Source organism: Dryobates pubescens, chromosome 10 (genome assembly GCF_014839835.1).
Source record: "Dryobates pubescens isolate bDryPub1 chromosome 10, bDryPub1.pri, whole genome shotgun sequence".
In the NCBI taxonomy this organism is placed as follows: domain Eukaryota; kingdom Metazoa; phylum Chordata; class Aves; order Piciformes; family Picidae; genus Dryobates; species Dryobates pubescens.
The window spans coordinates 11425792-12468397 of NC_071621.1; the positions used below are offsets into that span (position 1 = coordinate 11425792).

General features: G+C 42.0%; 1 protein-coding gene across 1 annotated transcript; it reads left to right on the forward strand.

Annotated features, from left to right (window-relative positions):
- Positions 1-39521: 39521 nt before the first annotated feature.
- Positions 39522-941376, forward strand: TENM4 (teneurin transmembrane protein 4). Its single transcript, XM_054164697.1, has 35 exons — positions 39522-39556; positions 218413-218572; positions 329107-329249; positions 458699-458796; positions 517358-517646; positions 525139-525408; positions 624323-624532; positions 683349-683601; positions 688678-688776; positions 690921-691156; positions 713276-713446; positions 718384-718598; positions 728171-728381; positions 749225-749326; positions 754014-754208; positions 758827-759027; positions 779886-780071; positions 786403-786429; positions 794193-794339; positions 810654-810870; positions 830205-830324; positions 839227-839488; positions 848143-848410; positions 850505-850648; positions 851804-852053; positions 855240-855260; positions 863367-863599; positions 874871-875025; positions 881258-882135; positions 895614-895786; positions 900171-900406; positions 916670-916966; positions 918432-920046; positions 926350-926492; positions 939962-941376. The coding sequence occupies exons 5-35, from the start codon at positions 517424-517426 to the stop codon at positions 940718-940720; spliced, it is 8517 nt and encodes a 2838-aa protein (XP_054020672.1). The 5' UTR covers positions 39522-39556; positions 218413-218572; positions 329107-329249; positions 458699-458796; positions 517358-517423; the 3' UTR covers positions 940721-941376.
- Positions 941377-1042606: the final 101230 nt, after the last annotated feature.

The window sequence follows — 1042606 nt, forward strand, 5'->3', positions numbered from 1 at the left end:
GAAATAGCATAATATGTATTTTTTGGTGTGTGTATATATATACAAAACTACAAAGATATCGACAGTGTGTTAAGGATCTCAGACTGATTGCGCAAATGGCACATAAAATTTGGGTAATGCCAACTGAGGATGTTAGATTGGAAAAACTGTCTGTTTCTGAGTCTCACTCCTCTGTACCTCCTTAGTCTGTCCATATCTCGGTTTGGTTTCCTGTTTCATCCTGAGATGATAAGCACTATTGTTCAGAAGCTGGTTTTCTTTCCTCTGTATATTTAGACACTGCCTAATACAATTTAACCTGCTGCTTGAGCAGGTGTCCTGTCATTATCATCATAATGATGATAATAATAATAATAAACCTAAATAAGACTAATTTTAGCAGACACCTGAGCTCAGCTTTCTGAAAATCAGTCTTTCAAAATTCTAAATATCTCACAGTCTGTCTGTTTTCTCTTTGCCACATGTAAAACAGCGATAAAGTACTTATTTGCTTCCCTGGAGAGTAAATATATTAAATAGTGCTTTTATATATGACAAAGACAAGGTCTTATAATTAAGAATGCAAATGAGACAGACTCTTTCACACCAAGATATGTAGGCTAGTCCTTTCTTCTTTAGCATGAAGTGAGAAATCTTATCTGCTTCCAGCACTTCCTGGAGCTGAAGAGAAGATGGAAAAATTTACACTTTGCTTAGGGAAGTTAAGAGAACAAAATACAACACAGAATATTGCAGGCAGAAAACTGCAGATTTTTGTTTTAGATTATCTGCAAACACACAAAAACGCATCACATTATGTTAAGCATTCCTACTTTATTAACTTGGATTCCTCTCAGAACTATCCTTTGGCAGGAGTGTGTTTCAATAGCCTTTTTCTCTAGAAAATTCCAATTCCCCACCAAGAAATGTGTAAGCTTTTGGAGCAAGCACGCAGCCTAAAGCATATAGATAGGTACTACAAATATGTCCCATGAGCAGTCAAGAAAGCTAGAAGAGAGAGACACAGAATCATAGAAAATTTTGAGTTGGAAGAGACCTTTAAAGATTATCTAGACAGCCCCTGTGCTCTCAGCAGGAACATCTTCAAGTAAAGCAGGCTACCCAGAGCCCAAACCAACCTGACCTTGAACATTTTCAGGGAGGGGACAACCACAACTTCTCTGGGCAATCTGTTCTGATGTTTCACCTCCCACATTGTAAAAAAATCCTTCCTAATATCTAATCTAAATCTACCCTCTTTCTGTTTAAAACCATCACCTCCATGTCCTGTCACAACAGGCACTGTTAAAACTGTTAAGATATCTGTCTTCACCTTTTTCCAGGGCCCTTAAAATACTTAAAGGCCCTGATACAGTCTCCCCAGAGCTTTCTCTTCTCAGAGAGTACAGCCCTGTAAACATTTTTTTGTAGCCTGCTCTGCACCCACTCCAGCATGTCCATGCCTTTCTTGTGCTGTGGACTCCAGAGCTGGATGCAGCACAGTAGGTAGAGTCTCAGCAGAGCAGAGGGTCAGATTCATGTTTCTTGACTGGCTGGAGACATACCCTATTGAATATAGTGACATGGTGTCATAAATATTATAATTATGAATGAGCAGCAGAGATATTAATAAAAATATTAATTTATTGATGTACAAACGATACCAACAATTATTTAGAGTTAATATTTACAGGTACAGGTTTTCAGTAGCTCCTGCTTTTCCCGGAGTAAAAAAATTCCTGGAGCATTCCAGGGGAAACTTTTGGAGGCTTTTGCATCTTAGTCCATGGGGCACCTTGCCTGAGAAAGGGCTTCCCGCTTGGGGGAAGGCCTTGCCACCGAGGGTTTGCAAGGCACGGCAAAACGGCTCCTCAGCGAGGATGGGAGTCGGGCCGGCTCCCTCCACGGCTCGTCCGGCCAGAATGGCTGCCGGCTGAACGAAGGGATGTCCCCGCTCGCGGGGCTGTAGCAGTCCGGGATGAGCGGTGCACACAGGCTACCACAGTTCGCTTACTCGGGCAGTAGCTGGCTCCGTCAGGGGTCCGCGGAGCCTGTACCCAGTACCGCGTTGCCAGTAGCCTGGCAACAGCTATCAGCCGCTGAACTCGCGGACGCCGACAGCACGGCAGTGCGCGCAAGCGGCTTTGCGGTCCTAAGCGAAGCTCCTGAGAGACTGGTTCGAATCTCGGGATGAATAGTTCGCAGGTCGCGGGCAAAACAGACTTTCTGGCAGTGTGGAGCGTGGACCCAACATGGCACAAGCACAGGCACTTGTGTACCGAAACAACCCCAATTTAGCATTTGCCACAAGAAATACTAGACCAATAGCAAACTTTTACACAGAATAATTAACCAGTAATGTGGCGTTTTACCAAACACAGTATATTCATACGCAGTGCACAAGGCAAGTGCAAGTACATTGTGTGAACCTCGTTTCCCACAAAGGTAGAAAATATGCCCAGGCAGGTTGTTTACCTGGAGTCAGTGACACCTCATTCTTTTGTTAATTCGGTGCCACGTCCCCCCCCTCACACGCACCCCCCACCTCACCCCACCCCCCACCCCCGAAGAGAGGGTTTGAGAAAAATATGTAGGGGCATGTCCTGGCAATATTTGGGGCATAATTTTGGGCATAAGCATCCTTCACCACACATGGTCTAGTCGGTGTGGTGGTCTTAGGTCATGGGCTGGGCTTGGTGATCTCAGAGGTTTATTCCAGCCTCAGTAATTCCGTGAATGTGAGTAACTGGTATTTAGTGGAGGTTGTAATAAAACATAGGCTTAATCCTCTTGAAATTCTTTTTACCCAAAGATATTTTTAGACCTAAACTGAGCCTCCAAAGATCTCTGTGAAGCAAATAAGCACTAGAGACGGAAACAAAAATTTTTAAAATTGTCTTCTTGAAATTTGAGCTGAAAAAAAATTTGTCAAGGAACTGAAAGTTCCAAAAAACATCACAATTTGTGAATGTGTGATTTCCTGCCACATTTCCTTGCCTTCTTTTGGAAGTCTTGTGCTGTGAGAAAAATCAGTTTGTACCTCTGGCTACCTTTCCTTCTTCCTTAAAGCAGTTTAAAATCTTTTTACTAATACAGGCAAACCTTAAATTCCTATAGATTCAATTCAGTTTTACAGAAATAATTTAAACACATGTCCCAGTGAGAATATGAACTGCGGCATGAACTCAGCAGTCCTCTGTTGCTTTGGCATCCCCTTGTTCACAAGATACTGGTCCTCACTGGCCATGTAGCATGTGCCTGTTTTAAAAGCAATCACATTTTACAACATAGACACTAAATTAATAATCACAGGCAGAATATGAGACTGTGTATATCTGAGGAAATTATGGACGGATGAAGGTGCTAATGATTATTTTTAGGCAGTAGATTTAAGAAACAAATCTCTAGAAAATTGTGCTTTCTTTGTTCTGTGTCCCGTCTGCAGTTTGTTTTCTACTGTCTTTTACAATCTGCAGAACTGAATTCATATTGGAAGGCAATAGCTTGGCATTACTGAATTAAAACATTAAATTTCTGTTTAACTGATCCAAAATGTTTTGCTTCAGCTGTATTTGCATTTTAATTTGGGTTGCCTGTTGATTCCGTCTTCCACAGAAGATTGATATATGTGGTGGGTTAATGCCCATTCTGAAAACAGGGTGGAGGGCTTGCAAGTGCTTTGCCCTCCCTGCAGGGTGTTTTCCCCCAGGGAAACTGAGTCTGTTCCACTCCCCTCCCCTGCCCAGCTAGGGTATAAAAAAGCAGGACATTGCAGTCATTAGGTCTCCTTTTTGGCTCCTGCCTCTCCTGGACAAGAGCTACTGCAGCTGCCTTCCTGCTCTTCTGCCACGTGGCTGGGCCTGATCCTTCTCCCTGCTGCCTCCGTGCCTCTTCAGAGAGACAGACTGGTTTTGTATTCTCTTTTTTTTTTTTGTTCCACCTCCCATCCATCCTTGTTCCTTGCCCTTGTGAACCTTACCTGTTATTGTGTTATATATATATTGTTTAAAGAAAACTCTTTACCTCTCTAATTCCAGGCCGACTCCAAATTATTGCTTGGTGGATTTGCTCCTTTCCTTTTTTTATCTCCTCTCTGTTGGGAGGGAGGAGGGGGGAGCAGGGGAGACATTCTCAGCCTTGCCCCCATCTGAGCTCTTAACTCCCAGTTCAGGCTCAAACCACTACAATATAGCAGCTACTTATCCTATTGCAGTGCTCCTCTGTAAGCAGTGTTATGGAGAACAGTGCTACATGTCTTGACAACATTTAACTGTGCATTTAAGGTGTAACCCAAAAAAAACCTACCAGCTCCACAACACTTCAGGTGAACCCAAATTTAGTTGCCTATAGGCAACAACACGGTAGGTAGTTTGAAGTCTCTTGGACTGCACTTCATCAGTCCAAGGGATGAACATATTCCTCTGTAAGTTAAATTGTGGCACATACAACAATGTCATGTCTCCTACTATTTTTTTTAAATTACAAGAAACCATATTTTTATAAAAAGGAAATAAAAATTCCAGATGTGAACTCTCCTGTAGCCCTAATCAATAGACTGAGTCTATTTGGTAGGTGAGTTAACTGAGACCATAATCATATCCCAATTTCACTTTCATTGACGTAAAGTGAAAGTGACTCCATTAGAATCAATTGAGTTACATCAGCGTAAAGCATCTTTAAAAGATATTGGAATTGGGCCCAAAAAGAGCTTACTTGCTGCTAACCTGGAAGCTGCTGATAGATCAGGATTGCAATCGAGGAACCCAGTCTCACAAGCTATTACTTTAACCATTGATCCACAGCAGAACTCTCCAGGTCTATTTCCCTTATTATAATTATGAAGTGTATATATATCTAAACATTCACCTTCTGTTCAAAGAAGATAATTCCTTCTCAATCACACTCTTTAAAGTCCTCTGCTACTTTCTAGTTATAGAAACCTGTTTCACAGATATTTTTTTTTCCTTAAATCACTAACTGAAGGATACAAATGTTCTTTCATATTATTTGGCAACTAACATTTGGGAAGGCAGAAGCACAGTGACAATGTTTTATACGTGCCCAGGAAGTAAGAGGTGATATTATAAAGTCTAAAAAAGCTAAAAATGAACACTGTAAATCATGAGAAAGGAGATATTTAATATCAGGGACCATATTGTGGGATTTACAGTCATAATAGATTAGTTCAGTTGAGATATTTGAAGGTTTCAAATTTGGAAATAATTGCTGTTAACTGTTTATATTCCCAAACTACCCACTGCCACTATAGGCATCCACAAAAGGAGATGGGGTCAAGAAGGCTGGTGGCTTCTGGGATGCCAGAAGACACACAGATCCACTCAGGGACAAAAAAACCAGGGTCTCAACTGCCAGGGTTCATCCCATTACCCCCAGCCTGAATCAAACACATTCCAGTAATGCTCAGAAAAGTCTCCTAAGCACTGAAAATAATCTCATGACATCCAAACTGCCTAAGCAAAATGACCCTTGAACTGTGCTTGATTGTGATCAAGGCCTAGTAGTTGCCTGGGAAGATTGCATGGGAACCATGCTGAAAGCAGAAGAGGATATTGTATGCCAGTATTCAAGTCTGGATATGGCAGAATGGCTGTACACATACAACCATGTGGTTTGCTGCTAGTCAGGGATGATTTTAGGATGTAGCTTGACCAGGGATCTTCACCACCTGCATGATGATGATAGCTCATTGCCAAGCTTAGCTCACCGTCTTCAGGATATGTCCTCTTGAGTTGGTGCTCATCATGGGCAGATGGTATTGAGGCAATATCAGTGGTGTAAATATGGCTTTGACCTTACTTGTGCACTCATCGTGTGTGTTGCTGTATCCCAGCAGTTAGGGCACCCCTAAGAAGGGGGAGATATCCACTCTGATTTCTTCTCCAAAGAAGTTGCGCTGCCATCAATGACTAGTGTGAAATGTATAGTATGAAAGCAGCTAATGCCCAGGAAGTATCTAGTCATGTGCTTGCTCTTTTGAAAAATGTCAGTGATGCCAATTACAACTGCAAAGCAATATTGATATGCTTAAAGCTGATTTACTGAAATATTATTTATCAATTTTATATGGCTATGTTTGTTTGTTGTTGTTGGTTTGGTTTGGTTTTTGTTTTGTTTCTTCAAGTACTGATGATGTAACCTTGAACCGGTCCAGAAACAAACATTCAAAGCTCATTTTTATAAGAAACTGACAAACTTAAAGTCTACTAGGAATAAATTAGCAGTTTCTGGCAGTCAATGTCAGCCCTGGATAAAGCTGAACCTGTGTTAAACATGTTTCAGACAGATGAGGAATTACATAAAGTATCCAGAACTGCAAAACAGAATTCTGCTTCATTAAAAACTGAGTAGTATGCTACTCTATGCAGTGTATACTGTGGTTAAGCAGATTGTTCAGTGTCTGTTGATGTGTTCCTCCTACCCTGATGTAGAAAACTACATTAACTTCTTTAGGACTGCATGAGAAAGCATTAAGAGCAGGTCCCTAAGTGCAGCATTTTCCTGTCTGAAGTAGGGTCCAAAGTCTGCTCATTGAAGCAACTACTCCATACTTCACAGGAGGCCCTTAAGCTGGCTCCGAATAATCACAGGAAGATATTCTGTCATGCCTTCAGCCTTCTTAGGAAGGTAACAGTCATTGACAAAAAATCTTTTGGAGTTTTTGGGAGCTTTAAAATATTATATTCCACACTAAGTCTCTTATTATTTCTTCTCATCTGGCTTCAAGGTTTATATGCAGTTAAAACAACCTTTGTCCTTTGCAAGCAACCTACTTTTGCCAGTAATTCACTCTGCTTCTCTGACCTTATTTGCTGATGGCATAATTTGTCTTGCAACCCTACATAAATATGCTACATCGATAACATTTTCTCAAGGCTAATTTCCCCTGAACCACACAAGAGTAAATTGGTTATTTTTCTTTTCAGCAGAGCAACAGACTACATTATAACTTTCCTGGTAAGGTTCTAATGTAAAGCAGACATGCAGACAAGGTTTATTTTGTTTTTATTGCTATCTTTAAAATTAAGACAAGAAGGTAAACTGCAGCTATATTTTGAGGTCTTTTTAAAAAAAAAAATTGTGCATGACCTTTTTCCATTTCCATTTAGTTTGCACAGAGGAATAATTCCCAAAACAGTGTGGGAAGGAACAATTAAAGTTAAATGTTAATTTTCAAAAAGAAGACTCAGCCTGCCTTCTAATTTCTGAATTGCCCCTGGAATACAATTGAAGCTCAGCCTCTTGGGGAAAAGCATTGGAATTGAACCACCAGCATGGCAAGGAAGAAGTGGAATACTGTCTTCTGAAATCAGACTGCTCTTTCTAAATGGCTGTGACATATAGTAGCAGAATTCCCCTTCAAAGGAGATATTGTGGACTATGGACTCCCATGAAAGGGCCAAATTCTGCATCCCAGTTGGCAAGAGCAGAAGACATTAGAGTCTATTCTCTTTAAAACTACTGGTACTTACTATGTACCCTTAGTAAGGGGAACCAGATAATAGTTTTCTGAGGAAAGTCACCAGCCTGTAATGCTGTAGAGGTCTGTGCCAAAACCTGCCTATTGGCTATACCACACAGTACTTTCTGCATTAATATTGTTGTTTAAAAAGTCCTAGGTTTAGATAGAGCTTTCCCCCAGTGGGGGACTGCAAGGCATCAGGACCAGAACCACTCAAATTTTGCATGCTCCAAAGTGAGAGCCTGCGTCATCTACCACACTCTCAGTTTTGTGTGCTTCCATGTGTGCAGCACCTGTCAGATCAAGTCATGCCTGGGATCTGCTGCCTGCAGCTGAAAGACCTCAGCCTCCAGCTTATCATATTTTACATTGAGCTTGTATAACTGTAAAGTGGTGTCTTTAATAAAAGTTCAACAAAATTTTTGTTCACGATGAGAGGCAATCTTCCAAATTAAATCTGCAAAAGCTGATTTTTTATCAATAAACACCATTCATAGATTTTGGTGGGTTTAAGGGAACACTGATTTTATGATAAGTTCAAGCCATAGGAGTGGCATGCACTAATTCCTGCCTAAAATGTGATAACCAGAGCTGAAATGAGTCATGTGGTGTCTTATGAAACAAGCGCAGATTGCTGGCTTTACAGTTTCTAATGATGGAGACCTTCCAGAATCACAGTATGATAGGAGTTGGAAGAGACCTCCGAAGATCATCTAGTCCAAACCCACTGCCAACACAGGTTAAACCTAGATCGTGTTGCACAGGAACACATCCAGGCAGGTTCTGAAAGTCTCCAGAGAAGACAATTCTATAACCTCTCTGTGCAGTTCCAATGCTTCATCACTCTCAAATAAAGAACTTTCACCTTAAGTTCAAGTGAAACCTCCTGTGTTCTAGTTTTTACCCATTGCCCCTTGTCCTATCACCAGCCACCACTGAAAATAGTCCGAGCCCCATCCTCATGACCTCCACCCTTTAAATATTTATATGCATTTTTAAGATCCTTTCTCTCAGTCTTGTGTTTTCCGGGCTAAAGAGACCCAGGCCTCTCAGTCACTCCTCATAAGAGATATGCTCCAGTCCCTTCATCATCTTCATGGCCCTCTGTTGGACTCTCTCCAATAGTTCCCTATACCTCTCAAACTTGGGACACAGGTCTGGACACAATACTCACCAGCACAGGGTAAAGGGGGAGGAGAATCTCACTCAGCCTGTCCACATTCTTCTTAATGCACCTCAGAATAACATTGGACTTCTTGGCCATGAAGACATACTGCTTGCTCATGGTGAACTTGTTCATCATCATTCCCATGTCCTTCTCCACAGAGCTGCTTTCCAGCAGGTCAGCCCTTTCCTTGTAATAATGTATGGGGTTATTTCTTCCTTCACCATGAAAGCTAAAACGTGATTCCACTGATGAATTCTCTTCATTGTTTATTTTGCTTTTTTACTGCTGAATTGTCTTTCCAATATTGGTTTTGTTTTCCCTTAGTGTTCTGAATTTAAAGGACTTTTACCAAATTTCTTCTATACTAAAGAAATCCCATCAAGTCACCCTGCAGTTTTCTTCTTGAAAATGTGGAGTACCTCCTGTTCCTCAGGACACCATGCTGCTGTGCAAGTTTTAGTCACTTCCTCTGCTCCCCTCTCAATTCTTTCCAGGGTTTTAGCATCTCTCTTAGCACACTGATACCAGAAATGGACAGATTATTCCATTAATGGCTTCATTATTGTCAGGCACAGATGTATTATAATCTCATGACTCCTACTCAATATTCTATGCTTCTATCCATTGCTCCTTTTGACTGCAGTGTCACCTGGGAACTCATTATTGGCTGATTATCCACCGTGGCTCTAAGTACTTTTCAGAGTCACCATTTCCCAACTAGCAAATCCATACCATTATTGTAGCTTATGGTCTCTATTCCTATATACATGTTGTTGTACTTTATAAATTTATTGGCTGGAAATATGATAAAATATTAATATTATTTATTAAATATCAAAAATTCTTTTCCTGAGCCAATTTTATTCAGGCTATTACTACAGATATTTTCATCTGAGATTATTGCCCTAGCTTCCATTTGTAGTCAATAGAGGTGCTTTTAGGGCACAATTCATCTGACTGAGTTCAGAAGTCTATTGTAGGAGAGATGAATTGCATTTTAGCATGGTCTGGTTTTCTCACTGATGGGAAAGGTAGTCTGAGGTTACTGGCTCGAATGTAACTCTATCCACTACATATTATCTCATATTAGAGGAGGTGTTTTGTAGAATGACTAATATTGAGACTACACGCAGTATTGTTTTTCTTGATCTTCTTAGTCTGAGAATGATTCTGGCATGCAGAAAGGGAGAGCTCTCTTAATGAAATCCACTAAGAGTTTAATTAACATGAGAAGACAGTCTTTCTTGTTAAATTTCTCTAAGTGCACATATATAAAAAACACTTTTTTGAGTGATAGAAACTTAGACTAATACTACCCAAAACAAGGTTGTAGTGAGTTGAGGGTCAGTCTGTTATCCCAAGAAACACCTGATAGAAGAAAATAAAATAGACTCAAGTCACACCGAGGGAAGTTTAGGTTGGATATTAGGAAAAAAATATTGACAGAAAGGGTTGTGAAGCACTGGAGCAGGCTGCTCAGGGAAGAGGTGGGGTCACCATCCCTGGAGGTGTTTAAAATAATGTGTAGATGTGATGCTTACTACATGATTTATTGGTGAGCTGACACTGTTTGGTTAACTTTGGACTTGATGATCTTAAAGGTCTCTTCCAACCCAAACAGTGATGTGATTCTATGATTCATTATCCTTACAGTCCCTTTGGGTTACCCAGCTGAAGAAAGGGAAATATAATGAAATTAAGAATCAGCCTTAAAGTGGAAAAGAAGCTGATTTACACCAAGCCATCTCCCTTTAGCAAATATATGCTAGATAATATTAAAAGACAGTAATTGTGATTTCTCGCAGCAGAAAAGTGTTACAGATGGAACATGTGTCTGGAAGTTGAATGCACGCAAATTCAAAATAGAAACAAATAAAATATATTTAACATGAAATTGAATTTATTATTCTAACAATGTTATGCCCAAATTGGATTTAAAGGTTATATTCTGGTATAATGACAAGTGACTCACTGAAGCTATTACTGGATTGATTTCCATTGTGTGTTTATGCAGATTATAGTGGGTGACTATACAATGGTGTTTTTCTTATGCAAAGACCTAATCTTAGAGTAGTCTTTGACAGAATGCCCATAATGTTCATTAGGAGCAGAATTGTAGTGTCAGCCTCTATTATGCTATACCTGAATGTCTTACAATATCTGGCTTCTCAGTGAGTTTTTCAAGGGTGTGTGTAGTTTAGAGATGCCTTTATTTTATACTTTTGAGCTAATTATGAATGCTGATACCTGGAGAGGGTGCTAGAATGTGAATACATAAAAATTGCTAATATCGTGGAAACTCAGCTGAAGGGAAAAATAAGAACTACTGAGCAGCGTGAACTGCCTATTGCATTCAGTAAACTTACAGCATTATATAAAATGAAACAGACTGCATAGAATTTAAGCAACTTAAAATTCATCAGCTAATTTTCTATCCATTTACAGAATGCACAAGTCACTGAAGTGTGCATTTCTCAATAACCTAAGACCCTATGTGCGTAATTAAAAAACAGTATAGATTTCTGTGATTTTTCTGAATATCCATCATTTTAGATGAAGAGGGAATTAGGACACATTAGCATACAGCATAGCATGTGTTTGTTTCTGCCTGTCATGTTGATTGGTATTTGTCTTCAAGCCCACATGGAGATGGTTTCTTTTTTTTGAGCAGAACACAAATGTTTTATATTAAATATCATCAGGTGTCCAGGGTTGCACAGAATAGTCAGTTTTCTAACTATGAGGAACAGGCTTTGGAAAGGAGTTTCCACTTTCTTTATGAGCATTAAAAAAAACCCAAAAAAAGTATTTTAAAAAAGTTGTTGTGGTTTTTTTTTTTCCCTAGTATATATATTTGAAATTCTACCATAAGGGAAATGTCAGGATTTTCTGAATCAAGATAGAATAACAATAAGCCCCATCCATTTCTAGTGAAGGCAGCTGGTTTGTTTCCATGTATGCATAGAAAGTGGATTGTATATTAGCACAATATTCATAATATCATTTGAGCAGACATTTTCTAAGTTCTTAATTATACCATATACTCCAAGCCTTCCTTACGGAAAAGGAATGAACACCAAAAACACCACAGCTCTCCTCAGTTTGGTGTAGTGTTCATAATGTCACTTGAACAGCCTTTCCCGAACTTGTTCATTACTTACATATGTTGCAAGCTTTCTTACCAATGAAAAGAAAAAGAGAGTTAGCTTTGTTTTTTTGTTACCTTGGTTTTCTATCTAGTGGGGGGTGTCCTTGAAATGGAGGCTTAACTCTTTCTTTGTTGCACATGGGAGAAATTTAAACAAGTCTGATTGGACTGTAATCCAGAGAGAAGTAAACGATGACTCCTACCCTGACTTGTGTGGCAGTAGGGGGAAAAAAACCCCAAACCAATACTGAACTCAGAATAGCTGACCTGCTCTTAACCAGAGAATTAACCAGGTTGGAAAAGACCTTCAAGATCAGCAAGTCCAACCTGTTGTCCAACACTATCTAATCAACTAAACCATGCCACTAAGTTCTTCATCCAGTCTCTTTTAAAACATTTCCAGTGATGGTGACTCCACCACCTCCCTGGGCAGCCCATTCCAATGGCAAATCACTCTGTAAAGAATTTCTTCCTAACATCCAGCCTAAACCTCCCCTGGTGTAGCTTGAGACTGTGTCCTCTCATTCTGTCACAGGTTGCCTGGGAGAAGACATCAACCCCCACCTGGCTACAACCTCCTTTCAGGTAGCTGTAGAAAGCAATAAGGTCTCCTGAGCCTCCTCTTCTCCAGGCTAAGCAACCCCAGCTCCTTCAGCTTCTCTTCATAGGGCTTGTGCTTGAGACCTCTCACCATTCACCACCACTCTCTGGGCTTGGCACTCCAGCCAGTTACTAACCCAGAATTAGGGTTAGGAAGAGTGCTGCTGTCCAAGCCATGAGCTGCCAGCTTGGCCAGGAGTTTGTTATATGGGATGGTATCAAAGGCCTTGCTGAAGTCCAGGTAGACTACATCCACAGCCATCCCCACATCCACCAGGCAGTCACCTAATCATAGAAGGAGATCAGGTTGGTCAGACAGAACCTGCCCTTCCTAAATCCATGCTGTCTGGGCCTGATCCCTTGGCCATCCTGTAAGTGCTGTGTGATTGCACTCAAGATGAGCTGTTCCATAACCTCGCCTGGCACTGAGGTCAGGCTGACAGGCCTGGAATTCCCTGGCTTCTCCTTCTGGCTCTTCTTGTGGATGGGCATCACATTGGCCAGCTTCCAGTCATCTGGGACCTCTTCAGTGAGCCAGGACTGTTGAAAAATGATGGAGAGCAGCTTGGCCAGCTCATCTGCCAGCTCTCTCAGCATGCTATGATGGATCCCATCTGGTCCCATGGGCTTGTGGGGATACAAGTAGCTGAGCAGGTCTCTAGTTGCTTCCTCCTGGATTACAGGGGGACTATACTGCTCCCTGACTCCATTTGCCAGCTCAGGAGGCCAGTTGTCTGGAAAACAACTTATCCTGGTGTTGAAATTTGAGAAAAAGAAGGTATTAAGTACCTCTGCCTTTTCCTCATCTTTTGTTACAATATTCCCCTCCACGTCCACTAAGGTGTGGAGGTTGTCCTTTTCCCTCCTTTTGCCATTAATATATTTATAAAACCATTTTTTGTTGTCCTTCACATCAGTGGCCAGTCTAAGCTCTAAATGGGCTTTTGCCTTTCTAATTTTTTTCCTACATGACCTACCAATATCCTTAAGCATTTCATGGGTTACCTCTCCTTTTTTCCAAAGGTGATACACCCTCTTTTTTCCCCTTAATTCATTCAGAAGCTCATCCAGGCCAGCCATCTACCCCACTGGTCCATCTTCCAGCACATTGGGACAGCCTGTTCCTGAGCCTGAAGTAGGTCCAGCCTTCTTTGACCCCTTTGCTTTTATGTGCTGTTTCCTAAGGTACCTTTTGAGTTAGTTCCTTAAGTAATCTGAAGTCCGCCTTCCAGAAGTCCAGAGTGGAGGTTTTGTTGCTGCCCCTCTTAGCTTGATTGCATATTGAAAACTCAAGTATTTCATGGTTACTGGACCCCAGGCAGCCTCCAACCACCACATCTCCCACCAGCCCTTCTCTGTTTGTAAAAAGAAGGTCAAGCAAAGCCTTGCCCCTGGTAGGCTCACACATCTTCAGTTGATCAGATTTTTAACAGATTATTTGCTTTTTGTTCTGACATGGGATAAATCATGCAGAAAGGCTATTGTGTTTGAACACTGGGAGGACTGATGCAGGATTCTTTGGCAGGTGATAACTGATCATTAATATCAGCAAAGAATCACAAGAAGAAGAATTATAGAATAAATAAAAAATATAAATCAGTGCAAAACTAATTGCATAAAAGTCCAAGATCCTGGGCTGCATGAAGAGAAGTGTGGCCAGCAGGACGAGGGAGGTGATTCTCCCCCTCTACTCCACTCTTGTGAGACCCCATCTAGAGTACTGCATCCAGTTCTGGAGCCCCTATTACAAGAAAGATATGGACATGCTGGAATGTGTCCAGAGAAGGGCCACAGAGATGAACAGAAGGCTGGAGCACCTCTCCTATGGAGACTGAGAGAATTTGGGCTATTCAGTCTGGAGAGGAGAAGGCTCCAAGGAGACCTTATTCTGGCCTTCCAGTATCTGAAGGGCAGCTACAAGAAAGCTGATGAGGGAGTTTTGAGGATGCTGGGTAGTGATAGGACTAGGGGGAATGGAGCAAAACTAGAGGTGGGTAGATTCAGATTGGGTGTTAGGAAGAAGTTCTTCACCATGAGGGTGGCAAGACATTGGAACAGGTTCCCCAGGGAGGTGGTGGAAGCCTCATCCTTAGAGGTTTTTAAGGCTAGGCTGGATGTGGCTCTGAGCAACCTGATATAGTGTGAGGTGTCCCTGCCCATAGCAGGGGGTTTGGAACTAGTTGATCCTTGTGGTCTCTTCCAATCCTGACAATTCTGTGATTCTAAGAACTGTGGGTCATTCCCACTCCTGTCACAGCATCACAGGATTGCAGGAAGGACAGTTGGAAGGGGCCTGTGGAAGCAATCTCCAGGCTTGAAGAGGACAATGGCCAGCACTTGAGTGGGTAGCTAGGACTTCAGTCTTACTGCAGTTTGATTCAGACATGAACAAATATTCTGGGCTCCAGTATGGCCATGATGACTTCATTAACCTGGCCAATCAAACATCAGTTAAAAAAATCAAAAAGCAAAACACTTTAGTGGCATTTTCCAGGTTGTACTAAGTACTAATACCTTTTTTTAAAGCAAAGGGAGAAAAAGGGGGGAAAAAAACAAAAGAAGCAGCAGCAGCAGCTGAATTTCTAGGTAATGAAAGGGATTGTAGTGGCTCCTTCAGCTGATATCTGATTCATCTGGTTTATTAATCTCTGCATTATACTGGTGACTGAGAAAAATTTAGCTCTTATTCAGCACTCCATTAGTAATGATTATATTTTTTTTTCTGTGTAATGGTTTATAAACCTTGTAGGTATTTTCAGTCAGTGTCATCTAACCAGCTATGAAATTATGAGGTGTATTGCATAGAATCCATTCCAATTTTCTGTTACTTACTGTGTAACAAGAAACTGAAAAATGACCTTTTTAAGTATTTAGAGTGTTCTCTACAATAACTAACAGTATTTCCATTCAGGTTCCACTTTTTCTAAAATCTAAGATATAAAGTTAAGCTCTTCTGAAATAGATCCTCAATTAAATATAACTAATTATGGGAGATCTTGAAAGTGGTTGAAAGTGTAATGGAGTCCTGCAGAGCATAATGCAAAACAGAGTATTTCAGAGTTCATTTAGAGAAGAACTCCTCATAAAACCTTACTTATAGGGAGAACTGCCTGTATCCCTTTGCCTTTTTGCCCCACTCATAAATCTGAGGCTGTGCAAATTTAAATCCAGTTTTACAATTTAAAAAATATTTTAACAAGGAATAACAAAGCCAAATGAATTTGCAATAAAAACAGGTTTTGCATGAATGCAAAAATGTCATGTTAGAACTGATGAAAATGCCATTTTATTCAAGATTGGTGGTCTGTGGGAATAATTTATTGCTTTTCTTTTGAAACTGCATATATCCTTGGTGTCGAGCAGGCCTTGTGGATGCTTCACCAGCAGTTCCAATTTTCTTGGTGCATGACTCAAGGAGAAATACTAGCTGTGTGGTACAAGTCAACTGTGGAAAAATACACTCTAAGAACATTTTAAGGACTCCAGCTGGGGCAAAAGTGGCTATCGTGGGGCTTGTGAAAGGCATTATGGTTAAGTTTATTGATACAATTAACACCTTGGTTCTAACACAATTCAGTGAGCCACAGATATGACTTGTGCAAAAAACCCTGCTCCTTCAGTAATTTGCAAATCCCACAAGACTATCACTCTGTCAGCTATGGCTTCTTTGTTAAACAGCCTTCCAAATAATCAGCTGCAGGAAACCTGAAAGATATATTATGACTATACGTATTAATTTACCAGGCTCCTTAATAAGCTTTAAATAAACAAAGTTATCAAGCTAATTAGCATTCAGGGGAAAACAAGGTCCTTTGAATCTGAAGTTCTGAGACTGGTTAAAATTCTCTCAAAGAAAATAAGAACATTCAAACTATAGTGAACATTGCAGTAGGAGTACTACTGTCCAGTAGTCTACAGAGAAGGAGCCCTATGTTAACTGACCTAAGGTCAGTTCTTCCAAGCAACAAATGATAGGACAAGAGGAAACAGCTTCAAATTTTGCCACGGGAGGTTTGGGTTGGACATTAGGAAAAATTTCTTCAATTAAAGGGTTGTCAAGCCCCGGAACAGGCTGCCCTGGGAAGTGGTGGGGTTACAATCCCTGGAGGGGTTTAAAAAAACATATAGATGTGGTGTTGAAGGACATGCTTTAGTGGTGACCTGGCAGGATCAGGTTAACGGTTGAACTTGGTAATCTTAAGAGTCTCTTCCAACAAAACCAAATCTATTATTCTATTCTGTGATTCTAAGATTTTTGCAACATCCTTTATAAAAGTCAATAAAGGGTCAATTTTTTTCTAAAATTAAGAAATCAGAGCTATGAAATATGTTTAAGTAACTTTCTGAAATCAATGGTCATCACTGATTTAAACTATTGCAATAGTCTCCAAAAATTCCTTCAGCTCAGAGATGCATAATATGCTCTTCAGATACCCTGAAATCATCAGCCTCCACTTGCTTTTCTACGTCTTTACAGGTGTAGTTGCACAGAATTGCAACTGAGATGCAGATATCTATGTCAGAATATCTTAGGCTTCTGATCTTCCTTTGATGGTTATGCACTATTGTCTTCTTCTCCAGCCTAACCAAGATAAGTATTTCAAAAGGTTTTGAGTCCCCAAAGTATTACAGAAGTTGTGTAAATACCTAAAATAGATCAAAAATATAATAGTGTAAACTATAAACTTGTTTATAAAGTACACTGCAATGTCTAAATACTCAACCAATTTTTGAGAAACAGAAAATTTCTTATACCTATGTCACTTTGTGTAGCTGCACTGAAATTAAGGAGTTTGACTTTTCCACCAAACTAAAAATAAATAAACAAACAAATACAGAAATAAAATATAACTGTAATAATTTTGTGAATGGATATGCTAACATTAAAAATGCCAAATGTAGTTGTTTCTTGTTTTGTGCAGTTAGCAGCTGTTTCTATTGAGAAATTATGTACTGCAGCAAGTGGGTAGTGGGCACAGGGGGAAATCAGTACTCTGTCCAGTTCTGGGCCCCTCAGTTTAAGGACAGGGAACTGCTTGAAAGAGTCCAGTGCAGAGCAAGGAGAGAGTGAGGAAGCTGGGGCTCTTTAGCTTGGAGGAGACTGAGGGGTGACCTCATTAATGTTTATACATATGTAAAGGGTGATTGCCAAGAGGATGGATCCAGACTCTTCTCAGTGATGCCCAATGACAGAACAAGGGGCAATAGGTGGAAACTGAGGCATAGGAAGTTCCATGAGAAAAAATTTCTTCCCTGTGAGGGTGACAGAACACTGGAACAGGCTGCCCAGGGGGTTGTGGAGTCTCCTTCTCTGGAGGTATTTAAAACCCTCCTGGATGCATTTCTGTGTGATCTGGTATAGGTGATCCTGCACTGGCAGAGGGGTTGGACTAAATGATCTTTCAGGGTCCCTTCCAACCCCTAACATTCTGTGATTCTGTGAGGAGGAAGGAAAGCTCATAGGAGCTTCTTGGAAGAAGTAGCTGGCAGTTGTGAAATTATTCTCTTGCACTGAGTAGCAGTGTAATGGCATTAAGACACTATGAGTGTGGTGTAATCTTTCTGAGATTTCTTACATAGGATGTCTGCTCTCTTTTTGTCATCTGTGGGCATATAGCACTATGTCAGTGCTCTTCCTCCTCTGCTCTTGGTAGGTCCTCCTGGGATGTTTGCACTCCTATTAAAGCCCCTATGAAAGGCAATGAAAAAGTAAGCTTACAGGCACTAGCTTTAACTTTACTGTAAGGTGACCCATATCCCTGCTGGAAAAATGAGCAAAGTGCTGAAAACTGAAGGATGTTGAAGATCATATCTCTGGAGAGAAGAGAGTCATCAGTAATCTCATTTATTTTCTGACTTAAACACTCTCCTGTGCCTAGACACCTGTTAGGTTCATTACAACATGGATCATATTCCCACTAGACTTTTATTTATTTGCATTAATGATGGCTTAGGATTCTCTGTCTTACAAAGACAACAAGTTTTATCCTAACCCTGCACTGACAATCAACTCCTCTACTAATCAACATTTGTGTGTATTACCTCCCCTGTGAGCAGTCTGTAATGGGCAGTCTTTCTTATAACTAAGGTGATCCCTGCTTTGCTCCAGAGGTGTCCTATCTGGTCCCTGGTTGTAACTTGTTTGATGATTGCTTCACTGATTCATCCCTTTTGTTCTTGTATGCAAATAGCATATTAATAAAGAATGCTTATGTACTAAAATGCCTAGAAAACATATTTCAGAGGAAAAAATGGCTGCATTAACAGAGCTAGGACATAAATTAAACATAATTGACATTATAAAACAGAAAAAAAAAAAGCAATTATTTAATATTTCACAAATCACTGAGCAGATTCTTGTGCATATGCCTTTCCAAAAGTGACTCCTCATGTTTTCTTGCTCCCTAAATCAAGCAATTCTTAGTAAACAGGACAAGGACTGCATTTCTTTCTGCCTTCCTGACATCTTCTCTTTGAAGATTTTTGCACTGCTGCCTGAAGTCAGATAAATTCTGTTTCTTCATGATTCCTAAAGTAAATTAAATCTGCTTGAACAGTTTCTCAGATTATTGCTATCTGCAACTACCTGAAGGGTGGTTGTAGCCAGGAGGTGGTTGGTCTCTTCTCCCAGGCAACCAGCACCAGAACAAGAGGACACAGTCTCAAGCTGCGCCAGGGGATGTTTAGGCTCGAGGTGAGGAGAAAGTTCTTCACCGAGAGAGTCATATGTCATTGGAATGTGCTGCCCCGGGAGGTGGTGGAGTCACCGTCCCTGGAGGTGTTCAAGAGGGGATTGGACGTGGCACCAAGTGCCCGTAGTCATGAGGTCTTGGGTTGGACTTGATGATCTTTGAGGTCTTGTCCAACCTTGTTGATTCTATGATTCTATTCTACAATTCTATGATTATAGCATCATTTCTGTGAAATAACCCAGGTGAGAGATTCCTTGAGTTGTCTGAATGACATTGCCCGGGGCCCTCAACATGCTCCACACTGCCAATGTGCACTCAGATCTCACACCTTATCAAACACCAGTGATGCTGAAAGAGATGAGAATAAACCCATTATAATTTAGTTGTGATATTGACCAGACTCCCTGACTCTATCAGCCTGCAAGCAGATGTAAAGGAACAGATGAAAGCATGTAAATTACTTACATGTTTTCAAAGAGTATGAGAATTGCTTTTCCAGGAAAAAATATTTCCCCAAAATGTTATGTAAAGGGCTAGATTATTCTTTCCTTGAAATTCATTATCCTTCAGAGCAATATGTAAAAACATTGGTACTTGCAAAACAAGTCACCTTCTTTCTTATGATTGGACTCAATGATCTTGGAGGCCCTTTTCAGCCAAGAGAGTCCTGTAATTCTATGATTGCATTAATGACATCTCCATTTAGCAGTGGAGATTCCTGGCCATGAAATGGACATCAGTCATGTAGCAGTATAAAAGTTAGATTAAAAAAAAAAAAAAGGTAAAAACATGTTAAAAAAATAAAACACACTTTCAATGAGCCTGAACCACAAAGAGAAGACCACAGCTATGTCCAGGGATATGCATGGTAGAAACTAGTTTCTGAGTAGGGTTCCATAAGGATCAAGTACCATTACTTCTCTTGAGCTGGGTCCACAGTTTATGCTGCTTCTTTTGGGACTGCATCCCCTCCAGAAAAGTTATATCACAGAATTTAAAAGCAGAGGCTTATAGACTGTTTGTAAAGCAGTAATAACAGATTGATGTAAGACTTCATTTCAGGATTTCAAAAACATACACACTGGCAGTGTCTAAAAAGCACAGCACAATGCAGAGCTGGTAATAGACCAGATGCTGCTACTTCTTACCCTTCAGCTATGCTTCTTTAAATTTTATTAGAACATAATAAGCTCAGTTAAAAATATGCTTTAATAAGTCTGCATTAGTTAACAGCCTGGTAGGAATTCTAATTATTATTGAGTTTATCATGAAGTACTACAATATGCCCTTTCTTTACATTTCTAGAGACCACTTAAGCTGCAGATTGCTAGCTGTATAAATATTTGTTGATATTTAAGATGCATAATTCATTTGTTTCCCCAAAAAATGCTGTGTAGCCTTTTCTGAAATTCTGTTGAATGTTGTTGTTTTAGTGAGAGCTATGCCATGTAGCCAGTGAAGCCTGTTGCAGTTCCAGCAGGTAGATGAAAAGCTGGAAATCTGGATCTTGAAAGACAGCTCTGATAATGCTTTTTAAAATTATTCTGGGATATTCACCCAACTCGTTGTAAAATATAACACATGGGATTAATAATTGACTAAAACATGTAAAAATATCATTTGCAATGATTTCTCATCCAGGGTTTTTCCTCATAACACTCAGTTGTACTTATGATATTTTCACTTTTTCCTACTGTACTGTAGGAATCCTGTAAGATAGTAGTGATCAGGATTAGACCAGGATCTGAGAAATCGTGTGACTATGCATCTGCCTGACAAGCCAGACACTCTTCTCATCTTATGCAGCTCACTGTGGTCCACAGTTCAAATGTGGATGTAATTAGCTACTATTGCCTTATAAATAACACATCAGTTAAAAATCATAAACAGATTAACATAACTGCCAGTCACTCTTAGTGTCACCACTGGTGTCCCCCAGGGATCAGTGCTGGGCCCCATCCTCTTTAATATCTTCATTGATGATCTGGATGAGGGGATTGAGTCAGTCATCAGCAAATTTGCAGATGACACCAAGCTGGGAGCAGATGTTGGTCAGTTGGAGGGTGGAAGGGCTCTGCAGAGGGACCTTGACTCACTGGACAGATGGGCGGAGTCCAACAGGATGGCATTCAACAAGTCCAAGTGCCAGGTGCTGCACTTTGGCCACAGCAACCCCATGCAGAGCTACAGGCTGGGGTCAGAGTGGCTGGAGAGCAGCCAAACAGAGAGGGACCTGGGGGTGCTGATTGACAGCTGCCTAAACATGAGCCAGCAGTGTGCCCAGGTGGCCAAAAAGGCCAATGGCTTCCTGGCCTGCATTAAGAATAGTGTGGCCAGCGGGAACAGGGAAGTCATTGTGCCCCTGTACTCTGCACTGGTTAGGCCACACCTTGAGTACTGTGTCCAGTTCTGGGCCCCTCAGTTTAAGAAGGACATGGAGATACTTGAACATGTCCAGAGAAGGGCAACGAGGCTGGGGAGAGGCCTTGAGCACAAGCCCTATGAGGAGAGGCTGAGGGAGCTGGGATTGTTTAGCCTGGAGAAGAGGAGGCTCAGGGGTGACCTCATTGCTCTCTACAACTACCTGAAAAGTGGTTGTAGCCAGGTGGAGGTTGGTCTCTTCTCCCACGCAACCAGCACTAGAACAAGGGGACACAGTCTCAAGCTGTGCCAGGGGATGTCTAGGCTCGAGGTGAGGAGAAAGTTCTTCACCGAGAGAGTCATTAGTCATTGGAATGGGCTGCCCAGGGAGGTGGTGGAGTCACTGTCCCTGGAGGTGTTCAAGAGGGGATTGGATGTGGCACTTGGTGCCATGGTCTAGTCATGAGGACTGTGGTGACAGGTTGGACTTGATGATCTTTGAGGTCTCTTCCAACCTTGGTGACACTGTGATACTGTGTCTTTTTTCCACTGATGCATGTAGTTTCCCTTATTCTTTCATCCTGGACTTCAAATTTTCTTCTCAGCTTATAAAGATTAATTCAAAATATATGCAAATTGATTTTAATTTTTCTTCGAGTCTGACCACCCTTTGACTAGTGCTACCACCTTATTCTCCTAACCTTTACCTTAGCTACTGAGTTCCAATCTTCAGTCACTGTGTTGATGTCATCATCAGCTTGTGGTCTCATGAGGTTGTCAGGGGGTTGACTTTCTCTCTTGTACCTGGAAATGTGTGAGATAAAGCTTCTTAAAAGAAAAAAACCAAACCACACAAACAACAAACAAACAAGACGCACACATACCCTCAAAACTAAATCAAACCAAACCATACTAAAAATCAACCAAAAAATCCAACCAAATTGAAAAAATTCAAAACACAAAACCTAACCAACCAAACAAAAGATCAACAAACAAAACCAAAAAGAACCCAAACCAACAACAAAAGAGCCCAAATAGTTAAACAACCAACCAAAGAAAGAAAGAAAGCCCCACCAGGAAAAACAACACCACAAATTTCCCAGAATTTCATTGTGTACAGCATCTGGTATTTCATTCCAATATACTGTTCTGATGTAGAAGTTGCTTGCCAGCTATCTGAGTATTTAATGTAGAAAAAACAGTGGTCTAGCTCGGACTCCTTAGCTTATTTTCTATATTATTATTAATTCACTGTCTGATGACTGACCACACTGGCTCATCCCGTCTCAAAAATTGTATTTTCATTTCTTTTACACTTTGTAAAAGTACCCAATGATCTTTTTTATTATATAACTTAGCATTTATGTCTTCTGCAAACAGAAACTTTTGCAGGAAACCAAACCAAAACAACAAAGGCCACACCAAAACTAAATGGAATGTTTGCTCATTAGACCTCAAACATGTCAGGTTTCTAATCCTGGCTTTTCCCCACTCCTGGGTTTTCTTCTCTGTTGAGTGAAGTTTCATTAACTATTTATTGCTCTTTCTGTCCATATTAGCAAATTTCTCTTTCTCCACTTCAATCCTATCAACTTTCTTCTGTTAGCAAGACCTGATGTCTTGCTCTTTTTATGATAAATTGGAAAATTCACCAAAGACAAAAATGGAATGTGACATGAGTGGAGATGAATTACCAAAGGGAGGGAGAAAAGAAAAAAATTCACTAAATATTCCTTTAATGAAAGTTGTCATTTCCTAATGAAAGAAGCTGAAGGAATTTCTCATTAAAAACTGTTACCTTTACTTCTGAATGCACATATGAACTATTATTTAGGGACAAAAGCTTCTCCTCTATATCCTACTTTTTATACTCAATGTTTAATTGCAGTTTACTCTACTTCCTTACTATCTGTCATCACCATTTATTTATTTCTTTTCTTTCTTTTGATGTCCAGTTTTAATTCCTCCCCCACTGAAGTACTCATTCACTTGTCTTTAGCTGGTTTCATCACATTACTGAGGTCTTTCTGTTTTCTTACCATCTTTTTCTGCTTTGGTTTGTTTGTTGGATTTTTTATTTGGTTGGTTGGTTTAGGTTTTGTATTCTTTTGTGTTTTGTTTCATTTTGTTTTTCTCTCCTCCTGGTCATCTGCAAGGCTCTGGTTTTCATCTCTTAGTTTCTTCTACATTTTCTTCTGGGAAATATCATAAATTTGTCCCCCACCTCATGCTGAGAAATGATGGATTAAGACTTTTATCTGTTTGTCCAGATAAAACCTAACTTCAAGATTAACATGACTAGAGGAGGACACTCCATGTTTCCTTGAAAGCTATGTTCATATCTCTTTTTGAGACTCCACAGCCTCCGTGGGCAGCCTTTTCCAGTGCTCCATCACTTTCACTATAAAGAACTTTCTCCTCTTGTTGAGGTGAAATCTTCAATGTTCAAGCTTGTACCTATTGTTCCTTGTCTTATTATTGCACACTACTGAAAGGACATTGCCCCCCTCCACTTGACACTCACCCCTTAGATGTTTGTAGACATTCATCAGATCCCCTCTCAGTCTTCTCAAGACTAAATAGCTCCAGGATTCTTAGTCTTTCTTCACAGGGGAGGTGCTCAAATCCCCTAATCATCCTTGTGGCTCTTTGTTGGATTCTTTCCAGCAAGTCCCTGTCTCTCTTGAGCTGGGGAATCCCAACTGGACAAAGTATTGCAGGTATGGTCTCACCAGGGCAGAGTAGATGTAGAGAAGAACCTCCCTAGACCTGCTGGACACACTTCTTGATTCACCCCAGGATCCCATTGGCTCTCTTGGCCACAAGGGCACATTGTAGCTCCATGGAGAACTTTCTGGCCACTAGGACTCCAAGGTCTTTCAACCCCTGTCTTGTACTGGTGCCTGTTATTATTCCTTCTCAGATGCAGGACCCTACACTTGTCCTTTAACACAAGTGCAAAATACTGACTGACATTCAATTGACTGTCCACCAGGACTCAGGTCCTTTGAGGTAAAGTTACTCTCTACACAACCAGGTCCTAGTCTGTGTTATTGCACAGGATGATTCCATCTTGGTTCCATGACTGCGTATTTCCTTTGTGGTGAACATCATGAAGTTCTGTCAAATCCAGAAATCCAGCCTTTCAAGTTCCCCCCGAACAGAAGCTCTGACTGTGAACTTATTAGAGTGCAACACCCATCAATTTCATTTCATCAAAAATCCTGTTGAGTTGCACTTTCCCCCACTGCCTAGATCATTAAGATTGACTTTAAGCAGAATTGTTTTCAGAACAGATCCCTGCGGAACACCACTAGCAATCAGCAGTTTGTTGGACTTCATGCTGTTAATCACAATTCTTTGACCATGCATTATTACGATGTTTGAAAATTCTATTGCATCTATTGCTGGTCAGTTCTGCAGAAGTCTGAACAGAAAAGCATTAACCAGTGATTCAGTTTGATCTTCTAAGAAATTGTTCTGTCGTATGATTTAGTGAACTGTTGAATAGACTTTAGTCTCTGGAACTACAGATTTTCTAACCAATAGGACATGAAGAACTATTAAAATAATGAGTAAAATGCTAGAGGAGGAAAAAATCAACAAACAAACAAATAATCAAACAAAACAAAACAATCCACCAAAACCAACATTCAGGTCTTATTTGCTTTCTCAAACTACAATTAATGTTTAGGTTTGGTTAGGTTCTGTGAAGCTCTTTCTTACCCTGAAATCTCAATGAGCGAGAGTCTTGGCAAAATACTACAGCCAGTCTCTGTCACAACTGAATTAGTGTGATTTGCTGCTCTGCCCCTGCTTGCTATAGTATTGCTGTGCAGTATGCTTTTGACAAATCAAAGAGATCAGGTTATGAGTTTTTTGACAAACCAGAATTGGAAAGTGTTTAATTCAGAGAAATTCATACCCTTAATATAATATATTACATTTTAAATAACAATTGCTTCATTGCTCTTGAAATAATGGTTGAAAGATTAAGCTAAGTGTGTTATTTAGGTATTATACAATAAAAATTATAAACACTCTGAAAAATATAATTCATGAGCATTATTGTTTCATGTGAGAAATGGAACAATTTGGTCATTTTGCCATTCTCTCTAGGTGTATAAGAGCAGGAAGTAGTATGTTAGTTCAAGTGTTCTACTGTCATAAAGAAGGCATTTCTTTACATCTTATCTGCTGCAGAATCATGTGAGGAAGAATTTTTGGTGTCTGGGGCTTGGGTTTTTTTTGTTTTTGTTTTCTTTATTCCAAGTAAGCAGATTGTTCAACATCATTGCCATGAATAACCTTCCTGCTATGGAAGTTTCACTTCAGTTTCATTTAGTAATATTTCTTGTTGCTTTTTATTACTATGCCTAGGATAGTGGGATTTGAGAATATAAGAAGCCTTAGCTGGAGTGTCAAGTGAGGGAGATTCTACACTGAGAACAGCTTTTCCAAGACACAGGCCAGATGGTAGCATTGGGACTTAGAAGCTGAGAGAAGTAGCTGGAGCTGTGTCAAAAGAAATAGTTTAAAAAAAAAAAAAAAAAAGGAAAAAAAAAGGAGTAGAAAAAAAGGAAGCAAAGGAAGCAAAAGAAATTGTAAAGTCAAATCAGCATGAGTAATGATTCAGGCTACCATTCTCATGTCTGCATGAAGAGATGTATTGCTCACCTAATAACCTAGCAAACAAATCTAAAGCAAGGACCAGGAACATGGTTAGCATACTCAATACATGGCAAAGTCCTATACAAATAGAATGCACCGCATTTAGTGAGACACTGTCAGTCCACGACCTCATAACACAACTTTGGAAATTTCCATCAAGTTTAAAGAAAGAATTGAAACTGTTAACTGTCCAAACGTGTGGGGTAGAAACTGCATGCATATGACAGCACCAAGACAGCACACCACCTTGAATGGCAAGTTATCTGTGTATATATAGAATGCTCATACTCTGATATAACAGCACAAGTCTGAAACCTGTGCTGTGCAACATGCACTTTTTTATTTATGTTTTCAGTTCTGACATTCTCAACTCCACCCATAGAAATTAGCCAGGATTGCCCAAAATTAAGTTTCTTGCCTAGATGTGTAACATTAACCACAGAGTTACAGGTTTATAATCTTCAGCAACAGCTAACTGCAGTCAAACCATGACAATTCTAAGTTAGCTGTCATTGCACTGTACCATCACAAAGAAGAAAGATCTATTGATCTCCTTATTTCTCACAAAAAGTGACACAAAATACTGCTATAGATATATATAAAAGAATTTTATGGTTCAAGCCAGATCAATACAAATCAGGTGTATAGCAAACACTTTCAGTAGCAGGTACTGGAAGCGAGGAGCAGCTGTAGTTGAACACTGTTCAAAGCTGGAATATGTTGTTTCTGCCATGAATTGATCTCAAAACTAGTGACAGCTATTTTTCATTCTTAAAACGTGTTCTTCCTGGAGAAGACATTCCAGAATAACAAGTTTTGCAACAATTTATGGATTGAGAGGAGCTGAAGGGGTCTGTAGGGCTTATTGAAGCTAACTGTAGCTCTTAGCTAATTGTTTAACATTCAAATTCTACCTGAGTTCCTGAGAGAAAAGAATAGTAAAGGTTTGTATATCTGCCTTGCTTTGGATAACAGAAGAGGACCACAATTTCCAGAGTGAGGGAGTTGGATGATAGATATGTCAAAACTTTAGTATTTAGACAATATGTTTCCTATCCATAAAACTGGAAGGGGAAATTCCCTTGTTAATGGGTGATTGAACTTTACTATCTGGAAGGGAGCCACAGAATGGATTTTCTGAACAAGATCTTCAAAACTCTTTGAGAAAGCCTAACTGCTTCTGTCCTCAAAAAAATAACCGGTGCATTTGGGAGCTTTTGGAAAACACCCTGTTAGGCTCAGGAGGTAGGAAAGGAGGAAAAACTTTACAGCTGAAAAAAAGTAAAATCATGTTTCTCTTTTCTGAAATGTACTGCGGGCTGAGAAGGTCCCTGTGTTCATTGACAAGGTGTATGAGAAGCTATTTCAGTCTGCATTTCTGTTTCCACTCTGTGTTATCCTATGTTTCAAGAAAGCACTACCATTTGTGAGTATTTGGTTTACGATGCACTAGAGAAGTTATGAAAGTCTTTAGTGAATATACTGGTATATTTGCTACCTAATAACTCCAACAGGCAGTTAATGTATATTAAGTAGATATAGTAAAGATTCTCAATCAATTTATTTTATAATGAAATTTAAGAGGTGATTTTTATCATGGTCTACAAGCACTTAAGTGAGGAAAGCCATTTGATGGTAATGGCTTTTTAATTTACTAGAAATTCATAATGATTTTCCATGGGTATAAGCTGATGCTAGATAAACCCAGCCTAGAAAAAATGGTCCACATACTAAGTAAAAATAATTATGTATTGGAATAGCTTTCATAGATGTATGATGGATCCCTTACCACCTGAAGTCTAAAAGTTGAGTCTGGATATCCTTCAATTAAGTTTGTCATAGTTCAAACAGAAGCTGTAAATTTGGTACAGGAATTAGTGACTGAAGTTTTTTGTCAGATATGAGAAAGATATTTGAATGGTCTGTTCTGACTTTAAATCCACGAAGACTAGGAAAATGTTGAATACTTCCTTTACATTATTAAGAAACTCCCCAGATTCATGCACATAATGAGATTGCAGAATCAGTTTTGTGCAAGATCACCAGTGTTAGACAAATTGTACCAGACAGAAGTGATGACACATTTCTACTCTCCTGAGCTTGCTTTCCAACACGTTTCAAGACTGTTATCTGGAACACTAGGATTAAGTCTGTTCTTGTAATGACTCTCCAGAGTGTAACAGAGATATAAGAATCTTCACAATACAGAGGGTGAATGGAGGAATCCATCAATATTCATTTCCCACTGCTACTTGATTCATTGCTGAACTTAGCTCGGGACATTGTTGCTATATTTTAGACTAAAATACCTGCCATGTTGTCCTTTTTTTTTTCCAATTAAAGAAAAAAATGTTGTGAATGGAAAATGTAGATTTGACACAGAGAGTAATGATCAAGGTTTTTATTACAAGTTCAGGACCTGTAAGTTTGTACTTTTCCTTCTTGTTTTATTTTGTTATTTGTTTTTCTTGTTTTGTTTTCTAATCTATCCCATCTAGAAAAAAAAAGTCAGCCAAAAAACCCCAAACAAACAAACAAACAGTCCCAAACAACTAAGGGACTTCTGAGGTTAGTGTTGGAAATTCTGGATGTGTACAGAGTCTCTAAGTGAATACTAAATCGATAGAATTGGAAATCAGAAGCTTTCCTTGCTTTTCACTGTGGTGTCTGTGAAAAAGTAAAAGAGATGGTAGATCTTTTCTTCCCACAAGAATTTTCATCAGAATCCATCCTAACCTTTTCTTTTAATAATACAATACAACATTTTTGAGTTTAGCTCAGCTAGTACACAAATATTCTGACTACTTAATTTACCCTTTATTTCTCTCAGAAAGGATAGAGAGCTTAAATACTCACCTGCATGTAGAAACAAGCAATATTATTTAGGTCCATTTTGAAGATTCAGAAATTCATCCATCTAACTTAGATTTTAAGGATGCTTTGTAAAACCTCCAAAAACTTAGCCTTTCTTAAAAATCTAATGAGAATTAAGGTCATTGTTTCCTCTTAATGAGTCACAAACATCTTTTAAAAAGGTCAGATCTGAACTGGCTGTGTGGAAATGTATAGAACTTCCAATACAGTGTCAGTATATTCATAAGAACCATTAGTAAATATGACATGAAAAGTCAATTTCATTTATTTAGCTGCATATTATCATTAAACACTCGTCTGCGTTTAACACAATCTCCTTGGTTTTCTTAACTATTGTGAGAAAGCTTGACTCCAGAGATGCATTACTGCATGCACAAGTCTTATAGGGAGAAGATGAGGGAACTGGGTTGTTAAACCTGAAAAAGAGGAGGCTCAAGGGAGACCTTATCACTCTACAACTACCTGACAGGAGATAATAGTGAGGTGGGGGTCAGTCTCTTGTCCCATGTAACAAGCAGTAGGACAAGAGGAAGTGGCCTTTGGTTGAGCCAGGTGATATTTAGGCTGGATATTAGCAAAAATGTCTTGTCCATCCCTCAAACAGGCTGATCAGGGAAGTGGTGGAGTCACCATACCATGGGGTATTTAAGAGACATGTAGATATCATGTTGAGGGACATGGTTTAGTGGAGTTGTCTTGGCACTGTTGGGCTAGCAGTTGAACTTGATTATCTTAAAGGTTTCTTCAAATAAAAACCAAATTATTTCTATGATTCTATCTATGCTTAATTTGGCAGCTGATACTGAGTAATATATGTATACCATGACCACTTTGGACACACAGAAGTAGGGGTTTTTATATCAATTTTTAAACACCTAGTATCTGAGCTAGTAACCACTTTCCAGTTATGCTCAAAGAAGAGAAACAGTGGATTTTAGGGTGAAAAGCATGTCACCTTAAAGAAAAGGTTTAAAGGAGACAGATGTCTTGTACTGTAACAATGCTATTCACTCTTGTTGACTGGAAAGGGAGCCTGGGGTGACAAGCTCAGATGCGAATGTCTAACTTAGGTGTGATGAATCTCTCTTTAGGGTCTCTACTGTCCCTCCTTGTTAACTGTATAACCAAGCCTTCTTCAGGTTGAAAACCTTTGGAAATAACCCTTTTAGGAAGCCAAATATCTTCATGGCTTTAAAATATCACAATGTTTCTGCCATCTCAAACATTTGAAAGAAGTTGTTCAAGAACTTTTGAGCTGGAAACCACACTGCTGTAAACTGTTGTACTGTTGCCCTACTCAGGAATTCCAAGATTTTTTCATTACTTTGGATACTATGGTGTTTTGTGATAATTCTCTTTTGATTTTATTTGCATTTTCAGTGCTTGGGATGCCAAAAAAAAAAAAAAAAAGATGCCCAGAGACAGATGTAAATTTGTAAATTGCCAAGATTTCCTCAAGTCACTAAAAGCTTCAGTTCAGTTTCCACTATGTTCATGGCCATCCTTCTCTTTCTACTAAGATTTTCAAATATTGCAAATTAAAATTTTTATCTTGCCATTTCTTCCAAGTTAAAACCTGGTATCCTGGACTAATTTTGATTCAAGTATAAACCACAAAGTTTGGCTCATTGAGAGGAAAATTAATGCAAAAATTATTTTAAACAATTGCAAAATTGTTTTTTGAACCTAAGAAATGTAGACTTTGGATTTAATTTTGTAAATATGTATCATAGGAGAAAAGAAGCTTTATTTCCTTCTCTTTCCAGAATGTGTCAGGTTTCTAGATATTGTATCCCAAAACCTATTTTCTGTAAATGCCTTTTGTGAATGGATTGGTGTTAAGTGACTCTAGCAGTGTAATAAATGAAAATCTGAATTATAGTGACCAGATCCATCATTACATGCATATCTATACTGCATTTGGGAGAAGATCTTAGCTGCTGAAAAGGAACTCCAGACTCTCTCTTTAAAGCACAGATGAATCCTGGAAATGAATATATGATCCATCACATTACTAGATTTTTTTCAAATAAAATAGAAAAACAGCAGCACAAAGAAGGCATTTCACAGAGTACATGGGTATTGTTCTTCACCTGCCCAAGTGTCATGTTTAGAATCATGTAATAGGTTTGGTTGGAAGACACCTGTAAAATCAGGAAGTCCAACTGTTAACCCAACACTGCCATATTCACCACTAAACCATGTCTCTCAGAACCGTATCTCCCAGTTCTATTCAACATCTTTATTGATGACTTGGATGAGGGGATTGAGTCTACCATTAGTAAATTCACAGATGACACCTGTAGATAAGCAGGGAGTCACGGGTGGCTTTAACCTTGATGAAATGGAGCTCTGCCCTTGAATCAGGAATGTAAACAACTCCAGGGAAGAAGATCTGTGAAAAAATAAAGGAAGAAGCAAGAGAGCTCCCCAGCCTACCAAAAGGAGGAGAGAGGCAAGCCTAAAACAATCACTTAAGTGCAAAGGGTATGTGAATACAGAAAGAAGAATATATAAGCCATGATGTATGTTAATAAAGTTGCTTATGCTTGAGCACATCTTAATGTCAGTCATTTTTCTCTGCTGCCAACAGACACCATGGGGGGAGTGGGGGAGGGTCAAGCTGCAGGGTGATAGGAAGACACTTCAGAAATACCTGGACAGGCTGGGTCTATGGGCTGAGGCCAACAGTAAGAGGTTTAACAAGCCCAGTGCAATGTCCTACACTTTGGCCGGCCGCAATAACCCCATGCAGTGCTACAGACAGGGAGATGAGTGGCTGGAGAGAGGGACATGGGAGTGCTTGTTGACAGCTGGCTGAACATGAGCCAGCAGTGTGCCCAGGTGGCCAAGAAGGCCAGTGGCATCCTGGCCTGTATCAGGAATAATGTGAGCAGCAGAACTAGGGATGGAATTCTGCCCCCATACTTGGCATTGGTGAGGCCTCACCTTGAGTATTGTGTGAAGTTCTGGGCCACTCACTTCAAGAAAGATAATGAGGTGCTGAAGCAGGTCCAGAGGAGAGCAAGACTGGTGAAGGGACTGGAGGGGAAAGTCTTATGAGGAGAGTCTGAAGGAGCTGGGGTTGTGTAGCTTGGATAAGAGGAGACTCAGGGTGGACTTTATGACACTGTACAACTACCTGAAGGAAAGTTGTAGTAAGGTGGGGGTCGGGCTCTTTTTCCAGGAAACTTGTGACAAGAGGGAATGGCCTGAAGCTGTGCCAAGGGAGGTTTAGGTTGGATGTAAGGAAGCACTTCCTCACAGAAAGGGCTGCCTAGAGAAGTGGAGTTGCCATCCCTGCAGGTGTTTAAGGAAAGATTTGATGTGGCACTTAGTGACATGGTCTAGTCAGCGTAGTGGTGTTAGGTCATAGGATGGACTTGATGATCTCAGAGGGCTATTCCAGCCTCAGTAATTCTGTGATTCTGTGAAACACATTGTGACCATTTTAGGCTGTGCCTTTAAGAAAGGGACAGTTGCTGGAACACTCTGGCTGAATGTTTTGAAAAGCATTCAGATATTCTAAACTAATTTTATTGGTAGATAGGTAAAATACAACTTTAAGTTTTAGTTCAGTTTGAGTCTCAGCCAGTCTGGTTCTGTCTCTCTTTTCAGCCTGTGTGCTTCTGAGAAACAGCTGCAGGACCTGTTAACCTTGAATAACAGATAAGAAAGAAAAATTATTGCATACGCTTTGAGCTAACAGAATTTCCTCCTTAATAATTACCTTTTCTCTCTCTCTAACCCTTTTTGGCAAAAAAAAAGGGAGGTAGGGGGAGAAAGGGGGTATGGGGTGGGGGGACCCTCCTCTTGCTGGAGGAGGGAGTTTTCTGTATTACTTTCTTAGCTGTGTATTTCTGTATACATTGTAAATGTTGTATATTGTGTATATATTCACTGCATTTCATCTTGCTTGTAAATATAGCTTTAATTCATATCTGCTTCTCTGACTGAGTTAGCTGTGGTTTCTTTCTGGGGGAGGGAGAACTGAACTTTCTCTCACCACCACACACATCTACACATCTTTTAAGTGCTTCCAGGGATGGTGACCAAAACTTCCCTGGGCAACTTGTTACAGTGCTTGGCAACCTTTTTTGTGAAGTAAGTTTTCCAAATGTGCAACCTAAACCTCCCCTGGTGCAGCTTGAGTGCATTTAATCTTGTCCTAATACTCACTACATGGGAGAAGAGACTGACCCCCATCTCACTTCCACTGCCTTTCAGGTAGTTCTTTGGATCTCCAGGTGGATGTGTGAAAGCAAGTGCCTATCTTTCAGAGTTGTCCAGTCCCACTTTTTTCTATAGCTTTTGTAAGATCTTGTCTTCCGTGTAAGTGTTAGCTCAAGAAGCAGCATCCTTAACTTGGCCTTTGATAAAACATAGACATGTCTAAATGTGGGCCACCTAGACAAGCAGTTGAAGCACAGTTTGACGTTTCAGTGTAGTGGATACTGAAAAAAAAGTAATGCAGTGATGATTCAAGTGCTGAGTGCTGCTTAATATAGCCACCCTGCTGTTAAAGTGGTACTTTGCAATACAATTGTAATAACCTGAAAAGAATGGATGCTACTGTGCAGAAGTACTGAGAATGCCAGCAAGAGACCAATTTTACGTGGTCTGTATGTTTGAGGTAGGTGTTTCTTCACAAGAGAATTGACTTAGGATGTCAATTAGTCCTAAAATGATACTCTTTGGGGGACAGTTAGAAAAGCTAACAAAAGTTAGTATCCTAATCTGAATCACTCTCTGGAGGATCCTTTCCCTGAACTGACGGTAATGGAAGCCTGGGGAAATTAGTTGTCCCCGTCTTAAGTTAGCCTTTGTGAATATCCCTCTGTGAGCTATATCACAGTAATATGTGTAAATACCTACTGTTAAGGTCTTTAAACAATGGCTGCTCCTTCATATCACGCTGAATGTACTACATAGGTAAAATGGATGCAAACATACATTTGTTTTAAAGTTTGTAGAGTTCCAGTATTTCCTTCATCTGCCAAAGAACCTGAAGAGGAATTGAAGTGTGAGTGACCTGGGTCTCTAGAGAAACTTGAATGACAGCAGATAGTTGTATGGAAGAAGGGAATTCAAGGCCAAATTTTTATTTCACTACATCTACTTTAAAGTTTTAATGTTTCTAATGTTTTTTTGTGCTGCATTCATAGTCTGTCTTCATTTCCCCCTTCTTCCATGAGTGTGATTTAATAAGAAAATGGATAGGACAAATCAGGTGCCTAAATTAGGAGGTGCAGGAGAATGATCTATATATATGAGCCTGGTTGATTTGCCAGGTAATTATTTCAACAGCCTTTCAGTTTCATTAGAGATTCTGGTAAAAGTCATAATGTCACTTATTTTTATGTAAAGATTACAAGAAGGAAAACAAGAACTGACATCTTCTGTAGCAGGCCTGATTTATCAAGAATTTGTCTGCATCTCCAATGTTGCTCCAAGCCACACTAGCTCAGTTTTTGTCACGTAAGAGATCTTTACAGTATACTGAGAGGCAGTGACCACATGATTTGCCTTGCTCTGTGCTGCTTGTAATATTTTCCTGATTTCCAGTTATGCTTCTTTAATTATGCACTGGGAATATAGAAAAGTTTTATACATTGCAACACCACCTGTAAATCTTGAGTCATCTTGATGCCTGTGATTGTTAACTCCATCTTAGAGATAAAGTACAGTCTGGTATGTCACTAAAAATGATAATACACTACAGTGCAAGTGCCAGAGACAGGACAGGCAGCCAAACTATCATGCTCCCCCTGATTAAGGTACTATAGGAAAGCCTTTCACCAAGTTGTTGCTGTCTTTTTGAGAAAAATCTTCATATTATTTGCATCATTTAACACTAAACTGAGTTTGAGTTGTTTCAACTCACATTTCCAAGCAGCCACTTATCATGTAAAATGTTTTGTTTAGCAATGATATCACAATTCAGACTTTATCTATTCATCCTCCCAAATCTGCTCTATTCTTCTCCACATGGCAAAATGAGAAATCTTTAGTAGTATTAAATGTAAAATAATAAATATGTTCCACACAACAAGTCCTAAGGATTCTTCTAGTTATGTTGCTATAGCTATTGAAATTCATGGCAAAAGTTATGATTTGGTTGCTTAGTTATGACTCAAAACTCACTTTTACCCCTTTTTGGATTCCACTGGGCTACAATAGTTGTTATTTAAAGCCATTGGTGTAAATCTTCAACTTCTGTGAAGGTCAGAGGTACTATTTTAGGAGGATGGCTTTCTATTTCGTGAGTATTGTCATAGACAATGGAAAATGGCAGCTGTTTTTGTTCTCAGTGGGATGTATCTGTAAGTAATTATTAAGGGAGACTAGAACTTAGTATGGTTGATTATCTCTTCTTTTAAACCTATAAATAAAAACTGAGAGCAATTAGGGCTAAAGGGCAATCTGTATGTAATTTGTGTGCAATGTCTAACACAGCAGGACTTTAATTCAAATAGTGTTACAGGCAATGGTATGATATTCCCACAGTTCCGTAATTCCTGAATTTGAGCAAGCCTGAAAATGTTCAAATACTATAAAAAGTGATTTCTAACCAAAGTGGATATCTGGGAATGCTTGAACTGCATGAATCTATTTTTTTGTCATATGTGTCTCAGGTTCCCTCATACAAGGCTTTCCCAAAGCTCTGCCAAACATGGTTTTGTCATTTCTTTATCCCAAGTGAAAAATCCATCTGCTTTAACACCGGTCCAAACAGAAAATACAGTCACCAATGCAAGGCAAAGGGGACAAAAATAATGTATTGAAAAATTAATTCTCTTGAACAAAGCTGTAAGACTGGCAAGAAAAGTAGAATATAAAGAGGTTAGGAAACCCTCCAGCAACAGTGGAAACACTAACAAGGATTATTTATCATAAATAAAAGACATTCAAGATGACATGTCAAAGCACAATAACCATTAGTTGTGCAGGGACTGGGTTACCCAATTATGCAATTCAAATTGAAAACAAATGATATCTTTTAATGCTCATGACATGTTAGATACTTAATCCTGAACTGCTAAATGCCTGACTTCTTACATTTGAAATGCAGCTGTGTCAATTAGTGCTTACACTTTTAGTAGTACAAGTGGGGAAAAAAACCCTAACAACTGCAATAAAAAAAGATTGTAAGTATGCAAATGTAAACCTGTTGATAGAAAATTTGTGTACATTTGTGGCCTGCAATTTGTCTTCAATTTAAAATGCAGAATGAAAAAAACCCTAACAACCAAACAAATCAAAACCTTACAGGCATATTTGCATGTCTAACAGCTCTGCAATGGCAGAGATCACTCTTGTTTCACTCATCGTTCAGCTGACATACTACTCTTTGTAGCTTGTTTAGCTCATTTTTAAATGTATAAAGCAAATCATAATGTTTGGAGATTGGTAGATGTGGATCTGTTATTTTGATCCAGTAATGAAACAGCATTTAGATCAACTCCTCACTTTCTCACCAGAAAAGCAAAAGGTTTTCAATAAGTAATTTCAGGTTGCTGAAATCTGTGGTGGTTGTGATTAATTTCTGAAAACACAGGAGCAGGTCAGTTATCTCAGCTGCCTCAGCAAAGCTTCAGTTCTAATGTACAGGATGAGGTATATCTTCTAATGTCCCATTTTATTCCATAATGCCTGTCACAAACTGCCTGATAAAAGCACATCCTAAAAAGGCCTTAGTGTGTCTTATTCCTTTGGGTTTGGGCTTGATGCATTCCTTAACCTACCGTCTCAGGAAGGAGAGAGAAATGAGCTATCCTCCTTAATTTGAAATCTGTCTCATATTTTCTCTTCATCTTTCTTTCCTCTCCTCCATCTAAAGCTGACTGCCATTACTCCTTGCCTTTTGTCTTCAGAGTAGATAACAATTCAGCCTGCACCACTGCAGTGAGTCTGCTTCACCAGTCACACTTTCAAGTCTTTTCCCCCAATTCTTTTTTTTATCTTGCTCATTCCCATCTCTGTATATAGTTCATCAAGCTTTTATGGCCAAAGTCAGGCACACTTCTTTTGTGCAAGCATTGTAAGGCTTTATGCACTTTCCAGTAAGCATAAGAGGAAACTTTTTTTTTTTTTTTAATCTGAAATAAATTCCTCCATTTTTTAAATACTTACAATTACTTCTGTGTAATTTCATGCATATTCTTAACTAAGAGAACATGAGTTGTGTCTAAGGTGCAATTAAGCAGCATCTCAAGAAAGGTAGAGTTGAAGTCTAGTCAGCTCAGAAAGCTGGATCAATATATATTTTAAAGAATTACATCCATCTAGTCCTTCATTTGAATTCAGTTTTGGGCAAGGCCTGAATAATATTCAACTCCTTGGTTCAGAGTTCTTGAACTAGTATTCTTAGGTGTGACTTCAAACACTAATTTGCAGTGTTTGTTCCAATTTGCAATCATCACCCTAAAGAAAGCAAAACAAACAAACAAATAAAAACAAACAAACACCAAGAAACCAAACTGACCAACCAACCAAAATCTCAAAAAAGCCCCCAAATGTAAAAATTCAATCAAGCTCACCAAACCAACCCCCAAATTACTATCATTAGGACTCATTTTGATGAATGGCATAGATACCATGTTAGACATCAATGGAAATGCTGAAAGCTAGGCTGCCAATCTACAGGGGACTAGGTGTTCAGAGATGGACAACTACAAGGCAAAAAAACTGTACAAGATGTTCTTCCTACCTTTATCATACCTAAGAAACCTGACTGTTTTAGGTCTTCTAGTGCCTGACAATGTCTGGGTCTTTTCAGCAATGTATACAGGCAAACCATATTTAAGGCCTCCATACCACACAATCATAATTAGTGCAGGTAATAAAAGCCCATGCCTTCACCAAAAGTTTGAAATCTTCAGAGTGTTCTCAATACCAAAAAATCAAAATACTCTGTGAAAGGTTTTTGGACTTTATATATCCCTGGCCGGATTTCTGCTTTCTTCAACTCTGCAAACTGAGTGTTCTGACAGCTGCAATGCCCTTCCAATTTTGTTCTGGAAACGGATGAAGGTAAAAAATACATATACTTCTTTTCCTAACTACTGACTGGTTGGTGCTGCTGCTGCTTAGATCTGCCAATGGTGGTGATCTGAGACACGACTGGTATGCTTTCTCTAATTTATTTTGGCCATCTGTTTTTCCTGCTTCTAATTGGTGCGCGTTAAGAGGGAGAATATTCTTAAAAGAGCTGAGGATGCTCCTGGACTCACTAAAAGCAGACTGAAATGTAATATTCGTTCTTTGCTGGGCAGATCAGGCTGTATCTCAGCAACCATCTCATATTTGGCAAGATTATTCATTTTACATAAAGTGGTTAGATGTGCTAAGGTTGTTATGGTATGAGGGATGCGTTAGTAAAAGTGAGAGAGGATCTTTTTTAGCAGGTTCTGCACACTTGTAAAATATTTATGTTGTATGTTGTGTATACTGCAGTTGCTTCGTAAATATTGAGCTCTATGTGTCTTACTAATGCTTAAGATGTGAAAAGTTTATTCAGATAGGGGTCTTGAATAGAGGTTTGTGTACTGATTCCTTGATCTGGAATGGCAGCCTTAAGGATGGTCCATTTACTTCTCTAGTCATCTCAGTGGAGACCTTGAGAAAGGTGTCTGAATTCTAATGTGCAATAGTTTTCTGATCCTAAAGCCATGATTTTGTTCAAAGAGAATTAATTTTATAAAACCTGAACACTCATCCGAGAACATAACTTCATAACCACGCCTCTTGAACCACTAACACATCACAGATTGTAGGAATGGGAGACAGGTAAACATAGTTGAAATAAAAATGGACAAATTAATTTATATTTGTTTGCTTTTCTTGTCTCCCTTGTACTTCCCCAGTGGGATTCATGTTCAAGTTAGCTAGCTGGCAGTGCAGTTTGAACTCACCACCTAAACAACCTGTGTGCTGAGAGAAGCATTCCCATGAGTGACCTGATTTGCTCTCAGAGGTGCTTCTCTTTCTCTACCAACTTCAGAGGAGAGTCTAATAACTAGCTGAGGCTTAGCTTTAAGGAGGTAAAGCAGAACAACAGAAATTACACTGGATTTTTTTTTAAATTGCTTTGAGTTTTCTAATAAAATTGCAATTGGATTTTCAATCAGCAACTGAAAAATCTTTTCATTCAAGTATATGGACACAATGTAGCTTTTGTCCATGTCATGATAATGTTGGGGGTTTTTTGGTGTTTTGTTTTGGGTTGGTTGGGTTTTTTTAATATATATAATATAGATTTATCAACCTTTTTTGATGAAGCAAAACATATCCACCTGGCAGTAATTTGCTCTGTTATTTTGGCGTGCCACTTCCCCCATGAGTTAAAATGCCTTGTAATAATAGCTACACTCTGCTAGTTGACATGCTGTAAGATTTTGGTAATATACAGTATTTTTTACTAATGATGTCCTTGTATTTCATTTACAATATTCCTCAAAGACTTTTGATGTTTTTTGTCTTTATCGTTTTATAGGATCCTGATAATCACCCATGAATTCTGTTGGACATAGAGTATAGTACAAGTATTGGATGAAATATTTACCTAGAAAACAGCCTTGCTGGTAAGACATTTATGTATTCTTTCTCCTATTCTGCAACATTTCATGTTGGACTATGCAAGTGAAGGCTTATGTCATATTCAATTAGGTGTTTTATCAAAAACAAAGGATATTTCAAATATTTACAGTGTCCTTTTTCTCTAGCAAATAACTTCAGTATTTCTACATTATATTTCCTCCCTACCTTGAGAGAAATGTTTTTAGTTTCTATTTGATGTCATTGTATATCATGAAACTTTGTAGACCGTTTTATCTGCGGATGCTCCTTCATAAGAACTGTGTAAAGTTTAGTTTCATAGGCAAGAGTGAGAAAGCTTATTGCTGGTTTTTTTCACCCTTTTTTTCTGGTGGGTTTTTTGTTGTTGTTGTTGGTTTTTGGTTGTGTTTTTTTTATTACTGGAGTCTTCTGGTTGTATACACTGTAAGTGCTGTGGTTTTGGTTTATTGTTGATGCTAAAGAATGTGGTGTTGTAAACATCAGTGCAGATTTTATTCATAGCGGATTAATGTATGTCAGATATTTAAAACATTTAAATAGAGACAATCAAGAAAATCATACACTATTTAAAGGATTAGTTATAAGGTCAGTGACCAGGAACACCTGAGCTCTAGTCCTATTGCTACACTTGGTTTATTGTATGACCTTGAGTGAATAATTTTTGAAGAGGGGAAGATGTGTTTCTGTGACGAGATATAATAATGCATGAATTAAATTACTCTTCTTTACCTAATTGGAGAGCTCATTAGGTAGCTGTTAAGAATGACTAAAACCCATTAAACCTAATAAGACTTATTTCTTCAAAAAAATTAACAAAAATGAAAAAATAAAAACTATAACTTTAGTTTCTCATGGAGTTGTTTTAACTCTTGTATCTCCAATACTGTCTTCAGTGCTGTTTGCTACTTCAATCAAATAGGTGTAAAATATGCACTTGAAATGTAGCATCTCAATGGGGCTTCTCTGTTAAGTCTTTATGAGGAAGAGACAAAATACTGGGAAATGTATCTGTTGTGTATTTTCACATGTTGCATGGCTATGAACAACTCCCACAGCAAGCTCACGCATTCAGACTTGCTTTTGAGCAAAAGGTCCCTTCCAATATGATTTATTCTAAGGGTCTGTGAGTCTGTGTATTTAGGTCGTATGTATGATGAATAGACAACTCTGAAATGATGTAGACACACGAAGGTACTTAATCTCTCAGAGAAATTACATGGTTTAACATCCAATGGATGAGATTGATTGAACTCTAAAGATGCTGAGGGAAGATAGAGAGCCAGAAAAAAAAAGGAGGTATTTCTTTATCAAGGTTAGGATCCAACTGTGGGAGATAATTAGCTACCTAATACCATAGGTGTGCATATAATTTGTCCTGTGGTTTTCAGATTTTCTTTTAAATGCTTTTGTTTTAGAGTATGACTTGCTCTCAGAAGTCTCTGTGATCACTGACTGCTTTGATCACTGGAGGGTACAGATTTTACATGCTGGGCTAATCTTATGATCACTTGGGGAATCATGATTGATTTTACAGAGGGAACTCTCTGTCCAGTCTCCTTAGCAGGGGCTTATAAAACACCACAGGTGAATGAGTGAAGAACACTGTGCTTCTGTAAAAAGACCATAAACAGCACAGCCTGCAAAATGCAAAATAATCCTTCTGCTCTGCTTTGCTTAGTATTGATACAACCTCAAAGAATGTCCATCATGGGACATTTCCGGAGAGCCGTGGGCCAGCTGAACATAGACCTCAGAGGAGAAATAAGGATGAGCTATGAGAGGTTCGTGAGTGAAACCTGAAAGAAAGGTGGAAGTGCTTGAGGTATTTTACAGTGAAATGGGCTTGAGATTCAAGTGCGTGACAGGCTGTTAGAAAAAGAAGGTATTTTCTTCTCTCTGTTGTATACATACTGGAGAGAACAAAAAGTAAGGAATTAAAACTGAAGAGAATTCAAGGAAGTTAGCAGCAGAATACTTGGACAGGTTGGTAAAACAAAGTGCTGGAATAAACTGCTTGGATGTGCTGTGGAGACAGTCATTGGATGGCTTTCAGAATAGGCTGAAGAAACTTCTGTCAGGTATAACTCAACTTTATTGAGAAGAAGGTGTTGATTTAGTGATCTCCTGGGGTGTCTCCCGTCTCTGCTTGTATCTAATTGACTGCCACAGGACCTGAAACATGAATTACCAGATAAAAAAAATATTCTTAAAGGAAACAGTTGTGTTGAAAGGGTGTTGAAGACCATGGATAGGCTCATCTCTGGAATATAGATTATAGTGGACATTCGATGCAGTTTGCACCAGGTAAAATCTACATGGTGTAAATTAGGAGCAAACAATATCAACTTATGTTTGGGTGGAAGCTGAACTGCTGAATCTCATTTACAATCACAAAGGTTTCTCAGACTGCACTCACAATGTGTTGAAAATATAAAGACAATATCTGGTTACTCTGTTTACTTTAAAATGGTGTAGCTTAGATACTCCAACTGAAATCAGCCATAGATATATTCCACACATCATATACATCACTTGACATATCTCTGATTTAGGTTGTAGATTGATGCTTTTAGCAGCAAAATACTTTCGCACTGGGGATCTGAAGGCTTCTGAACATAACACAAAGTAGCTGTCATGAACATACACAACAGCTGTACTACATGTGTGGGCACAATATTGTTTGGGCTACACAAAAATTTAGCACTGTTGCTGCAAACAAAATTATGAGTGACTCAATAGATCAATTAAAAGGAGTAGCAGCTCTGTTTCCAAACACTACAAATTATATTCTCTGTAGCAAATAATCATGTTGTTTATATGCCTTCCTGTTAGGTATATGAATTGACAAGTGACACACTTCTCTGTATATCTCAATAGTATAGAACTACAAGTTCTTACAATAATCCTTTTCTGTGTAACTAGTATAATCTGAAAGTTCTTTGAAAAGGGCACTTTAGAACTGAGCTCCAGCTTTTCATTTTTGTACTCTTTATCTGTACTTCACTGGCTTGAACACAATTAGAGCTGCTGATGTACAGCCACCTTTTAATTTTCTGCTGCTCGTGCCTTAACATTCTCACAAATTTGGGTGTTGACTGTTCTTCTGGATTGCTTGAATAAAAAAATCAATTTAAGATAAAAATAAGTGTTCTTTTTGTCTGCAAAATTTCTGGCCTCAATACCCTTGATGCTCATCCAACACAGGTGCTCTACTATGTAATTACTGGAAACAGCTTGAAGTAAAACACTGAAATAGGACTGGTAACCTTGGAAATATTGCCATCATATTAGGCAATGGCAGTTGCAAGATTGCCTATGCATCATGTTCTGGTCTTCCACTGTTTGAGGACTGAAACTGTAGAAGTAGTTCTCACAAAGAAAATAAAAATTCAAATATCCTTTCAGAAAAAAATTTCTTGAGTTGCAAGTGATTGGAGAGTGGAGCTAAAACTGGAGATCCACTCTGCAGAAATCACAGTCAGCCACACTTGAAAGCCTTTCAGGCCTGAATCCATTGACCAAAAATGCTTTTAGCATTCACATTTACTTATGAGTTAATAATAAATATGGAGCCAAGCCTTCAAACACAGCTGGAATGTTTTCAATAGGACTTAAATTAATAGACTTAATATAATAGAATCATTAAGGTTGAGAAAGACCTTTAAGATCATCAAATCCAACCATCAACTAAACCATGTCTCAAAGTGTCACATCCATATGCTTTCTGAATAATTCCAGGGATGGTGACTCTACCCCTTCCCTAGGCAGCCTGTTCCAATGCCTCACTGCTCTTTCAGTAAAGATTTTTTTCCGAATACTCAATTTAAACCTCCTCTGGCACAACTTGAGGTTGTTTCTTCTTGTCCTATTGCTCATTACTTGCAAGAAGAGACCAACCCCCACCTCACTATAATCTCCTCTAAGGTAGGAGAAGAGGAGGCTCAGGAGATGCCTTATTGCTCTCTACAACTACCTGAAGGGAGGCTGTAGCCAGGTGGGGATCAGTCTCTTCTCCCAGGCAACCATCAACAGAACAAGAGGACACAGTCTCAAGCTGCACCAGGGGAGGTTTAGGCTGGATGCTAGGAAAAAATTCTTCACAGAAAGATTGATTGGCCATTGGAACAGGCTGCCCAGGTGGTGATGTCACCATCACTAGAAGTGCTTAAAAAGAGACTGGATGAGGCACTTAGTGCCATGGTTTAGTTGAGTAGATGTTGTTGGGTGATAGGTTGGACTTGGTGATCTCAAAGGTCTTTTCCAACCTGGTTAATTCTATATTCTGTAATTGTCAAGAGCAATGAGATCTACCCTCAGACTCCTCTTCTTCAGACTAAAGAATCCCAGCTCCCTCATGGGCTTCTCAGAAGACACATACTCCAGCCCCCTCACTGGCTTCATTGCCCTTCAACCCAGGTCACAGGCAGAGCTCTCACCAATACTTGAACTTTACAAACTAGTTCCTGTGTAACAGCAGACCTCGGGTGAAGGGGAAGTGATTAGTCCTGCTTTTACTGTAACGTAATGTGGTGGTTTGAAAGGAAAGGCTCTGCTTTCCCTCCCCCACTGAGAAAGAGACCACGGCTAAACCCAGTCGGAGAAATGAGAGTATATTGTACAAGGAAACAGATTCTATGTAACACAACAAATACAGGTATTTTACAATATATACAGGAATATACAGCAAATAAACTCAACCAGAAACCAGACCCCCCACAGAGGGGCTTCCCCCTGTGCCCCCTTCACCCCCCTACCTCCCTTCTCCCCCAAAGAGGTAGAAGAAGAGACGAGGACAGTTAACAGGGCAGGAAAGGAATAAAGGCCTTGCACAGGGAGTTAGTATCTTATCTTAGTTGGCCAGAATCCCAGAAGCAGATCCAGCCGAGAGGGACAGCGAAGGAAGGAAGACTGAGAGAAAGTTCCCAGCTCCCCCGGGTCCAATCTGACCTCCCACAATCCTTGGCCAATGAAATTCGTTTAGAATACCAAAATATTTTACAAACATTTAGCCAGTGTGCCCCTTCCTTAAAGGCACAGCGTCAAACGGCCACAATCCACCCCTTCTAAACAATTTCATTGGTCGTTCGCACTGTCTATCCAATCGGAAACAATATTTACAGTTCGTGAGTGTGAGTAAAGTTCATAGTCCGTTCCGGCTATACTCAGATGTATATGATTCAGAAGTCCAAAAAAGTCAGGAAATAGGAAAATGGAAACCAGCTTGTCTCTCCGCAGACGAAGTGAAGAAAAGGCAAACAGGAACACAGGGACTCTCAGTTGATTCAGGGCTCTCAGGGTTCGTGCACGGTAGATTCCTCAGGGATTCTTCCTTTGGGCGCGTTGTAGCTGTACAACAGTCTGAAATTAAGCTCTTTCAGCTAAAGTTAAATTTCTTTGTGGAATACACTGAATTTGACCATTCTCCTGCATTACCCAATAAGTGTGACCCGGACCTTCTGCTGAAACCACCCCTCGGACAGGTTTAGCCTCTCCTGAGGGCGAAAATACCCAAACAGTTTTACCTAACAGATTCTTTTCTCTAACAACAGGAACTCTATCACCTTCTACTCTCCGTAGCAAATCTGAATGTGCCGGTCCAGCTCGGTTCACTGAACCTCTACTATTCACCAGCCAGGTTGCTTGTGCTAAATGTTTCTCCCAGTTTTTCAAAGATCCACCTCCCATGGCTTTGAGAGTGGTCTTCAACAAACCGTTGTAGCGTTCAATCTTCCCTGCAGCTGGTGCATAGTAAGGAATATGGAAAATCCACTCAATACCGTGCTCTTTTGCCCAGCTCTTTACAAGGTTGTTCTTGAAGTGAGTTCCGTTGTCTGACTCAATCCTCTCTGGAGTTCCGTGTCTCCACAGGATCTGTCTCTCCAGACCGAGAATGGTGTTGCGTGCAGTTGCATGTGGAACTGCATAAGTTTCCAGCCATCCAGTGTTTGCCTCTACCATAGTAAGCACGTATTGCTTACCAGAACGAGAACGTGGTAGAGTGATGTAGTCAATCTGCCAGGCTTCACCATACCTGTACTTGGACCATCTGTCACCATACCACAAGGGCTTAATTCGCTTTGCCTGCTTAATAGCAGCACAAATGTCACAGTCATGGATGACTTGTGTGATAGCATCCATGGAAATGTCTATGGATCTGTCACAAGCCCACTGGTATGTTGCATCTCTGCCTTGATGTCCTGATGAATCGTGAGCCCACCGAGCTAAGAATATCTCACCTCGGTGTTTCCAGTCGAGATCAAGTTCAGAGTCCTTATCTACTTGAGAAACTCTTGCAGCTAAATCTGCCTGATGGTTGTGCTGCTGTTCCTCAGTAGCTTTGCTCTTAGGAATGTGAGCATCAATGTGTCTCACTTTCACTGGAATTCTCTCGATTCGATCAGCAATGTCTTGCCACAGGTCGGCTGCCCAGATGGGTTTTCCTTTCCTCTGCCAACCATTCTTTTTCCAGTTCTTTAGCCAACCCCATAGAGCATTGGCTACCATCCATGAGTCGGTGTAGAGATAAAGCTTTGGCCATCTCTCACGTTCAGCTACGTCGAGAGCTAGCTGGACAGCTTTTACCTCTGCAAACTGACTGGATTCTCCTTCTCCATCCTTCGCCTCTGCAACTCGGCGTGTTGGACTCCACACGGCAGACTTCCACCTTCGCTTGTTCCCGCTGAGACGACAGGAACCATCTGTGAACAAAGCATACTTCTTCTCATCATCTGAAAGGTCATTGTAAGGAGGAGCTTCCTCAGCACGAGTTACTCTCTCCTCTGGAGGTTTAGCACAGTTGGTACCTTCAGGCCAACTTGAGATCACCTCCACCAGACCAGGTCTTTCAAGATTTCCCATTCGAGCTCTCTGTGTTATCAGAGCCATCCACTTAGACCAGGTGGAATCTGTAGCATGATGTGGTGTGGAACCCTTGCCTTTGAACATCCAATTCAAAACTGGCAATCTGGGAGCTAAAAGAAGTTGTGATTCAGTTCCAATCACTTCAGAAGCTGCTTTCACTCCTTCATAGGCAGCTAGAATCTCTTTCTCTGTTGGAGTGTAATTAGCTTCTGAACCTCTGTAACCTCGACTCCAGAAGCCAAGAGGTCGTCCACGTGTCTCACCTGGAGCTTTTTGCCACAAGCACCAGGTTGGACCATTGTCACCTGCAGCCGTGTACAAAATGTTCTTAATGTCTGGACCATCTCGCACAGGTCCCAGACCCACTGCTTGTACCACTTCTTGCTTTATCTGGTCAAAGGCTGCTTGTTGTTCAGGTCCCCAGTGGAAACTGTTCCTCTTCCGAGTCACATCATACAGAGGTTTCACAATCTGACTGTATCCAGGAATGTGTAGTCTCCAAAATCCCACTATCCCCAAGAAACGTAGAGTTTCTTGCTTGTTGGTGGGATTTGCCATGGTAGAGACTCTATTTACCACATCCACTGGAATGTGTCGGCGTCCATCCTGCCACTGCACTCCCAGAAACTGGATCTCTGTGGTAGGACCTTTCACTTTGTCTCTCTTGATGGCAAAACCTGCATTCAGAAGAATGTCCATGATTTTGTTGCCTTTCTCAAAGACTTCCTCAGCAGTTTTACCCCAGACGATGATATCATCGATGAACTGGATGTGTTGTGGAGCACCACCTTCCTCCAGAGCATCATGGATTACTGCATGACAGATGCTGGAGCTGTGGATCCAGCCCATCGGCAATCTGTTGAAAGTGTACTGGATTCCTCTCCAGGTGAAAGCAAACTGAGGCCTGCATTCCTCTGCTATGGGAATAGAGAAGAATGCATTAGCAATGTCTATGGTAGCATACCATTTGGCCTCTTTGGATTCCAGCTCGTACTGGAGTTCCATCATGTCTGGTACTGCTGCACTCATAGGCGGTGTTACTTCATTTAGGGCTCGGTAGTCCACTGTCAGACGCCAGTCTCCATTCGGCTTTCGCACAGGCCACACTGGACTGTTGAAAGGTGAATGAGTTTTGCTGATGACTTTCTGACTCTCCAACTGACGAATCAGATTCTGAATGGGCAACAAAGAGTCACGGTTGGTTCTGTATTGTCTGTGATGCACAGTCTGAGAAGCAACCGGCAACTTAATGTCCTGAATCTTGTGTTGTCCCACAACTGCAGATTCATCAGAGAGTTCAGGTCTAGCAGACAGCTTCAGCTTTTGTCCATCAATTTCTACAGAAGCTACTCCAAAAGCCCATTTGTAACCCTTAGGGTCCTTGAAACGCCCTTCTCTCAGAAAATCAATTCCCAAAATACAAGGTGCATCAGGTCCGGTCACAACTGTATGCTTCTTCCACTGCTTACCAGTTAGACTTATATTAACCTCCACCTTACTTAACTCTTGAGATCCACCAGTGACTCCCAGAATAGTTATGGACTCCGATCCCTGATAATTTGATGGCAATATGGTGCACTGAGCTCCTGTGTCAACCAAAGCCCTGTACTTCTGAAAGTGTGAAGTGCCAGGCCACTGGATGTACACATCCCAATAGATTCTGTTATCTCCATTATCCCTTTCCTCCCCCTGGCGGGAGGCAGGGCACCCCTAATTGTGGGGAACATTTCCACAGGTGCAACGAGCACACTGTGCAGTGTTAGAACTGGAGTCACTGTTGGAGCTGTCATTGTTGTCCTGGGGAACTGTGGAAGTAACAGCTACCCTTCTGGTATTGCTACCCTGGGTTCTGCCACTCTGCAGTTCCCTCAGTCTCCTGAAAAGATTAGAAGTTGGTTGGCCATCCCACCTGTTCATGTTCTCACCAAACTGATCACGCAGAGTTATCCAAATGGTCCTACGTGATTGCCTTGGTGGTCTGTTTTGGTTTGGCCTGTTTTGGAATGACCTCCTTGGAGGATGTCTATTCCTCACAGCTGAAACCTGCACCCACCTGGAGGAAGAATTGGAATCATCTCTTTGTGCCAATTGGCATATGGAATCTTTGATTTCATCCTTCAGCTCTCTCATGCAATCCTTTATCTCACTAGACAGAGCTTTAATGGCTGAAACCAAAGAAACACGTGTCATGCTATCATCCAATTGTCTTAGTTGATCAGTGAATTGGCCAACCGTAGGAGGATCTCCACCATAATTTCTTGCCACAATTCTACTTGCCAGAATGTTTGCATAATTGGAAGGAGCAAGTTTGATGAGCTTTTTAGCAAGACCAGCTGCCACAGGAATGTCGTCAGGATTCAGAGTATCATGGTCACCATAGAGTATCTCTCTAATGGCAAACTCCCTCAGACGCTTAATTCCCTCATCTATGGTAGTCCAGGGCTTAGGATTCCATGGAAGGTCATCTCGGGAAGGGTATCTCAGGGAAACTGCCATTAAAAGGCGTATCCACAGATTAACCTTACCGAGAATCCTGGCTAGATGTCTATCTATTCCATTATCCTTTGAGAGAGTTCCTAGCTGAGCTGCTGACTTGTCTCCAACTATTAGAGCTGGAGCACCTGTATCATAACACCTAGCAAGCCAAGATAGGATGGGTTCCTTATCTGCTCTGAGGTAATCTTTGCGGACATTGCGAATCTCCTCCCTTGGTGATGAGCAGCTCTGCAGGTCATCCTCCTCTTCATCTATCACATCTTCCTGAACGTTTTGTCCCCATAATCCTGCTGTCACTCTCCTAAGGACCTCTTTAAGCTGAAAAGCACCACTGCCAGCTGCTGTCTTAGCTGCATCTCCATCCTGTGATGATCTCAATAACTCAGCTATATCTCTAAGACAAAGCTTCTCCTCACCTTCAGCAGGCACTTTCCTAGCAGAGGTTCCCTCACCAGGATCAGTCTCCTGCTCTTCTCCTCCATTAGCTCCACTAGCTCCTGGATCAGCTTTGGCCTTTCCACCTCTGGTCTTTAAGACTGCTACTTGTTTAACTGGAGCTGTGTTTGAATTTACAGCCATCCTGATAGAAGCTGACAGGTCCTGATCTAAATCAGCCGCCGTGGGGGCCCCTTCCGGTCCTGTCATGGCGGACGGAAATGACCTTGCCTCACTACCGGTCGCCATCTTGGGAATGGGAGCCGCCCCTGGCTGCTTGCCAAAGTCATAGAGTGGAGCATTTAAGGCTGCTTTGCCAATAGGTTTTGCTATTTTTCTAACTGACGCAGCCCCTTCCTCGTCACTCGAGGACTCTGGGGCAGATTTAGAGGAACGCCTACGCTTCCTAGATTTTTGTTTAATCACAAAACATGGTCGAGAAACCTTTTTCTCTATATATAGAGACCACAGCAGATAGACATTAATTATCAGTGAGAGCAGGATTACACCTGTCAAATAAATCACCTTAAGATCCCAGCCAGCACTTAAAGTTACTCTTTGACCTCCTGAAGTGTTAAACTCCCTTATCTCGATCGGCAAAGTGGAAGACGTTCTGTTGCCGTAATTAGTGAGCCGAAAAAAACCCAAACAGTGTTTATACAACAGCTGGATCCTATGCATAAACCACAAATAGATTTTACGCATTAAATATTTACCTATCTGGTCTAACATCAACCCGATGCAGTACCGGTAGACCAACATGCCACAGACCGAGAAGAATAAACGTTCTAAAACCCAGAGCACCTTCATTTCGTTTCTCCGGCTGAGACAAGCAATAAACCAACTTAATTACTTAATTACCCAGCCCCACGTTGGTGAGCCAATAAAAAAAAGAGTGTGGTGGTTTGAAAGGAAAGGCTCTGCTTTCCCTCCCCCACTGAGAAAGAGACCACCGCTAAACCCAGTCGGAGAAATGAGAGTATATTGTACAAGGAAACAGATTCTATGTAACACAACAAATACAGGTATTTTACAATATATACAGGAATATACAGCAAATAAACTCAACCAGAAACCAGACCCCCCACAGAGGGGCTTCCCCCTGTGCCCCCTTCACCCCCCTACCTCCCTTCTCCCCCAAAGAGGTAGAAGAAGAGACGAGGACAGTTAACAGGGCAGGAAAGGAATAAAGGCCTTGCACAGGGAGTTAGTATCTTATCTTAGTTGGCCAGAATCCCAGAAGCAGATCCAGCCGAGAGGGACAGCGAAGGAAGGAAGACTGAGAGAAAGTTCCCAGCTCCCCCGGGTCCAATCTGACCTCCCACAATCCTTGGCCAATGAAATTCGTTTAGAATACCAAAATATTTTACAAACATTTAGCCAGTGTGCCCCTTCCTTAAAGGCACAGCGTCAAACGGCCACACGTAAGCTACAGTTTATCCCTGGAAGTTTTTAAAATAGCAGTTTTACTTTAGGAAAGTTAAATTCATTATCACTGCTGTTTTTCTGATATGGATGCATGGTCACTTGCTGCCCTCTGAAGAACATTGACATTCTCCAGTCAAGAATCACATGCAGAAGTCCATTTTACATGAAAATTTGCTTGGATTTGGACTTTTGTTACAGTACTATTGGAAGCTGTTTAGGATCAAGCCGGGAAGCTCTTTCTGGTTTTGCATTGTGCATTGTATATTGTCTGCTGCTAAAGTATTCTGTTTGCTGTACATCTATACTAAATGCAAATTGTGACTTTCAGTTGGGGTTAGTGAGAAATACAAGAGATAACCAGTTAAAGCAACATTGCATGCTCCTATTGAATATTTCAGCATGAATGTGAATATAAATTGTGTTGTGTTAGGCAAAGGGGGCTGACAGTATCAATGCTGAGTTCAAGCTTAAGCAACAATAATTTTTTGGCTATTTTTCAAAGACACGTATTTTATACTTTCCGCCTTTTACCAGCTACATGTTTAGTCACACAAATCCTGCTTATCAAAGAGCTTTCATTCAGGTTTAATAAAATTGGACTTTTGTATATTTTTTTTCCAAGTGCTAGTGAAGACAATTGTGTTATGTGTTATAAACAAAACAAGAACAAAAACCAAACAACCCTCAAGTATCGTCAGTCTAAGATGACGGATGCAGAATACTCATCTTTATAAGGCTGTGTCTGGATTTGTGTTTGGGTCTTCTTGAAAAGCAATAGTTTGTTCAGCTGTAATCAATGCAGTGATTAACAAAATAAATTCCAAGAGTCTAGTAAGTTACAGGTGAGGAGGTAATGCATAGATTTCCTGACTCTCTTAAAAATAAAGTAGGTCAGACTTAGACAGACTTGCAAGAAATTGGAGCATTCCTTTAAGGAGATCTGAAATAACACAGTTATGAGGTCATTGTCTAGTGATGTGCTCATTGCTACCCTGGGAAGAAATCTAGACAAAGAAAAGGTGATTGTATCACACAGTAGTTCACATCCATGCACATGGTTAGAAGAAACTATCTCAAGATTCATTCAGGACTGTGCTCATTCAAACACCATTTTGTGGAGCATATTCCACAACTTGGTAATTGGAGAAGTAGAAGCTTTTATAAAATACATAATTCTTCTCCATCTCCTCCTGAAGAACCTCTAACAACAATGAGGAGAGAAAAGCAAAATAAAGAAAAAAGAAAAAAAGAAAAAGAAAAAGAAAAAAAAAATGTAGTCCACCCAGAGAAAAGCATATGTTCTAAAGTTATGTACTTAATGCAGAAAAATCAGAGTTGTGCATTAAATCATGAATAAAAGTGGACCAGTGGTATGTTGGTTTTCTGCAGTATTTTAGGCATCAGAAAATTTTTGCTGAGTTTTTGGGTTTTGGTTTAGTTCATAAAGCAAGGATGGCTCAGTCTCATCTGTTTCTGGAATTAAAAAGCCAACAAATGCATGATTCCACACTGCTAGCAATCTTTACTTGATAGATATTCATGATTCAATGAGCTATGCATCTTAAAATCTATGAGGGAACATGAAACAATTAATAGTTAGAACTTTTTGTAGAAACTTTTATACAAGGATCTCAAACTATTTTACTGGCTTTAATTAGGCCTCACTCTATCCACCTGGAACAGAGAAATGATATTTTTGTCCCTTCTGTATACAGAGGAACTTGAGAAACAGAGGCTAAGTAACTTGACAATGACCATGTAAAAGCAAATACTAACAATAGGAATAAATTCCAAAAGTCCTGATTTCCAGTCCCATGTTTTATTAGCCAAGTTTCATTCCTCTACATTGAACTCAAAGTTTTTTCTTATCTACCCCATAACATGTGTGATTTTGATTACAGAAGCAAATCCCATCTAATTAAAGAGACTTTCACCTTTATAGAAAGAAAATTTAAAAATAAATAAATAATAAAAAACCTCACCCAAACCCAAACAACTGAAACAAATCAATACAATACTACTTTCCTCTCTCAGGTAGAGGAAAAACTGTTCCCATTTACTGCATTGACATCCATGAGAGATACAGAAAAGCAGACTGCAGAGATAAACATGCTGACTTTGAAGACAATCATAGAATCACAGATTCAAAGAATGATTTGGGCTGGAAGAAACCCTATAAATCAACTATTTCTATCTCTCTGGCTATGGGCAGTGACATCTTCCACTTGCCCAGGTTTCTCAAAGCCTCATCCAACATGGCTTTGAACACTTCCAGACATAAGACATCTATAACTCCTCTGGGCAATCTGTTAGTGCTTCACTACTCTTACTGTGAACAACTTCTTCCTTACATCTAATCTAAATCTAACCTCTTTTTTAGTTTAAAAAATCACCCCTTGTCCTGTCAAAACAGATCCTGATAAAAACTCTGTCCCCATCTTTCTTAAAGTCTGCCTGTAAGTACTCAAAGGCCACAATAAGGTCATCTTTTCTGCACTGAACAGCCGCAATACTCTCAGCATTTCCTCATAGGTGAGGTTCTTCGGCCTTCTGATCATTGTCATAGTCCCCTCTGGACTTGCTCCAACAGGTCCATGTGTTTGTCATGTTGAAGGCGTCAGATCTGGACACCATACTCTCACCAGAGCAGAACAGAGGGGCAGAATCTGCTTCCTTGACCTGCTGCCCATGTGGCTTTGGATGCAGCCTAGTTGGCTTTCTAGACTGCAACACACATTACTAGGACGTGTTGGGCTTCCCATCAACCAATAGTCAATCATGAAAAAGGTTTTGTATTTCTGCCCACCAGGAAGAATACTTCTGGGTTTTGGATTTTTTATAAGTATAAAAATAGTATAGTATAAAATGCAAGGATCATGTCTGCAGTATGCTTAGGAAGTCAGCTTCACACACACACAAAAAAAGTAATCTTAAATCTGTGAAGGGTATATTCTCCTGGGAATAGGTCAGAGAAGCTGGGAAATGTTTCCTAAGAGACACAGGCATCTATCTACTCATGCAAACCCTTAAATGCCAGAGTCCTCAGCAAGAAGCAGAAAGGAGGTCAATATGATTAAATTAGGAGATAATGGAGATAATTCTGTTGTTGTGTCCCTAACAGAAGGTTGAGTGAAGTTATTAGATCAGATAATATGATTTGTATCTTGTAATTTAAGGTGCATTCTGAAAATGGTAGGAGAGAGAAAATAAGCAAAAGAACTAGGTTAACACTACTAGCCTAGATAGAAGCTGTGTTCTTTCCATCTCTCAGTAACCTAATTTCAAAGAGCCTGAAGTTTTTATTTCTATAATTTGTTGCTCATCAGATGCTGATAATAATAATTGACTAGAGAAAAACCCACTTCAGACCTTACACAGACAAAACACAGTGGTTCATGAAAATCTGATTCATTTGTCTTACTAGAAACATCTCTATGCTTAGCTTTATGTTGAAGTCTGGAATCATGAATCTGTTGCTTTCCTTCCTGGAATTGATTCTCGCTAATTTCACCATGATAACCGCACACTGAATACTTGAGCTGATCAACCAGTGCAAATATTTTTACAAATTTTTCAGCACCAGAAGAACTTCTGTGCTGACATAACGTGGAAAGAAGTTATACTGGACTTGATTATCTTAGAGGTCTTTTCCAATCTCAGTGAATGATTATATGAAATGTTCAATCAAATAGTGAGTTTAGAATAAATACTGAAACACTTGCATTGATTGAAGTATTTACCATTCAACTAATCTTGAGCGCTGTTACACAGTCAGGGTGTAACAACCTTACCCAGGCAAAACAAGTCAGCATGTTCTCATTTAAGAGGTGATGCTGTGAATTAATTCACAAGGGTTTGTTACCGAAAGTTACTTGCCAAATGTTCTTTGGAAATAAGCTAAAAGGTATAGGTTGGGAAATTAGAAACTACTTGCATTCCACTTAGAGACAGAAAAATGATGGCACAGAAGCGATTTCACTGTTCACACTTCACAAAATCTGCTGAACATAGACTTGACTTTTAAATAAATAACCAGTCTTTGCAGTTACCATCATGGATTCTAAAAAGGCAGATGCAGCCATTGCAAATGATTTTGTTCAGTGTTATATTTGTCAAAAGCTGTCATAATGTAGTAAAAAGGTGTTTATACAGAGTAATATGCTGCTTGAACTCCTGTATGTCTCCTAGACTGGAGATTTTAGAGTGCTAATTTGTAAGAGCAAAAGAGTTCCAAATAGGCCTGCTATTTTCTGGCTTGAGTAATTTATATATGCTGCACTTTACACATTTACATGTCAGCAAATTACAGCCAGTACTCAAGGCCTGAAAATGGAATGTAATCAGATAGAAAAAGGCCAATCTGCTTCACAATGAATAGTTGTATAGTTAGATGGTAGGAATTGTGTACAAAATAATATTTTACCCATAATTTTGCATACCTTTAAACATAACTAAAAGAACTTTGTTCAAAAATGAGGTTGCTGTCAAGACAATCAACATGCTTGCATATGCTAAAGCATTCTATATTGTGTCTCCCATTCACTCATCAACCTTACCTGATCTTCAGAAAAAGACAAAAGCAAATCAAAGCTGCCAAGTTCCATAAAATAAACCAATTAAAAATGAAATTAAAAAACAAACAAAAAACCCCAAACAACCAAAAACAAAGAGCCAAAACTGAAAAAAAAACAAATCAAACCGAACCAAAATGAAACAGCAAAAAAGCCACCCAGACTATTACTGCATTTTTATAGGTAGCAGGAAATATATACCTGGAAAACAAGTACAAAACACAAATCCTGGTGAACAGGTGCATGCTGTTTGGTCTGGTTGGCGACTAAATGAATACTACAACCAACACATAGTAATACAAGTTTTATTTACTCCAGTTTTTGGGGAATATTAGTAGATTCAAATTATTTAAGAGTTCTGTAAGCTACTGGCAAGCAAATGTGGAAAAAGAAAAACATTGTCAGGAAGCAAGAGAGTACTCGCTATTATATTTGGCCATCTGGTGTAGTTACATTCATAAACATGCTAAATAAGGAATGAACTGGCGAAAGAAAATGATACCTTCAAGATCTTATATGGCCAAGTCTTGTTTAGTGTGAAGAGCATTAAAGATGTACCAATGCTTGGAAATTAGTCTTTCTTATGTGGGATGAATTATACAAATGAAGATTTTAAAAAGTTTATAGAAGAAGGACCTGTTAACACATTTTTTTCTCTTTCAAAATGTGGAGCAAAGGGAAAAAATACATGTTTCTTTTTATAAACGCCAAACACATCACTTGATTGCCCTAATTTTTCTGAGAAATCCTTGGTCATGTTGCAGGGGCAGAGAGGTCTCAGAAGTCCCTGAACTGCAAATTGCTAGATATTAGGAGCTTAATGTGAGAGGAGTTCCAAATATCATGATGGATCTGCTCTGCTGTTATACCTCTGCTTTAACTATGGTATGATGGATACTCATTCTCCACTGCAGAAATTAAGACTGCTTTTCTTTTGAAACACTCACCATTTTCCTCATTGCATTAGAATAGAATAGAATAGACCAGGTTGGAAGAGACCGTCAAGATCATCGTGTCCAACCTATCAACTAATCCAACACCACCTAATCAACTAAACCATGGCACCAAGCAGGCTATCAAGTCTCCTCCTAAACACCTCCAATGATGGTGACTCCACCACCTCCCCGGGCAGCCCATTCCAATGGGCAATCACTCTCTCTCCGTAGAACTTCTTCCTAACATCCAGCCTATACCTCCTCCAGCACAGCCTGAGACTGTGTCCTCTTGTTCTGGTACTGGTTGCCTGAGAGAAGAGACCAACATCCACCTGTCTACAACCTCCCTTAAGGTAGTAGTAGAGAGTAATAAGGTCACCCCTGAGCCTCCTCTTCTCCAGGCTAAGCAACCCCAGCTCCCTCAGTCTCTCCTCATAAGGCTTGTGTTCCAAACTCCTCACCAACTTCATTGCCCTTCTCTGGACATGTTCCAGCAAGCCAACCTCCTTCCTAAACTGAGGGGCCCAGAACTGGACACAGGACTCGAGGTGCGGCCTAACCAGTGCAGTGTACAGGGGCAGAATGACCTCCCTGCTCCTGCTGGCCACACTGTTCCTGTTGCAGGCCAGGATGCCATTGGCCCTCTTGGCTGCCTGGGCACACTGCAGGCTCATGTTCAGCCTACCATCGACCAGCACCCCCAGGTCCCTCTCCGCCTGGCCGCTCTCCAGCCACTCAGAGCCCAGCCTGTAGCACTGCATGGGGTTGTTGTGGCCAATGTGCAGAACCTGACACTTGGATGTATTAAATCTCATGCCCTTGGACTCCACCCATCTGTCTAGGAATAAGTTGGCAAAGATTACATACTCCAAAGTTTTCTATTTATGAATAAATTTCCAAGGGAAGATTACTTTCCATCATAAGCCCTGGTCAGAATTCCATAACTATGCTTGGTTTGAATTTTACACTTTGAAATTCCAGAACTGGATTAGAAGGGGAGGGAAGTATCTTCCCAAAATTACAAATCTTATTTCATTGCACTGCATTTGGCTAGGTAGAGTTCATTTTCTTCAGAGTAGATACTACAGGGCTGTTTTGGATTTGTGCTGAGAACAGTGTTGATAACACAGGCATGTTTTGGTTATTGCTGAGCAGTGCTTACCCAGACTCGAGGTCATTTGTGCTGCACACACCACCCTGCAAATGAGTAGGCTGCGGGTGCACAAGAAGTTGAGAGAGGACACAGCTGGGACAGCCAACTCTAACTTATCAAAGGGATATTCCATACCATATGGCATCATGCTCAGCAATAACCTAGGGTGAGGTTGATGGGGGCGGCCACTGCTCAGGGATTGCTGAGACTTGATGTTGAGAAATTATTTTCAGTTACTTCAGTTGTCTTTGATGGGGTTTATTTCTCCACCTTACTTGTTTCCCTTCTCACTACAATTTAAAATAGATATTAATAGTAATAGTTGTTATTATTATATTTCAATTATTCAACTGTTCTTATCTTAGCCCACAAGCTTTTTTCAGCTTTACCCTTCCAGTTCTTTTCCTCCCTGCTGTGGGAGGCAGTAAGCAAGCAGCTGTGTGGTACTTAGTTCCAGCTGATGTTAAACCACTGCAGTCATACACACAATAAACCTTCTGAGATTCTGAAGATTCATCTTTATAAAGAACAGCCATATTTCATACTTTGTCTTCTATCATTGTAATAATGTGGGCCTTTACAATTTCCCAGGTAATTTCTTTGTGCAGTGATTGCATTTAAATAAATTATTTTAAGCTTGATAGTTTTTTTGGTTTTATTTGGTGTGTTGTTTTCTTTTTTTGCCATGGCACTAGGTTCTATGACGGAGGATGATAAATAACATTCTTAAAGAGAAATTAATGATAAACAACCTCTTCAAAACTTCTGTTATTTTTTTCTTATCTTTAATGCCTGCACTACTGTTCATAGCCTAACTCCCTGTAGGGATGGGACCTAGCTACACAAACTTCTTTCTGCATTTCTACCTTCCTTGGAAAGAAACTATGAGTGTACAATTAGAGAATATTTATTCTCTAATTGTACTGTAATTGATCTGTAGTCTGGAGGGCATGGGTACCAAGACTCCAAGTTACATTGTGGATTAAGGCAGCATATTTTAACGCAACATCTCACATTCAAGATTAACGCTGCCCAACCATACTGATTTTTTAAAATGTGAAAGTACTAGAATTCAATATTATATTCCATCTTGGACTCTTCTTCCACTATCAAAATAATTTTGACAAGTTCTAATCTCTTACAATGTCCTTGTGATAGTGTTCAGTTAAATCTATCATTGGGGAATCATTAACACCTTACATATTTATGATTAAGCTATGGGTTTCAAAAGGAATCACTTCTAGTATCAGTTTAAGTAGTCACACACGCGCACACACAACCACTAAAGCAGGAGTAAGCAGTACAGATGATTTATATGTATATTTCCATGTTTTTAAATAATAATCTTTAACTTCTCTTTAATTTTGGGTGCTGAAATGCAGAACTTTTTAAGCTGAAGCGGCAAAGATATTTAAGTTCCCAGTTTCTATTGAAAAACTTGAAATCTTAGTTCCAGAGAGGGCTTTTAATCCCTTCAATGCAAGAAAAGAAATAGTGGATGGTAGATCACACACATGTGACAGAATTGGTGGGCTGAAAATAATTCCATTTCAGGAAATAAGAGTTAATAAGGCTCAAGGATCCTCAATATTGATGCAGAAGTTGAACTGGACAGATAGGGAGCAACTACTCTATGTGTGCCTATGTAACTGCTTCGTCTTTCTACAACCAACGGCAAACAAATAGAAACATGATGGAATGCAAATCTGAGCACTGGAGCTGTAGGACCCTAATGTTTAGAGAACATTCACAGTTTGCCACCAGACCTATGATATCCACATACTTCTCTCCTCCCCAGTAATAATCACAGATTCTCATCAGTGATTTGCCATTGGAATGGGCTGCCCAGGGAGGTGGTGGAGTCACCATCACTGGAGGTGTTTAGGCAGAGACTGGATGGGGGGGCTTGGTGCCATGGTTTAGTTGATTAGATAGTGTTGGATGATAGGTTGGACTCGATGATCTCAAAGGTATTTTCAAACCTGGTTCATTCAATTCAATTCAATTCAATTCAATTCAATTCAATTCAATTCAATTCAATTCAATTCTATTCTATTCTATTCTATTCTATTCTTTCCTTTCTATTCTATTCTACTCTATTCTATTCTATTGATAATTTATTCATTTCTTATTTCCTTGAACATGATAGAAAGATCTCCTGAGGTCTGAGACTGCTGTTGTCCGAAGGAAAATATATTGCACCAGTTATGGCAAGAACACTGTCAAATCCATCAGCTGGGTAAATAATTACAATAGATATTCAGAACAGCAACCCCTTAGTAATAAATTCAATCTGAAATGTTACTTATAATGTACATTGTTTCTGGGAACACTAGCTACAGAAGATAAAGCAGTTCTTTTTAACTGAAGAGACTGTATGATGCAGTATGGTCCTTTTTTTTTCATGTGCTCACTAAACATGTCAGCCTATTCAGCTCTACACAGTCTCTCTTTGTTCATTCCTTTGAAGCCTCAGTAGCACGTTCAGCTCTAACGTGTGTTTGAAACAAGATGAAAGTATAAGACATTCTTGATAGAAATAAAAGCATGATTAAAGAGGTAGTGCAGTAACTGTCAGTCACATTTTGTAAAGTCATTATCCTGTTGCAGACCTCTGTTTAAGAGGCCTATTTCCTCACCAAAATACACATAGTTATCATTATTGGAGGAAAAAAAAAATGGGGGAGGCTGTTTTCTCTTCTAACTCTAATTTGTGTGTGTGTGTATGTGTACATGAACATCTGTCTTCTTCTTTATTTACTTTTCTTTCCTTCATGATGTAGCTGGGAATGCAGTCCTCTAAACAAACCTAGCCAGTTTGAGAATGAAAAAAGTTCTACCAAAAACTAACCAGAGAATCAGAATTTATGGTGATTGGTTATATATTTTGTCTATTTCAGATGATGTATTCAATTAAAAAAAAAAAAAGGTGTCTGAGTAAAGGCTGTTTAGAAGGGCTTGTAGCAATAGGATGAGGGGCAGTGGTTTTAAATTGGAAAGATGTAGATTTAGGTTGGACATTCAAGATTTAGGAGACATTCAACATCAGAGTCAATGTGGCTCTGGGCAGCCTGATTTAGTTAGAGGTGTCCCTGCTCACTGTCAGGGGGGCTGGACAAGGTGACCTTTGAGGGTCCCTTCCAACCCAATGTAATCTGTAATCTGTAAAAAGATTTTTAAACTAATAGAAATACTTTCTAAAATATTGTGCAAATGTTATTCAGTCTGGGTATTTTCCTGGACTAATGACAAAGGTATGGGCTTAAACCCATTAAAATTAAATCAGTTGTGTTCAGTTCAGTGTAGTATCTGCCTTGAACTGCAGGAGCAGTACTTATTCCATATGTCAGCACCCTCTGTTACCTTCGCTCAAGTCCTGCCATCCTTGCTAAGAAATAATATGCATATGGATTCTGTCTTAGGAAGGGGTACAATTCAAACCTTACCTACACTGTCTGAAAAAGCTGAACACTAAATTACATTTTTAAAAGGCTCTTAACCAGAAATCTATATTTTACTAACTTTTGTTGTTTTTCAAACTATCTTAGTTTCTACCAACAGTATCATTCAAAAGTAGGGCAGAAAGGCTGTTTTACTCTTTCCATAGTAGAAAACATGTCTAGAATATTGAATTTATCCATCTGCATTTCTTTGAGAGAAAGGACTGCAGAGGGAAAAGAAATAATGTTTTACATATCAATCTCACACAAATTTCAAACTTCCACAAACAGTTGCTCAAAATGACAACACTGTAAATGTCTTATAGTTAGTAGGTTAGAACCACTTGCAGCGCAAAGTGAAAGTGAGAACTTCACAGTTCCCCTGGTAAATAACAGTCTGCAAGAAAGCTCCCTTTCTCTACTACTCCAATGTGAATTCTTTAAACCACAAAATCACAAATCACAGAACTGTAGAAACTGGGAGGAAACTCCAGAGATTATTTAGTCTAAGCCCCCTGCTCAGTGTTTCCATAGATAGAACATCTACCATCTCTGGGTCACCTGGACCTGTGTTTCATCACCCCTACTGAAAAAAAAATTATTCATTGTATCTAGTCTAAATTTCACCTCTCTTTTAGTTTAAAACCATCAGTCCTTCTCCTGTAGCAACAGGCCCTGCTAAAAAGATTATTCCTATCTTTCTTATAAGCTCCTTCTACATACTGAAATGCTCGTAGTACTGGAAGTACTAGAAGTCAGTCATCTTAATTATACCCCCCTACTAACCCATACAAAATTGCTTTCTTATGTATTGTGTCTTATGCATCACAGAAAGTCTAAAATTTATGACCTAGGCTCTCACAATGAGACTTGTTCAAAACCCAGAAAGCTGTTGCAGATGCTTAAACACCAGTGTCTTGCTTTGAGGGTAGAGTACTGAACATTCAATAGAATGCAGGATCTATAAAAAGAATTGAAAAATTGGCAAATAACATGATCAAAGACAATGGGAGATAATGAAACAAGTTGTGTTTCCCAATTTGGAGCTGAGTTGACTTCAGTTGGGGAACATTAGATGAATGATTCATAATGTAAATCAAAGGATTCTTATTTTCCCTTGTTTAAAAAAACAAAAACAAAACCCAACCAAACAACAAAAAAACCCCACAACTAAACAACAGAACAAAAAAACCCCAACAAACAAAAAACCCCAAACCTCCAACAAAACAAAACCAAAACCAACCAACCAGACAAAACTGTTAATATTTACTTAAATTAGATTGAGTTTTAAAAGTATCTTTGATCATGGAAGAATTTAATTTATTGTGATTTTTATGAAAGACTGCAAGTAATTCCAAATGGTAAATCATCACTTAAAGTAGTGAACATGATGTTAGTGCCTGTACTAAGGTAGCTATGGTTGCTGTGATACTTATAAAAGTTGTGTTGGAAAACAGCTTGAAGGAAGATATTAATGGAGTAGGTAGTTGGAGGGTCGTTTTCACCTAATGAATAAATTAATCATAAGGTCAGTCACATGATGGATAAAGAATTGTGCAGAGCAAATTGGATCATTTAGAGGGTGATAAACAGAAATGGGAGGAGATTTAGCAGTGAAATACATGATTCTTTAGAAACTTGGAACATGAAGTCTCATTTTGACCTGGGCTCTTTTATCTGGAAGTCATAAGGGAAGTTTTGTTTCTGTCACTCAATCACAGAATATGCCTCATGATCACATGAAGGAAAATATTTACAGTATCATCATTTGAAAATACAAATCCCTCTCCTAGAGTATTGTGAATAGTTCCCAGTTAGGATATCCATTTTTAGTGGTTTCCAATGCAAAGCAGAATTGGTGAAGAAATGACTGTGCAAATACTATGAGGAACAGAGAAAACATTGGTTTGATTCATTATTTTTCCTTCCAAAATAAAAGCTGACATGGCACCTGGGTTAGTGCAATCCTCAGTAACAATACAGGCTGGGGGATGATGCAATTGAGAGCAGTCCTGCAGAGAAGGACTTGGGGATAGTGGTGGATGAAAAGCTTGACATGAGCCAACAATACATGCTTGCAGCCCAAAAGGATAACTGTATCCTAGGCTTCATCAAGAGAGGCATGACTAGCAGGTCAAAGGAAAGGATTCTGCACTTCTCTGCTCTTGTTAGATGCCACCTGGAGTACTACACCAGCTTTGGAATCCTCACCACAGGAAAGTCATGGATCTGTTTGAGTGGGTCCAGAGGTGAGCTCTAAAGGTTATGAGAGGGATGAAACACCTCCACTGTGAGAACACGCAGAGAAAAATTGGGTTGTTCAGTCTGGAGAAGAGAAGGCTCCAAAGAGGTCTTCTTGCAGCCTTAAAGGGGGCCTGTATGAATGATGAGGGCAGACATTTTAGCAAGGCTTGTAACAAGACAAGGGGTGATGGTTTTAATCTAAAAGACTGGAGATTTAAACTAGATAGAAGGAAGTAGTTTTTCACAATGAAACATTGGCACAGGTTGCTCAGAGAGGTGGAAGATGTCCCCTCCTTGGAAACATTCAAGGTCGGTTTGGATGGAACTCTGAATGACCTGGTTTTGTTGAAGATGTTCCTGCTCACTATAGGCAGGTTTAACTAGTTGGCCTTTAAAAGTCCCTTCCAACCCAAATTATTCTCTAACTGTGATTCTACAACCTGATTAGTCTGAGTGGTTTGTGAAATAAATTGTAGAACAGCCTGACAGTAAAAAAAACCAAAACACAAAACAAAACAAAAAATGCCCCCAAAACCTTGATAACTGAGTCCATTCCTTATGCTTTTGAGGCAAATAGATCAAATAATTCTCTGAAGGTCATGTTGCACTTAGTGCACTTAGTTCATTCTTCTTGTTAGAAGTCCTGTCAACTGATCTGAAGAGTATAACATGAATGGACCACTCATTAAACTCATGTAATGCTTGTGAGCTGAATACATTTACAAAGATTTTGGTAACAGTCATCAATGCTGCTTTACCATCTGCAGGGTCTCTTACAAACCTGAATTCTGAATGTGATTTTGAGATCCACCAGAGCTATGGTTGATGCTGTTGACTCCCTAGGGTTATGGGATGCTTTTTCTACCCCTGATACACTGCAATGCAGCTCATCACACAGTAGACACTGATACCATACAGAAAAGACAAAAGCTGGAGGAGGGGACTGGAGGAAAGAGAGAATATTTTTCATGGAAATGACAGGCCTATACCTCTGAGAAGAGCTAAGGGAAGTCCTAACTGACCTATATTTGCACTGAAAGAGATCTTTTTATAATAGTTTATTGGCATATATCAGTGGACAATGACTCAGGCAGCAAAGCTCTATTATATCACTTCACTAATCTCTTTGCTAATGCTGTATTGTTCCCCGATGCACATTTATTCACCTTTTGTTCAGTCTCCTTTTAAATGTCAAGAAATGGGGGCTATATTATTCCCCTTTGGAGATTACTCCACAGATTAACAGGTCTCAATCTTTTTCTTCATCTTCTTTTCCCACTTCTGCTCTCAACACTCAGCCATTATTTTCCATTTCTCAATTTTATCCCATAACTCATAGGCCTACCCATTATTACACTAAATTAATTCTTACTTTTTTTTTTTTTTTTAAATTAAAGCCTTTCAAATAGCTGTAGGCAGTTACCATTTTGTCTCTCCTCATCTCTGGGCATGTTGCTATTCTTAAAAACAGGTGAACAGAACAGAGATGGAAAGCAGTCATTGAGTCAATACAGGTCTTGGGTATAGGATCACTTTTTTTAGGTTACCACATGTAAACTAGTGTTGCAAACAAGAGATGATTTACATAAAATGTGAGAATAGGGATAATAATTGTTTAGAAAGGTGATTTATATAGTAACAATACAAAATACTGCATTTTGCACATCTTCTGCATAAAATCACCCATCCCATAGAAACCAGGTAATGCCTCTCAGCAATTGTGTCCTGACTTCATTGGTACACATGGCCTCAAATGAAGACTTCCTGAACTTTTGCCCCTCCTCTTACTACCTGGCAATTATAGCATTTAAATTACTTTGCTACAAAATCTGCTGCTGCCATAAACTTCTTATTCTCCTGCAAAGAAATTTAAATAATTCAGTCTTAGTAAGCAAAATTCAGAAATGAGGAAGCAGAGAAAACAAACCACCACAATTTTGCCTAAAATGTAAGCAGTTTCTAAATATTCTGCAGACCCATTGCATTAGAGCCTAAAACTCTTTTCTTTCAAATAAAGTATGGGATGTATCAATCAGTGAAATCAATTAAAAAGGTATTTATCTTGGTTGTTTGGTGGGAGTGAATCTATGGTGTATTTCTATATTGAATAAGCAGATAATACCTACAGCAAAAGGCAGAAGAGGTTCTTTTTTCTACAGAAATCTCTGTTGACATTCAGGGCCTCAGGTGCTAAAATCCATTAATAGGGATATCATATTCTAGTCTATTTTTTAGGGAATTAAGAGTTTTTTGATTTCTTGTCTTAACTACCTTCTATAGAAAGATGATCAGAAGAGCCGAAGGAGCGGAACCAGACTGTCTATATATATTTATATACAAATATAGCTGTGTATGTGCTTGTGCATGCATATATATACACATACATCTAATGTAATAAAGTATGCATTTTTAGCATCTGATTCTGTTGATTGTATAGGCCAAATCAGCCTCCTCATTAAATCAACTTCAAAGGGAAATGAATATATTTAAAGAGTGAGACATGTCTAGCATTTCTCTTGATGAGCTAAATCCATTCTGTATATACCAAAGTCATCAATGTTACTGCGAGGATGCAGTCATCTCAGTGTTTGCACGGGACTGTGAATGTGCAGGACATTTGCTATGTATTTTTTCCTATTAATTACATTTACTCCTTTCCACTTGCAAATTCTAGAATACTCAGCTGTGGTCCACCTCTCAGAGGTAATCCTACCTCTGTCTTGGTTTCTGTGGATTTGTGTGAAGAAATACAGAAGCTACATAAGCAAAATGCCTATTTAGGAACTGAATGAAACAAGCTTTGAACACTAGAAATTGAGATATGTGTATACTACGAGTGAGATTATCTTTGTCCCCAAATCCTTACTCAAGTTAGTTAGAAAGCAAGAGTCTTTGTCCTTCACGTCTTATTCTGCAAGTTGTTAGAAGCTAGACAGCTTATCAAAACGGGTGTGACATCTACCAACATTTGCACTTCAATAGATGTTCCTGGAAAATTCTGGTTTAGTCTCATATATTCAGTCTTTGTATCTCTCCTGTAAAATCACATTCACCCTGAGAAAACTGTGCAGTCTCATTTAAAAAGGATAACACAATAGCCATGACTGAGTCATCCTTTTCAGGAGTTCTGATACCATTTAGGAGCAATGTGCCCAAACATTTGAAGAGAAGAATCAGTGTTCAGAATAAGTGATGCTTTGTCCAGTACTGCAGAAAATCAAAAATAGTGTCTGTCTGACTCCCAAGATGATCTTGCAGTTTCAAAGTCAAAGAAACAACAGAGAGAGTGAGCAAAGCATGATGCAAACATATTTTTGTTGTCCAGATTAATAGCTATGACTCCTGTGTTTTAGATGCTTAGAAGTTTGTATCAGGAGAGAAAAAATACAAATGAACAAACCATACAAAATAAAGACAATTTAATTTTTCTTTTAAATTTTACTTTTCTAGGTGAGATGCAGCTTAAAAGCTGCTGTCATTAGTTAGAGGAATAAATGTTATTGTATCCCATCACCTCCAGCTTCCCCACGTTAGTTCTAAACACAGTGACCAATCTAAACAGTATCCACAGAGAGGGAGAAATAGATATTAAGTCCTATGCTTCAGTGAAAACTGGTGGCTGTGTGTAGCAAAGAAACATTAAAAAAGGTCCTCAACAAAGAAAAGTTCTGGGATGACTTCAGTGAATGTCCATTACATGCTCAATGTGGAGACTCATCCACAAACATATCTTAGCTAGCCACAACACCTGTTTCCTGACCCATCAGCACTCAAGGGGAAGAGAGTTTTGATCATGGTGAGAAGATACCAAGGACTTTTGGGGGAACTGACACTTTATGTTCTGTAGTATTTCTCTGAAAGTACAGAGAATGCAACAAAGACCTATACAATATTCTAGTGTACTTTCAGCAGATTTGTAGAAGACTATAAACTTGGAGAATGACAACAAATAGCAGAGCTTCTGTTCAGACTGGCCTAGACAATTTTGAGGAAGGATATAACAAAAATATTATTAGATTTGGCAAGGAAAAGTGGAAAGATCTACACTTACATCAGAATGATCCTAAGTATCAGCACAAGATGGGAAGAGTATAGTAGACTAATAGCCCTGCTGAAAAGGGTTTGGTGATTACAATGATCTCCAAGGTGAAATATGAGCCACTGAACATATTCACATGCACTGCATATTGGGCCACTGAAAAGCACAACCAGCATATCCTTATATATATATCCATATATAACTTACTTAGTTTTCTTGCTCTGCCTAACACTGGTGAGATTGCACATTGATTAGCACTCCATTCAACTCAAAAGTAATGTGGAGAGTAACTATGAACTTCAGCAGGGTCCAAGGGCACATGGTTGGTCCACAGGTAGCAATACCTAGATATCTTTAGTCTAAAAAGTGGAAGCAAACAGGTAAGTCTAATACCAGCCAGGAACTACATGGAAAGGAGTTTCAAAGATCAAGCTAAAAAAATTTCAGAAATGATAAATGGCAAAACAAGGAGCAAAGGTCAAATACTGTGGCTTAAGTGGCTGAGATCAGGCACACAACAAAACAGAACAAAATTGAACAATTAAAATTTAAAAGTAAAATAAAATAAAACAGAATAAAAATAAAGTAAAATAATCACTGGGAAGGTAGTACAGCAGTGGAATAGGCTACCCACAGCAGCTGCAGAATCTTCACCTTTAGAGAGGTTCAAGACTCTCCTAGAAAAGTTAGGTGGAGGGCCACACCTGGTTATGAGGACACTGGTACTGCTTCAAGTATGAATGTGAACCAGACAACTCTAGGGGTTTTTTCCAGATGCCCTTTCTATGGATCCACTGAAGTCATGTTTCTTGTGAATGTAGTGAATCTTAGTAGAAAAAATAGTCAAGTTAGCAATTTCCTTTAAGATAGAATCTTCCTGCTGTGATATTGGACCCTTCCCATTGTTAATGCATATACATTGTGTTATATCTTTGGGTAAGGACATGAAAGCAAACCACAAAGCTTGTTTTAAAGATGTGGAAGTCCCACCTGTGAATATATTAATACATAAACTACCTCAGATAAGGTACAAATTGGAAATAAAAAAGACAAGGAAATGGTAGGGGCTTCATTAAGGAGAGAATAGTGCAGTACTTGGAGAATAGGGTCTTAAGTTTTTCAAAGAAAAATAGCACACCTCTGACCTGTTCAGATTCCTTGAAAAAGTTAATAAAATAATATATAAAGGTGACTGAACAGACATAATTTACTCTGATACCTCTTCATAAGGAATTCTCAGAGAGAATAAATCTCCACAGAGTAAGAAACATAGTATTGAGATGGATTAAAAATCACTTAAGTGAAATAAAACATAATGAATGATTGTGAAGAAAAGGATTCTTGTGTTTCAATCACTGTGTATCACTCTCATAGGTCCTGCTGATGTGAGGGATGGAACAAGATCAAAAGCAAATTATTACCCTATTACACTAGACTATCTTGATTACTAAAATGTACTTGTGGATAATAAGAATCATATGGTGCCCTTAAGAAATATATTTGCATTCTCATCGTCTATATAGCCGAAACCTCTAGTAGCCTTCTCTATTGTTACTTTCCTGTGTTAGAGCTTATGCAATGCAATATAAGTACAGTGCTTTCTCCAACTAGGAGGTGGTTGAGTAGCCAACCCTGGATATGTGTAAAGATATTTGGATGTGGTCCTTGGGGTTATGGTTTAGGGGTGAACCTTGTAGAGTAGGGTTATCAGTTGGACTTGGTGATCCTGAGAGTCTTTTCTGACCTGAATGTTTCTGTGATTCTATCTCCCCCCAAAAAAGGAATAGCTTCAGGACAGCAGGTAAAACTCAATTTAGAAATGGTAAATATGGACAACTTTCATTCAGGTTAATTCTGGGCTTTAGACTGAGGATTTTCACAAAGAAAAGGAAGTGATTCTTCATTGCTTGAACTGTACATTTTTTAGTGCATGGGAAGAATAGGAAATGGATTCAGCTCACTACAGCCATGATCTGACTGTATTCTAGTGCTGCTTCAAATTGCCTGTGTAAGACCAAAGCAGGAAGAGTCCAATCTCAGGAACATTGGTATTGGATGTGCAAGATCTTTTTCCTGAGTAGTTACAGGAAAGAATCTTTGTTCCAAATACTCAGCTCTTAAGAATACTGCTTTTTCTGAGTAAGCATGGTGATTGGGGAATATTCAGGCTGGAATTTTCTGTTTGTCCATGGGTCTATAAACAAAGACAATTTAACTCAGCATCCTCATGGTCATAGGACACTGTCCTGTTGATGCTAACAATATTCCAATTCAGTATACATCAAAATACATTAGCCACCACAGCCAAAGACACAAATTTTGACTTCCATAAGACCCAGATGTGAAAAAGAGTCTGTTGCTCATTACTGAAAGACAGATAACGTATTTTACAATATATGTGTATCCTAAACTTCAACACTTCAGAGCAATTTTATTTATCCAAATAGTGCTCATAAATAAATTGAGAAGAATTTCAAATCTATTTCTACTTCCTCCATTTCCGAATCATATTTGAAAATGCTCCCAGTTTCAGACATTTGTGTGACCGGTTGTGGACAGTCAGAGGGTATCCATAATGGATGTACATTGACAGAGGACTTTCTTGAGGAGCATCAGGCTAGAGGGAGAATAGCTCTAAGACTTTGTCAAAATTATATCAAGTTGTAATTTGGAGCCTCAGACTAAGCTGACAGTTATCTATGTGTTTATGGCACAGAAATGTGTGTAGACACTGTAGAGGGGAGAAAAGAGAGAGTAAATTACAACATTTACTTTTGTGCTAATATATTTATTGTATAACTTCAGATTTAACCAAGGGTAGGGTATCTTTAAAGGCCTGGTTAATTTTATTGATTAACAAATCGTAAAAAAACACTTTTCTTGAGCCTAATGCATAAAAAGTGGTCGAGATGAAAATGGAATGCCAAGGCAATTCAAACAATATCAACTTGTATCGTGTTCAATTTTGTGTTCTGCTATGTTTGCATTTTGTCTATTCTTCATCCTTTCTATTTTCTCCTTCTTTAAGAGGTTGTCATCTGCAGATTTTCCCCAGTGCAGCTGTTAATTGACACAATTCTCCAAGGGGCATGTAGTCTCATTGACTTAAATGCATAAGTCCATGTGTCTGGGTGTGGGGTTTATTGTTGTTGTTGGGGTTTTTTTATGTTATTCATCATTCCTGAATATGAAGCACTTGTTCCTTCTGGAGTCTTTTGCTTCCCAATTTCTGTCTTCCCATATATAAAGATCCAAGTCACACTGAGCTTTGCTTTGACTTCAGCTGAGCAATCTTAGATAGAGCTTAATAACCAGCCTTATTCTAGAGTTATTGGCTTTCTGGATAAGTAGAAGAGATACTTGCCAAAAAAATTTTTTGTTTTTCCTGATCTTCCCTTTCCAACATGGTTGCAAAACTCATTCTCTGTACTCCTATTTCTTATACCTCTCCTATTCTCCTCTTTTCTTTTATCATATAAAGAATCAGAGGTTCAAAGGAACTTTAGATAGTTCTTATGCAAATTAAGTAGCAGTTTCCCTGCAGAGGTCAGTGGGAACTGATACATACCTCTGAAAGTTTCCATTTGCATGAGGCATCTCCCTCATTTCATTTTCTGTAGCGTTTTCCATTTGTGTACTGAAAATACACTACTGTGAAAACATTGCTATAAATTTATATCTGCACAAGCATGATAAAGATGAAGGAAAATCTGTGTGTGCTTACCTGAGGTTTTGCTTTGTCAAGTGATGGCACACACAGACCTTCTGTCTACCCAGAAAGAACAAGGATGAAAACTTGCACTCCTAAGTCCTCAGTTTGCATTCCTGAGAGAGAAATACTCATGTTGCACCGTCAGGTGCTTTACTCAAGATCTAATTAACATGCAAAGATTATACTAAACTATCCCAGCTTTTAAAGAGTTTCATTTCGAGAGAAGGCAAAGAAGCACAGCACTTTCCTGCTGTCAGTGACTGTAAGTTCCAGTTGAACACAATTTAGATTATCTACTAAAATTTAGATTATTTAACTGCATTTTAGATTATCTATTATTGATCAGTCATAGATCTTCCCATTCACAAAACAATTTCTGTTCTACTTCCATGAAATGTCTCAGTTTATTAAAACAAACAAACAAGCTAAAAAATGTGGCTTGTAACTGATAAATTTGAACTACCTTTTAATCAAGGGGAGTCATTTCAGCCATCTGCTGAGTCAGGCTAAGGAAAAAAAGCAAGCCAACAAGGGGCAGATTAACCAATAAAAATGTCTTCATTAAACTTTTATCAGGATAAATTTATTTGAGTGTTTCTGCTTTCCTTTTAATATTTTTTTCTGATAAGAATCTTAAACATAAATAAAAATGATAATTTAAATTGTAGGAACAGTAGAGACTAAGTGAAACCATCCAACACTGGGAAGCAGATTTTGCTTTTCATGGTTAGGCTGATTACTTATACAGATATGTATCCTGTGTGATGATTAAAAAATCAACTCTATTTAGCTCATAGATATTTATTTATGATGGTAACTAGGAGAAGACAGTTCTAGGTAACACAGCATATTAGCTGCAGATTTTTAAAATTCTTTTTCAAATACTGTTTCTTTCCTCCTTTTCTTCCTTTTTTCTTCCCTCAAAAGTAAAATACAAAGGAAATATAAACGGCATATATCTCAGCTAAGGAATAGTCTAGGCTGGAGAGCTTCACTTTGTAGCATGAATAATATCACAAATATTTCAATATTCGCTGGCTGAAAAGGACAATCTTTATTTTAGTTGTAGTACGGCTGCAACAAATCAGAAAGTTAAAAAAGGACTTTTGTTTGTTCACAGTCAAGGAAACATGCTGAAAGAAATGAACAACCCTTTGCAGCAAGGCGCTGCTGTATGACTTCTCTTTTCAGTGTAGGATGAGAGAACTGTTTCACAAGAGGCTTCCTGATTGACGTTTGAGTGGGAGAAACATAAAAAAAGCCTTTCATTTAACTCACAGGTTGCAGTGTTGTGACAGACTTTGGATGTCTTCACCTCAGAAAGTATCTGGGCAGAGAAGTATCTTGTTATATCTCTGGCCTAAAACTTGGTTCAAGATCCAATTTTGCTCTTCAGCACAGTATTGCCATCACTTTCAAATCAGACCTTACAAGGGATTTAGGTCTATAATTTTCAGCTGGATTCACAGAATAGAATAGAACAGAATAAACCAGGTTGGAAGAGACCTTCGAGATCATCATGTCCAACCTATCATCCAACACTACCCGATCAACTAAACCATGCAACCAAGCATCCTGTCAAGCCTCGCCCTGAACACCCCCAGCGACAGCGACCTCACCACCTCCTCAGGCAGCCCATTCCCGTGGGCAATCACTCTCTCTCTGTAAAACTTCCTCCTAACCTCCAGCCTAAACCTCCCCTGACGCAGCCTGAGACTGTGCCACAAGTCTTGGTGGAAACAATTTTTTTCATATTCCGATACCTGTCAACTATTTTAATGTCTGCAAACTCAGCCACTGGCTCTGACAAGTTGATTCAGATTGCCCATGATGTCATCCCAAGTGAAATTCTGGAATTCAATGACATTTAGTAGTAACCTTGATCTGCTCTGTAAGGTCCACCAGTCTGTCTAAATATCTGAAGTGCAACAGCTGTCTTCAGTCACTGCAAACTGAAAGCACCACATTTTCTAGTTTAATTTATTTAAACACATGAACCAGAAACATTTAGTAGTAGTAGTTGCTAGTGTTACTGCCATTGGTGTCAGTAGTGGTTACAGTCTGAGGTCAAGTAAAGGAGGCATTTCTTACTTTTTTTTTTTTTTTTTTTCTCACCATGGCTTAGTTAGTTTCTTTCTAAAATAAATACCAGGTGCTTAGAGTCCAAATGGGAACATTAATTTTAGGCTACAGGTAAAAGTGAAGCAGGAAAAGAGGAATACCTTCAATTTCTGCTCTTTAATCCATACCACAGTGTAATCAGGAATACAATAGGTCAAATAAGAGAAGAAAACATGAAGCATAGATTTGCATCCCAAAGACAGGAAATAGTTGCCTGGGAAATATCAGTCTAGAGTTTTAGTATCTGCTCACGGAAAGGCTTCTATGTTTTACCTTCAGGAGTCACTGGATGAAATGCAGAATTTGTATATTTAGTGCGTTGTTAAAAATGTCCTTACCACAATCCAGAAACTAAAAATGCCCTTGCCTCAAGCTGTCTCTCTCTCATATCTGTATGGCACACAATCATCTATAAAACCTTTTTTTAGACATAATATAGTAACTAGAGCCTGAAATCTCTAAGCCCCTCATCTGCCTAAAGGCCTGAAGTCAACTTTTCAAGATGGAGCGTGACCTTCATTCTCAATAGACATTCATCTTTACATAGCATCTTTACATAGCAGTGGCAATTGTTCACCATGGCATTCATTGTGGAGCAAGCATGGAAGAGAATATACAGTGTACACTGAAAAGGACCTTCACTCATTCAGCCATCCTGGCTAAAATCACAACACAACACCCACTGTCATCACAATTCAAACAGCTAAAGGAGAATCTTTCTGAAATTGCTGCACGACAGATCACAGACTGGTTTGGATTAGAAGGGACCTTAAAGATCATCCTTTCTTTTTTTTAAACTCACATTTTCAACTTGAGGAAGAGTTTTGTGGTGGTTTTAAACTGCAATATACACATTGTAACTGAAAATGTCTTTTTGAAGGCGGTAGGGGCCCGAAGTGATCTCCAAGACAGTTGGCTCATGTGTGAGGTAGAAACTTATGGTTATGGAACAGTCACAGTGCCTGAAGTCTGAAAGTCCACTAATATAATATTTGACCCAAAAGTTCCTATAATTTTCCTCTGTTTAACACTTGTGCCTGGTTCCTGAATTCCATTTAGGGGACAGTCTGGTTATTTTGTGACAGCAAGAGAGTGGCTATAAGATCATAGGGGTAGCTCATGGATTGGAAATGGAAGCTTTTTGACAGTAGCTTGGCATTACCCTGTAAAATACATGTACAAGAAATTAAGAGATATTATAAATGATTGAATTGCAATTGGCACATGAGTAAGGGTTTGGCAACAGCAGGAGGGTGATGGGATAAAGATAACTTCTGGCAGCACTCCAGAGAAAACTATGCATGGAAACAGGCTGAAAAGCTGAGAGAGGAAAAAATAACCTCAGAGTCAAGGGCAAATCTTGGAATTTCCATCCCTGAAAGCAAAGTGAAGAATGACAATCACAGAGCTAGAGACATCAGACAGAAATAACTCTTTATCCATATTATGCCTTCAGGCTTTGAAGGAGTCAGTAGGAAATAGTTATGGTATAGTCAGGAGATGAGAGAGCTGAGACAGGCAGATAAATGGGAAACTGAAGGCTAGAAGAGTAAGTCAAGGAAGATATAGAAATGGGTGTCATCTGAGGAAAAGTGATGACCTATATAAGCCATCTGTGGCCAGAATCCTGTGAGACAATTTCATGAAATTTCCAGGATATATTATCTGGAGCCTTTTCAATAGTTCAATAAAATGCCAAACCTGGATCTTGATATTTCACATTTTTATGAAAGCTTAATTCTGATGGAAGGCTACACATAACAGTCACCAAAATTCAGTTTGGCACATTTTTAGGGCATATTTTCTGTTAGGTAAAAACATGACATTGAGCCAAAGCATTACATATTATAACCAGGTTCACTTAGCTGACACGTAGAGGATGTCATCAACTCTACTTACAATAAAAGGTGATTGTACACAACACTTACAAAGGATTCTTATCTTCAAAGAGTTTTGCTGTAATGACTTAATCTTTACAAATGCCCGTAAAAGAAGAAACTGAATCAGAGGCTTCTCAGAGGTTAGGAAAGTATTGGAGTCACACAGAGGACAGGAGTCTGTAACTCTCAGTGTCTGAGGTTAGTAAATAATCCCTTGCTCAGATGTGACATAAAAAATCCTATAACAATGTGGAAATCCATGTTGATGTCTTGTTTGAAGCTGATGAAGAACATGCTTTCAAGAGTTAACACACCACAGTTGCCTTGCACCAGGGCTGACCATGACAAACATATATACGAGTATATGGTAAAGGGGAAACATTATCACAGTATCACAGTATCGCCAAGGTTGGAAGAGACCTCGAGGATCATCGAGTCCAACCTGACACCACAAACCCCATGACTAGACCATGGCACCAAGTGCCATGTCCAATCTTCTCTTGAAGACCTCGAGGGATGGTGACTCCACCACCTCCCCAGGCAGCCCATTCCAATGACCAATGACTCTCTCAGTGAAGAACTTTCTCCTCACCTTGAGTCTAAACTTCCCCTGGCACAGCTTGAGACTGTGTCCCCTTGTTCTGGTGCTGGTTGCCTGGGAGAAGAGACCAACCCCTTCCTGGCTACAACCACCTTTCAGGTAGTTGTAGAGGGCAATGAGGTCACCCCTGAGCCTCCTCTTCTACAGACTAAACTGGAGGCGGCTGTCAATCAGCATTATCAGTTACTGGACATTATCTGTCCTATTATACATCAGTTAGATTGGAATCTAACCACACTGTTGGTCCCTAAACTGTTTCTGGGCATGGTTCAGGTCTTATCAAGCATCTGAGACCACAGCAGTTTGCATATACAAAACCCCCTAATAATACAAATATAGGCTCCTATGTTTCAGTTGGCCTCTGAATCAAGGATCATTCTTAGACAGATCTTGATGAGTCTTGATATTTAGCTGTGGCAATGCATGTATCTCCACAGGAATTTTTTTGTTGTTTTGGCAATGACCATTAGACTTCAGCTGGCACAAGGAGGTTAATAATGGAACAGCTGTTATCTCCTTTTTAAAGTGCATAATTTCATCAGGAGATAATGTTGTGCATTTATGTATACTATTCTTTCCTTGAACAAATCTTCAAGCTTACTGTAGGTCTCACTCTAGAACAGCCACCCATTTTATTCACCTTGCTCTCCAGAGATCCTTTATCCACCTTCTTTTGACCACAGTAAGAGCCAGCTCTCTAGACAACAGGGTGCCTCTGATTCTAACAAGACCATGAACATACCTTGTATCTCTGTATAACAAGAAACATGCTCATGCCACTAAAGTGTATTCAAAATACTTTTTTGGTTGCTGCTATGAAATGATGCTGCTTCACTTCACAGTGCAATCAACAGCAAGACATTGTTGACTTTTAGATTACTTTAAGATATTCCTAAAAAGTAAGATACAATATGCAAAATTCTGATGCCCTTCCCACCTCCTCAAAAAAGCAAAAAAAAAACCCAAACCAAAACAAAAAAAAAACCCAAACAACAAAACAAACACCCCAAACCAAACAAAATAAACCTCAGCAAAAGTCATTTAAACCAAAACAGCTGCTAGAGGCTCCTGCACAAGCTTGTTCTCAAACACCCAGCTTCTCCAGTCCTTCATCATCCCCAATGGATGTGGTTTCTCCTCTGTCACCTGGGGCAGCCACTCTGCATTCTGTTGCTTTGTAGATTCAGCATGAGGCTTCAAATATCTACTTATGCCTCAGTTCTCTCTTTCCTCTTCTTCTTCTTGCTTATTTATGATTGAAGTGTGTGATTCTACTACTTACAGTAAGTCTGTAAAACACTTGTGGAAACATTTTCATGGACAGAATATCTGAACCAAACAATTGCATAGGATCATAGAACCAATAAGGTTGGAAAAGAGATCACCAAGTCCAACCTACTACCTAACATCTCATGACTAACTAAACCATGGCTTCAAGTGCCATATCAAATCCTTTTCTTGAAGACCTCCAGGGATGGTGACTCCACCACCTCCCTGCGCAGAACATTCCAATGGTCAATTACTCTTTCTGTGAAGAACTTTCTTCTCACCTCAAGCCTAAACTTCCCCTGGTGCAGCTTGAGACTGTGTCCTCTTGTTCTGGTGTTGGTTGTGTAAAAGAAGAGACTAACACCCTCCAGGCTACAACCTCCTTTCAGGTAGTTGTAGAGAGCAAGAAGGTCTCCCCTGAGCCTCCTCTTCTCCAGGCTAAACAAACCCATCTCCCTCAGCCTCTCCTCATAGAGCTTGTGCTCAAGGCCCCTCCTCAGCCTGGTTGCCCTTCTCTGGACATGTTCAAGAATCTCAATGTCCTTCTCAAATTGAGGGGCCCAGAACTGGACACAGTACTCACAGTGTGGCCTAAGCAGTGCTGAGTACAGGGGCACAATGACTTCCCTGCTCCTGCTGGCCACACTATTCCTGATGCAGGCCAGGATGCCATTGGCCTTTTTTGCCACCTGGGCACACGGCTGGCTCATGTTCAGTTGGCTGTCAACCACTACCCCCAGGTCCCGTTCTGCCTGGCTGCTCTCCAGCCACTCCGACCCCAGCCTGTAGCACTGCATGGGGTTGTTGTGACCAAAGTGCAGCACCCAGCACTTGGACTTGTTAAATGCCATCCTGTTGGCCTCTGCCCATCTGTCCAGCCTGTCAAGGTCCCTCCGGAGAGCCCTTCTACCCTCTAACAGATTGTGGTGGGTTGAGAGGGAAGGCCCAGCTTTCCCTACCCCACTAAGAAGAAGTAGGGAAATGGCACAACTAACTCAGCCGGTGAAGCAAAAGGGAAATGTTGTATTTACAAAAGCAATTTGGGATGCAGGGAACTTATGTACACAAATATACAACATTTACAATATATACAGCAATATACAGCAAAGAAACAAAAACAGGAACAAGACCCCCCAGCAGAGGGGGTTTCCCCCTGTACCCCCCTCACCCCCCTACCTCCCTTCTTCCCCAAAGAGGGTTAGAAAGAGAAAAGGGGAGTTAACAAGGCAGAGGGCCTAGTACAGCAGGGTTAGTGCTTAATTGTTATTTTGGCCAGAAGCCCAGAAGCAGTCAGCTGGAAAGGGTGAGCAAAAAGAAGCGAACTGCCCAAAGTTCCAGCTTCACTGGAACTTAAGATCTTACTCCCACCTATCTACCAATGAAATTCGTTTAGAATGCCAATATTTACAAAAATATTTGGCTAGAGTGTCCCTTCCTTAAAGGCACAGCCTCAAACGGTCACACAGATCAACACCTGCTCCCAGCTTGGTGTCATCTGCAAACTTACTAATGGTGAACTCAATCCCCTCATCTAGATCATCAATAAAGATATTGAACAAGATCAGGCCCAGCACTGATCCCTGGGGCACACCACTAGTGACTGGCTGGCAGCTGGATGTGGCACCATTCACCATCACTCTCTGCGCATGGCCCTCCAGCCAGTTTCCAACCCAGCACAGAGTGCTGCTGTCCAAGCCATGGGCTGACAGCTTGGTTAGGAGGTTGCTGTGGGGAGCGGTGTCAAAGGCCTTGCTGAAGTCCAGGTAGACTACATCCACAGCCTTCCCCACATCCACCAGGTGGTCACCTGGTCATATAAGGAGATCAGGTTGCTCAGGCAGGACCTGCCCTTCCTAAATCCCTGCTGTCTAGGCCTGATCCCTTGGCCATCCTCCAAGTGCACCGTGATTGCCCCCAAGATGACCTGTTCCATAACCTTGCCTGACACTGACGTCAAGCTGACAGGCCTGTAGTGTGCAGGTTCCTCCATTAGACCCTTCTTGTGGATGGGCATCACATTGGCCAGTTTCCAGTCATCTGGGATCTCTCCAGTGAGCCAGGACTGGTGGAAAATGATGGAGAGCAGCTTGGCCAACTCATCTGCCAGGTTCTCATTACCTTAGCATGGATCCCATCCAGTCCCGTGTACCTGTGAGTATTCAAGTGGCTCAGCAAGTCCCTAACTAATTCCTTGTGGATTTCAGAGGGACCCCATCAACCAGTTCAGGAGGCCAGTTATCCTGAAGTCCTCCTGCCTTACTGTTGCAAATGGAGGCAAAGAAGAGATTTAGTACCTCAGTCTTTTCCTCATCTTTAGTTACAATATTCCCCTCCAAGTCCAATAAAGAGTGGAGGTTCTTCTTGCCCATCTTTTTAGTATTACTACATTAATAGTAATATAGTAATACTATATTGTCTTTCACAGAAGTGATCAGCTTAAGTTCTAACTGGGCTTTTGCCTCTGTAATTTTTCTCCTACATGATCTAACAACATTCTTAAACATATCACGAGTTTCCTCCTCCCCTTTCCAAAGGCGATACACCCTCTTTTCCCCCTCAATTTCTTCCAGAGATGCTTGCATTTTAAGTATATCTCATATTCCTTGGGGGAGATAAAAATCAGTATAAATATGCAGTTTACCTCATATTCTTGTTTCCTTACCTCTGTAATCTTAGACAGGAAAAAAAAGAAGTTGAGGTTTTTTCCTGTCTGTGGCATTCAGCCCAAAATCAGAGTCCATTCAGTGATGTTATGATGCTTTTCTGCCTGAGTCAAACTGAGATGAGTGGCAATATCTCCAAGTTGATCGTTATTAGTAAGGGAAACTGAGCACCTAATAAGGATTAGCCTCCTGGAAATTATAGCAAATAATGAGAACAATAACAAGCAGAGAAATGATATATTGTACTTGTCAAAAATCAGGTAGTCTATGAATGCACAGTTGAAGACAGCAGTGAGCCCCCTGATATACACCGTCTTAGACTCAAAATATAAAACAGCAATGTTTTCAAGGGGACATTAGCTCCAGAGGAAACTATCTGTAGGGAAACAAAGTAGGATGGAAAATTTCAGAAGGAGAATGTCAGGATAATTATCAATATGGGTCAGTTAGATGAGGAGGATTGACAGGAATGTTGCTTCAAGACATGTGTAGTCTGTGAAAGTATCTCTGTGGGTATGACAATTTCTTCTGAAATGCAGGGCAACAAATCATCATACTCTGTGTCTTACTGGCTGATGCAATACCCAGTTAAGGAGAGAATCCAGCACAAGTTGTCTATCAAATTTACTGCATCTGCGTGAGATAAAATTCTGCAGGCAAATGAAGGGGGATGCTAGGAGTGGGTGTTGAAAATATATGGCTGAGCATGTAAAAGGCAGGCTCAATATCTGTGAACATTATTTTGTTAATCTGGTAAAGTGACACTGGCATGTCAGCACTTTAAAGCAAGGGCAAAGAAAGCACATTTTTTTTCTTCTTCTTCTTCTTCTTCTTAAAAATTCAGTGGTCCTGGCACTGTCATTGCTTCCTGCAAATAAAACCCCTCCCCACCTCATTTACTGTTGCTTGTGCAGTGCATGTGGCAGAGGGAGTAGATGGCCCTGGCAAACTATAAAGCCAAGCTTGCCAAAAATCCCTGTTGAGCTGGTGGACAAAGTCTGATTCTGTTGTTTTCAAAAAACTGTCAAGTGCATCTGAGCCATTTCCTCCATAAAAATGAGTTATCTTGGAAAAGACCTCCCTTTTGTCATAATTCTCATATATAAAGTTAGATTTGTTTATAAATGAGTTTCTGGTGATGTATATTCTACCACAACTGTCTGGATTATTTCTGGGTGCAATTATTAACACTGAGCATAAAAATCAAGGGTTTATTTTTATATCAGAGAGACGCAGTACGGGATAAACACATAATCCTGTTCTTCAAATTTAGTAACTTCTTATAAAGCAGTCATATTTCAACTATATTTGTTATCATTACTGAAACAAAAAAGATTTAACTATTATTTATAATTTCCAGAGTCTGGTTTTACATTTGAAATATGAATACTCGGTATCTTAAACTTGGTTAATGGTAAAAATGGCATAATTATAGCTAAATTCACTGTTCATTGTGACCAGGAAACAACAAAACAAAACAAACAACAACAACAAAACCCCAAACAACACCACACCAACACAACCAAAAAACCCCCCACTTTATATCCCTAAAAGTGATTGCTGATTTGAATTGCTGATTTGAATGCAACTTGTTATTGATGCTCAAGAAAAATCTTTTAAAGTCCTGAAAGACCTTCTTTTATCTGAACAACAACAAAAAAATCAGATAAAGTTAGTCTCTGTAAAGCAACTGTCCTCACTGGAGTAACCAAATTGAACCAATAATTTAAAAAAGGGGGAAAAAACCCCATCAAATTTCCAACTATAACTGTGTTTAAATGAGTGGCTTTGTAGTTTGCCATGGAAAAACAAGTACAGTCCTCTCCTGGTCTCAAAAAATAATGAAAAAGAAAAAGAAATAATAGATACATACAACTACCTACTGCATACAGAAGCTTAGAATCATAGAATCATAGCATGGTCTGGGTTGGAAGGGACCTCTAAAAGTCATCTAGTCCAACCTCCTCTGCAGTCAGCAGGGGCATCCTCATGTGTATGAGGCTCACCTTGAATATCTCCAGGGATGGGGCCCCAACCACCTCCCTGGGCAACCAGTTCCAGTGTTCCACCACTCTCATAATGAAGAACTTGTTCCTAACATCAGTCCAAATCTACTCTTTTTTAGTTGGAAGCCATTGCTTCAAACCTATCACTACAGGCCTTTGTAAAAAAATCCCTTGCCAGCATTCTTGTAGGCCCCCTTCAAGAAAGGCCTCCCTTAGGTCTCCCTGGAGCCTCCAAACCTCTGAACATTTCTGTGGTCCTCCTCTGGACCTGCTTCTTCAGGTCCATGTCCTTCCTATGTTGAGGGCTTTAGACCTGGATGCAGTACTCCAGCTGAGGTCTCACTAGAGCAGAGCAAAGTGATGGAATCACCTCTCTGGATCTGCTGGCCACACTTCTTTTGATGCAGCCCAGGATGTGATTTGCCTTCTTGGCTGCAAGCTCACACTGTCTGCTCATGTACAGCTTCTCATCCATCAGCACCCCCAAGTCCTATTCCACAAGGCTGCTTTCTATCACCTCAAGTGCAGTCTGTATTGATAGTGAGGGTTGCTCCAGCCTGGGTGCACTTGCTCTTGTTAAACCTCATGAGGTTCACCTTGGGCCCACCTCTCCAGCTTGTCCATAACCCATGTGTAACTACTGTGATCCCTTCATGTGCACCAACCACATACTAGAGATTGAGCTGGCTGCAGGTGGCTTTAATCGCATTTCTTCTTGAAGTAACAGACATTGTTATCAAAAGACTTTTCTAGGGCTGAGAAGAACTACAATGAGGGTTCATAATTCACATTTTATTACATGTCATTAGTCAAAAAGCTAGGAAAAAAAGAATTTAAGTGCTTTCATGAATTCTATAAACTGAATATTACGCTAGTAACTTTTTTTCATTAACATGATCTAAGATGGGCAGTCAAATTTTTGAGCATACTTTCCTTAATTCTTTTTTCAGTCATAGTGTAGGGTCCTTTTATACAGATTCTTTTACACTACATCAATGCCCACTTATTATCACCCTACACCAAGTTCTCTTGTCCAGCAAAGATCTAAGGTCACTCTGTATGTTTTTTGTCTGAGTGACTTGCCTCTCTATTTGTCATTGCAGAACTGAGCCCTAAAATAACAAACACAAATGAAGGAATGGAGTACAAGCTGAAAGGACCAATAAAAATAGTATGTGATTACTGTTATGTGAAAATACTCTTCCACACCTGCTAGTCTTTTTCTACAAGTATCATCATGGAAAAATCTTGAATTTCTACAAACACCTGAAGTAATAAAGCTTCATACATCAAATGTTTGGATATATTGATCTTATCATCAGTGTTGATGAAGAGATCCAGTGTCTGGAAACCCTGACAAATAAGGAGTTCAAGTAATAGTCCTAAGTCATCAACCCAAAATCTTACCTCAATTACCCTAATAAAATGTTGTACCTTATGATAACTTTTCACAGCTATCAACATTTCCCAACTTTGCAGAACAGGGTTTTAGCTTCAGGTCAGTCTTGAGAGTGTTTGCCATGAAGGCATCTGTCATATTGAACTCTCACTAATGCCTCAGTGGTGACAAGATACTAGATTGGTGTAAATCACAAGGCAAAGGCAAGCAACCAAGGGAGAAGGGGAGACAACATTAATCATCTGCATAGATAGCCTGCTGAATACAAATGGATGTAAAACCACTGTAAAATTCTCTTCCATACACTGTCTGCAGTAAAAAACTTCCCCACCCTTCTACCTATAACCATCAGTCCAAAACTTCTATCTTGAACAGTGCACTCAATGCCTTCTGTGAGTCTTTCCACATAGCAGGATTACAATGGAATCATGTCATGCCTCAGTAGTGTATTATTCTGTGCAAATATTTCAATAAAATAAAAGCTGACTGTAACAGAAATTCTAGTAGTCACTGACAAGCACCTGCAACACATCAAAATGAGATAAAACATGAAATCAGCATGCACCTCAAATGCTTAGGAAGATATGCAAATGGCAGAGAAGCTATAATCAGAGCCATTGCAAAATCACAAGCAGCAGGATGAAAGGACTAGGTTCATAATCTAGTCATCACGCAATGATTTTCTTCTTGATGCATAGATTATTAATTGCAAATCTATCAATTATGATGCTTGAAAAGCCCTACCTCCCTAGTACTCAATGAACATTTTCAGAGGCCAAATGTCACTCTTGTCTCCCAGTAGAATAAAGAAAATCATTGCTGTGACTTGGAACTTTAATACCCCTCACCATCACTATTTTGATAGGAAAGGGGTCTTCACAATATGGGACTTTGACCTCTGCCTACTACTTATACCACCATGAGATCTCTATGTATATTGAACCTAGTTTTAAAATCTGTCTGGAAAAAATCTTGCGTCTGTGGACAATAATGGCAACCTCACAGCATTAGTTCCCCTCCCGAGCTACGGCGATGGCACATGCTGGTATTTTAAAAAGAAATTTGGGCTACACATGTACCTTAATTAACAGATGCAAAGCTCCACTGCAGAGATTGCAGCACTTAGTCATAAGTGAAACTGCTCCTGTGGATGTTATACAGGTCATAAAGTGCATTGGGGTTTGGAAAGTAAAAGTTTGCATAAATCAACGCATTTTTATTGTTCAATACAGCCAATACTACATACTTGCACTCCAAGTGTGGAATCAGGGAAAATTTGTGTAGGGTCATTTCTTAATTCTCCTATTAAGGCAGGCTCATTTGCTTGTAGCATTACATTTATGGGATGCTTTGACAAAGTAGATAACTGTTTTATTTCCCTATGTCAAGAGCCCCATCATGCTTAAGCATCCTCATATTCATCAAGCAGATGTGCACCTCTGAGTACAGATGAGCTGAGTGCTGAAGTTTGACAAACTATAGTAAACATCCACTCAGTATGTTCCTGAGAATCTTTTTTTGATAGATGGATGAAGAAAAGGGACAGGAAGGAGCGATTTCGCAAAGCACTGTAGAGAATGACTCTACCTCCAGCAAGCATGCAGTTCATAGCAGGATTTTACCAACAATTCTCTGTCTAGTTGCTGTCTGCCGCAATATAATTTGTTTTATTCCTAACAGATCAAGGAGAATTCTCTACATTTGCAGAGCTTCTGACTGAAGTTTGTATGAAAGAGAAAATGAAATACTATACAAGTTCTATGTAAGCAATTTATAATCAGCCAATTTTCATTCAGGAGTTTGCTCCCTAACATTTTACCCTATGACTTAATTGTATTTATGTTCCAGAGTAGATCTACCAAAGAGTTTATTGACTGTGTTGTGGATATTTTTCTTCTTTCAACATTTTAAATTGCCATGAATTGACCAAATGGAATTAGGCAGATTTTGCTGAGATATTGATACAAAACTTAATTCTTCCTCCTCCTCTGTGATAGCAGCCCAGGTTTGTGCTTGTTCATGTGTGGTTTTGTGTGCTTAAGTAATGTAAATGAAAAAAAGCCAAAACTGTAGTTCCTCCTTCACATACACAACACCCTTCTCCTCAGCTGTCCTCTGCACTTGACATAATGCTGGCAAAATTCCAGGAAGGCTTGTTTTCTTGTTTTACATTAAAGCAGGGTTTTCAGTGAAAGATTTCAAGACACTTACACATAAGGTGTGTATGAGTATGGTGCCTCATATCTTACATAACAAATAAACCAAGGTGAAACACACTAATGTACTTTTGCAAGAAAATGTAATAAATCAGAAACAGAAGCTGGGAATAGGAGAGCATGTTTCCCCTCTCAGCTGTAATTAGGGACAGAAAAAAAAATGTAATTTCTAAAATGGGGTATATTGATTCAAACCCTTTGGGTTTTTGTCAGTTCAAACATGGGACTGAGAAGGCTAATCATCTTCCTAAAGCTAACAAAAGACCAGTGTCTGAAATATACTCTTTGCCATGTGCTGCCACTATCTGTTGGTTTAACTTTCAGAGTCAGTAGCAGCTCTTTTGTAGCCTTCACTCAATGCTAAATCAGACACTGGCTATCAAAGAGAGGATTTACAGATTTACAGTTAACGTCTAGTGTGAAGTGGAGCAGTCATAACCATAACTTGTCCTTCTCATTGCAAGTACTTTTTTTTTCTTTTTTTTTGTCATCAACATGATTGATTCATAGGTGCTGAAGAAAGAAGTTTGATTCCTAAAAGCCACTTCTAACTTGGGAAATTAATTATCCATTTCTTTGATGGGAAAGAATTGCCTGAAAATGCATGAAATAATTTCAAAGGATAAAGAACATGACCCTTTCTCTCACTCTTTATTTGCCTACAAAATTCAGGGAGTCACAGAATGTTAGGGGCTGGAAGGGACATCAAAAGATCATCTAGTCCAACCGCCCTGCCAGAGCAGGATCACCTATACCAGATCACACACATCCAGGCAGGTTTTGAATATCTCCAGAGAGGGAAATTCAGGGTTGTATCACACACCTGTTGATGAAGAAATGCCTCTTTAGTGGTAACACTGAACCACATGATAGGATATTCACACAACTCTTTGTCACAGTTCTTAGCCATCATAAACTTAATGGCTAAGCCAGAATTTAAATCAACACCGAACAAGGTTCCTGAGAATCAACAGCTTTGCTTTGTCACTTTAAATCTTGTTAATGGGTCCTTACTCTTTTAAGTCCACTCAATACAGAATTTACAACCTACTCATCAGGTAAAAGCAAAAAAGGAAAAAAATAATCATTGTTCCTTGACTAAAGTAAAATCTCATTTAGTTTCTCCTAATCATAATAATTTGGACCACAGCCATACTAAAAAAAAATTTCTTTTCCCTCTGGGGTAATTTGGTCTCCAGTTAGCAAATGTAGAATTGAACTGCTTTGTTCTTTTTATATGTAAATTTGTACTTGGAAAATCATCAACTAATTTTAATCTGTTTCGGTCGACATGGTCCCTGTGCCAAAAGTTACATTTACATTGTAGTTTGACTTTCTTTTGTCTCTCAGAAAACGGATGCATATATATATGTGTGTGTGTACATGTACTGTAAATATATATGCGTGTAATTAACTCTATGCTAAGTAGCTTTCTCTGAGGTATTCCTAGAGATTCCAACTACTCAGAATTTATGCACAAAGTACTCTAAAATGGGGATTTCACTAATAGCTCTCTAATCTCACCACATCAGCATTAAAACAGTTCATTGTTTATGGCTGCACTTTGCTTTGGGAAAAATTCTTAGTGTCAATGTAATCAACAGTCCCATTAAGATCTTTTTCCTTTTAAATATAACTAATGAACTTCTCAAAATGTGGAAATTCCGAGATATATCAATTATAACTGGATCAAGATTAGATGCAAAGACACTTGTATAAACCTTGGAAAAATTGTTGCAGCCAAGGAATCAGCCCTTTGCTATTTGGTAGCATACAATAAACAAACCTTCTCTTTAATGCCTTAAAACTTTGAGGCTTACCTTCAGAACCTCAGAAATACTTTAGCCACTGAACACTCTTTGTATCTCTCTACTATCTTAAATATTTTTGTTTCTTTGTTTTGGTTTGGGTTTGTTGGTTTGTTGTTTGCTTTGCTTTTTTTAATACCAAGATCATCATGGAATTCTCTCTCTAGCTTCTCTGGAGAGCCTTGTGAAACCAACCAACCAACCAACCAAAACCACCCCCAAACTAGAGGAAAACCAAAATTAAACAAAACAAAAATATAAAAAAGAAAACAAAACATTCAAAGGATTTTGGAACTGAACTTAATTCATTATCAGTAGGGTAGATATCCTTTGGAGAAAAATAAATCTCCTTTCTGAGACTTCGGAGCAAGTGATCACAGTGTTTCCTGGTTGTCTACCAAATCTATAATTATTCTTTATCCCAATATAATCAAGCACCAGAAAGGCATGCCTGGTTGGATTTTTTTCCCCCCGAACTGTTATTCTCTATTGCATCTGTTTTCTCCCAATAGTTAGACTTTTCCAGTGATTTCATAGAATCATAGAATGGTCTGGTTTGGAACGAACCTCCAAAGACCATCTAGTCAAATCCCCTCTGCAGTAAGCAGGAGCATCCTAAAACAGATGAGGCTGCCCAGAGACCTGTCAAGCCTCACCTTGAACATCTCCAGGGGTGGGGCCCCAATCACTTCCCTGGGCAACAGGTTCCAGTGTTCCACTACCCTCATGGTGTAGAACTTGTTCCTAACATCCAATCTACCCTTTTTTAGTTGGAAGCCATTGCTTCACCCCCTATTAATTACAGGCCTTTGCAAAAAGTCCCTCACCAGCATTCTTGTAGGCCTCCTTCAGGTACTCGAAGGTCCTTATTAGGTGTCTGTAGTGGTTTGAGCCTTAACTAGCATTTAAGAGCTCAGGTGGTAGCAGAAAAAAAAAAGGAGAATTCCTCCCCTTGCCCCTGAGGAGACTGGAGGTAAATCTACCAAAAAATAATCTGGAGTTGGTTTGGAAGTAGGAGAAATATTTTTTTTTAACAATATATATATGTAGCCATAACAGGGAGGGTTTACAAGGGTAAGGAATAAGGATGAATAGGAAAATGTACTAAACCAAATTTGGATGGCCTTGTACTTCCCTCGATGTATGTGGATTTCAGTCATTTAGAGAAGTATGTATGTGGCACGGATAAGATCAGGCATGACCACATGGAAGAACCAGGATGCTAGCAGCAGTTGATCCTTTTCAACAGGCAAAGCAGGAGCAAAGAGAAAGATGGCTGCAGAGTCTTCCTTTTTAATAGGCTTGCTGGACAGGAAGGGGGAGTGGAATAGACCACCTTTGACCTGGGGGACCCCTCCTCCTGGGAAGGGGAAATCAAGTCCCTCTCTGTTCACCTGGAACAGGTTTCTTTTGTCCCCTGGGGAAACAGGGCTCTTGCAACCCTATCTCCCCAGGATGGGTGCAGCCCAACACAGTGTTCCCAGAGCCTCCTCTTCTCCAGGCTGCACACCCCCAGCTCCCTCAGCCTGTCCTAGTAGCAGAGGTGCTCCAACCCTCTGATCATTTTCATGTCCCTCCTCTGGACCTGCTTCTTCAGGTCCATGTCCTTCCTGTATTGAGGGCTTTAGACCTGGATGCAGTACTCCAGGTGAGGTCTCACCAGAGCAGCAAAAAGTGCACCTTACTTTATCTGCTGGGTGCACTTCTTTTGATGCAGCCCAGGATGTGATTTGCTTTCTGGGCTGCAAGCACACACTGTCTGCTCATGTCCAGCTTTTTGTCCATCATGGAAAGACAACAGTGAAGAACTGAATGCTGAAGAGGTGACTGGTGTCATTGAGAGCTGCTGAATGTTTTGAGAGTCATCACAAAAACAGCACTGAAAGAGAAGTTTGATTAACCTGGGTAGTTGTGTTGGATTTCCTTTTTAATTTGTTTTGGTTTGCATTTAATCTTAAAACAGACCATGTTTGTCACTCTAGTAAAACATATTGTTTCAAAGACACAATGCTGGGAACAATGATTTCAATGAAATATGAGCTCAAGTGACTACCATGTCTCAGATATAATTACAAACTGATATCTCGGCTGCACATCTTCTGAAAGCTGACAAATCTTTTTAATTTCATGAAACCCATGTCATCTTAGGAAAATATATGCTGAATATACAATTCTACATGGGTTTGGCATGAACCCAGGCAAAACAAAAGCTTTGACAAACTTTCTTTTGGTTCCAAAACTCAAACAAAAGTCAGGAAGGGATCATGGACCCATGCAGATTGTAACACTGCAAAACATTCACATGTACTCCAGAAAACAGAAATTTCTGAGCTGTCTAAAATCAGCCCCCTGGAGATGATTGATTCAATGTGATGAAACCAAATAGTGAGATAAAACTATCAATCCTAAGAACATCTCTTCTTTGCCTAAAGGCAGCATGTTTCTAACTTTAATGTGTTTTATCAGGTACCACACAGATCCTTCTTTACCACAAGCAGAGAACAGCACAATTCCTTCTAAAGAAACTTATTGGTAGGGGTAGAGGCACCTGCAGGATTCAGATTTCTTCATTTTGGTGTCCTAATTATATAAAAATTTATTGTAGATTCACAGATCCAGAGCCTATTACTGGGCACTCCAGGAAGATGCTACAGTACAGATCACAGGATGGATGAGGCTGAAAAGGACCACTAGAAGTTATTTTTTCCAGCCCCCAAGATGAATCATAATTTGGGTTTTCTAATTATCCTTCAGGATTATAGAGGAATATTTCTGTGGAATTCCATACACATACTGGAAAATCTTTAAATATTCCCATCTTGGAGTATTAGCTTTTGTAACTTACTACTTTCAGCTTGTAACCCATAATGTCTGTTACAGAGAATTACAATATTTATACTCAGTACTGACAATTTAAAATAGAGTTACTTGGTCCTTTTAAAAAAAAAAAAAAAAAAAAAAAAGAAAAAAAAAAAAAGAAGAAGAAGGGAACAGACACTGAAATATGGTCTGGATCCAGGTTTTTGCTGTCGATAATTGACTCCCCTTTCTTCCCTTCTGGGGACAGTCATAGAAGGATATTGTCAGAGAGGAGGTAGGAAGAAGAAAGATAATAATATGTTTAAAAGAATGCTTTAATATTTTAGTGCTCTTTGTACATTGTTTTAATGATGGTATATACATATATATATATATATATATATATATATATATATATACACACACATATATATATATAGAGAGAGAGTAATCAGTGGTGTCTGGCCCATGGATAGCAGCAGTGTGGTGCATTTTGTGTATTCCGGATACATGAGACAAGGAGAGATTCATTGATTGAGTCTCTGTATTTTAAGTGTTACTATATTTACTAGATAACAAATTAGAGATTTGTTAGACAGCAGTCTAAGTAGCTGTCTGTGAATCATGTATTTATTATGCATGACTCTTTCAGAGTCATTAGAAGTTGAAAAGAAAGACTCACTGGGATGTGAAGGAGAATTCATCTTCTTAGGGACCACAGTGATGTGCCTGAACAATAGACACTTAGTAATAGTCCCCAGGTTACAATCCTGGGGCTTGCCTATGAAGTTTCCAGAGATATTTGCAAACACTAGCATTATTACAAATGAACAGAGCAGAGCACAGAGTCTTAACAAAGTTCCCATCAATATCTTCAGCATCAGTGGTACTGGAAACTGCACAGAACACAGTAAATCTGATTTCCATTCCTTTTGCCCACCTGCTAGGAAGTACATTATATTCACTGTCTTGAACTTCTTGAATGGAATGTAATGGTGTCTAGACACAAAACTGTAAGCCATTTCATTTCCTTCTCTTTCCATTTTGATCTAACAGGGAGTTTCATTTCCTGTCTTGAATAATTTTGGGCTCCCATTCATGTTGGTGGTGCTTGGCTCCAAAGATGGCAGCAAGGTATAGGAAAGAAATGATGCTGCCATAAAAGTTAGGGAGAAGTAGGAACTAATATTGTGGCTCAGAGTATATAGTTTTAGCTAAAAGGTGATTACTGGCACTGGAACAGTGCCAGGATTTTGAAGAAAAAAAAATCAAGGAATAGCACAGGTTAATAGAATTCTTAAAGAAGAAAGAATTAAAATGCTAGCTTGCAGTGAATAAGAGAGTACAGTAGTCATGCCTCACATGTAGCTTATTTTTCCTAATCAAAAGCCATCAAGTATCTGATTAGTGGGTCATTTGGAGGAAAAATCTTGTGGCATGATCACTGACTGAAAGCTTTATATGGACAGATCTTAATGATGTCCTTACCATTCTTATCACTGAAGCAACTGTATTTAGGAAGAGATAGATCAAATATTAGAAATTTACAGTGTCAGTATCTTACAGCGAATAAAAACTTATAAACAAAATGAGAAGAATGTGATGGTTCCCCTCATTGTTCTCTGACCCACACTAATCTTGAAACAAAGATCCATTTTAGCAAATCACAGTAATTCACTCTGACTGTGGATATATTTCAGGCTAGAATTTTTTTCTGTTCCAATTCTATGATAGTAGACCTTGAGACACAAGATTCAGCAGCTGATTTTAAGAGAACTTTTGACTTTGACAATAAATTTCCAACATGTCTGATGACCAAGAAGGTAGAGTGCTCTGTGTACAAACAGGAGGTATACATACCTATGACTATCAAAAGCTGAGCTCAAGTGCCCAATAAATTGCTTTCCTGATTTCATCTGCCATCATTACTACAAAGGGATGTACAAAACACAGCAGGGTTTAAAATGTAGCCTAGTTTGAATATCAATCAAATATTGTTTAATGTTAAGAAGGTGAATGGATAGAGTGAGCTGATCTTCAGTGAACAGAAAACAATGTTCTTGTAAGGAGAGGTTTTGGGTCAAAGTATCTATAGGCACAGAACAAATTAGTGATTATAACTTTAAAATATATTATTTATAATAAATAAATATATTATATTTATTTAAATGATATTATGGTAGGTAAGAAGTCACTGACCACCACAAAAAGTACACAGACTGGTGAATTTGAATTGGTTAACTTGCTCACATTTCTGTAAAAGTCCAAGTGACTCTATGTTGAACAGTACAACACATGAAAGCGAATTTAAATCTGGTGAATTAAAGAATGTGAAATTTTTTGTTTGATATGGTGGTAGCCTTTGGTGGAGTATTTTGGACAGATAAGGATTCTTCAGTCAGTAGTTATTGGTTTAGTGATAAATTGGTCTCTGATAAAAATTTAAATAGTAAAAGTCATGCTAACTGCATTATCAAGAGGCATAAGGTGGGAGACAAGCAGCATTCTCAAAGTATTCTCAATTGTTTAAGATGTTGGGCTCCTAGAAACAATGCATTATTGTAGTCTTTGTCTTGGTGTTTGCAAAGCCAAAGGAGCTCATTAGACCATGAGCTGTCAACGTTCTGTCTCAAATGACCTGTTATGTTCTGTAGTGTACTGAATTTGAGGTGTAGTTGTAGGAGAATGAGGGTCACAGTGGGTAGTTTGATTCTTTTGAAAGGAGTTCTGTTAAAGAAATAGTGAGGAGGTGTGGTCTTGCAAAATGTACCTTCAGATAAGGTTTTGAACATGATAAAGTAGACACCATTGTAAAAAAACAAAATGCACTGGGAGTGGAGCAGGGTCTGGGGATAACATCCAATGCCAGAAAGTGTGAACTCAGACTAGGTGGTTTTAACCGATCTTGTTCAAAGAAGATACACACCTAAGAGACCATCAAACAGCAAGAACAGAGAAGTATTTCTTTCAGTTTTCCTTTTCATCTCTGTTCTCAGCCAAAATTGCTTCAAGAAGAGTTTAAAATGAGATGTGTGTGGTTAGCTTTTGGGTTCTTTTCAGCCTAATTCCTTCTTTATGTACAATTGCTGTAATTAAGACTTCTGTCCTGTATATTACTTTCCTTGGATGTCCCCTGTTTATAAGGTCTGAGAGGGCAAACTGAAGAGTGCGCTGTTATAGCCAAACTCTTTAATTTGATGATGAATACTCTGTCAATGTGGAGTGAGGGTGGTCAGAATAGAAAAAGGCAGGTAATGGAAAGGGCAATTGTAAAACAACAGTAGACGAAGTCTGGCAGTGGTAGAAAGATACATGTTTTTCTGGTGAATGGAAGTTCCTATAGACTGTGGTAGCTCGCAGTCTAGAAAACAAGAAATTGAGAGTGACAAATCCAAGTTCACAAAAGAAAAGAGAGTTCTGCATTTTATTCACAGAAGTTCAAATTAATATACTCATTTTAAAAATCTCCATTCTATTTTGAAATAAGAATGGTTTTGTGAGGTTAGGATGAATGTCCCTCTGTCTGAGCACCCTGGCTCTGAAAGTGGCCTGGAGCAGATGTAGGAAGAGTGTGAGCTGATAGTCTTTCTTGGACACTGTATTAGGCTTCATCTCTTCATGGCAGGTCTTACTTCCCTCTTGATGACTTTGTTCAGATCTGGAAGCTAAAATTCCAAATTCAAGCTTTTAAAGTTAAAGGCAAATCTATTTATCTATGGTTTCTACATAGAAGCCTCTGCAATTGTGTTGCTCCAGTAAAAGCAACAAAATATGCACTCACAATTTCTATTGGAATCAATTTGATTTATGTATGAATGGCTGAAGGCAAAAATAAGCCCCTGTGAAATTTCTCATCAATATATAAAAGCAGGTGCTTTCCCAGAAAAACATCTTTACATCTCTGGGATCTTAGTGTAGTAATTTTTGGTTTAATCTTTTCCAGAACATTGTTATATTAAAAATCTTTTCAGCTACATCTGTGGGATTAACAATATCTGCCATCTACAAAGACCTTAATTTCATCACAGATGATAAAATATATATTATTTTCTTGTATGCATATATTGCATTTAATTCAAGGTAGATAAAATATATTTTAAAATAAAATTTATATGAAAGAATTGCATCAGCCATCAATGGAGTGAACTTTTAAGCATGAAACACAACAGCTGTTTAACATCACAAAGCAATAGCATTGAATAATTTAGTTCACAAATTGGAGAAGAAAGGAATATTTATTCAGGGAAAACTCCAGATGGAATTTAGGAAGGCAGACTGTCATTCCAAGCCAGTGTTACAATGTTAACCCCCCAAAACAGTAACACTTGCAATATTTTTTCATAATGTCATGTATAATGCTAAATAGCAACAAGATTTTGTCCATTACAAAATATCTCAGTAGTGTGCCATTATAAGACTAGATAACCCTGTCCCTTTTCAGCATGGCTCAGAAGAGTGCCACAAATTATGTCAGAAGGTGTAGGAATGTAAAATTAAATAAATTGAATCAGATCATTAATCAATTTAATTCAATGTTTGATTGTTTTTCTTCAGCAGTGGCTAGTATCAGCTGTTTTCATAGCTAATATTAGACATTAAAAATATCAACAATGCATGATCTGAAGTCACAAAGTAAATTACTATGAAAATTTAATCCTAATTCCCATCAGTTAGCTGTTGAGTTACATTTAGTGCATAACCTTTTTCTAGGTTAAATCTCCTTAATGCAACTGTGAATAATTTCCTAACTAGGATAATATCTTTGGAATATGAATGTTTGTGGCCACTGAGCATATTCCAGATAATCCTTATTTATATTACTGATGACCCTGCAGATATGTGCAACATGGGCTGATGAGAACTTCAGTAAGCAATTTCCTTGCATGCAGAATTTGATCCTAGTAGGACATGCTTCAGCTTGATAAGACTAATATGAAATTTGACTGTGTCTGAAATTGGAATGGAAACATGCTCTGGAAAATCTGATGGTATATTAGGTCATCAATTAGTGAGACCAGTTTTACAGCACTAAGAGCTTCAGCTAGTCATACCCAACCTTGCTGCTCTGACAGGAAAGTGCATCTTTTTAATTCCACAGATTCCAGTCACCAAGTTCAGCACCAGAAAGTTATTTAAATAGAAGTCTTAGAAGCCTTGAGGCATGGAAAGTTATTGTGCATTATGCATTCTAACAAGAGATGAGAGTAGCAATAGAGATTAGAAAAAATGACATGCAAAGTTTCTGAAATGGGGGTCTAAAACTGTAATGAATTTTAAGTATGTGTGGGGAAGGGAAAGGAAGTGGAGAGGGAAAGAAGTTTATAGTCCTGAAAGGATAAAAGGAAAATGGCAATGTAAGATGAGTACTTGAGGAAGTTCACTCAAAGATTTATCGTAGAAATTCTTGTGGTGTTTTGAAATCCTGACTGTTGAAACTGGTCTATATATGAATGCACTTGAGATTTTTGTATGTTACACAGTGTTGCACCTCATTAGGAAAAAATAGTTTGGAATTCTCTGAATTCCTTTGTCTCCTCCCTTCTACAAACTTGGGAACTGTGTTAGTCTCATGGGTCATTCAACTTCAACCTATCATACTTGAGGTCAGGAACTTTTGAGGAACCATGTCAGAATGGAGTCTTAACTCCTTGCAACACATGCTTGCAGGAGAAAGATTGTTCAGCAATAATTAAAAATAAATTTATATTTTGAGGACAACTAACATGCAGTGTTGAGATGATCACTTATCTTCTGCTACATCAACAGAGATGGCAACTCATAACACAAATTCCACATTATACAGCAGTACCTGAAATGTATTTCAGCCCCAAAGAGTTTATAGTCCAAGGTAAGGAGCTACCAGTGAACACAACAGCTGTGGAAGCAGAAGGTAGTAGCAAAATTATAATGTGTGATAAGATGATTAGTCATAGCTCATCAGCTCATAATCCACCACATAAGATGCTATCTAACACTGTCAGTATCATGCAATTCATCATGCATGCTGTACATTGTGCTCAAAGCCTTGCAAATATGGACAAGTGTGGGCTGTGGGAATTTCCATCTACACTTATTGTTGGACAAAATTTTTGCTGTCAAATGAAAAGCAAAACAGAAATCTTATATGCTCCCACAAGACATAGTGAGGATAAGGAGAACCTATGCTGGTTGGAGCTTAGAGTATTTTACGTGTAACTTATCACATGGTTTTATCACCAGAACAGAGTGTGACACGCTAATAACAAGTCCTTACAAGAGATGATCCAACATATTGTGCACTCTTTTGAAGCTTCTGAGAGCCCCAGACAGATCACATCACTTGTTGCTGAACTACTGCTAACAACTTAGAAAAATTATAAGATATCCACATACCTGTAGAGGTGGTGTGGCTTCCAGGATATCACTAAAAAGAAAAAATCAAACCAAACCAAACTCCTTTCTATAAGAGATTTGAAGAGATGTTGAGGAGGTGTCTCCTGTAACACACATTCTTCAGCTGCCAAATGCATATAGATTTTGGTATGGAAATGACCTAGTAGTATATGTAAACAAAACCATGATAGAGAGCCCAGAGGTACTGCTCAGGAGTGTGCTGAACTGTCAGAGGTTATGGCATATGTCTGCCACAGGGAATGGTTGAACTGCCCCTGCACTTTGCAGGATCTCAAACTTGAAGGTTAGAGGTGAGCTCTGATTAAGGCACTCAGCTACCAGGTAAAAAGGGTGTTAGAGGAGGTGAGCAGAGCGAACTGGACAGTATCAAGTATGATAAAAAAAGAATAACAAGGTGATTGCAAAGACCTTGAAGACAGTCAAGGAGGAACAGTCAGAGGCTCTGTCTAAACAAGAGAAGAATTGAGACTGCCAGGTTGAAGAATGGAAGTTTGTGGCTTTTAATAATGGAAAGAAGACTCTTCCTCTGCCTGCAGATGTCAGATGTGCACTTGCAGATATACCTGTAAAAAGCAAAGAAGAGCAAATTCCCTCAGGGGAGCCAAGTGGGCCAGCAGGCACTGATCCACATGGCATTCAGAGGAAAGGGTAGATGGTCATGGCTAGAGACTTCTAAAGAAGACAGAAACATTCCTCTGCCAAGCATACTTCTTGTTTCAGGATGTTCATTACTTCTTGTGGTTGAATCTGGGATGTTGCACAGACTGCTGAAATCCATTCAGACTTCAGATGATTATCTGTTGCTGTTCATGCACTTATGCTGACACTGATTAAGTAGTAAGAGACCTTTAACAGATTCTCTTTACAAAGGCTTGTAACTACAAGCCTCTGCAAGGGAACAAAGAGGCTCAGAGCTATTCTCTTTAGCCATGTTAGTCAAGAGGAAAGAGGTGGGTGTGGATGTTACCCTTCAAAATAACACCTGGTTGCACACCTGGTGTTTCAGCTGGACCTTAGCTCTAATTACCATGGTATCTTTCCAAAGGAAAAATGACTTCATGGAGAGAGAGGATACATCTGACAAAGATAGGCACAAGTAATTTTGACAGGATTCATCTGACAAAGATTGGCAAAAGTGGTTTTGAGAGGATTCATCTGACAAAGTTAGGCAAATATAGTTTTGCCAGCTGGCTTGCTGACCTAGTGAGGAAGGTTTCAGGTGAAAAAGTATCTGAGGATGATGATTGCAGACTGATGAGAAGAGAAGAGAAGAGAAGAGAAGAGAAGAGAAGAGAAGAGAAGAGAAGAGAAGAGAAGAGAAGAGAAGAGAAGAGAAGAGAAGAGAAGAGAAGAGAAGAGAAGAGAAGAGAAGAGAAGAGAAGAGAAGAGACCTTTGAGATCATCAAGTCCAACCTATCATCCAACACCATCTAATCAACTAAACCATGGCACCAAGCGCCCCATCCAGTCTCTCCCTAAACACCCCCAGGGATGGGGACTCCACCAGCTCCCCGGGCTGAACATTCCAATGGCTAACAGCTCTCTCTATGAAGAACTTCCTCCTCACCTCAAGCCTAAACCTCCCCTGGGGCAGCTTGAGACTGTGCCCTCTTGTTCTGGTGCTGATTCCCTGGGAGAAGAGACTAACTCCCTCCTGGTTACAACCTCCCTGCAGGTAGTTGTGGACAGCAATAAGGTCTCCCCTGAGCCTCCTCTTCTCCAGGCTAAACAATCCCAGCTACCTCAACCTCTCCTCATAGGCCTTGTGCTCAAGGCCTCTCACCAGCCTTGTTGCCCTTCTCTGGACACATTCAAGAGTCTCAATGTCCTTCTCAAATTGAGGGGCCCAGAACTGGACACAGGACTCAAGGTGTGGCCTAAGCAGTGCTGAGTACAGGGGCACAATGACTTCCCTGCTCCTGCTAGCCACACTATTCCTGATGCAGGCCAGGATGCCATTGGCCTTCTTGGCCACCTAGCAACACTGCTGGCTCATGTTTAGGCAGCTGTCAATCAGTACTCCCAGGTCCCTTTCTGCCTGGCTGCTCTCCAGCCACTCCGGCCCCAGCCTGTAGCACTGCATGGGGTGGTTGTGGCCATAGTGCAGCACCTGGCACTTGGACTTGTTGAATGTCATATTGTTGGACTCTGCCCATCTGTCCAACTGGTCAAGGTCCCTCTGGAGAGCCCTTCTACGTTCTAACCTATCAACATCTCCTCCCAACTTGGTGTCATCTGCAAATTTCCTGATGACTCACTCAGTCCCCTCATCCAGATCATCAATGAAGATACTGAACAGGATGGGGCCCAGCACTGATCCCTGGGGGACACCACTAGTGACTGGCTGCCAGCGGGATGTGGCACCATAAATAGAGGTGTAAAGAAGCTCAAAGGGAAAGCAGGGGTCAGTTGTCACATTTCATGTGAAAGAGATCACAGATCTATCTCAAACGTTGATACATGAACACATGCAGAATGGGAAATAACAGGAGTTACTAGTCAGCAGGCTGCAGGGATATGACACTAGGATTTGGGGAACATAGGTCTTATGGCTGGAGAATTACAATGCATGGCAAACATCTTCCTAAAAGGACAGACAACAAAAAAGGTGATGCACATCCCACAATGTGAAAAGCTGCATGCATTCATGGGTATTGACTTAGGATTTATGTCAAAATGATTAGGAGCTTATGGGTAAGGATCAGAGGAGAGGCTGCTAAGGGTGATATCCTGGAAGACATTATTTTAGTGGATGCCACATAGATATTTAGAGAACTGGAGGACACAAGATGTAAGAAAACCTTGAGAGAAATTAATTTCTTCAGCTTTAAAAGAGAAGGTAAAAGAGACATCTTATAGCTGTCTAGAGGTACCTTGTAGGAAGGGCTAGACTAGACAGTGATTAACTCTTCTAAACTAAAAGCAAGTTGCAACATGGGAAATTCTGATTATATATAAGGCAAAGGTTTTGCACAACAAAATATTTTCAAAGGATTTCAAAAGAAGGGTGGACTTACTTAAATATACCTGTTAAAGGTGAAGCTGAAGAGCCTGTATTTAAGGTTTATGTTTTGTCTCTAGTAAGAGATTGGATTGCAGATGGAACAAAACTTAGAAACTGCTACAAGTGATTGAGTTAATTTTTCAAGAAAAAGCAGTTCCTCAATTCAGTCAGAAACATATGGAGGTTATTGATGATAGCAACAAAAATGTGGATGAGAATATATATTGATGAGAGCTGGAAAATCTTGGGAAATGCAGAAAAACAAAACAGCACATGAAGCAAAAGCTAATGACCAGCACAAGACAAAGCAATGTCAGATGTATTGGCAAAATGGAATAAACTGCAATAGATTTTGCTACTTTTCAAAAGTCTCAGGCACCATCACTGTATTTGAACCTGGATAGCACAATGTTAAGTGTCCTGAAAGGAGGTGGATAGAACTGTGACATGAGTGGAATCAACTATCAAGAGATTAAATGGGACATATAAAACTTTTAGGATGGCTGCTAATGTAGAAGACATTCCGTTGATGCAACCATTCTGCAGACTATAGTAGAAGAGCTGCAGGTATTGGAAGGGTAAATAAACTAAATGTGAGTGAAAGCTTGTATTCCTTAAAGGCATATCTGTCTTGCCTGTAAGTGTAAATAAAAATAGAAAAGATTAAATCTATAGTAGTACTAGTGTAGAGGAAAATCATTCGGGGTTAAAAATGCATCTTACTGATGTTCTCAATAAAACTACTTTTGGTGAAGATGAGAACTGAGAACAGTTTTAAAAGGTGTGTTCTTGGGAACAGGCAGGCTGTTAGCATGAAAAATGTGGCTGAAAGAGCTGAATGTTCATGCTGTGTGGAGAGTTGTCCTATTAAAAGTGAGAGCATGTAATTAAGGCATAAAATAGGTTAAAATAACAAAACAATCTTCTAATACATCCAATCAAATTCTGCCAAGTTTCTCCCTTCGGTTACAAGATGTTTACATTCTTTTCTAAGTCAGAGACCAACCACAGCCGTTACAAAGCTATCTGAAAACAACCCTTCTCTTACATCTCTCCCTTTTTCTTTTTCTAATAAAACCACACTTTTGATTGACCTTTCTAACATTCTTTGCATACATAAAAGTAAGCATGGTAAAATTAAATATATAGCAAAAGCAATCAATAAAATCAACAATCCAATTTTGATAAGAGACTGTATCCACCCTGGTAACAACACATGCCATCAAAGTCTTCATATCCATGTCTATGGACAAGTAACAAGAAATCTACAATGGTCCTATTCTGTAACAGCATGTCTAACAGACCAATGTTCAGCAGCTAAATGATTTAATACTTCTGATGTGAGACTGCTTTGTTTTAGCAACTCCATTTGTTGGACTCCAAGAGCTGTACCAATTAGCTCGTTCTAACACAACTGGCATAATATATGGGTAAAAATAACAAGACTTCCAGCTGCACTGCAGTAACAAACATACACTTCTCTTACAAGGTCAAGACACAAACAGGACAGTTGTTTCTTTCAGACAGAAAGGTTTCTCTTAAAGGAGAACTTACATCTTGCTAGTTCCAATTCTTATATTTCCATTTTCTTATTAATAAAGAAGACTTGATTAACCATAGCATCTCTAGCCTGAACACATTTTACACAGAGATTAAAATACAAAGAGCTACAAATTCAGCAAATCCAATCTTCAGCACTGTCTTTTACAATCTGCTTCAAAGGCATGAATGTTACACCTTTGCCATTTTCTAAGATGGTAAAATTTCACAGAAGTGTTTAATGTCAGCAAGGTCCTCCCTTGACCCATGAGGGTAGGGCTGGCCAGGCTCTATCCCCACATATAAGGAAAATACCTGCAGGCAGACAGCCAGAGTGAAAAGGCTCCATTGCTGGGTCAGAGATGAATATCCGTGGTTCTGCCCAATGCAAAATTGAACATAACACAATAATCCATTTTTACTCATTCTAACATACTGATCTCTTGATGCTCTGGTTTGCTAAGGAAAGGTACTGAGTCCTATTGTTCCCACCTTTGGCCTAATATTGTTTGTTTTTTCTTTCCACATTCTCCCAACTAAAGCCTCCAAAATTTTTTATATCTCCCATAATTTTTGTTAAATCACACTTAAAACCACATATAACATGAAAATTGCAGAACCTAACATGCTTTAACCATTCTTTCTTGTGACATAAAACCTGAATTCCCCATTTTTTGTTTTCTATAACCTAAAATAAAAATGTCTTTTCTTCTATAATCCATTTGACCTTCCTTTTAACTATTTGAAATTATTACTTAACTATGACAGACTGGTGAGTTACCATATAAATCCATATGAACATCTTCTCTAATCACACAATTAAGCAACCATGATATTCCGTCATTATTCAGATGTTTTCTGGTGACATTCTCATGAAATCAGCCTCTGATTGATGCTTTTGATCTCAGTTTCTGTGATGAACATGAGCCAGCAGTATTGCTAGGTGGCTAAGAAGGCCAATGGCATCCTGGCCTGCATCAAGAATAGTGTGGCCAGCAGGAGAAGGGAAGTCATTGTGCCCCTGTACTCAGCACTGCTTAGGCCACACCTTGAGTAGTGTGTCCAGTTCTGGGCCCCTCAGTTTAAGAAAGACTTTGAAACTTGAATGTGTCTAGAGAAGGGCAACGAGGCTGGTGAGAGGCCTCAAGCACAAGCCCTACAAGGAGAAGCTGAGGGAGCTCAGTTTGTTTAGCCTGGAGAAGACGAGGTTCAGGGGAGACCTTATTGCTGTCTACAACTACCTGCAGGGAGCTTGTAACCAGGAGGGGGTTGGTCTCTTCTCCCAGGGAATCAGCACCAGAACAAGAGGACACAGTCTCAAGCTGCACCAGGGGAAGTTTAGGCTTGAGGTGAGGAGAAAGTTCTTCACTGAGAGAGTTGTTAACCATTGGAATGTGCTGCCCAGGGAGGTGGTGGAGTCACTGTCCCCAGAGGTGATCAAGAGGGGATTGGACGTGGCACTTGTTGACATGGTTTAGTAGACATGAGGTCTTGGGTGACAGGTTGGACTTGAGGATACTTGAGGTCTTTTCCAATCTTATTGATCCTATAATTCTATGAAGAGTTATTGGTTAATGAATATGAACTATGAATTATAGAAATATTATTTTAATTAATTATTGAACTTATTAGTAAGTAGCTAATCACTGTTTTATATACATATTCTAGTCCATGATTGTGGATACTAAACCATAAGTGGTTTAGTATTCATAATTTGGACCAAATTAGAATATTTACAGAATTCATTTCTATTACTGTAATGAAGGGTTCAATTCCACGCTTGTCCACGAGCTGGAGACTCGACTGGATGCTGGTGGAATTGGTTAAATATACAGAAATATTACAAGGCTTGAACTAGAAATGTTACGCTGCTAGACACAGGTGCTTCTAACTGAGTGTTAGTGAGTGCAAAGTGTGTGAAAGATACGCTGTGTCCTTTGTTTGGAGTAAGGTTAGGTTCCAGCAGACTGCTGTCACCAGGCCTGCTCCTAGCTGGTCCGTATGGAGACAGTGGGTGGTAATCTTCTCCTTTCCACGGCAGCAGAGAGGGAATGGACATTCACAGGACTCAGGCAGCTCCCTCCGGACGGCAGGGAGCAGTCCTGCAGGGTTGGCCTGGCAGGGCCGGCAGTGCTGGTCCCACTGCAGGGTCAGCCCACATGGCAGGGTGAGGCGACAGTTCCCAGTAGGTGGGCTCAGAGGTTTCCGAGCTGGCACTGCAGCTGATGGGGCTGGAGCTGGCAGGGTCCACCCTGAGGCAATGGGCTTCGGTGCCACGTGGAAGGCCCCAGGGAAGAAGCGCAGATGTGCGTAGTGGTGGCTTCCCCTTTGCTTGGCTTGAAGGAGCAGGCGGGACCCTTATTGGAGCGGTCCTGGCTTCGGAGCACAGGGCATGAATGGTGCTCTGGATTTCCCTGAGGTTTGCAGGGCACAGAGTGGCGGAAGTAGCAACTCCTCTCCCGCGATGGCGGGGTTATGCAGGTATGAGGCTGACACTGGTACTACTCTCCAAGCTGACACACACCGAGGGTTGTACAGCTCATCAGTCTGCTGCTTAAGGCTGATGCAGACGTTTGGACTGCCAGACCTGGCTAAGTCCCTTCCCTGGAAACTGGGCAGCTCTTACCCTTGGGGGTCCAGTATTCCTGCAGACACAGCAGGCTCTTCTGACCAGTGAGAACAGCAATAGATGCTGAGGCTTCTCAGGCTCTTGGCATTGGTCCCTCCTCTGGAAATACTCTCAGGGCTAAGGCTCAAAGGGCCTGTCCAGATGCAAGCTTGATAATAAAACTATGGCACGAGCTTAGGCTCAAGCAAGGAGAGAGAACAAAGTGAAAGAGGGCAACATATTTACAAGTTAGGGTAATACTTATAGGTTTCTTGAGGCTAGATTTGGCCAATGGGCACTCTCGTAAACAACCTATAGGAAGTGTGATGTTAGAATTATGCTCATACTTGGTATTAGCACAAGCATCCCATGTGATGGGTGCTTGCAGAGGTCCATGCTGACTGGCTAATGCCTTGGCCTTTGTTCTCCTCATGAAAGGAGGGGAAACTTGTCCATGTGCTGGGATAAGTTTTAATATCTGGGCATAATTCTGGGCATAATGTGCCTTCACCACAGTTTCTCATGACAGTGTGAGAAATTGTTTTGAATATTTGGCTTTCGCAAGGGGAATTACTGGGCTGATTGGTTGGTTATGGTCTGTATTGTGTGGGGTATTGGGAGAGAAAGGTGAGGCGCCAACAGGTCTAAAGACTGGCCAGGTCAAAAGTACAGGTTTTGTCTCAGTCCTGATGGAGAGGGGTGGGAGCGTGCTGGGGAATATATTAATATGTACATTTTAATATATTAATATGTATGTTTGCCGTCTATATAAGTTCAACTCATGTTGTTAGGGTGCGCTTCTAGCCCAGCGCTGTGTTGCCTTTATTTTATAATAAACTGGTTATAAATTTCAGCAGTGAGTTTGTTTCTCACAACAGTCATTGCGAGCAGTGTTAGGCAGGTCTGCTGACTTTTTTCTTTTTAATGCATAATCCTTATCTTAAAGCTATTGTGAATACAAAGAAAAGACAACCCCCCCTCCCCATTCTATAATACCCATATATCAAACTCCTAACATGCTTATACCAAAATCCCTAAAAAAGCTTAAAGAACTGTTACAATTAGACTATTGAATCAATGTCTAAAAAAGAAACATAAAGAATGTTACATTAACTAAAGCATGATTTTTTAAATGAAAACCTAGTTACCACAACCTTCACCTATGTTGCATAGAGCTCTTTTGAAATGCTATAGCACACACACACAAAAAAAGGAAGGTTGGAACCAGAAGAAAAACTTCATTTCTGAACTTGCAGAATAACTTATTCCACTTAAATTTATCCATGATTACTTATATATTTTATTATTATTAATTACCATGTATATTAGAATTCATTACTAATTACAATAATTACCCTATGCTTAACATATTTATTATTATTATTATTATTTGATATACCTTATTATAGTTACTAAATACTTATGAGTACTTGCTATTCATTATGCTTACTATAAAAACTTAATAACTAAAACCATCAAAATAACAAATTTCCAAAATCCCTTATAATCAGAAATAATGCTAAAATTATTATCCATATCAGATTTGCACTTACAAAATGTTGAATATTTTTCTTAACAAAACTTAGCACTGTTACTTTAAAGCAGAACTCGGCTTTTGCAGACAAGTGAGAGATAGCAGAGGGAGAAGGCGGGTGTGGAGGGGAAAGGGGGGAACTGACAGGCTCAGCAAAACTGCTGTAGCCACAGAAGGGGAAGAAGAGCATTGCCGAATCCACAGCACCTCCCTTTCCAGCTAGCTCTCGGGGTTGAACTGTAGGATCCCTCAGTGGCATGGAGGGTCCCATAGGACCTTGAGGTTGGGCTGCAACATCCATCAGAGGCATGTAAAGTCTCATAAGCTCTCTAGAAGTTGTAAAATTCTCACCCAAAGATAACAAGCAAGTCCCAGGGGGAGATGCTAGCAGTGATTCCGAGCTTAATTAATGTTTTTGAGCCTCTTGCTTGTCCTTCTGCTGTGGCTGGCACCACCACTCTGAAGCTTGAGATGGCCAGAGCAGAAGCCATTGCTTCCTCCTTGCTCCATACCACTGCCCATCCTGTTTGAAACATCAAAGGCTGGGGGAGAAGCTGTGACAGCCTCTGCTGCCAAAGTTTCTGGATGTTGCTGTATGCAAGTTGTTAGCACAGCACTTAAAGCAGGATTTCTTAAGGCACACAAAAGTTTCTGGCAATCAGTGTTTTTCATTTGCTTCTCCAAGGTAGATTCAGTGTCAGGCATTGCTCTAATTTCTCTGATCTTACTCTCCTTCTTACCATAGTCACAAAACTCAGTTCTGATCTTATGCCAGATCCCTGGATCATACTCTGTTTCTTTCAGTGAAAGAGGAGTGGTGCTCAGCAGCTGAAAAGAGCATCTGCTGAAAAGCAGAGGTACTGATAGACTTCTCATGTTGCTTAAAGAGTTTCTTAAAGCCTTCTAGGACAGGTGTCTCCTCCCAAGTCATGCTTTTCACTTAAAATGTTCCTTTTGTCCACAATTAAAACATTTTGAAGAGAGTTATAGCTCTTTGTTTCAAGATCTAAGTAAAGACTCCAAATATCATTCTCTTCTTTTGACATATGATTCCCCATTATGTGCTCACCAAAAAAGAGGCTCTAACCCCCCTATAATTACCCCAACTGCTCACCTCTGCCCTGCAGCCCATGGGTGTTCTTTTTCTTCAGTTTCTTTTTTTTTTTTTCCCAGAAGTGCCTTTAATTTTTTTTCTTTCTTTTTTATTTTTTATGTCCAGTCATCTATGCTTTCCACGTCTGTAATTAAGCTAAGTTGGGGACCAGCCACTGGGCTCTCCTTCCAGTGGACAACAGCCTCTAGCGAGTCTCATAGAGACCAATGACTTCAAGGTGACCATTTAATGAAGGCAGGGAGCACTATCTCTGCAAGCCTAATGAAGTGAAGTTTTTTGTTGTTTATACTTTGTAGTGACTCAGGGTGCACGTCGGAGTCACCGCTTGTCGTAATATGGCCGCAGGTGTTCGATCACCCTAGAGCACAGCTTCCAGGCCAAGATGTTAGCAGGTGAAGACATTTATTACATTACACAGCAAAGTTATAAACTCCATCAGAAGGTATATGTGTCACATCTTAATTAGTTATTTTCTACTGGTGTGCATGCAATTAAGGCATACAATAGGATAAAGTAACAAAACAGTATTCGAATACATCCAATCAAATTCTGCCAAGTTTCTCCCTTCAGTTACAAGAAGTTCACATTCTTTTCTAAGTCAGAGACCAAACATAGCCGTTACAAAGCTATCCAAAAACACCCTTCTCCTACAGAAAGGTGCACCTGTTTTTATAGAGTGAGTAAAATCTTTGCCTCACTAAAAAATTAAATTAATATTAAAAATATTATCCCTGTGTTTGACATGTTATGTTTAGGAGGGCTCTTGGCAGGTGCTCTTAGTTAAAAGGACTGTATAAATTCAACACTCTCTATGAGACTTATGCTTTCCCCAAAATGTTATTTGGATTTTCTGAGGTACTAAAATTTTGTTATGAAATTTGATGTTCTGAAAGATTGTACTTTACCACCAAGGGCTCCAAGGTGCTTTGACATGAGTCAGATACATAAACAGAAACATATCTATGTACATTTATGGCCCTTACTTCTATGTTAGACCCCTAGAGGAAGAGAGAACACATCTATTCCTTGAAGTAATGAACATCAGACATCCATAGCTACTCTGCCTTTGATCGACAGAGTAGTGTGTATATCTGTCTTAGTATGGGGAGAGTAAGAGACTCAATTATTTTGAATATTCCTATGTTATGATATTAGAGGCACAAATGAGGCCAAAATATCAACAGCATGGCTATTTATTAACAGAATAAAGTGGATGAAAGAGAAGAAGGGAGAGAGAGAGTGCAGGGAAATGGAGAGAGAGAGAGAAGAGGGAGAGAGAAGAGGAAATTAATTACCAGGGGTCAGGCTCTGCATGACCTGCTGTTCTGAAATAGAGAAGGGCTGGTGGGAGATGTGATGGTAGGAGGCTGTCTAGGGTTCAGGGACCGTGAGATAGTGGAGTTTTCAATATGCAGGGAAATAGGGAGGAGCAGTAACAGAACCCTAACTTTGGACTTCCAGAGGGCAGAATTCAGCTTGTTGAAGCAACTTATTCAGAAAGTTCCCTGGGCAGCAGCCCTTAAGAACCAAGGAGTCCAGGACGGTTGGACCTACTTCAAACATGAGCTCTTGTAGGCACAGGAACTGGCAGTTCCCATGTGCTGAAAGACGAGCTGGTGTGGAATGTGACCACCCTGGATGGGCAAGCAGCTCTTGAATGAATTAAGGGAAAAAAAGAGGCTATATCACCTTTGGAAAGGGGGGGGAGGCAACTTGTGATACATTTAAGGATGTTGTTAGATCGTGTGAGAGAAAAATTAGTGAGGCAAAAGCCCAGTTAGAACTTAATCTGGCCACTTCTGTGAAAGATAATGAAAAGCATTTTCATAAATACATTATTACTATAAAGAGGGCAAGAAGAACCTTCACTCTTTATTGGACCTGGAGGGAAACATTGTAACTAAAGATGAGGAAAAGGCTGAGGTTCTAAATACCTTCTTTGACTCAAATTTCAACAGTAAGCCAGGAGGACTCCAGGATAACTGGCCTCCTGAACTGGTTGATGGGGTCAGGGAGCAGTGTAGTACCCCTGAAATCCATAAGGAATTAGTTTGGGACTTGCTGAGCCACTTGGATACTCATAAGTCCATGGGACCAGATGGGATCCATCCTAGGGTTCTGAGAGAGCTGACAGATGAGCTGGCCAAGCCTCTCTCCAATATTTTCCACCAGTCCTGGTTCACCGGAGCAGTCTCAGATGACTGGAAACTGGCCAACGTGGTGCCGATCCACAAGAAGGGCCGGATGAAGGAACTTGCAAACTCCAGGCCTGTCAGCCTGACCTCAGTGCCAGGAAAAATTATGGAGCCAACATGGATTTAAGAAGGGCAGGTCCTGCCTGACCAACCTGATCTCCTTCTATGATCAGGTGACCTGCCTGGTGGATGTGGGGCAGGCTGTGTATGTAGTCTACCTGGACTTCAGCAAGGCCTTTTAACACCAATCCCCACAGCAAACTCCTGGCCAAACTGTCAGCCTGTGGCTTGGACAGCAGCGCTCTGCACTGGGTTAGGAACTGGCTGGAGGGCTGTGCCCAGAGAGTGGTGGTGAATGGTGCCACATTCAGCTGGCAGCCAGTCACTAGTGGTGTGCTCCAGGGATCAGTGCTGGGTCCCATCCTGTTCAATATCTTCATTGATGATTTGGATGAGGGGATTGATTCAGTCATTAGTAAATTTGCAGATGACACCAAGTTGGGAGGAGATGTTGATCTGTTAGAGGGTGGAAGGGCTGTCCAGAGGGATCTTGACAGGCTGAACAAATGGGCAGAGTTCAACATGCTGGCATTCAACAACGCCAAGTGCCAGGTGCTGCACTTTGGCCACAACAACCCCATGCAGTGCTACAGGCTGGGGTCGGAGTGGCTGGAGAGCAGCCAGGCAGAAAGGGACCTGGGAGTACTGATTGACAGCTGGCTGAACATGAGCCAGCAGTGTTGCTAGGTGGCCAAGAAGGCCAATGGCATCCTGGCCTGCATCAGGAATAGCGTGGCCAGCAGTAGCAGGGAAGTCATTGTGTCCCTGTACTCAGCACTGCTTAGGCCACACTGTGAGTCCTGTGTCTAGTTCTGGGCCCCTCAATTTGAGAAGGACATTGAGACTCTTGAATGTGTCCAGAGAAGGGCAACAAGGCTGGTGAGAGGCCTTGAGCACAAGCCCTATGAGGAGAGGTTGAGGGAGCTGGGATTGTTTAATCTGGAGAAGAGGAGGCTCAGGGGAGACCTTATTGTTGTCTACAACTACCTGCAGGGAGGTTGTAACCAGGAGGGGGTTGGTCTCTTCTCCCAGGGAATCAGCACCGAAACAAGAGGGCACAGTCTCAAGCTGCCCCAGGGGAGGTTTAGGCTTGAGGTGAGGAGGAAGTTCTTCACAGAGAGAGCTGTTAGCCATTGGAATGTTCTGCCCAGGGAGGCGGTGGAGTCACCATCCCTGGAAGTGTTCAAGAGGAGATTGGATGTGGCACTTGGTGCCATGGTTTAGTAGTCATGAGGTCTTGGGTGACAGGTTGGACTTGATGATTCTTCAGGTATTTTCCAACGTTATTGGTTCTATTATTCTATATTACAACACCCCCCCACCCCCCAAGGCAGTTTGTGTCTGTGAAGGAAGGGTGCTGCTCCTTTGGCAAGGAGATGTCATCCTTGTTGGCTGTGCTGTCCTCTGCTGGAGGAGGGGAGGGAGAGATCCTAAAGTCAAAGTACAAGTACTTCTCTGAGCAGCCTCTTCAGCTCCATGAGTTGCAGCAGGTGGAACTTAGGACACTGAGAGAGGGTTCCTTCTGGTCTGCTGCCTCCAGGCTACATGGTGATTTCTTTTCTCCTGTGTATGTCCTTTTCTCTCATTGTATCTTCTCTGTTTTTCTTCTCCTGAGGAGGCATTGCTCAGGTATTTTATACTGTTTTTTACTCACATGTTGTTTTAGGTATGTGTCCATGTGGTGAATCCATTTTTCTTTTCACCATTCTCCCTTTCTGGGGTAGCTGATGGGTAGAGATGATCTTGTCTATGCACATTCCAGAGATTCCTTACCCAGTGGTTTCTGCTCACCATCCCCTCTCTTGGCAGCTATTGTCTGGGCAAGGAGCAAAGGTGATTTTATCTTTGTTGATTCACATCAAGAGAGACAAGATTTAGTCTCTTACAATATCTACTTATTGAACTGTGTAGCATCTTAGATTTTGACAAAAGCTCAAAAATAAAGTCTGAGATACTGACATGATACCAAACTATGCTGCCTATGAATATTCTACTCAATATGCAGTCATCAGCATTCTTTCCTGGTTACAGAAAGTCACAAAACCTGTATGTCTATACTAATAAGAAAAAAAAAGGGGATCCTTTGTCATTGTTTTATGGGATTTGTGATGCTCTCAAGGCTTGCTGAATAACGTGGAACACAGATTGTTATGGAAAAGACCCTGACAGAGCACATGAAAGTAGTAATGGGGATAAAATGTGTCTTAAGTTTGCTTATGTGTAGTGGAAGAAAAACACTTTTCTGTACTGTCAGGACAGAGTTGAACCCAGATGATCCCCCAGCAAAGTACAAGAGTGTAGTATATGTGATGTACTTCACAAAATAACACCTACCAGTTACACAGGATATTGAACGATGCCTAGTTCAGCATGAGCTGTTGATCACGTTATGTTGGAGCAGTTGTGTCACTGCATGGCTGCTTCTTCTCAGCATCCCTGTACTGCAGCCATTTAGAAGCTCCTGGAGACCTGCATGAGTGCATTGTGGCAGTAATAGTTAAGATATTGAAACTCTGATAGAACTGAATTATTTGCTGAGAAGTTGAAGGAGAGAGACTGGATGTAACTACTAAAACACCAAAAGAATTAAGCCAGCTAAGGCTCTCAGATCTTGACTTAGAGTGGCTCCTGAATACAGCTTCCAGTTCCTGTGTCACAAAGTTTGCTTTTTGCTGGAGGGGAGCAGCTCAATTATCAGTGAGAAAGCATTGTGGCCTCTCACATTCTCTTTACAAAAGGTCTTTGAACTCTTAGACTGACAGCACAGGGAAACTTATGAGCTGACACCTCCTTTTTCTCGTGTGATGTGTAAAGATAGATGTTAGTGCAGTAATCATCCAAAACAGATGATGCTGATCTCCTAACACAAACAGGGAAGAAAAATGGATGAGGGAATGGGGTAGCAAAATCTTTTCATAATGCTTACCTCTTGTACTCCTTGTTCATTGTCTTTTTAACCACATTTTAAGGCAAGAGCTGAGGCTTTGTGCAGAGCATCTCATTCTTTAAGGCAGTGCTATTAACAAGAGTGATTTCTGCTCAGTGAATTTTCCAACAGTGCATCAAAGCAGGAACAGACAGATATGGAACAACTCATGGCCCCACATAGTTTGCACTGCAGAAAACAAGGTTGTTTTTATTTCCTGGGTCACAGAGATTATATTTCTGTAATTGTTTGATTAATTTTCTAGCCGAATATCCTGGGTTTTAGTCAGCTTGGTCATGCGTGGTCCATTGCTGTTTTTATAAACTCCATTCACTGCCATAACCAGATGAGATTTACATTTTGGACTCAATGGAAAACTAAGCTTATTTGCCCACCACATTTACCTTAGGAATAAACTAGCCATCTAGCTTTTGAAGGATTGTGCAACTGGGAAAAATTATTGTTTGAATCACTAAGGTATAAAAAGTGTATCTAGACTACAGTACTAAGACAGTAAATCAAACCCACAAACCACAAGGAAACTGATATATCCCCTCGATCCAAAACAGTAATTTGAGGATTGATGTTTCCATATTGCCCCCAAAGCAACTTTTTTCCCTGGGATTTTGTTGAAAGGTTACAAAGATAGTAGGGAAACTGTAAACTATATTTCTCAGTTTGACGATATGTAATCCTTTAGGTGCTCATGTTAGGAGTTTGTTCATCCAGTACAAGTTTTTCCCGCCCATGTAGGAGGAGGATGAATCATATACAACGTTGATAAATAGAACAGGAAAAAGAAAACCAAAACTTTGTGTATCAGAAATCTAGATGTCTCTTATGGTAATTGAATCAGTTCCTGTCCCCATTTTCACATGTGCAACAAGAGGCCTGTGGTTAGGGACAGTATTTGGGTCAGTTATCTTGACACACAATTCAGAGAAAAGAATCATATGGTTAACTCTTCCACAATCAGGAAGAAGATTATTATTGCTGGATCCTTTGTATATGATCCATCCCCTTTCTTCTCCCATCACTGTTCAACCCTAACTTCTTTTATATGAGCCCTTCATTTTGTTCAGTGTCTGACATTAGACTCGGCTTTAGCAAGGTTGTGTCTAAATGAAGCCTCTGATATGCTTTTGCAAAATGCTCTATCAGTTGAAATGCACTTGAATGTATGAGATGTTCAGTTATTATCTAGAGTTCACATGACATTATAACTGCCATGAAATACAAAAGAGGTCTGACAATTCAAGTCTGTGGCAGTTTAGGCTGGGTACCTCCTGTTGCTGCCACATAAGTTACATCCCCACTGTCCCAGGCATCCAGCCCCGTAGGTGGACAGAAAATAACGTATTTCATACCCATAATGTCCTGTGCCCTATAAATCTATCTGCAAAGTCTTTCACTTCCTCTTTCTTCCCTCTCTGCTCCTGTTGGTAGATGCTCCCTATCAGGTAAAGGTGGGGGAGTATCTCAAGACCTCTTAGGCCTGGCTAGGCCTAACGCCAGGAGGAGAAGAGGGATGGGCAGTCTCATACCTGGCCAGCCTGAGACTAGCCTAGCAGTGTGTGTGGGGTGGGAGGGAAGAATGAGCCCAGGGAGGGTTTGGTTATACCCCCAGGTTGGGAGATGGGAAGTGTTGGGAAGCTTTTGGGTATGCTGTAGGGGACTCCGTATGCTTTGGTTTTCTTTTGTTACTATGCTTTGTGGCTTCTGTACAACACTTACTGCTTTTCCATTTAAAATTTCCATCACTTCTGCAATCCATGTGTTAATGTCATTCTTTTGCCCCTTTCAGGGGCAAGAGAGGATCTGCCTGGCCTCAAACCAGGACAAAATCTGACATTCAGCATTGGATATCTTAAAGAGTGTCCATCATTCCAAAACAACAGAGCTTTCACTCATCCTCTCAATTTTGGATCCTTCTAAGTGTGTCAAGTTGGACACTCAAAACATCCATTTTTTCAGTGTCTTGGCCAGTGCTTTACATTCTGTATCCAGTTTTCTGCAGCTGCAGTAAAAGAGGTCTAATATGTTGGCTTGTCTGAATAGGGCTTCATTATATAAAACCATGGATATTGTGCTAGCAGAGGATTTCTTGATTGCATGGAGAACAGACTGGCCAAAGAGCATAATGTTTAAATAATAGGTACCAAGAAATTACTCAAGTGCAATGATGAATATACTGGACCTTTTATGTGTGAGGAGAGAGTATATTGAGCCTGTTCTGTTTTAAGACCTCTGATATCATGACTAAAACATTCAAACCAGAATGAGAAATGTTTTGAAAAAGCTTCATAATAGATTTGTGTTTCTGGACCAGAAAGAAATGAGAGGAAATATCTTTAGATTGTGCTAATTCCGCTTTTAAAAGCTGCAGAAATTTGGTCATTGATCTTTGTGGAATGGAATATGACTGTGTGAAAGAGAATGGCTGTAACCTGCCTTTAAGGGAATATTGTTTTATGAGAGCAGTTAACAAACAAGCCATCAATTATAAGGAATTGAGTCAGCTTTTTTTTCTAAGAACAGTCAAGAATCTTAGTGTTTGAGGAGCTTGACCTTGGAGAAGTCTACTAGCATATTATTCCTAGGGCCTAGGAAGTTAGGGCCTAGACAACTCTCTGTATGCTTGTATTTCCTACATAGATATTTCCCCTGTAGACACCCAGGGCATGACTCAGCTCCAGCTCAAAACAAGTATGCTTGTGTTGTTGCTTGAAGACATCTATGGGTATATTAGAAGCCTTATTTATCACCCAAGTAAAGATCTCACATTGTTTGTGATATCCATGAGAGCTGTGTTGGACTTCCAACTACTCCTCCAGCAGACACAGCTCTTCCACAATGTCTGTTTTGTCCACCATTCCTCAATGTACACTTTGGATGCTCTAAGACATATCAAACGGCATTAGAGAGCCTGAGCAATCTAATTCAGCTTTACAATTTCTCTGAGCACAGTGAGCTTAAACGCCCTGTACAACAGTAAAAACTTACAGTCTAGTGCCCTAATCAGAAGTATATGGTTATCTTTTACCTAATTAAAACATAAATTCTTAGGCTTCTTCCATGAATTGGAAACCTTCTGACACATTACAAAGTATCTGGTGAATGTGATTTTGCTTACAGAAGTAAATGGGGTTATTCAAGGGTAGATGTACGTGGCAATAGCCATGGTTTCACCTTGCAAATGTTTTTTGACTCAGTATGAGCTTAAAATATTCTGTATGTACTCATTGAGACACATCTTCCCCTCAGCTGTGCCAATACCACAGTGGGGCTGCTTTAAGTAGGAGCCCAATCATGCTTCCCATTTATTGGGGAGAAAAGGAAAAAAAAGAGGCAGCAAAAAATGCTTTTCATTAGATTGTATTCTAAAAGCTGGATCATTTATCCATCCCAATTACCATTGCAGCTGGTGAGATACAGGAGAAGTGTTTTATCATGGTACAGAAACACAAAGGTGTAGCAGAGCTGGGATGGAGCAAGGCTATAATTTTCTGGACATGAAGCATTTTATATGATAAAGATGTGATTTAATGCTGAAGCTATATATTGCCATCAAAACCACAAATAGGTGAAGACATTTCTAGACCTTCACTCCTCTATAGCTTTCTTCTCTTCCCTTTTTTCACTGTTTATCCATCTCTTACCATGTTACTTCTGCTGATACAGCTGCATCATGGGAGCACAATAAACCACATCCTTTGCATCACCCAGGTTAGAACTATGCCTCCTTTACCCAGGATGGGTTACTGAAAATGTTCCTGCCAAGTTATGTTATTATAAGAATGACTATATGGTATCAAACCACCTGTCCCTTTAGTGTTGTATCCTGTCTCTGGCAAGAGACAGTAAGCAACAGCTCAAGAACCTCCTGCTCAACAAAAATGGTGTTCATTCCCCCTAGCAGTCCTCTATGCATAGCTTTGTGAATGGTTAAGCATAGTTTATAGGTGGAAACAAGTCTGTGCTGAAGGAAGGGGGACATCTCTATATCACTGCTTCAGCTCTTTGGTGGTTTTGCATAAAGAAAACAGTTGTGTAAACTCATGGATTATGAAAATTAAAGGCACCCACATGACTTTCTTTTCAGCTACACCAGAGCCTAGACACTAAATCCTGAAGAAACTCGAGGCAAAATTACTTTAATTTTTATGCAAATGTATTTCACTTGAGGGAAAAAAAAAAAAAAAAAAAAGAAGAAAAAGAAAAAGAAATCAAAAAAAGAAAAAGAAAAAGAAAAAGAAAAAGAAAAAGAAAAAGAAAAAGAAAAAGAGAAAGAGAAAAAGAAAAAGAAAAAGAAAAAGAAAAAGAAAAAGAAAAAGAAAAAGAAAAAGAAAAAGAAAAAGAAAAAGAAAAAGAAAAAGAAAAAGAAAAAGAAAAAGAAAAAGAAAAAGAAAAAGAAAAAGAAAAAGAAAAAGAAGTGTTCAGGCCCTTATGTCTGTGAATTGCATCATTCTTTGAAACACTTTGATTTAAAATCTCCAACTTATTTCATTGCTATTGACTTTAAATACCTTGTACCTCTGCACATTAGAGCAGAAGTTGTGGAAGAACAGAGACAGGAAGGGTTAAGGATACAATTCCAAAGGTGACTTCTTCTCAAAGTTATGGGTCAAGGAAGCCAGAGCAGTGTGGATGTTATTAAATCTTTTGTACTGCAAGTAGTCACTAAATATGTATATCTACATGCACAGGCTGGCTGCAACCTGAGTGTATTATCATTCATAACCGGACCATTGGGGACCATTGGGATAGTCTCAGAGAAAAGAAGAAGGATTGCAATAAGACTTCATGACTATGATGCCAGGAGAACAGTGCAAGCCTTGCTGAAAGTGCAAATAACAATTAGCTCTTCAATCTCCTGGGAGCCAGGGGATAAAAATGGTGGAACATTTGAGAAATGCCTCCTGGAGAGATAAAATTGTTCAAAAACCTTAAGGAAATTTGGAACAATGAGGCGTTTATGTTGTTGGATCCATTTTTGGAAACTTGCACAAAAGGTTATATTCAGATCCTGGAATGAACATCTTATTAATTTAAGCTGGGAGCATTGTTTTTCAAAGGAGACACTATTCAAGGTCAAAGTTTTGACTTCATTTGTGTCTGTGAATCCTTACATATACTCCCTTTATAGGAGAACAACAAAGGAAAGGAGAAAAAAAAAAAAAAAAAGAAATAAGGAAATACTTTTTCAGCTTTGAAAAGCAAAGCTGAGGTGGGTTGAAACTGCCACAGAAGCCTATTTTGTATTTCCTGCCATTGAAAAGTGAGTCTTTGAAAATAAATATTTCAAACACAATTTGTCAAAAAAAAAAAGAAAGAAAGAAAGAAAAAAGGTAATGCTTTCATCCAGCCCCAGAAATTACCATCCATTGAGAAAGGTAACTTGTAAATGCTGTTCTGAGAATTAACACCTGGGGTGTGTTTCCATTTCTGACATTGCTTGAAGCTGTATGCAAAAATTAGCACTGTTTTTTCTCTGTCACAATAGGAATGTGTTCCAAATACTGCAAAGAGTAGTCCAGATGGAAAGGGGTCTTGCTTTCTCTCCCAAGCAAGAGTTCAAAGCAGAGTATCTTAAATTAATTCCTGGTGAAGTGAATAAATTCATGGCACTGGAAATTATTGCCATGGGAATTTAGAAAGAAATGCACTTAAACTCATGAAAAATCATGGAAGCAAAATAATAAAAACTACTGAAAAATACATTGTTAGGAATAAGTATGAATATAAATAGGCAGACATCACTGACTGTCACTTCAAAATCATGTTAAAAATGTTATCCTTTTTTTTTTTCTTTCTTTCTTTCTGGTGATTAATACTGATCACCAGAGTAACAAGGCTCTCTTGCTGTGCCTGCCATGAATAATGCAACCAACATATTTCCTCGGCATACAGAAATGTGAATTTGGTCAATAAATACCATAAGCACCAGTGAAAGACAAGAGTTAAGCTTCTGAAATGCAAAGCAGAGCAGGGACAGCACCTGTTACTAAACTAGCTAACATTTTCTTTCAGAGCTCTTCATTATCACGTGTTTGAAACATTGCTGTTTTCACTTGCTTTTTCCTATGCTTGACATTTGCCTTAAGTGCTTATAGATGTAGATTTGAACAGATTGGTAGCAACAAGAGGATGATACGGTCTGCACTTGGTGTTTTCTTCCAGGCTAAGGCTTTTTTATCAGCAGGCATGAATTTTGAAATTTAACTTTACCAGCCTAATTTTAGTTTCATTTTGCCAGCACACCAGCCAGAACTTTCCATAGAATGTTGTGTTCCTAGGTTTGAAAAATTAAAGCCATGATAGGGGAGGAGATGGGGAGAAGCAGAAGAGCAGGAGAATGAAGAATGATCTGGATTAATTCATTTACTTGCATTTAGGATTTATATATATATATATATATTTGCTTATACAAATGAAAAATGGCTTATAAAAACTATTTTGATTACTTGATGCTTTCCTCCATTAAAAAATCGCAATAGGAACACTGAGTTAATGCAGTTATCTCCTGCTGTAAATAGGAAGAAATGCTCCATTATTCTAATTGCGCAGTGTTGGCCAGTGTTGACTCTTTAAATGCTGAATTATGTTTGTCTATTGTTTGATAGAAACCAATACCTCTTAAGCACTTAGCCATGTGTGTCAACATTCACCCTAGAATTGATTTCCTTACAGATATGTTACAAAAGCCTACAAATAAGTTTTCTTTCAGGAAGAAATGTTGACAGGTCCTTAACTAGGTAGTGCTATTGAATACCTATATAATTAGCTGGGCAAATCACACAAAGTATGCAGGCTGTCATTCATTTCTGATGCTACTCATATTATCAGGCCTTGGTAATTTTGGACCTGTCTTTTCTGTCATCTCAGTTGGAGATTAATATTGTAGATATTTTGACTTACCCAGCTGATAAGTCCACTTTCCATGACTTAGTATGAAGTCCATTCAGACAAAAGACACATTGCTATGGTAATTGCTACTTCTGCCAATATTTCTTTTTACTACCAATGCTTTCAAACCCCTACTGGTTTTGGTAGAACTTAGAACTACAAAGTTTGTAGAATATATGTATACACTTGAGTTTTTTTGCTAATTTTTCACCTTATCAGTGACTCCAACATAGCAAGGTCATACTTCTGCAGCAAAATAATTCTCTTCCCATTTCAACAAAATTCAGGCAGAAGACATTTTGTTACGTCAGTGTTAATTGTAGGTTCAACTTGCAGAAAATAAATCAACCAGAAAACAGCAAGTGTGACATCATCTAAAGTAGATATATTAACTCACATTACAACCAGGAGAATAAAGATACTGGCTACTATGTAAGGAAATGTCTCCTGAATTATATTTATTTCCTAATCTAATAATTCTATATCTATGACTGGAAATAATCAGAAATTAAGAGCAGTCTCCCTAAGAATATCTTTTCTTATCATACAAGCAGTGGGGCCTTTTCCTTCCTGTAGCTGGGCAAAAAGTTTAGGAAGTCAACACACATCATGCTAAAAAAAAAAAAAAAAAAAGGAAAGTTTACCAAATAGCCATCGAATAAATAGCCATCCAATGGGCTCCAGAAGAGATGTAGAATAGGTGAAATAGGTGACTGCAGCCACATTAGTTCCATTTAAGCTCACAACCCTCCCTAATTTCCTCACCAGCCAAATCTTGACTTTGTCCTGTTTACTGTAGTTATCTGTGTTTGCCTGGTAGGATGCTAAAGGTGTAGAGTGCATTTTTGTTTGTCTCTGTGTATTCTGTGAATGTTGTATATGCAAGCCTTTGCTTACATGATGTGACTACATTGTATATGTGAGCTACAGCTAATCATTCTGCAAAGCCAAACAATTACATTTTCAGTTATTTAAAAATCATGTTCTGCTAACTCCTCTGGAAATGCAGTGTGGGCTACAAGAAGAGAATGTTAACTTTCTTACAGAAAGTTAAGCTCCCTTAAATAAATCTTTTTTTCAAGTATGTAATCTTTATTAAATTCCTTTAAACAACTTGAAGTTGCACAAAAAGTATCTTAGTCATTAGGTATTTTGTGTAAAGGGGATTATACCATCTTTTTGTCTTAAATTCTTCTGTCTTAATTTTGTCTTAAACTCTTCTAGAGATTTCTATTCATTCTGGCCCCATTAAATTATAAAGGACTCGTTTTTTTTTTTCCATGGCAGAGTGAGCTGTATAGACTTTTAGCTGCTTGTTGTGCAGATTTTCTTCTGTCAAAACGTTGCTCAGTAGGATACCACTTTCCAGATTCTATCTCTTCCTTTAATTTCACATTGTTCCCAAAAAAGCTCCACATTAGTAAGGTTCACCACACACTTCCCATTCTTCTCCTCTCTGCATGGCTGATCACATCCAAATTTGTATCATCAGTCAGATGCATTGCCTTTCTCTTATCCATCACAGGAGTGAGGCAAAGAACTGCAGGGTTAATGAATCCTGATTAACTTTGTCTTCATTGATTTGGAAATGTCTTGTAACGGGGTTTCTTCCTTCCTTCTTTCCTTCCTCCCTTCCTTCCTTCCTTCCTTCTTTCCTTCCTTCCTTCCTTCCTTCCTTTATTTCTCTTTCTTTCTTTCTTTTCTTTCCTTCTTTCTTTCCTTCTTTCTTTCTTTCTTTCTTTCTTCCTTCTTTCCTTTCTTTCTTCCTTCCTTTCTTCCTTCCTTCCTTCCTTCCTTTCTTCCTTTCTTCCTTTCTTCCTTTCTTTCTTCCTTTCTTTCTCTTTCTTTCTTTTCTTTCTTTCTTTCTTTCTTTCTTTCTTTCTTTCTTTATTTATTTCTTTCTTTATTTCTTTCTTTCTTTCTTTCTTTCTTTCTTTTTTTTTTCTTTCTTTCTTCTTTTTTTCTTTTTCCTTATATAATATAACTGGATAGAAGACAGATACTTTATCTTCTTGTAGATGCTAAGTTCTGAATAAAACACATAGGATCAAAGAATCACAGAAGCATTCATGTTGGAAAAGACCCAAGACTAACCCAGAACCCTACTCTACAAAGTTTATCCCTAAACCATAGCCCAAGTACCACATCCAAATGACCTTTAAGCACATCTAGGGTTGGTCACTCACCACCTCCCTGCCCAGCCCATTCCAATGCCTGACCACTCTTTCTATGAAAATTTTTTTTCCTAATGTCCAGTCATAGCTTGAGGCCACTCCCTCTTATTCTATCACTGTGAAAAAAGACCAGCACCAGCATCTCTACATCCTTTCTATATCCTTTCAGGTAGTTTTTGAGAGCAATGAGGTCTCCCCTCATCCTCCTCTCTTTCAAGCTAAACAGCCCCAGCTCCCTCAGTTTCTCCTCATAGATTTGTTTTCTGGCCCCTTCCCCAGCTTTCTTGCCCTCCTCTGCACTTGCTCCAGCACCTCCATATCTCTCCTGTATCGAGATGCCCAAAACTGCACACAGTACGTGAGGTGTGGCCTCACCAGAGCTGAGTACAAGGGGACAATCACCTACCTACTCCTACTGGACACAACATTTCTGATACAAGCCAGGATGTCACTGGCTTTCTTGGCCACCTGGGCACACTTCTTGCTCATATTCAGCTGCCCATCAATTAGAACCCCCAGGTCCTTTTCTGCCAGAAATGATGATCATGTTATGTTCATTATATTATACAGTGAAGTATCTTTGCAGCGAATTCTTCAACACATTTGATTGATTTATTTATTTCTAATAAAAAATTCGGAGCCTTAAAACTTTTGACTGTATCTGGTCTATGTGGATCAGGCATGATTCTTTGTGGCCAGTAAAACATCATTTGAATCAGCAACTCTGATTGTGAAATAAACTACTCATTTCATGAAAACTGTGTGGGAAAATTAATAATTCTTCTGAGCAAATCTAAAATATTCCTACGTTAAAGCTGAATCTCTTGACAGTCCACCTAGATGATACCTATCCTCTCATGAAGATATTATTTGTGTCTGTACCCTTCTGACTCCACTATAGATGTTCTGAGTGCTTAACAAGAAATGAGTGGAGAAGAGACTTGATTAGGGTATATAAGCTTTGAGAGGGTATTTGTTTCCTGCATGTCCCAAGATGACTTTCATTTAGAAAAATAGGGAAAAAAATAGACAAAATCTTAAATATCATCTCACACTATATAAAGCATTTTGGCTATAAAAAGGAAGGCTTGAATCCAGGAAAAAAAAAAAGGTTTAGGAAGAAACAAGACTATATGGTCTCAGTAAAAAATAGTTAAGAACTTTTAAAAATCAGAGAACTTCCTTTCATTTAACTAAATCAGTTTGAAGCTTCTCAAGTAGGTGCATTTTAACCCTTCCTTGAATTGTTTTGTCAAAGGTAAGAAAAAGCTTCAACTAAGCAAAAGAGACACCAACAGTATCTAAATCAGTTCAAGAGTGTGTGCATTAGAGATCACATAGAATCATAGACTCAATAAGGTTGGAAAAGACCTCAAGGAACATCAAGTCCAAACTGCCACCTAAGACCTCATGACTACTAAACCATGGCACCAAGTGCCACATCCAATCCCCTCTTGAACAATTCCAGGGATGGTGACTCCACCACCTCCCTGGGCAGAACATTCCAATGGCTAACAGCTCTCTACTAAGAACTTTCTCCTCACCTCAAGCCTAAATCTCCCCTAGGGCAGCTTGAGACTGTGTCCTCTTGTTCTGGTGCTGATTGCCTGGGAGAAGAGACCAATTCCCATGTGGCTGCAACCTTCCTTCAGGTAGTTGTAGACAACAATAAGGTCTCCCCTGAGCCTCCTCTTCTCCAGGCTAAACAATCCCAGCTCCCTCAGCCTGTCCTCATAGGGCTTGTGGTCCAGGCCTCTCACCAGCCTTGTTGCCCTTCTCTGGACACATTCAAGAGTCTCAACATCCTTCTCAAATTGAGGGGCCCAGAACTGGACAGAGTACTCAAGGTGTGGCCTGACCAGTGCTGAGTACAGGGGCACAATGACTTGCTGTAGGGATCAGTGTCAAAGGCCTTGCTGAAGTCCAGGTAGACTACATCCACAGCCTGCTCCACATCCACCAGGCAGGTCACCTGATCATAGAAGGAGATCTGGTTGGTGAGGCAGGACCTGACCTTCCTAAATCCATATTGGCTCGGCCTGATCCCTTGGCCATCCTTCAGGTGCGCAGTGATTGCCCCCAAGATGATCTGCTCCATAGTTTTCCCTGGCACTGAGGTCAAGCTGACTGGCCTGCAGTTTGCAGGTTCCTCCATCCGTCCCTTCTTGTGGATGGGATCACATTGGCCAGTTTCCAGTCATCTGGGACCTCTCCAGTGAGCCAGGACAGGTGGAAAATGATGGAGAGCGGCTTGGCCAGATCATCTGCCAGCTCACTCAACACCCTAGGATGGATCCCATCTGGTCCCATGGATTTGTGAGTATCCAAGTGGCTTATTGTCTTTCACAGAAGTGGCCAGCTTAAATTCTAACTGGGCTTTTGCCTCTCCAATTTTTCTCCGGCACAATCTAACAACATCCTTAAACATATCACAAGTTGCCTCCTGCCTTTTCCAAAGGTGATACAGCCTCTTTTTTCCCTTAATTCCTTCAAGATCTGCTTGTCCATCCAGGGCAGTCACCTTCCCCATTGGCTCATCTGTCAGCACTTGGGAACTGCCAGTTCCTGTGCCTACAAGAGCTCCTGTTTGAAGTAGGTCCAACCATCCTGGACCTCTTGATTCTTAAGGGCTGCTACCCAAGGTACTTTCTGAATAAGTTGCTTCAACTTGCTGAAGTTTACCTTCCGGAAGTCCAAAGTGAGGCTTCTGTTACTGCTATTCCCTGTTTCCCTGTATATTGAAAACTCCACTATCTCATGGTCACTGCACCCTAGACAACCTCCTATCATCATGTCTCCTACCAGCCCTTCTCTATTTGAGAACAGCAGGTCATGAAGAGCCTGACCCCTGGTTGGCTCACATTAACAGCTGCATCAGGAAGCTGTCCTCCATACACTCTAGGAACCTTCTGGACTGCCTCCTCTCTGCTGAATTAAGTTCCCAGAAGATGTCTGGCAGGTTAAAGTCACCCACAAGGACAAGATCTTGACAGATTTAATCTGTCTCCTCCTTCTGGTTGGGTGGTCTATAACAGACTCCAACCAGGATGTCAGTTTTGTTAGGCCTCCCTCTGATTTTAACCCACAGGCACTCAATCCTTTCATCTGCAACCTCAAGTTCTGATGCACCAAGAGATTCCCTAATGTACAGGGGCACCCCTCCTCCTCTTCTCCCTCGCCTGTCTCTCCTAAAGAGCCTGTAAACCCCAGTGCAGTACTCCAATGATGTGACTCATCCCACCATGCTTCTGTAATGGCAATTATATCATAGTCTTCCTGGTGGACCAAGACTTTCAGTTCCTCTTGTTTGTTACCCATACTGCATGCATTGGTGTACGTGCACTTCAGCTGGGCTGTTGATTTCTCAATTAACCCTAATTTATGTCCCTCTCTCTCCTCTCTGGAGAGACTGGTTTCCTCACCCACCCCCTTCAGACCTAGTTTAAAGCCCTCCCAATAAGCTCTGCCAAGTCCAATGCTAGTACCCTCTTGCCCTTTCTAGATAAATTCACCCCATCAAGGTCGAGGAGGTCAGGTGCAGTAAAAGTTGCCCCATCTCATGTTGCCTATCAAGACCATTTTAAAAACTGACTCCTGGTGCAAGAAATACCTCAATCATCCTTTAAATAAATAAATAAATAAGTAAAATGGTAGAGCTGTAACACTGACAAACCCCTGCTGTTCACCCCGTTGTTCTGTTATCCCGTAACATTTTCTGTTCAGAGAAATGAATCATGGGCTTTGCTGCTAGAGGAACTCTTAGATCACAGGCTGTGGACTCACAGCTCCATGGCTTAACAAATTATCCCTGACTGTGAGCCACAGGAACAGTTGTGGGGCATTGTACTGGCAAATGCTACAAGCAGTGCAATACAGTGAAGATTAAACTAAGTTTAAAGTACGTCACATTACTTTGCAACTGGGATAGATTAGGACCATGCACATGGGCAGTTACCATCCAATAATAAATCTCATCTAAGAGATAGAAGCTTCCCATAACTCCTTCATGTGCTGAAGCCATAACTCTTGCCTCTTTTATAACATAGGCTGTAAAATTTCAACTAGTTGTTCTTGTGCTGGGCCCCTGATAGTCTCTCTGGGGCAGGAAGCAACATTTTAGCTGCAGTGCTGAGCTCAATGTCACTGCATCCCACACACTAATGAGCTAATTCAGAGTATCATGATGTAAAACAGACAGTGTGCAAATTAGGAGGGAGTTTTAGCCTGTTGGTTGTTTGGTTTTTTTGCTGGTTTTACTTTGTTGTTGATTGTTTTTTGTTTTGTTGTTGGGGGTTTTGTTTGTGGGGGTTTGTGTTTGTTTGTTTGTTTTTCCCAGGAAAGGGCCTGTTGTATTCACACTGCATATCAGATCCTCCTTCCTTCAGTTTGCTTTCTAGTAGTCTTTGAACAGAAAAGCTTAACTGAGATAAGCTTGAAACAAAGATAAACTTTATTTGTTTTATAAAATCCAAGCAACTAAACAGCCCTCTAATGGACTGAAGCCCTAAAAATTCCTCTGCAGAGAGGAAGGCTGTGCTTTTTGGTCAACCCCATATTAGAAACTACAAAATCCACTTGGGAGAGTATGCCACAAAAGAGCTGATAGGGAATGACTTAGAAGAATTTGCATCTTATTACTTGTCAGTGAATGTATGGAAAATTATAATATGCTTGAGATAGCATAAAAATATGAGTGGAAAATTTGCAGTAGTCAGACCCTTACAATCATAGTATCGTAGAATGGTTTGGGTTGGAAGGGATCTTTGAAGGTCACCTCTTCAAACCCCCCATGCAGTGAGCAGGGGCATCCACTAGATGGGGATGCTCAGAGCCCCATCCAGCCTCACCTTGACTGTTCCCAGGGATGGGGTATCCACCATCTCTCTGGGTAACCTGAGCCAGTCTTTCACTATGTTCATCACTAAATAAATAAATAAATAAATAAATAAATAAAAATTCTTCTTTATATGTAAACTATCTCCACTCTTGTAGTTTAAAGCCATAACTCCTTGTCCTGTCTCAACAGAAACTACTGAAAAATTTGTTCCTGTCTTTCTTGTATGTCCCTTTAACTATTGAGAGGCTGCAATAAGGCCTCCTATTTGGAATATTTAATAACTAATATGATGGGAGGTATCTTGTTGCAGCTTGTAGTTCGCTGGCTCTCCCTGACCAGCCTTAGATGTCACAGTATCAACAGCAGGCAGGGAACAAGCAATGCTTTGACAATACTGTGCATGACAATGTAAAAAGTTTGAAATGCCAGCATTGCTAGGAGCATAGTCTTGATACACAAAGTAACATGGAATTTCTGGCAAAATATTTGCTACCAGCCAAGCTACCCAACCTGAGCCACAAGCCTTGCTGTGTCACAGTCATGCCTGTGCCTGACTGCTAATGTTGGATGAGTTGTTCCCCAGTCAGTGCCCTGCTTTCCTCTGACTTTGCAAGATTCCTTTCCAGCATGCTGCTCCCTGATGAATTTGTCATTCACTGCAGATGCTGAAATCATCCCCTAATAAAATAAAATGCCTCCACAATTAACAGAGTACATCATGAAACATGAATAGGCATTATAGGTTTTGATTGGATTGTATCCTAAAAAAATCTGTATATGTAATGTTCTTGAAGAAACTTTTTCCCTCAATGAAATACATATGTTCTCTGATTTATGCATTAATTTCAGAAGATTGGTTTTTATTTTGAATAATTAGAACATTCTTGTTTGTATTGTTTAATATTTTAATACAATCCTTCCCTCAGCATGAACTAGAATTAGAAATGTCCCTGTACATGACCTCTGAGATAGGTGTGATGACCCTACTAAAGAAGAGCTGCTTCTTCCTTACCTTTCTGTTTGCATTACTTTCAGATGGAGGGTTAAAGTACGGCTGTTTGGGAAGGAAATACATAGCTCTGAGAAGAACCAATGGTACAGACAGGAGCATAAGGTCAGATGGAGACTGATGCTAGGAGCCTTCAAAATTCAAGTTACTTTAAGCAGGTGGTTCTGACTGTATGTGTTAACCTCAAGGGGCAATTGTTGTGGAATGCAGCTGAAAACGGTTGCATATAATAAGAAAAAATGTATTTATTAAACAGTTGGCATCAGACTAATCAAACAGTCCACATATAACCTTCAGGCATTCTCTGTGTGAGTGGGTAGAAGATAAACCATGTAAGTGCACATGTAGCTATACTAGGATAGTTTTAATGTAAGTCTGTGGAGCAAGGGAAAAAACAACCTGAGCAAGGGAAAAAACAACCTTCATGTATTACTTGCTACTTTCTCCAAAATGCACAGTGTCCTATCTATTTGTTACAGTGTGCTCTAAACCCCCTTACCACATCTCCATGAGTGGAGGTTTGAATGGGGAAAGACAAAGGTGAGAAATTGCCTTCCCCTTCACCTGGGGACAGGTAATTTGCACCCATTCTTCCCACCAGGGCAGAGGTTCCTTCCCTGTGGGAAAAGTCTGCTGGGTTTGGGAGCTATGATTAAGCAGGGTGCTTCACACCCATTATACATTGACTTTGGACACTTTGTCTAGAAAGCAATCAGGGCTTTCACCATCATCTTGCTCCTTCTCCTGCTCTTGCGCTGGCCTTCATCTTGCTCACTCCACTCAGGCCTGGCTTCTCCCTGGACCCTGCCTGCCGTGGAGAAACCCTGCCTGCCATGGAGCGACCCTACCTGCTGTGAAACCTGCAGCTTTCTTGCAGTGCTGCTGTTCACAAGTTTCCCCTCATAGCAGCCGTGTCTACAGACACTGATTCTGGTGGGTCCTTTCCCTTTGGATTCTGCTGCCTTATCCACAAATTGGATTATAAAACCTGCAGTTCATGGAGCCTGCCATTGACAAGATACCTGGGAACTGTCTCCAAATTCCTGTTCCATCCTCATGAGTACAACCTGGTGTTCTCATTGGCTTTCCCTAAGGCTCCTGGCTTGCCTCTGATTATAAGCAGGGTGAAAGTATTTTGTGGCTTAGCCTTTTCCATTTTCTGAATTCTCTAAATTGTACTAAAGTTGCCCATAAGCACTCTGGTAGAATTCACAACCAGATAGAACCTGTAAATAATCAAATAAGTTTTTATACCTAATTTGGGGGTGGGGTTTGGGGAAAAATAAAGATAACTGTATTTTTATAACTCCTGCCTCGTTAATTCAGCCCCTATCAAATCACTATTAAAGTAGGGGAAGGAAACCATGCTGAGCAATTGGTGATTCTGAAATGTTGCCATTTAAAGCATGTTCAAACACCTTTTCAAATGCTGAGGAAGAATCCACCAGGCATCACTAGAACAAATGAACAAATCCTTCTACACTTGGTGGTATCAAGTTTTGCATGTCACATGTTTCCAGGCCTCTGGTAGTGATTTTTAGATGATGTAGAGAGGTCCCTTTTGAAACAAATTGTTCCATTCCTTATTCACATCAGAGGGGCAGCTGCTGCTAGTTTTCATAGCACAAAGGACAGAACTATGTATTTAGATGGTGATGTTAGCAGATGTGAGGTTTCTAGCTTCCTTGTGATGTTCCTGGGTCTTATCTTTCAGACGGTTTTATTACTGCTCCTATTCCTTCCCCCTACCCCAACAGTCACACACTGACACAGTACATGAAGGATCATGAAACAGACTGAGCAAATGGGTTTACACTGAATTTTCCGTGAAATGGATTCAGTTTTGAAGATGGTCTGAGTCTGCAGATCCCCATTTTCAGTGGCCATTTACCTCTCTTTCTTTCCCTGACATTTATTGTAAACTTTCTTGCCTTGGTATTTGTGGTAAATTTTATAGCCTCTTCAGCAACACAAGTAGCAAGAAATCTGTTCAGAAACAACAAAGTGGAAAATAAAGATAACTTGAGGCACATTTCTCCAAGGGATCAGGGATATCTGAATTGCAGAGAGCACAGAACGTTTCATCCCAAACATTTTAACAGCAAGAAAACTTGTCTTGGTGAGAAGATCATTTCACCAGGAGACAGCAAAACCTCAAAAAAAACCCGTAAGTTGTCTTACATCAGAGAACAAATATTGGAGATGTCTGGTGACCTAAAGGAATGTAGCCTATACCTCAAGAAACTGCACTTCTTGGGGCTTTGAGGGGGTCCGCTGCTTTCTGCTCAGCAGCATGATCTGCACTCTACATAGGGATTTCCCATTACATCTTCTGATGTATTTTGCACTAAAAGTGAATTCCATTCTCTTTCCATGGGAGACCAGGTTTGGTGCATAAGCTGTCATATCTCCATACAAGCCAAAATACAGCATGCTTAGATGATAAAAGTTATCCTTTACAGAATTGCAAGTAGCAGCTGTGGTGGGATAAGCATCAGAAATGTGGGGACCTTTGCATCTTGTGGAATTAAACCTTCATCAAGAAACAGTGAGATGCTGACTGCTACGTGCTGCAAGCGACTAGATCAATAAGGAATGTAGCTGAGGCAGTGAAAATGAGAAGTCTGTGGGCAGGTGATGGAGAACTTGACACTATGGGACAGAGTTTAATGGCTGTAGTGTCAACAGTTGGAGTCAATGATCTTAGAGGTCTTTTCCAACCAAAACAATTCTAGAACTAAGGCAGGCTGAGGCACTGCAGTCTGCAGTATACCCATGTGTCACACTGATCACACCCATAATAACGAGGGTTTAGAGACCTTCGCCAGTGTGCCTCTGGCAAGCTGACTTTTCAGAATAAACTTTTTCTGAACCTTTTAAGGAAGAGGCTGTAGGCATGCAGCAATAGGGAGCAACAAAGATCTGGACTGAATCACTGTCATGTCCTCAGGAAACTCTCCTGTAAGACCTGCTCCATCGCCTGACAGTTTAATGAAGATCTTAGGTAGGAAGTGAGGAGCTTTTAATGTATTTTATAGCTGCACATGCTCATTTCCAACAAAAATAAACTTCGTAAGACTTTTTCTCAAAGATCACAGCACACCAAGATGACTTGTGGTTCAGCTGTGTATTTACCTATTCCCTTGCCCTTCTAATTGCAGAACAAGCTTGTGCAGGCACTGAGGGGAAAGAATGATCTTCATATTCTTCATTACTCACTTGCAGTTTCACCTCCTATGAGTTATGACTCATTTTCTCACTCCTGGGACATCTCTCATATAAACCGATCATACAATAATTCACCAGAGGGGTGAAAAATTAACTTGTCTTCTTAATACAGAAGTTAAGAAAATAGGCTAATATTTCATTTCCCTAGAAGAAACCAATGTAATAGGAGTGGGCAGGTCACACTCTGGAGTGCAATCCAAGTGAAAACATACCTCAACTAGACTGAAGCAGTGGTGATAGAAAACCAGGCTCTTTGCTGCATACTCATGAGTTATCTCCACGTTTCTTTTTTACACTGGGTTATTTCTTCCTCCCTTCTTTCCCTCTACTTTTAGAAGTTTTTTGGCCGTGGCAACACTGTAAACTGAAGCCTCTTTCCAAGTGTGTATGTATGTGTGTATAAAATGTAGTCAATTTGGCTCTGAAAACGTCCCACAAGAGACATTGTTTCTGCAGTGGAGACAGGTGCTCCACATTCCTTTTATTTTTTTTTTCTCTAATATCTTGCATCATTCACCATGGGAGGGAGATATTCGATTGACCTGCTGTTAGTTTAGGATGACAAATTAATTTCATGTCATCCTCCAAACAGCCCATTAACCATAATCACCTGGGACCATCTCAGCCATCACAGAAGAGATATTTAACTCTTGATGGAGAGGTGAAATTTGCTCTATCATTTGGCTGAGCCATTCAAGCCCCTGTTGCTCTGTGCTCCACATTGCTGGGGAATATACCTGGCATCTGAACTCAACTCTACCCAAAGTTTAGATTAGCTTCTGAGCTGATATTTGTCACAAAGGGGAAATTAAATAATGTGACTTTATTGTGAAGGCATACAGCCTTGTCTCTTCCTATTTATTATATGCTCTTCCTGGTGTGATTACATACAACGAGAAATGTCTTGCTGCTTCACACTGAGGATTTCTGTGACAGAGAAACACCACTCACCAGCACAAGCCCATTAATTTTTCATTAGACCCTCTTGCCCTCTTTTCCATCTTTCTTGTCTCTTGCCTTCCCCATTCTCTTTTATATTCTTACTTATTCCTACCTGATAACGCTTCATTGCTCTCAAGCCACTGCAAGTATCTAGCTTCACCTTTGCCTTGGCAATCAATTTGTTGCCCATTTCAAATCACTTTCACAGACAATGACCAGTGGAGGTTATGAGCTGTCATGTCAAACCCCAACTACTAGGATAGCCTGAAAGGTAGCACAGTGTAATGGTGAGCTGTTATTGGAAGATGTTTGTGCCTTGTTTTACCTGTGTAGAAAATACAGGTGAAAGTACTATTTTTACACAGAAAATTGTTACCCTTCTTTTTAATTAAGAGATGTGCAGGGTTTCTCATACAAAATGAACTATAGCAAACAATACAGACTCTTCCTTCTATCATTCTAAATGCATCGATAACAGAATTACCCCATAACACAATGTCCTGGCAGATCACACTCGGTCCCTTTTACAGGTTTTGGCCACATTGTGCTGTCCAGACATAACAGAAGATGTTATGGATGAGAAAGGTTCAGAGTCACATATTCAGCCCCCATTGTTCTGGGATCTCTTGTACAGTTATCACATCTATTGTATGGTTCATGTGGTGCCCACTCATCTCCTGGGTAGAACATAACATCTGTTTGTCAACACACAGTAATCATGAACTGTCACAGAGACACAAATGGAAGAAAAGCCTCATTCAGTTCACACTGCTAGGGAAATGTAGGTCAGTGGAATATCATTACTGAAATTGGAATTTATCTGGGACACCAGGGCTAATAAAACTATTTTCGTACAAGTACTATGGCATCATTAATGATCACAAGTTGCCATGACAGTCTCTCCTGCCTCTGTACTTAGAAATTGCCTTTCACCACTGAAAGGGCCTAGTTGAATACTGGGTTACATCATTTAGTTCATTTCCAGTTTATTTACCAAATTGCAGCTTCCTTCAACCCTCTGGCTCTCTTCCATGTATATGCTGCCCAGACCTGAACCTTCTTACTGTATGTTATCTAACAGGATCACAACTCTGCTAAGCGTGACCTATATTTGGCTTATTCTTCAGCATTTAATTTTGAGCAGTAAAAGCTAATTTTCTTATGTGATGCAAGAACATCTGGGTTCATTGTGAGGGAAAAGAATTGTTTGAGCACTGTACTGAAGTTGGATATTTTTAGGTGCATGTAAGATCAAAGCTATGATATCTCTTGGTGCAGTTATGTGTGTACCAATATGTAACAGCAAAAGACTCTTTTTCCAAGACACTATTCAGAGCATTTTCATTACATTTTGAAGCTTCCTTTGACATTTTTGTACCATATACAGCTTTTTAATGCAGTATTAGCTGACGTGAAGTGTGCCAAGTCCATTTAAACACAGAATGTGTAGATATGAAATGAAACAAGTTTTATCAAGAGACAGCAAACTTTAAAGTTTCCAGAAGCTGAGCTTAGATAAACCTTATTAAAACATGATAACTGTTGAAACAGAGTTCAGACTTTCACAAGCAGTTTTAGGTAAAACTTGTTTCTCAGAATTCTGAGATGCTGGTTAAGGGTATTTCACACATTAATTTGTTCTGTCTGCTTCAAGTCCTGGCTTCAAGTCAATAGAAATGCATCCAAGCTGTCAAGTTTACATCTAGGCTTTGCCAGAGTGTGAAGTTGTTTATATCTAGAGTTCTGGAGCCAGCTGACATCTACATACTTAGGAAAATTAATTCAAATTAATTGGAGGTGTGAACTTAGAGCATCACAGTTCAAGTATCTTAAAACCCATGTGGAAACTCTTATTCAGATGTAAAGTGTCCTCAGTTATGAATATAATCTTCCTCTGAGATGAGCTATATCTAAATTCACAACTAAGATCTAATATCATCTTTTAAAGCACAAACTGTTGACAAGGAAATTTCACAGGTGCACCAAATAAGTGATAAACAAACTACTTCAGATTTAGGACTGGCTTAGTTGTCATAAAGTCATAAAAAACATCTTACATCTTAGTCTTTATCCAACCAAGGAGTTTTCAGCTACTTCAAGGGAGATAAAATAAAGGTCATATTTTATGACTCATTAATGGTCATACTTTTAATCTGTAATGGTTTGAAATAGCAGAGCTATATTTTGTGTCTACTAAATCCAAAATTCATTGATTTTAAGCAGCAAGTTTGGAGCTTTTCCACCTAAATGACTAAAAGATACAAAACTATAATTGGCAAATAATAACCCCACCATTCTTTTAGTGCAACTGTTATTTCTTTCACATCATAGTCTAGCAGGCTGATTACTTTATCACCAATTCTGTTTTTTCTTCATCTGGGGTAGATCTTTATGTGTGATTTGTTTTGAACACTTTCTGCATTGTACTTTTAGCCTGGAGTCTCAGTATTTCTCCTGGGTTGGATTCCCAGGGATATTTTTTGCAGTGCAGTTTTTCTGCCTAATGCAGCAACTCTCAATGATTATCTGGGAATAAGAAGGGAAAAAAGCTTTTCAGCTTTATTCTACTGTATATTTTTCCCCTTTCCCTATATCGCTGTCCCAGTGAGAGTATTCCTCTGTCACTCACATAAAGGAACAAAACATATACATTGAATCAACAAGGAAAAGGGAGGCATCTTAGACCAGTGGCTCTTCTTGTAGCAAATCTCTTGAATGCACTGCTGGTACTGTCTGGCATGAGGAAGACGGCAGTTTAACAATACTGTTTGTGTGACATCAAGCATTATATTCAGCCAGGCATTGGAACAGGCTGTCCGGGGAAGTGGTGGAGTCACTGTCCCTGCATGTGTTCAAAAAACATGTAGACATGGCACTATGGAATAGTGGGCACGGTGGTGCTGGGTTGATAGTTGGAACTGATGATATTAGAGATCTCTTCCAACCTTAATGATTCCATGATTCTGAGTTCTGTGCATCTTAAACTATTAAACAATATACATATTCATACCCTCTCCATGACACTCCATATTTTACAGAGTTCTAGACCATTCTTTCTCTCAATGGCCCCTCTTCCAACATCTATCCTTTTGATGACTAAAGTATACCACCTCTTTTTACAACTACTGTGAGTGCTGACTGCTGAGTTGCAAACATAGCACCTATGTATACAAAGAGCTAGAGAGGAGATCCTGGAAACTACAGGTAGATAGGTTTGACCTTGTAATAAATCATAAAATCAGTGAGCATACAGATAAGCATCATCTGTTAGGAAACAGCATGGCTTTTGTAAAGAGAAATTCTACTTACTACTTGCTGGAGTTTTGCCAAGAATCTATAAGCACTTCAATAAAATGTCAGAATGATCATAAAATATTCATTTTTGGGGAAAAAAAAAAAAAGACAAAACAAAACAAATGACCTTTGGTAACTCTTTGTGCCAAATATTATTAAAGAAGTTGCTCTGAGGATGGAGGAAATAATTTCTGAAAGCAAAGGATTACTAGTTACTTTTCCAGATGGTGAAGAGTCAGCACTGGGATATGCCCCAGGACCAGCATACACATCAGTTTTATTTGATGTTGTCATCAATGCTCTTCAGAAAGCAAAGGACAGTGAAAACTTCAAAGAATCACAGAATGTAGGGGATGGAAAGGACCTCAAGAGATCATCTAGTCCAACTCCCCTGCCACAGCAGGATCACCAATACCAGATCACACAGAAACTCATCTGGGTGGGTCTTGAACATCTCCGGAGAGGGAGACTCCACAAACCCCTGGGCAACCGGTTTCAGTGTTCTGTCACCCTCACAGTGAAATAATTCTTCCTCCTGTTTCCATGGAACTTCTTGTGCCTCAACTTCCACCCATCACTCCTTGTCCTGTCCTTGGGCATGCTTACATGTTATATTTAGCACTCTCAAGTAGTGAAATACTGCAGAATTAGAACCTAAGAAAACTGAGAAGAGGCTGAAAGTTGCAGATGAGCTCCCCTGTAAAACAAAACAAAACGAAAAAACCACCAAGCCCAAAAACCAACCAAACAAAAAAAACCACAAACAAAACCTAAAACCAACCAACGAAACAAACAAACCAACAAACCCCAAAACCATAATGAATTAACCTAGAGAAAATAAAGATGCTGAACTCAGAAAATATAGTTGTAGGAAGGAGATCTGGGAGTCACTATTGATGCTTTCCTGAAATAACAATTTCAACACGTACGATTTTCTGTGTCATCATGAGGGGGGCAGAAGAGGAGATAGAATGTTACTTCACTCTTTCACTGAGCTGATGTACGCCCATGTTGTGAACATTATGTGCAGCTCTCATTTTCCCAGGTCAGGAAGGGTATAGTGGATGTGGACTAGAAACAGAAAAGGTCAGCTAAAATGATTACAGGGATCAAGTGATTGCTTGAAGTCATGAAGACAGTGGGTGAATTTGGAAGTGTTGCAATATAGCAATACAGGATCCAGGGGATGCTTAACCAGGGCATACAGAAGATGGATTTAGAACAGATAAATGCCCTTCTTGACACCCCAGGCAGCAAAATATTGCAGCTTTCTTCATGGGTGGTCTTGATGTAGTAGCAAAAGGGACTAAACAAATTGACATGAAGTCCATGAACAGATATCATGGGAAATAAGCATAGGTCACAGAATCACACAGAATGTTAGGGGTTGGAAGGGACCTCCAGACATCATCGAGTCCAAACCCCCCTGCCAAAAGCAGGATCATCTAGGGCAAGCCACACAGGAACACATCCAGATCTACCAGATATATCTTCTGACTTTCCTAGTACTGCAATTGCCTGTTCAACACAAGGTAAATGGACTGCCCGGAGTGCCTAAGTTTGTGTGCTCTCTGTATTCAGCATCACCTACAGGTGATGTTCATCAAGTTCATAGAATCATAGAAACATAGCATTGTCAGGGCTGGGGGGGACCTCAACGATCATCTAGCTCCAACCCCCCTGCCATGGGCAGGGACACCTCACACTGGATCAGGTTGCCCAGAGCCACATCCTGCTTGGCCTTAAAAACATCCAGGGATGAGGCTTCCACCACCTCCCTGGGCAACCTGTTTCAGTGTCTCACCACCCTTGTGGTGAAGAACTTCAGTTAGAACCAGTAAATATGATTATATGCCTATAAAGTAAATACTTGTACAAAAACAGATTGCTGGATCCTCACCTGTACCAGCAGATAACCTGTGTAGATATGTCGTGAAGTCCACTACCTTTGCATGTCTCAGGCAAGTTCTTGGAGATACCTATGAGTACAGACAATAACAAGACCTCAATCTGTCAATGCCTGGTTTTTCCTACTTTGGAAAGCCTCCAATGTCCCGTTTACTGTCAATGAATATACTCAGCAGATGACTCTTCTCTCACTATTCTCTACCCTTATTATGATAATTAGAAGATGGCAAAATATAATAAAAGATGTGTTGAAAAATCTCTTAGAAAACAACAAGAGTTCTAATGGATCAGGGAAGCACATCTTCATGTTTTCCATTGTGTCCCCTTTTCCCTGTGTCTCCTGTTTTCTTTTTTTATTGTAATGTCTATCAAATTGAACAGTGTGATTTTATTGATTGGTGATTTCAAATACCTTCTTTGAAGAAACTGCCTTTTTTGGGGGGGTGGGGGGACAGGGGGTAGGGACATGGTGAGGGGTTGTTTGTTTTGTTGTGGTTTTGATTGTTTGGTTTGGGTTTTTTCTATGTTGGCGTCTCATTCTTGTAGTGGGTATTCTGGTTTAGGCAAGAAATTACCCAGCACAATTAATAGCACAGCATTTTCTTACTTGTGTTCTTCTAGAACTCCTGAGTGAATACTATCTGGACTTGGTGAAGTAATACTGTACTTCTATTATTATTATTATTATTCACTCTTAAAACATTTCTAATTATAGTCCAATTTGAAATAGATCTTCAAGTTCACTTATTTTTAAGGAAAAATTTTGGTGTGAGAATCCCCCTGAACATATCAACACTGATCATGGAGAACATGTCTATATTTTCCATAGGTATATATTCTCTGTGTGATCTTTCCTTTTCTTGATCATCTCTCAGTCCTACAAACTCTTTGGCAGATTCCTTTATTCTGGTACTGGGGGAAAAAATGCCTCCATTTTTACCATTTTAGTAATGTTTTCTTCAAAATGATTTTTGGATTTCCTTTTTTTCCTGCTGTATTATGCTTTTATAGTTAAGCAGTTCTCTTCTGTTTCTGTTTTTTTGGAAGGGTTCTTCAGCTTTCTGAGGGATATTTTGCAGTTCAAATAACTTTCTTCACCTTGCTTGTTTAACCATATCATCTTTGGGGATTTGGCCTCTTTTTTTTTTTCCTCCTTTAAATCTTTCTAGTCTTTTTGATGGGTTAGCCCTTTCACAACAGTCTCTACAACTGACCCCCAACCAGGATGTGAAAGGACAGAAAAATCCCACATCCAAAATAGTGTCTGCAATTTGATACAGATACATATAAAACGGCCCCAATTTCAAACGGAACTTATAGGCTGTACAGAAATTCCCTGCTGAGCTTTTAAAATGATTCTCACACTAGCTTTACTATGGAAATCTTCTTCCAAGGACCAAAATTAAACAGTAATAGGTTCCTTTTTTAGTTGTTTAGATATGTGGTGGAGGTGCTGTTTCTATAAATATGTGCTGCAATTGCTTAAAATTGATTCCATTGCTTATTTAACAACTTTAATTTTCATTGAGTGCAGGACTTAAAATGCTAGCACATGTGTTTGCCTGGGTCAATTTTGAGAATAACTTGATCTACTCTATTTTTGCTTCCTTTCTAATTTTTTTTCCCTTCTGTAGGTTGAAACCTGTCCTTGAAAGTGTGTATGGCTCCCATTAATATCAATGGGAGCCATGTGTGTGCACTGAAGGACTAAATACTAAATTTACCCCCTAAGCACTTCACCCATAATGACTTGAGTGTTCTATTACAAAGTCATTCTTTAACTACCATTTTTAGCACAAACTTTTTGTTTAATATATTCTAAGCAATGATACAATTAATTCTCTGAAGTAAGTGTCATTGCATAGTAATTGGAAATGCCATTAGTATTTTCATGTACTTTTCACAGTCAAACTGCTTTACAAATATTTACTTACTTTATCTTCTAGCATTTGGACTGCAACGGTACAGCTAGGTGAACACTTCCCAATTTTGTCTTTGAATACTTGCCTACAGCTAGTGCTCCAGAAGTACGGCAGAATGCATAATTTTACATTGCCTGTAACTTTTTCTTGATTGAAGTCGGTTTTTGCCTCTTTGTGTTTTACAGAGCTACGCCACAGCCACATCTGTGTTTTCATTCTGAATTGGATTCCTTCACAATCACAGACACTGCTTGCAATTAAATGCATAGAACCTGCTGCTTTAATTGAGTTCAGTCCAATTTGTCACTTCAGACTTCAGAAAATTATGTGTAAGGAAAGATTTAGTTGCCAGTTTGATTCAGCTCAAGTTGATGGAAAACCTTTTGATCACTCATCCATTAAACACATTTCAGAGTTGTGCTAAGCTAATTGCTTGAGCTTGCTTGAGTTTATTTGTATTTAAAACAATCTAAGTTGATATTTTCCAGGGCTGTGCAAACCATTATCTTTGTAGGCACTTGTATGTCCTTACTTAAGAGTTTTGGGGGTTCGATTCTGTTCTTACATACCCACTGGTATAGAATCAAGCAAAACTCTGTTCTCTTTGGGAAAACAAGGGGGAAAATGGTGCAGTAGCAGGTGCCAACCCAAATTTGTATGTCCATCTGTTAACTGGTGAAATCAGAAAGTGACAGAACCACAGTGATGTTTATTCATGGCGGAGCACCTGCTTCTGGTTATGGCAATACATCTAATGGTGCCTCAGTAGCTGAAGCAGAGACATGCCCTTTGGGATCTTGGACCAGGGTGGAAGCTTCCACTGTGGGAGCACAGCTGTAGATTACTAATAACAAGGCCTCCAGCTTTACGGGGTCACAATCAGCATTGTTGCTACTTTGCTTCTAAAAAAATACTGTGGGTTTTTTTTTCATCCCTTGATTTCTGGATGAAACCAGTAATAGGAAGTGCAAATTAGTTTTCCTTTGGCCTCATTAAGTAAAGGAAAAGCCTATGTTAAATTCAAAGTGTAGGGGGCAGAGTCTTCATCTTTAAGACATCATTACAGATCATGCAATGTCAACTTAGGAATATTTTGTTAAACAGTATAAAAAAGATTCATATTATCAGGCCAGTTCCTTGAAGAAAGGTAGTCATAAAATAAATCTTTAGTATTTAATGGCATAGATCTCACGAGTCTGGAGCTTCTGGACATTATAGGAATGCATATAATAATCTTCCAGCTTGACACATGGAGGGGTGAAATGGGTATGAGAGTGAAGGAAATGGAAGGGACAGTCAAAACTATTCCATATATTTCCAGTAGATACATTTTTGAAAATAAGGACTAGAAACCACCATCACTTATCTAAATTTCAAGGCTGGGGATTGGGTCTGTTTCTTGTCTGGTGGTGGGGTATAAATCTTAAAGGAATTATAATGAGGGTCCCTTCCAACTCAGTGCAGTCTATGAACTAAAGGCTTCTCTTGGGATAACTGATTTGCACATACAGAGAATGAGAAAGTAGTTGGTCTAGCGGTGTAGGAAAAGCAGGTCCACTTCTCTTCCTTGTTGTGTTTACGTAGTTTTATTAGGGGATCAGTGGATTTAGAATCATGGAATCAATAAGGTTGGAAAAAACCTCAAGGAACATCAAGTCCAAACTGTCACCTAAGACCTCATGACTACTAAACCATGGCACCAAGTGCCACATCCAATCCCCTCTTGAACACCTCCAGGGACAGTGACTCCACCACTTCCCTGGGCAGAACATTCCAATGGCCAATCACTCTTTCTGTGAAGAACTTCTTCCTAACATCCAGCCCAAACCTCCCCTGGTGCAGCTTGAGAATGTGTCCTCATGTTCTGATGCTGATTGCCTGGGAGAAGAGACCAGCTCCCTCCTGGTTACAATCTCCCTGCAGGTAGTTGTAGACAGCAATTAGGTCTCCCCTGACCATCTTCAGGCTAAAAAATCCCAGATTGCTCAGCCTCTCCTCGTAGGGCTTATGCTCAAGGCCTCTCCCCAGCCTCATTGCCCTTCTCTGGACACACTGAAGAGTCTCAATGTCCTTCATAAACTGAGGGGCCCAGAAATGGACATAGTACTCAAGGTGTGGCCTGACCAGTGCTGAGTACAGGGGCACAATGACTTCCCTGCTCCTGCTGGCCACACTATTCCTGATGCAGGCCAGGATGCCATTGGCCCTCTTGGCCACCTGGGCACACTGCTGGCTCATGTTCAGCCAGCTATCAATCAGTACCCCCAGGTCCCTTTCTGTTTGGCTGCACTCCAGCCACTCCAATCCCAGCCTGTAGTGCTGCATGGGGTTGTTGTTGTCTGCAAATGTACTAATGACTGACTCAATCACCTCATCCAGACCATCAATAAAGATATTGAACAGGATGGGGCCCAATACTGATCCCTGGTGGATGCCATTAGTGACTGGCTTCCAGATGGATGTGGCACTATTCACCACCACTCTCTGGGCTCAGCCCTCCAGCCAGTTCCTAACCCAACACAGAGTGCTCCTGTCCAAGCCATGGGCTGACAGCTTGGCCAGGAGTTTGCTGTGGGGGACAGTATCAAAGGCCTTGCTGAAGTCCAGGTAGACTATATCCACAGCCTGCCCCACATCCACCAGGTGGGTCACCTGATCATAGAGGGAGATCATGTTGGTCAGGCAGGACCTTCCTAAATTCATGTTGGCTAGGCCTCATCCCTTATCCATCCTTCAGGTGTGCTGTGATTGCCCCCAAGATGATCTGCTCCATAATTTTTCCTGGCACTGAGGTCAGGTTGACAGGCCTGTAGTTTACTGGTTCATCCACCCAGCCGTTCTTGGGGATGGGCTTCACACTGGTTAGTGTCCCTCTGGGACCACTCTGGTGAGCCAGGACTGGGTCATATATTTGCAGAAGGGAAATATCTGCACTTCCTTACCTTGGAGCTTAGTTCATAGGGTATTAAAAGATCACAGAAAATTTCTCATGTATCTTGATAATGCATAAGGTCATTCAAATTGGTCATGTTGGCACTTTTCACCTTCAAATTCACTTCTCCTGTAAAACTGACAAAAAAACCCAGAGATGTGGGTTCTGTAGTTCAAGAGGAGATGTTGTCTCGATTTGCTCCTCTTGAGAAGTTGTTTGCTCTCCAGTAAAATATAGGTCATCCCATTGTCTTGTTGGTCTGCTGCTGATATGAAACCATGCTGATAGATATATCAGATCTCAGTAATTCAGCAGCTGAACTGACAGTCTTCTCTCTGACCCTTAAAAATTCAGCATAAAGTTATCATGTTAAGCAAAAGATAATTCTTGACAGTGACATTTCGGTGGTTCTCTTCTCCTCTCTTGATGAAGTATGAAGACGTTTCATTAGAATTGCAAGTAGTCACCCTTTGGCATGAATATTCTCCAGAGCAATGCTTTCTATTCAGGGATCAGTGTAGTGGAACAGGCTGATAAAAGCAGCACAAAAACACCCATTTTAGTCAGAGTTCCTTAAATGTCTTCAAAAATTTGTCATAGTGCTCAGATTGGACCTGCATGTTCAAAAGTCTGTGCAAGTGCTTCCTTTCATTTGATTTTTTTTTGGATGTAAAACCACAAATAACACAAGATTGAATTTTGTATTTTGTTTTAGGCTGGCATTTATGCTGTGTTCTCCTTAAGGTTCTCTTACACTATTTTAGAGTACAGTATTTATATTTATAGCTTTGTTTTCCTGGGCATGATCTTTTAGGATACACTTCACTTAAAGTACATCACTTAGACATGAAGTTTTGAGCATGTACCTACCATCACATAGGTTGTTTAAACTATCATAAGCAGAATAAAAATGCCCAAATGTAAGCTCCAAAGGTGATTGTGTTTTGAACCCAGAGAAGCATCTGGTAGAATGTTCTTAACAATATTTGCATTCTGACTAAATAAGTGTGTGTTTACTAGGCACAAGAGAAATAATAAAATTCTGGCTACATCTTAGTTTAGCAGTCAGCTCAAACTGCTGAAGATAAAAATATCTTGGTCTGAAAGACTTGCAAAAAATAGGCTTTCATAGTATTTTTGCATTCCTCTGAATATTTCACAATCTCAAAAGAGTTGTCAGAATTTCTCAATGTCCTCCTAGATTGCCCTTTTCTTTTTTTTCTCTTTGTCTTCTGTTATCCCTCATATAAAATCAACACCAACTCAGAAACTTCTTTTGCTGTATTACAAGAACACTTACATGAACCTACATACCAGGACTAGCATCACTTTCCTTTAGACTTTCCTTGGTGTGCCTCTGTTCCTAACCACTGTGGTAAGGTTGTTTTGGTGGGAGGGTTGGTATCTCATCTACTCAAAGCAGATCTAAACTGAGGGGCCCAGAACTGGACACAGGACTCACAGTGTGGCCTAACCAGTGCAGAGTACAGGGGCACAATGACTTCCCTGCTCCTACTGGCCACACTATTCTTGATACAGGCCAGGATGCCATTGGCCTTCTTGGCCACTTGGGCACACTGCTGGCTCATGTTTAGGCAGCTGTCAATCAGTACCCCCAGGTCCCTTTCTGCCTGGCTGCTCTCCAGCAACTCCGACTCCAGCCTGTAGTGCTGCATGGGGTTGTTGTGACTTAAGTGCAGCACCCGGCACTTGGATTTGTTGAATGCCATCATGTTGGCCTCTGCCCATCTGTCCAGCCTGCCAAGATCTCTTTGGAGAGCCCTTCTACATCTAACTGATCAACATCTGTTCCCAACTTGGTATCATCTGCAAATTTACTAATGACTTACTCAACCCCCTCATCTAGATCATCAGTGAGGATATTAAACAGCATCCCTGGAGGTGTATAAAAGACGCATAGATGTGGTGCTAAAGGACGTGTTTTGTCACCAGACTTGGTAGTTAGATAGCAGTTGGACTTGATGGTCTTAAAGGTTTTTTCCAACTGAAACAATTCTGTATTTCTGTGATTAAGAATGATAGGAATAAGGTTAAAGACATGAAGTTACATCTGTGACTTCCTGGTAGTCACTTTGAACTGCATGTTAACCTAGTCTGTTAATTCATGTTTTAAGATATCTGTATGGAACTTCTTCCAAACCAGCATCATTTATATTTTTCCATTTAGTTTTCTCAGAGGGGAAGTTGATGACATATGTATGCTTCCCAAACTATTCTTTTTCAAAAGGTGACCTTGGGCAGCCAGAGTTGTGTAATGGGAGTTATAAATCACAGAATCACAAAATGTTAGAGGTTGGAAGGGACCTCCAGAGATCATCAAGTCCAACCCCCTGTGCCAAAGCAGGATCACCTACAGTAGTCTGCACGGGGTGGATTTTGTAAGTCTCCAGAGAAGGAGACTCCAGGAAGGTTACAAAGCACCTCTAAGCAAATTAGATCCTTAAAAAACAAGCTAACAAAGAAATGAACAAACAAAACACATAGAAGAAAAAACAACCAAACAAAAATGAAACAAAAAACTTTAGTCTCATTAATTTCATACCATTCCTGAAATAACTGTAGGAAACAAAGGGACCAGAACTGATAAACTATTGCTCTGATAAGGAGCCTAAAAGGCATTCTGCAGAGACCTGAAAACTGATTTTATCCCTTTCTTCTTTGCAATAGGAAGTGTGAAGCTGTTCTGTTTGCACTCATGGCTAATTACTATAGGCTCAAATTGAAATTATAAGGAAAAATATACCCAAGACAAGAGGCTGGACTGCAGAAAAGAGAAGATGGATGGATGGATGGATGGATGGATGGATAGATAGATGTCTCTTGGTGACCCAATTAGTGGGCAAAAGAAAGGTTGTGTATGATGTCTACTTAGACTTCAGTTAAGTATTTTACACTGTTTCCCACAGCATCCTCCTGGAGAAGCTGTCTGCTCATAGTTTGCACATGCGTTCATTTTGCTGAGTAAAAAATTGTCCGGATGACTGAGCCCAAATTGTGATTGTGATGAATGGACATAAATCCAGTTGGCAAATTGTCACAAGTGCTGTTTCTCAGAGCTCAGTATTGTGATCCTTAATATCCTTATCAGTGATCTATATGAAAGACTGCAAGGCAGGAGTTCATGACGAGTGGCCTCCTGAGCTGGGCAATGGGGTCGGGGAGCAGTGTGATGCCCTGGAAATCCATGAGGAATTAGTTCGAGACCTGCTGAGCCACTTGGACACTCACAAGTCCATGGGACCGGAAGGGATCCATCCTAGGGTGCTAAGAGAGCTGGCAGATGAGCTGGCCAAGCCACTCTCCATCATTTTCCTCCAGTCCTGGCTCACTGGAGAGGTCCCAGATGACTGGAAACTGGCCACTGTGGTCCCCATCCACAAGAAGGGTCAGATGGAGGAATCTGGAAACTACAGGCAGCAATAACTTCACACCTGAAGGACGGCCAAGGGCTCAGGTCCAGCCAACATGGATTTAGGAAGGGCAGGTCCTGCCTCTCCAACCTGATCTCCTCCTATGATCAGGTGACCTCTCTGGTTGACGTGGGGAGGCCTGTGGATGCGGTCTACCTGGACTTCAGCAAGGCCTTTGACACCATCCCCCACAGTAAACTGCTGTCTAAGCTGTCAGCTCGTGGCTTGGACCACAACACTCTGTGCTGGGTTAGGAACTGACTGGAGGGCCGAGCCCAGAGAGTGGTGGTGAATGGTGTCACATCCAGCTGGCAGCCAGGCACCAGTGGTGTCCCCCAGGGATCAGTACTGGGCCCCATCCGCTTTAACATCTTCATTGATGATCTGGATGAGGGGGTTGAGACAGTCATCAGCAAGTTTGCAGATGACACCAAGTTAGGAGCAGATGTTGGTGAGTTAGAGGGTAGAAAGGCTCTGCAGAGGGACCTCGACCGACTGGACAGATGGGCAGAGTCCAATGGAATGGCATTTAACAAGTCCAAGTGCCAGGTGCTGCTCTTTGGCCACAACAACCCCATGCGGAGCTACAGGCTGGGGTCAGAGTGGCTGGAGAGCTGCCAAACAGAGAGGGACCTGGGGGTACTGATTGACAGCTGCCTAAACATGAGCCAGCAGTGTGCCCAGGTGGCAAAGGCGGCCAATGGCATCCAGGCCTGCATCAGGAATAGTGTGGTCAGCAGGAGCAGGGAGGTCATTGTGCCCCTGTACTCTGCATTGGTTAGGCCACACTTCGAGTACTGTGTCCAGTTCTGGGCCCCTCAGTTTAAGAAGGACATTAAGACACTTGAACGTGTCCAGAGAAGGGCAACAAGGCTGGGGAGAGGCCTTGAGCACAGCCCTGTGAGGAGAGGCTGAGGGAGCTGGGGTTGTTTAGGCTGGAGAAGAGGAGGCTCAGGGGTGACCTCATTGCCCTCTACAACTACCTGAAAGGTGGTTGTAGACAGGAAGGGGTTGGTCTCTTCTCCCAGGCAACCAGCACCAGAACAAGGGGACACAGTCTCCAGCTGCGCCAGGGGAGATTTAAACTCGAGGTGAGGAGAAAGTTCTTCACTGAGCGAGTCATTCACCATTGGAATGGGCTGCCCAGGGAGGTGGTGGAGTCACCGTCCCTGGAGGTGTTCAAGAGGAGATTGGACGTGGCACTTGGTGCCATGGTCTAGTCATGAGGTCTGTGGTGACAGGCTGGACTTGATGATGCCCGAGGTCTCTTCCAACCTTCGTTATACTGTGATACTGTGATACTGTGACTGACTGCAACTCCCACCTCCCTGCACGGCTCAGTGGGTAGAAGGAAGAGAAGCTGTGAGGGAAATTGAATCTGGGAAGATGGGAGGAATGGGTGCAAAGTGGTTTTAGACTTGTTTTTATTTCTCACTAGCCTGCTCTGCTAATAATTATCAATAAATTAAGTTAGTTTCCCCAAGTCAAGTCTGGTTTCCCTGTAAAGGTTCATGGTGAGTGTCCTCCCTGTCTTTATCTTGCCCCAGCATATTTCATACCCATAAATCCTGCACCCTATAAATCCATCTGCAAAGTCATTCTCTTCCTCTTTCTTCCCTCTCTGCTCCCATGGGAGATGCTTCTTATTGAGTAACAGTGGGGGAGTATCTCAAGGCCTCTTAGGCCTGGCTAGGCCTCATGCCAGGAGGAAAAGGCAGGGGGCAGTCTCAGACCTGGCCAGCCTGAGACTAGCCTAGCAGTAGGGGGGAGGGGAGGGGGAGAGGAAGAGCCCTGGGGGTTTGTTAATACCCTCAGGTGGCAAGAAGAGAAGTGTTGGGAGGCTTTTGGGTGTGCTATAAGGGCTCTGTATGCTTTGGGATATCTTTGCCACTATGCTTTGCAACTTCCATAAAACACCAATTGCTTTTTTCATTCAAACTTTCCATCACTTTCCAATCCATTTGTGTGTCATTCTTTTGCCCCTCTCAGGGCAATAGAGGATCTGTCCAGCCTCAAACCAGGACATCTTACCATTTAATTCTCAGAGGCCTGTTCTTGGTGGCCAGAGTAGACGCAATCTGAAGTAGAAGCTATTTGAGTTAGCCCTTTGGAAAAGCCAGGCAGGTAGGAAGCCCCAGCATTCCTGCCCCTCTGAAGATAGCCTTCATGAAAACAAGACTGTATACTCATTTGGACATTGCTTGCCACCTACCTACACAAAGTGATCACAGAGGATGTCTGCACTCCTATATATCAAGACTACATCCTAAGAGCAGACATGTAACCCTCCCTTCTGCCCTGAAAGAGTTACTGTTTCCTGCCTTACTTGGACTTCTGCAGCTCCCCAAAGTGGAAGACTCTGGGCATATTTGAAGACTTTTTTGTTGTTCCTGCCATTCAGTCGGTGTCGTGGATAGAGGCAAGGCTGTGAGTACACAGAAGGATTGTATAGTCTGGTGAAATGTGTATTTCACTGGAAGATCATTTGGCCCATAATGAGCAGTAGGTGATGGGTCCTGAGGGAAAAGCAAAAGGACAGGGCAAATGTGGAGCCCTCTTTCTTACAGCTACCAATGATCTGCAGCTCAAGAAATACCTGAGCCAGAGGCAGTTTCTGTATATCCAGCAATCTTCAAGGTACTTTTTATGGTCAATAGAAATAATTAGGCTTTTCTAAGGCCTAATTATCTCACCATAAGGTAACTATTTGTAATCACTCAAATGAACCGTTTCCTAGCAGGACTTATTTCTTGCCTGTGATTGTAAAGAGAAGAAGGTGAAAACTAACTTTCATGCACATATCTCCCCTGCAGATGAGTGAAGTGAGGCGAGATGACTCCTACAGCTGAAGGTGTGCATTCAACAGGGTGCAGGCAAAAACTCTTGAAGCCTAAAATATTTAAATGTTGTGGTGGTGAATGGAATTAAGTTCAGTTGGCAGCCAGTCACAAATGGTGTTCCACAGGGCTCAGTACTCCTGTTTAATATCTTTACTAATGATCTGGACAAGGAATTCAAGTGCACCCTTAGTAAGTCTGTAGATGACAGAACTGGTGGAACTGTTGGTGGAACTGTTGCTCTTCCTTAGGGTAAGGAGACTCTGCAGAGGGATCTAGACAGGCTGGATTGATAGGCTACAAGCAATTGTATGAGTTCCAATAAGGCCAAATGTCAGATTCTGCACTTTGGCCACCAAAACCCCTGTCAGCACTACCAGCTTGGGGAAGAGTGGTAGGAAAGCTGCTCAGCAGAGGAAGACCTGAAAGTCTTGAGCCAGCAGTGTGTCCGGGTGGCCAAGAGCATTGTAGCTTCTATCAGGAATGGTGTGGCCAGCAGGACTAAGAATGTGATCTTACCCCTGTACTCAGTACTGGTTATGCTGCATCTCAAATACTTGGTTCAGTTTTGGGCCCCTCATTACAAGAAGGACATTGGGATGCTGAAGCATGTCTAGAGAAGGGCAACAAAGCTGGTGAAAGGTCTTGAGAACAAGTCTTATGAAGAGTGTCTAAGAAATCTGAGGTTGTTTAGTCTGGAGAAAAGGAGACTGAGAGGAGACCTTATCGCTCTCTACAACTCCCTGACAGAAAGTTTGGTCTGCTCAACCAAGTAAGAAGTAATAGGACAAGAGGAAATGGCCTCACATTGGGCCATGGGAGGTTTGGGGTGGATATTAGGAAGAAGTTCTTCACTGAAAGGGCTGTCATGCTTTGGAACAGCTTGCTCATGGAGGTGGTGGAGTCCTCATTCCTGGGAGTTTTAAGAGCAGTGTACACACAGTGCTTAAGGATATGATTTAGTCAAGGACATGTCAGTGTCAGGCTAATGATTGGACTCGATGATCTTAAAGGTCTTTTCCAATATAAGCAATTCTGTACTTCTGTGAAATCAGAGCAGTGCTTTCAGTATAGGGATTGCTGATGGCCTCCCTACACAAGTACAAAAAGTCAAGGAATATTTTAAAGCCATCATTTCCTTGAGCACATTGGAAGAAAACTGGTAAAAACAGATATGTATTCTCTATGGAAAATACATAAAATATATCTTTCTGTAAAGTAAGTAGAGAATAAGTAGCAAATTGGCAGAGTACCCAGTGAAGAGTACACAACTGTGTTACTCCTTGAACTTTCAAGGGGGTATGACAGGGCTGTGTGTTTCATAATTCATCTGAGAGTTTTTTTGCAGTCAAGGCAGAGAAGAGATCAGACATCCTCAAAATCTTCTATTCCATTAGTAGTTCCTCTGATCAGCACTAGTTTCCCCACACTCCCTCCCTCCTTCTCTCTATATACTCCATGTGATTTAAAAAGTAAAATTCCTGCTTCCTTAGCTCTGAGCTGCAGGAGGGCTCAGTTCCCCAGATAGAGGGTGCACACTATGGGGTTATGCTGTGTCAATCTCTTCCTTTTAAATAGATTTTGAAAACTGATGGTGTGATTTGAGCAGGTTTTCACAATAGGACCTTTTAGAGTCTGCTATCCAGTGTGTTTTACATTTGGATGACAGGTGGCTTGTTGGGGAAAAGAAAAAAAAAGAAAAAGAAAAAATATATAAAGGAAGAAAAAGAGCAATTATTTTAAAGTTTGCTTTTCTCCTGTGGATAATTCACTCAATTAGAAGCTGAATACTGTTTAGTTGTTTCAGGAAATGGATCAGTGAAAGGTTTCCTATAGGCACAAAGGAAAACTTAAAACTTACTTTGGATAAATAAAAACAAGAAACAAGCAAACAAAAAAAAGTAGTTACAGACTTTCACCATCAACCTCTCGAAAGAGAGAAGTCCAGAGAGATCAGCATTGCTGTCCTCCACAGATCTTGGCTGTAAAATAAGCTTTTGAGGTTTGAAACTATCTTTTTATTTTGTGTTTGGGAAATGGCTAAGATTCTGGAACACCAACTCACATATGAGTCTTTAGGTGGTTAAAACATAATAGCAAATCAAAAACCTTCATTCTTGTTGGACAGCAAAAGTGGGGTTTGCCTTCAGCTTCAATTGATGAAGCAGGACTATCTCACTAAATTAATCCAGAGGCGAAATGCCACACTGGGGTGTGTGAATAGAATGAGCGACTTTGAGTTGAATATTTTTTAGTATTTTCTTGGCTTCATTCAAGCCTACAAATTCAAAGCCATAAGAAAATGTTTAAAAAAAAAAAAAAATTCTCTGGCATGATTTAAAAAGCTTGGCCTGTTTTCAAGTAAATGCTAGAAAACAATCATTTAAGCCAATGCAGCGCTGAGCAGAGAAGGGACCAAATGTGAAGAGCTGAGAAACAATGTGCTCCCTTACCATGGTTTCAGCCGCTACCTTTGCTCTTCCCTGCACCACCTTTCACTCTGGAGACTCACAGGTCACTCTGAAGTTTGTCTCAAGTCTCTTCACCTCTATACAAGTCATGTGTACAGAATTAAACTCATAGTTTATTAAAGCACACCAAGGTGAAGGTGACTATGATTGTACATAATTAACATCTTTTCCCTGCTTTTAATAGCTGAGGTTATGTATATTGTTTCCACAGTTTACAGTAATGAGATCTGAACTCTCACTTTCTTAAATAAAAAAAGAAGGTATAATAAGGCAGCTGCTAGATGGATTGTAAAAAAACAGAAAACCTTCTTCTAGGAATCTATGCCTCTGCAGGAAATTCCATCTTTCAGTGGAAATGTGAGGATTTCTTCTTCATGGCTGTGTTCTGCACATTAGCCCTAAGTTAATTGTGATGAAGCATTATCAAAATAGGTAGTTCAAAATAGGTGAATTTACTGTAAAATTACTTAAAATCCACTAAATGTGTCAGGAATTCCAGAGCTGCTACAAAAAGCAAGGAAAGGGAAAAAAAAAAGGGAGACCACAGAAAGTGTTAACCAAAAAAAGAGACCACAGAAAGTGTTAGCCAGTTGATGCATCATTATTTCAGGGTCCACCCAGACAAGGCCTATTGGGATAGCCCAAAGCACAGATATTATTATTGCCTGTAAGAGTGCAGGCACACCCTACATCAACATGCCTGTCTCTTTTAATTCATTGCTATCACAGGCTACTTGCTCCAGAACAACAGAAGTGATGGAAGATGTTCTTCTGAACTCAGTAACTGGTCAATTTAGAGAGCTTGGTGGCCTCCTGATCCTTCTCAAGGTCTTTTAAGTGTAAACAAGACCGTTAAACATTTAATTTGACATTTATTACCTTTAAATATTTATAAGCAATTGAATATTAAGGACACACCTACTTCAGAATTCAAGCCTGACTGAACCTCTCATTGTGTGCATGTGAAAGCCAAGGCATGATGAGCACCAGAAAGAGTTGTGGTACGGATTGTGCAAATCCTTTTTGTGATAAAAAGACATGGACTGTATCTTGGGCTGAATCAAAAGAAGCATGGCTGGCAGGTCCAAGGTAGTGGTTCTGTCCCTCTCCTCTTCTTCCATGAGAACACACCTGGAGCACTATGTCCAGTTCTGGAGACCCAGCATAAGAAGGACAGGGGTCTGTTTTAGCAAGTCCAGAGAAGGACCATGAACATGATCCCTGGGCTGGAGTACCTCTCCTAAGAAGAAAATTTGGCTTGTTGGGATTGTTCAGCCCAGGGCAAGCAGGAAAGGAAGAGGAGAGGGAAGGAGGAGAGGAAGAGGAGAGGGAAGGAGGAGAGGAAGAGGAGAGGGAAGGAGGAGAGGAAGAGGAGAGGAAGAGAAGAGAAGGAGGAGAAGGAAAGAGGAGAGGGAAGGAGGAGAGGAAGAGGAGAGGAAGAGAAGAGAAGGAGGGGAAGGAAAGAGGAGAGGGAGAGGAGAGGAGATGTTCTGGGAGGTTAGGAGAGGAGATGTTCGGGGAGGTTTGGAGAGGAGAGGTTTGGAGAGGAGAGGTTCAGAGAGGTTCGGAGAGGTTCAGAGAGGAGAGGTTTGGAGAGGAGAGGAGAGGTTTGGAGAGGTTCGGGGAGGAGAGATTCAGAGAGAAGAGGTTTGGAGAGGTTCAGAGAGGAGAGGAGAGGAGAGGTTCAGAGAGGAGAGGAGAGGTTCGGAGAGGAGAGGAGAGGTTCGGGGAGGGGAGGTTCGGGGAGGGGAGGTTCGGGGAGGGGAGGTTCGGGGAGGGGAGGCGAGGCGAGGCGAGGGGAGGCGAGGCGAGGAGAGGCGAGGCGAGGAGAGGCGAGGCGAGGAGAGGAGAGGAGAGGCGAGGAGAGGAGAGGCGAGGAGAGGAGAGGCGAGGAGAGGAGAGGCGAGGAGAGGAGAGGAGAGGAGAGGAGAGGAGAGGAGAGGAGAGGAGAGGAGAGGAGAGGAGAGGAGAGGAGAGGAGAGGAGAGGAGAGGAGAGGAGAGGAGAGGAGAGGAGAGGAGAGGAGGCTCTAGTGAGACATTTATTGTGGCCTTCAAGTACTTAAGGGGATCCTGCAAGACATCTGGAGAGGGACTTATAGAGGACATGCAGTGATAGGATAAGGAGTAAAGGATTTAACCTCTAAGATTGTGGATTTTGATTAGATATATAGGAAGAAATTATTCACTGTGAGGGTGGTGAGTCACTGGAACAGTTTGTCCAGCGAAGTCTTGGATGTCCCATGCCTGGAAGTATTCAAGGATAGGTTGGATGGGGCTTTGAGCAACTTGTTGTGGTGGAAAGTGTCCCTGCCCATGGCATAGTGGTCAGAGAAAGGTGTTTTGTAAGGTCTCTTCCAATCCAAACCATTCTATTATTCTATGACTTGTCTTCTGGAGGAGCTGAAGGAGCAGCTGGAGTTTTGTCCTTCCCTAATGAGACTGCCTTGTGGTATCCAGCTAAAAGACCTCTCTGACCTAAGCAGCTCATTAAAATACTACTAAAACCATAACACAATTTATGTTATTGTTGTTGTATTTCCAATGCACAGGGATCTTTTGGCCAGAACAGAACCTAAACTACAACATAGTCTGGAATCCAGGCATAGGAAGCTAAATATAAACTGGGACAGCCCTAAGGCCACTCTGACTTATGCTGGCAACCAAATGAATTGCTGGAGTACAAAAGTGGCATAAAGCCTAATTTGCCTTCAACCCATCCCCAAGCAAATTATGCCAAAGCCAGGGTGGAATCAAGGTCTCACTGCTCAAAGTGTCTCTCTGACATTACTGCAACATTTTACATGTGATAATATTTCTCTACTATGTTTTCTTATTATTCTCCTCTACTGTACTCATATTATCTATCTCCTTAAGAACTATTTTCCTTCCATTGCTAAAGGAGCATACACGTACCCAATGGAATTTTTATTTAAAAAAAGCTAATTGAAAAGCTTGGATATTTGGAAAAAAATACATGAAATAATATTTTGTATGTGTCTTTTTTTATGTGTGTCTTTTGTTTTCCCCTGAAGAGCTCAAGACTGTTTAAATGAGTGGGACGCTGTTTTACAGATTAGGAAATGTACATTCTTAGCAGCGGAGAAGAGGTTGGATGCATGCTAGAGTGGGCATGTAAACTGAAAATGATTAATCCTGAAAGCTGAATCCAGCAACAACAAAAATCCAAAAATATTTCACTTTAAGTGTTGTTTGCTGTAATCAGATTACAGGATTCTCTGTAAGATTTCAAAACCTTTTCAAAGAAGCACTTCTGCAAATGAAGCTCTTTAGAATCCTGGTAGGGAGGATCTTACAGACAGCTATTTTGTTTTAGCACATAATTATATGCAATTTGTCTAAATATTTTGTTAATTGTTTAAATTCTTAACATATTGCAGAGTGAGCATTCCTTCAGCATTCTCCCATTCACTTTTTAAATGAGACAGAACATGTCATGTCTGGGTTCCTCTTTTAAACGCACTCCTTTTGTACATGATAACTTTATTCCCTGGGCTTAAAACACCTCAAATTACAAAGCATGAGCATTCTTCAGGAGACACCCCCCCACACACACAGGCAGAGTATATCAAATGAAATTGCTTTAAAATCATCTTGTATTTTTACTGAGCAAGGACATACTTATTAATTTATTTATTTATTAAAAAGAAAAAAAAAAAAGAACCACAACTGTTCCCAGGAGACATTTTGATAAGAGCTTTAAGTTGATTACTTTTTATATCCTGTGTCCTGTTTGGCTGATAAGCTCCCAATCTCCATCCTTTCACATTGTTTTTATCTTCCTGTGCTGAACCCATCTACTCAATGTCATCTTTCAGTTGCTGCCATGAAGGTGGTGGTGGAGGCAGGGGAGAGAGGAAACATAAGAGTGGCACGGTCCAGCACCAAGTCACAGATTAGGGGTCACTCTGCCCACACAGATAACTGCTACACTCTCAGGAATTAAATTTGTTAACTTTGGAATGCTGTTCATCTTTCATTAATCATATAAGCTATAACAGGGTCTTTGATCTAAATGCAGCGCAGCCAGAAACCTCCTGCTTCTTTTGGCTCTGATCTAAGAAATCTGAGTTGTTGGGAGGAATGTCCTCCCCTTCTTCTTTTAAACTTGTCTCCCAACAATTTCCTGTTTGATTTACAGAGAAATGGGATGATTTCATTTATAAGTCTTTGTGCTGGAGTTTCAGCAGTCTGGATTTGGTGTGTGGCCCTTGGTAAATTCTGTTTTGCTGCTGTCAGCAGAAAGGTGATTGTACTGCTTGATGGGTGTCTTTTCACTCCTGTTCTCTTCTGGACAGTATCTGAACTGCTGTGTTTGGTAGGGTGACCACTTGGCTCTGCCAGAAGCATGGCATTCCTGAAAGAGGATGGAAGTTGTTTTCTGGGTTACACCAATCCCAATATGCTCTGATGCAGACAACTGACTCATTGGTGTTAGGGAGATTTTTTAAATGACTGTGCTGTATGAGTATCTTTCTCAAGATGTTTCTTCTTTTAACCAGAAAGACAAAAGAAAGAAAAAAAAAAAAAAAAGATATGATGATTGACTGTGAGCTTTTAGTATTTAATCTTTTGAAGGTTAGAATACCGTCTAGCATGGTTTCCTTGGAGCACAATTAAAATTGTTTTCTGGTCTGTGTTTTGTAAATGTGTGATATGAAAGCACTGTGAAATTAAATCACACAATCTCAAACACTGCTGGCACTCTGGAATGCAGTCATTATGCTGTTATGAATTGGGTGTAGATTATTGGCACAATGAAAATACAGTTAAATTGGGTAGCTACTAAAAAAAAATATAGGACAAGCCTCATTATCGGCACCTATGCCACAAAATCCTTTCAGGTAGAGCTTCACTGACTTCTGAGGAATTCAGAGCTTGTTTCAAGGAATTATGCAACTTATTCCAGCCCTGTGGCTGATTCTTCTTTTTTGAAACGTGCAATTCACAATACATATGGCAGAATGATAAGGTCAAGGAGATGGAGTGATAGGGAGTCATGCAGAAACATGAGGGAGAGGAAAAGAAGTGCAGAAAACTCTGCAACAGCACCAGACTGAACTGGTACCTTTCAGCATAGATGCTGAGATGGAAAATGGTCTGAGACTGATTCAACTCACCAGCTTCTGCCAATCATAAGACACTCCACTCCTTCTTGCATGTAATCTGCCATCTTCCCGAAGCTTCCACTTTGTCCCCTGCTCCACCAGAGGCAATCCTCCCAGTGTGAGAATAAGTATGCTACATGTCAGTACTTTTAGCACAAATTTATTGAGTAAATAGTCACTGCCTCCCTCCAAAGTAAAGATGTGCTGTGAGGCATTACTTACATTTGGATAACTGAGAAGCAAAGAGGCTCCATAATGTGCTCAGACTCACACAATCAGCAAAGAATTTAATCCTCCAAACTGTCCCCTTAACTGTAAGATGCTCTTACTGAAGATATTCTCTTCATTCTTTGCTGTACATAGAAGCGTCATTCCCCTGGGAAGAATGATTCTTGATATTTAATTTCATACTTTGAACTATTCACTTTAAAGATTCCCTTCTTTGATCATATTCAGCAGCTATAATAAACAGAGGTCCTTGCTAGAAAACTGATTCATGGAGAATATATATATGTGGAGTCTCTCATATTTCCAAGTAATGTAATTGATATTAATTGTTGTACTGTAAAGTAGTGAGATTCATTCTTCACTGAATGGAATAGAATATGAGTTTCATTAAATCTTCTCTATTTCAGTGCAATACAACAAAAGCCAAGTTAAACTGCAGTTTTGAGAATTTCCACAGATGGTAAAAATGGAATATATATTAATTTAGGAAACAAAAGTAAGGTTTCTAAAGTGTCAAAACATTATACAAAATGTTTAGAGTGTCCTTGTAGAGAGAACAAATAGAATCAATTGATTTGTAATAGACACATAGTTGAGACCATCAAGTTTATACATGGCTCTGCCACTGTTTTCTCTGAGTGACTCCTGGCCAAACCATTTAGTTTCACCATGACTGAGTTTCCCAGTTGTAAAACAAGGATTTGTTGTGTGCCTATGGCACCCAGCTGTTGTGAAGATCATTTCTGCAAAATGCTTGGATAAACATAGATGCAAAAGAGTCCTGTAAGGTTGGCAGTGAGCTTTTTGCAGTTTGCCTGTATCAAGGAGGGGCAAGATGATATGAAGAACAGAGGTGTTAAACATCCTTCCTGAAAGCTTGTTCCACTCTGCCTTGTATGTTTGAGGCACGTTCAGATTTGGCAGAATCTGAAGGATGAGTTTCTTAAATATATTCTTTAGCTTCTTTCTCTGAAGATATTCAAAACTCACCTGAATGCAGAATACATAATACAGAATTAACCAGGTAGGAAAAGAGTCCAACCTATCACCCAACACCATCTAATCAACTAAACCATGGTACACCTGCATGTGGTTCTGGACAACCTGCTCCAGGTGAACATGTTTTACCAGGAAGGTTGGACTGAACCACCCCAGAGGTCCCTTCCAACCCCTATCACTCTGTGATTCTTTAGTTGGGGAGAAAATTTTCCCAAATGTGTTTCCCAGTATTTATTTTACTGAAACAACACTCTAAATCCATGCTATGTCTTTGGGATATACATAATTCTAACCTGTTTTCTTTGAGCTGCTAAGTAGTCATTCATTTTCTGGCCCAGTCATTCACTATGATGTTATTGATCTTTTATGAGATAAAGCCCAAGATTAGAAACTAGGAGATGCAATAATGAAGAAATGTGAAAAGACAGAAAGAAAGGAGATGAGCAAAGAGAAAGACAAGAAAGACACAAAAAGAAAGATGAAGAATGCAAAAGCTCTGATTGTGAAGGTGAAAATACCTTCAAAAATTAGGGTAATTGATAAGATACATTTGGATTTTTATGAATAATGCTTTATTCTCAGTCTCTGCACAAGTCTTTCACTATTAACTGAAGATGACTCAGTGTCAGCATGGTTAATGTTAATGTTAATGCCATGTTAACCTGATTTGCAGAATGCCAGTACAGAAATATTGTTCAGAAATGTTAACCAGTTTAAAAACTTTGGCAAAGTATAATGAATTCCACAAGGAAATGAAAAGTAATTCCATTGCTGTATCCACTTTTAAAGGATGGAGTCAAGAATTCCTGAGTAATATAATATTCTGAATGCTGATTAGGAAAAGAAAAGAATCACAGCCATGAACATTTTGGAGTGATAAAAAAGCTATCAGTTTAGGTCAAGATACAGAGTATCCACAAGTTCAGGCAATGCATATGAATACATTAATCTATTTGTTATATGTACAATACCATGTTAATCTTTTCTCCATAATAGACATAGACATTATAATTTTGCTTTTTTTTGAAACAGTTTACTTTTTTCTTTCTGAAATTTCCATTTGCCCTTTATGTGTACCACCTAGGTGGCTATCACCTCATTTTCAACTTCAAGAAGAGGTAGGGCTTAGTAGTCTATTCATGGGAATGACAGCAACACCTAAATCTCTTCCTCCAGCAGCCTCCTTGTTAGACAGTGGGAAATTCACTCAATCTCTCTGTATATATATCTATTATGTTGGATGATCAGAAGTGAAGCCTTGAGGATTACATCCAGAAAAGATTCAGGCACCTGTACCTACCTTACACTGAATGTTAATGCTGACAGCCCTTTGAACCATCCAGAAATCAAATCAGATGACAAGCTGACTAGACTATACAAAGAAAAGTGACTCAGGGAAACCTGACTTGGGAAACTGCACCAAATCTGAGATTTCTTTAGCTATTTCAGGACTGAGCCATGCCCATAATAATGTCTATTTTACACATATAGTACAGCCAGAAATGCATCAATATGACTTATAAAACAAAAACAGAATCTGGAACTGAGGGCTCCTCCCTACCAGGAGGTGTTCATGTCACTAGGTGATGTACTTCACCTCTGTCAACCCAAAAATTACTCTCTTCCTACCTATTGGTCTACCTTCATCAGGGCTATGTAGCACACCTTCAAGAAGCTTATCTGTAGCCAGAGCACTCTTCAGATCAATGAATTGTGCTTTTTACAAGCTAAGAAGGTTCATTTAACCCTAATTTCCCAAATACAGAACCAGGCTGAAGTTGGAAATCAACCTGTACTCTTCAACTTGTATAGACCCAAAGAAATATACTTTCTCTGCCTCAATTTTCAATAGCAAGATAGGTTGTCTTCCAGACAACTGGCCTCCTGAGCTAGCAGATAAGTCAGGGAGCGGTATAGTACACATGTAATCCAGGAGGAAGCAGTTAGAGACCTGGTCAGCCACTTGGATCCCCACAAGTCTATGGGACTAGATGGGATCCATCCTAGGGTAATGAGGGAACTGGCAGATGAGCTGGCCAAGCTGCTCTCCATCATTTTTTAACAGTCCTGCCTCACTGGAGAGCTTCCTGATGACTGGAAGCTGGCCAACATGATGCCCATCCACAAGAAGGGCCAGAAGGAGGAAGCAGGGAATTACAGACCTGTCAGCTTGACCTCAGTGCCAGGCAAGATTATGAAACAGGTCATCTTGAGTGCACTCACACAGCACTTACAGGATGGCCAAGGGATCAGGCCTAGTCAGCATGGATTTATCACAGTATCACAGTATCACAGTATCACTAAGGTTGGAAGAGACCTCAAAGATCATCGAGTCCAACCTGTCACCACAGACCTCATGACTAGACCTTAGCACCAAGTGCCACGTCCAATCCCCTCTTCAACACCTAGGAAGGGCAGGTCCTGCCTGACCAACCTAATCTCCTTCTATGATCAGGTGACCCACCAGGTGGATGTGGGGAAGGCTGTGGATGTAGTCCATGTGGACTTCAGCAAGGCCTTAGATACCGTCCCCCACAGCAAACTCCTGGCCAAGCTGTCAGCTCGTGGCTTGGACAGCAGCACTCTGTGCTGGGTTAAGAACTGGCTGGAAGGCCAAGCCCAGAGAGTGATGGTGAATGATGCCACATCCAGCTGGAGGCAAGTCAGTAGTGGTGTCCCCCAGATATCAGTGCTGGGCCTGATCCTCTTAAATATCTTTATTGATGATCTGGATGAGTGGATTGCATCCATCATCAGTAAATTTGCAGATGACACCAAGCTGGGGGCAGGTGTTGATCTGTTAGAGAATGGGATGATTCTCCAGAGGGATCTTCACAGGCTGGACAGATGGGCAGAGTCCAACATGATGTCATTTAACACATCTAAGTGCTGGGTTCTACACATTGGTCACAACAAACCCATGCAGTGCTACGTGCTGGGGACAGAGTGGGTGGAGAGCAGCCAAACAGAAAAGGATCTGGGGGTACTGATTGACAGATGGCTGAACATGGGCCAGCAGTGTGCCCAGGTGGCCAAGAAGGCCAATGGCATCCTGGCCAGTATCAGAAATAATGTGGCCAGCAGTAGCAGGGAAGTCATTGTGCCCCTGTACTCAGCACTGGTTAGGCCGCACCTTGAGTCCTATGTCCAGTTCTGGGCCTCTCAGTTTAGGAAAGATGTTGACTTGCTGGAATGTGTCCAGAGAAGGGCAACGAGGATGGCGAGAGGTCTGGAGCACAGCCCTATGAGGAGAGGCTGAGGGAGCTGGGGTTGCTTAGCCTGGGGAAGAGGAGGCTCAGGGGAGACCTTATTGCCATCTACAGCTACCTGAAGGGTGGTTGCAGCCACATGGGAATTGGTCTCTTCTCCCAGGCAAGCAGAACAAGAGGACACAGTCTCAAGCTGCACCAGGGGTGGTTTAGGCTTGACCCTGGAGGTGTTTAAGAAAAGCCTGGATGAGGTACTTAGTGTCATGGTCTAGTTGATTAGTTAGGGTTAGGTGCTCTGTTGGACTTGATGATCTTGTAGGTCTCTTCCAATCTTGTTGATTCTCTGATTCTGTGAAATAACTGAGGTGTTAAGGACACAAATATCAGTCTCATAATAGCTCAAGACAACACTGATGTGTCCAAGAAGCAGGATTGGAAATCTTCCATCAGAATTACTTTTTGTTTATGCAAGACTCTTCTAGCTCAACATTGAGAATTGTGTTATTATGGGCTGAACTCCAATTGGCATTGTTTGAAAGGGGTGTGGGGTTGTTTGTTTGTTTGTTTGTTTGTTCTCTAAGACTTTTTAGGATATACAGAAATTTTTAAAAGCTAATAACCAGAACCAAAGCACAGTTAGTTGTCAATTCTTCTTAGAAATCCTAGGTTATTAGTGGTACTTGTGTTCTAATGCTTCTTCTTATCCTGATTATTATTTTACTTCAGTTCCAGTAGGCACTGAGCTCAGGTACTGAATGAAAGACAAAACCAGAGGATTCATGATGGGGAAAAGATTTTAAAAAAATATAATAAATCAAAAGTTGGTCTTTCTGTATGTTGGATGTACTTCAGAATTATCACTGGAAGGAGAGTGGGTCACTCCCATTAAGCTTACTTTCAATGGAGCTAGAGAAATGCCTGACTAAATACATTACACATCAAGCTGTGTTCTATGGAGATTGAACAAACACAAAAACAAAGCAAAGCTCCAGGAGGTGATCTTAGAAAAATCCAGAGATTAAGTAAACGATTATCAGGAATGAAACACTGACATTACATCACACTTGAAAGCTGGATCAGAAAGGTAGATAGAAGATGTGTTCCTCATACATCAGAAGTATTAAAAGGGATTACCATCATGACCTGTAGCTGAATACAGTCCTGTCCTCTAACATAAATGTACAGACTCCTGGAAGTTAAACTGAAATGGCAGCAGGCTTGTTACTACTTGAATGAGTCAAGAGTCTTCATGATACTGCCCTTAAAAGAGCAGAGTATGTAAAGGAACACATGGTAAAGATTTGCTCTGATCTGGACTGAAGCATGCAGCATGAATCTGTTGTGTTACAACAGCTGAGTTAGGGACATTAACTGATCAGCTCTGGTGGAATGACTGTGGAGTCTGGTCTCAGCTGGTTAATAGATGCATTAGAGTAGGGACCAACCTCTGATGCTTCATTATAAAATGCTTTACATGTCCTACCTGTAGCGAGACAAATTCAGCATCCTTTTCTTGATTTGCAAGGGATTTATGATAGCAAGAGAAGTATCTGAGGCTGACAAAACTAAGACACTGAAGATCTAAATTCTTTCTTGCATCAAGATCCAGCTGGCAGAAAGTAAAAGCAGACTGAGAAAGAAGTGCAAGGGCAATAGGGAATCTTTCAAAGCACTGTCCAAATAATCAATATAAAGATTAAGGTTTCTTATGACAACTAGTGATAGCATCTCAGGAGTATTTTTTGGAGCATGGTCCTGTTTTTTCCCTGCATTTACACTCACATGTTTACATGGATTTATTGCCATGTGGGTGGGATACAGGACTTCTTATGCTGATTTTATGATAATTGAAAATATTTTCCTTTCCTGCATGTTGTAAGAATATTTATAAAAAATTAAACATGCTTAGAAAGTGTGTCTTTGATTGTTAGGACACAGTCATATGTCTGAAAACTGAATGATTTTCAAATATTGACATGCAAAAGATATAACTGAACTGTTATTACACTTACATGGCGTTTGGGGCTTTAATATTGTACACTAAGTGTAAGCACTAAGGATACTAGAGACTGCATTTCCAAAACAACTAACTATTCATTAATACCACTATTTTTCATCAGGAGCAGAGAGGAGTTCTGAAAATCACCCTCAGGTATCCAGTTTTGACCCCTGAAAACTCAGACATCCAGGTCTGACTCCTGAAAACTCAGCCATCCAGGTTCATCAGTGTTTTGAAAATGTAACCTCCAGTAATGCAAGTCTTGGTTTTAAAGCCTCACTTTTTATCACCTATTGAAATTCATCTCTTGTAGGAGAAGCAGGGTGCAGCAGGGATAAAGCTAAACTGCTGCACACTCCTCAAAACTTTGTGAGACAGAATTAAACTGAAACCAGTTGTTGGCTCACTGAATCATAGGAAGACATTTAACCTTGGAGGACTTTTTTTCCCCCCCTTGTGTCTGTAGCCACATGAAATTTAATTATCTTATCTAGTTAAAAGAGATAGAGAGAGAAATGTGACTCCAAAGGATGGTTTTTCAGGTTGTGTTGAGTGGTTGTCTGGATGTAGTTATCTTTCTCCATTGACCAGTTTGGAATAGATTATTTCTCTGATAAGTATTTCCAAAGACTGGAACTGTTGCCTGGAGGTGCTGCTGGGGAACTATCATAAGCTACCAGGCATAAGATTCATCTTCCCCAGCTTTAGATATCTACAGTGTAGGTAGCTATGTAAGCTGGTTGACTGGATTCCTTCCAGAGTGAGTCAAGAAAAACAAGATAAGATTCATCTAACTTACTTCAGAAGTTTCTTCTAGGATTAAGTGATTTTGCTTCTGGAGGTGCATTTCCTCTAGATGAAGTCAGAGAAGTACAAAGGAGGCTCAGGTTGGCTAACACAGGTGAAGATATCTGCACCTTGCAGAACATTTGTGTTTGGCAAATATTCCTCCTCCATAACCATATCTATATTCCCTGAATAACAGACTGTAATAGCTTCCCTACCTTTAAATATAAAAGTTAAATAACTTGTAAACTGTGCTTGTTTTGATAGATCAATAAAGCTGTTCTCTCCTGTGTAAATGCTTTATCATGTAATTTTTACATTCATGCCATTTGTTCAATGGATTGTAACAGATCCTGGAACTGTCATCACAACCTATGAATACACTGAAGTAAGTACACCACACACAACACAGAGAGACAGCTCTGGTTTCACATCCCAACAATGTGAATTCTGCATGCCACCATTCTGTAAAATGACATTTAATCAGGGCATTTTTAAACAATGAGATATATTCCAAACTAACACCTGTAGCAAGTGCCTCAGAGATATTTCTTCACTGCTGTCATGCCAATTTGAGTGAAGAAACAGAGTTGTGATATTTCCTGTGCACAGCACCAAATATAAAGCAAGAAAACTGTTGACGGCATCTTTATTCAAAACTGTTTGTCATGATTCATCCTACTGCTGTCTCAAGCTCCAGAGGTAAATCAAATATCATGAGTATTTATATTAAACCATATAAACTGGGGCACTCACTACTATCAGCATAACAACCCTGGAAAACCATAGGGATGTTTTTTAAATGGGCTGTTTTCAGTGTAGTCTACAGGAAACCATTTTGAGGTGAAGTTCTGGCTCCACAAAAATGATCCGAACATTACTGAGGTCAACACTGTCTCTGCAAGTGGAGGGCAATTAACAAATGTGTTAATTAGTGTTTGTTTAGGGCTTTGAAGAGGTGGTGTGCCACCAAGCTGCTCATAAACAGTGGCAAACATCAGAGCTTATGTCCCCACTCCTCACCACAGGAAGTACGGTCACTCTCACAGTCACCTATCATCCATCATCTGTAATCCTTGCTCCATCCTCTGGATCATTTAAGTTGTCCAGCAGCACTTCCATCTAATAAAATTAATTAAAATCTTCCTGGCACCCTCATTTCAAACTTCAAACATATTTTAATCTATTTTTGCTTCTTGTGCTGCAGTGGGAGGGAGGGGTAAGATGAAAGAAAAAAACCTGAAAATGTGCATTAAGGGGGCACAAGTGAATAAAATGCGAGTCTTGGTCTCTTGTCACAAGTCTTAATCAATAGGACAAGAGGAATAGCCTCAAGCTGTGCCAGGGGAAATTTACTTTTGATATTAGGAAAAAATGTCTTCACTGAAAGGATTGTGAAACCCTGGAACAGGCTACCCAGGGAAGTGATGAAGTCATCCCAGGAGATAATGGCCTTCAGCACAAGAAAGACATGGACCTCTAGGAGCAGGTCAAGAAGAGGCAACAAAAAATGATCCAAAGTCTGGAACACTGCTGTGAGTCAAAGCTGAGAGAGTTTGGGTTGTTCAGCCTGGAGAAGAGAAGGCCTTTCAGGACTTAAAAAGGCTGATCAGAAAGTCAGGGACAGACTTTTGATCAGGGAAAGGGGTGACAGGTTTAAACTAAAAGAGAGATATTTAGGCTAAATACAAGGAAGAATATTTTACACTGAGTGTGGTGAAACCCTGGCCCAGGTTGCTCAGAGAAGTGGTGGAAGTATCATGCCTGGAATCTTTCCAGGTGAGGTCAGATAGGACTCTGAGCAACCTGCTTTGGTTAAAGACATCCCTGCTCACAATAGGAAGGCTGGACTAGATGAGCTTTAAAGGTCCCCTCCAATCTTAAGCATTCTATGATTCTATGTGGTGTTGAGGGACACTGTTTAATGGTAACCTGTCAGTGTTGGGTTAACAGCTGAACTCGATGGTCTGAAAGATGTCTTTCAACAAAAACATTTCTATGATTTCATGATTTTAAATTCTGTGGCAGCAAGTAATAATTACAGTAGTAAAACAAATTTCTAGATGAACAGCAAGTTTAAATATTAGGCTTTGGCATGAGTATACACATCTGCAGCCATGGTCCTGAATTTCTGAGAACAAAGATGTCTGAAGGAGGCTAGCAGGAGCTCTGCAGAATGCCAGCATTTCCCCAGCACCTCCATCTCTTTTGATACCACATAGTCTCATGAGGTATTTGAGTGAAAAGTGCTGGGATGATGATGACATAGTAAAAGAGAAAAGGGAGAGACAGAGTGTGCCAAGCTCTAGGGAGTATATAAATATATTATAAAGCTCTGGAACACTCAATAATTAATCCTGAGAAAAAAGTCTCTCTTTTCTCTCTCTTTTTATTTTTTTATTTTCACTGTGGAAACAGCAACAAAACAAAGCCTTAGGAATTCCCTTTTCCCACTGAACTCAGCCACTAAGATAAAAAAGAGTTTAGTTTAACTCTTGATATACATAAAATAATCTCCTCTGCAATTTGCTCACACATCTTTTCCCACTGTTCCCAAACCACTTCTTTCCTTTGCGGCTTTATTTAAGCCATGATAGAAGACTGATTTTCCTCTCAATTTTTAATTTTCCTCCCCTGTACAGGTTTTAATTGACTTTCTGGAGTGATCTTGAATGTTACTTGTCCTTGGTTTTGTGTGGAATTTCACCTTCTGCAGTGGCCTTTGCTTTCAGCAACATGTGCTAGAGGTGATGTCTGCATCAGTTGTTGTTTTGTGTTGTTTTTGGTGTTGTTTTTGTTGTTGTTTAACTTCTGAATAATACAGGTAGTCTCATTTTCTTTTCTCCATTTGGGCTTTGTCCTCTTCATTTCACTACAAGGTGATATGAATGCAGGATATGTCTTAATGTAGCTGCTCCCAAGGCAGATCCAGAAAACTTGATGCAGTTATGTGACACTGGGAGATATGTCTACCATGATGCAGTGTTTGGCAGCCCCAGGCTGGCTCTCGCTTCTCTTCTGCTGGTCTTTGCTGGCTAACAGTAATTACAGAAATCACAGGATTGTTTAGGATGGAAAAGACCCTTAAGGTTATTGTGTCCTATTAACCCAGCACTGCCAGGCCACCACTAAACCACATCCCTAAGTGCCACATCTACAGGTCTCTTAAACAAATTCAAGGATGGTGATTCCACTGCTTCGCTGGGCAGCCTGTTTCCTTTCTGTGATTTTTTTTCCTAATGTTCAACCTCACCCTGACCATTTCTTCTTATCCTATCACTTAAGATTAGTGAATTCGGTTGGATTTTTAGAGGATTGCCCCTTGGACTGAAATATAGTAACCCCATCAGCAACTGCTGCTTGGACCTCCTAATTTCCCTCCTATATTGTGTCTCAAGTAGCATGTTTCCCCACAGTGTATCTTCAGAAAGAGTTGCTGATAGTTTAATCAAAAATACAGATAATGAAGACATTCTGTTAAGTGTCAGCAGTTTCTCCTGAAAATAAGCTCCTCTTAATAGTGGGACTGTTTATCATTTCCTTTACAGTGGAAAAATGCCCTGAATTAGGTACCTCTTCCATTAGGTAATGAGATTCAAATACAACCCTTTACTTGGAAAAAAAATATATAAATCTTTGCAAGCTGAATGAATAAAAGGCAAAAGAGGCTGGAGAAACTCCTGCAGAAATGAGCAGAAAGAGAAATATTTTCAAATGTCATGTTAGATTTACAATGTTGGTACCTCACATTGTTGCTCTGTCTTTGTTGAATTTGCCCCTTTTTTGTTTGCGAGTATATTCTATTGTGTGTTCTCATCTGGTTCAGGGTTTGGAGGGAAGGCTGAAATACAGTTATTTTAAGACATAAACTCATGGTGGTTTAATGGAAAAGGAGAACTAGGCTTCAGTGAACAACCAGTTTTGTCTTCAAGATGGCCCCGTGGCATGGCTGTGTCAGTGTTACATTTGTTAAATAAAAATCTGTGCATCTGAAGAAGTTTAAATACAGCAATGAAAAAAAAAAAAAAAGAAAAGTAACAAAATAAAACAAAAAGAAACAAGATGAAGATAAGGTAAAAGGAAAAAAAAAAAGTAAAATGAAACAAAATAAATTCAGAACAGTCTGCTAGTGCTACAAAACACTCAGAGCAGGAGTTACTATCCTCCTCTCCCACCTCAGATTAGCTTGTCCCATTAGTGATACTTAAATGAATGCCTTTTTATTTTCACCTCACAACATGAATTTATACATAAAGCCTGGTAATAACTAAACATTTCCTTCCTTTTAGTGATGCTAACTCTGAGTCTAATCATTACTTTTATTGTCAGGCAATGGGTAAGTAAGCCGATGCATTATTTTATTCAAAAGTAATCATAGTATAATGATATTTATTATTACCAGAGATATTTCCATAGCTAATTTTTCTGAAGGAGCATGCAGTGTAATGATCATAGGTTTTACTTGGTTCACACCCTATGCCTCAGCTTCCTCATCCATAAAACATCTCTAACAACTCTCACATTTTATTTGTGAAGTACTTAGAGATTTAGTGAAGAAAAGCACTAATAAAAACAAACAACAACAAAAAAAGGTAACAGAAACAGAGCATAAGACTTAGATTTAAAGACATTTAGAGAAGAACAAACAATACTGCTATTGATTGCCTTACAACAAATCCTTCAGGAAGCAAATGCAGTGTGAAAGAAATGTAAATCATTAAGCTGAAATTTCTACCTTATCAAAAATGACTTTGCTGACAGAGTACTGTGATTTTCCTCCCAGTGATAGCATGGTCATCCTTGTAAAATGCACAGCACTGGTCAAAATGTCCTTGTTAATGCATGTAATGATGCAATTAACATTACAAGTGGCACATTGACTCTACTAATTATTCAGGACATGGCAAGAGAGAGAAAAACAGGGAACTGCCATAAGTCAGAAGGAGAGCTGGAGCAATATGTAATCCTTTCTTTTACCAACATAAGCTCTCTAGGGATTAGGGATTGTTATTATATTTGTATCTTGTTAAACTGAGTACCTTGACTGTACTAGATATATAATGAAATAATTAAGAACAGCAAGTATCTAAAACATGAAGTAGAGCAGAAGGAGTACAAAAACGTGAGGGTGAGATTATTCTATTATTCAGCCACATTTATAGTCTTCTGGGAATCATGAGCTTCTAGGGTTTTTGTATATGCAAACTAAAGTGTAAATGTTGAATTTGGGGCTCCAAGGCTGATTTCCTTAGTTCTGTGTGTTCAGCTGAGCAAATGAATTAAATCAGTAAGTGTGAATGTTTGTCATATTACATTGGGACCTAATGAGAGAGAAAGTTGATCACCACAGTTGAGAGAGAGAAAAAAAGATGTAGACTCCAAAACATAATGGATAAAGAAAGAATTACATTCTGCTCTGCTTCATACTCAGGCTTTATCACTGCACGATCTCAGCACTTTCCAGTAGTGCATTAAGCAGTATGACTAACATCTGTCATGTCGAGTTCTGTTCTCCCTGTCACTTTTTCCATCACCACCACTCCCCCTGTAGATTGACAGCATTTGATGTGCAGGAGACAGTTCCATTTTGGTAGGTTTTGAGAGGAGGGTTTGTGTGTCTTTTTTTTTTTTTTTTTTTTTTTTAATGCACAGACAGCTCTTTGTTTAGGTTGGAGAGTGTGATGGAGTCTCACTTGAAATGTATGATAATGTCTGCAGGAGTTCTGCAGAGCTTTATTAATGTTGTGGAGAGACTGGTCCTGGTCTCTTCTCACAGATGATAGAACAAGACTCAAAATTTTTCATGGAAAGAGTGGTCAGGCACTGGAATGGGCTGCCCAGGGAGGTGGTTGAGTCACCAACCCTGGATATGCTTAAAGGTTGTTTGGATGTGGTGCTTGAGGATATGGTTTAGGGATGAACCTTGTAGAGTAGGGCTCTTGGTTGGACTTGGTGATTCTGAAGGTCCTTTCCAAACTGAATATTTCTGTGATTCTGGGAACCTCCCACATTCATAAGTTCCTAAGATAAAAGGTTTCTTTGTGGACTGTAAGAGAAAGGGACAGATTTTGAGCCTGATCCAGGAATATATGGGATGGTGCTAATCACAGAAGTGCTACAGAACTGAAAATTCCACTGGTAGGGTTGTGCAAGGACATTGGGCAAACTCTTGAGGGTGGGTCAAACCTTGAGGTTCAAACTCATCCCTTAAGTCCTATACAAGTCATGAAGAGTTTAGCTGCTGCAGGGAAACAGAATGAAGATTTCACAACTTGGCTTTGCTAATGATAACACTAATAAAACTCTGGTTTGTAGATACAGAATTATACTCTGTTATGCTCTGTTCTCCACAGATGATAGCGCTGAGGTTGATTTGCATTGGCATTCATGAATTTATTTCTCATTTTAACACTCAAGATAACTGGGACGAAGACCAGAACATCTGGGTTTCAGATTTTCTCTGAACTGTGGTTGCTGGGATTTGTGTTGTTGATTTTTAAATGGAGAAAATATATCCAGCCAGACTGTAAAAGAGAAAATATTAAATTCCAGTGATTTTTAACCTTTTATTGTTATTATTATTTAAGAATTATTCATGTCTTCATTTGGAGATATTCCTCTCTAAAAGATGTCACCTAGATATTTTCTTGCTTTCTTTCAGTTTTCTTTTGCAGACCTGTTAGAACTTATCTTCAAATCCCATTAAGACTTGCACAGCAATTCCACAGGCAAGAGATTCACTGTAACTGTCCTGATTCTATTGAATATTCTGCTTTATTTGACAAATGTTCTCTTGTCATTTGCACCATCAGAAATGATGACTTCATGAAAAGACCATGGGCCAAGATCTGAGCTTTCAGTTATTTACAAAAGAAAAAAACAGAAAATATGACACCAGGAAAAACTGAAAATGTTACCTCAGCACAGCTTTTTTAATGATTTATTGATATTTTCAGGAGAGTAACTATTTTAGAATATTTAGGGTTAACCACACCTCTGGTATTCAGAGCAGTCAAAAGGGGAATAATGCAACATCCAACCTCCTTCTCAGGACTACCAGAAAGGTTTGGAATGAGTAAGGCAGAAGGAGCAGGTGATGATACTGGCACAGAAACACAGGTGTGACTAGGAAGCATCCAGAAGCCAAACACATATCCTGTGATTCTGGTTCTCCGACTTCTTCCAGGGTATGTGACTTAACTCCTCCTTATTACTGATAGCAGTCTTGAAACCCAGAACATGTTAAGGTGAAGAATGGAAAACGAATTGACCGCATGAATGATGAAGACTCATGATGAAATTTTGGAGGGAAAAGAGATATATAGTAAGTTGCTGCAACATCAGTGGGCTGGCAGATAGTAGGTTGGAGAAGCACATAATTATTTCTCATTGGGCATTTTGGTTGGAGAGGGAAAGGTGGCTACACCATCTGGCAGCTTTCTGTGATTTAGTCCCAGCTGGTTCTTCTAGTAAGGGCTCCCAAAGAGGCTTCAAAGCTGGCCTTGTTCACTAGGAATAGTTGTGAGCTGGCTCATATGCTCCAAGTCAGAAGAGACTGTTCAAAAAGCAAAATTTTGGAGTCTCACACAGAAAATGTTAATAACTTTCAGGCCAAATCTCATGACTTTGACAGTTCAGCATATGAGTTCTGGAATTCCTGGGACTGCTAGCCTTCCTGACCTGGAAATAAGCAGAGGCTTACTGAATAAAGCCCTGTAAACATGCCATTTATAGCCTCAAACATGTGAGTCCATAGAATTGATGTCTTATACTACAAAGTCTTTAACAGAGCTGCCAAAAGTTCAAATGAGGTCATTTATTTATAAGTTCATGTGGACGGTATATTGAAAAAAAATGCATTGTAAAGCATGCATTTCCATTATAATTTCTTATGCAGAATTTTTCTAGCCCTGGTTGTGTCTGATTCTTTTCATGTCAATGTGGTGGAATTTAAGGATTTGTCCTTCTTTTTAAAATTAGCAGCCAAGTTTCATTGTCTGTGTGATTAACACTAAACTACTACCTTTCTAGTTCAGCTCCTGTAACTTCCATTTCACTTTTAGCCCCTCTTATTTCTGTCCAAGCTACTACAAATAAAGCAGTCATCATTGCTTCCTGGTTTAGACTATCCCCTTTCTCCTCCCTCCTCTTTGAATCCTTTCAATCATCTGTAGAATCCAGTTGCTTTGCACCAATTTGAAGCACATTGTTCAAAGCCATTCCTGGCAGCACCTCATTTCAGCTCATGTTATTTCATGTGTGCTGTCTCTTGCACCTAGTTTCACTCAGAGCAAGCTTCAAGCATTACTTCTTCCTCCCTTCTCTCATTTGCCTGCTTTCAGGCTCGTTGCTCCTGAGAAACGATCATCCTGCCTCTTAGCAATCCTCCTTCAGTCACTGTTGATGTGGTAATAATTTACTAGTGCAAGAGCTGAATATATAAATTGAGGACTAAAGAAAATCAAGAACAGCAACTCTGGTGGGTTGAAGACAGCAGCATAATGAAATCAAGTCTGTGATCTCTAATTTTCTCTTACTGTTTTCTCTCCCACCTCTCCAAGAACCTTTTAGACACCTTCTCTTGCACTACAAGGCACAGTTCAATATAAAAGGAGTAGGAGTGTGTATGTGTGTATATTGCACAGGGACAATCAGACACACAACCTCAATCCATAAGATCTAGAACCTGTAAACTGATGTATAAGGACACTTCTTTTTACATCCTAAGAAAATTATGACAGTGCCTTCTCACTTAGAGTGCCCAAATTCCTGTTGAATAAGAGTTATTGCTTCTCCATCTGTTTGCTTTTTTTTAATTAGTTAGACTGACAAGAAGCTGCCTGCCACGTTTTGTGTTGAATTCATTCTATTTAGCATGGGTTGGCTGTAAAGTAACTCCCTGTTTCAGTCAGATGGAGAGACCTGGCAGATGGGATATCTTTCAAGGTCATTTTTGCATGTGTCTGTGGGTATATGTGGCCAGAATAACCTTCACTGTGTCACTTCAATTTAAACACTTTCCCCCCCCCACCTTTGGCTGCAATATATTGAAAATGCTACAACTTAAAACATTCTGCAAATAAAAACTCATTTTCATAGCCTTGACATCTTTTAAATATGCCATCAAAGTTTATTTTGCTAGCAATAAAATGATAAAATGTGATAATTTATGGAAGCAGCAGTGTCAGTGTATGAAATTAAGGAATAAGTGGTGAATAGAATCAACAAGATAACCAAATAGAAGCAAAGATCTCATTTTTTACTATTCACAGTCCCCTCAGGCTCTACCTTTAAGCTCTGACACATCAGCCATAGCTACTTAGGAATGCCAAGACATCAAGTGGCCTGAGAATGACCAGTCTACCCAGGGTTTTTCATCTGTTGATACAATTCTTCCTTTATGCAAGATGTTTGATAGAGTCAAGTTTTCTGCTTGACTCCACCATGTTTTATGTCCTTAGTGAGGAGCTCTGAGTAGCTTAGAACCTGGAAAACCTCACCATATTCCTTCAACAACTGTCCAGACTTCCTTGAACTGCACAGGCTCCTTTCAGGAAGTTGGCAGAAGAATCCTTTGAATACCTACAAAATACATGAATGTCGTAGTGTACCTATGTACAAATCTACTCACAGTCCCATAGCACATCTGTACATACTTGCGCTACAAAAAGGGGAAAAGCTAGTAAGTGCTTGTGAAATGTATAGCAGGTATGGATGGAGAACAACTTTTGCATTTGGAGCCAACTGTGAAAGAGTTCAATCCCCATTCAGTTTATATGATTGAGTAGAAAGCTGATAGATCATAATTGTTTTGAAGTGCAGATGTAGGTAAAAGTTATAAAGGTGAAGATTATATTGTGTGTCTGAGAAGGAGTCCAGTTGCAGCTGACCTGGAAATCCCAGTGTGATTCTGTGTGTCCCCTGGAAGGTCACAATCTGTTTTGTTTTGCTTTGTTTTGTTTTGTTTTGTTTCTAATTCCTTATTGTAAAATTAGACAGCATTATTTTAATGTGGTGGCATATTTCTGAAACAAAACAAACACCAAAAGAAAAGAAAACATTAACACATTTCTTCATTCTTAAGTGTTTCCAATGGATCTACTTAAAGCCTATTTGCACTACTTGAAACAGCTACAGCAGGTTCTATATATACAATGTCAGTCCTTTATTGCTATTCTGTTTTTAAAACATACTCATCATAGTTGAATCTGTTCTTAAAAAATCAAAACAAGGAAAGCCAAATCTAATCAAATGAATTACTGAGAATTAAATAAAGTGGATAAGGACTTTTTACAGCTCCATAATAACTTCTTTTTGAATAACATACCTGTTATGTCATACTAAAAGAATTTATTCATATTTAGAGAGTTGTATAAGCTCTTGTTTGAGCATTTTCTTTCTATCCAATAAGAAAAAGGATCACACAATATGATTCAGTAAAAATTATTTTTGTCAAATGGATGAATGAACAGAGTAATGGATCACTTTAACATTACTAATAGCTCAGGTTTGAAAAAAAAAAATATCTGTGTAGGAGAGACATAATTTTAGGGCCTATAAGTAAAAAATTAAATCACATATCACAGAATCACAGAATGTCAGAGGTTGGAAGGGACCTTCAGAGATCAAGTCCAAACCCCCTGCCAAAGCAGGATCACCTAGGGTAGTCTGCACAGGAATGCATCCAGGTGGGTTTTGAAAGTCTACAGAGAAGGAGACTCCGCAAACCCCCTGGGCAGCCTGTTCCAGTGCTTGTTCAAGTTTGCATCCATTGTTCCTTGTCTGATTACTGTGCACCACTGAAAAGAGATTGCCCCCCTCCAGCTGACACCCAGCCCTCAGACATTTATAAGACATTGATGAGATCTTCTCTAAACAGCCCCAGGTCTCTCACTGTCTCGTCATTGGGGAGATGCTAAGTCCCCTAATCATCCTCATGGCTCTTTGTTGGATTCTCTCCATCAGGTCCCTGCCTCTCTTGACTTGGGGAGCCCAGGATTTGACAAAATACTCCAGGTGTGGTCTCACTAGGGCAGAGTAGAGGTGGAGAAGAACCTCCCTAGAGCTGCTGGCCACACTTTTCTTGATATACCCTGGGATACGATTGACCCTCTTGGCTGCAAGTGTACATTGCTGTCCCATGGAGAACTTGCGGTCCACTAGGACTCCAAGGTCTTTCTCCATGAATGTGTCCACATACATTCATACTTATGAACACACACATATGTACATAAGATTATTATTTCCCTTTTTGTGTTCTAAAAATATGGAAAAGAAAAAACAAAAAAAAAATGAATACTTGCACTTAAAATATTTCTGGCAATATGGAAAACTCCATAACCACAAACATCCAAAATTGTTGTGAGCAGATATGTTCTTCAAAATAAATTTTAGCTACAACTGGACTTGTTTTGGATACCTCCATTTTTAAGAATAATGCTGATGTGAAATCTGACATAATCTCTGTGCTTCTCTAAAGTTCGTTCTGTAGCTTGAGATGGGCTTTCTTCTAGACTACAAAAACAAGCTGAATGTAGCAGATAATTAACATATTTCTAATAACCACTTTTTACAAACTAAAGATGAAGATTGTATTATTTGAAAATGTGTTATCTGGTATAGTTAAACAATGCTTTTTCAAGATGCATTAGTCCCTGACAATGCTAAATGGATGATGATGAAAAAGAAGGGAGCATCAACACATCAAGCAGTTTTCTGAATAGACGTGTTTTTCTAGCCTGAGCTGAATCATTTATGAACCACTTTGTATCTGAGTAAAAGAAAAAAATTGCAATTTTAAAAGATGCAAATTAGTTGTGAATGATAATCAGTGTGATTTGAAATTATGAGAATCAGCTCTGACTTTCCAACAAGGAAATGTGAAGTCAAGGGATAGTCATGCACCATGTGGGTGGTGGGAAAGCTGAATATCTCCTTCGTAAACCTTGGGTAACATGGCAGAACTTGAGGTAAGGCATCAGAACAGGCAGCTGCCTCTGCAAAGAGACAGCAAATTTGGGGGTAGAAAGAGGCACAAGTTCCTTGGCTTTTGCACAGGGCAGAAGGCTCTCACCTGCTGCAGGAACCTGCAGCTTGGGACCAGATATTTTCTTGGATGATTAACTGTGTCTGGAGTTCCTGGTGAAGGACTTAAAGGGAATCTACATTCTTGTGCTGGGAGAACATATAGGATGCCAGGGCTTCAGCAGCAGTAAGGCCACCCTTAGTTTCTCCATATTTCATCCTTCAGTGATATACTTGTCCACAGGGGGACCTGATGCTCTGGTAGTACTCCTCCAGTTTTATGCTATCCCATAATCCCATGGACCTGATGGAGCGAGTCCAGAGGAGGGCCACAAAAATAATCAGGGGGTTGGAGCACCTCTGCTAGAAGGACAGGCTGAGAGAGCTGGGGTTGTTCAGCCTGGAGAATTGGATGTTCTGGGAAGACCTAATATGTCATATTAAGGGCATGGACCCCTGAGATATCTACAATGACTTGATGACACCCATAGATAACTCAGAAATGATCTGTTTATTGAGAGAACACACAGAGCTTATATACTCTTAGAAGCAGTTGAGAGCAAGCCTGTTTCTAGCAGTACTATTCAACTTTGGCCACACAAAACTTATCCAAATGGTCATTGGTCAAACATTTCAGACATTTGCACCTCACAGGTCAAAAACAGATGTCCTTTACCTTGCCTGCTCTCTACCCTACCACCTCTCTAGGTTTTGTTTTAATGAGCATATCTGTTTCTTTATCAGAAAGCTGTGTGTCATGCTCAAAAGTGGTTTATTTGTCTCCTTCAACACCCACAACATAATAGCAGCCTTTCAGTACCTTAAAGGGGCCTACATTGTGGAGAGAGACTATTTCCAAAGGCCTGCAGTGACAGGACAAGGAGCAATGGCTTCAAACTAGAGAAGAGCAGATTTAGATTGGATCTTAGCATCAAGTTCTTACTATAAGGGTGGTGGAACTCTAGAAGACGTTGCCCCTTCCCTAGAGATATTCAAAGTGAGGCTCAATAAGGCCCTGCTCTAGTGGAGGATGTCCCTGCTGACTGCAGGGAGGTCAGACTAGATGACCTGTGGAGGTCCCTTCCAGCCCAGACTATTCTACGAGTCTGTGATTCAATGATTCTATAACACAACACCTATTTGGCAATTTCTGCACTAATTCCACAGTGTCTGCCCGTGTGCCTTTTGCTTTCCAAATCAATGTGCTGTAGCTCAGTCTTCAGTTTAGGTGATGAAGAACTAGCATGAAGTTTAGTTACACTCTCTGAAGAGCTAATTATGCTAATGGCTTTTCTTGAATTTCTCTAGTTTCATCTTCCAAACACTGGCTGGTACACTTTGTTTGCTTTCACTTCTAAAGTAGAGATCACTTTACAGTCAGAAAGCTCTTCCTTCTCGGAAGAGCCTCTAACCCCATGACCAGGTCAACTCTTGGTCGTTTACAAGTATACTAAATAGACTGGGTAATTATTATTTCCCTTAAAGGGCATGTTTCCCCATCCTAGATTACCCTTTTCAGATAATTTCCAAAATCTTCCTTAATATCTTCTTTAGAAGTGTAATTGCTGCAAAAAGTCCAGTAAAAACCTCACAAGTCCTATCATTAGTGGCATTTCTATATATTATCTTGATGCAAATGCAGCTAATGATTTTATTTGCTTCATTTATTACAGCATGACATGGTTTTTTTACTTTTCTTTTTTCAGTTGTTAATGCATGAAAAAGACTTAGCTCTTGTTTCAGCATAGAGTATTCTCACCTTTTAAGTTCTTAGATGGAAGGTCTTGCATTTATCTGAACTGAAATACACTCTTTATTAAATCAGTCATTCTTAACAAAATACTCACAAGGGTCAGGGTTTCTAAGACCCTTCCTCTCTCCTAGTCTGCTGATTATTATCCTTAATGAAACTGAATGAGTAGGAGATGAGTTTTAATTTTTTTTTTTAATATAACTTCTTGAATTCACTTCACTATGTTTAAACAAATGCTAAACTTCATTTCCTTTCCCTAAAATGATGCAATCAGACTGTTGAGTCAGTGACTTCTTTTGATGGTAGATAGTCCTTGATTATTATTAATGCAAATGGTTTAATATCCCCCCAAACCACAGCCAACCTACATGAAAAAGAAGTGTTCCCTGGCTATAATTTCAGGAAAGCAAACTGAGCTGGCCTTCTCACTGTTAATTTGGGAAACAAAGCAAAAAGACTTTTAGCTGGCCACAAATTTCTCATTTGTACCCCAAGCAATGTTTGAATGCTGCATTTATTTTCTTTTTATAAATGTTTATTAAAACTCCACTTACACTTCTTTGGAAACCTATTTATCTTCTGAGGAAGGCTTGGCTTTGTTTTTGTTTTTGTTTTTGTTTTTCATAATAAAAATATTATCCAGAGGAAGCAGAGTTAACATGCACTCAACAGATTTACAAGGTGATATTGTTAACATAGACTTTACTACCAGAGGTCTTGGCAAGGGCTATACCTTTTCTCCTTGATTATATGATTTCCTCTTTGTTTACTCAGCACACTCCAGTCCCTTCTTCCCTCTAGTCTCTCTGCAGCCCCTTTCTCATGCTGTTGGTCTGCTGGATGAGCTCTCGTTTCAGGCAATATTAAGCCTGTTACAGGCCATGTGCTCAGTGCTTTCCTGCTTTGTGAAGTGGCTGCCCATGCTGGTACCTGAATCTCGAGGGATGTAAGACTTTCTGTTTCTTCCTCAAAGCATCCAGTTTCTGCATATCTGGTATTTTCATAATAAAATTCCAACTTGCTCATTCTGCAGTCTGTCCTTGCCCTAAGACATAGAGGAAAGTGCATAAAGTGTTGCATCAGTGGTTTTAGAAGTACAGGATAAACACCTTGGCTGGTTATCATGTACAGTCTTCCTTTATCTATTGTGTGGCAAAAGGATTTTTTTCTGAGAGATGCTTGGAGACAGTCTAAATGCTGTGATGGAAGCAGTAGGGCATTTGGGAAGTATGCAGTGGGGGTAAGGGTTTGATGGTTTTAGAGTATCACAGGGAAGACCACCACAGGTTTAGGGTACAGAGGCAACCTAAACAGATAAGACTGCTTGATATCAAAGTGGAGATGACTACCTATTTTTAGAACAGAATACAGAATTAACCAGGTTGGAAAAGACTTTTGAGTCCAACCTATCACCCAACATTATCTAATCAACTCAACCATGGCACTAAGTGCCTCATCCAGTCTCTTTTCAAGCACTTCCAGTGATGGTGACTCCACCACATCCCTGGGCAGCTCATTCCAATGGTCAATCTCTCTGTGAAGAATTTCTTCCTAACATCCAGCCTAAGCCTTGCCTGGTGCAGCTTGGGACTGTGTCCTCTTGTTCTGTCACAGGTTGTCTGGGAGAAGAGACTGACCCCCACCTGGCTACAACCTCCCTTCATGTAGTTGTAGAGAGCAATAAGGTCTCCCCTGAGCCTCCTCTTCCCCAGGCTAGGCAACCCCAGCTCCCTCAGCTTCTCCTCACAGGACTTGTGCTCCAGACCTCTCACCAGCCTTTCTGCCCTTCTGTGGACACATTCCAGCAAGTCAATATCTTTCCTAAAATGAGGGGCCCAGAACTGGACACAGGACTCAAAGTGTGGCCTAACCAGTGCAGAGTACAGGGGCACAACGACTTCTTTGCTCCGGCTGGCCACATTATTTCTGATGCTAGCCAGGATGCCATTGGCCTTCTTGGCCAGCTAGGCACACTGCTGGCTCATGTTCAGCCATCTGTCAGTCAGTAGCCCCAGATCCTTTTCTGTTTGGCTGCTGTCCACCCACTCTGTCCCCAGCACGTAGCACTGCATGGGTTTGTTGTGACCAATGTGTAGAACCCAGCACTTAGATGTGTTAAATCTCATGCCCTTAGACTCTGCCCATCTGCCCAGCCTGCCAAGGTCCCTCTGCAGAGCTCTCCTACCCTCTAACAGATCAAATCCTGTCCCCAGCTTATTGTCATTTGTAAATTTACGGATGATGGATTCAATCCACTCATCCAGATCATCAATAAAGATATTTGAGAGGATCAGGCCCAACACTGATCTCTGGGGGACACCACTAGTGACTGGCCTCCAGCTGGATGTGGCACCATTCACCACCACTCTTTGAGCTCGGCCTTCCAGCCAGTTCCTAACCCAGCACAGAGTGCTGCTGTCCAAGCCAGGGGCTGACAGCTTGGCCAGGAGTTTGCTGTGGGGGACGGTGTCAAAGGCCTTGCTGAATTTCAGACAGACTACATCCACAGCCTTCCCCACATCCACCAGGTGATAGAAGGAGATCAGGTTGGTGAGGCAGGATGTGTCCTTCCTAAATCCATGCTGACTGGGTCTGATCCCTTGGCCATCCCCTAAGTACTGTGTAATTGCACTCAAGATAACCTGTTCCACAATCTTGCCTGGCACTGATCTTCTCTGCTTCCTCCTTCTGGCCCTTATTGTGGATGGGCATCATGTTGGCCAGCTTCCAGTCATCAGGGACCTCTCCAGTGAGGCAGGACTGTTAAAAAATGATGGAGAGTGGCTTTAAGACTCTTGTAATATATTTTCCAGTTCTCACTCACTCCTTTTCTATTTCTGAACATTATTCTCTTACTTTCCTCATGCATTCTGCTTCATGTCTTTCTTTGGAAAGAACAACTGTAGTACATTGTGTGGATTATCCAGCACCTCCACGAAGAACAAAAGAAAGCCTAAATGCTAAAAGAGGGAGGATGCATACAGAGGGAGCTCAGCAACTGAAATATTCCCACACTGACATTTTATATCATTTGCAGAAGCTATAGTGCTGGAAGAAAACTTGAAGCTTTGCTCACAGGCAACCACAGTTTCTCAAGACCAAAAAGGCCTTGTTGCCATCAACATGGTTTCTCCTCTTCTTAGGGGGTTTGTGAATTGCATAAATAAGGATCAATGCTGAGAAATGCTGTGTATCTTCAGAAGTCTTTGACTCTTTTTGAACCAAGAGCCCTTGGGTCCTTGTAAAATCCAGTTACTCACTGATCATTAAACTGATAACAACTGCCTCTTCCTAGAGTTGATAATTTTTCTTGTAGTGTTGTCCCTCCCGACAAAAAGGAGCAAACAAATAAAAATAAATAAGCAAAACAAACAAAAATACATTTAAAAAACCCCAAACCCACAAAAACAAAACAACAAACCAAAACCAAAACACACCCAAAAAAACCCCAAAGCAGCAACAAACCACCAACCAACCAACCAACCAACCACCACAGAAAAATAAGGATAAGTAATCTCAGTGGAATGACATAGTGGATTTCCTACCTGTGACTCCTCATTCTTCATAATTTAAATATTTGGACTGGATAGGAATACATAAACAATGGATTACAAGGAAGTGAAAAATGAGATCTGGCATGGTACTTTTTCACTGAACAGGTCAGAAGTTCAAATACTGTGCAGCTCACTGTTCATCAGATGCTGAATTCATCTCCATATATAGGAATACAGAATTTCCCATAGTGGTCAGTAAGACACAAGCCTCTAAAACCTGATCTGCAACTACATCTATGTATTTTTTCTCTTCAAGGGTCTTATTAAAATGTCATGTTCCTTATCTGCTGACTCCAGTGGTAGTGTGTACTTCATCATAGGACCTAGTTATGTGGTTTTAAGGTGAAGGAATTTTTGCCTGTCAGTATTTGCCCTGAAGCTTTGCTATGAAAAGAACTGGAAAAGAGAACTTCATAGTTTTGAAGGCCTCTAGTTTTGAATATTCTCAGGTTAGAGAGAGCTTTGACTGGCAATTGAAATAACAAACTGGAATCTGGACTTGGACCTCCACAATCAACTGAAAATTTTTCAGAGCCTTATTCAGGCTCATGTCCCAGGATTTCGAAATCTCAACTTCCTGCCTATACATGTCAGCTCCTAACACTTTTTTTCCATGAGTGACATTAGCTTAAAATAATCAAAAGAATATTCTGTTCCATGGGATTGTTCCACCCCTTTTCTTTTCATCATTTATCTGTTATAAATTTTAATGTTTTAAGAAAGTTTGCTTCTATTTTTTCCCTTTATAATTCCACCTCATCTCTCTTCTGTGCAGTGGCTAAATACTCCTTTTCCTCCTCTTTTTCACATATTTTACCATTGATTAACATATCTTTATCCTTCATCAAGATCTCATTGAAATATCTGCAAAACCTCCCATAAAAGTCACAAAGAGCCAACACAGTGCCTTAGTCATCACTTTCCCAAGTTATTCAGAGGCTGCTTCCTCCCTGAACAGTCCTCCTACCTCTTTAATTGCTTGAGTGGATGCCTCTGAAGTGCCTCCAGCTCTTTCTGATAATGAGGTGTTTTAACTGAACACCTTTCCAGATGTTGTGTCACTGGCTGTAGGCACAAAGGAGAGGTTATCACCAGCTTATGTAGAAACACGGTGGTAATTCTGTTTATGCACTCTGGAATAAAGTTTTAGTAGGGCTTTGTGGGGTTAGGTTTTATTTGATGTATTTTTAAATTATTTTCTTATTCTCTATCAATTGCAAATTTATTTCTAATTTACCAGCTAGAAATAAGCAAATGATTTGAGCACATTTTCAGCAGCTGTAACCTGTCACCTTAAAGGCCTTTTCCAACCAAAAAGTTTCTATGATTCTATGATGGTGATATTTCATTCCAGTGTTGGTGGCTCCCTTCAAATTGTCACTTGAGCTGCTGTTGTAGAACTGCAGGTTGCCCTCAGCTTTCTGGTCATCATTTAGAGAATCTGACTGAACAAGTTGCAGATTGCCATTTTCTGCCCCATGGTGATGCTTGTATCTGCTTGTCTGGTTTTTCAGAAATGCTTGACCTGTTATTTGACCTAGGTGACTACTACAGATGAACTCTGAAATAAATACTTCATAAATTTTCAGGCCAGAAGGAAATACTGGGCTCATCTAATCTGACATTCTACAAGGAAGAGACCACGGAGTTTGACAGGTAGCTCCCATCTTTTAGTTTAGATGAAATATGTATTTTAGAGAGTCTTTTCTCAGAGATTTGCAGAGATAGGCCTTATCTCCCAAACTGTCTAGCTGTCCACAAAAAAAAAAAAACAAAGAAAGAAATACAGACTATAAATATAAAAAATAATTATGCAGCATATCCAGAGTCAATTAATCCAGTTTAGAGTCCAGCCATTAGGTCTTGTTGTTTCTTGATCTTTTAGATTGCTATAATAAATCTTTTGCCCATGTAAGCAACTGCACTTACAAAGAAAATTACAAACTCAGGGACTTAGATATATTGTCTACAGATGTGTGTTAAGCAATAAAAAGAAGATTTAAGATGAGGGGAAAATAAATATTAAATTGTTGATCTGTTTGTGAAAAATGCATTTTCCCCATAAGAGTATTAAAAAGAGTGGATAAATTACTCAACATAAATAATTGGAGAAGGCTGATTAATGACCAAAATTTCCTTTGGCATTTGTGTTTTCCCCTTTCTCTTTGAAGATATTACTTGGAAAGTTGGGTGTGGGTGTTGCTTGGTATGTTTTTGATTTTGTTTGTTTGGTTGGTTGGTTTGTTTTCATTTTTTAAAAAATTATTTTATTTTTATTTTTCTGTGGATATAATTTGATTCTAGTGATGACTTTCTAATGAAAGTGGTTTAACTCTGACAATTGTGAAAAAGAGAACCAATGTTAATTTCTGTTCACATAAACTAATGAAATAAATAAGAAGTAAATTTGAACAGAAACTAAATCCTAAGTACAGCAGGGGTCTGGTTTTCTGACACTGTGGAATGTAATTAAAATGGAGCTTCGACAGATATAAATTTGGAGTGATCAGAATTTTCCATCTGTTACTGCACCCATTTCTGAGTGGTTCCTAAGCTGAGGGACATAGCTTCTTCCAAGACAGCAGTTTCTTGACTACAGTGAGCAGTGGCCATTTCAATTTGTTGCAAGCTCCACAAGTATTATCATTTACCTTGAGATGGAGTGTCAAGGTAGGTCTTTTCTTCAATAAATGAGGTGAATGTGTGCTGACTGTGTTTATTCACAATATAGTTTCATAGTTTGCTCTGGCTCTATAGATGCCCTTGTATTTTGGCCAGTAGCAGAGCTGTCATGCTCCAAACACCATGCCAGCAATCCTGTGCACAGCCTGCCAAAAGGCAAACAGTGCCTTGAAGACCAGCAAAGTGATGCAGAGCTAATCCAGCTTCACTATTCCTTTGGGCAGAAGGGAAGATTGCTTTGAGTTTTCATTTGGAATAACTCAAACACCTGGCCTGAAGCCCTCAGTGGAAACAATGTATGTCATCCACTAAAAAGAGTGGCTAATTAGTTACAAGCTTCCTTCCATTTCTGCACTGGGCAAAGAGGATGACGGTGAGTCCCTGTTCTTAAAAACCCACAACAGACATTAAAATAGGAACAATGAGCAGAAGACAAACCCATGAGAAAGTCAGAGAGAGAAAGAGGATTGCTGGAGATGACAGCAATACGAAAGGTATCAAAATAATTCACAGGCCATAAAAGACACAGCTCTTGTGCTATAATTAGATTAGGTGTCTGTGGTTTGGATATACCTGCAAAGAGTCATTAACAATCCTCAGATAAAGAAACATTAATTTGATCTCATCATGGCTTCCACCTTTCACCAGACCCCGAGATTAGCCTAGGACAAAACACCTGAAAAGAGACTTTGATGAAAGCCTGTTATGAAAATTCTTAATGGATGGGATTTAAACCAAAAGGATTATAAGCTTTTATTAACAGCTCACCTGTAAATCCTCATAATTTTCCTTTCTGTGAGTTTCTAGTGTAATATTTGTACACCCTGATTATAAATTTTGGACAAATAGCTTATAACTGTAGTTAAAATGCAGCATTAAAGCAGTTAAACAGCCTTCTTATTAGCATTAGAACTATAGTCAAAACACATTATACTTGGCTAATAAATTTATTTTTTTATGTAATGGAAATGTCATCAAAGCATAGTTAATCTGAATTGAATTAGATTATAATTGGAGCTCTTGTGCACAAGGAATGAAAATTATTCTTTATTGTTACAGACTGACAATGCAGCATTTGTTACTCCCTCCTCACTACCCTTCGAAGTGGCAGCTGTAATATTAGTGTGCGCATCTTGTAAGCTGTGCATCTCTGAACATAGGGCTCAGCACTAAGAGGGAAACACATTGCTCTGGAAGTCATTCATCACACTTCCACTCCATCCATTTAGAGGTGCATGGACTTGAGAGACAGTCTTGTGCATAAACATCATCACTCTTTGCCAGCACTTCCAACTACATGTGTGGTGTGGTGGTGTGTGAAGGTGAGTTCCCAGAACTCAGAGGAAAGTCTCAAATCCTTTTTTACAGAGATAAAGAAAATGTCATGGTAGTCAGGTAAAGTCACTGGTGAGTGGAAAAATCCAAACATTGAACCCAGTTTTAAAAGTGGTAGAAAGGAGGATTGTGGGAATTGCCAGCTCATCAGCCTCACTTCTGTACCAAGGGAAGATCATGGAACAGCTCCTCCTAGAAGTGATGCACAGGACAGGGAGGTGATTTGAGACAGTCAGAATGGTGTCACCAAGGGTGAAGGCTGCCTGACCAACCTAGTGGCCTTCTATGATGGAGTAACTACATCAGTAGACGAGGGAGGAGCTATGGATGTTGTCTATCTTGACTTCCATAAAGCCTTTGACATGGTTCCCCACAACATAGACCATAGAATCATAGAATGGTCTCTGTTGGAAGTGACCTCTGAAGGTCATCTAGTCCAATCCCCTCTGCAGTAAGCAGGAGTATCCTGAAGTAGATAGGCTTCCCAGAACCCTATCGAACCCCATTTTGTGTATCTCCAGGGATGGGGCCTCAACAACTTCCCCTGGCAACCTGTTCCAGTGTTCCACCACTCTCATGGTAAAGAACCTGTTCCTAACATCCAATCTAAATCTGCTCTTCTCTAGTTTGAAGCCACTGCCCCTCATCCTATCACTACAGGCCTTTATAAACAGCTTCTCTAAATCCTTCCTGTAGGCCCTCTTCAGGTAATGGAAGGCTGCTTTTAAACTAAAAGAGAGGAGACTTAGACTAGATATAAGGAGGAATTATTTATTTATTTATTTCTTAATATGATGAGGGTGGTGAAATACTAGCCCAGGTTGCCCAGAGAGATGGTATAAGTCCCTTCCCTGGAAACATTCAAAATCAGGTTGGGTGGGGCTTTGAGCCACCTGATCTAGTTGAAGATGTCCCTGCTGATTGCAGGGGTATTGTACTAGTTGACCTTTAATGGTTCATTCCAACTCAAACTATTCTATGATTCTAAAGGCTGAATGGCAAATAGCCTCCCCAAGGCAGAGCCATACTCATCAGACCTACTGATTGCTCAAAGGGATGTTCATATCATGGAGTTTTTTGTGTCTTTTCACCATCTGCAGAGCACTAGAAAAGAATCCACACACTATTGTAGCATGCACTGCCTATGCTGTAGACTCATAGCAGAGATGAGCTAGAGCAAGGGTGGGATATGCACTCTGTTAATGATTTTTTTTAATTTTATTTTTGCCTAAGAGGACATGTATATGATGAAAACAGGGGGGTGGGTGTCATCAGCAGACACACAGGCTGCAGTCCAGTGTGCATTGTTGTCCATGATAGAGGAGAACTGGTAACAGCAGCAATAGGAAATCCACAGCAAAAGAGAAAGGGTAGATGTCCCCATTCAGGACACTACCGCACTCATCACTGTGGTACCTAGAGATGTAGTCAAGGTAACAATATTAGGATCTTCCTAGCAATAACTATGTTTAGTGACACTTATACTGTCGCTTAAATAACTGTACAAGTACAAGGTCTGGGGAGGAAGAGGAGGAAAGCAGCAAGAACAGATTCTCTTTTTTTTTTTTTTTCTTGTTTCTCCATGCTGAACCAAAACAAATGCACTTTACCCACTCATAAAACCAATCTGTAAACAGAGAAAGCAGGATATTAATAAAGCATAACTCAGCTGAAAGCAAAGGGAACATCCCCAGTAAGTCTCTCTGATTTCTGTCATCTATCTCAGATTTACAACATGGCAATTTCTAGTTGCTTATAAAGCATTAACATTTGCAGCACAGTAAGCAGCTAATGTAATTTTGCCTGCAAGTGGTATCATATCTTGCATCTGTAGGGAGATGAGCGTGCTCATGTCTTATCATTGCCGTCTGTGGTAGGTAAAAGTGTCCAGTGCTACTGGGCTTAAGCCCAGTGTGAGCGAGTTGAAGTTCATTACTGACAACCTGGGGCTTAGTTCCACTTATCTGCAAGTTCTCATTTAGCTTGAATCATCACAGTATCAGAGCATCTTCCAAAAACACGTTAAGCAATCAGATTAGTACCCAGCACATCTGGGTTTATCTCTTTTTCTCCCCAAGAGAAGCACGAGGCAAAGTGGCACTTTACTGAGAAAGATGACATTGCCACCGAAACACAGTATACATCCCAAGCCAGCCTGGCAGAAGCATCAGTGCTTCAAAGTCAAAAATGAAAAACATAGAAAATTCAAAATGAAGATTGCTTGTGCAGCATTTATTGTCTGTCATTTAGTATTCATTAAATACACAGGTTTTGTTGTTAGGGGATTTTTTTGGTCTCCTTATTTCATGCAGTACCATAGTGGAGGGTGCTTAGATATTTTTGTCTTTATTATTTCATTTATATATATATGTATATAGATTTATAAATAATTCTAATAAACATATTATAGACATATAAATAATTTTAACCTTTTTGTGGCTTATTGACTAGAAGAAAGGAAATTAATTTGCCTATGTTATTTTCTGAGGTGTTCGGCAGTTTTGTCCCCTTGTCCTTGAGGAAATTTAGGTAACTGATATTTATATCTTTCTGTAAGGTAAGGGAGACGTGTTAGCTCCCATTTTCTCTTCTCACAGAGTCACACAATAGTAGGGGTTGGAAAGAATCTCAGGTTCCATATAATACAGCTCAGATTTGCCCTATCTACCTTTTCCAGTCCCTATTTGCTCTGTTGACCATCAATACCAGCTCTATCAGATCCATAGTATGGTTTTCCACTTCTTTTGTGTTTGTCTTTTTTCCCCCCACTCTGCATTTGAGCCTTGAGAGTGGACAAGGAAAAGATCCACATATTTCCTAATTCCTAAGCCCAGCCTGGGGCAGCTGAGAATAATGATTCCAAGGGAAACCTTGTGCACCTGGTTTGAAAATAGTCAATGTGTACTGATGTCATGTTGGAAATGTAGTCAGTGCTAAGAGCTGTGAAAGGAAGGAACCTGTATGTTACAGGTGGATGGCTTTGAGCATGACATTCTCTGTTATAAAGTAGAGCCATATGTAGTGACCAGTAGCAACTGGAGCTGATAGAAGATACTGAGTAATTTGGGTTACTGCTCTTGACCTCAGTTAATGCAGAATTAAACCCTGATTGTCTTCAGCTCCCACAGACATGCATGAGAAGTTAATTTGCTCAGCATCTTTTAGGCTCTCACCATAGAGAATCCATTTCCAATTGCTGTATGTTGTTTTCTAGAAATGATTTTATAGTGTGTTTAAACATGTCTATTAAATTATTGTCTTCCCAAGAAAGTACTTACTGCTTATTCAGTGGCTGGAATTGATTGTCAAACTAGTTTTATTTTGTTTAATTTTATTTTCTTACTAGCTTAACCTACAAAGGAATGAAAACTGGGCAGTGACATAAAAAGCAAGATTAAAACAAGCACCAAAAAATTAAAAATACTAGATTTTAACCAAAGCAGAATGTATCTATGGAAAACTATACCATGCACTTCCAACCTATGGCTTTTTCATATATCCACTAGCTACACAGCTGCCCAAAGGACAAAGATGGTTTGAAGGGCCATGAAAACAGCTGCTCCACACTCTACCATCCTATTCCCAGCAGCTGTCCTGGGTCTGCCCCTCCTGTTGTGGGGCTGCAAACTATTCATCCAGAAAGTCAGTGCTGACAGAGATAACTTAAATATACTACAAAAATCTTTAAAGTTCAATTAGATCACTAAAATATATTTCAAGATCCTTCTTCCTGTTGCAAAGATTTAGAGTGAAAGGATCTTAAGAAAACTCTGGAGAGTGTGGGAATGAAAATGCACCAGCTCTAATACTCTCAGGGAAATGTGCAGAACTCCATATTGTCCATTTGCTCTGCAACTCGGATAAATGTACCTTTGCCTGGTTTGTGGTACTGTTGAACACTGATAGCAAAGAAACACAGCCACTGGAGAGCTAGACATTGTTACTGGGGATTGCTAATTATTTGGTCTTGGCCACAGCCTTTGGTAGGAACCTTGATCTTGGCCATGCTTCTGCCCCTAGAACCTCCTGCAGGACAGAGACCATCCAGCACATCCACCTACTGAAACACGTTCAACCTCCTGTTTGATATGAGTCAGCCAGAGCTGGTCAAGTGATAGCAGCCCTGCACCTGCATCCTTGCAAGGTTGCTTACATGGAGTCATACAGTAGGTATCAATAAAAAAAAATCCTCATATATTACTTGATAAGCTAGTAGGGGTGGGAAAATCTGGGAAACCTCAAATCTCTTTGTGGCCTTCACTTTCAGTGTATCCATTTAATCGCCCCCACATGCTACTACTGTCTGTCTCATCTAATTTAGAGTGTAAATTCTTCAGGGCAGGGACTGTCTCTCACTGTGTATTTGTGTGGTGAGGCCCTGATCCTGATTGGCAGCTCTGAGTACACTACAAATCTATTTTAATATAACCCCAAATTGAAAATTCTGTATCTCTGAGCCTTAGGGGATGTGGGACTGTATTCAGGAAAGCAGAAGCTCTGAAAAAAAATAATAATGAAAGGTCATTGTACACAATGTACTGAATATGAACTGTGAATGTGGAGCTAATGGCTACTTTTGCTCTTGGTCAAATGTAGGCAAGTTGAACAGGACAATGGAGGAATTGCTAACCGTGTAGTAGGATACTGAGGGAAGCTGGGGCTGACATATGCCTCCATTTTTTGGGTCTATCATTCCAAATAATTGTTGAGAAAACAGGAAGGATTTCAGGAAGGGGGGGGGGGGGGGGGGGAAAGACAATTATTTAAAGGCTGGAAATCTCACAAAACTTTAGTCATTTAAATGAGACATACAAGTGAAGGTCATAGTTGCCCTAGAATAGCGCAATAGTTACCACAGAGAGATAGACACCTTCAGGGAATATTCACATTTAAGGTTAGTTAAACTGCCTGCTGAAGGAGCCTCCACTGATTACAGAGGGATGCTCAGACAAGTAGGCACAGGTAGTTGCCTGAATTTGGTACCATCAATCTTCCTACTCCAAGAAAGAATAATTTTGACACTGAGTGCAATTTAGTTCGTTGGAAAGAAGGTTAAGAGGGTAAACTTGCTGACACTGTGTAAGTACCTACACAGGAAGACAATTTTCAATAGGATAGGGCTCTTTCATCTCTCAGACAAAGGTATAACAAGATCCAGTGACTGGAAGTTGAAGCCAGAAAGATTCAAAATAAGATAAGGTGCAAATTTTAACAGCAAGACTAATGAAACTTGGGAACAATTTACAATGGAAGTGTTAGATTTTCCATGAAGGCTCTAAATCAAGATATGACATCTCTCTAAAAAAATATGCTGTAGCATTAGTTATGAAGCCACAGAAATTGCTAGGTGATATGCAGAATGTTACACTATAGGGTCATATAAGCACAGTCTAGTGATAAAATGCACTAATCTAAATAATGATACTAAATATTCCATCATAACAATTTGCTTTTGTATATACTGATCCAACTCAGCTTCACTCAGCTAAAATTGCCTGTACTTTTAGGGCCTGATGCAAATGAACAAAACAAACAATGGGCATATATTCATCCCTTCCTATGGACTGTTTACAACCTAATCCTTCACTGTCTGAACTTGCCACTTTGCAGGATAAAAGCTGTAACATTGGTCATTCATATATAGATACACACACATACATACATCAAGGGTGCCTTATGGTGCTTGTGAAGAACCACATTTAGGCTCCTGAGAATGGATTTTGGTACTGAGGTCTGGAGGAACTGCCTATTTCCCGGAGAAGCTGTAATTCTCCTGGACTGAACTCTCTCCTGTTAATGCACTGAATGAGGGCAAACAGCTGAGACAGCTTCAACAAGTGAAAAGCTGAAGGTTAAAAAACATGGTTTCCTGATTTTAAATATTTTTTGGGTGTGTGGGGGGGGGCTGATTAAGTTAAAGGAGAAGCACAATCACAGGAATTACTTGCAATATTTCACAGTCTTCTGCTGCTGAAAAAACAAGAACTACAGATGGTTTTTCACTGTCCAGGCAGCTACAGATCTACTTGAAATGCCCACTGGAGTTGAGACAAGTTGGTGTTTGATCTAGGAAGTATAAATTCTGGGTGGATGGCACAGCGTGCTGCTTGGCACTGAAGCTGTCAAAGTACTTTCTGTCTGTAACGTGGGGGGATTAAACTTTGTTTTGCTATGCATGCAGGGCAGCTGTCAATTATATGAGCCTGAAAGTGCACAAGGTATTCAGATAGAAGGAAGCCACAGCCAGCTACAAAATAAGCAGGATTTCAAATGCCAGGATACTCTGAATATTCATTACTGTGTTTTTGGGTTAGGTTTTGTTTTATACGAAAATGGTGAATTTGAGGAAAATTGAGCAAATAATTGCTGTCTGTAACAGCTGCAATTAATGTGCTAATAAGGCATGGTTTCTGAAGCCCTTCTTTTCCAGCAGCAAAGAAATTTCAGATAGTTAGCCCAATACTGCACGTTGTCAGTGATCTTTCTGTAGAAGAACCAGTTATTTGAGCAGCATGGATACTCTGAAAGTGAAAACTAAATCACAAAGAGAAGTTTCCTTGCAATGTCTACTATTACTCCAGAATGACATTATGGAATACAGAAAGGATGTTTTTGTGGTTAATTCACCAACCTGGAGACCAGGTGATGTGGGCTTCTTGATCTTGATTGAGGTAGCCAAATCTCTTACTGTCCTCAGTTCCTGTGGATAGCACTTGTTTTTCACTATTCTGATCTGACATCCTCTGTGCTGTCCATCATTGCCATGATGCTGTATAGTATCCAGGCCCTGGAAGTCTCAACTTCAGATGTTGTGTATCATATTTAAGAAAAACTTCTATGAAAGGTTGCTACTTTCAGTGTAAATGAAAACTTGAACACCAAAACCATCAAAGGAAAATGTGCTTAAGTTTACACTTCTTGAATGAAAGGAGCTTCTCTCCATGGAGAGAGTGAAAACAATTAGCAGTCACTACAATTTTCATCGCAGAAGTACTTTAGGAAGGCTGATAAGTACCATTAACCTCATTTTAACAAATGGATGGGAAGCAGCACCATGGAGCAGCAAAGCGAGTTGCTCAAGGCCATGTAGTAACTCAGCAGAAGTTATGCAAATAGAAACCAGGTCTCCTTATGCCAAGCCTTATTCCTTGGCCCACACAGCTTCTACAGAGGAGACCTGACCTAATTCCAACATCCCTCAAAGCGGCATCCTCTTTTGAAACAAGCTTAAGCAGGTATATGGAATGAATGAATGAATGAACCTGTTTCTCAAGTGCTCACCATTCTTGTGCAATAATTGCTCTGCAGACATTTTTGTGAGCTTGATAAATGTTTTATTTACATGGAAATGTCTCAGTTAACACCCACAGTAAACACAAGGCGGTAGTCAAAATGTTACTACATCTATTATCACAGAGAGTGGGCTGAAAGATATGCTTGCGTCTGCTGCAAGCAGGCCTTATTTTATTAGCACTGTGGTGCTTCACTATTCATATGGGACATGAGCCATCCACCTTTCCACAATGCTGACCACGACTTAAGGGGTCCCCACTCCCTAAGGCTGCTTACTTCTCTACTCTATGTTTGAAACCATTCTTAAATGACATTTGCAATTAAAAGACTCTAAGAAGGATGCTTCTCAATAGGAAGAGTGCACAATAAATTGGGTGTCCAATGGGGTTGTCAGTGGTTTGGGAGCTGTTACAATACCTGGCCCACCAGCTCCTCTGCTCCGCATGAAACAGTATGATCACTAAAACGGTTAGCAAGGACTGGAGAGGCTGTTTCTAGTCTTGCTTTGTTACCATGAGTCATGTGAGGCTGGTTCCACCCTGCTTAAATTCAGGTGTTTCATCAAGTAGCCTCGTTTTGGAGTCTCAGGGCTCTTCTGCAGTTGGTGGAACTATAGCTCCTGTTGGAGCTGCCTGTCTAGATTTGACTGACCCACCCCCCCCACCCTCCCAAAAAAAAAGCCTTTACTTTCATAGTTAGTCTCTTCCTTACAAGTAACTGATTTTGTACAATTCCAATCTTCAATGTTTTATAAATCATCAGTGTGCTCAGGTGCCCAAGAAGGCCAACAGCACACTGGCCTGAACAGTAGGAGGCAAGTAGGAGCACTGATGAGGCTGCACTTTTGAGTACCATGTTTAGTTTTGGGGCCTTCACTACAAGAAAGATATTGGTGTCCTAGAGCAGGTCCAGAGAAGGGCAACAAAGATGATGTAGGGTCTGGAGAATAGGGCTTCTGAGGAGTGGCTGAGGCAACTGGAGAAAAGGAGTCTAGGAGATGTTCTTGCTCGTTACAATTACCTGAAAGGAGGCTGTAGCAAGGTGGGTGTTGGTCTCTTCTCGCAAGTAACAAGTGGTAACATGAGAGGAAACAGCCTCAAGTTGCACCAAGGGAGGTTTAGATGGGATATTAGAAGAAGTATCTTCACTGAAAGAATTCTCAAATACTGGAACAGGCTCCCCAGGGAGGTGGTTGAATTACCATCCCTGGAGGTGTTTAAAAGACACAGAGATGCCTTGGTCTCGAATCAGACATTATAGAGTTAGGCAATGGTTGGACTCACTGATCTTAAAGGTCTTTTCCAAACCAAAATGATTCTATAATTCTATTCCATGATTCTGTTCTTTGCATAGTGTAAGATTATTAGGTGTCTTTCATAAAATGTAAGGATTAGAAGCTTCAAAGTTTCACAAACTGAATACTCACAAACTGAGATCACTGGGACTTTATTTCTTCGGGATTTCCACTGTGTTTTACATAGGTAAAATGGATGCAATAACATTCTATGTAATTCAGTGGAGACCTGCAGCATACAGGAAGTGAAGTCTGCATTACTGATATATTTGTTTTAATAACAACCAATGTAATACATTTCAGGAGACCAAAGAACACTTAAGATGTTTAGGACTAAAGTCATAATTGTTTCCTGCACTGGAGAATACCAGTAAGAAAAAAACAAAACATTGATGCCCAGAAAGTTGACACAAAAAATACAAATCCATGATGGATGAAAAGTCTTGTGAAAGTGCTAAATAAAATATTATCATTTGTTATACAGCTGCAGTGTGATGTAGCCATTTTTTACAGCTGAACATATCATCCTTTGTGTCTCATGGCAACTTTCGGAGAGCTTTATGTGATCTTCTGGCTGTGTCTGGGCGCAAGTGTATGTACATGCATAAGAACTGATTTGCATGAAAGCAAGCAATGGAAGTCTTTTATATTTAATGTAAGAAATAGAGGGAGAGGCTGCTTTGTCAGCAGTCTGAAGTTCTTTGGAATTTGGCTATTCATGACAATTTATAAATATACTCTCCAAGACACACAAGGAAAACTCCTGTTACTGAATAAAGTAATACCTAGTGTTGTGATAGCCTGAGGTGGGGAAGGTCTGACATGATTTGAAAAAATTCTCTATTAATGAAAAATTTTCTGTGTGACTCATCCCTAGTCTGTCTGATTTTTATTTGTGGATTTATTTCTTTTTCCACTGACTAATACCTCTCTATCTCACTCATTTTCATTTCATAATTATTAACACACCCAGTGGATGTGCTGCTCTTTCACAGGAAATATCTTTGCAAAATTCAAGTGCTTAAGAATGCTTTAATATTTTAATAGTTTAATATTTGAGTACTATTTTGTACCTCAGTACTGATATGTATGACCCCAGCACTTTGTTTACCAGTTATAAATGAGGGTAATACAGATGAACATGAAATTTGCCAGAAACAGGAGTGTATAAACACAAAGACACAAAGGGGAGATGAAAAGAAAAGCACTGAGTCAATCCCCTGAACATTTTAAATGGTTGTACACTAATGTAAGATGTATGGGGAATAAGCCAGAGGAACTGGGAATCTTAATACATAATTAGAATTATGTTTTAATTGGCTTAGCAGAGGTTTGCTGGATTAATTCACATGACTGGAATATTGATTGAAGAGCTACAACTTGTTCAGAGAGGACAGAAGAAAAAAGATGATGTGGCTTATAAACCAAAGACATATAATTGGCTCTGAAAACCAGAATTCAGTATGAGGTGGACTTGCTGAAACTGTCTTGCTGAAATAGAAAAGAAGCCAGAAGAATGGTGGGGTGTGCTGGTGGTGACCATAAAAACAGACAAGAGACAAGTCCATTAAAAACCTACTGGAATATTTCAAACCCTAGGGTCTGTTGCCAGTGGGGTATGTTGATACCAAACATTAACCAAATAGAAAGAGAAAGAATAGCACATTCCTGTTTTGCCAGGGAGATGACTTGTATCTCCCAAAGGTGGGTAGACTGATGTTAGAAAAAGCTCCTGTAGGTTCTTTTCTGACCAATAGATATGAATGTGTTGAGAAAATAAAATAAGAAGACACTGAGAAGAGAGTGACTACCCTGATTCATTACTCATCAGCAATACACATTAGTAACCTGGTAAAGTTTAAGATGTTCCTGTTCACTGTAGGGGGGACTTTCAAAGGTCCCTTCCAACCCCAAAATTGCTATGATTCTAGGATTCCTTGGGAGGTAAGAGAGAACCAGAAAGTAAAAGTGCAAAGAATATTTAAGAAAGGACATATCAATAAATTAATCTAATAGGGAGATATCTTACATGAAGAAATCTAAGGAGAAACAATTCCATAAAGCTAACTGAGACAACTCCATGGGTCAAAATGTCATGTGGAAGGAGCAGAAGGGTTAATAGGAACTTGTCTGATGACGGTCTCCATTCTATGGAATTTAGGAAGAAATGACAAAAAATTTGAAGGTAGTTCAAAATCAGTGGGAAATATAAGCACAAGCACATAGCAACAAAGTCAGAAAGGGCAAACTGTTACACAAAGGATTTACAGCAATATAAAAGCATATTGGGTAGGTGCATTAGTAATAATATGAGGAAGGAAAGAGCATGAAGGAATAACCCAGCAAAACATGTTTATTTTTAACTTGCATCAGTTAATTTGTTCACCATGTGGTCCTGCAAACTGTTGTACTGGCACAAATGAGCGGTAATGCAAGGGAAAGAGGGATGGCAAAGGGAAAGGAGGAGGAGGTGCTGGGAGCTGCCTACAGCAGTTCTGTCACTAAAAGGAATGTAAGTGCAGGACTGTTACTCAGTGGACAAAGAAAGAAAATAACTGATGATGGGACTGAAACATTTAATGCCTTTTTGCTTTAGTCTTCCCTAGGAAGATTAACTCTAATTGGATGACTAACAAAATTAATACCAGGGTCGAAAGAGTAGAGCCCACAGTGAAGTAAGGAAAGTATAGTAAGAAATTGTTTGGACCAATTTGACATTTTCAAATCAGCAGTCTGATGTAGGTCCTTATAGAATATTAATGAAATCAGCAGAAGTAACCTGTTAATGGTTTAATAATTTAATAGCTTAATAGTTATTTTTATTGTTATTGGTGTCAAGCATTGTCCCTCAAGGGTCCATACTAGGAGTAGTATTGTGTAATATTAATGACACAGACAGTGGGTTTCAGTGCAGCTTCAGCAAGCTGAGTGGTGAGGTTGACATGCCTGAGGGGAGGGATGCCATACAGAGGGACCAAGATAAGCTTGAGAACTGGGCCTCTGTGAACCTCAGGAGGTTTAACAAGGTCAAGTGGGAAGTCTTGCACATGGATCACAGCAACTGCCTGCATCATCACAGGCTGGAGGATGATGTGATTGAGAGTAGCCATGCAGAGGATTTGGAGGTACTGTTAGATGAAAAGATGGACAACAGCTGGCAGCGTGTGCTCATTATCAAGAAAAACAACTGAAGCCTGGGCTGCATCAAAGAAATGTGGTCAGGGGCTTGAGGGAGGGGATTACCTTCCCCCTACTCCAGTTTGGTGAGACCCCACCTGGAGTACTGCATCCAGCTCTGAAGTCCTCAGCACATGAAGAATAAACCTGTCAAAACAGGTTCAGAGAAGGCCACAAAAATGATCTGGGAGCCAAAACACCTCTCCTGTGAGGAAAGGCTAAGAGAATGTGGGTTCTTTAGTGTAAAGAAGAGAAGGCTCTTGGGAGACCTTATTGAAGCCTATCAATACTTAAACAGGACCTATATGAAAGATGAGAACAGATGTTTTAACAGGGTCTGTTATGACAGAAGAAGGGGTGAGGGCTTTAAACTAAAAGTGGGGAGATTCAGAATAGATATATGGAAGACCTTTTTTACAATGAGGGTTGTGAAATACTGGCTCAGATTGCCCAGAGAAGTGTTAGATGCCCCATCCCTGGAAACAGACATTCTATATTACAACACATTTTTCACTTGTTTGTCTCCAAGTCCTTTACAAAAAAGACAAGTATTCAAATACTACTGGGTGTGGACAGAACAAGAAAGCAGTATCCTCACAAACAAGTAAAACCTGGTTACAGTCTGGACCAAAATGCAAGTCCTTAAATCCTCAGATACTTGAAGCCACCACTGCTTCTGCCAGGATAAAATATATCTCAGAATAATTGCTTTTTGGATTTATCCCAGAGAGGAAAGGCTCATCTAATACATCCTGAGTCTGCAAAACAGACTAGGATGTGGAATGTGTTTTTTGGTAGATGCTGTTTTCAGGAGGATCCCTGATTAATGTCCAAACCATCCTTCATGTGAATCCTGAGAAGAAGCCAAAAACTCTTGTACATGAAGAATTTTTTTTTTTTTTCACTCTGCTGATTTGTGTCAAATCACTTATCCATTGTTTTGGGTTTGGTTTTTTTGATGATAAAGTTTGCCTGTCTCTCTAAGTAGAAGGAGAGGATCACACACAGAGAAGATGTTAGGGTTTGGAAGGGACCTCTGGAGATCAAGTCCAACCCCTCTGCCAGAGCAGGACAGGGAGGGAGGGATTGCAAAGGTGAATATCTCTGTAGTGCACAGCAGCAAAGCTGGGTTGACATCCAGAATCATTTGAGCTAGTCAATAAGGGACTCTCCTAGCAAATACATTATGGCATGAAGTCCTTTTTATCAGAAAACACATGCAATCATTCACAGCACATTAACAGACAGGCATCCATGGTGCTACCTATCATGAGACCAATAGTGTGAATTCTACCTTCCTCCAACCAACCTGGCTTGTCACTACCTATGCAAATGGAACTACTGAAAGGGTATTGCCTCTTTGGATTTCTTCACAACCCATCTGTTCAGTTTGAAAAAGCCAAGCTTTTTGAAAGGAGAGAGTGGATACTTGCAAGAGTAACCACTGAAGCGCTCTCTATGGTCAGAGGAAAAGGAAAAACTGGTGAATATCAAGGGAGACTCATTTAAAGGCAGTTGCAGCTGGGAAGGTCTGAATACCTCCTCACATGCATAGCTGCCATATCTTTGTATGTTTGTGTGTGCATGTGTGATAGCTTTCATCATGAAGAGCAGACAAAGAAACAAGCAGGAGACATTTATGAAGATAGCTCTCTTGAATAGAAAACTGGAGACAGAAAGACCTGAAAACTGCCATCCTCAGAGAATGTTTAGCCCTGCTACCAAAAGGCTTCTACAAAGCAAAAATGCCTTGAGTCTGACTTAATTTGCAGTTATCTGAGACAAGTATGACCCTCTAAATCATAACCTTATTGGCCTCCTTTGAAGCTCTTGAGTAATGGTTGTCTTGTGAGACTGAGGCTACTGCAGATCCCAGAAGCTGGCAGCTTTCACAGCCCACTGTAAAACTTCTGTTTTGTTTTGTTTTTCTGAAGTTTTGGCCTATGATTAATTGGTTTAATTTTGCTTAGCAAAGTTCAATTTATGCTTTACAAGCACCATTAGTATTTGAGTGTCTGCTTCTGTGGTGATGGATGCCATATAGAGTTGGGTGGGTTTGGAAAAGATTTTCCTGTCCCTACAACACTCTTAAGGATTTTTTTTTTTTTTTAAATTGTACTGAAGTCAAACCAAACTCTTTTAAGAAAAGTACATGTTGTGCCATTAGTAATGATCTGATTTCCAGAGAAGCCACTTTGGATATCACGATCTTCCTGTGTCTCCCTGAGGCAAGCCTCCCTCACTTAACCTCTGCTGCTCAAGCTCTTTGTGTCAATGAATACATGTTTGTTAGAGCAAGGACTTCAGCGTGTGAATTTCTCACATCCTAGATTAGTTTTTTAACCATGGGACTAAAGAGTTTATCTCTTTTCTGGCCAGATGAATAGTTTATTATTTTACACAGCTGCAGGAGGACCCTGTTGGTCATCAAGAAGCCAAGTTTTTTGGGGTGAGTGATTTTCTGCTTCACAACCACATAGTTGCAGCTAAAAAGCTTTCTTCTAACAAAAGTTTAGGCTGAAGTTTGTGTGTGTTTTGTGATTGGTACCAGTTTCAATAAATGTGTGTTTTCATATTCACTTTTTGAATTTTCATTTAATTTATTATTTTTTTTTTTTTCATTTTTTGAGGATGATTAGGGGACTTGATCATTTGCCCTGTGAAGACAGACTGAGATCCCTGGGACTCTTTAGTCTTCAGAAGACTGAGAGGGGATCTCATCAACGTGTATAAATATTAAATGGAGGGGGCCAAGCTCTTTTCAGTGGTGCACAGTAATAAGGCAAGGAAAAACGGGTTCAAACTTGAACATAGAGAGTTTTACCTCAACATGAGGAGAACTTCTTTACAGTGAAGGTGGCAGAGCACTGGAACAGGCTGCCCAGCGAGTCTCCTTCTCTGGAGATTTTCAAAACCGACCTGGATGCATTCCTGTGCAGACTACCCTAAGTGATCCTGCTTTGGCAGGGGAGTTGTACTGGATGATATCTGGAGGCCCCTTCCAACCTCTAATATACTGTGATACTGTGATATGAAGCACATGTGATATGTTTATCAAAAATTGCAGGCCAGCAGGTCCTACACAAATACATGATGATGATGGTTTTCAATGTCAAAGCGTTTCAATGTGGATTATCTGGAAGTTCAATGATCATCCATAAGCTCCCGATAGCCAAATCTAGCTGCCCTGAGGCACTTGACAACTTCTGGTCTAGAAAAGCCTCAAATAGATTGGATCTGGCAGGTTCCAGATTCAACCTCAGTCAGCTCTGTGAGCTAAATCCTGTTTAGAGAGGATAGAGTGCTTGCTCCTTAATTGAGAAAAGTAGTTAAGAGATTATCACATCTCATAACTGGCTAGAATCCTCAAGTAGCAACATGGCCATGTGAAAATATATTTTATTCTTAGCATATTGTTGCTGTGCTCCAGTAATAAAATGCAAGGTGCAGGAAGACATCAATGTCAAAGGGAGCTTTGAGAAAAGAGAACTGTTCTTGTTCCTGTCCAAAACAACATGATCTGAAATGGTGTGGAGCTGCTTATTGTTTATCTGTTTATTTACTTATCAGGGGATTCTCAAAGATTTATTTTGCACCATTGATTGACTTAGCACAGTTGACTGCAAAGTTTTGATTGCAGAGTTTTTGCATTGCATTAGCACCTAGAGACATCAGTTGAGATCAGGACCGTATGTGCATACATGGCTATAGTGACAGGCAAAGCTTGTCTGATAAGTTAATGATTTATTTCAGCCAAAATGTAAAAAAAAATAAATATGTTTTGATGCTACTTAAGATGAAGAAACAGCTAGCCCAAGGTCATACAGAAAGTCATTATGATAGAAATAGAAACCATATTTCTGTAACTAAATAATGAGATTACTATTTTATCATCTCTGAAAAGCAGAGATGAAATAACTTCTTCCCTTCCCTTCCTTTCCCTTCCCTTCCCTTCCCTTCCCTTCCCTTCCCTTCCCTTCCCTTCCCTTCCCTTCCCTTCCCTTCCCTTCCCTTCCCTTCCCTTCCCTTCCCTTCCCTTCCCTTCCCTTCCCTTCCCTTCCCTTCCCTTCCCTTCCCTTCCCTTCCCTTCCCTTCCCTTCCCTTCCCTTCCCTTCCCTTCCCTTCCCTTCCCTTCCCTTCCCTTCCCTTCCCTTCCCTTCCCTTCCCTTCCCTTCCCTTCCCTTCCCTTCCCTTCCCTTCCCTTCCCTTCCCTTCCCTCTTCATATATTTCACTTCTTCTTTCAGTATATTTGTGCCTTATTACAAATATCTGAGGTGGTCCTAAGGCTATCTTTCCTCTGGACATGTTAATAAGGAAAACCTAGCAGCCACTTAATTTGATTAAAATAATTAGACTCAGAAGTGTAAACATGTTTCGTATCCTGAGGTGTAAGAAGATCTAAGCACTATGGTCTAAAATACCAATAGCTGCACAAATCACAGAGTCTTTCATGGAGTTCATTGAGTCCTTAATCATACAAGCTCCCAGGGGTTTAAGAGCCATTCAGTCTGGGAAAACAAAGCTGAGTGTGAAGGACAGAGATTTCCCTGGCAAACTTCTCTAACCTCTCTTTATGAGTTGTGTGAGGAGGTCACCAAACCAAATCAGGAAATAGAGACTTGGGGGATAGGGTCATACCCAAGGATTTTAAGGAATTTTAAGATGGCTGTTGTGAAGAAAATATGCAATAAATCCAGAGAAACTCAGTTGAGACCTAGGCCTTTCAGAACAAGTGGTGCAACTCCAAGCAGAGAGAATCATGAGACTGTGGAAAATGTCAAGCAATAAATTTTTTTGCTTATGATTTTACTGAAAGGCACAATTTCATTTTTGAGCTCTTGAGGTTTGTTCCCTTTTTCATCGAAGTCTTCTGTCCCTTGGCAGTGTCCTGCAGCAGGGGGCTGTAGTCTGCTTCAAGGAGAGGAAAGGGCTATATCAAGGAGAAGGCTATATAAGAGGATCTGAAATTGAGAGAAAGTTACGCAAAGGTGGTCTCGGGAGTAAGTCTAGTCATAGAAAAGAGTTGGGCATAGACAGTTATCAATGCACAATTAACAGCAGAATAGGAGAAAAGAAAATGGAAATTAGTACTCTCCAAATATAGGAGCAACCCTCATCTTAGAAAGGCTGTGATATGAATTCTTTTCTCTGCTTAGTCTGACACTGCACAATCAGCCTGTATGTAGTGACCAGACAGTTATCACATGTATACTTTGGAACCAGCCACAGCATATGGTGCCTTTTGCCAGCTGGTAGACTTTGCTGGATTTAGGAGATAGCCTGGAGGCATGGGGGGTATGGAGGGGAAATGATTATCTACAGGATCTCTGCAGGCTTTGGAAGTGTGCACTGAGATCATAAGGAAATCAGGAAGGAAGGAAAAAACATTGGGGCTGTTGCGATGAAGGGAGCCTGTAGATAGAACAGAACAGAAACCAGTAGGTTTGCAGGCAGTGTTTGGTCCCCTACTTGCAGAAATACTTGTTAATTATTATTAGAACATCTGTTTACTATTTTAAATGGCTGTTTTCAAAAGAGTTTACAAAATGACAGGAAATTAATCAGAAATGTGAAACTTTTCCTCTTTTTTGGTGACACCCCACATTTCTTTCTGAAAATACTCATTAGTAAAGGAAGCTTCAGAAAGATATTTCAACAATGTATATTTAACTCAAAAGTTCAAAATATAGGAATAAAATCATCTTTATCTTTGATACTGTCAACTTTGAAACCCTGCTATAAAACTAATCTGAAAAACATAATAGCTGCAAGCAGTTTTTCAAGGAATGAAGCCATTGTATCTGTGGGATTGGGTACTGCTCCTGCTTTGACAAGGAAAGATTTGGGATGTTAAACATTCTGCATGCTGCAATACCTATCATATGTTTAAGTGATGTTCAGTCAGTAAGGAAAGGTAATTGCCAGCAGCTTTATAACTCTATGCTTTCCTCTGTAAGGTGCAAAAAAACCCGCCAAAACCATCATTGATATTGGCTTCAAATAATTCTACATGATCACTACTTTATGATAAAGGGATAAGTAGTGTTTGGCATGAAAGCTGAAGAGTAGAAGAGATGAAGATAAATGGTGGTGGTAGTTAGGGTTGGAAGGGAAGGATTAGTTTTCATTAACAGAAATGATGTCTTATGTCCAAGATCACAACACTAACTGGACTTTTTGTATGTGGTCTCATCGTTATTTAAAAAATAACATTAGTGATTTCTTATTGCATATAATAGTCATATACCAGATCTGGCAGAGAGCTTAGGACAAATCTGAACTGCTAAACCAACTGAGCTGATAGGAAGGTTGCTTTGAGTGTCAGATGGGCAGAGTTCAAGGGCATGAGATTTAACACATCCAAGTGCTGGGTTCTTCACATTGGTCACAACAACCCCATGCAGTGCTACAGGCTGGGGTCAGAGTGGCTGGAGAGCAGCCAGGCAGAGAGGGACCTGGGGGTACTGGTCCATGGTAGGCTGAACATGAGCCTGCAGTGTGCCCAGGTGGCCAGGAGGGTCAATGGCATCCTGGCCTGCATCAGGAACAGTGTGGCCAGCAGGAGCAGGGAGGTCATTCTGCCCCTGTACACTGCACTGGTTAGGCCACACCTTGAGTCCTGTGTCCAGTTCTGGGCTCCTCAGTTTAGGAAGGATGTTGACTTGCTGGAGCGTGTCCAGAGAAGGGCAGCAAAGTTGGTGAGGGGCTTGGAACACAAGCCTTATGAGGAGAGACTGAGGGAGCTGGGGCTGCTTAGCCTGGACAAAAGGAGACTCAGGGGTGACCTTATTGCTCTCTACAACTACCTTAAGGAAGGTTGTAGACAGGCAGAGGTTGGTCTCTTCTCCCAGGCAACCAGCACCAGAACAAGAGGACACAGTCTCAAGGTGCACCAGGGGGGGTTTAGGCTGGAGGTTAGGAGGAAGTTTCTACACAGAGAGAGTGATTGCCCATTGGAATGGGCTGCCCGAGGAGGTGGTGGAGTCACCATCACTGGAGGTGTTCAGGAGGAGACTTGATAGGGTGCTTGGTTGCATGGTTTAGTTGCTTAGGCGATGTTGGATGATAGGTTGGACACGATGATCTTGAAGGTCTCTTCCAACCTGGTCTATTCTATTCTAAAAATCACAGATTAGATTGAATTTGCACAATCTCAGTGTCTACAGTAAACTAGGTCTTGTATGCTTGGTTCAGGCACATCTCTATTCTGACTTTGGATTCAATTGTAAGTCCAAGATAACTTTATCTGTAGTACATCTCTAATTAAAGAAGAAGGGGAGGGAGAAACACAGTAGTAAAAACAGTATCTGCCCATCTTTGGTTTCATTTTGATTAGGTAAGGAAACAGTCCTCCACAATATGCACTTTGTTCTTGTTTAGCCTAATGTCATGTCATTGGCTGCTGTTTAGGCAGTGCATAAATGTTTATTTCTGGGACAAAGACCAATTCTAGTATTAGGAAATGGAGTTTTCTGAAGACACTTCCTTTTTTTTTCTTTTTTTTTTTTTTTTTTTTGGTGTGTTTTGGTTTGTTTTGTTTTCTGGATGAAATAAATCAGCCTTCTTGCTGCCTAAGTGAAGAGATGGGTGTAGGTGTCGCATATTTCACACTGTCAAACAGGCAGACTAGCAGATTCCTAAATGCCAGCAGCCTACTTGTTTTCTGTGAAGCAAGGTATCTAGTCCACATCATTTCAAATGATAAGAGTTAAGTAATAGGAGAGAAGTGGCAGAGAAACAATGACTGTACTAGCTACACATGGGGGAAAATTCAAGTTTTATGATTTAAATTCAACAGGAATAGGTGGAGGGCTTTTGTGTCTTGAATCATAGAATTGTTAGGGTTGGATGTGACCTCAAGGATCATCTATTTCCAACCCCCCTGCCATGGCTGGGGACACCTCACACTACATCAGGTTGCTCAGAGCCACATCCAACCCAGCCTTAAAAACCTCCAGGGATGAGGCTTCTACCACCTCCCTGGGCAACCTGTTCCAGTGACTCACCACCCTCATGGTGAAGAATTTCTTCATAGCATCCAATCTGAATCCACCCATTTCTGTTTTTCCCCATTCCCCCTAGTCCTATCATTACCTGACACCCTAAAAAGTTCTACCCCAGATTTCTCATAGGTCCCTTTAAGATACTGGAAGGCCACAATAAGATCTCCTCAGAACCTTCTCTCCTCCAGACAGAACAACCCCAGCTCCCTCAGTCTGTCCTCATAGGAGAGGTGCTCCAGCTCTCTAATCATACTAGTGGCCCTTCTCTGGACACACTCCAGCATGTCCAGATCCTTCCTTTACTATGGGCTCCAGAACTGAACACAGTACTCCAGGCAATATTTTGGAGACCTGGACAATTTGCAAAGTTTTGGTATAATGGAAACAAGGGAAAATTAAATGCCTGGAATAAAAATAACTGTGTTGTGTTCCAAAAGGAGAATTACTCGTGCCCAGTTCGTGTCCTAAATTTTTTACTGAATCATGTAATGGTTGTGGATGAGAGGGATCTTCAAAGATCACCTAGTTTCTACTCCTCTGCCACAGGCAGGGACACCTTCCACTACACCTGGTTGCTCAAAGTTCCATCCAGCTTGACTTTGAACATTTCCAGGAATGGGGCATCCACAACTTCTATGGGCAGCCTTTTCCACTGCCTCACCACTCTCATTATAAATACATTTTAAAATAAAAACAAATCTTCATAATGTCCAACCTAAATCTACTCTCTTTTAACTTAAAATCACTTTGCCATATCCTATCTCTACAGACTCTGATACAGTCTCTCGCCATTGTTCTTATAAGCCCTCTTCAAGTGTTGAAAGACCACAGTGAGGTATCCCCAGAGACTTCCTTTTCCTTGGTTGAACCCAACTCTCTCAGCCTATCCTCATGACAGAAGTGTTCCAGATCTCACACCATTTTTGTGGCCTCTTTTGGATGAGCTCCATTATGTTCATGTCTTTCCAGTTCTGAAGACTCCAGAGCTGGGAAGAGTACTCCAGGTGGAGTCACATGAAAGTGTAGGCACTGTCATTTTTAGCCTTACTCTAAATCTGGAGGTTTTTTTGATTCACGAGGCACCTTGCACGGGTGCTCTGAATACATTTTCCTATGGAGTTCATAGACATTCTTTTCAATGTTCTTTATCCTTATCTTTTCCTGATTCTTAGAATTTTTCTTACATTTCTCAGCTTTTCACTGAAATTTTTCCAGGTTCTTCTTACAAAGGAAATTTAGCTGAGAATGCTACCAAAAGCACAGAGACCTTCAGAGAGGTTCTCTTTCAAGAATCTCTCTTCTTCGAACCTTTCTACGTTGTCCATACATTCAGGAAAATATTATCTTCTCTAATACCCTTTGTCTTGGTCAAGAACAGTCTCTGCTTTTCAGATTTTCACATAGTGATCTACATAAGCCTCCTATTTGCATGAGTAAGTGCAAGGGCAGCTTTTTGCACAGATTTTTCCACTCATCCCTGCCAAGTAACTCAGCATTGTCATGGCCCAGAGGGATCTACATAGGAACATTTGTTTCCCCAGGTTCTTCACATCTATAGGCATTTCCATGCAGAAAAAGACTGAGGTTCACTGTTGGAGCAGTCTGGAGAAATTTCCTCTCCCAGCATTCATATAGTATTTCTTTTGATGAGACAGCTTCCAGGACTATCATTCTAAGAAGTTTTCAACAGCTAATTTTGTGTTAAGTCTTAATTACAAAGAAAATAAGGAAAAACAGATAAATCAGCAAGAAATATAATCCAAGGAGGCAAACTGGAAAATTACACTTTATATTCCAGGACAGTTTAAAACTAGCCAATGAGTTTATCATGAAATCTTATGTGCATAGTATGTGTGTGTTTGTAGACATGTGTGCATATATATGTATGCACAAATACATAGAAGTCCTCAGAAAATTATACAACATTTTTACATTCTTTATCAAGTTGTTTTTTTTTTCCTTGCCTATATTTAGGCTGAGTTTCTTTAGTTCATAAATTGTAGGAGTCCTCAGAAGTATCTGCATACGAACTTGAGTCAAGTCCTAAGGGAGACTTGCATGGCATTTGCACACCCTGTTGACATTTAGAACAAAAGTCAAGCCCTGAAAACATAACAAAATTATGTGTTTGCTCTCTTTTCAGTGCCTGCATAAAATAACAATACTGTCATCCTTGTCATTTAACACTATGGCTGCATCATCATGGATATCCATATTAACAGCACTGACCCACTGGTCATTAATAGGGAACAGATTTCACAATGGACTGCAGAGACTTTGGTTTAGAAATCTTAGCAGAGCTACAACAGCTACCATGCATTATAGACTTTCAACCAGAAATCAGTGGTGATGGAGAGAAAGAAAAATTACTGAATGGTTTTTCTGTGTTGGAACAGATATTTACTCCTAATTTTATGAATGGCCCAAAATTCTTATTGAAATTCTAGATCTCTCTAGATGAAGAATGAGATATTTTAACAATCATAACCTTGATATAATACTTAATTTGGATCCTGTTGATTTAAGTGGCCAAAGAGAGCTTGGCCAAGGCCATCTGCCTTCTTGACAGTACTCCCTTCTTAAATTGTCTCACTGAATTCAACAAGGAAGATCTGGCAAGTTTTGAAAGCATTCTAGCTTACACAGGGAGCCTGAGATTTCCAGCATCCTTTGTTTAAAAAAGTGTTTCTGAAAGAATTTGGCATCAGTCCCTTTAGCTGCCCAAATTATATTTATAGTCACACTTGGCATCTACCTGACACAGATTTCAAGGCAGTTTTACAAATCACTGCTCTCTGCAGTTTAAAAGAAGTTAAGACTTGGATGCACAGTCGCTCAGTAGCAGTTGTCCAGATTCCTAGTCTGAAGAGTTATGTTCTGAACCACAATGTCCCTGCAATGTTAGGAGCTATACAGTCTGGTACAAAACTAAACAAAGGTATCTTGATTCAGTCTGAACCAGACTGTGGTAGGTTTAAAGAAAAGAAAAGAAAAGAAAAAAGGGGGAAAAAAGCATAAATATAAATGCAAGTTACTGAACCTATGGTTAGAATGTCAGTAAGGACACTTTAATACTACATACAGAGAAAGTGAATATATAGTATCAAGGAGATGACTGTATTTTATCTTCTGTCAATGCATAAAGCTGCCTGAGAGCAATAATTATTCTCATCTGGGCCTACCTCTGCAGAGACTGCTTACAAATCACTGCAAACATTTGTACAGAGCAAAGCACAAGATGCAGATGAATAGCAAAAAGCTGCAGAAGCTCAGTCCTGCATTGGGACACCTCTGGAGAGGCCTTTATGCATCTTATTATGTAAAGCCAAAATCCACAAGAATAGTGAAGTCATATGTAGCTCCATATTATTTATTGCAGTTTGCAGGCCTGAGAGCTTTACAAAGCTGACGGTCAAATGCCTCAGCTCTTCTTGAAACACTCTTCTGTGGATGGGAAAACATTTGGTATTCAATTTTTAAGCAGCATTATCCTTCTTCCTTTCACCTTCAGTGAAAGGTTCAGAAAATATATGTATTACTTAACTTCTAGGGATGAGGGAAACCAAGGCTCAGCAGTGTCTTGCCCTAAGGACTGAAACTTCACTGTGGCATTCTCTGTTGAGACCCCTGTGAGCATTGTGATTTGTCATGAGAGAGAAAGAGGCCATGGAGGCTACAGCACCACTCTGACTGCATTTTAACATATACAGACCAGAACAGTTTCCATATGGCAGCAAATATATGCTATATTAGCTTGCATTTCTACAAAATACTTTGCATCTTTTTGAGCTTTTATTTTGAAATCAATTTAAAGAAGGAGTAGAATCTTTGGAAACAAAATTAAGGTCAATGTTTTTTCCCTAAGCAACCTCACAGCCCTGTTCTTTCTCCAGTAGGATGATGGACTGGCTGTAGCTCTGCCAAAGCTCTGTCCTCAACCAAATGTGACAATCCCTGGGAAGCTCCTGGTCCAGTTCTTGTTTTGCCTCAGGTCTCTTCTTTCATTACCGTCCAAACTCAAGCTCACAGTCAGGCAGTCAGTCAAATGAGAGAGAAGAGTATTCATTTCCTTTGCAGAGGAAGTCACCACTGTGTTCCCTTTCAGATTTTATTTATATGCCGTTATTTTTCCTGGTCAAGGGAGAGTAGTAATGACAGGGAATGTTCAGAACATAGGATGGGGCCCATGGAAAAAGTTAGAGAGATATAAGTATTACTATGATTTCCAGTACTATACTTTAATTGCCCAACTTCATTGTTAGACTAATATATAAAGCTATGGTCTGTCATTTAGTTATCTTTCCTTGCTTGATATATGAAAAGCAGAATTTCCTTATCAGGAAGAAGAAAGAAAGAAGAAAATCTGTTGTCTCCTATTCATTCAGAGAACAGACCTTTTAATATGCAGCTTAAAGCATTCTGGCTACCTTTTTCTCTTTTTTTTTTTTTTTTTTTTTTCCTCTTTTTCCTCTATTTTTCCTCTTCCTTTTCTCTCCTTTTCTTTTTTTTTCTTTTTCTTTTTTTTATTCTTCTTGTTTTCCTCTCCTTCTTCCACATTTCTTTTCTATTTTCATATAACGAAGTGCTAATTGAAGTTGTCACTTATTTGACAGAATAAATAGAAACCTGATTTTCTACACCTCCAATAAGATTTAAATCTATCCCAAAGGCATGAATGGCCCCTGCAGACTAAATCCATTTTTGTCATGTGTTTGGCTTCATGCAGTTGTACATGGGAAAAATTTAATCATTATTTTCAAATGTGAGCTAATAACCCATATTTTCTGGTTTGCACAACTACCATTGTGTGATTTGTTGAAATTCAGGTTCAAAGCAATTAAAAGGAGGGACAGTGTTTACATCATCATCTCCTTTCCTTAATTTTTCCACTTCTATTAAATAAGTTTTCTATGATAATTCCTGTCTGTATCATAGCTCATAAGAAGGTATAATGCTTTAATATTTTGGAATACCTTGATATATCATGGTTTTATTCTGTTTCAACTATCTTCTTCCAGCATCATAACAAGTTCTCTCCTATTAGATCTCATTAGAGTTTATCCCTCTAATAACTGTAGAAATGCTAGCGTGGACATAGCCTAGGATATCTTGAGCTGACCTTCTCTGGATCACCTTTCATATATCCCTCAGGCTGTCCATTTGATTTGTATGTCTTTCTTAGTACATGTAGTTGGGTAAAGCAGAGCACTTTGATTCCCAGTCTTCTAAGTATAACAACACAGTATAACATTGCAGGGGCAGATTCATAGGCTGAAGGAGTTTATTCTGACAACTTGACATCTCCATTAGAGTGTTTTCAGTGCACTCCTTTGAGCTAGCACTACTCTAGTCCTGGAGAGTAAATGCTCATTGGTGGCTGTGATATGTTAAGTGGAATGGGCTGCCCAGGGAGGTGCTTGAGTCACCAACCAAGGTCATTTGGATATGGTGTTTGGGGATATAGTTTAGGGGTGAACCTTGTAGTGTAGGGTTATTAGTTGGGCTTGGTGATCCTGAGAGGCTTTTCCAACCTGAATGTTTCTGTGATTCTGTGACTTCTGAAGCCCATTGTCCCCTTTACTTCTACCTGAAAGTGATATAATTTGTTTTAGGGAAACTCTGAGATGCAAACCAAATAATTGAGCAGGAACCATCAACAGATTTGCCTCTCAATAACACCCTGCTGATGAGATGTAAAATGCCAGTGTAGGTGCCTACACATGAGGCGCATGAAACTTTTTCACTTTCTATTTCCAGCTTTATTAGGCTGATTATTTAACAAAGAATCCGGACAGGTTTGTTCCTCCTGTTTGCAAAAAGTATCTCTGCTAGTTTAAATCAATTTCACAATTCAATTTGGGAGGCAAATGCCACCTCTCTCCTTAAAGATAAATAAATAAGTAGTAACATGATGGAATCTCTCTACCTATTTCCTCACTAGTCATTCCTCATAAGAAAAGGGGTAATTGATGATGTTTCACTGAAGCTGGTTTTACAAGTGAAGCACAGAGCAGGCCTTGTTTCGCAGCAGTGTGGGTAAATGTCAGAGAGGAGATAGAACAGTCAGCTACTCTACAGCCACAGTTGATTGCAAGACATCTAAGGAGAGCACATACCCTGTAAACAAATCAGAGTTTTTTTGAGGAAACTGATGGAATGACTACATCTCTGGGCAAGGGAAAAGCTATGGATATCATGTCTCTGGACTTCTGTCAAGACTTTTGTCAAGACAGCAGGTTTGCTGATGACACCAAGCTGTGTGTTGCAGCAGACACGCTGGAGGGAAGGGATGCCATCCAGAGGGACCTTGACAGGCTGGAGAGGTGGGCACAAGCCATCCTCATGAGGTTCAACAAGACCAAGTGCAGGGTCCTGCATCTGGGTCGAGGCAACCCCAGGCACAAATCCAGGCTGGGCAGTGACTGGCTGGAACGCAGCCCTGAGGAGAGAGACTTGGGGGTGCTGGTGGATGAGAAGCTCAATAGGAGCTCTCAGTGTGCACTTGCAGCCTGGAAAGCCAATCAGATCCTGGGCTGCATCAAGAGAAGTGTGGCCAGAAGGTCAAGGGAGGTGATTCTCCCCCTCTATTCAGCTCTGGTGAGACCCCACCTGGAGTACTGCCTCCAGTTCTGGAGCCCCTATTACAAGAGGGATATGGACGTGCTGGAAGGTGTCCAGAGAAGGGCCACGAGGATGATCAGAGGGCTGCAGCACCTCTCCTATGAGGACAGACTGAGAGTTGGGGCTGTTCAGTTTGGAGAAGAGAAGGCTCCAAGGTGACCTAATTGTGGCCTTCCAGTATCTGAAGGGGGCCTACATGAAGGCTGGGGAGGGACTTCTCAGGATCTCAGGTAGTGATAGGACTAGGGGGAATGGAATGAAGCTGGAGGTGGGGAGATTCAAGCTGGAGGTGAGGAGAGAGTTCTTGACCATGAGAGTGGTGAAGCCCTGGAATGGGTTGTCCAGGGAGGTGGTTGAGGCCCCATCCCTGGAGGTGTTTAAGCCCAGGCTGGATGAGGCTCTGGCCAGCCTGAAGTAGTGTGGGGTGTCCCTGCCCATGGCAGGGGTGTTGGAACTAGGTGATCCTTGTGGTCCCTTCCAACCCTGACTGATACTATGATACTTTGACATGGTCCCACACAAAATCCTTCTCTCTAAACTGGAGAGACATGGATTTGATGGGTAGACACTTTGGTGGATAAAGAATTGATTGGATGGTTACACCCAGAAGGTAGTTGTCAATGGATCAATATCCAGATGGAAATTGGTGACAAGTGGTGTCTGTATTGGGTCCATACTGGAACCAGTCCTGTTTAATATTTTCATCAGTGACAAAGATAATGGGATTAAGTGAACCCTCAGCAAGACTGCAGATGACACCAAGTTAAGTGGTGCAGCTGGGATGCCAGAGAGATGAGATGTCATCTAGATGGACCTGAACAAGCTTGAGAAGTGTGCTTTGTGAACCTCAAGTAGTTCAACAAGGCTGTGCACAAGGTACTGCACCTGTATCAGGGCAACCCCTGGTATTAATATAGGCTGGAGGATCAACAGATTGAGAGCAGCTCTACGGAGAAGGACTTGGGGGTACTGATGGATGAAAAGCTGGACGTGAGCTTGTGATGTGTGCTTTAAGCTGAGAAGGGCAATTGCATCCTGGACTGCATCAAAAGAAGCATGGCCAGCAGACTGAGAAAGGTGATTCTGTCCCTCTACTCTGCTCTGGTGAGACCTCACCTGGAGTACTCTGCCTATCTGTAGAATCATTGGTACAAGAAGGACATCAAAATGTTGGAACAGATCCAGAGAAACACTGCAAAAATGGTCTGAGGGCTGGAACACCTCTGCTATGAAGACAGGCTGAGACAGTTGGAGTTGTTTAGTCTGGATAAGAGAAGGCTCTTTGCGGGACCTTATTGGCACCTTTAACACCAAAGGGAGGCCTGTAAGAAAGAGAGGGACAGCCTTTTTAATTGGGCCTGTTGTGACAGGACAAAGGGTGATGGTTTTAAACTAAAATAGGGAAGATTTAGACTAGATACAAGAAAGAAATTTTTACAGTAATGGTGGTGAAACATTGGCACATGTTGCCCAGAGAGTTGATAGATGCTTCATCCCTGGCTGGCTAAGGTTCTGACCAACCTGATCTAGTTATCCCTACTAACTGCAGGGAGGTTGGACTAGATAACCTTTAAAGGTCCTTTCCTGCCTAAAGCATTCCGTGATTTTAAACAAGAAAGTTTTGTGCACAAAACATAGACTCGAACTTTTTCTTTTTACACTTTCCAATGGATAATATCTTTTAAAAAAAATGCAGCACTTTTCTCTCCAACTGTGTATTCTGTTGTGAAACATATTTCTGTCTCCCTTCAATATCTCTCTGATTCTTAAAAAAAAAGTTATAAGGTTTAGTGTATGGATGGTAAAGTGCTACTAGATTACAACTCCTCTTTACAGGAACACTCCTGAACAGGCAATGACAAAGATGATATCAGCAAAATGTCAGAATATCAGGAGGCCACAGGAGATACAGAGGTTTCTGGCCAGCCCTGAGTCTCCAGGACTTTCTCACAATGTGTACTCTTAAAACCTGGTAGTCACTGGGCTTGCAAGTAGTTCAGTTAGGTTTGGTTCCACAAGGCTAATGAAGAATGTAATGAGTAGTTATTTGGGGTGAAATGTAACATCTTAAACTTTAGAAAATGTTCTGCATATTTAAGAGAGAGGGGAAAAGAATCAGTTTCCATCTGGGCTATACATTTCTACAGCCCCTAGTCATAAAACCACTGACTTTCACAGTCTATAAGGAAGGGATAGATGGGGAAAGCTATCAGTTATACAGTAGCAGAGTAGGTATGCTAGTGCCTGAATATGATGCAAGGGGGGAGTAGGTATGATAGAACGCAGACAGATTTCTCTCCACTCCACCAATTTATTCTGTCCTGACATTCCCTTGACCTGTGATCCTGCACAAACTCCAAAACAATACTGATCAGTGCGTGATAATACAGACACCAGTACCTTAAAAAAGCCCCAAGGCACTCCCTGACCAGTGCTGCAAAGAGAATTGGTGGCAGGGGGAATGTGCATGGCTGTGCAAAGCTATGAGCAATCAGACAGTTCTTTCTTCTTTTGAGAAGTGTTACATGTCCAGGTTGTGGTGTTCTGGCTCCTTTTGAAACATGCCAGCTTAAACAATCTCTGAAGCACACACCACTTCCCTCTAGTCCTATTTTTTCCTGTGTGCTGTAAAAGCTGCTCTGTCTAACCCCACAGTCAGCACCGAGATTTTTATATAAATGAAAGTTACTGAAATGAATTGTGGCCACTTTATTGTCGCTGTTGTGTTGGATGATAGGGATTGCAGCATTTTTGGTACCTGTAGAAATAGGCTCGCAGCAAGGTAACAGTCTGGGCTGCCTCCAGCAGAGGGAAGTACTACACACGCACTTCCCAGCGTGCTGCGTCCTACCGCTGTGCAGAGCAGCCGGAAAAATGTCAGGTCTTGTGTTTGCAGAGCTGAAATTTTCCCTCGCCAACACAAACACCTAATTTAATCTCCTTCAGTTCTTTGCTGCAATGTCCTTACCCTCCATTTCCCCCAGACCAAGGGCTGTGGTGTCTCCAAGCTGACTTTTACAAATGCAAACACCCCCCACCCCCCAGCCCCCCTCTTCAATAAGACTTACACAGACAGTGAATTTTGAGTCCCAAAGTAAGTGCTGGGAAACACGGGTGCAGCCAAGGCTCCAAACACAGTTTTGGGTTTAAACATAAGTTTTAATATTTTATTCTAGAGGTTGCTTTAAACCAGAGTTGCCTTTTCTCTGAAGCTCATCAACAAGGATGACAGAAGAGCAACCCTGAAAGATCTGGGGCTCTTACAGGTGGTCCCAGCACTGCCTACAAATGAATCCATGTGTGGATTGTGGACCCACACTCATATTCCTGCACGAAACCACATGACTGAAAGCTGTGCAAATACGTAGTTGTGTTTTATTTTTCCCTCTCCTTTTGCTTGTCACAGTCACATCTTTTCGTCACAGCGTCATTTTGGGGTGTACACAAACACACACAAGCCTACATTAGCTGAACAAAAATTCATGCTCATCTTAGATGGAATAAATCCTCTGACCACTTCTCCTTGACAGTTACATGCCTTTCAAAGATATTTGACTGTTCCCTTAGCTTCTCTGCCTTTAGAAAGAGTAGAAACCTGTTGGAGCTTAATTTATGGGAAAGATAATGTCCTTAACCTACACTTCCCTGAACTGCCTTAATACTGTTTGCAAAGCAACCAGATGACTTTGTCTCTCTGTCACCCCACCTAGAGCCTCAGGGAGGCAAGTTTTGCCTCAAGCTTTCAACCTTTTGATGCACAGATTTTCCACGCTGAGCTGCAGTAGGTGGGTAACAAGAAGATCCTATTAAAGTGAAATCAAGTAGCAAAAGGATTGTCAGCTCAACAAATCAGAAACGTATAAGACCTATCCTTTCTTCACTGCATTCCTTCCTACTCACTGCAAGAAAGGGGGGGGGGGGGGGTGGATTGTGGTGAAGAGGGGAAAAAAAAGGAACAACAGAGAGCAATATTGTCACTGGCAATGTCTTTATTTTATATGTAAGAGACTAATTATGGCTGCTAAAGACACAGTCTCTTTAACAAAGAGGCTGCTGCAATATCATCGCAACAACTAGCAACCCACATGTTTGATTACAACAGGTTGAGCCAGTGCACACTCCCCTGTGCCACGCTCAGAAAAAATAAATCAAATGTCTATACCCGAGGCTCCTTCATTTCCTATGCAGAGATCTACTTTAATGCAGGCTTTTCACGGTACCTTTCTTTGACAAGAAGGGGCTGGCAATGGCTTATTTACCTACTTACCTGTCCTTGAGCTATGTGGCTTTTATTTGAATAAATTAAACTGGCTGTTTCAAGTGATGCTTTTAGCCTCTCGAGTCTGGATCTAATTCTCAAAAGAGTTTTTTGCTTAAAACCTGTTTTTCAAGTTTTCCACCAAGTATCGACAGCCTGCAGGATGCAGTTCTCTTGAAGGACCTTAGTGCCTATGGGTAAGGAGAAATACAATGCTATCTGGCTACTGTGCCTGCTTTTAGGTTTCCTAAATATTAATGATAGACTCAAAGCGAAATGAGGACTTGCTAAAACAAGGAAACTTGTCTTTTTCTGTTAAGTTGCTTTGCTTGTTTGCTGTGTGTGACTATAGGAACATTTTTTCAACTGCTGAGAATTGTTTTAAACCCACCGCTAGCAGATATGGGTTTTTTAAATGCTCTAATATCACTTGTAATATTCCTAAGTGGATACAGACCTTTGCTTTGCTTTGTGTGACTGATTCTTTCTTACAAGATATTGGTGGCAAATGCTTGAAAAACTCTTACAGGTAGTAAGTTTGATTTTAGTATCTAAAGCAGAGGAAAAATCTCAGCTTCAGTTTTTGGGGTGTGTGTAGGTATTTGTAATTTATTTTCCAGGATCTCAGCAGCGGAGAAATTTCAGGGACCACATGCATCTTTGTATAAGCTGACTTATCTCTGAGGAATTCTGTGGTTCATCAGAAGAACTGGCCGTTGTTATGGATGGACATGGAGCGATATTTTTTGCCTTGGGGGCTTAAGAGAAAAAATAAAACAACCTCCCAAACCCATTGTGAAATAGAAAAAAAAAAAAAAATTCTAAAAATATATACAAGAAGATGCTTTTTCATTTAAGCACACTGTAGAAAGTTTTAAAGACATTGATCCAGGCACATGAAACAGAATATGTATTAAATCTGGAATGCTGCTGTAGTGAGCTGTGTTTTTCTCCATAGTTCAATGTTGTTTGCTTTTTTTCCTCCATGCTAGGCATCGTCACTGTATTCTAGCATACTGTGTTTTTACATATGCACATGCATTTGGAAGAGGGAAAGAGGAAAGCATAAGGATCACAGAAAGAAAAAAAAAAACAACAACAAACCAAGAGGTCCCTTTTATTGCTGGAGCTGTCATGCATTCATCAGGACCAGGGTGCTATAGATGCCATCAGAGCTCTCAGTGATGCTCAGGACAGAATTACAGAGAAATATCCACGCTCAGGACAGAAGTACAGGGAAATATTCAAGCTCAGGCCCTGCTTTGGAAATGTTTGCTCACTATTTACTGCTGTGAGTATCTAGAGCTCATTGTACATCATGCTGGGCTCTTCAGCAGCTGTGAAATGTACCCTGACTAGAGATCTGCATGCTTCCTCCTGAAATTTTTTTTTGATAGTTCTGTTGCAGGCAAGAGGTTTATTCCCAATCTGGTCTGATGCACCTGAAGGCAGAATTTGGACCTGAATAGAACAGTTGCTTTTAATACTATTATTATCATCATTGTTATTATCTCTGTGTAAACAAAACACCACATACCATGACCAAACTCCTGCTTTTATCTCTCTTTGTAATACCTCAGATCCTGTAATCTAATTGTTACACATCCTTGCTCAATAGAAAGGCTCAAATATTAGCTTAAGGTTGTAATAGCAATTAGCATTGCAGAAGCTTAAGCTATCTGTGCAGATCACAAGGTTTTCATACCACATATTTTATCAGTAGGTTAGCTTGGGTGCCTTATTATCAACAGTGGGAATGCTAAGTTTGTCTAATTTGTTAGATGTTTGGCTGTCCTGAATGTTTCTGCTTTATGACAAGAGATGGGGAGAATTGAATTTTAAGAGGGCCTGTTGTGATAGTACAAGGAGTAATGGTTGTAAACTAAAAGAGGGGAGATAGACTATATATAAGGAAGAAATTTTGTACGATGAGGGTTGGGAAAACACTGGCCCAGGTTGCCCAGAGAGATGGTAGACACCCCATTCCCTGGAACCATTCCAGGTCATGTTGGAAGGGGTTCTGATCAGCCTGATCTAGTTGAAGATGTCCCTGCTCACTATAGAGATTAGATGATGTTTTAAATGTCCCTCCCATCCCAAACCATTCTATGATTCTGTTTTATGCCACAGGTGAATGCGTGTTAAACACAGAAAGGAATGTCAGGGGTAAGGTGGGCTGGAGGAGTGGGGAAAAGCAAGTGTTTTGGGAATGGAGTGGTACTAAATAATGTCAAAATGTATCTGAGAGACAAGTGAGAGTGGAATCTGCTTAATCAGTGGTACAACTGAGCCACACACAGGTTTTCATTCTCCACTCCTGGACCACAAATAGTGATTCACTCCTGAACACCACACACACCAGATGAACACAGAGATGAGCAGAGCAGTTCTGCTGCCACTTACACCAGGGAATTTCTTGCACCAGAGATCTGGAGACTGGATGCTCTGACTTTTGACATTGTAGCAAAATTATTGCATGTCTTTACTAAGAGCATTTTAAATTGAACTTTTGAAATGCAATGCAGTGTGTTTTCTGGTGCCTCTCCTTTTTGGCTGTGGAGAAAAAATAATAAGGTTCCTTCCATAGGTTGCTTTCTGCTCATGCCTTGTTTTCATGCTCTTTTCTTAACCTCTCCCTTTTGGTAATTATCTTAAACAAGGTATAGGATTATGCAGACCTTTATTTTTAAACAGAGTAATTGTTCTTAGGCTCTGAAGAAAAAAAGGAGGGAAGTCTTCACTGGAGAAGCTAAATCCAACCCTGTCCTCTGACACAAGAGAAACAACCAAGTCATTCAATTAGCAATTTAAATAACAAATCCCTCCTCCACAAATCATAACTTCCAGCCATTGTTTGCTCCTCCACTTCAATAACACCATTTTCTCTTTGACCTTAGCCCTCAGCACATCTTCATTTCCATGTATTGTCTACCCTTGTACACATATATTCTTTCTGCAAAAGCCTCCTTTCCATCTCTGCCGGCTGGCCAAATGCATTGTGTGAATATCCAAGAAGTCTTTAACAGGTATCTGAGCTGGCCAGTTTGCCCATGCTGACTGGCCAGCTGGCAGCCTGAGCCAAGCAATTAGCTAACGAGCTTATACCACCACCTTTCACTCAAAGGAGCTGTGCTTTGTCCTGGTCTCCCATATCACTCATTGCCATAAACCACGTGGGATATTTATATCTTTTGCCCCCCTAGAGAGGTGGGGTGAAATTAGCCACCAGGTTCAGAATATATTGCTGGGTGCAGGATTGACAGATGGGGAGCCATATGGACAGACAACACTCCTATAAAAGCCTATTTCCTCAGGAAAAGAGGCTGTTGGGTCTGAGCACTACCAGTATGGGGTTATAGGAAGGGGAGAATATGACCTTTGTTGACAGATGTTTTGTGTAAGGCACTTCTGCAAAAGGATGCAGAGGAAAAGTAAGTGGAGTACCTTATTTTGTTTTGAAGGTGTGAGTTTAAGTCCTGTTCTGTCTTCAGTAGATTTTCAGACTGGGGTAACTTCTCACTCAAAAGAGAAAGGGAAAGAAAGGCAGATTTGTCACTAGCTGCATTACTCCTTTGTCATTTAAAGACACTTGTGTGGCTTTTCTTAATCCAACCCAATAGGCTCATGAAACCTTTTATGATGGTTTTCTTTACCAGCCCAACAGGATAAATTAAATAGCATATTAAGACTGTAGCTTCTCATCCTGCAGATGACTGAACTCATCCTTTGACCCAGTTGCACTCTGAAAATGGTTGGATCAGGCATGATCAGGCCTAACAGGCTACATAGCCTATAACTGGGGGTTGCTGACAAAGAAGAAAGACCATTTTTAAAGCTACTGTCTACTGAATATTAAATCCACCACTTAAGTATCACTTTCTAAAGCTGTAGTCTCTAAATGTAAAAAGGGAACAGCAAAAGTTCAACTCTGGCGATTAGCAGTAGTGGAGTATGGTAGCAGTTCAGGTTTTCCACTGCTTCATCTCTGTTAGACTCATGATTGAGTAGAAGTCTATAGGATCAAGCAGCTGTTTTATTTAGCTTCCTAGATACAGACAGTAATGTTTGTAGCATCCCTGCTTTGAGCATACTCTGTCTCCCAGTGAGCTGGCACATGAGGTGGAGAGTGTAAAGAAACCAAAAGGTGCAATACCATATTTGAGAGAAGGAACGTGTGCAGAGATGATATGAGGGCAAAATCTATCTCCAGTGGTTATCAGATACACACACACACACAGAGGAAAGGGAGGAGGAACCCTTGGTTGAGCCAGATTTCCTGCTTGAAGAACAGTTGATCATCAAAGGTGCTTTGAGTTGTCCTCGCTGCTGTGTTTGGAGTCTTGATGCTTCCCTGTAGATGCAGTGTTGGGAAGTCTTGAAATAGAGACAGCATAAAGTTTCAGAAAGTAATGTCACTTGCTGCATTCTTGAAGGGAATTGTGTTACAGTTTTATTTAAATTTTTAGGATAGCTATTAAAGCTTCTCATGATCTTGATGCTGTGCATAAAGACATCACTGCTAAGGGTATCCAGTACAATAAAATAAGCACAGATGTTACTGGAGCACTTCAGAACAACTTTCACTACACATTTCCTGGTAATCTGATGCTTCTTGAGTATCAAAAGCTTTGTAATCATGTTTCTTTCTTTTCTTTCACTGCAAAAGTTCTTTGTAAAAGAAAACAAAACCACCACCAAATTCAGGTCCAATCTCAAAAAATATTCACTGCCTACTGAGGAATGTTGTCATGTCTCTGAGTTCCAAGTTACTGTAGAAAATTTACTTATATAGGATGGCAAGCCAAATAATCTTGTTTTTTCTAAAAAGTATATAAAGGTCATATCAAAATTTCATTGGAGCTCCATCCTAGGGGAAGGAAAAAAAAAATGTTGCTTGCCTATGAAATTCTATTACAAATGAATTTTGCATCTGGTCCTGCAAATATGCATGCTTGTTTCTTTGTGACCCTGTGCAATGAATAAAGGCAAGTGACATGAGTAGAGATGTGCAGGATTAGATCTATTGCTTTTTGTATTTTTTTCTCTATGACATTTTAATGATAAAAGACCAATTTCTGCCCTTGCTTAACCTCCAGCAACCCCACTGATTTCCTTGTTCATTCCAAATTGTAATGAATGACTTTACACACTGGAGTCCTTTTATTCTTTCTCTTCCAGATTGAGTGTCTCAGCCCAGACAATGGGCTCCTGCCTACATGAATGTATGACTGGGATAAAGCCACTGACTTAAGTAGACGTGCTCCATCGTGACTGTGAGACAAAGCTGGTCTGTGACATACAAACTTTAATGGAACGTGAGCCAGGGAAGAGCATGCAAGTAAGCACCATTTTTAACTCCTTAGCACAATCTGTGTTTGTATCAGCCCTGACTCATGGTTTACACACATAGGGTATGTATTAAATATCACTGCACTTGCACCATGTGTATCTATTTGAGATAATTATGGCTATTGTAGTACTGGTGGGACTTCCAGTCTTTAACACATTTATCCTCACGACATCTGATAAAGGGAGGAAGTATTTTTTTCTGTATATTATATAGAGGAAACCAAAGCCTAGATTATTTTTTGCTACACCAGGGAACTGAACCTGGATGTTCTGAGTTGAAAGCCAGCACATAGACTGTTCGTCTGTCTTGACATAAGCACTGGAAATAGGCACAGAGAATAGTGCTTCTGGTAAATTGGGGAATCTGAACTGCTTGGTCGGGATATGGCAGAGATGATAAATTGCTTACTGTTAAATAGAGTGTTTGGGAATTGTCACATAGTTACAGAGATGCTACGCTATTATTAATGATGCACAAGGCATATATTTCAGCTTATTCTTCCATATCCATATTGACTCTGAAGTGCAAACAATAATACAAACTAGATTTTGCCAGTAAACTAACACAATTTATCTGGAGGACAGAGCAGAAAGAGGGAGCAGAGCCCAATTGCTCCCTGTTTGTATGTGGTGGTGTGTCTGCTGATGGAGGTGGTACAGGAAGGGGACAGAGGAAATACTAATGCTATTTACTTGTCTGGTGAGAATTCATTGAGATGGCCTCTTGGCTGAGCCCAGAGAGAGTAACAAGTGATGAAAATATGTATTTGAGCCGGTAATCGTACTCAAATCTGCTGCGCTGTTACCGCAAGCTCACCTTTTCTCTCTGTAATCACACAATAATGTGCTTACTTGGCTATCTCAAAGGTCAATGATCGGTTCAATGCATGGAAAGGAGATGCCTGGAGTGGAGGTGCTGGGGAAATGGTGGCTTGATTCTGCTGTCTCAGAGTTCATTCTTTAAAGGGCAAAGGAGGTGTCCCAAGAGCAGACCCATCCTTTTAGCAAGACCAGGGCTGTCTATGAGTGAAATAACTGACTCTTCGTTTCCCAAGAGCATCTAGCATGTGAATGGGACTATTCATATGAATTTTGCATTGCACAAGCATAAATCTAGGGTGAGTCATTTAAAGTCAGTCAAGATAGGCGGTCTTATTACAGAATGAGGAAATATTACACAGTTGTCTAAACCAGCAAATTTCATCAGAAAAAGTCTCCTTCCACAAGAAGACAATGGCGTGAATCTGAGTAAAGGCTGGTCTTCCAAGTTTTCTTTGATTTTGGATACTGTTTGATATGCTGTAGTATTTCATTTTATTTAACAGCAATTCCCATTCACATAGCCATTCTAAACAGGTTCTTCTGTGTCCCTATTATATTGGTAGCCAGGTTTCCATAACAAAAGCTGAACATTTCATTATGATTAAAAAGAAACAAGTCATATATTCCATCCATTTTGTATGGTGAGATGAGCAAAACTTGATGTGAAGTTGTGGTGTGGTAATAGGGCAATTATAGTTTGGAGGTTCTTTTAGTATATTTATGGTCACTTTTTTTAAAAGCTACATTATATTACAGTTGTTCATGGCCACTGTATTATGTATGGTGGATTAACAAATATTTTCTCCTATCCCATGGATTAAAAAAAATACAAAAAAACCCAAACTTGTATTTTTTGAAAAGATTTTCCATGAAAAGGCAGAATTTGACCCTCTGAGTAGTTTAAAGTCTTCTTGACAAGACAAGCACCTTCCTGATGCACATCTTCATAAGACAGCCATGGAATTTCTGGAGACAAAGGAGTCCTGACTGTATTTCATTAGAGCAAATGAACTAATACCTCATTTGAGGTTGGCCACATATGGTGTAGGCAGCATGTCTGCACAATACCAGAGCAATTACTTGAAGAAGTGTCTTCCACTAAAGCGGCCTCCTGAAAGGCTTTCCATAGTTTAAAAAAAAAAAAAAGGAAAGAAAAAAAAAAAGAAGACACATTTAGAGAGTTAAAATATAAATAATTCATAAGAAAAAATAAAATAATAGGCTTAGAGGATGGAGAATAAAGACCTGTACACTTACAGGGCTTTCCATCTAATTGCCTATAAATAATCATCTTGTACATATTACCAACGACAGAGCATGGTCTCTGACAGCGTTATAAGCCTGAATGTCAGCTGCAGAGCTCAGCTGCTGTTTGCAAATGGTCTTAACTGTGCTCTTGATTTTTCTGTGCTTACTGTATATAGGTTTGTTTTATTGGCACTCTACTGTAAGCATATTCTGCACTATGCAAATATAAGAGCTGAGGAGCATATGGGCCGAATCCTGCAACACTCACTCAGGCAAATGTCCAATTCACTTGATGGGAACTTTTCCTGAGTAAGCAGTAGGAGCAGAATCAACTCCATCGTGTGCCTCTCAGGTATGACAACAGACACTGATGTTTTGCAGACAAGGAAAGCAAGGGTATAAGATCCAGTACTGTGGGTAAATGCTCAGTTCTGTCTTCCTTAAGTCCTGAGATCCACTGAGATGCTACAAAAGGAACAGTCAAGTTAGAGTAACACTCTCCATCCTTTAGCATCCTGATAAAAATCAGCTAGAAAATGAAAGATCCTTGTGAGTGATAAGACTCCTGTGTTCCCGCTCTAGAGTCCACCTCATGGTACCAGCAGTGAAGATTTCTCTCTGAGTCAATGAAGGCTGATTTAAACTGCATGCACACATGGAGTGGGGAGGAAGAGGAGGGAAATTCTGCTCTTTATAAAGGACTCCTGTAATTTCTGCTTCAATACCCTACTCAAAAGCTTTGAAAGAGGGACATGACATGATTAAGAGTGGGAACCTCAGGATTCAGCTCTGCATCTGGCTCTGGTTCAACTCTGCCATCCGTTGTGCAGTAATGAGTGGCTAAAAGCTCTGCCTTATACCTGATCTTTGTATATTACATGCTCCCTTCTGTAGTGACAAGGAACATGTTGTGGACTTCAGGTCCAGGTCCTACAAAAGCTCAGACATCTGCTTAATTCCTCATTTAACTCCAGTTTTGCCTACACTGTCCATGACAACCTGATAGATATCAGAGAACCCAGAGTTTGGTCTAGCTACCATGGGAACCAGTGCAGCAATGATGTCTTAGTACAGACTTCAGCATCATCCCAACAGGGACCCTGGTTGCACACTTGGGGCTGCTAAAGTGAGCTGAAAACTGGCTGTGTGTTTTCAGTGCTAATGTCATCCCTAATAGCTAGACTAACATTAGCAGTGGTACCTATATCTTCCTTTGTCCTGCAGCCATATCTTTTCAGCAGTGCCTAATTAGGAACTTAAGGTTCACCTTACTCACATGGCGCATCCTCATCCTCATGTGCCTTTAAACCGAGATGACTAATTCAAATATAGGCTTAAAGGTCAAACCCTCCAGAGCTGGTTTAGCAAACTCTTTTTTATATGGCTTTTCCCCTTGTCTGAGGGAAAAAAAGAAAAAAAAAAAGGCAAAAAAAAAAAAAAAGCGCTATTCTCATCAGGAAATGTTGGCAAAAAGGGTTTAATTACAGAAATCGTTTTGCTCCCTATGGAGAAAGCATGAAGAATGGCATATTTCCACATCTGAATTGCACATTCATCAAGAAAAGAGTGACTTCCCCTTAAGAATATTCTGGAGGAGTAGAAAAGAGCATTGAACCCTGGGGTGTGTATTATTTTATAGTCTCTGAAAGGCAAATGGTTTCACTTCCATTGATTAAAATATATGAGTTTTTCCCTCTGGATTACTCTCCTGGAAGCAGGGAAAAAAAAAATACAACTTTTGCAATGGCTGTCAATTAGTGCAGCACCTCTTGGCAAAGGCTTTACCAAAGACACCTCTGCTACTGAACTTCTTCAGAAAAAAACCAACAACAACCAACCAACCAAAAAAAACCCCACCAAAAACAAACCACAAAAAGAAACAAACAACTTTGAACACAGCAGATGTTGCTACCTTTTTTTAGCTTGATGAATGAGGACTTAAGGATAGGTGTTTTCCTTGTTTTGTTGGAGCAAATGTCAACGTAGAAACACAACCCGACATCAGGGCTATTAAGTGATAACCTGAGCAGCAGCTCCAGGACTTGCTCTCTCTGCTCTCCTTAGAATACAAGGTCTAATAGGCTCATGCATTAGTCTTTTCAATCACTTTCTTGTTCCACAGATGTAGCTTCTTTACAAATTCTACAAAACCCACTATTTGGAAAAGAGTTTGGCTTAGCATCTGTTTGCAAGGAGTATTTCAGATGTGTGAAGATACTGTGGGTACAGGACACAGGCACAATATGGCAGGCTGGTGAACATTGACATTTTGAAATGTACATCTTCATAAAATATGCTCCAAATCAGTATGCAGCACACTTCTGTGACCACAGTAATTCACTGTGAATTGAAGCAAGGGGATTTTCCTGAGTGTAGTAATTTTTTTTTTCCTATTAAATTACTATTGTTCTTTGGTTTTATTCTCATTCCAAGAGCATCATTGTCTAGTTCAGTCAACAAAGAAAGGCCTATTGCACAAATAGTGTTGAACTGTTAGATTTGGATTTAGCAACCAGAATTCAAGCAAACAGCATTCTACTCCGTGCTTGGGTTTACTAGTTTTCTTTTAATAAGAAAACTGGAGTTTAGAAAAATAAGTAAGTAAATGGCTGGAGTGAAAAGGCAGATTAAATGGAAGGATTTTAAAACTGCAGGAGAGCACCACAAATGAGTAAGAGCCCTGAGAACAAGAAAAAGCAAAAGTTACATGCAATTGGAAGTGAAGATGTTCCATTTCCTTCCTAAAATCAAATGCAAGCTGCTCATGTGACTGACTTAGTATTGAACAAGAGAGGGAAATTTGCTTCTTGGCATTTAAATGGAAATGTTTCTTGGTCAGAAATTTTGGAAGCTTGCATACTGTATGATTTTTGAAAGGCTTATACAATTACCATTGAATTTGGATGAGGGCTATTCCTAACAATGTAGATATTTCTCAATTAAACTTTGCCCTTCCAGAGACCCAGATTACCTTTGTCTAGAATCTAGATTCCTGATGTGGAATAGATCCTAGAGGCAATAAGACCAATCCAAATGTATTTCATTTTTAATATATATGACTGAAAGAAAAAAACAACCACTCAGTGAACAGCTATTTTGCAAAGCAGGCCTTTATGTGGAGAACTGCTGTTCAAGATTATGTTCTGATTTGCTGTGTGCCTTTTTACCCTGATTTCTGGGTTTGGAATAAAATACAATCTTACCTTTTGCTTTCCCACAAAGGCTGGAAATTTCAGGACAAGAAATAAAAAAGGCAGAACAGACTTGCACCTGGCTGATTTAAAAGTATGCCGTGAAGAGGACAGTTCCCATGTAGCTCAAAGCACTGCGTGAAGTGCTGCAGTCCATTATGTTCAGCACTCTTCTTACGCTGCAGTTTTAGGGCATGATCTGCTATCACTCCAAGATTTGTCATGCCAACATAAGTCACATGAAGATTGTTGCTGAAAAGTTTTCTAAGAGCAAATATTGAGGATGAACCTGAAGCAGAGAAGTGTGATTATTTGGTGAATGAGAAAATGATAGGCTGAGTGTCAATGGCAACAGGGAATGAGTCCTGGCATGGATAAATTATCAGGGATTTGCCCAAGGTCAGGGAGAAGAAGTAGCAGGGCCCAACACCTAGCAATACCACAACCCTTTCTCACCTCAGACCATGCTGAATAGCAACATTAAATAGGCATCATTTCCTGACAATAGAGTTTAAAAACAAAACTAAATCCCCACAAATATTTAAAAGGCAGAAACTAGCAGCATTGATCTTTGTCCTAAAGAAGAAGTAACCTTAAATTATGCAACTGAAATCTTGCAGACATTCTTCCTGATAATTTTATTTCAATTATCAAGCAACACAATTATGGAAAATATTAAAATTAATAATAGCAGCAATAATAATTATTATTATAATAATGATGAAATCTCCTGACACCACTGTGTGTAATGCTTTTTGACCCCAAAAGCCTGCCATTATGCAAGTTGCCTAACTACGGGCAAGGGACAAAGAGTTTTCCCCCTCATCATCACATGTGCTGAAGCCAAAGCCCACCCGACCCCAAGAAGATAGAGAGGCTCACCAGGGCCAGGACGTGAAGACACCAGCTGAGACAGATCCCCACCCCATCGTTGTCTCTGTTCTAATGCCCATCCCATTCACATGCTGAAACCAATGCCAACGTCATTCTGTCCCTATGCCTATCACACGCTCAAGCACATCTTCTCACCTTCCTATTATCTTCCAATGCTTATGTCCACATACAGCCAATCTCACCATGCCCATTCCTGTGTCCATGCCCTTAACATGCCTTGCCCATCCATCCTGCATCCTAATCCATCTCCTTCCCATGCCATGACTGTGTTCATGTCTATGTCCATCCCTTCCTGATAGCCATGCTATAGCTATGCCATCCTCCCCATGCTGTGTTCACATCTATATCCACCCATCTCATGCCTGTGCCATGTCCATGCCCATCTCATGCCAACATCCATGTCCTCCTCATGCACATGCTCTGCCCATGTCCAGCTCCTCCCTGTGTCCATGCTATGCCCATGTCTATGTCTACTTCTGTCCCATGCATATGCCATGACTATTTCATGCTCATGCCCATGCCTGTCTCTTCTCTATGTCCATGCCATGACACAGCTGCATCTATATGACCCATGACTATGCTATGCCCATGTCCCTGCCTATTCCCATCTCATACCAATGCCCATGTCCTCCTCATGCCATGCTACCATATGCATGCCCATGCCCATGCTCATCTCTTCCCTATGTCCATGCTACTCCCCTGTGTATGTCTACCCTTTCCCCATGCCTATGACAGGACTCTGTGATACCCATGCTCATGCCCATGCCCAGGTTCTGTCTGTGTACATGTCCATGTCCATGCCTGTGTCCCCATTTACCTCATGCCCATGCCATGACTCTTTCATGCCCATGTCCAGCTCCTCTCTATGTCCATGCCATGCCGTACCAATGTCTACTCATGCCTATGCCATACCATGCTCATGCCCATCCCCATCTCACCCCTATCCCCGTCTTTTCCCCATGCCTCTTCCCCCCTAATGCCCATTTCCATACCATACCCATCCCCTCCGCACACCCGCCCGTGCCACCCCCATGCCGAGCCGTGCCCACGCCGAGCCGAGCCGTGCCGAGCGCCGGGCGGTGCGCAGCAGCCGGCCCATGTGTGCTTGTCATTCCCAGCCCGGGAGCGCCGGCTCCTGCCTCCCATTCATGTAACCTGTGTGTGTCTCTCTTTCTCTCTGTGTGTAACAGAGAGAGGGAGAGAGAGAGCGAGGCAAGGAGAGGAGGAGGAGGGGGGGGAAGCTTTAAATAAAGCCTTTGGATTGCAGCTGCTTATTTTGGGCAGTCCTACCAGGGACGATTCCTGCCAGGAAAGAAGCTGGACCGATCTTTTTTTTTTTTTTTTTTCCTTTTTGCCCCCCCCCCCCCCCCCCTTTTTCCTTATTTTTTCTATTATTATTATTATTTTTGATTTTGATTTTTGGGGGTGGGGGTGGTGTCTTGCCGATCTGCCTGCTGCGATGAGCTCCGGTGCCTGGCTGTAGTTGCCCACTTTGGGATCGCTGGACACATAAGTGGCATTTCAGTGGGGAGAAGCCTGCAGACATGGTAAGCTTTGTTTTTCGCTCTGAAAAGTGCATTTGTACGATCTCCTCCTTCCAGTTTTCCCTTCCCCCTTCCCTCTTCCGACCAGCGGCACAGGCACAGGGTTGGGGCTTGGGAGAAGCTCCCTGAATCCCTGCTTTTTCTTCCCCACCATCCCTCCCTCTGCCCAGCTTGCTTTCCTTCCTTCACATCCCAGCCTTGCTGCTTCCTCCGCGCGCAGTTTGCAGCAATTCAGCAGGAGGCAAAGATGCTGCTGGAGGCTCCTGGCTGGGGCGGTGGGGACCAGACACAAGCCTGGCAAGACCTTGCTCCAGGGTGTGTTTGGGGTAGCTTCTCCCATCCTGCCCCCCCCGCCTCCCGGCCCAACCCTTTCCTCTGCACCCCGAGCGGTGCGGCTGTGCCGGGAGAGGGGAGAAAAGGGGGAGGGGGGGGTGGGGGGCGGGAGGGGAGAAGGCAGCAGTTCAGATTTGGAGGCACTGGAGCAAAGATGCATCTTCAAGATCAATCGGTGTTATTTATGTAATAGTAAAAGCCGGGGGGGTGGGGGGTGGAATGAAGAGCCTCGGTATTTCTCAGCTTGCACAAAGCTCCTTTTGCTCTGTCTGAGCCCTCCACCCCGTCCCCATGTCCTGCTGCAGGGTGGTGCGTGGTGGGAGTGTGTGTGTGTGTGTGTATGTTTACATTTGGCTCTGTGGTAGAGTCAGGGATGGGGAAGGAGGCTCCCGTTTTCCACGGGAGGGTGGGTTTGCCTCCAACAAAAATAAGACAAATACACTTCACTGCAACTTGAGTGACAATTCTGTTTCTTAGGCATTAAATGGTAAAGCCCTGCTTCCAGCCATGCCCTGACAGTATTCAAAGCTCCCCTCCAAACAGTGTGGCGTTGGAGAAAGGATGCTGGAGTGCCTGGCAGAAATGCAGTAGTTACGGCTCGTCCTCACATTCTCTGCAATTTGCATTTTGAAATACAAATTTTGGCTGGTGAACACCAAACCAGGCTGCTACCAACAGACATTATATTTCTTCGCAGTTGTTTTGTAAAAATATCACACACCTTCCTTCCCCCCCCCCCCCCCCCCCCTTTAACAATATCTGGGATATTTTACTTTGAAATAAGTGGTAGTTAAGGTATGCCAAATCTTTAAAAAATAATTTAAAAAATAATCCCTTAAAGTATTCATGAGGCAGTATGTATTTACTTTTTCTTACCACTCTTAGAAATTCACAGTGGTTACAACCATCTAAGCACATGATTTGGGGGGGGGGGGGGGGGTGTGCAGAAACAAACAACAAAAAACAACCCACAAATCACAGCCCAACCACAACCAAACAACAAACAGCACTGCAAAAATATATTTATGCCACAGTCTTCCTTGTCTTATGGGATACACAGTCTGAATTCTGGTTTTGATACAACTAAAACAGAGCTAGCTAAATACTTATTGACTAAATAGATGAAACCTCTCTGTATCTTGGATGCATTTGCTTATGGCTCTTCCAGGAAAGTTCAATTCTCTATGATTATAAAAACCCAAACAAATGCTGAAACCCTGAAGCAAAGTATAAAAGAATATCTTCCCCACAAAGTATAAAATAATCTCTTCCCCTCCACCCCAGCTTCCTCCTTAGCTTTTGGGGTTTTTTCAGTGAAGTCTCATCTTGAATTTATAGCTGCTTTTTTTTTTCCCCACTTTTTTTTTTTCTTTTCCCTAAGGAAAGTTCTGTGTGAAGGGAGGGACATTAAGTGAGAAAAAGAGAGCAAAGCTTTGAAGTTGGAAGTTGTCTGTTCTGTCTATAGATAAACTTATGCTGTAGCCTGGCAAGTTGGTAGTGTGCTACTCTCTGCTCTGGGGCACAGGAGTTGAGCGGGGAACTTGTTAAATCCCAGCCTAACCCAACCCAATTTCTTTCTGCTTCGCTGACCATAATAAAATTGCTTACTAGTATGTTCGCCCCTCCCCTCCTACGGAAAGTGCTCTGCTCCCAGCATGTGTGCTATATGTGCCTGCAATGTCCAGGGCTTTCTGTGTACACCTATACCGTCCTAGCAGCCCACATGTGCCAGCCTCACATTGGGTCCAGCAAGGGCAAAGCATTTGCCATCAGAAACCCCAACATCTTCCGGAGTTGCTGGAGGAGGTTGGGGCTGAGCCAGTGCTTTGTATGTAATTTATTTCATTGGCCTCTTCAGAGCCAGGCGCCTCCCACTCAGTGTTTCAGCCTGTAGAACTTTTATAGGTTTGGCTGGAAAAAACAGTGAGTGTGTACATGCATATATGTGCGTATATATATTTAGTACCCTCTGTGTGTGTGTGGCGGGGCATAAAGGTAGGAAGACGTGTCTCTGTTGCACTGGTTTGCAGCAAGACAACCCTTCAAAGCAGCTTGCTTGGCTCTCTCTGGGTTACAAGCCTATAGGAATTTATTAGTTTGTGGCCATCGTGAGCTGCCCTTCCCTGCTAAATTCCCAGCTCACAGCCCATGACACTGCTGGCTCAGTCCTTGCTGGTGCAAGCTGTTTTGTGGCCATGAGTATTCCCTGCTGCATTGATCCCTTAAAAATATGACTTCCAAGACAGTGCATAGGCAAGGAAAAGTGGGGTCTGTACTGGTTTCCAGCAGGTTTGGGGATGGGGAGGGGTGCCTCAGGTCATGGTGCGTGGCCAGACTTTTCCCAGGCATGTAAAAAATGTTACCTAGCTTGTGCTTCCTCCAGACCACTGCTCTGTGCCTGACCACCCTGGGAAGAGGGCTGGCACCCAAAGCTGGGTCAGGGAGAAAAGAGTCATAAGTTTGTGGACAACATGTTTCAGTTTTCCCCCCTTCTCCCCCCAAAATCAGAAGCACTGGGTATTATTGGCACTACATTGATGCACCGTATCTCTGCAGGGACTCCTGCAACTGTGTCTCACCCTCCCTTTCCATCCGTACGTGCGTGCATGCGTGCACAGCTTTACCAGGCACATTTTCAATTTATCTGTCATTTATCAGAGTGATCTGAAGGAAAAGAAAGTCATGTTTTGGTGGAGAAAGAGGGTCTTTGATGTGGAAAGAGGTTCTCAAGCTGGTCTTTGACAAGAGAGGGGGGAAAAGGCAAAAAGAGGTGCACAAGTTAACTTCATAGTTTCGTTTTTTGTTAGCAAGGGGGCCTGGTTTAGGAAGGCTTTTCTGGGGACAATTTGCCTTCTGTGATTTTAAAGGATAGGGAAAAAGCATCAAGAGAAGACAGTAAAACTGCTTGCTTAGTTTTGGTTGGTGGTGGGAGATACATCTCCCTTCCCGCCCTTTCTCTCCCCACCTCCCGACTTATTTTACTAAGATAGCTGGAAAAAGGGAGGCAACATAGGGTTCAGTGGTTCTGGGGAAGAAGTGAGATTTGCACTAAGAAGACTAGTGGGTTTTGAACTCCTGGTAGCTTAATTATTTTGCTTAACTCATTTAAATGAGATGCCTTCCTTTTGTTTTGGTGAGCAGATAGTACACTGGCAAGGGGAACTGTTCTCTTGTTTTACAAAGTGAGGAGGTTGTGGGGGTTTTTGCCTTTATTTTAGTTGATTGCTTTCCTGGAGTGCATAATAACTAAAATGTTATTTCATTCTCTCTACAACATGTACACTATTCCAATTAAGAGCCTGCTCAGATTATTTTTAACCTGGTAGTTTACCATTTCTCTGCTCAGGAGGATAAAATGTTGAGTTTTTGCGCTCGAAAATAGCTGAGATGCTTAAGTAAAACTACCTTTTCCTTGGGAGAGTCATTTCCAGTTCTGTTTGAGTTCCATCTTCACTGGTTCATTTTCTAACACAATCACATCCTTGCAAGAAGCACAACCATGATCTTATGTAACTTGATGTTTCCAGATCAAAAGTTACAAATATTGCAGTAATGCCACAATGAGCGAGATTTGGCAGGAGGGATGCTGCGTGACATATGTGATTTCTTAGTAGGATTTCAAATCAAGGCAGTTTCAAAAATTTATGGGGAGAAAAAAAAAAAAGAATTAAAAAAAAAATATGAATAAACAAAACCTTGCTTGTTTGATACCTTCTTTAACATCACTTTCTCTTTTTATCTTATCTCTGTAGGCACTTGAGACTTATTTTTTTCCTTTTTTAGAGCAAACTCTCCCCTGGTTAATAAATGTGTAATTGTAGTATCTAAAAGTGAAGCGGCTTGAAACTCTCTTTCCCTCTCTTAGAACTGATTCAAAGAAATGAAGCTCCGCAAGCCAATGTCAATTCAGATTTAAAGAGTCGCTTTTACCTGCCCTGATACCAGGTCTGTCAGCATAGCTTATCGTAACTAAAAGCTAAAATATTCTGCTTCTGCTTTGAACTAACAGGTTGGCATTGCTGGGCACTTTGATAGAGTAATGTGCACCACTTCCAGTGAATTGGGTATTCATAGATCCTTGATCAATGTTTCAGAGGAAAACCCTTGTAATTAAATATTTTCTTTAAATGCAGATATATTTCCTCTCTGCTGTAGCTTAAAAGGAAAAAGAATAATGGAGAAATTTCATCTCTTAACTATAACCAGCACAGCTTGAGGAGTGCTACTGTAGTGTGGCTATAGGTCTTATATTTAACTCAGGAATACATGTGGAATTTGCATTCCTCTGTGCCATTTCGCTGGCACTGCACTGATAGTCAAATAATTTTCTTAGAAATATGTGGACTTTCTTGCCAGCTGTCCTGAATCACTCTTCCTGGAGCATCTTTAGAAGCAGAGGTAAAATCTGAATAGGAGAGCACACTTTCTTGGCTGTGTGAAGTGACAAGCACTTCTTACAGAAACTTCCAATTTCATGGAACGTTTGAGCCTTGCCCACCAAAACCCTTCTGCCTTTATACCAAATTGCAAGGAACAAAGCTGTGCTGTAGGGAGATTCAAACTTCGTCACATATTGTCCTGCTGGGTGTCAGCAGAGGTGATCTTTTGAATGTAAAGGTGTCTGTGAAAGCAGCAAACGTGGAGATCCGCATTCTTCCAGTATGTTGGCAGCCAGAAGGAAGAAAACACACTATGGAACAAAAGAGGGATAGCAGTTAATGTTGCTAATCCAAATAAGATTTGCTTTCTAAGATGTGGCACATCCTTGCTTGTCTAATAGAAAGAAGGGAAGAAGAGTTGTTGTTAGTGGTCAGTTTAGGTGAAGAAGCTTACTGAACCACATTTATCAGTGCATTTAAATGGGGATGATTCAGTTCGATTTCACTGACGTCCTCAAGCTTTAGTGAGATAGTATTTGCTACAGTCTGGGCAAACCACTGCAATCCAGATTCCTGCTCTGCCACCATAACTGCCGCTAAGGGACTGGTGGCAGATGTGCTACCCAGGCAGCAATAGCAAATGTGAAACCAGAAGATGTCTTGCTGCCCTTTGATTTAGGATTTAGGTAATTATTCAATGCAGTTTTCTCTTGAAACACTGAACAGAAGCTGTATCACTTACCTGCTCATGCATTTGCACCCACTGAGTCTTCAAAGTATTCCGGAAGTTACTCAGTTAAACAATCAAAAGTTAGAAAACAGAAGGTTTAAATCTTATTTTACTGTTTCACTTCAGTCAGTGTAACGTATGCAGTAAGGGCTCACAAGCTTTGTCTTCAGCCATACAAATGCTAATAAATTCACTGAAAAACTGAAGGTTTATTAAAGTTTTCAGTCTAGGGCTGTGTCCTTTGGAGAATATTTGGTCTATGTATAAAATCAGTCTTCCTTTCTATACTATGCTATGTGAAGGGAAAGAGAAGCCAGGATCATTTCCTCAGCAGCAGTGTCTTTAAGTGCAATCTGTGCATGTGAGAGCCAGGTCCTGGATGCCAGCAAGTCATAAACCATCTCTTCCACTGGATCCCCTAGACTTAAATCACCCAGTCTGATAATGAGCTAAACTCCTAAATCCAGTAAGGGAAAATTTTCCATATTCTGCCAATGCCTTTTGAACTGCCTTTATGTCCTTGGGTAGAAACAATTTTGTCCTCACCTATGTAACCTACTTAAGAATAAGAAGGGAGAATTGGGATTGTCAAAAAGCCTTCAGAAATAACTGCCAGAAGTGGTTGGAAAAAACAAAATAGGTTGAGCATGAGATGCTAGCATTTGCTTCCTGCTTGTTGATACATAAAATATTGGCTGGTCAGGCTTGGTGCAGCACGGATCCTGTCAGCCAGGATCAAGCAAATGTTGCTGTTTGTAGAATATTGCCCTTTGTGCAGCTGCGTTTGAGGTGTGATCAGGTTTTTGGCATTGGTACAAATTTTTGTGCTAGAAAGCAGAGGGCAATCTCAAGAGCAGATCTCATGATATGTTCCTGCAGAAAGAGCCATGATCGGGGTTTACTTCGTGATGATAAAGTAAAGCAAAATTCACATGGCCTTTAATTGGTATTGTGGGTGTTTGACATGTAGGCAGATCCGACTCTGAGCTATCAAGATGATCATTCAGAGGTTGAAACATGCTTAGTTTTGACAGAGTTGAAGTAACTTGCTCAACATTGCCCACAGTGGGCATCGTTTGGCTGCCTTATTCTGAAACACATTCCTCCTCATTCCATTGTGCTCTGCTTAGTCACTACAAACCTTCCAGCTCTGCTATGTGTGAGGGATCGTAAACTTCATCTTCTGCTTCTCATTCTCATTGCTTCATCTCCAGGATGGCTTGGATAAAACACAATCTTGTGAATAATGACTGCATCATAGTGAAGGCGGACAGTGTGCTTGATTAAGGCAACTTTCATTTTGGTTTTAAAAAAACTCTGGGGCTACAATATGCATTTTTAAACTCTTATTATATATTTTTAAATCTTATAATCTAGTTTTTGTTGGCATTTCTTTTTTGAAGTCTGGCAAAAGTTAGTAGCTTTGTCATGTTGTATCATTTTGGTATTTGTATACGTTAATGGCTTAAATTAACAGATAATTAAATTAACAGATAATCACTGCTTGCTTTAGCAGAGTACTCTGCTGCTCTTAAACACATCTCTCTTGGTCCATCCTGCTCAGTCTGGTTCTCTCATCTCCTGCCTCTTCTACTTCTATTCTACAGTCTCATTTTCATCCCTCTAATCCTTGCTCAACAAGTTTCTCACCCCAACCTCCTTCAGTTCCTTCCAGCTGGGGGTCATGCTGAGCACCAGAGAGCATCTTTGTTTTCAGTACTGATTCTTGGATGCAGACCTGGCACATCCCACAGCACAAAGCATCTTGTTTAGTCCAACACAGGTGGAAATTCTAGTGATGGAAGCTGGCAAATGCGTACAAATGCACTCAGGGGCATGTAGCAACAGTGTTTTTATCAAGGATGTCTAAACTTGGCCAATTTCACACAGATTCACACAAAATTCATTAAAAGAAAAACAATTCTCTTCTAGACAAATTTTAAATCCCCCCCTCTAAAGTCCTAAAGATCCCAGAGGAGATTTTAGAGAGAAGGCTAAAGGCATTTTTTTTTTTTAACATGGGTAAAACAACATATTTTTCCCTAGCCTTGTTCTCAGAATCTGTTGAACTGTTTTGACTGAAATTTTCCAAAAACTTTCAGCCTGAGGCAGACAGCTGGCATGGTAATTTTCAGCCCAAACAATTTGCTTAGTATAGTTATGAGAAACTGCAAATGCTGTTTCATTATTAAAGCTGCCTTGCTCTTCCTATAATTGACAGCACCACCAACTTTTCCTTTCCCTAATAAACAGATAACTTGCGATTGTGTTGCAAACTAATTTTGTGCTTGTGTCTTTTATAGATATTTTTATATATTGGAAATTTATTATAAAACTGACACATGCATTTCAGCATATGTTAGCAGACGATGAAATCTCAAGCTTCCTGGAAACAAAAGCGAATACAATTAATGAGAAACCCACAAAGCCGCATCAAAGCGATATGACATTGCAGGATTTGTAGAATGGGATTAAAACCAAAGAAATCTCAGGCGATGCTGCACTGATAGAGGAATCACACAAATTCCCCTGTATCCCGTCTTTGGGTTCGAGGTCCTTCTCACAGAAGAATTTTGGCTTAATATAACAGCAATGGTTGTTACAAATCACAGCCAAACAACAAGGAGGGGGGAAAAAAAAAAAGAAAAAGGAAAAAAGGCACCTCTCTGAAACTGAAAGGGCAGATAATTGTATTTTTTGTGTGATCAGTTTTCTTTCTTTTTTTGTCATCATCACAGGTGACTTCTGAGGATGTAGTTTCACATCAGAGCCAACCTCAGGACCCACTGCCATGGAAGGAGAGGGTTTCTGCTCTCTCCCTCTTCTCCCCTCCCAATGTCCTCTCTCCCCGGGTCTCGTCCTTCACTCCTTCAGAATATGTCTCATGGTTTAATTCATCTGCCCAGGAGGAAACTACCTGAAAGGTGGTTGTAGCCAGGAAGGGGTTGGTGTCTTCTCCCAGGCAACCAGCACTAGAACAAGGGGACACAGTCTCAAGCTGCACCAGGGGAAGTTTAGGCTCGAGGTGAGGAGAAAGTTCTTCATGGAGAGAGTCATTTGTCATTGGAATGGGCTGCCCAGGGAGGTGGTGGAGTCACCATCCCTGGAGGTGTTCAAGAGGTGATTAGACGTGGCACTTGGTGCCATGGTCTAGTCATGAGGTCTGTGGTGACAGGTTGGACCTCTTTGAGGTCTCTTCCAACCTCAGTGATACTGTGATACTGTGATAACTAGTGCCATCATTTTCCAGGGATTTTTTATTTTTTTTTTCTTTTTCCTACTGAGTAAATTCTTTCTTTTGAGTCAATATGATGAGAACATGCACCAAGGAGAAGGGAGAAAGACAGAGTTTTTTTAACTTTCTGGATGCATTGGGCTTTTAGGCTGATCTCATGATCCATGAGATTTTTCTTGGTTTGCCAAATGTCTACAGCAGTTGTATTGAGCTCATATGAATTGTACTCATATTAAAACACAGAACAGAGTCTTTCATTACACTCCTCTGTCTTCAGGACAATCTTTTCGACCATGCTGCTAACCAGGCAGAATTGTTAGAGGAGCAGTCGTCCTCTAAAAATCTGCTGGATTCTTTTCAAACCGAGTGTAGAGTTGTGATACCATGGCAAAACATTTCAAAGTACAAACCATGCAATGCATGAGAAGCCGCTTTCTTTCTTTTTTTCTTCCCCACTTTGAGCTCAAAATTTGGTAATTCCATTAGGTGATTCCTACTTTGTGGGTTATAGGCATCATGATTTAACATGGTCTGGTCCTCCCACTTTCTGTTGTTGTTGTTTTCCAAACTGAAAATCCCCACTCTGCTTAATCTCACCTGCAAATGTCTTTCCATATTCTTGATAATCTTTGAAGCTCATTTCTCTCTGTTACTTCTACTATATGTTTTTGATGTGGGTTAACTAAAAATGCATGGGACACTAAGATAGGAACGCATCCATAGCTTGTACAACATCACTTTTGTTATCTAATTTTTTCCTGACATATCCCAAGATTCATGTTTGACTGCCAGGAGCAGAGAGCCAGTAGAGGGCATCCCATAGTGATTCACCACCCACCTTCCTGTGTGGGCACAGTTAATTTGGTGTCCACATTGTGTATGTATTGTTAGAATTAATTTTTCCTTTATACATTACTCTACTTTTACTGACACTGAATTTCATCTGGTGTTGTTATCACCCAGATAGTTACTCAGCATTGTGAGAGTAGGTTGTGGTATAAAGATTGGAGGCTTTGGGAGAGAATCAAAAAGCCCAGCAATTAAATAAGGCTCTCATTTTGACTTTCATTCTTATCCTGGGGGTAATCCAAACTAAAATATAACCAACAAAATACACTTAATATCAGCAAGAACAGTCAGCCTACCTGTCTTGTTACATCTGACTGTGAACATGTCTGCAGCTCAAATGTATTTGCTTCTCATTGACAGCATCTAACTGCGCCTTTTTTCTTAGGCTTCTAACGAGCATCTGCTCTTCCCTCAAACAGCAAATCATGCCACTCACTTCATCCACACTGGAGCACCTGAGTGAGTCCTGAACCAAGGGACAACTTAATGACCATCTTCTCACAGCCTGACATGTTTCTCCTGCATCTCCATCTCCTAGATTTCACTCTTCCCTATCCTACAATCCATGATGCCCTGCAAAGACACCTAGGATTTGGAAACATTCTATGTTCTCCTGTTTTATGCTTTTATCTCCAAAGAAAATGTGAGCAGACAAAGCCAACTGACAGTCACTTAAAGCCCTGTTTGGTGATGGGCATCTGGGTCTACCTGAACGGTGCTTTCTTTAGGGCTTGTTTTTTATAGTTTATGATTGCTGGAACTGTTCACAATATTACTTGAGATGGAGGGATGCACAAATTACTCATATAGAAGCTACAAACCATTGCTTACATCCCTGCAAGCTCCCCATATGCTTTAAAATATCATCTGTTTGTAGCTGTCTGTGCCAGACACTGCTGATCATGGGCTCCAGGGAGCAACATTATTGTACACCTGCACCACTTAGTTTTGTATTATTTTATACCTTCTGCATAATTAACGTTTGGTTGAATTTTAAGTATTTCCTTATTTTGGCTTTTTATGTCTTCTCCTAAGATTATCAGACAGCTAGTGTCTAGTTAAGAAGATGGTAACAGGAAAGAAGGGGATATCAGATGCTGATGCTAGGAAAGAAGAGTGTCTCTTTTTGGCAGGCAGTGTGGAGGATGAGGAAATGGGGGAATATCAGGAATGAAGGAACCTGTGCCAGCTCTTTCAGTGCTAAAGCTGGATTACTGCAGTCAGTGCTCTGCTGTGATATATGCAGTGAAGGTGGTTTGATTTCTTTTTTTCCCTTTTGTTTTCTTGTGTTATTTTGTTTGTTTGGCTTGTTTTTATTTTGTTTTGTTTTTTGTGTATGTGTGGTGATTTTTGTTGGGGGTTTGATTTTGGTTTTTTTGGGGGGTGTGTGTTATGTTTTGTTTTTTCCCCTTTCAGGGCATGGAAAGCTACAAATTCTGTAACATCTCTGCTGTGCATGAAACAAATAAATAAATTAAAAATCAGGATACTTTTTACTTGTCAGTTACTATTTAATTTCCCCACACTCATTCCTAGCAAAGCTGCTGATCAAGTGTATGTGCATGTGGGCACATATTCTTCCTCTGTCAATGTTCCTGTTTCTTTCTCTCTCATTCCCTCTATTCAAGTGAAACTACTTTGAGCTAACTTTACACAGACTATATGGTAGCTCACCTTGCATCATGTTTCCTTGAATATTTCATGAAGGCCTTTGTTTAAAATGTGCACTGATCTCACAGGCTGAGTGCTTGGAAGTGGACGTTCCCACTGACAGAGATTTTTGGAGATAACAAAAGACAATCGCATCCAATCTTCCTTGAATTCCCAAAGTACCGCAATGCTTTAACCTAAACCAGAGCCAGATCCAAGGATCATTACTGTTAATTCAAAGGCTCCCGTGGATTTTAATAGGCTCAGGATCAGACTTTTTCACTCCTGCTGTGGAACTGTGCTGGCTTCCCCAGTGCAGGAAGACGAAATGGCCATGGAAATTGAAGGCTGGTTTGGAAATGGATGGCATTTTGACTGCTGGACTAATTAAGAGTATGAGGCTGGGAGGGTGTTAGTTTTGGGGCTTTATTGATGTTTCCAAGTCAGGCAAAGTTCTGATAATGAAAACATGTAGAGTGATGTTTTGTGACTATTTTTATACCTACATCAGACTTGATGTTAGTGGCTTTGAATTATTTAACATTTTTCTTCCTCGGCTGTCCTCTCCAGTGAGTTTCCATTGCAGGGCTGTAGGAGATGTTGTGTAAGGAGCAACACAGGCAGACTTGGTATTGTCTGCTGGGGGTGGGGGTACATTGCCTGATTTTGTTTTATTTAATTTCTATAATCCTATTTTATTCTTCATCTTGCTGGTGAAAGGGGCATCAGGCCAACGTATTAATGACCAGCATGGGTTGAAAATGAAGTACATGCCAGCTAAAGACACAAATGGGGAGTTTTATGCTTCAACCACTGAGCACTAATGTCTGTGACATAGGAGAAGCCAACTATTTAACATTCAGTCCATTCAAAAAACATTATTATGTCCCAAAGGTAATTTAAAACCGCATCTGTTAGAACCGTATGTGGGGGAAGTATATATTTTTGGTTTGCTTTTTTCCCCTCTCTCTCTGTTTTTGTTGTTGTTGGCGTTTGTTTTGGCTTGGGGTTTTTTGTTTGTTGGGTTTTTTTTTAAGTCCAGAGTTACCCTGTTTATAGGGTTATCATCAATGTGAGCTTCTTGCAAAATTTCAGACTGACAGCCATGAAATGCCTGGAACAAAAAGAACTAAATGATTTGAACTCTGATCTTTTCCCCTTTGTGATTAATGTGTGGGCTTTTATTGGATATCTGCAAGTAGACATTCAGCTATGAAGGAAAATCTTCTATAGATTGGGATCATGCCTCATGACTCTGTTGTTTATAACCTGATATTTGTTTTTTTTTTCCCATCTGAAGTGTTGAATATTTCACAGTTTTCTCTTTGCTGCTATTCCAGCTTTCCATTAACAATGCATGTGACTGTTGACCATAGCTCTTTTGGGCAGTCAGAGCACCTAATCTTTTCTTTGTGGAATTGCCATTTGCTTATTCTGCCCTTAAAAAAAATAATAAAATAAAGGTTTATTTTCAAGGCATCCTATCATTATTATCTGACCAGTACTAACTGGCATAGTCTTGAGATTCTTAAACCTAAACAAGTGCTAATAGCATATCTGGCATGACTAGTGGAAGATGGTTCCACAGAACCCTCAGGTCAAATTATCCACCATAGGTCACTCTTTATATGGTGAGGAAAGTATCCTGTGTCACCTCTACATAGAGTGCAACATACTTTGTCCTGTCTTTGTATACTCAAGTCCTGATTCATCCCAGCTTAATGTAATCACCTGAGTGAATTGTTTTGAAAGAGGGTAATTGTTGGCAAACAGTTGTACCTCCAGATTTCAAGCACAGAAGTTAAAGGGGCTCCTTATTCCTTCACTCATGTCACCTGCTCCCTCTGAGAAGGGTCTTCAATAAAACCGGGACAAAGTTGAATTCCCAAGTGTCTAGGGAGCACTGACTCTCTCTATGTGCTTTTTGCGACTGTACACTGTGTAGGAAACATTTCTATTAGATTTCCCCTCTTTGCAGAAGTCCGGTTTTGGATGGTGATAGCTGGGAGAGTTGTGCTTCAGTTACGATGGTCAGGCAATAACACCAAATACTAGTGTTCAAGCTGTGATCTCCTGTTGTTAACTAAAATTGTGCATGTTAGGTGATGAATTCAGAGCACTCTCAGACCTCAAGCTAGCACTCCAAATATCCCCCCATAACAAACAGCAAATAACAGCTCTGCTGAGCCTTTTATAGGAGTGCCAAATGCTTAGTCTTGTGTAGAGTCCCATAGAAACCTTGGGCCTGCCTTGTGAAATAATGGATTTCCTCATTATGTGCATCCACATCTCTTTGCAACATCAGGCTTTCTACTATTTGTCCTTCACAAACAGGCTGAGTATCTCAAAGAGAAATAATCAGAAAGCAAACAGAGAAGCGTGCGAGTTGTATTCATGAAACCACTGTTCATGAGCTACACATCTTTCCAGTGGCATTTACAGCACAGCATATTGTGCCTCTCCCTCCAGCTGTGTTTTAAGCACTGAACAATGAATTACTTAGCTAAATAGGATGTTAGGGATCCTGATGTACAGAGCACCTGACGACTGAAGAGTTAAATGTGCAGCTATATATAGCGTGTCTACTTTGGTGGGCTGCATTGTATTGTAATTTTAGCTCTAATTAAAGTTTTGTTGTGGGTGTGAAATCTTTCAGTCTTTCAGGAACACGTGTAAATCTCTGAAATTAAGCTGGCTTTTGTCGTCTGAATGTTTTGGCACAGTTCACATATGAAGTTTTATGAGCAGCAATATAATAAAGATGGTTTTGCATGTCAATGAGCAGCCTTTTTTTTCTTTTTTTTTTTTCTTCTCTCTTTTTGATTCGTTTTGGGTTAATCAAGTGCTGAAGTTAAATCGGAATGCGTTCAGTCGTTCTTGGTTTAAAATGAAACTCCACTGTGTCCTTTAAAAAATTGCGCCTTCCTGTAGCGAGTCTGATGTTGAAAAGATTTTGCGGGGTTGATTGCTTCCAGATAAGTGGGAAAGTAGCTGTGCTGGGGAAAAAAAACAAACCACCACCTTTAATTTGAATGATATGCATGGAGAATGTGGTACAAAAAAAAAAAAAAATAAAAGAGAGAGTTGCAACAGAAACAACACATTTTATGCTTTTGGCACGCTGTGTTTTGTATTCCTACTCCCTGTCCTTTTGTGATCCCTGAGCACTTGACGGATAAGGAAGATAATTGTTGATCATTTTATGAAGCTCTGCTAGTAATACATACCAAATACAACTAAACCTCCAATTTTATACCTTTTAAAACAGGTGTTTAAGACCAGGCTGGATGAGGCTCTGGCCAGCCTGATCTAGTCTGAGCTGTTCCTGCCCATGGCAGGGGGGTTGGCACTAGATGATCCTTGTGGTCCCTTCCAACCCTGACTCATTCTATGATTCTATGATTTTTCACCAAATATGGTAATTAACCACTTCCCTGGCAGAGCAGGAGGAGGCAAGGTGTTCTGGCTCCTATCTTCTAGCCCCACTTAGTGTGACATGGGATTTTTCCTTTTCAGAACAGTTCCCTGTTTCTGTTAGATCACTTCACCTTTGAGGTTTCATGGGAGTCATCCTGGAACTTCAGGCAAATTGCCACAAATGATGGTTTTGCTTGTTAGACTTCTTTGCATGGTCGAGTTGGAGCAGCTCCAGTAATTCTTGTCTCACTAGGTAACTCCCTGCAACATTCTTACAGTTGGGGTGATAAATAAGGGAAATTCAATTAATTTCTGATTTTAACTCCATGTCTCTGTTGTAGATTTCAAGATAATTTCTTGGAGGAACTTTAAAAAAATATATCTTTTGACAAGCTTCTTCATTCCATCCAAGGTTACCATTCTTCCATCTGTAAAAAGGCAAAAAAAAATTCAATCCTGATCAGCATTGATGCAGCTGTGGTCTTACTCTGATAAATGAGAGTACTCAAGAAAGCATAATTTTGGAATTATAACACTCAACCAGAGGGACCACTTGGAAGAGAAAACAAGGGGGAAATGACAGATTGATGTTGAAAGTTAACAACTGATGGACACTCAGAACAGACTGTCCCACAGCTGTCGGTCTCTGACTGTCCAGAACCCAATTCCAATGGGACAGTCAGCAATATGCACTTTGCTGTCTCCTTGAGCATGAGGGCATGCTCCATTAGCTGACACTTGTTTTTACAGCATATGTGCTAGACAGCTTGGGCAGGAGCTGAACAACCCCCAGCCTGCAGATCATGTCCCATGGGGCAAGTTAGCTGATCCCTTTTCTGTCACTGTTTCTTGGTCGCTGTAGAGATATCTCTTCCCTGCTTCTTCATTAAGGATGTACTCCCAAGCCCTTCTTTTCTATTTCTTTGTGCTTTAGGACTGGAGTGGGCTTTAAATTTGAAAGATAAATGTATATTAAGCCTGTAGTTACACTAAGCAGTAATTAAGGAGACAGTTTGACTTTAATAGGTAGGTTAAAGGAGGGGACATAGAGACTTCTGATCTGTTTGTAGCTCTGTTTTGTGACCCCAGGATGAGTCACTGACATTTTTGTCCCTTGATTTATATGCCCATCTTAAAATATTCTAATAACCTATTTCCTCTTTGCCAAATCATTTTGGTGTCCTAACAACTCTGTCTCTCATTCTCTCTTCCTTCAACATATCACCAAAATGTCCTGGCAGTATTTGTTTTAGGATACAGGAATTGAGTCCATCATTCTTCATACAAAGTTATTGAATGGAAATCACATTTGTAGTCAAGCTGGGAAGTAGAAAGTTAGCTGACCTGACTTTTGGGGCATTTAGTTTATTAGGTTCCTACATGTGCTTAGTTTGATCCCTTGAATGCTATCCTAGAAGATGATTCGTGGCTGGATTGTAAAAATGTCAGTTTCTTCAAACATGTGCACAAAACCCTTTCTGAATTTGTTAGTTTTTCTCAATTACAAATCCATTGTTCTGTATGAGACAGGAATGTTACTTCCACTTGGAAAAGATTAGCCATTTAGCTGTCAGGAGCTTACAGGATCTAGCACTGTCTGTAACATGATGTGTTCAGTCTAGCTGTTTGTATCCTTTCTGCAGATCCCATTTTTGTCAGAGACTGATAATTTCAGAGTGTGTACTTGACCTATGCTCCAATATAGTGTGAGTAGGTCTTTTCTTTGCTGAAGAGTGCTTTGTCCTTACCCCACCTGCAGTTCAGCTCTAGAGTCATCAGCACAGGGGAGACACAGACCTGTTAGAGCAGGTCCAGAGGAGGCTGCAAAAATGATCAGAGAGCTGGAACCCCTCTGCTGTGATAGGCTGAGAGAGCTGGTGCTGTTCAGCCTGGAGAAAAATAGACTCTGGAGAGACCTTCTGGTGGCCTTTCAGGACTTAAAGGGGTCTATAAGATGAGGACACTCTTCTTAGCAGGGCTTGTTGTGAGAAGGATAAGTGTAATAGTTTAAAAGAGAAAGATTTAGAGTAGATATAAGGAATATTTTGTTTGTGCTGAGGGTGGTGAAACACTGGCACAGGTTGCCCAAAGAGGTGGTAGAAGCCTTATCCCTAGAAACATCCAAGGTAAGGTTGAACAGGCTCTGAACAAACTGATCTAGTTGAAGATGTCTCTGAGTATTCCAGAGGTTTGACTAGATGAACTTTAAAGGCCCTTCCAATCCAGACTATTCTATATTTCTATGATTGTATTACTTTCTTCTAGGAAAAGGAAAAAAGCACATTAAGAAGGAAAAAATAAAAAACAAATGACAAAATAGACCCAGGTACAAAACCATCCCCTGTTACTGCCCTTGGATATTGATTTTTCCACTTTCTTATACCACATAAAGTCTTAAAGGAGTAATAATGTTTCATAACTATCTCAGATCCAATATTAAATGAGTGTTAGGTATCTATGCAGTTAAATCTGTGTAGCTATAGTGTGCCCATACAGAATGGTGACAGGTGGTAACAATATAGTTAACTTTCCAGCTGGTTTTATCAGCAATAATTCAGTGTTTTCTACACATGAGAACTGGGGTAGAGACAAAAAAATAAAGCAAAGTAGTTGGAGTAAAAATGGAGAAAAAAATAGCCTGCATTTCTAAATAAAAGCAAGTATCTTATTTTTGCCTTGATTTATCTTCATTGGCTTTACAAATGGCCATGTGAAGGACAAAATCATAAAGTTAATTATTTGTTCAAGTAGCATTCTTGTCCAGCATACTTTCTGCCTTTCTGAAGGAAGGTAGAGAAAGATTCCCCAAGGTGTAAAAATTTTCTTTAACTTCAGATTGATTGGGGCAACTGATACTTTAAAGACACACAAATTGGGTAACTTATAGAAGTGCCATGGAGGATAACTCACATTCATCCATATAAAAAGATCAGCTCTTCAAACTGAAAAAGGGAAGCATGGGGGAGGGAGGATCACAAAATAAGCTGACAAAGCCCAAATGTTTTCAAATTTTCCTCATATGAATGACTTTTAATTTAGACTATTTTGGGGACCCATCCAGAGAAGAAGAAAAGAGTATGAAAATATCTTTAAAAAAAACAAAACAAAAATCAACACAGGAAATCTCCATTTTTTCTTACAGGCTGCACTGGGAGATATGATGAGGACAGATTATGAAAACTCCCAGGGGCAAACATGCCTCTTTTTTTTTTCAGTATCTGTCCAGTTAAAACATCTATTTAGTGAGCCTATGCAAAACAGGTGCCACTTTTCTCTTTGATAAAGGACAGTGCAGCAGCTCTTGATGGGGACTGTTACCTTGTAGTCACAAGGGAGCTGCTTACTAATAGAAATTAAAGTAACTGCCACAGCCTAACAGGTATCAAATCCCTTTTCTTGTCCTTCGTTTTTAACTTAGGGTGAATACGATGAGGGAAGGTTCTGTGTCAAAATTCATCATGCTAAGAGACAGAAAATCCTGTGGGTTAGGTTCCTTTCTTCTTCATATCTCCTTGGCAGTAAGCTTGCATTGGCCAAGGCCCAAGGATTCCTAGCTAATAAATTATTGTGTTGGAGGAACTGCTCACCCTGTAGCCATGATAATCAGGTTCTTACCAGCAATATAGGTTACTTTATATTCTTGTCATTCATGTAGGACATGCAGATGTGACCACATGTTGTAGGTTTTTCTTACTTGCAAAGCAAGTAAGCAGTGTCATAGTTTGTCAGGAAACCCCTAGGTTTCCAAAGTCTTTTGGGGACATAACTGGAATACCAGTAATTTCCTGCCATTTCTTCTTACGGCTTCTGTATCTTGATGGTCCTAATTAGAATTATTTTATGACTGGTAAGATAGCTAACATCTAAGTAGGTATTAGAATGATATAGATGTCCTTGCTATATTGTTCAAACCCCAACTACTCTTTGAAAAACTTCTATATGATTATTAATAACTCGAAGGCATATGATTTCCCACTCCAGAAACAGTGAAAGTCAGAGATAAAGACAGAGGCTCTACCAAGTACTGACATTGAGCGTATGTCATCTAAAGAAAAAAACAAAGTCCACAAAAATATTTTACAGTAAAAGATGTGGTTTTTAGACTTGACACACTATCCAGTATTGCCAAGGATTTACGACAGGAAAACTGCTTTAGTAATCAAACTATTTAAGAAGAAAATTAGGAGGTTAGACCTCTCTGTGAGATGAGTAAATGTATAATGGTTCCAGTGTTCCTGTTGCTTGCCTTTAGTTATCTTCAGGTGTCAGCTGACTCTTAATAACCCAAACACAGTAATTCCAAATCGTTTTTATCCTTCATAAAGTACATTTGGTACAGCAACATAGATTAAGTAATCCCTATCTGTATAAAAAGGGCCATTTCTGACTAAAGTTTTATTCATAAAGGGAATTGTTCCAGCACAATGTGCAACTCTCATTCCATAATTTATTACTGATATTTTTACATTTTTATCTTTCTTTCCAACTAACTTTTTACAGGATTGTGTGACACCGTTTCCTAGGTTTACATTGCTGCTGATGTTTATCAGTGACCTGGGATAACAAAAGTATGTCAGTTGTCAATAGTTGTACGTGCTCTAAAAGCTGAAGGGGTTAGTAATGAAAGAGTAGGAGATACTTACAGGGATCTAAGTACCTTGGCAAGCTATACATAGACAAACAATCTCTTTTTTAATGCAGTGAAACATAAAAATGGAATAACAAGGCACAGTTGTCATTGGGGATACTCTATTCAGGCACGCCAAGACTGTAAAACACTTCTCTAGCATGATGGATAATTAGGTAAAAAAAGGAGCTTTCACTTTAGTGTGACACTTTACTCATGTACCTCAACAAGGAAGTCTTATGTAGGCACAGTGAATCACCTCAATATTTCTGTTGGGTTAAGTACTGTTGAAATACTTTTTTTTTAATTCAATACCAGTGATAGAGAAAGGATGTTGATAAATAAGAGAAAATGCAGAAAACAGATATGAGAATGATTAAATGCTCGGTGAACACATAGTGAACAACAGGAAAGTCTACAATTGTTTAGCTCCTCAAAGTGCAATCTAAGGACTGATGCAATCATTTTGACTACTTACAGAGGCAACAGCAATTCACTGGCAGAGGGCTCTTCTGAATATATGCATCAATAAGAAACATCAGGAAGCTGTACCTAGGCAAAGAGATTTGAAGCAAGCTACATATTAGTTCCTACAAAGGGAAAAACTTGAGGATGAATGTAATGATTCTATAGACCTTGAATATATTTTGCTTTGTTGAGGCTTTAATATATACTTTTGTTCAAGTTGAAATTAACTCAGCTATATCCTTCACTCTGTGTCACACAGAGGGTCTGGCTAATGATCCTTTTTATCTCCTTTTAACTTTGGCATACACAATATACCTATATTTTGATATTCCACACCTTGTTCTTGCAGTCTCCCATGTGGATAGCCACGGTCTTCCTTGCCTTGTGCATCCTTTAGAAATAGTGACAACTACATTTCCCAAGCAAAGCTTTTTAATTCCCAAGACTATTCAGGGGATTTTGCTGCTGGTTGTTTTTTTTGGGTTTTTGTTTGTTTGTTTCTTTCTTGTGAAGAACTTCATCAGAGGTACTCACACATCCTAAATCTGAATTTAATGAAACTGAACATGTGAGAATTCCATTCTCCATGTCTTGCACTAATCTGTGTCTGTACAAAATGAAATCAAACCACTTGATAGCACATACATGGCAAGAAACTTAGAATGGGAAACAGCAGAAATTCAAATGTCTGCTACTTGATCTAGATTGAACTGCAGTTTATGAATAGATATAGAAATTAAATAAATCCTTTAAAAATGGTCAGCTTTGGAGATAAAAAATGCCTCTTTTCTGGCTTTGGGAGTTTTGGAGCAGAGAAAGCATGGACACATAGCATTTATTTAACTTGAAAATTGTTATCTGTTGATAATCCAGATAAATCTCAGTACAAGCAGTTGTGTATCATTATGCACCAGAGCTGGTATTTGCAGCAATATTTTGTCTCCTGTCAGAAGTGAGGAGAGAGGGGGGCTGTTGCTTTGGCTTTGTAGGAATGGATGGGCTTATTTGGGAAATGAGGTGGCAGGGTAAAACTCAGTCTTATAAGGCTATGTTATTTAACCTCCAGAGAATTGTTGAGCTGTGCAAAATTTAGCAGACCATTGACTCGTGAGCATGTCGACAGGTAATGTTAACTTATAAGTGCAGCAGTGTTCAAGGCCTTATTCCTTTTTCTTTTTTTTTCTTTTTTTTTGCCTTTTTTTCAGTGTTTGGTTTGGCAAACGATAGCTTTCGTTGCAGCTTGAAACCCCTGACAATTGATTATTGAACCAATAATTCTGGTATCATAAAATACCTACTCCTTGCACAAAGCTTTCCTTATCACACTCCAGGCTTTGCTGACATGGGGCCAACTTTATGTACTTACACACATTCCTTTAGTTTTTCTTCACTACATTCCTACTTTAACAGATCATTCCCAAAGCACTTAAGGAAGTGGAAAATTAATGAAGAATGATACAAAAGTTTTCTCCCTTTCTAAGGGACTCTCACAAATTTGGACCCAAAATCCTTGATAGACTGATTTTGGAAACATCCTACTCTTTATAAAACACTGCCACTGGCAATTTAAAAAGGGGGTGGTTAATCTGAAAAGCAATCGTTTCTCTCTGATACCTTCAGCCATATTTGTCATTGCTTTTATCTTTGTCATTTTCCTTTGTCCTGAGAATTGATTCCTCCACATGAAATTTAGCCTCTCCTCCCTGTGTAAAATTTCCCATGAGTAAAACTAATAGTAAAGGCTATTACCAAACATATTACCCAAGGCTGAGGCAGTTATTCTGACTGTCTATTTTTATTTAACACTATATATCTTTTTGTCTTTACCCATGGGATTTGTTTTCCTTCCCATTAGTCCAGTTACAGGCTAGTGTGACTCCACCAACATCACTGGAATTATGTGCTCACTGTCAGGTATTACCAAGTGGCAAATTCCTATACCTTGGAAATTTAGTTTTGATCCATACAGACCTTTCCATGCTAAATAATGCAACATGGTCTCTCATGAACTTATTTATGAGTCTGCTATAGCAAATGAGAAAGAGGCTTCAAATTCATAGATGTTCTTTTCACTTCTTGAAGATGATAAAAAAGGTAATTTATCTGACTACATAATTTCAAGTCCCTGCCCATCGATATTCTCTGCAGTCTTTGTCCTCTGTGGACAAGTTTGTCAGAAACAGAAATGTGCCCCAATTCCTTTGTGGAGTGGTTCTGCCTTGTGAAGACATAAGACCAGTTAGTGGTCCTGCTATTTGGTTAAAAGAGGGCTTTATTTGGTATTTGGACCAATGTGAGGTAGGGCTGCAGGAATTTCTTAGGCAGGAAAAATAGCTTTATCTATCATGTTGTTGTGGATTAACACCAGTAGGCATCTAGCCCTCACACATTTGTTTCCTCATTCCCACCCCACTGGGACAGCAGAGAATGAAAAGGTTAAAAGTACAAAAACTTGTAGGTTGAGACAAAAACACTTTAATAGTTAAAAAAAAGCTATGCACACAAGCAAAATAAAACAAAGGATTCACTCACTATTTTCCATGGGCAGGCAGGTTTTCATCCATTTCCAGGAAAGCAGGGCTCCATCATACACAAAAACATACTTGAGAAGACAAACATGATCACTTCAAATGTACCCCCTTCCACCTTCTTCCCCCAGATTTACATGTTGAGCATGACATCCTATGGTATAGGACAACCCTTTGGTCAGTTGAGGTCAACTATCTCAGCTGTGTGCCCTTTCAGTTTCTTGCACAACTCCAGCCTAGTCACTGCTTGTAGCAGATGAGAAGCCATAAAGGCCTTGACTCTGTGTAAGCACTGCTCAGCAGTAACTAAAACATCCATGTGCTATCAACACTGTTTTGATCACAAATAGAAAACATAGCCCCACATAAGCTACTGAGACTAAAATTAACTTTATCCCAGCCAAACCCAGTGCACAAACCCAGAGATGAAATGAAAGGAGAAGGGAATGGAGGCAAGGATGGGATCTGTACTAACACCTGAACCTTATGTCGTCTGGATGATGATCTCTTATGAGTTTCTACAAACATTCATTGACTTCAGAAGAATTTTCTGGTTTATGTCCAGCTAAAATTTGTTCAGGAATTATTACTGTTGCTATCTTGAATAGCGTGGATATTGTAAACTTAACAAACCACTTGATCACTTTTGAAAGTGGGAACTAAATTCTGCTATCATGACATCTTAAGACCAGAGGTGACACTGAAGTTGGTACTGTTTCACCCAGTTTGTGCTGAGCAGGATATATACCAAAACATTCATCATATTCAGCTTACTTTCAAAATGTCTTAAACACAGTGTTGGAACAGCAAAGTGCTGGGGCTTGTATCCTTCCAAAGCAGCATTGAACATCAGAGAGCTGCAAGCATCACTCATTGATCCGGAAGCTTGTGCAATATGTGTGTGTTTGTGTCACAGCCTCAGTGAAAGGTCACATTTAGTTTTCTGCCAGAAGAGCACCCTCAGAGCTGACACAAGGAGATAAAGATACTACTCATTATAGTGGCTGTGATTTTTCTACCCAAATAGGTTGTGTGGGAAGGAGATCAGGCTGCAGTCCCTCGAGTGCAGAACTATCTATACAGTAGCCCCTCAGCTTGCTGAGACAGCAGAGCAGTGCCTGTTTGCTTCCTAATTTCAGATAAGAGTTAAACATAAATAATAATAATGCCAAAAAGTCTGATTATATTGTAAGATGGTTTAAGTGCTGCATATAGTCTTTTGGGAATAAAAAAAGAGAACTCCAAAATGAGTGTTCAATTGTACTGAATTTAGTGCACTTTACATCTAATTTAAACATGGAAAATGCAAACCAGGGCATTATGAAAATACGTGGGATGATGTTGACTTTTTCAGTTATATTTAGCATTTCTGTCTCAGGGTGACAGATCCTGGAGTGCCAGATCTTTGACTAAGACTATTTTCTGAAAGAAATGATACATCTCTGTACCAGCTGAGGACCTTGATGTTAGAAAACATCTGCTATGGTTTTCCTAAATGAGTCATTCAGTTGTCTCATGGTTTGCCACGAGAACTTCCATTGTCTTCAGGCCACTTCCATTTTGTCTGCAGGCTTGGCAATAAATAATTACTGATCAGATTCACGGCATAAGTTCTAGAAGAGTTTGAAAGGGGGATATAGGCAAAAAAAAGAGGGAGTAGTTGATGAATATTTGTGGAAAGAAAGGAGCAGATATAGAAAAAATAGGCAACAAGACCAAAGAAAAGATGGCAGAAGACATGCTTCCGTAAACAGGGAACAAACAAGAAAATCTCCAGGATGGGAAGATTATTTCTTTAAGTAGAAGCAGAAGCTGGAGGAGAAGAGGGAAGAAGTTGGAGAGTGAAAGAGGAGGAGAAAAAGGGGCAGGTTCCATGAGACAGTGAGGAAAATGCTCAGCATACAGGGAAGGTGTCAGAAAGCTGGTAAGAATGATGAAAATCCAAAACCACTGGGGAGGGACTGAAGATTGTGCTTCTAAGAAAGATGGTGGGCCCACCATGCTAGTGGTAGAATATGGCACTAATTACAGCTTTTATTGAGTGCCACAAGGTGACACGCAAATTTGTGAATTGTTTTTTTTAGTCATGAGGTCTGTGGTGACAGGTTGGACTCAATGATCTTTCAGGTCTCTTCCAACCTTGGTGATACTGTGAAGGTGTGCCACAAGGCACAATGTTAGACCTTGAAGGCCAAATTAACTGCTTGAAAATATGCAGTAATTCCCTGAAATTAGCAATGAGCTGATGGGACAATCTCATTGCCTTTGTAAAAAAGAATGTATACATAAAGGACAAGGAAGAATCATCAGACCCTACATGGGCATGCCAGAGCTTCTGAAGCTCATAGGCAATGAGAAACAGACTGGTAGGTATAAGCCACCCCCTGTACCTGCAATGCCAGGAAAATAAGACCTTTACTGTTTTTTTGTGCTTCTTGCCTGTATAGAGGAAAAAGAAAGAAAAAAAAAAACAAACAAACATACTGTTTTGGGTGACATTGAACATTCACTTCCTCTTGGTCTGCTCCTTGGTCCCTTTTCAGCACACTTTTGTGTGTTCTTCAGATCTGGAAGTCTAAATAAGTATGAATAAGATACAGGACTCATCACAGAAGCACAGAGTCATGGAATGGTAGGGGTAGAAAGGGGCCTCTGGAGATCATTTATGCCAAATGCCCTGCTAAAGCGTGTTTGCCTACAGCAGAATGCAGAGGAATGTGTTCAGGCAAGTTTTGAAAGCCTCCAGAGAAGGAAACTCCACAACCTCTCTAGGCTGCCTATTCCATCTAGAAGATGATCCACTAGCAAAGAGCAAAAATCTTTGGCCTTTCTATCCTTAGAAGGTAAAGAAGTTTTTTGATGGGAGCAATGCCAGGTTGGGTGTTGTAGGTGTGGTAGCACTGTGGCTGTGGCCCTGTGAAAGCCACCTCCCCCATCCCCATCTCTTGAAAGCCTACATGGCCAGGTGCTGTGCCCACCCATCGCTGTGGTTTTGTTAAGTGCTTCAATACAGAATTGTTTATGTACCCAGCACCTCACTTTCACGTGGCGTGCTGGTGGAAAGCAGAATTGTTGCATTTTTACCTGTGGCCTCTCATTTTCACATCTCTGGAGAAGAGGCTTAGGAAGGAGAATGAGCAACTGAAGACTTTCTTTTCCCTTTCATTTCTGCATGTGGGGGTGATTCCATAAAGTAATGTAAAGTATTATGGATTCAGAGCAACCTGAGAGCAGGTTTCAGTGCAATATCTTTGTTTTCTTATGTGTATTCTTTCCCCTGTTGCCTTTCAAATTTAAATGCCTTTTTGTTTTGTTTTGTTTTGTTTTTGTTTTATTTTAAAATGCTTTTTTTCAAGACAATTTTATTTGAGTTATATATATGCTATGCTTCTGGTAGCAATCATTTAGTTTGCATTTGCACATTTACTGTGGATACTTTTGTGTGTACTTCGCTTTTCTATTTACACTTATGAAGAATAGTGTTCAAAATGGTAAACTCAATAGATTTTCACTTAGAAGACTTCAGGAAATGAAAACACTATCATGTAGAAAAATTTGGCTTTAAGCTGTTCTCTGTAGTCTTGACATCCTGTAGTCTGGTATTGAAAATTGTGTTCACTCTTTCTGTTGCTAAAGTATAAGCAGTGAAGCCTGGAAACCAAAGGAAAAAATAAAAGAAGAACTATTATTTTTTTTCCCTAATCCATGAATGTCCACAGCCATAGGGAAAAGAGGATTGTGGTTTTTTCAAATCAGAATGTTTCTCAAAGTTTTTTCATGAGATGGAAGCTCTTTAAAACACAATGATGAGGGAAGAAAACATTAGTTCAAGCAGTGAGAAGCCTGGAAACTGAGAAGAATCAAAATAAAATCACCTTCAGTTTATGTCTAGGGATCATGGAGACAAGAGATGCTTATCTAAAGGACATGAAGGGTATTGCTAAATAGGGAAAAAAGACAGCAAAAAATAACTATAATCCTTTACAGATCTTTGTTTTCCAAGATGGAGCAAATGTATGTTGCCTTCCCACTTCAAGAGAGAAATTGAAAGGTATTGCTTCTATTTTAGTGGTTTCTGATAGCAACGCCTCAATAGAAAACATTTAGGAAAAAGAACAGGTACAGCAAGTCTAAGCAGGGGGAGAATGTGCTTTTTCATTGTGATTAATACCCTGCTGTTGCTTATATATGTTCCATATTGAGTGAATAGGCAGAAGTAGTCGACCTTGAAATCAGTATGAAAACGTAGCCTTAATTAGATGTTTCAGAGGTGCCTGTCCTGGCACCTGATTATTGGTGGGCTTTGTTTTGTTTTGTTTTGGTTTGGTTTGGTTTGGGTTTTTTGGTTGTTTTTTTCTGATTAAACTTTCCTAGAAAGTCAAGAGATAATACTAGCAGTGTTGTGTATTCATGCTCTGCAGTGGTATCCTAGAAGTGTTTGGTGCTTTTTAACCAGAAAGCAAATAGGAGAACCCAAAGCAAATAATAAAGAAGGGTCTATCAATTGGGTTACTCATTAATAGTTGCAATGTCCTATTTCTGTTGAACAAAGGAAGGAAGGTAATCCTTACTGCTGCATGCTGCCCACAGACTATCTGAAGTCCCTGTCTGTTGCTTCTGATTAGCTCTCTTCAGAGATTTCCCATGGGGAATGTGGCTAAAAGCCAAGGGGGAGGGGCAGGGGCAGGGCGGCAATACTGGGCAGTGGCACCAGCCTCCTTGAGAAAGCAGGATGAGTGTCTGTAGGGGATAGATGGGATTTAACTGTGATTGTTTTGTGTGTACTTCATGTTTATCATAAATTCTAATGTTTCACCACTGAGCTCTGCTAACCCCACACAAACTTTTATTCAAATGCTTACCAATATTTAAGGGTATCACTAGAGTTTATTATCTTCCTTTCCAAGATCCACACTTGTGCAGGGAGGACATTGTAAACTTATGTTAAAAAATGCTGAGGAAAGGACTGAGGAGAGAACTTGAAAAGAAGAGGAAACTAAATATATTCCTTCAACTGAAGTCATAGTGGAAATCAGATCACACATACTATGCTTAAATTCATTCATACATATCTGTATCTGTGTAGTATCCTCTGATTTCTTATTTATGGGAAGAAGCACTGTTCCTTATAGTCCAAAATACTTTTAAAGCAGCACAATAAGAGCAGCCTTCCCTCTATTTGCTAACTTGTGCTCTATAAATCTTGTCTGACTAATTTTAGTAAAATAACAACCACAACAAACAAAAAACCCAAAACCCAATCACAAAACCAACCCAGAATGCCCTCTTAAAAGGGATGAGGATAGTAATAAAATGCCCTCCACTCTTAAAAGAAAAAAAAGAAAAAATAAAAATAAAAAATAGAAAGAAAAAGAAAAAAAAATAAAAAAGAGAATGAAAAATAAAAAAAAAGAAAAAAGAAAAAGAAAAAGCAAAAAAAAAAAGAAAAACAAAAAAAAGAAAAAGAAAAAGAAAAAGAAAAAGAAATTAAAAAACACACACACAGAAAAAGGTTATTGGCTCAAATATTGACTACAGACTTTGAGCAACCCACTACCCTGAATACATGCCTTCTGTATAGCACCTTCTGTGCAGCAGGGTGATGAAAAATAAACTATTTGCATAAAGAATTTGAGGTCAACAGAGAAAAAGCACCATGTGAATGAGTCATATTGTGAGGCAGGGGAATATTCATGAATGGCTAAAATTAGTTGGGAAAAAGAATACCTTAGCAGCTAGACCAGTAAGAAACTAGCAGGTCTTTGGCACCACTGACTCGGGTGCCTCTCTCATATTGAGTGATGGGAGCTAATAAAGGTACAATGAAACATAAAACACTCACCCCACAGCTTCTTTTGTTTGGGGAACAATGACTTTCAGATGCAATTAAAGGCAGAGGCTGGCAATTGTGTGCTTGTACTGTGTTTTCATGGGTATGGAGTTTGGTGTCTCTAGTATACCTCCCTGCACCTAATGAGGTATTCCTTAAAAATAGTGCAAAGGTGGCTTTTTCATTATATTTTTAATGCAGTCACTAAAAATAGCCTCTTTGACACTTTATTGCTATTATTAATTCACTTCTAATCATATGTATTACAAGGAAAAGCCTGAGAGGAGATTGAAACATGATATAAAAGGTGCTAATTTGATAATGATGCCAATCCACTATATGTCTTCTGTGCATTTTTCTCATATAATTCCTCTTGATCCCTTGGAATATTGTGTGCCAAATGAAGCAGCTGAGTTAATTTTAATTTCCCATGCCCTTTTCTTGTGAGCTTTCTCTTTTGGTCTGCGCAGAAATTCTGAACTGTGGCTAGTTTTGATTCTGTAGCAGCAAATGCTTCCCGATGTTAAGATGTGGATCAGAATGGCAGTTGTGACTGCATGCACTGTCCAGCCCATCACAAGAAATTCTGGGCCCTGGAGCTTTTGGTGGTGTTTGAGCAAATCATGTAGACGATGTACCCCAGGAGGCAACATTTCCACTTTGTTCAGCTTCACAAGTTAAAGATGAAGGTGGCTGTCAGATGGGGTACTGAAATTCACTGTCTTCAGCAAATCACCCCTCTATGTTTTAGAAGCACAGAGTATTCTGTCCTGCTTTTTCTGTCACTGTCTGGCTTACGGCAAAGTGTCAGCACCATCCACATTTGAGCAGAATTTGGAGCCTATAGAACAACTAAAACTCTATAAGAACCAGCTAGTGTAAAGTGTTAGTGGAGACAATCTCAGGAAAAAGATTTTTCTCCACTGTGTTCCTCTCCAGGTTACTTGCACCCCTAGAAATGACTGATATTGGAGATATCCAAAACATTCAGATGGCCTCCAGATCATACCCTATGAACAGATCATGAATTAAAAGGTACAAAAACCACAGTTGGTCCATGTCTTAATGTAGCAAATTATTCTTAGAGAATTTCCTGTCTAAGTAGTGGGAGAAGGCGAAACATACCCTGGACAGAATCCAAACCAGCATGGACAGCATGTCAAGGGAGGTGATTCTTCCCCTCTGTTGAACTCTGGTGAGATCCCACCTGTAGTGCTGTGTATAGCTTTGAAGTCCTCAGCAGAGCAGATCCAAAGGAGGACCACAAAAAATGGAACACTTCTGCTGTGAGGACAGGCTGGGAGAGTTGGGGTTGTTCAGTTTGGAGAAAAGAAGGCTGCAGGGGAGATCTTTCAATACTTAAAGGCATCCTACAGGAAAGATGGGGCCAGGTATTTTATCAGGGCCTGTCACAACAGGCCGAAGGGTGATGGTCTTGAACTGAAAAAGTGTAAATTTTCACTAGAGGTAAGGAAGAGTGAGTTATTGTTTTATTTATTTATTCATTCATTCATTCATTTATTTTCACAATGAGGGTAAAGAAATATTGGAATGTGTTGTCCAGAAAGGTTGGACAGGGCTCTGATCAACCTGATCTAGTTTGGGATGTCCTTGCTCATTGCAGCAGGCTTGAATTAGATGACCTTTAAGAGTTCTTTCCAACACAAACGATTCTGTGATTCCATGATTCTATGAAATATTGCCTGATATCTTCAGTCTCTGATTACTTTTACCTACCTACACACTGACAGCTACTTCTACCATTGTGGCAGGAATGTGGATGCCCCTCCATAAGTTTCCTCTGGTCCCATTTGCTCATTATTAATACATTATTAGGAGCTTGTCAGTGAATGTGTGGGAATTTTTATTAGCATGTGTAGGAGGCACCCTAATTCTCCTAGGTAGAATTTTTGATCTTGTGTATGACTACACAAAATATAGAAATATTGGGGAAGGTGCTAAGTTCTTTCTCATCAGAATTACTATTTTTCATTGTGTATTAGTTTGACAAGTAGGACACTGATTTTTCATCCAAGAATATACCTCAAAGTCATTATCAAGGCATTGTGGATCTGGGAAGAATCAAATCAGCTGCATAGAACTGAAGCATCCAAAGTTACAAGTATTTAATTCAAGCCAGTCACTGGGTCCTCTTAAAGGTTCACAAGCTCTCTGTGTGAGCACAATCTTTCTAATACATTCATTGTAACAAGTCAGTTACAAATCAAAGAAGGGCTAAGATAAAGGAAGATGCATGGTGTGGCATGAGTAGGTGGCAGCAAAGAGTGAGGAATAGCATCTTTTGTTCCTGATTCCCCTTCTTAGTTGTCTGGCAAAGCAATTGTAAGAAGTCTTTCAAAACAGCCTTGACATCAAATTTAATGATTGAATTTCCATTCCAAGGACTGAAACTCCAGGACATCATTAACCTGCTGAACATACACAGCAAACAATGCAAAAGAAAGTATCAGAGCAATTTTATGTTGTAGAGCTGCTACCATTTTGTGATATGTGTGAGCCATACTTCATCCCTAAACGTGGAACATAGTACAATTTGTCAAAATCTTGGCTTCAGCATAGAGTTAGACCAAGGCTCCCTTTGTCCTCAGAAATGCCAAGATTTTCCTTACTCAGAACCTTGATCTTCGAATGTTTGCTGTGAAACAGCAAGACTGAATGTGTAGTCAAGTGCCGACATTGATGAAGAACTCAGAAGGTTGCCCCAGTGCAGAATGGACAAAAACTGTTGCCTGTTATCAAACAAATATTTATTTTGACAACATTTCTAGCAACTGTGTCCTGTGCTAAGCAATTATCACAGAATTACAGAATCATAGAATAGTTTGGGTTGGAAGGTACCTTGAAGATCATCTAGTTTCAACCCCCTTGCCATGGACAGGAACACCTTGCGCTATACCATGTTGCTCAAGGCCACATTCAGCCTAGATGTGAACACTCCCAGGAAGGGGGCATCCATGACCTCCCTGAACAACCCACTCCAGGGTCACACCACCCTTACTATAAAGAATTTCTTTCTAATATTTGATCTAAATCAACCCTCCTCAAGCTTAAATCCATTCCTTCTCATCCTATCACTACAAGCCCTTGTAAAGAGGCCCGCTTCAGGTACTGGAAGGCTTCTATATTGTCTCCCCAGACCAAACATTTCAGCTTTATATTCTTACTCATCTTGCAGCTTCTATTATTACCCATTTCACATAGAATGAAGACCAGCAGCATAGCTGAAGATATGAGAGCCTGCTGTGAACTATGTAGTATGTGTGCTTTTTACTTCGAGAAGGATGACAACAAAATAGTTTCCTCTGCATAAGCGGTTGTCATTAGTCTCTGGGTGCAAAGTGTGCTGCTTGTTCAATAAACAAATGAAACCCTGAATTATTTGTATAGGGTAGAAAAGGAGAGAACAGGAAAGCACTGAATTACATTCTGGAACATCTACTCCTCCATGCTTCAAGAGGTAGAACAAAGGGAGGACAGGGGTATGACTTTGCCCATTTTTCACCTAACACCTTATTCTTTACTCCATAAAGAATAGATTCATAGATGATAATTCTAATTAGTCTGGCATTCTTTTCCATTCTTCACAATATTCAAAATATTGTTTCTTTTTAAAATTCCATCTTAACTGCTGAAATGGTTTGGCCTGTGCTCAGAATGTCATATATTTCAGTAACTACAGCTTTTCCTCTCTGCCTTTTAGCCCTCCCTTCTCCCAGATTACTCTATCTAAACTGTCTCTGCTGGAGCTGACATAGAATCAGAGGGTTATGAAAGTTGGAAAGGACATCAAAAGGTCTGTAGCCCCACCTCCCACTCACAACTGGGTCAGCACTGAATCCAGACCAGATTGCTTTTGTCCAGTTGGGCTATCAAAATCTTAGAAGATGGAGGTTCCAAAATTTACTGGAACTTGAAAATCTCATGCTGGATATATTTTTTTTTTTCTTTTATATGGATGGATCCTTTCCTGTCATGCACCTCAGCTTGGTTCCATCTTCTTAATAATTTTCTCAGAGGTGCTTTAAGTCTGCTGTGAAGTCCCTGCTGAGTATCCAAGCTGAACAAATCCAGCTCTCTCAGCCTTTCCTTGTAAATCTTGTGCTCCAAACTCCAGACCACCTTGGTGGCCTGTGCTGGACTCCCTGAAGTTTGTCAACAACCTTCTTTGGTTGGGGGCCCAGCTGGTTGCAGTATTCCAGATGTGGCTGGAAGAGCACTGAGTAATGGGGAAAAAAGTGATTCTGAAGTATTAACAGTCCCTGAATCCAATTTATTTCATTTTTTTAAGAAAACTACCCAAATAATCCAGTAGACATTTCTGAATGTTTGCTGTTATTTACCTTACTCTCATTTGAAATTAATTTTCTCTGATTTCTGTTGCCACTATTTTCCTTCCCTTTTGGATTTCTCTTTTTGTCCTCTGTTTGTCAGACATTGTCTTCTTTTTGTGAAATTAAGTTTCTAGGGCCTCTCTGTACCAACTTTTGTACCTCTGAAACAACAAACTTCAGAGTAGTTAAAGGAACTGGGAAAGCATGAGCTGTCCTCTGCCTTCCAACAGTTTTGTTTAATTCTGAGTATTTACCCTCTAAGTTTAAATACTCTCAGAACCCTTCAACAACCAGCATCCAATTATCAAAATTCTCAATATGTCAAGAATATAAACACTCATTTGTATTTTGCTCTTCAAATCCCTGGGTCTCAATGGTATCCTGTGAAAGGAGTTCCGTGTGGAGCTGGCTATGGAAAATGTCAAGTTTCTTGATGAAAGCAGGAGGCTGTCCAGTTGAGAAGAGAGAATTCCAGCTTTCTACTCAGCAGAAGCCTTGAGGATTACAGTTTCTGAACACACACGGGGGTTTGAAGTACTATGATTTCTCTCCCCCAAAACACTGCCGAAGCAAGCAGGAAAGTAATTAGGCCTAGCATGCTTTAATTACTTTTCCCATGTTTTAATTTTTCTGAACTTCAGGGGTACTGCCAACCAGTGTAATAAAAGAAAGTAACTTGTTCAGGAACAGATCTTCTTCCATACATCCCCTTATGTTATACAGATGAAGAAGTAACCAAATACTTGCTGGGATAGCGTTCATGATTTTGTACTTAGCTAAATTAAATACATAATACATTTCTAAAATTTAGGCTAACATGATTGAGATAATCAGAAGAATAACTCAGTAAACAAGGAGATCCTTATTTTTGTTACCTTTATAGATACATTTTTAGATTTTCAGCATCTTACTGAAAGATGCATCTGCAGATAAGAAATGCATTTTGATGGTAAAACTGAGGTTTGACCTATCTTTTTCCATGGTTTGCCTGTTCTCCAGAGGCTTAACTCAGCAGAAGTCAGTAGGAACACACCAGGCAGCAAAATGGCAGAACTCAATGCTGATCTTCGATTTATGTTTTTTTAAAGTGAGCTTTACTGATGTACTTCAGCTCAGTTTTGACAGAAGGAGGCTGAAGACACTTTCAGTGGCTATATTCTGACTGTCTGAAATCATGTCCTACATTTATGATTATCATATTGAATCTATTATTGTTTATTACTTTTTGAGTTCAATGAAGGACACAGCCTGGATGGAGCCTGTTTACCAATTTATTATCCTATCACCATATGTTCTCAAATTCCCTCTCCCTTTGCTTTCCCATTTGGAAAACAATGATAAAGAAGCTTGCCAAAACTTGAGATCTACAGTTGAAAATCTCTGAATATTGGTTTGATTTTGCCCATCCTGCTCTGCTGCCAAGGGAATGACCTAAGTAGAGGGGCAGCACCTCTGCATATGTTTTTCTTTAAAAGATTCTCAAATACTGGTAGTTTATCCCTCTGCCATTTTGTCTTGTCTTACACCATTTTGTCTCACAAAAGAAGAGGAAAGAGTGTAGTAAAGGGAAATGTAGTGAGGGAAAGAAAAAAAAAAAAAAGGTTAATTAGGGAGTTGGAAAAATGAGTGGATATTTTTATTCCTTTTTCTCTTTCAAAGTAGGACACTTGTTGAGCTGTGAAGCTTAACAAGGAGCAAGTGGGGGTGGGGGAAAGGAAGCCTCTGTGATTTCGTACTGATTCTTTAAGTATTCTGCTTAAAGTTTGATTGGTTGCTGGAGAGAAGCACTTCTGCTCTTCCCAGTTTCTTTGTGCCCCTATTTGTCATCACCAGGAAAAGGGAGGAGAAGGACTGAAAGAAAGGGTGAAAAGCAATTGGCAATCACATGGATGAAACTTCCAGACTGTACCTGCGAGGCCAGATTGTAAACATTGTTTCATCTTCCTCTCCAATTTGAGATAACAAAACATGTACACGAAGATGGAGTAAGCTTATGTGCCTGTGGACCCTTTGATTAAGTTTCCAGTGTTTCCTAGCTTGAAAACCAGTTCTTCTCTTTCCCTCCTGCTGTTTCAACACCTTTGGTTCTCAGTGACCAAAACTGCTGCCAACATGTCTGTATTTTACTTCTTTAAAATATATATATTAGAAAAAAAACAAATAAATAAACAAACAAACCCAAAACAACCACTTACTGTGAGTAACTTCCATTTTGTATCCTTAGGAGAGGAGCTTGGCAGAGATTACAGAAAGTGAGAAAGAAGTGATAAAAATTTGGTGAAGATATGTTCTGGAAAAAAGTTTTGAAAAGCCTTTTTGTGATTGTAAGGGCAATAAACACCTTGAGGCTTAGGCACATGTGGGGACAGCGGCTGTGCATTCATTTCTTCCAGCCTCTCTTCTTCTCCACCTGTTCAGCCTCCTGCATACGCATATTCAGTTTTCCCATATTGCTGGAGGAGGATAAGAGAGAGAGAGATGAATTTCCAGGATCTGAACGTCATGCTTGTTTCTTGCAGTAGCAATAGACTTTCTTTTCCAACTCCATTATACCTTATTAGGGGAAAAGATTCAATCATTACAGATATTAATGCCACACAAAAGCATCTAGGAACCTGTGAAGCTAAGAAATGCAATTTCTCCCACAAAGGCAGCTCAATGTCATCACAAATTGTTGCTTTTGCAAAGGCTTCAGGGAGGAAGAGGGATCCTCATGACAAGCAATCTGTATTAATTTCATCCCTCTTCTGTAATCTCACTCTCTTTTCATAGCCTGTCCCATGACTTTTGACCAAAGCGATTAGGTAACGGTTCAGTTTGTTAAAAAAATTGTGTTTTCTTTGCAAATTGTTTCACCCATCTGTTTTTGCATAGCTTTAGCACTAGTGAGATACTGCCAGCAAATCCATCCCAACTCAAGTTCTTCAGTAATCTCAGATGGTATGTGTAGCAGTTTTGGACACACTTCTCTGGTCCCTGTTTAATTGATGTGGATGTATGTGTCATGCGGTGCATTTATTAGTGTTTATATCTACTCCATGGAAAAGCTCCAGTTTAGCCCAATTCTTTATAAAAGCTCCATGTCAGACTCCTGTTGGAATACAGTCTTCAATACAGAAGGGCTTTGTGCTGAGGGCCCCCACGTTGAGCATGTTAAAGACAGAGCTATGAAATACAAGGACCCTCTTGTCTTTCCCTATGAGTTTTGCATCACTGAAATTTCACTGATTTCAGTGAAATCATTTGTGATTTATGCTAATTGAGAGAAGAATGAGACTGGTAGTTTCTAGTTCTGCACAAAGGCAGAGATTCCAATAAAGTGTCCTGATTAGTAAAATAACTTATAAATGGGTACTTGTGGGTAGATTACTTACAGGTAGATACCATTATGCCATTTCAAAGTCTAATATTACTGGTAAAATATGCAAATATCAGTTTCCCTCTGAGAAAATCTTAGTTAAGAGAAATGATCCCTCTTAGCTCATTGGCCAGATCATCTGGTGGCCCCTGAAGCTCTTGTAGTAAGGACATTATTCAGCCAGACACACCAGCATGTGCTTTTCAGCAGTAATCTCAGCTGAATTGCTAAGTAGCTCAGCTGCTTTGCGGGCTCGAGCAAGATAAATCAAACCATCAGGTGAAGGATTCTGCTAAATCTAAATGTTCAGGATTGCATAAGACTTTGAGGAGATAAAAAAAAAAATATATTTTTTGCAGCAACAGCCTCTGTCTCTACAGCTCAGTTTGAAACTAGCTATAACCTTGATTTGGGTGGAGTTTTCTTTAGTGACAACAAGAGGACAGAAAGTCCCACTGACTGTGTCCCATGTAGCCCAGTCTTAGCCCACAGCCATAAGTGGCAGCCAAGACACCAACAAAAGATGCTTAGTGGGATGGTGTGAGCAAAGGAACTATAGTAATCTCAAGCTTGTTGATATCCGTACATGGCCTAGAGAGTATGTTGTATTGAATCCCAAAATATCAAAGCCTTGACAAAGCCTTAAAACTTCCATGTGATTAAGGTATTATTTCTGCTTTAGAGGTGTAGCATATAGACTAATCAATGTGTCCAGCAGGCAGAACACAGCCTAGGTGACCATCTCCATATTCCCATCCTGTAATTATAAGGATGCTACATATGTTGCAATTAGATTAGATGATATGCAAACCAGGTTCTTTTGCAATGTTCTTCGGCTATATTGGTTTTCTAATGCTTCACTGCCAATACTGTAGGAATTGCTTATTCCAGAGACACCAAAACATCCCCCCACTACCAAAAAAAAAAAAAAAAAAAAAGAGCTGCACTGACAGATTTTAAGTATTCAAAATAAATCATGAGTTTCTGTCATGTGGAAACAAAAAACTAATGATACAGTGAAAGGCTACATTTCCATAACTCTGACTCGCATCTACATATTTTCCATTTGAAAGTCAATGGGAGCTGTGTGGCTGAGTGCTATGTGACTCTGAAAAACACAAAGGCAAGCTGCCTCCTCCTTGGCAGCCACAGCTCTGTCCTCCCGCAGAGGAATCACCTATGTGATTTGCATTTGATTTCCTTGCTAACCTGCAAGAGAACTGGAGCCAAACCGTAGGAGATACACCAACAGTATCTGAATATTTAGCAGCATGGGAACGAGAGGTAATTGATTCCCAGCTTGGGCATGCTGATGTAGCTCCTCTTTGCATAGTCAGGAGGGAAATGGAGTCGAGTTGAGCTAATATATTCATCAGCTATTAGCTTCTCCGGAGAATGAGACTTTTAACCCCACAAGCATCTTTTTAAACCCATAAATGATGAAACAGTGGCTCAGGGTTCCCTGAGAGGTGGTGGATACCCCATCCCTGGAAATGTTCAAGATCATGCTGAATGGGGCTCTAAGATGGTTGGTCAAATTGAAGTTGCCTCTGCTCATTGCAGAAGGGTTGGACTAGGTAACCTTTAAATGTTCCTTGCAACCCAAACTATTCTATAATTCTAAATATCTTCTCCTGAGGTGCTTCAGTTCAGGCTTTCTTAGATTGAAATTAATTTTTCCATTGGTCACAGGTTGGCTGAATGCACACACAGAGTAGGAAAAAGTACTTTATAAAAGAAAAGCTAAATAATAACATGACTGCTTGATTTCTGGTGAATATAGCTGATTTTGACCCACAGGAGTTCCTTCACCTCTGCAAGATGTGAAGAAAATAATCAAATGGTCAATGTGTAGTTAAGTAAACTAAAGCCGAAATTCAGTTCTGCCCTCTACAGTATCATTATAGGCAACATCAAGCTGGTTCCTTGAACATGCACTTCTAACTTGATTATTATTTTACTCATTAAAGGAAAATCAACTTTGGACTGTACACCCCCCCCCTGATTTCTTTAGTACCACTTCAGATTAAAAAAAAAAAAAAAGTGTTTAAAGTTTTTTTTTTCAGTTCTTTTGAAACCTGAACAGCAGCAAGGGGAAAATACATTAAATCCCTGTTGCTACTGTGAAGTCTAAGCAGCTGTAGACTTCCCTAATCACAAGAGTCCATTGCTAATGACCACACCATTGCAGTCTGTCTGGATGCACTAGGAGAAAATAGAAAAGTAAAAATGTCAAGATTTGTGATACACACAAATTGAAAGCAAAAAATTTGTTTTATAAGTTTATGAGGTTTATGTGATCCCACTGCTCTTCTTATAAGGGTTTTGGTTCTCTTTCTGCCTGTGACCCTGCTACCGTTTCTCAGTCAAACACTAGCCCCAAAGGTTGTTCAGGTCCTGCAGTGAAGGTAGCTCTGAACAAAGTCAGGGGAAGAGCTTGCTGCAAGACAGCAGAGTGTAATCTCAAGAGAGAGCTGAAACTGTAACTCCAGCTGGAGACTGCACGTTTTGAGACACACTGGTAGTTCATTACAAGACAGCTCCACAGCAAAACAGGGTTGTCAGTTTGTGTTGAAATCAGATTTTCTGGACTCAGTCCTGCCTCATGCAGGATACAAGCCCTCGCGTTTGTCTTAATGCTGTGGTTTGACTTCTGCAAGACACAAATGTCTAATTACTTCCCAGGGTGTTCCAAGTGATAGCGAATTAATTTTTGTTTAAATGTTTTCAGATACCAGGAGCTACACAGATGGGAAACCTTTTTATTCACAATATAGGGCCCCTAACTCAGAAAACCATTCTGCACCATCCATTTACTAATTCAGCATCATTAGAGTTTCAAAATCAGCCTGATTTTATAAATTAATCTGAGTGACAATTGGCAATCAGGACTCATGGACTTGCAGGTCAGCAGTTACAGAATTACTAGCAATGTGGATTTAGTAATTTAAGTTGTTTGTGGCTAGTGCTGTGGAGTGGGTTTTGGTTTGCCCTTTTTTCTTTTTTGTTTTTTACAGTTAACTCAGGAGATGTAAAAACAACAAGTGTTTAGCTGTCAAAAAGGGAATTTGAAGTTCCTGCTTAAAAATAGTGGCTTGGGCTCTTACTGACTGATGAAATGTAGCTGCTGGAGGACAGCTGGATTAGCATGTCACAGGGCCTTCTTTTCTAAGGCCCCTTGTAGGACCACAAAAGATTGAAGGAAAGCTGAGGACAGGGCAATTTCATTGCATTTAAACCAGGCTACTTTATTCAGTATTCAAGTGGCTGTGTTGGCCCTGAAATTTTCAAGTAGTGATTTCCTGGAAAAAAAAAAAAAATCAATTTAGCCTTACTACTTTTTTTTTTTTCCTTTCATTTTAGCATTCTGTCTTTATTTCCCTTGATTTTAAAGCATAAATGCATGCTTTCCTGCTTATTTGGGAGTGAAGTACACCTAAACCACTCAAACCACTCCTTTAGTGCATTTACCGATGATCAAAGTTGTCATTAAAGCTTCCATTATTAATTTTAGTTTAGCACTGAAGCCCTTTTCTGGTGAACAAAGGATGTTAAGCAAGCAAGGAACCTTGCTTTGAGGAGCACGGGATCTGTCATCTAAGCCAACGAAAGAGTCTCCAGAACAGCAAGGACAATGTTAATTTCAGCCTTGCGATCTGGGTGGGCATAGATTGTTGGCCTTTGTGGCAAGTACTTCATTGTTAATTAAACCTGTAACTGGTGGTATTGTCCATGAAGTTGCTGTACTGCACCCACCATGGGACAGCAGATTACCCAGCTGTGGGGGAGAAAGATCTGAGGCTGGTGGGGGCATGTTGGGGGTGGTAATTCCCTGGTCCACAGCTGAGGTTTTGTGAGGTTTGTCGTAGGACCAATGCTAGTCACATACATTTTCATCTGTGAAGGGAAGGCTTTGCCTTTTGGTGGTGTCTTCAGAGCACCAGTGAGTTCATCTTTCTGATTAGTGCCACACCATCAAAATGCCCTCCTGAAGCTGGAGGGAGAATGTGCACTGGGAACTATAGGCATGGAGCTGCATGTTTCCTGCTTGCACTCCCTTTGAGCTCTGACAGCTTATTTCACCTCTTGCTGTGCTGGCAGCAAGCAATGGAAAGAGGCTGGCTTCCTCCATCACCCCTTCCTTTGATGAATATCTTTCAATCTTTGAAAACATCATCTTGAGGTGAAATGGCCAGTAAAAACATGGAAAGATATGTCCATGTTCAGAACTTTATTAAAGCCCAGCAAGCTCATTTGGGCATTTAATTATATTGAATTTCAACTTAAAATTTATGAGCAAAAGAAAAAAAGTTGATGAAAAAAAATAGATGAAAAGCTACAGGAACTCCATTGATTTGGAAATCCTTATCATTGTATAGATTGTTTTATAAAGAGAAGGCAAAGGTTGTTGGCTGCTGCATGGATTTAAGATCCATGCAAGAGGAGATGCCCATGGAGGGCTTCAGAGTGGTGGCTTCCTGTGAGTCCTGATGCCTCCATGACCTCTGTATAGAGGGAAAACTGGGAGAGCAGAAAGTCCCAACTCCCAAAACCAGCTGGGCACCACAAACTCATAGGGTTTCCAAAGTGGAGGATCTTTCATCCTGCTCTAATTTAGCAGAAACGCACATAATTGCCTAAAGCTCAAGGAATGCTGGTGAGGAAGAATAAAATGGGAAAGCACATTCTGAGGTCTGTAAGGTTTGAAGACTTTTTGAAAGACTCAGCTGGGCTGTTGAGTCCACTTTAGAAAGGATGTGAAAGCACATGATTAACTTTAAATGTGTGCTGAAATCCCACTGATATCCCTAAGGCCTTAAAGATGCCCTAACTTTGACAGGTTTCCTCTGAAATCGGTATGACTTCTTATATCTTCCTGAATCAGTGCTCAGATGCTTTCTTCTATGCAAGTCTAAAGCTGCAAGGTCAAATGTGGCCATTAAAGGGAAAATATTTACTAAGGTAAACCAACATATTGAGTAGACTCAGAATTGTGCAGTGGGCTTATCAGTGGTTTGGGTTCTGCATGCATCCTTCAGTTTTGAACCTCAAGGATCAGGTGGTAGTGCTCACACCACTCCTGTACTTAGGTTGCAGGTCTAATGAGGGTCATTTTACTTTTCTCCTACTTTATGCAATCTGCCATAGTACAAAGTATAACTTTAGGAATGGCAATTGCCTTATTTAACATTTGAACATGGGAAGTGTTTTGTTCCACTTAGACTATTTCCACCTTTTTGCTTCCAACCACAGGGTGTTATCATCGATCTCCTCATATAGTTCAGGAACCACATATATAAAGAGCGCAGCATTTACCTCAAAAATAAATGTCTACCTTAAACCCACGATCTCCACAGAGGTTCTCACAAGTTTATGGGGTGCCTTCCAGCCTATGAAATGAAAGGAAAAAAGAAAAAAAAAAACAATTCCAGGTCAACAGAGGGTTGTTTTTGGACATGAATGCAAGTAGGTCATTATTCCAGATGATTTTGAACTTAAAAAAAAAAAAGAAGTAGTTTAAGTGTTTGCTTTCTTTGATTTCAGCTGAACTTGGAAAAGATGTAATAAATAAAAACAAATACTGTTTTCTTTCTGCAACACACTCAATTTATTTACTTCCCCCCCCAGCCCTGATTCTTAGAACTTACAACTCTGGTTTTCTTATCACAGAATCATAGAATGGTCTGAGTCATCTAGTTCAACCCCCTCTGCAATAAGCAGAGGTATTGTCAACTAGCTCAGGTTGCCCAGAGCCCTGTCAAGCCTCACTTTGAATATCTCCAGGGATGGGGCCCCAACCACCTCCCTGGACAACCTGTTCCAGTGTTCCACTACCTTCATAGTAAAGAACTTGTTCCTAACATACAGTCTAAATCCAGTTTAAAGCTGTTGCCCCTCGTCCTATCAATACAGGCCTTTGTAAACAGTCTCTATCCTTCCTGTAAGCCCCCTTCAGGTACTGGAAGGTTTCCTGAACCTCCTCTTTTCCAGGATGTACAACGCCAGCACCCTCAGCCTGTCTTTGCAGCAGAGGTGCTCCAACTCCCTGATCATTTTTGTGGACCTCCTCTGGACCTGCTCCATCAAGTCTGTGTCCTTCCTATATTGAGGTGTGATGGTTTAACCCACCTACATCAACAAAAGCTCGGCTGAACTCAGTCAGGGAAGCAAATGAAAAAGCTGTATTTTACAAGCAATAATGGAATGCAACGAATATGTACAAAATATACAGTATTTACAATATTATATAAGTTTTTACAAAAAGCAAACAGCACAGAAATCCTCCTTGGGCAGGAGGACGCTGCCTCGCTTCTCCCCCAACCTCTTCCCTCCCTTTTTCCTCTGGTTAGTTAGAAGAAAAGAGAAAAGGAGAGATGTTAGAGAGGTTTTTAGTTAGCTCAAAGCATCATTAAGAAGTTAGTAATCCTTATCTGAAGTTCAGCTGATAAGAGGTCTCTGTCCAGCAAGAAAGCAGCGTGCCAGCAGAAAGATGGAATGAGAAAAAAACTATAAGATTGTAAAACTACATCCCACACATCTACCAACAAAATTCGCTTAGAACAATCTTTTGTTTTCCTTTTCTTAAAGGCACAGCCTGAAATTATCACATGAGGGCTCCAGAGCTAGACACAGTACTGCAGCAGAACTCTCACCAGAACAGCAGAATCACCTCTCTGGATCTGCTGGCAATGCATTTTTTGATGCAGCCCAGGATGTGATACTGGAGACAAAGAATGTTTTAATAGTTTTTGTGGGTATTTCAGTAGGAATGTCTTTTTATGTTTGAAATAACATATTAAAAATATTAAAAATGTCAGTAATGGTTCATTGAAACAGAAAGTTTTCATTTAGCAGGCCTTCACAGCAGTGAACAACTATACATCACCGACTGTGTCTAAAAGTGTCTCCTCTTCTCTTTCCCCTTGTAAAGGGCACCCTGTTACAGGAAATTGAAATGGAATTTTGTTATGCATTTTTTTTTCAGTGTAGGCACATTATAAGATGCAAGCAGAGATATGTTCCTTGTAATCTCATTCTTCCAGATCTTGTTTACAACATGGAAATAGAATAATTAGGTGATGAGTCTATTTGGAATTTTCTAAGGGGGGGAATAGGAAAGGTATAAAACATTTCAGCAAATTTGTGGCTTGGAAAAAAATAAATAAATGCCACAGAGACAAGGCTAAAGCTAAATTCCTTTTAAATCTTTAAAGACATCCTGAGCAGCAGTTCAGAGTACAGCCCGAAATGCTGCAGACCAAAGCTTCATTGGGCTCGTCTTCATAAAACTCAAGATTGAATAGAATTCCCTGGGAAGCTCAGGAGACAAGGGCAAAGCAATTCAACAGCAGCACATACATTTTTAGAAGCTTTTTACAGCTCTGGCTATTCTGACCTCTGCAGTGGTCTTGCTATTGTTTAGGAAAGAGGAGGTTTCTATTTTCTTGCAATTTTAGAAAGATGTTTATGCGACATGCTGTTTTCTTCTGTTCTGGATCATCTTGTTCAAAAGCTTTTCCTCTGCCCTGCAGAAACCACGGGGCTATGAAGGAAACATGCTCGCCAAAATCAAGGCCAACCACTTTCACAGGTCAATTAAGTAGGTACCATCAGCTCACAGAGCACAGATGAGTCCTCATGTTTCTCCTGACAGAGTAGAAATACTTTGCTGCCTTTATTTCTAGATGAGGGGATTGAGTCCACCCTTAGTATGTTTGCAGATGACACCAAGTTGGGAATAGGTGTTGATCTGTTAGTGGGTAGAAGGGCTCTCCAGAGGGACCTTGACAGGCTGGACAGATGGGCAGAGCCCAACAGGATGTCATTTAACAAGTCCAAGTGCCAGGCACTGCACTTTGGTCACCACAATCCCATGCAGTGCTACAGGCTGGGGTCAGAGTGACTGGAGAGCACCCAAACAGAAAGGGACCTTGGGGTGCTGATTGACAGCCACCTGAACATGAGCCAGCAGGGTGCCCAGGTGGCCAAGAAGGCAATGGCATCCTGGCCTGCATCAAGAATAGTGTGGCCAGCAGGAGCAGGGAAGTCATTGTGCCCCTGTACTCTGCACTGGTTAGGCCACACCTTGAGTACTGTGTCCAGTTCTGGGCCCCTCAATTTAAGAAGGACTTTGAGATACTTGAACATGTCCAGAGAAGGGCAACAAGGTTGGTGAGAGGCCTTGAGCACAAGCCCTATGAGGAGAGGCTGAGGGAGCTGGGATTGTTTAGCCTGGAGAAGAGGAGGCTAAGGGGAGACCTTATTGCTGTCTACAACTACCTGAAGGGAGGTTGTAGCCAGGTGGGGGTTGGTCTCTTCTCCCAGGCAACCAGCACCAGAACAAGAGGACACAGTCTCAAGCTGTAGCAGGGGAAGTTTAGGCTTGAGGTGAGGAGAAAGTTCGTTACAGAAAGAGCAATTGGCCATTGGAATGTGCTGCCCAGGGAGGTGGTGGAGTCACTATCCCTGGAGGTGTTCAAAAAAGGATTGGACGTGGAACTTGAAGTCATGGTTTAGTTAGTCATGAGGTGTTGGGTGATAGGTTGGACTTGATATCTGAGGTCTTTTCCAACCTTGTTGATTCTATGATTCTAGTTCAGATTCCAGTTAATGACAGAGCCTTTGACACAAATTCCTTTGCATGTGATAATGGGAGATGTTTTCTGTCCCAAACACATTGTGTGCTAAGAGGAACAAAATGACACAGAGATTAAATGATGTGACAGAGTCTCTACTGGCCATTGGTGGCAGACCATGAAATTAAATCCTGCATCTCAAAGCACAGGCTGCTCAGCACCTCTCCTGCTTCATCTGGTGATGGTCATTGCAAGCTCATGGGACTAGCCCAGCTCTTCTAAAGCATCACAGCCACATGTGTCCTGAGACTTGGCATAACCACTCTGCATTACTTGACATCTTTGCCACACTAAAGGACAAGACTCTAACAGTGGATGCAAGTGCCTGGAGGCAGGGAACCTGTTGTTTTGTGTGGTTAGACTGCAAAGTAGCCTGCATACTTAGGAGTACTGTAGTTGAGGCTTTGAAAGATGCCTATAGCAATTAATTGTCCAGATGCCATTGAAAGTCAATGAGAGCTGGGTGAAATCCTGAGAATGAGTGAGCAGACAAATGCTACCATATGCTCATAAGCTTTTCTTGCGTCTAGCACAGTGATCACCACAAAATGGCAGCCCAAGTAGGGCTTAAGACTGTGAATAGCAATTTAGATAAGCATAATAACAAGAGCAAGTGCCCTGCTCTAATTCATGTCTAACAGGCTAGTGACATGATCTTTGGTTCAGGAAGTTATATGCTAACTGAAGCACAGAAATTGCCATCATTACTTTTTTTCAATTCCCTACATTGGTGGCAGTAAAGGGAGAAAGAAAATATCAAGTTAGCTATACAAGAACTTGGTTTTCAGTTCACCCTCTCCCTCCTTGGGATCAGGAACCAAATAAAGGAAGAAATGGTCAATTAATTTCTTTGACTGTCTCCTATTTCCTCCTTAGCTGCAAAACTTAGCTTCTTTTTAAATGATCCTAGTATTTATTCCATGAAGCATGGAAATGCATGGAAAATAAACCACAAATCAACAACAAAAAGGTTAATTGCACATTTTCCTTTAAAATAGAGCCTAGTCTGTCCTATCCTGTTTATTCAGGGAGCACTTTGGAAAAAACCCCAAATGAGTTTAAGATGAAGACAGACTCCAGGAGATCCTTTTTCTCCTTTCTCCCAGCACATCTGTCCCACAGCAGGAGATAGATGCTTCACTGCTCCTTAAACACCTTGCTTTTGTCTTGCACTGTTCCTGTGAGGGGTTGCATCATACCTTGTAATAGTGACACTGCTGGAATTGTGCTGTGCAAGTACAAGGGAAAACGAAAACACAACCTTGAGCTTTAACTGCATAGGTCTGACAGCGGCTTATTAAACGCAGAGCAGTCATCAGAAAAGTGAGAGCAAGCATGTGGATGAAAAAAAAAAGAAAAAGAAAAGAAAAAAGGTTGTTTCTCACAGCGTGAAGGAAAAGTGTTTTCTACTAAGTGAAAGAAAAGGTGGGGGAAACAATTCCTGGGCTGAAGGAAGTGTTGTTTTTTTCACAGAACTCAAGTTGGGGATGTCACTTGCTAATATGTTCTCTACAATTTAAATTTCCATCAAGCTCATCAGCCCAAATATTTGCACATGCTAATTTGTTCAGCTGAGGCCCCTTGATCTGTCATATTCCTGTGAATCATGTTTTCTGTTGGCTCATTCTTTGGGACAGCTTGCCTCCTTTCGGATTTGTTATTAAAAGATAATATTGACTTAGTTTCCTTTACACTGAGCAACAGCCTTGTCTCCTGAAGCCTGGCTTGGCTGGTGTAGGAGTGCAGGCGTGCATGTGTGTGAGAGGTAAGCTGCTCTCAGACTTATTTCCTACTGCTCTTAATGACAAGATTAATTAATGTCATCTTCCCAGGACTACTTGATGTCCTGTGTCCCACTGACGTATCACATCTACCGGGATTTTGGATAAAATTTGATCATCTGCATCAACTTTGGGACCTCAAGGAGAAGTTTGATTGAACTTAATTGCCCAGATACGTGCTTCTGCTAGATGCCATGAGGGTAACAGGACCCCCAGTGCTATATCTCTTTGCACCACTGACCCCACGAACCGCTCTCCTGAAACCATCTGCATGCATGAGTCTGCTTCTATATCTCTCTTCCTCCTAGAAACTACAGCTCTGGGAAGTGTGTCAGCTGCTTCTTTGTGGTTGCACTGTGCTCTCTTATCCTGAAAACCCCTCACTGACCACAAAAATTCATGCTGGCTGCTCACTCCCCTACCCAGCCCCAGGGCTGAGTGCTGCTGCTTAAACTTTCTTGCATGTGAATGTGTGCAAGGGTAGCATCCCGAGAAGTAGCAAGAGCTTTCCATGCCCTTGCCCCCATTATGTGCCTGCCCAGGGCCAGACATGCTATACCTTAGCTGAGAAGCAGCAGCATCTTCTACTGTCAACACTCAGCTCCTTCTCTAACTGCAGACCTTGAAGGCTGCAAATCATAAGGACTGAAAAATAATGATTTTTTGAAATACATTTCTATGCTTGTGCCAGTGCACTTAGCACTTGTTTTCTTTCTCTCTCTAAGATTTCTTTACACTTCTGTGGAAAGCATTGAAGAGGAAAGATTTAGGATTGCCTGTCCCTCTGGGGATGTGACGATGTACAGCAAGCCTTCCCTTTGTATAAAGCACATGCATGCACAGCATACATGTCTCTAGGATTCCCTGTTGCAGCTGCCAGCAATGGAACCAGCAGAATTCAAACGGGGTGCAGATAGGGATATTGGGAGTTTTGAAGGATGTTGAAAAGATTACTACTTTCCTTTACGTTTCTCCACTTGCTTTACCAATGACCTCTAATAATGTAAGATAAGTATTGAATTTCTACAATGTGTTGTCATGTTTAATTATACTTATTTAATCTCATTTCATGCAGTCTTGACTATAGCTTTGAGCCCAGTTTATTTCACTTGTCTTTATTATTGCCTCCTGCTTATATGTGGGAAAATGAAGTGAAATTCTCATCCAGACAATATAACTATAACTGATATTCAACAATAACATAGGTCTGAAGACACTGGAGGGGTTATGTTTTTGGTGGTGTTGTTTTTTTTTCCTGTTTTTTTTTTTTTCTAGTACACTGAGGAAAGCACATAATTCATTTTGAGAGTGATCTCAGCATTCATGTAAGAGGACTTCAGCTGTCTCATGGGCTCTCCACCCCTTCACACCCTCCCTTCTTCTTCTGGGGAAATGAGTAGCATCCACCAGCTTAAAAGACAATTCAAAAGATTGCACAACTTTATTCACTTATCAAAGAAATGTGATGAAGTTCACACTCCCTTCTTCTCTAATGCAGGAATTCTGAAATTGAGTTGCTTGGGCTGTGTAGAAGTGAATTTTGTTAAGCAAGACAGCACAGAAATTCTTCAATAACAGTAAGACCTATCCATTTCCTTCTGATAAAAACCACAAATTCAGACAGAGAGCTCAGACAGGTCATATTTACATCTTGTCTAGCAGCTTGCTTTCCCTGGGATACTGCAATATGCTTCTCTATAGAAATCATCCTCATTCTTCAGCTTCTTTTCCCTTACTCCCAGACTCAGATAGAAAACCAGCCCACAGAACAAGCGCACAATTGCTGTGCTTCACTGGATGCAGAAAATAAATAACTTGTCCCCAGCACCCATTACTTATCCTTGCTGTGTGTTTTTAGACTACCTCCTATAAAAAGAAGCAGCTAATTTATAATCATGTTGTTTGTCGGGAGTGTTTGTTCACATCTGTCTGTCGGCGAGTTTTATAAATCAATTAGGCCCAGACAGACACACTCTGTAGCTTTCTGTGTTCCCACAGATGTCACTTACTCATCAGCAGAAAAAAACACTAGTCTTCGCTGTCTCCTCATTTGGGTGCACGTGAAAAACAATTAAGTATGTCTTCTGCACATGTGTATCAGAAGTCTTCCAGTTACCTGGCAACACAATGAAAAACTATGCTGGAAAGCCAAACACCTGAATACAATGCTGTACACTTTTGCATACCTGTCCATATATATATTGACCTTATCACTCTACAGGTACCTGAAAGGAGGAGGTTGTAGTGATCACAGGATGTTAGGGGTCAGAAGGGACCTCTGGAAGTCATCGAGTCCGTCCCCCGTGCCATAGCAGAACCATAGACTCTATAGTAAGTTACACAGGAATGTATCCAGAAGGGTCTTCAAAGTCTCCAGAGAAGGAGACTCCACAGCCTTTCTGGGGAGCCTGTTTCAGTGCTCTGTGACCCTCACAGGGAAGAAGTTCCTCCTCATGTTGAGATGGAACCTCCTTTACTGTAGTTTATAACATTACCCCTTGTCCTATCACAGGGTGCAACTGAGAAGAGCCTGTCCCCTCCCTCTTGACACCAAGCCCTCAGATATTTATAAACATTTATGTTGTAGTTTGAGCTGGGTTCCCCCCTGGTGCATTCACTTCCTGTGTCCAGAAGTCCAGCCCAGGGGGATGGACACAGGAAATTGTGTATTTCCTACCATAATTCTTTGCACCACTATAAGATCCAGTGCGGAGTCTGGCACTTCCTCTTTCCTTCCCTCTCCGAGACTTGGTAACTGGGGGAGAGATCTCCCGGCCATGGGCCTGATTAGGCCCAAGGCCACAGGGGGATGGGCAGTCTCAGGCCTGGCCAGCTGAGACTAGCCCAGCAGAGGGAGGGGGAAGAAGGAGCCCCGGGGGTTTTGGATGCACCCTCAGGTGGGGATGGGATCTTTCTTTGTCACTGCGCTTTGGGTTTTCTGTAACATTCACTGCTTTCTATTTAAACTTTCATCACTTTTGCAATCCGTTTGCCTGAGTCGTTATTTCTGCCTGTGGTGGGGAGGGGACCTGCCCCAACCCATTTACAATTTATTAAATCCCCTCTCGGTCTTCTCCAGATTAGAAAGCCCCTGGTCACTCAGCCTCTCCTCATAGGGCACATGGTCCAGTCCCTTAATCACCCTTGTAGCCCTCCGTTGGACTCTGTCAAGCAGATCCCTGTCCCTCTTGAACCAGGGAGCCCAAAACTGGATGCAATATTCCAGGTGAGGTCTCACCAGGACAGAGTAGAGGGGGAGGAGAACCTCCCTGGATCTGCTGGACACACTCCTCTTAATGCACTCCAGGATACCATTGGCCCCTGGGCCACAAAGCCACATTGTTGACCTTGTGGCCAAGAGGGGTGATGTGATGTGATGTGAGAGGTCAGTCTTTTCCCCCAAGTAACAAGTGATAGGACAAGAGGAACCAGTTTCAAATTGCACGAGGGAATATTTAGACTGGACATTAGGAAAAATTTTCTTCACCAAAAGGATTATCAAGGTTGCCCAGGGAAATGGTCTAATCACCACACCAGGAGAGACTTAAGAGACCTGTAGAGGTGGTGTTGAAGGACATAGTTTAGTGATGACCTAGCCATGTTAGCTTAACAGTTGGACCTGATGATCTTAAAGATATCTTCTAACCAAAACAATTCTGATTCTATGATTCTGCTTGTCTGAGGAAATATATATGAAGCTGTTTTAGTCTTGAGGAATAAGGACTTGGGGAATTTCTTAAAATAACTGAGTTACTTTATTGGTATTACTATTTCTACAAATGTGAATTTAGTAGTAATGTGGGTGAAAATAAAGCTGTGTTTGAGATGGGAAGGGTGGTTGGGAATCCAGACAGTGTACAATGCAACTGCAGTGGTGTGCTGTAGATGTGACAGGTAAAGTTTACAAGCATTATGAGGAGATAATTGCACTCAGCTGGTGTTTTGCAGTCCTGATAATTTTTCTAGTTTGCTTGAAGACTCGTAGCAATATATTCTGTTACTGTGTGATACATATGGTCTCAGATGGAATCACAGAATAGAATCGTAAAATGGTTGGGGTTGAAAGGGACTTTTAAAGGTCATCTAGTCCCTCCAGTGAGCAGGTACATCTTCAACTAAATCAGGTTGCGCAGAGCCTCATCCAACCTCACCTGGTATGTTCCTGGGGATGGGGCATCTACCACTTCTCTGGGCAACCTGGGCCAGTGTAAAAAATATCTCCCTTCTATCTAGTCCGAATTTCCCTCTTTTAGTTTAAATCCATTAGCTCTTGTCCAGTCATGACAAGCTCTGCTAAAAATACTGTCCTCATCTTTCTTATAAATCCCACTTAAGTACTGAAAGGCCTCTTATTACATTGCTGTCTCTTTGGCTGTAAAGCATCCACTATGAAAAGTTTGATCTACTCAGTCCTTCAGCTCCATCTTCTACAAAGAAGAGATAACTGGAGAGGGCCAAGTATGGATGACGTTCTCCATTCACTGTAAGCACAGAAGGAAGGAAAGCAGACTAAAACACTGGTTTTCTTGAATGTAGTTAAATGTGTGGCTTGAAGAAATAGCAAAGTGTACGATGTGTGATGAACAAGAGGACAGAGAGCAGGTATAGAGAGGTGTGAGTGGAGGGTTAGGAAGAGAGACGCAGTAGGATATGAAGTTGCCCACCAGTAGCTCTGTCTCTTCAGATTTTGCAGCTTTTGACTGCGGAAAGGATTTAAAAGAGAAGATGGATACAATATGGGATGAGCAGAGATAGACATCTCCAGACTGAGAAATAAAACCAGACTGTTGTTCTTGGGCAATTACCACAAGTCATGTGATGGAAAGGAACAGATGCAATGGTCATTCCTCTGTGCTCTTTTCTCTGGTTTTGTAAGCCTTGCATTTCCTCACCTTGACTTTACTACTTTGTTTCCTATAGACCAGTGGAGGGGTTAATTTTTAATACCTTGCAGTAATAAAACTGTTTTAATTAGCATTAGCTTAGAATGACAAGACTAGGAGTAATTAAGTTACACTGGGATCTAGTTGGAATGAAATTGATACCAGGGGATAGCATAAACATAAATCAGCATTTAAATAAACTGAAATCAGATTGCTGTAATTAAAAGGAAAATCCATTGGCATTAAGACATAAAAATAACAGATACACATTTAATAAACATAGTGAAGGAGGGGGGAAGAGCCTGGAATAATGTAAGTTTTTCCTTCCCGCATACTTGACATCAAAAACAAGAAAGGAAGATAAGAGATCATTGTTTGGTTAGTATTGTGGAAACACAGTTATACTGAGATGGGAGTGAAGTTAGAAAACAAAGAGAAGATTATGAGTGCCTGTACAGAATGCCATTAACATTAACCTGATGCATTGCAAGTAAGTTTTAGTTATAAAAGTAATTACTGGCTACTGAACACATCTGGAATCTGCAATCAAAGGACAAAGAGCGAAGCAGGAGTAGAGAAGAATGTGATTACTTCTCCAAAGTTAAGGAAGATGTGTGCAGTCAGGAGGCAGAAGCAGGCTGATGCTTTTTTTTTTTTTTCTTCATGCTATGGAAAAAGTAAGCCAACATATGTCTACCAACTCCCACTGTTGTCTTTATGCTGCTTACCACTATAGGACATGGCATTTTGTGTGATTAAAAGTGATTCATTAGCCTTTTGGATTAAAGGAATCATGTGTCTTCTTTAAATGTTATGGCAATTAAGATATGCTAGACAAAGTGTCCTATTTTTTTTTTTTTTTTCAAGACAATAATATCCTTTCAGAGAAGATAAAGGGTTTAGAGGAACTGATATAGGAAGGAAAATGAAGAGAACTCTGCATGAAGGGATTCCAGTTCTGTTGTGACCGCTCAGGTAAGAAAACCCCACCTGAGCTGCAAATAATTCACAGAAGATGCCCAGGCAGGTCACAGTGACAGCCACACTGTAGTAAACCTTGCTTTATGCTCTGGGTCCTTAGATCTTCTGCAGACAGCTCTTATCTTCAGCTGCAAGGTCATCCCAGATGAAGTTGTAAAGGCCAGTGAGGATCAATGTGAAAAGGGAATAGAAGCACAACATTATTTATACACTATGCAATAGAAAGTGTCAGGCAAGCTTTGCAGACAGCAAAGATGTGGCTGTGTTTAGAGCTGTGCTGTTTAATGTGAAAGTTTGCTCAAGGCTAAACTTTCTCTCTGGGGTATTTTTAGTCTGTACAGATGGCCTGTACACAATGTGGAAACTCAACTCATCCCACTCATTTCATACTTACTGGTCATACCTGGTGGATAAGGGAAGTCCATATGTCACAGAGCTGATGTATTTGGGAGCATTAAATCTATCACACCTGCACTGTACTACTGATGTGTGTATGTTTAGTAAGGACTCTTCAGTGGTATGCGTTAGATGTACTGTTGACATATGAATGGGTTATCTAAGGCACATAGAGAATGATAGGAGAATCCCAGCTAAGTTACATTCCTTGTGCATCCACCAAAGATTTGACCTGAAGATTTGGGGTTTTTAAAAAATTTCCAGGTATATTGTAATCATAGAATGGTTAGAGAAGAAAAGGACCTGTGGAGGTGATTTTATCTAACCATATTTTTCTAGTTAGGCCTTATTTTCCCTAGTCATAATGTTGAATGTTTTGAATCCCCAATAAAAAAGTCTTTGAATTGTAGAGACATATTGAAAAAAAAAAAATATCAAAAAAGGCTAAAAAACAAAAGGCTAAAAAAAGATGGAATGTGCCTCTAAATTTTTGAGGTCAAAATTTAAATTGATACAAAAGGATATGTTCATGCTCCCATTCTGGGTCGGTGTCAGATTAATTTATTTATGATATTTAAGAACAATATAAAGTCAAAGAATCAGGGGATTTAATAAATGTTTATTAATATCTGAGGGCTTGGTGTCAAGAGGGAGGGGAACAGAATCTTCTCAGTGATAGGACAAAGATATAATAATGGATATAAACTACAGAACAAGAGGTTCCACCTAAACATGAGGAGGAACTTCTTCACTGTGAGGGTCACAGAGCACTGGAAGAGGCTCCCCAGGGAGGCTGTGGAGTCTCCTTCTCTGGACATATCAAGACCCATCTGTATCACAGTATCACAGTAACTAAGGTTGGAAGAGACCCCAAGGATCATCAAGTCCAACCTGTTCCAACAGACCTCACAACTAGACCATGGCACCAAGTGCCACGGTCTGGATCTGGATGCATTCCTGTGCAATCTGTGCTAGAGTCTATGGTCCTGCTCTGGCACAGGGGTTGAATTTGATGATCTTTGGAGGTCACTTCCAAACCCTAACATCCTGTTATTTCTGGCTCAATAAGAACATAAAGCATAATTTATGTTGCCAAAGTAGCACGGTACATGCATGTGGTGGACAGCGCTGTGGCTCGTTGATATTAAGAGGAGGGAAAAAAGACGGAGACTTGATTTTTAAAATTGAAGCCTGAGGAGACAGGAAATATAGATAAGGAAATAAAATCTTTGGCAGTGGCACAGCCTCATTTCCTTTTGCTTATTCAAATGTAAAAAATGGTGAAATTAGTGGATTTTTATAAAAGTGAACAATAATCATCCCATTCTAGTTACTGGGAGTTTTGCCATTTAACTTAATGGGACTGAGGTTGCAGTTCCTGTATTTAATCATCATAAATATAATTTTATTGAGTAGTAACAGAGCAATTTTGCACCACATAAGAGATGTCACTTGCATACATCAAAGCTGTTCCTTGCATGAGGATCATGTTACTTAGCTTAGAATAATTAGCATTAATAATAGTGTTGTCATTTGGAGGGAAAGAGTAAGGATCAAATAGAGAAATTAACAAAATAACTTTTTGACATAAATCAAGCAGGCATTAGTCAACCTTGCTTGACCACACATTTGCCTTCTCAAACTAAATTACTGTTTTTAATACAGACCCTCTTGCTTAATATCAGAGCATCGTGCCCAGATTTCTCTTGGCAGGTCAGAGGATTTTTCTACCTGTGTTTGTGCCCCTGGATAGAAGGGATCAGAGGAGCAGCTTGAGGAGGGTCTTCCACTTGTTTTTAAACTGTCAACCCATGGAGCCACCAGCTTGCAAATGTTAAGTGGGAAGGGGACCTCGATGATTGTACTCTGGTTATGATGACTGTGATCCTGCATCTGCACAACCATGTCTGGAACACTTTGTGTTTTACAGGGATTGCCAGCTATGAATGTATAACGTGCCACACTCTCTAGTGCAGTCACCTTATGAGTAGAACTCATCAACTGACTTGACAGCATCCTGCCTCATTACATGAGAAATTTGGAGTTAGAATGAGGAATTCTTCTGCCAAGTGACAACACAGGGAGAACTTACATAGGTCAGGTCTTATCATCAAATATAATATGGGACCAGGACAGCTAAATGAATGTCATTACACACAGTGAGAGAATGAAGGAGCCAACTCTTTTTTTTCCCACTCACTTTTCTTTTAAATTGAGGTTGCATACAGTATGAAATTGTCTCCATCAAAAGGAACCAGAAATGACAGAGGACATATCTTCAATGTCCTCACCTTCTGTTCTTGCTCATGCAGTGTGAACCAACGGACTGCCTCTTGTGTATACCCCACAATATCCCTGTTCTTCCTATACAAATTCTTTTTAAAATCAACCATTGTTTTCTTGGGGAATTTCACATGATCAGAGCTTGCAATAATAAAGTTGCAAAATGGATGGATCTATCATTTGCTGTGTTTTTATACCAGATGAAATCAGATGAATCAGATGAAAGCTTTCTTGCTGGCTACTGCTGCACAAGAGCATCAGACACTCACTTACTGTAGCACTGCCATTTCATCTCAACAGAATTGCTGTCCATATCCTTGTGTCAGAACATAGTAGCACAAGCTTATCACCGTCTAGATGAAAAAGTTCAAGGGAAGAGGCACGAAACCAGATTTCACAACAGAAGACACAGTCTCTAGAATGCCGGGCACCCAGTTCTTTCCTGATGCTGCTCTTTCTATGGTACCAACTCCCTGTTCACCAAGTGTCCCTTGCTGTTGATTTAAGAAAAAAAAGTATCCAAAAACATAGAACAAAACCACCTACTAAAATCAGTTACATTGACAAAGTGTCAACGATCCTGAAATAGTGTTTTCATTCCCTACAGTGCCAAACAACAGAGTATGTCTAAATATACTGGCAGATCCTGAAGTACACCCTGATGGATAATAAGGACTTGTTGCATAGGAAAGAGAATTTTTTTTGCTGAAGTCTAGACTTGCTGATCTGAGAGTGCTCTGTCTTATAATACATACATCTCAAAGTTATCAGCAGAATATAACTTCTGAGCTACAATAAAATAAGACAAATGATCTTGTATGTCACCAGAGCAAAAAACATAATTCTCAGGAGGAAGAAAAAAATGCATAAAAATCTGTCTATAGAGCAGTGGTTTATCTTGATAGATACATAAAATGTTACTAAGTGACCATTATAGTTCCAGAAGTTTCTGAGAAAACTTTGAGTTTACATCTAAATAGAATGCAATGCAGGAATCTAGTCTGAAGGATAGATAGCATAAAAATATTTTTCACAAAAGGAATAACACCATTAACACACATATAGAGGAGTCATTTGACAGTTAGATGAGACCAGAGAACAATTGGTAGGCTTTTCCATGTATAGGCAGAAACAATATACCAGTGTTTTTACAGATCCTCCTGTTTCCTTTCTTCTTACTTCAGTTGAGCTTCTTCAGCCAGGTGGACATCTCCTTTCCTCTCCCCATTCTCCATTCTCAAACTGATTAGTGATTGTCTTATCCAAGTCCAGTGAAATAATCATAGAATGGTCTAGGTTGGAAGGGACCACAAAGATCGTCTCATTTTAACCTCCCTTCCATGTCCAGGGACACCTTCCAGTAAAACGGGTTGCTCAAAGCCCCATTCAACCCAGTCTTGAATACCTCCAGAGACAAGGTATCTACAGCTTCTCTGGGTAACCTGTTCCAGTATCTCACCATCCTCACTGTAAAGAAGTTCTTCCCAGTACCTTATCTAATTCTACCCTCATTCAATTTGAAACTGCCATTCCTCACTCTCTCATTACACTCTCTAATGAAGGCTTCCTCCTATATTTCCTGTAGGCCTCTTTAAGTATTAGAAAGCTATTACAAGATCTCCACAGAGCTTTCTCTGCTCCAGGATAAACAATCCCAACTCTTTCAGTATAGCTTCATAGGGAAGGTTCTTCAGCCCCCGATCAATAATCAATGGTCTCTTTTTGTATCACCTCCCATATCTTTAAATAACTCTCTATACATGTTGTAAAGGGTAAGAAGACCTTAAAGCATTGTTTGCTTCACAGAACAACAACACTGCAAAAATATTTGCTTGTTGATGCCAACAAGGCAATGTGATGGCTGCTGAGTGGGTGTTTTTTCCTCAAAATGTTGACTATTTCCATCTTTCCCATTTCTGCATGACCCTGGTAAACTCATAGAATCACAGAAGCTTCACTTCAGCAGGCACCAGCTGGTCCATGTGAAATATGGGGACAATCATAATTCCAAACCTTTTTAAAGTTCTTGGTATTCATAGCAGAGAAGTGCAACAGACAAGCCAAATATGAACTCAGCTATGGTTTTATGGTTGCTTATCTTGGGACACTGTATGGATGAAGCATGCTACAGCTTCTGTTTTTCTCTACTCACTGTTGTGAACAAGGCTGGCACTGTAGTCTAGCCTCTGGCATCTTCCTGGAGATGACAGAGTTGTCTCTGTTGTCACAGGGTTTTGCTGGAGGATTACTGGAGCTTTTTGAAAAATCTGTGACAAGGATACATCTTTCTCCTTCCTCCTCTTTTGCCCATTGCTTGACTTCAACCACAGGGCACAGTGCCTTCTTCCATGCATCTCACATATGTGTGAGAAGTCAGCGTTTCATTCAGAAATGAGAACAAGTTCAGAGCCATTGCTGCTGCAGAGCTTGCACATGCCAGAGGGAGAGGGAAAGAGAGACTCCCCACCTTTTGGGAAATCAAATTAAGATTGGATTGGAATATGTAAACTATTCATTGAAATAGTCTAATTTGGGAGTTGGGAGGAGATTGTGAGAGGGATGGAGGGCAAGAAAAAGCAGAAATTAAGAAATGACATGTCAAAAAAGTCATTTGAGTTAAATCACAGAATTCCTTTGCCAGGATGGAAAAATATAAACCCTGGCCTTGTAAATCTCTTGTTCTTGTAAATCTATGCTTGTGGAAGCTGTGATGGAGGATGAAGTGCTGTGTGGTGCCGGCTCAAAGTTGAATCGATTTCTCCATGTGGATGGAGGAAGAAGTGTTGTGTGGTGCCAGCTCAGAGTTGAATCAATTTCTCCATGTGGACTTTTATGTCCCACTGTGTGAAATTGAAAGATGAATTCTTTCAGATTTCAGTTTTCTGGCCTCTTGGAGTTATTTACAAAAAACAATCACTGCCTGCACCTCCCTTGGCAAGTCCTGCCATCAGGTGTATCTGGCTCTGCTCCCAGCTCTTGAGAAGTAAATCTCCCCAGCCATACCTGCTGACTACCTCATGGTTTCTTTTCTGCATGTTGTTGTTTTCTTGTTGATCCCTGCCATGAGACAGAGCACAATTAAATGAAGAAAAATGAAAATGTGGTGTTATGCTGGACAGTTTGGCTGATGTCTTGCTGATTATGAAAGATGAGTGTGATTCTGAGCAAACAGACAAGGGCGGATAATGCTGTGTCCTTGATGTATTCCACTTCAGACAACTTTCTTTTTTGAGCTCTGGTCCCTCCTCAGGACTCACAAGAAGCAGCACTAATGTAGGCAGGAGCCACCCCTTGTCCCTCTTCTTGTTTCTTGTAGAGTTTGTCACAACCTGAAGCACATGATGGTTTGATATTCTTGGATAGACATTCTTTTGAGATTTATCTTTGTATGGGATGTAAATCTAACCTGTGCTGAAGCAGTCTGCTGTTATTTTACATGAGGATTTGTGTAAAGGATTTGATAAACCTGCCCATCTTCTTCTACTGAGCCAGAAGTTTCTCACTCCCTCAGCAAAAACACAAATTCTCATGTAAGCTCTCAGTACTATTATTATCCATCACTATTTGCATGTTGGCTTAAAATTTATTCCCATGTCTTTCCTTCTTCAACGTATTTGTTTTCTTCCTCTCACCTCCTCACTCCTATTTCTACCCCTACATCTGTCTCCTGTTTCCCATTATGACAGTTCAGAGGAGGGATCTACTATTACTTTTATCCCCCAAACATTGCTATTAGTCCATTTTCTACAATCATTTCCTTCAGCATCTGTCTTCCTATGGAAGTTTCCATTTCTCTCAACCCACCACAAAATCTCCACAATCACATTGCATCTTTAATTCTCCAGTCTGAGCCCATGCCCCCATGAAGTCCTAAACCTGTATCTCAACCTCTTGTTTGCCTAAGCTTCTGATCCCTGCTGCCCTGCAACCAATATCCCTTACCTCTCACCCTGTCTCTAACACACATCTTCAACTGTATGGCTCTTTAGAGAAGATGACCATAACATAATAAAAGTTTAGTAAGGTTATCCCTAACTGATTCATCATGGCATCTTCCTAACATCACTAAAAGTAGAGGACTGTCACATCATGAAGCCAGATTCTGGAAGCTCTACCCTCCCAGGAATATTTTATGCAATGCTGAACACCTTAATTTTAAAGGGGAGCCTTTGTATACACCAGACTGGAAGACTGTTTCACCACTTAATGATCTCATCAAGGTTAGATGTGGACTCTGGGCTACCTATTTAGCCTTGAGCCATACCGCACTCATGTGGACTGGGTGCAACACACAAAGATCTCGAGTGTAAAATACTATCACATTTGGAACTTGACCTGATGGATATCATGGCATGATCTTAAGTTTATTATCTGGGAGATTAAGTCACTTCCTGCCTTGAAATCTGTGACTTCCTTTGTTACAGTGGTTCAAACCATTAGGTATCTGAATAGGATTATTGCTTCTGCTATTCCTTCAATACATACACTGGTTTATTAATTCACCTTTCCAAGATGAAGAACTGCAGATGTTCAAATGACAGCAAAGAGGACAAGTATTAAACTCCCAAGTAATAAATTGGGAATATGATCTTGGATAATTGTCTGAGAATAATGTCTCAATCCAAAACCCAACCTTCCTCACCTTGAAACACAGCAAAGTCTAGCTCCTGTAGCAACTACATTATGCATGTATGTGTCAGCCCAAATAGTTATTTCAGCCTAATTTCTCATTAAAGTTGGAAAAGACCTCTAAGATCATGAGGTCCAACATCTTCATGCCCACTAAACCATGTCTGAAGTGCCATGTCTACATATTTTTGTGACATGTCCAGGGGTGGTGACTCTACCACCTCTGTGGGCAGCCTGTTCCAATGCCTGCCCACTCTTTTAGCAAATAGTTTTTCCTAATACGCAATCTAAACCTTCCTTGGCACAACTTGAAGCTATGTCCCCTTGTCCTATCACTAGTTACCTGGGAGAAGAGATCATCCCTCCATCTCACTGCAATCTTCATTCAGGTAGTTGTAGAGAACAATAAGGTCTCCCCTCAGCCTCCTCTTCTCCATACTAAACATTCTTTTATGCTGTTGCTATTGACCTCTGTGCTGATTTGAGTTCTGACCAGGATAAAACCACAACTTTTTCCTTTTCCTTGAGCCTTCATGTGAAATTGGCATGTAAACATGGCCTTATGCCATGAAAGGCTTCTTGTATTAGAACGATCTATAGAAATGAGTGTGTCCTAAAATATGGTAGCTAGGAACTTATAAAATCAATTTATAGCCAGGGATTAGTCTGAAATGAAGGAAATACTGGTGAAGGGTATGAATCTGCTTTCTTGTGCAGGGTGATGGCAAGGCTTGCAAGATACACCTGGCCATCAGTGGGATTCTGCACACATCCAGCACCTTCCAGGACTAAATCTTCTGGAAATACATCCATAGCAGTCAATTTTCCTTTTTTTTGGCACAAGATAGGAGAGTGAGGAATTTCCCTAGCTCTTGGGGGCTTAAATTCCCAGTTGGGTTAACTCCACAATGGAAAGTGAACAGGGTCAAAAAAAACCAACTTCCACCTTTCAGGTGATAGGTTTGTCTGCATTGTCATGAACAAATTCTTCATTGTATTCACCACAAGCAGGCTTTCTTCCCGTATCAGCCTGCAAGGGATTTTTGTTCCAAGGGTTGGTTGTGGGCTTCTTTTCCACTATAGAACAAACATATTTATTGTCAACACTGCAAAAAAACCCTGCTTTCCTTATGTCTGAGTTCCCATGTGTCTCCCTTACACTATCCTAGGGCATTGATAGACTGTAGGATCTTGTTCCAGTGCCTTATCTGGTTTTCATTTCAGCAGTCCTTTTTGAGTCTACTCTTATACAGCAACTTACCCGTGTATCTGACTGACCTTCTGCACCAAAAGCTACTCTGTCCTTAAAGCGCTGAAATAGATTTCCCTTCTTTCATCAGCCTGACATGCGAAGCCCCAGAATTTGCCCCTAGCCCCAGCCCTGTGGAGTTTGTATCAACACTGCCAGCAAAGGATGTCAAGGCAGTGGTTTTCCAGGTCTCAGCAGTGATATTATCAGTCCATTAATCTGAGTAAGCTGTATCGCTGTACCTGCGTATTTTGACACCTCCAAGTTCCTTTGCACTCTCTCTTGCAGCAGACAGCTTCCCCTTTGTAGCCACTCCACGGACTGATCTCACATTTGCCTTTTTGGATGTGTAAAGCTTATCTGCTTCTCCTGTATGTTTTTGTATTTCCTTTCTTTTTCTTTTTTTTTTTTTTTTTTTTTTTCTGAGAGAGATATTTTTCAGTCAGTGTAGATGCAGCCAGTGGAACTGCAGTGATTTGCAGGAACTAGCTTCACAACCCTTGTTTGGAAAGATGTTAACCATTTGCAGCTCTATGGAAACAATTTAGTATTCCAAGTAAAATTCAATAGCTTAACACTTAGAGCAAACCATGCATTTAACAGAATGTGTTCCTAGTAAGGCCTGAATTTTAATAGGATTAAGAAAAAAAAACCACATTTCTTCACATGGCTCAGCATCTTAATTGCTGTTTGTAGGTAGGTGGGAATAGAATAGAATAGAATAGAATAGAATAGAATAGAATAGAATAGAATAGAATAGAATAGAATAGAATTAACCAGGTTGGAAGAGACCTTTGAGGTCATCAAGTCCAACCTATCATCCTACACTATCTAATCAACTAAACCATGGCAACAAGCACCCCATCCAGTCTCTTCCTAAACACCTCCAGTGATGGTGACTCCACCACCTCCCTGGGCAGCCCATTCCAATGGGCAATCACTCTTTCTGGGAAGAACTTCTTCCTAATATCCAGCCTAAACCTCCTCTGGTGCAGCTTGAGACTGTGTCCTCTAGTGCTGGTGCTGGTTGCCTGGGAGAAGAGACCAATCCCCACCTGGCTACAACCTCCCTTCAGGTAGTTGTAGAGAGTAATAAGGTCACCCCTGACCCTCCTCTTCTCCAGGCTAAGCAACCCCAGCTCCCTCAGCCCCAGATTGTCCCGGTGTCTAAGATACTGCTTTGAAACTTATTTCCTGAATGTCATAGAATCCTAGAATGGTTTAGGTTGGAAGGGACCTCTGAAGGTCACCTAGTCAAATCTTCTCTGCAGTAAGCAGGGGCATCCTGAACTAGATCAGGTTGCTCAGAGCCCTGCTAAGTTTCACTTTGAATATCTCCAGGGATGGGGCCCCAACCATATTCCTGGACAACCTGTTCCAGTATTCCACCACCCTAATAGTAAAGATCCTGTTCCTAATGTCCCATTGGATGTGGCACTAGCTGGCATGGTCTAGTAGTCATGAGGTGTTGCATGAAAGATTGGACTTGATAATCTTTGAGGTCTTTTCCAACCTTGTTGATTGTATGATTCTATGATCTAAATCTACTGTTTTCTAGTTTGAAGCCATTGCCCCTCATTTTGTCACTGCAGGCTTTTGTAAACAGCCTCTCTCCATCCTTCTTTTAGGCCTCCTTCAGGTACTGGAAGGCTGCTAGTATATATTATATATATTATATATTTGAGCCTAATATATATCATGACTTACTATGTATTTCCAAATAGGCTGAATATTTATAATTAAAGGTGGCCCATACGAAACAAGTTTTAGCAGAGCTATATCTTTAGATGTTCAGTTTTCCTTATGTCTTAAACAAGAATATGGTAATTCTTGCTCACAATCAGAAATTAGTTTGAAGTCTTGTTAACCTTGATAATTGTAAGGAGATAAGACATCTCATTTTCTGTCTTTAATTTGGGTGTCATGGATCTTTTCTTCTTTCAATGAGTTGGGTGGGTTAGGATCTGTGTGCGTTGGGTATTGATCATCTGAATTGCTGAGGCATCATGGTAGTTGCTGGATGATGTAGGCTCATCAATGTGCAGCTTCCATCTCAGTGGGTGTTTGTGAAGTGTGGAATAGGACTGGGTTCCTCATAGGCTGTGTCCCAGAAATTTTTGTGTAAAGGTGTCTCCTTTCACCTCATCCTAGAGGAATTAAATTCCTTATCACAGGAGGCAGGAGTAATTTTTGTCCTACCAGGAGTGAACTTGGATTCACGATGTTAGATCTGAAAGGTGACTCTGCCGTTTGATCTCAGCACATGCATGGTTGATCTGTAAGGCATGGGCTCCCTGATTAGGCAGGCAGGAAGCACTCATCATTTGATGATCAAAAGCAGGAGAGCAGCACAGTCACCAAGTGAAGATGCAGAGAGCTATAGAATTATTACAGAGATGTCTCACTGCAATCAAGCATCTTTCTTCATTGATGCAATGAAAATATTGCAGCACATATTGGGATACCAGTTCTAATCATTTTGTGATTCCAGCACCTATTATGTTGTAGGGCCATCTCTTCCTCCAGCTGCAAGGATGCAGCAAAGGATCACATCTGTCATTACTAGCTGATGAACACAAATGAGACAGCTGCTGATCAGTTCACTTTAATTATTATTCTTCCCTGCCTATGCTTAAACTTCATGGGGTTGCAATACTTCATATACTATAAAGCCAGTTGTTTTCTTTTTAATGTCACTAAGTATTTTAAAATATGTAGATTAAATTTACTAAGGTTGTGTTTCATATCCTTGGAGGAACTGTATTCTTTTAAATCAGGCAGAATATGCTTATAATAAATCAATTACAACTGCTGTAATCCTCAGATACTCCTTAATGACACACAAATAGTTCTTTAAAAGCAGAAAGTTGGTGGGTTTTTGGTTGGTTGGTTGGGTTTTTTCCCCCCTGGAACTGGTTGCAGGTACAGATAAGAACAGTCTGTGATGTTAACATATCTCCATTCATTGTGACATTCAGTTCTGCCAGCAGAAGACAAAATTTTCCAACCACCTCCCACTCTGAATTTATGCTCTAGCTTGACTGGACTGCTGAAGAATACCTTAGAAGAGGGAGTTCACATCTCTCTGTAGTATTCTAATGTTCCCCAAGTGGAGCAGAGAATATCTTAAACTGAATCCAAACCCTTGGATACTGAGAAAGTGTGAGGGTCTCTCATACTCTCTGGAAGTTCTCTCTGTCAGAACTCCCTAAAACGGTATCTCTTAGAGCCACTTTGGAGTACCCTTAACATTTCTGGTAGTTACACTGGCCTGATAAAAAAAACATCTCCATGTAAAAAGCACATTTTTGTTGGTCCACAAGGAAAATAATTTAGACAAATTTTGGTTCTTACTGAATGCTGCAACAGTCCAGATGTTTTTGTTTTTTTTTCTCAGACAGGTGTTGCTCTGCCCAACAACAGGCATCGCTGCTCCTGAGCTGCTATTTTGTGTGTGTGCAGCATCTGTTCCTGAAGCTGCAAAAGCTGCAACTGAGGGTTTTTTTTTTCCCCTCCCACTTTTTGTCATTTATGCTTCCTGCATGGTTCAAATAGCCAAATCTTTTTCTATTTAGGAAGCACTATAGTTAAATGATGAGATTTGTTTAAAAACTTCTGGAGGGCTGAAGTCTCAGATAATGAATGTTCCTTATTTCATTTTAATAGACTTCTGAGTTCCACAGCATAGCTACATGCTGTGCAGCACACCTACCTGCTCACAAATCTCCTGCTTTTGGTTTCGACCTGCCACCTGCCTTTGCTGTTTGCTAACTCTAACAGTGAAAAGGACCATGAAAATATCTCAAGTGTCTCAGTCATAGTGTCTCTCAATTATCTCTGGAAACATGAAGAACTTCAGTATATTTAGTCATTTCTAATGTATAGGCTTACCTGTATCCTTTATCTCTGTTTCCTTTCTAATTTCTAGTTTTCATATCTTTTTGCCGTAGTAAGTTCTGCTGTTTCATAGAATCACACAATCACAGAAACATTCAGGTTGAAAAAGACCTTCAGGATCACTAAGTCCAATCAATAACCCTACTCTAAAAGGTTCACCCCTAAACCATATCCCCAAGTGCTACATCCAAATGACCTTTTGTCATTTGGATGTTTTGTCATTTGTCAGTCTTCTTTTCTGTGTAACGATTGGGCACATTGTGTCTTTATTCCATGACACAACAATACCTTTCTGTTGTTCCCTATTAATGTCTTAATTTCTTTGATCTTCTTTTGCTTTTGTCATGCATTTGTTTTAATACCACAGGGTCATTAAAACTCCAGGGCATTTCTTATAAGTCCAAGGCCATGTTTGTGTAGACAAAAAGGAGTCCTAAACAGAGCAGCTCATATCCTGTCCTGATTTGTCCTCTTGATGGGGTTATTTCTTTCCATAGACTCTGGCCCATGAAGGATCAAAAATGGGCATTTCATAGACTGCTTTGTGTTGTATGGGATGAATTTGGATCTACACAGTTTAGCCAAACAAAATTTTTGAAATTAATATGGTGTAATGCTTAAAAATAATGCCTTGTGTCATACATGTAGTCAGACAAAATGAGCTAACAATCCTTTCTGTTTTAAATTATGTGTATATGTGATTACAACAGTAATTCTTAGTCTGTGTTTTCAGCCCCTGCTTCTGAAAGGGTAGGCAGATAGCTAAACCAGCTAGATCAGTGAAAAGAAGATCAGTGCTTGAATTAGTGCCAGCCAACACATATACCAAACAGCCACTCTTGGATAACAAAGACTGTTTCTCAGAGGATAAAACTAAAGGGTCTGAAAATACTATCAAGATGCTGACAGTCTCCCTTGTCAGGTCAATACATGACTTGTGGGTGTCCTTGAAGGAATATAAAACTTTCATCCAGGAAAGTTGCAGGAAAGGTTTACAAATCTATGGTACCTGCTGTTAGGAGGAAATAAATTAAAAACAGAGAGAGCTTATCAACATGAAAGTCCATGCCAAAAAAAATGTCTCTACACCTGTCTCATACTTCTCAGATTAAAGATGCAGAGCTGTGTCAAGTTGTTGTCACGAAGGGGATCAAATCTCAAGAGCAGGAATCTTTCTCTCTAAGAAATATTTAAAGGCACATTATGTCCCTGCTCAGTTAAAGTTGTTTCACAATAGAAAGAGCAGTACTGATTGGAAAATAAAAGAAATGTGAATACTTTCTTTTTGTTTATTAGACATTAGCATATGTGCAGCTTTAATGATTACATCTAGCTGCAAAAGAACATTTTTCTGTAGATTATTGGTAAAAAAAAAAAGTATATATATATATATACGTGCTTGAGGAACATTTGTAAATCAATGTCATGTATCTCTACAGTTTCTACTTCAGTCATTCCCCAATTTTCCCATCTTTAGAGAAAGAAAATCTTTATTCTTAGGATGCCTTTCATCCTCTTCTTAAAAGTGAATTAGAAACATTTCCTGCAATATTATATATAAGTAATAATTATGGAAATTATATTCTGTAGAAAAGTTATCTGTTGATACATAGAAGGCATAAGAACAAATTTGTAAGAGTCTTTACCATTCCATTCCAAAATGTTTGAATTCCCTTTCATAATATGCGTGTTTTATCTGTGACTCAAAAACTTTAAATACTTGTGTTCATGAATGGCTGCTTTCTTTAGATCATGACATGTAGATATGCTTCCAATAACCAGGAATAAGTGAAGGGTCAACTGCCAAACAAAAAAAGGAAAAAAAAATTATAAAGGATTAGCTCTTTCACAGAATATATCCAGCCCTGTTTTGAAATTCAGATTATCATCTTGATAAGAAATTTAACTTTATCAGAACAATGTAAATGGTTGTTATGCAGTGATTCTTTGGACAAGCACTTGGATAGACTGGTTCAGTACGTAACTGATGGAACCAGAAAATGACAACTAAAGTTCAAACATATAATGCAGTCAGAAGTGAAAGATTAAAAAACAAAACAAAAAAAAACCCACAAAAAACCCAAACCCAACATTAAGAAATCAATTGCCTTTTTTTTTTATTTTTAAAGAACATTAAACTTCCTGAAATTACAGAAGAATGGAAGTGCATTATGGGCAATATCATCCATTTAACCGCCAAGAAACCTTCTCATAACAAATTTCCAAGGTTGGGTGTGGTGGCTTCAAATTACCCCCCAAAAAATTTGGAGAACTATCCCCACAATGAATCATCAGACTGTCTCAGTTTGGGATGGAAGTAAAATGAAGCTATATTTACAAGCAAACTAAAATCTAGAAATATGAAATACAATGAATATGTACAAAATATACAATATATGTACTACATATATATATAAAAATACTACATAAATATATATATATATATATATATATATATATATATACACAATTTATAAACAACAAACAACACAGAAACTCTTCAGATAATCCAGGGGGACCGTTCACCTCCTCTCCCACTCCTTTCCTCCTCCCCATTACCTCACACAGGAGATACCCTGGCAGGGCCATGGAAGAGAGAGAGAGAAGTTGCAAGCAGAAGTGAGAGAAGAACAAGAGAGAAAGAACTGCTTGTGCCACTACTCTGTATCCCCATTAGCAAGCCAATGAATTTTATAGACCTTATTATTTTTTCTTTTGTATGCAGTGGTAATATTATTTTATTTTTACTTTCAGTCTTTGCAGTCAGGAGCTAGGCTAAAGTTCTCCCTTCAAACAGTAACACTGGGCAGCTTGAACACTGACTTGTATAAATCTTCATAGTAGCCTGTGGTGCCTCAAGTATTTAAACTCTTCTAACACTCTATTGAGCAGGGAAGACTGCCGGATTCCCTCTTGGAAGCCAACAGATTATTATTCTCTTAATCATGATCATTAATTAATCCAGGCAATAAAACACTGCAAAGAACTTAGTGGACCATCTATCTCTTGGCATGCCTCTACTAATTTACACTGAACCACAATGGCTTTTTTCCAAGTTTGAGCCACAAATTCTTGTATTTTGTAAACATTTAGGTATCATTCATCATATTGAGTGAAGCAGCCTTCTCCTATTGTTTATTTCTGTCTATACTTATAACTAAACCTATATGTATATATGGACATAAACACACATATATAGTATAAACACACAAATCCAAAGTGAGTTTTGCGATTATGTTTTGAAGATACAAAGTTGGGGCTCGGATCCTCAACAGAGTATTTAACAGGTTTTGAGATGTATTTCTTTGAGCAGCTCCTGATCAAATATTTTCTTCTTAAGGATTGACAGTTTTTGGTACTTTTTCTTCCCAGTCTGGTTACAGATCCACTGCATCTTGTACCTTTTCTGCAACTGGAGCTTGTGAGATCACAGTTCACAGTCAAAAATATAATATTGCATCAGCTGCAGACAGAATGCAGAAATGGAATTCATTTAAGAAAGACACGGACCTGCTGGAGCGGGTCCAGAGAAGGCCACAGAAATGATCAGACAGAGCACATCTGCTATGACAAAAGACTGAGAGAGTTGGAGTTGTTCAGCCTGGAGAAGAGAAGGCTCTGGGGAGACCTTATTGTGGCCTTTCAGTCTATAAAGGCAGCTTATAAGAAAGATAGAAACAGTCTTTTTAGTAGGGTCCGTAGCAATAGGACAAAGGATAATGGTTTGAAACTAAAAGAGAGGAGATTCAGACTACATAGAAGGAAGAAACACCTTACAATGAGGGTGGTGAAACACTGGCCCAGGTTGCCCAGAGAGGTGGCAGAATGCCCCATTCCTGGAAAGATTCAAGGTTAGATTAGATGGGGTTTTGCACAACCTGCTCACTACAGGAGGGTTGGAGGTAAATGACCTTTAAAGGCCCCTACCAACCTAAGCCATTCCATGATTTTATGCGCCTACAATTATGATAGATTTGTCACAGCTCTGTGCAGTTTTTACTATAGCCCTTTCTATGGTACAGGACTGAACTGCTTTTATGTGAGGGCAGAAGCAAAGAGCCTTTTCCTTCTTGCTTCCTGGTTTCTAAGAAGCAATGTCATGCTGCTGACATGCACGTGTTGTCCTGCCAGTGTGGACTGCATTTTCTTAGACCACCTTTTTGCAGTTCTGCCAGAAAAATTTCTCATTCTGAAGTCTTGCAGAACTCCACCTCTGGGACTTTTCATGTTTATTTGTCCATATGAATTGCTTGCTGAATGTTAAGAGACACAAAAGGCTGATGTCAAGCACTGCCTTCTTTATTCATACAAGTGATGGCTTATGTGGGTTTCATTTCCTCTAATGCTGGACATTCAAAAGTTTAGCTTTACAAATTACTGTTGATTATGACATATTTTACTCTTTTTCTGTTCTTGTCCTACAATTTATGAAGTTGGCCAGTTGTGGTAGGTTGAAAATTCTACCCCAACATTAAATTTGCCAGATCAGCTCAGTTGGAACCAAACGAAAGCTGTGTTTACAAGCAAAATTTCAATCTACAATGGAATTCAATGAATATGTACCAAATGCACAGTATTTACAATATTTACAGGTATTTACAATTAATAAACAGCACAAAAAACCCACTTGTCAGAGACCAGGGGAAGCTACTAGCTTCTCCCTCTCTGTCTTTCCCTTATCCCCCTGTACAAAAGGGACAAGAGAAAGGAGCCAAAAAATTGAGCCAAGGTCAAGCAGAAGCAAATTAGTATCTCCCAGCCTGAGGAAGCGAGGAGAGAAATTGTTTGGGGAACTAAATCTTATGGTAGATATCTCTCCAATGGGGTTGTTTAGAATTATCATTATTTTCCTTTTTATGCCCAATAGTGATTATTTACATTTTACCACTTTCTGTTCAAGATCTGTGAAAAAAATGCATAGCCTTAAACTATCACCAGTGAACGTTCTTTCCTTTGTCTCTCAGCCATTAATAATGACCAAGATATTGCCCCTTGGACTCTGATTTGCCTTTTTATGTTTATTATTATTTTTCCCTTGTGTTGGTTAAATCAAAGGATATACTCAAAAGCTTTACTTCAGATAATTTGTAGTGTTGCGGAATTGATTTTGAAACTCCCTTCTCCTTCACAGAAGGAGTCGAACATTAAAGACATCCTCTTATATATGTTCCTTTGCCCATACAACTCTGAAATATTCCCTCAAATTAGTTGTGAGTGCTGGATCAAAACTGCCAGGGGACATATCAGCAATTTTACAGTAGGGACAATCATGGGTTAATGCTCTTGGTTTTAGCACTCATTAATTTATACAGAGTAGTTATAGTTTCTGATGATGATGTGAAGATGCTAACTGAATAGAGCTTTGCTAACTTAGATATCTTCTGAATTCAGTGAATACCCTTTGAGTCAGAACTGTGTTCTGTACATTAGGGAATTGCTAGATGCCGCAGAACTTGAGGTTGCAGATGAAAGGGTTGAGTGTCTGTGGGTTAAAATCAAAGGGAGACCTAACAAAACAGACATCCTGATTGGAGCCTTGTGGGTGACTTTAACCTGCCAGACATCTGGGAACTTCATTCAGCAGAGCTGAACATGAGCCAGCAGTGTGCCCAGGTGGCCAAGAAGGCCAACAGCACCCTGGCCTGCATCACGAATAGTGTGGCCAGCAGGAGCAGGGAAGTCATTGTGCCCCTGTACTCAGCACTGATCAGGCCACACCTTGAGTAATGTGTCCAGTTATGGGCCCCTCAATATAAGGACATTGAGATACTCGAATGTGTCCAGAGACAAAGGCAACAAGGCTGGTGAGAGGCCTTGAGCTCCTTACGAGGAGAGGCTGAGGGATCTGGGATTGTTTAGCCTGGAGAAGATGAGGCTCGAGGGACACCTTATTGCTGTCTACAACTACCTGAAGGAAGGTTGTAGCCAGGAGGGGGTTGGTCTCTTCTCCCAGGCAACCAGCACCAGAATGAGAGGACAGTCTCAAGTTGCAACAGGGGAAGCTTAGGCTCGAGGTAAGGAGAAAGTTCTTCACTGAGAGAGTTGTTAGCCAGTGGAATGTGTTGCCCAGGGAGGTGATGGAGTGGCCATCCCTGGAGGTGTTCAAGAGGGGATTGGATATGGCACTTGGTGCCATGGTCTAGTAGGCATGAGGTGTTCAGTGACAGTTTGGACTTGGTGATCTTTGAGGTCTTTTCCAACCTTGTTGATTCTATGATTCTATCTGTATGCCAACAGGTATGACACTTCATTTTGCAAGGGCTCCAAGCAATAAAATGATGGGTCTTTCTAGCTCAGTTATACCACCCAAAAGTCAGGATTTCAGCCTTGTTTGCAAATCATTTGCCAACAAATATTTCTGATTCTTATAGGAATATTGCATCCCTTTCTAAATGGTCTCTTGTAAAAATGATTATCATAAAAGATCAGATCCTAGACCTTATTCTGTTGCTTTTATGCTCATTTATTTACTTCTTCATTGGCTGATATTCCCAGGACTATACACAGGAAATACAGAATTGGACAGGGGAGAATATACCACCATACCTTTTAATAGTGACTTTCTTGAATTAGTAAAAGGATATATGTGGGTAGCATGTGCACTGCCAGAATAGAAAATTTCCTCAAATACAATTGTAACTTGTCTTAGGGTTTATTCTACTTCCTTACAGTTTGTGGGGTTTTTTTAAGAAAAAGTATGATTATCTCTTTTTTTGCAGAGAATAAGACCTTAAAACCTGCATTCAATGATACCAAAGACTAAAAGTAAGAAAAAATAAGTAGTTAACTAAGCTTTCATCACCACATGAGCTACATTTCACTCTCGAGCTGTCTGAACCTCTGCACTTCTCATTCAAATGCTTCATGTTAGTGCTTCCAAATCAAGGTGAACCCATAACTACCTGTCTTGTCCAGGCATGTGGGAAATAAGCAGATCAGAGGATTATGACTGGGCAGCTGGAGTGCTTAAAAGAGCAGCAAACTGTACCCTGGACCATCTTCACAGCATGACTTCATTCTTAGCAGTTCATTAGCAGCACAGAGCTCCTCAGTCACAGTCACAGTTCATGCTGATCTGCAGTGTCTGAAGCTCTTGCTCCGAGCGTGGCATTATCTGTTGGTCATGCAGAGAGAAAGCACTACAGATGCAGTTTGTGTTTTTGTAACCTCTGGTGGCTTTTTGTGACAACAGAATTACAGAATAGTAGGGGTTGGAAGGGAACTCTGGAGATCATCTGGTCTTAGCCTCTCTTAAAGCAAGGTTATCCAAAGTATGTTGCACATTATCATATCCAGGTGGATTTTGAAAGATTCCACAGAAGGAGACTCCACAACATGGACAGTCTGTTTCAGTGCTCTGTCACCCTCAAAGCTTTTCTGTACATTTATGCAGAACTTCCAGAGTTCTAGTTTGTGCCCGGTGTCCCTTGTCCTGTCATTTGGCACCACTGAAAAGAGACTGGAAATATTATTTTGACCTCCATTTTTAGGCATTGATAATCACTGAGAAGATCTCCTCTCAGTCTTTTTCCCAGGTTAAAGATTCCAAGGTCTCTTAGACTTTCCTTCTTGGAGAGATGCTCCAGTCTCCTCATGATCTTTGTAGCCATTTTCTGTACCCTCTCCAGCAAGTCCCTGTCCCTCTTGGAGCACGGAGCCCAGAACTGGACACAATATTCCAGATGAGGTCTCAGCAGGGCAGAGTAGAGGGGGAGGAGAACTTCCCTTTGGCCCAACTGGCCATACTCCTCTTCATGCACCCCAGAACAGATTCATAGAATTGTTAGGGTTGGAAGGGACCTCAAAGATCATCTAGTTCCATCCCCCCTGCCACGAGCAGGGACACCTCACCCTAGATCAGGTTGCTCAGAGCCACATCCAGGCCTTAAAAACCTCCAGGGATAAGTCTTCTACTACCTCCCTGGGAAACCTGTACCAGTGTCTCACCGCCCTCATGGTGAATACTCTTGACCTTCTTGGCCATAAGGACACATTGCTGGCTGTGTGGTTCTGATCACATTAAAACAAAAAAAAAAAGGAAGTTGCGTGATACACTTCTGCTAAGCTTTATTTTTTTATTTGCCATTCTGTTTCTGGCATTTTCCTATGTCAGCATTTCAAAGCCCAATGTGCAGCCTGGGTTTTTTGGCTTGTTTGTTTGGTTGGTTTGGTTTTGGTTTGTTTTGTTGTGGTTTTTTAATTCCAGTTCGAGCAGTAAAGCCCAGGGAGGGAAAGCTGCTTTTTAGTCACCCCATTCTGCAAGTTATTAAATGACTTCAATGTGCACTGCACCTTTCCCACTCCTCTTTCTACTTGTCACAAGCCATGAATTTATCACTATAACCTGCGACTAAGGAGGATCATCAAAGGCAAACAAATTACAAGCTCTTTTCCACACCACATGGGTTTCAAGTTTCCTGAGGGTTTTGAGTGCTGGTTTATTTCACAGAAAGAATTAGATAGTTAATTCTCCAGCATTTCTTGCTGGTCTTTTACATCAACTTCTTTGATAAATCATTTGGGACATCGCATAATCAAGTGTTGCCATAAAACCTTTATACAGATCTATAAACTAGATTACATTGTGTGGGGAAATCATTAACCTCCTCTACTTGAATTGTGCTGTTTGTACTAAAAAAGCACAGATAAGCATAGGTACAGGACAGCAGCTTTCACATCTATCCTCTGGCTCAAGAGTTAAATCCACTCAATTGCATCATCAGTGACAACATCTGGAAAGAAACACCTGGTGATTTTAAAGTCCCTGTTGGTTTTGATGATGGTGGTGGTAGGTTTCCATCTCAATATTCTCTGCCAAGCCCTTGTCTTTTATCTGTGACAATGGCAGAGTTGTGCTGAATAATTAAAAAATAGTGCATTATTAGTTGGCAACCACTTTAATTTAATATTCCCAAGCCTTCCTGTGCTGGCATAATCAGGGCATGCATTGAATAATATTTTGCTCTACAGTAGATGTTAAAGCTCATCTCACCAATGGGAACATTAAGAATATCTCCAACAAGTAAATTAAATAGTGTCTGGGAACAGTCCCAGGCACTAGAATACAATCATCTCTTCTGCTGCACTGTTAGAAGCATCTGTGACATGGTGTTTGTCTGTGTCAGCTGGTGCTCTCCCAAATAATTCCCCAGTATGGGGCTCTTTTTATGCATCTATGTTGTTTTGGAGGCTAAAAGAGGTTACTGGCTTAGATACTTGGCACTCCATGCTAGTTGGCTTCAGTGCTTGTGAATGCCTTTTGCGCATTTAAATTACTTCTGTAGGTGTAGCCTGTTTTAGCACAGCCCCTGTGAGAATAGCATCCCAGCGGCCAGTCCTCACAATGTAATAAGCAGAGTTCAAACATCATCCTTCTTCATCAGCACAGACAGGGCAAAACTTTGAGCATCGTTTTCCTGCCTCATAGCACAGATTAGTATCGAGCAAGTGAGGAAATAGGGGTTAGATTCAGCACTATTTTAGACCGGGTTCACAGCATTGTTTCTGTGGAATTCTTTGTAACCTCTGTCATCTCGTTTATTTGACAAATAATATCTCCATCTTTGGGCTTTGCACTGCTATTGATAACTCTAGCAACTTCCCATCATACCAAGGCAAAGTCTTGATTGATGGAGAACTACAGTCACATGGGTGATATAAATGCTTAGCGCTCATGCAGGGAAAGAAAAAATCCTTTCAGCATAACATGATGTTTGTTCAAAACATGGACATGCCCTCTACCCCTCTCAACTGTGACTTCAGTAAATCAAATGATGGCAAAATAAAGTCAGTTACAAAGTAAAATCAATCAGCTATCAAAACCACAAATCAAAGTAAGAGCAAAAATGAAAAGTTCTCCTGTCTAAAACCTAAGAATTATTGCCTAAAAGAGAAGTCATAGCAGCACCATGAAGTCCCAGAACTTTTCTGTGACTCTTGGTTGTCCATAAAGTATGATGTGGTGGGGTTTTTGGTTGGGGTGTTTGTTTTTGTTTTTGTTTTCAGATGTTCTGATGATGGAGAACAGTATAACGTCCTAAAGAAAGACAGATTATTGCGATGTTGAATCAAGCTGTTAATATTTATGTTCTTCATGAATAATTTCATGTATTCTTTCAGAAACTTTACAAACATTCACCACTCTGTGTAAGAAACATCTGTTTTCTTCATTTAATAGCAGGGAAATGGGGAGAAAGAATATAGTCTTTGCTCTTTATCTCCAGATTAGAGTGGAACTGCTGTCTCTCAGTTCTGCATGCAGAAAGACACTGGTTGAGCTTCTTGATAGACGACATAATAATGGTTTAGCACAGCACCCCTTTTGATGTCAGATCTACATAGAAATACTGGCCCATATAAAGTGAAACATAGTTTTGTTTAGATAATAAAATATTTCACAAGTGTGACATATTGGTAAGTGCAGAGCAGAGGCTGGCAATTTATATCCACATGTGGAATATAAAGATAGGATTGTACATCCATAACTGCAAACAACTGCTGCTGGAATTGTGTTTCCAAGCAGATTGGTTGTTTATCCCCATTCCTGTGAATCTTGCATTGGGAAAGAAACATCATTCTTTTTTCTGGAGGTTTTCCTGTAGTCCATCCATCTGCAACACTTAACACACACACACACACACAACCCTATTAAACTGCTAAATCTCATTTTTTCATATTTTTTTAAAATAGTGATATGACATTTAAATAAAAAAGTGTCAACTCTTCACATGATTTATCATTTGTTAATAAAAAAAGGAAGAGAGGAAAGTCAGTTCTCCCCTTCCCAAATAATTCTTGGGCCTCTGTTGAGAAAATTTCATTGGCAGTGTTATCACAGAATCACCAAATCACCAAAGTTGGAAGAGACCTCAAAGATCATCAAGTCCAACCCGTCACCACAGACCTCATGACTAACTGGTCATCTGGTTATCTGGTGCTCCAGGTCATGAGGCTTTTGCTGAAATGGGAAATGATTACTTTGAACATTCAGTTAACTTTCATTCCTGAATATTTAACATTTTAATAGTACAATATTTTGTGTCTGATTTTCTAATTTCATGACTATGGCATGAGCTAGACTAGGTGAAGGTTAAACATTTATAAGAGATGGTTTCAGAAGTAGAGAGATTGATATCGTACAGGAGGTCTTGTCTCTCAAGGGGAAGAATCAGGATTCGTTCTGTCTAATCGTTGGCTTCTAACTGTGACAGATATGTTAAAAGCTCAGTTGCTGTAAACTACCTTTTTGGCCAGTGAACAGAAGCACCTCTACTTGGCAATGGGTTATTTCCGTTCTCTGAAAAGCTTATGCTTTTAATTTAGCAGTTCAGTTAAGTGTTTAAGGTCAGGGTAAAAGGAATCTGTCCCCCCAAATCCTCAAATAGACCCCTGTGGTGTGGCTCAGTTGGTAGCACATAAGACCCTTAATGGGAAGCTTGTGAGTTCAAGCCTGCAGTGGGCACTATTGTCCTCCCTACTCTAGTCATGGGGTCTGTGGTGACAGGTTGGACTCGATGATCTTTGAGGTCTCTTCCAACCTTGGTGATACTAATTCTAAAAAAATACCATGCTTTAGCTGAATGTTGACCTGTTCATTTTGGTAAATCATGTGGAACCACCTGGAAAGGTCTTCAAATGCACAGAAGACCTCCAGAGAATGTTAACCTCATCCCCAGGCTGGAAGAGCTCCACAGCGTTTGAGTTTATTGTGATTTTTCTCCTCAGCTAAGGCAGACTGTGCAGATTGGAATATTTTCAGGGGATGGAAGGGGGTGGTTGCATATCAACATAAATGTGAATAATTTTTCTCTGGTGGGTCATAAAGCACTATGATTCTATTCCCCCAAGGAAATTCACAGAATCACAGATTGTTAGGCTGGAAGGAACTTCAAAAGATCATCCAGTCCAACCCCCCTGCCAGAGCCAGATCACCTAGAGCAGTTCACACAGGAGCACATCCAGGCAGGTTTTGAGTATCTCCAGAGAAGGAGACTCCACAACCCCCCAGGCAGCATGTTCCAGTGTTCTGTCACCCTCACAGTGGAAAATGTCCTCGCATTTCCATGGAACTTCCTATGCCTCAACTTCCACCCATTGTCCCTTGTCCTGTCATTGGGCATCATTGAGCAGAGCCTGGCTCCATCCTCTTGGGACTCACCCTTTACATATTTATAAACATCAATGAGGTCAACCCTCAGTCTCCTCTTTTCCAAGCTAAAGAGCCCCAGCTCCCTCAGTCTCTCCTCATAAAGAAGATGTTCCACTCCCTTAATAATTTTTGTGGCTCTGTGCTGGACTCTTTCAAGCAGTTCTTTGTTGTTTCCACTGGAATGCCAGCACTACTTTGCTCCTGGGATTTCTCAGTGCCAAGATGTTCCCTAATACTTGAGGAGAACCAGCTATTCCTTATTCTGCCCAAAGTACCAGTGTTCCCAGTAATGGTGTTTTCACTCTTACATCCCTTTTACACACAGGCATTTGCTCTTTGGGACTACCGTATGGTGTGGATGAAAACTCATAATGGCACCATCCATCCAGTCTTTCCAAGTTGATTATATTTTCCACAAGACATAGTGCTCTTCCCTTTTTCATTTTTTTTTCCTCTAGTGTGCTGAATTGCCAACAGGGCAAGCATTCACCTAGATCTGTTCACAGACAGGGAAGCTTTGAAGAGCACTGGTGCAAACCAGCTGAACAAATGTGAGGAGCTCGTGCAATTTCTTCTGGTTAGGATTCACTTTACAGTTGTTTATCCACCCTTACACATAAACAGGGAAGGTCCATTATTTGACCAGACCTGACTTCAGAGATCTCATTATAGTGGGTTTCAACTGCACAGTTGTGTTTTCAAATTTTGAGAGATGCAGTAACTCTTCATTATTATCAAAATGAGGGGGGGGAAGGGGGTGGAAAAAAAGGCTGCTCATTTATTTAATGGCTGTTGAGAGAAAAATCTCCCTTTTGTTGTCATACTTGGTCAAAGACTGATCCAGAAATATGCCTCATATCCTGCTATGCTCTGGAAGATTAGTGAGTGGTTTCATTTGAACCCCATTTTTTGTGAAATTAAGTAGCAATTCTCTCATCAGAACTAGTGAAGAGAGCGGGCACCTGGCATTTTAGCTACAACACAAGATCACAGAATGTTAAGGGTTGGAAGGGACCTCCAAAGATCATCAAGTACAACAACCCTGACAGACCAGCACCATAGGCTCTAGCGCAGGTTGCACAGGAATACATCCAGATGGGTCTGGAAAGCCTCCAGAGAAGGAGACTCCACAACCCCTCCTGGGAGCCTGTTCCAGTGCTCTGTGACCCTCACAGGGAAGAAGTTCCTCCTCATGTTGAGCTGGAACCACCTGTGCTGTAGTTTATATCCGTTACCCCTTGTCTTATCACAGGGTGCAACTGAAGTGAGCCTGTCCCCTTGCTCTTGACACCCAACCCTCAGATATTTATAAACGTTTATTAAATCCCCTCTTGGTCTTCTCTTCTCTGGATTAGAAAGCCGCTGGTCTCCCAGTCTCCCCTCTTAGGGCACATGCTCCAGTCCCTTAATCATCCTGGTAGCCCTCTGTTAGACTCTCTCCAGCAGATCCTTGTTCCTCTTGAACTGGAGAGCCCAAACTGGACAGAGAAAATTGGGCATGTAAAACTGACTAGAGAAGTCTACAGTCACAAATGCCACCAATGCCACCAATGCGTCTCTGATATTACCTGAATTTTGTATATCTCGTATAAATCCACTCCCACAAGCCAAAATCTTTCTTTTCCAGCATTTCCTTTTCCTCCATTCCTGTTTCACTTTTGCAGATGAGACTGGGGTCTTTGGGAATAAAATCTCATTTGAGTTCAAACCCCAACATTTAAGAGTAACTCAGTCCATCTAGTGAGACAAAATCTGATCTGCCCAATCTCTAATCGATTTAATCGGGGCAAGGGCATAGGCAGCCAGCAGTTAGGATATTTCTGCTGATTTCCATGAAGCCCTTCTGGGTATTGAACAAAGCTGCTAAAGTTCACATTGTAGGACAAGGTAAAATGTCTTCGAGGCATCGAGTAGCACACATTTAATGAAGATGGAAAGCCAATCACTTAACATCAGATGAGGAACAGCAATTTCCTTCAGTCTGGCACTTTGTGTATTGAACAAAATTGCATGAGAGCTTTGAGCACTAGGAGAGCTGTCAAGCGGCCGTTTGTCTGGGAGCTGGAGCAGTCCCTTTGGAAACAGCTTAAACCTTTTAAATGAAAGCATTACAAAATGTACATCTGTGTGTAATACATTGTCCGTGGCCTCAACTGCCAAGGGCCAAGCAACATAGTATTTATATATAGGTTTTATTTCCTGATATTCATTGTCATGCTTTTGCATGTAAACAGAACCTCCCTTAAGACTGCAGAGAACTTGGCTACTCAATAAGAAAGCATCATATAAAATGTTTGCCCTTACAAGGTTCATCTGGGTTATCTGGCCTTAAAACATTTCACTCAAAATTTGTGACGCTTCTCGGTCCTCTCTATTGTAAGTACATAGAGATTTCTCTTTAGATCAGGTAAAATGGGAAACTTCACAGTCACCCTCTGTACATCATGGTGAGAACTGGCATATTTCGGAGGTACCTTTTCATAGATGTACTTGCTGCCCTATGTCATCACCTATACAGACTACTGGTCCAACTTCAGAGGCATGTATTATACCATCATCTCTGAATGCAAACTCAGGGAGGGAACATGTTCTTTGTTTTACTTTAAAATATTTTTTTCTTTTTTCTTTTCTTTCTTTTTTAATTTTTTTAATAAAGTAACATATTTAGTAATTTCTGGTAATTGTGAAAATGGCTAACAATAAAGCCGGAAAAAAGAATATGAGGAGGGTGCATGTTCTAAAATACATTCCATTAGAATGCACTCAGTCTCATGGTCTTATACTTCTGTAAATAGGGGGCAGCTCTTCTGAAATCAGCAGAGTTTTAACAAGTAAAACTGCTTTAAGTGAGAGGAAAATCAAGCCTGTTTTTTTTTCAGTCTCATCTCTCTGTCTCTCTCTGAGATTTCCTTGATCCTCTCCATGCTCATCGCCTTTTCCAAAGCCTGCTTGCAACTTGTACTCACAGCAGCCACTTTCTTTAATGAAAAGTAATGCTGAGCACTGAGCAGATTCCACTTCAGCTTTGACATGAGGAAGTGGATTTAAAGTATCTGACAGAGCTGCAAACTACAGCTGATTGAGCATTTTGGCAGTTTAGAACTATTGCTTTTCTTCCTTTCTCTTGCTTTTGGCGTCTCACATTTTTCCTCTCACAAATCCCATCTGTTACTTTTAGACCCCAAAATATGCCTTATCCTTGATCCTGTTACCAGCTTCCCCCAGAAGAACAGCAGGTTGAGGGAAGGGATTCTGTCCCTCTGCTCTGGTGAGATCCCACCTGCAGTGATAGGTCCAGCTCTGGCATCCTCACCACAGTAAAGATGTAGGCCTGTTGGAGCAGGTCCAGAGACAGTCACAAAAATTATCAGAGGGCTGGAACCCCTGTGCTGTGAGGACATGCTGAGAGAGTTGGGATTGTTCATTTTGGAGAGGTGAAGGCTTTGGGGAGACCTTATTGCAGTCTTTCAGTACTTAGAGGAACATAGATGGTGACAATCTTTTTAGCAGGGCCTGTTGCAACAGAAGAAGAGGTGATGGTTTTAAACTAAAGTAGGAGATATTTAGATATAAAGAAGAAATTTTTTAACAGTGAGGGTGGAGAAACAGCAGCACATGTTGCCCAGAGAGGTGTTAGATATACCATCCTTGGAAACATTCCAGGTCAGGTTGGACAGCTCTGTGGTTAATTATTCTATTCTATTCTATTCTATTCTATTCTATTCTATTCTATTCTATTCTATTCTATTCTATTCTATTCTATTCTATTCTATTCTATTTCCCTGCCCACTGCAGAGGGACTGGACTACTTGGCTTTAAAAGGTCCCTTTGAACCCAAACCATTGTTGATCCTGTGATTCTACAATTCTATGATTGTTGATCTTCACCATGCTGTACTCTGAATTCATCCATCAAGCAGGTATTTTGCCAAAAGGATCATATGTTGGTACAACATGATAACAAGATCAACATCATCTCGTGGTTTATCACAACATCCTTCTAGATGACTTTTGTGAAAGGACTGCATGGGTTGGTCCATCCAAGAGCACAACATTAAATATACCCTTGTATATATTTACAAATGGCAACACTGATGGCTGATCAAGCATCTTGGTGAAGAGTACACAGTGGAGATCATCTGTTATAGCCACAAGGATATATTTTCTACTGATTTATATTGAACTAGTGAAGGAAAAAGAAAAGGTTTCTTAAAGAAAATGCCATTCCATCTCTCCCACCTTATGAAGTGCATGGGGAAGTTATACAGTTGTGATCTTCATCATGAAACTTTGATTGTTTATTGCCAAGAAAAATCCAACCCTTTATTCTTCATCAGGACTTTCCCATTGTTTTTTCTGTAACCACAGGGGAAGTGATGGTGAATTTGGGAAAAAATGCAATGAGAATTGGTCCAGTAGTTCACAGAAGAACAGGAGAGCTATACTGATGTTTTCCAAGAGTTTTTTTGTGATGATAGATGGGATTGTGGTTGCTGTTTTGAAGATATTATTCATGCCATGACAGTGATCCATTGGGATAAAAATAAATCCACAGCTGCAAAATAAACAAGCATAAAATAGGCCCATTGTAAGCAAGTGTGGGAGAAAATAGTAGTTATATGACAACTGGGTAGATTTTAGAAGTTGAGAATTGGGAAAGTCTCCAATCCATGATTTAAAAGACAGTTACCACATGGAGTTTATGGATCAGCAGAACAAGCTATCAATTTTCGGTAAAATATTAGGAGCACTTTAATGAGATTAAGCTCTTGGGAAGTGTGGTGGACCAAGTTCAGAGGTTCACTTGGAACAGAGTCCTGGCTCCAAGCCACACCTGGAAAGTATGGCTGTTTGCTGAGCAGAAGGGAACCCCTTCTTCTTCTTTTTTTTTTTTTTTTTTTTGTTTCATTCCCCTTATCCCTCAATTCCTCCTCCAGTCTTTGATCTGCAGTTACTGTTTCCCCTGTAAGAAATCTGGCAAGTTGATCCAGTTTCTTCCAGGGAGATATCCCACTATCTTACCTTCCAGAGGACATCGTATTACATTCAGGCTGACAGTTTTTGTGACATTGTGGCTTTCTTCTCCTGCACAAAATAGAAGGGACTATCCAGTGCCTTACTGTAGAAAAGTATTAAAATACAGGGTTTACAGAATGAGATGATGCTTGCTAATTTTAGCAGTCTGAAATTTAAATATCTAGCTGTTTGTGGATTTAAAAAAAAAAAAGTTCATGAAGAAACTTCATTTGAAATCTATTAATCACAGCATCTCTTCCTCAGACTGAAAAGAGTCACATTTTATTGGGGTCTAGGAGACTATTCAGCAGATATAGCTCTCAGTATGCTTGCTTGTTCTTGTAGTGCTTTTCTTGAAGTCCATGTTGGTCACTTGATGAGTCACTGGTCAAATCCAGTTCCTAGGGGAACCACTTAGGCCTCCTGTATCATTAATAGAGAGAAAGAAAATAATTTTCTGGAGATCATTCTCAGTGTTCAATTAGAGAAGAAGCCTAGTGATTAATAAAACAGGAAGACCTACCTCTAAGAAAGTTATGGCTATTACTTGCCGTGGGTCATGAAAAAGAGCTGTTAAGTGGCGGAGCTCTTTAGATATTGGATGATGGTAGCTGATGGACGACTAGTGAAAAAGCGATGAGGGATATGTTTCCAAACTTTGTGATCCTTTCTCTTGTAGATTGCAAACTCCTTTTAACATCACAAGTTTTGTAAAATTCAGGTAGGTGTTTGGGTTCTTCTAGATCTTGTCACCATTGAATATAAAAGAACCCCACAATTTAAAGAAGTGAATAGGTGGTACAAGATGAAGAGTGTGATCGCTGAAGGTTTATCAGGCATTGGAAGGGGTTATTCAGGGAGCTGGTCGAGTCATCATCCCTCAAGGTATTTAAAAGCTGTGTGGAAGTGGTGTTGAGTGACATGGTTTAATCTTACTAAATAAGCAGTAGTGTTGAGATTGTGAGCTCTAGGCAAGTGGTTGGACTTGATGATCTCAAAGGTCTCTTCCAACCTCAACAGTTCTATGATTCTATGATTCTGTCATGGCTAGAAAATACACCGTTTATTTATTTGCATTGCAGCAGCAATGACAAGATCCAGCTAGAATTAAATCTTCTTTTAAAAGACTTAAGACTTTGCAAGAGACTCAGGAGAAAACAAAACCACTGAGGTGATCCAACCAAGGTTACAAAGAAGTAGCAGAGCTGTGAAAATGTCTTCTGACTCCCAGGCTATCGGTCATGGCAAGAGACCATCATACTATTGAGTCAGCAAAGATTCTGATTTATTCTTTCTGTGCAGGAATATTTGTTACTGAACAAATGTTGTCAGTCCACCCAGTCTATTTGAAAAAAAATAGAAAAGAAATAAAATCAGGAAAGATCTAGTCGTTCCCCAGGAAATTGCTTGCAGTTTTCTGGATATGATTGGATTAACTGTCTATACTTCTTCTTTTTCTAATTTCACCCCATCACATTTAATTCTCCACCCTCGAGCAACCCTAAATAATTCCTACATGAACTGCTGTTGAGTAATCTAATGAGACAGTAAAGTGTGCAATGACATCCTAGCCAAGATAGTAAATATTTAATATAATGCACTCTATGAGGAGCGAAGTAAAATTAAATGAAAAGTCAGATAACATGAGCTTAAATGCAATAAATAAAAGTTACTATTCAGTGCTGAGAAGTTGTATGTGTATTTGTTTCCTCTACACAGTACTGTCAACCTAGGTGTTTTGTGGTTTTGAAATGGCAGCATTAACTCACTTGTAAGCCTGCTTCATCGTATCTGTTAAAATTGTTGACTTTTGTTGTTTTGCATCCCAATTAATTTAATTTTTTTCCCACTAAACTGTAAGAGGTCCAAAAATCTGTATTAGTTATTTCTTTTTTTTTTTTTTCCTTTGCTTTTTGGTTTGCCTGAAAAAAAAGCAATAGGAAAAAAATGCAAAAAATATTGGAAAATACTCAGTTTTACAGAATACATTTGGAGAACAGAAAGAAGATTTAATCCAGTTCTATTTTTAACCTATGAGGTGGAAACATACAAGCTCAAGCAAAAACTGTCGTTCATGCCTTTTTTCAACTGGGTGTAGTAATTTTTATTTTCCCATATTCTTATGTATTCCTCGCCAGCTGCTGTGGATGATCCAGGACCACCTTGGATTTGACACTTTGCCTTTTTCTTTTGGAAAAACAAATAATTTTTTGTCATCTCATAACCTGAAAGTGAGGAATCCATTTCTTGGAAGTTTCATGTTAGCACATTATGAAACAATGATGGTTAAGGTCCAGAGTAAGGACTCAGTACTTGTGGCTTGAGAGTATCCTGGAACAACTCATGTAGATGACCACAGGTTTCTAGTCTCGAGTGCTCAGGAATTTTCTCTAATCTTGAATATTCAGGATCAACTGTATTTAGATTTTGTACCTGAAAGAAAAAAAAATATTGCCTACAGATATATGCTTTTTAAAATCAGAATCTACAATGAGCACATCCTGCTGCCCCATAAAAAATGTAAGCATGTTAATTAGGTTAAATATTCTAATTTTAAAAGCACTGAAACATCCCTGTCTTTCATGATTTCTGTTGAAACACTTGCTTGAAAAGTGCTGACTTCTTGCATCAGAAACTTAATCCAAATTGCCTTTTTCTGTGGGATAATGGCTGACATATGAGACTAATGCTGGGTGTTTCAGTCCCACAAGGACAGAGTATAAACATGCAACTCCAAATGTCTCCATTCTGTGAATCCAGCCCATGTCTTAGTACTAGGGAATATCACAGCCTTTCTTCTGGTCGCCAGTGATGTTCACTCCTCAAGAAAAAGCCAAAATCTGGAAAAACTTGTCACTTTAATAAAATTCTCATAAGGCTGAGTGGTTGCTCACACCACCCAAAGTGCATGGTTCTGGCATTCACTTGCACATGGAAAAATGTTGAACTGTTGAAGTCGTTTCCTACAGAGCAGTGACTTCCCGTAACAAAATCATTGTTTCTAAAATACTATCAGTAACTCTACTGCTAATTAATTCAAGGAGATGTTCTGACCTGCCATCGGATGCCTACCTCTGTCCTTAATGCTGATTTGCAGTTATAATTAAATACACCACATGAGCATCACAGCTTTCTCTTGGCTCTATACCTTTCATTTTGAAGGTCAGTGGTAGTCAGTAGTGAGTAGTACAGATTCGTATACTGGTCTACCACAAGGATTTTTTTCAAACGTGACAGTGTCTCTCACACTCAAACAGGATTCTTCCAACTTTTCTGAATGAGAGATGCTTTTAAAGGATAATTTCCCCCCTGATTATCCAGGAGTAAATACTTCCTTTTGAAATTATGTACTCATTGATAGATATTCAAGCCCTTGGATGGCAGACTGTCTCACACCAGTATGATTATTTGGAGCATAATCAACAGTTGCTTTGAAGAGATATTCACAGGAATGGAGACTTATTGGCATCCCTGTCAGAACTGCAAAGACTTCAGATTATCAATGAAGTCAATAGGAATATGGTGGAAGAGGTGGGAATAAACCTGCTGAACAAGGCAGTGTTTCTGTGTAGCCATCATTCATTTTAGCACCACCTATTAATAAGTTATCTGTGGCTACCACTGCAGCCTCTCCAAATTGTTTCAGATGCGAAAAAGAAATATGAAGCCTACCTTTGAGCCTAGTGAGCAGACAGGATCTCACTGGCTAGTAAAGCTACTTAATATATTGGATTTGGTTCTAAAATTTCAAAAGCATATGGGTGGAAAATGGCAACAGATAACAAAAGAGCCATGTCCAGATTCAGAGAAAAAGGACTTTGAAATTCCATTCCAATGAGTTCCCTGGAGGATTAGTAGAGAAATATAATTAAAGTTTCTGATCTTTATAGAATGTTCCATGTTGTTAAACAAACAATAAAATTCATAGTTATTCCTATAATAAAACTTAAAGAGATTTCTCTTGTTGAAATAAACTTAATGTACAGTATCATATGGTGGGCAAGTATCTTCCTATTTGACAGGTTTAATGGGATTCAGGGATTATGCCATGGCAGTGTTCAAGAAGCCAGGTGGTAATCAAAATTTCACTTTCAACTCTTAAGTTAGTAACAGAATAATGACACTGAAAATTTGTGGCACTGTTGGCTGCTGCAGTTGTGATAACCTATTTGAACTTTTCTTAATGAAGTAACGCAGGAAACACTTGGAAACCATTGTGTATACCACAGAGAGAATGATAGCCTTCATAACAGAGTTTTAAAGGCAGTAAATATATGAGAGGGCTGGTTTATTTATTTGTGTTACTTCAATTTTTTTGTTCTTTTCATTACTGCTATTCACCAAAGTAATGAATAGTTTTATGTTTGCAGTGCCACTGAGATACCATTTGATAACGAACAGCAGAATAGTGAAATACTTTGGATTAAATTACAAAGGATGAAAGACATCAGTAGGCATCTGTTGCAGGCCTTGAAATGAAAGAAAACATAAATTCCTTAGACCTTATTCAAGAGCTGGATACAGGATATGCAGCACTTTAACTGCTTAGACATCTGCTGGGTAAAACCCTCTGTTAAACACAGATCATCAAAAACCCTCCTAAGTTACATGGAGGAAAAAAAAATATAACATGGAAAAAGGAGAACTGAATCTCAAAATGCTGTTATGCTTTTACATTTTAGTAGTTAGAAAAAGATGAACATATAAGCCATGAAGCCAGTAAGGAAGATGTCTACAATAGTCCTACAGTTCTCTGTAGGTGTTATCCTGTCTACAGCTAGGTCTACTGGGCAATCTCCATCGCCATTGAAAAGAAACAACATTTCCAGTGTGCAATTTGTTAAACCTAGTTTTATGTTTATTTCAAGATGTGACTAGTTGTAACCTGAATATGTCCCTTTTTTTAAATTCTATTGTCTATAGAAGAATTCAGACTTGCTCAGGTGAGGATTGTCTACTCTGTAGTTATCAAAAGGTATCATTAGATATCATGGTTGCATTTTTCCTTCCTGGCCAGCATGCAACGGATAAATAAGAACGCCAGAACTGCCTTTTTCTACCTGTACGTTCATTCACCCTGATGAACAAGGATGCAGTACTCAATAGTATCAGGAGAAGACATTAAAAGATTAAAGGACAGAACAACTCTGATCAATCCCTATCCAAATCTTAGTAAGGGTCTTTCAACTTCTACCTCAAAATATTAACTTATGTTTAATTACCAGAAAATAGTATGAGGAGAGTGGGAGTTGTCAGAAATATGTGCTTCAAGTATCAAAATGAGATTTGACCTAGAAAAATGTAGGCTAATAACTCTGAGATGGAAATAAGCTACACCAGTTATTAAGTTAGACAAAGATACCTGGAAAGCAGAATTGTCAAAGGAGACCTTGGGGTTTTAGCAGACAGCAGATAATATATATGCATGCTGGAATGCTAGAGGTTGGCAAAAGGGGATGGTGTGATATGAGTCTCTATGTGCAGACTCTTCAGTCCTTTGTCCACAGGGAAGTGATTTTCTTGCTGTATGGCAGTGATGAGATTGCACCTTGAATCCAGTGACGGATGTTGACAAATTGAAGGGAGTTCCAAGAACAGCAGCAAAAATCATTAAGGGGCTGAACAACCTGACTTGGTAGGAAAAGGAAAGTCATGTATTCAGAGGGTAAAAGGGAAAAGTTGTTTCTGTTATCCCAGGGTGACAAAGCCAGACATGATAGGATTATGTCAAATAAAGAAAATCTGAGCTGCAAAGCAGGAAGGAATTCCTGCTGCTGTGTGACAAAGAATTTTCTGATGTATATATAGTGGAAGATGTTTACATAACTAAAGGGAATGTCAACATGAAAAAGTTAATCAGAACTTAATTTGTTCTGGCATTAGTTACAAGTAACTCTTTTGAAAGTATTATTAAAATTAACGGAGAATCTCTAACCTGTGTTTTCAGCTTGTGCCTTTTGTGCATCTGATGACATGCAGCATCATCCCTCACGTGTCATTGGTTTATTGCTGATTTTATTACACGTATCATAATGACCTAGCATGAAATTATTTTCCTGAACTACTCTAGGGTATGATTTTCTCCCATCTTTTGGTGGTTCAACACAGAGGTTTTAGATGCTGCTTTTAGGTGATGCAGTACATGGATACAGCAGAATATTCAGCGGCATAGGTTAATAATTACCCTTCAAGGGTATAGGTTTTTTACAGGCACATACACTGTTGCAAGCTCAGCATCCTTGTTATGTTGTTGTTGGTGTAGTAGTGACATAGTCCTCAAAAATAAAGCTTTGCATGCGCAAAGCACTTTGTGAATACCAGAACTCATTTCTTCTGACATCAAGATCAGGGTTGAAATTACTACTTTAGACTGGTTTCTTGTATGGATCTATCAGACCTGAAAGTCATGGAATCATGGAATGGTTTGGTTGGAAAGGACCTTAAAAATCCAGTTTCAACCCTACTGCCCTGGGCAGGGATACCCTGCACTACAGCAGGTTGCTCAAGGCCCTGTCTGATCTGGCTTTGAATGCTTCCAGGGAGGGGGCATTCACAACCTCCATGGGCAACCTGTTTCAGTGTCTCACCATCCTCACTGTAAAGCATTTTTTGCTAACATTCAGTCTAAATCTAACCTCTTCTAGCTTAAAGCCATTCCCCCTCATCCCATGACTAAAAGCCCTTGTAAAAAGTCTGCTCTCCATCATTACAAAATAAAAAACTTGAAACTACTGGCAAAGTCCAAATGTAACTTTCAAACACTTTTGGTTTGGTTTTTTTAATCTAGAGATTTTCAGTTTTAAAGTCCATAAATTGGCAATGACAAAAGCACGTAAGATGCCTAAGTCAGATATCCAAAGAAGGTATTTTGAACAAACTCCTCAGTATTTACTGAGCAAAGTAGTGTCAATGTCAAATATCAAAAGGAAGTGACAAACTACATTGGAAAGAAAGGATAAGCTCTGTCTCTTGCACTGAGCTCAAATGCCTTTCTAACACCTATCTGCAATTGTGCATGGATATGTATCACACAGAACTGAAATGCTTCTGAATAAAATGCTTCACTAAAAAATAATTTAGTCTAATAATATCAAGAAATTCTAAATCACTGGAGTCATTGTTTGAGTGGGATACTTCATCCATACCTGAGAAGAATCTGCAGTGTCAAGCCTTTTCCAGACATAATTTTAATTATTTTGTGATGAGTCTCTTTCAACACATTCCATTCACACTGGACTCCTTCACAGCTCTAGTGGCCAATAATACAGGAATCTCATTTCCTCTGCTATTTAGCTATGAAAAATTAATAACAATTACCTTATAACGAGTTGACAGGAAATAGAACCTTAATGCTATTAGAACCTTAAACTATGGGAGCTCCATTTACATTTTTGTCTCATAATCTGTTAATCTGCTTTAATATTTATTGGAAATGATCGTTAGGTGAATTTCTCATTATTTTCACTGCCTCCATCCTTTCCTTTGTTAACTGAATCTTAAAGAATAAACGAAGTAATTTCTGTAGACATTTCCCAAGTGTGTGTTTGACAGAATTGTCAGATTCTGTCAAATTCAAATTGGCCAGGGAGGTGATTGAGGTCCCATCCCTGGAGACATTCAAGGTCAGGCTTGATGGGGCTCTGAGCAACCTGATCTAGTTGGGGATTTCCCTGCTTACTGTGGGGGTTGAACTAAATGACCTCTAAAGGTCCCTTCCAACCCAATCATTCTGTGATTCTGTGATTCTATGAATGCCTGTCATGCCATAAATTTTAGGTGTGAGCATCTCAGGAATTTCTTTACCCCAGAAATTTCTTTATTATGAAGATTTGATCAGTAGAGGAAGGAGGCAAAGAATGAGGATCTGCTCCATGACTGCTCTGCATTCATACAAGTAACAGCTAGTGCTGCACTGGGAAATGCTCTAAAACGTTTGCCGACCTCCTACACTTCATAGTAAATTGGCTTCTTTATAAAGACATCTCACAGTGAAGGGACTTTGTCTCAAGTTCATCAAGTTGTATCAGTTTTCATGTAAATCTGGTGTACAGTTTCCAGCCTCTTGTCCTCATTACCAGGAAGATTTACAGATTTACTGTACAAGGGTGCCTCTCATGTTCATTAGTTAATATTTTAACTATTTGGGTTTTTTTTTTCACTTATCCTAAGAGATGGAACAAGTGACTCTGAATAGAATGTGCAAAGTGTCTCTAAAGCCAAGCTGACTGGGACAAATTTAGTGCTCCTCTTTCATTACTTGCGAAGGTCATATTCCATTGACTTTTGTGGCACTGCACCAACATAATTCAAAGCACAATTTGTTCCAGTAAAGCTGGACTTGATCTTCTGTAGCAGTCGTCCTGCCTTTTAAACCATTCAGTTGTGTGAGTGGGAAAGGTTTGCTGAGGTGATTGGTTGTGATTTAAGATTCTTTGTACATTTACTTTCTGGTTTGTAAATGGCTATTCAAGGAAGGGAACAGAAAAGAAGGCTCTTTAATTTTATTAATTTGATCATCACTTGATTCAATGCTGTGCTATTTTCTAAAGGAACATTCTCACATGTTACATATGTCTGAAAATATTTAACTTGAAAACATTTCCTCCATTTTGCAATGTGAAAGGTGTTCGAATCTAGATCTTGGATTGTTAGTCTCCCTCTGGATACTAGTTATGTTTAGTTCAAGTCACATTTCAGATGTAAGACAAACACCTTCAGGTGGAAGCCAGGACCAACAGAGATTTTCATAGGTTTGGTCCAGTTCACCTAATTTAAGATAACTTACTTTAAACTAATTTCCCATGGTTTGTTCTTCAGTAAAGTGGGAGGGTGAATAGTTCTTTAACCCACAAAAGGATAGTTTATGCTGATGGGATGAACTTATCAAAAAGAAAGGTAGTTTGCTCTTCTGGGCTCCTGTCTCCCACGACATGTCTTTGCCCCATATCTCTTTACTGTAGAATTGCAAGAATGTCAACACCTTGTATACTTATATTAAAACAGTGTATGGGATTTCCTAACATTAACTGAAAATCTAATTAAATATTATTATTATTTTTTTAAATAATATAATAGCTCATTTCACACTATCATCAGTATCACAGTACATTAGAGTTTAGAAAGGACCTCAAGAGATTGAGTCCACCTTCCCTGCCAAGGCAGGATCATCTAGGGTAGTCTGCACAGGAATGCATGCAGATGGGTTTTGAAAGTCTCCAGAGAAAGAGACTCCACAACTTCTCTGGACAGCCTGTTCCAGTGCTCCATCACCCTTACTGTACAGAAGTTTCTCCTTGTGTTGAGGTGAAATCTTCTATATTCAAGTTTGTATCCATTGTTCCTTGTCTTATTACTGTGCACCACTGAAAAGTGCTTGGCCCCCTCCACTTGACACCCACCCCTCAGATATTTATACACATTGATGAGATCCCCTCTCATTCTTCCCAAGATTAAACAGCCCCAGCGATCTCATTGTCTCTTCACAGGGGAGATGCTCAAGTCTTCTAAATATCCTTGTGGCTCTCCATTGGATTCTCTCCAGCAGTCCTCTGTCTTTCTTGAACTGGGGAGCCCAAAACTGGATACAGTACAGTACAGGACAGAGTAGAGAGGAAGAATCTCCCTAGACCTGCTGGACACACTTTTCTTGAGGCACACTTTTCTTGAAATATCTAAATTAGTCTTAAAAACCCCTAGTAACAGTGCATTCAAAAGACTTTGTTGATATCCAGTGCCAGAAAAGGAGTGCTGCCTGTTATATTCAGATACAGACAGACTGGATTCCTCAAGCTGAAATAATACCATGTGGTTCAGTTCTCTTGTTTAAGAGGTAGACCAGCTCCCTTTTTTTATTGTCATTGCTACATTAACCTCCAGGAGGTTTTGTTTTGTTGCTGGCCTATTCCCTAGATGACTGTTTTCAAGTGGAAAGGGGAGGTAAATCTGACAAGAAAGCAATAATTCATAGAGAAAATGACAGCTATAATGAAGCGCTGCAGTGGTGAAGCAATTTCCCCAGCAGAATTGTGCAGCCTAGCTCACCTGCTGGAAGTTCATTGACATCCACAAGTCTCCTCCAGACTTGACTTTGGCCCAGTGCATTTTCTTAAGCATAAGGCCGGCTTGCTATTTCAGAGCTCTCTCATTCATTGGTGAAGTTGACCTACATCTTGACAACTGTTATGTGGATCAAATCATAATAACTTATTACTCAAGTGCTGTTGTATGAATGTGCTGCCTGATGAATTGCATTGTGTATTTCAAGAGGTAGTGGCCTTCAAATAAAAAATGCGGGTGTGAATTGCCTGTTTGCAAGAGCTGATCTTTTGGCAACATTACAGAGACATAAGAAGAGTGCTTCCTTAAAAAGGACCAAGTACTTAGAAAAACTTGCCATGCTCTGTCAGGCAATCCATCCTCAGGAAAGTAAAGGGCCATAATTCTTCCATGAAATCAAGTAACAACCTTTTAATAAGCATCATTAAGTCTTTAGATTGAAATAAGAGGCTATCTACCCTTTTATCCCATATTATATTGCCCAAATTCCTCTTTGCCATCCTTACTGTGGTCAGATGAAAGCCCCCTGTTTTCATATTGATCACTAAAAGCACTTTCCCCTTGTACCAGTTCACTGCATCACTTCTAAATGTAGTTCATCTGATCTCTCTTACTTTGGCTGCTGCTCATTCAGGGCTACAAAACCCGTCATTTTAGGCAGGTCCTGGAACCAAATGATCATGTTTCTTACCTCATTCCAGGGGATAACATTAAGATCTTTGTTTAAGTGGGATTCAGATTAAAAATAAAGTTCTCTTTGCTTTCCCATGCATGCCCACACACGTGCACACCCATACATATGTACACCCCTCTTTCTCCACAAGGGTTATTTGAAGCCAGAACAGTAGACATCTGTGTGTACTTGTGGCTATTTCTTTTCAGTAACACACTTCCCAAATACTGGACACCGGGGAAGTGCAACTGCACTGAAATGTTACTCTAGCTACAACCTAAGCTCTTCAGAGCTGTGGATTGAGTGGTTCTCAGAGATATCCTTTTACACTGGCAAACAGAAAGTTGCTCTTTAACAAGGAAATTAATTGACAAGGGCAACAAAGTTGCTGTTTTAGTGGTTATCAAGAATTTATTTGTAAACAGGTTTCAGCTTGACTTGCATAGTTTCCCTACAGTCACTTGCGTGTGACTGTGGATCTTGTTTCCACTTGCGGTCTTTGTGTACAAGGAATTTTACCAGTGTGAGATTCAATGGAGCTCTTCCACATCTGTTTTTCCTTCTTCTCTTTTATCCTTGCCAGACCAGCACGAAAAAAAATCCATGTCCTAGCTTGAAGGAAAACCATCCACAATGATAACTACCAACTCACATGCCAAATAGATTGAAAACTTAGGCTGGTATTTTAGGGGATTGTTCCTGGACTTAAAGTGACATAGCAAGCATAAGTCCACACAGCAGGCTGGATTTTATGAATGCATGTCAGCAAGGTATCTGCCCTTTTCAAAGCAGTCTGCAAGCTGTAAACAGAACAAACAAACAAATAAACAAATAAACAACCAAAAAACACCCCAAAAAAAATCCATACAGAAAACCTGTTTTTTTAAAAATAATTTAAAATAATTCAACCTTTTGAACCTACCAGTCTTAGTCAGTGCATGTCCCCATCCTCTTTATATTAACATTCCCCTCTTTAATGTTCTCCAGCTCATTTTACAACAACAGAGGCAGCACTTTCTCTCCTGTGCTCCTTTTGAGTGAGCAAATATCTGTATGTGTCTTGACACCTTGGATTAGGTTGTCAGTAAATGAGAACACTAACTCCTGGCCAGACTTCGCCCTCCCTTCTCTCCCCACAAGACTTAATTGATTGGTTTCATCATATGCAGCTTAACCTTATGCAAGAACGTGAAATGGCATATGGTTTCCATCCCAGAAAGATAATTGACCCCCAGGTGATTTCAGTCAAATGAGAAGGAAAAAAAAAAATTAAAAAGAATAGTGAGGTTGTTTTTGGAAGGGACAAGAAAAGAAGGATGGAGAGGAATGATTTCACCTCTGGTAGCTTTTTGAACTTTGAGCCCTGAAATCTCAGGTTTGATGAATGCGCTCAATCCACCCATTATGGGAAAGCTGAAGCAGGTCTCAGGGTCTCCTGATCATGAAATTGATGCCCTAGGGCGTCAATGTGCACAATGTTTCCTACAGCAGCAAGTCCATTTGCTTTCTCAGCAAAGAGCTCTCTTTTTCTTGCTGGTCCAACCACAGAAGCACCATCTCTCTCCAACAGTGTTTGCATTTAGAGAGACAATATTATCCCTGGCTTCTCTTGCCTTCTCTATCAAAACTAAGTCCACAGTACTCCACTAGACCTTCAGTATACATTGTTTTACTTGGGTTCCTCTTTCCCACTGGCAAATTATAAGGCAGTTTTAATGTTTATTCTCTCTACTTCTTGCTTTTCTTTCTGTGACATTGCATCTGTGCTATGCTGGCTGATGTATGACAGGAGATGAACTGTTAGGTTTGTATATCAAATCCTGTGTCTGCAGTCTGCCCTACACAGTCAGAACATATTTGTGGGCTTTACATCTGATAAAGGTCATCTTCTGAAATGCAGAGGTGCAGAATAATCTTCCTGAGTCTGAAGATGGATCAACTGCAATGATCTTTGCTGCAGTTCATTTCTTCTGTAGAAGGAGGAAGCTCCACATATTCTGGATGGATTCATTGTTGCTTAGCAGGAACAGTGAATCATCTTAATACATTGCAGCTGCAGCACAGGAAATTTTGAGCAGGCAAAGGGGCAGGCAGTGGAAAATGTCACAGAGAAGAGCATTTAAGAAAATCAAGTAACAATATGATGACATGTATTCTTTCTCCTCTCTCTTCCACCAACCTGAAAAGGGAAGATGCACAAAACAAGGTTTTTCATTTCAGAAGTTCAAATCAGAGACAGTACTCTAACTATGTCACTTGCCTGCTAGAGGTAGGATGACATGAAATATGAACCTGTCAAACAGAGAGAAGGAACTGATCCAGATATCACAAGTCTAACATACTGAGCTCAACACTCTTGACTCTTTCCTCCCCAAGCACATCAGCAAGGATTACATCTCATGTGTTTCTGCAGCACTGAACCACAAACAGTCGCCTATCAGATGGTCCCTGACACCAAATGCAGTGGGGTGGCAGACGCTGTGGTCCTGGAGAGCCATGCTCAAAGGAGACCTGATAGGAATCATATTTAATTTTCTTTGAGCTGCTACCTCATTTGACATGCATTCCCATTTCTCCTCCTTGTTCTCACAGGCTGTCCTGCTTTGAGTCCTGGAAGCAATCATTTTGGAGAGGTCTGTCCTCTTGCTATCAAAAAGTCACAGAGCCAATGTTGTAGATGCTGTCCAACAGCAGGCAGTTGCCCTTAGATCTCTTTGTAAAAGCATCCCACACTCATTTGCCAGATTTATTTCAGGCTTGAAGACTAAGCCATTTTGAGTCAGTGAATCCTGGCAAATGTTTCAAGCACCTGCCTTGCTTCTGGCTGAATGCTGAACAGTGATATGGTTGAGCTGTTGCACAGTGTCTTTCAGGCTCTCATATTGGGATCTGTGGCAGCGGTTCTCCTGAAGCTCCATGGGATGCTCCTTTTGTCACCAACCATCTGGAGTTCTTTTGGCTGGGCAGGTATAAAGCATGAGTGCCAGCCTGACAGTGTCAACACTGAAAATTCTCTAGTATTGTGTGTTGTGTGCAAACAAAATGCTCCATTCAAAGTATAGAGGAAATTTTCTAACATTCTGAAGAAAGGGGTCCCCAGGGTCCCTGGGGAAAGAGAGAAAAAAAACCCAACCAAAAAATTCTCTTTCCTGCCAGTATCAAAAGATCAGGTGACAAGGGGAGGAGAAAAATGTCATTTATGAGAGGGTCAGCATATTAGTCCACAAGGTATACATAGAAGAGATTTGATAACATTGAAATCTCTGTTCATGAATGGTAGCCGTGGTAGCAACACATGGCCACCAGACAGAAATTGTGCGAAGTGCAAAGCTTCATTGACATTGTCTCTGACCCAGCTGGTCCTTTTTTGGTTCCAGGATTAGAGTATTACTTTCAAGCTCTTCCTTCAATGAAATAGGTCACAATGATTTATTGCAAACTGTCTGTAAAATTAGCTGAAAGCCACACTTGAAAGAAACATTTTGTTTTGCCTTCTTGCAGAGTGGTCAGTACTTCAATAAAATGTTTCATGTTTTGCTTTCTCCATTCTGATGCAGAACTATTGGATTTAATCACTGCATCTGGACTAACCAAGGTGACAAAGATGACACACAGAATCATTACCCCAGTGTGCTTGAATAAGACATGATATTTGCATAGCAGCTGTTCCCTACAGCTTCAAGAAGTTCCCATTTTGCAGACAAGCTCCTTTAACTGCAGGGAATGCTACAGGTACAATATGAAGTAATGGCCACTGGTTCCTCTTTCACGTGCCCAGTTACTGAGTACACATGAAAATTTGCATCAAAGTCTCTCAAAATGAGATTACTCTTGCCATGGGGAGTCAGCAGGCAGCAGTGGCCAGTTACAAGTACTTTGCATCAACGCTTTTGTAGGAGCACATGGAAAAGCCAGGGACAGAAATCTGGGAATATGCTTGTGTGTCTTCTGGATTCAGAACAAGAGAATATCACAGAGGGTGAAAGGGACATTGGAACTCATCTAGTCCAACCAACACTGCTCAAAGCAGGGACAGCCTACAATAGCTCAGAGTTTTTTCCAGTCAGGTTTTAAATATTCCCAAGGATGGAATCATAGAATCATAGAACATTAGAGGTTGGGAGGGACCTCCAGAGATCATCAAGTCCAACCCCCCCTGACAAAAACAGGATCATCTAGGGTAGTCCACAAAGGAATGCATGCAGATGCGTTTTGAAAGTCTCCAGAGAAGGAGACTCCACAACCTCTCTGGACAGCCCGTTCCAGTGCTCCATCACCCTCACTGTAAAGAAGTTTCTCCATGTGTTGAGGTGAAATCTTCTATATTCAAGTTTGTATCCATTGTTCCTTGTCTTATTACTGTGCACCACTGAAAAGTGCTTGGCCCCGTCAGATATTTATACACATTGATGAGATCCCCTCTCAGTCTTCTCAAGACTAAACAGCCCCAGGGATCTCAGCCTCTCTCCATTGGACTCTCTCCAGCAGGTCCCTGTCTCTCTTGAACTGAGGAGCCCAAAATCAGGTACAGTATTCCAGGTGTGGTCTCATTAGAGAAGAGAGAGGGGGAGAAGAACATCCCTAGACTTGCTGAACACACTTCTCTTGATGCACCCCAGGATACCATTGTCTCTCTTTGCCACAAGGGCACATTGCTGTCCCATGGAGAACTTGCTGTCCACCAGGACTCTAAGGGCTTTCTCCATGGAGCTGCTTTCCACCAGGGTAGCCCCTAACCTGTACTGATGCCTGTTGTTATTCTTCCCAGGATGCAAGACCCTGCAGTTGTCCTTATTGAACTTCATGAGGTTTGCCGGCACCCAGCTCTCAGCCCGTCCAGATCTCGTTCAATGGCTGCACAGCCACCCCCCTAGTTTTGTAATTCCACAGTCTCTCTGGGCAGACTGTTCCAGTATTCAGCCACCCTCCTCCAGTCCAGAAGATTTACAGAACTCAAGTGTTTTCATTTCTCTGTTGCTGATTCTCTGATGCAGAAGCTCTGTATGTGTAGAATAATAAGCTTTACTCTGTAGACCAAAACCTCTCTTTACAAGGCTTGGTAACCTATTGGTGCCTTAGTGAGGGAAGTATCCATAAATAATTGAGCTTTCTCAGCTGAAGCAGGGTGACCCTTGGCCTCAGTGTTATTCATCTTATTTAATAAAGGATGCTCTAGTGGTACATTCAGGATCAAGAAGAGTTTTGTTAATGCTAGAGGATGATACTGGTATTGTAGACAGTTAATGTGCCTGTTCCTACTAATGATAAATGGATCTGTCATCTGTTTAGCTGGCACTGAGCCTCCAGCCTTACATAATCATTTGTGGATATACCCAAGGGGTTTGATAGCTAACATTTCATCTCTTACAGGTTATCAGAATTCTTCAAGAAAGATGGACTTGATAAATGGTAATTGTAGCAGAAAACTGGAGGTGAAAAGAAAACACTAATCAACTGATTATTAGCTCTGTAAAACGAACCAAAACTTGTCTTAAGAATAATCTTTTTAGTTCTGTTTCGACCAGAATTCAGGGAGGGGAGAAAAGGAAAAAGCATCTCAGGAACACTGATGGATCCAGGCTTGTTTGGCCTTCCTGGGTTAATAGCTGATTTGAAACTCATGTTTTCAGTTCTGAAATCTCAGGAAGTTGTCTGAGGCCAGGAGGGAATAATGACTCAAGGAGACATAATTTCTAGGGAGGAACTGAGGTCCTGCAGCTCAGTTTTGGAGGAAATACAAGCCACAGAATAAAATTCCTCACAATTTCAAAATCAGAAGAGAAGCTAGTGGCTTGAGAAGAGAAATCTGAGAAGGAAAGCAGAAAATATATTTGTGTGGGGGTGCGATGTTGTGCCACACAGCCAATGCCTTTTGTACTTTAACCTGGAATCTGAGCTGAAAACCCCTTTTGCAAGAGCCTTGCAAAATGTGTGCTATCTCACCATTCAAGGAAGTTCTTATGAGGAGCAGCTGAGGAAACTGGGCTTGTTTAGCCTGGAGAAAAGAAGGCTGAGGAGAGATGTTTTCTCCCTCTCTACAAGAGGAGGCTGTAGTGAAATGGGAGCTGGTTTCTTCTCCCAGGTAACAAGTGATAGAACAAAAGGAAATGACATTCAGTTGAGTCAAAGGAGGTTTAGGCTGGATATTAGGAAAAAATTCTCTCTGAAAGAATTGTTAAACCCTGGAACAGGCTACCCAGGGAAATGATGAAGTCACCATTTCTGGAGATATTTAAAAGTCATGTAGATGTGGTGCTGGTTTAGTAGTGAATTGGAAGCGTTAACAGTTGGACTTGATGATCTTAAATGTTTCTTCCAATCAAAATGATTCTATGATTTTATGATTCCCTGTTAAATAACAATTTCATTTCAATTTAATGTGGGAACTCTGGGATCTGGGCTTTGATTTATTTTTACAGAATCACAGATTGCCTTGTGTTGGAAGGGACCCTCAAAGGTCATCTTGTTCAACTCCTCTGCAATGAGCAGCAACAGTAGATCAGGCTGCCCAGGGTCACATCAAGTCTGGTCTTGAATGTCTCCAGGGACAGAGCCTCAACCACATACCTGGGCAACCTGCTCTAGAATTTCACCACTCTCATTGAAAAGAATTTCTTCCTTATGTCTAACTAAATCTGTTCTGCTCCAGTTTAAAACCATTGCCTCTTGTCCTATCACTACATGCATTTTTAAACAGTCCTTCCCCAGCCTTCTGGCAGATATTAAAATATAGCTATGAGGCCTCCATGGAGCCATTTTAATGGCTATGCCCTCAGTTAGATAACAGATGGAAGAGGGAGGCAAGGGCTCTGCTCATCTTGACATTCCACAAGATGAGAAGGCAATGATGGCCATGTACATCTTGCACCATTCTCATTGCTACTTCTGATGATGCTCTATCAATATACACACATCTGAGAATTAGGTACCAGTGTTTCACAAAGACCAAAGTGCACCATTACAAATCAATCCCACTGAATCAGCAGAGGCACAAAAGTTAGCTCTAGCCTAAATTTAATCAGCAAATCTCCCTGGGGTCAGTGGAGAGGGGTACTTCTGGAAGGCAATTCAGAGCAGGCATCTGACTTCAAGGGCAGCATTAATCTGATGGCTATTTTCCCTTTGCCAAGAGTCAATGGGATCAATTCACAGCTGAGCAGAGAAGACTTACACTGGCTATGAAGCAGTACTAGTACAAATAAAACTACCACAATATACTCCCTGTATCACAGAACTGCCATATGTCTCTGCTTATGGGGACTGGGCATGGGGGATGTGGAGGGAATTGCTTTCCTGGGTGGGTTAATGTAACAAAAAGTGAGCAACTCTGCAGCCCTTAATCTCCCTAAAGCCCCCCAGACTCAGCCCTCATATGCTTTGCTCTGTGTTATGTTTCATGATGGAGTTTTTAATCACCTCATCTAAAGACAAAGTAATTTAAAAACAAAACTCAACTTTGGCTCCTTTAGTTGGGTTTTTTGAGAAGTAAAGGTTCCTCTTGTGTTAAAATTATTAGATTTTTGTAATCTTGTTTATAGTATTATAAAGTCCAAGCATCGTGGAGTAGGCACCCCAAATTAATATCCAGCTTTAAAATATTTAATATCTCAAGATAAATTAAAATACTTAGAGCTGTGAATTTGAAACATTACAGCATTTTTGTGCTTTTTATTTTTCTTCCAAATATGGAACACCTATTTCCAATTTAGTAAGAAACCTGACAGTTCTCCTCTTATTTTTAATGATAATCTTACTTACAGTAATCCAGGAACTGCTGCTTGAAGAAGAAAACAAATGAATTATAGGAATATGTAAAACTCTCTTATTTTAATACCTTGGTTATGGGAGGGTTTTTGTTACTCACAGAAGTTTGTCAGGGCCCACCAGTTACCTTTGAATAATCTCAGTTTTTCTTTGTCTTGTGATTTTTCTTTTCTTTATTGAATTAATATTATAAATATATTAATAGAACTGTTGGTGGAGAGAAGATATACTGTTTCTGACAATTCCTTGGCTATTATAAATCAGCATAGTGCCACTTACATCAGCAAAGCTACTATTTACCCCAGTTGAATGTCTCCTCCTTCAGTTCTAATATTAACTCTGTTAAAAATAGGAGATTTGTATTTAAACCCCTGCTTCCTGACATGACAGTAGGTGGGCCAGCTTGTAATATGATCAACATTTACAGCATTATCTCCACTGAAACCCATTTATGTCAGCTCCTAGCAATCAAAACATAATGGCTTTTTGGAATTGCCATTGCTTTATATTTTACCAAGAAGTAAGAATATTAATTAAGGAACAAAAAAACCAGTGAGCTCTAATATAGCATGCATGCATGTGCATAAATGGGGAACAACATGGAAGTGCTGACTTCTGTGAATACAACCCTTTCCTTGAAGCAGTATTTTTGGGTGGTGAGCTGGCACCGTATAAGGGGAGCAGCTATGGTGAGGCGTGGATTTCAGAGCCCTGTTGTCAATGTATAAATTGAGATTTAGTTTTATAATAAACTTTGATATGTTTGAGGTGCCTGGAGACATTTGAGATGCCCAGACTTATTTAAGAGATTGGCAGAGAAGATGCAGGGTCTGCAGGAAACCCATTTCTCTCTGGATGACTTCTGAGGGACAGTCAGGACATTTCTAGGACATTTCTAGTGACATTCTAGGGCATTTCTAGTGACACTGGGCAGTTTTGTGTGGACATCTGAGCTGGGCTGTTTCTTACATCAGCAGTCACAATCTTTCAAGTTATTTTTTACAACACTGAGGGGAATGATGATTGTGACCTATCAGAAGCTATTGGCCTTTAGTAAGATTGTATGCTGGCTCATTTTCACTGCTGTGCCACATATTACACCGATGAATGTCATCACCAACTGAGTGACACTACCCAAACATGTTTCACAGTAAACTTAAACTTATATATATTTAAGTATCTACAAAACTAAGAGTTGTGTTCAAGTCCCCATTAAATGCTGAGCTGCTAAAAAGTTGTTCAGGACATTGCCAAACTACCTTGAAGAATGGTGTCAGACCTTGGGGGGGGTGGGGTGGGGATAGGGGAATGAGGTGGGGAGGGTTCTCTCCTTAGATTTCTTTTAAAAGATTGTAAAGATGACAACATTTGAGTGCTGTCTTAAATTAAGCAAGTATGCTTACCACCAGCATTAAGCATGAAATCTAGAAAAAAAGAAAAAACAATTGATGTTAGAAGGTTTGTCCCAATTGTTGTTAGAAGGTTTCTCCAGGTTTAAATGTGTGTTGACAGGTCTGATTTCATTCTTAGCTTGAAGCACCTCACATGTGTTGTAAAATTGCTCATTATCCAGGCTTTGAGACCACATCCCAACTGTGAAGCTACCCATGGATGGTAGCATGCCATATATATATGTATATATATCTTGGGTAGGAACAAGCCTGGAACATGCCATAACTCTGTTCTGGTTGCCAAAGTTCCTGAGGAAATCAAAGCATGAGAAAGACACCTTGGGCATGGATGTCCTATAGACATGAAGACATCCATTTCTCTGCATCAATACAGACATAAAGGCCTATGCCTGGGGAGAACATGCTTCTGATGTACATACATACAACATCAGGTTGAAAGGGGCTCTGAGCAACCTGGTTGTCCTGGTTTGAAGCCAGTCAGATCCTCTGTTGCCCCAAGAGGGACAACAGAATGACACACAAATGGATTGCAAAGTGATGGAAAGTTTAAATAGAAAAGCAATTAGTGTTTTACAGAAACTACAAAGCTTAGTAGCAAAGAATCCCAAAGAATACAGAGTCCCTTACAGCACACCCAAAAGCCACCCAACACTTCCTTTTTCCCCACCTGAGGGTATACCCAAAACCCGCAGGGCACTTTCTTCCCCCCACTGCTAGGCTAGTCCCAGGCTGTCCAGGTCAATATGCCCCCCTGCCTTCTCCTCTTGGCATTAGGCCTAGACAGGCCTAAGATGCCTTGAGATACTCCCCCATTGCTACCTGACAGAGCATCTCCCATGGGAGCAGAGAGGAAAGAAAGGAAGAGAATGACTTTGCAGATGGATTTATAGGATGCAGGATTTATGGGTATGAAATACGCTGTTTCCTATGTCCACCTTATTGGGTTGGACACTCAGGACACCGGATGTGTAACTCATGTGACAGTAACAGGAGGCACCCAGCCTAAACTGCCACAATGATTTAGTTTAAGATGTCCCTGCCCATAGGAGGATGTTTGGAACTAGGTGATTTTTAAGGTCCATTCCAACTCAGACTATATGATTCTATAATTATGGGATTTTACTTCAGTCACAGATAGGGGGAGTCTGGGTCTTTGAACTTACAAAGAATCCTACATGGACAATCTTGAAAGATGCCATGCAAACAACCTTCACAAATGCAATCTAGTCTATTCTGACACCCAACACCTGGCTCCTTTTCTGTAGTGAGAATGGCTGGACCATTGCAGTGGCGCACTGATTTTTCTGGATGGTGAACACAAAAAGGGAGTTGAGAAGAGACCACCCGAGTTGTTCTGACCCATGACTTGAGTGCTTTCTATTCTTAGACAGATGAGGATCTGAAATATGTAAGTACACTAGTATTGTTTTTTTTAGATGTATTTACAAAAATGAGAGGAAAAACCCTAAACCTCTTAATCTATAATCTATCATGGGTGTGGGCTTTATATATTCATCATTTTCTTGATGTGTGTTTATACTTAAGTAGAGTTGATGAATCAAGCTATTCACTGTGATATTTTAACAGATTGTTATTTGTTTCTTATGTTTCTTTATAGAAATGAAAACAGCAAAAAGCATGAAATTATATTTGCAGTGTCATTTTGCACTTATAATCTAATAAGTAGTGATCCCTTGGAAAATCCTTTTTTAAAAATAGAAATATATGTTGTTAACAAGAGATTTGACTAAAGTGATTGAATCAAGATGAGAAATGATCCTAGGTTCCTGAAGCTTGGACAAATGACATTATCAGTGTCAACATGCTGTTCTGGAAGTTCATTTGAAGTATAAGAAATCACCTAAATATGATTTCATGGCAGCTCATACACTAATTAGCATAATTTGCTCTCTACTACAGAGCCTCCAGTCTCTGTATTTCACCAGCATATTCAATTTATCAAATACCCACCAAAACTCATCCAACAAATATGAACTCTACAATTTTATCTTGACTTCCACCAAGGCTTTTGCTGAATGAGCATAACCATGACTGATTTTACAGTATCATATGGATCTACTCCTTCTGACTCTTCTAATGATTTTGTTTAAGGTGTCTTTTAGAGCTGTGTTATCTCCTATGAAATATTATTTGTGTTTAACAAATTATAAATGTCAAGCACATGTCCTGGTTTTGCTGAGACAGAATCCCAGGCCACCCATGGGCTGAAGGCCATTAGCAGTTCTGAGTCAACCAGGACAGCTCTCGTGAGTTGGCTACAGGTGTATCCCAGATCACTAGTACCACATTCAGTGTAAAGAGAGAAGTTTGTTGACTGGAGAGGATCTTATTGCTTGAGCTTCTTGCTTGGGCTCCTCCTCCACATTTCCCTCTTCTGCTCTTGAGGATTGCATTCTTGTATATATTATGACTGCTGAACCTTTGCTAGGCTGAGTATAACGTCATATGCTTTGTATCAGCATTGGTATTAGTGTGGCTATTTTGTTTTTCATTTCAACTTATGGGCCTTTTCTCATTTTCCTAATCCCCCTTCTCTACTGGGGAGGAGTCATCAGGTGATAGAGAAACTGCTGAAGTTTAGCTCCAGATATGGGTTAAACATAGGCACCACAGAATACTGTATCTTAGTTTCACAAAGGAGTGCACATCCCAAAGTATTTTAAAAATGAGAAAAGAAAACAAATAGAAATTTGAAATGTTCTTTAAGTTCTATATATATCATGGCTTTAATTAGCCATAAGTAAACATTTAGAAACATAAGTAAGTTTATTTCTACAGCTTCAAGTCAAGGATCTCTGCTCTTCAAAGTACAGAAACAAATCAACAAAAGCTATCATGACCTGACATGAAAGGACAAGGTGAAGAGTCCTATGACATTTCTAGTTTTGAAATGGGTGTGTTGATTCTCCTTTGATTTCAAACAACAAGCATATGCTTGTGTTCCTCCCTCAGTCCAGGCTATAATTACTTATTTCAGATTACTATGTTTATATAGTAATGAGACCAGACTGAATTCTCTGCTGCTTTGGGCAAATTCTTGAAAAATATACCTCATAACATTGACAGGCAGATTGTTCTTGATGTGTCTTTATTAAAACAAATGTATTTTAAGCACTGTTTAGATTTCTGACTGCAGCTGACTGATTCAATAGAGATTGGTATAGCAATAATGCCGTTGTATCAAGCCTCTTTTCTCTTTCTTTTGGGGATTCCCAGAGATATTTTAATAAAAGAAACTATGGCCTAGGCCTCTCCACTGTGTTAAAGGGAGAAAACAAGATGTTTTTTCAGAACAAACAAAATATGTGATGAGGCAATAGTAGAGCACTCAGATTACCGCTTGGAGGCTTTTCTTTTCTGGAAGAAAAGTGAACAGGTGGATATTGTATCAGAATCACACATATGCAAAAGATGTTGATGGCATCATTAAATATCTGCATAGCTCCAGAAAGGACCTTTTTTACCAGAATTTGATTAGGCACTATTAAAAGGTCTCATTTCTGGAAGAAAAAGGTCTTCCTAAGTCTCAGGACTTCCTTAAAAACAGGAATAAAGACTCAAATGTCATAATTTGTTTGGGTTTGACTTTTTTCCACCCCCCCCAGAGGCTTAATCTAGAATTTTTGATAGCTACAGGAACAAGCAAAGATTGTATTCAAAATTGATATTGTGCTGAGGGTGACCATTACCTGTCAGATATATTGCATGTACCCTGCTGTGTGTGAGGTGTGATATCTTTATACAATAGATCCAGTCAAGGTTAAAAAAAAATCTGTGAAAGTATTCTAATATCTGATTGTCCATGGTTAAAACATACAGTGTTAATATACTGTTCTAGCAAATGAAGGCAAAGGACATAAATTGAAGGGTTATTCCCAAAGTAATTCAGCAGTTCAAAGACATTAATCAGTACTACATATCTCCTGGAAAAGAGTGAAGGGGGATCTATTCATCTTGGTTCCCCATGGTTACTATCTGATAGTAAATTGCATCCATCACTACCCGTATGGGGGACACTGACAACTGGGGGGAATTTGAGCTATCTGAACCATGCATCTCCTTATGTGGCACTAGGATGGAGATTTAAATTTGATATAGGAATTGGTTTATAACCTTACAGAAATGCACAAGAGTAATAAATGGACCTTATCAGTACATCTGGTCAGTTTTGAGTTCCTGCACAAATACTGCCACATAAGGATCTTCTCTGAGGTACTTGGATATTGGTGTGATCAGCCTGGTAGACAGATCCCTGCACTGGGGAAGCAAGGTCGGTGCTCCTGGGATAATAGCACACAGAGATTCAATAGTAATATTTCATCAAGTGATGTCTGCAGAGCACTTTAAAATCCTTATGTGAACAACAAAGGATGCTATATGTATAGAGTGGGAAAGGCTGACATTTCTACAGTGCATTTAATTAACAGAATTCCATGCAAGCCTGGACTTCATAAGAAAAATAATCTTGATTGCACACTGGGCTAGTTGAGCTTCCATGATAAATACACAGGGAACCCCTGTAAGTCATCTACTGAATCAAGGTTATTATTTTCCTGGTGCCCTGTCCTCAAAAACCCTACAAAAGTGAAATCTGTTTTGCTGACTACAAGTAGGGGGCTGATGGACACAAGAAACAACAGCAGTAATTGATCATTTTCATGAACTGTGCTTCTCAAGCTGTTGGAGCTCTTCAAATAGCTGAATTTCAGTGAGGAGACAGAATATGTCTGTGTAAAGATATTTTCCCCAACCCAGTACAAACACTGTTCATGGAAAATGTTGTGGTTCCTTTTCTTAAGGGTTGGCCAAATGAGCACTAGTAGCACATTACTTCAAGGTATCCAGACTGCAAAATTAGCACACCACAAAACAAAGCCACTTCTTACTCCTTGTCAGGATTCACTCCTATTGTTTTTATGAGAAAGGAACACAAGAGATGATCAGAAATGATCACCCAACCATGACCTTAGTTCACATGAGGTATCCACATAATTTATTGCCACCATGATCACATTTTGCTTTTGGATCTCACTCTGCAGAAGAAAATTAAGGGAAGTGATGTGTCCTACTGTGGACACCATAGGGCTGAGAGATGGTAATCTTACATCTACTCTGGATTTACAGTGGTTTGATAGCTATATCAACCTATCTTGCCCACATATGCAATGAAATCTAGCAAATATTCATAAAGGGCATTTGGATAAATAGAACAAATGTATTCCTTTGTAGTTGCATATTTCCATTATAACTTTTCCATCCTTAATGGTACACTTCTTTTCCGTAAAGTGTGTCCAGGATGGGAATAGGTGACATATTCAGACCCTTGAGGCCTCCACTGTATAAATCAATTTCTAATGCTCCATCCTTTAGTTGCAAATATTGAAGTACACTGTCTGTTTCACCAGACATAGATCAGTTCTGGAGTGCATGGCTAGGACTGCTGCTTGATAGTTTATAGAAAGATTTGGGAAAGACATAGACTATCACAAAACTAGGAAATAAAACTGATTCTGTTTTAGAGGTGGGACAAGAAAAAATGTATTTGTTGATGTACACAGTAATTTTGTTCCTCAGATATAAGCTTGTTGGGATAACTATGTTAAGTGAAGTAAGGCATAAAGCTCTTCTAGAACACAAAACTATCTTTGAAAATTGAGTATAACGGAATTAGCAAGGCTGCCACAGTGGTAGCTTCCAGTTTGAAGTCACTAACGTTGCCATTCTGTGAGAGAATAAATTGTATGATAGGTGTAAAGTGGTTAAAAATACCCTGCCAAACATTTTCCACTTGAGCAGATGTTATAAGAGGTACAAAAAAGATGGTTAATCTTCATCCTTCGTGACTTTCAAATAGTGGGACAAGTTCTTGAATCACCTCATCTAAATAGATGTGTTTTTGAAATGAAGGTTTCACTGCAGATCTCCAAAGGGCCTGGTCAAACATGAATTATTGTTGTGATTTTAGAAATGATAAATCTGGGAAGTAAGTCATTGTCATTATCCAAAGGCATCTCCATAGCTACATGTCTTAGTGGCACAAGGAGTTTTTCTGTTTAGTTACTTCCCAGGGGGAAGGACAAGTCCACTTTCTCTGTCAGCTCTTGGAAACAGTGGGAGGATAGGTCAGCTGAATTTGCTAACACCCATATTTATCTTCAGCTGAAATTTTCTTTCTTTACCTCATCACTTTTACAGTGGAGATTTAGCACCGTGTGTTCTGAGCTAGATATCCCTATGCAAAGAACTGGGGTGAGATTCCTGTCTGGAGACTTTTACACCCCTGTAAGTTTCCTTCATATGCAATGCCATTGAAGTCACTTGGCATGAATGGCAAAGTGAACTGTTATCAGCCACTTCAGAATATCCCTGCTAAGGAGGAGGTTAATCCTTCTGCGTCCTCAATTCAGGTTGTTCATAACGGCAATAAGATGAACACCACAGACAAATCCAAACTGCCTGTGGGGTCAAGATACAGGCCAAGTGGCTTCTTCCAGTCTTGATTTTTTTCTTTTTCACACTGCACTGTGATTTCTTTCAATCCAAGTCAGACTGTCAGCCAAGAGATAGACTGTACAGACAACACTGACGTACTCATTTGGATTCTCCTACAATCTACTCCCACCTTTCTTGTCTCCACTCAGTCCCATTCATTTTTGCCTTCTTACTACATTCCTTTATTCCTTCATACTTTTCCTACCCATGGCATAAACAGAGGAAGAACATTTTTCTGCCTGTCTCATCATTTATGTACTACAAGAAGGCAGGATTATAGGTGGAAATCAACAGTGTTGTGTTTCATAGGTGAGGTTTGAGAAGAAAGCTCCGTAATATCTATTATCTCTGCTGCATTGAGCCAGAATAGCAATTTCAGGCTCTTTACCCTTCACAACAGTAGGATTCTGATAGTCAGATTTTACTGAATTTGGATCTAGATAGACAGACTGGTCTTCCCTCAGCCTCCTTCTCAAGAGAACTGCACTTGTGTTGTTCTCTCTCTATCTAGATTTGTGCCAGTTTTGGTGGCTTCAACTACTGTGGCTGCATGAGATGCTCCTTGAAAAGTTTTCTGCTGCCTCTTCAAATCCATGCCTGCTACATGAGTCCCAGGTCACCATATTTAGTGAAAAATCCACAAACTTGGCGTGAAGGGTGTTTGTGCTAAAGAATTGCCTGACTGGCAATTTCTGAAGCAATTTCCATTGCACTTTGGCCTTCAGATGATAAGAATGATTTGAAGCTTCATGCCATTAGAAATAGTTAAGGAAGTTTCCACAGTGAGAAGCCTCAGTGTGAAGTTTGCAAAATAGATTTTAAAGCAGTCTTCTGAGGACTTCTTTCCCACACCTGTGTGGCCTAGATAGCACATTCCTCAGTGTATCAGCAGATAAAGCAATTATGTATTTTAAGCTGGTCCTTAAAAATACACCCAGCCCTGTACAAATACCTTTACTCTTTGCATATAATAAGGATTCAAGACCTTTCCACCTGCCTCTTATCTTCCTGCTGCAGATAGGGCAAGTAGGAAAAAGGCCTCCTGCCATGAGAAGGTGAACTCTGAATTTGGTACGTGATCTGCCGGACAGGAACAGTTAACTCCTCTGAATGCATTCTCTTCAATAGAGATGGCTTTTAAAAAGAGAATTTAATGAAATGCAGTGTCCTTTTCATAAAATAGTTGAAGGAAGCCTTGTTCAATAGCACTTGTCAATCAATCTTTTGTTATTGTTATTTTTTTTCTTCCCCCACCCCGTCCCCTTTTTTTAATTGGCATCTGCCTGGAAGGATGCAACAAATTCCAAGCAGGTTTCTTAACTAGGATGTTGTGGAACTATTTGTCTTCGTCCAGAGAGGGAAAGAGACTCAATTCTTTTGAATATTCCCATGTTATGAAATTAGAGGCACAAATGAGGCCAAAATATCAACAGCAAGGCTATTTATTAACGAAATAAAGTGGATGGACGAGAAGGAGAGAGAGAAGAGGGAGAGAGAAGAGGAAAGGAATCATATTACCACACCCCTCACCCCCCAAGACAATTTGGGTCTGTGGTGGAAGGCTGCTGCAGCTTTGGCGTGGAGGAGAGGCCATCCTTGTTGGCTGTGCTGTCCTCCACTGGCAGAGGTGAGGGAGAGACCCCAAAGTCAAAGTCCAAGTCCAAGCCCTTCTCTGAGCAGCCTCTTCAGCTCCATGAGTTGCAGCAGGCAGAACTTGGCACACAGAGAGAGGGTTCCTCCTGGTCTGCTGCCTCCAGGCTACATGGTGATGTCTTTTTCTCCTGTGTCTGTCCTTTTCACTCCTGGTATTCTCTTCATTTTCCTTCAGAGCAGCATTGCCCCAGTCTTTTCCTGCTCACAAGCCAGTAGTTGCTCAGATCTTTTATACAGTTTTTTAGGGATGTGTCTGGGTGGTGAATATGTGTATTCCAGAGAATATCAATAGCAGTGGCCTCTGTCCATTATTTCCAGGGCAGCTGCAGTCTGGTGAGCAATCTTTATCCTTTGCATCATCCTCCCTTTCCAGGGTGGCTGATGATCTTGTCTATGCACATTCCAGAGAGTCGTTATCCAGTGGCATGTACCCAATGCACATCAGCTATTGTCTGAGCAAGGAGCAAAGGTGATTTTATCTTTGTTGAATCACATCAAGAGAGACAAGATTTAGTCTCTCACACTATTCTTTTTCAATCCTTGAATTTCTCTGCTGATAATATAGACTTTGTAATTTATGTATGTGTAATAGGTGCAAGGGGCAAAAGCAGGAGAAAAGCTTTAAAAAGCATATGCAAAAAAACCCTTGGGAATATATTTTGAAATAATATTTACCTTATTAATATTAAATTGTCAAAATATGCAAGATTCTGCAAGCTCTAAAATCTTCAGGCAATTAGTTTAGCATTTCTCTAGAATAAGTCCAAACTCAAAATAAGTGGATATTTAACCTCTGAACATTTGCTGTTCTCTTTCTGTTAAATAGTTAAGGTATTACTAACAGTTTTCAAGGATTCAGTAAGGATAAGGAATTCACTCAGTGGTCGCATCCAGTGCGTGGTCTTCAATGGCTTGAAGTCCAGATGGAGAGCAGTGACATCACATTCTGGGCTTCATCTCACATCCTGGGCTGCAACAAGAGATGCACAGCCAGCAGGTTGAGGGAGGTGATTCTCCCCCTCTACTCCACTCTGGTGAGACCCCACCTGGAGTACTGTGTCCAGTTCTGGAGCCTCTGTTACAGGAAGGATCTGGACATGCTCCAGCATGTCCAGAGGAGAGCCACTAGTATGATCAGAGGGCTGGAGCTCCTCTCCTATAAGGACAGACTGAAGGAGTTGGGGCTGTTCTGTCTGGAGAAGAGAAGGCTCCAAGGAGACCTAATTGTGGCCTTCCAGTATATTAAAGGTACCTACAAGAAAGCTGGAAAGGGACTTTTTAGGGTGTCAGGGAACGACAGGACTAGGGGGAATGGAAAAATTTAGGAATGGGTGGATTCAGATTGGAAGTTAGGAAGAAGTTCTTCCCCATGGGGATGGTGAGACACTGGAACAGGTTGCCCAAGGAGGTGGTAGAAGCCTCATCCTTGGAGGTTTTTAAGGCCAGGCTGGATGTGGCTCTGGGCAATCTGGTGTAGTGTGAGGTGTTCCTTCCCATGACAGGGGAGTTGGAAGTAGATGATCCTTGAGGTCCCTTCCAACCCTAACAATTCTATGATTCTATGACAAGTGGTGTCCCTCAGGGGTCTGCACTGGGACCTGTACTGTTTAATATTTTTATCAATGGGAAAATTGAGTTTACTAGGAAGATTTAATCATGCAATTCATTAATAGGAAATATTTTTTGAAACTGCTGCTATTCAGGTTGCCTCTCTTGACTTCACATTCTTCTGGAATAGGTTGAACTCTGCTATTAGCTCTACAACACACAACTGAGAGCAAATACATCTGTCCCAGAGACAAGACTTGATGGTTTGCTCTGGAAGCATAATGAACTCATACTGAATTTTCATTTATTCAGTATCTGCTATCTGTATCACTTTACTTGTGTTTAATCTTTAACAAAGCTGCTTATTACTGCTCTTAATCCAAATTCAGTGGGATTGAGGACCTGGACAAACTGGAGAGGTGAGCCTAGGTGAACCTCATGAGGTTCAACAAGAGCAAGTGCAGGGTTCTGCATCTGAGCCAGAACAGTTCTCACTATCATTACAGACTGGGGGATGAGGAGTTAGAAAGCAGCCCCGTGGAAAAGGGTTTGGGGGTGCTGATGGATGAGAAACTGGACATGAGCAGACAGTGTGAGCTTGCAGCACAGAAGGCAAATCACATCCTGCGCTGTATCAAAAGATGCATTGCCAGCAGATCCCAGCGCTGATTCTACCACTTTACTCTGCTTTGGTGAGACCTCACCTGGAGTACTGTGTCCAGCTCTAGAGTCTTCAGTCTAGGAAGGACATGGACCTGATGGAGCAGGTCCAGAGGAGAGCCATGAAAATGGTGAGAGGGCCAGAGTACCTCTGCTACAAGGACAGGCAGAGGGAACTGGGGTTGTTCAGCCTGGAGAAGAGGAGGCTCCAGGGAGCCTTCCAGTACCTCAAGAGGGCCTACAAGGATGGAGACAGGCTGTTTACAAAGGCCTGTAGTGATAGGATAACAGGCAACAGCTTCAAACTAGAGAAGAGCAGATTTAGATTGGATGTTAGGAACAAGGGTGGTGAAACACTGGAACAGGTTGCCAGGGGAGGCAGTTGGAGCCCGATCCCTGGAGATATTCAAAGTGGGGCTTAACAGGGCTCTGGGCAGCCTGATCTAGTTACTGTTCAGGAAGTTGACTAGATGACCTTCAGAGGTCTCTTCCAACCCAGACCATTCTATGATTCTATGATTTCCATTTCACTGTATTATGAAATACCAAGCTACTTTACATTTTCTGGTGTTCCTGTAAAGAAGTCTACTGCATTTATTATTTTTATTTTCTCATATTGGTTATACTTCATCATACTCAGTTAACCTCATACTACTACATAGCTGGTTTTAGCTGCTACTTAGAATCATTGCTACACAACTTAAATAGGAATTTATATAGATTCAGCATAAGTACATCAAGCAGGCTGTTAGAATCAGAATTGTTTTGGTTGGAAAAGACCTTTAGGACCATTGAGCCCAACCATTACCTGATTCTAACAAGTCTGGTGCTAAATCATGTCCCTTAGCATCACATCTCTGTGTCTTTGAAACACCTTCAGGGATGGTGATTCAACTACCTCCCTGGGGGAGCCTCTTCCAGTGAAGAATTTGCTGCTAATATCAAACCTAAACTTCCCTTGTGCAATTTGAGGCCATTTTCTCTAGTTTTATCTCTTCTTACTAGGGAGGACAAACCAACACCCACTTTGCTAGAATCTCCTTTCAGGTAGTTGTTAAGAGTGAGAGGTTCTCCCCTTAGCCTCTATTTCTCCACACTAAACAACCCCAGTGACCTCAACTGCTCCTCATGACCTGTTCTCCAGACCCTCCACTAGCTTTGTTACTGTAACAGCAGGTGAGAGCACATGTATGTCCAAAGGATTGCTGAGCATCTTCTCTGCCAGAGTAATTATTATGCAAACAAAAATAATCTCCTTAACAGCTTGTGCAACAGTATATCTTGTGATGGCATTTTCTATCGATAGTCATGCTGAGATAGACAGAATCATTTTAAATTCAAACATTACAGCCTGCTAGATTAATAACCCATACTTATGAAACAATAATAGCTGTGTTTTTTTAACTCAGGAGATTGAACACTGGTATTGAGCAGGTGTCTTTCTTCAGGATCTGCACAGTGATATACAGCATGTTGTTTGCTGTGATACTGATGTACAGGGAGCCAGACTGAAGGATGGGATCAGCCCACACAAAGCTGCATGTTTCTACTGCAATGTAGAGTTGCATATCAGAGCATGGACAGGTATTTTGCTTGGAGGTTTTTAGGTTCTGAGATCACAGGATGTTAGGGGTTGGAAAGAACCTCGGGAGATCATCAAGTCCAACCTTCCTGCCAGAGCAGGACTATGTAACAATATAACCTAGTCCAGGTCACACAGGAACATGTCCAGATGGGTCTTGAAAGTCTCCAGAGAAGGAGACTCCACAACCTCTATGGGAAGCCTGTTTCAGTGCTCTGTGACCCTTACATTAAAGAAGTTCCTCCTCGTGTTGAGGTTGAACTTCCTGTTCTGTAGTTTATATCCATTGCCCCTTGTCCTATCACAGGGCACAAATGAGAAGAGGCTGTCCCCTCCTTCTTGACACCCAGCCCTCAGATATTTATAGAACATTGATAAGATTGATGAGATCCCCTCTCAGTCTTCTCTTCTCCAGATTAATAGCCCCAGATGTCTCAGCCTTTCCTCATCAGGCAGTGCTCCAGTCCCTTAATCATCATAGCCCTCCATTGGACTCTCAAGTAGATCCCTGTCCCTCCTGACCTGGGGAGCCCAAAACTGGATTAAATATTCCAGGTGAGGTCTCACTAGGACAGAGTAGAGGGGGAGTGGAACCTCTCTCTATCTGCTGGACACAGTCTTCCTGATGAACCCTAGGATATTATTTGCCTTCCTGGCCATGGGGGCACATGCTGTCCATATTGTCTCTTATCCTTGTTTGTGAGGAGAGATGGGAATGAATGTAAAGTCTTCAGGTCTTTAAAAGATGCACACAAATACACACAAGCACATAGAAAAGCTTAATTTAATTGGTTTAAGCATGAGCATGTGGTCCTGGGCACACTGATCTAGTTGGAGGTGTCCCTGTACATTGCAAGGGGGTTGGACAAGATGATCTCTGAGAGTCTGTCCCAACCCAATGCAATCTGTGAATCTGTGAGCAGAGGTGGTTAATTAAGCATTATCAGATTCTATTTAGCTCAGGAGGGTCATGAAAGTAGAAATTTCTCAGTGAAAAAAATCTGTCTTCAATTCAAAGTTTGTGAAAAATGTTTTTAAAAACCAAAATAATTTGGTTTCTCACTTTTTTTCTGAACACTTTTTTCTAGCAATTGCTTCACATATTTAACTCTTCAATACTAAGCTGGAGTTGAGACTGGTGTGGCCACAGTGCCCATAATAATTTCTGCTAATTTTTAGAATTTATAAAAAAATCATATTCATTGAACAATTTTGATTAGAGAAGATGTTTAAGATTATTGAAGCCAACTTCATAGATTAAATAGGACAATGTCTAATTAAAACCAGTGTTAGTTCATCATGACTGAGAGATTCTCTTTACTTCAAAGGTGTGATTCTCCCATTGTACCACTGCAGGTAAAAGCATCCATCTCTTCCTACTAGAAATAGTTCACATCTAGCATACAAACTCCTTATATCACTGTTCTTCCCTTGTTGTAAAGGGAACAAAGTGCAGAGAGTTGTCTTTTCCAACCTGGTTAATTCTGTATTCTGTACTTTCAAATGAGTTCAATTGAGAACTGGATTCTCTATAAGCATAGCCATATGTAAAACTAATTGTGCTCAGAATTGCTCTAGGGATGTAAGTAAAGAAATGTGGTCTCGGTCTTGTAAAAGTCTGAAACAAAGGTTCTGCATGGTGCAGGAAAGCAGTGATGGGTATACAGTGATGGCATCTCACCAGGGAGCCTCAGCTCCACATCCCTTTTATAATAATCTAAACCCACAACTTTCTGATTGTTAAAGAAAAAAAAAAGGCTGGGATTCAGGATGAATATGTGGGCTGCAGTGGAACACCACTGTCTCTGGAGGTCTTCCAGAAGACCCCCAGAGAGACTGAGATGCTTTTAGCAAGACAACATCTTTCATCACAGAAATACATATAGCCACATGCCTTTTCTGCTGTTAAAGACATCTCTACATAGCTATGTCTAAAAGACAGAGCGGCCTTGGGATGTCATTGGTTGTAAACCATCACAAATCTGAATCTGAATTAGTATTTAATTGCATCAAACCACTGCCTGGCCAGGTCTGTCAGCAGGTTTAGTTTTATTTCATCAACCTTCATACGTTAGTATAATTGACATGCAGGGAAAAAAGGGAAAGGCACCATATCCCCAGCACTGCTGGCCACCATAGAATGAAGAACTGCAAGATCTGATTTTACAAAATAAAAGATGAAAAAATATTTTACACTAGAAATGCAGCTCTTGCAGCTCTCCCTTCTTCATTTGAGCAGGAGGAACAGAACAGAAAAGAAGGGTAAGAGGTGGCAGTGAGGAAACAAGAGAGACAGTAAGGAGATGATAGGTGCTCTGAAAGCCTGGTGGTGCAGGCCAAAGGAAAAAAGCAGATGAGTTTCTTCCCACATTCTGCAGCTGCATTTAATTAATAAATACCTGGATTATACCAAAATAAAGCAAAGGAGCACCTCCTTTCACCTTCTGTGGAACATGATCTTGTCAGTTAAACCCATGTACAGCCTGGCAGGTTCATGTTGCTGACCTCTTTTTCTCCCAGCCACTATCTAATCCCCACTCCTTGGAGCCAACATCATGCTCCTAAAGCTGCCCACGGCCCTTCACTTAAGAAGATATGGAACCAGTGCAACAGCACTGGTGATAGAATCTGGTCCCTGAGGAAATATTATTAACAAGGAGGATAGGTGTCCAGGCTGATGGCAGACTTGAAGAGGCACATGCATGCAGCCTGGGCACTCTTGATTTGCATTGCTGCCTCTTCATTCTCAAGTAAAAGCAATCTTGTTTGTCTTCTCTAACTTTGCCTTACACATGTACTAATGAGCAACAGGCCAACACAAGAGGAGAATATTGACAAATCAGATGCTGCAACATTATAGAGCAGAACCAAGTGGACTCTTTACTTGATCTTGTTATTCCAATCATGTCTTCATTTTGCACTGACAAATCAATTCTCAAAGGTGAACTGGTCTGGACAGGCATGAAAATGATGGTAATTTGGATTGTTGTTTGGCTTAAAAAGCTGCCTAATGGGACAGACTAAAACCCTGCAACTGAGAAAACTTCAACTCAAGATCTAAGTCTTCATTTAGTAAATTAGTTTTAATTTTATTTCAGTAGTAAAGCTTACGCACAACCAGGTTTACCCTAAGGGTTTAGTAGATCATCTATGAATATAAACTCATGTCAAGTCTGACTAAGATTTCTTTTAAAGTTGTTTTAGTTTAGGTTTTCTTTTGTTGTTACGAGACAACTGTCCTAGAACCTGAACATTAAAAGATTTTGCATCATTTCATTCACTTGGTAAGGCCAGAAACCACATCTCTGCAAGAAGACAGCAGTTTTCATGCATCTGCAAAACCCTGGGTGACAAAACAAGCACTATGAATTTTGCTGGATGGACTGCAGAGAAGAAATTGAGCTTTAAAAAGGCAAGGAAAACTAAACTTAGAGCTCTGGGAAGAATGCCAATCTTTAGAATTAATAATTCCATTGTTTAATTCACTTATAATTGCACAATTTGTTTTTTCTTTATTGCTGTTAATTACAAACATTTAATTGATTTAACAATTCACTAATGTTCTTGATGACAAAATATTTAAAAGCAGATGCAGTGCACAGAATGGCTTTAAGGGATTTCAAAAGTGTGGTTTTTTTTTCACATTGTGGTTGCTGAATGCCAACCAACACTTATGATTTAAAAAATACCCCTTTGTTTTTAGAGAAATCCTGTCTTGAAAAATAACTAAAGGTTAATTATTGTATCTATCTCAACTATAAGTCATAAGCAATCTAATAAATTAAAAAGCCTACATAAAAAAAACCTAGAACTCCAAGTGACCCTGACAATTAGATCAGCAACCTAATATAATGGTTTCATAATTTCAAAGATTTTTGAGATCAGAGAAACCATTAGCTCTTCCACCTTGACCTCACTTTTAATGGGGGTGATGGAATTTCATTCATTCCCAATTGGAGCCTAGCAACTTCTGTCTGGGCAACTCTTATCTTCCAGAGACATACTGAGGACACTCAGAGATAGAGATCCCACCATACCTATCACAGTTGTGCTTAAGTGGTTAAGTGCATTCACTGTTAAGCATCTATACCTTTTCTGGTGTGAATTTCTTTAGCTTTACCTTTAGATCCTTGATTTATGCCTTTCAGTACTAAATGCAGCATGCTGCACCATCTCTCTCCTCCTCTTGGGTATATTTGGTCACCCAAATTTTTTCTCTTCACTGTCTTTCCTAGTGATTTCATTTTTCTTTGCTTTTCATTTACCTGGGACAGGGAAAGTTAATTGATCAGTTCCTATTGATTTCAGTCTGCTTTGTATTTTCTAGCACAGTGGCTGGAAAATTTTGAGGACTTAATTTATTTTAGCATTTTTCTTTTTTTTCTAACATGAGAAAATAATTTCAGTTTCTGGCAGCACTGTTCTGTTGGGTTTTGTTTGTTTGTTTGTTTGTTTTTACTAACAGGTGATATTTAATTTTGAACTACTGGGCAATATCTCTAAAAAGTTAAAGTGAGACCCTTCATTGTGACAATCACAAACAAAAGCCTGTCATTTAAAAAAAAAAGAAGTATATTTTATAGGTCACCTGCTTTGCTCCTGCAGCCACTGATAACAAGCAGATGGGAAAAAGCTTACTTTAGCCAACTTTTACCTTCAACCCAAGTGTTTCCCATTATTGTTTAGCTACTGATGCTATGCAAAAAGAATTTTTTTCTGCGCTAGAACCACAAGAGTCATGATTTAATAGACGTGCTTATGGCACATTATATGTTACAGGCATCTTTTCAAAGATTTCAAAGCCATATCTTGACAGGGTGGGTTTTTGGGTTTTGGGTTTTTTGGTTGTTTTTTGTGTTCTTTTTTTTCAGATGCCTTTAATAACCATTCCTTGCTGACTTAAGAAATGAGGAAGGAAAGTGTAACTTCAAAGCCCTGGCAAAATAATATGAATTTTCAAGTGTAACTTCAAAGTGTTGGCAAAATAATATGAATTATCCAAATGTACTTGTAAAGTTGTTTCCACTTACAGTAGTAGTAACTCGAGAGTGGTAGCTCATTTCCCCTTTTCCTAACTGTTTCCAATTTAAACTGGTATCTTTTGGAGTTGTTCCACACTACGTTGCTACTCTAGAACAAATCAGTTCATTCAGCTGCCTTTTCTAAATAAATTGGAGGCCAAACAAGAAAGGATACACAAGACTTCCTAATAACTGTAGTAGGTATAATAAGTCCAGTTCTTTTAGCTTAAGAGGTGAAAGACATGATTAACACAAATAGAATTAAAGAAATCTATACGTATTTGAATCAGGACATGAAGAACTATGTGTCTTCCAATGCAGGGTAGAAAATTTGCTAGTGGCTTTTACATATGAGCTATTACAGGCAAAGATGATGCTTTTTTCCTTCTATGCAATATGGTAAAATAAGAGAAAGTAATAAAAGATATTAATATTTAAATAGTTAATCATACATTATTAATAGCATTATAAGTGGCATTAATTAAGACCCTTACATAACTTTTCCCATCCCCTCTCTATGTTGCTATCCAGTCTAATCATGTAACCTTATTATACCATTGACCTTTGACCAGATGCATAATTACTATTAATTATTATTCTTACTGCTGGCACTGGGACTGCTAAACTTTACCCTTCAACATTGCCTTCAGTTGCAAAATTTTGAATTATCACGGATCAACATATGGATCCTTGTAGAGGGGTTTTTTTCCTCCCCTCCTCTCCCTTCCTTTTTCTCCCTTGAGTATTACATTTTCCACCCTTTGTACATTTTCTTGCTGTTGATCTTCACTACTTCTTGTCTTACAACAGCAAGGATGAATTTAGAGCACTGGGAAGGAAAGATTTCTAGCAATGAGGACACTAAAGACCAGGCACAGATTATCTGGCTGTGGAGTTTCCATCATTATGAGAGCAAGTTAAACAAACATCTGTCAGGCATGACCTCTCTGTAGTTAAGCCTTCCTCAGGGCAAGGGGATGGACTGGATGACCTCTGTGTTTTTTTATGGCCCTAAGTTTCTATGAGGGGAGTAAAGCAGGCTGAACATACCCCCATGCATGGTTACAACCTTGTATGTCTTGTGCATGTGCATGAGGCTTGCACTGCTGTAGAAGCTCTGGGAGCATCCTGGTCTTGCCTTAGCTATAGGACATGTCTGACTGGATCATGGAAGTATATTTGTCCTGACTAAATGGAAAAAATGGTTTGAAGTGATCCTCTGAGATGTTTTGGCAGGTTTATTTTTCCTCTTGGTCAAGAGGGACTTGGATAGATTGGATCGATGGGTCAGCTTCAACAAGGTGAGCTTCAACAGGGTGAGCTTCAACAAGGCCAAATGCCAGGTCCTGCACTTGGGTCACAACAACCCCAAGCAATGCTACAGGCTTGGGGAAGTGTGGCTGGAAGGCTGTCTGGCAGAAAGGGACCTAGGGGTTCTAATCCACAAGCAACTGAATGTTAGCAAGCAGTATGTTGTATTGTGTCCCATTTTGGGCACCTTAATACAAGAGATATGTGGAGGTGCTGGAGCCAGTGCAGAGGAGGGCAATGTAGCTGAGGAAGGCCTGGAGAATAAATCTGAAGCAGCTGAAGAAGCTGGAGCTGTTCAGTTTGAAAAAGAGGAAGCTGAGGGGAGACCTCATTGCTATCTACAACTACCTGAGAGGATGCCGTGAAGAGGATGGTCCTGGTCTCTTCTCACAGGCAATTAGTGAAGAGAGAAGAGCCTCAAGCTGTGACTGGGCAGGTTTAGACTGGATATTAGGAATAAAATTTTCACAGAAAGAGTGGTCAGGCATTGGAAAGGGCTGGGCAGGAAGGTGATTGAGTCACCAACCCTGGATGTGTTTAAAGGTTATTTGGATGTCATGCTTGGGCATATGGTTTAGGGGTGAACCTTCTAGATTAGTGTTGTTGGTTGGACTTGGTGATCCTGAGGGTCTTTTGCAACCTAAATCTTTCTGTGATTTTGTGATCTGCAGTAGAATTTTGGAAGAGAAATGGTTTGCTGGCATTCAAAGTGGTGGGCTACAAATAGAAACACAAAATTCTCCTCACAGTGTTGTAAATATGTTTCTTTACATGGAGAAGATGCTATAACAAGGCCCATTTGTTAATGCTTTTAGGCTACCAAACATTTTGTGTATTCAAACTATTCTGCTTCCTTTCTCCAGGAGTAATAGCTGATCCTATTGCATGACATGAGAATCTCTGTGCTTCCCATCAGAAGTCATAGCCCTGATAAATAAGAAAAATTAAATCACCCCAGGTTCTCTATAGCAAGGTGACTTTTGCCTTATCTTGCCTTTTGCTGCTTCCATCCTCTACCCTGCAAGATAGCTTAAGGAAGAAACCAAAGCTCAACTCTGTATCCATGGGCTGTCACGACAGAAGCAGGTGCTGCATTATGGAAAAGGGAGCATGCTCCCCAGTAATATTATCCTGAGAATTATCTTAGAGAGTTTGACCTGTGAATAACAGCCAAGCCTCAGGGTTCACCTAGCAGTAATTATCTGCTAGACATTTTCACTAGCCGTTTCCTTTCAGGTCAAGAGGCAAACATGAGGACTCATATCCATGCTTCACGGCAAATTATCATTCAACTACAGTGACTTTTGAACCCCACCAAATGTAAATTAAATTGTCCTTTCTTTATTATATTTATTTGTCTGAAAAATGCCAAGGAATTTAAATTGCAAGATACATAAACAGCACAGACTGTACATAGAGACTGGGACTGTAATGAAATACTTCAAGTTTTCCATTCAAGCAGTTTCAGAGGGATCAGTAATTCAGAGGTAGAGGCTGTGTCTTCATGGCAGTTCAGACTATGCTGTGCTAGCTGTTCTTCAGTGAGTCAGTTCAAGAGAAAGGAGTCACCCCACTACAAGCATCTTATTGTGCAGAAAGGATATAGCAGGAGCACAAGACAGTTGTATCTCAGCAATTCATGAGCTGTGTTAACTTGGCTTTATTTTAAGCTGCACTCCTAGGTTCATCTCAGATGGAGGAAAGCAGTGGTAGTAATTTCTTTCCATCAACAATAAAGGAGTTGTGGATGGCTAGCTTACATGAAGATGTCCTCAACACAGAATCTTAGAATCACAGAATCATAGAATCAACCAGGTTGGAAAAGACCTCAGAGATCATCAAGTCCAACCTGTTACCTAATACCTAACACTTCATAACAACTAAACCATGACTTGAAGTGCCATGTCAAATCCTTTTTTGAACACCTCCACCACCTCCCTGGGCAGCACATTCCACTGGCCAATTACTCTTTCTGTGAAGAACTTTCCCCTCAAACCTAAACTTCCCCCTGTGCCGCTTGAGACTGTGTCCTCTTGTTCTGTTGCTGGTTGCCTGGGAGAAGAGACCAACCCACACCTGTCTACAACATCCAAAGTTTAATGAGAGATGAATCCTACCCTTGGTGTGGAGTAGTTCATAGTGTTTACTTGTATATCCCTGGCCTTAAAGTCAGAGGCTTGATGTGGTGGGATACCATAACTCTGCAGTCTGGATATCTGTGTACAAAGCTCAGGGTAAAAGGGTTAGGTGTTGAAGTAAGAAAAAAGAGACTCATAGTAGCTTTTTTTGTGCTAGAGAAAACATTTTACCATTATGATATACAGGCAACAGAGAACTGTACCTGGTTAACAGCTTTCAAATAATATTAATTATTTTATTCTATCAAGATCATCAGTGTGAAAATACATTGAAAGGAATCTTTAAATAGACATAGTCCACTTCAAATCATAACTTGAAGGTATCTTTCTTTATCTGACTTATTGTAGGAATGCCTTAGACCATGGAGAGGGAATTAATTTGAAAATGCACTTGACTTATTGTTAGTTATTGATATTCCGTGTTTGATTTTGATTTTGCATGCAGCTTAGCCTGCATGGGGAAAAATCAATAAGATCTGTTTCAGTTTTGTTTATAGCCTGTTTCTCCCTCTGGCTGTCCAAACAGCAGTGGTTAGATTTCAGAGTCTATTCTGGGACATGAATGTCTAAAACCAGGAGGTTTTAATTTGCGTTTGTTTGTGGTTTGTTTTTTATTTTTTTCCATTCTGAATGTTCTTGAAGTTTTGGTTTTGGATAGTATGAAAGGATTTTCTGAACACAATGCAAGTTTTGTTTGGAAAAGAAGACTACAAAGTACACAGAAACCCAGCCTGGATTTAGGTGCATCTGATCAAATGTAAATACTCACAGCTAAGTTGGTCAACACAGCCTGGATTTTGTTCGGTTGGTTGGTTTGGTTTGTTGGTTTGAGATTTTTTTTGGTTTAGGGTTCTTTTTGTTTGTTTTTTTGTTTGTTTGGGTTTTGTTTGTTTGTTTTTTTTAGTCAGTGGAGAGAAATCGAGAAATAAGCACATTCAGGATGCAATGGTTTCGTTTTTAAAAGGCATCTAAAATAAAATCACATCATATGTACCCTAAAATTCTGCTTCGGTTTAGGGATAAAAGCAGGAACCAAAGGTGAAAGTTTTGGAGGGACACTGGAGGTGACTGAAATTCAGAGAATCACTGGATTTTTTTGAGTTGGAAAGACCTCTAAGATTATGAAGTCCAGTCATCAGCATAACACTACCATGGACATTAAATCATGTCTCAAAGTGCCATGCTTACACGTTTTTTGAACACTTTCAGGGATGGTGACTTCACCATCTCCCTGGGTAGCCTGTTCCAAAGCCTGACCACTCTCTCAGTAATATTTCTTTCCTGATATCCAATTTAAACTTCCCTTGATGAAATTTTAGGCCTTTTTCTCTTGTTCTATCACTTGATACCAGGGAAAAGTTACATGATTTTCCTTCCTATCTCCATCATGCATGCTGACATTACTCCACTGTGCAGGAAAGATACTGTTCCTGGGGTTAGAAATCAGTGCTTTAGATAAGTCTAGCAACTCAGGTACACAGTCATGATCCTGTTGTTGCAAGTAGCTTGGCTGCCTCGTAGTCTTGTCTGGAAAGGCGAAAAACTTGACCTAGAAGGGGAAAAGAGCATTCCCTTCTACACAGCACTTAAACTGATTCTGAGATCACTTGATAGTGAAGAGGTTAGGTCCTGTCACAGCAGAAACCTTTTCTCCTGCCTGGTTGCAAGTTTTGAACACAGAAATTCTGTCTCTTTTGTGAAAGTTCAAGTCAACATGCTGCTGTGTAAGAGAGTAAGGAAGAGGACAATACACCATTGTCCACATCCTAGAAGAACAAAGAGTTGCCGAAAAGTTATAGATACTCAGGCTGAGAAGGGTTGGCCAACCTGTGAAGCTCAAGATGATGATAAAGGAATTATTTCAGTCATCAAGCCATGAATGTGGGCAGAGCCTGAGTGACATACTCTCTTTAGTAACATCCTCCACTCTTTCTGAAGACAGCTGGGACTTTGTAAATTCTGTACATGAAATTAAAAGGTTAAAAAAAAAATCTCCCAACAAACATTTTTAGTGGAATATTAGATACGACACAGAGGTCCTTAGTGCAGTGGAAAATCCATAGGAGATTACAGAAGAGTAAACAAAAATGACTTGCAGATGAAGTATAAGGAGATGACTCTCTAAGTTTATACTTTGTCTAAAGGTAGACAGGATGAGTTTGCACTGAGTCTGCATGAGTCTTAATTCCTTGCTGCTACTGAAGGCATATCCTAAAATCTTATGGTTAAATGGTCATATAAACTGAATTGGGTATAAAATTTTGAAGTGATTTGTTTGCTCTATAGTGTGGTATGACATCCACATATTTCAACAGCTCGCTTCTCCAGAGAAGGAAGAATGAAAATTAGAAAAAGACTGACATGAAAAATTTCAGTGGCTTGGTAGAAACTGTTGGTTTAAGCCTGTTGGCCTAAAGAAATAAAAATGTAAAAGAAAGAAGGAAAACACAAACCTCCACAAAAGGAAACACGATGCCTCAGTCCAAGTAAAATTTCTATTGATCCCACTCATTTATTTTTTTTTTATTTCTTCTTTTATGTTTAGTTTTGCAGCTGCTTTGGTTGTGAAAAGAAACACTGTAAAGAAAGCTTATTCAGATCATCTCAAGATAGAGTTGTTCAAAAAGGGGAACAAAGCCAGAGTCTTGCAAAACTCCTATAGCAGCATAAACTAATAACTACAACATGCATTACTCAGATAACATCAAGCACTAATGTGTTGTGTTTGGTATTTCTTTTAATTTTGCAGTGAAATATGTTACTAATTTATTTTAAACTTCAGCCAAAGCATATCCTCATGCATTTACAGTTGTTGGAGTGACTACATGAATGAGGTCCTCTGTATTGGAATCATAGAATCACAGAATGGTTTGGATTGGAAAAGACCTAATCCAACCCCTCTGCAGTCAGCAAGGGTATCTTCACGTAGATCAGGTTCTATGTTTCTATGGAAGGTTGTTCAGAGCCCTGTCCAGCCTGACCTGAAATGTTTTGAGGGATATGGATCACCTACCATGTCTCCGGGCAACCTAGGCCAGTGTTTCACCACCCTCATTAAAAAAAAGTCTTCCTCATAACTAGTCTCAATCTCCCCTCTTTTAGTTTATAACCAACAACCCTTGACCTGTCACATCAGGCCCTGCTAAAAAATGCAAATATGCAGCAAAAGCTGAGAAATCAAAAAACAGTGAAGACAGCAATGACAAAAACCCATCAGAGCATGTCAGTAAGGTGTTCACTGTGGAATAAAATTTGATTATTAAATTCAACTAAATGGTTTAAGACTGTATCTTATTACACGTGGATACAGAGAATGCATGCTGCAAGGAGAGTTGACTTAGCAATAACAGCAAGTAGTAATAATAGTTATTCCCATCAGGAATTTTGTATTCTACTATGGCATAAATATTTTCTCTTAATAATAATTTCAAATGCAGTCATCAGTGACATATCCTAGCTAGATTTTTGTAGAATGAGGCAATTTAATCAAATTCCAATTGGAGTGTTTCACAATTGTGCTTTTGAATCAATATTTACCGTTATTATTTAAAAGACAATAAAAAAATAATGTTTTGGCTTTTCCAGAAAGAGGAGAGTAGAACTATTTATAATATTTAGCCTTCAGGTAACTTGATTGTTTCTTAGAGCTTCTATGTCTTCATTAATTAAGAAAAAAATCAAAAAAATCAAAATCAATTCTGACTACTTCAGTGATGAAAAAAGTAAGTTAAAGGTTAAACCTTGCAAAGTAGTATATGGAAACTAAGAAGGGAGAAAGAAGACATGGTAGCTCAGAAGTGAAAAAGAAAGCCTCATTGTAAGCTTCACTGCTTAAAACAAAAAAAATATTAAAAAAAGATTTTTTTTTAATTCCTTCTCTGTGTTATCAGACAAGGCTTAGAGTAATCCTCCCAGAAGGTAGATGATCTATAGGTATTTAATGTATTCGTGAACAGAATAAGTGCTGGGTTCTGCACATTGGCCACAGCAACCTCATGTAGTGCTACAGGCTGGGGTCAGAGTGGCTGGAGAGCAGCCAGGCAGAGAGGGACCTGGGGGTGCTGGTCAATGGTAGGCTGAACATGAGCCTGCAGTGTGCCCAGGCAGCCAAGAAGGCCAATGGCATCCTGGCCTGTATCAGGAACAGTGTGGCCAGCAGGAGCAGGGAGGTCATTGTGCCCCTGTACGCTGCACTGGTTAGGCCACACCTTGAGTACTGTGTCCAGAGAAAGGCAACAAAGTTGGTGAGGGGTTTGGAACACAGCCCTATGAGGAGAGGCTGAGGGAGCTGGGGTTGCTTAGCCTGGAGAAGAGGAGACTCAGGGGTGACCTTATTACTCTCTACAACTACCTGAAGGGAGGTTGTGGACAGGTGGAGGTAGGTCTCTTCTCCCAGGCAACCAGCACCAGAACAAGAGGACACAGTCTCAAGCTGTGCCAGGGGAGGTTTAGGCTGGAGGTTAGGAAGAAATTCTATAGAGAGAGTGATTGCTCATTGGAATGGGCTGCCTGGGGAGGTGGTGGAGTCGCCATCATTGGAGGTGTTTAAGAGGAGACTTGATAGGATGCTTGGTTGCATGGTTTAGTTGATTAGGTGGTGTTGGATGATAGGTTGGATGTGATGATCTTGAAGGTCTCTTCCAACCTGGTTTATTCTATTCTATTCTATTCTATTCTATTCTATTCTATTCTATTCTATTCTATTCTATTCTATTCTATAGTAACATTGTGCAGAGTATTGGCAGAATTCAGAGCCTGGAGTTGGGAGTTCCCAAGTGAGGGTTGTTGACCTAGAGCCCCCTTTAACTCACAAACTGAGTGCAGATGTGTAAAGCAACCTCTACGATAGGCAACTGTGCTGCACATATTGACACATATTGGCAACTGTTTCACCCATTACAGTCAGCTTTGAAGCAATGCAGGAAAAGGCTACCTGTCAACTGATAGGAAGGCATTTGTTTCTGTTTTTCTGCTATCAAACTTTTTACCTTTTAGCCTTTGCTAAGGATAGGAGAGATGGGAGTTTGTATTCTTAGAGCAGGACTGAGCATCAGGAGATGGGGGAACCTGGATGTTAGGAACAAGTTCTTTACCGTGAGGGTAGTGGAACACTGGAACATGTTGCCCAGTCGAGGCCCCATCCCTGGAGATATTCAAGGCGAGGCTTGACAGGGCTCTGGGCAACCTGATCTAATTGAGGATGCCCTTGCTTCTTGCAGAGGGGGTTGGACTAGCTGACCTTTGGAGGTGCCTTCCAGCCTGGAACATTTTATGATTTGATGAACTTCTTTGATGAAACAGATCTTTCAATCCTGTGGTCTGTTTGACACCCAGCAGTCCTTGATTACTCAAAGGCTCTAAGAACTTAAATATTTGATCCTACTCAGATTTCTAAATTACTGTTTAATTGCCATATTTGTAAGCCAAGAAGATGAACACCTCCTCCATATCCTCAATGAGTAAATAATTGAAGAAGCCATTGAGGTTTTCCAGCCAGAAGTTTATTAAGATAACGACACCAAGATCTGTAACTCCAATACAAGTAAATGGTCCTCCTTCCATTGATACTGAGTGGTGAAGCTGATTTAAACCAGCTGGACCTGGTCTTACAGTTTATTTAACAGTAAACTATCTAAAAATATTGATTTGCACTGTCTGTGCTTCTGCTCTCTGCCTCTGACCCATGGCCTCCTCTTGTGTAAACACACATTCTTTGGTTGGTGAGAGACATAATGATGGTCTGGTTCCATAAGCTGAAATCAGGTTTGTTTAAAAAGCCTCTCCAAGGACACTTCACCCATTGATGGTCCTTATAAATCTGATGCTAATAACAACATTGTGATCTGCCTGGCAATGTGGTAGTGCTGACCAAAAAAAGCACACACTCAGACAATACAGAGAACATTTTAATACATTACCATTTATACAGAAAGATATTTTAAAGGTGAGACTGCAATATAGACTAATTTTTTTTCATTCATGGACCTGCAGTGGAAGGGGCTGTATTAGGACCAGTACTTAGCTTGGCTATGTTATGTCTTCTGCAGTGTAATTGGTGGGACAAAGATAAAAGGATGTTGGTTGAATTTTGAGAAGTGTTTCCCTCATCATTAAAAAAGCTCCTGTGTGAGCCAAGTCTTTCTTTGAGAGAGGATAGGAAAAGAGTCTGGTATTTCTTAATCATCACTAAGAATGGAAGACACTGGTTTTCAAGCAAGGCTGGAGGGAATGACTAGAGATTGCAGATTATCACCAGCAGCTCTTTCAAGAATTGCAGAGAAAGGAAAAGAGCACCACCCCTTTTACAAGTGAATTATGGGTTTTCCAGTGAGAAACACTGTGGGGCAAATTCCATGAAACACTTAACTGTCTTTGAAATACCAGGAGCTTTAGTGGCCAGGTAGATAAACTGGCCTTTTCATGCCTCAGATCCAGGATGTAGTCCTGCCAAGAGATCCAGACCAGACTAAGATAACTGAATGTCATATAGAGAAGAGCACTAACATGACCTGGAGTGCAGATATTTATTAATATTTATGACTTATTTATCTCTTTGCTGGAAAGATAATGCTGGGTCTTGGTGAAAGAGTATGCAGTGGATTGAGATTGGAGCTGGGGGAAGAAGGGGAGGAGGGAGACCTTTCAGTCTCTTTTCAGTGGTGCTTTGTGATAGGATGAAGAGCAACAGGTACAGGTACAACATCAGGTGGAACTTTATTGTGAGAGTGATGAAGCACTGGAACAAGCTGCCCAGAGATGTTGTGGAATCTCCTCTGGAGAGTTTCAAAACCTGCCTGGATGTGCTCCTGTGTGACCTGCTCTAGGTGATTCTGCTTGGCAAGGGAGTTACAGGAGATGATCTCCAGAGGTCCTTTCCAACCACTACCATTCTATCATTCCTCACAGAAGGGAGATTTATGTGCTCAGATGGAACCTTTCTCAGCTGCCTCAAAATCTGAAGATTTTCCTTTTCCTTCTATAAAAAGGTGTCACTTGCTTTTATCAGACAAGGTCAGAAGGGCATTGAAGGATGGGTGAGGACTAGACCATGGCCTGATTCTTTGTTGCCCTTCAGCTTGGTATCCCTGTAGAAGAGATGTAAATTGTTTCAGACCACCTCATTTGCATTTCAGGCCAAGCTGTGCACACATTTTGGTGCTTGCAGGAATAATCAGTCCCTCTAGATTTTCTTAAGAAAGGACTCTATATCAACCCTTGGCTGGACCTGGTTAACACAGGTTGCATATCCGTTTCTATCTGTGAGCAGAAATCTACAGCAGGTTGTCAGAGTCACTCAATAGTTTTGTGATCAAAAGCAACACGTCACTTGTTTGGGCATGTAGACCCTAACACTTCAGTAGGAGTCACTGAACAAACCCAAGCACTTAAAAGAGGTGCATCTTAAGACAGATCAGATTACTTGCCTTCTGGAGGTATCTGTTTCTACTGCATGCAAAGAAAAGCCAGAGGAGACCAGTTTATACTCAGATGTCTAATGTGGGATGATCAGCAGCCTATTCAAAATCCCAGTAGGAATATATGTTGTATGCATAGCTTTTTCTTTATTTATTTTTTTCTTTTACAGTCATGTGGTCAATGTTTAATGCCTGAAACAATTCCATCTTTCTAAAATGATCAGCTGGATTAAAGATAATTGAAAGTAACAAATGAAAGTACTATGTAAAATTCTTGGAAGTGTATCAAGCTTAAGGGAAATGTTCACTGAGCCAAACACTTGAGTATTAGACAAAGTGGGAAATTCTGATTAGGAAAAAAGTGAAATTTTGCAACTCTGGATGGAGGTACAGGTAGCCTCACATGAAAATTTTAAGCCAATCAGTGAAAAGCAGAACTAACATCCTTGCAGCCCTCTACAGAGACACCAAGATCCTTGTCACTTATTAAAGTTTTAGTTTGTTCCCCCACGAACAAGGCAATTAATTATTTAGAATACCAATCAATCAGGGGTTAGATGTACTAATCAAACACGTTCCAGCTGCTAAGTATTGCTCACTTAAGACATTGATCAGCTGTAGGATGCTCTGTAGACCATTTAGATGAGTATTTTCTGATAATGTGCTTTAAAACCCCTTGAGGTCAAATCTTTGACACTGTCTGCTGGACCATGTGGAAGGTTGAATGCCAGACTGTCTGACAGACTGTAATTATTTTCTGTCCTGATGCCCTTTCTGCAGTCATTAGGGGATCAAATTTCTGAGAAAGCCAGAAAAGTTCCTTGTACTGCAAACAGCTAATGGCTTCAAAATGAGTCTCTTTTGTTATGTTGATGATTTACCACTGGATGTTGTTTGAAGCCCAGGATTGATTATTTAGGGCTAGCTTCACTGGTATCATCTATTGTGGTCTCCTGCAGCTCTATGCTCCCTTGTCATTTCCCCCATGCTGAAAGATGTATGGTTGGTATTGAAATGCATATGGTCTGCTGGTGATGCCTTCAGTTTCTCTGGTAAGGATAGAAGTCAATGAACAGCCCCACAGGAGTGTTGATCCAGGACTATCCAGCTAGATGCTGAATGAGCGTGAAGTAATCTAGATTTTCTGTCTTTCAGGACAATGTCGACACTGTTCACAGAAGTAGCTAGGAGAAATTAAGATGACTTTTCCCAATACATAATTGAAGAATGAGACACATTGTTTGCAGTCCTAACATGACTGCAAATTTAGGCTATTGCCTAGCAAGTTACTATACGAGTTCCCCTTATGTTGACCCCTGTGGTAATTGGAATTTCAATTATTCATTTTCAATTACAAGCATGGCATGATGATCACAAATGTCATTAAGTATTAAATTACATCTAATGATGGATGGATGGAAGGATAGATAGATGCCTCTCCAGATCTTTTCTTTATTTAATGGCAGTAAATCCAGCCCAAGTATTTCATGGAACAACTTTTTTAAAAGATGGTAAAGTGCCACTTATTTTCAGCAGATAAAACCCCTTTAATGCATATTACCCAAGTGTAATGTGAGTTTTCATCATGTGTCGCTAAGGTGAGTGGTGGTCAGTGTGTGTGTACATAGACAGGGACTTTGCAGTGAGTGGCAAAGGCAAAGGGAGGACATTTGCTTCTCACCCTGTTAGAGGTGCTCATCTTTGTTTAAAAGCCTGATCGGTGTCTTCTCATCATGTCTTTGCAGGCAGAGTGAGCTCAATCACGCACCATAATTAGTAATCTGGAAGCCTGGTTGGGGAAATTATCAGGGAGAGGTGATATAATAAATAAACTTGACCTGTGTCAAATGACCTGCATTCCCCTGTGTTAGTCCTTGTGGGCAATTTTTACACCCATTAGAGAGAAAGAGGTTGAGGACAGAGGATTTTACAGAATCACAGAATGGTAAGGGTTGGAAGGGTCCTCTGAAGATCACCTAGTCCAACTCCCCTGCTAAAGCAAGGTCACCTAGAGTAAATCAGCTAGGAACATATTCAGGCAGGTTTTGAATGCTTCCAGAGACAAAGGCTCTGAAACCTCTCTGGGCAGGTTTGGTCCAGAAACTTCTATAGAACCACTGAGAGTGGTGGGAGACAGAAATCCACAGGAGTGCTCTTGCTTTGAAGCACAGGCAAAGGACCACTTACCTCCTGCTTTAGCTAAGTTTTGCTATTCTGCCTGTGGTATTCAGTCCACCCCAGCAGGAAATACCTGCAAAAAGACTCTAAGAAGATGAGAGAGCCCAGAATTGCCATAGGAGGGACAGGATGCTGGTTGCAGCAGGGTTGAATTCATGCTGGCTGTCTAAGAAATGTGGACATGGAGTGCTGTTTTTTGGGGGGGTCACTGAGGCCAGCAAGCTTTAGAAGTACTGGAGAGAGGTTTGCAGCTGAAATCCAAGCTGGTTTAACTTCTGCAGGAGGCAATGGAAATTGATGGTGCTAAGATGGATGCAGTGTGAGACTCTGATTCCTATTTTACATTCTTGGTATTTTTTTTTAAGTAGAGCAGGAATCCTGCATGATATTGCAATGAACTGCTGAAAATCAGCCACATAATCTAAATTAGGAGCCTTCAACTATTGATTTTAACATATGCATGGATTTCTGATCTTAACATTTCTTGTGTCTTACTTTTCCCATTTTAAAAACTATGACAATATTTAAATACAGTGCTGTTGTGTTGCTGAATTATTCCCTAATTGTAAGGAAGGATGCTGTGTGGACATAAGTAATGTCTATAAACTTGCTCGGTGTGTCCAACATGGTTGTCTTTTATGCAAAACAGAAGTGAGACTCGTAATATTAAAATAGCTTACCCATGACTGTCTATCAGCAGAGGCATTATCAGAGTAAGGAGACAACCTCAGTCTTTCTCTTAAGCATTCCTTTTCTATCAGCCCTTGGTTTCTCATTGTCTGTAACGAACAATTCTATTTTTTATCAAATCTAGAGAACTAGAATTTACATTTACCAGTTTTTGCTGCTTATCCATGACCTTAGTGCAGCGCTATCTTTTTCCTCAAACACCACTTCTGCTGTCCAAGTATTTCTTTTTCAGTTTGATTTTGTTCCTCACTGCCCTCTTAATGCACATAGATGTCTATTCATTCCATAACTTGGAAGCATTCTTTTCCCACTTAAAACCTGTAACCCCACTTGGTTATCAGTCCTTCAGCCTGTCTTCCTCAGGTTTTATTTATATATTTACCCACACTCTCCTTTTTCATCCTTTCTGTTCCTACAACCTGTTTCCTGCCTTCTTGCGGTGCCTGTAGCAGCAGTTGGAGAGCCATTCATCACTGTGATCATGGCTTTGCTCCCGCAAGGCACTGCTTGTGTGGTGTTGCCCACAGCATTGCGAAGCTGATTACACATGCAGGGCCCCAGTCAGATCTGTGTTGCTGCCAGCACTTCCCAGGAACCGATACTGCACAGCTTTTGCAGATAAGTATTTCTCCAGGATGTTTTTCTCTTTTTTTTTTCCCTTTCTCGGGTGAGTGGCAAAAGCATTGGAATGGGGACCTCCTTATGAAAAACCTGCTGCCTTCTCACCTTATAGAATCATACAATGCTTTGGATTGGAAAGGATTACTAAAGGTCAGGTAGCCCAAATCCCTTGCAATGGTTAGCAACATCTTCAACTAGAACAGGATGCTCAGAGCCCTGACCAACCTGACCTGGAATGTTTCCAGGCATGGAGCTTCTAGGCAATGTGTGCCAGTGTCTCACCACACTTACTATAAAATATTTCTTCCTTATATCTAGTCTAAATCTACCTTTTTTAAATTTAAAACCATGGCCCCTTGTCACATCACAAGAGGCCTCTCTTAAAAGCCCCTTTTAAGTACTGAAAGGAAGCACTGAAAAATTAGTGATCGTAGAATACATTAGGTTGGAAGGGACCCTCCAAGGTCTTCTTGTCCAATCCCTCTGCAGTGAGTAGGGACATCTCCAACAAGATCAGTTTGCTCAGGAGATCTATATGGAGAAGTATAATCTACCCTAAAACAGGAAGAATTGTGTGATTCTTCTGAAGAAGCACAGACCTTGATGAAGCTTGCTTGAAGACAGAGGAGAGTTGTTAAAACAAATGAGACCAAACAACCAAGTTTACTTCTTATTCTCTATTTTGAGGGTCAAACACTACCAGACTTACATGTATCCCAAGCCTAGGGTACCCTGCATTCCTGTTGGAAAGCAGAGGAGAAGAGCTTCTGAGAACTGAGAAACAGCTCAAAAATAAGATCCAGGGAGATATCCTATGTGGCACGGAGGTTAAGGAGTTCACTGTCTGCTGTTTATCAAAGTGCAGACTGATGGGGCCGTGGCTTCAGTGCGCAATCACCAATGCCTAGATAAACTGTTAGATAGGGAGGTCTTTCTGTTCTTGCAAACTAAGAACAAGATTCATTGGCTGGAAGACAAAGTTAAACAAATTCAAGCTTGAAGGAATGTGCAGTTTTCTAGCAGTGAAGGTAATTAAGCATTGCAATACCTTACTGGGAGAGGTGGCAGACTCATCACCATTCTGGTTCTTTAAAAGAAGATTAGCTATCTTTCTGAAATGTTTAATCCACCTCCTGGGAATAGCTGTTTTGTCTGTGGATTGAGAAAGACAGGTGAGAAGTCTCTCTGGCCTTAGAGCCTGGGCATGTCTGAATTTTTTTGTGGCACTAAGGGTGAGATTCACCATGCTTCAGAGTGACATGTCTACATTCTTGTACTGCTTAAATCCCTTTTTGTCCTCAAACTAGAAGTGATGTTGCAGTCATGGAATATAGGTCCCCTGCTTGCTGTTTCAATTCCATGTCTGCCCTGTCCCTGGAGACTGCCTGAAAAGCAGGTCCCAAGTGGTTATAGGTTACTCCTTAGTATGCAAAATTGATAGAAGATTGTCTAGTAAGATAAGTAACAAAAAGAAGCAATTCCAACAGTGGTTTATGTGGGGTTTGATTATCCCTGCACATGAAGTTGTGACCACTGGGATAGTTTGGCTGTCAAACTTATCCACCTGGTGCACAGGTAGTGCATCCTTCCACTCAACCTTTCTCAGCTGGATACATATTATGTGGCCTTCATTCTTAAAGACTGGGATTCATCTTGCTTAAGCTTAGACATCCCCACCTAAGCTGGACTCTATTTATTCTTGGTGATAGGGAAAAGGCATTCTTACAGGAATGGTTTGCTACAGCTATTGCAGATGTTGCCTCTAATCATGCAGTGTCTCTGTTTCTCCAAGAGGTAATCTAAGGTAGAAGCTTGGTGGTCTTAATTTGGTCATGTGAGCTTACTGATAATATCTCAGCATCTCTGGAAATTTAACCTTTACTTTATGTTTGGTTAGCTAGTTACTATAGATTAACAATAGTAATCAACTGTGACAAACACTATTTATTCATTCTCTTGCTATGCTGCCTGTAACTAATTCCGCCTGAAAAATGAAACACTTGTATGTTTAAGATTCTATGCAAATACTTTGCTTTGGCTTTTAGGGTTTTAGTGAGGTGCAGCTGTTCCAAAAGCAGGTCTTCATCTTGGCTCTCTCTGTATTTTGCATCATTTTGTGGCACATCCAGTTATTTCCTGAACTTTAAAGGGAATCTGTCATTCATTGTTACCAATTAGATGCCCTTACAACATGACCTGGAAACTATTTTCCCGACAACTTGATGTTATTAATAACATGCACTACAGCTGGGGCGTGCCAGTAGTTCAGGAGTCACAGAGCAGCATGACAGTTTAATTTGGTACCTTGATGAGATTTCTGCCTGCAAAGTTGTACAGAATATAAAAGACTCAAAGTATGACATTGGTGGGAGCACTTTGAGGGGGTTCCCGACTGTCTTTACTTATTTGAAAGCATTCACATGCAGTGGTTTTAAAAAGGCATGTATTGTAGATTAGAAAATTGGAAGCGACAATTCTGATCACCCTAATAATAATATTATTTTAGGTATTTTATTATTACTACACAGACAGTCATTGACTAGTCAAAACAGGCTTCCATCAAGGCAAGCAAAAACCATTATTTCTTGTGGTTAAATGCCATGCATCCCAGCACTGCTGGAGTCCTCTTCATGGAGCGGTAGGCTTATAGACATGTCTTCAGCTTACAAAGCAGAGCTGAAGAGCTGTAGGTATACCAAAGCACTGGCTAAAGTGCTCCACTGGAGCAAAAGATGTTTCAAATACTACTATGAGTCACTGTGTACAATATATCCCAAATTCAGCTGATAAATCACAGATTTGTTCTTGCCACTTCAGACTGCTGCTCTGGTGCCAGTCCACATTAATCTCTAAGTAATCAGTGGCTTTGCTTGTGGGGAGCCCTGTGGCTGGGATCTTTATTATGGTTGCACTGTGGGACTGCAGATCCACTGTGATGAACAGTGCACAAAGCAGAAAGCAAATCTCTGGCTCCATCAAGTCATTTGGCAATATTCTAAAAACTACAGAAGAAACCCCTCAGCTTGTACAAAACTCCCAACATTGCTGTTTGCGTAATGAAATATAATTTCCATCCAGTTAAAGACAAAGTGAAAGAAAGTCTGGCCTAAACCATTTTTTAACAAGCTCAGAAAATCTGAACCACTGCCAGATTTTGAGGTTCAACAAGACCAGGGTTCTGCATCCAGGCTGGAACAATCTTCGCTATCAATAGAGACAGGGGGATAAGGTGATAGAAATCAGCCCTGTGGAAAAGGACTTGGCTGTGTTGATGGACGAGAAGCTGGACGTGAGCAGGCAGTATGCGCTTGCAGCCCAGAAGGCAAATCACATCCTAGGCTGCATCAAAAGATGTGTGACCAGCAGATCCAGTTTCCTCTGGTGAGACCTCAGCTGGAGTACTGCAGCCAGCTCTGGAGCCCTCAATACAGGAAAGACAGGGACCTGAGCAGGGCCACAAAAATGCTCAGGGGGTTGGAGTACCTCTGCTATGAGGACAGGTTGAGAGAGCTGGGGTTGTCTAGCCTGGAGAAGAGAAGGCTAACAGCAGCCTTCCAGTACCTGAAGGGGGCCTACAAAGAAGGATGGAGAGAGACTGTTTACAGGGTCCAGTAGTTATAGAATGAGAGGCAATGGCTTCAAGCCAGAGAAAACCAGATTTAGATGGCATGCTAGGAACAGGTTCTTTACTATGAGACTAGTGGAACACTGGAAGAGGTTGTCCAGATAGATGGTTTGGACTCCATCCCTGGAGATATTCAAAGTGAGGTTCAACAGGGCTCAACAGGGCTCTGAGCAGCCTGATCTACTTACTGCAGCAGTGGTTGGATTAGATGACCTTTGAAGGTCCCTTTCAACTCAGACCGTCCCATGAATCTATGATTCTATGGCTTTTGTTTAACCATTTACTACAGAGTATGCTTTAACAGTGAGTGCATCAGTGTCTGCTCGAGTCTACAAGAAACTCTGAAAGACAATGAGGTGCTTGCAGGTCACTGGCATGTATGCCAAGTTTGAAAACTAATTCAGCACAGGACCTTTTCAGAAGCTTAGGGTCCATACATTGATGTTACTCACTGTGTCACTACTAGGTAGAGTAGCAGAAATAGTTGTGCAGTGACTATCATCTCTGAACATTATCTAGACATTTCCCATAGCATCACAAGATAGGCAAGTACCTTAAGACCTTACAAAAGTGTCAAGGAAAGTATTGAAAGTAGCTGAAAGTGTCAACATGTGTGGGCTTAGAAAGTCTTCTCAAAATTTTGCAGCTTGCAGTATGTCAAAATAAACACTGGAGATGAGTGAACAAAATAATCAATGGGTGGATGAGTTCTCCTTTTTCCTCTTTTCTGAATGGAAACAACTACTGTACTTATTTTCCAGCTGAGAAGTGAAATTAAATTGTCTGGGTACTTGATGGCACACTGTTTTTAGAAAGCTATTAAGAAGCTGCTATCAAGTAGAGGACAGCTTTCTTGACCCTCTTTAGCTGGCTTATCTAGTGGCCCCCCTGGTGACTTCATCACTGTGCAGAAGGCAGATCACCAGAGGTGACCATGTTTAACAGTGTCATGTCTAAGTGGCAATTTAGTGAGTGAGGGAACATACTGAACTGGCTTCCCGATCCAGTGGGGGGGACCTGAGGGAGGAAGGGAACATTTTGTGCAGGTTATCTCGTCTCCAAGGATACAACAGCTCATACTTTGGCTGGGACTGGAAATTAAAAACACTAATGCTAAGAAGTCTATCTGGGATCAGAATATCAAGTAAAAAATGTCCAACTCTTTCTTATAGAGGGTCTGTAATGAAAGCATGGGTTTACACAGTATTGGCTCTTCATGAAATATATAGTTGCTAGATCATTCTTAGCTGACCCCTGCAACGTTGATAATGGGCAAAACTTGGTTCTGCTAGGGAGGTGAATCAATTGGACACATTGAAGCCAAGTCCTGCTTACTTTGTTTATCTTTTTATTAGCTTTCAGTCAAGGGAAACCTAACTGATGATTTAATCTATTCTATTTTATTTTTAGCAAGAAAAGATTTTCTCTTGCATATGAATAGCAAAGCAGATTTAATGCTCAAAGTGGACAATTTTTTCAGTCACATCTTGGCAACAGCATTGTGACCTGACCTCACTTCCAGATCCCTGTGTGAGCCCCTGCACATCCACCACACATTCCTGTCAGTGGCAATATTTTCCATCAAGGGCAAGGGAGAGTAGCCAGGTAGGCACAGAGTCACAGACAACATCTTACTTTTAGGTCAGTAACTAAGACAAGATATGGTGTGAGGTCTCTGCTCACACAAAGACTTAATATCTGCAAATACCTGCATCTCATATGATGCATGCATCCCTGCCAACACAGTGACTACTCCAGGACCCATCTCTGCAGAATCACAGAAACATTCAGGTTAGAAAAGACCCTGAGGATCATCATGTCCAACCGATAACCCTACTCTACAAAGTTCACCCCTAAACCATATCCAAACAACCTTTAAACACATCCAGGGTTGGTGACTCAACCACCTTCCTGTGCAGCCCATTCCAATGCCCGACCACTCTGTCTTGGTCCAGAGAGGGTAAGAGACTCAGTTCTTTTGAATATTCCTGTGAAATAATATAATATAGAGAGGGAGAGGGAGAAGAGGGAGAGAGAAGTGGAAAGGAAGAGAGACAAGATTTAGTTTCTTACACCACCCTGTCAATCAAAGATAAAAACAAGAAAGAAAGAAAGGAAAGAAGTTTTAAACAATTTTTACAATAGACATAAGTTTTGACACACTGTCATTAGACACAAATTGCATATTGGACACTACACATTTAATCAATTGTATCAAATAGGGAATTACACAAGGCGAAAGAGCAACAATACTAAAGCACATAACAAATAGAACAAAATTTGTTTCATCCCTGTTCCTCCTGAAAGCCAGGAGAACAAATCCATAACCCCCCCACACCCTGTCAGTCCTTCAGTTGGAACTGAAGTGAGAGCTTCCTTCCAGATCTGAATGGATCTGCGAGGAAGGAACAGTCCTTGAAAAGATGTCTTCTGTGATGATGCTGCAAGGAAACTTTTTTCCCCAATGGTTGCAGCCTGCAAAACTTGAGAGATCTTTTATATTGTAACAAGACAAGTCATTCTGACGATACATCAAGGAATCTTCAGCATTAGAATTTAAATAAGAAACACAACCTCAAAACATCCAAAACTGGTATTTCCAGGTTTCACACACACACACATACATACATAGTGGTTCTCTGAGCCACCCTCTCAGGAGATGTGCCTGAAAGAGTTGGCTTAATTACTTTGAATGTGCCTGTAACTACACTTAATTGTTCCAACTTCTCTCAAAGCCAAGCTGAACACAAGTAAACCCTTTTTCCCAAACCATGTACAACTTTTTGGTGATCTGCTGGATCATGTTTCACACATTGTTCGATTCTCTTGCTCATGCCATGCCTCTTTTTCTTTCACTGAAGCTGCTAAACAGGCACCTAAAACTGCACGAATAAAAGCTTTGCCTTTTCTGGCTTTTGCTCTTGCATCTTTCTGCAGGGCCAAAATTCGATCAGCCACACTCTGGAAATTACTCCAGTTTTCATGGGCCCAGTCAAGTACCTGTAGAGATGGGCGGGCACCATGAGTTTCTAAAATGGAAAAAAGCCTCTCACTCAGGGCCATTTGTTTCACAGAATCCCAGAATCACCAAGGTTGGAAGAGACCTCAAAGATCATCAAGTCCAACCTGTCACCACAGACCTCATGACTAAACCTTGGCACCAAGTGCCACGTCCAATCCCCTCTTTCAAAAAGCATTTTTCAACAGGGCATTAAGTTTCACGGGTAAGTCAAATCAAAAATACTGTTTGTACCCAAAAAAATCTCCCCTGGAAAAACACACTTTTAAAAGGATTACTCCAAAATACTCTTCTCCAGGAAAAATACACAACAGATTTCTCAGGAGAGGTCACACACAAGAAAAAACCAACCTGGGCTTCTCAAGGGAGAGTCACGCTATTTCCCTGAGAGAACCCACACTTGCAAAAGCTTCTCAACTTTTGTTTCTCAAATTTTCTGTTACAACAGGATAAAAAAACCTGGGTTTCTTAAGGAAGAGTCACTCTGTTTCCCTGAGAGAACATACCCTTGCAAAAGCTGCTCAACTTTTGCTTCAATACTGGGCTTCTCAGGGAAGCCACTCTACTTCCACAAGAGAACACACACTTCACAAAATATCACCAAAAAAAAATGGGTTTCCCAAAACAGGGTACTGAGAATTCTTGGGGAGGTCACACTACAAAACCAATATTTGTACCCCAGTTAATCTTCCCCAAGAAAGCAGACACATTTAAAGTTTTTGAGGAGTCCCACACAGTCTCTCTGCTAACTTTCGCCTTGTCCTTCTTCGGTAACTTCCCTCTCGGGAGAGTGGAAACGTGAACCCGGACTCCTCGCTCACTTTGTACTCAGAGTACATCTTAGACACACATGCATTTTTGGGGTTCTAAGAAATGTAATAGTCTTGCTGAGGTACTTTCACTAATGGGAATCATGCTGACTACGACAATATTAATGTCTTGGTCCAGAGAGGGTAAGAGACTCAATTCTTTTGAATATTTCCGTGTTATGAAATTAGAGGCACAAACAAGGCCAAAATATCAACAGTGAGGCTATTTATTGACAGAGCAGAAGAAGGGGGAGAGAGAGGGAAAAAATAGAGAGGGAGAGGGAGAAGAGGGAGAGAGAAGTGGAAAGGAATTATATTACCACACCCCTCACCCCCTCCAAGACAGTTTGGGTCTGTGAAGGAAGGGTGCTGCCACTCTGGCATGAAGGAGATGTCATCCTTCTTGGCTGTGCTGTCCTCTGGTAGAGGAGGGGAGGGAGAGATCCCAAAGTCCAAGTCCTTCTCTGAGCAGCCTCTTCAGCTCCATGAGTTGCAGCAGGAGGAACTTAGGACATGGAGAGAGGGCTCCTCCTGGTTTGCTGCCTCCAGGCTACATGGTGATGTCTTTTCTCCTGTGTTTGTCTTTTTCTCTCCTAGTATTTTCTTCGTGGCATCGCCCAGGTCTTTTCCTACTTCTGAGTCAGTAATTGCTCAGGCCTTTTATACAATTTTTTAGGTATGTGTCCAAGTGGTGAAACCATTGTCCTTTTCACCATCCTCCCTTTCCAGGGTAGCTGATGGGTAGAGATATCTTGTCTATGCACATTCCAGAGACTCGTTATTCAGTGGTTTGGATAACATGATTTTATCTTTGTTGAGTCACATCAAGGGAGACAATATTTAGTCTCTTACACACTCCTCCCATGAAAAATGTCTATCTGTTAGCCAGGCAAAGGTTAAACCATAGAATTATTTAGGTGGGAAAAGACTTTTAATATCATCAAGTTCAACCATCAACTGTGATGCTTCAGGGGTGTTTAAGAGTATGGTCTTCTGTTTTTAATAACTGATCAATGAAAGAGACCCAGGTTTACTCTCCTGAACATCCAACACTTCTTCTAGAGGTGTTTTTTATTCTTCTCTCTTTTATTTTGCTTTCTGTTCTTTAAGCATTGTTGTTTAAAGGGCACAGAGGTTCACCTTAAGGGGATTTGTGGTAGGTAGCAATCACTCATCAAAAAGAATCCCTTGCAGAGAGAGAGGGAAGCAGAAATGACAAATGGCAGAAAGACTCTCTATGCAAATTTCTGAGTAAATACTTCTGGGGGCTCAAGTTCAGACACTTGTTCTGGGAGCCAGCATCCCTCCTCACATCCTGGCTTTCAGTGTAGCTGTTTGCTCACAAGCTACACAGGAGCCTGAATTTTGTGATTGCAGAACGGATGAATGATCGTCTTCTCCATCCGGCTCTGAACCTTTCACTCAGGATTTCTGAACCGTTATTTGCAAAGAGCAAAGCTGCCCATCAGACAATGTCAGCAAGTGAACCAAAAGGAGAAATGGTTTCACTCTGAAGCGAACCTATTGTGTGGGCACTTCAGAGCGTGGTGACAGCGGCTTAAGATGTTCCTTTCTTTTTTTCCTTCTGTAGATTGTTCTTTTTAGAAAGCTCACCCTGCATATGATTTTTTTTTTTTTTTAATTATTATTATCTGAGAAAAGGCTATGGGAACTGTTTATCTTTTTGTGTTTATATAAGTTCTCTAATCTAAATCTAACCACTCATCCATTCAAAAGCAAAAGAGACTTTTATGGTACTGTGAGAAAAAAAAAAGATCCTCCACTTGTAAATCAGCATTTCACCATTGAATTTCAATTAATTTCACCCTTGGCTAAGTACACTGCAAGGGATCTAGGTAGCTGAGTGATCTGGCCTTTTGCTTTAGTGGATTATAACATACAAACTTGTAGGAAGTAAAGGAATGGACATAATTATAGGGCATCACTCTGAGATAACATAGCTGTATATTTTATTTGAGCTTTGCAAGTATATTGCTGCACAGTACAAATTCTTTTTATCAGGGAAAAAAAATAAAAATCATTACAGATCCAATTTAAAGAAGGTCATAAAAATGAAAAAGAAGAAAAATCTTTCCCTACCATTTTACAAGAATGCAGCCTTTGGAACAGCAGTATTCTTCAAATGCAGATGACTAGCTTACATTGACATGGATTGTTTTCAGAGTGGAAATAGTCTTCAAATGATGGCTGCTAAAATAATAATGATTAATTTGTTGAAAACGTGCCTCTTTTATTGCTGCACAAAATCTAACCACAAGTATCTTTAATTACCCAAAAGTAAAGGGAGGATTTTTCTTCATATGGGCACTAGAACATAGTCTCTGGTTCTGGGTTTTCATCCATGAAATGACTGTAGGATCAGGCTTAAATCAATGAAGGATCAGTCTGTGAGTTGTGCAGCTGAGTACAAACACAAATAATAACAATAAAAGAAGACTAAGATGATAAAAGAGAGTCTTAGTCCTATTTGATGCTGTCAGACATGGTTCTCAGAGATGTGTGCAAGGGAACAGTGTTTGCAGGACATACTGACTTTAGATGATTGACATTAAATTTGGAAAGACTTTCTGGAGGCTAGTGGCCTTCAGCTTCAGTCACAGTCCTGATACCTGCTGCCCTAGTTACCCAATCAAAGCATCTGTGTGAGAGACCATGGTTAGCCATTGAGTTTTCCATTAAGAGGAAGGGCCCTGCAGACTCTCTGATGTGATGTGGCACTTAACCCTGCCCAAACCACACCTCAGAATCCTCATCTCACTGGAAATGAGAACTGAGCTCTCCCTTCCTCTTTTGCAGAAATTAAATTGTAGGGGAAAAGGTCACATTACAATGGAAGTCAAGGGGAAAATTGGACTTTCCATTCTGTATAACATCCACACACATAGGTGCATTAGTCAGAGTCTACTTCTAAAAATTAATAGTAATAATAACAATGGTAATAGTGTGCAGGTGAGTTGATCACATTCAGCTGAAACCTGGGTAGTTTCCATGGCAGTTAATGGTGTTTAGTGAGGCTTATCATGAAAATGATCTCAAGTTTAACACAGGAAAAGGAAGAACCAGAAAAATAAGACAGGCTTTAAAACAACGCATGCTGAGAAGATCTCAGTAGATTTTCTGAGTACTAAAGCAGAAGTCTGGATGAAGTTGCCAATACCTGCATCATTGTCCAATAAATTCAGAATATGTGTCAGTAGTTTGAAGTATCTCCTGCCACAAAGACCCCGGGGACGATATACAGCCCCAATATGAATTAAGAGAAACTAAGATTTTTCTCTGGTCTTCTGACTCCAACCCTGAAACTGTCAAGGAGGTTGAGCTCTACTAACCACCATTGTGTCACATTCAAGAATAACTTGCTGAGGTCAGAATAGTTATGAGCAGTTTGCAGGTATGTTTTCCCCACCAAAATATGATTTTCCAGTCTGCTCTTACTATATTAGAGAAGCTCTGCTATCTTCTTAAAAAGAGATAGAGAACAGGAAACCATTTAATCAGTTTTAAAACCAGAGAACAGGAAACAATTTCATCAGCTCTGAAACCTTTTTTCAGTTCTGTATGCACTCTCCTTTTCTCAGTAAGCCTCCTAAAGTTTTCCTTGCTAACTCTTCTCCATTAGAATCATAGAATCATTAAGGTTAGAAAAGACCTCTAAGATCATCCTAAGTTTATTTACAATCAGGCCCACAGTTTCTAACTTTCCCTTTTTTACTCCTGCCATTTGATCAGAGGTCCAAGGACCTTTTCACTGGTTTTGCTGCCTGGCAAGTGCTGCCAGAGAAAGAAAGGCACGGGCAGCAAGATTAGGACAAGAACTGGAGATGTGGGAACTTCAGTTCAGTTCCTCTCACCATATTTTTCCACCCCAGCTTTAAGCACATCTCTTCCTTAACACTTTACTGATTCAAAGCAAGGAGTACAAATGATTGGAGAGGGAGCTAGCTTGTGTAGGCACAGGGAAGGGAGAAAATGAGAGATGTTTACATGCTATCACATTTGATCATATTTTTCTGTTGCTACTGGAAGATGAAAAGCAATACATTCCTGTTGTGTAATGAATAATCAAAGCCAGGTCGGTTGGAATTTCTTTCCAGCTAACTCCTGAAGCAACAGCACGGTGGGCTTTTAATGAGCCAGAGAGGAGGACAATGACCACAAATGTGGGTTGGGAGCACAGTCCTGTTGTCTTTTTTTTTTTATTTCAGCCTCCTTAAACTCTCTCTTTTTGTCTATTTTTTTTCTTGTTAAAAAAAAAAAAAGCCTTTGTTCTCCGTCTTTCAACAGATAGTTCTGTGGTATGGTTAGAAATAACTTTACAGGCTGTTTTTGACTACATACACACACACACACACAGAGACTACATTCTGCAAAGTGAATGGCAACACTGGAATCAAGAACCACGCTTCTCCAACTCTAAACAAAGGCACTGCTACTTTTCAGCAGCACTAGGATTTGACCTGGGGGTCCTCTGGAGCAGAGACTACAAAAGATTAACATTTCAGTCTGCTGAGCCCACCAGTGCAGTCTTGCCTTATCTCATAAGCTCTGCCGGAGGAATGAATTACCCTAGTTCATTAAGACTCGTTTTGAATTGTGGTGAGAGGTCACCACGTAAGTCACCTTCAGTCTATTTTGCGAATAATATGGATTATGATAAAAGCTGGCTGGGAGGTTGAAGCCCAAGGATTTTGTTTTCTTTATTCTCCAAGGTGGGTAGAATGCAGGGTGGGGAAACCCTGATCTGGACATTTCCTAACACTGCATAGTAGACTATAGAAAAGTCCTTTTTGTTCTGTTTTTTGTTTTGGTTTGGTTTGGCTTGGTTTTTCTAACCCATGAATAGGTGACCTCTTGATCTCTCTGACCCCTTTAGTTTTGCCGTGAAAGAACTAAACCGATCTGTGCCCATACAAAATCTTCTTTCGCCTCAGTTTTCTCATGATTAAATTCCCTGCTGTGTTTTTGTTTAAGTGCTCTGATGCTACCCTTTGGAATTGGGCAGATGTTTGACTCTTTGAAATGGCTGCTTTTTTTTTCTTTTTTCTTTTTTTTAATTTGGCAGCAGTCTACTGTTAAGCCATGTACATCCACATCAGGACTAAAGGAGAAATGTTTCTGCAGTGGTGCTCAGGCCTTGCGTCCTAAAAGTACTTTGCAAGTGATACACTGGGATACAGTAATTGATAATCTGCTTCAAACCATACTTTGATGCACAGAATGCTGTGCATAATAAAACAAAGGCTGTCTCTGTGTTGGGTGGAAGGCTGGGAATATATGAATTACAGCTGCAGGCCTCTTCAAACCTAACCATGTCAAACACAGGTAATGGAAGGTAAGGTTGGAGGCAGATGGCATATGATCTACTTTAATAACTTACATAAAAATGAGTGGAAACCAGTCATTGGGGGAAACGTGAATATAATATTGAAGAAAATAGATGTGCTTCAGATATTATCAGTTAGTTCTGTACATGACTAATCCCACTGGCTCTGAGGGAGCTATGTTAATTCATTACTGGTGAAATCATGCTATTTAGGAGAGGAAAGGTAAACTTGGGTAATGTTTAGACATGGTATTGGAAGCACAGTTTTATCAGGATTGAACTAAATCCAGATTAATTTTCACTCATCCCTTTGTTAGGCCTCTGTAAACTATGGTTATTAAAGATGAGCATTCATATAACATTAGTAACTGGTTGAGATCAAGGCATCATTTTGCCACTTACTATACAAATAAACTGAATTTCTCCCCCAAGGAAAGATAGGCTTAACATTTACTAAAAATGTTAGTAATATACTGGCTGAGCTAAGCGATTCAATGCTCAAGTTTTGCAGTGCTGGACTTCTTAGATTTGCTCAGAAAAAGGTGTGGCAAAACTTCCAACATTCCTCACAGAAGTGAACCAAGTCCTATGACATCTCTCTTTTGGCTGCATTTCAGAGGTGCTCTGCCTCACACTATGGAACCCAGCATCTCAGTTCAGCTCCTGGGAGGATTTAGGAGTCCAGGATTGAACGCCTCTCTGCCCCATCACTCTCACTCATGTGAGCAATCCAAGTCCATATAACTTTAGGTAATGCCTATTACCCAATTTACTTTCAGTTCTATGCACTTAAATACAAGGCAAATAAACCTGAAAGAAATAACATACAATCTATTAAATAGACTTGTACTGGCAACCAGCTCATGCTAAAGGCCACCCCCCTTGGGGACATTCTGGTTTAATTATCCACTTGAAAACATGTCTAAGGTTTCCAGCACAATTTTTTCAACCTTTACTTGAAAAACAAATTCCACCAAAGGACAGATCTTGCTCTGATCCCTCAGGAGGGTGCTTAGGATATGTTTCAAAATGTAAATATAATCCAAATATTTTAACCAAGAAAAAAGAAATTTCATATATAGAGATAAAAAAAATCCTTTGCAGTATTAGAACGACTTGTATTCAGTCTTGTCTTTCCATGGAATACTATTACTGGCAATATTGAGTGCAGACAGAGTGAAGTACAAGGAGGGTTCAGATCTCAACAGACAAGGCTCCTGTTCACCATCTACTTAGAAAATAATGTCAGTGAAATATGGCTGGGGGTGAATTATACAGATCTGTAATCTTCTTCTTCCTCCTCATACTTTTCAAGAAGCGAGATCACTGTCTTTTCCCCAGCCTTGGTTTACTGAAGGATGGATATAAGGGAGAGAGAGGGAGGGAGACTTAAAATGTGTCAGCTTTATCCTGGGAATGGCTGCACTGAAGTAAATTATTGCCTAGCAGTGAATTACCATTTTTGTGAGATCTTAAAAACCAACAGCTGTGAAATTGACTTCTAACCGATTTTAATTGAGATGGTCCAAAACTTAAAATATCAGAAATAAAAAGTCTGGATGCTGTATAGGGTCTGGCTGAGATGGAGTTCATTTTCCTCATAGCAGCCCTCATATTGCTGTGTAGTAGTAGCTGGAAGGCTGTTGATAACACATCAGTTCTTTGGCTGAGCACTGCTACCGCAGCATGAACACTGTCTCCACAATATTGCCTCTTCACCAGCAGACTAGGGGGACACAGCCAGGACAGCTGACCCGAAATGACCAAAGGGATATCCCATCCCATATGATGTCTGCCCAGTAATAATAGGTAAGAGAAAAGAGAGGGAAGTGGGGATTTGATATTGCATTTGTCTTCTGGAGTGCCCCCTATGGATACCAAAGCCTGGCGTCCTAGAAAGTAGCTGGACATTGCCTGCTGGTGGGAGGTGGAGAATAAATCTTTTGTTTTCCTTTCCTTCAATGTGCAATCTTTGATTTTGCTTTATTAAACTGACTTTGTCTTGACCCATGAGATGCTGGGGTTTTTTTCCCTCCATCTTATTTTCTCCTTCTCCATCCTGTTGAACTGATAGAGTGTCCTGGTGGGCACCTGGCATCTAGCCCAGGTCAACCCACCACAGATGCTTATTCCTCTAGCTGCTGTGTGAATTACTTTATAGCATTCACTGAATGCCTGTTTCTTCCAGATAGGCAGAGGACATGTAGTTTATCATGAGGCAGTACTTCAGCCATCCTTGGACACAAAGTTCAGACACAAATTCTGGCCACATTATATAAAATGTCCTATCAAGATTTTTCTTCTCATCTGAATTCTGCATTGTTTATGTGATTTTTTTTCCTCCCTAATTGTCTTGTTTGGAAGTGTCATATCCTAAAAAGGAGTTGTTGAAATACCTGGGTATGCAAAAGTTTTTTAAAAGGTCACATAACATAGAGAGTTTACATTGTCACCTCTCAGATATTCAAGGTAGACATTAAATCAATCCCTCAATTAGAGGGATTGAAAGGTTTGGGTTGGAAAGGACCTCTAAAGCTCATCTAGTCCAACACTCCTGCCATAGTCAGATAAATCTTTCACTAGATCAGGTTACTTGAAACCTTGTCCAAGTGTTTTTATTTGGATTAAATTAACAAGGTGGGAATTATAAAAGTATAGTTATCTTTATTTTAAAAAGAAAAAACCAAAACACCCCAAAATTATGTCTAAAACTGATTAAATTTTATTTACGGGTTCTACTTGGTCATAAATTCTACAAGGATGCTTATGGGCAACTTGAGTACAATTTAGAGAATTCAGAAAATGGAAAAGGCTAAGCCCCAAAATAGCTTTACCCCATTTATAAAATCACCGACAAGCCAGGACCCTGGGGAAAGCAAGTGAGTCGGATTTTACTCACAAGGGTGAAGCAGGAATTTGGAGATGGTCCCTGGGTCACTTCTTGTGGCATCCTCCAGAACTGCAGCCTTTATAATCCAATTTGTGAATCAGGTGGCATAAATCCTGCCAAAGTTAAAGTGTCCTTAGACACGGCTCCCAAGAGGCAAATCTTGTGGAGCAGTGCTGTCTTAGCAGCTCAAGAGAGGCCACACTACCAGCGTGTTTCCAGCCAACAGCCGGAGTTTCTGGCAGGCAGGGTCGCTCCAGCACGGGGCAGGGAGCAGGCCCCCAGGGTAGGCAGATCTGGGTGCTGCAAGCTGATGTTGCTGCGAATCTAGTGAGTCCCAGCACGAATCCCAGGAAACTGAGTCCAGAGCGAGTCCGAGACCACTTTCTGATACTGTCTGTTGCAGTTTGAGCTGGGTGCCCCCTGATGTGTTCACTTCCTGTGTCCAGAAGTCCAGCCCAGAGGGATGGACACAGGAAATTGTGTGTATTTCCTACCATAATTCTTTGCACCACTATAAGATCCAGTGCGGAGTCTAGCACTTTCTCTTTTCTTCCTCCTCCGCCAGCCGGTAACTGGGGGAGATGTCTGCTGGCTTTGGGCCTGGCTAGGCCCAAGGCCACAGGGGGATGGGCAGTCTCAGGCCTGGCCAGCTGAGACTAGCCCAGCAGAGGGAGGGGGAAGAAGGAGCCCTGAGGGTTTTGGGGGTACCCTCAGGTGGGAATGGGATGCCTCTGGGTTTGCTTTGGGATCTTTCTTTGTCACTGCGCTTTGGGTTTTCTGTAAACATCCACCGCTTTCCATTTAAACTTTCATCACTTTTGCAATCCCTTTTGTCTGAGTGTTTTATTCCTGCCCGTGGTGGGGAGAGAGGGGGCTGCCTCAACCCAGCACACTGTCTTTTAAGATTTCACTAGACAATGCCGATATATACTGGGAGCGAGGAACCCAGCCAATCCCACTTCCAGATCCCAGATCGGGTGAATACGCCTGTGAAAACATGAGGGACTTCAGCTCCTGGTGGGAAGAAAAGTGCCTCTTTTACCTTTCCCCACTCAAGCCCCCAGAGGAAGGAGAAGGCAATTTCACGCCTTTGTCTTCCCCCATTCAAACCTCTGCAGATGGAGGTGGGGGAAGAGGGGTTTGGAGCACCCTGCAAAATGAAGCTATCTTTGAACACTTCCAGGGATGAGCTATCCACAGTTTTGTTGGTAAGAAACATTTTCCCAATATTTCACAACTCTCATCATCAAAAATTTCTTCTAGTCTAAACATTCCACATTAAAACCATTGCTCCCAATTCTGTCTCTACAGTCTCTGGTAAAATGTGTCTCTGGCTTTCTTATAGGCCCCTTTTAAGTGTTGAAAGGCTGCAGTAATGTCTGTCCAAACCCCTCTCCTCTCCAGGCTTAACACTCCAGCTCTCTCAGCCTTCCTTCATAAGAGAGTTCTTCCATCCATCTGATTATTTCTGTGGCCCTCCTCTGCACTCCTAACATATTCATATGTTTCTTGCACTGGAGACTCTAGAGCTTTAAGGATGAAAAATCAGAAAGTAGCCAACCTCCCCAAAAAAACCCCAAGAACCTTGTCTTGTCAGAAAAGAATTACCAAGAGTCTATGAAGAATGTGAGTGATCGTGAACTATGACAGATTACTATGACCTTGCAAAGCCTTGGAGGTGGCCACTGGCCATGCTGGACACTTGGGCTCCAATAGCTGATGTGATCCCTAAAGGAGTACAGCCTAACAGTAACTGTTATCCAACCTGAGTATATCACTTGTGAGCTGTAGCTAAAGCTATAGTCAAAGGCTGGGTGTTAAATGTTCTCTTTCAGGCAATTTATGACTCCTTGTACTTTCTATGTAGGTATGTATTTATTGTACAAAGTGCTGATGTGCAAAGAGCAGGACCCATTTCATTTTGGTAAGCTTTCAGGATTTTGCTGTTTACCTCTTCTGTACTCATAGTTGTTCAGTTGCCTTTCAAGTGACAAAAACCCATTTATTTACTGCGATGGTGACAGAACACTGGAACAGGCTGCCCAGGGAGATTGTGAAGTCTCCTTCCCTTCAGACTTTCAAAGCCCACCTGGATACATCCCTGTGCAACCTGCCCTAGGGGAACCTGCTTTAGCAGGGTGGTTGGACTAGATTATCTCCAGAGGTGCCTTACAACCCCTGCCATTCTGTGATTCTGTAACAGGAATTGCTAGTTCAGGTTCACCCCACCTTACCCCACATCTTGGTATACAGACCATTACCAAATGCTTCTTTAGAAACCCAGCACTATTATTGTAGATTATTAGAGATTAACTTCCACATAGGGAGAATTGTTTTCAAACCTGAGGCTGTTAAAGGACGTATTATCTTCACTAACATCCCATGTTAAGGTGGGGTTTTCTGGTTACAAATATCGTGAATATAGAAGCAGATTTTTTTTTTTTCCTGAAACCTGTAAAATTTGAAAGCAGATACAGATACTTATTTTTAGCATAGTTGTTAGGACATCTGCATAGTAGTTATAGTAGTTACCAAGTTCAAAGATGAAACAAGAATAATCAAATCAGGGCAGCAAGTTTCCCCGGTTAATGCCACAATATGTTGTCTTTAATAAATAATTGTGATTAATTTTTTAGAATTCATTGTGATTCATTTGCTCAGTATTTTCTCTTCAGAAATGTTAACTTTGAAAATAAAATTTTCCTAAAATCCTAAGCTGTTTGGATTTTTCTTTTTTTCTTTCCAGACTTTTTTGTTTATTTTTGTTTTGTTTCTTTGGTTGGTTGGGGATTTTGGGTTGGTTGGGTTGGTTTTTTTTGTTTCTTTGTTTCTTTGCTTGGGTGTTTGGGTTTTTTTGGTGGGTGTTTTTTTGTGGTTTGGGGTTTTTGTTTTTTTTGTTTGTTAACACCAGAGAAAAAACAAACTTCACTAACTCAGAAGCACACAAAGTTGATAGTGCAGAAAGACACCTGGATTGCATTGTTCAGGAGTTAGTAAATTGAACTGAAATTTGGATGTTGTCCTCCATGGAGTTGTAGGCTTCCATGCAAGCACTTAGGTTTGTCATTGCATTCAGACTGAGATGGCCATTCTTTCTAGGAAAACAGCTCCTCTGGGGACCCAGAAAGCTACTGCTGCTCTCCGTGAGACACTTGCTGTTTTGGTTTCATAACCAGAACAAATGACGAGAGAGTAATAGAACACAGATGGCAATTCAGAAACTGCAAGTAATCTATTAATCTTCGGGGGCTAATATCAAAAAGCAAGGAGTGTAACACTACTCTAAATTTAATTGAAAATTCTCTGCATAAAGGACAATTAATGAGAAATGAACAATTTGGTGTTTCAGGAGAGATGAAATGGTAGAACCTCGGGGTATATCAAAGATGTAAATGTTGAATTTGACTCTCTCCTGTGACAGGTGGGAAATTACTTAGTCATACAGATGTGTGCAGTATCTTATACTCTGTGGTGCTGTTCTGCAAAACAGGCCTAACTGTGCCCATTTGCACTCTTTCCCCGCCTCCCCCAGTATACACTGATGTCAGTGAGAAAACAACAAGGTTGTTAAAAACATTGGAACTGATGTTGTGAAGTAAGTTGATGTTTGCAACTTGATTACCAGAGCTAAAATTGTCAGTGCTGCTGTTTTATAACTCGCCAGGTTTAATTGGCTCCATCTCATACCAAAAAAAAAGGTGTATTTGCCCTCCTTTATAAAGGTATCATGGAACAAATAGGACACAACAATGATCACCTGGGAAAGGATTTTCCTTTGTGGTTTTGTTTGTTTGTTTTAAGGGGGTTTTGGGGAGCTTTTTTTTTGTTTTGGTTTGGTGGTGGTTTTTTTGTTTTTTGGGGGGTTGGTTGGTTGGTTTCTTTTAAAGGTGATTAGAATGTAGGCTTGGGTGTAGGAGCTCCTGAGATTTCATCTCTCTCCCACTCAACTACTGTATTTATTCCCAATACATGTAACAACAGGATGGGTCTTGTAGGAGCTAATTCTATCAGAACAGGGTGGTGGCAGAGATTCGTTATTTAGTTTTGATATCTGTAATGAGTTTGGTATGCGTCATGGTTTTAAATGTCAATACAATGACCAGTTTTGGACCAAACTTTGGCCCTTTTTATCTTTGGTAAAAATAATGTCCTTGATTCCTCGTAATCAGCACAAAATGCATTGGTCTGAAGACCTTACAGAAATAAACAACTTCATTGAGCATAACTCTTCCTTGCTAGCAATTTTTTTTCAAGGACAGCATAAGCTTTTACAAAAACTGAAGACAATTTCCATTCATTTCTTTCTGGTTTACTGTTCCAAAGGAGGTCAAGCAATCTGTTTGGCCATCAGATGTTCTCACTTGAGATTTTTGTGATTCAAAATGAGGAAAGATGAAACGCTGAGTGCAGGTCATTTTGAATAACGTTTGTTTGGCAGCAGTTGCTGCTCTTTGTTCTTTACATAGAGATGTTTTCTTGGAAAAAAAAAATAAAAAGGCAAATTAATAAAATAACCCTTAAGGAACAACAAAAAGTGTTTAGATTGTTGTGAGGTGGGTTTTATTGATTGTGTTGCATGGTTTTTATGAGGTTTGGAGAGGCACTTGTATTTCAGCACTCGTGTTTCGCTGGCCTTGGTTTACTATCACAGACCTATGTATTTGTAAGTATGCATGAGAGGAATTTCATTAAATTCTGATAAGCTGGAAGATGAGTTTGAAGGAGAGCAAGCATTATCAGAAGAGGGGAATGCAGAAATGGGGGAAATGTTTTTCAGTTTGGGAAAAATGTGTTGCTTATTATCTCCCTGCAAACCAGCAGTTGCACAGCAATCAAGGCAGTGTGCAGTTTTTGACTGCCTTGTAATATCTTCAGAAGCACCTGTAATAGCACAGGGAGAATGCTGCTTTAGGTAAATGTCTCAGGCATGCTGTGCCTGAGCTATTTCATTGCTTCATCTTAACACACACATGCACGTAGATGAACTGGAAATTGTGACATCACAATAAATAAAGACATAAAGGAAATAAAAAAGCATTGGACAGGATTCATCTGCATATTCAATGACATGAATTTTAGTGTCTTGTGAATTGAATTGTGAGATAGATGTCAAAGCTCCCTTAAAACTTGATCTACTCAGTGTAGGCAATGCTGTTAGTATAGCTGTTTATCTGACCCTGAGGTAGACACCTGCATCTGACCAGCTGAATGGCTTTCTAAACTCCACTGACTGTGCTGATTAGGTCTCCTCTGACTGTAATTGAAGTGTAGACAGACACCTGCCTCTTGTGTAGAGGTCTAATTTCAGATGTCTGAATCTGGACCTTAGATCACCTTTGCTCTAACAGCTGAATCAACAAAACCTACACATTTCAGAAGAAAATAAAATTATTCATTCTTTATGATGGCCCCACTCGTTTTTCCTCACTCCACCTGGTAATGTGTACCACTTAAATCATGAAAATCAATGGATTTGACTACTATTCTAATTACTAGTGTATCTGAAAATTGCCTTTTGGTGCTGTTAACCTTTCCTTCCTGTCTTTGCTCACATTCAGATTACCTGAGATATACCAGGCTTCTCCACAGCATTAGCTGATTTAGCATTAGGATTAGAGTGTTGGCTGGGAACTAGTCCACCAATTAGCAGCTAAAATATGCGTTCAGACTCTGATCATTGTTGGTGATTACCCTTGTTAGCTCTTTCAGTGATGGTTTTACAACAAAACCAACTTTCAATTTTCATTTGTGTGTGTGTGCCCCCAACCTAGAAGGGCATTGAACTGTTGAAGCAGGTCCAGAGGACGGCAGCAAAGATATGAGAGGGCTGGAAGACTGCGTCCTGTGGGGACGCTCAGAGAGTTGGAGCTCTTCAGTCTGGAGAAGGGAATGCAAATAGTGATAGGTCAAGGGATAATGACTTTAAACTGAAAAAGAAGAGATTTAGACTGGATATTAGAAAGAATTTTTTTACAGTGAGGATGGTGACACAGTGGGAGAGGTTGCCCTGGGAGGTTGTGAATGTCCAGGTTGGAGAGGGCCTTGAGCAACGTATTCTAGTGGATGGTGTCCCTGCCCAAGTTGGGGGGAGGTGTGAGTTGGAACAAGATAATCTTTAAGGTCCCTTTCAATTCAAAACATTATATGACTATGACTTTTTTTTTAATTACTTTTATATTATATATAGATATATATATTATATGGCTTTTTTTACTTCATTTGTTCATGATTTTTAGTGTGTATTTGTGCGTGCATATATGTGTCTTCTTCATTGTCCAGGTCTTTACATAGAGGAGATAATAGATTATGAAACATGCTTAGAACCATTAGGCTCTTTAATGGCATCAAGTTCTGCAAGTGGAGGTTTAAGTTAGACATTAGAAAAAGCTTCAATCAATACCTCAAGGATTATCAAATACTTTAGAGAGGCTACCTAGGGAAGTGATTGAAACACCATCCCTGGAGATGTTTAAAAGCCATCCAGATATGGTGCTTAAGAATATATAGTACTAGTGGCCCCAATAGAGTCAGATAATGGTTGGACTTGGACTTGGTGATTTTAAAGGTCTTTTCCAACCACAGCAATCATGATTCTCTTTCTCCTATGCTTTTTACTTGTGGTCTCAAACCCTACCCACAACTGATTACATTAAGCAAGAAATGTTGCTGTCTTTGGCTTCTGCAGTGCATCTGTTCCCTACACCATTAATCCCAGATTTGCACAGGAAGACAATTGACATTTTGCTTATGGTAGGATAGAGTTACTAAAAGTCACGAAACACAAAAGCTATATGGGTAACAGGATAAAAAAAAACTGTTACTTTTAAGCCAACATAGGGTTTTTATTTGCCTTTCTTGTTTGACAGCTGCAGTCAAGAACTCTCTAAAACATGGCTGCTAATACAGACTGTATATTGTTTTACAAAGAAAAAAAAATCCTGGTTGTTCCACACCCTACTGCAAGCCTGTGCACAGATCAGAGGATTTCTTGTTATAGTGGGAAGAATATGCCAGCCAACAACAACAAAAAATGTCTACTGGGTTGACCCAGGATCATTCCAATAACGTCTTCTCCAGATTGTCTTAGTTATCCTGAACCACCTTAAAATGTGATGACACTTTTCAGACAGGTATGTGACTAGTTGATAAAAAGTTTGGTGTTGTCATGTTGGACTAATTAACTAAAACTTGAATAGTTTTGACTAGTGCATCTCTGCCACCCCAATGCAGTGCAACAAATTTAGGCGAATGGCACAGTAGGCTCCTTCAGCTCCGGCAAGCAAGCAGATATATGTTTATGCAGCCAATCTCTGAACAATTTCAAGTGCAAAATGGGACCTAGCTTCCCAGAAGCCTGAAAAAAAAATGCTTTATCTTCTTAATGTGATTGCTTGTTTTCAACTAACTGAGCAGTGAGGTGGAGAGAGGAAATTTGTAAGAGCCAGTATGGAAAAAGAAGTGAGCAGTGTATTTTAAGAGCTAGTCCACAGAGTATGTCCCTTCCTCAAGTGTACAGAGATTTTTCAGATAGTGATCTATTGGATATTAATATCAACAAATGTGACTTATGTCCTTATAAAAGGGATGGAAATGCTCAGATGAGCTGCATAATGCTGTGGGTTGGGGTTTGCTGTAGTCTGTGGATGTCTGCATTGGGTGTTACTGGGCTGCCAGCATAGCTCGCAGCAGGATCCAGGTTATTTGCATGCAGTGCTTAAAGAAGTTGAGCCTGTTAGCTCCAAGTGAGCTCTCATTACCTCAAATGGATTCTTAGTCATCAAGAACCTTCCCCTTTTAGGAATCATAACATATAAAAGTTAACCAAATGCTCACAACTGATGCACTCTTGGCCATGAATACTGGTGTATAAAGCTTTTAGCTGTAACCTGATTCACATCTGCTCTCAGCACTTAAGCTGATGAAAAGTGACAAGCCTGAACCACTGCCACTGACCCAGCCTCCTTTTGTTAAGTAAATGGCAAAAAAAAAAAAATCATACTAATTATTGATAACAATCTGCAATTTCCAAACTCTTTACAGCACTGTGCAGAGCATTTTCTGTGCATTTCTAAGCACAAAGTAGTGGCTCCAGGGGTTACAGTCCAGTTAGTCAAGAAAAAACACCAGGAGTCATTATGTGGATATATGCCACTTCAGAGAAAGTCATACTTGTTCTCTCCTGGCAGGCCAAAGAAGCCAAAAATTACCCCTAACCTTCTTCTTAGGCTTGAAATGATTGTCTATATGATTTCCTATAAGAAGTTTCAAACAGGCACAGCCTGTTCCTGCACCTTCAAGAATTCTTTCTTGAAGTAGGTCCAGTCCTCTTGGACCCCTTTGTTTTTAAGGGCTGTTTCCCAAGGTACCTTCTGAGTTAGTTCCTTGAGTAACCTGAAGTCCGCCTTCTGAAGTTCAGAATAGAGGTTTGTGGCTGCCCCTCTTAGCTTGACTGCATATTGAAAACTCAATTATTTCATGGTCAATGGACCCCAGACAGCCTCCAACCACCACATGTCCCACCAGCCCTTCCCTGTTTGTAAAAAGAAGGTCAAGCAAAGCCTTACCCCTGGTAGGCTCACACAGCAGCTGGGATAAGAAGCTGTCCTCCATGCACTCTAAGAACCTTCTAGACTGCCTCCTCTCTGCTGTGTTAAGTTCCCAGCAGATATCAGGCAGGTTAAAGTTGCCCATAAGAACAAGATCTGGTGATCTTGAGACAGCCTCTAGCTGCCTATACAATAATTCATCAACTTCTTCATCCTGGTTGGGTGGTCTATAACAGAGTCCAACCAGGATGTCTGCCTTATTGGACTTCCCTGTAATTTTCACCCACAGGTGCTCAACTTGATCATCCTTACTCTCTAGTTGCATGGTGTCTAGAGCCTCCCTGATGTACAGGGCCACTCCTCCACCCCTTCTCCCTTGTATGTCTCTCCTGAAGAGCCTGTAGCCATCAATTACAGTGCTCCAGTCATGTGAGTCATCCCACCACGTTTCTGTGATGGCAGCTACATCATAACTTTCCTTCTGCAACAAGGCTTCCAGCTCCTCTTGTTTGTTACCCATGCTGTGTGCATTAGTGTACATGCTCTTTAGCTTGGCTGCTGATTTCACCCCTGACTCCAGCTTACCACCCTCAGACTCCTATCTGGGGCGACTAGTTTCAGCCTCTTCCCCTTTCAAATCTAGTTTAAAGCCCTGTCAATGAGACCTTCCAACTCCCTTCCCAGAAGCCTTTTCTCTCTGGGGGATAGGCCATTCTTATGTGCTAGGATCTTTCTCCCCTTCTGGGACAGATGTACTCCATCTGTTGCCAGCTGACCTGGTGCCTTAGAAAGTTCCCCAAGACGAAAAATCTAAAATTCTCTTGGTGGCACCAGCCTCTGAGCCACTTGTTAACTACAGCTGCTGACCTGTTCCTTTCAGTATTGCTTCCTGCAACTAAGGTATTGATGTAAAAATTACCTGTGCCCCTGACCCCTCAACCAGTTTTCCCAGAGCCTTGAAGTCCTTTTTGATTGCGTTTGGACCTCTGGTTTCAACATCATCACTCCCTACCTGCATAACTATCAAGGGATAGTAATCAGAGGACTGTACCAGACTAGATAGCCTTCTGGTAACATCTCTGAGCTGGGCTCCAGGGAGGCAGCAGACTTCCTTGTGGGAAGAATCTGGCTGACATGTGGGGCCCTCTGTTCCCCTCAGGAGGGAATCACCAATAACAATTACCCTTTTCTTTTTTTTTGAGGGAACAAGTCCTGATGCAGGGGGCGGGCTGTTTGGCTTTAGGCAACACCTCAGATAGTGTCTCTTCTGTCATCAGAATCAGCTCACCCTCAAGTTCCAGGGCCCCATATTTGTTTTGCAAGGGCAGCTGGGAAGATGAGGGCAGCCATAAGGGTTTTACTTTAAGTCTCCTAAGAGGGACTTGTATCCCTTTCCCGCTGCTCTGAGCTAGTGCCTGTTGGATGTGCTGTATTGTAGCAGGTCATTTAACACCCCCAGCAAGAGGATAAACATGAAAGTATGCAAGTTTTGTTTTGCTTTTCTCTTCTTGGCTTTTCTTTGGTGTCCTTGGATTTTGGAAATAACTCTTACCTTTTGTTTCCAAAGGGATGAGTACCCATTATTGCAAGTTATCTTATATTTCCTGGTGCTCTCTATGTGTAGAAGAGATAGATGACTCCTCCTTTACTGCCATTTGGGAAGAATAAAGCTGCTCTGGTTCCACTCACAGTTGGGGAAGGCTGTAATTCTCTTGCATTATGGTATGTTTTGGGCTGACATGTGCCTCTGGAGTCTGAATTTCCAAACCAAGCAGAATCTGTGTCACTGTGTAGCACAGGGCCAAACCCATACTAATAGGCTCAGTATCAGTGGGGTTTATTAGCCCAGAGTTGTAAGCATGCCAACACAGTCACACATTTTGACCTGGAGCTGATCGGAGTGTTGTAGACATGGTAGTATCATATCTCCTCACAAGACATCACCCAGACCCATAAACACTGCAGAAGTTAGTGACTGAAAGGTGAAAAGGGAAAAAAGGATCCCCTTTCACCTTCATCCTCTGTTTTCCCAATACATACATAGTTACCAAAACCAAAATAGTTACCAAAATAAAACAAAAAACAACCCCACAAAAACAAAACATGTTCCCGAAGAATATCAAAGAGCAACTTGCAAAGTTGATCTCCTTAAACTATTTGACTCTGAAAGTGAAAAGCATAAGACGCATCAAGCGAAACCCAAACCAATCAGCTGGTATGTCTTACACAGCCACATTTGTTGTCACTGTCAGTTCTAATACAGACAGATTATGCTACTGGGCCATGAAAACATAGACTCTGAGTTCAGCCGAACTGATTAAAAATACAGATTGACAAAAAAGATTTTTAAGCCATTGCAGATATCTGAAGATCTAGTTCATGTTTTTCCATGCCTGCACTTAGGAAGATGGTGGTATTTCTGTCAGCAACCCATTTCATGCAGATGCAACCAAAGTTGCTGACAATTTCACAGAATAGTCAGGGTTGGAAGGAACCTCTGGTGATCATCTCCCCCTGCTAAAGCAGAGCAGGTTGCACAGGATCACATAGATGTGGATTTTGAAAGTGTCCACAGAAGGAAACTCCACAACCTCTCTGAGCAGCCTGGTCCAGTGCTTCACGCCCTCAAAGGAAATAAATTTATGCTTATGCTTAATTGAAACAGTCTGTGTTCTAGTCTGTGCCTCTTGTCACTTGTCGTTGGGCACCAGTACAAAGAGCCTTACACTTGCTCTTGTTGGACTTCATGAGGTTCAGCTGCTGCATGCACAGACAGCAAACAAATGAAAATGAAGGGGGAAAAGCAAAGGAAATCTTTGTAAACCTGTTTGGATGGCATAGCTGTGACATTCTCTGTGATTTAAAGACAGAAAGGCAGGCTTCTCTAAGAAAGACACTAACTTTCTATTCTCTTTCGATGTATCCTGAGCAGTTGAATCTACTGACAAGGCACATATTTTGGATAAACCATTTCATCATCAGTATTTTGATGGCTTCCTCCCCTAATAGCCCTTATATTTCCATTTCTTAAATACATCCCCTTTCACCAGGTGCTTTGTATCATTTTAAATAGCTCCCTTGTCACAGAGATGCTGACATCTCCCAAAGAATGTATGTTTTTTAGACACCTTCTTTGTCATCATGTAACCATATTCTGTATATTTACTTTTGGAAGTCATTCCTCATTAGTGAATCCTTACACATTCCTGTGAATAAAGTGCTATGACAGTGACCACATTTAATGAACCCCTGCTGTTTTGACATATCTTAGGCTTCATGAGACTTGCAGTTATAAATGCAACAATAGTCCCAGAAGCTGTGCTCCTCATGATCTTCTGTGGCTCATAAGAGCAGGACTGAAAAATGGACAATGAAACAAATACAGTCTTGGGAGAAGAGGCTTCCAAAAAGCAGGAAATCTTTGGAGTTTTTAATCTCTTTCTCATTCATATGTCAAGGATGAATTAATTCCTGCCATAGCTTGAACCAATTATTCACTGATCCAGAAGATAAAGAAGCACAATTAGTAAACTATCATATTCGTAGTATGCAAAATGATTACACTTTGATCTTGGATGAGGAGCATTTTCAAGGTAATCCCAACAAGTTTATTATTCCAATTTAAAAAAAAATAAATATTACAAGTTTCATCATGATTAGGGTTTTCTGAATAATCTGGTTTATTTTGTTATTATTTCTAAAGCTTTTTTGCTGGTGTCTAATAGGCAAAGTTTTCCATTGTGGTCTGCCCTGCATCCTGTGTGTGGCTTTCAGATCTCTGAGCAGCAGTGGAAAAGATGTGAGTGAAACAGAATTTTTGAAGCAGAAAGGCATGCTACAGAAAACCAGGGGGAGAGGTGTGCAATGAAAACACATTTCATAAAAAATAATATTACATCAAACCTAAAAATAATATAAAGAGCTTTACTTACCTACTGCTGTGACTCAGTTGTTAATGCTGCTGCACACATCTCTTACACATAGACCATATCTAAGGGTCTCAAAGTACTTAATGTGTAAGTAAGGAATAGTAGCCCATTTCATGTGGGAGAGAAGAGGTGGGGGAAAAAAAAAAGGAGTGAAAAGGAAGGCACAGCTCAGCTCTGCATACAGTCATGTCTTCCAATAATTTAAATATATTTTTGGACTACGTAAATGTGGTTTGGGAGGAGAAATAAAGCTTCATTGCTTTTCACAAAAAATGTAGAGGCTTTTTTTATTTGGTTGGTTTAGGGGTTTTTTTTGTTGTTTTTAAGTATCACTTCATTTATGTTAGGCCAAAGCCTGACTTAGCAATGGTGAATATTCTCATGGGTTTGCACTGTATTGAGAATGAATGCATTTCATCCAGTGGCTCCATTGACCAGGGAAGAGAAGTCTTCAATTTCCTCATAAACAGACAACATGATCTATCTGACTCTTTACTCTCTTTAAAATAAAAGCCCTAAAAAAATATGAGTTTCATTATACCTTTCCACAGGACTTTTAAGTGAGAGATAAAGAAAGCATTGCCAAATGCGTAAGGCAATAAAGGATGTCTTCTGGTTGTTCTTACCTGCTTTTGGATAAGGCTTTGGACTCAGTCTTTGGGTCAGTTCTATCCAGGTCTGGATTATTACACATTTCTTTTACTGAACATCTATGCTGATTGCTTCCAAGCACTGTGGCCAGCCTTGTAATTGCTTCCTTTTGCTTCTTTCTCTGTAAATTCTTGACACTCTCTGCCCGAATGAGGCCCATCACTATATGGCAGATGTTATTCTCTTGTAAGTGCAGAATAAGTTAAGAATTATTTGGCTTTATTGCATTAGTGACAGACTTTCACCACTGTAGCAAAGTACTGAGTGCATGGTAAGCCCCATGGCAATATATTGGTAAAAGCAGCAAAATCCAGCAGCAATCCAGCTTTTAGATCTAAGTCAGTAACAGCTGTCTTTGTCTTCAAACAGAATAACATGGGGCTGCATCTTCATATGCATTGATTTAAGCACCCATGCATAGACCTTGATATTACCATTCATTCTCACGGTAAAAGGAAATAAAACACCATGAAGGAGAAAAATAAGGTGCTTGGGGTATATTGCACACTGCCGGAGACCTCAGAGGAGACCTCTCCATGTGTAATTCAAGGATGTGCAGGTAGCACTAGAAAACAGAGCTCCAAATAATCCATCTTTGGATGAAAACTGGGACAAGATATCTGTTGTGGGTTTTTTGGTTTTGTTTTTCCATAGGCATTTACACAGTAAGTGCAATGCAAGAAAGACTAATTTTGAAGTCGGATCATTTGAGAGTGGAAATTTGATATCATGTTCTCGGAGGAATGCTTTCAATGTTGAAAATGCTAGCAATTTTATTGCAAGTCAAATTGTATTTGGGATTCTTCAAGTCTTGCAGTTGGATAATTAGTCAAAGACCTCACTCTTTGTTTAGAAAGGAAAACGTCCTCAGATATTCTAGTCACAAAGAACTACCTTGAAAAAATACTCTAATTCTGGAGCAAATTTGCACTTTTTGGGGGTATGTGTGTGTCCTTTTTAAACTGCTCATGACACATGAAGCCTTATGGAAGACTGTCGTTTAGGAAAAGATGGCATTTGTTTGGCCCATAACTGCAACTACAGAATGTTTTAATGCAATTGGATAGCAACACCACCATAAACGGCATCTTCATCTTCATCTCAGGTTTCCTTAACCTGTGTCCTAGTTTTGAGCCATGAGCTGTCGAGGGCAGAAGGACAGAAAAGGATATTTCACCCCTTCCCAATAAAATGCTCCACACTGGATTGGCAGTTTAAATGGAAATTCTGTTTACAAATATACACAAAAGGTATCCAGGTAAAAGAAAAGGAATATGTTCAGAAATTAAGCTCAATCCTTCACCTGGGCCTGCCAGCCCAAAACCTTCCAAAGCTTTCCAGAAACCTCCACCCCACTCAAACTCAGAAGGCCCAAGATCAGGCCCAAATTGCACCCCCCCACACTAAATTTGCTGCCCTCCAATGCCAAGAGAAAGCCTCTCCCCTGCAAACCATGAATATAATAACACATATGTCCCAACCGGAGAGAAGATAGAGATTTGGCTGTACACTCCCTTAAACAGAGATATACAGCAAAAGCAAATAGAATACCAGATTACAATATCCTGGGATGATCTGCCTGTCCCCCTGGGACTCCTTAGCCCCTGGAGGACTTCTCTTTCTGGTTATACCAATTAACTCTTGATTTCGCTTAACTTACAACACCCTGACTTTTCTGTTGTCATGTCTCTGTCTGAGAAGAAAACTACAGTATGGCATCATTAGTGGATAACAATAAAGAAATTCCACTTGCAGGACTTCAAACAGGCATGGCAGCCCTGTTTCTTTCATGGTTATGGAGCAAGTTACTTTACTCCTTCTGATTTGGTTTCTTAATCTGTAATACGGGCTCCTTCCTAAAACACTTTTGAATTCTACCGATTGCTGGAAAGGCTGAGTATAAAGAATGAAGCTAACATGTTAGAGAGGGAGGGCAGCCACTTTGATGAGGAAAAAAAAAAGATGGAAGCAAGTTCTTAAATGTAGCATTAGAAAAATGGAGTGAGCAACAAGCTAGGGAAGGAAGTTGAAAACAAAGAAAATGGGTGAATGTGAAAGATCAGTTTAATGTGGGGACATTTACAGGGTGGTAGCTTACAGGGTGGTAGCAAAGTAACAGAAGAATCTGTATTGATCAGCTCTGAGGCTACAGAGATACAACCATGCTGGCAGTTAATAATAAAGGAATCATTGGATCATAAGTCATCTGGAAGGGACTCAAAAGACCCCAAGTCAGGATCAGCTGTATCTGTTATTTCTGAAGCGTGTTTCCATCATTTGTTTTGAATGTTTCTTTTGATGGAGACTTCACAGCCTCCCTAAGCTGCATATTCTCCTGGCTGTATGAAGGAGAAAATTTTCTTTTCCTCTTTGTGACAGCCTTGAATGCATTTCACCACAATTACAATGTAATCACTTCTTCTGGCAATTTTCTTAGTCCTTCCTCAAAATGCTATCATCTGGAGCCTTTTCAGGTGATCCACACCTCCTTTTAACAAGAGAGCTCAAAAGTGAGCAAGGTTACTTTTTTTTCTAAATCCTGCTCTCATGTTGAGACTAGTCTAACATCCATTTTACTTCTATATTAGAAGATGGTACTTTGGGGTCAGTTTTTTTTTAAGAAGACATCTTGAATTTATCAACATCTTCCTTAACCAGATCCAGATTCTCATACATTCTGCTGTTTGGATAGAAACAAGAACCATAGAGCTCAATCCACCAGCAAGGTCCCAGGATGATCTTCTCCAATGCAAGCATTACTTAATCACAGTGCAATGTATAATATATACCAGGGCTACTGAAAGTAGTCACGTAGGCATAAAATGAATGTCACATAGGAGCAAAGGAATTTAAACCCCCTGATGCCCTGCATAATGACATATAGTAGGTCAGGGAGCTGAGTCAACATGTATAATCCTTAAGGATGAACTTCTAGGAAAAAAAAAATCTGCCCTTTTTTTAAATTTCAGTCTGTTAATATATTTTTTTATTATTCTCTTTGGGCTTTGTGAGCACTTGACAAAGAAAGAAGTGCAGAAAAATGTTATGGGGTTTTCTACTATTTTGATGCTTATGTAGGACTGCACAGAACGTTCAAGAAAAGATGTGTGTGGAAGAAACCAATTAATTCATCCTGCTCATACATCCCTTTATTTTTCCAGCCACTGAATTGCAATGTTTAAAGTCCTCAATGCAAAACAAGCACCAACCACACCAGCACCTACTACAAAACAATCTCACCTGCACTCACTGTAAGTAAAGAACTCAGGCTCTAAGCACACAGGACCAGTGAAAATGCTTTCTGTCCGACATGAATGAGAATGCTCAGTTAAAAATTCATAGGAAGATTACATAAAACCATATGCTGCCTTTATTTTTCCCCTTTTGCATTAAAAATGTACAGCTGCTCTGCATTAGACATTCCATTAGCCTGTGAGTCTCACAATCTGGACTTCATAGTTAACGATGCGAGGATGACTAACAGAGAGGGGAGAAGAAGGAGAATCAAAGTGTTTCAGACACAATATTCAAGGCTTCCTTAAAAAAGGTGACATATAAGGTGGATAGAGAGTTTTAAGTGTGGGAGTGGAAGATACGCTGAGACAAACTACAAAGAGACCTGGTTTTGGAATTATTGGCTTGCCCTCAGAAGCTCTGAGCAGCATCAGCAATAATTAAAATTATATAACCCGTTTCCTGTGGTCATTTGGGAAGAAAATAAAAAATCTATACTCCAAATGGACTCAGGAAATGTTTAGACTCCTCTAACAGTGTTAAGTCGCAGAGAGTTTTATGGCCACTCTGTTTCTTCTGCAGGAGACCCTTTAATTTTGTTGGAAGTCTTCAAGGGTCCAGTTTTACTGTTAGATAATTGACTCTGTTGGATAGTTAATTGCCTGGGATGAATATGTGACCATTTAATGTACTGACAAAATGAATGATTTCAGAATAGTCTTTCTATACATTATAATGAGATGCATTCCAAAGAGTCTTCTTGATGATACTGTCAATAAATGTCCTAGAAGACTGTATAGGAAAGCTTGTGAATATGCTGGTGGGTCTAGATGTACATAGTGTGATAATAAGCACAACACACAGTAAACTGGCTATGGAATAACTAATAGTCACTGAATCATAGAAGGCTTTGGGTTGGAAGGGACTTTTAAAAAGTCATGTAGTCCAACTACCTGGCAGTGAGCAGGGACATCTTTAAGAAGATCAGGTTGTTCAGAGACCAGTCTGGTCTGACATGCTCCCTCACTTATTCACACATACCAGGCCTGAGCCTGTCTTTGTTCATGAGGTGGAAGCAAAGAGGAAAATTGGGAGCTTCTGGATCTGTCAGAAGTGATAGGCCTTACAGTGTGATCTCAACTACATGTATTCAATCATTTTGGGTGTGTCATGTGCCATCCCCCCATGAAGAAAACCTCACTAAACACAGGACATAACAGAAATAGTATTTAAAATATCCTCATCAGACAAAAAAAGAAGAAGTGTTTTGCTCTTCATTTGTGAATTATGAAGGGGTTGTTTCATTTCTAACCTAGGCATGTTTCAATATTTCCTGTTTTATTCTTTTACATTAAATACAAAAATGAGATATAGCACCAGCACTACTCTCTCTCTACACAGCTGATCCCCAAAGAGCCGTCTTGTATTTTCTGCATACACTTATTTCTTCTTGGTCATATCCAGTATTAAATATCATAAACATTGCACCTTTCTGGATTGATTATAGTTCTTCACACTTACACGAGATGAGATAACTGAAGAATATTTTTTTTTGCTGTTTTTTGTTTGTTTGTTTGAGTCACAAATAAAATTTTAATACCAGGCATTGTGAAATGTGTGACACAGTCACCATTGCTACGCTACATGTTTAATTAACCACTGCCTGAGTGCAGGTACTAGGCAACAAGAACGCAAGAGCACATTAGAGTGCCTTAATTAGATTAGTTGTGGTATGGCCATATTTAATTGTATACAGGATATGTTTTCTCCCTGCTTTTATTCCTACATGTCTTTGTTTTCTAAGCCATTGAGTAGATGGAGTATTTTTGAGGTGCTATATATTCTATGATTCCAAGAAAATACAGTTTTCCCCTACATTTTTGGGGGTTGGATAAAATTTAAGGAGATGCTTTGTTTCTCTAAGCATGCTGCAGGATAAGCATACCAATATTGATCATGCCACTGTACTTGGCACTGATGAAGCCTCACCTCAAACACTGTGTTCAGTTTTGGGCCCTTTACTACAAGAAATACATTGAGTTGCTAGAGTGTGTTCAGAGAAGAACAATGAAGCTGGTGAAGCATCTGGAGAACAAGCCTTATGAGAAGTGGCTGAGGGAACTGGGACTGTTTAGTCTGCAGAGGAGGCAGCTGAGGGGAGACCTCATTGCTCTCTACAATTACCTGAAAGAAGAAGGTTGCAGTGAGGTGAGGAACAGACTTTTCTCTCTAGTATCAGGTGACAGAACAAGAGGAAATGGCCTGAAATTGTATCAGGGGAGGTTTAGATTGGATATTAGGGAAAAATTCATTACTGAAAGGAGTGTGGTCAAGAATTGGAATAGACTGCCCAGGGAGATGGTATAGTCACCATCCCTGTAGCATTCAAAAAGATGTGTAGACATGGCATTTCAGGACATGGTTTAATAGCCACAGCAGTCTTAGGTCAATGGTTGGTCTTGATAATCTTGGAGGTCTTTTCTAACCAAAACAATTCTGTGATTCTATATAAGGAGTGACACAGTGAGTGGCATAAAAGAATCCTTGCTTTAGACCATACTCTCTTGAAATCCAAATTGCATATCATGCACCAAATACAGCTCTCTATATTGTCATGCTGGTCTAGGAAACAATTTTATGCATTGATGTATGTAATAGCCATGAATTTGTGGCTGATGACCAGTTCTTTTGTAGCTTTATACAGTCTGATATGTTTCTAAGAGTTTAAGCAAGTATTAGTGCTGGAACCAACCTCTGAAATAAATATTATGGATAAAACATACATTAATAAAGCAGAATTTTTTTTTTTTTGCCCTAATAGCAGTGCAGAATGAAAAGAACCCATTTGGAAGGCTGAGACCTTGGTTACAGCCCAGAGCAGATGTCATACCCAGACATAAAGTCTACTCTCCTAAGGAGCACAGTGAAGTGCTGCAAAACCTCTAGCTACCGAAGCTGTGGAAAAGGATCTGTTTCTGCAAATTTTAAAGAAGCATCTTGACCTTTGCACCTTGAGAAGACAGCTTTATGTGATTATGAGTCAGTCTGAAAGAGCTGCTGTGTGCCAGAAAGATACAAGGTAGTTGCCATTGTTCAGCCAATGCATTGAAAAGGAGAAAGGATGATGTGAGCTTGGGGTCAACTAAGATGTTGCAGTAGTACCTGGTTTTGTCAAGCTTAAACTTGACCACAGTCTTAAAACCGAGCCTGATACAACAGGATTTGGCAACATTAGTTTTGGTCAGATTTTTCTCTCCCTGCCACAGGGAAAGCTTTCCTTCGCTGCCAAGGCTGATTAATCCCAGTGGGGATATAGTACTCTGCTTTGTAGCAGCATCTTAGTCTTTCTGGAGAGACAGAAATATAAACCAAAAACTTCCATTCTTCACTGCAAATATGATTCTCAGTGCTGGTTGAAGTGGCCTGGGAAGTACAATTAAATGTCCCTTCTCTGTCCTATCACAGTTCTGTCTTCACCCCAGCTCTCTCTCCTATGCTGGACCTTGACTTGACCAGTTATGGTCTTCTTCAGAGGCAAGACATTCTGGTCAGTGTAGGGCTGGAGGCTTCTCTTCACTGATGACTTGACATACAACTAGTTCATGGCTTATGGCTCAGTCAGAAATGTGTGTGGCCAGGGAACGTGAAAGAGAACCTCACAGTGAGCCATGGGGGCCTGCAGGAGAAGTGCTGGGACATACAATGATGGAAGTATGTGAGGAAGTATCAGATCAACACCATTTTCAGTGCATGAGATTCCATATGCTTCTGCACTTCTCCTCATACAGACTATCTTAGGCTAGGGTTCTGGAGAGCTATGCTGACCTTTTAATTATTGCAAATACAGAAGATCCAAAGTAATAATTGTTGTAATGGGAACCTTGCCCGTAGAAGCATCAGTCTCTGTCATGGCCTCAAGATGTCAAAATGGACATGAATGTCACAAAATCTCCCCTGAAGCCCTCCATCCTTAACAAAGCTTAAAGAAAACTAACATTGCACCAATGTTTTAAAAGGGTAAATGGAACAACCCAGGTAATTATCATCTTGTCAGGTTGACATTGATCCCAGGCAAAATAATGGAATGGCTGATGCAGCTCTCAAATAGTAAAGACATAGAAGAGGGTAATGTAATTAATGCCAATCAATGTAGTTTTCAGGGGGAAAAAGAAAAAAAAAAACAAAAAAAGTACTTCTTGTCAAATCATCCTGATGTCTTTTTTATGAGATTACAAGTTTGGTAGAGAAAGGTAATAGTTTCATGTAATAGATTTAGACTTCTCTAGGTTTGACTTTGTGCTATATGACATGTTATTAAGAAACCAGAATGGTACAAGCTCAAACCAGAACTGATTAAAAGGCTAAAACCTGGCTGAAGACCTTAGGTCTTAAAATCTGTTTGTGAATGGGAAGATCAATCAGGGCTGTTTCTAGTGGGCCGAACACATATAAGTTGCTGAGCCTCTGCCATTTGATAGTTCTAGGAACAACATGGAAGAAGATGTACTCATTACCTTGAAAGTGTTCAGAATTCACAGTCTGAGGGAGTGATACATCAGGAATAGAACTGATCATTGATACAGGACAATCTGGACTGCTTGGCATTAGGGTATGAGACAAAAGTAAAGTCAAATGTGTAGGAACGAAGGCTACAGATTGATTCAGAGATATGTCTGAGGGGTCCTGTTTTATCACTCACTAAACATTAGTGCCAAAAATAAGTACAGAGCACAGAGAGGCCAAAAATTTGTGCCAAAAATAAGTAATGTATCTTTGGGGGGATCTTGAGTAAAACTGTCACCTTTGGAGTTTTGTGCTAACAAAACCGCTACCAGAATATTGTGTGTGGGGATGGTGGAGGCAAAACTCCTAAGAATGATTAAGCAATTAAGAAATGTGCACATAATGGAAGATTTCAGAATACTATAAATGCAGTTTGAGTTAAAGAAGTAGCAAGAGACTTGGTTATGTCCTTACAGATACTTTTGCAGAAAATAAACATTGTAAATGGCTCTTCAATCTGTTGAAAAGAGTTGAGATGATGTTGATGTAACCTGAACCAAGGATCACAAACTTATCCTTGAAATTAAGAACCAGTTCTTCAAAGGTTGAACTTCATCCTGCAAGTAGCTGGGGATTTTAAAATCAAGATAGGATCTTAAGAGATAGGATCTAGTTCAAATTTGTTATGCAGGAATCACAGAATCACATAGAATGACAGAATGGTAGAAGGTAGAAGGGACCTGTGGAGATCATCTAATCCAATCTGCTGCTAACACAGGTGGACCTAGATCAGGTTGCACAGGAACATGTCCAGGTGAGTTTTGAAAGTGTCCAGAGTACAGAGTGGTAATTGTGAAGGTCCTTTGAAATCCATGTATCAGTGCTCAGCTGTTCTGTGTATTCTTGTCAAACTCGGTAGCAAAATTCAGGTTGGCTTCACTGATAATGAGATCCATGCCTTCTTATATATATTACTGTGTTAGCTCATGCCTGTCCTGACACTGAAATCTCTGCCGTGGCCACCTATGCAGTAACACATTACTGCCTTTTTTTCTACTGGGGGAAAAATTGACCTGTTTAAGAAGGTAGACCTTTGAAATAGCTCATTTTCCAGAAAGACTGGGAAATTTAAAGCACTAAGTAAAAGCACTGTTGGATGGTTTTTGCTCTGGGCAAGAGCCTTGCCTTTGATTGCTGGAACTTCATTTTAGCCTCTGGTAGCTCTTGCTTCAAACCCTTTCTTATTCCCTCCTTTATGGTCCAATTTCTGTAGCATCTGAGTTGAACTCCTAGTCCTCTAACTTATACCATATAGAAAAGGAAGGGAATGAGAGGTGCTGAGAGCTGGTGTCTATCGCCCATGTTTACCAGTGTCTCTCTACTAAAGGATGCTCTTCAGAGGACACAGAAAAAAAACTAGCTCCACAATAGTGATGCCTAGACTTAATGAATCAATTAACTACACATATGCAACTACTAATAATGAGAGCTGTTTAGGAGAAGACTGAGGATCATATCATAACCCTAAACCCTGATATAACCCTGGGCTTTAGCAGAAAGGCTTTTAACCTTCCACCTAGAGAAAATCACATGGCTGTTGGGAAAGTGCTTCAGAACCAGAGACATTATTTTTCTATAAGAATGTTCTTTGCTTCCCGGTCTTGTTGCTTCTCTTTCTGGGAACCTCTGCCCTTATGCAGGAATCTGAGTTCAGTAATAATATTTAGCCTTCATGACATGCTTAATCTCCAAAGCACTTTCTGAGAATTAATTAATTAATTAGGTCTCTCTTTCCTGACATGTGGTAAGGATTTGCAGTAGTCATCTTCTCACTTAACAGACACAGAAAAGTTGTGATTTGCCATGGGTCTCCTCAGTAACTAGTGTCAGAGCCATAATTAACTTTGTGGGTTCCAGTTCACCATCCTTTGCTCTGATCCTTTAATGTCTCAATAGTGTCATTTAGAGAAAGAATTTTGGAAAGAATAAGTATCAAAGTAGTTAGCTGATTATGAGAAAGTGAAGTCAAGGTCTTCTATGCATTTTGTCATCTCCTCACGTTATCACTGTCTTTATTTGTCTGGTTCATATATCCCACAAAATATATCTGGCCTTTGTCTAGGAGCTTGGTTGTTATTATGGATCAAACCCAAATCAGAGAGGGTGCTGACATTAAACAACGTGGTCAGTCACACTCCAGTTCTCAAGCCCTAACCCCATCCCTGTTTAATTTAGTGGCATGGTTGTAGCTTTTGTGTCTGACTTCACCATTTATTAACTTGAGAAATATTTTGAGCCTCATGTGACTCAATACTGCAAGAAAATAAGGAGCATGATACTAAATATGCTGGATGGTGGATGTGCTTTTCTTTCTATTTTTTGTCTGCTTGAGCTCTCAATAACCATGTTGTCCCTTCCTGGTGCCACACTGCTTGCCCCTGTTATGACTTTGAGGCAGGATGGCAACAGTGTGCATGATATTATCAAAAAACAGGGACAAAACTGGACATTTGAGACTCATTTTCCATTGTCTGTGAACAGGAGCAGTCTATTATCAACTTGATCCATGGCTGTCTGTGTGCATTGTTCTCCCCATCTGTGACAGAGGGGGATTCCACGTGGATATTTCTCTTAACTTCTGGTTTGACCACCACAAGCACTCATTTTGGGTGCTAGTCACCCTGAAAAGAGCAATGCTGCCTCAAGCAGCTGATTCTAAGGCTCTTTCAATAAGCAAGAAGGTCATGACTCGAATTTCCTTCTCGCCTATCTTCCTGTAGGCAGGGAAGTCTGGAAAAGAGGGAGGAATATTTCTACCTCTGGTCTATGTGTCTCTTTCCTGTTGCTAGAAATGATAGAGCAGATTGGATGACCTTTTTCATGAAAGAGAAGCTGGGGATGGTAGCAAGTGATGTGGGCTGATGAGCCTGCTTATTCGTTTCTTTCAATGGTGAATATGAAGAGCCGTCTCACTGCCTCTGCCACACCTCTATCTTTACCAACACTGCACAAAGAAAGGTGGTTCAGTATCTCAGTGCTGAGCTCTCACTACTGTCCTCACTGCTTTTAACTGCTAGGGTTCAAGGTGCCATCCCCACCATGTTGCTGTTAGATTTCCTTGGAAACAGATGCTGGTGTGTAGGGTCAAGGGAGAAGAGGCAACACTACACAGCTAGTGAAAAGCTCATTGTGTGTCCCTACAGTTTCACAAGCTCTTTTTGGCCTTTGAGTTGAGTTGTTCTTAAATCTGCTTGTATCCAGGAGCTGGGCGATGGGGTAAGAACAACAGAAGGAATCGATAAAGGTCTCTTCCATTGTCTGGGAGGCCAAATGACCATTATCTAAACTGAAGGCTTGACTTTTGTGCTCAAAGATACAAAATGTTGTTATTTTTCTGGACAAGCAAGTGATCTTCAGGCTTTGTTTACTTACTTTCTATGTAAGGGACATATGATAGATGTATCTAATCACTTGAACTTGGACTGAGATCATCAGTCTGTATTGTAGAAAGCAGAGAGTGGGAAGTAAGTAATGAAAACTTCTGCTTACAGTGATCATGGGATGGATTTGACCTCTGCATCACCTTAAAAACCTCAGACTACCATAGTTCCCTCCTGCAATTATTCTAATGAGCTGAAAATATGGTTTTGGACATGCTTTCAGAGTGTTGTTGACATATAAATAGACTTTAAGTGAGGACTACATAATGTTTTCCTGTTTATGCACAAAAAATAATGGAGCAGTAAGCCAGTGACCCAGAGGTGAAAGCCTGTGCATTCCATATTGCCGATTTATTACATATGCAAAATTTAAGTATATAACTTCATTCCAGTGCAGTTATAGAGCTTCAGTGTAATTTATCTCATCTATTTTTCAGTAATTTAGATTCTAAGCACTCCCCTTCCAGCTTGATGAACTGCCATAGAAAAATCATACATGTTTCTTACTATTTCTGGGAGTTCTTGCCCTATAATCACCAATGAATGGTCATATCCACCTGTGTGTGCTATCAGGGATGGTGTAGCTGGTCTGCCTTGGTGGTTGGACACTCTAGAGATGTTTCGGCAGATCTGGATCACATGTACCCTGACTCAGGCCCTCCCAGTTTTCAGTGTTTGAGCTATAGCTGCAGACACCAGTTGTACTGGGTTGGGGCAAACTCCCTCCCCACCATGGGCAGAAATAACAACTCAGAAAAACAGATTGCAGAAGTGATGGAAAGTTTAAATGGAAAACAGTGAGTATGTACAGAAAACCAGAAGCATAGTGACAACAGAAACCCCAAAACAGACCCAGAAACATCCCATCCCCACCTGAGGGTGCACCCAAGACCCCCAAAGCTCCTCCTTCCCCCCCCCCCACTGCTAGTCTAGTCTCAGCTGGCCAGATCTGAGACTGCCCATCCCCCCCGTCCTGTGGCCTTCGGCCTAGCCAGGCCCATGGCCGGGAGACATCTCCCCCAGTTACTGGGTGGTGGAGAGGAAGGAAAGAGGAAGTGCCAGACCCCGACGTGGATTTTATAGTGGTGCAGGAATTATGGTAGGAAATACCTAATTTCCTGCGTCCACTCACTGGGCTGGACTTCTGGACACAGGAAACACCCCCGTAGCAGAGGACACCCAGCCCAAACTTCGACACTAGCGATCAATTTTCAGCACTCAGTGGAAATCAGTCAAAGGCTTAGTTTTATTTGGATCAGGGGGTAAAGCAAAGCAGAATTTCTTCCTGCCATTGTCCAGACATAAAGCCCTGTGCATAGATGTGAAACACATGTGCAATATGCCTGATGTTTACTGAACACATTAGAGTTCCAATGCACATGCTGGACACCTTCCCAGGTGAGTCCTGTGTGTGCGTGGTCTTTGCTGCAGTACTTTGCTTTGCTTTTGCAGTACTATGGAGCATGTGCAAGTCTGGCATTTAGATGGGGAAATGTTTGTTTTCCCCGCCAGCAGCACAGAGCTGATCTGCTCAAGCAACATGGAAAGGGTTATAATTTCCATACCTGAAGCAGGTGACTGGATTCCACATCTGACTGGGGCTGACACATCAGAAATGTAAGAGACGTGAAGATCTGTAAGGTGGTGGTGGTTTTTTTTTCTTAGAATTAAAAAAAAATAAATACTGCATACAGACTGTAGCCCTAGCAAAGGTAATAGCTAGGAGATTCTGGCCATTGTTTCACTCCCCATCAGCAACATGTTTTTGATGTGACCATGGGAACAGGAGGGCATACAGCCTCCTCTAAACCACTGGTCCTTGCTTTTCTCCTTTTTCCCTGAGAAACTTGTCACAATGCAGACTGGGAAACATGTAATTGGTTGTACAGGAAGTAAAATTGTACCTCAGGCTTTAGGCTAAGGCAACTTTGCCTTCAAGGTTTAGGAAAGAGCATCACAGATGGATCTGGGAGTGGGTTCACTGGACTGACTGAGAACTGGGTCACCTTGCAGCAAGGGAAAGATCTCAGATTTAACAGACCAGTGGTCTGTTTCTGCATGACGAATAGCCTCTGTTCTTGAACTGCAGCAGTAGAACCAAGTTAATAACTCTGTGAAAGAGAACCACCTCAAAAGAAAATAAGAAATACCCCAAACAAGCTAGAGTTTGGTAGACGAAACCATGCCATATCTCAAGGATATGTGTTATGTTTATTTACCCAAATTCCATTTCAGTTCCAACCTTTAGGGATCCTTTCTTCCTAAAACAATGGAAGAACAACGGATGAGAAAAGAATCCAGATCTCTCATGAATTAACTGGCTACTAGGGTTTTTTATGGGGGTTTGCAAGTGGTAGTCTCTGTAATCATTGACTCTTGTTGTGGTTGCTAGAGCATTGGCATGTGTACCTCAGTGAAAATGAAGGCTCCTAGATATTCAGATTTTTAGGTTTCTATGGTCCAAACGCCATTGCTGTAAGCAGTACTCCTTTAGTTGTTGTTAATAAAACACTTTAATGAAATCATTATTTACCTGTCCCGTGTCCTCCCAGCAGCAGCTCTGGGTAGACATGTCTATGCAATTAGAATTAACGCAAACCACTTAAAACTTGAATGCCTAGCTTATTTTCAAATGGGAAGGTCAGCATCATTATCCTTGGTGGATTCAATTACCAAATCCAGCATAATCACAGAGCAAGCTTCCTGTCTGCTAATCATGACTTACTCTGCATACATTATGTGCAAATATAACCAAAACAAGAGATGGCATTTCCATATGTTTTGTGCCTGTAATTACTTCTTACAGGTTGTCTTTAACTTTCTTAGTATAATGTAAATTCCTTTTATTTCCTTTGTTTTCTTAAAACCCACAAAAGAATAATAAAAAACAGTGGCATACAAAAATAAGAAAGCATCTGCATGCAATTAATCCTTCTGCTTCATTTAGGCCCCACAGAATCTGTGAATGTAAGTCTCAACAGCAGTACAAAATTGTTAACGGCACTGCATTTGGAAACACCTCTCATGAAGAACCGCATGAGTAATTAATGGCTTTGGAATCACAGAATCACAAAAACATTCAGGTTGGAAAAGACCCTCAGGATCATCAAGTCCAAATGATAACCCTACTCTACTCTAAACCATATCCCCAAGCACCACATCCAAACAACCTTTAAACACATCCAGGGCTGGTGTTTCAAGCACCATCCTGGGCAGCACATTCCAATGCCTGAATTACTTTATTGGGTTTGGTTTAGTGTTACTTTAGGTAGAGAACAGTTCCTTTTTATTATCATCAAAGCAGTCACCATTATTGTAAACAAAAATCCTCATGACAAAACCAAGAAGAATTAGCACACAGCAACAAACACAGTCACCAAATAAGATGTAAACATCCTCTAATGAGAGAAAATACATTCTTGTGTGGAGAGCTTGGTCTACAACCAGTGTGAAGTCAACAGGTGTCTTTCTCCAGCATTCAGTTTTGAGTCAGAATTGTTAAATATGCAACCTCTCTGTGCTCTGTTTAGTGCTCTGGAAGGTTAGAAGCTGGCAATTTTTAATATTCTTGAAAATATCATCCACCCTCTGTTTTTTTTTGTATGTATGTACACACAAACACATGCACAGGCATACTTTGTTGAGCTTGGGACTCTGAAGTATAGAAGTTTGATTCATCTTCTGTGTTAAATTGTTGTTCTTCTGACATCCTCAGGGCATGTGAATATGCTCCCTTTTGTAACACTAGTAATATACCATCTGGATAGAAAATGTCATATATTAATATTAAGGCATGGCAGATATCTAGTTTCTGCCTTGCCATGACAGTTATTGTGAAGCTGCTATCACAACTGGGTTTATGCCCTATTGATGTGTTAAAGACTTACCATCTCACAAATAGCAGGTAAATCAACTCCTGTGTTTGGCCATCATGGAAGGGTGCTACCTCACCACAATCTGATAGTCCTCTCTACCCAAAAAGTCCCTGTTCTCTGGGGAATGTTCTGAAACCACCCAAGTTTGTGAGATGCATCACTGCAGGCATGGCCTTCATCCTGCCACTAGGTTCCTGCTGACATGGTTGAGATGCCATGTTCCCACATGTCACTCAACATGTGAGAGCAGCTGGGTTTTGATCTTCCTGCAAGAAGTCTACTCACTGTCATGATGCAGCCACACAATGGTAAGGTGGGTGGGCTGAAATAAAGGCTGTGCTGGTTTTCTGATTGCCTGTCAAAGAAACCCTGATGTAAAGCTTGAAATGCAGAAGCAGAGAGCTTGAAAATGCTCTTGCTGACTTGCATCATGGAACAGCAAGTAAACGGTGATGACAATGTTGTAGATTACAAATTGCAGGCAATGCAGCTGTTACATGTGAAAAATCTCTAGCAATATTCTTTGGATAAATGACTTTTAAGAATTCATATAAAGAGATCTAGATTTTTTTACTTTTTGAAATGCTTAATAAACCTACTTTCTTAAGCCAAAAAGTTCAAACCCAGCAAAAGGACAAAAATTCCTCAAACAAGCAAGTCAAAGAATTTTTATTAGAGGTATTTTAAAGATTTAAACACCTCCTTTTACTATAGATTTTATTAAATTCTCTCCATGCATTATCTAAACAATTCTGTTTATCTTTTCCTGAGAAAAGATTGTGAGCCCAAGCCAGAAATGGTTGAATCTTTGAAGTGAATCTCCATTGGCAAGAGAATTTCACTAAAGGGGAACTGAATAAGTTTTTAATCTACAAACAAGAGCAGAGGGTACCAAGTCACAATTAGCAGAAGTACAAGAACATCAAAGATGAGGTTGTGCAAGACTTTGTGCATGCATGCCATCAATATTTGAACCATTCTGCAAGCTAAACATAAGGAGAACATAGAAATCAATGTGGAATGGAGTAGGTCTGTTTCTGGGTTTGTGTTCCCTCAGGTTTAGGCCAATATAATTGTAAAGATCTTGGTGGTACCATTCCTTGAAATGAGAAACAGACTCACCAGCTATGGGATTTTGCATAGTGGAGAGTGGGACCGTGTTTAGCAACAAGCAACAGATCGTGTTCCTTTTTCTCTTAACCAGGAATCATGTGAAACTCCCACCAGGTAGCATTGCTGCAGTGTGCAAAGTCTTTCATTTAAACTGAGTTTCCAATATGTCAATAACTTTTCAAGCTCTCAGTAAGAGACCCCCTAAAGCTTTACAGTCTAAATAATTCCCAGCTTCAAAGAGTTTCAATGAAGAGCTTTGGCACCTCTTGAGAGAGAGTAATTCTAGGGTGGGTTTTGCCTCCTCCAGCTTCAGACATTTCAGTGAAGTATTCTGAGTGTGAGCTCCTCAACTAAGCTCCTGAGTCAACAGAGGGCAAAATAGACATTTTCAGGTGTGATTTCTCTGACCTGTTTTAGATGTGTACCTTGGGATGGGATGAATCATGCCCCAGAAGCACTTTCCTTTTCTCTAAAGTGAGTATCAAAGGATCAGCTCAGACCTGGAGATGTACTTTGTAGATGTCTTAAGATAGGAGAGATGATTCTTGTAAAAATTCACAAAACTTGTAGTCTTCTGAACATTACAACTGAATTGAGGCAGGTAATGCCCTTTAAAACATGTTTTAAAATGGTCAGAAACAATCTTGAAGTAGGGTGATGTGAGTTACATAGCAAGTGAAAGCAAAACAGAGCTCTGCTGATGGATGACACTCACCTGGGCTGTGATTTTAGAAGCTAATGTGACATGCTGGCAGGCTGCAAGTTTGCCATTGTGCTTTTTTGCCCCCAACTTCTGAACTCTCCATGAGAGCTCTTCTCAGGGTCTGCTGTCCCATTTTTGTGACTGCTGTCTGAAGACAGCTCCCACTTTGTTCAAGATCATTTATCTTGTCTATGGTTAGGGACATTTCTTACCCTCCCTGTCTCCCTCCTCATCACCTTGCAGTGCCAGCTACTGCTTCTGGCTTCTTTCACACTGGGTTCTGAGAGGGCCGTCTAATTCAGTCATGACTATGAAGCTGCTCTATTAATATCAGTGACAAACAGATGTTGGTGCAGTGCCTCAAGAAGGTGAAAAATCCCCTCCAGTTACTTCACAGTGAGATCAGCAAAGCCTTCTTTCTTCTGCTGTCGTCCAGCTCCCTCCGGCCCTTGGTGCTCAACATGGTGTTGGGTATCCATCTGGCCTCGCTCATCTCTTTTATACAGTTGGGTCAGAACATTTCCTCTCAGCAGGGGGTTACTCTTGATCCTACACTGTTGTGAAAGGAAGGCAGGATGGGGCTTGCATACAGCATAATATGTTTTTCTACCAGTAAGAAAGCATCTAAAGAAAATGAGATCGTTGTGGGAACACCAGATCACACAACTTCCCTTGCTGGGGCAAAAAAGAGTATTTCAGCTGCTCATACAGAGTAGCTTATTAATTAATTACAATTCCTACTTTGAATTGTAAGTATTGCTGCATACAAAGTTGTATATACATTTGAGAATTAGGCCCCTCTGCAGATTCCAGGTACCTGTCTGTTACCCTTATCTGGTCAAGGGCATTTCTAGTTACTCAGTTTCACCTGCAGGGTTCTGTAGCTGTGAATAGATTAATGACCCATTCTTCACCACAGAAATCTCTTGAGGTGCTAACCATCAGTTTCCATATATCTCTTTCCAAGCTGCTTTTTATCTATGCCCACTCTCTTTTAATACAATATTTGACCATGATTTTCTTTTCAGACCCACAATTTGGTGAAACACTGAATATCATAGGTAAGAACAAAAATATCTGTTGACCAGATCATGCTGCAATTTCATTTCTCATTATCTCCCTACTTTGCACCCCAACAATGTCATGTATATAAGTATATTTAACCAGTCTAGTTGATGGTAGCCTTTGCTATATAACTTAGAGAACTTGTTTCTCCATGTATGTATTGACCTGTAGGGTTCACTTGTTTCTCTGATTTTATTTCTGTAGCATTTACAGTATGTTTTAAGTTACAAAGATCACAGAGAAATTATTCTACCAAAATGCACGGAGGGAATAGAATCTACTCTGTTCACTCATAACCTCTTTGATCACAGGCAGTGCTGGTCCCATATGTGATCACAAATACTTAAGAGATTGATTTTTAAAGTCTTCTAAGAGATGTGTCTTCACCAGCAAAAGTGATCACAAACTGTGCTTGGACTTTTCCTTCTGCTTCATTAGAGGGGAAAGATGCTGTTATCTTGATCAACCTCCTGGCAAAAACTCGAGAAACTTTTTAGCATGGCTTGTTATGACTGGACAAAGCATTTTGGTTTTAATCTCAAAGAAGGTAGATTTAGAGCAGGTATAAGGAAAAATTTTTACATGAGTGTGCTGAAACACCTTGCCCAGGGTGTTGCCCAGGGAGGTGGTAGATACCCCACCCCTGGAAACAATCCAGGTCAGGTTGGATGGGGCTCTGAGCAGCCTGATCTACTTGAAGATGTCCCAGCTCACTGCAGGGGGGTTGGATTAGATGACCTTTAAAGGTCCCTTCCAACCCAAGGCTTTCTGTGCTACTGTGAAAATGCAGCAGGTTTCCTCTCAAGGCTTTTCTTTTGCCATTTATTGGGCTACTTTGAGTAGTTTTCTGCCTCTTCTTTTTCTGGCAATACATTCCAGATTTTGAGTTGTTTTCTTGATACTCATTCCTGGGGTGGGTGGATGAGTAGAACAGAAGCATGAGTTAGTTTTGCTTCATTTCATTTTCAGCTTGTATACAACTTTCTTATTTTTGTAATTGAGCCATCTTCACCAGTTCTGCTGCTCCCACAACACTACAGGGAAGCTGTTGAATTCCCTTAACATTAATTTGCTTGTGCAAGGTGAAAAAACCAACAACAACAAAAAAAGAGATTTCCTGTTTTCTTATGCAAACTATGTTGTCTTTCTGGTCTGCACCAATTGGAAAGCATTTGAAAATGCTTCTGTCTCAGTCACTGAAAAACTGCCTCCCCATATGTTTTCCTGATTAAGAAATTCAGTCCACCAAATGGCAGAGTTTGCTCAGCTGGAGTTGACTGGTTGGGATTAATAAGCAGTATTCTTCTTCCCATACATCTTCCTGTTTAGCATAAAAGAAAACAAATTACTTTGGGGCTTTCCTGCTTATTTGTTCTTACACCAAAAAAAAGTATATTCTGTGAGCTTTTACAGTGTATCTGCCTCCAAAATGCAACATGAAAGCATCTTGCAGGCTCTCTGCCTTGTCCGTCGTTGCCTAACAAGATCCGTGTTTGGGCAGGGCGAGAGCCAGCTGGTTGAGCTGAGAATGCTGAGGGAGAGAGAAATAACTGACTGATCTGGGTTACACAAAATCTTATGGGGATTTAGTGGTAGATTTTCTTTACAAAGACAAGAAGTGGCAAATTTAGTGCTTGGATTGATTGCTCAGGAAGCTGAAAATCCTTTGAGGAGAAGGCAAGCACTGCCCAGGCCAAGTAATGCCATCATTTCTCATGCTGTCTTATATATGTGCCTATTTCTTTTATTTTTTTATTTAACTTTTCCCATATGGCATCCACTTTATAGACTTCTAGGATGGACTTATGAACTTTTAGGGCTCCTGCCAGTACATCCACCAGCAAAGAAAGGTTAAAGAAATCATATACTCTCTGAGGAGTGAGACTAGAGAGCTGGTGTCAACAGATGAAGGGAAGGCTGAGGTAATAACATTTTTGCCTCAGTCTTCGGTGGCAACCTTGCTCTGCCTCCCTCCCCATTTCACTAGGTGCAGAGCAGTGGGGTAAAGCAATTCCCACTGTAAACGAAGATCAAGTTCAGGGCAACCTAAGGAATATCAACATATATAAATCTATGGGATTTCTGAAGAAATTGGCTGATGTAGTTGCAAAGACACTCTCCATGATATTTTGATATTGATGATATTGTGGGTGACTTTAACCTGCAGGCATCTGCTGGGAACTTAATTCAGCAGAGAGAAGGCAGTCCAGAAGGTTCCTAGAGCATATGGAGGACAGCTTCTGATGCAGCTGTTAAGTGAGCCTACCAGGGGTCAGGCTCTGCTTGACCTGCTGTTCCCAAATAGAGAAGGGCTGGTGGGAGATGTGATGGTGGGAGGCTGTCTAGGGTGCAGAGATCATGAGATAGTGGAGTTTTCAATATGCAGGGAAACAGGGAGGAGCAGTACCAGAAGCCTCACTTTGGACTTCCGGAGGGCAAACTTCAACTTGTTCAAGAAACTTATTTGGAAAGTACCCTGAGCAGCAGCCCTTAAGAGCAAAGGGGTCCAGGAGCTCTTGAAGGCACAAGAAATGGCAGTTCCCAGCTGCCATCTTTCAGTGGGGAAAGCCGGTGGGGAAGGCGACCGCCCTGGATGGGCAAGCAGCTCTTGAAGGAATTAAGGGGAAAAAAGAGGCTGTATCACCTTTGGAAAGGTGGGGAAGCAACTCGAGATACGTTTAAGGATGTTGTTAGATCATGTAGGAGAAAAATTAGAGAGGCAAAAGCCCAGTTAGAATGTAAGCTGGCCACTTCTGTGAAAGATAATACAAAGCATTTTTATAACTATATTAATGGTAAAAAGAGGGGCAAGAAGAACCTCCACTCCTTATTGGACCTGGAGGGTAGCAGTATTGCTAAAGATGAGGAAAAGGTTGAGGTACTAAATACCTTCTTTAGCTCCATTTTCAACAATACGGCAGGAGGACTCTAGGATAACTGGCCTCCTGAACTGGTTGAAGGGGTCAGGGAGCAGTGTAGTACCCCTGAAATCCACGAGGAATTAGTCTGGGACTCTCTGAGCCACTTGGATACTCACAAGTCCATGGGACCAGGTGGGATCCATCCTAGGGTGCTGAGAAAGTTGGCAGATGAGCTGGCCAAGCCTCGCTCCATCATTTACCACCAGTCCTGGCTCTCCGGAGAGGTCCCAGATGACTGGAAACTGGCCAATGTGATCCCCATCCACAAGAGGGCCAGATGGAGGAACCTGGAAACTCCAGGCCTGTCAGCCTAACCTCAGTGCTAGGCAAGATTATGGACCAGATCATCTTGAGGGCAATCACTGCACACCTGCAGGATGGCCAAGGGATCAGGCCCAGCCAGCATGGATTTAGGAAGGGCAGGTCCTGCCTGACCAACCTGATCTCCTTCTATGGTCAGGTGACCGCCTGGTTGTAGCCAAGAAGGGGTTGATCTCTTCTCTCTAGCAACCAGCACCAGAACAAGAGGACACAGTCTCAAGCTGCACCAGGGGAAGTTTAGGCTCGAGGTGAGAAGAAAGTTCTTCACTGAGAGAGTCATTCGTCATTGGAATGTGCTGCCCAGGGAGGTGGTGGAGTCACCGTCCCTGGAGGTGTTCAAGAGGGGATTGGATGTGGCATTTGGTGCTATGGTCTAGTTGGTCTAGTCATGAGGTCTGTGGTGACAGGTTGGACTCGATGATCTTTGAGGTCTCTTCCAGCCTTGGTGATACTGTGATACTGTAACTGGGGTGTCTAAGACTAATCGGCCTCCTATCAGGTTAGGAACTTCCCAAAACCTAATGTTTTGGGACCACTGACCTAACCAGGTTCACCATCCGTGAATGGTACATGATGTGAGTTTTAAAAGACGATAGCTAGATGATGGTTTCATAAATATTTCCAATTTATTTTCCTCAATGCTTTATTCTAAAGCTCCTTCTTTTCATCTTTATGTGTCAATCTTTTTATTCTCTGAATGACTTTGGAACATTATGGCATACACGTGTGTTCTTGCATGTGCAAATGTATCAGCCACAGATAATTCCTCTTCATAATTCTTTACTTTTTCATTTTCTTCTGATGAAATTTCTGTAAAGATCATTGCAACAAATGAAACTTTCTGTGGTTGGCTTCTGACCAAAAGTGGAGTTTTTCACTCCCAGGTTGGAAAGCCAATTCTTTCCAGGCTTTTTCTCACATGTGGAAGAACAAGGAAAGAAAATAGTGTGTTGTTGTCTAAATAAACTAGTTCTGCTTTGTTTTCTTTTCTGAACAGACTACAGGGACTTGGCTAAATTCAAGCTTAAGTGTAGAGTTTGAGATGAGAACTGAGGCCTGAATGCTCACAGAAAAGGGTGTAGATGTGGTACTTTGGGATGTGTTTTTTTGAGCATAGTGGTACTGAGTTAGCAGTTGGACTTCATGGTCTTAGATGTCTTTTCCAACCTCAATGATTCTAGGGGGGCGGAGAAAAGGTAGGTAACTTGTTGCTACAGGATGACCTAAAAGTGTTTTTGCTTCCTGTTACCTAAACACCTTTCCACCTTCAAAAAAATAATATTTTAGAATCTGTATTTTCCAGTAGAATCCAGGCTCAGGCTGTATAGCTATGTTTGATGGGGATTTAGTGGGATACAAGAGACAAAAGCCTGTCAGCCCTTAGAAAGGGTAGATTCCACTGACTGCGGAGGTGTCTTTTTCTGAGAGCCACTTTAACTGTCCCAAATAATTCACGAAAGCATCTTTGTGAAACATCTGTTTCAAATTGCACCCAGTGAATGCAATATTGCACAGTGCTCATTTAACACCAGAGCATACAAAGAGCTGTACTGGGTAAGGGCAGAAGTTGCCAGCACGATTTCAAATCTCTTTCGTATGGAGATATGGGTGCAGGATGGACGTGCGGTGCAATTCCCCTGGACCGCCTCCCAGCTCCCAGCAATCTGCTATTCTGGGACTACTTCAGCCAGAGGTGGTATCTTTGTGTTTAATAGCCCTTGATGGATTTTTCTGCAGCTGTCTGCTCCTATTTCTGGCATGTATTTATGCAAAAGAGCAGCAACAGGGAGCAACCGTAAGTGTCTCATTATACACCGACCAGGAGAAACAGAAAATAGCTCTCAACCTCTAAAGTTAGAAGTTTCCAGACTTTTCCATTTCCATTTCCCATTATAATTCTAGCATTTAACCAGCCACTTTAGAGCACTCATATTCCTTGCCAAGCAGCCATGCAAAGCTGCCAGGTTTCATTCTTCTAACTTGAGAAACACTTAGGTTTTGGTGTGTCTCTTTATTGAAGGTAGTGTTACATGGGTGTTTCCTAATATCAGCTGTGTTCAGGAATCTCTGTTGCACAATCAAAGGATAATTTCCCCTTAAGAGTTACACTGGTCTTTTGAAAGGCTATAATATTTCCTGTTTCATCTGTTTGTAGCCCGTGGCATTCTACAGGGCGGGGCGGGGCAGGGGAAAGCAGCAGCAGTGGAGCCAGGTAAATTCTGATCTATGGGCCCTTGGCAGACAGTTCAGGGTTCATCCTCCTACCCATATGTAGAAGTGAGCAGCAAAGCCTTGCTGATGCACTAGTGAATGGCCTGGAACTATCTTCTGCAGGATAGTCCAATACAGGACACAGATGTACAGTATTAATTTTTTCAGTGAAGTGCAATAAAATCCTCAGACTAATGCTGTGGATGACTAAATGAATCCCTGTTTCTCTTCTGCTGAGGCAAATCATTTCCCTTTTGGCCAGTAGCTCCCTCTGCTCAAAATCTTTTTTCTCTCAAATTTTCTAATTGAGTAACACAGATTAATTAAACTTAAGTGTGTAATAACCCAGTACATTGCCTTTGGCACTAAAACCACTTAAGGATTTCTTATCCCCATCTTGTTTCTTCTGCAGAATTTGCTGCCCCGTTTTGTTATACTGTTTATTGGCCATGTTGTGTATACAGTCACTCAAACAATTGAGATAAAAAGAAATGGAAACAACAGTTAAATCAACATCATTGAACACACTGCTTTAAATCACAGTCATGCAGATGGTGGCATTGGCTCAGCTCATCTCAGTGAATGCAGAGGAGTGGGGAACCAGCAGGACCAAGTGCTTGGGAATACAGAGTCTTACGCCAACTTTTATGCCAATGACAAAGTATTGCAGAATGATAATTTTGGAGCAATTGTTCGCAGTTTTGTTTTAGCTTGTATTCTCCTCCTTCTGCTTCAAGCCTGAGCATGTGCGTAAATGCTCAATTATTCTTTCCAAGTTTATCTATTGGAGTAATAAAAGATAAAATCTCTTCCCATAAATGTTGCCTCTTTCAAAGCATATTTTCACATTACTTCAGTGTTCATTGTTTTTCTCATCATAACTAGACAAACCTGAAAGCAACACAACTGTAAACTATTAATGTGTGGGATTTTGAGAGCCAGTACTGAACACCATTAACACTGGATGAAGATTAATTTGCTGAAGCCTAAACTGAGGCTACTTTAGAAGCGCAAGAAACATCTTCAGTTCCTGGTATTATAAGTGACTAACCTGAGGCAGGCTCAAATCCTGTTTTATGGCAACGAATGCTTTACATTATCAACCCCCTTTGGAAACATCTCAGCTAGAGCTGCTAAACCCTGAGGCCCTCTAAACAACCAAACACTTTTGCAAATCTTGGCTTTCCCTTGGATCCTTCCTCATGACAGCCTTTTCTTTTCTTCTGTATTCCACCACAGACACATCTTCTCCCTATTTCTATTTGCCTTCAGGGAAAAGGCTGTCTTTTATCTAGGTTTGTGTAGTAGGCACCAATAATACTGTTTAGAGTCTCTAGACACTACTGGAATGTGCATAAATAAAACCAGGATAAATCAGAACCACAGCTTAACAAAACAACACAAAAACAATTGCAGCAATAAAACAAATTGTGGAAAGAGGAATTTGTCAGTGGCAAGGTTCTCTGCTAGAAGGGAACTCTTATTTTTGCACTTGGGATTCAGGCGCATAAATATGAGCATTCCCCAGCCTTTGTCAAAGTCCAGCAGTATCTGAGCTTTCTGCTTTAGAATGGTAGGTGTGATGTAGGGCCTGTAAAACATCCATCACCCTCTAGGATGGCTGTTAGAAAGCAATCAGGACAATACCTGGTTGATTAAAATCCCCCTGAATGGTCTTACCTGAGGACTCCAAAAACATTAGTAATAGAAATAATAGTTAATAACCATATAATGGGAATATTGATAAGAACCGATCAGCATTTGTTGTATTTCTACACAAGTGTTTGGCAGTTCCCCCAGATGTCTCATAGCCCTTGTTCCCTTACCCACACAAAGCTGTTCTCTCTAGAGCAGTGTTTTTTGTTTATGGTAGTGATTACACTTTGATAGGTAATTTCAGACATTTAGACTTGCCCAGGGGGCATAAACTCTCAAAGGAAGTGTCCTTATCTTCTTTGTTTGAATAAAGGACTATGATTTTTTACCAAATAGCTTGTTCGGTGTGGAGTCTGACAAGAGAATGGAGCCATGTTTGATGCTTTGTTAGGAGAGATGACTGAGTGAAAATCCCAGAGGCAAATATCTCTAAGGATTGGGAGAAATTCCAGGTGGGATCTGAGTTTTGCATGGGGGCATAGTAGTCTCCCCTGCAAACTGCACTTGGACAAAAGGACCACCCTCAGGCTCATAAGGGGAGGGTTTGTGGTGGAAAAAAATACATAAATCTTCCAGTTCTTTTGTTTTGTTTTGTTTTGTTTTGTTTTGTGTGTGTGTGTTTTCTAAATGAGATTTGAGAATGGACAGGGAAGGTGAAGGCATTGCAGATGGATGTGGATTCTACCATCAGAGCAGCTGCATAGCAGAAGATAGTTTTCAGCCCCGCTCCTAGCTCAGCAGCCGCTGGGTGCATTGATTCAATTTGTAGTGGAAAATGATGCAATTGTTTTAGTAGTTCCACAAGATAAATGTCTGTATTTCATCAGAACAAACACATAAATGAGCAGCAGCTCTAAAATCTATCCTTCTTGATGGCAGTGGAACTGAACACATTTGGCTCTGAAGTTATCAGCTTAGCTAAACTGGCAAGTCTCATTTGAACAGAAACAACTTTAGAAAGGAGAGTTTAATAAGACAGTGGAAAGTTTCTCATTCTTCTTCTTCTTCCCCCTCTTTCACACAAAATAAAATACATATTTTAACTTCATTTTCCTTTCTGGAGCATGGTGCATTTCTTTAGGATAAGAATGAGCATTGTAAGCTTCCTTGGAGCCAAACACATCTGTATGAGTTAGCTTTAAGATGGTCCTTTGTTGTAACACAATTCCAGATGTAGACGTTCCCCCTCTCCATACTCTCCACATAAGATGTGGCTTTGGTGGTTCCTTTATCTTAATACATCTTGTTAACCACAGGCCAGTGGGCTGACAGCCATATGCCCAGGGAGTTTTAAGAAGCTAAGGATAGTTTATAAATGCATGTGACATAAAGGGAGGTGGACATTGCTTTAATATTTTTCATACATCAATACTTGGCAAGCTTGTTCTCAATTAAGAATAACCTTCGTATGATAGAATCATTAAGGTTGGAAAAGACCTCTAAGAACATCTAGTCCAACTGTCAATCCAACACCACCATGACCACTAAACCATGTCCTGAAGTGCCATGTCTACAAGCTTTTTGAACCACCTCCAAGGAGGGTGACACCTCCCTGGGCAGTCCATTCTAATGCCTGACCACTCTTTCAGTAAAGAATTTTTTCCTAATTTCCAAACTAACCCTTCCCTGATGCAGCTTGAGGTAATTTCCTCTCTTTTTATTGTTAGTTACTTGGGAGAAGAGACTGATCCACACCTAACTACAATCTCCTTTCAGGTATTTGTAGAGAGCAAGAAGATGGCCCGTAAGCCTCCTCTTCTCCAGACTAAGCAACCTTAGTTGCCTCAACTGTTCCTCATAAGGCTTGTGCTCTAGGCCCTTAGCCAGCTTTGTTGTCCTTCTCTGGACCCACTACAGCATTTTTCTTGTGGTGAGGGGCCACAATAAGAAAACTTCCAGACATATGAATGCAAAACCTCTTTGCATAGCCCAACAATCCTCACTAAGGTGAGGTCATGCCAGACAAACATGTGCAAGGAAATCAGAGCTTGAAAGGAAAATTTTAAGCACTTCCCTCCAGAAATGGATATCTTGAAGAGGACAGTTTATCAAATCAGACTTACATAGTTGCAGAGAAGCACAGGAAAGAGAGGGGAAGGACATGTCTGCCCTTCTGTAAAGGAAACCAGGAAGTGCTATCAGAGGTCTACAACCCCTCTTGCTCCCCAGATAAGTCTGCCCACTCTAAGTGCTCTGTGTGTCTTCTTCATAATTTCTCCGCTTACTGGAAGACAGCAGATTTTATCAAGCACGGTTTGCATGAGAGATGGAGGTGATGTTTTACTTCTCTCTATTGCTTTCACTTTTATTAAAGTCTTCAAACAATTGCAGTGTCTCTAGATGCATAAGCAGCTGTCTACTCTGACAGGTCACATCTTCTGCAGAAGAGGACCAGCACTGAAATAAGAGAAAACCTCCCTCCATTACATACACGCACATAGCAATTAGGGGACCATAAATGGGTTCACTGTGCTTTGAGGCAGAGGTCATCAAACTGTGCTGCAGGACTCTGTGATATTATAAGAAACTGTTGGTAAGCTGCATGTTTACAACTCCTGTAGTATATTTAAATCATAGAAGCATAGAACCATATGGAATGGTTTGTGTTGGTCAGGATCTTACAGATCATCTAATTCCAGCCCCCCTGCCATGGGCAAGGACAACTTCCACTACATCAGGTTACTCAAAGCTCTATTCAATCTGGCTTTGAACACTTCCATGGATGGGGCATCCACAACTACTCTGGGCAGCCTATTTCAGTGCCTCATCAACCTCACAGTAAAGAATTTCTTCTTTATTTCTAGTCTAAATCTACTCCCTTTAAAGTCATTCCCCTTCATCCTATTACTACTTGTCCTTGTAAAATGTCTATCTCCAGCTTTCATGAAGGCCCCCTTTAAGTACTGGAAGACCATTATAAAGCCTCCCCAGAGCCTTCTCTTCTACAGGCTGAACAACTACAACTCTCTCCATAGGGGAAGTGTTCCAGGCCTCTGATCACATTCATCACTCTCCTCTGGACCTGCTTGAGCATGTTCATATCTGTATGCTGGGGTCCTTAGAGCTAGATACAGCCCTGCAGGTGGGATCTCACAAGATTCAACAAATTCAAGTGCCGGGTGCTGCACTTTGGCCACGGCAACCCCATGCAGAGCTACAGGCTGGGGTCAGAGTGGCTGGAGAGCTGCCAAACAGAAAGGGACCTGGGGGTGCTGATTGACAGCCACCTAAACATGAGCCAGCAGTGTGCCCAGGTGGCCAAGAAGGCCAATGGCATCCTGGCCTGCATCAAGAATAGTGTGGCCAGCAGAAGCAGGGAAGTCATTGTGCCCCTGTACTCTGCAATGGTTAGGCCGCACCTTGAGTACTGTGTCCAGTTCTGAGCCCCTCAGTTTAAGAAGGACATTGAAACACTTGAACGTGTCCAGAGAAGGGCAACAAGGCTGGTGAGAGGCCTTGAGCACAGCCCTGTGAGGAGAGGCTGAGGGAGCTGGGATTGTTTAGCCTGGAGAAGAAGAGGCTCAGGGGTGACCTCACTGCTCTCTACAACTACCTGAAAGGTGGTTGTAGTCAGGAAGGAGTTGGTCTTTTCTCTCCAGCAACCAGCACCAGAACAAGAAGACACAGTCTCAAGCTGCACCAGGGGAAGTTTGGGCTCGAGGTGAGGAGAAAGTTCTTCACTGAGAGAGCCATTCATCATTGGAATGGGCTGCCCAGGGAGGTGGTGGAGTCACCGTCCCTGGAGGTGTTCAAAAGGGGATTGGACATGGCACTTGGTGCCATGGTCTAGTCATGAGGTCTGTGGTGACAGGTTGGACTCGGTGATCTTTGAGGTCTCTTCCAGCCTTGGTGATACTGTGATACTGTGAAGAACAGGGTAAAGGCTGAGAATCACCTCCCTTGACCTTCTAGCCATGCTTCTTTTGATGCAGCCCAGGACACACATATTGAAGACAGGTATTCATACATTGCACTAGTATCTCTCCATTAAACAACACAATTTCCCCAGGAATAAATTTGGTGGTGATAGGTGATGCAGGAAGAACAAGGAGAGATTAGTCATGAAGCAAGCTTCTCAATGAAAGATGAATGCACATACTGCAGAAAGTGCCCGTGCCAGATGTCTGCTTTGCCATGAGTCTTAGCAGAAAAGCCAAGGACTTTGTGAAATGTTACTCTTCCCTGGAGCTATATTTTGAAGGGTTCAGCTCCCCTTGGTTTCTGAATCAATCCCACATCAAAGCCTAAATAGAAACATACTGACCATAATGTTCACAGTCACTAATTTCCAGTCTGAAGCTCTTAGTAAGAGTTTCAAAGGAACTAAAGAGTGGTGGGAATTTTCAGCCTGTATTTGTTGGTATACAGTAGCATGTATTTTCAATCTTAAGGGAAATCAAGTTTGTTTTAAAGTCTGGTCCCAAGTGGTTGCACTGCTTTAGGATGACATTTTCAATAATTGAAAGAAAAAAAAAATGCCAAGAACTGATCAGCCAGATTGTGTAAGCAGCTTCAGAAATGTCTGTGGTCCTGGAGATTTAAATGCAGAAGATGCTGTGAAAGCCCCAGAATCCTCATCCATCCTGTATATAAGGAGAGGTCACCTTTCCCCAAACCTTTCACACTCCAGTCTTTCACTCGATTTCTTATTCATCTGGGATGACGGCTGGGCTGTCATTTCCCATCCTGTTAGATGCCACCTGACACAGCATGGCCTGTGGATAGCAGTGTGGGTGCCAAGTGCTAAAAACACTCCATGAGAAAAGAGCAAGTGAAACAGGGAGGGTGGAGAGGGCTCATGAAGGGTAAATCTCTGCACAGCAGTTAGGGTTAATTACTGGGGTCATCAGGGGAGAACTCTGAGGCCCATGAGTTACCTATTAATGGAATACAGACTTCTTTTATAAGATGGGACAGAGGCCTTTTTTGACTCCAGAGATCTGGAAGAAGCATGTCTTGACCTTAACTGACAGCATCTGCTTCTGTTTTGACTGTATTGATGAATAAGGCAACAGCAACGTGGTGGTGTGTAGAGCCCCAGGGAATATTTATAAGGCACATTAGCAAGGCAATGCAAACTAAAACAGCTATTGACAAGCATGGAGTTCAGAAGCTGTGATTTTGCCTGTAGCCATGACTGCTCCCCCTTGCCTCGAAAACCCTTGTCAAGACCGATCATTACAACATAAGAAGGCAAGAACAAGGTGCCATTTCCATGAAGCAAATCCAGCACTACAGGAAGGATAGAAAAGGGCTTTGGTAACCTTTATGCTAATTCATTGGGAATGTATGCAACAGGAAGGAGATGTTTCATGTCTGGATCCCTTCTCATGGGAGAGTTTAGGAGAGAGGTCTCCTGGAATTTTTACAATCTATCACATGTAGGAAGTTTCAACTGAGTTTAATAAGATGTTACTTGCTTTCTGTGCTTTTACATTTGTAGTCTTTAATAAATGCTTTTCTGGACTATCTAGTGAGCCGTAACTCTTGTGTGGAATCTTACAGGAAGCTTTAAAAAGCCTTGTAGTAAGGATTTCTTCATTAAAGTGGTAGTTAGGGCAGTTAGCATTATTTCGATAGAAACTGAATTAGACTTCAGTCAACATTCAATAAGGGAATGTTAGACTTTTAATCAAGACAAAAGTTCCATCACTGGTCTTTTTATTTAGGAATCCTTTGTCAGATATACACACATCCTACTTTAAAATACTCTAGGGCACAAAACTCAAGGAAAAGAATGAAGTAGACTTTATTTCTAGATTTCAATTGCTCCTTTTAGTTTTCTTGAGTAGGGGTTAATACTTCATTTTTCTGCTCTTCAATTTCCCCCTCTGCAAAATAAAGATAACACTTAACCACAACACAAGAATGAATCCTCAGTCATGTTTAATTACTTCTCCAGGGATTCATATGAAATTTTATTTTGTTGAGGCAAAAACCTATGAGTGAGAAATACTGCAGGAGGTTACAGTGAATCTTTAGTTGAGTCTTACAGATTCTGCAAGTTAGCAAGTGAGCACATATGCCTAAAAGAGTCCCTCTGCTCTGCAAAATGTAGTGTCAATTGTTTTGGCAAGCACGACTCACTTTTAGTTGTTTAGGGTAATTCCCCACTGGCTCTTTGTGTATTTTGTCTGGTATTTTTAAAAGAAAGAGTATCTCATAATACAGAGAACAAGCTTGAGGGTAAAGCACTTGGATTCTGCTTTCACCACTAGTTTCCCTGTGTGATTCTCACATCACTAAATCTTTACATTTTAGTCCTATACCACAAATGGTATATAAAATAATTTCAGTCTTAAGGCACACTGATACACTTTGCATGTTTCAAAAACATTAACTCAAAAGCAAAGGAGACCAAGGCTGTCCCCTAGCTTAGATTTGCAGTTTCGCTCAGCCTTTTGGTTTTTCAGATTTAAGGTACCAACTTCACTCTTGAATACAGCAATGTGACAGTTATCAAAGCACAAAGACTTATAAGAATTTTAATAACATCTTTTCACATTAACACAGAGAAAAGTAAATTGAAACTCATTGTGCCAGATAATTTTCTCATTTTGTGATCTCCCTGCTTCATTTTCACTACTCTTCTTCCTGTATTTATTTAATCTCTTCTCTGATCCAGATGGTACATACTGTTTGCAGAACAGGGTTTTTTTAAAATATTTGTCTGTCCAGCATACAGAGTAAGAAAACCTTGATTCCAGATTGCTTTTCCTGGAACATGAAATGTAAAATATGACAACAACTAAATCTTGGACTTTGAGGGGAAAAAAAAAAAAATGTGAGAAGATAGCTTTTAAATTTTTCTATCAGAAAATATTTGCTAACAGCCCAGGGAGAAAAACAGGCTAGAAAAGGAAATTAAACTTATCAAATTATGAGTTGTCAAAGAATTCCTATTATTCTCTAACAAAAGATATGGTGCATTTGAGGGTTGGCTTTATGATTCTTATAGCAAAGTGTATGAATCTTTTACTTACCTTCACCTTTCACATACCAGCTCTACCAACTTGATGGCATAGGACAATACACAGAACATACATAGAACAGCTTGAGATGGAAGGGACCTTCAAGATCATCTAGCTCTAACCCTCTTGTCATGCTCAGGGACAGCTCCCCCTAGACCAGGCTGCTCAAAGCCCTGCCTAGCCTGGTGGTAAACACTTCCAGGGATGAGGGGTCCACAGCTTCTCTGGGCAACTGGTTCAAGTGTCTCACTACCCTTGTAGTAAAGAACTTTTTCCTAATGTCCAAAGTACATTTATAAATATATATTTAAATATGTAGATATACTTTATATATACTTATATATAAAGTATATATATATATACTTATATATAAAGTGTGTGTGTATAAATATATATATATAATAGATACTTTATATGTATATAAATATAAGAATATGTAAAGACTGATTTCAAGAAAGCACTGATGCATTAAACAGGATATTTATGAAACACACATCCACCATGCTCAATTGTTTCATTAACCCTCTAGAAGATAACAAGAAACCTGGTCTGTCTATTTCTCTGAAATTCCATTTGGCAGGAATGGGATCTACATTTACTCTGTGTCCAAACACTGTGTATCACAGAAATAAATTGTGGCCTTTTTGAGTCAAAGTCCCATTGCCTTCAGTAGGAACTGAGCAAGCCACAAGTGAGGAAGGATTAACAAAGGATTTGTCAGAGATTAGTAATAAATTAGTCTATGTTGGCTAGTGGTTTTGAAAGGTTTAAGTTAGTAAGAATGAAGGTGGATGGTGGAGAGTGGCATTGACAACATGGGCAGCATGCTGTCTGAGCATATCAGCAGTAGCAGATAGCATAATCTCATTTGCTGCATTAACTAACATAGGGAAAGTTGCTGAGAGATACCACTGAGAAGAGAAACGGGGGGTGGGGGGGAAGTGTTATAAATGGATTGCACTGAAATTACAGCAGTGCTTAGATATACTACCCCACACAGGAATACATCTCTGAGGCACAGATACAGTGTCCCCAGAAAAGCCCTCACACAAACCAAGAGATAGAAGGGAGGATACACAAACAGTTTGTCTTAAGGTCTAACACGTTGTGAGTGTGGACAGGAGCTCTCTGCTTCGTAGGCTTGCTCAAGCTGGAAGTCTCATAGTCAAGAGTCAGAAGAGCACACCATCGACATTTATGTTGTCAGAAAGACTGCAGAATTTCCCTAAGTAGCTTCCTTTCTGAAGTATAACATATTAGGTATTTGTGTGGTGGAGAATTTCCCTTGCAAAGCCAAAACCTGATATTACTAGTTATTTCATTGAAAATTTTGGCAAGTTCTTAACTATTCCCACTGTCCTATGAGTTTAAATAATTTTACCATGAACTTATCTATCTTCTGCTTTCAGACAGTAAATATTGTAGTATATTCTTTTGGTAGCACTCCTGTTGGCAGTTATTATTTCACTCCATAACATGGATATTTCTCCATGATACAAGTTAACCCTGTAATGAAGGAACAGACCTTTTGGTGTTGGCATGGAAACAGGAACTGTCTATCAAGAACTCTTCCGGTGTTCATCTCTTTTCTTTGACTCTGGAAATAATTTGTTGATTTAACTGTATATAAAAAGTATGACAAAGAACAAGGTCTTCTTTAGCCTGGTATGTGCAGTTTCTTCAAGAATTCAGATTGCCATACCTACAGCTTCCTGAGAGAATCAACAGTTTTGTAGGTCCAGCTTCTTCTAAATTGATTTGTAATTAAGTTTCCATGTCTGGCATTCATTTTGACTAAGTCTTCCAGTGCATGTAACTAATGAGTGTATATTATATTGGATGCCAGCTTGGGTCCAAGTCTTCACATGTTAAGTCAAAGACATGATTCTCAAAATGTGATTATGGATGACACAAGAGATGAAGATTCTTCAGCAGTGATCAAAACCTTAATCCTATTTTTTTCCTTCCTTTTCTCAAGCTCTTTCAGCTGAATTGATTATTATTAAAGTACCTTCACTTTACTAAAGTGCCTTGGGAACTTTTGATACAAACATGCCAAACACAGTCAATACTCTCCCTCATCTCTTGGTTCTGTAGATGGTGAAAGCTTGTGGACTCTGCCCAAATGAAAACAGATTGATTTAGTCACATAGGAGAAGCTGCCTTTCCTAGAGGTGATTTACATTTGCATTTGTTTTTCTTCTCAGAGCTATGGCACATGTTTGACAGACATTATATGAACCCCCTAAGAAATTGTTTGGTTTGGCTATTATGATGCTTAATCCTTCCCACATTGGGAGTCTATGAATTCTTTACTAGAGGGTATGTGTTCAAGTTTTTTGTGTTCTGTCAAGATAATGCAAGCTGACAAGTATGCAGGGAGATGATAAATCTACACTTGAGGTCTTTTTCATGGTAGGTGAAGAACAAGCTAGAATTGTTTTTATGGAGAGGAGCAAACCTCGGCGGTAATTTTTCCAAGCATCAAGCAGTGCTGCAGTCATGTGGTTGCCATGAAAAATAATCTGAAAGAGTCACATGTCTAACAACTCCTTCACAGTCGTTCTTCAAAAACGTACCTGTGGTTCAGTGGCTTAGAGATATGTGTTGATATTAACTGAAAAGGGCTGGGGTCTGAATTTCCTATCCCTTTGCCTAATTCCAGGGTTTAAGGGGTATTCAGAGTGTCCAGAAAAATGCAAGTGATGTTTTAGGGTAAACTTCTACCAAAACAATAGTTTCAAAGCTTCATTCAACCATCTGCTCAGAAATCTTTTCTTGTGGGCTTGGTATTCTTATGAGAGTTGCCATGAAGCTTCAGTATCTCCTTCCTTGACTACAGTCACCTCTTCTCTGCTGTATCATATACCTGCATTTTCTGCCTATTCTAGAAATTTCTCTTTACTGTTGTTTGATTGTAAAGCCTCTCTCCCCCATTCTCCTTCATCCACCTTTTATCTCTTTTGACAATTCCCTTTCACACCACCTGATCTTCAAACCTCTTGTGGTGTTCAAAGCCTCTGTCTGCTTCCCCCAAATACCTCAAATATCTGTCCTTCTCCAACCTCTCCCTGAAGATCCACTTCTATCACTGTGCCCATAAGAAATGGATTGTGATCAGCCACAGAGATGGCAAATAGGACCTGCTGATATTTCTGAAGCTGAAGTGACTGACACGCAGAGATTTAGCTTAGATAAACTCCTGCTTTTATGACTGTGACTTTCTCCACAAAGCTCCTTTGTAATATCTGCTTGAAAAAGTTATGCTTCTGTTTTCCCTATGCAAAAAGTCTCTGAAACTGAGCCACAGGTTTCTTTGTATCTTTCTACCCTGGGAAAAAAAGCCTTTTTTCACCCCCATCAAAATGCGTCCCTGTGAATATCCAAAGCTGCAGCATTTCAGCTTTGAGTCTTGGGTTCTCCTTCTGGCTGTGACACCAAGTGAACAACTTTGCTTTATGTGCAGCATCTATATTGCATCAGCCTCAAAAGACATTGATTTTTTTCCTTTTACATTTCCTTTCTGTGTATCCTGTCCTTAAGACCACATTGTGTTTGCAGAGCAGTACTCGGGAGACTCCACCAGCTATTGTGCTTTCACGTCCCACGTGGAGCTCCCATTGATCTCCATGGGAGTTCAGTGTGGGATTCCAGCATAGGATGCACAAGAGGAGAGATAAGAAGGCACCTGAGAAGAGTTCACATGGCTGATAAGGGTTCTGTAGCATAGAGAGGAAAGCAACATTTTCACCTTAATTATCAGTCACCTTCTTTTGTGGCTCACTGAAGGATGCTCCATTTTAATAGAACATCAGCCCAGGTACCTAGGAACTGCCTGAAGTCCCACAGAAAATGGCACTGATACCATCTTTAAAGTGTACATGTCTCTTCTGCTGTGAATTTTAAATAAAGCCCTGTGCATCCTGAGCAGCACTCAGTGAGCAAGGGTGTACTGGAAAAAAAAAACAATGATCAAACACAGTCCTTGGTGATAATCTCCAGCAAACTAGTTCAGTGCTGAGCAACAAACCAAGGAGTCTTTGGAATGGATTTGCTTTTTTAGTACATGCCTTAAAAAATCAATTCCAATATTTCAGTTTGTATGACAGAAACGTGGAGGTTTTTTTGAAAGGCAGTGGTGATAACAATAGGCTTATTAATACTAAAACCCAAGCTATATAATTATAATAAAACTGTTGAGTCTCATTTCTTTTATATAGATGGCAGTATGTAAATGGGGAGCCATCCGCCTTGGTTTCTGCAGAAGCTATGAAATCCTTATTTGAAGAATTTCAATCTGGCTTTCCTGTAGCGTTCAGTACTCAAAAGTCAGAAAAGAAGCTTCCCTCCCTCCTCCCCTTTTCTTTCTCAATACAACAATGCATTTTAAACTGCTCCAAAATTGCAAAGCTATTTCACAGTTTCATAGAGACGAAATGGCTTGAGGGAACCATTTGTTTTTTTATGCCTGGAACATCAAAATAAAATACCAAATGGGAAAATGAATTCTGTTGTATAAAGAATGGGAGCAAGACAGAAAGGGCTTTGTGACAGAGGGTGAGATGGTTAGGGAGCCTGAGTGGGATTGTAGAGTCTAGCAAGGGACCTTAGAGGTTGTTTTAGATATTCTGATGCTGCCTGAGCACAGCAGGATTCCTTATGGGAACCTATAGCTCTTTGTTACCTGTTTCTCTAAGGACAAGTCCTGCATGGTCCTCATCATCAGGCAGGATATGTGGGTTATTAGAGATAGCAGTGATGTAAAAATCAGTAGATTTAGGGGGTATCTCTGTCTCAGCTGTGGTAAAATAGGGGTTCCTAGAGAAATCTATCCACTTAGTGTTTGTGACCAATGAGCTCTGCTTAAAGCAAACAGCTATCAGGAAATGCTAAACCACACTAAGAACTTTAAGAGCTTCATTACTCCAAATGAAAAAGTAGCTAATAACCTTTTGCGTTACTGGCTTCATTGGAAGTAAGCATACGTTTAGATGTCTCAAGAATAGGGACATTCTCAGGAATCAGAAAATTAAACCAAAGCTGGAATTAATTTCAAGATTAATGAAAAGTTTGGTGAAGCATTTCCTAGTGCCTTGTTAATCGTGCATTAATCAGCAGGGAAGGCTCAGACCTTGGCTGCAACTTTGAACTCAACTGCTACACACTGGTGTGCCTGAGATTTTAACTGGAAACTAGGCTATTGTGTTCTCTTGCTTACCCAGAGGCTTCAGTGAAACTTGAATGCTCTGTTCTTCTCCAGGGTAGATAGAGCACATGGCATTTAACACTCTAATCCTGCAAAGTGACCTTGGGCAAAGTACTTTGTCTCTCTACTTTTACTTGCTCTTCTGCACAGATTGCAGGAGAATCTTCCAGCCTCTGAGCACCAAGAATTGTAGTCAAGGGCAATACATGACATTGAGCACCATGAACGACAAGTAAGTGCCCACTCCTGGGCCAGCTATAGAGAGAGTTGCTCAAAAGATTACATGATTCTCCTTGTGATCTTCACCTCTTAATAGACAAAGCCATCCCGGTCAAAAGAAAGTGTTCACCTCAAGGTGTAGTACCTCTTACCTGCAGATTGTTTTGTTACATTTCTAAAGATCTTGAAATGCCTCTCCTTGGGTTTATTATTTATCCTAAGGGACATGACTGATTTATTTTAGCATAAACCCATGATGCTTTGGGAATGCAGCACAGAATTCCAGATCTGCAATCTGAGTGGCCATGGAAGTGAAAGGGAATTGAGTATGTACAATCTCTTATGTAAGTCTGAGAAGCTGTGACTGAGTTTTTTTTTCCATGGGGGTCCTTCACTGATGCCCAGTGATAGGACAAGGGGCAATGGGTGGAAGCTGAGGCATAAGAAACTCCATGGAAACAGGAGGAAAAATTTTTCACTGTGAGGCAGATGAGGCACTGGAACAGACTGCCCAGGGGGGTCGTGGAGTCTCCCTCTCTGGAGATATTCAATACCCACCTGGATGAGTTCCTGTGTGATCTGGTAAAGGTGATCCTGCTGTGGTAGGGGGTTGGACTGGATGATCTCTAGAGGTCCCTTCCAGGCCCTAACACTCTGTGATTCTGATTCTTTAATAGGGAAAGAAAATACACTTCTACATAACATAAATTTAGAGATACCCATGGGGCTTGCTATTCCTTTGAAGGCATAAACATGGTTTACATAGAGTGTGGTGGTTTTGAGGCTCAGGTATCTTTAGAAGACCACAAAGACTAAGTCCTCCAAAAGACAGAGTCCTAATGAATGAACCTGGTCACCCCAGGATATTGTAACATGTTATTGTATTCTGATTTCTGGTATCGCACTATTTAAGGCAGTTTCTAGCTGCTATTGTGCTTTTCCTCTCCTCCTCAAGAAGAACGTGCACCTCTTATCCCTTGGTTTGTGTGGGAGAGAATCTTTGGCTGGCAGGGGAATTTCAAGATGCATCACAAGGCCTGGTGACGCCTGGTAGGGCAAAATCTGGTGGAGGGGCAGTTTTTGCCTGCTCTCATGCCTGCTGAGGCTGGTAGTGGGGAGGACTCTGGAAGGTTTTGGCCTGGTAGACTCAGCCTAATTTGCAAATGCGTTCATTCTACCTGATGCCTTTTTGCATATATATGTATGCTTGTAAATAGAATTTCCACTTAAATTTCCGGTAGTGCAGTATTTTTGTTCTTACTCCCCAAAAAGGAGTAGAAAATCTTTTCTGTCCCTTGGTTTGGAGTAGCTCATAGCCCCAAACCAGGAAAATAGGGACAGATTTGCTAATGCAGTTGTACCTACAAACCTGTTTTATGAAGACATATGTTTATACTGCTTAGCAGTAGCTTTTGGGTGTTTTTTTAATGCTAGTGACAAAAGTGATTGGAGGTGTTGCAACTACATCATGACAAGAAGTCTTGGTAGTACAGATTAATGGCATCAAGTCACGCCCTGTTTATATATGCAAAAATACGTATTTCTGTTTGTGTATATTTCAGTACACAGATAACTGCTGTACCTCCAGCATGATATATAAACTTAATTTTGTATATCTATCATTCTGGATGAGTGAGTGCATGTTTATATAAATCTATGGCAACATACATTAAGAATGACATAATCAGTGCTCTGTGTCTTCCCTTGCCATTGGAACTCCCTGCTCAATATCCATGTTTTATAAAGAAGTCCAGTTAGAGACAAAGTGGGGGATGTCTTTTTTGGGTTTTGTGTTTTGGGTTTTTTTTTAGAACAGAATAAAAATAGAATGGAATGGAATGGAATGGAATGGAATGGAATGGAATGGAATGGAATGGAATGGAATAGAATAGAATAGAATAGAATAGAATAGAATAGAATAGAATAGAATAGAATAGAATAGAACAGAACAGAACAGTTTGGAAGAGACCTTAGAGATCATCAAGACCAACCTATCATCCAACATCACCTAATCAACTAAACTATGCAACCAAGAACCCTATCAAGTCTCCTCCTAAACACCTCCAATGATGGTGACCCCACCACCTCCCCAGGCAGCCCATTCCAATGGGCAATCTCTCTGTGTAGAATTTCTTCCTAACCTCCAACCTAAACCTCCCCTGGTGCAGCTTGAGACTGTGTCCTCTTGTTCTGGTGCTGGTTCCCTGGGAGAAGAGACCAACCCCTGCCTGTCTACAACCTCCCTTCAGGTAGTTGTAGAGAGCAATAAGGTCTCCCCTGAGCCTCCTCTCCTCCAGGCTAAGCAATCCCAGCTCCCTCAGCCTCTCCTCACAGGGCTTGTGCTCCAAACCCCTCACCAACTTTGTTGCCCTTCCCTGGACTCGTTCCAGCAAGCATCCAGAAATGTCCTTCAGATGTGCTTGAATTTAGGCCAACAGATATTCAAAAGCACCAGGCAGTAGCAGTATGTCCCAGAACAAAGTGATAGTCACAGTTTGGTTCCCTCAAGCAGACCACACCTCACACCACATAGCTCTAGAAGGCAGAGAACACACAAAACCAGGAAAATTGTAACTGTTTTTCTACAACAAGTGATATCCTGTCCAAAGAATATTTTTTCCCCTATGTTAATGAAAAAGGCATTACCAAAAAAGGTAGTATGTTTACATTAAACAAACATTGTTGTGAACAATTGCACAGATGTTATTCAAGCTTCCTCTGATTTTTTAAAAATTTACTTATTTTGAGTACAAGTGAGCAGGACAAAAAATGAATCTATGAAGTCTATGAAAATTCTTGGGTTTTCCTAGTGAGCTTTAGATCTCATAAGGTAACCCAGGATAGGTTTTGTGACTCCTCTTCTTAATGAATTATTGAGGAATCTCTCTTGAGAAACTCTTAGTTTGTCACTTGTCATTACAAAAACACATCAATAGCTGTGAAAATTAAGACAAGTATATACATTTGGTAATACAAATATGGCTGTGCTCTGGATTCTGTGGGTAAAAGCATGTTTTCCAAATTTTGGACTGCAACAGTAAGAAATAACGTTTCTCACTGGTGCTTTGAACTTGAATTCCAAAAACTTGAATAATTGTAGCAGAAGGGGCCCTGTTTTGAGTGAGGGAATTTCTGAGCTGAAAAGAAGCTGGAAAGAAAACAGATAAAAGAAGGGAGGAATATTTCAAGGAGGATCAAGGGGGAAAGTGGTTGGGTTTCAGGACTCTGGTATCTGAAATGATTGGGAAAAAGGGAACTGCCAAGATATAGCTCATACATATTTTACTCTACATAAATGAGAAAAAATGGAAATAAAAGACTTGCACTGCAGCATGGATCCTGGCTCCACGTTGCTAGTGGGAGACTGACCTTGAAATCTGCTACCACATGGTAAAGGGGATCAGTATTGATTCTTGCATTCAAGGTGAAAGGTTGTTTTTTCAGTTTGGTATGATTTCAAACAGCTGCAGTTCTTCACAAGCATTTAGGGGTTCCTTGCTCCAAGAAGACAGATGTGTTGGAGTTAAATGAAGGATCATAACCCACTTCTAGGTACTTTTGAGTATTTTTTTCTCCTTCACATGCAGACATTCGGCCCTTCTAAACTACATTCAGATGCTCAAGTTCATCTGTGTCCCAAAAGTGAACTATTTTACAGATATATTTTTACTGGCTTATAGATGACATGACTATTATTTATAATTTCATGGTCTAGTTCAGAACTGAAACTGGCTGGAGACATTTTTTGACATCCACCAGCTTGCTTTGGTGGATGTCAGTTTAGTAATCACAAATTAGAATAACAAAACTTATTTCTTTGGGATTCCTCTCATATTCAATATCCCAAATGAGTTACCAGATAACAAACAGTGTTAGTTCATTACTCAAAGAAACCAAAAAAGAATGAGAAAAAGTGGGTCCATATGTCTGGTGGGTTTTAGCATTTTTTTTACGTAGATTTCACTAAATCTTCCCTGCTCCTTTCTCTGCTCCTTCCCTCTACACATCTAGTTGCCTTGCCAAGAGATAATGTATCAAATTTACAGAATAAACCAGAGCCAAATTACCTGCTAGGTATGGCTGGAGGACCTCAATTGAATACCAGATAGCATCACAACTTTCAAGTCTGTATCCAAAATATACACACTGAGGCAGATGAGGATTACAGCACAAACTAGGACTCACATGTGGGAGATACCTTTACCAAGGCAGCAAAGGAGCGTGAAGCCAAAGCTTTATCTATTCTGGCATTTCTGAAACTGAGTACTGCCCCTGGCTTGTGTTCCTACACTGATTTTACCTTCCTCCAGGCTAGCAGGGTGCAGTACAGAAAGACCCAGCTGTATTTTGTCTTCTCAGCTTACTCGGGTGGTTCTTCTTCCCTGGTTAAAGCTCTGCATCTGTACTGGTGCAGTCCACACTGTATGCTGGTTTCAGCAGCTTTAAATCCTGTCTCAGCACACAGAGTGAATATCAAGCTCCACAAGTGGGATGTAATGGGAATATGCATGTGAACATATCACTGGTTGCTCTGAGCAGGTACATGGAGACGGGTTCATTATCCCTGTTAACCAGGCTGTCTTTTGCAGCTAGTCCTGCCCTCTGCAATGTCAAATGTGTAGAAGCAGCAATGCAAGCAGCCCAGGCAATGTCTGTGTCAGTGCTCCTGCCACAGTCTGCAAATCTCTTTATAAAGCAAGCAGATACAAGTCTTAGACTATCTGCAGAGCCCAGGGAGGAGGAGAAGCCAAATCTGGATGCAATGCAGCAGTTCCCAGGCTGGGCTCCCAAGTTGCAACCCTGGGGCTCTCTGTCTTGTTAGGCTCTTGACCTGACTCTGGCCAAATCACTCGAGTCTTTAGGGCATGGATTTTCTCTTGCTGCTCTTAACACTCAGACCAGTCAAACAAAAGGTCCATCTAGCCTCATATCTGTCTCTGATAGTAGCCACTCCTAAGCCCTTATGGAGGTGTTTGAAAACAGGGCACAAATGGTGTGCTATTTCCCAAATACTCTTCTACCCCTTTGCCTGGGTAGATTATAAATTCTTCAGGGCAGAGACAAAATCTCACACTGTGCACCTGCAGCAGGATCACAGTCAGTTTTGAGGCCAGGTAGTGCTTCTATCATATGAAAAAATATAATTAGTGGCCTGTGACTGACAACTGAAACTGGGCTCACAGCTGCATGTGTGTTGTTGCTGCATCCAGACAAGACAAGGAGAGTCATTTCCATGCTATGGACAACTTCTTGCTCTATCCCTATCACTGGGATTAACACACACACTGCTAGCAAGGACCTACTGAGGGTCTAAAAGTGTTACAGATGATGAGTGTATAACAGGAAAGTCAATTATCAGCTAGTAGATACTGGTGTTACCTTCCAAGGCACAGAATTATAGCCTGCCACTTGCCTTTTGCAGGTCATCTTTCATGGTGTTACAGACCCACATTAAAATGACTTGTGACTAACGACAGAGCAGGGCTTAGTGCCTCTTTATCACTCTACAGTGAAAGGAAGTTCTTCTCTTTAATACTACAGGAAAAGCTTTGCAGTTCAGACTTCAGACTGCCTACAGAAGATTTGCATGGCTAAAAAGAATTGCTTCATTTATGTTTTGACACCTCTCAGCTCACTGTTTACGTGAATCAAAGGGCCTGACAGAAACTATGTATTATTTTTTTATTTTTACATTTTACACACACCATGGTAAATGTTTGCCTTGGTCCCTTACCTGCTTGGACTGACCTTTGCAGTATAAATTTTATACTAAACATTGGAAGAGACAGGGGTTTCCGTGATGCATTTTTAAAAGTAGGTCGTTGATGCAGCGTCTGAAGAAGATGCATTTAAAATAAGAAAAACATAAATATGAACAACAAAGAAAGGAAGATACTGGGAAATCCATGCTCCTATGGGAGACAATGGCTTATCTGTGATCTTTACAGCAGTCTTTAGACTGTTCAAAGAAACAGAATAAGGCTAAGGAACTTGCCTATAGACTAAATGACAGGTGTTAAAAAGATCACATACTTATTGCCACCCTCTCCAGAGCTGATTTGTTTTGGTGAGATCCATCAGGAATGATCCAAAACACAGCTGTGGAGCACTAGTAGCCAAGTCGTGCCAACAACTTGGACAAGACTTGTATTCATCTGGAAGATCAGGATTAGAGCCTGGGCCATGCTCTGTCTTGGCAGTGTTGGGTTAACAGTTGGAGTCCATGATCTTAAAGGTATTTTCCAAGCTAAACGATTCTATGATAGAGCCAGTGGATTCATACTGACAACCACCACCCGTGAAAGCATCATCCAATTTAGTGCTCAGCCCTCAGAAAGGGCTGCACATGAGTTGGTTGCAGCTGCCCTGAAGAAGCCAAGCAGTCCTACATACTGTTCCCATCTAAGTCACAACTTCCTCCATGCCTGGCTCTTTCTACAGCTAAAGCAACAAATAATCAACATTTGGTGTGCCACCTGTATGTACCAAGAAGTGTTGAAGGAGAGCTCAGGCTCTGTCCAAACATGCTCTCCCCAGCCTGAAGCAAGAAGGAATGAAGCAGCGCAGATGTGTAATAAGTTTGAGATTCACTGAATGCTCCAAAAATAGAGGCTAGAAATACTGTGTCAAGCAGACCCGAAGCAGACATGAAAGATTGCTTAGGGAAAAAAACAAAACCACAAAAAAACCCACAAAGGCATGTATCTGAGGTTGATTAAAATGTCTCCATTCTTTCGGAGTTTTTAAACATGCTTTAAAAGAGTATTATGAATAATCTAGAGCAAATTTATAACCTAAGACTGTATGAGGAAAAGCAAGGCCAAGTAGCAGGCCTTATGCTTGGGTCACAACAACCCCATGCAACACTACAGTTTTGGGGCAGGGTGGCTGGAAAGTGGCCCAGCAGAAAAGGACCTGGACATGTTAGTCAACAGCCACCTGAAGATGAGCCAGCAGAGCGCCCAGGTAACCAAGAAGGCAAACGGCATCCTGGCATGTATCAGCAATAGTGTAGTCAGCAGGACTAGAGCAGTGATTGTCCTCTGTACTCAGCACTGGTGAGGCTGCACCTCAAATACTGTGTTCAGTTTTGGTCCCCTCACTACAAGAAGGACATTAAGATGCTGGAGATGAAGGGTCTAGAGCACAAGTCTTCTGAGGAGCAGCTGAGGGACCTGGGACTGTTTAGCCTGGAGGAGGCTGAGGGGAGACCTTATTGCTGTCTGTAACTACCTGAAAGGAGGTTGTAGTAGCAAGGTGGGGGTCAGTGTCTTCTCCCAGGTAACAGTGATAAGATCAGAAGAAATGGCCTTAAGTTACACCAGGGGAGGTTTAGGCTGGATATTAGGAAAAAGCTCTTTCCCAAAGAGTTGTCAAGCCCTGGAACAGGCTGCCCACAGAAGCATCCTGGAGCTATTTGAAAGACATGTAGATGTGATGCTGAGGGACATGGTTTAGTGGTGACCTCCCAATGTTTGGTTAATGTTCGGACTTGACCTTAAAAATCATTTTCAACAAAAACAATTCTATGTTCTTCTTTGAAAGGAAAGTTTTAAATCTTTTTGTTCAGAAACAGGACCAAATAGACCTGGTGATCAAATATCACCAGCTTTGGTTGCTGTTTTTTATTTGATGGTCAGTGAAAAGGTTATGGATCACAATTGAAAGGAACTTTTGAAGAAAATGCACCAAATCTTCAAGGCTGGATAGCTGTAAAAATGTATAAAGAATAATGATTTTTTATTTGCTGTAGAACTAAAAACTGATTCATTGGACAAAATGAGTATCACATCCATCATATGTGCATTAAAAAATAAAATTGAGATAATGGGGATATAGTGGGATTGAAAATGTGATGCTGAGTGACTTGGCTTAGTGGTGACCTAGTAGTGTTGGGTTAGCAGTTGGACTTGATGTTCTTAAAATTATCTCTTCCAACCAATATGATTCTGTGATTCTGTATTTCACCGCCTTTACAGTGCACACTCAGAAGGCTTCTTTTTCTATATTGTTCCTAAGTGTCCTTACAGGGTTGCAAAAGTTAGTAAGATCTCTGTATGACACTTCTCCACAAAATCAATTTGTAAAGATCTTCATGATCTTCTGAAATGAAAAGCACACCAGCTACATAAACTGTTGCTATCACTGTTTTCACAAAACTAAAACTGTGTTCTTAAACTACTTAATGCTGTGGGTTTGGTTTTTTTTAATCCCTCAGAAATATTGTTCTTCTTCCTTGATTGAGTACCAAAATAAGATTTATTTCCTTGTGGTTTTTATTCTGAAATGCAGTTATTTTTTTTAAGTATCATCTGGGAAGAATAGAAAGGGGGGAAAAAAGGCAAGAAAACAGTGCAAAGCCAAAGAATTTGTATGGTACAGCATCTACAGTCTGGTCTTAATTCAGATCAGTATTGGCAGTGTGCTATTTAGGAAGTACTTTCTGGACTCTCTTGCCTGGGGGATTACATTTTAAAACCCTACCAATGGGCCATGTAACAGGAATCATGAAGAAAGTGTAGCCATAACATAACTGAATGTGTACATGTAATCTGTCTACAATCTGGAGGTGTTTTATTTATATGCCTGCTCTTAAATGTCCAATTAGTGAGTCCCTAGTGAACAAGATTACTGTAATACATGCCCAGCATGTAGTTTATAGTGCAATCCCATCCTGCTTGTTAGAGTTTCCAACCCACGAAGGTATCTTCCCCTTCGCCCAGCTTGGTATTCAAAATATGCACACATCTACTCTGATCTGTGAAATGTTGCTCTCATTGTAACCCTCTGCTGGCATTAACTGCCTTCTGATGTGAAAAAAATAAAAATAAAAAATGAAGGCATCACTATCAATTAAGTATATTAACAATGGATTGATAATGAATTTAACCAAGCTGATGGCATTCCCTTCTCCTCCTTCCTGTTTGCCTAAGTAAATGCCAGCATGAAGTGGACCCTCTGGTCACAAGTAAGGATGGAGAACATCCCTTCCCTAGCCCTAGAAGACATTCTCATCCAGCTTTGAACCAGTCCTGGAGTGAATAATCAGAATATTTTATGACTGAATGAGGAAGCCTCTTTAAAATGAGCCCAAAGCCAGCTGCTTTTCATCCCAATTTTTCTCCTCATCTCATATCAGATGAGTATCTCTCTTGACTTCAAGGAGGAACAGATGGGTCTATCTAACTGCATCTTCATTCCCTCAAAGCAGCACATTTGCAACCATTTACTTCCAAGCCCAATAAGATTTGATGAGAAGACTAGCTCAGGCTGATGCTTCCCTCTTAACAGGACAGGAGAAGGATACAATGTCAGAGAGAAGTGGAGGAGGAGTCAAGGTTGCACCTAGCCATGAGCAACCACTGAGGTCTACAATGTGCTCACAAGGGATCAAAAGTAAACAGTTCTGTTTCTGCACCCCTCATACACGAGAGAGGGAGGAGATGACCCTTTGTAACAACCTCATGAAGGAAGATGAATGAGGCTTTAACTTAGGAATGATAGAAAATTGAAGAGGGTTTTCAGTCACTTCAGGAACAGGAATGAATCCAGCTCTCTGGTGCAGTGACTTAAACATCGAAGGAAGTAAAGAGGGCAGAGAACTATATTCTGGTATGAGCATACTCCACCATGGGCTACACCCAGTTTTGATAATGAAGATGGTATCAGAAAATAGAAACAGAAGATATGGTGGTCTTGTGAAAGCAGCTGGGCCACCTCTAGGAAAATCCCATGGAAAGACCAAGATGTGGCTTGTCCATTTTCCTGGATGCTTTCTGAGGCTGTCATTACAAACTTCTGCAGCACAGCCCAGATTTCACATGCATCACACCTGTCTTTCTGCACTGAGAGGGGGCCAAGCCCAGGAAAATAGTGTGAAGTGGCTCTCCATTGTTAATCCAGATCTATTATAGTCATTCTCTCATGTAATGTGCAAAATAAACATGACTAAATTATCATCTTTCACTTGGTCATATGTCAGTTTCCTTCTCCCTAGAAAGCACTCCCTGGTAAGTGCTAAGCTGTCATAATGATAAAAACAAGGAAAAGGAAATAATTCATTTCATATGCATTGAGAATTGCATTGTAAAAAGACAGGAGAGTCAATTTGCCTTCAGTCTTTTAACAGCAGAACTCAGTGCAGCACTGAAGTGGGTCAGCTAATGTTATCGCTGAGCATTGTGATGGGGAGGAAAGTTAGTGCTGTCTTTATGTCCTACGGGCTTTTAGGAGATAAAAGTGAATCAGAAATAAAATAATATGCTGATGAAAATTTTTGTTTGTTTTCTTGTTGTTTGTTGTTGTTTGGGTTTGTTGGTTTTTTTTGTTTTAGCTGAGGGTCACTACATCTGGCAGATATTGTGAAGGCTTTTTATTTTTTGCTTGAGCAATACAGTGAATTTTGCTTGGAGGAAGCCAACTGAATCCAGGTCAATCTGATTAGAACAAATAAAATGGGCTTTGGGTATGCTGGAAAAGAAATTTGCCCCTGACCTTAGTTGCAAAGGGCACAAAAATCTCTCTGGCTTGTGCAAGTTAAAGCCTGAAGAGCAAGGCTGCAGTCACTTCCAGTTATTTAAATACCCCAAAGTATTTCAAGATATTTTGATCTCTGTTTTTATGGTAGAATACTGAAGCCTTCATTGGAGTCACTCAATATTCACAGCGGCATTACAAGAATCCATAACATGTCATGTCTGCAGCATGACGGGATGTAAAACATCATTGCCTGTCCGGCTAAACCAAGGTCAGATTATTAAATACAAATCAATCTGTGATTGTTTAATGCGCCGCTCACTGTGCCTTGCGTAGATGACTGACAAAGAAGCACGGCATATAAAAGCAGGTGTTGTGTGGAAGTCATTTTAGATAAAGACAGCCCACTGGGGACAAAATGGTTAAGGGGTTTGCGCCTTTAGTGGAGGATAGCAGAAAAATACGATTTGATTGACCTTCCTGGGAAGAACTTCACTAAAATATATGACAAGCTAACTAATTATTTATTAAAAATACTCCTCTGAGCTTTCATAGCTCTGTTTATGTGACAACTATTAGCCAACTAATCCTCCTATGCACTTTGCAAAGTGATTATGTAAGTATTGTCCCCATTTTGTCTGTGGGGAAACAAAGGCAGAAAAAACCACATATATTCTCATGGCAACAGAGGGAATCTGCAAGAACTGGAGTCTGAAGGAATTTCACTTCCCCCTCTGCATTACTCTTACATGTACAGGATGTTCCCTTAGTGGTGATTTCTCAGCTCTGTGTTTGTTTCACTCTTTCTTCTCCCTGTCTTAAGTGACCTGATTTTATCTTTCTTTAAGTGGAGAGGCCAGCAGCTCTCTTGTTTATGTGCATAGAGAAGCTGAGAGAAGCTCTGCAAATGTGGGGCATCTGTGGTTGTAACTCTTCCCTGCCCATGATGTCTCCTTACAAAAAATACCCATCTCCATCTGCCTGGTAAATCCATCTAAGGGGTCTGTCAGAAGGGAGAAATCCTAGGAAGGGCAAACTGCTTGTATATAAGATCATCCCACACCAGGGATTTTCTTAGTTTAGCAGTTTTGTAAACTCTCATAAATTAATTCTGTAAGTTTAAGAAAAATCATAGTATCTTTTTCTATCATATCTAGAGTCAGCCTGTTTTTTCTCTCCCCCTTCATGTGATTATTTCACCCTGAAGAAGAGTTTTCATGATCAAAACCCTCCAGACTAGTTGCTCTTTGTAGCAAGGTGTAAACACCCTTCTGGCAGCTTGAAAGGTTTGGGGAATCTTCATTCTACAAGTGTGAGGAGTGAGGAAGAGCAAAGCAGACTGTTATACACTCTTTTCCCTGTGCAAATGAGGAATTTTCACCCAGCCTACATGCATTTATTTCTCCAGAACACCTTTCAGAGAGTGGTTGTACCTTGTGCAGGGATTGTGTGCTTCATCATCTTTTTAGACTAATCTTCACATAGGGAATCATCTAGCTTGATGAAGTGCAAGCTCAAAGGAGTTTTCTGGGCATAATGTGCATTACCAACGAGGCCATTTTTGCTAGATACCTTCCTGAATCCCGCTTTTGTTTTAACAAGTGTCCTACCAAAGACTGGGCTCTAGCTTAATAGTCTACTTGGAGGGACATCATGGAAGGAAAAGGTGTCAGATACCCATTGTTTGCCAAAGTACTTATGAACTTATCTGTCCCGCAGAGCTAATGGGACAGAGTTCTGGGTTGCTTCAGTTTTAAAGATAACACTGGATCTCTTTTCTTAGAACAAGCATGTGAGTGCTTGGGAAGCTGCCATGAGTCTGACCAAGTCTGGAAGTCAAGTGACTCCCAGGTGGTTGTGCTTGGAGCTCGATTTAAAGAAAGCCTTGAGCAGAATCTGCCAGCCCAGTCCTCATGCGAACCACAGAAGCCTCGTTTTTTCCCCCATGTTAGTTTGCTGTTGAAAGAGAAAGATTAAACAGGTAGCTTGGGGTTTCCTTGTCTTAATCAAGGATTTGGATGGGTCTTCAAAAGTCTCAAGTCTTGAAACTGCCTCTCTGAAGCTAGATCTAAAGCTTGCCTTGAAATTAATGTAGAGTTGGTGCCCCAGTGGTGCAAATGGGGAAGCTAACACTGTCATGCAGCTGTAGAACTGGTAGTAAAGCAGAACTCAGCATGTTTTATATGAGATATTAGGCAAAACCCTATTTAAGAGGTTACAGGTTTGAATCTTCAGCCTACAAATAAGAAAAATCTTACAGACCTGACATCCAGACCTAAGTTTTTTTCTTCTAAGGCTTTCTGTGGGTTGGAATGCATGATTTCTCCTGCTGTAAGCCAGAGAGAGTAAAAGAGCTCTATACTGCTCACACATTTTCATCCTATTCTTCAGCATTTTGTTCTCCAAGGAGTAGCTGCTATTGTGATTCAAGCAAGAAAAGGAAGCTTTCTGCAAACTCTGCTATCTCTTCACAAACTAGCCTTAGGGTGAAACTGTAGACCTGTAGAGACTGAAGGATAATTCAGGTACCTAGACATTCACTGCTATATGAGATGCCACAGCATACTCCAGAAGATGAGCATGAAATGGGTGAAAAGCTGTGGGATACCCCAAGAAACCTCAAAACAGGACTACATGTCCCTACTTAGGCAAGTGAGGGACTCTCTTGGAGCTTTATTGTTGAACTCATCAAAGTTAATAGTTTTTTTTTCTCAGCATGTCACTTGTGTACTAAATATGTATCATGAAGTTTGACTTTCAGAGAGAGGCATAATTATTATTTTTTTTAATATAGTTTTGGAATAATTTCTTCATTATCCTCAGCCACTGTGGGAAAGACAGGGTGGAGTTTGTGTGCGTGCAGTGATGGTTTTGTGAAGCTGATGGAGAGTGTTAACACTCCCAGCTTTCCCAGACTGCTGTCTGGCACCTCATTCATCTGAAGACCTCTAAGTATAAAAGGTCTATGATAAACAAAGGGGGTCTGTATTGTGCCTCTGGGTTTCCAGTGGCTTATTAAAGATTGGATTGTTTAATATTTTCCTTGAAGGGAGAAAGATTTCTGTGGCTAGAGAGACTCCTGTGTCACTGGATAAGAAAGAGCAAGGCTTTCATGTTACTTGTTTAAACCATTAAGCATTGATGTTTAGCTGTTTGACATGCCATTGTTTCTTGCTCTTTCTAACCAGTCCTGTTTCTCTGTTCCTTGTGGTTAATTATTGCTCTCATTCTCTTTCCGGCATGTCTTCTCCTGCTCTGTTACTGGATCCATAGCGGGAAAGTGACTGAGGGAACGAAGTGCAGGACCAAGGAGCAGAGGATTAACTGTCCCCATGGGAAGCTTGAGTTACTAGCTGCCGCATATGCACATTTTTATTGCTAACAGCCAAGGAAAAGTTAACAAAGAGCTTGTCACTTAGAACAGAATACAGAGGAGTAGGAAAAAATTCTGCAAGTAATTTGCATTGCCTACCCATGACAGCACAACGCATGCAGTTCATCTCTTAATTATTACTTTTTATCATTCATTATTTTCATTATGGTAACAACCACAGGTACCAGTCAGGGTTGCAGCAGAATCATGAGGGCTTCTGCTCCAGCACAAACAGGGTCAGCACTGGAAATTTTTAACAGTATAATTATGTCAGCTGAGAATATAAATGTTCTACTAAAACAACTCTGTTGTTATGAGGCATCGTATTGCATCGTAGCAGATCTCTCTTCTACTTTTGCAGCTTATTCCTCTTCCCACACAGGAAAGAAATGATGCAGGAGTAAACAACTTTCTGTAATTTCAAGTATTTCTATCTGAATGTAGCTGCAGCAGTTTAATGCTGCTGTAGTTTCAGGCAATATGGGTCCACAGGTAGGCTCATGTAAAACAGACTCTGCCCCAGAAGACAGCAAGTCTCAGTAGGCAACAAGTGGGAAAGGAACCAAAAACATAAATGAGACATTAATCTGTTGAATGGTGGCACTGGACAAGGTGCACATCTCATCCCTAGATCTGGGCTGGCATTTGCCTGCTACAGGAGGAGAAAAACTAGTCTGAACTCTAATTCCACCTCTGTGTCAATGCAGCTTTACTGAAGTTAATGAAAAGCTAGGGCAATTCTAATTAGCCTCCATCTGTCTAAAGGTCTGGTTTGTTATCTTCTGCTCTTATAAGTTAATGTGCCAGGGGCTTCTCAAAAAGTAGCTGGTTGGCACATTTGTTTTGCAGCCTGAAAGAACACTTATAGCCTGATATGCCTTGAAGATTGTCTTGGGCATCTTCTTCCCAATCACTAAGTACAACAGAAATAAAAAGGAATTCAGCTCCTGTTAGAGTTTGATATAGTTTCTGCCTCTGTCTGCTAACAGGTAGGTTGGTTTCATCTTGTGACAAGAGGTGCTTGTGAAGGTGTGACAATAAACACTCCTGTAGAATTTTCTTCAAGGCTCCATGTGACAAATAATATAAAGCAGTCAACTTCTGTTGAGCTTTTCTCTGGGATTTTAATGCAGTGGCTCTGAGGTTGATTGATGCACGGTTCTGGACCTTGCTGCTCCTGCAGCTGGGCTAGCAAGGTTTTTGTTCAACAGATTCCTGACACAAGACTGGTAGCCTGATCTGGGCTTTGTTAGTGCTTCATATATCACAGTGCTTTGTGCTTGAGACCTGATCTGTTATTATCAACCATGTTCTCAGGATACTGTTTGTAGTAGGTGTAAAATCATAGAATGGTCTAGGCCAGAAGGGACCTCCAGAGGTCATGTAGTCTGACCTCCTGCAAGTCAGCAGGGACATCCCCAAGGAGATCAGGTTGCCCAGGGGCTCATTGAATCTTACCTTGAATATCTTCAATGAAGGGGCCTCAACCATCTCCCTGGGTAACCTGTTCCAGTGTTCCACCACCCTCATAGTGAAGGTGGATATCCAATCTTAAATCTGCCCTTCTCTAGTTTGAAGCCATTGCCCCTCATCCTGTCACCACAGGCCCTTGTAAACATTCTCTTTCCATCCTTCTTGTAGGCCCTCCTCAGGTACTGCTATTAGGTCTCCCCAGAGCCTCCTCTTCTCCAGGCTGAACAATCCCAGCTCCCTCAGCCTGTCTTCATAGCAGAAGTGTTCTATGCCCCTGATCATTTTTGAAGCAAAGGTAAAGACTGAACAAAGCAAATAATCCTATCAGGTCCTGGAAAAAGTCACAGTTTGGAACAGTGACCTCTTAAGTTTAGCTGAATTTCTGGGATGTTTTCTTGAAATACATTATAAGAACAGAAAACACTAATTCGCAAAATTTTAGTGTCTATGTGAAATACTTTGTATGGATCTGTATGTTTTAAACAACCTGCCCGTACATACAGATGTATCAAAGCATATGGATTAGCTTGTTTTATCACTTCCTGATTGATTATGGTCGCTATAGTCCTAATCAATAAAGTCTGCAGATTTGGGAAGCTCTCTAATCCAGATTGTAGGCTAAAGCAGAGATAAAGATATCAGAGGAAAAGTGATTTGGTGACTTGGTAGATGGCAGTGAGTGAGAAATATGAGTAACAATATTTCTTCTCTGTGTCTTCCCTGAAAGGGTTGTCAAGCCCTGGAACTTGATTATCTTAAAAGTCAAATGATTGCCTTAAAACCAGAACGATCTTATGAGGCTGTGATAACCAGCAATGTGGACACTGGATGCTTTCTGGTCTGTGACTGCAGAAACCAGCACAGCTGACAGGAAAGGAAATACTGTGTGAACACCAATGTTAGGGTATGAAAACATATCCAAACAGCTGGAGATTTGCAGAGACCCACATGCTGTTGTGAAAATTACTTTTAAAAACAAGTAATTAAAAAACGTTGTCTTTTTCCTGGCTTGTCATTTACTGCCCTAATTGTAGATGTAGTGGAACCACAGGAAGTTGTTGATCTCTTTTCCAGAATACATGATGTTACAGAGTCAGCAGAGCAGCACAAAACTTGTTACCCAGATTCGGATGCTTTCAGTGGTGACCATCTCCCATAAAAGGGGAAAGTGAAGAAAAGGACTGAAGATGGATGATTGCTATATTCAGCAGACTAACTGATCACCCTACGAAAGTTCACCTGTGTTTAATGCTATCTGTTGAGTCTACACTGAGTTTTGGAATTATGTCAACTGGTCTATTGAGAATCACTGGAGTGTGTAACAGCCCAAGTCAAGCACCAGGGTGATAGATCAAAGAACTTCTTACTTCAAATGTCTTATTAATATTAGCAGTAATTATGCTATCTTTCTCTTCCTTGGATAGTCCGTGATGATTTTCATATATGATTTTTATCTCACACTGATTAGAGGTTTTTCTGTTGGATTGGGTGAGGTACAATGCATGGTGTGGGGAAAGGTCCAGTACCTCTTGAGTGCTACTTTTTAGAAACAGTTCCAAATTTCAGATTCATTTGGGGCTGCATCATTTCCAAGATAAGCTTCTCAGATTCTCCATACATAATCTGCCTACTCTAGGCAGGCAGGAATCAGCTATTCATGACAGAGCTTGAAATGCCCGAGGCTCTTGTCTTTGCTTATATCCATTAGAGGTAAACCATGGCTGATTACAGGGAACACTGTACTTCTGATCATGTCAATGAACAGTGCTAGCAAGTGTTCAGGGGGCGAATTCTCATCTCATTTGCATTGGTGCAAATCATGAGTAATTAAGTTATTGAAGGCTGAGAGTAGACAAACTGCCCTAATAGGATTTTCTGTCTCAATAAAGAAATTATCCAATTCAGGTAGTGACTCTGTTTTGTCAGTTTTCCTTTGATTTTATGATGGTGTACAGTGTTTAGTTCTGGTTCAGAGCAAAGCCCATAAGTGTACAAGGTGAAGGTCACTGGGGAGGGAAATGCAGTTGAGTCTCAGTGCTAGGACCACTTGGTTGTGAATAGGATTTTGCAGCAGTTGGTCCTGAAACAGTTTGTTTCTAACAATTCGTGTACCTGACTGCTAGCCCTAATCAAACCCAAATTCAGGGGAAACCGGTAGCCCCCATGTGCCATGATCACTCATCACAGAGATAGGTGGAGAGAAAAGCAGCCCATACAGCAGAATGACATAAAGCTGAGAGATAAAAGACATTCTTAAGAAAAGAAAAGGAAAAAAAAAAAAAAAAAGAGAGAGTCTATCTTGAAAGATGATTTAAAAACAGAAAATTCTTCACATGACTCTTTAAGACGACATAAGCCCCTTTTTGCTTCCTGCCTATTTCAGCCTGTTCCTGGTCAAGAACGCCACAGCTAATAATTGTGTCAGAAAACCTTCCTGTCTGAAAATAATCTCTTCCTAATGGATAGATGATTCCATATGGTTTCATATGTCATAGATGGAGAGGGAACATATTGGACGACTGGCCACAGCTGGCAGTTCGTGTTTGTGCCATATGGATAAATGTTCAAGTTCTACTGTGTTGTGTATTTCAAGTAAACCATTTATCTAAACAGGTGCTGACCCACTGGGAATGCATTTTTATGGTCAAACTTGCAATGATATGAACTGCTTTTTTCCTCCTTGCCTTTTTCTGCAGTGCAAGCACAAAACATTTAGGTATCATTTGATGCCATTCTACGTTGCACTGCATAACTTTGTTGATGTCCATAAAAAAACATCTGGGCAGACCCTTTGTAAAAGAGACCAGACTATAGCTCTCTGAATTGTATGGATATAGGAAGACCAGTATCCAAAATCCCCTTTGGGAACTATCTGTGATGCTCACTTCCACTAGATGTTCTTATATCATATTGAGAAGATTAAAGTCACCCCATTTATAAGGCTACATAAATAGAGAATTAGACTTCCCAACTCTTGAGCTACTGTGCTCTATCCCTGGTTCCAGCAGAAATGTTTGTGCTCTCTTTCTCTCCATGCCATAACTGCCTCTTTGTCTAAACATGCTTCATTTTGGAATTCCTCTTGCTTGCATTCCTAATAATATGTGTGGTTCAAGGTACTTGCTGACTGATTTATGCAGAGCTTGTGTGGCTCCCTTGGAAATGGAGCAGAGCACATTCCATCCACCTGTGTAATAAAAACAGCCAGTGTAGGGTGGGAGCACTCAAACCACAGCAGAAATAATCTTCACTTAAGTTTTGACTCACTCATCTGGCTCTCCATCAGCTCTTCTGATTGTCTGTGGTATTAAAATCATGCCTAAGGAGCAAATCTTCATGGGGAAAAAAAAATATCTCTAATTATACTGTTATTCTAGAGCTCTGTGTCACTGCCAGCATCAAATACTGGGGTGAGAGAAAATACCTTGTCTGTATTTGTCAGCAAGTAGTTGGTCATAACATCCAGACATTTGTAATACCAACTAAACTCTTTGGACTCCTTATAGAATCATCAAATATCTTGGGTAAGAAGGGACCTTTAAAGGTCATCTAGTCTCTGCAATGAGGAGGGACATCTTCAGCTAGATCAAGCTGCTTGGGTTACATGCAACCCACCTCTTTCAGCAACCTGGGCCAGTGTTTCACCACCCTCACTGCAACATTTTTTTACTTACACTTTTACTTACATTAGTACGAATCTCATTTTTCTAGCTTAAAACTGTCACCCCTTGTGTCATCACTACAGAACCTGCTAAAACAACCTGTCTCCTTCTGTTTTATAAAACACTCTTTAAGATCACAATTAGCGCTCTCCTTAATTTCCTTCCCTTTTTTTTACATGAAGTGCAACTCTCTTACCTTTATCAGCTGTTTCACATTACTAATATTTCACTTGTAGTATCGAGAAGTGAGAAAACCGAGTGAGCTTCAACCACAGAATCATAGAACCACGGAATGAAAAGAGTTGGAAAAGACCTCTGGAGGCATTGAGTGACTCCAGTGATGGAGACCCCAACACCTCTCTGGGCAGCCTGTTTCAGTGCTCTACTATGCAGTCCAAAGAAGTTCCTCCTTGTGTTTAGATAGAATTTCCTATGGTCAGGTTTGTACCTGTTAACTCTTGCCCTGTCACTGGGCACCACTGAAAAAGACTAGCCCCATCTCCTGACACCCATCCTTTAAGTATTATAAGCATTGACTTCCCTTCAGTGTTCTTTTCTCTAGGCTTAAAAGCCCCAAGTCCTCAGCCTTTTTTCATAAAAGAGATGTTCCAGTCCCCTAACCATCTCTGTAGCCCTTTGCTGTACCCTGTCAATCTGTTCCATGTCTTCTTGAACTGGGGAGTCCAGAGCTGGACACAATACTCCAGATGAGGCCTCACTGTGGCAGAGCACAGGATGAGAAACACTTCCCTCTACCTGCCACCACACTCTTTTTGATGCACATCAGGAAGCCACTGGCCTTCCTGGCTATGAGGGCACATTGCTGGCTCATGGTCATCCTGTCATCTGCCAGGACATCAGGAAGAGGATGGTGATTTGAATTCTTATCTCCCATCATCTACCTAATGGTACCAATACCCAAGGTGCACATTCCCTCATTTCAGTTTATTTGTGCTCGTGTACTTTAGTTAAGCTTTCACAGCGTAACAGTAATAAGGCAGTTTAAACAGCAAGTTCTCAGCTGTGTTTGGTGCACACTGTGCTGTAGGAGATTAAAAAGAAAATCAGAAAGTGCATGACGGAGATTAAGATGATTCTGAATTGCTGTGTAGAAGACTGAGTCCCCTTTGTGCCTCTTATCTGCTGTTTGAAGTATGGTTACTTAAGCTCTGTGTTGGGGGGGAGGGGGAGGAGAAGTCTTTCTGAGAGGATGTGAGAAGCCATTTCAAAAGATGATGCCTCTCCAGTAAATAAAGCACAAAAGTTTCAGGTCAGCACTGAAACGGTGGATGAGATGGAGTTGAACCCGAAAGAAAAATTGTGCATCCAGGAGGCTTTCAAATCTCGTCTCTGAGATAAAGAAGATCAAAGTGTTTAAACACGTTGATCCACTACTGAGGAAAATTTAGTGCTGGCAACAGAGAGCAGCTGCAGCAGAGCTGGTGTGTCTGAACTCACAGCAGGGGACTAATTGCTCCTATGGATAGAGGTTTGCTTTACAAAAACAGGTCTGAAGGAACGTCATTCTCATTCACAGAATGATGAAGTCCTATCGATAAGCAGTAAAATGCTGATGTATAATACACAGCCTGGGCAGGAGGGATAGGGCCTCTGGGAGCCGAGCTGCAGTGTGAGCAAGGGGGATGCAAAAACGTCCTCTGCTTTTATTCAACTTGTATTGTGCAGGGAGAGATCACATCGATTCACTCCAGATGATAGCATTAGCTTTACACAATCACAGAATCACAGAATGTTAGGGGTTGGAAGTGACCTCAAATGATCATCTAGCCCAGCCCCACTGCCAGAGCAGGATCACCTATACCAGATCACACAGGAATTCATCCAGATGGGTCTTGAATATCTCCAGAGAGAGAGACTCCACAACTGCCCTGGGCAACCTGTTCCTCCTTGAGATGTATTAAATAATTAAATGAGGATGAAGAGCCCAATGTTGAATGTTAATGGTATTCCTACAATGTATTGTCCCAGAGGTAGCCTGGAGAGGGGGGATGTTGCCATCTGGCCATTCCAAATCTTCTCTATGATCTGATTTTCATAATATATTACATTTTTGTAATTATTAACTGGGCAGGGGGTGGAGAATAATGAGGCTTGTTCTAAAAATTAATAATGCAGTGAACTATTCCTAATAAAATTGCAACTGTAAAGATATTTATGACAAGTTCTAGTGAAGAGGCTGCTATGGCATCTCTTTAAACAGGTTCCTTCTTGCAGTCCCAGCACTCAGCAAAGGGTGTGTTCTTATTTTATTAAGGGACTGTGTAGAAAGAAGGTCTGAAGCAAGGGTTAGTGATGGGGCTTTTCTCATGACACAGAAGTTGTTTCTGGCAGAGGTAGAAACTGAATGGGATTTTTGCATTTGGGTGTGCCTATTGAGAAGTTTGAGTTCTTCTGTGTAGCTAAGATCTGAATACTCTTTTATTTTATTAGTTTTATTTCTTAATTTTTTACTCAAAGAAAAATAAATAAATGCTGCAATTCTGATCCACAGCATCGCTCTCATAAAAGTAGAGCCCTTAGTATCACTGTATGTACTCAGTACAAAGCAAAGGCGTCTTGGCCACCCGTCTTTCCAGTTAAGGAGAGACATTTTGCCTCTGGGTGGAAATTAAATACTTCTGTGCTGAGTCATTTCAGTACAGTACAATATGTCAGTCTAGCTCCTGCTGTTCAGCACTCATTTGGTATTTGCATTTCTTTTGATAACAGCAAATTTCACTTACGTGTATATATCTGTGTGTATTTGTCTGTCTGTGTTCAGGCACTTAAGTGTATACTTTGACGTTTTTGAATACCATTTCATTATTGGAACTTTCCAGAAATATCTAAATTATTTATCCTGGCCTTCCAGGATAGGCAGGAAAGGAAGAGAAGGGCATGCAGTGGCCATAGACCTCTCCTGTCACCACAAATGAAAACCTTTCCATAGTTCTACCCCTGATTGCTCCTCTGCAATGGGGGACTTTTGTTGAAGCTTTTCAAATGCAATATGTCATCTAAATGTAGAAGGTATATTCTCCCATGGTTTCCAGCAAGGGCATCGCATCATGCCTGCATTTGCCTCAGCATGATGGCCAGCATAGCAGGCTACTAAGTATGCAGCAGTGGGGTAACCACAGCATGTCATGAGCTGCAGAGCAAGAATACAGTTATGTGTCAGACCTGCCAGCCCAGAAGATACCTTAGGTAGTGGCATTCCTCAGGGTCAGAAGCACTCTTGGTTAGTCCCAGGAGAATGACTGCCCATTCCTTTTTGGACCTGTCATGTGTTGGGGTGTGATACATGGAGCTGGAAGAGAAAGGTTGGGGCAGATGCACAGGAGATGGTATGTGAAGTCCCTATGTGGTCCACCGTGAGAACAACCCTTTCTCAAAACCTTCCCCCGCAGGGTTACACCCTCAGAAAGCAAGGAGTAAACACTGAATGCCCATCCTCCCAAACCAGAAGCACTGATCTTCAGGAACAGTGCCCTTGGTCTCTGCTCACATGGTACTGGTCTCACTAATGCAACAACCAATTGATTTACGTCAGCAAATCAATGACACATTAAGGAAAGGGTTCAGCAGCACATTTCAGGCACAATGTGCCCCAAGCAGTGCAGAGCTATCAAACTCCAGCAGTTATGTAATGTTTTAATTTCTGATAAAGCAACTTTAAAAAATATGTGAAGAGATGAATTAATATTAATCTCCTGTGCCGTAAATATGTCACAATGGTTGCATTGGGAGCTTTTGCTTTGTACAACTTGTTAACCACTGGTGGCTGGTATTTTTTATGCTTATTCTACTCTTAAGAAATTCACAAACAAAATGTTTCAGTGAAGTTTTTGTAGAGATTCTGTGGCATGTGGGATTAAAAGCATTGCTGGGAAGCTGCAATTTTCCTCAGTGTTTTCAAGACAGAGTGTGTCGAGGTTCAGATGTACAAATCACCTACAAAATGATCAGCTAAGATGTATAAGATGATATGCAGGAGTGTTTCTTGTCTACAAGAAATGTGGGCTCCACATAGCTTAGTCCACAATTGCCAGTTTTTATTAGGGTCAAGTTTTCTATCCCCAAGGTGTGCTCCTGTAAACTTCTCTATGCCAGCTTAACTACCCATTGGAAAAAAAAAATGAAAAAAGAAATATTGCAAAGCATTTGAAGGGGCTTGGATTAGAGAGCAGCACTGGATAAAGGGAAAGATTATTGCTTCCATTGAACAGCTTTAATGAATGGTAAGATTACATTTTTGTTGCAGTTTGAGCTGGGTGCCCCCTGATGTATTCACTTCCTGTGTCCAGAAGTCCAGCCCAGAGGGATGGACACAGGAAATTGTGTGTATTTCCTACCATAATTCTTTGCACCACTATAAGATCCAGTGCGGGGTCTAGCACTTTCTCTTTTCTTCCTCCTCCGTCAGCCGGTAGCTGGGGGAGATGTCTGGCTAGGCCCAAGGCCACAGGGGGATGGGCAGTCTCAGACCTGGCCAGCTGAGACTAGCCCAGCAGAGGGAGGGGGAAGAAGGAGCCCTGAGGGTCTCGGGTGTACCCTCAGGTGGGGATGGGATGCCTCTGGGTTTGCTTTGGGATCTTTCTTTGTCACTGCGCTTTGGGTTTTCTGTAACATTCACTGCTTTCCATTTAAACTTTCATCACTTTTGCAATCCGTTTGTCTGAGTGTTTTATTCCTGCCCGTGGTGGGGAGAGAGGGGGCTGCCTCAACCCAGCACAATTTTATTGTTGGTCAAGTCTTTGATGAAAGACCTGAAGTGACTACAGGACAACAATTGAACAATGGTAGAAACATCTGGAGTAAGCTGGGAAACATTCTGAGATACTTTCCTAGGCAATACAGAAATTCTTTCTTCTACAAGGACACTCTTACTATACAGTGCAAATAGGCCAGTGGAAATGTTTTTACTTATGATATGAACCCAACAGGAAAAATTATTTTTTTTTTTCCACACAAAAAGGAGTAGCTGAAAAAATGATCCAGCAGCCAAAGAAGACATTTTGGTTTTCACAGTAGACCAGGAAAATATTTGTTTTGGAGATGCTGTTGCACAAAAGCCATTTTAGTACTTTGAATTTAGCAATATGGGCGATGAGGGTTTCAAAGAAAGTTTTGCGGTAAGATCCAAAGAGAGGTTTCACATGTACAGGAAATCTGGCTTTCTAAACTGCTTTGCAAGCCTTGATCAGATGGGTTTGTTAATTTTAAACTCTGCAAGTTTAACACCAACCACACTGTGAGAGAGAAGCTTTTGCACTCTGATACAATCAATTAGACCACTTGAAATCAAGTTTCAATGAACCAGATTCCCACATCAGAAGCAACTCAGCTAAAGTCTCTACACTCTACCCTTTGTCCCAGCTGGCCATAACTGGATATTCTGTCCTCGAGTTCTTCTGACTTGAAAAAATATGTTGTTTACCAGGCTTATTTTTGTGGTCAGCTGTAATGTTTTGAACAGCATAATTCCTGAAATGCTGTTAAGCCTTTGTCAAGGCAACACTGAATTTTTTGATTGAAAGGTAAGAGAGGGTGAGACTCATTAACTGTTAACTTATACAGCTGAAACGTAAACACTTAAGTGAGTCTAGGATGATAGCACTTTAGCTTCTAATATGTAGGCATCAAAAGTTAGCTGAGATAAATCTGTGATGACCAAAGGAAATATGTGCAAATGAGACATAGACATGGCATGATTAAAAATAGAACATACAAGCCAAGTTTTTGCACAAAGGCCTCGCAAAGTGGGGAGGAAGAGCTTGGTACACAAAGGGCAAAGAACAGCAATTCTTTGATGAACAACAACAGGATGCATTCCACATCCTTTATGTGTGCTGCCAACTCCCAGAAATCCCATTTTCCACCTGAAATTATTACACACTGAGAAAATTATCTGAATTCTTAGAGGCCTCCATTCTGTACTCTTTTATGATCTCTTTTATAAACTGTTTAAAAACGAGTCTTACCCTTCTTAGAAAAAACAACAAACCAACATAACAGCAGAGATAAAGGGCAATGAAATGGCCCTTACAATAAAATTGGAACAGATTGGGATGTGCAAAACACTCACTCCACTGGGAGCCATCCTGACTGATGACGTTCAAAACTGATTTGATGGGTGGGCCAAAAAAGAAGAGGTGCTTAGAGAAAAAGCAGCTCTTCAGGATTAACTGCTTCTGTAGTTCCTCCCCCAGGGTGGCTCTACCTGCACTCTCCAACCTCCCTCTAATGGTCTTCCCCTGTTTCCTTTTTGTCCAAAAGAGAAACGGATAACAAGTTTTAAGTCTTTCCCAACTGAATCAGTAGCAAGGGATGGTGGTCTCTCCAGGCAAATCTTACCTGTTATAGGTTGGTTATAAAGGACCTACTCCTAGATTTCTAAGGTCTACCTTCCACATGTGTTTTCTGCCAAGGGCTGATTGTGTGGATAATGTTCATGATGATAATTATAATATTATTTTTTTTCTACTGACAAGCTGTCAGTAGATATGGCAATGAAGCATTATGCCAAAGCCAATAAATATTTCCACATGGCATGTCAATTTGGTGTGAAAAGAGAAGATGTGTAGGTCTTGTACGTTGTAAAAGACCTCTAAGATCATCAAGTCCAACTGTTAATCCAGCATTGGTGAGTCCACCACTAAACCATGTCCCTAAGTCCCACATTTACACATCTTTTATACACCTTCAGGGATGGTGACTCCACCACTTCCACTTCCCTGGGCAGCCTGTTCCAGGGCTTGGCAACTGTTTCAGTGAATAATTTTGTCCTAATATCCAATCAAAACCTCCCCTGGTGCACTAAAGGCCATTTCCTCTCATCCTGTCACTTGTCACTTGGTAAAAGAGACCAACCCTCACTTTGCTATAACCTCCTTTCAGGTAGCTGTAGGGAGCGTTATGGGGATGGGTGGGCTTCAGGCATTGCAAAGAAATATGCTGCCTTTGAGAAAAGTGTCCTTTGGCTCTGCTGAACCCAGTGAGACTCTCTTCTGCTTTCATTTGCTGTCTTCTGGAACATGCTTATGATCTCTGAATACATCAGCCATGCCTTTATGCTCTCTGTGGGGGAACAAAATAATGAGAGATTGTTCTGTGAACAGGACTTCATTTGGGAGGATCATTTTCAGCTCATGTCTGTACGTGCTGTCTCTGCTTCCCACCTCACTCTGCTTAGCTGCTGTGTTAGACAGCAAACCCCAAGCCATCACTTGCAGCAGAGGGTGATAATGGAAAAAGAGATAGAGGAAAAAGTGCAACATGGAGATAATCAGAAGCAAAAGTGACCAGTTTCTCTATGTATGTTCTTATTTAATCCTGGTCATGACTAAGTGTTCTCAGCTCATCAGACTGTCATCATTCAGCCATGGCACTCTGAGGGAACACTTGACTTCAGGCAGATATTGAAGCTCTGCTGATTCTAATGAGACTTATCATTAATGGTAACTGTCTACCAGAAGCGTTATTTGGGGATGGTGTGGACTACAGAACATGTCTAACTGCTTTGCAGGATCCACAAATCAGGCCTAGAGTTGGGACTAAAGTATTCCTGGCCAGAAATGCCTAGCCTGAACTGCTTTGGTGAGGGCAAGTCCATACTCTATCTCTTCTCAGCCTCCTAGCAACAAGCAGGTCATCTATGACCATCTCTTACGCTGTTGAAAGTGGCATTTTTGCCATCTCGCAGTGGTTGTTTTCCTGCAAAGTGGACACTGCCACTAGAAATTCAGTTGGTACCAAAGTAATTCAGGGGCATCTCACCAAATGTGACTTAATGAAGGATGGACCAAAGCAGCACACTAAATAGAAAAAGTGCTGCTATTTCCAGGGCTTAACACTGCTTAGATTCCCCCAGGTGTTTGTTTTTTTTTTAATATATGATACCATTTGAAATATTGTATTAAAAAAACCCAAGCCAAACAAGCAAACCCTAAAACAATTCAACCATCCAAAGTCTAAATTAAAGAGCACAGGTGGCAAGACATTGTTATTTCCTTGTGTGTGGTCCCTGATGCAGATACCTTATTTTCAGAACACTGACAATGAAAACATTTTCAATTTTGGATGCTCTTTATGGTACAATGTAATACATCAAACTTAATCATTGCATCAGATATCTGTTACAAACAAAAACTGATGCACCAAAGGTAAAGGTTGCTCTCTTTGATTAATCAGTGAGTATTGCCAATTTTGCTAACTGTTGAGAAACTGGTGCCCAGTAGTAGGACAAGGGGAAAGGGCACAAACTAGAACATAGGATGTTCTAAACATAAGGAAAAACATCTTTCCTGTGAGGGTGACAGAGACCTGGTCCAGGGTACCCAGAGAGGTTGTGGTGTCTGTTCTGGAGACTTTAAAAATCTACCTGGAGTTGGACTAGATAATCCTCAGAGGTCCTTTCCAACCCTCAACATTCTCTGATTCTTTGACAGAAATGGTACTGAAGTGCAAAATGTTGACTTGATATAAATAGGTCTATAAATGGTATATAGATTATTTAAAATCTGTATTCATTAATCAAAACTTATAGCAGCCTTCTAGTACCTGAAGGGGGCCTACAAGAAAGCTGAGGAGGGGCTGTTTACCAAGATATGTAGCAACAGGACAAGGAGCAATGGTTTTAAACAAGACAAAGGTAGATTTAGACTGGACATTAGGAAGAAGTTCTTTACTATGAAGCTGGTGAAACACTGGAACAGGTCACCCGGAGAGGTGGTGGAGGGCCCATGCCTGGAGAGATTTAAGGCCAGGCTTGATAGGGCTCTGAGTAACCAGATTTAATTGGGAATGTTTCTGCTTACTTTTAGTTGGGAATGTTCTTGCTTACTTTAAGGGGTTTGAACTAGAGGACCTCTAAAGGTCCATTTCAAGTCAGTGCATTATATGATTCTATGAATCGATGACAATTAAGTCTATAGATTATAAATAAATATCTAAAAATCCATTACGCTTGTACCAATTTAGAGGTGATACTGTTTCAAGCAACAAGAAACCTCCCTTGGATCCATCCTTTAGCAGACACATTGGATACCATTCACTCCCACCCCCATTTTCACTTATTAAATTAATTCAATAATCATCATGTTATAAGAGGCATTAATTTCATCTGCTGTGGTGAGAGCTTCTGATCAAGAGCATTAGCTTCAAGGCCACCCTTCTTCCTCTGAGACAGGAAGTATCTGTGTGATGAATTAACTATGGGTGAATGCTAAGTCTTTAATGAGAAAAACCATGCTCTGTTGAATTTAGTCTTTCATATGAAAGCTGTTTGGGACCTTACTGAAAAGAATGTGTTAATCAAGAGAAAAGCATAATTACTGTCTTGTCAACAGACACAAATAGGAAAGCCTGGTAAAAATGAGGTTGAAATTAAATTCAAAACACACACACACACAAAAAGTTTTTCTTTAAGGTTTTAGGAGAGCTCGCTTTACACTGCACAGTGATTTATGACAATTGGGATCTCACGATTTCTGCAATTAATATTACAGGATGCTTCCTATTCAGAGGAAAGTTAATCACAATAATGCAAATGGAAGTATTATTGCAGCTATGCCTCAGAGTTCATATTTCATATTGAGCCAAAGGTTCAATATTCAGCATCTTTCTCAATGGAGCATTCGCATTGTATGGATAGATGAATGTGCACCAAAGGTAAAATAACTGAATTAATATAAACCAGAATAATATGTCTGGCACAGAGCTTCCCATTTTCCCATTTTGCTGTAAGGTCCTGATTGTTCAGGCTTTTTAAATCAGTAATAAATTATTGCAATGCACTGCTAATTACACCTCACTGAAGTTGTGTATAGTATAAATTGCACCAGAAATGAACTTAGAGTAAGTTTCTTGTGCTTATTATTAGCAAGTTAAAGGCAATTCATTTCCAACTAGGCTGTGTTTAAAAGTTTAGATTAAAAAAAAACCCAAACCAAACCAAAACCAGTGTAATTATTTCCCTAATATGAGGAGAACATTTGTAACAAACACTTTGTCCTAGATGTCTTTTTGCACTAAATGCATTAATGAGAAAAGCAGAAGCAAGAACACGTACTAATTTTGACACATTTAAAAAACCCATAATGATTATTAATAAATTTTGCTCCAGCAAATATTTTCCAAATTGACTTCTTCATGTTTTTACCTCCCTCTGTGCTCCCTTAGATAATTTCTAAGCTCATGATTATTTTTTTTTTATAACTGGTGATCGTCCTGGAAATATTCTATTCTTTTCCTTTTTCCTTCTGTTTTTCTTGTTAGGCTTTGTTGAGCTTTTTTGAGGGTTGGGTGGGTTTTGGTGTTTTGGTGGTGGTGGTTGTTTATTTATTGTGGGGTTTGGGTTTTTCTTTGGTTTGGGTTTTTGTTTGTTTTGTTTTGCCATGGGTTAGTTGTTTAGGTGGTGTTGGATTGGTTGATGGGTTGGACGCGATGATCTTGAAGGTCTCTTCCAACCTGCTTTATTCTATGTATTCTGTGTATTCTATGTTTTGTTTTTGCTTGGGTTTGGTTTGGTTTGGTTTTTTAGGGGGGGTTGTTGTTGCTGGTTTGGTTTGCTGTGTTGGTTTTTTTGTCCCATGAGTTTCCATTGGTGAGAGAGGTAGAAAGGCAAAGGGGAAAATTGGACTTCAGCCTGGAGAAGAGGAGGTTCTGGGGAGACCTAATAGTAGTCTTCCAGTACCTGAAGGGGGTCTGCAAGAAGCATGGAGAGAGACTGTTTACAAAGGCCTGCAGTGATAGGACAAGGGGAAGTGGCTTCAAACTAGGGAAGAACAGATTTAGATTGGCTGTTAGGAACAGGTTCTTCACTACGAGGGTAGTGGAACACTGTAACACATTTCCCAGGGTGGTGGCTGGTGCCTCATCCCTGGAGATATTCAAAGTGAGGCTTGACAGGGCTCTGGGCAGCCTGATCTAGTTGAGGATGTCCCTGCCTAATGCAAAGGGGGTTGGACTAGATGATCCTAGGAAGTCCCTTCCCACCCAGACCATTCTATGATTCTATGATTTTTTTCTTTTTAATCCTGTTGGATTTTATTAAAAACACATGAAGTTTCTGGGATTATTTCAGAGCTGATTCAGAAGCATCAATTAATATTGCATAAAAGAAATAACCCGTGTAAAGAAATCCACGCAACAAATGCCTTTTCTAATCTTTTCCTCTGCAGCAGAAAGGTGCTCTTTATTTTCATCCAAAAGGATTGTAACTACCACATTAAAACTGGTTATCAAGAGGGGACAGTAAAAGAAATTCTGCACATGGACAGGGTGAGACCTTAATTTTTGGGGAACAAAAGAGTACAGTCATAGAGAAGTCACTGGAGTTTAAACATCCATCGCATTAAATTATAATCCTCTTGATAGGAAAGAAGTTCTTAGGTAGGGAATACATTTTAAACTTTGCAGATCTGGGTTCAAATCCAGTGCAAACTTCCTGTATAACATCAAGGAAAGCACTTTGGTCAAAATCTTCAGAAATATCTCGACACCCATGCTGAGTGAGAGGAGGTGCCCAAATAACTTCCAGGAGCAGATCCAACATCTATCACTCTGTTTTGCCTAGACTATGCAGGTTATGTGCTTTGAGTGCCTGATGCTCACTTTTTTCTGGCATTGCTTTACATCTAGTTGGACTTGGTCTTTCAAAATGGCATTCAGATCATGATACATTCTGACACAGATTCAGACTAGACAGAAGGAAGAAATGGTGTTTTTTTTTTTACACTGAGGGTGGTGAAACACTGGCTCAGGTTGACCAGAGAAGTGGTAGATGCTCCATCTCTGGAAACCATGGATTAGTTGTTTAGGTGGTGTTGGATTGGTTGATGGGTTGGACATGATGATCTTGAAGGTCTCTTCCAACCTGGTTTATTCTATGTATTCTATGTAAACCAATTCAGGTCAAACATGGTTCTGTGAAATCTGCTCTAGTTGAAGATGTCCTTGCTTAATGCAGGGGGGTTGGACTAGATGATTTTTAAAGGTCCCTTCCAAGCCAAACCTATGACTCTATGCAAATATATAGGTTTATTTTTTTTTTTCAATTAAAGATCAAATTCTGTCACTTTGATGGTGCATTTGATTGGTCATGCCTGAGAAACATAGGCAGGCATAGCACAATAACTTCCAGAAGAGAGGCATAAATGAAAAAGCAACAATAACCTCTGAGTTTGTAACCATGACTGATGACGGAGCAGAACTGACCACCTCTTCTTTCCTTGCTGGAACTTATTCACAAAAGTGGGAATAGTATCACTTTCACACCTTGGCAAGTAGTTTAAAAACTAATATTAAAATTCCTAATATTAAAAATTAGGAGAAGTATAGCTGTTATGGCAGTGAGGGACCATAAGTATGCCAGAGTCCTAGGAGAAGAGAATGAACACTTCTCACCTCATCCTCATTTCCAGATGTCCCAGAAATGCATTCCACTGAGCAATGGCCTCTTCTGGTTTTGTTTTCCCTCTTGTTGAAGTGAACACCAGTGAGACAGAAGACTCACAAAATTAATTCAGATTGGCTTAGATAAGAACCCTGTGATATTGATTAAAAACCATCCACAGGGCCATTAGCAAAGAGAGATAATAAATGAAAATGTGTTGAATTGCATGAGTTTTCTAGTGGGGGAACATCAGGGAGCAGTCTTGAGTCCATTCTTCTTTAAACATCTTCATTCATTAGCCAAAAGACAGGAAAAGAGTACATGTTAATTAAAATCACAGATGATCCAAATTGGGAGGCGCTGCATAAATCAGTGAAGATAGAGACATTAGAAACCTTAGGCAGGAAATGACAAAATGAGATGCAGCTTCAGAAAATGCATGTGGAGGAGAAATAATCTGTATGAGGACGCAATCAGCAGAAAGGAGGGTTGCTCAAAAAGCAGAATTAATGGGAGAAAGCTGAAGGATGTGGACCATAGAGTAAAGGGCAGTGTAGCAGAGCAGCTATTTAAAGGTGACCTTTGCACCTTTTCAGTGGATAGCTTGGATTCAAAATTAATTTGCAATTGGCAAGATTGAAAGGTCAATGCAGTTTTGGACTATATATGCAGAAAGAGGTTGCCAAGGATAGATTTGGAAACCCACCTCCATCACAGTATGCTACCATGTCGTTCAGACTTCTGAATTTTATTTTTTTCCAGTTCTGCAAGACCTTGTGCAGCAGAGTGCATGCAAAATAGATGCACATCAAGCAAATCCAGGTAGCCTGGGAAAGTGAATGGCCTGGGAAATACGGCTTTAATGAAACCACACATTCCCAATTGCTGTGGTCTCTTCCCCACCTCCCCAGGCCCTGTGGGACTTTGTCTCCTTGAGACAAGGAAAGGAGTTAAGAGAGGGGGCTTAGGGCTAATCAGCTAAGGAGAGGTGTAAAAGAAGAGGAGCCTCAGTGCTATTCTACACTGTCTTTGAACCGCTTGCTTGCAGTGTGACAGGTTTTGTCACACAGGCATCATTACTTTTAAACTGGGGCTCTTCAATACCACAAGTAACACAGATAAGACAAAATTTACTCATGTGAGTGGAAACAAGAAGCATCTGTGTAAGATCTTAATTGTTTTGCTCTAACAAGGGTAAAAGATTTAAGGAAGGAAATGTTCAGGATAACCACATAAATTAAAAAAAAAAATAAATAAAAAATCACCTTTTGAGAAGTGTAAAATCACACAACAGGGAAGCAACCTCTACCATGTTAATTGGAAATGCTTGAAACTGCAATAGAGCAATGGGTAAAAATTATGCTTTTGGCAAAAGGATGGATGTTTGCAGTTAGCCAAGGACAGACATTTAATTTCTAAATGCTGTACAGAAAGCCTCAGTTTGTATTTAGCAATACATGGCCTCAAGTTGTGCCATGGGAGGTTTAGACTGGATATTGGGGGGAAAAAAATTCTTTACTGAAAGTGTCGTGACGCAATGAAACAGACTGCCCAGGGGACTGATGGCGTCACCATCCCTGGCGGTATTCAAAAAACATCTAGACATGACACTTTTGCACATGCTTTAGTAGGCATGGTGGTGTTGACAGTTGGACTTGACTACCTTAGAGGTCTTTCTCAACCTTAATGATTCTATGATTCCGTGATTATTTCCATGGGATGACTAAGCAAACCCTAACACAGTACTGATGTGATCTTACACTAGGAACCACATCTATATGACTGCTTTATGTACCCTAATTGTCAGCAGTTGTTTTCAATTCATTTAGGACAGCAGATAAAAAAAAAATAAACAAAACACTGATTTACATGTATGTATGCATGTCTTCTTACAGGTAGACTGAGAATAGTACTGGTCCAGGTTAAAACTGCATCCTACAAGAAGTAATTGATGGATTATTCCTAGATATTTCTAAGAAGATAAATACAAAAAGTGAGTACTTATTCCAGTACCTGGAATGTTTTAATTATCTTTTGTCATTTAAAATCAAATTACAATAGTTGTCATATTTCTTCTGCAGATTTATTTAATTACAGTCATGAGGAATTTCAGTAATTTCTTTAGAAGATGTCTATTATTGATCTGTGTTTATCTTTATTAACTGACAACAATAATCTACATTACAGTCCTGTTCAAGGGCTCATTTTTACTGTGCCAGGCACTCTGGGTGCATAGACATTCTCTGCATAAATTACTTATATCTCTGAAGCCATGGGTAGGAACAGGCAGTTGGAGACCCATGGATGTAATCAGAAAGTGCTGGTTAGCTTGACAGGCAATGCTAACATAGCATCTGCAGTCTAACCCTTGTCAGTGCTTTCTAGATATCGCTGCAGAGAAGGGAAGACAATAAAAAGGTTATTTTGTAGATATTTCTGGGAATTGGCATGGACAAAAACACAAAAGTTCTCATTTGATTGATTGTGCAATAATTAAGATGATCAATGATGAAGTCTGAGGTGAGAGATTTACCTTGATGGGTAGAGAGAGAGGAGAGGCATCACCATAATTGTGTGACACAGGCCACATCTGCATGTTTTCAATGCAACTGGGAAGTGGCATCTGGGAGAGGAGTATGAATTGAAGAGGTTGTCAAGGCTGTAGGCATGTGACAGGATGGTAGCACTGTCTACGGTGAGAGAAAGAAGGTTGGTTGGAGATCATGGCTGGGACTCCTCAAATGGAAAGAAAGTGAAGTTGACACTGCTGAATATGCCGGGGTGGGGGGTGGGGGGGTGGGGGGGGGCAAAGGTGAAAAAAAAAAGACCAGAAGTCAGAAGAGAGTAGAATAATGAATCCAAGAACCACAGAATATTTGGGGTTAGTAGGGACCATTGGAAATTATCTAATCTAACCAGCTGCTCAAAGGTTTTCCTAGAGAGAGTTGGAGAAGTTTGGAGAGGAGAGGTTCGGAGAGGAGAGTTTCGGAGAGGTTCGGAGAGGTTCGGAGAGGTTCAGAAAGGAGAGGTTTGGAGAGGAGAGGTTCGGAGAGGTTCGGAGAGGAGACGAGAGGAGAGCAGTAAACAGAGGTGGAGACAGTAGGAGTAGGGAGTTCCAAGCCTAGAGTCAAATGGAACAAAGTTTTCAGAAACTGCTTTTAGGGTAGAAAACTAGGGTGGGTTTTAAGAGGGAAATAGAGAGAACTGAAGAAGAGAATGAATTAGCAGTAGGGAATGCTGACCTGATCAGATTATCCCCCAAGGTGCTTCAACAGGTGAGAAAAATAAGTGGGTTTGTGGGCATTTTGATAATGGATACAGAGAGCTAAATGAAGAGCTGATCAATCCAGTCTTCCTGTACAGGCAGTGGGTGAATGTTGGATCTCTAAAATATGTAGGCCACAAAGCACATAAATTACTCATAGAGAAGTCTATCCCTCTTTCTCTCTTTTCCCCTGTAGACTGCTGTCTAGGACAACTAGATGCCTGAATTATGCATGACTGTTGTCCACAGCTTGATGGGATGATTGCAGGAATTAATGTCCCTAAGCCCTTATTTCTCATCTGTGATGTGGGATCAAAGTTCCTCTTTGATATTCATCTTCTCTATTCCGATTGTAAGAGCTTTTCACCTGGAAGGTGTGCATACAGCACCTAGCACTACAAATGTGGACAGGGGCACCTACAGGTTCCTGTATTTTCATATTCACCTCAAACCAGTGAAGTGTTGAGGTGAATGATGAATGAAGAGAATGAAATGCCTTTTAATGATAAAACTACAAATATGGGAGGGAGAGTCCTAAAGCTCATAGCCCTGAATATAAAGTGATATGTAATTGAAATTAATATTGAATTGTGAGACACAATGGAAGTGGTTTAATCCCCAGTGTTGTACTGATATTGACATAAACAATAATAGGCAGTTCCCAAAGCATGGCAACTCTGCCTGCAGATTATGTCCAGGAATTTGTTCTTTACTCTTGGAGGAGAAACCACTTGCTGCTATAAGGAATTAAATTCTTTCTTTCCACAATAACAGCGATCACTATGAATTTGTTGGAAACTCAGTCTGTCTCATGTATATTTATATATATTTATATATACTTTATCTCTCTCTCTCTATGTGTGTATATATATATCTATATCTATATTTACCAGACAATTAATTGAGCTAAATTTTGCATGCAGAATCTGTAACATTCAGAATCTTCTCCTGACTATAAACTGTAGGAACATCATGCAGGCAATGCAACTCAATCAGATCTTTCAACTTCAGCCCTGTGAATATTTCCAAAATCTTCCAATACATCCATGTAGTTATTCAATATCCCTTGTCTTTAGATTACCAGGATGAGAGGAAATGGCCTCAAGTTGCAACCAAAAAGGTTTACATTGGTTATTGGGAAAATATGTTTTACTGAAAGGGTCATAAAGCATTGGACCAGGATGCCCAAAGTGGTGGCTCTGTCACCATATCTAGAGGTATTTAAAATATGACTACATGTGGCACTTAGGGACATTGTTTAGTGGTGGACTTGGTAGTGCTGGGTTAAGAGTTGGGCTTGTTGGTCTTAAAGGTTTTTTACAACCTAAACCATTCTAAGATTCTTCAGGGGACAAATGTATGCATATCTACCCTACTCAAATGAAATACACATCGTGTTGGAGTTTGGTTACTCAGAATTATTAGGGCTGGTGTGAACTGAAATGTTGTGTCTGTAAGCATGATTTTAAAAAGCAGAGCCCTGAGAGAGATCTCACTGCAAGATAAAGAGTGTGCATCAAAGAAAAAGAGGGGGGCAGGGGAGGAAAAAAAAAGAAAAGAGAGAGGTGAAAAATAGTCAGAGAAAAAAAATGTTTTCAAAGTCAGGGTTTCATGGTAAGTGGTAACAATATAATGAGGTGACAGCCTACAGCAAGCTGAGTGGAGTGAGGAAAAGAAGAGGAAATCTCTAAAATAAAACTCCCCAAATTGCTGTGAGTCACTGAACATGACAAGCTCTCTTTACGGGAAGATATCTTCACAGGAAATATTGATGCCTTCTACTGAAGGTGAATTCTTATTTGTCAACATAATATGAAGAAGGCTGATTCTTAAAAAAAGCAAAACAAAACACAGCAACAAAAACAACAAAAGGCAAAAGGTCAGAGAGTCAAGAATATACCCCAAATCAATTATTTTCTATGCAATCATAGAATTTTTTCCTTAGTTATGTCCAACTGAATATGGGAGTCAGCCCATGCCAACTGTGGGGCAATCACATCTCCACTTCAAGGGGCTGGTCAATAGCTGCCTCCTGAGTATGCCATGCTGGCTGGTCCAGCATTATCAGCTGAATCCAGCTGGCAAAAGGCAAGGCACACAGAAAATGAGTAGGAACACTACAAATAACGGGGGCTGTTCTTTGACTGTCTCATTGAAAGGAATAAAATGCCTTCAGGGTAGGTACAGCAGTTCTCAGGGTGCTTTTCAGCCAATATCTTTGTTTTGGAGCAGCCAGCATTGATCTGGAAACAGGCTGATTTTCAGAGTTGCTGCTCATTTGCAGCTCTCGATGGAAACCGTGGTTTGTTGCTGATTAGTCAGTTTTTATTCAGGTGAGGAATGACAGTATTAGCTACCTGGCATTAGGTTCCCCAGCTTGCAAACACTGGCTGTTGTTGGTTTTCATGCCATTTTGCTGCAACCAGTGCACTTTTTTTCCTATCTATTTTCCTGCTATATCTGATAAGCAACTCTTAGGTATTTTGAGGCATTTACAAATGCTTTATATGAATAGCTTTGTAAAAAGTCCCCACTGTCCAGCTAATTTGAACCTGCTAGAAAATGTGTACATCTATTCATGTTTCTTTAAGCCCCTTGTTTTCTTAGCCTTGATCTACCTGTCACAGAAACTACATGGCATATCTTCTTGTTTACATTACAAATCCAAGTCAAGCGTCTTTAGCAACTATATATTTATACAGCATCCAACACCTTGGGCTGGTGATGCATTTAAAGCCCCCAGGTGCTACAGCTACAGAGAGGGCATGTAATAGGGAACTGCCTATTCTCCAAGACATCTTGTTTCAACCCACAAAGTTGAGGTGCTGGAGCAAGTCCAGAGAAGGGCAATAAATTTGGTGAAGGGTCTAGAGCACAAGTTTTGTGAGGGACTGATTAGGGAACTGGAGTTGTTTAGCCTGGCGAAGAGGAGGCTGAGGGGAGACCTTCTTGCTCCCTGAAAGGAGGTTTGTAGCAAGGTGGGGGCCAGTCTCTTGTCCCAAGTAACAAGTGATATGGTAAGAGGAAGTGGCCTCAAGATGCACCAAGGGAGGTTTAAATTGGGTAATTAGGGAAATTTCTTTACTGAAAGCATAGTCAGGCATTGCAACAGGCTGACCAGGGAAATGGTGGAATCACCACCCCTGGAGGTGTTTAAAAAGCATGCAGACAGGGCACTTCGGGATGTGGTTTAGTGTGCATGGTGGTGGTAGGTGGAGGTCTTTTCCAACCTTAATGATTCTGTGATTCAATGTTATGATTCTAGACAGAAAGGGATTAATTTAAAAGGTTCTATTTATCCAAATCAATTTGTCTTGCAGTTTTAATTAAGCATCAATCCATGCTTGTTTTTCTGGGGCACTAGACTGTCATTTTTCATGGTTAACACCTGAAGTTTGATGGTGCTCTGAGCAACTTGATCTAGTTGAAGATGTCTTGTAGAGTTGGACAGACTGAGAGCTGGGCAAAGAGGAACCTAATGAGGTTCAACAAGGATAAGTGCAGAGTCCTGCATCTGGGAAGGAAAAACACATTGCACCAGTACAGGCTGGGAGGTGATCTGGTAGAGAGCATCCCCATGGAGAATGACCTGGGAGTCCTGGTGGACAACAAGCTGTCCATGGGACAGCAATATGCCTTTGTGGCCAGGAAGGCCAATGGTATCCTGGGGTGCATTAAGAGAAGTGTGCCCAGCAGATCCAGGGAGGTTCTCCTTCCCCCTCTACTCTGCCCTAGTGAGTCCACACCTGGAATATTACATCCAGTTCTGGGCTCCCCAGTTCAAGAGGGACAGAGATCTACTTGAGAGAGTCCAGTGGAGGCCTACAAGGATGTTTAAGGGACTGGAGCACTGCCTGGTGAGGAAAGGCTGAGAGACCTAGTCTGGAGAGGAAAAGACTGAGAGGCAATTTAATAAATGCTCATAAATATCTGAGGGCTGAGTGTCAGGAAGGAAGGGACAGCCTCTGCTCACTTGTGCCCTGTGATAGGACAAGGATGTAAACTACAGCACAGGAAGTTCCACCTCAACATGAGGAAAAACTTTTTTACTATAAGGGTCATGGAGCTCCTCAGAGAGGTTGTGGAGTCTTCTTCTTCGGAGACTTTCAACACCCATTTGGATGTGTTCCTGTGCAACCTGCACTAGATTCTGTGGTCCTGTTCTGGCAGGGGGATTGGACTCGATGATCTTCAGAGGTCCCTTCCACACCTAACAAGCTGTGATCCTGTGACTGTGTGATCCTGTCATGTCCCTGCTTACTGCCAAGAGGGCTGGACTAGATGACCTTTAAAGGTCCATTCTGTGATTTGAAGTTTGCCTCAAGATAAAATAGGCTCATCTCTGTGACTACTAAATACATTATTTATTTATTTATCTATTCATTTGCCTTTTTTTTTTTTTTTTGCTTTCAAGTGCATAATCTTCTCCCCTCTCATTATTTGCCAGAGAGGGAACTGGCAAAAAAATAAGAAGGATGTCATCAGGAATTTGGCTGTAGGGTGTACGAAGGAGTGGGCATAGAAACCAGTATGAATCAGAAGTTTAGTAAGAGAAGTGCTTGTACACTGTTGGTCAATCATTTTATCCCCGTTTAGATGTGCAAATGAATTTCAGATGTATTTGTTGGAGAGATGAGATTTTAGTTTTCATTTGCTTTGCTGTAGGAAGCAATTTTCAGCATAGGTTTTGCTCCTCCTAGCCGTGACACGCAGGAGATATGATCTCATACCCTCCAAAGAACTGATATAGCACAGCAACATCATAGCAAAGATCTCATCATTACCACGCTTGGAAAAAGAGATCATTTCATACCATCAGAACCACCTTTAGCTGCAGAAATAGAGTACCTTAGAGAAATCTTTCCCTGGGGATACTTACTGCTCATTTCCTTGTAGTTTTGTAATAGATGAAAATATCATAACATCTTCCTTCTCTTTGAAGAGCATTAATGTATAGGCTTACCCACAGCCCTTACACATACCACCCATCTTCACAAACAGGCTGAATCTCCCAACTGATCTGGCATGGTTTGGCTGCATTCAGGACCTTATCAAGCATCTTTCAGGGTTTCCTTGTACATCTCTGCATAATCTCACAGTGTTCATTCCAGACAGATCTAACAGTGCTGTGCATGAGGCCAATAGTCAGTACATGAAAACTGCTACAATCACAGCCTGTGACACTGGATAGCACAGATGTCACAGTAGCATGTGTTGTACCCTTGGTTCCCTCTCCACTGCTGCATGACTTTTGAGCAGGGTTTGTTGTGACAGGACATGGGTGATGGTTTAAAACTGAAGGAAGGGATATTTAGATTAGATTTAAAGAACTTTTTTAAGATGAGAGTGGTGAAACGCTGGCATGGGTTGCATAGAGAGTTGGTAGAAGCCTCATCTCAAGAAACATTCAAGATAACTTGAATGAGGCTCTGAGCAATGTGATCTAGTTGAAGATGTCCCTGCTCACTGCAAGGGGGTTGGACTGGATGACCTTTAAAAGTCCCTTCCAATGCATACCATTCTATGATTCTATGATTCTGTATCTTTTCTCCTTGAAGAAGATGTGTAGTTCCTATTAGAATTGTAGCACTCTTTCAAGCAAGCCTGAAGCCCACTATAATGTGGCCAAAGCTCCTTGGCCCTCTTTACTTTGTAGTTCTCATTGAGCAGCAAAGTTCATGGTGCCACTAGCCACTGTTGTGGACTCTCTGCAAGCTCTAGTATGTCAGCCACAGACATGGTACAGAGAACTGACTTAATTTTGGGTCCTAGTACGAACTATGTATCTAAGAATTCTTATCCCATTTTGCTTTCACTCATTCATGTTGGCTGAGCTGAACTCATTTTGTTCATGGTAAGGCTTTCAAATGCTCTGGCTGACCCAGGATAGACTTGTTTTAATTTACAGATTCTAATTAGGCATTGACTGATAGGGTAGAGAGAATGGTGGGAAGAGTGAGAGAAATTTGCTTTGGGGCACATAAGAATCAGTTTCCATTTTGCAGCCAAGCCTTTTCATTTAATTTTAATGCTAACTTTTCAGCTGTGTATGACTTCACCCTCAACTCTGTAGGTAGGGAAGTTTGGTTTACCATGCTTTCTCACTGGGGTTAAGAAGCTGCTGAATATCATAAGACAAAACAGACAGGTATGTGAGTAAGAGCATTCCTCTCTTGTGCAATAGGATAAAAATAAATGAAAGTGAGTTGTAGGATTTGTCTTCACCTGGTACAAGAAAGCACCCTTGAGTACTGCTGCTGCAAAACTCTTCAAGCATGTATTTAGCCCCTGTGAGGAGTCCTATTAAGTCCTAACGTGAAGGACAGGCTTAAATAAGGAAGGCAATTTAAAATATGCTTCAACAGGTGAGATCCTTCCCCTGACTCTATTTTGCAATAACAGCACAGTATTACCACTGATAATAATGGACAAACATAAATCTGGTAACAGTTTATGTGCCTTTGAAGTGAGCAGTCACCTTTTTCACTCTATTTGCTAAATTAAGTCTGGGGTTTTTTTGTTTTGTTTTGGGGGTTTTGCTTGGTTGGTTGTGGGTTTTTTTCCCCTCTGGATGCCAAAGAGACATGGCTCTTATCTGGTCCAGACAAAGGACCGAGTTCTTTATTTTATCACATTTAACCTGATAGCAGGAACAGGCAGCCTGACTCAGCTGAAAGTGTTACCCTGAACACTTACTATTAACAGTATATTAACCTAATGTGGCCTTGCTGGGAAAGATAAGTACATTAGATTTTAATACAGAGATCAGCACCTCTGAATTGCAGCTCAGAAAAGACAAGTAGCAGGATATGGTAGCCTTCACAAGGACCTTCCAAATCTACCCGAGAAAAGAAATAAAAGTGCCTGTGAGAATAACAGACTAAGTAGCAAGATTCCAAAGGCTGGGAAAATGTTTTTCTGAGGTGGACATCTGGCTCAAGGAGGTTTGTTCATCTCTGCATGATGAAAACTGTTTTCTCCCAGGATTGCTAAAGATGGTTGTGAGGAGGGGATGGTGGGTCTATGCCTAAGGCATGCACTCAAATCTACAGAGCATTCAGTCCTTTTGAGAAAATAAAAATGAGCTTGGCCAGCCTCATGCAGAGTTGCTGCCCTGTTCAAGGCAAACACACAATTCACCTGAAAGCCTCAATTTTCGCTGTCTGTGCCAAAAAATTGGCATTTTTAAGTGTAATTACCAACCACTAAGGAGTAATTCTGGTAGTTCCATAAAGGACAGAACAGGAGAGGCACCGTAAGAAGCTTCATCAAGAGGCAAATGCAGAATATTCTGTTTATTTCTACAGGATCTTAATTCTCCCATATTAGACCATGTATAAGAATGAAGCTGTGCTGGGCAGTGCTCAGCTGCAGCATTTTTTCTACGTGATATTCCCAGTTGCTTACAAGGAGGCCATCCATGACTTGAACATAGAAGATTTCACCTCAATGTGAGGAGAAACTTCTTTACAGTGAGTGTGGTGGAGCACTGGAACAGGCTGCCCAGAGAGTTTGTGGAGTCTTCTTCCCTGGAGAGTTTCAAAACCCACCTGGATGCATTCCTGTGCAGACTACCCTAAGAGATCCTACTTTGGCAGGGGGTTGGACTCAATGATCTCTTGAGTTCCCTTCCAACCTCTAATGTACTGTGATACTGTGACCCTGAGAATTTGAGGGATGAGCTGCCATTTATCTGGAAGGTGTTTCTGAGTTTTGCTTTATTTTCTTAATTCTGTTGGGGGTGACATTTGCCAGGAAAAACATTTGCAGCAATAAATCTCATCAAAATCTCAACCAAAATCTCATCTATTGCTTGGCATTAATTTCAATCCTTTCCACCACAGCTGTCTCCCTGCAGGTTTCATCTCTGTGCTGGGAGACAAGCATTTGCTCATCCTGTTCCATTGCTCTCAGAGCAGCCTTTGGGTGTTATGTGATGGGAGGGCACAGAGGAAATTTTGTGGTTTCATAATCAAATGCAGTGCATAATTTCCACATTGTTCTCCCTTGTTTGAACATTTTCTAATCTCTTTAACCAATTCCTTACCACTTCTTTGGGGATTTCTTGCCACACTTACCCCACTCTCAGAAGCTCAAAAAAAAATCTGTGAATAAATCCATAGAGAGGTGTACCAGTGGGACTGTTACTGTTTTCCCTGTTTGCAGCTGTGCTGCTTATATAGAGAATCTGCAGCAGCCACCCTGTGTTTCAGGTGGTTTTTGGAGATAGGACACTCTCTTTCTCCCTCCATTGCACTGGCCAACCATGGCAAAAGCCAAAAATAAATAAATAAATAAATAAAGGCAGGCATGTATAAAATGACAAAAGTCAAAAGCACATACTCAGTGACATTGTTATCTGTTCAGGTAGGAGAATCATGTAGCTGCAACACTGAGCTCTCCAGGGAAGAAATCAGACAGGAGATTTGCTGCTGGAGGTCAAAGAGGTGATGGCTTCCTGAAAAACATCCTAACAGGCAATATTCTGTTAAATTGTTTTGGAAATGAACTCAATTAAGCAAGCTCATGAAATGATTGTAAAACTGCATATAGAATCATAGAATTGTCAGGGTTGGAAGGGACCTCGAGGATCATCTAGTTCTAACCCCCCTGCCATGGCCAGGGACACCTCACACTAGATCAGGTTGCTCACATTCAGCCTGGCCTTAAAAACATACAGGGATGGGGTTTCTACCACCTCTGTGGGCAACCCGTTCCAGTATCTCACCACTCTCATGGTGAAGAATTTCTTCCTAACATCCAATCTACCCATTTCTAGTTTTGCTCCATTCCCCCTAGTCCTATCACTATCTGACAGCCTAAAAAGTCCCCCACCATTTTCTTGTAGGCCCCTTCAGATACTGGAAAGCCACAATAAGGTTTCCTCAGAGCCTTCTCTTCTCCAGACTGAACAGTTCCAACTCTCTCAGTCTGTCTCCATACATCTTAAAACTGTTAACATTGAGATTTGGTGATCATATCTTGGTACAGCAGAAGTGCCCCTCTGTAGCACCTCTACAATGAGTATTCTGCTTTCCACGTTGGCAGATTGAGTTCTTCTTCACCATGACACACAGCACCTTTCACAGGTTGAAAACAGAGCAGTGGAATATCCTAAAGAAAAAAAAAAACAGAAAAAGAAAAAAAGAAGTGGCAGCTTGTTTGTTTCCTTGCTCAGGTTTATTTAAGCCCAGTTACACCCAGGGGTAAAACAGGGATGCAACTGGGACATGTACTGCTTCGTGATGGCCTGACTTGCTGAAGCGATAAAATGCATGACGTTTCCTGACACATGCATATTCTTAGTAGCTGCTGATGAGACAGAATGAGTGGTAGTGCAAACGTTTGCTAACTTGGGGATGGCTACTGATACAGAAGTTATGCAGAGCTATCTTTGAAGCCTGTAACAGCCAGGCACATATGTAACTAGAATCAGCCATGGGTGTCTGTTCTGTGAGGACACCTCACTGATACAGGCTGGGCAGCGACGGGCCAGGACTTGGGCGTGCTGGTGGATGAGAAGCTCAACATGAGCCACCAGTGTGCACTTGCAGCCCAGAAAGCAAATCACATCCTAGGCTGCATCAAGAGAAGCATAGCCAGCATGTTGAGAGAGATGATTCTCCCCCTCTACTCTGCTCTAGTGAGACTCCACTTGGAGTACCGCATCCAGTTCTGGAGGCCCTATTACAAGAAGGATCTGGAGGTGCTGGAATGTGTCCAGAAAAGGGCCACGAGGATGATCACAGAGCTGGAGCACCTGTCCTATGAAGACAGACTGACAGAGGTGGGGCTGTTCAGTCTGGAGAAGAGAAGGCTCTGAGAAGACCTTATTATGGCCTTCCAGTATCTGAAGGGGGCTACAAGAAAGCTGGGGAGGGACATTCTAGGGTGTCAGGTAATGATAGGACTAGGGGGAATGGAGCAAAACTAGAAATGGGTAGATTCAGATTGGATGTTAGGAAGAAGTTCTTCCCCATAAGGGTGGTGAGACACTGGCACAGGTTGCCCACAGAGGTGGTAGAAGCCTCATCCCTGGAAGTTTTGAAGGCCAGTCTGGATGTGGCTCTGAGCAAGCTGATGTAGTGTGAGGTGTCCCTGCCCATGACAAGGGGTTTGGAACTAGATGATCCTTGAGGTCCCTTCCAGCCCTAATAATTCTATGATTCTATGATTGTGTCACCACCACCCACCCACCCACCCCAGAATAAAACCCTAAAGGGGATGTTATTAGGGACATCTAAAAGTCCAAGCCACCCTGGAGTGTTAAAAAAAGCAGATTTAGAGGCTGCAGGAACTCATGTGTTGGCTATAGCTTTTTTGTATTCAGCAGCAGGATATAGACCTGGGAGTGGACTCTGGGCTGCAGTTTGAAAGTGGTCTCATTATTTCCCCTGAAATGTTTATCCATAGCATTATGGTTTAATCCCAGCTAGCAAATAACTCCACACAGCCCCTTGCTCACTCCCTACCAGTGGAATGGAGAAGAGAATGAGACAGGTGAAAGTGATAAAATTCAGGACCTAAGATGATGACAGTTTAACAGGTGAAGTAAAGGCTTTCTAAGCAAGCAACCCAAAAGAAGGAATTAATTCACCACTTCACATGGGTAGGCATCTATTCAGACATCTCTAGGAATGCAGGGCTCCATCTTATGTAGTGGTTGCTTAGGAAGACAAATGCCATCACTCCAAACATCCCCCACCTTCCTCCTTCTTCCCTCAGCTTTACACATTGACTGTGACAACACATGGTGTGGAATATCCTTTTGGTCAGTTGAGGCCAGCTGTGTCCCCTCCCAGCTTCTTGTGCACCCTCAGCCTGCTCACTGGGTTGGGTGGTGTGAGGAGCAGAGGCGGCCTTGAATCTGTGCAAACGTTACCAGAAATAACAAAAACATGCCTGTGTTATCAGCACTGCTTTCTTCATGACAAATCCAAAACATAGCCTCATGGTGGCTACTGTGAAGAAAATGAATTCTGTTCTAGCTAAAACCAGAGGAAACTGTAGAGGAATTGTCAAGTTCATGGCTTTCTGAGGCAGCTTGGGCTCTCTGAGAAGACACCTGCGTCTTTTTCCCTCTTCTTGTTTGGCTACCTCCTTTATTTTTCCAGGCTTGAATCCAAGCTACATGAGTGCATTTTGAATCTTAGGTCAGTTACTCCCCTGTGAAAATAAATGTATTTAGAAAGTCTTCTAGAAAGCTAGATCACATGTTTTAAGGCAACACTGCATTTCAGCTCACCAAAGCCTGTACCACTTCTGTCTCCTTTACATTCTGTATGATCCTTACAAGAATTTTCATAAGAAAAGGTAGCTGCTCTCAGACGAATAAAGCTTCTCCTCCCTGTGTTGATCCATTAGATGAGGATGCTAATAGCAAAAGGGAGATAATTGTACTTTAATTGGGTTCTGCTGGTTCAAAGAAAGAGGGGGCAACAGATGCCTTTTGGTTCCCATGGCCTTCTAGATAAGTTTCCACATAATGCCAATTAAGAGCAAAATAAAGACTATGCAAAACAGATGACAACTGCTGCTCTCCAGGATTCATTCTTTTGTGACTAAAACAATGGAGCCTTCAACCAAGGGTGTGCTTTTTGCTGCTTGTACTTTCCCTTGATTATTTTTTGTTTTAAATTGCATTTTGCTTAAGATTTGCTGCCCAGTGGATTGAGACTAGAAAAGTTTAAGATAAACATGACAGTGGGAGTCTTCCAACTGTATGTGTCTGTGTGTGCTTGTGTGTGTACAATTGCCAAAAGCAGAATCACTTTTTTTAATCTACAAGTTAATTTTATTTTGGTTTTATTTCCAAGGGAGCTGTTGTATACAGGGAGGGGGAAGGGTTGGTGTTTTTTTCCCCTTCTGCTTTTCTGCGCTTTTTTTGCTGTTATTGTTTCCCCTTGTTTGTTAGTTTTAAGGGTAATTATTCATCAGGGCCTTTTCGACTGTCAAAATGCAACAAAAGGTAATCTGACCCCTTTCTATTCCCTACCCCCACACACGCCTTTGCCCACAACAAAAGCAGCCTTTGTTGGGGAGGGTCATCATTTCACAAGGATCCTTCTTTATCGGGCAAGTTTGAAATGCTCTTCTAATTTATACCAAGACCTCTCATAAATGCCTGGAGACTCAGAATGTTGCAGCTGATGCTCTGCCCTGGGTGATGTTTACCTGTGAGCAATTGGCAACTTGACAAATTGACAGATACTTCAAATGTTTTCTTTTCCTTCAAGCAGGATTTTTAACTTGCTACATGAAATGGTTATCAATTCATCTACAATACATATCCTGGCAGCAATCAATCTCCATCTAAAGGGTGGTCCTTAACCACTGACTTGGGTTCACAGCTCCCTTTGATTGGGATGAACCCTCTAACTTCTCAAATTATGTTTTCTTTCACAGCTCCTTGCTGTTGAGGAAGCACATAGTGAAAAGAGCACTGTTCAGTGCCAGTGCATTTTGCAGACAGAATTATGCTCCTTGTAAACGGATCAATATATGCCAATCTCCAGCTTCATATAAATATTTGCTTAGATACTAAATTGATCTTGTCCTAGATTTGCCATAATTTAAGTCTACGAAGCTATAATCAAGACTCCTTGATAATAAAAAGAACCCATCAGCAATTACACTAATTCACTTCCCCATATTCAAGGCTATTTCAGCATTTTACTGATAAACTCCTGTTTTCAATCAAATTTGCAGCGTGAAAATCAACATTGCACACCAGTTAATGATGCTGGAGTGCTCCGTGTGTGGCATTTTGAAGTTATCAGTGTGGAGACACAAGTGATTTCTGAGGGGCTTTTACATGATATGGAAACTAGGATTTAATAAAATATACATAAAACCTTCTCTCAAGGCTCAAGCTGCATTTTCTCCTTGTGGATTTGGATGTACTTTTAAATTTCTGAAAGTTTACAGTAGCCAAATTTCTTGGAAACAGAAGCATCTAAATATGCTTCCATCAGAAATTCTGTCATGTATTTCTCATCACCATGATCACTTAGAAGTTTCAGGATGGAATTATCTGGTAGTGTGAGTTATGCCAGAGACCCTTCTCAACAAATTCTGGGCTTCCCATCCCTGCCTTTTGTTCTATGTAGAGGAAAGGGACAGAAAATTGTGCCTGTAATGGAATGTTACTTCTATTTGGCAAGTGAGGAATGTGGTCTAAGAGAGATTTGTATTCTCATAGAGGAAGCCCTTTGAGGAAACAAATTGAAGTCTCCCAAGGTTCATTCTGATCTGTGTCCCAACAGGAAAATTTTATTTAGAGAACAGGAAAATAATTTTTACAATGTGTTTAATCATACACTGGCATAGTAGGAAACCCCATCCTTGGTGATATTAAAAATTGGTTTGGATGAGACCCTGAACCACTTGATCTAGTTCCTCAGTTAGATCCAGCCTCAAACATGGCCCTGCCGTGAGCAGGATGGTGGACTCAGTGGCCACCAAAGTTCCTCTCCAACCTAAATAACTGTAATGCTCTGAGGTTTGGAAGTTCCCCTTCCAGGCAGCAGATATGTATACATATATGCATACGCATCTAATAAGAACCCAGAGGAAGGCATATCTTGGTAAACAATAATGGGGACAGGTTCATAGGTAGATACTGGTAACGACATCACATGAAAATTGTTATAGGTTATGCTAACTGGAAGAAAGGGCTAAAATCCCTTTACTTTCACAGAAACACAGAATCACAGAATGTTAGGAGCTGGAAGGGACCTCAAGAGATCATGTCGTCCAATCCCTCTGCCAGAGCAGGATCACCTATACGAGGTTACACAGGAACTCATCCAGGCAGGTCTTGAATATCTCCAGAGGGAGACTCCACAACCTCCCTGGGCAGCCTGTTCCAGTGTTCTGTCACCCTCACAGTGAAATAATCCTTCTGCTTTCCCGATGCCCAACCATAACATACAGTTCCTTATGGTTTTTCAAGATTGAAATGATTGTTATTTTGAAGCATGGCATTTTTTAGTTTAACCCATTGTCATGTTGTAGCACTGGCCAGCAGCTAACTTACACAACCTCATGGGTGGGAGGAGAGGACTGGAAGGGCAAAACTGCAAAAGCTCATGGGCTGAGATAAAGAGAGTTTAACAGGCAAAGCAAAAGCCACATGCACAAGCAAAGCAAGATGAGAAATTTATTCACTACTTCCCATCAGCATGCAGATGTTTAGGCATCCCCGTGAAAGCAGGAGTCCATCACACATAAGGCCTTCTTGGGAAGCACCATATCAGTGACCATCTCAGCAAAAGCCAGTAAACCCATCACTGACTAGTTTAAGTTGTTTTTTGTCTGAGCAAGACTTTGCTTTCTGGAACATACCCTAGGTCTGAAACATCTATCTTTATCCATAACCATTTAACCAGTCTGACAGTACTCTGCAAATAGATGCTTTAGATGATCCTCTGAGTCCATCACACTATCTCAACATGTGCGGTTGCACCCATTATTAAAATGGATGTGAGTTAGGAGTGCTGTACAACACGTGATGAAAAATATCACCATTATAAGTGAAGAGCCACATGTGCAAATGAAGGCTTTAGGTATGTCAGAATACTACATAAATAATGAACAAACTTATAATTAAGTCAAGGGATAGCCTCAAGAATTTCATTCCCATTAAAGATTATTTGGGATTTTTATAGCCAAACAAAAAAAAAAAAGTTTGGTTTGATGCTTCATTTGAAGTATTTCAAACTCCACTACAACCTTATAGTCTTTCCTAATGCAGAAAAATATTTCTTAAGGACATGCTTTTGCTCTCTAAACAAGCATTAGCATCCTATACAACATCAGATGCACACTGTATATTCCAAGGTGCACCTGTGCTGACAACCCATCCACCACTTCTTGAGCATTTCATATTTCTTAAGCAGCCTGAAGCACCCAAAACAATTAGTAAACCAAATGCATCATGCTTTCCTGAGAAAGGCAAATAGAATTAGACCTATTTTACAGATAAGAAAACTGAGGTAATTCACCAGCCGATGTCTGAAGTTAAGCACCTATCTTGTTGGTTGCAATTATAAAATGATCTAACCACTGACAGCCCCACAGTGCTGCCTCTTTACCTGCACTTTTGATACTCAAACCTTCAGCTCCCCCTGTCCCTTCCTCAGTGGTGGCTGTCACAATATTTCAGGCTTAATTGTCAGGAGAGCAGAGGCCCCTGGTAATCATCAAAAGGCAGTGGATGTGCAGCACCTTCTGAGTCCATTTAATGCCTGGCATTGCGTACAAGCCGAAGGTGACTTTTCTCAGGCTTGTCACCTGAATGTGCTGCAGACAAATGAGCTCTGGACAGGAAAATAAGAACTGCAGAGGGCTCTGGAAGCATTTGCTTGCTTGGTCTCCAAAAGGTCTTGCAAACTGTTTTGCTGATAATGTGAACAAATTGATATTTAGGGCCTGGACTCTAAATCAAAGAAAACATGCGGGAAAGCACCTAGTAAGCAGCACTCATTATCAGATTATCACTGCTTCCAGAGCCTGCAGGGCAGGATCATTTTCTGTTTCCTTTATCAGTCCCGCCAATAGCTGGAGCCAACACTGACATGTGGAGTTATCCCTCAGGATTACTTGCCACCTTCTTCCTAATGGCTGATCATTAAAAAAAAAAAACAAAAAAGCAAACCACTGTACCATCTATTTCCTTAGAAAAATAAAGTGAAATAATTTTGAATCCATTTTCTCTATCAGCATCCTCAACGCCATCCAGAGATGTTGCCCATGGGTGATGTAATGAATTTTGCAGAGCAATTAACAACTGGGGTATCTCTGCTGGTGCTGTAGAGACGTGTGTGTGTCACATCACATCAGCACAGCCGTCCTGTCCCTGTGCGTGCCTGACCTTGCTTTCTCTTGCTTAAGGCTTGGCTCCCAGCAGCTGCGCTGGCACCAGAGATTAGAAATTCAGCTGCACAATAGCAGGTGGAAGGCTTTATTCTGTACTGATGTTGAAAAAAAAAAAAGTTTAACAGAACAACAGAAACAAAGCCAATTCATTTCTGAGTGTTCCTCCCTTCATGGTCAGCAGTTGTCAGGGTGGAAAGGTGGAAGTGATAAGAGATTGCTATGCCTTGCATGCAGGATGGTGTCTTCTTTCTCAGAGCAGCTGCATAGCCCTTGGGAACTGAGTAATAGGAGAGGGATGTGCTCAGGAGCAGGGGTGTAATGCATGGAAGAGCAATGCCAGAGCAGTCCCTTCCAATAAAACAGTTTCTTTTTCTTTTTTTTTTCCTTTTTTAAATATAATATTTATTTTTTCATTGGATTTTAATAACCCTTTTCTGATTAGAAGAAACAATAAATTTCCATTTTCACATTACAGTAAAATAATGAATAGAGGAGTTGCAACCTGCAATCACCCTGCTTAATCCTACTTGAGGCAGCATTCATCTCACCTAAAAACCCTTAAGTGTCTTACAAATTTCAGATTGAAAAAGACGTTTTAGCTGGCTAATTCCTTTCACCTTCACTGAATATATAAAACAGGGCAGCTAAATTGAGCACAAAAATGTAGCTTTCCTTCTATTTTCTATACATCAGGGGAGTCTAGAAAACTAGCAAGGGGCAGCTGTCTCATGAGATGAATCCCATTTCCTAAGTCCCCTGGGCTTCTTCCAGATATAGACACCTCCAGAGGAGATCCATGGGTCTTAATGAGGAAACCACCCTCAGGAGCTTCCATTCTGTCTGCACCAATTAATGGAGGAGAATCCAGGACAAACTATCTTTTTACCTAGACACATCAGCCAGGTTAACTGAGATGTGAGATGAAACTGAACCCTCTGTTGCCCAAGGGCCATGCAGGTGTGAACATCACCTGGACATCTTCATAGAATAATAGAATCATTTAGGTTGGAAGAGACCCTTAAGATCATCAAGTCCAACCATTCTTCGCCTTCCTCAAAACAAAATCCACAACCTTACACTGTGCAGCTTCACAGACAGCACTGTGGGAATGCTGTCTCTCAGTTACCATATGGAAAAATCATTTAAAATTAACCTCAAGGCTTCTTGATGAGTGTTGCACATTGATTGATTGAAAAAAACCTGTAAGTGATGTCTAATGGATGTATTAATCATAGCAGACACACAACTTGAGAACATTAAGATAAAGTCCTTACTTAAAATATAGAGATGGTGAGATCAAAGTTGACTTCTTGTCCTTTCATGCCTGATGACTTTAAGGGGATGTCATCCAAAAAGTGGAGAATTGGCTTAGATTATCTTAAAAAGGAGACTAAGAGCAAACAAGAAGCAGTAAAAATACCAGAATGTGATGATATGAAAACCTGTGCTTTCCTCAGCATGCTCTTTAAGAAACTTAGAGGAATTAAACTTTGGTTCTGAGGTTTTGTATTTCATACATTTGTATGTTCATTCTAGGGAAATATATGATCTAGACTTCTTAATAAAATATTTTTTTAGTGTAATCAAATAACAAAACACAGTCGCATTAATCTTTCCAAACATTGAATAACTCCCATTGGCTTGTTGAGTGTTTAAGAGACACAGCTCAGTTTTGAGACCTGAGGCATGCAGCAGATCTCAAAAAGCACTTGGCATAGAGGTAGCATTTGCTGTGCCTTATTTTTATCTCTCTGCAGTGGGCTAGTCACCCTGGACTTCATCTATAGACAATGAAGGGAAAGAGAGTTATGTGGAGCTCTTTATCTGGCATATTTTATGTGTGTACATTAGGATAAGATGAATTGCACCTGTAAAACGTATGTAGAGAGCTACACTGCAGACATTTTAATGTGGATGGAAAATTTGCACCCTTTTCATTATTTGAACAGAGGTCTGATGTTATCGTTGTGTCACAGAGATTTGCAGGCTCTGTAGTCTACCTTTCTTACGTTGATTATATATCCTCTAATGAAAATAAATACAAGTGTCCATCTTTGCTGTCCCATTTTCTGTCTTAGCCTTGCTCTTTAACCTCGCAGGAGACTCAATATTAATAATTAGCCTTGTTCCCCATAAATTTAATCACAATGACTCCTATTTAAGTTTGTGGATCATTCTTTACTTTGTGGGTCATTCTTTGCTTCCCATGGATGAGTTATAACAGAATCAGAGAATGGCAGGATTTGGAAGGGACCTCTGCGGATTATCTAGTCTGAACCAGATTTTCTTAAAACAGTTTGCACAGGAATGTGTTCAAAGTGGGTTTTGAAAGTCTCCAGAGAGGAAGACTCCACAACCTCTCTGGGCAGCCTCTTACAGAGTTCTGGCACCATCAAAGGAAAGATTTGTTTTCTTAATGTTCAGATGGAGCTTCCTGTGTTCTAGTTTGTGTCCGTTGCCTCTTCTCCTATCACTGGGCACCACTGAAAAGAAGGTGAAGGAGAAAGCTTTGAGGAGTTGGAGACTTTGAGTGGACTAATATTTTGATGGTCTGACTAAGAGGAGCTGAGAATATTATGGTAAACAACCTATTTCCTGAGGAGGTGGGAGAAAATTTTCCTGAAGAGGTGCCACTTCAAAACTATTTTCCTCTCCACAAGATTTAAAAAGAGGCATTTTTAAATAACATACCACACCACCTCTTCATCTGGGAAGCTGAGACACGGTGTGGATAAGTGGTTTTGAGAAAGCATTTTCCTGAATTGGTGTTGAAGGTGCAGATAGTACTGAAAAAAATCTAACTCTCAGTAACAAAATTGCTCTTTTTCTGTGGAGCCCTGTGACCAGTCACAAAACATGAAGATTTCCAAACGTGTGTGTGTGTGTGTGTGTGTGTGTGTGTGTGTGTGTGAAAATAATAAACTAGCTGAGCTTCTGCAATTCCTGGTAGGTAGTGAAGACTGAATATAATTTTAAATACTCTTTTTTTGGAAGTTAGACAGAGGGATGTATGCCAGAGAAGATGTGATGATCTGAACTGCCTAGTTTTGTGGGTTCACGTTTAAAGAGTGAGTTAAGCATTGCATGCTAGGGTCTGAATGTTGACTTGAGGGCCCATCTTTCCCACAAGGTCAGTATGGATATGGTGGCTAGTCCTCCATACCTTGATAAGAAGACATTTTGGAAGATTCCTCCATGGGCTTTACTAGTGGACACCATATATCTCTTCTAAAGTGGTAGCAGAAAATGTGGCAGACAAGACATGATCACATGGGTCACACCCAAACTCTGGGCTATTATGATCCATCAATGTCTTCAGCTTTGCTAAATCTTTACATCTACATACCTCTACATGGAGCAGAGTCTTAAACCTACACCCCCCAAAAAAACCCCACAAACCTTTTTAGCATTTGTACAGATAAGGCCATTTTTATTGGCAAATATTTTGCTTGGCACTGATTCAGCGTGTACTAATAGCTTAATAATTTTGGCAGACACACCAATGAAAAATGTTACTGAACCAGACCCAATTATGCGTATAAAATGTAAACAGTTGTGTCTGCTGGGGATAACTGCAGTATGTTGTCAAGCCACGGCTGTAAATTACATATGGTAGATTGCTCTAAATTTGTTTTTGACAAACGACCGTCTGATGAGGTTGTTCCAGGGCCACACAACTGATGGAAGGACATTATCAGCAGAGCGTAATACCAGCATGGCTTTTGTTTCTGCTCCCAGTCCAGCTTGCCAAACTTTGGCAGCATTGACATAAGTTTTGGGCTTGTTTTCTGCTGTTCACTTCCAGTAGACCCTCCACAATATTCTCATGCTGAAGTTATAATGAGTTAATTCCTGGTAACTATTTCTTGTTCTTCGTATTAGCCATGAGTGGGACATCTATTTAAGCTAGTTCTTACTCTGGAAGAATTCCCATGGCACTGGCAGAAGCTGAAGTTTTATAGTGAAGTTTTGAAAGCAACTCAAAGCCCTTTATTGCCTCCTTTATGCACTCATTTTTGCTAAGCTGGATATACATATGCTATTGAAGCCACCATTCAACCCTCCAAACAGAAAAGCAGCTCTGGAACTGGTTAAAAATGCTTTCAGGAAAAACTTGAATTAAGCCTGGGCTGCAATTAAAGAATCACCACACCAATGGCAGGGGGTTGGACTCTGAAAAAAAGGGGAAAAAATAATGAAGCTTTTCAGAAAGTGGCAATGAGTAGACCCCACCAACCCAGCACCTGGTGAAACCATCGAGGCTGCCCTCCCACCAGCTTAAATTAGAGTAACACTGCCACGCAGCAGGCTCCTGCTAAAAGCAGTCATGGAGGGAAAGGTCTTAAAAAGAGGCTTTTCTGATGCATTCAGGTAGAAGAGTGTAAAGTAAATAATGAAGACGAAGAGCAGTGCACAAGAGTGTGACTTTGCATTCCTTTCGTGCCCGCTGCCACAGCACTGAAGGAGAGAACACAGAAAATGAACTACTGCAAGCTAGCATCAGTGGGGAAAGGAAGTTTGAGCTCTGGCTGTTTGGAGTGTAGCCCACCACCAATCACTGCCCTTATCAGACTTTTCCAGAGAGCCTATAAACATGCACACTTCAGTAAGTGGCACGTTATAAATATGGGTGAGTAACGGCATTGCAGTGGAAAATAAAACCAGGCTATTATTTATCACCATCTTTCTGTGATCATCATATTCCCATTCAAGTAGGTAGTTATTATGCGAGGTTATTGACAGGGTTTTGTCAAGCTTCCTATGAGTAAGCTCAATTTCTAAATAACAATGGCTTGTTTGTTCAGTAGTTCCCAATATCACATTTTCACCTAAAATTCCCCAGCTTTAGAATTTCTTTAGTCCCACAGCAATATTGCATCCTTTTTTTCCCCCCCCAAGGTATTCAGTGACATAGATAAAGACAGCCAAGGAGAATTATTGGTATGGTTAACTGGAAAATGTGTTTGTTGGTATTAATCCAGGTGGATTTTTATTTGTGTATAAGTTACACACGTTGTGAAATACATCTGTAACAAGGAATGAAATTTGAATATGAAATAATGATTATATGGCATGGAAAATGTGGAATTGGCTCATTTTGTGTTGAGTTCAATGTTTTTTGAGCCAGATGAGATAAGAGAATATAAATAAAGTTATAGGCTTGAACAAACACGGTCCAACTCTTTGAGTGTTCCTGATAACAGAATGAGTAATTGTGATAGGACATGACTAGGTTTCAAGCAAAGATTCATTAGAGAAGATAAAACTGAAGGCAAAATTCTTCAAACACAGGAAGCTGTTTGATTAGCGAGGTTGACTTCATTGCAATCTTACTCCTCCAAGAAATGACATATAATGACTTCCAGTGTGCTTTAAATGCACATCTTTGTTGCCTTGATGCACTTTTGCTTCTGAACTAAGCTAATGAAAAATATAAAGCAGTCATACACAGGACTTCTCTGACATCACACCATATTTGCTCTTCTGTTCTAAATCTTTATGACACTCCCAAGAAATTGATCCCAAATGATAACAACATAGGTCAGGACACCTGAATCTGATTTCCTCTGTTTGTCAGCCTGGGAAACAACAGGAACTCTTCCTTCATCCTTTGTGTTCAGCCAGTGAGTGGACTAGGAAGCTAGGCAATTATTGTTGATGATGAATAGGTCTTACAGGGCTTCATCCAAAATGGAATGCAGAACTGGCTTTAATATTGCACAGTCTGCATGCAGAGTGGCATCCAAGGTAGATATCTTGAGGAATCACTCTCACTTGGATTTCAAAGAGAAAGAACTCCAAAGAGCAGTGAAGCTGCTGAAAGGTCTAGGGCACAAGTCTTATGAGGAGCAGCTGAGAGAACTCTTCTAAATACCTTAAGGGATGGTGACTTCCCTAGACAGCGTGTTCTAGTGCTTGACAACTCTTTCTGTGAAGATGTTTTTCCTATTTTCAAACCTAAACCTCACCTCACACAAATTGAGGCCATTCACTCTTGCCCTGTCACTTGTTACATGGGAGAACAAACTGACCCCCACCTTGCTACAACCTCCCTTCAGGTAATTGTAGTGAGTGAGAAGGTCTCCCTTGAGTGTCCTTTTCTCCAGAAAAGTTGTAGATGTAGTGCTAAGGGGCACGGTTTAATGGTGAACTGGTAGTGATGGGTTAATGGTAGGACCTGATGACCTTAAATGTTTCTTCTGACAAAAATGATTATAGGATTCTATGGTTCTGTTTAAATAGGGAACAGTGACAAAGTCCACCAGGGATTTTCAAATAGGCAAGGAGTGTCTTATTGCACAGTGATCTGATAGCATAATGCAAGCATCAATAGAAGTACTATCAGCAAGAACGATTTACAATAAGGCTGAATTTTACCTCTTTGAAGAACCTGATATTTTTTCCTAGACCTACAGCCATAAGGACTGTTATCCTACATACACCCTGCTGACTTTTATTTAAAAAGATCCTTAGAGATTTTGCATATGAGCTGCTCACTTGTTGACCTGCCAGCATTTGGGGGTTAGCAGTCTACAAGTAAAAAGAAATGGTTTGATAATGCAAGTTTTACCAAACATAGGAAAAAAGTATTTTTAACAGAACAATGCTTCTTTAAAGGGGTCCTTTTGAAATACACAAAAATCAGACTAATTTAGTGAGACTTCAATTCTCACCTGGAAAAGAACAAAACCACAAATCCAAGGAGCTGCATGCAACAGAGTTTGCATCAGAAAGATGGAGACCTGACTCAGGAAACAGAGATCTGCCAGTATCTTCATCCATTATACCCAAAATTTCAACTCCTCTATTTATAAGTAGTTAAATTATATCCAGGTCTGACTTCAGCTTCCTATTGATGAAGAAATTATTAATCTGCTGGAAGTTCTTGTTCCACTCTAAACTGAGTCTCCAGTTTGAGCATACCTCAAATATAAACACACTACTTCTTATTGTGTAAATTAGGGCATTTGGATCCCACTCAACTACCCTGATCAGGCACACTTCCTAACTTATCCGTGATGACAATTACAGTTTAGAAATACTCTTGCCTCAGTATTTGGTGACTTGCTGTTGGATCTGATGTATTCACCAATATCCTTTCTTGCTACTTAAGGAGAAATTTTGCTGCACAGTTCCCTGATGAAGTCAGTGGGGTTTTTTTGCCTTAAAAAATGGCAGATACACATCACAGCTGCACCAAAGCCTAGACATGCTCAGCACTGTGCAAATTTACAGTGAGATGCGTATCTGGCCTTGAAGAATATGCAAGATACAAGAAAAAGGTTGTGGTTCAGACATGAAGACAGTGCCAGGCTGGAGAAAGAAGCACCCCAGGGAGAGAAGCAAATCCTCTGGGCTCTCTGGTAACACAGAATCATAGAACTATAGAATGGTTTGTGTCAGAAAGGACCTTAAAGGTCAAAGGTCATCTAGTCTCAAATCCTCTGCCATGTGTAAGGATATCTTCCACTAGATCAGGTTGCTAAAAACCCATCCAACCTGGCCTTGAACACTTCCTGGAAGGGGTCATCCTATCCTTAACTTTGCAGTGCATTGTTCATGAACTGGATAAACTGACTGGCTGGAGATTACATCTTTAGTAGAGCCAACTGATGTGCCAGGGACACTGGAAGTCTCTTGCCTTCAAGACTGGGAAATAATTTTCCCTTGGTAATATTATCAGGGGGAAAGATGGTGGGTTATTTAAAGGTCCTACCTTTACAGGGAATTTACAACACTGACCATGCTCTTAGTCTGCTCTGGTTTTTATCTGTGGCCCATGTAGATTTTACCTCTTGTGGTTATAGGTACTGAAGGTCTTAGCATTGTTACACTGTCTAGAGGAGTGATTTATGACCTGTGCTTTGTGTGTGTGAGTGGATGTTGTGTGGGCAAGGGCTCAGCTTTGTTGCTGAATAACTTTGTGTTTGTATTAGGAGCCTTGCTGCCAAATCAGGCATCTTCGGGGTGGGGCTGCTGTGTCTGATGTGGGCTAAGTTGATCCCTGGGGGAAAGCTAGATACAACAACAGAGTGCCTTAATTTAGGTGGGTCTTAACATTTGATATAATTGTCTGTGATTGTAGGAGCCTAGACATGAAGGCAGTCCCTTCTGGTGCTCAGTGTGATAATGATGACTTATGAATGGTGTTGTAGCTCTTTTTTACCCAATTCTTTCTGCATTTGGTAAAGAGCAAAACAATAGAGTGTGGAGTTTCAGCTCTCTCGTGAGTTTAACCAATTACTGTTTTCCTTCAAGCTATATAAATTGTGTGCATTTAATATTTAGTTATCTCCAGACTGTTTACACTAATTTTCATTTATACAATGCGTCTAGTAACCGAGGTAGAGTGAATTTCTTTTTCTACTTCTCTTTTGAATGAAAGCCTTGAGGGAAGCCCACAGTTTTTGATCGTGCTTTGCTTTGATGTAAGCAAATGTTTAAGTTATGCTCTGGCAGAATGTCTGAGACTCGTGTTCATGAATGATGCAGGATTTGTCCTCCTTCCTCGGCGGCTCTATTTATAGCCACGACTGTTTTTATTTTCCATGCAGCCATGAAAGAGAAGGTGAGAAGGAAGCAACCACAAGTCCTTTGTCTAGGCATAGCTAAGTTTGTTCTTGTGCTTTTGCTGTATTGCTGTATTCTTCCATGCTGCATTTCATCCATCTAGCTATAGACCAGACAAAGGTTTTTCTGTGCCCTGGGGTCCAGAGACCCAAATCTGTACTGCTCTGCACTCCACAGGATCATGTAGTCTACAGTGATGTGGTTGCAGTGGAAAACAATGACCTTATTTCTGTGTTCCCACACAGCACAATCACTGTCCTGACCTATGTGTTATGGTTATGCCAGTGTATAAATCCAAACCAGCCTACATCTGTGTGCAGAAGAAACCAAATCATGAATTCTGGGGTGTTTTTTTGATGTTTGTTTTCCATTTCAGAGCTGCTCTTTGTCTTGTTAGACAGCAGTCCAAGGCTGTGTCTGGATCAGAATGCTCTGCAGTGTCAAGGACTGGGATGTTGTGATAAGATTGGGCAGAGTGCTAGCAATGGACAGTCATTCTCCAGGGCAGGATGTGCAGCTCTGAGCTGCTGCAGCATAGTAGAAAAGGAGGCAGGACTGCTTCCAAAGTGTGCTTCTTTGGTGGGCCCAGGGCACTGTTTTTCCAGCATTTGATGGTAAAGCTTCCACTCAGCTCCTAAGGGGAATGAAAATTGCCTGTCCCTGGCACAAACCATGAAATACAGTAGTGTGCTGGTAGGGAATTAGCTCCCGCACACCTGGCTCTTCTGTCAAATAAACCTCTGCTTTTCCATATCCTTCTGTGATTCAAGATTGCTGTAAATGTCTGCACTGACAGTATATTAGACCCAAGGAGTCTGGGATCTGGCCAAGAGATACCTTTAGAAAGAGTGATGTATAATGCAAAAAAGAGACAAAATGTGCTTTGCTCAGTTCACACTCAAGCGGGCTCCCCTAATCAAGGCAGAAAGAGGTGGAATTGGATACATCCTCAACACAGCTTTTTCTTTAGGATAAGAACAGTAGGAAATAAACTCTGAACATAGATGGAGATTTCAGGGACACAATAGCAAGATCCAAGAAAATGTGGCAATTAGAGGCTTAATTAAAAACAAGTGACTCAGAAATGCAAGTTAGGGAAGAACTCGGCAATTAAGTTGTATGTAACAGAACAAAAGCTTTGCAAACCCTGCAGAGTTTGTTCTGCCAGGTTGCTGTCCTTTTTCTCCAAAGGAGCTCTGCCTGATTCTGTGAGTGATCAGATCTGTGCCTGGAGTTTGTGAATTAATTTGTTTTCCAACTCCTTTTTATTTCACCATTTCCTCTTCTTTGTGCTTTGGGAATCTGGTTCCACTGAGGCCAGCGCTCAGATCACATTCTGTAGCCAAGGAAACAGTATCTCAGATGGATGGGAACTGGAGAGGGTCTCAGCATCTCACAGAGCTTGATGTCTTGTGGCCAATTTTAGAGAACTCTCAGTGGAAATCCAGCTGCTAAGAAGATATTTTGCAGTCTCACATCTTGGGATTTTACTACACTAAAAAAAAAACCCAAAGAGCAGCACACATTTCCTGAGCACAGTGCATTCTAGCTCTTCACTTTGTTGGCCGTGTTTTAGTACTCTGTGTGGTACTTTGACATTTGAAGTCTCTCAGTTATCCTATTTTTAAAAATATATATATATAAAAAATTATGGCCTGACTTACTGTTTCCCAAAATTTTGGAGGTTGCCCTTCATTAAAATGCAACTTTTTGAGACTAATTCCTCATCCCAATCTCTCTGGATTGTTTCCCTACTTCTTTCTTTCTTTGTTTCATTTTGCTCTTTCTTTTTTAACCTCTTTTTTTTTTTTTTAATTTTTCCTTTTCTTTTTCTGCTGTTCTTTAAACTTGGGAAAGATCTCCTCTATTTCATTATTGCTACTTGGATATAGTATAAACAGACTACTCCCAGGCCAGTCAGCAGCAGTTACAGTGATGTCTATATAACACGTACTGCTAAATATTGGCAAAACCAGCTTTTTACTAGTACCCATTTATTATTGACTTGTCCAACGTCAAACATCAGGGCCGTGGTAGAGTGCAAGAGGTCACCTACCTGGATGCCTCTGTCTTTGAAACTCTTTCTCAAAGCTCTGGCTGACAAGCTAAGGTAACCAAAAAAAAATATATAAATATATATGTATATATATATAAAAGCACAGAGTGAGCATAGGATCAAGGAAAGTATTTTAAAAGGACCTTCCTTAGGAAGAACTGATAACAGACACCTGCTGTAGGGAAAGAATAGAGAGGCTTTAAGAAGGACCAAGAAGCAGATTCTGGATTTCAGAAGGGGGTTGGTTGCTTTGCAAAAGACATGTTGGCAGTGAATTGTTTCTTCAGCTGAAGAAGTACAACCAAGAAATTATTACATCCTCACTAATGTGAGATGTGCTGTTAAAAATGCTAAACAGTGAGCCAGCCCAAAGCACAGCATGGAGATCAGTCTCTCCTTTCCCCTACCTTCTTTTTTCCTTTTCCCAAAAGCAACACCGATTAGTGCTCATCAAGAAATAATACAGAAGTAGCCAAGACACAGACTTCCCACCAAGCTGTTGAGCCTTGTTCACCTCTGAGATCTTTCTTGCCATTTTGCAAATCTAAGAGTCAACTGCTACTTTTCCCCTTCCCTCCCCCTTGTGATGAAATAAAATATAATAAGAAAATGGAGTGAAGAGAAGAAACCACATAGGGAGAGAAAGAGGGAGAAGGCTACATGGACACTAGAGACACTAAGGCTGTGTACATCTGTGAAACACACTTCTCTAAGCCTAGCGATTGTAGCTATAGCACCATGAGTGTACTCAACAGGGCTCTACTTGAGTTTCAGTTAATATAATTTTAGAAGCACTTTAAAGTGCTGAAACCCATTGGAAATAAATCTGAAGTAACCCAGTGGACTGATTTTTCTTCCACCAGCTTCCACTTAAAAAATAATATACACAAGCATCCTGTAACAGGGGCCTAGATCCTGTTTCCATTTATGCTGGTGGAATGAAAGCCACATGATTCTATCAGTAAGTAGCATTAAAATATTCACGAGTGTCACTCAAGAGAACTAGATAGAAAAAAAATTTATTGATTTCATTTTTTCCCCCATAGATGTTTGTTTTTTTAACTTAGTGGTTCACTGCAGTCAAGTTCAATGCTAAAAGCAACATGAATACTAAGTGAAATTATTTACATTCACAACCTTCCTAAAGCAGCAAAATCTCACTGCATAAACACAAGACTGTTACCAAGATGAATCAGGGTGTTTGATGTACCTTGTTTTTCAAATATCTTCCCAGGGAGCTCACCAGTCCTCTAATTCTTCTATTCATTTCCATGGGTTGGCAATAATACCTGATGGTAGGTCGATATAAAAGTGTGGTGATACTTTGCTCATGTTTTGAAGAAGGCAGACGGAGGTAGGGATTATTATATCAAATTTTGCAGGACTCATGTAACATGTCTCCTTATCTTTCATTTACTCCATATTAGCTGAACAAATTACCCCTCTCCACAGTTTAACCAACTCCTATGGATCACGCTATCAAGCTGAAAATAAATGAAGGTGGATTAATGAAATAGTCAAGAAATATGTCCAAACACTCAGCTGGTGATATCTTTTCGTCAGTGTTTTTCTTTCTGAAGAACAGCTCTGCACTATTGAACTTCAACTGTAAAATGCTGTGGAGCCTTTTTTACCACTTTCCTTCTCCTACGCTCATTTAGTTTTGTAAAACTGTGTAAAAATCTGTAAGATGGGAATGGTAGGCAACAGCTTTTCATTCACTTTTGCCATTTCCAGCTGCATGGCTTGGCTCTCCTCCCTGCTCCTTGCTCCTGGACAGCTCCTTCCCAGCCCTTTCCAATGACTGGAGACATCTCAAAACATAATGAAACTAGTTTTATTATGAGACTAACCTCTCTATTTAGCAGTTTAGAGGGCACTCTCTATTACACCTTTCTTTTTTTATTGAAATGCTCTTCAGGACTTCTGAGTAGCATGCTAGTGAGTTTACCAAGACATGCTGCTTGAAAAAGTCCAGCACAGGGCAACAAGGGTGGTTAAGGGAGTGGAACATCTTCCTAGGAGAGACTGAGGGAGCTGGAGCTCTTTAGCTTAGAGAAGAGGTGGCTGAGAGGTGACCTCATCAATGTTTATAAATATGTAAAGGGTGAGTCCCAAGAGGATGGAGCCAGGCTCTTCCCAGTGGTGCCCAGAGACAGGACAAGGGGCAATGGGTGGAAGTTGAGGCATAGGAAGTTTCATGTAAATGTGAGGAAAACCTTTTTCACTGTGAGGGTGACAGAGCACTGGAACAGGCTGCCCAGGGAGGTTGTGGAGTCTCCTTCTCTGGAGATATTCAAAACTAACTTGGGTGTGTTCCTGTGTAATCTGGTGTAGGTGATCCTGCTCTGGCAAAGGGGTTGGACAAGATGACCTTTTGAGGTCCCTTCCAGCCCCTGAAATTCTATGATTCTGTGATGTCTTTAGCTGCTCCCATAAATCTGCCCAGGCAAAATTTCCATGCTACATTAAGGTTTTGTGCACTCAGCATGCTTCCCACACTCAAACTCTATCCATAGCCAAGTGTGGAGGATCTGGCTGCTATCACTACTGAAATGAGCAGGAATCTTTTCAGTGGCTAGCCTGCCAATTCTGAAGAATTGTGTCTTCAACTCATGTGGCTGATACATCTCAGACTGTGCCAGGGGAGGTTTAGGCTGGATGTTAGGAAGAAGTTCTATACAGAGAGAATGATTGCCCATTGGAATGGGCTGCCCAGGGATGTGGTGGAGTCACCATCATTGGAGGTGTTCAGGAGACTTGATGGGGTGCTTGGTGCCATGGTTTAGTTGATTAGGTGGTGTTGGATTGGTTGATAGGTTGGACGCAATGATCTTGAAGGTCTCTTCCAACCTGGTTAATTCTATTCTATTCTATTCTATTCTATTCTATTCTATTCTATTCTATTCTATTCTATTCTATTCTATTCTAATCTGATGCTGAATTGGCTTATCTATGATTGTCTCCAGTCCACTATGAGAACTTTCATGCAGCTGCAGAACCACTTTGAATACTGGATTCTGCATTCTTCTCTAGGAGGCAGAATATCTAGTCATGATTATTTTAAGTAGTGTCTTACAAAATCAGAGAGGTTGGAAAGGATCTCTGGAGATCATCTAGTCCAAGCCTCTGGCTAAAGCAGGGTTACCCAGAGCAGGCTGCATAGGATCACAGTGTCCAGGGAAGTTTGGAATCTCTCCATAGAAAGACTCCACAGACTCTCTGGGCAGCCCGGTCCAGTGTTATGTCACCTCATAGAAAAGAAGTTTCTCCTTATGTTTAAGTGAAACATCCTGTAAAAGATGCTCCAGTCCCCTCAAGCATCTTCATAGCCTCCACTGAACTCTCTCAGGTAGTTCCTTGTCTCTCTTGAAGTAAGGTGGCCAGAACTGGAAACAGATGCAGCCTTGATAAAGCAGAGTAGAGGGGGAAGAGAACCTTCTTCAACCTGTTGATCACCCTCTTCTTAATACACTCTAGGACACCATTGGGCTTCTGTGCCACAGGAGCACATTGCTGGCTCAGGATGAACTTCTTGTCCATCAGGATTCTCAGGTCCTCCTCTGCAGAGCTGCTTTCCCAAAGGTCACCCCCTAACCTTTACTGGTGCATGGGGTTATTCCTCTCCAGGTGTAGAACTCTACACTTGCCCTTGCTGAACTCTGTTAGGTTCTTCTCTGTCCAACTCTCCAGCCTGTCCAGGTCTCACTGAACACCAGCACAGCCATACAACAAACAGTTACTTGTCACGAACATTTGATTGCATCTGATTTTGGCATGACATATGCAATAACAGAACAAGTCAGAATATAAGGACATGTGATTTTCAACTCCGTGTCCATCTCATTCCCACCAATCAGTGGAAAGATATTTTTATGCAGACACAGTGCAGAGATGCCTAGAGAAGGTGCACTTCGAATGAGAGAAGGCAAACAGGATAAACGCTCATTTTGTTGTACAAAATTCTGCAAATTATATGCCATGGTATTCTGGATAACTTGTCTCAGAGGTGGTTTATTTAAAAGAAAGTATCTGTAGCCATGCAACACTAAAATCCACAGGAAGGAGTAGTCCACTGAGCACCAGCTGAAGGATAATACTGCCTTGTCTTTTCCTGGCCAAAGATTATAAAATAAAATTAACAACCAAGATTAAATGTCTTCTCTTGCTAGACTGGGAATAGAGTTGCAACACATTTACACTCCCATAAATGAGATCAAATTTGGCCCTTCTTAATTAATCCGGGGTCATAGTGAGACTTCATAGTTCTTTACTCTGGAAAGCTGGAAATAACTTCAAAGAATGCATTTTAATTGACAAGTGCATTCATTGCCAGAGAGAGGTATAACATGAAAAGGGGATTAACACCCAGCTGTGCTCTGGAGGAAATTTAAGGCACAGACATACTGTAGATCAGATAAAACCTGCATTAATGCTCACAAATGTGAAATTTCATTGTCTTCACTAATGCTAAGCAGTGCACATCTGCCAATTAAATGTCTCTCCGTTCTGGTGTCTTCTATCCAGTGGTAGGGCTGCTCACCCTGACTCACCGTTACTATTGAATTACTGTGCAGTTATAGCTGCACATCTTCGTAGTCAGCAGAGTATTTGCTTCCTCCCTGTGGGTAATGCAAAGCTGGAACAAGCTGACAGTTTCCAGATCTCCAATGAATATACCTCACTAAAGCAAGAACACTGGGATATTTTGAAGCTTAAGTGATGTTATTTGGTGGCTCTGATTCTCCTCTCTGTCAAAGCTGCTATGAGAAACATCTCCTGCTTTCAGTCAAGCTATCTTCTCAACCATCCTCCTGGGCCACCTTCCAACAGCTGTTGTGATAAGTTAAGGATTATTTAGGGCCCATTACAAACTGCTGGGGATTGCCATTGAGTAAGGAATCTAGCCCATGCTCCGTACAAATAATAAGCAGATGTTTGAGAGGGGACGAGGCTTGTACAGCAGTTTTGCAGCTCTGGAGATTTTCCTTAGAAGAACCCATCTTGTCTTGCCAAGGCTATGAATTCAGGCTTTCTTTGGATGAATGAATTGCCTTCTGGTTGTGTAGAGGATCCCACAGCATTGTGATATAGGTATGGATCTCCATTCAATTGAAACGGTTTGCATTCCTATCGCTTACAGCATTGGGCAGTGGCAAACTGGTTAGACTCTTGGTCCACATCTGCCTCATTTGGGCTACTGGATTTTTGCAAACATTTCTGTGGATTTACCCACCTTCATTCTGAATTATCCAGTATAGTAGTCCTGAGAAGTGGAAGAAAATCTACCAGGCTATTCCATTCCCAAGCCAACACAATCTGAACATGAGCCAGCAGTGTGCCCAGGTGGACAGGAAGGCCAATGGCATCCTGGCCTGTATCAGGAATAGTGTGGCCAGCAGCACAAGGGAAGTTATTCTTCCCCTGTACTCAGCACTGGTCAGGCCACACCTTGAGTACTGTGGCTAGTTCTGGGCCCCTCAATTCAAGAAAGATGTTGAAGTACTGGAACTTGTCCAGAGAAGGGTGATGAAACTGGTGAGTGGCCTGGAACACAAGCCCTATGAGGAGAGGCTGAGAGAGCTGGGGTTGTTTAGCCTGGAGGAGAGGAGGCCCAGGGGAGACCTCATTGCTGTCTAAAATTACCTGAAGAGAAGTTGTAGCCAGGTGAGGGTCGGTCTGTTCTCCCAGGCAACCGGCAATAGAATGAGGGGACACAGTTTCAAGTTGTGCCAGGGGAGGTTCAGACTGGATATTAGGAAGAAGTTTGGCACAGAGAGAGTGATTTGCCATCGGAACATGCTGCCCAGGGAGGTGGTGGAGTTGCCATCCCTGGAGATCTTCAAGAAAGGACTGGATGAGGCACTTAGTGCCATGGTCTAGTTGATTGGATAGGGCTGTGTGGTAAGTTGGCCTGGATGATCTTGGATGTCTCTTCCAACCTGGTTGATTCTATGATAAGGCAGCTCATTTATATAGAATACTGTGTTTCTGTAGTGCTTTGGGAAGTCTAGTTTGAGTTGCTCATCAGGGTTTTGTAATCATTATTTATTTTATTCTACTTCTCAAAGGGATCTGATCATTAGGAAAATGTTTCATTCCATTAATCAGAATTTTTCTTTTTCTTAATCAAATCTTGTTTTGAATTAGTTAGCACTGATATCCATCCTGGGTTTGTCTTGATGCTTGAATCCTCCAGATTTCCATGGATTTTTATGACCCCTTTGTCTCTCCTGCCTGTTAATCTACATATGTTTGTTGCATATGTTTAGTAGATCTGTCCTTCTTACCTTTTCCCTTTAAGGTTTCCTACACATACACACTCCCCAGCATATTGATATGCTTTTGGTAGTGACCTAGAGATACATGACACATTCTAAGTCTGCTCATATTAGAGTCCTGTAGAGCAAGATAGACAAGTTTCCCTGCTGCAGGAGGTACTAATGCAACTGTGGAGTCTGCGATGCTACCTAGTCTATGAACTGAATAGACTTCTAGCTGCCTTCCCCATCTGCCCTCCTAAGAACACTACATCAAATGTAGGAAGCAACACCACCACTGTTATGATTACTTGAGTCCTGTAGCACGACTGTGATGATAAACCCACCACAGCTGATTTTTAACCTGCTGGGGAGTTCTAAACCAGCTGAGAGATCTGCTGAAAACAAGGAGACCTCAGTGTACTCCCCCATTCAGCCTGAAGGGACTAAACCTCACAGTTCTTATAAATCATGCCAATCAACAAACAATAGTGCAGGAAGTGTGGAGGTGTGATTATCTTTGGAAGCAAGAAAGACTAAGAACAATTAATGGAGAAAAATAATAAATATGGCCTGTGCTCTTTACTATGAAATATAAGGTCGATAAGGTCTTCCCTTGTCTTCTATTCTCCAGGATGAAGAAACCCAACTATCCCAGCCTATCTTCATTTTAATTGCATTAGTAATAGAGTCTGGATTTACATATCCTTCGCTGGGATCACTAGGACTCAATTAGAATAGGAATAGGAATAGGAATAGGAATAGGAATAGGAATAGGAATAGGAATAGGAATAGGAATAGGAATAGGAATAGAATTAGAATAGAATTAACCAGGTTGGAAGAGACCTTTGTGATCATCAAGTCCAACCTATCATCCAACCTATCTAATCAACTAAACCATGGCACCAAGCACCCTATCCAGTCTCTTCCTAAACACCTCCAGGGATGGTGACTCCACCACCTCCCTGGGCAGCACATTCCAATGGCCAGTCACTCTTTCTGTGAAGAACTTCTTCCTAACATCCAGCCTAAACCTCCCCTGGTGCAGCTTGAGACTGTGTCCTCTTGTGCTGGTGCTGGTTGCCTGGGAGAAGAGACCAACCCCCACCTGGCCACAACCTCTCTTCAGGTAGTTGTAGACAGCAACGAGGTCTGCACTGAGCCTCCTCTCCTCCAGGCTAAGCAACCCCAGCTCCCTCAGCCTCTCCTCACAGGGCTGTGCTCCAAACCCCTCACCAGGTTTGTTGCCCTTCTCTGGACATGTTCCAGCAAGTCAACATCTTTCCTAAATTGAGGGGCCCAGAACTGGACACAGGACTCAAGGTGTGGCCTAGCCAGTGCTGAGTACAGGGGCAGAATGACTTCCCTGCTCCTGCTGGCCACACTGTTCCTGATGCAGGCCAGGATGTCATTGGCTTTCTTGGCCACCTGGGCGCACTGCTGGCTCATGTGCAGCCTACTTTCAACCAGTACCCCTAGGTCCCTCTCTGCCTGGCCACTCTCCAGCCACTCTGACCCCAGCCTGTAGCACTGCATGGGGTTGTTGTGGCCAGTGTGTAGCACTCAGCACTTGTATGTGTTAAATCTCATGCCCTTGGACTCTGCCCATCTGTCCAACCTACCAAAGTCCCTCTGCAGAGCTCTCCTACCCTCTAACAGATCAACTCCTACCCCCAGCTTGGTGTCATCTGCAAACTTACTGATGATGGACTCAATCCCCTTGTCCAGATCTTTGATAAATATATTAAAGAGGATGGGGCCCAGCACTGATCCCTGGGGGACACCACTAGTGACTGGCCTCCAGCTGGATGTGGCACCATTCACCACCACTCTCTGGGATCAACCCTCCAGCCAGCTCCTAACCCAATGCAGAGTGCTGCTGTCCAAGCCATGGACAGGAGTTTCCTGTGGGGGACAGTGTCAAAGGCCTTAATGAAGTCCAGGTAGACTACATCCACAGCCTGCCCCACATCCACCAGTCAGGCACCTGATCATAGAAGGAGATCAGATTGGTCAGGCAGAACCTGCCCTTCCTAAATCCATGCTGGCTGGGCCTGATCCCTTGGCCATCCTGTAAGTGTTGTGTGATTGCACTCAAGATGACCTCTTCCATAATCTTGCCTGGCACTGAGGTCAGGCTGTGCCTTCAAGAACCCAGGGCTGTTTCCCAAGGTACCTTCTGAGCTAGTTCCTGCATCAGGTCAACACTTACTGATCCAACACTTACTAAGCCAACAATCCTTTTTGGATGGATTAACCCAACTTCTCCTTACCTCAGAGCTTCTAATATCCCATGACAAGCTCAGATGGTCCCTTTCACCTGTTTCTTCTATTCCAAATAGAAATTTCAGATGATGTACACCCTCCTCCTCACCTTAAGCTAACAAATGAAAAGTAAGTTTTATTGCTGCTGTTGATGTTTTAAGGTATCTGTAATTAAGAAGATATAATCATTGCATTAGTACCCTGCTACAACTCTTTGACATTCATTTCAGTGGCTCAGGTCATAATTGTAAGGGAAGTATGAAGAACATCCCATTGCAGCAGGCATAGATGGATTATCTCCACTGCACAGCCTTTTCCAACTTCTTCTTCAAGGTCCTATTTCTTATCTCCAGCAATGATTCACAGGGCAGTGACACAAACAGCATGGGCTACATGGACCTTCTACGCCACACAAATCCCCCTCTCTGTTTCATGGCCAGCATTTGCAGCCAAGCGTGACGGAATGCATCTGACCCATTTATCAGGCAGCTCACACGTGGTTATCAGGGCTTGCCAGCCTCAAGCTTCTTGAGCTTTAAAGAAACAAATGCTCCTGATGCACAGTTCCCAGGTCTGCAGCACGTTTCTCCCATCGTGCTATTCTTCTTTCATTTCAGCAACCATTACTCTTACAGCAATATATTTTTCTCCTGTTTACATTTCAGATTCTAGACTGTACCCTACTTTTAAGCTCTTACACACCTTCAAGTCCTGTTTGCTCCTTTTATTGTTCTGTAGGCTGATTCTTCTGATTTGGGAAGGTAAACTCCATGAGAGTTTCACTATATACAATCCATACCCACTGGAGGTTTCTCCTCAGCTTTCTTTGCATAGAATGTTTCTCATCTTACCATCTCTTGTCTTCCAAGTGAGCAGGGTCATTCACTCTCTGCATAAATTTCTTCCCTTAGATGATATGAAAATATTCCCTGCTGAAGTCTGAGCCTTGCAGGTATAACCTCTGGACATTGTTATGAGACCTCAATATTCTCCTCAGGAGAACTGTAGAACATGACCTCATGATTAAGTCACCACATGCAGGTGCCTCCCATAGATGAGATTCGCTTTCAAATGGTATTTTGAGCTAATGAGATCTTCAAGAACAGCAGGTATTTCACTCTGTGCATCAGACTGCTTCTGACTTAGGAAGTTGCCTGGTCCTCTGCTGCCAAACTCACATCTTTCTGCAGAGGTAAAGCATATGTCTGACAGTTGCTGTCTGGAGTCTATATAGTAAATGTGGCCTTAAAAGCAATAAAGATAAAAGAAATGTCCAACAATCCAGCTCTGTTTTATTTAAAAGAGAGTTAGAGAAAGAAAATGGCACAATAGTCAAATTTAGTAGGAGCATGTGAAGTCACCACTGAAATATCCACTTCAGCTCATTGAAGCATCTGCATATTTGAATACACCTAAATAGGAAGGAAAAAAGCCAAGACATGTGGCAAGGGGAGGGAGGAAGGGATTTTAACTGTTAAGCCTACAAGCTTAGGATGAAAATATGCTTTCCAGGGGATAATGCTTTGCCCACAGTGACAAAAAAAAAAGCATAAACGCCTCAAAGATGAGACTAGTCTAACTACAAGACTTAGACTAGATTGGTACCAGGAAAGAGATCTCCATTCAGATCCTGCCTCTGATGCCAGCAGAGGCATCGAGTGATTCACCACATGGGTTTGTCCCTGAGTTCTCTTCATTGCCTCTGCTTCCCCAGCCGTAACTGGAGCTCTGTTTTCCAACACACCATCTGTGGTCATTTCATAGACTTCTTTACCAAGAAGACATTTCTATTCTTAACACAGCTTGACAAGGAAACTTCTGTTACTAATGAGTGCACAGTCCTTTAATTATTCTACCTGTCTACCTCAGTGTGATATCCTCATTTGGGAACACAAAACTGATACAAACAAACAGAACCTTGTAAGTAGAAAGGGCTTGGACACAAAATAAGGTAGATCTTTTTACGGTGATGCATAGGCAGGAGCATGGATCATTGCTAGAAACAGCATTGCTTAGGTGCCTGCTCTTTGGCCAGGGCCAGAACATTTGACCTGTCTTGCCCACACTTTCTGTCACCTTGTGATTCATGATTAATTCACTTGATGGATGGCACTTTACGGATGTCAAGCAAAGTCACAGCCCTGGCCTTCAGGGAGAGCACACCTCTGTGTCAAGCATCCTGAAGATAAAGAGCAGCATAAATACTGCTGAGGTAGATAGCCTTGATCCTGGTAGGTCTCTGCAGGTGTTTTTTTCATAGAAAAATGCACAAAGAACCCAGGCTTTCCTGCATTCATTGGTATGCCCCTCCAATATTTGCTTATTCAGCTTTCATTCAAAAAGGAGAGTCATGGGTAATGGACAGGTAATTTAATATAATGCTGAGAATTCAGCTTGGAGACAGGCTTTTAGATGAGGCCAATGAGCTGCTCTCATGTTCAGCCATGGCTCTGCATTTCTGCCTATGGCTCTGAGGGAAAGTTTTTGTCTGGATTTTTTTTTTTTAATTTTATTTTGTTTTTCCTCTGAGAGGTTTCTTATACTCATGAGTTGCCAGCACTGGTGAAAGGGCCAGTTCTGCAGACATGGCAGGATTAAAGTGTTCTTTCTGCTGGTGGATCCCATGTGCTCATGGGCTTTGAAACCAATTGTTCCTAATGCACCTTATTAAGGTGAAAACTCAAAGGTAGAGAGGAGAGAAGGGAGAGAGAAAGACATCTGCTTCAGAGCGTAATGAAATCATAGCCACATGCAGGCATGGGGGAGATCAAGGGATGCTTTTAAAATATTAACAAATCTGAAAACCAATCCCCAGGGGTGCTTTAGGAATATTTGATTTGACAATAACGCAATTACAATTCGCTCTTTGCCAAGAACCATGAAAGATAGCAATCACATCCAATAATCCCCCCAAATGGCATCTTTCTTTCTTAAACACCCCTTCATTATTGTTCCCATTGTTTGTCAATTTGCAGAGCTTCATGTAATAACTTGAAATCAGAGATTAGAGACTGGATGGAAGCCTGGCAACATCTTCTTTCTGGCTAGTGTTGCCTTCACTTCCCAAACAACATGCTCTAAATGATATCTGCTCCATCAAGGTACTGGTAATGAAAGACCAATTCCATTTCATTTGCTCTTCTTACTCTTAAAAAGAAGGAAAAAAAGGGAGAAAGAAAATTGGAAAATAGAATGCTGTGAAAAATTACACTGTTTAACCACCTTGGGAAGAAGGGGAAGGAGCAGGGATTTCCTTAAAAAACAAATCCAAATCCAAGGTCCCATTTATTGCTCCATTCATGCCTTCCAGCTGTGAGATTACCAATGCCTAGCTCTTCCAATGTCTCTGCAATGCACATAAGGTGTGGGTTAAAGAGCAGGATATCACACTGATTTCATGACTTGTGTAATTAACTTACAATCAAAATAAAAACCACATTTTCATTCACAGAAGTATCTGAAAACTACTGGAAATATGGAAGTATTATTCCCCTGCAGTTTGGCCAGCTGCAGTTTTGGCTCTGCCTATACTAATAAACTCAACACTGCTAGGGAGTTGTTGTTTATGTTGTTGAATAAAAACTAAACAACAATTAATGGAAGTTCCTGGCAAAGTTTTGACCTGGGCCAAACAATTTTTGGGCACAGCTCAGGCAACAGCATGGGCCAGGGACCAGTCCCAAAATGCAGAGGACTGCAATAACCCTGTTTTGGAGACTAGGAGGGTTTATTATATAGATGGAAGCTTCTCCATGCCAATTGGCCTCAGTACCGGGGAACAGTCCCAGACTGTTATTTACTGTAATAAAATATTTAATTTACTAGTGTAGATATCTCCTTTGTGTCTCAAATTTCAGCTGCACTGTTCCCAGATTACACTGGTGAAAAGTCTGGTTGAGGAACAATACAGTATTAGTATTCCTGTTCAGCAATAAATGTTAACCATCAAAGCTATTTACTGCTTTTGTTTCTGCTTGCTTGTTTGAAAAATAAAAATGGTCTAAATACATTTGTTTCCAAACTTACAAATTACTGAAGCTTTTTTCTTATATCTTAGTGAAATACATTCATTTCAGCCTTAGCCTGAGGCCAACTGGAAAGCTGATACAGTTCTCACACCAGAAAAGGGGTGGGAGGTGTCACAAAAGAAGGGACACAGAGAGGCCAGGTAGTAATATTGATGTGACTAATATGCTGCTTAAGCACTCAGGTTATGGTTTGACTTGATGATCTCAAGGTCTTTTCTAAACAGATGATTCTATGATTCTCCTGGAGTGTTTCTGCCTCTGCAGTCTATAGGAAAAAGTGTTGGCCAGACCCTAAACCAAACCTTTGGCCCTGCTTCTGCAATTACCTTGTTTTCTAAATCCTGGAATCAGATATGTGGTCTACATTTCTCCTTCCCTTATGAAACAGCTGCCTGTTCTGATATGGATCAGCTATCTTGAGCTGAAAAGCATGAAGCAAGAGCCACAGGTGTGTTCACCTTAGGCCAGGATCTGCCTGTGATCCTATCTCCCCTTTCCCGTACATTTACGCAGAGCCTTCCCATCAAGAGCAGTTTTGCACAGCACTGTAATATCAAGGACTTAAAATATTACCAAGTCCACCTCTCCTGTTGTTGCTGCAGCAAAGATGGTGGAAGGGAAGGCGAAAGGAGGCTCATGTCTGCCATCCTTGTGCCAATACAGTTTATGCAGTGTTAATAAATTCAATTAGAATGCTGGGCTTTTCACTAATGAGGCTCCAGGGTAGGCACATTTATTTATTGCTGCTGCCCTCATAGAACCATTGAACTCTAGAAGAAAGGGTGGTGTGGAAAATCGGGCTTGGGAAGAAACATTCCATATTACCACAAGTCTGGCCAGATCACCACTGTCACATCCCTTCTCCCTGCTTTTGGCAGCAATGCCATTGTGTGCTTCCAGAGCTGCAGATGGCAGTCACTCAGCAGGGCAAGACCACTTGGTGCAACTTCTTGTTCTTAATTTTCCAGCTAAGGATATGCCAAAGCAGCCACTGACTGCTGTTCAAGGTGGGCTGGGGAGCAGACCAGAGCGTCTAGACCATGTACTCCCATCATGACTGGTGCTTTTTCAATGCCACTTCATGCCCTTGGTTTTTGCATGAACCTCCCTCATCTTCCTCGGAAGCAACTACTTAAGAAACAATCCTCCCCAAATCTAAGCCATGGAGACCTCTGCTTGTTTCAATTAAGCATATAATTACACAGAGAATGTTGTTTGACTCATTGGCTTCAGTCCAAGCCAACACACAGACACCAAACAATGCCAGGGTAGGAGGTAAAACACATGTGAGTAAGATTTCCATTTACAGCTCCTTGCTTTGATGCTGTGCTCATCCCCCTTACACACATCCTTTCCTGAATCACAACTTGTAGGTTAATGCAAGCTTAGCTCAGCTGCAAAAGTTCAGCTACAGGCTTTTCCTACACATTCCTGGATAAGCTGAGCTGTGAGAGAGGCAAAAAGATGCTGAAGATCCTTCAGTTTGTCTGAAATCTTCACACCTTCCCCATCCAGATGTTGCAACATCTGGGGTGCAGAGCAGACAGCAGTTATAGTGAAATCCCGATCAGGACAGCAGGGAGAAGGGATGTGGGAGCTGCTTTTACCCTAAACAGCATTATTGTCTCTCATAAATCCTCCTTCAGCCCATGCTTTGGCTAGCAACAGATCCTGGCTGCTCTACACACAGTCTTACTGTGCAACAGTGAACCAGACTGGATCCTTGGTCTGAAAAAAATGCATTTGATTAAATTTAATTTTTGCAATCATTTTCTACCAGATAAGGACCACACAGATACTTTTATTGCCTCAAGTAATGAGACATTCATAGGTAAAACCAACCAGACACAATGAGATGGGATAGGATCTTTCTTTTTTTTTTAGCTATGCACACTTTTCTCTGCCTCAGAAAATTGTGAGGTGCACACATCCTGTGGTATGCTAGACACTGCAAAAGTAGTAACAGGAATAGGAAATGAAATTCAGTTTCCTATCACAGCAAAATAAGGAAAAATATATTTGAGAAAGGAAGACCATAGAGACTCGGGTGGTGGTGGGGAAATCCCTTAATTAATTGGATTAATCCCCAGTTTACAGCTCAGACAACTGACCTACAGATTTGGCTTTTTATAGGATTTCCATCATCAGGATATATGTGTCTCAATATTATCCCTTGACAGAGCAAACAACTGAATGCTCTTCAGTTTATGTCGCAGCACTACATTTTCCAGTACATCTGGGACTGGACAGATGAAGATACTGAACCCACCCTCAGAAGCCAAGGAGCATGGATCAACCTCTGTGTTGGCTTAAAAGCAAACCAGATTTTTAGAAGGATCATATATTCCACCTCCTTTTGCATTTAACCATTTGTGGGGTGCATCTGCCAGCAGCAGGACTTTGTGTGCATGCCCACACAGAGGGGCAAGGGTCAGATTTACACATCCACACACTTCAAGAAAGCTTCAAAGACATCCCAGCTATTGTCATTGGCAGGAGTGAGGTTTTTTTCTACCCGCTTTGGGATGCACTAATCACCATTGCACGAGCCACAGAGCAGCTGGTGTATGTTCCCCACCTTTAGCATCATCATGGGTGTTTGCCTCCAGCCTTCTGTGCCTATGAGGATGTTGGGAGGTGTTTTCTGTCTTATATCCATTCCCATGAATTCAGTTGTATTTTGTGAGGTGTTTGTTTACACGAGTCCTCACTGCTCTCAGGGGAGCCATTAATTTATCTGCTTTGCTTTCTGTCAACAGGAGCTGACAGAGGGAGTTATGGGTTAACTGCTCTGTTTAGAGCAAGTGGCAGGTGCTGGTATCACTCAAGCTAAATGAAAATATAAATATCTCTTTACCTGCCCAAAAAATCAGCTTAAATGCACAGACCCCAGTGCTTAGGCTCAACTTGTTTATAAGCCAAATGACCCAATGAAGCAGTGAATGTATTTAGTGACAGCATGAAGGTTGAGGCTGCACCAGACCTCAGCTACATATAATTACGGAATGAAAAAATCAAAACTGCCTTAATTATAGTAGGCACTACACTTATAATGCCAGAAAGGAGTCTAATTTTAGACAAATACCTGCTCAATCAAACCCAGTCCCTCCTGAAGGTCCTCAGGCGGATTCTTGCAAATTGGAGGTTCCCAAGGTCACAGGAAACATCTGAAAAAAATTGCCACTTTGCTTCCTTATATGTTTCTTCATTTTGGCTCACTCTGGGAAGGAGATTTCCAAAAGACTCCTATCTCTTAATTTTATTCCTTTTCCTCCTCAGCACTGATGCTTTTGAAGGCTGAAAGATGGTGCAGTGCAGCCCATGTCAAAAATGCGAGCATTAAAAGGTTGTGTACAGGGACCTGCACTTATAAATCCCCATTTTACTTCCCAAGAGAAATAAATGGCAAATACTCCAATGTAATTTAATGAATCAGATGCACAGTCCATAGCAGCCATTGCTGGTTTAAAACCTAAGGCCAGTCAGGAGATGAGACAACAAATTCACTCCTCTCTGGTCAGAAATGGAGTTAGAAAAAAGTGTTTATTAGAACATCTTAAAATAGAGTTTACAGAATGAATGAATTGCAAAACACAAAGCTCCAAGGCAGCAGAGGAGACTTAATATTTTCTTTTATTTTTTAATGCAATAAAAATTATTTTTCCTGTATGAAAAATTAGGGCAATTAGGTCCAGAGAACATGTCCAGAGAAGGGCAACAAGGCTGGGGAGAGGCCTTGAGCACAAGCCCTGCGAGGAGAGGCTGAGGGAGCTGGGGTTGTTTAGCCTGGAGAAGAGGAGGCTCAGGGGTGACCTCATTGCTCTCTACAGCTACCTGAAGGGTGTTTGTAGCCAGGAAGGGGTTGGTCTCTTCTCCCAGGCAACCAGCACCAGAACAAGGGGACACAGTCTCAAGCTGCACCAGGGGAGGTTTAGGCTCGAGGTGAGGAGAAAGTTCTTCACCAAGCGAGTCCTTCATCATTGGAATGTGCTGCCCAGGGAGGTGGTGGAGTCACCATCCCTGGAAGTGTTCAAGAGGAGATTGGACGTGGCACTTGGTGCCATGGTCTAGTCATGAGGTCTGTGGTGACAGGTTGGACTCGATGATCCTCGAGGTCTCTTCCAACCTTAGTGATAGTGATACTGTGATACTGTAAAGACACAATGGAGAAATCAAAGTATTAATAGAAATTCCAGTTAAAGATAGAGAAAATTCAGTCTGTAAGGAAAGAGAAATGAATGTGGACATGAAGCAGAGGAGTTTCAGCAAGGCAACTTCCAGGAAGCATCAGCAGCTCTTTTGACAGAAATGGAGCAATATCATCTCTAGGAGTTACAAAATGATCATTTTGTCATGGCTGGCAGGGGCTAGAGCTGGAAAAGATGTATTAGAAGGGCTGTTAGAAACCTCTTGGTTTACAGCCTGAGAACTAGTTAGAAATGGGCAGCAGGCTGAAGGGGGTGATTCTGCCCCTCTGCTCTGGTGAGACCCTATCTGGAGTACACTGCTTTGAAAATCATAAGAACTAAATACAGGTTTTGATTAGCTCACATCCTGGCAAAATATTTCTTTCATATAAAGTGCTTTTTTAATTGAATTATCCTTTGTGATTTTTAAAACATACAAAGTGATTGGACCTCTGCTATTTATCATTTTTCTCTGCAAGAGCTTGCCAAGGTAGGAAGGGAATTGGGTCAAGAATTTATCACAAAAAAGCAGATAAGCATTTTACTTTAGTGTTCTTTTATGTCCTTGATTCTGATGAGCCTAATAATCTTTGCAAATCATTAACATGTCATGGCCCAGAATCCATCCTGGAACTGTATGATCTCACCTAATAAGTTTCTTGTTCGACTCCTGGACTCTCTCAGTCATCTTCTTAATAGTGATATATGTCTCATGGATTATTTATTGAAATGACATGCTTAAAAGCATCAAACAAGGACCCTCTCCTTGGCTGTGAAACAGCTGAGAATAGTTATATCTGTTTTTCATAAAATAGGCCCAGAAGGTTAAATGCCTTGTCCAAGATCACACAATAAATTAATGGTATTTAGGCAGAAGAGGAACTAGTGCTCTTTCCCAGACTCTTGCTTCTCAGCAGTAGACATCACTATCTCTCCATCTCAGGAACAATTGCATGGTCCAAATGGTTTATTCACTGCTCAAACTTATGGCCTCAATCTCTCACACTCTTTTGTCTGTCATTTGACCCTATGCGAGGTCAGAAATGCACACGGCATATGGCAGAGATGGTGGCCGTATGCTAAGCTTCTAAATTTGGTGTGGTTTGTTCTTGGGTTTTTTTTTTTTTTTTTTTTTTCCTTTTTTTTTTTTCTCTTTTTTTTTTTCCCCCCATAGATTCATAGAATGGTTTAGGTTGGAAAGGACCTTAAAGATCATCTAGTTCCAACTGCCTTGCCAAGGGAAGGGACAAATTCCACTACACCAAGGCCTCATCCAACCCAGCCTTTAACATCTCCAGGGACGGGTCATACATGACCTCACTGGGTAACCTGTTCCAGTGTCTCACCACCCTCACTGTAAATGATTGCCAGAAGACAGACTTCCCAGAGAAAGAAAATCAAATTATGACTCCTAATGAAATGTTCACAATTCAGCGATAGTCACTGAATAAGTTTCTGTGTTTACCTGAATGTGCCCTACTGCATCTCAGTTAAATGGTGGAGCCTGCTACTGAGTTTTGCTTTTTTTTCAGTCTTATCTCCTAAGACATATAAAAGATTGAGTTTGTTGCATCCATTTGCAACAAATAGCAATAGTTAATGTTTATATAACATTTTCTGCTTTCTAAGCATTGCACAAACACTAACTAATTAGCCTTGGGTTAGTATAAATTAATGTAATCCTATTCTGGTTTGCAATCTATTTTTATCTTTTGTTGACCAAGAGCTATCTCAATGGCTTCTAATCTTTGGTCTAACTATTCATTAAGGGTATGACTAGAAGAGCCATTTACATCTTCAATTGCCTTCTGCCTTCCCCAGCTCCTTCATTTGCTTTTCCCTTTTCTTCCCATACTGTCTTTTTGCAGAGCATTCCTCAAGCTGGATTCCTGAGCATAGTAGCACAGCTCTCCAGATAACTGAGCCCTTTCACTCAGTTTGTTATATGGCACAAAAGCTTTATCTTCAAAAGAATAATTTAATCTGGATTGCCACAGAAAGTCAAAATAAACAATTTATCACTTAGTCAATAAATTAGTGCTCTTCCTCCCAACAATACATTGTTTAGTTTCTATTTGTACTCAGATAAACCACTTAATCTCTTACCTAGCATTTTATCTACCAAAAAAATGTGAGAAATATTTGGCTTTCATGAATACTGGCACAGAGTCCAAGAACTCCAGTAAACAGGTTCTGCCACCAACTTCCTGCATAACCTTATTCAGGACATCTCTCTTCCTAACTGTTCTGCCTATAGAGTGGGAGAGATGCAAAGGTACCTTCTGGAATGGTAAAATCATCAAGAAACCACAATCATGCAACAACATGAATGAAGAACTCTATGGTGTGGTTAACCCAACACAATTTAGACACCTACGGTTGAATGAATCAATAGGGGGTTGGACTCAATGACGTCTTTGGGTCCCTTCCAACCTCTGACATCCTGTGATCCTGTGAACCTAGGGTCCCTAGTCAATAAGGAGAAAGAATCATTGCTATGTAAAAATTTATCTGTAATAAATGTCCAAAAAATATATATATATATATTTAAATTAATATTCACCTAAAAGTGTTTGGGGTTTTGTTGTTGTTGTTGTTGTTGTTGTTGTTTTGCTGAATGTAGGAGTAATCAATTGTGACTAGTCTGGCTGCAGATACTTTGAGAATTGATGTCCAAAATTAGCTGAGACAAATTCTAGGGCATCGTGTTCACACTGCAATGTAGATTTACAACAAAAGTCTTACATCAGAACCTAATTTTTGCCTTCTGAGGTTTTACCGTGGTGATTAAAAAAAAAAACCAAAGTAAATGAAAATAAACTTTGCTTTTACTCTACAATAATTGGGCAAGTAGGAAAGCAGAAATTTGCAAGGATAATATAAATGCAAGGTTTTATCTTTTTACCTAAGCTACAGTGTCACTTATCATTACCTTACCAAGCCCCCTCTGTGACACATCTTGCAGTCCTGCAGCATTTGTACATCTGGAAGAACGCACCGAGGTCAGTTTTTGAGGTTCTTACCCTGTACATGCTAGCACTGAGCTGCAACCCAGCAATCAGGTGTAAGTCCTCTTGCCAGCATGCAGTTCATGCCAAGAAGACAGTGATTTGTGGAGATGTGGGATGGAATTCTCTTTGTAAGAATTGCATCTGCATCTGCTTAAAATCTCTTCTTAGAGGTGATACTTCTCCTTGTTACTCCAAGGAGGGAGCCCTTTGTTTAAGAAGAGCCTTTGTTTAAGAAAAACACAAATGGCCATTAGTTTTTATTTCCAATTTACTATTTTTATCTCTCAGGTTTTCCCCCATAGGCATTTCACCTAAGAAAAATATACTGCCTAAGCTTGTGTAATTGAAAGTTAAGCTTTAGACACAGTAGGGGTTATACTGATTAATCAATCCCTGGCATCTCTCACTGCACGCTGATTATCTCACAGAGAAGTTTGAAATAAGTCCATAGAAAATCAGAAATCAATTCATGGGCCTTTGCAGTCTTTTTACTGATAATTCATATTTTAACAAACTTAGCTTGAAGTCAGACTCTTCGGGGGATTTTATCAACCAAAAAAAAAGAGACTATTTCATGTCCCTGTTGAAGGAAAGCAAGGACAGATTAGCCAGTACCACAGCATCTGAAACAAGAACAGGGACAGTTTTATACATGACATTGTAGTAAAAGAAAGGACAGGATGGCCCTGTCACTAATTGTGCAGTGGTTTGGGGAGTTACCTGAATCTGGATAAGGTACATGTTTTTACCTAAAAATAAATAAATAATAAAAAAGGGAGAGTAGCACACATTTCCCCCGTGTTGTTTCATCATGCCTGATAAGGTGAGAGGTTCCCTTGCTGCAGGAAGTTCTCTGTCATACCACTCCACAGAATGTCTGTATAAATACTGTTAATAAATAAGCAGGTACAAAAGGAATCTGTCCCTAGCAATGCTTTCTGAGCAGACCTTAGAGTATATTCCTCCAAATTCAGTTGAGCCCATGGTGTCCCCTGCCATTCAGTTGCAGTAGAGAATGCCAATGGAAGCGTAAACTATTACTCTATTATTTTCACAGCCAAGCCAAAAAAGATTGAGATATTGCAAGTTTTACATTGCACCTCTCCTTCAACTCAAGTTGTCACTCTGTGAGCAGCTCAGACCCCCAGGTTGCATATGAAGAATGTAGAACAGGAGATGGGCTCTGAGCACTTTTTCACATCTGAGGTACGCACCAACGTGACACTTTTACTGAGGGTTACAGATACCTGACAAGGTTTATGCTTTAAACATTGTCTTCCAATAGTTCTCTCTTTCTTAGTTTGCCTGCAGCAAACACAGACACTCCTGATAGTGTCAATGTTTTTAGAGGTAGGATTAGAGCCTGCAGTGGTGACTGCAGGGAGAACAGGCAGACATGCCTTCTTTCATAAAAGAGCCCCAGCCTTAATTCAGTTCTCTTCTGTGAGAGGACAAATAATGTATAATATTGACGAATAGGGTATGTCTGAGAGTGGATATGAGTTCAAAGCCTTGTTCTTATGGAAAGGGTTGTGAGCTCATCAATATCCCCACAGAGGAGACAAGAGTTGTACACACCAGGTAGCGAGTTTAAAGGTGACAAGTCCTTTTTCACACAACAGGTAATCCCGTTGTGGGACTGCCCAGAAGATGTCAAAAGGCCAAAAGTCTTAAATGAGATTGAACAAACTCTCAGAGGACAGGTCCATGAAGGACTGCCAAACTCAGTTGTCCAGTTAAAAAAATTTACTGGACTCCAGCCTTCTGGAATTGTATTGAGAGCAAGGACCAACTTTACTCCCTAAATCACTATCCCAAACCCTTTTCCCCTTCTCCTCTTCCAAGTCACCACTGGGAGACATGGTACAGGGCTTGATAGTCCTTTGGTCTAACCCAGTACAGTCATTCTCCTGTGCATGATTTCAGGACCTCTTCACAGGGTGGTCAGCTCTTAGACACAGCTGTATAACACACAACAGACATGAACTTACAGAGTATAACCAACTATTTGATCAATTAATGAACAATCCTGTAAAAAGTTTTCCTGTGTAAAAGAGTTCATCTGGCCTTTGGTACCTCACTAAGATTGCTGGTTCTGCTTTGTGTATCTATGAGCAGATAAGAGCCTTTCTTTCTTTCTGTTTTCCCTTAGAAGCTCATAGAAATGCAAACAATTCCTATGACTTTATCAAGTCCCTACAGGAGTAATAAAAGATGTATAGTTTCCTGTTCAGTTTACTTGGCAGAGAAGCTGGGATACAGAGAGAGCATATCTAAGTGTGAGTATTCCCTTACCAAATGGTGGGATAAAGAGGTTGAATGACACATGGGAGTTGTCATGGGATTCTTGCTCCATTTTCCTATGGGCTACCATCTTCTAATACAAGGTCCCTGTAGACTACAGCAGACCACTAAGAATTACATACAAATCTTACCCAAGAGTGGGTACAAAGGGTTACTATCCCAAATGCAAGTTTTTGGTCTGGCTGAGATGGAGTTCATTTTCCCCATAGGACCCCTCACAGTGTTCTATAGTGGTAGCTGGAAAGGTGCTGAGAACATACTAGTGCTCCAGCTACTGCTGAGCAGTGCTACTACAGCACAGAGGCTGTCTCTTCAACATTAGCCAGTAGGCTGAGGGAACATAGCCAGGACAGCTGACCAAAGGGGTATTCCATATCATGTCTGCTCAGCAATAAAAAAAAAGGGGGAGGTAAGGGGCATTTATTATTAGGTTTATCTCCCAGAACAACCACTATGTGTACTGGGTCCTACTTCCCAGGAGGTTTGTTTTCTTTGCTTCTTTGCTTGCTTGCCCTTTGCTTCTGCTATATGAAACTGCCTTTATCTTCACCCATGAGATTTTTTTCCATCTTCTTTTCTCCCTCCTTGTCCTGCTGAAGAGGGTAGTGGCAGAGCAGCTTGGTGGGCACCTGGCATCCAAGCATCATCAGCCTGCTGCAGTGAGCCTTGTACCAGTCTTTTCTTATTGTCTAGAAGATGACTAGAGACTCATCAAACACATTTTGCCTTTTGGAAAGCAAAACAGACTGTTTTTCTCTTCTAGAAGAAGATTCTCCCAAGGTGATTGAGGAAGTCTGTGACTAGGGCTTTCACTTGGGATGATTGAGACACATCCAAGATTTTGTCCTGTGTGTTTCACATAAGGAACTAAAATCTTGGTCTTCTGTATCCCAGATAAAATCCCATACCAGGAGATAGAGGGTGATGGAGGAAGAATAGAAATGCTTAAATGGAATTAATTGAGTGACTACATACAATAGACGTGCTACTTCTGCATTTGATGCCACCTGTGCTTTCTCACTCTGGGACTCCCTGACACACACTGGTTTCAGTGGCACATCTCAGACCCAAGCCTTGAGTGTGACATAGTTAGCCAGGGAAGATTTGCAGGCTGAACCTAAATCAGTCTACATTGTCAGGCTGGCTCTCCGGGCATGTATTATTTAAACACCTTTATGCATTATCTATTAAATTGAGGTTCTGAAGAAAACCAGACTCTCCCAAGAATAGCTAAGTAGACTAATAAAGAGTGTTTCAAGATAAAAAATAAGATTGTTTCCAAAGTCATTTCCATATTGGAAGAAGCCAGAGTAGTATTCTGATGACTGCAGCTGCACACTGCTTACATTAGTCAAAAACTATTTGAAAGCTTTTTTAACTTCTGGCCTCAAAATCTTCCCCTAGCACAGGTTAAGGGCTGGAGCCCATGAGGGGAGACTGAGATATTTGCAAACCAGAAATAATTGAGCTAATTGCATTCCAGCCCCCTTCATGCTTTCCCACCATACTTCAAATTTTAACTACTGTTTCAAGCTTTTCTGGACCTCCAGCTCATTACAGGTTTAGATTTATTCACGAAAAGGTCACAAAGCACATCCCTTGGACAGGACATTACCAATTGCCTAACAAGTCTCTTATGAGTAGAAGAAAAGCTTAGTGGTTGAGACCACAAAAGGGAGTTTTTGTTACTTTCTTCAAGTACTGGGTTGGAGCCAAGCAGTGTTAACTAAACTCTTCATTCTTCTCTCTCATACTTGCTTCTTTCCAAAGCCTTTGCCAAAAATGTGAGGGGATGTTATACCTACAGCTTAATTTATTTCCTACAAAGGCCTCCCGGGATTTGAATCTCTGTTATAAATCTGAAGCTTAAAGTTTAATAAAAATCACAGGAGTCTTTTATGTTATAAAGAAGAATTTCTCAAAAACCTGGTAAATAGCATCACACTGTTTAAGCCATGGTTGTGTGTTTGCTGAGATCAGACCATTGGAGCCTCTGATCACCTAGCAGTACAAATTTGATTTGTATCACCCCTAAGCACATACCTAAATATCTGCTGAATACATCATGACATTCAACACTACATTTATGCCAGCTCTGTTCTTTAGAGGTGTGGAATGGCAGGCAATATCAAGGACCTTTATGGACAAATGGAAATGACCAAATAAGGTCTTTCAGGTTGGATATTGGGAAAAATTTCTTTGCAGAAAGGGTTATCAGGCATTGCAACAGGCTGCCCAGGAAGGTGGTGGAGTCACCATCCCTGGAGGTATTTAAAAGAAACACAGATGTGGTGCTTAGAGATGTGATTTAGTGCTAGCGGCTTAGCAATAGTTGTGGGTTTGTGAGCTCTAGAGAAGCGTTTGGACTTGATGATCTCCAAGGTCTCTTCCAACATCAACAGTTCTATGGTTCTAAGGTTTCCTAGGTTCAATATTGTGTCATGAGACCAGAATATGGAGCCCCGAACTGGGCATTAGCATCCTTACAGAAGTGTGGTGGGACTCTCACAGTGGACTGCGTTGTTCCACATAAGATGTTAAATTTGAAGTGATGACTTAACTTGGTGTAGAACATTAATAACCACAGCCACAAAGTAATTTAATCATCTGAACTCACAACATCTTTGCTTGCAGTTTAAGATCCTAAATAACAGCACTGGTCTGGCTCCAATATCTGTTTGTGGTTTGGAGAAGATTATTGTACAACATAGTGAAAAACTGTCTCTTTGGACTCTGAGTAGGACTTTTATCATTCACCATGGGATTTTACAGGTCAGACACGATTGCAATTGTACATGGTCCACCATCCCTGACTGAAGAGCCTTCTGTAAACATGAAAGAGCATCTTGTTAATAATACCTGAAGTTCACACTACTCCTCTCACATAAAGATTTCAGACATGCATTGGCCAAGATTTTTTAAATTAAGTATTCTGCTGTAGTTATGTGACTTTACTCTCAAAACATCCAGGGGTCAGTGTCTGTTCTCAATTCTGTTACATTCTTCTTAAACCACCTTAAGCAAGTGGCTTTGACTTCCCGTGCCTCATCTCTTCCTCTATAAAGTGAAGAAAAGGATACTTTCTCACTACTTACCAGCATCAGGTTTTAGTTAATGACTTGATTTGTGGAGCCCAAAGGTTTGTTGCTCGGTATTCTGTGGCTGTGCACATTCTACAAAGGGCAGCAGCAATAAAAAAAATAAGGGGAAAAAAAATTGCCCTAAGCAGTGGAATGAGAAGACTGACTTTAAGAAGACAAAAAGCAGTCGCTGTCAAGTAAGACAATGCCATTTTTGCATAGGCAGTTTTGTGGAGGAAAATAAACAACAATGGAAAGTCACTTTGCTTCCTCCAGCACAAAGGTGGATTGAAATCGACCCACCAGGATTCATGCTCACATTTTCATGGAGACAAGATATTTCACTCCTTCAGCTTTCTCATCACCTTGTTGCCATAACTCTATAAGAAACGCATAAAGCTATCTCTACCATTTAATGCTTCACATTTTGACAGAAAATTGGATGATATGACATGCTGCCTTCCAGAACAGGCGCTGTCTATCACCTTGCTGCTAATCTCTGTGATTAGTGACCTGCAATGTAAGTCAGCTATCAAAGACCACCTGTCCCTTTTGCTGTAAGCGCCTCCTAGCATATCACTTTGTGGTGTCACACTCTCTTGTCTAGGTTTTGATTGATGGAAGTTTGTCTTTTGAGCAGTGACTCAGAAAATAAATCATTCCCCTTGCCATTCATTGAGTGTGCTTCTGCAGCACAAAGCCGGTGTGGTTAATCAAAGCTCCAAAGAGCAACAAAAAAAGCAATAGTACTGAGAATGAGGAGGATAGATATAAAGGATAAAACATAATAAAAAGGATTATTTGAGAGCCCACCAAAGCAAAAGCAAAATAAAAAGAGCTGCAAATAAGCATCGTGTTTACTGCACTACTGCACTAGAACTAGAAAGCTGATTTTATTTTCTCTGCTTCTTGACATATAAGCAATGATGTGAGAAGAGTCCCACACCTCTGAAATATACAGCTGTGTCAAAGAGTTGGAGTTTATAGGCTTGAGCATGTGAGTAACCCCTTCTGGGGTCAGTGGGATTTTTCTGAGCGGAGTAAGTAAAGTCTGAAGGATGCCTCTATTGTGAATTGTGTTCCAAACCAGCTTGTGGTCCAGCTGGGATTGCACAGTCACTCAGAGAGCTGACAAAACCAAGAATGGCTATTGCCATTAATTAGCCTGGAGGAAAAAAAGGGAAAAAAAAAGAAGCAGAAATTTGATATGTTATGCAGACAGCAGTATGATGAAAGAATCAAACTGAGCCAGAAATGTCGCATTATAAAACAAGAAAGCCCTTTCCAACTAGAAATGGTTCAGAACACATTTTTATGGAGGGAGAAAAAATAAAGGAATAGAAAGGACAATATTAGAAGCACTAAGTTTTTTTATATGAGGTACAGCAAGTTTATGGAAGCTTTTAAAATTATGAGGAGCAATCATGAGCTAGAGGAGGAAAGAAACTGGTTGAGTATGTAACTGAGATGAGTGTGATTCTTTGTATTTGCTGTGTGCCAGAGAAGTAAGGAAAAACTGTGAGGTGTTGATGGTGAAATTGTACCAGAAGTGAAATCAAGACTCAAGGAGTAGCAGATAAAAAATAATAATCTATCACAGAAACACTACAAGGCAAATTCCCTGATGATGCAACTCCATTGAAGGCAAGATATCTAAACCATCTGGGAACTGGGTCATAAAAATGAGATGACAAGTACTGCATGTCCATGGAGAGGTGTTGGAAACTTACTTAAGTCAGCTATAGGCAGCAGTTCCTTTAAAAAAAAAAAATAAAAAAAATAAATAAAACCACAACACAGAACACAAAACCTTCACTATGTGTTTTGGGGGTGACCTTTCTAGCAGAGAAGTGTCTCCTTACAAGCAACAAGAGAGAGAGAAAGAAAGGGCTGAGGAGCGTTAAATTTATAAAGACATGAATGAACTGGGAATTGAAGCACTGCTATAGAGGAATGTGTATGTGAGTGGTGCAAATTTACAGGGCTATTTTTGATGTACTGTAGAAGTATTTTCAGTTTTTCAGCACCTTCCTTGACAAAAGGAAAAGCCTTAATCTGGAGGGAATTCATTAAATTTCCTGATGTTTTTTTCACAATTTCTTAAATTTCAAGGTTACTAATGATAATTACAGACCCTGTTTGTACCTTGTGACTCCAACTCTACAGAAAGGTTTCCTTGGCACATATGCCTCTCCAGCTAGAGGGTTTTTTAATCATAGAATTATCATAGGTCTGGGTTGGAAGGGACCTCCAAAGGTTATCTAGTCCAGCCCCCTCTGCAGTCAGCAGGGGCATCCTCAACTAGATCAGGCTGCCCAGAGCCCTGCTGAACCTCACCTTGAATATCTCCACTCCCTGGACAACTTGTTCTGGTGTTCCACCACCCTCACAATAAAGAACCCATTCTTAACATCCAATCTAAATCTGTTTTTCTCTAGTTTGAAGCCATTGCCCCTCATCCTATAACTACAGGCCTTTGTAAACAGTCCCTTCTCTATCCTTCTTGTAGGGCCCCTTTGGGTACTGGAAGGCCGCTATTAGGTCTCCCAGAGCCTCCTCTTCTCCAGGCTGGACAACCTCAGCTCCCTCAGCCTGTCATTGTAGCAGAGGTGCTCCAAACACCTGGCCCTTGGTAGGAATTGCTGCAATATTCATAGGCAGAGAGAAGCCACCTTTCTTTCTTAGAGAGTACAGTAACTGCTTCATGCTCACATTTTGTTACTTCCTTCCCCTGTGACAATAAGTGTTCATTACAACAGCTCTTACTCCAGTGCTGGTACAAAGGAGTCTGTTTTAAGGTGTTTTATTAAAAGGTATAACAAACCTGCTCCTTTTGAGAATTTCACACAAGCAGAGCTGGAATAAAGGAAACAAAACAACTCAATAGCAGTCGCTAAAAACAACAAAAGTCACAATTTTCAAGCCAAAAAAATATTTGCTTTTTTTTTACGGGTGGAAGACTGAAAAGAAATCAAACATTCTATTCCTTTTGCCCTTCTCCCATGTGAATGTGCCAATATATTTGATTCAATACAGAAAATATCTACCAATATTTGGTAGATGTCTTACACGTTATAACTATGTTAATCTGATCCTTAGCATAACAGCATTGCCTTTGCTATTGCTTCTACATCCAAGCATTCATTTTTTTCACCTCTTAACCCCTATTTGCATTCATGATATTGAACTCACATAGCTCATGAATGAATTTCAGTCAGTGAGTTCCGTGGGTTTAAACATGTTTAAAATCAAAGTAGTGCTCAGATCTCTGGGGAAGATTTAAGTGAAGCTTAAACATAAGACGCTAACCTCTTCCCTGTCCTCCTTCCCCGCTGCACACTCCCCCATTCATCCAAGTTGTGTTCAATAGTTTCTATGCATCTTGCTGACAAATAAGGAAGTATGAAGTTGGTCTGCTGCCATCACTGGAACACATTGCGAGATAATTAAGTGTACTGCTGTACAAGCTGTTGGAATTGGGTTCCATCATTGCACAGTCCATTTCTGAGGTTAAGGGGACAAAACCCAGCCAGTAGTCTTAGCAACGTCAGAATTGCAGAAATAGGAGTGAGACCCTCTGTTTTCTTTGTCCAGGTGCAGGTGTATCTCACAGCTGTCCCTCTTCAGTCTCTCTTCAGCTCAAGTATTTGCTTAGTTATACTTAGACCAGACACCGTGACAAGTGCAGAATCCATAACAAGTTGTTGTCTTCAAACTTCTGCATTAGGGTTATGATTTTTAGGTTATCAGAACCTGTGGTAAGAGTCTTCACAGGTTCAGAGGTTTGACAATCACAAATGCTAAGTTATATCACGTCCCTTTAAACCAACATGCAAAGTTCACAGCACATCCCTCCTCAACTGTTGCACCACAGCTGTGTTGTGATGCAGCACAAATCCAGGCACACAACCTGAAGCAAGGTTGAGGTCTAAGAGTCATGGAGGAGTAAGATTTTAATAGTGTGTTTGGGATTTAGGCTTTTGAGAGGGAGGTGATTCTACTCCTTGACTCCACTCCTGAAGTGCTGTACCCAGCTCTGGGGCCTTCAGCATAAGAAGGACATGGAGATGATCAGAGGGATAGAGAGCCTCTACAATGAAATCAGGCTGAGAGAGCTGGAATTGTTCAGCCTGGGGAACAGAAGGCTCCAGGGAGGCCTTACAGTAGCCGTACAGTACTTAAAGAGAACTTATAAGGAAGGTGAAAAGGGAACTTTACAAGGGCATGTTGTAATAGGACAAAGGGTAGTGGTTATAAGCTGAAAAAGGGTAGATTCATATTAGATTTTAGGAAAAAAATTTTGCTGTCAGGGTGGTGAGGCACTGGAACAGATTGCACAGAGAACTTGTGGATGCCCCATCCCTGAAAGTTTTCAAGGCCAGGCTGGGTGTGGCTTTGAGCAGCCTGGTCTAGTTGAAGATGGCCCTGCCAAGGGGAAGGGAGTTGGAATTAAACGGTCTTTAAGGTCCCTTGCAACCCAAACCTTTCTATGATAATGAGATTCAGTCCTTGCCAATGCATTTCCGTATATATTTACTATTAAAAACACCAAAAAACTGATAGGTATTATCTCATCCTCTCCCTTTCTCTTTCTAAGTACTGCTAGTAAAAAAACAGTATGGCATTTAGAGACTCAGCATCTGTTCTTTAGCAGTCAGGAGGATTGAATTCCTGAGGAACTCAGCCTGTAATTACAGATTTCAATGTTTGGTTTGTGGGTTTTATCAGTATTTTTCCTCATAAACCCGTTTAGGTATTCAAAACTATATTTTATCATCTTGCTGCAAGCCATTGACTTTTTTTTTTCTCTGTGGCTTCTGTTGCATCCAATAAACTTAAAATAAAAAGACAATTTATTAATTATTTTGACAAAACCACTTTTAGTACATGTTTTATTTCTGTTATCAATTTTCTCTGTGTGCAAATATGTATGCTTGCATACCAGTGCATATATACTTTGTTTCCTCACAGGCATAAATCCCAGGTCATGCTGTTACATGAAGCAGAGCACTATCATTTATTTACACTTTCTCAGCTCTGCTTAAGTTCTAATATATTTCCAGCTGAGCAGAGATGAGCTCTCTGAACAGAAAGATATTTTCATCCTATTTCTATCCATATCTCACCCCGATGTTCCTTTTCTCCCTCTCCCTACCCACTTGCCGTCTTACATTGTCTTGTTCTTTTGTTCATCCCTTCTAACCTCACGCTCTATCAAAACACTTTCAAAACCATAGGATGGTGTTTTCCCAAAGTCCTCTGGCTGTGCACATGGAGACATTTCAGCGTGGCCTGATTTCCCAGAGATTAGGTGACTGATGTGCTGAAAATGTGCCTCCTTGATGTGTTTGAAGCACTTTCTAGGAAAAGAAGACACAGAAAATCACAATCAGTATCGAATTCCCAAGTGTGTGCCTAGTTCACACAGATGCAGGTTGCTGCACGAATGTGTCCCACAAACTGTGGCAATTATTAAATGTCACACATAATTGACACTTTCTTTCCATTGGTAATTGCTCTAAAAGGGTTTTCCTGCAGTCCGTTAAGTAACCTCTCTTTTGTTCATTGCAAGAATGCATAAAGAAGGAAAAATTGCCTTCAGGTGCCCAAAGGCGTGACCCTAGATCCTATTTTATTCTCTCTTTCAGGTTATTCCAATCTGACCACCACGCAGACTTTGTTATTTTAATGTTGAGTACTCAGACAAGGGTGCCATGGATGTAAAAGAAAGGAAACCCTATCGATCTCTGACTCGGCGCCGCGACACTGAGCGCCGCTACACCAGCTCTTCAGCTGAGAGTGAGGACAGCAAGGTACCCCAGAAGTCTTACAGCTCCAGTGAGACCCTGAAGGCTTACGATCAGGACTCCAGGCTGACCTACAGCAACAGGGTGAAAGACATGGTGCACCAGGAGGCTGATGAATTCTGCCGATCAGGTAAGCACATTTCATCACATGTTGCTTCAAGTAGCATGAGTGAGAATCATATCAAAGAATCTTAGATTGCACTGGGTTGGAAGGCACCTTTATAGATCATCTAGTTCAACTACCCTGCAGTAAACAGGGATATCCTCAGCTAGATCAGGTGACTCAAAGCTTGAGCTTGACCTTGAATGTGTCCAGGGATGGGGCCTCCACCACCTCCCTGGGCAACCTGTTCCAGGGTTCCATCACCTTCCTAGTACAGGACTTATTCCTAATGTTCAGTCTAAATCTGCCCTTCTATAGTTTAAAATCATTATCCTGTGTCCTGTCACTACATGATCTTGTAAACAGCATCTTCCCAGCTTTCTTGTAGGCTCCTTTCAGGTACTGGAAGACTTCTAGAAGGTCTCCCTTGAGCCTTCTGCCTTGGAGTTAATCAGCTTAGTGCTGGGGCTGGGTGAGAGGCTACATTTGAAGCACTCTGGGGCTGAAAAGCAAGGTATACATAGGAATACAGCAAGGAACTTCTTCAGTGTATTGCACAGACATTGGATACATGCAAATTGGTGTCCTCAAATGAGATACCATTAGTCTAGGATACCACCTTTTCTATGCCTTAGTCTTTCTGCCTCCAACAGCCCTTTGCCACTTTCCACACAAGACCATACTTCTTGTGCATCTGCCTCACCATACTGACATAGAAAGCCCCTGCCTCCTCAGGAGACATCTTCACTACTTAATGTTCCTGCTTCATTATGAAGGAAGTCAATCAGGATGCTGAGGCAGAGACAATGAGGGAAGAGTGCCACTGTCCATTTGGGCCATCGTAAAACTCAAGAAGCCTAAAGGAAGGGAGGCAACAGAGTTGCACATGGGAGGAACCACTCTTAGCATTGCATGAGGCCTGCAGGCTGTATGTTTAAGATGGGGACATGCTCCAATATTAGAGAAGTGGTAAAGAACCACTTTTAGGACTTACAGGTATTCATTTAGTGCGTCTGTTTTTCAGTACTTGTGAAGATGTGGAGGTTCAAGGATTAGTATGAGCTCCCCAGTCCTAACAGAGATTCTAGATACTCTCCTTCTTACTGCTAGCCTTGAGTCAGTGCAGTTGCATTTTCACTGCTGCTGTTGCCTACATGAGGTTGTGGCAGTTTGGGCTGGGTGCCTCCTGCTGCTGCCATTCAGGGTGCACCACTGGTGACCCAGGTGTCCAGCCCAGTGGGTGGACACAGGAAATAGTGTACTTCATACCTATAATGTCCTGCTCCCTACAAATCCATCTGACAGGTCTCACACTTCCTTTTTCTTCCCTCACTGCCCCTGTGGGAGATGCTCCCTGGCTGATAATGGAGGGGGAGTTATCTCAAGGCCTCTTAGGCCTGGCTAGGCCCAATGCCAAGAGGAGAAGGGGGAAGGGCAATCTCAGAACTGGCCAGCTGAGATTGGCCTAACGGCAGGGGCGGGGAGAGAAAGAGCCCTGGGTTTTTTGGGTGTACCTGTGTACCCTCAGGTAGGGACAAAGGGAATGCTGGGATGCTTCTGGGTATGCTGTGAGGGACTCTGTATGCTTTGGGATCTCTTTTGTCACTGTGCTTGTAGTTCTCTGTAGTTCACTTCACTGCTTTTCCATTTAAACTTTCCATCACTTCTGCAATCCATTTGTTTGAGTCTCATTTTTCTGCCCTGGCGGGAGGCAAGGGAAGATCTGCCTTCAAACTGGGACAGAGGTAGAATTCTGGCCCCTGTTATATTCTCGTCTTGATTTTTTTTCCACAGAGACACAACTGTCTTAGTTTTGAAACCAAGAAGGGCTTCACATAAATAATTTTTAGAAGTCCATCAAGAAAAGCATAAAATGGCAAAGTGAGTCAAATAGTCGTCAGCATTCCAGAAAATGAACATAAGACAGCTGGCCCAGGCTGCTCTGGGTGTATCCTCGGCAGTTTGGAAAAGCCGACTGACCAAAGGGAATGTTCATAAGTCCACTTGTTTAACTTCACTGTTCAAACACCCATGCACTTGTGGTTTTGGTGCAAGGCTCTTCTCTAAGTCACGCACAAGCAAAATGGCTTGCAGAAGTCTCTTTATGCACATGGCTTTGGTGTTTGTATTTCAGGGTAACTGCAACAGGCAACAATTAACAAAAGGGCCAATGGGTGCTGTAAGTAATACTTTGCAATCATAAAAGGAGTTTCCCTCTTAGCAACTCTGAAGTACTTCATCCTCTCTAAAGAATCTGCAAAGTTATAAAGAAAAGGAAACCTTTGAGGTCATTGAGTTTCTCACTTCATACAATATATTCACCATGCAGGATAGATGTGAATTAACACAGGTCAGTGGTTTTCAACCTGAGGGTCTTTGAGGCCATGCAGGTCCATGGACTTCTCCTAAGAAGCCCACAAAAGATAAATAAGAAAAGCCAGTCTATTGACAGGGAGCATAAATTTGCTATACACAAGTTCATACTTCCCCAGGAAAATTTTGTAGGGTGTTGAGAAAACAGTAAAACTCACCGCTGGGTTTTACTGTTTTTTCCAGCAAGTGACTGAAATGAACTGAGAAGTTAAGATTAACCATATCAGGGCACCAGTTCTGCTTCTGATATATCACCCACAGATTATTCAATTTATAATTTTTTCCCATCTTATCCTGAAAGTCCCCAAAGTGGCCTGAGGATTGTTAACAACCCCAGACTTTCTCTGCCACATTTTCTGCTGGCAGAAAGCCACGAATGGACGTCACGTTTTGGTGCGCTTGGTCTCCTGCCAACTGAAACCAAGCCTTATTAGCCTGCTTGACATCAACAAGGCAAAGTGAATTTCTCTCCTGCATTGGTTTTGAAGGCAGAGGAGGGAAACATTTCAAATTGACCAAATAAATTCAGTAAATAAACAAGTCAGCATTTAAATGGTTTTAGCTAGAGTGAGAGTGCCAGCAAACATGCAAGTCAGCACAGGAAAAAATAGACCAGATCTGAATTTAAAAGTCTCAGATATTTATTATCCTCCCTTTATTGACTTGAGTTCTTGCAGCTTAAAAGGCAACAGTGAGCACAGAATATGAAAATCGATGCATCTCCTGCTGTTTATTGCAAATAAATCTGATTTTCAGTTAATTGTAGCAGTCATTTTTCATAATTTATGAGTTGCTGTTACTGGAGAGCACCAGTCATGCTGCACATTGATATGTCTGATAATGTTGAGCGTGGCGTGTTTCAGAGGAGGCTGGAACTCACAATCAGCGTCTCAAATATGCAAACAAAACCAAAAGAAGATATTTTCCATTACTCCACAGAAGATGGCTTAAAAACTATCCTGCCCTTGCACAAACGTCAGAACTGGAAGAGAAGACCAAGGTCTCTGGGGAGACCTTGTGTTTATAACTTAGGTCAAGTTCATTTTCTACCTCATGCCATGCAGTAATGGAGGATGCTCGGTCAGACTGCTTTGCAATCAACTTAAATGGATTAATTTGCCACAAGCTTGCATTGTGCTTCCCATGCAAGGCTCTAGGGTTTGGTGGAGGTGTAAACTCCAAGCAACCTTATCTGTCCACTCTGTCTGAAAGTTGACTGTATTGTTCAGTCAATTAAAAAGGTGTGAAGTTCATGAATGCTTTATACAGTTGGAGTGCTCTCAGCTGTACATACATCTGTAAGAAGCTGAGCCATGGTTATTTCTTCCTGACGTCAAACAGCTCTTTCTCTGAGCTTTAGAAGGAAATGTTGCTCAGTCCTGTTATTCACCTTGCATTCAATCGTCTTCGCTGTTCACTATAAGTTGCAAAGTCAGCTGGATGAAGACATTTAGTGAAATAGCATTTACTTAAGCCAGCTGATCTTCCAGTGGAACACTGAAACAGGTTGCCCAGGGAAGTGGTTGGGGCCCCATCCCTGTAGATATTCAAGGTGATGCTCAAAAGGGCTCTGGGCAACCTGATCTAGTTGAGGATGCCCCTGCTTACTGCAGGGGGGGTTGGACTAGATGACCTTTGGAGGTTCCTTCCAGCCCAGAGCATTCTATGATTCTATGATTTAATGCATGCATGCTACAATGTGAAAGACTTTCACCATGCAGCAGGGCTCAGGGAAAAGTTAGAGTGCTACACAAGCATGAAACCAGACTATGGAAAAGTAGAAATCTGACTGTTTCTATTAGATTGACATTATCCACCACGTGATATTTCACAGAAACAAATAAAAATGTAAGAAGAGCCATCTGATTGTGTGGTTTTGAGCAGGGAGAGAATCAAAACTCAGTTTTGGATACAGCTTTGAGATCCAGACTTGATAAACAGATTTCAATAATGAGTAGTTATGAACTCCACTGTTCAAAGGTAAGTTTGGGCCTGAACTTTGCTGGAGATGATGTACTCAAATTTGTCTTCTTGGAAAACATCTGAGTTGCAGCACTGCTCTAAATCTAAGTCAAAGCAGCATAGAATTGTTTTGGTTTGAAAAGACCTTTAAGATTACCAAGTCTAATCATTAACCTAGCACTGCTAGATCACCACTAAAACATGTCCCTAAGCACTACATCTATAGGACTTTCAAACCTGTGGTCTGTGCATAGGAGGCCAATCTGGAGAAAAGGAGTTTGAGGTGAGACCTTATTGCTTTCTACAACTACCCGAAAAGAGGTTGTAGTGAGGTAAGTGCTGGTGCCTCCTCCCTAGTATCAAGTGATAGAACAAGAGCAAATGGCCTCAAATTGTGCCAGAGAAAGTTCAGATTGGCTATTAGGAAAAAATTATTTACTGAGAGTGTAGTCAGGCATTGGAACAGTTTGCCCAGGGAGGTGGTGGAGTCACCGTCCCTAGAGGTGTTCAAAAGCTGTGTAGACATGGCACTTTGGGACATGGGGAATGGTGGTGTTGTGTTGACAGTGGGACTTAATGATCTTATAGGTCTTTTACAACCAAGATAACAATTCTATAATGCTATGGTTCTATCACTTTGGCAGATTTTACCTCATTTTTATTGCAACCTCTCCGGGCAGACTGTTCCAATGCTCCATAACCCTCACTGTAAAGAAGTTTCTCCTCAGGTTGAGGTGAAATCTTCTATGTCCAAATCTGTACCCATTGTTCCTTGTCTTATTCCTGTGCACTGCCAAAGAGATTGGCCCCCTCCACTTGACACCCACCCCTCAGATATTTATATACATTGATCAGATACCCTCTCAGCCTTCTCTTCTGCAGAATAAACAGCCCCAGATCTCTCACTCTCTCTTCACAGGGGAGATGCTTAAGTCCCCTAATCATTCTCATGGCTCTCCTCTGGACTCTCTCCAGCAGGTCCCTGTCTCTCTTGAACTGGGAGCCCCAAACTAGAGAGACTACTCCAAGTGTGGTCTCACTAGGGCAGAGTAGAGGGGGAGAAGAACCTCCCTAGACATGATGAATACCCTTTTTTTGATACACCCCAGGATAACATTGGCTCTCTTGGCCACAAGGGCACATTGCTGTCGCATGGAGCCCCTGACCTGTGCTGGCGCCTGTTGTTATTCCTCCCCAGTTGCAGGACCCTGCACTTGTCTTTATTGAATTTCATGAGGTTTACCTTTACCCAGCTCTCCAACCTGTCCAGATCTCAAAGGACATCTTGACTGAATCTGATCACTGGTCTTGGTATTTGGCCATGTTCCAGGGTCTGATGCCTCCTACCAGTTACAGATAAATTTCTCTAATCCATCCAATCAAGACATAGCATAACAGAAGCAGGAGCACATGGTGCCACATAAATGCACAGTGAAGCTAAAGACATCCACGGGTGCCCAAAATCTTTTGAAGACATTCAGGGCTGAAAAATGAAAGCATACATTAATAAATAAATATGGATTAAAATGGAGCCACTAATTGCTTTTGTCCACCTCTTCATGCAACTCTCCAAAGTGCGGAGCCTCATTCACATTGATTTGGTCTGATTTTGAAGTTCTGCAGGTAACTAGACATGAACTCAAGAGTCATTTTTCAGGTTGTGTTTTTAGTCAGCTACACAATGGCATCTGTTTGCAGCCAAATAACCTCCACTGTGACTGTATCAGAATGAATAGCTAAACTGAGTCAAGGTGTGAGTGGTCAACAAGGGGAAAGGGAGCTTGCCAGAGGAAATTTAAATCCCCAGTATGTAATTACAGGGATTTCAATAAGCAGAACTCACTCAAATTTCCCATTGTATTAGAGTTGCCAAGTGTATGGCAGGACTTTTGATCATTGCATGCCTCATTTTGCTTTTCTCCTGAGAAGATTACTTTTTACCTTTTTTAAAGAATTCCAGTATTTATCCTTTTTTATTTGCTTTCAAATTTGACCATTTTATTGAACACATCCTGAGTAAAGGTCAAGTTCCAGAAGTAGGAATCCAGCTGTGTTTTGGTCTTGGCAGAATCACTTGATCTCATGCTAAGCAAGCCCACAAAACAGGTAAATTGGTACTATGATCATAGAACCACAGAATGCCTTTGGTTGGAAAGGACTTGTAAAGGCCATCTAGTCCAAATTCCCTGCAGTGAGCAAGGGCATCTGCAACCAGGGCTGGAACAATCCTCACTATCAATACAAACTGGAGGATGAGGTGACTGAAAGGAGCCCTGCCAAAAAGGACTTGGGGATGCTGATGGACGACAAGCTGGACATGAGTAGACAGTGTGAGCTTGCAGTCCAGAAGGTCAGTCACACCCTGGGCTGCATCAAAAGCAGCACTGTCACCAGATCCAGAGAGGTGATTCTGCCACTTTGCTCTGGTGAGACCTCTCCTGGAGTACTGCATACAGGTCTGGAGCCCTCAATGCCAGAAGGGCATGGACCTGATAGAGCAGTTCCAAAGGAGGGCCATGAAAATGATCAGGGGCTGGAGCACCTCTGCTACAAAGACAGGCTGAGGAAGCTGATGTTGTTCAGTCTGGAGAAGAGAAGTCTCTAGGGGAACCTAATAGCAGCCTTCCAGTACCTGAAGGGGGCCTAAAAGAAGGATGGAGAGACTGTTTACAAAGGCCTGTAGTGACAGAATGAAGGGCAATGGCTTCAAACTAGAGAAGAGTAGATTTAGATCAGATGTTATGAGCAAGTTGTTTACCATGAGAGTAGTAGAACACTGGAACAGGTTGCCCAGGGAGGTGGTTTGGGCCTCATCCTTGGAGGTATTCAAGGTGAGGCTCGCCAGGGCTCTGGACAGCCTGATCTAGTTGAGGATGTCCCAGACGACTGCAGAGGGGGTTGGATTACATAACATTTGGGGGTCCCTTCCAACCCAGACCATTCTATGATTCCATGATTCCATGATTCCATGATTCTAGCCAGATCATGTCACTCAGAGCCCCATGCCACCTGACCTTGAATGCTTCCAGGGGTGGGACATCTACCACCATTCTGGGCAGTTGTTAGGACTCAGGTCCTGCTGCAGCCCACTTGAATACAGAGTATGAATGATTCTGCCATTGACTTGTGCTGGAAGAAGCCATCCCCTATTAAAGAGTAATCAGGCTGCTGTGTTTTCTCCCAGGAGCCAACTTCTCTTTGCGAGAGCTGGGTCTTGAAGACGTGACACCCACACATGGGACTTTGTACCAGACTGATATTGGGCTGCCTCACTGCGGCTACTCCATCAGCACTGGCTCGGATGCTGACACAGAGGCAGATGTGGTCATGTCGCCTGAGCACCCTGTGAGGCTCTGGGGACGCAACACCAAGTCCGGACGCAGCTCCTGCTTGTCAAGCAGGGCCAACTCCAACCTCACCCTCACTGACACGGAGCACGAGAATACTGAAACCGGTAAGTGGTGACAGCCCCTGTGCTGTCAGCCTTGAGTTCTACCAGCAATGCTTCTCACTACTCCAGCTTAATCTTCCTTAGGTTTTGTGTTGGGTGTTTTTTATCAGACACAGTGAAAACACTCTTCTAATAGCCCCATGTCGTGGCCTTTTGTGCTGTCCTACAGAGTGTTTGTTAATAAACTGCTGGAGAAGCTCCTACTTATTTATCACGGCGACAGAGATCATTAAGTGGCTGTAATACTCTTTTTGCTTTTTGTAGCGACCTTTCAGACAAAAAGCATTTAAATCTCCCCTCCCCTGGCCAGTGCTGCTCTTATCTTTGCTACAGATTTTGGGGGCAGATAATTTCCTTCTTTTCCTTGCCGGTTCATTGACAGGAGCCGTTTCATTTATGTAAATCAGCTGACTGCTCTCTGAAGGAAACTGATGGTGAAGTATTTTTAGAAGCCTTTTTCTTCATGTGAAATAAAAGCTGAAGGTCACAGATTTATTTTTTTTTATTTTTTATTTTTTTTTTTTATCTCTGTAACTTTGTGTCCCCAGCTGTGGGGACTCCTGCCTGTGTTTTGTAGGTCTCCAAACCTTTTTGGTCAGCAGTTCTGTCAAGCAGTGTAGGAAGGAGAGAGGATTTTGATTCAACTGCAGCTTGACCCAGGAGTTCACCGAGCCCTGTATGCCTTTGCACCTTTAATTCAATTATGGCACAGCCTGCTTCTTAATATAGCTGCTGCGTACAAGTGATTTGGAGCTTGAGCTAGCACAGAAAGCTGATGTGAAATGACTGTATTGCTTGTTCCCTTTATGCTTTTTGCCACAGTATTAGAGTGACAAATGATGATAACTTTTCCTTGGGAAGCCATGACATGGTGAGACATACACCACCCACATGATTTTATGTTTAACTCCAACAAAATTACAGTAGAAGCTTATTAAGTTTCTGCTCAGAGATAATGATATATTAGGCAAAGTTCAGAGAGAAATGGCCTTTTCTTTAAAGGATGTACAGAAGAATATTTTTAAATTTATTTACAATATTTTTTTCAAGTTTCTTAGCATAGTATCTTACAGGGTTGCACCTGTTAGGACAGACAGATGTGCAGTGCCAGATTATACCATTTTCCTTCCAAGCCTTATGTTTTGATGAAATATAGAGGGACCATCAGGGTCAATTAGTATTTTACACACTCCAAGAAATTGCTGGAAAACAACTAAAAGCAAACATCCTGCACTTCCATCCCATTCTCTTGTGCTTTCTATGGTAGCATATGGGCAGCTGTGATCCTACCCTATATATTTTTCTTTCCATGCCTACAAAGAAAAGCAAAGTACAGAATTTTATTCTTTTTTAGTCTTCTTCTCTTATTCTTATTTTTTTTTTCCTTAAGAGAGAAGAATATTTTAGCTTTTGGAGTCTTTTTCAGGGGTTTCTGTAATGTTACCTCTACATGTACAAACACAACCTTGTACCTAGAAATGTAATTATACTATCAACAACACATTAGCAACAGCACATGCTTTGAAAGACTTTACTGAAAGTAGTAGCAGAGGTAGTAGTGGTAATGTCAGGACTGAGGTAACCTCCAATTCCTCTTCCCTTAAATGTAATGACACACTAATCATTTGTTGAACTATCACTTCATAGCAATTAGAAAAGGTAGAGAAGATATCTAAGGGCGTTTTAAGTGCTGTGCATACGTAGAAGGAATTTCTTTGAGCCATAGGCAATTGCAGCCTTAGATGTTGAGTACTTTGAATGAGAAAGATTAGATCAAACTCAAAATTATGATGTCTGTGTAGCATAAATAAAAGCTAGAGAGCAGTGGTGTCCAGTATGTAATTATATTGTTCATATCGACAAACAGGAGGTGGTGGAACTTGAGCAAAAATATTAGAATCCAAACTGTGCCATTGAAGAGCTTCAGATGATGCTTAGACTTCCCAGGGAAGATGACACAGGTGTCAGCCAGGCTCAGGTCAGAAAATCTGTTCCAGATTTGAGAGAAAGACATATCATTTCAATATAGGGAATGCAGTTGAATTAGTGTCATAAATGTATCCAGGCAAAGGCTGCAAGGGAGGAAGGGAAGAAGGACTTAAGAAAAGTCTTAAATGTACACAAATGAAGCCCAAGATGCTCTTAGAAACTTTCCTTCCTCTGCCCATACTCAGTGCTACTCTGGGCCCTCTGCTGCCAGCTATCACAGGGGCCATTTTGAGAAATCCCAGCTTTATAGGAGTGGTGTTTGCAAGAATACATGAAATGTTGCTAATGGCAGCATAAAGTAACGTAATGCTATGACTCAGTTTACAGGATACCTTTATTAGTCAATATTAATTGTTGACTGTATTGATAGGAGTTATAGCCTTTAGCTGAAGTCAATATGGAGCTTTATGAACCTGTCATCAATAGAAGATTTTATGGGCCCATTAAAACAACTTTTCCAATGAAGGTTAACATCAGCAATTTTTATGCTATTCATTATTTATCCAAAATAAATAATCAGAATTTGCTTCTGATATTTGTAAATCCAAAGCTGTCTAAGGGAGACTCCACCAAGGCATTTATTGTGTCCTTAGAAAAAGAGAGGTTTGGCTCCCTCAGAAAGCAGATCTGCTTTTATTTCAGGAGTGGTGATGCTTCGAAGGAACAGATATGCTGCTCAGTAAGTGCAGCCACAATCCACTCCTCTGTCTTCAAGGAAACTGGTGAAGTGCTCTGGTTCCATGACATATTACAGACCATCAATCACTTACCTAGGCAGCTTGCATGAAAAGCCATGTGTTCCTTTATCTAAACTCTTCACAGGCTTTCCAGGAGGTTGAATACTTTTGCTACATTGAGAATTTGGTTTTACTGAAGTGTTGGCTTGAGTTCGAACTCTGGCATTGCAGTGAGTTCAGATCCTGCCCACTCAATGGCTTTCCCTCTATTGGGCAACACTTTTTGCTCCACCTGGACCCTCAATGTGCAGAGTATGAAGACAGAGGGGACAGCTCAGGTTATTGCACTGTATCTGGGGATAATGCAATCACTCTTTGCTGCTAATAAGGCAGGTACTTCATGTAGCTCAAGCATCATTCTGCAGCATGACCACCTAGGCTAAGCTGAAATTGTAAAATCCTATTAAAAGTTCAGACCCATTTACAGGGAGCAGTTTGGTTTCTTCATTGCTAGACTTCCAGGAACTTCTTTCCTACACCAGTTCTCATTGTTTCTCAGCAAGACTGATTCCAGCAAAAGAAATTCCTGAAGTGGTCATTTGGATCTGAGCCTGGAGTTAACTGGCATTACCTTAGGTAACCCTGAACAGGCTTTGTACTGAGCCAGCAATTGTTTAATATAGAGAAGAGCACAGTGAAGGAGAACAAGGTAATAGTCTCCCAGAAATTGACTTACTTGCACCAATTTAGTCACATTCTAAAAGCAAAATACTTGTAATCATAGAGACATCATCATAAAAATACAGTACCACAGAATAATTTGTTGGAAGGCATTGATGAGAGTCTCCAGTCTGGTCCCCTGCTTAAAACTAACTTTGATGTCAGATTGGGTTGCTCAGGGCCTTGTTCATTTACACATTGAGTATCTCCGAGATGGAGAGGCCACAACCTCTCTGTCCTGGTCATGATGTAGACCACACTTGTTGCAAAAAATTCTTCTAAGAGCTAGGCAGAAGTTGCACTGCCTCAGCTTGTGTCAATTGCCTCTTGTCTACTCAGTCAGCATCTCCAAGAGCAGCCTGACTTCATCTTCTGTATATCTCCCCACACCTAAAACAGTTAAGAGCTGGGTCTCCTTTTAGCCATCTTTTCTTCTGAGCTGAACAAAGCCCCCAAGATCCTTCTCTCCTCATAAATAGTTTGTAGGCAGTTAAGCACTGGAAGAGATGGTCAGAGGAATGCACTGTCAGCGGAAGCCCATTGATAAAAGTTTTAAAGTGTAAACTGGATAAATATCTGCTCACAATGGTCTAGAATGGATGATGCTTTAGTCAGCATGGCTGTACATGCTGGTCTTTCCAACTTCCCTCCTTTTCCAGTTTCAATAGTTTGTAGTATTGCTGAGCTTTCTTTGACTTCAGGGGCATACAGGACTGTTCAGACAGTATTTTGAACTTCTCAGGTTTTTGTGTTTCCCAGGGCACTCCTAATAAATGTAGAGATGGATGATGTTCATGTGTAAGTACCCATCAAATGGACCTTACCCTAGATCCACCTGAACCATTATGAATCAATCTGGTAGACCTTACCCCAGATCCACCCAAACCATTATGAATCAATCTGGTAGTACCTGGATAGATTCAATGTGGTAGTGCTTACTGGTTTATTCAGCACTAGTTTATCCAGCTGTAGGATTACTTTCAACCTGGGGCCAACTGTAGTTTAACTTTTCACTATTCCAGAGAAGACTGGGAAAACTAAAGATTTGCTTTCTTTTAATCTGGACTTAGTTTTAATTTCCACCAAGGCATGCAATTGGTTAAACATGTGAAGGGGCAGGAGAGAGAGAGGGGTTTTCTTCATTAGCAAGACAAGTCAGCAGTGATTAATGCTGTGTACATGTGCAAAGTAGAGCTGATGTTTCTCTCTGTCATCATCTCCTCTTGGGAAGAATGTGGGCAGTATCAAGAGGCCAAAAGGATCTCACAGGCAGGGTGAGTAACATCAGATGGCTCGAGACATTTCAACTGAGCCAAAGATGTTCAATTGTGATACATTATGTAAAGAAATTCTTGCAGCAGAAATGTTGCTGATGTGTCCCGTTTTCTTATCTAGCTGATTGAAAGATCAGTAAACATGAATTAAAATTCCACATCTAACCACCCTGGAAGCCAAAATGCAGGCTGTGGGACCACTGCTATCAAACTGCTGTCCTGTGCTGCTTCTGTCCACCTTAATCACCACTCAAAAATATCTTGGAAGCATGTCATCCTGCAAACAATCCTGCATGCATTTCACGTGTGTAAAATGGCACTGCTGTACTCAGCTTTCCCATTTAACAATGAACTGGAGGCAGGCATGGTGAGCCTTAACACTTCTACCCAATATCTGTTGGTCATGACTGCTTAGGCAGAGCAGTTTAATATCCTGGTCTGTTTATTTTTGGCTTCACCTCTGAGGTGACCAATCAGTAGTACCAAAGTGGTATGGTGACTATAGCAATACAGACATTTACTCACTGGTGACATGATTAAGAGCACCAATTCATTTTGCTGTGCTGGACCCATATCCTACTGAGAGGACTAATTTTTCTTTTAGTCACTACTCTTCTGGGATGCATTTAAATGAGCTTTAACACTGTCAAGCAAACAACCAGCCCAATATCCAAATCCATTCTCCAAGCCTTACCAACTTGCTCAGAAAGATAATGGATATTTTACAGTTAACTTTTGCTTTCCCATCAAATAAATTGCCTTTCTGGATAAATCTCATAGGCTTTTGTTAAAGCTGAAAGCATGCTGGCAATCAGGAGCTGGAAAACACACATGGTAGCTCTGCCTGCTCTACCATCACAGACCCAACCCTTACCCATTTTAATGGACATAATACATGGTTTAAAGACCATTTCTTGCAGTAACTGCCACACTTTCTGCTTCCACACTGCTTAAGCCATTACTGCTGCTAGAAAGAGTTCTTAAAGGAACTGACAGGAAATTAGGACTCAATAGAATTGAATGCTCAGAGAAGACATTTAGAAGCACAGGGGTACATTACAGCAGGAAATAATTAAAGAGAAATCTTTCAAAGAAGGAACACCAGAGAAATGATATAATTTTATTTCTCCTGGGTAGTTAAGAAACCTAACTCTTTCTCTTATTCAGTGGTATCTAATGCAGATCTCACTGAAGCCTTTGAAAACTCTCATTTCCATCAGCAGTGTTAGATCAGCTCCTAGATGTATGGTGGTAACTGCTGCAAAACAGCTAGCACACCAGTGTGACATAAATCCCAGTTCTCTAAGTTAAATACACTACAAAATACTGTTTACCCCTAGGTTTCTTGTATACATTTTGGCTTCTTTTAAACCAGAAAGCTGTCTTAATGATCAAGCCACATGCTCCAGAATTTGATCAGCTTTTTCCAAATATTTTCTCTTCACAGCTGTTCTACAATAGCTAGGGGAGTTCTAGTAAAGTGGTCATTATTTCTGTGTAGTTTTCTTCTTCCCTTTGGCTGTTCAGAGCTCATCTCTTAATGTTGTTAATACTTGTTGCCAAAGGCCTTGCAAGGTTCTCCTAAATAGCTCTGACCGTCTGCAGAGGAAGGATTTTTACTGAGTCCCCTTTACATTCACCTTCCTGTTTCCCAAATCATGTTGACCCAAATCACTGGCCCAAGGTACAATTCAACACATCAGTGCAATTAGCAGTGCCAGAATTATTGTGTAATCTTAGCAGGACAAATTACTTGTTAATACCCCCATTGATAATCCATGGTGACTCTTCTTTTTATTAGCATGTTTTGCTTTCAGGCTCCATGCACTCTGTTGTTCATACAGTTACCGTGGTTGCAGCAGCAGCATCTATTTTTTTCTCTCTCTCATTTAAATTAAATAGTCTATTATAAAGCACTTCCAATAAGGGAGTGTTTGCCTCAGACTTGTTTCTCCTGCAAACCATGTAGGCAAAAAAATGGCTTTTCAAAGCTGGAGAATTCAGAAAGAAGAATTTAAAAATAATTTTAAAAAATCAAAATAAAAATATCTTCTCAATAAATAAGAAAAAGCTACACTTTATTAAGCTTCCTTATACCTTTGGGGTAAGGGAAGACAAGAATAAATTAGAATTACCAACTAAAGACCAGGCATCTGCTGGCTGTCACCTTTCACTTGCCTTCTATCTGTTGTAACCTTATTAACAAGGTGTTTCAGCTTGAAATAAAAATTAGCCAGAACCCTTACCACAAAAGATCCATCATCAGTTGCAGAAGTTAGGGAAGAACTACAAAAATGAGTGGCAAATCCAGAAGGGAATTTTCACTAATCCCCTTCCCTGTTTCACATCTTCTAAGCTCTTACACTGCCCCTTTCCAGGAAGGATTTGCAAGAAATTCCCCATTCAAGGAGTACATGGGAATTGTTTGGATATTCAGCTTACTGAAGCTGCCTTATAGAGATATTCAGAGGCTTGGTAAGCACTTGAAATGTGAAGGTTAGAGGATGGAATTTACCTTCAGGCTCTCCAACTGTAAAGATATTCAGATTCTTATAAAGAATATTAATCCTAAAAAGGAGACTTTAGCTACATGACCCTCCCTAATGCTTCACACTCCACTGAAAAATGGCTCCCTTGAAGGCTGTTACATCTTCCTTACTTGTGATCCAACTTTCTAACCACTGACATTCTTGATGATGGATTTCTTGTATTTTTTATGTCCTCTTATCTTTTTTCACCTTTTTAAATATTAACCCTGAGATGCTTCTTGAAAGTGAAAAGCTGGGGAACCACCTCAATTCTTCACAAGGGTTGCAAATTTCTACCTTGATGGAACAGTAAAGTGATGGGGTTTAGGGAAAGAGATAATCTCTTTCCACATTCATCAAACCCTCATGTCCACTGGGTGTAAAGCAGCCTTTCAAATGAGGATGCCACTGTCTCTCAGATAGGATTCAACCCACTCAAAGAACTGATTGTCCCTTCGGTAGCACGTGGGTCACCCCAAGGACCACAGAGGGAGCCTGCAGCATCCATGTTCACAACTGAGGAGGTGAAGGTACACAGGATGTATCTGAGTTTAATGCTTTGTTTGCTGCATTTGTGATCAATATCTTCACTTTGTTCCACGGTGAAGGAATTCCCTCTGATTTCTGGGACTAATGTCTCGCCACTGGCCTCCGTGCCTCTAGAGGAAGTCTCACCATTTTCATATTTTTACTCTCATATGGTATGTCCCACAGAGAATGTATTTTCTGTATTCCTGTAATCTGTGCCTGAAAAGACACTGACATTAAATCCCTTCACAATATTATTTGGTTGGAATGAACTCAGTTCAATACAGGTTGGTGTGTAGGTTTTACATGATAATTATTCTGGTGATGATGATGAAGTCATTAAGCAGGGAAAAAAGGCCCAGATCCTAGAAACTCATTAATAGCCTGGATACTGGGAGAGAAGGCATGTAGAAACAACATTAACTGGTAAAAATTTACAGTTCTTTTCAACTATGCTGTTAATTTTTGTCCTTTCGTCTGCCACCTTAAATTCCATGTCACAGATATTTTTTTTTTCCATTAAGGAAAATAATTGCATTTATTAATAATGCTGGAAAGCTGCCAAGTATTCTGGAAGCAAATCTATACATTTTTTACACTATATCCAACTGCCATAAATAACTCCTTTCAGAGTGAGACACCTTAGGGGGAATACAGATTAGTTCAACAACATAAGACCTATTGCTCTTTTGATAGCAATACTTTGCTTCCAGCCTGGTTTTGAGGAAGAATTTCTGTGCAATGCCAATGGGGAATGGCTAATGTCCTGGAGCGAGGGTTATGGACAGGACACTCAGGGCCATCAGAACATAGACAGCAGAGCTTGGTTCAGGATGGACCTGCAGGTCAATCGGCGTTTGGAGCGGCATTTTGTTTTTAGGGCCAGGCACAAGTTCCATCCTCCTGGGACAGATGAAAGAGAAGCAGCATGGGGCAAAGCAGAAGGCTCAAAGGGGACAATAAATCCAAACTTGGACAAGGCAATGGCTGAGGGCTCAGAATGATCTGATATCTATCTCTGCAACCAAAGGACCCCTGCCCTGCAGAGTTAAGCCTACTAGTTAATCATGGACCAGAAAGCCAAAGCTTTTTCCCCTTTTTCTGCTTCATCCTGGATGGGCAAGGTCACACCAAGCTCCCAGCACTCCATCTCTGCCTTTCAAAGACATACCACACTATTGCCTGCACAGGGGAAAGGGGCACAAGGCTTCTCCCCAACTTAGCATATCCAGCTGCGCATGTCTGTATTTCTGAGCTCCCATTTGGACCACTGTATCTGCTTCTAGATCCAGTCTGGTCCAGACTCCTTCCGTGCCCCTTGAGGTCTGGCTTTGCTTTTTCCAGTGAAGATACATCTCCACCCATCAGCAGAACAAAATGAGAGGAAAGAGAATGTCATTTGTGTTTTACTCATGCTGAGAGGTGCACACTGAGCTCCAAATAAAGGAAAGCACAGCTTCTGCCAGGAGAATTTGTTCATTAAAATCTCATTGCTTTATTTCTCAGAGGCTTTTGATTAACTTCTAGGCAAAAATGCCATTTTATTCAATTGAGGGCAGTGATTGAAGAGGAGACACTGCCCTAATTCTGCAAAGTTTTCAGTATTTCTTTGAACTGCCCCTAAAAACTCTAATTATGTGCTCTAAGGCAGGTTGTTGATACGTTCTGTCCATCTCAGCACAGATAATTTTTCAACCGTGTATATAAACTTAAAATACTAATTTCTATCTGGTATTCATATAGATTAAATATTTTCTAAAAGTAACTTCATTATGTATCAGACAAAAATAAGTCTTTCCCACATGTCAGAATGGTACAAAGACATTTGAAGAGCAGAGGTGTTACACAAATCAGAGACTTCACTCAGGACTTCAGTTTAAGAGATTTAATCCATAGCTCTGCTGCAGACAGTGTTTAATCTGGGCTTCATTTCTCTGTCTCAGTTCCCTGCTACAAAATTAGGATGTTATTTCTATTTTTTCCTCCCCCTTGTAGTGATCTCAAATATTTTCTAATCAAGCATATGGATAGCCATAAACACAGTAACTACACTCCAGTTTTATAAAGGAGTCCATTAAGTATCCTCAGCACTGAAGTTTTTTAATATTAGGCAGTCCCTCAAACATGAACCGAGCCAAATCTTGTGGTTCATATGCCAGAAGGACAGGATGTTATCCAGAGGGACCTGGGTAAGCTGGAGAAGTGGGCCTAGATGAACCTCCAGAAGTTCAACAAGACCAGGTGCAAGGTCCTGCACCTAGGTCGTGACAATCCTCATTATCAGTAGAGGCATGGAGAGCAGCCCTGCAGAAAAGGACTTGGGGGAACCGATGGATGAAAAGCTGGACATGAGCCAACAATGTGCACTTGCAGCCCAGAAGGCAAATTGCATTGTGCATGCCCAATTGATTAGCCAGGAGATCAAGAGAGGTGATTCTGCCACTTCACTCTGCTCTGGTGAGATCTCACTAGGATACTGTGTCCAGCTCTGAGGCCCTCAACAGAAGGACACTGACCTGCTAGAGCAGGTCCAAAGGAGGGCCACAAAAATGATCAGTGGGGTGGAACACCTCTGCTACAAAGACAGGCTGGGAGAGTTGGGGTTGTTTAGTCTGGAGAAAGCTCCAAGGATACCTTATAGCCTTCCAGTACTAGAAGGGGTCCCATAAGAAAGCTGGGGAGGAACTGTTTACAAGGGCTTGTAGAACTAGGCCAAGGGGTAATGGCTTTAAACTACAGCAGGGTAGATTTAGATTGGACTTTGGGAATAGAATAGAATATAATAGAATAGAATAGAATAGAATAGAATAGACCAGATTGGAAGGGACCTTCAGGATCATTGCATCCAACCCATTAACCAATCCAACACACCTAAACAACTAACCCATGGTACCAAGCACCCCATCAAGTCTCCTCCTGAATACCTCCAATGACGGTGACTCCACCACGTCCCCAGGCAGCCCATTCCAGTGGGCAATCACTCTCTCTGTATAGAATTTTTGTATAGAATTTTTGTATATTCTGTATAGAGTTTTTGGTGGAACACTGGAGCAGGTTGCCCAGGGAGGTGGTGGAGGTCCCATCCCTGGCAACATTCAAGGTCAAGCTTGATGGGGCTCTGAGCAACCTTATCTAATTGGGGATGTCCCTCCTTACTGCAGGGTGTTAGACTAGGTGACCTTGAAAGGTCAGTCATTCAATGATTCTGTGAATTTGGGGGGTGACAAACCCCTGCTTTTTATTGTTGCTGCATCTATTTATAAGCCATGAAACTCAACTGAGCAACTGTGAGACAAAAATTATCAAAGAACCCATGCAGCATAAGCTGGAGATCACAAAAACTTCCTGGGTCCTCTAATGGTCACAAGTACCCAGGCCACTCTCTGATAACAGCATGAAAGGCTTCATAATGTTGCCATCTCACCCCCAATGGGGCACTCAGGCAGTAGCTTTTTGCTCCCCTTGCAACTCTTCAAAGGCAAGACCTTTTCATAGCAAGCAGCGTGAACCGGCCGCCAGCTCAGCCCTCTTCTCACTGATGTATTTAATGACCTCCCAAACTGTCCCAGGGCTTCCACAACCAACTTCTTCAGTCAAAAACTCAGAAACTAAATACTTCATCAAAATGACAACTTTCTGCTGCATTCAGAAACACCCTGTGACTTCTGCCCTGGTTTGGTCACGTTGTCCTAAAGTAGATAGAAACACTAATTTAAAAATAAAAAATAATTGAAATTAAATACACATTTCTGCTTTTAACAGATAAACTGTTCAAACAAAATGGGAAATTATGACAGGCTCAACTAAGGCTTAAATTCAGAATTCTGTGTTACAGCCTTGTAAATCATTTTTTAAATCATTTCCAAGCAAACTGCCAAAGTCTTAAAGGAAGTCAAAGTAGTGAATTGGCTGCACCTAGAGCCAGTCTGTGGAGGTGCCAGATCAGCTCCTGACAGCTGCTGCTGCTTCTGCAGGTGGAAAGGGAGGGTTTTTTCACATCAAGTCATTCAAGTAGATCAGCTCAATGAGCATCTAGAAAAGTCAGAAATCCACCAGCAGCTGAAAAGGAGGAGAGGGAGAAATCTGCATGAATAAAACCAGAGACAAGCTGCATTACAGCAACTTCCAGCACATTTTATATCTGCAAAGACGACTGATTCAAGAGGTTTTGAGCCCAGGTACCCATCCACATGCCCTCACAAGGGTTGTCCATCCCCATGGCCATGATGGTGCAATGGCTTATGGATCCCAAATCTGATTTACCCCACGTCCCCCCCAGAAGTCTGTGATTTTAAAGTCTTTACTCAAGGACAGGGTGTCAATGAACAGAGATCTGGTTTCACAGCTCCCATGGGACCTCTGCCATCCCCCACAGAGAGAGATCAGAGGTGTAGAAAAGACATAGAGATGTGGTGCCGAGGGGCATGGCTTAGTGGTGACCTGGAAGCATTAGGTTATTGGTTGGACTTGATAATCAAAAGGTCTCTTCCAACCAAAATGATTCTATGATTCTACAATCAGTTCAAACCAGGGTAGAGATGGTGAAATGTCACCCACCAGAAAATCTTGCTGATTTGGATCAAATATGGACCAGTGACTTAGGACTGGGTAACAAAAACACCTGGGAGCTATTTAAGCCAGCAAGAAAGAAGCATTGCCGAGCTTTCTTGGAAATGCACCTCTGTTTCAGTTCCCCAGCGACAGCTAGTGCTGTCTTTGTTAATGCCAACTCATTTTCTGTGCAAGACTTATTTTCTTCCTGTATCTCCAGCAGGTTCAAGTACTTTTATTACACTCAGTTTGGAAGGAGGGGAGTGAAATGATGACTAAATTCCAGTTTCCATGTAAATGCAGCTTGACGTGAATTCAAAATAAATGAAAACCAAGAAAAAGAAAAAACCAACAACAACAAAACACATCCAGCAATCATCCACTGAATAAGAAATCTGTTGTTCCCCATTTTCTCTTCATAGAAAATGTAAAAAGTAGGAATCTGAATAAATGCATACTGAACGATGTAATTGCTGAAATAAATATGTATAGATATAGGATATTCTTTGATTTGGCGTAAAGAAGCAGCAAATTATACCAATCAGTGAGAATCAACCAGCACACATGCAAAACAAGATTAAGACTGATTATTTAAATCAAGATTCTCTGTTTCCTGGTTTACACCACGATTACAATTTAAATCAAGCCACCCTGCCATGAATACTTTAGGGACAATGGTTTCTCCCTCATATAATGTGTGTGTTTTATAGCCCAGAGAACCTCGTGCTGCATTTAAGGAACGTGGCTCAACTGAGCTCCATCTCTAGCCACATTCTTTCTTTAGTTCTAGCTCATTTAGGGGTGGAAATAGCAATGTCAACCCTCAGCTCAAAGAGCAGGAATCTGGAAGCCCACAAAAAGAAAAAAAAAAATCTCAACGATGCTTTTTCTTTTGGGAGCCTTGAATGGAAATTAAATTGAGAATCAACTGCAACTCCAGCACCAGGCTGCAATGGTGATTCCCCAGTAACACAGGGGCTGGAAAACCAGCTGTAGCCCCATATTAGAGTATTAAGGGAAATGTCTCCCTCCCTCCTAGGCAACATCACTTTGGCTAATTGCATTCCACTTAACAAAATTCCCTTTACACCTGCAGCTGGACGGGGTGTTTCTCCTCCATTAAATTGCTCTGTTTTGCTGCTGTGCTCTACCAAGCAGCTGTTAATGTTCCACCCCAGAGGTGTCTGCAGTTCAGTGATGGGCGAAATGATTAAGACTAGCAAGGCACTTGATCATTTGGAATGAAAGGTGCTATGTAAACATACCCCATTAGTTTTATTAATGCTCAACAAAGCTAACTTTTCCTGTAGCTGGTTCTACTCCTCCTCGGCATTTAATGCAACAATGTTCCCTCTGGGAGACATGGCAGGTAAATGCAGCACACGTGTGGTTTTCTGGATGTGCTCACAGAATATTAAAGGTTGGAAGGTACCTCCAGAAATCATCAAGTCCAACCCCACTGCCCAAACAGGATCACCTAGGGTAGTCCACATAAGAATGCAACCAGACAGCTTTTGCAAATCTCCAGAGAAGGAGGCTCCACCACCTCTCTGGGCAGCCCGTTCCAGTGTTCCATCATCCTCACTGTAAAGAAGTTTCTCCTCATGTTGAGGTAAAATCTTCTGTGTTCAAGTTTTCATCTATTGTTCCTTGTCTTGTTACTATGCACCACCATAAAAGAGATTGGGCCCCTACACTTGACACCCACCCCTCAGATATTTATAGACATTGATAAGATCCCTTCTTAGCCTTCTCTTCTGCAGACTAAACAGCCCCAGAGCTCTCAGTCTCTCTTCATAGGGGAGAGACTCAGTCCGCTAATCATCCTCGTGGCTCTCTGTTGGACTCTCTCTGCACCGTTCTTTAAAGAAGCCTGTATCCTAAACTCAAAATTTCACCCATCATACATTTGGGATCTACCATGAGATGAGTGCTGTGTTTGTAGAAGACTGAAGGAGTGTCAGTCTTGGGCCACTTCTAAGGAAAAGGAAGGCGATGGGCTAGGGCATTGCAGACACTCACCAGGAGAGTAGAAAACTTGGCATGGGATGATGAGTCTACAAACAATTTCTGTAAACACAATTTAGATGTATTTGTAAGTTATACACCTAAACCAGACTTGTTGCACTGGGCCAAATGTGGTCTTCTTGTACCTTCCCAAGTTGTAGTGTTCCTCAACCCTGCTTGAATGTTTTCGGTTGTTGACTGTGCCTCAAGTGTGGTTCCCCCCTGAGGACAGTCATTGCCATTTCATCTTCATGAGACCCCTTCCACTGGCATGCTCTCTGCTCTCAAATCATTACAAATTTGTTTTCTTTGGTCACTTGATTTCTGTTGGAGCTGTGAATGATGAAGGCAGAAAGCAGAGATAGACTCACAAAAGTTCCATGGCTCCTATTAAGGCTGAATAGGAAATGTCAATACCTCCTTCTGATGGGGGTCATGCATCTTCATGGAGGGTTATCTTCTTTCATGTGGGCTAGACTGATTCCCATATAAATTTTGGGTTATTAAATTTTCTTCTGCTCCTGTTAGACTCTGGAATTTGTATGAATTGAATTAGAACCCTGGTGAAACATCAAGGGATAGTACTACACCTTTGCTATATTCATTGGTGAGAGAGTTTCTGGGGCTGAAAAGGTAGGCATTTGGGCACTGGAAGTCGGCACAATGCTTTTCAATATTTTAGTGGTTGGTGGAAAAGTTAAACCTATGGCTGGTAATGTGCTTGGACATTAAAACTAGATAGTGTAGAAAAACAGCACAAATAAAAAGCTGTAAGGACAGAACCTAAACAGGCACATTACAGTGCCAGCAAGTGCAATGATCTACAGCTGTACAGGAATGGAAAGCTATTGAATGTAACGGGGTGACAGCACAGAGGTCTTGGCTCCTTCAAAAGTCATGGGGTCAGGGTAAGCAGCCTCCCAGAAGCCTCTCTGTGTGATGCTCTTGGTATCTTTCAACTCAGGTCTGAATATCTTGCTAGAAGGCAAACAAAAATGAACAGGACAACCAGGTGAAAGCATCTGTGATACAGAAAACTTCAGACTGGCTTCTATTTGTAAGCTGCATGACTGTGGAACAGGCCAGTTTTGAAAGTTATGTTTGAGAAGGGATTAGTGCTTTTTCCTAGGGAGAGGGAGCTGTGGCTGTTTAGCCCGGAGAAGAGGAGGCTCAGGGGAGACCTTATTGTTTATTGCTGTAGCCAGGTGGGGGTTGGTCTCTTCTTCCAGGCAACCAGCAACAGAACAAGAGGACACAGTCTCAAGCTGTGCCCAGGGAAGGTTAGGCTTAATCTTACAAAAAGAGTTCTTCACAGAAAGAGACATTGGCCATTGGAATGTGCTGCCCAGGGAGGTGGTGGGGTCAACACCCCTGGGGGTGTTTAAGACAAGACTGGATGAGGCACTTAGTGCCATGGTGTAGTTGATTAGATACGGTTGGGTGAGCGGTTGGACTTGACCTTGGAGGTCTCTTCCAACCTGGTTGATTCTGTGTGATTCTATGAATTCTATGTTTCACCACCTCAGAACAGAAGCTTTTTTTTTTTCTTTTAAACTTTTAGGCAAAGCCATGTTCTGGCCTCTGATGCAAATGCAGATTCCAATCATTTTTATCTCAGTCAGTGGTTGAAGTTTTCATTCTCAGTATCAGACTATGGTTGGCTCCACTTGAGCACAAAAGGAAAGTGAGGATATTCAGGAAGCATTCCCAAAGACGCCCCAGACCCTAGCATTGATTATTGTCCCTGAGCAGTACCCCAACAGATCCATGTCCTGATAGGCAGTGATGAACTGAATCCTTAACCTTCTTTTAGTTCTTTTTTTCTGGCATGTCTCACTGTAAGTAATCTTTTCCAAAGCTTTAATGTTCTCATGAGCCATGTCCTGTTTATCACTGTCCTCCCTGGATTGGATTTGGTGAGTTCATTCTTGGCTTTGTCTAAAGTTCTTGCAAATACATTTGCATCCTTCAAGAGAAGAATGTCCAGTCCCTGGTATAGATGGGAAGAGGTCAATTTCCCTTTTCCCCAGTAGACACAGAGAATAGATAGATTCTGCAGAGGAATCACTCAGATGTTTTCCTGGAGAAACTACTAAAAAAATCTCTCCCAGAGCTGCGTCACAGATTGATGTCTTATAGATGGTGGCATGTGGGGGTTGAGAGGATAGGAGGGACAGATGGTCTATAAGGTTCCTTTGAGCTACAGCCAGACTCAAAGAAGAAAAAGGAAGATTGGTGCATTTCTGGAAGAGCTTATTTCCTCCTTGGACTTGAACAGGTTGTTGAAATTCATCCAACAGTCTCTAAAGCCTTTTGGATTCTAAGAAGACGACATAGATCTACAGCCTCATTATTGCTTATTCGGCTGTAAAACAAGTGCTGTAAGGAAGGAGGGAGACAATAGGGTTTGCTTCCTTCCTGTATGTACGAGCTCATCTCCAATTCCAAATTTACTGATATGGCTGTTAGGAAATAATTATTTCAGCATCATTTCTTTTGGCACAAGTATCTGTCTGATCATTCTGATTCCGTGTAGAGAGTTACTTTGAAATTAATATTTCCAAATACTTTTTGTCCAGGAATAATTATATTGGTACATTTCCAAGTCTGGATAAATCTATGAATAGGATTCCAGAATAAGATGGAAAAAAAAATTAATTAGAAATTAACAGATTATTTGCCTGCATTTTTTTCTGAAGTATGCAGACACACTAGCAAAAACACTGTCTGAAAACTGGTTATTGACTCTGGTTTAGAATATTTTTATGTAAGAATCTAAGGAATTACAGGGAATTCAGAAGGTCACTAGTGGGGAGTATGATGGTAGGAGGCTGTCTAGGGTTCAGCGATCATGAGGCAGTGGAGTTTTCAATATGCAGGGAAATAGGGAGGAGCACTAACAGAACCCTCGTTTTGGACTTCCAGAGGGCAAACTTCAACTTGTTCAAGCAGCTTATTTGGAAAGTACCCTGGGCAGCAGCCCTTAAGAGCAAAGGGCTCCAGGATGGTTGGACCTACTTCAAGCAGGAACTCTTGAAGGCACAGGAACTGGCAGTTCCCATGATCCAAAAGATGAGCTGGTGGGGAAGGTGACAACCCTGAATGGGCAAGCAGCTCTTAAAGGAATTAAGGGAAAAAGAGGATGTCTCACCTTTGGAAAGGCGGGAAGGCAACTTGAGATAAGTTTAAGGATGTTGTTAGATCATGGAGGAGAAAAAATAGAGAGGCAAAAGCCCAGTTAGAACTTAAGCTGGGCACTTCTGTGAAAAATAATAAAAAGCATTTTTATAAATACATTAATGCTAAAAAGAGGGGCAAGAAGAACTTCCACTCCTTATTGGACCTGGAGGGTAACATTGTACAATAAGCAACAGGCTGAGGTTCTAAATATCTTCTTTGCCTCCATTTTCAACAGTAAGGCGGGAGGACTTCAGTGTAACTGGCCTCCTGAACTGGTTGATGGGGTCAGGGAGCAGTGTAGTACCCCTGAAATCCATGTGGAATTAGCTTGGGACTTGGTGAGCCACTGGGATACTCACAAGTCCATGGGACTGGATGGGATCCATCCGAAGGTGCTGAGAGAGCTGGCAGATGAGCTGGCCAAGCCGCTACCCATCATTTCCCACCAGTCCTGGCTCACCAGAGAGGTCCCAGATGACTGGAAGCTGGCCAGCTTGGTGCCCATCCACAAGAAGGGACGGATGGAGGAACCTGCAAACTCCAGGCCTGTCAGCCTGACCTCGGTGCCAGGGAAAATTATGGAGCAGATCATCTTGGTGGCAATCAGTGTGCACCTGAAGGATGGCCAAGGGCTCAGGTCCAGCCAACATGGATTTAGGAAGGGCAGATCCTGCCTCACCAATCTGATCTCCTTCTATGATCAGGTGATCCTGCCTGGTGGATGTGGGGAATGCTGTGGATGTGGTCTACCTGGACTTCAGCAAGGCCTATGTCACCATTCCCCACAGCAAACTCCTAGCCACGTTGTCAGCCCATGGCTTGGACAGCAGCACTCTGCGCTGGATCAGGAACTGGCTGGAGGGCTGAGACCAGAGAGTGGTGATGAATGGTGCCACATCCAGCTGGAGGCCAGTCACTAGTGGTGTCCCCCAGGGATCAGTGCTGGGCCCCATCCTGTTCTTTAATGGTGATCTGGATGAGGGGATTGAGTCAGTTATCAGTAAGTTTGCAGATGGCACCAAGTTAGGAGCAGATGTTGATGAGTTAGAGGGTTGAAGGGCTCTGCAGAGGGACCTTGACATGCTGGACAGATAGGCAGAGCCCAACAGGATGACATTTAACAAGTCCAAGTGCCGGGTGCTGCACTTTGGCCACAACAACCCCATGCAGTGCTACAGGTTGGGGTCGGAGTGGCTGGAGAGCAGCCAGGCAGAAAGGGACCTGGGGGTACTGATTGACAGCTGCTCAAACATAAGCCAGCAGTGTGCCCAGGTGGCCAAGAAGGCCTATGGCATCCTGGCCTGCATCAGAAATAGTGTGGCCAGCAGAAGCAGGGAAGTCATTGTGCCCTTGTACTCTGCACTGGTTAGGCCACACCTTGAGTACTGTGTCCAGTTCTGAACCCCTCAGTTTAAGAAGGACATTGAGACCCTTGAACGTGTCCAGAGAAGGGCAACGAGGCTGGGGAGAGGTCTTGAGCACAAGCCCTATGAGGAGAGGCTAAGGGAGCTGGAATTGTTTAGCCTGGAGAAGAGGAGGCTCAGGGGAGACCTTATTGCTGTCCACAACTACCTGGAGGGAGGTTGTAGCCAGGAAGGGGTTGGTCTCTTCTTCCAGGCAATCAGCACCAAAACGAGAGGACACAGTTTCAAACTGTGCCAGGGGAAGTTTAGGCTTAATGTGAAGAGAAAGTTCGTCACAGAGAGAGTTCTTAGCCATTGGAATATGTTGCTCTGGGAGGTGGTGGAGTCACCATCCCTGGAGGTGTTCAAGAGGGGACTGGATGTGGCACTTGGTCATGCTTTAATAGTCATGCGGTCTGTGGTGACAGGTTGGACTTGACGATCTTTGAGGTCTTTTCCAACCTTATTGATTCTATGATTCTATGAAAATATCACTGTATTAGGAAAGCTGGTATGGTAAGACCAGGAGTTATGATTTCTTGAGGTCTTATGAAGTCCTGCAGGTGGTTAGAAAGCAGTCAGTAATCCTCTTCATTGTGACATGCCACCACACCTCTCCTATGAAGGCTGAAGGAGTTGAGGTCATTTAGCCTGGACAAGAGGAGGCTCTGGGGAGACCTTATTTTGACCTTCCTGTACTTAAAGAGGGACTACAGGAAGTATGGGGATGGTCTTTTTATCAGGGCCTGTTGTGACAGGACAAGGGGTGATGGCTTTAAACTAAAGGACAGTACACTTAGAGTAGATATAATGAAGACATTTTGCAAGTGGCACAGGTTGCCCAGAGAGGTGGTAGATGCCCCACCCCTGGAACCATTCAAGGTCAGGCTGGACATAACTGAGCAACCTGGTCTAGTTGAAGATGCTCCTGTTTACTGCAGGAAGGTTGGATTAGATGACCTTTAAGAAGAGCAGTTGCTAGCAGCTGGGTACTTGCCCATGAAAATGGCATCACATATTCTTCCACACTAGCTCTCAAGCCAGACCCTGCAAAAAAAGGCACGACCTTGCTCCAGGGTCATGTTTTTTCTGTAGTGACTGCATCAAAGTTTTCCAGGGTGGGTTGTCACAGTGTTTGCTTTACACAGCCTCAAGGAGTCAAAAGAAAAAAAAAAAAAAAAAAAAAAAAAAAAAAAAAATCTGTTGCATGACTCAGACTCCTCCAGCTTCTTCTTACCATTTACTGTTTCTTCCACTCAGATTTTGCATTCAGCATCCTTACTCACATGATTCCATTTCCTCCCTCCCTTTCTTCACCTTTATTTCTTCCTGATGAGCAATTCAGACAGCAAACTGTTCCTCTCCTTCACTCCTATCAGTGACTCTAGTCAAAGTCCTGCCCATGTTCTTATTTTCCTGGCAGAGCTATATTCAGTGAATGCATTTGTTTCTCTAGCTAGTGAACAAAAATATCTTCAAGCAAACTCATTTCCCTTCCAAACTACTTAGGAGAGTAGTGCTGGGAAGTGGGAGGAAAGTGCTTTGTCAAGTATTAGAGGAACAAGAGACATCTTCTCCCCCCTGATATCCCCCCTTTATTATTATTGGGAAGACTCTGTTAGTCTCTCTCTTCCCTGGGGACCTGAAACATCTTGAAAAGATCTTTCATGTAGGCAGATAACAAACTCACTGCAGAGCTGCATCAGAAAGGGAAAAATTACTTGCTAGTAACGATGTTTATCACAATCCTTCCTCCTCTCCCAATCCTACAAAGGAAGCTATCTCTCATAGAAAGGTGAAGCCTTGTGCCTTTTTTTTTTCCCTTTTTTACTTTTTTTTTTTTTCCTGGCAAACAACCCATTGCACAAATTCAGTGTACATGAGCTTGGCTGATGGAATTTTTAACCAAAAAGTGGCTTGAAGCAGATGACAGCATGGGCCAGTATGATTTATTTGAGAAAGAGCCAATCTGAAAATACACACCACAAAAAAGGCCAGGTTGCTTCTGCTCAATGAATTGGCACAAGGGCTATTTCCCCAGCAGAGCAGAATCAGTGAAGCCTGGGCCAGATGTCTAGGGGACTCATACTTGCACAGGACTGAACTCATCAGCAGAGTCCACTCAGCTTTTCATCCCACCAGGACAGGAAAACACAGTTACATGGCACTGTGAGTCCCTGCTTTGAAGGAGACTTTGATTTCATCTGCTCTGCATGGTTGTTAAAAATCTCACAGTACTTTAATGGGAAGGGTGCCCCAGGTGTTTTCTGCTAAGGTGTCTTTCTCATCAGCAGCATATAACTAGCACTGAACTACCTGGCCACCATCCTCAATATTTCAGGCATCCACGTCCTAAACGAGTAATCATCTGTGCTAAAAGTTAAGAGAAATAAACCTCATGAAACTGCTGCAAAGTGGTAGTGTGCAAGTCTGCAAAGTGATGATGTGGAAGCCTGTAAAGTATGGGTGTGCATGGGCAGCTGCAAGCAGGGGTGGCTTGCTGGGATGCATTTCCAGTCCTGTTAATTTTATTTGGTTGGTGTTGCATGCTCTGCCTTCAGCAAGATTTGGACTAGAGCCCAGGGCTCTGACACCCAGTCCCCTGAATCTACCCAAAAATGGTGCTGAGATGGTCAGTGAATAGGAGTTTATCTGGCATTACTGGCTTCAGGACATGATTTAAGGTCTGTGGTGGTGTTAGGTTAGACTCCGTGATCTTAGAGATCTTTTCCACCCAAAAGGATTCTACAATTGTGTGAATCCAGCCCTCTGGAGCACTCATAACACAATCAGCTCACTGAATTTATGAGGCTGAAAACAAAGTTCCTGGTTCTAGTAGATGGTGAACTGATTATATTCAAGAGGAAAAATACCCAGATATCAACTCTCTTTTTCACAGATGCCAAAAGATAAATTCCTCCAAAGTATCCATTAATGAAAATAAAAGTACCATGTTAGTTGTCTAAGGTTCAGGTAAGTGTCAGCCCTAAAAAGTTGTCTACCTGGTAATGTTTCACCTTATGTCTTGTTTTATGATAAGTGAAAATAGTTTAAGATGCTAAACATCTTGTTAACATGGTGAGAATGAAATGGCAAAAATAAAATTATCTATAGACAAACAAATGACCAAGAAAAAGAAAAAAAGAAATGAAAAAGAGCAAATTTCTGGAGGATCACAATTCAGTCTTCAGCATCTCCCTGTCTGAATTTCTTAGTAAGCATCAGAGTGCAATAGCTGGAAAGAAGAAATAGGTACCCAACAGACATATCCAATGCAAACTGGCTTCCCTGACCTTGGAAGGAATCCTCAGTTTGCTTGGATTTATCATGGAGAACCATCAGCAATTACAATGAAATTATAGACATCCTTGTGGGGCCTTCAGTGCTCTGGAGCTAGCGTCCCACAAAGTAGCACAGGAGAAATATTTCAGATTATTACAGTGATCTGAGGAAGAAGAGGGGAAAAAATGAGATGGAAGACAGAAAATCCAGCTTTGTTGCCTGGTTGGAAAAAACATACACGTATTCATGCTCAATTAACTGTGTTTATACTCTTGGCTTTGGATAAATACTGGTTTTATTTAATAGAATACAATTTGAGCAGCATCTGAGATAAAATACTAATAGTTTTGCTTCTATATCTAAATATATAGAGCCATTTTGCTTACAGGGAAAGGCATTCCTTCAAATTTAGGTTGGACTCGATGATCTTTGAGGTCTCTTCCAACCTTGGTGATACTGTGTGTGTGTGTGAAAAGAGGGCAACTTCTCTGGTTTTAACAGAGAGCTTCCATTATCAGGAGAAAGATGTTTCTGATAGAAATGTACATAAATATATGACTTTTTAATAAGGGCATGTAGCTCATTACCCTCTGCAAATTAACCATAGCTAATCATATATTTCCTAAAAAATAAAACAGCACATTGCATCTGTTAGTCTTCATTCAAATACAAACCAAATATGCATGAGTACTGTAGTATAAACTGTTCCATCTGTTTCCATGAATGTATAGTCACGCTGGTCACCCCCCCACACACAACAGAAGGGTCTTTTGCTCTTAGCATCTGTCTTCTCTGAAGAACTGGGAGTAGTCAAGCAGCATGGAGTAAGAGCAGTACTACTGCAAAGCAACTCTTCAGTCCTGGCGCTCGTGCTGCCATGGTTTTCCACGGCTTTAGTATTGCCGGGGGCAAATAGTTTAGGTTTTAGCGTGAGCATAAAATTCAGCTTCAGTCTAGATTCTTAAAGAATGATAGAATCATGGAATGATTTGGTTTAAAAGGGCTCTTTAAAGGTCCAACCTCACATCAATGAGCAGGGACATCTTCAACTACACTGGGTTGCTCAGATCCCTGTCCATCTTGACCTGGAATGTTTTGAGGGAAGAGGCATCCATCACCTCTATGGGTAACCTGTGCCAGCATTTATAGATATATTCAGTCTCTAGACAGATCTCTGAGATAACTCTCTACCCTCCAAAAGCACAGCTTTCTCATGGATAAACATGATCATAGAATCATAGAATGGCTTGAGTTGCAAAGGACCTTAAAGGTCATCTAGTTCCAAGCTCCTTGTTATGGGAAGGTACACCTCCTACTAGACTAGGTTGCTCAAAGCCTCATCCAGCCTGGCCTTAAACATTTCCAGGGATGAGAGTCTACAGCTTCCCTGGGCAACCCATTCCAGTTACAATATTTTTTTGCATTTCCAATAGCATGGAAATTGCAGTCATCACACTACAACTTATTTCTGAGAAAACAGGATCCTTCTTCTCATGTCTTTGTGCTGCTTCACTTACATTACAGCAAAGCAGACAGTGAAATGGCAGCTTCATAAAACAGCCAAATTCCCAAGTTGTGCCTAGAAAGATGCTCTCAGTCATCACAACACTATAAAAATCACATCCTGAAACAGCAGCACTGGTGGGTGCACCTCAGGGAGTGCTGACCAAGTGGGGTGGGGTCTGATGAAGAAAGGTGCTGTGGAGATCTGTCCCAGCTGGCCACTAGTGCCAGCACTGACATTTTAATTAGCCCTGTGTATATGCACACCTATAGAAAACACACTGCACCTCTTTAGCACCAGGATGGGTTCACTAAATATGCATCAACAGAAATTACTTTAGGAAGAGCCTCAGCACTCAGCTTCCCACCTGCTTCTTTACGACAGCTGCCCAGACTCTGTAAAACACGCTAGATGAAAGGCTCTGTAGAGCTACATCTAACAGATTACATCTAACAGATGAGCAATCAGATCTGAACTGACCGGGGACAGAGCATCTGAGGCAAGAGGAGAATCCTTTGGGGAGTCTGTTACCATGAAAGTAATACAATTCAGTATTTGTACCAGCAACTCTGAAATTCAACAGCAGTCAACCTAGTACTAGCATCCTTTTAAATATCATCTTTCATTCCTTAGCAAACAGCAATATCCTATAACAACATTAGGACAGGAAAGGGAGGGGAGCTGCACAGCAACCAAGCACATGTGCAAGAGGCAGTATGTGTAGGTAGGAGCATAAAAATCAAAGTCTTGATGAATTTGCAGGTGTTCTAAAAAACAAAGACACAAGTCTTATGAGGAACAGCTGAGGGAACTGGGGTTGTTTAGTCTTTGGAAGAGGAAGCTGAGGGGAGACCTGATCACCCTCTACAACAAAGAGAGCTGGCAGATGAGCTGGCCAAGCTGCTCTCCATCATTTTCCTCCAGTCCTGGCTCACTGGAGAGGTCCCAGATGACTGGAAACTGGCCGATGTGGTCCCCATCCACAAGAAGGGTGGGATGGAGGAACCCGGAAACTACAGGCCAGTCAGCCTGACCTCAGTGCCAGGGAAAGTGATGGAACAGATTATCCTGGCGGCAATAACTGTGCACCTGAAGGATGGCCAAGGGCTCAGGTCCAGCCAACATGGATTTACAAAGGGCAAGTCCTGCCTCTCCAACCTGATCTTCTTCTATGATCAGGTGACCCGTCTGGTGGACATGAGGAGGCCTGTGGATGTAGTCTATCTGGACTTCAGCAAGGCCTTTGACACCGTCCCCCACAGTAAACTGCTGGCTAAGCTGTCAGCTCGTGGCTTGGACCTCAACACTCTGTGCTGGGTTAGGAACTGGCTGGAGGGCCGAGCCCAGAGAGTGGTGGTGAATGGTGCCACATCTGGCTGGTGGCCAGTCACCAGTGGCGTCCCCCAGGGATCAGTGCTGGGCCCCATCCTCTTTAACATCTTCATTGATGATATGGATGAGGGGGTTGAGTCAGTCATCAGCAAGTTTGCAGATGACACCAAGTTGGGAACGGATGTTAGTCAGTTAGAGGGTAGAAAAGCTCTGCAGAGGGACCTCGACCGACTGGGCAGATGGGCAGAGTCCAATGGGATGGCATTTAACAAGTCCAAGTGCCAGGTGCTGCACTTTGGCCACGGCAACCCCATGCAGAGCTACAGGCTGGGGTCAGAGTGGCTGGAAAGCTGCCAAACAGAGAGGGACCTGGGGGTGCTGATTGACAGCTGCCTAAACATGAGCCAGCAGTGTGCCCAGGTGGCCAAGAAGGCCTATGGCATCCTGGCCTGCATCAGGAATAGTGTGGCCAGCAGGAGCAGGGAGGTCATTGTGACCCTGTACTCTGCATTGGTTAGGACACACCTTGAGTCCTGTGTCCAGTTCTGGGCCCCTCAGTTTAAGAAGGACATTGAGACACTTGAACGTGTCCAGAGAAGGGCAACAAGGCTGGGGAGAGGCCTTGAGCATAAGCCCTATGAGGAGAGGCTGAGGGAGCTGGGATTGTTTAGCCTGGAGAAGAGAAGGATCAGGGGTGACCTCATTGCCCTCTACAACTACCTGAAAGGTGGTTGTAGACAGGAGGGGTTGGTCTCTTCTCCCAGGCAACCAGCACCAGAACGAGGGGACACAGTCTCAAGCTGCACCAGGGGAGGTTTAGACTCGAGGTGAGGAGAAAGTTCTTCACTGAGCGAGTCATTCGTCATTGGAATGTGCTGCCCAGCGAGGTGGTGGAGTCGCCGTCCCTGGAGGTGTTCAAGGGGAGATTGGACGTGGCACTTGGTGCCATGGTCTAGTTGTGAGGTCTGTTGGAACAGGTTGGACTTGATGATCCTTGGGGTCTCTTCCAACCTTAGTTATACTGTGATACTGTGATACTGTGATAACTACCTCAAAGGAGACTGGAACAAGGTGGGGATCAGTCTCTTCTCACATGCAACAAGGACAGGACAAGGACAGGACAGTCTCAAGCTGCTCCAGGGGAAGTTAGGCTCAAAGTGAGGAGAAAGTTCTTCACAGAGAGAGTTGTTAGCCATTGAAATGGGCTGCCAAGGAAGGTGGTGGAGTCACCATCCCTGGAGGTGTTCAAAAAGGGATTGGATGTGACACTTGAAACCATGGTTTAGTAGTCATAAAGTCTTGGGTGACAGGTTGGACTTGATGAACTTTGAGCTCTTTTCCAACCTTATTGATTCTATGATGATTCTATGAAACAGCCTCAAGTTATGCCAGGGCTGGTTGAATTTGGGTATTAAGAAAAATATCCAAAGGGATGTGGGGGTGCTGGTAGATAGTAGGCTGAACATGAGCCAGCAGGGTGCCCAGGTGGACAGGAAGGCCACTGGCATCCTGGCCTGTATCAGGAATAGTGTGGCTGGCAGGGCAAGGGAAGTCATTGTGTCCCTGTACTCAGCACTGGTCAGGCCACACCTTGAGTACTGTGTCCAGTTCTGGGCCCCTCAGTTCAAGAAAGATGTTGATGTACTGGAACATGTCCTGAGAAGGGTGACAAAACTGGTGAGTGGCCTGGAACACAAGCCCTATGAGGCGAGGCTGAGGGAGCTGGGGTTGTTTAGCCTGGAGAAGAGGAGGCTCAGGGGAGACCTTATTGCTGTCTACAACTACCTGAAGGGTGGTTGTAGCCAGGAGGGAGTTGGTCTCTTCTCCCAGGCAACCAGCACCAGAACAAGAGGACACAGTCTCAGGCTGCACCAGGGGAAGTTTAGGCTTGAAGTGAGGAGAAAGTTCTTCACTGAGAGAGTCGTTCGTCATTGGAATGTGCTGCCCAGGGAGGTGGTGGAGTCACCATCCCTGGAGGTGTTCAAGAGGGGATTGGATGTGGCACTTGGTGCCATGGTCTAGTCATGAGGTCTGTGGTGATGGGTTGGATTTGATGATCTTGGAGGTCTCTTCCAACCTTTGTGATACTGTGATACTGTGTTGCTGTGATATTAGGAAGAGGTTCTTCTCAGAGAGAGTAATTTTCAATAGGAATGTGCTGCCCAGGGAGGTGGTGGAGTTGCCGTCCCTGGATATCTTCAAGAAAAGACTGGATGAGGCACTTCGTGCCATGGTCTAGTTGATTGGATAGGGCTGGGTGATAGGTTGGCCTGGATGAACTTGGATGTCTTTTCCAACCTGGTTGATTCTATGATTCTATGAAAATTTCTTCACAGAAAGGGCTATCAAGCATTGGAACATTCTGCCCATGGAAGTGCTGGAGTCACCATCCTCGGGGGTATTTAAAAGATGTATGGATGTGGTGCTTAGGAACATGGTTTAATGACAGTCATTTAGCAGTAACAGTGGGATTGCAAGCTTAATACGAATGGTTGGACCTTGTGATCTCAGAGTTCTCTTGCAACCTCGACAGCTCTATGATTCTGTGAATCTCTGATTCTATATACCAACCTGAGCTGAAGCTTAAGCACAGGGCAAGTAACAGAGCCCACCAGCAAGATGGTTGAGGGACGCAGCATTCAGCCAGGGGACACAGTCCTGCTGATACCATGAGCCCATGATGCTATATCTGTACCTGGAACAAATCCAAGTGGGAGAGCTGTCTGAATATCTGTATGGTGGGCAGTTGGATTTAATTCAGAAGAAAATAAATAAATAAAATAAAATAAAATAAATAAACAAAAAACCCCAACAAACCACAAAACCAACAACCAAAAAACCAACAAAGAAAACAAAAAAAGAAATAAATTTTAAAAAGAAATAGAGAGAGGAAACACCGAAATGTGCTTTGACCATTAAAGACAGCTTGAGGGGAAAGACAGTGTAGAAATAAATGAAAACAGCTGCCCAAGAGTTTGTAAAGCTTTGTCTTTTTTTTTTTTACTCTATAAGGTTATCTTTTTAATATGCAAAAAGAGCAGCAGCCTATTGATTAGTTAGGTTGCACTGCACCAATTTCCTGGGCAAACTCAATATCAATAACTCAAAATCAGGGAATAAACCAATAAACATGGACTGCAGTTGACCTTAACAGTAACCTTCACACTGCTTCAGTGGAAAAAGGGAAAAGCAAGCACTGAAGATGATAATGAAAGCTCTTGTTTTAGCACATATTAATATGCACAGCCATCAAACGCTTCCTGCTAGATTTTCATTTCATGAGCAAATTGGATGAGACTTAGAAGATCACAGGGTGAAATGCTGGGTTTGAGATCCAAGTGACTCACACCTTAATAACCCTTTGCTGTGATGGAGGTATGCCATGAATAAAAATGTTTAAAGGGGTAGTGCAAGGGGCTTGGTGTCAGGGGACTCAAATTCTCCTCTTGCCAACCTTTTTCTCTCTAGACTTTCATTTCCTTCATGGTAATGCTGACTCTAACCCTTATTTCTTTCCCTCACTCATATCTTGATGAATGAGTTCAAAAAGAGGAATTGAAACTAAAACCATTGCAAAAAAAAATGGCAATTTGGATGGCTATGGCACAGGGGAGCCTGGGGTGACTGCAAAGCCTATCTGGGTTTCATCTGTCACAGTGAGGACTGGAGGAGGAAGGCAGGGAAAGGATATGATTGCAGACTCTAAATATATCAGCCAGGTAAACACCAGGGAGGGAGCAGAGGTCTTTAAACTAAAAGATGCTGTTGGCACAAGAACAGATGACTACAAAGAGGCCAAAAATAAATTTACACAGGAAACTAAAAATTTTCTTACTGTTTAGAGAATGAGTACTGGAATTCCTTCTCAGTCAGATTAGATGAGAAAATAACTACTATTAAGAGGAGGAGGCGTGTATGGACAATACCTTTTATACTTGAGGGATAGAGTTGGTGACCTTGAACATCCCTCTTAATCCCACATTCCTTTTTCATTTGTGTGTTATCCAACACCTGCAGTGTCCTGTATAAGGTGCCAGAGAGAGTTGTGTCATACAGGTCACTTCTTCATACCCACAGCCCCTGTTTTAATACACTTCCAGTTCACAGGGCGGAGTGCCACAGCAGTGAGAACAGATCAAAGACAAGCCATATTTGAAGGCTTTCTTGCCATGCAGGAAAGCAGAGAGATTTTTTAATTGCAAGCCATCCCAGACAGAAAGGATGCCTCTGCATTCATCATGGGAATGCAGGAACAAGGGACATTCAAAAGTAGCCTGAAATTCAGCTACACAAGTGCTGTTATCCTTTTGGTTTATGTATTTTTGCCTGGCTGTAAATTTGAGCCATTCAATGTAAAGTCAGAGCCCTGCTGGGCAAAGTGCTGCTCATTTCATGTTAAGGAACACTGCTTGTCCTAACGGAATTACAAATCTTGCTGGAGAAAGAGCTTATTGTCCCCACCTCACACATGGGGAATTGCAACAGGGGCTTCGTTAGGGCTTTCTCTTTCTAAAAATGGCCTCAGCTTGGGCTCTTACAGGCTCAATCTCATTTACAGCTTCTCTGATAATAAGAGCAATTGAGTATGAAGCCTGACACCAAAAATGGTAACATTTTTTTTCTGTTAAACACATTCCTGTTCTGCTTCTTACACTGTTTGACTCTTGGACCCGAGCTACCACCCCTGCTGCCATGTGTTCCTCCTTGTGTTTTGTGCCTGCCAAAGCCACTTTCAACCTACACTAGGACTGAGCGAAGTGAAGGGGTGTTTTGTGCCTCCACTAGGCAGAGCTGCCTAGCCATGCACTATGTAATTTAAGCAGAGAAGCAAACCCATGGCTCTCGGTTTTCATTTCTAATAAGACTTTAATCCGAACACTTACTATTTCACATTTTTCAACTACTGTTCCAAAGTATCCAGCCTCTGTATTATCTTCCTCTCCTCACCACTAATGCTCCCTGCCTAACTGAATTATCATCACCCTTGACAACCACTTTGTTCAGCAGTGATGTCTTAGTATTGATACCTAGCATTTGCCCTCAAAACTTTTGACATGGGATAAGAGAGCAAAACAATTAAAACATAATATTCTGCTGCATGATGATAATTTTCCCTCATTGGTGAACATTAGGAAATGGCATTATTGTAAAGACCCAATTACTTCTTTTATGAGCATTGTATATTTGGAAAGTAATAAAAGAGTTATAAAACTCAAATGATTAGGAATCTCAGAGATGCTCTGCATTTTAAGAGGGGGGTGGGGAGGGGGGTGGGGTGGAATATACTCTTAATTGCATCTGAGAGCAACAATTAGTTACTTTCAAAGCAATAAACATTACCTGGGAAGCAATAAACGGAAATGCAGGAAAGTTCTTTGATGGATGATTCCCAGAAGATATAAGACAAAAGAAGGGAATGTGGTTTAGTGGTTAGAGTAACAGCCTAGTAGTCAGGACTCCTGCTGTCTTATGCAAGCTGGGAAGCTGACTTACTAGATGCTCTAGAGTGCAACATTTTGTTTTATTCAGTGTTAAACTGGGGTTAATAATACCCAAAGAACTGATGTGAAGATAAATATGCAAGTGTTTTTCAAGGCTTTGAAATTTAGGGTGAAAGAAGTCACTATAAATACAAAGTACAAGTGACTGAAAAATATGGAAGGTATTTTGTTGAAGTCTGTATAAAATCCTAGCACAAGTGATAATGGACTAGGCAAGTTCCTGTCATCTACAGGTCACAGATCAGTTGCTTAATTTGAGCAGGGAAAGCACAAGCATGTTTAATTTCAGATCCCAAAGCATTTAATGAAGCCTCATCTCACTTCCAGTGATTTCCATAATGCCAGCTTTAGCCCTACAACCTGAATAAGTTTAATGCAATCCCATGCCCTCCACCCCTTACAAATACTGGTCTTGTCCTTAGGTAACGTGATCTTTCAGGGTGCAGGCAGAACAAGTGAGCAGAAAGAGACAGACAATCAAAGAGAAAACCTCAAGAAAGAAAACAAATTCTGATGTTTTTGTGTGCCTTTGAAAATAATTCTATTACCTTATCCTTGATGGCTACAAGCAGATGCCACACAGCGGTCGTAACTTTGTCAGTCATCTCCATTCCTAGAATTGTTTTGGAAGCACTGATGAGCACAAATGCAGAAATGGGGATTTAGACACATTAATTGAGTGATAAAGTGAAATCTATTGAGAAATATGAAAGAGAGCAAGATGTAGAAGCAGCCAGAGACAAGACCACCCCTTATGTTGGGTTCTCACGTTCTTGTCAAACTTCTCGTCTGCGTTTTCCAACACAAGTAGAAAAATGTGGCCTCTGGCTGCCCTTTTTGAGCACATGGAGGCCATTTAAAAATGCATAACCAAGTTGCTGGATCCTCCAAGAACACACATCCAAATAGAGGTATGTCTTATAATTTGATGGATACCAAAAAAAAGAGCTTTAGGGGACTAGTTACTTTTTGATCCATACAAGCCCCTATGCAAACCTGGAAATAAAACTATTTTTAGAGCCTTTGGAACTGCTTGTCCTCATTTCCTCCGCTGCAGCCAGGTTTTGGGTGGATATTGGACTTTGTAAGTATTATTTTTACTTTGCATAACTCATTTCACAGATACCAGAAATCATTTAGCATATGAAAAACATGAGCTGTGTCAGATACACTTTCCCCCCACCCCTCAAGTCCAGACTGATCTTCAGGGACAAACACTGTCCATAAATTAATTAGATCATTTCCTTCCAGTGATACAAATAGCCTGAAAGAAAATGAGATTGCGTGCATGCTTGGTTTTCTAGTATTTGTTTCTGGGCCAAAACAATTTTTTTCATCAATTATAAAGACTTTTGACCATGTCTAAGCCAGAATTATACCATCCCTTTGAATGTAGCTACCTGATATTGCAGTGTTTTATTGTGTAATGTTGATGTGGTTGAGTACTTGACATAAAGGTGTCTGTGTACACTTTGGGATTTAATGCTTGTACAGGATCTTTGAGGTCTCTTCCAACCTTGGTGATTTGGTGATTCTGTGTGATTCTGTGATACAGTGGTACAAGTCTCCTTCTCTGGAAACTTTCCAAACTCACCTGGGCACATTCCTAATGTAGGCAAACCTGCTGTAGCAGACAAGATGTTCTCCAGAGATCCCCTCCAATGCCCAGCATTCTGTGATTCTGTGGTAGAGGGAGGAAAATCCTGTTTGAGATTCAGAGATGTTTCAGATCATCTGGGTTTGTCCTTTTAGTTTCATCACTTTTCATAGGTATTTACATTCAACTTTTATGGAGCAAAACTAGAAACGGGTAGATTCAGACTGGATGTCAGGAAGAAGTTCTTCACCATGAGGGTGGTGAGACACTGAAACAGGTTGCCCAAGGAGGTGGTAAAAGCCCCACTCCTGGAAGTTTTTAAGGCCAGGCTGGATGTGGCTCTGAGCAACCTGATCCAGGCTGAGGTGTCCCTGCCCATGGCAGGTGGATTGGAACTAGATGATCCTTCAGGTCCCTTCCAACCTTGACACTTTTAATAAAAAACAAAGAAAACATCCTGGATCTATCTGTCCTTCATTGAAGCCGAAGACCAGTGCTCCCCTCTACTTCAGTTAAGTGCCTGTAGTTAGATGCAATGAATCTGGTGCAAACCCCTCTTCATCTCCTTGGGATATAACCAAGAGCTTAAAATTAGGCATAGCTAAAGTTCCTCTGCAAGATCAGGACCTCAGAGCATAATGCCACAAGATGCCAAAAACCTTTATGGTTCATTTAATCATCAAGAGTGTAGGATATTCAGCACCTTGCCAAGCTGGCCTCTCCAGCTGTGTTATATCGGTTTTGATTGCTCTTAGTTTACTCATGTTCATGCCCCGTTTCAATTTGATTTGAATGAAAACCAAGCCTCCAAAGGCTCTCTGCTGAGAGCTCCACAATCTACCCAGTTCTGCCGGGAAATGTGGAAGAATATTTTAGCTGCAGTTCTAAAGCACAGAATCACAACAGCTCCTGTTCAGCTCCTGGGTTTGTTTTTGGGGCATTCATGACAGAAAACATGAAGGGAAATGCAGGGAAAAGTCATTTGAAGAATGATTATGGGAAGCTTAGAATAAGAACGGAAGGAAGAGAAGAAAGCATACAGTTTGATGGCTTGCTCATTATGGTGAATGATAAAAATCCTATTGACTTTAATAGCACATGATCGGGCTTCCCATGTGTAAAGTTAATATTGAATAGGAAGCAGCCTAGCTTCTGAAGGATTCTTCTGGTGCTACCAGCTGGAACCTAAAAAACCCATATAGGAGCAGAGTTTTCATTGCCTTGCATTTTAACTAGGTGTATGCTAGTAAAAATCTATTTCAGAGTGGGTATTAAAAGTTCAGGTTGATAAAGGAGCATTTGAGTACTATTTTAACCCACTTTATACCAATATAAATGATTTTTTGTGCTGCAAAGAACCAGGGGATCAAGTCTGACCCTTTTCCGTTTTTAAACCACCAGCTCTACCACCAGGGATATGTTGTGCTCTGCCAAATTAGCTGAGGATCTGGGAGAAAAGGAAGCATTCATCAAGTCAGATTTGTTTTGCTGACCTGGAGTGGTGAGGAAGGAAAAAACACGTAGCAGATTTGCAGTCATGCAGCTTCTGTGAGGTTAAACTACCTTTTGGTGAAATAAGATGAAAACATCACGTTTGAATTATTTGCCTCCATAGTCGTAGATACTGTGACTTAGTCCAGATTCAATCTGCATTCTTCAGCCTATGAGCAATTGTTGGCAAACTCCATACAAGTGCTGGGGTTGCAACATTTTCACAAACATCTGCTAGAGCTCCTTGATAACCACTTTCCTTTTTCTTGGTGTGTGTGAGGGTTTTAGAGTCAGAACTGTATTTTAAAAGCTTTGGAACAATAGCATTCGAGCCATGGCATCACCTACAGGAGCTGGTAACTCTCATTGCTTCATTGCAAAGAGCGTTTGAGTCTTGGACATCATCGGGTCAGAGTGGCTGGAGAGCGGCCAGGTAGAGAGGGACCTGGGGGTACTGGTCGATGGTAGGCTGAACATGAGCCTGCAGTGTGCCCAGGCAGCCAGGAGGGCCAATGGCATCCTGGCCTGCATCAGGAACAGTGTGGCCAGCAGGAGCAAGGAGGTCATTCTGCCCCTGTACACTGCACTGGTTAGGCTGCACCTTGAGTCCTGTGTCCAGTTCTGGGCCCCTCAGTTTAGGAAGGATGTTGGCTTGCTGGAACAAGTCCAGAGAAGGGCAACAAAGTTGGTGAGGGGTTTGGAACACAAGCCCTATGAGGAGAGACTGAGGGAGCTGGGGTTGCTTAGCCTGGAGAGGATGAGACTCAGGGGTGACCTTCTTGCTCTCTACAACTACCTGAAGGGAGGTTGTAGACAGGCAGAGGTTGGTCTCTTCTCCCAGGCAACCAGTACCAGAACAAGAGGACACAGTCTCAGGCTGCACCAGGAGAGGTTTAGGTTGGATGTTAGGAAAAAGTTCTATACAGAGAGAGTGATTGCCCATTGGAATGGGCTGCCTGGGGAGGTGGTGGAGTCATCATCATTGGAGGTGTTCAGGAGAAGACTTGATGGGGTGCTTGGTGCCATGGGTTAGTTGTTTAGGTGGTGTTGGATTGGTTGATGGGTTGGACGCGATGATCTTGAAGGTCTCTTCCAACCTGGTTTTTATTATTATTATTATTATTATTATTATTATTATTATTATTATTATTATTATTATTATTATTATTATTATTATTATTATTATTATTATATTAAGTTGAGAGGGGAGCTGCAAACTAGGCTTATTATACCCACATTCTGTGATCCTCTGTGTCTGACATTCCTAGATACAACTTGGGAGCAAAAATGCTGGATCTTTTCCTTGTTCTTCAGTAAAGTCCAGATGACAAGGGATGAAATAAGTGAGAACATGGATGACATTCCCATAAATTGTTCAGGGTTGATTTTTTTTTTTCATTTCTTCTCCACTGAGCATATATTTTTCTTGACTTCTTATCCTAATCTCAAGCACTATTTGCTCTAGACACTGTGCCCATCTCCAGAAGTAGCTGTACATAATGATTTGACTCTTAGACACTCGTATACCTCTTTTAAAAGGTTATTTCAGAGCATTCAGTCATATGCAAAGGGATTTAATTACCCCGTCTTCAACCTGCTCAGGCTCCAACATGAGTCAGTATATGGCAAGGAATGAAAAAAAAAAAACCATAAACTGACTCCTGCAAAAGATGTAAAAGATTCATTCAGTCAAAAGAAATAATTTTCCTGTGTCTGCATGAATGTAATTCCACTGTGCAACCATAAACAGAAGAGAGGTTATTGCCAATATGTGGCACAGAGTCTGTATGCTCTCAAGATTATCGAGTAATAATGGTTATTATGAACAAGGTTATGAATTTTTATACACACACATACTCACGGGCAAATACTCAAAACCCTTCAAAAAGCTTGAATATTTCTAACTCATCAGAGGCTCTTCCCTCATCATTTAGAGTTTTCTGGACTGTTAATTTTAATTCTCTCATTCATTTTGTTTAAATTGTTCATTATCTCATCACTGCCAGAGTAAGTTGAGGCTTGTTGAAAGCACTCACTGTGAAGTTGTCTAACATCTGAGGCTTTGAAAAGTTGGAGGCACTTCCAAAATTATGAAGAATTACACTTTGTGAGTTACTTGACATGGCCAACAAAACCCCCAAGTTCAAGTGCTATTGTGAGGATGATGAGGAAATAAAGAGAAAAAAAAATAATAGCTCCAGGTCTATAATGCTTTGCATTGCTAGTAAATGCTGCTCTTCAAATGTCCCGGCATTTGCATAACTCTATTCAACACGACAGATAAGAATAGTGAAGCAGAATTTATTTGTGGCCTTTTTTTCATTATTACAGGGAAAGTGATTTTACTACGTTGTCGAAAATGGATTTCTCTCTTTTTTATTTTTCCCCTTGTATTATGAAACTCGCCCCATGTAGAGCATGCTGAGAATTCATCTTATTAGCATATGTAAACTGATAAGTTTGCAAGGCATTTTTCACTTGTGCTGGAGCTAGGTCCAGGCAAGAAATGAATTTGGTTTCACGCCCCAACACAAAAGGAAATAAAGCTTTATTTAAGTCAAAAAAATGTCACAGTTACAGCAGGATCAATGTTTTCTGCTGAGCAGATTTAGGCTGTGTCTGAAGGAGAGCAGAGAAACACCATTTCCAGCCCTGTGCTGATGCTGCAGAGCTGAGTCACCTCTGAAAATTCATCCTCACACACGCACAAACCTTGTTCACCACTACAAAGCTCATTTTGCTCCACCACCAGCCTACATTAAACCTTGCTGTCCTATACTGCTGTCCCAACATCCCTCCCCCACCTTAGTACAGAGGACTGCAGTGGTGGTGTTCATAGGTTTAGCCCTTTATTCCTCACTAGCTCATCATTCAACAACCCTGCCTTGTTGTGCAGTATCTTCCCTTCTCCTGAGGTATAAACAGGAATTTAGCTCCCTATTTGACATTTCCCAGGAAGTGAGAGCATTAATTTCTAGCCAGATCATGAAAGATATATCAGGAATTCTGGATTACTTCCTTGCTTTTCCCCTGCATCTCAGCATGACCCCTGAAAAATCATTTGCATCCATATTCAAGCACACTAAAGCTGAACACAATCTGGGATGGAGGGCTGCAGAGCTTTTCCTACTTGCTGTTACCCATGTAACAATAGGAAAAGGAGAAGAGCAGAGAAAAGGGTAGACATGGTGCTTTGGGACATGATTTAATGCTAGGCTGATAGCTGGGCTTGATGATCTTGGAGGCCTTTTCCAACCACAACAATTCTATGATTCTATGATTCTAAAATCAACTCTTAAATGTCTCCATTTGCAACAAGTCTCTCCTTGCACATCTCTCCAAGGTTGGAACAAGGTGCCACGTATGAACAACAGCAAAGTGCTTTGAAATACCCTCAGTCATGCAAATTTATGTGGTTCTTAGAGGTCCCTTCATAGGAGTATTTCCCTCCTCTGGCTCCTTTGATCAACAACTTTCAGAGGAAAACAAAAAGGAACAAAAGGCCAAAATACAATTCCATGGAGAGAAAAATAAGTAAACCGCTTTGGTGTGACAGGCAGATGGGTGATGGGTGCATGAGTCAGGTCCTCTTAGCAAACTGTTGTAGAGGTATCAGGGATGGATGATGCAGTGACTGAACAAGGGCTTAGGCTTTTTGTCTGTCTTACAACACATCGCAAGACACAGAGTTTGTGGCCATTGCAATGTTTTAGCAGCAAACTCATGGCTGTTAGAGCAACCACACAAGGGCTCCCTTTCCTATCATTTTTCTTTCCAATTTCATCCTACCAAGAGTTCATTTCTACATACGGGAGGCAATCAGATTTTCTGCCCCATTCCACTGAGAGCAGCCTGGATTCACATTTCAGTTGCCACTTGCCTCTTCTGAACTTGCAGGGTTCCTCCTTTCTCCCACCATCCCAGCTAGTTGTTGTATTAAAGACCATTAGTTGAGGTTTTTAAGCAGAGCTAGTTTGGTTAGGGCAGGAGAATACAGAATCATAGAATCATGAGATCACAGAATCAAAGAATCATAGAATAGTTTTGTTTGGAAGAGACCTTTAAGATCATCAAGTCCAACCACTAACCCAGGTCACCACTAAACCATTTCTGTAAGTACCACATCCACATGTTTTTTACTACTTCTAGAAATGGGGCTTCACCACTTCCCTGGGCAGCCTGTTCCAATTTACCAGCTTAACAACCCTTTTGGTGAAGAAACGTTCAACCTGAGCCCCCCCCGACCGGTGCAACCTGAGTCCATTTCCTCCTGTCCTATCTCTTGTGACTTACAAGAGACCAACACCCACCTCACTCCAACCTCCTTTTACATAGCTCTCCCCTCAGCCTCTTTATTTCCAGATAAACAATCTCCTCTCAGCTGCTCCTCATACCACTTGTTTCCCAGACACTTCACCAGCTTTGTTGCCCTTTTTTGGATATTCTCTAGCACCTCAATAACTTTCTGGTGGTGGGGGGCCCAAAACTGAACCCAGTATGTGAGGTGCAGCCTCACTAGACCCCAGTATGGGGGGACAATCACTTCCCTAATTTTTGGAAGGTGAAGGGTCTCCAGGTGATTGCAAACTCAGCATCAGATGAGATCATTGCAGGAGACCTCACTTGCATACCAGCCTCAAAACAGCTTCACTTGGGATGAACACTCCAAAAGCCTTTGAGGTAATTTGGCACCATCCAGGTCCCAGTTGGCAGCTGGGGAATGCCAATAGCTTTTGACTCTGGAGTTGACTAAAAGGCAGGGAAATATTAGAAGAAGCAATGCATTGATTGTGTTATTCTCATAAACTAATTTTTAACATGTGGCAAAGAATAGCGTGTCTGGACCTGCTTTCATGCACACTGTTCTCATAAAAGCACTGTGGGCAAACCATGGTCCTTGGTGGGCTTGCTTTTATATTTCCTCCCATTTATTCATTACAGGCTTTCCCAGTCTGAAATCTGTGCCTACACAATATCCATGCTGTCTATTCAGTTTTCCTAAATGGGATTTATGGTGGGGAGGAGGAGTGGGTGAAGAGAGTAAGTCAGTATCAATAGGGATAACTTAAGCAGATGCAGGAGTAAGCAGACATCATGCAAACGTTTGGGCTTTTTATGCTTGGAGTGAAGCCTGCTGGTCCATGGTACATGAAACACAGCAATCCTGGCTTTCTGCGAATGCACAGGGATGCTCTGCTCTCCCTTACAGTACTGTCCAGAGAGCAGCATCCCCTCTTCCTTCAAATGAGGCTGCATTTGCTGGACCTCCAAACATAGAGGCATCAGAGACAACCCTAGAAAGATGCCTTCCTTCCACAGCTCCCAATGGACCTCAGCAAATGTTTGTGTCGTAGCAGCACATCATTTCCTCCAGGAGTAAGATTAGTGGGTCCAATGTATTGTGTCAGAGCAAGGACCTCTGGAAGAAGGGGAGTCATGAAACTGGAGGTCCTATCTTGGTAATGCAAAGACCTCCTCTCTTTCTCTTTTCAGCTTGGTGGGTCTGGCACACTGCAGACACCATTAGAAACAAATAAACACATACAAGTCAGGTCAGAAACACCTATGACTGCATTTTTGACAGCAATAACACAGCCAGATGGCAAGCTAGTAGGAGATACTTAGTGGAACAGCTTTCTCATGCCAACAATGTTTTCATGGAAGTCTGGCAAAGCAACAATTTGATTCATGAACCCCTTCCCAGCTCCACATAAATGCAAGGTACTTTATTCTTGTTTCACAAAAAGTTTCTGATGATACCCATTTCAGAGGATTCTTCAGGAGCAGCTGACACTCCTCACCTAGGACTAACTTTCTGTGCCTTGAAGCCTTTCTCAGATGCTCCAGACAGGGATTATAATTGCTGTGTATTCAAAAGTTGGAATTTTCTATTAAGCATCCAATCCTGCCAATCCTGACAATTCCAATTATCCCATAAAGGCATGTAAGTGCTGAATCAGATGCCTTAATACAGAGAACCATTCTTCACAAGATATTCTGGTTTGAAACTGGGATCATCCCTGCAGGTCTCTGTAGGGAGGTGGGTGTCAGTCTCTTCTCCCAAATAATGTGCATAGACCAATGGCTTCAGGCTGCACCAGGAGAGGCTTAAAGTGGATGTTAGGAAAATATTCTTCCCTGAATGTGTTGTCAAGCCCTAGATGAGGCTGCCCAAGGAAGTGGTGGAATCACCATCCCTGGAGGAATTTAGGTGTGTAGATGTGGTGCTGAGAGACATGGTTTAGTGGTGGACTTGGCAGTGCTGGGTTAATAGTTGGGCTCAATGAGATAAATCCCAACCAAAACAATTCTATGATTACTTAAACCCCCCCTTGTTTATATTTCCAGCTATTGCTGTGGTGATCCAGACCTTGAACCTGAGACTCTGCAGCACCTTTCCTGCTACCCTTCTCTCTCCTCCTCTTTAGTCAGTGGCAACATAAACACCAATGCTGTTTCACCTATCCTGCCCTGTGGCTGGATAGGAATGGTGATGAACAAAATTTGGGCGGGGAAAGCAACAGAGGTCACTTCTCACATTGTTCAGGCAGATCAGTTCAGGATGGCTTCAATGTGGAAGTAAACAGGAACATCAAGAGATTTCTATAATCTTAAGGGAAAACAAACAACCAAAAAAACAACCAAACAACCAAACAAACCCGCAACCCAAAACCACCCTGTGGTGGGTTGAAATTTCCCCCCAACATTTAATTGCCAGACCAGCTCAGTGGGAAGCAAATGGAGGTATATTTACAAGCAAAACTAGAATCTAAAATGAAATGCAATGAATATACAAAATACACAATATTTACACCATTTATAGGTATTTACAAAGAGCACAAGAACCCCCCTAGACAAACCAGGGGGACTCCTCATAGCTTCTTCTTCCCTGCTCCCTACCTCCCTGGACATGTTAGAGGAGAGAAAGAGCAGAAAGCTGTTTGTCAAGATACTCAGACACAAAAAAGAACACAGCCAAGGTCAGCAAAGCCAAGCAGAAGCACAAGTTAGTGTCTCCCAGAGCAAGGAATAAGAAAAGAGTGAAAGACTATACAGACCAAATTTGTTAGTAGACAATCCAATGGGATTGTTTCGAATTTACCATTATTTTCCTTTTTACATCCAATAGTAATTTATTTACATCCTACCACTTTCTGTTCAAGATCTGTGGAAAATTTTCCAGGCACAGCTTGAAACTACCACACACCCAAAAGCAAAACCTCTAGATTTGGGTATTTTTTGTTTGGTTTGGCTTGGTTGTTTTTTTTACAAAGACATCAACTAGTTAGTGGTTATTAATTAAGAAATGATCCCAGTGAAAGCTGCTGCTGCCAGTCTAATAAATCATTCATTAACAGGCCATTTCAGTGGGGTTGTTGTTTCCAAAAACCATACTTAGCTGCTTGAAACAACCTTCAAATACTTAAGGGGTGGGCTTGGTCATTACCTGATGGTTAATGATGCAGGGCTCTATGAGCTGAGCTGGGAAGCAACAGTTGTGCTCTTTGGTTGTTTTGTTGTTTGTGTTTGGGTTTGTTTTTTTTCAGATCTGGATGGCTTCAAGGGAGAGTTAGGGGATTTGTGGGGTTACTATGGTGATTGGTACCCAGTAAAATCACAGATGGATGATGGACATGTGTTAAAAACACAGACATGCAAACCTTGCTTCTGTCTCTACTTTTAATACTCGAAAGATTGCAATATCGCTAGACTATCAATTAGGGTGAAAATGCCTCTTGTGCTTTTCCTCCACCAGATTAACAGTCCCTGAAATGTAAAGAGGTGAATGCTTCACACTGCACAATTACCCTGAACCATGACTGCTTTTTTTTGTTTGTTTTGTTTTGTTTTTTTGCTGCACTACATTTTGTTTATTAGGGTTTTAAAAACAGCAATACACTGCTGTGGTTACAAACCTGTCAGACCTTCCTTTGGTTCCAGCCTTTGCTCACAGTATCACAGTATCACAGTATAACTAAGGTTGGAAGAGACCCCAAGGATCATCGAGTCCCACCTGTCTCGGTAGACCTCACGACTAGACCATGGCACCAAGTGCCACGTCCAATCTCCTCTTGAACACCTCCAGGGACGGTGACTCCACCACCTCCCTGGGCAGCACATTCCAATGACAAACGACTCTCTCGGTGAAGAACTTTCTCCTCACTTCGAGTCTAAACCTCCCCTGGCACAGCTTGAGACTGTGTCCTTTTGTTCTGGTGCTGGTTGCCTGGGAGAAGTGACCAACCCCTTCCTGGCTACAACCACCTTTCAGGTAGTTGTAGACAGCAATGAGGTCACCCCTGCTCTTTTGCTTCCAACTTTGTCTTCTTGCTCAGAAAGCAGAGGCTGGATCCAGAGATGCCAGATCAAGGCTTTCAGCCTGTAGGATAGAGGGATCCTCTCCACTCTCATTGCATGGAGAGACTGTACCATTTCCTGCCTTAAGAGTGGTGATGTGACCCTAAATGCCAGTCACTAAGTTCCTTGAGTGTTAATTCCATTTCAAAGTTAAATCACCATTTTGGCTCACATGGGAACCTATTCTACGGATACAGCATTTCAAGTTCCAGAAAGCTATATTAAAGCATGTCAGAAGATTATAAGTGTACGGACAGATGCATATGGATAGCCCACCTGTAGTCTGTAAATAATTCAAATGTTAATTGTTGTGCTTGGCACTTCAGTGATGGCTTTTACTTCAGTAACACCTCAAGCCCTCAAGCAATTAACAGGATCCTGCTGTGCAGGTGTGATAGACTTGGTTAGAAAGGGCAATCCATAGCCTAGAGAGTTTGCTTTCCTGTTGCAAAATCCAGCCTTCAGAGAAAGTATCATTAAACAAATTATAAAAAAAAATAAAAAATAGCAAGTCTCTTTTATTCAAGTCAATTAGCTATGAGCTACTTCTTCTGATTAAGGGAGTTGCCTTCAGTACTTTGCTGGGCTGACACAGAATTGCTCAAAGTCTTGTGCCATAGAGGCAAATTTTCAAGGATGCCCATACCATTAAAAATGTTGTGGCTAATAAAGATGCTGCCCTTTTCTGATGCTCCAGCTCACAACATTTCTAGGAGGAGGGAAGATTTGGGCCATACAGTGTTTAAGATCCATGATGCTCAGCTTAGCCTTGCTGTTGTTTTTTTGAGGTGCTAAATTGTAATATATACCCTTGTCCGTGCAAGAAGAAAGAAAATAGGCTCTTGTGTTGAAAACCCAGCCCAGAAGCCAACCATATCCTGGGCTAGATCCAAAGTAGAGTGACCAACAAGTCAAGGGAGGAGATTCTGTCCCTCTAATCTGCTCTGTTGAGATGCCACCTTCAGTGCTGTGTCCAGCTCTGGAGTACCCAGCACAAGAAGGACATGGACCTAGTGGAGCAGGTACAGAGTTATCCATAAAAATGATCAGAAGGCTGGAATATCCCTCCTGTAAAGAAAGGCTAGGATTTGGGACTGTTTATCCTGGAGAAGCAAAGGCTGTCAGGAGACCTCGTTGCAACCTTTCAATACTTAAAGTGGGCCTCTAAGAAAGATGGGTCAGACATTTTAGCAAGGGTTGTTGAAAAGGGACAAGGAGTGATGATTTTAAATAAAAGGGAGGAGATCTAGACTAGATAGAAGGAAGAAAAGTTTTACGATGAGGGTGGTAAAACAGTGGCCCAGGTTGTCCAGAGATGGTAGATGCCCCTGGAAATACTGAAGGTCAAATTGGATGGGGTTCTGAGCAACCTGAACTACTTGAAGATATCCCTGCTCACTGCAAGGGGTTTATGACCTTTAAAAGTCCCTTCCAACCCAAACTATAGACTGATTCTAAGTGAAATTTTTCCCTGGCTGTGCCTTTAACTTCATGATTGCCTCTTGTTGAAGCCTGGGCACTCACCTGTTTTCCAATCTGGGTCGCAAAGTCAGTGTGCTGGTGCTTGTCCACTGCAGGGGATGCTGCACAAGCACAATCATCCAGAAAAAAACTACTCAGATGTTGTGGTGATGAGTTCTTCAAGATCCTTCTGCGCTAGAGCTCTTTTCTTCTCTTTTGGCCAAGTCTAACACAAATGTGAAAGAACCACCACTGCCATTCACCATATTTCCTTTGTTGCTCATCAGCCTTTCAAGGTCCTCACTATACCCTGAAAAAATGTCTCTGGAACGTGTTCCCTTTTGTCTGGTGTGTGGCTCAGGAGCTCTTCTCATCCAACACGTCTTGATTACAAAAGGCCAGATTTCCTGGACTGTATTCTGGGATTTCTAAATAAAACATGCGGGTCTCTGCAGAGCCTTTTACAGTCTTTTCTAGCCTTGTGAAACACACAGAGAGGCACTTTCTCTTGTTAGCACCACTGTTACTATCAAATAAAACCTCCATACCCACATTTATAAAGGCTATCATGGAATTTTCTAATCAACTTCACCCCATACGCTTCAGCCTTTCTCTGCAGCGGTGAATTATTTATATCTTGTTGTGGAGGGTGTGGGGTTTTTTTCCCCCATGCTGGACTTCACTGTGGTGTTTTCTTAACTTATGAGTTGTTTGCCACTAAAAAAAAAAAAGAAAAAGAAAAAAAAAAACTTAAAAGCAGAGCACTGTTAAAAAGAGAGGATCAAAGTCTTATCCCAGCATCCTGGTTGATTTGCCCCTTTCGAAACACTTGAAAACAGAGACAATATGCTGTCTGTGATTTGATCCTACCTACTCTGGGGCTTTGTGTATTTTTCTTGTTCACGTATTGTATTTCAGTGATGCCAGCCCAATGTTTCATTTTGAAAGCTATTCAACCACCTTTTCTTTAAAGTCTGTATTTTAATAGGTGCCAGCATCACGTGAGCTGAGCCCAGGCATCCTGGTGATGCCAACAAGTGCAGAAACCCACATAATGGTTTAATAGATATGGGTTTTGTCTCAATTGGGTTTAAATATAACTTAAACTTTATTTCATTTGAGTGCTCTATGAACAGTAAGACAAGTTTTGTCATTGACCTCACAGGCACAGTTTAGGGTCTTTGGGTCACTGTATCTTCTTCCCCACCTCTACACACAAGATACGTGGGAGGTTTGGCACAGAGAAGTTACTTTTCTTAATGGTGTCCGGGCTTTTTCAAACCATATGTTACTAACTTCTCTGAGTCAGAAGAATTTATTTATATGCCACTGAGGAGTATTTACTGCATTTCTCAGATTACCTCAGAATCTGTAGATCAGTGTTCATATATAAATATATACACATATCTGTGGATACAGTTGAGAAAATCTTGTTGCTAAAAGGTCTTGGAAAGTTGGAGCAGAGGGAAACACACAAAGACACATCTAAGATGTATAAGGCGTTGGACTAGATGATCTTTCGAGGTCCCTTCCAGCCCCTGAAATTCTGTGATAACACAGCCAACTCCTTTTTAGAACAGGAAAAATCCCTCCAATTTCCATCCTTTCCTGGGATTTTGAGCCACCTTCTTGTGGAGGGTTTCTCATTAGTTTTCCTTCCTCCTCCCTCTTGTCCTAGTGGCCTTTACCTCTTTTGCAGCCAAAATTCAGAGTTCCTCCTTGCCTGCTTCCACTTGCACCCTTAACAAGGAATGAAGCACTCAGGAGCAGATGTGGACCAGTGCTGTTATCCCATTGCTATTCCTTTGTTTCTATAGATTCTGGATAAAGAGAATGATTCCTTTCTGAGTTGGCTTTGAATAGAAATCTGCTCTGTCAGCATCAAAATCAGGCTTTAAATAGCTGTTCAGTCTTTATTGTGGCAACACCACAAGGGGAAAAGTGGGTGAAAAGCCTGAAATTATCTGTCACTGGGTATTTAATAGCCCTGCCCTGATCCACCAACCTGTCCCACAAGTGAACACCATTAGAGGTGGCACTTCCCAAATCTCATGAACAGTTAGTCTGAGTAGTCATTATGTGGCAGAGAATTTTAACTCAAGATAAAGAAACTTAGATGAAATCTCCATTTAATCATGGAATTGTGGAATGATTTGGTTTAGAATGGACCTTTAAAGGTAATCTAGCCCAACATCTCTGCAAAGAACATGGACATCTTCAAGTAGATCAGGTTGCTCAGAGCCCTGTCCATGGAGCATCCACAACCAAAACCTGTTCCAGTGTCTCACTACCCTGATGGTAAAACATTTCTTCCTTCTATCTACTCTAAATCTCCCCTCTTTTACTTAAAAGCGACACTCCTTTCTTGTCCTATCAAAAGAGGCCCTGCTAAATAGTCTGTCCCCATCTTTCTTATAGGCCCCCTTTTAAGTATTGAAAGTCCACAATAACATCTTCCTAGAGGCTTCTCTTCTCCAGGCTGAACGACAACTTTCTCAGACTGTCCTCATTTGAGGATGGAAAGCAGAGGAAGGTGAGACCTAAGCAATCTCAAGACTAGCAGGACATTCTTCTACATGGGGGTTGGACAAGATGACTTTTGGAGGTCTCTTCCAACCCAGATCATTCTATGATTCTGTGATCCTCAGCTGATGCTTGTCTCTGTGGCTGCACTTCTGCCTAGAGGAGAACAGTTTGTACCATGAGAAAATTGGGTCTTATGTCTTTGAAAACAACTTGGCCACTCTAAGGAAAAGGCATATTGCATCATTTCTGAGCTGTTCTTTTTTTCTAAGAGTCATTGCCAGCTGACCAGAGGTAGGTGAGGACATCTACCAGGGCCATTTTTCTCCCTCCCTCTGCCCCCAACAGCACATATGGCAACTTGGGGAGAGCACACATTGGTTCCTAGGGAAGACAAACTGCAGAATCATTCCTCACAAGAAATCTTCTTGAACCATCACAGAAAAATAAATAAAAACAGTGTCATGAACTCTGCAGGGAGAAAAAAATACACTTCTCTCAGCTTTCACTATGTGATATAACTGCTATCCTCCCGTGAACATTCCTGGCATGCCAGATTACATCGTATAGGAGATGGAGCTTTATGTTAAATTATGCACTGCAAAGGAAGAGGGCCAGAACACTGAAGACAGCAGTAAGTGTTATTGGATTTACTTTATTACCTATTGTATAGATTGGAAGCAACTTAGAAGCTCATAATTCCTCAAAACAGAGAAAACTTTGCCACCCACAGGTTGAGAATTTTGGTGAGAAAGTTGTTTTCATTTCATGAACAAGTGGTTTAAATGAGTTTTGTCTTCACTGCCAAAGACCTGCACTCAAAGACTTTGAATCTCCTTTAAAAAGTCATGAAATTTGCTTTATAATCATAAGACTTCAGCATAATGAGAATTCAGATTGCCTTTTTTTGTGCTTGCCAAGCATGTACTTTCTGGCTTTCTCCTGTAAACCAACAAAAACCACCTACAAAGTCAAGCGATGGAAGGAAGTGCCAAAGTTTTACAAAATCATTGCCCAGACCAAGATTTTCAGCACTACTGTGAAGTTTTCAACATTGTCTTATCTCATGGATGAGGAACTGGCCTGGAGCAGGAGGAGAATGACAGGGGCACATAGGAGAGATGCATTAGCTGCCACAAGTGACTCTTCTGTGTTATAGCTGACAAGTATCAACATGGTCCTAGTTATAAGGTACCCCGCAAAAAAAAAATGGAGAAATGAGTCCTTTTAAGACTGGATCATTAGGAAATTGATGGAAGGGAGAAAGTTTGCTTGCCTACCCAAAAAATTGTATGAGCTAAAGCTGCTGATGGATATAAAATAAGGCTAAAAGGCTCAAATTCCCTTAGTAGGAATAAACATGTTTGTGTGCACACATGCAAACACACAGGGGTGGGTTTTTTAAGTTTCTGTTTGGAAAAGGTATAAATTGATTTACATCAAGTGGAGGTTTGGCTCAGAGACTAACATTACACACACGATCACAGAATCATTAAGGTTGGAAAAAAAATTATCCAACCATCAACCCAGCACCACTATGCTCACTAAAGCATGTCTACACATTTTTGAGCACCTCCAGGGATGGTGACTTCACTACTTCTCTAGAGCGCCTGTTCCAGGGCTTGAGCACACTTTCAGTAAAGAAATTTGTCCAAATGTCCAATCTAAACCTGCCCTAGCACAACTTGAGACAATTTCCTCTCATTCCACTGCTGTTTACTAGGGAGAAAAGACTAACCCCTGCCCCACCACAACCTCCTTTCAGGTAGTTGTAAAGAGCAATAAGGTCTCCCCTCAGTTTCCTTTTCTCTGGGCTAAACAACCCCAGTTCACTCAGGACTTCCTCGTAAGACTTGTTCTTTAGACCCTTCACCAGCTTTGTTTCCCTTCTCTGGACACGCAGGATCTGGACAGCTCTCCTACATGTCATACCTCCTGAAACTCAACTGCTCTTTTGAATGGTGTTTCATATTTGGAATTACCAGTTCTCAGCATTAGTGAGGCCAACCCACCAGTATAATTTTCATGTACATACTGGGGCTCATTCCTGCTTGATGAAACCTGCTGATGTCAGCAGGCTCAGAGCTGGACTCTGCATGGGGCTGATGTGCTTCTACTGCACAGCTTAAACTGCCAGGACATCACACTGTACTTCTATTTACAGCTAAAGATAGATATGAAATTGTGCCTTGACATTTACATGAAAAACTCTGTTTCTGTTAGTTTTGGAGCTTGCTGTTTTATCATGTTCTATCATTACAAAGAGCTAAGCCTTGCAGACGAGGTGTTTCTTCGATCCTTGACAGTTTGCATTAACAGCTCATGCAGCACAGGTAGCTCGTGGGCTGAAGGGAAGACAACCCAACTGCCAAGCACAGAGCCAAACTGCTGACGTTTTATTCCTCCTGATCAGGTAACTCACTTATAGACTTGGTTCTGACTTTGTGCAGATTTTGTGAATAATGAAGAGAAGCAAATAGCAAGCAAAGGTGCTCGATGGTTCAGTGAGCTCCCAGCTTCGTGTGGCACTTTAAACCTTGGCCAATCTCACATCAAGAATACTGAGAGAGGATAATTCAGCTTAATTCTTTTAGTTTTAAGGAGCTTTTCTCTCCATTAATTATTTTGCCTCGGAAAAAGACACTGCTTTTCCCCATGTTTTCAAGGTGGAAATACATTGATCACATCCCTGTGATTCCTGACCCAGGTTGCAATGCACAGGCTAAACTCAAACATTTGCTAATGATGAGCTGTGCATTAAGCCAGAATGTAGAAACAAAACAACAAAAAACCCCACCAGAAACTCCTCTCTACAACAAAGAGCCTTAGAGGCTCATGCTGCTTTTGCCATTTAATTTGCTGCAGGATAATTAGAGCCTCCTACGATCATTTTCACTTTACAGAGAGAGAGATGGAGACCCTTCAGTATGGTCTCCCTTAGTGCACAAGGGGGTTCTCTCCTGTAGCTGTTTTCTTGCCAGCATGGGGTACAGGGGCTGGCAATTGACCACAGCACTTTTACCTACAGGTATAGCTAAGTTTATGCCTTTAATTTTTCCATGCAAGATAAGCTTATTAGTTTTGCTAGTACGTTAGAAAAATACATTAAATGGATTTGAAGTGTTTGGAGACAGGAGAGTTTGTATTCTTTGTGGCCCTAGAAGATTCCATCCCCACTGCAGTGAAGGCTCATTTTGTTGCATGGTTTTCTATAGGTCTTGAGTTCGGTCCTTTTTATTTTTTTTTATTATTTTTTTTTGACTCATAACATGTCTCTGGAAAGAAAACAAGTCCATATTCCTACATTGTGACATGTTACAAAGGTTGTTCTTTTTTCCCTTGGGATTTTGACTCTCTACTCTGGTGAGTCTCAGGTTTAGTTGCCAAAAATTTCCCATTTCTGAGTTGCAATGAAGGACATTTTGACTTCTGCAAGGAAAGGCTGAAAAACCTGGGGCTGTTTAGCCTGGAGAAGAGAAAACTGAGAGGGGACTTTATCAATGTTCATCAATAGCTAAAGGGTGGGTGGTAAGAGTACTAGGCCAGACTCTTTTCAGAAGTGCCCAGCAACAGGACAAGGGGCAAATGGTACAAACCAGAACACAGGGAGTTCCACCTAAGCATAAGGAAAAACCTTTTTCCTGTGAGGGTAACAGAGCCCTGAACGCACTGCCCAGAGTGACAGAGTGGCATTAGAGTCTCCTTCTCTGGAGACACTCAAAATGCACCTGGCTGTGACCCTGTTTGACCAGGAAGATTGGACTAGATGATCCCCAGAGGCCCCTCTCCAACTCCCACCATTCTGTGTGTTGGTTTATTCTGACAAACATACACCTAGACACAAATCCAGACATGGGTTATAGCAATGCCACCGACTTCCACACCTCTGCATATAGACCTGATTCATGGTAGTAAGAGTTTTTGTTGTTGGTTTGCGTTTGGGTTTTTTTTAACTTACGTTGTGTTGGACACAAGCAAGAGGTCACTAGAGAGATATCTGGGTATGCAGTATACTAAACTATCCTTAGCTTGTGAGTATTTTAATCTACTTGATGAAATATCTTTCTAATCCTCTTTAACATATTACACAAAATATTTGATTTGCTTCTGTTTATTTATTGAATTGTTGAACATTATTCTTGTTAAAGAAAGCCCTTACATTGCATGAGTCCTGCAACTCATCTTCTCTGGTACTATTATACTAGGATGAGAGGAAATGGCCTCAAGTTGCACCAGGGCAGGTTTAAGTTGGATATTAGAAGAAACTTCTTTGCTGAAAGGGTTCTTAAAAACCGCAATAGGCTTCCCAGGGAGATGGCTGAATCTCCATCCCTGGAGGTGTTTAAGGTGCAGAGATGTGGTGCTGAGGGACATGGTTTAGCACCCGACTTGGCAGAGTTGGACTTGATCTTAAATGTCTTTCCAATCAAAGTGATACTATGAATCTATATAGTTTGTACTGGACTTGGGTTGCCCCTATGTATCCCCTGTCTTATGCTAGCACTTACACTATGAGATATAAATTACATAATCCAATCTCACAGCCACCATGTATCTCACTTTGTGTGGTTACAATAAGATAAACCTTCTGGTGACTCTAAATTTCTCTACGGATGCAAATGAAAACTGGTTCCTAAGTAGCAACACTAATTTTTAAGAATAAATTATTTTAAATCCCCAAAGATATGTGGAAGTGCTGATCACATTTTTGTACTAGATAAGCTTCCAAATTGTTTTGTAGCTTCCAATAAGTTTCAAATAAATCATACTTACAAAGTGGAGTAATCTGTGTGCATGTGTTGGAGGTACAGCAAACTAGGAGGTGTTACACTATTTTTAAGTCTTTGCCAGTAATGGATTAAACCCAGGTTTTATACTTAAATCTGAGAATTAATCTTCTCCATAAAACTTGACAGAGCAATCCTATGATCTCTCAAAGCCATGTTTTAGTCTAGTCAATGGCATTTCCAAATTCTGGCTCTGGTAGGATGTGGATAAAAGACTCTGGGACCCCAGGCCCCTTGCAGACAAGCTCAATGAAGAAATCTGCACTATATTAGATACTGAGAAGGGAGATTTTCTTTCAAATATTTCTCTGAAAGCAATTTTCTACATGCTGGATAAAGAAGCTCTTCCAGGTTACTTCATGTAAAAAGGGGCGGCCTGTGGATTTGATGTGAATCTGGAAGCCACAAGAGCAGAACAATCTTGTGTCTGAAAATGGTTCACAGGGTGGGTCTATGGTGACACTGTAAGAACTGCTTCACTGCAGGTTCTGCACAGACTCCACACAGGAGACCATTTGGAGTAAAGCATCCAAAGACTTTCGGTGGCTAGACTATTTCAAGGACAGTTCTAGTGGGAATATGGATAAGATAGTCCATATCTTTGTCATTACTGATATGCTGGCTATGGGGCAGTCCTCTTGGGAATGCTATGAAGAGATATTAATTCTACAATAAGTTGAAAAAACCCTGTTTAACTATCCAATGCCCAAAGAAAGACTACAAGGAGCTAGGAAGAAATATGGACCTTTTTAGTGCACCTTGAGCTATCCCAGATGTACAGAGAAGGAAGGAATTCATAGCCCTAGGCACCTATGTGAGGGATTCAAACACGATCCCCAGGAGTGCTGCCCATCCATTTTAAGGCATTAACAATGTGAAAAAATGATGACAAAACTCAGTTGGCAATGTGGCAGGTGTGGCAAGAAGGAGTGAAGGTGTGGGAAGGCTCTTGGTGAGCCATGCATGACTGCAGGTCTTTTCTGAAGTAACCAAGCTAACTGTCACAGATGACTGAGAGAGTTGTTAGGCACTGGAATGGGCTGCCCAGGGAGGTGGTGGAGTCACCATCCCTGGAGGTGTTCAAGAGGGGATTGGACGTGGCACTTGGTGCCATGGTTTAGACATGAGGTCTGTGGTGACGGGTTGGACTTGGTGATCCTTGAGGTCTCTTCCAACCTTGATGATTCTGTGATTCTGTGCCTATAAGGAACTGAGTTATGAACCAGTTCACATCAGTAGGCATTGAGATACAGGTGTCTCTCCGTGCAGAGAAACTGCTCTGCTCTGGTGAGACCCCACCTGCAGTGTTGTGTCAAGTTCAGCACAGGAAAGACATAAACCTTTTGGACTGGGCCCACATGAGGTCCCAGCAATGATGAAAGGGCTGGAACCACTCTGCTTTGATGTCAGGCTCAGAGATTGGGATTGTTTAGCCTGGACATGAGAAGGCTCCAGGATAAATAATTGCAACCTGTCACTACTTAAAGGGGGCATATAAGAAAGATGGGGACAAACTTTGTAGCACGGTCTGTTGTGACAGGACAAGCGCTGATGGTGTTAAATCAAAAGAGGGGAGATTCAGACTCAATAAAGGAAGGAATTTTTTACAGTAAGGGTGGTGAAACACTGGCCCAGGTTGCCCAGAGAGATGGTTAAAGCTCCATCTTTGGAAACATTCAGGGTCAAGTTGGATAGAACTCCAAGAAACCTGAGCTAGTTGAAGATGTCCCTGCTCCCTGCAGGGATTTGGCCTAGGTGACTTTTAAAGGTAACCCTAATCATTTTATGATTCTATGCAAAAGACAGGCCAGTCACATTGGGGTGTCAGCTGAAGTAGTTTTGCTCAGGAATCCAATCAGAAATTCTGCATGCTGCCCCTCTACCCCCAAAAGTAGGAGCTACAAGCTGCTTATGTCTCTGAGAAGTTTGTCTAATGTGGGCACTCACCCAACCATCCAAATACCAGCATTTAACATCTCTCTCTGTCTCACCTGCTTTGACTGTGCATCACATTTTATTTTTATAACTAGAATTTACAGTTTCACTCTGCAGCACCCACAAAAGTACACAAACACCTAAGAAGGGATCACGTTTACTGAGGCAGTGCTAACGGGTAAATGCCTTTCCTCCCCCTGGCTGTCCATCTCCCACAACTCAAGGAAAGGCAGACCCGTGAAAAGAGAAAGCCACGTGAACCAACACAAACAGCAGCATCTCACACAAAGAACAGACTCAAGCAGCTGGGCAAGGGACCTGGGGGGAGTGACATGCCCACCGTGCTGCCAAGTCCAACATAAACTAACTGCACTGTGATGGAAAATACGCTGCTCCCCCACCCCCCCTATCCACTCCCCCTGCCTTTTCCTTAGAGCTGCTTTGGTAATAGGCAATTTCTCTTGATAATGGTGTGAAAGAAAATACTCCAGTAGAAGTGGTGTATAGCAATTGACTGCACCCCCATCACTGTGTCTCAGCTGTTGATAAGGTTAGCAAGGGGATTTGATTGCTGTAAGTATCATTTAAAACTGCAGTGTCGCAGATATTTGAGGAGAAAGGAGGCCAATGAAGCCCCAACAAGAGAAGCAGGCAGAAAGCAATGCCAAAAATAAATCAGATCAAGAGGAGATTCTGCCACTCTACTCTGCTCTGATGAGACCTCATCTGGAGTACAATGTCTAGCTCTGGGCCCTCCAAAACAAGAGGGATATAGACCTGCTGAAGCATGACCTGGAAGAGGGTCATGATCAGAGGGCTGGAGCACCTCTGCTATGAAGACAGGCTGAAAGAGTGGGGGCTTTTCAGCCTGGAGAAGAGAAGGGTCCAGGGAGACCTTATAACTACATTTCAATAGCTGAAAAGGACCTGCAGGAAAGCTGGGGAAGGACTGTTTAGAAGAGCTTGGAGTAATAGGACAACGAGCAATGGTTTTAAACTGCAGCTGGGTAGATTTAGGTTGGATGTCAGGAGGAAGTTCTTCACAATGAGAACAGTGAGATACTCGAACAGGTTGCCCAGGGATGTGGTTGAAATCCCATCGCTGGAGACATTCAAGATCAGTCTTGATGTGGTCCTGGGCAGCCTGATCTAGTGTCCCTCCTCAATGCAGGGGGTTTGCACAAGATGACCTTTGAGGGTCCCTTCCAACCCAATGCATTCTTTGAATCTGTAAATGTTTGCTGGGGCCATTACAATTAATTTAAAAAAAACAGAGAGGATTGCCTTTTAATCTTCTTTTATGTTTGCCCTCCCCACACTTTAATGCTACTGTCTTGGTACCTGATGCAAAAACTCAGATAGCTCAGTCTCACCCACAATTTCTGCATCTCCATTTATGGAACCACAGAAGCATCTCCAAACCCAGTAGCACCCAGCAGGCCACTGTTGTCTGCCTTGATCTGTTACTCTTCTGGTGATTTCTATGTATTGTTTTGCTCTGAGATAGGATCTTCAGGAATATCCTGGCCTTAGAGAGTATTTTCACTATTTGACCTGCCTAATCAGAACCAGTTTTCAAGCTCCATTTTTATTAACTTTAAAAAAAAAAAAAAAAGGAAAAAAAAAGGGAGGTTTCAGACAAAGCTGATGGTAAACAGATGCTTTTCAGCTAATAGTGAGTAACACAGGGATGGGTCTGAAAAGAAGAAAACCTTCCCAGCACTTGCTTTAATGAGTAGGCTTTCTTGCGTTTGATCATCTGTTTTCTCAGAGGAAAATGTTAAGAAGGCTTGTGATTAGCCACAGGCAATTCAATGCAGACGGGGGAGTAAACTGCTGATGCTCCATGTCAAGCAGTCCCATTCCCCTTCCCTCCCCATTCTCAACTACCGCTGCAGCTGCAGAAAGCCACTGGATGTATAACCTGGAATCCTAAGTTCAAAATAATTGCGAAACAATAACTTCTGTAGCTAAGCAAACCAAGGCGGCTTGCAGAGACTGTCAATCTCCACACTTACAAGCCCCAATCTATTTTCACCACCGTAGGCTGCCAGGTTAATTAAATGGGACTCCTCGTGGTGTCAGGAAGCAAGTCAAGCAGCAAGTGTTTGTAGAAACAGGCTTTCAAGTGAACAGCATATGAGGAAAGGGAGAAATTTCCTGTTACAAAGAGGGTTTTGCACATTTCTCAGGAGATGCGTTGTGCCTCGGCTGCTGCTTCACAGACGTGCTCCCTTCCTAAATGGTGTCCTAGTTAACCTGGTGCAGTAATGCTTCTGTTTCTCACAGCTAGGGATGCTGGGATGAATCCTCAGCTCAAAGTATTTTGTTCACACTACAACTCTGAATAAAAGTCTGGTCCAGAGAGCTGCTGAACACCTTCAGCTTGTTATTTAGGATAAGCCCTAGAAGTCCTCACATCTTTGTTTATTACAGCCGGTGAGCTAACATTACCGTGTTTCCTCCTCTTTTATGACTCATAAAGCTCACTACCCTTTAATGTAAAAGCAGTAGCATCCTTCTTCTTTGTACCTGGAAAAAATCCATGATTACCACAATTAAGACAGCAGTATCACACCTGACTTCTTTATTTTTCATACTATGGTGAGAACACTGCAGGGTTTTCCCAGACTTGACATCAGGAAAAGAAAAATGGCAATTTTCAGCAGCTCCCATTTCTCCTCACCTTGACTCCTCTAGGAACTCAGAGCACTAAAAATCCAAAGCCAAGGAAAGCAGTTGTCTGTTATTATTATTAATCACATCAATTTTGTTAACTGCTTGGTTCAGCACAGCAGTTAACACTTATTGATGATATTCACCCCAAATTAAAGCATATCTATCTTTCCTTGAGTATTTTTTTTTTCCACACCAGGCTCTTGTGGTTAGAAAAAGAGAAAGAATACAAGGTTATTTAGGACATCTTCAAGTCACATCACCCATTTTGTATATTTAACCTGCCAAGCTATGGAAAATGGCAGTGGGTTTCCTGTTGCATCGCAAAAATAGCCCAGCAAGTTCATAATGGTGATAGGGATAAGGCACAGCTAGATTTTCAGACTCAAAGTTAAGCTGCAAGAATGTCTGTTGAGGTGGGAGGTCAATCTGCTGGCTGAATTGAGCAGATCAGGTGTGAATGAGTCTAATCCACTTTTGTTCATGTTTAATACAGAGTAATTCTAGTAGAATTGCTGTTGCCTGGACAGACACCTTTGCACTGCAGAGCCCAACCTAACTTAATCAATCATGATCCCTACAATATCCTTTAATGGTCACTTGTCCATAAAGTAAACAAGTTTCACAAGGCCTCGAGCACAAGCCCTATGAGCAGAGGATGAGGGAGCTGGGATTGTTTAGCCTGGAGAAGAGGAGGCTCAGGGAAGACCTTATTGCTGTCTACAAATACCTGAAAGGTGGTTGTAGCCAGGTGGGGGTTGGTGTCTTCTCCCAGGCAATCAGCACCAGAACAAGAGGACACAGTATCAAGCTGCACCAGGGGAAGTTTAGGCTCGAGGTGAGGTGAAAGTTCTTCACTGAGAGAGTTGTTTGCCATTGGAATGTGCTGCCCAGGGAGGTGGTGGAGTCACTGTCCCTGGAGGTGTTCAAGAGGGGATTGGACGTGGCACTTGGTGCCATGGTCTAGTCATGAGGTCTGTGGTGACAGGTTGGACTCGATCTTTGAGGTCTTTTCCAACCTTGTTGATTCTAAATTCTGAGGGCATGTCTTAAAAGGTCATCTTGATTCTTGACATGTTTAAGGTGGATTCACTGTACCCTCCCATAACCTCCATCTCTGAATTTCCTAGGAAAACCTCTTTTCCATAATCTTAATATTTCAACCTTTTGTTTGGAATAGTCACTCATTCCCTGTACAGAACCACTTTATACTACTAAGCAGACATTAAACAAAAATCCATCCTTTCTTTTCATACTAAAATTAAAGAATTTAATGGAAAATGAAGGTGTCTATATAGATTTCTGAGAAGTCTTTCTCAATTTAGAACAAAAAGAGATCTAATTCTCTGTCATGTTTTATGTGAGTTTGGAGTTATTCCTGTGAAGCCCTTTGGCATAATTCCTGTTCACCCATTTTACACTTTCCATAACAGCTGTAATACTGTATATGTGCAAGAAAGAAAACCCTGGCTGGTTTTAATGCTTCATTCCTTTCAAATAAGTATAAAGGCTCAGCAAAAATGGCTATCAGACCCCAAGTATCAATGACCATTCTTTATGCTAATCTTTCCATTTCCTGCTATTACCAGTTCCAGGGTCAGCAGTTAAAAAAAAAACCCTGAACTATTGTAAAATCATCTGTCACTTTATTTTCTCCCCCAAGTCTCTTAAAGAGTGTCTGCAATGAATTACCTCCATGTCTGAAATAAATTACTACTCCATCCCACACAAACACACCATCATTACCTGCCCCAAGCAAGGTCTGGAACTGTATGGCTCTTGTATGTTAAACAATAGTCAGGCAATGGTGAGATGCAATTGATTATGTGAAACGTTAGAAAGCTTTAGTAAATCAGTTTCTCTGAAGTCATCTGGGCTTTAGGTGTAGCTGGTTTTGGTTTAAAAGGTTATTACACTTTTTCTTTCTTTTCTTTTTCTTTCTTTTCTTTCTTTCTTTTCTTTCTTTCTTTCCTTTTCTTTCTCATTTTATCTTTTTCTTTCCCTTTTTATATTTTTTATTTCAATTTCTTCTTTTCTCCTTTCCCCTTCCCCCTTTCCCCTTCCCTTCCCTTCCCTTCCCTTCCCTTCCCTTCCCTTCCCTTCCCTTCCCTTCCCTTCCCTTCCCTTCCCTTCCCTTCCCTTCCCCTTCCCTTCCCCTTCCCTTCCCCTTCCCTTCCCCTTCCCTTCCCCTTCCCTTCCCCTTCCCTTCCGTTTCCTTTTCTTTCCTTCTTTCCTTCTTCCTTTTTTCCCCCCTTCCTTAACTACTTCCTTTCCTTCCCTCTTTTTGAAGATGACTCCAAAGAAAGGAAAGTGGCCAAATATTTGTTTGTTTGTTTCTTTAGGAGTGCCTGACTGTCACTGAATTTTATTTGTTTAGGAGAAAAATTACCTAAATCACACTAAGTCACACATCATGGTTGGTCATTCAAGTAGCACCAAAACAATGGACCTGTATTCCTTAGGTAGCATTCTACATTACCATGCAATTAAAATACCCTTCCCCTGTAGCAACAGACAGCCTATTAAGTGTTAAAACAAAGAGCCTGGGAAGAAGACAAACCAGCACATCTCTTCAACTTTTAGCAAGCAGCTGACCAAGGAAGGATAGGTTCAGGTTTATATCCCACTTCAAACCACACTTCAATCCAACCAGTTTCCCAGCACCATTATACAAGCCATAAACAACTGCCATACATTTCCATTTCTTAATCAAAACCCACATATCCTGCTGGTGGTGCAATGAGATCCCACACACATAGTGTCTGCACCCTTCACAGAGACCACAGTGGAAATGGGCTTAGTGTGGGATTTTCTTTTAATGTAGTAGTGCCCAGGCACTTTCTTTCCCACTGTTTCGCCTCCTGTTTAATTTCTCTTCTCAGACGCTGCTTCTATTTGGGGGTATCGAGTTAGTTTGAGGAGAAAATATACTGGAGCACAGTATAAATAAGAATAATCTCTCCTGGAGCTGCTGTATGAGGCACATAAATCATGCCAAGAAGCAATGAAAGATGAACTGTGCTGGTGTTGCTTCCACTCCAGTATCAAGCAGGGAATGCATGGAAATGAAAGAGGAATGCATAGCGGGGCCACGTTTTGTACTGCAGCACCTTTCGGGATGACACTGATGAGAAAGTCAGCGGAGCTGCTGCATTGTACCAGTATAATGGAGGTCAGGATCCAGAGCAGCAGCCCTGTATCTATTAATGGGAAATAACAGATACTCACAGAGGAATAATCAAGCAGTTCTTTGCCCTGAAGATCTCTTACTGGTTTCACTGCCTATTTGGATCAAAGGGCATAACCGGCTTTTCAAGTGGTGTGCAGGTAAATGTGTTTGGTTAGAGGTTTGGGGCTGACATACAGTGAGATGTCTCAGGCAGATTTGATGATGAACAATGCAGGCATGGGTTTAAAAAAAAAAAAAGGCAGTGTGGTCTCCTCTGTTCCACATTCTAACTGCATATTTAGTGAAGCTTAAAAAAAGAGCTTGCAGAGTTGTTGTTCCTGTCATGCATTGTTGTGCCAAGGGAAGTTCAGGTTGGAGCCTAAGAAGAAATTCTTTACTTAATGGGTTATCAGGCATTGGAAAGGCTTGCCCTGGGAGGAGGTGGAGTCACCATCCATGGTGGTATTTAAGAGTCATGCACATGTAGTGATCTGGAATATAGTTTAGTTAAGGACTTGTCAGTGTTAGGCTAATGATTGGACCCAGTGTTCTTAAAGGTCTTTTCTACTTTAGGCAATTATGTGGTTCTGTGAACTGTTATTTAACCAGCTGAAAAGCAAATAGGTGGAGATCCTGGTTCAAATGCAGATCTAGAATTCTTTTGAATGCTTCAAAATTTGTCACAGGCTTCATCCATGACTCACACCTGCAAGGAAAGGAAGTTGTCACCACTTCTGTATCTGAAGCACACTGTACAGTGAGATCATAGAATTATAGAAAGCATTGCGTTGGAAGGGACCTCCAAAGGTCATCCAGTCTAACCCCCCTCCAGTACAGCAAGGTCATCCCCAACTAGATCAGGTTCTTTGGAGCCCCAACAAGCCTGATTTTGAATGTCTTCAGGGATGTGACCTCCTGGGGCAACCCACTCCAGTGTTTTATCACCCTCATATTGAAGAACTTCTTCCTAGTTTTCCAATCTAAATCTGTCCAGATGAAGGAACTTGTCAAGGTTTGGAAGAGAAAAGGGTGAAAATCCACTGCATTTAGGGCATTGCTTGAACAAGTAGAAAGGACCCCTGGAACATACTAAGACAGTCACCTACCCACCACCCAGGCTCGGATCCATTTTATGCTAAGGAGAAGGTGGCACCAGCAGTGATGAAAACACAAAATGCTCCCATTAGAACAGAGAAGCCCTTTGCTGAGTTTAGCTGCTTTGCTGTCTGCATAAAGGAGCTAAGAGCTGGTGAGGCAGGGTGAGGCTGGTCACACACAGTGTGAATGTACAGATTTTTCAATCATTAGCCAGAAACAATAATTATGCCTTAAGAACAAAAGCCTGAAACAAAGACTTCATGAAGCAGGGGTTGTGCAGGGTTATCATATCAAGTATCTTCACTGGTGTGTTTCTAAGCCAGGGGAAAGCCTTTCATACGGCTGTGGCTGAGCCCTCGCTTTATAACTGAACTTGAGATTTCATCAGTGATTTATCAGTGATAAATCGAGTGTCTCCTGAAGAATTCTGTTAAACCACTAAGCACTCGGAATTGCATCAGATCAGCAAACACGAACAAGAAGCAGAGACTGTCCACAGAGCAATGAATTACTTGGCAAGGGCTCAATGGCTTGGGGTGGTTCCAGTGTTTTTAACAGCAGAAGAGCGGCAATGTTCTCTGCTTCCAGTCTGCAGACCCCATGTGATGCTGAGCACCTTACCCTGTGATCAGCCCCCGACACTGCTTCACTGCCCTTCACCTTACTACAAAACCTGCCTTCATTATTTACTGTTTGCAAGAGCAAAAACAGCTCTCCGTAAAATAGCCATCGGGGAGTGGCAATTTTTATGGCTGGCTACAGATTATTTTTTTATACTCTTTATCATCCCTATTTATTGTCACCTCTTCACACCGCTCCAGAGCCTGTCTGTTTTTCTCTCTGTTTACTTTAGGTGTATTAATCTTGCACCAAATAAATGTGCATTCACCAAGGGGCTAGTCACAAACCGGTTTCCTTGGCTGCAGTTTAGGGTGATCTGGCCCCTATCCAAACCGTCTGTCCTGGCCCCTTTACAGCATTGTGTGGCCGGCGTTCAGACACACTGCCGGGCCTTTAATGCCATTGGCCATGGCTCTCAGCAGCTCTCATCTCAATAATGCAGCAGAGCAGCGAGTCAAGCAGCCACCGACACGGTCTGTGCCCATCCAGAGGGTTTTTGGAGGACGTGGGCACACAGTCAAACCTCAGCGAATCCTCCCAGTGTGACAGGTGCACCTGGCCCCACCTGCCCCAGCGTGCAGCTGGGGCACCGTTAGCTCAGCTCACTCTCTGCAGAACAGAGCAATTCAGATTAAGGAATGAATTGAAAAGCAACAGTTTCCATCTCACAATTAGAAGCCTGCCTCTAGACAGGGAGGCAGACATCCTGAGTGCATTGCTGTCCCACTCAGCATCAGCCAATGTGCAATGCACTTCTGCATCATATGACATTGTCCCCTCCAGACACACAGGCTCTGCACCCAACCTTTTGAGTTACAGTGGCTCAACTGATGGCAGGCTATTAGGCCTCCATAACTCAGCTGCATTTGACTGTGTGTCCTTTCCTAGAGACAGTCCTACAGTCGCTGTGAATTCGTTCCCCACAGCAGTCATTTTTTCTTTATGACTGGCATAAGTCATTGGGGCTGCTGTCCCTCAAGGGGACTCTTGTGTTCATTCCCCCGTGCAAACTTCTGATGGATGTTAAGGAAGGGAACAGGATGGTAAGGAAGTCTTTGAGAAGGACAAAGGAGGGTTTAGCACTCAAGAAAAAAAAGCAAATTTGGGGAGGAAGGAAAAAAAAAGGAGCATCTTAGATAAGGTGACTGGGAAGCTTCTTTCAAGCTCAGCAAATCATTTTCTCACTGCAGCAAAGGGCTGTGGTAGTTCCATGACATTGAGTTTGGGGCATCTTCACTAAACCTACTTAGAGTACAGCAAGGCAATGATACTTCCAATTGTTTTGTACAACAGCAGTATCCTCAGAAGTTTCTGCTGCTTCTGCCTTAATCAATAAAGGCCATTAGGAGCTCACTTTTCTGCTAATACTACTCTGAATACATCTTGTTGGGAGGTATTTTTTATGACATTAAGAGACACACTGAATTGATTTCTCCTGAGACATACAGCTTAGGGTTTCTTCTCATCCCATCACATAACACAATTTACTTGCTGTGTTTCTAACTCCTGGGACTTAATATTAGCAGTCAATGAAACACCTTCCTTAAGTTGCTTTATTTTTGTACAGAGAAATGACAGCAAATGCTTTTAAAACATTCATATAGGCCCATATACAGCTGACATGATGAGGTATAGCCATCACACACACACAACGACATACCTATATTAAATATCCCCATTACTCAATTATTGTTCTTCAAAGAAAATGGATCCTAAATGTTCTCCTGAAAAGCATCTAACAGATTCCTGGAGTGAGGTTCTCTGACTGACTATGTATTATATACAGTAGAACATGGTACATTTTAAACCTTTTCCTTCCATAGCCAGTTGGACAGCATCGCTGGGAGGATGAGCACAGACCTCAGGACTCAACAGCCTTTGCCAACAAGGCTCTGAGATTTGGAATTAAGCTGGCAGGTTCTTAACTCCTTTTCTTTTTACTGGATGATTGACAAACTAGTCCAGAAAATGATTAAAAGTGCTCAGGCCATCCCAGAGTTTAATTCATAATCATAGAATCACAGACTGGTTAAGCTTGGAACTGACTTCTGTAGACCCACCTAGAGACAGTTTCCCAGGACTGTGTCCAGAAGGCTTTTGATTATCTCCAAAGATGAAGACTCTACAAACTCCCTGGGGAACCTGTTCCACCACCTGGCTAACCTCTCACTAAAAAGGTGTTCCCTTTCTTAAGAGCTTCCATAGCCTATTGTCAGTCTTCCAAATCCTGCAGTTCCTCGCATATTTAAAAATATCAGAGTTGAATTTGAATGCCAGAGAAGACCACAAAAAAGGCATTAACATTAAAGATTCTCAAGTTACTTAGAATAGGATCCATCTCAGGCAACTCTCGTCAGGCAGAATGAGTCATTAGATCCAAGCTGGTCCTCTAGGCAGTCCTGGTATTCAGCAGAAAGAGATCAGTGTCTCTAGAGGTTGATTTATGCTACCAAAATAAGCGCCTCGGGGAACAACTCACACTCCAAAGGTGCTACAGTATTTCTGTTCTTATTATTACAGACAGTGCCTTGCTGCTGAGACTAGACAGCTCAAATCAACTGCATTGGATGTCTCTCCTGACAGAGAGGTGCTCATTCTTTGCTCTTGGGAATGGAGCTGATGCTTGTCATAGGAAGGGAAGTTACTTACTTCAGCACAGGGGACTGGAGGGATGAAGATCTGCTTGCTTCTTTAAAATGGAAACAGAGATCTCTGAATGATGGACCAATGAACCTTATTCAGTTTGCTAAAATGGGAAATAGTGTTATAACAGTGTTATGAAAAGTTACAAATAAACCATATGTACATGATGGAACAGATGTAAACATGTTTTCCCAGTCTGTTAGTCTTTCCCAGTTTACTTTGAACTTAAAGAGAAAAGTCTATGAAGGCTGTGTTTAATGTGGGCATTAAAAAATAAAAAAGTAGAATGCATCAAGGCAAAGGACTTTGAATGGACTCTGTTTAATATGCCCTTTACTGTCTTGGAAAAACAGTAAAGAGGGAGGGGGCAACACTGGCAGATGGCCCAAAAGGCAGTGACAGGGCTACAGGAGGATAAGGAGGAAATCCAGAGCCATTTCACAATGCAAGGGAACAACTGAACTATCACCTGAGGAAATACAGATGGAAAAAACAGAGGTAAAAATACACAGATTGGAGGTTAGAGCACATTGCTAGGTTCTGGAGGAATCAGATTTCAGTGCCAAGGTAAAATCATAGACTTCTTGAATGGTTTGGGTTGGAAGGAACCGTTAAAGGCCATCTAGTCCATCCCCCCTGCAGTCAGCAGGACCATCCCCAACTAGATCAGGTTGCTCAGAGTCCTATCAAGACTGACCTTGAGTGTCTCCAGGGATGGGGCCTCCACCATCTCCCTGGGCAACCTGTTCCAGTGTTTTACCACCCTCGCAGTAAAGAACTTCTTTCTAATGTCCAATCTAAATCTACCCTTCTCTAGTGTAAAAACATTGCCCCTTGTCCCATTGCTACAAGCCTTTAAAATAAAATAAAGCAGGATAAAATCTAAATAAATAAGTAATTTCAGTTAAACAAATAGAAGGATTTCAGGGTGAAAGAAGTCTCCTGCAGCACAGAAAATATTAGGAAGAATGCAAAGGCAAGAGAGAGACAGAAAAGAGCAGTTAGTTTAAAGAAAAGGTGAATAAAAAGGTGTTTCATGGAAGTATATTACATCCTGAGTACTACAGGAAGGTAAATCGGCAGCCTTTACTCCCACTCATAAAATCAAACCAAGAAGCATCCAGTAGAACTGAAGGGCAGTAAGTTTAGCAGTGATATAAGGCATACTTCCGAAGACAATATAACCTGTAAAATTCACTGCAGCACAATAGTGTTAAGACAAAACTTGATCAGATTTGAGAAAGGAACAGAAATTTATATGACTAGTAAATATAAGCAGAATCAAGTTAGACAAGAGCTAATAGAAATCCTTCAGGCTCTAAGCAAAAAAAAACCCAAACAAACAAACAAAACCCCAACAAAACAAAACAACAACCAAAAAAAAAACCCCTACACAAAACCCTGTCTTTTCTGCCAAAGGTCTGCATGAGTCTTCATCTATTGGAAAGTTGTTCCATAATTGGTCATGAAAGGTTTCTTGCATATTCCTGTGATGTACCAAAACATCTAATAGTAGTCACTGTCAGAGAAAGAATACTGGATTATATGGACCATTGATCTGACTCAGCATGGCAATTTTTATGGTTCTGTGAGCAAAATCCAATGGACTTGCAGGAGACCTTACAGAGTAACAGCTTCAGTTTGAATTTTTCTCACCTCTACAGAGGCCATAGAAAGAGCAGCTACATTTCTGGCAGTGACATATCTCTGCAGGCAGGAGTGGCAGCAGTGCAGGTATCTACTGCTTTTCTGCCATTTGCTGAGGATTATACAGCCATAATCTTTCCCATTAGCACTTTGTCTTGTTCTGTGTTGGAGATCCCATAATCTTTCCCCTCCCTCCACTCTCTCAAAATGCACCAAGCCAAAAAATAAATAGTGGGTGCCTGGACCAAAATTCAATAACTGAGATTAATTATCAAACTACAGACCTACTTTCTATTAACCTTACATAACTTTTCAAATCAGCCTATCCTCCCAGCAACTGAATTGCATCAACTGTGGTTTTCTTCCTTTTTCTTTCTTTTCCTTTTTATCTTTCTTTACTGCCTTATTTTCTACCTGTTATTGATTCTCTGCTCCAAGCAAATGCATGTCTCTGTCAGTTCCAAGTGCCCCACTTGCAGCACTGGTCAGTGACCATCTGCAGTGTTAGTGGGGTGTGAGATGAGATACTTATCAATCCATTTGGCTTTCATCTCAGGGAGATACTTGCTTGACAGAAGAGCAGTTCTGAATGCACCCTCACAAAAGGCAACAGCCGTTAGGGTTTAATTTTTGCTCTGATTCTAAACTAAGCAAACTGAGCACTGTGTTCCCTGCCTCGGCACCAGGGCAGTCAAGCAGGTTGGTGAAAATTGCTGTAGGGATGGTGCACATTTGCCTTCTATTATCAAGGAAGTGGCTATCAACTTCCAGAAAAATGTTCCTTATCAGCAGGTATTTTTCAAAGAGAAAGATGGGTCAAAACCAGCAAATATTTTTGCCTCACAGAATGGTTGGGGTCAGAAAGAACCTCTGGAGATCATCTATGCCAATCCCACTGCTAAAGCAGGGTCACTCAGAGTAGACTCTGGGCAGCCTGGTCCAGTGCTCCAGTGCCCTCACAGGACAGAATTTTTTCCGTATGATTAGATGGAACTTCCTGTGTTCCAGTTTGTGCCCATTGCTCTTTGTCCTTTCACTGGGCGCCATTGAAAAGAGTCCAGCCCCATCTCTTGATATTGATAAGCATCGTTAACATCCCCTCTCAGTCTTCTCTTCTCCAGGCTAAAGAACCCCAGGTCTCTCAGTCTTTCTTTGTGATCTTTGTTGCCCTCTGCTTAACTCTTTCCAGTAGTTCCTTGTGTCTCTTGAACTGGAAAGCCTAGAACTGGACACTGTACTCCAGGTGTGCCCTCACTAGGTCCAAGCAAAGGGGGAGGAGGACCTCCCTTGCCCTACTGCCCTTAGTCTTCTTAATGCTCTATTGACCTTCTTGGCCACAGGCACACATTGCTGGCTCATGGTTAACTTGTCCACCAGCACTCCCGGTCCTTCTCCACAGAGCTGCTTTCCAGCATTTCAACCCCTAACCTGTACTGGAGCATGGGGCTATTCCTCCTGAAGTGCAAGATCCTACTTGTTCAACCTCATTAGGTTCCTCTCCACCCAACTCTCCAGCCTGTCCAGGTCTACTTTATTATACACAAGTGGGCACACTCCAGTCATCAAGAAATAAGTAAGGAAGCTTGTTCTGGCAATCTGCATGGATGAAGGAAGATGGATTTGGGCCCAGATACAGCCTTGGGAGCTGGGCTGACACACTGGGGTCAAACCATGACCACTGTGAGCCCAAGCATCAGTGACATTAAGCAATGAAATTAATGTGAACTGGGGCTTGGATCCTCTTTTGCTTTTCATGTGAGCACAGCTGCAAAGTTTTTCTACCGAAAGTTGGTAGAGGCTCCTTGAAATCGTAAGCATTGGAGGTGAACTTAATCCAGCCAATATATTGCTTGCAGCATTTCATTTTTTCTAAGCACCAGCCTTCCTTTTACAGGATCTCATAAAAACAAAACAATATGTTGCTCTCTTACAGATAACCTAAGAGTAGCAGTTGGTGAAGTAGCCCCACTGTCCAGAGCTACATTATATCTTTGATGTCTGGTTCTGCAGGAAAAATATTTCAGCAGAGCAAGACATAATGAAAGTTTAAGAGCTTGTTAAGGAACTGACTATTACAAAGAGCTGTGCTCATTTTGACTCTATTAGAAACACAAGAAAAATAATTTGTCACTTTCCCGTGACTAGAGGAATCTCAGGGGGAATCTCAGATAAGACATCAACATCGTTGGTGATTACTCAGCCTTTTTTCATTACAGTGTATAAAGCCCTGAATAAGAAACCGGTTTATACTGGCATTCCAATCCTGCAAATGTGTCTTTACAAGACCCAGCTGTGGGAAAGACATTTATTTCCACTTTATAGATGAGGCAAGTGGATCATAGGTGACTGGTGACTTGCACAAGTTCATGCTAAAAGAGTTTTGGTGCACTGTGGATGATTCTCCAACAATACCAATAACAAGTTCTAGTAAATAGAAATCCTGAGTTCTCCTTCTGGGTCATAGCATGGACACTTTTCCTATTCTTTCTGAGCAGTTTCTATTTGGTTTCTATTTTATTTTTCTAAACCAAACAAAAAGCAGATGAAAAAAAAAAGAAGTCATTTTCCTTGGCATCTAAAAACTTTTCAGAAATACACAGCTAATGGCTGATGTTCCTATCTGGCTGATACTTAATACTTTTGTTCTGCTGTAATTGAGAAAAATATTCACGCTGGAGGATAAATGCCAGGGATAGCATTGCAACAGTTTGAGTGTTTTCCCCACCACGTGTCTTTCCAACAGAGATAACCTTTTGCTTATTGAAATATAATTGTGCAGGGAGATAGTTGGTTTAAAACAGAATTAACAACACCAGCTGCACATTTTGTAGGAACTTTCCATAATAGCCTGATTTTATGTCAGCTTCTCTAGAGCAAAGCATCACTTGTACTATAAAATTAATTGAAAATCGATAACTGAACGACAGAAGAGCTTTACTTTTCTTATACCACATTCCTGGAACTGTCTGCAGCATTGGAACTCCATTTAAATGTCAGTGATTCCTTTGTCAGCAATTACCCCACAGCAATACCAGAAAGGGATACTCTCACACTTCCCTCCCCCTGTATATCGATACAGGAAGGTATAGATACCGCTGTGGTAGCTGTGTCAATAGATGTGATGTTGTGTATTGACAGATTTTCAGAATGATCACAACACAGGCAGGATGTGCCACTGCAATTATTTATTCTTAAATCTTCACCCAATCCTCTCTCCAGCATGTTATCAAATTAATTGAAGCATTCATGTATTCTTATTACACTTAAATGCTGGCATAAACATCTTTAATACATTGAAAAGCAGAAGGTGGCCCTACATATTCCTCTTCCCCAAGTAAGTTCATACTCTGGTACTGCTAAGTTTATGCCAAAATACATTCAGATACTCGTGGAACAGCTCTAATCTCTGAGATTGCCCTCAAGAGTAAACCTGCATGAAGTATTGGGAGCAAACCTGTAACACAGTCACAGTCTCCTTTTCAGGTCAGCAGGATGCTGGCTCTCTGCCATCCATTCACCAGTGGTTAAGTGTAGTACAGGTGTGTTTGAGTTTGGGACACATGAGGAACCTCCCTGTAGAGTGTAATCAGGGGATCAGAGCATCATGGTCCCAGGGAATGGTATGGATATGTGTGAGAGAGGACTGTCTGTATCCATTTGCCTTCTGGATTTCAGCTGTGATTGACTGATAGACAGGCCAATGATGTTGATTGTACTATGGCATGACTGAGTTGTAACAGTACCTACAGGGTCTGCTTCTGAGTTCTCAAAAAATTGCCAGGTCCTGGTGTCTGATCTCTCAAAGACCCTTTGTTTCATGGGAAGACCCCTCCTTTTCTAGAATGAACTGTGTGTCATCATTTCTTCAGTCCCTTAAGTTAAGGTTCCAGCCACCATCCTCTTCATGAACTGCTCTCCCTGCATTTTGTCCTGTCCTCTCTGCTCATGGTGGTGTTGCCAATCCCTGCCTACCAGACCAGCAGTAATTCCTGCCTCTTCCTCTGGCGAGTAGCTTTCACGGACATGTCTCTGCTGAGGGCAGCAATGCTGCTGCTGAGTTCCTTAGGGTAGAAAAGATCCTAAGGGACAGGATAACAATGAAATATTTTTTTTTTTGCTTGATTTTGAGCTGACCTATTTCAGTAATGCAGTGAGCAGCAACACAGAGCATGCCCACTGCAGCCAACAGAGACAGTAAACCATGATGCAGAAACAGCACCCAGGGAGAGCTCAGCCACAGCTTGGCATAGCCTCTCCTGCTACCCAAACTGTATCATGGAATCACAAAGAAACATTCAGGTTGGACAAGGCCCTCAGGATCACCAAGTCCAACCAATAACCCTACTCTGAAAGGTTCACCCCTAAACCATAGCCCCAAGCACCACATCCAAATAACCTTTAAACACATCCAGGGTCGGTAACTCAACCACCTCCCTGCCCAGCCCATTCCAGTGCCTGACCACTCTTCCCATGAAAAAAATTTTCCTAATGTCCAGTCTAAACCTACCCAGTGGCAGCTTGAGGCCATTCCCTCTTGTTCTATCACTAATTACCCATGAGAAGAGACCAGCAGCAGCCTCTCCACAATGTACTTTGAGGTAGTTGTAGACAGCAATAAGGTATCCCCTCAGCCTTCTCTTTCAAACTGAACAGCCCCATCTCCTTCATTTTTGCTTCATAAGATCTATTCTCCAGGCCCATCACAGCTTCCTTGCTCTCCTGTGCACTGGCTCCAGCACCTCCACATCTCTCTTGTATTGAGGTGCCTCAAACTGGACACAATACTCAAGGTGTGGCCTCACCAATGCTAAGTACAAGAGGACAATCACCTCCTTACTCCAACAGCTTCAGCTTCAGGCTCCTTGTGTCTTCATCAGTAACCATATAAAAGAGGTTTTTTATGTGGCCACCATTCATTCTGGTCACTTCAGGTAATGGACAGGGGTAGGTCCCAGTCAGTTGCTGTGGTGGTTTCCTCTCCCATCCCAGTATTATTCAGGATTGGGAGTTAGCTGTCAGTAGGCTGCTGGGTGAGTTTATTTCCCATTGAATCAGGCATCACTAATCAGACCTAGCACTTCCTCCCAGGTGCTATTAAACAGCAGTCTCTAATCTAGAAAACATTTCCAATATTAAGACTAATTGAGTGTCATAACGTCAGCCAAGGTAAATAAAGCACAAAAGGAAAGAAATAAGCTCTGGGAATGGAATGTGCTTTATTGAACACACATCAGCTACCCAGACCCACGCTGTCACTCAGGAAGGCATCATCCTGTAAACCTGATCAAACAAATCCCCACTGAACTGATAAAGCTGAGCAACTCTTCAGGTGGCTTAGCTGACACTTGAAAACCAGCTTGCAAGCCCGTGGGCTGACACTGGTGCTGGAAGGCAGTCAGGGTTTGAAGCTCACAGATACAGTCTCCTCTGGATTTCAGAAAGAGCAAGGTCAGACCCTGACAGCTCTCTCCTGCTTCCTTGTTTTCCCTTGGAAAAAAAAAAAAAGCAAAAAAAAAAAAAGAAGTCTCTTTTGGTTTATTCCTTCTTCTTCTCAGACAAACTGAGTGATCTCCATCCCAGGTATGGCTGTGTCACTTCAGCCAGTGCAGAGTTGTAATGTTAAAACCCTATTAATGCCAGTGTTTACTTGCAGTGTGTAAAAATATCTTGTTTATTACATTTCCTTTTGGCTCCTTGTTTAGTATTAGAAAACAAAAAAAATCCCCAGCACTTTCAAGAAGTAAATTGCTTGAGAAACATTATTTAGTCATTCCCAGTTAAAGAAACTACTGCTATAGGTAACTTCAATCTGCTTTTTTCTGCCTTCCCTTATCTTAAAAATATCTTATGCGGCACAATAAATAAGGAGCATAAGGGAAAGTGATGCTTCAAGCAGGAGGGGAAAAACAGCAGTGGTTGTCCTTAATCATGTTCAAACACAAATCTCAAGAATGAATGAATGTCCCTCCATGCATTTCCAGGCTGAATAGGATAGACTGAGTCCATGGGGATTTGTGTTTCAGACCTTGGTGTCAGTGTGCATTACTGTGGGCTTTGAATGATGCTCTTAAAATGTTTCTAAATAACCAAATGGAGCAACTCTCTCCAGCGTGATAATCTGGGCTGTTACTCCCGCAAGCTCTGGGGGCAGGGAAGATGGTAAGGGAGTAGAGCTCTCTTCCAGCTGTGCCCCAGAAATCTTCTGCCACAATAAGCAATTAACATCAGGTTTGATCTTTCGCAGCATCGAGTAGAAGGTAGATCACAGTGTAACATCTGCACCTGGTTTGGATGTGCAGTGCTTGCACATTTTGCATCCAAATGAGAGGGACAACAGCTTTTGAAGTCAGTGGCCAAAACAAATGGCATTAAGGTATTATGCAGGATTCCTCTCTGTGGATGATGCTACAGTAGAAAGTCTCTCTGACACAGCTCAGTAGATATAGAATGAGGTCAGGCTTTGTTTAAGCAACATCAGAAGACTGGTGGTTGTTTTTATTCTTTTGCTGTCATGAACATGAAGCATTAGGCATGTGGCACTAGACTCTGCTGCTGTTGTGCAAAAGACACAGCTCTTGGGGGAAAAAAAAACCAAACAAACAACAAAAAACCCACAAACATGCAGCAGTAGATATGATGTAAACTTTAATAAACTCAACAAAAAAATCTCTATTTTGCCTGCCTGCCTTTCAGTGATTGCATTTCAACTAATGTTCCAGGGCACTTTCATGAAAAAAAGCCTTAACTCCTAGGATGGCTCTTGCAAAATTCATGGCTGGTACTATTCCATGCCCTTATGACATGACAGTAACATCCATTTGTAGTAGTTTGGCACTGTGCAAGTAGGTCACACGATTATGATGAAGTTAAAATGAATTTTGCCTTCCTTGAAATGGTAGCAGAACAGTTACCAACTGATTAAGGAAAACATTAGCAAGTACCATTTTAATTGATTTGAATGCATGTGTGTTTTCTATTGGTTTAGTTTGAGGGCATTTTTAAACAAATAGCACTGTCATTGTGAGCCTTAATTAGATAATAAATTAATAGATAAATGGATTAGAAAGTTCAGTATGGCTTTCACAGTCACTGCTAGCGGCATAAAAATGAGGTGCTTGGTATTAGCAATGCTAATAAATGGCATAAGGAATGTGCTTGAGGAGAATGATGATGTGGCAGCTGAGTGACTGGTGAGGACCATGGTCTTTCCTTTGCCCACACCTATTTTGGAAAACAAAGGTGCTCCTGTGCTTCTTTAGGAAAGATAACGGTGGTGCTGATCTGGAAGGGTAAATATGTCAGCTCCCCAGTGCACCTCAAAGCCTGCAGATTTAATGTGGGATTCATGAAAAATTCAGTAAACACATAGGATGTGTTCTAGGGGTTAAGCTGCATGGGGATCCGCTGAGAGATCTGCCAAGGAAAAAAAGGCTCAGTGCATGAAGAACATATTCTGTGACAGGAAAATTGCCTAACGGGGAGGGAAGTCTGGATCAGCTGGACTGGATACGGTTTGCATGAGAATCATTAGGATCATCCTGAAGAAGAGGGATTTTGTGGATGTTCTGCTGCTTGCTTAATTCTGTCAAGCAGCAAATCCAGCCATATGGATCTCGGTGCTGTTCACAGACGTAGTGACAGTAACTCAGATAACAGACAGAGAGTGCTGCAGGTTGGAAAGTGATGCAAATAATCACTGGCAGGAGTTCAGGCTGAGTGTCAAATACCTGAAAAGAGAAAGTTGGAAGAGCACTTACAATGGTATGGATTGAATAGAGCACAGCTTGCCTGAAGACTCACAGTAACTTGGATTTGGGTCTTTTGGGTTGATTCCCCCTCAGATGTAACTGGCTACTTCATGGATAGCATTAGCCTGCAGCACTTGGTCACATTTAAAGTAAATTCTCTGAAACGATGTGTGGTGGTTTGAGCCTTAACTGGAATTTAAGAGCTCTGATGGTGGCAAGACTGAGAACTCCTACCCCACTCCCCCTTCCTTTTTTTCCCAATAAGGGGGAAAAAAAGGAAAGGGAAAGAATAGGGGTGGGCAAAAAAGGGGGAAGAGAAGGGGGAAAAAAAGGGGGTAAGGAAAAAGGGTAGGGGGTAAATCTACCAAGAAATAATTTGGAGTCTGTTTGGAAGTAGAGAAGTAATATTTTTTTTCAAACAGTATATATATATATATATATATATATATATACATAACAACAACAGAAGGGTAAGGAACAAAGATAAATAGGAAGATATACAAAACCAACAGTGCTTTGGAGAAACGTGGATGCCGCAGGGAGAAGACCAGGCCTGACCACGTGGCATAACCAGGAAGCCAGCAGTGGCTCTTCATCCTTTCACACAGGTGAAAAGGAAACAGCAAAAGAGGAGAAAATGGTCACTGTGCCCTCCCCTTTATAGTCTTGCTGGACAGGAAGGGGGAGTGGAACAGACTAACTTAGATCCAGGGGGGAAGGAACCAAGTCCACCTGGATCAGATTTCCTTAATCCACGGAGAGAGCAGGGCTCTCACAATCCTCCCCCTCCCAGGATGGGTGCAACTCAGAACTAAATGTTTGAAGCCTGAATTGTATTAGAGTAATTTTTAAGATTCTCATCAGAGTATGAAAGGACAGCAACTTTCTGCACAAAATCTCTACAGGATGGTCAGTATGGCTGAAATGTGAATACCACTGAAATATCTTTAGCACATAGAAGAAAACACTTGGATAGACTTTATTTCTACTTTTTAATACTTAAAACACAATCTCCTCTGCTGCTGCTTCCCTCTGGCTTGACTTTTTATGCTGGTGATTTTCAAGGCAAGGTGAAATTCTTTAGCCATTAGTCCAGCCTTTGTTAGAAATGAACCATGCTGACAGAAACACCTCTTGATATATATCTCAGGAGCATTTGGATAAATGCTTTCTTTTATGGCACTATTTAACTACCTTGTGTACAGCATTCTGTTGCTTCTGTTAATGAGAATTACAGTTCCATCTGACTAAAGGCCAGCCTGATAAAAAGTGAGTAGTGTTCTACCCCCTCAGCTACATCACTAATAGTCTTATTATCAGCCTATCTAGAATATAAATGTTCATTCAAAAAATACTGCAATTACTGTATGGCATATTGCATGCTGTATAGACCTTATCACTTGAGTAATTTAAAGCCTATCAGTGTAAAGTACATGAAAATATATGAGGACAGAGTCACAGCTATTCTTAGGTAGGAAGAGGTAAACAAGAAAATGGTCTTTTTCACCTCTGCTTTTCAAAGCTGGAGACATTTGTCATCTGTGAGGTTGTTTAGCAAGTTTCTAATTAGTATCTTTTCCAAGTCTTGCTCCTACTCAGAGGGCTCCCATCCAAAAAAAATCTAAATGGGTTCAGAGATAGTAAATACATTACGCTGGGTTGTTGCATAAGCTTATACAACCCCAGTTCTTTGCCAGCTCCATGCATGTTTGTTGTAAATCTCAAAGCCATGCAGACATGTAGTGCAGTGCTGAGGATAACCAGTTAAACCACAGGAAAAGAGAGGCCCATGTCTAAACTGCTTCTGATGAGATTGGGGCATAGACTGTGTCAATATATTGACTGACATATTTAGCCTGAGACTCTGAGAATGCTGAGACTACTCAGCCTTAATATTTGTTTAGGAAGCAATGAAGGTTTAAGCTGGGCTAAGAAGGAGAGAGAGCACATCTGGCATGAAGAATGCAGCTACAACACAACTGGGATCTCAACAAATGTGGAAATCACAGAATCATAGAATGGTTTGGGTCAGAAGGGACCTTTAAACTTCACCTAGTCCAACCTCCTTGCACTGAGCAGAAACACCTTCAACTTAAGATCAGGTTGCTCAGAGCCCTATTCAACCTGATTCAGAAGGTTTCCAGAGATGGGGTAAGTACCACCTCTCTGGGCAAACTTGGCCAGTGTTTCACCACCATCATAACAACTTTCTGTATTCTGTTTTTGTATTTTATTTCATTCTTTTTTCTGCTTTGAGTGTGCAGCTAGGACAGCTACTCATTTAGGTTGACCCTCCAGCATTGTACTTATACCCCTATCTTCCTTCATTTCTAACAGTTTTGCTGCCAGCCAAGAAGTCAGTGGCTTGCCTTCTCCCTGCAGTCTGCAAACTTTTACGTAAAGTAATAGAGTTGGAATAAAGGTTGAAGCCCAGCACGCCAAGACTGGGCACTTGACAAAAGGGAGAAATGCTGAGGGAAACTTTGATCAGAGGTCAGTCTCCAGAATCAAAATGACAGCTTCATGGGATTTCTGAAAGGCAACAGAAACAGTGCTGGACCTCTTGTGGATAAAGTGCTAGCACTGGCTCTTATGACTTCTCCTGAAATTTCTCTCTAATTGTGCAAGTTAGTTGTCTTGAAAAGCCATAAAGAAAATGTTGGGATAGGCATTGTTCCCCTGCTCTGTTTCAGGTGTAAGTTCTTTTGCAGGTTCTGTAAATCAGCACAAATAATATAGCCACATACTGAGCTTATGAGTGCCACATGTGGCAACAAGCTGACATTTCTCAGAAATTTTCTTCACATCTTCTGCACTTCCTTCCTTCTTTCCATCCCTGATTCCATACGGATGACTTGGTGTAATTTCCTGTTCTTGTAGGATCTCACCTTTTTTCTACATAACCTATTTCTGCCACTAAAAATCATGTCCTGGGGGAAAGGATTTGGACTCTGCATTCAGCTGGTGAAACAGCTAGTTTTGTTTAGCAACTTTTTGTTTGCTGTGAATCTTTGTATTGTACCTGTTTCAAACATCATGGAAAGAAATTGTGTCCCTTCTGGAAGAGAATACTTATTTGGCCTTGCATATAGTTTAATGCATGCTGGTGTTCAAAGCCTATTAAAAAGCAAAAGAAAGGAAGGAAGGAAAACCAAGCAAAAAGCAAAGATAGATCTCCTTCTCATTATTTAAATTCCTGTTCATGCTTTGCAGGTTAATATTCTCTCTACAAGAGATTGACTAAGACCCTAAATCAAAAGCATATACTAAAATCTACATTTGGGTCAGAGAAGTCTGTGTCCAGCTTGAAGCACAGGACAGAGCACTGAGGCAGAATAATCACCCTGTAGGTCTTTTCCATTCCTAATGCCTCTGATTCCGTGAACCATCAACTAAGAATTCATGTTTGGGCCATTCATGTAGCTGTTGCTCTTTCAAACCTTTCCTCTTTGCTCCAGGGATCAACAACATTGTCCAACTCACTGATCTTAAAGCACTTTTTGTGCTTCAGGTCTTGGCTTATGCTGAAGTTCACAAATTCCCCACCATGCCAATAGAGCAGTTTCCCCAGTGCATGCTTTTTAACTGTTTCTTTACATGACTCCTGTCCTGCAATGGGCCACCTCTATGTATTTTGATATTTTGTGGTTTGTAGTTTTGATCTTTGGCTGAAGACTAAAATATCACCTTCTGTTACACAATTGAATTTGAAAACTCTGAGTGTTAGGAATAAATTGGTTTGAGAATTTGAATTGGTCCTTTCATAACTGGAGACTTGATCGAAGCTTTGAATGTATTATACGTATACATTCACATGCCAGCAAGCTGTTTGATTTTGTTGCTTCATCATGACCAAAAATGTCCCCAAATTCTTTATGATAAAATTCAGAAATGACCATTTTCTTCAACCTAGTGGAAAATTTGCTTCACTGCATATTTATGTTCAGAAACAATTGCTTAAGAGAGCAATTCTTAAAAGGGAGTTAAATTTGTCCCTAAACCTGGCCAAGCAGTTAACTTGCCAGCACCCTTTATCCACCTCTGTTACAGTGCTTACCAGGAATCTGCACTCACTGACCCAGAACTATTTAAATATTTTCCTGCAAACATCTCATTTTCTCCTTCTACCCTAATAGCAGACCTCACCTGCTCTGCAAATAAACACGTGTCTCAGTTCTCCAAGGGAACCTTTACACCTAATATAATCATTTACCATGTGGACATTTGACTTAGGTTTGAATATGCTGAGTGTTGGGAGAGAAGCAGGATGGGCTTTCTCCATGGAGTAAACGCAGACCTGGGGACTGGTATTGAGCTGACAACCCTGAAAGCTGATAATTTCTGTTAATTCACAAAACAGGATAGGGTATGGAAAGATGATAGTCTAGGGAAGAACATCTTAGTCTTCTGAGTCTCCAGGGAGAAGTGACCATTTCTGGTTATCCTCCCTAGGCACAGGCTTTCAGATGGGGAATGTGTGTGGGGTTCAGGTCCTACAGGCCATTATCTCTTTCACCATTCTGTGTTAGCATTTGGTTGTCCCAGTCAACCAACCAAATCTCCTAGGCACCACAGGAACATAGTAGGGGTACCCACCCCCCAATTCCCAAAAAGAGCCCTGGGAATGTGTGTGTCCTGCCATGCATATCTCACATTATTTTCTTCCAGAAGAATTAGCTGCCATATTATTTTGATAAATGAGGGAAAGCAGGGTGATGGCATGGGCTTGAGATGTGGCTACAAAGGAGAAAGATAAACTTGTAGCTCTTATGGATTAACTTCTGGTTTCTAAGAATAACATAGATAAGGCAGTCTCAATTAGGCAGAGCTTAAAATCACTTATAAGGAATCTGAGACGGAAGAGATTGCTGTATCTGAAAGAGAAGTCACCACTCTTCTTTAGATAAGATCCCAGATTTGTAGATGAGAAAAAATAAATATTGCAGTAAAGGGTTTTCCCTACTTAACCTTCTCAGCCAGACTCACCAGGACCCTGTTCTTTGCCTTGTTCACTTACCCAAGATGCCTGCCACTAAAACAGCAAACTAGCTCAAACACGGGTATGGTTTCACCACAAATCATTCTGCATATTGACCTATGTCCTTTTTAAACAACTAAGTTAACAGGTTGCACTTCTCCACACATTTGGGAGTTTCAGAATGATCTCTCCTCTCTTTCCTAACAAAAGGAAAGGTCCAAGCCAAAACTGTGCAAGCAAGACAGCCACATAAACAGGCAGAGATGTCTCACCCGAAACAGTCTGCACAGAATCTGCGCTAGACCGATGTCTGTTTCTTATCTGTCATGTTAGCCATTTATTTTTATGAATGCTAGCATTCACTCACAAAAATAAAGCAGGGCAGCATTTCATCATGACTCTGTTTCCTCAGAGGTATTTCCTACAAGGTGTTGGATTCACTTTCTAGATGATCAACAGCTATTGCTGTGTAATTACCAGTGAGCAGGTACCAGTTCTGAAGGTCACACTGACAGCCTACATGTCCCTAGCACAGCTGCTTCTGTTTAACGTTCCAAATAAAGGGAGGGAGACATTTGATTTTGATCAAGGCTTTAAGAAACACCATATCTACAGAGGCCAGACATTTTCTTTCTCACTTCATCAGGCAACTTTTCAAGATGGAAATGCAGGGACTGAGCAGTTTATCACAGAGATGACCCAGCTTTTGCAAGCCTTGGATAGGTCACAGGCTTCCCACTGCCACTACAGGGAAGCTTTTTATCCTCAAATACAGGAGAAGCTGGTTAGTATACCTTTTCTGGGTTATATTTTGAGTCAGCTGTAGTTTTTCTGCAATCTTTTCATAGTTCTTGCTGCAACTTTAAGACAAAAGTGTATTTGTTTGCAAAGGGATGGCTCATTTCTTGCCTTTTTTTTTTTTTCTTGCCCTTTTTTTTTTTTTTTAATTTAAACTGCTTCTTTATAAAGGTCACTCAAGTCCAGAGCAAAAGAGGATTAATTACTAACAGCCATAATTTAAAGACAAATTACCCTCCTGATATTTTGGCCATCTAGGATACACCATGTAAAAGCCATTTATCTGAGAGAATGACACGGGTGACTGTAACCTACAGTCGTGTTGAGCACTGGTGTGCTTCATCTCCCCTGAAGAATGATGAGAAGTTTAATATATTAATAAGAAAGGGTATAAAAATACTGCCATACTTTGGCGCAACTTTTCTCATCCAAAGAAGTCAGATTTTTTTTCCTCTTAATCAGAGTGGGCAAAAAGTTATTCTACAGGGATGTACATTGATTTTCACAGCACCACAGAATCACAGAAAACATCCGGTTGGAAGAGAACTTAAAGATCATCCAGTTCAACCTTTGGCCTCCTTTAGGATCAGTCCTAAACCATGTCCCTAAGCACCAGGTCCACATGCTGCTTAAACACCTGCAGAGATGGCGACTCCACCACTGCCCCGGGCAGACCATTCCAATGTTTGATAACCCTCTCTGTGAAGAAATATTTCCTAGCATCCAGACTGGTGCAGTTTGAAGCCATTTCCTCTAGTCCTGTCACCGACCCCAAGGAGAAGAGGCTGCTCCCTCCTTGCTCCCTTCAGGTAGTTGTAGAGAGTGATGAGGTCTCCCCCGAGTCTCCTCTTCTTCAACCTGAACACCTGCAGCTCCCTCAGATGCTCCTTGTAGGCCCTTCACTAGCCTCACTGCCTTTCTCTGGACATCCTCCAGAACCTCAATGTCCTTCTTGTAGTGAGGGACCCAGAACTGAACACAGTACTCAAGGTGCTGCCTCACCAGCACCAAGTATAGGGGGATGATCACTGCTGAATCTCTTCAGTGCTTGGCCATGCAAAAGAGCCAAAGATTGCTTTATAGCTCTGGGCCACACCATGGAGGGTGATTATAAGGCAGCATCCCACTTGTATGTACACAGCTTTTTCATTTCCAAACCTGACCTGTCTGAAGTCAGCTGTGTGTTGTCTCCTTCTGAGTGTCATCTCCTTCTGAGTGTCATCTCCTTCTGAGTGTCATCTCCTTCTGAGTGTCTCACAGACCATTTCTGAACCTAATCCATCAATCTCACATTATAGTTACACGTTTCTGTCATGCTGCTTATAAATACTTGTAACTTTCCTATAGTGAACTTTTCTACCTACAAATCTTTCCATAAAGACCATAATTTTTTGTACCACTGTTACCAGATAACATTTTTTTTCAAAGGTCAGTCATAAATGCATTTATTCCACCTTATTATTCATACTGGCTTCTGCTCAATTTCTGCTAAGTTCAGACCCTGGGACAACCTTAGAGCTTCACTCTGCTACTGCAAAGTTGGGGTCTTCTAAGAAAGGACAAGAACTTATGCTGAGAGAGTTCACATGAACCTTAACTAAAAAGGCAAAAACAATGGGGAAAAGTTGTCAGACCAAAAGAGTTTGGGTTTACAAAACACTGGCCCAGCCATTAATCAGTGTAGTCACTTTTTTAACACTTTCCACACTCTTTTATTTGGGAATAATGTACAACTCTGCTTGGCATTATTACAAGACAGTTAATTAGCATCCATAGGTTTATAAAGAGGATTTTACAGACTAGCTGATAAGCTGGTGCTATTAGTGTTCACTCCAGCTCTGCTCCCTCTTGGAATGAAGGCAGGGTTTAGTAGAACAGATCTTTCATAAAACACATCTATTCACTGCAGATTCCCATTAAATGCCCAGGTGTGAGAGGTAGATTGGTTTAATCTGCTTTCTTTTCTGTCTCCATGCTGCACTTCTTAATAATATGAAAGTTTCTTGAGCAAGTGGGATAGAGAGCCCAGTGGTAGGAATCGAGGGATGCGCTGCGCTTTTATGGGATCCACTGGAAGATGCTGGCCTGGTAGCTTTGCTGCTCATCTGTTTTTCCTCTAAGAAGCAAGCTCGCTTCTGTCAAACAGTTTGTCAGATCAAACGTGATGTGTGAACACTAAGCATTGTTCTGCTGGGACAGCTTTGAAAATTGAGTTTGGAATGCGATTTTTTATTGTTTTTTTTCCCAGTGACTCCTAAAGCCTTGGGGCACAGGTGACAGAAGATGTTGTTACTCAGGAAATATTCTAAGCAATTCTAGGAATTTGCAAAATGCAAAAAAAAAACCTCATGCTCAAAGGCTTGTGCTTACCACCTCCAGGGGTCTGAGGGGACTAATTCCTGCCTGTAGAGCAAAGTCCAGTTTGCTAGATGGACCACTTCTTATGGATTTTGGCACTGGCCGTGATAAAAGAAACCACTGAATAAATGAACTAATGAGATTGGGAAAAGGTAATGGTTTGTGAAGTACTGTTCCAAGAATTGTAATTCCAGTTCCATCAGTGGTGGGTACAGAAATAATTCCTCCTATCCAGTTTTCCATTATATGGTTTAACAGCCACCTTGTACCATTGAAAAGGGTAAAATGGGACATGTAAAGAACATATTCATTGATCCATCTCTTGCCTGACTCCACAGCATCACAGCAACAGCAAGCAATACAACCTTTCCTGTTCCTCCAACTGGCCTCTGCCCACAAAAAAAGCTGATAAATTATTTTAATTTTACAAAAATCAGCAATAAGTTTTACAATGGCTGGCCATGTAAGCTTGACATTATTTTAAATATACCTATTTCTTGAGGAACTGCAGAAGTTAATGGCTTAAAGAGTTGTTTTCACAGTTAGGGAAAATCCATGCCTGCTTGAGCTTTAAACTAGTATTGCTGTATAATCAGACACAAGCTTTCTATAAATAGAATGTTGCCCCTTCCATTTTCTGATGAGCAATAACAAAAGCAGCAGATATGCCTATTGCTATGGAGAGTCTGAGCCAGAGACCAATCTCTGTTCCTCTATCCCACCTAGCTCACAACTTACAGCAGCTGAAGGATATTTTTCCCTGTGACGCATTTTCTGAACAGCTTTCACGAAGTAAACCAAAGGGGAAATCATACAGTCAAAAGAGTGGCTTAGGTTGGAAGGGACCTTAAAGATCATCTGCTCCAACCTCCCTGCCTTGGGCAGGAACACCTCTCAACTAGACTTGGTTGCTCAAGGCCTCATCCAACTGGGCCTTGAATACTTCCAGGCAGGAGGCACCCAAAACCTCCCTAAGCAACCCATTCCAGAGTCTCACCACTCTCATACTGAAGAACTTCTTCCTAAAGTGTAATCTGAATGTACTTTCCCTCAGCTTAAAACCATTCCCCATTGTCCTGTCACTAGACATCCTTATGAAAAGTCCTTCTCCAGCCTTTCTGCTGGCTCCCTTCAGGTATTGGAAGGCAGTTATAAGGTTCCCCCAGAATCTACTCCTCCCCAGGCTGAACAACCACAGCAATCACTTGCTCTACCTTCCCATCCTATGAGTGCAATGGCCAACTTCATTACCGTTATTTCATTAATTCCCTTCGTGTACATCATATTTTGCAGTGCCATGCAAAACTCTCCCATCTGTTTGTCTTGTACTCATATCCTACACGCTTTCTCCAGCAATTCCTGGTGGTCCCCCTCACAACAGATTTAACTTCTAGTGCCATCAGAAGTTTTCAACCTTCATTTGTTCAAACTAGTCCAAACTAGGCCTTTGTTTCTGCTGTGTTTATGTGGTCTCGTGGATGAGCTCAGTGATAGAGTACAACACAGGTTGAGAATTAAGCCTGTGTACAAAGTCTAGACCATTCCAGAAATGGACACATTAAGATTGCTGATCTTCCATTTTTCCTCTGAGCTGTCTGAGACCTGTGCTAGATTTTGCCTATATTTTAAATAACAGATGTACTTCATGTCATTTGCATCAGGTTTTTGCATCCTTTTATGACTTGAGGTGAGTGTTACCCCCATCAAAACTGGGAAGATACAGAGAACTCAGGTGCTTTACTACGTGACAAGCTTTAAATTATTATAAGTGTTACCAATACAGTTATAAAACCAATATTGGAGTAGAAAACTGTTTCTCAAAATGAGCCAGCAAGCATCTGTATGCTATTTGAGACCCTGAAATATCACCCTGGAGGCATATTTTTGTAGGTGTGATAATCTGAGGAGTTAGTCAAGAAAACACCTATAAGCATAGGTAACATCTTCATTAGAAGTGTTATACTTGGAAAAAGCAGATGCATTTCTTCATATCTGAAACAGAAGCAGCAGACTTCACAGCTATGTGCAAGTTTAGAGGAACTGCTCAGAGTTTATATCAGCACTTGTAGGAGTGAATACATATTTTTGCAGGGTAAATGGCATGGAATAATAGCTACCAGAACCCTTTTGTGTGTGTGGAGTTTTAATGTTCACACTGGAATGGCCACTTTGATTATGAAGTAGCTCTATTGCTCCCAGATTCCCGAGCCTCTGCTTTCATTGACTGGAAGGCCAGAATACTCAAACAGTGCCAGGTGCTGGCTTAGCTACCTCAGGGATATGCATAATAAAAATCACAAACCCATAACAAAAAGGAAATGTCATGCCTTTTCACATTTATCTTTGCATCATCTTCAGCACAAAAGAAAATGAAAAGAAAAAAGGAATAAGAATAAAAGAAAAAAAAGGAAAGGCCAGAAGACAGTGTAGTTACTGTGCAACAGCAGACAGATCCAAGCAGAACTGCCTTTGAATTAGCCTTAGATAAAGAAAGCCTTCAGGAACCTTCAGATGCAAAACAGTTTGTCAATAGTGCCTTTACCTGTCCATTGCTAGAATCCCAAGTGCAAATGAGTTTTACTGTAGCTTCTGTACACCCTCAGTCTAATACAGGGAGTGGTGAGCTTTTGTTTTCCTTAAAGCATCTCCAAATGTGTGTTGTTTTCCCAGGAGTGTGTGGTGGCTTAGTTTACACCCAAAGGCACAGGGACAGACAGCAGCTTTTTTCAGCAGGTAATACTGAAAGCACAACTTGTTCTTTCTGTACTAAGTCTGTGTGCAGGTCACTCTTGACTGTTTCAGATACATTTGGAAATAACCCATGTTTACAGTGATGTGTGTGAGCAATTTCAGGCACTGGCTCCTAAACATAATCTTGCTTGTTTGTTTGATTATATAAACAGATACACACCAAAATCCACTTGCTCTCTTTAGTATGAGATTTGGGTTCTGCAGGAAAGATGGGAAGGGATTTTATCAGGAAGTGTAGTGATAAGATGAGAGGTAACAGTTCTAAACTGGAAGAGGGTAGATTTAGATTCGACAGCAGGAAGAAATTCTTTATTATGAGGGTGCTAATGCACTAGAACAGATTGCCCAGAGATGCTGTGGATGCCTCATCCCTAAAAGAGTTTAAGGCCAGGGTGGATGGGGCTTTGAGTATCCTGTTTAAGATCACAGAATCATAGAATCATGATCACAGAATCATAGAATCTATGATTCTGTGATCTTAAACAGGATATTTCTGCCCATGGCAGGGGGTTTGCAAGTACATGATTTTTAAGGTTCCTTCCAACCCAAACCATTCTATGATTGCCTGTGAAAAAAAATCAAATAGTAATATCACACACACACACACAAAATAAAAATCTCGATGTCCTTGCTCTCAGAGGCTGATTTTAAGTGAAGAAAGGGAAAATTTGGTTCTTTGCCCTAAGGACTGAGGTCTACAGATTATGACATCTATGCATACTCCATCATATATAACATAACCATTCTAAGAAACCTGCTGAAATCTGGGATATTTGATCCCAAACAGACTGGGACCAATCCAGTCTTGTGGTGGGTTGCCAGCCCAGTTGGAAGCAAATGGAGCTGTATTTACAAGTAACTAGAACCTACAATGAAATGCAATGAATATGTACAAAATATAGAGTATTTACAATATTTACAGGTATGTAAAATTTATAAATAGCACAAGACCCGCCCCCCCCCCCGACCCAAAAAACAGGGGAGCTAATAGCTTTCCCTTCCCTGCTCCCCTCCTTACCCCCTGGACACAAAGGCACATGAGAAAGAGCAGAAAATTGGGTTTTAGTACTTAGCCAAAACAAAGAACAAAGCCAAGGTCAGCAAAGCCAGCCAGAAGCAAGTTAGTGTCTCCCAGAGTGAGGAAGCCAAAAGAGAAAGATAGTATATACAACCCCACTTTATTGAGTGTCTCCAATGGGATTGTTTAGAACTTATGATTATTTTCCTTTTTACACCCAATGGTGCTTTATTTACATTCTACCATTTTCCATTTGAGATCTGCGGGAAATTTTAAAGGTACAGCCTAAAATTACCACAAATCTTTACCAAAAACCATCTGAATTTTGCTTTTCATATCTCCAGGAAAGTGGAAGTGGCAGGAGGCAGATGGCCCTGAAGATAATCTGTGGAAGCTGTAGCCAACTTTCCCACCTTGATGGTACAGGGAGTTTGAGTGTCTCTTATGTGTTTTCCCACATTAATATCTTAACTTTTCCCATGAAACTAATAAGAAGCCTTTGAGGGCCAGTCCTTTTAGCCATCTTCTGAAGGATGTGTGTGTGATGACAACACCTACCCCTTATGAAATAATGCAGGAATTGAAACCTTTGAGTGGGAAATTTTGATTCTAGGCTCCATTCACTTTGGCTGGGATTAGCTAACTTAGACCTTTACAAGATTTAAGAGAACTCTTCATCTCAGTGCACATTCCAACAAGGTGGAGCAAGAGAAATGTTTTTCTCTCTTTTTAGTGTTAAAAAGTCAAGGAACAAGCGGGTTAAGTGGGAAGATGCTTAATGGGCATAATAACTTACAAACTGCATAGCACCTAGAAGTGATCAGGTTTGCTGACCATCTGGGACTTCAGGAATCTCCCTGGCGTAATTTACATTCACATTGTTGTCTCCCATGATTTTTAATACTTTATGAAACAAAAGACAAAACTTAACATGTCTAGAACCAAACAGTGATACATTTTTAAAGCCTTCTGCCTTCCAATACTCTTCATTTTACTTATTACTCTGTGTCTTTTCCTGGTATCATTTTACTTTACACATCAAGGTCAGTTCTTAGAGAATACCAAGCAAGCAATTAAATAGCTTAATTACAGTGCCTAAATAAATATACTAAATAAGGAAATTGATAGTCTGGGTAATTATCCTAACAGAAAAAGCCCTGCTTATTTTATCTATCTTCTTGCTGATAAGAAGTAGCTGTTATTCTTGGTTAAGTTTTTTCCGAATTTTTTTTTAGCACTTCTTTCCAGTCAGCCTTTTAATTTTTCCAGGTAATTCAGTAAAATGCTTCAGAACTGGGTGGGAAATTAATTTTCCAAGCATTTTTGTAAGTCTCTGATAAACGGACACTTGAGGAGTTCAAGTGAGAGCTAAGTTTATACTATTATCATCTTCACTGATAGGATCACTATACAGGATGTGACATCATTTAACAAGTCCAAGTGCCGGGTGCTGCACTTTGGCCACGGCAACTCCATGCAGAGCTACAGGCTGGGGTCAGAGTGGCTGGAGAGCTGCCAAACAGAGAGGGACCTGGGGGTGATGATTGACACCCGCCTAAACATGGGCCAGCAGTGTGCCCAGGTGGCCAAGAGGGCCAATGGCATCCTGGCCTGTATTAGGAATAGTGTGGCCAGCAGGAGCAGGGAAGTCATTGTGCCCCTGTACTCTGCATTGGTTAGGCCACACCTTGAGTACTGTGTCCAGTTCTGGGCCCCTCAGTTTAAGAAGGACATCGAGACACTTGAACGTGTCCAGAGAAGGGCAACAAGGCTGGGGAGAGGCCTTGAGCACAAGCCCTATGAGGAGAGGCTGAGGGAGCTGGGATTGTTCAGCCTGGAGAAGGATGAGGGGTGACCTCATTGCCTTCTACAACTACCTGAAAGGGGGTTGTAGACAGGAAGGGGTTGGTCTCTTCTCCCAGGCAACCAGCACCAGAACAAGGGGACACAGTCTCAAGCTGTGCCACGGGAGGTGTAGACTCGAGGTGAGGAAAAAGTTCTTCACTGAGCGAGTCATTCGTCATTGGAATGTGCTGCCCAGGGAGGTGGTGGAGTCGCTGTCCCTGGAGGTGTTCAAGGGGAGACTGGACGTGGCACTTGGTGCCATGGTCTAGTTGTGAGGTCTGTTGGGACAGGTTGGACTTGATGATCCTTGGGGTCTCTTCCAACCTTGGTTATACTATGATACTGTGATCAGGAAGCACACTGTAAGTTAAGGAAACAGCCCAGACAAATAAAATGGCTACTATATTTTTCTGTATGTAGGAAAGAAAACAACATAATACTGCTGGGAAGTTTCATGTGAAGAAGATAGTTTGCATGCATTATCCCACTGAGAATTATAAAACAGCCTCATGGAAAATGGAGTTTTGGATTAACCTGGATTTTTGTTGGGGTTTTTTTGTGTTTGCTTGGTTGGTTGGTTTGTTGTTTTTGTTGATTTTTGTTTGTTTGATTTTTCTTCTCCTTCTCTCTTTTGGGTTTCAAAATGAGAAGTATCACTTAAAAAACTGTCCAGGAATGAAAAAGACCTTCTCATGTGGTGCTGGGCAATCCAAGTTTTGAAGAGTACGGGTGAAATGTAGCTCATACAAATATGTGCAGAGATAGCCACAAGGTAAAAATTAGAGCAAAACTGAAGCCCAGAGCTGCTCATTAAAGCGTGGTGGAACTGCTGTAATGTCTGCAGAAGTGCCTCAAGGGCTATTTTGCAAAAGCTTCTCCACTCCAGTCATTTGGCCAATGCACACGTGGAGTGCGTAGCAAGCTGATGAAAGGCAGCTGAATTTGCATGGTGCTTGCAGATCAGGGCCTTCAGTTGGAAAAGAGAGTTAGAAATAAAATAGCTGTATACAATAGTGAGCAGTGTACAGAAGGTCAAGCTTGTCAAATAGGTCAGGCAGGCAATCATCAGAATTAGAGATAAAGGAGACCACTCTATTAGTATGTTCACCAGCCTACTGAAGAGTGTTCAGTGCAGTAAAACACATAAGCACATCTGAGAGTAGGTGCTGTTAGACCTCTAAGACTCTGGAACAGGCTGCTCAGTCTAATTCATTGTGAATTTCAAATTAGACTGTTTATAAAGGGATTTCTATGCTATAGTGAATAACTACCTCAGAGATGAACAAAGAAATCAAAAAGGGCTGCTTATTACTTAAACCATGAGGATTCTTCACCCAGAAAAGTTTTGGAGGCTTCAACCCTGGAAGTGCACAAAGCCAGCTTGGATGGGGCCTGTAGCAACCTGGTCTAGTAGGAGGGGTCCCTGCCCAGGCAGGGGTTTTGGAACTGTATGCCCTGGCAGCAAAGGGTTAACAGTTGGACTCAATGACCTTCAATGTCTCTTCCAACCAAAATAATTCTGTGATATTTAAAATTCCTTTGAATCAAAACCATTCTGTGATTCTATGATTTGGAAGCTTTCTTTGTGTAGTGCCTTGCAGAATTTCAAGTTTTCCCTCCAAGTAGAGAAGTGAACAAAAGTGAAGGTAAAATGTTGTTTTCTTACAGGACCAAAGTCAGTAAAGCAATTATTAAAGTATACAGATTGCCGATTTAAAGATCTTAATCAAGGCTTTGGAGAAAAAAGAAACAGTACCAGTCATGTTTCTGAACTTCTCTGAAATGCTTGCTATTGCATTTGCAAGTTGGAGTTGGTTTGCTGTCTGCTGAAAGATGTACAGCCATTTTGGAGGAAATATCACAGAATCCCAGAATGGTGATGATTAGAAGGGACATCTGGAGATCATTTAGTCCAACCCTCCTAAAGCAGGGTCATCCAGAGCAGGTTGCACAGCATCCTGTCCAGGCAGGTTTGGAATCTCCTCAGAGGAGACCCCACAATCTCTCTGGGCAGCCTGTCCCAGTGTTCTGGCACCCTGACAGGAAAGAAGTTTTTCCTTATGTTCAGATGGAACTTCCTGTGTTCTAGCTGGTGCTCATTGTCCCTTGTCCTGTCTCTGGGCACCACTGAAAAGAGTCTGGCCCCATCCACTGATTCCATTTTATGACTGAAAATTCCACTCAGTAATCTGAAACTTTGTCTCTACCTATTTCCTTTTTTCCTGCAGGTGCCTGTTGCTCTTTACTTACTAATTTTCTAGTTGCGAAACAGATGTAAAGCAGAACAGAATTTCTGGTCCAACACCATTATTTTTTTTTCTGGCATAATATATTCATATTCCTGCATTACCTTCTTGGGTAATACTATTGAGTGACAATCTTTCCAAGGAGAGGAGAGCATCACCCAAAGAAGGCTAACTGTATTTTGGCAAAAAGCCTTAGCAAGGGTTCAGAAAGTTTTCTCGGAAAATGAAGCTGACGTGCAAATTGATAATGAGAAATTTTGGATTAGAGCAATGTGGGCTGCACATCTTCTTCATTGTTTTTTCAGTATGTGGCCTTCCCTTTAGCCTCCCTGGAAATGCAGCACTTGTCTTGACTTCAGATTGTAGCAAAGGTTTACTCTCAGCCTCTCACCACTTACAGAACATTGTGAACTGCTCTCTTCCATAATAACTACAGTTACTCAAGCACAAACAGCTTTGCTACTCTTACAGCTTGCATTGCAAGAACACCAAACACAAGATCAAGGTCCTGCTGTTTTGCTGTCTTCACATGCACACAAGGAGAAGCAGTCCATGTCTCAAAAAGCGTGACATTGCTGGAAGATGCAGGATTGGTCTGATTTTTCAGTGAGCTGTGCCAGGCGTGGGGATATGTGTAAGATTCAAATGCATTCCTAGGGGAACATGAGGTGGATGCCAAACACGAGTCCAATGCATAATGGTCAGACCAGAAAGGTCTAAAGAGTTCTTTCCTAGTCTGTAGAGAATGTCTTTCTTAGAGCCAAAGGGAAAGGAATTATGCCCACTAAAAGCCTGGGTGTCTTAGGGGTCCAGCAGGCTGGCACTTCTGCAGCACAATGGTGAGCAGAGATGCAGCCCCTTGAGCATGGTATCATATCCAGCTTGTGTCCAGAGCACATTAACTCTGGCTCAGCATCACTCCGTTGCAGTCATTCTGCTTTCTACTCCAGAGGAGCCTCACGCTTTCTACTCCTTCCAAGTCCAGAGCCCCAGGGCTAGCTCACAGAAAGGAGTTGCTATGGAACATAACCTTTCTTCTTAATCAGGTCCCTTTAGAACTGCAGCTAAGAAGAGTCTTTTGGCACCAGAGTGCCTTGTTCTCTTTTCTCTGCTGAAGAAAGAGAATGATCTTCTGAGCCATGACTCTTAGATGTTGAAGGGAGGCTGTTCATTTTGTTGAAATTGTGTACTGGAGAAAAAAGTCTTCCCAAAATTAAGGGAGGCTGGGTAGAATATAAGAAATAACAGTCATTGGCTGGAATATAAGATGTAGCAGTCACTGGAAAATTACTTCCATACAATTTTAGGGATGCAAGCATCCAACCTTAATGGGGATAAAGAGTGAAATCAAGAGGAAATTGTCCCGTAAGTGTAGGAGGCTAAACAACTAAGTTCATTATTTTATACAGTGCAGAAGTCCAAAGCCAAAAGTAATTTTAACTGAAATAGGAAGAGATATAATCTCTTTATTCAGGCAACATTCTTCTCACCCTAAATCTCCTCCCCAGGGAGCTTACAGATAGATGGGTTGGATTCTCACTGCGGTATAACTTTGATACCCCTTTGTCACGCTCTAGAGATCTGCAGCCATATGTTTTCCTTGGACTGAACTTACTCAGACAGACTACGTTTCTTCCCCAGAGAAGCATAAAGTATCATTGCTTCAAAGTTCTCCTTCACTGCAGTTTTTATCTCCAGCTGCCTATGTATTTAGTCTCCACTTCCATTGCTACTATACAGCACCTTTGTCTAGGAGCATGGAAGGGAAGCGTTAAGCCTGCACATATGATGGGGCCTTAGGTATTATGGAGAAAACTAAAATATCACTGCCAAAAATGCGTCAGTGAGATTTGCCTTACCCACAGACAGGTTCTAGACATTAAGTTCATGCTACTTTCATTTATGCACCTGAGCTAGGATCACCCAAGGCTCCCTGTATAATCGATGAAGAGAAATAAGACACTCCAGCTCAAATTGCAGACAGGCTAAGTGGCTTCTGGAAGATAAGGCTATACTTCCCTTGACTGCAGGGAGATCCTGTAGTGACTATGCTGTGTGATATCATATTATCCTTTCATTTTCTCAAACAAGACCTGGAGTTCTTAATGGAGGCCTAGAAGAAAGATGAGGATAATCTTTATAGCAGGGCCTGTTGCAACAGGACAAGGGTGATGGTTTGAAACTAGAAGAGGGAAGATTCAGAGTAAATAGGAGAAATAATTTTTGTGCAATGAGAGTGGCAGAACTGTGGCACATTGCCCAGAGAGGTAGTGGAAGCCCTGTCCCTGAAAACATTCAATGTTGAGTTAGACAGGACTCTGAACAACCTGATCTAGTTAAAGATGTCCTTGCTTACTGCAGGGGAGTTAAACTAGATGGCCTTTAAATCTCCTTTTCTGCTCAAAACATTCTAGGATTCTATGACTTCTCTTAACAACTGCCATCTTCATTCCTTTCAAGAAATGTTCATTTGTGATTGTCTAGTTAACAGAGGAAAATACACATCTCATCCCTTGACAGCACAGTTTGCCTGAACATGCATTTTTTTTTCACATACAGTGTATGCAAAACTCATCCACATTGGTCAGAAAGGTTCCAGAGTATATCACTGATCACATGTGGATTTTTTGGTCTTTTGGCTATAGGATGATTTCGTCTTGCTCCCTAGTAGGCTCTAATAATATGAAATTTTGGTTGGACTCAAGTGTTCCACAGTTTTGACTCTTCCAGAATGAATTCAGAAGTTAATTTTAGAAAATTATTGCAAACAACTGTGCAAGATATTTATGTAAATATTATTTCCTGGAGCAGATGAAAAAGTCTTGACATGGCATGTAATAGCTCTTCTCTCATAGGGTAACTAGAATATGAAAGTATGCTTTGCCTTGACCGACTTACCGGGGAAAGTTTTGGGAGGCAAGTGTAAACCTCTTTGTTAGCATTAAGCTTAAGGAAAGCAATTTCTACAAAGCCTACAGTTTGGTGTTCAAATAAAAGAAAATGGACCTTTTAGGAGATTTGCATGTAATCATTTCCAGAGAACGTCATACTTTATATTAGGTGTTCTGGATCAGATAGAGCATTAGTGTCATATTGAGAAAGGCCATTTCCTAGGCAGCTCATCAGCCTTCCTACTGATTACATTACTCTTTTACAAGTTGGGTTTGAGTAAAGCTGCTCAAGCTTTTGTAACGCTGATCTGTAATTAGGGGCTTGCATTTCCCTTAAAACTTTAGATGATGTGAATTACTTGCGTAAATATTTCCCAAGGAGCACTATAAATATTCTGTGGTGATTAGGATTGTTTATCCTGTTGTCTATCAGAGAATGGTCTTTCTTGCTTGGTTCTTATTTCTTTGATTTTGAAGGAGATACAAGCAATCTCCCATCTATCTGGAAATTACACTACCTGCTTGTGCTTTTGACTAACAGCACGATCTCTGTTTTGGAGACTGATGTTTCAGAAAATCGCGTAGCTAACATCCACAATCTGTTTCTACTGTTGTGTCTACAAATGAGCAAGCCGAGTTTCCGGCTCAGCCAATTGCCCATGTAATTTTCTGAAAATCTGCCATACTATTTTCTTGTGTTGGCAAAAAAGAAAAAAAAAAGAAAAAAATGGAAGTGTGGCTGCGCTACTGCAGAGCACCCCAAGCCCCGGAGGAACTGCATTTCAGAAGGGAACAATTTCCTCCCTGCTCCTCTCCATCTTGCTCAGTAGATAATTGTTTTCTGCTGTTTTGGGTCAGGTTAGTAAACTCAGGAGCTCAGGGAAAGGAGAACTGAGGTCCGTGTTATTTCTTGTCTCTTTCTACCTTCTGTTTCATTTGGGGAATGACTGTGTAAGGCCCAAGCACTCAGTCCATGATCTGTGCTGGAACAGAGGCAGAAAAGCAGATAACACAGGCATAGAGCTGAGGCACTTCTGTATATCCCATTATCACACTCTTCCTCATAGGGCCACCACCACATTAGGCATTTCTCAACCAAAGGAAGTTTGGCTATAGTCTGCCCTGCATGAACAAGAATGTTCATCAGATCCTGCTGATCAAGACTTGGTAATTTCCTTGACAGAAAACATGCCATCCTGGCAAATGGAGAGAAAAAAATATTGTGTAACTTCACAGCATAGGAGAGGGAAAAAACAGGGTTTGGAAGAGTAACACAAACCACCCACAAGGCAGGTGAAGTCCACGTACCATGTGTTCTTCATAGTCCCCTTCAGACAACTGAATTTATTCATTCCTTCCTAACCTCGCATGGCCCTTTTTTCTCAACATGCCAGCCTTCCCATAGGACATGTGATTATTTCTCATATTTGAGGCCCAACCACTCATTTCTTAATTTTGGTGACCTGGCAGCTGCCCAGGTTTTTCTTGTTACGATGATATTCATTTATCCCCTTTATTTCATTTATTTTGCCCTCTGGCTCTATAGCTATAAATCAAATGCACGAAATTAAATTAAATAAAACAAACATACATGCAGGTGGAAATTCAGGAAATATAAATAACTACGAGTACTTTTCCAAGAATGATTTTTTAATCAATTCTAAATGCAAGATATATATTCCCTGTTGAACTAAGAACATTGTGACCACCTATTGTTAAAGAACAGCAATAAATCTGCTCACAATTCCAAACTCCTATGATTCCCTGACATGTTTTGCCAGGCAGCCAGTTCAACTCGCTCTTTTTCCAGAGGGGTTTTATGGAAAGGCATGATGTGGCATCATGAGAAAGGCAGAGATGCCTTTTGTTCCTTAGCAAAATTCCTTTTTTCTCCCATCTTTGAGGGAGTGAGGCTCCTGGGTGCTAAAACAGGTTTTTTGCCATGTGATAATGAGGGCTCATCTTCAAATAATATGTTGCCCTTCACCTTGAAAAGCAAAATGCCAGATATTCTCCCACTCATCATTGCAACCCAGCAGGGTCTCTGATGCAAAGCAGTGCCTTGAATATTCTGTGGAGAAGTAAACTCCACCATGCAGGTAGCGCATTGCCCTTCCCATCTTGGTCCATGTGGGGCCAGCAATCCAGCTCAGAGGAGCTGCTTGGAATGTCCTAGTGCCCAGTTTGCTGAATATAGAACAGCAGAATCTCAGAAGGGTTTGGGCTGGAAGGGACCTTTAAAGATCATCTAGTCAAACCCCTGCAGTGAAAACAGACATCTTCAACTAGAACAAGTTACTCAAAGCCCTGTCCAACCTGACCTGCAATGCAAAAGAATGGGGTTCCTACCTCTACCTCTATGGGCCAGTGTATCACCAACCACAGTATGAAAAATTTATTCTGCATACCTATCTAGCATCTACCCTCTTTCATCACCCCCTGTCCTATCACTACACTCCCTGGTAAAGAGTGCATCCTCATCTTTTCTGTAGGGCCCATTTACGTACTGAAAGGCTGCAAGAAGGTTTCCATGGAGCCTTCTCTTCCTCAGGCTGATCAACCCCAAGTGTCTCAGCTTATCCTCACAGCAGAGTGGTTCCAGCCCTCTGATGATTTCTGTGGCTTTCTCTGGACCCACTCCAACAGGTCCATGGCTTTTTTTGTGCTTAATCCTTGTGGGGTTTTAATCAATCAGATAGTGTAGGATGAAATGCCCTAAGCTTTAGATTTATTTTTTTTACTTCTGTATTTCCATTGTGAAAGCAAGTCAAGGTTTTCACCAGCACAAGCCTAGCTACAGTTTTAATAGAGATCAATAAATTTAGTTTTGATTAAAACCCACCCAAAACTACTGTGCAAAGTGAAGGGAAGACAAGAAAAAGAAGTAAGTGCATCTCTTTGTTTTCCTAGAATACATGCAGTCAGCACACAGCAGGATACTCCTGTAAATCCATGGGGCACACCAGTGCCCTGCATTTTAAAGGCTGGAGCTGTATAGTGATGTCTGCTTGTAGCAATTCTTACCATTGCTGGTGCACCAATACTATTGTTGGAAACTTCCATATTTTAGGGCTGTAGATAGGCTACAGCCCTACAGGCTACAGTAGTAAAACTCAATGCAAAAGCTCTGAAGTAACAACTACTGTAGTTGCTGTAGTGATCATCACTAATTATGATGACAGTACTTCTCTCACCCACCCCACCCTCCACCTCCTGCAATCTTTCCTTCATGATAGGAATTCTGTTAATTTAAAATATTTTGAGAGTGACAAACAGTTGTTTAGACTATTTCAGTGTCTAGGGGTGCAGTATGCAAACAGAGGAAATGACAGAATTTTGAATCAAATTATTTCACTCCTCTGTGACTCAGTTTCTGTATCTGTCAGAAGTGCTAAGTGTGCTCCTCAGACAATCTACTTCCACGAGCCAATCTGATAACAGATCCCAATGGATATGGTAACAGTATTCCAGAGCTTACATACTCAATGATTTTAAACTCTTAAAGATTCTTGGTTCAAGCTTGACAGAAGGCGGCACTATGGGAGCAAAGCTGATATTAGTGATTTATTGACTGCAGATAATACTGTTCTCAGTATATTGATCAGTATTCTCTTGCTTTCTGGTATCAGTGCTGTGAGAAGTCACCATGTCTTTATCCACACTTTTTCACCTCTTTTGGGATAAACTGTAAACATATGAGTATAATCCCCTAAATACAGTCTATGAAATAATTTACTGCCCTTCATTTAAAAGTATCTCCTTAAGTGTTATGAGTTCCTGGCAGCCCTTCTATTCCCACTAGCAGGAATACACCCATTTTAAATCAGCTCATAATCTCTGAAGGCCAAACCCTTCAAGAGACAGAGTAATTCTAGAAACACACTGTATTCTCAAATATTACAGCCAAATGTGTAGCATAAACTGAAGGCATGTTTATTGTTTGCCTTACTTTCCCCTAACTATTTAGAGTCTACCCTGGTCTGTTTCTTCCCTAAATTTAAAGCAGTTGCCTGAATTTTGCAGCGCTCCTTAGTGAAGCTGGGAAACAGATTCTTTGTGTTAACCTACTTCCAAAGTTTGTGTTTCCAAAGTGCTTTCATAAATCTACCACAGACTGTAACATATCTTCCCCTATTTTTTTTTTTTAATTTCTTTTTTTAATCTTAATCTGAAATACTGGCACATAGATAAAATAAAAGTTTATGTTCTATTTTCCTCTGAATATGTGCAAGCAACATATCACTCATCCAGAGACATTCGACTTATATTATTCCTGCCTCAAGTCCAAAGAACATAATTTTGACTGTTCGCTGTGAGCGGATATGTAAGATTGTTACAAATTGATGCCAAGGGGCCCATACATGTTTTTCTTTGAGTTAGCTTCCAAATTGCAAGAGTGTGCATAATGAATGTGTTATCTAGTCCTCCTGCTTTGGATTTTTGAAGGAGAAACAGCACATACCGCAAAGCAACTTGGCCTACTTGCTCAGGTTCCATAGCAACCCAGTATTGCTACAAATTCATTTTCTACTAATCAATTAGAAATTTTGCTCTGGCAGCTGGAATGGAAGTTTACGGGCCAAATCCTTCTTGTTTTACTTGGACCTGCAGTCGCAGTAAATTCAACGAGATGCTTGCCTGGGAAGAATACAAGCTTGTCTCCTCGTCTCTCTCTTGGTTTATTTTTTGTGAAAAGGTCAGGTTTAATTTTTGGTTTTCCATCCAAGAAGAGAAAAGGAGGTAGTTCCCTTAAAGGATCCACAACTTAAGAAACCCTTGTGTTACAGACAGAGCTGCTGACAGGTTTAAAAGGAAGATATTGCTTGGCTCCCTATGCATTTTAACTGGCTGCTGTCAGCATAGCTTCTATCCAGCAGCTTGTAAAAGTTGTGTCCACCCTAATATTGCATGCCCAAAAGGGAGTCTTCCAGAGAACAGGGTGGTATCTGCCAGTGCCCTTCCCAGCAGCACAGCCCTCAGTGACATGGTCTATATGCACAACTCTGATGGAACCTTCCCTTGTAAAGGTCAGCGTATGCACTGCCAGATGTGCATGTAACCATGAAAGCACACACGAACTTCTCATGTGCACTATGCAGGTGGTGCAGGTGATTAAAATCCAAAGCTTCCATTAAAGAGATTTCATTGGGTTTGGGTTTTTTTGTTTGGGTTTGTTTGTTTGGATTTGTTTGTTTGTTTTGTGTTTATTTTGTTTGGTTGAGGGTTTTTTGTTTGGTGTTTTTTTTGTTTGATTGTTTGTTTTGTTTGGGTTTGGGGGGTTGTTTGGATTTGTGTTTGTTTGTTTGCTTCCCCCCGAATTTTTTCTTTTATCCTACCAAAACTGCAATACTGAGAGATGGGGAAAGTCCATAGCAAAATACTCAACCTGCAACCATATGGAAATGGTTCTAACATGGGCTGATAAAAGCACTGACATTTTGGGGTTTGGGCTACGCTTTCAAATTCAGCTTATTCTGCCTGGGGCTTTGTGTCCAGACTGCAGACATCGTGCATAGATATGCCAAGCATGCTGTCTGACCAAAACACAGGGAGAGCATTGGAAGTTTACTGCAATTTACTCCACAGTCTTTTTTCGTGAGTGGTGGTCACACCATTAGCCTCCCCTTTATGCATTTTCACTGGGGTTTGGGTCAATGAGTCAGAGGATTCAAATATTTTTTTCAATCCAGTTTGCCTCTCAGCTGCTGGAAAAATGTGTTCTCCAGTTACAAAGTGCACTGAAAAACTGCATGGGTCTATAGGAAGACAAGAAAGCTTTAACACTTCCTTTCCAGTTCACTCATCATCATGCTAGAATTCAGCTCTGACTATACAGCATTAGAAATGCATACCATCCTGTTTTGTAACAAATGCATAGCAAATCAAAGTAATGATTTAAACTTTATTACGTCAGGGCTCATCAAATCTCCACTGCAACAAAGGACAACACAGAGCAGACTTTGCCCCTTCAAGAGGACATGAGTTAGAGCTGAATAAGGGTCTGTTGCACGGAAAGCAGTGCCCTACCACTTGCACACGCTCCCTTTTTTGCTGTCTCTCTCCAGCTCCTACCAGTGGTTAATACAATGGGAAGGTTATAGCCTTGGCACCGTAAAAAGGGTCAGGGAGCGTGAAGTGGGCTGTGAATTCCTTATAAGCTGCATTCCTAAAGGAGGAACTTCTCTGTCTGGAGGGTTGTCAGAAAGAACAAGACCCAGACAACTCCACTGCTGATCCAAACAAAACACACAGGGCTCACAACAACTGCTCACTGTGCATACTGCAGTTCATGCAAGAAAGTGTAGGCTCTACCAAGGCTGGCCTCTCCTTTGGGTGACCCACAGTCACTTCAGTGTCTCTGAGCACAGGTACAGGCCCGTCCTTTCCCCAGTTCCCAGGCTTTACCTCTGATGCCACAATTTCTACTCTGATTATAATCAGTAGTTTATAAAATCTGCATATGCCAAAGAGAGGACATCCAAGAGAAAAAACGATGACCAAACTTAGTAGAACCAGCTCTGGGGGATTTAAATGTTAAACCCACTTTATTGTTTCAGGTTTGTGTCTTTTTTTAAAACTGTTTGTGTTGTGTTTAGTAAGAAGTATTGTACAGCTATGTTGTGTGCTATGTTACGTTCAAAATGTTATCTTTTTCAGAAACAGAATTTTTTTTAAGTTTCCCTGTGCTGACTGTTCATTTATTTTGATGGATTTTGCATGATAACATTTCAGTATTTGGGAAAATATGGGAGATTAATCATTATGAATTTCAGATCAACTATATCAAGGAGAAAAACTCATGTTTAAAGGCATTGTCCTGCATTTTTAGCTATTATATGTCTGTGTTCATATTCCCCTTGTTTTATTGATGTACTGCACATATCTGACCTCCATGTTTGTCTGAAAAGTATTTTCGTCAGTCTGAGGGTTCTGATTTCCCAGTTTTGTTTAAAAAATCTAATTGGCGTAAGACCTTGGTAACCATTAATTATTTACAGTACACCTCTCAAACTGGATCTACTTAACCTCCATGTACCTGATCCAATTTCTTTGCAGTCAGTGGAAGCTCTTCCTTGATCAGGGACATTTTTATGTAAAATATTATCTAAGAACCTAATCTGCCGCATTTCTCATTATTTAATCGATGAAGTGACACTGCAGAAGCTTTGCTTCTGCCCTGTATCAGTGTCTGGGTTCACTGACACACTTCAACACCACACAGCAATACATGGCTCTCTCCTCCACCTTCTGCCAACATGAGGCAGCTTTCGGGCTGTTTAACCAATAAATTTGATAAGGGAACGGTTAAACCCAATTTCCGAAAGGATTTTACCCTTTTCACATGAAATCTGAAATAATTTAGCTCAGAATACCAGGCAAAACTTCTCCTTTAGTACCACGCAGCCCGGCACCAAGGCTTGGCGTGAAGGTGGCCGCTCTGTGGGAGATCTCGCACCGAGGGGCTCCCTCCAGTGCCTACATCTCAAAAAACTCTGTGGAGATGGGTTTTATCGGGCGGTTACCGGCCGATAGGAGAAAGACAGACCCCTCAGAGCCGAAGGACAGCGGCGGTCCCCTCAGAGCCGTGGGCTGGCAGATACGTGCAGTTACCCGCCCCTCAGGCAGTGCTGCCCCGCTGGGGCAAGCGTCGGTGGGGGGTGGGCGGCTTTCCCTCGTACCCCAGCTACACTTTTTTTTTTCTCTCTTGTCTGTGTTTTGTGGCTTTTTTGGTTGATTTTATTTCTTGTTGTCTTTTTTTTCTCCCCCTTTTCTCTGTGTGTGTATATGTTTGTGGCACGCAGGTCCTCCCCTGCGTTGTTCGTCCGCCTCCTCCACCCCCCCGGAGCAGTCCCCCTCCCCTCCCCCCTCGCCGCCGGCCAATGAGGGCCCGGGGCGGTTGCTGGGCAACGGCGCGGCCCAGCCGGCCGCGGACTCTGACTCTGAGGAAGAGTTTGTCCCTAATTCATTCTTAGTTAAAAGTGGCTCTGCGAACCTGTGTGTCGCCGCCAACGGTGAGTGACTTTCTCTCTGCACCTACTTCTCTTGCTCGTCTGACAGCCATGCACGGGGGTAGGGGGGTGGGGGTGGTGCAGATGTGCCCTTTGGGTTGGTTTGGGGGATTTTGTTTAAAAAATACTAATTGGGGAGGGGATTAAAAGAGAGAAGTTGTTAATCTCATAAAAGTTGAAAAATGCATCACTGGAAGGTTCGCGCTGGCTGCTGTGCACGTTGCTGGGTGGCTGTGGTGAGGGACGAGCTGTGGTGCCTCGGCTGAGCTCAAAAACTTCATGATGAGTTGAAGGTTGGGATCCTCTCCCTTCTTAGGGGGGATTTTGGGTTTCTTTGGAGCTTTTCGCTTTTTAAAATCCGGTCTGAAAAACTCACAAAGAAACTCCCTTCTCTGTGAGGACAGCCAGGTGCAGCCTGGGGGTTGGCAGGGCTGAAGGGAGGGTGGCCAGGTGGGCTCCACCGACGGCCCTCAGAAGCTGAAAGCAGCCCGAAGTCTCCTGCTGCTGTCAGGTATCTGTCACGGAAAGGGTGCATGAATGGAAAAGGAGATTCCGAAAACTCACAAATTTACTTCGTGAGTTGTAACAGCAGCATCAGTACTGTGTGCTCAGCCTCAGAGACTACACAACGTTGTCTGTGTCCGTGTCTCTCTCAGAGGCGCTGGGAGATGCTCTCGGTAAGTATTTGAGGCAGCAGCGCAACCCGTGCTTCTGCGATGCTCTGAGACTCCCCGATGGGGAGCTGAGGGTGCTCATCACTGCCACATAGACCGTGGTACTCAAACAAATTTCCAGAATAAGAATGAGAGTCACAATTCTCTGCTGCAAAGACAATGAGGCATAAACACAGAGGTAACGCTCGTTGGCAAAGAAATGTGAAGTTTCATCAAGGGTGGTGTAACCTGACGAAGTGCAGATTACAGCAGTGGAATCGCAGTGGCCACTCAGGCTGCTGCCATCCGGCTTGAGTGATAATTGCTCCCAGGTCTGATTTATGATGAAGGAGAAGGCATTCAAAGATATCTTGAAAGAGAGAAAGAAAGGTGAGAGAGAGGTTTACTGCAGCTGGCAACAGCTTAACTGCATTTATGTTAAGCTTCTAAGAAGGTTTCCTAGTATGCTGTTATCTCCAAGAAAGGAGAGAAAGTTTGACATTTAATTTGTCTGTTCCCTCCCCACCCCCAGCTTCCCTCTTTTCTTTTGTTGCATTTGTTATGATAAAAACAAACTTGCAGAGTTTTTCAAAGGAGAAGGTTATCTCCTCTGAATTGTCATCCTAAGGAGAGTAGGGGGAAATACAGTGTGGTATTCATTCAAGAAGCTGCTTAAAATTCATATCCTCTGTTCAGCTTTCCCCCTCCCCTTCCACCATGTAACACACACACACACACATCTAACTCCTTGCAGTCCAATGCATTGAGCTCTGAAATCAAGCAGATGACCTTTTGGTTGTAAATAAAGCCAAACTCACACTCCACCTCAGGTTTTCAACATCATGATGCATATACTTTACCTTTGTTCATTTAGAGAATATATGTGCACACAAGCACAAATATCCTCAGGTAAAAAAGAAGGAAGGTAGAGATGGCAAGTGAGATTAAAGACCTTAATCTCTTCTCTTACTAATTAGCTGAACAACAGAAAAAACATTGTTCAGAGTCCACAGTGGGTTGACGACATTATTGTATTATTGATGTGCTGGTGAGTTAGTTATAATTTTTAGCTAGGCTTTTCAACTGCATGCTTATTTATCCTCTTTTTTCTCAGTGCTTTTTTGCATCATCTTGTAGACATACTACATTCCCTGAGGCCTCTTTGTGTGTAGGATTCATCAGGTTGCTAATAAATATGTCCAACACAAAGACAGGGCATCTGGGGTCTCCTTTGCATTCAGTAATCAGAAGTGCAGGTAATGCTGACACTCAGTGACCTGTTAGGATCAGCTCAGCCTCACTCTGCTATCAGAAGGAAAACAAAGATGACTTACTATGCCACCTATCAGCTCATAATCTGAAAGTTCACGTGAATAAGAAGCACAGACCATACGAACCCATCATGTCTAAAACCCAGTGACTCTTCTGACCTCTGTAAATGGATTTAATTGCTTTGGTTCCTTAATGTTCTGTTTCTATGAGGCTTAGTCAGCTTAAACTTTAAATGACAAAGGCAGGTCTTTATGTTCCTTAAATGGCGAAAATTAGTAAAAGCTTATTTTGGTTAGGACTAAGTTTAATACAGTTAGAGCACTCATTCTCAGAGAATAGTAGCTGTCTTAACAGCAGGACAGCCTGAGAATGCTGTCCAAAGGATTTGTGTTGCACTTTTTAATTGATTGTGGCTAGGTTTTCCTTCCACAGCTGTGTAAACTCAGCCTTAGAGAAGTCCATCCAAAGTAAGTAACACCCAGGGAGCAGCACTGCTGTTACGAATCCCCATGTAAATTGCAAATATAATGCACATGGAACTTAAGAAAAATGCTACTTTTTGAAGATACAGTAGGCTATTCTTTATCTAAGTTCCTCTCAGTCCAGAAAGGTAATAATGTTCATAATATTATTTCTGCACTTCCCAGGAAAATGTCCAACTAAACTTTCAAATGATGGCTGGGATAAACTACTAAGTGTATAAACATGCAGGCATATTTTACAGCTTTTACATTCACATTGGATATATTACAAGCCATTGTTTGTAATTTTTTACTTTTAAAAAAAAAGTCATTTAGAAGGTTAAAAATCCTCAGTTATTATTGTATATATACTATTAACAAGTACCTAATTTTAAGTTAAAAAAAAAAAGAAAGACTCTTCAGACTTGGAAATACTAGAATTTGGTTTTATATATATCAACTCCAGAAGACCTTTTGTGTTACCTAAAATTACCCATAGTAATTTGGGTATGTGAACGTCTCCATTTCATAGAATCAGGGAATGGTTGGGCTGGCAAGGGCCTTTAAAGATCTTCTAGTTCCAACCCTCCTGCTGTGGATCTCATCTTCATGAGATCGGGTTGCTCAATGCCCCAACCAACCTGACTTTTAACACTTCCAGGGATGGAGCATCTATAACTTCTCTGAGCAACCTGTTCCTGCACCTCACCACACTCACAGTGAATAATATCTCCCTAATATCAAATCTAAATCTCTCATTTTTTATTTTAAAACCATCACTCCCTGTCCTATCCCTGATTAAAAGTCTCTCTCCATCTTTCTTTCTAGCCCCCTCTCAGTATTGAAAGACTACACTAAGCTTTCCCTTCTCCAAGCTAAACAACCCCAACTCTCTTAAACATTTCAGGATGTTTCCTTTGAGAAGCCTTAAAATGTTTTGTGTAGGGGTTATCAGCATTATTTGAGAAGTAGGCTGCTTTGGAGTGAACATTCAGAAACACCAATTATTTCTTCAGGTTTCTCATCAGTAGGTATATACTGGGGTATAGGTATTTGTGTATATGATTGATGAGAAGCCAGAACTGTCTGAGGGCATCCAATCTTTAATCTAATTGTGTTAAGAAACTAACAGAGGCTGTATTGGATCAGAACATTGGTCCATGTAGTCTCTGACAGTGATATGGGAGGAGAAGCACAAGCCAAAGGTGCTGTAGAGCGATGCTGTCTGGATGGGAAAGTTTGAGTGCCAGCCAAGGAAGAAAAGATAGAGGTTGGCTTGACAGCATCAGTTCTCATTCATTTGAACCAGTAAATAACATTAAAAATAAATAAATAAATAAATAAATAAATGCCTTTAGAGAGTGGTGTTTATGAAGCGATGACCATTGCTGTCCAATTCCCTCAGCATCTGCAGCATGGCACTGGGGATGTTAGCAGGCACATCTCTGTGAAGTAGGGAAATGGCTGTATCCCCATGGGGAGCTGATGTGCAGAGTGACAAAGAACAGATTTTTGGAAAATATGTAAAATCTGTAGAGAGCTGAGATCTCCTTGAAGACCACTTGACCATGTTGCCTTGTAGTCAAAGCCACAGTGCATGACTTCTTCCAGCTCCTTCATCAGTGAGCAGGCATCAATGGAAGTGTGCTTCTGTCATTTTATGAGGTCTGGTGTGTTTCTCCAAGCTGCTTATGTTAGGCAGAGAAAAAGGGTGGATGTTGACATTTGAAACAACTTCTGCAGATGGAAGCCACAAAATCCAAAATCACCTCTCATTTGGGGTATATGAATATTCTCAAACACAATTTCAGAGACCAGGGTGTGGATTTGATTTAATTCTAGCAGAAGTAAAGAGATATCAGAAAGATGTAAGAATATATAAAACTGACTCTACAGTCCTAGAAATTACTTAAGTGACACAGGAGGTAAAATAAAACCTCTGTTGGAATCAACTAACAGTTTCTTTGGCTTATCCTTCAAATACATCCCTATCCCAAAACATTTTGCTCCCCAGTAATTAACCAACCCTGTTCCTTTTCTGCCACTGAGGGCATATATTCACAAAAAAAGCAGCAATGGAGAGTCATGCTGCCAGTCACAGTGGCATTGCTGCTGGAGGGAGAGAGAGGCATGATTCACAGTGTTATTAGACTTTGAATTCCAAGGGGAGCATTCAGCCTTGTGTGAAGCATGGACAATGCAGCCCTCACCTCAGGCACAGACGGTGTTGTCAGTGGATGGGAGGAGGGAAAACCATGTTGAGTACATATGGGAAAAGGTTAGATCCTTCAAGATGATCCATTAAATCCCTGATTTCAGTGGAAAATAGAACGAAAATAGGATCAGTTTAACCACAGAAGCTGATAAAAAGACAAAGCATGCTGCTTGATATAAACTGTGCATTTCTGGCACTTGACAGCCAGTAACTGACCAGATCATCTGCCACGACCTGCTATGGAGGGATTTCTTCAGGCTCTAAAAAAAGTACAGGGCATTTTCTGTTGGAAGGTTTTAATCTATCTACTGTATGTGCTCAGTGTTCCATTCTTCAGTATCCTTGATGTGTTTGGTGCTGCACAATCTGCCACACAGAGTTTTCAGACTCATTCTGCAGCCCAGTGTGACCAGCTGAAAGGCTGAGCTGAACGTCAGCCTGCTTTGCATCAGGCATCACTCCTCTGATCTTCAGGTCTGACTTCAGACATGGGAACTATCCTGTAGAAGTCCCACTCAAGCACAGGGTTAGGTGTTTACAACATGAGGATGGAAGAGACAGTCACAGAGAAATCAAACTGCAGCAGGGAGCCCAAAGGACACAGAATATGAAAGCATTTCAAAGAAAAAAAAGGGTATGTAAGGCTTCTTAGAAGTGGAGAATTTTCAGGGATCTGACTGAGGAGAGCAAAAGAATCTTTGATATTGCAGTCTTAACTGATATTTTGCTCATCTAATAATTAATAATAAATCCCAATTAAATTCAGTTTTCTTGTATGTAAGGCTTTTATGGTGTTCTTTCCAAAAAAGGGCTGGTGGATGGAGGGCCTGTTCTCTTGCTGGGTTTTGTCTTTCTGCTTCTTTTTTCTTTACTACTTCAGTAAATGTCTGAAGTAAGAATAACAATTAATGTCTGCATTCTTTGTCAGAGATTTGCAGAGTCCATTCTGAGTCAGTGGTAATTCGTAATTACAAAAGGGAAACTGAGGAATAGGGAGATACAGCCAATCATTTTCATATGTTCAACATGCTCATCAACAACGTGGATGAAGGAACAAAACGTATGCTCAAACATTTTGCTGATGATACAACACTGGGAGGAATTGCTGATACATGAGAAGGCTGTGCTGCCCCTCAGACCTGAAAAGTCTGGATAGCTGGGCAGAAGTGAAGCTCATAAAGTTCAGCAGGGGTAAGTGTAGAGTCCGGCACCTGGGGAGGAAAGACCCCTACACCAGTACAGATTAGTGGTTGACCTGCTGAAAGACCTGGGAGTGCTGGTGAACAAAAATTTCACCATGAGCCAGCAAGGTGCCCTTGTAGTCAAGGACAGTGGTATTCTGGGATGCATGAAAAAGAGTGTGACCAGCAGGTTGAGGGAGGTTCTTATCCTCCTCTACTCTGCCCTGGTGAGACCACATCTCGGGTATTGTGTCCAGTTCCAGGCTCCCCAGTTCAAGAGAAACAGGAAACTACTGAAGAGAATCCAATGGAGAGCCATGAGGATGATTAGGGGACTAGAGAATGTCTTACAAAGAGAGGCTGAGAGACCTGGAGCTCTTTAGCCTGGAAAAGAGAAGAGAGGGGATCTGTTCAATACTTAGCAATATCTAAAGGGTGGAGGTATGAGAACTGGGCTGGGCTCTTCAGTGGTACCTAGTGATAGGATGAGGGACAACAGGTACAAACTACAACACAGGAGGTTTCATTTGAACTTGAGAAGTTTCTTTAAGGGTGACAAAGCTCTGGAATGGGAACTTGTGGAGTCTTTGGAGACTTTCAAAACCTGTTTGGACACATTCCTGTGCAACTTGATCTAGGCAAATCTGCTTTATCAGGGGGATTGGATTAGGTGATCTCCAGAGGTCCCTTCCAACCCCATTTCTATGATTCTCTGATTTCATTATTCCTTGATTCTGTGAGCATGTTCAGAGTTCAGCCTGAGAAACCATGATCTAAAATTCTCCCTTTTAATTTTAGTCAGAAAGCTAAACAAGAGACATATTAATCATAGCTTTCAATTTAGTTTGAGGCATTTCAGGTCATCAGGCTCTGTATCACCCTGAGGAGATTCCTCTTTTTCCACTCATTATGGAAAGATCTGTGGCTGACTGAGAGTCCATAGGAGCCTGAGAAATTAGTTAGGGGTCTCAATCTGGTCATTTTGGCTTGATTTTCACAGTTGTTGTCTATTAGACTCACTGAAACCATTCAAAAAATCACTGGCATACTTGAAAATCTGTCTTCAAATCATTCCTCTGAAATTATCTTTGTCATAAAGATGACAACAAGCTTAAGGTTTTGAATTCCCAAGCATCAGACATTGCTTCTTAGATCCTGGAAGATCAAGTTAAAAGTTGTAAACTGGAATATATGAGGCGGATCACATCATGAATTATTCCTGCACCTCTTCTCTGAGTGGTGGGGCCATCCTGTTGAGTTTTTGTTTCTCCTATTTCACTCTTCCTACCAGGGGAAAAGATCAAAAAGACTTCATTATGCAAGCAGCAGATCTTTTGGAAGACATGATGCTCTAGAAGTGCCCACTTACCTTGTCACTTACCCTCTTGCCCCATGAATTCACCTTGCATCCTGAGAGTATTTGTTTAACCTGGCAATTGTTTGGCTTCAGGATGAGCCAAAGGTGAGAAGCAAATCATTTGCCATAGGACCAGATTCTTATCTCTGATATTGGTGGGAGGCATTTGGATTGGATTGCTAGCGTAACAAGGATCAAATCGTGACCCAGCTAAAATCCTGTTGGCTGAAAGAAGGAGGTCTGGTCAGCAGTGGATAATATGAGTACACAGAAATCCAGTTTGGTTTTTATTTTCGCAAAGAATAAATATCCCAAAGAGAACAAAGCAAAGTTATGACTGTCACATTCAGCAAAGGGCAGCAATGAAATGAGTCACCTTTCCAGGCTGGTTGGGAACACACTGAATCAGTTAAAGCAGATTTATAGCTTTTTAGCTGTGATAAACCCCATATCACTGTGTATATGAATTTACATAGGAACATGGTGGGGATTTTGGTGTGTTTCTTTCTTCTTCTTTATTTCTTTTAATGCAAGCCACATTGAAAAGCGTGCACAAAGGAGCCTCACTCTCAGGAAAGACAACTGGAACAAATTATATGCATTCAGACTTGTTAAACTGAATTGGCAGCAGAAATATTCCTGGTAACCTGAGCATTACAGCAGCATTGGTATAGTTAAGGTTATGTCAGCATTTCCATTAGAAACCCCTGCTTTCAGAGGTTTATATTTGCAGTAAAACTTCACTGCGGGTTGAAACTTGACAAGCTGTGCAAGGTCTCATCTGAGATGGATTTTTTTTTGTTACCTTTTTTTCTTTACAAAATCGGGGAGAAGAATCTGTTTGAATAGTCAAGCTACCAAGAGCACAAACAAAAATAGCAGCATTCTGGCTTTGATTCTTTTCAGTGTTACAAAACCCTGTTTCTTTCTTTGTAGTGTAACTGTCAAATGTGCAACAAAGTCTTGCTCTGAAGAAGGAATTAATCATTACACTATTAAAGGAAATGAAACATTAATTTATGGCCCATTAGATGCTTTTTCACGGCAGGACTGCTTGTGTTTGGTCTACCTCAGGTTATACTGAGAGATTTGTGACTAACATGAAACAAAGCCCCCAAAGGAACAGATTCTGTGTGGGAAAAAAATGCTTCTGGGCAGCTTTAGAAGAACAAAACATTGAAGGCAAAGTTGTCCAGAGACTGAAGTGAGTAGTAGGAGTGCAGCCTTCTGGTTTCTGCCACAGGCTTCTCAGGTAAATGGCTTAACTTTCAGTTTCTCCATTGTAAATGGAGGCTATAGCAAGCTGTTGGCTTCGGTATCCTTCCAAACTGTTTCCTGTGTGACACAGCTGGAGGTAGCCATGGTTACACTATATGATGAGTAAGTATACAAAAAGGGAGCCATGGCTCCATACTTGCAGACATCAGATTCAGAGAGTAAACTAATCTCTTTTTTTTTTGTAAATCTGTTCGGATTTTGGGGTGCACAGAGTTGAAATTGTTTCTGGGTATGTTTCCTCTCTGAGCTGATGTCTGCATGACTGAGATAGGGGAGGTTGTGTATACTCTCAGCTTCTGTGTGGCTGGTTGTCTTCTACACTTTGAGAAGCCATACCTGATGTTCATCAGAACATTTTCTATTTACCAGATAAAAGCTGGTGTGGAAGTGCAAAGTATTATAAAATATAGGAAGGAAGTCTGATTGTGTACTCATGGCTGTGTTGTGTCATTACTGTGAAATGGATCTCTCAGTTGGGAATGAGCTCAAACTTTGGGAAGGTTTGTTCCATTAGCTGTTTTAAAGCCATATGTCTCAATTTTTAAATGAGGACCTAGGGGCTTTGAGCTTTATTTATAACCTGAAATTTGCTGGCCACTGTGAACCAGTGATTAATTTTTAAGGGAGAAGATGCCAGAAGTCTTGTTCTGACCTGTGTGTTCATTCAAACCAAACACCCAATAGCTGCATAGCCTCAGAAGATGCCTCCCCCCACTTCCTCCTCCATGGTTTCTGTGCTTTGCATTATTCCTTGTGTTTATTGTAACACACTATTAATCTCCAACAAAGCTTTCAAGCCATCATTTGAGTCCAACAAATTCTCCAACTCAAGCAGTCATAGCTTTAGGAATTCTGAGGGTAATCTTTGGGGCTTGGAGTAGAAGAGGAAGGATCGGGTTAAAATGTCTGAGGCAGTAACTGCAAGGGAAAAGTGCCTTCTGTGGATACAGCACAAGTCTGAAAAATGGTATTTGGAACATGAGGGGATAGTGTAGCTTCTTGCTGTGTTCTTATGAACCACGGTGTATCCTTTGAAATTACTTCCCATGCGTACCTGGGTGCAAAACAGTAGGGTTCTTTTGTTCAAGAGGGGGCAATCCTTAACCATGTGTCTAACAGCAGGACCAAGCCCTTAGTGCCCATGCTTGGTAGTAAAGCTGATGTGATAGACAGTTATGGCACAGAAGAAGCCTTTGATCTTGAAGGGATTTATATGAAAGACTGTCACAGTTCCTTAAGAGTCAATTGGGTTAAGCCTTTGAGGACTAGAAGCTCCAGTGTATGCATCCCATATCAGAATTAATTTTGATGGCAGTTTGAATTCTGGCACCAGAATTTGAAGGGTTAAAAGGTTTGGGTTTTTTAGTTTCTGCCATGGGAACTGAGACAAAAACCCCAAATACAACTGGAATAGCTGGTACAGTGTGTTCAATGCATGTAGTCTATGGCTACAAGGACAGTATTTTGTAGTAATTAATGCCTAGAAAAAGGAGTCAGAAAACTGGTGACTGGTATCAGCTTGTGACCTTGGCCAAGTGGCCTAAATGTTGGTGCTTGGCTTTTCTATGAATCAAATGGGAAATAATCATAGAATCATAAAATCATAGAATGGTCCAGGCCAGGAGAGACCTCCAAAGGTCATCTAGTCTGACTCCTTGCAGTCAGCAGGGACATCCTCAACTAGAATAGGTTGCCCTGGGCCTTGTTGAACCTTACCTTGAATATCTCCAGGGAAGGAGCCTCAACCACCTCCCTGGGCAACCTGTTCCAGTGTTCCACCACCCTCCTAGTGAAGAACTTCTTCCTGATATCCAATCTAAATCTGCCCTTCTCTAGTTTGAAGCCACTGCTCCTCATCCTGTCACTGCAAGCCTTTATAAACAGTTTCTCTCCATCAGGTACTGGAAGGCTGCTTGTCCAGGTCCCTCTGGATGACGTCCTATCCCTCTGGTATATTGACACCACCACTCAGCTTGGTGTCATGTACAAACTTGCTGATGGTGCCTCTATCCCACTGAATATAGCATTGATAAAGATATGAAACAGTACATGTCCCAGTATGGACCCCTGAGGGACACCACTTGTCACTGCTCTCCATCTGGACTTCAAGTCACTGAACACCACCTTCTGGATGTGACCATCAAGCCAATTCCTTATCCACTGAACAGTCTACTCATCAAATCATATCTCTCCAACTTGGTGATCAGGATGTTGTGGGGACAGTGTCAAAGGCCTTGCAGAAGTCCAGATAGATCACATCCATAGGTCATCCTTTATCTATTGACATAGCCACTTTGTCATAGAAAGCCACTAGGGTAGTCAAGCAGGACCTTCCCCTAGTAAAGCCATGATCACAGACCTATAGCACTACAGAATCACAGAATGGTGGAGGTTGGAAAGGACCTCTGGGAATCATCTAGTCCAACCCCTCTCCTCAAGCAGGGTCACCTAGAGCAGGCTGCACAGGCTCACATCCATATAGGCTTGGAATTTCTGCAGAGAAGACTCCACAGTCTTTCTGGGCAGCCCATTCAAGTGCTCTGGCACCCTCACAGGAAAGAATTGTTTGATTCTTGCAAGCTTTTGGAGATTTTGAGATTCTTGAGTGACAATGTAAAATACTGCTGTGCTCCTACTCTATTCTGCTGATCTGTCCACAGCATCTCTGTGGGTAAAGGAATGGTGATACCATGAAGTTTAAGATCTCTTTTTGTGGCATGTCTTCAAAGTCTGGCCTGACTTTTCATAGAGGAAATTTGATGGATATTTTATCTTTCTGTGTAAATAATTGGGCTTATTAATGGAAGCCTACTTAATTAAAGCCTTTTCCATATAAAACAGATAAACTGTAGCAAAAAGACAAAATGGTTCAAATCACAAGACTGTATGACAGAAGTTGATAAAATTCAGACATACAGTATGTCACATTTCTTTTTACAAGAGGTCAGCTGATGTTAACATGTCAAAGCAACACGCAAATATTCAACCATTCACTAAAAGCAACAACAGCCAGGCAAAAGGCTGGTGATGGCATCTTACTTGAACTACCAAAGCCCAAGTCTGCCTCTTCAGTCATCAACTGACTCCAACATCAAGTAATCTTATTGGTAAGAATGATCAAAATAAGAAGGCCAGATAGGCCCTTGTTAATTGCCTCCAATTAGGAGGCAATTCCTAATCTCTCACTTTTTAGGACATCAACATTACTTGGACATTAACACCACAAAGTATTGCCTGAGTGTTTGGGATGCCTCTTGGAGTAGCTTAAAAATTATTGTTGTCACTTCTTGTCTTTCTTACCTGTTCTAACTGAAGGTGCCCTGGCAGGACAGTTAATTCCTAGAAATAATAGAATATCTTTGAATATAGCATAGAATAGAATAGTATAGTATTAGACTACAATTAGAATAAAATAATCTGTTGTGACATGACAAGGGGCAATGGTTTTAAACTAAAAGACTAGATAGAAGGAAGAAATTTTTTATGCTAAGGGTGGGGTAACACTGGCACAGCTTGCCCAGAGAGGTGATAGATGCCCTGTCCCTGGAAATATTGCAGGTCAGGTTGGTTGAGGCTCTAAGAAAGCTGCTCTAGTTGAAGATGTCCCTGCTGACTGCAGGGGGTTGGACTAAATGAGCTTTAAAGGCCTGTTCCAACCAAACCATTCTATGATTCTTGAGTTGGGAGGGACCCTTAATTGCAGGCAATTTTTACCTGTTGTCTTAAAATATATTGTTCCTTTCTGGAGGATCTGAGCCTTTCTCTATTATGTTAAATCCCTGTGGGATTTCAGGCATTTCCAAGTGCCCCATCAATTTAGTCTCAATCTCATTGTGTTTCAATTTCTTTCTGTCTAAAGAAGACATGTATTTCTGAGACAAACATTCTACCTCTCAGAGTTATTGAGGTTAAGCAGGTTATAATTTCAGCATTTTGAAGACCTCAGGATATTAGATGTTCGATAAGTACAACATGCTGCAAATAGGGAAAAGCATTCTGAAACCATAAGTGGCCATATTTCTTTTCAGCATCTGGGGGGAAAGGGTGTTGTGGTGGCCAGGCTGGTAAAATGAGAGTCTGTGTCATCATATGCACTATTCAGAATCAGCCAGCCATGACAGCCCAGGAATTGGACTTCAGGTTCTCCCACATGAGGGGAGAATTGAGCTTTGTGACCTGCTTCAGAAAAATTAGAGTAGCGACACATGCCTCATTAGCATGACAGCTATGGGAGTGGGCTTGGCATATAATAAAGTGCTGCAAGACCTTGGAGTGCTTCAGCAGGAAAGCTCACAAGTGTAAAATCGATGCTTTTGATACATTAGGTGGTAATGGAAGACACACAGCACAGAAGTGGTATGATCAGATGATTTAGTTATAGCCATAAATCTAGTGGCAGCATTGTGGCAATGTGATAGGACACAGCATTTCATAAGGAGCATAGCAGAAAGGTTCATGCATCAGTCAAGTCTGGTGTTGAAGCACGTGTAGGTAGGGATTGCATTGCTGGTATAAATGACAGAGTGGTTCATCCTGGCAAACACACCGAGTGAAACAAGGCTCCTTCATTGGAAATGAGCACTTCAGACAGAGGTGCCAGTGTTTGTATGCTGTATTGGTATTTCCAGGATAAACTTGTTCTGGTGAAATGAAAATCAGCATGGATTACTCCAGGTTAAAGCTAACACTTCCACACTGAAGCCTTTCCTGCCTTAGTCATCCTGGCCAAATGTGGAGATTCTGTAATAATTCTCCAGAATTGCATTTCTCCAGTAAATCTGCAGCCACTTGATGGTGGCTTGTGCTGTATTTTACTGCAAATCAACTCTTTGCCTTGCTACTCAGTTTACATGGATCCTGCCCAAATCACCTTTAACATCTTCTCTCCCTAAAACCAAATGGCTACATGAGGTTATCACAAGCATCTACATTCTACCTCAAGCCATATACCTCCTCGTTCAAGCATCTTGTTTTCATATTCATTCTTCCTCTTAAATTACAACAGTTTTGCTGACTTTCTTCATATTGAAGTCAATTTTCCTATACCTCTTTAATCATGTGGGACCACTGAGCTTGGTGTAGCTTCACATATGCAGCAAGTATCCAGGGAGAAAGAGGTCAGGTAAAACCAGAAGGGAGTGACGCTGCTTCCTGCCATTAACGTGTGCTTGATTAGGAAAAATATCATTAGGAGTAGGATAGTGGAGCAGCAAGTCGGAGAAGACAGATCAGATTTTAGTGGTTTTGTAGAATGAGTTACAGAGATCCTTACTGTTGCTGCCTGTCACTTTTCTGATACACCAATGAAACTTGAAACAAGAGGTCGTCTCAAAGGGTAATAGCTTCCAGCTAAAATGTGCTTCAGTCTACCAGACCACCCATCCTTTCTTTATCAATGAGATCAAAATAATAGCAGAGCTTGACACTTTTACACAGATGGGTAAAATCTATTGTGTCACCAGTAGATATTACAGAAACCTAACCCATGTAACTGTTTTTAATAGCAAAAGTAGTTATATTGTGCCTTTCCTGTGTATGTCTCTAAGCAATTAGGAAACAGTAGGTCTCCTGGTACCTCCTTCATTCAGATAAGTGTGATTATCTCTGTTTTACAGAGGTCACAAGTGACTAGCCCGAGGTCACCCAGGCATTCTGCAATACCATCACAGCGAGATTCACCTCCCCTTATTCTCCCATTTCGGTAACAAGCACTACGCTATGTTCTCTCCCAAAAGCTGCACAGAGACACTTAACACAATCAAGTGCTTTGGTGCAATTGATTTCTAAAAGTCTGGTAGCCACTTCCTAGACCTGATTTCACCTGCTGACCATGGCTTAGGGTGATCAGGAGTTTTCCCCAGCTTATAGACAGCCACAATGTTCATGTGTGGAATCCATATAAAACCCCCACATATGGACAGATATCCAAGAGCTTCCATCTCTCTAGATCTGCATAAAAGATCCTGCGTGCTAATGGACTGAGAAATAAATTCTTTTCAAATGTAGCTGTGAAATTTGCAAAGGCACCATAACTATTTATTTCAAAATTGTGTCCTAGTTTTTAGCCACATGAATTGCCAAACAAGGAATTTAGGTGTTTGGCTCAATTTAGGCTGAGTACTGTGGTAGCTTCTATTTAAACCAGTTTTCTTTCTCTCCCATTTCTTCTCTGCAAAAAAAATTGAGGATTTTATGTCAGTGTCAGTCCACTCCAGAAGTTCCTCCAATCCATCCTGAGCTAAAACACAAACAGTTCTCCACTGATTGAACTGTGAGTTGCTTGCTGTCACATGGAAAGCTGCCTAAAGCCCTTTAATTTATGAAATGCTGCATAGTCCTCAAAAGATTGCCTAAATATTTTACTGCATGTCACTTTTTGTTGGAAACCAGAACCCATATTTGCTATGCTACCCATTAAGTAGAACCTCTTCAAATTACTTCTGCTTCTAAATGGCAATTTGTATGCCCTAACTTTTATCTGACAACTTCAAACAGGTCTCAGGGTTCTTGCATCCTTTTTACTATTTGTCTCCATCATGGCTGAGTGTAATATTTATGTGCAGGATTTAGAGGTGATCTTAAAACTTTCATATTTTTTTTTTTCCCCAAATAGTTCTTTTCAGGGCACTTGGAGGGGTAATATTTAAGGTCCCTTCAAACAACGGCGATATCTTTTATCTGCTCAGATGCTGAGAGTAGGATGTTTGCATGCTACAATGACTGATAAATTATTGGGTACAAGAGGTAATGATAATGTTTGAAGCTTTACAGAGTTAATTTCCCTGGAAGTTTTTCAGCACAGTAGCTCTGGAAAGCTTATTTCACATAGACTGAAGAACTGAAGGAAAGTGAAAGGATCTGTAGAGATTGGCACAAGTGACTTGCATGGCAGAAAGATAATTCCTGAACACACCTGTGCAGCCAAAACACAACAGGTGGATTAGTTTTGTGCTTAATCTGTCACTCTGGCTTTGTCTCTGTTACCTGCCTGTGTGGTTGTTGCTGGCCCAGCTCAAGTGTCACTGCAGCTTCAGGAGCAGCCACCTGAGCACTGGTAGATTTTGGTACTGAACAATGCTAGTTTGTTTGTTCGTTATGAGTCTGGTGTCTGAGGTGGAGTTTTGATGGTATGACAAACGAGGGTAGAAAAGAGATAATAATAACAACCTGATCACTGAAATGAAGTGCTCAATGCAATTTCTCAGACTTTGCAGTCAAATCTGCTGTCATTTTCACAAGCATCTGCTCACCCTGCCCTTATCCCAGTAAAGTGGAATTTTGCTGTTAGTGTTATTCTGCCAGAAAGCAGGAGGCTTAAGTGCCTTGTCCTGCAGTTTTAATCCTTCCAGCTTGCCTTAGCACTTACTGAACAGTAGTTTCTCTTGTATTACAAGTTTGCTGGTGTTTTCCATTTTGCACTGTGAGATTCCAAAGTCTTGTGCTGGGTGGCTGCCCATGTGTTTTGTAATTTCAGGAAAATTCTGATGAACTCTCAGAGTGCTCCTTACTAAGGTGGAAAGTGAGGAAAAGAGAAAATACTATAAGGACCTGTTTGCAATTTTGGCCACTGTTTGCATTTTGGAGGAAATGGTTTATTTGGATGCAGAACTTGCTGCAAAAGCTAATCTTCTGGCAGGAAAAAAAGAAAAAAAAAATAGAGTATTAAATTCCAACCTGCAAACATTGAAGAGAGGAGGAAGAAGAGGGCAGAAAAAGACTTAAGAGCGTGGAAGAAAGCTTTGTTTCAAGTAAATTTGAGTTTCAGATTGTCCTGGTGTACTTCCTGTGGCATTGCAGTGCTGTAAACTGGAAGTGTTCAGGTTGGAAACAGGTCTGAAGTGCTGATTTCTGAGCCCAAACAGAGTTGCACTTAGTGCCAGAATGGTTTATTCAGCCTGCTGGATGGGAGCCAAAGGAGCTGACCGCCCTGTGAGCTCAAACCAGTGCCAGCCAGCTGAAGAATAACATTGCTTTGACTGAAATGGCAACTGTTTGTTTGTTCTTACAGCAAAAGGGGGGGAAGAAAAAGCAGCTTTTAGTGCTGCTGGTGACAGAGAAGGTTAAAAATCGAAGAGAGAAAAAAAGATTATTGTGAAAGAGGATGAAAGGTTAGGAGCAAAATTTTCTCCTTGGTTACACTTCTCTGGTCACTTGGTCTGAGCTGGTTTGTAATTAAAAGAGAAGCTTGCTCTTCATTAGTTACCATACAGTGTTTTTTTCCTTCTTCTGCTAGAATATAGTAAAAGCTTCTATGTGATAAATTACCCTTACTAGTAGTGGTTATAATGTACCAGGCCCACGAGGCAGTGGACACTGTCACTGCAACCTGATAGTTTCTACTCATCGTTTTTCATGTGTTAACAGGAGAGTATTTGAGTACATCAGCAATTCAGTGTGACCTAGGGCTCAATCTCAGTGACTTGAGTTTAAGGTGAGCAGAATATGCAACCTCAGGTATTTCCAGGCCTGGTTTTTAGGTGACTCATGGGAAAGCTTGCTTTCCACCTGATGATTTTGTGGGCTGTCACACTGTGAGTTTAGGATGGATCACTTCTTGCTCTCAGTCTGCAGCAAACAGCAGCTCCTTATGTGCTGTACCACAGAGTCCTTGTCTGGAGAACTTCTTGCTTGTTGCTGCAGTTTCACCCAAACTGTTTGTCTTGGTCTGCTTTCTTATTTTCATTCTGTGAGCTTTCATACCTTTTGGTATGAAGCTGCCCTGATTGCCTGCAGGATGTGCTGGCAGAGAGCTGGCACTGTTTAGCTGCAGGATTTACTACCCTCTGGATTGTAGATGGTCTAAGGGCAGGCTGGCGACATCAAACAACCTCAGCTGGAGCCAAGTTACTGTCTGCCCCCTCTTCATGCCACACTCATCCTCAGGGAATGTCCACCTTGCCTTTTTCTGGTTGCTATGCAACTGTCAAAACTACTCTTTTTTCCCTCAGCTTGTTAGTGTTTCTGGTAAGACAAACAGTTCTAGTTAGGCAATGTTACTGGTAATATTATAATGCTTTTTTTTCTGCATCTCTGATGGCAAACCCTGCATTTATATCTAGATATATTTGATGCTTACTTTTGTATGTCAACCCCTGGAATTTTCCAATTACCCAATAATTTTAATCCAGATAAAAGAATAATATAATACAGTTTCTAGTGCTCTTAATTTTATTTGAACAGGTTTAAACATGAGATAGCCTCAAACATTATAATTGAAGAGGAATAAAATCTAAGACATGCTGTTAAATACATTTTCATAATTTCAGCAATGAAAAGTAGTGAATTGTTTTAAAATTTAATTGCTTCTTTTTAAAAAACTTCAGAAGTTTTAAAGAAGTCGTGGCCGCCATAGAATCATGAGTTTTAGCAGAAACTGTTTATTCTGTGGGGCAGATTAACTTTGAGCAACATGGTTAGTGTAGAATCATAGAATCATTTTGGTTGGAAGAAACCCTTAAGAGCATTAAGTCCAATCTTTAACCCAGCACTTCCAGGTGCTAAACCACAGCACTACATCTATATGTTTTCAAATACCTTTTGGGATAGTGATTCCATCAATTCCCTGGGGAGCCTGTTCCTGTGCTTTACAATTACATGATTTTGGGGCCTACCTTTTCTTGGAGAAGGTTTATCCCATTCTTTTGGGTTGTGTAGACTATGTAAGGGACAACATCTGGTGAGGGAAAGTCAATTTGTCTCATTATTTTAATGAAGCATTCAAAGATGGTATTTTTCATGTCCATTTTCCAGATGCTGTTGGAGAGAAGCATCTGCTTATGCAGATATCATAAATTTAGTTGAGATTTCAGAAATGTGATGGAATAGGGAAGCAAGAAAGGAAAAGAAGTTGTCATCTGGTTCCTTTTTGTCTTTTAATGCCTTACATGATCTTTATCTCCCATCTGTATTCCATGATTTTCACTTGGGTATTCTCTATCTTGTTTGGTCCTTCCAGCCTCCCCACACTGTCAGGTTTCCTTCTGTCTCCCAGTGGGACTTTGGGCCAGCTACCACTATATGTGACACTGCAAGGTTAAATCCAAGTTATAGGTTGCCTGTCAGGTGCTGATGTGGTTTGTTAGCTGCATGTTCTTTCTCCTTGGAACGCATGAATTTGCTCCTACAATGCTATGAGCACCACTTCCCACCATAGTAAGGGTTAAATCACATTTCTGCGCAGTGATGAACTCCAGCATATCTCCACTTTACTCCAGGTGAGTGGAAGGACAAAGATTTGGCCCACTGAATTTATACTGCTGCTCTTTAGCAATGTGCCAGGAGGAGAGATTCCTTCTCGTGCCAGATGTGCTCTGCTTCAGAATTGCCATTCTGGGCATTCAGAGGGGAGGCAGAATGACAGGCTAAGCACTTGCATTGCTAATACCTCAAACAAATGTTTTTCCGATTAATTAAAATAAATTGGCATAACAAGAAACACAGTGTGCGTCCTCAAAAGTGCAAAGTTGTTTTCTAATGCAGCTTCCTGTTAGAGCAAGTACTTTAATTATCTCTATTTGTGCTCGAAAGCAAATTTGGATTTTTTTTTTTCTTAGAAATTGTCATTGCTTGACTCCCATAGCGCTTAAAAGGCAGCAATGTGAAAGGCTGTTGTCCTTAAGCATGAAGTGTGTTCTCCTCTATGCATGCAGGCTGTTCCCTTCAGCCTCCCTTAGGAGTGACCTGAGCAGGGCTCTAGGTGAAGCATTTTAATCTATGTTTGTACAGAATCGCTCCTTTGGCTTGCATTGTTTTATTATTTAAACATAATGAGCTTCAGTACTTCGTGCACAGCGCATGGAGAGGCAGGGCCTTGTGCTAGTCAGAAAAGCAGTGAGTTTTCCTCACTCAATATAGAGCCTCAAAAAAGAAGGGAAAAGCTCGCTGCACTTGTCAGTCAGAATCCCATCACTATCAGCAGGAAAGGGAAAAGTCATTTTGTTATAGAAGGAGTTACTGGCCGATTCCTTACACAAATCGAAACAAGACATTAATACAAAAGAGCATTTTTATTTATGCTAGATTCCAAATTGGGCTGAAAATTCATTTCACTCATTGCCTTTTTATTTTTTTAAACTAGAGTTTATAGAGTCTTGCACATTACCCCTTCACTATCAGCAGCACTGGTCATACGTTTTTTGACTTACAACAGGTTGTCCTAAGAAACTAGTGGTGTTTCATCTTCTTTGATGCTATCAATTGTTGGGCAGGATCCATCCTTGAGTGGGAGACCTCCAAGGAATGCTTGCTGATTGTACTTGAATGGTTGCAAGTACTTCCCAACCTATCAGTTTTCGTTACCAGTCAGTGCTGAGCCAAAACTCTGCGGCAGTATCTGGTGTTCTCTTTAACAGGTACATGAAACCAAACTCTTGACTACTTCTTTGTGGTTCCTTAAAGGTCTCTTGCAATCTTTGCAGTACACAGGTATTGACTCCTCTGTCCTAGTCATATTCTAATTTCAGTGATTCTATTACACTTCTCCACATTTTCCTTCTCTTTGCTATTGGTTGAAGTTAGGCTATTTTTTGGTTTGTTTCCAATTTGTATTAAAAACTTTTGGTTTACTGTTCAGTGGAGTGAAACATAGGAGACTGGGTTACCCAGGAGATGAGGCTAGAAAATCAGATGTTCTTTTATTTTTTTCTTATCTTAAAACCTACAAATCTATGCAGTGCTGTTACATGGTCTTAGGCAGCTGCAATACAGAATAACAGGGTCGTTTAGATTAGAAGAATCCTTTAGCATCATTGAGTCCAGCTGTTAACCTCAACACTGCCAGGTCATGACTAAACCATGTCTCTCAGTACCACATCTACAAGGCTGTTAAATATCTCCAGGGATGACACCACCACTTCCCTGGGCATCCTGTTCCAGGGCTCACAAACCTCTTTGGGGAAGAAATTGTTCCTTGTGTCCAACCTACCCCTCCCATGGTGCAACTTGAAGCCTTTTTCTCTTGTCCTATCACTTGCTCCTTGTGAGAAGAGACCAACACCCACCTCACTACAACCTCTTTTCACACATTTCATTGCAGAGGAGCTCAGATGCTAGTGATACGACTCTAGTGTCTCCTTACCTGTTGCAGAACAAGGTGGGAAGAAGCAGATAATTAAATTGTTGCAAACCAGTCTAAGACATGAAGTCTATGACATCATAAAATGCTATCAGATTAGTCAAGCATGATTTCCTCTTGCTAAATCCATGCTCATCGCAGATCATCAACTCTTACCAAACACAGAGCAATCTTATGTTAATGGTTGAAAAGCTCCTGGCCACTGAATGCCACTGCCTTTAATATAGCCTCAAAGTCCTTTCCTACTTACTGCAGCTGAGCTGCCTTTAGGATATTTGGAGATTTTCAGCAGAAGTTAGAAGTTGTGTGGTATATTGAGAGAGCAAATGCCAGACTAGGAAAGTTTCTGTTGTATAAAATAAGATCTTTCTAATGCTCTTGATTATGCATCCCAGCTGTCCTTGTTTTGCAAGTCCAATCATTTGAGGTTTTGTAAAAATGTTTGTTTATTGTGTTGTTTTTTTCCTCTCCCTGCCTTGTACACACACCAGGAAATTTTTTTGTTTTGTTTTTTTCATTGTAGCTCAGCTTTTATTTCAGGCAAAATAAAAGAAAACAAACCTCAGCTAATTGGCGCTTTGTTCTCAATTTTTTGACAAGTGACAAACACTGAGATCAGATCATAAGGCACATCCTGCAGTGGTCATATGGAGCCTGATACAGTGAATCGCAAATTCTCCATAGATAGGCTCCCACTTATCATCAAGCTGCCTGCCTTTGGAGTGTTTGTGTTTAGGCATGGTGTGCCCCAAATGCTTCCTCTCGCAGTTAAAGAGATAACCTCTAGCCTGCCAACCTTCTGTGGAAAATAGCACACAACATTTAGACTTATCTCCTGTTCTGTCGTATTTCAGTTTATTTCTTAGCTTTTGAGTCATGAAGGCTTGAACCTTGTTGCTAGGAAATGGTGAGAGTTTGGATAGCATTCCTAAGGCACCCGTGAGACCTGCAGTCATTTTAAATTTATATACAACTGTGCTAAAATCTGCCCAGCCCTTGCTGTTCTGGAGGGTCTGGTCCTACTCATGTTTAGGTGCAAAACAGAATTCCTTCTGTCTTCATTAAGAATGGCCAAGGCCCAATGTTTGGGCAATCAGAGAAGGAAGATGCTTCCCTCAGGGAGTCAGGGCAGAGTTACCCCTACGACTTTGTGTCTGTCCAGCCATTGCATGTAAAAGTCAGCGGGCACTGTGCTGCTGGGGAGAGCATTGCGTCTGACAGACCATGTAATTAAGCAGTTACTCATTACCTTCTGTTTCCAGTCTCTTTTGTGCAGGACAGTATATGCCAGCTGTCTTATTATAGCATTTGAAATTCTGATGAAATTCTGCAAGAGCTAATCTGAACTCCTGCCCCACCATTGGGTCTTCTTTATTACTTTTTACCTTCACCATAAATAGTTTTCATCAGCAAAGCATATTTGTTCTAAGATGTCTTGATTTTCTTCTTTTAATTTACAAATGCCCTGCTTTCTGTCAGTGGGCAGCTTACATAACCATGTGAATGAACAAGAGTGGATCATGTGAATTTAATTTAGAGATCCTTCCCTCTCCACCCCCAGAAGTGGAGTTAGCACCAGCTATTCCATAAAAAAACACAATGATTATTTTAAATAGTCCTTTTTTTGGCTTGTAATTCTCTCCTACTATGTCTCTGCAAGCAAGTAACCTCAGTTTAAGTGGCTACCAGGGCAACAGAGAGGAGCCTGGGAGTTTGCTTGTCAGATTTGAGCAAACATCATGATGCAGTTTTAGACTGCAACTCAGAGGACTTTTCTTGGCCTCCACATTTTCTGCTTGAAGCCACAGCCAAGTGTCAGATAACCCAGGACAAGACCCAGGGGCTGACTAGGCCTTATCTGGCTACTGTTTTATTTTAAGGGAGAACTAAGGGAGCATATGTAAGGTTTCCCTCCCTCCTCACTTTATCTACTCCATCCTCTCTAGACTATGTAGAGACTATAAATTGTTGTTTGCTGAAGAAACAAGAAGCATGGCCTCCTGGTAGGTAGTTGACAAGTTGTAAGTAAAGAATTTTCCTGGATTGTTGAGTCTTAAAATTTGGTTCTTGGTGCTCAGAAATTTATTCCTTTCTTTTCAGTAAGATTTAGTGTAGAGCTAACAGTCCTGTGTGCAAACAACTGCCACTAGTCACAACCTGAGTTTAGGAAGGAGGAGGTTTCTGTCCAGTTCCTTGTGGCTGTAGTGAATGGAAATCTCAGGAAGACTTGAGTGGCATGGGGTGTGGGGGATTTTTTATGTAGTGGAGGTTCCAGTACCTTAGAAATGCTGTCCTCATGGTGCCTTTTCTTCTCCATCTCAGAAATCAGAAAAGTACATTTTAAGATTCCATGGGTGCTAGGATTGACTGCTTATGGCCTTATTCACTGTGCATTCATTGATCAAGAGGAATACGGTCATTGAAATGGTGAGAGCCATCAGGCTGGCCAGATGTGTCTCCATTAGCAGAGCTCTTCTCATCTTTGCAGATCATCTTCTAGATGTCTGTGTCCTGTACTTTAACACGTGTAGGTCGTATTGGGCTGTTGAAGCTGGTAGGCTGCATTTTAGCTGGCGTTGCTCCAGCCTTAGCAGCAACTCCGTATCAGTAGTCACTGGGAGATTTGATTATCGGGGATTTATCGATACTCACTCACATAGTTGCTTCGTGTGAGTTGTCCTGTTGCTTTTAAATTACACTAGAGGATGAGGCAAGATTTATTTGCACACATAAAAATGAAGAAAGATTCCTAGAGGATTTATAAAGAGTGCCTAGCAGGCAAGCAGCCTCCTCTCCTGACATTTAAAGAGAGGTACCTTGCTGGTACAGACACTTTCATACTTTATATGTTACTAAAGATAAGCTTTTCAGAAGTGCCCAGGAGATTTAAGAGCCTAAGTCACAGTAACTTTTGGGAGCACTTAGACTCTGAAATGCATGGACCACTTTTGAAATGAAACCTAACTTTGGCCTAAGGCTTTCTAGAAATAGATCTCCAATGCTTTCAGAAGTGTTCACCTCATCATTCATCTCTTGCACTTTCACACACCCAAGTATCTTTGTAAACTTGGCCCTGCATCCCATTAAAACATATAATTTACCACTGTGGCTGTAAGTAGCTTCAGCTCTTCATACACACAAAGTGCTGCTTAAAGGCAAATAAAGAAGCGTGAGAAGCTGTGTCCCTACAAGTGTACCTTGTGTCACAGATCACAGCCATAGGGCAGCTGGTAACACACAGGGAGCTGTTTCTGTCAGTTCTGTAACTCTGTCTGTATGCCACTGAGAGGGAAGGTTGGCACTCAGGAGAGACTTGCTTGAAGGTATCACAATGATGAAGTGAAATTTAAAATTACATTAGATGTTTGCTTAAGAAACAGCAGATGAGGCCCTGCGGATTCTCAAATCCTCCTTGCTACTCTGTAAAATGAAACCATAACCATTTGTTATTCTTCCACCAGTGTCTGGGAAGCCAAGGCAGAAAGGGATGACCTTTTAATGATGCTTTCCGGCTTTTGAATGGTTTGAATGTGTTGCTATTTTTGGTTCCATCCAATTTGCTGGTCATACAACCATATGAAACTGTCTTTTCCTCATGTGAAAGTTTGAAGCATTTTTAGTATTGAATCAATGAGATTGTAAAAGCATTTCAGCCCTCCTGCACAGATTTTGCATGAATATGTCATTTGAGGTAATATAGCGAGAGTTTAATTTAAAGTCACTCATAGTAGCAAGGGAATTAGTAAATGGATTTTGAAACAGGACCTCTGATTGCTGTTAGCTGATGTGCTGAGCAAGTGGGCCTTTTTTTCTTTGAGGGAATGTCATTGTTGACATAGGTTACATTGGAAAATATAAATTAGGGTTGTAAAGGATTTAAATGGCTTAAATACAGGTTTGCAATCCCCCCAATGATTGCCGCATAGTTTTTCTTATCACCAGGCAAACTTTAATTAGACTTGGAAATGGAGACTTCTCAGTACAACAGCATCCCATGAAGGGCCTTTATTTTCTCAGTGTTGTGACTAAAAATGGCACATTTTGCTCAAAGGTGATGTATAGCCAGCCAGTGTTTTCTAGGTTGTGAACTTTTGACACCAGTGAGAATTTCTGCCAAACAAAAATCCATTGCTTTTCGGATCCCTTGCATGACTGTATTCATGCAAGTGTTCCTCATAGTCAAACATGAAGTAGTGTATTATAAACCATTTTAACAAAGTCATCCTTTCTCAGAGTTTCAGATCATTAGCATAGGTCCAACAGCATAGAGGACCAATTTCCATGATAAAGAAAGTCCTCTTGCATTTAATCACTTACCACCAAATGAACCATTTAATGCCACATTCAGATGTATTGTTTGAGGATTTCCCAAGGCTCCCCTTGATCCACTTACACTCCCTTATCTGCCTTTTGTCTCCTGTTAACCTGCTTGCTTTTTATAAGGGGAGGGAGGGAAGGAAAAATCAAACCAATTGCAAGAGGCCTGCATCTGTCTAATTAAACTTTTTTCCCTCTTCAAAAGTTGCTTGAGATTTCTTGGGCCTTCTTCTTAGCATCATCTAATCACTGTAATTTAGCAGAGTCTGTAATTACCTGCCTCACATGGAAGTGGCTTGATGGCTTGATTGCTGCTTCTTTGTCCAATCCAGTTCAACTTTCAATGGCAGCTGAATTTATTCTAGATGAATGGCCTGTGCAGTGAGAGCCCTGTCAGGGTGGTCCAGATTTATTTGCGGCTTTAAAAGCTTCTAAAACAAGAGCAAAACGTTGTTCTACATTCATAGAAGAGTGGAGGTGCAAGGCTTCTCTATTTGTATACTGAGGATCAGCTCCTCTAACCTTTGCTTTGAGTAGAGCATATGTGGTACTCATTTAGGAGAATATGAGTAAGTAAATTCTATTCAACCAGAATGAAAAACTGTGGAATGTGCCCCAGAATCTGTATGGAAACCACTGACACTTTGAATGATGATTCCACACTCTATGACAAATTCAGAGATATGGTATCAGTGCTCTTTAAGCCAGGAAATGAAGCATTTGACTCCAACTGTATTAAACTTAGTTCTGTCTGTGCATAAATAGTATTCAAAGAGCCACAGCTGCCATCAGTATGTTCATGCATCACTCTTCAGTGGTTCCAGTCAGGTTACGTCTGCTCTTGAACTCAATCTTTTCTGTGCCGTGAGGCTAGATGTCAAAGAACAACCCATATCCATGCAAGTAAATCTACTAGCCTAGGAAAGAGGATGGCTGTCTGTGAACCTGCCACTGGGCATTGCTCCTGAGCTGTGATGTCTCTTGAATCACGTGCTTGAATCATGTGTAGCCAAAACTGTGTCAGAAAGTGCTGGTGATATCATCCACCCCGTGAACAGGTTGTGCAGAATCAGCCACCATAGCTGTATAAGCTGGACTGGGTGATGGCTTTCTAACATGTGCCTCTTTCAGCAATGTCCAAAGAATAGGAAATGCTTTTGTGAATGCACAAGTGAGGAAGAACGTTGTTTTCCCTCCTGTGTCTTAATTGAATATAAGGTACAGCAAAGAACAGAGAGAAAAGATGAAATAGAATAATCAGTCCCTTCAGCTCCCACCTTGGGATTGCTTCCTGCAGTCCATTTTTATATACTTCTGACTCTGCTGTTTTTAATGTTCAAAGCAATGAAGTTGCCTTTAAACATAATGTGGAATTACATAACATTAAAAACACATCTGAAGATGCAGAAAAGCAACAGTCTGTGCTTATAAGCTAATGCATAAAATAATATTTATTTAAACACTGTGCTCCCTAGGACAGCCTCATTTCCTGAGGGTCTCAAGAGGAGAACAGTCATACAGTATAATCTTGTTAATTTAATATAAGTCAGCACAATGCAAACGATAAATACAGAGCATTCCAACTAGAAATTGCAGTAACTATATTAAGGAATCGCAATTTCAGTTCATTATGCACTGACAAGCTCCTTAAGATAAAGATATACTACTTTCTTTAACTCAAACAATATGTCACATTTTTAGTTGTAATAATATTCAGCAATCACATAGCATGATTATTCTTCTAAGGACTTTTAAAATAATAATGTTTGAATCCCAAAGACATGTGTAGGTAAATATTATCAACCTACTGCACAGATGGAAGGATTTATATGGGTTAAATAGATTGCCTTGGACTAGCAGGATGGTCAGTCAGTGGCGAGAGCGGGATTCATACTGCTTCTTTCACCTTTTTTTTTTGTACCTTTCTTGACTGGTAAATGGCTGAAGGAATTTCTGGAGCCATTCAGCCCCTTCCATGATTTGTCCACAAACTCTCTGTGTCTCTGAAGCTATCCCAAACTCTTCACTGTTGTTGTTTTTTCAGCTGAGTAGGCCTGTATGTCTTCCTTCTTATTCATACATAAGTCTTCCTGAAAGGCCAATTATTTCTTGACTTTGCATTAAACTAGCTGTTTAGATAAGAGATAATTCCCCTGATTAGTATCTTTGGATTTATTATTCTTATAACCTTGTAAGAAAATCTAGGTAGATCTCTCTCTTTCACCCCTGCATGTCTTTAGATACAAATTCAGGATTAACTTTTCATCTTTCCTTTATCAAATGTTTATTCAAGCAAGGGAAACAAAGAGACATGGTTGTAAGCTCCAGGACACCTAACGAACCCTAGACCTATTCCTGCAGACTTGCAGGAACAATAATGTGGGAGATTATTCTTTATTTAAAGCTCCCTCTGAGAGATTTTTTACTTACTTAATAGCCACACATCCAGTTTGCAGACACTGCTTAGGATAAGAGCATAGTAAAAGTAGCTGCCCCTTGGAATTCTCAGGAATCCTTTTGACAAAGGGATTGGTCCAAACACTATAGTGGATTTACATGGTAAGAAAGTGAATTGCTCAAGGACCAAATTTTCTGAAATTCAAGCAGAGCTGCTGCCAGCCTTTTCAGCTTTGAAATCAGTATGGAAAAAGAAAAGCTGCTTGTAAAACCAGGTAGGATACATTTCAGGATTGCTTATCTGTATTGACTGTGTAGATATGGACTAGGTAATGAATGAGGGGTATGAAAATGACTTTTCAGATCTGTCAGACATTTCAAGATATGCTATTAAAATGCCATAATAAGCACAATTTATATATTGTTTTGTTTTGTTTTATACTTAAACCCAATTCCTGTTTAATCAAGATTTTTTTGACACAGAAGAGCCTGGTTTTCAGAACTGAAAACACTCCTGTTTCTCAAAACTTTCAACAAAAGCTGACTTGTCCTGTGTGTCAATATGAGAGACCCAGCCTGGGAGAGGCTCAGTCATGCAATTAAACATGGGTTGGACTTGAGTTTGTGATCTTGTGCTGCTAAACTTTAGTAAATCCAATAAATACTTCCTTCACTCAAAGCCAAGCTGGACGGGCATTCACAAAAATGTTGTGGTGGAACTTTTCTTGTTCTAGTTGTTCTTAAAGCATGTAGTTACCTACATCAAAAATATAAGAATGGTGATTTAGTATGATAGCTGCACAGCACAGAAACCCTGCTTGAGACGCACTATACAGCGAGGTAATTTCACTCTATTCATCCTTGTGTTGGCATTGAGAGCTGCTGGGGACAATTACAGAAATATTACCACTAGCCTATAGAACTGGACATTTATAGGTGGGTTAAAAGACAGAAGAATTAGAGGACCATGAAATACTGAATTTAGGAGTGATTGTTAGCAGGTAATAGGATAGAATAGGATAGAAGAACATTGTGTCTGGCATATGATAGAAAGATGGTACATAAGGTAAAGTCGATGAAATACAGCTGAGGAATAAGACTCTGATTTACAGCACTATCTATACTATTATTTGAAGTGTTGCCTTCAAAATAAGTTATTTATCTTCCCAAAGAGTGGGAATCTGTCAATGCAGATGTCAGAGCCGATGTTTGCCTGCGGTTACACGTGCACAGCTTTCATGAACTCTTCAGTGCCTGTGACCAAATGCACCATCTGTGTTTTCCAGTCCATCTATGCTGCTTTGCTTTATTCATGTTCCATTTTCCCTTGTCTGTTTTCTTCTAGCCTTCTTTTGTTTGAGCTCCACAACCCACATAGAATTCCCTTTTGCTTGCTCAGAGCTCTGTGGCTGACACTGTTTGTTGCTAGCTCTTCTTCAACTCCTTCCATTAACTTTCTTTAGCATGCTTTTCAAGCCCCAAAATATTGCTCATACCCTTGCTTTTTACCTTCTTTCCTGAAAGCCTCCCAGTCTGCCAGTAATACCAGCTGCAGTTCACCTACCCTACAGGCAGTCCTGTTCTTGTGATGGCTTCAGGGTACCTGGCCAGGTTTGCCATGTTTGCTCACCCACATCTTCACCATGGATAAGTAAGGAGCTCTTAGAAAACCCCAAAAAGAAAAAGGAGGTTTACAGTATTTGGAAAAAAGGTCTAGTTAATTATAGAAACAGAGCCAGAGAATGTACAGATGCAACAAGGAGGGCCAAGGCCCTCTTGGAACTGAGTAATGCCAGGAGGTTGAAAGAGAGCAAGAAGAGTGTTTTCAAATACATCAATGATAAAATTAAGAGCATGCAAAAGCTGGGCCCCCTACTGAGTGATAGGGGAAATATGGTAACTGATGATGCAGAGATGGCAGAGTTGCTGAATGCCTTCTTTGCCTCAGTCTTTACTCCTAAGGTCAGCCCTCAGGAACCTCAGTCTCTGAAATCAGGGGAGCAGAACTGGAGGGAAGAGGACACTCCACTGGTCAGTCAGGACCTGGTTAGAGATCTTATACCAACTGAAGATCTGGACCCCGATGGGGTGCATCCATGAGTGCTGAGAGAGCTGGCTGATATTGTTACTGAACCTCTCTCCATCTTCTTTGAAAAGTCATGGAGAACGGGAGAGGTGCCTGATGACTGGAAGAAAGCAAATGTCACTCCAGTCTTCAAAAAAGGCAAGAAGGAGAATGCAGGCAACTACAGACCAGTCAGCCTCACCTCCATCCCTGGAAAGACAATTGAGCAGCTCATCCTAGATGTTATCTCTAACCACACAGAAGACAAGATTATGAGGAGTAGCCTACATGGATTTACCAAGGGGAGATCCAGCCTTACTAATCTGATAGCCTTCTATGAAACCATGTCCAAATGAGTAGATGAGGGAAGAGCAGTGGATGTCATACTCCTTGACTGCAGGAAGGCTTTTGATACTATTTCCCATAACATCCTCATAGAAAAGCTCAGGAGACGTGGCATAGACAGCTGGTCTGTGAGGTGGATTTAAAACTGGCTCAACAACAGAGTTCAGAAGGTCATCATCAGTGGCAGAGAGTCAACTTGGAGGCCTGTGGCCAGTGGTGTTCCCCAGGGATCAGTACTGGGTCCAGTTTTGTTCACTATCTTTATCAGTGACCTGGATGACAGGATTGAGAATACCCTCAGCAGGTCTGCTGGTGATACAAAACTGGGGGTTGGGGGGCTGACACCCCATCAGGCTGTGCAGCCATCAAATGAGATCTGGACAGGGTGAGAGATGGATGCAGGCAAACCTCATGAAGTTCAATAAGGACAAATGCAGGGTCTTGCATTTGGGGAGGAATAACAACAGGCACCAGTACAGGTTAGGAGCTGCCCTGTTGGAAAGCATCTCCACAGAGAAAGACTTTAGAGTCCTAGTGGAGAGCAAGTTCTGCATGGGACAGCGATGTGCCCTTGTGGCCAAGAGAGCCAATGGGATCCTGGGTTACATCAAGCAAAGTGTGTCCAGCAGGTCTAGGGAGGTTATTCTCCCCCTCTACTCTGCCCTGGAGAGACTGCACCTGGAATACTGCATCCAGTTTTGGGACCTCTGGTTCAAGAGAGACAGGGACCTAGTGGAGAGAATCCAACAGAGAGCCACAAGGATGATTAGGGGACTTGAGCACCTCCCCTGTGAAGAGAGACTGAGATCCCTGGGGCTGTTTTGTCTTGAGAAGACTGAGAGGGTATCTCAATATATATAAATATAGGAGGGATGGGTGTCAAGTGGAGGGGGCCAATGTCTTTATGGTGGTGTGCAATAATAAGACAAGAAACAATGGGTACAAGCTTGAACACAGAAGATTTCACCTCAACTTGAGGAGAAACTTCTTTAACAGTGAGGGTGAAGGAGCACTGGAACAGGTTCCCCAGTGGGGTTGTGGAGTCTCCTTCTCTGGACACATTCAAAACCTGTGTGGATTCATTCCTGTGCGGACTACCCTAGGTGATCCTTCTTTGGCAGGGGGGTTGGACTGAATTGTCTCTGTAGGTCCCTTCCAAGCTCTAATGTACTATGATGCTGTGATCTGTAAAAAAAAACACAAATGCCAGGTTTATGGGTTGGGACTTGATGGTGGCTCATGTAATTATAACGGTTGGACTTGATCATCGTAAAGGTGTCCTCCAACCAAAATTATTCTGATTCTGTAAAAGCATCTAATAATATTTGAGCCTCTCCACCATCTGTAGAAGCAGCCTAGAGAAATGTCTGAGACTGGAGGGCTAGTCTGTAAGTGGCTAACACCAATGCAATCTTTTGAGTGTATTTTGACTTCACTGTGGCTGTTCCTTGGCTTTTCAACCAGTAATCCTATTTTTTATGTAAATTTAACTAGAAATTCTGTAGGACACCACCTTTCATTTTTTTGTCACTTGCAGTAGCCCTTGAGGAAGTTCATCCTGAGAACCTTCCCAGTCCTTTGCAATCAAGAGGAAAACAGAGCTCACTTCAGAGCATTACATTGACATAGTTTGTAGAACTTGAGACAATTCAATTAACTCTAACCTCTTTGTCCTTGTTATACTGAGTAATGATAGCCTAGTGTCACCAGTATTGCTTAGACCCTTGCTTGCTGCATGGACCATGCTCTGGTCCCTACCAGCAAAGTAGTACCTGAGCACCTCACATGAATATATTTATCTTCCCACTAACTGGCTGAGACAGGGCAGTGAAGCAATAGAAACATAGAATCATAAAATGATTTATTTTGGAAGGGAGCTTGAAGATCATCCAGTTCCAAATCCCTGCCATGGGCAGGGACACCTTCCGCTAGGCCAGGATGCTCAAGGCTTTGTCCAAATGGGCCTTGAACACTGCTAGGGCGGGGGCATCTACAGCCACATTAGGAGTGCTAGTGGTGGAGGCTCTGCAGCATGTAAGGAGCAGTTCTGATTCTCTCCAGCAGTGAGTGGGTTCATGAATACAAAATGTGGATCTAACTCACATCTGAATTATACCAGCACAGGTCTGCTGAAGTTAACAGATTTATTCTAGATGAATGTTAAGCGTACCACGGCTCAGATTCTCTCTCATACAGAATTCATTATACCATCAAGTTCTCCTCTGGTCAGACCCAGTAATAACTATGCAAGTTACTATAAAATATGGTGCAGTATGTGAAATAGCTCTACAGTGAAAATTGCTGCAGTAACATACAATTAGTCTGGGCATTGACACTGAATAGTAAGAGGATGTTGAAGCAAAATCCAAACACTGCAGGAATGGAGACATTTAACACCTCTGAGAAATACCTTGCAGCAGCACTTGTCAAATTCCTTTTCAGCTGTAGTTTCCCCTGTTCATGCATGCTGTACTAGTTGTTGGGATTTTTTTTAAGAAACACTGTTGCTCAAGGGCCTACTTTTTAAAATGTCTTCCAGTGGATGCTAAAAATAATTCTGCCATTGTTGTTAGAAACTCAGAGTGCTGGATCAGAAGTTGGTTAAAATATTTAGCACCACGGAGGTAATTTTCTATGTTCTAAAATTGGTGATATATGTAGCAGTCCTCATTACTGAAACTTTTCAAACCATAATATGTTCTCAAGCACTTTCTCTTAGTTTAGATGGAAATCTAAATTTTCTTCTCATTTATTCCTTTGCAAGCAGGTACCTCCCACAGAAACAGGGGTAGGATTTTTAGATTCTGAGAGCAGCTTCATTGCTATGATGTAGGTGCCTCAGGGCATCCGCCAGCTGGTAGAAGAAGATCAAGAGAGAAGGGATAGCATCTCAAGGCTTCTGCCGACTGTCTTGGCCTGCCTTGGTAGAAAGATTAACCAGATTCCAATCACATATGCTTATATCCTGTAAAATCAATGAATTGTCTTTCCATCAATTTGGCTTCCACTGTTTTATTGGTGATACTATCTGAGGTTTAAAACAAGCCAGCTTAGCTCTCACTGACCAGTTTATGTCAGCTGGTTTATAAAGCTGAACTTGTACTCTGGCTGTGCTTGAGGTGAAACTATAAACACAATCATACTTTCTACATGATCAGTGTTGCCAGTATTCATTCCAAAATAGCTGTTTAAAGCAAATCTATGAAAGCATTTCCAATTCCAAGAGAACACAAGCACATGGAATGGTGTATGCAGAGCTCAATGCATTTTTATTTTCTTAACTATGCATTTTATACTCCTGTTTTCTACACCAAATGCATCTGACTTTGAAACTGCTCAAAACCACAATACTTCCACCTATGCTAGTGATACCACATCATGGCACATCCATGCACTCATTTTGTGAGCCTTTTTGCATTTTCTCAGATTAGGAGGTTTCACAGAAAAGGACTGATAATTGCACTTGTCACCCTCTCACTTGGCTACAGCTGCAGAGATACACTGCCGTAGCAGGCTTGTGTTTAAAATGGCTTTGACTCATCTGTAACTCCCAAAGGTCACCATCATTAAAATCTAGGGCATGAGTTTTACATGTGTCATTAAGATCATGCAGATGAAGAAAATAATCTACAGAGAAAGATTTCAGGAGCTTGTAATTCTCATGGATTTCAAAGCAATGATTATGTAAAGCCTAAGCTCATGGAGGCTGCAGAAAATAGAAATATATGAGCAAGAAAGCAGAAAATATGTATGAGGTCAGGCAAGGCAAACAGAACTGGTGTTGTAAGGTCAAGGCTACCCCTGGTCTTCATACCTGGACTTTCTCATGTTTTTCTTCATCCTATAGTATAACGTGGAGCACTAATATTTGGTGATAATGTCTTATACATGACAGGGAACTGGCAGATGTAGTTGGTCTCCATCATGTTAGAAGTCATGTCACTCAAAGTCCCTGGTGTCTAGGAAAAGGGAAATATCACATCCATTTTAAAAAGGGTAAGAAGGAAGACCTTGGGAGTTCTTGACCAGTCAGATAGTTCCGTGCTTGCATGGAACGGATCCTCCTAGATGTTATGTCAAGACATATAGACGGCAAGAAGGTAGGTAGAGACAGTCAACGTGGCTTCACAAAGGGCAAATTATGCCTGACTGATCTTGTGGCCTATGATGGAGTGACTGTGGGAGTAAGGGAAAGGCAACTGATGTCATCCATCTTCTGTGAGTCCTCTGACATGGTCTCACACAACATCCTTGTCACTAAATTGGAGAGTCATGGGTTTGATGGTGTAAGGAGCTAACCTTGGCTGGCTGTCAGGTGCCCATCAAGCTGCTCTATCACTCAATAGGACAGGGGGAGAAAATACAATGAAGAGTCCTTGGGACAGGGAGATCACTCAGCAATTGCCATCACAGAAAAAACAGACTCAGCTTGGAGAAATTAATATTATTTACTGCCAATTTAACAAAGAAGGATAAAGATAAATAAGAAGAAATCTGAAAACATATTCTGTGGTAACACTGGGAAAAAAAAGTGCCAGCTTCACGCCAGCCTGAGGCTGATGTATGCACTTGCTTAGCCGTACGTAGGATTCAGCACTCTTTGGCATCTTGGAGCTACAGTGGTTTGTTTCCTTGGCATGTATTGATTCCTGTGCTATGTATTGGCTATCAGATCTCTTTCTTGTCATTTTATGTATATTCTATTCAATATCCAGATAAGCTTTTGTAGTGTCCTCCCCCACACCCTCCAATCCTTTGATATCCTCTCTCATCCTTTAATTCTCTCTACAGCTGCCTGAAAGGAGGCTGTAGTGAGGTGGGTATCAGTCTCTTTTCCCAGGTAACAAGTGATAGGACAAAGGGAAGTGACCTCAAGTTGCACCAGAGGAGGTTTAGGTTGGATATTAGGAAAAATGTCTTCACTGAAAGAATGGTTAAACATTAGACCAGGCTGCCCAGGGAAGGGGTGTATTCACCATCCCTGGAAGTGTTCAATAAATGTGTAGATGTGGAGTTTAGAGACATAGATTAGTGGTGAAGTGGAAGTGTTGAGTTAGCAGTTGTACTCAATGATCTTGTAAGTATTTTCCAACCTTAATGATTTTATTATTCTGTATGGTGCAACGCCTGTGACAATGCCCCTTTTGTGCCAGGGTACACTGTGAGGCTGCACTGGATCATTGGACTGCTTGTTGTAGTCTCTTTATTCTTCATGAGACTTTTGGTCGTGTGTGCACCTGCATTGTAACTGAGTGAGAAGCTGTAAAGGTTTCAAGTTTAATGGATTAATAGTAGCTGGTACATGGGAAAATATGTACTGTAAATATCCTTGCAAAGAACATAGAGCCAGGAGTTAAGAAGCTTTTTGTCAGTGATTACAAAGTGGCAAGGGTGACATGGGGTGATTTCTGAATACTAGAGAGAGGGTATGAAGAGGAGGGGAATGGAAAACAAAAGAGAGCGCTCTAATTACTAAAATAGCCTTTGAAAGATAAAGCAGATAATCAGAGTCAGGAAATTTTCTCTAAGATCCATCTCTCAGCTTGACCTCAGACAGGTCAAACAAAGTCCCAGACTGGTGGCTAAGATACAATCTTCTATGAACAGGGGGAGTAGGTGACTGTTAAGAAAAGCCTTGTAGAAATTTTGCCACAGATTTTATTATAACCAGATTTGGGTGTAATGTGTTGCCATGGCAATTGTCTCTTAATTACAGAATTCTCACAGGGATAGTACAAATTAAAAACAAACAAAAAATCAGCAGAAATGTTTGATCTTTTCTGCCACAACTGCAAATGACTGGGTTTGATGTAGAAATGATTGGGAGCTATTCTGTGACCCATAGCATATGAGTTTCATTTAGATGATCCTCATGGTCCTGGTGGCAATATTGGAGAGTCTGTAAGAGGGGAAGAGGAGGAGACAGATAAGAAGAGTATGCCTAAGAATGTAATAATTTACAATTTAGTGAACTAGATTCTGATCTAGCAAATACCTTGGCTTCAGAGGAATTTAGTTTGGATTTACATTGGTGTAAACAGGATCGTATCTGATCCAGATCTGGATCACTGAACCTTATCTAGCCACGAGAAATATATCTGGCATTTCCTGTAATGTGTGGTATTTTATGTCACTGCAGTATTGCCTAAATCACATCACTTGAAATTTAACCTGTTTTGGAAGGGCAGATAATACAGAAAGAGGAATTTATTTATTTTTTAATGTCATGTTTGATGTCTTTCTTTCAAGGGCAGCTTCCAACCTCTATCACATTGTGGCTTCATTGTAATTTAAATCATTAGATTCAGGGAAAGACAAGGTAATCCATCCTGAAGGAAAAAAGTAATCAATGCAAGTAGGTGTAATTAGTGGTACTTTCCTCTGGTAAGTCAATGGTGTAGAAAGAACTGAAAAACCACTGCAGACTACATTTGTTCCTCCTAAAGTAGTGTGACTCCCCCACAGCTCTCACAATGAATTTGTTTAGATTTCCTCTAGGAATGATATGTCTTTTTATTTTTTTTTCCCCTGGTTAAACATGCTGACAGGCTCTAATATGCCATGAATAATTTTATCTATCGAGAAAGATCCAGACACATAGACTCATGTGGGCAGCAGGAGTTTTAATTCTCGTATTTGTTGAAAACCAGAATAAGCCTCTGATGAAGTGCTTACTTCACACTTCATGTTTTTTTACTGAGTTTATTACATATATTTATAAGTGTAAATCTATGGAGATTTTCTATCTAAATCTGAACTTGCTTCCAGTCCCTGGGAGATGAGGGACAAGGATTTGTGTGCTATGTATGTTGTTGATTGCTCCTTTGCATCCATTCTCATTTGCCAAGAGACTACTTTTTTCCTGACAACTTAAGTAGCATAAATTAGAAAAAGGAAATAGTAGTAGCCAAAAGATGAGCACATGAATGACTACTCCATGTGTTTCAGTTTCTCCACCAGTCAGGTTATTTGTTTCATAAACTTGAGCTAGTGGGAGTAAGTGCAGCATAAATCAACACCTGAAATGGAAAAAATACAACCCACAAACCCCGCAGGTTTTTTTGGAGTGGTTCTAAGCTGCATCTTGTATGGACATTGATGCAGAAGCAGATGTGTGACCACTAATATCTTAACACAATTTGCTCAGATTTTATCTGCTGATTTTATGTAGTCGTATTAGTTCAGAATACTTTTCTCTGTTTTGGCGTTATTCACCCACTTCTATTTCCTCATGTTTTACATCTTGCTGGAGTCTTCAGTTTTCAGTTTTATCTTAACTTTTCCAGCCTGGAGTGCAGCTTCTGTAAATTGTACCTGAGCATCATCTGGGCAGGTGTTCAGAAAAGCCCAGGATCCAATGCTTAAGGAAAAGCATAAGAACATGGGATGTGCATGTGCAGAGTAGCCTTGGCAGCTACAAGGGAAAAACAAGGAAAGTGTCCCTCCCGGGATTTCTCCATATAAAGAGTCATGATTTTCCTTCATGCTACTGATCAAAGGTCCTTGTGTCTCAAGCCATGTTTTGCTAGATCTGTGAGGAATCACATCAGTGTAGCTCTGACCCTGGCTCAAAACTGAAACCCAGTTGCTTCTGGTTCTGAGATCTGAGCAGTAGACACTAGCTGGTGTCATACCCCACCATCAAAGACTGCTAAGCCAGCTGCCTCAGCACTGACCCCTTCAGATCAGTCTCTTCTGCCTGAGTGTTTTTGGAATGGGATGAGGAAGGCCATGCACTTGCACACCATAGCTTAGAGCACCAGCACCCCTTGTTTCTACATCAGAAATTTACAGCATGGGAAAGCTTGTGAAAGGCTGCTCAGATCACTAATGAGCTGGAGTCTTTGCTAATTTTCTCTCAGAAAACCACCCTGTTCTCTTCATTGTGCCAGAGTGAGTTTCCAGCCAGCCTTCCACAGCTCATACAGCTCTGACTACTCAGCTGCCTTCACCTCCAGAGAAGCTGTTTGAGCCACCATTCTGTTCCTTGTCAGCCAAGGCTTTCCTTCTGTTTCCTACCTGTTCATTTGGCATGATTGGTAGGCAGAAACCCATTTAGAGAAAGCAGAATATTTATCTGTAACTCTGTGTCTGCTAAGAGAGAGAAATGCTGTTGATAGTTTGTGCATGGATCCTTGCTTGATTTGCTGGAGATGGTGATCTCTAATGATGGATGCCTGTAGAGACAGCCAGAGACAGCTTCGGGAGAGGATGAATCAAATTTTCTTGATGTATTTGGATACAAGTGTTATTAATCTGCCAGCCTTCAGTCCTGAATGGCTAATTATCAGACAGCAGTAGTGTGATACAAACTTTTAATTAATGTAGCATCTCAGAATCTGTTGATTCCCACTGGACTGCAGAGGCAATTTTGGTGACTACAAAAGCTTTGATGACTGTATATGCATATGGAGACTACATCTCCTCCATGCAGGTTTCATGACTTCCAGTGTTTCATCCACACTTTTGACATCTTTCATCATTATGAGGAGGCTATTTGACTGGAGAAATCCCTCATCATAAGCTGTATGCTGTCTTCTGTGGATGATCTCATGGAGATCATAAGTCATAGAATTACAGAATCAGAATTTTTCAGTTGGAAAATACTTTTAAGATTGAGTCCAGCCATTATCTAGCTATCAAATCTGGTGCTAAAGCATGTCCCTCAGCACCTCTAACACCTCTAACAATAGGGGGCATATTCCAGTATTTAATAACCCTTTCAGTAAAGAAATCTTTTAGAGGGAGGAAGAAAAAGAAGGTTCTTATGGCACTGAAGGACAATTAGGTGATGTGTCACTTTACTGGGGCCCTTATACTAATTCCTAAAAATAATGGAACATCCTCTTTTTGTCCAAGACAAAAAGGTCAGTTCACCGCTTTCTTTTTCTTTCCATAGAATCTTGAACTCCTCAAGATGAGGGCAGCATTTTACCTATAGAAGACCATGCGTGGTCTGCATATGTAATCATTCAAGAAAAGCAGTAGTTTTGTCAGGTTTGTTATTGTTTCATGCTTCATATAATATTTGTCCTCCTGCAGCAATCAGCTTGGGCCTAAGTAACTTTATTGCCTACCTGACACACCCTGCATGTATTTTTTTTAAGCTGTTGGCCAGTTTTGCCTGCTTGATGGAGAATCAGGTCTCAAAGATGCCAAATTACTACAAGTTTTGTAGAAATTGGTGCCTTTGTATAAGAAAAGACAGGCGGAATTGCACTGATGACCATTCTTTTTGTCAGCAGCCTGCATGTCAGCCAAAATATGTGTGCTACCAACCAGCCATCAGAAAGCCTCTCATTATTATTTCTGCTGGTTTGGAAATGACTTATTTCCAAGTGTCATGAAAAAAAAAATCTCCCTAGAAAGCTATGTTCCAGCCATAATTTCAGTCAGGTGTTCTCTGTTGTTTTGTGCTTTCTTTCCCCATTTGTCTTGGGCTGGAGAGGGTAAGAGACTTAGTTCTGTTGAGTATTCCCATGTTATAAAATTAGAGGCACAAATGAGGCTGAAATATCAACAGTGATTAACAGAATGAGTGATTATTAACAGAATAAAGTGGACAGAACAGGAGAAGGGAGAAAGAGGGAGAAGAGGGAGAGAGAATTGGAAAGGTATTTTATTACCACCACACCCCCCAACCCCCCCCACCCAGGGACAGTTTGGGTCTGTGGAGGAATGGTGCTGCCGCTTTGGCGTGGAGATGTCATCCCTGTTGGCTGTGCTGTCCTCCACTGGAGGAGGGAAGGGAGAGACCCCAAAGTCCAAGTCCTTCTCTGAGCAGCCTCTTCAGCTCCATGAGTTGCAGCAGGTGGAACTTACAACACGGAGAGAGGGTTCCTCCTGGTCTACTACCTCCAGGCTACATGGTGATGTCTTTTTCTCCTGTATCTGTCCTTTTCTCTCCTGGTATTCTCTTCATTTTTCTTCAGAGCAGCATTGCCCCAGTCTTTTCCTTTTTCTGAGCCAGTAGTTGCTCAGATCTTTTATACAGTTTTTAAAGTGTGTGTCCAGGTGGTGAATATGCATATTCCAGAAAGTATCGATAGCAGTGGTATCTGCCCACTATTTCCAGGGCAATTGCAGTCTGGTGAGCAATCTTTAGCCTTTGCACTGTCCTCCCTTTCCAGGGTAGCTGATGGGTAGAGATGATTTTGTCTATGCACATTCCAGAGAGTTGTTATCCATTGGAGTCTGCCCAGTGCACATCAGCTATTGTCTGGGCAAGCAGCAAAGGTGATTTTATCTTTGTTGAGTCACATCAAGAGGGATAAGATTTAGTCTCTCACACCACTCACTTAAGTACTCTTGACCTTTGTGAAAGCTGTCTCTCGGCCAGCCTTCCTACCTGCCACAGCAACACTTTGTACTTGCATTTCTCAGTAACAGAGGGACTACAGAACTGCTGGTGCATACTGCCCATCATGCAATGTTTTTTTCCCCATGGGAATAAAAAACTAATTCAGGATGCATTCTTGGTCTCAGCAAATATATCTGTGCAAAAGATAGTAATTCTGAATGCATGCAGTATGTGTCTGTCAAGAATGGAGCCCAAACTGACCACAGATCTTGAAGAATTCCCATTACTGCCATCCAGACTGTTTCCTTTTGAAAGCCTGAAACATTTCAGCTCACTCATCCCAGTTTAATTGCCACCGCAGAACCCTTCATGTCTTACTGGTCTCATTGTTTTGCTGCTCCTCTGGTGTTAACCTCTATACCACAGCAAAGCTTCTAACAGATCTTTCAGATCTCACACACCTCACACACATGCTCCTAGCTAGAGGCAGGATTGGCCTAGAGAAATGAAACACAGAAGTTCATGTGCACTCAGTCACAAATCTTTGTGCTTGACTTTGTTTTTGTTACTTCAGAGTTCAGTATTTTAATGCACAAATCAAGCACAGGTCCTTTCATCATTTCATTACCTTTAATTATAGTCATAATCATTGTAACATGGAGTCCTGTTATCAGATGCTGTTAACTAATTAATGCTGTAAATTACTGGGATAATTTTGGGTGAAAGTTGCTATGCAATAAAAAAAATATTATTTATGTTCCTGGCTCTCAGTATACACCAGATGGATTAGTTTAAAAGCACCATGTCCCAGATAGGGACAATATCACTTTACTCCTTCACTAGACACTGCAATTACACAGAAGCATTTGGGCTTTGTAACTGACAGCTTTACTACCATGGATTTAGAGAAGTGGAGAGTGTAACTTCCTTGCTGCTCGCTTAGAGCTTCTCTGTGAGATTAGGCCATCTCTTGGTCCAGAAGTTCCCATCAGAGTTGGGTCTGTGGGTTCACTTCAAGAACCATTCTGGTGCTTCGATTATGGATTGTCTAATAGATAACAAGATTGAATAGGGGAGAGGTACAGAGAGATTTGAGCACCTGCTTCCACCCACCCTGGTTTATACAGCTTATAAGGTTTGGTTTCAAGGACAGTTTGATGGGGCTTGGGGAATTCAGCTTTGGCTGATGGAGGATCAGGGATGGTCCAGAGAAATGGTCCCGATAGTTCAGAAGATCTGTTGAAGAATGAAAGGCAATCTGGTCCATCTGTCAATGATCCTTTCTTCAGTGCTAACCTTCCCCTGCCTCACTCTTGCTCTTCTCTGGCTCCGTTTGTGGTTTTTCAGTGTGATTTTTTTTTTTTCTGTCTGCAATTTCATGTTCTTCACCAACTGTATCCACAAACCCAGATCATTTCTTTGTCTCCAGTGAGGTATCAAATCCTGATTAATCTCAGTGTATCCTCAGCTTCTAAAACTTTCATTAGGAGCCATATACTGCCCACACTGTGCACAAAACTGCTGCTGACATCGAGTTACCTTGCAGACCAAGCAGAGTATTGACAATCCAGGAGTTTTGCTGCAGATCAAGGGCAGTGCATCTCTGTGGGAGTTTCTGCACATTTCTTTCCTAGTGGCTGCCCTGACAGGGAGGCAGGCTGCTAGATTCAGAACAGCAAACACAAATTGCTGCCTGTCATGGTTTGATCACTGGAACTGAGAATAAAGTCCTGCCTGGTTTCCACTATTAAAGTTCCCCTCAAGTATTAAGGTGGGTTTTTGTTTGTTTGTTTGTGGCATTTTTGTTGGTGGTGGGTTTTTTTCCCAGGAGTTGTAAAATTCCAGTCTTATTAAAGCCTGTCAGGGCTTTGTGGTTGTCATCAACAGAGTCAGGGCTTCATCCTTCATAACAGCAGCTGTCTTGTTCTTTGGCAGGCATGATGGCCTTCCCATGATAAGTCAAATGATTCTTTCCTGTAGTCTGATAAATATGTGAAGTGCTTTAGGAACCCTTAGGATGAAAGTAAGTAATACAAAGCTCTGTGCATAAACAAATTCCATAAAATTTAAGCCTTATAGCTAAAAAATATTCAGTTATTATTCATTTAAATCATGTTATTAAGTAATTGTACTTCTGAAACAGATGCTTTGAAGGAAGTTCCCTCAGAGTAGACTGAATAGCATGTGTTATGTTAGCATTCTTATAACCCTCCAGCCAGTTATTCATCCCACTGTTTAATTTATGGCCTGTGGTTTATGATGGGCCCATTCCAGACCGTACGTTGTTCAGCTGGGGAATAAGGGAAGCTCTAGGACTACGAAGGGAACAATAAAAATCCCCTGTGTCACACATAGTTCTTGCATTAGAGATAATAAAATATATCTTTATCATCCTCTCTTTAATTAAAGCAAAAAATGTTGTCACCCTCACAGAGTTGTGCCGGTTGGTGCCTATGGCATATAGTAAAGAAGGTTTAACAAGACTGTCGCTAAAAAAAGCAAGGCAGTATTTTAATACGACTCTGTGCTGAACTTGATTTGTTCTGTTTAAAAGGAGTTAGGAGTTAGAAGGGGTATAAATTTTGTACCAAATGCTTCCAATATGTAGTGAATATAAATTGTTTTGCTTAGTGAACAACTATCGATGTTTGAAGGAGAAGTGTCAAATATAGCTGAAATGCATATTGTCAGCAGACTTGACAGTCATGTAAAATCCCCTTTCTACACCAACCTGTTTAGTTCTTTGACAGTGCAAATACGAAATTATTGTTTATTGTTTTAATCACACTGAAGCCCTTCCTAATATACAGGTGTGTGCATCTGTGTACCGTCTTTGTAAGTTGCTGATCTTTGTTTCTGAATCATACTGGCCTCACGTTTTGTTGAACAATATTGTAAGAACATTATTACTTTTTATTTCTACATATTTCCTAGGGAGTTCTCCTAAACTTCTTGGGAGAATGTCAAGAGCACTTACAGAAAGTAATGAAAAGAACCTTAGGAAATTCATCTTTCGTGATAATTTGACTGAGCTTTGAAGTCTCACACTTCATGCCAAAGTGTTGTTTGAGTGCACCATCGCTCTCTTCTGTGTGAAGGGAATCTTCAGCTAATACTGGACTTAAGATCATGCTAGGACAATGTATTCCCAAAGTACATTATCAAACAAGCAATGCACCCTGCTTCAGAGATCTGCACCTACACCTGCACCTTAACTCAGGACTTGATCTGAAAATGATCGTGATGAATTTTTCAATGTCAAAGATTTGAGTGGGAAAGTGCCACAGGTGTTAAAGGGGAGATGGTAACTAGGTTCTGGTTGCACATTTGGAAATGTCCCTTTTGGCATATGGAGAGCTATCAGTAATCCAGCAGTGGGTTCAGATGTGGGAAAATGGTGGGCTTGGGTCTACAAAGTATGACTTTCAGACTTCTTCTGTTTGGTGCACTGGTTTTCCTCAGTTTCTTCTGTACTGAAGGAAACCACAATAAGCAGTAGATAATAAAGGATGAATCTGATACAACTAGATTGCACCTTTATTTTTTGTTCAGAAAAGATAGGGAAGTCTGCTCTACCAGAAACATTTTTATTTATTCATTTTAAATTAGCCCATTTTCTAAGATGAAAATTGACGAGCAGCAAGCATCACTTTAATGTGTGATGCCAGGAAAGGTAGTTCCCCTCCTGGTAAGGGAATGAAAAAGTAAAGAGTAACGATTAAGAAAAGAGCTAAACGTTTTAATTGTAACATGTGGGGTTTTATCTGACTCAGAATACAGAATACAAAATTAAACAGGTTGGAAAAAACGTTGAGATTATCAAGTCCAACCTATCACGCAACACCATCAAATAGAACAGAACAGAACAGAATAGAATAGAATAGAATAGAATAGACCAGGTTGGAAGAGACCTTCAAGTTCATCATGTCCAACCCATCATCCAACACCATCTAATCAACTAAACCATGGCACCAAGCAAACCTTCAAGTCTCTTCCTAAACACTCCCAGTGATGACTATTTCACCACCTCCCCAGGCAGCCTATTCCAATGTGCAATCACTCTCTCTATGAAGAACTTCTTCCTAACCTCCAGCCTAAACCTCCCCAGGTGCAGCTTGAGACTGTGTCTTCTTGTTCTGGTGCTGGTTGCCTGAGAGAAGAGACCTGCCCCCGCCTGTCTACAACCTCCCTTCAGGTAGTCATAGAGAGCAATAAGGTCTGCCCTGAGCCACCTCTTCTCCAGGCTAAGCAACCCCAGCTCCCTCAGTCTCTCCTCATAGGGCCTGTGCTTCAAACTCCTCACCAGCTTTGTTGCCCTTCTCTGGACACATTCCAGCAACTCAATATCCTTCCTAAACTGAGGGGCCCAGAACTGGACACAGGACTCAAGGTGTGGCCTAACCAGTGTGGAGTACAGGGGCACAATGACCTCCCTGCTCCTGCTGGCCACACTGTTCCTGATGCAGGCCAGGATGCCATCGGCCTTCTTGGCCTCCTGGGCACACTGCAGCCTCATGTTCAGCCTACTGTCAACCAGTATCCCCAGGTCCCTCTCCGCCTGTCTGCTCTCCAGCCACTCTGACCCCAGCCTGTAGCACTGCATGGGGTTGTTGTGGCCAATGTGTAGAACCCAGCACTTAGATGTGTTAAATCTCATGCCTTTGGACTCTGCCCATCTGTCCAGCCTGTCAAGGTCCCTCTGCAGAGCTCTCCTACCCTCTAACAGATCAACTCCTGCCCCCAGCTTGGTGTTGTCTGCAAATTTACTGATGATGGACTCAATGCCCTCATCCAGATCATCAATAAACATATTAAAGAGCATGAGGCCCAGCACTGATCCTTGGGGCACACCACTAGTGACTGGCTGCCAGCTGGATGTGGCACCATTCATCACTACTCTCTGGGCTCAGCCCTCCAGCCAGTTCCTAAGCCAATGCAGTGTGCTCCCATCCAAGCCATGGGCTGACAGCTTGGCCAGGAGTTTGCTATGGGGAACAGTGTCAAAGGCCTTGCTGAGGTCCAGGTAGACTACATCCACAGCCTGCCCCACATCCACCAGGCAGTCACCTGATCATAGAAGGAGATCAGGTTGGTCAGGCAGGACCTGCCCTTCCTAAATCCATGTTGGCTGGGCCTGATCCCTTGGCCATCCTGTAAGTGCTGTGTGATTGCACTCAGGATGACCTGTTCCATAATCTTCCCTGGCACTGAGGTCAGGCTGACAGGTCTATAATTCCCTGGCTCATCCAATCGGCCCTTCTTGTGGATGGGCATCACATTGGCCAGCTTCCAGTCCTCTGGGACCTCTCCAGTGAGCCAGGACTGCTGGAAAATGATGGAGAGCAGCTTGGCCAGCTCATCTGCCAGCTCTCTCAGCACCCTAGGATGGATCCCATCCAGTCCCATGGACTTGTGGGGATCCAAGCAGCTAAGGAGATCTCTAACTCCTTCCTCCTGGATCACAGGGGAACTATGCTGCTCCCTGCCTCCATCTGCCAGCTCAGGAGGCCAGTTGTCTGGAAGATAACCTGTCCTGCTATTAAAATTTGAGGCAAAGAAGGCATTAAGTACCTCTGCCTTTTTCTCATCTTTTATTACCATGTTTCCATCTGTGTCCACTAAGGAATGGAGGTTGTCCTTGCCCCTCCTCTTGCTATTAATATATTTATAGAAGGTTTTTTTGTTGTCCTTCACAGCAGAGGCCAGTCTGAGCTCTAAATGGGCTTTTGCCTTTCTAATTTTTTTCCTACATGGCCTAGCAACATCCTTAAACATTCTATGGGTTACCTCACCTTTCTTCCAAAGATAGTATACACTCTTTTTTTCCCTTAATTCCTTTAGAAGTTCATTACCCATCCAGGCTGGCCGTCTGCCCCAGCGGCTCATCTTCCAGCACATTGGCACAGCCTGTTCCTGCGCCTTCAAGAGTTCTTTCTTGAAGCAGGTCCAGCCCTCCTGGACCCCTTTGTTTTTAAGAGCTGTTTCCCAAGGAACCTTCTAAGTTAGTTTCTTTGAGTAAGATGAAGTCTGCTCTCGAGACTAATCAGCTAAATCATGGCACCAATCAACTAAACCATGGCACCAAGTGCTTCATCCAGTTTCTTTTTAAACACTTCCAGTGATGGTGACTCCACCTCCTCCCTGGGCATCCCATTCCCATGGCCAGTCTCTCTTTCTGTGAAGAATTTCTTCCTCACATCCAGCCTAAACCTTCCCTGGCACAGCTTGCGACTGTGTCCTCTTGTTCTGTCACAGGTTATCTGGGAGAAAAGACCAACCCCACCTGGCTACAACCTTCCTTCAGGTAGTTGTAGATGGCAATAAGGTCTCCCCTGAGCATCTTCTCCAGGCTAAGGAACCCCAGCTCCCTCAGCCTCTTCTCATAGGGCATGTACTCCAAACCCATCAGCAGCTTTGTTGCCCTTCTCTGGACATGTTCCAGCAACTCAACATCTTTCCTATCATGCTATGCATATGGAATCATAGAATCACAGAATTGTTTCGATCATCAAGTCCAACCATCAGCACAAGACTACCATGGCCATTAAATCATATACCAAAATGCCATGTCCACACATTTCTTAAACAACTCCAGGGATGGTGACTCAACCACCTCCCTGGGCAGCCTATTCCAAAGCCTGCCCACTCTTTGAGGAAATAAGTTTCCCTGATATCCAACTTAAACCTCCCCTGGCACAATTTCAGGCCATTTCCTCTTGTTCTATCTATGATACTAGGGAGGAGAAAATGATCCCCACCTCACTCCAACCTCCTTTCAGGGACTTTAGTCATGTGGTCTGTGGTGACAGGTTGGACTTGATGATCTTTGAGGTCTCTTCCAACCTTGGTGATTCTGTGATTCTGACTTGTAGAGAGCAATGAGATCTCCCCATACCTTCCTCTTCTCCAAGCTGAACAGTCCCAGTTCCCTCAGCCACTCCTCATGAGACTTGTTCTCCAGGCCCTTCACCAGTTTCATTGCCCTTCTTTGGACACACTCCAACATCTCAATGTCCTTTTTGTAGTGAGGGGCCCAAAACCAAGCACAGTATTCAAGGTGAGGCCTCATTTGTAACAAGGCAGAGATGTACTAAGGTACTTTTAGAATAATAGGGTAAAAAATTAGCATCAGCACATCTATAAATGTCTTTATTAGTACTTAGGTGTCTTTATTAGTATTTAGGTGTGGGGGTATTTATAGTTTTGTTGATATATGTTGCATGATAGAGATTTGCATCATAAAACATAGGAAAAAATAAAAAAAAGAAGAATGTGCTAAATGAGACTCACCATAAATGAGGCTCATGGTGAATGTTTCCTCTCAGAAGTGCATTGCCAGAGGGACTGTATTAATTAGTGCTGAGATATTTAGGGGCAGAGGCGTTAGGAACAGAGAGACGAACAGACACACCAGAGAGAAGACACGGCCCTTCCATCATGGTACTTTTGTTGAACAAATTGCACCATTGCTGAGGAATATCTTGACAGATTCATAGTTTTGATTTTCTTTTAGTAGCCTCTTCAAGTGTTAGTAAAAATAAAAAAGTTTTATGTGTGTTTCAGAATTATTTGGAGTGCAGCCTTTTGCCATCATGCTTCCAAGAATGTCAAAGAGAACCTGAAGGGAAAGGTCACGGAGCCCAGCTTTCACTAATCTGATTCCTGTGCCAAAGGGAGTAAGGTTTTCCACCTGTGCAGAGAGATTTCACACTTAACTGCACCCATGGTTTTCACCAAAGGAAGGCAGTCAGCTTTTGTACACACAGGGGCTGGGCTGGGGGGGTATAGGTATTAATCACTGTGACAGGCATCACGTCAGTCGCAGCTGTCAGATGGAATTGTCACCAGTTTATGTTGCACTTTGGAGGTGTTTAACAGGAATGGCTTTGTTAAATTTTAAAGGCAGGGGGAAAAAAAAAGGCTATGGAGGGTGAGGAGGAAAGAAACACATGAAAAAAAGGTGAACTATATTTCTACTATGCAGTGCCTCTGTCTGGTGGTGGCACCTGGGTGGCAGCAGGTACAGAAGGGGATTTAAGTGATGTAAAAATCTGTGTTTGCCACTGAAGACTTGAAATAGTTTATTTCAGTTGCTGCCAACATGCAATTTCTCTGTTTATGTCTCTAGAGTGAATAATTAAAATCATTAGTGCTTGTTGGCATTGTGCTACACCACATCATGTCACATTCCATAAGCACTTTGCTGTGAAATAATGGAATTGTGCATTTCCAGAGACTGATTCATTCACAACCCTGGGACATGTACAAATGAAAAAGGGCAAACCCCTCCCTTGGATGTCTGTGCTGTGCAACATCCTGGTGGCTCTGCCCCTCAGAGGTCAGAACCCAGACCCAGAGTCTGCAAGTTAACACTAAGTACAGTAAATTTTAAACTGCTTTGCAGCATATTATCTTACACCCTGAGCACTAAGAGTCTGCTTACCTGCTCCTGTTGTGCGGTTGAGCTGCATGGAAATTCGTCATATTTGCAATAGGACATTCTCTGGATCATTGCTGCTAACAGCATTGTAAAAATTCTATAAACCAGACTATTTCCTCAGCTCCTATGAATAGTCAGCTTTGCTGCTGGAGTTGGGGATCTGTCAGTCCTCTTTGTTTGTGTACAGCTAAGTCACAACAGCACTGCAGTTTAGATAAGCTTTTTTGAAGGGCATAAGCAAAATATAGAAAGTGTTCCTTTTGGTTTTAGGGAGAAACAGGCAAAGATGATGTCTGTATTTCAAAGCTTTTCCAATACAGGTATATGAAATAAAATAAATAAATTAGCCAACAATATTTGACAGAGCTCTGCTGCAAAATCCTGTGTTTATTTGCTGTTACACAGTCAAAGGTAACTTTTGCAGATGTACTTTAGTTTGGGGAATGGCTTTACACAAACAAGCCAGAAATTTGGCAGTGTAACTACACCAGCTAATCGTGTCTGGTTTGGACAAGGCTGAACTGTGTGGTTTTCTGTTTGTTTATCTATTTGTCTCCAGATGTTACTGTATAGAAGAACCACCCAACAGACACAGGAGACAGCATATGCAGGGAAACCAGTTAAACTCTCTCTGTACAAGAGTTCCTCAGTGCCTCAGTCAATAAACTGCAGGCATCAGAGAGGCGCCACATTTCTTGAATGGCTTTCAAGAGGGATAACCTTAGGTGTAATAACAATTATGTTTCTGACATGTTGGGGTAACAGAAAATCTGATGGTTATTTCCATTTCTCCAGGCCTTTTGTGCAGGAAGGGTGGCACCCAGCCACTTTTGCTGAGCCTGTGCAAGTTGGGCTCCACTAAAAGGAGACTTGTGAGTGGTAATCTACCAAGTGGCATAGACAAATGCTAAATTCCCAGCCACTGGGATAGTGTGGCTGGCTGCAGATGAGGTGTAGGGTTTTATATAGCATGCACTTCAACATATAAACCAGGAGGAACTGAATACACCTTTTGTCAGTTAAAGAGAGTCACACGTTTTCAGAAGTACATCAGATTGGATGTTAGGAAGAAGTTGTTCACCATGAGGGTGGTAAGACACTGGAACAGGTTGCCCATAGAGGTGGTAGAATCCTCATCCCTGGAGGTTTTTAAGGCCAGGCTGGATGGGGCTCTGAGCAACCTGATCTAGTGTGAGGTATCCCGGCCCATGGCAGGGGGGATTGGAACTAGATGATTCTTGAGGTCCCTTCCAACCCTAACAATTCTATGATTCTGTGATTCTAAGTACTGACTTCCTACACCTCTTACTCAGAAAAAAAGAGAGCAGCAGGCTCCCAGTTCTTCATATGTCAAGCTGCAGTTGTAGGCAAACGTGTTTAGAACTATTTGATGAGTGTGATTTGTAGCAACTCAAAATCAGATCACGGTTGTACCATCCTTCACTCAAGACAGTGGGTTTTCTTGCCTACAATTAAGGTGCTGTCCCTCATTAAGATGCAGCAAAGGTGAGTTTTCTTCAGTCACTTAGCTGGAAGGGAGCATATAGAAACCATCAGTGCTGTCAGAATGGCACAGTAAAGTGATGTGAGCATCCTCTGGAGGATTGAGAGTTGTAATTATGACTTTGCAGACATGAGAACCCAGAGCTGAGGGGCTGAGGGTACAACGTGGTGACTTCAATATCTCAACAGAGTGGTGAGGCTCATGGTCAATTTTTATGTTTGGGGTATATCTGAAAGTCAAGGAGCTGTATGTGTGTATGTAATTTTATATTTTTGTATATATATATATATAAAAAAAAGTATAATTTTTATTTGCTTATATGACTAAACCAGAAGGGCCAGCAGTTCAACAGTTTGAGACTTCAAAGGCTACCATTGCCTCCAGTGTATAGTGTCAGGGTAGTTAAAGGTGTTCATTTTTAGTAAGACCAACAGAAAATCCAGTCTCTGGGGCTGCAAGAAAATTTGCTTAGTTGGGCAGTGTACAGGCTACTTTCTCATGTTTCCAGTAACTTATTTAAGAACTTAAGTATGTTAAAGTTAAGTAACTCATTTACGCTTTGCCAGACATTATAAACTTTTCCCCCCCACTTTCCTCCCTGTTTAAGGCGATGATTCTTTATAAATTGTCAGAGTCTAAATAGTAATAATCTGTCTTGATTTTATTAGTCTGTGATTCGCTTTTATTAAGTTAAGGAACGAACACAATGGGTTAGAAATCTGCATACCGTCCGCTGACAGTAACCTGGACCTTTTAAAAAGCATTACTTGTAGGGCATTCAATTGAATCAGATGCATACTGATGGAAAAACAACCACCCAGAGCTCTCATCGACTACATACAGCCAAAGCTTGACAGCCTAGCATCAAACAAAAAATTGATTTCAAACCCCAAAGTCAATATTTTGCTTTTGCAAAGGCACTTTGGCACTTGAGAGGAAAGTTTGCATGTAATATACACATTTGATGAGAAAAATACAGTGAGGGTGGCTTGTTTGGACTTGATCTGGTGTAGCTGTTGTTTCCTGTAAAGCAAATGAAGTGTTAATCTGTGCAGCCAGAGAGTACCTTCAACTAATCCTAAAAGTGGCCATGTACAATCCAGCTGGGCCTATTTTCTTAGATCATTCAGCTAAACAAATAACGTTACTTAGGTGTGCTTCAGAAGCCCTTGTAGTTTGTAAAGCCTAGACTTGTCAGGTAATAGCAAGGTGCCATTTTGCCATTTCATCTGCTGTTTGGTTTCTAGGTACTCTGTTTCCACAGTCTGTTTACAAAATGAAGTATGGTTTCACGTGTCCAATTCTGGAGTCCTCGACAGAGGAAAAATATGGACCTGTTGGAGCAGGTTTAGAGAAGGAGGTAAAAATTATCAGAGGGCTGGAACCACTCTGCTGTGAGGACAGACTGAGAGAGTTGAGGTTGTTCAGCCTACAGAAGAGTAGGTTCTGGGGACACATTTCAGTACTTAAAAGTGAGCCTACAAGAAAGATGGGGACAGTCTTTTTAGCAGAGTCTGTTACAATAGTACAAGGAGTGATGATGTGATTTTAAACTGAGAGAGGGAAGATATAGACTAGATACAAGCATGATGTTTTACATTGATGGTGGTAAAACATTGACATAGACTGCCCAGAGAGGTGGTAGATGCCCTCTCCCTGGAAACATTCCAGGTCAGGTTGGATGGGTCTCTAAGTAATCTGCTCTAGTTGAAGATGTCCCTGCTCAATGCAGCAGGGGTTGACTAGATGACCTTTAAGATCCTTTCCAACCCAAACCATTCTATGATTGTACACAGCTGGACTTCAAGTTTAGGTTTTGATAGTAACAATGTTTTTTTTTACTGGTCCTGGTATATGTAGCTTTATCAGCAATGTCCAAAATAGATATGGATAGTGGCTGGAGACATTCAGAGGGACACTGTAGGTAGTGTTGTCATGAGCATTTGTTACAGCTTTTTATGTTCTGCATCTTTTTTTGGTATCTGCTTGTGATCACAGTAGTTTTTACAGATTCAGTGTCCAAGCTGTGCATTTAGAGGAGCACTCAAACCTGTTTACATTGGTCTAGCCATTTTCTTTTGCTAAATGGTTTCCTGAGCTTCTAGGATTTTTCTGAACAAAAGGCTGCACCAAATTTACAATGCAGGTGTGCACAGGAAGGCTTTTCTTAAGGTTTGATCATCCATAAAACATAGTTGGCTGCATGTCTATGCACATAGCATTATAAAGTACCAGTGAGATACAAGGCTGTGAAGACTGAGATTCAAAGAGCTCAGCTTTGAGAAGACTCTGAACCAGAATACTCTCCATAATGAGGACATAGACACTGCTGATTTTAACTGCATGGTGATTCTCTGGTGAGAGTCTCTGATGGAACAGCAGCTCTCTATTATGCTGTTGCTTAAAATACAATAGAGAAAAAAAACACCACAAGGTAGCTTTCCTATTGTTGTTTTGTTACTTAATGGAAATTATACCTCAGTCCTCTGTTTTCTTTTATGATTCAGTGTCGTTTTGTGGCTTAGCATTTCAAAAAACCAGCTGCACAATATGTTGCTAGAGAAAAACATGTATTTCACAGCATGGTACAAACACTCCTCTCGATGGTAGGAGAAACTAGTCTTATGTCAAATTCAGTGGATCTACTTCTTAAGGAGAGATTTAATCACTCAAATTGTACCACTCATTCCAGGTTTTAGGTGTCAGTGAGGGAAAACAGACATCTCTGCACAGAAAAATCATCAGAATACTGAATGATCTGTTTCACTCCATTTCTGTCACTATCCTGTGACATGGCTTCCTCATTAGACTGCCTGAGTGTCCCATGTCAAAAAAGCCTGTTATAACACAGTCCCTGAAGGAGAAAATTCTCCTCCAGATTGCAGAATATCACTAATAGTCCTGCTTGGTTTGACAGAGCTGCCACCTTTGCACGTTGCACTTTCACGGTGGTGCAGATGGGGAGAAGATCCTGGTCTGTGGGTGATCCTTGTTGTCATCAAAGTCACCAGTCTATCCTATGAGCATACAACTTCTCCCATTCTGATTTTGCTCCTCATATCTTTTCATTATCTGTCAACTTAAGGGTTAAATGTTTTGCTTGCTTGTCATTTTGCACATGCCATTGTTGGCTTGACTTGTGTTTGATAGGGAACCTGTTTCAGGCAAGCTGTCTCACTTTGAACATCAAACTGTCTGTGCCCCCTGCAAGGGTACTGGAGAAAACCTACCTGAGTCTTTCATAGTCCACCTGACCTTAGGTGGCTCATCAGATTAATGACTGAAGGCATCCCAACTTCCATACCCAGTGGCAGTCAAAGTGAGAAGGGAGCCTACCCTACGAAGGTGATTTTAGCTGTCTAATGGTGTAAGTGTTGCGAGCAGCAGATTGAAACATGGGCCTGGAGCTGAAGCAAGGCTGCTAGCTGTTCTGACAGTTGAATGCAGAGTTCATGATTTTTAAAAAGATTTTTTCCTCTGGAATGGGGAGGATTGCTCAGTGTGTGGGAATAAGCATGAGTGCTCAAAGTCACACTACCAAGTTAGTCATCAAAGCTACTGTGGAGTTTTAAGTTCAAGAGAGCAATGAGTGATTCATTCCACCTGGCATTGTATACAGTGAGTAAAGCAAAATATTTTATGTACCCAACCCAGACACCAGTCAGGCATCAGGCTGTCTGAATATGAGCAGACATAGAAATGACAAATGTTTAGAAGAACAGGAGAAGCTGGGGAAGAAAAAAAAAAAAAATGAGAACACATTTTTCACTCTGAGGTTAGCACATTTGCCCTGAACAGAATCCCAAAACCTAATGAATCAGAAAGTGTAATTGTTACAGAGACTAATTTCAAAACAGTACTACTCATTACAGATTAAGGGAAAGAAAAGGAACATGGGATTCAGACCTTTTATTCAAATGTTGTCATATTAGCTCCTCATTGGTAATCTTTTTATGGTTCCCATTTATTCAATTCTTCATTCACAGGATTCTGTCAAGGCTCTCTAATATGTGCCAAGTACAAGCCTCATTAACTGAGTTATCTTTCAGCTCTGCTTTATCTGTGTTACCAAGCCAGTGTTAGTCAATGACATTTTAATGTTAAACAACAAACAAAGGAAGTAACACAAAGGGAACTTGATTTCTATTGGTGTTCTTTGCAATCAGATTTTCAATGTTTCATTACATTTGAATACTGATATGTTTCACATTTGATGCCCTTTGGAGACCCATTAGAGAAAATGAAGCCTAAAGAGGTGCTCATTAAGTTCTAAGCTATTTGGACTTCCACATTGCCAGCCCATCTTCCAGAAATGTTGAACTTTATCTCTGTGAGTCTGCTTCATTGACACCTGGTGTCTAAGACTGAGAGGGTTCCTTTGGTATTGACAGGTCTTTTCAAGGCAAAAATGTGCTATTTAACTCTGGAGACTGTTAGGAATTTGGAGGGGTGGAGGGCTGGTCCTTCTGAATAGAATATGTTGGGTTTTTCATTCCAAGTAGAGAGGTAAGGACATTGTTTAGCACCAGATTTGGTAGGGTTAGGTAATAGTTGGGCTTGATGATCTTAAAGGTCTTTTTCAACCAAAGCAATGCTATGATTCTGTCATAAGCTCCATGTCATGGAAACCAAGGAGGAAAACTGAGAAGGAAAATGTGGAAAATTCTCTCTCTTTGAGTAAACCAAGATAACTTACAAATACTTGCAGTTATCCATCCTGGGGAACCTAGTGTAGAGGCCATTGTGTCCCACCCTATATAGAGTCTTCTGAATTCCTGTGATGCTGTTGTCCAAATATAGGTTCATTTTCAGCTGTAGAAAGCTGTTGCTGGTTTTCCCTGTATCCAGGCTATGTGGTGGGATCTGCAAAACCTCAGTTCTGCCTAATCAGCTATAAATATACAAGGTTTATATTTCACACATTGCAGGAGAATCAGAGCATCTTCCTACTGTCTAAGATCCACACACCTACATGCAGCCAGCATGAAGGTTCCACTTCTTGGGAGGAAATATGACCACACACTTTATACCACTCAAACATTGCTGAACAAGTTAAAAAGAGCATGTGCAAAGGAGGAGACAGTTGTAATTTTAGGAAATCAAGAAAGAATTGGCTTCTTGGGCTTCCCTTGTCCTGCGACCACTGAAGGTAAGAACCTCAACAGTTTTGTCGCATCAGGAAAGTCACGCACAGCTGCACTAATTTTCAGTGGAACATTTCATAGCTTCTTCTTTCATCTACACCTTTTTATTTAAATATTCTTTAACTTAAGAAGAAGTTAAAAAAAAAAAAAAAAGGTAGGGCAAGGGAAATAGTTGCTAATCCTAGTCAAAGTAATTCAGTAATGCTCAGACATGCCATAAGTGTTCAGAATTTGTATATGAATGAAATTAAAAATATGCTGTTTGGAAAAACTGCTTCCATCTCAGAAAAAAAAGAAAAAATGCAAGCTATAAAATCCTGTGAAAAATCACATAGAGGAGAATAAGATAGATGTGCTGTCTTTACTTAGCAAAGAAATCACAGAGGGTATGCAAATAGAGAATCAAAATGACACATTTTTACTTGATTTGAAAGCATTATCCATAAGAGCATCTGTAATGTGTCTGTAATAATAGGATGTAAATTGAAATTTGCATAACAGATCTTTGGAAACAGACTCTGATTCAGAGTGTGAAAATGGAGTCTCCAATAGGGAAAGTCAACTGATATCCAGGAGATCTTCACAAAGCACCTCTTGCATATTTCGGGATTTACCCTTTTGCCCTTTCCTGTTTGTGTCAAGTATTTATCTCAGACATCAGGTGTAATAAAAGTGAAATAACTGGTGTTGGAAAACCTTTGGTAGGATGTCCTTATTACACAAGTAATTTTCTCTGGGAAGAATAAAGTTCTTGTAATAGATTGACAGTCCTAAAACCTGGAAATGCCCTATTTATGTTCATCCCCCTCATCCTGGAATTGCTGCATTGGTCTTGTCCTGAGACTGCAGATTTTGGTGCCTTCTGTGACTTCCTTTTGCCTCTCAGCAATCAAGACCAAGCCAAGGAGTCATGGCTGCTGTCTGTTGAGTGTGAAAAAGAGTCACCAACTCACCTAAGCTAGCAGTAGGTTTTTTCCACTCTTGTTTATATTGCCTCTGTGATCAGGGCTTCATTTCACTGGCAGTCCCCAATAATATCCAGTCCAAGGATGATTGGATGCCTTAATTCACCTGGTGCTGCAAAGATCAGGCCACAGATGATTTAGTTCTGACATTCTTCATCCATGCAGTCCATGGTCTTCTCTCTCTCCTTCCCTTTAGTTTGCTGACTGACGTATAGAAAGCTAAATAGTGTTAGATCAGAGTCCCTATAGTGTTATTAATTTTGGATGAGTAGGCTAAGACAGACTCCTGAACACTCCATTTGATTCCTGGGAATAATCATAGAATCACAGAACAGTTTGAGTTGGAAAGGACCTTTAAAGGTCACCTAGTCCAACTCCCTTCAGTGAGTGGGGACATCTTCAACTAGATCCTGTTGCCCAGAGCAACATGCAACCTGACCTGGAGTGTTTCAAGGGATGGGGCATCTACCACCTCTCTGGGTAACCTGTGGAGTGTCTCACCACCCTGATTGTCAAAAATTTCTCCCATCTGTCTAGTCTGAATTTCCCTTTTTTTAGTTTAAAACCATCACCCCCTGTGTGTCAAAATAGGCCCTGCTTAAAGGTCTGTCTCCATCTTTCTTATAGGCCCCCTTTAAGTACTGAAAGACCACAATAAGGTCCCAGAATAGCAAAGAATCACAGAATATTGTTGAGCCAACCTTCAGCCCAGCACTGCAAGGTCATCACTAAACCATGTCCCTAAAGTTCTTGCCAGAGCCTTCTCTTCTCCAGGCTGAACAACCCCAGTTCTCTCAGCCTGGCCTCACAGAAGAGGGATTCCAGCACTCTCATCACTTTTGTGGCCCTTCTCTGGACCCACTCAAACAGGTCCATGACCTTCTTGTTCTGAGGACTCCAGGCCTGGACACAGTACTGCAGGTGAGGTCTCACCACAGGGAAATAGGCAAACTCACCTACCAGATACAGATGGCCAGGAAGGACCTGTATTTTTAATCTTTTTTTTCCCCTTTGTACTGATACACAAGAGAGAAAACATCACTTTGAAGATGTTCCTCTGACCTTTCTCAGAGTATAGGGTAAAAGGGGTTGGGATTATAAAGGCAATCAGTTCTCCCAATGGAATATATACCCCCTGTCTAACCTAACAAATGCAGTAGAGGTGGAACAGTGACACCTTCATAATTAACACCTGGGGTTTTTTTGCTAGAACCCTTTAACCACCCTAAGGTTTTGGTATAATCCACTACGGTAAATGGTAAGGTAGTGTGTGTAAATACATGATGAAGGAGAGAAAGGATAGAATGTATCTTGCACATCTTTGTATTTTATCTTATATGTCTAAATATCCAAGAGATTGCAGAGACACTATAGATGCTTTCTCTGTTGCTCTCCTGAATCCATGTCTTAATCCAGATTTCAAAAATGTCATTAAATATCAAGGTAAATTTTTATATCACCATCTATATTGTAATTTAGAACTGTGAAAAGTTCATTCAGTTCTGAGCTGTCTAATTAAAGAACATGAGTGTTAGCTTTTCATGGTACAGGACTGTCTCTGCTAAGTATTAAATTGATATCATACACATCTTTTTTTTTTTTTTTCACATAAGTCAGCAGATAAGTGTTGTACCTTAATGGCTTACAAGCATAAACCTGGTAAAATCAGAGGGGAATGCTTCCTGTGTCTCATGTTCAGTATGCTGAGCTGTGGCTCTCTCTCCAGCTCCATCAAATATTTTTTCTTCACTTCCTTGGAAGGAACCTGTAAAGGTCATCTAGTCCAACCATCCTGCAGCAAGCCAGGACACCTCCAACTAGATCAGGTTGCTCCGAGCCCCTTGAATGTCTTCAGGGATGGGGTTTCCAGCACCTCCCTGGGCAGCCTATTCTGTTGTTTCACCACCCTCATAGTAAAAAACTTCTTCCTAATGTGCGGTCTAAATCTACCTTCCTCTAGTTTAAAACCATTCCCCCTGTCCTATTGCTACATGCTCTTGTAAACAGTCCCTCCTGAGCTTTCTCGTAGGCCCCCTCCAGCTACAGTAATTTTAAGTATCCTTCAGGTACTAGTGAATTAAATATCCTGGCTACTTGATGTAAAAATTAAAAATATCAATATAATCAGCACTAGATTGCTCTTTCCTAAATGGCTGCTCTCCTCAATCTCCTTCCCTCAGACTCTTGTTTTACTCAAATAAAAGTACATCACTATCACTGATCTTTTTTCACCATATGTTGTTTCATTTTCCTGACACCTCAGTTTTTATGCCACATGCATTTTTTACTCCATGTGAGTGCATCTCTAACAACACAAAGTATTGGATTTTGTGAAATTGTATAGCCCTGACACATTTTATGGCTTTCCCTAAATTCAGCCTATGATTAAATGTATTCTCGGTCTTCTCATTGACTTAACTATTGGAACTTCTCTGACAAAGCAGGCTGAACAAACTTCACTGGGAGCGGTATATCCATCATGAAATTGCTCTCAAGTGTTATCTAGCTGGGCCAGTTGGATTTTTCATGCTTTATCGTGAATCAGTGTCACAGATAGATTACAGTTTGCAACCTGCAGTTGTTCGTCGGAGTTAACTTGGCTGTCAGGGCAGCCTTTTTGAAGTGCTTTAAGCTTTCAGAACTTCTGTGTATGAAACTGAAACATTTTTCTGTCCAGCTTGGGGATCAATGCATGTGTTACTACAGTATATAGAGCAAGGTTGTGTTACCCTTTGGAGTCTGATTTAGCAAATGTTGGATCCCAGCCTTCCTACTGTTTAGGAGTGGCTGCCCAGAAATGAGTGTGCTACAGAGCAACTCAAACCTTAAACAAAATTTTTCTTCTGTTGTAGATCATCCTCCAAATCTTCAAAATCATTCGAGACTTCGAACTCCACCACCTCCAATATCACATGCTCACACCCCAAATCAACATCATGCAGCCTCCATCAATTCCCTAAACAGAGGGAATTTTACTCCACGCAGTAACCCCAGTCCAGCTCCTACGGACCACTCCCTCTCTGGAGAACAACCAGCCAGCACGCAAGAGCCAGCCCATGCTCAGGACAACTGGTTACTTAACAGTAACATCCCACTGGAGACTAGGTAAGTAATTTTCTTCAGGACTTTGGAATGTTCTGCCTGTGTGTGCTAAGGATGGTATAGAAAATATATCTGTATAGTTGTTCAGTTTCTGAGCTGGTGTTTGGCTGAAGTATTTTCTGTTGTGTTTATTACTCCTCATGTCTTTTTTATTTGGTTTAGGAGAAGAGGAAATTGCTCTTTGTTCACAAACTGAAAATATTGCCTTTAACAGCTGCTTATAAGATTATTTTCCTCATTTAAAATTGGAATCGGGATCATAGATTAAAATATTCTTGGTTTTCTTTCTTTTGTTTTCCTTTAATGTCTTTTCTTCCTATGTGGTAGATAGATCAATATCCTATTTAAGATACTGAAATCAGTCAATATTTGAAAAGATTTAGCTTTCTATCTGTACCTCATCAAGCAGATACTTTTGTAGTGCCTCGTTCAGGAAAGACTGATCTTGTTTCACCTCATGAGTAGAGGTTGGCTGCAGCATTTTACTCTGCTATACAATTGCTCCAGCAAGCATGAAACGCTTGAAAGCCAGACATCAAGCAATTAATGATGTTTGCATTTAGCCTTTACATTATTTTCCACCCATGCAACATGTGAAGAGCGTGACCAGGGGCCACTGTTCTAGTTCACAGCTCTGTATAGGTTCTGCATAGGTTTTGGGAAAACAAGTTATACTCCCTCATTCTCAGTCCTCCCTTCTGATGGTGAGTGCATTCTTGCTGTCTACTTACAACTCAGTGTTTATGTTCAGAGGTTTTGCTTCACTATTTCCTTTGCTTTTGAGAGACCACTGGAGATGCTGGAGTCATTAGCCTCTGTACATGATATCTTTTTCAGTCTGTAGAGAAGTCTTTCTTCCTTCATTTGTCTTACCTTCTGAAACCAACAAAAAGATTTTAGACGGCAAAAAAACATATACTAAATGAAAAGTGAGCCAGGGACTAAATTTGTTGCATCACTGCCTCTGAGAATCTCATAGAGATCAGGGTAGCTCTGTCTGTGTCCTGGAACAAAATGTGCCCAGTTTTGCCAGATTCTGCTAAGAAAATGTTTCTTAAAAATGAGTGCATCTGTCGATCTTTTTGAAGATGAGCTCTGTCTGCTGGCCCTCTGAAACTTCCAAAACAGACCTCAATATCACATTTGATGGCATTTAAAGATAATTAATTTTGTTGTAAATACCTGATTAAAAAGATCCAAATAAGAAGCCTGAATCCAAAAGATTATGACAAAATTATAAGCAAGTACTGCAAGCGTGATTTGGCAACAGTTTCAGTACTTATACTGTGTTACTAATTCTTGAACATATATACCCAAGCATTGACTTCTATGTGCTATTTCTTGGGGGAAAATAAAAATAAAAAAACATTTTAACAAATCCTTAGGCCCCATTCCTGCAGCTTTCTAGCTACCTTTATAACTCAGGAGGTAGCCCTATGCCTTTTCTAAACCATGTCTCTTCTCACTGGAGAAGAGACAATATACTGTTTTAATAGAACCAAGGCATCCTCACAACTGACTGGAGTCTTTTAGAACCCACCATCACAGCTGAGAAAGAACATCCTTGCTGCTGGATCAGTGCAGGAATATCACAGAGAGAACCTCTTTGCTGAAAGTATCATATCCCTGTTTGTCCAATTCAGATGGCAATCAGAGAGGGAGATGGGGAGGCAATGCTATCTTAACAAATTCTGGAGTTCATAGAACAATTATTGGGCTAGCCCTGGAGAATTCCTGTTAAATTCTAAATGAGTCCAGCCTTAAAGTCTGTTGTTGTTTCTTCTCCACAAAATCATTGTGGATGACAGTTTTAAAAGACGTGAAGCCAACTGTTCTATCTTCAAGTGGGTTGGTCGCATTCTTCCTGTTAACCAGATGGAATGTTGGAGGCCTACCTGCATGAAAAGCTCTTTCAGCATCATTTGATGATTTCACTTGCATCACAAATCAGTCACATTTGTAATTGATCCATAATTTAATGATTTTCTTAATTAGGTAGAAAATGGGTTGTTTCAAGACTGATGTTGTGGCTTTTGACACAGTGGTTGGAATGGCATCATTTTGGCCAGTGTCTCTTCAGACAAAGAACATCTTGGAAAAGAATCTGCACTTTGATGCCAAACAGCAAATAAGCACATTGACACAGCACAGCTGACAGGCTTTTGTGCCTTCTCTAAACAACATTAAGAAAAACAAATGTGTTATAATGGTGTCATAATGCACAGAAGCTGTGCAGCATAGTTAATCAGTAAATCTGTGACAAATCTCCACTCGACCAATCTGCTCTCCCAACATGGAGAACACTTCCATTTCCCTCAATGGGAATTCTGCAGACATATAAGATTAGGTTTCAGAACTGTCTGGCCAGCTTGGATGCCCAGCTCTACCTGATCCGTGAAGCTGCAAAGATTTTTTAGGACCAAAAAAAGACCTCCACCTAAGAGAATAAAATGTCCAATATGTAATAAAATAAATCCTTGCCAAGAGACATTAATCCAAGAATTAAGACCTTTGAAGTCTAGCAAGAGGAGATTATAGTAATCTCATGTCAAAACCAGAATTGTATTTCTGTTGAATATCCGTTATTTTTAAATCCCATATTAGTCAACAGAGAGAGGAAACATGAAGAAAAAGTGATGTCTTTTAAACAGGGATTGTGACAGGCTGTGAAACCTGCCCACAGTTATAGATTTTTAAGCACACCAGAGTTTAAAGAGGCTTGATTTTGACTGCCTTGGACTCCAGGCAGCATTCAGAGCTGGGAATTTAGGATGGTTTGCCACTGCCCTGAAACTTCCATACTTTGAAGCAAAGGCAGAGATGACGCACTAGGCATACCCTCTATCTGAGAACATTATATATTGCAAGAAGAGCCCCTCCTCTTGTCTCTCTCCTTTTCATTAGTTTCCCTTTACTCCCTTTTCTCTATTTCTCCTTTTTCCTCTTTCTTTTCCTGTCTGCTCCCTTTTTTTGTTGCTTTAAAAGCAATCTATTAGCAAAGTTGTGGTGAGAAGATCTTTGCTCAGCAGTCACTCCTGGCAGGTAAGTTAGTTCCCCCCCATATTTATTCCTCACTCTTCCTTCTGTAGCCTCCTTTGTGTTCCTCTGATTTGACCTTTCAGGAGCAAATACATGCCAAGTATATGGACACATAGTTAACAAACCAACAGCTTTCAGGAGACTTCTATTCCCAGGAAATTTCATGTGATAATCATGTATGGTCAGATTCTACTACAACTCATGATGAGAAGGGAGCATGGTTTGTAACTAGACAGCTATTCACAGGTAACCTCCAGGGGAGCAGACTCTGTCCAGCCTTCAGTGAGAAGGACAGTCATTCATTAGTCACCTCGGTGACCCAGCGACATCTCTGTTGCAAATACATACATTATAAGATTATATAACCCTCCCCTCTTCTGTTTTATTGACAATACTCAACTGAAATTCATGGAACCAATTTGACATGGATTTTAACCACTGATGAACTTTTATTGATTGGTGTGTTGCTAGATACCTTGCCTCTTACCCATTAAATGCTCAGTGCATGTACATACGTTGCTTCTTCCTGCATTGGATTCAACATCCAACCTTTCCTGCATTCCCAGGGAATGTAAGGAAGCCACAAACACTTGGCGATAGATGGATGTCTCAAGTGCTATGGCACACAGCTCATGCATGTGAATCCACTTTACTCCAAAGTTATGAATAGGAGTCACTTTCATTCAGAGTTCTGTCAAAGCAGCCCAGGGGCCTCCAAAAGGCTTGAGCTAAGCTGAAGAAGTTCTGGCATTAGCAGCAGGAAGAGGAGGAAATAGAAATGAAAATGAAGGTTGATGAGGTTTTAGAAAAGACAGTATCACAGCTTGAATAATGTGACAGGCCTGGTTTCTCTCGCTGTACCATGTTACCTGCATCCACTTTCTTTGGCAGGGGAGTTCTCATTTGAATTCACATTGTGTCACTTAAGTCCTGTAAATGCTTAAATCCTTCATAAGCGATAAAGTGTCACAATTCTGTTATGTTCCTTTTGGTAGCTCTGGCCAGGGAATTTATTCACAGTCAGACTTAAATTCAGTTTTGATGATGAAAACAGACATGGGCAAAATCAGGACTGTTTTTTGTTTTAAAAAACATGTGAGGAGTATTCTTTTGCCAGGTCTTGAGGAACAAGCCCGAAGGTGAGAAAGGCACAGTCTGTTCCCAGCTGTGCTTCTGACTTAATTCTTTATGTTCCTGCTATTCTCCTCAAAAAGTACAAAACAGTCTAGCATATATAGGCCAAAAAGTGACTCATCAAAGTACATGCTGGGGAGACCAGATACTGAAAAAGGCTACTGTTGTGTTCAGGGTCAAAACCAGGCTTTTTAACATTCAGGTCTATTGCCTGTATTATCCAGACTACAGCCCTGGTATTGGAATCTGGATTATAGCAAAACCTTTTTTCCAGCTTCTATCTGAATATCACAGATATTAAACAAAACTTGCCTTTTGAAACTTCTAACTAGCAAGTTACTGCTCCACACAGGAAAACAAATTCATCAAACTGGTGACTAAAAAGCTCTCAAATGCAAACCAGAAATTCAAGCAAAGGAGTGGCAGATTTTTGCTGGAAATCCATGAGGGTGTGAGGCATAGGTATTCTACAAAGGTATCGGCTGAAGTGGCTTTAGATAATGGGCTGTGCCTTTTCAGGGTAGCAAGAGCATCAATGCAGGAGTATAACAAGGGTACAGCTGTACTGGATCAAAAACCAGCCTTTTGAATGCAGCAGTTCCGAAGGTTTCCTGTGTCACTGGCAATAAGTAATGTGAAATGAAGAAAGACATCAGCTCTTGTTTATACATGCACATGGGCGTGTGTGCTTGTATGTTTGTATATGCATATATACCAGGGGTATAGAGAGAGAAGTGAGCATTCTTGAAAGCTATATATGTATATGTGTAGCATCTTATACATATAAATATATGGTCCATCATTCTAATTCCACGCACAACTGCACTATAACCATTGTGGTTTATAAGATCCCACTTCATATATGCATGACTCACTGGCTTCATTCATGTTTCCATATATATGTAGAAACATAGCAAAGCAGACATTCCTAGAGACATTGCAGGACAACCTCATTGAGATGGACATTCTCACCTCCTCCCGACATGACGGTGCTTACAATGATGGGTATGTGACACTTCCGTGGTCTTCCTCTTTACTGTACAGTCATTATGTGATCCTTGCATGAAAGCATTTGGTCGTTCCAATGATGTTTAAGAGCATCACCATTGCTGGCCTCTTCCAAGATGGCTTTAACAGAATGGAGTTCTGAAGCTTGGAGCACTGTGTCCTGTACATATTAATGGCAGATTCATTAATATGCTAGTGAGCCACAGCATGCCATTTGCCTTTTTTTTTTCTCCTTCTTTTTTCCCTTGTTGCTTTGAAAGAAATTTCATTAGAAGTACCTACAGCAATTTGGAGTCTCATATAAACTAAGATTAATTTAATTTCCTTGGAAAATCTTAAACCATTATTGTGCTGGCAGCCTGCTACTTCATTGTTAAACTGGTATTTTCTACATTATCTTACAAGTGTCTCCTGGTGGTGTTTGTAAGGCAAGCCTTTGATTTTGACTTAACTACTCATTCTGGCATCTCTGCCTAGCTTTTGATCATGTAACTTTTAAAGTTATAAGCAGCTTTTGACTTGGCATTTAGTGCAAAAGCTGTTGACCTTGTGTTGGCAGTTTCTAATTTGGTAGCCATCATTAAATGAAGATGTGATTAGAGTACCTGACACACTCTGAATGTTGGACTTGATGATCTAAGAAGTTTTTCTAACCAAAGCAATTGTATGATTCTGTGGTTCTACTTGAACTGCAGGTACTTTTTTGCACAGAACTGATACACCTGTGTCTAAATACTTTCCAAAATACAGGATGGTATCTGGTTGTTTGCAAAAATGAATGTTTTGATGTAGAGCATTAGTGGAAATAATGTCTCTTCCTCTAGTGTTCATCACTCAGAGCACCAATAAAACCAAGGCTGTAATGCTGCAAACACCTATTTTGGAGAATTATGTGTTACTTTATACTTCACAAATCAGTGGCTTTTCTGCATGGCAGTATTTCTGCATGTGACATTTCTCCCTGTGACTGCATAAGTGACTTGTAGGGGAAAATAGAGTCATGTCTCCATCTGGTACAATCCACTGGCTTGCCTGACTACCATGGATCCATGCTGATTGTGTTTAAGCTGGCTGCAAATCTAGCCCCATAAGCCATGGCAGAGGGTGCTGCACTGGGGCTTTCTCTGTTCTGACAAGCTGCATTTTTGCTTTACATCAGCATGGTGATAGAAGAGTCAGATCTGTTTCCCAAGACTCATTCCCAGAATTTGAATGCTTTTTACTTCACAATGTCCCTCCAAATTAGGTTTTTCATTTAGAATCCCCATGGAAAGAGCTCCCATTCAGACATTTCTCTTCAGCAACTCATGAACTGTAGTAGGTTCTTTTTGTGCTGACTTTCATGAGTCTCACACAGGGTCCTCAGAGGCTGGCTTTCAGGCTGCATTTGTAGTAGTGGGCTAAAGACTGTGCCTCCCAATGTGTCACTGGACAGGAAATGCTGTTGCCTTTGACAGTAATTCACACTTTTTGAAAGCAGGCATCAAACTAAGGTGTTCTGGACAGCTTTCTGGAAGCAGATGCCTCTTCCCTTTGGCAATACACAGCCCTTGGAATTCTGGCCTTTGATGCTTTTAGCCATGCCATTGTCCAACATTTGAGCTTGCCATGAGGGGTCAGTGTGAATATTCCCCCCTGTGACAATTTGGGTGCTATGGAATGGCTTCGGCTCTCCCCATCTCCATTCACCAATGCCATATAAAAAACCGCTCTCATGCAGTGATCAATGAATTGGTCAACACCTTCCTCTCTTTAATCCAGCCTATGCTCCTCTTCAGTCTCCGTAGGGCATTTCTGTGGGAACGTGAGCAGGCCCCTGGTGCTGCCCCTGCCACCAGTCTGTTGTAGCTGTGCTTGGGGTATTCATCTCACTCTAACGCCAGCTCTTCCACAGAGGGGACTCCTGCCCTTGAAGAGTTCTCTGTGGCATTGTTGGCACTGTGATTTTATTGGTTTGTTTTTCTTTACTCTGTGTGATTTGCCTTTGATTTTTATTCTTCTCTTTTGTGCATGCCATCCATGTCCATAGCCAGTGTTGAGAGGAGCTGCTTTCTTCGTCCTGGTAGCAGTCGTCATCCTCCTACCCCACATCTCCTTTGGCTTGTGTGAGAAGTCACTTGTTGTTGGTCTTTCTTCCTCAGGCACTTCCTCTTCAAACCTGGAGGCACTTCTCCCCTTTTTTGTACAACTTCGCCGGGATATCCCTTGACGTCCAGCACTGTGTACTCACCTCCCCCTAGGCCCCTTCCCAGAAGTACCTTCTCTAGGCCTGCCTTTAATCTGAAGAAGCCCTATAAGTACTGTAACTGGAAATGTGCTGCTCTGAGTGCTATTGTCATCTCAGTCACGCTGGTGATCCTGCTGGCGTATTTCATAGGTAAGCGTATTTCTGTTTATTTTCTGCTTTTCTTGAGTTTCTTTGAAAAACCCACCCTCAAAGCTAACATTTGAGAAGCAGAGGGTCAAGACTGCAGTACAAAGTGATGGGGAAATAAGACTTCTGATGACTTAACTGTGGTTGCAGTGCTATGGCAGGGAGCCTAACACGTCGTAGAGCCAGAAGAGCTTAGTAAAGCATGAGTCGTGCCTTCAATGGCACGGACTGTTTACATTCTGCTAAGTGTACCTGGAGTGACATAAACCCACCAGATTTTCCCAAAGGAGCCCCTTAAAACAGGCAGTGAGGTCCATGTCCAGACCCAGTCACATCCTGGTCTGTGGGATTCTCTGCTCTTGACTTTGATGGGACAGGGTCAGAACCAAGATCCTGATACACAAAAATGTGGCTTTATTGTATCTTTTGGTGGCACAACCTAGCCATTTAACCATCTATTTTGAACTCCACAGAGTGACCAGGAGGGTGGAGAAAGACTGAGTTTAGATTGTGCCATAACAGAGCCTTTCTTGAGTAGGGAGAGTCGGGGAAATTTGTTCCTTGGGTGGAGAAGCTGTGAGTTTTTCATGAGCTGCTCCTGATCTGAATCTCTTTGGTTTAGAAGTGTTGTCAGCATTCATTTAAAAAACAAAAATATTCCCAGTGTTTGCTGCAAAATTAATTGAACTGTTAAAATTGAAAATTCTGTTTTTCAGCCTGTAGAGTTGGACTGTTACCATTACTTTTTCTTCAGTTAGATTGGATCTTTTGTTATAAATGTCTTACAAAAGTCCATTCTTAGACTTCTGTTTTAAACTCTCTGTGGCGCAAACTTACAGGTGTGATCATGGGTAACAAAGCCCATTTCTCATGGCACAAATGAGCCTGTTTGATTTCCCTGTGAGTTCCTGTACGCTAATGATCTATAAAAGGTTGTGGTTAGAATTACAAATCTTAGCCCGGATCGAAAGATTTTTACTTTCATTTCACATGAGTATAATTACCACTACCACAAAGGATTGCTTTTACTGTGTTCTTTTTATGTACACTTCTTTAATGACTGATACTTTTCCACTTCTGCCTTGCATCATACTCTGGTCACTTTTTATGTCTCCTGTAAGAGGAGCAGGAGTGATTAATTAACCAACATTAAATCAGCAGCAGTTTGATGAAATATGCAATCAATTTTCATCATTTGCTGTGTACATTTGGACTCGCCTTTCTCATTTGTCTGGTATTCTCCTTATGCTCTGAACATGGTTCCTTTGGATATTATCTCAGCATGTCAGAGGAGTATCATTATAACTCAGAATAGCAGCGCCTGTTAATCCTGGTGGAGGAGGTGTGTGCTGTTTGATAGATTGAGAACAGTTTGGTTTGCCACTTTGTGTTCTCCAACTCAAAAACCTTCTCAGAGCTCCAAAAAGAGCAGGTTCCTATTTAAGAGCACAGTCAATCTGATTAAAAGGGAGGTCCACTGGGTGCTCTCCCATCCTTGTTTCTCCAATCAAATGAGTTCTGTGGCATTTGCCAGGCTCCACGGATGGCTGGCAAGGTGCCAGCAATGCTGATCAGGTTGAACTGCTGTAATTAAGGGTCATAATTACTAATTTCTAAAGGAACTATCAATTATTAGAAATCAAATTCGATGGTTCAGTTCAGCATAAACATATTTAGCAAAGATTGTCTCTACCAGACCCAGTGTTCTAATCAACAAGCAAAAAGGCAGATATTTAATTAGATTTTGATGAAAAATTGTGTTTAATTTCAAGTATAATCAATTATTAATTACTGTAATGAGTGACTCTGGTGGGGTTTACTAATTAACTCATTTAAACATTATGAATAACCTTTTCATTTGTAATTATTTTCTACATCCTGTCAAGTTGCAGATGAGAATTGTATCACCTAACCCAAAAGAAAAAAAATTAATCAGGGAGTCAAAATGTTTGTACTTTCACTAAGTTAAGCTGAGATGTTTTTCATTCTGATAAAAACTAGACAGTTCTTATCAAGAACTTGTTCGGGCTTTAACCTGCTCTGTTTGCAGGTTTTGTTGTTGTGGGTTTTTTACCTCTCTGTTTGCATAGTTGCATTTTCTTACAGATACCTTTCCTCATTTAAACAATATCTTGCTCTTTTTGATGTCATGGGGACTATTTGAGTGGTAAATAATTTAATCATGAGTAAAGAAGGTCTGATCTGTATAACCATTCACGAGTGTTAGAAACTTGGCTACTTTCCTTCTAGTCTCATTAGTTAAAAGAACCGTAGAAATCGTCTTTTTAATGACCATTTTCATCCTCCAAAGCAAACCTGAGATCATTGGAAAGACTTCCAATCAGGTGCATAGGCTTTGGACTGGGTCCCATGACAGTGGCTTGGCATCTACTCTGGTTTTTTATATGCTGATTGGTTAATGGAAATGCTTCAGAGAAATGTTCAAGGCTTCAGGATGCTCTTCATAGCACCAGACATGTCACAGATGTCAGTTTAGATATTAAAACCCACTCATTGCAAGCCTTACCTGCCTGTACGAATGTATGGACCTATAGACATCAGGATATCCATGAGCAACTCTGCTGTTGGCAAAACTTTTTATGTGACAAATGCTCAGACACAGCTGTGATGGGCAACCATCTGAGGCAGGCGGAGTGGAAACAAGAAGGCATTGGTTCATTTCTGAAGTTCTTTGCTGAAACAGTTCATTTTTCAAAATCATAGAATCATAGAATTGTTAGGGTTGGAAGGGACCTCAAGAATCATCTAGTTCCAACCCCACTGACATGGGCAGGGACACCTCACACTAGATCAGGTTGCTCAGAGCCACATCCAGCCTGGTCTTAAAAGCTTCCAGGGATGAGGCTTCTACCTGGGCAGCCTGTTCCAGTGTCTCACCACCCTCATGGGGGTGAAGCATTTGCTGAATCATTTGTTTAAGTCTAAAAGGCAGCATTTCCATTATTTTATGAAGGTATGGTATGTAATAGTCTGTTGGTCATTTATCGTGCTGGGCTTTTTCAAAGAGGAGAGGAGGCATAAATAGAAGTCCATGGAATCTGAATGGCTTGGCATCATGTGTCAACACTGTGATCAGGCTGAGGGTTTTACAGAGCTGAGTCACTGGTCTGGAGAGATAATGACAAACAAAATACAACAGGCTGTATTAAACACCAGGAGCTGGTTTTCATTCGAATTAACCAGCTTTTGATTGACTTGTTGCCACCTTTCCGAATATTGAGATACAGGCACTAAGGCAGTGACGACAATGCACATCAAAGTTTTGCACACACACAGATTATGTAAATCTTGTGAGCTCAGCAGAAGTGTGTCTCATGGGGTGAGAATGCCAAAGAAAGAAGCAGTGGCAGATCAGGGCTGGAACATTAAAAGGACAGGGACGGCATGGATGGAACCACTGCCTCTTTAAGCAGCTTGTAACTGACCTGCAAATGTGTTGTTTGAGAAGGTGGTGAAGAGACATTGCTTGAAAGTTCAATTTCCCCATTTTAGGACTGACCATTTGGCTGGCAGCTAAACAAGGAAAACTTTCATGGCTTTTGCCGGGATGTGATAGGGTCGGTGTTCCATGGGAGCTCTGCCTTGGAGAGTGGATTTACAGTGAGATTGTTACAGCAGAGATAATGCTATGAGGTGTGCTGCTATCCAAATACGTTGCCAGCAGAGTTTCTGTACCTGTTAGGTGCCAGACCTGCTAGCATAGCATGGTGAAGGATCTATCACATTGCTGTGCTGCCTGGGAAGAAGGATTCTGAGTTTAGAAACGGAAAGGTCTTGTTTGATTGGCCAGATCTCCATACCCAGCAGCTGTTTGGCTGGATCTGTGGAACAGTTTCTAACTGAATTAGTGATGGAGAATAGTTTCTTTCTTCTGAAACAGAAGGTATTATCCTCTGCCTGATGTAGATTCCAGACTACATGGAGGTACAATTTGATATAGTTAGGCACTTGCAATTTTCCTATACTTAAGCATGTGCTGTGGTTGCATTGCATGAACAGCCAGAGAGATGGGCATTTGATTTAGATTAAGGTTAGGGCTGGAAAATATATTATGAAGCCAAAACAGTCACTCATTTGGTTGGAGTCAGAGCTCTGTCTACTTTTCAGCTCTTCATTCCTTTGAACTCTGTACAGATGCAGCTTCACTTAAAGAATGGTGTTGCTTGCTACAGGCAAAATGCTTTGACAGTAAAACTGTGCTTGGAGGATGATGTGTTTATAAAGTGCCTTTTTATTGTCTAAAAATCACCCTGAAAGCTAGCTTGAGCTCAGTTTGTCCAGCATTCTTTGATGTTATTTAATAAACCCCATTTAAAGCAGCTCTCCAAAACTCTTAGCTATCTAACCTAGTTAGCTATGGATGTATTATATACCAGTCATTACAGTGTTTACTTGCCACTTGAGATCAATAGGAGAACTTGTAAATGCTTAATTATTAAACTCAATCTGTATCTATTAATCCTGCATTTATGCCTTGATATTAAGATTTTGTTCAAATTAAATTATAGACCAGTTTATTACCCTTCCAAGAAGTTTCTTGAATTCCCTGCTATCGTATTTCTTTTCTGATCCCAGATTAAGTTCTATTTTGCCACTGTTGCCTTTTCTTCTTTTGATTCACATGGATCTTTCAGTATTTTCTACTTCCATCTTATCTTGGCTAAATTGAGGAATGGCAGCTAAACAATCTGTTCTGGTGAAGTCTTTATGTTATGAAATCAATCTGTTACTTAAAGAGGAGCTTTGAGGTCCTTTCTCGGTTCTTTCACATGTTCACAAAATTGCTGCACACAGCTCACTCAGTGACTAGGTCTCATTTGGTTCATTTACCTCTCTACTATGGTCTATTGAGACCACATCTGGAGTAGTGTCCAGTTCTGGGCTCTTCAGTTAGGAGAGACAAGGAACTGCTGGAGAGAATCCAATGAATAGCTACAGAGATGCTGAGGGGATTGGAGCATCTCTCTTAGGAGGAGAGGCTGAGAGACCTGGGGCTCTAGCGTGGAGAACAGCAGCTTGAGGGGGGATCTTTTCAATACTTATTGATATCTAAAGGGCAGGGGGCAGGAGGATGGGAATGGGCTCTTTTCAGTGGTGCCCAGCAACATGACAAGGGGTGACATGCACAAACTAGAACACAGAAGGTTTCACCTGACTGTGAGGAAGAGCTTCATTCTTGTGAGGGTGGCACTGTAACAGGCTGCCCAAAGACATTGTAGAGTCTCCTCTGGAGACTTTCAAAACCTACATGGATGGGATCCTGCTCTTGGTGACCATCCTTTAGGAGGGAATTTGGACTAGATGGTCCCCACAGCTCTCTTCCAAATCTCTGTGGAGTCTCCCTCTCTGGAGACAATGAAAATATGCCTGGATGCATTCCTGTGTGGTCTGGTATAGGTCATCCTGCTCTGGCGGGGAGGTTGGACTAGATGATCTTTCAAGGTCCCTTCCAGCCCCTAACATTCTGTGAAGTCTTAGGGGAAACCAGTACATAAAGGTTGGCTACCAGCATGATGGAGACTCCCTTTTTAATAGGAGTCACATGGAAAATACAAGGGGCAATGGGTAAAAGTTACTGCTGGGTAGATTCCAATTGGAATCCAGAAGAAAACTTTTCACCATGAGAACAGTTAGAGATTGGAATGTTCTCCCAAGCAAAGTAGTGGATTCCCATACATTGAACAGTTTTAAGATTCAGCTTGACAGGGTGCTGGGCCATCTTATTTAAACTGCACTGTCACATAGAAAGGTTGGACCAGGTGATCCTTGTGGTCCCTTCCAACCTGGCATTCTATGATTCACTCCTGAAGTAATTTTCACTCTCTTTCTTGCAGTTGCCAGTGTCCCATTTCATGGGCACAACATGTGTAAGTGTATAGTCACACTTGCCTAAGTGTATAGGCTGGCCTTTGACAACACATTGGGTTTGAACCTGAAACACATTTGATGTGAATCATTCAAATGTAGTAGCTGTCCAGCTCTTCTGTTTATCTGTTCCATCCTCATCATTGTATTTGTCACTTGCATGCTCTCTGAGTCATCTGGATGTTTAGTCATCCATGATTTTATATTTACTTATGTAACATAAATGTGGATCTTGGACAGTTTCAGGCCAACTATCAGCTGTTGAATTTCAGAAGGAATGTTAACATTTAGTGGTTATTGACCAATACTGATGATTTAAAAATCTTCCAGTTAGTTTTTGAGCACATGTACACAATGCTTTTTATGTTTGGAAAGTACTTGTCTCTTTAATTGAAAATCATACCAAATTAAATCTAATGTCTTCTTAAACTGCCATCTTAGCAAAAAAGATTAACTATTTCTTTATAAAGATTTGTTTTTCAGAACAGCAATATGCATGGCCTGTGTTTTTCCCTATATTCTTCATCACAATTGAATTCTGTGTTATATTTTCCATTGTTTTGTCTGTAGTAGATGCCAGGCTACCCAATCTAAATGACTTGCCTCCTCTTCTTTTCCTTTCTTAAATATTTCTACAGCATTAACCCTGTTCTAATCTCTTGGTAGCTGGTTGAGTATTAATCAGCGAGTCAGATTCTTCTGCTATCTCATTTACTGGGTACAAGTTAAATGAGCCTGCAGATTTAGGAATGTTTGTCCTTGAATATGTGTCATTGAATATAATTCTTGGTTATTAATGGACTGGAAAAAAAACCCCACCAAACCCAACTTACTTCCTGTAAAATAATTGCATTATCGTAGTTATTTTCAAAAAGGGAGAACAAAAATTCTTGCTGCACACTTCAGCCTCTACTGTAATATGATTAACAATTTCCCCATCTCCATCAGGTAAATAGCTCTACTGCTGCTCAGTTTGCTAGCTTTCCAGACACTTAAAAAATGTTCTATTGTTCTTTGTTTTTCCAAGCCATGTATTTTTTCCTTCGTGTCCCCAGCTTCCTTTATCAACCCTCTGCCTTGTCTTAGATTTATATAGATTACTCTCTGTTTCCCTATTGTTCTGGGGGGTTGTTTATTACCTTTTTTATATCTGCTTATTGTTTTATTTTGATAGTGAATAAAGAGGTCCTTCTGTCAAAGTCTGATCCTCTTTCATCATTGTGTGATTACAGGAAGAATAGCTTCCCTTTAGAAGCAGACCTCCAGTATGACTGATTCTTTAACTGGTGGAAAGCAGGTTGAGGCCGTATACCCAGAGGGCTCCATCTGATCGTGAGGTTTACATCAGTGCGCCACAAAACCACACATCAGTCACACAGCATCACAGTTAGCCCTTTAGATGCCTGGGCCATTCTTAAATTTAAGGATCTTTAACACAAAAGGGACAAGTTTAATTCCTTCTGGTTTCCTTAAATGGTAAGATATGGGCTCTCAGCTTTTATCAGTTGCTTTTAGTGAGTTTTTATAGTTGCTGTAAGCCCCCAGAAAAGAAAATAACAAGCACGCTGACACCAGAAGTGCTGGCCTTGACTTTATGACAGCAGCCCAGATGTGCTGCTGTAATCTTCATTTCACATCTCGGGTTGACCTTCGCACACAGGCACTGAAAAAGAGCCAGTTTTACAGATCTTAGTATCTACTGGAAGCAGTTCTCCCTGAGTCTGTGCTTTTATTTCATATTAATTAGTGTGAAATAGCATAATTTAATTGCAGTTAAGTGGAGACAGAAATAAATCTTTCCTGTAATGGGCTCTCTTTCAGTGTTTTTAAATGCCATACATTTTTGTGGGTAACTAGTTGTAAGAGTAAGCTCAGAGATGTCACTGATCGTGAAAAATACTCCTCAGTTCTAGTTTTAGTGTTTCTCCCCTGTTATTTTCTAGCATAAACTAGAAGATGGCTCCAAAGCCTGATTTGTAGCCAGGTCATTCATTTCTATTGGATATGTGCAGCAGTGATGCCTTCTCTGAGTTTTTTTCACCTGTAAAGTTGAGCTATGTGGTAGATGTACATCTTTACAGTGTTAAGTGAAGACCTGTTGTTAAGTATACTATCCAGGTGACCTACTAGATGACCTGTAAAATAAAGAACAAAAGGTCCAATCTGCTCTTTCCCTCTGTGACAAGATTTCAACACTGCTGTTTGTGCTGAAGTTTAAAAGCTCCAAAATGACCACTTAATGCAATTCCCTTTGAGATATCGGGATCTGATACTCAACAGTTAGGTGGTTAGAGGTTGCTGAATCTGTGTTCAAATGAGAAAGTAATAAGCTCTCCCACCATCATCAGCATTTCCTATCTTCTGCTTTATTTGATTTTATCATACCTTAGCTTCCAAGCATCTCCTTACTGGTGTCAGAAGCTTTTGCCTAGAAAGATGATGAGAACAGCATATGTTAGCTATTTTCAAATATGGTAGCACATAACACAGCAGCAGCATCACACCTTGCTTGCCTGGTACAACTGTAGAATCACTTCATTATGCAAAGAGACTCTGAAAAGTGAAACAAAATAAGGCAGTTAGCAGAGCTGATGGCTATGCTTACACTAAGTATGTAAAAAGAAACTCTAATTGTACTATCAGTGGAGCAGAATCTCATTTAATTATGGCAGAAATGATAATGAAATCAAGCACCAAAAGGGCTTCCTGAGGCTTTTGGTGAAAAAAAAAATAAAGCCCACGATTTAGGCCTCATGATATTCCAAACAGTATTAATCCAAAGGGTCAGTGACAGTTTATTTATATTAGTATACCATCTCCAGTCAAGCTGGATGATGGGCTACCCCAGGCTGGGAAACATATACGTGGGACTGTTCTGGGCCTACAGCTGATCCAGGATTGGTATTTCTATACTGTTAACTTCTGATGGATAGTCACATTCAAACAGAATCACAGAATGGTGACGTTTGGAAGGGATGTTTGGAGATCATCTAGTCCACACCCTCTTCTGAAGCAGATACATCTAGATTGGATTGCACAGGAATGCATCCAAGCGAGTTTAAAAAGTCTCCAGAGAAAGGAGAGTCTACAGCTTCTATGGGCAGACTGTTACAGTGCTCCATCACCCTCATAGTAAAGAATTTTCTTCTCAAGTTCAAGTGAAACCTGTGACAGGACAAAGGGCAGTGGGCACAAACTATAAAACAGGAGGTTCTGTCTGAACAGGAGGGAAAAATTCTTTCTTGTGAGTGTGCCAGAACACTGGAACAGGCAGCCCAGAGAGCTTGTGGAGTCTCCTTCTTTGGAGAGATTTCAAAACCCACCTGGACCTGATCCTGTGCAGCCTGCTCTGGGACCTGCTTTAGCAGGCAGGTTGGACTAGATGAACCCCAGAGTCCCAACCTCCACCATTCTGTGGTTCTGTGAATCAGAGCCAAACTCATGGTCCTTTCTAAGTAAGTGGTGTACACTGCTTGGTACTGTTTAATTCAATACTGTCATCACAGGCTTTGAGGATGAAGGGACAAGGTAATGTACTATGTCCCTGAGCATGTGCTTGGAAGCATTTGTACTTAACAATGAAACAAAATTATCATGGCCTAAGTAATCACAAGTGAACATACCCCCAAAAGACTTGTGACAGCAGGGCGCTGGATCCCTACTGCCAGTGCAGTCATTCACTGATGCAGAACTTTGCTGTTGGATCTGCTCTTATTTTATATTGCAAAAGCCGGGGGGTAATGGAGAATGGTGGCACCTCTTCTCTATCCAGAACAAGCAACAATGTGTACTTCATCATATCCCTGATCCACCCAGAGCTGGCTGCCACAAAACCAGAAAACCTGAGTTCACACATGCTCAGGAGGGACCTATTTAGAGTGCAGTAGCAAAACTGTCTGCACCAAGTGCGTTCCTTTCCTTTCCAACCCCCTCCTACTGCTACCAACCAGGCTGCACATATGGCATCCCTAGAAAGCAATTGAACATGCCACAATGCTGCAGTTGCCAGGGTTGAGTGGCAATTTCTGTGCAATTGTTCTGCTCAGCATTGGGGCAGTGGTAAAAAGAAAATAGCCTGTGATGAGGGAATTAAAGGCTATTACAGAGTACATATGCATAGAGGGGCAGATCTAAAATCACACAAGCAGTCTTAATTCTATTCTTTGCTCACTTTTGACTGCTTGAATTTTCGAACTTAGAGTTTCTTTACCAAATGGGGTTTTTTTAGTTGTAATTATACATAAAGATGACTGTGGGACTTTTAAGAGAACACTGTGGATTGCACTTGCTAGCACTTTCCTTAATCTGTGCTGAATTTAGTTCCAAGTCCAAGGGAACAAATCATCAGGTTGTGTTAAGTTTTGTTGTTGAGAGAGCTTTTCACACTGATCTGAACCATTCACTTAGATTTATAGTACGTGAAAGTACTGTGTTGGATTTTGCCCATGGTCTCTGGAAGGAAAAGTGTCTAGTGTCATTAGTTGTGCTGTGTCACCCACTTTATCGGCTTTCCCAGACTGTACATTTGTATCCATTTGCTGAGCTTTTGTACAGGAGGGGAAAAAAAAGAAGAATTGTTCCCTCTTTGGATGAACTGTTGGAATAGTCTGTTGCTTTTCAAGTTTATGTAAGGGAAAACCAGAAAATAAATTTAGCCTGTTTTAAACATACTCATGTGTTTGTCCTCCAAAACAGTCAATACAGTCTCAACAATATGAAGATTAAATTTTGTCAGACCTCTTCTAAAGGTCACTAAAGTGCGAGGATCCTGCTTTACATAGAAATACATACATAGAATAAACCAGGTTGGAAGAGACCTTCAAGATCATCGCATCCAACCCATCAACCAATCCAACACCACCCAAACATCTAACCCACGGCACCAAGCACCCCATCAAGTCTCCTCCTGAAAACCTCCAATGATGGCAACTCCACCACCTCCCCAGGCAGCCCATTCCAATGGGCAATCACTCTTTCTGTATAGAACTTTTCCCTAACATCCAGCCTGAACCTCCCCTGGCGCAGCCTGAGACTGTGTCCTCTTGTTCTGGTACTGGCTGCCTGGGAGAAGAGACCAACATCCGTCTGTCTACAACCTCCCTTCAGGTAGTTGTAGAGAGTAATAAGGTCACCCCTGAGTCTCCTCTTCTCCAGGCTAAGCAACCCCAGCTCCCTCAGCCTCTCCTCGTAGGACTTATGTTCCAAACCCCTCACCAACTTTGTTGCTCTTCTCTGGAGCTCAGTTTTAACAATGCTGATGAGCTCTCTGGCCCTGATCTACACAATGTGTAAATTTTGAATTTTAAGCACCTCTAACATTCTCTTCAAGTCATTAGATTTACTCAGGGTAAGGAATGTTCCAGTTAAACCTGTGCTTTGGACACCCAGGGATTCCAAAGATGTCATTTTGTTAATTTTTCTTTCATCAGCTAGCACATCCCAACTGGGGCTCCAGTGCTATTACAATGTGCATATTAGAGTAACACTCATGCAGTTTTCAGCTGATTTTAGGATTAAAACACAAGCAGTACTCTCAAATAATTTCCTTCTTTGTATAATAAAATCACATTTGTGTTCAGAAGGACAGATGAGGAGACAGCCACCTGAGAGATCAGCTTTCATTGAGGTGCTGGAGCAGGTCCAGAGAAGGGCAGCAAAGCTGGAGAAGAGTTAGGAGGAGCTGCTGAGAGAAGTGGGATTGTTTAGTATGGAGAAAAGAAGGCTGAGGGGAGGCATTCTCACTCTATAACTGCCTGAAGGGATGTTGTAGCAATGTGATTGGATAGTAGTAACAAGTGATAGAATGAGAGGAAATGGCCTCAGGTTGCACCAGAGAAGGCTTAGGTTGATGTTAGAAGAAACTTCTTCACTAAAACAGTTCTCAAATACTGGGAACAGAATGCCCGGTTAGGTAGCAGAGTCACCATTCCTGGAAGTATTTAAAAGACTCAGTATGATGTGGTGCTGAGGGACATGGGTTAGCACCAGACTTGGTAGATAGATAGTGATTGGACAGGATGATGTGAAAGGTCTTTTCAAACCAAAACTATTCCATGATCAAATGCTACAAGACTTAGTTCTTAACCTTCAAAGTGGGATAGCAGATTTAAACTCTCATCCTATTTCTGTTGTGATAGAAGACAATGGGTATTGTTTGTGCCTTTTACAAAGCAAACTGCATTTTTCAGATTTTCAGAAACCTATTCCAGTAATTTAGGAAAACAGGTTCCCAACAATATTTGGTAAACATGATAAGGAAGGGAGAATGTGAGAGGTTGTTGATTTACCTATGTAAATGACACCCTTTTTAATTAGGAGCTCATCTTTTCTATGTCTGTAATGAAACATTATTTGTAAAATGATACTGTCCACAGCAGGCTAGCCCAGAATTTCAGTAATTGCAAAGCAAGGTAGAAGGCCCTCTGGTAGGGCTGCCTGTCCTGATTTCTCTAATTGAAGTGAGTGCCCCAATGGGAAAACCATTATTTCTAGTGTTATATACACAAATTAAAACTCCATTTAGAGGTGCAGTGGGACCATCTTTTAATTGACTTTGATCTTGAAGAAATATCTCAGTAATATTTATAGTAATATGGTCTCTGTCAGAAAGGGTATCTAAAAGGGAAAAGATTATTTTACTGAGAAAGGTCCAAGCATGTCTAACACCAAATTTACTAGAACTAGAGGGGGACTGATACAAGTTTCTTTGGTTCAGTAAGCTGCTTAATAGCAGCAAAGCATTGCTGAGGTCTCTCTTTCACCCTCTTATTCTGCTTTCACAATGGTGTAGATGCTGAAGGAAATTACAGTTTATATTTAAGCAGACAGCTCCTTGGATAAGCCACTCCACTTTTATGTCTGTTGTTTTCCTTTATGTTGACACTGAACAAAAATCCTCCTAAAAATGCCCATAAAAGTATTTAAATATACCCATTTAAAACAGCGTTTTCCCTTTCCTTCAGGAAATTACAAGCATCCAGCAAGCTACTATAGCACTGGAGGGGCCAGTGATCATCTGTTAGTGGTTTGAATAGACAGGCAATGGCTCGAAAGTCTTTGATCCCCAGGGGTAATTAGGGAGACGTTGAATAGGAAATGCTGACTCTTTGCATTGAACAAACATTGAGTTTAACTGCTTCGTTTTATAACAGGTCTTTCTAGTCACTCCTTGAAGGTTTCAAAGAAATGTGGTGCTTCAGCTAGAAGCTTTTTTCCTTCCCTATTAACAGCAATTGGGAATTAAATTAAAATATAAAGTGTTCTCCTAAGGAGGAACTAATACTGTTTGGTAGACTATCTGCTTCTGTCTTGGAAATCTTGGAAACAGCTCTTCAGTCAGGAGGGGTCAAAGAATAACTGGTTTGTGTCCAATCAAAGCAAGTAAATGCATTTGCAGCCAGGACTTAAGGTGATTACCACAATCTTTTGTTCTCACAAGATGCAGTTCCCACTGTGGTGGCAAAATTTTAAGAGGTTGGGAGCTCTCCATCACTGGAATTCCTCCTTTGTACATGGTGATTCTAATTGAGGAGAGGAGGAAGCCTGAATTATGTCTGAAAGAACTGCTTCTGGTACTCACATAGTTTGAGCTGTGAGCTTGGAGGAGTGGTCAGACAGGAAGCAGGGGCCCATGTGTTAACTGGGTGTATCCCATAGGATGTGCCTATACTGAGCTGGCTGTGAAAGTACCTCTTACTACAGGACATTTGTGGTTCTAATAAAACCCTACAAATATGACACAGCTCCACATCTCTCTCTCTGGTTTATCATCTAAATCCTTCATTCTAATCCCTTCACCCAGGGATGGGTGGAAACACATTCTCCAGTTCTCAGAAGGAAGTACTTGCAGCCCGGCAGACTGTCTTCATTCCCAGCCTGTGAAGATGGCTTGTAACCCCTTTTATTCTTATTGAAGATTGGATAACTGAGCAGTCAGGGAGGGGGGCAGATGGGGAATTAACAATAGCGAGCCTTACTCTAAATGTCCCTCCTTGTGCTTTTTTTTTCTTAGCTATTGTTTTGTGTCAAATAAATCAACATGCCAGGAAGCAGAGCCATGGGACCTCCCAGCCAGAAGCTGAGACTCTTCACTTAAACCACATATAATCAAGCTGCCTTTTGGGCTTCACTCCATTGTGACCTATGGATCTTATATTTCTAACTGCTTAGCATCCCAAGTCCAGCTGGGCTGTGTTCAGTATTCTCTGTTCCCACATGGCTGCAGTCCTGTACTGGTGTGCAAGCTCACATTCATTTGGGTAGTGGATGATTTTAGAAGTGTAGTTTTCCATTCCTTGAGTAAGAGCTTCAAGCCATGGAAGGAAAGCATTTACACATAGGAAAAAATTTCAGATGCTAGAAAGGAGACAGTGTTGTGCAGGGCTTTTGGTTGCAAGGGTTGCTACCAAAGTCCATCCAAGAATTGGCCTGGTATGTATGTGCAAATGATGTGATATTATGAATGAACCATTGGGATCTTTAGTTGGGATCTTTAGTCAGGATCTTTAGTTGGGATCTTTAATCAGGATCTTAGATTTCAATTCCAGACCTGAGAAGCTGTTAGGTGCTTGGGAATTAAGTAACTGCAACACTCAGTGTCCCATGCCCTTAGATGAACAGCTTGGATCTGTCTGGTCCAGGACTTGACCTTAGAAGAAAGGAGGGCTGGTACAATACGCTGCATCTAGGTTTGCTGTGTTTACCCTCTTCTAACACCTGTATGGCCACAGAGCCACATCAGTCCTTGACTCTTGCTGTGTTGATGTGTTCTGCCCTGCTGGGACACAAAAGCCTTGTCCAGCACTGAAATGCTACAGCAGCATAAAAGAAAAACAAACCAGTTGATTTCTTTCTTAAATGTTTGTTTTACTGTTTCTATTCTCTTTAATCTTATGTGACTCTTCCTTGATTTATTGAAGATTGACAAACCAGTGATTATTTCATGCTGAAAGGCTCCTTTTCATAACATTGAATGTCACAAAAATATGATTAATTCTGCAGCAGTCAATTCTCCCACTTCTACAGAAATCATATAATTTCAGTGTAGAGAGAGACAGTTATCTGGATAATTACAGTCAAGTTTATTCCTGAGACAGGAGTGAAAGCAATACATTTACTTGAGTCAAAATCAGCGCTGAGTGGTGGGATTCAGATTTTTTTCAATTAGGAGAAAAGGCAAACCTCAGGTCTCATTTGAGAGAGTGTGCTATTATAAGTCTGACTGTCAAACCTGAGGTTTTGACCTCATATCACATCATGTGATTGATTCCACAAGAAGGAAGGGAGTGCAATGGTACAAAGTACAAAAATGTCTTCTCAACCAATGAAGCAGCTCCAGCTGATGTTCCTATACTGAGTCCCTTTTACATTTTTCCTTAGCTTTCCTTTGCTCTTTCCTAACTTTACTCTTTTTTTTTTTGTCCCCTTTAGTTTTCCTCAGTCTGTAAGTTTCTCACCTTCCTCCCCTTTTTTTTCTGATTTTTATTCTCATTCATTACAGCATCAGTGCTTCTCAGTGATTCCTTTACCTGTTGTCTTTTGCCATTTTCTTCTTTGCCTTGTGCCACACTGGGGAGCTGGGGAAAACCATTCTCCCTACCAGGAATGGTCCTTTGGCTTGGTTGGCTTTAGCTTTGCTATCACTCAGTGCAGTGAGGTGCTTGTAGGAACCAGTGGAGTAGTGGAACCAAACTCTTCTGCAGCAGAGCTGAAGAGGGTGGCATAGCTGTGCAGAGAAGCCCAGTTTTCCCAAAGCTTGGATGCTTCCCTGTGTTATTATGAAAAATATGGTGCCATCCTCAGATAAATATGGATCCAAAATATGCAGCATTCTTAGAGCAAAGAGACCAGCTAAGATTTCCAAACAAGAAGCACAAAAGGCTTTCTGTCTTGCCTGCATGACATTTACTCTGTGTGCTGTAAATCCAGGCTGTGCACCACGCTCCTGGTGGTGATAATTAACTTGTTTTGTTCAGCTTCCATTCTGAGAAACTCTTTATTCACCATTCAGGGCAAGATAAGTTGTTAACTGTAAAACAGTTGCTGGTTTATTCATTCTTTAGCTTCTCTAGGAGCTTCATCTGGGTGAGGAATCACCAGACCACCATCAGTACCTGCCAGACATAGCTCTGAAAGGACAGGCAAGAAGGCAGCAGCAAAGCCTGTCCTTTGGAAAGCCTGCACTATGGAAGCAGCTGGTGGCTTCAGCCCTAGCTTTAATTTCAAACATCGTAATTGATTGGTTTGGTTATTTATTACACTTAGCTTGCTGCTTTGGGCAAAGCAAGAAGCTAATAAAGGGCCAGCAGTGTGGTTTTCAATTTTTTTGCTGACTGGCGTGGTTTCTGGGGGTCTCATATGCTTCAGTAAGCATGTCTTGTCTTTTCTTCTCCCTGTGATCTATCACAATTATCTGCTTCTCTCTGCTAACTCCTTCACTCCATCAACCTGTCCCAAGAGATGTCCATTTTGTTGACCATGTGAATTATTATCTTTGTTTGTCCTTTTTCATCCTAAATGCTGTACCAGTTTCTTTGTTCTCTACACCGCTGAGTAAGTTGTTTTGACTTCAGCATTTTGCTGTGTCATAAGTAAGTGACAATAATACAAAAGATACCCAAGAGCCTGGGTCTCTTCGACACAAACTTAGGAACAATGTTCTTTATCTGGCTTAAAAACACCAGCTAATGCTGCTTATGGCCTCCACAAACAGCTGTGGAGTAGGAATAACACAATACCAAAGAGATCATGTGTTAAAACCTAAAGAACCATAATCCATAATACTTGCTTCCACCAATATGACCTTTGATTTATTTGGATGGTTAAACAGCTTAACTGGTGCTAAACTGTTTGTAAATTTGCTTTGTTAAAGTGAATCTGAGTCCAGTAAATGAACAGCCCCATAGCACTATCCATGCTGAAATGCTGAACTCAGCAAAGTAATCAAACCCTGGAAGGCGCAGAGTTTGGCTTCCTTCTTTTCCCCGCCAAGAAGGCAGCCAGAGGTGACTTAGGACTGAGGATAAGGTTGTTTATGCAGCCACAGAAAATTCTGCTACCCACTCAGCAAGTTTCAAGGCAGTTTTTGTTAGCACTTAACTACAGTTAAAAGGCTGGGCAAGTCAAAGACTTGATGACAAAACATGAGCATAGTGGGCCAGAGGCCCCAGATACCTTTATATCATCCAGGTTGTTGGTGTTCTAACATCCCAGAGAGGAGTCATGCAGAGTTTCCTCTAAGTGTTGTTTCCATTCCAAGAGACGGCAGACAAAAGTGTTTTATTAGCCACGGGAAATACAACCACAGCTTCTGCAAAGAGCATGTCATGAGGCTTCCCAGGCAGTGAAAGCTACATGATATTTTACTAAAGGGTACACTTTAATGATTGTTAATTGCTGTGTTCTCTTTTAATACATGGGGAGTCTTCAATATCTGAGTATCTACTGAGCAGCATGTTGGGGAGGGAGAAGGACATGGGGGCTTTTAGGAGGGCAGTTGCTCCTGGTGAGCCACATCTTACATCTATCTGAGCAGAAGGTACAAAAAAAAAAAAAAAAAAGGCAAGCCAGAGAAAATGTCAGCAGTGGGTTCCATTGACCTGGAGACTCAGAACATCAGGAATCTAAAACTGTTTTTACAGCTTCACTTTGGTTTTTAGGAACATTAACACTTCAAAGCTATGATTGTGCCTCTCATCCATGGTTCCTGGGATTTTCATTTTTCCCTGATTATCATCTTCCCTTCCCCCACCCCCCCAAAAAACCACACCTTTGCATCAATTTAGCACAGATCAAGGTTGATTTGTGCCTCTCCTAAAACCTTTAAACAACTGTATGCATCAACACTGTTACACTTCCCACTGAGATGTAGAGACCCAAAAGTCCACTGCTGTTACTACTTGACTTTTTATTGTGAGTGTGGCCGTGATGGGGAGCAAGCAGAAGAATGAGCATTCTACAAGTTGCCAATCAGGTACTACTGGTATTTAGAAGACAGTAATGATAAACACTTAATGATAAACACTTAATCAGTGGTTTCCTAATAATATGTCTGCTACCAGAATGTGTTTCCAAAGTAAATCAGACTTTTTGTTCTGGTTTCAAGAAGGATTTTGTGGTTGTTACCTACCTGCAGCAAAAACTGCATGATGCCTGCTTATCTTATGGGTGGGAATATTTACAGGGTTTTATTTTGTGCTGAGAAACATCTGATAGAAGCCCTGAATAGAGCACTAGGTGCAAGCTTTTCAACTCTGTTTTCTGAATTCTTTTAAAGTCACTTAGTAATCAAAGTGCTTTTCAAATAATTGTCTGCATTTCTCAGATTTTTGCACTTTTGTAGGCATGGTGAGCACAGAACTCATTCTTATGGGTCATCATTGGAGACCTGCTTACAGCCTTTCAGTACTTAAGGGGGCTTGTAAAAAAGATGGAGACAGACATTTCACCAGGGCCTGTAGTGACAGGACAACAGTTATAACTGTTACAAATCGCAGAATCATAGAATGGTCTGGGCCAGAAGAGGCCTCCAAAAGTCTGACCTCCCCACAGTCCTCCGGGACATTCCCAACTAGATCAGGCAGCCCAGAGCCTCATCGAGCCTCACCTTGAATATCTCATGGGAAGGGGCCTCAACTACCGGTGTTCCACTACCCTCATAGTAAAGAAGTTGTTCCTAGCATCCAGTCCAAATCTGCTCTTCTCCAGCTTAAAGCCATTGCCCCTCATCCTGTCACTGCAACCCTTTGTGAACAGTCTCTCTCCATCCCCCTTCAGGTACTATTAGGTGTCCCTGGAGCCTCCCCTTCTCCAGGCTGAACAACCCCATCTCTCTCAGTCTGTCCTCACAGCAGAAGTGCTCCAACCCCTGGTCATTCTTGTGGGTGTCCTCTGGACATGCTCCATCAGGTCCATATCTTTCCTGCATCTTTTGATGCAGCCCAGGATGTGATTTGCCTTCTAGGCTGCAAGCTCACAGTTTGCTCATGTTCAGCTTCTCATTCATCAGCACCCCCAAGTCCTTTTCCTCAGGGCTACTTTCTAACACTTCATCTGCCAGTTTGTATTGATAAAAAGGATTGTTCTGATCCAGGTGCAGAACCCTGCACTTGCTCTTGAAAGAAAGAGAGTAGATTTAGATCTTACATAAGAAATTCTTTGCTATGAGGGTGGTGAAACACTGGAACAAGTTGCCCAGAGAAGTTGTGGATACTGCTTCCATGGAAGTCTTCAAGATCAGATTAGACAGGCCTTTGAGTGATCTGAGGGAAGGAAGATGCTCCTGTCCATCACAGGGGAGTTGTACCACATGATCTTTAAATGTCCCTTCCAACCCAAACCATCCTGTGATTCTGTGATTCTATGCTCTGTTTGGTGTTGAAATGAATGTCCACAAGAAGCTTTTTTGCTTTCGACAGTATCTATTAACCAAAGATAAAAATTAACATATTACCGTTCATATCTCTGTGATAACACAGCATATATAATTCTGTCACATTTTCTATTCTGGGACATTTTGCAAACGTTTAGGAATGGATGGTGACATGGAATGGTTGATTCACTTCCTCAGGGGGATGGCTAATGTGCAAAAAAGACACAGCACTTCCAGGTTATCAGTTCTGTCATTACACATAGGCAAGATGTTCCCTACACAAGACATTTCCTCTCAGGTGTTTTAAAATTTAGTTTATGTGCTGGAAGAAATGTTCAGAGCGTTCCTACTACACCCCAAACAACACTGAGTTCTTCACCTTCATTTTCTTGCAGTAAATAATAGTTTACAAACAACACATTCCTCTGAGCATTGCCCTTTCAAAGAGCAATGTCCTTTCAATGTGTTCCTAACCATTTATGTGGCACTTAGATTGTGATATTTGAAGGACAGAGCAAGTGCACTATAAAAAAATAAAAGTCCCACCACTGGCTCAATTCCTGCCTGAACCAGAGATGCCCAGTGTGAGTGCATGCAAGTCATTGTAATATGAAGACATCTGGTAGATGGAGTTAGTCTTCAGCACTTAGGACCAGCAGCAGCATCTGGGCTGCCAGCTGTTTAGGACTGCCTGAGTTTGGAGAGGCAAACATTACAGTTTTCTTTCTGCTTGGAATTGCAAACATCCTCATGGTGAAACATGGGAACCTGGACATGCTCAGAGCATCTAAACCCCAGAGCACTGTAACAGCTCAGCAGTACCTGGCTAACACTCTGATCCATTGAAAGGACCAGCCTGGGTGGAATTCTTCTCAGGCAGCATCCAGTATTGACCTTAGCACAAAAACTGCTGGTGAAAGGGGTGCGTGAACTGCCTTTTGGGGCTTGTGAACATATGTACATAGAGTAAATTAAGTGAATTAACACCCGATCACCTTGTAATGCCCAAGCAAGTGAACTGAGTCAGTCCTTAATCTGCTGCAGTTCTCTTTTTCCTTTCTGCAAAACAGAAACAACAGATTCCTGCCTGATGAGGTTTTATGAGGTTAATAGCTATGAAGTGCCAGGCACCCTGAAGATGAGGGACGTATAAACACAAAGTTATTATGCAAGCGTAGCAATGCCAAACATAGCAATGCCAAAATTCCTTGCTCCCAGACTGTTTTCCTTTCTTCCCTTGCACAGTTTCTGTGCCATGTAAATATACTCCTTCAGATAAAAACACCAAGCCTTCTGCCTAAAGTATCTTGGTTGACTTAAAATTTGTGCTGGTGACATTCCTTCTTGGTACATGTACCTGCGTAAAAATGGTTGAGCTTCAAACAGGCTCTTGGGAGATCTTTGCTGCTTAGAAGTGTTTTCTTTTCTAATGATTAAGACTGTTAACAAACCGGTTCCCACTTACATGGTAAAAGAAGGGTTTTGCTCTCATGCTCTTTTGTGATGTTGGAGTAGTGCAAAACCAGCTTGCTTGTGTTAGTGAATGATAGATGAACTAATTGAGACTGGAGTGGAAAAAATCCACTGATTCTGACAAATTGCTTAAATATCCTGGGTTTGGAGAACTACTCAGCTTACTTTTCAGTCCTCTTGAAAAAAATTGTGCCTGATGCACAGGTTTAAATGAACTAACCACTTGTCCCTGACAGGGTTTGCCAAGCTCAGATGTGTCTTTGTGAATAAACTACAGGCAATGGAAATGCTCTTGTTTCTTGGCTGGTTTTGTGTGCACTAAATGGCTGTGATGCCAATGCCATTGTACAGTTTCTTGGAGAAATTACGGTGTAAAATATCGAGGCGGTCCCTTAAAAAAGAAATGTCATTCCAACTCCAGCAAATATCAGATCATTTAGTTGTGTAGAGCCTGGAGCTGAACTGGATACTGATCAAGTATGAAATGTTTATGTTGAGGAAGGAAAAACTGATACAGGAAGCCACATTCTTTTGCTTTATATTTTCAAGGGGCAAATATAAGTTGTGTAGGCATATGATATTCCATAGTCCTCATACATGTGTTTGCTTTTTAAGTATTCTGTCTTGTTCCTTAACTTCACTTGTCTTCCTGTAATGCCTTGAAATAAATTCATGTGTGCACTGGATGACTTTGCATGGCCCAGAAACCTACAGAGAGCTGTGCCCTGATATCACACAAATGTAAATGGTGTTGCTTATATTCAAATCTTGAGGATGTATCTTTGATCTGAATAGGAGACGCTGTGCTGAGGAGTGCTCAGTCATAGTCGCTCACAGCCCTGGTGCTGAGCACAAAGGCACGTGTGGCAAGATAGATCTTAAATTGCCTTAGTTTTTACGTGGTCTAGTACAGGAAGAACTGTCAGAGATGTCTGTAAGAGCTTCTGTGTATAATTGGTGGGGGGAAAAACCAAACAAACAATTTACATAATATGTTGTGGATACAGCAAAACAAAACAGAGAGCAGCTTCCTGGGATTTAATGGTAGATTGGTAAATAATGGTCCTTGTAGTTCCATGCTCACCGCATTGTCACCTCAGCCTTGGGAGCTCTCTGAAACACAGTGCCTTGTTTTTGTATCACACAGGCCATGAGTGGTTTGCTGGACGGAGAGTGGACTGGTACAGGTGATTCAAACCAGGTTTAAGTGGGTGGAAAGACCTAGGGAGTTGTTATGGTAGAAGCAGAAAGGGCTGTCCAAGTACATTAATCCTGTTCTTGTCCTAAACCAATGACCACTAACAAAGCAGTGAAGTGAGGGTTTAGAAAGTGCCCCTCTAGTTCTGAAACTCTCCCAAACAGAAAAAGATGACTTTTCTCATTGCTCACCACAGCCATGCACCTGTTTGGCCTAAACTGGCACCTGCAGCCGATGGAAGGGCAGATGTATGAAATCACGGAAGACACAGCCAGCAGTTGGCCAGTGCCAACGGACGTCTCCTTATATCCTTCAGGGGGCACAGGGTTAGAGTTACCTGACAGGAAAGGCAAAGGAACCAGTGAAGGTATGGTTGGTGTGTGTTCATGTTGTGAGTCTTCTGTCTTACTCTGAACTCCAGCCACCCAATCTCATATTCCATTACTCTTGATGATGCCATCATCAGGTGCTTTTTCCAGTCTTTCACATCTAGAACTAGTAGGCTTCAGTCTTGTTTCCATATGTTTCTAAGCTTCATACCCTTCTGATGTCCACTAATATGATAAAACTGTGTGCAACCCTCATCATACATCTCATACATTCTCAAGGTGGAACCATCTGTACCATATCCCACAGGATACATCATGAAAACCATGCCTTGAGTGGCTGTTTTCATGGAAAAAATTATGACTTGAAAATTAAGTGATTCCTGGAGCACTGAATGAAACTTTCTCTTCAACAATACAAAAATGCTTGGGTTTGCCTACTTCTTGCCACCTAGTCCCAAATGTTTTGAGAACCAAAATATTTACAAAGAGTTATTACACTGTGACTTTTAACACTGCAGAGTTGGACACCTCTTTGCAAAAGTAGACAGAAAAAGGGTCTGATCTCCACAAAGTATCGTGTTGTCAACAACTTGCAATTTTAACAGAAATTAGAAGCAACTGGTGGGTCAGAAATTCATCAGAAATTTGTCACCCAGCAGCTTCACTTATTTCTGTGTACATGTTACAGAAGAAGCACTGACAAAAGTACCTGCAAGCTCTGCAAAGGAAAGGTGTTTTATGCCTCCGAAGACTTAGCTGGAGAAATGAGAAATTCAAACTTTCAGACAGCTCTTTTGTTTATGTGTAGAGCTTCTTTAGATGAGATGAGCAGAATCCAGCAAAATTGGGGAGGTTTTTTGGAGGAGGAAGTTTTGTGGGTAAGAGATAAGAAGAATGCCACTGTTCTGGCAACTCAGTGAATTCAGAAGTTCCCTAGATTTGGCTAAGAGCCTATGTTTACATTTTTAATTCAAATGAATTGTAGGAATTTTTTTTTGTCTTTCAGAGCTTATCTGTCTTTATTAGTCCAAATAAAGGCCATAATTATGTATGTTCCTTGAAACAGCATATTTACTAGAACTGATGGCTGACATCAAGTTGCTACAAGGGAAAATCAGCTAAGCAGGTTATTCTCAGCAAACCTTAGTAGACAGTACAGCAAGCTGCAGATATCCCTGCTGTTGTATTCAAAAATACTTCATGACAGATCCTTTTTCTCCCCCCTCCTCTCCAACTTGCCATCTGCTTCGTTTTTGAAAAACCTAGTTTTGATCTGTCAGTTTCTTTTTAAAAGTCAAAAGAAAAATAAAAGGATGGATCCAAAGCTGCTGTCCAGATCAAAAACCTCCACTTGACTTCTCTGTCAGCCATGCTTATAGTGACATCAGCAGAAGTAAGCTGTGCCAAATAAGCTGTGCCAAAAGAAAAATCAGGGAAATACCCCAGTTATGTAATTAGAAGACCTATCACACTAGTGCTTTGTAGAGGTGTTAGGGAATCTGTAGGCTTTAGAGGAGAATATCTCATCCTGACTTAAAACCACATCAGGACAACATCATTATTGCAGGAGCATCAGCCTTAAAATGTATTTCTCCTCATTAAGTGACTATACAACTAGTCCTGGACTAGCAGCATTGTGTGGTTGCTCTTCTAAACCAGGATGTAGGTGATCGAGGTAGATTGGAATCCATTTGAAAGTCCTCTTGATCACATAGAAATAAGCTGGAAGATCCCCACAGCTGATCTGAATGAATTGTTACCAGTGTCTTGCCAATTCTCAGCAAGTCATTCCTTCTCAACTGTGGCTGTGCTCCAGCACAGCATTTACCTGTGCTTAAGCCCATTCCTGTTTAGCAAAGCACTTAATCACATGCTTATATTTAAGCATGTAATTAACTGTGATTGAAATCAGAGAAATGTGTGTTCTTAAGTGTTTTGATGAGTCAGGGTACCTTGCTGTCAAAAATACAAACAGATTCAGCAAGGCTTGAAATGAAATAGTTCATTTTGATATCCAAGTTAAATTAGAAATAGTTGCTACAGCAACCGAAAAGTTCGAGGTATTGTGTGGAAAGAACAAAGTAATTGACAGCCCAATTAAGAATTCAGACCTGAAGTTAATTTTAAGGAGTCAGACACTCTGATTAAAACCTAATTTCTGATTAGAAGCTGAAATGGCTTTCTTATTGTACTTTCTTTGTGAAGTACCTGATCCTTAGGGTCTGATGCTGCTGTAAGTTAAAACTAAATGAAACAGGGATGGATTTCAGGGGTTGAATTCATCCAGGTGAAGAGAGCCTTTCTTTGGGCTTCTGTACCAGCATAGATGTCAGCTCCTGGCAACATGATATAATAACTCCTAGGATATCAGCTTCTCAGACATACAGCTGTCCACCAAGAGGAGACATAAACTTTGTGACTGTATGTAAAATTATATCAGTGGAATTGTCTTTTGCAAACACAGAAGCATTTTGGCTGGCATGAGCAGGCACTGCTCTCTCTACAGGCAGAATGCACACCACACTCAGCTTCTCCATGCTCTCTCTTGCATAGCAACATCTACCATATTAAATTCTCACACCCCAACATACAGTCTTTATTAATGGACAATCAGGGTGCATAGCAAATACTTCAAGTTTTCATCTGAATTTCTAAGAATCTATAAAACATGTCAGTAGTAATCAGAAAAATATATCCTTCACTTGAATCAAACCATGTGCTGTCTTTAGCTGGTTTTTAATAGGATACAGAATCTTTCCATTTTACAATAATGGAATAAGAAAGTTTCCATGAAGACATGGGAACTATTTCCTTTAATCCTGACAGCGTGAAAAGTAATTTTTAGCATGCCAAATAAACATTAACAATCCAGTTGATAAAGTAATCCCCTTTAGAATCAAGCTAGCTGATATTCAGTGAACAATTGTACTCTATTGGCACAAAACCATTTGGAAAGAACGTCCATTTACTAAACCTGCTTCTGATTATCTCTATTTAAATACACACTTTGAATAAAAAAGGATAAAAAGCCTTCAGATTTTCCCCTAGTATTTATTTTAATGCAATGAAGAAGGATAAATGAGGATCTTATAAACTCACCAGAAGCTTTTCTACTATGAACATGTATACACCCTGTGTTTTCTAGACTGGACTGGTGTGCATAAAACTCCTGTCACAAGATAGCACAGAAATGAAAAATGCCATCAAGTCCTGCTCTAGCAGTTGCTGTCTCTAAATCAGGGGTTAGTCTTACTGGGGCCAAAAGTTCTGCTGAGAAAGTTTTACATCAGTAAAAAGGAAAAAAAAGGAGAGAGAAAGAAAAGAACAAAGAGGAAAAATGCTCCATCCTACAGAGAAACACCTTCAGCTCTTTCTTTTGTTGACAGCTAAAATGCACAGAATTTCTATACAGATTTGCAGAGACAGCTTGCAATATCCACCTCTTTCTCTTGGAGAGTTTATGTTGGGATGGTATATGGAGAAGTTTATGGAAATGTATATAATATAATATAATATAATATAATATAATATAATATAATAGCAAAGGAAATATCATTTGAAACAATAAGATGAAAGGTTGTTCTACCAATCACCTTTTCACCACAGCAAGTCAATTCTAAGACTATCTGACCCAAATTCATTATGGGTAGGGAAAGATGTTTTTGTTTCCCATTTCCCTAATGTGGGTTCTGAAAGAAAAAAAACCAAACAAACAGACAGCGTGATTTTCCTACAAAAATTGTAGGTACCTGGAAGTTTCCTTCTCATTTTCTTGCTTGATCTGTGAAACACAGAATGGTGTGCTGTAATGGCATGGAGAGAGCAAATTTCTTTGAGATTCTAAAATTAGTAATTAGTCTTAGCTGGTGGCATGATACTCTCCCTACAAAAACCAATTCTTTACTGCATACCTTTTGACCAGAAGTGACCTTAGGTAAAGGCTGTTTGCTAAGCAGTTGCCTTCTTCATCATCTCTATGTAGTGCAGGTGAGGATGTGGCTGCTGCCTTTAGCAAAGGCTTCAAAGGCCACATTCTGGCATTTTATTTTTCATTCTGCCCCTTATTCCCTGGGATTATCTTTGGGTTCATTTTTTTTGAAGTGACCACCAGTTTTGAGAACTGCAAGTCAGTGAATTTGTAACCTGGAGTTTCTTAGGTGTGTTTTCCAGGGATGCTGAGCTCCCTGCTGACTGCCTTGGATGTTACGACCTGTACTGATTGCCATCTGGATACTCAGGCTCTCCAGCCTGGTGGTGCCTTTAAGAAACAGATGCTTCCATTTGCTTGTCTACTGCAAGAAGATGAATAATCATAACACACTTTACAGATTGTATTGAAGTCCAGTTAAAACCTCTCAGATTTCATAGTAGATGTTACTCAAGGGCAGGGTTTGATTTCCTTCAATTTTCTCGGTACTGTTTTATTCTTAAGCTTTTTTTAGACTGTTGAACAAATTTCAAATGCTGTTATCACTGTCAAGAACAAATTTAATAGAGAAACATTTTCCTTTCCTCACTTAAGCATTGTTCATGCTGCTGTTCTCTACACTGCCATTCCATTCTGTGACATGTCTACCTCACTCTAACAATGCTTCTCTTTGCTAATTTAATGATGCCTTCTTCGTCTGTGAACTTATGTTCATTTATGATATAATGTCAGATGATACAATGATTTATTCTTATTTTCAGAATGCAATTACACACTCTCTGAAGTTACAACTTAAACAAAAGGCCATTTTTTTCTCCAGGTTGTTCTTCCCATGTTCATGTTTTTAAACAAAACACTTACGGAAGCCAGGAATAACCCTTCCAAGTTTTCCTCCCGTAATCATGTATATTAGCTAGACAAAGTACTCTGAAGGCCTCAGAACACTAATAGACTGTTTCTGAAGATCAGTGTCAGAGATACCAGTCTGACTGGATTACTTTTAGGATCTGAGGCTAATCCAAGATTTTTGTTCCTGTGTTTTGGCAGGAAAGCCCAGTAGTTTCTTTCCAGATGACAGTTTTATAGACTCTGGAGAAATTGATGTTGGAAGACGAGCCACACAGAAGATCCCTCCTGGTATCTTTTGGAGATCTCAGGTGTTCATCGACCACCCAGTGCATCTGAAATTCAATGTGTCTTTAGGAAAGGCTGCTCTGGTTGGCATCTATGGCAGAAAAGGCCTCCCACCATCACACACACAGGTAATGAAACCTCATTTCAATTAAATAATAGTTCTCTTAAATTGTATATTCCTATGGCTTATTGTTTTATTTCAGCTATTTCTTTCAGGAATTTGTTGTGTGCTTGCTAGATATTGAAGATCATCCATCCAGAGAAAGAGAATCCAGTGATAATTGCAACATTTGCGCATGTTAAACTGGTGGGTTGTAGGCACAGGCAAAGCAGGCAGTTGCCTAAGACAGCAAGCTGCCAGAGGAGGAAATCTTTTTTTTTTCTGGGCTCGTTATCACTGACAAATCAACTGGCTGCTCCTAGCAGTTTGAGATACTATTCTTTATCCTGTGCCCTACCAGCAGCAGCCACAATCAAACTATGGCAAAAAGAATGACCTTTTAAGTGGTGGTTCTGATTTTGCTGGGACAGAATCCCAGGCCAGTCATGGGCTGCAGGCCATTAGCAGTTCCGAGTCATCCAGGACAGCTGACTTGAGTTGGCTACAGGTGTATCCTAGACCATGAGCATCCCACTCAGTGTAAAGGTGGAAGTTTGGGGAGTGGAATCTTATGCTAAAGCCTCCTGCTTGAGCTTCTCAAGATTTGTCTCATCTTCTTACTCTGGATGATTGCCTTTCTAGATATTGTGACTGCTGCACTTATGCTGGGCTCTGTATAACTTTACATATTTTGTCCTGGCATTTATATTAATTTGCCTTTTTGTTAAATCTGTTTTTATTCCAGCCTGTGGGTATTCTCTCTTTTTCATGATTCTACCTTCTGTGCTGAGGAAGAGTCACTGGGTGATAGAGTAACTGCTATAGCTTAGTGTCAGATACAGGCAAAATGTAGGCATGTATCTCAGATCTGACTCTATTGCTCATCTTTCTTTTCCTTTGCCTTATCCCCTTCTTGTGGTAAGAGCAGCAAGACTTCTGTTGCTCACCCTCATGGGACCACAATTCCTTTTTGTCTTACATGCTGAAATGTCTTAAGCCAACTCTTCTCATTATGCACATTGACTTGGGTTAGCTGGAGCTTGGTCAGTGCCCATAACTGGTGCATAGCCAAACAAAATCCAGTTTTTACAGGTGACTGCTTAGGCAGAAATCAAGATATAGTTATTAGTCTGCGGGACAGAAGTAGAAATGATTGCCTTTCCTGACATGCTTTGACAGAAGCTGTGTCAAGCAATTGTTTTCTTGGAAAAAATATGAAAAAACATTCCCTTAAATAAGGATTTTGTAGGTCATTTTCTCTACATTTCAGTTTTAAGACATGTGCCATCCACTATTCACTGAAAAGCCCAGCAACCAACACAGCTATTTGAGATGTATAGAAATATTCTGCCTTTATTTTCCTTTTGAGCAAAGGTATATTTATTGCAATCTTTCTGAGTAATACGGTATTTTTGACATATTAACACACCTGCAACTTATTTATGGCAAAGAGGTGTCATAAATCTGTGCTTTCTCTGCCTATTTTTCCACAGAATTAAAATATTTCAATAGGATCAGCAGTTCATAAATGCAGTGACACAGTGGTGCTGTTATTGCCCATTTTTAGTCTCATTTTGCAGGGGGATTCAAACACTTAGACCTCTTGTATTTAAATAAAAGCTCAAGTCATGGCCACGTAATACTGACTACAGATCAGAAGTCTGTATTGATTTTACTTGTTATCATTATTAATTTCTGTGATGGAACAGGACTTACCACATGAGTAGTTTCAATAGCAAATGTAAAATTTGACACCTAAGCCTCAAGTCTATTAAACTTAAAGCAAAATCTTTACATTGGGCCCTGTACTCAACCATAGGAATGATTTAAGCAATTCAGAAGCCCTCACAGATTTCACCATCACTGCTAGTGTATTTCTTCAACTTCTGCTGGAATATTGTGACCTGGCAGTGGCAGAGCTTTTCCCATTTAACACTGCATGGCTGTGTATCAGTTGAAGGCTGAGCTGAGGATGAGACGTTGACTGTGAGAGAGACACATGTCTGTCAATATTACATGCTGGACAAGACAATGCACTTGCTCAGTCCTTATAATTGCTTCTTTTTGTGTAGCCACTAATTTGAGCTGCAAAGTAATAAATTAAAAAAAAATTAAATAATCATGTGTGTGGACCAAACCACCATAAAAATGCCTACAGGGACGTTTTTATTCAAAGAATAAAAATTGTGGTACACTAATAGGAGCAGATCAAACACCCCACCCCCTTCTGTAGACATAACTAATGAAGTTGCAGGCAATATATCAAAATTGATTTATTACTTGTAAATATTTTAAGGTTTAGATTATCTCTTTTTCTGGATTCATTATTTTGTAAACCTGTAGTCAACTAAAACACCTCTTAGAGAGGTGATTCTGCCACCTTGCTCTGCTGAGACCTCACCTGGAGTGAGCTCTGGAGCCCTCAATACAGTAAGGACATGGAACTGATGGAGTGAGTTGGAGAAGGGCCATGAAAATGGTCATGGTGTTGGAACACCTCTGCTACAAAGCCAGGCTGAGGGAGCTGGGGTTGTTCAGTCTGAAGAAGTCTGCAGGCAGACCTAATAGCAACTTTCCAGTACCTGAAGCGGCACTACATGAAGGATAGAAAGAGACTCTTTGCAAAGGCCTGCAGTGATAAGATAAGGCAATGAGTTGAAATTAGTGAAGAGGAGATTTAGATTGGATATTAGGAACAAGCTCTTTACCATGAGGGTAGTGCAACATTGCAACAGGTTGCCCAGGGAGATGGTTGTGGCTGCATCTCTGGAGATATTCAAGGTGAGGCTAGACAGGGCTCTGGGCAACCTGATCGAGTTAAGGATGTCCCTGCTTACTGCACAGGGATTTGGACTAGCTGAGCTTTAGGGGTCTCTTCCAACCCAAACTATTCTGTGATTGTTCTCCTTCTGTATATCTTTATGAAATTTAATTTCACCAAAGTTTAGTTGTAGGAGTCATTATATTGGTGACATTCTTTGCTGTGTTGAAATTATAAATGTGGCTCTTGTACTTTATACATAACACACAAATCTCATCTTTTCTTCTGCACAACCAGCATAACTGTTGCATCCCAAAACTCAGTGAGTTTTATATTTCTAAATTTTATATGGAATTTCATAAAAAAGGCTTTGTCAAAATGTGTGCTTGGAGCAGTGGTGTTGTATCTTCCAGAAGTGTTTAGTAAAGGGTTAACTACTTTTCCCTAGCCTACCTTGTTGATGGCAGTGGTAAATTCTAATTGATAATCATGGTATCATAGTATCTGTCAGGGTTGGAAGGGACCACAAGGATCATCTGTTTCCAAACCCCCTGCCATGGGCAGGGACACCCCACACTAGATCAGGCTGGCCAAAGCCTCATCCAGGCTGGTCTTAAACACCTCCAGGGATGGGGCCTCAACCACCTCCCTGGACAACCCTCTCACATTGAAGAACCTCTTCCTCATGTCCAGCCTGAATCTCCCCACCTGCAGCTTCATTCCATTCATTCCTATCAATTTGCCTTTTTTTAATGTTTGTTTTTGTGTTAGATAATTGTTTATGTCTTCGGGTTAGATAATGCGTCTTCTTTAGTGTGACCCCTAACATAGTCTATTTTCTTTTGGGCTCTTTGAATTAACCCATAATTGTAGAGCCCTTGCATCAATTCCTGAGTTTGGTAAAATGTGAAAAGTTTTATTTATTGATGCTAAACCAACAAACTATTCCAGATTCTTTTGGGGAATGGTTTGCTGCCTGTGGTGATCTTTCTTATAGTTGAGATTACCTGCAACCATGGACACTAAAAAACATGAAGAAAGAGAATGCTCCAAATGGCCATAGTCTTAGAAATAGAGCCTAGAACATTTTACTGTTAACTAAAAGTTGTTTTTTTTCTCATTCTTTTCAACAAACCATAAAAAAAAGTTACACAATTTTATGCAGTCTCTTAGATTTAATCTTCCTAGATCAAATAAGTTTGCAAACTTTTAAACATAACCCAGATTTTATTAAATCATAAGTTTCAGGGATTGGCCACCACATCTTGTGGGAGGCATTTTTCCACTTGTACAATCTGATTAACATGGTATTTTATCTATGATTTCCTTGCTTTGCAATAACTCTTATAATTGCATATTAAAAATCTCTGAATGTATTAAAATGCAATAAAGCATTTGTAGTTCAATTAATATTTACAGCTCATAACTTTCCAAATTCATCAACATCTGCAGCAGCACCTTGCAAATATTTATAAAGATAAGCTTTTACTCTTGGCAGGAAGCCCCATGTAAGTGCAACCCAGGTTGGACTGGAACAACAGCATCTCTGCATAGCTGGGTGCCTCAAAATTGGATTTACTCACTAATCTTTAAGCATCTATATCTAGTGTGTAGCAAGAAATACTTGTTCATAGTCCATGGGACATTTCTTATATCAACTGGGATGAGGGAGATTGCATTCTAGAAGTCTCTTTCTTTGACTGCAGTCCAACTGGAAAACTACTTCAAGCTGCCACAGATGTCAGCATTTGGTGAGGTGAACTTTACCTTTTCAAACTCTAGTCAGTCTGTCTCATCATGCTCCAAAGTGGAAATGCGTAGGTTTGTTTTTTTCCCCCCCTTACCGATTTTTACTTATTCAGAATACTTGGCCAATACATTCCTCAGTCAAACTCAACTCCTTTGAGACATTACCAGCAACCAGACAGCTTCAGGCTGTCCTCTGTCATGGCCCTTCTTTGCTGTGTCAGGCATGGCCATGTTTGAGGCATGAGGAGTGATCAGTCTAAGCACAGCTCATCCTCAGAGTGACTGCAAATACCTGGCTCACAGTGTCTAACTCTCAGGACTATTCTCTTAAGTCACAGAATTACAGAATGCATTGGGTTGGGAGGGACCCTCAAAGGACATCTTGTCAATACACCTGCAGTAAGCCAGGACACCTCCAAATAGAACAGGTTGCTCAGAGACCCATCGGTTTTGACCTTGAATATCTCCAGGGACAGGGCCTCAACCACATCTCTGGGCAACCTGTTTCAGTGTTTCACCACTCTCATTGAAGAACTTCTTCCTAAGGTCCAACCTAAATCTGCCCTGCTCCAGTGTAAAACCATTGCCCCTTGTGCTATCACTATGTGCTTTTAAAGTTGTTCTTATTTTTTTTTCTCAAAACAAATTAACATTTTTAATTGTGTATTAGATTCTGTATTTACCTTCTATTTTATATTTTATGGTCTCAATTTTAATAACTTATGTTTACAGTATCTTGAAATAAACTGTCTCTGCCAAAGCTTACTTGGATAGACACCTGAAAGGAAGGCCCTTTACAGGTGTGACAGCTTTCACATTCTCCAAACCACTTCAGCACCAAATTTTAGAGATCTGTATACTGAAATACAACCCAAAAAAATAATTAATGTAAATACATTTTTAAAATACACTAATTAAAACACTCTAAGGACAAATTTTGTCATTTCGTGTTCAAGCTCTGTCATGCAGAGATTTTTCTCAGCGTTGTTGGGAATGAACACTTTCTTTTTACCTTAGAAATTACTGCAGAGGAAAGAACATGTCCTCAGGTTCCTGTCTTGATTGACTTTGAAGTCCATATCAAACCAGAAACAGAAATGCCCAAATTTTGCTACAATAAAGTCAAAAGGCATAAGAAGGTTTAATATTGTTGTCACACTCAGTCAACACTCAGCAGCTGTTCAGCGCAACAACATTTATTGGTACAAAAATAAGCAGTGTTGTTTCTTTCTGCCTGTTTTCCTCCTTTCTGCCAAAAACTACAAGCTTATTTGTCCAACTAGATGAGAGAGGCAAAATCAAGTGAAGTCAGGGAATAGAAAAACTAAGCTGTGCCTCAGCTGCTGGGTTCTGCTCTCAGAATCACAGAAAACCTCTGGTTGGAAGAGACCTCAAAGATCTTCCAGTTCAACCTTCAATCCAGTTTAGGGTCAACCCTAAACAATGTGCCCAGCAGCAGATCCACACACTACATAAATACCTCCAGGGATGGTGACTCCACCACTGTCCTGGGCAGCCTTGCCAATGTTGGATAACCCTCTCTATGAGGAAATATTTCCTAGCATCCAGCTTGAACCTTCACAGCCTGAAACCATTTTCTCTAGTCCTGTTACTTGACACCAAGGAGAAAGGCTGCCCCCCTTCTTGCTACAACCTCCATTCAGGTAATTGTAGAGGGTGATGAGGTCCTATTCATTTAAACACAGTAAAATTTAGATTAGGTACAGTTCACTCAACATTTGTGGTGTCTGCTAGGCTTATATCTGACTTGTTCTGTTAAAATATTACCAAACAAAATGCAATTATTACACACACGTTGCCCCCTTCCCCTCCCTCATTGCCCTTGCATAATAAGTATGAGGCCCTGCAGGATGAGGGCAATGTGGATCATCCTAGGGTGCTGAGAGAGCTGGCAGATGTGCTGGCCAAGCCGCTACCCATCATTTCCCACCAGTCCTGGCTCACCAGAGAGGTCCCAGATGACTGGAAACTGGCCAATGTGGTGCCCATCCACAAGAAGGGCCGCATGGAGGAACCTGGAAACTCCAGGCCAGTCAGCCTGACCTCAGTGCCAGGGAAAATTATGGAGCAGATCATCTTGAGGGCAATCACTGTGCACCTGAAGGATGGCCAAGGGATCAGGTCCAGCCAACATGGATTTAGGAAGGGCAGGTCCTGCCTGACCAACTTGATCTCTTTCTATGATCAGGTGACCCACCTGGTGGATGTGGGGCCGGCTGTGGATGTAGTCTGCCTGGACTTCAGCAAGGCCTTTGACACCGTCTCCCACAGCAAACTCCTAGCCAAGCTGTCAGCTTGTGACTTGGACAGGAGCACTCTGTGCTGGGTTAGGAACTGGCTGGAGGGTTGGTGCGATGGTTTAGTTGTTTAGGTGGTGTTGGATTGGTTGATGGGTTGGATGCGATGATCTTGAAGGTCTCTTCCAACCTGGTTTATTCTATGTATGTATGTATGTATTCTATTCAAATAGTATTTGAGCCCAGAGAGTGGTGGTGAATGGTGCCACATCCAGCTGGAGGCCAGTCACTAGTGGTGTCCCCCAGGGATCAGTGCTGGGCCCATCCTGTTCAATATCTTCATTGATGTTCTGGATGAGGGGATTGAGTCAGTCATCAGTAAATCTGCAGATGACACAAAGCTGCAGGCAGGTGTTGGTCTGTTAGAGGGTAGAAGGGCTCTCCAGAGGGACTTTGATGGGCTGGACAGATTGGCAGAGTCCAACATGATGACATTTAACAAGTCCAAGTGCCGGGTGCTGAGCTTTGGCCACAACAACCCCATGCAGAGCTACAGGCTGGGGTCGCAGTGGCTGGAGAGCAGCCAAACAGAAAGGGACCCGGGGGTGCTGATTGATAGTTGGCTGAACATGAGCCAGCAGTGTGTCCAGGTGGCCAAGAAGGCCAATGGCTTCCTGGCCTGCATCAGGTGTGGTTAGCAGGAGCAGGGAAGTAATTGCACCCCTGTATTCAGCACTGGTCAGTACCTTGAATACTGTGTCCAGTACTGGGCCCCTCAATTTAAGAAGGACATTGAGACTCTTGAACTTATCCAGAGAAGGGTAGCGAGTCTGGTGAGGGGTTTGGAGCACAGCCCTATGAGGAGAGGCTGAGGGAGCTGGGGTTGTTTAGCCTGGAGAAGAGGAGGCTCAGGGGAGACCTTATTGCTGTCTACAACTACCTGAAGGGAGGTTGTAGCCAGGAGGGGGTTGGTCTCTTCTCCCAGGCAATCAGCACCAGAACAAGAGGACACAGTCTCAATCTGCACCAGGGCAAGTTTAGGCTCAAGGTGAGGAGAAGGTTCTTCACAGAGAGAGCTGTTAGCCGTTGGAATGGGCTGCCCAGGGAGGTGGTGGAGTCACCATCCCTGGAGGTGTTCAAGAGGGGATTGCACATGGCACTTGGTGCCATGGTTTAGTAGTCATGAGGTCTGTGGTGACAGGTTGGACTTGAGGATCCTTTAGGTCTTTTCCAACCTTATTGATTCTATTCTATGACTCTATGAAATAAAGGTAGTTAAAATACTAGTAGCGAAACTCAAAGCAGCTGTCCATCTGAAGTTACTCTGGCAAAACAAAATAAAGATGTCTGTCCTTTTGAGGAAAACATCCAAAAGCTACTGAGTGAGACTTTTGTATATTTCTTTGTCTCTTTTTCCATATTATCTTCTATCATCCCTTAACCACTTTTGCTGTTGTTTTAATATAAAGCCTTTCCTGGCTAAGCAAAATACTTCTGCAAATTCTCTGCTAGAATTTACTTACTCTTTACTTCATTCTTTACTTTCCTTGATACCTCTTACCTTGGTGACCCATAGCAGTTCTGGCAAGCAACCCATTTAGACTGGATAAATTTTTCTGCCTACTTTCTGTATTAGTTAGGACACAAAGAAGTTAACAAATAAGGTTCTTACCATGCATACAGAGTAATTTAGGCATGAACCCTGGACCTTATGTTTCCCTGACTGTTTTTCCCACAGAATAAGAATGTATCAGTAGGGACAATATGCCCCAAGTCACATTCTAAATAATGCTGATTTCTTGATTCATGTAATTCAGAATACATATTTGTAGCACAGCTATTTCCAAAATGGGTGCTTGCAGGTAATTCAGGAACATACTGGAGTTATTGGACAAAATCATGTTTATGCTTCTGTAGATGTATCTATCTTGCACATCCAAGTGCCGGGTTCTGCACATTGGCCACAACAACCCCACGCAGAGCTACAGGCTGGGGTCAGAGTGGCTGGAGAGCAGTCAGGCTGAGAGGGACCTGGGGGTGCTGGTTGACGGTAGACTGAACATGAGCCTGCAGTGTGCCCAGGCAGCCAAGAGGGCCAATGGCATCCTGGCCTGCATCAGGAACAGTGTGGCCAGCAGGAGCAGGGAGGTCATTCTGCCCCTGTACACTGCACTGGTTAGGCCGCACCTCGAGTCCTGTGTCCAGTTCTGGGCCCCTCAGTTTAGGAAGGAGGTTGACTTGCTGGAACGAGTCCAGAGAAGGGCAACAAAGTTGGTGAGGGGTTTGGAGCATAAGCCCTACGAGGAGAGGCTGAGGGAGCTGGGGTTGTTTAGCCTGGAGAAGAGGAGACTCAGGGGTGACCTTATTGCTCTCTACAACTACCTGAAGGGAGGTTGTAGACAGATGGATGTTGGTCTCTTCTCCCAGGCGGCCAGTGCCAGGACAAGAGGACACAGTCTCAGGCTGCACCAGGGGAGGTTCAGGCTGGATGTTAGGAAAAAGTTCTGTACAGAAAGAGTGATTGCCCATTGGAATGGGCTGCCTGGGGAGGTGGTGGAGTCGCCATCATTGGAGGTTTTCAGGAGAAGACTTGATGGGGTGCTTGGTGCCGTGGGTTAGATGTTTGGGTGGTGTTGGATTGGTTGATGGGTTGGACGTGATGATCTCGAAGGTCTCTTCCAACCTGGTTTATTCTATGTATTCTATGTATTCTATTCTATGTAATACCCAATGTGAACTGTGTCTGTCTCCCCCGTAAGACAGACCCAGAGCAGAGACTAAACTTAAGGTAGCCTGAAATCCACACAAACATTGTTCTTTTTTATGTTTCAGTTTGACTTTGTCGAGCTCCTTGATGGAAGACGTCTACTGACACAGGAGGCAAGAAGCCTAGAAGGACCTCAGCGGCAGCACAGAGCTTTTGTGCCCTTGTCCAGTCATGAGACAGGCTTCATCCAGTATTTAGATTCAGGAATATGGCATTTAGCCTTCTACAATGATGGCAAGGAATCGGAAGTGGTTTCTTTTCTTACTACTGCTATTGGTAAGGATTTCCTGCATTATTCCTAAATGTGCCTTCAGGCCAGGTATTAACACACGTACTCAGATTGCATGGAAGCTTACTGTGGGTTTGGAGAGAGTGCTTGTGGAGGATGTATTTAACAACAGGCTGAATACCGTTAGGCACTAAATCGCCCATAAATATTTTGTAGGCCTTTTCAGTAACTATATCCATAACAAGATTCTGCCCAGTGCCAAAGATGGATTACAAGCTTGGAATTGCCTGCTTCGTGTTGTTCCTTTGATCATCTTTTAATTTAGGTTTTGTTCTGTTTGGTTGGTTGTTTTGGTTTTCTTTTTTCTCTCTGCTGCAGAGGTATAGAAATGATTGAAGAGCAGACAGCGGCACCATGCAACAGTTTTGTGTGAAAGACAGTCCTGCCTTTGAGCACTGTCGAAATTACTCAAGCTAGAGTTCAGTCAGAGTACTGGGGTTAAAACTACAATAAAGAGCACTGCAAGGCTTGGTAGTAGGAAACATAACAACAAGAATCTCTGTTTGTCCTTGCCAACAGAAAGAAGGTGAAATTTCTTAAAAACAAATTAACTAAACAGGTCTCCCAGTTTTTCTGGCAGCAAAGTTCTCTGCCAGTTCAGCATGTAGGCACCAATTTGTTGCTGTCCAAAGAGGAAAATATGCTACCTGTAGGCTGCGTGGCAGGCTAGCATACTAGATACTATTTCTCTACCCTGTAAACACCAGAATCTCTTTCTGATTCAATAATACTTACTTTAAAATTTGACCAACTTACTGAAACTGTTTGGCTCTAGTTTAAATATTGCTCCATGAAACTAGCACTCAGCTTTCTTCTACCTATTGTCATTGTCTAATAGACTTTTTTTTTCCTTTGCTGATAAAAACCGATCCATTCCAAACTTGCTACTAATCCCTCTCCCAGAAGAGGCATTGGTGTTGAATCTCAGCTGCCTGCAATAGTTATCTAAGAGCTATGGACTGTAATTTGACTTGGCAGATTAATTAAAACTTTAGGTTTTATTAAAGAGAAGTCATTAAGGCCCCAATATTCCAATGTAGTGCTGAAGTTTATCTAATGCAGAAGTGGAAACTGCTGTAGTATTGTGTTAATTTTTAAACCTGGAAATGCACATATTCAATCCTGTTCACACTCAGGCAATGCCAGAAAGAGTTTTGCATGTTAGCCTATGAGACTGAAGTTCTATAGAATGCAGATGTGCTTTCATTTGTACAATGTAAGTCTTATTTGCACTAACCACCTTCTGCCCAGAAGAACCTCCATGTATTTTTCTGAAAGCGATCTTTCTATTCCATGTCTAAAAGTTTCTTCAGTTTAAAATTTCCCATCACAGGAAAATCAGTGAGGCTTTCACAGCAGAAAACACTTTTAAAGGACAGTCTCTAGCTGTCTTTGATTTCAAAGTGTACAGGAAAAACTGCTTTGGCACAAGCTATGCACTTTGAAACGCATTTGAGCTAAGGAAAAAAACCTCATAGGAATATGTAACTTCTTCATTAATTTTGGCCAGAGAAGTGCAGCTTCTTTTAAGTGCCATTAAAAAATGGAATAGCCCTAATAAATTGGTACCTTTCTTCTTATCTGGATTTCAGCAGCTTGTTTAGAAAAAATCAAAGCAGGTGTGTTTTGTGTGAATGTACTGTAATGCTTCAGAACCTTTCTAGTGTATTCATGAGGTCTGGCAAGAAAAGTTGCTAGATTTTAAGTCTATAAATACTACAGGACTGTGGTGTTATGATTTTTGTCAGTGCCAGAGTAAAGGGGATACAACAACCTGACACAGTGTTCTATGAATCAGGGTGGGGGGGTAAATTTGCAATGCCAAACAAATAAATCAGGTTGCATGTGATGGGAGCCTTAGATCTGTCTGTGTGGGGTGAGGAACCTGCAGAGGAGTTGTGTTGACTGTCAAGAGGCAGGGCGCCACTTAATTTGATTTCCATGGCAGGGGCGCATAGAAAAATCTCCTCTCATTATTACACTGACATAAGGCTTGCAGTGAAAGTGTGCTTAAAATGTACAGCTGTGATGCAGGAAGAAGTAGGATATGGTGATCTGAGAAGAGGACCATCAGCCTAGAACTCCTGAATTCTGATTGATACGCTAATTCTGATACAGCCTAGTCTCATGCTTCAGCTGCTTACCATGTAAAACCGAGAATGGCATTGCCCCAGAGATGCTGTGAGGGTGATAGAACTGCTGGGAAAATGTGTTAAGCATTAATCAATAATCACAGGTAGCAGAAGAAAGCACAAAAGTGATAATGGTGATCATAATGATCAGCTCATAAAGCCAAACTCTATAGTCAGTCCTTCAGGCAAACCTCCCCTCTGAGTGAGAACTCACCTGAGTAAAGGACCAGAGCTTTTCTTTCAGCAATAAAAATGGTGAACGGAAAGGGGGCTGATTTTCCAAGCGTATCTGCTGTGTTCCAACAGGCTGAACTTTTCAGAGCCTGTCAAATCATTGCAAGCTCTGTATGACAATCTCCACTGCAATTACTGTGCAGTGCTTGTCTGGGATGATTTGGCCTCCATTATTCTAGAGAAAAGTGGGGGGAAAAGCATCTGTATTCCCAGTTTGAAAACACACAGTTCATTTCCTAAATTGTGAGGCTGTCCATCAGGCAGTTTTGGAATCGGATGTAGCTGTAACTGAGCCCACTCAGGAACTGAGGGCACTGAGGGCAGGAGATGGCAGTTTGGCCTGTTTTCTAGAAGTATGTGAAATCATTGTCACTAAAGAGTGGTGTCAAAACGTGTGCCTGTTACATGGCACTGCACATAAACCTGGGGAGAACGCAGCATTGTAGTGCCTGTCAGAGCCTCTGCTTCTGCATAACACAAGCAGTTCAGGTGGAGGAAAAGAAAGATGATACTGAGAAAGTTTTCAGCTTTTAATAGCATTTTTATATCCCATTCCTCTTAATTACAATGCAAGGCATCATAAAGGAATGGTCAATCCAGGTCTCTCAGTAATACATTAACCTTTTTGCAAAGGACATTGGTGGCACTTTCTAAAATTTCTAATAGGAAACACTTCTCTGAAAAGTGCCTTCTGGGTTCCCCTCTGCCTGATAGCGGTGATTTATTCAGGAACAATCTTGTATAAGTAGAGCAAAATACTAGGCTGAGGAATCAACTGGAATTAGCACATACAAGACAGATGTTGGCCAAAAATCTGCTCGGTAGAAGCAAGAAACATCTGAGAGCTTGAAAACAGCACCTATGGAGCTGGAGAGAGAGTGTCTTCCAGCAGCTGTTACCACTGAGCTCAGGCAAGCTTGACTGTGCGGGGCCACTGAGAAAGCAAAAGCAGCTGTCTGTTGGAGAAGAGCTTAACTGTTTACCAGCATGTCACCCAACTATCAACAGGAAACATATGTAGAGCCCCTGTGATAGGATGCAAGGTTTTAGCTCACTATTTTATTTTCTGCAAGAGACAAGGCTTAAGAAAAGGACCTTTGTTCTACTGTCCCCTCTACTATCCATAAAGTATTGTACGTTCCTCCATCGAAGTGCAAAGTGAGCTGGTGGTGCTATTTATAAGGGGCTGCCAGCAGATGTGGCACTTCACAATATACATCAAAAGGCAGCTCCTTTCCTGTGTGGCCTGAAATACAGCTCCCCCCCACACCCCCATACAGTCCCTAGGACAGCAGCTCACACATGAGAAGGGCGCCAACAAAGCAGCATTTCAAGGTAGGACTAGCTTAGAGAGGAGAAATTACAGGGCACAAAACCAAGCATGGGACTTGTGTGAGAGTTATTATCACTCTTCCTCAACTTCGAATGAAAGTGCTTTTGTGTTCAGCTTGTTCTTAGCAAAGAGGAAAGGAGAGCCTGAGTAACCCAGATTTGCTTCCCTTATTTTTGCTGCTTGTGTGTAGACTGACTTAAACTCTAACTGCCAGTTCAGAAGGGATACATATATGTGATCCACTTAGTCTCAAATCCATTCACATTATTTATGCTTGCTTTGCTAATGTCTGGAAAAGTCTAAATTGGTTGTGTGTAAATACTGAGGAGCCAGGAGACTGTGCAGACTAATGTGGAGTGTGATCTGTTCTGGCTTAAACTTTCTTCGAGCTCCTTAATGACTGAACTACTCAAAAATCCCCCATGTACAATCAGATCTTCAGGGCTATGAATGAGGAGAAGTGGTTTTAGTGTCCTTTTCTGAGCATCTCCTTAGGCTATGTCCAGCAAAAAGGTGGAAAGTTTAACAAGTGCTTTGATGAATCTGGACTCTTTAACTGTTAATGTGACTTCAGCTACCACATAGAAGTGCTCAGTTGTTACAAGTGCTGTCCTCCCCCATTCAGCTGTCCTGTAGGCCTACTTTAGGTACTGGAAGGCTGCTATAAAGTCTTCCAGAGCCTTCTCCAGGCTGAACATCTCCAATTTTCTCAGCCCTTCCTCATAAAGGAGGTGTTCCAGCCCCTGATCATCTTCATGGCCCTCCTCTGGCCCTTCAACAGGTCTCTATCTTTCCTGTGCTGAGAACTCCAAAGCTGGACACAGCACTGCAGGTGGGATCTCAAGAGAGCAAATCAGGGGGGCAGAATCCCCTTCCTCAGCCTGCTGGCCAGGATACAATTTGCCCTCTCAGCTGCAAGTGCACTTTGCCAGGTCATGCTGAGCTTCTCATCAACACTCCCATGTCTTTCTCCTCAAGGCTGCTCTTAATCTGTTCTCCCCCTGGCCTGTATTTGTGCTTGGGATTGCCCCAATCTCTGTGCAGGACCTTGCATTCACCCTTGTTGAACTTCATGAGTATGGTCACCTTCCCCTGTTTCACACAAGGACTTTGTCACACCTCCACCTTATCACAGCCTTCAACAGATAATTAGTTAGTGGCCTATTCCCTCCCAGACTCAAAACTCTTTTCTTGCTCTGCACCAAAAAGGAAATATATCGGCATAGCAGGGCTATGGCAGGAAGGAAAAATCACAAGATCATTTTTGATGTTATTGATCTCTCTCCTGCAAAACAACAGCAGAGCTTTGCATGCTCTACAAATGGTGGTTGTTTTTTTGCCTTCAGCTCTGTGTCCCATTACAAGCCTTTGCTTGACAAATACTCTTTCAGTTGGTCAGTGCTTTTTTTGATTACTCTTGTAATAAAAAAAATCTCTTGTTGCTGCCACTTTTTATTTATTTTGTTTTAAATTAGCATCTGCAGAAGGGTGGCAAAGGGGGAAGAGATTGCCATCTCCATCCTAGCCACATGCAGCACAGCCTGATAGGTGGGGTATTGCCTGGAGAGCCAGAAATCTGGAGTGAACTCTCTCTGTCTGTGCTTTCTATGAGCTGCAAGAATTCCCCTCTCCAAGTAGGTGTTGCTGGGTGAGATTTCACTTTTTCATCCAGCCCATGTGTAAATCTAATCCGTTTGCTTTATAGGGCTTAATAAAAAATAAACCTAGCCTGAGCCTGGATCTGGAAATGGAAGGAGGGCTTTGTGCAGGTGAAACTTTTTTCATGTTAGTTTGCACTCCCTGTGCCCAGAGGATTTTTATTTGCTATTCTCAGTAAAGCAGTGATGGTGTTTTTACATGGATTGATACATCTCTTAAAACTTCAGCAGCTAGAAGGCAACAATAGCTTTATCAGTGCTTCCTTAATCTTTTTACCTTTTTCTCAGGAACTGATGAACAATCTCATTTTGCAGTGAAGTGAGCCAAGGGGTGAGCATGTCCCAGTGTTGGAGTTTAGCTCCCTGTCTGCCTTTTCAGATAATTCCTAACAGATCATACATTGCTTCTGGTTCTTAAATCCCTTTCGGCTCCAGTCAGTAATGATTGTACATGATCCTATAGCACACCACTGCCTGACTGCTACCCGCAGCATTCTGCCTGCTTCTGATGGGGCTACAGCACTTGCAAGAAACCTGAAGTCAGACCAGTCGTTCCAAATCTACATCTTATTTGTGCTGACCTTTTTTCACTCTGCAAGTGTGAAACAATTCTTACATAATAACCCTGCTTCCCAAGCCATAATGACAGGCAAAATTATTATTTCAGGATTTTTCTTTTGAGAAGTGAGGCATCTCTAATAAAGTGGAAATTAAGGACACATCTCAAAGATAATTAAATAATAAGCAGCCTGTAGAGGTCAGATACTTGTCTCTTAAAAACTTCTTCAGCTGCTTTTTCCGTACAGAGTGTATAATTTCATTGATGCTCTGTGAGTACAAGTTAGCAGTAGAAAACATCAATGTGTAAAGCTATCTGAGCTTTAAAGCACAGGTGGAATAAATTATTTACTGTTACACTTTAGCTTTCAGTTGTTTAATTTTTATTTTGATTGATGCATGTACATTTGTCTTTGAGTAGATCTTACGATCACAACTGGCAATTTGGGTGGGTGTGGTGGTTTGAGCCTTAACTGGGACTTAAGAGCTCAGATGGGGACAAGGCTGAGAATCGCTCCCCCGCTCTACCCTCCTCTTTCCCAATAGAGAGGAAAAGAAAGGGAAGGAGCAAATCCACCAAGAAATAATTTGGAGTCAGCTTGGAAGTAGAGGGGTAAAGAATTTTTCTTTAAACAATATATATATATGTATGTATGTATATGTAACAATAACAGGTAGGGTTCACAAGGGTAAGGAACAAGGATGGATGGGGAAAAAAAATGAAATACAAAACCAGTCCTTTGCAGAGGTGTAGAAGTAGCAGGGAGGACCACGTGGCAGAGAAGCAGCAAGCCAGCAGCAACTCTCTTTCATCCCCGCGAGGCAGAAGGAAGAGAGTAATGGCTGCAGTGTCCTCCTTTTTATACCCTTGCTGGAGAGGGAGGGGGTGTGAAACAGACTAAGTCAGTTTCCCAGGGGGAAAACACCCTCCAGGGATGGCAAAAGCTCTCACAAGCCCTCCCCCACTGCTTCCAGGATGGGCATAACCCATCACAGTGGGAAAAGTAGATCACATATTTTTCTTCATATTATAACACATGACACATTTTTATTCATATTATTGTACAAAAGAAATTAAGGCATGTTTGGCAAGATTGCTTGGAGACCAAGAAGTATTCATCTCAGTAGGAGTGAGACATCTGAATGTTTTTAGTGACCAACATTTTGTCTGGCTTTGATCATGTTTTAAAGTGGTAGAAAAATGAAGGTAGATTTGTCTTTCTGAAAAACCTTTGATTACATCTGTACTTCCATGGGCTGGTAGCCTTGAACTTGCATGTCAGTGGACTGTTCGCAAGCAGGCAAGTTCTCTTGATCTGACAGAGTAGGGTCAAGAAAGGGTTTATTTAATACTGAAGTTAAAGCCTTTTTCCTTCTTTCTGTTATTTCTGCCTTTTTTTTTTTTTTTCAGAGCAGCAGAATTCTGCTTTAATAACACAGCATATCGTGCTGTCTGAGGGCTTCTGGAGAAACGTGTAAAACAGTGCATATGGTTTTTGTTTTTACACTTTTGTATATAGCTCTTTCCATGCAGCCCAGACTGCAGGCTAATGTAAGCACAGCTTGTTTTATTCCTGGGTCGTATTACTTAGCTGCTAGAACAGCTCTGTGCAGGCTTTTCTTTCCATGAATGCTCCCTTGCTAAAACATAGAAATGAGGCTGTGGGAGTTACTCATCCCCTTTGGCAAACAAAAGGAGAACCTGTTCTCTGCTAGAACAACAGACTTTTAAAAGACTTAATTTTCCAAAGGCTACATTAAAGTCTGTGTAGTTGCTTGTGTTTAATTGACCACAAAAAACCAGAAGCAAATGGCATCAGCACCTTAGTAGTTACTGGACCAATCTCCACTTTTGCACAGAGACTGGGTGGGATGAGAAGGACATAGTCTGTACAGCAACTCCTGGCATATGTTGACTTTTTAAATGATAACACTTAGTCTGTGTATTAGATATATGATTGCTTTCTTTATCCAAGTGCTAAACAGTCTCTGGAAAAAGTTACAAAAATTATGGTAAACTGATTTCTAGAGGACTTGCTGGAGGCTCTGAGGAGAACCTGATTTAACCAAGCTTGTGCAACACGCTTGCCAGAGGCAAAACCAGATCCAGAAGTCCTGCTGTTTCTCTGGCTCTGATGCAAGACCACTGGGAGCTGAATGCAGTTGCCTGAGCACAAACATCTAGAGCACCTGCAATGCCCCAGGGAGTTGAGGGCATCTCTACAGGGGAGCAGCTCTGACGTGAAAGATAGAGAAGACTCAGACCTTTCTGTGACAGGGACTGGAGACCAGGCCATTGTATTTGAGGGCATCTCCCTAGCACCAGGGACCTACCTAACTGAATTTCAGACATCAGTCGTTTCAGTCACTACATCCTAGTTTATCAGGCTGGATGTATTTGCTGAAGACTTTATATAAAATAAAACTTAGTCTTTAATGCACCCAAAATCATAACATCACCCAGGCTTGGTGGCATTTGTTTGATCAAATGAGGACCCATCGGAAGGTCTCTGTGTGTATGTATGCAAGAATGGTTTGCTTTGTATTTTCCCCCTAGAATACACCAACTTAATCATTTAAAATGAAATTCAAGGCCAGCTATAGCCTTGCCCTGAGCTACGAGAGCAGAAATTGTAATGTACTGAACATGAAGTAACTTCCCGCTTGCTCCAGAAGTTGAACCATTGAACTCTGAAGGCTGAATAATTGTTCTTTCCTGTATTAGTTTGTAACAATTTATGAGAGTGGGAACCATAAAAAAAATAAAAACTATTCTTTGGAATCCCTTGGGCAAATTGGGGATATGAGGGTTTAATTCACTGGAGCAAAATTCAGGTTTAAAAATATTCCAGCTGCAAAAAAGGAAAACTAGGAGAAAAAGAAACATTCGCAAGCCATCTTGCTAGATCTCCACAACCTTGTCATGTGTATGTTACAAGTATGGGATTAGTGTTTTTGTGCTTAGAAGCTGCATTGTGGAAGGAAGAAGGCTTCAGCCCACCAGCTACTGTGTTTAAAATCATTCACTGGTGTTTTTGTTCCCAGCTAACTTCTAACCTGTGATCACGTTTCCAGTGATTTAGAGCAGAGGGGTTTTTCAGCTGGTCAGTGTGTGATTCCTAAAGTACTGTATTTCATAAGGCCTTTCATGCTCACATTCTCAGGGAAAAAAAAAAAAAACAAAACAGTGTTGCCTCTGTATCCCTCTCGACAACAGAAGTACATTAGCAGGATTTTCTAAAAGTTGCCTTCCCTCTGGTCCCAGTGAAGTCAAAGGAGATTTTGCCATTAACTTAAATGCAGTATACAGAGCCTGGTGCCCAAGTGCTTTTGAAATCCCATTACACCTTATTCTTTCAACCATCTGATAGCTTTAGATTATAAGGCATTCTGCACTGGAAAGATTTCCTCTTAAAAAGGAAACAGTAAGAGAAAGGAATGAATCAGTGAGATAAAGCTCCTGTCTCAAAGGGCAAACCAAATTCAGACCAAATGTGGCACAGGCTTCTGAAACAGTCAGGCTTGTTCTCTTTTTATATTTACTCCCCAAACTATTCCCACTTGGTCCCTGTTTCAGCTGAAGAGAGAGTAAAAAATAATGCACAAAAGAGCTGGTTTTGTAATACTTCCAGCTGGGCTCAGAGTTGAATGTGCTTGAAATACTGTGAGGAGGACTGACATTATTATGGTGAGAGTCATTTGAGTACCTGGGTATGTATCTCAAGCCAGGCCTAGAAGCAAAAGTACAGATACCTCTAAGGGAAATGTGCTCATATGCTGTATTGTCAAATTTGGCCAACTCACTAGCTCTTGATAGCTTCAGTGCACAACCCAAACTGATCCTGAGTGCCAAACCTTCTGTGTTTCACCATCACCTTTTAAAAACTAATCCAGCCTCTGGAGTCACTGCTCGCTGGAGCAGGTGTTTGCTCTCAGTACACTGATGGAGATGTGGCATATCTGCTATTAAAAATGTGGAGTTTCTTCAAGTTCTTAGAGAAAAAGACTGGAGGAACAATAACATGCAATTGGATACCGTGATTACTGTACTTTGCTCTGACTTTCCAGACTCAGGAGTGACTTGAGGAGCAGTTTAAAGGACTGCCTGCCTGTGGCCCTTTTCCTAATTTAGCATCCTCATAGCTGCATGTGATGGTTAGGGTTTCACTGGGATAAGAGAACAAAACAGGGTTATATGCGTGGATCTTTAATTAAAACAAACCTCCCAGCCTTCAGAAGAAGGAAACCCCCCCCCCCCACACACAAAAAAACCCAAATCCTCACTCTCAAAATCTGGCCCAACATCAAGTGGCATTAGCAGTATCAGCATCCCACTAGGTGCCTTACAGAAAGAGGAAACTGTGAAAGTGCACTCAGAAATAATGACTGAGCTTCCATGATGCTGTCAAGACTTTCACATCTCTGGCTGCCAGGTGTGGTTACTTGAGCTACAAATATAAAAACCTTATAAAATACAAATGAAGCAGAAAAAAAATGAAATCTCAGCAGGTGAGGATGTACCATAAGAAGGAATTCAGCTAGGAAAGGAAGAGGAGGAGTGAGAGAATACCAGACCCAGCATTTCCACATTTCCTTTGTTTCCAGGCAATTCCCCCCACTGCCACCCACCTCCCTTTTTTTTTCCCTTTTTTCCCCCCTCATAATGTCAAGTCTGATGTTTCAAGATACCTGTAACCTGTTTTATCCCCTCTCACCTCCATGTCTCCCTTGGCATTGTTGTCACAATTACAAGGGCAGGTGACAGTTCTCTAGGTTTAGAATCCAACCTACCCTGCAGTGAAATTCAATTGAGTAGCATCATTTCTTTGAAAAATAAACAAGACTGCAAGCTCTGCAACTGGGAAGTAAATTAAATGCGCTCACAGAGCTTCAGAATCTTCTCTGCCTTTCATGTTATGCTGCCTGACTGCCTATTAAAATTAATGCTAATGTAGTCGGGGCAGTGACAGGGAGCATTTTGTGAAAGAGACGTTATTGCAATGAGCTTGTCGATGACAGCTTCATCCTGGACAAGCAGGTCTAGGAGAAAGAATATATGGCTTGCTGAGGTTGTTCTGGTGCAGCAGGTCTAGGAGGAAGAATATACGACTTGCTGAGGTTGTTCTGGTGCAGCAGCAGAGAATAAGGTGAAATTATGTAGTGTCCTTTCACTCTCCCATGGGATGTAATTTGTTACAGGGTGAGAGGAATGCTGTGCACTCCCGATAGCCCTTTCACATTGATGTGGCTCACATAGTGGATTTCAAGGTTAGGTATGAACCATGGAATCTACACACCTGCTGCCCTGCTCCCTCCTTCCCCTTCTTTAGCAGGCATGAAGAAAGCAAAACACTTGCTTTACCAACAGGAAATGACTAGGCAGAAAATAAGTCAGTGGACAGCAACAGTTTCTATGTGACAATAACTATACGTATTTATGCGATAAACAATTCTTCACTAAATATGTGAGTTAATTCCAATATTATGTTTTTTAGATTAACTCACTTTAAAAAAAAAAATAGTGCATCTGTGTATACAGACGGTTGGCATTCATAAGGCAAGGGGAGAACCTTGTATCGCACCAATTTTTATGTATAGTATCATAGTATCAGTCAGGGTTGGAAGGGACCACAAGGAACATCTAGTTCCAACCCCCCTGCCATGGGCAGGGACACCCCACACTAGATCAGGCTGGCCAGAGCCCCATCCAGCCTGGTATGGCTGTATATGTGTATGTATACTGCATCTAAGGACATCGAGACGCTTGAATGTGTCAAGAGAAGGGCAACAAGGCTGGGGAGAGGCCTTGAGCACAAACCGTATGAGGACAGGCTGAGGGAGCTGGGATTGTTTAGCCTGGAGAAGAGGAGGCTCAGGGGTGACCTTATTGCTCTCTACAACTACCTTGAAGGCGGTTATAGCCAGGAAGGGGTTGGTCTCTTCTCCCATGCAACCAGCACCAGAACAAGGGGACACAGTCTCAAGCTGCGCCAGGGGAGGTTTAGGCTGCAGGTGAGGAGAAAGTTCTTCACTGAGAGAGTCGTTCATCATTGGAATGTGCTGCCCAGGGAGGGGGTGGAGTCACCATCCCTGGAGGTGTTCAAGAGGGGATTGGACGTGGCACTTGGTGCCCTGGTCTAGTCATGAGGTCTGTGGTGACAGGTTGGACTCGATGATCTTTGAGGTCTCTTCCAACCTTAGTGATACTGTGATACTGTGATCTACCTGGGCAGCTGGATTGGAAGATGTGCAATTTAATTCAAGTTCAGTAGCCTTCTGTATCTTCTTTGATGCACAGAAGACTTTGAGACCATTTCTTTCATAGAGTTAAAGTAGACTACTAGTTGAAGAGGCCAAACATTGAGATAACCTTTAAAAAAAGCCCTGCTCTTTTCTTTGCATCTAATACTTAGTATTCGCAATGGCGCAATAAGTTTCGCTTCCTTTGAACCTTCACTCCAGGAACTAAGTGCTAACTGAGTTTAGCATTGCAGAACAATTTTTCCAGTACAGTCCTATTGACAGATGTTTCTGACACCAAACACTACCAGTTCTACAACAACTCTTTGAGGTTACATTTGAATTCATACAACCACACTGTGTATTTCATCAGTTCTTAGAAAGCAGTCCTGGTGCTTATTAACTCCCAGGAAAACTACTGCCTTCAGTTGCCAGCTAGATAACTTTTTTTCTTTACCAATAGATAGTTGCCTCTAAATGCCTAGGGAATGATGATGTTTGGTGGCAAGTGTAGCCTATAAAATATTTATCTTTAACTCACAATTGTGTTACTGCAGCTTTTAATAGGATTTGGTGTCAGGCAAACATCTGCTTTGGCCTCTGGCCCAAAGATATAGAAACAAGCTATTAGGTTGAATATTGCATAGCAAATAGATAAGGTAGAAATACTGTTATGGTAGCTATACTGCTGACCAACAAACGTGGTGAGTACATAAAAAAGAAGTCCATCAAGATTCTAACAATTTCTCTGCCTCTTTAATATGTTTATTGTATTTCATCCTGATAAAGGTAATTTGTGTAGGTAATTGCAAGCCAGGCAGACAGATCTTTATAGAGCTCACCACAGTAGAGTTGGCTTTCACAGGGCCTTTTGTCAGTAGCAGAGTGGTCCCCTGAGCAGACCATTAGCCTGGGAGTTTTGTCGCTGTCACATGAGTCAGTTCATGGTATGAAGCAAACAGTGTATTTGGCTATGCCTCAGATTACCAGCCTGAAAAAAAAATTACAATAGTAACAATGAGCAATTTCCATTGAACTTGGTGATATCCTTAAATGAAAGATAGTGTAGTGTGAAGTCTTATCATGAGTATGGGCAGAAGCATGCCACTTTATAAGTTCTATCAGGGTAAAGAGTGACTGCAGTGGGAAAAGAAGCAATGAGATAAAGGTTTAAACCAAGTTTCCCTCAAAATCTACCAGCTGTGAGATTATTCATACTGGATAAGTCCCCTGAGACAAATGGCAAAAATCCCAAAGTATCTTCAGCAGCTGTAAGTCAGCGTGGTGCATGAAGTGAAGCTGGCTTGCTCCAAGCTGTTTCATTCTCTGCTTTGATAATTAAAGCTCTTAAGCAGGAAGGACCTTAAAGAGTACTTCAGAAGAAGAGTTTGGCTCCTTGAGAAGTTTAGGCTTTCACATTTAATGAATGTTTTCCATCTCTCATTTTTGTGAATCTAGAAGCACTTTTGTAGATCCTTCATTTCCTGACTGAGGTAGGCTATACTAGGGTAGGGAATACCTGCTGCCTCAGACAGGCATTTCTGTACCATTCTTCAAAATGAGACAATGTGGATCTGAAAACGTTGTGTCTCATCATCTCATTTACTCCTTCTCCCAGAGGAGATCTGGATGTTTACAATATTGATTCAGAAAGTTACTTGTGTTGGGGTTTTTGGTTGTTCGTTTGGGGTTTTGTTCTGTTTTGGTTTGGTTTTGTTTGGTTTTTTTTTTAAGTTGCTAATTAGATTTTGAAGCTGGCAGGACAATAACTTCCATACACAAGCTTCTGCAGTCCCCATTAGAAGCCACATCACCTTAAGTGTTGCTGGTCTGTTCCCAGTGTGAGTTATTTGCTTTCAGGAGGTTTGCTCCTATGCTGTTGGTTGTTAGAAAGTGGCATGGGAGCTTTGGACACAATAGCAAAAACATATGAAAGCATCATGCATCATCCACTGACCTTCCAATTCATAATCTTCGCTCTCACCAGCTGGTGTCAATCACACTGGAGATTTGGAAGCCAAGAGAAAGCTGTGGGAGTCAGACTGAAAACAGGGAATATACATCTCTTTCTGAAAAATCATCACCCATGGTCTCCCAGTGAACTTTAACAATAAAACAAACAAAACATTGTTATGATTCTCTAAAGCAGTTCCCAAAGCATTATTCATAAAACACCATATGGAATTTTGTGTATATTGGAAAATATGTAACAGCTTAGAGTTGTAGAATGAAGACTAGAACCTTGCCATGTCTGCAGTAACCTGTTTATTGATTGGCAGCTTCTCACCTCTGCAGTATTGTTGATTGTGAATATATTAAAGATAATTTCTTTGTGCCACTAGCTTAAGGTCTCCCTATAAGTTAAGAGTTTGATCTCTTCTATCATCTAAGTCCCAGTGGATAGCACTTTGACTAAGTCCTAGCTTCTGAAATGTTGTCCATTTTGAGCCTTCATTATCGCCAGGATTCCCGCATCATGACTCCCTAATTTCTGAAGCCAAGTCACCCACCACCTCCTGTTTGGTTGTGAATTTAGATATTAGAGCAGTGTGCATATATGTGTATATGTTATGTGTACATTTCAGAAATGACATAAAATCAGCTTACCTGTCCAGCTGGCACAGTCTTCAACCACTGAAGTGAAATCCAGTCCTTGTATGAAGACAGGCATTTTTCTGGGAAGTTTTCAGTGACTATGAATCACAGAATGTTAGGGGCTGTAAGGGACCTTGAAAGATCATCCAGTCCAACCCCCTGCTAGGGCAGGATCACCTATACCAGATCACACAAGGAATGCATTCCAGCAGGTTTTGAATATCTCCAGAGAGGGAGACTCCACAATCCCCTGAGCAGCCTGTTCCAGTGTTCTGTCACCCTCACAGTGAAAAAATTTTCCTCACCTCTCTGCCTATGACTTGCTAATGCCTGGGATCTTCAAAGTAAAAAGCAATTTCAGTCTGTGATTTTACCTAAGAATATGACTTGGATCATACTCATCATTGCACACAACACTCAGACCTGTCGCTCACAAGCCTAACTCACAACCCTTGCATCTTCCCATTAGCTTGAATTAATGGGGCAAGTTCATTTAAAGCTTCCTTAGTGGAAATACTTTTTGAGCTGTTTGGGAGCATCTTTGAGATAAAGATGTACTGCATGAATCTTCATCACTTTTTGGAATTGATTCTCAGTAGTAAAGAACTTCTGGGACTGTGCAGAGACCTTAATTGTTCTGAGTCATGCCAGGCAAGTTTTAACTGCTAAAAAATGGGAAGTGGCACCAGCCAAGCCACTGAAGTAAAGAGTTTCTCTTCACTTCATCTCATCCCTATCAGGTTATTCCAGGGCAAAGTGAGCTTGTGTAAACTGAGAACAAGTTAGAAATGTTACTTTGGGCAATATTAGAAAAACAAGGAGCATCAGAGGAAACAGTGAAGTAGGATGAAGGGAGTTTTAAGGGCCTACTCTATTATTAATAGCATAGGAAATTCAGGCCACAATTTAAAGCTACTCAGGTGCTTCAGTGAAGAAAGTACAGTGGCTTTCATTCACCTGGTTGGATTTTGGTTTCTCTTCCTTTTCTGTTGGCCACAATCTGATATAAGGTAGTTTGGGCACAGCTGCAAAGAAGAACTTGGGAAATCACCAACTGAGGAGACAGTGAACTGTGAAGTGATCTGTGAGCACACAACTGCATTTTTGCAGAGTAAACTGCCAGATCTACAGATTAATCTCAAAATAGACATGAACTTTTTTTTTTTTTTTTTTTTTGCATGCTTTAGTGTTGATCAATGTGGATGAGATCTGAACAATTAGGGGTGGACTTTGATGATAATATCTACATCTGAACTGGTCAGAGGAGTAAAGGAAGCACTGCTGGAGTGAAGTTTATTAGATTAATTCACCCTAAGGTGAATTACTCCAACAGGACAAGAGATGATGGTTTTAAACTGCTGGACCCCATCCTCTTTAATATCTTCATTGATGATCTGGATGAGGGGATTGAGACAGTCATCAGCAAATTTGCAAAGGACACCAAGTTGGGAGCAGATGTTGGTTAGTTAGAGGGTAGAAGGGATCTGCAGAGGGACCTCAACCGACTGGACAGATGGGTGGAGTCCAACAGGATGGCATTCAACAAGTCCAAGTGCTGGGTGCTGCACTTTAGCCATGGCAACCCCATGCAGAGCTACAGGCTGGGGTCAGAGTGGCTGGAGAGCTGCCAAACAGAGAGGGACCTGGGGGTGCTGATTGACAGCTGCCTAAACATGAGCCAGTAGTGTGCCCAGGTGGCCAAGAGCATCCCAGCAGGCCAACGGCATCCTAGCCTGCATTAGGAGTAGTGTGGCCAGCAGGAGCAGGGAAGTCATTGTGCCCCTGGACTCTGCATTGGTTAGGCCACACCTTGAGTCCTGTGTCCAGTTCTGGGCCCCTCAGTTTAGGAAGGACATTGAGACACTTGAACATGTCCAGAGAAGGGCAACAAGGCTGGTGAGAGGCCTTGAGCACAGCCCTGTGAGGAGAGGCTGAGGGAGCTGAGATTGTTTAGCCTGAAGAAGAGGAGGCTCAGGGGTGACCTCATTGCTCTCTACAACTACCTGAAAGGTGGTTGTAGCCAGGAGGGGGTTGGTCTCTTCTCTCAAGCAACCAGCACCAGAACAAGAGGACACAGTCTCAAGCTGCACCAAGGGAAGTTTAGGCTCGAGGTGAGGAGAAAGTTTTTCACTGAGCGAGTCATTTGTCATTGGAATGGGCTGCCGGGAGGTGGGGGACTCACCATCCCTGGAGGTGTTCAAGAGGGGATTGGACGTGGCACTTGGTGCCCTGGTTTAGTCATGAGGTCTGTGGTGACAGGTTGGACTCGATGATCTTTGAGGTCTCTTCCAACCTTAGCGATACTGTGATACTGTGAACCAAAAGAGGGTAGATTTAGACTAGATAAAAGGAAGACACTTTTTACAATGATGGTGGTGAAACACTGGCGCAAGTTCCCCAGAGAGATGGTAGTTGTCACATCCCTGGAAACATTCCAGCTCAAGTTGTTTGGGGTTTTGAGCAACCTGATCTAGTTGAAGATATTCCTGATAAATGCAGGGAGGTTTGACTAGATGACCTTGAAAGGTCCCTTCCAACCCAAAACATTTTGTGATCGTGAGAGTCAGGAAAGTTTGGTTACCTAAACACAGTTACACTGCATTTCTGTGGTCATTCTCAACTTCTAGATCCCATTATACATAGTCAGTACGGTGGAAGAGTCATCCAGTATAACCTCCTGTAGACACCTAATTGGTGCACTGAGTATTGCCTGTCTTTTCCTGGGTTCCACAAGTACCTCAGCTGAACGACACTGAACTCTAATATTTCCAGTAACAAGGTTTACCTTTCAAACTGGTGTGGTGCATGGTTACCCTTTGGAACAGCTGCCATGCCTGATGTTACGTTGCTTTTTAGATGGTGCTTTGATTTTTTAAAATTATTTTGCATCACTATTATTTATTATATTACATAAACTTACCAAGAAAGTTGAATGGATGTTTTAATCCTCCTCAAGGACTCAATTCAGTCCTTTCAAGCAAAACCTTCAGGGGAAAAAAAAGAAAGGAAAAAAACAAAAAAAGAAGAAAAAAAAAGCTTTTAAAAGGAGTTATTAATTTACCATAGGTGTTGTCATAACACTGGGGGTCTGCCCTTCATCTAGCACTGACAGAGGTATTCCAATTGACTTCAAAGGTCATGCATACATAACCTCCAAACAGTGTGGCTACAGCTTGTAGACCCTGACCCAGAATGACAGCATGCTGGTGAGGTTTCATGAGACATCTAAGTACTGCCCTGATGCTGAACAGAGTGGCCCTGCTACTGCTTCCAATTTTGGGGCAGTAGAAAGCAGTTCACTTTTTTTTTTCTCTCAGCTGCATTGATGTTTTTGCCACCTTTTGAGCTTAAGCGACTCATTGAAAGGGGTGACGAGTTCCAAAAGCAGCGCAAGAAGAGGGAAATTAGACTTGCACCTAGGATGAGAGAATTAGAGGAAAAGGAGCGAAGTGACCCTTTCAGCAACAGGCGAGCTGTTAAATCTCCTTTCCCATCTCATTCTCTACTTTCACAGTACTCAGACTCTCTGTGTTCTTCATAAGTATGTATATGTGCATAGAAGAATCACAGAATGACTTGAGTTGAAAAGGATCATAAAGATCATCTGTTTCTGATCCCTCTGTCATGGGCAGGGACCCCTTCACTAGACCAGGTTGCTCAAAGCCTCATCGAGCTTGCTCTTAACACTTCCAATGCCACTCTCATGAGGCCCCACCACATGGAGTACTACATCCAATTCTGGGGCCTCCAGTACAAGAGGGTTATCAAACTGCTGGAGCAGGTCCCAAGGAGGGCCACAAAAATGATAAGAGGGATTTAGACTCTCCTCTATGGGAACAGGCTCTATGGGGCTGTTCAGTTTGGAGAAGAGAAGTTTCCAAGGAGACCTTATAGCAGCCTCCCAGTACCCAAAGGGGGCCTACAAGAAAGCTGGGGAGGAACTTTTTATAAGGGCTTCTAGTGACAGTATGAGAAGAGATGGCTTTAAGCTAAAAGAGGGTGGATTTAGACTTGATATTATGAATAAATTATTTACAGTGAGGATGATGAGACTCTGGAACAGTTTGCCCAGAGAGGCTGTGGATGCCCCTACCCTGGAGGTGTTTAAGGCCAGATTGGGTGAGGTCTTGAGCAACCTCTTTTAATGGAAGGTGTTCCTGTCCATGGCAGAGGGGTTAGAACTAGGTAATCCTTAAGGTCCTTTTCAACCTAAACCATTCTATGAATTTATGAGGAGTCCACAACTACTCTGGGCAGCCCTTTCCATATCTGCATGTGTTTCCTGAAGACAAGAGGGCTATAATCATTGTAAACAAAGCATAGAGAAAAAATGCATAAAGCAGAACTATTTCTGTTTCCAGAAGTGAAACTAAACCATCACCAAGTTCTGAAGATTATGTACATATGGGTTATTATTAAATTTTCATTTCCAGGTTAGATTTATGTTTATACCTGTTGCGAAGTGAATATCTGCTTAACTATAGCGGTTAAGCATTAGAAAACTGGCAGCACTCCCTTGTACCTTCCTTGCTGCGTGGAGCTATCTGATTATGAGATGCCCAATGCCAAGACTTAAAGCATAAATGCTTGAAACTGGTTTTATTATTTAAAACTGCTGTTGCCCTTTATGAATGATTAAATTACACCACATCCTTTAAAATGTCCTTCAGAAACCTCTGTTGTTTGGAGAACACCCATCCTGAAACAGGCTTCCTTCCAATTGTGATTGGAAGCTAATCTCCACATCTCTGCTGCAGCTGTTTCTCTTCACTTGCACCAATAGGAAGTTTACAAATAACTTTGCTACCACAAGGCCTTGTGAAGTACATCTGTGAAAGCAGAACCATTATTCACATGGCTGAGATTTCCACCCCATCCCATGACAGATGTACCGCTGTGACCCCTCCTGTGTAGATAAATGCAGTTTTAATCTGATATGCATCTTCCTCAGAGAAAACATAAAACAATAGTGTGGAATGAACCATAGTATTCCATCAGCTTTCTAAACCCACTCACATTTACTCAGTCTTCACTCACAGTTTGATATGAATGCATTTACCAGCTTATGTTCTTTCATGAAAGATCATTTTTAACCCCAATATTCTGATCTGTCCTCAAAATAGAAGTGGTAGATAACATTTTGCTTACCTGTGAACTTCCTTTGAAAGATGGATAGCCACTGGTTTTGCCAAAGTCAGGGAATTTCAGATGGTAACTAAAAAGAGAAGAAAGTGTGAAACAGTCCCATTCCTGTTCCAACAAGATACAATATTAGCCCCACCACTTTGTGCTGTTTGGATAATATTGCAGAACAAACCAGAAGACATTTGGTTAGAAATAATCCTCCAACAGACAGAAGGCATCAACCAAGTGTCTCTATTCAGTAACTTCATGGTGGAACATTTCTGGCATAGCTCAGCTCTGTTTGGCACAAGTGTCCCAAATTCACTTAACCCAGTCAACAAAATCAGACCAAAGGTGCATGTTCTGCCATGAGAATGGTGTGTATTGCTTCCCTCCCATAAATTCAAAATTCGAAAGTGATTGGAAAACTCATAGAACCATAGAATAAAGGTTGAAAACACCTCTAGCATTGAATCCAACCATCAGCCCAACACCACTGTGAAGCCTAAGCCATGTCCCAGAGTGCCAAATCTACACATTTTCTGAACACTTCCAGGGATGTACTCCATCGCCTCTGTGGGTAGCCTGTTCCAATGTCTGGCTTCTCATTCAGTAAAGAAATTTTTCCTAGTATCCAGTCTAAATCTCCTCTGGTGCAACTTGAGGCCAGAAGAAAAGAAACATGGAAATTCTCAGGTACTGAGTAAGGGTAAAGCTGGGTGGGTGCTGAGCAGCTGTGATTTAATCATAGGATTTGCTGTTGCTCCACACTAATGTGTTATGGTCGAACTATGAATTGGTGTAAACGGATGAGCAAGTGGAGCTCAGACTAATGCTTTCAGCCCCAAGTGTGGTGATTGCTTTGATGTTTCAGCTGTCCTGCCATCCAGAGCCCTCCCAAACTCAGAGGTGTTTTCTTGCCTAAAGATGTATCTGAATTCTCTTTTGTTTTCCAGAATCAGTGGATAATTGTCCCAGTAATTGCTATGGGAATGGAGACTGTGTGTCTGGGACTTGCCATTGCTTCCTTGGCTTTCTGGGCCCCGACTGTGGCAGAGGTAGGAACTTGATTAACTTTTTCCTTCTTCCCTTTGGTTAGCATTTTTCTTGTGGAAATTAATATTCATGCCTGTGCTTTTTACAAAGTATACTTCACCCAGCTTGGAGATACTGCACTTGGATGGAAATGGAAACAGGTTGGATCTGTGTATTTCTTTGCTACTCATCATGATTTCTGTGACCTTAGCAACAAAAGTCCAGCTGCATCTGGACAGGCAAAATGTCACATTGGGAATTTTCTCTCTGGGAGCAACTTCAGAAAAGATGACTTGGAAATGTGGCATTATTATTGTTTGGTTAGCAGAGCTCTCTACCATTGTGTGGCATGACCCAATAATGATACTGTCTTTTAAGACAGTGGTTATGTAGAAATTAAGTACCATTTTCATTGCTGCAGGCTCTGCAAGTCTGCCAGAGCTGTAAGTGATTGCTGACAGCCTGGCTACGAGGAGTGAGGCAGGGCTAGAGTAAGGCTGGGAGTGGAGGAACGGCAGGAAGAACTGGATATTCTTGCCAAAACTGGGAAGGAGTCTTACTCCAGCAAAGCATATAATACATTTTTCTGCTTAAGTGAAAAGTATTTCTAATAAATGGTTTTGGAATGATTTTCATTTGACCCAAAATTCTTAGGTTATTTAAACATTTTAAAAACAAACTGCAGTACTTTTAGTAAGAACACATTTTAGACTGAGAAATCAAAACGTTCTATGTGAGAAATGCCAGAATGCTGTGCATCAACCTTTGTGAGGCCTTTTTTTGGCTCAAACAGTCCAACAAACTAAGTGCAGATTTACAAATTTAGGGAGGGAGGTAGTGTAAAAAGTTAGTGCCCACACAAGGAGCTTTGCTAAGGCAACAGGTCAGTCCCTCACCCCAGCTCATCACTTTGGAAAGCAGGCTGGCTCCTTCCCAAGAAAGAGATCTCAACTCTGTCCAGTCCTGTGTCCTCTCTGCCTCCAGCTGAGCTTGGGACACATTGGTGTATCCCAGCCCAGAGATAAGGAGAGCCACACACCCCGCAGGCAAGGAGCTCTCTGCTGAAGCAGTGTGGTCCAGGCTGAAACCCCAGTGGTGTTTCAGAGTTCACAGCCCAGTAAGATGGATGTGGCAGTCTGCATCCCTGAGAGCTGTTATGTCAAACTTCTTGCTGACTCAGATTACACTTGGTTTGCATTTCCTTACACTTGGTTTGCATTTCCAAGCTCCTTTTCAAACCCGTAGAGCAGGACACAAAAGGAGTGTTTTTTTTCCATCTCCCACAGCATATTCCTACTCACACTTCCTAACTTTAGGTAGGGGCAGAAGTTCAGGGTTTGTTTTCCTCAAGGCTCCCTGCAGAGTTAGTGGAGAAAGAGAATCTCCTTCACAAGGCAGAATATTTAAACTTTTGTTCTGAATTCCCTGTCAGAGGAATTTCTCTCCCTTCATGGGTTGTATACCCAGCTTTCTCAGGCACTTCAGCTGAGCCACATGAGTATCTCCTGCTTCACTAGTGTGTTCATTCTGGCTGATAGGAACATATTTTACCTGTCTCCCTCTTTTGATTCAGAATCATTTGTAATTATCAGATTACTCCCTGCCTTTAGGAAGACAGATTAGTACCTGGAGTGTCAAACTGATATTTATATATGCATTTCCACCCAGTGGGCTTGTTAAATGGATCATCTTGCCATGAGCATGAGATACAAGGACTCCAGCACTGCCTTCCTGTTTGTTTTCAGGGGAATCTAAGACGCTGCTTTTGACCTCCAAATCCCTCAGAGGGCAGCAACTGTGGCATGTGTAAGGCTGCTACAGTATCTGTCTGCAGCTGTGTATCAGTTCCTGCCCTGAGCAGTAATCCTTAAATAAGCAAGTCAGTAAGTCAGTCCACATGAAGATTTCTGTGTCATAGATATGCTGGATGTTCCTCTGTTTCTATCCAGCTTTGAAATTCGCCTTCCAAACAAGTGGGAAACTGTGGAGCAGAAAATACTTCTGCTTTTAATAACAGCTAATTATTAATGAATTATTAATGCATTATTTTAAACCAAGTAAACCAGAACAAATCACCAAGGCCTACTTGGACATGGGAGATGTCATTTTAAGGTTCTATAAGACGTAAACAGCCAACCAGACAGGCTGTGGAGTCTCCTTCATAGAGACTTTCAAAACCTGCCTGGATGTATTCCTGTGTGACCTGGTCTAGATGGTCCTGCTCTGGCAGGACTGATCTTTTGAGGTCCCTTCCAACTCCTAACATTCTGTGATTAACCAAATGATCTGACTCTGGTGCTAAACTTTCCCAGAAAAGTGGGCTGCATTTGGGCTGCTGCTGCCATAACCACACTAGAGGATTACTATAATTTCAGCATCTTCAGACTTGATGTTGGAATCTGAATGACCAAACAATAATTATGTCTTTATATCTGGAGAAGGAAAAATCCAGGAACCTCTTTTGTCTTTATTCATTATAGCATGCTACAAAGGAGGTTTGTTCCTGCCATTGCCTTGACATTTGTACCAGCACTTTCCAGTTATGCTGAAGGTGTTCTCCATAGAAGGCTCTGTGGAGGGCCAGTCTTAGTGCAGATGGCTTCTAATTTATCTGATCTCATACTGATTGATCAGCTGTCTTTTCAGAAAACATCTAAGTATTTCTCAGCAACCTCTCACTGGTTATGTGCAATTAGTCTTTCTTCTTGTTGAAAAAAAAGCTGCAGGCTATCCTCTTCCAGTGCCTTGAAAGAGCAGGCTCCATTACTGAGCATTTGAAACTAGAGACAAGGCGGGCGGAAAATGCCATCAGCCAAGCTGAAAAGTGAAATTACAGAGCAAGTTTGCTGTGAATCATGTGCACATTACAGTGCATCTTAAACAATTTGTGTCTCATGTTGTGTAGGTAGATATCTCCTTGCAAATGATGCACTTGAATCGCACCACTGCAATGTGCTTCGTTTAAAGGCAACAGAGGGCTCCTTGGTAATAGCAGATGCCAAGTTCCTTTATTTTCTAAACCTCTTTTACCTTGGCCAGGCAAATATAGTTTATTGCATGTCAGAACTGGCAATGCTTTGTGTTTTGTTGAGGTTGCTGTAATTCTGTAGCACTCTAACCAATCTGACTGTGAGTCAAACTCCAAAATATCTTAACACATGAAAACTACAGAGGATGCACATTGTGTGATTACTGTCTGAAAAGATGGGAAGAAGAGAGGAATGTTTCCCTTAACCATGCTAACACCTCTTCCCACATGTAATCAGAGTCTGGAACAAAGCCAAAGAGGTTCATTATTTTCATCACATGCCTAATGCAGTTGAATTAAGCAACAGACTAGAATATTCCTTCCACATTTGCCCTGCATAAAGGCATTCATAAAGTGCCTTTCTGAGGGACAGAGGAGAAGCCCAGCTGCTCTCACCTAAGGGTGATGTGCAGCAGTGAACAGAAAGAAGTCTGAGTGTAGCTAGGCTGGAATGGAAGAGAAGAGGGCTTAAAAAAGAGGCTTAAGAGATAGTGAACAGGGTAAGGCTCTTCTTTCTGATGGACAGGAATCAGCAGCTTCCTCAGTAAAATCACAAAATCAAAGAATAGCAGGAGTTGGAAGGGACCTCTGGAGATCATCTAGTCCAACCTCTCTGCTAAATCAAGCTCACATAGAGCAGGTTGCATAGGATCACATAAACCAGAACAGCAGAAAAAAATGGAGTGCAAGGTGGCTGCTGTGGAGAATAGAAAAGGGAAAAGACATCATCAGAGCTGAAAGGAAGCTGAAAGGAGCAGTGATTACCAAAACTTTGGTTGTGGAGTCTGGGGTCTGGTCCTTAATGCCCTCTGCTTCCCTGGATAATGTGCTCTGTATCCTTCATTCCACTCTGCCTGATATTTTCCAAATTCAGCTCAGAAAACACTCAATCCTGGAAGCTATCATGCCACAGCTTGAGCCTGTCATCTTCTCCTCTTTATCACAGTAAAGAAGTCCTGTAACTGGTTGGCCTTGACAATCAACCAACTTTGCTGTAAACAAGAGCAATGAAAAATACCTTTATAAACTGAATCAAAGATCAGAGGATAGATGTAGAGAACTTGTATTACATGGGATTTGGGAAGACCAGAGGCATTGTGTCTGATGATAAATGAAGTCCAGCAAAGGTGATAACACAAAACAGGGGTGGAGATGCAGTTGGTGGTATGACATGAACTAAATCAGGGAAATAGTCTTAATGTGGCATTCTGGACTCTGAGCAAAGCAGCTGAAGCCTGTAAAGCTGAGAAGTATAAGAGAAAAATAGGGAGTGATTTGTGTACAGCTAAGGTCCTCAGCAGAGGCAGTGCCAAGGAAAGTATGAAGTCTGGCAGTGGATTGGGGATAGCGATAACAATCTAAGGTCAGTGGTGCTGCTGAAAGAAGACACCAGTACACTGAAAAGTCAGAGTACAAGAAAATTCTGACTTTAGTTGGTGAAAAAAAGTCTCAGAGGCACAAAGCAAGGAGATATTCTAACTCAAGGGCACTGTTTGTTTGCTTTATGCAGTCATAGGAGAATACTGTTCACAGCTGGGTGTCATCCACGTAAAAGAATTGGTTTTGGCACTGAAGACTGTCTATGAAGAACATAAATCCCATGCTGCACTCTTGTGCTTTTTTTTTGGAGTGAGAGTCATGTACAGTTGTATTTTAATGTGATTACTATGATCTGTCCCCAGCATCCTGCCCAGTGCTGTGCAGTGGAAATGGGCAGTACATGAAGGGGAGGTGCTTGTGCCACAGTGGCTGGAAAGGAGCAGAATGTGATGTCCCAACCAACCAGTGCATTGATGTCTCCTGCAATAACCATGGCACCTGCATCATGGGGACCTGTATCTGCAACCCAGGCTACAAAGGCGAGAGCTGCGAAGAAGGTATTTGCAAGATTCACTCCATTAGCCTTTTGCTTTGACTGCTGTTGCAGAATTACATGGGCAGAGGCAATTCAGGGTAGGACTGGCACTTAAACAGAACAGTAATGGGCACCTTAGAGATACAATGGGTGAATGCAACATAAAAATGAAACATTGCAATAACTCATCGTTAGCTATCATATTTGTTAAGTAATGAGATGAAAACACATCAAATGCTTCAAACAGAAAAATCTAGTTGAAAGACCAGGACATCTAATCATATGTTCAAATGTTCTTATTAAAGCATCATTTCCATTTGCACATCTCAGTGTATAATTACTTTTACAGTGCTTTCCTCTCTGCTACGCTATGCCAAGCGATTTCAGTTGCTTACATGCACAAAGTGGTGGCATGTGAGTGAAAGTCCCTGATTCTTGTCAGCTTTAAAAGCATAGAAATTATTAGGACTTGGAGTAAATTCTGCTTCAAAATTGGATATTATTTTAATGGCTTTTCCATAGCCTTTTTCTCATGTTAGCCAGGAAACATTTCTCATTTACATTTAGATTTGTGGCTCAGACATACAGTACCTTTTAGCACTTATCTTTAACCTTTTTGTGTAGGAAGTCACCTGCCACCATAAACCTGAGTCTGTGACTGCTTCTTATTGCTAAATGAAAAAAGTGGACAGTTTTGAAATGCTCAAATTATTCAGGCAATTATAAAAATACATCCCAAAGTGCCTGATTTAAAGAGCAACATTCAACACTTTTGAAAACTATTCTCAAAACTCTATGCAGATGACCTGACAGATAATTATGTTTCAATTACACCTCTACAAATACATATTTAAGGCTTCTGCACCACCTGATGGGTTTAAGACATCAGTTTGATTCATAGAGTAATAGGATGGTTTGGATTGGAAGGGACCTGAAAGATGATCTAGTTCCAACCCTCTGCCATGGGCAGGGATACCTTCCACTAGACCAGGTTGCTCAAGGCCTCATCCAGCCTGGCCTTGAACACCTCCAGGGTGGGGGCATCCACAACCAGTGCTGGGTAAACTGCTCCAGCATCATCACTGTAAAGAATTTCTTCCTAGTATTCAGTCTAAATTTACCCTCCTCAAACTTCAATACATGTATAAGCTTCAATACATGTATAAGAATCACAATGGCTTGAATTTATTTATGGTTGTCTTCATATATGGAGGGTAAAGATTTGTCTGAAGAGGCTTTACTTTATGGACAATGAAAACAGGCTGGATTGGAGCCGGACACTCAAATGGCATCTAATGGAGCAATTCCTCAGATGCTTTAAACATATTGGATTGGGACATCTCTGATGTAAAGTAGCTTCAGAGTCAGTAAATGTTAGAGATGAATACAGTATCAGCTCTATAACAATATCTCATCTCTGGAGAAAGCTTCATTTTGGCTCAAGAAAGCACAATTCAGTGAAGCCATGGGGTATGCAAACCCCAAAGATGGTGACTGCTGAAGTATCTTTAAGGCATCATATCTCTACTGGATAAACAGAAATGAAAAGATCCTGATTTTGCCTTCAGCTAGATATGTTTGAGGTGTGTAAGTCAGAGTAATATTTGGCCTTTTTTTAACAGGAACCTCTTTTCCCTGGTTACATTTAAAGCAGAAAAGCCAGTTAGTTATTTTATCTTATCACTGGAGCAGGGGACAGTGTCAGTCCCACTAGGTAAAAACTTGAAAGAGAAGGAAGAACAAAGAGAACATCATTTTTCTAGTGAGCTATTTAGTGTTTGTCCAAGTCATGCATTTGTTTTTCACATCCTAGGCATAATTTGTATTGTGTTGCGAGGGGGTGAAGTAACTCAGAAATATGCCATGCAGGAAATCTCGAGGACATATATATGTATATTTAGATCTAGTAAGAAAAGTTGATTTATACTATTTTTTAAATTGCTCTTACTTTTTAATTTATCTTCTAAGAAGAACCATCTGGCATTGATTACTTTTTATTATTTCTCAGTTCTCATAGCTTCACTGCTTAGTCCGCATTTGTAATGGGTTTTCATTCCAAGGTTTCTTCTGTCTTTCTTTTTCCCCTGTAGAAGTTCAGCAATGTTTATAAGACATCAGCCAACAATCATACAGGAGTTTTTCTTTTCTCCTTCCTTCATTTATTGGTTCATATTTTATAAGGCATGGGCTAAGCCAGTGAGACATTAAAGGGAGGGGAGCAAATTTAAGCAGCAAAAAAATGAGAAGTTATTCTTTGGGTACCAGCTAAGCCTAATAACTTGTGTGACCAATGAAGCATACTGGGTAAAAGCGTAGAAGAGGCACTAACTTGCTGCACGATTTAGCTCCCTGGCAAAGATTCTGTACAAGGCTGAACTATAAATGGGGCATTTTCCAACCAGGAATTAGACCACTTGGGACATTTTCCAAGCAGCAATGCAGATATATGCAAAATTTTCTTTTTTTCCCTTCTTGTTTTCCAAGTATATCAGATCTTGTCAGCTCTGCCCTTCTGCCCTGCTCTCCATCTCTGCTTCTCCCAGAACTGAGCAGTTATATGTGTCAAACAGAGCCCCCTAAAAATATACCATTGTACTCCAAATCCACTAAGCAATTGATTAAGAAGAAAGAAGCAGCCCATAATCCTGTCCCAGGGCCCTTCCAACGGTGCAGAGAGCCTAAAGAGATACTGCTAGTGAGGCTGAGGTTAAAGTAGCCATTGTGTGTGACGTTTCCTGAAAGGGCTCATTTCAACATGAAAAATGGCCCTGGGATTATGATAAATGGGGGGTTCTGACATGCACATTCCCCTCCTATAATCATCTGTGTTAGAGCTGAGATAGCAGATTGTCTGCCTCCTGTGCTGGAACCCCCCTGTAAAACTCACCTTTTTCCCAACTGACCTTCAGTAGGGATGATTAATTGCCTGGAGGTAGCCTCTTGTCAGTTAGCCTGTGATCTTTGTTCTCTGTGTTGAAACCATCTGCTGAGAACTTACGGGGCTGCTAGTCTGTTTCTTAGTCCTTTTCATACTTATTATTGCTGGGAAAGAAGAGGGCCAGGGCTTCAAGGATCTCATGCTAAAATTGGCACCCTAGCTCCCAGCCTACTAACAGTGAAGGAGATTTATAGACTCATCCTTTCCAGCCTCTTACAATTTTCAAGGATTGTTCCAGCTATGAGCAGGACTTCAGGAATCAAACAAAATCGGAAAATGCTCTCACATGCCTTGGGATAGTAATTGCTGAGCCATTACTTGTCAGGCTGAGAAGGTTTTAAGAATCCAGGGAATTATCAGAGCAGCTGTTGTGTTTCCTTTTAAGGTTTCTGGATCTTGAACAGGTCATTGAGATTCTTATTAGCTTTTGCAGGGTCAGGGGGGAAATATAAACCACAAACCCACCGTGTGTGAGTTGCCCATGTTCGACTCTTCTATATGAGAGCCAGGAGCTGAATAGCTTTCCCCTTGCTGCTTAGCCAGACTGACACTTGTCACTGATCCCCAGGGCACTGCCACACACCATTTGAGGAGATGGGAAAAATTTCTCCAGGCTGTCCTAGAAGCTTTTCTATATAAATAGATGATTGACTCTTCCAGTCCTTTTCTGAGAGGGCGTCTGGTGTGTTTCATGTTTTGCGATTGCTGGGTGAAATTCCCCCATGGACAGAGGAGTTGACAGTTGCCTGCAGAACACGAGTCAGGAATCAGGCTGCAGTACATTCAGTCTCTTGGTGCACAATGCCATACAGTGACCCTGACTGAACGGTCTCCAGTCTTGTTAGGAAAGTACCTCTTTGGGGAAAAAAAAATCCCAAATACTGAAACAAATTGCCCAGGGAGGTGGTTGGGGCCCCATCCCTGGAGATATTCAAAGTGAGGCTTGGCAGGGCTCTGGGCAACCTGATCTAGTTCAGGATGCCCTGCTGACTGCACAGGGGGTTGGGCTAGATGACCAGACCATTCTATGATTCTGTGTTTCTATGATTCTGTGAAACACTCTTAATTGATCAAAAATAAAACCAGAAGTACAGTTTTATACATACATATATACATATACATATATATATATAAAATTTTGTTTAAATCCTTGCTTCAGAAAACTGCCTGGGGATATGTTTAATGTTAAAGTTCTGTGTCTGTGAAGCCTCTCTAGATTTCAGTAGATTGTTCACTTCAAGTGTGTGTCTTGCTGAATAAGGACATCAGCTTCTGCTGAATCTTTATGTAAAATTATTTCTCAGAAAATTAGAGCTCAGCTTTGAATTCATTAGTAATTTAGGTGTTCTAATGGAATAAATGGAAGCATAATATGTGTGCAAGAGAACAGTCGTCTTCTTCTATTCTTAATTGATATTAGCCTGTTCTTGCTAGAAATAACATTTATTAGTGTGGACCTGGGTAAAAAAGTGGATTTTGTCATTAAGTTTGTTTTTAATGTAAGTGGTTTAGGTCTCACTGCCTTTTTGGGACACTATCTTCTTACATTAAACATCTGGTTTGTGCACAGTGGGGCTCTGTTTTCTGGCTGGAGCCTTGAGAAACTATTTCAATCTGTTTGTGCAGATGGCAGTCTGATAGCTTTTTGTCTGAAATTCCCATTTGCTTTCCCTGTCTGTTCCCTCCTCTTTCTCACCTGTAGTGGACTGCATGGATCCCACCTGCTCGGGACGAGGCGTCTGCGTGCGAGGGGAATGTCATTGTTCGGTTGGCTGGGGAGGAACAAACTGTGAGACTCCAAGAGCCACTTGTCTGGACCAGTGCTCTGGTCATGGGACCTTCCTCCCAGATACTGGGCTCTGCAGCTGTGATCCCAACTGGACTGGACACGATTGCTCAATCGGTAACGTCAGCAGTGATTTACTGTTGTTTGTTGGTTTATTTAAACTTCGTGAAATATTCAGGCTCAGAACTGCAAGGAGAGCACTACAAATGGGTTCCAGTAAAGCACAAGTAGGACATGACTGGAAGCAGAAATTCCATAGCTCAACTACATAAATAATTCTGCTTCCATTGCTGAGCATAGAGTAATACAATACATAACCTCATTAACACCATCTGGACTTGCTACTGTTCATTATATCACTGGGAAGGTAACTGATGGGCTGCATAAAACTGTTTGTTCTGCTGTTAGTTCTTGATGAATGCCAGTAGCCACCAAAGGGCCTGTTTTGATTTTTAGGAGATGGTTAAATGCTCTTGTAAACAGGATGGAGGAGGTGACAGTCCTTCAGGTCTCATTTTCCTTTGTAATGTCCTTTTCTAGGCTCGGCTAGAGAAGGATAACTGTCACATGCAGTTCATAGTAAAAGACCATAAGTGTTGTCAAGTGAAAATAAGTCAGCTTAGTAGAAGTATTTAATAGTACAAGCACCTACCAAGGAGACAGATTTTTAAGGTCAGTTCTGTGTAAAGGTCTGTGACCTTCCTTCATTCCTCGGCTGAGTGGGCATCTTGCTCAAAATCTGCATCAGGTACCTGAAGGCTAGAGAAAAATGATTCAGAAACCTTTTCTTCCAACTGCAGTTAGGCTTTAGATGCCATGCTGAGAAATCCTACAGTACATGAAATAGTCAGAACCTATGGAACATTTGTCTTTTGGTTTTTGTGCTGTATATTGTGCTCACAAACAGAAGACTGCAGCGCTAACAGCTTCTTTACCTTGCACAGCTGGGGTGGAACTAGGCCAAAAATCCAGGGCAGCTCAGTATAAGCAGTGAAATGAATTTTCAGCAAAGCAACAACAAAGGAAAAAAGCCCCAAACTGTTGGGAGAGTGGATATAGTAGAAAAATTACATAACATTTTCACTGAGGAATTACTATCATGTGTAAAGAAAATCAGGTTAACAGCTTGCAAGTATTTTAAGAGAGTAATTTCCAAGGATGAAGAAAACTGAATAAACTGGTACCAGGGATATGAGTTAAAAAAAAACAAATCAAAACAAAACAAAACAAACAAACAAAGAAAAACCACACCACAAAACCCTTTTCAACGGTCATCATTTAGGTTAGATGTTAGGAAGATTGTCATAAAGCAGAATTGACTGGACTGAAGAATTAAACAAAAGAGAAGACCTACTTGCCTGGGGCTAAAACTAGGTTGATCAAAACTTTTGCAGCTGTGGGAAGGGAGGCTCTCCTGCATTGATAGGAAGATAAATTTGGTGTTAGGCTTTTTCTTTCCCTATGTTAACATATTCTTTATTCCATTCAGTAAGTGTGCATCTGGAAGGCTGATAACTTCCTAGCAAGTGTCAAGAACCATCTTCAGTTCCATACTTTGTGAATTCATTTATAAGACCACCATGAGGGGCAAGGTAGCCCTGTATTTCTAGTGGTTTTGTAGCATAGCTCATAATTGAGTCATTATTCTGAGTTTATATGGAGGTTTGGGGATTTCAGGGATGGATTTAGAAAATTGTTCATTTCTACACCCAAAGAGAATTCACTTCCCCTTTGTTAACCTACAGGGTCATGAACAGATGATTTATAAGCTTTCCTTTTACTGCTTTTATAAATCCATCTAGTGCAAACTTTCTTTGGCAGTGTGAGGTTATTTGAGACAAACTTGAGCATCATTCCAAGACCCTTTTCCTCACCGAGCTGCTTGTAACGTTCAGGTTATTGTGCCTCACAGCTAAAATCACAGCTAAGGTGATTTGTAAACTTCCATGTCTAGCCTGGACCTTTCCACTGAATTGATGACTTGATTTGAAAGACAGATTTACTCACAGGATGTGTGGTACTCTTCTTGCATGATTAAAATAGAGTGAGCGAGCATGTTAGTACATATAACAACACACTGCCCAACCCACTGGGGTGGAGGTTCTGCAGAAGGATCTAAAGGGGCCAGATTTTTATTGTCCTATAAACCAAGACCAAATAGAACAGAAGAATTATTAAGTGAAAAAATTAAGTCCTGGTATAAATCAACCTCAGGTCAGCCAAGTTGTTAGGAATGTGTTCAGTCCCAGTGAAATCTGTAGGACTGTGCCTACGTGGGCTAGTGCCAAGGACAGCCTCTTTCATAAACCACACTGAGAAGCAGACCCTGAGAAACAGCATAATCATATGGAAATACAGAGTGAAAAATGAATTTTCCAGCTCTTAGCACCTTAAAGTTAATGCTGTGTGCTCTATTCATTTAGAAGGTATCAGTCAGTGTGTGAGCAAATGGGTGAAGTCTGGGGAATCATATATAAAAAGTGAAACTAAACTCTCCTTGAACCTTAGACTCAGCTAAGTAGGTAGATTTCACCTGCCTTTAGTGGCAATATTAGAGAAACACAGATTGCTGGATCAAACCTCTAGTTTGTCACAAGATAATGATATTACAGAGATTTCTGTTTTCTATTTGTGTTATCTTTTTTCTTTACACTTAGCCTGTGCCTTCATGGGCAAGCTGTGCAATTCAATTTCTTGTGAATTCTACTATGTACAGCATCATAGGAAGAAGTAATGATACAGGTTGGGGGGTTCTGACTTTATGTGTGTCCACCAACAATGTATCTTGAGATAGGGCTGCTGCCATGCTGCCTCAGATTTTTCACTCTGGAAAGAAACTTCTTAAGCTGCTTCACTGTTTCATGCAAGGGACACTTTCTTGGAATGCCCCTTCTCTCACTATCCACTCCTCTTGGGTTGATTCCCAAATTCTTTTTCAGAGAAAGCTACAGAGGTAAGTCCAGGGATTACCTCTACTGAGCTTCAAAAGGGGCATTCTGATTTCTCTAGGTGAGGACTAAATCCCTTCTCCTTTGCATCTTAGTACTGTTGCACAAGCAAATACAAAAAGGTCCTTTATAACTCAGTTCAACTGAAAAGTCCAAGGCAATGCTTAGTACAAGAAAAATAATTAAGAACCACTCATCCTAAACCCCTTTCTCCAAGATGTGCCATCACAGATCCTCTGTATACCAGGCTTTGGGCGACCTATATCCCTTCACCTTTTAATGAGGCCTAGCAAAGGACTTTTTTCTCCAAATTCTTACAACTAATGAAGTCATTATAGGGTAGCTCTCTTAACCTCTTATTGTCTAAGTGTAGTGGCCATAAAGAAATGACCTGTGCTGCAACATGAAACAGAGCTTAATATGTGATAGCCTCACTCCTCACCTATTTAAACTGGACTGAGTATTTCTGGCTAATCAAGAAGCAGCAAACCACATAACATAGGGCACATTTGCTGAGTGCAGTGAAATGAAGAGGTGAGTCAAGTTATCTGCATTTGGGAAATGAATCATTTCCTACAGGTATCTCAGTGCTGCATCAGTACAATCCCAGGCCCATCAAAACAGTATAATGCTTGGATGCAAAATCATTCTTAATGGAATTAACTTATCTGGTGGTGTCCTTCACTCTCCTCAAATTTAAATCAGTGTTTTTCACACTGTTCTCTGTTTGGTGTTTGACATCTTGACATGCATGATATTCTCTAGACCCATCAAAAAGCTGATTATTCAAAGCAGAGAGAGAAATTATGTTCTCTGTGTAATAACTGTACTGACTTTTTCTGGGCAGTTGACAGTGGTTTTACACCGACCTGCATACAGATAAGGATTCCTTTGCAATCACTCATTTGTAATGACTCACTTTATGCATGGTTGACATCCAGCACTGTACTTCAGACTCTTAAAAGTACACTGGAGAAGAGCAGTAATAGGAATAGTACTTTGTATGTGGTGGTCTGAAATTGGCAGTGGAGATATAAACTCTAGGGCTGTTCATTTAATGGCAAGAGTTGGGAATTGGAAACTAGGACTCAGTGAAGAGGGTAGAAGTTATGATGCTTCACTTCACATTATGATGTTTCACTACACAGGTGGGCCCAGGTGAACCTCATGAGGTTCAACAAGAGCAAGTGCAGGGTCCTCCACCTGGGTCAGAACAATCTTCCCTATCAATACAGGCTGAGGGATGAGGTGATAGAAAGCATCCCTGTGAAAAAGGACTTGGGGGTGCTGGGGGATGAGAAGCAGGACATGAGCAGACAGTGTGAGCTTGCAGCCCAGATGGTCAATAGCATCCTGGGCTGCATCAAAGGATCATTGCCAGCAGATCCAGAGAGGTGATTCTGACACTCTGCTCTGGTGACACCTCACCTGGAGTACTGCATCTAGGTCTGGAGCTCTTGATACAGGAACAATATAGACCTGATGGAGCAGGTCTAGATGATCAGGAGGTTGGAGTACCTCTGCTACAAGGACAAGCTGAGGGAGCTGGGGCTGTTTGACCTGGAGAAGAGGAGGCTCCAGGGAGACCTAATTGCCACCTTTCAGTACCTGAGGGGGGCCTGAAAGAAGGACGGAGAGAGACAGTTTACAAAGGCCTCTAGTGATAGGGGGTGTTGGGCTAGATGACCTTTGGAGGTCCCTTGTAATCCAGACCATTCTATGATTGTATGATTCTATGATTTTGAAAAGGCTAAGAGCATGCCACACCAGAGATAGAGACTGAACTTTAATAACCACATCTCATGAAGTAGTAGTTTAAGCCTATCCATAGCTTCTCTCATCACTTCTGCTGCTAACTGTTTTCTGAGGATATATCATTTGGCATTACGACCACCCTTTTCACCCTCTGTGACAGGGACAAAATACTGCTTTCCAGTGACTTGTTGACCAATTTTGTTACTAAGGTCTATGATCACAAAGATAATTAGGCATTTACAATTTACCTTAAGCAAATGCAGCTTATTTAATGTTACCTAAGTGGTACAGAGAACTTTTCAACCTCTCTCTCAGCTTCTGAGACATTTCACTATTAAAGCTCTCTATTGAAAACCTACCTTAAGCTGCTCATTTTTTCCTGTGGCACATACCTCAGATGTCCCCTCAGTCTGAGGAACTACTTCTTGAGAGAGTATCCCACCTGTCAGGTCAATGCAGATGCTACAAGTAGTTACCTAAAATAAAAGAAGTAACTGACTGGGCCAATCTAAAGGGATGTTGACGTTGTGGATAAGGCTTTCAACTGGGTGTTATCCTAAAGCACAGAGTGTGTGTCATTTGGGACAAGAACAGAGTTTCAGACTATACATCTCCTCTGTATTTCCAGCACTGCAGCACTCACCCTGGCCACACTTACTCTGGCCAAAAATGTTAAGTTTTTAGTGGACAGAAAGCAAAATGGGTTTGGATTTATGCCCAATTCCAAGCTGCCTTCTGCTTTTAGAATTCCCATGACAGTACCAATTCAGTGAGATAGTTGTGGGATAGAGAAGAGAAACCTCTGCAGAGGTCAGTTCAGATTTTATTTAAGTGGAAACCATTGAAAGAGTGTAATTGATGCCTCATCGATTCAGCTGCCTTCTTGTTTGAGTACTTCATGTTACTTTAGGGCAGTTTGGGTTTCAGCTTTTGAAAGATCCTCAGTTCTGCCAAGTAAGTGTGGAAGGCCCATCAGATGTCATGATCACCGATTCCTCAGGAGAGAGGCAATTGCAGAACTCTCACAGTTAGCATAAAAATAGCAAACCTTTCTTGGTCTGTGTGATTAGTTAAAAAAAGCTTAGGAGGGTCCTTTTCCTCTATTCTTCCCTGCTGAGACCACTTCTGGAGTATTGTGTCCAGTTCTGGGCTCCCCAGCTCAAGAAGGACAGGGATATACAGGATCTCTCCAATGGAGAAATGAGTGGATGATTAAGGGACTGGAACACCTGTCTGATGGGGAAAGGACGAGAGACGTGGGGCTGTTTAGTCTAAAGGAGATCTTATTAATGTTTATAAATACCTGAAGGGTTGGTGTCAAGAGGAAAGTGCCAGTCTCTTTTCAGTGGTGTTCTGTGATAGGGCAAGGCGCAATGTATACAAACTGGAGCCTAGGAAGTTCCACCTCAACATGAGGAAAATCTTCTTTACTGTAAGGGTGACAAAACACTGGAACAGGCTCCCCAGAGAGGTTGTGGAGTCTCCTCTAGAGAATTTCAAGACACATTTGGATGTGTTCCTGTGCAACCTGCCCTAGCTGATCCTGCTCTGGCAGGGGGGTTGGACTTGATGGTCTCTGGAAGTCCCTTCCAGTCACTACCATTCTATGATTCTGTGATGATTCTATGACTCTGACTGCCATGTTGTGATCACAATCGTTGCTTATATGCCTAGATAAAACCTGGCCTCCAAGCACAGCGGGGAAATATTGTGGGTATCCATAGGGCTACCAGAAGATCAGCTACTAACCCTGCAGTTGTAAAACAGTGCTTCATGGCTTTGCTGCTTTTGGTAGACTGAGAAGCTGGATTTGAAGTAAAACTTGTATGGAAACTATATTCTTATAAATTATTGCCCAGCACATTGAAGTCAATGGAGAAGTTTGTATTTACTGTGCAGGAGTATAGGTCAGTCTGAGCCCATCCAAAAAAACAATGATTGGATTTAGGATTCTGTGTTAGCTAATGGTAGTGGTTGGATTTTTTAGTACCAATTTAGTTGTTCACATTAACAATGGGAAAAGTCATTCTGATAACACCAAGCAGAGTTCCCCACCCCAAAGTTGTACAGTTCATTGAAACAGGCATATTTTCTTTATTCCAATTAGTAGATAAGGAGACAAAGAAGAATGAACTTTTAAAGAGGAAATGTAGAGCAAACACACCTTTACCTTCCAATGCCTTTTTCTCTTCAGGCATTGTACAGGAGATTATTGCATGCACACACACATACAGACACACAGAAACACAGTTCTCTTATATCTTACCAGACAACATCGTATCCCATTGGTCAAACAGAACCAGGGTTAATACAACATGTGAGACAAAAATTGTTTTCCTTGGGCTTATTGGTGTCAACCTCACAAAACAAAATCTCATGTTAAATTTATGTCATGCCCAAGGCCAACAAGATACAAATCAATCCTTGGAAAATGTTCATATAATTCCTCCTTTAAACCATCATTTTCTTCATTAAAGGTAAAAATGCCTCTGTAAAAGATGGATAATACATCAGCTGGCACATGATGCAGGCTTGTACCTTAGTGCAGACTAGGGCCCCTTTTAATGCCTAAGAAATCAATTGTCTTTTTCTTAACTTTGAAACAGATGGGGAAGAACAAGAGAGCCAAATCTCAGGATAAAACACCTGAAATTAAGAAATATAGAATCACAGAATGGATTGGGTTGGAAGGGACCTTTGAAGGTCATCTAGTCCAACTCCCATGCAGTGAGCAGGGATATCTTCAACTAGATTAAGTTGCTTAGAGCCCTGTCCAACCTGACCTGGAATGTTTTCAGGCATGAGGGCTCTACCACCTCTCTAGGCAACCTGGGCCAATGGCTCACCACCCTCACTGTAAACACTTTTTTCTTTTAGTTTAAAACCATCACCCCATGTCCTTCTCACAAAAGACCCTGCTAAAATGATTGTCCCCATCTTTCTGTTAGCCCCCCTTCATGTGTATGTATTTTAAACCTCAAGAAAATATATGTATAACTCTGTAATTTAATGCCACTTTGAATGATCTTCCTTCATCTTGCAACTTACTCATCTCACCACCCTTGCAATGTGGTGACAAACATTAGTCTGAAGTAGCTGAAATTATGGAAGTAAAGGGTCTTCAAAGCTTGGCTTCAGAAGCTACCATCAAAATCTGTCCTGGATCAATCCTGAAGGCTTTAACTTGGTCTTATTACAGTTGTTGGAGGCCAGGAAATGTTTTGTACCAGCAGGGATTTCATCCTCAACCTTGCAGAATCATAACATGCTGATTTGTGAGCCTGTGATCTTCCACATTTTATTTGTGTGGAGAGAAGTGAGTTTTCTCTCTGAAGGAATAAAGTATGTGCAGCCCAGTGCTGCTACACAAGGTTATCACAGGCTTTGCCTGGCAGATACCTGCATTGTGGATTGTGAAGAAATAAGTGAATCCAGGCAATCAGCAGTGATAACAAGAGCTATCATTGTACAAAACATAAAGTTTTTGATGTAGTTGGGATTGTGAGTACAGATTTTAGCCTACCCATTGCCAAGATGAACTTATCCTTTGAAGTCTTCTAAGCTTTTTATTAAAAATACAATAAAGGACTGAAAACAGCCAAAACATTTGAAATAAAAGTATTCAGGAAGGCTTTAATTTCAATTCCTTTTTTACTCCCTTTCTCTTTGCTTATTGAAAATATATGTAAGGTGATCCTGATGTGGTGGGGGGAAAAAAAGGCAGTAGAATAAATGAGCTGCAGTTATTTTTGTGGGGAGTCAAATTATTCAAAAGTCTAAATATCTTTGTGGTCAGCAGATGAAAAAGACATACTAAAGGGGAGGAGAAAACACCCAATAAGATAGAAAATGAAACTTTGTGTTCAAATGTGGATTCCCACTTACAAGCTGATAGTTGAGGCATTTCCCTGGCCAAACAGAGATACATCAAACTTCTCTCAGCTTTAGGGAAGCTTTTAAGCCACCTCTGTTTTGCAGCAGTCCATACAGTCTTGGTCAGGTGCAACCAAGGGAGAGACTGAAGGAAGTGTAAACTTGTGTTCTAGCTGACATTTCAAACCTGGCTAAAACCAGTGCAAATGGTGATATCATCAGTCTGGCTCTGACCATTAGATCACAAAACATTTGGTATAATTAGGTCATGTCTCTGGCCAAGAATACTGTATGAAGAGAATAGTGGTGTAAGAAGCAGTCCTGATCTCCACTGACCTCAGGCATACTGTGATGAATAAGGCTTCCTTCTCTCCTATCAGCATCAATGTAAATTTATGGACCCCCTCAAAGGGCAGTGGGCAGCCTATTCAATTCCATCCCTGTTTGTTTTCTGTCACAATTAGGACTAATTTCCATCATGCCACTTTTAGTTCAGCATTCAGAGGGCTGGAGCATCTCTCCTATGGAGACAGACTGAGAGAGCTGGGATTATTCAGTCTGGAAAAGAGAAGGCTTTGAGGAGACCTTATTGTGGCCTTCCAGCATCTGAAGGGGGCCTACAAGAAAGCTGGTGAGGAACTTTCTAGGGTGTTGGGTAGTGCTAGAGAGAATGGAGCAAAACTAGAATTGGGTAGATTCAGATTGGATGTCAGGAAAAAGTTCTTTCCCATGAGGGTAGTATGACACTGGAAGAGGTTGCCTAGGAAGGTGGTAGAAGCCACATCCCTGGAGGTTTTAAAGGCCAAACTGGATGGGGCTCTGAGCAGCCTGGTCTAGTGTGAGGTGTCCCTGCTTATGGCAGAGGGGTTGGAACTGGATGATCTTTGAGGTCCCTTCCAACCCTGACGATTCTATGATTCTATGATTCTTCCCTGTCTCCAAATGTGACCTCAGCAGTCACACCATGACCTCAGAAAATCTTTTTATTTGGATCAGTTATGCTTTGTGGTGTGAACTTTTCTGCCTGAAAAGAGCAGTGATGTACTGGACTCTTTGGGGTTTATGTTGACTTGGCTAACTGGAAGAACAGATGTTTCATAACACCACAACAAGCTGATAAATTCCATGGTTAAAACAGGCTGCCATTAAATAGAGTGTCTTGGGGATGGTAAACCAATTAATATGTTTGCCTGTGTCACTGAAAACTTGAGCCTCAGATAACCAAATTTTGTCTTTCTCTCTGGCTTTGCTTTTGAAAGGAGAAGCCTTGGAGCCCTTACAGTTTCTGGATTTACATCATGCCAACATGGAGGCTGATCATAATTTAGCCCTTCCTCTCCAATGGAGTAACTGTGATAAAGTTGCTGCTTTTAAAACAGTATTAAGGCCCTTCTGTGACACAATAAGTGTAATCCAGCTGTCACTGAGGGCAAAACTATTCTTCTGCAAGAATGATATGAAATGGTTCAAGTTCTTTTGGAGATAAAACAAGTTGATCAAGACAGTTGAGAGTCTTCAGCATTAAAGTCACAGCATGGAACAGGTCATGTTCGTAAAAGCAGAGGAATTAGGGTGTGATTCTGCAGGCTTAAGGTTGCTCTATGGCACTTGTGCAGCTAGTGAACTGAAGACACATAATGATCAATAAGTCTGGCCAATCACTTTGAACCAACTCACAGAAGACCATGTAGACATTATCTTGGTTTTGTGAGCTTAGACCTCTGCTTTTGGCTGTTCCTTCTTTTAACCAGAATATCAGAAGACTTGACTCTTGTCCATAGTCAGGTTCTGCCCATGACCTGCTTTAACTAGGCTGCATCAAGACTGTCCTCTCATATCTCACTTACTTGGCTCATCAAGAATGGGCATAGGTTCCATGTCATGGCTTCTCCACATGCCTTCAGTCAGTTCCATGCTGTTGTTGGATAGCTCTTGGACTGTGACATGGCATTTCAAACAAACTGGAGCTTGTCATGGTCAGTGTTTCTGCAAAAGTCTATTGGAAGTTTTCATCTTCAAATCGTGTTTCATTCCAATTTAAACTGGCACAGAATATAACCTGGAGTTGGTAAAACAGAGTAACATAAAAATGAGCTAATAAAGCTAATGCCAGACCAATGATTGTCATATCATGGATCGGCATCTATTCAAGGCCAGAAATTTATGATATAATCAGCTGTCTGAAGTGGATGTATTTGGCTTAGTATCACTTCTCTGACCCCTTCCAAGCTGTAAGGTGTTCATATTCCAAACCCTATTATTGCAATTTGCACTAATGAGCACCTTTCTAATGATCTTTGCAGATGAGAATTTGAAAGGGCTTTGGAGAGAGCTAAAGCTTCTTTTTCATAAAGGTCATCCTTCCAGACCAGTGTTGAGGCATCTGGACAGCACAGCAGATGCAAAGCTTCTGGACCATCTGCTGCTGCATCCTATTTGTGTGGAGAAGCAGACTGAGAAACTGGAGAAACTGCTGAGTATGTCAGCCCAGTACATTTCATACATGTTCTGTTTCTCCTTTTGAAAAAGACAGTTTAGATAGCTGATTTTCTTGGTGAACTGTTGTCTGAAGAAACAGGAAGCCATGTTGGGACTTTCTGTATAGCTCTGACTAAGGGAATCTCAAGCTTGTGATGACTTCAGCACACAGATTTATAAATGCTCTGTTGAATTTATTTTAGACAAACCCAAAATGTACAGAATTGGAAAAGAAATTAATTAATTCTAATGACTGTAAGCCTGAGCAAAAGGCTTTTCTACTGTCAAATTGTCTTCTAGTAGGCCCAGAGGAGAAATTATTTTAGAGCCCAGAGAAGAATCCTTGCTAGGGGCTTCATTTAATACATTAGGAATTGTTTCTTCTCTGTGAAGCTTTAACTCACATTCCAGAAAGCAGAGAGTTCCAATTAAGCATCAAAGAGAAAAGCATAATTCTGCACTTTGGGATATTTATTTTATTCAACAAATCTCAATTCCAGGACTGAAGTCCATCAAAACCTGGCATTTCATGTCCTGCTATTGAACAGCAAGAGACAGTTTAAAATAAAGTTCAGAATAATAAATAAAGGGAAGATTGACACAAGTACAAAAGTAAATCACAGCTATAGAGCAGATGTTTCAGACACAAGGTGATGGTCAGTCCCTAGCATTTAAGGCAAGAATGAAAATAGGGTATAAATATTGTAGAAACTAGAAGCTGATAAATGGCAGCAGAACAGTTTAATGGAATTTTGTCTCGCAGAGTTATGGCTTTTGAGACAGGATCTGGAAAATCTTTATGCAAATATGAAGCAAGCTGAAGTTACACTTAGAGGTGAGGTTTCTCTTAGCAGATATCCCAACTGCACCACTGTATTGAAGACAGATTGGAGTCAATACAGCTGACCAATATGATCGAGTATTGTTCCTTTATTGTTCCAGTATTATAGGACTATAGTGCAAGCATAGTGAGTACAGCACAGTAGTGTAAAGCAAAGAAGATGGGAAAGAAGGAAAGGGAAGGGAAGGGAAGGGAAGGGAAGGGAAGGGAAGGGAAGGGAAGGGAAGGGAAGGGAAGGGAAGGGAAGGGAAGGGAAGGGAAGGGAAGGGAAGGGAAGGGAAGGGAAGGGAAGGGAAGGGAAGGGAAGGGAAGGGAAGGGAAGGGAAGGGAAGGGAAGGGAAGGGAAGGGAAGGGAAGGGAAGGGAAGGGAAGGGAAGATGTAGCAAGGGAACTTCTACAACTTATATAAACTCAGAGAGCCTCATTGGCATGGACTCATTGGTTCCCTATGAGTGACCACACATCACACTATTATAGATTATTGGTCCAACTACTGATGACACACGAGGTTGTGGATGCAGGTGCATGTCCTGTTGTCCCAAGATAACTTTCTATGTTTATAGCTACCAGTGTCCTGCTTTAGTTACATGCTGCAGGCACAGCACTGTTTTGCTACACAGCTAGCTGGCTCTGCACTTATTCTGAGCATGGCCTACCACCATGTCCGGCTCTAGGCCTGCACTGCCAGATTGCTCACACTGCTCATCGCTGGCATTGCCACACCACTGTACCGTGTGCAGCTGCACAGGGTGGATAGGAGCTGTGATCCATTAGCAGGGGGATTGCTAATGACTGCTTCTGTCCTCACTGTTGCTGTTTCTATCAAGGACTCCCAAGAGGCCTGTTGTGCTAGGTGCTGTATGTTTAGAGGAAGAGTCTTGGAGGGCAGACATACATTAGCTGAAATATTTTACCATGCTGAACTTTTTCATTACTCATTTTAGAGATGAAAGGTGGCTTCCAAGGCAGTTATGGGACAGATCTCCTGGATTTGCTCAGCCCATTTGAGGAGCTACGCTGTGGACTCTTCATCTTCAAGTTAGGCAGCTCAAAGCCACCTAGATTCCTGATTTGCATCTCCAGAGATGTGACCTAGAAGGGGATTTGCAGAAATCTTTCCGTTAAACACAAAGCTGCTTATGCAAGTAAAGAACTAAATGCCAGAAGGAAAATGGGGGAAAGAGCTAAGTGGGATTAATCTTTTATGGCTAGCTGAGGGCCAGAGGTGGGTGCTTTCTTTTATCAGGGATGTCTACCAACCCTTCTCATAGGTAGACAGCTAAGTCAGCTCAGCTTAGAGTAAAAACTCTCCTCTTCTGTCATGCACAGGTTTTATTCCTCCTTTGTGCATACCCAGTCTTGTCTGCAGGTATAATTTTGTTGCTTCTGCACATGTATTGAAGGCCTGTACTCAGTCATCCTGCAGAGCCCAGCAAGAATCATTTAAGGCAACTGAAGTGCCCTGGTTAGGGTCACACTGTAACACAGGATGCCCCAAGGGCAGGCACTCCAGGATGCTCCTCAGGGCTTCATCTTCAGCAGTTGAAAACTTAGGTGTCTTGAGTCACATTGCAAAACCGTCACTGAAGGTCACTGTTCTTCCTGCTGAGAGGTGATAGCAAAGCTGATGAATTAATTTCCAGTCTCTGGAGAGCATCTTTTAATCTTGATTTCATCATCCATGGAAGGAGAAGAAATACCCTTTACCTTTCAGATAAATTCAGTTTGCTGAGTTATGTAAAATGCATTCTGATCCTGGAGTGTAGCAAACAGTCATCTTGGTACCAGAAGTTTAATTACACTCATACAAGCAAACAGGTTTTCTATTTATTGACATAAATAGTAATTATTATTTCTACTAATTGAGGCATGTATTGAAAACAGGTAAACATTATTTGTATGAAGGCATTAAATTATGCAGACCTTGCTTGTAGAACATGTCCTCTGAAGGAAAAAACACATGGCCTTCAATTAATGACTCTGACACAAGCTGCAGAATGTTCCCCAGTCACTACTGAAGCAGGGTGGTTTTCAGAGGATCTCATGCTACAGACTCATTAGTGCCAAGGGCAGAAAATGCAGGTTTTGTCTTGCTCCATAGTTTGAACCTTTCCATATAACATTGTGTAAAAAGGATGGTTTTAAAAGCTAATAGGTTTATGGCTTCCTCAGGTCCAGCAGAGGAGTTCATATGTCACTACAAAGTTATCGAATCACACAAATGAGAGTTTTGTAACTGCAAAATGTGTTTCATTCCGAAGAAAGTATTTAGCACTTCACTGCTATCTAAAGCACAGAATCACAGAACATTAGAGGTTGGAAGGGCCCTCCAAAGATCAAGTCCAGCCCCCCTGCCAAAGCAGGATCACCTAGGGTAGTCTGCACAGGAATGCATCCAGGTGGGTTTTGAAAGTCTCCAGAGGAGACTCCACAACCTCCCTGGGCAGCCTGTTCCAGTGCTCTATCACCCTCACAGTAAAGGAGTTTCTCCTTTCAGGAGAAGACTTGATGGGGTGCTTGGTGCTGTGGGTTAGTTGTTTGGGTGGTGTTGGATTGGTTGATGGGTTGGATGCAATGATCTTGAAGGTCTCTTCCAACCTGGTTTATTCTATGTATTCTATGTATTCTATGTATTCTCCTCATGTTGAGGCAAAATGTTCTGTGTTCAAGTTTGAACCTGCTGTTTCTTGTCTTATTATTGCACACCACAGAAAAGAGCTTGCCCCCCTCCACTTGACACCCACCCCTCAGATACTGATAGACGTTGATGAGATCCCCTCTCAGTCTTCTCCAGATTAAACATCCCCTGGGCTCTCAGCCTCTCTTCACAGGGGAGATGCTCAAGTCCCCTAATCATCCTCGTGGCTCTTTTTTGGAGTCTCTCCAGCAGTTCCCTGTCTCTCTTGAACTGGGGAGCCCATCATGCCAATCATGCCAGTCATGAACCTTCTGGTATTTCCATCCATATCTTCCTATTAGATGCTTTTCCCAGATATTCCCCCTAACTTGCTTTCTAAAGCAAATGCAAGGTTAGCCCCTCAGCAAACTTCGCTTTTCAAGTCTGTGCTTCTTTTCAGGAAAAATCTGTCAGAGGCTGCAAATTGCCTCAGATGAACCAACTTGAAATGGGAAAATCCCAGTTAAGATAGATATTTAATTATTCAATTTTCTATTAATATGTTGAAGGTCAGCAGAACTGCCCTAGTTTTCAGGAAGCTCTGAGCAATTTCACCTGATCTTATATTTTAGCACTAAATCCATATTTATTAAAGGATTTAGCAGGCAGGGCAGAAGCAGCTAAATTTCTGATTCTGCATCCCATGAATGCTAAAGAAAAATTTTCATCTGCATTGCTCTTCTCTAAGCTGGAAAGCTTTAAACTGTTGTCAAACCAATTTTAGGCTTTTGCAAGTATGGGGGTAAACATGTAAAACTGGATTTGACATAAATGAAGCATAAATTGACATCATTATCCCTTTCCCAACCCAATTCTTTAATGTAATGTGAAAATAATTGGGAATTCTGGATTATGCCACTTCCTGTGTTGGAAGGTCCCATGTCTATTATACCAATTATAAAGTGCCATGAACAAAGCACTACACTGATGGCCAGTGTTTGATAGGTTTCTTTTCCCACTTTTCTTCTGAAATATCAAAGGCAGAATAGCAGACTTTTTATTCTTAGGGGGACAGATTTGGGTCACTGTTTAGCAGGATATTAAAGAGGAAAAAAAAAAGAAATGAAGAAAATAGAAAAAAAAAAAAGAGGTATAAGGGCTTTTATTTGTATGAGTAATTGTTTTAGTATTCTTTCTTTTGAAGTGTTGTTAATGGGCTGTGACCTCATTACACCTGGCACAGCGCAAAGGCAGAACAAAAGGGATAATCTTGGCCTCAGACAGTTGAGATTCTTAAGCATTAGGTGAATGACAACAGACAGAGACAGGCTGGTGGAGGTAGAATAAAATTACCATGCAGTTTTCATCCATGCAACATGGAAGAGTTCCAGCCCATCAGCAGCCACTGGCAAGATTTCAGGTAGGTTTCAGGAACACAAGTCTTATGAGTAGTGGCTGAAGGAGCTGGGATTGTTTAGCCTGGAGAAAAAGGGACTCGGGGGAGACGTTGTTGCTCTCTGCAACTACCTGAAAGGAGGTTGTAGTGAGATGGGTGTCAGTCTTTTCTTCCAAGTAACGAGTGATAGGACAAAAGTTGTGTCAGTGCAGGTTTACATTGCATATTAGGAAAACTTTCTTGCCTGAAAGACTTGTCAAGCCCTTTGACAGGCTGCTCACGGAAGTGTTGCATTCAAAAGGCATGTAGGTACAGTGCTGAGGGAAAGGGTTTAGTGGTGACCTAGCAGTGCTTGATTAGCAGCTGCAATGGATGATCTTAAAAGTCTCTTCCAACCAAAATGATTCTGTGGTTCAAGCTGAATTATGACTCTTTAGAAAGCCTTGAGGAATTCTGAGGCAGCTTTTATAGACCAGAGGGAAATCTCTCCCCCAGCCATGAGGGAGGAAAAAAAGCGCCATTTGTCTGAAAACTAGCCAGCAGGTAGTTAGGCAGTTGAGGCTGGCCTCAGGGGCTGGTTCCTGGTGGAGGTAAAGCAGTGATGGAACAAAACAGGTCCTGAAACTGAAGATAAGTATATTATTATTGTTGTTATTATTATTATTACCCTGAAAAATTACCATTATTCTGTTAGAATGGTATAATTCTTTTATAAGGATAATGTTAATGATGCATCTGATAGCCTTGGGTGAACCACCCAAACGACCCAAATGTTTTCAGGTGAATAGGCCTCTGGAGCTACATGTCTTTCCTTCTTGAGGGCAACTAAGCTCAGTTGAGTTCTTCAGGTAAGTGTGTGACATAAGATGAGGCAATGAAAGACACCAACAGCAACACAGCAAAATTTCAGATGGTAGAAGAGAAATGAACTTGATTCCTTAGATAAAACCTGCATCCATGAATCAAGTGATGCCCATCAGCACCCTCTGGAAAGACCAAGTGTCTGAGAGCAAATACAGGGTGTTACTCAAAGTCCAGGTAGTTCCCACAGGGCTGCATGGGCTGATTGTACCGTCTAAGGACAATAAGCCTCATATTTCCTGTTAAAACTGAGCTCCAGATTTACTCAGGAGATCCCCTTCCTTCAAGGAACTACAGGCAGCTTTGAAAGCTGCACGACAAGATGAAGTAAAACACAATGCACCTCTAGGAAAGGATAAGGAAGGGCTAAGCTGTTCATACAAACAGTGGAAGAGATTAAAGATGAAAGAAAATATTTAGTCACCTTTTGGGAACAGCTGGTGTGAAAATATTTAACAGGAAGGTCTTTTATGCACAAGCACAGCATTCTAACTAAGCTTAAATAGGCAGGAGCAATAAAGTGCAGCTGGCCAGCCTGTGAATACTGTAATAGGAGAATTAAAAGCTTTCCTTCTCATTTGCTCACACAGCTCAGATGGTAGCTAATCATGTTCTCTAATTTTAACAACAGAATTGGGAAATGTACCAAAAAAAAAAGAAAGAAAGGAAAAAAAAAAGTAGCTCGTAATAACACCAGAGGTGGCAAATTCTGTCCATGGGACTGAACGATGAAGAAATTATTCATATGCCCTTTTCTGTAAAACAGCCTTAGTCGTCTTGAGCTGCCTGAAAGGACCCACTTTTGAGTGGAAACTTAATCTGAAATCCATTTTGATCATTTCTTTGAGTGCCACCAGAAAAGTAAAAGCTACTCTGACTATTTAATCACCCGTCAGAAAGCTGTGAGCGTTTAAGAGCACCATGTTATAAAGGGCCAGGGCATACAGCAGGGTGTTTAAAGTGTATGGTTCCCATCTATCTTTAAACTAGCAGCTAAATGGAAGCTTGAGATTCCAGAGTTCCTGGCTCCTGGTTCCCTGTCAGCAATAATTAAACTACCTTTTAGGGAGACTGTCGTAAGTGGTTTGCATCACAAGTGTTATTCACAGCTGAGGGTCTTTATTACAGCTCTTGGCCCCTGGGAATCCAAACTACCTTACACACCCATTAAACAGGAATTATACATTCAGAACCCAGAGCCTGCACTCTCCTGTGTGCATGGGTGGTGGTATGGCTGGGGTCTCAGCTGGGTGGGAGATGAAACCCAAAGCATCCCCAGCGCTCCTGTTCTGGGTTATCTGTTTGGTTTGGATCATGCAGTGCCTGTCCCTGGCCCATGTGTGCAAAACTGTTATTTGGCAGCATGTTGTCTGAGAAAAAGTTCAGTCAAGAGGAAAATGTCCCAGTGGGTTTTCCATCCCATTTCATAGGAATGACTCTGCAGAGATTCTGCTTTTCAGAAAGTGCTTTTCCCCCCTTTCCTCACCATTTTTGAATGTCACTCCATTATCCTCGTTCCACATCTTTAAATAACGCCAGGAAGGCATCTGACTATCACTCCAAATAGCTTCCTTTTCTCTCCGGTGTTTGGTTTGGTTTGGGTTTTGTGGGGGGTTTTTTTGGTTTGGGTTTTTTTTTTTTGCCTCCACCATCATCTTGTAGATATCTGACCAACTATGAGCTGCATTTCCCAGTGCTAGCAACAGAACATAAGATTGCATGTCAGGACATCTAGAAAGTCCTCCTGCACCTCTCACAGAGCTCGCATATTCCTGTAGACCCATCACTGTAGTATATTACCTCCCTGGCATCTAGAAACTGTGAAAATCTGTGTCTCAATGCCACATGGAATGTAAAAACTTCTGTCAGCAACTCAAGAATCCTTCTTCAGCCATGTGCTAAGTTAAAGGTTACATTAGATGCTGCTACATTCCTGCAGCAAGTGATATGTGCGGGTCCCTTGTTTAAGTACTCGAGATGCCCAAATGCACAAGTACTTGGGACGGACAAGTTCATGAGTACCATAAGCACATTTGAACTCTAAAATTCTTTAATTAAATATTTAAATATATGAGACTAAAGGTTTGAAAGACTTTGGAGACATCCAAGGCACTGCAGAAGATGACCTTCTGAAGACTGTTCCAGCACCCTGGACAGTATAGTAAGCAGGAGTTAGGTACTTGTTCATGTCTCGCTCAGAAAATGAGGTGTTTTCTAGACATGGTGCCGAAGGACATGGTTTAGCACCATAACTGGTAGTTAGATAGTAGCTTAACTCAATGATCTTATGGGTTTTTCCCAACCAAAATGGTTCTATGATTCTTATAATGACTGTCATAGTAACCATTACCTAAAGAACTCTCTCTGATCCTTGGAGACAAGAGCCTATTTCATGTTAAGGGGCTGAACACCCTGCAACTCTCTCTTAAGGTGCAAAATTTTCCTCCTGGAGTTGAAGTGGATATTCCAGCCCAGTATCAGAACTGTATTAAGAGTCCTCACACAGCCCAAGCTTCTTGTTACTGGTGATAATAATTAGCAAAAGAGTAAGGGCAACTGAAGTAAGACTGAATTTCAGTCAGGTGTGATGTTAATGCAGGCTGAGTAGTTTGGAATATATTATGTGCAGCCAGTGACCCAGAGTAAATGTCTTGTATAATGCCAGTTGTCCTTCTACCATAAGCCTTGAAGCCTGAATCCTGCACTTAATATGCTCAGAGGCTCAATGAGAGGCACTGGAGATGGGCTGGTGTCTGAGATACTCATTCTGAGGGTACATAGCTGGGAGACCAGGGGGAGCATGTGCTCTGCACAGTACTCTGGTAGTCCTTCCTCCGTTTCTACCCCAGCCGCATTCAGTGTTTCTTCTGTCCACATCTTCTTTCCATTCTCCCCAAGGAGAACTGTGTCCTTAGCCTGTAAAACCTATAAAATGGCTCAGTCAAGCAGAAGGCTTGAGTTCAAAACATTTGGGAAAGTTCAATCCAATTTAGAAGCATCAGGCAGAAGTCAGAGAGAAGGTGGGGGGGAAGGGGGAAGCTGCTAATCTGAAATACAGTCTGAATTGCCTTTCCTCTGACTGAGGAGAGTGCAGTCATGGTTTATGGGAGATCGAAAGTGAGCAGTCAGGGGATGAGCCTGGAGGAGAAGAAATAGATTCGTTTAATTTCATCTGCAGCATAACACTGCAACAGTATTTGGGTTTATTTTTCTTCCCCTCAACATCAGTCCTGCATAGTACTGGTGGTAGCAGTCATTTTAACACCTGACTCATGGGTACCTCTTCTCCACCAAGTCTCAGTCTTTCCAGACAAATATAGTACAGATGAAAAGGTGAAGTCTTCCAAAGTCATGTCAATGGCATGCCAGTCTAGTGCAGAACAAAAACCATTATGCATATCTATGGCCTCATGCCCACTTGGGCTCATGGAGGAAGGGAAGGGCAGCACCTCTGAAAAGACAATGTCCTTTAGCTCTTCTCTTTTGTGGAGGTAAGTACTGAAATACCCAGCTGGGTGTCCAGTGCTTCCATTAACTCCAATAAGACTTGGAAACAGGCATCATCCTATCAACTCCAGTGCATATATCTCACAAGAAAGAGGATGTTAGTACCTCTGTACACCTGAGAAGAGATTTTTAATGGGATGGTAGGAGAAGAGGGACACAGCAGATCTGCAGACTCAGCAGAAACAGAAATATCCTCTAATCATTTTAAAGGGAGAGGAAGGGTCTTAATGAACCCTATACCCAGAAACGTGGGTTAACAAGCCATAAACAGGCTTTGCCAGCACTTAACTTTAGCATCAGCAGTTTATCAGCACGTCATTTCCACACTTAACCAGAGTTTAATTAAATGTGACTTTTGTTCTGCTTATTGGAAAAGCCTTCCCCTTTGGATCTGGCAATCACAACAGCTTAAAGAGCACAGGAGAATTAGAAAGCGAATAGGAGGATCAATGGCAGCAGACCTCTGCAATCCATGTTCATCTCTTTTTTTTTGTGATGTACTTATTAGATTCTTATTGTCAGGAAGGATTAGGGTTATGAGCTCCAGGAATTTCTTTCATCACTCCGTAAGGCGAGGTAGTGAAGTGTGGCTGCTTTTCTTAACAATAACACTCTGGATTTTTCTTCTCCCCCCCTCCCCCCCACCTCTCCTTTCTCTCCACCCATATCCCCTCCTCTCTCTTCTCTCCTCTCCCACAGAGATTTGTGCAGCCGACTGTGGAGGACATGGCATTTGTGTTGGAGGCAGCTGCCGCTGCGAGGAGGGCTGGATGGGCACAGCCTGTGATCAGCGAGCGTGTCACCCGCGCTGCAACGAGCACGGGACCTGCCGTGACGGCAAGTGTGAATGCAGCCCGGGATGGAACGGAGAGCACTGCACTATTGGTAGGGAGAAAGAAAACCCAACTACTACTTTTCAAAGAGTGATTGATCATCAGGGAGGAGAAAAGGCGCATGCTTAAGTGAATATGTGTGACTTAGTGTAGCATGAGCACCTTTGTTCTTGGATTTCCAGTTCTGACATCATACATTTTCATGTGGGAAAAAGATTAAATGTCCTTTCATTTGTTAATAACAGGGATACATATATTTTATTATCAGACACAAAGTACACCTATGTGGTGCTTGATCTCATAGAGACAAGCTGTCAAATGTCAGAGAGATGGTTTCGAAAACATCCTGCTTTGCTTCTCTTAAAAGGTCTTTCTGTGGCCCCCAAGACTTCTCTCTCCTGTGATGACATTTTCAGAAACATGCATCTGATTTAAAGTTTTCTCTCTTTTTGTTTGCTCCATTATTTGCACTGCCACTTTGCTTGCCAATATAACAGAGGAAACTGCATTCTCGCTGGTGATTAGCTAGCTTGCTTATCTCTTGTCTGCTTTGCTACCTTTCTGACCATTTCATTTCCCTTTCTCTTTAGCTCTCTATTCCTCATGCACCTGACACTTACCTTAAGCTCTCAATGTCATGTCTGTTATTCGTAGTAATAGTAAAGGGCTACCAATACTCCAAAAACATGCAAAGAGTTGCAGGTCTCACATTAAACAGCTTGCAGCATCATTAATGAATTGGCTTGGCTTTACCTTATTCCTTCATCTCACTTACCTCCTTGATGTATTTTCCTTTCTTCCTTTTTCCTGACTGTCATGCATTCGAGTACTTCAGTCCCCATTCCATTAGTCATGCTATAAAATCAGTAGCATTAAAACTCCCTAGATCACATTTATTATACATTAATGGAAACCTAAATTAGTAAATCCACTTCTACTCTCAATAATGCCTGTGTGAGACCTGAAAAAAAATCAGTTGACTTTAGAAGAGTTGTTCCAGAGTGACAACTCTCATCCAGTCATTTTTATTTAATCAACTCCTTTTAAAGATAAGAAAATTTACCTCTATGTTACTTTCTTTATATCATAATACATATAGATCACACTACATCAAAACTAACTACTGTCTACACCTGGGCCAGTGTCTAGCATAGTTATCCATGTGGATTAGCACCTTAGTTATATGTATGAATCACCTTCTTTGAGCCCACACAGACAGACTGGAAATGAAGCCTGATCACAAGAGGCTTTTTTAATTCCAGCAGTAAGATAATGGTACAAACCATATCTGTGGCTCAGCTCTATGTATCATTTAAGCTAATGTCACCCTGCCACATTATGGCCTCCACATGCATCCCTCTAATGAAAAATAGTTAGCTCTTAAAATTTCCTGTCTCATTAGACATTACACCGTGCTTGCTTTTCGATGTCCCTAGCAGCTGTTGTTTCTTTTCACAATGAAAAGATTTAAAAAAAAAAAAATAAATCAACAAAACCTTTCTTAAATTACTTTAAAAGAGAGCAATCCTGTGCTAATTGGAATCCTGTGTTTCTATAATAACGTTTATTTTATGGCCTTGTGTTTAAGCACTTTGATTTGGAAAGCGACACGGATTCCTGGGGGGGGCAGAAAAAAAGTTTTAAAAGAAGAAGAAGAAGGAAAAAAGAAAAAAGTTCATCAAACTATCTGAAACTCAGGGGACAATTTCATGTAAAAATCATTTATTAAAAAAAAAAAAAGGAAAAAAAAGCAGCCTGATTCATGCCCTCGGTACCATTTTATTAGTTCTGCTGCAAAACCAAAATGCCACTCATTTGGCATATGAGATTTCTCCTGGATTGGTTTGGAGCCACAAACTTTTATCTTCCCTGGTAATTAAATTTCCCCAATTATTTGCAGTGTTCCTTACTCCAGGTAGAGAGAATCTGTGTTATTGTGGGAAAGGTCAGCACTGCAATGCAGTCAACATTGAGATTTTACTGTGGTAAAATTTGACCATAGTGCTGCTGCCTTCCTATTGCAGTGCTGCCTCGGATTAGGAATCATTCTTTAATACTTAAGAATGCTGGAGCAATTCTGTTTCTTTTCACTTCCACCCCTCCCTCATCTACTTGCATGGTGATTTAGCAACAAATTTGTACATAGTCTCATGCCTCTGAAGCTGTAAACAGTATTTCCTGCAGAATATTTCATTGATAAATGTGTGGAATATAAAGGAGATTTGGCAAAGTCATAAAGACCCAAGAAAATTGAATAGCTTTGGAAGGCATAATAAGCTAGTTCTATTGGCACAGATGAAAGGACATTGACTTGGAATTACATTAAGTATGTGGAAAGCATTTCCCTTGTCCTTGTGTAATTTCCCTGCATGGCAACTTGTTCTGTTGACTATAATTCCTTCTGTGTCTGCGTCATGGCTCAGTTTGCTTTAGCACTGACAAGCACAAACCCCCATTGCTGAAGTGATGCTTTAACAACATTGCCATGTGTGCAGGTGACATGGTCGAAATGGATGATACAAGTAAAGGACACTTCTTCCATTTCCTGTTGAGCATGTTTGAGAGTAAGAAATCCTTTTGGTTTGAAGGTCATAGGAGGCGCTTTCTTTTGGTGTTCAAGGAAACTCTGATCCCGGCGGATTAATTTTGTTTGCTCGTACAAGGAGTCGTGTTACCAAATATATTGGCTTGATTGCTCACATTCAGAGATTTCATTAGAGGAACCCCAGTTAATTCCCAACCAGGAAATTGATGCAGAAGCTTGCATTCATCATCCTAATTCAGCAAACTTAAGGCACCCAGGCAAGAGTAGAACAGAAAGTTGATAATGTAGCTGCAGGAATCCTGAAACTCAGAAGAATGGTTCAACCACTTTAATTTCTTAATGGAAGAAAACAAAACCATGACAACAGTCACAATGCAAGACTCCTATGATGGTGCTCTCCAGCATATTCCAAATTTGTCCCCAGTTAGAAGCATTGCTTTCAGCTTTCTTCTGTTCTGGCCCAAATCACATCGAAGGAATGCAGTGGGTTTTAGGAGCATTGAGGGGAGATAAACCCTCTTGAGATGAAGGAAACCCTCTTACTGTGAGCTTAGCAAGGCCAAATTACAGCTCAGCTCTGTGACAGGCTCCTCTATGGGATTAGCTCACAGGTAGCACCATGTTTAATAAAGACCCCCAGAAATTTCCTATGGCTGTATCAGCCTGGCCTGAAATTTGGTATGGTTGATAATATGCCCTGGACAGTGCTCCAGGTGCTCTACATCTCACCTCAGAGATGCAAAAGGAGACTTCACTCTGCCTGTGTGGGCTTTGCTGAGATACTGAGATTGCATCTGATACATGAAAGTCAATCTGATTCAGCAAGGAGATTAATCACTTGATTCATATTAGGGTTTTTTAGACAAGTAATGGCAGAGGTGGCTTCCCTGTGTGGTGAAGTTGGGATGTTCATAAACTTTGAACAGTCTGGACACCAGACCAAAGCCATCACTTGAAGTTCAGTTGCTGCACCTGAATTCTACAGGGTCTCTAGAATGCTGAGGCACCAGCAGCTAGCTCTCCAAGCACACAACAGACTACCTAGCAGGATTTAGGATGTTCAGAGCACCTCAGTGCCTAATTCCCATTGATCCCTGCAAAAGCTGCATACTTAAACCCACTTGAAAATCTACTCTTGGCATGCACTGGTGATGTATGGAATAGCAAGTGCCTAGACAGACAGGTGGGCAGCCCATCCCACATGAGCTTCTGCTTATGGTGCTGTAGGGCTGGGGTTTGTTTTGCTTAGCAAAACTTTAAATTTTGAAAAACCTGCCCCTTGAAGTTTGTCTTTCATCAGCCTTCTTGCAAAAATAATCACACATGTTCTGAGCAGCCAAGGTTGTAATCAATGCCTCCCAGGCTCTGCTGGAGCGGCTGGAATCCAAACAAGTCCAGATTCCATGTGGATCCTGGTCTCTTTTCCCCAGCTTCTAACACATCACTTGTTCCATTTAAATCTACACAACAGCTTGGTCCATGTGCAACAATTCCACCAGTGTTTGGTGAAGATTCTGTCTACCCAACTGAGCAAATAGTCAGATCACTGCAGCCCTCAGGCATATCTGCACCTGAAGGTGGGCTGTGTTTGACCCTGTGTCACCCACCCTGTCTGGTCGAGATGGGTACCTTTGGACAAGAGAACACTATGGTTATAAGAGTCAGTGGAAAATAATTGCTTGCTGCTTTGTTCCAACATGATTTTGCATGAAACTGGAGGTAATCTAACCTTAAGTAGTTTGGCAGAGTATTTGACAGTAAGTATTAAGCACAGATGAACTTCAAAGAGTCTTTTCCCCTTCCCCTGTGGCATAAACTCCTTGTGCTATCAGTGGTTCAGCAATGAATGGCTACTTTCTCCTCTCCTTCAAATTGTGTTCTCCATTTAACTCCAGTGATTTCACTGAGGTTCTGTCTACTTCACCCCACAGGGAAGACAAAAGGAAAATAGGTATTTAGAAAATGAAGAATGAGAGCATACTGGAGGAGTTCTGTCCAAGAACCTGCCTCCAGCACCTCTTACTTCTCTTTTCCATCTCTATGAGCTAAGAGAAATGCTGATGGGATTCTTCCCAATGTGTTTCAGACAAATCAGACCAAGTTAGCTTAGACTGGTGGAATGAGAGGACTTTCAGACCAAAAATGCTCATATGACCTCTCCACATAGCAGATTTGAAGGGACAGTGGCTTCCTGGAGGAAAGTAGTAATATGAAGCTGAACATGGTACCTTTGGGTTCAGAGGACACCTTAGAAACGTGGCTTTCCTTCTATGTAGCCCCTACATAGTTCCTTTTCACATCTCCCATGCCTGCAGCATTTCCAAAGGAATGCCTGTAAATGGTAAGATGATGTCTTAATGCCAGAAGAATAGCATGGGAATGTGACGCTGCAGGTTTAGAGAAGAAAGATTTGTGCAAAGATTGTGCAGAATATGCCCATAGAAGATCCTCATTGTTTTTCAGATGACAAGAAAACATTGACACATAACTGATGTATGGTAGGTGTTGGCAGCTGCCCCCCAGTGCAATCATATGCACAGCAACTGCTGCCTAAGTTTGAACAAGTTGGGCTGGTGTGGATGTCAAAATCCATGAGACACATTCCCAGGCTTCAGCCACCATCCAAGTAGATGGTGATGCTGTGCTTTCTGTATCACTGCCACTACACTGAGGTGATTAGTTAATCTCATTTCCAAGGGGGAATCTCAGTAACTGTTCCACACTAGGTTAGATCTGATCCTCCCAGCCCTCTCCAGTTGCTTACAATAGTGCTTCAACAGATCCATTGAATTCATAGCATGGAATCATAGAATCATAGAATGTTTTGGGGTGGAAGTGACCTCCAAAGGTCATCTAGTCCAAGGGCTGTGACCTCCCAGGTGGGTAGTGTGCATGAACCCACCTGAAACAAAAACCTCTTCAGAAGAGTACTGGGGCACAACTGAGAAATTGCAGACAAGAAGGGACATAATGTTTAAGCAGGTAACAAAAGAGAGAATTGCAGGACTCAGAACCTTTTATTTATGGATAAAGACCAGTTAGGACAGAGAGTGCCGCCTGCTGGCACATGCAAAGGTTCTCCCCTTGTGTTTTTGCCACCAACTTTCTGTTTGATGCCAGAAAATCAATTAGAAGGTGGTTTTCCAAATTAATGTTCCATGGGAATTGGGCACTGCTCCCACAACATCTATAACTTTCTTTTTTTCCATTAGTCCTCCTTGGAATGAGTATATTAATACCTACCTGGTAGAGCTGCCATGAGGTTAATTTAACATCTATAAAATAATTTGATCTGGGGCTAGAGAATGCTGTATAAATGCAATGTATTCCCATCAAGAAGATCCAGGGAAAAGCCTCTCCCAATCTGGTAAGGTCACAGAACTGTGCCTCTTTGTGTGGAAAAATATAGGACAATATGCAGGCGAGGTGGAGCACCTTCAAATTACTCTGGTTTTCCTGATGAGAAGGAAAGCACTCAGTAAAACAGAGGCACACTGCTGAAAATGAGCAGAGCATTACAATATTCTGCCATATATATATATATATTTATATCTATATATACAACCACATATATATATATATAACTTTCCTGTTTCTCTTCCTGATCTTAATGAGCAAAGATGACTGATTGCCTAAACACAGCCTTCTTGAGCTCTTTGACTGAGGAGGGCTGTGCTCCACCCTTCTTCCTTTTTTTTTCTCTCCTCATAATCAAGGTTTTTCTTTTCATACCACAGCGAACTCTCCTTTGCCTTTTCTAGCACCTGCACAATTTCGTAGTAAGCTGCAATGCACTTATTCAATCCTACCTTAAATGTCCTGTCTTTTATCTCCCAAGCTCACTATCTGGATAAGGTAGTGAAAGGTATGCTCTTCCTTCCTATTTTTTCCTATTGTCTTTGTGTTTCTTTCTAAAAACAATGCACCGTGAACATGCTGTGTGGAGGTTGCCACTCTTCCTCATTGTCACCAAAGTGCTCCCTAATGTCTGGAAGGGTGATCTTTCCAGTCATTTAGGTAGGAAATACCTCTGTAAGTGCTGTGCCCCTGTGTTAACATCGTATCAGTGTTCCTACCTACCACTCCCCACGTCCCTGCCTTCCAAATCATCTCTCATCCTCACCCCTCCTACCCAGGTAAGGCAAGTCAGGAGGAAAGAAAAGTGTCTGTGAATACAGCAGGAGCCCTGTAGAGTGATGTGTTCTAATTAAATGTCTATAACCCATTTTGTACCAAGCAGGTGAGTGCACTTTCTGTGTGGAGTCTTCATGGGTTTGATCCATCACTGCAAAGTCTTATGTGGGAACTCTAGTAATGAAATATTAATTGTTTGAACATTTTTTGTTCTTAATACAAAAATGTGAACACCACGAAGCATCTGGTTTTATAAACCAGAAAAATTATTGAAACTACTGATGTTGTGTTAATGTACACTACAATGAAACCCAAACCCAGCGTTCCCATTTGTAAATGTAAAGGAAGCCTAGGACCTGGGTCTTTCTTCCATGAAGAATAAAAGGAATTAATTGTTGCAGAATAGAGATAATCTGCCATCCATAAAACATCCCCATTATCTGCTAACCAGAACAATGAGCCAAATTAATGTAGGACTTTTAAACAGCGAAAGACAATTCCACGGTGTCCTTTGGCTTCTTTAACATATTGGGATAGCACACAAGTAGTTAAATGCAACAACCTGACAATAAGTGTGACTGAGTTGGACACAAACATCTTTCTACGTGGCTGATTTGACACTAATGGCAACACAGTTCTGACACCACACAGCATCATATGTTTGCTGGTTAAACAAACCAAAAAATCAGGTTGAACAAATCAGTTCCATAGCATTACCCTCCTTTTCAGGTTGTGAGCAATCAGAAATAGCAGCTGTGAGAGGCTGATGAAGAAAGACAGATATGCCAAAATATTTGTTCAGGGAACAGTTAAAATGAAGTCTCTGCCATACAGGGCTCTTGTGATGTGACAAGAAACATGGTTGCCCTACTGACTTTGCTCTCCAGATGAATTTATAATCTAATGTTTCTCTCTTGTTTCCACTGAGGTTTAAAGGCAAGTTCAGGTGCAATCACGAACAGGGAAAAACTTTGAACAGACAAACAAATATTAATCATAAGGAAATGTCCACAGTTTAATTAAGGAGGCTTTCATCTCCAGTGCAGCAACTGGTAGTTGTCCTTGGACTCCAGTTTATAGATCAGCAGATTGGTCAGTGGTAGTTGCTTTTCGCTCCTTGGTTAGTGTCAGTAAAACATGCCTGACTTTATTAGGAGCAAAAGTATGTTCTTGTTCCGAGATCAAGGAAAAAGGATCAATTCTTGTGCCCTTATGAAGCACTGGTGGTGACATCCTTAGAAACAGATGTGGGCCATCACTAGGGAGTGTGATCAGAATCTCTGGTTAATGGTCCACATCTCAGTGCTTTGTATTTCAAAACCCCAGGATTCCTCCTTTTCATCTCAACATACATTGGAAAAGGTTGGATGTAAAGGTAGCAGATAAGCACCATGGGCACAGAAAAGATGAGAATACAAGCTGCAGAACCTGGGTCCAAAGACCTTCGGTACTGATTTGCCCATTTGGTGGTCCATTTTTTTTCACTGAGTCTTCTCTGGCTGTCATTATTCTTCTAGAAAGCCTTTTGACTCACCTTTATGCCCAAGAATAAAGACATACTATATTTAGTGAGTATTTCAGTGGGTAACAGCTTAAGCAGCCTACTAGGAATAAAAGATTGGCTTTTAACATGCATGGCCTCTTTTGGAAAGATTAGCAATAGCTGAAACATTAAAAGTACATGGTTTTTACTTGGCTAGCTCCATGGTGTGCATTTTTCAAAACTAAATTACTCATGCCCTTTTGGCTTTCTTAATTATTAACATCCCTCTGGTTGAAATCCCTTCCCAGTAATCTTGTGTTGTCAAGGGTGAGCCTGATTTACTGCTGAATCTTTCCAACAGCTTTAACAGTAAACCAGTAAGGCACAGGAGATGCAGAATTGCTCATAAATTGGAGGGCAAGTTTCAGTGCTAAACATCAGCATCATTAAACCAAGGAACTCTAACTAGAATTGGAGTGGAGTCTTCCAAATTGCTCTCTAATTAATACTGGTAATGCTTAAAGTGAAGAGAGGTGCCTGCTGTTAAAGGGGTTCTGACTTTAGAGAGCATCATCCAGCATCCCTCTGGAGCTGATGGTACAGACACATAACTAATTCCTGTTGCTGGGTAGCAATTATACCTCAAAAAATAATCACATTAACAACTGTAGTCAGGCATATAAACATCTAGTCTGAAATATAAAGATGCTGATCATTTGAGCTCAGGATGGCTGCAAGGTGATGTCTTTGGGCTGCTCATCAAGCTTGACAAGCAGTAAGAACCTGAGATCTGACCGCAGCCAGTTTCCCCATTTGTACAATTACAAGCAATAGAAGCTCTGGCAAGTAACTTTTTAATCTTTGCCTGATTAACAGTTTATGGATTCCTACCATCACAAAATATCATGGTTTGAGTGCTTTCCAGAACACTTTACTGAGTTTCTCAGAATTTGCAGGAATCAGCTAATGCTTTGCTCTTCCGCTTCAGTCCTACAGACGTTCTGCAGCTCACTTATTGATTCTTGTTCTCTCAAGCTCCAAGTTCCAGGTGTTTGCATCTTCACACACTGCACTCAGCCATATCCTGAACTCAACCACTATTGGCACTTGCTAGAACATCCATCAGTGCTTTCATATTGACAATGGAGGAATGATAATAGCCTTATCTTTTAAGTCCAGTTTCAAGTGGCAATGAGGCTTGGCTTGAGGAAAAAATCCCCTTGAACATTGTTTATAATTGGACTAATTAGAGAAAGCCTTAACTGTACAGATCATTAAGAACAGATTATTTCACCAACAGTCTTAAAGTGACAGGATAATTTCTTACTCTGGTGACAGTCTCCTTGGACTGACAGTCTTCCCTTGTCTACTTCGAAATTAGTCCACGTTCTATATCGCTTCCCTGGCCTGCACTGTCTCTTGCTTGGCAGCCCTGACATCTTTGTGAATGTCCTGCAGTACTGCCATCATTCAGATGTGCATTTATGTGTTCCAGTTGGAAACTCACATGTAGGATTGACCACCAGCACCACCTCAAAAAGCCCTATCCATTTATTTAATTCTATTAATCACCCAAGTACCCTTAACAAACACAAACAGGAAGAATGGGTTATTAGTGGCTCTGGGGATGAGAAATCAGAGCTGCAAGCTTATGGTGGTGTAAACCTATGAGGATTAAGCCATCCTGCTGTGCTGAAATTCAGAAGCACTTTGGAGACAAGATGATCTTTTTGCTTTATTCCCCAGCATGGGGGAAAGGAGAGGATAAAGTTTATCTGTTTCATCCCTTTTTGTGAAGTGCTTTGAAGTGCACTGTTTGTGGGATAGGAAACACTGTATATTGTTGTCTTTGCAGTGCTACTGGTGGTCAAGTCTTTATGCAGTGAACCAGTTTGGAAATGGTAGTACTTACAAGTCCATTCTCCTAGGTATATTGGCCTACACATCCATATTATATTCTTTCTAAAGGTGTGAGTCCTCTGGTAGCTGCTGTTTAATTGTGTTACTCTCTATTAGTGGTTTCCTTTATCATTACTTCTGAAAACTCTCTACTACCAAACCCATGACACAGGAGAGGTACAACTTAATCCTCACAGCACTGATACTTTGCTGTATCTTGTAATGTAAGATCTGAATATCTTGTAATGTTAATATCTGAAAGCTTTTATGTTCATGAATCTGTGAAGAGGATTTTATCTGTCATTAAGAAACAGTTCTTTCTGGCTCCTCGACAGAGATTTATCTCACTAGGAAACAGAGATGACTCTTTCCATAGTGGGAAGGGGTAAACTTGCTTTCTAGACTTGAAAGATGTCAGGAGACTAGAAGATGAAATTGCAGGTGGGAGTTATGCTGCTTTAGGTGTCTACAGCATAGATGCTTATATCTTGTCTGGTCACGCTGAATCCCTTTATAGTCAATAAGAAGAATAGATATTTGGGAAAGCATACTTTCATGAGGTACTTGTCCTCTGTCTCTCATCTCCTGACTGATGCTATTCTCTATCTGCTTTCTGAGATGCTTAGTTTCCTTGCATCCAGATCAAGAAGATTCAGAAGAAATCCTGAAAGTCCATTAAAATGCTCACAAATGCATTTCATATAAACAGTGAATTACCCTGAAAATTCAAAGACAAGGGACTGAAAGGGGTCTCCTCAGTCAGAGTCCAGTCCTGTGCTGTCAAGGGCAACCACACTATGTAAACCTTTGGATAAATTTGCCATGGATAGATAAATGGATAGGTCAATGAGGCTTCTTCTCCTTAATACTCTTACTGGGAGGCTACACGAAAATTTTGTTCCTTTGATCCTGGCATATATTTTTTTTTCTAATTTCCAACCAGAATTTATTACTGCTTGGTTTATGTTCATTTGTTCTTCTGCCAGTGTTACACTCTTTAGCTTAAATAGTTGATGTCCCTTCTCAGTGTTCATCTGTTTCATGAATTTGTGGTAAACAATCTTAGTCTCTTCCGCTTTTGCTGTGCTAAAGTAGACAAATCAAGCTCTTGTAATTTCCTCAGATGCAGAAGGTACCTCATCCAAATCATATCCATTATTTTCTATCACTCTAAATCCTCCCTCTCCTAAGCCTGGAAGAGAAGAGCACATGCAGTTCCATATGAGCTCCTGATTTTTGCAGTTCTAGTAGTTTTTCCTTATACTTACTGGCCATGCCTCATTTGAAGATCATTTGCTTTTTTCAGTCTTAGAGCAAGTGATCAGTCACTGCAGTATCTTTTCTGTCTAATAATGGTAGATCTTTGCACTTGAGATCTTTGTTTATGAAATGCAAATATAACTGAAACAGGAACAATACAATAGAATTGCTCTTTTCCCTCTGAAATTTCATCATGTGACATTTCATAGGCTTAACTTAAACTGCTTTTAGGATTTGGATCTGTTCCTACATGGCTTGGAACCAAACTCAGAGAGACTTTTTGTCTATAGCTCCCATCAAAAAATTATTAAACTTATCTTCTTCCCACTGCAGAAAATAAAATACTGCTCCAGGATTTAAACTGGGTTTAAAAAAATCTAGTGGTATCCAACCCTACTCTTATCCTTCTGCACTGGTGTCTTGAACTTCTAATCTACCAACTCCTTTTGGTTCTCACTGCACTCCTGTTCACGTCAATGCCAGAGCACCCATGCAAGGAGTTTTCTGCTCACCCTCTTCAACTGCAGGATAGAAAATAACTCCCTAGGATGGGTTATAAATAGTTCAAGCAAGTGAAAACATGAGGTGTGCTCAGTGATGATGCAGCAGCCAAACTCTAATGGAGCTTTGCAAAAGACACATAAAGTGAGATTTCTGCAGAGGTTTCTCATTTTTTAATTTAGGCAGATTTATAAACTGGGAAATAAAATTCCTATCTTTACTGTCTGGATGGTCCCATCCAGACTGAATTTATCTACTCCAAAGCAGGATTACCTACCCAGCCAAGTAATTTTAACAGATTATTTTAACAATACATTTCTTTCATTCCCCAAAACAGCTGAATGCTTTCAGCTTATACTGAAAGTAGAGAACAAACATATGAATTAGCTCTAGCATGGAAAGAAAATCAGAATCAGTGGTTTAAAGTTTGGCACTGTTGTAAGTAACTGAAGACAGGATATTAAAATGGAGGATTTCCAGTAGCCTTCCCTATAAATAGTTCTTCTATAGTGTAGACATGCTAATGCAGCATACACACACAGATCTATAGATTGCACACACATAAGCATGCTCACACATACTTACACATTTTATAAGACTGATGTGCAACAAATATGTTTATAAGTGAAAAAAATACTTAAGATCCTTTTAAAGGACTTTTTCTTATCACCTTTTATTTTTTTCCCATCTGATCCCTGCAAATCTGTCACTTGTTAGAAAAACAATTCTAGAAAAGGTTGGAAGCTCACCATGAAATAATTCTTCAGTTACAAGGCACTTCTGAATGGACACAAATGAACACACAAAAATGTGATGTGCTCTATGTTGTGTCTCAGCACTTTTAGGGCAGACCCTCATCAACCAGATGTGGCAATAGCTTTCACCTCTTTGTCATCAGGTTGTAACCCTTTAGGACAGAATAATCATAAACAAAGAATGGAAAGAACCTCTGGAGATCATCTGGTTCAACCTGCCTGCTAAAACAGGGTCACCCAGAGCAGGTTGTAAAGGACCATGTCCAGGTGGGTTTTGAAAGTCTCCAGAAAAGAAGACTTCACAGCCTCTCTGGGCAGTCTGTTCACTGCTCCATCACCCTCACATGAAAAAGGTTTTTCTTTTCATTCAGATGGAACTTCCTGTGTTGTTTACACAGTTCACAAACAAACCTGTCTTGCAAAGCTGAGGGCCTGAAGAAAATCAAACTGTATGGCAGGATTGCACAACACATATAAAGAGAGAAGGTATTAAAACAGGGCTTAGGAAGACTGAATTGTGTTCCTGGTATAATCAGTCCCGCTGAGTGACCTTGACAGTCACTTCAGTCCCTTGTACTTCAATTTCCAAAGCTGTAAAATGTGTCTTACATTTCTGACAGCTTCTTGGTAAAGATTTTTGATCTCTGCAGGTAAAAAGCCCCTAGAGCTGTAGAAGTTAAGCAGCCTCCCTCCCACTGCTGCTTACTGTGGAAATTACCCTGCAATTTTCTTGGGGGGAGGGGTGGGAGGTAGGGATGATGAAGGGGAGAAAAGGAGGGAAATCTCAGTGGGGGGTCATCAGATGAGAAATATCAAACCCTAGTGAGCAGCCTGGGAGCTTGGTGTTCATCCACCCTAAGTTTTAGCACCAAAGAAACACCTAAGCTCTCTGTAGTTAGTGGGGAGAAATGGATGTTTCCAGAGTTTGCTTCTGCTCATCAGGATGGGCATCTGACACACATGATGGGGTTTATGCCATGGGTCAGTCTGTTTCTCTGCTGACTACAGAGAGAGTTGCAAGTCTCTCTGGTATAGAGGAACTGTAATTGAGTGAGATAAATCCCACCCCAAATGACTACAGCAGAAATATTGGGTGTTTTCCAAATACTTTCTTGCATAGGAAATGCCTTCCCTTTCCAGCCAGCTTTGACTGCTTACCAGTCTGAGGTCTCAATATTGCTGGAAGCCAATTGGTTTACCCTGCTGGGTGATAGGAACTTCAACCCCATGTGCAATTTAAGTAACCCAAGTAACTCCAAATCTCAATCTTAGAAAGCAAATCTTTGAGAGCCTTGGAGGGGAAGCTGGGTTTTACAATCAGTGAAGCAGGAAGAACTCCCTGCCTCTCTGCAGCTCACCATTCCCCTGATCCAATTAGCGAGGCTGTGCTGTGAGGACCTCCTGGGAGATAGCAGCCCATTGAGTGGCTCTCACCATCTCCTAAACTGGGACAGTTCACTCCAGGTGGGAAGACACCAAGTAGAAGCGGAGAAATAAACTGAAGGCAAAGGGGAAGAGCTGTTTAATTAGCCCCTTTCCAGGCTACATTGCTTTGTCTTTGCAGTGCATTTGAAGGTGTGGCTGTTTGCCTTGCAGAGGGATGTCCTGGCTTGTGCAACGGCAACGGCAGATGCACCCTGGACATGAATGGCTGGCACTGTGTCTGCCAGCTGGGCTGGAGAGGAGCCGGCTGCGACACTTCCATGGAGACGGCATGCGGCGATGGCAAAGACAACGACGGAGGTAGGACACCAGCACATGTGAGCTGTCAGGCTTCACAGAGCCTGGAAGCCTTGCACAGTGAGCAGTCAGCTGGGCTTGATTCTGCAGGGCAGATTGTTTTTTGACAGCTGGTGGAGAACAGACAGCACTGCCTGCCAGGCTGACTCAGCCAGAGTGGATCTGAATTCAAATGAAATGGATTCGGACTTGGGATTCGAGGGCTGGAGAGGGAGGTTTGTTTATCCTCTAATCAAGTCCATACACCAGAGCAGGCAGAGGCTATGCAGTCCACCCCAGCCAGGTTGCTCAGCACTGACATGATGGGACCACCTCAGACAGTATATGTCCTGGACTGTTGAAACTTTGGCCTCACTGCCTGAGGTTTTCATCGAGGTTCTCTGGTAGGCCACTACTGACTTGGGGTGGATGTTTTGCAGAAACTCAGAGGGTTTGGTGACTGATCCCCATGCCCACAAGCCATCCAATCCCTCTCGAACCATGTTTTATTGATTAGGGTTCCATATATAATGATGTCAGGCATGTGAATAATAGCTCTGCGTAATGCAAACTTAATATTCAGAGTTATCTCATTACAAAGGAAACTATGGTGCAGTGTGAAGGTTTGAATTAGAGGGCAGGATATGAGATATTAAATTTAAGGCATAAGGGAGACTGCATAATTTGTTTTGTTGTCACTCAGCAAAAGGCTTTGTAAACCACAAGTCTGGGCCAGGACCCAGACTGTGAATTGGAGACTGCATTTGCAAGCCTCTGTTTTATCATACTTGCAAGAGCAGTACAGTTAAGAAAAAATATTAAAAAAAATAGCCAAGCCAAGACTGTGATTATCTGCTTCACAGCAACTGGGATTCTGATTGAATATTTAAAATACTTCTGCACATCTGGCATAGCAAATGGACCAAATTATCCCTTTAGAGAAGATGGGAAAAATCGGAGAACCAAACAAAGAGTGAGCACTATAAAACAAAGGTCACTTTTTGCCTCATATGAAACTGAATGTCACTGTAGTCCTCTGTCCTACTTATAGCTGACACAGGACAGCAATAAAGTTCATCACATCAGTTGTGTGAAAAAATGCTAAATAAAAGCTGAGGATAATCCCACTTTCCATGGAAAAATATAACCAGCAAAAAGCCTGTGAAGAGAGAGGGAAGAAGGAGCAATCCGGTCTTACATAGTGTAGACGATGACCAGACTCTGAGCGGGTTGGTGGAACACCATCACCTTGTATCTCCTGGTTCAAGGTGCTAACCTGGTAGCTGGGTTCCCTTCACCTTGAAACAGGCCATGTTGCCTTGTTAGCCTGGGAGGACAGCAGTAGACAGGAGAGACAATGGACATCGACATGTTTACAACTTAGTGCTCATCAGCTGCTAGCTTGCATTTGGTGAACTTGTATGGAGCAGTGGTGTACACAGCTAGAGCAGAGCAACTGACAGGTTGTAGCACGTTGCCTGGTGACAGCTTATTCATGTGTCAGACCCATAGATGAGTGCTGGTTTTACTGTTGGTGCACTGCAAACAATGCACATACATGGTGTGCTTTGCAGAGTGCAGATAATCCATGTCACACGTTGTGCTCTTCCTCTGAGTTTGCTGCAGTACTCGTAAGGACTCTCTTCAGCTGGAAAGTGGAACAGTGGGATATGTTTACCTTTTAAACTTGATTTTTCTGCATTTTTATGGGCCATTTTTATTTGTGGGCTCAAACCTAGAACTTCAACTCCTGAGATGTAGGGGTATGACCATTGGTGAGCATTTCTGCTGAGTTCCTTGTTTAGGGATTTGAATACAGTCCCATGGACTCATGAAGAAAAAGTGATTCTGGACCTATTTCCTATTTTCTGATTTAGATAGCAAGGCAGCTGGGGACATTTGTAGAACATCTAAAGAATAATTGAGGTTGGAAGAAACCTCCAGCAGCTAGCTAATTCAGTGCCCTGCTTAAAGCAATTAGAATCACGTCAGGTTGCTCAAGACTATCCAGTCAACTCTTGAAAACCTCCAAGGATTAAGATTCTACCTCTCTTGGCAGCCTGCTGCAGTATATGACCGTCATTACAGGAAACTTTTTTCTCCTAATATCTAATCATAACTTTTCCATTATGAAACTTGATATCTTTTACCGTTTGTCCAGCATCATCTGAGACTTCCTAGAGTAATCCAGCTGGCTTCTGGCTTCCCATTCACAGTATCCTGGATCTCTAGTACACAAGATAGATAGATACATAGATAGGCATGTGTATTTCTTGTGTGACTGCAGACTTTGGATTCTTCAGATATCCAAAGGCAACTAATTCAAATGACAGTAGGTACCTGTGTTTTAGAAGTAAAATTGAACCCATATTCACTTTGTCACCACAAGCATTTTTGGGATCCCATAAGAGTCTCTGGAGTGATACCTGCTCAGGGATGGAGAAAGGTGCTTTATTTTGGTTCAGTGTAAAGGATTTCAAGGCTGTATGCTGAGTTTTAGATTGGATATTAGAAACATCTGTTTATGGAAGGAGTGGTCAGGCATTAGAATAGAATAGAATTAACCAGGTTGGAAAAGACCTTCGAGATCATCAAGTCCAACCTATCACCCAACACCATCTAATCAACTAAACAGTGGCACCAAGGGTCTCATCCAGTCTCCTCTTAAACACCTCCAGTGATGGCGACTCCACCACCTCCCAGGACAGCCCATTCCAATGGCCAGTCTCTTTCTGTCAAGAACTTCTTCCTAACATCCAGCCTAAACCTCCCCCAGAGCAGCTTGAGACTGTGTCCTCTTGTTCTGCTGCTGGTTTCCTGGGAGAACATACCAACCCCCACCTGGCTACAACCTCCTTTCAGGTAGTTGTAGAGAGCAATAAGGTCTCCCCTGAGCCTCCTCTTCTCCAGGCTAAGCAACCCCAGCTCCCTTAGCCTCTCCTCACAGGGCTGTGCTCCAAACCCCTCCCCAGCTTTGTTGCCCTTCTCTGGACACGTTCCAGCAACTCAACATCTTTCCTAAACTGAGGGGCCCAGAACTGGACACAGTACTTCAGGTGTGGCCTAGCCAGTACTGCCCAAGGAAGTGGTGGAGTCACCATCCCTGGAGGCATTGAAGAAGACGTTGTGGGCATGGCACCTCAGAATCACAGAATGCATCCAGACCTCAAAGATCATTTTCAGGGATTGGAACCACCCAGGGAGGTGGTTGAACAGCCAACCCTGGATGTGGTTTGGATGTGATGCAAGGGAGTTTGATTTAGGGGTGAACCTTGTAGAGTAGGGTTATCAGTTGGACTTGGTGATCCTGAGGGTCTTTTCCAACCTGAATGTTTCTGTGATTCTGTGATCATTCAGTCCAACCCTCGACCCAGCACTGAAGGATCAACACTAAACCAAGTGCCAGGTTCACACACTATTTAAATACCTCCATGGACAGTGACTCCACCACTGCTCTGGGCAGACTATTCCAACGTTTGAGAACCCTTTCAGTGAAGAAATATTTCCTAACTTCTGTCCTAAACCTCCCTTGGCACATCTTGAAACCATTTCCTCTAGTCCTGTTGCTTTACACCAGGGAGAAAGGCTGACCTCCTTCTCGCTCCAGCCTCCCTTGAGATAGTTGTAGAGAGCAATGAGGTCTTCCCTCAACCTCCTCTTCTCCAAACTGAACAAACTCAGCTCCCTCAAACACTCCTCATAGGCCATGTGCTCCAGCCCCTTCATGAGCCTCACTGCCCTTCTCGGAACACACTCCAGCACCTCAGTGTCCTTCTTATCATGAGGAGCCTGTAACTGAACACAATACTTGAGGTGTGGCCTCACCAGTGCTGAGTACAGGAGGATGATCGCCTCCCTTCAGGACATGGTTTAATGGCCATGGTGGTCTTAGGTTGATGGTTGAACTCTTTTCCAACCAAAACAATTCTATGATTCTGTGGTTTGATGATCCTCCCTTTGAGCTATTTCAGATGTCATCTCAAAGTTGCTTACTTCCTGCACAGAGCAGCACCTCTCAAAACTGAGACACCATGGTGGGGCTCTTCATGCTACAGGGGGGTTCCCTCCGCCTGAGCTCCTCAGAAGCTGCTTCTTGTGCTGTGGTATTGAGTGTCAGCTAGCCAAGATCCCTGCAGCCGGAAATTCCTTGGGATAATGGTAGCTGAAGTCAGAATCCTTTTCATCAAATCCCAGCCTAATCATACCCTGAGGCAGACGGGTACCAAATTACAGGGTGTGTTTTCCTCTTAAGTCTGGAGGCTGCTCAGATAAACAATAACAAGCTAAGCAGAAAGACTCGCTGAAATGTACTCTCTGTTCAGGTTAGAAAAAAGGTGTCTGGGAGAGCAGTCCTCTCTCCTCACAGGGGTGTCATTTGTCAAAGCTAGCACTTAGGTTTCACACCCAGATCCACTTTATTTACACTTTTAAACATAAAGCCCATCGACTTGAAAGGGATCATAGCAAGTAACTGAGAGCAGGTCATCATCCAATATCAGTCAAGGGAAAACAGTGCAGTGACAGAGCTGTAACAATCTGCGTGAAAGGCTGGGATTTGGCACGTTTGACCTAAGAGGCCACCTGTATTACAACAAATGGAAGGTGTTTCCTTAAAACAAGCTGAGAAAAGTGGTTCTGGCCTCTCTTTGGCAGAAAATAACCTCTCTAATTCATGGCTGTGAACACTCACTACCTGAGAGTAGTCCTGTCTCACCCCACACTGAGTGCTCTGTCATGTGCTAGAAGAAAGAGAAGTTTGAAGGTTTAAATGACCAAGGAAATTATCTTCTGTGACAAGTCCTAGCAGCAGAGTGAAGAGCATTTGACAAAACCTTGAGAAGAGGCTGATATTCCATGGGCTAAATATGGGTTCTGCTGCATTTGTAGACTCTTCTGTTAGGAAAAGAGTGTACAGGAAAAATGGAGAGGTCGAGGATATTCTTCACAATCTCACAGATGTGATATTGGGCAGCAAAGCTGCATTAACCATCTTTGCTCCAGGCAAATCACCTAGGTATATGATTCCCTCTGTACTGAGAGCCAGCATTTCAGCCAGTTCGCCATTGTTCCAGTTTCCTAGGACAGGTGACTCCACCACTTCCCTGGGCAGCCTTTTCCAGGACTCGACAACCTGTTCAGTGAGGAAATTTTTCCTAATGTCGCATCTAAACCTCTCGTGACACAACTTGAGGCCATTTCTTCTCATCCTATCACTTGTTACTTGTGAGAAGAGACCAACCCCCGTGCTGCTGCAACCTCTTTTCAGTTAGTTGCAGAGAGCAATAAGGTCCTTGCTCAGCCTCCTTTTCTCCAGGCCAAAAACCCCCAGTTCCCTCAGACTCTCCTCATAATCCTTGTACTCTAGATGCTTCACCACCTTTATTGCTCTTCTTTGGATGTGCTCTGGCACCACAATGACTGTGTGATAGCAGTAAGGTGGAGACTTGGATAATGGTTTGGGACAGCAGCATTTCAAACTCTTTGGCAAAAGACATTTTGGCAGTGCACACTGACCTTTTCAACACCCAGGTGTCCACCATCTGCCCACCACACGCCAAATAATCCCTGAGAGAGCTGGCAGGAGTCTGCGTTGTTCCTTGCCAGTACATACGTTTACACCTGAAGGTAGTACGACCTGGAGGGTTGTAAAAGGAGTTGTAAAGAATCCAGGAGAAGTCCAGAGCACAACCCTTTGTCTTTGCAAATGTTTGAGCTGCAGACAAGGTGGTGAGGTGATTTCTGGTATTTGCTTCCTCCACACTGTTATGAAGCTTTACTTCATGCCTGCAAGGCTTTTATAGCAGGAGAAGATTGTCTCCTGGGCGTGATGTGGGAGCTGTCTACTTCCTTGAAACCATAAAAAATGATGCATTAATGTTCTTGCTACACTTATGAAGGGAAGTGTTGAGATCTGAACGCACCTGGGAAAAACAGCCATCATAAATTAGTATTTCCCATCACAGATAGATCCAGTCAAACAACAGGATCATCTTGGAGGAACCACAAAGCACTACTAAAAAGAGGAGATAGTCTTCTCTACCTGTCTAGTTGGTACAGTTTGTTATAAATCACCAACCTTCTCTTCCTCTGTTTTATGATGACTGTTAATCAAGCTTTCCTCGAGTAAGAGAACAAAATGACCATTCACATTTTCAGGTTTGAGCTCTTTTCTGGTTCACTGTTGGACAGTAACACCTGGGTGTCACCTGCTACTGGTTGTTAGCACTGGGGCTGTCAAGGTGGTGATGGTAACTCATGTATTACAGCATGCAGAAGCAAGTGTTGGTTGTGCCATTACAGATGATGATGTGTTGTGAACTGAGGGTCTAACAGTGGTTGCGGGTTCTCCTGACAGCTTGGGAGAGTTCTTGGAACTTCTGACTTGTCCTTAATGAAATGCCTTTGATTAATAGATTAAGAAAGAAAACGTGCAAGTGTCCTCTTTGTCAAAAGAAACTTACCATTGTCTTCTGAAATGAGGGAAGTTACTCATGGGGAGGAGGCACTGCTGACAGCTAAGAGATAACAAAAGGTGACACGAGCCATCTTCAGAAAATACAGGCTTGGACATGCATTTCACAAAGAATTTCTGCACCTGAAAAGAAGCTTAAACAGAGTTTGGCCATCAATACTCAAAGGAGAAACTCAAAAAACTCCACCAGATCTTCCTTATCACCTGAGGCAAAGCCTTGCCTCTTCCTGGGGCAGAAGGCACCCTTAAAATCGTAATGTCTTGTCACAAGTGTGACCAGCATGCAAAGCAGGCATGGCCACTTTCTTCTTGACCAGGATTTGAGAAATGTACCTACATCTAATGTATCTCAAACCACCTTCCAATCTGTGCCCAAATGATTCCCTGAACTGCAGCTGCCTTGGATTCAAGTCATAGAATACATTAGGGTGAATTTTTCAGCAGTAGCTTAACACTCGGAGCACTTGCCAAGAAATCGAGAGGCCTTGGTGACAAGGATATCTCAAGTGCTGAGGGTGTGAACCCATTGCTCCCACAAAATATTTCTAAGCTCTGAGTCATGTGTTCTCAGAGGAATCACTTTTGAGAGATGCTTTGGCTCCTTAAAGAGGCAGTTCCAGGTAGAATGTTGCATGTGCATTGATCAGGCTAAGACACCTACGCACTGCCCATTCTGAATGCTGGTCTCTCCCATGCTGAGACAAGCCCTCAGATACTCTGCTTCATGATTACCTAGTTTCTGTACTGCTTCGCTGGCTGTGCAATGTGTAAATCCCTTTGTTAAGAATCTGCCTGGAGAGAGGAAGCAACCCATGAAACCAGCTGCATCAACTGTATTCTCCAGAGTCCTGGTGAGTTGGGGGATGCTGTGAACTTATAAACTATAAACACATTATTATAGCTCTGGTTTATGCCCAGCTAGTGGTGATTATTGTGTGTTTTCTGTCATTTCCTCCTTGCACTGCCCTTCTTTTTCTTTTCAGATGATTTTTTAAGTAATGTCTGGATTAGGATGAGCTTTTCTTGCAGTGTATTTCTGTAGTGACTAGCCCTGCAGAGCTCTGCTTCTGCACTAGAGCCCAAGGACTCCTGCAATTCAAATACATGATTGCTATTACATATGACTATGTTATTTGGAGCCTGCAAACATATGCTGAGCACTTTGAGAAAGATGTGAGGACAATTCCTTTCCCAGGCAGCCAGCAAACTAATTTAGCCAGGATACAACCAGTGAGAATCTTATTCAGGTAAAATCAAAACAGAACAAGTGGGACAGAAAGAGCAAAGAGAACATTAATAGTTAAAGTGATCACAGGGGGTTGACAGTCACATTGCTGTTGTTCCTTGTGTTTGTATTTTGTTTCCCTTTGATTCCTCAGAGAGAGGCCAAATGCTACAGCTCTGTTGTTGAATAGGTAAAATTGTTCTCTGCAAAGTGCTGGAATAAAACCTGTTTATTCCCCAAACCCAATTGAAGTAAATTGAGTGTTGATCCTCAACTCAAGGCAGAACATCATTACTCCTTTAAACCTTTGTCAGCACAAGCTTTCCCATGAACAATAACTTGTGCTTTGTGCAGAAGTACTGAGCCATTCCTCTAGCCTCTGGTTCGCCAGAGTTTAGACTAGAGCTGGAAGGGTAAAACCTGACCTGCTCAATGGTAAAACTAGAATCTTGTTAGCTTTACATCTGAGCATCTTCATTTTAAACTTTCCCCATCCAAACTCTCCCAGTAATGGAATCACAGAATCATAAAATCATAGAATAGTTTAAGTTGCAAAAAGACCCTTTAAGACTGAGTCTCTCTGTTAACCCAGCAGTGCCAGATCCATCAAAACCCCATATCCCTCAGCACCACATTTATACATCTTTTAAATGCCTCCAGGAATGGTGACTACACCACTTCCCTGGGCAACCTGCTAGAGGGCTTAGCAACCCTTTCAGGGAAAAAATTATTCCTAATATCCAACCTAAACCTTGCCCAGCACACCTTGAGGCCATTTCCTCGTGTCCTGCTGCTTGTTACCTGGGAGAAAATTCCTTTCAGGTAGCTGTAGAGAGCAGTAAGGTCTCCCTGAGACACCTGAAGTCTCAGCACAGAGTCCCCACAACAAATGATAATGCAGCCTGGTGAATGGCACAGAAAGGACAGTGAAAGATAAGAACTGGGTAAGGTGAGAGACTCAATTTGGTATAATCAGTGCATTTCATGCTTTCCTTGGCAATGGAAATAGTCCTGGAAAGACAATGAGGTTTTACTGGGATTTTTCTTCTGAGCTTTTAGCTAGACCTAATGCTAGGGGGAAGGGCAATCTCAGATCTGGCCAGCTGAGATTAGCTTAACAGTAGAGGTGGGGAAGAAGGAGCCCTGGGGGTTTTGGGTATACCCTCAGGTAGGGAGAGGGGAGTGCTGGGAGGCTTCTGGGTATGCTTTGGGATCTTCTTTTGTCACTGTGCTTGTAGTTTCTCTGTAAAACACTCATTGCTTTTCCTTTTAAACTTTCCATCACTTCTGCAATCCGTTTGTCTGAGTCTCATTTTTCTGCCCTGGTGGGAGGTAAGAGAGAATCTGCTTTCCAACCCACCACACTTTGCCTACTACAGTTTCTCACAGGGATTCTTGCCACTGCAGTCAGTGGCAAAAAGTCTCATGATCATGAGTTTGCCATGAACACTTTCCCAGATTTACCTCAGTGAGGCTTCTTAGGCTCACCTCTTCCTGACTGTGTGTCTGGGGCTCCTGATGTGCATCGTGGTCCACAGGATGCTCACTGCCTACAGACAGGTCTTTCTCTAGCTGTGTCCTGGCTGTTCCAGCCCAACACTTGACTTGCAGCACCTGTCAGAGTCTGCTTAAACACATAATAACACCTCTGGCTGAAGGTTATTTGCATTCCATTGTTGATGTTAGCATGATGGATTTTTGTTGCAGCATCCATAACTCTGTAGAAATGCTCAATTATTCAATCTCAGCGAGCGAAGAGGCTGCCCATTAAATCAGCCAACACAATTGTGGGGCCGTGAAAAGTCACAGCTAATTTGAAATTTTATTAGCTCGTGGCTGATCTTGTTTACTGCAGAGTCAGTCTCTCAAAACCAGCCCTTTGCTTCTGTACAACACTAATCCTTGACACCTTGTTGGCACTGCGTGGTGGTGGGTGAAGGACTTGAAGCCCGACTGCATGAGGCTTGAAAGACGAATGAGTCTGCTGTAGGGTTTGTGAGCATTCTTCAGCCAGCAAGTGCAGCAGCAACCCAAGGAACTCAGGGACAGTAGCCCCATTGCATTGCTGCTAGGGAGTAAATATTTTGTAGGATAGTAGTGGTTATGGACATGACAATTAGTTTTGGTTCTGAGAAGGGAATATGTCAAAGAATAAGAGACTCATAGAATCAACTGTGTTGGAAGGGTCCTCCAAAGGTCAGCTAGTTCAAACCACTGCAGTAGGCAGGGGCATCCTCAACAAGATCAGGTTGTCCAAAGCCCTGTTGAGCCTCCCCTTGAGTATCTCCAGGGATGGAGCCTCAACCACCTCCCTGGGCAACCTGTTCCAGTTCTCAACCATCCTCATTGTAAAGAACTTTTTCCTAACATCCAATCTAAGTCTACTCTTCTATAATTTCAAACCATTGCCCCTCATCCTATCATTGCAAGCTTTTGTAAACAACCTCCCTCCAGCTTTCTTGTAGGCCCCCTTCCAGTACTGAAAGGCTGCTATTAGGTCTCCCTGGAGCCTTCTCTTCTCCAGGCTGAACAACGCCCTCAGCCTGTCCTTGTAGCAGAGATGCTCCAGCCCCCTGATCATTTTTGCTTGTAGGGCCAAGATCCTGCCCCAAGAAGGCACGGATAGCTTTAGAGTTTAGTCCCTTCCATTAAGGAAGGGACTGCCTGCATGCATGGAGAACAGGCTGAAAATAGACTGCAGATACAAATCTTTAATGAGAATTGTGGTTATTTTATTGTGTTATCTTGGCACTTCCAAGCCCTTTGGGACTGGAGCAGATGTTTTATGATCAGAAAATAAAAAGACCGTCTCTGTTCCCAGAGAACTTAAAGTTTGTTTGGAAGAGCTCACTAACAGGATTGGTGAATTTGCAATCTTTTAAATGGGACAGAGCATCTTTCTAAAAACAATATTCCAGCTCCACCCAGGAGATACAAGCTGGCTGCAGTAATCCCAAACTAAACTCACTGTCTAGTGATATAAAATCATGGAATCATTTAGGCTGGAAAAGACCTTACAGATCCTTGAGTCCAACCATTAATCCTACTTTACCAAGTCCCCCACTAAGCCATATCCCAAAGCATGGCTTTTAAACACATCCAGGTATAGCAACTCAACCACCTCCCTGGGCAGCCTGTTCCAATGCCTGACAACACTTTCAGTGAAAAGATGTTCCCTCATGTCTGGCCTAAACCTCCCCTGGTGCAGCTTCAGGCCATTCCCTCTTCTATCACTAGTTACTTGGGAGAAAAATATGTTACAGTGCACAGGTTATCTGATCAAAGTGGACTTGGTCCCCTAAAAAATAACATTAACTGAATAAATTGTAGCTGCTTCATCCTCAGTGGCAGAAAAGGAAGGGTTTCTGCTGAGCTCAGTTTATTCTTTTTCATATCAGTCTCTCTCTGAAGGGAATGAGAGAGAGCTCACAAGATGACCTGCAGACATCCCATCCAGTCTTGCTTATTTTATGATTTCATGAGTCTTAATGAAAGATGCCAAGCACTGATCACATTATTTACCAGAAGTGGCAATGTCTGGCTGCTGTCTCCTTTCTCACAAAGGCAGTGATTTGATTCACCCCATGATAACACTGAGATCACAAAAGATATTTATTTCCTGGGTTTATACAAAGGAGGTGTGACAAAAGAGTTTTGCTTTTGGCAGGATTGCCAAAAGGACACGTGAGTCTGTATGGAATGCAGAAAATGTCTCAAAGGTGTAAAAACTCTTATTACATGGAAATAATAATGAGGAACATGAGAGGTGGCTTAAAATCTGGCAGAATGACAGATCTCTGAGTTAATTTGTTAATTGAAAGGCATCCATGGTGGAAGCTGTTTCTGAAGGGATCCCTTGGAACTGGTTCTTGTTGTACCCAACTTTATTCAACAATTTAAGCATTGTCTTTATCATGTACTTTAGGTCTCTCCTGGTAAAATCTTTGGGTCACCTAAAGCTTCAAGTGGTGGTAAATAGCATAGCCAGATCATTCTGATACCGAGTGATCTGACACACGATGCTACAAGGTCACAATCAAACAAAATGTGTCTCAGTGCAGCAAAATGCAAGATAATCCCCCTGGGAACAAAGGAAGTATGTTATACTTATGAGCTGGGAGGCTTTTGAAAAGCAATGACTCAGAACAGGATTTAGAGGTCACTGGAGATAATTGTCTCAACATGAGTTCTCAGTGCAAGGCTGTGGCTAAAAGGCTACTGTGAACCTTAGAAGTATAAAAAACCCAACAAGTTGGGAAGTTGTCTCTCTTCTGTACCCAATTGCTGCCACAGTTCTGTGTCCAGTGTTGGTGCCCACACATAACAAAAGATGTGAAATTACTGGAAAGAGATGAAGGAAGGCCACAAAGAAAAATCCAGTGGCTAGGAAAAAAAGCTTACAATGGGAAGTATAATTTTCCTCAACTATTACGAGAAAAGGTTTGAAAGAGATTGTTGCTCTGTGTGGACTTGCACTTGGAAAAGACATCTGAGCATTGCAGGGCAGAAGAAAACGTTGATAACCTTACAAAATGAGTTCCAGTGGTGGGACTTTGTATTTAGACACTCTCAACCTTGAAATCAGGTGCAGTTTTCTGGCAGTAATTAAGCTTTTGACTAGCTTACTGGAGGAAGTGGTGAACTCACTGTAATCAGCTGCCTTTGATATATGAGATATCTTTCTAAATGACAGGCTTTAATCCTGTTCTGGGGCAGGAGAAAAAGAACAGCCTGTGTATATAAGAGGTCAGACAAACTGATCATAGTAGCCTCTCTAACCTGAAAGCACATGAATTAGTGTAATTTCTCTACATAGCACTTTCAACCATGCATGGAGATAATTAAGTACCATATTTGCTCTCCAGTTTGTGCTGGTTTTGCTGGGACAGAATCCCAAGCAAGCCATGGGCTGCAGGCCATAAGCAGTTCTGAGTCAGCCAGGACAGCTGACTTGAGTTGGCTACAGGTGTATCCCAGACCATGAGCATCACACTCAGTAGCAAGGGGAAAGTTTGGAAAGAAGACTCCTGCTAGAGACTTCTGTTTGGGTTTTTCCTCATTCTGCTCCTCTTCCTGCTCCTGAGTACTTCCTTCCTGGATATTGTGGTAGCTGCACCCTTGCTGGGCTGAGCATAGCTTTATATGCTCAGTATTGACACTGGAAGCAGTTTGGCTATCTCATTAATTCCACTTTCATTTCAACCTGTGGGTCTTCTTTTCCTGAGAGACTTGTCTGTAGATGAGGCCTCAGCGTTCCCACCTGTACAAAGCATTGTCCTGTGCATCTGTTTTTCAAACATATATCTCCTGTTTCCTGCAAACCCCACATTTTCTTGCTATCTTGCAGCTTCAGATCCCAAAACACATTTCTGATGCCTGCAATAAAGGCAGGGTAATGAAGAAGTATGGTTCAGCTGGCTCATGGTCCTCAGCTGAGTGTCTGTAGCCTTAGAAAACATTTTTAATGCGTGTGGGGAAAATGACAATGTTTTATCTTGCTTGAGACTTTAGTCAATATAGTTACAAGGTTAGTTTGTTGTTCCTTTTCCATCTCTTTTTTTTTTCTATTTTTTTATTTCTATCTGTATTTTTGTATTTCTATCAGGATAAGGTTATTGCATCTATGCAGGGCTTGATTCACTGACTTCATTCACTTAAACTCCACCTGAGATTTGACCTTCCAGAACCCTACTGGCCTAACCATCTTCAGCAAGTCATATTTTTTAAATAAGCAAATGAAATGTAATTTGTTGGGTTTTGGGTGGGTTTTTTTTCATTATCACTAGTCATCAGGAGAAAAGGCAGCTGGGTAGGTTTTGTGCCTGAGCTGATACATTTTTGTGGCAACTTTGCAAGGAGTTGTAAAACTAAAGATATCAGAACAGACAGAGCTAAGGATAATGGATGGGATTTTCACAAGCACTTTTGCTAATCTAACACTGCTTCCATTGTCATTAGTGGCAGGAGCATCAGACTCGCTGTGCATGTGTCTGTGTGGAGCAGATATTCAGTGCTCTTTGTCCTATTCCTAGACTGGAAGCTCTGGGAGTGGGTTATCTGTGAATGGGTACCCACATGAAGTTATTTTCCCAGTGATCATAAAATAGAACAGAATAGAACAGAATAGAATAGAATAGAATAGAATAGAATAGAATAGAATAGAATAGAATAAACCAGGTTGGAAGAGACCTTCAAGATCATCATGTGTAAAACACATCTCTGTGTAAAACTTCCTCCTAACCTCCAGCCTAAACCTCCCCTGACACAGCCTGAGACTGTGTCCTCTTGTTCTGGTACTGGTTGCCTGGGAGAAGAGACCAACCTCTGCCTCACTACAACCTCCCTTCAGGTAGTTGTAGAGAGCAATAAGGTCACCCCTGAGTCTCCTCCTCTCCAGGCTAAGTAACCCCAGCTCCCTCAGTCTCTCCTCAAAGGGGTTGTGCTCCAACCTTGTCGCCCTTCTCTGGACATGCTTCAGCAAGTCAACATCCTTCCTAAACTGAGGGGCCCAGAACTGTGGTTGAAAAAGGCCTCTAAGATCATTGAGTCCAGCCATCAGCCTAAATCCACCATGGCTGTTAAACCATGTCCACATATTTCTTGAAAACCTCCAGGGACAGTGACTCCACCACCTCCCTGGGCAACCTATACACTAGGTACACATGTTTTACAGCACTAAAAGTCTTCCAAGAATGGGACAGGTGTAACTTGAGACAATCAGAGTCCATGATGTATAAACCATTGTTAGTACTGGAGCAATAATACCAGATCAGATTGTCATCTTACAAAAGGTGCTAGAGCATGTCCAAAGAAGGGCAATGAACCTGGTGAAGTCTTATGAGGAGAAAAGAATACTCAGGAGAGATCTTCTCACTCTCTACAGTCACCTAAAAGTGAGGTGGGAGGTTGGTCTATTCTCAGTACCAAGAGACAGGACAAAAGGAAACTACCTCAATTGTACCAGGGAAGGTTTAGGTTGGACATTAGGAAAAATTTCTTCCCTGAAGAGGATTTTAACACTCTGGAACAGGCTGTCCAGGGCAGTGGTGGAGTCACCATCCCTGGAAGTATTTAAAAAACCTGTAGATGTGATGCTGAGGGCCATGGTTCAGTAGTGGCCTGGTACTGCTAGGTTAATAGTTGGACCTGATGATCTTAAAGGTCCTTTGCAAACAAAATGATTCTATAATTTGATGATTCTAAATTAAAAGTAATGTGAATAACATTAGTGAAAAGACCTCTTATTTGTACTGGTACAGGTCTAGAGATCTTCAAAACCCACCTGGATGCATTCCTGTGTGATTCGATCCCTGGAGGTCCCTTCCAACCCCTAATATTCTGTGATTCTATAGCTGGGACGAAACCAAAGCTCAAAAACTATAATAATGGTTGTCTTGGTTTAATTTACTCTTTCTTTGAAATGAAAAACACTGTATTGTGACAGCTCCAAACCTCATTCTACTATAGGTGAGACCTACTTGTCAGGACAGTGTTGCTTTCTGAGTACATTCATTTCTCGCTCTATACTGAAATCATTAGTAAGATGCCAGCTGTAAAGGTGGGCTCTCTGATATGTGGAGCTCCCAGAAACTACAGCCACTCATTTCAATAGGTCTTTGAACAGCCATCAGATCATAGCAATTTTCATTCACCATCAAGCTGTCTTTCTTGAACTGATGAGTTGGAAGTGAAGGGTTCCATATCCCATTATCCCAGAACAAAAGCATCCAGTTCCTCTATCTGATTTGAAGATCCATCTCTACTACATGCTAACAACTTTTTTATTTCTAAATGTCATGCTTCGTCAAACCTTCTGATCTTTTTTGATTTCCTTTCCTGTCACCTCTCTTTACTAAGCTGTCTGCAATGAACAGTGGCATCTCACAATGAACAGGGGAATGCTGCTCTAGTGGTGGGAGGGGAGCAGTTCTGTCTGTGCACTTGATGGCTGACAGATAGGCAAACCTTCATTTTACTAGAGTAGGCTTGGCAAACTCTACTCATGTGTGTCCACTGCTGTATTATTGCTATTACTAATTTAGTGTTGCTGAATGGGTGAGATTTATATCCTGAGAGTTTGAGGTCATCTGTCGGTGTGGAATAAATGTGACAAAGGCCAAGAGAGAGCAAATCTTCTCAGCAAAATTTCCCTTACTTTCTCATTTGTCAAGGCAGAATCTTTAGTGTGTTGCATGTGTAGCTCCCTCTGTAGCCCTGGTAGATACTGTGGCTTTATTCATTACTTAGTCCTACTGAAAGCAGCTGTGATAATTTTGGTATGATGCAACGTGCCTGTGTTTTACACAGGGAGCAGGACCACTGTGAAAGAGTTGTTTGTGTATTGACAGGCAAAAATACACCTTTTGGGCTCTGAAGCTATCTCAGTGAGATGTGAGATGGCATATCCCAGAATTAACCTCAAAAATGTGGTGTATTTTTTTAGGGTCCAATCTCATGTATATGTGTGTTTCCATATAGTGCATATTAATGTTACATATTAATACACATTTGAGGTCCTTCACTGGAACTTTTAGGGAGCATGCTTTACTCTATGTCAGTCTCAATTAATCTCTGCCTGCACTGCAAGGAGTTCTTGCACCCTACTTACTATTGCTCTGAAATCTTCCTTGTCCTTCTACAGATGGCTTGGTGGATTGCATGGACCCAGACTGCTGCTTGCAGCCTCTGTGCCACGTCAATGCCCTGTGCCTGGGCTCCCCGGACCCTCTGGATATCATCCAGGAGACCCAAACCCCTGTCTCTCAGCAGAGCTTGCATTCGTTCTACGATCGGATCAAGTTCCTGATCGGCAAGGACAGCACTCATGTCATCCCAGGAGACAACCCTTTTGAAGGAGGGTAAGTGAATTTTGGTTTTTATTCAGTAAGAGATAAAGTGTAAAGCCACTTGGCCATTTTAAGACTTGGGACCACAGCAAGATGCAAGATGTGGTCTAAGGAAAGCAAATATCTGAAGAGTTTTGTGGTCGGAGTAATTCTCCTGTCTTCTGACCTGCAATGTTTTGCAGACAGACAAAATGCTTCTCACCCAGCACAAATGGGCAGCTGCATCTTTCCTGCTTTCTCTTGTTTCAAGGAGTGAAAGCCCTCCATTCAGCAGGGATCTTCTAGTTCAAGCAACTGACATCTTTCCAGAAGCATCTCATAAGTGGCAAGAGCAGAACTTGTTCCTTTGGCAGAGCCAAAAGAGGGGAAACTAGAATGGTATTTGTAATCTATAGTGTGACCATTGGAGACCTCAGAAGAGCTGAAGAAAATCTTAGTCTAAGGAGGGCTATCAAAGTGATTTGCAATGTAAACAATCAACTTGAGTATAGATTAGTTTTAATACTGAGATGTTCATTATCACTGGAATCATCAAGAAACAGGAACTGGCAAAGAAATCTTACACAAGTCGCTTCTGTGACTGCATCTCAGCTCTTTGCTCTTTGCTGAGATGCAGACACACTCAGTTGTCAGGGAAAGTCATCCTGCTAAAATCATGTGCTGGGGTGTTAGATGCTTAGATCATTCAGTGTCTGCCCTGAATGTTGCCTTCAGAAGTGGTGACCCTGAACCGGGAGATGATTCCTCAACATTTAGGTTTGGACTCTGTTGAATGCCACTCAGTCAGCTGCTTACTTTCAGCTTTCCCACACAGCAGTGAATAGCTTGGCACTGAAAATATACAACCCTTATGTCTGCATGGGTATTTACTTCAACAGCTGCATCTCAGCAGGCCTCTCAGGCCCTTCCAGGTCTTAACTAATGCTTTCCCATGAAGGGACATTGTCAGCATCCTTTGGTGGCCTACATGCTGACGTTATACATGAACCATTTAGAAGCCCACCAGTATGATGTGATAGTTTCCCTGACTTGTCTTCCTGCCAGGGCCTTCAGAATCCAAGAAAGCTGACAACAGTGATTCAGATTAAAGCCAAACCCAAACTGTCTTGTACTTCATCAGCATTCTGGAGACTGAAGGTTCTGGATACTGAACAGTGCAGACTGTGGACTAAATGTTATCACAGTCAGTTCTCTCCTGTCATTTGTTGTGATTTCTTGCTGTAAACCCAGGCTTCAGACTATAGAACAGATTATACTCAAAATTTCATGTTTTCTGATGTATTTAGAGTTACAATTCCTGAGCTGAACTCAGTTGAAAGCCCTTCCACACAGCTCTGGCACCAGGTCCATGTGTGTCCATTCTGATAGGTAGAGTTTTGGTAGACACACATTTCATGTACTTTTCTATACAACCATAAGAGTCTTCACACATATCTGTTTAAAAATATTTACAATTTGTCTTTAAAGACTGCTTACATTCAGCAGCACACAGATGTGGGGAGAAAATAATGGGAATTTTTCATTTACACAGTGAATTTGCTTCTGGGTGTGCCAACAGGGAACCAGCAGAAAGACTGCGCCATTTAGGGTCACAAATGCCTGCAGGAGTTGCATGTGTTTCATAGGTCTGATGATAGATCTCCAGAACAAGGGGGCACAGTCTCAAGCTGCGCCAGGGGAAGTTTAGGCTCAAGGTGAGGAGAAAGTTCTTCACGGAGAGAGTCGTTCGTCATTGGAATGTGCTGCCCAGGGAGGTGGTGGAGTCACTATCCCTGGAGGTGTTCAAGTGGGGATTGGACGTGGCACTTGGTGCTATGGTCTAGTCATGAGGTCTGTGGTGACAGGTTGGACTCAATGATCTTTGAGGTCTCTTCCAACCTTTGCGATACTGTGATACTGTGTGATAAGAAGGAATTACTTTCCATCTGTAGATGTCCTGCTAAAGAGAGATTTGGGATTCAAAAAGAAGCACCTGCTAGCAGAAATGTTTATCTGGCATATAGATTGCTAGAGTGAGGGCATGCAAAGATTTGAATCAATAGGAAGGGCTTTAATGATTGCTTTTCATTAGCTGTAGTGGAACTAATAAATGGGGCTCCATGTTCTGTTTAAGTTAACTCAAAGGATTAAGCAGAGATGGTGATTTATGAGGTTGTCATTCTTAAAATATCGGCATAGAGTGTGTATCACTAAATATGGTCTACAGATCTCACCTCAAGCTGTGATTGTGTTGCATGTCTCAAGTTAAATACCTTGACTCATCACAAGTAGTTACAAATAACAGCAAAGGACCTCAACAGAAGGTATATTTTTCCCCTAAGACAGCACCAGGCTTATTGGTGTGTTGGGTTGCTAAAAATGCTGTTACTCTTTTGGGATCTTAAAAGATGTTGTGTGTTTGTATTAGTTATTAATGATCCTGTAGATGTGGATAAACCCAACCACTACAAGTGTTTTCTGCTTACTTGGCTTCTCTCTACCGTTTCAATTGCCTATTTTCACCACCTAGAAAGCTGCACTTTTAAACAGCCATCTCTTGTCACCCTGGAAATGACAGTGCTTCAGCATTGGTCAGACACTGACTGCTCTGTGGAGGAGTATGGGCTGAAGCTGTCTGGAACCCTGTTAGCCTGAGCAAATGAGATAATTTGCATGTGTGGGTATGCCCTTTTGTGGTGGGTTGAAATTACCCCCCAAAATAAAATTGCCAGACTAAAATCTAGAAATATGAAATGTAATGAATATGTACAAAATATACAATATTTACCTATTGTTACAATTTATAAACAACACAGGACCCACCTTGGACAAACCCAGGGGGTTATCAGCAGCTTCCTCCTCTTCCCCCCTGTACATGGGACAAGAGAAAGAGGAGCGGATGGTAGCTTGTTAATACCTAGCCATAACAAAGAAATGCAGCCCAGGTCAGCAAAAAGTACCAGTTAGTATCTGCTAGAGCAAAGAAGTTAAAAAAAGAGAAAGAGATAGTTTACACAACTAACTAGATACCAGACCAATGGGATTATTTAGACCTTATCATTATTTTCCCTTTTACATCCAATGGTCATTTATGTACATTCTATCACTTTTCTACTCAATCTGTGGAAAATTTTCCTAGGCACAGCCTGAAACTGCCACACCTTTCTTCAGCAGTGTTCTCAGTGTTGAATCTTCTCCAATTATTCTTACAGCAGACAGGTGATAATATCCCTCTTACCCATGGAATTGCTTAGGGTCTTTATGAAGATCACAGCAGCAGCTGGAGCAAGATGAACCATTTTCATCTCTCCTTCCAGCTGCCAGCTCAATAGCTTGTCCAGCAGGAGGAAGGGCAGGGAATTTTGTTGTGGTAGAGGACTGAAGCATCCTGCCTCAAGACAGCTCTCTCCCTTCTGTTACTTCCACTGATTCATGAAGTCATGTCCTTCTTGGTGTAGATCAGGACTGTAGATTGATGGGCAGAGGATGTCTTGCATCTTTCTTATGAGGAAAGGCTATTTATTCTGGAGAAGACTGAGGGAATCATATTATTGTTTACAAATATCTGAAGGGTCGGTGTCAAGAAGAAGGTGCCAGTCTCTTTCCAGTGGTGTCTTGTGATAGGACAAGTAGCAAGAGGTACAAACTGGAACACAGGAAGTTTCACCTCAACATGAGGAAAAACTTCTTTACTGTAAGGGTGACAGAGCACTGGAACAGGCTGCCCAGAGAGCTTGTGGAGTCTCCTTCTCTAGAGACTACTAGAGACTTTCAAGACCCATCTGGATACATTCCTGTGTGACCTGTCTCAGTGATCCTGCTTTGACAGGGAGGTTGGACTCATTCTTCGGAGGTCCCTTCCAACCCCTGCTATTCTATGATTTTGTCCCAGCATCATCATCTTCATGGGGCAAGACTAGAGTTGTATGCATGCTGCTTCCTGTGAGCAGTCCCCTGCAAGCAAACAACACAAAGGTGACTTGAACAGAATCACAGAATCACAGAATGTTAGGGGCTGGAAGGGACTTCAGAAGATCATCCAGTCCAACCCTCCTGCCAGAGCAGGATCACCTAGATCAGGTCACACAGGAACACATCCAGGCAAGTCTTGAATATCTCCAGAGAGGGAAACTCCGCAACCCCCTGGGCCACCTGTTCCAGTGTTCCATCACCATCACAGTGAAAAAAAAAAGCCTCTGTCTCCTGCATGTTTGATGTCCTGCAGAGACACCTGTGGCACAGGCACACTCATCATTCAGGTCAGGAACCACAGCCTGTTCCTCAGGGCTTTACCAGGTCATGGCTGGCTGATTATCATGCTTGGGGGAACCACAGCACATTTACATTCCTGTCTGGCCTGTGCAGAAGTGGTAGCAGCATGGAGGAGGTGACTGAATATCTGAGCAATATATTTCCCGGGCTTCAGAAACCCAGCTTAGCTACCCTTTAGAGAGAACAGCAGTGCAGATCACCTAATGGATACATGTAAATGAATGCCTTGTGACAGCTAGCCTTTGAGTGAATTTATTATTGAATTACACTCCAGCTTTTTAAGAACAAGCTGAGCTGAAAAGCTCTCTCACCACTGCAGAAGAAAAAGAAAGACAATGATAAATTACCCTGATGGATAAAGGTAAAGACCTTGTCTCCGCCAAAATACCAGCAGTTATATATTATTCATGTTTGGGAAAGAAAAAAAAAAATCTTGTCCATATTGAAATGAGTGTTTATGATGATAAAGCAAGTAACTAAATTAAATTCTGAATGCACGGAATGTCTTTTCACATCATTTTGATGAAGCGATAACAAGTACTCTTCTGCTACTTGATCGTTCTTCTATTGATTTTGAAACCACTTACTCTTGCTGTTTGCTTTGTGTTTTTAAGCCATCCTTAGTTGTCCATCACCATAAGGAGCAGCACAAGATGCAGCGGTGTCAAGTTGTTGGCTTTCAAGTAGGACACCTGATATATTTGTTTTCTCTTGAGGGACAGAGTCAGAAAACTGCAGGAACATGCTGAAGTCCTGATCCACACAGTCTTTCATGTTAGGTGTTGACATATGGTTTCCTGAGGTACTTTAATCCTGTGCAGAATTGGCATTTTTCTTTTTTGGTCAAAAATCCTTGAAATTAAGTGAGTTTTAAGTAGGTCTGCTTTATACCTGTTATTTTGGGAAAGGTTATGTATATCTACTTGCTGCCAGCAGTATTATCCCCATTAAACAGGCAGCTATGAATAATAAGCTGAGCTATAAAGAAACATCAGAGAGAAGAATCTGGTATTAGTTACAACAGTGAGTAGTCCCTTGTTTCCCACATGTCAGTAGCCTGTACAAAAAGTAGTTAGCTTTTACATTGTTTAAAATTCTAATCAGAATTAAATGTGCACCTTTTTTTTTCCCCCCCTAGTGGTATCTGAAAACCTGTCTGGAACAGGTTGCCCAGAGTTGTGTACTCTGACAGTGTTCAAGGCCAGGTTGGCCAGTCACCTGGTCTAGTGGAAGATGTCCCTGCCTGTGTCAGAGGGGCTAGAATTAGATGATGTTTAAGGCCCCTTCCAACCAAAACCATTCTGTGATTCTGTCATAGAATCATAGAATGGTCTGGGTTGGAAGGGACCTCTGAAGATCATCTAGTCCAACACCCCTCTGCAGTAAGCAGGGGCATTCTCAGCTAGATCAGGTTGTCCAGAGCCCCACCTTGAATATCTCCAGGGATGGGCCCCCAACCACCTCCCTGGGCAACCTGTTCTAGTGTTCCACCACCCTCATAGTAAAGAACCTGTTCCTAACATCTGATTTAAATCTGTTCTTGTAGTGGTTTGAGCCTTAGATGGAATTTAAGAGTTCAGATGGTAGCAAGAAACTGAGAAATCATCCCCCCACCCCTGAAGAGACTACGAAAAAATCTACTAAATCTCCCAAAAAAATTAATCTGGAGTCAGTTTGGAAGTAGGAGAAGTAAATATTTTAAAAATATATAAAAACCAGTAATAGGGAAGGTTTACAAGGGTAAGGAACAAGGATGAATAGGAAAATGTACAAAACCAAATTTGCATGGCCTTGTACCTCCCTCGCTGTATGTGGATTTCAGTCCTTTAGAGAAGCATGGACACAGCAGGGAGAAGACCAGGCATGACCACGTGGCAGAACCAGGGTGCTAGCAGCAGCTGTTGGTCCTTTCAAAGAGGTGAGGCAGGAGCAAAGAGAAAGATGGCCGCCATGCCCTCCCCTTTATAGTCTTGCTGGACAGGAAGGGGGAGTGGAACAGACCAACTTAGACCTGGGGGACCCCTCCCCCTGGGAGGAGGAAGCCAAGTCCACCTGGATCAGGTTTCTTTTGTCCCACGGGGGAAGCAGAGATCTTGCAACCCTCCTCCCCGCCCAGGGTGGCGGGTAACACAGCATAGTTCTTTAGTTTGAAGCCATTGTCCTTCATCCTGTCACTGCAGGCCTTTTTAAACAGTCTCTCTCCATCCTTCTCTGTTGGCCCCCTTCAGGTACTGGAACGCCTTTATTAGGTCTCACCAGAGCCTCCTTCTCTCCCTGCTGAATAACCCCAGCTTCCTCAGCCTGTCCTTGTAGCAGTGGTGCTCCAACCCCCAGATAATTTTCATGGCCCTTCTCTGGACCTGATCCATCAGGTCCATGTCCTTCCTATATTGAAGGCTCAAGACCTGGATGCAGTACTGCAGGTGAGGTCTCACCAGAGCAAAGTGCCATCTCCCTGTGTCCTTGCCACGTGCCAGGCTGTACAATACACCTTACAGATCCTTAGTGGAGAGGGAGTACTGTTGCACCAAGATATGCAGGTGTACTATAAATGCTTGATGCAGTTGAACAATAAAAAAACATTAATCCCAAGCCCCATCGAAACCAGAACTGTGAGTTCTGATCATGGCCAAAGAACAAGAGAATAGGGGAGGATCAAAATGGATTTCAAAACATTTTGTTGCTCCACCTACCTGCCTCAATTCTGAATTGTTTAAAAGAATATTACCTTAGTAACCTTGAAGGGAGATGTTCAAAGCACCTTCTCTTTTCCTTTCCCCCATTTCTTCCCACATCTGGAAGACTGCCAGGTTCACCCCAGCAGATCTTCCTGAGGTTTCTTCACAGAGAAACCATAGTGCTTTTTCTTTTCTGTACTTGTTCCTTCAATAAAAGTGTAGGTTTGATACAGCCAAGTAAGAAATGGTGCTTTCCTAGCCAAAGAACTCAAGAAACCCACACTCATGAAGTGTGGCTTTCTGATGATTTCTTCTGATTTGGCTGATCTAGCCTACAGCTCTGGCCTGGCTGCAGGAGAATGTGGCTCTGTTGGGTTGGCAGTGAAATGCCATGGGCTGGATGCACCTACTGAATGGCAGGAGCCCATGGGACACAGCGGCCCTACAAGTTAGGGCAGCCTTGAAAGATAAATGCTCCATCTGTTTAAGACTGAGTGAGAGACACTAGACAATCATGGCACAACATGGTACCTACATTGATGGGAATAGGGTCATTACTTTCTCCTGTATTTTAAAACAAACTAACCCAACACCTTTCCAAGCCCTCTCCTTCCCAGCATTACTGTCTTCCAAAGACATCATTCTGATTTTGTCCCTTCCTGCTCAAATGAACTACTTTTAGCAACAAATCATCATTTTCTGAAATACAGGGAAATAACAGTGACTTGGTGGTTTTTATTTTGGTAATTATTCCTTTTAAGTCCATGAAAGCATGCTTTTAAAACTTAGGTTTTCAGTATTCAGGTCATATAATGATATATATTTTCAGTGTTCCTTTTTTTGTTTGATTTTACATTTATATAGTATGAAATTATTTCAGCTTGAAGTGACTTTGAGTTGCCAATGCAATCTATGCAGCTACTTACTTCCAGTTTGTGAGATTTCTCCCAACGTTTCTCCTGTAAAAGCAAAGTTCCCTTCCATACTAATGATTTAATTATTTTTTTCCATAACAGTGTAATCATAGAATGGTTTGAATGGGAAGGGACCTTTAAAGGTCATCTAGTCCACCTCCTTTGCAGTGAGCGGGGACATCTCACCTTGATCAGGTTGCTCAGAGCCCTGTCCAACCCAGCCTGGAATGTTTCCAAGGATAAAGCATCTACCATTTCTCTGGGCAGCCTGGGCCAGTGTTTCACAACCCTCATTGTGAAAAAACTTCTTCCTTCTCTCTAGTCTAAATCCCCCCTCTTTTAGTTTAAAACCATCTCTTCTCTTGTCACAGAAGGCCCTGCTAGAATTCTGTCTCCATCACTCTCTCATAGGTTCTCTATCAGTACCAAAAGCCCACAATAAGGTCTCACCAAAGCCTTCTTTTCTCCAGGCTGAGCAATCCCAACTCCCTCAGCCTGTCCTCATAGCAGAGGTGTTGCAGCCTTCTGATTTGTTTTGTGGCCTCCCCCAGATCTGCTCCAACAGGTCCATGTCTTTCCTGTGCTGAGGACCCTGGAGCTGGATACAACACTGCAGTAGGGTCTCACCAGAGTAGAGAAGGAGAATTACTTCTCTTGACCTGCTGGCTACTAACCACATTGTAATTGTATTCCACTTTCACATGTGGCAGTAGAAGGAAGTCCTATGCACAGGCATTAGAGAAGCTGGAGTGCAATTTTTAACAAATATTAAAAACCATTGGATATTTATTACCAAGCACAAACTCTTCAGTTTGAAGCTCTTTGAGATTCTTCCTGGAGTGATTTCAGCATGCTTCCAGGATCAGGAAAGGCAGCTGATTTAAATGCTGCACCATCCATTACGTGGGATTAAAAGGTCTTAGGCATGATGCCTGTACCTTGGAGCAGGCAGGAAGTAAAAGTCAAGCTTTCAAAGCTCCCAAGCAGAAAACCAAAACTCCTAATGAGTTAAGTGCCTCACAGATTACACACATGCTGATGTGTTTGTTTTTAGGAGTCTAAACTAATGTGTGATGCTGATGCATTCTCTTGGCTCTGGCATTGCAGATATTTGATTAATATTAATTCAATATTCAAGGTCTGTTCCTCTTGAAAATCAGCAGTCCACATGCCCATTGTTTTACATTGCTCGTTGATGGATGTGTCAGGAGTGGTAACTCTGAGCTGAGTCAGTAGCTCCTTCCAGTATAATAACATCACCAGGAACTACACGTCCTGTTCAATGGAGAGATTTGATTATTTCATTACTGCTTAACGCTTCTTCAAATTTAATGCCCACTCGGTGGTGTAATGATTCTCATGTGGGACCCTAGCATGTTTACTCTGCAAAAACTTTTCTGCCCCCAGCTATTTGCTTCCTCACTTCTTTGCCATGAGGGTAGTTTAGGAACAAGTTCCTTACCACATGAGTAGTGGAATACTGGAACAGGTGGCCCAGGGAGGGAGTTGAGATATTTGTGGTTAGTCTCAACAGTGCTCTGGGCAATCTGAACTAGTTGAGGATGCCCTTGCTTACTCTAGGGGGGTTGGACTAGATGACCTTTGGAGGTCCCTTCACACTCAGACCATTCTTTGATTCTGGCAAGATTTGCTGACTATAGACGTGGCTGGAGAGCACCCCTCAGTCTGTGCAAAATCTCCTTTGCCACTTAAAACTGCAGGGGAAACTGGTGTGAGCTGATCCTGTTGCCTTTACACCGATTCAATAAAGTTCTGCCTTGCCAGGTCAGCTTGGGGGGCAGTTACCTCTTGCTGTGGGGCCTTAACTGGATCCTAGCACAGTTTTCAATTATTTCAGTATCAGGAAGAGTTTGTCCTTTGAGTGTGACATTTATTTGTTACATTGGTTAAAACCTCCTAAGGCGAAAAAACAACAACATAAAATCACTTTTAAAATACCAATCATTATAATTTTTTAATTGAACCACCTTTTTCTTTTCCTCATAATTCCTTTGGATCATTACAAAGCTATCAGACATCTTATATGTAGTTAAGGTATTTTCTGTGAGGTCATCAGAAAGAGAGTTCACTTTGTAGTTAACATGGAAATAATGTATTTTTCCTGCTGTTCTGCTCAGTTCTGCTTTCATGGGGCCTCAAGTTCAATGGAAGGAAATTATTTTATTTGGGGCATTCTGCAGAGCTGAAAGTGGCCACAAAATAAATGCCAGATATAAAATAGTAGAATAATACAGAACTGGTATGTTCTGCAGATGGTTTGGGGGAAGACTTAACATGAGTTCATTATTCATTTCTGAAAGTTACTACACCTTAAAGTTTTTACCCGTCATAGAAATAATGGTTATGGGATCACTTCTGAACAATTATGGAATGAGCATATTAATTAGGTGGAAAAATTATTTTGCACCTTAGAAGCTACTGAACACTTGACTTGGATTTTACAGACCTTAAAAACAAAAAAAAAGGAACATGATTCTGTTTCTTCAGATCTTGTGCAAAGGAAGAACATGTTTCTCTGGTTGTACTGAGGTAGAGGAGAGAATCATCAACTTCTAAGGCATTACTTAGTCAACTACATTGTAAATAAAAGGATTCTTCATTAAAACTTTGCAGTAAAGCACAGCTCAACTTTATTATGTGTTGCATTTCCTACAATACTCAGTTCTAAAATACTTTCACTTAAATAGTAGAGTTTGAGCCAGTTTTATTATTTCACAGACCAGCATTAGTGTCTTTCCTTCTTTGTTTCCTGCTAGCTGAGCAGCCTTCCTATATCCCTTATCCTCCCATCTTGCCATTATAGCTCAACTGAGACATCTTGGAATGCAAAAACAGTGAGTCAATGAGGCACAGAGAGCCAAGATGTTTTGGATGGCAGAAGTGGCATCTCTTTCCAACAGTGGCAGGATTGCTTGGCAGATCAAAGAGAAGGGTTGTGCTTTCATAAAGAGAAAAAGGACACACATTGAGTATGTGAGTAGGTGAATGAGGTTCAGATCTTGGGAGAAGTTTTCAAAGCAATATGGGCCTGAGTCTTTCAGGAGTGGAGCTGAGAGGGAATTGTTTTGAAAGCAATAGTCATTTGATCATGGGTTTTCTAGAAGCGGAGGTGGTCTTCAGGAGGTAATACATTGTGTGACTAAACTGTCATCAATAAAGATACCTTCTTCTCCTTTTGGCTCAGCTACAACTGCAGTCAGTTTGTAAGTCTTCCTGGACAGAATGGAATCTGATCCATGAAGTGTGGAGTTTGAGAAACTCAGCATCAGCTAGTCATAAACCCAAGCTTTCTCATGGGTACTGAAAATATCAGATGAAGAAGACTCACTGTTTTGATAGTCAGGTTAGACCATATCTAAAGAGACAACAAGGTAAAATCTGTATCTAGAGGTGCCATTGTAAATCTTGATTAATAAGCACTTTCCTCTTGGACTTTAAATGCCAACTTCATCAGCCACATTTGTAAAAGTATCTGAGCATTTTGTTTCTTTCTCCCCTGTCCTTGCTCACAGAGTTTAAGGGAAGGGTTTTCACTGAAGCATTTTAAATCAGTTAGTTTTACTGTGTGTTTTGTAGAATATCTAAAAGACTTGCAAAAAGTTAACACCTAATCACCATACCTACATAAAGAATCATCAGCATCTCCTGAACTTTCTGTGATGGGCTCTTATAAATATCTTCAGTGTGTAGGCTAAACAAACACAGCAGAAACTGTTCCTTGCTGCAAGCAACTTAGAATTGACTTTCCCTTATTAAGCCTGGTCAGAGCTCTTGACAACTTCACTCGTCATTCCCTGCTCTTTTTCTCATGAGTCTTCCACTCCATCAGCTGCTCAGAAAGATGAGTGGCAGGGTCTGTTGCAAAACCATGTCTGTCAGTGCCACTTTACCAAGTCCCTGTCTGGGACTTGGTCAAATGTCAGTGCATTTAGTCCCTTTGTCAAACTGACAGTGGCATTCTGGTGCTGCCCTTATTGGCGAGCTTTTCCAGCTCAGCCTAATTAATGATTTGTATCCCAGCTTCTCACTGTGTGCCAAACCCTTTCAGAAACTCATTTGTGCTACCTGTGGTGGTGCAGAGGTCTTTCTAGATGACTACATTTTAATTTTCATTTTTTCACAAGTGGACCCTTCTTGTCTAACAAGGAACCCTTCAGCAGAAACTTCTCCATTCTTTTTCCTAGTGTTGATTCCTCAATTCCTTGAAGTTGGTGGCTACAAGCGGTAGGTAGGTTTCAACTTTGAACTTTTCCTACAGCTAAACTGAACTGAAGCAATCAGGCAAGGATTGGCTCACTTCAAGGAGAGACTACCAGGAGTGGGTTTTTTTTGGTACAGTTGGGCAGGACTTTTTTTGCAGACAGTTTTTGCCCATGGAGGTGGTGGAGTCACCATCACAGGAGTTGTTTAAGAAGAGCCTGGATGAGGCACTTGGTGCCAAGGTTTAGTTGATTAGATGGTGTTGGGTGATGGGTTGGACTTGATGATCTCAAAGGTCTTTTCCAACCTGGTTGATTCTATTCTATTCTATTCTATTCTATTCTATTCTATTCTATTCTATTCTATGTGAAATACTGCCGTAAACAATGAACTTGAAGGCCTGTATGTTCTGCTGTTTCCTCTTCTTCTTTTGTCCTTCATCTGCCAGCATTTTCTGTCATGTGTTTGACCATGATGCCCTTAGCTTTTCACCTGGCACTCTACTAATTTTCCTGTCTGTCCTAGTACTAGACTGCCCTGAGGTTGTTGAACATGAGACAGGTGCAGTCAACTCAAAACGGATGAAGTACATTGCGCCGCATCCTGAGTTATTATTAAGCAAAAAGGTCACCACAGCTCAGTTCAAGAAGGACCTCACAGAACTTGAAAGAGTCCAGCACAGAACCACAAAAATGATTAAGAGAGTGGAGCATCTTCCTTACAAGGAGACTGAGGGAGCTGGGGCTCTTTAGCTTGGAGAAGAGGAGACTGCAGGGTGATCTCATCAATGTTTATAAATATGTAAAGGGTGAGTGCCAAGAGGATGTAGCCAGGCTCTTCTCAGTAATGCCCAATGATAGGACAAGGGGCAATGGGTGGAATTTGAGGCATAGGGAGTTCCATGGAAACAGGAGAAAAAATGTTTTCACTGTGAGGGTGACAGAACACTGGAACAGGCTGCCCAGGCAGGTTGTGGAGTCTCCTTCTTAGGAGATACTCAAAACGTGCCCAAATGTGTTCCTGTGTAATCTGGTCTAGGTGATCCTGCTCTGGCAGGGCATTGGACTAGATGACCTTCTGAGGTCCCTTCTAGCCCATAACATTCAGTGATTCTGTGATTCTCAGTGAGCATAGATTTTTGCTCCATGGCTCTTTGTTGAAGTTTCATCCAAAGCAGGAGGATAAGTCCCATATATACATCAAAAAAATATGGAAGTGGTAAGTTCAAAGAGATGAAGAGATTGATATTGGCAAATTGAAATATTTATTATAAATAACTTGGCTGAGGAAAGCTAAGCAGTCATGATAAGCAACTCCATACATCTGAAACCTTTAAAGGAGAAGGCATAATGAGTTACAGTGGAAATATTTTGAGGAGTTGCAGAAATTCATTGGGGTGAGACTTCTCATGGCACCTATTCTCGGTCAAGGAAAAAATACACATTTCTTGCAGCAAAACAGGGGTTAGGACTTTTCTTTCCCAGTGAAATTTGTTTAGCAGAGGCAATACTTTTGTCTCTTTTGTAATGCCAAGCTCAGTGTCAGCAGAAAACATCTATGAGTAAGAACTATTGGAAGGGCCAGTGTCTAAGTTATGAGGCACTGGATCATAGTCGCTATTAAAGACAAATCTTTAATGTGCTCCTGTAATGAAAAATGGGTTTGGGGGAGTTTACTTTTCTGGCTTCTATTCTAAAGCTGGCTTTGTCTGCTTGAATTCTGTTGAGAACCTACCAGACTTTCTTTATATCTGAGCAGTAGATATCCATGCACCTCTCTCTGTTTTGCCGCTGTGGCAAAGATCTTACCAGAAAAACCTGATTCAGTTTTCTAGGGAATAAAGAATGACTTCATAAAGTGATGGTGTAAAACTGATACACCATCTGGCATTCTAGATAGCATCTGTACAATGAGTTGGTCTTTCAGGGAAGTTTTTATGGACAAAATAAATAAAAAAATATAAATAAAAGGAAAAGTCTAATTAAAGAAGAGGGACAAAGCTGTCTGCTTTCCATTGCAAAACAAGAATCCACAGAGTCTTCTGTAAAATGAGTGAAGGAAACAAACAAAAAACTTGAGACAATAGATGGAATCTGTTAATAATTCAATGGGGAGATGAGGCCCCAGCTATGAGAAATTCAATTTTGATCTACTGCAGAAAACACTCAGAACTGGCAGGCCTCAACTGATGGAATAAATCTCTTCTATTAACATGAGAGATAATTTTATGTAAATATATTAGGAGACCTTCTAGCAGAGCTGAACGTCTTAGCAGTACCACTTAACTTGTTTGTAGCATAATTGCATTTGGACCAAGGTCTTCTCAAGGAAATGGCTGACTAAATTAGCATTAACCAGGTTCTTGGGAGGCTCAGTGTGTTGTGGGTATGTCTCGGTCCAGAGAGGGAAAGAGGCTCAGTTCTTTTGAATATTCCTGTGTTATGAAATTAGAGGCACAAATGAGGCCAAAATATCAACAGCTGGACTATTTATTACACAAATGAAGTGGATGGATCAGAAGGGGAGAGAAAGAAAACAGGGAGAGAGAGAAGAGGAAAGGAATTATATTACCACACCCCTCATCCCCCAAGACAGTTTGAATCTGTGGAGGAAAGATGCTGCAGCTTTGGGTGTAGAAGAGATGCTGGATCTGTAGAGGAAGGGTGCTGCAGCTTTGGCTGCCTTGTCCTCTGAGCAGCCTCTTCAGCTCCATGAGCTGCAGCAGGCAGAACTTAGGACACGGAGAGAGGGTTCCTCTTGGTCTGCTACTTCCAAGCTACAAGGTGATGTCTCTGTCCTGGTATTCTCTCCGTTTTTCCTTCTCATCTTTTCATCCTGTGTTTTCCTTCTCCTGTGTTTTTCTTCTCCTGTGCTTTTCTTCTCCTGAGCCAGTAGTTGCTCAGGTCTTTTTATACAGTGTTTTAGTCCTTAGGTATGTGTCTAAGTTTTGTCCCCCAGGAAATCATCCTTAGGTAAGTGTCCAGGTATTGTTCCCCAGGAAACCTTCTTGTGCATTCCTTTGTGTCTGGACAGGGGTCTGGAGGAAGAGGGGGGGCGTGGGGGCTGGGGGGGGAGTGATGGGGGACCTCCGCCTCCTCCTTCTCCATTTACCTGCCCACACACCCAACACAGGGGCCAGGTGGTGAATCCATTGTCTCACCATCCTCCCTTTCCAGGGTGCCTGATGGGTGGAGATGATCTTGTCTTATGCACATTCCTGAAGGTATCAATAACAGTGGCCTTGGTCCGTTGTCTGGACCAGCAGCAAAGGTGATTTTGTCTTTGTTGAGTCACATCAGCAGAGATAAGATTTTTAGTCTCTCACAGGGTAGTTGATCTTGCCTCCAGAAAGGACATGTTGATGCTAGTTAAGTCAGCTGCTTCCAACACACTGTATTAGCTACCTTTCCCAAGTGGGGCAAATTTTGTCACCCAGGAAAAGAGATTTGAAACTCAGATCAGGCTGTGTCTGGGCTTTGGTTTTCCTCCAGTTTCCATCCTTTCTGTTTTTAACTGGTTTGACATTTGTGCGTGTTGCTCCAGCTTCTTTTTATTGTTGAGGTTTGGGAAAGATCTCCCATTTGTGGGAACCTCTTTATAGCGTGTAAATAAGCTATTGTTATAAGTCCTCAAGAAGATGGTGGATGCAGCTGGGCTTGCTGACAAGCTGCTTCTCTGAGAAAGATGCCAACATCATCCAAGTTAGTCAGGATGTAGATGTGCTTACATAGTTGAAGTGCAGTGCAGCGAAGCATCATCTAGAACAGCAACCGAGCATCTTGCTGGTTCTCTCATGCAATGCTGCAGGCTTGGTAGAGTGTCTGGAGAGCTGTCCAGCAGAGAAAGATCTGGGGATGTTGGTGCAAAGCCAGCTGAAGATGAGCCATGAGTGTGCTCAGGTGACCAAGAAGGCCAACAGTGTCCTGGGGTGTATCAGAAATGGTATGGCTAGTATGACCAAGGAAATGAATATCCCCCTGTGCTCAGCACTGGTGAGGCCACATCTTGAATACTGTGCTCAGTTTTGAGCCCCTCACTACAAGAAGGACATTGAGGTGCTGGAGGGTTTCCAGAAAAGGGCATCAAGGTTGATGAAGGGTCTAGAGCACAAGTGTTATGAGGAGTGTTTGAGGCAACTGGGGTTGTTTAGCTTGGAGAAAAGGAGGCTGAGGGGAGATCTTCTCATTCTCTACAGCTCCCAGAAAGGAGGTTGCAACAAGGTGAGGGTTGTCTCTTCTCACAAGAAATAAGCAATAGGTCAAGAGGAAATGGTCTCATGTTACACCTGGGAAGTTTTAGGTTGGATATTAGGAAAAATTTCTTCCCTGAAGAAGGCTGCCCAGGGAAGCGATAGAGTCACCATCCCTGGAAGTGTTTAAAAGACACACACACATGCGGTGCTGAGGGATATGGTTTAGCATCAGACTTGGTAGAGTTAGACAATGGTTGGACTCAATGATCTTAAAGGTGTTTTCCAAGAAAACAATTCTATGATTCTTCCTGGAAGGTGTGAGTTCAAATACATTTGTTACAGCTGCCAAAGACAGAGGAAGCTTTCTTTGTCCATGTTGTGCTGGTGCTCGTTATTGTACAAATGCTTGTACAAATGCTTGTCAGTGATGTGTAATGGAACAGATGCTTCTTGCTGATACAAAGCACATCCCTCCAATTAACATGAGCTGAGAATCTAGGCCAATGTGCTTGCAGTACTGCTTAGAAGTTTGCAACTGCCTGGACATGTCTTTTGTGTAGGACAGCAGGAGAAACATCTGCAGCCTTGTAATTTTTCCTCTGCTTCCTTTTAGCTCTTAGAAGGGAAAAAAAATATAGGTAGAAGTGTGCTTTTTGGGCTCACAAAAAGGTATGACCTTATCTCTCAAGTATTTTGAAACATTCATAATCCCACTGTTGACTTGAATGTGCTGGTAGAAATTCAGAACATTGAGTCTCTGATGCTCAGGTCTGAGTCTGCAAGCAACAGTCTGTAGTGGCCTTTCATAAAATGTGCAGCCATTTGACAAGAAGCTGAGAGAAAACAGTTGCAAACCCTTCCTCAGGTGTCTCTAAAGGGTGGATAAGGAGATGGAGCAGGGTGGAGGAGATCATGGAAAAATCTGGGAAGGGAAAGCCTGGCTTCTGCTCATAGCTCAGATGAGACACATGTGCTTTGTGAAAAAGTTGCACTGCAGTTGGTAACCTATTGACCTCAGTAGGGTTATTTCAACCCATGACATTTTACCAAGCATAGAGTCGTAGAATCATGTTGTTTGGAAGGGACCTTTAAGATCATCAGGTGCAATGCTGACAGGTCACCATTAAACCATGTCTGCACCTACAGGCCTTTCAAATACCTCCAGGGATAGTGACACTGTCACTTCATGATCCTTTGAATTATGCTTTGCCCTCTGTGTTAGAGAGTGATGTAGATTGTGCTGGAAGATTGTTCTAGATTTGTTGTCTGTGGAAAGCTGAGCTAGGAGAAGCAATGGAAGTATTGAAAAGCAATGGAAACATGAATCACAGAATCACAGAAACATTCAGGTTGGAAAAGACCCTCAGGATTACCAAGTCCAACCAAGAGCCCTACTCACAAGGTTTGCCCCTAAACCGTATTCCCAAGCACCACATCCAAACAACCTTTAAACACATCAAGGGTTGGCAACTCTATGACCTCCCTGGGCAGCCCAATCCAATGCCTGAAATTTGGCTCCAAGTCCTTTCCTACATGACTCCTAACAAGTCATATGGTATGATATATCAGAGAAAACACAGTGACAGAAAAGTCATTTCCATTCTCATTTTCCTGTGTCCTGTTCCAGAATTGCACATGAATCCAGGATTATTTTAGATTGCTAACATGTTCTAGTTACACTTGGAGAAGTTTTGTTCGTATTGGAGCTCTCCATTTAGACCAGGAGGATTTTGGTTTAAGCCTCCCTGACAAATAGTCTGTTTTCTGTCCTGTGGAACATACAAATAGCACAGCCCTTATTAAATATGAATTATATGTTATCTTTTTGTGTTATACAATGTCACATTTGCAGGTGGAGTGTAAGACGATAACCTGGTGATCTGTGTTTAGGAAATCATCTTTACAAAACATTGTGGGTTATCATCTTTTGCCTCAGTGAGCCAGAGGAGTGACATTTCCCAGCTGAAGTGGGTAGACAGAAAGTGCATCTGAGATGATTTACTCCAGCTGAGAACTGGTCCTGCACCTGTGGGAACAGTGGCTTTCAATCTCTGCTCTCCAGCAGGACAGCACTTAGGAAAATCACTCACTGCATCATGTTAGCACACTGACACCACAATTTGCTGTTGCTGCTTGGAAAAATAGTCACCTTCAGCCAAAAATTGGGTTCAGACACTATCACAGGCATGTGTGTAATGCTTTGTCTTTATAGGAAGCTTCTAAGGTTGCAATGTTGTAATGACTTAGGTGTCTGGAAACAGAATTTGGAATAAGAACCTGGAAAATCTATCTTTGGCTTTACTGCAGATTTTCTAACTGACCTTGGACAACTGAAAATCACTCTATGCTTTATTTCCTTTCTCTGTAAAATACCTATCTTGCAGTATTAATGTTTGTAAAGATCCTTGAAATCCTAAGATAAAAGAGCACATTATAGAGCAGAGAGTAATTGGAATAGATGTAGCCTATAAAACAGAGCCACCTTCCAAACTTGGGGGAAGAAAAAAGACAGGAAGAAAAAGCCCATCCTGTCAGCATGCTCAGTTCCCCAAGCAGTTTGTAGGGAAGCTACCTGAACCTAGCAAATTATCTGTCGTGGTCTTCCCAAGTGTGGAAGAATTGAGCCATCAAGCCTCGGTCAGGCTGCTTCTGTGGCTTTTGTGCCTTAAATATGGCCACGTAGTACTTGGTGGGTTTCTGTTCTCTTTGGTTTTAACATGTGCTTTGCCTTTAGTGAGAGCAGTATTGTCAAGACACTGTGAAGCTTAGCTGGTTGTAGCAAATTCCAATGTGATGATGTGAATCCTACAGAAGTCCTTGGCTAATGAAGCACATGCTGAAGCTGTTGCTTTTTGAGAGTAGGCTAAAGGTGAACCTCATTTTAGTTGTTGAATGTTCTTAGACAAGTCTTAAGAAATTCTTCAGGAGCAGCATCCCACCATCAAGACACGCAATATAGCTCCCAGCTTTTCAAGACACAAGGGCCTGGGCTTTCTGACCCTTAGGAATTTCCAGCCGCAGAGGTAGAGGTAAAAAACCTGATTTTGTCAGCAGACTTACTGTTTCTTTTCTTTTTTCTCTTTCTTGCAGACATGCATGCGTGATTCGAGGCCAGGTGATGACAGCAGATGGGACCCCTCTAGTTGGAGTAAACATCAGCTTTGCCAACAATCCTCTTTTTGGATACACAATCAGCAGACAAGATGGCAGGTAGGATGTCTTTATAGTCTTTGTAGGATTTACCATGTTCAAGCAGCAGTTACAGCATTAGTGCCATCAGCAGTAAAGAGAAACTCCTGCCTTTTGATTATGTTGCTGCATTGTTAGTTGTTATGGGACTGCATCTGGCTGGTGACTGGCCACCAGCAGTATTCCTCAAAGTTCAATTCTAGGACCAGTCCTGTTCAATGATCTGGATACAGGAGATGAATGCACCATTAACAAATTTCCTGATGATACCAAACTGGGAGGTACTTTTGACTATCTCAAGGGACATGAGGCCTTGCAGAGAGCTCTGGATAGATTGGATAGTGATTAATGGAATGAAATTTAACAAGTCCAAGTGCTGGATTCTAACATGGAGTAATTCTGTGCACAAGTATAAACTGGGAGAGGAGTGGCTGGAAAGCAACCCTGCAGAAAGGGATCTTTGCTGGTTGACAGCAGGCTCAGTATGAGTCAGTGATGTGTCCTGGTAGCCAAGAGGCCAAACCACATCCTGGAGTGCATCAAACACAGTATGACCATCTGGTCAAAAGAGATGATTATCCCACGGTGTTCAGTGCTGGTGTGACCTCACCTGCAGTACTATGTGCAACTCTGAGCTGTACAGTTTAAGGGTGTAAAGGTACTTGAATGCTTCCAGAGGAGGGCAAAAAAGTTGGTGAAAGAGCTGGAAGTATCCTGTGAGGAGTACCTAAGAATTTTTGGCTTGTCTAGTTTGGAGAAAAGGAAGCTAAGAGGCAACCTCATTACTCTGCAGCTTCCTGAGAGGAAAGCATGGAGAGAGAGGTGCTGATCTCTTCTCCCTTGTACCCAGTGGTAAGACATATGGGAATGGCTGCACTAGAGGAGGTTTAGATGGGACATTAGGAAGCATTTTTTACTAAAAGGGTGGTGAAACAACTGAAACAGGCTTCCTAGAGAGGTGGTCGATGTCCCAAGCCTGCCAGTGATTAAGAGGAACTTGGACATTGCCTGTAACATGCTTAAACTTTTGGTCTTGCAGTTGGACTGGATGTAACATATACAATAAAAATGTAACATATACAATAAAATACATAGAATAAACCAGGTTGGAAGAGACCCTCAAGATCATCGCGTCCAACCCATCACCAATCCAACTCCGCCCAAGCAACTAACCCACAGCACCAAGCACCCTGTCAAGTCTTCTCCTAAAAACCTCCAGTGATGGCGACTCCACCACCTCCCCAGGCAGCCCATTCCAATGTGCAATCACTCTTTCTGTATAGAACTTTTTTCTAACATCCAGCCTGAACCTCCCCTGGCGCAGCCTGAGACTGTGTCCTCTTGTTCTGGTACTGCTTGCCTGGGAGAAGAGACCAACATCTGTCTGTCTACAACCTCCCTTCAGATAGTTGTAGAGAGTAATAAGGTCACCCCTGAGTGGGTCCCTTCCAGATGAAGTATTCTATTCTGATCTTTATCAGCTATTATCATTGACTTTGTGATAACATCTAGAATCTTCATCCAACAACTGGGCAATGAGTGCCCATGCATGTAAAGAGAGAGGCCTCCAGTTCTATTCTTACTTAACTCCTGCTAATGAATAGGAAGAAGTCATTAGGGTTACAGTTGTGTTAGAGGCACGTGCTTAAAATCTGAGCAATCATCCTCAGCCGAAACAAAAGCATTGGAAATTGGGAAAGCCTTTCTTATCTTTTGCCTGTCAGTGCTAATTAGCTCCTTTCTTTTCAGGACAAAAATGAAACACAAGGGGTTCCAGATGCACATGCTCTGTGTCTTGACTACCAACCACTAATGTCTGGGAGAGGATTTATAGATTTTAGCATCTCTCCAATCCGTGGCTTTCGTTATGGTTTGCCTTGGCCAGAGAAGCTGGTAGAATACTGATGGTGGCTAGGAGGATTTCTGAGTGATGTTTCCTCTCCTAGGTGACATGTCTGTCAGAGCAGGTTCACAGATTTCATTGGGTTGGAAGGGACCTTCAAAGGTCATCTTGTCCCTACTCACTGCACCAGAGTTGGATATCTCCAACTAGATGAGGCCGAGGGCCTGAAGAATTCCTGGACAGTAATGCCTGCCATAACCCTTTTCCAGCTGTTTCCTTGTCATATGTACAACACCAGGCTACTGTGTGTAACCTGTCATTTAGATTACAAGTATTTTGAATAAGGGACAATCTCTCTGCTTTACAATGGCTCTGTGCTTCTCTCCTCTGGGGGTTTATCCTCAACTACACTACTAGGCAGCAAACATACCAGTGAGCTAAACAGGGACAGAGCATGGAGTTGAGTGCTGCTATCCCATCTCAAGACTTTTGTAACATTTGACTAACTATTTCCAGTTCCTGTGCAGTGACAGGCAAATCCCCCTACTATAAACCTACTTCTACTGTCAGTTCAAGTCATAGAATCATAGAAAAATAGAATGGTCTGGGCCAGAAGGGACCTCCAAAGGTCATCCTGTCTGACCTCCCTGCAGTCAGCAGGGAGATCCTCAACTACAGCAGGTTTTCCAGGGCCCCATCGAGCCTTACCTTGAATATCTTCAGAGAAGGGACCTCAACCACCTCCCTGGGCAACCTGTTCCAGTGTTCCACCACCCTCATAGTAAAAAACCTGTTTCTAACATCCAGTCTAAACCTGCTCTTCTGCAGTTTGAAGCCATTGCCCCTCATCCTGTCACTGCAGGCCTTTGTAAACAGTCTCTCTCCATCCTTCCTGTAGGCTCCCTTCAGGTACTAGAAGGCTGCTATTAGGTCTCCCCAGAGCCTCCTCTTCTTCATGATGAACAACCCCAGTTCCCTCAGCCTGTCCTCATAGCAGATGTGCTCCAACCCCTTGATCATTCTCGTGGCCCTCCTCTGGACCTTCTGCATCAGGTCCATGTCCTTCCTATATTGAGGGCTCCAGACCTGTACACAGTACTTCAGGTGAGGTCTCACCAGGTCAGAGTAAAGTCAAAGGTGTTCCTTCCACATCATGTCCTTCCCAGCCTCCAGCTGAGCAGGGCACCCAGGGCAGGGCAGAAAACAATGTAGCTGGAGCATCAGTATGCTCCTCCAATCTTCAGTGGACTGCTGGTTCCTCAGGGCCAGCTGCCAGCCACCAGAACTTAAATTAGTTTCAAGGAGCTCAGTGCTGCAGTTTGCTGACTCAGCCCCCAACAGATACTCAGCTCCAAATGATAAAAATGACAGAGATAGCTGTCTGAGAACAGGGAATCTGGCACCAAGTGGCATTCATCCTGAATCTGGGGTTTCTGTTGCCAGCTGCTGGTGGTCAGTCTAACCCCACACCGCATGGTGTCAGCTCTTTTGATTTTACTTTTTTCACCTTGCCCTCAAAGCAATCTGCTTCTACAGAAACCTTGTGCATGTCCAACGTTCAGCAAATTGCCCAGTTGCAGTACTGAGTCTCCGGGATCATAAAAATACCTTCCAAGACTGGCTGAGGCATATGTGTGCATATTTTTTTTCAAATGAGGGAGCACAGCAGTGCGTCTGTGTACTCTGGAGGTAATAAATGGACAAGGGAAAGCCCTTCTTTTAAAGAACACCCAAACCCAACATCTTCCTCAAGTGCTGAAGTCTTCTAAAAATTACCTTGAAAAGTTAAGGGCATGCAGACTAAAATTGTCAGGGCAGAAAATTATGTGAGACATCCCTTACGTCTAATCCTATCTTTGCTGCTGATTTAGCAGGTAACATTAGGTGCATCTCTTAACCTCCCTTGGCCAGCCCAACCAACCTGTGATAGGGAGATATTTACTTGCCTTCCTTACTGATTGTTACAGCATTTATTAAGTACTATTAGGAAAACACTTGTAAAAGTGTGTGAAGGATTATTTGTTGCCCTCTACAACTACCTGAAAGGTGGTTGTAGACAGGAAGGGGTTGGTCTCTTCTCCCAGGCAACCAGCACCAGAACAAGGGGACACAGTCTCAAGCTGTGCCAGGGGAGGTTTAGACTCAAGGTGAGGAAAAAGTTCTTCACTGAGTGAGTCATTTGTCATTGGAATGTGCTGCCCAGGGAGGTGGTGGAGTCACCGTCCCTGGAGGTGTTCAAGGGGAGATTGGACGTGGCACTTGGTGCCATGGTCTAGTTGTGAGGTCTGTTGGGATAGGCTGGACTTAATGATCCTTGGGGTCTCTTCCAACCTTAGTTAGACTGTGATACTGTGATTTCTGTTACAGTTTCTATTATGGGTTTTGATGGGTTTCAGTAATTTTCTGAAAGGAGCATGACTTTGTTCTCATCAGCTTCTTCACAGGGCAGTTTTCATGTGATTGAGACACTTTATTTAAAACAAACAAACAAACAAACAAAAACCAAAAAAAAACAAACCAAAAAACCCCAACCAACCAACCAAAAAGATGCTCTTAAGCAAGTAGCTCTTCCCAAACTGCAGTAGCAGCCTGCATGCATTCCCAGTCTGTACTACTGCACCATCATAAACCATCTTTGATAGCATTCTGGGTTGGAGTGGAGGGAAAATGGAAGCACATGCTTGCATGTGCTGTATTCCAGGGGTTATGAGAGAACTGCAGAGAGCTCACTAGCTTTATTATTTGACATATCCACCACAAGACTATCTGTTCTTGGAAATGTGCACTGAGTTGCCTTAAATTGATTTAGCAAATCAATTTACTGATAGTAGGGCAATAACTGTGTGTTTGAAGTGAGGAAGTTTAAAAGCCAGAATTGGATCAGTTTAGCAACGTTGATTCTTAGACTGGTTTTGTTGTTTCAGATTTGGCTTTTTGGTTGGTTGTTTTGTTGGTTTAAGGTTTCTTTGGTTTGTTTCTTTCTTTGTTTTGGCTTTTTTTTTTCCATAGCCAAGTTTGAAAATGAGTAAAATCACAGAATACATCCAGTTGAAAAAGATCTCAAAGATCATCTCAGGTTTTAAATGAATGAGCTGAATTCTTCACCCCTGTTAGTGGGTTCACTGTATTCAAGGTTTCTGCATCTCTGGAGCACCTCTCCTATGAAGACAGACTGGAAGAGTTGGGGCTATTCATTCTGGAGAGGAGAAGGCTCCAAGGAGACCTTATTGTGGCCTTCCAGTATCTTAAGGGGCTTACAAGAGAGCTGGCGAGGAACTTTTTAGGATGTCAGGTAACGATAGGACTAGGGGGAATGGAACAAAAATTGAAATGGGTAGATTCAGATTGGGTGTTAAGAAGAAGTTCTTCACCATGAGGGTGGTGAGACACTGGAAAAGGTTGCCCAGGGAGGTGGTAGAAGCCTCATCCCTGGAAGTTTTGAAGGCTAGGCTGGATGTGGCTCTGAGCAACCTGATCTTGTGTAAGGTGTCCCTGCCCTTGGCAGGGTGGTTGGAACCAGATTATCCTTAAGGTCCCTTTCAAACCTGACAATTCTATGATCCTATGCATCCTCCCATAGTGAAATCCTGGTTCTGTTTAATTCATGGCATTGAGTCTGAGCAAACTTTTGGTAACTTCAAGGCTTGTGTGTGGTTTTAGCCTAATTATTGGGGGACAGACTTTTTTTCAGATAACAAAGCATAAAGATAAAATGAAAACTCTTAAACTGCTCTGTTATATGCATTTCTTTGTAAAGGAATGTTGATAGATGGATCAAAGTATCAGTACTGAACCTTTACTGAAGAAAAGGCTCCAGGGAGACCTTACTTGCAGCCTTTCAGTACTTAAAGGAGGCCTGTAAGAAAGGTGGGGACAGACTTTTTAGCAGGGCCTGCTGAGACAGGACAAGGGGTGATGGTTTTAAACAAAAAGAGGAGAGATTTAGACTACATATAAGGAAGAAATTATTTATGGTGAGGATAGTGAAACACTGGCCCAGGTTGCCCAGAGAGGTGATAGATCCCCAAATCCTGGAAACGTTCCAGGTCAGGTTGGAGTTCTGAGCAGCCTTCTCTAACTGAAGATTAGTGTAGGGCGGTTGGACTAGATGACCTTTAAAAGTCCCTTCCAATGCAAAACATTCTGTGATTCTATAAACCACACTTTTAAATAAAGCTTTTAATTTGGTGAAGCTGCTAATTTATAAAGGCTGCAAGTCCTCAGTATCCCGTGGTGGTAGAGATATTGTTAATGAGCTCTCAGAATTGTCTTTAAACTTATTCAGTGTCACCTGCCATCACATTCACAGAATCACAGAATGTTACTGGCTGGAAGGGACCTCGAAAGATAATCCAGTCCAACCCCTCCTGCCAGAGCAGTATCACCTATACCATATCACACAGGAATGCATCCAGGGAGATCTTGAGTATCTCCAGAGAGGCAGACTCCACAACCCACCCTGGGCAGCCTGTTGCAGTGTTCTGTCACCCTCACAGTGAAAAATGTTTTCCTCCTTTTTCCATGGAACTTCCTATGCCTCAGCTTCCACCCATTGCCCCTTGTTCTGTCACTGGGCATCACAGCAGCTTTGGCATGGCTCTCTCAGAATGACCAAATACATGAACTTTCAGAGCAAAGAAATGAGAAAGGGTTACACTTTTCTGTGTTTGGGGGTTTGTGTGTGTGTGTTTTCTTAATCTGCTTTGTGGATAAATACAGGATTTCATCCTCTGGCCTGTCTCTCCAGAGTCTTTTAAGAAAAACAGAACAATATGACTGTACCACAAGGATGATTTTTTCAGAGTGATAAAAGAGACATTAGAGAGCAGCAGCAAAACCAGAAACAAAATTATCTCATTCCTTCAATCCCAAGACACTTTTGCTCTTGCTTAATTTAATTTCACTAAGGGAAGCTGGGAGGAAGGTTTTTTCAGGTTTGGGTTTTCTGTTTGGTTTAGGTTTTCACTTTTGTTCAGTTCATCAAGGTAACTTCAAAGCTGCACCCTGTGACTCTGGGAAAACTGGCTCATTAGTAACAGTGCCTGCTAAAAAATACTGCCTGCCTCTGTTTTCACAGCTGCTGGAACCTGATGTGGAGCTGGTGCTTTCCCTTCTGCATCCTGATTTGTGGATGCAGGAGAGGCAAGGATGTTTCTTTCCAGCAGGCCACCATCCTTGGTCTAAGCTTAATGAAGTCAAGAACTGCTCACAAAGGAGTGAACTGAAGGTGTTTCCAAATAAAAACTCTTCCCACTTGCTTGCAAACTTGTTGAGCATCATTTGTAATGTTTGTTTCTTTCCTCCCGTTTCCCCTTTCAGTGCCTGGATTCATGCAGAGCAAGCTTCTCCCTCCTAGCTGAAGGGCTTGCCAAATGCTAATTGACTGTTAAAAATGTTCTCATCAAAGTACAAATGCTGTGCAGCTTTGCTGGCAGTCCTTGCAAGTGACTCTGCAGGCTGTTGCAAGCCAAGCTCCATAGGGCTGGGAAGCCGATGCCCTTACTTGAGTGGTAGAATAAACACATCTTTAGCTTTTGAAAATGCTTTCCACTACCCCACCCTGTGGACTCAGTTTAAGGTTCTTTCCTGAATGACTTTCTTTTCATAATTATATTTACGAAATGCCACCTCACTCTAGCAGCCATAAAAGTTAAAAAAGATTCTCTTGAATGATTGCTTGCCAAAGATTTTTGTTTAGGAGGGGTTCATACCTGTTGTTGCTCCTCTGGGAGTTTTGCAGCCGATTTGAAAGCCTCGTAATTAATTAAAGTAATTTCAAAGACTTTTGTCCAGATTCTTTCTGCCCTTTTAATTACAAAGTGTAGCATGCCTGGCTTCGGGCTGTCAGTGCTTTCAGATCCTAGTCCTCATGCATGGAAAAGTTCTTAAGCACGTGGGTCTTCAGCAGAGGAGCAGCTCTGCTGAAGCTAGCAAGCTTACAATCTGTGTGACACTAGTGCCAAGCATCAAAAGTGAGAAGCAGGGATGACAAAACTTTATTTGCCTGAAACACACACTTAGCACTACAACTGAATAGATACTGATGAAAAAGCCAAAGAAGCTAAACAGAGGGATGTTCAAATTGTGTTGAAATCCCTTCCTTTCTCAATTAATACCTTTTTGTAGTCTATACATAGCAAATACATCCTGTGGCACTTCATAAAATCTCCATCTCTAAGAAGGAGTGAAATTTAAATGGAAAACTAAGAAAAATCCCCACAGAACTCTGTATCAATATCTTTATATCCAGGAGATGAATATTTTCCTCCTTGATGTGATGTCCTTTCACACAGCTCAGATGACCTGATACTGTGCTATCCAATATTAATGCAGGCAGAAAAGCCACTTGGCCAGAGGTAGTGCAGGGTAAAGTTGCAGACCACAGGCAGTAAGTTGTATCCCCCCTGCTCTGAATGATTCAGAGTTAAACAAGACTATGTTCTGAGTTCTGTGGTGCAGAGACTGCCTGCATTATGTTCATCTCTTCCCCACTCTTCCCTATGCTGGGCTCAGTCCGTGAGTGGGCTCCATTATGTTCCACGAGTTGTAGGGTTGCATTAGGCCTTCGTTAGGTTAGCAGTGATGCCAAGGCAATTTATCTGGTGGTGTGTCAGAGAAACCACTTTCCAAACAGTTTATTTCACCATGTGAATTGATCCAATCTATGACTGTGTTTGGATGATAAATACTATTAAAAAAAAACACAAAAAAACACAAAACACCCAAACCAAGCCCCCCTCCAAAAAAAAAAAAAGAAATAAAAATCAAAGGAAAATATGAGTGTGTATGGTCAAATAACAGTAGCAAAACACTAACAAAAGTAGACATCTGTCTCAAAACAAGGGATGGGTATGGTTTTAATATACATGAGAACAACATACAAAGAAGCTGAGTTTGTGCTCCTGCCTCTGCCACTTGCTCTTACTCAGCTAAAGCTTCCGTGGGCTGCAGGTTTTAGGCTTGTAAAATGTGGCTGATGGTATTTCTTGCAACAATTTTTCAGGGGGTCCTTGCTTGGGTGCTGTTGCAAACAGATGGGGTGGTGCTGGCACTAACTTTGTATTCCATCTCCTCAAACAGCTTTGATTTGGTTACCATTGGTGGGATCTCCATTATCCTGCACTTTGAGCGGGCTCCCTTCATCACCCAGGAGCACACACTGTGGCTGCCATGGGATCGCTTCTTCGTGATGGAAACCATAGTCATGAGGCACGAGGAGAATGAGATCCCAAGCTGTGACCTCAGTAACTTTGCCCGGCCCAACCCTGTGGTCTCCCCATCTCCACTGACAGCTTTTGCAAGTTCCTGCTCGGAGAAAGGTCCTATTGTTCCGGAAATCCAGGTATGGGTTGTCTGAACCAAGGAGAAAAGGTTCATATAATCATAGAATGGTTCGGGTTGGAAGGGCCCTTAAAAACCACCTAGTTTCAACCCCCCTGCCAGGGGCAGAACACCTTCAATTAGATCAGCTTGCTCAAAGCCCCAGACACCTTTACCTTGAATGTTTCCAGGGATGGAGTGTCCACATTCTCTTGGCAACCTTTTCCAGTGCCTCACCACCTTCACTGTAAAGAATCTAAATCTGCCTTTTTTAAGTTTAAAACTGTTGCACCCTATCCTCTCCCTACACTCCCTGATAGAGCCCCTCACTGTCTTTCCTGTAGGCCCCCTTTGAGTATTGGAAGGCTGGAGTAAGGTCTCCCTGCTCTAGACTGAACAAACCCAACTCTCTAAGCCCATCCTCACAAAAGAGGTGCTCCTTCTAATCCAGCTCCTTTCTGTGGTCTTTTTTCCTGCTTTGAGCAACAGGCATGCCACTGTGCTTCTGGGGCTTTCTCTATTGCCCTGCTTTCCTGAAAACAATCATTCCCTGTTTGTTGCACCATTTCTCAGATGTTTGCCAGGAGCACTCCTTCACAAGCACACACTTAGCCTGAAGGTTTGTTTTCCCTTAGCCCTGAAGTATGGATGCAAAGCACTCATGGCCAGCAGTGCAAACCTACACGGACTCTGCTCTGTTTTCATCTCTCATCTGCAGGAGATGGGCTGGGATCCTATTGTGACCCACAAGGAGCCTTCAGGCAGCCCTTTGGTATTTAGTATGCCCAGCATGAGGCTGATGGACCTCTTATGCTCTAATGCCTTTCTTCTGTTCAGGAGCAAATTTCACCCACTGGGTGTTATGGACCTCAGTGGTGGAGTGATGAGCGTGAACTTTCTCAGGGTTTGAAGGCATACCCCTCACCCTACAAAGCTGCTAAGATGTGCAGTCTGCCAGCAGATGGCTGGCAAATGGTCAGCTTGCAGAGCACGGGGGGTCTATTACATTTCATGATATTTGGGTTAGCATGAGGGTTAGCAAGAGGGTTACTTTTAATTGATCATCCCCACTTTCCTTTTTTAAGGATATGAATCTGATATAAAGCAGCTTATCAAACTGCTATGCACTCAAAGTGTTTTGCCAAACAGAAAGATGTGTTTGAAATGGGATTGTCCAAACAACAGAATTACTCATCTTCCTTAAAAATGCTCACTGTCTTGGACTATATGGATGTAGCAGCATTCAGGCTTTCCTTTCTTGGACATGTTGTGCCCTGAGTTTTAGATGACATCATTAAACATGTCCTGAGTATTGCATTTAGCAACCAATAATAGTCTGCCAAGGTAAAAATAGTAACAAGTGTAGTGACAAATTGTGTGTTTCCTGCTTGGCTCCATTGGGGTTGGGTTGTGGTAGCATTAATGAGCAGAGAAGTCACTTTTTGTTGCCTAATTTTAATACTCCAGGTACTGAATCCAGCAACTTTACCTTTCCCGCAGGACCAAATCCTGTCATCCTGTCTCACACTAATTTCCATTTACAGTCAACCGGTTTGTTGCAGCTTAATTACTAATTAAGTCTCGCATCTTATGAAGTCCATCAGATTGCCAATTCTTTGTTCAGTTTTCACATCTTTTATCCTAAACCAACAAGCGCCATGAAAGATAACATTCAGTGCTGGCTGGGAAAGAAGCAAATAGTGCAACAGTGCAAGTATAATTGTAATCTCACTCATTATTTGGTAGGATACTCATTAATTTGTGTTTATTATGTATAATTGAACTAAAGCATTCTAAAACTCCTCTTCAGTAAGAGCATGTGTCTGTGCACTGTGAAAGGAGCCAGGGATATAGATCATAAGCAATGGTTTGATACAGTTTCTTGACTATAGATCATAGAATGGTTAGGGCTGGAAGGGAACTTTAAAGGATATCTTGTCCAACCCCCCTGCTGTAAGCAGGGACATCTTAGACTAGAGCAAGTTGCTCAGAGCCCGTTCAATATGACTTGGAATATTTCCAAGAATAGGTCATCTAGAACCTCTGTGGACAACCTATGCCAGTGTTTCACCAACCATGCTGTAGATGTTTGGTGCCATTGAAATGTTCTGCATAAATCCTGATGGGCCTCCAACTACCAGCCTGGAATAATCACCCTATCAGTGCCCTGCATTCTATCTGCCAACCCCAATACAGTTCTGGGCTCCCCAGTTCAAGAGGGACAGGGATCTACTTGAGAGAGTCCAGTGGAGGGCTACAAGGATGATTAAGGGACTGGAGCACTGCCTGATGAGGAAAGGCTGAGAGACCTGGGGCTGTTTAGTCTGAAGAGGAGAAGACTGAGAGGGGATCTAATAAATGTATATAAATGTCTGAGGGCTGAGTGTCAGGAAGGAAGGGACAGCCTCTTCCCACTTGTGCCCTTTGATAGGACAGGGGGCAATGGATGTAAACTACAGCACAGGCAGTTCCACCTCAACATGAGGATGAACTTCTTTACTGTAAGGGTCACAGAGCACTGGAACAGGCTCCCCAGAGAGGTTGTGGAGTCTCCTTTTCTGGAGGCTTTCAAGACCCATCTGGATGTGTTCCTGTGTCACCTGTGCTAGATTGTATGGTCCTGCTCTGGCAGTGGGGTTGGACTTGAAGATCATCAGAGGTCCCTTCCAACCCCTAACATCCTGTGATCCCTTGTGAACATCACAGAACCTGGACATCCCAAATCACACTAGACACCTTGCAGGTATGGAATCTAATTAAGATCTAAGTGGGACTCGTTTTGAGATTATGGCACCTAAATAAGGTGCTCACATGCAGTCATCTGGATGTGTGCTAGATGCCCAAGCTCCCATTAAACCTGACAGAAATCTAATCAATACTGTCAGTGGAACCTACAGATCAATTAAGCTGACCATCTTGAAGGCACCTGCTTCCCACTGACGATACTGTTTAGATCTTCACTGACTATAATTGATGTTTACATGCCTACCTCACTTGCACGCACTTCCATATCTACACTAGATTTGGATGCCTTAAAATGGAATAGTATAAAACTCTTAGAGCAGTCAGGTGGAAAGGGACCTGGGGGTGCTGGTTGATGGTAGGCTGAACATGAGCCTGCAGTGTGCCCAGGCAGCCAGAAGGGCCAATGGCATCCTGGCCTGCATCAGGAACAGTGTGGCCAGCAGGAGCAGGGAGGTCATTCTCCCCCTGTACACTGCACTGGTTAGGCTGCACCTTGAGTCCTGTGTCCAGTTCTGGGCCCCTCAGTTTAGGAAGGATGTTGACTTGCTGGAGTGTGTCCAGAAAAGGGCAACAAGGTTGGTGAGGGGCTTGGAGCACAAGCCCTATGAGGAGAGACTGAGGGAGCTGGGGTTGCTTAGTCTGGAGAGGAGACTCAGGGGTGACCTTATTGCTCTCTACAACTACCTGAAGGGGGGTTGTAGTGAGGCGGAGGTTGGTCTCTTCTCCCAGGCAACCAGTACCAGAACAAGAGGGCACAGTCTCAGGCTGTGTCAGGGGAGGTTTAGGCTGGAGGTTAGGAGGAAATTTTACACAGAGAGAGTGATTGCCCACTGGAATGGGCTGCCTGAGGAGGTGGTGGGGTCGCCGTCGTTGGGGGTGTTCAGGGCGAGGCTTGACAGGATGCTTGGTTCCATGGTTTAGTTGATTGGGTGGTGTTGGATGATGGGTTGGACATGATGATCTCGAAGGTCTCTTCCAACCTGGTTTATTCTATTCTATTCTATTCTATTCTATTCTATTCTATTCTATTCTATTCTATTCTATTCTATTCTATTCTTAAGTTTACACGCCAACACCAACATTGTGAAGAGCCTGCCTCTACTTGTTTGCCATGGAAAGACCTAGAAGATTAGTTCAGAGAAGACTCCTAACTGTTAGGTTCGTAAGTTTAGGTAACATGAATTCCATACATGATGAACAGTATTTTGCCCAACATGTCAAATGTTTGAGCTAAAACCTGTTTAAACAGTATTCCACCTCAGATTTTGACAGCTGAAGGTTTACAGAGTTTTAGCGCAGGAGTATACATGGTAAATCTGATATATAACAGAGTCCTGAGCATACTTCAGTTCATAAATGGATTCCTTCTCATTCCTGTGCTGGTGGTACTTAAAAAATAACCAAGCTGTCAGTTTCTGCAGCTGCATTTTATAATGTACAGTTCTCAGTAGAGAAATGTTAAATGTAAAAGGCATGAGCACGCAGCTGGGAGGAGGTGACAAGTGGATGGCAGGGCTGGGAAAGAGATTTCAACAAGTGGGCAGATAGAAACCTCATGAGTTCCAACAAATAGATGCAGTGTCCACTACCTGGATGCATTAAAAAGACTAAATAATACATTTTAAGTGTTTTATTCAGGTTCCTAGAGATAGATTTGGTGCTACTTAAAATGCCCTGAAGTGTCCCCTCAGGCCTCCAGCTGTAGCTTCAAAAGGGCAGGGATCTCAGGAAGGTCCATGTCAGATCTGTTAGCCCTTTGCAGAAGTTTTGGATCGTATAGAAGATCTCAAAAGCACTTGATGTCTATGTTAAGTCCTCTGAATCAAACCCTAAATTCTTTTCCAGTACCTGAAAGGAGCCTACAAGAAAGCTGGGGATGCCTCCTCTCTGGAGGTGTTCAAGGCCAGGTTTGACAGGGCCTTGAGCAATCTGGTCTAGTGGAGGATGTCCCTGCCTATGGCAAGGGGATTGGAACTAGACGAACGTAAAATCCCTTCCAACCATTCTATGAGACTTTCTCAGAATTCCTTCTGAGCATCACGTTAAAAAATAAGGTGATTGTTCCTTGTCATGTCTGCTGGAAGAGTAGCTGTAAGAGAAGTGTGTAACCCAGCACACAGAAACAAGATTTCCTCCATCATCTCATGCAAGGAGTGGAAGAATTGCGACTTACACAAGCATAGATCAACACCCAGAAGCTAAGGGAACACAGAAGTGAAAAGCCTGCATAAGCCTGAAAAAAACAGCTCTTCTGCCTGACCAGCCGGGTAGCTGAACCATTTTAAAGAGCAGATTATAATATTGGTCAGGCTTTGATAAACTCTAAGAGCTCAAGTCTTCCACAAGGACACAGCATATGAATTTATCTGGGCCAAACAGCAATTATGGAATAGAATTAAGGGCACAATTCAGATGTCATTACTTTTGGTGAGTTCAGGCTATTTTAAAGCTTATTTTTTCCCTTCTTCTCCTGTCAACATTTTATTGGCTTATACTCCCCCACTCCAAGGCCCTTCTTTGTTCCTAGTTTATCACTGCTTACAAACTACAAAATGCATTGCAGATCACCTGAATTACCTTTTGAACCCCCTCTTCAAGCAGGCACCTTTAAACACAGCCCCCTGTGCTGCTCAGTGCCTCAGCACCACTGTGCCGACCCTTTCTCTGGAATGGTGGACAGCAGAGACAGATCACAACAGAGAGAAATAATAATTTCTGACAGGGATTTGAACCAGACACTGCAAATAGTACCTCTGTGACAATTATTTCTGCCTGGCTTTTTTCTAGAGGGGTTACTTATGGAGACAGATTTGATACAAGGGACCACCTTTACTGCAGCTTGTCTCAGCTGGTCTCTGATTGAGCCTGGTCCCAGCCCAGCTTGTTGCTGAGCTCATAAAATATATTTTTAAATTCCTGAGTTTTCCCAGATCTATCATTTCTCAGCCTCCCAAGAACTGAGATATGTAAATTGAAAAGGCTGCATTAGAGAAAGTAAATATTTATAAGCACAGTGGAACAGCACTTTAACTTCTGGCTGTGTCTGTTTGTCAAGTGCTGCCATGCTCAGAGGCTGTAAGTCATCACTCAGAGCAGTGTTGGGCCTTAGAAAATAACTTAGAAGAGGTCTTTCAGGTGCCAGGACTAGTTGTTACTGTTAACACTAACCACAAAACCTGGTCACGCCAGTGAAGTTAGTTTAGGAGGTACCATAGGAATTGAGTTGTAGAAGCCACTTAATTTGGAGGACACCCCAGGATCATAGAGTCATAAAATTGTTTTGGTTGGAAGGAACCTTTCATGATTATCAAATTCCACCATTATCCCAGTAAACCATGTCACCAGTAAACCATGTCCCTCAGCACTACATCAACACCACTTTGAAATCCCCCACGGACCCAGACTCCAACATTTCCCTGGACAGCCTGTTCCAGGGCTTGACAACTCTTCTGTGCAACAGTTTTCCCCCTATTGTCCAATCTAATCCTCCCCTTGAGGCCATTTCCTCTTGTCCTGTTATTTGTTCCTTGTGAGGACAGACCAACCTCCACCTTGTTACAACCTCCTTTCAGGGAGTTGTAAAGAGCAAAAAGGTCTCCCCTCAGCCGCTTCTTCTCAAGACTAACAACTGCAGTTCCCTGAGCTGTTCCTCAGACTTGTTTCTAGTCCCTTCACCAACTTCATTGCCCTTCTCTAGACACACTCCAGCACCTTGATGTCCTTGTAGTGAAGGGTCCAAAACTGAACCCCGTATTTGAGGTATGGCCTCAGCAGTGCCAAGTACAGGGGCAATGATCACTGCCCTAGTCCCGCTGGCCACACTATTTCTGATACAAGCTGGGATGCCATTGGCCTTGGACACCTGTGATCTCTTCTTGACGGGTGGTTCTCTTCAACTCTCCATGCCTTTAATATTATGAAAGCTGATTACTGCCAGGGAGGTGTTTTCACAGCTCCTTTAGAGTCCAGCACCCTGAAGTATTTCAGAAGTGACACAGGAGAGAACAGTGCCAGCTGTGACCTTCTGACACATCCCATTATCAGACTAAGTTTTCCAGCTTGCTGCTAAGCTTCTACCTTCATCTGTCAAACTTTGCCAAAGGTTACTAGCCTGTGCTGACCATGTGCATGTTGAGTGCTAACTGAAGAGGGAAATTTTCTGTAAAATTATAACTAATATTTGTTTTTCTCCTGAGACTTAAGATAGAAATGCCCTTCTTTATCAGTATTTTTTGGAGGCAGGGTCAGCAGGGATGTATGTTGCATCACTTCCCCTTGCATTTTTCCAACAAAAAAAATAAAAATAGAAAGACATTTTAAGATCTGTTTATACTTTAGCAGGCAAATTAGCCGAAAATCCCATCCTTACTGAGACTTGTTTGTCCTGAAAGCAGAGCAGAGGCAAATGAAACATTCCATGATGTTTCATAATTCTTTGGTGAAATTTTGTACTGGAGTGGGCACCCGTGACATAACCATTTCAGTCAGAAGTACCCACATTCATGGGTGGAGGAGAAAACAAAACAATTCACCTAGGAAACAGGAATGTGGAGAAGGAAGGGAAAATGCAAGAGAAAGAAAAGGCATTACTGGTGGTAGGTCAGGCCAAGAGCTTCATCACACAAGTAAGAGGGCAAGGAATTTTAAGCAAGGACCAGGGTAAGTAGGAAGAAATATGAGATCAGAAAATAAGAACCAGGGGACAGGAAAAAAAAAGTCTGGAGAAGGATATTCAGACATGAGGTAGGAGAGGAGCAGCTTCAAAGGAGAGATGAGTATCACAGAATCACAGAATGTTAGAGGTTGGAAGGGACCTCCAGAGATCATCCAAGTCCACCCCCCCTGCCCAAGCAGGATCACATAGGGTAGTCTGCACAGGAATGCATCCAGGTGGGTTTTGAAAGTCTCCAAAACAGAAGACTCCACAATCCCCCTGGGCAGCCTGTTCCAGTGCTCCTTCACCCTAACTATGAAGAAGTTTCTCCTCATGTTGAGGTGAAAACTTCTATATTCAAGTTTGTATCTAATGACATAAAGAGAATGGCAGGTTATGATCAGGGTGAGGGAACATCCCTAACGATAGAAGCCAAGTAGGGCTTGATGTTTTACTGCGAAAAAGTAACTGAGACATTAACCCCACAAACTCTACCAAGATAAAAGATAGAAATTAGCCTCTAAATGGGTGGGCTGGAATAATTTCAGAACCCAAGCTCCTTTCACTAAGGGTATTGGGACTCCTTCTAACAGGGAGTCCCATGTAAATACTGACTTTAGTCCTGGAATCATACAATCACAGAGTAGTTTAGGTTGGAATGGACCTTAAAAGATCATCTAGTTCCACACCTCCTGCCATGGGCAGAGACACCTTCCACTAGACCAGGTTGCTCTGAGTCCCATCCAGCCTGGGGTTGAACATTTCCAGGGATGGGGCATCCACAACCTGTCTGGGCAACTTGTGCTGTTTATCTTACCATCTACACAGTAAAGAATTTCTTCCTGACAACTAATCTAAATCTCTCCTCTTTTAGTTTGAAACTGTTACCCCTTGCACTGTCACTATGCCCCCTGATGAATAGTCCCTCCTCACCTTTTCTGTAGGCCCCCATTCAGTATTGAAAGGCTGCAATAAGGAGCCTTCTTTTCCTCGGGCTGAACTCCAGCTCTCTCAGCCTGTCCTCATAGGGACAATGTGATATTTTGGTCTCCCGTTTTTCCATGTAACAGATATGGAGAAAGAGGGGGGTATTCTTTGGCTGCCACAACTGACCCTATAAATTACATATATCATCATGCTCGGTGCCTACTAGGTGTGCTTTTTCTAGACATGTCTACCAGAGGTTTTATAAAGGTGTGTTTGATAAATTACAGCTTCCCTGCCTTTTCCTGTCTGCTGGCTGCTGATTTAACACCTCCTGGATTGCTTTTCCACAGGCTCTACAGGAGGAGATTAACGTTTCCGGCAGTAAAATAAAAGTGAGTTACCTGAGCAGTCGCACAGCTGGCTACAAATCAGTCCTGAGGATCAGCATGACCCACCCCACCATCCCTTTCAACCTCATGAAAGTCCACCTCATGGTGGCCGTCGAGGGACGCCTCTTCAGAAAGTGGTTTGCAGCTGCTCCAGACCTTTCCTATTATTTCATCTGGGATAAGACAGACGTCTACAGCCAGAAGGTGTATGGGCTCTCAGAAGCCTTTGGTAAGTGACCCCAGGGCTTCTGTCTCTTTATAGAAGCAGCTAAGTGGTAATGCACAGGCCTTGTCCTAGATCAGTATGGTCCAACTGCTAACTCATAAGATAGTCCCTGCTGGTTCGCTGCTGTTTCCTTTGGGAGGACTGGGCCCAGCTGTTCAGGCAGCACACATTTCCCCAGCAGATGAGTACTTAGCTGTTCTCTGGCTCATGGCCCAGCACACACATCCTGAGCTGCTACAATCAGATTCATACAGAAGGAATGAACTGGGGCTAGAGGCATTTGGCTGCCTCTTGCCTGTAGCCAAAAGCTGTCAGCACTGCTTTGAAAGAAATCCCTAGAACAGAGCCCTGGTCTCCACTCCTCCTTGTGCCTGACCTTCTTGATTGCTCTAATCTTAGTTTCCCCTTCATTACCTATTGAAGAATGCCATCCCAAACTGCAAAAGACTGTCAGGAGCTACAAGAATAGGAAGGTTCTGCATACTCACTGTGCCACACTACCAGCAGCAAGCATTGTGACCCATGACACCCTCTCTACAGGGACAGAAGCTGAAGCCCATGGTGGGGCAGGATGTTGTGCTGCAGATATATGCAGAGACATGCTTCATTCCCCTTCTTGCTGCCATCCCAGACCTCACCCAGGGATCCTTGGTTGATGGTGCTGACAGAAAGGGGGTGTTTTGAGTGTTTATTGAGCAGAGGTGATGCAGCTCTGTGATCACAACCAGAAGGCATCCAGTTACAGGTCTTCAACAGAGTCTAGACTAAACCCTTCAGGCTGCCAAGGAAATTATATCAGCAAAATGAGGGAGACTACAAATTAGCAAATAGATCTCACATTGACAAAATGGGGATTGCTGATGCTTCACAGCCCAACTGAAGATAGACCTCTTTAGAGGTGCTGTAGGTGCCTTGTTTTCTTGGAGGAAGAATGGGTGCCTTCCTCTCACTGAGGTTCAGCTGCCTTGAGCATGATGGATGACACAACCTGCTGAGCCTTATGCAGGTTTGAGTCCCCAAAGAGAAATGTATCCTGGTAGCATATCCTGAAAGACTATCTTTACATGCTCTTTAAGATGCTAGATCAGCAGTAGGTTCTGAGGTGCTCCATGATGCAACTTTGCAGCCCCAGAGCAAATCTGAGCACATCAGCACTGAGGTTTTCAATGATTCTTACCTCTAGTGGTGGTAAGTAGAATGGAAAGTATCAAGCCTTCATTTCCTAAACTGTATCTTCTTCTGATACTGTCTGATTCTGCAAAAGGCTGTATTTGGTGAGGGATCCTGAGTTCACACAGCACTTTCCAAGGAGCCTTGGGAACTTGTAAGATCAGGCCTTTATTTTTATCTAGTAAAAAAAAAAAGTGATCTGTGTAATTGCTTTTCATTTTTAGTTCTGCTCTGCTTCAGCTGTTAGCACTGAAAAGATCAGGTAGGGCAGAAGAAAAGCAGACCATTGAAAACTGGTCCTGCTTCTTCTGAGGAAATCATAAAAGAGTCATTATTCTGTCAACATTGTGTTTTACCTTCTCCTGACATCATTTTAAGTAAGTCCAATGTGTTCAGCAGAGTTACTCCTGAAAAGCTCTGATTAGAGACATCATGGCAAGCAAAGCCTTTTGACATTAACAATCACCACAGGTCAACCTGGTCTAACACTGCTGGGTCTGCTCCTTGCCTCATTTATGTTTGTCTTTACTTTCCAAGAAAGGACATGATTTTTAGCAAGTTCCTGACATTAAGTGCTTGATTAAAGGTAGTAGGTAGGCCTGAAATACTTCCATGTAGGATTCCTGCAGTGGTTTACGCTTTCCAATACTCGTTGTTTTAAAATATGTCTTTAAAACAATGCCTTTAAAATATTTAGCACATTTGCCCAACATCTACAACTCTGTTGACCTTTTTAAATGCAAGATGGCCTTTAAAGAGAACAATACTACAACTCCAACTTACGATGATGCTGGTGATATTTGAAACAGAATTGGCAGCTGCCTGTAGAAATGCTCTTACCTCTGCTCAGCTGAAACTGTGTGTGCTGACTGTGCATCCCTGAGTTACTAATCTATTGGCATCTTTTTTTTATTCTCTTTTTCACAGTGTCAGTAGGTTACGAATATGAATCTTGTCCTGACTTGATCCTGTGGGAGAAGAGGACAGCTGTGCTTCAGGGTTATGAAATTGACGCTTCCAAACTTGGAGGATGGTCCCTGGACAAACACCATGCCCTCAACATACAAAGTGGTAGGTTGTCCATAACACATCAAAAGAATAATGCAGTGTTGCAAGGCCCTGTTGCTGCTTACTGCTAAGAATTGAAGAAAAGGAAAGAAACCAAACCAACATATGTACTTTCCTTAGTTTTTTACTAGCAAATTATTTCAAGTAACCTACACGTAGAGGCAATTTGGTGTATGTAAATGCAAAAACTGCTGGCCATCACTGGAGTAGTTGAACATCATCAGGTCTAACTTAGTAGTATCTTAATAAAAGAGTATTAACAAGGAAGATATTCTGAAACATACTGGCAGAAGCAAGAGGCTTTATAAGTCATAAGAGAAAATGGAATGTGCCACAGACCTTTAAGTCTGCTCAAGACTGCAGCACAGAACCACAGAATGGTAGGAGCTGTGATGGGTCCTCTGAAGATCATCTGGTCCAACCTCCTTGCTAAAGCTTAATCATCTAGAGTAAATCACACAAGAGCATCTAGGTGGAGTTTGAATGCCTGCAGAGAAGAAGACTCCACAACCTCTCTGGGCAGCCTATTCCAGTGCCCCATTAGCCTCAAAATGAAGATATTTTTCTGTAGGTTTACATCAAACCTTCTGTGTTCTTTCAGACAGGGAAGCTTGAAAGCTGATCAGAACACATTCAAAAGATGGAAGCACTGCGTCCCTCTGGGTGATAGCAGTGGTATGGGAGCAAACATCTAATTCAGCCTGTGTCACTGCTGAAAACACTACACTTCTGGGGAACATAAGCAGAGCTCCTTTCAAGCTTTGCAGATGAAACACTTCTCTAGAGAATACATCATGGTCTTCCTGTCCCTTATTTTTCCATGAACTATGTAATTTCTTTTTTTACCTGGTAGACTGCAGATTTAACAGGACAAGGAGGGACAGAAAAGACAGGTGAAAATTCAGGAGACAGTGAAAATTGTATTTTATTCAAAGGTAATGCCAGTCTTCTCCCTACATAGTTCTGTTCTGCAGGAATTGTCTATAAAAAATACTTCAGATAGGAGACTCCCCATTGGAAACCACCACAAAGCAATGCTATGAAAGATGATGAGCCCTCCTTGCTACTTGACAAATTCCCCAGCCAGTATGGGCTTCCTTTGGTCTCAATTTCCTTGTGTCTCTCTTTGATTTCCATATTGCTGTTTACTCTCTCTAGGCATCCTACATAAAGGAAATGGGGAGAACCAGTTTATTTCCCAGCAGCCACCTGTAATTGGAAGCATCATGGGCAATGGCCGCAGACGGAGCATTTCTTGTCCGAGCTGCAATGGTCTTGCAGATGGCAACAAACTCCTGGCTCCTGTTGCCCTAACATGTGGGTCTGATGGAAGTCTTTACGTTGGAGATTTCAACTACATCCGAAGGATCTTTCCCTCTGGCAATGTCACCAACATTCTGGAGCTGAGGTACGCTGTGCTGAGTGTGGCCATTACAGTTATGCCTTTAAGTTCTGCAAAAATCTCTGGTGCCCAGAAGGAAAATTAGTAAACCTCTTTAAGAAAACCAGAGCAAAGCAGAATAGCTGTCCAGATCTGCCTCTTCTGCAGCACTGCTGACTTTGATTTACACCAGAGAAACACAGGCCTAACAAGTGAGGTCCCTCAGACCCCACCACTGAATCACACACTGAAAACACTGGCACATTTTTGTTCTGCTAAGCCATACTCTGTTGATGTCTCCTTCTTGGGTAGATAGAGACCAGCAGGACTTAAAATTAACAGACCAGCAAGACTTGCTAAAACCTAAACTTGGATGGACACAGCACTGATGATGACATCTAGAGGTTAATCAGAGCAGATGAGTCAGAATTAAGAGAGGATGATCACTCTAGGCAGTCACAGATAGGGATTTTCTAGTTTGTTTGGTTTGTGGGCTGTTTGGGGGTTTTTTTGAGACCAAATATGTCAAAACCTGTCCCTCAGTCCCCAGCTGAACAGCAGTGTCAAGGTGAACATAGAGATGGGTCATAGCTATGGGTCATCTAAGCGTATCTATGGATCATCTGAGCAAAGTGCTCCTTTTAACCTTAAATAGCAGAGTTAAAAGCATATATTAGGAGAAATGTGTAGGATGAGGAAGGAACATCTATTAAAAACAAGGAAGGAGAGAGAAAAGTATAGACTTGTGACAAGTTATGAGAAAATTAAACAGATTCTGACTGAATCAGAAGTTCAGATTGACCTCACTGGAGGTATTTTTTTCCATCTGAAATTCCCACAACAAATACAATTAAGCATTTCAAAGCATCAGGGCCTGATTCTGGACCCTTCGTGGCCAGACAGGACTCACTCCAGGAATGTCATTAGAGCTAAATGAGTGTTTCTGAATGAGTCTTCTCTCCTTGAAGGGCCAGACCTAAGTTTCTGAGGTGTTGATGTGAGGTGACTGTAGTAGGAAGGTTCACATTCCCATTTACCTCTCAAGATCTGGCCTGAAAATGAGAATCTTCCATCAAGTAAGAACCTCTCTGCTCCATTCAGATTTGATGTCCTGACTGCTGAGGACAAAAGCGAGGCTCCATTTCTGTAAGGACTGCCATGTGTGAGCTTACTAGCTAGCTTCCCAGGGCAGCAAGATCCCATACACCATTACCTTGTATTTCTATTTGTGCTGCACGGCTACAGGGGAAAATGAAAGAGCTGATCTGCAGAAACATTGGTGCAAGATCCCATTAGTGCCTCATTTACAGACCAGTCATTAGACCTTCCTGAAGGTCCAATTTGGCACACAGAACCATTGTTGTAGATCATAGTGTATGAGAAGAAAAATCCAGACAGCCATCATAAGGCTGGCACTTAGCGAACATCTGTCTTGATATGCTCACAGGACAACAAGGAAATCAGGAGTCATTGAATTAGGAAGCCCACAATGAGATGTTTACAGTCCAGGCTCAGAGGACTGAGTGTAATGGGTTGGGGCAGGTCCCCTCCCCAGCACAGGCAGAAATAACGACTCAGGCAAACGGATTGCAAAAGTGATGAAAGTTTAAATAGAAAGCAGTGAATGTTACAGAAAACCCAAAGCGCAGGGACAAAGAAAGATCCCATCCCCACCTGAGGGTGCATGCAAAACCCCCAGGGCTCCTTCTTCCCCCTCCCTCTGCTGGGCTAGTCTCAGCTGGCCAGGCCTGAGACTGCCCATCCCCCTGTGGCCTTGGGCCCAGTCAGGCCCATGGCCGGGAGATCTCTCCCCCAGTTACCAAGTCTCGGAGAGGGAAGGAAAGAGAGAAGTGCCAGACTCCGCACTGGATCTTATAGTGGTGCAAAGAATTATGGTAGGAAATACACAATTTCCTGTGTCCATCCCTCTGGGCTGGACTTCTGGACACAGGAAGTGAATGCACCAGGGGGGCACCCAGCTCAAACTACAACAACTGAGGTATCTTCTAAGTAAAAAAGCAAGAACCTGCTTCGTGTTCTTCTGCTACATGATATATGTGAACTCAATATCTCTGATGTTTGTAAGGTGGGAAGCTGAGATAAATCTCCAGGCCTGGTCCATGTTAAAGAACGTAATATTCTTCCAGTGCCAGAAAGTTATTTTAATGGCTAAAGGTGAGATTTCCAGAAGAGCCTAGGTGTTTTGGGGGCCCAAATCCCACTGCAACTGAGTGGGATTAATATCTCATTCCCAGAAGTACCATTTTGAAAACCTGATCCCTGTTTCATTGTCAGTGGAAATACCAGGCCCAGCAGAGGTTTTGCAGAGTATTTCCTGATTGGAAAGGAGAAAATTGGGAGCCTTGATGGAGTGGCCTTGCTGGCTTTTGTGTAGAGCCACAGAGTTAAATTTACTCCAGAGTTAAATCTGCTGGAACGATTGCTGCTTCATCTGTGCAAACACTTAGGTTACTGGATCTAATAAATGTTTCTTCACTCTGATGTGCCATAAAGTAAGTGGGTTCAGATGCTAGCTGACCAAAAGCTGTGGAGGAAAGCCATTGCTTTTGGACTAAATGGAGTTTGCTTGTGTCTTCTCAAATTGGCATCTCCTTGGAGATTAACACCCTGACTATTTGGCTTTGGGGTTTTGCTTAGGAGGATGTGTTTTGAGTGTAGTGTCCTGTTGCAGAGGGGAAAGCAAGTGCATTGTGGGTCACAAGCAGCTGCAGCTGGGTATGTAACTAGACCCTTGAAAAATGTCCAGCTTGGCATCATTTCAGTCCTCTGGGCTAGAGTTCACTAGGTTATGGCAATGAACTGCCACACATAACTGTGCAAACGCTAAGTGGCCTTTGCAAATCAAAAGTAACTGCTTTGAGAGTGGAAAAAAAACAAACCCTCTAAAGATATCTGCATCTAAATGTACTTAGGACTGCTCTGAATGATAAAGTCTGCCTGGTCCTCTCTCTTGCATAACTCCAAGCAGGTGAGATCACACCTCCTGTGCGATGTGCAACAGCACATAAGTGAGCTCACTGCCAAGCAATATCCAACATAAAATATATCAGTGTCATTCCAGCTAAGTCTTTATTTATTATTGCATTGTATGATACAGTTACTGTCAAGTTTTCAATCTGCTAATATTGCATCGAACTGAGCTGCTAACACCTCATTCTTTCTTCTATTCCCTGCTTTCCTGTCTTCTGTCAGAAATAAAGATTTCAGACATAGGTAAGCCAACCAGTAGAGAATTCTTATGCCGCTCCCTGTCTTGTTGCATGTTGTTACACAGTGAGCCACAAGTGCCATTTCCAGATGATTCAATAGCAAATGAAGCTGGCGTGATTAAAACTGGCGTAAGCAATCAGTCATCGGAACTGGGAGCCATTAATCACAGAGCACAGTTGCACAGACTTCTGCATGAGCTGTTTGTTATAGCTGCAGGCAGGGGAAATACAGAGATGAGAAGCAGTGTAACAAGAGGAGGAGGGTGGAAGGAAAAAATGGGTGGGAATGAAGCAAGAAAGTAAAATGAGGACAGCATCAGGATACAGGTCACTAGAGTAGCATGATATAAAAACAGTTCTCATATGTCAGAAGGTCTTTTTGAGTTTGTGGGAGTGTAGCAAGCATAATGAAGGGCCATATGTACCCCAGGATCACCCAGAGAAGTAAGTTTTTGTAACTTTTTGTCAACCTGAGCTATTCATAGAGAGCCCTCGCAATATGTGAAAGTATGTCAGGCTCAGGCAGGAGGCAGAGCAACTCAGAACCTCGGTCAGGAAGTGCAATAAAAAAAGAGAAAGAGTAATGACAAGAAAATAAGATGAAAGAGAGGCTTCTAAATTGGAGCTTTGTCACTAAGAATATTTGTCTTGGGTGCACTGGCATTTCAGTGAGTTTGATCCAATCAGTTGCATTCAGGAAGATGTCAACCTCCTGTCACTGTCTGTGTTTGCAGGGACTTCTCTGGCTCTGACAAGTTTCCCATCCTTCTCCCTGGTTGCTTAGACTGTAGAGTTGGGAATTTATTTTTTTGTATGTGTGTTTGGTTTTCTTTTTGCATTTGGGATTGGGGATTTTTCTTGCTACGTGCTTTTTATTTGCTGCTTCTTTGACTTCGTAGAGGCTGTGTGAAACAAGAAATGTTCATTTTATCTGCATGCCTGGAAACACAATGGAGTAGAAACTTTTTTTGTGTTATTGCCAGAACATTAATGAAGGGCTGAGCATCCACAGTACAGCACACTGGCCCAAAGCAACTATTAGCAGGGCTAGGAGGTTGGTACACAAGAACTCTGCACTGACTGTCTTCATCAGGCTGAGTTCCAGCCCCCTAGCTCCTCCTTCGCATCATTTGAAGGCAATAGAAAAACTAATTTCTCTTTGGAACAGCCAGATTGTATCCTTAATGTCCTAGAAATACACAGCCACTAAGGTACACCTGCTTTGACAATGAAGGTCAGCAGCTGAATAGCTGTTACAAGAAGAGGCTTTATATATGAAGGCAATAACTGAGTGAAGATGTGTGGACTGGCCACAGATGCCACCAGAGCCTTACAAGATTGCCAGGGCTTCAGCCTTTAGGCAATTCCTAAAGTCTAAGTAGTGAAATGAAATAAAAGAAAACTAAGACATGCCTGCATCAGCACAGGGTAGGGCAAAGGGGACCAAAGAGGGAAGAAGTAATTGAGGAGCTCTGGAACAAATATTCCCATCTGTGACTACACTGAGAGAAGTCATTCATGTGAGTTAGCAGCTCCTCTGTGTCGTTTCCCATAATACTTCTTGTTAGGAAGCCTCTTCATAGGGAAATGAGTGGATGTAGATTTAGCTAAATCTCCAGTGCTTTGGGCTCCAGAAGGTCTTAAGTTTGACACCATAAACAGGCAACAGTTGCAAAGGGTGAGTGAGATCCACACCACTGAATCTTGGTGGTTTGGAAAAGCTGCAATGTGTACCCAGCAGCTTCCTCACTTGAGCAGAAAGAATTCATCCCCACTAAGTAGCCTGTGATGAGCTTGAGCTCCAGAGATTCTGGACCTACCAACTAAGAGGCTTGGCCCTACAGGACAGTGTAGGTAGCCCAGGTCTAGCTCTGCAACCTCCAAAACGGCTGTTTGGCAACATGGGGAATGTTAGCTAAGCCAAAACACATCACCCAGTTGTGATGCCTTCCAAGTTTACACCCATTTCTCGCTCAGTAATAGATTAATAGGAACTTTTTCCAGTATGACTGTGTATAGGCCTGTCTTGATGGGCTTACAGAATCTAACAACTTTTTCCAAGCATGGCAATAATAAGTTGCAGTTAATTATCATTATCTTTTCACTGCAGAAGCATGGAGGGTAGTGAGGCATTTGTCTTGCAAATATTAGCCACACTTAGATAGATTCCTCCTTTCTTGTTTCCCATTCATGCCTTAGAAAAACAAATCTATAATTAGTGGCAAAGAAAGGTATCTCAGAAAACTGCCCTAGGATCGGATTAAAAGTCCTTTGCAGTCCCTGGGTTGGCTTATGGCACTGCTGTGAAGTTTTATTATCCAGCCTGTGACACTAGAAGTGCTTTGGGCATCACAGACAAATGGAAAACACTAAAAGGCCAAGTGTAAATTCAGCTCCCTGCACTGTGTAGCCTCCTTATGTATTAATCTATTGAATGTCACCTAGGGAAAAAAAAAAGAAAGAAAAAAAAAGAGCAGTACTTCACACAAGCCATAATAAAATCCTTTGTTTGTGAGCTGCAGGGTGCTTAGCATGGAGTCATGGAAACACAGCCCCACTGAACAAAAAATGCCTGGCTGGAGGAATTTGGTGCTTCTTTAGTCACCAGCAAATGCATGTGGCCGGCAAGACTCAGAGGGTAAAGAGGCAGCTAGCACAGAAAGTTTCATAGAAGGGGTTTCGTGTCTCTAAACAGAGATATCAGATCCAAAGAAGCCTCAGGGTTTTATTCAGTTGTTATGGGTAACTAACTTTGGTGTTGTAACTTCTCCTATCTGTTGACCACAGTGGGAGCCAGAGCTATACTGTTACAGTTATCAGAAATTGTCCCTTAGAGGAGAATTATAGAATGGTTTGGGTTGGAAGGAACCTTAAAGATCATCCCCCCTGCCATGGGCAAGGACAACTTCCAGTGCTCAAAACCCCATGCAACCTAGCCTTGAGTACTTCCAGGGATGGAGGTTGTAGATGCCCTTACATTTGAGAAACTGAGATGTAGTTCATGTTGAAAAATGTCGAAAATGACCCTTACAAATTGTGCCCCCCAAAATGCTATTTCTCTCCACTGCTTATAAAGGGAGTTAAGGCAGCCAATTCAGGTGTCAGCATCTATTATGTAGCCATCTAAAGCTTGGTCACATGAATCTTCTGTCTTTGAACAAAAACCATGAAAAGGTGGAATCTGCTCTGCTGATGCATTATAGGTAACAAACTGAAACCAGGAACCATCTCCCTTTTCTCATCTTTATTTCTTAAACCCTGGCTTTCTATGCTGGAACAGGAGGTTCCTCCAAAACATAGGCTCTGGTCCCAAGGGGATAGTACCAACTTATTCTTAGAACTTGTGTATCTCTCATAGCACTACAGAAGCAATCCACATGAGTGCCACTTGTCCACCTATTCCCCCAATCCCCCAACCTTTTATTCCTTTCTTTCCTCAGAGAATAGTAGAACAGTTTGGACTGGAAAGGACCTTTAAAAGTCATGTAATCCAACCCCTCTGCAATGAGCAGGGACATCTTTAACTAGATCAGGTTGCTCAAAATCCTGTCCAACCTGACCTGGAATGTTTTCAGAGAAGGGGCATCTACCACTTCTTTGGGCAATCTGGGCCAGTATTTTACTATCCCTCAGCGTAAATTAACTAACTAACTAACTAAATGAATAAATAAATAAATAAATAAAAGTCTTCTTATTTGCCAGTCTGAATCTCCCCTACTTTGTTTGAAACCATCATCCCTTGTCCACTCACAAGTCCTGCTAAAATGACTCTCCCCATCTTTCTTATAGGCTCCCTTTAAATACTGGAAGAATCACAGAAAGTTAGGGATTGAAAGGGATCTCTAACACCAAGTCCAACCCCACTTGCCAAGGCAGGATCACCTAGAGCAGGTCACACAGAAATGCATCCAGAGAAGGAGACTCCACAAAGGTGCCACGCCCATGTATAAGGAGTCTCCTAACATATCTGCAGAGCTCCCCAAATAGAGCTGGCACTATCCTGTCCAACTAATGAGAATGACAAGAAGGACAAGGCAGGTGGATGAGCATCCTGGTTTAAGGACATCCCACAAACAGCTGGGCTCAGTGTGAACCCTGAGTTTTTCCCTGTGCTTTTCCAGCACATGGCTGTATCACAAGCACACAAGGAAGCAGTATCACATCCATTTCACTTTGGCCTGTAGAACAACTGCTTATGAAACTGTCCTCATTCCCAGTGACTACACCACCATGCCCACTAATACATAAAGTCTCTACTCTTTGCCAGGGACCAGCCTACCCCATCCCTGCAACTTTGGGTTGTTGCTTCAGGCAATACAGTCCTCAGGGTTACTTCTTCAAAGCCCTAATAGCAAAAGGAATGACCTGATTGGGAAATCAGCTCTTCATCCACAGCCCTTTTCTAGTGGTGGCAGTGTCAATATGGGGGATAAATATTCGAAGACCGCAAATACTATAACAGAATGACTCTTCTGAATAGTGAAAACTCCTGTCTTTTGTTTTGCTCTGTTGCCTAACTAAGCAATGAGAGAGGATGAAAGGGAAAGGAAGAAAAAGAAATTCTCTGCTTTGCCCCAGGCAGATTTATTTCAGTTTTTGTTCAGATCAGTCCAATTTGCCACTTGGATTTGCCTATTGATTGTGGCTTTAAATAAAAAGCAGAGCCCCAGTGTTCCCAGCTCCGTGATCATGGATCATCACAGAGGAAGAGAAGCAGTTTGGGAACTTTTACATTGCTAATGTATGGGGTTTCTTGAGCATCTCTCATCCTGTATGATTTCAAAGTGTTAAACAAGAGCTCCGGTGTATAGTACTGCAATTCATGCAAGGGCAGAGAATGACACCTTCCCAGTGCATGTGCTCACTCCTCCCCTGGGTAGGATGGGGAGGAGAATCAAAAAAAAGTGAAACTCGTTGGTTGAGATAAGAACAGTTTAATAATTGAAATAAAAATTACTTGTAATAATGAAAAGGAAGATAACAAAAGGAGAGGGAAATAAAACGCAAGAAAGCCAAGTGATGCACAGTGCAATTGCTCACCACCCACTGGCCAATGCTCAGCTAGTCCTCAGGCAGCTATCAGCCAGTCCCAGCCAGTTTCTCCTCCAGTTTATATACGAGGCATGATATCATGTGTTATGGAATATGCCTTTGGCCAGTTTGTGTCAGCTGTCCTGTCTGTGTCCCCTCCCAACTTCTTGTGCCCTTTCAGCCTACTCACTGGCAGGGCAGTGTGCGAAGCTGTAAAGTCCTTGACTTAGTACAAACACTACTTAGCAACATCTGAAACATCAGTGTGTTATCAGCATTGTTCTCATACTGAATCCCAAACACAGCACTATACCAGCTACCAGGAAGAAAATTAACTCCATCCCAGCAGAAACCAGGACAGTGGTGAAAACTGCTATCAGAGGCAAGGAAGGTAAATTCCACTTTGACTGTTTTTAACAGTTTGTGGTTTACCTTCCATGCTCCAATGCATCCCAGGTTAAATACTCCATTGCCTAAACCATCCCAGCAGGCCTTCCACCCACAAAAGTTCTGTGTATGGAGCAAGGTGTGGGAGACCATGATAAGCCAAGCTTGTAAATATAAGAAGTTTGGCTGGTAAAAATGAACAGCACTTCCTATGGGTCTCAAAGAGCCATGCAGAAGAAAAGATGTCTTTTGTGTTGGGTGTTCCCATGCCGTTAAACAACGTTAGATTTAGAAAGGTAATTGTGTGTCTTAGGAGTTTCACTATCAGCTCACCAGGTGAAATCCAGACTCAAGTGACTCAAGGTTTTACATGACCCAAGACACAGAATAGAATTATAGAATCATTTTGGTTGGAAGAGACCTTTAAATCCAATCATTAACCCAATACTGCTAAGTCACCACTGAACTATGTCCCTAAGCAATGCATTATTATACTCCTATGGGTAGTTCAATCAACATAAGTTTCTACCTCTGCCTCTTTAAAAGTACTGGTTTAGGTGTGTGTCCCTGTGGCATCCAGCTATGCAGGGGATTAAAAGTTCAACCAATTAGAACTAATTTTGTGATGATTGTGTACACTGAACTTGCCCCTACTTTTTTTTCCCCCAGCATCTATATGCATAGCCTCATTAATAAAAGTAAACTTAAGTTGCCAGAAGCTGCCCAAAGCTCTACCCTGAAAGGACAGTGGGAAGTACTGTTCAGCTTTTCTGCTGGATGAATATTTTGCTTTTGCCTGGTTCTCTGATCCATGGCTAAAAGTAAGCATCATTTGTTTTGGTGTTCATTCTACCTAGCAACCGGGATTATAAAATAGTTTGAAGATCTCTCTGTTCTGCAGAAAGTTGTAATCGATAGTTAAATCCACCAGAGCAAGGCTGTGAAATCCAAAAGTAAATTGTAACAATAGTTCTGGGAGAGGGGAGCAGGAACTTCCAGTTCTGCCACCATTTTTCTCCATCTTTGGGGAAATTATTTGCCTTTGCCCATCTGCAAAGGGCCTGCTGTAAGGCTTGGTGAAAGCTATCTGTGCTTTCCAGGCAAAGACATTACAGAATTGCAAAGTGCCATTAAAGATGTTCTCCTCTTGTCCACTTCTCATGCAAAAGAGAGATTATGAGCAGCTCAAAAGCTGACTGACATTCAGCTGGGCTTTGTTAGGACAGTCAGAAGAAAATGCAAGGCCCTGATCAAACTGGATGATGGATTCCCACAGGAAACTTCTTCCACTGGGGTTGAAGCCACTTGCTTAGTGTGAGTGACAGGCAGGTAAATGAAATAATACCCTACCAGCCTGCTGTCAGTGGAAAGGAATACAGATGGAGACTCAACTGTCAGGCGGAGCTGTCTTGAAGGTCAAAGCATTTTATTTAGCGAGAATCAGTGTCATTTGTGGAGGTGAAATCTGTTCAGATTTTAATAGGATAAATCACAAGGGATACTCCAGAATAAATCAGAAAGGCTTCTTTTTTATTTTTTTAACCAAGGTATTAAGAAATTTGCACAAAGAACCAACTCATATTTTTTTAAAGCACTAAAGACTAATCCAGTAGTTTTTGTGTGTCTGAAGAAGGGTTAATTTTCCTAACATAAAGGTTGAAGGAGAGAGGATATTTCTTATTATGAGGGAGAGAGCCACCTGTGATTGACACTCGGGTTTCTAACCAGCTTCTCTTGGAACAATTCCACCAAGTGCAAAACTGTGACCTATGGCCTATAGGTTTATTATGAATTCTTGGGACCTGATGAGTTTGGACAGCTTTAAGATGTTCTGGAGTAAAGCAGAGACTTCTTCATACTTATTCTAATGACTACTTAGCCTTTCTTAGAAGGAAGGAGACCTGTGTTCAGGCAGCAGATGCTACAAGTTTAATCTCTTGGTTTCTGGCTTAGAAGAGATGCAGCTCAATACACACTAATAGCAAACTCTTAAAGAAGTTAATGTTTAGTATCTATACCAAACTATAGATAGAATCCTTGAAAGACAGTTTTTTAGGGCAAAATTTATCACTCCAAGGACCATTTTGTTTCTGTCTTCGTTGAGGTCCAGCTGAATTCTGTGGCAGGACTGATAACTTCCATGAGAGCAGGTCAGGACTCTAGAGCCTCTGCTGGAGTCAGCAAGAGCACTAGATAAGCCTTGATAAAGTAATCTTGAAGAGTATATATTCAAGTGCTTTTTACTTGGGAGTCTGCTTTTGAGCTTTGGTATTGGGTATTGGGAGGGTAGATTTTTTAATTTCATTTTTTTTGTCTAGTTTTGGTTTTGTTTTTCCTTCGGTCCCTAGTGCACTCTGCTTTCCCTTCACTTTCTGGCACTGCACTAACACCAGTTTCAGGACTGTATCTGTATTAAGTAAATTAAGGACAGTGAGGCACTGGGACTCAACCTGTAGTAGCTCCTAGCATGGTTTTGGCTCAGACTAGTGAGCCCTTTCCTTTAGTAGCTGTTCTCCATGCTCAGGATCCTGCTGTAGCACTCCTTGTACTAATGTTGTTGAACACAGTACTGCTTCACTTTCCCAGTCTGTCTGCCCTGTGCATTTTTATTCTCTGAAGTGCTTGCGTTGCCTGTTGACTTAAGGAAGCAAATAATCCAAGAAAATAATAACATCATACCCTTGTTTTTCAGCCACAGCCCAGCTCATAAGTATTACTTGACCACAGATCCAATCACCGGCTCCATCTACCTCTCCGACACCAACAGCAGACGTATCTATAAAATCAAGTCGACCACATCAGTGAAAGACATCGTGAAGAACTCCGAGGTCTTGGCTGGAACCGGGGATCAGTGCCTCCCGTTCGATGACACCCGCTGCGGAGATGGAGGCAAAGGCACTGATGCTACCCTGACCAATCCTAGGGGTGAGACTGCTTCTTCTCCACAGTGGTTTTTTTTAAGGGGTCTTCTGGAAAGGGGCTCGTTTAGCCACGCCACAGACTGCTTTCCTCTCCAATTCAGAAAACACCACTGAGAGTTTTGCAAGCCACATATACATCATAAGGGCTTGTCTTTGGCAGCACATGGGTACATCCCACCCACAGCCAGTCCTGGTTCTTCTTGTTGAGGTTGCTGGAAGGAGGGCCAAACCAGAGGGTTGTAGTGATGAGCACATGTGCAAAGGGCAATAGAATACATCCACCCATCATTTTATACCCACTTAGCCTTTACTTCTCCTTACCAAATAAGTGTGTTTGGTCTTTCCTAATCTGGACTGGATTCACTTATGTTCAGTTCACTGAGGCTTTCTTGGCAAGCTTTGTTGTCTTGTAGTGATGGAAACAGGGGTAATGGCTTCAAGTTGAAAGAGGATAGATTAAAAATGGATGTTAGGAAGGAATTCTTTACAGTCAGGGTGTTGAGACACTGGAACAGGTTGCCCAGGGAAGTTTTGGATGCCCCCTCCCTGGAGGTGTTCAAGACCAGGTTGGATGGGGCCTTGAGCAACCTGGTCTAGTGGAAGGTGTCCCTGCTCATGGCAGAGAGGGTTTGAATTAGATGATCTTTAAGAACCCTTCCAACTCAAACGAATCTATGATTAAAAAAAACCCAAAACCTCTTCAAACATTGCTATATATAAAAAGTAGCAAAAAAAACCCAGCACAACTCAGAGGTACCCAAAGTGAGGTTTATACGTTGGCGCACTGTATCGTGGCATCCAGCTTAAATCCTATAGGGTTAGACATCTCAATGTGGGAATGGTCTAATTCAGTATGACCTCACCTGGTTCCTGAGTAGTTTACTAAAATATAATAAAGGCACAGTCAAATCAGAAGAAAAGCACCACACAGCCTTCATGCCTCTCAAGTAAACTGTTCAAAACAGGTTTAGCCAAACATATGCAATCCTGTGTGTAGCCAAGACTTCAGTCTGGCAGTCTCAAGGTAACAAGCTCTGCATATGGAGGATGTCACTCCTGCCAGCTGTCCACAGCTCCTCAGGAAAAAAACAAGAATCACAAAAACACGCAGAGTGGATAGTGATGAGGTGGAGGTTACTGTTGGTGTGCACACCTTCTGCATTGCTTCTGAACAGGGCTAAGAATGACACCCATGCATGACTACTTTTAGAAATGTGGCATTTTTGTCTGTGTCTTCTTGCCCAGCTTTTATGAGGAGTTATTCATAGCTTCTTTGCTTTGGCATGAGTGTGCTGCAAGTTTCCCTTTTCCTTCCATCTGGGTAGCTCCCTCCCTGATCACCACAGGAATTTTCAAGTCTATCCTAACCTCTTTGTAAAGCAACCCCTCAGCAAAACCTGGGGATTCTTTAACAATTTATTTCAGGCAAGATGAAGACAGTTGAGTTGTTGTTTCTCTTCTTGGCTAGACTAAGGAAGTTGACACAGAGATGACATTATTGTCACTGAATCCAGGAAACTCAAACTGAGTTACTGTCCATTTGTGTCAGCTCCAGTTGTGATTTCTTTTTTTTATCTTTTTTGTTACTTGTTGGCTCATTGTTTTCTGGCAGAATGGGGAAAAATAAAACTTGAGAAACTTGTTCTGTGCCAAAAAGCACAGAAAGACAAATTGCTACCTGTGTAATATTCAAAGGGCCCAACATGGTTTCCAAGCACTCTAGACTCCCATGAGGTGCTCATTATGCTGGGATGAAGTTATTGCCCGAGGCACAGATATAGAAAGGGAACAGCTACCTGTGGTCAGGTTGCAGTGTAGAAATTGGCTCACTGAATTGAGAGAGGTGAGTGAAAAGAAAATTAGGTGACTTGGGCAGAGAGATGCAGAGAGTCCAGCAGATGAGTCATAAGATCAGGGAATGCAGAAATCTGTAATCCAGTTTTCTACACCACTTTGATGTGCAAAAAAAAACCCCAACAGCAAAACTTTTGTTGGACCTCCATTCTCCCTTGTACAAGATAAGAAAAATATTATTCATTTCCTTACATGGGTGGATGTTGCAAGGTTTAGATGAATTATGTTTCTGCTTTGCTCTGGGAAATAGAGCTCTGGAGTTCAAAGCTTTCAGTACTGAAATCCTTCTTGTTGGCAATTCAAGCTCTCAGGAGACTGTTCTTCCACCTCAATCACATAGCGGCAAAATGCATGCATTCATTCCTCACAGCTCTGAAATTTCACAAAATAGGAGTAAATTGAGGGTGAAAGAGGATATGACATGAAGCAAAATGACAACAAGAAAATAATAATCCAGAAAGCCCACACTGCCAATGGAAAGTTTGTAAACAGTCTTCCCTCATCTGGTTTCAGCCTGAGTTTGCAAAGTCTGCCGAGACAATAGCTTTGGCAGGTGTGACTCACTTCCAGTTCACTTCAATACATGATTAACAGTCAAAACTCACACTGACAGTGTAATGTCAGCTTTCTTTATACCTTCACAGCAGTTCATCCTAGTAGAAAAATCCAGCAAATTCCCTCCCTTCGTGTGATTGTTTTTCATAATAGTTCAAAGTAAAGATGATTTATTGTACAAGTAACCAGTAGACCATAAGTTACCCTCTGCTTCCCTGTCTTGGCAAGGGAACAGACACTCATAAGTGAATGGTCAGAGGAAATTAGAAAATTATTCTGTAGCTGTAGAGATAGCAGCTGACCAGAGAAGGTCTTGAAAAGTTCAGCTCTTCAGGAATCACTGCTCTTCATTGAACTCGACTTTTTAAGGCTAAAGGTTTTTTACTTTTGACTGAAGATAATTGTTCCATGCAAAATAGGATTTGTGTATTTTAAGGGCATCTTTGCACTCGTTCATAAACTGTAAGAAAACAAGGTCTTGTCTCCACTTTCAGGAGGTTTTAATTAGCTGATATTTGCAGCTCGCTGGAAAATACACAGAATACACTCCTGACGGGTAAGAAAAAACAATTCATAAAGGCTGGAGAGTCAGTCATGAGGTGTCAACACATATTTTTACAGCTGCCTTTAGCATCCAATCTGTTTTTGCTTCTCTTCTCAGTGGGAAGAGAGAGGAAGCCTGAAAGTGGTTGATTCTATGCCAGTGCTTGTGTTCAAAGTGGGACGACCCACATTCTAGGAGTGACGATTGCCTCCCGGAGGTGATAGGCTGAAGGATGAGGTCCCCACCTTTTCCCCCCAGTTTTGATCACTTCTTCCAGTTCCCACCTTACCTCCTGAGTGCACAACTTCATAGAATCTTAGAATCACAGAATGGTTTAGGTTGGAAGGGACCTCCAGAGACATCTTTGTGTGCTTTGACAGGGGGCTTGGACTAGAAGATCTCTAGATGTTCCTTCTAACCCCTAACATTCTATGATTCTATGATCTTTCATTAGATCAGGTTCCTCAAAGCCCCATCCAACCTGATGGAGCTTAAATAAGTCCAGTGGTGGAGCATCCACAATTTCTCTGGACAACCTGTTCCAGTGTCTCACCATCCTCTGTCCTCCTGGATAAAGGTTCTTGTGCTTCCCTTTCTTAAAGGCACAGCCTAAAACGGTCACACCATTGAAGAAGCATCCCTTTATATGATCAGCATTAGGAAGGATAAGAGCCAGAAATGTGAAATTTCCCTGTCTTTGGTTTCTCTGACAAAAGTCAGCTGTACAAATACAGGACAGGTAGACCAACAGATGCAGTAGTGGTGGCAGTTGCTTGGTCAGGGTATTTATCACAGCTGTTAGGAACCAGTCTGATACTTCCAGTTCATTTGCCACAGAGCACAGCAAAGCATTCAGATGCTAATGAATTTCAATATATCCTTGCAAATTAAAGTGTTACCACTTTCTAATTATCATCTGCTAATAACGATCCTCTTCTACAAGCAATCTAAAGAAAAATTAAAACTCCAGCTTGTCACAGCATTTGTTTTCATCTGAGTACTCATCAGTGGATCTCCTTGGGAAAATGTTGTGGCAGAGAAATTACCAAGGAGTTTACAATTAGGGGAGATTGCAGTGACAAGCCTGACACAATAGGAAGAAGGTTTCAGAAGGGACATGAGGGAGGATGGAGCATCTCATTCATTTAGCACCACAAAACCAATGCAAAATTGAAGTAATTAATTTGGGGACAGATTGCTTCCTTTGCTGTGTCCTGCTAAATGTGTAAACAACATCTCAGTTGTTCTCTAAGTGTTCATGAGTTCCACAAAATTAGAAGAAGAAACTCAATTCTTCACAACTTGGTAACATTTTGATTGTCCAGTGCTAAGGGCCACGTAAGGGAAGAGCAGAGGCTGACCAAACAGAATTTATTGTCTCTTACTGTAGCCAGAAAAGACACATAGGGAAAGGGGCATTGGTAATGTGGCCTTTCATAGAATTCATAGAATGTGTTTTGGTTGGAAAAGACCTTTAAGATCATGGAGTCCAACCATTATCTAACTCTACCAAGACAGGTACTGAATCATGTAACTCAGCACTACATCTCAGCCTTTTTGAAACATTTCCAGGAATGAGGATTCAACCACCTCCCTGAGGACTCTCTTCCAGTGTTTGAGAACACTTTCAGTCAAGTTGCTTCTAAGATCTAACCTAAACCTCCCTTGATGCAACTTGAGGCCACTTCCTCCTTTCCCATCACATGTCACTAGGGAGAAGAAACCAACCCCCACACAGCTCTATCCTCCTTTCAGGGAGCTGCAGAGAGCCTGGCTGATTCTAGTCCACTCCAGATTCTAGTCATTGACATTTGAGGCGCCCTCTGAAAAGGCTGTACCGCTGCTTAGATACCACCATGAACTTGCCTCCCTGATCACTTAGCTTTTTTCCCTTCCAGACATCCTGTGCTAACAATTTTCATGATTTTTTCAGCCACAGCATGAAAAATTGTGATCTTCTTGAGGCCAGATCGTTGCTTTCTGGTTTTCTCTCTGTGCCTATCCTAATCCAATCCTGGCTTCTAGCTCCCTTCTGGACCACTGGTGAGCACAAAGCTGATCTTTGCAGAAAACTTTTCACAGGGATTCTGAAATCTATTTCCTCTGATCTATTTTACGGCTTGCCGTGGCGTATGGGTAGTTAGGCTTACTCCTTCCCCTGTGAATTCCTGTCTACTTATTGACATTGATTTTCATCTACCATTTTATCACTCAGTCATTCAGCATCCATCCAGACAAGAAAGCTCCAAATTTGGATTCCTTTAGCACCTATTTTTTTAGTTAAAAGAGTTGTGGTTTGGTTTTTTTACCCCTAAGCAGAGCTACATGTGCAATGCAATCCCTTTTAGCAGTTCATCTTCTAGAACAAACCTTCCGCGTCCAAGTAGCTATTTGCAGTGTATGTTGTGCTGTCACCTCCCTGCACTACAAGGTCCTGACATTTGAAGCAAATGTCATCTGATCATAACTTTCTATCAGCACAACTCACTGGTGTGATGCACGTGGTGCTACAAGTCCTTGTTTCTTCTGGGATCTCCAACTATCCAAGAGGAGCCAACATGATTCCATAGCAAATGTATCGCATATCTCAGAGCTTAAAGATTGGAACTGCAACGCTACCTGGGTAGGGATAGCAGATGTTTTCTTTCAGTAACTGTAAGAGTGAACTTTGAGCTGTATGCTGAAAATCTTTAATCCCCTTATGTTCCTATGGAAACATGAGAGGAGCTTTCTGCCAAAGCAAGCCAAGGCCTTTAGCTTTACATGCATAACATGTGAATTACCCATTTCTGTGCCCATTTGCAGGAGCCAGCTCCTAGCACTGGAACCATGCCATTATCGGAAAGGAAACACAGAAAGGTCCAATCTAACCTCTACAATCTGCTGCAAAGAAACCATGAGATGCTTCTTTCCCTCTATACAGAAGTCATCCATCCAAAGACCTTTGCATGTGGGAGAGCAGGGTTCCTCTCTGTAGTTAGATTTGATTCCAAAACAATCAGCTCAAGTCAGGAAGGGATAGCAGCACTTGCTGTGTGAGGAGCATCTGCAAATGGGAATTTAGGGTTTTCACTGACTGCAAATTCTGTTACCCTGCAGAACATCCTAGGAAATGCAAAGCAATTGAGATTGCTTAGCCTCCATGAAAGAGGGATAAGCAGAGAAGTGCTCTGTGATAAGAACACATATGCACATGCCATTGCCCTGGAGCAGGATGATAAGTGATAACTTTGCTATGCCACTTCAACTCACTTGAGTGTGCAAGCTCTTTGTCTAAGCTGGAATGCAAAAGAAAGTTGTGCTCTATCAACAGATCAGAGCTGGCTCAAGAGCCAGAGTAGGTACAGGTTGTTATTACTGTAACTGGTTAATCAGACCAGCCATCAGACCTCAGCTCTGCACACCCTGAGCGGCTGTCAGCACACACTGCTGATAAATCCAATTCAATACATATGGAACTAGCTAAGAGAGGAAATTCTGCCTCATTTAAAATTGCATTATCCACCTTGCTACCCTTCACTGGCTTTTGGCCTGTCACACAGACTAATGGACAGGTGCCCTGAAAAATACTTGTTGTGAATCTAGGAATGGCTAAGAGCATCTTGTATTTGACAAAAGCCAATTAGGATCAACTAAACCTTCTATCAGGCCTCTTCCAAGAAAGCACGTCTGCCATATTGCTGAAAGAGCTCAGTTGTATTCCTGGTTGTCAAGCAAACACCAAGAAATATCCAAGAACTTGCCATTCAGTGGGCAGAATAATTAAAGCAGCAGTAACCTTCAACAGCAAGATGCCAGTGACAGGTGACATGTGCCAATATCCTGGATCACTCATTGGATGGGGCAACAACTGGCACACAATGCTGACAGATCTCATGGCAGATAAAGATAGCTTCCTGAAAGCCATCAGTGCCTGTGAGATATTGATGCTTATACCACCCTCTGCAAGCTTTTGACAAAGTGCTAAGATACCACAAATGAGTTTAGACTGTATGGCAAGAGTAAATGGCCACAACTATGGCTTCTCTTTTAGACTGGATATTAGGAAATATATCTTTACTGAAGAGTGGCCAGGCATTGGAACAGGCTGCCTAGGGACGTGGTGGAGTCATCATCCCCTGGAGGTGTTCAAAAAATGTAGATGTGGCACTTCGAGACATGTTTAGTGGGCATAGAGGTCTTGTCCAACCTCAATGATTCTCTGATTCTCCCATAACGTTCCGATGTGCAACAGGTCCCTGTCACTCGTCTTTGAGGTTCTTGTTTCATGGGCCTGCAAAGATCAGCCCTATCTTGGCATGAATTAAACATAGGTACTGGAATGTAGAACTAGAAGCAATCTTTTGGGTCATTTAGTCCTGTCATCCATTATCTCAGCAATCCTGTCATATAATCCTCTCCAAAATTAATGAACTTCATCTTAAAAGCAGCAAGTAATTTTTTTCCTCACTGCCCTAGAGGCTATTCTGAAACCTCACTACTCTGACGGTCAAATACCCAATCCAGGTCAAAACGATGTCCTTCAGACAAAGAGATGCTGTGAAGAACTAAGAAAAATGCTGGTTTCACCTTCCAGTGAAAATGCACAGCTCCCATTCAGCTCAATGATCTGAAACTTCAGCTCCTTGACTCCTAATTGAATTTGAATCCACAAGTTGCAGCCCTCTCTGAGTCCCTTCCTTTACCTCAGATCAGTGGAGAAGTTACAGAATCACAGAATATATCTGACTGGAAGAGACCTCCAAGACCATCCAGTCCAACCCTTGACCCAGCACTACAGGGTCAACACTAAACCATGTCCCTAAGCACCAAGTCCACAAGCTGCTTGAATACCCCCAGGGATGGTGACTCCACCACTGCCCTGGGCAGACCACTCCAATGTTTGAGAACACTTTCAGTGACGAAATGTTTTCTAATATCCAGCCTGAACCCCTCCAGTGGTGCAGCTTGAAACCATTTCCTCTAGTCTGTCGCTTGTCATCGAGGAGAAGAGGCTGGTCCCCTTCTCACTCCAACTTCCCTTCAGGTAGCTGTAAAGAACAATAGGGTCTCCCCTCATCCTTCTCTGCCCTAGACTGAACAACCCCAGCTCCCTCAGTTTGTTCTTTCCCTCAAACAATGACTTAGTCCTGAGGTTTTCCTGTCATTACATCCAGGCTCGGTTATCTTCTCTGGGTCTCTCTCTGGCCAAATACAATACATTTTGCCACATATCATCCACCTCTGTGGCTTCCAGCCTGTGTCATAGGCACAGTGATGCCTGAAGGTCATGATTTTAATTGCCAAAGCAATCAGGGGATTAGTCCCTGCTACGTAAAAGTCTAAAATTTTTGATCTGTGAACTGCTGTACTTCACAGCATAGCTCACAGTGGATGAAGATGGAGGGTAAATGTTTCAAACTAGGGGATCTGGCTGTAAAACAGCATTCTGGAGGAACACAAGATCTGATGGCTTCTCAGAAACATTCTCCAAGCTTTCCATCTGAACAGATTTTCCATCATTTCTGTCACCACAATGACAGCCAAAAAAAAAAAAAGAACACCAAAAAAAAAAACCCCCAAACCAAAAACAACAAACCCAGCTACGATAGTGAGGATTCGTTTCAACAACTTCTTCTGTCTACAATATAAATGTTTCCTTTGGAGGGATTTGCTGTAGTCTCCATTTATAGGCAGTGGGGAGGAAAAGGTGTTTCTCAAAGGATTCACATAATCTCTTCAGGATATCAGCTTTGGGGTGATATGAATGGCACCCTGGAAGCAGGCATTTCTCTCCATTGACTGGAAAAGCTCCAGATGCTTGCTTGGATGCACAATGCAGATGTCTGCTTTTTGCTGAGGGATTGCTACCCTGCTAGTGAAAGAAACCGAATGGGGAGATCCTCTAACATTCATACATTCATATATTCCAAGCAGAATTTCACTTGCATGGAAAAGGGTGTTACAGGCTTCTACATTTTTTCACTCTTCTATTACATTCTTCTGGTGTCTCTAAGACACTCAAATATTATGCTGAGTGGCATTCTGCCACCTTAGGGTGGATGAGATGGATGACTCTATTAGGATCTGTGGAGTTATTTTTAATTTATACTAGCATAAAAGGGAGGTGAATGGGGCCCTTAGCTTCATACTCCTGCCTTAGTCATGGTCTTTCTCTGTGACCTTGTGAAAATTGCTTTATCTGTTATTTTCCCAATATGTAAAATCAGGGTGTTCACACTCACAGACTGCTATGAGGTGTAATTAGTAAGTGTAAAGCACCATGAAATCCTCTGATGGAAGATGCAGAGTATAGCTGGCATGGGATAAAAGAGGTTTTGCTAACATAACAAATACTTGAGAAATGATGCTGAGGGGCAAGTGAAATGGCTTGTAGCTGCAGGTGAGGAAACAAGAAGCAGCAGCCTATAGCTCCAGTTGGCAGACTTCAGATCCACTGACAGGAGTATGTCTACAAAGGAGGGTTAGACAACAGAATGAATCACTTAACAGATGTCAGAAACAGATGAAATACATCCAATTGGTAGGATTGTCCTAGGAAAAAAACCTTCCACATTCATCCATCTGAAATTTGGTTGACCTGATGGATCTTTCACAGCCTTCTTCATTGCTACTTCTGAAAGATTCGCCAGTGTAACATTTCCATGTGCATGGCTGAATAGACAACCATGAGAAGCAATACCATGTTTCTGAACATGCAGACACCTAGTTAGATAACCAGAGGATCATTTCAGCTGGAAAAAAACCTTCAAGATTATCAACTGTTAACCCAACACCACCATGCCCACTAAACCATGTCCCAAATTGTCATGTCTGCATGTGTTTTAAACACTTCAGGGATGGTGACTCCACCACATCCCTGAGCAGCCTCATCAGTGCTTGACCACTCTTTCAGTAAAGAATTTTTTCATAATATCCAATCTAAACCTGCCTAGATACCACTTGAGGCCATTTCCTCATGTCCTCGTTAGGAAGCCTTTCCCTTTCAGAAGTTCACCGAATGCCATGCCCTTCTCCAGAAGTGAACAGGGGTTTCTAAATTGCACCTCGTGTGTGGTGGCTTGACCCTGGCTGAACACCCAAGTACCTGCCAAAGCCTCTCAGCTGGACAAGGGAGAGAAAAATAGAATGAAAAGTTTGTATGTTAAGGTAAGGACAGGGAGAGATCACTCAGCAATTACTGGCATAGACAAAACAGACCCTGCAGAAAAACAAAATCAATTAATTACCAATCAAATCAGAGTGGGATAATGATAAATAAAAGTTAATTCTTAAAAAACACCTTCCCCTCACTCCTCCCTTCTTCTCAGGCTTAACAACTTCTCCGATTTCTCTGTCTCCTCCCCGCTAGCAATGCAAGGGGACAGGGAATGGGGATTGTGGTCAGTTCATCATATGTCATCTCTGCTGCTCCCTACTCAGGGGAAGGACTCCTCACACTCTTCCCATCCTCCAGCATGGGATCCCTCCCATGTGAGAGAACTTCTCCCATGGGCTACAGTTCTTCACAATCTGCTCTAACACAGGTCCTTCTCAAGCGGTGTAGTCCTTCAGAAGCAAACTGCTTCAGCATGGATACCCCACAAAGTCATAAGTCCTACCAGCAAACCTGCTCCAGCATGGGCTCCCCTATCCTTGAATTCACAGGTCCTGCTGGAAGCCTGCTCGAGAATGGGCTTCCCACAAGGTCACAACCCCTTCAGACATCCACCTGGACTGCAGGTGGATATCTGCTCCACTGTTAACCTCCATGGGCTGCAGGCAGACAGCCTGCCTCACTGCAGTCTTCACCACAAGCTGCAGGAGAATCTTGGCTCCAGCACCTGGAGCATCTCCCCCTCCTTATGCAGTGACCTTGGTGCCTGCAGTTCTTTATTCTCTCATGTTCTCCCTCCTCTCTCTGGCTGTAATTGCTGTTGCATGGTAACTTTTTCCCATTCTCTAATATGTTGTTGTCACAGAGGTGATACAACCATTGCTGATGGGCTTGGCCTTGACCAGCAGGTCCATCTTGGAGCCAGATGAAATTGGCTCTGTCCAACACAGGGGAAGCTTCTAGCAGCTTCTCACAGAAGCCACCCATGTTACCCTCTTCTACTAAAGCCAGGTGGAAGTGCCTTCCATGGAATGGTGCCATTTCAAAGCTCCTGATAACCAGGACTCCCACATGTCCAGCTCTCATCTCATCCCTTTTGAATGCCATAAAATATATTGCTTTGAACCAAAACATGTGGCCCTACTCTTTCATCACCATCTTCTATTCATCTCATAGTTGAGAGGTTGCCATAACTTGGTGACTATCTTGCTTTTTTTGCTCCTCAGGCATCACTGTGGACAAGTTTGGGCTGATTTACTTTGTGGATGGCACAATGATCAGGCGGATTGATCAGAATGGGATCATCTCAACGGTGCTGGGCTCCAATGACTTGACATCTGCTCGGCCTCTCAGCTGTGACTCTGTCATGGACATTTCTCAGGTAAGATGATGGTTTGGTTTGGTTTCTACAGAATACAAGCCTATACATTCACCCCATCTGCATGCCCATGTGTCTCCTCAATTTTGACAAAGGTAAGGGCTCCAGGACAATTACATCTCTACATTATTGTTGGTATGAAACTGGCTGGGTCAAAAAGAAAGATCCTATAAAGACTGAAGGAAAGACCTAGCTGACCTAGCTCAGAAATCTCTGGGAAGAGAGATCTTAAAGACACAGAATAGAGAATGCAGAATTAACCAGGTTGGAAATGATCTTCGAGATCATTGAGTCCAACCTATCACCCAACACCATCTAATCAACTAAACCATGGCATCAAGTGCCTCATCCAGTCTCCTCTTAAACACCTCCAGTGATGGCAACTCTACCACCTCCCAGGGCAGCCCATTCCAATGGCCAGTCTCTCTTTCTGGGAAGAATTTCTTCCTAACATCCAGCCTAAACCTCCCCTGGTGCAGCTTGAGACTGTGTCCTCTTGTTCTGTCACAGCTTGTCTGGGAGAAGAGACCAACCCCCACCTGGCCACAACCTCCCTTCAGGTAGTTGTAGAAAGCAATGAGTCTCCTCTGAGCCTCCTCTTCTCCAGGCTAAGCAACCCCAGCTCCCTCAGCCTCTCCTCAAAGGGCTGTGCTCCAAACCCCTCACCAGCTTTGTTGCCCTTCTCTGGACACATTCCAGCAAGTCAACATCTTTCCTAAACTGAGGGGCCCGGAAGTGGACACAGCACTCAAGCTGTGGCCTAACCAGTGCTGAGTACAGGGGCAAAATTACTTCCCTGCTCCTGCTGGCCACACTATTTCTGATGCAGTTCAGGATGCCATTGTCCTTCTTGGCCACCTGGACACACTGCTGGCTCATGTTCAGCCTGCTATCAACCACTACCCCCAGGTCCCTCTCTGCCTGGCCACTCTCCAGCCACTCTGACCCCATCCTATAGCACTGCATGGGGTTGCTGCGGCCAATGTGTAGAACCCGGCACTTGGATGTGTTAAATCTCATGCCCTTGGACTCTGCCCATCTGTCCAGCCTGTCAAGGTCCCTCTGTAAAGCCCTCCTACCCTCTAACAGATCAACACCTCAGATGTCTCAGCCACAGAAGAAGCTTCTTTCAGAGCTAGGAGACATTAAAACCAGCTTTCATTAGCCTCATTTCTCAGGAAACAAGTTGCTTTAAACTATAAGGAGAGGCTGAGGGAGCTGAGGTTGTTTATCCTGGAGAAGAGGAGACTCAGGGGAGACCTTATTGCTCTCTACAACTTCTAGAAAGGAGGTTGTAGCCAGGTGGGGGTCAGTCTCTTCTCCCAGGCAACCAGTGGCAGAACAAGAGGACATAGTCTCAAGCTGTGCCAGGGGAAGTTTAGGCTGGATGTTAGGAAGAAATTCTTCACAGAAAGAGAGATTGGCCATTGGGATGGGCTGCCTGGGGAGGTGGCAGAGTCACTGTCCCTAGAAGTGTTTAAAAAAACACTGGGTGAGGCACTTAGTGCCATGGTTTAGTTGATTAGATAGTGTTGGGTGATAGGTTGGACTTGATGATCTCAGGGGTCCTTTTCAACCCGGTTAATTCTGTGAGTCTGTAAAAAGACCAGGCAACCATATTCATTTTAGTGGTGCTGTATGCCATGTTCTAACAACTTAGCTAAACACAGGATTTTTTCCTTTGCTTCCCCCCATCCTAATTTGGCCCAGCACAATTTTAAACCTGCATTAAATTAGCGTCTAGAAAATACCGATTGGATGCTGTGGTGCCAAAATTAGCAACAGCAGGAAAACAAGAATCTTGAATTGCATCAGATTGAAAATTGGTTGCAGCTACCATCATGCTGAGCTTTTAAGTCCTGCTGCTTAAAGGTGGAGAGGAAAAAAAAAAGAGAGAGAGAGAGAGAGAGAGAGAGAGAGAGAACAAGAAATCTCAGTTTAACGATTGCTTTCCTTGTCCATGGCACAGAAGGGAACTCTGCTACAACCCAGTACTTGATTTTATGGGGCACTGGCCAACCTGTCAAATTGCCAGTTTGGAGGCTTTGTAAGCTTTGTGTCACTTGTTGTTTTCCTGGTTACAGGAATGTTGCCCTCTCCTATGAAAATATAGATCATAGCTGGAGGGCTAAGCACTGTTATTCAGCCACAATAGATGTCAACAGGGTTTCCTTTTTGTAACTACCTAGATAATTTCTGTGCTTCCACATGGAATCTGTTCTTCTTGGTTTTCCTTCTAATTTGAAAAGATTGTTCTTGCTTCTTTACAACTAGTTCCCACTGTTCTCAATTTATGAACATGCTGAAATTATGAGTTTAAAAGCTCTCAGGCCTTCTACAGAGGAAAATTTGGCTGGGTGAAGGCCACCTTGAGTATGTTTTTTTCTCTCTGAATTTCAGAGGCAGTTTCCACAAGACTGTTGTGGACTGAGGCTTCAAAAATCGTTTTCTAGCAGTTGTGTACCTTATATGCATGCCAATTTACCATTTCTGAGATGAGCTAAAATAGACTAGCTGAAGACTCCTTTTTTCTCTTCATGAAATGACAGGGGCCATTTTTAGGTTAACCTGTAATGTGATGGACAGATTAACAGGTACTGTTCTGGACAGACACACCAAAACCAAGTTTAATTAAAACAAAACAAAACAAAACACCAACAGCCCAAACCAGGCCACAAAAATCCTTAGCTTGGGTAATAGCTTTTCATCATTTACAGTGACTAGAAGGATCTTTTCTGTCAGGTCCCTGAGGCTCCCTGGAACATGAGGACATGAAATATTTAGCTGCCAATGTTGACAAGGAATGGTTTTTAAGAAATTGAAAATTCCCATGTCAGTTCAGAATAAACTCTGCTCTTGATGCTAACTCAATGCTGCAGAGCTTAAAGACCACTGGGAGGGATGGAGGCATGCATTATTAAAGAGAAAACCACAGGCTATAATGTTTTACTACAGGAAGGGTTAAAATAGGCCAGGAGCTGAGAAAAGGAAGGAGATTTTGCAAACAGAGAAGCAGAGCAGACAAAGCTCAGCTCACTGCTTAGCCATTAAAATGAGCTTCACAGGCCCAGCCATTAGAAGGCACAATGAACTAACTACCTTGCATCTGATGCTCTTTAAATAGAAAAAGTTGAAGGATTTAAACATGAGTAGAAGCATCAAAAGCAAAGCATTACTGTCTCAGAAATGTTCAAGTACAGCTTTCATAAATAAGAATCTATGTGCCTCTAGATCTTACCTGGTCTCTTCTTGTTCTTGGTTTTAAGCAAAATCACAGTAAGAGATGTTCTGCTGGACTTCAGCCTGCTGGCCTCTCCTCCTCCTCCTTCCAATAATTTTGACAGCTTATGGATGCAAAATACCCCTCCCAAATTTACTCACCTCAGACAAACAAGAAGCAGCCACCCCTGAGATGGATGATGGGAGAGGAAAGCTTGTAACAAAGAAACAAGGGAGATCCTGAAACTGCACAGCATTGAGTGTGACCAAATCCCAGAGCTCTCCATTACAGCACATCATGCTGTTTGGTACAGAGCAAAAAACCTCACAGGTGCAGGGAGAATGGCACAAAGTAGCCAGCTTCTCAGTTAACCACTAGATACCAAGGCCATCTGCTCTAACTTAAAGTTCACTGGCTGACTGAAAGAAACTATACAACCAGAACAGCTTTTCTTTCTTACTTTCTTTCTTAGCTGGAAGTGTTTGCTTCCCATCACCATTCGCACTTCTACTATGAGCAAGATCATAGAATCATAGAATTATTTGGGTTGGAAGGAATCATAAAGGTCATTTAGTCACAATCTCCCTGCAGCGATCAGGGACACCTTCCACTAGATCAGGTTGTTCAGAGCCCTAACCAACCTTGAACAGTTCCAGGGATAAGGCATCTCCAGCTTCTCTGGGCATCCTGTTTCACTGCCTCATCACCCTCACTGTAAAGAATTTCTGCAATGTAATCTAAGTCTGCCTTTTTTCAGTTTAAAGCCGTTACCTCTCATCCTCTCACTACACCCCCTGATAAAAAGTCCCTCCCCAGCTTTCCTGTAGACCCTACTTAAGTAATTAAATGTGACAACACCATCTCCTCAGAGACTTCCCCAGGCTGAACAATCCCAAGTCTCCCAGCCTTTCTTCACAGCAGGGGGGTTCTAGTCCCCCAGTCATCTTTGAGGCCTTCCTCTGGATCAACAGGTCCATGTGTTTCCTGTGTTGACAGTTCCAGATCTGGACACAGTTCTTCTCCAGGTGTGGTCTCACCAGAGCAGAACAGAGGGGCATAATCACCTCCCTTCATCTACTTCCCACACTTCTCTTGATGAAGCCCAGGACTGTGAGCAAGCATGGAATCATAGAATGGTCTGGGTTGGAAGGAACCTCCAAAGATCATCTATTCCAACCCCCTCTGCAGTACACAGGGGTATCCTCAACTACATCAGGTTGCCCAGAGCCTGTTGAGCCTCACTTTGAATGTCTCCAGGGATGGGGCCCCAACCACCTCCCTGGGCAACCTGTTCCAGTGTTCCACTACCTTCATGGCAAAGAACTTGTTCCTAACATCCAATCTAAGTGTGCTTTTTCCTAGTTAGAAGCCATTGCCCCTCATCTATCACTACAGGCTTCTCATATTCCTATTTTCATCCACCAACGTCCCTGAATCCTTCTCCACAGGGCTGCTCTCAATCTATTCATCCCAACATGTATTTATGCTTTGGATTTCCCAAAGTAAACCATTAGGAAAACATTTAAGTATTAGTTGATTCTCATCAAGACCTTGGCTTTCTTTTTTTTTTATCTGTATAAATCTGAAGTTAAAAAGAACATAAAAATGCACACTTTAGAATTTTTAACTGAAAAATGAAATTACCCATGTTGGTAAACATGATGGAGGTTTGGCAACTAAATGGATAGACTCACTTGAAAAGACAAGAGTGTCGTAGAATTAGAGCTAGAAATAGAGACCTCACTCATTATGGTGTTACCAACCACTTTTTCAGTTGTTTATGATTGTCAGTGCAGAGCTGTGGTGACCACTTTTTCCATGATGCTGGGAAAAAAAACCAGCTCTGAAAACCACTGTGAAGACACAAGTCTTTTATTCAGTGTGCTGAAATTGCCTGAATTCCTTGGGAATTGCTGTTTTGCATTTTTGCAGCATCAAGCAGAAAATGGGTGGTTATAACTTAGACATGCTGACACAGCTGCCAGTTTTGTCTCTGTCCTTGTCATTTGCCCAGAGCAGATCAGCCACTTGTCTGTAAAATCCTTCAGCAAAAGGATCATTGTTTCATTTGACTGATTTCACAGCACTTCACACAACAAAATTCCTAGTCCCGGGTCTCTGCTATCAGATCCAGGCTCCATCAATTCAAAAACATAGGAATGCTTGGCAAAGGGAAATCTCCCTTGAATCTTTGGATATTCATGTTTATCCCTGCATTCCCTGGGCACTGTGCCCCTTCCCACAGCCCCTCACCCCTCACACCAAGATGGAGAAGCAGGAAGAAGCCATGGTGCAGAGCAAGAGGATAATTAGGGAACTTGAGCATCTCCCCTGTGAAGAGAGACTGAGAGACCTGGGACTGTTTGGTCTTGAGAAGGCTGAGAGGGGATCTGATCAATGTCTATCAATATTTGAGGGGTGGGTGTCAAGTGGATGGAGCCAATCTCTTTTTGGTGGTGCACAGTAATAAGAGAAGGAACAATGTACATAAACCTGAACATAGAAGGTTTCACCTCAACATGAGGAGAAACTTTTTTATAGCAAGGGTGATGGAGTACTGGAACAGGCTGCCTAGAGGAGGGGTGGGGTGTGGAGTCTCCTTCTCTGGAGACTCAGAACCCACCTGGATGCATTCCTGTGCAGACTACCCTAGGTGATCCTGCTTTTGGCAGGGAGGTTGGACTCAATGATCTCTGGAGGTCCCTTCCAACCTCTGTGATTCTGTGAAGAGCTAATGAAGGCCTGACCATCCATCAGCCTGCTCCCACCACTGCAGCAATGCAGACTGTGTATGTCCACGTGTCTGCTTTGTGTGACCAGCAGCTAAGCATCCCCACTCACACCAAGTTCTGTCCTCTATCGCCACCATATCAAGCAGTAAAAATGAGCTATGCTTTATTTACTCTTTCTCCCTTTAATACATGTTGAAACCTCCTCCTTGTGACGGGTTTCTGGCAATCATGCAGTGTAAAAGGCCTCGCTGTAATAACTCCCTTGTGTTATCTTGCCATTAAGGTTCGTCTGGAATGGCCCACGGACCTGGCAGTCAATCCAATGGACAACTCGCTCTACGTCCTCGACAACAACGTTGTCTTACAGATATCTGAGAACCACCAAGTGCGCATTGTGGCAGGGAGACCTATGCATTGCCAGGTGCCGGGCATGGATCACTTCCTCCTTAGCAAGGTGGCAATCCATGCCACGCTGGAGTCTGCTACCGCCCTGGCCGTCTCCCATAACGGGGTCCTCTATATTGCTGAGACCGATGAGAAGAAGATCAACCGTGTCAGGCAGGTCACCACCAATGGAGAGATTTCTCTGGTGGCTGGGGCACCAAGCAGCTGTGACTGCAAGAATGATGCTAACTGCGACTGCTTCTCAGGGGATGACGGCTACGCCAAGGATGCCAAGCTCAATGCGCCATCCTCCCTGGCAGTGTGTGCCGACGGGGAGCTGTACGTTGCTGACCTGGGAAATATCCGCATCCGCTTCATTCGGAAAAACAAACCCTTCCTCAACACACAAAACCTCTATGAGTTGTCCTCGCCCATAGACCAGGAGCTCTACTTGTTTGACACCAGTGGCAAGCACCTTTATACTCAGAGCCTTACCACTGGAGATTATCTTTACAATTTTACTTACTCTGGAGATGGAGATATAACCCTGATCACTGACAACAATGGCAACTTAGTCAACATCCGAAGAGATTCCACGGGGATGCCCCTGTGGCTGGTGGTGCCCGATGGCCAAGTCTACTGGGTGACAATTGGTACCAACAGCGCACTCAAGAGTGTAACAACGCAGGGGCACGAAGTGGCCATGATGACCTACCACGGCAACTCTGGTCTCCTTGCCACCAAAAGCAATGAAAACGGTTGGACAACGTTTTATGAGTAAGTATATTATGAATGTTGTGCTGCTGACTTCGTTCTGTCTTCTCTGAAGTTGATGGAATTTAATTCCCTGCACAGAATTATTGCCTAAAACAGGGAGTATCTGATCTCACACAAACACCTCATGCTAGAAGTATGTTAAGTTTGAATAAACTCCCTCTACCAAGTCAAGAGTCAGACAGGGATTCTGCTCAGTTTTTCTAAGTCATCTAAGTAATTTGGACACCTGGCTCTCTTTAACTGTAGTCATCACTGGGGATTTAGGCTACTGTCAGAGAATTTTGCTTGGCTTTGAAAGCCTTAGAAGTGTGAAAGTTCCATCAGATCCTCTTTTTCGCAGCTTTTCACCTCCTTCCCCTGACGCAGTGTCTTTGCTGAGCTTGTTTGAAATGGCTGATGTAGAATGACAACCAGCAATGACTAATGACAGATTGCTCAGAAAATGAGGCTGTAATTAAGGGACTGCTCAGTTTCTATTGTTGTAGCTGGCCTCACTAAGCTTTACAAACAGTCACAGAACAGTTCAAGACCATCCCTGCCCCAAAGAGCTTTTTCAGCAGAGACAGGATGCCTTGAAAAACCCAGAGGTAGCTGTGACTTGGTTTGACTTTTTTGTATTAGTATTAGCAATTCCCTGCTTGTCAATGACATGAAAACAACACTTTTCTGATATCAACTAGGAAAATGATAGGTACCTGAATTAAGGGCATCTAGAATGATGGTCTGCAGAGCCATCCTGCCATTGGGAGTCCTTTCCCCTCCCTCTTCAGCAGGGTCATTTGGATTTTCAAGTCTGGCCTCTATGAAATTCCCCCTTTGGTGCCTAATTGCCCACATGGTTTGAATGGATACATGGAATTGTTCAGCTACCATAATAATAGACCCATTGTCAGAGCCCCATTTGACTAGAAGAGACAGTCTCCAAGATTACAAATTTAAGAACTGTAAAAGCCAAAAGAGACTCGGGGAAGGAAAGCTGGCTGAACCCACATGGCCGTGTGCTAGGCATGCAGTTGCTTTGGTTCTTTCTTTAAAATGTTCCAGGCCTGGTTTCAGATTTCTCTGCTTAATGCTCACCATTACTCCTCTTGCTTCAAAAGGAACTGCTGGAGACTCTGTGATGAATCTTATGAAAGGTTATTTGCATTCCATCAATGCTCTGCTTGCAATTACTATAGCAATATTCCTCCCTGAATCAAAGTTAATACCCTTCCATCTCTTACATTGAATTTGCTTGAGGAAGGTTTTAGGGAGGCAAGACAGGGTGTTTTTCTCTACAGGAATGGGAGCCTGCTGCATTGTCAGGACCATTGTGCTAAATCAAGAGGTATATTCTTTTTGCAAAGAACCCAAATAGTTCCTGTGCTTGAAAACAGATGTAGCCACGGACAGTGAAGCAAACTAAACATTACATTCTAATTGTGGTCAGATTTATACATCAAACATAATCTTTTATTTAAAAGCGTGACTGCAGATATAAAGGACATGAAATGAGGCAGAAGCTGAAATACAACTTGTTCCCTGGATGTATTTATAACGGTGATCCATTATTTCTTGCTATCCAACAAAATAGAGGGTTTGTGAAAGTCATCCTTCTGGTCCTTTTAAGCACTTCAGAAGAGCCATAAGAAAGCATTTTAGAGGTAAATGGAAGATGGTATTCTCTAGTGGTTAGGCTATGGAAATCTTGACTGGAGCAACTCAGCACTATATGATAGCACAGCATCACTGAAAATAGAATTGGGAATGTGCCTTCAGAGATATCTCATCCAAACCTGCGATCAGTTATCTCTATTTAACTGTTCCTGGCAGATTCTGATACAGCTTTATAGAACTACAGGGTAAAAGGCTACATCTGAATTAGTTACCTTAGCCTCCCTTTATAGGCAATGGAGAGAACAGGCACTTTTGAGGTGAGTGTCTAATGGGTTATGTCAGGTGTCTGCTTTGGGATGAGATGAGGAGAGTCGTGTTTTGAAAGTTTCTCTCTGTAAAGGTAGTCCAGAAGGATTAGCTCAGATGCAAATGTTTACAGTGCGGATGTCCACATTCTGGTCAAATGCATACTATCAAAATCCAAAGAAGGGGAGCAAAGCTTCTGAAGGGTCTTGAGCACAAATTATATTGAAGCCCAGCTGGGGGAACTGGGTTTGATTAGCCCGGAGAAAGAAGGCTGAGGGGAGACCTTCTTGCTCTCTACAACTATCAGAAAGGAGGCTGTAGTGAGGTGGGGGTCAGTCTTTTTTCCCGAGTAACGAGAGATACGACAAGAGGAAAAGGACACATGTTGCACCAGGGGAAGTTTAGTTTGGGCATTTGGAAAGATTTTTTCACCCTAAAGGTTGTCAAGGGAAGTGGTGGAGTCACCATTCCTGGAAGGATTTAAAAGTAGACGTGGTGCTGAGGGACATGGTTTGTTAGTGATTGTGGCAGTGCTGGGTTAACAGTTGGACTTGATGATCTTATAGTCTCTTCCAACCTAAACAATTCTAAAGTTATCTAGATTATTCATAAACATTGCTATTGATAATACATTTACTTAGCTTGTTGTTAGAAAGCTTTTTTTATATCCTCAATCTAAATCTTCCTTACTTAAATGTTACTTGCTTTAGCATGGGAGTTGGACTAGATGATCTTCAGAGGTCCCTTCCAACACCTATCACTCTGTGAATCAGACTGTCACTCTTAATCCTATCCTATCCTATCCTATCCTATCCTATCCTATCCTATCCTATCCTATGCTGTCCTGTCCTGTCCTGTCCTGTCCTGTCCTGTCCACTAAGGACTTGGAAAGCAGATCATCTCTTCTTCCAAGCTGTGAAAAGTACATATCAGAACTTGTTCTGTGATAGCTCTCAGAAAGTAAGCAGCAGTAAGGAATCATCCAAGGAGGTTGTTTGGGATGAATTGGCAGGGACTGATTCTACCCAAGTTTTGCATGCATAATCTTGGGGGAAATATAAAATTAGAACTGATAAAATGGCAAGATTAGTAAATGAAAGTGAGATAACTTAGATTGCTTGATAAGTAGGTTTTGTGGAAACTAATCAATTCTTACACAGTCTAATGCCAGGATACACAAAGAAACAGGCCACATCTGAAGAACTGGGATGAGCATTGAATCTCAGAGGTTGTAGTGAACAATGTGTCTAGTCATTCAGTGTGATCCTCAGCATTGGACTTGTCAGTGCTAGGTTAATGGTTGGACTCAATGATCCTAAAGGTCTTTTCCAACCTAAAATGATTCTATCATTCTGATTCTCTGATTTCGTAATTCCATTGCAAATCTGTCTAACTTGTCATTTAGATGGACAAAAAAAAAGAGTGCATTTACTTGTCCAATTCTACTTGTAGTGGATAGTAGGAGGCTGATTTTATCCCTCTACAGGATTGATGAGACTAATACTGTCAGTTGTCATATTTGCATTTTATGAAGGAGAGTAAAAGATGAAGGCTGTTCAGAAAAAAACACAACAAAAATGCATTCATGGGGAGAAAGTGCATTAAGCTGGAGAACTAAGAAGATTTGATCTTTTTATCTTACCATGAAGAAGACTGGGAAGTGTCTCCATCACAGCATGTCACCATAAACCTATCACCAATCTTAATCTATCAGAGAAAGACTTCAGAAGGGTAAGGGGCTAGAAGACAAAGCTAGAGATAATCAAGTTGACAGGAAGGCATGACTGAGGCTACCTAACGAGTAGAGTGAGCAGCCATGAGAAATAGTATATTCTCCATTTCTGGCTGTCTTACATCATGTCTCTGGATGCCTCTCTAAAGATATATTCTTACCAGATAGAAGATTTGCATGAGTCAAACACAAACTATAGGGCATGCCTGGATGAAATCTAAGTCCTTTGACATCCAAGAAGTCAAAAAAGATAGTGTAAACCAAATCGGCATCCAATACCTCCAGGTTATTGGTTTCTGTATCAGAACATCAGGAAATATGCATTGAGGAAGTCTAAGTGATTTAGATAAATCCCATGATCAAGAGCAGCTGGAAGGTGCTCTGAGTAATGTTCAGTCCTGCTTGAGGGGAGGGGGGAATGTGAAGCTCATATTTCTGGTTTTCTTGTGGCCAAGGAAATGAAGCCATCAAACCTGACTGAGGAAAAGCTTCATGTTTCTCACAGCATGTAAGAGTTGCTTATGGGCTAGGGCAGGCTGTGTAAAATGTTAAGAGTAAACAACCACACCAGTGACTCTATGAAGAATATCCTTCTAAGGTTTACCTTTATCTGACTGTCTGTAGAGAACCATAAACCAGACACCAAACATGGTGTTTGGCAACACTTGCAAGAGTGGCAACACTATGTATGTGAATGTCCAGCATTTCTGGCCCTCCTTTATTTTCTGCTCTTCCCAGGGCATTTCTTACAGTGTGACAGTACATTAGAGGTTGGAAGGGACCTCCAGAGATCATGGGGTCCAACCCCCCTGCCAAAGCAAGATCACCCAGGGTAGTCAGACTTTATTACAATACAGCAAAGAGCCGTGACCTAGAATCATGGAATCATTAAGGTTGGAAAAAGCCTGTAAGATCAACAAGTCCAACTGTCAACACAACACCACTCTGCCCACTAAACCATGGCCTGAAGTGCCATGTCTATATGTTTTTTGAACACCTCCTGGAATGGTGAATCCACCACTTCCCTCGGCAGCTTTTTCCATTGCCTGACAACTCTTTCAGTAAGCAATTTTTCCCTAATATCTAACTTAAAGCTTCCCCAGTGCAACTTGAGGTCATTTCCTCTTATCCTCTCACTAGTTACTTGGAAGACTGACCCCACACTAACAGAGTGCATGAGGTCTATGTACTGGAGTCCTGGAGGTCAGTACCCTGGCACTGGTGTTCAGTTTTGAGTCCCTCACTACAAGAAGGACATTGAGGTAATTGACCATGTCCAAAGAAGAGCAACTGTGCTGGTGAAGGGCCTTGAACACAAGCCTTATGAGGAATGGTTGAGGGAACTGTGGTTGTTTAGTTGTTAGAACAGGAGGCTGAGGGGAGCCCTCATCACCCTCTGCAGTTACCTCAAATGAGATTGTGGAGAGATGGATGTCAAGTCTCTTCTCACATACAACAAATGAGAGAATAAAAGCATATGGGCTCAAGTTGTACCCAGGGGAAGTTCAGGATGGATATTAGGAAACATTTCTTCACAGAATAAGTTATCAGGAGCAGGCTGCCCAGGTATGTGGTGGAGTCACCATCCCTGGAGATATTTAAAAGATGTGTGGATGTGCTGCTTAGGGACATGGTATAGTGGTAGTAGCTTAGGAATAGTGGTGGGATTGTGAGCTCTAGGCAAGCAGTTGAACTTGATGATCTCAAAGGTCTCTTCCAACTTCAACAGCTCTAAGATTCTATGATTCTATATGTCCAGGGCATGCCAGGGAATCCAGGTCCTCCCAGGGTTTGGGCTGGGCTGTCATGGTTGGCTCTTCATTTCTGTAGGGGAAGGAGACAGGTGCTGTCTTCAGACAGTGACAGACTTGCTTACAGCTCTTCCTTTCACACATCCTACACCAAAGCCTGCTCTAACAATCCTGCTTTACTGGGTTTAGAGCTGAGTAAGTTTCAGCATATAATGGTGTGCAGTTTCCCTTTCCTTTGAGAGTGAAACCTAGCTCCCTGCAGTAATTAGCCCATCCCCAAAGGCCTATGTAGGACTTCTTTGAGGATTTTAGCATTATGTAGACTTTCTCTGCCTCTGCAGAGAGCTTGACATTCACTGTCAATTAATGCAGCGCAGCACAGCTTGTCCAGTAACTGGATTAAAGACTTGCCTTCCTGTTGAACCTGTGACAGTGATAATCAGCAGCAAAGGAAGTTGATCTGGAAGTAGTGCCAGGGGAACAGCTTCTTGTTGTTCAGCTCCTCAAGTCAAAGACAAAGGATGCTGTGTGACTACTCGCTGCTTTGTGCTTGCTGCTTTTTCACTTGACCTGAAAAAAATTGCTACCAGCCTTAACCAAGTTTCTTAGCAGTTGCTGTTTATCTGCTTCAGAATCCGGAAATTCTCATTAATGTATTTGTTTAAACCAAGAATATGGCAATTATCTTGATTAGCTGCTTGAGATGGTATCACTGTATGTTAATTCAATTTCCCTCTGAGCCAAAGTCAAACCTTCTATGTATTATTTAGCCCAGATGAGGCTCTTTCACTCAGGTCCTTTGTGTGCCCAATTAGTTTCAAAGGTCACCTCCTCCCATACAGCATGAAATACTTAAACATCACTGCAGCCAAACCCAGAAATTCAAAACCTTTTCATGGGCTGCCCAAGAAGTGGCTCACAGATGCCTGGAGGGCAAAGAGCCTTGTGGAGCCAGATCTTCAGATGGGAGGTAAGGTGAGCTTTGGCTGGTAGTGTTTTCCAGAGAATCAAACTCTGCCAAACCTCACACACTGTAATGAATGGAAGGTAGGAGCCAGCTGGACTGAGCATGCAGGAGGACCTTGGATGGCTTCCCAATGACCCCTGGGACTCTTCAGAGGTCCCACCCCAGCACCAGCAGTGGGTCTGGGTGACACAGATGCTACAATTGGGCATCATGGTCAGTGATGGTCACCTCATGGTGAGGTGAAGACTCAGCCTGCCTTGTAGTTGCCATAAAGGCTTTGCAATTTTTCTTTTTTGTCTTAATCAAAAAACAGAGACAAAATGAACTCTTACTGCCTTTAGAAGAGCTGCCACCTCTTGCCTCAGTCTCATTCTCTGGAGATACTCAAAACCCTGTGGATTTGTGTGCCCAATTAGCTTCGTGCAGCCCCCCACCTGCCGCGCCCAGATGCGTTCCTGTGTGATCTAGTACAGGTGATCCTGCTCTGGCAGGGGGTGGGACTGGATGATCTTTCGAGGCCCATTCCAACCCCTAACATTCTGTGGTTCTGTGAAGAGCTAGATTACTCTATCAATAACATCCCTTTATCTCCTCATGATATTTCTGGCCTCCTTGGTTTAGTGTAATTCAAGCGAGCATTTCCTTCTGCTTCTGCAGCACACAGAAATATGAGAAACATTTTTTGGCTTTTTGATTTTTTTCTTCAGTTGGAAGGTCATGAGACACTGGAATAGGTTGCCCAGGGACATTGTGGATACCTTCTCCCTTGTGGTGTTCAAGGCTGAATTGGATGAGGCCTCGAGCAGCTGAGTCTAACTAAGAGGTGTCCCTGCCCATGATGGGGAGGTTGGAGCAGATATCCTTAAGGTCCTTTTCAACTTAAGCCATTCTATCAGTCTATGATTTTACTCTCCTACCTTGTTTTGGAATATTCCTTTGCTTCACAACTTCTTCATGATGAAGTATATTCTCAATATTGTTCCTCTGAAGAAGTTAGGTGAAACTCTGGTAAAAGCCATGAAAAAATAGTACTTGTCCAGTATTAATGCAACTCTTAAGTTTCAAGGTGATGTTTTGAGCCTGAAATGAATGCCTGGCGTCAGAGCGTAGCTGAGAACCAAGCAAATTATGAGTATCATAAAAACCAGACAGAGGGAGATCTTCCTCACCTTGTTCTGGCAAAATTCTGCAGACAGTGGCTGCAACCTATCCTTGTGTCACCATGGAGAGGACTTGCCTTCATACACATTTGAGTAGTATCAGTTTGTCTGTTATGGATTTGATTTTAATGTTGTGTTTAATGTTGTTTTGAAAATCGGGAAGAGATGAGCTTGTTCGGAGGGGGTGGGTACACATCTGCATAAGCACACGCAAAGTATAGCTTGGAAGGTACATTAGGACACTTTGGCACTAAATGCAATATTATCATGGTGATTTTTTTTTCCAATCTGTTTGACTTGTAGTTTTAAAAGGCCAATGAAATGTGTAAAAGCTAAAATGAGGAAACCCAGAGACTCAGGCAAGGAATTGATTTCTGAATAGACGGTACTTAGGATGCTCTTTTTAATTCCCAGGGCCCAGGTCTCTACACAATGGTAATGTGATAAATGAAAGCTCTGAATGTTTACAAGCTAACAATTAAGCCTCATAAGCACCAAATACCATTTTAATTCTGTGCATTGAACCTTAGCTAAATGCATTTCCAATTGGGAACGGATGGCAACGGCTTCCTTTGCTGGCCTAATAATTGTCAGCGTAATTGTGAGCGCTGGGTCTTTGCAGCAGGTTTGAATGGGAGGCAGCAGCTGTGTTAGCAGGTGATGAATTCATTGCTCCGAGTGGCTGCTGTGTGCTCTCCCCTGGTTCAGCATGTCCTTAATTCTGCTGCTTTCAGAGCATTTGGAGAACACAGAAATCTTAGGCTGTGATGAAAACTGGTCCACCTCTAAATCCAGAGACTGTGGAAACAGGCCTAGGCAGCTTAGCTACAAAATGAGGTGACTAGGAGAGATTTGTCTTACTGCAAATACCAGGGCACACCTGCAGCTACAGGATCTTGGCCTTCCTTTCCAAGTAAAGGATGTGCCCTGTAAGTGCCTTTACAGGGCTGAAAAGAGAGGTAGAATGATTTGACTTGTTTAACTTGTTAAGCACATTTATCAGTTTGGGATGTGCAAGCTTGCAAGCTGCTGCATCTGTGACTATGTGACAGATGATACCAGGTATGTGCCGTGTGATCTAAATCAAGGGGAAGGGGGTGGGGGGGAATGCTCCATTCCTGAGTAAAACAGAAAAAAAGAACTGCTTGGCAAGAGAAAAACACTGTGTGTGTCCATGCTAACTGGCTTCCCACACCTCTTTTGCATGGCCATCACAGCACTAAAAGGCGTTTCTGTCTGGGCACAAGTGTTTTACATTTCATCTGCCACCAATTAAAAATAATAATAAAAATGGGAACAGTCTAATTGTGCTGCCTCCCCTCCTTTCTCCCTTTGTTAGGCATGACCTCCTTGCAGCTGCAAATAGGTGAGCTGTCACCCCCAAAGTGAGTGCTTGCAAGGTCCCTGCCTGGCTGCTTGGAGGAGGGGTAGCGGCTCTTGCAAATGCAGAAAACACAGATGGTCCAGGTTACTTCTGATGGAGGCTAATGGGGTGACTAAGGAGGTGCCAAAAGTCTAATATAAATGTGCAGACATCTTAAACCCATTCCAGACTGTCCTGGTCCAAAACTAGCCTTGCTTCTCAGGACTCAAAGTCTCAAGTGGAAGTCCTTGCTCTTGGTGAAGTTCTTCCCCGTAGAGTGAATTTTCTATAGCTGAAAAAATGTGACTGTGTAAATTAAGCCTCTTGTACTTACTCATTTTGACTTAAATAGAAAAATATGTGCACAGAGGTCTAGGCACCAGCACATACTTTCATTATGTTGTAACCCATTTTACACAGGCAGAGGTTACTTGAACATTTGCCCAGAAGAGAGCTGGAGGACCCTTTGTGAGGGTGATGGGAGCTGGATGTCCAGGAACAGAGTTTAAGGCGCTTGGTGTCTGCTGCTGCTTGGGGCTGCTAGCTGAGTCACCAGAGGGTTTTGAGACTCTCTTTGGAGTACCTAAGTAGGGCTTGCATGGAGTGTAGGTTTTGTGCTGACTCTCAGAATGGTGCTGAGTGTTGTTCAATTAGGATAAAATATAGATGTGATGCTAAGGGACATGGTTTAGCACTAGGCTTGGTAGTTAGCTAATGGTTGGACTCTATAATCTCAAAGGTCTTATCCAACCAATACCATTTTATGATTCTATATGACTCACAGGACATTGAGTCAGCATTTAAATAAAATGGCAGCCAATTCTATCACATGAGCAAGCTCTCAGCACCTGTTCTGACTTTCACTGTCCTTTCCCTAATCTGCAGACTTGCTTCCTTTCACACTCACACCTGGGGTTACATCTGGCACCAAACTCCCCCTTTAGGCCTCAATGAAGCATGTCTAGCTTTGTGCCATTATTTTTAGGAGCTGAATCAGGCTCCATTTCAGGAGCAGTTCATTATTTTAAAGGTAAATAGAACAGTATAAATAAATTCTGTACTAATCCCACCAAGTCAGATGTGCCAGATTCAGATCCACCTTTTCTGAATTTCTGAGCAGTTGAGATCTGACTCTACCCTTATGGCTCAGACTGGTTTATTCACTGGACTATTGATGTCATAGTAGAAAGAATTCAAGGTGTTACACAACACATCTTTAGCATGTCTTCTCTGCTCAAGTGAGAGACTAAATTGTGTCCTGTCTCAGCAGAACCTGTGATTTTAGAGGAGATGTGCAGATGACTGTGCAGAAAGCACAATGAAAACACATGGCATCTCAGTGCAAACAGGATGGCCACAAACATGGAGCAAAGCATTTGGTGGTGAGAGCACTTCAGTTCTGGCTGTTGCAAGGAGATTCAGTTCAGCTCCAAGCTGTGTGCTGCTAGCTGCTTGGAAAAGCTTTAACTGATCTCTGCCAAACTCCTGCAATGCACTTCTGAATTTATCCCTGGGTTTTTTTTCCTTCCTTCTATTCTGTTTTGTGAGTAGCTGCTTGATCACCAAGGGAAAGGGCAAGGCTCCTCCATCCTCTGTGTGTGGATAATGCCATGACTGATAGGCTGACACTGTGGAGGACCAAATGCTCTCTTCTAACGTCCTAACTCCCCCTCTGCCCATTGGCCAAGAAAAGCCTCATGCAATGGTTTCTCCAAACTCAAGGGCTGGAGTGACTCGCAATGAGGTCACCCACTTAGTCATCATACACTAAATATTAAACTTGGGCAGAAATCACCTTTTCAGCCAGCCCTTCCTCACACTGAGTCATGGCCAGAATATTGTCAAAAGTGAACTACCAGCACTGTCAACAACTCTGGGGGAAAAAAGAGAGTGGAAGAGGAGATTATTTTTTTCTGCATAGTTCAGAGCTCATCCAATGGCTGCTTCTGGGTCTTCCATGAGTTGCAGTTCAAGAGCACTTTCTCTTCTTTCCTGACCCCTTTTTCCTTATCCATCTTGTTCTGTTATTTGCTGGGGGCTGTTGTCATATTCCCCATCTCAGAGTAATCCTGAAGAGGAGGATCAAGAGCTTTTGAACCATCTAGTCCCTCTGAAGTCTGATCAACTGTGTCCAGACTCTAACATATTTCTCTCACCTATTCTTAAAATCATTGGGCAGTGGGATCTCCAGCACTCCATCTGTTCCTCTGCTTAAAGCAACCACATAGCAGGAAAACATTCTCCATCTTTGACACCAAGCTGAGTGGTGCTGTCAATACACCACAGGGGATGGGATGTCATCTAGAGGGACCTGGACAAGCTGGAGAGCTGAGCCCAGGTGAACCTCATGAGGGTCAACAAGAGCAAGTGCAGGGTTCTGCACCTGGGCCAGAACAATCCTCACTATCAATTAAGGTGTTAGAAAGGAGCCCTGTGGAAAAGGACTTGGGGGTCCTGATGGACAAGAAGCTGAATGTGAGCAGACAGTGTGAGCTTGCAGCTCAGAAGGCCAATGGCATCCTGGGCTGCATCAAAAGATGTGTTGCCATCAGATCCAGAGAGGTGATTCTGCCACTTGACTCTGGTGAGACCTCACCTAGAGTACTGCATCCAGGTCTGGAGTCCTCAGTACAGGAAGAACATGGACCTGATGGAGTGGGTCCAGAGGAGGGCCATGAGGATGATTAGGAGGTTGGAGAACCCCTGCTATGAAGACAGGCTGAGGGAGGTGGGATTGTTCATCCTGGCTCTGGGGAGACTTAACAATGTTTTTTCAGAACCTGAAGGGGGCCTACAAGAGAGAAGAGTCTGTTTACAAAGGCTTGCAGTGACAGTATGAGAGGCAATGGCTTCAAACTAGAGAAGAGCAGATTTAGGTTGAATGTTAGGAACAAGTTCTTTACTCTGAGGGTGATGGAACACTTGAACAGATTGCCTAGGTAGACGGTTGGGGTCCCACCCCTTGAGATATTCAAGGTGAGGCTCCACAGGGCTCTGGGCAACCTGATCTAGTTGAGGATGTCCCTGCTGACTACAGAGGGTCTTGGGCTAGACTGCCTTCAGAGGTCCCTTCCAACCCAGACCATTCTATGATTCTATGATCTTCTGTCCTGAATCATCCTTGTTTCCATTCAACCTGATTACTTTTTGTCACATCCTCAACAGTCATGACAGACATCTAATTAGAATCCTCTTTAGAACAACTGTTGTCAAGGTGGTGTCATCCCACTTCTTTGTTTTCTTCTCTTCTAAATCAACTAATATTTTTTTTTGTCTTTGCCTCTTAGATCATGTTTTCTAAGCTTGCAATCTTTAATGTATCATTTACATCACTTTATCATTCTGAGGAATGGTGCCCTTCACTAGACACTGTGCTCCATCAAAGGCTTGCCTCTGAGTATTGCAGAAAAACACATCCTATCTGCTCACCCACCATTCACTTTGCATCCCTAAGTGATCTGTTTTCTTGGTAGCATATAAATCATTCTTAAATTATATGTGGGCAGGACTTGAAAAAAAGTGACTGACTGGTTTTGCTGGACTTTTTCTGTTTTCTCTCTATTTAAATATCCCTTCTCTGAAGGTCCATCTCATTCATGGCTACCCAAGAATCAGAAAGTTCAAGCCACCAGAGCTTTCTGGTGCTCTCCATCTCAGTTTACAATAGCCTCACTGCAAAAGTCTTTTGCCAGTCCTCTGCTCTCAGCTCAGTCTGTGACCCAAGGACACCCTTTTTGCAGTGCCACAAATGGCAGGCAGGATGGTGTGTTTGCTCTGTCAACTCAGGAGGTCTCTAGGCACAAGTGTCTAATCCTTTTTATTGAAAATTAAGCCCCCAGCTTGTTAACTTCTGTGGACCTGCATTTCTGTAGCTTATTTCATCTGGGTCCTGGTACACAGGTGTCCACATCAGAGAAACCTTCCCAGATGGTGCTTATGTTGATTCCCTCATTGGAAAAGCCAAGGACACAGTAGGGGTGAAAACTGGGCTGCTTTTTCATGCTTTTAAACTGGTCCTTCCAGATGGACCTATGAACAGAAACAGTAGATGTGGGGGTCTCAGCTGTGCCCAGAGCTCTACACCATGTTGACAAAGGATATTTCTTTACCTGATGTGGTCAGTCTGCTAGGTCCTCGTTACTACTTTAATGTTAGCTTTTCAAATAAGATTTAAAAAAAAATATAAAAGAGAATTACTAAAGAGCTCATGACACAACCATACAAAAGAGTTGGTTGCCTTCAGAAACTCCTAGTTCCACTAGACAGGGTGCACAGGCCAGTGCTTTTCCATAAGCACAGTGGATGGGAAATAAAGTTACTCTTGTAAACAAGCATAATGTAGGTGATAAGTATAGGAAAACTCATGTTAAAATACAGACTAATACTTATTTAGTCATTTGCTGTTTGCTTGATTTTCCTCAGCTAAAAGCTGTGATTTTCTTCTCAGGAAGCCAAAAAAGTCAAGACAGTCTGACAGAGTAACAGCGTGTTTTTCTGTGGGAAAAAATCTGGGTGAAGCCTTCAGGACCTGATCTCTAATTATACAGGATGATTCCTGTATCCTCTGCTGATGCTTTTGACTTCACTCCATCCTCCATTCCAGGTACGACAGCTTTGGCCGCCTGACCAACGTGACCTTCCCCACTGGCCAAGTGAGCAGCTTCCGCAGCGACACCGACAGCTCCGTGCATGTCCAGGTGGAAACCTCCAGCAAGGATGATGTTACAATAACCACTAATTTATCAGCATCTGGAGCCTTCTACACCCTGCTCCAAGGTGAGTTGGGCCACTGTCCCTCGCCCAGCCAAGCTGCATGCAATGGATTATCCATCAGGAAACAGGCATCGTTTTGGTAATCCCAGTACCAACAATCACCTGCATCCTCTACTTCCCAGAGCTCCCCACATGCTGGTACAGACACACTGACACCTACTCAGCCGCGTTCCCTCTCACCATGGCTGCTCTGCAGCTGTTTTCTGCTTCATTCCCGGCCAGTCCCCTTGCTGTGCAGTCCTCACGCACCACAGTCCTCCATCATCATTACCATTATTGTTATAACAAATAGGGTTGCATAAATCTAGCCACACTTGCAGCTGACCCCTTTGCTTCGTTCTCTTAATGGCTTCCAACTTAACAGTTACTTTCCTCCTGGAACAGGCTTCCAGCTGGTTACTGGAAATTGCTCTGATTCTTTGTTATCTGGCTGTTCAAACATTCACGAGGAAGCATCCAGAAAAATTATCATCCCTGTCCTCAAGAGCTCTGGTTTTGAGCTAAAGGGCTGATGTAGGGAGGCACAAAATAAAACAGAAGTGGGTAGCCAGGGCAGGACTGGTGGAACCATTTTGTTGCTTTTGGAAATGAGCACAGTTCTACTGGTGATGGTAAGGTGAGGAAGTGGAGGATTGATGAGGTGGAGGAAAAGGTGATGAAGTGGGAAAGAAAAGAGGAATAAATTGCCAGGGAGCGCTGTGCTGATACATTGGTAGGGGCAGAAGTTGTAGTGCAGAAACCATGCCAGACTAACTCTCCAGTTTCTGAACACCGAAGCCTCCTTAGGGTCAGGGTGAGCCATGACTTCTGTTCCCTGGGCCTTAGAGAAAGAAGAAGGATCGGCAAACTCTTTGCTTTTTTCACTCCCCCACTCTCATTTACTCGTGGTCAGTGCCTGATGGCAATGGGGTGTCAAACATCATTTCCCCTTGTGAGGAACAAAATGTTCCATGTGACAGCAACATGTTCCAGCATTGCATTTGTCCCCACATCTCTGGGACACACGTTTCCCTCCCACTCTCTATAACAGCAGCAAGTGTTCCTAAAAGAAAGCTTTGCCTTCTGTGCCTGAACACTGCTTTTCCTGCCTTTGGAGAAGGTGGCTCTGAGAGGGTGCCAGCACCTTCAATCCATCCTCACTATTCCCATAGGGGAGCACAATGACTTTCTTATTCTTTCCTGCAGCTTGTAAAACAGATCCAACCTACCTCACTCCAGCCCAGACAAGTGCATTAAGATGCTTGGCAGCTGCACAGACATGAGGTTGGCTTCACCTCAAGAGCCTAATTAAGCAATAGAGCCCACTGCTGGGAGCCCTTTCATGAGATAATTGACTATGATGTGATTGATACACCCAGGGCTGAAGGCACAGTTACATAATGGTGTCACGTTTGATTACATCATTGTGCTGCCCTCCAGCAGAGCGGCACTCTTGCCATTGGGACATGGAGTGTTACAAACAGCTTGACCATCTTCAGAAGTAGGAAATTATGAAACTGTGTGGGTCTAAAGAAATACACTTATCTGAAAATAGGTTCAACAAGGGCAAGTGCAGGGTTCCGCACCTGGGGAGTAATAACCCCAAGCACCAGTACACGGTGGGGGTTGACCTGCTGGAAATCAGTTCTGCAGAGAAGTACCTGGGAATCCTGACGGACAACAGGTTCACCATGAGCCAGCAGTGTGCTATTGTGGACTAAAAGGACAATGGTCTTCTGGGATGCATTAAAAAAAGCGTGGTCAGCAGGTCACAGGAAGTTTGCTTTCTCCTCTGCCCTAGTGAGGCCACACCTGGAGTATTGTGTCCAGTTCTGGGCTTCCCAGTTCAAGCGAGACAAGAAGCTGCTGCAGAGAGTCCAGTGGAGGGCTATGGAGACGAGGGTACTGGAACCATCTTTCTGGAGGAGAAAAGGCTGAGAGGCATGGGGCTGTTTAGCATGGAGAAGGGAAGACTGAGAGGGAAATCATATCAATGTTTATCAATATCTAAAGGGCGTAGGTCAAGAATAAAGGGCGTAGGTCAAGAATATGGGGCCAGACTCTTCAGTCATGCCCAGTGATAGGACAAGGGGCAACAGGCGCAAACTAGACACAGGAAGCCCCACCTGAACATGAGGAAAAACTTCTTTCCTCTGAAGGTGCCAGAAGACTGGAACAGGCTGCCCAGAGTGTTTGTGGAGTTTGCTTGCTATGTTACACAAAGGGAACTTCACACGTCCAGTGAGTTTCATGGAGACCTTCAAGCTTTCCCCTGCTTCCTGGGGAAGGATGAAGGAGGGAGGAGTGCATTAGCTGTGCAGAGATGTTTCACTGATTTGATTTAAAGTGCATCTCTGACCACTTTCTCACCAAACCAAGCATCTAAGAAAAGAATGGGGACAGCTGACTGATTGTTCCCTTTCTCTCTATTTGCACTGGACTACAGTGGGGTTTGCCCCTGCTGCAGTCCATGTCAAAAGACTATTAACTCAAATACTTGGGTCTACGCTGTGGGTCACTGCTATATGTGTTCCAAAAATCCAGTGCCACAGCAGCTCCAGACCATCACTACTGTGTACAGTAAGCTGAGCTGCTGTCCTGCTGAGATCAGTGTGGCAAGACTCCAGCTGGCTACATCAGGAGTAACATCTGACTCACAATAAAAAAGACCAACTGGTGTCAAGTTTCCTTCCCTAATCATACCAGACTGTGCTCTTTGCTGATCTACTTCATCCAGACAAGAGATGATAATTTCACTGTGATCTTGTTTCCTGCTGAGCGATGGCAGAGTAACTAGTGAACAAAACCCAACTTGCCTCAGAATGGAAAAGCAATTGACATGCATTTTTAATGGGTGGTTTTATTCACAATTAGGTATTTGTGGCAGCCTAGGAGACAGAAATTGTCATATTTTCCAGCTTCTGAGGAGCTTTAGGTAAGGCAGTCTTTGTATAATGTGCCTTTTAAAGCCATTCTGCTTGGAGCAAGTTTCATAGAATTATAGAATGGTAGGGGTTGGAAGGGACCTCTGGAGATCATCTAGTCCAAGCCCCCTGCTAACACAGGCCTGCCTAGGATCACATCCATTTGAGTTTTGAAAGTCTCCAGAGAAGGAGACTGTACAACCTCTATGGGCAGTGTGTTCCACTGCTCTGGCACCCTCACAGGAAAGAAGCTTTTCCTTAAGTTCAAGTTAAACCTGCTGTGTTCCAGTTTGTACCTGTTGCCCCTTGTCCTATCACTGGTCAGCACTGAAAAGAGCTCAGCCCCTTTGTCATGGCCTCCACCCTTCAGATATTTATATGCATTTAAGGTCACTTCTCAGTCTTCTCTTTTCCAGGCTACTTTCAGGTTTTCTTACTCTTCACGAGCTCTGCTCTGCAGAGAGCAATGTCACTTGGAGACTCAAAGGACAGGGCCTGCCTAGTTTATAAAAGATGTGGAAGGGATTTTACTCTTTCACTCCTCAACTTCCAAACCCTGACCTCAAAATCTACTGATCTTTCAGAAGCTGGGGGAGGCCAGATGTAAAGATCACAGTATCACAGGATCACAGTATCACCAAGGTTGGAAGAGACCTCAAGGATCATCGAGTCCAACCTGTCACCACAGACCTCATGAGTAGACCATAGCACCAAGTGCCACATCCAATCCCCTCTTGAACACCTCCAGGGACGGTGACTCCACCACTTCCCTGGGCAGCACATTCCAATGACAAATGACTCTCTGGGTGAAGAACTTTCTCCTCACCTCGAGTCTAAACCTCCCGTGGCACAGCTTGAGACTGTGTCCCCTGATATGTGTGGGACCTTAGTGTCTCTTTTCTTACTCCAAACATGAGAACTTCAGTTCCCTCCTCAAAAATTTCCCAAGTGGAAGACTTTGTTGCTTGGGAACTGCTTAGCATTAAACGTGCTGTGCAATTTCCTGTCCTTGTTAGATGGTGTATAAGATGAGGAAAGTAGGTGGCCCTACTTTTTCATATACAGTAGTGAAGTTGGGATCTTTAGGATATAAAAACAAGGGAAGTTTCAGCCAGAATGTGATTTAAGGCAAATTATGTCACCATCCAGTGTTTTAGCTTAGAAGAATAGGTTTGAATCTGTGTCCTTTGCTAGAATATGACATGGCTCTTCCACTGGTGCCTTTTCTAGCCTGTGTAAGAATTTGAGGTGCAGAAACTCATCAGAATGAAAAAGAAATTGTCCATGTTTACATTGTCCATCTTCAAATTGCCCATCTTTTATGAAACTAAGGTCTTGCTCAGTGTGAGCAGGATGGGTGAATGACGGAGTGCGTTTGGTTGCAGCCACCAGAAATTCTGATGAAGCCAGAGTGAGGGAGCAAATGAAAGGCTGGAACTGGATCACTGGGGAGCCATAGGCAAAGCTCTCTTTTCTCTTTCCAGATCAAGTCCGGAACAGCTATTACATTGGTGCCGATGGCTCTCTCAGACTGATGCTCGCTAACGGCATGGAGGTGGCCCTGCAAACTGAACCACATCTGCTGGCTGGCACTGTCAACCCCACAGTGGGGAAGAGGAATGTCACCCTGCCCATTGACAATGGCCTCAATCTTGTGGAGTGGAGGCAGAGGAAGGAGCAAGCAAGGGGACAGGTCACTGTCTTTGGCCGTCGCCTGAGGGTAAGTGAAAAGCATGAGCAGTTCACAGGATCACAGGATGTTAGGGGTTGGAAGGGACCTCCTAAGATCATCAAGTCCACCCCCTTGCCAGAACAGGACCATAGAATCTAACACAGCTCACACAGGAACGCATCCAGATAGGTCTTGAAAATCTCCACAGAAGGAGACTCCACAACCACTTCCCACCAATTCCCAGCTCAGCAGTCCCCAGTCTTGTGACAGGAAGGGACAGGGCTGATTTTCATTGCTGCAATAGGGATGAGGCTGCAGCACAGAGAACTGGCTGATCATCCTCAGTGACACTACCTTTATGACTTGAATATATCCTTATGTCTCCTTATGAGCTGGTGTTCTCTTAGCCATCACGGATAGTGGTGAGTCCTCTGCATCACTGGCAATGTGTGACCTCCCATCAGACATCACAGGTTTAACCATTGTGTCAGGCTGTTTAAGCAAGTAAGGGATGATCATAACTATAAAATACAGCATCAATTACTATAGATATTTTCTGCCTGTGCTGCTGGCAATAATAGACCTGAGCACCAACAGCTTTGCAACCTTATGAGGACATGATGAAACAGTTGAGGTTGTTCAGACTAGAAAAGAGAAAGCTCTGGGGAGATCTTATTGCAGCCTTTCAATACTTAAAGGGAGCTGGTAAGAAAGATTGGGAGACTCTATCAGAGAGTGCAGTGGTAGGACAAGGGATAGTGGTTTTAAACTGGAAGAGGGGGGATTGAGAATAGATTTTATGCAGAAAATTATTTGCTGAGAGTGATGCAAGAAGTTACCTGTAGAGGTGACAGATGTCCCATCCCTAGAAGTATTTGAGGCAAAATAGGATGGGGCTTTTGGTGTGGTGGAAGGTGTCTCTGTCCATGGCAGGTGAGTTGACGACCCTTAAGGTCCCTTGCAACTCAAACCACTTCTATGATTCTGTGGTTATTGTTCACTGAGTAGACTCAAAAAAATCTCTCGATTCCTGAAACTTGCTCATCTGTTGAAGAACTGAGCCCACAGGGCATTACATCACAGTTTATATTGTTCTCTGAAGTTAAGTGTTGCAAAGAGCTCCAGCTTTGATGGTTCTCTCTCCTCCAGAAGTGCATGGTCCTGTTTGTGCTTGAGAGTGAAGTGTTTGAAACACCTTGTTCCGCACAGTGCACCACAGGCTTGTCAAGGCTGTTTAAAGATCTTGCCCAATAAGCCTCTAATTCCTCTGCTAGCTGCTGGCAAGGCTGGTAACTGGCAACAGCAAGTCCTGTGCACTCACCCTGTACCTTGCTAGTCTCAGAGTCATGGGCTGATGAGCAGTTCCTGGGAAGCTGCTCAGCACCTGGCAAATTCAAGGCCTCTGAGAAATAAGTTCTGTGCTGTGTAATGCCACCACAGCAAAAGGACTGCAGCCATTTATTCACACTTAAGCTTTGCAGTAAATATTTATGCTCTGGTTTTGGCATATGTGTTTCCCAGTCCTCACTCTTCACCTCTCCTTATTCCCTGCAGTGTGACCCCTGCCACCTTGGTGTGATTTATCCCATCTCTCCTCACTTACACTTGTCAAATACTGCTCCTCAGCCTCCCCAACCCAGCCTCTGTTCTTTTTCCCTTGCCTCAGAAGCCTCCTATTTTGTTACCAGGAGAAAAACTGCAAACTGTACTGAAAGCTGAAGCTGCTCCTTCACTGGGAACTGCTGTATAGCTGCAAATCAGCTGGCATCACCCTTCTTGTTTGCTTTGTTTTTATTTTGTTCTAATAACCAAAGAAATGATCAGGCAGGTCCTTTTCTGAAAGGAGAGAGCCTACTGGAATCTGCAGCTGTGTCACAGCTATTTTGTGTTCAAAGCAGTTTCCACCCATTTAGCCACAGCTCAGCTGCCCGCCTCATTTTTATCTTCCCAGAATTTCACAGTGGATTCAAACACAGAATGTGCCTTTGTTTTATATTGTGCTGCACTTGGAAAAACACTTGCACAATGAGGTTTCAGGCTGGTTGCTTGTGTCCCTATAAATCTGCCAGCATTTACTCACATTTCGAGCCCTCCTAGTGAAGCAGAAGAGCATCTTACATGGTTGAAGGACTAAGTTATGGCTCTGTTCAGGGGTTCAGAGCAGATGAGGTTGTACAAGACATTTTCAGCTGCTTGTCTGTACCTGCATGGAAGCATCTGCACCCTGAAGACATAAACCTGCAAGGTGCTAATTGCTTCCCTGGGGATTGCCTGGCATTTAACATAGTCTGTGTGTCATGTTCTCCTCTTGCCTCATAGCAGTAATTGCTGCTTTCCCTGGCAAGAGAGAAGCTTAGGGAAGTTAAGTTCAACATGTTTATGTTCATTTGGGGAAATGTTATCGTTTTCTGCCATATGTGAGTAAATCATTACTTTCCCTCTCCCCTCACCCCACTGCTCCCATGAGACAGCAGCAAAGACTTGGTGCTCCATGGGGAAACAGCATGCCCAAAAGAGGCTGTAGCATCTCTTCAGGAAGATTCTGAGACAGGGAGAGCAGGATCTGGCCACTGTAAAAGAGAGAGCTCTCCTGAAACCAGCCTCCTTGCTGCTGCCATCTCATGGCTCCACATTTTATGAGTTGCAGTCCTTCCTCCCATGGCTGCAGGGTGTTCTTGGGGATTGATGACCTGTAACCATGAACTCAAACCAGTCCAGCATAATGAAGTCAGTTTCTCAGATGCCTCCTTGAGCATCTAGGAAATAAGGACCTAGGAAATAAGACAATGCAAATGTTTCTTTACTGCAGGGATAAGGCACAGGGCAGGGACTTCTGCATGGTGTAGATGATTCAGAAGTCCAAAAAAGTCAGGAAATAAGAAAATGGAAACCAGCTTGTCTCTCTGCAGACGAAGTGAAGAAAAGGCAAACAGGAACACAGGGACTCTGTGGTAGGTTGAGAGAGGGCTTAGCTCTCCCTCCTCCACAGAGTAAGAAACCACAGCTAACTCAGTCGAAGAGCAAAAGCTATATATTTACAAGCATATATGGAAAGCAGGTTATATATAACACAATATATACAGGTATTTACAATATATACACAGAAATACACAGCAAAGACAAATAACACAACAAAAATCCCTCCCTCAGGGAGGGATCCCCTCTTTGGAACCCCCTCTCTCCCCCCCTTACCTCCCTTTTTCCCCAAAAAGGGGTTAGAGAGAGAGAAAGGCAAGTTACTAAGGAAAAGAGTTGTTAGCAAGCTTCAAAAGCCCATGCAGGATTAGTGTTTGCTTATCTGAAGGCCAAGTCCAGCAGTTCGCAGAAGAAGCAGGCAGGGAGAACAGGCTGAAACACCAAACTCCCCCAACTCCCAAACCCAACTGAACTGAGGAAAAAAAAAAAAATTTTCCAACAGCTTCACAATCTAAAGCTGAATTTTTGTTTATCAACCAATGAAATTCGTTTAGAATATCAGAATGTTTTGGTTCTAGTACCAAAAACATTAGCCAGTGTGTTCCAGCAGTGTTTGTTCTTAAAGGCACAGCCTCAAACGACCACAGTCCACCCCTTTCTAAACAATTTCATTGGCTGTTCGTACTGTCCATCCAATCCAGAACAATATTTACAGTTCGTAAGTTAAGTTCATCGTCCATTCCGGCTATACTCAGATGTAGATGATTCAGAAGTCCAAGAAAATCCAAAATCAAGAAAATGGAAAACAGTTTGTCTCTCCGCAGACGAAGCGAAGAAAAAGGGAAACAGGGACTCAGGGACTCTCAGTTGACTCAGGGCTCTCAGGGTTCTCAGGGTTCGTGCACCGTAGATTCCTCAGGGACTCTTTTCCTTTGGACGCGCTGTAGCTGTACAACATTCTGAAATTAAACTCTCTCAGCTAAAGTTAAATCTCTTTGTGGAATACACTGAATTTCACCATTCTCTTGCATTACCCAATAAGTGTGACCCGGACCTTCTGCTGAAACCACCCCTCGGACAGGTTTAGCCTCTCCTGAGGGCGAAAATACCCAAACAGTTTTACCTAACAGATTCTTTTCCCTAACAACAGGAACTCTATCACCTTCTACTTTCTGTAGCAGATCAGAATGTGCAGGTCCAGCTCGGTTCACTGAACCTCTACTGTTCACCAGCCAGGTTGCTTGTGCTAAATGTTTCTCCCAGTTTTTCAAAGATCCACCTCCCATGGCTTTGAGAGTGGTCTTCAACAAACCGTTGTAGCGTTCAATCTTCCCTGCAGCTGGTGCATAGTAAGGAATATGGAAAATCCACTCAATACCGTGCTCTTTTGCCCAGCTCTTTACAAGGTTGTTCTTGAAGTGAGTTCCGTTGTCTGACTCAATCCTCTCTGGAGTTCCGTGTCTCCACAGGATCTGTCTCTCCAGACCGAGAATGGTGTTGCGTGCAGTTGCATGTGGGACTGCGTAAGTTTCCAGCCATCCAGTGTTCGCCTCTACCATAGTAAGCACGTACTGCTTACCAGAACGAGAACGTGGTAGAGTGATGTAGTCAATCTGCCAAGCTTCACCATACCTGTATTTGGACCATCTGTCACCATACCACAAGGGCTTAATTCTCTTTGCCTGCTTAATAGCAGCACAAATGTCACAGTCATGGATGACTTGTGTGATGGCATCCATGGAAATGTCTATGGATCTGTCACGAGCCCATTGGTATGTTGCATCTCTGCCTTGATGTCCTGACGAATCGTGAGCCCACCGAGCTAAGAATATCTCACCTCGGTGTTTCCAGTCGAGATCAAGTTCAGAGTCCTTGTCTACTTGAGAAACTCTTGCAGCTAGATCTGCCTGATGGTTGTGCTGCTGTTCCTCAGTAGCTTTGCTCTTGGGAATGTGAGCATCAATGTGTCTCACTTTCACTGGAATTCTCTCGATTCGATCAGCAATGTCTTGCCACAGTTCAGCTGCCCAGATGGGTTTTCCTTTCCTCTGCCAGCCATTCTTTTTCCAGTTCTTTAGCCAACCCCATAGAGCATTGGCTACCATCCATGAGTCGGTGTAGAGATAAAGCTTTGGCCATCTCTCACGTTCAGCCATGTCGAGAGCTAGCTGGACAGCTTTTACCTCTGCAAACTGACTGGATTCTCCTTCTCCATCCTTCGCCTCTGCAACTCGGCGTGTTGGACTCCACACAGCAGACTTCCACCTTCGCTTGTTCCCGACGAGACAACAGGAACCGTCTGTGAACAAAGCATATTTCTTTTCATCATCAGAAAGGTCATTGTAAGGAGGAGCTTCCTCAGCACGAGTTACTCTCTCCTCTGGAGGTTTAGCACAGTTGGTATCTTCAGGCCAACTTGAGATCACCTCCACCAGACCAGGTCTTTCAAGATTTCCCATTCGAGCTCTCTGTGTTATCAGGGCCATCCACTTAGACCAGGTGGAATCTGTGGCATGATGTGGTGTGGAACCTTTGCCTTTGAACATCCAATTCAAAACTGGCAATCTGGGAGCTAAGAGAAGTTGTGACTCAGTTCCAATTACTTCAGAAGCTGCTTTCACTCCTTCATAGGCAGCTAGAATCTCTTTCTCTGTTGGAGTGTAATTAGCCTCTGAACCTCTGTAACCTCGACTCCAGAAACCAAGAGGTCGTCCACGTGTCTCACCTGGAGCTTTTTGCCACAAGCACCAGGTTGGACCATTGTCACCTGCAGCCGTGTACAAAATGTTCTTAATGTCTGGACCATCTCGCACAGGTCCCAGACCCACTGCTTGGACTACTTCTTGCTTTATCTGGTCAAAGGCTGCTTGTTGTTCAGGTCCCCAGTGGAAACTGTTCCTCTTTCGAGTCACATCATACAGAGGTTTCACAATCTGACTGTATCCAGGAATGTGTAGTCTCCAAAATCCCACTATCCCCAAGAAACGTAGAGTTTCTTGCTTGTTCGTGGGATTTGCCATGGTAGAGACTCTATTTACCACATCCACTGGAATGTGTCGGCGTCCATCCTGCCACTGCACTCCCAGAAACTGGATCTCTGTGGTAGGACCTTTCACTTTGTCTCTCTTGATGGCAAAACCTGCATTCAGGAGAATGTCCATGATTTTGTTACCTTTCTCGAAGACTTCCTCAGCAGTTTTACCCCAGACGATGATATCATCGATGAACTGGATGTGTTCTGGAGCACCACCTTCCTCCAGAGCATCATGGATTACTGCATGACAGATGCTGGAGCTGTGGATCCAGCCCATTGGCAGTCTGTTGAAAGTGTACTGGATTCCTCTCCAGGTGAAAGCAAACTGAGGCCTGCATTCCTCTGCTATGGGAATAGAGAAGAAGGCATTAGCAATGTCTATGGTAGCATACCATTTGGCCTCTTTGGATTCCAGCTCATACTGGAGTTCCATCATGTCTGGTACTGCTGCACTCATAGGCGGAGTTACTTCATTCAGGGCTCGGTAGTCCACTGTCAGACGCCAGTCTCCATTCGGCTTTCGCACAGGCCACACTGGACTGTTGAAAGGTGAATGAGTTTTGCTGATGACTTTCTGACTCTCCAACTGACGAATCAGATTCTGAATGGGCAACAAAGAGTCACGGTTGGTTCTGTATTGTCTGTGATGCACAGTCCGAGAAGCAACCGGCAACTTAATGTCCTGAATCTTGTGTTGTCCCACAACTGCAGATTCATCAGAAAGCTCAGGTCTAGCAGACAGCTTCAGTTTTTGTCCATCAATTTCTACAGAAGCTACTCCAAAAGCCCATTTGTAACCTTTAGGGTCTTTGAAACGCCCTTCTCTCAGAAAATCAATTCCCAAAATACAAGGTGCATCAGGTCTGGTCACAACTGTATGCTTCTTCCATTGTTTACCAGTTAAGCTTATATTAACCTCCACTTTACTTAACTCTTGAGATCCACCAGTGACTCCCAGAATAGTTATGGACTCTGATCCCTGATAATTTGATGGCAATATGGTGCACTGAGCTCCTGTGTCAACCAAGGCCCTGTACTTCTGAAAGTGTGAAGTGCCAGGCCACTGGATGTACACATCCCAATAGATTCTGTTATCTGTATTACCCCTCTCCTCCCCCTGGCGGGAGGCAGGGCACCCCTAGTTATGGGGAACATGTCCACAGGTGCAACGAGCACACTGTGCAGTGTTAGAACTGGAGCCACTGTTGGAGCTACTAGAGTTGTCCTGGGGAACTGCAGAAGTAACAGCTACCCTTCTGGTATTGCTACCTCGGGTTCTGCCACTTTGCAGTTCTCTCAGTCTCCTGAAAAGATTAGAAGTTGGTTGACCATCCCACCTGTTCATGTTCTCACCAAACTGATCACGCAGGGTAATCCAAATAGTCCTACGTGACTGCCTTGGTGGTCTGTTTTGGTTTGATCTGTTTTGGAATGACCTCCTTGGAGGATGTCTATTCCTCACAGATGAAACCTGTACCCACCTGGAGGAAGAATTGGAATCATCTCTTTGTGCCAATTGGGAGATGGTGTTTTTAAATTCATCCTTCAGCTCTTTCATGCAATTCTCCAGTTTTCCAGACAGAGTTTCAATGGCTGAAACCAAAGAAACACGTGTCATGCTATCATCCAATTGTCTCAATTGATCAGTGAATTGGCCAACCGTAAGAGGAGCTCCACCATAATTTCTTGCTACAATTCTGCTTGCCAGAATGTTTGCATAATTGGAAGGAGCAAGCTTGATGAGCTTTTTAGCAAGACCATTTCCTACAGGAACATCATCAGGATTCAGAGATTCATGTTCACCATAGAGTACCTCTCTAACAGCAAATTCTCTCAGACGCTTAATTCCCTCATCTATGGTAGTCCAGGGCTTAGGATTCCATGGAAGATCATCTCGGGAAGGGTATCTCATGAGAACCGCCATTAGAAGGCGTATCCACAGATTAACCTTACCGAGAGCCTTGCCTAGATGTCTATCTATTCCATTATCCTTTGAGAGAGTTCCTAGCTGGGCTGCTGACTTGTCTCCAACCATTAGAGCTGGAGCACCTGTATCATAACATCTACCAAGCCAAGCGAGAACTGGCTCCTTATCTGCTCTGAGATAGTCTTTTCTCACATTTCTAAGCTCCTCACGTGGTGAAGAGCAGTCGGTTATGTCATCTTGTTCTTGCTCTTCTGCCTCCTGTTCCTCAACTTGTGGTCCCAACAACCTCTCAAGGATCCCTTTAAGCTGAGAAGCACCACCACTAGCTGCTGTCCTACCAAGAGATGCATCTCGATCCTCTGATGATCTCAATAACTCAGCTATATTTTTAAGACAGATTTTCTCTTCCTCCCCAGCAGAAGAACCTTGCTGTGCATCCCCGTCAGCTCCTGAATCAGCTTTAGTCTTACCCTTCCTTGTTGTTAAAACTGCTACTTGCTTTACTGGAGCTGTGTTTGGGTTTCCAGCTGCCTTATTATCAGAAGCTGATAAGCTTTGAGACAGATTAGTTGCTTTGGAGGACGCTTCCGCTCCTGCCATGGAAGAAGGAGGAAATGACTTTGCCTCGTTAATGGTGGCTGCCTGGGACACAGGAGCCGCCATGTTTGGGGCTACTGTAGCCCCTGGCTGCTTGCCAGAATCATCACCATTGCTATTCAGAGCTGCCTTGCCGATTGACTTTTTAGCTTTATCTTTAACTGACACAGATTCTCCATTATCATCCTCACTGGATGTTCCTGAAACAGAGCTAGGGTGGCGTTTTCGTCTCTTTGTCCTCCGTCTAATAACAAAACATGCCTTATAAACTTTTCTCTCCCGGTACAGTGTCACTAGCAAATACACATTACTTATCACCAGCAGCAGGACTACACACATCAAGAAAATCAGCTTTGGATCCCAGCCATCACTTAAAATTACCCTTTCACCGAGCGGAATCTTAAACTCTTTTATCTCAATAGGGAGTGTGCTAGATGTAACATTCCTGTACTTTTTAACATAAAAGAATTCCAGGCACTGATCATACAGAAGCCGAATCTTGTACTTAAACCACAAATATAATTTTTGCATTATATATTTACCTATCTTATCGATAATCATACCCAGGCAATACTTGTAGATCAATACACCAAAGACCGAGAAGAACAGACGCTCAAAAAGCCAAAACACCTTCATGTTTGCTCGTTCGACTTAAGCAAGCAATAAATCAAACTAATTTGTCAGCAAGCCCCACGTTGAGCAGCCAATAAATGTGGTAGGTTGAGAGAGGGCTTAGCTCTCCCTCCTCCACAGAGTAAGAAACCACAGCTAACTCAGTCGAAGAGCAAAAGCTATATATTTACAAGCATATATGGAAAGCAGGTTATATATAACACAATATATACAGGTATTTACAATATATACACAGAAATACACAGCAAAGACAAATAACACAACAAAAATCCCTCCCTCAGGGAGGGATCCCCTCTTTGGAACCCCCTCTCTCCCCCCCTTACCTCCCTTTTTCCCCAAAAAGGGGTTAGAGAGAGAGAAAGGCAAGTTACTAAGGAAAAGAGTTGTTAGCAAGCTTCAAAAGCCCATGCAGGATTAGTGTTTGCTTATCTGAAGGCCAAGTCCAGCAGTTCGCAGAAGAAGCAGGCAGGGAGAACAGGCTGAAACACCAAACTCCCCCAACTCCCAAACCCAACTGAACTGAGGAAAAAAAAAAAAAATTTCCAACCGCTTCACAATCTAAAGCTGAATTTTTGTTTATCAACCAATGAAATTCGTTTAGAATATCAGAATGTTTTGGTTCTAGTACCAAAAACATTAGCCAGTGTGTTCCAGCAGTGTTTGTTCTTAAAGGCACAGCCTCAAACGACCACAGACTCTCAGTTGACTCAGGGCTCTCAGGGTTCGTGCACTGTAGATTCCTCAGGGATTCTTCCTTTGGGCGCGTTGTAGCTGTACAACAGTCTGAAATTAAGCTCTTTCAGCTAAAGTTAAATTTCTTTGTGGAATACACTGAATTTGACCATTCTCTTGCATTACCCAATAAGTGTGACCCGGACCTTCTGCTGAAACCACCCCTCGGACAGGTTTAGCCTCTCCTGAGGGTGAAAATACCCAAACAGTTTTACCTAATAGATTTTTTTCTCTAACAACAGGAACTCTATCACCTTCTACTCTTCGTAGCAGATCTGAATGTGCCGGTCCAGCTCGGTTCACTGAACCTCTACTATTCACCAGCCAGGTTGCTTGTGCTAAATGTTTCTCCCAGTTTTTCAAAGATCCACCTCCCATGGCTTTGAGAGTGGTCTTCAACAAACCGTTGTAGCGTTCAATCTTGCCTGCAGCTGGTGCATAGTAAGGAATGTGGAAAATCCACTCAATACCGTGCTCTTTTGCCCATTTGTAACCTTTAGGGTCCTTGAAACGCCCTTCTCTCAGAAAATCAATTCCCAAAATACAAGGTGCATCAGGTCCGGTCACAACTGTATGCTTCTTCCACTGCTTACCAGTTAGACTTATATTAACCTCTACCTTACTTAACTCTTGAGATCCACCAGTGACTCCCAGAATAGTTATAGACTCCGATCCCTGATAATTTGATGGCAATATGGTGCACTGAGCTCCTGTGTCAACCAAGGCCCTGTACTTCTGAAAGTGTGAAGTGCCAGGCCACTGGATGTACACATCCCAATAGATTCTGTTATCTCCATTATCCCTCTCCTCCCCCTGGCGGGAGGCAGGGCACCCCTAATTGTGGGGAACATTTCCACAGGTGCAACGAGCACACTGTGCAGTGTTAGAACTGGAGTCACTGTTGGAGCTGTCATTGTTGTCCTGGGGAACTGTGGAAGTAACAGCTACCCTTCTGGTATTGCTACCCTGGGTTCTGCCACTTTGCAGTTCCCTCAGTCTCCTGAAAAGATTAGAAGTTGGTTGGCCATCCCACCTGTTCATGTTCTCACCAAACTGATCACGCAGAGTTATCCAAATGGTCCTACGTTGGTGAGCCAATAAAAAAGAGTGTGGTGGTTTGAAAGGAAAGGCTCTGCTTTCCCTCCCCCACTGAGAAAAAGACCACGGCTAAACCCAGTCGGAGAAATGAGATTATATTTTACAAGGAAACAGATTCTGTGTAACACAACAAATACAGGTATTTTACAGTATATACAGGAATATACAGCAAATGAACTCAACCAGAAACCAGACCCCCCACAGAGGGGGCTTCCCTCTGTGCCCCCTTCACCCCCCTACCTCCCTTCTCCCCCAAAAGAGGTAGAAGAAGAGACGAGGACGGTTAACAGGGCAGGAAAGGAATAAAGGCCTTGCACAGGGAGTTAGTATCTTATCTTTTGGCAAGAAGCCCACAAGCAGATCCAGCCGAGAGGGACAGCGAAGGAAGGAAGACTGAGAGAAAGTTCCCAACTCCCCTGGGTCCAATCTCTCCTCCCACAATCCTACCAATGAAATTCGTTTAGAATACCAAAATATTTTACAAACATTTAGCCAGTGTGCCCCTTCCTTAAAGGCACAGCGTCAAACGGCCACACATGGATGAAGGGAAAAGGGCCAATCTTCATGCCTTTTTCCCATCTCCATCAATACTGACCTGGTTCTGTGCTTGGCCAGGCATCAGTAAAGCAGCACAAATGTGTTAAAAGAGCCTATTTTCCCTCTCCTATCCCACACTTCCCATGGAAGGCTGTGATACTCTAATCTAGCAGTGAGATATCTTTGCAAATTGGCTGACTGCAATTTCAACCTACCAGTGGCCAACAGCAACACAAAGGCCATCTGCAAGGGAAAGTGTTAGGTAAACTCTGCTCCAAGGAACAGAGCTCCTTCCTCCTTTTTTTTTTTTTTTCCCATTAAACAAACTTGAGGTTTTTTCAATTAAGAAGGATGTAAAATAATCTCTGACAGTGGAGCAAATAGGACAGCCAAAAGAGACAGAGCTGCTGGCTCAGCTCCTTCATTTGTTTAACCATGGAAACTCAACTGTAAGTCGCTTTGTTTTTCCAAGTCCTTGGCAGCAAGTTAATGGTGGCATCGAAACCCGGTGTCCCAGACACTCCCCAGAAGTGGCATGACCAGGGAGGTCTCTTTGGATGTGCTGCTAACCATTCATGGTGCGTTGATCAACAAGGACAGTCCAGCATCATCTCTACAATTTCTTCATGGTGTCAGGGTCTGGATGTAGCCACCCCAACGGTTTTAGCAGCTCGCTGGGGAAATTGCTTTGTAGGCAGCCATTTATCACATGGATGTTGTTGGCTCCTGGAGTTGTCACTGCAGAGGTATTGTTTGCCCTCCTCTGCTGAAGGTTGCCAGAGTGTTTTCATGAGAAATCTTCCCCTTTTTGTGCTCCTGTGCTCCCAGGGAGATCAATGCATGTTGTTTAATTTTAATTTAAGCTAACGGAGCTCCATGGGAAGCATAGGGGAAATGGGAGACGGTGGCATGTATATGCTCTTGGTTTTCTTGAGCAAGCTAAGGGATTGAGTAAGGTGCTGTGGAACAAGAGCTTGGGGTTGAATTTAGTCTCTCACATTATAAAGAGGACAGCAAATACACTGTGAACCATGGATTTAAATTTATCCTGTATTGAGCCTGTGCTGATCAAAAACCTTGCCAAATGCTCTGAGGGGCGAGAGCCTTTTTGCAGGAGCTTTTCAGACCCTGTTCCAGGATAAGAACTCCAGGATGTAGGATGGCACCTTATTTAGCTGCTCACTATAAAACATAGATATTGGACTGAAGCCTGCAGCCCTGTCAGTGCTTTGGCAGAAAATTCACTTCTATTCATTCTGGAGAAGAGAAGGCTCTGGGAGACCTTAGCAAAGTGTTTCAGTACTTAAAGGGGGTCTACAGAGAGCTGGAGAAGGACTCGTAACAAGGGTGTGTAGTAACAGGACAAGAGGTAATGGGTTTAAAGTGAAAGAGGGGAAGATTTTAAATCAGGAAGAAATTCTTTAATGTGAGAGTGATGAGGCACTGGAGCAGGTTGCCCAGAGAAGTTATAGATGCCCCATCCCTGGAAATGTTCAAGGCCAGGCTGGATGAGGCTTTGAGCAGCCTACTCTAGTTGAAGAGTCTATGATTCAAGGATTTCATCCTTGAACAAGGCTGAAAGAGATTTATCCCCTCTTCAGAGGCTATCTGGCAGGGTAGAGTTCACTTTGCCTGTCATCATGAGGGGTGGCTGTTGGCACTGCAGCACTTCTCAGAGATAAGAGAGATTACACCAAGAGAGCAGCAGAAAGCACAGCATTAAAAAACAAAAAAATAAAGAGATTGGTTCCAACTAGTCCTTGCCAGAGCATGGGGAGGGTGGAATGACTTAGGGCACTATTAATGGGATGCAGAAATTTGGACTGAGCTTAAGAGATATCCTGGGAGCTGTTATTTGGTCCTTCCACCACACTGAATGGCAGTGCTGCTGGGCTAGGGATTAAGGGGACCGTTTTCAGCCTGGATTACTGTCCCAGGCTGGAAGAGCCCTTTCCAACTCTCTTGGCAGAGACCAGCAGTGGAAGAAGCTGCAGCTGCCAGGCTGGAGCTGCTCTGTTAATAGATGGAAGGCAGAAATCCTATTCCTTGCTGCTTTGCTGGGTTGTGTTTTCAGCAAGCAGTTGCCACTTCTGTTTATTTATAGCAGCAAGCATTTACCAGGTATCAAATGGCTCTGTTAATTACTTGTATCTGTACTTACAGTCATGATACCTTTTTAATTATTTCCCAGCTTGCCCCTTACAGTGGACTGTTGGCTGATTCCCTTTCTCCTTCTGCCCATTTACATTCTGGTTTAGATGCATCAAACTGGAGCATCATCTACTTTTCCATGCCATTCCATGCCTCAAGTCATACCTGCCTTTTGGCATCATTATTCACAAGCTGAAAATAATTTTTTGCACTTGCCTCCTGTTACATCATCTTCACACTTACATCATGGCACAGATTCCTTCTCTCTTGGCTGCATCCTCAGCTCATTTCCAGTTTCTCAGCTGTGATTTTGCCTCTTCCAGCCCCAGCTCCTGGGTTACCTTCTTTTCAATTCTGATTTATGTCCCCTGTGAGGACCACAGGCTGAGAGCATTGGGGTTGTTCAGCATGGAGAAAAGAAAGCTCCAGGAAGACCCTATAGCAGCCTTTCAGTACTTAAAGGGGGCCTACAGGAAGGATGAAGAGAGACTCTTTATCAGGGAGTGTAGTAATAGGACAAAGGGTGGTGGTTTTAAACTGAAAGAGGGTAGGTTTAGACTAGATATTAGGGGGAAAAAAATTAATTCATTATTCTGAAGGTGGTGAGACACTGGTGCATGTTGCCCAGAGAAGGTGTGGATGCTTCCTCCCTGGAAGTGTTCAAGGCCGAGTTGGATGGGGCTGTGAGCAACCTAGTCTAGTGGAAGGTGTCTCTGCTGATGCCAGGCAGGTGTGGAACTAGATGATATTTAAGGTCCCTTCCCACCCAAACCATTCTATGATTCTGTGATGTTGCAGTGTCCCCATTCCCTAGGTTTCACCATAGATATCTGCCCACACAGCACAAAAGCACTGCAGTAGTCCTGTCATTCCCTCTCCCATCCCTACAGGGCTGAGGAGCTCCTTATCTATTGGCTCTGTCACATCCTTTCTCCTGAAGTTTAGCTCTCAGATACCCTCACATCTCTCAAAATATAGGAGAAATTCAATCACACATCTTGAAGTAATGGCAAGAATAAAAGCTGGACGCGAACTGAGAGCAGTGCTCAGGTCAGGATTCTCAACTTCACTCAGTATAGAAGGCAGGGTGTTTACCTTGCAGTCTGAAGACCTTGCAGTAAACCTCAGTTTACTGACTGCAGGTGAAGTGCCACACAGAGAACTGAAAACCAAGTCAACTATTTGGAGTTTGAAATTCATGCCGGAAGCCTGTGTAGCTTGAAAGATGTTGTAGAGAGGCTGGTGCTGGTCTCTTCTCACAGGTGATAGAACAAGAGGGAACAGACTCAAGCTGCGACTGAGTAGGTTTAGACTGGACATTAGGAAAACGTTTGTTCACAGCAAGAGTGGTCAGGCATTGGAATGGGCTGCCCAGGGAGGTGGTTGAGTCACCAACCCTGAATGTGTTTAAAGGTCATTTGGATGTGATGCATTGAGATACAGTTTAGGGGTGAACTTTGTAGAGTAGGGTTATTGGTGGGACTTGGTGATCCTGAGGGTCTTTTCCAACCTGAATGAATGTTTCTATGTTTCTATTTTTAAACCCTGCAAAAAAAAGTGGGGTTCAGCAGCTGAAAGAGGTTCAGAACTGATGAGATGGAAAAAAGAGCTGTCTTCACTGGCAAGCTCACACTGGATTATTGGGGCTTTTGTCCTTGCTGAGTACTTTGCTGCTGTGATGATGTGGCTTTGTAAGTCTCCTTGCTCACGTGGCTAAACATGAGTTGAGCTATCAGCTCCTTTTTGTATCACTGTGTGCTACAATCCCTGAATCAAAATGTGTTCCTGCTCCTTCCTTTGAAGTAGATACCTTTGATCTTTGGAAATGCAGAGGCAGTGAAGGTAGCAGGAGTGTAATTATGCAGCACTGAATAACCCCATGACAGCGAAGCTACAACTCCAGCTCTCACAGAGAGTTCTTGATCTGTGTAACCTCTACAGTGGTCAGGGCCTCCATATTTTATCTTGGGGGAAAGGCTAAACCTCCTGAGCCTGCAGTATATTCGTAAACTCAGATTAAAACTCTGTTTTATACTATGATGACACAAAATCCATCCATCTTCACATTAGGAAAAAAAAATTCACAGAAAGAGTGGTCAGGCATTGGAATGTGCTGTCCAGGGAGGTGGTTGAGCCACCAGCCCTGGATGTGTTTAAAGGTCATTTAGATGTGGTTTAGGTGCTTGGGGATATGGTTTAGGGGTGAACTTTGCAGAGTAGGGATGTTGGTTGGACTTGATGATCCTGAGGGTCTTTTCCAATCTGAGTATTTCCATGGTTCTGTGATTCTTTCTGCAAGTGTTATTTTTCAACACCTATGAAAACAAAAGAGAACCTGCCCCAGGTTTGGTAAGTAGAATGCCTTGCAACAAGTTGTCATTACATCTTCTCTAGGTCTATAACCACAAGGCTGCTGTAGCAGTCCTAAGCATAGGTTTGGAAGAGGGACAATATTCCTTCACTGTGGTGATGTTTCACAAGTACCCTGTTGTTCTGCTTCTCTCCTCACTGGAGACAACAGAAGCAGCATTAGGACGACTCTTAGCTATGAAAATTGCCTCTTATCCAGAAGTAATGAACAGCTGGATATTCTCCCATGTGGTGGAAAGAGGTGTCTAGTGAAACAAGGAATACCCTTGTAATTTAAATGGTTCCAGCTTTCTAATTCTCCACCTCTTTGCTGTAGGTTCACAACAGAAACCTGCTGTCCCTTGACTTTGATCGTGTGACAAGGACAGAGAAAATCTATGATGACCACCGCAAGTTCACGCTTCGCATCCTCTACGACCAGGCAGGGAGGCCCAGCCTCTGGTCACCCAGCAGTCGACTGAACGGGGTTAATGTCACCTATTCCTCAGGAGGACACATTGCAGGGATTCAGAGGGGCACAATGTCAGAAAGGATGGAGTATGATCAGTCTGGCAGAATTACATCAAGGATCTTTGCTGATGGCAAGTCATGGAGCTACACTTACTTGGAGAAGGTACGAGTCCTCTTATCTTTCAAGAAGAACATGCTGATCTCTTTTCATTGGCGTCCTATGACAGGGCAAGGGGCAATGAATACAAAATGGAACACAGGAAGTTCCACATCAACATGAGGAAAAGCTTCTGTAACTGTAATGGTGACGGAGCACTGGAACAGGCTGCCCAGAGAGGTTGTGGAGTCTCCTTCTCTGGAGACTTTCAAGATCCATCTGGATGCATTCCTGTATGACCTGCCCTAAATGATCCTGCTCTGGCAGGGGGGTTGGACTCAATGATCTCCAGAGTTACCTTCTAACCCCTAACATTCTATGATTCTGTGCATTTGGTGCAAATGAGCTTTATTCCTTTGTCTTCAGTACAGCTGTTCTCCTCCAGCTGATTTATGGTCCTTGTAGCCCAATACTGCTATTCTGCCCACACTAAGGTGCACACAGTAACTTTGATGCCAGACCACTGAAGTGCAGATGAAAATAGCCTAAGAAGCTTCTTCCCAGTCATGCTGGGAGCATGTCTTAATGCTGTGAGGCTTTGACATTTGATTTTGTAAGCACAGCATCCCTTTGTTGAGCTAGCTGCAATATCAAATATCTTCAGGAAAAAGCAGAGGAGTGAACAGTAGGAGTGAAAACAAACCATGCAGTCTGACATCCTGCCTTCTTCAAATGGCCCATTCCTGCCTCATAGGAAATAAATACATGTGATTTAAAAGTATGAGGCAAGAATCCAGCAGCTCACTGTAGAGGGTTTTCTGTAGTCTGTGCTCTCTTGACTGGTACGAGACTAAAATTCTTCTGGGTATTACCATTGCCCAGTGTCCTGTAGATCCAGATGCTGCATACCAGGGGCTGCAATTTTTTATTCCCTAGTTTTGTATAAAGCCTGGCCCTACAGCAGCTGAAGGAAACTGCAGTAACGTAGCTTTTAAAAAACAAGAAGTATTGACTTGCTTCTTGTATTATACAAGCTGTATGGATGAGTTTTAACAATGCAAAACCCAATCCCAGGACAACTAAACATGCAGGCAGAAGCTCCCGGTAAGAGACTAAAAGATATGGAGACACAATGAATTAATTGGGCATGGGAAGGTGTCAGGGGACACTTGTTTCAAGCATTGTTTCAGTAGCTCTAGCAATTTTATTTATTTAGTCTGTAAAAGCTTTTGGCACAGGGAATTTGGGCAGAGGCAGCTAGCTACAGGGTATTGATTTCATCAGCTGAGCATCCTGAACTTAGCCCTTCGTCTCTGCATTAACTGCTTCTTCCTCTGACCCACTCCTACCTGGGGATGTTTGAAGTGCTCTGCAGTGCATACCTTTCACCACTGAATCCTGTGGGTGCAGACTTCTATCTCACTTGCCATGCTCATTGGATTGGAGAATCTTGCAGGTTTTGTGGGAGTTGAGTACTCAGCTCTGCCTGAAAACCAAGAATATAATCTATGCTTTTCTCCTTCCCATCCAGTCCATGGTGCTGCTCCTTCACAGCCAGAGGCAGTACATCTTTGAGTTTGATAAGAACGACCGGTTGTCCTCGGTGACCATGCCCAACGTTGCCCGCCAGACTTTAGAAACCATTCGTTCCATCGGTTACTACAGGAACATCTACAGGCCGCCAGAAGGCAACGCCTCAGTGATTCAGGATTTCACAGAGGACGAGCAGCTCCTCCACACTCTGTACTTGGGCACAGGGAGACGTGTCATCTACAAGTACGGAAAGCTGTCCAAGTTAGCTGAGATGCTCTACGACACCACAAAGATCAGTTTCACCTATGATGAAACTGCTGGGATGCTGAAGACCATCAACTTGCAGAACGAAGGCTTCACCTGCACAATCAGATACAGACAGATAGGGCCCCTCATCGACAGACAGATTTTCCGCTTCACTGAGGAAGGCATGGTGAACGCACGCTTTGACTATAACTATGACAACAGCTTCCGGGTCACCAGCATGCAAGCAGTCATCAATGAGACACCTTTACCCATTGATCTCTACAGGTATGATGATGTGTCAGGCAAAACTGAGCAATTTGGCAAATTTGGAGTCATTTACTATGATATCAACCAGATTATCACCACTGCTGTCATGACTCACACTAAGCATTTTGATGCCTATGGCAGGATGAAGGAGGTCCAGTACGAGATATTTCGGTCTCTCATGTACTGGATGACTGTGCAGTATGACAACATGGGGAGAGTGGTCAAGAAAGAGCTGAAGGTTGGCCCTTATGCAAACACAACTAGGTACTCATATGAATATGATGCTGATGGCCAGTTGCAGACAGTGTCTATCAATGACAAGCCGCTCTGGCGTTACAGCTATGACCTGAATGGAAACCTCCATTTGTTGAGTCCAGGGAACAGTGCCCGCCTTACACCGCTCCGGTACGACCTCAGGGACAGGATTACTAGACTGGGGGATGTGCAGTACAAAATGGATGAAGATGGTTTCCTGAAGCAAAGGGGCAATGATATCTTTGAGTACAATTCAGCTGGCCTGCTCATCAAAGCCTACAATAAAGCTAGTGGGTGGAGTGTGAAATATCGCTATGACGGCCTAGGAAGGAGAGTCTCTAGCAAAACCAGCCATGGCCATCACTTGCAGTTCTTCTACGCAGACCTGACCAGCCCAACCAAGGTCACACATTTATACAACCACTCAAGCTCTGAGATCACCTCTCTCTACTATGACCTCCAAGGCCACCTCTTTGCAATGGAGCTCAGCAGCGGTGATGAATTCTACATAGCCTGCGATAACATTGGCACTCCTTTGGCTGTGTTCAGTGGGACTGGCTTAATGATAAAGCAGATACTGTACACAGCATATGGGGAGATCTATATGGACACCAATCCCAACTTCCAGATCATCATTGGCTACCATGGAGGACTGTATGACCCCCTCACAAAGCTTATCCATATGGGACGGAGAGACTATGATGTGCTAGCGGGTCGGTGGACAAGTCCAGACCATGATATGTGGAAGCATCTAAGTAGCAATAACATAATGCCTTTCAACCTGTATATGTTCAAAAACAACAATCCCATTAGCAACTCTCAGGATATCAAGTGTTACATGACAGGTAAGACATTTAAATTAATTAAGATGTTCACAAGCTTGCCATCAGTGAATAGATTTCTTCTCTCTCTGTATTGTGGTCACCACGAGGTTTTCCAGTGTTTAATATAACGGACACAAGTTTTTCCTTGCCATTTGCCCCTTGTGTCCAGGACATTTTTAATTCATTAACATCAATGGAGACTTTAAATCCCAAAGCTCTTTCCTTTTCTTTTCCTTGGTGTTTGCTTTATTTTGCTTCCAGATACCATAAATTTAACTCCCAATTAATGTCCCGATAACCTTTCCCTTTGTAAGAGGAGCAGCTGCTTACACAATTTTGCCTAGAGATTTATTTGCAACTAAACAAATGACAGATTTGTTTTAGCAGAATGGCAACAACAACTTAAACCTTTTATTACAGAGCAGAGGCCAAAACCCAATTAGAATTTAATCTGGCTACTGCTGTGAAAAACAATAAAAAATATTTCTATAAATCCATTAACAGCAAAAGGAGGGCTGAGGAGAATCTTCATCCTTTATTGGATGTTGGGAGAAACATAGTGACCAAGAATAAATAAAAGGCTGAGGTGCTTAATGCTGGTTTTGCTTCAGTCTTTTGTAGTAAGATCAGTTGTCCTCTGAGTGCCCAGCCCCTTGAGCTGGATGACAGTGATGGGGAGTAGAATGAAGCCTCATCATCCAAGGGGAGATGGTAAGCACCTGCTACACCACTTAGACAAGTTCTTCACTGAGAGACTCCTTCACCATTGGAATGGGCTGCCCAGGGAGGTGGTGGAGTCACCATCCCTGGATGTGTTCAAGAGGGGATTGGATGTGGCATTCGGTGCTATGGTCTAGTCATGAGGTCTGTGGTGATGGGTTGGACTTGATGATCTTCGAGGTCTCTTCCAACCTTGGTGATACTGTGATACTGTGACAAACAGCAGTCTATGGAGACAGATTGGATCCACCTAAGGACACTGCGGGAGCTGGCCAAAGTGCTCACCGAGCCACTTTCCACCACTTCCCAGCAGTCCTGACCAACCAGGGAGGTCTAATTTGACTAGAGATTGATAAATGTCATGCCCATCTGCAAGAAGAGCCAGAAGGGCATGCAGGGAACTACAGGCCTATCACTGACCTCAAGTAATGGAGTGAAGAAATTTGAGCGCTATCACATATCACATACAGGAGAACCAGGTGATCAGGTCCAGTCACCATGGGTTTACGAAAGGCAGGTCCTACTTGACTGAACTGGTCTCTTTCTACAAAAAAGATGACCTGCCTTGTGGATGAGTCTGTGGATGTTGCTTTCATGAACTTTAGTAAAGGTTTTGACACTGTCTCTCACAGCATCCTTGTAAAGAAAATGGCTTGGATGGGTGGACAATTCCCTGGATAAAAACCAGGCTGGATGGCCAGGCCCAAAGAGTGGTGGTGAATGGATTTAAATCCAGTTGGTGGCCAGTCACCAGTGGTGTTCCCCAGGGCTCAGTTTTGGGACCAGTCTTGTTTAATATCTTTATCAACAATCTGGACAAGGGACTTTTTTGGTGGGACTCTTCTATATAATTCCCATTGGAAAGCCAGGCTGCACAGTCAGAAGCCTGACACACAGACTTCTTCGAGGAGATGGAATTATTTTTTAAATACTCCTGCTGTGACTTAATAGCAAAATTGGCTTAATGGCCAAAAAAAAAGTTACAAAATAAAAATCCTGGTTTCTGTTCCACTTGTTTTTCTCACCACTGACATTCATGTTTTCAGGTTCTTCTGCAATAATCATAAGGATTAGATTATTGGTTGTTGGGTTGTTTTTTTTTAATGAAAAGCTGTTTTCTCCAGAGCTGAGAAGATGATGCCATGAGGGAAGTGAAATATGGAATTAATAGAATTACAGAATTAGAGAATTACAGAGTTAAATGGGTTGGAAAAGACCTTCAAGATCATCAAGCCCAACCTATCACCCAACACCATCTTATCAACTAAACCACGGCACTGAGTGCCTCATCCAGTGTCTTCTTAAACACCTCCAGTGATGGTGACTCCACCACCTCCCTGGGCAGCACATTCCAATGGCCAATCTCTCTTTCTGGGAAGAATTTCTTCCTCACATCCAGCCCAAACCTCCCCTGGCACAGCTTGAGACTGTGTCTACAACTACCTGAAAGGAAGTTGTAGCCAAGAGGGGGATAGAATAGAATGGAATAGAATAGAATAGACCAGGTTGGAAGAGACCTTCAAGATCATCGTGTCCAACCTATCACCCAACACCACCTAATCAACTAAACCATGCAACCAAGCATCCTGTCAAGCCTCGTCCTGAACACCTCCAATGATGGTGACTCCACCACCTCCCCGGGTAGCCCATTCCAACGGGCAATCTCTCTCTCTGTGTAGAATTTCTTCCAAACATCCAGTCTGAACCTCCCCTGGTGCAGCTTGAGACTGTGTCCTCTTGTTCTGGTGCTGGTTGCCTGGGAGAAGAGACCAGCCCCCTGCCTGTCTACAGCCTCCCTTCAGGTAGTTGTAGAGAGCAATAAGGTCTCCCCTGAGCCTCCTCTTCTCCAGGCTTAGCAACCCCAGCTCCCTCAGCTGCTCCTCATAGGGCTTGTGTTCCAAACCCCTCACCAACTATGCCAAAAGATGCAGACTAAGATCCTGTGTATTGGCCACCCTCTAACAATTAAAGCTGGCAGAGAATACTTTGAAATAAGTTCTCCTATCACAAAATGCTCATTTGTCAAAACTGAATTTGCTTATGGGAGAAGGTAGAGCTTGAGAGGTTTCTGAGCAGAAACGTTGTAAACAGCTCTCACAACTGTCTAAATGACAAATTCCAAAGTAGCATAGAAGAAAAATTCTTTTTTTGGGTTTTCAACCTTCTGAAGTGAAGTGAAAGCTAAGGATTGAAGACTAGAAAAGAAAAACTAAGGACTCAAAACCAAAATGGAAGATCTTAATTTGGAATTGTTGTCTTAAATGGATCTAGGTTTTGAATAATTGGTTTGGGATATATTAACATCATTTTGTTTTCCTATGATGGGGCAAAATTCCCAGGCCTGTCTTGGAACAGGAGATCAGTTTTCCTACCAGTTCTGATGATAACATCAAGATGTCCAAATCTGATATTTTAATGTTTTAAATGCAACTAATAACTTTTTCCGCTGTCATAAAAGTTCTGGTTTAAATCTTTCAGGAATACAGAGCCCAAACACAGATTTTAAGTTTCTCCTCTCCCAGGGCATGGAAGAAACTGATCATGTCATGGGATGAGTGCTATCACAGTATCACAGTATAACTAAGGTTGGAAGAGACCCCAAGGATCATCGAGTCCAACCTGTCTCCACAGACCACATGACTAGACCATGGCACCAAGTGCCACGTCCAATCTCCTCTTAAACACCTCCAGGGATGGTGACTCCACCACCTCCCTGGGCAGCACATCCCAATGACGAATGACTCGCTCAGTGAAGAACTTTTTCCTCACTTCGAGTCTAAACCTCCCCTGGCGCAGCTTGAGACTGTGTCCCCTTGTTCTGGTGCTGGTTGCCTGGGAGAAGAGACCAACCCCTTCCTGTCTACAACCACCTTTCAGGTAGTTGTAGAGAGCAATGAGGTCACCCCTGAGCCTTCTCTTCTCCAGGCTAAAATGCAAGGATGCTGCTGCTCTGGCGTTTCTATCTGCGGAAGCATTCAGGCAGGTCATGGGCAGGATCCATGAAGAGTGTGTCCTTGCCATCACAACCCAATCTGCCCATAGGGAACCACTATCTGTCCCTCCATCCCCGTCTTGGGACCTGCTGTCCTCAGTGGGAGCTCAGTGCCCAGGACATGGGTGACCAACACATGCTGTGGTCTCCAGTGATGAGGTTTCTGAGCTAGTGGGTACAAATTGGAGGCATGTGGAGGGGAGAGCAGGAGAAGCAGGTATTTACCTTTTGAGAGGCCCATTGTTAAACATGAATATTTTAGTGATTGTACACTTCATGGCACAGAGCTTTGCTGCCAGCTTCAGCAATCCTGATGGATTGAACTGACATTTCCATTACATGTGTCTGCATTAAGCACTCTTTTTCTTTGCCCTCAAATGAATTTACTGTGAAATGTGTTGGCAGGGTTACTGTAGCTGAAAAAAACCTCTGTGATGTGAAATGTACTTTTCTGTCACAAAAGTTGTCACTGCCTCTTGGCAAATTAATATTTTCCCCTCTGTTTTCTCAGCTCCACACCTTCCACCCATGTTTTTAAGTTGGTGGAGGGTTTTTTTGTTGTTGTTGTTCTGGGTACTCCAACACCTCTTCCCAAAAAGAACAAACTCCTATTTGCAAATGTTTTCAAAGTCAGCTTTCTGAGAAGTAGGGGGGGAAAAAAAAGGAGGGGGGAAAAAAAAGAAAAGCCTGTCTTGACTCTTTCCAGACATGTCACGTAGTTTTCTGCTGTTCAGCATCCCTGCTCTGTATCCTTTTTAACGTTTGCGAAGTACTTGGCGAATAGTTCCTGCACCAATGCCGACCTTCACTGTTTTACTTTGTTCTCCTGACCACCTGGTCCACAATATGTACATCAAAGGTTTTCATTTTGCACGGGAAGGATTTGGAAGTAGGCTGGCTTAGTGCTAAGCGGGGTGGGGGGGAAATAATCAAATGAGCCTTTTAATTGCTTTCCCTCCCTCCAACCTCTCTGTTTCAAAGACACTCCACAGCCAATCTGTACATTGAGCGAACAGAAGTGTTTTTATTGCAGAAATCCTCCCCCTTCCACATGGATTGTCACAAGGGCTTTTTGGAAATCTGCCCAATCTCAACATTTTGGCCCGTAAGAAAACAAGCAACAGATAGTGTGGTTTTTTGGCTCCTGGTTCTCCAGTCATCTCGAAGTGCCTTATTCGCTGCCTGAATCCATAATTTCTTTTCCAACCAGCTCTTCACTCATTTAGACTCATGGAGAATAGAGACAAAAAGTATTTAAAGATGCCTATTTGATTATTTAAGCTGATCCTTTTTTTCGGATTCTTTCAACAATGCTTACTGAGTTCAGCAAAACGAAAGTCAGACCTCTTGCACGTCCAGCTTGAAGCAAAGCAATCACCAACACAATCCCAGTTACATCCACAACAATTATGACCCTTTGGAGCTGATACTAGTTAAACTTTCCTTTTTATTGCCATGTCTATTTCTGTGCCAAATGCACGCCATATTGCTCGGGGACTGTAGCAGGTGTGTCCTTCTCTAGAGTTCACTGAAGGCAAACAAGGTGAGATCATCAAAGGCTCTGATGCTGATCCTAAGCAGATCTAGGAGTTAGCCAACCCCATCATTATTTTCTCCAGCAGATTAACTCTCAGCTGCTATTCTTGATAGCTGTATAATCAAAAATCAGGGAACACTTGGTACTGTCACGTGAATACAGGAATGACATTTGAACTAGATGAACTCTAAAGGCCCCTTCTCACCCCAAACATTTTATGATGTCCCAGGTGGAGGTTTTCCATCATGTCCTTTTGTATAGGACAATAGTTTATCACTTGTAGCCTGCAGTTTTCTCACCATCCATGGACTTTTTCTAAGGGGTTTATGAGAAGTGCCCAAGTAAAGCAATCTTGTATCTATGTGCTTATTTTCACTATAATATGTCTTGTCAGGTAGTGTGGAGGATTTGAAGTGTCGCTATAAAAGATGACAGGTGTCTTTATGACAGCTTAATACTCTAACTACACCTTCTTATGAAAAATGCCAAGGAACTCAGGACTGAGCTGGAAATGCCATGGAAAAAGCAAAGGATATGTCCAGAGCCTCTTCCATGAGCATCTCTAGATGACCACGCTATATCTCCTTCTGTCCTGGTATTCTGGCTGACATAGCTCTAAATTTAATCTTTAGTCCTTTTGAGAGTCCTGAGGAAGAGTTTTGTTGTGACTGACTGCAGGACTTGACAACACTTCCCATTCAGCTGGAGCATCTCAACTTCCTTTAGCAGACTGATGTTCCTGTGCTTCTCCTGCATACCTTAGACCAGTGCCTGGTTCCTGCTGACAAAGGGCAGACATGGAGCTGGCTTTGACTTGAGTCATTTGATTGCTGACAGTTGTTTCAGAGCTGGCAAAGTGTAGAACTGGGCTGTGGTTGGAGGTGGAAAGCCCAGCTTTGGCACACAGTTCTTTCAAGGACCATTAAGATTTGTGCCCTTGACACAGAGTAAACACTCATCATTTTAGCTAGGCTGCTGCAGTGCCAGACACCATAAGGTCCTCCTCTCTCCCTTCTCCTGGGCAACCCTGCTTGGGAGAGCAGATAATCTGATTTATGTTTCTCTTTCCTTTCAGATGTCAACAGCTGGCTGCTCACCTTTGGGTTCCAGCTGCACAACGTCATTCCTGGCTACCCCAAGCCAGACATGGATGCCATGGAGCCATCCTATGAGCTGATCCACACACAGATGAAAACCCAAGAATGGGACAACAGCAAGGTGATTTATACAACTCCATACTCTATCTCACATCCTCGGCAGCAGACTTTCCTGTTGCAACCTTTGTTTTGAAAAACTGCAGGGAGGGTGGACTGACCTTTAAAGGTTCCTTCCAACCCAAGCCATCTCTCACTCTATGACTATGTTTTCTCAGGTAAACTGGGAGATAAAGAGGAAGTCAGTCCCTATTATAGTAATGAAATCTGGTTAAATCATGATATCTTATGTTCTTTACTGTCATTGTGCTTTTTCCTTGTGGGTTTTTTTCAGTTGTTCTTCAAGGAATTATATGTCACTGCTTTCTCCCACAAGAGGCCATATTGCAGGCTAAATTCAAGGCCTTTGCACCAGGGAGTCTTGAAAGTGGGGGGAAAAAAGCAAATAATGACACAGAATAAGTGTCTACAGGTTTTTTTCTACACACTTATTGGTTTAAAATGTCTTAAACAAGTGGCAATACTTCACTAGGAAACTGTTCTGCATTGCAGTGGGTCTCACCAGAATAAAGGTTCAGATGATAGTTAACTTTCTTTTCACCTGTCTGAGTTTAATCCCAAAGCAGGGATTAATCTCAAGATTTAATCCCAAAATTTAATCCTATGTCCTGCCTTTAAAACTAGGCCAGCATCACAAGCCATTTTGGTAGGTGCCAGCAGAAAATTCAGTGATGAAACTGGAAAAAAAAAGCTTTTACAGTGTAATCATTTCCCTCGTTTTCTTCCTGTTGGGAATTATTCTGCTGAAAGATGGAGGCAGCACTGTTGAAGGCTGGCACACTGGGTCAGGATGTGAGAGCCTCGAGTTACTTCCAGCCCTACTGCTTATCAGTTGTGTGAACTTGAAGAAGCCATTTACCTCTCAGGATACTCTTTCATCTCCCAGCCTGATTTTATTCTGGGGTTGCTTTCATCTGTTTAGTCCAAATCCTCTTTAGTCTGAACTCCTGCTTGCTCTAGCTGTGCATTCAAACATCACGAGAGCAGCGAGGCACCAATATCCTTGGGGAGACCAGGATAACATTTTTGCTAATAAAATGATAACAGTAGGAAGTGGATTCCAGCTGCCCTCCTAGGCTTTTTATTTATGAGTTCACTGAAATCACACTGTCCTGTGACAGATTCTGTGGGTCCTGTAAACATATTAAAGCAGGAGGTAAAATACAGAATCACAGGATCACCAAGGTTGGAAGAGACCTCAAAGATCATCAAGCCCAACCTGTCACCACAGACCCCAAGTGCCATGTCCAATCCCCTCTTGAACACCTCCAGGGATACAGTGTCACGTTTCCCAAACCACAAGTATCGCTCAGAGCTAGGGACAAGATACTGCAGGTTAATAAAATAGAATCATAGAATCAACAAGGTTGGAAAAGACCTCAGAGATCATCGAGTCCAACCTAGTACCTAACATCTCATGACTAACTAAACCATGGCTTCAAGTGCCACGTCCAATCCTTTTTTGAACCCCTCCAGGGACGGTGACTCCACCACCTCCCCAGGCAGCCCATTCCAGTGGCCAATTACTCTTTCTGTGAAGAGCTTTCTCCTCACCTCAATACTAAACTTCCCTTGGCACACCTTGAGATTATGTCCTCTGGTGCTGATGCTGGTTGCCTGGGAGAAGAGGTCAACCCCCACCTGGCTACAACCTCCCTTCAGGTAGTTGTAGAGAGCAATAAGGTCTCCCCTGAGCCTCTTCTTCAACAGGCTAAGCAACCCCAGCTCCCTCAGCCTCTCCTCATAGGGCTTGTGCTCAAAACCTCTCCCCAGCCTTGTTGCCCTTCTCTGGACACGTTCAAGAGTCTCAATGTCCTTCTTAAATTGAGGGGCCCAGAACTGGACACAGTACTCAAGGTGTGGCCTAACCAGTGCTGAGTACAGGGGCACAATGACTTCCCTGCTCCTGCTGGCCACACTATTTCTGATGCAGCCCAGGATGCCATTGGCCTTCTTGGCCACCTGAGCACACTGTTGGCTCATGTTCAGCTGCCTGTCAACCACTAGTCCCTGGTCCCTTTCTGCCTGGCTGCTCTCCAGCCACTGCAACGCCAGCCTGAAGCGCTGCATGGGGTTGTTGTGGCCAAAGTGCAGCACCCAGCGCTTGGACTTGTTAAATGCCATGTGGACTTGTTAAAGAGTCATGTGTCAGCTCATCCTCATAGCTATGGTGAAGACAAGCTAAAATATACCAGCTTCAACATTAATAAGAGATTTATTTTAAGGCTTTGTATCACTTCATAATGGAGGCAAACCAAAAGAACTATGCCTTTTGCTACCATGACTGAATTGATGCTTGAAAATCATCGTGCCACAGTAACTCAGCTGTGTTTTGGAGCTCAGAGACCCCTTTTTTGTTTCTCTTTTCCTTGGATTAAACAATAAAATGTTAATACAGATGATTTCTAAAATGAGAAATAGCCTCAGGATTTTTTCTTCTCTCTGATGTGGCACAGTCTCCCCAGGCAAAGCTGTACAGGAGAAGGCAAACAGGGAAGGCTCATTCAGAGACCACACAAAAGACTGTCTCTGAGTTGTTCTGTGCAGTAGATAAATAACTCCCACAGAACTGCAACAGAAATTATTATTAGTGGTCTTGTTATTGTGCCATTATTTTATCATTAATTCAGTATTATTACTAGACTTCCTGAATAGCCAACTTGAGTGACAGCTTGAGATAAAGACTGGCACATGCTCAAACAGGCAGCTGAGCTGGAAATAAAACCAAGGAGCCCTCCTTCCCATCCACCCATTTCAGGTGAATTCCTGAATGAGCAGGGAGAATAAAAGAAAATCTCCACATCCCCATCAGGTTTGGAAAGCAACAAGCTGCAGTGAGGATGGTACAGGGACCTGCTTGGTAAAACAGAGATTCATGCAGCTATCATGCTTCCAGATGAGTCACTTCACACTCAAGTGCTGAAAGTGGAATTTAGCTATTGGGGGCTCTTTCCTGTTCTTCCTGTGTTATGACAGCAACAAAACATGAGCATTTTTATTTCAGTCTGCAGTTGCAGGATCATGCTGTGATAGCAAGTGGCTCTCCAGTTCTGCAGTGCAGGATTCCCTTCCTTTCTGTCACATCCAGCACACTGTAGGCATATATTTGCATAAAATAAATTAATTCACATATGATACCTGAACACATGATCCATTTTCTCCTAAGCCTATCCATGCATCCGAAGCTGTTCTCCCAGCCCTTCCAGCCACATGCACACACACCCAGACGCAATCCAGCCCTCCATCCTTCTGGTGGTGAAGCATGGGGAAGAAATAGAAAACTCTGAACATTTCACATAGCAAATGACAGAATTAAATAAAGCTAAATGGAAGCACAAGACATTTTTCAGGTAATAAGACTGATCAAATTGTGAAGCGGTCTTCCAGAGCATGTGGAGTAAGCTCCAGCTCTTTAGTCATTTAAAACACCAGCACAGGTTGCCCAGAGAGCTGATTGGTGACCCATCCCTGGAGACATTCAAGGTCACGTTGGACAGAGCTCTGAGCTGCCTGGTCTAGCTGAAGATTACTCTCTCAATTAACAAGCGAGAGGATGAGAGGAAAAGGCTTCAAGTGGCACCAGGGAAGGTTTAGATTGGATGTTAGGGAAAAGTTCTCTCCTGAAAGAGTGGCCAGACATTGGAACAAGCCACCTGAGGAAGTGGTGGAGTCACCACCCCTAGAGGTGTTAGAAAAAACTTGTACACATGGCACTTCAGGACATAGAATCATAGAATCAAACAGGATGGAAAATACCTCAGAGATCATCAAGTGCAACCTATTACCTAATAGCTAACACCTCGGTTCAGTGAGCATGGTGGTGCTGGGTTGGTGGTTGGACTTGATTATCTTAGAGGACTTTTCCAACCTTTATGATTCCATGGTTCTCTTCTGTGATTGTATGTCTCTGCTCACTGCAGGGAGGTTAGACTAGATGACCCCTAAAGGACCCTTCCAACCCAAACCATTCTGTGGTTCTATGATTCTAAAAGAAGTCTGGAGGAGGCAGTGTACAATATCCATCCAGGGATATTCACTGAATGATGCAATACAGCTTTCTCATCTGTACACCTTCCAATGCCTGATTTCTCTGGGCCACATACCTCCTTGTGATAAACTAAAGTAAATCTGAGTAACTCCACTGGCTTTGCTGATCAACGCTGTGGCCCAGCAGGTCAAGTCAGTTGTTTTATCAGTAAGGAATAAAAAACAGGAGCACAACAGCAAAGTAACCAACTGCACAGAAATGGCTGCTTCCTATCACTTCAGAGTGCATAACCAACAGGTCACAGTATCTCCTTCCAAAATATTACTGGTACTTGCCTTGCAGGGCTAGAAGATGGAAGAGATAGCTCTGACTTTGAGCATCCACCAGCTCAGAAACAGCCAGTGTGTCATCAACCTTGCACTAACCCCCTGCAGCTCTGGAGTGACATTTAAAATCCAATACTCTGTTGTGCAGCACTTCCCTCCCCTTCTTCCTACATCTGGGAGGCTGTCACTAAATTGTTTGTTGAACAAGTTCAGTGTTATTGGCCACCAGGGGACTCTGGGTGACCTCTGGCATATCGTGGAGCTGCTGCACCTGAATCCAATTTATCTTTTTGGTTTTGGTTTTTATTTTGCTCTTTCTTTGTGGGTTTTTGTTTGGTTTTTTAACCCCCTTTTTGTCTTGTTGAACTGTCAGATAATCGTTGGAACCAGAACAAGTCTATTTGCAGGGAGGGATGTTTTTCACTTGGCACTTGTGTCCTTAACTACATCATAGAATAACAGACTTCTTTGAGTTGGAAGGGACTTCTAAAGATCTTCTAATCCACCACCCCCCACCCTGCAGTAAGCAGGGACATCTTCAACTAGATCAGATTGCTCTGAGCCCTGGCCAACCTGAACTTCAGTGTTCCCACAAGTGGGGCATCTGCTACCTCTCTGGGCAACCTGGGCCAGTGTTTCACCACCACCCTCAGCACAAAAAATATCTTCCTTCTATCTAGTCTAAATCTTCCCTCTTTTAGTTTAAAGCCATCACCTCTTATCCTATCACAACAGGCCCTACTAAAAAGATTGTCCCTGTCTTTCTTACAGCCTCCCTTTGAATTATTGAAAGGCCACAATAAGGTCTCCTCAGAGACTTCTTCAGGCTGAACAATCCCAACTCCATCAGCATGTTCTCACAGCAGAGGCGTTCCAGCCCTCTGCTCATCTTAGTGGCTTCCTCTGGATCCTCTTCAGCAGGTCCATGTCCTCCTTTTACTAAGGGCTCTAGATCTGAATACAGTACTCCAAGTGAGGTCTCACCAGAGTGGAGGGGCAGAATCACCTCCCTCCTCCTGCTGGCTATGCTTCTTTTGATGCAGGCCAGGGTACAGTTTGGCTTCTGGGTTGTGAGCACACATGGCTGGCTCACGACCAGCTTTTCTTCCACCAGTGCCCCCAAGTCCTCATAGAATTGACAGCACTTCCCCATGAGCTCTGTGCCTCCAGGAAGGGTACTGTTTTCCTGCCGTGCCCATTACAGGCTCTGTTGGCAGAGCAGCTTTTGGCATCCTTCATGAAGCAGCATTTTGAAGGTAAGGGCTGCTTTGGGATGCTCAGCAGGGAGTGAGCTGTAGGGCTATGCTTTCTGGCACAGCTTCTCTCAAGGACAATCTGTTTGAGGGACTGGCTCTGCCAGTGCTCATCATTCAGAGAGGACATCCTCACATGGCAGGTGCTTTGTCCTGGGCTTGGGCCATCATGCTGTCTGCAAGTCAGTTCATCAACCCCTAGTTTTGTTTTGCAAAAGCAGTGGCCATTTTTTTCATTGGATCTGATGCAGGGAAAGGAGTTGAAGTCTCAAAGACATTAATCTCCTGAAGCTTTATGAAAATAGATGAGCAAGAGAAGGAGGCAAATCCTCTTATTTCCCCACAGATGTAAATTTGCTTAATGAGCTCAACTTCGTTATCCCCCTACAGCTGTGTACACTGGCAGGAGGCAGGGGAGCCCTGTCCTCTAAGCCCAAGAGCTGTCACTTTTGTTTTGCTTACTGTTAACCAATCAGCATCTGCAGCACCAGGCCTGCTCACCTCTTCTGTCCCACTCGCACCCATGGTTGGCAGGTTGCTAAGCATGCACTTGGCTTCTCTGCCAACCAGTGTGCAGTGCTGATGGCTGTGCAGTGTGCAGCCTGATAGGCTTTTGTGGTTGATGGCCTCCTCCTGTACCTTCACCTGCTGGGAGTTGGTGGGGGACATCCAAAATGAGGATTTGTTTTTATCACGGCCCGGTGGAATCAGAGAATGGTTTGGGTTGGAAGGGACCATTAAAAGTCATCCAATCCAAACCCTCTTCAGTAAGCAGAGACATAGGATCACAGGATCACAGGATGTTAGGGGTTGGAAGGGACCTCTGGACATCTTCAAGTTCAATACCCACTCCAGAGCAGGATTATAGAATTGAGTGCAGGTCCCACAAGAAACACATCCAGATGAGTCTTGAAAGTCTCCAAAGGAGACTCCACAACCTCTCTGGGGAGCCTGTTCCAGCACTCTGTGACCCTTTACAGTAAAGGAGGTCTTCCTCATGTTGAGGTGGGACTGTCTGTGCTGTAGTTTATATCCATTGTCCCTTGTCCTATCACAGGGTGCAAGTGAGCAGAGGCTGTCCCTTCCTTCCTGACACCCAGCCCACATATACATTTGTTAGATCCCCTCTCAGTCTTCTCCTCTCCAGACTAAACAGCCCCAGATCTCTCAGCCTTTCCTCATAAGGCAGTGCTCCAGTCCTTTAATCATCCTTGTAGCCCTCCATTGGACTTCTTCAAGTAGATCCCTGTCCCTCTTGAACTGGGGAGCCCAGAACTGGATGCAGTATTCCAGGTGGGACCTCATTAGGGCAGAGTAAAGGGAGAGAAGATCCTCCCTTGATCTGCTGGACACTCTCTTCTTAATGCACCCCAGGATATCATTGGCCTTCTTGGCCACAAGGCCAAGGTTATGGAGGGATGAGGCTGGTTTCTGAAGAATGATTTTGTTAATAGACAGCTAAGGAATAAATAGAAAGGAGTTAATGATTCAGAGTATTTTGGGGTAGTCATAACTTCCAAGGCATTTGGAAGAAGTGGCTTTCTGTGTTGTAAGCCATATGGTGGTAAGAGAAACACCTATCTGTGTATAATGGCACAAGGATGGAGAGAAACTTGCAAACATGTGCATGTATTTCATATCTTGGATCCTTGATGGGAAATTAAAGCTTTCAGTCTGACACTGGAAGGCGGCATTTAAAAACAACAGATGATAGTATCTGGCTGTGGTATTTCAAACCCTCAAGAGGTGCTGGCAAAATGCAAGAGGCTATTCAGAGAGCTCTGTAATGTGCCATTCTCTTGAGCCCCGTGCAGCAGCAAACAAATGATGAAGGTCGTTCTCTGCTCTCCAATGGGTTGTTACTAGATAAAGTGAAATGTCACCTAAGGACATCTGATTAAAAAAGACTGTGAGGAGAAAACAAACCCAGCATATCTGTCACTCGCCTCTAGCAGCAAATACTGAAAGAAAATAGTTATGAATTCCCTTCTTCCTTCTGCAAAACTGTTTTTATAGACACCTTGGTTTACAGTTGCTAAAAGCAGCAGCATATTTAGAGAATGCCAGCCTTGGAGAGAAATTTCCTGTTTCTCTTCTCTGCCAGTTCATTAAAATGAGTTCCAAGATGAAACAGAAATGGTAATTTCAAAGTCAGGGATACACAGCCTCTTTGAACTACCCATAATCTGTTTGCCTCCATCCCCTTTACATTCACAGCAGAGCACACAAGCTGGCTGTACTCTGCTTTGCCTGAATCTGTGGAGGTTTGTAGCGTGGTGTGTTTTTTTCTGTTGGATGTGTTTGCTTTTCCTCCTAAAAAAAAAAAAGAAAAAGAAAAAGAAAGAAAGAAAAAAAAAAAAAAGATATGTTCCCAAATCCACTCTTTCCTCAAAGAAACACACTCAAAAAGTCATTTCAAAGTGTTCCTGGGCTCATTCTCAAGATAACAGAGATTGTTATCTTAGTTATTGTAATAGCTAAGTGGTGATGATGTTGAGCATTGCAGCTGTGCACGTGTCTGATCTCCTACTTCCCTACATGGCAAAAGATGAGGAGCCCAGAAGGCCTGCAACCAGTCTCCAGTGGAGAACCCTTTGGATGTGATTTTTTTCTTGATTAAGACAAGTAAATTTAGGTCTCTGCCTGTGAACTTGATATCCAAGCTTCCATTATAGCCAGCGGAGATTAACAATGAACTGCCTTGCAGGTGTCATTTGAGATAGCCAAGAGTTTCCTGAACTTCCTCATGTCTACAGCATGGATTACCTGCACCCTGCTAGAGCAAGAACTGATGGCCCAGCAGGATTTCCCACAGTGTCAAAAATTATTTGGGTGACCTATCAGTGGAGCCCAGAGGACAGTTCAAATGATAGATGCTAGGACCAAGGATTGAATTCAAGACTGAGACATGTAGATATAGAGGTCTCCATGCATGCTAGCTGTGTCTACCCACTCTGGTCTACCAACATCTAGCTCATACAGGCAGTGGATCTCACTTAAAGGGCTGTCCATGTGCTAGGCATTAATTTTAAACCAAGCTGAGAACACTATAGGGTCCTCTGGCTGTGCAAAGTAGAGGTTTGATTCAGCTGTCTGCATAAGGGCCAAGTAAGCAAAGCGGCCTCCAGGTGCTACTTGGAGGATAAATAGCTCCCAGGACTTTCTCAGTTTCTCACTGCTCTGTGCAGATGCTGAATGCATTCTGAGGCATCTCAGAACACACTAGACATCCATGTATGGGCAACTGAAACCACCCTGTAGTCAACGCATGTGAGAAGCAAGTGCATGGGAGGCTGGGACAGCCACATGTTGACAAATGACTGCTCAGATTGTTTTGCCAGGAAGGTGGTTCAAGCCCTCAGTTTCACGAACCTCCCACCTGCAGTGTCTCTAAGCAGGCACATGAGTGGAGGTCAAGAGATTCTTAATGCCATGGCTTTGGTCAGCCCTTTTATCTCTGTTTCAGCTATCAGAGAACAGTGACAGTGACAGTCCCAGTGCAACATGAGAAATACCTTCCCACTATAGAGGAGATGTCCTGGGTGGAGACCAAGAGGACAGCAACAATGCATTTGGCCTGGTGTCCTGTGTGGGTGTCCTTAGGCAGGAAATGACAGTGCCATTGCTTCTAGATCTTGGTGTAGTCCCTTAAACCTCCACATCCTGCCAGTAGCTGGGTGGGTGATGCTTATATTCTTTCCAAATTGCATCCAGATGAACAGTGGAGCTGTGGACTTCCACAGCTTCATATAGCATCACACAAAGCTTCATATAACATCACAAAGGAAAGGTCCAGCATTGGGCCATAAATTGTAAAAGAAAGAAAACAAAACAAAACAAAACAAAACCACCACAAACCAACCCAGAAACTTTAAAAATCAGACTTTCCTTTTGTAATGGGCAATTACTGCTCTGAGATTCAAAGCTGTGGAGAATTTGACCATAAAATGGATAACTGAAAATTACCTCAGGCCAGAAGGTCCAAGGTACTGGTTTTGGAACTTGAGGAAGATAGATCATGACACAGCTTTTGGCTGTGATACCTGTTATATGATGGCATGTATCGACCATGCTACCATCCATCCTGAATTAATGGCAAACCCAGGGACACCATCCAACCACAAACTGTGTTCTACAACTGTTGTACTCACAAGACTCCATCATATCATTTTGAATATGTCTCTACAACTAATTAAAAGGAGTCTAAGACCAATCCCTGGCCCAAAAGGTAGAGGAAAGTTAGAAAAATTTCAAGAGTTAGGAAACATGTTGTGGAAAAAGCAGTTGGAGGAGTCCAAAACCAAATCAGGAATTAGAACAAAACCAACCCAGTGTGAAGGACAAGAGATGCAATACAAGATCTCACTGTGTTTAGCAGTATTTCCTTTTTACAGTTTCCTGAAATTGTATGACTTATAAAATATTTATTTTATATTTAGCAATATAAACATAGGGATACAAACCATATGTCCCACTTGTCCAAAGCACATCAGGTTGTCCTATCACAGGGTCTGTCTTGCACCATCAGCAAGTTTTCAGAGCTTATGGATGTAAACTACAGCACAGCAAGTTCCACCTCAACATGAGGAAGAGCTTTGTTACTATAAGGGTCACTGGCTTCCCAGAGAGGTGGTAGAGTCTCCTTCTTTGGAGACTTTCAAGACCCATCTGAGTGTGTTCCTGTGCAACCTGCGCACGATTTTATGGTCCTGCTTCGGCAGAAGGGTTGGACTCAGTGATCTCCAGAGGTCCTTTCCAACCCTTCACGTCCTATGATCCTGTGCAAACTCACTTTTCATTTGAGACTGGAATAAAAGACAAAAGAGTAGTGTCCAGCCCCACTGGTTTGTTGGAGCAGCCCAGTTTGGAGGCACCAGGACCAGGCACAGGGAATCTATACCTAATAATTTGCTCAGCATTGACAAGCGCTAGAATTCCTGCATCTTATCAACAGCAAGGTGATGAAGACAAAACAGAAGAGGAATGGGGGTGATTTCTGATAGGAATAATTCTTACATGCCCATGTATTCTGACCTCCCAGAGCTCCCTTCCTCTAAGTGATAATCAGTAGATGGTGCAATTAATTCCAGAGCCTGTGTATCACTCAACTGCTGGTAAACATGGTAATGTATATATAGATGGTGATTTATAAATCATGACAGGACATTGCAGTGCAATGCAGAAGACCTGATTTACATCCTTGAGTGAAGGAGCTCAGGCCGTGCTGGTGATTCAGCATGAGTAATGAGAAATGTCTTTTCCCATCACGTGCAAAAATTTACTGAGGCAAGTTGGAAGAGCAAAGTGGCATTGGGTAGTGGGACCACCTGGAGCCAGTCCGCATGAGATGCACTTGAGAAGAAAGCCTCCTCATTTAAACTTCTCTGAAGCAGAAACAGCTAACTAAGGCTGTGCAGTATACACTTATTTAGAGCAGTAGGTGTCTCATGGAGCCTAGAAACCTAATTGCTCTGTGTCCATCATCAGTGACATCTACATTAATTACGTCCATTTCTTGCATAATTACAGCTCTTGTGCAGTTGGCAGGGGAGCTGGGTTTGGCTCCCTGTCAGTCTGTTAATTATATTGCTCTCTAGGCTGTGTGCAAGATCCCCTGTAGGCATTATGGGGAGAACCACAAAGACCTCCTCTTTCATAGGTGACTGCTTCCCTCTCCAGCTCCTATGCTGTTAATCAAAAGGGGGAAAGGAGAGGCTATGCCAGCCCGCATGGCACTTTGAATAAAAGTCAGTCCTGGATATTTGAATGCTTTACAACCCAAACCACGCTCTTGAACCTGTGTGCCTCTGTTCCCTTATAGTTTTCTGCTTTATAGATCAACACTGCTCGTAATGCCTGAGCGAGCTGCAGTGCTAAATCCTTTATATTATTTTTTTAATGTCTTGAGACCCCTCTTTGGAAAAGCCACCATGGAAATGAAGGTTTATTTCCCTTCCCTCGCCACCTTACAAGTGTTAGTTGAGAGGTCCACAGCCAAATGCCTGCATTGTCTGAATTCATAGAATAGTTTTGGTTGGGAAAGACCTCTAGAATCATCAAGTCCAACCATCAACCTAACACCACCATGGCCATTGCAGCATGTCCTAAAGAGCCATGTCCACAGGTTTCTTGAACACCTCCAGGGATGGTGACTCCACCATCTCCCTGGGCAGCCTATTCCAATACCTGACCACTCTTTCAGTAAAGAAATTTTTGCTAATGTCCAACCTAAACCCTCCCCTGGCACAATTTCAGGCCATTTCCTCTCATTCTATCACCTGATCCTAGGGAGAAGAGACTGACACCCACTTCACTTCACATTCCTTTCAGGGAGTTGTAGAGAGCAATGAGGTCTCTCCTCAGCCCCCTCTTCTCCAAACTAAACAACCCCAGTTCCCTCAGCCACTTATCATAAGACAATCTCTAGACCCTTCACCAGTTTTGTTGTCAATCATAGAATGCTTCAAGTTGGAGAAGACCTTTAAAGGACATCTACTCCAAGTCCCCTGCAGTCTTCAACTAGATGAGGTTGCTCAGAGCCTCATCCCTCCTAACCTGGAAGTTTTTTTTCAGGGATGAGGTTTTTACAGACTGTCTGGGCAACCTGTTCCAGGGCTTCACTACCTTCATTGTAAACAACTTTTTCCTTGTATCAAGTCTTAATTTCCCCTCTTTTGGTTTATAGCCAGCCCTTGTCCTGTCATAACAGGCCCTGCTAAAGAAGATTGCCCCCATGTTTCTTATAGTCCCCGCTTTGAATTATTGAAAGGCCACAATAGAATCTCCCTGGAGCTTTCTCTTCTCCAGAAGAATTGTCTTGTCTCAGCCAGGGAAGGATGTCAGCCTTTAGCTTGTGGATGGTTTAAGGCAATATCCTTCATGGATGTTAAATTTCCTCGAAATAATTGGAGTGCAGCAAACTTTCCTGTGTAGCCTATTTTTAATCCTGGATGTCATTACATTATTGAACTGAGCCATTGGCAGCGCCAGGAGAGTTTTGTCAGAGCATCCTCTTGCTTTTGTGAAATTTGAGCAAATAATTGTTCGTGAACAGGAGTCTGTGAGAAACCTATGCTGCCATGAATTGATGAGAGCACTTCCAAAGACATTTTGCAGTAATGATGAGCTGCTGACTTGCTGTGTGCTTGCTCCATTATGTGTTAATACCAAAACTGACTTTGTATTGTGCCTGACTGCAAATGATCCAAGCTGTTGTCTTTCAGCACTTTTGCTTCCAGTATAAGCCAAAACTTAAGCATCAGGTGTGGCTGGACTTATCTCAGGGAGCCTGGCACATTTTAGAGGTTTTGCAGGCAATAGAGGTTGGATTTAAGACATTCCCTGAGTGTTGGACTACCTGCTTCGGCCAAGATGAAATGGGATCTAGAGGGGTTATGGCCACTTCGAGGGTGATATGTGTGAGGCAGGGCTTTTGAAGGTAGCACAAGGAGCTACAAAGAGAAGTTAGAGAGAACTTTTACAAGTAAGATCCCTGCTTTTTCACAGGAAATCTGAAAGCATTTTGCAAAGCATCACAGCTGCAGGATGAACAATTTCTTACGTCCAGATGAGAAACACTGAAGTGCAAAATAATTGCATGTCCAAACTAGACCTTCAAACCACTGAGGCAAAAAAGTCCTTTTTCTATCTCTGCATCCTTCAGTCTGTGAGATTTAATACAGTTTGGTTTATTGAAACAATGAGTGTCAGGGGGAATTGCCTGCCAAGATGTCGCTCTTTAAGAGGAATTAAAAATCTGGAAAAGTGGTAAGGATAAAAAAACAAGTGGAGCCCCTCATTAGGTGTTTCCAGGATGATCTGCTGGTCTCCAGCATGCTAATAATGCCTTTGGGTCCTCAAGCTTCTCCTTCTAATGTGTCACTCTCTTCTTTCTCTTCCTCCTCAGTCAATTCTGGGGGTCCAATGTGAAGTGCAGAAGCAGCTGAAGGCCTTTGTCACTCTTGAGCGCTTCGAACAGATCTACAGCTCCAGCGTCGCCGGGTGCCAGCAGGTCAAGAAGAACAAGAACTTTGCCTCTGGAGGCTCCATCTTTGGCAAAGGTGTCAAGTTCGCCATGAAGGATGGGCGCGTGGCCACCGACATCATCAGCGTGGCCAACGAGGACGGGCGGAGGATCGCAGCCATCCTGAACAACGCCCACTACCTGGAGAACCTGCACTTCACCATCGACGGGGTGGACACGCACTATTTCATTAAGCAAGGGCCGTCGGAGGGTGACCTGTCCATCCTGGGCCTCAGCGGTGGGCGGAGGACCCTGGAGAACGGCGTGAACGTGACCGTGTCCCAGATCAACACAGTGCTGGGCGGAAGGACTAGACGTTACACGGACATCCAGCTGCAGCATGGCGCGCTCTGCCTCAACACTCGCTATGGGACCACCCTGGACGAGGAGAAGGCTCGCGTCCTGGAGCTGGCCCGGCAGCGTGCCGTCGCCCAAGCCTGGTCCCGGGAACAGCAGAGACTGCGGGACGGGGAGGAGGGTATTCGCTCCTGGACAGATGGGGAGAAGCAGCAAGTGCTAAACACGGGCCGGGTACAGGGCTACGACGGCTACTTTGTGATCTCAGTGGAGCAGTACCCCGAACTCTCAGACAGCGCCAACAACATCCACTTCATGAGACAGAGCGAAATGGGCAGAAGGTGACAGAGAGGGTCGATGCGGTGACTTCTTGCCAAAGACAGCTACTATTTTGTGGCCACTTACCTGACTGTGTTGTACTCAATCCTTTTTCTAAACTGAACAAGGTGGGGGGAGGGAGGAACATAGAAGGAGGAGGAATAATACAGTTGCACTGTAACTCATGCAACATACCTTTTGGTTTGGGTTTGGTTTTTTTTCCCCTCTTTAATTTGGCCTTCACACTTCTTGTTTTGCAAGGAACAGAAGGTATCTTTTGCCGTAGTGTGATCACCGTGAAATTTACTGTCTCTTGTCCTTTTTTTTGTTATTGTTGTTGTTGTTGTTGTTGTTGTTTTTTGGGGTTTTTTTTATCCCCACTCCCACCCTTTGTAAGGAATTTGAAGTGGGGAGTCGTCAACGTACGTACGTCCTTAGGTGTGAAGCGCGAAATGGGTGTCTGTGCTGACTTACGTCATCCTAACCCTTTCTGATTTGGGGCAGGGACAGATAAGCCTTCCGCCCAACACACGGGGAGCCCACGGCATGCTGGCCAGCTCAGCCTGGGAAGAAAGGAGATGGAAAAACCGACGCTGATTCCGATACTCCGAAAGCAACCGTCCAAATCATGTGCCTCAAAAGAGACCTTACCAGTAGTTTTCACGTTTCACTTGGGACATAAAGTGTTTTGGGGGGGGGAGGGGCGGGGGGGGGGCTCCTGCTGAGCAGAAGTAGATTATAGAGGCAAAGGAGCTGATTATATTAACTTGCAAGATGATTCTCTTCCTTCCTGAACTGGAATAAAAAAAAAACAAAAAAAAAAAGGAAAAAAAAATCAGTCTTTTTTCATTTGGAGAGTAGATACTTGTGGGGTTGGAATGTTTATTTTTAGTTTGGTTTTCTTTTTTTGTATGTGCACAACTCCTGATTTTAGTTAAAAACAAAAAAAAAATGATAGCAAAAGCCAAGAAAGGGACTCCTGCTCTGTTGAGTAAAGCTAAAATAAGTCCACTCTCTCTCTCTCTCTCGTCCGTAGAACTGTTCTATAGGTGGATTTAATGCACCCATGTTGTACATTTGCTAATGGCATAACTTCATTAAATGTATAGTGTTGCAGTACACGAGGCTACGTGTTTAACAGTCCACTGTGCTGTATCTGATAAAAAAAAACAGTTAATTTTTAGGAAGCTGATTTGAATTTAAAAGTAGTTATAGTATCCCGGTGAAATACCACTGAAAATTAGAGCAAGCCAAGCCCCGCTTTTCCTAATTTCTGGAGCTTGTATTTATTGGCTGGGAAATGCAGTTTTGAGTAGCATGCTGGCAAGTCGTTTATGACGATGGCAGATAAATGTCTCCCGGGGACTTTGGCAGCAGGGAGTTTAAAATGTTTAATAAGTAGCAACAGCTTGTGCATGGTGGGATGAGGAGGGGGATATTGGAATCAACCCTCTCGCTGTTTCTTCCATGAGTTCGAATTAAATGGAGAGCCCAGTTGACTGTTAGCGGTGAAGAAGGGGGAGGTTGAATGGAAATGCCCACTACAGAGGGGACCAAGCGCTTTAATAAGAAACTGCTGACAAAGTTACTCGGCATGCTAATGTAATTTGTATTCACATAACCTCTGTGCTCTGGTATTTGCAAGAGTCCTTGAAATTCAAGGGAACAAGGAGATGAGCTTAACATCCTCTTCCCTGCCTGAGACAGCCCCTGTGGTAGCAAGGGCCATTCCTGCAGGCAGTCCTGTCACCCCACCTCTCGCTGGAGCTTTGGCCGGAGATGGCCAACCCTGGTCCCAAGTAGATGTCTCTATCACACTGACACGTGAACGTATCCTGACTCTAAGAGCTCTCACCATGTCTCTCTGGGAACACCTGATTCAGGCCTGATTCTTTTTTTATTTCATCCATTGTGGTTTTTGCTTCCTGGTTCTGCAGAGAGATAAACTAAGATGTGCAAATCCGTGATAAGACTGATTCCCTACTCTGAGCCCTACAATGCATGCAGAGCCAGCTCTTCTGCACTCATGCCAGCACCACTGACACCCTTCAACGCAGCCTGGTACTTCTCTACAGGTTCCAGCCCCCAAGATAAAGCAGGGATGTGTTGGGCACGCGGTCCTCAAGCAGTGAAATGTTGGCAGCTCCAATGCTATTGTGGTTTCCCCATCGATGCCAGCTGCCAGCTCCGTCTGCCTTGCCTCTCTGGTTCCGGGTGCTTGCCAGGAGGAAGGTGATGGGATGGAAATTCCCCCAACAGACTGTTCCTCCTCCAGTTCCCAATCCCTAATACCTTTGGCTTCATGACCAGAGTTTTGGCAGCTGCAGAGCTCCAGGGCTGACCCACATTGGGGCCACCTACTAGTATGGGCCTGATTTTCTGGTGGCCTCCCCTGCTTGCAGCAAGGGTGACAGTACTAGTGCTGTATGCCAGTGATGTACTTTGAACCACCCTTTGCAGCATGCAATCTTTATTACTTTGGCTGGAGTGAGTTACAGGCAGCCAGGATAGAAAAGGTATCCAACTCTGGCAAGGCTGGCTGGGAGGAAATGTGTTGGCTGGACCAGCTCTAGGCTTTGGCAAGGGATCAGTTGCTTTGGGCAGCTGCCTTCCAGGGATGGTTAAAGGCCGTGGTATTACATGGTATCAAACTTCTGGCAAGCTTCAATTGCCCTGAGCAGGCACTGGTGAGGATTAGGGCAGTGTTAACCAAGCAAGCAGTTGCCACTTACTTCAAGGAGTCAGCACCTTCTTCCCAGAGGTACCCAGTGCTCTGCTTCCCCCTCCCCTAGTCACATCATGGACAAATTCCTCCCAAATTCCTGAGTGTCTAAAACAGCATGCATGGAGCACAAAAAACCCCAAACAAACAAACAAACAAGAAAAGGACCTGTGGGAGCTGGGTCGAAAAGGTATAAACCCCCAGCAAAGACCTGCAGTGCTAAGAGAGTTCAATGTGCATCCCATTTATACTGCTCCTCTCCAAGCAGCTCTGAAGAGAGATGATGCTTCTATCTCCATCCCTGTCCACGTGTTGCAATGCCAAGAGGAGTAGTGCAAGATTAAATGGGCCACCTTTCCACACAGCTAAGAAAAGAGCTTCAAGTGTGAAATATTCCTACTGGAACCCTGCCAGCCTGAGATGCCACCTCTACAGCCTTACACAGACTCTTCAGGTTATTACATGAGCTAATGACTTTGAGGAGTTCATCAGTTCTCAAGAGTCTTACGGTCCTGCCGCATGCGTACAGCACACCTAGACCAGGAGCCATCCCGGCCTGCGTCTTGGTGAAGGCAGCTCAGCTTTCATTTGTCGGCATCCTCCAGCAGTGGTAGGATGTGACTACACCTATCTGCCTGCCAGGTCTATAGGGGACTCCTAGACCTTCATCTGGTGCAGGCACTATGGACATTATGTCAAAAAAAGGGGGAAAAAAATCCTCTATGTACAAGCATATATATGTATGTGTTGCTCTTCTCTTTATCAAAACCAAAACCATTCAAAGGGATGGCTGTCTACTGCTGGGGAGAAACCTGCCCAAAGACAGCTGCTGCATACCTGAATCCTCAGCACCTCCGAAGGCTTTCTACTTTGTGTAGTGGCAAAACAAGGAAAGAATATTTTTGGTCCTGAATCCCTCAATTTCTCCCCTCATTAGTGAAAAATGTTTCTTCTACAGGATCTCAAGTGCATTCCCCTGGAATTTGCTGGAACAGGATGTGACCACAAAGAGATGCATCTTCCTCAAGAGACTGCACTCAACTATTCACAAGCATTTCCACTCAGCTGATGGACCCATATCCCCTTCCCAGCCCTTGCATTGCCCAATTTGCCTCCCCATGGGGCCAAGCTATGTCTGGATGACTCTTTTCCTTCTGCTCATGGGCAGAGGGGTAGCAGATCCTCACTCCTCCAGCACTGGGAGGTCCTAGGTGCAGATCCCAGGGCACTAACGTCAATATCCCCTTCCTCTACATGCTCTTTCAAAGGCCAGTTTCTTCCCAGACCATCACCAAGGAAAAATGTCACTATGGCCACATGTGCTTTATGGCTTGATTTTGAGAAGTTGCTCTTTTCTTAACTCCCCCCAAAAAAGAGGACTTGCACCTCCACCAAGAAGGCTTTCCCTTCAAAATACAAAAGCATAGAGTTTGAACTCTTGGGGTGTTCTTCAGTCCAAAGGGTGGCAAGAAGGATATATTGGCCAAGGCTCACAGCTCAAGATGAGAAAATCCAGCAGTCTGGAGCAGGGTCTGCAGCTCCTGGTGTGAGTGGTGGGTGAGGCACAACAGTGATGAACCCAATCTGCTGCGGTATCCAGACATGAGCCAGTGCCATGAGGGAACTCTGCAGCTGAAAAACATCCTGAGTGCTCAGCCCAAGGGGAGAGGAGCAAGACTAATTTGGCATCGTGAGGAATGCCACAATGTTTATTTTGTTCTACATATATATATATGTTTGGGGGGGGGGGGGGTGTTAATATATTTTTCCCCCTTTCAACTGAAGATTGGAGCTTGGAAAAATCATTAAGCAACAGTGACCGGAGGGAATCAGGTGGCTGATCATATCTTTGTCATCACAGCTATTGATCAGAGCCACGATGAAAATGGGCCAACAACTCTGAGCGACACCAGGAGAGAGCTGATGAGACGAAGGTCATTAAGAACCCTGATGCTTGGTTTGGGTTTAAAAGACACAGATGACTGGGAGCAGTCCCTGGGACACCATTTGGCTGTAACTTAGAAACAGTGAGGGACTTCTGTAATCTATCTGTAGTGGCTTTATTGAGTGTAAGGCTAGGACTGGGATTCTGCTCGGTCTGTTCTACCAGAATAAATCAAAATTGCTTTAAAAAAAAAAGAAAAACAAAAAGAAAAAAGAAATATATCTAATAAAGTACTTTCTCAGCCATGACTTATAAGTGTCACGGTGGTAGATGGCCATGCAATCCATTAAGCAAAGACAAGGCTTTTAACGTGAAATTTTAGCCCTGGCTTTTACGTTGTACGGAGAGGGCCCCCCTCGTATTTACGGCACAGCAGTCTGTTCTGGTTCAGTCTCCACATAATTGAAACCAGGGCCAGGGATCTTGGTTAGCCCTATGGCTGCTTTTTAAATGGGGAGGAGAAATAAAGCACCTATCACATTAATAATGGAGTCTAAAAAGATGGCTTTGCTCATTAAATCTCAGTCACTTTATTCTCCCAGCTCTGCTGCCACTGCCAAAATGCAGAACCATAAAATCATAGAATCGTTTTGGTTGGAAAAGACCTCTAACGTCATCCAGTCCAGCTGTTGACTTAACACCACCATGGCCATTAAACCATGTTCTGGAGTGAAATATGGATGCTGCATGGAGGCTGGGGCTTGGCGGGATAAAATCTGGCTCCCATATGGCCAGGAGCATCCTCCACCCCACAACAGGCATGGCCCGGGGGTGTTTGTGCTCCTGCTGTTCCAGTCCTCCACGGGACAGCAAGTTTTTTAGCATCTCTTTCAATTATAATCACTCTTTTAATTATGATCACTAAATAGTTAGATATCTGAATCCCTCTGTTACACAGAAGACTTTGCATGAGTTTCATAAAAAATAAATTTAAACCTCACAACTTTTGTTGTTTGGTATTTTTGTTACTTGTTTTTGTGAATTTGTTTTTCATCTCTAGGGTATATTTAAATAAAATTACGTGTGACTGTAGAGCAACTTTAAACAGACACCCTGGGGATATGAGGTGCCCTGACCCAGACCTCCCATCTTGCTCCTGGACAAAAGGCCATTGACATGTCCCAGGGACCATTTCCCGTGGTGCTTTTCCATCCTTTTCCTACCCAAGCTAAGAACAACTTGGGCCACCTGAGGGAAACCTTCTGTGTCTCTTCCCCCATTTCCTTTAATCACCTTAAAACTTCATATTCTTGACAAAGTGTTACATGGCTCAACTGCTAACTCCCATCCCAGAGGTCAACCCTTTCTGGGCCAGGGGAGCATAGAAAACCACAAGTGAAAAGTATCTAAAAATACATATACATATATATACATATTGGCTGGTTTTTTTCCCCTTTTCCCACTCAGAGCTGGAAACTGCTCAAGCAAACAATAGAACTTTCCAAACAGAAACTTAAAGCTTTTGGAGAGTTCGTGGAGGGTTGAAATAACGAATCAAAGAATCACAATTTTCTGTTTAAAAAAAAAAGTAAATTTAAAAACCTTTATTTTGTGTGAGGACTTCTAATGCAGCTCCAGCCCAGAAGAGGACTTTGACTGAAAGCTGCATCTGTAAGCCCAGCACTGAAGACTCTTGTCATTACCCTGTGTAATAATTTTCCTGAAGTCTGGAACTAATCTTTTTGAGAAATTTCTTTTTCTCGACACTTTTGTGTTTCTAATATTGTACTCTTGACTGTGTAAATACAACCAGGCTGTAAATAAGTGCAGATGTAGATACCTTCTAGGAAAAGAAAAAAAAAGAGAAAAAAAGGAAACAACCCGACAATAATTGAGCAAACAGAGAGAAGTGACCGTGTGTAGCCTTCGGTGACAAATAAAAGAATATTTTGTGTTTAAGCAGTGTGTGTTGGGGGTTTTATTCTCTGTGAAAATCACAGAAGCATAGGGATTGTCAAGGTTGGAAGGGATCTTGAGGATCATCTAGTTCCAACCCCCCTGCCACGGGCAGGGACACCTCACACTAGAGCAGGTTGCTCAGAGCCGCATCCAGCCTGGCCTTAAAAACCTCCAGGGATGAGGCTTCCACCACCTCCCTGGGCAGCCTGTGCCAGTGTCTCACCAAGTCCCAAGTGCCATGTCTACACATTTTTTAACAACTCTAGGGATGGTGAGTCTGCCACTTCCCTGAGCAGCCTGTTTCAACACCTGACCACTTTTTCAGTAATTTTTCCTAATGTCCAATCTAAAAGCCCTCTGATGCAACTTGAAGCCATTTCCTCTCATCCTATTGCTCAGTATCACAGTATCACAGTATAACTAAGGTTGGAAGAGACCCCAAGGATCATCAAGTCCAACCTGTCTCGACAGACCTCACGACTAGACCATGGCACCAAGTGCCACGTCCAATCTCCTCTTGAACACCTCCAGGGACGGTGACTCCACCACCTCCCTGGGCAGCACATTCCAATGACGAACGACTCACTCGGTGAAGAACTTCCTCCTCACTTCGAGTCTAAACCTCCCCTGGCACAGCTTGAGACTGTGTCCCCTTGTTCTGGTGCTGGTTGCCTGGGAGAAGAGACCAACCCCCTCCTGTCTACAATTACCTTTTAGGTAGTTGTAGAGGGCAATGAGGTCACCCCTGATCCTTCTCCAGGCTAAACAATCCCAGCTCCCTCAGCCTCTCCTCACAGGGCTGTGCTCAAGGCCTTGTTGCCCTTCTCTGGACACGTTCAAGTGTCTCAATGTCCTTCTTAAACTGAGGGGCCCAGAACTGGACACAGGACTCAAGGTGTGGCCTAACCAATGCAGAGTACAGGGGCACAATGACCTCCCTGCTCCTGCTGGCCACACAGTTCCTAATACAGGCCAGGATGCCATTGGCCCTCTTGGCCACCTGGGCACACTGCTGGCTCATGTTTAGGGGGGTGTCAATCAGACCCCCAGGTCCCTCTCTGTTTGGGAGCTCTCCAGCCACTCTGACCCCAGCCTGCTCGTTACATGGGAGCCGAGACTGACACCCACCTCACTACAACCTCCTTTCTTGCCCTAGAAAGTGCCTACTGAGACAATTAGATGGTGACTTGAACGTCCTCCCCTGAGCCTGTGGGTCTTATTTGCAGCCTCTGCTCTGAGGCAGATGCATTGGTTTGCATCAGGCTGTTACTCAGAATCACAGAAACATTCAGGTTGGAATAGAAACTCAGGCTCACCAAGTCCAAACAAGAACCCTGCTCTACAAGGTTCACCCCTAAACCATATCCCCAAGCACCACATCCAAACAACCTTTTGCACATCCAGGGTGCTGACTCAACCACCTCCCTGGGCAGCCCATTCCAAGTGCCTGACCACTTTTTCAGTGATTTTTTTTTTCCTCACATGCATCTTCTCAGGCCATGCTTAGCCAGGGGAACCACCCTGTGATAGCAACCTGCCCTCGCTGGTGCCCACCATCCATCACTCATCATGCCACCTGCAGTGGAAAAGAGCCTGCTTTAAATCATTGATAACTATATTGAAATGCATTGAACCAAGGACTAATCCCTGAGGGTAACTAAGGAAACAGCAACATTTTAAGCTGTCAGTGTGTCAGGTTTGCCTTTATCTCATGTGGTCCTGCCAGATAAGACCAATGTTTTAATCAAAATATTGTGGGCATTAAATCAAGGGCACTCCTCTGCCATGCCAGTTCAACAGGCCAAAGTGGACTTACCACATCATGTTTGTAACAGGGGCCACAGCCAGAGGCTATTGGCTTATCTTTCAGGAGACTGCTTGGAGGCTGGGAGCACAGAAAAATTCGTCCTCTTCTACATCTCCTGTAGAATGTAACTCAAGCCTGGACAGCTCTCATGTCATTGGAAAGCAGTAAAATCAAAGACTGGGGATTATACTGGGATGGGAGAAATGGACACATGGAGAACACAAGTGGTGTGCCTTCAGTGGGTCATCCCCTTAGGTGCAAGTGCTCCAGCTTGATATATTCTTTCCAGAGCCTTTGTTTGGCACAGCACATTACATGGCTCACCTGAAATCTCAGAATATCAGGGGTTGGAAGGCAACTCCAGAGATCATTAGATCCACTCCCCCTGCCAAAGCAGGATCACATAGAGCAGGTCACACAGGAACGTATCCAGGGTTCTCCAGGGGTTTTTGGCTTGGTTGATGTGTGTATTAGATGTGTGTATTGAGATGGTGTATTCACTAGCAATGCAATGCAACAGCCCAGGCAGGTAAATGCCATCTGCAGCACCCTCCACCACACAGCGTGGATGGGGCAGTGCCACACCTTCAGGCTGGGGAAAGCCCAGGCTGCAATCTAACATTAACAATGTCTTCAGCACTCCTTAAAAAAGGTGTAGTTTCAAGACACAGGAAAGTTGAGCTGCTGCTGAGAGCAGAGACAGAGACTCTTTTGGAAAGAGTGACCTGTTTTTAAAACATTATCTGGTCATTAACATGTCCTTTTGAAGCAACTGAGCTTGGGCTTTGTCAAAACATGACATTTCTGGTTTGCATCAGTCATTTTAATGTGGTGATGATTTGTAGAGAAATTTCCAGGGTGAGAGGAGCTCCCTTGAATACAGAATGATGAAACAGTGGCAGTCCAGGCAAGAGATTTGGATATTTTAAGAGCACTTCTTGGGTTTTGCCTGGAAAACTGTTACAACTGGCAGCCCACTACATAAATCACAAGCCCTAGCACCTCTTTCTTCTCCAGCTTGTTGTTTGTAAAAACATGAGCCTTCCAAAGCCCTGCCAGCACATCCTTGTCAGGATTTACTTGGCAAATGATGGGGGAGAACAGAGGAGCAGGGCAAGCACTGCATCCTTGTGGTTAACAACCCAGCGTGCTTAGGCTTCATACCAGCTCGCCTCCCGCTCCCTGAATTAAATAAACAAGAACCACAGCAGAAGCACAGCTCTGATTTTGTACTTTGGCCTGCCACATTGCTCAGGCAGCTCAAGTGGCTCTGAGTCTACCTCCTGACTCACAGAGCAGGGTTTTTTAACCTTGAGTTCAGAAAATGTTTTCTTACCCTGGGGTTTCCCGGGCAGAGGAAGTCAGTGGCCAGATCATTAGAGTGAGCTCGTTCAGCAAAGCTGGTCCCACCAGTGAGATGCTGTAAGCCATCAGGGCTGCCTGATGGCTTTGATTTCTGCCTCCAAGAGCAGATGAGAGGTCTCTGTTAGCTCATCATTATGGTGTTATTTTCCATCTGGGAGACACTTGTGTCCTCCAGGAGTTTTACATAACCAGACCTCATCATCCACCATCAATCTGAGCTTCAGAACCCTCAAGACCTAAACTTGAAGCCAGAGTGTGACAAGCCTGGCAGAAAAACATCCTTCACAAGCAGGACTGCTCATCAGTGGCACAGGGATAGTCAAGGCAGCAGGCTAATAAGTCACAGCAGGTCAGAGGCTGGCAGAAGATTGTGTGAATACACCCTGTGATGCAGCCAGAAAGGGGTCCATCAAATGACTTCTATAAATCTTCCTTTGTGGTCTGTGTTCCCAATTTTGTAATGGAAAAAAAAAAGAAAAAGAAAGAAGAAAGAAAAAGAAAAAAGATTAAAACTGATTAGCAAATGAAGCATATAAAGAAATAAGCACTTTGGGGGGGGTGGGGTTTTCTTCACAGTAGCTGTGCTTCATACCTGTGCTGTGGTTCCCCTCTGGAATCTCCTTCCAGCCTTAGAAAATATTATCCCCATTTTACAAGTGGGACAAGTAAGGCACTGAGGTTAAATGTTTGGTCTGAGATCACACCATTGGGAGACAAAGAATGCAAAAGCTGTGACTCAGAGGCCCTGGGCCACTTGCTCACTGGCAACTTCTGGGCTGAGTCTTTTTACTGATTGACAGCCTGATGAACATGAGCCAGCAGTGTGGCCAAGAAGGCCAATGGCATCCCAGCATGCATTAGGAATAGTGTGGCCAGCAGGAGCAGGGAAGTCATTGTGCCCCTGTACTCTGCACTGGTTAGGCCACACCTTGGGTCCTTTGTCCAGTTCTGGGCTCGTCAGTTTAAGGACATTGAGACACTTGAAGGTGTCCAGAGAAGGGCAACGAGGCTGGGGAGAGGCCTCAAGCACAAGCCCTATGAGGAGAGGCTGAGGGAGCTGGGGTTGTTTAGCCTGGAGAAGAGGAGGCTCAGGGGTGACCTCATTGCTCTCTACAACTATCTGAAGGGTGGTTGTAGACAGGAGGGGGTTGGTCTCTTCTCCTCCCAAGCAACCAGAACCAGAACAAGGGGACAGAGTCTCAAGCTGTGCCAGGGGAAGTTTAGGCTCGAGGTGAGGAGAAAGTTCTTCACTGAGAGAGTCGTTCACCATTGGAATGTGCTGCCCAGGGAGGTGGTGGAGCCACCGTCCCTGGAGGTGTTCAAGAGGGGTTTGGACGTGGCATTTGGTGCCATGGTTTAGTCATGAGGTCTGTGTGACAGGTTGGACTTGATGATCTTTGAGGTCTCTTCCAACCTTGGTGATTCTGTGATTCTTCTCGTTGTATCTCTTTATTTTGCTATCTGAGTCACAGCATTTTTACTTAGAGCTGCTCCCACATTCCCATGATAAACTAGGATTTGAAAGGGGCTTATTGCAAACTGCAAAAAACATTTGGGAAAGGCACTGCCACCCATCATTGGGTTGGTGAGATCTATCTCATCACTGGAGGCAAGCAGGCTCTTCTTCATAACAGGATGGGACTGAAACTGAGGACAAGAGGAAATGGGTTCCAGTTGTGCCACGGGAGGTTCAGGTTGGATACTTGGAAACATTTCTTCACAGGCATTGGAACAGGCTGCCCAGGGAGTTGGTAGTGTCACCATCCCTAGAGACATTTAAAAGATGCATAGATGTGATACTTAGGATGTGGTTTAGTGGTAGTGGCTTAGCTGTTGTCTTGGAATTGTGAGGTCTAGGTGAGCGGTTGGACTTGATCATCTCACAGGTCTCTTCTCACCTCCACAATTTCATGATTCTATGATTCTATGATATGCTGCATTTCAGAATTGCCTCTAGTCTTTGGGGAAGGTCTGTCTGGGTTTGCCTTCCTGTGTATGATCTTGGCTGCAGCATGGAGCTTTCCTATAAATGAGAACAAAATGTTCATAAACAGCAATAATCTGGAGTTCCTCAGACAACTTAAAAGATGCTTGATTAGCACATTGTATCAGATGTCCACATCCAGCATGTGGCAGTCCACATTAATGTGGCCATGAATCAGCCACAGACAAACTCATGGCAGGAAACACTGGAGCACAGGGTCAGTCAGGAGTTACCTGTTCCTATACCTAAAAGGCTTCTGTGTTTATATTGCACAGGGTAAGCATACCTGGGGCAGGAAGCAAGTATACCAAACCTTTTTACAACAATTAAGAAGCAGGTCCTAAGGGTGGCTCAAAAAATTTCTCACAGCAGCCACCCCTGTAGCTTCTTCCCCACTATACAAACCACACAAGGGTACTGCACACTGGCATCACTTTGCCTCTCCCCCATGCCTTCAATGCTGCTCCCCCACTGCTCTCATACCTCTGGAAAAGCCACCTCCAGCAAGGAGGTCACCTGTGTGCCTACTGCTTTGGGAAACACAGGACTTCACACCTACATGGCACAGAAGCACACAAAGCTGCAGTGTGGGTGTGGTGCTAAGGGATATGGTTAAGTGGTGACCTGGCAGTTCTGGGTTAATGGTTGAACTTAATCTTACAGGTTTGTTCCAACCAAAACCATTTGATGAGCTCCACTGTTGAAAAAGAGTTCTTTATTTGCCTAGAAATAGCTGTGTATATATAGACAAATGTGTGAGTTCAGAGTGCTGATATGGAGCAGCCACAAGAGGGATTTTCAGGTATTTATATACATTTAGGAGAGTCTTCCATCCCTTCCTGCTCTCCCCCTACCCTCACAAAGAGATACACACACCACCCCCCATCCCTGCTCTCCCCCCTGCAGGTGCACTTTGAGCAAGCAAAGCACCGTGTGATTGTTCAGTGCCCTACATCCCCAGGTCTTGTCAGCTGGCAGCTTTTCTAAACAAGGATTTCTTCCTCTCAGCAATTCTGTGGGGACCTTGAGAAACGACTGCAGCAAACATGCCCTGGCACTTCAAAGTTGGAGGGCTGATGGCTCTTGAAATGCACTTTTCTTCTTGTCTTACTCCTCCCCTCTCCTCTCCTCTCCTCTCCTCTCCTCTCCTCTCCTCTCCTCTCCTCTCCTCTCCTCTCCTCTCCTCTCCTCTCCAAACCGAACCTCTCCGAACCGAACCTCTCTGAACCTCTCCTCTCCTCTCCAAACCTCTCCGAACCTCTCCGAACCTCTCCGAACCTCTCCTCTCCGAACCTCTCCTCTCCCTTCTCCCCTCCTCTCCCCTCCTCTCCTCTCTTCTCCGAACCTCTCCAAACCTCTCCTCTCCTCTCTGAACCTCTCCTCTCCTAACCTCTCCGAACCGAACCTCTCTGAAGCTCTCAGAACTGAACCAGACCTCTCCTCTCCAAACCTCTCCTCTCCTCTCCTCCGAACCGAACCAAACCTCTCCGAACCAAACCGAACCTCTCCAAACCTCTCCTCTCCAAACTTCTCCTCTCCTCTCCAAATCTCTCCTCTCCCTTCCTCTCCCCTCCTCTCCCTTCCTCTCCCCTCCTCTCCTCTCCTCAGCAAGAGAGCCATCCAGGTCCAAGGATGTTTTTTATATTTTCTATGATCAAGTAAGGAAAAGCAAATTCCTCTTTGAAAACCCTTGGGATGACATAGAAAGCAGTCTTGTTTTCACATTTTGCAGCATACAGCTCCTTCGAGATGCCCAAATTCTTCCTCCCAGATTTAGATTTCTAGCATAGAGGAGGAGCTCACTGCCACATACTACAGCAAACAGAGAACAAGTGACTGCAATCTTAGTGAAGCTGGTGGCTGGTTTTGTCTTCTGGCCATATCTCTATTTATGGGACTGTCTTCCTCAAGCAGGCACCTCAGAGAAGTGGATGAATCAAAGAATTATAAAACCATAGAATCATTGTGGTTGGAAGAAACTTGAAGGTCATCAAGTTCAACTGTTAAGCCAGCACTACCAAGTCCACCCCTAAACCATGTTCTTCAGCACCACATCTACACATCTATTAAATCCCTAAAGGGATGTTGCCCACCACCTCCCCGGGCAGACTGTTCCAGGGCTTGACAACCCTTTCGGGGAATAATTGTTTCGCTAATATCCAGCCTTAACCTCCCCTGGTACAACCTGAAGTTCTTTCCTCTTTTTTCATTCTTTTTACTTAGTAGAAGAGACCAACACCCATGAGACCAACACCCACCCTGCTATCAGTGAGCTCTAGAGAGCAAGAAGGTCTCCCCTAGGCCTCCTTTTTTCCAGGTTAAACAACCCTAGTTATGTCAGCTGCCCCTCAAAGAGCTTGTGCTCTTCATGATTCACCAGCCTAGTTTCTCTTCTTTGGACATGCTCCAGCATCTCAATGTCCTTCTTGTAGTGAGGGGCCCAAAACTGAACCCAGTATTCAAAGTGTAGCCTCAATCACTTCCCTGGTCCTGATGGCCACACTGGTCTCAACACAGGCCAGGATGCTGCTGGCCTTCTTGGTCACTTGAGCACACTGCTGGCTCATGCTGTCAGCCAGCACCCCCAGGTTCTTTTCCATCGGACAGATTCACAGCCACTCTGCCCCAAGCCTGCCTAACTTGGTGTGGCAGTTTTAGGCTGTGCCTTTACGAAAGGCAAATTACACCACACTTACTGAGAGTGCACTCAAGTCCCTCATCCAGACCGCTGATAATGACAGTAAAGGAAACTGGCCTCAATACTGAGCCCTGGAGAACACCACCTCTGACTGGTCACCAACTGGATTTAACTCTATTCACCACCACTCTTTGGGCCCAGCTATCCAAGCAGATTTTTATGGAGCTGAATGTACACCCATCCAAGCCATGAGAAGCCAGTTTCTCCAGGAGTATATTATGGGAAACAGTCAGCTGAACTTGATGCAGAAAACCCAACCCAACCTGTTGATCTCAGGCACCTCATCTTTTATTTTCCTCAATAAGAAATGTTAATGCTCTACAGCCTCATTGTGAGAAACACTCAGTGAGGAGCTCAGCTCCTAAACTAGACAGAGGAGGTTTAGGCTGGATGTTAGGAAGAAGTTCTACACAGAGAGAGTGATTGCCCATTGGAACAGGCTGCCTGGGGAGGTGGTGGAGTCACCATCATTGGAGGTGTTCAGGAGAAGACTTGATGGGGTGCTTGGTGCCATGGGTTAGTTGATTAGGTGGTGTTGGATTGGTTGATAGGTTGGAGGTGATGATCTTGAAGGTCTCTTCCAACCTGGTCTATTCTATTCTATTCTATTCTATTCTATTCTAGACAACAGAATAAAACTGCAAAGCAAGAAATGTCTTTCATGAAGGTCTTCACTCAGGAATGGGATAAAGTATCCATTTTAGCCAGGAGTGCAATGAGCATCACAGTCCCACCAACACTTGCTCAGATATTTTTATGTCATTTGTCCTTATCTGGGTCATAACAACAGCTCTGGCTGCTGTTTGCCTCCTCCCCCTCATCCCAGTGTCTGTGATCTTCCAGGGAGAATCTGGAGTGCTTCTTGGCTGAATAATGACAATAAGCTCATTCCAAATCTTTAGTTTTGTATAGAGTGATTGAAGCATGTTTTAATTCTTTTCTTTTTCTTCTTTCACCATCAGTCAATCTTTGTAATCCAAAGGCTGTTATGGAATGAACATTTCACTTAAAATTTCAAACCACTCACTTTCACCAATCCATAAAGGAAAAAATAACAAAACACTAAAGTCTTGTTTTGACTTATCCAAAGGGGGGGTTTACTGAATCTATTCAAATGCTGAATCTATTTAAATGCATCTCAGATTCACAATCCTTAAGGTTCCCATGCATATTGCTTTGACAAGCACATCCTTGGTCCAAGTACCATGGCTGCTATCTGTCTGCTTTGGCCTCTTACTTGCAAAAGCTGTCTGATGGAGTGTACTGGCTCCTGTGGGGTGCACCTTCAGGACCACCTCTACTTGGCCTTGGTTCACCACTTCATGCACTGAAGGTGGAGGACTTGCTGGGGTATCCCTGACTGGCAATTCTGTCTTGATGTCTGCATTCCCTATACTCAGTGGAACATGCATTGAGAACACAGAATGAATGTTGAATACCAGTGAGCTCCACATCCACTGAAACTCGAAGGTTTTCTTCTAATATCACTCCCTTGGTGCTCTATGGCTGCTCCATTCTTTGTCCAAAGAATGGGTATGTCAGTGCTAAAAGATGTGTAACCAGGTTGTGCTCCAGGGCAACATCTAATAGGAGAGACCATGTACCACTGTGAAGCATCCAGACAAAGCTGTGGTCCTCGGGCTAGGCTGCACTACAGAAGACAATGGGAATTTCTCCACCTCAGCTGGGAACCTCTCCCCAGCAGCAAATATTATACACTGCCCTTGTAGGGGGATGAAAACATCCCTCCCCCCTGCCATCAGCATTCATTCCCAACTTTGGAAGGGGTATGAAACATCAGCTGTTGAGCAATGGTTGCCCCTTTCAGAGCTTCTCCTCTTAGATGAAAATCTGTGTTTGTCAGACTAATTTGTGATATTTGCTATGTCAATGGATCAAAGTGCCCTAATATTAAAAAAGAAATAGAATCAAAATGTATGAAGGCTAATGATAAATCTCCTTTTTGAATAGAATTTAAATGCAAACAGTGATGTAGCTGAAGCCTGAAGAAAATGCCCAGTACTCCAGTTAAGGGAGATAGATTCTACATGGCCTTCCCTTCCCTTCCCTTCCCTTCCCTTCCCTTCCCTTCCCTTCCCTTCCCTTCCCTTCCCTTCCCTTCCCTTCCCTTCCCTTCCCTTCCCTTCCCTTCCCTTCCCTTCCCTTCCCTTCCCTTCCCTTCCCTTCCCTTCCCTTCCCTTCCCTTCCCTTCCCTTCCCTTCCCTTCCCTTCCCTTCCCTTCCCTTCCCTTCCCTTCCCTTCCCTTCCCTTCCCTTCCCTTCCCTTCCCTTCCCTTCCCTTCCCCTCCCTCTTCCCTTCCCCCTTCCCTTCCCCCTTCCCTTCCCCCTTCCCTTCCCCTTTCCTTTTATATTCCTTTTTTCCTTTTTCTTTTTTTCCCCTTTTAAAAAAATTAGTTTATTTTTACATTCCTTCTGCATTTTAAGCTGGGGGGTGTGTGTGTGTGTGGAAATCCTTCCCAGGGCCATTCAAGCCAAGGTTTCCTATCCCTTTTGACTGAAAACACCAATGAAACTTCTTCCAGTTATTGCCCATCTTCCTTTGGTCTCTTCTTATTAGTCTCATCATTTTAGTGCCTCCTTTGATATATGATCCCTTTATGTTAGGCAATGATAAATCAAAATAAAGTGCACCACTGAGTGATTTTATTGTTATTTAAAAGGTCATCTGTGAGAGGGTCACATCCTGTCACACATCCTGGAGAATTCATGGGAGGTGCTTTAAAAAACAGGAGGCACCATGCTTCTTGATTCTGTTTAAAGGCTACAACATCCCTTCAGGTGAGCTCTTTTATGGATTTGGCAACACATTATGGTCCAGACAGTGCTGCAAAGAGACATATCCATGTCCTCTGGAGGGAGCTGCAAATGTCATTCCCCACTAAGAGGAATACTGAATTAACAATGAGGTCTACTCATCAGGAAGGTGTTTCTCCAAATCCTTCAAAGTAGTCAGGATCCATTACAGAAACCTACTATGCACTGGGTTGAAAGAGGCCTCTAAAGGTCAACTGGACAATCCCAACTGGATCAGGTTGCTCAGAGCCCCATCCACCTGACCTTGAATGTCTCCCAGGGAAGGGCCTCCACCACCTCCATAGACAAGCTGCTGTGGTGTTTCACCACCCTGACAGCACAGAACTTCTTCCAAATGCCCAATCTACATTCCTCCAGTTTAAAACCATTGCTAGATGCCTTTGTAAATACTCCCTCCCCAGCATTCTCATAGGCCCTCTTCAGGGACTGGAAGGCTGCTATAAAATGTCCCAGGAACCTTCTCTTCTCAGAATACAGATGTAACCAGGTTGGAATAGACCTTTGAGATCATTAAGTCTAACCTATCACCCAACACCATCTAATCAACTAAACCATGGCACTAAGTGCCCCATCCAATCACTTCTTAAACACCTCCAATGATGGTGACTCCACCACCTCCCAGGGCAGCACATTCCAATGGCCAATCTCTCTTTCTGGGAAGAATTTCTTCTTAACATCCAGCCTAAACCTCCCCTGGAGCAGCTTGAGACTGTGTCCTCTTGTTCTGGTGCTGGTTGCCTGGGAGAAGAGACCATCCACCACCTGTCTACAACCTCCTTTCAGGTAGTTGTAGAGAGCAATAAGGTCTCCCCTGAGCATCCTCTTCTCCAGGCTAAGGAACCCCAGCTCCCTCAGCCTCTCCTCACAGGGCTGTGCTCCAAACCCCTCTCCAGCTTTGTTGCCCTTCTCTGGATTTGTTCTAGCAACTCAACATCTTTCTTAAACTTCTCCAGGCTGAACAACCCCAACTCTCTCTGCCTGGTTTTGTAGGTGCTCCAGCCCTCTGATCATTTTTGTGGTCCTTCTCAGGACCCTCTCCATCTGGTCCATGCCCATCTAATACTGAGGACCCCAGAGCTGGACACAGTACTCCAGATGAGGTCTCACCAGAAGAGAAGAATCTCCGTTATCCCCACCACAGCTCTCTGCTGCCCTGCCCTGCTACCTTGGCAGCCAGGGCATGCTGGGGATTGATAAGGGGGCACTGTTTTAGGGACAACAAAACCTTCTGCAGAGGCCTTGTCACCCTCACATCACACAGCACCGAGGTCTGAAATGCCCTTGGAGCATGTATTAAGGACCTGTCAATAAGCTCTTCCTCAAAGTACTTTCAAGATACATCAGCATGCCTTTTTCCCATCACTTGCAAGAGTGCAATAGCCTGATCCTGCAGCAGCTTACCTGGTTACTCTGATGCCCAGAAGCAGATCCCCTACAGTTTCAGAATTAATTCCTCTGTAGTGCAGGAGCACTAATCCAAAGCACTGCCAGATCAGGGCAGAAGGTGTCAGGCAGCAGCTGAAGATACAAAAAGGGAAGGTAAAAAAATGTAACACCTCTTATGTAGTTTCTTATTCCTTCCTCACCCTCTTGCTCCTTTCCAACAAACTCATATGAACCAGGGACCACACAAGAGGCAACATGGAAGGAAATGTGGGAAATGGTGTTTCCTGACCACAGGGCGGGGGAAGTGATTAAACACTCTCTCGTAGTGGGAAGAAGCAGTTTAAAACTGGTTCTGTCTCTGCCCCTGCATTTGGAACTTCCTCATTTTGCCAGAAAAGAAAACAAAAAGGTTTAAAAAAAATTTGCAAAGAATCATAGAATCACAGAGTCACAGAATCACAGAGTCATAGAATCACAGAATCATGCTTTGGGTTGGAAGGAACCTCCAAAGGTCATCCAGTCCAACCCCCTCTGCATTCAGGGACATACCCCACTAGATCAGGATGCCCAGGGCCCTGTTGAGCCTCACCTTGAGTATCTCCAGGAATGGAGCCTCAACCATCTCCCTGGGCAACGTGAGGATGAATTACCCTGTGGATGCAAATCTTCCTCTTTTATCCAGCTCAAATCATTCACCAGGGTTACCTAACACACACACACACACACACACACACAAAACAACAAAAAAACAACCCCACACCCACACCACCCAAACAGAAACAAAACTGCAAGAATTTGCTCTGGGTCTGGATGAAGAAAACTCCAGAAATCAATAACCAGAAACAAGAACACTAAAAGAATTAAGTGCTAGAGGACAGGCAGCAACAGGCAAGTCAAATCTCCAAATCCCTGAGCGTGCTGAAGAGCATGTCACAGACTCAGACCTCCAGCCCTACTGATTTGGTCAGCAATAGGTAAGCCACCCTCCTTGCTCCTCCAGGAAATGCTCTTCCTGAGTTCTGCACACCCAGCCTGCCAGCTGCTAGATGTGTGCAAATCTAACAGATCACAGAAATGCAGAATAACAGAATGGTAGGGGTTGGAAGTGCCCTCTGAACATCATCTAGTCCAATCCCCTTGCTAGAGCAGGGCCACTTAGAGTAAATTGCCCAGGAACACATCTGGGTGGGTTTTGAATGCCCACAAAGGAGACTTCACAGCCTCTCTGGGCAGCCTGCTTCAGTGGTCTTCCACCTACACAGTGAAGATTTTTTTTCCTTATGTTTATGTGGAACCTCCTGTACACCATTTTGTGTCCATTGCCCCTTGTCCTGCCACCAGGCACCACTGAGCAGAGTCTGTCCTCATCTTCCTGACTTTCACCCCTTAGATATTGATGAGCATTGAGAAGACACACCCCCCACCCCCCGCCCCCAAGCCCTCTCAGTCTCCACTTTTTTAGGCTGAACAGAAGAGGCTTCCACCACCTCCCTGGGCAACCTATTCCAGTGTCTCACCACCCTCATGCTGAAGAACTTCTTCCTAACATCTAATCTGAATCTACCCATTTCTAGTTCTGCTCCATTCCCCCTAGTCCTATCACTACCTGACATCCTAAAAAGTCCCTCCCCAGCTTTCTTGTAGGCCCCCTTAAGATACTGGAAGGCTGCAATAAGGTCTCCTCAGAGCCTTCTCTTCTCCAGACTGAACAGCCCCAACTCCCTCAGTCTGTCTCCATAGGAGAGGAGCTCCAGATCCTCTGATCTGCTGCCTTATCTTTGTGGCTGTCTGCTGGCCTTTCTCCAGTAGTTTCTTGCCTTTCATGCCTTGGACCAGCCAACAGAAGTTGCCCAATTTTCAATGACTCTGCCTCATGTTTTTTGCTCTCAGCCACCAGAAGTGGTGCACAAGAGCTTTGTTTTACTGTGGAGAGATCCACACTGGCCTCCAAGGGCTTGGGACACCGTGTGCAAGCAAAGCAAGTGATGGAAGGAGAAATTAGGAGTAAGGTGGCGTATGCCTTGTCCCCGCCAGTCACATATTAGCAAAGCACATGGGCTGATAACACAAAACAAACACCTCACGTGGTGTTTGCTCAAAAATGGCTTGGGTGAGCTATTAACACTTCATTAATACGTAATGAAAGGCAAATTTGGAGAGCTCCCCAAAGTGATTGAGAGCTCCAAGGGGCACATAAATGAAATGATAATGCAATGTAAATAAGGCTGCGTAATACAAAGATTGGGAATTAGCCTATGATCCAACAAAACCCAACCAGCTATTACCAGAAATGCCTTCCCCACCTTCCCTCCACCTTCCCCAGTCATCTGCAAAGGTAAGGCTGAAGCATTATGAATTGCCAGAGCAAAATTTTCCACCTCCATAAACAAACAAGCAAGCAAACAAACAAACAAAAAACCCCAGCACCCCAAAAAACAAACAAGCAAACAAAACCAACCAAACAAAAAAGCAACCAAACAGAAACCCCTCACACTAAAAAAGAGAGGAGCAGAAACAGGATTTATATAGATCCATCAATTCCTACAGACTGCAGTTCCTGACCTGCAGAGCAGAGGGACCTGTGGGTCCTGGCGGACAGAAGGATAACCATGAGCCAGCAATGTGCCCTTGTGGCCAAGAAGGCCAATGGTATCCTGGGGTGTATTAGAAGTGGAGTAGTTAGTAGGTCAAGAGAGGTTCTCCTCCCCCTCTACTCTGCTCTGGTGAGGCCACATCTGGAATACTGTGTCCAGTTCTGGGCCCCTCAGTTCAAGAGGGACCTCAGTGAACTGTTTTTGAAAGAGTCCAGTGCAGAGCCACAAAAATGATGAAAGGAGTGGAACATCTTCCTGATGAGGAAAGCCTGAGGGAGCTGAGGCTCTTTAGCTCAGAGAGGAGGAGACTGAGAGGTGACCTCAGTCATGTTTATAAAGATGTGAAGGGCAGTGTCAGAAGGATGGAGCCAGGCTCTGCTCAGTGATGTCCTTTGATAAGACAAGGGGCAATGGGTGTAAGACAGAGCAGAGGAGGTTCCACATGAACATAAGGAAAAATTTTTTCATTGTGTGGGTGGCAGAACTGGAACAAGCTGCCCAGAGAGGTTGTGGAGTCTCCTTGTCTGGAGATATTCAAAACCTGCCTTGAAAAGTTCCTGTGTGACCTGTTGTGGTGATCCTGCTCTGGCAGGGGGTTGGACTGGGTGATCTTTTGAAGTCCTTTCCAACCCCTAACATTCTGTGACTCTATTAAGAAAAAGGTGGGGCAGAAAAGACACCAGTATGCAGGGAATATTGTTCTGGTGTTTCAAAAATGTGGGTTGATGTGTTCCTCTGGAATAATTTGAAACAGTATCAGCCCTTATCACACTAAATTGTGTCCAGCTTTGGGGCCCCCACACAAGAACCTGATGGAGAGAGTCCAGAGGGCAGCCACAAATGTGATCAGAGGGCTGAAGCGCCTTTCCTACATGGAGAGGCTGAGAGAGTTGGGTCTGTACCTCCTGGAGAAGAGAAGGCTCTAAGGAGACCTTATTGCAGTACTTAGAGGGGGCTACAGGAATGCTGGAGAGGAACTGTGTATAAGGTCACGTGGTGATAAGATAAGGGGCAATGGCTTTAAACTAGAGCAGAGTAGATTTAGATTGGACATTAGGAAGAAGTTCTTTACTATGAGAGTTGTGCATGCCTCATCCCTGGAAGTGTTTAAGATGAGGCTGGATGGTGCCTTGAATAACTTGGTCTAGTGGGAGGTGTCCCTGTCTGTGGCTGGGGTTTTGGAAAGAGATGGTATTTAAGGTTCCTTCCAACTCAAGCCATTCTTTGATTCTATGAAATATTTCATAGCTCTGCCACCTGAAATCCCTAGAGGTGTTCCCATGTTGCCCATTAACTCACTCAGACAGAAATAGCCCAGGCAATATTGTTTCACTTTGGACAATGGCACCAAATGAATTTTAGGCAGAGAGTGGACAGTGATAATAGAAGCCCATTAATGATAATATCTCTCCAACTATTGAAGAGGTCATTGAATGTGCTTCTTTTTAGTGAGTTTGAAAACGAGTGAATCCACCTTCAGCCCTGTAAGTACCTCCCGGTGCTTTTCCAGTTATTTCTCTCACATAGGGATTTAACAGAGAGAATCACAGGATGATGGGAGTTGGCAGGGACTTCTGGAGGTCGCCTAGTTCAACCCCTCTGCTAAAACAGGGTCACCGAGAACAGGTTGCACAGCGTCACATCCAGGAAGGTTTGGAATCTCACTAGGGAAGGAGACTCCACAACCTTTCTGGGTAGCCTGGTTCAGGGCTCCAGCACCCTCACAGGAAAGCTTTTCCTCATGCTCTGGTGGAACTTCCTGTGTTCCAGTTTGTGCCCATTGCCCCTTGTCCCATCACTGGGTGCTGCTGAAAAGAGACTGGACCCATCCTCTTTACACTCACCTTTTAGTTACTGATCAGCATTTAGAAGACCCCCTCTCAGTCTTCTCTTCTCCAAGCTAAACAGCCCCAGGTCTCTCAGCCTTTCCTCATCAGAGAGATGCTCCTGTCCCCTCACAATGTTTTATCCCTCCAATGGACTCTGCTTAGTAGTTCCTCATTTCTCTAAGCCTGTTCCAGCCTTGAGGTCACTGTGCCACCAGCCATCTAGGAACACATACAGAGTTTCATGCACACTCAAACACAAAGTGCTCACTAAATTTTTTAAGACCTGTCATCTATAGTAGATGTAGTTCCTTCTCCATCAGAAGTGATCAAAGGAAGTGTCTGTCCTCTCCATCACTAGACTCCTGAAGCATCACCACCCATTCAACTAATTTCACTGCTGTTCCATTATATTCAACCAAGAGCAATGGGGTCATGATCCATCTCATCCTAAGACAGATGGCTACATTAGGCAGATGCCTCACATTCTAGAACTGACTTTTTCTCCTCACTGACTATAAAGGGAGACGAAGCTGAGCTTAGATGGTGGTTGCTGCTGGCTGCCATGAGTCTCACCCTCACTGACAGCTCCCGGACCTGAACCTTGGCCATGTGCTCTTCTCCCACCCAAGTGAACAGACTGGTGTCGTGGCCTCGCAGAACATGTTTGCATGGAAGGGAAAGCTTGAATTATTCTTCAGTGGTAAAACTATTCCCTAAAAATAGTTTTTAGCAAGTAGCTGGGAGAGATTTTCTTGGAGGCTCTGCGAAGTGTCAAGGAAGGATGGAAACTTATGTGTCTTTGGGGAGAAAAGACATTCCTGGCTTTCCAAAGGCATATTAATGACTAGCAGATGGTTAAGAGACTGGGAAAAATGAATATTTCAAAGATGCCATAAAATGGAAGGACTCCTACATGAAGCTGTCCATTGATTTAAAAATTTAGATATTCCTCTTTTTTTGTGTGTGAATGAGATTCACCAGCATTGATCTGCTCAAGCCAAGACAAGTAGGTTTATATCCCTGCCCCAGTCAAGCCCCTGCTTGCTACTCATGTGAGCCTTCACAGGTCAGGTCAGTGGACACATTTCTCCCGCCACCATACTCCCATAGGTGATTTTTCACAGCAATACAATGTGAAGTATGTTTTTCATCACTTCTGGCCCTTTACACTCTCATTCCACATCCCTCTGTGTGTTGGCTAACGTGAGAACGGGTGGATACTGCCTGTTTCCAAACCTGGGATGAAAGCCTGGGGGTTTTATCATCTTTCCATGAGCCAGCTTAGTTAGCTTTGTTATTGCTACTGGCACACAGATCAGCACTTATCAATAGCCAAATGCAGAGCATTTGCCACAGCTTCTCTGGGTGGCAAGTCCTAGCAACAGCAGCCTGCTACTTGTTAAGTCAAACGTGCTCAGTTTTATTTCCTTCGACAGATGTCTGCTTATTTGGCACAAAACCCTGGAATTGTAGTCACACAGATGGACGACTGCGTTGAAATGTATGTTAGTCAAAATTCTAGTTACCTTCACATAGATGCAAATGTCTGCTTCTTTGGTGATGAGCAGCAGCTCTTCACATCCTCATCTGAATTAGGTCCATTCATTTCCTAGTCATTGTGGCAAGGGGGGACAGGAGGGAAGAGAAAGAGCAAAAAACAAGGTCCAGAATCATGTCCGAAGCTTGGCAAGGCCAATTGCTGACTAGCAAACATCTGTCCTGAACCCGTAGAAACACCACTTGGGAAGTGCAGCTTTCCAAAGCTTTGGAAAGGAGGAAAACAGCCCTGCTGGATCCCTGTTTGGAAACAGTCCATGCTGTATGCATGGCTTGGCTGCAGAGAGCAGCAAGAATACCACTGCAGTGTGACACCAACCGGCAGCTCCTGTTTTCATCCATTTCGCTGTGCACACACTGCACTCCACTTTATATCCAGAATATTCCTGGGAAACAGATTGCTTCTGACAAGGGTTTCTTTTTTATTATTATTATTCTTTTAGTTTTGAAATACAGATTTATTTATTTTTTAATACAACATGCTTCCATTGTGTTAGATATTGCAGATGACAAACTTCCCAGATGGTAATTTCCAATCATTTATAACAGCACCGTGAGAGTCCATCTTTTTATATCATATCATATATCTGAAATAGGTTGGAAAATATAAAATTATATGAAACTGATAATAAATACATCTCAGCAGACAGACACACGCAGGAGAAAACCTTCAGATTTTCCTCTCTGCCATATTATGTCTTTATCTATTCTCCACATATCACTCTCTGAGGCTTTAGCTGGGAGTTTACCACTGGGAAGCTAGCAAAAGTGAACAGCTTGTGCCGAACAGCTTCTGTTAGATTACCAGAGATGTTCCGTCTTCAGGTCAGAAAATCTCAAGCTTTCATGAAGCAAGTAATTAAAAAAAGTCTTTGATCTTCAGCTAACATTGTCCAGGAAAGATCAATAAACCCAGCACAGCCTGGTTAGAGGGGCAGCTAGCGAAAGCATGGGGGGATGAGGTGATGCTGGAACACCTCCAGCAGGTAGGGTAAATCATAGAATCATAGAATTATAGTTTGGTCTGGGTTGAAAGGGACCTCCAAAGGTCATTTAGTCCAAGTCCTCTGCAGTCAGCAGGGACATACTCAGCTACAGCAGGTACCCCAGAGCGCTGTCAAGCCTCACCTTGAATATCTCCAGGAATGGGACCACAACCACCTCGCAGGGCAGCCTGTTCCAGTGCTCCACTACCCTCATGGTAAAGAACTTGTTCCTAATATCCAATCTAAATCTACTCTTCTCTGGTTAGAAGCCATTGCTCCTTATCCTGTCACTGCAGACCTTTGTAAACAGTCCCTCTGAAGCCTTCCTGTAGGCCCCCTTCAGGTACTGGAAGGCTGCTATTAGGTCTCCCTAGAGTTTTCTCTTCTCCAGTCTGAACAACCCCAGCTCCTTCAGTCTGTCTTCACAACAGAGGTGCTTCAACCCCAGGATCATTTTTTTGGCCTTCCTCTGGACTGGCTCTATCAGGTCCATGTCCTTCCTGTATTGAGGGCTGTTGCAGAAAAGATTGGTGGCCCACTGATGAGCCTGCAGTCAGGTTATGCATCTTCTGAAGGAAATCTTGTTCCATAAAAGTGGCAAGTGGACAAGTTTACCAGCTCTTAAAAACCATTGCAACCAGGGCTCGCTGAACAGCAATCTTGGCTAGTGAGGTACCTGCTGGCAGAAAGGGAAGGGAGAAGCATCTTGATGGGAGATGTTTGCAGCATATACAGGTGCCAAGCCATGTAGCATCCACCTCTCCCATGATACCCTAGCCCCTCACAGACAATAAGGAGTATATACTCAAGGGAAGGGAATCCTTCATACTCCCATAGGAATCTGAAATATGGAGAGATCATGTAACCAGATCAAGGTCATATAGAAAATCTATGTCAGGGCATGACAACTGAATGCCAGGTTAGAATAGAATAGAATAGAATAGAATTAACCAGGTTGGAAGAGACCTTCGAGATCATCGTGTCCAACCTATCATCTGACACCACCCAATCAACTAAACCATACAACCAAGCATCCTGTCAAGCCTCGCCCTGAACACCCCCAGCGTAGGCGACCCCACCACCTCCTCAGGCAGCCCATTCCAGTGGGCAATCACTCTCTCTGTGTAAAACTTCCTCCTAACCTCCAGCCTAAACCTCCCCTGACGCAGCCTGAGACTGTGTCCTCTTGTTCTGGTGCTGGTTGCCTGGGAGAAGAGACCAACCTCTGCCTGTCTACAACCCCCCTTCAGGTAGTTGTAGAGAGCAATAAGGTCACCCCTGAGTCTCCTCTTCTCCAGACTAAGCAACCCCAGCTCCCTCAATCTCTCCTCATAGGGCTTGTGCTCCAAGCCCCTCACCAACCTTGTTGCCCTTTTCTGGACACGCTCCAGCAAGTCAACCTCCTTCCTAAACTGAGGGGCCCAGAACTGGACACAGGACTCAAGGTGCGGCCTAACCAGTGCAGTGTACAGGGGCAGAATGACCTCCCTGCTCCTGCTGGCCACACTGTTCCTGATGCAGGCCAGGATGCCACTGGCCCTCCTGGCTGCCTGGGCGCACTGCAGGCTCATGTTCAGTCTACCATCAACCAGCACCCCCAGGTCTCTCTCAGCCTGACTGCTCTCCAGCCACTCTGACCCCAGCCTGTAGCTCTGCATGGGGTTGCTGTGGCCAATGTGCAGAACCCGGCACTTGGATGTGTTAAATCTCATGCCGTTGGACTCTGCCCATCTGCCCAGCCTGTCGAGGTCCCTCTGCAGAGCCTCTCTACCCTCCAGCAGATCAACTCCTGCCCCCAGCTTGGTGTCGTCAGCAAATTTACTGATGATGGACTCGATGCCCTCGTCCAGATCATCAATAAAGATGTTAAAGAGCATGGGGCCCAGTACTGATCCCTGGGGCACACCACTGGTGACTGGCTGCCAGCTGGATGTGGCACCATTCACCACCACTCTCTGGGCTCGGCCCTCCAGCCAGTTCCTAACCCATCGCAGTGTGCTCCCATCCAAGCCATGGGCTGACAGCTTGGCCAGGAGTTTGCTGTGGGGGACAGTGCCAAAGGCCTTGCTGAGGTCCAGGTAGACTACATCCACAGCCTGCCCCACATCCACAAGGCAGTCACCTGATCATAGAAGGAGATCAGGTTGGTCAGGCAGGACCTGCCCTTCCGAAATCCATGCTGGCTGGGCCTGATCCCTTGGCCATCCTCTAAGTGCTGTGTGACTGCACTCAAGATGACCTGTTCCATAATCTTGCCTGGCACTGAGGTCAGGCTGACAGGTCTATAATTCCCTGGCTCATCCAACCGGCCCTTCTTGTGGATGGGCACCACGTTGGCCAGCTTCCAGTCGTCTGGGATGTCTCCAGTGAGCCAGGACTGCTGAAAAATGATGGAGAGCGGCTTGGCCAGCACATCTGCCAGCTCTCTCAGCACCCTGGGATGGATCCCATCTGGTCCCATGGACTTGTGGGGATCCAAATGGCTAAGCAGATCACCAACTACCCCATTCTGGAACAGAGGAAGACTATGCTGCTCCCTAACTCCTTCTGCCAGCTCTGCAGGCCAGCTGTCTGGTTCTCGCAGTTTCCCACACTGACTACAAAATCTTCCACCCCTCAAAATAAGCAAGGCTCAGGTGGCAAATAGAGCCCATCATGAACTCCCTGGGATAATCATTACAGTCTCAGGATCTCACTGCATCTCCAGTTTTAAGGGGCACTTGCCTATGGTCTGGATATAGAAGGGCATGACTCCACCTATCAGACACACCAAAGTGATCCTCACCATTGTTTCCACAGTGTGTTGTCCACTTTGTGAAATGGTCAAGGTCAGGTACCACCACCAATGACCATCACAGAAATGGCAACTGGACTCAATTAGCAACCAAAAACCTTGGGGGGTTCCCTCCATTCCCAGCCAGGACACCTACTACCTGGGTGGGACTCATGCCACTTACAAGAGGTTCCACATATGAAGCTTTGTGCTTAGCCAGATGATTCCCATTGCAAAAAAGCAGCAGGACAGCTGAAAAAAAACCCTGTGTGACCCAACAGAGATAAATGGCTGCTCAGGATCAGTGAAAATACATCAGTGTCACTTTAGAGCATCCACTACTCTACAACACCCAGCCCTTGTTTCCTCCACCTGCTGCCACCTCACCCATGAAACTGTCCTAGCTGAGTTTCTTTTCCCCAGGTCTTTTCTCTTTTTTTGGATGCTGCAAAACGTTCACAGCAGGAGCCACCAATCTCTGCTTGGGGAAGGAAATACTTCCAGATGCTCTTGGAAGCACCTTTTATTCACAGCATGGGGAGAAGGGAAAAGCACCTCCCTTCCATGAGTGTTTTTGTGGGATGGAAAAACTATTCAGACTCCAGGGTGGGGAGAAAAATCTATCAGAGCTTCACTGTTTTCTCAGATTTTAGCCTGCTCCAGCTGCTCAAATTCTTCTGCCATCAGTTATCACTGCCTCTTCCTCTCCTGCTGCCACAGGGGAAAATAATAATGTTTAAGTATGAAGTTGCAAAGAGGCACTGTTGTTTGTGGCTTGTTTTAATCCCACCCTGAAAGACATGAAGCAGAAGGTGGGGGATTTATAATTATGTATAATGTGTTTGCTGGCAAAGGCTTATTACAAAGAGAAACAGGCACAAGATCTTGCAGTCCCTGGAAAAACGTAGGGGTCTTCATGTGAGCAGCCTCACACACACCAATGGGCAACAGCACAGAAGATCACAAGTGAGGTTATCCAAACTAGAAATACCCAAAACAAATCCCAGCTTTTGGTACTTCTGGTACTTTATTTGATTTGACTCAAAAGATGCCTTAAAGCCATGAAAGTGATCATTTCCCATGAACGAAAGAAAGAAAGAGAGAGAGAAAGAAAGAAAGAAAGAAAGAAAGAAAGAAAGAAAGAAAGAAAGAAAGAAAGAAAGAAAGAAAGAAAGAAAGAAAGAAAGAAAGAAAGAAAGAAAGAAAGAAAGAAAGAAAGAAAGAAAGAAAGAAAGAAAGAAAGAAAGAAAGAAAGAAAGAAAGAAAGAAAGAAAGAAAGAAAGAAAGAAAGAAAAAGAAAGAGAGAAAGAAAGAAAGAAAGAGAGAAAGGAAGGAAGGAAGAGAGAAAGGGAGGAAGGAAGGGAGGGAGGGAAGGAAGGGAGGAAGGAGGGAAGGAAGGGGGGAAGGAGGGAAGGAAGGAGGGAAGGAAGGAAGGAAGGAAGGAAGGAAGGAAGGAAGGGATCCTAGGGATGCAGAAGCCATTCTGAGTGGCTTTTATAAAACAGCCAAATCTGTTGCCATTTTCTAGAGCTGGCTCAAGGCTCAGAAAAAGGTTTCCAGCAGCCACTGATGTTGGGCAGCTGCAGGCACAGGAGGTGCCATCAGGCACTGCAGCATGCGGTGTGTGACTCCTGTAAGGAATCAAGAGCCATATTTTTCTCCAAATTACTAAGTTGCAGGCAAACTCTGCTGCACAGAGATCCAAGATCATTTAGGAAAGGACTGGGTTACAGAATCACAGAATCACCAAGGTTGGAAGAGACCTCAAAGATCATCAAGTCCGGTCTGTCAGAACAGACCTCATGACTAAACCATGGCACCAACTGCCACATCTAGTCCCCTCTTGAACACCTCCAGGGATGGTGACTCCACCACCTCCACTCTCATCTTTATTTTTTTCTTATTGAATTGTAGACTATTTTGGGTCAGAATGGACCCTTAAAGGTCATCTAGTCCAAGCCCCCTGCAGTAAGCAGGGCCTCTTGGAGAAGGCCCTGGGAGTCCTGGTGGACAACAAGTTATCCATGGGACAGCAATGTACCCTTGTGGTCAAGAAGGCAATGGGATCCTGGGATGCATTAAGAAGAGTGTGTCCAGCAGATCCAGGGAGGTGTTCCTCCCTCTCTGCTCTGCCCTGGTGAGGCCTCACCTGAATATTGCATCCAGTTCTGGGCTCTCCAGTTCAAGAGGGACAGAGATCTACTTGAGAGAATCCAGTGAAGGGCTACAAGGACTGGAGCACTGCCTGATGGAGAAAGGGTGAGGGACCTGAGGCTGTTTAGTCTGGAGAGGAGAAGACTGAGAGGGGATTTAATAAACGTTTATAAATATCTGCCAGCTTGGTGTCAAGAAGGAAGGGACAGCCTCTTGTCACTTGTGCCCTGTGACAGGACCAGAAGGAATGGCTGTAAACTACAGCACAGGCAGTTCCACCTCAACATGAGGAAGAATTTCTTTACTGTAAGGGTCACAGAGCCCTGGAACAGGCTCCCCAGAGAGGTTGTGGAGTCTCCTTCCCTGGAGGCTTTCAAGACCCATCTGGATGTGTTCCTGTGTGACCTGTGCTAGATTCTATGGTCCTGCTCTGGCAGGGGGGTTGGACTCAAAGATCTCCAGAGGTCCCTTCCAACCCCTAACATCCTGTGATCCTGTGACATCTTTAACTTATACAGTTCATATCACACAAAACATCTTCTGAACTGGAGGGCCCCATTGGAGTAACACCAAATCTTCAACATCATTGATACTTCTCCAGGATTAACCACAGCAGCTGGGATCTGCTGAGTTCCTTGCAGCCCACAGTGTGCCAATGGCAAAGGCCCAGGTGTCATAAACTGTTTAAGGAGCAGCAGCTCTGGATTAGGGAGGTTCAGAAGGAACAGTGTGGTTATGGGATCCTGACTTCCAAGTCTGTTATCTGTGGGTGTTTTCCTCAGGCTTCTGCCTGGAGACTTTCAAGACCCAGTTGTATGTGTTCCTGTGTGACCTGCACTAGATTCTATGATCCTGCTCTGGCAGGGGGATTGGATTCAATGAGGTCCCTTCCAACTCCTATCATCCTGTGATCCTTCAGAGTCACACTGTCAAATGGGCATCACAGCTTGGAGATGCTGAGGGCAAAATAAGAATTTCTTAACATTGGAAGAGAATTAAACACACTCAAAGAATGTGGGAGAAGGATTTTACACCTGCATGAAGACAAATCTCAATCATGCTTGTGATTTCCACACCTGCCTAGGTGACTGGAGATGGCCCAGTCACAACTTCTGTGAAAAAAACAACACTGCAGCTACTCCTTCCCTAGAAAAAGTCTTCTTCATATCCTTTCCACTTAATGCATTAACCCATGAAGTTCAGCCAAAGTCTTTCCTGAATAAACACATCATGAGCACCCATGGGAGTTCTGCAGAGCTTAACCCAAGACCACTGGGACCTTTCCAAAACATGTCATCATGAATCAAATGCTTTTACTGTAAAGCAGTTAAGGATGAACAAGACATTATTGTTTGCAACTAAAGCAGACATTGTGGTTGTGAGAGTATAAATAGAAAATAACTCAAATATGTTAATAGAAAATAAAGCAGATAATATTACTATTGTTTGGTAATTGGCACAGAGAGAATAAGTCTGGTCTAAGATGCGTGCAGATGATCGTGGTAATACCTATGCAGGTTCAGCCCCTTGGTCATGTCCCAGTCTCAACTTCATTGGTAATAAGCCAAGGCAACTTAATGAATTTGATTAATTTACTCTCTGTAGCAAAAAAAAAAACCACAAACCAACAAAACCTTGGCCCACTGACTCTTTTTTAAGCACATGTGCATGTGTGTGTGCATTTTAGCTGGTTTGATAAATCCACAGCTATCTGGATTTGGAACTAATCTTACCCTGCGTGGAACCAACATGCTGGAAAAATTACTTTATGGGCAGCAAGAATAATTCTTCTGAGTCATAAATCAAAGCTCTTTAGGAGAGAAAGATGCATCATGGATTTGTTTTTTATTCTTAATTCCCCTTACCAAAAAGCCTTACACACATGGCCACATTAAAAGACATTTTCAAATGAAAACTGAAAATAGTTTCAGAAAAGAAGACAGCAGAAAGCAAATGGGGCTTGGTTTGATACTGAGGGAACACAGAGGCTGAGGAAGAATATTACCAGCTGGGATTGATCTGATGCAAGAGGCTTTGCTTTCAAAAATAAGCTCAGCACAGGGGAAGGGTCAAAATTGTACCTGGGATTTAGGATTATGTTATCTGCTGTTCTGCAACATGGTGGCAGAGAGAAAAGTCTCGCTGATAGTGCTGATAGAGGGAATTGGAGTCTGAGGATTAAGCAACAGCACAGATAGCAGCCAGCTTTTCTTCTGTTGGCCTTTCACAGATTGCAAAACATAAAATAAAAAATAAAAAAGGGTGCCTGCCCACATGAAGCAGACATAAGCTCTATGCCCTCTTGATGAGGTGCTGGGTAGGAGACACGTAGCTACCAAGAAGTTGCATTATTATTTAAACTGGGAGGTGAAGGAATGGCCAAGGGCTTCTGAGGGCAACATGGCTTGGAGGAAAGTTTCCAAAGCCCAGCAGAGATCTGAAGAAGAGGGTGAGGACCTGCCCTAACCCTCTCAGCTTAGGCTGTCCAAGAAGGCTCTCAAATCCTTAGTGGGTCTCATTGAGAGATAAGGCTTGGAGTTACGTTGGAGACCTGGTTGTGGTGATAGACACATGTCTGATGGCGTTACCTTCTCCAGGTGCTCACCTCTGCCTTCCTGCTGGGACAGCAGAGTTGTTTGGCATCCGTGTGCTCAGCCAAGGACTGCAGATAGCGGTTTCACAGCAAAGCCAAATGAGTGTCATCTGCTCCCTGGCCCTTGGGTGGCTCAACCATCTCTGTGCCTGCACTGCCATCTCCCATTACATATCAAAATCCTCCGACGTAAACCATGTCCCTCTGCTGATCTACAGGATTGAAATCTGCTCTGAATCAGACTGCTTCCCAGGCATTTGTCCATGGAGCAGAGGATGAGCAGAGGGAAGGCTCCGTTCTGCAGTTTGGCACAATTCAGCCCAAACAGTTCTCTCAAGCTGAGAAGATCCACAGAGCAGGCAAGCAATGGAAGGAATTTTGCAAGGGGCAGTACTCAAAAATTCAAAATTCACTTAAACATACAAAATCAGTAAAGACAGTGCTGCAAGCTCACAGTACAATAAGCAAGTATTACCCTGCTTTGAGTGTGAGGAGGTGGACAGGTGACCTCCAGCAGTCCCTTCTAAACCAATTGCTCTACAAACTGGGGTGAGAGCAATGCTTTGGCTTTTCTAGGGCTCCTTGCACCAATAAACCAGCCTTACACTTCTTTCCAAAGGCTGAGCTGCACCACACCCCAGCCAGACCTTTTTGCACACTTTAATAACTGCAGATAGAGCTCAAGGCTCTGCTGGGCTGAAGCGCCAAACCCAAACCTCACAAGGGAGAGACACAGGCCCAGTGGAAGTGCTCAGCTCTTCCAACACCCAACCTCATGCCATAACCTCACTCACTAAATGCTGCTCCCTCCTCAGCGCACGTGCTCCTCACTTGCTCAGCCCTGCTCTTCTCACAGCCAGCTGAAAATTCCTAGCCAGAGCCTGTGATGGGAGACAGATGCAGAGCCACTCCCAACATCCTGCTCTGCCTCACGCGCTGTCTACCACATCACCACCTAAATTGGTTCCAGCATCCTCCTCACTGCTGACGAGGTGCAAAGCAGATGAAACGCAGCCAGAGCTGCCCGTGCCAGCTGGAAGAGGTGAGCTTGGGTGTACAGCAACACACCCTGTTCAAACGGGTGCCATCAGTCAAATCTCACAGCAGAAGTTCAAAATACCTCTTTATGACACAAGGAATGGTTTGGGCCTTGAGTTTACCCTTGGTGCTGCAGAACATTACCCATTACCTTTACAGCAGGAGATAGGAATTTCCAGGTTGAGCAAGAAACTGCTTGAACAGATGCCAACACATCTCAGAGTAACTCTCTTTGCTGCATGTCAGGTCTAAATTCATCTCTCATCTGCTCTGCCAACATGGAGGAGTGTGCTGGCCATCAGAGAAGCAAAAATAATTATGAGGTTTAGTGCATGTATTGAAAAAGTCAAGTAGAATAAAAAGGTAATGGTCTTTTCTTCCAAGGAAAGAATGCACCATCCCTGGAAACATTCAAGGTGAGGTTGGGCAGGACTCTGAGTGACCTGATCTAGGTGAAGATGTCCCTACTCACTGCAGGGGGTTTGAATAGATGATCTTAAAAGGTCCTTCCAACCCTAAGTATTCAGTGATTCTATAAAGGCAACAGGAGTGAATTTGGGATCAAGTTGGAGCACAGGGCTGGCATTGGCTCCTGGATTAGTGCTGCGATTACAGGGAGGCAGCCCAGGAAGGTCTGCTGCAAGTGAGGAACATCCCATGCAGAGAGTAGATATGAAGCTGGCGCAGGAGACAGCAGGGAGAAATTGAGATGCAGATTTTGGCTGCTCACAATTGGCCTGCAATGCAAAGCAGGGGCTGGGCCATGGCCAGGACTCTCTACAACCTTTAGTCCCTGAGGTAAATGTGGTTGACAGCCTCCCCAGACAAGCTGTGCAGTAGAGCTGAAGGTCTGTTGGGAAATCACTGGATTTTCTCATTCTTCTGACATTGAACTGCAGCAGGTGGAAGCTGAGCTGCAGGAAGACATTGAGGGCCAGTGAGCTGCTTGATCCCAATAGGAGTCAGAGGTGGTGTGCTCAGGGGTGTGGTGGCAGTCTGCACGTCCAGCCACAGGTACAGGAGAGCCCTGTGGAAGAGCATCTCTGATGCTGACATCAGCCAACAGGAATCAGCAGCAGCTGCATTGTACTGTACAGCTGGATGAAGATGGATGACTTTTTCCAAGAGGAGGTGGTAAAGCAGAGCAAAGCACACAGGATGTGATTTCAGTGCTGATCATAAGGACTTGGCCACACATGCAGAGGCTGAATTTCTGTTCCATACAGTCCCATGCTGTCATGTGCCGTCTCCAAACTATTCACCCGTACATTATCTGCCCAAGCATCAGCTACTTCAGTTGCTGCACTGCTGGATCCAGCTGTGCTGGATGAAAGCTTGTATACGCTCCAAAATGAGGCTTGGAAGACCAGGACTATGAAGAAACAGAAAAGGATTTACGATTAGTTGAGCACACATGTCTGTTCTAGGCTGCTCAGGAGCAGAATGATAGCAGAAGCAGCTTTGGAGCACTGCATGGAAAGCCAGCACACAGAATCATAGAATTGTTAGGGTTGGAAGGGGCCTCAAAGATCATTTAGTTCCAACCCCTCTGCCATGGGCAGAAACACCTAACACTTAGAGCCACATCCAGCCTGGCCTTAAAAACATCCAGAGATGAGGCTTCTACCACCTCCCTGGGCAACCTGTTAGTGTCTCAGCACCCTCACAGTGAAAAATTTCTTCCTAACATCCAATCTGAATCCACCCATTTCTATTTGTGTTCCATTCCCCTTAATTCTATCACTACCTGACACCCTAAAAAGTCCCTTCCCAGCTTTCTTGTAGGCCTCCTTCAGATACTGGATGAACACAGTATCACAGTATCACCAAGGTTGGAAGAGACCTCAAAGATCATTGAGTCGAACCTGTCACCACAGACCTCATGACTAGACCATGGCACCAAGTGCCATGTCCAATCCCCTCTTGAACACCTCCAGGGATGGTGACTCCACCACCTCCCTGAGCAGCCCATTCCAATGGCTAACAACTCTCTCAGTGAAGAACTTTCTCCTCACCTCGAGCCTAAACTTCCCCTGGTGCAGCTTGAGACTGTGTCCCCTTGTTCTGGTGCTGGTTGCTAGAGAGAAGAGACCAACCCCTTCAGATACTGGATGAACACAATAAGGTCTCCTCAGCACCTTCTCTTCTCCAGACTGAATAGCCCCAACTCTCTCAATCTATCTTCATAGGAGAGGTGCTCCAGCCCTCTGATGCAGTCATCCAGTCCCTGAGAGAAACCCATAAAATGGTAACTCTGGCTCAGCTGGATGTCAGTGCAGAGCAAAATAAATACCAACATAGCTACTTATTTATTGTGGTACTTGTACTTCTGAACACACCACCACCACCTCACAGGCAATAATGCAAGGCACAGGTTATTATAATCCACTGACAGCTATTGATCCATGATGATATCAACAACCAGAACAATACACATGTCTCTTTCAATGTTCAAACCTTGGCCCGTCATAGCACTGGCAGCAAGAAGACCCAAATAAATTTTGTGAATAAAAGAGCACTCTAAATAAGACATCCAGACTCTTTCTATCCACCCTTTAAACTGAATTACTGAGGAACAAGGTATTTTCTCTGTAAATTACTTGCTGCTGTAATTCATGGATAATGGAAAAAAGAAATCTGCTGTTGGAGAGCAATAATGGTCCAATCCTTCCCTCTGAGCTGTCCCAAGATAGAGTCCTCCAGAGCACCAGGAGAGCTGTTCTGCTGCTAAGCAACAGGCAGACTCCCAGACAGCTGAAGATTTTACCAAACAGATGAATGCCAAAGGTAAAATATGGGCAAATGCTGCGACAGATTTCTTCTCCCCCACTTCTTTTCCACCCCCTGGTAAGTTTATTCAGGTCTGACAATCAGCAGGTATTTCAAATTTTCATCCCCATCTCCAGGCAAGTGCAAACAGAAATCCAATGTATTCATTCCTGTGTCACCAACACTGAGACCTAAGGAGAGCCCCTTCACTTTCTGAGAATGAGATATTTCTTTGCACACCAAAGTCCAAAATTAGAGGGCAACCTTGCCAGCTTGCCTTGAGCTGGCGTGCTCCAAGGATTTAAGTCTTTATGCTGGGTTAGATTTTCCTTACCTTGCCAAATGATTATTTATTTGTTTCCACACAGAGATAGAGCCTTGCACGTGAAGGCTGAATAAACTACTGTAAAAAAGCAACAAAACAAGTTGACTGCAAGTGTTCACTCACACATGCTTCTTGTGTATCTCCTCTGCAGCCATCTCTCATGCTGAGGAAGAAGTCTTTAACCCAGGAGATAAAGAATGGTCATAGTCTGTACATAGTCTGAGTTACATGGCTGAATTTTCTTCTAGCAACACTTCCTCTTTCCAATGTGCAGGAGAAATACAGTGTTCTGGAGAGCACCACAAAATCAGTATTCACCTAGAGCTATCACAGAAGGCTTACACTCCATGAATATAAAGTGTCCATGAGGAGTATGAAGTATTCCTTGAGCATGAAATCAGGTACAGGGATGAGTATCCACATCTTCCATTAGTATCCTTTGGAAAAAGAGCTCTTCCTAGACTCCTTTGGGTAGTGAAGGTGCAAGCATAGAAGATAACTCTGTACCTCAGAGAAGAGCCCACTCTTTGGGAAATTATCATAGAATCGTAGAATGGTCTGGGTTGGAAGGGACCTCCAAAGGTCATCTAGTCCAACCGGCTCTGCAACAAGTAGGGACATCCTCAACTAGATGAGGTTACCCAGATACCTGTCAAGCCTCAACTTGAATATCTTGAGGGATGGGGTCTCAACCACCTCCCTGGGCATTTAATTCCATTAAATGAGTAATCCCAGGGCTTAAACTGAATCTGTTGGTTATGGTGTAGCTCAGAACAAGCCACATCTCCCTGCTTCCTCTGCTGCTTGTCTTGCAGATGCATGGCAATGCAAATGAGCTCCATTTTCCTGAGGTGAGCAAAGATTTAGGGAGACCTTTCAGTACTTAAAGAAGGCCTACAAGAAAGATGGGGACAATCTTTTTAGCAGGGCCTGCTGTAATATGATAAGGGATGATGGTCAAAACTAAAAGAGGTGAGATATAGACTAGATGCAAGGAAAAACATTTTTACGCTGAGGCTGCTGAAACACTGGCCCAGCTTGCCAGAGAGGTGGTGGAAGCCCCATCCCTGGAAACATTTAAGGTCAGGTTGGATGGGGCCTTGAGCAACCTGATGTAGTTGAAGATGACCCTGCTCACCACAGGGGGATTGGACCAGATGACCTTTAAAGGTCCCTTCCAACCCAAAACATTCTCTGATTCTATTCTGTGATGTTTGATCACCAGCAGAATTCACCTGAAACACAAAACATGGCCTTTTTCTGGAGATTTTGTTGACGTTAAACAAGTGGTCGATTTCATGATGGCTTAAATGAATGCTCAAGAGTGATACAGTGTAAAATAAATTCCTCACTATCTCATTGCCCAAAGAGTTTGGCTGTATCTTACTAGAACCTTCCTTACTGTAACAGTGGTACAGATACTTTGGGCACCATGGGCATGAGAGAAAAGATGGAGTCCTAGTAAGGTGTAAATCAGAACTGCCATCAAATAGCAAACTAGTCACTGCCATTATGTCATTTTTCAGTGTTGTACTACACCCAACACAAGGTTGGTTCACTGTCATCACTGTCATCACACTGTCATCACATATTTTTGGCCATGTGGCCTCCATTTCTATAAAGGGAAAGTTCATTATCATACATAAAAGAAAACATCAAGAAATTGAAAGCAGTTTATCACAGAATCACAGGATAACAGAATGTTAGGAGTTGGAAGGGACCTTGAAAGATCATCCAGTCCAACCCCGCTGCCAGAGCAGGATCACCTACACCAGATCACACAGGAATGCATCCAGGCAGGTTTTGAATGTCTTCAGAGAGGGAGACTCCACAACCCCCTGGGCAACCTGTTCCAGTGTTCTGTCACCCTCATAATGAAAAAATTTTTCCTCATGTTTCCATGGAACTTCCTATGCCTCAGCTTCCACCCATTGCCTGTCCTGTCACTGGGCATCACCCAGCAGAGCCTGGCTCCATCCTCTTGGCACTCACCCTTTACATCTCCTATCTCAAACTCTGATAATTGACATAGAAAGCCCAAAGAAACAGGCAATGAATTTTTGGTGTACCTGAAGTCACAGCCAGCTGCCAGAAGATTTGAATTTTTTAATGTAGAGGATCTGACAGGAAGGCCATGAGGTCCTTGTATTACTCAAGTTTAAGATCACAAACATCTTAAATGCATATTGAGCTTCCTGCCTGACAGCACAGGTCTGGAACAAGTGCCACTTGATGGTGAAATTTCTGTTGAATTCTCTTTCTTCAAAGCTATTAGCATGAAGGAACAACAATCCTTATGGCCTCTCAGACAGATTGTTGAGATCCTTGTTTTCAGCAGCTATTTCTTCTGACTCTGAATGAAATCCTGTACTTGATCCCCTCAGTACTTGATTCCATAGTGTGAGGGATATTTTCTTCCTATTAAGTCTCTGCTTCACCTAGCCCAAAATATTGCTGGGATTTGCAAAACTTCTTCACAAAACAGGCTTTTTGGATTCTCTCTGCCTGTTTAATTGCTCAGCTCCTACAATCATTGTGGCTTTTAATTTTGTGGAGATAAGTGTGATGTAAAATCTGGTAAGTTTTCCTAGCTTTTCAGAAAGTGGCATTTAATGCCTTGAGACATCCACAAACACCCTTGTAAGGTCACATCATTGCAGAGTCCATCCCTTGAAAACATTTTACTGTGAGCCACACAGCAAAACATGAGTCTGTGAAAGCTTTCTGTCTTGAGCTGGAATTTTGCCTGAATGAAGAACCTGGACAGGCTGGAGAGTTGGACATAGGGGAACCCTATAAAGTTCAACAAGAGCAAGTGTAGGGTTCTGCACATGGGAATGAATAACTCCCTGCAGAAGTACAGGTGAGAGGCTGACCTGCTGAAAGGCAGCTCTGTGGAGAAGGACTTGGGAGTGCTGGTGGACAGCCATAAGTTCACCATAAGCCAGCAATGTGCCCTCATGGCCAAGAAGGCAAAAGGTGTCCTGGGTTTCATTAAGGAGAGAGTGGCCAACAGGTCAAGGGAGGTTCTCCTCCCCCTCTACTCTGCCTTGGTGAGGCCACACCTGGAGTATTGTGTCCACTTCAGGGCTCCCCAGTCCAAAAGAGACAGGGAACTACTGGAGAGAGTCCAATGAAGGAATATCAAAAAGCTGAGGGGACTGGAGCATCTTCTTGAGAAAAGGCTGAGAGACCTGGGGCTTTTTAGGCTATAAAAGAGATTGAGAGGGCATCTTCTCAATGCCTATCAATATCTAAAGGATGTCAAGAGGGCAGGGCCACACTTTCTTCAGTGGTGCCCACAGCACAATGGGCACAAATTGGAACACAGGAAGCTCCATGTGATTAAAAAACTTCTTTCCTTTGAGAGTGGCATAGCACTGAACCAGGCTGGGCAGAGAGATTGTGGGGCCTCCTCTGGGGGATTCCAAGCCTGCATAGACATAGCCCTGTGCAGCCTGCTCAAGGGGAACCTGCTTGAGCAGGGGGCTTGTACTAGATGATCCCTAGAGGTGCCTTCCAACACTTCCAACCGCCACCATTCTCTGATACTGTGATTCTGTGTCTAGATGCAATTCAGTAAATGGTCATCAAAGAAACCCAAGCCAAACTGGAAAATGCCCCCTCATTTCTGAGTGGGTAATTTCACATCCTTAACAAACCCACCACCACCTTGCAACACAAGGTGTATTCTGAGGACCAGATTAGTTTAGCAATCATATCTCCTACTTAACCATAGGGAAAGAGAAAGACAACAGAGAAAGAGGGAAGGACCCAGCCACATGTTCTTCATGTGAGATCTGAAGCACTTAATTTCCTGGGGAAAAAAAACCTTCCCCATCTGTAATGTTTCAGAAAGGGAAGTAAATGAGATGGTGCTGAGCTACAAGGGGAATGGTGTGCAAATAAGGGGCAATGACACGTTTTGCTTTGCAAAGGAGCAGCTACATCTCACCCAGAGGAGCCTGTATGTGACCCATGACCTTGTCTCAGATACTCTGCAATTACCCTGGAGGGGCAGACCTTTGGAGAATGCCACAAAGCATTCCAAAATTCCTGGATATTGGTGTGAGGGAGAGTTGAGGAAATGGGAGTTTATTTTCACTGCAAGAGGCAGCTGGGAGGCAGTGATCTAATTGCCACCTTTGGAATTGTGAAAAGGCTTGAAATTCCTCCTAGCAAACCACTGCATGCTGGGAAAACATTGCAAGGTGGAAGTGTGTGACGTGAACAATGGTGTGGCTTTCACTGGGAGGACAATAAACATATGGAGCAGATCACTGAGAAGATCTCAGAACAGTCAAAATAAAAACAGGTGAAAAAAAACCCATCAAATCATGTTGGGACACCAGCAGGTCTCCTTTCTCCATGCATGGGCTGCACAGCTTTACATAAATGTTTTGCTCAGCCTTTCAAAGGCCTTTCAGAGCTTTCTTGCCAGCTCAAATTTTAAGCATGATTTGCAATGGTGCTTCCCCCACCCACATATAAGGGAAGAAAAGCTCTTGCCGGCAGATTTTGCATCTAGAGCTAGATGAAAAGAGTGCCTCATTGCAGGCTGAGGCTGGAGCTGGCCAGAAGAGCTTACGACCAGGTTAGACCCTGATGACTCTGACTTAGCATTGAAAATTTGGTTCAAGAGATGAAAGAGTAGCCAGCTCTATAGAAGTTTGCCTCACAGAGAAGAGCAGCATCCAACACAACATGTGAGGTTACAGGCAGCTCTCCAAGGAGCCAAAGCAATCAAGAAGAGCTTTTTCTGCATCAGGACATCTGGGAATTTGGAGAGCAGGGGACAGACAAAGAGAAAAGTAGCTGGTGGAAGAGCATCTCCCAGGGAGCCTAGATCAACACTGGAGTCTGGCATGAAGCTCCTGGGACCTTCCACTTAAATCAAGTGGGAACCCATGAAAGAAGAGCTGGCAGTGGCACCGTGGGATGCATGTGAAATGCATTTCTCTAGCGGCACCAGTGCCTGCTGTGGGGGACTAAGCCCTGCGCTGCTGCTAGCTGGCTCACCTCCAGAAACCAGTTGGCCAATTCAGAGCCTGCTAACATCCTGCTGATATGGGAATAAGAAACTAATGAGGCCTTAACTCCTGTATAACTACAGGCCAGGGTTTGGCTCAGAGCATAGCTTGGAGGCTGGCCAGGCAATGCGGGAAATTGCCGCCCGCGTTTGCAGGGGGAGGAGGGTGGACATGGCAAGGCTGCTCTCTTTAACAGCACAGAAGTTCCTCATTGCCAGCTCTGGGCATTTGGGCAGCAGCACCAACCCCTTCAGCATCTTATTACTGTGCCTGTATTAAAACTGCAAGGCCAGTAGTGACATTCCTAGGGTTTTTTTCTTCATTTCTCACCATTTTTGCCAATTTACCTCACAGCAATGAAACAGCAGCAATTTTTGTTTTGAAAGAGGCAAAGGAAAAGCAGTTACTACAGAGAGGACAAAGTCCCACTTCTGCACAAGAAAACAAAGCAAAAGGTCTGATTTTGCCCACAAAGCACAGCTTGGCTTGTTCTGAGTGCAAGGAAAGTGCCAGTGTGGTGTGACTGTAATCTGCTGTATCTTTGCCATCAATCACATTTTAACGAGAGTAAATTGAAATTCCAGGCACACATTAATAATGAATGGGTGAGTTTACTCCAAGAAACCAGCTGATGATGCTTTCACTGGGCTGTGATATCTACAGGCTAACATCACATTAGGTTACTTTCTGGACATATTACGGGGGAAACTTGGAATGGAAACATTTGCACTGAGGCCCAGACCTGCAAAAGCTGACCTGCATGTCAGCTGAAATGGAATTCTGGAGACTCTCAGAAAACACACCTACCTGCCCAGGCATATCAGCATTCATAGTGGTGATACTCATTGCATAAACATTCCTTCAATGCCTCAATTTTCATCAGTAAATTGCACCACAGAGGTGTTGCCCCCTTAAGTCACAGTGCTGATAGAATTGTAGACTTGCATCAGGTTGCAATTGCAGAATCACAGAATGTTAGGGGCTGAAAGGGACCTTGAAAGATCATCCAGTCCAACCCTCCTGCCAAAGCAGGATCACCTAGAGCAGATCACACAAGAACACATAAAGGCAGGTCTTGGATATCTCCAGAGAGGGAGACTCCACAACCTCCCTGGGCAGCCTGTTCCAGTGTTCCATCACCCTCACTGTGAAAACATTTGTCCTCACGTTTACATGGAACTTCCTAAAGGACTCTCAAAGAACATCTCATCCACACCACACACACACACACCAGCAGTGAGCAGGGACACCTTTAACTAGAAGACATTGCTTGAATGTGTCCAGGGATGGAGCCTCCACCACTTTTCTGGCTCAGGTTGTAACTGTTAGTGTTTGCACTTGCACCCCAAAACCGGGATTTCTTTTGCCTAAAGTGTCAGAACTGTTTGTTATGGGCAAGGTGGGGAAAAAACTCCCAACCCAGTTGAAGAAAAGATGCAGCCATATTTGCAAGATAGGCAGATCTCTATGGTGTCCATTTGGGTAGAAAAAAAGCTTTCTTTTTAAAGTAAGCAATGCAGGAGACCTGATGTATCCTTTCTGTTGTGAATGATGCCAGGCTCCAGGCAGTCAGAGCAGGCATCGTGAGTCTGTAGTCAGGGCAAGCATCAGAAATACATAGAATACATAGAATAAACCAGGTTGGAAGAGACCTTCAAGATCACCGCGTCCAACCCATCAACCAATCCAACACCACCCAAACAACTAACCCACAGCACCAAGCACCCCATCAAGTCTCCTCCTGAAAACCTCCAATGATGGCGACTCCACCACCTCCCCAGGCAGCCCATTCCAATGGGCAATCACTCTCTCTGTATAGAACTTTTTCCTAACATCTAGCCTGAACCTCCCCTGGCGCAGCCTGAGACTGTGTCCTCTTGTTCTGGTACTGACCGCCTGGGAGAAGAGACCAACATCTGTCTGTCTACAACCTCCCTTCAGGTAGTTGTAGAGAGTAATAAGGTCACCCCTGAGTCTCCTCTTCTCCAGGCTAAGCAACCCCAGCTCCCTCAGCCTCTCCTCGTAGGGCTTGTGTTCCAAACCCCTCACCAACTTTGTTGCCCTTCTCTGGACTCGTTCCAGCAAGTCAACCTCCTTCCTAAACTGAGGGGCCCAGGACTGGACACAGTACTCGAGGTGTGGCCTAACCAGTGCAGTGTACAGGGGCAGAATGACCTCCCTGCTCCTGCTGGCCACACTGTTCCTGATGCAGGCCAGGATGCCAAAAATCCCCTAAAACCCATCAGCTGCATTCCCTGTAAGTGCAACCCAGCACTAACATGACCTAAAATCCCAGTTTAACAAATCTTGGCTGCTCACTCTGGAGATTCCCAGCCCATTTCCCACCATGGAAGCCAAAATAGTGGCTGCTATAGCTGACAAAATCAGTTTGGCTGGACCTGCAAGCGTAGGATGTTTTCTCCATTTGGCTAGGGGATGCTTGTCTGTGTGAGAATTTTGGAAACATCTTCCTTTGCAAAGCTCAGGACGTGTCTCCTGTTTAAGTGCAGGGATTTCCCAGTACAGAGTGATTGCAAAGGTCTGTTATGCAGGGAAAAAGAAATAAATAAATGCTCAAAATCTTGGAGATTCATGGCTTTGGTGAACTTCAGGCATGCATTAGCTGCTTAAGAGCCGGTTGGCCAAGGCAGTCCCTAGAAACATCTGCTACATCAAAGAGGTTTACTTGAATCCAACACTCCCTTCTCCCCAAGATGTTGACCACATATCTCTGTAAAAGGAATGAGAAATGAGTATTTTGAGGAGCTGAGGTAGGAGTTTGCTCCGATCTTTCTCATACCAATGTTGCACCTCTTGGTCCCCATCAGCCACAGGCACCACCACAGTGAAGCTACTCTGCTGACACAAGTCCTCACTCCATCACTATATCATTTCTTCATGCTTTATTGTGGAGGAGGACTTTATGGAGGCCTCTCTGTGCTTTGCCACTCCTCCTCACCCTTTGCCTTCTCAGCAGCATGCCATGCAGAAGACATCACCACCCTCCAGATGTATTTCTGATCATACAAGCCTCCAAACCCACATATCCATCCCTTAGAGCAGCTCCAAAATCAGAGGTATGTAACACCCAACACCACGCTGCCAACTCTCTTCAATGCCCTCCAGTTTTAGGGGCAAAACTGTTCAGCCTCATGCTGAACAGACCAGCCACTGCTGGTTCAGACACATTACAGAACTACAGTGGTTGGAAGCGATCTCTGGAGACCATCTAGTCCAAATCCTCTGCCAGAGCAGTTTCACACAGAGCCGGTTGCATAGGACAGCATCCAGGTGCATTTTGAATGGTGCCAGAGGTGAAGACCACCTCTCTGGACAGATATCAAAGTAGAAAAGTTCCTCCTGAAGTTTAGATGGAACTTCCTGTGTTGAAGTTGGTGCCCATTACCTCCTTCTCTGACAGTGGACACCACTGAAAAAATGACTGGCCCCATCCTCCTGACACCCTTTAAGCACTTACAGGTAGTCAGTCTCCTCTAGGTTTTAGACTTTAAAGCCCCAGGTCCCTCAGCTTTTCCTCATAAGAGAGATCTTCTAATCCCCTTATCGTCTTTGTAGCCCTTTGCTGTAGGCTCTGAAGGGAGGTTGTAGCCAGGTAGGGGTTGATCTCTTTTCCTAGGCAATCACCAACAGAACAAGAGGACACAGTCTTGAGCTGTGCCAGGGGAGGTTTAGGCTGAGTGTTAGGAAGAAATTCTTCATAGAGAGAGTGATTGCCTGGGGAGGTGGTGGAGTTGCCATCATTGGGAGTGTTTAGGAGGAGACTTGATAGGGTGCTTGGTGCCATGGTTTAGTTGATAAGATGGTGTTGGGTGATAGGTTGGACCTAATGATCTTGAAGGTCTTTTCCAACCTGGTTAATTCTGTTCTATTCTTTTCTCTCAAGCAGTCCCCTGTCCTTCTTAAATGCTGGTCAGAAACAGCTCTCCCCTCCAACTCACTGCACAGCTGGAACAAGGAGAGACCAGTCTGCTTCTCCATCTTATTTTCCCTTTATTATAAGCTTGTTTTTCTAGGCTCCTCCACCCTCATCCTAATATCCTCAATCCCTTCCTCGCCTCTGGCTCTATTGTATTTCCCTAGCAGCCTGCTGATACACCTCTTGAACTTATTTATAGTCTTATTTATAGCACAGCTTCAGCCACCTCACTTGTTAACCTATACCAGATGTTTATTCCCCTTTGTGCAAAACCAGGCTGCGCAAGCTCGTCTCTATCCCTGGGGCCTTTTCATTTCAGATGGTGGCCCCAGCTGCCCTGCCCTTCACATGAGACCTGATTTTTGCTCCAGCAAACAAAAGAGCAGCTCAGAAATGGTCCAGGATGATGAGATAAATGTGCCAGCTTTGTGGCAGCCCTAATAAAGATGAGTGTCCACAGCACGTCCTCTGCAAGCTGTGTAGCAGGTTTTACTCCTAAGAGCATCCCAATGGGAAGAAAGTGGACCAGACTCAGCTGTATCCAGAGGGATTCAGAGAATGGGAAGTAGCTCTCACTGGGGATTCATCCTCAGCTTTTGCTTCATTAAGTTCACAGCACTGTTTGCAAACTCTGCTCTTAACTTTACCCATCCTCTGCTGTCTTATCCCTGGAGATGCTGTGATCCAACATCTTAACTCATTTTGGAGTCATCACTGTTTCTGGTATTACACAGGTGACCAGTGCCCCACACATCCTAGATCTCAGGGATGAGCTTCCCAAAAGCACACGGATTGAGTGGTATTTCCTAGAGTTGCAAGTGTCTGAACCTCCAGATCTGTCCAAGCTGAAAGACAAGCAACCTCCAGATACCATCTCTGAGGTCTTTTCCAACCTGGTTGATTCAGTGATAGCACCACCCAAATGACCAGCAGCAATTCATGCTAAAAGTTGGGCCATTATTCCAAGGAGTAAAATATTTTATGATGAAAGTGGTGAAAGACTGGCCCAGGCTGCCCACAGAAGTGGTGGATTCCTGGAAGTATTCCAGGTCAGTTTGCTGGGCTCTGAACAATCTTTTCTAGTTGAAGGTGTCCCTGCTTGCTGCATGAGGATTGGAATAAACCTCTAAAGGTCTCTTCCAACACAAGCCATTCTGTGACTAAGATTTTCCCAGCTCTCCATTTCACTTCACTTGTCAGCAGAGCAGGATGCTAAACCTCTCACATTACTCCTTCATGGTCAGGGGTTGGTGGCTGTGTGACAGGGTTAATTCACACACAGGGCCCCATTAAAAGGCCACCATGGAGGCACATCTGCCCTTCCCACCTTGTCTGCAAGCCCAGCTGCAGGCAAGCAGAGCTCTGCTCTGCAGAATAGCCCCTGATATGCCATAAATGTGTGAAATAAGAGTTTTCCAGGGGGGACCATCAGTGATTGCAGCCAGTGCTGTGAGCCCCAGAAGCACAACAGGTCCACGTTCATCATGAGAGCAGCTTTAGAGGCAAGCAAGCTAATACTGTGTTGGATGTCTCCTTGCTGTCTTCTGATCTTTACACTCAGTTCTCTCCTCTCCTCCCCTCAGCTAGCAGCAATAAGTCATCCTGGAAACCACCAGCCAGAGCCTGCCAGCACCTGCTTTGCTTCCTAGCAGCTTTTTCCAATCCCCTGCACAGGGCACTTTGCTTTTCCTCCTCCTGCCTTGCAAGGAATATGTTGATAGGACTTTTCCTAACACCTCCTTGGCGTCTGCATCCCTCATGCCCTAAAGCCACTCTGTTGTAAATGCCAGCATCTCACAGCCAGCCTCTCCTCCCCTAACTGCTCCAGCAGCTGCTCTCTCTCTCTTTTTTCATGGTGCCAGCTTTTGTCCTATTCAATGCACGACTGAGAAACACCCTGTACTTTTCCAGCCTCATTGCATCCCTTCCCCAGCAATTGCAGAGGCCTCCAGAGCAGGCTGTCAGCAATCCCCTTTTTCTCTTATTTCCTCTTCCAAAAAAAAAAAAAAAAAAAAAAAAAAAAAAAAAAAAAAAAAAAACCAAAAAGATTTTTCCCATGGTGAATTTCATAATCCTGGTGGCTCTTATGCAAAATGAACCAACAAACACCTCCCCCCTCCCCAAGGCTTGAACTAAATGATACAAGTCAGTTTCGCCCAGCAGAAAGCATCAAAACAAGCACATGTTCACTTTTGCTTTCTTCTTTGCTCGGTTTTCCAGGTCAGCATTAGGCAGGGGAAAAAAAAACACCTCAGGCTGACAGTGATATCTCCAAGGCAATTCAAGAGTCTCCCCGGGGAAGCAGCAGGAGTCTCATTATTTTATATTCTACCAGACAGAATACTAAATTTGGGGAAAAGCCTACCCCGACCTCTGCAATAAGAAAGGAAACTTCTCAAATTGCTCTCCAAAGCCCTCCGATTCCTGTTTCATTACCTCGGCATGAGCATTCCCAGGCGTCTTTCTTTTAATCCCTGTTGATCAAGAGGGGCAAGGCTCAGCACATCTCTGGCCAAAAGGCTCGTTCAATATTATGAGCCAGTCTTAATATGAGCAGAGGGAAGGGAAAATACTCACTCTGCACATTCACTTCGCCTTTTCTGCTGTAAAGCATGCTGGATTTTAATGATTTCTATTTACCAGGAACCTCAGATTAGCTTTAAAGCATTTAGCAGTAATTTATTTTCTTCTTTTTTTCTTTCTTTTCTTGCCTTTTTTCCCTTTTTTTTTTTTTTTTGGCTTTCTTAACTGTGAAACAAGAGGGAAAAAAAGAAAAGGGGGGAAAAAAAGCCCTCACAACCCTGCAAGCTTTGAGTCAGAAAGCAGACGAGTTTGCAAGGCCTCATTTTTCTGGAAAACCGCTGTGCCGGCAAGGCTAGAGAGAGATTGTTCAGATACAAAGAAGGGGAGAAAGAAAGAAGAAGAAGAAGAAGAAGAAGAAAAATATATCAGATCCAAATATATCTGTGGATAAATATTTCACGCTCCTTTCAAAGAGCTGGGTGGGATCAGCCAAGCAACTGAGAGTCCTACGCTGTGCGAGGCTGCCATCTCCTGGGGAGGGCAGCCCCAGTGCCAGGACATCCACCACCAGTCTTGGAATCAGTTTGGTTGGAAAAGACCCTTTCAGATCATCAAATCCAGCTGTTAATTGAGTTAGATTTGATATCTTAACCCTGGAAAATATTGCTTCCCAGAGAAAAATAAATTGACGCTGTGTCCCAGATCATCCTCATAGGTAAACTCAGGAAATGTGGGTTAGATGAGTAGGATTGAGAACAGGCAGAATCGGAGCATCACAGAATCACAGAATCACCAAGGTTGGAAGAGACCTCAAAGATCAACGAGTCCAACCTGTCACCACAGACCTCATGACTAAACCGTGGCTCCAAGTGCCACATCCAATCCCCTCTTGAACACCTCCAGGGATGGTGACTCCACCACCTCCCTGGGCAGCACATTCCAATGGCAAACAGCTCCCTCAGTGAAGAACTTTCTCCTCACCTCGAGCCTAAACTTCCCCTGGTGTAGCTTGAGACTGTGTCCTCTTGTTCTGGTGCTAGTTGCTAGAGAGAAGAGACCAACTCCCTCCTGTCTACAACCACCCTTCAGGTAGTTGTAGAGAGCAATAAGGTCTCCCCTGAGCCTCCTCTTCTTCAGGCTAAACAACCTCAGCTCCCTCAGCCTCTCCTCACAGGGCTGTGCTCAAGGCCTCTCCCCAGCCTCGTTACCCTTCTCTGGACACATTCAAGTGTCTCAATGTCCTTCTTAAACTGAGGGGCCCAGAACTGAATTTTTTCAGTAGGAAAAGATCTCTAAGATTACCAAGTCCAACTGTTGACATACCACCATGGCCATTAAACCATGTCACAAATTGTTACATCTACACAATTTTTTTTAATACCTCCAGGGATGGTGACTCCACCACCTCCTTGGACAACCTATTGCAATGTCTGACCTCTCTTTCAACGATTTTTTTCCTAATGTCCAACCTAAACTTCCCCTGCTGCAATCTCAGGTCATTTCCTCTTGTTCTGTCACCTGATACTAGGGAGATGAGACCAACCCCTGGCTCACTCCAACCTCCTTTCAGGGAGAGAGCAATGAGGTCTCCCCTCAGCCTCCTTTTCTCCAGACTAAACAACCCCATTTCCCTCAGTTGCTCCTCATAAGACTTGTTCTCTAAATAACAGTGCTCAGAGGGTTGTGATCAGTGGCATAGGATCTAGTTGGAAGCCGGTAACCAGTGGTGTTCCCCAGGGGTCAGTACCGGGTCCAGTCTCATTCAACATCTTAATCAGTGATCTGGATGAAGGGATGGAGTCTACTCTTAACAAGTTTGCTGATGATGCAAAACTGAGAGGAGCAGCTGACACAACACAAAATATATAAAGCTATACTCAGCCTAGCAAAAATGCAGCAGTCACAATATCCAGGAAGGCAGTCCTCAAGAACAGGAAAAGAAAGAAGATAAGATGAGAAAGAAAGCCAGTAGAAGACCCAAACAAAAACCTCCTCTCTCCTTAACAAACCTCCCCTTTTATACTGAGTGTGATGCTCATGGTCTGAGATACACCTGTAGCCAACCCAAGTCAGCTGTCCTGCCTGACTCAGAGCTAACAGCCTGCAGCCTGTGTCTGGCCTGGGATTGTGTTGCAGAAAAGCCAGGACTCCTGGACAGGTTGAGGAGTTGGGTCAAGGGGAATGCAGTGAAGTTCAACGAGGTCAAGTGTAGAGTCCTGCACCTGGTGAGGAATAACTCCCTGCACCAGTACAGGTGAGGGTTTCACCTGCTGGAAAGCAGCTCCATAGAGAAGGACCTGTTAGTGCTGATGAAGAAATGTAAGTGCATTTGTATGTAACTGCATCTCAAAATACTACATTTCAATATCTGAAGGGCACCTACAAGAAGGCTGGGGAAGGACTGTTTAGAAGGGCTTGTAGTGAAGGGGCAATGTTTTTAAACTGGAACAAGGTAGATCTAGGTTGGACGTTAGGATGAAGTTCTTTACAATGAGAGCAAAGAAATACTGGAAGAGGTTGCCCAGGGATGTGGTTGAGGCCCCATCCCTGGAGACATTCAAGGGCAGACTTGATGTAGCCCTCAGCTACCTGATCTAGTTGGAGGTGTCCCTGATGTCTGCAGGGGGGTGTGGACAAGACAATCTTTGAGGGTTCCTTCCAATTCAATGTATTCTGTGAATCTCTGAACCAATCTGAGCCAGCAATGTGCTTTCTGTAGCCAAGGCCAGTGGTATCCTGGCATGCATTAAGAAGATTGTTGCCAGTAGGTTGAGGGCGGTTTTCCTTCCCGTCTCCTCTGCCCTAGTGAGGCCATATCTGGAGTATTGTGTCCAGTTCTGGACTCCCCATTTCAAGAGAGACATTGAACTGTCTAGAGGAGGGATACAAAAATGCTGAGGGGACTGAAGCCTCTCTCTGAGGAGGAAAGGCTGAAAGACCTGGACCTCTTTAGCCTGGAAGAGACTGAGAGGTTAACTTCTTAGTGTTTATCAATATCTAAAGAGCAGGGGTCAAATGATGGCTCCAGTCTCTTTTCAGTGGTGCCCAGAGAGAGCACAAGGGGCAACAGGCACAAACTGGAACATACTAAGTTCCATCTGAACATTGGGAAAATGTTTTCATTGTGGGTTCTGGAGCACTGCAACAGGCTGCCCACAGAGGATATGGGGGTCTCCTTCTCTGAAGAATTTCAAACCTGCCTGGACATAATCCTATGCAATGTGCTCTAAGTAGCCCTGCTTGAGCAGGAGGGTTGGACTAGATGATGACCAGAGGTCCCTTCCAACCTCTAATATACTGTGATTCTGTGATTAGGTTCAGTTCAGTAAATGGTCCCAAATGAAACCAAGTCAGCCTGGAAGATGCCCATTCACTTCATGATCTGCTCTAAGGAAACCTGCTTTAGCACAGAGGTTGGACTAGATGATCTCCAGAGGCTCCTTCCAACCCCTAACATTCTGTGATTCTGTGAACTGATGCCTCCATCTCCAGCTTTTGCCAAGAGTGGAGAGCAGAATCCAGAGAGCAGAGTGGGTATACACACACCTTTGTTTACAGGGACTTGATGAAGCAATGTGGATAACTGGGGCATGCTGCATTGCCGCAAGCAAGCTACGCATTTCTCTATTTATTGCATCTGCTGGTCTTTTGTTACAGTGGTATTTCCCTCCACTACAGTTCCACCAGCCCATTTTCAGTTACATCTGCTTTGTCCCTTTCCCAGGAGCCTCCTGATGGCACCACAGAGGTGGAAATCAAGGTTATAGCAGGTTTGGCTCGGTGAGCAATGGGTTATGGGAGAGAAGAGGTAAGAGATGTGTGCTATTAAGCTGCCTTGACCAGGTAACTCCTGATGTCCTTTGGGTGCTCTGACTCCACCTGCATGTGTCAGAAAATCTCTGTGCTGGAGAAGGTTGGCTGCAGCTGTTTCTCACAGGGATGAGTCTAGTACGAGGGCTCTTATCATGGTCCTCTGCAGCAGGCAAGCTTAGGTTTTGGCAGTAGTGGTGTTACCCTTGGCAGAGAGCAACCTGGATGCTGATCTGGTTTAGGAGCATAAAGGCACAGCTTTAGTACAGGAACAGTCTTTCTGTGCTGCACTTAGAGAACTATTAAAGGGGGAAGATCTTTCCATGTCCCTGGGAGTGGAGGATGCCCAAGGTCAAGAGCAGAAGAGAACCACTTGGTCATCTAGGTCCCCCTTCTGTATGTCACAGGTGCAACATCTTCCCACACATCGCCTATATTAAGTCAAATTAGAGCAAAGTATTTAGTCCTAATGCATGGTACAGATGGAAGCCAGGGTAGATGAAGGTGCTGAAAGTCTGGTAGGAGGTCAAAAGCAGCCAGATACCTCGCTGCAAAAGACAGAAAATCTCATAGGCCCCAAATGTCCTAAAAAAGTGGGAAAATATCCAAGTGGCACACTCACAGGCTGTTGGCTGCTGCCAGACTGAACTGCACAGGCACAGCCTGAATGGGATGCTGCAAGGAGTCAACCTGGAAGTAGTAACATGAAATGCCACCACATCCTGCAAATAAGTTTCTTCTTCCTTCCAAGGAGTTTTACTTATGAGGAGCAGCCCCCTGTAATCACTCTGAAACTGCTAACAGCTCTCTGGGTTTCAGAAAGAAGAATTAAAAACAAATTAGAGGTAATGAGCTCTTAAATTGCTTCTGAATCCACTGTGTGGATGAGAGTTTTGGTGGATTTGGATAACAAAATCAAGCAGGGTCCAGGGCATGCAGGAGGGTGGTATGGAATTTAAGAATATTTTGAAGCTTCCCACTGAATATCAAATGTGATGCAACTACTCTTTTCTCACTGAAAACAGTAGTAAGAAACTCACCCAAAGCTGAAGCCAAGAATCAGATTCAGCCTGAAGAAATGCTGTTCTCCCCCATATGAACTGTGCCAGCACCACATTAATTGACTTATGTTACTAGTTACTTCTTCCCTTCTTCTGGAATAGTTATATACAGTTACTCTTCTGTTATTAGTTACTCCAGGCCTAAATGGTTGCAGATGATCTGCAGAAAGAGACATGAGGTGATGGGAACTGAGGGGCCCTTCAGTTCTCTCCATCCTTTTCTGCATAGTAGTACTGAGTTTGGCTTACAAGGCTTACAAGAATGACTTATAGGACTTGGAACAGGCTTTTTTGTGGGGGTCAGGTACCCCATGGAACACAAGCCCTGTGAGGAGAGACTGAGGGAGCTGGGGTTGCTTAGCCTGGAGAAGAGGAGACTCAGGGGTGACCTTATAGCTCTCTACAACTACCTGAAGAGGGGTTGTAGTCAGGCAGAGGTTGGTCTCTTCTCCCAGGCAACCAGTACCAGAACAAGAGGACACAGTCTCAAGCTGCACCAGGGGAGGTTTAGGCTGGAGGTTAGGAGGAAGCTTTACGCAGAGAGAGTGATTGCCCATTGGAATGGGCTGCCGGGGGAGGTGGTGGGGTCGCCATCGCTGGGGGTGTTCAGGACAAGGCTTGACAGGATGCTTGGTTGCATGGTTTAGTTGATTAGGTGGTGTTGGATGATAGGTTGGACACGATGATCTTGAAGGTCTCTTCCCACCTGGTCTATTCTATTCTATTCTATTCTATTCTATTCTATTCTATTCATGGATGGGCTGCCCAGGAATGGGGCTGCATTTAGCTATGCAGATGAACATCAATGTGGACACTCTGCACCAAAACTCCACAAGTTCAGTTGTGAATGTCAAAGGACAAGGTAGTGGGGCACATCTTGCTGTTAGCAGATGGCTAAAGCTTATCTGTCTAAATTCATTTACTAATCAAAATCAACAGTTTATGTGTTTTGGAAGGTGAAAACAGCAGAAATCAGTATTTAGAAGCAGGACAGGATGAACCCTAAGCCACTTAGCACAAACTTGTTTGCAATGTGCTACTAATCCCCTCCTATCCTGTCTTCATTAACCTCGTGTACACTGTACCTGTGCAACCGATAACGCGGCAGTGTTTGGGAAGCAGCTTTCAAACAGCCTCCCTTCCCCACTCAGGGAGCCCATCCAGCAATGTTTTAAAGCATGTCTTGTATCTCATTGGAAGTTTTTTTTTTTGTCCTAAACTTTTAGGGAAATAAAGTAAGCCACCTTGCTGGGAAATGCAGTCTTTGCCAATGTCTACAGCAGTCACCTCTGTGTAGTGGCTAGAACGTCCCACTCTCAGCCAAGCCCTGCCTTCATGCACAATGGTCGCCCTCACCAACTTTCCCAGGTCATCTCTGCTGCTGCCTCTGACTGAACACTTGCATGAGTGAATTTACCCTCCTGAAAATCAGCTTGTGAGCAGAGGAGCCAGAACAGCCTGGCAAAAGGGAAGAGATGAGTCATGTCTTCAGGCTTCCTACAGAGGTGCCCCAGCCCATCAGTGTTTAAGAAGTTTTTTGGACAATGTCCTTAGCAATATGTTTTCAGTTTTGGTCAGCAGTGAAGTGGTCAGGCATTTGGACTTGATGATTATTGTAGGTCACTTAAAATTAATACATTAAATTATCTCCTTTCTCCTCTTTGGTCTTCTTCCCTTCCCTTCCCTTCCCTTCCCTTCCCTTCCCTTCCCTTCCCTTCCCTTCCCTTCCCTTCCCTTCCCTTCCCTTCCCTTCCCTTCCCTTCCCTTCCCTTCCCTTCCATACAGCTCCAAAGTAGTGACCATAAACAACTTTCAAGCATAAGACCACCTTAACCTTAAACTTGCCACACACTCAATCAGCTCAGACAAGTTTCTTTGCAGGATCAGACCTGCAGGTGAAGCCCAGGACAAGTAAAGGGGAACAGTGAACCACACCACTCCTTGCTTTGATGATCCCATTTACTCAGCTGGGAAGGGAACAAACCTGTGCCCCTAACTGTTTCTTTTATGAAAGGAGGGCTGCAGGATCCCTTTACAACCTCACCAGTTTACCTTCTTTCCTTAAAAAAAAATAGTAATTACTGCAGTTTTCAGGCTTTCTTTTAATGGAGAATCTGGAACCCTATGCAACACTACAGATCTGGGGCAGAGGGGCTGGAAAGCTGTCAGTAGAAAATGGCCTAGGGGTATTGGCAGAAATCTGGCTAAATATAAACCAGTAGTTTGCCCAGGTGTGGCAGTACATCCAAATCCCCTCCCCTCCCTTCCCACAGAAACAGGATGGGGGGAAACAGGGAAGCTGGGATGAAGGGAGAGAGAGGAGACACCTCCTCCTCCCAGGCCTGTAGATCAGTGGGTTCACCTAGGTCCTTTCCCCAAGCCACATGTCCTGCCAGGCACAAACCCCATCCAGGGTCAAGTCTGGGCATGTTTTGGTCAAGTCTCGGTATGTCTAAGTAGACAACTGATGATTATCCATTTCTGCTCTTTTTCAGCTTGGGATATGCTTAAAGGTAACACAAAAATTATCTGGCTGAATTAAAACAGGTGAGCTACAGAGAGCACAAGGCTCTTCTCCTGGGTTTTTGCCATACACTCACATGGATTATAAGCAGCAGCAGTTCAGAAGGATTCACCAGTAAAAAGAGACAAAAGAGAAATTCCCACAATTGGCAAACAGCATTGTGACTAATGGATATATTCCTAAAGTCTCCAGGAAATTCCTACCTTTTATTAGCAGGGGGTAACATCCTTGGTTTGGATTTATCTTCTTCTAAATACTGTTCTCAAACCATTTGTAACCATTCCTATTGTGAAGATAATTTCTCAACCAAGTACCAAACCTTTTATAACCTTTCTAACTTTTCTATGTAGTTACGTGGGAGGCAGAGCCAAATTAATAAATAATTCATACTTTTATTAATTTCTCACCTTATTACCCTTTATTCATAACACCAGGTGGCCATGAAGACCAACAGCATAGGGGCTTATATCAGAAAAAATGTGACAGGCAGGACCAGGGAAGTCTTCATGTCTCTTTACTTGGCACCCGTGAGGCCAAACCTCAAATACTGGGCTCAGTTTTGTGCCCTTCAGCACAAAAAAAACATTGAGGTGCAGGAGCATGCCCAGAGAGGGACAACAAAGCTGGTAAAAGGTCTAGAGCACAAGTCTTCTGAGGATCAGTTGAGGGAACTGGGGTTGTTTAGCCTGGAGAAAAGGAAGGGAGACCTGAAAGAAGGTTTTAGTGAGGTGATGGTTGGTCTCTTCTGCCAAGTAACAAATGATAGACCAAGAAGAAACAGCCTCAACTTGTGCCAGGGGAGGTTTAGTTGGATTTTAGGACAAAAGTTTTCCCCAAAAAGGGTTGTCAAGCCTTGAAACAGCCTGCCCAGGGAAATCCCATCCCCAGGGTTATTTAAAAGGTGTGTAGATGTGGTGTGGCAGGACATAGTTCAGTGCTGACCTACCAGTGTTTGGTTAATGAACAGACTCGATGATCTGAAAGGTCTCTTCCAAGCAATATAGTTCTATGTTTCTATGATTCTAAGGTTTGTGTTGTCATCCCAGGGAAAACTACAGTAAGGCTACCTTAGCAATGCTGGAACAAAAATTTTAAAAACAGGTTACCTCCAGGACTTAATCTTCCTATTTCCTATTTTCTTCTTTTATAACTAATCTTCCTACTCACTGGAAGCAGAACATCAGGGCTTTGTGCTCCCCACAGCCTGGGTAAGGATTTTGTGCATCCAGTCCCCTGGCAGAAGGATGTCCCTTTCCCTCTGCAGGCCAGGATTAATATAAGGCAGTTAACTTAACTAGCAGCATATGTCTGCATCTTTTTTTCCCAGTGCCATTTAATCTCTCTTATCCACTGACCATGCAAGTCTACCATAATCACTGCAGAGTAATTATGTGATTATTCCAGCCCTCTAAATTACAGCTGCAGCTTGGACTCTAGCAATTGCAGGTGACACAGCGAGGCCAACTTTTCTCAACTGTTAGTTAATTACAATTAGACAGAAGGAAAAAAAAAAGGAAAGAAAAAAAGATTTACAAAACAAAGCAAACAACAAAAAAAAACCAAAACATAAACCACCCCAAACTAACCACACAATAATAATAACAATAAAACAACCTGCCAGAAAATGCAACGTCTGCTGTGAATTTTCACCCCAGTCTTTCTCATCACAAGGAAGATTAGAGTGGGAGCCATTAATAAGATGGCAATTTATGTTAATTTATCAGCACCTAAGCCCAAGAGCCTTAATAAAACTAGCTAAAAGGAAATTTATGATAAACAAAGGCAATTATGTTGTTGCTGCTATTACAGTGGCATTTCAAATCCTGTTGTGCTGGGTATTATTGTCTAACTGGCTCAGGTGTGAAGGAGGAGGATGGGATGTGCAACAGTAGGTCTTGCAAAAGGTTGAGGACAACATCAGAAAGATCAGCAGGTCCTCTTCAGACTCTGTCTTGCAAAACCTGCATAATTAGCTGTCCAGGTTTAAACTGGAACAGCTCCAGACAGAGGACAGAATGTATTTTAGCCCACTTCACCTCCTGCTTCCCCCATGGGGAAAAACTAGGCAAGGGAAGGTAAAAGGAGTAAATCATAGAATCATAGAATGGGCTGAGCCAGACCAGAAGGTACCTCCAAAGGTCATCTAGTCCAACCTCCCCACAGTCAGCAGGGATATCCACAACAAGAAAAGGCTGCCCAGGGCCTTGTTGAGCCTCACCTTGAATATCTCTAGGGAAGGGGCCTCAGCAACCTCCCTGGGCAACCTGTTCCAGTGTTCCACCACCCCCATAGTAAAGAACCTGTTTCTAACATCCAGTCTAAATCTGCTCTTCTCCAGTGTGAAGCCATTGTCCCTTGCCCTGTCACTGCAGGCTTTTGTAAACAGTCTCTCTCCATCCTTCTTGTAGCCCCCTTCAGGTACTGGAGGGATGCTATTAGGTCTCCCTGGAGCATCCTCTTCTCCAGGCTGAACACCCCGAGCTCCCTCAGCCGGGCCTCATTTTTGTGGCTCTCCTCTGGACCCTGTCCATCAGGTCTATGTCCTTCCTGTGTTGAGGGCTCTGGACCTGTACACAGTGCTCCAGGTGAGGTCACACCAGAGCAGAGTCAAGTGGCAGAATCACCTCTCTGGATCTGCTGGCTACACATCTTTTGATGCAGCCCAGGATGTGATTGGCCTTGCACAGAACTGGAAGTTAATAAAAATAATACTATTTACAAAAGCAAACAAAAGTACAAGAGCTATTAAGGGAGAAGGATATATACAATCAGAACCAGCTATGGTCCACCTGCTGCCAGCTAGGCCCTGAACTGGGTCTCAAGTACACAGTAAAAATATCTTCCAGCCAATGAAGCCTCCCCCTTGTTGCAAGAGAAAGCAAAAGCCGTGTGCCCAGAGCAGGGAGAGAGAGCTGACCAGAAAGTCTTCTTCTTGTATAGGGATAATACAGGAAAGGGGATAACATGCTACAACATCCTGTGCCTCCCTCTTGGGACATTCTAGACTCTCAGGGGAGTTTTCATCTCTATGGTATTCCAATTAATCCTTAACCTACAACATCAGCAAACCACAAGATTCAAAAACCAATGAAATGAGTAGAAATGAGGCTTTTACAAGGGAGGGGATGAACCAGAAGACCAACTTGCAGTCCCTCTCTTTGCCTTTATGACCATTTCATGTGGCTTTCCTCCAGTGGTAGGGTCTTTCTGATGCCATTGAGCTAGGGCTGAAATTTTTTTCTCCTTGATGTAGGGAGGGGATCAAAGATTCTAAGACATGAAGATGTGCAAGATACAACTACACCCCCAAAAGTTGCAAGATATTTTTTTTTCCCCATAGTATTTGGAATTCTGATGAGAATTCCCAAAGTGTAAATGGCTTCTCAACTGATGAAAAGCTGTTAAAATATTAGGCATCTGCAAGGTTTCTTTTATTTTAGTTGGTTGGTTTTGGTTTGTTGTTTTTTTTTTCAGTGAGTCTGGCTTAAATGAGTAAAGCCCATGAATGTGCTTTCTGAGTCTGCTGGGTTTCAGCCAACTCTATGGCAGGCTGAAGTGCCATGAGCTTCTCTTTCTCTGCATACTGACATCCCCAGCATGGGGAAAAGGATGGAAAATACATGAATGAAAACAAGAGTTGGGAAGATATCTTCCCCAAGGAACATGGTAAAAGGCTAGAGGTGAAGTCCATTAGATGTGAAAAGGATGTGATTTTAATCCCAAGTTGTAAAATCCACCAAAATCAGAGGAGAAACCCCTGAGGACCACAGAATGTATTTTGGCTCTGATTCAGAGTCATGCACTCCTCTGCCTGGATTGAGCTGGACACACAACAAAGAGAAATCCTGCATGGATGTAAATCCTCATCACCTGTACAGTTTAATTCAGTGTTTCTGTCTGATCTCTGCTTTCTTCCTTTCCATTCAAGCTCATCACCTTATTCCACAGTAGGATTGAACACAAGTCCTCCATCACATCTACCAAACACATTGTACTGCCCAGGTGCTCCTGAGTTCTTTAAGGGCTCACAAAGAGACAACGAACTGGAATCATGGCCCAGTCTGTAGCTGTAATTGATGGCATCAGCAAATTCAGAGCCACAATTAGAATACATAGAATACATAGAATAAACCAGGTTGGAAGAGACCTTCAAGATCATCGCGTCCAACCCATCAACCAATCCAACACCACCTAAACAACTAACCCATGGCACCAAGCACCCCATCAAGTCTTCTCCTGAAAACCTCCAGTGATGGCGACTCCACCACCTCCCCAGGCAGCCCATTCCAATGTGCAATCACTCTTTCTGTATAGAACTTTTTCCTAACATCCAGCCTGAACCTCCCCTGAACTCCCTGGGACTGACACACTATAAAAGGCCACATTAAGAAACGGTGTTGGGTCAGGTGCTTTATGGTAGTAATGAGCAGAGCCTTGCAGTATTCTGCAAATGTCTGTATGGGTCACTTGGATTTTTCCCACAGAGATTTGAAGAGACAATCTTGTGGGTTTGCAATGTGACATCAGAGAGGAAAAAAAAAAATAAAAAGAAAGGAAAGGGAAAAAAAATCTGGTGATGAACTGCAAAATAAACTGCCTTTCCAGCAACCCAATGAAGGGAGAAGAATATCCTCCATTTCCAGAGGGAAGATGGAGAAGAGCAAAGATGTACTTTAAAACCCATTGTTCTGGTAGAGACTAGGGGTCTGCTGACATTGATTTGACGCATTCCCTTCTCTTCCCTCAAAAGAAAACTGAGCAAACCACTATGATTTAAGAAATGATAGCCCAACAGACTTTCACCACAGGCAACCTTCAACAAACATTAGCCTCTTGGCCGCACTGCAGAGCAGCCAGTTTTCAGACTGTTTTAGAAGACCCTTATTTTATCCCTTGCTGTTTATGATGAGAATATTCCATCTATTTTCACAAAAGCCTTCTGCCAAACTCCCTGATCAAGTGAAAAATGGCAGGACTTTCCCAGTCATACTTGGGAAATGCTCATTAAAGTTCAGAAGGACTTTGCTGTTGGCATTGTGTTTTCAAAAGAGGCTAGAACTGATTTTGATAAACTGCACTCAAAAAAATAGAGAGAGAGGGAAAACTTCAGCTGTTCTTCTAATCTGGCTTTGTTTGCTTTGTTTGCTCTGTACTAATTTGTTATGTGTTTATGTCCAAACTCATGTTAAGGACAAGCAGCTACAGCAGTTAATAATGTCACGTGCACACCACACTTGGACTGTAGAGTTTGAAGACCTGAGGAAATAGAAGAATCACAGAATCACAGGATCACAGAATGTTAAGGGTTGGAAGGGACCTTAAAAGATCATCCAGTCCAACCCCCCTGCCAGAGCAGGATCACCTAGACCAGATCACACATAAACATATCCAGGCAGGTTTTGAATATCTCCAGAGAGGGAGACTCCACAACCCCCCTGGGCAGCCTGTTCCAGTGTTCCATCACCCTCACAATGAAAAATGTTTTCCTCATGTTTCCATGGAACTTCCTATACCTCAGCTTCCACCCATTGCCCCTTGTCCTGTCATTGGGCATCACCCAGCAGAGCCTGGATCCATCCTCTTGGCACTCACCCTTTACATGTTTATAAACATTAATGAGGTCACCCCTCAGTCTCCTCTTCTCCAAGCTAAAGAGCCTCAGCTCCCTCAGTCTCTCCTCATAAGGAAGATGTTCCACTCCCTTAATCGTTTTTGTGGCTCTGTACTGGACTCTTTCAAGCAGTTCCCTGAGGTCCTTCTTGAACTGAGGGGCCCAGAGCTAGACACAATATTCCAAATTCATACTCACCAGGGCAGAGTAGAGGGGGAGGAGAACCTCTCTTGACCTACTAATGCCTTCTAATTTACCCCAGAATTGTGTTGGCCTTCTTGGCCACAAGATCACATTGCTGGCTCATGGTCAACCTTCCATTTACTAGGAGCCCCAGGTCCCTTTCTCTTTCACTGCTCTCCAAGGGTATCATAGTGATCCAACTGCCCAAAGGTAATGTGACTCACTGGTGTAAATGGGAATGAAAAGCAAATGTTCTGGTTTGCCAAAATTCCTGTGAGGTACTGGCAGTGTCTCTACTCAAGGTTACAGCCAAAGGAGAGTGCTGTATGTTCATGACACAACCAAAGGGTTCAGAAATGCTCCTGACCTTATAGTAGGACGAGAAGGGAACACAAACACTTCTAATGTTACCTACACCAGGGAATTAAACATTCCAAGGACAATCACCAACCCTTGCATGTATTTACAGTCAGGGAGGATGCTCTGTCCCTCTTGTAGCTGCGACCAAGAGTGGTAGTATTCAACAAAGGTGTGAGTAATACATCTTCTGCTCTGCCTCAGTTGAAATCTGCGTGCCTCGCTGGCCAAAACCCACCTGGGTTTTGGATGGTTTATACCTGGAGCTAATCTCATTTCTGATTTCAGCTGGTGAGACTGACTACATCAGGTCAAAAACAGAAATCCAAGGGTTATCAAGAATACAGAATCACACCTCAAGAGGGGTTACCTGGTTGTGGTCTCTGCTGTAAATACAACCCTATGTCAAAAAGAAATATTTCCTGAAGCAAAGTCTGGGCTCCAGGATCCTCTCACCAGGAGATGTCTCAGTGCAGGGCTACAAATTGCTTGACTTTTTGCTGAGGCCAGATGACACAATGCTTCCATGTGTCATGGGACAACCTCAGTGAGAGGTGCTTGATACCTCTAACTCTGGGACAATGGCTAGGTGATCTTCATCTAAATGAACTTTCTTTAGCTGGAGGTTGAACTAGATAATTTTCAGAGGTTCCTTCCAACCCCTACCATTCTGTGATTCTGTGACAGTCATGAACGCAGATGCAATGCATGCTTGAACAGGAACCAAATGTGAGTTTACATAGAATCACAGTGATACATAGAATAAACCAGGTTGGAAGAGACCTTCAAGATCATCGCGTCCAACCCATCAACCAATCCAACACCGCCCAAGCAACTAACCCACAGCACCAAGTACCCCGTCAAGTCTTCTCCTAAAAACCTCCAGTGATGGCGACTCCACCACCTCCCCAGGCAGCCCATTCCAATGGGCAATCACTCTTTCTGTATAGAACTTTTTTCTAACATCCAGCCTGAATCTCCCCTGGCGCAGCCTGAGACTGTGTCCTCTTGTTCTGGTACTGCTTGCCTGGGAGAAGAGACCAACATCCGTCTGTCTACACCCTCCCTTCAGGTAGTTGTAGAGAGTAATAAGGTCACCCCTGAGTCTCCTCTTCTCCAGGCTAAGCAACCCCAGCTCCCTCAGCCTCTCCTCGTAGGGCTTATGTTCCAAACCCCTCACCAACTTCGTTGCTCTTCTCTGGACTCGTTCCAGCAAGTCAACATCCTTCCTAAACTGAGGAGTCCAGAACTGGACACAGTACTCGAGGTGCGGCCTAACCAGTGCAGTGTACAGGGGCAGAATGACCTCCCTGCTCCTGCTGGCCACACTGTTCCTGATGCAGGCCAGGATGCCATTGGCCCTCTTAGCTGCCTGGGCACACTGCAGGCTCATGTTCAGTCTACCGTCGACCAGTACCCCCAGGTCCCTCTCAGCCTGACTGCTCTCCAGCCACTCTGACCCCAGCCTGTAGCTCTGCATGGGGTTGCTGTGGCCAATGTGCAGAACCCGGCACTTGGATGTGTTAAATCTCATGCCGTTGGACTCTGCCCATCTGCCCAGCCTGTCGAGGTCCCTCTGCAGAGCCTCTCTACCCTCCAGCAGATCAACTCCTGCCCCCAGCTTGGTGTCGTCAGCAAATTTACTGATGATGGACTCGATGCCCTCGTCCAGATCATCAATAAAGATGTTAAAAAGCATGGGACCCAGCACTGATCCCTCGTTTCTTTTCTTTCTGCAGAGATGCCCTAACCACCACAAAGTAGAGGTGGGAATCCTCTATTTTTCCAGCCCTGCCTTAGTGTGGAGCAAAACAGCACAAGCCAGATTTATAAGGTCCACACCATCACTCATCCCCAGCTCATGCTCACTATTTCTAATACTGGGGACCTTCAGGCCAGGGACAGATTTGGGGTGTTAGGGGAGGTTAAGCATGAAAAAATAAGTTTGTGAAGAACACTAGCACCTGCAGAAAGAGCAGCAGCCAAGCACGAGAGAAGGATCTCCATTTTGCATCCAGTTGCCCGAGGGGCAGAAATGCACTTCAGGGAACATAGCCTGTGGTATTTTAAGCACCTCCAGAAAATGACACCTCCACCTAAGTGACTTCTTTAATCAGGCCCTAGCACTGCTGCTCTTGTCCTAAAGGCAGGGCCAAGGATGCTTCTGGGGCTCCATTATCTTTTTGTGCTCAGCTCATGTTGTTCTGTTTAAAAGATTAATGAGACATACACTCTCAATCAAGAAGCTATTTCAGAAGCTCTTACTTCCAATCAGTTGTACAGTTCAGTTAGTAGCATCATCTGCCCTTATTTTGGTTGGGAGTTTTAGCAAAATGATTTATGGATATTTATTTCCCAGAGTAGCATTTGCACGTCAATGGACTGAATATTGATGGTGCTAAAGCCAGATAATCAATGCACATCTAATGGTGCATGGAGTGTGCTAAACTGCCCAGCAGTGGTTTGGGGTAGGAAGGTACATAGATCAGGATACCTGAAGGGTGGTTGTAGCCAGGTGGGGGTTGGTCTCTTCTCCCATGCAACCAGTGACAGAACAAGAGGACACAGTCTCCAGCTGTGCAGGGGGAAGTTTAGGCTTGATCTTAGAAAGAAGTTCTTCACAGAAAGAGAGATTGCCCATTGGAATGGGCTGCACAGGGAGGTGGTGGGGTCAGTGTCCCTGGAGGTGTTTAAGAAAAGCCTGGATGAGGCACTTAGTGCCATGGTCCAGTTGATTAGTTAGGGTTGGGTGATTGGTTGGACTTGATGATCTTGGAGGTCTCTTCCAACCTTGTCGATTCTGTGATTCTTCCTTCAGTGGCATGTGTTTTTGCAGGTCATAGCATCACAGAATCACAGAAAGTTTTGGGTTGGAAGGGACCCTCCCTGTCATGGGCAAGGACACCTTCCACTAGATGATATTGCTCAAAGCCCTATCCATGAGCTGAAGAGCACATATTTATTGCCAAGAGGTGAGTAACCAGCAGATGAATAACATCTGAGCATCTTGCCACCTATGGCTGTAGCTAAGTGAAGATCCACAGATTGTGGACTTTTGACAGGCTGACCTCACCCAGCTAAGATGAAGAGAACTTCTTCCCTATACAGGATGTTATCCTATTTCAGTAATTCCTAATTCATGTCTTGTAGGTCTCATCTCATCCATATCAGTGCTCATTCCTCTATGTTATCTCTGAATTTAGTACGAATCCTCGGGACATCTTGTCACCATGCAGCTCAGCATGAAGCAAGATGTGGCAGGAGACACTACCACAGCAGAGTATTTTGGTCTTCTGATTGTAAAGGTAAGCTACAACAATCAGTAACACTTCCCCTCTAGACATCTAAATGTGGTTTACATGACTTGCAGCCAGAATCTTGATCTATTGACCAGCCTGAGATGCTCAGAGTGTAAGTTTTGGACCATGGTTCTGATGGAGGAAGAATGAAGTCACTGACGAAGAGTCCGGTCAGGAAGGCAGCTTGACGCTATACTTGCAGTAGAGAAGTCAAGTTATAGTTGAAACATTTACCAGATTCCAGAAGCCTCTCAGTTGCTCTTTTTTTGGGGCATCTTTGGTGAGTATCACCTTGTTCCTTGTTCTGGAAATAGTCAATATCCTCATAACACAACTCTGAGGTTTTCAGCAGCAAATTAGCTTGCATTGCAATTTGTATTACAGCACTTAGGAAAAAAAAAGCAACCAACAAAACACCACATTCAGCTCCACTTTAACTGTTTTAACAGCACTCAGTAAGTCTCTCAGGAGCTCCCAGAAGCACTGTGTGTGCTGGCTGGTCTTCTAAGAGGCCCATCCATCTCTGTCCTTTTGCTCATTCCTTTACAGCTTCACAATGTTATCAGTTTTTTCTGTACTTTTAGGGCTATTTCTGCAGATTTCATAACCCTATTCCTCTTACTTGGAATAGCTTGCAAGTGCACTCTGATTCTTCCACAACTCTTCCTCAGGAGTTTGTATGTCCCTAATTCTCTGTAACAGCATGAACCAATGTACCAATGTATACAACAGCTGCAGGGTCTTGAGTACCTGGATCTTTTTCAGCACATTTCATAGAATCATAGAATAACAGAATCATAAAATCATAGAATCATAGAATGATAGAATGGTCTGGGTTGGAAGGGACCTCCAAAGGTCATCTAGACCAACCCCCTCTGCAGTAAGCAGGGGCATCCTCAACTAGATCAGATTGACCATAGCCCTGTCAAGCTTCACCTTGAACATCTCCAGGCATAGATAGAGCCCCAAACATCTCCCTGGGCAACCTGTTCCACGACCTTCATAGCAAAGAGCCTGTTCCTAACATCCAGCTCAAAGCTGCTCTTCTCTAGTTTGAAGCCACTGGCCCTTGTCCTGTCACTGCAGGGCTTTATAAACAGTCTCTCTCCATTCTTCTTGTAGGCCTCCTTCAGGTACTGGAAGGCTGCTCTTAGGTCTCCCAGGAGCCTTCTCCTCTCCAGGCTGAACAACCCCAGCTCCCTCAGTCTTCATAGCAGAGGTGTTCCAACACCCTGATCATTTCTTTGTCCCTCCTGGGGACGCCCTTCATCATCATCTTCCTATATTGAGGGCTCCAGACCTGGACACAGTACTCCAGGTTAGGTCTCACCAGAGCAAAGTGGCAGAATCACCTCTCCAGGTCTGTTGGCTATACATCTTTTGATGCAGCCCAGAATGCCAATGGCATTCTGCCAATGGCAAGCTCACACTGCCTGCTTATGTCCAGCTTCTCATCTATCAGAACCCCCCAGAATCATTTGGGTTGGAAAAGACCTCTAAGATCATTGAGTCCAACTGACACCACCAAGGCCAGTGATAATGGATTTTCCACTAAAGGAGATCCCAAGGCAGAGTGAATAAGACAAAACTAAGAAATAGTCACTGTTGTGTACTGCATACTTGGACTCTGGCTTCAAGAACTCCTGACTTACCATCACCAGGGTCCTGCCTGCAGTGCAGTTTTCAGCAAATATCACACATTTCAAGATTTTATCTGTCCACTTTGCATTTTGTGGCCCAAATACTTCATTTTGGGCTCTTCTTTAGGCTCTTCTAGGTGCATCCACTTAACTTTCCTGTATTTATCTGAGGTATTTCAAAGAAGGCTGAGCTTCTGCAGTATACGTGTTTATCCTCAGATAATCTGCCATGGATTGCCACAATTCTTCAGTTGGAGCTGGAAATACCAGTACCTGTGGGCTCCCCTGGCCAGTCCACAACCACATCCATGACAGCTTCCAGGGATGACTCACCCTCTGCTGCAGCTTCTGTAAATGTGTTTCATGCTGGTTTTGAAACTGGATGATTCTTTTTGACCAAACATGCATGTATTACACTGTTTCCTGTATCAGTTTCAAGTGCAGCCTCACCAAATACTCTCAGGAGTATATCTACTACCAATAGTTGTTTTCTTGGCTTATTGTCTATTTCATATCCTACAAGTGACATTGGAGAGATATCAGTCAGTCCCTTTGGTGCTGTGGATATAAGCTATCCAGACTCAGGTTTTTACCACAACCTCTGAATTAATAAGTAATATCTGTCATCTGAAGCCCCAGTAGCGAGCAAGCTTGCACAGGACATTCCAGACCAGTAAATGCATATACATCAGAAATTTTCACTGAATTCCAGTAGTCACATAAAAAATACCTTATCAAGGCAGACCAAAGGTCTAACTGGACCATATCTCTTTCAACTCCAAAACTTTAGCTCTGACAGTGTTTTGCAGCAAGCCCTTCAGTACTTCATCTCCTTGCTATGGGGAGAAATAAAGTCATGAACACTGGAAAGCTGGCACCTTTTAATTTTAAACACTAAAATATTCCCATTATTCCAATGCAATGTTTCTTGCATCAGAAGCCACAATTAGCTATTCCTTCTTTAACTTCCCTTATCACTTGCGACTCCTGTGCCCTCCTCAGCTGTTCTTACAGAAACCATACCACAGCCTTCACGATTCTTGATGCTCTTCTTTCTGCCTTTTTCATCTCTAGTAAATCAGTCTGGAGATGAGGGAAACAGAACTGCACATGGCATTTCAGAGGGTTTTGCACAACAGCATGATGATATCATTGAGTCATGGAATCATACATTTATAGAGTGGTTTGGCTTGGAAGAGATCTTTAAAGGTCACCTAGTCCAACATCCCCACAGTAAGCAGGGACATCTCCAACTAGATCAGGTTGCTCAGAGCCCAATAAAGCCTAACCCTGAAGATCTTCAAGGATGGGGGGCCCTCCACCAACTCCCTGGGCCCTCCACCAACTCCTGTTCCAGTGTTCCACCACCCTCATAGTGAATAACTTCCTCCTAATGTCCAATCTAAATCTACCTTTCTGTAGTTTAGAATCATTGTCCCTTGTCCTGTTGCTACATGTCCTTGTAAATGGTCCCTTCCCCAGTTTTCTTATAGCCCCCCTTTGGGTACTGAAAGCCACTATAAGGTCTCCCTGGAGCCCTCTCTTCAGAATGGGTTCGTAGCAGAGGTGCTCCAGATCTGTGATTATCTTTGTGGCCCTCCTGTGGATCTAATCCAGCAGATCCATGTCCCTGATGTGTTGGGGATCCCACAGCTGGACACAGTACTCCAGGAGAGGTCTCCCCAGAGCAGAGTGACAGAATCACTGCTCTCAACCTGCCGGTCTAACAGGACCTAAAATCAATTTGGTTTGGGTGGTTCCATTTTTTATGCATTGAAGTGGTGCTCTTCTGGGAGCGCTGGTGGACACCAAGTTCACCATGAGTCAGCAATGGGCCCTCATGGCCAAGAGTGCCAAGGGTGTTCTTGGGTGGTATTCTTAGGTGGCATTCTGGACTCGCTCCAATAGCTTTTGTCCTTTTTATGATGGGGACCTATTTGGAAGCATTGTCAAATCAAAGGTAATTAAATTTTATTTTACAATTACATCAATTAAAAGGAAAAAAAAAAAAAGGAAAAAAACGCAAAATCAAGATGAAGGAAATGGATTTTATCTGCTTGCTTTGTTGGCAGCTCACTGCTGTTTGCTCTTTAGTCTTTTCTCTAATGTCCCTTTTCCTCCTTGCTATAACCTATGCTTAGGTCCTGATGCTTTCCATCACCTCACAGCAAATGCTTGAGTTCAGCAGGAAATTTGAACACAAATTTAAATTCGAAATATCCACTATTCAAAAAAAAAAGGAAAAAACAAACAAACAAACAAAACCCCATACCACATTAGCTTGAACTCTCAAATAAATAAATCTGCAGTGATAATTCCCTTATAGAGACCTACCTTCATTCATTTAATTCATAATAAATAATATATCCTTTGCTCTTATGCATAACACAAGCATTTTGATGAAGCTATTCAATTCTTTATTTCCTGATGATGACAAATACACCTCACACACAAATACACCTCACACAGTGCAGCACACTGAAGTGCTTGTATGTGTTTTATCTTGACAAACACTGATAAAATAGGTAGGGAAATTACAAACTTGAAAATAAAAAAGCCTCAATATTGTTGACTTGCAAGAAAAGAAAGGTTACATCCTCTTGCATTGTCATACAAATGGAGAAGAAAGCCTGGGGAAAATGGCCTCATTATATATATATATATCTATATATATCTATATATCACAGTATCACAGTATAACCAAGGTTGGAAGAGACCCCAAGGATCATCGAGTCCAACCTGTCTCCACAGACCTCATGACTAAACCATGGCACCAAGTGCCACGTCCAATCCCCTCTTGAACACCTCCAGGGACGGTGACTCCACCACCTCCCTGGGCAGCCCATTCCAATGACGAACGACTCGCTCAGTGAAGAACTTTTTCCTCACTTCGAGTCTAAACCTCCCCTGGCACAGCTTGAGACTGTGTCCCCTTGTTCTGGTGCTGGTTGCCTGGGAGAAGAGACTAACCCCTTCCTGGCTACAACCACCTTTCAGGTAGTTGTAGAGGGCAATGAGGGCACCCCTGAGCCTCCTCTTCTCCAGGCTAAACAATCCCAGCTCCCTCAGCTTCTCCTCATAGGGCTGTGCTCAAGGCCTCTCCCCAGCCTTGTTGCCCTTCTCTGGACACATTCAAGTGTCTTAATGTCCTTATTAAACTGAAGGACCCAGAATTGGACACAGTACTCAAGGTGTGGCCTAACCAATGCAGAGTACAGGGGCACAATGACCTCCCTGCTCCTGCTGGCCACACTATTCCTAATGCAGGCCAGGATGCCATTGGCCTTCTTGGTCAGCTGGGCACACTGCTGGCTATGTATATTATAATTCACCCTAACAAAGCTCTGTGAAGTACCAGAAGCAGAGTCTAAAATATGTGGAGATCATTACTATTAATATTAAACATTATGAGATACACTGACATAACTGGGAATATTTATTAACAAAAAGTAGAAGTTCAGTAGCAGTAGTATAATAGTTGCCCTAAAAATGTCCAAGTTTTGTTCTGAAGGTTATATTTCTCATCAAGTGGAGGTGCTGGAGTGGGTCCAGAGGTGAGCAACAAGGCTGGTGAAAGGATTGAAGGGAAAGTCTTATGACAAGAAGCTGAGGGAGCTGGGGCTGTTCAGCCTGGAGGAGACTCAGGGGACCTTATCACACTGTACAAGTATGGGAAGGGAAGTTGTAGTAAGGTGGGCGTTGGGCTCTTCTCCCAGGCAATTTGTGACAAGAGGGCATTGCCTGAAGCTGCACCAGGGGAGGTTTAGTTTGAATGTTAGGAAGCACTTCCTCACGGAAAGGGTAATTACACACTGGAATGGACTGCACAGGGAGGAGGTGGAGTTGCCACCCCTGGAGGTGTTTAAGGAAAGACTGGATGTAGCATTTAGTGACATGGTCTAGCTGATGTGGTGGTGTTAGGTCATAGGCTGGACTTGATGATCTCAGAGATCTATTCCAGCATCAATAATTCTGTGATTCTCTTATTCCCAGATGTTCACATTTTGATTCCAGAAGGTAAATAAAGCTAGACAGAGAGAAAACTGCAGAAGGCAGGCTTTCTGGAGATTTTCCCCATCTCTACCGGAAATAGAGGGCAGCACTGGAAAGTCACAATCACAGAAACACAGAATCATTAAGGCTGGAAAAGACTTCTAAGATCATCCAGTCCTACTGTCAACCCAACACCACCATGCCCACTAAACCAATCCAGGCTCCTTGGCTTGTTCAGTCCTGGATTTCCAAGGACGACCTAACTCATCAAGCTCTTGTTGTTTTAATGCCTAGAATGCCCATGTGCCTTTGCCCACCCTGAGTTTGCCTAGGTTTTAGGCACAGATGGCCTAGCTGTGCTGTGGTGCAGCTACAGTGCATATCTATTTAGGTAATACCAGCCAAAAGGAATATGATTTCACCCATGTAATTTTAACCATCACAGTTCAGAGAAGTGGTCGTAATCAGCTATTTGGGCATCTTCCACAGTGAGCAGAGAAGAAACATTTTGATGAGTGCTGGGTCCAGTTTTAAACATCCACAGAGGTGGTCTCAGCCAAGCTGAGTGTCCTGGTGAGCTAGTTAGAGGTATCTCATGTAGCTTCCACCAGCACAACACAGAAATAATCTTTGAAGCAAATCCAGAAGAGCCAAAGTGTGCAGCATGTCAAGATGAACCCTACTTGATGTCAAGCCTTACGATAACATCATCTGCAGTGTGGCACTGATTTGATGCTATCTGTGGCTGCCTTCACACAGACCACCCAGCCACCAGCAGACAGAAAGTTCTTGCTGAGCCAAAATGGAGGCCAGCAGATGAGGCACTCTCTAATACTGTACAAAAAACCCCACTCATATCACCATGAAGAGATATTTCTTAATGCACCGAAAAGATATTTTAAGCAGTTTTACAGGGCAGTTAATTTATCATCTTGAGCCAACTACACCAGGTTTCATGGCAAATCATTTAATTCAACCTTATCTGAAGTAATTCCTCAGATTAATTTAACAAGCCAACTGATTTTCTTTTTTATTTTTTTTACTGTATATCCTTTAGACCTCGATGATTTTTTTACTAACACATCTTAAATCATATATATATGTATATATATAATTACAGATAAAAACATGGCCCTTTGTAACTGGTTTATTGCAGCTCAAATTAAAATGTCATACATCCTTAGACTGGTTCCAAAAAGGACTTGAAAAGCTCTTCATGATCTTTATGCTTTCTTAAAACTCATTAAATAAGTATTCCCTCCGCTTTCCAAGGTGTAACATCACCACTTGATGTTCTCCTACCAAGATTAAGTATCTTTCAAGAAAATATGCTTTAGTCAACATTAGGTTTTGGACTCGAAAGGAGTAGCAGGGTGGAATTCACCAGTCTGTTATACATCCAGTCACATCTAATGGTCCTTTTGGCCGTAAAACCTGCAAAAGTAAAATTACCCCTTCTCTCTCCCCTTCCTTCTCCAGACCAGTAGTTAAAAGATGGCAATCCACACAAGCTAAATCTTGTTCTTTAATTACTAGCCCTATGTTTACATAGGAACCAAGTAGTTCAAAGTTGAATGTGCAGTAATTAAAGTATTTCCAGATGTGTTCAGTGATCCTGCTCTGTTTTTACAGCCTCCAGTTGTCATACATTTTCCTTTGGTGGCTGCATTGGACACAAAACTTAACCATTTTATTTTTAAGTTGTGTTTTTTGAACCAGAAATATTCCTGGATGTCAGAGCTGGTGTGACCACTATCTTGATAATGAGAGCTCTGATCCAGCAAAACGCTTCAAGATGATCCTAGTTTTTACTACTTGAGTCACTCCCCATTGACTGAAATTTCTCAAAACCCAACAGAGCAGAGAATTCCACAGATAATGTGAACCACATTGTGGAATTAAAAATGCTGTGGGGAGAGGAGGGAACTTTCCCACTAAAATCTGCTAAAGAAAACATTTAAAATTTTCCTTTTAAAAAATGCACTGTTTTCCCCTTTTATTTTCCCCTAACAGGCTACAGAATATGATTATTCATCATGCTTGTGTTTTTACATCGCTAAGTGAACACCAAGGACTGTTGATTTCCAAACTTACTTTGCAGATGAAACAGAAATAATGGCGTTATCAGCACACAAGGAAAATGTTCTTAGCATCAGGGGGGGAAAAAGTGCCAAGTGAAAATCTAATCTCCACCCTGGCAATGCCCGATTGCTCCTGCCCATCCCAGCAGGAAAATTGCCAATTGAGCAAGAGGCAAAGATGATAGAAGAGGTTTCTCATACAGAGAGATGTGCTGCGAGCGAGGGAGTGCAGCTCTAAAATCGCTAGGATGAATAAATTTGTGCACAATGCAAAAAAAAAAAGAACACCAACCAAAAAAAAACCCCAGCTCTACACTCAGAAAAGCTTAGTGACAGCTAACAACTTGACAGACCTTTTCCTCTTCCTCTGATTGGTTTTGATAGGTCCTAATTAAAGGCCGATCTGGCAACTTTCTGTGAAATCAGACGAGCTTAAGAGAGTCATCTCTCATGTTTTCAGGCTTCTTTGCCATTCCCCTCCACACACACCTACCTCCACCCACCCAGGAGATGAAATATAACAGTCCAGACAAGATGAAATTCAGTGCTCCTACAGTTTTGTTTGATTTATTAAAAGGAGAGAAGTAACCAAGTGGAAGGAAAATAGGTCAAATGTTCTAGATCCTTATACAGAGCTAAAAGCATCACTCTTGATTTTCAACATCTCTTTCAAAGTGGTGCTGTGTGTTTTCAAGAAGACACTAAGGTGTGGAAGGGGGCTGGAGTTGAGGGAAGTCTGGGTCATTTAAGGATGCTGATGAGTGGAGGGAAAAGCAAAAAGATGACTTTTCAATCGCCAAGCGACCATTCCACAACCTAGAGGCACAAGCGGTGGTGTCACGCTCCTGGAGAAGGGATGGGAGAGCTGTGAGGCATGTCTACTAGTACCCATGCCACACCAATGAGCCAAAGCTGAGGCCATCTCAAGCTTCTCCATGAAGTTCTCCATGAACTTTCCCACAAGGAACATTTTCTTCTGAACATTAAAAGCAAGACAGGGAACTACTGAAGATATTTTCTCTCTCCTTGGCCTCTTTGGTTTCTGTAGGCCTCAGCCCCACCCCTCTGATTTGTCACCATGTCACTTCATTCCATTTTGCTCCATAAAAGTGTCCAGCTGTCTCATATCTCATAAACCTCTCCCTGCTCTTTGCTTCAGAGGTCTTATTGGTTTTATTACTCCACCTCTTACTGCTCACAGCTTCTTCCAGGTGTAAACCTTGCTGCTATCAGTCTTGGGATGTCCTGCAGGTAATCACAGAATTGTCAGGGTTGGAGGGACCTCAAGGATCATCTAGTTCCAATGCCCCTGCCCAGAGCCCACATCCAGCCCAGCCTTAAAAACATCCAGGGATGAGGTTTCCACCACCTCCCTGGGCAACCTGTTCCAGTGTCTCACCACCCTCATGGGGAAGAACTTCTTTCTAATGACTAATTTAAATCTCCCCTCCTCTAGCTTGGTTCCATTCCCCCTATTCCTATCACTACCCAACAGCCTAAAAGTCCCTCCCCAGCTCTCTTGAAGCCCCCTTCAGATACTGGAAGGCCACAATAAGGTCTCCTCGGAGCCTTCTCTTCTCTAGACTGAGAACCCCAACTCTCTCAGTCTGCCCTCACAGGAGAGGAGCTCCAGCCCTCTGATCATCCTCATGGCCCTTCTCTGGACATGTTCCAGTGTGTCCATATCTTTCATGTCTTCTGTTGCAGTTTAATGAGCAGGCAGATTGCTCTATTGCTCCAAAAGGGGCAAAAGAATAACGCTCATGCTAAGGATTGGATAGTATTGCAAAGTTTAAATGGAAAGGTTGCAATACTACAGTTCTATAGTGGTGAGCATAGCAAAGCATATAAAATACACAAAAATGCATAGTCTGGGCTTAACACAGAAGCTCATCAAGCCAAAGCTTCACCCAAAACTATCTTTACACCAAGTCAAACCAACCCAGGCTTTCAATTCCTCCTTCCTACCAAGGACTCTCTGCCCTCCATACCACAAAAGCGTCCAGCTCCAGAGAGATGATTCTTCCACTTGACTCTGCTCTGGTGAGACCTCACCTGGAGTACTGCATCCAGGTCTGGAGCCCTCAAGACAGGAAGGCATGGACCTGATGGAGTAGGTCCACAGGAGGGCCACAAAAAATGATCAGGGGGTTGGAGCACCTCTGCTACGAGGACAGGCTGAGGGAGCTGGGGGTGTTCAGCCTGGAGAAGAGGAGGCTCTGGGGGACCTAATAGCAGCCTTCCAGTACCTGAAGGGGGCTACAGGAAGGATGGAGAAAGACTGTTTACAAAGGCCTGCAGTGACAGGACAAGGGGCAATGGCTTCAAACTGGAGAAGGGCAGATTTAGATTGGATATCAAGAAGAAATTCTTCACTATGAGAGTGATGGAACACTGGAACAAGTTGCCCAGGGCGGTGGTTTGGGCCCCTTCCCTGGAGATACTCAAAGGAAGGCTTGAGAGGCTTAATGAGGCACTTGGCAACCTGATCTAATCAAGGATGTCCCAGCTGAATGTGGGGAGGTCACACTAGATCAACTCCCTTCTGGCCTGGACCATTCTGTGATTCTATGATTCCATAATGACGCAGCACAACATTCAGTTTGGCAACTCCAGGCCCTAATTAAGCCACCTCTGCCTAATTGGCAACATTGACATGGCCAAAAACCAGGCCTCACTCCTCTGGAAGAGATCAGAGCCTGGACATCTTCCCAGGAAGAGAGAGGAAGGGGAAAGGGAAGAAAATCACTTTGCAGCCAGATTTACAGGGATTCAGGATTTATGGGAAGAAATACAAAGATTACAGCTTCTGGTACATTTCCTGGACATTCTAGATCCTGGAGGTCTCAACTCTGTGACCCTCTTAAAGGCAACCAGCCTCAAAATGCCACATCCTCTGACTGAATACTGGTGGATAATAGGTGGAGAACCACATGAACAGCTGCTGAGTGTGCATTTTGTGATTAACATTAGCAGAATGCCCCTGTTTGACTATGTTCAAATCAGGTTTCATACCTGGGAGAAAGGAGCAATGACATCTGGTGGTGGTTCTGCAGTCAAATCAGAAAGTTCAGATGGAAATAAGGAGTGACTTCCCTACAGGTTTCCTGGAAAATAGCCTACCTAGGACCACAGCAGCATCTCCAAAACTTGGGTTTCTTTAAATCACAAGTATGTTGATGATTTAATGAAAGCCACCGAAAACAGACACAAGAATGAAATCATGGGGGAAAACTATGGGTCCCCTCATAGCACCTTTGGTGGAGATTCAATCTGGTCCACCTGGCTCTGGGTCCCTGGGGCAGGTGAATAAGCACAGCCTCAGTCTTTCCCTCAGGCATAGCACTCTGCATTCAACCTCCTTCCCATTGACTCCCACCCCACTGAGCCTATCTGCTCCTAGTCTCAGTCTTTAAGGGACATAAAGATCACCAAGAGAGTGGAAAAAAAAGTGGCATGGGTAATCTTTTGTTCATCTCATGCCATTTTTAGTAAGCAACTAGAGATCTACAATCTTCACAAAGTACCTGAAGGCTCTAGAGGGTGCCCCTTGGCCAAACCTTGCTGGCATTTTAGAGGTCAACCAGCACCTTTGTCTTCATATGAGCTTTCTTACATATGACAAAAGATAAACATCTTCAGAGCACTACATCCTCTCATAGGCAGCCCCAGGTTCATTTTCTCCATGTGTCCCATCGGGAAGCACATCTCCTCCTCTTATGCAGATCAGGGGAACAAAACATCCTCAATTTTATCATGGTGATGTCACATCCACCAGAAAAATAACTTTAGGCTACATCAGCTCTTGCTAAGCAAAGCTTTTTCAAGGCCAAAATCCTGTGATGGGGGACAACACAGTACTGCCTGTCACACCACCAAGTAACAAAACTGAACCTCCTTTGAGAAACAACAGCTTAAGCTACTTTCTCAAAATAACAAGGTTCTTCACCATATGAAAACCACTTAAATTCAAGATACAGCTCTTCAGCCAAGTGTTTTCTTATGGTCTGTTAAACTGGACATAAAGTGGACATGTGTGGGCATATGTTACTTATACATTTGATTTTGATCCATCCATATACACTCCTACAAAGAGATTCCAGTCAGTGTTATGCTCATTTATGAGGTTGTCAAATAATCTTCACTTTGTTGGAAGCAATACAAACTATAATTTGGTACATGAACATGAAAAAAAAACCAATGAATTAGGTGGGATAAACCCATAGACCCATTCAGTTCCATAGTAATGATTCCTGATATCATTCACAGCCCAAGGAAAAACATTTTCTGCCATATCACTCAGCCGGTGCCAGGGCCACACATGGTCACATCCACAATTTCTCTGTGGTGTTCTCAGGGATGTGGCAGATTCTTTCTTTGATCAGGAACTGACTGGCTAACATTATTCTGGACCTTGTGTCAGTGGGCTGTAGGTACAAAATCTGCAAGTTACACAAATTGCACAAAATGAAAGGCTGAGGGACTTGGGGCTTTTTAGCTGAGAGAAGACTGGGAGGGGAGCTGCCAGAGAGGGACCTGGGGGTGCTGATTGACACCTGCCTAAATATGAGCCAGCAGTGTGCCCAGGTGGCCAAGAGGGCCAATGGCATCCTGGCCTGCATTAGGAACAGTGTGGCCAGCAGGAGCAGGGAGGTCATTGTGCCCCTGTACTCTGCATTGGTTAGGCCACACCTTGAGTCCTGTGTCCAGTTCTGGGCCCTTCAGTTTAAGAAGGACATTGAGACACTTGAACGTGTCCAGAGAAGGGCAACAAGGCTGGGGAGAGGCCTTGAGCACAGCCCTGTGAGGAGAGGCTGAGGGAGCTGGGGTTGTTTAGCCTGGAGAAGAGGAGGCTCAGGGGTGACTTCATTGCCCTCTACAACTACCTGAAAGGTGGTTGTAGCCAGGAAGGGGTTGGTCTCTTCTCCCAGGCAACCAGCACCAGAACAAGGGGACACAGTCTCAAGCTGTGCCAGGGGAGGTTTAGACTCGAAGTGAGGAAAAAGTTCTTCACTGAGCGAGTCATTCATCATTGGAATGTGCTGCCCAGGGAGGTGGTGGAGTCACCGTCCCTGGAGGTGTTCAAGGGGAGCTTGGACGTGGCACTTGGTGCCATGGTCTAGTTGTGAGGTCTGTTGGGACAGGTTGGACTTGATGATCCTTGGGGTCTCTTCCAACCTTAGTTGTACTGTGATACTGTGATACTGTGGGATCTTATCAGTGCTTATAAATACTTCAAGGGTGGGTGTCAGGAGGATGGAGTCAATGTCTTTTCCATGGTGTTCAGTGACAGGACAGGAAGCTACAGGCATGAATGTGAACACAGGGAGTTCCATCAAAACATGAGGAGGATTTTCTTTACTTTGAGGGTGGTAGTGCACTGGAACAAGCTGCCTCTCTCAGTTGTTGAGTCTTCTTCCCTGGAGTCATTCAAAACCTGCCTGGACAATGTCCTGTGTAACCTGCTCTCGGTGAACCTGCTTTAGCATGGGGGGCTGGACTAAATGATCTCCAGAGGTCCCTTCTAACCCCCACCATTCTGTGCTTCTGTGCAAATGGATATTATACATCCAAGCTGAATTTATAAATGGAAATCACAATGCTATGTGCAAGCCAACATAGAAAAAGAGGTTTGTACCTTGACACATGCACAATCAGATTGGTCACAGGAATATTTTTCTAAGAGATGTTCCAGAAAACCAAGCAAAAGTTATGATCCCAACACAGACATAAATGGCTGACATTCTTTGTGCTTTGTTTTGTACAAGGTGGGGCTATATAATCATAGTGGTGTCTTTAAAATGTATAAATACAGAGCTCCCCTTATGATTAACTCGTCATACACCTCCCAGAGGAAAGGGAATTATAGTGCCCCCTGTAATGGAGTGGGAAATTAGGCACAGCTTTACACCCGTCATAATTATCTTCTCCACCTAAGGGTTCACAATGGCTTACTGTGTGGAAAAACTCTGCTGTACAAGTAATTCATGAAAAAGACTGTGACTCACTTTTAACCTGTCCCCACAACAAAATAACCCAAAATGTGTAGTTGTAGAGTGCCCTTTCAGATGTCAGTGAGAAAGCTCCCAGAGATGGGGGTGGAAAGACAGATGTGATCCCAGGGAGTTTCCAGGGGGCTGGAGAAAGAGGGCAGTTCTGCCTGTGGACCCTCCACCATCCTCTGAAGGATGTCAGAGTTGGGGTCTCCCCTCCCAGGAGGTCCACAGGAAGAAGAGGTAGCTCCTGGGCTACAAGCCTTGCAGGCCTTCAGTACAAGGCAGGCTGAGGGGAATGGTCGGAACATAAGGAGCTGCTGTCATCACCAGAGACAATTGCAAAGGGATTTTGTGTTTCACACAACCAATTCTAAAGAGGGGAAAGTTAGCTATATAATTTGGAATTTGCATGCCAGGCCTCTGCAGAGGCTCTGGATTCGCATCAGAAATGCCTCATAGAAAGAAAGCCTGCAGGGAAGGGCTATTTTCCTTGCTTTTGAATTTTAATAGTGGACTATTTTGTTCTGTTACCAGGCGCCTGGAAAGCATGTGGATTCTCTAGAGAAAAAGAGCCCTGGGAGATGTGTTGCATTTGTTTCTTGGGTAGTGCTCTGTATGGGGATGGTGATCTATAAATGTCAACGTGTTCTAGACCAGGAGTGACCAGAAGTTGTAACTGGGTTTGAGTTCACCTGTGTTAAATGGCACTGGTGATTGCAGTTCCATTTTTGTGGGGCTGTGTATGTTGATGAATGACAGCTCTTATGTCAGTGCAGCCTGGCTCCAAGGAGTGCGATAGCTGCTAGGCTTACAATCAGATTCATGGAATCATAAAAGGGTTTCATTTGGAAGGCACTTTTAAATGTCATCTAGTCCAACCCTCTTGCAGTAAGCAGGGACATCTTCAACTGGATCAGGTTGCTTAGAGCCCCAAACAACCTGACCTTGAATGCTTCCAGGGGTAGAGGATCTGCCACCTCTCTGGGCAACCTGGGCCAGTGTTTCACCAATCTTATTGGAAAAAAATGTGTTCCTTCTATCTGAATCTCCATCCCTTAGTTTAAAATTGTCACCCCTTGCTCTGTCACAATAGGTCCTGCTAGAAAGTCTGTCCCACTCTTTTTTAAAGGCCCCTTTAAGTTTAAGAAAACCACATTAGGGTCTCCCCAGAGCTTTCTTTTCTCTAGGCAACAACCACCCCAACTCCCTCAGCCTGTCCTCACAGCAGAGGGGTTCCAGAACTCTGATCATTTCTGTGATCTCTTCTGGACCTGCTCTAACAGGTCCATGTCTTTCTTGTGTAGATGACACAGATGGGGTCTCACCAGGGTGGAGTAGAGGGGCAGAATCGTCTCCCTCAACCTGTTGCCCACGCTGCTTTGGATGCAGCCCAGGGCACAGCTGGTTCTGGGCTGAGAGTGCACATTACTGGCTCATGTCCAGCTTTTCATCCACCAGCAACCTCAATGCCTTTTTCTCAGGGCTGTTCTCCATTTCCTCATTCCTCAGCCTGTATTGATTCTGGGGATTACTCCAACCCATGTGCAGGACCTTGTTGAACCTGTGAAGTTTCTGAGCCACATGAGGACTTCTGATGTAGCAGAAAGCAGCAAAAGGCATCAGTCCTCACACAGTCAGGAGTCCAAACAGTGAATATTAACAGCAATAACGTGGTCAAAATCTGCACTGCAATACTGGGTCCCAGGAATTCAATTTAGCTGGACAAGCAAAGGGTGAACTATAGTATGTAACAATTGCAAAGCTTTTTCTTCTCTAGTAAACAGTATTATCTAACTAATTCTCCTCTCCCTCATGGAAGATGCAGGAGTCAAGAAATGGAAGCACAAAAAGGGTAAATAAAATGCTTCAATACATCTGGAAAATCATGATCAGACTCAGGACTAGACATATTGACCCCTCAGCTCTAGGGCAGTTTCTAATCCAACCTTAGCTGTGAGCCTTTTGTCCAATGGCAACACTGCTTTTGGCCTTCTCTGAGTTTTGCTGAGAGCTGGAAGACCACAACCTCCTGGGTTGTCTAAGCACCTTTTGCCAAAACTGAACTGAAATGTGGCTTATGCAGTTTTGCTTGATTTACTTTGTTCCTTTGATGTGCAAGGATTTAGTGGCATGCTTAGCAACACAGTAGCTTGAGACACATTGCATAAAATCAAATCACTGCTGGGGCAGATGCTTCCAGATTTAAAAGCTCAATTGGTACTATAGACACGTAGCCACCTAACTGCAGGCTGTTTCTCCTGAGACTCAGCCTGTGATGGGTTTCTCAGGACCCCTCTTAGTCCCAAAACTGCAGTAACAAGGCTTAGAAGTCACCCTCTGAATCTCAAGGTGAATGTTTTAGGTCAGCAGTAGCTGATCTATAACATTCAGGCTGTACCAGTGTCTCTAAAGGTCTGCTTTCAGCTCTGATTCATCAGGAAGCATCACCCTTCTCCCCTCCCTTCACCAACCTGCCAGCTGTGGCTATGGCCAGGGTGACCTAGATACTTGTCAGCTCCAGACTGGATTTTACCTTGATTCACAGCTCCTAAAATAGGAGATGAAACAGATGGGCAGATCCTAGCTGGTTCATACAGGTACTGCCTCATGCTCTGAGACATGTCAAGCGATGTTCAAGGTCCTCTGCTGGTGATGGGCAGCTCCAAAACTGAGTCTCTCCTCTCCTCAACTCTCCTCTCCTTTTCTCTCTTCTCCTACCATACCCTGACCTATTCCATGGGATTCAGGTTGGCACACACTGGACTGCTCAGGACATACAGCAAACAGCCTCTGAGCTCTTCCTTCCCAGGGATGGGATTCACCTCACCCAAGTGTCAGCAATTGGTCTAAGTGACTCATCTAAGCTTTCCCTTCATAGCCAACTGAGAGGCACAAGCCTCTCTTGACACTTCTTAACTCCCATTTTAGCTACTCATCCTAGGAAGAGCAGAACCATTCGAGGGAGATGTTTTGTCATATGGGAATACTGCCAGTTTTGTTTGGCTACAATGAACTGGGAGCCATGATTCCTCAGAAACCTCCATCTCCACTACCAGGAACAACTAGAGCGTGACACCAAAGAAACAATTTCATCTCTCCTTCATCCAACTGTGGGCCAGAGATTGAGTGATTAAAAATTAAAATGCTGGGTTTGTTTTCCATCATAATACACTACAACAGCTCTGCACTGCACTGCGCTGTGGTCACTGCACTGGTTAGGCCACACCTCGAGTCCTGTGTCCAGTTCTGGGCCCCTCAGTTTAGGAAGGATGTTGACTTGCTGGAGCGTGTCCAGAGAAGGGCAACAAAGTTGGTGAGGGGTTTGGAACACATACCCTATGAGGAGAGGCTGAGGGAGCTGGGGTTGCTTAGCCTGGAGAGGAGGAGACTCAGGGGTGACCTTATTGCTCTCTACAACTACCTGAAGGGAGGTTGTAGACAGACGGATGTTGGTCTCTTCTCCCAGGCAACCAGCACCAGAACAAGAGGACACAGTCTCAGGCTGCACCAGGGGAGGTTTAGGCTAGATGTTAGGAAGAAGCTCTATACAGAGAAAGAGAGATTGGCCATTGGGATGGGCTGCCCGGGGAGGTGGTGGAGTCACCATCACTGGAGGTGTTCAGGAGGAGACTTGGTGGGGTGCTTGGTGCCATGGGTTGATGGGTTGGATGCAATGATCTTGAAGGTCTCTTCCAACCTGGTTTATTCTATTCTATTCTATTCTATTCTATTCTGTTATATTCTATTCTATTCTCTTTAGGGATATGATCCTGCATGGGCCAAGTCAACAGGAGCAGAGGGCCAAGGACTGATCACGAAGGGCTACCAGTATCCATATGTTATCACTCTCTTTGAATGTAAAAATTGCACTGCAGGGAAAACAAAGGCATCAGCCTCTGCAGAAAACAACATGGAAGCTTCCTCTAGTCACTGAGAAGAAGCTTGAAATATGTTTTCATGTTTTACAGTATGTGAAAGATTCAGCTGGTCTTGGTATCTGTTCAGCCCTGGTGTTGACAAGGACAAATTCTTGGACCACGCCCAAGAGCTGCAGGCACCGAAGATTGCTGCTGGGGATTTAGGTTTGAGAATTTTGTAATGAAAATTCTCCTTGTGAAATATTGTCCCAGAATCTCCTATGAAACTATGAATAAATCACACAGAATCTCTCCAAAAGTGTCCCGGGCTCTCCTAAGAACATTGATCATACCTTCCCCACATAATACCTTTGCACAGATTGGAGACCTGGCTCAGTTAATAACCAGACAAGGTCCATGGGCTCATGTAGAGCTCTCAGCTAGACCACAGCCTGAATCCGCCCCCTACACAGCACCGCAGGTACAGAAATCACTCATTGGACTGACTCGTGTCAAAAAAACCCCTCGCCTTGTTTCTTGGTTTTCTGCACCTGCTAAGGGTATTCCTGATAACAGAATCATCACAGTATCACAGTATCACAGTATCACAGTAACTAAGGTTGGAAGAGACCCCAAGGATCATCAAGTCCAACCTGTTCCGACAGACCTCACAACCAGACCATGGCACCAAGTGCCACGTCCAAGCTCCCCTTGAACACCTCCAGGGACGGTGACTCCACCACCTCCCTGGGCAGCACATTCCAATGACGAATGACTCGCTCAGTGAAGAACTTCTTCCTCACCTCGAGTCTAAACCTCCCCTGGTGCAGCTTGAGACTGTGTCCCCTTGTTCTGGTGCTGGTTGCTTGGGAGAAGAGACCAACCCCCTCCTGTCTACAACCACCTTTCAGGTAGTTGTAGAGGGCAATGAGGTCACCTCTGATCCTTCTCTTCTCCAGGCTAAACAATCCCAGCTCCCTCAGCCTCTCCTCACAGGGCTGTGCTCAAGGCCTCTCCCCAGCCTCGTTGCCCTTCTCTGGACACGTTCAAGTGTCTCGATGTCCTTCCTAAACTGAGGGGCCCAGAACTGGACACAGTACTCAAGGTGTGGCCTAACCAATGCAGAGTACAGGGGCACAATGACCTCCCTGCTCCTGCTGGCCACACTATTCCTAATACAGGCCAGGATGCCATTGGCCCTCTTGGCCACCTGGGCACACTGCTGGCTCATGTTTAGGCGGGTGTCAATCAGCACCCCCAGGTCCCTTTCTGTTTGACAGCTCTCCAGCCACTCTGACCCCAGCCTGTAGCTCTGCATGGGGTTGCCGTGGCCAAAGTGCAGCACCTGGCACTTGGACTTATTAAATGCCATCCCATTGGACTCTGCCCATCTGTCCAGTCGGTCAAGGTCCCTCTGCAGAGCCTTTCAACCCTCTAACTGACTAACATCTGCTCCCAACTTGGTGTCATCTGCAAACTTGCTGATGACTGACTCAACCCCCTCATCCAGATCATCAATGAAGATGTTAAAGAGGATGGGGCCCAGCACTGATCCCTGAGGGACGCCACTGGTGACTGGCCGCCAGCTGGATGTGGCACCATTCACCACCACTCTCTGGGCTCGGCCCTCCAGCCAGTTCCTAACCCAGCACAGAGTGTTGCGGTCCAAACCACGAGCTGACAGCTTAGCCAGCAGTTCATCATTAAACCATTCTTTTTTAAAAATCCCCCATTTCACCTCTTATCTAGCTCTCAATTATATGGCCTATATTCCACTGAGAAGAAGTAATTACTGCATGCATTCAAATCCATCCATCCATCCATCCATCCATCCACCCACCCACCCACCCACCCACCCATCTTAAATATTTACACTCATTTGTATGTGTCAATTCCCAATTATCACTGCAACCCTCTCCCCAGCTCTGTGCCTGCAGGTATCACAGTATCACAGTATCACTAAGGTTGGAAGAGACCTCAAAGATCACCAAGTCCAACAGGAGTGGGTTGTACAGGGCTGGAGGGTTATCTGTGAGTGCTCCTATGGAATTAAATAAGGTGGACAGTGTCCATCTTTGGAGACCACAAGCCTACCTTTGACCAAAAGGCATAAGCAGGTGTGAGAGAAACTCTTAAAAATAGGATGTGGACATGGAGGTGCTGAAGCAGGAAAATGCACACAAGCCGCTCTGCACCAAAGGTGGAAGTGTTGATTGTAATGTTGTATTTTTACATAATCAGACAAATAAGTAGATGAACAGTTGTTTAAAGATGTCAGGATGGCAACCCAACAGGTTATCCCAGGCTTGAACTGCCAGGTGTAGAAACTACACACACCCTGGGTTCAGAGCAGTCCTTGGTGCGATGTTATGAGACCTCTGCTGTCATCTAGTGACAAAAGGGAAGAAGTAGCTGAAAAGAGTGGAAAATCTTGGGATGAAAGAAATGTCAGCACAGGTTGTGATGGGAGAAGCAGAAAACAGTGTATTTTGAACACCTGGAGCTCACTAGCAGCAGTGAGGTCTCACCTGTACACGCAGAGCCAGTGGAGATGTTTTTTAAGTTGTTCCCCCCGGCACTGCAGGATCGCTCTAACACCTCGAGCATTGCCTACAGCAAACATACCTCAGATGGGTACATGTCTCCTAATGATGGAGGCTTTGCCACCTGAGACTGCCATCACAGACTGTCCTGTGAGCATTCATCCAGGCTATTTTAGATGTATGCTTCAGGATAGGACATCTTGCTCCTTAGAGGAGCTTATTTGTCTCCATCAGCCAGCTACAAAGGAGTGTGAACAATGGCTAGATGTAGACATCTCCATGGCAGTGCTCTAGAGTCAGGTGAGATGGCTGCTGTCCCTTAACTGAAAGGTGACATTCTCCTGGAGCGGTCAGAATTTCTCCTAAAACCATAGCATCCTCATTTATGAGGTTTTTACAGAGTTAAAACTCACACTGGCCATCCCTCAGACCCATTGATCACAAGGCAGCCTTTTCATTCACACAGAGCAAGGAGCTCCTCCAGCTTTTTGGGGACATGGCCTCTATGGGTGTATGTTCCCTATAGAGGACATGTCTCCTGTGGAGACATGCTAGAGGCAGCAAAAAGCATCTTTGGCAGCTGGGGGAGGTCAAAGGCAGCATAAAGTCTCTGGAATGAAACGAGGCATGAGAAAAACAAGAGCTGATGGTGCATGCACAGAACAAGACTTTGGAAGGTCAGGGTGCAAATCCCATGCGTGACCTTGACCTTTTGTGTGATTTAGAACAAGTTGTTTCAGCAGTGTAGCCCACTAGCACAACAGGATACTGGTTTCCCATGGGAACTCTCCAAATGCATTAAAGCTCAGTGGCAAACACCTCAGTGCTGCTGGGCACAGCAGTCTGGAGACACTCCAATTTCAGACAATATTTGAGTTTCACCAACACAAAGCTGGTTTCCTCTCCCTACTTTTAAAATGCTACAGGTGAACAGTGGTAAGAAAGACATAGTTTTGCCCTCGTCAGTAGGGCTGAAGCAGCTAGATCTGAATTTTGCCTTTGCTTGCCTTTTCCCCCTAGGATTCTTCAGTCATGTTGCAAGGGTGAGTATGAAACACTACCAACGTGTCCTGCTCTACTGGTAACAGTCCCTCAGTTCCTTCTGTATCTTTATGAATCACTTCATTAGGTTCAAAAACCTGCCAAAGGATATTTCAGAGATTTCCTTTTAAGTCTTGAAAATAAAAATATTAAGCACAATCAATCATTTCTCGTGACAGTTTCTTTGTCCAGGAGCTATTTGCATTCATCAGAAACCAACTATTTAGAGGCCACAGTGCGTGGGAGAGGAGTAGGTATTACAAAATATAAAAAGCCATTTCTCGATCCTAACACCAAAGCATGGTCTGATTTTCTTTGTTTTCCTGCTAGAGTCACATATTTGAGGTACAGCCATGCCTTGAATAAGGCAGGAACTTCACGAATGCTCAGCAAGGTCCCAGCATCTAGGGCCCCATGCTAAGGGCAGAGACTCAGCTTTCACAGCGGGCAGATTTTCACTTGCACATAAAGCCAAGCTCAACAGCAAGTCCTGAAATGACTGAGAAATGCCTTTCAGTGCCTGCTGAAGTCCCAATGTAAGCTCTGAAAGGAAGAGTTCATGCTGGGAGCTTGAACCTTAAAGGGTCTGAAAAGCATGAAGCTTCTCAAGACCAGACAGTGCTGGGAACCAGGCTCACAGAATCATAGAATCATAGAATGGTAGGGGTTGGAAGGGACCTCTGGAGATGCCAAAGCAGGATCACCTAGGGCAGGTCACCCAGGAATGCATCCAGATGGGTCACTAGAAGGTCACTAGAGAGAGAAACTCCACGACCTCTCTGGGCAGCCTGTTCCAGTGCTCTGTCACCCTCAAAGGAAAGTTTTCCCTCATGTTGAGGTGGAACCTCCTGTGTTACAGTTTGTGTCCACTGGAACACAAGTTCACATGGCCCATTTCCTCTTGATACCCCAGAAAGTAGCAGAAAATCAGCAGCTATTGTCTATGTATTTGTAGCTACTAATGCCTATATTTTCAGGGTAAGTGGAATATTTCCAAGCAGGATTAAGGGTCTTGTGTTATCCTGAAAGTAAAGGCAAGTTCAGGGTGAATTCAGGACCAAGGTCTCAACTTGTCCTTATCCTTATGCACCTTGGCATCAAGGAGGCATAATGTCTCTTCATTAAGAAGAGATTTTCTTACAGCTGAAGGGATGCTCTGAGAGCTGGCAATGAACCCCACATCACCTTGGAAGGAGCTGCAGGGTGTCCCAACCCAAAATGGTTAATGTCTGCATGAAGAAGTGGAAAGAGGTGGTACATGGCAATATTTCACAGTGGCACATGGAGGCAGCTCACCTCAGGTAAATATGATGTGGAAGATTAATAAAAACATGCTGAGCAAGGATGAATTTTGGGCTTGGAAATTCTTCAGCATAGTTCCAGGTTCATCCAGGTCCTGGCCTATCCATCCTGGGACACGTCATAATCTTTCAACACTTCTCCACAAGCTGGAGTGGATTTTCCCCTGTTAGACCTGCTGAAAATGTCTGGGTCCTTCAGGACAATAAACACCCCTCTGTACCCCCTAGTACTTGGGCTGCCTCTGGATAAGTGGGGGCTGAGGGGAGACCTTCTCACTCTCCACAACTGAATCACAGAATCACAGAAACATTCAGATTGGAAAAGACCCACAGGATCACCAAGTCCAACCGAGAACCCTACTCTTCAAGGTTCACCCCTAAGCCATATCCCCAAGCACCACACCTAAATATCCATTAGACACATCCAGGGTTGGTGACCCAACCACCTCCCTGGACAGCACATACCAATGCCTGACCACTCTTCCTGTGAGGTATTTTCCTTATGTCCAGGAAAGGAGGTTGTGGTGAGGTGGGGGTCAATCTCTTCTCCCTAGTAACAAGTGATGGGACAAGAGGAAATGCCCTTGAGTTGCACTGGGGGAGGATTAGATTGGACATTAGAAGAAACTTCTTCACTGAAAAGGTTCTCAAAGCACTGGAACAGGCTCTCCAGGGAAGTGATGGAATCCCCATCCCTGGAGGTGTTTAAAAGACTCAGAGCTGTGGTGCAAAGGGACATGGTTTAGCACCAGAACTGGTAGAATGGTTGGACTTGATGACCTTAAAGGTCTTTTTCAACCAAAGCAATTTAGTTTATGTCTTAATTGGCATCACCCAAACCACTTCAGCATGAAGGTAGACAACCTGATACACACAAGAACCTGTCCTCCCTTTGGTGTCTTTCCCACCACTTCCCCTCCCAGGCAGCCTTTCAACACTTCCTTGAAAGGAAAGGGCCACGGAGTCCCCAAACCTCACAGCAGCAGGGCACTGGAGATAAGGCAGGGAAACTATTTCACTCACAAGGAAACTGTGCTCATCTTGCACTAACGTCCCCATCCTCTGGAATCCAAGGCAATAATTACAGCAATTTGTAGATAATTATTTGTTAATTAAAAACAGGCTTGCTGGGTACAGTTACCAATTTCCTCCGCTGGCTGCATAGGGCTGCACAAGGAGACACTGGGGGATTGTCAGCTTCGTAAAGTCGTTTGCTTGTTCAGCTCAGAAAAAAAAGCCCCTGGGTGGGTTGTCTCTCCCCTCTCCCCACATCCTGGCAGCTCTGATTCATTCTCCCAAGCCAACCCAGAGAGATTCATGCCTGGCTTTCTCTTGGTGATTTTCAGCAAAGGTGACTGCTGCATCCCCCTACTGCTGCCTGCTTCCCTGCCTAGTTTAATTAACAGCCCTGTGCTCACACAGGTTCATTTCCAACCACACTCAAATTAGTAACTCCTAAAGAGGGAGTTGTGAACTCACATCGAGGTCACGAGGCTAAGAGAATTTCTTCTCCATCCCATATTTATATTAGCAGGAATGAAGGGTGTGTAGATGGAATTACAGCTGGGAACAAACCAAAGCTGATGGTGTAAGTAGTGCTGCTGGGGGCAATTATTGTGCCTGAGGTTGGGCAGTCTGTAGTTTTTGGTATCTTCCCAGGCACGACTGCCATAGCAGCTGTGATAAGAAGCAATATCAGGATTGTCCTGTCATAGGACAAAGGGCAATGGACACAAACTGGAACACAGGAAAATCCACCTCAGCATGATGAAAAACTTCTGTAACTAATGATGATGGAGCACTGGAACAGACTGCCCAGAGTGGTTCACAGGATCACAGGTTGTCAGGGGTTGGAAGGGACCCAAAGGGATCATCAAATCCAACCCCCCTGCCAGAGCAGGACCATACAATCTAGCTCAGGTCACACAGGAACACATCCAGAGAGGCCTTGAAAGTCTCCAGAGAAGGAGACTCCACAACCTCTCTGGGAAGCCTATTCCACTGGTCTGTGACCCTTACAGTAAAGAAGTTCCCCCTTGTGTTGAGGTGGAACCTCCTGTGCTGTAGCTTACATCCATTGCTCCTTGTCCTATCATAGGGAGCAAGTGAACTGAGCCTGTCCCTCCCTCCTGACTCCCAGCCCTCAGATATTTATAAACATTTATTATATCCCCTCTAAGTCTTCTCTTTTCCATACTAAAAAGCCCCAGGTCCCTCAGCCTCTCCTTGTAAGGCAGTGCCCCAGTCCCCTAATCATCGTCACAGCCTTCCACTGGACCCTCTCCAGCAGATCCCTGTCTCTCTCAAACTGGGGAGCCCAAAACTGAATGAAGTACTCAAGATGAGGTCTCACCAGGGCAGAGTAGAAGGGGAGGAGAACCTCCCTCGACCTTCTGGACACACTCTTTTTAATACACCCCAGGATCCCATTGGCCTTCTCGGCCACCAGGGCACATTGCTGTCCCATGCAGAACTTGTTATCCACCAGGACTCCCAGGTCTCTTTCCACGGGGCTGCTCTCCAGCAGATCACCTCCCAGCCTGTACTGGTGCAGTTTATTATTCCTCCCCAGATGCAGGACTCTGCACTTGTCCTTGTTGAACCTCATTTGGTTCCTCTCTGCCCAGCTCTCCTGTCTGTCCAAGTCTCATTGGATGGCCTCACAGCTTTCAGCTGTATCAGTCAAGCCTCCCAATTTGGTATCGTCAGCAAACTTGCTGAGCAGACACTCTGTTCCCTCATCAATGCCACTGGTTGTGGAGTCTCCTTCTCTAGAGACTTTCAAGACCCACCTGGATGTGTTCCTGTGTGACCTGCCTCAGTGATCCTGCTTTGGCAGGGGATTGGACTCGATTTCAGAGGTCCCTTCCAACCTCGATCATTCTATAATTATATGATCCTATGATTCTATGATTTCAGAAGTCTCCCACTAAATACTGCTTCTACAAGGAGTGTGTCACAGGATGATGGCCTTCATGATGTGCCAGGATTTTCAATCTTGTGAGCCTTCTGTCTCTGCTTCATCTGCAGACCACACCTTCTCCAGGGCCCACCATGATCCACCAAGTCACCAACATATTCCAGGATGCACTACAGATCCAGACGCAGGAGCTGGATATAGGAAAGTTAGAGAGGTTCCTCCTTAACTGCTGTTGGAGTGAGAGGGCTCTGGGCAGTCACTTCAGATATCCTTTCTTCTGTGGCACTGAGGAAACAGCTCATGGAAATCTGAGAGTTGGCTGCATGGGTTGTACATCAAAATAGTACCAATACCACCAGTATAAACCCTCAGAGAAAAGCAGGTCCATGGCCAACTATGGGGAGAAGAGAAAGTGAGCAGCGTCCTCCTCCTGGATGTAGCAGAGCAGCTGAGTGCCATGGTGATAAGGATGAGACCAAGGCATAACACAGCCATTTTATCACCATGTGCCTAGAAGCAGATTGTTCCCATCCCCCCGGCAAAACAGTGGCATCAATAAGAACAAACCAGTGACAATGGGAAGGGGAAACAAATTAGACTGTCAATATCCTCTTCTTGGAAATAATCTCACAGGTTGTTAGTCACACAGGGCTGGCCTCACCCCTCTAATTTTCTCTTGTACACGGGCTTTAGTGTTCCTCTCATCACCTTAGCAGCTGAGTGCCTGCACCATGTGCAGAGGCATCACAATTAAGCCAAGTGGCTGGATGTCATGATAGAAGGGACTACAGCTCTGCTTCAGCAGCACAGAAAGCTAGCAAAGAGCTGAGATTAAACACCAGGTTAATTAGTACATTTAATTAGCTCCCAGTTATTAAATCCTTTCAGACCATTAGATAGAATGCTCCAAGTACAAAGCATTCCTTAGAAATGCTATTGATTTTTTCTCTCTCCAGGTGGATGCAGGACTGGGAAGCTCCAGTTTTCCTTCTGCAGCATCATGCAGGAGCAGAGTCCACCTCTACCTCAACAGCCCTTGAATTTACAGCTCTTCTGAGAGGGGACGGGACAGCACCATGCTAACACAGGCAGCCATAGGAGGAAAGGGAATAGCATTGGGGGAAAAACAGAGAGAATCATAGAACCACAGAATGCCTTGGGTTAGAAGGCACCATCAAGGGTCACCTAGTCTAACTCCCTTAAAGTAAACAGAGACATCTTCAACTAGACCAGGTTGCTTACAGTCCCATCCAACCTGATCTGGAATGCTTCCAGGGATGGTGCATTTACTACCTCTCTGGGTAACCTGTTCCACTGTTTCACCACCCTCAGTGTAAAACAATTATTCCTTCTATCTAGTCTGAATTTGCCCACATTTAGTTTAAAACTACCACCCCTTTGTCCTGTCACAACAGATTCTGCTTAAAAAGATTGTCCCTACCTTTCTAATGGGCCCCTTTTAAGTACTGAGAGGTCACAACAAGGTCTCCCTGGAGCCTTTTCTTCCCCAGGCTGAACAAACCAAATTCTCTCAGCCTGTCCTCACAGCAAAGGGGTTCCAGCCCTTGGGATCATTTTTGTGGCCTCCTCTGGTGCCACTCCAGCAAGTCCATGTCTGAGGACTCCAGAACCAGTTCTGTAGGTGGGGTCTCATCAAAGTGGAACAGAATCACCTGCCTCAACCTGCTACCCATGCTGCTGTGATATGATTTTGCCTTCTGGGCTGAGTGCACATTGCCAGCTCACGGCCAGCTTTTCATTTTTCATCCATCAAGAGTAGCAACAGCTCCTTTAAAAAAAATCTGAGAGACAGAAACAGATGCAGAGAGATATGCTGTGGACTTAGTCATCCAGTAGTGTGTCCCTTTTCTGTGTTGCCTTTCACTGTAGCTGAAGCAGACAGGCATGGCAGGGAAAAAAGAGCACAACTGCTTGTAGGAACTTCTTGTGCAGGCTTTGGAGAATTGCCAGTCACTGTTCCAGCTAGACTGAGAGATAGGAAAAGCTCCTTCAGGCTCCTGTTAGCAGAGTCTCCTGCATTCACCTCCCTGAATTTTTCTTCTGGTTTCCATGTTCATCCTAACATGAGCATGGCTGCATCTCTGCTCTGAAGTTCTGGAGTAGCTGCCAAGATGCTCCTTCTCCTCATCATCACCAAGTGTACGGTGCTCCCATGCTAACCCACCACACAGAGCTGCTAAGAGACGAGGGTTCAGCTGAGCTTCTGAGAGCCCATGACAGCCCTGCTGGAGGCCATTTTGGTAGATTTATTTATGGCAGGGGAATCCACTTTCTGAGATGAGCTTGAAGACCTACTCAAGGCATTTGTCATTTAGATAATGCAGGGCCCTAACAACACCAGTGCAACAAGCTCAGGCTCCAGGCAGGTTGGAGAACCATACACTGTTCTCATCATAGTTCACTGGGAAAATAATGTTTGGGACACAAAATGGAATTTCAGTATTTTCAGCACCAAACCTTCACAGAATCACAGAATGTTAGGGGTTGGAAGGAACCTTGAAAGATCATCTAGCCCAACCCCCCTGCCAGAGCGGGATCACCTAGACCAGATCACACAGGAACGTATCCAGGCAGGCTTTGAATATCTCCAGAGAGGGAGACTCCACAAACCCCCTGGGCAGCCTGTTGCAGTGTTCCATTATTCTCACAGTGAAAAAAAATTTCCTCCTGTTTCCATGGAACTTCCTATGCCTCAACTTCCACCCTTCGCCCCTTGTCCTGTCCTTGGGCATCACCCAGCAGAGCCTGGCTCCATCCTCTTGGCACTCACCCTAGTTGTGACAGTGGGGAAGGAATTCAGGCCATCCTGATGTTGGTGACCTAAACCTATAAGCTGAGAATTCAGAAAGACAAAGGGCTGCAGTGGGTGTGGCTTGCTTAAGGAAGTTTGCTTAGGAAAAATAATAGTGTTGGATGAAGCTGAGGTTGCCCCATGAAAAATATCACACGACAATGACTTACCCAGTGCTTGCTCGTGATTCTAATGATCTTACATTATTAGAAAGGAAAAAGCAAAGACTGGGGTCAGATGCTGTTACTCAGCAAAACAACATTTTGAGAACAAGGCTGCAGCTTTCTGGGAAGATAATGTTCTCTCTTTTCTCCCCTGCATGATTTCAAAAGAAGGGTATTTAATCCTTCTATAAATAAGTATGAGTGTATTTGCTCCTAGAGCCTACAAAATATGTCTGCAACAAAGCAATGTGGAGACATTTGGGAATAAAGTAGCTAATTTGATACTCGTAAGAAACCATAACCAGAGTCTAGGACTGTATCTCTGAGGACTGGGATGACCTTTCAGCAGCTGATGATAGTTTTAAAATGGCTTCTCATCACTGCAAGCCCAATCTAACATCAGTTAAAATAAATTAAAAGCTATCACTGGCTCCTACAGATATTGGATTAGATCATATAAAACCTACTTGAATGCTGGGAACCCAAGGAAATTGTCATGGTAAATCTAAATTCTGGTGAAGCCTTACAGGCTTTAAAACATCTCTCTGCAGCCCCATTAAGAATGAGTTTCTCCTTAGCTCATGAATAATTTGCCTTTCTTTTTCTTCTGATAGATGACAAGTACCACCATGATGAAGCAGCACAAAGCCCATCTTCTTGCTCACAGCAGATCCAGGTCTTTCTGTTGAGAGAGTAGTCCAGATAGTAAAGGCCACAGCTAGATATTGCTTCCTCCCAAAATACCTTTTCTACTGTCCTGCTGTCCCCACAGACCTAGAAGTAACTCTCCTTAAAATTTCCTGATCTCTCCATTCCCAGCTGCTCACCCCAGGTGATGGTAAGGGGCTCTGGTGGGGTGACATGCTCTACCTGGCAAGCACAGATATCCCCTTGCTTAGGTGTGACTTCCAAAGTGTCCAGGATCTGGAAAGACTGATCACTATTTAGGAGGATATCCTCATAAACAACCTTCCTGCCCATTTTTTAACCACTTGATCTTCATTTCTGAAGGATAAAACCTTGTGCAGAACAGACCAGCTACTTAGGATAAGCCCACAGCTGTTTGCATGGAAGAGGTCTTCACTGTGCATTTAACTGCAAGACAGAAAGGAAGAGATGGAGACTTCTGACCCACCCTCAGGATTCACTCCTAGCAACAGGACCTGCAAATATCAAAAGTATTTCTGCTTTCAAACCCATTTGTCAATGTAGTCCAGGTTGGTCCAGACTCGCTACCTTCAACATGACATCACATTACATGTCTTGTAGCCACAGTCATCTTTAATGGTAGACTCATCAAATGGTTTGGGTTGGAAGAGATCTTAAAGATCCTCTATAATCTAGTTCTTCTTTCTTTTTTCCCTCAGTGAAGGACCATCACAGAAGGTGAACTCTGCTTCTACCAGAAATATCTAGTATGAGCACCTCTCAGGTGGGTCCATTGCTCCAGGAACTGGGAGGAGGACAGGTGTACTTGCTAGGCTTGGGTGTCCTGTCCCACACTCTTCTACAAGGCTCCTGCAAGCCACTTCCTCCTGTCTTATGCTCAAATTTAAGATGCTTACTGTTCTGGTCCATGGCACTCATTCCCCCAATGCCCCACTGAACTCAGACCTGGCTCCCACCATCCACTGAGCTCCTCTGACATCCACTGTCTGCCAGAAAAGTGGCAGAGGTGAGTAAACATGGTTCCAGACTGAGGAAGAAGAGTTTCCCCATTCTGCTTTTTCCTCTCCAAAGACTCACTTCTCCAGTCCAGGTACCTCACCCAGTGTCATTCATGTAGTGACACCCCTGTTTCCACTGAAGCAAATGCTCTGCATGGAGACATGTGGAACAAGGTCAGATTGGACGTCTTGCTGCTGCATTCCTTTGTGCTTGAATATCTGAGATCTCTGCTCATCAGGAAGGTCTATATGAAGAGTCATATTGCTCCTCATTGCTGTCATAATGGATGGAGCTAGAAGCCAGGAGGTTTTGAACTCAGGAACCCTCAGGCTGTTGTTGTTCAGGCTGGGGGGAGGGAAAAAGTTTGGAGAACTGGACTGCTAACAACCACATTTCAGGTCAAAGTAGGAAGGTATGAATGGAGGAACCTGAAGAAGTTCCCCCATTCATTGAGGCAACTGGTCAGTGATCCACCTAGTATTGGGCAATATCATTGGTAACCAGGTAGGAAAGGGTTCAGGTTTTGCCTTTCACTAGAATCTTTTCTGCAGGAAGGCAGAATAAGGGTTTCACCAGCAGACACCACAAAGGAGTGCTGTGAGAGTAGAACAGTTAACAAAGCAGCTCAGACACTGGTGTGCAGCTCCCAGGGCTCCATCCTTGGCATGTTCTCTCTGGGCTGGACCTTCCCAGGGACAGAAGTTCTTTCAGAGGACTGTGAATACAGCCCAGACCCAGCAGAGCAAGCTTAGAGCCTCTGAAAGCATTGTGTTTACTCACCACCAACCTGGGCAAAGAATGGCACTATGAAACTGTTCCTGTCATGAAACATAAAGTCAGCCAAGCCAAGTCTGGGTCGAGGCAATCCCAGGCACAAATCCAGGCTGGGCAGGGACTGGCTGGAAAGCAGCCCTGAGGAAAGAGACTTGGAGGTGCTGGTGGATGAGAAGCTCAATAGGAGCTCTCAGTGTGCACTTGCAGCCCGGAAAGCCAATCAGATCCTGGGCTGCATCAAGAGAAGTGTGGCCAGCAGGTCAAGGGAGGTGATTCTCTCCCTCTGCTCAGCTCTGGTGAGACCCCACCTGGAGTACTGCCTCCAGTTCTGGAGCCCCTGTTACAAGAGGGATCTGGAGGTGGTAGAAGGTGTCCAGAGAAGGGCCACGAAGATGATCAGAGGGCTGGAGCACCTCTCCTATGAGGACAGACTGAAGGAGTTGGGGCTGTTCAGTCTGGAGAAGAGAAGGCTCCCAGGTGACCTAATTGTGGCCTTCCAGAATCTGAAGGGGGCCTACAAGAAGGCTGGGGAGGGACTTCTCAGGATCTCAGGCAGTGATAGGACTAGGGGGAATGGAATGAAGCTGGAGGTGGGGAGATTCAGGCTGGAGGTGAGGAGGAAGTTCTTCACCATGAGAGTGGTGAAGCCCTGGAATGGGTTGTCCAGGGAGGTGGTTGAGGCCCCATCCCTGGAGGTGTTTAAGCCCAGGCTGGATGAGGCTCTGGCCAGCCTGATCTAGTGTGGGGTGTCCCTGCCCATGGCACGGGGGTTGGAACTAGATGATCCTTATGGTCCCTTCCAACCCTGACTGATACTATGATACTAAGTCATGTGCTATCCTCTGACAGAAGGACAGGCTCTCCATTTTTCTCCATCTGTTGGGACACATAAAGAAAAATCTGAAGGACATGGTAAGAAGCAGGTTTTGCATCTGCTTTGGTTTGGTTTTCAGTGAAAGGTTCAAGGAAAAAAAAATCCTGGAAGTTGAGACGGAAAGAATGAAATAACTAAACTGGAGAATCACTTAGGGAAAATCAACTTTATTTCCTGGAAGGAATGTGTTACATGTTGTGTCTCACTTCAGTAGAACGTTGCTGTTGTGAAGCAAAGAAACATACATTCTTTCCTTTGAAATAAAGACAAATGTGCTTCATTTCAGGTTACCAAGCTACCACTGAAGCAAAGGTCAGCACTTTCTAATCACAGTGTCCCCACTCCAACATCTAATACACAGCAGGATGTTGACTATCTTGTGCGTCTAAGTTTCAAACTAGAACCTTTAAGGACACCAAAGGGCATTCACTGATACAGTGAGAAGACTTCATAACTATGGGGAGTCTGCCAGGCTGAAGAGCTGCATATTATCCTTCAGTTAACAAAGATTTATTTGCCTTTCTCTTCTCCCTTTGGGGAGGACATGCTCATGCCCTGCATGCATAGTTCTTTATCTGCACAGAAGGTGCCATGTTGAGCTTCAGGTAGAAGGTTCAAGTTGATCTCCTGGAACAGAAGTCAAAAGGATGCTGGACTTTTCTGGGGATGCTCAGGACCATAGATCAGAGGTCCATGAATAGTGGACACTGCTGCTGATAAAAGTCCTCTCTTGAAAGAGCCCTTAAAATCAGAAAGAGATGCCACTGCACATCTTCAGGGCTCTCAAAAGGAGAGATGGATAAAATTTCCACAGGCCCAGCCCTGAGGAAAGTTTTTGTGTAACAGCATCTCTAATTCCAAACTGTGTGGACAAACCAGGTTCATATCATCAGACTCCAGACAGATGAAGGTCATCTTGGAGGAGGCAAGATTTCTTGCTTTGTACTGCCCTCACCCTGTTCCTTGCTTTCTCAGCAGTCCCAGATCAGAGACACCTCCAGGATCTCCAAAGCCAGATCTGGAGGATCTGAAGCTACAAGCCTCAGAATCAGAATGAAACAAGGACATACTCACTTTGAAAGCAGATGTGTGGAGCTGATCTTCCTCCACTTGCTAGAAAGGGCAAAATGAAGGAACATAAATATGCAGGGGGGCATTGGTGAGGAGGCTTCATGTGGAGACAGTCTGGAGCTAAAGCCCCAGGCTGACACATCCATAAAGAGGGCATTTCAGAATACTTATGCCAGATGAAGGCTGGGCATTGCTATATGGATGACACCAAAGAGGGGATGCTCTACAAGCACAAGACTTGATTTTCCACTCCTACCCAAAAACTGACACTGCCTGTTTGGAAGCTCCTTCCCACCACTGCTCCATGGTTTCTCCACAGACCTTACAACCAGCTGGGAATACAAGTGAATCATTATTTCCCACTATCCTTTACACCTCCTTCCCTGAAGATAACCTGACAACATCTTCCTATCTCCCTGTTCAGACTTACATTACTAATCTAATCCACAGGCAGCACCAGTGCCCTCTGGAGAGCTTTTGGAAGAACTCTGCAGAGAATGAAACAAATCATATATCCAGACACTGTGATATCTTTGTAGACACCTGAAACAGCTACAAAACACACAGTTCATGTTCCCAAGAAGGAACAGAGCTATGAACTAGGTCCAGCACGGCATGGGCCCATATGGAGCTATTGAAATAGCCTTAGATCTGGAGCCATCACCAGGGCTATGGTTCATGGTCCTGCTAGTCATTGAGGACAGCATCCTGCAGTGGAAAGGGGATGGGCAGCTCTGACAGGAGCAAATCTATGTTTGTTGGAGAATTTGGAACACAGTAACCCCTTCCTCTTCCTCTGCCATCTTAAAATACTGCTGTAGGCTGTGCCTGTCAGCACACGAACGCTGCCTGCAGTCCGGGAGGATGAAAAGCCTTGCAGACACATAAGCCTCAGCAGCACCAGCCCCAGGGGAGGAACTCAGCAAAAGGAGTATAGAGCAAGATAGGGTGTGTGGAACAGCAGCTGATGTAGCAGCTGATCTCTAAGGGCAGGAAAACATGTGAGACCATCAGCTTTGCACTCTGGTAGTGTTTTACCAGAATTTTCTTTTGGGGACTGACAGACCAAATTCCTGTCCTCTCCATTTGGTCTTTAGATGGAAGAATATTCAGTCAGATGGGAAAAGCTGAAGTCCAGTTCTAGACGTTTGAGGACAGACTTTCCTGTGTTACCCCTTGCCTCCAAATACCCACAGTTGGCCCTGGACCAGAAAAGTCTGAGAGGATGGACTTTGCCCCCTTCCTGGTGCATTTAGACACTGTCATTCATGTTAGTCTCAAACTGTTCCCTAAGTTAACTGTTTATCTGGCCTTGAGGGAATTTTATTAGTCAAATAGTCCTGGAAGAAAATATACTGGGCAGTATGGGCTGAACAAGAGCAAAAACACCTACAGCTGAGAGCAGTAAGAAGTACACCATCTGTGACTGGGCAGAGAGAACATACAACATGCACTGAACATTCATTACACACTCATTTAATTCTCACATTAAGCCAGGAGTTCCCTGAACAACAGAGCCCTAATTTCCTAGCAATTTACATCCTGTATCTCTGCCTCACACTGCAGCAGTACCAGCTCCTTCCTGTGCTGTGATTCTCTAAGAAGCCACATCACAACATTGGGCAGGCACACAGCAAAGCTCAATGCTGGCCCTTACAGGAAGGGATGGTGATTGACATTAAAACAAAACTCATTTTGCTCACTCTGGAGCACCAAGACCTGTGTGTCCCTGCTTTTCCATCAAGCACTGAGTTAATAACCTGCCTGTGTACAAGTAATGTGCCTTGCAGTGGCATGGAGGATGGACACTGGACAAGTTGTCCTCATTGGCTGAGGATGCATTTCTAGCCCAGTTTTTATCTTCCCTCCCTGTACCACTCCCTGCAATCTCCTGTCTTTCCTCTCAATATCTTTCTCATCCACCTGCACACAGCTGTGCCCCTGCTCTACAGCTCTAATTCCTTGGGATGGCCTTTCAAGGCAGCTTGGAGCTCAGGTCTAGACTAAGAACCACAGGTGGAGACATGGTCTCACTGGGAGCAAAGGCAGAGGTGAAGGAAGGCCCAGGCAAGCAGCATGGGGACTTCAGAGACAAGAAGCTTTTCATGCACAGATGAAAAAGGCCATGAGGGAAAAGTCAAAACCAGGCATCTACAAAGCTTTCCACTTCTCTTTCCCATGAGCCCAGCTTTTTTATATTAAATGAGGCTTCTGGCCAGCAATTCTTTTCTTAACTGAGGCTTTGAAGTGAGGTAGGGATTTGGCTCCCTACAAGCAGTGCCACTACCAATGCTGCCTCCCAGCACCTCCTGACCCTGGGGCATAACACTGCTGCTATCTCTTGTTTCACCCATTGTACTCCAAAGATTAATGCACAGGAATGAGACAACCTCTGACCACCAGCACAGCAGACATGTTCAGTAGCTGCCTTCCCACAGTGCGACTGAGCAGAAGAGGGATGCACATGGATCAGGCAAAGGGCAGAGCAGAGCAACAAAGTCCAGGCAGTGTGGGGAAGCAGCACTGACTTTAATCTTTCCTTATAAAATGGTTTTGGATGGAAGGAACCTTTAAAGGTCATCAGATTCCAACCCTCCATCCATGAGCAAAGACATCTTCCACTAGATAAGGTTGCTCAAAGTCCCATCCAAACTGGCCTTGAATGCTGGGCAATTTGTTCCAGTACCTCACTACCCTCACAGTAAAGAATTTCTTCCTTACATCCAACCTAAAACTACCCTCTTACAGTTTAAAACTGCTGTCTCTTACCCTGTCACTTCAGGCCTTAGTAAAAGGCACCACAGCCCTGAAAATGATAGTGGGAGGACACTGAAGGGAGAAGCCACCCTCCTCAGCTGCAGTACAGTCTAGGGTCAGTGTGCTGAGAATTTCAGGCACCATCTGTCACTCTCCTGTCCTCCTGGGTCTCTCTCTGAAGAGAAATACCCCATGTCAGTCCATGCTTTCCTTGATCAGGGACTCAGGACTTTGTTCTGCTCTGCAGCCCTTGATGGAGGACAAGACTCTCTCATTTCTCAGCCTCATGACTCTCTCCCTTCCTCTGGCCTCTCTGAGTAGAAGTTGAGAAGCATCTATCAAGAACGCAAGTGTCCTCAGCCCTGCAGAGGATTTGGGAGTACTGGTTGGCAAACGATAGGACATAGGCGGGCAATGTGCGTTTGCAGTCCAGAACGCCAGCTGTATCCTGAGTTCCAAAAAAAAAAGCAGCAGCAGCAGGTTAGGGGAGGGGATTTTGCCCCTCCACCCTGGTGAGACCCCTACCTGCACTGCTGGGTCCTCAGCACAGGAAAGATATGGACCTGTTGGAACAGGTCTAGAGGAGGCCACCAAAATAATCAGAGGGCTGAAACTCCTCTGCTGCAACGACAGGCTGGGAGATTCCGGGCTGTTCAGCCTGGAGAAGACTCTGATGAACCCCTGTTGAGACCTTTTAGTTCTCAAAGGGGGCTTCTAAATGAGAGAAATGTTTTACTAAGGTCTGTAATGACAGGATGAGACAATGGTTAAGAACTGTAAGAGGGTAGATTCAGATGCAAGGAAGAAATTCTTTGCTATGAATTGGTA

Excerpts from the sequence above, each read along its gene's own strand:
- TENM4 (XM_054164697.1), top strand. The coding sequence starts at position 517,424 with ATGGATGTAAAAGAAAGGAAACCCTATCGATCTCTGACTCGGCGCCGC. Across the intron at positions 780,072-786,402 it reads CGGAGAGCACTGCACTATTG|CTCACTATCTGGATAAGGTA; the intron begins GTAGGGAGAAAG and ends TTATCTCCCAAG. Across the intron at positions 895,787-900,170 it reads CTTCTACACCCTGCTCCAAG|ATCAAGTCCGGAACAGCTAT; the intron begins GTGAGTTGGGCC and ends TTCTCTTTCCAG.